General features: G+C 45.1%; 2 protein-coding genes across 3 annotated transcripts; one reads left to right on the plus strand and one right to left on the minus strand.

Moving 5' to 3' along the window:
* Window positions 1–398,838: 398,838 nt before the first annotated feature.
* On the minus strand, window positions 398,839–970,618 carry DUS2 (dihydrouridine synthase 2). 2 transcript variants are annotated; one of them, XM_085639553.1, is made up of 16 exons: window positions 970,157–970,618; window positions 931,394–931,529; window positions 852,861–852,906; window positions 829,962–830,053; window positions 802,878–802,921; window positions 800,442–800,502; window positions 712,800–712,847; window positions 629,352–629,417; window positions 609,625–609,695; window positions 582,354–582,440; window positions 512,093–512,261; window positions 491,196–491,317; window positions 440,641–440,784; window positions 435,685–435,772; window positions 405,288–405,361; window positions 398,839–399,439 (listed from the first exon to the last, which is right to left on the minus strand). In XM_085639553.1, coding segments are annotated over exons 1-16 (1,497 nt in total). In that variant the 5' UTR covers window positions 970,159–970,618; the 3' UTR covers window positions 398,839–399,192. The 2 variants fall into 2 exon arrangements, with proteins under 2 accessions (XP_085495679.1, XP_085495680.1); XM_085639554.1 differs by having other exon boundaries at window positions 970,058–970,194.
* Window positions 970,619–970,724: 106 nt separating this feature from the next.
* On the plus strand, window positions 970,725–973,064 carry DDX28 (DEAD-box helicase 28). Its single transcript, XM_085639552.1, has one exon. The coding sequence runs from the start codon at window positions 970,725–970,727 to the stop codon at window positions 972,621–972,623; it is 1,899 nt and encodes a 632-aa protein (XP_085495678.1). The 3' UTR covers window positions 972,624–973,064.
* Window positions 973,065–1,153,433: the final 180,369 nt, after the last annotated feature.

The raw sequence follows: 1,153,433 nt of genomic DNA on the forward strand, positions 1-1,153,433 counted from the left end.
TATTTTCTCTAAAACTACAACAGTTCAAGGGGGGGGGGGTTCAAGGGACAGATTTTAAAGACCACTACGAATTACGTCCCCTAACAAACGTACTACATACCAAGAAATTCTAGGGTCTAGTCACATATCTATAGTATACATGAAACGATCATACTCCTTAATTAAGGATGCGTCAGTAAACCACAATGGGAATGGAAAAAGTGCTTATGGGGTCACCTAAGGGCAGATCCCTTTAAGGACGTAATCCCTCACTCACCAAAAGGTGACATGCTTCATCATAGGGACTCTCCTACCAAAGGAAACACCTAGTTCCTTTGAGGGCTACAACTCTCTCACTGTGAGAGAGGAGCTCAGGGATGTTTTAATTGAGTGTATGGGTATTATAAAAACCCCTATAATGAGTCAAACGTGTGAGTGAGAAAAAGCAGCGCAAAGGAAAAATCTACCAAGTGTGAGGAAGTGAATAAATGTTAAAACTGGCTATTAGGCTATAGAGGTCAGTTTAATCAGGATATGCCTAATGTCAGGATTAAAAGAGCAATGTACACACGGTATGGATTTAAACCGTTGTGGTGTGTTGACGAATGGTCGACATGTTTCAGCCGTATTGATCATTGATTAGATCGGGCTTTCATCAGGACCTAAACATATGCTGCTGCTGTGAAAAACTAATACAGTGTAAAAGGATATCCACAAAAACCAAGCTCTGGTGTTCCAGTGGAAAAGTTTCATCAAACCTAAGGGATGACAAAGAAGAGGGGGGAGAAACATAATAAACATCAGTCAAGTCTGAGTGTCCAAAAATGTATGAAATGACTAAGAGACATTGGACCTGCTAAGGTCAAACCCATAAGTAGCAAAGAAACTCTTACCCGCGACAAGCTGGGTGTGAGACCTCACCTATTACTTGGCAACCGCTCAGGAAGGGAGCACCGCTCTATAATAGACAGAAGAAGAGCGAACTAAGTTAAGAGTCCATAGGTGTGGCCACTATTAGATTGCAAGGATCCTTGTGTGAACAAGGACATCTGCAAATAAACGAACACCATCTGGAGATCAACAAGGACAGGGACCCATTAGAAATAACTGGAGAGTTCATGGCTCTGGTAACTATTGTCAAATACTCAATTAAAATGCAAACGGCTGTGGAGCCACAAATGACATCGCCTCTCTCAATGATTGAACAGGGGAAAAGTATAAATAAGGAAGAATTTAACCCCAGCAAGGAGAAAGGAGAAGCCGTGTGTCAGTTTGCAAAACCTCGTGTTACGAGGTACACACCAAATCAAAAGCAAAAATCTCAGCTGAAAATATCCGTGTGGCAGACGGGGCAAAGAGAAGAAACCAGACAAGAACGGTGGCTATGGAAGACCATATTTATTTTCACCTTTTTCCTATTTTGCCCTTCCCTTTCACTGATTAAATGTCATGGTATGATCTGAATACGGTTTGCATATTTCTAAAACACTTTACATCTCTTGGAAAATGTATTGACACTATTGGACATGTCATTTTTCACTATACACTTATGTTGTTTGGTGTTCTATGGTTTGATATCACCAACACTACATCCTTGAAGAAGCCCCAGGCTTGCAAACCATAAGGGGGCAAAACACGTGTTGGCTGTACCTCACAAAAGATTATTTTCCATCTCTTCCTCTGTGATTCTGATATACTAAGGTTCACTTTTCACATGTTTGATTTTGGTAAATAAATACTAGATGTACATACAACAAGGATTTTTCCGATTAATTATAAATACATCCACTTCTCCTGGTACATCTTCTCAAGAATACCAACACCACTTGCCGCAGATGCAGGATGAAGGATGCAGGCTTCCACTGCTTGGTCTGGTCCTGTCATAAGGTGTTGGCCTTTAGGGAGGAAGTAACTTCCCACCTTGAGAAAGCCACAGGTCGCTCGAACCTTTTGGGTCTCAAGAGTCTCCTACTGGGGTAGTTCCCAAATCCCACAAAGAGTAAAATGGGAAATCAATTCATTGACTTAGCACACATACTGGCGGAGAGAAGTATTGCCACTAATTGGAAGTCCCCAAACAGTCCCTATACGCAACAATGGATAGGGCTCATAAAATACTGGGCTGAAATTGAGTTAGAGTCACTTCGCAAGGATAACTGCAAAGCACTAGGAAACACACAAATACGCCCACAGATGGGAATATTATCTGATATCTTTCCAGGATCATAGAGTAGTTGACACAGTTGCTGACGCCTCCCTAGTCTCTGTGTAATAACGCAGAACCGTACTCGAGAGAGGTCTTACTGGACCCAGGCTCATTACGTCTCCCCCTGTATTTCAAACCCGGCTCCCTTGTCTGGATATACACTGTATAATGGGGCGCGTTAGCATGTTTCCCTTGTTGGAGAATGCCACTATCACTTAATTTGGTGGTGCCCCCACCCTGTTACCCCGCAAACCCCCATTACCACCAGCGGTGAATTGTTTATGTAACTTCATATGCTTCCACACCAGACCCTTCCCTGCCAGTCTCACAAACGTAATGCTGGAACCAAAGGCTATATGCTCTGTTTTTTATGTTGTTAATTGCATATGCTATGGTTTAAAAAACAATATATATATATCTTTTTTTTTTTAAAACAGAGGGCGAGGGATGTTTGTTTTAACTAATGGTGGCGCTGCCCCCCAGTCCGCTGTCAAGAACCCAACTACGGTTGTCTTAATGCATGTGGGAATGGTGTTGGATACCCTGCGCTCCAAGTGCCCAGTTTGCCATTGTTTCCTGTACAGATGTCCATTTACTATAGGCGGTATCAGACAGAGATAACAGCACAAAAAGCCACAATGCACTGAAGAAGAAAACTCCCAGCAGGTCAGTGAAATAAAAAAAAAAATGGGAGGGCGCGGAGGTGGGTTATTTTGTAAGTGTAAAAAGTGCTGCCCAATCTACTGTGCCATCGTTAAATTGTGGTCTGTCTGTCTGTCAAATCTGTGTAACTCGCCAAAACTTCGATGAACATTTGTGAATCGCCCCTCCCCCCCCCCCAAGATGTGCTACAACATTCTGGGTACTTCTCACAACTTCAGCTACTTCTGAAAGGAGTGAGAACACCCTGCGTCTCTGTGCCCTTAAAACAACTTACATGTTCTCATTAAAGGGCTGAGGTGGTAAAATTCACACTAACCAACCCCCTCTGGCTCTGCTACTTTTGGAACTTAATAACATAATGCCTCGAGGACAGTGGCAGGTTTACAGGAGAGAGATTCTCAAGGCTGTCGCAAATGAATTCCCTCTCGAATTTTCTTGGCACAGAATGAGTTTATGCAAAGAACCGTGCATCAGTAAAGGACTCTATTCAGCATAGCTGCCACGCGTTTGTGTGTCACGTTTTCATCTTTTTTAAATTGTACATGTGTGACATTTCAATGTCTTTCGTGTGACGTTTTGAGTGACACTTTATTGAGAGTCCCACACACCAGTTATGACAATTTAATAAGGTTAATTTGAGAACAGCTGTGGGAATCTCGAGGTGCTATGTAGCTTGGGCACAGTAAGCAGGCCCGGTCAGCACTCGTCTTTCTCTTGGGACCCAATGTGCATACAATCCGAGTGTTGTAGGGTTTCTTGGCCTTCCAAAGTGTTGTTTGTATCTTTAAGGACTGAGACACAGTCACACTTCTATTTCCATTGCTGCTTATTTGACATGAAACAAAGTATAAATGCAACACCCGTCCCCAAACTAAGTGCAAAAATCCTGTTTCTCCAAGCAAGGCTCACATTGCTACTAGAAAACCAGTTTCTTTAACAGAAAACACACACAAAAAACTCGAGTTTCCCAAGTTCTATGCGAGTAGCTCACCCACTCCCGGTTTTCACTTTGCAGTGCATATACATTTAAAAAAATCACGACTACAAGTCCCAGAATGCAAAGCAACAGCCTGGCTGGATGTGACACTCCTATGTGAACCTGGGAAATTTGAGAGCTCATCATGCTCAGTACATCACTACAGACATACTACACCTCTTCAAATAAAGGGTTGCCATATTAATGTTTGCCTGGAGGGCACTACTTTCAAAGCCCTGTGCTTTCCAACCACCAAGTATTGTTTTCAGATACCTAGGTCCACTTGATTGAAGGGAAATCTTCAATCATAATAGATTGCCGGAGAAAGCACGGCTAAATGAAATGAAAGCCCAGACTGGAAAACTGGAATGCCCTGGTCAATTCAGATTGTAGAAAGGGCACTGCTGGCCTTGGTGGGCGACATATCATGCTGAGTGCACGGCTTCTTTTTTCAACAAATAATATAACAAAACTATACCCAACACATATTTATACTCAACACAAACTATTCGGTTTAAAGAGCCAGACCTGCGAGATTGGTTGATCGCTGTATGCCCTGCTCTTGCCAGCTGTGTTTGTCTTTCTTGTACAGGACAAGTACTGAAGCTAAAACTGAAAATGAGGCTGAAGTCTGAATGAGCTCAGCTGGAGAATGTGGCCTCAGAGGGATCTTCAACATCAAGAAACTAGAATTGTTTGACATTTTTAAAATAATAAAATGCTTACATTTGCATTTAGGTCATTTCCATCAGATGCTGGCCTTCTCTGTCACTGGGTAGGGGTTGCTCATTCCTAGCTCTGCTGTTTGTTCTGATCTGGGCTGGTCTTACTTTGCAGGGATAGGCCTCACTGTTGGTCCCACAACTTGGCTCTCTGAGGGAGTATCACGCTGCTTTCGCAGCCACTTGATCGGAATAAAAACAAAGTGTGGCAAAGGGATTGGCTTAATCCACAGCAACCTCTCTCCTCTTCTCAATTCTGGGTATTCTGACTGCCTCTGGGTCCCCGGCACTGGGAGCCCTGAATGACAGATCGCACTGTCTGTAATTCTGATGCTGACTGCTTCAGGATTCTCTGCTCGAGGCATAAGCGAGTAAAGCGTGACATTACATTTCAATACTGCAATGCGGGCGGGAAAACTCACTGAAATGAGTTAGATTAACCTGTGTTGCGTGGCATTTGGCAGGGCTGGATTCAGGTACTTTTTTTTTGTACGCATCTAAGGAAATGTAGTTGTGCAAAAATACATCATTGGTGGGCATAAATTCTGAGATCCTGATTACCCAAATTACGATCCGTTGACAATGGCGCCCGAAACTTAGTACCACGGGCAATCACTAGTACAATGATTTGTCCACAGTACTAACATGATTAGGGCTGGGCAAGAGGATGTGAGTGGCCATACAAAATGCAGTGAATTCTCATGAATTTGTATAATTGTGAGTTAGCATAGACAAGTGTTTTTCTACCCTGACGACACACGTAAAACAGTAGCATAGCCAGTGTGTCGTGGGGCCCTGTGCAAGGATGGAAATGCGCCCCCTGGCTGCTGTTTAAACGATAAAATACAGCAATAATCAGGATTCAGTGGTTCTCTCAGCCTCTGGGCCCTGGTGCCACTCCACCTGCGGCACCAACAGAAGCTATGCCCCTGATGTAAAACTACTCTTGCAAAAGGCAGAAATTGTTTTGGAGAAACAAAGAGGGAAGCTAACTCCCATAATTTATGGGGGTGCAGACCAAGGAGTTTCTCCAGAGGAAACCATTATTTTCCTCTGGAGAAAAAAGTAAAAACATAGTGAAAGCCTAAAAATATTGGACATTTACTTTACAGGCATAATTTGGATGGGCAAAGTGGACATGCGTGGAATTCTATGTTTTCCATAGATTTCCATCCGCCATCCTTGTTAGTTTTGTGAAGATCCAAAAGGTCAGAAATCTATGCAAACTGGAGGTGTACATTATGAAGCATGAGTTACAAACATTTAGCTAATCAAACCCAAAATGATTAATTCCGAACTTTACTTTTTAGGTCTTGCCTACGTACAACGTCAGCTGTCTGATAAAAGCTCATTTTGTCACACACTACAAAATCCCCAACACACTTATTATACTAATACATACAAAAAGGGGGCTTTTGGACAGTTCTTTTCAGCCATTGGGTTTTGTCGGTCATCCATTGCACAATAATTACATTTTCCTTAATGAGGAGACCCCCACATTCTGCTGGTGATCTTATTTCCACTTTATGCCATGCCCCCTGCTCACAGTGTTCTGGTACGTCCATGCCTATACCCATCCAGATCCCATTTTTTCATTTACTTTTTCCCCTATTTGTTGGTCCAACAACTGTTGCGTACTATCAGCTTACCTGCTTAACCTGGTTGTGCTCCTACATACTTTTTTTCCTTTTTGTTTTGTGTCATAACGTGCATGCATCGTGGCACAAGAAGACCCATGTGCATACATAGCAGCCGTCCTCCCCATCCCAAGATGGCCACTGCGTGTGAACATGCATACGTATGCGCATGTGTACATCATGATGTGACATGCTGGTGACAATTTTGTTTTTTTACTGCTTCAACATGATGGACGGCATTTCAGAAGGGCGCTAATGGAAACAAGAATTGGCAAAGGAAATAGGTCAGCACTGGCCTTCTGAAGGTGAGGCTATTGGTTTTACCAAAGCTTGCTCATCATTCTGATGACCTCATATAAACAAATTGTGTTCACTTTAGATCCTCTGATTTTTATCAGTGCATCGCTGAACCCAATGCTCACTTTGGGCCAGAGCGTGAAGTTATGGCTTTTGATAATTTGAATGAATAACAATTGTCACAGTCTCAGACTATTCCTGGAGTGTCTGATGCTTAGATCTTGGGATGATGGCCTTTCCACCGTGAAGGGGACCAAAAAAGATGCCTGGTCTTCATTTTACTGTTCAGCATCTTTAGCAAACCACCTTGTCCAAATCTTCCTGATGTAGGGCAGGGTTCAGTGTAAAGAATGGCTTCCTCCATGTTGCAGACAATGGTATGTCTTGCTCTACTGGTAAAACTGGATCCCAACCTGGTTTTGGTGTGACTGAGAGGAACTGATGTTTGACTGATAAAGGCAGAAAGCTCTAGGCTGGGTTTTATTTTGAAATATTTACTAAGATGACCACAATTTCTCTTTAGACAGTTTGTGTTTTGATGCAAAAATATAAATGTAAATATTGGAAGAAAGTCGTATCTGAGATAATATGTTGGGCCACAGTTCAATCTCTGCAGACCTATCAATCAATCAATCAATCAGAACATTTGTAAAGCGCATCACTCCCCCGTGAGGGTCTCAAGGCGCTGGGGGTGGGATGGGGGAGGGGTGCTGCTACTGCTCGAATAGCCAGGTCTTGAGTAGCCTCCTGAAGGTTAGTAGGTCCTGGGTCTGCTGTAGGGGTATGGGGAGGGTGTTCCAGGTTCTGGCGGCGAGGTGGTCGCTCTTCGGATGCGGGGGACGGTGGTGAGGGCGAGGTCGGTGGAGCGGAGCTGGCGGTTTGGGGTGTAGAAGGTGAGTCGTCTGTTGAGGTATGCCGGTCCGGTGTTGTGGAGTGCCTTGCGTGTGTGGGTGAGGAGCTTGAAGGTGATCCTCTTGTTGACGGGAAGCCAGTGCAGGTCTCTCAGGTGGCGTGTGATGTGGCTGTGGCGAGGGATGTCGAGGACCTAGCGCTGCCTTGGTTACTTACTCCTGCAGCTGGACTGCTTGGGATGCTGACGGGCATTGAAGGCCGCTACCAGTCCTCAGCCACTTTAAGGATGATTATAAACCGACTCGTACATACCTGTTCACGCTGGTTATTTTTAATCAACTCACAAAAGCAGGCTGATTTTCTGGGCAGTACGCTATCCATGTTCTAGAGCTGCGGTGCATGGGTTTTAGGGGCTTGATGTGCTATTCCGAATCGCAAATTAGAAATTTACAATTTGCACAACAGGTTTGTGCTTGGGAATGCAATTTTCAGCGCGACCTATGTACTAATGGCTCACATCGTAAAATATATATTCACAGGGCATCTCAAAATGTCCTGCTTAATGAATATTAATTAGGCAGGTTATAATATGCGTTCCCCCCTTTGATTGGCTGCAAATGTCGAGCTGGAAGCTTGCAAGGGTCTGCTGACCTCCATTCCTGCATTTTTATTTCCAAACAGGAAACTTTTTTTTAAAGCAGCTCTTTTCCAGCTGCTTTGAAAAATTATGTTTCCCATTTGGGAACATTTTTGGGGCAGCCAGCACTTTTCCTAAAGGGTAATCTGTCCAATACACACAATCACAAGAACATAAGTATAGGAGCAACATTTGAGCATCTGAATAAAGTCCATCTGTGGGTGGAGAAAGGGGTTTCAAGGAGGTTGTCAGCGGTGGGAGTGTTCTTAATACGTCTTCCAATGTTATGGAATGACAAATCTAACCTGTGACTGAAGGAAAGAAGGGTGCAAACCAGTGGGTTGTGTGGCACGAATCATACTGTTCCGTCCAACATGAGCATGTCCATGGTACAACCTAGCAAGATTGGGGAACAGAACCTTTGGGGCCACAACTCCTCTAGGCTCTCCCGGCACACATCATTGGGGTCCCTTTTACTGTTTGGCCTGATCCGGGCACACTTTTCATTGTCAGATGCATGCTCCAGTACCAGAGAGAAGTCCATAAGCGTAAGTTCAGGAAATTCATCAGTTTGCATAGCAGTTTCATGATTGGGAGACAGTGCAGATTTCTTGGCGATTTCATCGCCAAATGCATTGCCTCGGGCACTTCGGAGAGGACTGGTGACCAGCACACCTCAGAGTAGGAATTTTACATGGTAACATAATGGCATCCAACAGTTTCTTTTATATATAACCCATTCTTTATGGGTGATCCTGCAGAAGTAAGTAAACTTAGTTTCAACCAGAGTAGCCAAAACATGTGGCCACTCCAAACGCCTACTTGTAGACAGTGGATACAGTAACAACTTTCTGGAAAGCCAAATGCAAGCCTGTGTAAGAGCAACACGCTCAGCTACCTGAGCAGAGCAGACCTGGGGCATGTTTTTCTTTCGGTCGCTTCATACAATGAACCTACAACGTAGCCAGCAAGAAGTTTCCAACATGATGTCTAAGGCTGGATGCAGGCACATAATAGACAAGCTCACAATTGGATACAGGAGCATCAGGCAAATCAATTTTAGGGTTTGTCAAATGTTTGGTAACACACAAGCAATCATTAGGCTTTCCCGCCTGTACAGTGAGATTAGATTAGCAGGTTTCAGTGCTGGGCCACATACTAATGTGCTGTGAGAGGCAGAGTAAAGGAATCTCATATTGGTACAACAGTGCAGAATATAAATGTTGAGTTTTTATTGAGAGAAGTAAGGCAGTCATGGAATGGAGAACGCAACCATCACAGTGGAACCTAGAACATTGTTTTTGGAAGCTTCAACGAGAAGGGCAGCCCCATCGAGAGAGCACTAGCAAAGCGGGGGAGTGGCAGGCATGGGATCAATAAAAGGAGAGTCATATGCAGTGGATTTCTTTTGATCATAATGGTCTTGCACCAATCTTGCAAGAGTACAACCCTTTCATTCATGACACTACAGAGTAAGAAGTTTGGAATAATGGTACCCAGTGCAGGGGCAAGCTACTGCTTGCTTTCTTTGCACAGATGCTTGATCTGCCACATCAGTCCACTGTAAGGTCTCCAGGGTACTTTTCTTTTTTTTTTATTAATAATGTTATTGATAATGTAACAGTTTTCACTTGTACGTTCACTGCAATATACATTCTTTTACATATTTGGAATTTAGATTTACTATGTACAATAATACAGGCAGACATTACAATTCGGTGGCTCGTCTCTTCGACATCTCTAGTTCCACTGTCAGGAAGATGCACAGTTCCCCCTGGTAAGCATTCCAGGAGCACCATTTTTTGTCCCATTTTTTGGGGCACCTCTAGATTTGTAGACCTCCTTTTCGGCTACCATGTATCTGTCCATTTCCACCATCCACCCTATAAGTAAGGGCCAGTCCGCAGCCCCCCATTTCATGGCAATGGCTCATTTAACCAACGTGTACCCCAGGGTAGTGAACTGCTGTTCAGTGTCTGTGAGGTCGGTGGCCTCCCAGATATTCAGAATCCCCAATAAAGGTGTCAAAGTGAGTTGCTTCCCCAGCGCATCTTGTATCTTGGTCGTAGCCCTGTCCCATATTTGACGAATCAAGGGGCAATCCCATATGATGTGATATAATGTGGCTATTTGGTTACAGCCGCGCAGGCAAAGTGCATCTTTTCTTGTCCCTATCTTACAGGGTACGTTTCTTAATGCAATCCTGCAGAGACTTTTCCAGAGTTACAAATCCACAAATCCATTGTCTACAAAAGATTGACATTTGCAAGAAAAGGCGTGTTTCAGAGACAGCAATTGTGCCTGGTGACTTACAGTTGTTGAGACAAAAATATCAAGCACAGGGTAAGAAAAAAATGTAATTTTTCTCTCAAAGCCTTATGCCCTTTCCTAGTCAATTCGGTCAGCAGTTGTGGTGGAAGCAAGGAACGAATCTGTAACATACTGTACACGGGTAGACCCTTTGGGAAAGACTAGGGGGTTGACATCCTTCTTGAGAGCTTGGAAAATAGATGGAAGGTGACTGTAGAATCCTGGAGGAGTCTGCGCTGTGTTACCTAGAATCTGCTGAATAGGAACATGAAGAGATTGATTCTCTTTGTGATGGGAATAGAGAAGGAAGCAGAACATAAGTCGACCACTGAGAACGATTTTTCACCGGTGGGTATACATGATAGAATGGTACCAGGATTGGGCACCATGGGAAAGCTCGGAATTACAACTTTGTTAAACGCTCTCAGATCCTGTATGAAGTGATGACAATTTTTCGAACTCCATTGCTTTATCACAAGAATCGGGGTATTGCAAACACTTACAGTGGGCTCGACAGCTCCTTGTTTAATTAATGCTGTGATGACAGGTAGAATTCTGACTTTGGCGTCAGAATGTAGAGGATACTGTGGGATGCAAGATAGTTTCTCTTAGGATTAAGCTTGATTTTAACAGGGTCAGCAGAGATGAAAGACCAACATCATTTGCATGTTCAGGCCATAAATAAGAAGGCCCTTTTTTAACAATTCATTTGACATGTTGATGTCACCCATTTTTGATTGCTCATTCCAAACCTCAGGTTCTTATAGAACAGCCAATATTTCATTTTCGTTAACTCTGGGCACATTGAGGCACACTCCCTCACTTCTGCAATACACTATCTATCCAATTCAATTTGCTTAACAGGTCTCTAGCCAGAAGGTTTGTGGGTGAAGTTGGACAACATAAAAAGGCATGTTGGTCAGTATTAGGTCCTCAAGTAATGGAAACAGTATCAGTAATGTGATGGAAATGTTAGTATTGGAAACCTCAACTCTATCAATGGACAAGTCAAAGAGAGACACAGAAAGGAATTTAGAGGTTTTCAAAGCTGATCGCTGCCACCGGTATCAATAAGATACAAGGTGAGTTACAGTTAATCACATATTTCACATACAGGCCATTTTGAGTAGAGGAATCAGAGTATTCATGGGGTACATGGCACCTCTCGGCTATCCTAGTAGTTCGGCTATTTGGACTGTGTTATTTGGGTGAATTTGGGAACCTCAGGCTGAGCTGAAACTTTGGCAATGAGATTCGGGCAGTTACATTTCCAGTGTAAAATTGACCACAATTAAAATATGATCCTTCCGCAGGGGCTGCATCACCCTTCACTTACTTTGTCCCTGTTCCCTTTGCCCTCCCTCATAAATGACATAATCCCTCATTCTGTTAGTCGCAATCCTTTCTCTTCCTTTGAAAGCTGTTCGGGTCTGGACACTTGCCCGTAATCCGGTCTATATCTTCTGCTGTCTGATGTGAATATATGTCGTTACTACGCATTCCGTTGCAACGCATGCCTTTACCACGCATGCGTTACAACGGAATGTTTTTTATACGCATTTCCTTCACCTCGATTATTCCTTTACCACACTTTTTTTGGGGGGGGGGGGGGAGGCCCTTCCAAGCCCCCTTTTTTCTTTTTTTGCCTTTTTCTCACGTCTTCGCCGACACTAAAAAAAGGACTTAATCGGATGAGGAAGAAGACGGTCCGTGAAGACGTTGCTTGCGTGGTAAAGACGGTCGTGGAAGCAATACGCGTTGTAAAGACGTTTACGAGGTAAGTGTACCGTTGTAAACGTAATGCGTAGAAAAGCCTTCGTGGTAAAGGCTGTTTCCCGTCTGATGTATGTGTGACTGCTTCTGGATGCCACGATGTCACCACACACTGGAATATGTGCTAGACAACTGCCCTTGAGAAGCTGCCACATTGTAAGGAGGAAAAAGCGAAAGGAGAAAAAACCTCCTTGCTGGACAAAGACTTCAAAGGGTTGAAGTAAGCCTGGAATCCGGAATCCGATAGTGGAATTCTTGAGGAGAGAGGAATCAGGATCAGCAAGTGGAGGAAGTGTGGAAACAAGCAAAGGTACGCAGCTTCATTGTAACTCACCCTCCAACCAGACTGAAGCCTTTATGTAGCAAAAGAACAGAAAAAGGCAATTACATTAAACACCACATGACAGGAAACACGAAGGATTAGAAAAAACAGAAATAATCAAGGAAGAAACAGCGATGATGGAAAAGGAAAATAATCAGGAACGTAAACCTTAACCTGACTGGCTGTGGAGCAGCTTTAAAAGGCAGCTGCAAACACTCAGACAAGTAATTGCCATTTTGGAGCTGGAGGAATAAGGAGCAGCAGATAGGAACCCAAGAGCATGAGGGAAGTCACTCCCAGGTGAGTGAAACTCACATCCCCCAGCTACAGGCTTCATGCAGCGTTCCCTGAGACCCAGGAACTGCAGAACCACAGAAGGCACTGTGGTTCTCGGATGGCCTAGCAGTCGAGATGCTGGGGTTACATTAGCATCTTGAAACAAAATCATCAGTACAGACACCAATTTAGATTTGCTCGACACTTCTCTTGTAGTGCCACATGATTGGCGAGAGTGACCGATTCCACAAAACCTGTCATTTGTCCTCCAATAAAGATAGTATGCAATTGCTCTTGGACTTTCGTCAAAAATCCCTGCACAACATCAGCACCTAAAACTTTGTGAACTCATTTACAGATTGGACAATTCTGGAGTACTTTTCAAACACTTCCTTTAGTCTGCTTAAGGAATCTGCAGTGGATTCCTCTTTGTTCTGTTGACAATTTGAAATCTTCATCCAATCAGTCTTAACAGAACACACTTCCATAGTAGATCCCAACAACAACCCATCCATCTTCAGCAGCAACCAAAGCAACATCATCAGCAGGTGCATGCCATGCCCCATTACCTTTCTCCATCAGTGTCTCTCACACCTCAGTCAGCACTCTAACCTCAACAACTGATTCACATTTACCCAATTGGGTTTATAAAATTTAAACTGAGTCTGAGAATCCTCATAAAATCTCAAATGGTTCTCACAAATGTTTCTTGATATTGACCAAATCTGTAGGTGACCAAGGGACGTGGATGGTCATTCTCCCCCTGGGACAGGGTATTCTTAAAAGGGAAAGGGCTTCTGTAGATTCCCTTTTGGGTTCATCCTCATTAGTGTCACTAGAAGAGGATTTGTCTGGTGTCTCACAGACATTCAGTACCAATCTCCTAGCTTGTCGACTCGCAATACTTCTGAGACTATACCAGGTAATAGTTGGACTGCGAGCTCAGTCAATTCAGAGTGTAGTAGAGAGTGATTATGCACATGGTGTGTGGGATTGTACAGTCAGCTTTTCATCATGTGCGCTGCATACTGCCCCCTCGTAATTCATCACCAGTTGCGCGGCCATTTGTTGGTCTCACTGTGTCCGTTTGTGCATTATCTCTCAGTATTGTTAGTACCAGCCGAAACTGCCCCATTTCCCAGCACCCCAGCTGGAGCTCCCTAGCATTACCTGCTGGCATGGGGAAACTTAAAACATCCTGTATATACTCTTTCTCGATTCGGTTCAGACATCTCAGGAGTGATTTGGGGAATTAAGTAAAGGACAGATGGAGTAGTAGGTGCACAAGGCCTAATCCTGTACCACAAGTGGCCAATTTGGTTTTTGAGCTTTTTGTGGGCCGCTTGAACACATTCATTTGCGACTCATGCTTTCTCTTATGTGCTTTCTCCTACAAATTCAGGAAAGCCAGCCATTATTTGTCATCTATCTTGTTTCCAGAATCTTTCAATTTTCTCTTTAAGTTGGTTAAGCATTCTGACTCAGAAGTACCCTACTGAAGAAAGGACTTATTTCCATCTTTGTTAGTCAGACAGTCCCATCCACTGTTTAAAAAACCTGCACGTGCTTTTTAAGTGCTAGTTGCACATAGCATGGGTGGAAGATTCTTTTGCCAGGGGCTCTTGGGCTCTTGGGCTTTTGATTTACTAGCATCTTTTACACACTCACTCATAGAAATACATATTGGGGTTTGCCTGCCTTATGCTGCAGTTCTACCCATGGAGGGAAGTAAGGTAGAGAGAAAGAAGAGAAAGTATGGGTCTATTTAACTGTTCTTATGGAAGCAGCAAGGGAAATATCTTCCACTCGTACTCACTAACCCCCTTGCTTTTGGATAATTTCCAGTTGCAGCCGTGAAGCTCGTAGAAAGTCTGGAGTGGCTGGATCAGCAAAAGTCACACACGCCATTCATCGTGATAGGATCTGTGCTACGATTCTGAAACTTCTGCCTAGCTTCCCCTTTTGTGCAATACTTCTACAGCAGACACATTCTGTACTGTGGAAATGATTTTCACTCTCCTAAGTTCCCGAAACTCATCCCAGACCTACCTACCCACTCAAGCTAGAATCATCGACTCCAACATAGACAGCACTTCACAGTTTATGAGTGTCTTTCAAGCAACTCAGGTTAGTGTGGTCGAAAATGTAACCACACTAACACTGTCTTACCTGATTGGTGGGCCATGTGCTGGCTTGTGCTCCACCCCAGTTCCCTGGAGCAATTTGTTGCTTACCTTTGGCACCTGGATTCGTTGTCTTACCTGATTGTTGGATCAAGTGCTTAGCCCTGTTCCCCTGTTCCTCTAAAGAAAACACTCACTAAGCTTTATCACCAGGGTGGTCATGTGGAGTCCAGTCCAGCTCTCTCCCCACCTCAGGCTAGTGTTAGCAGATACTAATTGAGGCCCGAGATTGTTGGAAATAAGGCAAAAATACTCAGATGTCTACTGAAGTCTGTGTATGTCTATTCAGCAGACAAGCAAAAGCTAAAACATGTCCCCTCAATAGCAGTGGGCATCTAAAACTAACCCCACCCTGATATGAATGACTTTAAGGGTTTTCTTCATATATTGCTTCAACAGTACATGTGACCGAAACCAAAACTCACGTTAACTGGGGCACAGCTTTTTCTTGAGAAGAGTGCATAAAGACCTTAAAACAATATAAGAAATGCAAAACTCCAGACGCCGAGCTAGTCATTTGTAAGTCCTTGCTTAGTAGTGCCAACCATGAGAAAGAAGCTCAATACATAAGAAGTAAAAGAACAAAACCAGCTATGTATAACATGGGCATAAAGCGAAAAGAAATATGGCAGCAAAAGAATCAACATGGCATCAGTTTTACAGTGATTTCAAAGCAATGTTTGGGCAATTCTTTAACAGCTTGTGACTGCAATAGCAGTCGCAACCATTGATACATTCCACTCCAAATTGCAAGTAGGAAGAGGACACATCTTCCAAGCCCCCTCAAATTTGCTATTCCTAATGGATTGAAGGAGTCCTTTTACAACTCAGAAATAATTTTTCAGTTAGTAAATGGGATTTTATACATTTTGAAAAGGTGTTTGTCAGTCGCAAACCACATGTTTTTTTGGAATAACAGACTTTGCGACTGCAAAACTCCTTTGTACATGAAACCCTAAATCAGGGGTCTCCAACCTTCTCTGAAGTGAGAGCCCTTTTCAGTAGTAAGATCTACTTCTGATCTGTGAAAACCATTATGAGCTATTGAAGGCTAAACAACTTGTGCATTGTTACCTGGCACCCCTACACCCAGCTTCATTAACTCTCAGCCTAATGTCCATAGAGCCTGCTAATCTGGTTTAAATAAAATACTTTGACTAGAGGCGCTATGACAGGGTTGCCATGTGTGTCAGTGAACGTGCGGTCTTTGGGGATGTATGAACATGTGTGTGTATGAATGGAATATATTTGTATGAGTGACTGAGAGCCTGTGTCATATGTACTTGCAGCACAGGACATACCTTTCGCTATGTGGTGCACTGGTACATGTATAACGCAAACATACAATCATTTTTTTAAATGAGAGAAATTTAAAGTGCAGGAAAATGTTCTGCAAAAATGTTCATAATATGGAACATTTTTCTGTACTTTAAATTTCTCTCATTTAAAATAAATGGCTATATTTTTCAATCATACTTGTGGCACAGTGTCTACTGGTCACTGGGAGCAAGAGGCCTGCTGTTTGTAAATGTGACACTTTGAAATGGGAGAAAATTCAAATGAAGGGTTAACTTCATCAAGGCAAATTTTAATAGCATTCAGAAGCATCATTTTGTTCACACACTGAAATACTGAATTGTCAAGGACTTCTTTAACAGTTAAATTCCTCAGTGCTTCAGTTGTTCCCCTCCGTGCCCCAACCCCAGTCTGGGTAATAAATCTGACTGACACTATTCTCTATCAGGCCCTACTATCTGCAGCCTGATGATAATAATGTAAAAACATAGCCTTCCCTTAACATAACGAAGGCACCCCCCACCTGGTCGCCCCACCCGGATCCCACAAACTTAGACCACACCAATATTCCGTTATGGCAGAATTGAGGCCGCAGTTTATTAGGCAGTTTTAAACTTACAAGCGATCCTTCCACATGCATTACTTCAATTTATTTGGAAGCCTGTGACCACTGTACCATAGCCAGAAGCACTGTGCCCTACATTCAGTGCCGGCCATTCTTTCCTTCCACTGTGGGCGATCGTCTGCTTTCAGCCCCAACCGGGTGACCTTTCACTTCCGGTGCAACCACACGTTTCATTCCGGGTAAGCCTCTGCTTCCAACCCGACCAGGTGACCTTTCGCTTCCGGTGCAACCACACCTTTCATTCCCGGTAAGCATCTGTTTCCAACCCAACCGGGTGACCTTACACTTCCGGTGTCATCACACCTACCAACTTCTTCCAGACTACAGGCTCTGCCCTTGACTATTTTCTTCCGGTTCAATCCCCAAGGCCATTGCGGTAGCCTGCCAGTACCCCCTGGGTCCTGACTGTCATCTGTTTGTGGCCTGTTCCCCTTCGGCAAATGCTATGTTTACGTAGGATCGCTTTGTAAGTACCGCCACGCCTTTCTGGGGGCTTTCGCTGCCAGGAAGGCCCCCCCTGCCATAGCTGCGCCTCAATTCTTCTAATACACCAACAACACTTTGTATTAAATATTGCCCATATTTTCCGTAGAAGATTTGGCATGAGTTTGTTTATGGTTGTATCTGACAACCGTATACGTCCCCCCCCTTGGGATGGAGCCCCTGCGAGGGACCTGCTAGGAATAATCTAAAAGTATCCCAGTTTGTGTCATACATGCCCCCGGCCAAGTTAGGAGGTATTTCTTTATAAGGAGAAAAAAATTGCCCCTACCTATAGTTGGGAAGTTTTTTTCTACTGAAGTCCATGATTACAACATTAGCATTTGTAGACCGGGTGCAGCACGTTTGAATCAGTAAAGCAGCCCCTTATCGCCGCCAGCACTGTCTGCAGCCCTTGAAAAGGTAACCGTGTTGGATCACCCACACTGCACTGCACTCTGTGAAGTAGAACACAAACACAGCAATGGTGAACAATAATATCTTAGTAATGACTTTAATATACTGCTTAAGCATTACATTTTCCATATTTATTTATTTATTTTTTGCACCGATGTCCACACCAAGTTCCCCCCTGAACTTGTGGCATCCAATATTTGTGGGTGAGTATGTATCCTAGTGATCGACACCTGCGTGTTATAGATGTAGCCAGCCAGGAGCCTAACTGGGCAATAAGGGCTGTCCCCCTCTCTGCTATATACAGTGATACAGGGTCACCTGCTAATTTGATATGTTTTATATGGCTTAACTGATAAGTCTATGTTGTGCGGTCTGAATGAGCTATTCTTAACAAAAGGGGTTGCATTTTTGTGACCTTTGGCTGTTGGTACCCGCTCAATAACCGGCAAGGACAATTTTTGGTTTTAACTCACCTGGGGCCCATCCTGGAGAACAAATTATTTGATTTTGGTATTGTACCATTGAGCCTTACCTTACATACTACTGCTGTCAGATCCTTTGAGAAGCAGAACCTATATTTTCTTGCAACCCTGGCCCGCACCACAAAGTGTTTGCCCCGCACCACCAACTCCTTAAAATCGTCTGTTGAAATTGCAACTTTAGCTGTAATGTTCGCAAAATTCTGTACACAACGCCAGTACCGCTGACTTGTTCCAACCACGACATCCTTCTCTGCCATGCCCTTTTACTGTGCTCCTAATTCCTCAATGCCTTACCCCGCTTTTGAACAATACCCTTTGTTGCCACCTGACTAGACTCTTTCCGGCTCATAATCTATAATGTAAAGCACTTATTAATATGTAACTTCGAATCCATATGACCACATGGCTTTGCAGGAGCTGCGGTCTTTGGCTATCCTCTAAAACTTGTGCCTTCCTACCAGCTATGTCCTCCTTAGAGCGACCCCATGCCTCTTCCTCTATGCTTCCTAGGTTTGTTTTACTGTCTTTGGAAATTATATATATATATATATAAATTCACTGAAAAAACCATAGTTTTCAGGGGCGTTATAGTTAGCTGTACTTTTCACTCGTACAAACCATTGAAATTCCCCCGTTATAGTTAGTTCAGTTAACTATAACTCGCGCGCCCGCAATGCACTGCTGATGACGTCACATATTACATCACTCATGACATGGTCAGTGACATCACTCATGACATCACTGATGACATCTCAAATGACATCACTGATGACATCATCCAGTGAATGTGTGTTTTTCTGAAAATTACATATGTTTTATATATGTATATCTCAAGGTCGATGGAAGAATAAATGGGTATATAAGTGTCTAAATGGATGATTTGTTTTTGAAAAATTGATTGTATAACTGATTGATTAAGTGTATCTTAGTGAATACATGGCTTAGTGAGTAATGTTTAAATATGTACATATCTGTATCAGTCTCTCACTTTGTATATAAGTGGCTGCATGGGTTGGTGAGTAGCTACATGAGTGTCTATATAGGTTATTAGTTGGTTTTTTGAGTATCAGTATGAGTGTCTGAGTGTCTTTATGGTTCGGTGGGGGGTATTACGTAGTGCATAGGTGCATGAATGAGTGACTCACTGTTTGTATGTGTTGAAGACAGCATGTGTGCAGGACTGTATGGGTGGATGAGTGTGTGCATGGGTGTGTTAGTGAGTGAATGACTGTCTCAATAGTGTCTTTATGAGTAACTACATATGTTTTAAACTAGTATATGTGACTATTGGTGTATATACGTGAGTATATGTGAGTGATTGAAAGAGTTCCTGTATGAATAAGTATGTGTTTCTATAAGTGATTGTTTAAAAGATTAAGTATGTGTAAGTTTCTGTAGAAGTAAGTCTGGTGGTGTGTGTATAACTGTATATGCAAGTAAATGGATATTTGATTCTTTATTAGCATGAGTGACTATGTGTGTGAATAACTCTATGGATGAGTGGCGTTATGTAACAGGATGTATAGGTGTATGAGTACATATGATGAGTGAGTACATGTATGAGTGACTGTATAGGACTGTTGGTGAATGAGTGGATGTGTATGTGGATCTTAGAATTACTGAATAGGTTGTTGTAACTGGTATTGGTATGTCCATTGTTTTGAAAATTTTAGTTTCTATTTTTGAATGTGTGTATCAAAGGTTATATTAGGTAGGGGGAGAGGAGGTCTGCCACTCTATCACAAGGATGATGTCATCAGTGATGTCATCAGTGATGTCATTTGAGATGTCATCAGTGATGTCATGAGTGATGTCACTGACCACGTCATGAGTGATGTAATATGTGACGTCATCAGCAGTGCATTGCGGGCGCGCGAGTTATAGTTAGCTGAACTAACTATAACGGGGGAATTTCAATGGTTTTGTACGAGTGAAAAGTACAGCTAACTATAACGCCCCTGAAACCTATGGTTTTTTCAGTGAATTTCTAAGGTTTTTTAAATGCTAATTCCTAACTATAACGTGCCTGAAACCTATGGTTTTTTCAGTGAATTTCAAAGGTTTTTTAAATGCTAATTTCTAACTATGCCTACAGAGATAGGACATGTGAAGAAAGAAGAAAAAACGCACAGAAAGAAAAAGACATGCAGAAAGAAGCAACAAAAGTCCTCAAAGACGAAGAAAAGTGCAGGAAGAAGGATAACATGCAGAAAGAACAAACAGAAGAGCAGAAAGAAGCCTTGTTGCAAAATCATCCAGTACCCTCAACTTTTTCAGACGGATACTGGTGGTAACTGAGTCTGACTAACCAGTCCTAGAGCCAGTGCTATGTTAAAAGACACTCAAAATACAGTGAAAACACCTACATACACTAGGGAACACTATGCGTTGGTGTCCCCCTGTGATTAGCATGACCTCCTCTGTAAGCCCCTAGTATATAATAGGGCAGGGGATTAAAACTACCCCTTAAAACGCGCCACAGGGCGTGTTTGCACACGTCACCTCAGGCCCCATCCCCTCTCTTCCCCACTGTGTAAACACGCCCTGTGGCCGTTTTAAGTTGGGAGATTAGGCCCCCTTGAATCCTGAGGGTCCCAAGGGTCCAACTAGACCACTAGGTACCTCGAGTAAGCGCCACAGAGCTGCGTTGCAGTGAGATGTAAAAAGGGGCACGGCCTCGACCACCTCTCTGCAACGCAGCGCAGTGGCGCTTACTGGAAGCACCGGGTGGGCTAGTTGGCCCCCAGTGTCCCTCAGGATAGAAGGGGAATTATTTCCCCAACTTAAAACGCGCCACAGGGCGTTTTTGCACTCGTTAACTCAGGCCCCGTCCCCTCCCTTCACCACTGTGTAAACACGCCCTGTGGCAGTTTTTAGTTGGAAGATCAAGTCCCCTTGAATCCTGAGAGTCCCTAGGGGGAAAATAGCCCACCAGGTACGTCCAGTAAGCGCCATTGCAGAGAGGTGTAAAAAGGGGCACGGCCTGCACCACCTCTCTGCAACGCAGAGCAGTGGCGCTTACTGGAAGCACCTGGTGGGCTAGTTGGCACCCAGGGTCCCTCAGGATTGAAAGGGAATTATTTCCCCAACTTAAAACACGCCACAGGGCGTGTTTGCACACGTCACCTCAGGCCCCGTCCCCTCCCTTCACCACTGTGTAAACGCGCCCTGTGGCCATTCTAAGTTGAGAGATTAAGCCCCTTGAATCCTAAGGGTCCCTAGGGTCAAACTAGCCCACTAGGTACCTCCAGTAAGCGCCACAGAGCTGTGTTGCATAGAGGTGTAAAAAGGGGCGTGGCCTCAGAACACCTATCTGCAACACAGCTCCCTGGCGCATACTGGAGATACCTATTGGGCTAGTTGGCCCTCAGGGACCCTCAGTATTGAAGGGGAATTAATTCCCCAACTTACAACTGGCCAGGGGGCGCGTTTGCAGAGTGCTGCAAGGAGGGGGCATGGCCTCAGGCGCGATGCCGGTCTTTTATTTATTTTATTTTTTTAAGAAGGAGGGCTGTGTGGCCCCCCTTCTTTTTCAAATTTATTGGCCCTGGGGACCCCATCCCCCAGGGCCTGCACCCTAATTGTTCTTGTTGAAAAAAATTAATTTGTCCCTCCAAAGGCCTTAATTGGCTCGGGGACCCCAACCCCCGGGTAATGGCCTTTTTTTAAAAAAATTCTTTAGGAGGGGGGCTGCGTTGCCCCCCTCCTCAGGCCACTAATGGCCCCGGGACCCCATTCCCCGGGGCCGGCCTTTGTTTTTTATTATTATTTTTTTTAATATATTTATAGAAACACCTAGTACATGCTGGACAAACCGTATGTACCTATCACCATGACGATTTGCGTGATATTCATTAAAAGGCGACTATGCATACAATGAATCCACGTCGAATGTATTTACACCGCTAGTGAAGCTCTGACGTGTCTGATGCCCTACCGTGCCTAATCCCGGCGCCCCCGCCGGTAGGTACTCTCCAAGTAGACACCCTTGTCGTTTATTTATACAAACATGGGTAGCTATTGAAGGGCACATTTAATACACACGCACACCAAGCCATTCAAAGGGGCTTCAACAAAAATTCGACCAAACTATGCAAGAAACCCCCCTCACGGTTAATAAAACACACATCCACTGCCGGATGTGTAATACTTTTTATTTTACTCTCTGGAAAGGAGACGAACCTCACTTGAGAGTCACAGAGTGCTCCTGGCTGAGCCCAATGCTGTGTTACACCCACCAGTGCCCGCCGAGTGCCACACACCTCTGTGTTGTATTCCACCAGCTAGTGCGTATGCAATGACACTCTCTAGCCCATGTGCACTGTAACACCACCCCGTGAATTTGTCATGCCACACTTGCCTTCGCATGGGCTATATTGCCCCATCTAACGTGCCTTCCTCGATGCCTATGTTATAACGCACAGCGCTATGCCATACATATTGCAATCTGGGATCCATATCTTTGTCACAGTGCATATGCAACGTTACACTCCCCAGCACATATTTTATATTATAACTTTAGAGACTAGTTAGGTTACACAACGCTGCCCTGTGCATATTACACTCCAAGGCGCATATCGCATAGCACGCGCAAGTACCTGTGCTATCTCGCGCTCTCCAATGAATCTGTCATTGCGCACAATGTATTGCATATTATATTTCACGCCCCAGTTCATCTTATATCACACTTTTTGGTGCATAGTTTATACCATATACTGTATTTAGTTTTCATTTTCAATCGTGCTCTCAGGACTATGTTCTATATAACACTGCGTCCACCTACCCTTTTCACGGGCATTATATTTTGCGATGGGGGTGGAGGGTCAGGGGGTGTTTCTGCCAAGTGAGCCCGGAGTCACAGTCACAAACGTCCTATTCTTCCTGAATAAAAGTGAGATTATGCTGCATACTTGTTCATATTTTAAGTAGTTCGCACAGACACACATTTTAAAAACAATAACGTTCCTAATACCCACCTTCTCTGAACAGTTAGCTTGCTGCCCCATCCACCTCCTACCTATCCTCTGGTGTCTGAATCCATGGACTAGCCTCCTCCCTCCTGCCATGCATGGTCTGATGTGCTGCCACTGCCCTCCATTTAGCATGATGTACCAGTCCACTCCTCCTGCCCTCCATTGCCCAATTCTATGGCCCATCATTGGCCTCCTGCTTAGCCTCTGTGCATAGCTTGCTGCCCCTATTCTCTTTCCCCCTGCCCTCCGATGTCTTTGTGCATGCCCCTGCTCCATCCTTTTTGCCCACCATGTTCCATGGACCTGCCACTCCTATCTACTCTGAGTGTTCTGTTGAGCTGCCACTCCCCTCACACCTGCCTAGCATTGTCAGATGACTGTAACCTGTCCCTGCCACCTCCACCCTGCCTGTCCACATGCCATGCCCCTATCCCCTTCCTCCTGTCCTCCATGGTCCATTTTACTGTTTGTGCTGCAACTGCTCCTCCTGCCTGCCCTGCGCGGTCTGTTGTGAGGCCTCTTCCCCTGAACTCTCTTGTCTGTGCCCAGGTCCTGACCCTCCCTTCTATCCTCCATGGTCCTTTGTGCATACCCCTGCACCCTCCTTCTTGCCCATCATAGCCATTGTGCTGCCACTAACCCTCCTGCTTGCCATGCATGGTCTTCTGTGCTGCCATGGCCCCTCCCACCTTCCCTGTGTGGTCAGCTAGCTTCCCCTGACCCCCTCCCACCTTCCCTCCATGGTCTGTGTGTATGCCATCATAGTCTCACTGTTGCTCTCCATGGTGTGTCTTGTTTCTAGTACCCATCCTGCCTGACCTCCATGGTCATCTTGCTGCCCCTGCCCGCTTGCCCCCAGCCCTCTGTTTCCATGTGCAGACCCCTATTCCCTCCCTCCTGGCTTGTTTGTTCCATTGTAATGCCCCTGATCCGTCCCTCCTGCCCTTTATGGTCTGTTATGCTGCAGCTTTCTCTCCTGTCTGTCCATTATGGTCAGTTAGCTACCATTGCCTCTTTCCCCTCTGTTCTCTGTTGTCCATGTGCATGGTCCTGTCCCCACCCTATTGCTTTCTATGGATTGTTGTGCTGCACTCCCATCCCGCATGCCCTGTGTGGTGTATTGTGCTGCTGCAAACCCTGATGCCTACACTGTAGGGTCAGTTTGGTACACCTCTCCATGTCCTCCTGTCCTCTGTTATCCGAGTCCATGTCCCTACCCCAATTCCTCCTGCCTACCAGAGGGAGATTTTGAAAAAAAACTGGGGTATTGATTTTCCCCTTTGAGTTACATTGAAAAAGAGGAGATTGTAGACAGGAGACAGATCAAATAATGCCCATTTGAGCTTAAAAACATTGGACGTTTCCTGGCTGAAACGGGTCTGTTGGCATGTATGGTTGTACTACCACTGCCTCTTCCTTCTGCCCACAATGGTCTATTATATTGCCACAGCCTCTCTTGCCAGTCCTGTATTGTTGGTTTGTTGCCCCTGCCCCCCTTTCCACTGCCCTCCATAGTCTGTTGTGCTGCCACTGCCCTTCCTGTCTGCCCAGTGTGGTCAAATTGTTGCCTCTGCACTCTCCTACCTGCCTTCAATTTTCAGAGTCCGTGCCCCTGGCCTCTGTCTCTCAACATTATCCCAATATACAACTAGATTGCTAACATTCTATATTTATTACAAAAGTGTGGAACGCCTGACGTCATCTTTATGTAATCGAAACTGTAATACCTAGAGCATTTCCTTTAGAAATTACATATATGAGAGGGTCTTATTTGCATCAAAATTATGATTAGTGCTCTAAAAAACTAAAATGAGGACATATTTTCTGAGTTTTCAAATAGCGACAAAGAACTTTTAAATTATTTGTAATCTTTATGTTTTTTTATCCAGTTGACCACTTGATTAAATGTTGCACCTAGGGGAGAGGATGTGGTGTTACTTTCAGAGCTGCAGACTTGGCAACTGGGGAACCAGGTTGGAGTTTCTGCCTCAGCTCAACATTCTGTGATTCTGGTCAAATCACTTAATCTCCCCATGTCTACAACCAAAATGAATTTGATCTTGTGTGATGTAACCAATGCTCATGTAAAGCACTCCAATACCTGACAAGTCTGCACTATATAAAACTGCAAATACACAAAAAAATAAGTGTTTTTCACACTTCTGTCATTAAGCTACATGTGGGCTACATCTGGGTGATATTTGTGCTGCATTTGGGCTCTTTTGACTCTGGTGGCCATCTTGGGAGATTTATTTGTGATGAAGTTTCCTAATGTCCTCATTTACTGCAGTCTCCTCAGTAGTAAATGCTTTCAGTTTTTTACTTTGATTCCAACAAGAAGGTATTCAGATATGTCACACATTTGCCATAAATTCTGAATGTTAGCACTCTAGTTGCTCATTAGATCACTGTAGTAAAGCTACTGCTCACCACGGACGTCTGCTGCTGGTATTAAAAGTGCATGTTTCAGTCTGCATATCAGAATTTTTTAATGAACTAGAAGAGGATTTGAGAAGTCACTCAAAATGTGCCCTAATTTTTCTTTCTTCAGCACTAATCATAATTTCTATGGCAAAATGAACCCCCTCATTGTGCTCCTTTTTAAATTAAATGTTTTAAGTGTTACCAGTTTATTCCAATCAAGATGGCTTCTGGTGTGCCATACTTTTGTCATAAGTAAGACAGTAAGCGCTCTAGTTGTTCTTAAGAACAATCTGGGACATTCTGTTATTGGGTTATACTTGGGCTACATCTGAGTGATATTTGGGCTACATTTGGGCTCGTTTGTCTCTGGTGGCCATGTTGGGAGATTTATTTGTTATGAAGTTTCCTAATTTCCTCATTTACTGCAGTCTCCTCACTAGGAAATACTTTCAGTTTTTTACTTTGATTCCATCAAGAAGGCATTCAGATGTGTCACACATTTGCCATAAATTCTGAATGTTAGCACTCTAGTTGCTCATTAGATCACCGTAGTAAAGCTACTGCTCACCAGGGAAGTCTGCTGCTGGTATTCAAAGTGCATGTTTCAGTCTGCATGTCAGAATTTGTTTATGAAATAGAAGAGGATTTGAGAATACAAAATGTGCCCTAATTTTTCTTTCTGCAGCACTAATCATAATTTCTATGGCAAAATGAACCCCCTCATTTTGTTCCTTTGTAAATAAAATGTTTTAAGTGTTACCACTTTATTCCAATCAAGATGGCTTCAGGTGTGCCATACTTTTGTCATAAGTAAGACTGTTAGCGCTCTAGTTGTTCGTTAGAACACTCTGGGACATTCTGTCATTGGGCTATACTTGGGCTACATCTGGGTGATATTTGTGCTACATTTGGGCTCTGGTCTCTGGGGCCATTTTGGGAGACTTATTTGTTATGAAGTTTCCTAATTTCCTCATTTACTACAGTCTCCTCAGTAAGAAATACTTTCAGTTTTTTACTTTGATTCCATCAAGAAGGCATTCAGATGTGTCACACATTTGCCATAAATTCAGAATGTTAGCACTCTAGTTGCTTATTAGATTACTGTAGTAAAGCTACTGCTCACCAGGGAAGTCTGCTGCTGGTATTGAAAGTGCATGTTTCAGTCTGCATGTCAGAATTTTATAATGAAATAGAAGAGGATTTGAGAAGTCACTCAAAATGTGCCCTAATTTTACTTTCTGCAGCACTAATCATACTTTCTATGGCAAAATGAACCCCCTCATTTTGTTCTTTTTTAACTTAAATGTTTTAAGAGTTACCACTTTATTCCAATCGAGATGGCTTCAGGTGTGCAATACGTTTGTCATAAGTAGGACTGTTAGCGCTCTAGTTGTTCTTTAGAACACTCTGGGAAGCTGCAGTAGAACACAAATGAACCAACTGACAGTCTATGCCCTTGTTGGATGTACATGTTTTACTGAGAATGTCAGACTCCATTCTCACATGACTGAGAAAGATAATGTGAATTTACAGAAAATATGCTCTCAGTTTAGCTTATAGATCACCTTCCAAAGCCCTGTGGGAAAAGCATGAGAAAATAGTTTTCTCTCAAACATGATTCATGATATCACAGCAGAAGGCTTTTTCACATGGTAAAATCATCTTAGAACACACCACAATTCCTAAAATGAGTATGGTACCATCAACAAATGATTTATAATATAACTAAAGTCTTAAAACCTTCTATTAACTGCAATGCTTTTTAATGAGGTGCTATCATGTATATTGGTCCCAAGATGGCTGCCAACACTTCTTGGATGAAGTACTGACAGCCAATCAGATCTCACGATGGGATGTGTGGTTAGGCTCCGCCCAGATATATCTATCTTTTTAACTCTAATTTTCTCAGGAAATACTGAACGGATTTACACCATTTAAGCAAAAGGCACGAGTCTGAACTGAGGACTACCTCTTTGCTAAATTTGGTGTAATTCTGTTCAGCAGTTCGGGCTGTAGCCGCGTCAACAGGTCCTACTGGAAAATGCATGGGGAAAACGTGTTTTGGGACCTCCCTTTTTTCTCGGCCCCCGATGGACGAATCATTGTGAAATTTTGCGAAGATACGTCAATCGGCGCCAACGTTATTCCAAATAGAATGTTGCGGATTTCCTATGGAAAATAGGTCCTAACTATAACTACCTACTGGCGATTGCCAGTAGGAGATATATATATATATATATATATATATGTATATATATATATATATATATATATATATATATATATATATATATATATATATATATATATATATATATATATATATTTGGAACAGAGTCTCCTTCAGCTCTGCTGCATGCACTTAAATCCTTCAGCTCTGCTGCATGCACTTAAATTGCTCTCAGTACCAATTGATCCCTGTTCCCTTTGTTCACGCTTTTTATTTATTTATTAATACTTTCTTGACATGTGAACAGTGAAGAATCTCTGGAGACAAACTCCTTCTGTTTAACGCTTACTTGGCTATGGTGTTTGCCCTCTTTTATACCAACCTTGTTAACCCGACGCCCATCCCTCCATATGCACTGCCTGTATGTGAAACCGCTTTTGTTGCTATATGTCTTTCTTTTGCATATTTATTTATGCTCTCTCTTGAATCGCAGTTAGCCTTAAACTTTGACGTTGTACAGGCAAACCCGACCAGACGTCTTACGTTGGCACCTTAAATTTGGGAAGCACAAGTATTTAATCCATAACATTGACCTTTGCTGTTGCTTATATTTCTATTTTTTTTTTATTATTATTATTTTTTTTGCTCCTAAATATTTCCCCAAAAGCTCACTCCAACCACCTCCCCTCCCTCCACCTGCAGTGTGCCCTCACTGTGCGTTTGCATCTGGTGAGGTGAACTGGTGCTAGAAGGGCACGTATGCCTTTGCAAATCAGCCAGTGGACCCCCATGCACCGGAAAGAAGGGGGCCCCATGGCAAAACGCGGTATACTGATGGCACCTCGCCCTTAACCAACTGCAGCGAGCTACTAAGTGATGTCCAAAGGAATAAACAATAAGACCTTGTGACTGTGGTGTTTTTATGAGTGGTAGGTCCCTACATACACTTATTAATAATCCACCTTCTTAGGACGAGCGCCTATATGCCACCAAAGACTCACTCCAACTCCCTCCAACTGCGGTGTGCCTTTACTGCACGTTCGCATCGGTTACAGTGAACTGACGCTAGAACTGCATCTATGCCCGCGAATTGGCCAGTGTATCCCCCAAGTTCTGGAAAAGGGCACTATACTAGTAGCACCTCACAGTGAACAATCTGACAGTCTGTGAATGACCCGATAGTGGCAAAATAAATCCCACGTAATATTCCGAAAGAAAGCATTGGTTTTGTATGCACCTGGATATCAAGTTATTCACCCAAAATCACAGGATGTCAAGCGAAGTCTGAGACTGGAAACCATGTTTCCCTGTTCCCAAAGTCGGCCGCCCTGATGGTTACACCACTCCCTGTCTCTTAACCTACCATCTCACGACCTAGGAGAGACAGCAAGAGACACTGTGGTGGGGCAGGAGGCTGGCAGAGCACTCTCCAGCCCTGATGCACTCCACCCCATTTGCCACAACCCTTGTGCGCGTCTTTTATCTCACCTCCAACACTAGCATTACTACCCTCGTTTATAGTATACTTTTGTGTATACTGTTCCTGTGTTCGTGCTTACCCCACATACTATACTTACTCTATTTGTAACTCGGTAACTGTTTCTATGCCAATGATGTGTATAGATTCCCACCCCTCCACATGACCCGTCCGGCACTGGTGTATGCCGCAGAGGTCCATACGCTTGCTACGGTACCCCCCAGCACTGTGTTGGTGGTGTTCCCTATACTCTGAAGCCTGACGCCCATCCTGTTTTCCAAAGTTATGTTTTGCTCCAGTCCCCAGACCCCTTATGCTTGTTCCTGCTTTGTTTGCCCAGTCCGTGACCTCTGCCACTACTGACACCCCTTTTGCTCAGTTTACACAGCTCCTTCTCCATCAGAATGGACTGCTTCCTTGCTTATAATCTAAAATAGAAACAACATGTTAGCCTTGTTATTTGCACCACCTGCACCCAGACATTGCCGCACCAGCTCTTGTGAACCGTACATGCAGACTACCGTTGTTGTCCACCTTGTGGCACCCAGATAGTGTTGTTCCCCAGCCGTATCTATCGTTGGTAGTATGACTCCCACTGAAATATATCTCTCCTTCCCTCTGTTACTCCGAAGGCCATGTGGGCAGTGCTTCTTTGTAAGTTATCGCTCAAAACGCTTTATCCTCCTTCCTGACTGTTATTAAATCACACATCTCCCCTTAACCCCCCTCCCCGACCCATCCAGCATTGGTGGATGTGCGCTGGGGAAGGGGGAGGAAGGCGTTAGGAGCTCACTATTCTCCCAACCCCCTCCACCCCAAACCCCCGGCGATGAGCCTTGCACTTCCTCCCTGAGGCCAGAGGGGCCAGAATGGACCTCCTCCCTTTCCAAGGACACAGTCCTACTGTAGTCCATGAACTGGGACTTGGCGCAGGACCCTTGGACTGTAACTATGTATGCGGCTGTGCTGGCATCCCCTAATACTGCACCCTTTGTTTGTGCCCTTGGGGCAACACTGCTGTGTGATGTAAACAAAGATGTCTCAAACACATTGGAGCTTTCCTTTACTTCAGGTAGGTTTATTGAAGAGGAACAGATGAAGCGTACACCACTCCAGCTGACTGAACACCAACTGTCTAGCTTAGAACACCGCTTGCCACCCGCACGTAATTAGAACCCCACAGATGTTCTACATAAAGAACACCAGCAAAGCATAGAGAAAAGACTAGAACATGTGATAACTATTTACAACACATCTTCTTCCCTAAACATTGAACAATTAAACCACCCTACAGATGTTACACATACAAAAAGCATGAGCATAAATAATAAATCAAATACATTAACATAAATAATCATTCAGATAGACAGGAGGTCTGCGGGACCTAACATCTGCAGATGGTTGAGAATCATGACTATGAGAAACCCCCACCTGTGAATTATCAGCCATGGTAGCATCTCCACCACCCTTCTCCCTACAATGAATTACCTCTGAAGAAACCGAAGACTCAGAAGTAGCCAACAAGTACCCACTACTGGGTATACCATGTTCCACCAACTTACTAGAGCCACTAGATGATGTTGACCTACAATAAAGTGCTACCCTGCGAAGATTCCACTTTTCACCATTATCCAATACAACATAATGTGGAAAAACTTCCTTGACAACATATGGCCCTCTAAATTTTGTAAGGCCCCTTATTACTCTCCCAGGTTTCACCTTAACCAAATCACCAACAGAGATTGTTTTAGAGATACACCCCTTCAACTCAGAAACCGTGCCTTCAACAATATAATTTTTGATCCAAGAGGGAGTAAGCTTAGTACCTGGACGTCTTCCACGCATGAGCTCAAATGGAGATTTGCCATCCTCCTTATGAACCGTGGTTCGATAAGCCCACACCATATCTTTAACCATTTCATCAGCAAAACCACCTGAGGCACACGCCATTTGAATAATCCCTTTCACAACTCTGTTAGCTCTCTCACACACACCATTAGCCTGTGGATTATAGAGCGAAGTACGATGATGAGTCACTCCACACCCAGACAGAAATACCCGCATTTTCTGCGAGGTAAGCTGAGTTCCATTATCCGTGATCAACACTGAAGGATAACCTTCATTAAGAAATATATTCTTAAGAAATTGTATAGTACAGTCCGTGGTAATATCCTTAACAAATTCCACAGCAAGCCATTTGGAATACACATCAACAATAACTATGGCAAAGCGTTGAGTGCACGGTAATTCATCCATAGGACCAATAAAATCCAAACATACACTATGCCATGGTAAATCCGGCGTGGTGATGTGGCTCCCTGAACTGGAGCCAACTCTGAGTCTCTTTTCACAATCCCTACAAGCTGAACAATTTTCTACACAAGACGCTACCTGCGCATCCATGCCTGGCCACCAAAAATCTGCCTTTAGTCTACGCTGTGTAAGTGTTTGCCCTAGATGGCCTTCATGAGCCAATAATAACAGCTTGCATCTTAAACTGAAAGGTGGAATATACTTGTCCCCTCTCATTAAAATACTGTCGCCACAAGTCGACAATTCATCCAATACTTTGAGAAATGGCCGTACAGAAGGCTGAACACAATTTTCTCTTCTGGATCCTAATTTTACTAACTCCATCACTTTGACGAGAACTACATCATTTCTCATTGCTGTAAGCCATTCATCTTTAGTAAAACTACCCCCACTCAACGTTACTACATCATGAATGACAGCTACATCCCCATCCACATGCACATCAGAAAACTCATTCTCCGAGCCCTCTACTTTGACAGGGAGCCTTGAAAGGCAATCAGCTTGTATGTTACGCCAACCTTGAATATATACAATGTCATACTGATACTCTTGTAATTTTGAGGCCAGCCTTGCCAATCTTGGTGAACCCTTCCCGGCACCTCCCGGTGACAAAATTTTTACTAAGGGTTTGTGGTCAGTTTTGAGCTGAAATTTTGTACCCCACAAATATGTTCTAAAGTACTGTACTCCCCAAGCAGCAGCTAACGCCTCCTTCTCAATTACTGAGTAATTCAGTTCAGAAGCAGACAACGTACGTGACGCAAAAGCAATGGTTTTCTCCCCTTCATGACATTTCTGTAACAAAACTGCCCCTAAGCCTGTAGCACTGGCATCCACCATCAATATAGACATGCGCTTGATATCAAAGGGAGTTAACACCCTGGCCTCACACAATTCCTTTTTTATCATATCAAAACACTCTTGGTGCTCAACATTCCAATAAAATTTTACTCCTTTTTTTAACAAGGACCTCAACACCAACGTCTTGTCCGAGAAATTCTTCACAAATCTAGCATAAAATTCAATAAGTCCCATGAATGACCTAAGTTGATCTTTTTCAGTGGGAGGTGGAGCTAGATTAATGGCTTCTAAAAGGTTCCTCTTTGGTTTAACACCTTGAGGTGAAATCTCGTAGCCCAAATACTCTATGTGTTGAACCAAGAAACAACATTTCTCTTTGCGTAACGTCAAACCAGCATCATCTATTCTTTGTAATACATTTCTGAGCACTGAATTATGTTCTGAAACAGTGTCCCCAAACACCAATATATCGTCTTGAAAAAACACTGCTTTCTTTATGCCAGTAAAAATCTCTGTGACTAACCGTTGAAATACACTGGCAGCTGAAATTAACCCAAACGGAAGTCTGGTGAACTGAAATGTGCCCTCAGTGGTTATAAACGCAGTTAATTCTTTAGATTCATCATGAAGTCTAATCTGATGATAAGCGCTCTTCAAATCTAGTTTTGTGAAGAACTTTGCCCCTTGTAGAGTAGACACTAACTCCCCTATATTAGGAAGAGGAAACGTGTCTGCTACCACATGCTTATTTAATGACCTTAAGTCCACACAGAACCTAATTTTGCCGTCCGCCTTCTGCGTGATAACCACCGGAGACACCCATGCAGATGCCTCCACCGGTTCAATGACACCCCCTTGCAACATTTCTTCAATTACTTTTCTAACTTCGTCTTTGACTGATATCGGTACTCTTCTTGCTTTATGCTGTACTGGAATTGTGCCCTTCTTAATCACAATCTTGTGAACATACCCCTTTAGTTCGCCCAACTGCTCTCTAAAAACGTTCTTCGCACCATCAAGTATGTCACTAACAGTGTTATCATCTATAACCATTACCTGGTTGGGTGCTCTTGGATTCACTATGATGTGCAGATCATATTGATGAATCCATCCAAGAATTGGTGGACCATCCACAGCAACATATACTTTTCCTTTGATAGACCTGTTCTCAAAATGTATGTCAGCATCAAAATACCCCAACAAGTCTATTCTCTCACCCTGGTAGCCCGTTGGAGAAATATCACTTTCCTTCAATTTCGTTTCACCCCACTTGTCTCTGAATATATCCTGGGGAATAATTGTGTGTCTCGAACCAGTGTCGACCATCAAGATTACTGGGCACCCATTAACTGTAAATTCAGCTTTAGGTCTTCTTTCCCTCTTCTCATTGTCAATACTACTAACATCATCACTCACACTCAAAATCTTATCTTTCTCACGTCTTATTTCAATAGATTTATCCTCAATGACAGCTACATTAACGCTGCCTTTACTTCTGCACATCCTAGAGAAATGACCCAATCTTCCACACTTGAGGCATTCCTTATTATTCGCAAAACAGAATTTTGCTTCTGAGCTGTGACTCATACTACCACATCTTGAGCAACATCTACTATTGGAATATCTCACTAAACTATTCTTTTTTAAAGGATTTTTCCCTTTAAACCTGACTACCCCAATAGCCTCTTCACTTTCTAACTCACACTCACTCTTAAGTTTTTCTGACACCACCGAGACCTGCTGTGAACTATATTTATCTAGTTCCTTCATACATTTCTCCGACTCTTCCACAACTTTCGCCAAATCAATAGCTAATTTCAAGGACGGATTCTTGGCCGCCCACAACCTCTCCTGAATTTTCCTATTGTTGCACTGTACTATGAGCTGATCACGTATCAACTCATCACTCATTGCCCCAAAATTACATTTCACAGAGAGTTCTCTGAGTCGTGCTACAAAGTCATCAATAGATTCCTCTGTACGTTGTTTGTGAGTGTAGAACTTGTATCTGTTCATAACAAGGTTTTCTTCCTTGCCAAACCTCACTTCTAGTCTGGTTATCGCCTCTTTATATTCATTTGGAATGGGTTGTCCACTTGCTTGTAAAGCTTGAGGAAGATATTGAAATTCACGTTGGCCCTCTTTTCCTAAGGCACTTAATAGTAAAGCCTTTTTCCGCTTTGCAGAAAACTCTTGTCCATCTAGGGCATCTAGGTAGTTGTCAAACATGCGTATCCAGTCTTCCCAAGAAATTGACGGAGTGCCTGGTTCACTGAGGAATTGAGGAGGTAGTGTGACGGTGACCTGTTGATTAGACTGTTGCGCCATGGTTTACCTAACTCACTGGAGCAAGATAAATTCCCTCTGAACCTTAAAAATAAAAAAAAATAAGTAAATAAATAGTAGAACTCCTTTTCCAATGAAACTGTTCAAAGACCAGATTATCCTTCTTTTTTTTTTTTAATTCACTGCTACTTGTTATTCTATTCACCAAAGAAGCGTGCGAAAACTACTCCATAGGCATTAATTCGTAAATGCCGTCTTTGCAGACTAGTCTCGTTGAATTTCGCTTCACTTTCGTTTCCCAATCCAAAATGGCGCTTTCTGGCGTGTGACGTCACGCCGTCACGGCTGCGCAGAACGTTGATGTGCGAGCATACAGGGACCGACGTTGAGTCAGGATTGTTGCTTAGCAACGCGCGATCTCACCGCGCGCTGAGGAGCGAGCGCACTGCTGCCTAGCAACTCCTTCGCCGAAAAATGCCGATAAACTCGGTTAACTCACTGTTCGCTGCCCCGAGTCCATTTAAGCTGCGCCAGTCCTTACGCCGTTTCCGGGATTAGAGACCTTGTGAAGTCGTCATTGGTGTCTCCGCACCGCGTGAATTCTTGTGGAGGGTGTCGCTTAAGGGATCTGTTCGGTAGGAAGCTCTCGTCCAGTCAGCTACGATCGTCGCCAAAATGATGTAAACAAAGATGTCTCAAACACATTGGAGCTTTCCTTTACTTCAGGTAGGTTTATTGAAGAGGAACAGATGAAGCGTACACCACTCCAGCTGACTGAACACCAACTGTCTAGCTTAGAACACCGCTTGCCACCCGCACGTAATTAGAACCCCACAGATGTTCTACATAAAGAACACCAGCAAAGCATAGAGAAAAGACTAGAACATGTGATAACTATTTACAACACTGTGCCACCGCACTGTAGCTTAATACCTCTGTTAATATACCGTGCTGTAAGAGGGAGTCTGCATATGAATTATGACTTCCCCCATTCCTGCATGGCTGCCTTATTGCTTGAACTACATGCATTAACGCTATTATAGCCTTATTAGCTCCACCCATAGGAAAATATATTGGTCCTGTTGAACATCTCCCTTCCTTTGGTTTGCTTTTGCTGTTTTTTGTACACTGTACATTTCAGGTGTAGCGGCAATATATATATATTTTTTCCTAGCATCATACATTGTTACCCGTGAACGTTATTTGATTGCCCTAGCCAGTGAGCAATATTATCTCCCCGTGCCTTTATCCCCTTATCCCTTTACATTTCACCTGTAGTTGTGTGACTTGTGTTCCCACTAGCTTTCGGCAGCTTGCGCCTCTTTAGTCTCCCCATGCACCCAAATGTGCTGCATTATACCGTATAATTTGCCGGGTTTTTTTGACGCATAATTTAGCCCAAGCCATAGTTGCTGCTTATTTATCCTATGCAACTAGTAACCACTGACAACGCCAATAGACCCGACTTATTGTCAGTATGCTGCTACTTCTTGTATCATATATCTGGATGCAATGACAGAAACCGCAAAATACAAGTGGGGCAGCACACAATGCTAAGTACTGATTTTTGTGCACGTAATTTAAACCACGCCCTTTATTATATTAGCCATTCAGCTGGCATTATCGTTTCAATCCAGTTTTCGCAGCTGTATTGTCCCTCACATTTTAGGAAATGAAGTCGTTATATGGGGCTGTTAGGGCAGGACTTTGGAATGTGGTATTGCAAGTTGGTGGTGGTCTTGTCTTTGTAAAGGCAGGAGAGCTTATAAACTCCCATGGAAAGAGGAGAGACACAAAGACAGACAGGCTGTGAGGAAGGGAGGAGGCAGCCTGTGAGGGAGGGCGCCATTTGCAAGGAACAGAAGGCATGTGTGTGTGACCACCCGCTGCCACCTGTATGCACATGCCACCGCCTTTGTGTGCCCACGAGCGCGCTACCCAGTGTCTCCCCCATATTGCCGACTGGTGCCTCTACGCCCTTGTGAGTATATTGCTCCTGCCATTGTAAGAAATGGCGCCAATCCCTGCTTTCTGGAAAACAATGTATCAGACTTTATCTGTGCTGATTAATTCTTTACATGTACTAAGCAATTGGTTTCTCTCCAACAGAACCACTTGTAGTTGTTTATTGTTAATACCCAGGTTCTGAGGGACACTGGTTTACCCATTGACTTTAAGCTGTCCTCCAAATGGCCACCATCACGCTCTATTGTGAATAATTATAACTGACAATGTTCAACTCTGAAAATGTGAGACTGTGACAAACATTACAAAAGGTCAGTGAACAGTGGTCTTCGGAGTGTGCCGGTGACCCCGCCCTCAACGGCAGCTTGCTAGGCGCTATCTCACGCCATATCTCCCCACATATTTCTGGAATCTTCCATCTCAAACGTTTTCAACTTCCTCGTCTTTACTGTCTTTCACGCTGTCCTTCTGCCGCATTTCACCCTTCACCCCCTCTCAAACACCATCGTAACCTCCTTCAGCGCTGTGCATCCCTTCACACACTCGCATATAGCGGACCATCGCTGCATGCTCTCTTCAGAGAGGCCAGGGCTTGATGGGCGTGTCTCCTAGACTCTTATGACCTGCAGCCCAACACCTGTAGTGCCTTAAGCCATTGCTCCAGAGCGCCCGCTCGTGGCCCCTTAGACACCCACCGGCGGCACTCACAGAGGCCATCATTTCACAGCGACCCCTGTACCGGGCGATGCGCTGGATGAAACCAATACAGACACACAACATCCGGAGAAAGAGCCACTTTGAGTTACTGCAGGCACTGCCGCTTCCTGGAGGGTTTTACACTGTGGATAGTGTGTCTGACCGTCCACAGAGAGCCGTTCAAAGGCAGTGCTTAATGGCTGCTGGGTCTGAGACCTGGCAGGACCCGCCCCACCTAAAGCCCTGCTATTGAGGCAGAGTAACGCGGCTCTAAGGAGGGAGAGACAGGAAGAAGGGTGAAGGAAGGGGGCTACTGCTCTACCTGCCCCTTCCTCCTCGCAGCGCTATATAAATCAGGCAAGCGCTGTGCAAAGGGGGGGCACGTTTGTAGCACCTCCACTCTTCCCAGATAGCCACCCACCAGTGTGCCGAGCCCAGAAAACAATCACCCTCCCCAAATGGCGTCCAAATCGATGCCACGCTTCCTCCCCGCAGCTGCGCATATCTGACCCGCATCGACAACGCCACCCCGAAGCTCACGGGTCGTAGCATGTGTGTGGCCTGAACCCCGCAAACCTTCCAATGCCTCTGAAGGACACTTGAATCCCCGCTGTTTTATCTCCGGTATTTGTGGGCACCTGCATTGGGTTCATAACGTCAACCCTACCAAACGTTAAAGCAACCCGATCGTGCTCACCCCCAACCTAGCCATCGTTACTGTGCCTCCTCCGATCACCTGGTGCCCACCGAAGCTCTGCGTGGCAAGGACACAACCCCTCACGTATAGTGCCACTCCCGCTTGTGATAAGCACCGCAAGCCTTGCCCTCCACCACCGACAATGCCAGAGGTGTCCGAATGACCAAAGGATGTTTGAGAGGGCACAAACCCCAGCATCCTATATCCTGACTCCTGATCCTCCCCCGACTAAAATATGCGCAATGCGGCCCTTCCAGCGCACCCCCCTCGCGCAACTTCTACCCCTCCCCTGGCCACGGCTATTGTTTAAGGCCCTAAACCCTGCGTTCCTTGAACACCATTATTATGACACCCATAAACAAATACACATATCCTGATACGTTTTTAGCTATTAATTAAAGAACGCGCTCTTCCCCACAGAGACGTCCTGTCACCCCGTCCGCGCCCCAGAGCCCCGGCATGTCACCAACTTGCACTTCCTCCAACCACCATTGTGCCAGACCCAGAACCAACACTTAAGGGGCGTCATTCATGCCTGCCCCCCATCGTTCTGTGTAGCCTGAGGCACTCTGAGCCCTCCATCACACTTCATTCTCTGTCCTCCAGCACATTACTCCACCCCTGCTGGCATATGAACTTCCAGCAGGGCATTACAGTCCTTCATGCGCGCTGCTGCGAGGCCCGCAAGGTGGTACCTGGGCTAAGCCTCGGATGCAGCCACACCCTACCGCCCAGCGTTGTTGTTGTTCACTTTTTTGCAGAATGCTGCGGTTCGGGTCATTTTGAACCTGCCCAGGGGTTGTCCCACCTCTGAAGGTAAGAAATCCTTGCACTGGCTTCCGGTCCAACAGAGGATCGAGTTTAAGGCTCTCTGTTTGGTTCACCGGGCCCGTTTTGGGGGTGGCGCTAATGATGGAAGTGATAGATTTAGACCCTATTTCCCGCCTCGCGCTTTGCGGTCTGCTAACCTAGGCTTTATCTGTACTTCCAGATTTAAATTTGCGAGATGGGGTGGTCGCTCTTTTGGCACGTGTGCAGCAAGACTATGGAATCACCTGCCTGTGGAAATGCGATTGCAACCCAGTTATGCCCTTTTCAGAAAAATGTTGAAACATCGCCTATTTCAGGTTCAGTAATAATCCCGTTCTCCTGCCAACCATACACACCACAGCGCCAAGACACCTTCGGTATTCGAGCGCTCTACAAGCTTCTTTTATACTTATACTTATACTTTTCGCCCAACTGTCCCGGACCCCGCCAACCTTCCTGTGCTGTCGATTTGCCTCCTGGCCTTACAGGACTGCATCATCCTTCCAGTGTGTCTTTAATACCACCCGCCCCCGAGGGCCCTCTGCATATCCCGAAGGTGGCCATCCGAGCCACAAGCACCTGAGTAACTACCTGCCGGCTGCCCTCAGCACTCCCCAGCATTGCTCCCTGTATAGCGCCTCTTCATCCCTCCCCAGACAGCGCTTCACCCCAGTCACCCGGGGCCAAATTACTTCACTCCCCGGCCATTGGTGTAGCGCCCACCAGTGCCTGGCACTGCAAACCCACACACTCCTCCACTTCCAGAGCTGGCAGGAATGCTGAGGGATTCCTCGGAAGCCCACCCCGCCCCCTTCAACCTGAGGCCGAAGAGAAATGAGGATAGCGGGAGGGGAGAAACCCAGATGTAATTGGACTCCAGGTGCACAGCAGACTAAGGCTGCCGAAAACGAAGCTGTATGCCAGCCTCCAGGAGGCATGATGTGCAGAAGCACCAGTGGCCACTGTGTGCCCCTGACTCGACATCCGCTATACCTTTGCAGCCAAAGAGGTGGACACGTCTTTTGACGGCATCTGAGGCTCTTGTAGCAGCGCTGCTCCACTGCCCTACCCCCTCACGCGCGCTTCCACATTCCCCTAAGCAGCCGCTATTGTTTAAAGCCATAAACCCTGCGTTTACCTAGAACCCTTCCCTTGGCTGACTAAGCAATAAACAGGCATTTCCGTTTAGTGGGTTGCTTGTGGAACCTTGAAGATCCACTGCGAAATGATGAATTACTAGAGGAATCAATAATTCCAGTCCTAATTTTTTGGGGCAATTTCTGATTCCTCCCTGGGGATTCAGCTACATATCTTTAGCATCAGAAATCTCCAGCTGAAAGTAATACGATCAGCCGCTTTCCTGTGGATCTCATAACTCATACGAGTCTGTAAATCCTGTTACCTGCCCCACGAAATTAAGAAGGCGCTCTTAAAGTTGGCCAATGTGAGGGGAGTAGACAACACATGCATCTCTGCTCTCAATACACTCTCATTTGAGTAGATCGCTCCCACTTAGTCAATCTAGCTAGCACACTTAACTTGTGATTTTCTTGTCAAATATCAAAATAATATAAAGTTTGGGATACATTTTTATTACGCTGTAGTAATTGGAGTAATTTTGGTAATTCTGCATTACTCTTGTGATGCAAAATTACTGAAATTATGCAATTACCCCTGCTGGAGTAATTTGGGGCAAAAATTCTACTGCAGGAGAGCAGGCTCAACAAATTAGAAACCAGGATCGGCTGCTGCTGTTTGTGTCGTGTTGCATTTAGCACTATTGTCATAAAATGCCTTCTCTGGTCCATTTTGGAAACAAGGGTGCATTTTGTGCTAAGAAAAAGTGCTAGATGCTGGATTACGCCTCTCGCATTTTTTACAATTAATTAAGTGTAATTTAGTGGTAATTACGCACCATTACGCTTTTGGCATTTACGTGAGTTACGCCCACCCCAAAATATTATCTCTTTCAATTACTTTTGACCTGTTAGCAATTATAGAGTTTCCAATTCAGACAGAAAGGTAAGTATCATAGATTAACAAATTATGTCTACAGTTTGTATCTTCGAGACTCCTGAACAACTGAGATTTTCTTTATTTTATTTATGTTTCTATTGCTTAAATATTAGTGAAAAATATTTTGATGTTTTTGTGTAATCAAAGTACATACAAATTATTTACCTGGACTATCAATACATGCAACACACTTGACACGTCACTACTTGTCAACGTGTGCAATTTGTGAATAATCTATGCTCCAGACAAAGATGATTTTTTTTTTAAATGGAAGGTTAGTTTTTTCTTTTACAATATCCATTTGGAACTGATTTAAAGTGCTTAATGTAGTCATACACAATAAAAATGACCTAGTGAAATAATATGATAGTGTCCTGTGTATCACCCTACGCAGAAACATCTGCTTGCTCAATTTACAACTGAATATTCTAACCGCATCTGCTTGTGCCAACCACATCTGCATGCTCCAGGTTTTTCTGGCCACAGTGTTATTTCAACCTGAATATTTCTAATGAGTGCCTTAATCTACCTACTAGCATTAGTATTGCAGAAGGAACATTGAGTACTTCACTTGATTAGTGTATTGAACGTTAACGTTTATTTTCATATACAAAAGTGGTTAATTGTTTGATTGTAAAAGTGTGGGGGGGGGGGTGGAGATGCATTGCCTGTCTGAGATAGTTTATTCTACAGAAATCTAGTTTTTCCGTTTTCAATGGGCAAGGTTGCTACACAACTGCTTGTGATGACAGCACAAGCGGAACGAACTAAACTAAACAGGAATGACAACCTGGTTGTGGTGAGCACTGTTCCTAGTGAACCATAGGTTCTAAATTGTTATATTCATATTTGAAATACCTTTCATCAATATATTGACATAAAAAACAAATAATAACTGATTCGTTTATGTGTATATTCTTTTCAAAAATAACTCAATTGAATGATTATTTTACATCGTAACAATAAGCATATGTTATACAAACAATACAATTTTTTTATGTAAACAGAAATTTTCAAGAGAATCAATACACAGTCCTTTTGGAAAATATATGCATATCTTCGCACTGGTGTCACATTCTTGTGGTTCAGCCCTATGCATTTCGGGACTCTGTGGTCCCTTCCTCAGGGGCATGTCCAGAAACAAACAAATGTGTACAATTAAATCTATTAACATATTACTTGGAGGAAACTCACTTCCCAACAATATATATGGTGACTGTGATGCAGTAATATGGACAATTGTGAACCCAGATATAAAAACAAGCTAAAAAACGAAGACTGATGAGAAAGGTGATGAGTTGAAAAGTCCCAAAGAAATAGAGCCCTGATGTGATGGATTGACCGTGTGGTCCCTGTGTGTTCATTTGTGCAGACAAATGAAGAAAGACGAGCAACCTGTGTGAGAAGTGGTATATGAAAAGATATGGCGTTTTGTTCCCATAGCAAGAAAGCCGATACGTGGAAAGGCTCACCTTAAACTGATCGAAAGATTGCACAAACAAATGCCACAAAAAATGATGGTAACCAAATGCGGATATGGTAGACTCTAAAACAAGGTAAAAAAGAATAACATGAAGTGGATGGTGTAGAATACGAAAGCATTGTGAATACTGAAATTTAGTATGCTCACCAAATCACTGTGCTTCAAAGGAACCGACCATAATGTTCCTTCTAGTACTCCTAAAAACAGTACGACATAGTGAATGCTGTGCGAATTTAAACAGAAAAATAAGAACAGAGAAATAAAAGAAAAACAGGAAGGTAGTGTGAGCTAGCCCTCACCTAATATTTGGACAGCTGTCTGCAATATGTTAAACCGGGTCAAGATACTGCAAGATTCTGTCAACAGAAGTAATGCTTGTTATAAAATAGAAGTAGAGTGCGGTGAAAGATAAATAGAACGAACAAGCAGTAAATAATCTTACCATGGTACTACGCGAACGATGCTGTAACCAACGTGTGTTCAGAGCCGAGTAAGACGCCGATAGAATTGAGTGTAGCTGTCCATTGGCAGGAGGTAAAGCACACTATCTCCCAGTTACGATGCCAGGTTATTGAGGTAGTTAAACTTATGGAAGGCGTTGATAACCGTAAAAAATTGCTACAACGGGAAGTATTTTGGATAAACTTCTTTGACACCTTATCTCCGAAAGGATTAAATGACAGGGTGGATTTGAGCTGTTTTATATAGAATTGTTTCACTCAAAATCATTGATATGACGTGATTATGATAAGGTATTCAATGTCATACACATGTATATGGGTTTAGATATTTAGCAAGCTCTCAAGGGTAATTCTTTTTCTTGGGTTTTTCTTATCTTGCCATCTATTTGACACTTCATATTGGGACATGATGACCACACACGCTTTTGCTCTTTCGCATTATTCTTGTTTTGTTTCGGTATCTTTTCGTTTTCACATCGTTTTTACATTTATTGCACATTCCAGATCTGAGTTTTAGAAATCATTCTCAAACCGCATTCCCAGTGCAGTCTGTTTTCCCTGTTTACTGATAGTACTTCATTTACGGGCTCGCTATTGACGTCGTTTGGTCGACTGAATCTCTCAGTCCTCTTTCTACTACTACTATCACGTCGCGTACACACAATTTTATCGGCGTCTTACTCAGCTCTGAATACACAATGGTTACAGCATCGTTCGCGTAGTACCATGGTAAGATTATTTCCTGCTTGTTCGTTCTATTTATCTTTCACCGCACTCTACTTCTATTTTACTAACACACATTACTTCTGTTGACAGACTCTTGCAGTCTGTTGACCCGGTTTAACATATTGTGGACAGCTGTCCAAATATTAGGTGAGTGCTAGCGCACACTACCTTCCTATTTATCTTTTATTTCTCCGTTCCTATTTTTCTGTTTAAATTTGCACAGCATTCACTATGTCGTACTGTTTTTAGGAGTACTAGAAGGAATATTATGGTTGGTTCCTTTGAATCACACTGTACAGTGATTTGGTGAGCATACTACATTTCACTATTCACAATGCTTTCGTATTCTACAGCATCCACTTCATGTTATTCTTTTTTACCTTGTTTTAGAGTCTACCATATTTTTTACCATCATTTTTTGTGGCATTTTTTGTGTGCAATCTTTCGATCAGTTTAAGGTGAGCCTTTCCACGTATCGGCTTTCTTGCTATAGGAACACAACGCCATATATTTTCATATACCACTTCTCACACAGGTTGCTCGTCTTTCTTCATTTGTCAGCACATACGAACACATAGGGGCCACACGGTCAATCCATCACATCAGGGCTCTATTTCTTTGGGACTTTTCAACTCATCACCTTTCTCATCAGTCTTGCTTTTTTAGCATGTTTTTATATCTGGGTTCACAATTGTCCATAATACTGCATCACAGTCACCATATATATTGTTGGGAAGTGAGATTCCTCCATGTAATATGTAAATAGATTTCATTGTACATATGTGTTTGTTTCTAGACATGCCCCTGAGGAAGGGACCACAGAGTCCTGAAATACATAGGGCTTAACCACAAGAATGTGACACCAGTGCGAAGATACGCATATATTTTCCAAAAGGACTGTATATTGATTCTCTTGAAAATTTCTGTTTTCCATAAAAAAATGGTATTGTTTGTATAACATATGCTTATTGTTACGATGTAAAATAATCATTCAATTGAGTTCTTCTTTTTGAAAAAAATATACACATAAACAAATCAGTTATTTGTTTATTATGTCATTATATTGATGAAAGGTATTTCAAATATGAATATAACAATTTAGAACCTATGGTTCACTAGGAACAGTGCTCACCACAACCAGGTTGTCATTGCTGTTTAGTTTAATTGTTTGATTGAGCATATTTAAATCCGTATACCTTGACACAGATACACAAATACACAGAACATCACTTAGCCATACACCATGAACACCGTGGCAACTGCGGTATGGTAATATCCCTCCTGGTATTACTGACACTAAGCATATGGACTTACAATGGTAATACTGTTAATATCATACAGGTTCCCTCTGGAATGGGGAGTAACATGTGGGAAACTGTCCTACTACACTCATTTTTTATGTGATATTCACGATTATGGGCCTACTTGTGTAGACACATCCTACCAGATTTGACTTGGTGAATTTGTTCTGGGTATTACCTGCAGTAATTTTGCATGCAGAAGTACCACATGGCTAGTAATAGCGATTTGGTCCAAAACTCCTGTTTCCAACCAAATCACTAGGAAAAGCCATTTCGTACTGATTGCCTTAGTGCATAGGTCTTCAAACAGTTTTTATTGAAAGAAAATAGAGTGTCAGTGAGCCGCTCTGTAATGGACCATCAGTTGTGTGAGTGTGTGTGTGTGTGGTGGCGAGTGGGGATGAGAGCTCCCAATAATTCTCAAAGTCTCTCCCCTCTTTCTGATAAAGGATCACATTGTCGATAGTTTTCACACGTTATGAAGTCTAAACTGCCACTGGCATGTAGGCAATCATGCATTTTATTGTATTTTTAAACGTTTTTTTAAAGGGATAACTGGACATAGCTCCAAAGGTGAAAGTGCTAAACATGTCCACGACTGCCAATTCGATAAAATAACTATAGGAAAATATGTTTTTCTTTCTGTGGGACCCTGATTATTTTTGTTACACGAAAGGCAGGGCAGCATTAAAAGAGTTTGAAGACTATTGCCTTAGTGTGTCCTATAACACTTTTTCCTCTAGAAGTGCATCTAGATTTACCATGTAGGTCAGTTAAGTTATGGATCAGTGTAATGATGTCAACATGATACTAAAAAGCGTAGCCAAGTCATACAGCGATTGTGGCTTGAAATATGGTTGCAGAACTTGGAGACACTTTCAATTTACCTCAGAGCTCGTGGCTGCAACAAAAAAAGCTATAATAAGCTCACTGTGCTATTTCTTCCATGCCCATAAGGGACATTCAATATTTATTATGGTTACTGCACTGCACCACTACAGTTGATACTTAAAGCCTGATTTAGAGTTCACCAGACTGGTTACTCCATCACAAATGTGACAGATATCTCATCCTCCTTATTACAAGTGCAGGATATCCTATGACACTTGTAATAAGGTGGACAAGACATCCATCACATTAGTGATGGAATACCCATCCACCGAACTCTAAACCAGGACTTTAGTACTGATGACTCTGAAACTGATCTCTTCCAAGGACTTGCTAGATTTTGCACATGGCTGTAACCAGTAGCGGTCCGTGTAGGGAGTTCCGTGGGGCGGTGAGGCGGGGCGGGGGAGGGGCAGGGTGGGGAAATGTAAACACCGGAATATGGATGAACGGAGGTAAGTACACATTTAAATAATTAAAACGAATTTCGTTGCGCAAGCTGCATCGCATTTTGTGATGCAGCGCGCACAAAGGAATTCATTTTATTTATTTAAATGTGTACTTACCTCCTTTCATCCATATTCCGGTGTTTACATTTCCCCACCCTGCCCCTCCCCCGCCCCGCCTCCCACCCCACGGAACTCCCGCCACGGACCGCTACTGGCTGTAACCCTTTCCATACTGAGAGCTACTTCTGATCATTGAACACCATCCTCAGCTTCTACCCAACTCAGGGATTTTGTAAGCGCACACAAAATACTACCACTGAAATACCCCAGTGAGAAGCAGATTTAAAGTCACAAAAGCTATAGCATAAAAGGTTTCCTATGGAGTACCCAAGGATCAGTTTTGCCTCATTGTTCTTAAGAGAGAAAAGCAAAGAGAAAACAGAGATGGAGAAGAGAGAAAGAGACAAAGGAAGAGACAAAGAGACAAAGGAAGAAAAAGAGGAAGAAGGAGAGGAAAGGAGAAAAAACTGAGAAAGTGAAGGGAGAGGAGAAGAAATTAGAAAAAGAAGGAAGCATAACAAATCTGAGAAAGAAGTAGAATAATAGGAATGAGAAAATGAAACAGAAAAAAAAGAAACAGAAAAAGGAGAAAGAAAAATAGAAAAATAGAAAGGAGAAAGAAAAATAGAAGGAGAAAGAAAAATAGGAAGGAGACAAAAGATGAAGAGAACAAACAAACAGTTAAAGGAATGAGAGACAAGGAAGAAAGAAAAATTAAAATGGTTCAGTAAGACAAAAAGGAAAACGAAAGCAAAAGAAAAAATGGGAAAGAGAGGAAAAGATAGAAAAAGAATGGAACAAGGGAAGAGGAAAGACAGAGGGAATGAAAAAATATAACAAAGAAACGTAAGAGGGTAGAAAAAATAGGGAAGAAGAAGAAAAATACAGAAACATAGATAAAGAAGGCAAGACTGAAAGAAATAGGAAGTAGGAAAGTAGAGAAAGAAACAGAAAATAAGCAGAGAAAGAAAGAGATATGAAATAGAGCAAGATAGGGGAGAGAGAAAAAATGGAGTAGAAAGGAAAGACAAAGGAGAGACAAGGGGAGGAAAATGAGAGAAGTATGGGAAGAAATGAGAAAACAGCAAGAGAGAAAGGAAGAAAACAGTAAAAGAAGAAAGGAAAAGAAGCAGAAAGAATGTGAGAAAGAAATCTAGAAAGAAGACGAAGGAAGAATTAGATAATGAACGAGAAAGAAGGAGGAGACAACATGGTGAGGAAAATATATCAAGAACGAAGGGAATAAAACAAAAAGAAAGACAGAAGAGGAGAGAAACAAAAGAGATTGAAAGAAACAAGTAAAGAAAGAAAGAAAAAGATTTTTCAGAAGAGGGTTGCCTGAATCGTCCTGCCCTCTCAACTGCCAAGGCTTCACAGAAATTGGTGCGTTTTTTTCGAGCGCGGCAGGGAATAAAAAAATGCAAGCTACTCAAAAACAGCCTGCAAGTTACTGGTAGCTCATGATCGACCCGTTGGAGACACTTGCCTTAGTTGCTATCTTCTGAAAAAACCTTTTTTCAAATGAGTCCAGATTTTTCTACTGCGTAGTTGCTTTCAACTCTATAAGAGATCTAGCAGACACCTTTCTTTTGAGAACTATGGGAAATAAAATTGTAATAGATTGTGTGGTCCACTGATTTCACTGTAGTCAAAATTAGTTTTCCTTCCTTAGAGATTTTCTTAAACTTCTCCACTAATGATGTCAAGCTGGGTGACTTTCAGAAGATAACCTCGTCCCTTGCCCATACCTTTGTGGCGTGGAACATCTGCTCTTCCTAAGTCCTCTTGAGACTCCCTTGTATCGGTGAGCGACTAAAATGTACACTTGTGCAAACTCCCACTTGGCTCCTTGGACCCTATTCACAAAGGTAAATTTGGTCACAAACATATGTTTATGACCACATTTACCTTTCTCATGCCTACCAGGAATTTGCAAACGATTCCTTATAGGCGTAAGCCCATTTATTTGCCATGAGATCTCCACCTCAGGTGCTGAGTTTTCTGTGACCATGGATCCCACTAGGGTGGTTAGTATTGCAAGTTTGTCAGCATTCACAAACTCCTCTCCTTTCCACCTTGGAAACGGTTGGATTTTCCATGCCAGCCTAAGGCTGGCATAAATTCTTTTTTAGGGTAGAAGGGGAAGTGGATCACTCTCAAGCTTGGTGGAGTGGGGGAGGGGCAAGGTGTATCGTAAGGGGTTTCTCTACAGTGAAATATTTTCCACAAAGAGAAAGTAGGAACACATAAGTGTGCTTTTGCACAGGGGTTACTATTCTCACAGTGCAGAGTTCTTAGTGGTGGAGAACTCTGCACAGTAGGTATAGGATCCAGTTAGGAATGTCACATGATCTTCCCAGGAGTATGCATGGAGACCTTTCCTTGAGTATATATTGGATTTTTGAGAATTTCGGAAAATTGCTAATTTACACCGCCACGTAGGTGCAAATCTACAAGTGCAGATGTCCGACTTTCTTTAGTGGATTGGCCCATTGTTTCTTAAATCGGATAGCATTGTGCTCTTAAGTTTATTACTCTGTGGTCTGCTGCCATTAAGGACAATCCAAATATGAGCCACAGATTTTTCTGCGGAAGCCCCGATGTCCTAATTTTCACAGATTTTGAAAATTGCCTGAAAATTTTCTATCTGAATCTGAATTTACAGGCAGAGAGAAAGTGTGTAGAAACATAAAAAATAAAAAAAAGGACGAATGACTGGTGACGGCAATAACAGCAATCAATATAGGCTAGCATCTCTGCAGGTGCTGACTAAGGTAGACATTGATAAAAACACCAGGATAGCTGAGTTCCAAGCTGGGCTGAACGAACTGTGGATACCTGCATAGTAAGAATTTGCAGAGAAGTCACCCAGCTCAAGCTATTAGCGAATGATTAACTCCTATCTCATGTAAACGAATGCAGCAAGCACTTGTGAGCTGTTAGTTGTATAAACATGGAAGATGAAAGCTGAGGAAAGCTGCGGAGAGTGTGCAAATACAGTGGGATCAAGACACTGCTAAGAAATGTGTCTGGCACAGAGACCTGTGTGGGAGGCGCACCTTGTCATCAGACCTCAGACATTGCAGCTCAAGAGAGAGATGTGTGCAAATGGGGTAGAGAAGCTACATATTTTAATTATCGTATGTTCTAAATAGTATCCAATGTTTAAAATAAATTTAGTGACTGCAGTTTAATGTACCTTTTTCAAAGATTTTGCGTTGTGTGAGAAAGATACTTTTCATTTTTTACCATTGTTGATGGATTTTTTAACCTTTTTTTTGTCTCAGAAAATTGAAAAACTTTCAATAGAGTTTCCCATTCTTCTTCCAAGATTTGGATTACTGTTACCTATTGCCAGCACTCCTGTTGTGAAGTATTGCACCGGATTTCCCGTGCTATAAGCTATACATTTTCTGCTTCTGCGCCCACCTTCCCAGTTCTTCCCTTCCATCCTCATCTTTTGTGCCCAAGCCTGATGAAGCATTTTATCTCCTTACTTCATGGGCGTGTCAACACTTTCTGCTGCTGGTGCATTCTCTCGGTTGGCCACCTACCTTACTCAATAATTGTTACCTAAACGTTTATATCTGCTTATGCTTTGATTTCCCGAAACTCTATATCGCTAATCGGTTTGGCCTTGTCGCGTCTGCAACTTTCTGTAAACAGATCAAATACATTGGATTTTAAGTTACAGACACGAATTTCTGAAACTACTGGTTAACGAGCCAAAGGGCTTATTACCCAGGGCGTTTTTCTGCTGTAGCACTCATTTAAGTTCTCTTATATGTCTTTATGAATATTGACCTCAAAACATACAAAATTGCAATATTCATATAGCATTAGTACAAATAGGAAATTCATTGCTTTCTTTGTACTTTTGCTAACAGGGAGCTTGGTGTTTCAGAGATAATGCACAAAGGCATGTAAGAGAACTTCTGTAGCACTCCTTCCCACACTCATGAATGCTTTTAAGAATAAGCCACAGTCTTGAGAGATTTTCTAAAGAACAACACATCGGATTTGACGCGGGTATCATGTAAGAGTTCCATCGTTTGGTGGTGACAACAAAGACAGCAGTGCCATCATGTTACCTTTCTTGAGCTGGTCATATGAAGAAAAGCTAGGCTGGTAGAATGCAAGGCCCTGCCTGCACTAGTTAAAATTTGAAGGTACAAAATCTGAATAGTTTAAGTACCGCTTCTGCCTCTTCAAGCAGAGGCAGCAGAGTGATTATTGCGACAAATGTTCAGATTCATAGCAGCATTCTCTCCCACTCAGCTGTTCCCTCCAACAGCTTGTGATTCACACCCTTGGATCCAGGCTGATCTCCCACAGTGCCAGACTGCATGAAGCATGTCACATTTTGTATTCCCTTGAAAACATGCAAAATGACATTTCTCTACTAAAGGTGTCTCCAGAATACAATAATGTATATTACAAAATTTCAACAGAGTATCAGAGGTGGTACTAGTGTGTCGAAATTAAATAACGAGGGCAAATCCTGGCCTGCGCAGCGTCAACTTGGTCTGGCAAACAGAGGAAAACCAAGAGGAAGGCTAGGCGAGCATTCTGTTAAAGGAATTGTCTCACATTGTGTGTGGGCACTTGTTCAACAAAGTGCAGTGATGAAAGCTTGTCACCTGCAATATACCTGACCCTTGCAGCTGAGAGAGTGTACCCGCGCAGTATGAGTTCACCTTAAGAGAACTCAAAGTGATCGATTCACAAAGGCGTTGATCAGCACTGGAAGTAGCACTACAGTTGCACTCTTTTATAATACTTTTATACTAGTCCCTACTAGTAAAAGTGAAAAGAAGTTGACCCAGTCCTTTCCATTGGTACTAATTGTGAATGGATGCTCCCATTTCACAATTGTAATCGGGGCCTGCATACGTAAGACTTTGTGGGACTATGCAGCATGTTTCTTCATGCAAGGATAGTCTTATATTTTTGTCAAAATTATAACACTACTTGGAAATATATTTATATATATTTTTTTGCAAAATGTGTGTTAAATGATATACGCATTCTACTGGTGCCACCCTCCAGGAGTACGCCATAACTGCTCAACATCACTATGAACATCAAGGTCTTAGGACTCGGAGGGGCTACTTGTCAATTCACTGAGCTTGCAGCAGTACATGGTTCCTGTGTTATCCTGTCATAAAAAGCATCAGCATTACCAATCAGTCTGGCTATAATGTGCTGCACGCTCACAAGCATACCACTAACCGTGCATTCTCATGGGCAGAGTCTTTTACCTATGGTATACTGGGATTAGGAGCTAAAACCAAGAGAGAGCATCTGCCTGTCCTGGTGCAATGGAACATGGGCAAATCCAGGGGAGGCTCCTCTGTTTGAGCAAAGGAGCGTCGCCCCGCCAGCTGCGAGCGCAGCAAGTACGCACGAATAAGTAAAATGGCATGACAATGCCATTTTACTTAAATGCCGCAGTGCAAGGGCAGGGGGCAGGGCTGAATCCTGAAACTGCAGGATTACAGCTGCCCATGCAGTGCGCATGTCGGGTTGGCTGGCTCTGTTGATACAGTAAGCCCAACATGCACACTTTAAACCCAGAAATCCCCTGCCTGTGAAACAGCCAGGGGGTTGCTGGCCTAGGTCCCCAGCCTCAAAATGAGCATTGGGTTAGCCTGCTCCCACCAATCCAAGAGCTGCTCTCAGCATTAGAGCAGCTCCAGGATTGGTTGTATTGGTGTTAACTGTGCAGGAAGTAAGTCCTTTCCTTTCCTGCTCGTGGACGTTGATTGGGGAGAGAGATGTGCACCCGGGGGAGCAGTATATGGTGAGTTTGGCACCGTACTGCCTCACCATTTTTTTTATAGTAGTAGCCGCCACTGGGCAAACCAAGAGTGCACAAGAAGGGGAATGAAGCATGTGAGAGGGCATGTTCCGCTGAAGAAAACAATTACTAGAGCAAGGGACAGCATGTGCGTTGGGCGCTAAACACATTTTCTTAAACAAGAATTGTTTAGTCACTGTTACCTGTGGAGGAAATTGAAATTTGATTTGAGAGAAACATGTTAAGGTAAATTAAGTAATAGACGTAGTGGCTTCCTTTAGCACAATTTGAAGGTGACAGAGAAGATATATAGTTATGCCAAGCAATACTGGGCTGCCAACAACAAGGCATAGGAAGCACTGATCTCTCTCTCTGGGTACCGTGTCCCAATTGCCCCCAAATGTTTGATAAATACTATGCAAGACGGACTCCCTTATGTGTCTTGATGGTACCCTCCTCCCGCACTAGTGATGATAATTTAAACTGGTAGATACTGTCTGAGTTGACAGACCGGTGGTGATGGGAACCCAAGATGCTGCCCAGGGAACTGATATGGCTCTGAGGAGTGTGAACGGTCAGACTGTGACACTGAAGAGACACCTGGGTGTGCAGATGAGGCAGCAAGCCATGACTGTTCACCTGAGCTTGGGGGACATCTGTTGGAAGGGCTGCCATACCAGACCTCACAGGAATGGATCACCGGACACAGACGCCAGGCAGCAGGCAAGGAGAACGCTTGCAGCCCATCAGCACCTACTGCTGGCTGCAGTGAGTGATTATCCAGGCCACACCAGGAAAGTGAGGGACTACTATGGAGAGGTAATCCCACAAAATAGTGAGCAAAAATATTGTGAGTTACAAATATCATGTCAAAAACATTGTGATTTCAAGGTCTTGGGACAGAACATAGGAGGTAAGAATGTTGGGCTTTTTAGGTATTTAATATATTTTTTAAATACAGTTGTGTATAATATTGTTTTTAAATATAGTTGCATAAAGTATCGTTTTTTAATTACTTTAATGAATTATACTTATTTTAGTATATGTTATTAGTATTGTAATAATAGTTAGGTGTGACATGTTATGGTATATTTTGTACATTTTTATTCGAGATGTATTTTTGTCTTAATTCAATTAGGAATTGTTATTTTAATTATGTGTTGATTTTTAATCATTTGTAAATAAGTTGATCAATGTATTAATTTAGTCAACTGTGTTGATTATTTTTAAATATATTGACTGTATTAATTTGAATTGTTTTGCTTAATTTTTAATGTAATAATTATTTATTATTTTTTATATGATATGTTTTTAATTAATTTTAAATGTTTATCGTTCCTATTTCAGGGTGGTAGGGTGGAAAGCGTTTTAACTGAAAAGATTTATACATTTTTTGAGAATGTTTATTTTCTCTCATAAATGGGATACCATAGGCATCTACACCCTGCGAGACCTGATGGAGGGCACAACACTCAAAACATATCATACTTTACACAGTGAATACGACTTACATCACAGTCAGTTTTCTGATATCTACAATTATGCCACGCCCTCACACCACACACTGTGAGGCTAGAAGACCTTCCATATTACAACCCTTTGGAGGCCAAACTTCTCCTGGGGGCTTTAGGAGACCATAAGATATCGCAAGCCTGCTGTTCCTTGATAAATCATATGCCAGATACCTTTGCAGCGTTACGGGCTGCCTGAGAATGAGACATAGGCGCCCTTGATGACGATGACTGGGTGAAGGCTAGGGTGCCATCGAAACACTGGGCTATAGCTACATGACTTCGCCTCCTTAATTTTAAAATATTTAATCAGAACCTACTTCATGAGGCACAGATTCAGAAAGATTGGGGTTGTTGACTCCTCCTTTTGCTTGCAATGCAGGAAACAAGAGGGAGACTTCCTACACACCACATGGGGATGCATAAAGCTACGTGCATACAAGGAGCGGGTCCTCTCCTGCCAGGACCACATACTGGGACAACCCATACCATGCGACTCCAAACTGATCCTTCTCCACTTCACCACTGATCGTGACATGGATTGTTACAATTTAACACTACTCTGGCTGTGCTTTACTGTAGCACAATGGGATATCACAAGGCGATAGGAAGCGGAAGCTCCACCGTCGCTTTCGGAGTGGAAGAGAGGACTAGGCGGGTGCATGGTTAGAGAATAGCCAGGTTATGAGGCTAGAGGATGCCCCCAGAAGTATATGAAAATATGGGGAACATGAGCAGACTGTGGAGAAATCACCATTACGAAGAGAAGCTCCCACACCACGAACATAGACAGTGCAATTCAAACATACATGGTTTCGGGGCTACAACACAAGACTGAAACACAACTTTATATTCAACGCCTGCGGGAGGGTTTTGGGTGAAGGGAGTGGCTGGGGGGATGGGAAACATAGCGCCTCTGTTGCACTGTTGTTATGCTGTTAAAACTACTTCTAAAACAAATAAAATGTCTTCTAAGATACATTTATTTTATTTGTAATATATTATGAATATGTTTATTATTTGAATATCTTTTTTGGTCTATATTTAAATGGAGTTAATGAAAAAAATAGGAGGGGTAATAGTAAATCTGACCCTTCCAAGTCCATCACTTTCCACACTGTTGCTAAGATTAGAGTGGGAATAGTAAATCTTAACCCTCCAAAGTCACAAGACTTTCTATACTATTGCTAAAACTGGAGTGGGAATATTCAGGGCCTTATTACAAGTTTGGCGGTCCTACAGCGGACGGTGCAACGCTCCATCTGCTGTAGGACTGCCAAACCCTTGCTGCACCCGCCCACCAGATTAGGAGTTCATTACCCATCTGGTGGGTGTTTTTGAGGAGATCTGACAGTGGCAGTGTATAAGGCTCATTGAAGAGCCTGGCATGCAGACCGCTGCTTTTAGAGCGCCGACTCCATTTTTCTGCAAGGTGTGGCATATATGCCACACTGTGCAGAAAGGGGGTGCAAACCCCCACCGCATGCACCCCCAGGCCCAAACCCGAAATGAAGCCCTGTTAGGGCCCTGTGTGGTGCCATTGCGCCACACTTTTCATGGTGGGTTCACTGCCATAAAAAGGGCAGTGAAATGGCAACTTGGAATATGCTCTGCGGTGCCGACTGCGGCACCGCCAGCATATTCCTGCCAGTGAAAGACCACAAGCCCAACGGGATCCTTGATCCCAGCGGTGCCGGAGGTCTCATGGTGGTCCGTCCGCCACAGTTGTAATACTAAAATTCTAAATTTCACATTTGTAAAGCGCAAACTTATCACCCCTAAGGGTATCCAGACACTGGGGGGGCCTCAGGGAAATTAAGTAAGCTTTGGCACAGAGTCATATGATGCTGAGGTGATGCTGAGCTATCGCCGGTGCCGGGGGTCGTACTGCGAGCCCCGCACTCTGGAGTCAGATGCTCTGCCCGCTGCGCCACACCTCTCCCACAAGGATTCGCAGTGTGTCAGTCGTCTGACCGCCACTCGTAATCAGGCCCTAAATCTGCTCTTTCCAAGTACAAGACTTTCCCTACTTTTGCTTATGTTTGAGTGCGAATAATAAGTGTAATCACTCTAGAGACCAACACTGTCCCTGCTGTTGCTAAGACTGGAGTGGGACTAGTAAATCTGACCCCTCCGAAGTGCAACACTTTCCCTAGTGTAGCTCTGATGGTGCTGGGAACAGTAAATCTGACCCCTTCAAAGTCAAACAATTTGGCTACTGTTGCTTGGGAATAGAAATTATGATCCCCTGCTATTCCCTATTATTGCTAAGTTTATCTTTTTCTTCTTTTATTTCATACATATATATATTTCTTTTTTTAATTGTCTTAAATAATGTCTATTTTATATTTTAATTACTTGGGTTGATTCTTTATTATTTTATTTAGTATGTAATTTGGTTTATGTTTTTGTAATCTTTATTGATTGCTATTATTATTAATAATAATTGCAATGTAATTTATTTTTGTTAATTGTTTAAATTGTGTTTTACATTTTATAAAGTTATTTTTTGTTTTTATTGTTGGTTTATATTAACTTTATAAAATATATAGATTTTTTAATTGTAATATTATTCTAAACTTTAATATCTAAACTAAATTAAATAATATGCTACATATGGTAAAATCGATAGACTTAGCTGTTTTTGACCATATTCTGTCCACAATACTTTTGCCTTGATATTTTTGTAGTTTACATACACAGAATTAAATGACGATACTTTGGTTTGCGATATTTTTCCCATTATATTTCTGTATTGTGACATTATTTTCTTGATGTATGTCATACAAGCCTGATAAGGAACCACTTGTGGTGATTAAACATTAGTCTGCATAAGGGGAGCAGACCAGGCCCCAACTTGCAGGTAATTTGGGCCCTAAAGTGAGGCAAGGGCTACGAAGGCATCTTAAGCGGCTTGCACTGTGGGCTAACATCCGGGGATGAGAAATACGACTGCTAGTGTTCAATCACCATACGTTATTGCCATGCCCCCCACCTGCCTGTATCACATTACACACTGTACGTCTGCCACACAGGAGGCACAAGGATGAGTGCTACTAGCTGCTGATGACTGGGCTCAGTTACTTGCCTAACTGTATATACATTTTGGGACACGTTTCTCCAGAGGAGCGCACCTCACGCCGACCTAGGGATAGACATTGACATAGGCAAAGATCCCCTCATATGTGTTGTTGGATCTCAACTGAAACCTCCTGGGAAAAGTCATGGGGTCCACAGTGATGCCAGAATAACATCAACAAGTGTTGATGGTGAAACCTAAAATGGGCAAACACAGCATACAGCTAAGCGACATCCATGCATGATGTTGGTGGGCTGGTGATGAGGGAGACGTCATTAAAGTTGCAGGCGCTAAAGGAGATGAGAAGTGCAACTGAAAGAAAATAGATTTTGCTGCAATTGATGTGGGCCACTGAAGAGCTGATCATAAAAAACTGTCTTTTAAAGTCACTGAAAATAAATCTAAACTAGCAGTAATTAGGCCCTCTGTGATGAACTTGCAAACATAGGTGAAAGATCTTAAACATACAGTGTATACCCACCAACTAAGAACTGGTGATGCAGAAGACTGCTCAAGGAATAACACAATAAATTTGGTTGGACTGCTCAAAAAACACAAAGGGCCAATGCTCTGAATTTTCCTGAAGGAATGGTAGATAACCAAAATTTACGACGGGAACCTGCCCAGGTTCTTCATGGTGGAATGTGTCTACAGAGTACCATCATGACGTCTGCACATGAAGCCTCTCCTAGACCAGTGATCTCACGGTTGCTGAATTTTAGTGACTATAACTGATTTATATATTTGGCCTGTCGGTCACTGGATAGTTAATGGGAATAAAGTACACATCTTCCCAGATTACACTGCAGTGGTACGGGTTCATAGGATCTACTTCATAGAGGAAAAAATAAATGAGACAATAAGATTTCAGTTACTCTCTGATGTTTCTAGCAAAACTCACAGTGGTGAAAGATCACTTCTTTACAAACCCGTATGACACCTAGCATGGATAGAGGACAATGTAATCCCAGATGAAGGCCAAAGAACGGGAAACACATAAATGAGAGGAGCATAGCGAAATAGATAGAAAATTTGATTCCAGCCAAATAAAGGGACCAACTGGTGGGCAAAGTAGCGGGCTTCAGGGAGTTCCAAGCGACACCATCCGACAGTGAGCTTGAGACCCCTGGGAACAGCGAGATGTCAGACCCTGACAATGTAAATGTAGCCATACATCTGGGTCCCAAGGTCACACTTGAGCTCGCATAAATTAATGTGCACAAGCAGGCAGAGCCTCCGCATAGACAAGGCATTGAAGTAAGGTTGACGGGGTGAGGTTGGGAAGAACAAAATTGACTGAGGCGGATAATGTTGCATACACATAAACACAATGCATCAATAAATTAGCAAAAGACAAAGGATCAAAATGCATGAGTTTATAGTTGATCTTTAGGTTGACTGTTGCAATGGCGTGGGGGTAATGTTTACCTCAATTGCCACAAACACCCTATAAAACCTTACAGACCAAATAGACCAAAAAATATAACACTCAAACTCTCCATGGAGAAGCCCTGTCCTGACAAATGCTGCGCCATTGAGACCAATCAAAGCCCAAATGTATCAGTACCTTACCTGGAATGTGAGATGGTTAGGAACACAAGCCAAAAGGCTCAGGGTACACTTGGACTTGAAGTGAATAAGGATCTGCTTTATCAGTTGGCAAGAATCTCATCTCACAATGACAGAAATTGTCAAACTTCAGCGAAAATGCCACCCCCAACTCATTGTCACCAATATTCAGGGCATTCCAGAGGTACTTTAATTTGGATATCACCATATGGGCCCTTATACAGATAGACTCATTATTGGATTCCATATCAAGTCTTATCTATGCACCGTTGAAGGTTGCCCCCCCTTTTTAGGTCTTGCATGCGCTGCTCTGGCGAGACATTTAGTAAGCGGCTTTTCGCAGTGCTACCAAAGCGGCCACCAGCTTGCGGTCACGAGCACAGGCGTGCGCGCCATGCTCCGCCTCTCCATTAACTGCTGTGCGCACATCCCTCGCGTGCTTTAGCGCGTCACCGCGATGACTTTTTAAAACTTTTAGCGCACACGCATGTTTTCTGTAGCTATGCAAACTTGGCTGGTATTGAACATATTTCTGACCAACACCCACAAAAACAGTTGCCTCCAAAGGCCATCGCGTTGTTTCCTTTAATTTAAAGTCTTCGGTGTCATTAGCAGAAAAACCGCAGTGGACGCAGCAACGAATATACCCCCAACTTCCCTCAACCGGAATAGAAAACACTCTCCCCCTACATCTCAGGTCGCATATCCAATAAACAACAAAAGCTCATTGAAGCAGCCATAGCACTCGTAGTATTACAAACGCGCCGACATTACCGCTCAGCCATGAAGCGCTCTGAGGCGACGTGGTTAGCATTATTTGAAGGTTTCCTCGCTCCCTTTTCTTGCTCTCCTTTTTTTTACTTCTTCCCAACTTTCATTTCTCTCTCATTAGCTCTATCTCTATGTGTATCCTCTCTCTCGATTTCTCTTGCTCTCCCTCTAGCTCTCTCTCAGCTTCTTCATCTTTCTCTGGCTACCTGTCAATCTATCTTTCTCTCACTCTGACGCTCAATCTACCTCTCTCAACTAATCTTTCTCTTTATGCTTTGCACTCACATATTATTTCTGTCACACACTCTACATTTCCACCACTCACACTCACTTGTATTTCAGTTTCAACACACAAGCATCATGAACTTCACCTTTCTTTCACTATACTGCTCCCACTGCTTAACGTCTCCCTTTGTCTTTCTTTCATTTTCTCTTCATGCTTCATTCTTTCTCTTTATGTTCTTTTCCTCCCTCTTTGTGATCTCTACGTGCTCTCTTTCTGCCCCTTTTATTATTCTCTTACATATTTGTCCATATTTCTTCTCTTCCACTTTTCACTGTTTAAGCTTCTCAGTTTGTATTTCTCCCCTTCAGAGATATTTAGATTTTGTTTTAAATACTACTACATTGAATTTCAATAGGACAAAGAGGAATGAATCCTAGCAGAGAGGTGCACTTGGAGCAAGCAAAGAACCATTTTTTTGTCTTTATGCACATCAAAAGAAAACCTGTAATTTTAATTGTCACAAAGAAATGGCACTATGGGTTTTGATTTGACAGTCCTGACACTCAAGCGCACTCCTATGTAGGCGGATATGCACATGTGATCAGACAAAATGCTGTTACTCAAATTTATGACAAAGCCAAAGGGTGATGTGCGCAGACCCACTGCTCATTACTGTATGGTGTGGTCGGCAGAATCACAATGTGAATAACATCGGAAAACACCACAGAATGAAGAGGGCTGAACTCTATATATCTATATATATGTTTTAATTTCTAATTTAGGATTATTTGATAACAGGAACATGGAGAGATAGCTAATGCAAAAGGTGTCTCCTGGAAGCCAGAACTAAAAACACAGGGAACCTCAGTTAATTATAATAAATTAAACAAGCATTGCCATAGCCAATAGGTCTAGCTTTTGGGACCTTATAAGTGTTTAGCCATGCAACAGTTGATGTTGTTGCACCAAGGATATTGTGATGCATAACTAAATACTTATAAGGTCCCAAAAGCGAGACCTATTGGCTATACCAATGCTTTTTTCCTTTCTGTCCTGATAAAAAACCACATATAAGGTCATAAATCACCTCAACTATAAGTCAGAATGAAACGTCGACCTACTCTTGCAAGCCTGGACTGAATATTCAGATCCTTATGGAGGGTGTGCATTGATTTATCGGCCACCTATCTCTAGCATGGACACATCTTGAATATTAGAAAGTACTCTCAAACAGGCTTATCACAGTGGCCTGTGAATGCTACTGTGTCTATTTTTTGGGGGGTTTTATTGTTATTTATTATTCCTTCCTCTTACATGTCACTTTACACATGATCACCTCTATGAGTACTTTTTTCTTCCACTATATGGAGCAACTCTGAGAACATTCAATAACCGTATGCATTTTTGATTGATAAAATATAAATTGAATTTATTTAGCAAATTGTATTTGTTGTTGATCTATTTTCTCTCTCTTACAATGATCAATTTGTGTTATTTAAGATAAGTGAATTAATATTGTATTTTCCTTTTGCTTCTGCCATTATGACCATTTTGTTATGTATCGAACTGTACCCAGGTCCTTTGGCCATTTGGGTTACCCCATTAGTTTGTAATGACATGAGTCTCTGAAGCTAGAAGAGATAAAAGCTGCAATAGATCACACAGCCAAGGTAAAATCGCCACTGTCTGATGGACTGCCTTCAGAAATTAAAGTATGCATAACACCACATTGGCTCTCAAACTCTTAGCTAGGTATAAACAGGAGTACAATACTAGGACTTTCCCTTCCATCATCAGAGTTGCCATTATTGTGGAACTACTGATATGTTGGACATCCAGTTATAGAGGCCACTGATCCAGCTGAACACTGTTAATCCTTCTAATCAGGGACCTGATAGAGCCGGACCAGTGAGGGTTACTAACTGGCCTAAACACAAGAATGTGAGGTGACTGTTCCATGTCATGATTCAAGAAGAGGATGCCATCCCAACCTGCGGTCGCTTCACTTGGTATCAAAAAGCGTTTCATACACTCCTCTGGCCCTACTTATTTGGGGTTTTAAGAAAAATGGGATTCAGAAGTAATATCACCATATAGTTCAGTCTCCTATACAACAATCTGAAGGCTAGAGTAAGCACAGGCTGCATTGTTTCTGAACAGTGACCTATACTTAGTGGGACTTGACGTGGTGGTCCAATCCCTGCTGTTGTTTGTTACTGTAGTGGAGCCTTTTGCAAGTAAATTACACACACAGGGACTCAAATGGGGAATTAGACATTTGCGGGGGACACAGATTGTCTTGTAGGCAGGTGAGGCCCTCTTATATATTGACTAGATTCCAACAGGTACCCTTCCCAATGTCGTGAAAGTGTTATCGGACTTTAGGGAAATATCTGGTCTCAGGATGAACTGGGATAAATGGTGTCTATATCCACTGAGATCTTTAGAGGGCACAGACATACATGAGGCTGCCAGATACACCTCTTGGATGGGAAATAGAAACATTTAGGGTTCCAGGTGTACAAAATTACCACGATGATAGTAGACTTCAGGAGGGAAACCTTGAGAAGACTAACTGTGGTGCAGATTACCGTTATCCTCAATGAGAAAGGCTGCTATTGTCAAAATGACCATCCTCCATTGATTACCGTACTACTTTGTTGCCTCACCAATCATAATATAAAGGAAAATATTTAGAAATCTGGACGCCCAGGCCTCATATAGGCCAACACAAGAAACAACTGCCCTTAACTAAGCTGGGGAGACCCTTAGAAGAGGGTGGGTTAAGTGCCACTAATTATCAAGCATATTACCTAGCAGCACAGCTGCAATGGGGCTCTAAATGGATTAGAGAGATGCAGGGCCCAGCTTGTCCTGAGATCAGCACAAGTATGGGTGACATGAGTATAAAGCACCTAGGTGACCACACACCTACCCACCTGCCACAGCGCCTGGATACCCTCTCAGGTGATTACTGGACTATATAAATCAACATACCATAACATAACATATAAGTGGGATGATCCTAGGTGACATGACAGTTTGGTACCATATCAAGAACATGGAAAGCACAAACATGATGTCACAAGATTGTATTTCACCCTAGCACTGACATTCCATGTGGACCTACCCGTAAAAACGACTAAATAAGACACACTATTAGGCACGGCCCATTTGGAAAAAGAATGAACCTAAGCTCTCGAACACACCAAAAATCTCAAAATAGAGTGCTGGCAATATATCCTGGGTTTTCTGACATTTGCTCCAGATTTTGAACAGATAATGCTGTTTTCATTCCCAACGTTTGGGCCAACATTCAGCCATACGGGAGGGATGTTCTTAAGTATGTCAGGGAATTCTAGGGCAAAAGTTCAGAACTTATTCCTAAATTGTGCTAATTGGTCTTGAAGCACAGACTGAAACAGAGGAAGCAGACATGTCAATTTGCTGATCTAGCTTTGGTAATAGCCAAAGGGATCATTGCAATGAAGTGGAAATCCAAAAAGGCACCTGCAGTGGAAGCTCAGATCTCAGGATGATTCCCTATAAACAATACCTAAGTTTTAGCTGCATCAGCCTCAAAAGGTTATTGGATATTAAATATGAGACTGAAGCAAGACATTTCTGAAGTTTAATCAGAAAGTCAGAGTTAATACCACTTTGTTGGATCAGGAATCGAATTTCAACAGTGTAGTTAAAAACGTAACTGCCAAAAAACGAATCAAAGCAACTAAAGGGGTTACATAAATGTTAAAGAACTCCATAAAGTGCACAATAATTCTTAGCAGATCAATAAAAAGACAATCTATTTCAGTTCACACACAAAAAAAACTAAACATAAAATTACAAATGTACACAATGAAAAGGAGACCTCTGTAGCATCACCTGAACTAGAGATCAGTGTCATAAGTATTTTAGTGTTACACAGTGTATAGCCCCTCTCTATGATGTTCATTAAGGAGTTCACAAAGGGAAGTTATTCCTATTGTATTTGTCAGAAAATTGTCAATATAAAAGCCTTCGCTCGGCCGCGTTCTCCACGAGATGTTGGATTGTTGGTAGCCATTTGCGCTGTCTCGCGACAATTCGCGCCCGCAGTACCGTCATTCGTCGCGCGATCATGTCTTTCTTCTCGCGATCATGCACCGCGAGACAAGTGAAAACAAGATGGCCGTGCCCGTGAGCAACCGCATGGGTAAGTTGGCGAGCCGCGACCACGCAGAAAATACCGCGAACGGGCGGGAAAAAAACTTCTGCATCTTCGCGATATTTCCGCGTGTTTGTGGAGATTCTTAACATTTTCGCGATAATTTGCGAAAGTGAATTTCGCAAATTCCGCCCACCCCTAGTTTTATATAGCACTGGCCAGACCCGGAGGTATCGGAGCGCTTTACAACATTTATAGTGAAGAAAATCGAGCACATAGTATGGCAGTCGCACACACAGTAAAACATTAGTAAACAATGAGTGGCGAAGAGTCCAGTTAAACATTCGGGAGTGTACGGTTGAGGTAGAGGTCTTTGAGCTGACTCTTGAATTTTAGGAAGGGGGGGATGGTCCTGATATGGACCGGAATCTAGTTCCAGATTTTGGGAGCGTTTCCAGAGAAGGAGCGTGATAGTGTTTTTTGCTTGCGAGTTTTCGGGGGAATGAGAAGTAGAGTGTTAGTACTCCTGAGGGTTCTTGTCTGGCCAGCCTTAATGAGTTTGGCGGCCAGGTAGGCAGGTTTCCCAGTGTGCAGAGCTTTGTGTGTGAGACAGGCAGTTCTGAAGTTGGCAGGCATTTCGATAGGGAGCCATTTTAGCTCTCTGAGAGCAGGGGAGATGTGTTCATATTTCTTTACTCCAGTGACCATCCTGGCTGTTGCATTAAGAGTTGATCTGAGGGGAGCAAGATGGGCTCTTGCAGTGCCTGTGAGGGATGCGTTTCCGTAGTCCAACCTGGACAACACCAGGGATTGAGTTGCCTGTTTGTGGTCATTGGGAGGGATGAAGGGTTTTATTTGGTAGAGACGTTTTAGGTTGAGGAAGGCGCTCTTTGCAGTGTTCTTGATATGTTTGTTCATGTCTAAGTTGGGATGCAGAGTGATTCCCAGTGATTTAACTGAGTCAGCTAGGGTGAGCTGGCAGTTGAGAGCGTCAATAGATTCAAGCCATTCTGTGATTTGGGGAGTCTGTTCTTAATTAGATATGAGAAGGATTTCTGTCTTATCTTTGATGAGTTTCAGGTGGTTGAGGGATAGCCAGCGTTGAACTTCTTTTAGGGTGTTGTTTAGTCTCTGAATATCACCGATGGAGGAAGTTTCTAGATAGATCTGGGTATCATCCACATAGAGGTGGAAGGGAATATTGGCTTTCTTGAGTATGTTGGTGAAAGGCTCCATGTAAATGCTGAATAGTTATAGGGAGAGTACAGATTCAGTAAATTACCTTCCTAGTTCATTTGTCAAAGGCTTTGCAATTTAAAGCCTGACTCGCAGGGTACTGAGGCCGAGCAGTCCAAGACAGATTCAGGGGGTTGTTGTGGGCTCGAAACTCGGACTGAGTCACACACAAAAATAAACAAAATAAATCAGTGTCCAGCGTGTTTCTTTAAAAACGAAATGTACACAGAACTAAATACTAAACACAAAATTATAAATATTTATTATATTTCAAGTGTAACTGCAAATTGAAACCCCTCAGAATTTCAGGGGGCAATACACAACTCCCCCCCCACCCCCCTCCCCCTCAGGGTGCAACCAACCCATTATATCTGGTCTGTTCCCATTAGCTCTGTGGTACCCGGTGACAATTTGCACGTTAGCAGCTGTGATCCTAAAAATCACTAGAGCCCATATATGGGATTATTGCAGTACAGGGGTTTTCACTATCAACAAGGTTAGGGCTGCAGCCTTTGCCAAGCCAAGTAAAAATTAGTAGTCTAGTGCCTTTGTCACCACATTTAAAAATCAATAAGCATATTTAGTTTAACATGAGGGTAAATATGACCATGTGGTTTCTTCCTATAAAGACCTATCACACTTTTTAGGCAGACCCCAAGTATGCATTGATATTAACATTGTCAACCTTAAAGAATGGGCTTTCTGTCTGTTAAGCGGCGACTGAGGGACTTGGGCCTAAAGTACTCTACGCTCTTCCCGGCCAAGTTACGTGTTGAATCAGCAGAACGGACCTATTTTTTTGATCGGCCCGAGGCGGCTGGGGACTGGCTGGACACTTTGCAACGTCGCCGTAATAATGAGGAGCGGACCGCGGACGAGGGTAGCGGACCGGAAGGACTACTGTGAGCGCTCAAGTGCTGATTCCTGGACGGGATCGTGTTCACCTCAGACTTTGGTTTGATGTTATTGTATTGTATTGTGTTCTCTTTCCTTCATAAACTTGGGGGCTGCGGGGTAACTGGTGCGACTCTTCCTCCTAAGGGGGTTTTTCTTTTCGTAGAGTAGGTTTGATGTTGGGGCGACATGCACACTGCAAGTTGGGGGGGCTGATTGGTCTTGTGCAGGGGTGCAGGGTGGGGGGGGGTGTGTGACGGGAGTTGGGTGGGTGGGGGTAGAGTTGCGGGATGGGGGTTGTTTCAGTTTAATACAAGGCAATTGGTTTTCTGTTTCGTGTTCTCGCTGTAGATGGGGAAATCTTTGCATCGGGGATGGGGGGTAGGGGATTACGTGTGTTGACGTGGAACGTCAACGGATAAGGGGATCGATTGAAGCGGGGGGTGGTGCTGCAGTACTTGAAGCGTCTTTCGCCCGATGTAGTGTTACTGCAGGAAACGCATTTAATAGGACAGTCCTGCCAAGCCATGAATAGGAGGGGCTACCATTTGGTCGCTCACTCTGGTTTCACTTCTGGCTCTAGGGGAGTGGGGATTCTGGTTAGAGCTTCTCTCCCACTAGAAGTTGATGACGTCATACACGATGTAAGGGGATGCTATGTTGCGTTGGTGGGCCGATGGGAGGGGAAGGTCTTGTTGCTGGTCTCTGTCTATGTCCCCCCTGGGCTGCAAACTACCACCTTTGCCGATTTGGGGCGGTTGTTACTCGGACTCCCGGAGGGCCTGCTGCTTGTGGGTGGAGATTTCAATTCTGTGGTTTCGGGGAGAGAGGATCGGTATCCACCCAGGGACCTCGCCGGGGCGCATTCTTGGTTGGGTGGCTTTCTCAGCACTATGGGGCTTATGGACTGTTGGAGGTTGCTGCACCCGGGGCTAACCCAATATACGTTTCACTCTGGTGCCCACGGTTCTTTATCTAGACTGGATTATGTGCTGATGCCGGCTGCCCAAGCTCAGATGATTAGGGAAGTTACACACCTTGCCCGAGGCATTTCAGATCACTCCCCACTGTTCCTACACCTGGAGGTTGCCTTGGGGGCGGCGGGGAGGGTGGCGCCGATTAACCCCTGGTATTTGCGAAACCCCAAAAGTCGTGCTCTCCTGGTTAAGTCACTGGACCATTATTTTACAGAAAATCAGGGGTCGGTCACTTCGGCTGTAACCTTATGGGAAGCCTTCAAGACGGTCATACGTGGGCAGGCCCTCTCTTTGATTTCTTTAGCCAAGAAACGTAAAAATGAGGAGGTGGTGCGCCTTGAGTCTGACATAGCTGAGTTGGAGGATGATCTGGGACGGGGTGTCACGCGTGACAAGCTCCATGCCCTCCGCCTTAAACAGTCAGACTATAGGGCGCTGGTTACTGATGCTGCTAAACACATGAGCTGCGAACAACAGGGACGCCTGTATGATGTTGGCGACAAGGCCGGAAAGTTGATTGCGTGGCTGGACAGAAGGGAGAGTGCTAACCGAGTGGTTCCAGTGATTGTGCGTGCCGATGGTGTGAGTGTGACGGAACCTGCGGAGATTTGTGAATTGTTTTGCGGAGCACCTTCGTGGGGTGTACTCTCGGGTCTCTGATAGACCTGAAGAGGACTCTCACCTACTGCTGAGAGATATCGCGTTGCCGTGTCTCTCTGACGAGGTTAGGGGTTTGATGGATGCCGCATTGACAAGTGATGAGATAGCTTTGGCGATTCGCTCTGTTCGCTCCGGTAAGGCTCTTGGTCCCAATGGCCTTCCGATCGAACTTTATAAGCTTCGGCCTGATAAGTTGGCGCCGTATCTCCGGGAGATGTTTATTGCGCCCCGTGATGTCGGCTCCCTTTCCCGTGACCAAGGCCTTGCCACTATTGTGGTGATTCATAAAGAGGGAAAGCCACGCGATCGCTGTGCGTCATATAGACCTATATCGCTTCTGAATGTTGAACCAAAGGTACTCGCCAAGGTGTTGGCTAACCGCCTGATTAAAGTTATCGGAGTCCTGGTTCACCCGGATCAGTCTGGTTTCATTCCACATCGTAACACCAATCTGAACTTGCGGCGCCTCCACGGAGTTTTAGCGAGAGTGGATTCTTTACAGGAGCCTACCATTTTGGCATCTTTGGACGCCACAATGGCGTTTGACACGCTGGAATGGTCTTATCTTTGGGTGGCACTGGCTAAGTTTGGTTTCGGGCCTGGATTCATCGGATGGGTGAAGTTGCTATATGAGGATCCGCTGGCGCAGGTGGTGGTGAACGGTAGAGTGTCTCACTCCTTTGTGCTTGGTAGAGGCACACGACAGGGCTGCCCCCTGTCCCCACTTCTTTTTGCTCTCGCGTTGGAACCCCTTGCAGCATGGTTGCGGTGGGAGCCCTCTTTGAGAGGTATTCAATGGACACCGACCTTTGAGGATCGCGTGTCACTCTATGCAGACGACATTCTGCTCTATCTTACATCCCCGCGGAGGTCCTTGATTGTATTGTTTGATGTGTTAAACTCCTTCGGTCGCAATTCTGGGCTCATTATTAACTGGTTGAAATCCTGCGTTTACGTGCTTGTCGGCGATCCCCCTCTTCTCCCCCGCGGGTGTCCAATCCCGATATCGCATTCCGGATTCAAATATTTGGGCGTCTATATGTCATTGAACCCCGCGGTTCGTTATGCTCGGAATCTATTGCCCCCGCTCCAACGGCTGAAGGCCGATGTTGCTCGCTGGCGGAAGCTTCCGCTTTCGCCGCTTGGCCGGGCGGCCTTATTCAAGATGATGTCTCTTCCGGCTTTCTTGTATGCCTTACAGAATACGTTAGATGTGGTGCCTGCGCGGTATTTTAGTGAGGTAGAGAGTCTACAGAGACAGCTGATCTGGGGTGGAAGATCGTGGATTGCTCTCGCTAAATTGACCCTCCCGTGGTATGACGGGGCATAGCTCTCCCAGACATCCGGAGGTACTACTGGGTGTCCCAGCTGGTGGCGGTGAATCATGGGACGTACGGCCCGGCTGTGAATCCTGCCTACGAGATGGATAAACTACTGTTGCCGGGCGGAGATTACAATAGAGCGCTTTATTCCGCGTCTGGCGGTGTCAAGTTGACGGGTCCCACGAACTCAACGGTACGTGCCTGGCACTGTGCCACTGCCGCTACTGGCTGAAAGGGCCGTCTGTCTTGCGCGACTCCACTATATGCTTCGGACAGGCTGGGTGGCCTGTGGAGGACGAAAGGTTTTGAGAAATGGGATATGATTGGTATTTCTCGGGTGAGTGATCTTTGGGCGAGGGGTGCTTTAAAGAAGTTTGAAGAGCTTAAGGTGGAGTACAAGCTGCATGACAGGGAATTCTTTCGTTATGCGCAGATTCATCATGCATTGCGCTCGGCTTTCCCGACTCCGGGGGCTATCCCTGAATCCTCTCCGTTAGAGGACCGCATACTCGATGGTTATTTCCCTGATAGTACCATGTCCCTGATTTATAAAAAACTGATTAACACTCGTGCGGACCTCCTCACGCATCTGAGAGAGGTCTGGATCGCCGATGGTCTGGAACTAGATGACGAGGATTGGACCGCCGCTATAGCTTCACCGAGGGAGGTGGCCATACCGGCTCGCCTTCGATTTGTACAGTTGAAGATACTACACAGGGTCTATGTTACTGGCCCTCGATTGCTCCATATGGGGTATTCCGTTGATGGTTTGTGGTCTTCTCGGTACTTTTCTTCACATTCTCTGGGAGTGCCCGATGGTGGCACGTTTCTGGGCCGCGGTGAATGCAGTAATGGAAGAGGTGACGGGGTGGCGTTGTATCCCGAGGCTCGGCGATGTGTGTTGAATGTATGGGAGCCGACTGATTGCAGGGTGGAGCATGAGCGCTGGGTTACTCTGGGCAACATGATTGCCAAGAGGGACATTGCACAGTTGTGGAGCTCCCATAGGCCACCCACGGTGTCGAAATGGAAGGAAAATATGGACTGGTGTATGTTCAGAGAGAAGACGGTGTATGTGGCTAGAGGCAAACCTAAGGCATGGAGCAGGATGTGGGGCCCGTGGAACTCCTATCGCGGGGACAATTGTGCCCCCCCCTTGGAGGTCACTTTAGACATACCATTGTCCCCCTAGCTGTGATGTTCCCGGTTCTTACTGCACTATACGAATGGTAGTTGGCCTTCTTCCTGCCCACCCCCCCCCCGATTTCCTCGACATGAGTTGGGGTATAGTAAATTGCGTCACTGTTACTGTCCCCCGCCTGCGAGGGCACATGCCTGCGATAGCGGAATCTTTGCCTTGTTTTTGTTTTGTTTTGTTTATTTTGTTTTATCACACAGAAAACGAAACCTTCTTGTTGATCTGATGGGTATTGGGGAAGTTCGTACCCTGTTCCTGTATGACCCGCCCATGTCTTCATTAATGAACTTGATATGTAATTTGTGTCATTGGTAATCTTTTTTACACTAGCGGCTGGCCCCTGTGGTTGTAGGCCCATGTTTGTACATATTTCTTGTGTTAAATAAAGGTTTAAAAAAAAAAACAAAAAAACATTGTCAACCTTTTAGTACGTCAGGCATTTAATGTGGCAAGACCTAAAAGTGGAGTCAAGCTATCCTGGCTGATGACGGCTGATAGCCAGAAACCGGTCCTAGGATGCTTGATTCCGGTCCAGGGAAGACATGGCTTGGCAGTTCGGGCTGGACTGTTCCCATGAGGCACAGGGTCAAGACTGATTTGCATATGGCCATGTCTAAACTGGGGTGGCGTAGTGGGCAAAAGAACGATGGATTTAACCCAGATCTCTTGACTGGGGGAGAATGTCTGCATTGTCAGCATTCCGTCCATCATTTGTTTGTTGTAACGCTTTTCGCCCTAAGTGGGATGGGTATTCCCAGACGTGGGACCCGTGCTCACTACGCCACTGGAGTCAAGCTATCCTGGCTGATGACGGCTGATAGCCAGAAACCGGTCCTAGGATGCTTGATTCCGGTCCAGGGAAGACATGGCTTGGCAGTTCGGGCTGGACTGTTCCCATGAGGCACAGGGTCAAGACTGATTTGCATATGGCCATGTCTAAACTGGGGTGGCGTAGTGGGCAAAAGAACGATGGATTTAACCCAGATCTCTTGACTGGGGGAGAATGTCTGCATTGTCAGCATTCCGTCCATCATTTGTTTGTTGTAACGCTTTTCGCCCTAAGTGGGATGGGTATTCCCAGACGTGGGACCCGTGCTCACTACGCCACTGGAGTCAAGCTATCCTGGCTGATGACGGCTGATAGCCAGAAACCGGTCCTAGGATGCTTGATTCCGGTCCAGGGAAGACATGGCTTGGCAGTTCGGGCTGGACTGTTCCCATGAGGCACAGGGTCAAGACTGATTTGCATATGGCCATGTCTAAACTGGGGTGGCGTAGTGGGCAAAAGAACGATGGATTTAACCCAGATCTCTTGACTGGGGGAGAATGTCTGCATTGTCAGCATTCCGTCCATCATTTGTTTGTTGTAACGCTTTTCGCCCTAAGTGGGATGGGTATTCCCAGACGTGGGACCCGTGCTCACTACGCCACTGGAGTCAAGCTATCCTGGCTGATGACGGCTGATAGCCAGAAACCGGTCCTAGGATGCTTGATTCCGGTCCAGGGAAGACATGGCTTGGCAGTTCGGGCTGGACTGTTCCCATGAGGCACAGGGTCAAGACTGATTTGCATATGGCCATGTCTAAACTGGGGTGGCGTAGTGGGCAAAAGAACGATGGATTTAACCCAGATCTCTTGACTGGGGGAGAATGTCTGCATTGTCAGCATTCCGTCCATCATTTGTTTGTTGTAACGCTTTTCGCCCTAAGTGGGATGGGTATTCCCAGACGTGGGACCCGTGCTCACTACGCCACTGGAGTCAAGCTATCCTGGCTGATGACGGCTGATAGCCAGAAACCGGTCCTAGGATGCTTGATTCCGGTCCAGGGAAGACATGGCTTGGCAGTTCGGGCTGGACTGTTCCCATGAGGCACAGGGTCAAGACTGATTTGCATATGGCCATGTCTAAACTGGGGTGGCGTAGTGGGCAAAAGAACGATGGATTTAACCCAGATCTCTTGACTGGGGGAGAATGTCTGCATTGTCAGCATTCCGTCCATCATTTGTTTGTTGTAACGCTTTTCGCCCTAAGTGGGATGGGTATTCCCAGACGTGGGACCCGTGCTCACTACGCCACTGGAGTCAAGCTATCCTGGCTGATGACGGCTGATAGCCAGAAACCGGTCCTAGGATGCTTGATTCCGGTCCAGGGAAGACATGGCTTGGCAGTTCGGGCTGGACTGTTCCCATGAGGCACAGGGTCAAGACTGATTTGCATATGGCCATGTCTAAACTGGGGTGGCGTAGTGGGCAAAAGAACGATGGATTTAACCCAGATCTCTTGACTGGGGGAGAATGTCTGCATTGTCAGCATTCCGTCCATCATTTGTTTGTTGTAACGCTTTTCGCCCTAAGTGGGATGGGTATTCCCAGACGTGGGACCCGTGCTCACTACGCCACTGGAGTCAAGCTATCCTGGCTGATGACGGCTGATAGCCAGAAACCGGTCCTAGGATGCTTGATTCCGGTCCAGGGAAGACATGGCTTGGCAGTTCGGGCTGGACTGTTCCCATGAGGCACAGGGTCAAGACTGATTTGCATATGGCCATGTCTAAACTGGGGTGGCGTAGTGGGCAAAAGAACGATGGATTTAACCCAGATCTCTTGACTGGGGGAGAATGTCTGCATTGTCAGCATTCCGTCCATCATTTGTTTGTTGTAACGCTTTTCGCCCTAAGTGGGATGGGTATTCCCAGACGTGGGACCCGTGCTCACTACGCCACTGGAGTCAAGCTATCCTGGCTGATGACGGCTGATAGCCAGAAACCGGTCCTAGGATGCTTGATTCCGGTCCAGGGAAGACATGGCTTGGCAGTTCGGGCTGGACTGTTCCCATGAGGCACAGGGTCAAGACTGATTTGCATATGGCCATGTCTAAACTGGGGTGGCGTAGTGGGCAAAAGAACGATGGATTTAACCCAGATCTCTTGACTGGGGGAGAATGTCTGCATTGTCAGCATTCCGTCCATCATTTGTTTGTTGTAACGCTTTTCGCCCTAAGTGGGATGGGTATTCCCAGACGTGGGACCCGTGCTCACTACGCCACTGGAGTCAAGCTATCCTGGCTGATGACGGCTGATAGCCAGAAACCGGTCCTAGGATGCTTGATTCCGGTCCAGGGAAGACATGGCTTGGCAGTTCGGGCTGGACTGTTCCCATGAGGCACAGGGTCAAGACTGATTTGCATATGGCCATGTCTAAACTGGGGTGGCGTAGTGGGCAAAAGAACGATGGATTTAACCCAGATCTCTTGACTGGGGGAGAATGTCTGCATTGTCAGCATTCCGTCCATCATTTGTTTGTTGTAACGCTTTTCGCCCTAAGTGGGATGGGTATTCCCAGACGTGGGACCCGTGCTCACTACGCCACTGGAGTCAAGCTATCCTGGCTGATGACGGCTGATAGCCAGAAACCGGTCCTAGGATGCTTGATTCCGGTCCAGGGAAGACATGGCTTGGCAGTTCGGGCTGGACTGTTCCCATGAGGCACAGGGTCAAGACTGATTTGCATATGGCCATGTCTAAACTGGGGTGGCGTAGTGGGCAAAAGAACGATGGATTTAACCCAGATCTCTTGACTGGGGGAGAATGTCTGCATTGTCAGCATTCCGTCCATCATTTGTTTGTTGTAACGCTTTTCGCCCTAAGTGGGATGGGTATTCCCAGACGTGGGACCCGTGCTCACTACGCCACTGGAGTCAAGCTATCCTGGCTGATGACGGCTGATAGCCAGAAACCGGTCCTAGGATGCTTGATTCCGGTCCAGGGAAGACATGGCTTGGCAGTTCGGGCTGGACTGTTCCCATGAGGCACAGGGTCAAGACTGATTTGCATATGGCCATGTCTAAACTGGGGTGGCGTAGTGGGCAAAAGAACGATGGATTTAACCCAGATCTCTTGACTGGGGGAGAATGTCTGCATTGTCAGCATTCCGTCCATCATTTGTTTGTTGTAACGCTTTTCGCCCTAAGTGGGATGGGTATTCCCAGACGTGGGACCCGTGCTCACTACGCCACTGGAGTCAAGCTATCCTGGCTGATGACGGCTGATAGCCAGAAACCGGTCCTAGGATGCTTGATTCCGGTCCAGGGAAGACATGGCTTGGCAGTTCGGGCTGGACTGTTCCCATGAGGCACAGGGTCAAGACTGATTTGCATATGGCCATGTCTAAACTGGGGTGGCGTAGTGGGCAAAAGAACGATGGATTTAACCCAGATCTCTTGACTGGGGGAGAATGTCTGCATTGTCAGCATTCCGTCCATCATTTGTTTGTTGTAAGACCTAAAAGGAGACCTCTGTACTAAACTCTTCCTATTGCTTTTGTCACAAAGATGACAATGAAAAACCCATTTCTATTGTTTTTGTTAAACAGTTGAAAATGTGCATCCTCTTGCTTTGGTGTTTGTCTTGGCGGTCACAATTTAAAATGCCTTTGTGGCGAATTTGACAGAGAATTTCTTGCTATTGCATCTGTCAGAGAGTTCAGAATTTAAGACCCCTTCCTCTTGTGGTTGTCAGAGTGTTCACAATGTAAAGCTCCTGAGTATGGTGTTTGGCAAGGAGATCACAATGTTCCCTTTCCTATTGTGTTTGTCAGAGTTCAGAATGTGAAAACCCTTCCTACTGTATTAATCAAGAGGTTATGCCATGCAAAGACCCTCCTACTCTATTTGACCTGGGTCAGCGTTAATAAAATCCCTATTAGTTATGAGTAATAAAACTACTTTTTAGGTGAAAGAAATATTTTTCAATCAAAAGCTTGTAGAGAAGAAGATCACCATGTGGGTAGAGCCACTGCCCCTCTGTTGATACTTCTTGTTACTGCTCTTTTTTGGGTGATCCAGGTGCTGTAAAACAGGTGTAAAGCCAATGGAATTCGAAAAAGCGCAGGCTTTGTCTGAGTGGGCAACCAGAAACCCTTGCCTACTATGGTAATCTGTGGTTATTCATATTATAAAAATACATGTATACAATATTCAATATTGTGTAACAACAATCCACCCATATAGGCCTATTTGCTTTAACATTTAGTTTTTACAATAAATAATTCAGGCCTTGTCATAACTTTACATAGCAAACAGATCAAGCCTATGGCATCTGAAAAAACTTTTTCCAAAGTACCAATCAAGCCTACAGCCTTGATCATTGGCTTGTCACCACAACTATTTCTGGCCTACCATAATAGTCTTAATCTGTGCAATACAGGTACTCTTTTTGAGCACAAGTACACAAACGCTGCACAATCAAATTATTTACTCAAGGTAATTAATGTGTGGGTGGAGTCAAAGCTCCCCTCTCAGTAGTGCTTCCTAAAACTCTTTATTTGTTTTTAACATACGTTACGGCGACAACTAGGCTGGCACGCCAGACCTAAACATTGCCTAATTGTAGTTGAGTCATAGAGGTCCTGGTGAAGAGACCTGACAAACCTGAAGTTGTTTCGATAGAATGCAGCTTGTTAGGGTAAGAGCTGGCTGCTAATTACTTTGTGAACCAGGGGTGCACTGCTTCTCAAACAGCCATTCATACAGGCCCGCCCCTTCTTCGGCTAAAAATTAAAATGTGCAATTAGTACTTTTGTGGGTATTCATCTTTGCAGTGCATTTGCCTTTTTGTGCAACTCTATTTGGCACTACTTCAAGATATACTCCTGCTAGTCCAAATATGTAATTAAATGCCCACAAAGACAAACTGCTTCCATGCCTTGCCCTTTAATTTTGTCTATACAATGGCTTTTGGGACTTTAACTACAGTGTTGAAAATGGAGCTTCAACCAACTTGCGCCCATGGGCACGGTACAAACCTCACAGAGTTCTGTGTTATTGGTGTCTGCACACCAGTGCAATGACCCTGGCATACTTTGCCCCTGTGGGTGAGTGCTTGACATCATCAGCTGCCTCTTTCTGCCATGCGGTACTAGCTTTATATTTCTTAGGTTTAACAGTCATCAATCACTGAAATAAGCAGCTTTTAAGAAATAACTGGAAAACAGAGGTAAGACAAGGCAAGACTGCTTATCAATTGGCAGTTATTTTAGTACAGTCTGTTGTTGGAAAAACACCACCAAGGGAAAGGAAGGCACTGCAATCCACCCAGACGAGTGTTTACAGTCTCCATTAGAGATGTATGCCCATGGGTGCATCTGCCCAGCTCCTGAGCAGAGAATCTCCATCTGCCTCAGCTGTTGGCACAGACGTAGATGGCGAGGAATGCAGCACGTGGCTGCTGTAGCTTCCATGGTTTAAATCCAAGATTCACTACTAATTGTAGCAACTGACAGCAATGACAAACTAGAGCGCACTCTCTCATCAGTAGACTGTCCATTCACTGGTGCCGATATCCAGGAGGAGTCGGGACCATAAAACCCAATTGATACGTGTGTTTGAGAACAGGAGCCTCACCCCATGCCCTCAGACCCTTTGGTTACGTGACTTGTCATGTGCCTGAGTTGGGCCCCTTAAGAATTAGTGCCATTTTTACATGCACACTGTCCTTTCCTAAAGTTGCTTTCTCTTTGCCACATTAACTTTTGGCACACATTTGCATTTGTGACTCCTAGACTAACTAGTTTCTTGGCAACACTGGCCTTGCTGACATGGAATACTTCATGATCACGCTGCCTTGACATTAGACATTTATAGAGGAACAAGCGGTCCCTTCCAACAGGATACTTTACAGAAATACACATAGAAGTAAATTCATTTCTACGGCAATGGAAATCAAATGAAGTAATAAAAGGAGTTAATAAACGTAAAAATACAAACAGAAACATAACGTGTGGAAAATTAAATGGGACAACAAACAGTTATATTAACAAAACTCAGACAATTACAAAGTGCCTACACAAATAATAATTATTGTCACATCTATTTTAAGATACCAATTCTATCCTTATTAAAATGAAAAATAATTGCAATAGTCATGGTACATCATGGTGATTACGTTTCGATCCCTCTTTAAAATATGGGGATCATCATCAGGACTTAATTGTATATGTCTGAGAAAAGAAATGCCTGTGGAGGAGAATAGTTCTAAATAGAATGAGTCCTGGTTACAGAAAAGTGAAACGACGGTGGGTGGGCAGGCACGTTGGTGGAGATTGCTGTAGATACAGCTTCTGGTTGAGATGGCTGCAGGGAATCACTAATCCAGCGAATGGGGTCAATCAATCAAAGGTGAATGATGAAGTGGGCTGTGGGCGTGAATGGATCAAGGCCCTGAGGGTTCCAGTGCGGAAAGCCAAGCACAACGAAACTGATGAACCAAGTGCACGGGGCAGCGGTGTACAATCCTCGTCTACACTGTCACAAAGTCATTAAGCAGTGGCAGCAATGTGCGGCTCCCTGCTGCAACGCGTCTTGCAACGGACAGTGAATGGGGTTCAAATACTGTGAACAACTTTAGAAGTATTATATATGCATGCAGCCAGAGGAAGTTAGCAAAAAAGTTCCACACAAAAGCAAATGAACACAGTAATTCGACATGAGAACTTAAAGTGTCCCCTTTTAAGAAATATTAAATACAAGAGATTTCACAAACACAGCGGAAGCGCTGTGCAGGCGAAACCTCAAAATGTATGCTTATTGATAGTTTCTTATGAAACAAGGATCCAGGGACATTTATGATTTCCATGCTTTCAGCATTCCTTGATTAGGGAGAGCAAACAAAAATCATGAAAAAAACTATTTATAGTTATTCGTATATAAGTAGTAACATTATCCAGCATCTCTATCAGTTGGCCACTTTAAGTGCAAGCTATATTTTCGCCTAAACACTCTTTGATGCATGAAATTTGCACAAGCAAGGTAGCGTACCTTCAATGCTAGATGTCTTCAGTTGTACTTTGATTTTAAGCAAATTAGCTTCCAAAGTAAACAAGCATTGGTAAATGCATTAGGTTTTGCCTATGTGTTTATTATTATACTTTTTTTTGAGTTGCCTGCTTTGACCCCAGAAGGACTGATGAGAGCGCGCTGCCTGGGGGTGGTGTGAGGAATTGGGTGTTAAAACTGTAAATAATATGCAGCGTTCAACATAAAGAAAAATGTTTGCAGATGGAAATGAGTAGTTAGGCCACAGGAAAATGATAAGACACATAAGGGTAACACGCTACAGCCAATAGAAATTGAGGAAAGCAAACTGGCAAGCACACAGACCAATAAGAAGTGAAGGCGGACTATAAGTCCCTTTTAAAATATATTAAACACAATAGATTCCACTGTGCAGGCAAAACCTCAAAATAAATAGTAACATGGAAGGAGGAAAAGAATGAAGCTAAAGTGAAAAGAGAGAGGGGCTACAGGAAAATATAGGGGGATTTACGGCACATGATGTGCACCAAAAGAGCACCCACTAATCACTAGGTAGGTGCCCCCATTATGCACCGGTTTAGATTTGACAACATATTTTAGCAAATGATTTAATCAGATGAACAGGGCCGGCTTTAGGGCAGTGCAACAACGACTGACTTTGGTGCAGTGCACTGTTTAAAAATAACTTATGTGTTTAAAAGCATGTGAACTTCCTTGTGTTTTCAGCGTTTTCAGGCAACAATAAAAATGTCAAGATTACTCTGGTAATTAATATTACTGCTGAAGAGAGATTGGAGATTTCTTTAGTGGCAGTTTTGACTCATCATAAAGTGGCACAGAGGGTTAATGTACCTGCTGCAAAGAAAGTGTACCATGCAGACCACAAAACTGAGTATGGGTGAACTGTGAGAAGCGCTTTAAATAAAAATGAAATGATTGTGAGAGAGGGGAGATGGAGAGATGTGAGGCACTATTGGAGAGTGGTAATGAGGGAATTTGAGGAGAAGGGGGTCATGGGGGGAATAAAAAAACTGTCACACTGGGCGCCACCAGAGCCAAAGATAGCCATGCAGATGAGCACATAAGAATGGCAGAAATCGACAGCAATGTGGGAGGGCAGGCCAGATAAACAGACGCGGAGGCTGAATGTACTTTCCAAATGTACATTTTTTTATTATCAGTGATTGGAATATTAGAGGATACGGATGGTGTTTCTCCTTTCTCTTTTCCTTGGTCCCTCTTCGTGGGGCTTGGACGGGGTTCGGATGTTGCTGGACCCGACGCTTCCATCTCGTTGGTGTTACCCCGAAGGCTCATAAAGAGAGGCGAAAAGGAAGCCGTCGATCACTGTTTGACTGTGGGGTGAGAATTATGCACTACCCGTCACCACAACCGGAGTGTTATCGTCTGGACGCTTGGGGGGAGGGGGGAATTTACTCTGTTAGGTTTTCAAACCAAAACAACCCGAGGGGAGAACACAAGCGGGATAAAACATGGATGAGTGCTACTTCTGATTCAGGGAAGAAGTATAGATGGTGCTCTGCGTAAGGAATTGAAACAAAGACGTGTAACAAAGAGGGGTTGTGCCACACACGAGTGTCAGTGTTGGTTGTGACTCTACTATCCCTCTAACCCATACCCGCTGTCTCGACAATCCTCCCACCACCCTCGTACCCTCCCTCACAGCCCCCGGATTTGTGGTCACTAACCGGCTCTGCAGCAACTCTCCTGAGTTGCGGCCGCTTTCCAGCCTCCTCCGGTGGACACCACCCCTCCTCGCTCCATGGCTCGCCCGACTCCTCGTCGTTTTCTCCAACAAGGTCGCTGTCTTCTCTCTTCGGTTTCTCCTCGTTCTGCTTCCTGCTTGTCTCCACTCAGCTGTTGGTCGATGATGCCCCTCCTTCACGCAGACTCCCTTTTATTGGGAGCGAAGAACTGCTTCCTATGTCAACTCCTCCTACTTCCGGTCTCGGTCCCGCTGTAGGGAGACATGACCGGTGGGTGTGTCTAGTCTTCTAGACCCTACCTCCCGGAAACTAAACCTCAGGGACCAGACTCTGAGGGAAGAGGCGTTTCTACAGTGTGGGTCCATGACGGCTGGTAAGAAGGTGGTTCCTGCGCTTACTGTCTCACATCCCCTTTTCCTTGCTGTCTTTCTACTAGGGTCTCGGTCCTGGGGAAACCTAGACAGGTAGTCCACATTCCCTTGTTCTGTTCCCTTTTGGTATTTTGTTTAGAACCGGTATGGTTGCAAAGATAGGAACCATATTAGTACTCTTTTGTTGTTGCCCTTGTTCTGTGCTAACCATTCTAAAGGTGCGTGGTCTGTGTACAAGGTGAATCTCTTCCCTCAAGATAATACCGTAGGGTGTCTATAGCCCACTTAACCGCAAGGGCCTCTTTCTCCACTGCTGCATAATTTCTCTCTCTAGGGAACAGTTTGTGGCTGATGTACAGTATGGGCTTCTCCTCTCCCTGTTAGGTTACCTGTGACAGTACAGCCCCTAGTCCTTGGTCTGAAGCATCGGTCTGAAGGATAAATGGAAGCGAGTAATCAGGACTAACCAAAACAGCATCGGACGTAAGGGATGTCTTTAGGGACTCAAAAGCTTGTATAGTTTCGGGAGAAGGATGTCTTAGTACAGCCTCAGTGTTAACATTTTTCTGGAGTAGGTTTGTAAGGGGGGCTGCTAGTTGTGAAAACCCGGGGATAAAGCAATGGTAATAACCAAGTAAACCTAGAAAGGCTCGAAGGTCTGTCTTTGACTGTGGTAAAGGTATCTGGTAGATGGTAGTAAGTTTGGTACTTTGGGGTCTTCTAACTCCTTGCCCTAACAGGTATCCAAGGTAACGAACTGTCTGGGCCGCCAGGTGGCTTTTAACTGGATTAATTTTGAGACCATGTCGTCCTAAGGCCTGTATCACTTGGGACAGATGTAACAGGTGTTGTTCCCAGGTATCGCTATAGATGATTTTGCGAGTCCTTACTAGCGATTCTCTAAAAATCGCTATTAAGGACTCGCAAACTGCTACAATGACACATCTGCCCCATGGTTCCCAATCTTCTAGTCTGCGGCAGATGCAGGGCTTAGTGACTTTGCTGAAGTGTGGTCCCTGGCACTTCTTTCTTTTGTCCTCATTCTATATAAGTGTGTTATGTTAGTAATGTTATGTAATGTAGGAGTTATGTGAAGAAAACAGATTTTCCATCCCTCCTCCTACATTATTACAATGTGTTCTCGATCAGAGGCGTGCGATTAAAGATTCACCCTCCACAGCCTTCTTACTGAATATAGACCAAAAGAAGTGTGAAACAGCTGCACCACAGCCCATGAAGGTGTTCCAAAAACACATCAGAAGCGAAAGCATCTCTCACTACCTTGCCATCGGCATGGGAACCAAATGCAGACTGTGGCGAAACGAACGCGTCAGAAACGTCGATTCTGCATAATGCATACTAAGTAATCGACGATTGCATGTTAACATTGTTTATTCAAATTTACACTCAACCTGGAGCAAACAGCAATGGCTATCTTCTCCGAAGTGTTTCAACATTAAAGGCATCCCTATTCTCACTAGATCGTCGGAGACACGGCCTCAGATTATTCAAGTCGCCTAGGATTTTTTTTTAAAATTTACATTTAAAGAGATTCCTATATGTCTATTTGCGTTAAAGTCGGACTTGTTAGCTCACACAACTTTGCTAATTTTATCAGCCTGAGAAGTATAAGAGGCAGAATCGCCTGTTGGGATTAAAGTGGACAGAGATCTCCGCATACCTATCTGACCACCTGGACTGGCTACGATGGTCACTGCTGTGGATTTACCCCACAGAACAGGTGCTTCTGGCTCACAAGTGCAATAGAAGTCGCGCACTGGCTGTGTTTTTGAGCTGGCTGCACTTGTGATGTTTCTGATGGCAGAGCTAGGCACTCGGGAGACTTGGCCCTCAATTGCCCACGCTGTCCACTGTGCGTTCCCGCAGGCAAGCACTGAAAATGTGGGTGTCATCCTGCCGCAGCCTGGGGTACCCCATCCCACCTGGTTTCAATGCATGGCACTCTGAAGAACGTAGAACCGTGTGCATCACTTTAGCTACTGCTCGCAGTAATTGAGTACACACTCATCTACGGCCTAATGTCATTACCTAGCCTCGTGGACGGGTAGGGGGAGCATCCATCAATGTCACTACACTGAGTAATAACAGCAGCACTGGAGTAGGAACAAAGAGGCAAGTAAACAATGCTCATAAATATGCAGGTCTCGTTCTGCTCTAATCCAGCAGTATCGCTGCAATGTTATTTGACCCTCGAAATCCATGCTCCCAACAAAAACACATGGAGGGAGAAACACAAGAGCCCGGAAAGTACCCCAAAAGCCCCCAAAGTACTTTGTTAGGTGCATGGGTGCCCGATTTTGGCAGATCAGAAGCTATTATTTATCGATGGATGAGAAGGCGCTTTCCCCGGGAATATACTTCTTCAGAGTGTGCGCCTTGATGTAACTTTGCCTCGGGAAAAGTTGTGCCTGGCTGTCAATGCTAATTTGGAGAGACACCCAGATGAAGGGGGGGAGAGGAGTTGGAGAAGCAGCAAAGGGCTGTGGCAGCCGCTGCACATGCACGCTGTGCAGTGCCCCTGTGGGTGGTACACGAAAAACAACAAACTGATAAGAGGGTGGAAACAGTACTTCGGCGACAGGAAACTGATAAGAGAAGCACACGAGGAACAGCACAGGAACAAGCTTTGTTAAATGCAGAAAACTATGCTACACCCAAAAGAAATGAAGGATAAGTAAGTGGTAAGCTGAGTAACTAATGAGAAGCAAGGAAAGCAAGGGGGCAGGATGTAAGCCCCTTTTAAGATATAGTTAGTACAATAGATTTCACAAGCACAGTGCAATCTCTGTGCAGGCGAAACCTAAAAAGCAAATGGCAAAAAAGCATATCCGTCTAAACATTTTATCATACAACAACTTCACAGTCACTGGCTCTAATAGGTATCCCTTTTAAGTACCTTGAACTGCTTCAATATGGGTCCTCACATCTGAGAAGATGGCATCCAGATTTACAGCAGAGTCAACGATGGACTGTGATTTTGGTGGCAAGTAATGAGCTGACTCATTTTCGAGGCTGTGCATCAATAACTGAGATTATAGTAATGGCTTCAGGTAAACTTGCCTTGCGCTTCCATTTGAATAGCGATTCTCAGGAATCCATCACCAACTCTCTCCTTCACAAAAAGCCCTCTACTACGGATTCAAGAGAACACAAACGAGTCATCGAGGCTACAGGGAAACATTGTCAGAAAACACTGGTTCTGCTACTTCTTGTGCATCCATGGAGTTTTGTTGCTGCTTTTTCTACCTCAAAGGATTGTCCTTGTTCTACCAGTGGTCATCTGCAAGATGCACTATTGTATTAGAATCTAGTAGGATTTACAAGCTCCCAGAAGTCACGGCAACTGTTTGATTTAAGGATGAAACTCAGCTATAAGGTGACAAATACACCTGCTCGAAACACGTTGTGTTTTTGTAGATTTAATGGAATCTCAGGGGATTACAAAGCCTGGCGTTAACAGCATCAATGACTGCTGGGGTGGTAGATGGTAAAAGGTTACTACACTGATAAAAGATAAATACATTTTGATCATGGTAGGACAATACAGAGAAGAAAAAAAGACAAACTCATTTCATTGCATGAATATTCACATAATAGACAGCCGCGTCTCTAGGAGAAAATGGAGAAGTAATAACAATTCTCGTAAAATATCATTGTAACTCTTTCCCAAGATGTAATGTAGGATTTCAATGTTATTTTAGCACAGGCAACCATTTCTATATCTCAATGAATGTACTTTAAAATGCAGTGCACACATTATTGGTCTCACTACACTTTTTATCAAACCGCCTACATGTACTAAAAGGTCTGACACTGTTTGGGTGGATGACTTGATTGACATAAACTCATTCTGACATACAACATTGAAGGTTGCAGGTACTTCAGTACCAAAAGGGCTGGCAAACAAACAAATTATAACGCTATCCAGGGAGGATACATCAGCTTTCTTAGCAAACTCCACTGGATCAATTTTCTCCCATTTCAGGCAAAGGCTTTTGTATTTTGAAAATAAAAAGCAGTTAAAATTTAGCAAAAGAGGATTATTGATGCTGCAGGCAGTAGAAATTATCTTAAAATCAACAAGAGTAAGCTCTTGCAAAGTGAAAACATAATCTATTATACTTGATGTCTCTCTGATGATGTACATGGGCACGAGAGAGCTAGTGTCAGACACGTATGAATTGCCAGTAGTTAAAGTTTACAATGATCTATGATAAAGCAACTCTTTAGATGTGTCTATGACAGCTAAGTTGATTGGTGGAATTCAATGCCTCATAATGGCAAAAATCTAATTCTGAAGAAGACCTATTGTACAATCTACCCATTTTTGCATAACATCATCAGCCAGGAAGATATTAGAAGCTCTACTGTAAGGGACTAAGTAGTTATCTATGAGAAGACTTTGGTGAGCATTTGAAACAAGACTTCACCGTGCTTATTTGACATGAATCCAAGGACCTGTATGTTGGGAGATGTACACTTTTGGATCATCAAGCCCATAAAACTAAGTGTAAACCAGGTGTCTCCAACTAGACGATTGCGAGCTACCAGTAGCTCATTGACACCTTCAGAGAAGCTCACAGCCTTAAGTTCATTTTTTTTTAAGTACAGGGTCACATTTTTCTTTTAAAGTTGAGGGAAGGCTGTTTTTTTTATTTTACATTATTTTCTTCAGGCTGCAGATAGCAGGGCCTGATAATGAGCTGTGCTGGAGGCAGATTTATGACCCAGGGCACAGAGGTGCAGAAATGAAGCACTGAGGTATTTATCTCTTAAATACATCCTTGTCAACTCAATATTGGACTGTGTGGAAAAAATGACACTTCTGAATACTATTAAATGGTAGAAAATTGAAATGAAAAGTTATCTTAATACCCAAGTTAACTCTTCATTTGAATTTTCTCCCATTTCAAAGTGTCACATTTACAAATAGCAGGCCTTTTGCTCCCAGTAGCCAACAGAAACTACCATATTTGTAATGGAAAAATACAGTCCTCCTTTTTAGATGGGAGAAATTTAAAGTGGAGAAAAATATTTCAATTAACATTGAGTCTTACTGTTTTTTCTCCACTTTCAATTAAGCCACTCACATCTTGATGTTTTATGAAGCATGTTTCTTCACTTTAAATTCCTCCCATTTAAACAAATGGCTGTATTTTACTGTTATAAACATGGCACCTTGTCTAAAGGTCAATGGGAGCAAGATGACTTGCCTTTGTATATGTGACACTTGGAAATGGGATTAAATTTAAATGATGAGTTTTATGGCATCCATATAAACATAAAGTTAGCTCTTCAGTTGAATTTTCGCCCATTTCAGTGTCGTCTTTACACACAGCAGGCATTTTACTCCACGTGGCTTGAAGACATGGTGGCATATTTATAACTGAAAAATACAGCCATTATTTTAAGTGGGAGACATTTCAATTACTCCAATTTAACAAAAATAAGTATATGTTTGTATTATACATGTAATGGGCCCACATATGACGAAAGGTATTCCAGTGCCACAAGTACATACAACATAGGCTCTCAGTCACCCATACATCTGGTTCTATGGACAGTCGTCTTAATGTTAATGGAGCTGGGCGTGAAGGTGTCTCGTAAGAATGCACGAGTTGCTTAGCCCTCAGTGGCTCATGATGATTTCCACCGAACAACAGTAGCTCTCACTACAGAAAAGGTTCAAGGCCCCTGACATAGGCTCCCATACACATTTATCCTATTCATACACACACATGTTCATACATCTCCAATGACCAGACTCTTACTGATGCACATGGCAGTCCTGTCCTAGAGCCTCTAGTCAAAGTATTTTGTTCAAACCAGAGTATCTGGTTCTTTGGACATTAGGCTTAAAGTCGATGGAGCTGGGCATGAGGGTGTCTGGTACTAATGTGTGAGTTGCTTAGCTTACGATAATTTTCACTGATTAGACGTAGCTCTCACTACAGAAAAGGTTGGAGACCCCTGCTTTAAACCATATAGTTTCAACCTCCCCTTCCTCTTAGCTCGCCCTGCAATAGACAGCATAGCCAGAAGCTTAAACGATTCAAGCCTATACAAAAAAAACATGCATGTCACTGTCAAGATTTCTTGTAAAAGTACAGGTTAAATGATTTAATTAAAATAACAGTTTCCATCCTTCAGCTTTGTATGGATCCTAGTCACATACCAAGATATGACATGGAATGATTTCCCTAAAAAATTTGGCAAAATAGATACACCTGCAACTGTATCTAATTTGTTTCTACTATGAAAGTTCATACCACTATCTGTATTTAAATTAGGACAGCTATTGCCTTCATTTAATGGAACAGCCCCATTTTTGCACCTGTCCCTCTCTGCAGGGTCACTTTTCCTTCACCACTCCTGTTTTGCTGAATTTGTTTTGTTGAATTTGTTTCTGTTGGCTTTAGGGCTCTGTGCACTTTACCATTGCTAACAGGTGCTAACGTGCTTGTTCTCTCTCCCCAAAACATGGTGCAAATGGCTTATACCCAACTAGCACATTTAATTTACTTATAAGTCTCCAGTAAATTGTACTACTTGTGTCCAGGGACTGAAAATTGAATGCTACTAGTGAGCCTGCAGCGCTTAACGTGACACCCACTTAAGTAGCCTTTTTAAATATGTCTCAGGCCTGTCATTGCAACCTGTGTGTGTAATTTTAAATTGCCATTTTGACCCGGAAAAAAAACCTTTTGCGAGGCCTAAACCTTTTTTAATTAATATACGTCATCGCAAGGGTAGGCCCTAAACGGCCCATAGAGAAGGGTTCAGTGTATTAAAAAAGTTGTATATGTGCTTTCAACTTCTACGTGTTCTGGTAGTGAAAAACTCTTACATTTGTTTTTCACCACTGCAAGTCCTACCTCTCCCACAAGATAACATTGGGTTACCTTTTGTTGTTGGATTTGTTCAGCATTCCGTCCATCATCTGTCCTTTTTGCTTTTGTCGCCCTAAGTAGGAAGGGTGTACACAGACATGGGTCCCGTGCTTAATGTGCCTCTGAATTCAAGCTAGCCTGGCTGACGAGGGGTTGATACCCTGAAACCAGTTCCAGGATGCTTGTTTCCAGTCCAAACAAGACCTAGCCTGGCAGTTCAGGCTGGGCTGTAGCAATGGGGAGCAGGGTCAAGGCTGATTTGCATATGACTGGGTTCAAACGGGGGTGGCGTGGTGAGCAAATAAAACGGTGGATTAAACGCAGATCTATGACTGGGGTGAATGTTTGATTTGTCTATCATCTGTTATTTTTACTTTCAGAAAGTCAACATTTTCTTGTCCTAACCATTTAGTGCTTGCAGCTTGTATCCTGCGTCACATGGCTAGGTGTAGCTGGCAGTTGGCCTTTTTGTATTCCTCCAAGACAGCATCACAAAAGGGGACTGGGTGTTGGCAGGATGACCTAATGGGACTGGTTGAACTGTCACCTACCACACTTGCACTTCAAAGGGCTGCCTCAGTACTCTCGCAAAGGACTTCACAAAAACCTATTGTTACTCTGGACCCCTCGAAGCCAGCGCAGGGAAGGAAGGAAATCCCAGAACAAGATATCGGGGGAAGTCTAGAAGTTTCTCCCCCTTCAGAGTTGGCACCAGGTATAAATAATGGCCCCTTGACCAACACTTCAGATCACTTCTGGGCCTGTGGAAGACTCGGAAGAAGGACTGCTCTGCTGCCCTGCTGCTGGGAGGACCGCTGCAAAAAGAACTATTGATGGACAGAATGCAGAACAATGTCATTCATTCACCCCAGTACAGGGATCTGGGCCTAAATCCATCGTTTTTTTGCTCACCATGCCATTCCAGTTTGGACCCAGTCATATGCAAATCAGTCTTCACCATGTGCCCAATGGGAACAGTCCAGCCCGAACTGCCAGGCCAGGTCCTCCCTGGACTGGAAACAAGCATCCTAGGACCGGTTTCTGGGTTTCACCCCTCTTCAGCCAGGATAGCTTGATTCCAGTGGCATGGAGAGCACGGGACTCACGTCTGAGCATACCCGTCCCACTCGTGGTGACAAATGCAAAAAGAACTATTGATGAACAGAATGCAGAACAATGTCATACATTCACCCCAGTACAGAGATCTTGGCCTAAATCCATCGGTTTTTGCTCACCATGCCATTCCAGTTTGGACCCAGTCTTATGCAAATCAGTCTTGACCCTGTGCCCAATGGGAACAGTCCAGCCCGAACTGCCAGGCCAGGTCCTCCATGGACTGGAAAAATGCATCCTAGGACCGGTTTCGGGGTTTCACCCCTTTTCAGCCAGGAGAGCTTGATTCCAGTGGCATGGAGAGCACGGGACTCACGTCTGAGCATACCCGTCCCACTCGTGGTGACAAATGCAAAAAGCACTATTGATGGACAGAATGCAGAACAATGTCATACATTCACCCCAGTACAGAGAGCTGGGCCTAAATCAATCGTTTTTTTGCTCACCATGCCATTCCAGTTTGGACCCAGTCATATGCAAATCAGTCTTGACCCTGTGCCCAATGGCAACAGTCCAGCCCGAACTGCCAGGACAGGTCCTCCCTGGACTGGAAACAAGCATCCTAGGACCGGTTTCGGGGTTTCACCCCTCTTCAGCCAGGATATCTTGATTCCAGTGGCATAGAAAGCACGGGTCTCATGTCTGAGCATACCCGTCCCACTCGGGGTGACAAATGCAAAAAGAACCATTGATGGACAGAATGCAGAACAATGTCATACATTCACCCCAGTACAGAGATCTGGGCCTAAATCCATCGTTTTTTTGCTCACCATGCCATTCCAGTTTGGATCCAGCCATATGCAAATTAGTCTTGACCCTGTGCCCAATGGGAACAGTCCAGCCCGAACTGCAAGGCCAGGTCCTCCCTGGACTGGAAACAAGCATCCTAGGACCGGTTTCGGGGTTTCACTCCTCTTCAGCCAGGATAGCTTGATTCCAGTGGCATGGAGAGCACGGGACTCACGTCTGAGCATACCCATACCACTCGGGATGCCAAATGCAAAAAGAACTATTGATGGACAGAATGCAGAACAATGTCATACATTCACCCCAGTACAGAAATCTGGGCCTAAATTCATCATTTTTTTGCTCGCCATTCCAGTTTGGACCCAGTCATATGCAAATCAGTCTTGACCCTGTGCCCAATGGGAACAGTAGAGCCCGAACTGCCAGGCCAGGTCCTCCCTTGACTGGAAACAAGCATCCTAGGATCGGTTTCGGGGTTTCACCCCTCTTCAGCCAGGATAGCTTGATTCTAGTGGCATGGAGAGCACGGGACTCACGTCTGAGCATACCCGTCCCACTCGGGGTGACAAATGCAAAAAGAACTATTGATGGATAGAATGCAGAACAATGTCATACATTCACTCCAGTAGAGAGATCTGGGCCTAAATCCATAATTTTTTTGCTCACCATGCCATTCCAGTTCGGACCCAGTCATATGCAAATCAGTCTTGACCCTGTGCCCAATGGGAACAGTCGAGCCCGAACTGCCAGGCCAGGTCCTCCCTGGACTGGAAACAAGCATTCTAGGACTGGTTTCGGGGTTTCACCCCTCTTCAGCCAGGATAGCTTGATTCCAGTGGCATGGAGAACACGGGACTCACGTCTGAGCATACCCGTCCCACTCGGGGTGACTGAGAAAGGAATCCTGGACAACCCCGTGAACGCATAACAGGGACATAACAGGTTCCACAGGCCTGTTCTGCATCTGCCCAGCTGCCCAGACTCAACTGGCCATGTCTGTGCACTGCTTCTGTCTTCTGCTGGAGTGAGTCCTCATCTCTAAGAGGTGCCATCCAGGTCCCGGACCCTTGGCTAGCATCAGAGTGTACTTCTCCTAGCCCAACTGTGGGTTTCTTCAGAACCGATGCATCGCAATGCAACTCGATACAGCGCAATGCAGGACCTCGCATTGCAGCATCTCAGAGCTCCTGATCAGTGGCATCGTTGGAACCAGCGCAGCAGGACACAAGTCAAAGCAGCATGACACACAACCTCGCATTTCAGCTCAAGTACAACCAGGTACATTGCCCAGGAGGCATAATTCAGTCCTGTACCCGGCACTCACACCATCATGTTTAGGTTGAACTTGTGAGTCTCTATAGATTTGGCATCACCAGATAATCCCATTTGGCTCTTTGCACTTTTTTTAGGTTACTTTTACTTAAGACTTTGAAATTCCATATCTCCAGAGTGGAATTGTGTTGTTGTGGTATCATTTTAATTATCATAATGTACTCTAGTTTTCTAAATCGGTGTGGGATTTTCCTTGTGTTGTGTTTTCACTTTGACTGAGAGCTGCATAAATACTTTACACATTGCCTCTAGATTAAGTCTGACAGCTTTTGTGCCAAGCTACCGGATGGATAAGCACAGGTTAAGTTAGTGACTATTTGTGGCTCACCCTGATGAAAAACGTGGTTGTTGCTTGAGTAGGGTTTCAGCTCCCTCAACCAGTAACTCAATTTCCCATACATACCCACCTATACTTTGCATAGACTTTACTTGAAGTGCCCCTTGCTGGTATAAGGAACAGGAGTTTATAGGTCAGATATTGCCTGCAGCGCGATAAGCAACACCTTACATGTAGAGAGGTGGTGAGGGAATGCAGGAGCCCAAGAAAAGTCTGATTTCAGAGTAAATGAGGCAGACAAGACAACACATTCCTTAAGCCTTATTCAAGAAAAACTAGTTAAAAAACATGAGTGCTCAAGATGGAAAAATATTTGTGTAGCTCTATTTTAGATCATCCCTCAGGCAGGAGCCATCCAAATAGATGGAGTCTTAGTATTGTACACCCTATGTATAATAAACGAGCTGTTGATGATTCTGCAGATTGACATGTTGTTACCCTGTTGAATGCAGGAGGTATGCTACACTTATACTGTCATTTCTCGGAGTTTGGATCAAAAACGTGAAGACACTTCCACCAAACCAAACAGCATTTAAATCTCTAAATCAGCTATGTGTCACAGTTTTAGTTTAAATTGTGTGACAGTAAAACATGGTAATTTAAAGAAGGGCCACCTATTTGGGCCATTCACAGATTTTAGTCGCAATAGTAGAGACTTGTTGTATAATGTTGAAGCTTTGCCAATGGACGGTGGCTTCTTAGATGTGGTGAAGAACCTTGGACACTTGGATTCAAGAGAGAGAGAGCTCAAACAGGTCAACCCACTAGCCCTATTATTTTTTCACTTGTTTGTGGCAGGCAAGGCCAACTGCTCAAGGTAAGCTGTGGTTTCTTGCCCAAATGTAATAATGAAAGTGCACAAACCCTCAATATGCACATTCTGTGTTTATACTCAACACAGAAGGGCTGCTAGCGGCAGTTAGTTGCGTTTGTAGTTTGTGTTGAGAAAAGTTGATGAAAATGCACAAAATGTGATGGGAGGAATGCTTGCAGATAACTTAACCCCCAGGTAATGGCTCTGGGTGGCATTCTAACACATCGATTTTTACACACCGTGCCACGCTATAGAGGCGCCCACCTTAAATCAGTACTATCTCTGCGGTTCATGGGGAAAAAACAATCCAAGCTGAAAGGCCAGCCTCCTTTTAAGGGAACACAAGCAACCCTAGACCAGCTTTTGGATTAGTTAGACCTCATCCTCAGAGGTATAGCCTGGATCCTGTGGCACAGTGAGCAAGAAACTGGACTGGTGGGAAAGCTACTTAGACTAGTGGTTTGGGTTATTTGCAAGCATTTCCCCCATTATCCTTTGTGTGTTTGGTGAGAGAAAATACTGCACCATCAGTTATGGCAAATCTAAGGGAATCATGATGGTAAGAGGCAGCTGAATTACGTAGGCAAGCTGTGGACCAGTCAACTAGAAGTGGTTTAAATCTACGATTATTTGGGAGTGTCTGAGACTAGAAATTGTTCTAAGGAAACAGCTAACAAAAACTGAACTAAACCTTTTAGGGGAGACCCAATTTAGCTAGCTATATGATGGGAGCTCCTTGGCCATAATTGTGAAAGCTTTTGAGTTTGAGGCAGGGCCCCAGGCTCTACACAGAGAAAGAAAATCTGATGATGTCTTTGACTTTGCTATGATAGTGACTAAGGCACAGTAAAACTTCAAACCGCCAAGTGGGGTGTAGGGGAGAAATCTTAAACTCCTACATAATATTTAAAATAACTACAATCTGGAGAAGCTGGTGACACATACACTACATAGAGCTGAAAAGACCGTGGTCACAAGGTTTACTGAGCTTTTGGCTGTTAACAGGCACCGCACTCAAATGAAAAAAATATATGTAGACATATAATAAACTTAAGTCAAGATTTCTGTTACAAAATAGATCAAAGTTTTTTATATCCTATGGTCAGAATGACATTTCTCAGTTTACGAACAAGAGCGGCCCGTGCAGGTAAGAGCGGTGGGGTGGGGGGGGACTCGATAGAAAATGAAAATAAATAACACATTTTCCCTCGTCATCGTCTGTTGAGTCCCCCTCACCCTGCTCCACCGCTTTTACCGGCATGAGCCGCTCCTGTTTACGAACTGGACAAGCGGATCTTTACAGATGCTGTGATATTGTGCAAATTACAGCTGAAGTTTTTCTCAATTGTTCGTGTGAGATTTAAAATAAAAATGTGTATTTTATATTTGTTACTGCACTGCTTAAAATTCTGACTTCTAAACTAAGCTTATCAAACGCTTACTGGTCAAATATATATATAAATAAAAATAATACATATATATATATATATATATATATATATTACCTACTGGCGGTCGCCAGTAGGTAGTTATAGTTAGGACCACGTTTCCATAGGAAAACCTCAACATTCTATTTTGAATAACTTTGGCGCCGGTCGACGAATCCTCGCGAATTTCTCAAAATAGGTGGGGCGCTACGCTCCGCTCCTACCCTGAAAGTCTCGGGGGGATCCGTCAAGCGGGGGCTGAGATAAAAGGGGGGTCCCAAAACGCGTTTTTCCCATGCATTTTTCCATAGGACCTTTAGAACGAGCTACAGCCCGAACGGCTGAACAGAATTACTCAAAATTTGGCAGAGAGGTAGTCCCTAGGTCAAGGAAGTGCCTTTTGTAGGTTTGGTGTAAATCTGTTCAGTAGATTCTGAGAAAATAGCCTTTAAATCAATATATATATCTGAGCCCGCTTACGGTACGCTTACCGTACGCTTACGGTAAGCTTACGGTACGCGTACGGTGGCGTGCGCGAGCGCGATTCTGATTGGCTCTTAGATCTTAGTAAACATTCGAATCGGCCGAAAACAGGAAGCGGCGGCCGCCATTTTCTGTGTTTCACTCTGAAAAAAAAAGAGTGAAAACAAGAAAAGGGGGCAATGAGGAGAGTTACAGACCCCCTTACATTTGTGAGGGGGTCAAAGAAGGACTGTAAAGTACAAAACAAACATTTATTGATTTTTAAAAAAAATCACGGGGTACGCGTACGGTAAGCTTACGGTAAGCGTACGGAAGAAACATGGCGTGCGCGAAGGAGATTCTGATTGGCCCATAGATCTTAGTAAACATTCGAATCGGCCGAAACCAGGAAGCGGCGGCCGCCATTTTGTGTGTTTCACTCAGAAAAAAAACAGAGAAAACAAGGAAAGGGGGCAATGAGGAGAGTTACAGACCCCCTAACATTTGTAAGGGGGTCAAAGAAGGACAGAAAAGTACAAAAAAAACATTTATTGATTTTAAAAAAAATCACGGGGTACGCGTACCGTAAGCTTACGGTAAGCGTACGGTAAAAAAAATAAAAATAAATAAATGAAAAGCAGATTTAAGAGTTTAGAAATTAGGGAGCTCTAAAAAGAGCTGTTGTGTTTATGAAGTCATTTTTTTAGTGGTACCTACAAGTAAGTACCGATGCAGAGTCTAAGGTTCAAGAGGAAGACTCTGTTCCCTTCATCATTGAAGTGCACACCATCTCCTCTATAAATGTCTTGCATGTCATAACGCAAGTTGTTGTGGTAAATGGCACCCATACCATAGTCACGGAGGAAAGCAGAAACAGATTTGTTGACGTGCTTTCTTGCTTTGTCAATCTGCGGACAGAAATGATTGGACCAGTTCCATTTTTGCCTTTGGCATATGTTGGAAAACACAAAGGCAGTTTTAGGGAAAAGTGTAAACAGTTGTGCAAAGGTGTCCTTCATAAGCATTTCCAGACCTACCCCAGTCAAAGTGCCTAGGTCATTGCCACCACAGTGCACTATTATGAGGTCAGGGTGTTGGATTTGAATGAAGGATTTCACCAATGGCATCAATTGGTGCCACTTTAACCCTCTCTGACCAATCCATTTAATGTCTACATTTGGCAAAGCAAGGTCTCTCACCATACCTGTTTTCTCTGCAAACTTTTCACTCCAGAAGACATAGCTGTGCCCTACAATCCACACTGTGAACATCTTCAAAGGAGAACTGGATGCACTCAGGAGGTGTCTTTCAGTAGAATGGCAATATGAAAAGAAAGACAGTTTGGAAATGGAGGCATACATATTTTTTTCAAAACAAAAAGAACTGATTGGCTGTTTCATACCATTCTAGAATAAAAACTAGGCTGTATGTGTAAATTAATAGAAGCATGTTTTGTATTGGTACAAAAAAATGTGTAACCAAAGAACAGTACTATGGATTTGCTGTAAGGTTTGAAAAGTCAAGCACTCTTGCTCTGTGGAATTGAAACATTGTGTGTCGAACTTCTGACCTAACTCTACACAGCAGTGTTCCATGAGCTGTTGCTATGGTAGCAGGCAGAAGTCAAGTTGGGGGAAGGGTACTAGGCAGAAGTCAAGTTGGGGGAAGGGTACTTTTGGAAAAGGGTTGGTTTTCAACCAATAGAAATGTGTGATTACATTTGAAAAAAAGGGGGAAGCACTGAGATTTGAAACTTACATGTATATGTGTGGAAAAATAGAGGGAAAGTTTGCCATTATCTGGTTCTGCTGAGAGGAGAGAGGTGAACACAACAGAGATCCTGGCTCTGATAATCTGCTGTTTGAGTGTCACATTTCTTTCACAACTAACTAATTTTAAAGGTGAGTTTACAGTTTGAGAGGGGATGTATGTGGTAACTTAAGAAATGAATAATAGAAATGGGAATTGTTTTTGTTGTAGTTACACATGGTGGTTTCATAATGTGTCAGTCTGTAAAAGTGATTTACACTTGCCCCGAAAAAAAAAAGAGCAGTAAGTGTGCTTTCAAATTGGCAAAGAAATTTCGTTTTGGGACTAATGTGAAAACATGACTCTGTGTGCATAGAAGAATTATAGGCAGAGATTTATTGCGTCTTGCTCTGGTGATTTCATAGTTGCATTAGATGGAAAGGGGGAGCGAATTTTTGGGGGAAGAAGCAGAGTCTTAGCACACACCCATGTGCTTGCCATGTATAGTCATGCACAGTATTTAGAAGCGAGTGGGGTTTTCAGGTTTAAGTCTGTAATGCAAATACATTCAGCATCACTAAGGCTGGTTGCCCTTGCTGGAGTGTAGGCAGTCACAGAGAATACACATGGTGGTGGTCTGAAAAAACAGCTTGGACATGTGCATTTAAATAAATCAATTCATTCAATTCAATTCAAAAGACCTTTATTCGAATTACTTGAATTCATAAAAGTACAGACATAAAAACAATTCATCATTACAATATACAACACAATATCTCTAAAAATTTTATAAGGAACTAAAACAACAATCTTTCAAGGATTTTCCATCATATTGCGTACACGGATTATTAGTCTTAAAAAGGTGCTAGTACGAAAAATCAGTTCCTCAGAGTCCAGGGAGAGTAACATTTGACAAGACTCCATAAGAGAAAGGGGTTTGTGTTTTCTAAAATAGGGTGTTAAAAACCAGTTAATATATTTTAAGTAAAATTTACAAAAGAATAAAAAGTGCAACTCATTCTGCTTACTGGTGCTATCACAGGGGCACGGGTTACAGTCGGTAATTAAATTGTAACCCAAAGGGAAACCCAGCATGAATTTTATGGAACCGGCCCTTAGTCGAAATAACAGAGACCTCTCCCAACTAGTCATAGGTAAAGTAAGATAAAGTGGGAGAGGTTGCCTGGGCAGGTCATTCTCAATATATCTAATAACCGTAGCTTTCAATGTTTCCCTTTCCAGCCGTTCTGCCTCATAAAGTGCATATAGTGCTTGTCTGACCTCTACCTTGTCTTGACATCCAATACTGGAGGGATCTACAAAGAGATCACCTTTATTCACAGCGCTTAATGATTTTGAAACTCCCGCTAACCATGGGATTAAAAGCCCATGATCACATTTAAGACAGTCTTTGATTATGTCTTGTGTTAGCGAGGCTGCATTATTCCTCCAAATTCTCAACCAGAATAGAACTGGTCTACTTCTAATGAAATCACAAACGTAAGGGAGGTTTAGCTCTTTGTGGCAGATAAATTCAGAGGACGAAATTGGGGCACCCAAAACTTTTCTGCAAAAACGTGTCTCTTCTCGTTGGATGCCGGGATTTTTTGCAGTAGCCCAAACTTCGGCCCCATAGGTGGCAACAGGAACGCACTGTAATTTAAAAATTTTTAAAATAGCACTGGTTGCACCTAATTTCTTAGGGCGTGGGAGACTCAATATTGAGTTAATGGCCTTCGAGAACTTGCTCGTGGCGTGGGCGGAATGCCCACTCCACGAGTTGTTCGCAGCGAAGGCCACCCCTAGATATATAAAAGAATTTACGGAGTCAAGTTTGTCAGACCCGATATGGATAGTGTTAAGTTTCCGTTTACCAGGTCCGCATGACATAACAAAGGATTTTTTAAAGTTCACACGCAGGTCCAAGCCCTCCATATGATGTACAAAATTTTCCACAAGCACACGGAGGGCATTAGGGGTGCGGCCCATAAGGACCGCATCATCTGCGTATAATAGAACTGGCAAGGGGTGCCCCTGGATAGTTGGGACATCTCTGGTTACTAGTTTTAGGGCCTTTGCTATGCCATTAATATAAACGATGAACAACAGGGGTGCTAAGACGCACCCCTGTCTGACCCCCCTGCCAATTTTTATAGCACCAGAGACTTCTCCTCCTGACCCAATCCTAACTTGTGCCCTAAGATCGGTATGGAGATATGCCAGGAAGTGTACTAAGGGCTCGTCCAATCCATAACTGAGAAGCATTGACCACAGTTTAGATCTGTTTACCAGGTCAAATGCGGATGAAAGATCCATGAAAGCGAGATATATAGGAGAGGATCGGGCAACGGTATACTTATCAATTATTAATTTTAAATTCAAGCATTGTTCGACCGTGCCCACCCCACTCCTAAATCCCATCTGACATGGATCCAATAGGTCAGAATCTTCAGCCCACTCTACCACCCTATTGTAAATAACTCGCCCAAGTATTTTTAGAGTATTGTCTAAAAGCGAAATTGGTCGGTAGTTTGCTGGGTCTGACCTATCGCCCTTTTTATAGATTGGAACAATAATACTAAGGGACCATGTCTCAGGGATGGATGCTCGTGTCATACTGTTAAAAACGTTATATAAAATTGGTGCCCATAGGTCTGTGCTGTGTTTTATAAAATCTATCGGTAGGCCGTCTGGGCCAGGGGCCTTATTGCCTAGGCTCTCTCTAATGGCTGTCGTCACCTCAGGGAGATCAAACCGTAAGTCTCCCAACTGTTTCAGATCCAAGGTAATTATTTCTTCAGCGGGAGCAGCATAAATGTTGGAGAAGTGGGCTTCCCAGGTAGGGCCAGTTATATTGCAGCCAATAGGGGATACATTTTTACCCATATCGCGCATTTTCCTAACAGCGGGCCAGAATTGCCCGCTGCTCTTTAAATTGGCGCTATCAACCAGGGCCTCCCACTGTTCCATCAGAAGTGCCGCCTTCCTTTCAGCTATTTTTTGTTTGTAAAATTTCCTAGCTGTTTGTACCTCCGCTGTGTTCCTTGGTTTCGTGGTTAGTGCCCTACGTAATTCCCTATTTGCCATAGAGCAAGCCGAATCGAACCATCTAGGGTCCTTCGTCTCAGGGAGTATAGGGACTAACAAATAATTTTTAATTGCCACGCATAATTTCCCAAAATCGGCGACTATTCTGTGACAATCTTCATCCATTGATAAACAGGAGTTTACCAATGCTAGGTGATCATTCTTCACGTGGTCAAGTAGGGCTTCACAGTCAATTCTCCTCCATTTAAGACGAAGACCGTCACCCGATGGCGTGATATCTCTTGCGCCATTGAATTTAGCGTATATTGGGCTGGGGCCCAAGTACAAGGTGACTGTAAGAGGATTATGATCTCCATATAGGGTCTCTACCACATTTGAGTCAGTAACACAGTCTGTTAAGTGGGGGGATGTGAAAATAAAATCAATCGTTGAATTTGAATCTCTCCCTCTAAACGTGGGGGGGTGGGTCAGTCCTGGGGATTGGCTTGTTTCCATAACATTACTAAGAATGTGGTCATTTAAAATCTTAACAAGCTCAATACCTCTGCGATATGCTAGATCGGAGCAGCTTTTGTCCTCTGCATGGTATTTACTTGAAATTTTTGCATTGAAATCACCCCCAATGAGGATCCCTGACTTCTCGCCTGGGCCTATATTCATATTTGCATCAAGGTGTACCAATAAATTAGAAAGTGCTGCATAATTCCTATTTGGAATTGAATTAAAATCATTATTATAAAAATTGATTAAATAAATCAAGGTCTTTCGTTTATACTCGAGGACCTGGATATTTGGGTTCCCCAATGATAGGTCCTTAAAAGTACCGCCAGCCAATATTCTGATCCCTATAAAGAGTCCTCCCATTGCTCGACCATGGGCGGGCTTAGAGGCGGGTACACTAAAACAGTGATAGCCCTCTAAGTACACATTCCCTGTAGCCCAAGTCTCTTGAAACATAATGACATCTTTGCCATCCAATAGCTGGACCCACTGGGGGTCAGACAGTCTTGATTCGATGCCTGCAACATTCCAGCTAAGGATGGACAGATCATAACCACTTTGCCTGCCTAGGTGTTTAACACTGGTGGTCTGCTTGTAATTAGGTTGTGGCGTTAATGTTACGTCCTCACATACAGCTCGGGATTTGTCAGTAGTAGGCTGTATGGCCATAGGTTGAAATCGGATAGTATTGAAGAATGTAGTTCCAGGCCCCACTAATATCGGAGATACTAATGTAGTGCTGACACTAGGGGCCGGTGGGTCAGAAGGCCTGCTACAGACAATCTCCACCGATGATGTGTTGATCGAACTTCCAAGAGCGTTGGTAACATTATGGGCCGATAAATTATCCAAAACAGCCCGATTATTCAGTGGCCCATCCAATACAACAGCAGTCAAGGTAGGTAACTTAAGAGAGCTGCAGGCACCGCAATCCACAGCCATTGGTTTATCACTAGAAAGTCAATCGACCCCATCCAAGCCATTCAGGCAGTTAAAACGATTAAAATGATTAAAATGGAAGTAGGGCCTGTCTAGCACCTGAAAGTTTGGACGTTGTGCATGATCCCTATACCTATGTCTATGTTCCACCCTCACCCACTCATCTGATGTCGGAGTATGATACATATGGGTTGGGGGGAAGAAGAAGGATACTGGCATGGTCTGGATAGTAGAATCCAATGACCTGTTTATTCCTTTACAAATATGCCGCACAGTGCCCGGATCCTTAAAGCTTGTCAGGATGCAGTCCCCTATTATAGATTTCCTAGTTTTGCCTAGCCAGGAGACCCTTCTTACCATAATAATCTCACTATTAAAATGGAACGGTAGGGGTCGATTCCAATTCAGCCATTTAATGACCTTATGTTTTAGTGATTTGTAATCCTCGTTCTCCCCTGGTCTTAAGCGGGGAGCACCTGCTAAAACCACCGTTAGACTATTAGCCTCTGGTGGCAGGTCTGGTCTCCGTGGACTTGGGGCCGGCCGACCCGGAGATGGTAGGGGAATACCACCAGCTTCTAAGTTGCCGTCAATAATCCCCAGGTGGGAACTTTGAGAGGCAGAGTTCAATGTCTCTCTGGGCCTATTGGGTGTATTACAGCACGGTACATAGTCTGAAACAGCCATTAATGGTTGTAGAGGAGGGGCAGTAGTCACTCTCTGGGGGGAGGCTTTATTGTTACCCCTCGTACCTCCCTTTTTGGTAAGGTTCCCTGCGGGGGGATAGGGTCCCATATTATTTGATTGCTTGCTAACTATGATGTTCAAATTAGTAAAAGCTGTTTCCAATAAGGTGAGCCTGCTCTCTACTTTTATCAGACTATCGCTAATGGGCTGTAAAAGAGAACGCAATAGCGATTCTAAGCTCCCTATAGCTGTAAGAGGGTTAGATGTATCAGCCACTGGGGTGCTTAGAATAGGGGCTCTAGTTAAACTAGAGACCTTTGAAAGAAGAGCAGTGGGAACATTCTCATTATCCCTCCCAGGTTGGGGTACGAGTGTATGTTTTTTACCGAAATCTAGATGCGTCGGTTTAATTTTCCCCCTGCCCCCCGTTGACTTTTTACTCCGTTTACTCGGTGGGGGCTTGTGCAGCTCTACCTCAACTCTTTGTTTAGGCTTGCATTTCTTGGCTGCGTGCGAGGGTGAGATTTGGGTGACCAGATTAACAAAAGTAGGACAAGTCCCAGAAGGGGTTATATCTGGGGGTTTTCCAGGGGCCAGCTCAGGGGAAGTGGGAATGTCCCGCAATAAGAGAGGAAAATCCTCAGGGGTCAGAGATTTTAAGCTCGGTGGGGGCGTATCATCCTCTTGGGTAGTAGGATACGGGATGATCTCTGGCAGGGGCGTATTCTTCAGAGAATCAATGGAGCGCCGCCGCTCAACCCTGCGTTTCTCCAGTGATTTTTCCTTACCCACATCATCTTTAGTAGGTTTAAAGTACTTGTCCAATGTCCCCGCATTACAGCCCCCTTCCCTGGCAGTCGGTTTGCAAATAAATCAAAAAAAGTGGTTTTATAATGTGTCAGTCTGTAAAAGTGATTTCCAATTGTAAAAAGTGATTTTCACTTGGCCCGAAAAAAAAAGAGCAGTAAGTGTGCTTTCAAAATGGCAAAGAAATTTCGTTTTGGGACTAATGTGAAAAAATGACTCTGTGTGCATAGAGGAATTATAGGCAGAGATTTATTGCGTCTTGCTCTGGTGATTTCACAGTTGCACTAGATGGAAAGGGGGAGCGAATTTTTGGGGGAAGAAGCAGAGTCTTAGCACACACCCATGTGCTTGCCATGTATAGTCATGCACAGTATTTAGAAGCGAGTGGGGTTTTCAGGTTTAAGTCTGTAATGCAAATACATTCAGCATCACTAAGGCTGGTTGCCCTTGCTGGAGTGTAGGCAGTCACCGCGAATACACATGGTGGTGGTCTGAAAAAAACAGCTTGGACAAGTGCAATTAAATAAATTAAAAAAAAAGGTTTCATAATGTGTCAGTCTGTAAAAGTGATTTTCACTTGCCCCGAAAAAAAAAGAGCAGTAAGTGTGCTTTAAAAATGGCAAAGAAATTTCGTTTTGGGACTAATGTGAAAACATGACTCTGTGTGCATAGAGGAATTATAGGCAGAGATTTATTGCGTCTTGCTCTGGTGATTTCACAGTTGCATTAGATGGAAAGGGGGAGCGAATTTTTGGGGGAAGAAGCAGAGTCTTAGCACACACTCATGTGCTTGCCATGTATAGTCATGCACAGTATTTAGAAGCGAGTGGGGTTTTCAGGTTTAAGTCTGTAATGCAAATACATTCAGCATCACTAAGGCTGGTTGCCCTTGCTGGAGTGTAGGCAGTCACAGAGAATACACATGGTGGTGGTCTGAAAAAACAGCTTGGACATGTGCATTTAAATAAATCAAAAAAAGTGGTTTCATAATGTGTCAGTCTGTAAAAGTGATTTCCAATTGTAAAAAGTGATTTTCACTTGGCCCGAAAAAAAAAGAGCAGTAAGTGTGCTTTAAAAATGGCAAAGAAATTTCGTTTTGGGACTAATGTGAAAACATGACTCTGTGTGCATAGAGGAATTATAGGCAGAGATTTATTGCGTCTTGCTCTGGTGATTTCACAGTTGCATTAGATGGAAAGGGGGAGTGAATTTTTGGGGGAAGAAGCAGAGTCTTAGCACACACCTATGTGCTTGCCATGTATAGTCATGCACAGTATTTAGAAGCGAGTGGGGTTTTCAGGTTTAAGTCTGTAATGCAAATACATTCAGCATCACTAAGGCTGGTTGCCCTTGCTGGAGTGTAGGCAGTCACAGAGAATACACATGGTGGTGGTCTGAAAAAACAGCTTGGACATGTGCATTTAAATAAATCAAAAAAAGTGGTTTTATAATGTGTCAGTCTGTAAAAGTGATTTCCAATTGTAAAAAGTGATTTTCACTTGGCCCGAAAAAAAAAGAGCAGTAAGTGTGCTTTCAAAATGGCAAAGAAATTTCGTTTTGGGACTAATGTGAAAACATGACTCTGTGTGCATAGAGGAATTATAGGCAGAGATTTATTGCGTCTTGCTCTGGTGATTTCACAGTTGCATTAGATGGAAAGGGGGAGCGAATTTTTGGGGGAAGAAGCAGAGTCTTAGCACACACCCATGTGCTTGCCATGTATAGTCATGCACAGTATTTACAAGCGAGTGGGGTTTTCAGGTTTAAGTCTGTAATGCAAATACATTCAGCATCACTAAGGCTGGTTGCCCTTGCTGGAGTGTAGGCAGTCACCGCGAATACACATGGTGGTGGTCTGAAAAAAACAGGTTGGACAAGTGCAATTAAATAAATTTAAAAAAAAGGTTTCATAATGTGTCAGTCTGTAAAAGTGATTTTCACTTGCCCCGAAAAAAAAAAGAGCAGTAAGTGTGCTTTAAAAATGGCAAAGAAATTTCGTTTTGGGACTAATGTGAAAACATGACTCTGTGTGCATAGAGGAATTATAGGCAGAGATTTATTGCGTCTTGCTCTGGTGATTTCACAGTTGCATTAGATGGAAAGGGGGAGTGAATTTTTGGGGCAAGAAGCAGAGTCTTAGCACACACCCATGTGCTTGCCGTGTATAGTCATGCACAGTATTTAGAAGCGAGTGGGGTTTTCAGGTTTCAGTCTGTAATGCAAATACATTGAGCTTCACTAAGGCTGGTTGCCCTTGCTGGAGTGTAGCACTCTGGACATGGGCTTTTTAAAAAATCTGAAAAGTGGTTTCATAATGTGACAGTTTGTAAAAGAGATTTTCACTTGCCCAAAAAAAAGAGCAGTTTGTGTGCATTCAAATTGGCAAAGAAATTTTGTTTTGTGACTATTGTGAAAAGAAATGTAGTAATATATTTAAATACAATAAAGGATTTTTTTTTAGTTTTTTTCAGGTATTGCTGAAGAACAGTGAACAAAATTTAAGATGCCTACAAAATCTCGAGTTCAAAAAACGCTAAAAAAAAACTATATTTGAAGACAACTGGAGGACCAAAGTTAGTAGAAGATGCTCATGTTGGGAAAAAGAAAAAATCTTCTGGTAAGCAGAAAAAACAATTTCTTAAAAAAATATTCAAAACAAAGAAAAATGTACAAAATGTCTGTCCTGGGAAGAATGTAACAAAACGAAGAGAACAGCAAAAAATTGAGAATTTAGTTAATGCAAATATACCTTCTGCAACTGAAAAGTTTTACATAAACAGAAAAACAGCGTTTAAAGAGATACGTAGAAAAATGTTTCAGAGAAGAGTTATGTCCAATTTGATAAAGGATGTGAAGAAATATAAGCAAAAGGCAAAATATTACAAGAGAAAAAAAGAAATTGAAGCCATTGCAGCAAAAGCATTAGAATTAAAAAGGAAACTATTCATATTAATTTTGAATAGGATGCGTACATTAGATAAAATGGTTAATGTACTGAAATCACAAAGCAAAAGCAAAAGAGTAGTGAACAGAACAAACTTTTGTAAAGTGTTTTTAGGAAAGTGGATGCATAGTTCAAGTAGTGAACCTTTTTTTAATGAAGAGAGCTATTTTCAAAGTAATAGTTTGCTGCATGCAGTTGACACCAGAGGTCGTTCATACGAAGTAAAAAATGGTTGCATAATGGAGAAGGAGATAATGGTTCCAAGAGATGAGGTACAAGTGATGGCAGATGAGGCAATGGGGAGACGTCCTAAAGCCCCAGTGTACACTTGGAATTGTAGTAGTATTTGCACTGTGCGTCAGGAATCTATTGACAGATTTCGAGAGTTTCTAAGAGAATATAGTAAAAAAAGTGTAAAACAGAAGATTAAGGTGCTTCAAAGTCTGGATCCATGCAGAGTGAGAGAGAATACTGGTTTGCAGGGTCATTCTCTGGCTTGTCTATCTAGAAAAGTGTGCAATAGTGTTTTCCATCATTTTAGGATGCTGGCTGTTCATCATACTGAAATGAGAAAGTTTGTGAGACGGTTGTATTTTGTCAAAAGTCCAGCAATAAAGTTAAATGAATTGAATAGGGCTCTGTTCCGAGGAACGGTATCAGATGTAGAGAAGGTTGTTGATGAAATTCAGTTTTGTTACTTTGGTCCTGAACAAAACAGTGCAGAGAAGGACACAGTAAATGAGGAAGAAGTGGAAGAGAATGTAGAACCTTCTGTAAGTAAGACATTTAATGATCACATAACAAAATTTGCAATAGTCTCTAATGAAAGACCAAATGTTACTTGTATTTGTTGCCGCAGAACTCATTATAGAAAACAAACTAGGAATGTTGATCTCTACAGAAAGAGTGAAAATGAAGATAATTATAAGTGGATGGATTTTGCCACATATATATTTCTTGAAAATTGTTTTGAATTGGGTGAAGATCAGCGTATTTGTAAATACTGTTACAACAAGTTAGAGGAAAATAGAATGCCGACCAGAGCTGTACATAATAATTTAGAATTGGATGCTATTCCTGCTGAACTTTCTGAATTAAATACATATGAGTCTATACTCATTCAATGTGTTCATCCGTTCCAGACCATAGTACGTATGGAGCCCAAAACTGGTAAATTACCTCCTTCAGATTTACTGAGAGGTTTAAAAGGTAGAGTGGTGTATTTGCCCTTGGATTTGAAAAAAAATATGGAAACTATTGATGCGGATACTTTGGAAACTGAACCATTAATTATTCTGGTTAATGGTGTACCTACAAAGAATAAGAAGATTTGGCAGGAGCTGGTAGATGTGCGGAAAGTACAAAGAGCAAATTTGTATTTGAAAAAAAATAACAAATGGTATGAATCAATTTATATAGAAGAAGAAGAAGAAGACGAAGATTTTCAAGAAGACACAGAAACACCAACTGGACAAATTGAAAAAGTGGACAAGACAAAGGAAGAAGAAATTTATGAACATTTTAGCATACATCCTCTTCATTCGAAAGAAGTTATGGGAGACAATATTGATCTCTTTCAGATGAAGAAAGCAAAAGGAACTCCCGTGAGTGTATGGGAGGAGAGCTTGGAAGCTCGATGTTTTCCCCAGCTGTTTCCTACGGGAAAAGGAGGACGATACGATGAACGTCCAGAACAGATTCCAGCTTCAGAGTATCGGACTACAAGACTATATGCTGAAGATCCCAGATTTCGACAAAGTATTCCTTATTTGTTCCATCTTTTATTTGAAAGCGACTTGTCTGCACTGTCTTATGCAGTAAATCACATTTTAAAAAGTGGAGTACATTTACAAAATGTGTCTGCTAAGGATTTTATGGAGAAAGTGCAGCACCGAGATGATCATTTGGAAACACAACTGATCAATCTGATGGCTTGTCAGCGTGGGACAAATGAATATTGGTACCGACGCCATGGTGAACTAAAATGCATGTTACGCAATTTAGGAACACCAACATGGTTCCTTACCCTAAGCTGTGCCGAGTACGCTTGGGATGATTTACTGGATTTTCTACGAGAGGCCAATTCAAACATTAAAAACATCGAATACAAGACAGCAGGAGAACTGTGCTCATTGGATCCGGTTAATGTTTGCAGATATTTCAATCATAGATTTGAGGCTATGATGTCCTTCATCTGCAATAAAAAAAATCCACCCCTTGGAGAAGTAGTGGATTTCTTTTGGAGAAAAGAGTACCAGGCAAGAGGTGCTCCTCATATTCATATGCTGTTGTGGATCAAGGATGCCCCAAAGTTTGGAACAGATACTGATGAAGCAGTGTTATCTTACATTGAAGAATATGCAACATGTGGTATACCAAAAAGCACAGAAGAGAACAAGTTAAAGGAGCAAGTTTTACTTTTCCAAAGTCATCGGTGTGGAAAATACTGTCGACGGAAATACAAGAGCAAAGAAAAATACTACACTAAATGTCGATTTGGATTTCCTAGACCTGTTCTTTCAAATGGAAGAGTAAACAGTTTTATGTCAGCTGTGAGACATACTATCACAAGAAAATCACCTAAGAATACCTACAACCTTAAAAGAAAAGAAGAATCAAAAAATATAAATGACTACAACCCAGTCATTTTATCCATGTGGAACGCTAACATGGATATACAGTATGTAGCTGACAATTCCATTGCTGTTGCACGATATGTAACGTCTTACATTACGAAATCAGAAAAAACAGAATTGAAGGAAATGTGGGAAGAGATTTCTCATGAGAAGACTGTTAGTAAGAAGCTGTACAGTTTCAGTTTGAAGATGTTATCGCATCGAGAAATTGGATCCTACGAATGTTCAGATAGGTTATCTTCTGCAAGTCTCTACTCAAAGTCAAGAAGAATAATTTGGGCAAGTTTAGGCCTTGCAGCAATGAGAAATCGGGTACTGAAATCTGTTGGAGAAATTGAATATTTGGCCGAGAATGACCCAGAAAGTACAGATATATTGAAAACAAACATGTTGGACACATATTATCCCAAGAGAAGTCATTATCTGGAGAACATGTGTCTCTATGAAGTGTTGCAGAACTACATTTATTCACGGAAAGCTGCAGAAGACATTAATAATGGAAAATATAAAGTTGTTGGTGAAGAAGGATGTTTGGTGAAGCAAACCAAAGGAAGTTTGATAAATCACCGGAAGCTGAGTTGCGACACTACCGACAAGAAAGAATTTTACTACTTGGCTCTTTTACAGTTGTTTAAACCATGGCGTACAGAGGATGAACTACTGGGAGAATTTCAAAGCTATGAAGATTCTTTTAATGCTTGCAAAGACAGCATACAATGCAGTACATTCTCAACTTATCTGCAAATGTTAAATGAAGAAATTGAACAGGAAACTACAATTGCAGCAGAAATAGCTAGAGACAGTTCTCAGGACAGCCAAAGTTCAGGAACACACAGTCAAGATCCCCTAGGACAACCAATCGTTGAAAATGAAGCATCAATAGCCATGAATGAAGTGGAAACAGCTATGAATCAAGCTCAAGAAGAATTTATAGACTTAGAAAATTTGGAAAGACAACTGAATCAAGAGCAGCAACAAATTTATGAAGAGATCAAAAACAAAATTGATCACGGATTTCTACATGTAAAAAAAGAGTGCTCATGCACATCATTTCATCCAATCAGGATGTATGTAAGCGGACAAGCTGGCACTGGAAAAAGTTTCCTAATTAAAGTCATCAGAAGCTACCTAAAGCAAAAAACGGATTCTACGTTGTCTTGTGTGGTTACTGCTCCAACTGGGTTAGCAGCATATAACATAAAAGGAATCACCTTACATCGTTTGCTAATGTTACCAGTGGAGCATGAGAACAAAATACAATTCAACAAGCTAACTGGAGAAGCATCCTTGGAAGTTTCACGAGTATTGAAGAAGATGCAAGTTCTCATTATTGATGAGGTGAGCATGGTATCAAACTTAATGCTTGCCTTTGTGCATTTAAGAATGCAGCAAATTTTGAAGACAGACTATGACGTGTTATTTGGTGGAAAACACGTCATAGTTTTTGGAGATCTTTTGCAACTTACTCCAGTTAAAGGACAACCAGTGTTTAATACTGTGACACATGAAGACACGAAGAAGTCATTGGGAAGCATCGATAATACAAATATTTGGTCCTTCTTTGAGTACAAGGAACTTACAACTAATATGAGGCAAGCAAACGATGAAGAATATGGAAGTATTCTGAAAGATATCAGGATTGGACTACTCACAGAAGCTGGCAAAAAAGCATTACAGACTCGGCTGCTACATAATTTATTTCCAAAGGAAGAAATAGTTGCAGAGAAGATATACAAGAACATTGCAGAAAACAAAAGTGTCATCTGCTTAATGCCTACTCTACGTGAATGCTCAATATTCAATGAGGAGCTTTTGAAATTGGAAAAGGAAGAGATCAGGAAATTGGAAGCAGTGGACAAAATTGAGGATGGAAGAATTACTGTCACAGTAACAGGCAAACTGAAAAATAAATTGGACTCACTAGAGAAGAACATCTCCAAAACAGCTGGATTAGAAAAAAATCTATATGTTTGCATGAACTGTAGAGTGTTTTTAAGGAGAAATTTGGATGTTGAAAAAGGTTTAGTTAATGGAGCTATGGGAAGAGTTGTGGGTTTTATTAATTATCAGAAAAAAGAAGGAATTGAATGTTTAAAAATAAAATTTGATCAGATAGATGAAGTTAAAGATATTTGTCGTTGTACAGTTCGTTTTATGCTTGTGAAAGACTTATATGTACGTAGGAAGCAGTTTCCGTTTTCTCTAGCATATGCTGTAACTATTCACAAGTCTCAAGGATTGACTGTAGATTGTGCATTTGTGAACATTGGTTCAACTGTGTTCAAAGAAGGTATGGCATATGTTGCTTTGTCACGAGTCAAAACATTATCAGGTTTATTCATGATAGACTTTGAAGAATCAAAAGTTAGTGCTGATACAAATTGTGTAAAGGAGTATAATAGATTAAGAAGAAGCTATGCTCCTCATTTAGGTCAGTATCCTGTGTTGGAGAAACGTGTAGTTTCTCGTAAAAGAAAAATGAGAATATCTGTAGTGAAGATGTAGAGAAGAGGAAAAAAAAGAGGAGTGATGTAATTGCAAGCAAAAAGAAAAAGGAAAATGAAGAACAGGTTGTAGGATGTCATTTTGAAAATAGCTCTGGTGTCAACTGCTACGCAAATGTAGTGCTGAATGTTGCATTTTATCTGGAAAGTTTGCAAGAGCAGATAATAGTAAATCAGGGAAAAAGATTCTGTTCAGAGCTGAGTCTCCTTTTTCAAAAGTTGAGTAAAGATAAAACTCAAATAGAAAGTGCTACTGAAATTAGAAAAGTTTTAGATATATGTTCAGGACGAACACAGTTTTCTCAAAATGAACAGCAAGATGCACATGAATTTTTGATGTATTTTCTTCAGGTAGTGGAAGAAGAAGGAGTTCCCATTGACATTTTTTTTGGTCTCTCTTATAAATGGGAACATAGTTGTGATAATTGTTATAATATATGTGGCTCTATTGTTGATAATGAAAGGTTTATTTATTTGACATTGCCAGAGAGTAAAACAGTCACTTTTGCAAAATTAGTTAAAGATGCTAATCATAGCATGAAATGTGGTGAGTGTAATTCTGACATGTTTTCAACATTAATTTTAAAGGAATACGGACAGTATGTAATTTTAATGATGCAACGATGTAGAGCTGATGGTTCAAAATTGGATACTTTAATAAAGAAGTTTACAGGACAGCAATTATCAATTTCAGGAAAAACTTTTGTAACTGTTGCAATAATTTTCCATGATGGACCTACTGTTACTTCTGGACATTACACAGTTTATCTAAAATGTGAAAAAGGCTGGACACTGTGTAATGATTCCCAATTGATTTTCAAACAACGTTTGCCTTTTGATTTAGCAAATTCCTATCTAATCTTCCTGAAACCTAAATTTTAGAGAGACTTGGCAAGATCTGGACAAAATAATTTTACCATTTTACTGGATTACCATTGCAATTTTGTAAAAAAAAGATTTTTAAAATTATCATTTGGCCTAATGGAAAGATAACCAATTGTAATGTGGACTTTTTTAATTTTTAATGCAATTTTGAAAAACCAATAATTTAGAGATTATCGGTAACTTCTGCACATTTTAAATTTTGGAATGTTATTGGACTGCCATTGGAAATTTTTTCAAAAATGATTTAAAAAATTACTATTTGGCCATGTGGAAAAGTAACCAATTCTATTGTGGACTAAATAAATTATTCAAAAAATTTTCGTGAACCAAAATGTTACAGAGAATCGGTGAGATCTGGACAAATTAAACTTTAGAATTTTATTGGATTTCCGTAGGAAATTTATTCCAAAAAAAAAATTAAAATTACTATTTGGCCTAAAGGAAATGAAATCAGATGTATTTTGGAGTTATTTGAGATATAATATTGTGATTATAGTTCTGAAACAAACATATCAGACGGTATTTTAAAGAAATAAGTATTGGTATTAGATGATATTTTTTTACAATATTATGCATTTCTATAATGTTAAGTTTAATTAAAAAAAGAATCAGGGCTTTTTTAATACAATCTTTGTGATTGGTATTTTTTTTTGCCCGCTGTAAAATGATGAATGCAATTGCTTTCACAATTTATAGTGAAATGCAATATATTCTGAAAACAGCAAAAATAAGGCAAAAAGATTTTTTGGTAAAAAATGTAAATATGTGTACTGTATTATAAAATGTTTAAAAAATATTAATACTTTTTTCTTTTTTTCCAGATAGATATAGAAAATTTTCGAAAACTACAAACATTTTTAAAACTATTTTTAAAAAAAAGAAATGAATAAATATTTTTTCAGTGAGTATGGTAAGTCAATAATAATAATTGTAGTCTCTCAAGGACAATGTAATGTGATAAATGATTTTTAGTGTTTTTTTTTAAAAATAAAAAAAAAGTACGCGCACCGTACGCGTACGGTAAAAAAAAATAAAAAAAAGTTTTTAAAAACATATGTAAAAAAAAGATGAAAGATAAGGTTGGCTCTTAAAAGAACCGTTGTGTTCATGCAGGGACAGAGGAAAGGAAGCATGGGAAAATTATTCAAAGCGACAAATGTGCTGATCTATTTTGTTGTTCACTAGGGAAACACTGGTCTCCCTATGGCAAATTAGATCTTTACAAAATGTGCAATGAATATCAACCTTCCGAAATCGAGGGTTCATTTCCAGAGGGCCAGCAAAAGGAGATTCTCCCCCCACAGATGAAGGGCTCACCTGACCTGCAGAAGAAGGAGTAAGCCCTGCAGGTGATGGTCCAGGCTGAGCTGCTGTGGATGTACTGCCTCGTCTTTCTGAAGAGTTACCTCCAAAAAGATGACCATGTGTCCTTCTGTGTACATCCTGGAGGTGTCTCTTCATGGTGTGATTCCCAAAGGAATACTTCCTGTTAGGATTACCTCTAGAAAGTACACGCTGACACAGCTTGCAAGTAACTAAGGGTGCATTCACCTTTTGCTGGCCTTCTGGAAAAGTAAAATAATCCCAAACATAAGAAGGCTTTTGTTTCCTTGATCTCTGCCTCAAGACAGTGCTGCTAGTGCTAGCCTCACTCTCAGAAGAGCTCTGCTGTTCTGCCATCGTATCCCAAAGACAAACCAGCTCCTTCTCCCAAGGGATCACAAGCAGAAATGAGGGGAATGGGTGTGGTGTAGGAGAGTTCTAGAACTGAAAGTAGTTTCAACCAATCAAAAGTTGTGTTTCAAGATCACATGACCTACCGTACGCTTACGGTACGCTTACGGTACGCTTACGGCAAAAAGTACGCGTGCGCGTAAAAAAGACACGCGCTTGCGCGCATGCGCATAATAGTCACTCCCCGGCACTTCCGCGTAACGTGCGCGTGTGGCGTAAGCGCGCACGCGTCCCACGCGCAGTACGCGCGGCTACGCAAAGTGCGTAACTATACGCAAGCAGCGTAGATAGATTACGGACGTTGCGTAAACCGTACGCTTACCGTGAGCTTACGGTACGCGTACTAAAAAAAAATAAAAAAAATAAAAAAAAGAACTGGAAATAAATTTTACATGTTTATTTTAAAAAATATATTAAAAAAAAATATTTAAGGATTTTAAAAATTAAAGCATAGTCTTTATAAAAGGTAAGAAAATTAAATTAAAAATATGTTTGAAAAAATTGAAGAATAAAAAAAAAATTAGCATTTAAAAAACCTTGCAAATTCACTGAAAAAACCATGGGTTTCACACACGTTATAGTTAGGAATTAGCATTTAAAAAACCTTTGAAATTCAGTGAAAAAACCATAGGTTTCACACACGTTATAGTTAGGAATTAGCATTTAAAAAACCTTAGAAATTCAGTGAAAAAACCATAGGTTTCACACATGTTATAGTTAGGAATTAGCATTTAAAAAACCTTAGAAATTCAGTGAAAAAACCATAGGTTTCACACATGTTATAGTTAGCTGGACATTTTACTCGTAAAAAACCAATGAAATTGCCCCGTTATAGTTAGTTCAGCTAACTATAACTCGCGCGCCCGCAATGCACTGCTGATGACGTCACATATTACATCACTCATGACATGGTCAGTGACATCACTCATGACATCACTGATGACATCTCAAATGACATCACGGATGACATCACTGATGACATCATCCAGTGAATGTGTGTTTTTCTGAAAATTAAATATGTTTTATATATGTATATCTCAAGGTCGATGGAAGAATAAATGGGTATATAAGTGTCTAAATGGATGATTTGTTTTTGAAAAATTGATTGTGTAACTGACTGATTAAGTGTATCATAGTGAATACATGGCTTAGTGAGTAATGTTTAAATATGTAAATATCTGTATCAGTCTCTCACTTTGTGTATAAGTGGCTGCATGGGTTGGTGAGTAGCTACATGGGTGTCTATATAGGTTATTAGTTGTTTTTTTGAGTATCAGTCTGAGTGTCTGCATGGTTCGGTGGGGGGTATTACGTAGTGCATAGGTGCATGAATGAGTGACTCACTGTTTGTATGGGTTGAACACAGCATGTGTGCAGGACTGTATGGGTGGATGAGTGTGTGTATGGGTGTGTTAGTGAGTGAATGACTGTCTCAATATTGTCTTTATGAGTAACTACATATGTTTTAAACTAGTATATGTGACTATTGGTGTATATATGTGAGTATATGTGAGAGTGAGAGATTGAAAGAGTTCCTGTATGAATAAGTATGTGTTTCTATAAGTGATTGTTTATAAGACTAAGTATGTGTAAGTTTCTGTAGAAGTAAGTGTGGTGGTGTGTGTATAACTGTATATGCAAGTAAATGTATGTTTGATTCTTTGTTAGCATGAGTGACTATGTGTGTGAGTAACTCTATGGATGAGTGGCATTGTGTAACAGGATGTATAGGTGTATGAGTACATATGATGAGTGAGTACATGTATGAGTGACTGAATTTGACTGTTGGTGAATGAGTGGATGTGTATGTGGATCTTAGAATTACTGAAAAGGTTGTTTTAACTGGTATTGGTATGTCCATTGTTTTGAACATTGTAGTTTCTATTTTTGAATGTGTGTGTCAAAGGTTATATTAGGGGAAGAGGAGGTCTGCCACTCTATCACAAGGATGATGTCATCAGTGATGTCATCAGTGATGTCATTTGAGATGTCATCAGTGATGTCATGAGTGATGTCACTGACCATGTCATGAGTGATGTAATATGTGACGTCATCAGCAGTGCATTGCGGGCGCGCGAGTTATAGTTAGCTGAACTAACTATAACGGGGCAATTTCATTGGTTTTTTACGAGTAAAATGTCCAGCTAACTATAACATGTGTGAAACCTATGGTTTTTTCACTGAATTTCTAAGGTTTTTTAAATGCTAATTCCTAACTATAACATGTGTGAAACCTATGGTTTTTTCACTGAATTTCTAAGGTTTTTTAAATGCTAATTCCTAACTATAACGTGTGTGAAACCTATGGTTTTTTCACTGAATTTCAAAGGTTTTTTAAATGCTAATTCCTAACTATAACGTGTGTGAAACCCATGGTTTTTTCAGTGAATATATATATATTCAGTGAAAAAAACATAGGTTTCACACATGTTATAGTTAGCTGGACATTTTATTGATAAAAACCAATGAAATTCCCCCGTTATAGTTAGTGCAGGCAACTATAACTCACGCGACCGCAATCCTCTGCTGATGACATATGTGTCTTTATGAAAAAAAAATATTTGTAATATATGTATAGCTAAAATTTAATGGAAGAAGACATGGGCAAATAAGTGTCTAAATACAGTATTAGCATCAGCAGAGGATTGCGGTCGCGTGAGTTATAGTTGCCTGCACTAACTATAACGGGGGAATTTCATTGGTTTTTTATCAGTAAAATGTCCAGCTAACTATAACATGTGTGAAACCTATGGTTTTTTCACTGAATTTGCAAGGTTTTTTAAATGCTAATTCCTAACTATAACGTGTGTGAAACCTATGGTTTTTTCAGTGAATTTGTACGGTTTTTTAAATGCTAAGTTACTTTACGCCATTCGTGGCGTGCGCGCCCACTTAACGCAGTTCGTTCCGTGCGCGCACGGTGCGCTTCGCGCACCGTGCGCGCACATTGAGCACGCGGTGCGCTTCGCGCACCGCGCGCCCACTTTACGCAGTTAGTGCCGTGCACGCACGGTGGGCACGCGGTGCGCTACGCGCACCGCGTGCCCACGTTATGCTGGATGGGCCATGTACGCACGATGCGCTTCGCGCACCGTGCGCACATGGAGGACAGATTATGCGCTTCGTTGTGAAAGGTAAGCTTTTACATTTTGTTTTGAAATTCTTATGCGATGCACAAATGGTGCCCTGCGGGCACCATTTGCACACGGGGTGTGGAGAGTGTGGATAATTTTTTTTTTTTAAAAGATTTTTTACCGTACGCGTATGGTGAGCGTAATCGGCGATTTTTCGAAAAAATTTAAAAATGAATTTTTGGCCTTGGGGGTTCTTTGGGGACACATTCACCAAGGCTAGGTGGTTTGGAGCTGTCTAAACAGTCCCTTTACATGTTTTTGGCCTTTGTTTTTCCTCCTGCTCTCAGAGTGCGAGAGAGAAAATGGCGGCCGCCGCTTCCTGGTTTCGAACGATTCGAATGTTTACTAAGATCTAACAGCCAATCAGAATCGCGCTCGCGCACGTCACCGTACGCGTACGGTAAGCTTACCGTAAGCGCACGGTAAGCGCACCGTAAGCTGGCTCAGATATATATATTGATTTAAATGCTATTTTCTCAGGAACTACTGAACAGATTTACACCAGACCTACAAAAGGCACTTCCTTGACCTGAGGACTACCTCTCTGCCAAATTTCAAGTAACTCTGTTCAGCCGTTCGTGCTGTAGCTGTGTCTAAAGGTCCTATGGAAAAATGCATGGGAAAAACGTGTTTTGGGACCCCCCTTTTTTCTCAGCCCCCGCTTGACGAATCCCCCCGAGACTTTCAGGGTAGGAGCGGAGCGTAGCGCCCCACCTATTTTGAAAATTTCGCAAGGATTCGTCGACCGGCGCCAAAGTTATTCCAAATAGAATGTTGCGGATTTCCTATGGAAACAGGATCCTAACTATAACTATCTACTGGCGACCGCCAGTAGATAATATATATATATATATATATATATATATATATATATATATATATATATATATATATATATCTATATGTATTTTTGATGATTTGCGTTATTTTGTTGTATTTGAAATGTTCTTAAGAGGCAATGCAATACATTTTTAAATGGATTCACGCCATCACTTGTACTATGTCAGGACTTCAGAGGCAGCCTATGTGCACCAACCCAGAGAAATGCTTGCCAGAGGCAGTACTCTGTTGCAGTTCTCAACTTAGGGCCAAGAGCAGGCATAGAACTCTGCAGAAGCTCAGCTGTTGTATTCTGTCTGTGAAGAATCTGTCTCGGAAGTGGGGCGATGCTGTAGAGGAGCGTTTCCCAAACTGTGAGTCGGTCGCAAGTCGATTTTTGGTGAGTCGGGAAAGTCCGAGCCACAAATAAAGAAGCCTTTCCATTTTGTGTTTATCTTGTCAAATTTGCCAGCCATTCAAAGACAGAAATCAAATGACAGGCTATGTCTTCTGACAAATTGCTGCTTATTCTTTTAACATGGGATTGGTGTTCACTTTTCCTTCTGTGATTAAAAAATGAGAGGAGTTTCTAAAGTGAATTATGTGATGATCGTGCTAGAGCACAGGTAAGTGTGATGCCGTTTTTTTGCAACACAACGAAAATGTAAATACCTGCAAATGGGCTGTATGCATCCAGCAGTTAGGAAAAGCAAAAATGAAGCACATTTTTATTTTGTGTAATTCTGAAGTGTGTAGGAAATAGAGATTTTATTACGATCAAAAAAAATCAAGATACTTTACTTGGCGTTGCACAAATGATAAATATTCATAGAAACCTGATTTCCACACGTTATCATTTGTGTGCTACATAGTTTTATCAGTAAAACAGTATATCTGTGCAAAGTTAGTGCTCATTTCAAAGGAAAATGTGGCATCAGTAAATGACAATGCGCTGCATCATGAGGCTTCAGTTACATTGAAAAATCGATCCTTCTCATGTCACTTAAATGTAGGTGGGTTGCAAAAATTTGTTTTTCTAAAAAAAAGTGAGTAGAGGTTCTAAAAAGTCTGGGAACCACTGCTGTAGAGCCATGATCTGTGATTAGCTCATAGATCACTTTCTATATTTTGCACTGGTAAATAAAGATCTTCCAAGAAACACGTTTCTAGAAATACAAACACTGGCTGCACTAACACTAATGACGAACATATGGGACGGCAGGCGAGCCATTTCGTTATATAAGACAGTACTCACAGTGCTTAATTTGAGTGAGTGGGTGCCAGTGGGGGCCACCAGCAATCATTTTTGGGCACCAGCACTTATTTTTCTGCATTAGACGTTTACTGACAGCAACAGAGGGAAAACTCACATAAAGTGGAAAATGGAGAAAGACCGTTGAACCGTCACAAAGGGAGAACGCAGGAACCAGCAAGAGAGAGATAATGAGGCTGGGAGTGTTAGTGGTGCATTAAAGAGGCGTGAGTTGGATTTAAGACTATGCTCCCTTGACATTCGGCGCACCAACATTTAAATGCATCATCTCCTGGCTTTTTGAGCTTTGCTTCGCATTCTTTCACAAATTAAACACTGAGTTCTCACTCACCACTCGAGTAAAAACCCAGCCAGCACTTGGGTGGAATATTTCAGAAAAACAAGAGGTGAACACTTTGGAATATGTTTAAAATGTTTCCATGAACCCCAGACTCAAGTTCCCCCAGTTTAATTATTTACACTAAACCTACCTAATCCTATGACACACATACTGTATGTTTCCACAAGTATACTCGCACTATCCAAAGGGCGGTCGCCCAAAGGTGGATTTTTACCTCATGGTGTGGACCTGCCCAGGGCTGAAGCAGGCAGGGATCGCAATACTGGGGCAGATAACAGACCTGAAATCCCAAATGTCCTTCACATTCTTTCACCACTACTTTAGCCATGCCACCCAACTAACAAGCACACACAATTACTACTTACAAAACAACTCACTACTACCCCTTTTCAAACCCACTCCTATCATTCTATCCCTACCCCAAACTCTACTAAACACACAAGAAATCAAAGGCACAATCCTAACACAACTAATGCACAAGAAAAAACAAATTGTACTAACATGATAACTGCTAGTCAGATTTCGAATTAGCAAGCTACTCACCACTGGAAGCTTTTCAATGCCTTGACAGGCGTTGTATGTGCTACATAAATACATTTGCAATTACATCACTGTATATGTCGTGCGTCGTGACCCACAAGCCTGGTTGCTGGGAATAAAGCTTATATCTAAAAAAAAAACAATTATGTACTGAAATTTGTGGATCTGGTGCTGATCATGTTTAAGAGGCATATGGTGATGTCTTGGAAGTTGCCCGCTGCCAAAGCTGACACTCTTAGGTGCCTGTTTAGAGAGGGTGGCAGGTGCTTGCCAGGATTGATTTGGGATGTATACCTTATAAAACTGAGTGTAAAAAAGGCTAACACCTAATTTTGTAGATCACAAACCCTCCTACTTTAAAACACTATCCCTACAACCAAACATTACCTAATCGCCACCAACCTATCTATCTCACCAACCATTCACCTTAAACCACATAGCCCCCACTAATAATCACCCCGCACTGGTATTAATATTATCTATCACAAAGTAACTGGAGTAAATACATGCAATATTTTTTCCTGAGAGCATATGACTAATTGCAATACTTAACATTTAACCAATGGATTAACCACTAACCTTGGGTTCTGGAATAGTTTGCTACTGGCCGTAAAGAGCTTCAATGCCTTGTCAGGGATAGTAAGCGCTACATAAATACAATTACAATTACAGATACATTTACAATTACAAAAGTAGACGGCAGACCACTGTGAAGATTACACACACACGTTGGAGAGTAATGTCAGTTACTTGCAAACTTTGGGGTTTACAGATAAATGCGGTCAATGGCGACCAACAGTGATGCTCCACTCCCACTCCACTGGCCCACTTAAATCTGTCAAGGAATGCACTGGGATATGAATGAAGGCACAAATGAAGTGAAGTGCACAAATGGTAATGAGTACCCACCACCATCTCAGATGTTTTTAGGCATTCACTTACTCCATATTCATGGCAACTTCATTTCATTATATGCATGTATACGGCTGTGGCAGTTGTGATTTAACCCTTCTTTCTTTCCTATCTTTCTTATGAGTAAAAAGTTTCTACGATGCACCTCCTATAACCACAAATTGATCATCTGGTATTCGACATGAGCATAAGCCTGGCTCCCATTTTATTATGGTTGAAATTTACGGCTACTCCCGAGACGATTTCTTGTGCAAGGTTTTAGAGGACTGCCTTAACCTAAGTAATATGTTAGCTATTCCCTGGCTAGCATTTTTTAAGAACACTCTTTCTTACTAACTAGATTAGGCTATACAATCGACCTTGCACTTTATGCTCTTTTGTAAATTTTATTGCAATATTAGAAAGCTTTTACTTCGCCCCTTTTCTTGTCTAATTGTATAGTATACCATGATGTGTCTTTTATCTATCTTAAATAATTACCAACTGCCCATATGTGTTATTTTATAGTTACTTTTATCAAAAGGGCTTTGCAAGGAAGAAAATCGTTGATTTATATAGATAATCTCAGATATGAGGAAAAATGAAAGGAAAGCTTGATTATATTTATTAGAATAGACAACATGTACAGTAACTGTGGTTAATTTAAATAATTTTAAGTGTTTTTTTAATAACTTTTAAAAGTGGTCTATTTATTACATGAAATGTATTATAACATGTTTTGCGTAAGGATTATGGAATGGTTTTAACCCAAATTATAATCATGTATCTTTTATGAATGTGTCTATAAATTCCAATAAAGATTAACTTGACTTGACTTTAACACTCTTTGAGATCTGGGTTTAAGACATCTTTTCGATGCCCAGGTAGTATTGGACCCCATGTTAAGCAGCTGGAAGAAGCAAAGGTTCTTTGCTGACAGGGAGAAAGCTAGAATAGTAAAGTTCCCATAGAAGGTTTCTGTTCTCCAATATGTGCCAATTTCAACCACCCTAGGTATGGAACCATACTTATCTGGGATAGAGAACCGTGAGCAGAGATTTGACTTTACTCATCTGAGAGTAAGGCCCTCATTTACAATATTTTGGCGTGGGGCAGCATGCAAGCCTTCCTGCTGTGCTGCCATACGTAGAAAGAAAATGGCAGGAATGTGCCATATCTATGAGATACGGCGCATTCCTCTCCTCGGGTGCACAAATGGCTCCCATGCGCCAACGATGGCACCCTTGCACCATGGTGCAGGGGTGTCTGCATTGAAATCAGGGTATTTTTGTGGAGGAAGGGGCACCTTTGCTCACAAAAACAACCCTTAAGCCACCCTGGGTGGGTCATAGGCTTTTGATGCATTCTCAGGTTTAGAGCATTTTGTAAATCTAGAAATGTGTCAAATGCAATGGGTGTTAGTGGGAACACCCACCGTAACGCCTATGGCACGCCTCCCCCACGCAGTAAGGCAACCCAGCGATTTGAGCTGCCTTGCCTAACACCATGAAAAGCCACGCAGGGTGACTTTCCTTGGCCTCGTAGAAATGATTGAGAAGCGTGTGCCACCATAGCGTCATTAAAAGTGACACTCTGGCGGCGCAGGCCTCTTGTAAATGAGGCCCTAACTACGGTTCACTTTTTATTAGCCTTTCCCCAGAGAGGTACTTGGTTTGCCTTACTTCCTTCTTGCCCATGTAATGCAGTTTCCATCCATCTACAAAGCACTTTATGCTTTTTTGCACATTGTATTGCACTTTAAGATCTCTTTTTTTACGCCCTATTTTACGTCACATGAATTTTAACACACATCAAGAAGGGTTGCACTTTTTACAAAGTCTAGATTCTTACACAACAAGTTTCTTGGTCATAAACTTTATTTCTTCTGCCTTAAAACTGAGACGGATATATGCTTTGTAATCATGACTAATAATTGATTTTCGTCTGGTAGTAATGCACATATTTTAATATTTATACTTTTTAATTAATTGGCTAAAAATTGCTTGTCTGTACTGAAGTAATATTTGTTAATTAACCATCTCTTTAATGCACTTAAATGTAATGCTTTTGCCTTATGGTTTCAGAGGGAGGGTTTATTATTAAGCTTCATATTTCTTTCACTTCTAGAGCATGTCTTTGTGTTTTTAAATTGTAACTTTATTTTTGTTGTCATTTTTATAGTAAGTTTCATGTCTTAAGGTTATTGTGCTATGTTTTATCATGTGTTTTATGTCATATTTTGACCAAATAAAAATGTTGTCTACCTGACATGAGGATTGTATCGGATTCTGAAACACCACTGACATATTATTACCTATGCAATGTCCATCTTGCAAACGTTATGGGTGTCATACGGGTGTAAAATTTAATAAAGAGACTCTAAAAAAAGACACTGACGGCGAGCACTTTCTACTTGAGCGTACTTATAATTACGGTGAACTTCAATAATCAGAGTGAATTTGGGAGAACTGGTAATTTCCCAGCAGCCCGCTCGCGCTCCCTGTAATGGAACAGGAAGGTTCCAGAACACCAAGGCTTTTAATTACAATCAGTCGTCGGTAATTATGAACAGCCCTCTTCATTCCTGAAGCAAGCCCGCGTCTATCCCCGGTTTTAACACTCCAAGTAAAATTCTCTCTAAAGAGAAAACATTGTCAGGTTCACACCTCGGTCGTCAGCTGGCACGGACGTTAATTCCGATATCCACCCGTTGCTGCCTCGGCCACCACTTCCAGGGTTTAATTAGGTAAAAAGCTTGGCATATATATGTCTGACAAAGAATTTTTTTTATTTGACGCTGTCAGCCCAGCACCGAATTAGAGATGACACATCCTTCGCCTAAGCAGGAATGTAAGATGGCGGTGGGCAGCTGTTTCGACATTCTTGGCTGGTAATCCTTCCCCTCAACACTTGAGGCACACAAACAGTCACAGTCTACGGCCTGTCTACATTTATGACCATCTGTTCACTCTGACATATGTCCTCTGACAAATCACTCTGACTCAGGCTCTTGGCAATATTGACAGAACCTCATTAAAAAGTATAACTAATTATTAGCTGCGGCTTCCAGCACAGGGGCAGAGCTTCACGGAACTAAGAAAAGGCTTCCCGGCGTGCTTTCGTATTGTCAAGCGTGAAAGGTCATGCTTCTACCCGGCATGCATTGCAATCTGTTTCAAGGTTCTGACATTAGGTTGTAGTAATTGAGGACCTTCCGGAAAGGCTGCACTGATATTAATTCACAAAAAGTAGCCGGGCTGCCGTTAGAATAAGTGCCACTGAGTTTTCCATTGGCGCCAATACCGTGCAGAATTACTATTTATACTTAAAGGTTTCTTGGGCTGTAATTTGGGGGTACACACAAAGCATTGTTCTCTAGTCACTTACATACACAATGTCCTTCAGAGACTGAAGGGGCATATCAGTTATGGTATGTGCAGCTGCCTGTGTCTTCACAAGCTTTACCAGATACTGCACATACTATCTTTGAATATGTTTCGATTTTTCAACATTCTTTACATATTGATCGCATACACACTTAGCTGGGCGCACCCAGCACAAAACTGGACTTTGTGCCTGGTTCCAATACCTTGTGCCTGCATTTGGAACAGCTCACTACTCAAAGGCGGATCTGCTGTTTGGAACTTCTGGTCTACATTCCAAAGCAGATAGTGGAGCTGTTCTCATTTAAAAGGAGGGGCATGGATCCCACTGCAGGCGGGTGCAGGGTGTGACTGCGCCCGCCTAAGAGGGAATGTGTCCGGGTCCCGCTTCCAAGGAGTCCACCCTGGAGTTGCATTGGCTGTACGCCACCTCATATGTGGCGCAGATTCAGTATGCCTACTGACAGCTTCTTTGCCTCTGTGCCCACTTCAGTATAACGGTATGGGCTCAACCCAGGGTAGGACATGAGGAACACCCCTTTTTTAGGACGAGACTGCAAGAGCATGCGCTAGCGCATGTGTCTCGCTTGTTTGGAGCATGTCCGTTGCTTACCATTTATTGGCTTGCATGGCGCTCTTCTTTATTGCCTCGTAATTCATCAAGGTTGGCCTAACACTATTTCTGTTCCTCTTTGTGGAGCAGGGACCAATCACTGATTTATTCAACTTAAGTGCTCGTCCACTGCTCCCGACGTGATTGAGGGAATAATTTGTTCTGTTTACTTTTAGTGCCCTGCAAACAGAAGGTGTGTGACTGACAAAAACGTGTCCAGCGGGACAAACAAAATTGCAAAGATCTATTTTCTATAGTTAAGTTTCTTTTATTTTGCAAAGTCTTCTTTTCACACCTTACACTCATGTTTTCTTTTGTTTTTGCTTGTAGGCACAATTCTCAAAAGATGAAGATTATTTTACTGCAAAGCAACATTGTTTTTTCTTATGTGTAATTTCTGAAATGATGCTTTAACACATGATCATGCAGTACACCCCAATCCGTCCCACCCCAATCCGTCCCACTCCAATCCAGCCCACCCCATCCCACCCCAATTCAACCCACCTCAATCCAATCCATCCCACCTCAATCCAATTCACCTCACCCCCGTCCAATTCACCTCTCCCCAATCCAATCCACCCCGCCTCACCCCACACCAATCCACCCCACTCAATCCAAACCACCCCAGACCAATCCAATCCACCCCATTTCAATCCAAACCACTCACCCCAATTCAATTTGCTCCAATCCACCACATTCATTCGCACCACTCCAATACAAAACAATCTGACCCACTCCAATCCAAAGCAATCTGCCCCACTCCAATAGAAAGCAATCTGCCAGCTCAAATCTGCCCCATTCCAATCCATAACAACCTGCCCCACTCCAACCCAAAACAATCCACCCCACTTCAATCAGCTCCAATCCAAAACAAAGTCCCCTTGAGATTGTTTAGGCACAAACCTACAGCCAAGGGATTGGTTTTACAGAATGGGCCTCATTAGCATCTGCCACCACTTCTGTGGCACAGAAGTGCCATAGGAGCAAAGAATGGGCACAGCCATCCACTACTCCCATGGGCCACCTCTATAAAGGGCCTAGGGGGTGACTTTAGTTTTAATAAAACAGAGATGACCACCCCGTTGCCTTTGGAGATAAAAACCAGACTTTCACCAGGAATTCTTGCCTGTCTATTTCCTCAATCAAACTGCACTGTGGAGGAGGCGCAGTATCTAGGGGAGTTCCCTGTCTTTGTTTATTGTTTGTTTAGCAGTTTTGCTATGTTTGTGATGTGATGTGCAGTGGAGAGGATCTGCTTCCTTCAGTCTTCTTGTGGCCACATCCAGGAAGTAATTTGGTATTTAAGTTATTTAACTGTCAGAAACGAAATAGTAGCATCCCTTTAGAATGATAAATGGAATATAAAGGGTCTAGGGCCTATACAGCTATGGTTTGGGTTAGTATTCCACTTCCATTCCAGGGGCAGCTGTAGCTCTTGTCTACAATGATCGTCTGTTTCGCCTTGCTGGGAGCCAGCTATCTTATTTAAATTTATATCTACGACCTGAAATGTACAGGTTTTTTTCCGTGGGAATAGTTCCAAATGTCATCATCATCTGGTATGTCGGTGAGTTGAGTGTGTGCAGTGCGCATTCATTGCTCAATGTTTCTTTTCTCTCAGGTAAGTCATCGTGGGAAGGATTCAGTTGTGGTTGTATATATATCATGCAGAAAGTTAGCCTCAGGATCTAAAAACCGTGGCTGGGTGAACGTGTTAGATGGCTACAAATCTCATCATTCAGATACTATGCTGGTGGGTGGTGCTTTGCTAATGATTAATTTTACTGAGCCTATGGTCCTCAGATACAGTTCTATGCTCATTTTTAGGTCTCGCTGAGACAGCGCAAGCTGTCTCTTTGAGACATTTTGTAAGTGGGTTTTCAAAAGTGCTACCCACATGATTTGGCAGGCCTAAAGCTTGAGTGCACGATGGCGTGCACGTGCACGGCTGCTGCTCGCACTCCCTCCTCCCTTCTCCCCCTCCCTTTTTGTCAGCTTTAATCAGGCTCCTTTGATGCTGGCATTCCCCCCTCCCTTCTCGCCCAGTGCTTCTTGTCACCTCGGCTTGTTTATGTTTTTGTAGCCTGCAAGGCTAATGGCGGGCGCATGTCTCACCTCTTTAGCAAATGTTCACTCCCACAGCCTTTTGCTTGCAGGAGCGAGCATCTGAGGCAGGGTGGCAGCTGCATTCTTAACATTCCTTACAGTAGGCGCGCATGCACCTCTCGCGGGCTAGCATATGACCCTTTCAGCAGCGCCGCACGCTGCCACTTCAAGTCCCTTCCGATCACAACCCACCCAAGCCGGACTGTAGATGACCGTCACCTCCCTTGTTTAACCATAGCGCTCTGACGCACTGAGAGGCTTGTCATGGAACTACTGATGTTTTTTTTTCATTTCTTTCCGATGTGTTCTTAAGTATAAATCAGACTGCGTTTGTGCTGTAGATTTTCAGATTGCTTCTTGGAAACAAAGTAGACACTATCATAGAGCGACTTTTGGGGGGAACCCACATTACTGTGTAGACTTAAAAACTCCGGAATGATGCGCAGTTAAGAGTTGATAAAAAGACAATCACGTGTTATGATTTTGCGTTACATGATTTTCATTGAAAATACAAAGTAAATGGAAAATATGTACTGTCAGCTTTCTAGCTCGCTGCTTGTCTTTTGTCACCTCGAGAGCTGCGCTGAGTTCAGTTTGATAACATTAGCCCCCTGTAACCCCTGCGGGGATGACCTCAGAACTCCTGACAGGGTCCAGAGCATGGGTGGCCGACTCCATGTACTGTGCAGGGGCCACCCTCAAGTTTCGTTACATCACTAGGTGGGTAATCTGATCACGTGTTTAACATAACCCTGCTACATTTTGAATGCATGAGTGAATCAACTAACGAACACCCACCAAATAAATAAATAGGTTCATGAAAGAATGACACAGGTTAAACGAATCACACAGTGTGCTTCGTGCACCCAGGTCCGGCCTCGGGGCGCTTTGGTGATCATGGTTAGAGCAGCGGAGGGACCGATTTTGAATTTGGGCACATTAGTGAAAGATGCTTTTTCAGGAACCCTTTTGAATGGCGTTAAAGGCCGCTTTTCAGACAAAATTATTCAGTTGGATCGAAGTACACAATTAGAAATTGTTCAACTCTGCCTTGTACAAAGGTTTATTGATGTATTTTTGCGTGCTCTTTCATGTGCACCATGCGCAAAATTAGAAATACAGGAGACATTTTATTTTGTGGCGCAGAGGCACTGTGAACTTACAGCGTCATCAGTGCTGCCGACAAACAACATATTTACAGGTTTTTTATGTCAAACATGTGCTCATAAGCATGTCTCTCTGTCTAATTTTTTGTGTGTGTGTTTATGTATTATTGTCTCTCTTCAAGTGTTTGTTTTCAGGTATCTGTGTTTGACCTCCATAGGTGTGTGTGTGTTCGTGTTTTTGTTTAGGCTGTGATATGCGACTGTAAGTGTGTTTGAGGTCTTGTGTTTATCAACCGATCTCCATACCTAGTCTGTTTCAGTTGTGGTGAGTTGATGTAATTTTGGCTCTCCTGGCACATACTTTACTTAGCCGTGCCGTATAATTCCAGTGGCCCTGGTCTTAGCCTATGTACGTTATTGTGTGAATATGGAAGTATACTTCAATGTGTCTATTGTAGTGTCTATCTGTGTATTCTGGGCAAATCACTTAATCTCCCCTTGCCTACCAAAAATAAATGTGCATGTGTGCAATGTAACTGGTGCGCACGTAAAGCACTCAAATACCTTTGGGTCAGAGTTAGTGCTATATAAAAATGCAAAAAAAAGAGGCAATTTACAAGCACAAAACCATTTTCTCCCAATTTCGAAAGGGTTTTGCAATTGTGAACATACCTATTTGCGCTTCTGAGGTTTCACTTATATATACATGCCAGGATATTTGACAATGAGCTGAACACCCCCCCTCCCCACCTGCCCCCACCGGGAGTACCATGGAAGACTAAAAACAAGTTTTCCCACCATATTAGAAAGGTTACTGGTCTTACTTCTAATATTCGAAAAAATAATACTTTTAATTCCACTTGTTCTCAATAAGCATTGCAAGAATAAGGAAACTAGAAGACATTTTTTAAGTTCATTCTTTTTTTAATAGGGTCGTTCAGTTCTATATAATGTCTTATTGGTTGCATATAAGGTAACAAAAATACTTAACACTTTTTTTATTATAACTTTTCAACATGCTGCACAGTAGCCATGCTGCTTTACGTCATAGCTTAAATACATTGCCAAAGCCAATAGCTCTGGCTAAGCACTTACAAGGTCCCAAAGGCGAGACCTATTGGCTATGCCAATGCTTGTTTCATCTTACTGCTGCTCTGTAAGTTAATTTCAGGGTGAAAAGCCAATCTCTATAGTTGTTGATACAGGTAAGATGGTATGAGTTTATCCAAGGCTGCTCCGCTCATTACGTTTTTTCCAACTTCAGGATTGAAGGTGATGTTTGCCTCTAAAACCTACTTTTTAGGTGCTGCTTAACTTCATCAAATGATTTCCTCAGCTGCTGTGCATTGCGAGAACCCTGGAATATCATGACGCATTGTGAATAGAAGTGTAGGTCGCCCACTGTGCCTGCCCCTTGCAGGATTTTGTCCTTGTCTTTCTAATTAGGGATCTTGGGAATTAGGGGCTGCGAATCAGCTCCGAGGGTGGGAAGGGTGGTTGCGTCATGGCTCTGTCAGCCCATTTGATACATATCTGTACATCATAAACATGTCACAGACACATGAAACACAGTTACAACCATATTGTGAACAAACAGTAACCATTTATTTACACAAACTATATAAATGCATTTCCACAGATCACACCCAGGATGTGTCAGAAACAATTGAGGCTGAAGAAGCTACTGACACACATGTGAGAATGGAGGACAGCACAATAGCAACTCCTGTGCCCCTTAATCCACTTCAACATACCAGGAGAGCAACCATTGCACCACTACCAGACTTTGTGGGTGGTGATGAGGGACAATCCAAAAACAGGGACATAACTACATCTGTGGGCAGAACACACAGACACTATAGAATCCAACCAGCACTAATTCACAATGACAATGTGTCAAACAGTTCTCCTGTGTTTGGTGGCCTCAGGAAAACAATTAGCTCAGTACAGTGCCTGCAAATCAAAAATTAAGAATGTTAATAGGCATCTGTAAAGCATGTCAAGGCCAATGCAGCAATTGCAGAAAGGGCAGGACCGTAAGATTGCTACCATGGAGAAGGAGCAACATCTGCAAAGACACAGACACAGGCAGTATATGGCACGGTTTGATGCCTTCACTAATTCAAATCATTGATTGGCAGTAGCCACAACCACTCTTGCAAGAAGAACTGTCAACATACAAAATGACATGGGGCACTGCTGTCAGGATGTTGCACGTGGGCTAGTACAAGAGACCACAGCCCTTGAAAACACACAGACACACAACCTGTCTGTCCCCAACATTCTGCCGCCACCTGACAGTAAAGGCTGCTCTAGCATCAGTGCCACATCTATGCAAAAAGGATGCTGCACCAGGCGTACACTCTGAAACACTTCTGGATCTGACATTTCCCCTCTGAGAAGGCAACCCACCGCAGAGGCCGGAAAAAGTGAATTCACTGAACACTGAGTCATAAGCCTACTTTGTTTTGTCATTACATACTTTGCTGCTTTGTTGAAACAATGTTACATCTGCAATGGATACAGTTGATTTAGGAGAGATACATTATTATTACAACCCGAATAAAAGGTGATCTTTCAGTCATGCACGAAGCATTACCATCATGTGTGATGTCTATTTCTTAGATGCGTAATCATTCTTACCTCAAAAATAGTTGTAGGTGATCTCTGTGCATCGAGCACGGCCCTCTGCTGCATGTGTCCCATCCTGCTGAAACTGTAGTGGTGGTAGTTCCTCATCTGAGTCAGATTCAGGCTCTGTGCTGATACTGTGCAGACCCTTTCTTATGGCGATGTTTTGTAGAATGACATGGGTGGGAATGATTTGTAACAGGTCTCAGGACTGTAAAGCAGTACTCCACCAGTTTAGTGGGGGCAGCGGACTCTGGACTTCAGAATGCCAAAGGTATGTTTAGTGATTGTGTTGCCTTATGTGCCCTATTGTACTGCCATTCGCTTCTGATTCTTGGAGTCAAGTATGGTGTCAGTATCCAAAGACGCAAGGCATATGCTCTAGCTCCTTTGAGGATGAAAAGGATAAACCATTAGGTCATATCACACAAACAGTTCTTGCCATTGTATGAATTGAGTTTGCAATTCTCTTACCAAGTAAAAAGCCATTGCCAAATTCACCCTGAGACAGTCAGTTATGTAACAATCCACTGTGGTGGAACATAAAGGATTCATGTTTGCTGCCTGGGAATCTGGCTACAAGGTCTCTTATGATGCATGAAACATCCCACACTACCTGTACATTAAGTGAGTGTGAGGTTTTCTCATTTCTGTAGATTAATTCATTTGCTGAATGGGGGACATATGGCAATATGTGTGTCATCGATACAGCCAATTGCATTGGGGAACTGTGCTACCAGTAAAACATTATTTCGGTCTGTTGCAAATATTGGGGGGTATTTGGAAAAGATGTATATTGGTAACCTTAGCTAACCATGATGTCTAGAAACCTGTGAAAGAACCTGGATAATGCACTTCGTGACATTCCTCCTTCCACTGCTTTGACCCCCTGTTAACTGCCAGAAGCTGAAAGGTGTAGAAAACACAATACCTACATGTGGTGGGATTACATTGCTTCTGAGTGTTGGGGTCTGTAGCTGAGGTTGTAACTCTGCAACTAATTCCAGGGTTACCTCACTACCTAGTCTGCCCTTCTCCTATATTTCCTCCTCAGTCTGTTAGAACAGGCTGACCCTCACCCTAAATATCCTCTCCTCTCTCCTCCTCTTTCTCTGCCTACCAGCCAAAATCCTCATCCTCCTTGCCAAGACATACAGAGCTGTAATTCTAAAAAAGCCTGGTGCATTTTTATAGTTTGCACCTTGTTACCAGCTGGTACAGATGGATGGTGATTGCATTTCCTAAATGGCCGTTTTGTGACTATTTGCAATTAGAAAATCCTTTGTACATAGTGTTAGTGAATCACTATTTGGAAATCATTATTTGTGATTTTCTGTTTAGTGATTTACAAAAAGCGATTTTGCACAGACGAAAAAGCCTTTCATACATTCCGAAATGGCATTTTGCATTTCCTAACGGCCTGAAATTCCTAATCGCACTGTTAGGAAATGCAAAATGCTTTCGCACAAAAGGCCCATACTTTACTGACACTAGTTATGATTTGATCGATTTGTTTGTGAATGCTAAGTGAGATGTTTAGTATATAGGTACAACATTTTGACCCAACTATGGCACAAACTCCCCTCTTCGCAGTGAGGACAAAATCCAGGGCTATTCTATTTTGCAATATGAGAGTTCATTAACGAGTCAAGCTGGTGAATAATTAGACTAAATGCAATGGTGGAGGCATTTGCAACTTCTTCTAATATGAAGGCAATTATTCTGTATTCATGGATTGCCTTCCATGTCCGAAACATAGGGAAAAGAATGGAGAAGATACAATTAGTCTCAGAAACAGCCAATTAGAGGGTAACCAAGAATACACTTTCTTGCCACACACGATGTAAGGATCATATTTATCTTCAGAATGGTGTCAGTAGCAGAGTACCCACTAGTGACACATGGGGTTGTGGGCTTCTCCCCACTTGAAATATAGTTTCACACGTACTTTCACCCACATGGACAGCTCTGTTCTGTGTCTTACAAAATCTACTCCCGGTTGAGTAGGCCAGTTGTATGGGTTATGGGGTAATATCTCCCTCCGGAAACTTTGTTACAATAATGACAGTGGGTACATAGGAGAAGGTGGTGAGGTCACTACATTTGATGCAGATGATACTACAATTCAGCACATGTTGCTCCCTACTGATGGGCTCAGAGAATTGGAGAACACATCCTTTTCCATCAATGGGCAAGTCAGTGCAGATACAGTAAGACGAAATGCTCACAGTCTGACAGGATGTTTCAAGAAGTTGCAAAGACGCGTCTCAGTAGATTGAACAGTGCTCCCCATGCAGGTCTCAGGGGACTGTCCCAGTGTGACTAGCTATCTGGATGCTGCCGACCTGGATCAGATACCACACAGAGAACCATATGATTAAACTAAAGAACCACAGAGGGCTCTGGTACCGAGTGACCATTATTATTATCTTGGAAAAATGTGTTAACGATAAGTAGGTGCATTGTTTTACTGCTGCAGCAAAGTAATATTAAAGAGTGACTCTCTTTAGGAACAGGGGTGTCCAGCTGACCTCAGCTGTCTGGTCCCGCTACAGGTTATGGTGAAGAGGCAGGGGTAGCTCCAGCAGGATACACTGATCTGGTGACCAGTACAGGTCTGGAGATGGACACTTGTGGGTAGATTTTTAGTGAGGTGGTTTCATGTTTGCACTGGGTATAATGGGCCCACGTCGGCAATCCACAACACTTCACTGTATTGCTAATGAGAAGCAAGACTTAATATGACCCACTTCAATGGGGCTGTAGAGTTTATTTCCTCTGGTACACTTTGACGAAGACTCTGTCCCAGGGCTGGAGAGAGAGGCAGACTTCAGATGGGTAAACAGGTAAAGTGGCTTGAACATGAGACTGGAAACTGTAGAGACAGCAAATATGTTTTTGTACCACTGCTGAACTGCACTATAATTCAAAGGGTAAGGGGTCAGGATACTTCAGGTGGGCCTCTAAACAGATTTTTGCTATTTTATTCTTAAATGTGCTATTATTGCACTCAGCTTCCATTCCTAATAGGGGATGATAGGCACACTGAAGTGTTGCTTATTCCATAAAGCTTAAGACACACAATTGATGGACGGAATGCAGAACAAATCAAAACATTCACCCCCAGTCAAGAGATATGGGTTAAATCCATCATTCTTTTGCTCACCATGCCACCCCAGTTTAGACCTGGCCATATGCAAATCAGTCTTGACCCTGTGCCTCATGGGAACAGTCCAGCCCGAACTGCCAAGCCAGGTCCTCCCTGGACTGGAAACAAGCATCCCCATATCAACCAGGATAGCTTAAATCCGGTGGCACAGTGAGCCCGGGACCTAGGTCTGGGCATACCCGCTGCACTTAGGGCGAGGAAGCAAAAGACACACAATTGTTCTTTTTCATTTATATAAAGGCACAAGGCTTACTTTAGGGTCATGACTGATTTGAATATGGCTGGATCCAAACTGAATGGTATGGAGAGAAAACAAACAATGGATTTAGGCCCAGATCTCTGTACTGGGGTGAATGTATGACATTGTTTTGCATTCTGTCCATCAATTGTTCTTTTTACATATTCCATAAAGCTTTGCAGAGTTCCTGAACCACTGCTGAATTGAAGTGTGTTCCGCGAACAGAAAGGTGACGTGGAATATCAAATCGTGGATTGAATTGTTGAGAAGGGGCTGAGCCATGGTTATAGCATCTTCTCCTCACATGGATGTGCCACCAGCCACACAGAGAACATACAAAGAAATGCATAATCACACAGGTACACCAGAGTATGAAGAACATTTTAGCATTTGTATGGGCCCACAGGTGATGGATGGGCAGCGGGGTGGACTTGATCCCCTTTCCAATGTTGTGAGAATGGCAGATGACACAAGAGTGGCAATAGTTCTGTGTTAGAAGCAAACGATGCATATCAGTGTGTTTCTGCTGCATGAATCATACCATTCCTTCCAACATGGGCAGCTTCATGATACAACCGTGCAAGGTTGGGAAGCAGAAATATTGAGGTAACCACACGCCTGGAGTTGTTCCTTGACCCTACATGCAGGTCTTTTGTCCAACTTTGCTTTGGTAATATTTTATATAATTGTTTTTACTTCTGAGGCTTTTGAAGAAGAAACAGGAAACAAATCACTCTGCACAACATAGTTTTGCTACTTAAAGTCAAATCAGTTACTTTAGCAGCAGAATCTGCAAGGGCATTTCCCTTAGAAACCTCACCATGAGAAGTTTGGTAGACAGCACATATGAAAATCACATTTTGAGCAGATGAAGCAAGGCACTCAACAATATATTTACATACAGTCAATATGAAATTGGGGTACGGGAAGATGTCAAAAACCCTCTCTGTATCCGGGAAAGACTTTGAGTCTGTGTATATAGTTACAGTCTTTTTCTCAGCAAGAATACCGGCTCTAGTATCACGACGAGAACAGAAACATGGCTAGAAACAGTGGCTGTCAATAACTTGATAATAAGTTCATCTTTTTTATTTATAAGACATGCTTTTATAAAGTAGATTGATATGGGAGCATCTGTAAGGTCATTTCAGGGCTTAGTCACATGTTCATTTACCACAAGACACTCACGGGACTCTCCCTCCTCAGTCCTGAGCATTAGAGATGCAGGTTTAATGTGGGGTAGAGAATCAGAGTGATATGTGCAGCAGACAACAATTGGATTTTGCATAGGGACAATCTGGCAGTGGAAAGGTGTTGGATCTTGATGCTGAAGAGGAATGTAACCTGATGCTATCCCTTTTATCCATAATGTAAGGGATATTTCTTTGAAAATTAGGGGTTCATTGAAAGATCATCTGGAAATGCTTTGCTCAGACAAAGGTATAGAACCTGTAGTGTCATCTCACTGGATATATGTGTTGATCTCAGGCCTGTGAATAAGTACATTTTGGTGGACTGCTTTTCCTTGCCAAGATCGAGGAGATGTTGAACCAACTTGGACATACAAAAGCTCAGCCAGGAATCACGTGATTTGACAGATTCCAAATGCTACTTATGGGGCATTTATATTTCTTCACATGCCATTTCGGATTAGCCTCGGCAGGATCAGTTTTCCAGAAATTGATGTTTAATTTGTTTGGTTCTATGCAGAATGTGTTGGACTATCAGGGCAATATTTAGATATTTTCTGACACTGAGAAAAAACATTAGCAAGTGATTTTTTGAAAATGTTAGATGTGCATGGTGTCATGATAAAAAAAGAAAAGTGCTGGTTTATGGTGAAGGAAATGGAATATTTGAGACATCATATTTCATCTGATAGTATTAAACTTTAGACTGATTGGGTGGAGGCCATTAGAAACAGTCCTACCCTAGTAAACAAAGATCAACTGCAATCTTTTCTAGGTTTACATAGCTATTATTCCAGATGTATTGATAATTTTGCTTTTCAAGCTGAGCCTTTTGAGAAAATTGTTGAAGAATGGTGTTAAATATGTGTGGATAGCTGAAGAAGAATCTGCATTCCAGTTTATGAAATCTTCAATTATTGACACTCCTGCCTTACAAGCTTTTGATGAAAATGGCACTTTAATTGCTACTGTGGATGCCAGTGGGGTGGGGCTGGGGGCAGTTTTAAGTCAAATGGTTGAAGGGAAAGAGAACACCATTGCGTTTGCCCTAAAGAAGTTTGCCTGAATCGGAACGTAAGTATAGTTCTATAGAAAAGGAAGCAATGCCATGGGTATGGGCTACCAATCACTCTGCAACATATTTGTGAGTAAGGGAATTTCCCCTGGTCACTGACCACAAGCCTCTGGTGCATTTATTAACCGAAAGGAGATTTAACAAAGCCAGCTCTAGATTAGTAAGGCTGCTAACCAAAATGTAAGCGTTTCTTTTCATAATAAAACACATTAGTGGTGGTAAAAATTCAAGAAAAAAAGATTTGTCAAGATGCCTTTTAGCTTTATCTTGTAATGAGTGGTGTGTGGATTGCATTGTGGGATTGGTTGATGGAGTGTCCATTTTGCGAGATGCCATTACATTTCAAGGATAGGAGAATTGCTGTAAAAGTGGTGTTTGTCAGTCAATGTTGAGACAATAAATTTCTGGTTGTTGGCCTAGAGAAAACAGTTTGGATAAGGAGGGTGTTTAACTATCCAAGGTGAGGGATGAGCGGTCTATAGAGGGTGAGTTGATTTTAAAGGGGAGTTTATTAATTCCTCCAAAGGTGCTGAGGTCTCATTTGGTTTAATTTGCACATCATGGGCATGTAGGTCACACTGGCATAAAAAAAAAGATTGCATACTTATTATTGGTGGCCAGTCATGGACACTTAAGTGGATGTATTTGTTGCATGTTGTTTGAATTATAAACAGAGAGAAAAAGTCTCTAAGTGGGTGGGATGTAAAGTTTTGAAGGAACTTAACACACATGTTGTGGAATATTTTTAATCCTTATTCTGTAGAGAGGTGATTCCCAAGTTCCTGGTGACTGATAATGGGGTGCATTTAAATCTCATGCAATAAGTGCATTCTAGTCTTCATGTGATATCAAACACTTAATTGTTGCTCTGTATAGCCCACGAGGTAATGGCACGGTGTAAAGGGTGCAATTGGATGTTGAAGGACACCATACAGTTGGAGGAGGCTTCTGGTCATAATGTTATCAGAATACTACTCAATTCACCACTCGTGTAGCCCGTTTTGTTGAGGGGAAGGCATCTTCTAGTGAATTGGCCCCTATTTGGGTTTTGAAGAAAACATAGGTGGATGACAGGAAGCTTGATTTGTGAGAGGTGTACCAGAAGGTGTCTGATGCTAAAGGGTAGTCCAAGCAGAGATATGATGATCTCAAAAGAGTGAAAGAGGTTGAGTTTCAGCTGGAAGCAGTGGTGGAAATCAGGAGACCTCCTGGCACCAAGGAGGGTACCTCCAGGCATTTTCCTAGTAATCAGGTGGTAAAGGTCTCTAAACATGTTGTTTTGGTGGATAATGGAAATGGTGGAACAAGAGATGTGTGGCTAAAATCTGTGGCTGTGAAAGGTATGCATGTGATGATGGTGAGGCATGTGCAGTTCTGTCTGTGTTGAATAGTTGGTGGCTTGAGATCGGTGATTTAGTGTTAGTTCTTCAACTAATGATAGCTCTGATTCTACGGGACAGGGTGATGCCCTGGTGTTGCCAGATGTTGGCTGTACTTTTGCATCAGATTTTTCAGTTGTTGGTTGTTGGACTAACAGATATATTTTTGTCCCTAGGCATTTAAAGGATTACATTTTGCCTTGATGATAGATTTGTGTCTTATTTATTGGACAAATGTTTTAAAGGTGAATGTGTGTTCTGTGTTGGTTTGGCAGTGGGGTAATGTTAACTGGAAGTGTTCTCCTTAACTTGCCTTTCTATTATGGAATGTTTCCAGCGTCTCTTGAGTGGGGTTCCAGATTCCATTCAGTTCCTGGTGGAGCCTGGACATCCGCTGAGGGGATGTTGTGTACTGTTCTTTTCAAAATAACAGGAATAGAACCTTTCTCTTCCTTTCTACAATGTTGCTTTCTATATTGAACACAACAATAGGCAATGGAAGTGAGAAAGAGGGGTGAGACGGACGGAGCTGAGAGAGAGGTAAGAGTGAGAGGGTACAGTTGCAGAGAAGAAAGAAAAAAGAAAAAGACAACATGGGCCGTATTATACATGCTGTGCACTTCCCTTCATTGCGCTGGGCGCACCTTTTAAAAGGTGCGTTCAACAAAATGAAGGAAAATATGCCATATTATGTTGAATGCGCTCCCCCCAGGGCAGCCATGTCAAAAATGGGGTGGCTGCTTTGAAGCCGCTCGGTGTTTTCACAGTGCAGGGGGCAACCTGTCTGCACTTTGAAAGGGGAATAGAGATCCCCTTGCAGGCGGGTGGAGTGAGTGACTGCACCAACCTGCAAGGGAATGTCTTGGGGTCCATAGAACTCCCTATCCCGCACCAGAGGGCTGCCATCAGGGGGTGCACTGATAGTGTGCCACCTAAAAGGTCAAGCACTGCAGGTGATGCACTGTCAGTGCACCACCTTGATGCCTCCTGAGAGCTTCTTTGCCTCTGTGCTCGTGTCTGTAATACGGCACGTGCACAGAGGCTAGGGGATCCCCTCATTTGCATGGGCCACTCCTCTATGCAAATGAGGGAACGCCGTCTGAAGATAGCCCTGGTGCTTTATGTGTGCCAGCGCTATCGGTATTACAGAAGGGGCTGCACAAGCATCTGTGGCCTCTTCTGTAACACCAAAGTGCCCAAGGAGCGCACAAAATAGGTGCAAACACCCTTTGCTTACCGGGTTACTTGTATGACATGGCCCCAAGTGGGGTGATTGGCAAGAGAAAATAAGTGAGATGGAAGCGATACATGGAAAGAGAAAGAGTAAAGAAGAGAATCAAACACAACTAATGTGACACAAAGAGAGAAACAAAGACAATGAGAACGAAAGAGATAGAGTCAAGGTAGAGTGAGGGAGAGAATAAAATGAAGAATAAAGAAGGGAAAATAAGAGACATGAAAAATAAGAAAGCAGCAAAACTGTGAGCACTAGAAAAGTATGACGAGGCAAAGGGAAAAAAAAAAGCCAAAGGAAAAAAACTGATTCAGAAACCTGGCTGTTCAGTTCAAACTGCAGAAGAAAGCAGGGGAGTCACTAACTCCAAAACAAGCGAACTGCATGTGGGGATAGTAAAAAACCAGAAAGTAAGTCACGAGAAGGCAGGTGTGGTGCAGATTGGGGTGTACAAATTCTCCCTACTTCCACGGATAGAGCAATATCACAGATACACGCACATACACTCATCATACGCTTGGGCCCATTTTACTAACATACGCTCAAATACTCTACCATCACTGAACCTGTGGAAAGAAAAACTCCTAAACACCCTGCATCTACACTGAGGTCGATAAGACCTAATTGTGACTGTCCTGAGTCATGATCTAAACAATCTATACAACAATAATCAAAATAGAGTACTCAATAATTGACAAGAAATAACCACCAACACTGTATTTAAAATTATGGTACTTTATCTAAAATTAGTCAAAGAAATTCAATCAGAGTAAATCATTTTTTCTCATAATTACCTATTCTAGCTAAATGTCAGAATGGGTCAGGACAGGTCTCTCAGTAGAAGTCTCCCGAGTCGCCGTCCTCACAGCATAGATCCTCACCAACGCAGGTTTGGGAAGAAGTGGCAAAGTGGCAAAAACCCTCTCTAGGCTAACAATATTTATAATAATTTTAACAAAAGAAAGCAACATAAAATGTTTTAGATATCCGCTGAGCCGCTGAGCAGAGCGAGCAGGAAAGGATGTAGCATCGCTACATTTGGAAAACCTCCGCTCAGAAAAATCACAAAAATAAAAAGACGGAAGACGGAACTAAACTTTCGAATGTATCCCCTCATGTTCATATTTCCTCGGCACCAGCATTATGATCTCAGAGTCCATTCAGTTCATTCATTATGGCTTCTTTGTCCTCCAAGGTTACTCAGATGTACTTGGATGTTCGCCCAGAGCTGCTGTCCTCACGGAAAACTTTCAAACCAGGCGAAGACTGTGATCAGATGACTCTCGACCATGTTCAGCAAGGCCTTCTCATCACAATTCATTAACTCGAACCCAGGCTGCAAACGGCAGCCATTTTACACTAGGCCAAAACGTACCATCTTAATTAAATGAGACAAAAACAACGTTACCACAGCATAGTGATTAAACAGTGTTAACCCCACTAATACCCTTATGTGTATGTAATTATCTAGCCTTTGCAACACAGAAAAGCATTAGTACATGACAATCCAAAAGCGTTTTGTGCTTTAAAATAAACAGCACCCAGCAACATTTATTTAATAAAACATGCACATTATTAATTTGCCACATGAACGCTTCCCACGTATAGTTTTCTCTTGTTAATTCGTGTTGGTTAGTCAGAACATTTACACAAAACAAATAATTAACGTTACAGATTAATATTTTTAATTTTTGACACAAAGACAAACCGGAGCTTAAAAACCCAATAGATTTTCAACAGAAAACTCTGCTCCAGCAATCCCCCCTTTGGTGATTTTATTTTATCACCAAATAAACAACCCAAAAAAAAAAATTAGTAAAATTTAGTCCCATTTTAGGAGAAATTTGGAAATGTCTTTTTCTCCTTACACAACACTACACACCAGACACCCTTTCATCATCCCTCTTTGTCTCCAAGTAAACACTCTCCCTCAATTCTTCTAATTCTATTTCTTGTGGTTCTCTTTTCAACCTTTTATTTCTCTTTTCATTATTTCTTTTGATTAATTTCTTTTTCCCTCCCTTGTTTTTACAACACAAACACACCAATCTTAGTATCAATAAAGCAACAATTATCCAGGTCAAAGGAAACAATATCTTACCTATAATAGTACTACCTATTTTTGCAATAAAACTCTTAACAGCAATTATTTTATTAGCTATTTTGGTCCAAATACTCTCAGCTTCTAGTGGTACTAATTCTTCATGCAGATCAGTAATATTTTTGATATAGACCTTCAGGTCTTTGCTTTCGTCTGGAATGTAAGTGCAACAATGTTGAACTTTCAGAATTCCACAAACTCCACCCTCCTTAGCTAATAGAATATCAAGGGCAAGTCGATTTTGCATTGACATGGCACGTACGGCAATCAATTCCGTATTCACCAAAAGAAACCCTCCAGCGGTATTTGTCGATAAGCGATCCACCACTGTTGACAGTTTCCGAATCCCATGAGCATTTAAAGAAATCCCCACTGCAGGAATTAAAGCTCCAAAAATGTCACCTACTATTTCAGACCAAGTTTCTCTCTTAAAACGCGTTAGTAAATTAATATGTTCTACATCTTCTATTCTATCTATATGAAAGATCTTTGGAAAGACCAGGCCCACATAACACGTGCCATACCAATGGTCAGGCAACTTGTAATAAGCCTTGTTCCCACAAACATAATACACTCCTGGAAAAATTGCATCTTCTCCACCTCTGAAACCCCATCCTGTTGCAATGAAGTATGTATCATGACACGGGGGGCGTGGCCTGCTGAGCAGCGAGATGGCCGCTCTTTGAGTGAGCTCCGCCGGCCGGACTATAATCCTACATTAATCCTGCACATCGAGGTGAGCCCCCGCTGCCAAAACCGGCGACACACGAGCAGGTGGCGGAGGGGCGCCGGAGGAGGCGGCATATTCCCGTCCGCGATCGCCCGGGAGCCGGCGAGATCCGAATAACCTGCGAGCGGCCCCAGCGGAGGAGACTGCCCGAACCCGATTGGGGGTGTGCTGAAACTCGAGCCCGGAGTCGCGGGTGAAGAGGCCTGTGCTACGGCGGAGCAGAATTACTCGGGAGTCTCGGACAGGTGGGCGGAGCTGCTCGCTACAGCCTGCGAGCACGGATCTGGACGGGCGGACCAGGAGCTGACGGTGGGACGGGCCGCGGGAAGCAGGGAGGACCTGTGGCTGCCCGGCGCCGAGCCGTTGCTGACTGATGCGGTGGGCGCCCGATTAACCGCGGACCCGGATGGCGAGGCACGGTGAGGAGTGAAATAAGTGCCTGACGTGCGAGAAGAATTGTGAGGAGTGGATGGCTACCCTGTGACGAGTGCCTGAGAAGCGGATCCCTGGGGAGGTGGCCGCCATTTTGTGGTCGACACCGGGAGCCGTGTGGCGAAGGAGTATTGTGCGGTGAGAGGCGCTGGGAGAAGTCTGGAGCTCTGGTGGAGACGGCGGGTGCCTGCTGGACCCAGGAGCTGCGGGTGGCACTGCCGGAGGATTATAAGGCTGCAGGTTGGTGGATACGGGGGTGCGCGAAGGGTCCCCCCCCCCCCCCCTCGCTGTGCACAATAAGGCGCTCCCCATATGGTCTGGTCGGCCGTGAAGAACTGGCGTACGACATTGAAGGCAAGAGTGAGGTCCGTGAGGTGGCGTCTGACCTCCGAGTTGGGGCCGGCAACCAGGGGTACGGGGCCGGCGCGAGGAGGCCCGCAGTGACACGTCAGCAGCTGTGGAGGCTGAAAACCAGGTGGCGGTGGTCTACGGCGGGACCCCACGGGGGCTTTCCTCGCCATGGGTAAACACGACTCGAAGCAGCCGAAGCTGAATTTTGATAATAAACGATCCACACGACAGGGGGAGTTGGAGCTGGAGTCCCAGGCGGCAGAGGGGCGCGACCTGGCCGCGAGAGATCAGGGCGAAGATCTGCGCACGTTGATGCTCGAGATGCGCTCTAGCCTCCGCAACATCGACACAAAACTGGACGCCCTCACCAGTCAATTGGACTCTGTGAAAACGCAAGTGGCGACACACGAGACGAGGCTGGACACGTTGGAGGCTCGCCAATCGGAGTTCCATGGCTTCCAAGTGGAGACGAAAGACCAGCTCCTCCATATGGATAAACTGCTGGGGATCATCCGTGCTAAGAATGAGGACTTGGAAGCGCGGTCCCGGCGCAACAATGTACGAGTCACGGGGGTGCCGGAGACCACTGCCATAACGAAAATGGAGACCTATATCACCGAACTCCTACGGGAATTATTTGATCCTGATCTCTCTGCGGTCTTTGCGGTGGAAAGAGCACATAGGTCGCTGGGTCCGAAGCCCCCGGTTGGGGCGCCGCCACGGCCTATAATTGCGAGACTCTTGAACTATCAGGACCGCGACCAAATCCTCAGACTTGCAAGGGAAAGAGGCACCATCACGCACAGGGGCAATACAATCGCCTTCTACCCAGACTTTACCCCGGCAGTCCAGGCTGCCCGCCGAGAGTTTCTGCCGGCGAAGCGGCTCCTTCTGCAGGCGCAGATTCCATACTCGCTCCTTTACCCGGCTAAGTTGAAAGTGGCCTATGAGGGGACTGCCCATATCTTCACTGATGCCAAAGAGGCGATGAAATTTGCCAAACATGTGGGTCGTAAGTCTGGGCAGCGATCTAAGAACATGCCGGAGAAACCGGATAGCAGGCTGAGCAACAATGAGTAGCCGAGTGGCCTATCTATCATATCCTAAGGGGACTGGTTGATATTGGATCTAGGCCTCCTGCACAGCGGAGTGGGCGTGCATTTGAGATAACTAGGGCTTAATTGATGCCATCTGTTACCATGTGTAATTTCAATTTATTAGGTTGTTGAGTGGCGGGGATCCCTCGCAGACCTTCTGGCCACCCTGTTCCATACGGGGGAGTAGCCGGCACAGCCACACCCCCTCGGGAATGTTCCCTTGTTCATTTACTGCAGTTTTGGGGATACTATGGGGATGGCTATTCTACGACCCGGTTGGGGGGTTGGAGTGGGTGGGGGGCGGATGGTTGATGTTGTTTTGTTTTGATGTTCACTGCCAGCATTTATAACGCGATATCGCAACGGTGCCCGGTGCGTATGAACTGGTCACTGTCGACGTGTCCTACTGTAATTTACATACTGTATACGAAGCATGCCAAGAGTAGATAAAACTTTGAACTGCCTTACCTGGAATGTTCGAGGGCTCAACGACCACCGGAAGGCTAGGTTGGTACATGCTTATCTGGTGCGCCATGGGGTGGATGTCTGCCTACTGCAGGAAACGCATTTGAACACGGCCCCCGCTCAAAGACTGCACCACACCAGATGGGGACACGTTTATTCCGCTATATACTCCAATTATGCCCGGGGGGTGGCGATATTGATACGTCGTGGGTTGGACTGGCGGGAGGGCTTGGTTCAGTGTGACCCGGAGGGCAGGTATGTTTTGGTTCAGGGCATCGTATGCGGTGTGTCAGTGGTGTTTGTGGCGGTGTATGGGCCGAACGCGGACTCCCCTGGCTTCTACCATAAGCTCTGGGGACAGGTGAAGGCCACTGGTTGTGGTACGATTATATGGGGAGGTGACTTCAATGCCATACTTGATGACAAAATGGACAGAAAGGGAGTGGCTCGCACTTTGAATCCGTTGGCGAGTTCCGTGCTGAGGGAAATATTGACAGACGGGGCGCTAGTTGATGTGTGGAGGGGGAGACATGCGTGCCTGAGGGAGGGTACCTGCATATCGGCCCATGGTGGCGCGTGGTCCCGTCTCGACTTCTGGTTGGTGTCGAGGGATGTTGCACTGTGGACGGCGCAGGTGGAGCATATGCCCCGCTCACTGTCTGACCATGCACCCTGCATGTTGAAATTACTAATCCCGGGCGATCCTTTCCCGGCCTTTTCGTGGCGGCTCCCGCCCCACGCTTTGCTTGATGATGTGTTCAAGGAGGAGATACGGTCTGATATCACTGAATACTTTGAACGAAATACAGGGTCGGTGGCCGAAGAGGCGACTTTGTGGGAGGCATTCAAGGTCGTTATTAGAGGCCAATGTATAGCCCGGCAGGCTGGTGTGCTGAAGGCGATACGAGGCACCCTGGCGACATTAGAGGCCGATATAAAACAACTTGAGCGCACTTTCTTTGAGGGTGGTGGATCGGAGGTGTCAGGGCAGCTGAAGACCAAACTTTTGGAATATGACGAAGAGGCAATGCGGGAGGTAAAATTTTTGGGGAAATATGCGGCGGCTAGGCGCTATGGCGAGGGCGGCCGCCCCGGAAAGGCCTTGGCGAATATGATCCGGTCGCCGCGGACCGCGACATATATACATGAGCTGCGCACGTCGGCTGGCGAGCTCCTCCATGATAAGGGGGACATTGCGGGAGCATTCTCCGAGTTTTACTCCCGCTTATATACAAACACCCAGGATGTGTGTCCGGAGGGGCTTACATCCTTCCTGGACTCCATCGCGTTGGTGTGGTTCAACAACAGACACAGAGAATATATGGACCTCCCAATAGACGCCAGTGACGTGGCACAGGTTATAAAGAGCTTGCCACCTGACAAGGCGCCGGGACCGGACGGCCTGACGACAGCTTTCTACAAGGCGTACGCTGAAGAGTTGTCGCCCCGGTTATTAGCGGTGTATGAGGAGGCCTTAGAAAAGGGGGTGTTGCCTGCTACCATGCGTGAAGCGCTGATCATCACACTGCTGAAGCCGGATAAACCGGCTGACGATCTCAACTCCTACAGGCCCTTGTCTCTAATTAACGTCGACATGAAAATCTTAGCCAAGCTGCTCGCGAACAGGGTGCAGCCACTGCTGCCAATGATCGCACTTCCAGATCAATCCGGTTTTATACCGGGCAGAGCGACCTCCCACAATTTACGAACGGTCTTCGCCGCGCTGCACTACCTGCACCCCGAGGTCAAGGCCGCGGTGGTGTTTTTAGATGCCACCAAGGCCTTTGACACTCTCGAATGGCCCTATTTATTCCGCATTCTGGAGCGGATGGGTTTCAGCGCGCTGCTGCTTCAGAAAATCCGCTTGCTCTACACTCTGCCACGAGCCAGGGTGCGGGTCAATGGACTGGTGTCGGCACCGTTTCTTATCCTGCGCGGTACTAGGCAGGGTTGCCCTCTCTCCCCGCTGCTGTTTGTCATAGCTATGGAGCCGCTGGCAGCCAGGCTTCGACAACATCACACAGCGAGAGGTATAGGCTTTAGTTCTAGAAATCTTCTAATATCACTCTACGCGGACGACGTGACCCTATACCTTATCAACCCTGCGGATAACCTGGATCCCGTCTTACGGGAATTTGTCCGCTTTGAGGGCCTAGCGGGTATATCCATTAATTGGTCTAAATCGGTAATCTTTCCTCTCACGGACGGCACTGCGGAGGTGTCCTCCGAATACCCTCTTCGCTGGGAGGCGGAGGAGGTTAAATATTTGGGGATCTGGATCAGCCGGAACCTTCAGGAACTCTGGAACCTCAATTTTGGCAGGGCAATGATGTGGCTGAGCGAGAAAGTAAAACTATGGGCTTCCCTGCCACTGTCACTAACTGGGCGGATTGCATTGGCAAAAATGGTAGTACTACCAAAATTCCTTTATTTATTTGTTAATGTACCTATTCCGCTTACGGCGCACTTTTTTGCCGCTCTGCGGTCACAGTTGGTGCCACTGGTATGGGCAGGTGGACAGGCCAGAATAGCGTGGGACACACTAGTTCTGCCATTGCGACAGGGAGGCCTGGGTGCCCCGGACATGAAATTGTATGCCCTCTGTGCGCAGGCACAGTTCCTGCACTTCTGGACCCACCCTACCCCCTATCAGCCCCATGTGGCGGTGGAGCGAGATGTGGTGGCGCCCCTCCCGTTGGGTGTAGCGATCTGTGCCAAGGCACGGCGTCCTAAGGCAGATGTAGACACAGCTGGGATGCTGCAATGGGTGTGGGAGGAATTGCGTAAGAAGGCGAAAGTTCCATTGTTGTATGCTCCATCGCTCCCTCTGATGCATAACCCGATGCTGCCCTGTGTCGCTGACGGAATAGCCAGCCACCTAGCTGACAAGATGCACCTTCGCACTTTTGCGGACCTTTTCCCCGATGGCAAGTTTATGCCTGCTCCGGTGCCGGAGGAGGGAGGCGTGGTGCCATTTTCCGAATTATTCCTGTATCACAAACTGCGCGCGGCATGCCGGACGCTCTCTGAAGAGTTCCCGGAAGCGCCACCGGTCTTTAAGGCCTTGGAAGCTGTGGTGGGGTCCCCGTCTCCCCGGAAGTTGATAACTCGTATTTACAGCCAGATGCAAAACAAGGAACTGGCGGAGGTGCCCAAGTCTATGTTGTCTTGGAATGAGGAGCTCCAGCCTGGGCTGACTGAGGAACAGTGGGAGTTTTGCTGTGGGCAGCTCACTGCGCTCTCGCCAAACTACAGGTTGCGTCTCATACATTTTAAATATCTGCACCGTTTCTACAGAACCCCCGTCAGCCTCAAGAGGATGGGGCTGCGTGAGACGGATGACTGCTGGCGTTGTGGGTTTGCCTCGGCCTCCTTTTTGCACGTAGCATGGTCATGCCCGAGGCTGGAGGAATATTGGGCTCGGGTATTTTTATTCATCAACCAGATTGTAGGCCGCCTGGACGACCCCTCCCCCCTGCTAGGACTACTAGGCTATGTCAAAGACACTTCACCACAGCTACGCAAGTTGCATGCACTGCTCCTGCTGTTCGCTAAGAGGCGGGTGGCGATCCATTGGGGTAGGAGAAAGAGACCCACGGTGACGGACTGGCTAGCAGACGTAACGTATGGGCATACGCAGTTGACCACGTTTGGGGAGTTGCTGCCGACTGCGTCGCGACCCCGCGACATCTGGGATCCATTTGTGAGCTGGGCTCGGGAACATCAGGCTGGGGAGGCGGAGGGGGATATGGTATGTGCATGAGCCCGGAGTGGTGGGGGGCGGGAGAGCCACGCGGAAGTCCTGTCCTTTCCAAACGCGATGGCCGAACCTGTTGGGCTGGAGTGTCCTTTGTTTGCCACACATGTTCTTCTCCATGGTTAGTTCACCCTGTGCACCAAGGTAGAGTGTTGCGACCCCTCGAGCTCCTGTATCCAGTTTAACCCCTTCGGTGCTCATGACGGAACGGTTCCGTCATGAGCCACGGTTGAGCTGTGCTCATGACGGAACCGTTCCGTCATGACCACGCCCGCGCAAGATTCCGTCAGCACAGCGGCGGAATCTGCGCAGCATGGAAGGGGTTAAAGGCTTGTAATCCCTATTGCTACGGACATGTTGACTATTGCACGACGTATTTTTTCGTATGGCACCAAGCAACAAATTATTTTGTAACACCATGATGATGCTGAATGGCAGGTTTGTTGGTTGCATTAGAAATGTTGAAAATGCTCAATAAAAAAAAATTAAAAAAAAGTATGTATCATGACACTCACTAGTCCCAACAAAATATGTATCATATTGGGATTTCCTTCTTGTAATGCACAGCTTACCCTTCTGTGGTGCATCTAGAGCTAAAGTTGGGCTAGCCCCGTTTCTCAACTCTTTCCCCATCTCAATGTCCCAAATTGTCTCACCCACTTTATATTTCCCTGCTTTCTCATGCATGCTCAATCTCCTTTCCTCCACCATATTTAGAAAAGCTTTCTCCTCTTCTTTCAGACTGCAAGTTAAATTATTCTTAAAAATAGAATCTAATGTTAATTCTTCTTTTTCAATAAAAATCTCACCAAAAATGTTAGCTACTTTAGCTGGATTCAGCTCTTTGTTCATTGGCAATTGCCCAAAAATACTATCTTTGTTAGACATCTCATAATCTATTTTCCCTAACAAATAAAAAACACTACTTAACACACTACAAGAAATTCCATACGTAGCTGGTAAATGGTGATAAGTAACACCCTCTGAAACGGATGCAGGTAATTGCATACAAACGTAGCAATCCCTAACTTCCATTGTCTTCACATATTCGTATAACAGCTTTGAAAAAACATTACTAGAAAAATCATTAATTGACCTATCTTTATGCACGTAAGTGTTGCTAATTCTGGTTGGAACTACTTTTTGTGAACTCTTCTCTGCATTGGTCACATTCTCAGTATGTATTCCTAAAGTGTCTAATGTACCCCTAAAGGTAACTAATAAAGCTAAAACACCCCATAATAGCATTAATAATCCAGTACAGCAGCAGCACATTTTACACCATCTTCTTAAGAAGGCACATCTACTTTGATTATTCTCTATGTTAGCCATTTTACTACTTTGACCGTGTCTTTTGACTTAGCCTCTACTACTCCACTACTTGAGTTTCTAGAACTCTGGATTACTTCAAACAGCTAATTTTCAGTCTTTCTTCTTTTCACTTTCTCCAAGTGATTTCTTCTATTCACTCAGTTTGGATACTCATCATTCTTCACTTCAACTTCTTCGACATCAAATTGTATTAGATCTCCAACAATATCCTCAGTATCCGACTTTTCATCAATGTCAGTCAAGATTACTTTCAGGATTTCACCTGTATCTTCCTCAACCACTTCTCGTACGGTCTCCTCTGGATTTCCTTGACTTTCTGCCTCTTCACCTTCAGACAGTGCCACATACGTCCATTCCGGCGACCTATACTTCTGGTTAGGTTTTCTTATCCTCTTGATCTCCTCTGCTTCTTTTGACTCTTTTCTCTTTTCACCTCTTGCTGGATTCTGACTCGACACCTCATTCACTTGTTCAGCTTTCGAGGTATTTGCTCTTATCAGTCTATATCTCAGCCTCTTTATTCTGTTGTTAGGCCAAAGATCTCCTCTTATAACCTTTTTCGGTCTTGTTTCTGTATTATTTCTTTCTCCAATCCAAGTTCTCTTTCTCAGAACTCGACCCTCTGATTTTTCATTTTCACTTTCATCCGATTCTGTTTCAAATGCCTCTTGTTCTTCAGCAGTTTTCTTTCGCTCCACAGTCTTTTTCACCACTGTTTGAGACTTCCCTAACTCTTTCCCTCCTCGGGTCTCCGACACGCAATCTTCTTGCTGTCTACTTGTCCCTTCACCTAGGTTATCAAGAATATTCCCTACACCTCCTCGGGGGTCTTCCGCAATCTGTCCCTCTCTATCTTCTTCTGACCCTGCTTCTTCAGGTACAATCTCAAGTGGTTCTTCAATTTCTTCTTCTGATTCAGGAGTAGTCTCTGTGGAATTGCTCTTTTCTCTTCTTTTCCCTTCACTGCTTTTCGGAACTTCAGGCTCTTTTGCAGAATCTGATCTTTGTCCTGAGACTTTCAATGGTTCTCTTGAAGTCTTCTCTGATTCTTTTACTGGTTCTGTCTCTTCATCATCACTGGAATCTGACTCTTCAAAATACTCCTTACCAGTCCCATCTTTTGGGTTTGGAACTCTCAGAGTATGACTTGCATGTACCCAGTTTTTCACACCAGCACACTTCACTGCAGTTGTCGTAGTCAGAATGACTTGTCTCGGCCTTCCCCACCTTGGAACCAAGCAATTTCTTCTTCTGTGCACTTTAATCCTCACCCAGTCCCCTGGACTCAGATCATGAGCTTGCTTCTTCTCAAGTGTGGTAGCTTCTTCTCCAACCTGGTGAAACACAGAATGAACTGCGTCAGCCAGGCCTTTACAGTAATCCAAAATCATGTCATCAGTTATTGTCATCAACTTATTGACAGGCACATATGCATGACGCATTGCACGTCCCATCAAGATTTCATGCGGACTTAAACCAGTAGTTCTATCTGGAGTAGATCTAATAGTCATTAGCACTAGAGGCAAGACATCGGGCCATTTCATTCGGGTGGCTAAACACATCTTACCAATCCTGTTCTTGATCGTGCCATTTATCTGTTCAACAACACCAGAAGCCTCTGGTCTGTATGCACAATGTAGCTTCTGCTGTATGCTTAATGCTTCACAAATCAAACTCATGAGTTCATTATAGAAGTGTCCACCTCTATCAGACTCAATCGTTACTGGAAACCCGTACCTAGGAATCAACTCTCTTAACAGTAACTTTGCAACTGTTATTCCATCATTTCTCCTAGTCGGATAGGCCTCCACCCATCTTGAAAACAAGCAGACTACCACTAGAACATACCTCAGTCTGTTCACTTGGGGCATTTCAATGAAATCAATCTGCATTCTCGTGAAAGGACCACCTTCTCTACCTATTGTTCCCAGACTCACCACTGTCTTTTTCCCAGTGTTAAATTGCTGGCAAATCAAACATCTTTGACAGATGCTCTCTGCAATTGTTCTGAACTTTGCATTGTACCAAGTCTGTTTAAAAGACCTGATCATCGCATCCCTTCCCAAATGTCCCTGGCCATGATACATCCTTGCCATTGTCGACAGTATAGAGTTTGGCATGACTGGTCTGCCATCTCTATAGACCCAAACATGGTCTGTTTCTCTTGGGGCACAACCTGCCTTGATCCAGTCTTTCTTTTCTTCCTTTCCTGCCTCATCCTGCAACTGTTTCACTTCATCCCACGTCTCTAGGACATTAGTAAACATCACAGAACAAAAAGACATTTCACTTTCTCGTTCCCGATTAATCGATTGGTTATTCTTTGCACAATACTGAGCAATGTCATTTGCATATCTATTGCCAACTGTCACAAAATCATCTCCTTGTCCATGAGCAGCACATTTCACAACTGCTAATTCTTTAGGCAACTGTATCGCCTCAAGTAATTTCCCAATCACTTCAGCATTCTTTATTGGAGTCCCACTCGACGTCAAGAAACCTCTCTGTAGCCAAAGTTGGCCAAAATCATGCACAACTCCAAATCCATACTGACTATCAGTTATCACAGTCACTCTCAGATCTTTCCCAATTTCACAAGCTTTTGTCAATGCCACCAATTCAGCAACCTGTGCAGATTTCACTCCTTTCAATGGTGATGCTTCCATAACCTCTGAAACCTTGCACACTGCATATGCTGCATTCAGCACACCCTCATCATTCCTTAGACATGAACCATCCACAAACAGCACATGATCACTCTCAAGCAAGGGAAGATCCCTTATGTCTGGTCTCGGTTTTGTACAGTAATCAAGCACATCCAAACAATTGTGATCATCTTCTGTCTTCACACCCACATTTTCAATATCCGGCAACAATGTCGCTGGATTCACATTCACACATCTCTCAAGAGTCACATTTGATGCTCCCAGAATGACTTTCTCATATTTAGTCAGCCGACTATGCGACATGTACTGGGTTCTGCTTCTTGTCAAAAGAATCGCCACATTATGAGGTACGAATACCCTTACAGGATATCCCATTATGATTCCCTCACTCTGTTCCAGGCTTCTGCATGTTGCAGCCACAGATTTCAGACAACCTGGTAAACCTACAGCTACAGGGTCAAGTGTCGATGAGAAGTACGCAATAGGCCTCCTCAGCTGTCCGTGCTTCTGAATGAACACTGAAAGTGCACATCCATTTCTCTCACTACAGTACAACTCAAACTCCTTTTCATAGTCTGGCATACCCAAAGCAGGGGCTTCACACATTCTGTTTTTCAGCTCCTCAAATGCTGCCATTTGTTCTCCATCTAGTTCCAATGGGTCTGTCATCTCACTTTTTGTCAGCTTAATCAGTGGCTTTGCTATCAGAGAAAAATTAATTATCCACTGACGACAATAACCCACCATACCCAGGAACATCCTCACTTCCCTCTGGGTCTTTGGGGCCTTCATTCCCCTGATGATTTTGATCCTGTCATCAGTCACATTTCTCAGACCTTTTTCAATATTGTGTCCAAGATAATGCACCTCTTTTTTGCAAAATTGCAATTTGGCTGGAGATACCTTTAACCCTCCATCTGCCAGATGATTCAGTAAAGCTATAGTATCTACTTCACAAGCTTCACGTGTCTTTGATGCCACAAGTAGGTCATCAATATACTGCACTAGTACTGAGTTTTCAGGCATAATCAAGCTCTCCAATGATTTTTTCAATAACTGATTGAATATTGAAGGACTCTCTGTATACCCCTGTGGGATACGACACCATGCTAAAATACGCTGGCCAAACCTAAATGCAAAAATCGGCTGGCTGTCATGATGCAATGGAATTGAAAAGAAAGCATGACACAAATCAATCACTGTGTACCACTCAGCATCATGTGGAATCTGATACAAAATCACTGACGGATTTGGTACAATGGGACAACATGCCACCACAATTTGGTTAACTTTTCTCAAATCTTGTACAATCCTGAATTTCCCATTAGGTTTCTTTAGCCCCATTATCGGTGAGTTACACGGACTACTCAGTAGTTCTCTCAGAACTCCCTGCTGAATCATTTTTTCAATTATAGGAGTTATTCCTTCAATTATTTCTGGTGTCATTTTGTACTGAGGAATGTTAGGATAAGTAATTCCCTCTTTCACTGAAATTTTCACAGGATCTACATTATTCATCAATCCCACATCCTCTCCAGTAAAATCCCAAACTGTTCTTTTCACCGTATCTCTCAGCTCTTGAGGCAAATCCTCCGGATTAAACACAGCAAATGCACCAACCATTTCACTCTCTCTATTTCCTAGAGTCATTCGGTACAAAACATCCTCATCTGGTGTCTCAAAAGCTGTTCCATCCGGTGTACATAAAATTGTACAGTTCATTTTACATAACAGATCCCTACCTAACAAGTTCACTGGACTAGTGTCACAGACAATAAATCTGTGCATGTCTGAAAATTTCCCTATTTGTACTCTTACTGGTTCAGTAAGACGTGTCTTGATTTGTGTATTGGCTACACCAACTACTTGGATTGCTTCATCCGAGAGAGGAAGATTTCTAATATCTGTTGACCTGACAGTTGATCTTGTCGCACCTGTGTCTACTAAAAAAGTAACACTTTCTTCATTTATTTTTCCATCTACAAATGGTCCTGCCTGGTCTATTTCTAGAGTTGCACCAAGTATGCACTCTTCCTCCTCTCTTCGGCACCGTCAATAATCCCCTTCAGACTCACTCCCTTCATTCTTTAACAAGTACTGTTGTACCTGGTTAGAACGCCTTGGTTTGTTTACCTGCTCATCATTGTAGAATCCTGAATCCTGATTGTACTTTTGTGACCCTCTATTCTGCGGCAAGGGCGGTTTTGGCTCTTGACTCTGTTGTCTCACAACAGAAGGTTGTTGCTGCTGTCGATTATTCCCTTCGTTCTGCTCCTGTTGATTCAAGGGTTTACCTTCATTATTTGCTAATGGTGGATTGGTACATTCAGATCTCCAATGTCCCAGTTGGCCACAGTTGTGACATGGGAATTTCTTTTTTGCTTCCTCAAGATTCCCCTTTCCTTTCCCTGCATACCTAGGCCTATTCCCTGCATTATTTCCTGCATTATTCGCCTGTTCCACCAACTGTGCTTCTTGTCTTTCCGCAACTTTCACTTGTGCCCACATTGCTTTCTCTTTCAGCTTTCTCTGTTTTGCTTCAATTTCATCACTGAAGTATTTTGCATGTCTCAGAATCTCATCTATTTTCTTACTCTGCCAGTCCACTGTATGCTCACGAATTCTCTCACTAATCTCAGGTCTCAGGCCATATACAAATCTGTATACAAAATGACTCAAATCTTTGTCACCCAGGTGCTCATCTCCACTGAATTGTTTAAAAGCCAGTATCAGCCTCTCGTAAAAAGCATGAACTGATTCTTTTGCTTCCTGTTGTGTTCGATCTATTTTAACCCAGTCTGTCTCTTTTGGAGGTACCTTACTCTTCAGGTATACCATCACCTGTTCATACTTTCTCATTACCTCTGGATCTGGTGCTCCTGTTCTCTGATCTCTTGGATATTCCTCAGTAGGCCAACTCACAACTATTTTACACTCAGTCCACAAGTCTGCTGGAACAATTATATCAAACAGACTATTCAGGTCAATCCACAGCACTTTTGACAATTTCACAAACCTGTCTACCTGCCTATACCACTCAACGGGCTTTTCTCTCAGTCGAGGGAAATCATTCGTAAATGATAAAATATCCTGTCTGGTCCATGGAACATGTACATATCCTCCTCCAGGTATTTCTCTCATAGGATAAGCATCCACTGTTTTCTCTTTTTCTCTCACAGGAAATGCTGAATAAGTTCTATCCCCTGATTCTTCTCTTTTCTTATACCACCTATCCTTCCACTTTTCTACATCACCCCATTTTCGCAATAATGCGACCATTTCTTTAATCTGTCCTGTTCTACCAGTACCATTCAGATTTTCAATGTCTTTATCCGTGAAGTCCATCCTGTAAGACTTCTGCAAAGCTTTCACTTTATCAATGTCAACTCCCTGTTGATTCGCTACTGCTCTTAATCTGTCATGTGTATTTCTTACTCTCCAAGTTATATTTTTGCACATAAACAACAGTTCACCGTCATGATGGTTTTTTAAAATTTCTGTAGGAACTGTCCCTGCAACAAGCTCTTCTAATTCTACACGTAACCTAGCCACATCAATTGCCTGTGAATCTTTATCCCTCTTTTGAAGAACTTTCATCCAATCATTCAAATCTTCAGCTGTAATTTCAGTAGTTTTTCTCACTGGAACCACTTTCTTCTGCGGTTCTAAAATCGGCATCCCTGAACAACTAGCTTCACTAGCATCCAATCTCGAATTAGACTGTACCTCTAATCCCTCACTACATGTGTCATGTCTGGATTGTCTCAGATCACTATTTTCTGTCCTTCTTCCTGAATCTCCTGAGGGACCAGCTAAACTTATTATCTTATTTCCAACATATGGAATCACCAAACCATTTTCACCTGTCCTCTGTTTATCAAAAACAGGCATAACTGGACCAATAGTTACAGGTACAGTAACAGCTTCCAGATTCTTTGTCAGCTCTTTAATTTTTTCAGTCAGCTCTGTTGTAGTTCTGGCTAATTCTCTTGTATTCTCGTCACCACATCGATTCTCTCTCTCCCTGAAAGGATTACCACTTCTTAACTCAGGTGTCACATTTTCTGTCTCAATAATACGCAATGTATCTCTTATCGGAGAAACAACTGGTGTGCTCTCTTCTGGTTCTGATCTATATGGAGGTGGTCTCTTGTAAATCATGTCATTCAAGACCTCATCCTCATATTCATTAACTCCATACCTTCTCACTTCTGCCTCAGGAACCTTTTCTGCTCCCTTCCTTTCTTCTTCAACAGTCCTCATAGGATATAATCCTTCTGACATGCTAGCATCTCGCCATCTTTTCATTCGATCATTATGAGTTTCACGATCATGTCTCCTTCCAAACATGTGTCTGTAATTTCCTCCAGACCTCTGTTTTTCTCGCTCATGTACTTCCTCTTCCCATTCCACTAAAGCCTCAAACTGTGTCGGCCTTGGTCTTGGGTCAAGACATAACATCTTTTCCCGTAAATTTCTCAACACGGCCAGATTAAATGAACCATGCTCTGGAAATGCTAGGACACCATCTTCCTTTGTATACCTAACCCAATTCTCCAACCATATACAGGTATGATACCCATATCTCGCAGCCATGAAGGATGCAGGTGTTTTCGCTGGAGGTAACAATTCACCCTGTCTTGTTTTAACATCTTTATCCTTGTCAAACCAGCGCTTTATTTTTCCAAACAAAGATTTTTTCTTTTTCTCTTCTTGGTAATACATTTTAACGTTTACCAAAACTTTCTAATCCCTTCCGTATTACAACTGCACAATACGATTTTTCAACCAATAACAGCGCGACTCACACTAACGCACCAATCCTGGAGCGCCTACGTCACTAGAACACTTCTTCCAATCCTTGCGCGGCTCACACCAATGCACCAATCCTAGCGCGAGCACTGTTCTGATCCAGTACCCAATCAGAGCGCGGTCTCTATGACGTCAGCAGTCGCTTCTGTCTCCTGTCTCCTGTCTCCTGTCACTCGTCTACCCCTCCTTTACAAAATTTCTCAGTAGACTTCGTGTCAAATTTCTACAAAATGTATTAGTTACAACATATAAACATCTCCATTGTCTGCTTCGCTAACCATAGAATAGTAAAGAAAATTCTATTTCACAAGAATCCCGCTGACACAGTAGCACATCCCTCTACTCTGCCCTTCTAACATGCATTCATTAACTGTTTCCTCTAGGACTTATCCGAAGAGTTTTACAATCAACTAAATGCTCATACATTCACGCACATTCATACAAGAAAATCTAGTACATACACACAGAATCCTTTCCGAGAACAGCGAACAATCTGTCCCGCTACAGAATTATAACACACGTTAACCAAGCAGCTTACCTCTGCCCAGTCCTTCAAACAAGCTCAGAGAATACCTATTACTTCTCCCGCGATAAGCTTTAACCTTTAACGGTGAACCTTACGGATCCCTGGGACTTAAGACCAGAGTTTCACAGATAACCTTCGCTACCATACGCACTCCTTTTATACCAGAAATATATCTCTAATAGTAACATACGACAATGTCACTGATTCCGAACCCAGACAATGTGACGCGCAACTTCAATTGTCACACGTTTTTCCTGCATACATACAGGACCAACAATCCCGTCTTTCCTGAGAGCAGTATATACTTCCCTCTGCCCTACTACGGAACTGCTACTAGCTCCCAAGTCACAGAAGCACTACATATAACTCAACACAACAACTCCAACATATAGTATTAGTACATATACCAACATCAATCAATAATCAATCAATAAGCCAATGTACAAGCAATCTAATCAGATCAAGACAATCATCAATAACCATCAAATTCTGCTACCAGGAAATTGGTGCAGATTGGGGTGTACAAATTCTCCCTACTTCCACGGATAGAGCAATATCACAGATACACGCACATACACTCATCATACGCTTGGGCCCATTTTACTAACATACGCTCAAATACTCTACCATCACTGAACCTGTGGAAAGAAAAACTCCTAAACACCCTGCATCTACACTGAGGTCGATAAGACCTAATTGTGACTGTCCTGAGTCATGATCTAAACAATCTATACAACAATAATCAAAATAGAGTACTCAATAATTGACAAGAAATAACCACCAACACTGTATTTAAAATTATGGTACTTTATCTAAAATTAGTCAAAGAAATTCAATCAGAGTAAATCATTTTTTCTCATAATTACCTATTCTAGCTAAATGTCAGAATGGGTCAGGACAGGTCTCTCAGTAGAAGTCTCCCGAGTCGCCGTCCTCACAGCATAGATCCTCACCAACGCAGGTTTGGGAAGAAGTGGCAAAGTGGCAAAAACCCTCTCTAGGCTAACAATATTTATAATAATTTTAACAAAAGAAAGCAACATAAAATGTTTTAGATATCCGCTGAGCCGCTGAGCAGAGCGAGCAGGAAAGGATGTAGCATCGCTACATTTGGAAAACCTCCGCTCAGAAAAATCACAAAAATAAAAAGACGGAAGACGGAACTAAACTTTCGAATGTATCCCCTCATGTTCATATTTCCTCGGCACCAGCATTATGATCTCAGAGTCCATTCAGTTCATTCATTATGGCTTCTTTGTCCTCCAAGGTTACTCAGATGTACTTGGATGTTCGCCCAGAGCTGCTGTCCTCACGGAAAACTTTCAAACCAGGCGAAGACTGTGATCAGATGACTCTCGACCATGTTCAGCAAGGCCTTCTCATCACAATTCATTAACTCGAACCCAGGCTGCAAACGGCAGCCATTTTACACTAGGCCAAAACGTACCATCTTAATTAAATGAGACAAAAACAACGTTACCACAGCATAGTGATTAAACAGTGTTAACCCCACTAATACCCTTATGTGTATGTAATTATCTAGCCTTTGCAACACAGAAAAGCATTAGTACATGACAATCCAAAAGCGTTTTGTGCTTTAAAATAAACAGCACCCAGCAACATTTATTTAATAAAACATGCACATTATTAATTTGCCACATGAACGCTTCCCACGTATAGTTTTCTCTTGTTAATTCGTGTTGGTTAGTCAGAACATTTACACAAAACAAATAATTAACGTTACAGATTAATATTTTTAATTTTTGACACAAAGACAAACCGGAGCTTAAAAACCCAATAGATTTTCAACAGAAAAATCTGCTCCAGCAGGTGCTCACAGACCCTGGTGCATGAACAAATTATGGGTGGGGCTAAAAAAGTGACCACTGAAAACTGGAAACGTGTGTGTCGCTCAGGGTCCTAGCAAGTACTGTAGAAACCCATTACTAAAACTTATATCTTAGAAGCGAGTTCAGCTCCTATGAGAAAATGTTCATTAATAGTGCACGTTAACAGTATGAAAAGGAATTAGGCACGAGAAACAATGCATCACAGACTGGTGTACTGTTCACCACACAGTCTTGAGAGGAAAAGCATGATCTTGATTGACTAAAAGACTTACTCATTTTAAAGAACAATCATAAAGTTGCAGCTAATGCCATCGCCCATTTTATTTTTGGGGAACAGTTCAACATATCATTAAATAGATACTTACATAAAAGCATAGAAAAACATTGGAAACATAATGCATGATTCTTATACACAATCCACCAAATATGTTTTAAAAAAAACATTTAGTATAATCCATTTTTATGATTTCACATGAAGAGAAACCTTTTAGCCCAAAATCTCCTATAACTGAAAATAATTCCTATACGACCCAGATCTTAATGCGTTTCTTTTTACGACTCCTTAATCCTATTGAGTTTACACTGTCGGTTTTGAAAAGTCGGAATATCATCAGACCTCCACCTTTGTAGTATAAAGGATCTAGCTAATAAGATGACAATGTATAATCGTTTTCTTTGCAACAGGTCAGCTTTTAGATCCAGTGAGTATCGAAAGACTGCTGTCTGACCATCAAACATTTGTTGTATTTTCAATTTATCAGTAGAATACCGATTAATTTCATCCCAAAACTTACTCAACCTTGGGCAGCCCCATATAGTAAGTGTCCAATTCCCCCCTCCTTCCATATTCCAAAGAAAAAAAATTGTCAAAATCTGCAGATATATTTGAAGGAGGAAATCGTGGGTTGTATTTATGAGCCATTTAGTATAATAGTGCATACCTCGCAGAGTGGCCCCTTTCAATACAGAGAAATTAAACTCATTAATTTTGTCCCAAGCTGCCATAGATATCTGGAGACCTTCTTTCAACTGCCATTTTTGGGGGCTTTCCCATGAAGTTTATCCACCCCCTGACTGCACAGGAGCAAAACCCAGTTACTAATTGTCTTGTGGGTTTTAGATTCTATCAGCTTCTCAACAAGTTTCATAGTTGCAATTATGTGTAAGGGATTTAATGCCTGATTTTAATATAGGACCATTGCATCATTTTTTACAGTATCTAATACCCAGCTCTATTTCCTTCCAATTTTTCCAATCCCCCTCCAAAAAGGCCCTAATTTTTCAATATCCGTTGCTGATTCATTTAGACATTGCATTCCTATATATCAAAGGTTCCTCTCCTATGGATATATCTGATAGCAGTGTTACTCCATTAATTATTGGAATCTCATAGTGTCGAAACAGTTGTTGCTTACGTTTGATGTTCCACTGTAGCGTCTTATATCAGATTTTGTTGGGGGGTTTAGTTAAACACATAAAGTCAATATTATCATATTCTAGATAAATTAGATCTAAAAAAAAGTTATCATATCTATTAATATTTATTGACTTAGTTGATCAATATGTGCAAAGTTCGTAAATAACATTCTTTCAAATTAAGGAGGCCTAAACCTCCTTCATTTCCTGGTCTATAAAGTGCATCCAAAGCTAATCTAGGTGATTTATTTGCCCATAAAAAAGTGGAAAACATACCTTGCACTTCTCTAAAAAATGTAATTTGTATTGCATTTGGGATGGCTAAGAATAAAAAACTGCAGAGAGGTCAAATTGACATACCGATCAGTGCAGCCCGACCCAGTATTGAAAGAGGCAAATTATTCCATTTTGAAAAAAACAACCTTTTATCTTATTAATTAAAGGGACATAGTTTAAAACATACAGGACATTTACATTTTTGGAGACGTATATACCAAGGTACCTCTTAGGGCTAGTATTAACCAATGAGCCATGTTCTGTTAATAAACTGTCAGGTGCCGTATCGCAAAGCAGAATCTCCATCTTTCATTTATTTATTTTCTACTCTCCAATCAGCTGGTATTCCTGGAAGATTCTAAATATGTTTTTTTGCACTGCTAAATCAGGTCTAAGAAACAAAGCTATATCTTCAGCATGGAGCTTTACGTTTGTCATTCCTGGAATTGGAGATGTCGAATTACTATTTGATCGAATGGCTATGGCTAGCGGCTCTATAAAAAGAGCGAAAAAGTAGTGGCGACAGAGGACAAACATATCTTGTTCCTCTGTTAAATTTACAAACGCCAATCTTACTAGAATTAATAATAATTAGTGCTAAAGCCCCTTTATAAAACTCAGGTATTCCTGACACGAATCCGCACTGGTCTAAATGTATAACTTACCCCAGGCAGTTATTCATTCTGTTTGCCAGTGATTTAGCTATAATTTTATAATCGGTATTTAAGAGTTTTATAGGCCTGTAAGAATTAACGTCCTCCTTATCTTTTTTTTTTTTTCTTTCAACTAACCTATACTGCCGTACGTATCTTCTTTTAATGTAACATCTGCCAACTATTCTGAATTTGACATAGTCATTTTCCTGGATCAATACGATGTCAGTGGCGTATCCCCTTACCCATTCTTCAATGGCACGAGATTTCATTTTATTATTAAGGCCATTGGCGTTTAAGGAGAGGATACATACCAAATCTTTATATGCCTGTGTGTGAGGAGCTGTCATCAAAAGATATAATAGTTCAAAGTGTAATATGCCTACATTCTAAAGTGCCTACTTCTGCTTACTATACAATACATATATTCATTTAACATACCTAAACTGTTTTAGAGTGCTCGTGCAGACAAAACTGATTAGTGTATGTTCAAAAGAGCAAACCGAAACCTTACTAGTAAAATGACTAAAGGCTGATTTAAACATTTTCTCGTTACATTCCTCAACAATAATCTCTTTACTACAGTACATGACAATTTCTTAAAGTGTCAGTGCAAGTAAAGTGCTTTGTAGAGAGCATATTAACATCACTAATAATGTAACTTTGTACGTTTGAATACAGTACATACCTAGTAATTTCTTGAAGTATCAGTGCAAATAAAGTACCATTTAAGTGCATATTAATATTAATAGCAGCATTACCACGTACATTTAAAAGAAGAAATTATTTTTTAAACTAATTAATGTCTCCTGCACTATGTTGCCTTGCGCATTTACCCAACAAAATTTGCTTGAGTAAACATATCCATGAACTATCTCGTTGTTCTTCCCTGCAGTCACCCTGTGCCACAACCCTTCTCTTCCTGACCTGAAACCCCGATCAACCCCATGCATCCCATAGGAGGATAGCCCACACCTCCTCCTTAACCTCACTCAGCACCCTGGGGTGCCATGCCCTTGCACCCATAATGTACACTCACAATTTCCGAAGGAACACTAGGTCCTCTGGCCCCTGGCCCCCAAGCCCCGGATATAGCCTAATTGAACTTACTTAGAGTAAATTGCCGTTTGATATCTAAGACTGCAATCAATATTCTACATACGGCATATACCCATTTTAAGATAGACCAGACAGTTGCTGTAATAAATAAATACCAGCTTTTATTTGTAAAGCGTGCAGATACCTCATGCAAGGTGTCCCGGCGCTGGTGGCTGGCGGGAAGATTAAGCGAGCTATTGCCCAGAGTCATAGCCTGTAGCAACCCCTGTGCTTTCCCTACATCATCCAATAGATACAATTTGCCATACACAAGGACTTCAAGCTTGGATTGCTGCATGATGGTTGCTTATGCTCCCTTTGCTTTAAAAGAATCAATCAACCGTACAAAATCCCTTCACCTCTTTGCGGCTAGTGCAGTCATAACCGAGAAAATCTTGAATTGTGGGACTTCTTTTGTCTTAAAGCTCTTTTTTTTAATGGCTCTGGTCAATATGTTCTCTCCAACTCGAAATTCAGTGAAGTTAACTAAAATCGTACAGTGGTACTTTGCATTGATTGGGCGTTGAGAAGGTACCCTGTGAGCTCAGGAATGGCTTTTCTCTTTAGGGATTCTACCCAGTCTCGTACAGATTCGAACGTCTATTATAGTTCTCCATAATCTTGAAGTTTAGATTTGAGAGCTTCTTTGTTTTGTTTAATCTGTGTAATTTCTTGTTTAAAGAACCATATATTATCCTCCAAGCTGGAAACCCACTCCTCAGCCTCTGACATCCACTCTGGCAGTTTGACCATTGTTTCCACGATTCTTGCGTGGAGAGACGCAATTTCTTGGGATTACGTTGTACATAACTCCTTTATCTCCAAAATAATGGGCTCAAACTTACTTTTTAGTGTCTGTCCAAGTTCCGGATCCTGTTGAACATCCTGAAGAGATATCTTACCTCCCACTGGCTATAACATACGGGATTCACCCTCTGGAAGTTTAGTCTCTGCATGCAAAGCCTGTTGCTGGACAGAAGATAGAGCTGGCTGTAAAAGTGACAAAATTTGCAGCTGGTTATATGCCCTCATAGCTGCAGAAGCTATCTGCGATTTTGAAAAGACAGGATATTGTTTGCAACACGTCGGGGTCGTAAATGGCTCCACAACAGATGATTTTTTATGTTTATCCAATTTACTATTACTCTCTGCATTGTCAGACCTTTCCAGAGTGGGTTGGACTTCTGAATCTCCTGAGTGTCCACGCTGCTGTCCATCTCCGTCCCCCTTTCACTTTCCATCTGGGTGTCAGGGACCTCTAAGCTTCTAACAACGGTTGCACTTTTAAGTCCATCCTTTGCTGTGCATTCCTCAGTGTACGTATATTAGTAGGCGATCTCTCAAAAGTGCCCTTTTGATGCAGCCTCTGGATGGGGGTGGACTGAGTTGCCAGGACAGAATTAACACTTGGAGGTTTGTGCTTAAATGTGCGCATGCTTTTGCTAGACCTAATAATTGGGTTTTATCTTTTTTTCCATTCTGGCCAACACAAATAGTTCCCCTATTTCTAAAGCAGCCCAGTCAATTAAATGTTAAATGTTATCTCTCCAGCGGCTTGCCACAATCCCCTGCACACCAGAGAGTAGCAAACAAACAGGAGAGTGGGGGCCAGTAGAGGTGGTGAGATCCAACTCAGCACAGCCCCCTCTGTATGCACACTCTCAACTACGTTTCCTGAAGCCCCTGTCTCGCCATCCAGATTCTCTCGCCATGTGGGTTTCCAGAGACACGCGTCCATCTGCCTACTGCCTATCCCAGCCGCTCAAGGCTCAGCTTCTCAGCGAATGCTTCAGCTGCTGCACATGCTGCCACAAAACGCTATGTGTTACTCCGCCTGGAGCAAGAATGGCATCCGACACTCAACGTTCTCGGACACTGCGAGCCTGCAACTTCCGGGGCGTGGCCAGGAGTAAGTGCACTAAAGGCGATGCGTGAGGGAAGCGTCATCCTAACTGAAAGTAGGTTCGCCATCGCCCAGCTTAAATGGATTCTCATGTCTAACCTGACCTTTTCTATCGAAATAGTTGATCTTTTTGGGAAAACATTTCTATCACTGCTTAATTTCCATGATATTCATGGCCTAATTTCATAATGCCCAGGGTATTTATGGCCTAAGGCCATAACTGGCAAGACCTTAACTTCCATGGTATTCATGGCTTGAGATCAGATTAATAACCTGCAAGACCTTAATTTATGTGACCTAGGATCATATCTAGGAAGATCTTACTTTCCGTGGTATTCTTAGCCTAGCATCATAACTGGTAACACCTTAATTTCCACTGTATTCATTGCCTAGGGTCATATTTTTTAGGATCTTGGCTTCATAAACCCTGGCCAATGGGCTCACAGATAAACCCCCATTCTTCTATGTGAAACCCACCAATCCCTACTAGCCATATTTAAAGAAGTTTGTTTTGTGGCTAAAGTTACGTTCCAAGTTATGAATCTGGATGCCAAGATAGTTGTAGTTCTTTTTTTGAGGCCATGAATTCATCAATTAATAAAGTCAGCGAACAGTAGTATATTTTTTACAACCCCTTAAAATAAACATATATATATAAAAATACTTTGATTTATATTGTAGCTAGAGAACAGATTCCGAGCATTTGAAAATAGAAAAATATATAAAATCTAAAAATCAGACCTCAACAACACCGTGCAAGAGCACAAACAGCAGTGGCACTCAAAGTGCAAGGTGACAAAGTGAATACATTAGAATTTAGTACATTGATAATACAGCTGCAAGCAGTGCTTTATTTTTAAAAATATGAGGTGCCATGGCTCTGGCTAGGAGGCCACTGCAGCTTGCACTCCCCATCGCCCCAGTCATCGCTGCCAAAAAACTACTAACCATCTCTCCCGAATGTAAATGCGACAGTACAGATTATTCCAGGTTCCCAAAGCTAAAGGAATGGCTGGGAATGCAGGTCTGAGCAATTTTTTTTATGTACATTGTTTCCTGAACAACTGTTATACTGCTCATCTCTTAATTACATGAGCAGCGCCACCTTGTGGCAGACTGCCCCAAGTGTGGTGTTGACAATAAGGTGCCAGTGCCGAGCACCGGAAATCAATTAAGTGCCGGTGCTCAGCACCAGAAAGCACCGGCTCAAATTAAGCACTGGCTACAAGGAACGACATTGGACCTTACTTACTACACAAAGGATCTCTGAAGACAATTGTAATTGGCACCATGCCATTCTTAAGGTAGCATACCTTGTTCGGTCCAAAATACAATCCCTTTGGGAGCAGGCTTGTGTCATATAGATGGCTTGCCACACTCCCTTAGTAAGAACTAGATTGAGAATCGCTCATTTTGTTCAAGCTTTGCGGTGGTTATTCCGAATGAGAAGCTATTGTGAAAGATGCAAATCGAATTGTTAATAAAGAGCATAATAACTATAGATCAGATGCACAAAGCCATTCACTAAATTACAGGATTTCCAACCCCTAAATGGCTTTATAAATGTATTAAATCCATTTTGTGATTCAGAAAGTGCTTACTGAATGGCAAAGTGGGTTTCGAAAATACATAATCATTTGCAATTAGGAAGGGGCATGTTTAGGACGTCCTAAATTGTGATTTGGAATGCTATGTATCAATGGTTTGCAAAAGCAATTTCGGTCACAAACCATTGATAGTCGGTTGCAAACCATTTTGCTAATGGGAAGGGGTAACCCATTTGCAGTTCCTAGGGGACTCCTTCCCTTTTGCAAATGAAAACAAAAGTGTTTTTTAAAGCACGTTTTGTTTCTAGGATGCAGACCTGTTTCCTTTAAGATAAATGGGCTGCATTTAAAAAAAAAAAAGTTTACTTTATCGAAAGGCAATCACAGACAAAATGGTCTGCTGATCGGCACAGAAAATGATTTACTGTTCGCCAAAGTACTGGTAGCAAAATGGGACCAGAATTTTGGGAGCAGTAAATTAAACCTAATATCTCTCTAACAGTGGCACTAACCACTTTCTCCTATCAGTGATGGGGGAAAAATATCAAAGAGTGTATTACAGATTCCATTCTACAGTAATCACAACACTGTGCACCAGAGGATTGTATGGCCTTGTCCAGTGTTCAATATCATGGCCTTGAGGGATTACAACAAGCCTAAAGCCACCAGAGAGAATACAGTCAAGTGACAAAGAATACATCAACAAATCCCTCTCTTTCTTGAACAGAAATAGACTTTACCCATTGTACTGTATTGGGAGCCATCGAGATCATATTGAGCAGTCCACTCCTATTAGTTCTTTCTATGTAAGGGGACTGCATCCTTTGTAATTGATTCAGCGAACAGTTGGTCAAGGATGTGTTTTCAGACCCATTTCATGATAAGACATAACAAGGGAGAGTTTTCTGCACCCATTCTACTTTTCAGATAACTTATCAGATACTTTCTAGTGTCAGGACACCCTTGCAGGTCATCACATGTTTTTCAATTCCTAAAATAAAAATAGAATACATTATAAAGGATTTGACTATAGGGGATCGACCATACTCTAACCCAATATAAAAGGGGGTATCATGCCGCCTATGGGACAATCTCATGTATCCCCAGTTTGCTGTAAGAGAGAGCACCATCCTTGATGTAGGCGCCCCCACAAGCAATTTTAAAGACTATTCTAAATAGATACTAAAGAGGAAGAATTAAAATTACCCCAGAGTTCTGCACTACACTGAGCTCTTTTGTAGGGGCTTTTCACTGTGTGCCATAATCGCTTCTGAAATCGGTACTACCTCCAAATGACGTCTCAATCCACATGAATCTGACTTTGGCAACCTCTTCACAAGATGCAAAGAATAGCACCCACACTCAGAGACAAATGGCATTGAGGTGAAAATGATGATGGACTGGGATGCAGCCCCGAGTAATTACCAATGGCTGAGAATAATTCAAGCATCCCACCCGTAACTTTTTTGTTTACTTCAGTGCGACACCATAGGAGCTACAGGTATGCCCAGATGATGGTCCTGTGCTCACTTTGCCACTGGACTCAAGCTGCCCCAGACTAAAGAGCCCAAACTCAAAGAGGATGTGCTTGGCAGTTCGGGCTGGACTGTTCCTACTGGAGCAGGATCAAGGCAGATTTGCAAATAGCGGTCTCTAATCTGAGGTGGGATGGTATGCAAAATAACAATGGACTGGGATGCGGCCCGAGTAATTACCAGTGGCTGAAATTAAAGCATTCAAACCACGCTTTTTGTATACTTCAATGCATTTGTATCCGGCAGCTATTTGCATTCCAGGACTTGTATTATGTGCCTAGAAATCCCACCATACAAAGTGATGGATGGAGGAGGAGGAGGTGCCTTTTCCCTGCTGTGAACTTAGCTAGGTGCAACATTTTGAGCTCCATTATTCATCAACATGTGTAAAAGGAAAGCAGCCTATGTCCCCAGTGATGGCTCCCAGATTTAGAAGCACACCACTTCCAAATCCATAGATAACTTCTCATCCTGCGCCATGGAGACCATTGAAAATAACTTTGTAGTCTTTCTTCCACAGACATCCCCACAAACATAGTTGCTACTACCACCAATCCTCTTATAGCACCCCTTTGTAAACTTATTTTCCACAGGCAATTACTGCTTACACAAGACCTCCCTATCTGCGAAGATAAGGAAGTTCACTCTGAAGGTCCTATTCACCCATTACAAAATACAACCTCAATAACAACTGTAATTTATCAAAATCTTCCCTGGATAGTATAACCAATGTATTAACAGCTGTGCTGTGCTCCTATTTTTGTCAAATCACCAGCCTTTTGGCTATTGAGTCCAAGGTAAATGATATAATAAGTAATATTGCGGCTATTAATTCATGGTTGGGTAGTTTGTGTTCATCTGTTCCTGTGAAGACCCCCATTTCCAACTATAAAGTTATTAAACAACGCCAGGCTAAACAAGTACCCTATCTGTCCCAGGCTTGGGTCCTGCCTTCCACCATAGACTCAGGTGCTCCCATTGACTGACTTCCTGCAGTACCCACATTATGACTGTCCCATCCAGCCATAAGCCAGCCTCTATAAGGTCCACCGCACTCTGTCAGGCCACCCATATGCTATTGTTCCCTCAAATGTTCCTCCTGTAAGTAATGGAAATCGCGAATCTTTTGAACAATTTAACAGCAAAAGTGTCCATTGGCTTCATGCGTATGCTGGGTGTTCTCCTCAGTAGATTGGGTGGGCTCCTCTGTCAAGACAGGTGTGGGAGACTGAAATGTTTCCCTGCTTGGACATCTTTTCAGCTTGTAAAATCTATGAGCCCAATAGGCAGCCTTCTCAAGACTGCACCGTTCAGACATTTTGACATCCCTTCTCTGTTACTTGCTATCCTGCCTAGAATCTCATTTAAGCCCCATGTAGCCTCTCAAACTCCTCACAAATATTCTGTACCAATATTTGGTTATCGTACTTAAGTAAGCCATGTCCCCTTGTGGTTTCTCCTGAAGAAACAATAAAAGATTAAGGCCTAAAAATAATATGGTGTTAACGGTGTGAAAACTGATCAATGTGCCGGAGTCTCTATAGAGGCATAGCCATCAATTTTAGTAAAATATTAAATTGTTAGAATGTCTGTGCCCTCTGCATTCATCAATCCTTCATTTCTTCCTTACCATTTGAAGCTCCATCAAAACAATCTTAACCCTGAAATGATGCTAAGGCCTCTTGATGACTCGGCCGGTCTTGCTGTCAAGCTAATTGCAATTTGAAACTGGTCATGCACTAGTGGTGGCTCCTCTGCTAAGGCGGAGGAGCATTGCCCCACTACCTTATAACAGTGAAATAAAGAGAAAATAAAATGATATTAACTCAACTTATAATAATGTTATTTTCTCCTACTTACGCAGTTGCGTGAGGGGGCGGGGCAGGGGAGGAATGGTAGCACCCTCCTAAGTGTACAATGGCTGCTTGGCCGGCCCTCTCAGGCCACCCTCTACAGTCTTGCGCACTTCGCGTGTTCGCATGCCCAGGCTCCTAGTCAGCGTCTGAGCGCCGAAACACGGCGCTCTTGCCAAACACAACGCTACCTTAGCAGGGAGCCTGCATGTGCTTCCTGTTGTTCACGTCAGTGAGGGAGGATTACAGAGGAGAGATGCGGCTAGAAGGTAAGTTTTTAGGTCTCGGGACCATCCGGTCGGCAGACCGGAAGTCCGGAGATTTAATGACTTGGGAGAAGAGGGGCTTGAACCCGCCCCTCTTCTGCCCTGTTCTCCATTGGCTGGCCTCGTAAATGCTGGCCAGCCATTGGAGAAGAGGTCCCGTCACTCCAATCATGCCCCGTCCTTTTCGGATCGGGGGGCGTGTTTTTTGCGAAAAGTCTCAGGGAGGAGACAACAGCAAAACACGCCCCCGAATCCGAAAAGGACCCTGCGTTTCTCCGAGGCATTTTTGCTGTGCCTCGGAGAAAGGCGGCGGTGTTCCTGGCGTCCTCTCCCCCTGCTGTCGGGTCTCCAACCCTTTTTTCTTGCCCTTTTCATTCCCTCGATGCCTCACTCTTCTCGTGGGTTTTCCATCCCGTTAGTCACTCACCCTGCTGTCTCGAGCCTTCTATACCATCAACATCTCACTCTTTTATCCATGCTCCCTTCCAAATCACGGGGCCCGGACTTGGTGCCGCAGCTTGATAACGGCTATCTCCCCTCCGGCCTGAGCTTGTATCCGGGTCCGTCTTCTCTGGCGGATGCCACCTTCCCATCGACACACCGCACATGCTCGCTTATTTCAAATAACCCGTCCTGAATCCGACATGCTGGAGTGAAAGAATCATTCTCACTCTTCGCGGTGAAAAATAGCCTGTTTCGTTCGTTTTCATTTCAGTCAGTAAGGGCGCGAAATTATTATGACTGCAGTCCAGAGCCCGCCTGACCTCCTGTGCTACAGAGGAACTGGGGGGAGGGGTGATAGACTCGGGCCCCTGGCGTCGTCTTTCCAACACTGCCGACGGGGAGGGGGGGGGGGGGGGGGTCCCTGCGCTTAACTCGGCGACACTCACTGCCTGCACCGCGAGGATGCTCAGTTGACATTTAGACTCGAGAGGGGAAGCTGTTTTGTTTTTAATTTACTGGCAAAATATTGTGGTATTCTATATTTTCTTCCACAGGGGTCTAGTTTATTTATGGCATTATTTCAATAGTATTTATTATTTGTACCTGGACTTGTGACATGTATTTTATTTTTTATTGTTCGCTGTTGGATTTTTAGGCATTCTGCTTTTTGCAAGGATGGGTCTTCGTGGGATATTTATATATCGGCCATAATTTGGGTGCAATGAGACCCTGATACCCCTTAGCTCCGGTGCCGCTGTACCTACTGCACTGACGTCTGCAGACCGCGGCTACGTGAAGTCGTGCAGCGCAGAACGCACAAGGTGACCCTCCCGGCACCAGGCTAACTGTGAACTGGAAGTGAAAGCAGAGGTCGGGTCATTATTTTGATGAGGTACAGTATAAACCCAGGGGGCGTGTCCGGGGACAATGCACAGAGGTCAGACCTTCCTGAAAAGACCTGTTACCATGGTAACCGGTCTTGACGCCTCTGGAAGCATCAGAAGGATGGCATTTTTTATTCAATTTCCTAATCTAAAGGTTTGAAGGGATGGAAGGCCTGTGGCAACGATCGCGCCCCCTATGGGGCTCGGTGCCCCCCCTCTAACGGTGCTCATTGAATGGTGTTACAATCGGAGCTTTGGGTCTTAACCCAGGGATGGCCTGTTGGACAGCTCTGTGGGTTAACGCGCTAACTGCATAAAAGTGTGTGCACAAGCTGTGGGTTACAGAGCGCCGATGTTTCGATCAGAGTTTTGGCGCTTAATCCAGTAATTGTTTAAAATGTCTAACTCCGGAGACAGTGTAAGGGTCTGTAATTACTACTATTGTAGGCAGAGCTCTACCTCACAACATCCCTCTCCCTTCCAAATCACGGGGCCCGGACTTGGTGCCGCAGCTTGATAACGGCTATCTCCCCTCCGGCCTGAGCTTGTATCCGGGTCCTTCTTCTCTGGCGGGTGCCACCTTCCCATCGACACACCGCACATGCTCGCTTATTTCAAATAACCCGTCCTGAATCCGACATGCTGGAGTGAAAGAATCATTCTCACTCTTCGCGGTGAAAAATAGCCTGTTTCGTTCGTTTTCATTTCGGTCTGTAAGGGCGCAAAATTATTATGACTGCAGTCCAGAGCCCGCCTGACCTCCTGTGCTACAGAGGAACTGGGGGAGGGGTGATAGACTCGGGCCCCTGGCGTCGTCTTTCCAACACTGCCGACAGGGGGGGGGGGGGGTCCCTGCGCTTAACTCGGCGACACTCACTGCCTGCACCGCGAGGATGCTCAGTTGACATTTAGACTCGAGAGGGGAAGCTGTTTTTTTTTTAATTTACTGGCAAAATATTGTGGTATTCTATATTTTCTTCCACAGGGGTCTAGTTTATTTTTGGCATTATTTCAATAGTATTTATTATTTGTACCTGGACTTGTGACATGTATTTTATTTTTTATTGTTCGCTGTTGGATTTTTAGGCATTCTGCTTTTTGAAAGGATGGGTCTTCGTGGGATATTTATATATCGGCCATCATTTGGGTGCAATGAGACCCTGATACCCCTTAGCTCCGGTGCCGCTGTACCTGCTGCACTGACGTCTGCAGACCGCGGCTACGTGAAGTCGTGCAGCGCAGGACGCACAAGGTGACCCTCCCGGCACCAGGCTAACTGTGAACTGGAAGTGAAAGCAGAGGTCGGGTCATTATTTTAATGAGGTACAGTATAAACCCAGGGGGCGTGTCCGGGGACAATGCACAGAGGTCAGACCTTCCTGAAAAGACCTGTTACCATGGTAACCGGTCTTGACGCCTCTGGAAGCATCAGAAGGATGGCATTTTTTATTCAATTTCCTAATCTAAAGGTTTGAAGGGATGGAAGGCCTGTGGCAACGATCGCGCCCCCTATGGGTCTCGGTGCCCCCCCTCTAACGGTGCTCATTGAATGGTGTTACAATCGGAGCTTTGGGTCTTAACCCAGGGATGGCCTGTTGGACAGCTCTGTGGGTTAACGCGCTAACTGCATAAAAGTGTGTGCACAAGCGGTGGGTTACAGAGCGCAGATGTTTCTATCAGAGTTTTGGCGCTTAATCCACTAATTGTTTAAAATGTCTAACTCCGGAGACGGTGTAAGGGTCTGTAATTACTACTATTGTAGGCAGAGCTCTACCTCACAACATCCCTCTCCCTCACTACATCACTGTTTCACTACCTCACTCTCTCTCACTACATAACTCTCTCTACCTCACTACTCCACTGTATCTCACTATCTCACAACTTTTCTCTCTCAAAACATCACTACCTCACTCTCTAGCTCACAACCTCACAACTTCACTCTCTCTCACTCACTACCTCAATCACTATCTCACTACCTCACTCTTTCTAACTCACTCTCACTCTCTCTTTCACTACCTCTCTCTATCTCACTACATCACAACATCACTCTATGCTTATATATCTACTACGCTCTCCTTTCCGCAACTGAAGCAAACTCCGGCTAGCTGATTTCGATGTTCATTTAGACTGAGTATCGTTTTTTGGGAAATCCTCATTGAGAAAGACGAGTTTCCTTAATATTGTCTGCATACTGGCCGCGTCCTCTGTTGCTCATGCCATGTTTAAAATGACAAGCACCACAGTGTTATTAGACTCTGCTGTGCACAGTGGAAACTGAGCTTTGATTTCTGATCGTTCACAAGCCGGTGATAGTGTGGTTTGGACAGCACACGCCTGAAAAGACTAGTGTGGGCATTACCTTCAGCAAACACAATCTTGTGACACTAGGAGTTTATATACGTCAATTCACAACCATGTGCCATTTCCATATCTGTGCACGCTATAACATTCCAAAAAGTGACCGTGCCCCTTATACCAATAATTTTCCTAGCATTGTTTTATCACGGAAAGTGCATACCACCCGGTGGAAGAAAATCCGAAAGCCCCGGATTGAACACCACAGTTCAAAAGCTCTAGCTTAACATGAACATGTAGGGATTACATCAGGAGTTCAGTGAGGCTCATGTGCGGACCAGCATCAACTGCACTGACTGCAGCCGGTTCAGCTCTCCCCGTTCTGAGTCTGCCTCCCTCCTCCTCTACTCTTACCACTCTTCTCCTTTCTTTCTCTTCCTTCTCTTTTCTCGCACTCCTCTTGCTGTCCCTTTTCCTCCTTTCATTCCCTTTTCTGCCCTCCTCGTTCTTCCATCCTCTAGCCTTTCTCTCACTTGCCGCTCTATCCACTTTTCCTGCTTCCTTTTTCTTCTCTCCCCTTCATTCTGTCTTTTTCCATGTTATGCACTCTCATCCTTACCAGCTTTTCCTTCTCTCTGTCGCCTCTCTCTTGCATTCCTTCCAACCGAGCCATCATGCCACATAACTCCTATCAGCATGATTTCATTCAGCGCCACAGTTCCACGCAACACCATTCCATTCCGCACACTACCATTCTACACTACACAATTCGACAACACACCTCATAATTCAACTCAACAACACATATACACAACACACCACATGCATCCAATCCCCGCCACAGAATACCACATAATCCTATCAAATTCAACAACACACCACGTAGTTAAACTCCACCATACCACTACACAACACAAAATACCATTCCACATAATTCCACTCCATAACACAGAATCCCAGGCAAGGTTTTAAAAACAAAAACATAAACAAAAAAAAGCATTTACAATGGTCTCGGCATTGTTAACCTCTTCAGTGCCCATGACGAGCTGGACTCGTCATGGGCCGCGGTTGCGCTGTGCCCTTGACGAGTCCAGCTCGTCATAAACCCCGCCCGCTAATGCAACGGCCGGCACAGATGGGGGGAAAGGGGCGGGCACTGAAGGGGTTAAAGTTAGAGCTATTGGCATTGCTCATGACATTATTTTTGTTTATGTTTTTAAAACATGTAAAGAAACGGCATTGTTATTTACAATGTCAATAGCTTAATCTGTGTGTGGATGCAAATGCAATAGGTCTCGCATTTGAGAGTGATTAAGCTGTTGACATTGTAAATAACAATGCCGTTTCTTTCAATGTTTTAAAAACAAAAACATAAACAAAAATAATGTCATGAGCAATGCCAATAACTCTAACTTTACCAATGCCGAGACCATTGCATTGTAAATGCTTGTTTATTTTATTTTTTGCTGCCTGCTTCCCCCGCGTCCTACCACCTCCTGCCCCTACCCCTGCCCCCACCCCCCTACCTTCGATCCATTTTGGCCACCGCTGCCATACATGACATACCATGCTATGTAAACAAAATCGCCTCACGTAGAACTGCTTATAAATATGCTTTAGCTATCAAAAGAGATGTTATCCTTGAGCAAGTCTAGTAGGATTTATTAGATACTAGCTCAAAAATGATTCTGGTCGCTTTTGGCAGATCATAAACTCCTGTTTTATAAAGTTCGAGGCTGTAGACTGCAAGAGACAATTGCCTCAGATGACTGGGATCTTAATTTTAGTAACATATTTAGCGTTTATGCTCTACATGAATTAGATCCATTTTTTCAAACCTCCAGCTGAATCATTCTTGTAGCTTATTGTTTTCTATTGATGAAATCAAACTGGTGATCGATAACAGCCCAAATGAAAGGCTCCCAACCAGACCCATATCAACATAATTTTGTCCTCTGGGCCCCTACTGTCACCAGGGCGCTAAAGTCTGCGTGTTAAAATGTTATACATTTTTATTTTTTTACGGAGTTTCATATAGCGCGAACTTGACCCGAATCGGGTATCAGAGCGCTTTACATAGCACCAGTTGCGTTACATGAGGACACATTCATTTTTGTTAGGCAAGGGGAGATTGTGATTTGCCCAGAATCACAGGATGTTCAGCGTCATTGCCGAGACTCGAACCCAGTTCCCCAGATTCGAGGTCGACCGCCCTAGCCGTTAGGCCAACTCCTCTCCCCATCGCCCTACATCTTTCTGGTCTTAATTAAATTATGTACTGGTTTTTAAGAACGGTAACGAGCCATTCTAAATTTTATCTTCCAATTACACTTACCGTGTCAATAGAAAAGATAGATCATAGGGTGATAAATGAAAAGATTTTAGTGTGAGCAGATGGGAAACCCTTTTTTCTGATTTGCAGTATGGTTTCAGGACAGGCCTCGGCACAACTGAACAACGTCTTAATCTTCACCTTGTAATTGAAAAATATGCTTTTATTCATAAGGGGGTCAATGCACTTCGGCTTCATGAATCTCAGCACTACATTTGATGGGGTCAATAGACTGAAATTATGGCCTTTATTAGGGAATAGGGTGCTATGGAAAACATATCCTTAATTTTTTTCAGCACCTCCACCTAGACCTGTCAGCTAGGGTTCGTTTTGGCCCCAATGGCGAGTGCTCAAAATCATTTAAACTGGTCAGAGTTGTTAGAGAAGGTTGTGTCCTCACTCCTATTCTCTTTATGATTCATATTAACAATGTGGACAGAGGTGGCTCCTCGGCTATGGCGGAGAAGCATCGCCCTACTGCTTTCAAGCAGTGCGAGAAAAGGAAACATACCATGATAATAATTTTCAGTTATTATCATGTTATGTTTCCTTGGCAGGCGGGTGGGCGGGGCTGCCCAGCTCGCGGAGCACGGCAGTGGTGGAGTGGTTTGCCCAGTCAAGTGCGCAGTGACTTGTTTTGTCGGCCCTCTCAGGTCGCCCAAACCAGTCATGCGCACTTTCGCCTTCTCCATGTAGGCTGCATTACAGCCGGCAAAGAGAACAAGCCCAGGCTCCCATTACCTGGTTGAGCGTCCAACCAGGACGCTCAAAACCAATCAAAATGCATTGCAGTGTTGTGATTGGTCAGGGGTGCCTGGGTGCCTACCAATCACAATGCTGCATTGCTTCCGGAGAAAAGCAAGAGCGGAGACGCGGGACCCGGTGGGAAAGTAAGTTAATTTTACTTTTAATTATGCGCGACCCCCACGAGTGACCCGTGAGCTGCCTGCCCTGCCACCGGCTAGCCATGCCGCTGAATGTGGAATCTGCTTTGTTAGGTCGGGGGTTGGATATGTCAAGGGTGGGTACCAGGTGTATTTCTGCTCTCTGTGTGCCGCTGATACCATTCTAATGGAGTGTAAAGCAAATGGACTAAAGAAACTCATTACTGGCTTTCTATCGTTCATCGATAGCAGGGATCTGAGTACCAATTTCGTGAAAACCTTCATAATGACCATTGGATCTCACCATGATCAATCCCGATCCTTTGTTGTCAACAGCTACGCTCTCAGCAAAACGTTACCATTTTGTTATTTAGGGGTTGTATTTTAAAACACTGGGAAATGACTGAGCATCTTGACTCTAGGTGGAACCTCTTCACGCAATCTCGAGCCTGTGTGTTCAGATTTGCATCTAAATTGGGGGGATAAATCCCACCTCACACATGATTGCTCTTTATATTAGTAAATAAATTTTATCGAATGCTTCGATTGGGTTTAGCCCATGTCTATTTTCATTTTCGAAAGGCTGGGCTGATGGACAAGATAGGACACCAAGCACTTGTGCTTTACTTTCGGTGCAGACCACTATGCACTATATGTCTTTCTGTACATTTTATCAAACTCCCAGGGTGAGGGTTTTAGCTCCAGTTCTTAAACACCAGTGATTTAATCAATGTAGACCGGCTCTGCTCTTTTTACAGTTATTGATTAATCCATGAACTTGTTCTTGTGTCAGTTTATTTGTAGTATTGCTATACTGATAAGAGACGATTAACAATGTTGTAGTCTGTGCCATATTGTTGATTTTATGTGAATATATGTCTGCACTCTGTATTACATTTTTAACTGCTGTTTTATGTAAGATCCTTTTATCGAATAAAAGCTACTGATTAATTCAATAAATTCTTTTAATTGGGTCTGGTGGGCGAAGAGGGAGAGAGAGAGAACGAGGGAGGGGGGGGGGCTGACCCCCCTTCTGAATTCGTGCTATATATACAACTGTTACTGAAACTCGCTCTGCAAACAGAAGGATGTGCCAAAAATAGCAAACCACTGGCTATCAGCACCTGCGCCTGCATAGTCAAAAATATTTGAGGCCGCGCTGTAAAACGCCAGCCTTTGTGTTTCACCATATCTTCGGAGTGGCAAGCAGTTTTTTTAGGCCCCACGTGGTGTGGGGTTAGCAGTTTAGAAGCTGTTGGTGTCTGATTTTAAGGGATGACCTTTAAAGCGGCGAGATAAACAGCCTGCCCTCCACAGCAGTGTGGGAGTAGGTGCAGATGTGGTCACCGATAAATGCTTTTCTCTAGAAAGGAACACCTTAAAAACGTGCTTCTATTTCCTCCCCAAGAAGGTTAAAAAACACGCGTGTGCAGAGCAGGCGAGCGAGTTTAATCCGAGGAAAGTGACTCTGGTGAATCATCTAGTAGGAAGGGGAGAGCGACAAGACCTTTACACTTACTGCAGCCTGTGCAAGCATGTCTTTATGCATGAAGAATGTCTCAGGTGTGTACCATTCTAAATGATCTAGGGGGATACAGGGTCTTCTGCACCCCCTCAGCCTTCGGTCCACCACTAGGGACCGCCGCGTGAAGCCTTCGGATATCGCGAGGAAGCTAGACTTAGTACTACATCGCAGGGCCGTCTGAACAGCATTATAGGCCCCCCGGGCAAAGCAGTGCACTGGGCCCTGCCTACACAACCATTTACAGGATTAGAAATGTTTAATGGAAAATTAGTGTTAAATTCTGACCTGCATGGGACCCTTATACTCGTGGGGCGCCTGGGCTACTGCCCAGCATGCCCATGCATTAAGACGGCACTGACAAAATGAGTGTCACTTACGCAGGGGCATCGTAGGGATCTTCGGGGCCCCTCACTAGGGTTGTATCATTGCCTTCATGTATATACAGTCAGGACATACGCCCAGCCTGGGCCCTCTTCATGTTCCCACATCACTCCAGTAATGTCCTCCACCATCAAACAGGGCCGCGTTAAGACTGACATTGAACGCTCCTCCGTCCGGTCTCCTCAGCTTGCAACAATCTGTTCTCTGGCTGACAGTGGATCACAAGCTCTGGCTACTTTTAGCCAACTTTAACTTCTCAGCTGAGCTATCAATTTCTAGGGAACAGCCTCATGCTACCTGTCAAAGGTCTCAAACAGAACACTCTGCTCACTTTCAAGAAAAAGAGCATGAATTCAGAGAACTCGAAAGGCATAATATCATTCTGAATTATATGAAAATTTGAGAAAAATTGAGCAATTTGTTCTGGCCCCCTCTCCACCTTACATTTTGTAAGTTATGCGTGTCCTATTGCATTAAGAAGGTGTAACACTCATAGTTACAATTCTTTAAAATTCCGTTGAATTGGTTTTTTTTCCTGTGTGGCGTTATGCATGGTGTGTACGTCATTCACAGGTCAACTCATTGTGGAGATATAAGAAAGGGACAAGTGGAGTTGAGCATGGAATTGCTCGTTGTGCGCCTGGTGGTGATGTTTGCATCATGCTTTGGTAATGCTATAATTACTTTCTGCTAACTTTCCTTACTCTGAATCCTAGTCTTCTTTGCCACATTCCTCACATTATGATTAAGGCTCCCTGTTTTCGGTTTTTACAGGTTTTTACAGATAAATACAGACCGAAAGCATTCATTTTCTTGTCTGTTTTCATTTTAAAATGTGCATAAAAACAGAAATGGGGTTGCTTTTTCAGTAATTCTAAATACTGTCTGCCAAGCCAATAGATGTGTGAATTGATTGATAAGGGGTAAAAAAGAAAGGCATTTTAGTAAAGAGGCTTTAACAGCAGTAGATATGCACAAGGTTGATACTGAAATTTGCATATCTTCATATAACTGCACTGATTTATCTTCTGCGGGTATTCACAGCACTAAAACCTGGCAGACATTAAAGTTTGAGTGCATACTTATTGGTTAAATAAATGTGGAAATATACTAATTTCAGCTTAATTTTTCCACAAAACCCAAAATAAATATGGATAAATACAGACAGAAATGGCAAAAAAACAGAAATACCATAAAACCGGGAGCCCTAATTATGATGTTAATAAAACAGACAACACTTCAAGCTGTTTAAATTTAACTAAAAATTTTAGAATATCCCTCCAAATATAGACTGCACTGCTGGGTGCAATGAAAGAAACTGAGTGCTGTAATGAGAAAGAATAGGGCACAGTGTTATGACGATTATTAATAACTAATTGGATTATTTTCACTTTATTACAGTCCTTCAATCATAAGAACTGACCAAGTGCAGAGTATTCAATCTACAACTCTCGGTTGTCATTCACAGCTCATAATCCCTGTGCGTAAAGTGGTTCCAAAATACTACTTAGGAAAGGGAGTGACTATCTGATAATCACTTACTTCAACTGCTAAAGACGTCTGTCACTTTTATTCATACCTTGAGATCATGAGCCTGTAATTTCATGAAGGACCAGAGAGCTCAATCTGATATCTATAGGGACACAAAAGAACAGAAATAGGCAAACAGTCATTCAACCTGAAGGAGAGACAATGCTTCAAGCATGTCCAAAGATAGGATGTGGGGAGACTCCTCAAGGACTTACTCATACTAAGGGAGATCAGGAACCCAGCCAATAACATACAGGCTATGCTAACTGAGAACAAATCACTTTAAATAGTAACCAAAACACCTGGGAGATAATGGCACAGCATAACAAAAATACATCAAAGAAGAACTGAAAAGCAATCAGTCTTCGACAAGATAATCTTGTGGTGCTCATGACCCAAAGAGAATGACCTGCCATCAAACCTGCCATCATTTGGAACACCAGAAGAAAAGAGAATTTCTCAGACCAAACATATAATCTAGACATTATTATATATGACAGCCTGGTAATCATAGAGAATCTCGGACTCAAGCCGCCCTCACCAAATGCTGTGTGGAAATTAAACTCTCAAGAGAACCTAGGAGGAGATCTCTGTCTTTCTCATAGACAAGTCCAGAGAAGTAGAAATCCCATCAAGCAATCAAAACAAGATTCACCAGAGGAGAGCAAACAACTAACTTGATTAGCAACAAGAAAATTAACACCAACAAACACTCAGCGAATATTCCTGGCAGCAAGCCAAGCAGGAAGCAATATGAAACTGAAACAGTGGCAAAATCAGACTGCAGAAAATCAACACTTTCCACCAGTAGACTGGCTAAAATTAAGGATCATTATTCAGAGGGAACAAGCAGGAAGTCCAGAAGTAATCTAGCCCAAACAACCCAATGCTAGAAGCATAGGGTTACATGTCGACATATTTCTCAAGACAGATAAGCACTGACGACCACGCCTGAATGTGGATCAAAGAGAAATGCTAACATGTACTGCAAAACAACACAGGCATACATGTAAGCAAAAGTTGCAGGTTAAAATGTGCAAGTCCCAGCACACATATCCCATACCTAGATAGAAAATAACTTGGAAGGGTTCAGAGACCATACCACAACAAGGAAATAACTCCACACCAATATTGCCAAATATGACCACAGGCACTTCACAAACCTCTGACTGGTTGTTGTATCTTTCTGTTTCCAGCGCCGGAATACTCTGCTGAGTAGCTGTGCGCTCTATAAGTCCATTCTAACATTAACATTAACAAAGGAAGGTTAGAGAGTTTACCGCCTAAACCGAGGAATAGCAACTATCATTTAGCTACTGACTCCTGTGTAGTTAGGGTTCTGTCAAAAAACAGGAGATATTAATGACCAATAGTTCAGCTGCGGCTCCTCCGCCACAGCAGTGAAAAATTAAAAATACAATGATAATAACTCAGGTTATTATCGTTTGATTTTTCCTCTCTCACTTCCTGCAGCCGAGCAGAGGGCAGATCGGTGCATTCTGACACGACACAGCAACAGGAAGGAGGAGTGATGACACTGCTTCAAGTGAACATGACAGTTTGGCCACCCGTCTAAGGACGGCCAAACCGCCATGCGCACTTCGATCTCTCCACCCGAGCTGTGCTGGACAGCTGGGTGGAGAGCAAGCCCAGGGTCGTAGCCCCTTAGTGAACGCCTAACTAGGGCACTCCCACCAATCATGGTGCTGCTCTCATGCTGGGTAATACCAGCATGAGACCAGCGTCTGGATTGGAGTAAGGGAGCCTGTGGCATGCCGGGAGTTGAGGAGCAGAGGCCAGAAGAGCACCAACGCTGCAGTTGGCAGGTAAGCATTTTCTAAATTCCTTTCTCCGTGCTGCCTCACCACTTTAATGCGCCAGCAGCCGCCATTGCAATAGTTTGTAAATGAAGGCCTTAGCTGAAGACTGAATAGTAAGCTGCTACAATCTTGGCACGGCCCAGCCAAGCTGCCTCAAACCAATCAGGCCCTAAATAACAGAGGAAACAGGCCACAAAAAAGGCAATTCATTCTCAATGCACCAGTCTACTCCATTTTGAAGCAGCTATGCAGTGTTCAGGTCCTATATGCAGCTTGGAGTATGAGAGTTACATGTGCTATTATTTGTGATGTGTGCTCCTTCTTCTCTGACTTGCTGTACTCATGCAAGAAGGTATGTCCACCTTTAGCATTACCACATTCCCAACAGTGCAAACTTGAATATGCTGGGTACTCTAATAAAAGGATACTTTTTTCTAGTGACTTTTTTATTGGCAATGTGACTATTTATTTTACTACAGACTACATAGATTTTTAAAGAGGGGAGTAGTCTTGTCATCGTTATCACCAAGGGAGCCATTTTTGTGCCAACATATTCCTTCATGGTTACAGCAATTTGCTTGCACAGTTCTTGAAGTACTTGTAGAAATAATTGTGCTTTCTTTGTTAACATTTCTGTTGTGCCTGCTATTACCTTAACTCCTTCTAAGAACTAACACGTATAATAACTCCTAAACTCAAATCTAGTTAGCTAATATAGCAATACATGTTTATTATTAGTATAAATAAAAAAATGAGAGATGTTATGTCATTTAACACTTTAACAAGTCACCTAGAGGTGTATGTTCTGATAGTTTCTTGCTAGCTAAACAATCAGTTCATAGACTTTATCTAGCATTGCATCTTCACAAACAATGATGAAAAGAGCTTATCAGTGCAAAGAATACATCATGCTCCTCATGTGCAAAACCCAAAAGACCAAAGAATGACTCCCTTCTCCTATTGCCTCCTCGTCTGATCTTACACAAAACATTGGATGAAGTCAAAGACCTTCATACATTTATTTATGAAGGAAATAGCTGAAACGATTAAATAGATTGTTGACAGGTGGACTGCTATGAAAAGCAGAATTGAAGAAGTAGAACAATGAGTAAGCGACATACAGAATATGACTGTGAAGATAACCAAAATGGAAAACAATATTTAATTACTTAAAAAACACACTGATGATAAGGAAAACAGAAACCGATGGAAAAACCTTAGTTTATCAGTCTGCCTAAAGGCACTGAATTTGATGGCATTCTGGGTTTCCTAAAATAATTCATAACTGGTCTAGTAGGTTGAAATTCCTCACCTGAATGAAACAACTAGAGGGCACATGGTTTATACAAAAAGCTTACATGTGCATTTAAACAGATGAAGCAGTGAGGAAATATCAAGCTATTCTTGAACTGTACAAATCTGGTACGTGTGATTAAAGCAGCATAAGAAAAGAAGGCACTTCAATGGCCAGGTCTCAACATGTTTTTCTTAAGACCTATCAAACACTACTAACATTTTAGAAAATGAATTTTATAATGGCATAAAATCACCTTAATTTAGCCCACAACGTGGTACTAGGCAAGGTCGTCCAATATCTCCTCAAATATGTATTTTATACTTAAAACCTTTTTTTGAGCCAAGTGAGCTAAGATGGTGGGTTCGTTTTAATCGTGCTCTGTGTCCTCCTCTCACTTCCTGACCTAGCTAGCATTCACAATACAACCCCTTGCAAGCCCCGAATCAGGTGTGAGGCCCTGCTTTTTTGTGAGGGGAATTCGATGGAGTGAGAAGAGCTCTCCCAGCACGGGTGGAGGTGGAATGCCAGAGAATGCCACAAGTGGCTCCTGGATCTCAAGGGTCCACAACAACTTACGCTTTAGGTGGACCAAGGGCATAAAGAAAGCAATCCAGTTTCCTCTGCTGATGGCGAAGGTGAGTGAGTGGGGCCCTGGGGGACTGGGGGACTGAGTGGAGCAGCATCAGGCCTTCTAATCCAAGTAGAAAGAGTGTTGAGATGTGGCAAGAGAGGAGAGGAAGCTGGTCCCAAGCTCGAAGTGGGTGATTGTCCAGGGATCCTGCTGTGGGCTAAAGAGGAGTACATTTTGGCAGGCACTCTCTCCTGATGATGAGCAGAGGGACAGGGTCTTAAACCCCCGCTATCCTGTACACCCAGTCCTCAGAGATTACTGGTCTAGGTTGGTAGGGGAGCTCGCATGTAGGACTGAGAGTCTAAGCCCCTGGCACCTCTTTTGCAGAGGAGTGCTGAGCCAGGCCCCTGCCTGCTCGTGCTGCCCATCCGGTCGATGGGGTGGATTAAGTGGGCGGGAGGAGACCATGAGTATGAATGCACCCATTACCTCTCTCAACAGCGAGTACTGCAAAACCACAAACATACCATCCATTTAGTAAAAGCAAAGGATCTCACTTGCAGACCCAAGCCAAAATGGACAGATACACGACCCAGCAGACATGGCCAACAGAAGGGGGTGCTTAGAGGTTGAGCCACCCCCATGCCACACAGAGGCTGTTGACAATGGCACTATCCTACACTAAATTAAAGCATCTCGGGTGGCGGCGGAGATTAAAATAGGACACGTTGGTACAGATGTCTCCCTCCTTTGTCACGCCCTGAGCAACCTGGTGGTCAGAGTATCAGAAACCAAAGGGAGGGTATCAATGCTCAAGGACCAGGTGGTTATCCTTTATATTACTATGACAATGCTTCTAGCAACCACCAAGACCCTGGAGGCCTGGGCGGAAGAGTCTGCTAAAAAGCTGAAGTCCCAAATCTTCGTTTTGTGGGACTTCCAGAGGCAAAGGGGGCAATGCCAATGGAAATATTCTTGTAGGACTGAATTGTATCTTGGTTGCTGAGCGGAGAGCTTTCACCCTAGTTCAGAATAGAAAAAGCACACACGGCACTAAACCCAAACTCCCCACAGAGGTTCCTTTGTGGCCTATGATTGCCCACGTGTTAAATTTTTGTGACAGAGACGCGATCCTGCAGGATGCACGCAAGAAGGGGATATTGCTCTATCTTTCTTTCAGGATTATGATCTTTCCAGACTACACCAGACAGGTGCAGAGGAAATCATTTGAAGCAGTGAAACAAGACTGCGGGAATTGAACCTCAAATACGTGCTGCTCTTCCTTGCAAAACTTAAAGTAATGCATCACTCTAGATCCTACCTCCCTGAAACTCCAGTGGTACGGTGGAGTGGACTGAGGAGAGAGCTGAAACAATATAAACCTCTTCCGTGGGGATCCCGGAGTCGGCACAGAGACTCCTGCACAGAGGGGAGAAATGTACCCTGAAAAAGACAGACTCTCTCACGAGGGACCAAGGGACAGACCACTGTCTCCCCGGATATATCTGGTTCGGATGTGAACATCCCCACAAGGAGCCTGACAGAGAGATGAGGGACCGACTTGTTGAGATGGAGACAGAGTCAGAGCGACCTGGAGAAGGGGATGGGGTGACAAGTTGAGAATGAGGTGGACTTCTCTGGGGCCGGGCGGTCACAACATGGGAGTGGAGATCTGTCTCAGCTCCTGAGGAGGGAGAGAGTCTCAAAGTACTAAAGTGCATTTGTTCCCTTGTCTCAATACCACACTGAGAGGAGGTCTATACCAGAAAGCCCTGTACTGAGTTTATATTAATTAGATGAGGTTCATGTGATGATAAGTGGTTTGCACACATAATATTGATGGGGAGGTTAAGAGTGGGTGACAGACCTTTCTTATGTTGGAGGAGTGGGTAAGTTTAGGCCCACAGACTGGAAAAGTGGGGTAGGGGCGCAGTTGGGGGTTGATTATGTTTTTATAGAGGAAGAGGTACTTGGCATCCACGGACATGCATATACATAAACACAAGGGATGGGGCTGGGCTGGAGTTGAGCCCCCGGGCCCTCCTAGATGGTCATATTATCCTAAGAGCATGGCTGACATGGGGGAGACAATGCTGAAAATCCTCTCATGTAAAGTGATGAGTTTGACCAATAGAGTAAAACGAGGGGTGGTTGCCAAGTAACTCCGTAGACAGGCACAGGACCTGGTGTTGCTGCAAGAGACACATTTATTAGGTTCCCATTGTAGGTGTCCTTAGTGAGGACCTTATGTTTTCCTGGTGCATGCAGGATTTACCAAAGGGTCAAGAGGGGTTGCAATACAGAGGCGAAAGGAACCCCCATTTCAAGTGACCAAGAAATGGGAGGATCCAGCTGGCTCCTTTGTAGGTGTTCAGGTTAACTGGGGCAGACAAACACTGTTGATCCGCAATGTGAACACCCCGAGGTTTTAGCAGCGCATCTTATAGACAGTATGATCTATACAGATTGATTCAGATTCCACAAGACATGTAATAGGAGGGGACTTCAATGATGTCATAGATATTCAGGTATTGCCACATATTGCTTTAACTACAATTTACACATGCCATAGGTCTAATGGCCGTTTGGAGACTAAAACACCCCCGGACGGATAGTACTCATTTTTTTGTGGTGGTCACAAACTGTTCTCCTGCTTGGACTGTGTGTTTGCTATCCCGTGGGAGAGTACAAAACAGGAGGTGGAGTATATTGCCGGGCAGATATCAGGACCCCCCCCCCCCCCCTCAAAATTAGACTGGAGCGGGACCAGGGCGACCCAGACGGCCCAAAAAGGTGGAGAATAAAAGCTTGGAAACTGCATGATAAAGAGGTGGCAGAGGGACTAGAGGTGGCAGAGGGACTGAGGGTGGAATCCGACTTTTTCTTTCTAGAAAAGAAAGATACTGAGGAGTTCCCGGTCATGTTACAGAAAACCTACAAAACTGTCCTTAGAGCCACTACAAAGTTCAGTGGCCCAGGGCAACAGACGAAGGATCAAAATTATGCTAACCATGGTGAAAGACATGAATAAATGAGAGGCCAAATATCTGGCTATGGGCAAGAAGGGAGAACAGGGTATTGTGATGGTCACAAACTTTAATGGGCTGAATAATAAATTGAAAAATCTGATTAATAAAAACTGGTCCCTTCTAAATAAACCAGGAACCACGCCTTTGTGTAAACCCATTTTTTCATACAGAAGGAATAAGACCATACGTAATCATTTAGTCAAAACCTTCAAGGAACCCAAATCTAGTGTGCAAATAGGTGTCCTAGATGGTATGAAACTGAAAGGGAACTTTCCGTGCAGCACTTGCACACACTGTAAAACGATCATAAAAGAATCAAAAGTGGAATTAAATGGTATTTCACACTGGATGAACGACATGGTGAACTGTCGTACTAAAAATGTTATTTATCTGATCATTTGCTCTTGCCAGAGGAGCTATGTAGGGGAAACTAGCAGAGAAATGCGTCTGCGCCTTACAGAACATAGATCAGCACTAAAAAACAATAAGAAAAATGCTCCTCTAGTTGATCACTGGTCAGAGATGAACCATAGGGAAGAAGACCTGAGATGGTTCATCTTAGAAAAAATGAAAGTTTCTTTACGTGGAGGTGACATTGATATGAAAAGAAAACAACGAGAGCAATTCTTCATGTCTAAATTCAAAACCTACCATCAAGACTTAAACAAGAGAGAAGAGTGGGAAAGATTAGTTAGATGAACTTAAAAGAACAGAGAGAGACAAATTAGAGATTTTGGTATCCATTCTTTGAGTATCCTGTGAAGCATAACTCATGGGTACATAAGACCGTGTTACAATTGACCCACTTATATCAACCATGGTTGGTGGTGTGTCCAATTTTATTGGTGCATAGTATAGGGGTGTTTCCCTGATACTAGTGACTCTTGAATGATTTGAGGGTTCTGAATAAGAATCTCAGTTATTTTATTATTTTTTGCAATTATATATTTTTATCCTTACAGACGCGATTATCGTTAACAATGCCATGGTAATTGGGTTATGGTTACAACAATCAATTGTTGTCAACATGGGAATTCATAGCAACTCGTGTGGAATTATACGTCTTGCTGTGTTTCAAAAGGCTACACAATTAGGTGCAATGTCAACCTAATGAATGCGACGATATATGATTAATGAATTAGTATTAATGATGGGTATATCAGATATTTGTCTGGTTCCAGACATTGTCCATGTGACTAAGGTTCAGCGCATTAGAAATTTAGACAGTCTCTAGCGTTCCTACAGTCGTTAGTATTTTGAACTACCAAAATGGCTACTTGGAATGTGGTTACGTAAGTACACACTAGCTTACGTAACGGTTGGAGTATTTATACGCAGGAAATATGGCGACGGAGCCTTATACGCACTGAAGCCCGGCAAATGAGATACCCCACCTTTCACAAGGTAAGGAGCCAACAAACATCGGTAGATTACATTTATAGCAATGGGCACTGGGACTCCTCCGATGTATTGGTAGGGTTTGAAATTTGAGTGTCTGTTCGTATTTATATCTCCGAACTTCGTGGAAGATATATCGGACAAATCCTCTATATACAGTGGGATTTGTGTCCATTGTAATTAAGGGAGTGTTTCCTGTACATGCCGGCACTTTATACTATTAAGAAGGCTACATAATACCCCAATAGGCAAACGTATATGTTTAAATTGAATCTGGTCTCATTTCAACCCGTTTGGATTGATGTATGTCAGTCTCAATAGTAATTCGATGCAGCATTGTTTAGTTTAGTATAATTCATCAAATTGGGCTTCTATTTAAAACCTGGAGCCCCGTTGTTAACCGACAAGTGTAGTAGTTGTTAGAAAGTAGAAAATCATTACCCACATGAAAATTAGGAGTGATTTTAATACTAACCAATGTGCCAAGTTGCGGACATATTGGGGGACCGTTAGTAACTGGGTCCCTTTGAGTAAGATTAATAACCAAAACATGGGTCTTCTAGTTTTAATAAAGATCATGAGCTGTCGATATACATATGCTTACTACTGTGGTCCTTTGATTTGCATTGTAGGAGTAAAACCTCAGAATTAAATTTGAAAATCTGAAATCTCCGATGATTGGACAAAATTGCTGGAGGTCATCCTTTTAATTGAAAAAAAAAGGTGTTCTAAAACGCAAAGGGCGTAAAAAGAAAAGAATAAGAACCATCGTAGCCAACTTTAAGTCTATGGTGAGTCATTGAGAATTAATACTAAGAGTTGTTCAGTAGGAGGGCCTTTCTGTCTTGAGAGTAACTCAATGTAACATATATATCCTTTTTGAACTAACAGGGTCAATAAAGGCAACACCCTTCATTTATGAGAATATTGAATCTAAACAATATCAGAGAGACTCTAGCGTCAGATTACACTTATATCGCGGGTGAGTTTACGAATCTCAATAAGTCATTGGACAATATGTTTTGGTAACCTACCCTCAATTTCTGATTTTTACAATTTGTTATACTAGGACAAAAGAAAGAAACATCTTTTGGCTGTAATAAGTCTTTAAATCCACAAGGAAGGAATGATATAAAAAGAAGGCGTATATACACATACATGTAAGTATTGGCAAGGTTAATAAGCAATACATACAAATAAAAAATAGGATGAACCACTGATTAGGTATCCGGTGCAGTGATTGAATATAATATATAGGAAGCCAGTACTAATATTATTGGCATTGATTGGCCACCGTGCAGACTCTGTAATTCACAACAAAATAATTTAAAAAATAGAGTCGCCCTAAGATTCTATGCGATTGTTATAAAATTGACATTTATTCATCGTAGTATCGTAGAAGTTTATATTTTCACAACTGGCTTCAGTTTATTCGTACCTTACCCAGGGCTCATTTAAGTTAGACCTAGTGGTATGTTTTAATGTGCATACCATTATTCTGTTTTTGGGAGGTTTTAATATAATCCCTCTGTATTTTCTAGTTGTGTTAATTATACTGAACCAAAGAAAGAGAGTTATTTCTTAGCACACGATTTATGCCTAATTATTTGCATTTCTACTTTCCATTTTCCAGATTTTAATCTTTGATATAGTGAGCTGTCCATGTTTTTATGTTGTGGTCCTGAAGAAGGTGTTATTAAATACAGAGTACACCAAAACGCGCCGACAAGAGGACACAGTCAAATTGTTTTTAACATATTATGTTCAAAAGTGATTATTATGTTTTGAATTTGTGAAGATCTATTGAATCAATTTTAATATTCATGTTTTTTATTGTTCAACTGTAAATCTGTTATGTATAAAACTGGAAATGAGGATGTATTATGTTTAATGTCCTTTGAATAAAATAGTGAGAATATAAAATCCTTTTGAGTTAGGCATATTTAATTCAATTCATTTATTACATCTAATTAATTAGTATGTTCAATCATATTCTGTGATGCTTGAATAAGTGATCTTAGTTCTTTGGTGCATAACTATTACTCTTCTTTGGTTCTGTGTATAATCTGTACAACCTGTTTATAGGTGGTGTTTGATTGACACAAAAGGGAAATCTCTATTTTTGCTACAAGAACGGAGACCTACGTTCCCCTAGATGTACTGTGGGAAGAATACAAGGCAACTGCTCATAAGGACGCCATACAACAATATGTAACACAACAGAAAAGATTATACAAGATAGGAGAAAAATCTCAGTGCCTACTGGCCTGGTTGAGCAAGAGACAGGAAGCCGTGAGATGTGTTGGGGAACTCTAACAAGAGGAAGGGCGGACTGTTAATAGCGGTCCACTCTTAGCACAGGAGTTCTCTAGGTACTATCAAGCATTGTATACAGGGAGGCAATAGATTGAGGAAGAGGAAGTGGCTGACTTCCTCAAGAAGTTGGGACTAACAGTCCTGTCAGATGATGATAAGGCGTCCCTGGAGAAGGAGTTGTTGTTGGCAGAGGTGGGCGATGCACTAGGTGGTAGAAAGTCCCTGGGCTGAATGGCGTCCAGCCTGAGTTACATAAACGACTACTCCCAGTTGTTGGTACACCCCTGCTAAATATGTTCAGGGCAGTGGCGGCCCCTCCATTAGATCGGAGAAGCGCAGCCTCCCCACCACCCGAAAAAAACGGTAATATAACGGATTTTAAACCTGTTTTAGTTTTGTTTTATTTTAAGCCCCCTGGACCCGCCCCAGGACTCTGACGAGTCTTGGGGGCGGGTCAGGGGGATGACACTATGGTGCGGGAGTGGTAGCGCACTCCCTTGTCCCTTTTCTGCGCATGAGGGTTTGGCCAACTGTTTTAGGCCAGCCAAACCGTCATGCGCAGTGAAGCTTTCTCCAGCCCCAGCTGCGTTGCTGGGGCTAGAGAAAGCAGGCACAGGCTCCCAGCCTGCCTGGGACCACAAAGTACCAGTGCTCAGGCCAACCCTGACACTGCTTTCCTGCAGCGCCATGATTGGCCGCAGTGCATTCTGGGAGCCTGTGCCCAGAAGAGCGCGAAGCAGCGGACGACAGTGGCGGCGATCGGGTAAGTCATATAAAAAAAAAATTTACTTTGTACCCTGACCCACCCACACACACCTTCCCAGCTCCCTCCTCCGGCCCGCCCACTACTTTGGCAGGGGACGGGCCACTACTCGTTCAGAGGTGCTAATGGGAAGGGGTTCTCCCTCAGGATTTTTGCCATGCCACTATTGTGCTTCCAAAACCGGAAATATTTGCAGTGCGTATAGACCCATTTCCCTCCTCAATGTCGAGGCGAAACTCCTGGCCAAAATGCTAGCGAACAGGTAAGTGGGGGTCATTGCCACATTAATTCATTCAGACCAAACAGGTGTCAAGCCGGCCAGGGCGACCAGGCAAAATTATAGAAGGCGACACAACCGGCTGGCTGCGGTGGGCCCAGCACAGGACCATAAGAAATACTGTTTCTTGATGCTAAAAAGGCATTTGGTTCTATTGATTGGACCTACCTGTGACAGATGTTGGTGGCATTTGGGTTTGGTATGAATTTTTGCAAATGGGAAGAGTTGTTATACACGGGTCCTACGGCGAAAGTCTCTGTCAATGGAAAAGTGAAATTCTCACACTCAGAAAATATTGTGTGGAACATCATTTGACAGTTTTGATTTCCAATCAAGCTCTCATAAAGCTAAATAATTAGGTATTTGGTTTTCCAAGGATATTAAATCCATGCTGAGTATTACTCTATTGGTACTCAAAACTATAATAACATCTCTTACTACTATATGGTCATCTTTATATCTCACATGGAGGGAGAGTTGTTTCCATAAAAATTATGTTATAACCTGCCATGTGGTTCACATTATCTATGTTGCCCTTTATATTACCTTAATATGTTTTTATTACATTGGAAAGCTACTGTCTACCTATCTATGGAATAGAAAACATCACTGCCTGTCATATAAAAAATTTAAAAGGAATTAATCAAAAGCAGGTGCTGGATTGCATGATTCAAAACTATCATTTTTCTTTTTGTATATGAAAAGCTTGTTGTTTATTGAATGATTATAATTAAATCCCCCATCTATGTGGGTTAATATTGAAAAATATTTGTTATATACTTTATTTTGATAGAGGTTACTCTATTGTCAAAAATGGCCAACAATTCAATAACTACCTAAATTAAGATTTCATCTTGATTAATTAAATAACTTCTTTAAACTCTGACCCATGCAAAATGTCTTATCTTTACCGATTTGGCATCTTAACTATATTAAGATACACAAAAAAACACTTTTTTGGTAATGTTGGACGACAACATTATATTTTTTAGTATATTTTTCCTTCTCTGATGGTTACTGCTTAATCTTTCATTAATTGCAATTGTTTTGACATAACAATTGAATTTCATAGTGATTACTTATTAATAATACAGTCTATTCTAGAGATTTTGATTTTGACAATCTATGTTCAAGCCTCAAATTTAGCAATTACAAGAAATATTCATATATAGCAAAAGCTGTAGCATTTTATAGGAACTGGTATAAAATGTACTATATTAAAGGTAATGAAGGAATACACTTTATCCTGTTCTTAACATCATCAATATTATACAATAAAAATCACAACAAATAGTAAATATAAGAGATTTTAAAAAGATATTTAATATCTAGTTTAAACATTTCACCACCTTTTGATGACATGTTTTCAATATTCTGAATGTCTCAACATATATACAAGCAAAATTCATAAATCTGTTAAAATATTCAATCATTCTCGTATTACTACTATGGAGCACAAATAAAACTGCTGATTTACAAGTCCCGATGCGAAATATATTAAAAAGAGGTTGTAAAAAAATAATTGAAATGATTGGACAAATACAAAGCAGATATTGAAATAATTCAATTTTACATAAATAGTAAATCCTTGGTACCAATTTACATGCATCCATCCAGATCTATATTAAAAACATTACTGTTGATATAAACCACAAGTGAATACATTTCCTTTGAATCAAGTTGGCAGTGAATGAAACATTTAAAGCAGAAAGAAAGTTGGAATATAGCTACCCTCAATAAATGTAAAAACATTCCTTTTAATGAAATATTTCGAGTCCTTGTGCAATGACAGCAGATCATTTGTTTAATGCCCATTAATTTAAAAAAAAGCCCAGTGATGTGGACTTTGCTCAAACAACATTAAGTTTCATCACAAATAGTGATGTTGCTAAATATTTTCCCAGGGTTACAATCAACCAACTCACAAATAATTTGAGAGAAAATTTGTTTTTTTAAAGAGCCCTGAGGCCATAAACATAGTTACAAAGATTAATTGAAAAAGGGGCCTATGCAATGTTAATTCTATGTTTCCAACTTGAATTCCAAACTAATGTTTGATTGTTTACTAGAATGGGGAATATTCAATATTGCATGAAAAGCAGAACATTGGACAGTATTCAAACAATGTGAAATTTTTCGGAGGATTAGCCAAGCATCAATTATTTGGAGAAAACAGCAATGGTTTTATTATGGGAAAATGGAGTTTCAAATCCAAAGTTCTCTAATTCTGTATCAAGTAATTAAGCGTGTTTTTGAGAAATCCTGCTGTTCACTTGTTCATGAAATCATACCCCTTAGTAGTTGTAATGTAACCTGTTTTCAATTGGCAGATCCCTAATGCAGGTGCCAAGTCTGATGTATTAAGGCAATAAAGTAGACTGGCCAGGACAAATCTCTGTTCTGGTACTCTGTTTGTATATATTATACTAGAGAAAAATGAGTCCTTGACCACTTGCACTTAATCCCATGAGTTATAGTATACCTGAACTTGAATTGCTTCTAAATGGAAGGCAGAAATGCCCCAAGTTCTCAACTTAAGTCATAGCGGTCCATCAGCTACACCATTAAATGCTGACTTGTAGTAGACGAAACAAACATATACATTTCTTTTGTTAATGCAATAACTGAAAAAGGAGCGTACAGTATAAAATAAGTATCACTCAATTAGGGCACTGGAAAAGTTCCATGTATTACAAAATCCAATAGAGTCAGTTCAATTCAATTCAGTTCTTTGGGAGTCTTGCAATTGTGTTAAAATCCAACTTTATTGATTCTATTTATCAAACAAGAGTCAATCCGCCCAGCCAATTCATTTTGTCCCTTAGGACTTCAACAGGGTTGGACACTCTATGTGTCAATTATCCCAACGTGATACAAGAGGTTCTTCCATATCCAAAGTTTACATAGAAAAAAAGTCCTAAGTCGGGTGGTATAGTATCTCTATTCCATCTGAAATCCCAGCCATAGCATTGCTCACAATATGACCAGAATGTCCGGTGGCAGAAGTTTGAAGCAACAGGAAGCACCACTCATGGCAGCAGGGATGAAAGCCGGGCCTGCGGACAGCAGAGGACCAGAGGAGCTGATATTGTGGCAGGAATGCACCTGGTGGTCGTGGTACGCCGCAAAGGGATGTTGTTGTTTGTTAATATGGATTGCTTTATAAATTACCTTGGTCAGCAAGATAGAAGTCTGTTTGGCAGGGTGAAAAAGATTTTTCAAACTAACCTAGTCTTCAAGGTTCCTCAATACTAGCCTTGCATTCTTTTTTGCTAGTGAATCTAGAAACACAGTCAAATGATATGATCAGAACAGTGTGATCATTGCTCACCCTTTTCAAATAAAGGATTTAATAAGGGTCATTGCCAGAAATCTAGGATGCACCCTAGATTATAACTAAAACTCCCGGTTTTCCGTTTTTATGGATTTTTACAGATAATTACAGACAGAAAACAAAGTGTTTCCTGTCTGTATTTATTTTTAAAAGCGGAAAAATGCAGAAAAGTGTGCTTCTTGTGGGTGACTCTCCATGCTGTTTTTCGTGATTTCTAGGACAATAGCTGAGCAAATAAACAGCATGGGGAGTTAAAAATTGGTTGAGATTTCCCTAAATGCAGGTGTATGGTAACATATTTATATTATAATGCTCATATTTATCTGAAGGTGTAGTGTTTAGCTATATTTGGCTGCTTAATTTGCTAAAACGCGGCAGGTAGGAAAGTATGAGTGCATATTTATCAGTTAAATAAATGTGGAAATATACCATCTTCTGACTCCATATATTCGCGAGACACAAAATAAATATGGATAAATACCAATAAGATGGGCAAAATATAAATATGGATAAATACAGACGGAATAGTTAAAAAAATAAATATCATAAAACCAGGAGCCCTATAACTAGAGCATGGTAGCTCTCTATACCTGGTTGATTTGAATAAACTTCGTAAAATGGAAGATGGAAATTGATACAAAACAATAATTAAGGGCATGTTAGAACTGGGGGTCTCTAGCTGGCTGAGGTAGGTACCTTAGTCCAAATAGGAATAGGGGCCCTTGCTTCTAGTCAGGGAAAGGAGGGACACACTCTTAGGTAATCCCTGCTCACCCTCCGGTAGCTTGGCATGAGCAGCCAGGCTTATCTCCAAGGCATGTGTGAAGTATTTGCAAGCACACTCCCAGTAACACAGTGATACCGACACAAATGGACACCGCACTGATTTATAGAAATAGTGGTATCTTTATCAGAATAAATACGATGAGACCAAACTATAGAAATCCAACATATGCGTATTCGTAATATTTCACTTTGCCGGTTATTAGGCCAACAATCACTTGTAGGTTCTTGTGGTATTAATGAGCAGTTCATGATGACCTAATGCAGTCCTAATGCAATGCTATGCAGGTCATAATGTAGAAATAATGCAGTTCGTAATGCAAGTAATAATGCAGTTCGTAATGCAAGAAATAATGCTTTAAGCCAATCTGCGCGATTAGCGCGGGCACCCCTAGGCCCCAAAAACAGATACAAGGTTTGTAAACTTAAAGGGGCGGCCCCGGTACTGCTGGGCAGGTACGGGCGGCTTGGGGGCTCAGCGCATCTAACGCGAAGCAGCAGGAGAGAGATCGGAGCACTCCTGAACTCCTCCTGCACACCTCCCCATGCCACACACGCTTGCGGCTCCCATCCAAGCCTTACCTGGGGGTGTGCTGCCTCGCTCTCACTCTCCCCACTCATCGGACATCCTGCTGGGCGGTCCCGATGATGTTGCAGCTCCGTTGCTAGGCGACGCTGTAGCCGGAGGGGTTACGGCGCTGCCTTCTCCTCCGTTGACGATCTTGGGCAGATTCCTCTTGGCGAACAACGATCACGATCCCTTTCACCTCACAGCTTCCTTAGCTTCAAGAAATCCTTTAGCCCGTTGCTGCTCGGGCCGGCGGCGGTGATCCTTACTCACAGCCTCAGTTACGATGACAGCTCAGGCCACAAACAGCAATGCAGCAGCGTGGACGATGATTGACGCTGTGGGGGCAATGCGGTCACTGGGCACCTCGCAAACAGCACCACAGACCACACGGCAGTCTCAGGCGTGCAAAAGCTCACACAACAAGCGTCGCAGAGACACGGTTGAAAACTTTGATGTTCATGAGTTTCCACAACAGGGGAACAGCTCTCCTCGGGCCCTTGGAGACAAGTTACTTCAGGACACAGCACACAGCAAAGTCCTTTCAAGCAGGGGGACACAGCACACAGCAAAGTCCCTTATCCTCTCCTTAGTCAAATCAGCAACCTGCAGGCCAGCCCCAGAACACACAGCAAGGACAGTCCTCCTCTTCTGTCTCTTCAGCTGTTCTTCTTTAGCAGAGGTTCCTCTTGATCACGAAGTAGTTTCAATCCTTTTTCAGTCTTGAGTTCAGTCTTGAGTTCAGGGGTTTCAGCTCTCACATTTATACCCCTAAATACCTTTGGAGTATTGGTGTGTAGGGGGCTCTGAGCCCGGTCCAAACCAGTGCTGGGTGTCTTCCTGCCAGTGCACACCTTCTTCCTTTGATAGTGAGGGTCTGGGCCTCAGACACTCCGCAGGAGGTGGAGCCATACTTTTGTGGCAGCACCACTGCCCTCTTCACATCCAGGGGGCTACTCCTCCCACCACTCCAAATGCAGGACAGCCTGTTGCTGTCTCACCTACTCCTCTCCGGTGTCAAGACACGTCCCCAGACCCTGTCACTTCCAAACCCAGACAGTCAATACACAACCAGGCAGAGGCACACAGGATGGTTAGGACAAGAAACCATCCACTTCTAAAAAAGTGTGGTTTCTAAACACACAATTTAAAAATTACCTTCACAAAAAGATGTGTTATTAAATTCTGGGTTCAGGCACACTAAACTCCATCCCTCCATCTTATGCCTATGGGGAGATATGCTGGAAACATGTTACACAGCATTCCCCATTCTGTACTATGGGCAAGATGGTCTTGCAACAGTGAAAAACGAAATTGGCAGTATTTCACTGTCAGGACATGGTACACACATCAGTACATGTCCTACATTTGACATACACTGCACCCTACCCAGGGGGGTACCTGATGTGCATAAAAAGGGAAGGGTAAGGCTTGGCAAGTGGGTGCATTTTTCAGGACAACATGGCAGTTAACAACTACCCGCAGGCACTGCAGTGGCAGGCCTGAGATCTCCTTTTAGGGCTACTTATACCATTTCATTCAAGGCCCTTAATCTCAGTGAGTACAAAGATGTTATAACTCTACACCCAAGTGATCAGTTCTTTGGATAGGAATGATAGTGCAGAAATATTCCAGAAATGATCTGCATTCCCTGTGAGCCTCTTCTGGAAGATCACAAGCCAGATTTAGATAAGGCACAAATTACTAACAGGCTTGTAAATTCCACTTTCCACCATAATATCAGAAGAAATGTTTCCGTTTTTTAAACACCAGGATCCACGTTTACTAAAGGCTTTGCACCATCACACTCATTGGAATTTACTTTTCATTGCAAAAGGTATTTTGCCCCGGAAAGGCGCCTTTTCTCAGCATGAAAGTGATTTGCACTGCTTTGCATGAAAGTACTATAACCATGCTTTTACTTGGGTAGATCAGTGTAAACAGCTGTAGGTTTTAATGCAAAGACTTATTTCCTAAGAAAGCCAGACCTCCTTGAAGCAGGCATTAACAAGAGTAAATGTTTCTCAAAATCAAAAAAATATACCCAATGAGTTGGATCCTTTTAAGGTTTTCTAGCCACAGGAATTTGTACTAGAAGGGTATGCTTCCAGCACAAATTCTATGCTAAGCAACACATCCACACCTCCGCACCATGGTGCCAGGGTGTGCTGGGCAGAGTTTGCGGTGTTCCGCTAAGCGGAACTCTGCGAAGTGACCAAAAAACTCTGCCATGCAACGTGGAGTTCCGAAAGCAGCAGAGTGCATTAGGTTACGCTGATTTTTAGCGTTGGTTGTTTTACCCGTGCTGGAAAATAAGCGCGAACGGCACCATGCACAGCGCATGAGGGTGCTGCTTTATTCAACGCGAATGGAAGGTTTCTCAATGCGAGCAGTAGCGGCCATCCGCGACTGCACACTACTCCACAAGCGGAGCAGATTTTCTCACCCAGGCCTATGCGTCATGCAGGGCAGCCTAATTGGAGCGCCAGCAGAACAGATAACAGCATCAGTAGGGCAGCCTTAGTAGATACGGCTCTATGCAATTTTCCATCTTAGGCAACACAGCACAGCAAATTTGGCTGCTGTCGTCCGTTGCATGAATTATTAGTAACTCTGCCCCTCGAGTATTTTAACTTAATGGAGTGGTGTAAATAAATATCAACGACAACCAATAACTCTGTTTTACCATTTACAGCAGGAACCTTGTATTATATTACTTGTACATATTCACCACCAAATTCCATATCAACAACAATCCAATTGTACCGAAATATAGATTTTCAAACTTTCTTTAGGTGACAATTTCCCAGTAGGGATTTCTGCATGGATAGAAAAATGCAACTATTAGGCAATGTTTTTTGCAAAAATAATATATTAAAGCTTATCACATAGCAAGGGTGGTAGGACGCTGCAAGTGTTGCTCCCATTCCCCTACGTTTCATGAAATCAACCCTAAAATAGCATTGACAGCGCAAGACGGGTCACTCGCATTGAAACTTTTGGCCTTGCCTATTTTTGAGGATCTGGAAGTCCACTAACCGCCTCCTGTCATTTCAGGGGTGTTTATAGATGGTCTTTATGGGAACCCCTCTAAAATACGTCATTCTCCGTTTTTCTTTTTCTCGTGAAACAATTAATGTTCAAGCTCCTGGAGATGCAAAACAAAAGGTCTCCTGTGCCTTTCTCAAAGATGATAAGGGTCCTGTGCTTGTCTTCCGCCAAATGATGGGGACCCACACACTTGGCATACCTTTCAACTGGTGCCCTAAGTAACTTTATACCCCAGGCATTAACAATCTACAACCTATGTTTTACTCTATGCCCCCACAAGCTGATTGGTGAGCTAACCAAATACATTTAGGTGATTCGCTTATATAACTTGAGTCTGGGTGGGCAAAACTGAATGTAATTAAATGTGTTGCAGGTAACCAGGGCTAACTCAAGAATGGCTTAAAGCAGACGGTTCTTTTCCCTCTATTCAAAACATTGTGTGGCCCCAGAGAATAGTTTTCTGGTATTAGAAGCAATTTCTGGGGATTGGATTTATTTCACTCTTCTAGGTACTGATTATTTTGATTTTTCCTGTGCCCATCCAGTAGAAAGCACCGTTTTGGCTCCCGGATTTCATATAGTTCTCTGAGCCTTTGTAAACTTAAAATCAGGGTATTCTACTTGGGGATTCTTTCTGTGCATTGCAAACATGTCACTAACGGAAGCTTTCTTTCTCTAGTTGATAACTGCTGAAGAGATAAGCCCCAGAGTTTGCCCCTTCTGTCAATCATGGAGGTTTGGCCCTGTTTTTGCAAGACCATTATTGCCCTATGGGCTTAGTATGCCTTTTCGTACCTGTGTGACCCTTCAGAGCATCACTTCTGCACCCGTATTTGTCGCATTGCGGATTCCCACTAGAAATTACCCATTCTCTTTACCTCTGACATAGATTGTTTCACTAATGAGTCTTGATGTTCCTCTTTTTTTTTTATCATCTGTTTTTATTAAGTTTTCAAACACAATTACAGAAATTCGGTACACTTACATATGAGTTCCTTTGGTGAAACAGCATTATATGGCGCATATGATAGGGACACGTTTGGGTCGCAACATGGAAACTCCACCCCGTTGTACGGAACCTCTTATAAAGTACAGATCTTAAGCATTGGTATGTACGGCCCATTATTCCCATACATGAGCACGCCAGGATATCCCGTTGAGTCCCTCAGCCGAATCCATATCCACTGTCAAGAAACAATAATGAAACAAACATATAAAACCTCAACCACCTCAAAATTAGACCAGCTCCTTTGTTCATATCACCGCCTCCGCCCCCCGTATATTACCCCTCTCCCTTGGTGGTGTGCAGTGAGTGAGCTACGGCACATAGTCATGTGTTTAGATGAGTATTCACACATCGCCCAATCTAGGTGTAAGTCATGCGCGGAACTCTACGAGGTCACTCCGACGGATCTCCGGTTGCCCGTCTTGGCGTCAACCCCCCCCTTACCTGCTCATCCCTCCCATCTCCCTCCTCGACATGTCTGAGCGCCTGAAGTAGCTCCTCCCACTGCGCGGCTATGGGCATCTTCCTCAAACCTAGTGTCTCCTCCCGTCTGATGGCAGTCCCCTCCGCACCGGCCCATACAGCAAGTGAGTGCCTTCATGCCTGTGGATGAGGCGGATCCTGCGCCTTCCACCTCCTGGTTATGAGGCGCTTTGCGACTGCGAGTCCTAAATCCAGACACCTAGACGTCACCTTAGTTGTCTGCGTCCTGCGAAAGTGATGCAGTAGGTAGACCACCCAGTCAAAAGATATATCCCATCCCGTTATAGTGTGCAAGGAGTCATGAATTGTACGCCAATAGGAGTGTAGTTTACAACAGCCCCACAGCATGTGTATGAGATCAGCCCCCGATGCAGCGCACCTAGGACACCTTGCGTCTGCGTGACGGAAATAGCTGTTAAGAACCGCGGGGGTAAGATATGCCCTATGTATGACGAATAGTTGTATCTGTCGGAGGCGCATATTTCTAGGTATACGCACCGGGCCTTTCAATATACGTTTCCAGTCTTTATCTGTCAGCTGCCTCCCCAGATCCACTTCCCATTTGTGTCTGAGCGGCTCTAGGGTAATCACCGCGTGTGTCCTCAACGACGCTGCAAACCATCGAATCAGACGGCAGCCTCGTCCCATGACATGCAAGTACTGTATAGTAAGGTGCTGGCTGGGCTCCGCGGCCATGTCTCCCCACCTAGCAACCAAAGTCTTGATGTTCCTTTTAGCTGCTTGGTTAGGTTGTTCACTGTTTGGTGCGCAATTTCTTTCCTTACTTTGGCCTCCAAAGATGCCTGCGTGGTTGATGAAGAGGGAAAATTCATGGAAATAGGAAATTGTTTGTGGTTGTCATAGTTTACAGGAGGCCAGCGTCAGGAACAAAAGTAGCCCCACTTGCTCTTTGTGTAGTTCCTTTAATGTTTTCTTATTATTATTCGTGATAAAAAAGCTGTCCTGTGCCAGTGGGAACTGGCTGGCCTCGATGCTCTGCCCAACTATGGTTGCAAATCATGGTCTTATTTAAGGGGTAGAATTGTTCCACACTCTAGTCCCCAGAACTGCTCTTTTTGGGAATGCTTGCTTCTGACAACAATTTAATCTTCATTTCTTTCTCTACCACAGTGGTAATCATTCTGGGAAGTGACGTCAGTTTGTCTAGTATAGGATAACACTGACAGATGTGGCAGCCATCTTTGATTCATGTCGAATAATGAAGACTACATCAGTCAAATTACACAATCTGTATTATAGAGGCCAAAAAACAGGCCAAGGTTTGTAACAACTCTCCCTCCACGTCCAAGTTGTTAGACTGCCAGTGTAACGCCGTAACTGCCACATATCACGAATTACAAAAGGCACCAAGTGACTTTGTGATGTAAGAAAACAAGTTGAATTTAAGTTTTATTTCCATGGGAAGTATCTGCTTCCTGCGGAGCGATATCAATAGTATGTGAAGATCGACTTATTAGAATCATGAGTCTTTAAAGGGGCGCAAGACAGCCTAAACACAAACTCAGACAAGCATTGGTGTGTGTTAATTTTGTGTCGGAGGCTACAAGGGGTGTGATGCCCCTCATGCAGTCCCGTCTTAAATGTGTTTCTTCCGTTGCAAGCGGACCTCAGCATTACGAGGCACAGGTTTAAAAAAAAATTGATTTTGGTAATGGGGCCAGCTGCATGTAACCAAACTCTGTCTTTGCTAGATTCCTTATGACCCTCGATACAGGAGGTTACATTATTTTTTTTAATCTTAGAATTACCTCGACCTCTTGTGACGTATACTTCAGAAATTGTAAAAATGACAATACCTGAATGTATTTTAATGGTCAGTGAGTTCACTGATTAAATCTGAGCAGAGTTTCTCCTGGCCCTGAGCCATGCCTAGCAGATGCTACAACTGAAACACCCTTTGTTAACTTCACTCTCAACACCGCGCCCCATCAGCATGTCTAAACTCAATATCTGTCCCCGCCACTTAATTCGATGCCAAGCTCCTCACCTGAATCTCCCCCAATTCACCAAACTTCACTAGGCTGAAGGAGAAATGAACTGTGATGCTACACTTTGAGGTAAGTCAGTGCCTGGTAGCACAGCCAATCAAAATCAGCAGCTGAAGGATTGAGAGAATCACACTGGTGTCTTAACTCTATATATGTCATGACTGACTCAGACTAACGTCAAGGTCCCTCCCCATACTCCACCTCCAGTTTAGCAAACTTCACTGACAGGTGTGAGAAATGGGTCGCGAGACTGCACTTCAAGGTACACGAATCAGCTGTAGAATGACTGAAAGTGCACTTGTGAGTTACAGTTTCCCCCTTTGGTGACTATTTTCAACGCCAGGATAGCCTCCCAGCTGATTTGTGCGCTATACAAATACACATAACATGGCACAATATTATAGCAGTAATGTTATTATTCTGTTTATTATGAGAAGTATTTGAATAACTTAATTTTTGCTTGAGATTATTGAGTCAATAATTATTTTATTATTTTTCCGTATTTCAAATTTACTGTGCTTTTTTCATTGTTATTTACCGGTTTCCACTTCTTTCTCTAGTCCTTCATATAATTTTATTGCCACTCATAGTACAGAGCACTACTAATTAAGTGTAGTATATTAACAATCACCTGCTTGGAACTACTACTGTAAAGTGGTGGCATCATCTAATGTTCTATGTGAAATTAGTTATGTTATTGTATGTGAGCTTGTTTTTATATTATCCCAATAATAAAAACCTAAGAGAGAAAGGGCTTTGACACCAGCGAGGAACTTGTCCCATTTCTTGAAGCAGCACGTATGACTTTATATTATAATGCATGTACTAAAGGGGAAACATCCATTACAACACATGCCATTACAACCCTCATCCCTCACTGACCAGCACCTTCCCTGAGGTAAGCACCCGGCAGTGTTAGAATAGTAATTTGCGTTGTAATGGAGTATGCGTTTTAATGGCTTGCATTGTAATGGCATGCGTTGTAATGGAAGCTGCGTTGTATTGACCGCGTTGTAAAGGTATGCGATGTAATAGTTTGCATTGTGATGTCATACATTCGTACTAAAGAGTGACCTACTCGTCTTTGATAGCAACTGGAGCCCTGCTTCATTTTAGTTTGGCAGTTTAAGCATGCACCTGGTATATGGATGTCCTTAAGTGGTAGATATCTTTCCTTATACAAAGGAAAAACAAAGATTTCTTGGTGTGAATAAACAAGGACTGCAGAAACACATAAAACAAAGAACAAAAGAAGCTTAGTCGGATGCAGTGCAGCATCCATCTTACAGCGCAGAATCTTCCTCAGGCAAACACAGATATAGCACCCCCTGATATGTGTTGTCACCATGGCAAGAGAGAGATGCTAAGAATATGTTATTTCATTCAAAGAGCTAGTGCAGTTACCGGTTCCCTTGCATGACCTGCCCTCATTACATAATGAATGTGATGGGAATGGAGAACCAAAAACAAGCTTCTGCTTGATATGGTCCATGACAGAGAACTCCAGTCTTCACAGAAATCATGCACACGTCAGGCAGTCCACGAGCTGATCAAGGTTCAGTGACATGCTTATCATTCTCACACCGCTTTACAATGATTTATGGCAGAGGGAGTCGCCTCGCTATGTTGATACATGAATCGTCACCATGAAAATAATTGAGAATACGATATATAAAGATTCGTGAAAATGTCACTAAAGACACTTCTATTTTTCAAAATGCAAAACATGAAAAGCAAAACAAAAACCTCTTAAACAAATCAAATATCCACCACAAAGACGAAATGTAGTTTTATATTAAATTCCATTCACGTGTGTGGCTAGAGGACAGGGTAATATATGGTACTTTCAAGCAGTTTCGCCTTTTTTAACTGGAGGCTGCATTCTGGGACTCGTTCTTGTGTTTTTACCTGATAAGTATGCAATTAAAAATCCCTTCAGTCGGAAGGTATTACATATGAAATGGGGCCTCGTGCAGATATGTAGGTGTGCAGATTAGTGAGTTGTGTACATATGTACGTGCCCCTCCGTGTAATATGTGTCTTAGGGTACATGCACTAAATAGGCAAGTTTAAATAATGCATCTAAGCATAAATTGTTGCATTGGCTATAAAATGCGAAAATCACCCTTTTTGAATTCCTAATCATTAAGCGCACAAGGCTAATCTAGTCCCTATAGCCTTTTTTCTTTTGCTTTCTAATACTTCTAGCCCTGCAAAGGTATTGGGAAAAATACTGTAATTTTCTGGATGTAAAAAACGACATGGAATAACTTCAGGACACTCTGCCATAACGTTGTGACCGCCTGCTTCACACGCACAAGTGCCCTCACCACATACCCAGTGGGTGGCCCCACTGCTCTCGGAGCAGTGTAAAAAGGAAAAATTAATATAACAGAAGTTATTTTATTTTTAGTATCAGCCAGGTTAGGGCGGGACAGGGCTCCCGAAATGTCAGGTAGGAGGAGTGGTTGCTACACTCTAAAGTGTGCATGATGGTTTGGCCGGCCGTCTTGGCCTGGCCAAACAGTCATGCGCACTTTGCATGTTCCCCACCAGGCTGTAATGCACAGCCTGGTGGGGAACATACACAGGCTTCCTGTGCCCATCTGAGTGCTGAACCATGGTGCTCAGACCAATCACTGCATTGCAGCGTTGTGATTGGCATAGGGTAGCCTGTGTGCTTTCTGTTCGCACACAAAAACCAGGTAGAGGACGGAGGAGAGAAGACGTGGGAGAGACGGCATGCTGAGAAAAGTGAATTGTTATTTTTCTTGATTTTTCCCCTCCTACCCTCCTCTCCCGCTCACGACCCCATTCTGTAATGGCCGCCACTGAACACACCCCCATTATACATCACCCTGTGGCCCTTATTTACATCATTCATTGTCCCAATATTGGACAAAGCCACCTGACCCTGAACTGTACATTACCCGGCACTCCCCTGATACATGGCACCCAGTGCTCACCCAAGGTGCATCAAAAAGTGTACCTTTGAGGCAGGGCTGGCTTTAGCAATGGTGGCACCTAGTCCTACAATTTCTTTGGGTGCCGCGCCAATGACCTCCTTCTCCATGGATTCCCTCACTAACACCCTCCAGTAGTGCCCCCTCATCTCCCCGCACTCACATACACTTCATTTGGTTTCAAGCACTGGCGGAAGTTGGTTTTACTAATAAGAATGTATTTCTAACCAAACGAACCCATTTCAGCAACATTAGGAACTGATCTGTGGTAGTTCAGTACGGAGAGAAGCTTCGCCCACTCCTCTGGCCCTTATTTTTCATTGGCTTGTGTGTTTGTCCTTTGTAAATGCTGTCTTTTGATTCATTATGAGGCTTGTTAGTCCCGCCTTAGTGCAGCCATGTCGTCATTTTTATCCTCCCATGGCTACTGGACCCTTTTCTCGCAGCCTGTATTCTGGGTGCCTCCCTCCGCACCACCGTCTGAAGGCCCCGGACCCGTCTCCCTCCCTCCCTGCCCGGTCCTTTGCTGGCTCTTGCTGCGGAACCTTCCGCTGCTGCTGGTAAAGTATGTGGGGCTTGAAGGGGTCACAGTGGGTCGCTGCGCCTGCAAGCGGCACACGTCTATTTCCCGAGCCCGGGTGCTGCTCCATGGGCGAAGGAAGTGTGGGGGGCGCGGGGGATATATCCCCCCCAGATTTTGGAGTGGGGGGGACACAGGGGACAAGGGTTGGGGGGACGAGGGGACAAAGGAATTTCCCCTCTCCCTTCTGTTATCGCAGGGCCATTAGCACGCGAAAGCGCTACCTAATGGCCCTGCACTTGACCGGCCTGGAGTCAGAGGCCACCCGCCCTCTGCCTTTTGTTATGCTGCAGGAAGGCTCAGCCGTTCTGGGTAGGGCAGAGAACGGAGAAAAAATAAACGCTGTCTCTTTTCCTTCATTGCAAGGACCGTGTCCACTACTCCTGATCTGCCTCTGGCGGCTGCCCTCGTCTCTTTATTCCTCCATCTCTTTCTGTCTCGCTCCTGCTTACGTGCTGATTTCAAGAGGCAGCTCTTAAGTTACTCTCTCTTGCCTCTCCTTTTCTTTATGTGTTCCCCTGTGAAATTGATCCAAAAAAGGCTGAACACTTTGGCTGTAAATGTCCTCATTTTCTGACCGTTTTCTATTGAAGAAAAACCTCGGAATGGAGAGAAAAAATAGTTAAATACCTAAATAAAGCAATACAGAGTAGACAGCAGACAGGCCAGACTGTTATTTACACCCACACACATTAGCGCCACTTTACAGAGTTTGCCAGTGAAAGCGCTACTTTCTTTTTATCTTCTTTCTTTGAACAACATTGTTTTCCCAGGGTGGGTAAGTGCGCCATTCCTAAAGGGACTGCAATACCTGGTTGATGGGTAGAGTGGAAACGTTTAATATGATTGTTCTCAACTTTTTAATTATTTTAGCTTATAAAATGAAATGCGGCTCTGTGTTTGGGGATTTGGTCTTTTTTAAACCAAACTGCATACATTTTGAAAGGATATAAGCAATGGACATTGAAAGGGGACCCTTCCTGGTCCTGTAGCCATGTCTTGAACTTTTCAGGCAAAATCACTTACTGATTTCTGAATAATGAGTTTAAAACCGTTAAGGTAACCATGTTTTTTTCTGATTACAGTTTACATGCTTTGCTTATTCTTGCATTCCCTATGAGTGTTTGCTTTTTCCAGGGTGTTATTCATGTTTTTTCAGGCAGCATTTTACTGTTGTCTAGTGCATAATTTGAATTTAGTCGCAGCACAATTGGATTGTGCTGAAGGCAGTGCGAGTTTCTCTCAGTGGGGCAGTATGGTGTTCAATGTGGCAGAGAATGTGGCACTCTGGCCAGAGCTGCTGAATTTGGAACTGTTCAGACCTTCATGACCAGTTCACCATACCACACTCCTGACAGAGCTTATTCCGATGCTACACCTTAGAAGGCCCGATAGACCTTAGAAGCCCAGGTGTCTTGGCACCCGTAGGTGGACCTGTCCACCACAATCCATACTGCAGTTCACTTCCAGTCTTACGGGCAGGCATATGAAGAAGCACATCCTAGATCAACAGTGAATCTGTCACTGAGGTCACAAGACCCTTGAGGCCAGTCCACCTCACCCATTGTTACCTCCATTGGCCTTTTTCCAGCACTAGCAGTGCAACTTGCCAGGGGTTGGCAATGTAGGATTTGCATGCACACCAAACATAGGGGGTGATTATAATGGCAGTGGGACCGCCACGTCACCCCGTTGGTGGTGGTCCCACCGCCATTGGTGACTGCATCACAGCCCGCCATATTACAATGGCGGGTGGTTACCTGGCAGTCGGAAAGACCAACCACCACGCACCCGACGGGCTTCTTGAGCCCGCCGGTGTGGTGGAGGGGCTCGTGGTTCCTACAATGCTGGTGGTGCCTATCATGCACCGCAGCAGGGATTACGATGTCCCTTACCCACCAGCTTATCAATGGTGGTTCACCTGCCATGGAAATGCTGGCGAAAGGGACACTGGGGGCCCGTAGCAGGCCCCTTTACTCCTGGCCCCTCAGACATTTACTTTGCGGCGGATGATGCAGCCAGCAGCACCTGCTCCAATGTAAAAGATAGGCACTGCAAACACCGTAGTGGCAGTCGCATTGTAATGCCTATCGTGGGGCCTCTACCTTGAAGGCCAGCGGTCCCATTCCCCGATTCGATGGCGGTGGTACTGAAGTCCGCCTGCCATCGTAGTCAGCCCCTAAGTTTGCATTTTATGAATATGATTCAGCGGGAAATAAATTGATGTTTGCAATTTAATTGACTTTGGTTGGCCTCTTATCTATGAGATTTCCCTGTTGAATGTGCCTTTACATTATACATTTTCGGTTGTATGAATTGATTGCATACTACACTCTCCTACAGGTATTAATTTGAGTGTCATTAGGAGTGTCTGGGACCAATTGTTTTCTTAGGAATTGTTTTCTTTACTAACCTTTGCAAAGGGCCCTAAACTTCAGAGCAACACAAGTCACATTTCTTTTAGTAATTTGGGATCCGTTTGAGCTACAAAATTGTTTTGGAGGAAATCGTTAGATTATGCAGCAGATTATGTATTATGTGGCAAATATGATACAGCCATAGTTAAGTGTAAAACATTTTTCCACTTAACTTTGCCCCAACATTGTAGTTGATCAATTTGTAAGTTCCCCAAACCCAAAAGTCGAGTTTGGGCACAATTTGCATTTTAAAAGCAGCCCTATAAGACAGGGCTACTTTTAAACTGACCTCAGGCTTCAGCAGTGCACACATGCAAGCGCAGAAAGGGATGCTGGCCTCTAAACTGCCATGCCTTATTATATTCTAGGGACTTAAAAGTAGTTCTAATCCCCCTGCCTTATTATGTACTAGGGCCTTATAGGAGAGGTCATGCCAATCATAGGGGTACCCTAACCCATAGTGCACACTAGTGTATGTAGGTGTTTTCACTGTATTTTTAAGTGCCTCTTTCAGAATAGCACTGGCTGTTTAGGCAGAGGCCAGGGTCAGTCAGTCAGGTACCACCAGTACCATTCAGCAAAAAGTTGGGGAGTGCCCAGGGCGGCTTTGCAACACTAGAGAAACACAAACTCAGAATGTAAAACATAACACCATGGTTGGGGGGTTCTCTTCAATAATCAGAATTGATTTCTATCCTAATGAACCCATTTTCCAACATTAGGATAGGGAAAGACTGGGGAAAAATCATAACGTTCTAATCTATACATTGAAGTTTTTATGCAGCTCTTTGATGACGGTTAATAGCTCAATGTTAGGATTTTAACTTATAAACTTCAAATACCAAAAGAATATCTCAGACAAAAGCAGTAACTCACTGGCCTTTTGAATTAAAACTTTCACTAGACAAGCCTTCGATCTCTCTCAAAAAAAGAACATTAATCACCAAAGTTATCTTCACATTTTTATTGTTGCCTGAAAATTGCTGGAGACCAGGAATGCAGCAGCAGGTACTTTTCAAACCATAATGCACTTGCAAACACGACGCCCCCACCCTAAGTCAGCGGCCTTTGTTTGCTTTGTGCATTAAGATGCAAAATTCATATATATGTTTTTTTAAAACATTTGGTCTCATTACTATATGAATGTAAATAACAATAAAGCATACATGCAAACTGTGACTACATGCCTGCTTTTCTCAATATTTCACTTCAAAAGTATGCAATTGTATTTGTTTAACGGGCGGTGATTTGTATAGCGTCACTGGAAAGTGCACAAGGTTGTCCCTGTCCCCCCCAGAATTTTAGTGTCTCCTACGCCCCTGTGCTGCTCCATTGTTGCCGTCCTCCTAGATTTCCACCCTGGGGACCTTCCGCCGCTGCAGGTAAAGGAAGCGGGCCTTCGAGGGGTCACAGTTAGGCACTGTAAGAGGATGTGGTCCGTCGGCTGCGCTGCCGCCTCTGGTGCAGGAAACCAGGGTTCGAGCCTCGGGGTCGCGTCCACATCCTGTGATTCTGGCCAAATCACTTAATCTCCCCGTGCCTGAATGTGTAATGTAAATTCGGTGCTATGTAAAGCGCTCCAATACCTTCGGGTCGAGTTCACTATATAAATATGCAACGAAAAAACAAACAAAAAAAACATAAAGTGGCAGAAATCTATTTCCCGAGCACGGGATCTGTTTTCGTACCATGCGAAAGCCCCGCATTTTTGTGGCAATAAAAATTTGTAGAACGAGGGAAAAAAAGATTGTTGAAACGGGTTGGTTCCCAGTGTTTGCCAGTATGTGCTGAGAACGCTTCTAAAACTTCATTTATTGTTTCACATAGCGCCATCACATCACTTCAGAGCGCTAAATTAAAGGCTTTAAAAGGTCAACTCACAAACATTTGCAGCCTCCATTATAGCGACTACTGATGATTCGAGCATACAGGTCAAAAAATGTACGTTCTCACTTGAGCGACCCCGGTCCATCAGCAACGCATGTGTCATAGGCAATATACCCAATAATGTTGGCATTTTTTTTATAGATGCTGAGTGGCCCATTGATGCTGGATTGCATTTCTATTTTTTGAGTGGGGCAACAGTGCAGTGAATGTGATGACATTAAATCGTGTGATATTTTGTATGTGGTCAAAAGCCGAATTCGCTTTTGTTCTTCATAGGCGCACAGTGGTGTTTTGCTGGTTTTTGCGGACTCAAGATGGACATCAGGTATGATTTCAGGACGATGCTTTGTGAGCTTGGCAAAGCTGACAGTATTTCAGCCACAGGAGCGAGGGAAAAAGAGCTGCTGTGTACTCATAACACGGTTCGCTTTCTTACGAACGTCTTCATGACTTCTTCGAAAGTTCAGTAAAGGAACAATATGTCCATTATTGGTTTTGGTTTTTTTTAATATCAGAAAGTAACTTAGTCTTTGAGCCTAGTTTCACAAGTTTGCTTTTTTTTCAGTTCCAATGCCCTCCGGAGTGCCCATCACCAGCATTGATGGATTCCCTTATGTCACATGTCCAGTTGAGTGACTGAAAAGAGTCTTGGCTTGTTATGCTCTTGTGGGCTAAAATAGCATAGGTTGTCGTCTCTTGCATCATGGCATTTTCCATGTTCTCACCTGTCCTCCATAGCAAGCGGTTCATCATGCCTAGTGATGCAATCCACAGCCCCAGTGAATGTAGATGAGGAAGATCTATGCCAATGGATCGCGTTTTTGGATTTGTGAACTTCAGCCGTGTTTTTACATGGCATTTTTGGCTCCTACTTGGGTCTCTGGAGAGCAACTCTTTCCTACTGCCCTGCACCTGAAGTGTTTATCAGAGGCAATGCTACACAGAACGGATGGCTGGGTATCAATTGCGCAGAATTGCGACTTATTCTAAATTCAACATTTTAGTAGCTCCAAGGATATGGTAATGGCCACCCACCATATACCAGAAGGTATAGAAATTCTACACTGTTTAATCAAGAAAAAAGAAATATATCCTGAGCATATTTCACAATCAATCAAAGTTCTTAGTAAATCAACAACGAGAAGTCTTCTTAATCTTCTTTTATTTCTTTAAGACTTCTCCAAGAACAGTCCTAGCCGCCAACACGTGTTTCGTCTTTCGTGATGTAAATCACAGACTTCCTCAGGGCTAATATCACACAGTGTTCCAAATTGACCAGCAAAGTTCCAAATAGATAGTAGCTATAGTGAATATATAAAATTTCCAAATTTTAATAGTGGTCCTGTTCCACGAGACACAATATATGGTCTCTCCAGTAATTCTCTATGTAGCAAGAAAAAACCAACAGGTACCCTTGAAAAACAGCGTCGTAAGCAACGAGGTATGAAATTCGGCATCTATCAGAGGCAATAATAATATTTTTATATGTGCTGCGTTCCCATAGCACTGCATTTAAACTTGGATGCTATTCTCCGAAGTTGATATTTGTTTTATCCACCTCTGAAGGATGAAAGGCTGAGGCTAGCCTGTATTTGAACCTTAAATCCCCAATGGATTTCATATCTTTTACATGGCCCCCAAAGGCCATGTTGCCAATTTGTCGAAAATATCACTTCACAAGTAATTGAAGAACAACTCAAAAAATAGTGGGCTGAAGCCTGAAGTCAGTTAATTAGCTGGAAGATTCCCCTAACTATGTAGGCGGTAATTTTGAACTTCAGTTAGTTAATATCACTCTTCATTAATTCATACAGTTGATTTAAATCATATGCATAAGATTATCAGTTTTTCCTCTTTACTTGATGACCCAAATATAATCAGGGTAAGGCCTCTGTTTTCCATCTTAAAATTTCAGAGGTTGCCTTAACCAACCTTTTACCAATATTCTTGTACCACTGGACAGCTTACAAACAGATTTACATCATCTGCATCTTTATTTCAACACTTGGGACACCTACTGACACTCTTGCTCTTGATCTTAGCAAGTCTTACCAGAATCCATACATCCTGTGGAAAGTGAAAGTTTTTTGCTTTTTAGGTCGAGCCTAGGCAGCGAATGCTACCTTTATTTTATGCGCAGTCCGAAAAAGCCATTAACTGGCCGCAGTTACAAGTGATCAAATATTCAGGTACCTTGCAGCAGCCACACTAGCCACGTAGTAGGAACTGGAGCAAGTAACTAAAAAACAAGACCCACATGTTGCCCTAGGTACCTAAAGAGGAGTTTGGAAGTCTGCATGCAGATGGACTTGATGCCACAGAAGGATTTTAATGCCACTAGCACATAATGCGCTCTTTAGTTTGCCGATAGCAGGGGCCATTTAGATCAAGGGACAAATACAAGGATATGTACAAGGGTATTTTTTAGCCCGTTCCAGTGCCTGGGTTTTGACAGTGCAACTGTCAAACAGGCCTACTGCTTACAATACAGAGTTGTTTAGGGCCACTTTCAACCATAGGAATTCTCCAAACAAAATCTTTCAGCCATTGGTTTGAGACTTTTCAGGCTCAATCTAATGGAATATTCATCCGTCACCCACTTCCTGTTTGGATGTATCCTTTCACCTCTATCCAAGTGCTTGCACTGAACTGAATGATGGCGTACCGTAGAACTAGTGCCTATCTGGAGGGGAAGCATTTAAGCCCTTTTCTACAGACCAGTGGCCGGCTGGAGAACGTCATGGGATCCCAGAGGTAAGATTAAACAAGCATTTGTAATGCAATAGGTTTCGCGTTACTGAAAGTTTGCCCTATTGGCACTGCAAACAATAATGCAACGCCAATAGCTCAAACGTTTAGTAATGCGAGACCTATTGCATTGTAAATGCTTGTTCCGGTTAGTTGCTCATTTTGCCTTTGACTCTGTCAAAAACAAGTTACTTACCTGTACACTGTGCTTCTTGAGGATTGATATATTTTATAGATTCACATGCTTGAATCTCCCCTGTCGTCATACTGGGAGCCTTATGGTAACAGTAAAATAGTAGTACTAAAGCTTTCAACTTAATCCCTATTGAAAACCAATAGCATTTACTAACCTATCAACATTGGTTTAAAACATCCAAACTTCAACCAATAAGAGCATAGACCTTAGAGTATCCATCCCCTGCAGGGCCACTATACCTCAGATTTCGAGCACAAGTGTAAATAGAATAACAATAGAGGTATGGAATAGTGACCCTGAAAGGGGCGGAGGGTAGGTCGCATGTAAATCTATGAAACATATCAATACTGGAGAACCACAGTGTACAGGTAAGTAACTTGTTTTTTCTCCAGTAATTATTTTTTATAGATTCACATGCTTGAGTTAGAACAGTAAGCAGTTTCCAAATAGCAATGTTTGTGTGTAAGGTGAACCGTCCCACCATGTGACCCAAAGTTGAAAATAAAAACCAAAAGCAGATACTGAAAGAGCAAAAAAAAAACAACAGGTATATAATGTAGCACTGATTCATTAAAATGAAGGTACCCAAAATGTAACAACAACAACATAGTACAATAAGGAAAGGTGCATACCTAATGCAAACAGTCATCACAGGGCAGCTTGTTCGATTGCTACGTCCGCCTTCTGCCATGCATCCAGGCAGTAATGCTTTGTGAAGATATTGACGTTCGTCCAGTTCGCCGCCCTGCAGATACTGGGTAAAGGCACTCTGGCAAACAGGGCTGAGGATGCTGCCATCTTCTAAGTGGAATGAGCTGTGATTTTCGTAGCAAGTGAATGTCCAGCATTCTCATAGCAGAATATTTTAGCCAAGGAGACCCAGTGAGCAATAGATGCTCGTGTCAAGGCCTGACCCTTCCTGAAGGCAGAGAAGGAGATGAACAACTTAGTAGATTTATGTTAAGTCTTTGTTCTTTGCAAGTAGAATTTCAAACGTTTAATGTCCAGCGCGTGCAGAGCTCTTTCTGCGGTTCACCGACGTACGTTTTTTCTTAGACGAGGAATCTCTGAAGGGAGTGTGAGGTGCAGATGGTGGTGTAGAGCCAACTCTTTGCTGTGATGTAGAGGGACCAGGAAGGTCTTCTTTTAGCCCTCGTTTCCTCAGGCACTTCTCTACCTTGAAATCTAGATTTTTTAGAATCTCTATGGGAATAGGAAAGATCCCCTTCCTTTCTTTTCTTAGAGGAAGTATGAGGCTTCACCTCACCTTCGGAGTCTGAGTCCTTAGCAGCCTTCTTCCTTTGCAGCCAGAGAAGCAGCCTACCCTCACGGTCCTTGAGAATTTTTGTAGAAAAAGTATGGCAGCACTTGCATTCTCTTGGCTTACGTTCGGGATACTGGCAATGAAGACACTCTTGTGTGGATCCTCAGAATAAAGTCTTGATTTTCCACAAGTCATGCAGGGCCTAAACAACCCCTTTTTAGACTCAGACATTTTGTAGAAAGACAGGCAAACATACTTCTGAACTGTACCTCAGATGAAGAGAGGAGGTGAAGAGATGGACTGCAAGCTAGAAGTTCAAAAAGGTAACTGTAGAAACACTGTGACTAAGCAAGCTGAGGGAGACTCCCTAACACACGACGTGGCATAAGAAATCGGAGGTATGGTGGCTCTGCAGGGGATGGATACTCTAAGGTCTGAGCTCTGATTGGCTGAAGTTTGGATGCTTTAAAACAATGTTTATAGGTTACTAAATGCTATTGGTTTTCAATAGGGATTAAGTTTAAAGCTTTAGTACTACTATTTTACTGTCACCGTGGGACTCCCACCATGATACCGGGGACAATTCAAGCATATGAATCTATAAAAGATACAATACTGGAGAACTTCTCTTTGTTTGTTTGTGCTGTCTGTTCTATTTACCCCCGTCTCTGTTTAACCTCTAATTTTTGTATCCTTATTTCTTTCAACTGCCCCTTTTTGCATCTTTTGCTCCTCTTACTGCTCTGTTTTGCATCTTAGCCTCTTTTGTCAGTTTTTGCCCCCTGACTTGCTTTGCCGATCAAGTTTTCCTGCCTTGCTGCTCGTGTTGACCTTTACCACTCTTCCCGCTGGACTTTCCTGCTCTTGCTGAGCCTGTTCACCACCCCGCACTCCTCCCACTCTCCAAGGCTCTACTTAATGGAGGCCGCAGCATGACCACGCACCAGACGAGCACAGCAGTCATGGTACTGGCACACTAAAGGCAAGCCCATCTGTGCCTGTTCGTGCCTGGACCGTACCCAGTGTCAGGATCCATGGTTCAAACTACTGCCGCAGCTACACCGCTGACAAACTCCACATGCTTAACCCTGGATGCTGCCACAAACGCTGCTGCTGAGCTGCAACTCAGTCCACGGTGGACCCCTTTGTCTGCTCACATTTCCACTTCACATGTCTTCACATATCTGGTCCCACTGCTTACACACACACCGCATCCCTCGCCAAGTCAGAACTCAAGACCCACACTCACACAGCACCACACATACAGCCCACACAATACTCGCTTGCATGCATGCGCCTTAAAACACGCTAACTCGGCAAGCAGTCCATCGAGATTTGGGACCTCATCGACTCCAACACACCAGACCTCCTCTTCTTCACCTAAACCTGGCTCAACCCCACACTGGCGCTGCCTTCCCTACTGGATACAAAATCCCGCACCATGACATACCACATGAACCAGGAAGAGGACTCACCATCATCCACAGAGACACCATAAAATTTACCCTGTTACACTGACCCAGAAGCCACTTTTATGGAACACATGTACTTCAAGCTTCAGACAGACAGTAAAATTATTACCAAAGGCACCCTCACCTATCGGCCCCCAGGATCTCACACCCTCTTCACCAACCTCCTCACTGACCTGACCGCACCCCTCGCCATGGGCACCAAAGGCTTAATACTCCTAGGCGATCTCAACTTTCATCTGGATGACCTCAGAGACTTCAACTCCAACTCCATGGACTTACTTGAAAGTGTACAGGACATCTACCTCACCCAGCTTGTGTAAGGCCCTACCCACATCACCAGACACACCCTGGAACTCATATTCTCATCCAGCGACAAGGTTAAAGTCAGCCACACCACTTTACTCACATGGAAGGGCCACTCCATCGGTCACTTCCACATAACAGGGCCACCGACCACCCAAATGGAGTCTAGCCACACCCCATACTGCTGCTGGAAGAAAGTTATATTAATGGAATGGCTCAATACCCTCTAGGTACACGACCCAGACCCCACCATCGACCTCATCAACAACACAAACAACTTCGTCAATTGGATCACCACCTGTGCCAATACCTTGGTGCCCCTGAAAAACACCTAACTCAAAAGATCCAAGAAATAAGCTAGCTGGTACAACGCTGACCTCAGAGAGTCCTAGAGAGTTTGCAAACAACTCAAAAGAAAATGGAGAACTACCTGAGGAACCATCACAAGAAACACCTACAAGGTTGCACCTAGACACTATCACCATCAAGTGAAAGAGCCCAAGAAAAAGACCCTGACCCTGAGAATTGAATCTAGCTCCAACAACTCCAAGGAACCTTTCGCCATCATCAAGGAATTCGCAAACTGAACAGCCGCAACCATCAACAATCACACCTACACAAGAACTCTGTAACAACCTCTCTGACTTCTTCCACAAACAAAATCACCAAGCTCTACAGCAATTTCAAACCCCAGCCACCCTGATTGACCTTTCCAGCCTGCTAACCTCATCAACCAAAGACTACCAAATGACAGCATGGAGCTCTTTATCCATCGAGGACCCTGCAGCAATAATAAAGACAGTCCACTCATGGTCGCCCGCAGACTCTTGCCCCCACCATATCTACAACCTGGGGAGAGCCACGTTCAGTGCTGCACTCACTTCCATCATCAACACCTCCTTCAAGACAGCCACCTTACCAAAAGACTGGAAACACACCAAAGTCACTGCCCTCCTCAAATAATCCTCTGCGCACCCGAAGTACTCAGCATCTACCGACCCATTTCGCTGCTCACCTTCCCAGACAAAATCATTGAGAAAACCATCAACATACAACTCTCTGGCCCCCTAGAATGCCACAAACTCCCGGAGTACTCAAATTAGGATGTCAAAAAAAGCACAGCACCGAAACAGCCCTTATCAATGCCATAGATGACATAAGCACCATCGTTGAGCATGGACAGACTGCTGCCATCAACCTCCTCAACCTCTCTGTTGCTTTTGACACCATCTCCCACCACAAACTCATCACCAGGCTACACACAGCAGGACTACAAGCACTAGCTCTCAAATGGATAGCTTCCTTCCTCTTCAGAAGAACACAACAAGTCAGGCTCACGCAGTTCACATCAAAACCCAAGGACCTCATCTTCGGAGTCCCACAGGGATCATCACTGAGCCCCACACTTTTCTACATATACGTGAGTCCTCTGGCTAACATCATCAGATACCACTGAATCAACATCATCTCCTATGCTGATGACACACAGCTCATTTTTTCCCTCTCGGAGGACACCCTCACCACCAAGACAAACTTTCAACACTGACAAAACTGAAGTGCTGATCTTCGTGAATAAGAGCTCACCTTGGTACTCCACTTGGTGGCCTGCCAAACTCGGATCCACACCCACCCCAACTGACCAGACTAGGAATCTAGGCCTTATCCTGGTCACCAACCTCATCATGAAGTCCCAGGTCAATGCTGTCACCTCTGCATGCTTCCACATCCTCTGCGTGTTATGTTATGACCTTCAGAAGACTCCTCAAGACCTGGCTTTTCGAGCAGTAGCAGCTTCCCCCCCCCCCCCCCCCCCCACCCCCAGCGCCTTGAGACCCTCACAGGTAAGTAGTGCGCTTTACAAATGTCTGATTGATGTAGAATCTTCAAGTGGCTCCCACTGGACACAAGACGTACCATCACGCAGACCCTAATCATAAGCAGATTGGAATATGGCGACACACTCTTCACCGGCATCTAAACCCATCTTCTTCAAGACCTAAAAACATCCAAAATGCCACCGCCAGACTCGTCCTCGACCTCCCATGCCGATGGCACACCACTCCTCAGAGAGCTCCACTGGCTCCTCATCCAAAAGCACTGCCAGCTCAAACTCCTCACACACCCATTCAAGTCACTAAACAAAATGGGAACTGCATACCTCAATCACCGGCTTCACTACCACCAACCCACCACACAACTTTGCTCAGCATCACTCTCACTTGCACACACACTCGCATTCACAGAAGCAGAGTGGTAGGTCAGTCATTCTCCTACCTAGCTGCCAAATCTGGGAATGACCTCCCCCAACACATCATGGCCTCCTCCTCACTTCTCGAATTCTGCAAGATGCTGAAGACCTGGTTTTTCAATTAGTCTTTTTGCGGGACCATCGAGACTGCATGCACTCAGGCCCATGCTCACCACTCACCTACTTTTACCTATTTAGCACCTGGATTCCCTCACGTGTGACAAGATTCGCTCTGCAAATCGACTTTACATTACAAAAGAATCTCTGTTACAGAAGCAGTAAGCCAGCTGAGCTATGCACATAAACTATAGTTCTGTTATCTGTATAGTACATATATTTTATCTGCTGCTTAATGATGAATCAAACCTCCTCTAAACAAAACTTTGATCTCTCTCCAGCAGGAACATTAATCAGGAGAGCGATCTCAAAATTTTATTGTTGACTGAAATCTGCTGGACACACAGTGAACTCTGTAGCAGGTAATGGTAAACACATGTTATTTCAAAACAGAGCGCTTCCCAAGGTCAGTGCCAGGTACGGCTGCACCAGTTGCACCACCCTAAAGCCGGTCCTGCTCTGAAGTGGACCTCAATGTTCTCACCAGTACACATATCTCAGTGCGTGCTCGCTTTCTGTTTGTCACCCTGTGCCTCAAACACCACAGTATCTTACTGCTTGTGCCGGCCCATTTTCCTTTGCCCTACATAGGGACATTATATCGTGCCCCCTCCAGCTAAATGGTATGTATGGCTGTAGCTTTGTGGACTTTGGTGATTGAATATGTAGTGGTCTGTTAGACTTAGTGAAAAAAGCATGCACATTTGTGTTTGTAGGTGTGCACGTTTTGTGCTTGAATCTGTGACTGAATGCTATGTACCTCAGTGTGCATGTACCACAGGCTATGCCTATGTGTTTATAGCCTTATAATAACTTTATTAGAAACCAAGTTCCAAATGGTATAGCTTTATTTTTTATTAAAGCAAACACGTGCTCGCCTGCTGCCATATACCCAACAGACTAAGAAACGGATTTGACCCTTTTTCCTGGTTTGTTAGAGATCAAAATGTGCCATCCAATAGGACACCACAGATACAGTAGAAGTAATTGCAGAACAAACAAGCAAGACACCACAAAGACTAACACCATATGATCTGCCTCGAAGCATCTTTGAGTGTGCTAATTTAAACAAATTAAGACGTCATAGCAAAATTAATAACCTGCTTATTTTTCTGCCAACACAAAGCCATGCCAATACGACCATGCAGCCAGGCCTAAAATACAGAATCTCAAAAGGATTAATACCAGTAAGAGCAAGTCAACTGCAACGCTAATATGCACATTTCATACATTGCTTTTTAAGAATAAAAGTGCAACTTTGAACCCACTATTGATTCATAAAAATCAATGTTAACATCCACTGAATAATCGGACTACTTTTTTCACCAAAGGCTCGATTCAATTCATGATGGAGGGGGAACTCTCCCCGCCAAGGCTATGGTCTTCCTGCCCGATTTTGAATTGGGCAGACACTATTTTGATGATGGCGGAGACTACTCTGTCTCTGCTGTGGTCAAACTTCCCAGACGTCCCCATGGAGTAAGGCAATATGTCCATCCACCTAATTTAGATGGGCAGACATATTGAAGTTTCTCAATGCCCGTAATTGAAAGGAAAAATCTGGCAGTAAGGGGCACTGGAAGGAAACACCCATGAAGGAGAGGCATTATGTGTTTTATTTTTATTTTTTTTGATTTCAAAAGAATTTATTATTTTAAGGGAGTAAAAACAAGCATAGAATACAATCAAGAATGATACAAATGATATCAGCTAAAAGACATTCAACCTGGTAAAATGAAAGTTAAAACTGAAAAACACCTTACAAAGTTCATTTATGTGTTTTATTTTTAACGTAAACATTCAGCTTTAGGATTTTATTTTTTAAATTAAAAAAAAAAATTCAACTTTGCCGTTGGAAGAAATTGGGTTGATGCTTGACTGGGGTGTGAGTCCTGGTCAAGTTGCAGCAACCACCGTCCTTGTCAGGGCAAGGCACAAGCCAACCCTAAATTAACCTGTGATCAACCCTCTGGTAGCTTGGCACAGAGCAGTCAGGCACAACTTAGAGGCAATGTGTAAAGTATTTGTGCAACACTTGAAACAGGAATAAAGTAGAAAAACACACAAAAAAGATCCCACACCCAGCTAGAATAATAGAGCTTTCTTTAATAAATAAAACAAGACCAAAATGACAAAAATCTAAACGATAGGACAAGAGATGCTAAGTTTAAAAGATTTTTGTGTAAATAGCACCAAAAAGCACAAAGCGCCAACTGTGGGTATCTGGATGCGCCGGACTTGAATAAAGTCACAAGTTCAGGCCGGTAGTGATGGAGTGTGTGCTAGCTACAGGTACCAAGTTAGGCCAGTTGAACAAAGTATGTTAAATACTGGTTTGCGGAGTGTTGCGAAGATCCGTGTAGAAGATTTGCCAGTTAAAAGATTTGGCGAGTCTGTGATGCGAGGGCCTGCATCGTCATCAAGGGTTCCGTTGATGGAGCTTGCAATGCGAGGTCTGGCGTCGAGGATGCAGCATGCAGCTGGGACGATTAGTTGGTTCCAAAGAGCTGTGAGGCTGTGATGAGGAGTCCAGCCTTGTCGGCGAGGCTGCTGTTAAATAGGGATGCGAGGACCTGTGCCGAAGATGCGCCATGAGGTCAGGGTGATGCTGCAATTCCGAAAATGCAGGTCTTTGAGACTGGTCCAATCCACGCAGCAGCGGCGATGTGTAGGGTCTGCTTAGGTTTGCACTGAGCAGCAGAGAAGATGTGCCTGTTCCACTGGATCTACAGAGGCTGGAAGAGCCTTAATCCCACTTCCAAGTGTCCAGTACTAGGGTGGCACTACTTGGCAGGGTAGTCTCACAGATGGGAGAGTACAGGTGCAGATGCAAGGTTGTTGGAAGGCTATGTCTCTGAGACCTCACATTAGGAGGACAGCCAACCAGCCCTTGGAGTTACTCTGAGTTTAAGAGATGCAGGTTCAGTCCTTCTCACCCAAGCAAGAGGGCAGCAGGTCAGAACTGCAGGTCAGCAATTCCTTCAGAGCAGCAGTCCAGCAGAGTGGCAGTCCATTTAATGGCACAGCAGTACTTCTTCCTGGCAGAGTATTCACAGGATCAGTACTGTAGTGGTGGTTTGTGAAGTCCAGTATTTATACACAGTTGTACTCGACAGAAGAGGGCCCCTGTATAAACAAAATATAGAGAAGGCAGTACCTTGGGAAACTCAAGTAAAGGAACCAAATTGTCAACTCCACTAAATTAACTGGGTATAACTCCACACATATTATTGGGGATAACTGCACTAACATAATAGAAAAATATATAAATTCAAAAGTCAGACATTAGAAAAGATTCATTAATCCCATTTTCGCATATAATATTCACTTTGTACATTCCTTCAAATATATGCATGCAACAAAGTATTTCATATAAAGAATGTTACCTGTTCTCCCAATTGAAATTCAAAGGGAAATGTAGTTATGACTTTACATATATACAGAATTGTTCTGATAGGATCCCCGTCTTTCCACCCATATAAAAAATTTGCACTCATACTGACATCTGCCATAATTCAGTCAACCACAGCCATACACACCTCAACACATTAAAAACAATACATTATACCGCGCTGACTAAGGAGCCCAATATTTCACTTAGATTATTCTGATTGTAGAAACTATGACCAGGGATACACTAACAATATCATTTCAAATACATTTCTTCTTAGAAACTTTGGCAGTACGAATACATTAAGATATCTTCTATAGTTGTAAACCCTGGTTTCCAATCCAGGTGATGGGTTTGTGCCAATGCACGTTTCCATGATGCCAAAAATGTAAGCCAACTTCTTTATACAGAGTTGTGCTGTTGAAGTGGAAAGAAGCTTGCCTTTGAAGAGCATAAGTGCCCTGCCTTTCTGGCCCTGGTTTCGGACTAATAACAGGGGTTATGCAACCGTTTGTGTGAAGAGAGGACACAGCCTACTCAAGTGTAAGTGGGGCTGGACCCAGCTTCACCCTTCCATCTTGCTGGTAATGACCCATCTAGTCACACCTAAGCTCCCCATTGTGTTTGACTGTCTAGGAGGGATACACAAAGCCTGTTACCCACACCCAGTCATGCGATCAAGAGATAGGCTGGAGGCACCAAATGGCTAAGACAAGAAAATGCTATCTTTCTAAAAGTGCCATTTTCAGAATTGCAGTTTAAAATCCGACTACACAATAAGTTAAGATTTTAAATTGTGATTCAATAGATACCAAACATGAAGGGGTTGCCTCTTCCCATTTGGAAATTATACTTTTAAAATGTAATAAAGTAATTCAAATGCTAACCTAAGGGAGAGGTAGGCCTTGAAGTAGTGAGAAATAAATGTTAATGTTTTTCACTACCAGGACATGTGAAACCTAAAAGTACATGTCCTGCCTCCTAACTATATTGTATCCTGCCCTCTGGGCTGTCCAGGGTCTACTCTAGGGGGGACTTTTTATTTATTAAGAAGGAAGGTTTGGGCCTGGTGAACATTTTATTTTGCTAGGTCGAAACAGCTGTTTAAACTGCACACACAGGCTCTGCAATGGCAGGCCTGAGGCATATTTAAGGGGCTACTTAAGTGGGTGGTGCAATCAGTGCTGTAGCCCACTAGTAGTATTCAACTTACAGGCACTGCGCACAGGTAGAGCCATTTTACTAGGGACTTATAAGTAAATTAAATATGCCAACTGGCCATACGCCAATGCCACCATATTTTAAAGAGAGAGCACACACACTTTAGCACTGGTTTACAGGGGTAAAATGCACAGAGTCCTCCTAAGGTCAATAAAAACGAATTCAGCAAAAAGTGGAGGGCAAAGTCAATAAGTGTGGAGATTACTCTGCAGAAAGGGACAGGTCCAACACGACTCCCTCCAGCCAAAAGCCAGGATAGACTAATCAATACCTTGATGGGCTTCCCTGATTAGGTGATAGAACATGGATGAAGGCCCTGTTATGCAGGAGCATGTGTCCCTTCTATACCTCTCTGAACTCAGTTAGGCCCTTCTGTCTATACTATCCTGATCCAGTGCAGTGACCCATGGGGAACCCTTCTACTTGCCTGTGGACCCCATCTGTGCAGCACATAAACCTAACTTTCTCACGAATGCATCCCAGTAGGTAGGCAGTGTCAGTACCACCATGGCCAACACAGTGATGTGGCCCAGTCCACCACTTGGATCAGACTTCTGTCAACAATCCAAGAAAATGCTGAACATAAGGACAATAACCAACAGAGGCCAATCACAGTTGTTAGTGTCAAGAGCCAGGCCCCAGGCCATCCAGGACATTCTGACCGCTGAAGTTTCTCACGGTGGGGGCGGTAGCCCTGGGTGTTTTGCACCCTACTTCCACACTACCTGCTGACAGTTCAGGGGTAGTATCCTGAGACTGGCCAGCCAGCCCAGGATCTGTACCCTGAGTCTCAACAGGAGACAGTGGTAAGTCCTCCCTCACCCTGTCCATCCAGCTGGGCTCCTGTACCCTCCTCTTGGGAGTGGTACCTCCAGAACACTAAACTGTCAGGGCTACCGCCCCTCCTAGTTCTCTTGAAACCTGGGGGGCAACTCAATCCCCAGAATGCACTCTATGGGCATCTGGGGACTAACTTTGACCCTCCTCTGGGTCATCTCCCTACCCCATTCAAGGGATACCAGGGACATAGGTTAAAAAAACAGTCCTGCCAGTTGGCCTCAGTTACCCTACACACTTGTCCAGTGTACTGTTCTAGGGAAACTAGCCTTTCCACTGTTATGGTCTTGTGAGGCCCTGTGTCCCTCAGAGCAGTGACTAGGGCCCCATTCACTTTCAATGGGTTCAAGTGATAACACAGACCCTCAGGGATCACCAGTTCACCATCTGAGCCTATCTCCTAGCTATGGGAGATCATGGCATAGTCTATGACCTGCCCCTGTGGACTAACTATCCCTAAGGCCACATTGGCCATCCCGTAGAAGTCAAACCAGTGGAAGGTTTCTTAGGACACACAGAGTCCCCCTGTTTGTGTCTTAGCTGAGAACAATCAAAGCAGCGGGTTGGAAATGGGGTGCCCTGGGCCACTGCCCACCAGAACCTCTGCCCTGTTTCTCAGAGGGGGCATGGGAACCCTGTTCTACCTCTTACCATGGAACCTGTCTGTGTCTCCCTTGGCCTCCCCCTCACTGTGCTGGGGGGAACCTGAACCACCCTTCTTGGGGTCACTCCCAAGTACCTTCTTTTGGACCCTGGTGGTGAGCCAGTGGTCTGCCTCCTTTGCAAGCTCCCTGGGACCGGTGGGCATAGTACCAATAAGTGTTGGTGCAGATCTGGAAAACAAAGACTGAACTTGTGCTCCTTTGCAATCAAATTGTACAGCCCTTCATAGTCCTTGACTTCACTGCCCTTCATCCAGCCATCAAGTGGCTTGGAAAAGGAATTCACACAGTCCATTCAGGTCTGATGGGCCCGTTTCTGATTGTACCTAAACGTCTGTCTGTACTTCATAGGGGTCATACCACTCTCCCATACAAGGGCTTCCTTTGTGTGGGGGGGGGGGGGATACCTCATCCAGTATCCCTTCTCTAGGGACTGCAGGGTGTCCCTCGCCTCGCTAGGGCAATGCATCCAAAGACTAGCCCCCCGCAATCCGCCTCAAGGATCTTGTGCATCTGGAAGACAATCTCATAAGCCTCAAACCACTTGCCAATATCATCCTCGGCAACAAAATCAGGCACCAGTAGGAATATGGACCCTCCTATCGCCAGAGGGCAGTTCAGGTATGCTGCTACCATCAATGTTGGATCCTGTAGGATGCCTTGCCTTTAGCTCCAGCTTGCTCATACTTTTTTCATGCTCCATCTATAGCTATTTCTCAGTAAGGCCTCTCAGCCTCAGTGTTCTCCTTTGTCAAGGCGCTCTCAGCCTTCTATGCCTATATGGCCAGTTTCTTCTCCTTTTACATCTTTAATTTGGCCAGCTCTAGCCTGGGCTTCCTTTCTTTCCTCTTGTCCTCTAGCTCTTCTGGGGTCAGGCCCCTTGAAGACACACTGCCACCTGCACAGAGAGCGATTTCCAACCCAGGGGTCAGGTCATCCTCCTCAGCGGAATGTTGCCCATCTGGACTGGTATCCAAGTTTTTATCCACATCATGCTCTCCATCCTGGTGCTGTGTTGTAACTGGCAGCAGATGGGCCTCTGCCCATGCCCTGAAAGCCTTTTGGAGTTCCGCCTTCCTGGTGCTCCTTTTGGAGGGCAACCCCCTCTCAAGGCAAAACTCCTTGAGCTCAGCCACAGTGTAGCTCTCCAGGTTGACAATCTCAAACTCCATCCTAGGTAAAGCCCAGGCACAAACAGTCAGGTGGGGTAGGAATTAATTCAGAAACAGCAAAAAGGCCAATCAGGGAGAATTAAAAAAAACTTGGAAAAGTCTCAAATATGAGATGGTATTGTACACCAAATCACTGTATAGCACTGCACAAACACATGTCCTAATCCTCACTGCTGATCATCAATGTGAGAAATTGGATATTTTATTAACTGGGGTGTGAGCCCGGGTCAAATAGCAACCACTATTCTTGTTGGGTTAAGGCACTAATAAACGCCAAATTAACCTGTGCTCATCTCTATGGTAGCTTGGCACAGAGCAGTAAGATTTAACTTAGAGGCATGTGTAGAGTATTTGTGAAACTATTCAAACAGTAAAACTCCACACCAAAAAGATCCCATAAAATGTTAGGAAACTAGAGTAAACTTTTATACATAAAACAAGACCAAAAAAAACAACAATCTAATGAGGAGAAGCGGAATTATGAATTTTTTAAGAATAAAGTGTAAAATAGCACTTAAAGTGCAAAGCACCAACTACAGCTATCTGGTCGCGCTGGACCGGATCAAAGTCAAAAGTTCAGGCTGACTGCAAAGGAGCGCAGGATGGATACAGTCCCAGAATAGTCCAGCTGATCGCTTACCTTCTCAAGCTTTGTGCCACGAGCCCCGTTCGTGTTGGAGAGGGTCGCTGGAAGCAAGGAGAGTGTTGTGGGTGGTTGTCGGCATGGCGTGAAGAGCAAGCCAGGAGTCAGGTGGGTTGGAGCCTGGCATTGGAGGCTCCCCACGGGCTGCAATGTTGTTTGAGAAGAGATGGGCTGGCGGTCGCTCGTCCTGATTTTTGGTGCGAATGGTCTCAGTGCAAATGGGCCCAAAAACTTGAATTAAGAGCCTACGAGCCACACCAATGGTCCAGGGCCTGAGAGGCACCTCTTGGTGGGGGGGTCCAGGAGCTGGTTGGGGAGCCTTTAACATCCCGAGATTGAGATAAGGAGGTCAGCAGTCAAGCCCTTGGAATCACTCAGGGGTCCAGGTTTCAAGATAAAGTCGCAGGTCCAGTTCTTCTTCCCCAGGTAACAGGGCAGCTGACAGCAGGTCAGCACATCAGGGCAGGAGTTCCTTTAGAGCAGCAGATCAGCAGAGGGGCAGTGCTTGTAGCAGAACAGCAGTTGTGCCTTTGAAGTGAGAAGAAGCTTCTAGAGGCAAGCCTTTAAAGTGCACAGATGCCCTGCCACCCCTGCCCTGACCCCAGACTAACTACTGGTGATATACAGCCCTTTGTGTGAAGACAGGACACAGCCTGTCCAAGTGTAAGTAGGGCTGTGCCCAGCTCCTCCCTCTCATCCTGCCAGTGATGGTCCATCCAGTCACACCTTATGTGGTTCCTAATAATAGATAGGATCTGCGCATTTAGACAATATAAACTAAGGGATTGGTGTCCAGACTGATTCCAGACACCCACAATTGATATGTCAGCCTTTAGACCAGCTAGCTCACAGTGCAACCATAAGCCCCCTAACCTTACCAAGGAGAAAATAGTTTCTGGCAACTATCAAACATGACAACTCTTGATCCTTCAGGGATCGTGGAAACAGTAAAGTAACTTTCGCTCAGTCACTCGTGCTCACTTGGTCTCAGAGAGATACACAGAATAAACGATGGGGACGTTTTCAATAAGCATTTATTGAACCAGCGTCATTCTAGTATAAAACATGTTTGCTGTGACAATCATTAGACAGAAACAGATATTTAAATTACAAGCACCGACAGAGTAAATAAAAGGTAGAATTCTGCCATGCTGCTAACACAGTAAATATGTACAGGCATATCGATACATGGCAGTAATCAAGTGTATTGCTACGATGCAGACCCTATCTAAGTGTACCTAGCATGTATGTGGGCGTAAAGCCAAGAATCCCATCGGAAAGAGCCATCCCCATTAACTAATGGGAGAGAACAAAGGACCCCCTCTTGGTCTCGAGTTGGACACCCCGCAAGGGATGTCAGACTACTGCTTACTTCTAACCTAGCATACTTCCATATGAGTTCATTTGTCCTAACACTCACTGCTAATAACAGTACATATCAAATATGAAAGGACATGGCTGTGTAACAATTTGTAGAATATTGACTTCATCAATTGGTACGGAAATCCCTTATGTAGTGGGGGTCTCAAGCATTGCTAAGTACAGCCCACCATACTGTTACATAGGTACTTCAATTTATCTGTTCAGGTCCCTCAGCCGAATCCACATCTGCTTCCAACAGATAACAATGAACTAAACACGTAAAACCTCAACCACCTCAACTGAGACCAGCTGCGTGCTGGAGCTTCTGCAGGCCGGGACCCCAGTGTCTTGTTTCAGCGTGGAAGCGTCTCCTCTCCGCTATCTATTGTTTGGTACGATTCTTTTATACCATAAGGATAGCTTTGAGGTTCCCTACATGAGCCTATATCAATTCCTGCAATTATGCAAAGTAGTTCTTTCGCCCTAGGATGGAGATGACCATGACTTTTACACAGAGTACGTTCATGCTGTGATGTACATGGGACTTTTCTAAGAATCCTCATGCATAATAAATGAGGCTAGTTTCTAAGAAACCGATCGACATTTATCAAGCACCTCAATGGGTAAAAGGTCAGTGCTAGAACTGTTATGCAGAGCAAGGTAGGACAAATGTAGGTAAAAAGTCGTGTAGCTACCTAGTCCTATATTGGGGTACTTTGGGGCTCATAGCACAAAGCTCCCCATTTTGTGTGGCTGTCTAGATTTGCAATTTAAAATCCAACTTCACCATAGGTTAGGATTTTTAATTGGTCATCACTTCCCACTTGGAAATTACACCTATAAAATATAATAATGCAAATCCAATGTTATCCTACAGGAGAGATAGGCTTTGCAGTAGTGAAAACCGAATGTAAGATATTTTCGCTATCAGGACATGTAAAACCTAAAAGCACATGTCATGCTTTTTAAATACATTGCACCCTGCCCTCTGGTCTGTCCAGTGCCTTCCCTAGGGGTGACTTACATGTATTAAAAAGGAACGTTTGGGCCTGGCTCAGCAATGGCTGGCCAGAGACATTTTTAAGGGGCTACTTAAGTGAGTGGCACAGTTAGTGCTAAACGTCCCCTAGTAGCATTTAATTTACAGACCCTGGGCACATGCAGTGCCACTTTACTAGGACTTATAAGTAAATTAAATATGCCAATTGTGCCTAAGCCAGCGCTACAATGTGTTAAGCAAAGAGCAGAAGGACTTCACCACTGGTTAGCAAAGGTAAAGTGCACAGAGTTAGTGGCGTAACGAAACTTGAGGGGGCCTATCTGCAAAGTGCATGAAGGGGGCCACCTCCGACCACACTCAGGAGCTCTGCTGACAGGGTACTGGGCTGAAGGGGCCCCCTGGAGCCCCGCAACGCGGGGGCTGCGGGGGCCATTGTTACGCCCCTGCACAGAGTCCTAAGGTCAACAAAAACGAATTCAGCAAATGTGGAAGCCAAAATTACCATTTGGGGATGGCCCTGAAGAAAGGGCCAAGTCCAACAAACATCAATTTTTTTTTTTTGAAATCTGTTTTTATTAATTTTCCAAAACATTTACAATAATTCGGCATACTTCCATATGAGTTCATTTGTCCTAACACTCACTGCTAATAACAGTACATATCAAATATGAAAGGACATGGCTGTGTAACAATTTGTAGAATATTGACTTCATCAATTGGTACGGAAATCCCTTATGTAGTGGGGGTCTCAAGCATTGCTAAGTACAGCCCACCATACTGTTACATAGGTACTTCAATTTATCTGTTCAGGTCCCTCAGCCGAATCCACATCTGCTTCCAACAGATAACAATGAACTAAACACGTAAAACCTCAACCACCTCAACTGAGACCAGCTCCCCCATGTGTATTCTTGTGCCCGCTACCCTTCCGTTCCCCTCCTCTCATGTCGGTGTGCAATGACTTAAGTGTTACTCTCGGTCATGTGCCTAGATGCGCGTACTCGCGGCATCCAATCTAGATGTATATCGTGCGCGGAACATAACAAGGTCACTCCGGCGGACCCCCCGTTTCCTGTCCTGAAGATGTCCCCCCGCCAGCCGGCTCTCCCCCCCCGGTCCGTCCCCTCAACATGTCTGAGTGCCCGGAGTAACTCCTCCCACTGCGCCACTATGGGCGTCTTCCTCAACCCTAATGTCTCCTCCCGCCTAATGGCGGTCCCTTCCGCTCCGGCCCACGCGATAAGCGAGTGCCTCCATGCGTGCGGATGAGGTGGGTCTTGTGCCTTCCACCTCCTGGTTAGGAGGCGCTTCGCGACCGCAAGTCCCAAGTCCAGGAACCGAGACGTCACCTTGGTGGTCGGCGTCCTGCGACAGTGATGCAGCAGGTGGACCATCCAGTCAAAAGGTATGTCACGGCTCGTTATAGTGCGCAGGGACTCATTAATCGCATACCAATATGAATGTAATTTGCGACAGCTCCACAGCATGTGTATTATGTCAGCCCCCGGCTCAGCACATCTGGGGCACAGTGCATCAGTGCGGTGGAAGTATCTATTGAGGGCCGCGGGGGTAAGATATGCCCTGTGTATGATGAACAACTGTATCTGTCGGAGACGCATATTTCTGGGTATACGCACCGGGCCTTTCAATATTCGTTCCCATTCTTTATCTGCCAGCTGCCTCCCCAGGTCGAGCTCCCACTTGTGTCTGAGCGGCTCGAGGGTGATCGCCGTGTGTGTCCGCAATGACGCTGCAAACCATCAAATCAGGCGCCGGCCTCTTCCCATGACGTGTAAATATTGTATAGTGAGGTGCTGGCTGGGCTCTGCGGACATGTCTCCCCACTTGGCAATCAGTCCTAACTAATGAATGATACGTTAAGAATTGCACCGGCGGTAATCCCCCATCCTCAACCAGCGATTCATATGGGAGGAGCACTCCATCTCGATACAGGTCCCCCAGAGTCTGAATATCTGCCTCCCGCCAACGCACAAGCGCAAGGGAGGTGAGCGATCTTGTTCCCCTAGGGGAGCCCTCCAACGGTAATGCCGGCGCATATGGGACCACATGTCTGGTAAGGAATAGGCTCCTGCAGAAGCATCAGTATGCCACAGCAAGAAGGAGCGGAGTTGGCATCACAGTCCTAGAGGCTGGGTGGAAAAGCACTAGTAACTGCTCAAGAGAGCGCGGCGGCAATACGGACGCAGTGTCCTCCCGACCCTTGTCCGCCAACCAGCTGGCTACCCACTGCAGTTGGGCCGCTAAGCAATAATGCTCAAAACAGGGTACAGCCAGGCCTCCTTGGTCCGTAGGGAGATAGAGTTTTTGTAGCGACATCCTGTGCCGACTGTTCCCCCAGATGAAGTCCCGACAGTTTAGCAAAAACGGCTGCTGGGACATATACGGGTAAATTAGCAAAATAGTATAGCAACCGCGGGAGGATCACCATTTTGGACAGCTCCACTCTACCTGTGACCGTTAGCGACAATGCGTTCCAGAAGTGTACCTGGGACTTAATGGCCGTAAAGGCCCTACCCAAATTGAAAACCAGGAGGTCCGCCGGTTGACGATAGATCCGGAGCCCCAAATACCGGAAGGCGTCTCCCCTCCACTGTACTCTAGTGCCATTCAAGGTGTATCCGGGGTCCTGCCGCCCGTCAGCGAACGCATAGAGGCAAGATTTACTGGCATTCACCCGAAGTCCCGAAAGGGCAGCAAAGTCGCGCAAATGTGGGCTAACTGAGGGGGGATATCGTCTATATCTCTCACGTACACCAGCAGGTCGTCAGCATAAAGCGACACCTGATGGACTGCGTCTCCCAATGGTATGCCAGCCCCCATCCTCTCCCGTATAGTCGCCGCCAGGGGCTCCATCGCCAAGGCGAACAGGAGCGGCAATAGCGGGCATCCCTGCCAAGTACCCCTACAGATTGGTATGGCGTCAGAGATGTACGGACCCAACCGCACCGTAGGGTCCTTATATAGAAGGCCCACCATGTGCAGGAAGCCCAAGCCGAGGTCATAGCGCAACAGCAGCACCAAGAGGTATCGCCACTCCAGGCAATCAAATGCCTTTTCCAGGTCCAATATTAGACAGCCTGCCCTGGGCCACTCCCGTGTGCTGTCGGTCGCCACCCTATAAAACCTCCTTAGGTTCAAGGACATGCTGCATTTCGGCACAAAACCATTCTGGTCCGTGTGAACCAGGTGCGAGACCACCGGCGCCAGTGGCTCCGCCAGCACCTTAGCCAGGACCTTACAGTCGACGTTAAGAAGCGCCAATGGGCGATAGGACCCCAGGTCCGTGGGGTCCCGGTCCGGTTTGGGGAGGGACACCAGATAAGCCTCGCGCATCGAAGGAGGCAGCTCGCCCGTCTCGACCGCCGCCGCATACATTTTGTAGAGGTGCGGCACCAGGTGCTCCCGGAAGGCCTTATAGAACTCCGTGGGCAGACCGTCCGGACCCGGGGTCTTCCCGGATGCCATGGAAGATATACAACAAACAAATGATGGACGGAATGCTGACAATGCAGACATTCTCCCCCAGTCAAGAGATCTGGGTTAAATCCATCGTTCTTTTGCCCACTACGCCCCCCCAGTTCAGACATGGCCATATGCAAATCAGTCTTGACCCTGTGCCTCATGGGAACAGTCCAGCCCGAACTGCCAAGCCATGTCTTCCCTGGACCGGAATCAAGTATCCTAGGACCGGTTTCTGGCTATCAGCCGTCATCAGCCAGGATAGCTTGACTCCAGTGGCGTAGTGAGCACGGGTCCCACGTCTGGGAATACCCATCCCACTTAGGGCGAAAAGCGTTACAACAAACAAATGATGGACGGAATGCTGACAATGCAGACATTCTCCCCCAGTCAAGAGATCTGGGTTAAATCCATCGTTCTTTTGCCCACTACGCCCCCCCAGTTCAGACATGGCCATATGCAAATCAGTCTTGACCCTGTGCCTCATGGGAACAGTCCAGCCCGAACTGCCAAGCCATGTCTTCCCTGGACCGGAATCAAGTATCCTAGGACCGGTTTCTGGCTATCAGCCGTCATCAGCCAGGATAGCTTGACTCCAGTGGCGTAGTGAGCACGGGTCCCACGTCTGGGAATACCCATCCCACTTAGGGCGAAAAGCGTTACAACAAACAAATGATGGACGGAATGCTGACAATGCAGACATTCTCCCCCAGTCAAGAGATCTGGGTTAAATCCATCGTTCTTTTGCCCACTACGCCCCCCCAGTTCAGACATGGCCATATGCAAATCAGTCTTGACCCTGTGCCTCATGGGAACAGTCCAGCCCGAACTGCCAAGCCATGTCTTCCCTGGACCGGAATCAAGTATCCTAGGACCGGTTTCTGGCTATCAGCCGTCATCAGCCAGGATAGCTTGACTCCAGTGGCGTAGTGAGCACGGGTCCCACGTCTGGGAATACCCATCCCACTTAGGGCGAAAAGCGTTACAACAAACAAATGATGGACGGAATGCTGACAATGCAGACATTCTCCCCCAGTCAAGAGATCTGGGTTAAATCCATCGTTCTTTTGCCCACTACGCCCCCCCAGTTCAGACATGGCCATATGCAAATCAGTCTTGACCCTGTGCCTCATGGGAACAGTCCAGCCCGAACTGCCAAGCCATGTCTTCCCTGGACCGGAATCAAGTATCCTAGGACCGGTTTCTGGCTATCAGCCGTCATCAGCCAGGATAGCTTGACTCCAGTGGCGTAGTGAGCACGGGTCCCACGTCTGGGAATACCCATCCCACTTAGGGCGAAAAGCGTTACAACAAACAAATGATGGACGGAATGCTGACAATGCAGACATTCTCCCCCAGTCAAGAGATCTGGGTTAAATCCATCGTTCTTTTGCCCACTACGCCCCCCCAGTTCAGACATGGCCATATGCAAATCAGTCTTGACCCTGTGCCTCATGGGAACAGTCCAGCCCGAACTGCCAAGCCATGTCTTCCCTGGACCGGAATCAAGTATCCTAGGACCGGTTTCTGGCTATCAGCCGTCATCAGCCAGGATAGCTTGACTCCAGTGGCGTAGTGAGCACGGGTCCCACGTCTGGGAATACCCATCCCACTTAGGGCGAAAAGCGTTACAACAAACAAATGATGGACGGAATGCTGACAATGCAGACATTCTCCCCCAGTCAAGAGATCTGGGTTAAATCCATCGTTCTTTTGCCCACTACGCCCCCCCAGTTCAGACATGGCCATATGCAAATCAGTCTTGACCCTGTGCCTCATGGGAACAGTCCAGCCCGAACTGCCAAGCCATGTCTTCCCTGGACCGGAATCAAGTATCCTAGGACCGGTTTCTGGCTATCAGCCGTCATCAGCCAGGATAGCTTGACTCCAGTGGCGTAGTGAGCACGGGTCCCACGTCTGGGAATACCCATCCCACTTAGGGCGAAAAGCGTTACAAAAAAAAGATATAGCGTCTCCTATCTCCTCCAGTGTGAGGGGGCAGTTAAGGGTTTCTTGGTGCTCATCGGTAACCATTGGCAGATGTGCTTGTCCGAGAAACCGCTCTAGGTCGTCCCCCGACTGTGTATAGTGATCTACCATAACCCTGTGAATCTCCCTTTGAGTACACACAAGGTCTCCCTCTGGTGTGCGCACCACCGCAATCGGGGCACGGGTGGCCTCTTGTTTCAAAAGCCAGGCGAGCAGCCGTCCTTCTCTGTCCGCCGAGGCATGCGTGCGAGCCGTATGCGCCGCATAGTTCAGGCACCTCAAGCGTTCCAGGAGTGTGGCGTGATTCAGTTGGATGTCTGCTAGTGATAGAGATCAGGGTGTGTACAATATTCCCACTACCACGGATAAAGTAATCTCACAGTTACACGCACATGCATACATCATACGCTAGGGCCCATTTCACTAACATACGCTCAAATACTCTACCAGCAATAAACCTGTGGAAAGAAAACACTCCTAAACACCCTGCATCTATACCGAGGTCGATAAGACCTGGTTTTTGTGACTGTCCCTAAGCATAACCTATACAATATATACAACAATAATCAATAACGCAAACCCAATAATTGACAAGAAAGAATATCCAACACCATGTTTAAAATTATATTGCTTTATCTAAATTAGTCAAAGGAAATCAATCAGAGTAAATCATTTCTCATAGTTACCTATTCTAGCTAAATGTCAGAACGGGTCAGGACAAGTCTCTCGGTAAATGTCTCTCAAGACGAAGTCCCTTCAGCATCAATCCTCAGCAACGCAGATTCGGTACGCGGCAAAGGCAAAATGGCAAGTGGCAAAGACCCTCTCTAGGCTAACATCTTATAGTTTCTAAACAATAGAAAGATACATTTGGAACATAGAAAAAACTATAATGTCCGCCGGACTTGCTGAGCAGAGCGAGAAGGAAAGGATGTAACATCGCTACATTTGAGAATCTCCGCTCAGGAAAAGTACACATAATGAAAACTACGGAACAGGAACCAAGAAAATAAAACATGTATCACATTAATCCTGCTTCTCCTCGGCTATCGAGCCACAGTTCAGAGCTTCTCTCTAAGGCTCCTTTGTTTCCCAAGGCTGCCAAGGACACCTTCATTTCACTTGGAGACTTCCCAAAAACTGCTGCTGTCCTCATGGAAAGTTTTTCAAGCAAGGACCATGGTCAGTTAACTTCAGGACCATTTCCAGCAGGGGTCTCCCTCGTCACAGTTTTCATATTTAAATCACAGCCAGGCTCACAATTCGGCCATCTTTTCTTAGGCCAACATAGGCCTCAATAGACCATCTTAATTAAAAGAGACAAAACAACGTTACCACAGCATAGTGATTAAACAGTGTTAACCCCACTAATACCCTTATGTGTATGGATTTATCTAGCACTTGCAACATAGAAAAGCATTAATTCGGAAAGCATTTTGTGCTCAAAAATAAACAGCACATAGCAACGTTTAAACATGAAAACATGCACGTTATTTTTTAAAAACAGCACATTTATGCACACTCACGTGTAACTCTCTCTTGTTAGGACAAACGGATTGATTAATATAAACGCACTTGCACAAGACAAATAATTAATTATTAATTATTAATAAATTAATACAACGAATAGACATGCCAGAGCTTCAAAAGCCCCAGAATTTTCAAACTGAAAACTCTGCTCCAGCAATCCCCCCTTTGGTGATTTTATCACCAAATAAACCCCCCAAAAAAAATTAGTGAAAATTTAGTCCCATTTTAGGAGAAATCGGAAATGTCTTTTCCCCTTTACACAACATTAGACACCAGTCACTCTTTCATCATCCCTTTTTGTCTCTAAGTAAACACTCTCCCTCAATTCTTCTAGTTCAATTTCTTGAGGTTCTCTTTTCAACTTCTTGTTTTTCTTTTCTTTATTCAATTTCTTTCTCCCTCCCCTGTTTTTACAACACACACACACCAATCTTATTATTAATAAAGCAGCAATTATACAAGACAAGGGAAACAATATTCTACCTATAATAGTACTACCTATTTTTGCAATAAAATCCTTAACAGCTATCATTTTATTAGCTATTTTAGTCCATAAACTCTCAGCTTCAAGTGGTACTAATTCTTCATGCAAATCAGTAATATTTTTGATATAGACCTTCAGGTCTTTGCTTTCATCTGGAATGTAAGTGCAACAATGTTGAACTTTCAGCATTCCACAGACTCCACCCTCCTTGGCCAATAGAATATCAAGGGCAAGTCGATTTTGCATAGACATGGCACGTACGGCACTTAATTCCGTATTCACCAAAAGAAACCCTCCAGCGGTATTTGTCGATAAGCGATCAACCACTGTGGACAGTTTCCGAATTCCATAAGCATTCAAAGAAATTCCCACTGCTGGAATCAAAACCCCAAAAATATCACCCACTATTTCAGACCAAGTTTCTCTCTTAAAACGCATTAGTAAGTTAATATGTTCTACATCTGTTATTTTATCTATATGGAAAATCTTTGGAAAAACTAGGCCCACATAACATGTGCCATACCAATGGTCAGGCAACTTGTAATAAGCCTTATTCCCACAAACATAATATACTCCTGGAAAAATTGTATCTTCTCCACCTCTAAAACCCCAACCTGTTGCAATGAAGTATGTATCATGGCACTCACTAGTCCCGACAAAATATGTATCATATTGGGATTTCCTTCTTGTAATACAAAGTTTACCCTTCTGTGGTGCATCTAGAGCTAAAGTTGGACTAGCCCCATTCTTCAACTCTTTTCCCATCTCAATGTCCCAAATTGTCTCACTCACTTTATATTTTCCTGCTTTCTCATGTTCAATCTCCTTTCTTCTACCATATCCAGGAAAGCTTTCTCCTCTCCTTTCAAACTGCAAGTTAAATTATTCTTAAAAATGTAATCTAATGTTAATCCTTTTTCTTCAATAAAAATCTCACCAAAAGTGTTAGCTTCTTTAGCTGGATTCAGCTCTTTGTTCATTGGCAAGTGCCCAAAAATACTATCTCTGTTAGACATCTTATAATCTACTTTCCCTAACAAATAAAAAACACTACTTAAAATACTACAAGAAATACCATATGTAGCTGGTAAATGATGATAAGTAACACCCTCTGAAACGGATGCAGGTAATTGCATACAGACGTAGCAATCCCTTACTTCCATTGTTTTCACATATTCATATAACAGTTTCGAAAAAACATTACTAGAAAAGTTATTAATTGACCTATCTTTGTGTATGTAAGTATTACTAATTCTAATTGGAACTACTTCTTGTGAATTCTTTTCTACATTTGTCACATTCTCTGTATGCATCTCAAACTCTACTTTAAAAGTAACTAATAAAACTAAAACACCCCATAGAAGCATTAATAATCCAGTACAGCAGCAGCACATCCTACACCACCTCTTAAGAAAGGCACATCTATTTCTATTATCCTCTATGTTAGCCATTATAGTTTAGCCTCTATTACTCCACTACTGTTTGAACTTCTTCAATTCTTCAGCAATTCTTCAGCTTTCAGTTTATCCAAATGCTCTCTTCGTTCACTTAATCCAAGTGAATCCTTCCTTTATTCAGTTTGGATACTTGTCATTCTTCACTTCAATTTCTTCAACATCAAATTGTATTAGATCTCCGACATCAAAATCCTCAGTACTCGACTCTTCTCCAATGTCAGTCAAGAGTACTTTCAGAATTTCACCAGTATCTTCCTCAACCACTTCTCTCAAAATCTCTTCCGGATTATCTCGAGTCACTGCTTCTTCTTTTCCTCCTTCAGACAGTGCCACATAAGACCATTCCGGTGATCTGTACTTTTGGTTGGGTCTTCTTACTCTTTTTATTTCTACTGGTTCGTTTGACTCCTTTGATTCTTCTCCTTCAGCTTTTGAACTTTGACTCGAAACTTCATTCACTTGTTCAGCTTTCGATGTATTTGCTCTTATTATTTTGTATCTCAGCCTCTTAACTCTGTTGTTAGGCCAACGATCTCCTCTTAACACCTTTTTCGGCTTTATTTCTTTATTACTTCTTTCTCCAATCCAAGTTCTCTTTCTCAGAACTCGACTCTCTGTTTGTTCATCCTCATCATCTGTTTCAAGTGCCTCTTGTTTCCGCTTTCCAGCAGCTCTCTTCTTTTCCACAGATTTTTTCACCACTGTTTGAGACTTCCCTACTCCTGTCCCTCCGCGGGTCTCCGACACGCAATCTTCTTGCTGTCTACTTGTCCCTTCACCTAGCTCATCAAGAATGTTCCCTACACCTCCTCGGGGGTCTTCCGCAATCTGTCCCTCTCTATCGTCTTCTGACCCTACTTCTTCAAGTATAATCTCAAGTGGTTCTTCAGTCTCCTCCTCTTCTGATTCAGGAGTAGTCTCTGTGTGATTTTTCTTTTCTTTTCTTTTTCCTTCACTGCTGTTTGAAACTTCAGGCTCTCTTACAGAATTTGATCTCTTTTCTGATACTCGCAGTGGTTCATTCGAAGCTCTTCCCACTTCTTTCCCCACTGATTCTGTATCTTCATCATCGCTGGAATCTGACTCTTCAAAATACTCTTTACCAGTCCCTTCTTTTGGGTTTGGAAATCTCAGAGTATGACTTGCATGTACCCAGTGCTTCACTCCAGCACACTTTACTGCAGTCGTCGTAGTCAGAATAACTTGTCTCGGTCTTCCCCACCTTGGAATCAAGCAATTTCTTCTTCTGTGAACTTTTATCCTCACCCAGTCTCCTGGACTCAGATCATGGGCTTGCTTCTTCTCAAGTGTGGTAGCTTCTTCTCCAACCTGGTGAAACACAGAATGAACTGCGTCAGCCAGGCCTTTACAGTAATCCAAAATCATGTCATCAGTTATTGTCACCAATTTATTGACAGGCACGAATGCATGGCGCATTGCACGTCCCATGATTATCTCGTGCGGACTCAAACCAGTAGTTCTATCTGGAGTAGATCTCATAGTCATCAGAACTAGAGGTAAAACATCTGGCCATTTCATGCCAGTGGCTAAGCACATTTTTCCAATTCTATTCTTGATTGTGCCATTAATCTGCTCAACCACACCAGAAGCCTCTGGTCTGTATGCACAATGTAGCTTCTGCTGTATTTTCAATGCTTCACAAATCAAAGCCATGAGCTCATTTTGAAAATGTCCACCTCTATCAGACTCAACTGTTACTGGAAACCCGTACCTAGGAATCAACTCCCTTAACAGTAACTTTGCCACTGTTAATCCATCATTTCTTCTAGTCGGGTAAGCTTCCACCCACCTTGAAAACAAACAGACTACCACTAGAACATACCTCAGTCTGTTTACTTGGGGCATCTCAATGAAATCAATCTGCATTCTTGTAAAAGGACCTCCTTCTCTGCCTATTGTCCCCAGACTCACCACTGTCTTTTTCCCAGTATTAAATTGCTGACAAACCAAACACCTCTGACAGATGCTTTCTGCAATTGTCCTGAACTTTGCATTGTACCAGGTTTGCTTGAATGACCTAACCATCGCGTCCCTCCCCAAATGTCCCTGGCCATGATACATCCTTGCCATTGACGACAAGATGGAGTTGGGCATCACTGGTCTGCCATCTCTGTAGACCCAAACATGGTCTGTTTCTCTTGGAGCACATCCTGCCTTAATCCAATCTTTTTTCTCTTCCTCTCCTGCCTCATCCTGCAACTGTTTCACTTCATCCCAGGTCTCTAAGACATTAGTAAACATCACAGAGAGTAAAGACATTTCCCCTTCTCTGTCCCTGTTGATGGACTGATTTGTTTTGGCACAATATTGCGCAACATCGTTGGCATAACGGTTTCCGACCGTTATAAAATCCTCCCCTAGTCCATGGGCAGCACATTTTACAACTGCTAACTCTTTAGGCAGCTGTATCGCCTCAAGCAATTTACCAATCATTTCAGCATTCTTTATCGGAGTTCCACTCGATGTCAAGAAACCTCTTTGTAGCCAAAGTTGGCCAAAATCATGCACCACTCCAAATCCATACTGACTATCAGTCAATACAGTCGTCCTCAAATCTTTCCCAATTTCGCAAGCTTTTGTCAATGCTATCAATTCAGCAACTTGCGCAGATTTCACTCCTTTCAATGGTGATGCTTCCATGACCTCTGAAACTTTGCATACCGCATATGCTGCACATAGCACACCATCATCATTTCTCAGGCATGATCCATCCACAAACAACACATGATCACTCTCATTCAAGGGTAGATCCCTTATGTCTGGTCTTGGTTTTGTACAGTACTCAAGCACATCCAAACAATCATGATCATCTTCCATCTTCACACCCATATTTTCAATATCTGGTAAAAGCGTCGCTGGATTCACATTTACACATCTCTCAAGAGTCACATTTGATGCTCCCAGAATCACTTTTTCATATTTAGTCAATCGACTATGTGACATGTACTGAGTTCTGCTTCTTGTCAAAAGAATTGCCACATTGTGAGGTACGAATACCCTTACAGGATATCCCATTATGATTCCCTCACTCTGTTCCAGACTCCTGCATGTTGCAGCCACAGATTTCAGACAACCTGGTAAACCCACAGCTACAGGGTCAAGTGTCGATGAGAAGTACGCAATAGGCCTTCTCAGTAATCCATGTTTCTGAATTAACACTGAAAGTGCACATCCATTTCTTTCACTGCAGTACAGCTCAAATTCTTTTTCGTAGTCAGGCATACCCAAAGCTGGAGCCTCACACATTTTATTTTTGAGCTCTTCAAATGCTGCCATTTGTTCTGCATCTAGATCCTATGGATCCGTCATTTCACTTTTTGTCAGCTTAATCAGTGGCTTTGCTATCAAGGAAAAATTAATTATCCACTGACGACAATAACCCACCATACCCAGGAACATTCTCACTTCTCTCTGGGTTTTTGGAGCTTTCATTTCTCTGATTATTCTGATCCTGTCAGTAGTCACTTTTCTCAGACCCTTTTCAATATTGTGTCCAAGATAATGCACCTCTTTCTTGCAAAACTGTAATTTGGCTGGAGATACTTTTAACCCTCCATCTGCCAGATGATTCAGTAAAGCTATGGTATCTACTTCACAAGCTTCTCGTGTCTTTGATGCCACCAATAGGTCATCAATGTACTGCACTAGTACTGAACTCTCGGGCATGATCAAACTTTCCAACGATTTCTTCAATAACTGATTGAATATCGAAGGACTCTCCGTATACCCCTGTGGGATTCGACACCATGCTAAGATACGCTGGCCAAACCTAAATGCAAAAATCGGCTGGCTATCATGATGCAATGGAATTGAAAAGAACGCATGACACAAATCAATCACTGTATACCACTCAGCATCATGTGGAATTTGATACAGAATCACTGATGGATTTGGCACAATAGGACAACATGCCACCACAATTTGATTAACTTTTCTCAAATCCTGTACGATCCTAAATTTCCCATTGGGCTTTTTTAGTCCCATTATCGGTGAATTACACGGACTACTCAGTAGTTCTCTCAGGACTCCTTGCTGAATCATTTTCTCAATTATAGGAGTTATCCCTTCAATTATTTCTGGTGTCATTTTGTATTGAGGAATGTTAGGATATGTAATTCCCTCTTTTACTGCAATTTTCACTGGATCTACATTATTCATCAATCCCACATCCTCTCCAGTAAAATCCCAAACTGTCCTTTTCACTGTGTCTCTCAGCTCTTGAGGCAAATCCTCCGGATTAAACACAGCAAATGCACCAATTAACTCACTTTCTCTATTCTCTAGAGTCACTCGGTACAGAACATCTTCATCTGGTGTCTCAAAGGCTATTCCATCCGGTGTACAAAAAATTGTGCAGTTCATCTTGCACAACAAGTCCCTACCCAACAGGTTCACTGGACTCGTGTCACAGACAATGAATCATTGCATGTCTGAAAATTTCCCTATCTGTACTCTTACAGGTTCAGTAAGACGTGTTTTGATTTGTGTATTGGCTACACCAACTACTTGGATTGCTTCATCCGAGAGAGGAAGATTTCTAACATCTGTTGACCTGACAGTTGATCTTGTTGCACCTGTGTCTACCAAAAAAGTAACACTCTCCTCATTTATTTTCCCATCCACAAATGGTCCTGCCTGGTCTATTTCTAGAGTTGCACCAAGTATGCACTCTTCTTCCTCTCCTCGGCACCGTCAATAATCACCCTCAGACTCACTCCCTTCACTCTTTAACAAGTACTGCTGTACTTTGTTAGAACGTCTTGGTTTGTTTACCTGCTCATCATTGTAGAATCCTGAATCCTGATTATACTTTTGTAACCCTCTATTCTGCGGCAAGGGCGGTTTTGGCTCTTGACTCTGCTGTCTCACAACTTTCTGTTGTTGCTGCTGTTGATTATTTCCTTCGTTCTGCACCTGTTGATTTAAAGTTTTGTTTTCATTACTCACTAATGGTGGATTAGGACACTCCGATCTCCAATGCCCCAATTGGCCACAGTTGTGACAAGGGAACTTTTTCTTCGCTTCCTCAAGACTTCCTTTTCCTTTCCCTGCAAATCTAGGTCTATTCCCTGCATTATTTCCTGGATTATTTGCTTGTTCCACTAACTGTGCTTCCTGTCTCTCCGCAACTTTCACTTGTGCCCACATTGCTTTCTCTTTCAGCTTTCTTTGTTTTGCTTCAATTTCATCACTGAAGTATTTTGCATGTCTCAGGATCTCATCTACTTTCTTACTCTGCCAATCCACTGTGTGCTCACGAATTCTCTCACCAATTTCAGGTCTAAGGCCATATACAAATCTGTATACAAAATGACTCAAATCTTTGTCACCCAGGTGTTCATCTCCACTGAATTGTTTAAATGCCAGTATCAGCCTCTCGTAAAAAGCATGAACTGATTCCTTCGCTTCCTGTTGTGTTCGATCTATCTTTACCCAGTCTGTCTCTTTTGCAGGTACTTTACTCTTCAGGTATACCATCACCTGATCATACTTCCTCATTACCTCTGGATCTGGTGCCCCTGTTCTTGGGTCTCTTGGATATTCCTCAGTAGGCCAACTCACAACTATTTTACACTCAGTCCACAAGTCTGCTGGAACAATTATATCAAACAAACTATTCAGGTCAACCCACAGCACTTTTGACAATTTCACAAACCTATCTACCTGCCTATACCACTCGACGGGCTTTTCTCTCAATCGAGGGAAATCATTCGTAAATGATAAAATATCCTGTCTGGTCCATGGAACATGTACATATCCTCCTCCAGGTATTTCTCTCATAGGATAATTATCCACTGGTTTCTCCTTTTCTCTCACTGGAAATGCTGAATAAGTTGTTCTATCTTCAGCCTCATCTCTTTTCTTATACCACCTATCCTTCCACTTTTCTACATCACCCCATCTTCGCAATAATGCTACCATTTCCTTAATCTGTCCTGTTCTACCAGTAGCATTCAAATTTTCAATATCCTTCTCTGTAAAATCCATCCTGTAAGTTCTTTGTAAAGCTTTCACTTTATCAATGTCAACTCCCTGTTCATTTGCTATTGCTCTTAGCCTGTCATGTGTATTTCTTGCTCTCCAGGTAACACTTTTGCACATAAACATTAGTTCACCATCATGATGACTCTTCAGAATCTCTGTTGGAACTGTTCCTGTAACAAGCTCTTCTAGTTCTACACGTAACTTAGCTACATCAATTACTTGTGAATCTTTATCCTTTTTCTGTAGAACCTTCATCCAATCATTCAAATCATCAACTGTTATTTCAGCAGTTTTTCTCACTGGAACCACTCTCTTTTGCGGTTCTAAAATTGGCATCCCTGAACAACTAGCTTCACTAGCATCCAATATTTCACTACATGTGTCATGTCTTGATTGTCTCAGGTCTCTTCTTTCTGCTCTTTTGCCTGAATCTCCTGAAGGACCAACTGAATTTGTCAGATTATTCCCAACATATGGAATCACCAGTCCATTCTCACCTGTCCTCTGTTTGTCAAACACAGGCATAACTGGACCTATTGTTACAGGCACTGTAACAGCTTCTAGATTCTTCGTTAACTCCCTAATCTTCTCTGTCAACTCTGTTGTAGTTCTGGCTAATTGTCTGGCATTCTCATCAAGGTAATGATCACTCCTTACCTCAGGTGTCTCATTTTCCGTCTCACTAACACAAACTGTATCTCTTATCGGAGAAACAACTGGTGTACTTTTGTCCAGTTCTGGTCTATATGGAGGTGGTCTCTTGTAAATCATGTCATTCAAGACCTCATCCTCATACTCATTAACTCCATATTTTCTTATTTCTGACTCAGGAACCCTTTCTGCTCCTCCTTCAACTGTTCTCATCGGATATAATCCCTCTGACATACTAACATCTCGCCACCTTTTCATTCGATCATGATGAGTCTCACGATCATGTCTCCTCCCAAACATATACCTATAATACCCTCCAGATCTTTGTTTTTCTCTCTCATGTACTTCTTCTTCCCATTCCACTAAAGCCTCGAACTGTGTAGGTCTCGGTTTCGGGTCAAGACATAACATCTTTTCCCGTAAATTTCTCAACACGGCCAGATTAAATGAACCATGTTCTGGAAATGCTAGAATACCATCTTCTTTAGTATACCTAACCCAATTCTCCAACCATATACAGGTATGAAACCCATGTCTTGCAGCCATGAAGGATGCAGGTGTTTTCGGTGGAGGTAACAACTCACCCTCTCTTGTCTTAACATTTTTATCCTTGCTAAACCACTTTTTAATTTTACCAAAAAATGTCTCCTTCTTTTTCTCTTCTTGGTAATACATTTTAGCGTTTACAAAGAACTCTCTCTACTCTTTCCCGTATTATTTTCAACCAATTGCAACGCGACTCACACTAACGCACCAATCCTGGAACGTCTACGTCACTAAATAGCCCTTCCAATCCTTGCGCGGCTCACACTAACGCACCAATCCTAGCGCGAGCACTATTCTGATCTACCATCCAATCAGAGCGCGGTCTTTCTGACGTCAACAGTCGCTGCAGTTTGTCTCCTGTCTTCTGTCACTCGTCTACCCCTCCTTTACAAAATCTTTTCAGTAGACTTCGTGTCAAAATTTCTACAAAATCTATTAGTTACAACATAAAAACATCTCCATTGTCCGCTTCGCTAACCACAGAATAGTAAAAGAGAGTCTATTTCATAAGAAACCTTTCATTGACACAGTAGCACTTCTACTACTCTGCCCTACTAACATACATTCATTAACTGTTTCCTCTAGGACTTGTCCAAAGAGTCTTACAATCAACTAAATGTACAAACATTCACGCACATTCATACAAAGGAAATATAATACATACACACAGAATCCTGCTTCCCGAGAACAGACAATCTGCTCCACTACAGAATTATAACATACATTAACTAAGCAAGCTTTCTTTGCCCAGTTCTTCAAATAAGCTCAGAGAATACCTATTACTCCTCCCGCGATAAGCTTTAACGGAAATCCTTACGGATCCCTGGGACTTAAGACCAAAGTTTCACAGATAACCTTCACTATCATACACACTCCTTATATACCAGAAATATCTAATAGTAACATACGACGATGTCACTAATTCCGAACCCAGACAATGTGACGCGCAACTTCAATTGTCACACGTTATTCCCCAATTCCGTCTTTCCCGAGAGCAGCATATACTTCCCTCTGCCCTACTACGGAACTGCTACAGCTTCCAAGTTCCAGAAGCACTACATATAACTCAACATTACAACTCCAACATATAGTATTAGTACATATACCAACATGAACCAATAATCAATAATCAATAAAGGAAAAATTAATTATCCACGGACGACAATAACCCACCATACCCAGGAACATTCTCACTTCTCTCTGGGTTTTTGGAGCTTTCATTTCTCTGATTATTCTGATCCTGTCAGTAGTCACTTTTCTCAGACCCTTTTCAATATTGTGTCCAAGATAATGCACCTCTTTCTTGCAAAACTGTAATTTGGCTGGAGATACTTTTAACCATCCTCTGCTACCAGGAAATTGATAGAGATCAGGGTGTGTACAATATTCCCACTACCACGGATAAAGTAATCTCACAGTTACACGCACATGCATACATCATACGCTAGGGCCCATTTCACTAACATACGCTCAAATACTCTACCAGCAATAAACCTGTGGAAAGAAAACACTCCTAAACACCCTGCATCTATACCGAGGTCGATAAGACCTGGTTTTTGTGACTGTCCCTAAGCATAACCTATACAATATATACAACAATAATCAATAACGCAAACCCAATAATTGACAAGAAAGAATATCCAACACCATGTTTAAAATTATATTGCTTTATCTAAATTAGTCAAAGGAAATCAATCAGAGTAAATCATTTCTCATAGTTACCTATTCTAGCTAAATGTCAGAACGGGTCAGGACAAGTCTCTCGGTAAATGTCTCTCAAGACGAAGTCCCTTCAGCATCAATCCTCAGCAACGCAGATTCGGTACGCGGCAAAGGCAAAATGGCAAGTGGCAAAGACCCTCTCTAGGCTAACATCTTATAGTTTCTAAACAATAGAAAGATACATTTGGAACATAGAAAAAACTATAATGTCCGCCGGACTTGCTGAGCAGAGCGAGAAGGAAAGGATGTAACATCGCTACATTTGAGAATCTCCGCTCAGGAAAAGTACACATAATGAAAACTACGGAACAGGAACCAAGAAAATAAAACATGTATCACATTAATCCTGCTTCTCCTCGGCTATCGAGCCACAGTTCAGAGCTTCTCTCTAAGGCTCCTTTGTTTCCCAAGGCTGCCAAGGACACCTTCATTTCACTTGGAGACTTCCCAAAAACTGCTGCTGTCCTCATGGAAAGTTTTTCAAGCAAGGACCATGGTCAGTTAACTTCAGGACCATTTCCAGCAGGGGTCTCCCTCGTCACAGTTTTCATATTTAAATCACAGCCAGGCTCACAATTCGGCCATCTTTTCTTAGGCCAACATAGGCCTCAATAGACCATCTTAATTAAAAGAGACAAAACAACGTTACCACAGCATAGTGATTAAACAGTGTTAACCCCACTAATACCCTTATGTGTATGGATTTATCTAGCACTTGCAACATAGAAAAGCATTAATTCGGAAAGCATTTTGTGCTCAAAAATAAACAGCACATAGCAACGCTTAAACATGAAAACATGCACGTTATTTTTTAAAAACAGCACATTTATGCACACTCACGTGTAACTCTCTCTTGTTAGGACAAACGGATTGATTAATATAAACGCACTTTAACAAGACAAATAATTAATTATTAATTATTAATAAATTAATACAACGAATAGACATGCCAGAGCTTCAAAAGCCCCAGAATTTTCAAACTGAAAACTCTGCTCCAGCACTAGTTGGTGTGCGTGTCTACCGCTGCTCTCCCCTTCCCGTTCGTACCGCAGCAGCTGGGACTCAATGCGGGCGAGCGACCGCGCTAGTTGTCTTCGCATGTTCCACGTGGCTCCCAAGCAGTGACCTCGGAGTGCTACTTTAAGCGCGTCCCACTCCACCCTCGCATCGCTCGCCGTGCCCTCGTTGAGCTCGAAATAGGAAAGGAGAGCGTTCTCCACTGAGAGGCGGAATTCCGGATCCTCCAGCGTGGTAGGTTGGAGCCGCCAAATGGGTATAGGAGGACGATCCGCATCCCAGCTAAGCTGGAGCCACAGGGGATTGTGATCGGAGTGCGTTCGCCCCAAGTATTCTGCTTTCACCACCAGCGGCAGCAGCGCCGGAGACCCCACAATCCTGTCCAGATGCACGTGTAGGTCATGCGTCTTGGAGTAATACGAATAAATGTGGTTTATGGGGTATAGGGTCCGCCAGATATCAAGTACCCCCCACTGTGAAAGCCATTCAGTCAGCGCACGCGCCGCAGAGGCAGCCGATGTCGCGCGAAGTGGAGGGAAGGACCTGTCTAGATGCATGTCAAGTCCAGAGTTAAAGTCTCCGCCTATCAGCCAGGGGAGCCCGGTGTAAGGGGTCAGTGCCAGAGATATTTGTGTGAGGAAGGACATTTGGTCGACGTTCGGAGCATAGATCAAGGCCAGCAGTATGGGTTGGCCATTAAGTGTGCCCCGCACAAGAGTGTACCTACCTGCAGGGTCCACAGACACATCTATACTGACAAACGGGACTCCCGCCCTGACCCACACGAGAGTGCCCCTGGCGTGTGCCGAAAACACTGTGCCATACACCTGCCCCCTCCAGCGCCTGCGCAGCTTCTCTAATTCTGGCTGAGTCATGTGTGTCTCCTGTAGTAGAGCGATTCCAACTGAGTGTCGCTGGAGGTAAGCGAAGATGGAGTATCTCCGCGTGGGGGTATGCATGCCCCGTATGTTCCACGTGAGGATGCTAACGCGTGTCATGGCTAAACTGTATAGGCATTAGGGGGCTCAGGAACGGGACATGTGTCAGCCAGCTTGCGCTGTGGTAAACTAAGGGAGCTTTGGTCTGAGGTAACAATGACAACATAATAACAATAAAAACTTAACGGCTGGGGCGAACCTCATAAGTGTGTCCGTCCAAACTTACGCTTTCTTGCGTGTGTGAAAACTAGGTCAGGGTGTGACCTGGGGGAGTTTGCGTGTAGATGACAGCTCGCTATCGCTATCCCCGTGTGCCCCATGAACGTGGTGCGCCGCTAGTAAGTGTCGCCAGCCTGGGCTAATGCAGCTAGTGAGGCACAGGCAAAGAACACGGGAACTGAACCCATCAACCACTCCCCTATGAGGGGTCACGACATGGGACAGGCAGTGGTAAACTCAACAGCTCCCTCACCCAGTTCGGCAGATCTGCCTGGTCAGTCTCATCGCCCATTCTCCCTCTCCTCCCCGCCGGCTACATCAACAAACTGTGGAATACTTGCACGAACGATACATCTTAGATCGCCTCTCAGTCCAGGATATCGTCTGCAGTTTGTGGGGTGACCACTGGCCCACATAAATCTTCAGATCGTGTTGTCGACGGCAACGTTGATCTGCTCACCACCACCTCGGGTCACTCATCAGTGTCAAGTGGGTCCGCCTGACTTGGGCTTGCAAGTGTCGTGATCGCATGTAATACATTTTGGCGTTCCAGTCTCATTTTCTCCGGCGTTGGGGCTGCTGTCCATGTCGGCGTCTCGCGCATTGGCCTGCGCCGCTTTCATCGCCCATCCCTCTTGTTTGGCCGGGCTCCATCCCCCGGGTCGGCCGGTCTCGGACCCGTTCACAGCCCAGACTCTTCCAGCCAGTTCCAGACCTCTGCTGGGGAGTCAAAGTAGCGGGCTTTACCTTTCTCCACCACTCGCAGCCTGGCAGGGAACAACAAAGAGTACGGCAATGCCAGCTCCCGGAGCTGGCGTTTCAATGCCATGTAGTTATTTCTGCGGCGTTGCACCAGTGTAGTGTAGTCCGGGAATAACATAACTTGGCTGCCGCCCACTGAGAGACCATTCATATTACGGACTTCTCTGAGTATCACGTCTCTGTCCCTATAATTTAGGAGTTTAAACAGGAATGGGTGCGGTCGGGCTCCTGGCTGCGGCCTTTGGGCGGGCACACGGTGGGCTCTTTCCACCGCGAATTGGGCCGACAGCTTTCCTGGCAGCATTAATGTGCGAAGCCATGTCTCCACGTATTGTTCCGGGTCTCGCCCCTCCTCTCCCTCCGGCAGGCCTACAGCGTAAATATTGTTGCGACGGGAGCGCCCCTCTGCATCCTCCGCCCTGTCTTCTAAAGCGTGGATGCGATCCAACATGTCTTGTAGGGCAGCGGCATGACTGCGGGTGACCGGTTGCAGCTCCTTGAGCGTCTGGCCCTGGGTGGCGACCGTGTCCGCCAACTTGCGGTGGTCCACATGAAGGAGCGTGAAATCTGAGTTAACTTTATCAATGCGATTCTCCAGGGACGTCTTGGTCTGCTCTAGGGTTTTTTCCACTGCGGCAAGCACAGAGTCCATCTTTGCCGCGAGCGTCGCAGACGACGGCCCTTCCTCCATCTCCTCTCGCTGGCGTGTGCGGTCGGAAGCAGGCGCCTGCAGCGGGCCCTGCTGCAGCTTGGCTCGCATGCGGCCCATCACCAGCTGTTGTGCCGTGGGCATCTGCCGCCAGCTCCCAGCGGACCCGGCGCACCCGTGGCGTCGTCTCGTCGGCCGCCCTGGAGAAGTAGCAGTTGGCCGGCAGGCGAGATTTGCCCGGTCAGGGTTGTCCGATAGAGGCTCGCAGGTCCCACCCCGGCGGATCCTCCATACGTACTCAGTTACGGGCAGGTTCCGCCACTGGGGTCCACAACAGTTTCTAGCTACTGGCCCGCACCCACCTGGGTTCTCTGGCACAACCTCTCGGCAGTAGCAAAGCGTGACAGGCGCGGGCACCTCCCCGCTCGAGGACAACGATCCGACTCCCGGTCTCTCGCCCACGGATCGGCACTTGTCTGGCGCCAGATGGGGCAGCACGTCTTATCCTGCCAGAGCGATCGCCCACCCGGGCGGAAGTCAGCGGCGGGATGCAAACTCCTCAGCTGGGGGCAGCAACACACCCCGCGGGCCGATCATCGGGCACAGCCTCGTCCGTCGCAGCCTCGTCCTCCCTCCAGGCAGCAGCCATCTGGCATCTCCCACCGGCTCGGATAATAGCCAAGGCACCTGCAGAGTCGCCAGTCGCGCCCCCCGCCGCGGTCCCACTGCTCACGTTTCCGCAGTGAGCCAGTAGCAGCCTCTACTCAGTGCCTCTCACCGTGTCATTCCACCGATTCCAGGCGCTATGTCAGCAGGCCCACCACCAGTAGCGCCACACCACTCCAAAACCCGTTGTTCTCCCTGCTCAGCGACGCTTCCTCAGTATCCACCAGGCAGCCGGGGCGGACGCTCTTGGGGGTCCTGCTCGTCCTTCTCCCACGTCGGAAGGAGCCGCCCGCGTCCCACCCAGCTACCGCTTCTTTGTAGGTGTCTCGCCGCCCGGCTCCCTCGCTCTTGCTTCTCCTACGTCGTCCTGTGCGGAGCGACCCGAGGGAGCGCGTCGCAAAATGGCCACCACCGTCTGTGTCCCGCTACACCCAACAGACTCTGTGCCCGATCCAGGGTCTCCGGCACCCAGCAACCATTGACTCCACCAGCCGCTCTAGGTCCCGCTGCTCGTCTCCTCCAGCCTCCCCGGTGAGCTATGCTGCCCAGGCGCTCTGTCCATCAGGCCCGCCCTACATGTAACAGTCCTCGGGGGTGCCTGTGATGATGTCTCCTTCGAAAACGGCTCCGAAAACGGCTCCGACCATTCCAAGATGGCCGCCGCCGAAGAGCGACCAGGAAATGAAGGCAGCGCTCTAGCGTCTAACCAGGATGGGGTGAGCAAGCCTGTTAAAAGCGACGGACGTCCAGTGAACGGGGTGGCAGGAGAGTCGGAGGCAGGGAAAGGCGCGGAGGAAGCCGAACAGGATGACCAGGAGAGAACAACCCTCTGGAGAACGGCGGGAGGAGCGGAGGAGGCTGAAGTCGGAGGAGCCGATCCAGGATCCACCGCCGGAAACCCAGCGAGGGAACACAGCTCCAGGAGCACTGCGCCCGGGACCACTCCACTCCCTGACGGGACGGAGGCTTGGTCTCCCAACACCTCGGCCCCGGAGGGTCGGGGCTCGAGGCGAGTACCTATTATCCAGCCGGGGCTTGTTCAGGGGCTGTGGGCTCGTTTTAAGGGACGTCACTGAAGTCACCAATTGTTTTCCCCCACGTTAGGCACATTCACTAGGGACTGGTGACGGTACACTTGCCCTCCCCTTTTTACACTGCTGCAGTCTGGTAGAATTCTAAAACCAGTTTGTTCTGTTTCTTTTCTTTTGGGTCCACGTTCACCTATTCCCCGAACGGAGCCGGGAAACGAGCAAGGGAGACGAGAAGTCGGACCTGGAGGACCCCACACCTGTGTTGTTACCCTTTATTGTGACTTATTGCCAACTTTATTGTACCAAAGAAATAAAAAGAAAAGTGCAACAGTAACCCAGTGACTGCCGGGGAGTGACTTAAGGATAGGAAGAGGGAAGGGGGTAACGAACGGTCAAGGGGAAAAAGACCACAGCGCCCTACGCCATCAGTTCTTCGCGGGGCCCCGGGCGTTACTCCTGGCGCCTCAGCTGCGGTCCGCCCGCCTCCACTGCTCCGTTGCCCGTTGTCCAGCTCCCGTTCCCAGGGGTCCACCTACCAGCAGTATGCCTCATCCAGCACTTGCCCCTGCTGCCTGCCGGTACCAGCTCGGGCGTCCTCGCCCTGCCTCTGTCGCGGTGGGCACCGCCGATCGCCGCAGCTCCGGGTTTCAGCCACGCGGCTTCCCGGCTCTACTGGTGTGCCCGGTGCCCAAGGCCCGGCTTCGTCTTCGCTCCACAGCCCGGCTCCCGAGTCTCACCAGCACCTCCGCTCAGCCGCACCAACACTCCGGTAGCCTTCAGCGCGAAGGCGGCACCTCAGGATCCCCGTGGTTAGGATAAATCGGGGATCTACAGCGGAGCTCTATGGGTTTACGTCCGCCATTGCGGCCAGCTAGCCACGCCCCCCGTCCAACAAACATCCATTGTGAAAGATTTATTAGATAAACAGTATTTTTACAACAAAACTACTGATGGGAGTAATGTATACAATCATAGGGTCACAGTGGAAGCACACACACTGGCATTAATCACATAAATATATGTAAGAGTCCATCTATGTGTCAGTGGCCTTGGCGAGGGGGATGACCAATCAGTATAAGAATGGTGATTCAACAGTCCTTACACTCTTTATGATGGATGAACTGTGAGGTAATATATATTGCCAAGATGGAAGGCTTGCCGACGTTTCGGTCTTGTTAGTCGATAGTGCTTTAGACCATCCGCAGGATAAGGGTCAGAGCACAAAAATGGCTGACTCTTTTTGATCCGAACCTTTGAACTGGAAATTTACTGGGTGTCCTCCTCACAACAGGATAATTGATAAGATTAAATCAATACATCTAAATGCAACAATGCTCCTGGAAACAAACACCCAGTAACCCACATTGCAGTGAAACAGTGACCACCGCGTCACAAAAAGTAGTTAATTCAAAGGGGAAATGTGAATTTCCATGTTAAATTTTTATCTTTGCAGTGGGAAATCTAAAAAGTAATAATAAGATAACAAATTCATATATGTTTTAAATTACAACAAATAAATAACCTGGCAAAAAAAGCTTAGCCTAAAGTGCCTCGGTATTGCTTGACCCAAACGACGCAGTTCAGCAGTCCGGATTTAAAAGGTCAGAGACTTATTTCGATTTTTAACGTTCATTTAACAAAACCTATTTTCAGAGTTCTGTGATTTTACAAACTGTGTTCGTGCAAAGCAGTATGAAACGGAGATGTGTGGGTGAGGCGAAAAACTATAACCACAAAAAATGAAAAGTAAACTGTGTGGGCTGGCGAAAACAAACGACGACCACATACAACAATATAGTGTCATGTCTAAATAAAAGGAGACAAAACATCACGAAAAAGCAAAGGATTTTATAAGCCCACCAAGAAAATGTTGTTATGTACAACATGCCCTGTCACTAGACTTTAGATGTCTTTCCTGCTTTAGATTTCTTTAATGACTCCATGTTTTAATGCTCCGTTCGAGTTCATTTTGTTTAAAAAAAAAAAAAGTCGAAAATCTTAAAACTGTAATAAAATACCACAATACTGAAAATCTGCTGGCTCTTCTCTCGTCAGATTAAAGCAGCGCTAAGGATCCCTATTTGGCTTGAATTTTTAACAAAGCCTCTATTTCAAAAACAATGGTCAAATAGGGTTTTACTATCATTCATACGTATCTTATCGGTTTTACTATTATTCATACGTATCGTATTGTTCCGGGTCTCCCCCTCCTCTCCCTCCGGCAGGCCTACAGCGCGAATATTGTTGCGACGGGAGCGCCCCTCTGCATCCTCCGCCCTGTCTTCTAAAGTGTGGATGCGATCCAACATGTCTTGTAGGGCAGCGGCATGACTGCGGGTGACCGGTTGCAGCTCCTTGAGCGTCTGGCCCTGGGTGGAGACCGTGTCCGCCAACTTGCGGTGGTCCGCATGAAGGAGTGTGAAATCTGAGGTAACTTTATCAATGCGATTCTCCAGTGACGTCTTGGTGTGCTCTAGGGTTGGCCCAATTTTATCCACTGCGGCAAGCACAGAGTCCATCTTTGCCGCGACCGTCGCAGACGACGGCCCTTCCTCCATCTCCTCTCGCTGGCGTGTGCGGTCGGAAGCAGGTGCCTGCAGCGGGCCCTGCTGCAGCTTGGCTCGCATGCGGCCCATCACCAGCTGTTGCGCCGTGGGCATCTGCCGCCAGCTCCCAGCGGACCCGGCGCACCCGCGGCGTTGTCTTGTCGGCCGCCCTGGAGAAGTAGCAGTTGGCCGGCAGGCGAGATTCGCCTGGTCAGGGTTGTCCGATAGAGGCTCGCAGGTCCCACCCCGGCGGATGCTCCACACATACTCAGTTACGGGCAGGTTCCGCCAATGGGGTCCACGACAGTTTCTAGCTACTGGCCCGCACCCACCTGGGTTCTCTGGCACGTCGTCTCGGCAGTAGCAAAGCGCGACAGGCGCGGGCACCTCCCCGCTCGAGGACCACGATCCGACTCCCGGTCTCTCGCCCACGGATCGGCACTTGTCAGTTGCCAGATGGGGCAGCACGCCTTATCCTGCCAGAGCGAACGACCACCCGGGCGGAAGTCAGCGGCGGGACGCAAACTCCTCAGCTGGGGGCAGCAACACACCCCGCGGGGCCGATCATCGGGCACAGCCTCGTCCGTCGCAGCCTCGTCCTCCCTCCAGGCAGCAGCTATCTGGCATCTCCCACCGGCTCGGATAATAGCCAAGGCACCTGCAGAGTCGCCAGTCGCGCCCCCCGCCGCGGTCCCACCGCTCACATTTCCGCAGCGAGCCAGTAGCAGCCTCCACTCAGTGCCTCTCACCGTGTCATTCCACCGATTCCAGGCGCTATGTCAGCAGGCCCACCACCAGTAGCGCCACACCACTGCAAAACCCGTTGTTCTCCCTGCTCAGCGTCGCTTCCTCAGTGTCCACCAGGCAGCCGGGGCGGACGCTCTTGGGGGGTCCTGCTCGTCCTTCTCCCACGTCGGAAGGAGCCGCCCGCGTCCCACCCAGCTACCGCTTCTTCGTAGGTGTCTCGTCGCCCGGCTCCCTCGCTCTTGCTTCTCCTACGTCGTCCTGTGCGGAGCGACCCGAGGGAGCGCGTCGCAAAATGGCCACCACCGTCTGTGTCCCGCTACACCCAACAGACTCTGTGCCCGATCCAGGGTCTCCGGCACCCAGCAACCGTTGACTCCACCAGCCATTCTAGGTCCCGCTGCTCGTCTCCTCCAGCCTCCCCGGTGAGCTATGCTGCCCAGGCCTCCGTCCATCAGGCCTGCCCTACATGAAACAGTCTTCGGGGGCGCCCTACGCCATCAGTTCTTCGCGGGGCCCCGGGCGTTACTCCTGGCGCCTCGGCTGCGGTCCGCCCGCCTCCACTGCTCCGTTGCCCGTTGTCCAGCTCCCGTTCCCAGGGGTCCACCTACCAGCAGTATGCCTCATCCAGCACGTGCCCCTGCTGCCTGCACCAGCTCGGGCGTCCTCGCCCTGCCTCCATCGCGGCGGGCACCGCCGATCGCCGCTGCTCCGGGTTTCAGCCACGCGGCTTCCCGGCTCTACTGGTGTCCCCGGCGCCCAAGGCCCGGCTTCGTCTTCGCTCTGCAGCCCGGATGCCGCACTCTCACAGCTCCCGAGTCTCACCAGCAGCTCCGCTCAGCCGCACCAACACTCCGGTAGCCTTCAGCGCGAAGGCGGCACCTCAGGATCCCCGTGGTCAGGATAAATCAGGGATCTACAGCGGAGCTCTACGGGTTTACATCCGCCATTGCGGCCAGCTAGCCACGCCCCCCCCCGTCCAACAAACATCCATTGTGAAAGTTTTATTAGATAAACAGTATTTTTACAACAAAACTACTGATGGGAGTAATGCAGACAATCACAGGGTCACAGTGGAAGCACACACACTGGCATTAATCACATAAATATATGTAAGAGTCCATCTATGTGTCAGTGGCCTTGGCGAGGGGGATGACCAATCAGTATAAGAATGGTGATTCAACAGTCCTTACACTCTTTATGATGGATGAACTGTGAGGTAATATATATTGCCAAGATGGAAGGTTTGCCGACGTTTCGGTCTTGTTAGTCGATAGTGCTTTAGACCATCCGCAGGATAAGGGTCGGAGCACAAAAATGGCTGACTCTTTTTGATCCGAACCTTTGAACTGGAAATTTACTGGGTGTCCTCCTCACAATAGGATAATTGATAAGATTAAATCAATACATCTAAATGCAACAATACTCCTGGAAACAAACACCCAGTAACCCACATTGCAGTGAAACAGTGACCACCGCGTCACAAAAAGTAGTTAATTCAAAGGGGAAATGTGAATTTCCATGTTAAATTTTTATCTTTGCAGTGGGAAATCTAAAAAGTAATCATAAGATAACAAATTCATATATGTTTTAAATTACAACAAATAAATAACCTGGCAAATAAAGCTTAGCCTAAAGTGCCTCGGTATTGCTTGACCCAAACGACGCAGTTCAGCAGTCCGGATTTAGAAGGTCAGAGACTTATTTCGATTTTTAACGTTCATTTAACAAAACCTATTTTCAGAGTTCTGTGATTTTACAAACTGTGTTCGTGCAAAGCAGTATGAAACGGAGATGTGTGGGTGAGGCGAAAAACTATAACCACAAAAAATGAAAAGTAAACTGTGTGGGCTGGCGAAAACAAACGACGACCACAGTCATGTCTAAATAAAAGGAGACAAAACATCACGAAAAAGCAAAGGATCTTATAAGCCCACCAAGAAAATGTTGTTATGTACAACATGCCCTCTCACTAGACTTTAGATGTCTTTACTGCTTTAGATTTCTTTAATGACTCCATGTTTTAATGCTCCGTTCGAGTTCATTTTGTTTAAAAAAAAAAAGTCGAAAATCTTAAAACTGTAATAAAATACCACAATACTGAAAATCTGCTGGCTCTTCTCTCGTCAGATTAAAGCAGCGCTAAGGATCCCTATTTGGCTTGAATTTTTAACAAAGCCTCTATTTCAAAAACAATGGTCAAATAGGGTTTTACGATCATTCATACTTCGTTTGGAAATCTTGCTTTGCAATGTGCCTAGCTAGCAGCATCGCAAGTTCTTCCATATTTGGGGGTCATTTAAACCCGACTGACGATAAAACTGGTGCAAACGATATTTGAGAACATTTCAGCACTAATAGTAATTCATCTTTCATTTTTATTCATAAAACTTTATTCAAGATTGAAATCAACCGCATAAATAATGAAAGAGAAAAAACATGCTTCAAACCAATCCATTTACAGCAACTAAAAAAAAATCAAAGAATCAGCTCCATAATTTGTAAATCCTTTACAGAATTTATCAACAGAAACAAAAAAAGGATTAGGTACAGGAAACTGAGGAACACATTTGCATTCTTCCCAGTCATAGGATCACACATCGACCTATGAAAATGCACAATGGCCCATATGTACGTGTACGAAATCCCCATTTTGAGATTCCCAAATAGTAAATCAGTAGAAATTACTATTTGGGAATCACCAAACAGAATGTATGTAAACTGCGATTTCCTAATAGCGATGCCTATGGATTCTCATTTGCTATTAGAAAAATTGCAATGTAGGAAAACACGATTTGCTAATAGGAAATCATACAACGCACACATAGGGGCCTTAATCTTACAGTATTACTTAAATGTTGTAATACTGCATTGCTTCAGTGGAAGACGTGGGGCTTACCACTCGCTAAAGGCTTACGGTAACTGGTCAGAACCCATAATTCTATTAGTTATTCCCCATGTCTAATTGAACGTGCCTAAATCAGTGATAATGCTACTCCTCTCGTTTGTGCTATGAGATCACTATCACATTGGGTGTTATACCTAGTTAGGCGCAAACTTCCTGGTCTTACTTTTCAGCTGTTTGTGCATCTCAATTATGCCCCTCTGTCTCTTCCAGACTTCTTAATATGGAATTATATCAGGGTTTGCTCTCAGTACTAGTGCAAGAATGCAATTTCATAAGGTTGCTGCCTTTCTTGAAGCTTCCCGCTAATTTTCCTGATCAGCTGTCTATTTCAGAACCACACCTGCTGGAACATGCTCCTCTTCATTATTGTGTTTATCCCCCTGGTGTGTCAAGTGTCTCCAGTTTCTTGGCCCTCCCTGACCCCTCCGTCCTCTCTTCTAGACTATGCATATTTAAGCATCTGTCCTCATGGTATTCCAGCTGCAAACATTGAAGTGTTTTGTTATCCCTGCAGTGACAACCTGTCATCATCCTTCTGTAAATGTAGATTCTCATTACACAGAAATGAGCAGCTTCCTCTGCACAGCGTAGGCAGCCGCCACCAAGAGAGTGACACGTTTAGTGGGGGGCTGTCCCATGCATAGGTGTTCCTCCCCTTTCTACTGAGAGCCTTGGCTGACAGTTGGGCATTGTAACACATCTAGTGCCTATATGTGTGCTTGAGGCATTCTCTTGGACATGATCGGACCTATGGGACACCTTCTCTATGGAGTGTCCACAGAAACCCCAATGGGGGGGGGGGGGACTCATCACATGCCCACCCTACTTATGAATCAAACTGTCGCCAAACTCTCTTGTGGGAGGGTTTAGCAGTACCTGATAGGGAAATACATTACTTTGGGTAATCCATCTACACCCTGACTTTTTATGAGACATGTATGTAGATTTTACTCAATGGAGTCTGTAATCCCCAGTAATGAAAACAGCATTCAAGGTGAAGACTCATTGGAGGATTATACCGCAGCTTCCCTCTTTGGTTGGTTATAACGGTGCATGGGAACCCCAAAACCCATAGACTCTCAGCACTGCCTTGGAAAACTGAAAATATTTGAGGCTCTCTGGATAAAATAACCCCACACATACTCCTCCAAGGATTAGAAGAACATAGGCATTCAGGGCTGCTATTCGGAAAGAGCCTGATGCATTTTGGGGGCATTTTTTTTAGTTTGCACCCGGTTACCACCTATAATGCAGTGGTAATAGCGCTTCCTAAATGCCCTTTTTGCGACTAGTAGCAATTAGGAAATGCTATGTAAATACGGTTGGGAAATTGCAATTAAGAAATCTCTATTTGGAATTTACCAATATGCTAATCTCAAAATGCAATTTTGACTGGGTAGAAATCGCATTTTGCTCTGCCTCATATGCCTTTGTAAAATAGGAAAGGCAGTTTTGCATTTCTTAATGGCCCGAAATAGAGATTCAGAGAGTTTAGAAATGCAAAATCCTTTCGCACATAAGGGCCAATGTGTTCTAATATTTAGACAGCTCAGCAAACGTTGGTGGTGCCACAGTGATTCCACATAGAGAAAGATGACTAAAACGAAGTTGCATATATTTTGTGAATTAGAGATGAAAACCTCAAAAGATGAGAAGTAAAGAGATTGACCTTACTGGCATAGAGGTTAATAGGTGTGGTTTGTCCTCAAAGATAGTATTTCTACCTCAATTGATATCACAAAGTTTGCCGTTTTAGCTTTCCTTTAAAAATATAATAAAATACACGAGGGTGATAAAAAGCAGACTCCAGATGCAAAGAAGACAGACAGTTTATGCAAAAGCCAATAAATATGCTGTGTTTGTGATGGAGGTGTTACAGATTTTGTGACAAATCCAGTGCAGAAAGGTTATGGGAGAGGCATGTTTTGCAGAAAAGAACCACCACAGTGTACGAGCTAGCACACTTACCCAGCTATGGCCGACTTAGAGCTGATCGAAAATTGGATTTGCCCATGGTTTGCACTAATCCTTAGCATCCGCTTTTACCTATTGTAACTGTGAATGCAAAATCAGAAATAATGGGGACAAGTCAGGAGAAAGTACTGTTTGTACGCGCAGTAGCGTAGCAAGGTTGTCAGAGACCCTAACGCAAGCAAGGAAAATGGGCTGCCAACCCCTGGTTTACTAGAAAAACATAAATAATTGGGGTGCTTAAGGCATCCCCCACAACATTAGGATGCATTCATCCTCTAAATATTTCTCGATAGTTGTATATATCGAAAGACTCCGTAATACTTGGGTTGCTCCAATCTCACTGGACGGGATTTAGATGGCACTTGCTGATCGAACTCTGGGTCGTGTAACCACGTGACTCCTAAGACTATTCCAAATGATGGGGCATCAATGATATTGAATGTAATCATCTTCACACAACCTAATGTAGTTGCCATTTCAAAAGGTTTAGTGGCCTGTGACAAGGGCAAATTAAATTATAGACATACAGAAAACAGGCGCACAACGCCCATTGGGCTGAAAGGGCTTCAGCCCCCCGTCGCGTGTGGCAGCCCGGTCTGAGACAGCTTCCCGGGCACACACACAGCCGCACCCAAGTACTTCATAGGTCTTTAAAAGACCATTTACTTGTTAACGAGGATTTGTTGTTTTTCACCCCTTCTAAGAGCCACTGCAGCTCCACTCTGCCTATTAGCCCCCCCCCCATTCCCCCCCCTCCCCCGAAATTTGGCTCTAGTTGCGCCTCTGACAAAATATAAGCTTAGGACCTCATCTACACATTGTCGGTACGCATGCTCCATCACAATGGCGACAGAGTGTCACTTACAGCATAACCACTAACCTGTTTTGGCCTGAACCCACTGGAACGAATATTAGTCCCCGCTCTCTCTCCGAAGTTAATGAAGAGTAGACTTTAGATATCGCTCACTCATAGGCCACTCTCCTCAGGGAGATAGGGGGGAAGGAGTTTTAGGAGAGACCACACCAGCCTAGATCAGCAAGGAAGCGATAGTCCAAATGAGGCAGTAGTTCGTCTGGATCACCAACTGAAATTAGAGAAGCAAGACCACCTATTAGGACAGGATGCACCCCACAAGACCTATAGCTCTCTGTTCTTTTTAACTAAGTGCATTTTTACATTTGAGCGAGCAAAGATTCACTCACCGTGATTACCTCCAACCATAACCTTGATAAGAAGTATCCGGGAGTTTCAATCACTCCTTCTTGGGTTAGTGACAACAATGTAATTCTCATAGCGCTCCGGCACAAAAAAATAATGTCCACAAGGCGTTGTAGCGCTACTGCACTAAAAAACAATATGCCAAAAGTGATGTCGCGCTCCTGCGCTAATGAAGAATAAGCTCAACGCGTTGTAGTGCTCCTGCTCTAATAAAGAATAAGCCCAAAGCGTTTGTAGCGCTCCTGCGCCACACAAGAATATCCCCAGGGAGGAGACGGGTTCGCGGGCTCTGGAGAATTCCACACATGCCAAAGAATTTACTTCTAGATAAGTTACCGGCAGTGGTTTTCCATCATGGAACAGATGTTGAGGCGATAGGGAAATCCGGAAGCAAGGTCCTGCCAGCAAGGTGGGGAGAGGGCGTGGTCATGAACCAGGAAATGTAAGCCAAGCAATGGCTTACTAGCACAAAGCGTCTTTAAACGTCTCGCAAGGGGAGGTCCACAAATGCAGGTTCCAGTTACTGAACGGAAAAGAAGCCGTTCAGTCAGGAACCTACTCTCATAGAGGTAAGGCGGCCTCTATCCGCTCAAATACTAAATGCACTCTACGCGACATAGCTTATCCCAGGCTACAGCGCAGGACGCTCAGGTTCTGACACAGAGTATCATTACCACCAAAAAAATGGTCTGTACACTGAATATAGATGTGGGTGGACCATAGTTTGGCCACAGCGTAGACTACTCTGTCTCTTCCATGGCCATATTTCTCTAACGGCACGATGGAGTAAGGGCTGTTGGAGAAATGGCTATATGTCCAACCGCCGAATTTAGATGGCTGACAAATAGCAGTTATTTTATTGCCCGTCACCACCAGTTAAACCCTGGCAGTAAGGGGCAGTAAAATACTAAAAATGCCCTCCTCACCATGGGAGATGACTCCCATGGCAAGGAGTTTTTTTTAATTTATTTTCAAAAGGAAAATGCAGCTTCAGGATTTTCTTTTTGAAAGTAAAAAAAATAATTTTGACAGACTGCTTACTCCTGTTGATGGAGCTATGCGTCAAACTTGAATAAGCACTGACAGGAATTGCTGTGACGGTGGTTCCTGCCAATGCTTTAGAAATGACCGCTGGCTCGGTAGTCATTTCTAAATTTGTCTGGCAGGGACTCCATCAAGGCACCGGAGTATATTACTCCATTGACCTGACGGAGTTAGCCCCGTCCTCCCAAAAAATAAATTAGGTGCTTAATTTATTGGGATCACTTCACAGTCATACTGTTTTGGAGTCATGCAGTATTCAAAGTGGCAAAAAAACTAAGTTCAACAGTCTCACAGATTTCTTGCTCCTTCTCTCCTAGGTATCATGGAAGATCGCCTGTTCCTTGTTTTAGCAGATGGTGATAGAAGCTCAAAAGCTGTCCCGTTATGGTGGAGTAAGAGTCTCTTCTCATATCATTTCACACCAGCAAAAGGTCCCACAGTCCCTCAAAAGTATTAATATTGGGAAATGTTCAAGACTACAATGAGAAATAAACAAAATAATAAAAAAAATAGCAAAACATTGGTTTCAGGAGTCTCTTCTTTATCATATGCACCTGAATCCCTTTCAATGTCTGCTGCACTAGTCCTTCAACAGAACGTCCTCTCTCTCAAAACCCAGTTATCTTCACTGCTCACCTTTACCCTTGCTCCACCTCAAATTCTGTTCCCTGAGGACCCATCTGGTAAACCACAATCTGCCATTGAACCATGGTGGACTCTGCGCCTCGCTAGCGTGAGTGGGACTCCACTAGTCCTCCATCCATTCCCCTTCTTATTCCTCTTCTGGTTCAAGTGCTCTCGTATTTTGGCAACCTTGATCCTTCTTCCCAGGTGGCAACACCTCCAGTGCCTTCCTTTCAAAATCTGTACCTGTGGGCTGAGCATTAGTTCAACTTCTTTGTTTACATTGCTGTGCCTTCCCCTTAGATTTTCCTTTCATATTCTCTTCCTAGTATTTCTTCTCTCTCTAACATTCCATGTTCTAATCAGTATTCTCTAACTACAGGTGCCAAAAAGAACCGGGACAAAGAGCTCAAGGTGGACGTACAGCCAGGTATATCCCCTTACCTGACATGTCCCAATATTCATCTCCAGAAGTCAAAGGGCCTCAAGACTACCATCACAGACTATCAATCCGATGTTTTCTTTAAAAACTTTAAAGACTTGATGCATCCTGAGGCTTCAGAATCTAGTACTGCAATTATACGCAATGGCTCATTCCGGTTGCCTAGAACTACAGGCAAGTGGAAATGAGCCTTACAAGGTAAGGGCTTGACAGAAAATCCCAGCTTGGCCTTTGCCTTTTGAACCTGCTCCTTTCACAAGAGGTGTGGACAGGGTCGGATACAGTGTCCACCTTTGCTACAATACGAACAAAAACAAATTGTCGTCTCCTTTCTTTTTTCCCTAGAGGGAGTTATCTTAACGTTATCTATTTGCATATGTTGTTCTATGGAATTAATGTTCTCTGCTCCTTAAGTCATGTTAAGAGACACCCAACTAGTGGATACGTTCTTCTTTCCAATTTTGTTCTTGGTTGTTGATTTATAAAGTAAGAACCTTAAGGGCGTAATCGTGGTCAGTCGATTAGGAACCAGGGCAAGAGCATCTTTTAAATCCTCATGCAAGTTGAGATAAAAAGCTGATATTACAGCCTCATGCTGCCCACCCAGCTTCAGTACAAAGCCTTGAAATGCACTGATATAGGAAACTAATTCCATGTTTCCTTACCTGAAAGTGAGTAACCCTGTGTGGGCAGTCAGCTTTAATGGCATCTTCTAACTAAACTATGTAATCAAAGCATCAAAATTGGAAAGCCATGGACCTTTGCTTAGAAGAAGTGGTGGAGCCAACAACAGGGCACCCTTGCTTGATAGACAAGGATGTAAGCAATCTTTGCTAAATATTATGAAAATTGCTGGGGTCTAGTCAGAAAGTGGCACGCTTAAATTCAGTGAAGGGGATCGCCTGAAAATTTCTCAGGAGCTGCCAATGGCGTAAAAATGGTGGCATCACAAGCACCAGCAGACACCACTCTCATTGACTTGCATTGGGATCACTTCCCCAACCCGTGGGCATAGAACCGGAGTTCCCAGTGGATGGAACACTAGAGGTTAGCTGATTAAAGATGGGTGAGAAAGAAAGCTCTTTCCTGTTGTGCAGTACAAAGATCGGATTGTATCTTATTGATGGCTTGATCTATCAAGTGCAAGTAACTCTCATCAACGTCCATGTTTATGGGTCTGGCAAACTATCACAGGGCCATTAATCAAGATGGCGACAATAGTAGGCACCATCCCTACTCACCTGTCACGGCGCTGTAAGAATGCAAACAACTGAGACAGGATATGGGGGAAATCGGAAGGGCAATGAGAAAAACACAGCTCCGCTTCTCCTTTCGTTGCGATGATCAGCAGATTGGGTTTTGTCACTTTCGCCATCTCACGGATCCATTAACATGAACTCCAACTGACTACAATGCAAAGGACAAAAAGTGACAACACAAGAAGAGATTAATTCACATTCATCACATACAACTCACAGAGACAGTAGCTTACCAATTTCCGAAGTAACAGCAGCAACATGAAATCAACAGGGATGAACAGGACACTCACCCTGCAGCCCAAGAAAACCAAGTGAATTAAGAAAGCTTATAACAGAGTCGCTGGAAGGCAGTGGAGTCTGAAGAGTGCCTAAAAGGGAACCCATACAAGAACTGGAAACCGAAGAAAGAAAATTGGAATGAACCTGGGGACAAACGAGAAGAGTGTTGGATTGGGAGCATGAGTGTGAACTGGAATGGCAACTTAATGTCGATGACAACCAGGACAAGCTGCCAGGCGCCATGTTTCTTTTGTGCAATGCTTTTATGCAGCTTCTGACAAATGTCCGTTCCCAGAAGGGATGCTGTTCTTTCCTACAGGAGCAGCCATGTTTGTTCTATCAGTTTTATGAAACAGTCTCTACCGTCCGGTTTGTTATAGTCATCAGTTCCAATTTCTGGTAACATGTATCTTGCAGCTGGTTTGCTGCTTCTGGTTTATGACATTAAGGTTCTTGCTGGGAGTGTCGTGACTTTCCATTGTAAAAACAGGGCGGTCAGGCTAAAGGCACTTCCAGTGGCCCAGCATATCTCAACATTCATATCTGCTTCACAAACTTCCAAGACAACTCCTCTCATCTGGATTCCAACGTACACAAAACCCACGCATACAGAAAACCAGAACTGGCGGTCTAGCCTTCTACAGATCTAAATCGTGGCACAACCTGCTTCTACACATAAGAGCCTCCTCTTCACATCTTGAATTCCACAAGAACCTGAAGACCTGCTTTTTGATTAGTCCCCCTAGGCCCTCTGTTTAGCTAGGCTTACACCTGCTCAGCACCAGACCTGGGTGACAGTGCACTTTGCAATTCTGCATAAGATAACATAACATTGATAATGTCACAAGCTACAAACCAAAAAAGGCTGGTTGAAGAAAATCTATGAACGAAAGGGGCCAACTCAAAGACCACTTTATGTATATTTGTTACTAGGTCTGTTTGACAGCTGTACTGTCAAAGCCAGTTCAAAAAATTATAAAAAATAATTGGAAAACACCAAAAGAGCCCAGTATATATAATAGTGTCCATTTTAAACCATTTAGACGAAAACAAATTCTAAAGTAGCACAAGTTGCACGTTAACTCAAAATAGGTGCAGTCAATATTTAGAAACTGCATATTTTCATCACCTCTTTGTGAAATCTATGATATTGATTAACCTCACACTTTTTGTATCGTAACTCATTATCATTTATAATAGACCATTCCTTAAATTACATAAGCCTGCCTTATGGGCTTGGGCTACTACTCTAATCAGAATATATTAATCTTCTCAAGTATTAAATATACATTTCCCCCCATAAAAAGTTGTATATCTACATTGAATCGGATGAAGGGTTCTGCATGTTTATATATCCAGAATAACTGTTTTACGAAAAGATTTTAATCATGCGAGGGAATACCTAATTTGTGCAAACTGATTGCATCGTTTTTGCAAAATCATGCACTTCACAAAATAGAGTATTTCAGATGCTGTCACCCTACAAAATAGCAAGGAGTCGAATATACATACTGATAATGTAACTGTTCCCCACTGTACACTTTTAGACTGAGTGAGCCACTGTCCCCCACTGTACACTCTCAGACTGAGTGTGCCACTGTCCCCCACTGTACGCTTTCAGACTGAGTGACCCACTGTCCCCCACTGTACTCTTTCAGTCTGAGTGAGCCACTGTCCCCAACTGTACGCTTTCAGACTGAGTGAGCCACTGTCCCCCACTGTACTCTTTCAGACTGAGTGAGCCACTGTCCCCAACTGTACACTTTCAGACTGAGTGAGCCACTGTCCCCCACTGTACTCTTTCAGACTGAGTGAGCCACTGTCCCCCACTGTATGCTTTCAGACTGAGTGAGCCACTGTCCCCCACTGTACTCTTTCAGTCTGAGTGAGCCACTGTCCCCCACTGTATGCTTTCAGACTGAGTGAGCCACTGTCCCCCACTGTACTCTTTCAGTCTGAGTGAGCCACTGTCCCCAACTGTACGCTTTCAGTCTGAGTGAGCCACTATCCCCCACTGTATGCTTTCAGACTGAGTGAGCCACTGTCCCCCACTGTACGCTTTCAGACTGAGTGAGCCACTATCCCCCACTGTACTCTTTCAGACTGAGTGAGCCACTGTCCCCCACTGTATGCTTTCAGACTGAGTGAGCCACTGTCCCCCACTGTACTCTTTCAGTCTGAGTGAGCCACTGTCCCCAACGGTACGCTTTCAGACTGAGTGAGCCACTGTCCCCCACTGTACTCTTTCAGACTGAGTGAGCCACTGTCCCCCACTGTATGCTTTCAGACTGAGTGAGCCACTGTCCCCCACTGTACTCTTTCAGTCTGAGTGAGCCACTGTCCCCAACTGTACGCTTTCAGACTGAGTGAGCCACTATCCCCCACTGTATACTTTCAGACTGAGTGAGCCACTGTCCCCCACTGTACGCTTTCAGACTGAGTGAACCACTGTCCCCCAGTGTACGCTTTCAGACTGAGTGAGCCACTGTCCCCCACTGTACACTTTCAGACTGAGTGAGCCACTGTCCCCCACTGTATGCTTTCAGACTGAGTGAGCCACTGTCCCCACTGTACTCTTTCAGTCTGAGTGAGCCACTGTCCCCAACTGTACGCTTTCAGACTGATTGAGCCACTGTCCCCCACTGTATGCTTTCAGACTGAGTGAGCCACTGTCCCCCACTGTACGCTTTCAGACTGAGTGAGCCACTGTCCCCCACTGTATGCTTTCAGACTGAGTGAGCCACTGTCCCCCACTGTATGCTTTCAGACTGAGTGAGCCACTGTCCCCAACTGTACACTTTCAGACTGAGTGAGCCACTGTCCCCCACTGTATGTTTTCAGACTGAGTGAGCCACTGTCCCCCACTGTACGCTTTCAGACTGAGTGAGCCACTGTCCCCCACTGTACGCTTTCAGACTGAGTGAGCCACTGTCCACTGTTCCCCACTGCACGCTTTCAGACTGAGTGAGCCACTGTCCCCCACTGTACACTTTCAGACTGAGTGAGCCACTGTCCCCCACTGTATGTTTTCAGACTGAGTGAGCCACTGTCCCCCACTGTACGCTTTCAGACTGAGTGAGCCACTGTCCCCCACTGTATGTTTTCAGACTGAGTGAGCCACTGTCCCCCACTGTACGCTTTCAGACTGAGTGAGCCACTGTCCACTGTTCCCCACTGTACGCTTTCAGACTGAGTGAGCCACTGTCCCCCACTGTATGCTTTCAGACTGAGTGAGCCACTGTCCCCCACTGTATGCTTTCAGACTGAGTGAGCCACTGTCCCCAACTGTACACTTTCAGACTGAGTGAGCCACTGTCCCCCACTGTATGTTTTCAGACTGAGTGAGCCACTGTCCCCCACTGTACGCTTTCAGACTGAGTGAGCCACTGTCCCCCACTGTACACTTTTAGACTGAGTGAGCCACTGTCCACTGTTCCCCACTATACGCTTTCAGACTGAGTGAGCCACTGCCCCCCACTGTACGCTTTCAGACTGAGTGAGCCACTGTCCCCCACTGTGAGCTTTCAGACTCAGTGAGCCACTGTTACCCACTGTGAGCTTTCAGACTGAGTGAGCCACTGTCCCCCACTGTGAGCTTTCAGACTGAGTGAGCCACTGTCCCCCACTGTGAGCTTTTAGCTACTAACATTTGAGAAGAAACCTTGCACCATTCTTCCAGGGAGCCTTCTGCAGAATAATAAGCTGCATGTTTATTTTAACACATTTAAGAAAAGCACATTTCTCTACAAGGCACATTTTAGTATTCATGTAAGGTTTAAAGTCATCTAAAATGTCATAAGTCCTTTAACTATAAGGACAATCTCAACGAGCCCAGACACCAGGAACTGTAATCAAGTAAATAGAACACACTTGAACGCTTCCAGCTACACCATGCACACAACCGTCACTGAAAGGAGGTCGTTCAACTGTAATTGACCTAAATGTACCGCTTCTCTTTGAGAGACCTCCCCGTGACCTTGAGTAGCCTAGCATCAGTATGTCTAGTATTATGACCAAGCAGTGACTCATTCAGAGTCAGTGTCAGACAGACCATTCTACTACACTGGTATTTCCCTGGTAGGCTGCAAGTTAGAAAGCTGGTTTCATAGCAGAATGGCTGCCACGACCTGTCCTGCCCTCGACCCGGGTCCCATTATACTCACAGCTTCCTGAAACGTGGGGCTGGTTTGACCATTTCTGCCTGGGATGATTTTGGTTTCCAGTCTGGCTCTCACCACAGTTGGCCCTAGCACGCAGGATCCATCACCTCCAGCATTTGCCACCATGTAGGCCTTGCTAGCTGCCGCATCATTAACAAATCGTGAGGACTTGCTTTAGATTGGTTGGAAAAATATGGGGCTGCGCTTAGTGCTAACTTTCTGAAGATGCAACGGCATGGTGCCAGCTGTGGGCTCATAGCAGGAGGAAAAACAGATCACACACTGCAGTAATGCTGCTGGCTCTCGGTTGTATAGTGAATGTAGGGGGAGAGAAGAGGTGCCAATGAGTTTGTAGATCAGAAAGATGATGGCTAATTAAATTCTCTATGAAAACTTCAACATTTTCATGATTGTATACATTGATGACATCATCATATTCTCTAACCATGAACAAGATCGCATTAATTATGTACAACTGTCAGGAATGCTTCCATCCGACAACGGAGTATGAAGCACTGGCTTCAGAAACCAATCCACCAGTCTCTCTATATGAACATCTCAAGAAGAAGAGTAGTGCAACTACCTCGAGAAATAAGCCCTGTACAGGAAAACAGGGTCTGGGGTGTGGACACGGAGAGAACAGAACATGGCTGGCTTCTAACGCCTCAGGAAGGCCCCTTGGTACCTGCATGGATAATGGCAGCGAAAGGTAGTGTCAGAGTCTCGGTCCTAACACAAAAAATAGCAAATAAATACTACACCAGGAATGAATCTCAATTTAAGTATAAAGATATGTGAATAGGCAAGAATGAGGACAATGGCAGAACAATGGTCACAGTGCTGATGAGCCATCTTCCATTCACTAAGGGGAGTGTGTAGAACAGACAGTGATTAACAGGGCACCAAAGAAAATACCGAACAAGGAAAGGGACAAAACAACAAAAATGACAGACACAAGCAGGTGACGAACTTAGTGGAAGGCAGGGCCAGCTTTAGGGCAGTGTGACTGGTGCGGCTGCACTGGGCGCTGCATGTGTAGGAGGCGCTGACCTGGGGGGGCGCTGTGTTTAGTAATAACTTATGATTGGAGAGATGAGGGGCACTTTTGCCCGGTGGTAGTGAGAGAATCAGAGGAGGCGCTCATAGAGTGTGGGGATGCCAAAAATGATTGTCGCACCGAGCACCAACAGCTCTACGGCCAGCCCTGGTGGGAGGCATATAACACACAAGAAGTTGCCATGCACTATCTAGCTCATTCGGGTCTCTTCTATAGAACCCTTAACCAAAGTTCTTGCTCTGTGGAGCTTGATCCAGAACTGATTGCCTCTTACCTCCTGCCTGTGTATGAGCCACCATAACCACCATGAACTCCAATCTCGCTCATGGTCTTGAGTATATCTGCAACAATTTAGTTTGTTCTTGCATAGATGTGTCTTCTTTGGCGTTCCCCTTCATGAAATCCTGACCAAGATTAGTTTGACAAAATCTAGGAGAATATCAGTAATATTCTAAAGCTTACAAATGTTCTTTTCAATGTATCACAGTTGAGGATTTAGGCGTCATTATGTCACCCCAAGAGTTTCAAACAGACAGACAAAAAGACAATACAATCTTGGGCTGGACAGTATCTCAACCTGTATGTTATATTCTGTGCTTCCTGGGATTTGTCAATTTGAATTGTTGTTTTATTTCTACTAAATCACTGAAATAAGGAATTCTACTCAAATGATCCATTGAGGCCAATGAAGCCTTTCAGGAGCCAAAGAAATGTTTCACAACAGCAACAATTTTGCATCACTTAGAGTCCCTTGAACTGTAGTTTATAGAAGTGGATGATTTCAATGTTATCATTACAGCTGTCAAGTCACAATGTCATCCTGAAACAGGTCAGTGACATCCAGTGGCCTATTATTCTAGAAAATTAAAATCTCTTGAGATAAATTACTGAATTTCTGCCAAGGAACTTTTAACTATTAAGGCGGCTTTTGAGGGATGGAGACACTACATTTGAGCAGACAAATTTCCACAAGTAGTGTATATGGGTCATTGTAATCTTATATTTGTCAAATCTGGGAAAGCCTTAATGACAAGACAGTTGAGATGGTCATTGATTTTTGAAGAATACGATTTTTTCATTACATTCAGGCATGGACAACAGAATGGGAATACAGATGCATGACTCAAAGGTCAGACCCTCATTCTTCCTCTAATGTAGTAACATTTTAACCCATCATACTAGCTGACAAAATAATAGGTGTGAATGCCAGTGAAGGAAAACTAGACATAATAAATCTAATCAAATGAATGTTCACTCCAGATATAATGAAACAATAGATATTAGGAGACACTCATGAACATTTTAATGATGGACTACTTTTGTACAAGGAAATTGGGTATTTACACACAGTTGAACTATCGCATCAAGTGCTTCATGAATCTCATGGCTCATCGGTTGCTGGTCATTTTGGCAACTACAAGAGTAAATGGAATGATTAAAGTACATTTTCTTTTGGATAATCTAAAAAAGATGTGCTACGATATAGAACCATCTAAGACACGTTTATGGTAAACAAAATGACAAGATGAAACCTATGCGATAGTTAGAACCTCTGTCTATTCCACTGTATCCACAGCATGCAGTATCCATTGATTTTACTGTAGAATTACCATCTGACAATGGATGTTCTATAAACACTGTAGTGGTTGACTCATTCACCAAGATAGGACACAGTAAAGCAGCAGGATCAGAGGTACATCTTTCTTCCCCATATCATCCACAGTCAGACATTCAAGAGGTTTGAGTAAATCAAGATTGAGAGAAGTATTTGTGATGTTTTCTGCAAGAACAATCCTTCTGGGCACATCATCTTTGCTTGGCAGAATTTTGTCATAACAATTCAGTCCATGTATCATTAGGTTTCAGTTCCTTCTGTTGTCATCAAGGTAATCATCCACATTTCCTTTTAAACACCATTATAATTGTAATAGCAATTACTTTTGAGGAAGAGTGGATAAGTGCGATTGCCAACTTCAAGGTGGAAGTAAAACAGTATTACAAAAAGCCAAAGAACTATATTAGTAGTACATTGACAAACATCGACGAAAAGCCCCAGTGTACAGACCATGAGATCCTCAATGGATGTCTACAAAATATCTGCATCGGCACAGAAAAAGGTCATTTAATTTTCTTTTTACTGGGCCATTTTTCATTAGAAAATAATAAATGAAACAACAGTGAAGTTGGCGCTCTCTTCAACAATGAAAATCCATCCAGTATTTCATATGGCTCTTCTAAACATGGTATAGGCCGACACTCGTCTGCTTCAGCCTCCTCCACCCATCTCCATTGGTTCTAAAGAAGAATATGAAATGCTGACCTGTCATCAGGAAGCTATGAAATTTGATCTCCCAGGACTAATGCCCCTTATCAGAGCAATCATGACTTTTGAAGAGCATTAAAAGACTGATCTAAAAGTCGCTTCATTAATGAAAAATATTCCATTATACCATCTTTCTAAGGACTCTAAGCCTAACATTGATGACGAGCCAGATTACAGTAATGTATTCAGTCAATGTCCTAGCAAATCATTTAGGTTTGGCAATATAAATATATTAAGCACTGAAGAAGCAAATCTACAAAACGTGTTTTGGCTGACATATACCAGAACAAAAGAAACTGTATGGATCAAGGATTCTTTGAAGTCAATCTTGATATGATTGGTAAAGGGACATGTGTGGTAATTTGTGGTAAAGATCACACCCCAGCCCCTATCCTGATCCTTAAAATGCTGACCCGCTAGCCCCAAAAACTACTCTGACGCAGTCACCCGTGACATGAACCCTATAACCAGCACCCACCCCCTAACATCTACCCCACCTGCCTCCGGACCAGTCCAACTGCCCCCAGGCCTGAAATCTGCCCCTCTTCTGCCCCCTGCCCTAAAACTCAGCCCCCTAAAGACTACTACGATCCCAGCCCACCTCTCTGAGCCCTAAATCCAACCTCCAACTCCCAACCCCTAAAACCTACCCCCACCTCCCCTAGCCCAACTTACCCAGCCACATCCTGGTCCGTTGTTCCTTCTGCATGACTTCTGGTTCCTCTCCCATCCGCTCGCACAGCTACAATGGCGACTCAAGAGTTGTTCAGCTTGTGGGGAAATGGTATGCATGGTTAAAGCTGCATTGTTGAGGCGGTTTCCCCCTGGAGAGAAAGGTGGGCGAGACGGAGCAGCATCAGAGCCCTGATATCCCTACTGAGGAACTGTGACTCTGCTAATAGCCTATTTTGCAACGGTCCGGTCTTTCAACTCTGGAAAGGCAGCCAAATCAACAGGGCAAAGGGAGTATGTACTAGGACTTACTGATAATATTCAAAGTAAACAGGCAAGAAGGGGCTGGTGGGAGGATTATAATAGTCCTCCAATAGCTGTCAACTGAAAGGTGTACCAACTTCCAACAACCAAAGGACAGAAGTGCTGCATCTATATTTAGTATTTATTTTGTAGTCTAACTGGTAGAGCTTAACTGTATGCAGTGCATACTCATCACAGCTGGTTTAAGATTGCTCTAGCTAGATTTCGGGCCTGTCAATATAGCACCAGAGTAATACTGTTACACCAACTACCTTTAGGGAAAGGACTACACTCTCAGTTGACCCTTGTGGCACCCAGCCTACTGGGAGTTTTTGCAGATCGGTGGAATGTGGTGCTCAGATGAGGCTCATACTCTCCTATCTTAATACCAAATCAGAGATGGTTCAAGCACCTTCACCATCCTTAATGCAAATTTTCGACAGCCTAATTTTGCAGCATCACACCATGCTGATGCTGCCATAAAAAATCTGGTATATGATGTTACTGGGCCTGGTCTTTTCAGGTGCAGTTAAAAAGGCATAAATTACAGAATTATTACAATCAGGATGGGATGCTTGCGACTGCATTGTCTGGTAGCACCGACTACTTTTCGGGACAGGGCTATGTGCTAATGGGGCCCCAGATCTGGATAATATTTTGCGAGGACACAGTAGATATAATAAAGGTATGGTTCGGTGTCAATGACCTACTAGCTTCTGGCTTCATTAAGTTAAGAGCCTTCATGTTTCCAACCAGCTAGTTAAGGGGCAAGCCTTTCCACTGTTTGCACCAATGTGATTGACAGGCCAAAGCCTCTTTTCAATATCACGTTCTCTCCTTTTTCCGTGTGTTCAATTTATGTTTGACTGTGGCTCAGCTTATTTCTAGATCAAAAGGTTTCAACTAATCAATTCAAATTGATCAAATAAATTCATTTCCCCACTTCACCAAAAATTGAATGAGACAGTGTTATCGGGAACTATAAACTAGGCTTCAGGCAGTATTAAACCACTTTTTGAAGTTTGTGGCTCTTTCCACACCCTTTCAAATGTATTCCTGGTTGAGCACATACATGGATATGTTTGAGTGTGATTTTACAATTTCTGGTATAGGGAAGATAAGCTAGCTCAGGTACACACCATGACCTTTTCCCATCACAAATAAGACTATACAGCCGATAGATGCCTTTCCTGTCATTTAGAATCAATATTTTGTTGGTTCAAACTCAGGTAGACTGTCAGAATATCACGCTTGTGTGCTATGTCATGAAAGCGAAAATATATTTTAACCCCTTGAGTGTTGAAGACATTAACTGCATGTCCTTTGCACTACATTTACAATGCATAGGGTGAAGACGTCACATTCTCACACCCAGGGCAGAATATTCTTCTAATGATCAAACCAGGGGGCTGCCTTTACAGGCTCCCTCCTTGGACACCTGGGGAAGAGGTTCCCATACAGCCAAGTGCTTTTTTTTGTGAATGACATTCAGTGTACATAGCATGCTGATGTCATTACAATTGAATACTAAACAATAAGGCAAAACCAAAGGGGATGATGGACAGAGTGTTGAACATTGCAAGCACTCACCCATAGTCAACTGATCTGGGTTTAATCCATCATCATTCGTTAGCTCACTCTGCCACCCCAGTTCAGACATGGCCATATGCAAATCAGTCTGACCCTGTGCCTCATGGGAACAGTCTAGCCCGAACTGCCAAGCCATATCTTCCCGGGCTGGACTGTTCCCATGAGGCACAGGGTCCGACTGATTTGCATATGGCCATGTCTGAACTGCGATCCCGGAGTGAGCTAAAGAATGATGATGGATTAAGCCCAGATCAGTTGACTGGGGATGAGTGTTTGCAATGTTCAACACTCCGTCCTTCATCTCCTTTAGTTTTGCTTTGTTTGCCCTAAGTTGGCAGGGTATGCCCGGACGTGGGTCCCTTGCTCACTTTGCCACTGGATTCAAGATAGCCTGGCTGATGAGGGTTATGAACCCAAAACCGGTCCCAGGATGCTTGTTTCCGGTCCAGGGAAGACATGGCTTGGCAGTTCGGGCTGGACTGTGCCCATGAGGCACAGGGTTTGACTGATTTGCATATGGCCATGTCTGAACTGCGATCCCGGAGTGAGCTAAAGAATGATGATGGATTAAGCCCAGATCAGTTGACTGGGGATGAGTGTTTGCAATGTTCAACACTCCGTCCATCATCTCCTTTGGTTTTGCTTTGTTTGCCCTAAGTTGGCAGGGTATGCCCAGACGTGGGTCCCTTGCTCACTTTGCCACTGGATTCAAGATAGCCTGGCTGATGAGGGTTATGAACCCAAAACCGGTCCCAGGATGCTTGTTTCTGGTCCAGGGAAGACATGGCTTGGCAGTTCGGGCTGGACTGTTCCCATGAGGCACAGGGTCAGACTGATTTGCATATGGCCATGTCTGAACTGCGGTGGCAGAGTGAGCTAAAGAATGATGATGGATTAAAGCCAGATCAGTTGACTGGGGGTGAGTGTTTGCAATGTTCAACACTTCGTCCATCCTCCCCTTTGGTTTTGCTTTGTTTGCCCTAAGTTGGCAGGGTATGCCCAGACGTGGGTCCCTTGCTCACTTTGCCACTGGATTCAAGATAGCCTGGCTGATGAGGGTTATGAACCCAAAACCGGTCCCAGGATGCTTTTTTCTGGTCCAGGGAAGACATGGCTTGGCAGTTCGGGCTGGACTGTTCCAATGAGGCACAGGGTCAGACTGATTTGCATATGGCCATTTCTGAACTGCGGTGGCGGAGTGAGCTAAAGAATGATGATGGATTAAACCCAGATCAGTTGACTGGGGGTGAGTGTTTGCAATGTTCAACACTCCGTCCATCACCCCCTTTGGTTTTGCCTTGTTTGCCCTAAGTTGGCAGGGTATGCCCAGACATGGGTCCCTTGCTAACTTTGCCTCTGGATTCAAGATAGCCTGGCTGATGTGGGTTATGAACCCGAAACCGGTCCCAGGATGCTTGATTCTGGTCCAGGGAAGACATGGCTTGGCAGTTCGGGCTGGACTGTTCCCATGAGGCACAGGGTCAGACTGATTTGCATATGGTCATGTCTGAACTGCAGTGGCGGAGTGAGCTAAAGAATGATGATGGATTAAACCCAGATCAGTTGACTGGGCGTGAGTGTTTGCAATGTTCAACACTCCGTCCATCATCCCCTTTGGTTTTGCCCTACTAAACAATAAGCCAACCCACACACGTAGGATTCCTTCTTTATTGTGAGAAGTGTGGGACCACAGACTGGCAGGACCTTTGCTATTATTTATTGCATTTCTCTATATTTTTGGCTTACAATTATGTCAGTCTACATTAATTGCGTATTAAAAAACACCTTCAAAATACCCAGTCATTTTGATAAATCCAACCTTTGGTGGCGTAAATAGCCCCATCCCGAAATTCAAAATCTTTGGTACATTTAAAAAATTTATGGATTTCCTTCATGCTTATTGTTTATTCATTAGATTTTCCCTTATGATGTAATTAATGGTCAGTACTCAATGAAAATTATTGTAAGTCAAGGTTCAGTTACTGGCTCTGAGTAGCAAATGTTTTTGGGCAACTGACAAAACTGTATATCTCTGCAACTGGAGAAGTCTGATGGGCATAATATATTATTACTTTTATGGACTGTCCTTCAGTACAAAAACTTATAAATGAAATCCTTATCACCTATTTCTCTTTGTTTGCTACTTACTTTCATTATTTTTAATTACAAAAGTTTGGGCTGATTTAGAGTGCAGAAGACGGAAGATACAACATCAGGATGGTGGAGGACATTGCTCTGCAATCTCAATGGCGTCTACCTGCCTAATCTACAAGATTTGTTTACCCACCCATGGAGAACTGTTAACATTGACAGGAGCCACCGTCACATGCTTTCAGCCCTCCTGCCTCTAAATCGGATAGACGTACCGTGAGTTTAGTGGATAGTGTACTCCGTTGCCATTGTAATGGAGTAGTCTCTCTAGCAATTTCTATATCAAACCCTTAGTTTCTTTGGGGAACCCTTGAGTGAGCTAAACAAGTATTCCATTGCAGAATTGTGCATTGTTTTTAGTTTTCAGAAATATAAAGCTTTTTCAGAGTGCACGCTAAAGGTTTACACCTCTTTCCCCTACAAATTAGTAGTAGGAAGGACCACAAAAATAGGAAATCTTGACCACCGTGTAGAAAACTGCAAAAGCTGTGCTAAAAAAAAAGTGCCTTTTTTCCCCACTCAGCCTGTTTCTGAAAGCTGGGTAGAGGGTGAGCTAAGCACAACAAAACATTTGCTAAAGTCAGTTTTAGAAAACAATACATACACTTCCTTGCACAACACTTTCTTCCCATTTTCTGCAAAATAAGCACAAATTTCCCACATTTTTACTATTTTCTCATGCCCCTACTGGGTACATCACAAACTCCGGGTACCTTTACAATACCCAACGGGGGAAGGGGGAAGGATGTAAATTTGGCATCTGGATATCTTTTGTATAGAAAAAAGTTATAAGGGCTTAACCATGAACTGCACTAAGGGGGTTATTATGATGTTAGGTTCCCCTTGACCACCAACCATAGGTCGCATGGGCTAGGGGGCCCTGCTAGGGGCCCCAAAATCACTTTCCGACAGCCTTTTTGTGTCGCAAAGGCTGGCTCGTAAAGGCGGTTGGAAACCGACTTCGTAATCCTGATGGCGGAAACGCCATCCATAGGGGGCAGTTCTGACCGACTAGAATACTCTGCAAGTCAGTCGGGACCAAGTCGGAATGACCAGCCAGTTCACGTTCTGACCACAAACATCGTAATCGGGCGGTCAGACTGTAAACTGACCGAGTTGGTCAGAAGGGCTCTGACGCTGTTGGGAAGATTCCGACATCATAATGAGGCCCTTAATGTCAAATTTGTGCTAAGCACTGGAGATGGGGAATGTGGGTCTGGATGGTGGGAGGCACAGTGGTGGAGAATTTCCCTAAAGGCTTACAGAGTTAAGGTAACCAAGAGCATTGTTTGTGTGAACAAGTAAAGTGAGTGTAAATTTCACCATGTCACAGTGTGAAGGTGAATGAGTAGAATTTCTTCTTAAGGAAGCTGGCAGGTGTTGATCAGTTTGCATGCCCTGCACTACAGATGGGTTGTGTCCGTCTTAGAGTTATTCACAGGAAAACAGAAATAATGATCTGCATGAAATGTGTGCTTCTCAAACAAAAACTTCTTTGTGCTACCATGTCTTCTTTTCAATTTCTTAAAAGGCGTTTGTGGGCCTGAAACGTAAAGGAATGTTGCATGTTAAGCTGTTATGTCTTATGGACCTTAGAAAAAGGAGTTCCGCTAACAACAGAATAATGGTTGTGATTATCAGAAGCTTAGAGTTTACATTCGTCTTTCTTAAGAGGTATGGTTTAGAAACATCCTGGTTTATTATGCCACTGCTTACATCAATTAATTGCCAAAAGAAATTGAATTTGGTAGCTAGGGCTAAGAACTTCTCTGCAGTTATGGTTGGAATTATGTCTGTGTAGCAAGTGGTAAAATCCAAAAGAAAACTTGCTAGTAGAGATTAAGCCTCCAAAAATGGTGACAGATTTCAGATTGCTCACTTGTTTAACTTGCACACATGGCTCTGCAGTTCACCTAAAAAGTTTTTGACTCTCACTCTTTTCACTGCCGCTATCCAATCACTGCTGGTGTATGTCAGCCCTTAGGTGGCAGCTAGAATGCCAGTCATTGAAAGTCTGAGACAGCATGACACTGTGTCACATCAAATGCTTGTTCGATTAGCTTGCACTGTAAATGGTGTTTGCAAGTGTCCTTGTCAAGAATTCCGGTCATGCGAGGGGAGGAAAACGGTAACCAGCGAAAACGGACTACATCTCCCAGGATGCTTAGCGGTTGAAAGGTTATGTAAACAGGAGAGCTGTTACATAACTCAAGGAAAACACGCCCTTATGTAAACAGGAGAGCTGTTACATAACTCAAGGAAAACACGCCCTTATGTAAACAGGAGAGCTGTTACATAACTCAAGGAAAACACGCCCTATAAAGGGAGGAACCGGGAGGTACAACGCTGTCGGATATTGTGTTTACACCGACGTACCTGCTTAGTGAAGAGCAGTGTTCCGGAGTGGTGCTCCAGTAAGGCAAGAACGGAGGTAGGTCGAGTCGTTACTCCCTGGGCCGTGTCACCTGTGAGGGACCCGGAAGCTCTACCGGATAACCATTGAGCTTCGCTTTTTGACTCGGCTGAGTAAAAGCGCAGTGGCGCTTTTGCTGGTTGGAGTCGTAACTCCCAGCCCGACCAGAGATACAGGGACTGCCAGCTGTAACGCACACCAGGAGGTGTTTGCCGCGTTACAGACTCGGAAGTCCACAGGATCGATCGAGCGGCTGCTCTCGGTTCAGTCTTCTTTGCTTGTGATTGGGGTATCGGTGACGCATCACCAGGAGGTGACTCCGCGTCCCGGTGCAGTCTGAGGAAGAGGTTGAGCGGCTGCTCCCTTCAGGTAGAGACCCCGGCTGGGTGTTTCCCTGACTCCTCGATTCTCCCCAACACTCTTCGTGCCCCTCACAGCCTACCGATTGGCATTGTCGGCCATTTCATTTCTGCCCTCTGTTGGCATACGCCGGGATCGGCGTATATGCAGAGGACGGTTAGGACCATCCGTGCTGTGGGCTGGTAACGTACTTAGCCTGGAGGATTCCAGTGACTATAACCTTTGTTTATTCCTTGTATTATTTTTGCCTTCATTAAAATAACTAAACCTTCACAAGTGGTTGCGTTCTCCTTATCGTGTCTGTTAAACGATCCTGAGACGTTCAGGGCGTTACAAAATATCCGACCTTAATAACACTAACTGTCTCCCGGTCGATAACAGACATGGCAACACTTGATGATGTGCTGGCTGCTTTAGCGACCGTGCAAATTGAAGTGGCTGCCTCCAGGCAAGAAACAGCCGATGTAAAAGCCAGACTGGATGCTATCCAATTGGACCCGCTCACGCCCAGCACCTCCCTCACGAACCAGACCCCTGCGGTAGTAGTGGAAATGCCGGTAGCCGTCCCCTTGGCAACACCAGAGAGGTACAGTGGGGATCCTAACACAGTGCAGGTATTCCTCACACAAGTGGCGCTACATTTATCGTGCAAACCAAGTGCGTTCCCCACGAGTCAGGCTCATGTGGCTTTCCTTATATCCTATTTGGCTGGAAACGCGGCACAATGGGCCGTACCTCTGGTGAGCAGGGACGACCCCATCTTATGTGATTGGGGTGCTTTTCGCGAGGAATTCCTGAAGGTCTTCGACAGAAGGGCTGACTCGTACACGGCGGACCGTGAAATGCTTGAGTTGAGACAGGGATCCAACGACCTGGTGCAGTATCTCAACGCGTTCCGAAGGCTGGTTGCGGAAACCAAGTGGCCTGTTGCTAAACAGACGGCGCTCTTCCATCACGGGCTGTGCGATGAGCTCAAGGACGCCGTGGCTCATATTGACCCACAACCCAAGACATGTGAGGGCCTTATCAACCTGGTATTACGGCTGGAACATAGGCTAAGTGAAAGAAAGGGGGATCATGGGAGAAAAGGAAAATCCCTTCCATCCTATGTGACAGTGGGAAGTCCTGAAACTTCCACCGCATCCAAGGGAGAACCCATGGACATCGGCGCAATACGAGCGAGCCTCACAGCCACGGAGAAAGAGTCACGCCGTAAACAAGGATTGTGCCTATATTGTGGCAAAAAAGGCCACTACGTACGTGAATGCCCTGCCAAACCGAAGACGTCACGTTATCGGGCCAACCGGTCGGTAACAGCCATGGTGGACGTACCGGCGGAAAACTAGAGGACTCCCAGACCAAAGAAGGGGCATCTCGGAGTCACTCATCCATCCCTTCACTTTCCAACTCGGTCACTAAGGGACAACGACACCTGTTTCTCACGGTGCACGTGGGAGTGCATGACCAGTGGATACCCGTTGTGGCCATGGTGGATTCAGGGGCCACTGGCATGTTTATGGACCACAACGAGGCATGCAGGCTAGGGCTAGTGCTTCTTCCCAAAGCTGTACCCGAAGACGTCTATGCTGTAGACGGAAGGCGATTGGTGACGGGGCCCATCGGGCAGCACACGGGGGTCCTTCCGATGAGATGTGGGAGGAACCATTTGGAACAAATCGATTTTAACATCATCCGAGCGCCCCAATATGGTGTCATATTGGGATTGCCGTGGCTACAGAAACACAACCCCTCTGTGGATTGGCCAACACATCGCATCGAACTGACGTCACCGTATTGCATCCTGCATTGTGGAATAAGAACGGAATCCCTTGACGCAGATGAGAGCGGGAGTCAGACGGTGGCGACAGCGGCAGAAAAAGATGTGGCTCTCCCCCAGGCTTATCACAGTTTTGAGGATGTATTTGATGAGGTGAAGGCGGAAGTGCTACCACCACATAGACAGTTTGACTGCCAGATCGACCTGGTGCCAGGGGCCAGCGTTCCCAGCGGCAGGCTGTATGCCCTGACGGAGCCTGAAAACGTGCATCTCCGGGAGTACCTGGATAAACTCCTCAAGCTAGGATTCATCCGCCCGTCCAAGTCTCCGGCCGCCTCGCCACTCTTCTTCATCCCGAAGGCTAATGGGGAGCTGAGAGCCTGTGTGGACTTTAGGGCATTGAATGCGATAACCGTAAAGAATCGGTACCCCTTGCCTCTCATCAGTGTACTTCTGGAACAGGTCAAGAAAGCTCGTATCTACACCAAGTTGGATTTGAAAGGGGCATACCATCTGGTGCGCATGAGGGATGGAGATGAGTGGAAGACCGCCTTTAAGACCAGGTTCGGCCTTTTTGAGTACCTTGTCATGCCGTTCGGTCTGTGCAACGCCCCGGCAGCCTTTCAGTACTTTTTGAATGAGGTATTCAGAGAGGAGTTGGATATCTACGTGGTCGTATATATCGACGACATCCTCATCTATTCGTCCAGTGTGGAGGAGCACGTACACCACGTCAAAGCTGTGCTCCAAAAGCTGAGGGAAAACATGCTGTTTTGTAAACTCAGCAAGTGTGACTTCCACGTCACATCCGTGGAATTCCTCGGAGTGATGCTGAGTCCAGAGGGACAGGAGATGGCAGAACGAAAGATCAAGGCGGTGAAAGAATGGCCGGTGCCCCAAAGCGTGAAGGACGTCCAAAGTTTCATTGGCTTCGCCAACTTTTACAGGCGGTTTATAGATGGATTTTCAGGATTGGTGGCCCCAATCACACAGCTACTGAGGAAGTCCAAGGAGTTTGTCTGGTCCCCTGAAGCGAACAAAGCCTTTGAGGCCCTGAAAAGCGCCTTTGGTAAGGCGCCGGTGTTGGCTCACCCCGATCCGGATCTCCCCTACGTGGTGGAAGCGGACGCATCGGATGTGGCGCTGGGGGCTATCTTGTCCCAACGCAACCACGACACAGGGGTGCTTCATCCCGTTGCGTACATGTCCCGCAAACTCAACGACGCCGAACGCAACTACCATATTGCGGAGAAGGAGCTTCTCGCAATCAAGGACGCCTTCACCGAATGGAGGCATTGGTTGATGGGGGCAAGACATGTGGTATCGGTGTACACGGACCATCGGAACCTACAGTTCATGACGGCCACAAGACACCTTTCTCCCAGACAGCTGCGGTGGATGATCTTCTTTGCGGGGTTCAACTTCCGCATCACATATAGGCCGGGGACGGAAAACCGGAAGGCGGACGCCCTGTCCCGTCAATCTGCAGTTAAGGAACCATTGCCTGCGACCGAGCATTCCATCATTTCCCCGAGGATGGTATTGGGGGTTATCCAACCGGATACTTTCCTGAGGGGAATAAAGAGAGGGATCAGGTCATTCGCATGGCGGAGGTGGCTCCTCAGTCACAGAGAATGGCAGCTGAAGGACGGGATACCCCTGAAGGGCAGGTGCCTATTGATACCCACGCCTAGGCTAAGGAAACAAGCATTCATCTGGTGCCATGACTCTCCATGCGCAGGTCATTTGGGCTTTGAAAAAACGGTGGCTAGCATGGGACGGCATTTCTGGTGGCCAACCATGAGAGTGGATGTCAGGAGGTGGGGACAGGAGTGTCCTACGTGTGCTACCATGAAGGCCGACCATGGCCGAACCCAAGGGCTCTTACATCCACTTCCGACCCCGGATAGACCATGGGATAGCATATCACTGGACTTCGTGGTGGGCCTACCGGTAGACCAGGGGATGACGGCAATACTGGTGGTGGTGGATTACTTGACGAAAATGGGGCACTTCATCCCCTGCAAGAGAGTCCCTACGGCCGGGGAATTGGCGCCACTACTCCTAAAGAATGTGGTACGACTGCATGGATTACCTGGGGTGATCGTGTCGGACCGGGGGGTCGCAGTTTACTGCGCAATTCTGGCAGACTTGGTGCACTGCGCTGCATGTTAAGACCGCCCTGTCCACCAGCTACCACCCTCAAACGGACGGCCAAACCGAGCGCCTGAACCAAACGCTCAAACAGTATCTGCGATGTTTTGTGGACCAGGGCAGGGAAGAATGGGTCGACTTGCTATGGGTTGCAGAGATCGCCTATAACAACGCCACTCACAGCTCCACACAGTCATCTCCGTTCTATAGCAACTATGGCCAACATCCCAGGTTCTTGCCATTTCTACATCCGTTCAGAGAGGACAGGATTCCCGCCACAGCGGACAGGGTGGCACACATAAAAGACACGTTGATGCGCTCAAGGGCTGTCCTAATAGAGGCCAAGAGAAGATACAAGGCTGCGGCAGACAGGAAGAGAAGACCCGGGCCACTGTACCGCACTGGAGACTACGTCTGGGTATCCACAAGAAACATGAGGTTTCGAAAGAACAGTGTGTTCCATCCCAAGTACATGGGCCCCTATCGAATTACCAAGTGTATGGGTCCCGTGAACGTGAAGGTGTGCTTGCCCCAGTCATTGCGGATACACCCTGTCTTTCATGTATCATTGCTCAAACCAGCACCCTCCAAGCCGACTGGGACACCTAGGTCGGTATGCGTGGAGTCGGAGGTGGAGTATGAAGTGTCGGGCATACGGGCGTCCAAATGGCGCAGGGGGAAGCTGTGGTACCTGGTTGCGTGGAAAGGCTATTGCCCGGAGGAGCAGTCATGGGAACCGGCTGAAGGGGTTCATGCTCCGCGCTTGGTCTCCTTGTTCCATCGGCGTTTTCCTGCCAGCGCTGGACCCGTGGGGAGCCGCTGAGAGGGAGGATGTACTGTCAAGAATTCCTGTCATGCGAGGGGAGGAAAACGGTAACCAGCGAAAACGGACTACATCTCCCAGGATGCTTAGCGGTTGAAAGGTTATGTAAACAGGAGAGCTGTTACATAACTCAAGGAAAACACGCCCTTATGTAAACAGGAGAGCTGTTACATAACTCAAGGAAAACACGCCCTATAAAGGGAGGAACCGGGAGGTACAACGCTGTCGGATATTGTGTTTACGCCGACGTACCTGCTTAGTGAAGAGCAGTGTTCCGGAGTGGTGCTCCAGTAAGGCAAGAACGGAGGTAGGTCGAGTCGTTACTCCCTGGGCCGTGTCTTGCCCCATCGTCACCTGTGAGGGACCCGGAAGCTCTACCGGATAACCATTGAGCTTCGCTTTTTGACTCGGCTGAGTCAAAGCGCAGTGGCGCTTTTGCTGGTTGGAGTCGTAACTCCCAGCCCGACCAGAGATACAGGGACTGCCAGCTGTAACGCACACCAGGAGGTGTTTGCCGCGTTACAGACTCGGAAGTCCACAGGATCGATCGAGCGGCTGCTCTCGGTTCAGTCTTCTTTGCTTGTGATTGGGGTATCGGTGACGCATCACCAGGAGGTGACTCCGCGTCCCGGTGCAGTCTGAGGAAGAGGTTGAGCGGCTGCTCCCTTCAGGTAGAGACCCCGGCTGGGTGTTTCCCTGACTCCTCGATTCTCCCCAACACTCTTCGTGCCCCTCACAGCCTACCGATTGGCATTGTCGGCCATTTCATTTCTGCCCTCTGTTGGCATACGCCGGGATCGGCGTATATGCAGAGGACGGTTAGGACCATCCGTGCTGTGGGCTGGTAACGTACTTAGCCTGGAGGATTCCAGTGACTATAACCTTTGTTTATTCCTTGTATTATTTTTGCCTTCATTAAAATAACTAAACCTTCACAAGTGGTTGCGTTCTCCTTATCGTGTCTGTTAAACGATCCTGAGACGTTCAGGGCGTTACAGTCCTGCAGGATCTGGATTAGGATTTAGGCAACTTCCATAGTGGGATATTTTAGGATAAAGCAACAGATGATGGTTAGGCTTTCGAATTTCTTGGTTCCACCCAAACATGGACAAGTGCGAAGGTAGGACTAGAATCAAAGGAATAACCAATCAAAGTAAAAGGGAAAGAGTATCTTTTAAAAAAACAATCCAATGTTAAAGGTGCAAACTAGGCTAGAAATAACGTCCCCAAGGAGTATACAGAAGAGATGAGAAACAAATTAGGGACGCAGCACCACTATCTGTTTTATTTGCATTAAAAGACTGTGAAAACCGCAAGACGTTCCTAACCGCTGATAATGACAGAACCTTCAGCACATATGACGCCTACTGCAAATCCTAAGCAGAAGGTGTGGAAGTTGAACATTTTTACGTAAATTTACCTCATAGCAATGTAGAAATGTGCTTTAATGTTAACATAGAAAATGCATATTAAATTAGTGGTTAGAAAAATCTGCTTTTATTTAACGTGCAATAAGTGAAAATGCTGCTTATGTCTGCAGAAAGCTCCCATCTCCATCTATCTTTCACCACTAGGCCCCAGTACTTTCTTGATTCTTTCCTACTCCCTTAAAATAAATCCCTTTTTGTAAATGCTGATTTAACGTTAGAACTTGACATTTTCATGAAATGTACTGTTTGCTGCAACATGTATTTCTTTACTCCTCACACCATATCACTTCATCATATTTTAGATTGTTTCCTCTGCCACATGTTTATAATGAACAAGTATATTAATGAAAGAAAATGCTTGCTGTAAGTTTAAATTCTATGATCTAACCAGGACATGCCAGATATTAATGTTTCATTTCATAGAGCAGTTCATTGTTACACAATGGGACACTGAATAGCTAACAGAGTAGGCTTGCAAAGGTTCTCATGAGGACATTCTTAGAAGTATCTTTTTGTAATACGCTGTAGCCACATTAAAATAACGATGTTGGCATAGACATTTACCTAGGAAATCGAGAAAGAAGACGACAGATCCTTTAGTATTGGTTAGAAATTATTCAACATTCACAGTTTGCAACATGTTTTGTGCTTTCTATATAGTACGTGTTCCCAGATAGAAAGTTAAGGCAGTCTATGCACCCCTTTCATGCCATGTTCCCCTAGCACTTTGTTGTGCTAGCCCGATTTGCCACAAGCTACTGCTAACGGTGATTTTCCTTGTTTTCCTTACCTTTTGTGAGAAGAGTCTTTATCTTAATGATGATCATAGCTTCTGCTGTGATTGATTTCTTTTACCTCTATTAATGGTTTCTACTGCAGCTGTCAGGGAACTTGGCTGAGTTTCCACGACTGCTCTTTATGAGCTCAACCTTTTCATAGATTAGTCTTTTGCTCCACATTTTTGCCTCTTTTCCAAAAGAACTCTTTTATGGGTTCTTGTTAGGATAGGTTAGGCCCTTTGAAATTAGGATAGGGACTAATTCCTTAATGGAACAGGCTGTTATATTGTATGTTTGCTCTAACCAAATGTTCTCAATATTTCTGTAAATGGATTTATTTGACTAATCTGAATAAAAAGCCAAAAATGCAGACCAATCTCTTAAAGTGAAAATACATTTTTAACACTTCACCAAACCTCTCATCATTGACTGAGCATTAAATGCTGTACAACAATGATTATTTTAGAGATGGGTTTGGGTTGTGCTCCATTCTAAAACAGTAGCAATGGTTTATCGATCTGAAAAGGCATAGAAATGGAAGTTCGCTTACTAATATTTAAGTAGAGCTACTTATAAAATGTTTACGAGATTTAGATGCTTGCAAAGGTTTGTACCAAGCTCATTAGAAAAGAGGATGCAACTTTCTAATGACTATCAGTGAGTCTGAAGGAGGCTACTTAAAGAACCCCCTGATTTCAAATTACCTAAATGGGAAAAAAGTCAGTGATAGCAGCTGAACTGAAGCAGGCTTTGTTCCTGGCAAACAAATTATTCCTGTACTAAGAGCCATCTATTTGTGCCCCTGCTGTGTTATCAGTCAATAACATTTCACATCAGTGTGCGACTCCACACACCAACTCATGACAGCCTGCCAAACTCAGTAGAATGAGTTCTTCAATGAAGTTTACTTAAGAAGAAGTATTATGCTGTGTCATTAGACTCAACGTTTGTGTGATGCCACTTCCTGTGACATAATTAGGTTCAGGTGGCATGTGATGTTAGTTTCACTAGTCCTACATTAGGTGAATTGACAACTACGGTGACATAAGGAGGAAACTTTTCATTCCAAGGTCAGCTTCTTCTCCACCTTCCTTTCAAATAAGATATGCTGTAACTCAGCTGATAATTCATATTAGCTTGGCATTAGTATCTCCACTCCTTTGTATTTTAAGATCATTGCATCCCCAGATTTCAAGTTTAATGTACGAGCTATCAATACACATTGGAATATTTTTACATATTTGTCAGTACAAATGACACTTCCGCTCTACTGTGGTTTGTTTTGTGCTGTTACCATATTGATCCACTAGCTTTTCACAATAATGCAAGAATCTCCATACATTTTTCTCATCTCCCTCACCCCCGATCCAGTAGGATTTAAAAAAATCATACTACACAACACATTTATAAACAGAAAACATGAAAGGCTGAAAGTTAACGTTGCACACGAGACATAGTGACACATGAGACCGAGACAAGTGATGTAAGATGCCCCGTAAAAGCGTGCTTTAAAACATGAGATGAAGACAACACATTCATAAGGTAACATGAATACTCATAAAAGAGTTGAGATAATGAATTCTAAATGCATATGTTGCTTATAGACATATTTTGATGAGATTGTGATGCTATGTGAAGTAGAGTAATGATTTTTATGCATTTGCTCGGAATGCAACAGTTAGAAAAGTCAGTGGAAAAATGTCTAGCAAGGAAGTTTAGCCTAGGGATTTTGCAATTAGCGAATATGAAGTTTATGACATGTGAAAACTGATTTTAGTAGAGTTAAAATAAAAAAAACGTTCATTTATACGAATGGTTGTATGACGTTACAATGCATGCTTTTACCCCGCATGCCTTTGCAACACAATTTTTTACCCCGACTTGCTGTCGGGGGTGCGCTGGATGTTGGAATAGCATAATTTACTGTTCCAACTCCAGTCTGTGCAACAGTCGGGAAGGTGTTGGAGTTAAATCCAACACCTTCTACCCCCTACAGCAAGCCATTTTCATTGCAACGGCATGTGGGGTAGATGAATGCAGTGTAACAGTTGTTTCCCTATAAGAATATCGGAAATGTTTGTGGCAGTAGGGTATTTCTAACGTTGGTTATTTTGATGTATTAATGTTGTGTGAAAAATATATATTCTTTCATTTGAAAAAAGTCAGAGCTCATTTAATTTAAACATGCAATGCAAGTAAAGAATTGCATATTTTGTTCTGTACACTTCTACACTTTGACATTCCTCAATGCTTTACAAGCTCCACAGTGAAATATTCATGTAGAAATAGAATTTCAGCTGTAGCTATAAGTTGTAACTTTGTATTTCTTATCTACCAATGTTAGGCCTGTGAGGACTTACACAGTTTTATTTCCATTGACTAGCATGGGAAACCAGTATGATGTTTCAAATCATATTAGGAGACTTAATGTGAACTGGGACATATGATAGTCTTTCGATGTTGGTGTGATGCTATGCCACTGGACTTTGCTAAAGAACTTAAAAAAGAAGAAACCCCAAAGGAGAGGCAACGCCATTGATTTTTGCTTCTCAACGATAGCCAGTCTGATTTTTCCTACTTGGGATCGGATGCCATGCTGATCGATCTATTCTTTTGGACTGTTGTTGATGCTACAATCAGTAGCTAATGGACTGAGACCTTCTTAGCCGAACCATTCCTATTTTTCAAATTCCTATTTTACCATTAAGCTTTAAGTTAATGGACTCACCCTTAATGGACTTTAAATCGGAACCTTTCCCGTTGCCTCCTAGGGCCTGAGCTGTTAGAACTTCGAAACATCCTTCTGCCTTAGGGTAGTAGGACTTTAAATAACCATCCTATAAAGATTTGCCTAACTGCTTGGTGCTTTAATGAAAGGTGTGATTTTCTTGACCGATGTCCTTAAGAAATTGCTCTTTCTGATGGATTTTAATTTCTTAATACAATAACCAAATTAATCTAAATTTGTCTGAGTCTATTATTGAGTCATGTTTATTTTTCTATTTTAACTGTGATTAGTGTTAAATGCGTTGCAGAGAGAATCTGCGAGCCTTATCAGAACATCAGACTTTACTTCTTCTGTTTTGTGTCGCAATTACTGAGCTCTGGGTTTGCATAATTCTCACCAACTTAACTTCTTTAGAGGTTGGGTCTTCCAGTTGCTATTCTTTACTTCTACAGCAGGGTCTAGAGAGTAGTCTATCTAAAATCTGAATTAAAACCTGTAAGTTGGTTGTCAATTATTGGTCCTCACTGCACAGCCAACGTGGAGTTTGGTCACCCTAAATTCCACCCCTTCTATTGGTGGAGAATGATTCATCAGAAGATCACTGCCTCTGTGGTAATGGAAACACGTTAGACTGTCTAATCGTAAAGGGCCTAGTACATTTAGAGGAGTAATGAGAGTAAACTTACACTTGCATTTTATGCACTGCTTCACGCTACAACACCCCCCATTGGTGGTTTTGTATCTGTATATATTTAACTTTCTTGAAAGTTGATAATACAAAACCCACAGGAAACCGAGAGAAGGTGCTGTTGACCTATCTTGGTTTCCTCTTCATTCTCACATGTATTCAAGCTTTTGTTATTTCCTTTTACTGCCACGATTTTCCGCTCATGCTGGAAACTAACTACCAGCAGTGTGGGACTTTGCTAATAGGCTGAAAGACCCCACCAGAAACATGGCCTCCCTGGCTGAGAACACACCTCTGGAAAGAATCCCACTAAGCAAAATGTAACTATTTTCAAGAATTTAGAGTTGCCCAGCACAGTGAAATAAAAGCGAACCTACATATATACATATCACAAACTCGGAAAGTTCAAACATATGGGCAAAATGAACCTAAAGCACTGATCTTGGCCCTCCTTAGCTTGATGGTGCCAGGCCACCGATGTGGCTATTTCCTTCTGTAGTTATGTGCCAGTTAATGGGAAGGGGCCGGATGGCAGCCAGGGACCCAACTTACAAGACACTCTCCTGGTACTCCTACGACCGACTGCATCAAGTCGCCATTGCTTCTTTCTCCATTCGCAGCTCCCTGCTGACCCTTCCAGCCTCCATGCTGCCAAACTCAATTGCATGCACCGGTATGGTGCTTTTAACACTTACTCTCAGACTGCACTCTTAAAAGGAGCTGAGTTATGGGTCTACTTCACTGGACAAGTCCAGACCTAAAGATAAGGGTTGGCCTGGTCTTTAGCCCAGTTGCCTCCCATACCTTAAATGAGCCATGCAGTGTTGTTCATGCTATTTCACAAGATACAAGGAAAGAGTTGGCTCACTAGAAGAAACTTGCCTTTGGAATGCATCTATGCTGGTGACTCATAGCTGTTCAGAGCGAAATATGTTCCTTTATTCTTTGTTTGTGTGAGGATTTTGTCTTTCACTTACTGTGAAAAGTATAGGTCAGACATGACTTGGGCTGACAGAAAGCCACAGCAGCCCTCCCTCCTAAGCTTGGGCTTCTTGGAAGTGCTTTCAGAGGGAGATGCTGTGTCATGCATTTGTCTTGAATGAAAACACATTGCTCATTGTAAGGTGACAGGTTTTATGATGTATGATGTCTTCTAGAGGGCATGAGAATTATTGTGCTATAATTGGAAAATGAGTGTTTGTTTTAATTTATCCGCTAAGACTACCTTGCTGCTCGATTTACACACCTAAAAATACAAATTCAGGACATCAATTGAATCTTTACAGATATAGTTTATGCAGCCAGGTGCAACTTTAACCCCATATTGGCTGGAATCGTTTTTCATATTTCAAAAACTTCCTAGCTGTGATAGACTCCATTACTTTCTCTGAATTCTGTGTCCTAAATACTTATTGGAAATGCCCTCTTCATGAATGCATTATCTTCTTTACTTTTGTTATTTTTACATTTTGGATACAATGACAGACTATTACTACACCCTTAGCTTTCTTTAAATAAAAGGTTCAGATGGTATAGAAATACACAATTTGAAAGTTTCAGTAGAAATAGAAAGAAGCTTTCAAATAAAGTTGCTTTCTCTTGGCAAGTGGAAATGAGAAATTTAAACAGCATTTTGTAATTAATGTAAAGACCTGGTACATTTTGAAAGAAATAAAAGCAAAGTTGTTTCATGGGTTTCATTTTTATTTTAATGTCAGTATGTTTCTAGTTCCACCATAATACCATTGGAAGTATCAGTGATATGGGAACAGGTAAGACATTGGCTGGGGCGGAGCTGTTCCCTTCCCCACTTACATTTCAAAGGGCTGCCACCAGCACACTGAAAAAGACCCCTGACACCAGCCCTATGTCACCCTAGACCACGTAGAGCCTGAAACAGATGTGCAGGTAGACTAGGGATTCCCTTGCTTCAAAGGGAAGTACCAGGTATAAATATTGGACCTCCTGAGCCACTCATCAGGTCACTACTGGACCTGTGGTAGACTCAGAAGAAGGTCTGCTCTGCTGTCTTTCTGCTGAAAGGACTGCCATGCAGCGTGATGAAGGAAGACTGGACTTCTACCCTGAACCCAGAACCACCAGAGAGACTCCAAGGGCTACATAGCTGGCCTCCTGTTTTGAGCTACAGGGACAAAACAAGCTCCAGAGGCCTCCTTGCATCTGCCCAGCTGACCTGCTGCTTGGACCTACAACTGGAACTGCTGGCCTCTGTTGAGTGAGTTCCTGATACCCAAGATGTGTCCCTCAGGCCCTGGACCTTTGGGGTGGCATCAGTTGAGCTCCTATTTGAAGAAAAGGCAAAATCCTGAGGTTTTGGGCTCTTCATGAACGGGCCTGTTCGCACCAAGATCTTGCTGCCCACTAATGGGAAGCTCTGGGGAACTCGACTCTTCATGCTACAGTGACAACCAGCGATCACCAACAACGTGAGATCTGCACTTCATTCTCCAGCATTGACAGCACGCCGTGGTTTCCAAAATAAATCTCCAGCAACTTCCGTCCATGATGCTTGACAGGATGTTTGTGCTGCAGCGATGACCATCCGTGCCGCCTGGCCTGCTCTGCGCGATACAGTGACAAGTATATGCAACATTCTCCCTGCTCCATGAGGCCTCCTCTACCGCAAACAGAACTCTTTGTGCTGGACTTTAGAAGGTAACTTTTTAAGCAGGACTAACCTGATCCCTGTATTCGGCCTGCGCTACATTGCAGTCGGCCTCAACTTGTGACTTTCACCCAGTCTCTCACGACCAGATATCCACAAGTAGCACTATGTGCTGCTTTTAAACCCTATACCTGAAACCTCTAAAAAAGCAGATCTCTGGTTCTACTGATTGGATTTTTGTCATTTGGGCTGTCAATTTATTAAATGTTATTTTTCTAAGTTGGTTTGGTATTTTTCTTGTGTTGTGTTTTCACTTTATCACTGTTTAAGTGCTGCATAAATACTTTACATGTTGCCTCTAAGTTATGCCTGACTGCTTTTGTGCCAAGCTACCAGAGGGCTAAGCACAGGTTAATTTAATTACTTTAATGGTTCACCCTACAACGATTGTTGCTGTTGCTTGATAAGGGCTCACACCCCTCTCAACCAACATCTCTATTTCTCACATCCTGCAAACGAAAAACTACTGCCCGCCCCTCAGTTATGAGTAAATATCATGAATCTCCTTCTTGCCTTATCGAATCAAGCTCTTGAAGAAAGCTATAAATAGGCACACCTAACACTCTCTTGATGGCAATAATATTCTGGATAAAGTGCAATAGGGAGTCTGTCCAGGTCATAATATGGAAACAGCACTGGTTTCTGTGTTCAATGAAACTTCGACTGCTAGTGGCCTTTGTCCTTCTTGATCTCTTAGCGGCATACAAGCCAGTCTCTAATGACCGACTGTTCATTCACCTTTCGGAAGTTGACATTCACAACCCGGCGTTGGCTTGGGTCAAGTCCTAACTTACGAATCAGTCTCAAGCAGTTATATTGTCTCCCTTCCAATCCGGATTTAAATCTTTGAAACAAAATCTCCCATGGGGCTCATCATTTAGTCCTACTTTATTTATTCTTTATGTTCGCCCTCTAGCCAAACCTATTTGATCATCTAGCCTGCAGCCAATGAGCTTTGCAGCCAAACCTAAAGTCTCTTCTCTCTTGATGAGGATTCATCCTCAAACTTAGCATGGAGATTCTGCTCATTCCTTGCCTTAACTCCACCAGCAAATTACCTGTTTAATGTTGGACCTCACATTTAGGTCAAAGCCCCTCTCACAGTCTCCTCAGTACTTAACTAAGTTTTCCTACTCAATCAAGGGCCAGATGTACGACCCTAAATTGCATGTGCAAATGGGTTTGCGACCTGTTTGCGCATGCAACATGTTACAGGGCCATGAACAATTCCTAAATAGCGAGTCGCAATTTATTTGCAACTCGCTAATTAGGAATTGCGAGTCACTATTAGGAATGGGCGTGCCAAGGGCGTCCCTTCCTAATAGCGAGTCTCTACCCTATGTAAGAACATTTTGCGACCGCAATTGCTGTTGCCAAACACTCTCAAATTTCCGCCCTCTTCAAGAGGGTGGTAATGGAGTCGCAAATGGGAAGGGCTCCCCAGGGGACCCCTTCCCCTTTGTGACTGGCTCCAAAAATATTTTTTAAGGGTAGGCAGTGGTCCCGGGGACCGCTACCTGCCCTTAAAAAATGAAACGTAAACGTTTTTTAAAAAAAAAATGCATCCAGTTTTCCTTTAAGGAAAATGGGCTGCATTTTGTCTTTAAAAACCTGCTTTATTGAAAAGCAGTCCCAGACATGGAGGTCTGCTGAGCCCTGCAGGCCACCATCCCTGGGAGGGCCAGCCATTCCCAATGGGGTCGCAAATTGCAAGTGGCTCATTAATATTCATGAGCCTCGCATTTTGCGACCACATTGGGAATTGCTAACAGTGTCTCTGACACTGTTGTACATTTGCTTTTCCGACTCGCAATTTTTCGCAATTTGCGAGTCACAAAAGCGAATAGTCATACATCTGGCCCAAAGAGCTTTCTTTAAACACCCTGGTTAACACGCTTGGTGTCCATGTCTTCTTTTGTTAAGCCTCATGTTAGACCTGGCTTTTACAGCGGGTTTATCCCCAGATTTATTGCTTTGTGGCCTTCTGTTTCTGACCTGTTTTTGTTGGTTTTTATGACTCTGGGCACTTTACCACTGCTGATCAGTGCTAAAGTGCATATGCTCTCCTTGTAAATTGTATGTTAGGATTGGTGTTTCCATAATTGGCTGATCTGATTTACTAGCCTGTCCCTAGTACAGTGCACTGTGTGTGCCCAGGGACTGTAAATCAAATGCTGCTAGTGGGCCTGCAGCACTGATTGTGCCACCCACATAAGCAGCCTGTAAATGTAACTCAGGCCTGCCATAGCAGAGCCTGTGTGCAGTCTAGTACTGCCATGTCGAGTTGGCAAGTGCACACACTTGCCAGTCCCTAAACTTCCCTTTTCTTACATGTTAGTCACCCCTAAGTTAAGCCCAAGGTACCCCTGTGGGCAGGGTGCATTGCATGTGAAAAGTAGAACATGCCCTGATGTGTGTGGCATGTCCTGATAGTGTACTACTGCCAATTTTGTTTTATACTATTGCAAGGCTATCTAGTTTGCTTATAACATCTTCTAAACATAATTACCCCTGGGAACAAGGAGGGAAAATAAAGTTTAGTGTGCCTGAACTCAGAATTTTAAAATTCATCCTTTAGTGAGGGTGATTTTTACATTCTGTTTGAAAATACTGCTTTTAGAAAGTAGATATTTTCGTGCTTAGCCTTCCAGTGTGCCTCTGCTAGGATGTGTATTGACTGTCTGGCTTTGGAGTGACAGGGGCTGGGGATGTGCAGTGGCTCCAGAGAGTATGGATGAGTCTGTGCTAGGCTGAGTAGGCCTGGTCTGCATTTGGAGTGGTGGGAGGAGTAGCACCTGCACCTGAATAGAGCTGTGCCTGCTTTCCACAACAATGTCTCCGCCCCCTGTGGTGTGTTTGGAGCCAGGGCTCACACCGACAATGGAGGTTGATGTGCACTTGCAAAGTGCCCCCAGAACTAGTTTGGACTGGACTCAGAGCCCTGGGCAGGAGAGAACAAAGATATTTACTGTATAAAAAGAGAGACCCAGACCCAAGACTTTTAAATCACTTCTGGGAATCAAGAGGAACCTTTGCCAAGGAGAAGAGTTGGAGAAACTGAGGAGGAATACTGCCCCTGTGCTGTTTGCTGTCTGGGGTTGGCCTACAATGTCTACTTTGTGCAAAGGAAAGTAAAAAGGACTTGGCTGTTTGCTGTGTCCCCTGCTAGAGTAAGATCTCCAAGGGCTTGAAGAAGAGCTTGCCTCCTGTTCTGAAGTCTCAGGGACACAAAGACTTCACCCTCAGCTCCCCTGAACTTCCTTGCTGGGAGTTCTGACCTGCCAAGAGGTGCCTGTAGCTGTTCTTGGCCTCTGGAGGTTGTTCTGGCTGTTGCAAGCTGGAAAAGCAACGCAACAACTAGAAGCGTGACGCATCCACACCTGTTTCCGACACCTCGCCGAAGAAACTGTCACAGAGCCTGCCCGCAGCTCGAGAAATCACTGCACACCGCATCAAGTGCACCGGTCTCCAATGTCCGACACACCACACTGATTCCAACGCAAGTCCTGCTGTGCATCTGCAAGAACCCACGCATTGTCCTGGATCATCGCATCGAGGCACCAGGTCTGTCGCATCATTGGAGGATGCAGTAAGAAACCAACGCATCACCTACCCACGCAGTAAGAAACTGACGCATCACCACCCCTGTGCAGCAGTAAGGAACCGATGCATCACCTCCCCCGGAGCAAGGAACCGGCACATCACCTTCCCTGAGTGTAAGGAACCGACGCATCACCTTCCCTGCGACTCTTTTTGTTTATGTGCGTGACGCACCCAAGGTACTTTGTGTGAAAAGTGTTATATTTTTATTACAGTATTTTTGTCATTTTGGTCTTTTTGGTCTTGTTTGGTTTAGACTATTTATTTTTCCAAACTGGTGTGTTGTTCACTTGTAGTGTTTTCACTGTATTATTGTATATGTTCACAAATGCTTTACACACTGCCTCTGTGATAAGCCTGATTGCTCGTGCCAAGCTACCAAGTGGGTGAGCAGGGGTATTTTACAAGTGTATACTCCTTACCCTGACTAGGAAGAAGGGTCCGTACTTGGACAAAGGTTCCTACCTCTGCCAACTAGAGCCCCCCATTTCTAACACCTCTTATGCATAATTCTTCCCTATGTTGCTCAGGCATCTCGACCTGCTGTGGTCCAGGCCATGATTCTAAGTCACCTGAACACTGTAATACTCATTTTTGACGTACCAAATGTTTCCAGCTTACATAGAACGTGGCTGCTTGACTAGCATTGAATCTTCGTTTAGGTCTCCTGCTACTAAAGCAGTGTATGGTACAAGAAAAAATGGCCCCAGTAGACACAAACCTGGAAATGACATATACACAACAACAACACCTGTTAAATCAATTACAAATGATAAGGTTCATTCTAAACATACTTATTCATATTTGAACATTGGATTCTCATGTTCAAAAACATCACATTGGTTAGATACAATCATAAAGTGGTGCCCCAGAGGAGAGGGAGGCAAAAGTGCCGCAATGTGCAACTGTGAAGGTAAGTGGGAAAGGGAGGGCAGTGAACGATGTATACATCAAAATCGTCAGAAGCCAATCCAGCCTTATCCAAGGCTAACCAATTTACAAAACAATATTAAGGAGGGGACACGGTGAATCTATCTCTATTGTCCAAGAAGATAAACACAAAATAAAGCCGTCGACGTTTCGACCTAGGGATTGTATGTAGGCAAATAGGGTCCTTACAGTAGGGTCTTCATCAGGACCAAGAGTGGGGCACCCTTGGGTCACCGTTGCTGGCGGTGAGAAGATAGATATAGGGGCCCTCAGGCTCCAAAGTCAGAAAGGGACGTAATCGTGGTAACAGATTAATGCAAAGGCATCCTGTGTCTGTGTGATTTCTTATTTGTCAATTTCCAGGGGGTTTGAAAAATCTGATGCTCCTAAACTCTCTTTGATGAACACACGTCCGTTTCACAGCAGTGTAGGCTCCGCACAAATAACTTTGCATACTATTTAAAGACATTCAATCTAGTGGGTCAGGCTACTTGTAAACAAATTCAGGATGTATGTCCCGTCTCGGGTTCTTAACTTTTCTGCTGCCAGACTGCTGATTTTGCCTGACTATGGTCAGAGGTTGCGCCTTTTCTAAGAACTAGCTTTTTATATTTTTTTCTCAAACAATACAGGTATAGTACATAAGTCTTTGTAGTAGTGAGTCAAATACCCTCTCTCTTAGAGAGAGGGTATTTGACTCACTACTACAAAGACTTATGAATGTTTAAGGCCATAGAGGTCCAGTGCCTTGAGTCTATTCCCTCGAGAATATATTTTATCTAAATTGAGCAATACTCTCCAGGACCTGGGATCCTAGGGCCTCAGAACTTTAAATCACAGGTATAGTACATGTAATTGGACAAGATACAGAAGGCGAATACACACATTTCAAATTCATTGCATATAAGTTCCACACTTTTCCTGCTGCCCATTGATGTCTTGCAAGTGGCTGACTGACCCAAATTTACTTATCCCCACACTGTCCGCTGAGGCACAATCACTGCTGCCTTGGACCCTGTATTTTCTAATATTTCCTCATACATGCATGCATATGGTTTTCCATACCCCTATGCCATTCTGCCAGTGTGAGGGGGGCTCCTACTCCTCTATTATCGCACTGTATCACCTTTGGCAACTAGGTATCCAATTCTAACTAGAATCTTATAGTTCCCTATATGCTTTTTTTTTTCCCACGAACTTTGAGTACTGCGGATATCTCAGATACATTCATACAATCAATTATTAATTTTGTTTAAATTTTTTATGACATGATGTTTACATCTGTAATCATTGTATGTCTTTGCCTTATAAGTTACATTACTAATGTTGTACAGTGTGTGCAACCAATATATTGACATGGAAATGATCTATGTATAGGACAATAAACTGTATCATTGTGCTTAGTGTCATAGTTAACAGTACCCCTAACCCCCGTCCCAACAGATACCCACCCCAAAAAATAACCCTTTAACAAAGAAACTGTTGCCGCTACGGTGACATGACACCTCGCCAGGTGTCTTGTATCATGTGGCAGTCTTGTCCGAAATCATGGGGAAGAGAAGGGAGAGAACGGGAAAAGGGAGGAGGAAGCGGAAAGGGGGAGGGGGGAACGGGGGGAACCCCAAGAAAGCTGGTTATCACAACGGTAGTAATCACGTGTCATCATCATGTTCTTTTCTTGTAATCTGAGAGCAATCCGACCCTCCGAGTCTGCCTTAAAAAGTTCTATCAGTTGTGCCTAGTCCAGGGATATTGGATGTTTTCTTAGCCCCATATACTCTTCGCACTGCAGCACCTCCCTCTCCGCTACAGCCCACCAGAGAACTTCTTCCCTCCATTTGTCTTCGCGAGGGGCTGTGCAGGATATCCAGCGCTGTGTAATCAATCTCTTTGCAAGCATTAGGGCTAATCCTGCAAAACCACGTAATAACGTCGCCTTCTTAGGGATCGGGAAAAGGCCCAGGAGACAGGCCTCAATTGTGTCCCAAGGTGTGCGCTCTGTTAGTGACGCTAGACGCTGAGTAACCTCCGACCAAAACCAACCCAGCATTGGACAGGACCATCACATATGAATAAAATCAGCATCCTGAGCCGGACATCTCGGGCATCCGAAAGACGCAGTAGGGTACATCTTCCGTAGTGTTTTCAGGGTAAGATATGCCCTGTGTAATATAAATAGTTGTATCGGTTTTAACCGGCAATTATGGGAAACTCGCCTAGGGTGTTCTAACACTAGGGCCCATTCACTTTCCTCCAAGTCACATACTAATACTGTTTCCCATTTCTGTCTAAGAGGGGTATTTAGATGCTCCCGCAACCCCCAAACCAGGTGTCGGCCATGTCCCATTATGTGAATGGATTTTAATAATTGGAAGGTGGGAGGTTCCCTCTGATCCACAAGCCAATATTTCCAAATAAATTGCGTGATTGCTGCATGTGTATGGAACAAGGTTTCTGGTACAGCATGAGTGCATACAAATTCCTTGTGGGGCATCAGGTTACAATCCAAGAAGAAATCACCGATCGTCTCTATACCCATTTGTGCCCAACCCTTTATCCGAGCCATTGATACCATTTCTCATCTAGTGGGTAAGCCACAGAGTGGGACATTTGGGACATATGGGAAGGGTAGTTTAGCGTACTTATGAGCTTGTTTCCAATAGTGCATTGCTATATGTAGGAGATAAGGAGGATTCCGCATCTTATCAGCTTCTGGACATAACAGTGCCTGTAGAGTTCCACGCTTTAAACGGTCTGGGGTATATACAATTTCAAATAAATTCAGGCCTGCCAGCCAATATGCTAACCCCTGTAGTTGACCGACTATACAGTATGTTTTAAAATCGGATGCCCCCATCCCGCCCACAGCACTAGGAAGCTGTAACTTAGCCAAAGCCAATCTATGTCTACCCAATCCCCAAAGTAAGGAGGATAACAGGGTGTCCAATGTTTTAAAAATCTATGCTGGGAGAAGGATAACAGGGTGTCCAATGTTTTAAAAATCTATGCTGGGAGAATGACCGGAAGGTTCACAAAATGATATCTGGGTAACATTTTGGACACAGCTAAGCGGCCCACCACTGTCAATGGATTCCAGAAGGAAATCTGGGAGCAAAGTGAGTTAATAGTTCTAACCACATTACCATCAATGGTATCTACACTGGTTCTATAGATGTGTATACCCAAGTATTTGAACGTTGTGGGTTCTACTGTAAATTGCATTCGGCCAAATTGTAAATAGGGATTGGTATATGTATTATAGAAAGAATACGCAACTGATTTTGAGGCATTAAGACATAATCCGGACACGTCCCCAAATTGTGAGAACATGGCAGGTATCACGTGTTTGCTTTTGTTCAAGTCTTGAAAATACAACAGCATGTCATCTGCATAGAGCGACACAGAATGAATTGTACCATTTAATAGAATACCGTAGGGGACCATAACCCAACACAAATATTGTGCCAGAGGCTCGAGAGCTAATACAAACAACAAGGGTGACAGGGGGCAGCCTTGGCGTGTTCCACAATAAACAGAATAGTCTTAGCACATGCTGTAGGGTTAGTGTGGAGCAATTTGATCCAGTTGCAGTAGGACGGGGGTAACTCAAATTTGGACAATACGGCCAGCATATAGAGCCAGCTCAAGATATCAAAAGCTTGGCGAATGTATAATGATGAACATGCAGCGAATGGTGCTGTTGCCGAAGCCCCATGTAGTAAAGCATGGAGCCGGTGAATATTTAGTGAGGTGCTGCGTTTGGGAGCTCTCTATATGCTCTTAACTATCTATAATCCCAAAAATTACTATCTTAAGGTCAAGGTCCACCAAGTATCCCACCACCAATGCCAACTCATGCTGGATTTGTTGCCAGTACCTTGTGATTTCTGGTATGTCTTATCATATGTAGCAATGTACCTCATTCATTTGTGCATCATTGACAATTGATGCTCTACCCATCTGCCATACCCTGGTTTGGTGGTAGTACACCCACTGAAGAAACTTAAATTGTACAAGTCTTAGGGGGATGTGATGGCCAGAAAACACAGTGCCATCCTTGCCTCTACCCATTCATCATTCTCAAGCTGCCCTAGATCTCGTTCCCATTTTCTATAAGCTGGAGTAGGCATCTGGTGCATTGAGCAGCAGTGATATATAGGCCCTGGATAAGCTTCTCTTACCCAGCTACTCCAATGATATTTTGACCTCTGGTAGGATAAATTCAGCTAACACCCTTAATTTCTCTTAATAGGGGCCTAAGGCATGGTGGAGGTTTACTAGGAGAACATTAATTTGCTTACTGCTCAAATGTTTTAGTGTGGCTCAAATACCATACATTCCCTAGTGTGGAGATGGCAATGAGATGTCAGGAACAAAAAGACTTCAGGGCAATCACCTGCGAGGGCCAGGATCCCTACCATAATGCGGTCTCATTTGTTAGTATACCCTCCCAGTTTATCTGCTTCAAGGCTGATTTCCAGTATAAAATCGGGGTTCTGTTGATAGGAGGCAGGGAATGGGGAATAGGGGTTCTGTAGGAGGTCTAATTCCAACCTCTCCATGAAGTCCGGGAGGTCGTCAAACAAATGTTGGTAACTGCCAGGACCAGTAATATTGCTGAATGTCCAGAATTCTCAGCTCACCTTAATAAGTGGATTGCATGCATTTTGCAAATGAGACCATTAGAGTACTTGCTTTCAGCCCTTTTGAAATTACTGTATAAGAACCGGAGGGGTTGGAAAATTGTGCTGTGAGTGGGCACAGGTAGTTTTAAATAATGTAGTGTATCAGGGGAAGCAAGGCTATCTTAAACAGTGCCCCCTTCCCATTGTGGAGATGGGCAAAGCTGTCCATCCAGTTAATTCTTGTTTTGTTTGTCGAATGAGTACAGTGATATTCAAATCTCAGACCTCCTCTCATTGTTAACCACCATCATACCCAAGTATCTAAAATGGGCACCTGCAATATTCAAATTGGTGCCCAGTAACTCTGCAGGCTTCCCACCCTGAACTGTCATATAGGTATATGTTTCCCAATTCACCCAGCAGCGAAGCAGGAGGCATCTCCATATACCCTTGACATTTGGGTTCTGTGCGGTATGGTTTTAATGGGTAGTTGAACATAAAGCAGTATATAGTGACACTGTCTTCCACACCCCACCACCAATGGAAGCCCATTGGTTGTGGATCTCTACATATTCACTGTGCCACAGATTCCATAACTAGTGCGAACAAGCATTAGCAAAGTCAATAGGTCTCGCCTATGCAAAATCTATTGGCTTTTTCAATTGTTTTTCAGACATGTTGCAGAGCTGCGGGACCTGCTGTGCAACATGGATTAAAGTGAAGCATTGAGGAAATATGGAGAAAGTAAAATAGAGGAGAGGGAGGGAGCCCCATACGGGGGCAGGGGAAGTGGGAGGGTAAAGAAGAAATAGTACCTGAATCACAGGACTAGCAGCAAATCGGCACTAATTACGTTGAATCAATCTGTGCTTGGTTCATGCTCCAAAGAAAAGAATGGAAGTGATGATTGGCCTTTGCTGGCAGCAAAGAAGAATGACACTGAAGTCTACAGATAGTAAGCAAAGGGTGGGCTTAAAGCCCTTTATTGCAAACAATAGTTTTGCAAGTGAAAGTGCATGCAGCGCATGAGCTGTTGCAGACTAGACCTAAAAAGAGCGGTGAGAGTGGGCACCTCTGATGTATACAGTTGGAACTGTGGTTTCTGGTTGTCAGAGTATGCTCCCGCTACAAGCAGGAACCACCACTCTAGTCAGGGTAAGCTAGACAGAGACTAAAACATAACCTGAGCTCACCCTCTGGTAGCTTGGCACACAGCAGCCAGGTATATCTAAAGAGGCAATCTGTAAATTATTTGTGCAACACACACACAGTAACACAATGAAAGCACCACAGAAATACTCCACTCAAGGTTGGAAAAATAAATATTTTTATGAGTGAACCAAGATAAAAACAAAAAATATCCAAAAAGTAGAACTGGAGTTATGAATTTCTAAAGATGAATTCAAAATATTGTGCTTAGAAGCAAATGGCACTTAGGGGTTACTTGAGGTTGCGCTGGAACACGGTAAATCCAAAGTTTTTGCCGACTGTGATGGAGAGCAGGCTGGCTACATGGCTCACGCAGGTCCCGCTGAAAAAATACCTTGGATGGAGGAAGCGTTGATGTCGAAGACTCAATGTGTTGGTTACGATCCACGCAAGCAATAAAAGCTTTGTTGCTGCACCCCTCTATGATGTAGGCGATGCGTCATCATAGAGCCGCACTGTCCATTGTCATTGAGCCATGCCGTCCGTCAAAGCAATGTTGATCAGCTCCTGCGTCGGAGTCGAAGGGCAATGCGACGGTTCAAATCAACGCAAAGTCGTTACTACGTCAATTTTGATGCTTCTGCACAGCAAAAGCTCATTTTCAAGGGCCCAGGACTGAATTAGCACCCCTTGGCAGGGCAGGACTCACGGATGGCAGAGTCCAGGTGCTGCTGCAGGGTTGAAGGAGGTCTTAGTTGGCCCTGAGACTTCAGAACAGAGGGCAAGCCAGCAATCCCTTGGAGTCACTCTGTGTTCAAGGGAGATGGGTCCAGTCCTTGTCCTCAGCATGGCAGAGATCAGCAGGCAGCAGGACAGCACAGTAAAGCAGAAAAGCAGTTCTTCCAGAGCAGCAGTCAAGCAGAGTGGCAATCCTTGTAGCACAGCAGTCGTTAATCCTGGCAGAATTCTTCACAGGTCCAGTAATTTACTGTCTTTGTAAGGTCAGAGCTCCAGTAATTATACCCAGTTGTGTCTTTGAAGTGAGGGTGACATCGAAGAAGGGGCTTTGAAGTGCACACGGGCCCTTTCTTCCCAGGCGTGGCTCCAGAATATCAGTAGGGAGTAATCAGCCCTTTGTGTGGGAAACAGAACACTGCCTATTCAGGTGTAAGTGTCAGTTCCCCCCTCTCTTCCTGCCCAGGAAGAGCTATCAGAATGCAGATGAGTTCTCTGTCACACCTACCCTTCCTGTGTTAGAGGCTGTCTAGAGGGAATGCTGTCACTCACCCCAGACATGTATTGGGCACAGGCTTCAGAAACACTGAGCAGTAGGAGCAGAGAAATGCCCAATTTCTAAAAGTGACATTTCTAAAATATTAATGTCAAATCCAACTTTACCATTAAAGAGGATTGATCATTTCCATTCCAAATATATGAGGCATGATGTAAACGCTCTTTTTAATCAGGAATTACAGCTTAAAGGGGTATTACGGAATTCCCAATGTTAACCTATGAGAGGAGTAGGCCTCACAGTAGTGGAAAACTAATTTGGATGTGTGTCACTACCAGGACTTGCAAAACTTAATGGTACATGTCCTACCTTTTACTTACACTGCACCCTGCCCTATGGGCTACCTAAGCCTACTTTAGTGGTGACGTGTAATAAAAGGGGACTTTAAGGCTTAACACAGGGTTTTAAATGCCCCAAGACGAAGTGGCAGTATCCTGCATACACAGGCCCAGAAATGGCAGGCCTGAGACAGGTTTGAAAGGCTACTTGTGTGGTTGGCACAATCAGTGCTGCAGACCCGCTAGTAGCATATAATTTATAGGCCCTGGGCACAGGTAGTGCATCAGGAAAATGCGCATGCACTTTAGCATTAGTCATTAGTGGTAAAGTGCTCAGAGTCCTAAAGCCAACAAAAAGGTCAGAAAACGAGGAGGCGGAAGCCAAAACGTTTGGGGTGACCTTCTGTAGAGGGCAGTTTTCCCAAATGTACCATGTGCAGTGGGAAAGGAGAGTGATAATACCCCATTGGCCCCACTTGAGACCAGGGATCAGTCTAAAGTACTGCAACATACCTCCAGAAACACAGATGGAAGTCTCAATCTTTCAGGATCTGATGCACAAAGGGACAGCGGCCTGTGTCAAAGGATTTTTCGAAATACACAGACAGCAACGCTTCCAGGCCATTTAACTCACGTGAGCATGCTGAGGTCGCCTGTAGCCGTCTGAGACGTGTTTAGTGCCTCTGTCCACAATAAAACCATCAGGGTAACTATGGATAAGGGTACGTTTCACTTTACTCACCTCAGTGGCGACAATTCTTGCAAGATGCTTTGCTTCAACACTTCTCAATGACATAAGGCAGTTTAAGGAGCACAGAGTAGGGGGCTTGACTTGTTTTGGGATTACTAAAATTAGGATACCCTGCAGATCCCTGAGGAGCATACTGGCAGCTAGCACCTCTGCAATAGAGTTTGTAGGTATGGATGTAATAGCAAGGAATATTTCTGAAGGAATTCCAATGGCACTCCATTTGTCCAAAGGACCTTATTGGAGGGCCTTCCCATAATGGCCTGGTGAATCTCATCTGCTGTATTTGGGAGGTCAAACTCAGTTTAATCTTTTCCTGACAGCATGCCCATGGCAAAATCTAGTACCAATCGGTGTTGTTTTTCTCTCAGCATGGGGTATCTTTCCTACCGTACATAGCTGTCTAGTACTTCTCAAAAGCGTATGCAATTCCAGTGATATCAGTGATCAATTGTTCTAAATTCCACCCGCTGCAAGGGAACCAATCTTGTTTCTGTCTCCCTCTTGGCATGCCAATAGAGCAGTTTCCTGCTTTAGCTCTCCATTATTAAATTTTGTGTTGAGTGCAGCCAAGCACAATGGGTAGTGTCTAACATCTTTTCCATCAAGGTGGCTTTGAGTGGTTCTAGTTGCCTGAAACTTTTCTGTTTGTGTGTAGCCAGGGGGCATCTCCAACAGTTTGATCTGCTCCTCTAACTCTCCCACCTCACGCACCTTCTTCTATCTTTGCAATGGTAGGACAACATGGAACGCCTTCTCACAACCATTTTAAACCCTTCCCAAAGGGATGCTTGCAAAGTAACCGAACCCTCATAGTTTTTGACGTTTTCCATAATTGCATCTCTGAGTATCCCTGCTCATCCTGCAGTCACCAGGTGTTCAGTCTTTGGGGCCTCTATCTGCTTCTTGGAGACACAACTATATAGGTGAATGGCAAATAGTCTAATTGAGAAGAGATTATGCACCTGAGCAATTGCAGTGGATTCCACCACTGGGCTGAAAATGTAATCGATATGTCAGTAAGAGAGGCATGCGTTTGAGTAACAAGTGAACTATCTGTCTTGTGCCAGTGGCGCCATGTAGCTAGGAGACCCAGACATGCCACCCAACTTCCCAGGGTCAGTGACCTACTCGCTGAGGCTGTGCTCTGGACATCTAATGCAGGGCACATCACCAGATTGAAATCTCCACCCACAATTGTGATTCATGACGTTGTGTTCAGTAGTGTATTAGAAATTAGAAGTGTACTCTTTTGTATACCTAAAGGTAAGTATATGTTTGTAAGTGTCTGTGAATGTTCTTTCACCCACCCTTCCCTAAAACAGAATCGACCCAGTGTGTCCACCTGAGTGCCTGTCAGAGTGAAGGGGAATGTCTAGCGTAGGATAGCGATCCAGGTGAAACCCTGGGCAAAACTCCAACGGAACACCCTCGTTTAGCCATATTTGCTGAGAAAACCACAACTGTTTACCAATAAGTGCGTCTAAGGAGTAGAAGTGCATTGGAGTTATTTTTTGGATGTCACGCATAACTGCTTCCTGCTTTATTTTATTATTAAACTCATTCCCATTCCAGGAGAAAATACCATACTGGCCTGTAGTCATGTTATGGGTGGCGGTTTGTATTGCAAATAAACTAGGAGGGAAAATGTATGGTGCGTCTGGGCCCCCTTAGATCTTGGGTTCAGGTTGCCACTTGATATCATAACATTTCAGGGACAGAGTAGATGACCTCTCGCATATCTCTCCCAGTGCCCCTTGTTTAAGGTAAACATTAGATGCTTGGGGTGTGACTGTCTGGCTTGTAGCACTCTATACCTTTGGGAAAGCAAAGTAAAAATAATAATGAAGGTTCAACTAAATTGCACATTGGCCATTTCCCCAACTACCTTTTCACAATACTTCCTCCCTAGAAGCATCCATCATCCTGCGCCAAACATTTGACACTTTAATGTATTAACCTAACTCTTGGGGAGTGTGTTGTTGGTTATTCATTACTATGCCACCCTCATCATCCAACAAAGTCTTAGGATTAAGCCCCTCATCCACACCGAGAGCAGGTGTGTCAACGGCTTGTGGTACTATTAGCAGGGGGTGTGGTGCAACCCCCCTGAGTTGGCACTATCCCAGTTCAGTGGGATGATGCCTCTGTGCCCTCTCGTTCTCTGATACCGCAGGCAGGATAAAGACTTACAGGTCCTGAAAAGGGTCTTTCAGGCCCTCTGCTCTATGAGTTGTCAAAGGGCTGTGAGATGTCTCAATTTGCACTTCTTGATCAGCAGAGTTGCTTGCATCTCCGCTGTTTCTGTCTCTCGTGGGGCTTCCTTGTGCATTTCTATCTGCTGCAGGGTCTTTTCCGCAGCAGACTTGGATGAATTCCTGTTGCTGTGTCCGTAGTCTGGGTTTGTAGGCTAGCTGGTCGCCGTTGTAGCACTTTTGTCTCCTCAACCCAGTCCCATGGCTCTTCAAGGGTGTAGAAGAAGAAAGACTTAGATCTGAAGTTGAGGCAGAATTTAGTAGGGTACGTTAATTGCATCCCCCTGAGCTTTTGTCTTACTGCAATAAAAGAGCGTTGCCGCAACTGTACCACGTGTATAATTGGGAAACACCATGATTTTATGGTTCAGGTAAATGTCCGTGCCCATCGTCTACGCTGTCCTAAAGAATGCATCCCTGTCATTGTAGTTTAGTAGACATGCAGTTACTGATCATGTAGGTGCCCCAGGATGGGGTTTTGCTGTTAGGGCTTGATGCACCCTTTCCACAACAAACAGTGGTATAGATATCCTGAGAGTATACAGTACTTCAACCACCCTGTGATGAAGTGCTCTACGCATGTCCTTATCCCTCCAGTTCACCCACCATCCTGATATTGTTTCTTCAGAACGTTCCCTCCATGTCCTCAGCTCTCTTCTCTAGGTGCCTAGTTACATTCAGTAACTTAGAAATCATGGCTTGAATTGCATGCACCTGGTCATCCAACCCTGAGATGCAAGTCTCCGCCTCTTTCATTTGTTCCAATGTCTTGTGAAGGTCTTACCACAGCAGGCATACATCTGTTCGAATTTCCTCTATCTTGCCTTCCAAAGAGCGCCTGGTATCACTGAAGGCTTGCAGTATTGCTTCAGATGAGGAGGACAGACTACTGTTGTGTGCAGGTTGAGGCCTATCTGGCACCGCAGCTGCTTTACTCTGGGGCGCCCTGGTATAATGTTCCATCTTTGCCTGTGACCGGTGGCTGTCCTTATCTCCAACAGTGCTCATTGTCTCACAGCAGTTTGTGAATTCATTGAGCGCACTTCAAATTGCCAGCCAGGATATGCAGTTTCTGTCATGGATCCTTTGAAGTGACCAGTCCAGAGGGAGGTGCTCACAGCCTCCGCAGCGGTGTCCCCACGTTAGGGCTTCATAGTACCTTGGGTTGCGCTTCTCTGCAGTTGTTCCCGAAATATCACTCCTCTCCCCATTCATTCTGCCTCAGCAGTTGACGACAAAGTCAGTCTGTTAGATTGGCAGGGGAGAGGGAAGATGGGCTTAGAGACCCCCCACCAGCTGCAATGTTGCACAATAGTGAAGTACCTTTCACCCCTTCTCCCCTTAGGTCCCGAGTTGCATTCACTTTTCACTTTTACTGGGGGGGGGGGGGGGGGGCAGGGATATTGTGCACTTCAGTCTAGGTGGAGGCCTGTTTCTCCCCCAGATTTATAGCTGCATACCATTAATCAATGCTTGCTTGCTGCACGGCCCATGTGGTCAAGGATAATTACCTTATATTCATCTCTTCTCTTCCACAGGTTGTGCTCACAACAAGGCACCTTGCACAGTACACAGGTGGAGAAGAGGTAGCTGATACACTGCTAAGGGTCTGCAGCTACAGTCACAACTTTCAGTCTACTCATGGGGGGGTGAAGGAGGCTGCATGTTGGGGCCTCACCAATCACAGTCGGCTCTTCTTGGTCCAACCTGCATGGTGGTCCATAGAGTTAATTCTCAGCCCCTAATCCGCATCACACTACACTGCCTACTCATTTTGGCAGGATGCAGGAACTCCACAGATGAATATGGATGGTGAGAGTGACGAAGAGACGCTGATTAAGTTGTCACCATCTTGGTTCATTGGCCACGACGCCAAAGGTTGTGCCTTTTCAATTGTGTAGGCCAAACTATGGAATTTCTTTTCCATTGCATCTCAGGGCACAAGCTCAACTTCTTCCCTTCCGGAAAGTATTTAAAACCTGGTTATTTTCCTACAGCTCATTTCTCTTCATCTTTCTGTTGTGATCCATTTTCTCCAGTTCTCAGCACTACGACAACTTTAAGGCAATTTTTGCTCGATAAAACCCACTTAAAGTAAAATGACGTAACATAACTTAGCGTAAATTATCAAACTATCTATTTAATATGTAAGATAGCATTATAAGAGAAGCTAACTTCGAAAGAGCAGCTTTCAGAACTTTACATCTAAAGTCCAAGGCTTTTTGATCTATTTAATGAAAATGATATGTGTTTTACAAATGCGAAAGGAACTGCCAAGGTTGAAGCTCATCATATAGCCTGAATGGAGATCACACCTGCTTCAGGCCATAAAAGAGTGACCCTTAAAGGCTTCTGATAAAGAATCTTGAGGTTTTTAATTCCTCTTCGAGAGGGGAAAAAAAAAAAATTCACACAACCGGTAGTCAGCAGAATGTGAAATTCAGATCTGGAGAGCTTGAGCCAAGTCACATATAAGTGTAGAGCAAAAATGAGGGGAGAATAATATTTTGGCCCTGATGGAAAGAATCCAGTTCTTTAAGGAGAAAACCTAATCCTAAGTGCAAAAAATGTTTGTAACTACAGAGTTCGGCTAGACAAAGAACATAAATACTCCAATCTACGAGTAGAGGTAATGGTCACCAAAGAACACTTTGATGGTCAAGAGTCTTTCTCGAGAGGTTCATAACAAGGCATTAGCTGTGCTAAGGGTAGGCCCCAAGAATGTACAAGTGACCTAATAGCGGAGAGACATTGGGAAAAACTTGCAGGAGCGGATTACCCAACTGTTTCGTTTCTTAAAGTCCCCGCCACCTATGTTGTCCTTACTGCCTTTACTGTTGCCCACTGGACTCAGATTGGAGTCTGTCAAACCAAGTTAAAAGCTGCCCTGGGAAAACTGCCATACCCACTTTGGTTCACATTTATAGGGTTTCAAAGATCTTTCCGAACAACAGGAAGAAAAAGAAGCCAATTATCACCCTAAGATCACTGAGTCACATGTGTGAGTTGTAAACTGAGGCTATTATAGAGAAGGAAAGACCTATGGGGTGTGGCCGGGCACTGCAAGATGGCAGACGTGCCAAGCCCATAGCAAGGGGGCTCACATACGCTGGGATCGTGTAACCTGAGGCACCATCCTTGCCACAGGGAAGTTGGAGCGGCGACTGAAGTCGGGGGCAGTGTCAGAGGGGGCCTGGAGGCTCAGTACAGCACTCCTGTGGCAAGGGAGCAGCCTGTGGGTGTGATCAACCTGAGCTGTGCTGGCCATGATTGCAGTGGGAGGCCTGGCATGGCGGCCCGCTTCCGATCCAGAGACCTGCGGAGCAAGTTCGCAAACAACCGGTACGTTTCCTGTCCCCCCTCTCACAGGGATGAGGTGCAATGCCTGCACTACCTGTGGACAAGGTGATTGGGAGTGGCCTGGCCCACGGGCCGAGATTGGACCTGCAAGAAGAGTGGTGGACGTGGAAGTGGTTGGAGGGCAGCGTTCTCGCTCGCTGGGCCGTTCTTTGTTGCAATGAGCCAGCGGCACATCACTGGGACCAGAGCCTTCACTCTAAGGAACTTTATGGGTGGTAGAGGGAAGGAGCCCCCTCCCTTCAGTAGCATATCGAACACCTCCTCTTCTTTTCCTCCCTCACCCTGCAGGGCAGAACTGAGACACGCTGTAGGGGGGGAGGCGACACTGTGCGATGTACAAGACACTAATCATCTTTGAACTGGGGCCGCACCCCATGGGGCTGGAGAAGGGCATAGTCGAGTAAAATGTGGGCAGCTTGGACTTCCTGTGTCTTGCCCCCCCACCCCTAATAACACACTGGCGGCAACCATTTTGAGGGGAGAACTTCAGGGTGCACCACAACGCTGCTTGTGCCTTCCCAGCACATGTGAAAGCTGTGGACGTTGCTGGGAGATGGCAGGCCTAGACAACTGAGAGCCCACAACCCTGAACTGGTCACCACCACTTTTGCCAAAGCAAGGCGGGACGGAGGCGTTGGGGGGGATATTGGACCCTCCATAGACACCGGAGAGTACAGAAGTGAGTACCCCCCTCTCAGTGCCTTCTGCGAGCACAGGGGCCATGGCAGATGATGGTGAGGGCGCTGTATCCTTGTAGTGAGGTTGGTGGATTGATTGCAGACATTGCTAAGTTAGCACAAACTTGGTTGCCATGCTGCTGCTTTTGCGCACGTTACTACACAACTTTGTTTTCACTAAACTCTGCTTGTGCCTGTTCACATGAGAACCGTCTGCCTTTCGCATTCTTTGCTGTTCTCTGTGGTTTTCGTCTGTACATGATGTGCAAAGTCGAAAAACAATGTCCCTTGTTATTCTGCTCTGGTCAGTCCCCTGCACCTAGACATAACACAAAGCACAGCTGCACTGCTGAAAATCGAGTGCTTTTAATATTGCATGCATGCATGTTAGAGGCACTTGGAGAAAAACCTTTCCAAAGAGAAGGGCTGTGCTTGTCCGGAGATGTAAACCTCTGCATTTAGACATTGAGGTATGGGGTCCCCCTGACAAATCCCAGAGGTCTTCTATTTTTATAATAAACTAGTTCCTAGCACAAGGAGGGTGGCAAGGCACAGTAGGCCGTTTTCCACTAGCTTTATAAAATTATATCCCCGTTCATATTCTATGGAATTGTAACAATGCTCACTATATTGTGTTTATGCATTCTGCTGTTAGTAATAGCATGTGTACTGCATTGTAGAGCACGTTAGTTAAAATAAACATTTTAAACTATAAAGTGTCTCTGATTACTCATGTTGTGGACAAGTATGGTGAGTGAGCGAAAGAGTGTTCTTTCTCCTGCAAGTCCTGAGAGAGTCGGAGTTACATGTTCTGGGTTGTCTAATAATTGGTAGCTTCGCTGTAGTACAGAGAACGAATGAGACACTATAGCTAGTCGGATTGGGATTTTGGGCACTGTGGTGGGTAGTTGGTACACTACTATACACCGAGGTCCTGGTTTCCTGTGCATAGTTCTGTATATGTGCAGAATCCCTGCAACATGGCGCTGCCAACATTTGGTCTGGTTCTTATCTGCGAGATGCTGGAGTAGTGCTTGGGCTTGTCCACAATGCGCTCACTTCTGTTTCCGGAAACCGCTGTGATGGTGTAACCTCCTATGTTGATGTTTTCATAGGTTCTTTCAAGCTTGATATTGTTAAAAGGTTTTTTTCTTAATTCTTAACCCTTTATTGCGCTGCCACGCATTAGGTTGTTAGACCTTTTTTGTCTTCATGGCTGTGGTGAATATTGCAGCGCATAGCTGAGTTGCACTCCACCAACATTTGACCGCATATGAAGTGCCAGACGCGAGTGTCGATCTTATCTTTATGGTGGAAGCTGATCCGGTTCACCACTTTGAGGTGTTTTATTCTTGGGTCACTTTTCCGGCGATGGATGGAATTGATAATTTGTTCCATGTATACACTGCCCTTCCTAATGTTTATCGACCCTATAGAAATCTTGAAGTTCCGCTAATGGCATGGCAACACCAGATTTGGTTTAATGGTGCCCTCCCACACCCAGTGACTCCGATCCGTTTAGGCCCTTAATCTATTGATGGGACCACTTGGCCCGTTTTGGCAGGGTACACCCCACACTCACGTTATCTGACAGTTCAAGTGGCGAAACTCCGCGTGATGCACACTTCTTTGATAAGGGTGCACAGAGCTGTTGTACGATACGTCACACGCAACGTTCAGGTGGGACAACCTGGAATTGCTGCGCTACCAGCTGGACCTGGCAGTGTAAGTATCAGTCCATTATGGTTAATTCAGTAATGGGCAAGCTTCCTTAGAATAAGGATGATTTACCTTATTGGCTTGCTGAGAAATTTGACCAGTTGGAGGCGGTGTTTCCGAATACTACTCTTGTGGAGAAACACAGGATTTTTACTATAAGATTGCATAAAGACTTCGTTTCTGAGTTAACCGATTGTAACAATTGGGGTAAGGTGTTCTTCTCAGCAGTATATGCAAAGTGTTTCAGCACTTCCTCAATGACTGTACTCCCCTCAGTGATTAAGTGTGTTCAAGATGAGCACGGCCCTGAAGCGGCTGTTGAGTTGGGGATGAGGTTAGTGGGAGTGTTCGACGTAGTCGCTGATCTAATTCTTGCGAACGTGAAGGGAGATGCAGTGAACTTTCAAGTTGCTAATGCTTTGGCTCTTGTCCTAGAGAATGAGAAGCCAAGTGAATTCCCAAAAATTATTGCACAGGCTTATAAAACCATTGGCCGCAATAGTTTGGGAGTTAAGCCTTTTGCTAAAATACCACCTCAAACGCAGACACAACAGAAGTCTCAGTCTGATAAAGACGAGCGTCCAATCTTTTCTAAAAAAGAATTGGAAAACTAAAAAACAGGGAAAGCAACTACAGAAACAAGGGTCGCGTGCTGTGTCGCCGATACCCGAGTCTTCTGAGCGCACTCATGATTTGCGCGACCGCGCGAGAATTGTCTCTCCTGACAGGCTTCAGTTTCCTAATCAGCGTTCTCCTCGTTCTTTGCAGGAAACATCAGGCTCACAAGCCAGTGGAGGGGAACGCCAGGATCGCAGCAGAGGTCGAAGTGCACCTCAAGGACGTGAGAAGCCTCGTCAGAATGAAGGACAAGGAAAACAAGACGAATTTTCTCTTCAGCGCCCTCAGTTTCAGAAAAAGAAAGTTGCGGCTTTAACAGCCAGATATGCCACAGACGTTTCTGAGATTCTAACACAGTTAGAGTATCAAGGAGTGATTGAGACATGTGTGTCACCGATGAATAACCCTCTTTTTACCATTAACAAACCCGATGGGTCGTACCATATAGTTTGGATTACCGGCATTTGAACTCTCACTGTCGCACTTTTGCAGCCCAAAATACCCATAGTTCTGCTCTCGTAGACAGTCTTGTTCGTAAAAGATATAAAACGACACTCGACATTTCCAATGGCTTCTTCAGTCACAATCTGTCCCCTGCATGCAGTCAATGGACAGTATTCACAGCAGGCGGAAAACAAAAAAATTCCGCCGATTAGCAATGGGCTACTAAAACACCCCAGGGGTATTCGCCGCCTGTGTTGTCTCTTTGCTAGACAGCATAGACCCAGATGCGTACTCGTACATTGATGATATTCATCTCATGGACAACAAATTATGGCCGCATCTTTGCCGAGTTGATGGCATCATTATTTTGTTTGCAGACTACGGTTACAAATTTAACTTTGCTAAATCACACATCGGAGAGTATACAGTGTTGTTTTTGGGCTAGGAGCTCAATAATGAAGGAAGGGGCTTAGCGCCTCACTTCCTGGAGAAATGCACACGTTTGCGGTCTTCGACAACCCTGAAAAAACTTCAGTCTTTGCTGGGATTTTTGAACTTCGGGTGTTCTTACAAACCCGAATATGCCCAGTGTATCAAGCCGCTTTATGCCTTGATACAACCTACAATTTCAAAAGCCAGTTGGTTACCGGAACATTCTGCTATTTTACTATCTTTACAAGCTGATTTGCTTGAATCAAAATACTTGTTAACACGCGATAACCACACAGACCTGGTGATACGAATCGTGCCAGGCACAGTGGGTTTTACTTACTTAACCTTTAATGAAGGTGACCCTGTACCTATTGCTTTCAAATCACATTGTACACTCCTGCGAGTTGCGTTTTTCCACTGTTGAAAAAGTCTTTACAGCTGTACAGATGGAGATCCTGAAGGAACGCGCACTGGCACAGGGGAAACGCATTTTGGTGGTAACACCATACCCTGCACTTGAGGCAGTGATAAAAAGGCAAGTGTACCAAACTCTAAGGCTTTGCATCCCCGTTACAAATGGCTACTTCTTTGACGTCTCTGGATGTCACGTTTATCTTTGACTCCTTTCTTCAGACTCAGGAGATCTTGCAGTATGAATTTGTTCATCCTTCTCCTCTGCCAATGCGCCCGCTTGAGGAGTACAATTGTATCATTTACACTGATGGTTCGGCGCACCCAGCCACCAGGTCTAAGCATGCTTTTTCGTCAGCCTGCGCTATTGTGGCAGGTACCATGATGAACGGTGAGTTCAAGTTCAGTGTTGTTCATACGCAGGCACTAGGTGACTGTACCGCCCAATTGGCCGAGCTGCGCGCTTTGGTACTTGCTCTCGAGTTTGCTGATCCTAATGTGAGTACTCTCATTGTGAGTGATTCTTATTACTGTGTCCAGTCTTTCAATGACAACTTATTCTTTTGGTCTCAAAATGACTATCGTGATTCCAAAGGCAGCGCAATTAAGCATAAAATGCTTTGAGTTCAAGTGGCAGATCTTAAACAACGTCTACCCCTCACACATGTTATACATACTCTTGGCCACCAGCGTGTGGGAGCGCGCGCTGTCGTTAACAGTTTGGCTGATGAAGCAGCCAAACCAGCAGTAGCCACGTGTTTAGTTGCAGCCGTTACAAGATCCAAGACTAAGATAGATAATGAAATTTTGGCAGCAATTGCTGCTACTGAGAAGGATGGTAGTTACCCGCAAGGGTTCCCTTCAAAGTACTCTTATCATTTAAGTCCCGACAAGGTTCCGTATGTAAGAATTAATGACGGAGATCAGCTGATTCCGAACGCAGACCGCAGACTTTCTTTGAAAACAGCCGCACACGAACGCTTGGCTTCGGCCCATGCTGGCGTGTTTGCGACAGTTTCTATCTTGCAGCAACGTTACTGGTGGCGTGGTTTATATAAACAGACTCATAATTATGTACTGTCTTGTGACATTTGTGAGCAGATTAAACCATCTACGGTTACACATCCACCTCAAACACAGCTATGCATTTCCAATAAGCCCTTTGGCTGTGTATATCTTGATCACTGCGGTCCATTCTTTTCCGATACTGCTTATAAATGCATTTTAGTTGAAGTTGATTCATGCACACGTTTCATTTGGATTTGGCCACAATGCAGTGCTGATGCTCGAAATGTCATCAGGGATTTGCGTGTCTTTTTGGGAATATTTGCCAGTGGCACCTTCCATTCTGACCAAGGTCCAGCGTTTGCTTCTAAGGTATACAAGGATGCGATGAAGTCTTTGGGGGTGCTGGTGCAGTTTTTGTCTCCATACAGGCCTGAGGGCAAATCAATTGTGGAGCGAATGAACCGTGACTTAAAGCAATCCTTGACAGCTAGAGTCTTAGGTACTGGCAGCAACTGGCTGGCCCACTTGTATGGCGTGCAACGTGCACTTAATAATCTCCCTAGGAGATCTCTGGGTGGGCTGATCCATACGAAATGCTCTTCGGCATAAAAATGTTTGTGCTAGACCTTGATGGTCTGGATAAGGCGGCGGCTGCCGCAACCTTTGACGTAGATAATCATTCTACTATGTTACAGGACTTACAAGAGACCCGTGACAGTCTTGCTACTGAACATTTGAACTCTGCCACTAATGCAGCACTGCAGATTCTGGTAGCCGGCTGGCTACCCAAAGTTGGAGATCTGGTCTGAGAGAAGGTGGAGAACAAAAAATAATTTGGCCCCTCTTATCGTGCACCGTTCCAGTGCTTGGCGTGAAGCGTACTCGTACAGTCATTTTACCACCGCTTCATGGTCGCAAAGACAACAGACACATCTCAGTGGACAATGTCAAGCTACAACATCTGGCCGATTCTGAATAGTGTAACACCTGCTGTATCATGTCCAGCAATTTCAAGGACTCCTGTAAATGGCGCATCTGATACTGCGCAAAATGACACTGCCATCGAGATGTACTCTGTTACTAATCACTTGCTAGTCCCGCATGCTTGCCCCTACCACAAAGAAATTCAATATGCTTATCCCACAAGCGGGTCATTGCCTGGTTTGCAAACATCTACACTCAACCAGTCACGTTTTTCTTTTGACTCGACCTCCACCTCGTCATTTGGCCCTACAAAGTTCAGTAGTTTTATCTCCTGGTTTAAACAGGCTTATTTGGTCCCTCCTTGGACATATGACAAGAGACTTGCTCGGAATCAATCCGCTCCTTTTTTTTTGTGGACAAATTTTATTAGTCAAACGTACAATCAGCGGAGCTCTGTACCCCAGAGACATCTGTAGCATCAATGAATCACATCTGGACATTGACCGTTTTTCCATATAATAACAAAAGAAGAATACAGAAGGGTCTTACATATAAAATATGACCCAATTGAACAAACCCCCCCCACCACCCCACACCCCATCGCACCACCAGCCCAACATCAGCAGGTATGGTCCAAACTACAGCTCTACGCTCGCCAATCTACACCATGTCACCAACGCGTGTGTGTTACATGCCGCCCCCAGACAAACGAAGAAAACACCGCAAGCCATACAGATCCTATTCTGGAATGGGTTCTAAATCCAATCCCCTGTAGTCCGCCCAGCGCTTCCAGATTTTATAGTGCTTGCGCGGGCAACCTCGTGCTAGAAAAATGGGGGCTTCCAGGCCCATACAGAAATCCAATCCTGCTTTCCACACTGAAACGGAGGGTGCGAACGTCGCCTTCCAAGCCCTTGCAATGTCACGTTTCGCAATGGTAAAACCCAGGAGCATCAAATGGCGCTTGTAAACATTGCCCCCTATATCATCCATAATGTGCAGGAGTACTAATTTAGAAGATCGAGGGAGATCCCAGCCTAGGACCTCCGAGAGGCACGCCAGCACACCCCGCCAGAACCTAGACATCGCAGTACAATCCCATATGGTATGTAGTAGAGTCCCCTCATCATGCAAGCAGCGAAGGCAATTCGGGGACGCCACCAGACCCGCCCTGTACAGTCTGACCCTAGTAAAGTACACCCTATGCAGGTATTTAAATTGAATGAGACGAAGGCTCACCGCAATGGCCGCTCCACGTGGGGAAGCCAAAGCCTCCACCCAATCCTCCTCCTCAAGCGTGCCCACATCCTCCTCCCATGCCACGCGGAGACACTGTAATGATGGGGAGCAGTGCGTTACCAGAGACTGGTAGATCCTCGATATCTTATGGTCCCGAAGATCCCCCATGAAAATTTTCGCCTCCACCGGACTGAAGACCGCCAATTCCTCCAGACCCACCAAGCTAGGAGCCAGAGCATGCCGGAAATGCAGGTATTTAAAAAATTGTGTACGCGGCATATGAAACTCGTTTTGCAGGTCCTGAAACGACTTCAGGATGGGTCCCCTCATGACATCACCCAATCCGCTCCTTTAACTCACTAACAAGTTATTAAAATTGTTTTGTGTTATGCGCACCACATGAATACACGTGTTAGTTAAGCTTGCTTATGTGTTTACTAACGTGGATAACATGAAGGTAGGACTAAAACCGCTTTAAACTGGAAATCTTTACAGCGCATGCGTCAACTGCATCTACGCAGTATGACCAGCTATCGCTTGGAGGGAAATTCTTGAGCAGAAAGTACTAAAATGGAGTCTTGAAGACTCGCGTGCATGGCATCTGCTTTGTTGAAACGAAAACAAGCTATTTTACTGATGCTAATGCGGGAAAAGTATTAATAAGTAAAGGGGAATAGAGTAGAGATGGGTGGGATACAGTGAAAACATTTTGTTTGTGAAATTAATATTTGTCTTTCTGACTTTATCACTAGTGCACATTTGGGCCTCTTTTGTATAACTGAAGTAAGCTGAGTAAAAGGAAGACTGCGCATGTCCACTGAAAGTTAACCCAGAATGATGACTTGGATGTTGAACGGGAGCCAAGGTCGCAAGAGTTATACCCTGGAAACGGATGGTTCAACGATGTGAACTTACATTCAGACTGTATAAAAAATTTTGAAAATAAAATGTGAATGTGTGTGTGAACTAAAATTATGAATAAAAATTAAGGTGGTGGGTTTGCGATGTAAGCATGGTGTGATGATCTTTCCCCCTTGCCTGACCAATTAGATCTCGTATTTTTACGATACTGAAACTTTAGTGGGTGGAACATGAAGAAAGAAAGTTATAATTAATATAGCTGTAGTTAGTTAGTTAGCAGAGTTCGGGATGCTGTCCGTGTAGCGGGAGATGCTGTTGCTAGGAGAGATGCTGTGAGATGCTGATGAAGAGCCGAACGCAGAACCTTCTATCCTAATTTAATTGGGTTAGATAAGAAGATCGCGGAAGAATCTCGAGGAGGAAGAGAGTGTCAGAGAGGGGTGCGGTGCAACTGTCGGTATTCTAGAGAGGTCAACTATCCTGTCCTGAAACCTGTCCTGAAGTCTTTGTTTCCTGACCTTTCCCGGGGACCCTTACCAGTCCTTTGGCCAGGGGGTTGGTCTTCACACCATTCTTGGTAATTAAAATTTCACGTTATTTGCAGATGTTCTTTTCTCTCTATCCTCTCCTTTCCTTAGACATTGTTCATTGAGTAAGTCCGGGTTATATTTTGGTTGCTGATTTAATTGAATTTTCTCTCCTATGAATGATGGTGATTGAACTGTGTATTTGAGATGGTTTACATGCAATTGAAATTTAGATAAATATTTTAAACCTTCCTGAGTCTGTGATTATTTTACTTTAAGTTAGGGTTATATACATAGTGAGAAGTTGGCCTGGCATATGCTGGTCACTAGTTAAAGTGGCCACCTTCAACTCTTATGGTAGATAGATTTAAGACAACCTTTTAAAGAAAGCTATCCTAGTGGTAGCTGTGGAGAGCAGCCTTCAGGCTAAGTCTCAGAGGAATGTAAAGCAGCTTGTTTCACCTTATAATCTCTTGAATTACCAAATGAAAGGACACCACACAGGTATATATATATAAAATATATATGTATTTATTACTAGACACACTCTACTAATCTCTTTATGAGATTAGAAGTCAGGAACATATGCACCAATCAATGTTTCACAACAAATTAAGCACTTATATGGCTGGGGCCCTAGGGCGTACCAGACCAGATACTAAAAAAGAGGTATAAGAATGTCGACTTGCAAGGGGACAAGGCCTAGGGCCTGTAGAATCGCTGGGGACTCACTAATCCACCCAAGGCAGGTAAGTAAAGGACCCACGGGAGACGCGTGCAGTGTGAGAACACAGCCGCGGGTGCCCTATTGATTTCAATGGAGCAAGTCGCGGTTGGATTTTTAAAGTTTTACGGTACTTCGGGAGAGTCTACAAGCAAGCCACTTACAAGGTAAGTACTTCGAGGGCCAACACACACAGGAGCACCGGAGTGCACAAGTTACCTCACCCAGGGAAGCCGGGTGCATAGGTGTCTTGGTGTCGGGTCGCGGCATCGTTTTCAATGGAAGCCGAAGAAGATTTGCTGCTTGTGAAGACTGGAGAAGTGTCCGGTGGAATCCAAGGCTGGATTCAGAAGAAGGAAGACTTGAAAGCAGAAGGGACAGTGTTCACAGCCACTTGCCAGTGACCCAGGGCCAGGAAGATGGATGCTCACGGTAGTCGGGTGATTTCAGGTGATTCACGGCTGTCGTGACTCTTCAGCCACGAGGTCAAGGAGGCGTCGACGATGACCAAGAGCTGGATTCGGAGTCTCCCACAAAGTCTGCAGCTTACTGAGGTGTTGGCAACCGGATTGGAGCCAACAAGCCTTGCCAACAGCAAGTCTCGTGGAAAATGAAGAAAGTCAGCAGTGCAGACCAGCAAGGTCTGAGGGACTCACCCAGTGAAGGTAAGTCAGGGCAAGCCTGGAGCAACCAGGGGAGCAATTTGGTTTGATGAGAAAGTCTTCAGGGGACCCACAAGCCAACAGGCAAGGGATCGCGAAGACGCCTCATGAGGATTCACTTAACAGGAGCCCGCGGTCACTCGGGACGAGGTGGGCCACTGATCTTCGGTGGAAATCCTGCTGAAGGCTTGGACCACACTTGGTCCAATGCACAAGTTCATAGAACGTCGTGAAGGGATTGCACTCGACAATAGTGCACGTTACCCGGGTATTGCTGTTGATCGTCCCTCGTGGGGTCCACTCGCCTCAGCTTTGCTGGGGACTCACAATGGCCGTTGCAAAGTCAGGAAATCCACTTCCAGGGCTGCAGGGACTTTGGACTCCGGCGGGAGCGGGAAAGTTTGCGACCGTTGATTCAAGTTTTTGGTGCCTGCCAAGCAGGGGAGTCACTCCTTGACTCCAAGGGAGATTCTTCAGTCTTCCAAAGGTAGTGGAATGTCGAAGGTCCAGGATTCTTCTTGTAGAGCATCGTCCAGGGATATCTGATTTGCAATGGCAAGGTTTCCCTATCTTATACTAAAGGAAAGGGAGGGACTAGCTCTATGACCACTCCTCTGGGAGGGTCAGGGGAGTGGGTGGTTACACCCACTTCCCTTTGTCCAGTTTCGTGCCAGAGCAGGGGCAGGTAGCCCCTGAACTGGTTTGAGCAGGCATATGCACAGAGGAGCCTACTGCTCCCCCAGTGCAGGACTTCAAAGCACTCTAGGAGTGCACCCACCCAGCCCCAATACACTAAATCCTGTCTGGAAGGTGGTGACACCTCCCTGTGACAGGATGCCTATTGTTGGGCCTCCTCCACTGCGAGTTTCAGTCCGCAGCAGGAGGGCAGCCCAGTGTCTGTGCTGGTGGCATCCATTTTGTGATGCCAGGGCTCTTTCAGATTTCTACTGTGTTTCCACAGTAGGTACATGTCTTCCCCTCTAGAAGGGTGGGATCATACTCCCACACCAGTTACTGGTGTGGGGGTATGATTCCAAGTTGTTTGACACCAAACACGACATGTTTTGATGCAGTCATTCCAAAGTTAACATTTACCTGTAGGTTATAATGTACTTAAGAGTATATGGTTTAACCGCATCCACAAACAGCCACAGAGAATATACTCTGCCAGCTGCAGAGGGGCCCTGCTCATGCAGAGGCACCCCCTCAACATTGTAAACCAAGCACCCTGCCCTCAGGATTGACAGGGCCTGCCTTAGGGGTGACTGATAGGTTTATATGTGTGTGTAAGGAGAGATATAGGGAACCTATACCTCAGTGAGGAGTGCTAACACTACCTCACCCAGGCTGCAGTAGCAGGCCTGTGGTGTCAGATTTAGTCTGCTTCCCAGGGGTGGCGTAATACATGCTTCAGCCCCTGGTAGGCCTGTGAAGTACCTATGCCCTTGGTACCTAAGGTACCATATATTAGGGGCTCATAAGGTACCACAGTATCCAATCACTAGTGCATCTAATATGCACTCCAAGTTGTTTAGAGAGAACAGAGAGACTGGGGCCCTGATTAGCAGGGACCCAGCCAGACTATAGCCAGAAACCAGTGTTAACATCAGAAAAAAAGTGGGGGCAACATAAGTGCAGATCCTACTCTCCTACATACATTGTCACAATCAACTAGTTCAACTAATGGTCCATCGACCATAGGAAAGAACTACTTGATCAGTGAAAGTGTCAGTTTGAGATGAACAGAGGTACCAAATAACTAATACGGATTATTGTGGAAATTATCGAAAGTTAATATTTAAACTTTGACTCCAGCGGTATACTCAATTGTGTGTTTATGGGCCCAGGTGAGTATATGGTAGCGGAGTATTTGTTGTTGGTACACCGCTGGATCAGTTTTCTGGTAGCAGAGTTATGGTTATTATTGACTAATTTGGTGATAAATATTGATTACTGATTATTGATTTATGTTTAACAAAAGAGTTAGAGAAGGAGTAACAGATTCTCCTAAGCTTGAGTGAAGGGTAAACAGGGGTTTTACTCGCAGTAGAAGAGGAGTAATTCTGAAACTCGAGTAAGTTGAAATCTATCCTTTGTTTAGTAGAACAGATAGAGTAGCGAATGTTTTTATGTTGTTACTAACGGATTTTTATTTTAAGAAAAGTAAAAAGTTTTCGTATTACCTTGTAAAGGGATGGTCAGTTGCTGGAGTTGTGCTGACGTCACAGAGAGCCGCGCTTGGATTGGTTGAAACAGCGGGCGTGAGACAGAAGCAGATTGTAAAGGAGGGGTCAGTAGTAAGGAGTGGATACTGAAGTAGCAGAAAGACCGCGCTGGCATTGGTCAGACCACGAGCGTGAGCCTGAGTCTGATTGGTTGATGGATAGAAGCAGCGCTAGGATTGGTTGAAAAGAATTGGATGTTGAGTCCTGATTTGACTGCGGGTGTGAGTCGTGCTGATATAGGATGTGAAGTAGGTAATAGAGGTAGAATGTATACGGAAGACTCTTTCCTATATCGTCCATCTGAAATGTTCGGAAGACCAAAGAAAATGACATTAATGAAGAAAACTAAAAATGTTTTTAAGAAAGACAAACCTGTGATGACTAGAGAGGGAATTCCTATTCCGCCACCTAAAACGCCTGCTTCATTTATGATGATGAAGAAAGGATATCACACATGTGTATGGTTGGAGAATTGGGTGGAGTATACGAAAGGTGATGGTGTTTTGGCTTTTCCGGATCATGGTACTTTTAATTTGAAGATACTTCAGAATTTGAGATATAGAATGAACATGTTAGAGCCAAATCCTAGAATAACACAGTATGAAGCTTTGGAAGAATGGGAGATTGAGGCAGTTGATCGTGAAAAATTTGGTCAGAGATTTAGAGGATTTTTGCCTAGACATCTGTATGAGTCAAGTAGATATCAAATGAAGCGTTGGAGAAGAGCTGTAGTATCAGAGGGTTTATATCCAGTGTTGATGGCTGAAGAACAGTCGGGAAGCAAGTGTAGAGAGAAAACAAAACATATGAATGTGACAGGATATGGTGCATCAGATGATGAATTACTGGAGGAAATTCTAACTAAAAATCCTTCACCGTACCAAGAAGGACCCAGTAGAGTCACCCCAAGTGCACCAGCAATGAGAACACCCTTTTTTAAAAAAAAATTAATTTATTAAGTTTTAAACTCGTTCAACATGAGACTCACATAACATCATGTCCATATCAACAAAGTTTACTGTTGGTTACATCGGTACGGTACAATCATCAAACCGGCAACATCATGTATACACTACACTCGTGCCTTAACCGGCCGCATACTCTTAGCGGTTACCTCAGAAAAAGTTACCACGCGTCCGATCTCCGTACTCTTGAGCAGGGATCCTGCTACTTCCTTTTCATTTGTACACCTTAGGACCCAGATGTTACGTCTCCTCCACGACTTCATGAGCCTTTCCCTCCACATACGTTTTATACATGGACAAAAATGTTTTGGTTTGTTTCGTGGTGGGAGCAGATCATTGTAAACTTAAGTTTGCGTACTACAATATAACATAGCCCTCAACCATTGTGCAAGTGTGGGAGGAGGCCCTCGCATCCAGCATGTCGCTACACATCGTTTGGCTAACAACAACCCCATATCTATTAATCTCCTTACCCCCTTGGGCATTGCCTTAGAGCATCCCAATAAAGCGAGCGATAGCTCTGGTCGCAACGATAAGTGCGCCACTTGGTTTAGTTCAGCAAAAATCAGTTTCCAGAAATGTGCTATTCCCAGAAAAGTCCAGGCCAGATGCAGAAGGTCAGCATCTTGCGCATTGCAACTGTCACAGGTCGACTCCTCTCGGAGCCCATACCTATGCAGTCGTTCCTGTTGAGGAATTTGAAATGTATTAGTCTATGCCTCCCATTCAAGGATATGCGTTTTGTGCTAAGACAACAGTATGTCCACATATCGTCCGTGATGTCTCTCAGAAGGTCTCGCTGCCAGGCCAGTCGCACCTTAGTGTAGTCACCACGCCTAGTGGCCATTGAGATATGGTAGATCCTGGAGACTATTTTGATAGGGCCCTTAGTAGTAATAAGGTTGGTCGGGGCCTTCTGTTCAGGGGGTTCTGACATGTCCTCACCCAGAAGCTCACTAAGTGCATGGCGGACTCTGTGAAATTGAAACCGCGTAAGTAGTATCAGGCTCTCGTTATCTGTGCCCAAATCCCCCCAGCTTTTTGCCACACCATTTAGGAAAAGGTCTCCTATTGCATGTATCCCAAGTGCACTCATTGCAGTAACGACCCCTTTATTCATACATGGCGTTAACCAACGACACCAGTCGAGTCTAGCAACCGGAGAATATAGGATAACGCCAGTCTGACGCTGTAATAAATAATGCCAAGCATGTACAACCGAGTCGAGGGAGTCCACAATCCTCGTACGCCTATCTGGGGGCTTAAACAGCAAAGCTGGGAGCGGAGTGGGATCCGCCACGACTGACTCTATACGGATATACGGTATGTCAAGTGGCCCATGTACCCAATGGTATGCTTGTGCGCTTTGAGCTGCTCTATAATATAGATCAAAATCAGGGGCACCAAGGCCTCCCATAGAGCACGGAGAGTAAGTATCCACCAACTGACCCGAGCCTGTTTACCAACCCAAGCTAGATGGTTCATCAGAGATTGGAGTCGATGAAAAAAGACCTTAGGCAGTGCCATAGGGATATTTGTGAAAAGGAATAGGAAGCGAGGTAGGATAACCATTTTCATGATAGACACCCTACCCATCAGGGACAGCGGCAACCGTATCCATCTGTCTATATCTTCTTCGAGCTTATTAACTGCCACCCCATAGTTCTCCCGAAACACCACTTCCGAATCTGTGTGCAATTTAATACCCAGATATCTCACCGCGTCTGTGGACCCCTGTAACGGGTATTGTGGCTCAAAAACCATAGTAGCTGGAGTTAGAGGAAATATAATAGACTTGCGCCAGTTGACTCGTAATCCCGACAGGGCTCCAAAATGCACCACCTCTCGTAATATTGGAGGTCGTCTTCTGGTTTGCGGATTTATAACTGCGTGTCATCCGCATAGGTAGAGACTATCAATTTGTATCCCGGAAACCTTATGCCTCTATGGCTGTGGTATTCCCGGAGCGCACATGCCAGGGGTTCAGCCACTAGGGCATAGAGAATAGGGGACAATGGGCAGCCCTGCCTAGTACCTATAGAGATCCGAATAGGGTCAGTAACCAGGTTGCCTATTTTTATGCGGGCTGTGGGAGAGTTATATAACACTCCAAGCAATTGGATAAAGATCGGGCCCAATCTCATCCGAGCGAGGACATGTCGTAGGAAAGGTCATTCGACGGAGTCAAATGCCTTCTCCGTATCTAGAAATACCGCAATTGCGGGGATCTCCGGTCTAGTGTGTAGTAGTGCGGCAAATACCATACGCAGATCACATTTCAGATTCCTGCCCGGCACAAACCCAGCTTGTTCCGGCGCTACCAGGGTAGGCACTAGTGGGACCAGGCGGTTCGCTAATATTTTTGCAAATTTTTTTGTATCCACGTTAAGTAGGGACAATGGCCTATACGATGCACAATCATCCGGGGGCTTCCCCGGCATGAGGATCGCGATTATGATTGCCTCCCTCATGGATGTCGGCATCGTCCCAGTGACGCACATATCCTCAAACAGCATACTCAGGTGCGGCAGTAGTAGTTCTAAGAACGCCTTGTAAGAGGCTACCGTCAGACCATCACTTCCTGGTGCGCTCCCCGCTCTCATACCAGATATCGCAAGCAATAGCTCCTCTCGCTCAATGGGTCGCATTAAACATTCTCGATGAGTATTCATGAGCCAAGGTAGTTTGATATGGGTCAAGTAAACAAGCACTTGCTCGTCTGAGCTTCCCCCTCGGGAGGTATATAATTCTGAGTAGTATTGGCAGAAGCGCTCCGCTACTTCCGAATCTGGAAGCAGTGTGTCGCCGTCCAGCGACATGAACTCCGGGACTACCGGCTGTTCCCTGCGCTGCCTGAGCAGCTGTGCGAGTACCGCCCCAGGGCGCTCCCCTTCTCCATACACTCGGGCAGTGGCATACTTGCCCAAGTGTTTAACCTCCGCGTCCGCCTCTTTATAGAACTCTGCCAAGGTCACCTTTAGCTCCTGCGCAATCGCCTCATCAGGCCCGGCAAGCTGTGCCCTTTCCAGAGAGACTAGTTTCAGCTCTAGGGCCGCTAGGCGTTGACGGATAGACCGGAGGACCCCCGCATGTTTAGACATAGCCATCCCCGTATGTAAACTTTAAACGCTTCCCACACAGTCTGAAAGCTATCTACAGACCCCACATTTTTCTCAAAAAATATGTCAATAGCTGCAGCAATTTCTTCCTTGAACACTGTGTCTAATAGCGAGTATGGGGGACTCTCCAAGTGAAGGGTGATATACGCACTTTTGGTGTGTCTAGTACTAGCAATAATGGGGAGTGATCTGAGTAGGTGCGGGGAATCATTTTACACATGCGAATAGTTGTAATCAATTGCCTGGTCACAAACCAATAATCTTTTCTGGTATGGAGATTATAGTATGCAGAATAGTGAGTGTATCCCCCTTGCGTCGTGTGCCGGTGGCGCCATACATCATACATGTTAAAGCGAACCAGTGTGCTATCCACAGCCTTAGTGGAGGACGATACCCGTCGCTCTGGACCACCAGATCTGTCCAGTGCCAAGTCCCTAATTAAATTGAAATCACCACCCGGAGGAGACGGCTTTCTAGGTGAGGACTTATAGTGTCAGCCAATTTCAGGTAAAAGTCTGGATCATCATAATTTGGTCTGTACACATTGACCAGCAGGAATTCGATCCCCTTTACCCTACATCTCGTGATAACAAATCGGCCGTTCTTGTCTGTCTTTACAGGTTCGAGCTTCAATGCCTTCTTGGGGTTCACCCACGTCAAGACCCCTCTCACGTGTGTAGTGAATCCAGCAGCATGAGCGTTACCCTGTAATCCTCTAAGGCGCAGCATAGTGCTGTCCAGTGGCAAATGTGTCTCCTGTAACATTGCAATGTCAACATCGTGTCGGGTCAAATAACTCAAAACCTTTCGTATTTTCCGATGATCATTCAGGCCTTGCACGTTCCATGTGAGTGCTTTTACAGTGTCAAGACCTGTGTTTCTAAGGGAACTATTCATACTTTCTGTGAGGTAAATTTACAAGTGTCCGCCATTCTTGTGTAGGAGAGTAGGGTCTGCAATCCTATGATCACCCAGATTTTTTGCTTTTGCTTCATTGGTTTACGACTTTCCCTGGCTGTGGGCCTGCCAATCAGACCCACAGCCTAGCTGTTCTCTCTCGAAATTAACACACATGTACATTAGGTGCATCCACTAATTGGAACTGGGCCGCCTTGTCAGTCCCTGTCTCAGCATACCACAGGTATCCAGGGCATCGGTGTACCCAGGGCCTACCAGGGGCTGCAGCATGTATTATGCCACCCCTGGATGGCCGCCCAAATTTGACACAACTGGCTGCACGACAGCTGGGGCAAGGTGGTGTAATCACCCGTTGCTGTAGGTGTAGTATTCCTATACCTAACCCTAAAATGGACACATGGATTCCTATCAGTCACTCCTATGGCAGGCCTTATCAATCCTGAAGGCAGAGTGCTGGGGATCATGTGGGACGGTGCTCTGGCGCGAGCTGAGCCCGTCGACGGCTTGCGGAACCAAGTCCTAAATAGCCGTTCCATGGTGACGCGGGCCAACTACCTTAAAATGCATTATAATCCTTGCGGTTATTTGCTAACTTTGGCCTCGCATCACCTACACATGTCGAGTAAGGTGTCATACGAATTGGAATACGAACCCCTCGCCAATTCTGGCGACGGGGTTAGCATTCCCCCCTTTTAGAGGGGCACGACATGGAAGTAACCTTGAACCCCGGTTAAAGTTGACTCAAGCCTCAGCATCACAAAATGGATGCTGCCACCAGACACAAGTCTGACCTCCTGCTGCTGGGAGACCTTCCAGCGAAGGGAGCTTGGACAAAGGGTTTCCTGTCGAGGGCGGTGTTAGCACCATCCCAGACAGGGTTTGTGTATCCCAGGTAGGCAGGGCTGAAAGGAAGGTGATTGCAAGTGGCACCCCGGTGCTCACTGTGCATAGCCCGGCTCAAACCAGTTTCGGGGGCACACCAGCCCCTGAGCTGGGGCGAAGCCGGACAAAGGATAGGGGTGTAACCACCCCCCTCCTGGTCCCACCCATAGGTAGGACCTAGTCACAGGCCAGCCCCTTTTTCCTAGAATAAAGGTGGGAGCGGGTCCCCTTCCCAAATTGGATAATTCTGAATCTTGAACTACTTTCCACGAAAGGAACTCTTGACTTTTCTGAAGACTCTCCCTTGTGGCTAAGGAGTAGCCACCCTGCACCAGCAGGCACCAACTAAGCGCTTGCGGTTTGCTGTACGTCTCTCCCACGGATCAAGACTGCCCAGCTCGACGAGACCCGGGTTCCCTGCCATCTCTGACCTCTACCTACATCGTCAGCCCAGCTGAGATTCGTAGGTGTGACGAGACCTGCGGGACCGGCCATCTTCAGAACCTGCACGACGCTTATCTAACACGCCCACCGAGGGACCCTCGAGTGAGTGTACTTAGGGTTTGAGAAGCCCTAACCCTGAGCGGCTCCAGCACCGAAGTCCGCCTCCCCAGCATCCACGAGATCTGCGTGGGGGCCCTTCTGCTCCTTGCTATTCACCGCATTGTCCGACCACTCGCCAACCGGCTTGTGGCCCTCTTCACGACGCACCACGATAGTTGTTTTTCATCACTGGTCTGGTTGCTCCAGACTGGCCCTTGCTCCCCTTCAACAGAGGAGTACCTCGGACCCTCCTGGTCCACTCCAGACGCCATCTTGACTCCCCCGCGTGGGTTTGCCACTGCCAAGACCTGCTGCCCCACTCCTGGGCCCAGCATCATCGACAGCAGACACCTTCGTGGGACAGCTCGCCCTCCATCCTGGTCGCCGCCGCGCCTCCTGGTCCGAGGAACAGCCGAGTCCGACGTCATCCACTCACCTGGTCGAGGTGACTTCAGCCGGTACCTCCCTGGCACCCACACGATCGCTGGCTAGCGGTTGAGAACTGAGTCCCCTCTGCTTTCAGGTTTCCTTCAACACCGATCCAGGCTTGGATCTCGCTGAAACATCGACACTGGTCGCCTGCCAGCAACTTCTTCTTTCAGGCCCCCGAGACTACAACGAGGACTCCCGACATCTTGCCGAACCTCACGCAGCCGCAGCCTCTGGGCTAGGTAACTCGAGCATTTCGGTGCTCCATCGCAGGTTCGCTCTACAAGTGTCCAGTTCCTTTTTCGTTTAGTCCCACTGATCGGATCACTCCGGAATCAGTAACTCCAGACTCTAACCACTCGCATTTCACTGTTAGCGTAGATGGTTTCTCGTGCCCTTTGTGTAAATTGTGCAACTGAAGTATTTTCTAAGAGTTTTGTAGTGTGCTTAGCTCCCTGACTCATACAGAGCCAGGGTAGTCTTGTTATAAATAAATATCTTTTATTTTCATAACAACTTGTGTGGTGTCCTTTCACTTGACGTTCAAGGGGTATATGTGATGGTAAACAGCTGGCTTAACACGCCCTCTAGAGTTTAGCCTAAAGACTGCTCATATCCACGCTACTAGGATAGCTGGTCTAAAAGGTTGACTTACAACCAATCATCAATAAGGGTCGTTTGGAATGATATACAGTGATCACTAGAATAGTGAGCACTACATACCAGGCCAACTTCTCACATCTTGCTCCACTGTTGTGTAAATGTACATGCTATTCATGCCAAATTCTAAGTGCACCATTACCGGAACCAAGTAATGTGAGTCTCAATACTGTCCCGCCCCCCAACTGCGCCTGTCCGACAATACCCCTCCCATTTCTCCCCAAAAACCTCCAATAAGAAACTTGAACAGTGTGATACACCTAAGGGCAGATGTTGCGAGCCAGAGCAGTTCATAAGCAGTAGGGGAATCTAGCTCAAAGTCCAGAACGCCGCCTAACTATCTTAGTTCTGCCTCAACTATCACCTCCATTATTAAACATCCTAGACAATGAAGATTCATCATCAGCATTCCACCGGTATACACCAATTAGCCTGTTTAGCATTGGAATCGCTGCCAGGATCCTGGGAGACATAGACATCACCCCCCAACAATGTAATGCCCCGAAGCACCCCCTCCCCAGCCTCCCCCTCATCCCCATTGTAAGGCTGCGTGCCACATTGTGATTTAGCTTACTGGGACCCCAACCGTGCTATAATAGGCCGAGGGGGTGCCCCAGGTGAAGGGCGGGGCCTAGCAATTGGTGTCAAACTGTTACTGTCACACTGGCCCAGCTCCCCACTGCTCCCCGCTATATCCATTCCCGGCCAGGTATGCCAAGGAAAAGACTACAGGATGTGGAAACCTCGCACCAATCAGGATCAGCGTCATAGAAGCAGGCTGACAGCGTTGCCAGAGTCGCGGCCACACCGGACTAAATTAATGAACACCACACATCAGCAAGATCGAGGCCGTTACCATCACACTACTCTCCCCAATGAGAATGGACTTACCAAATTACTCACTGCCAGACTCCGGAGACAATTTCTATAATCCCCCCCGTTCGGTCGGCTGGGTACCGCAGCAATTGTCAGACTCTACTAGAGGTGGGAATGTCTCTCACGCTTTTGTGAGACAAACGTGGAGAGAGCACAGCAGCGTAGGTGCTCAAAACTCCAAGGTCTGTATCTTCGTTTGCCAGTGCGCCAGTTCTATGGGTTATTTCAAGGCAATATGGTCTAGCATCTGGTCTGCGTCACCAGGATCTATGATCCATATCACTGACAAGGGCTTCTGTAGCGTAACCTGATAGCGTGCGCTTGTGGTGTGCCAATCGCGCATCACATGCGACCAGGAATGCGACCATCCCAGTGCCTCCCATCCCCTCCAGCGGGCCACGCACGACCTCCCCGATGCGCCGTCCCAGTCCTCAGGCGTGTAGAAGTAATATGGTGGTCGTGGACCACAGACAGCACAGTCGTCCCGGCAAGCTCCACAGGCACAGCACACAGAGGAGGCGCCAAGTAGTTTCCCCACAGCACCAGTAGCCTCGCACACCACACGGGCTGTGATCACAGCATATAATCTTACCGCCTTGTTTTTACGGGTCTGAGCCAGGGCAAACCTCCAGTTCCTCTTAGGCAATCTCCCGAAGGATCCGTCACAAAGCGTGTGAGTTTCCAGGCCAACTCCAGGGCCCGTAGCCGAGGCACTTATATCGAACAGACTGCTAGCCGAAGTCGGGCAGACCAGCCGTCCGCCATTCCCGATGGGCGCTTCTCCAGTACAGCAGCGAGTGATGAAATATGCGCCTGGAGGTCTTGTCCCCAAACGTCCTCAACAAGGTCGAAAGGCAAGGCTCAAACTGCACGGCATCAGTCTCTCCTAGGGCCAGGGAGGACACAGACACTCAGGCAGTGTTCCGGGCACTCCGACACCAACTGTTATCTGGGTTCTCTCTCCAATCAGGAGCGGCTCAGGTGTCTAAATACGCACAGCTGTCCGAGCGCGAGGAGCACAACCTAGCGCCCCCACCTCTGCGCACTCCAGTCCGGTGCTTTCGTTCCTGCCGAAGGCCGCCACCGCGCACCTCCCACAACTCGCTGCCGCCATGTCGCAGGAGTGTCCGGAGCAGGTCGTCGGTTTGCTGATGTTTTCAGATCTCCGCGCTGCGGTGTTTCCGGAATAATATGTCCGGCAGAACCAGGATAATGATAGGATTATTCAGCAGCTGCCCGGAGCAGAGCACTCAAGCTGCCATCTTGCAGCTCACAAGCTCCGCCCCCCCAGCAATGAGAACACCCTTAATTCCTCAAATCTTATATGATACATCAGTTAATAGGGTGTTTCAAGATAAAGAAAGAGAAGCATTGAATAAAACTAGGGAGGAAGTAATACAGAAAATAAGTCAATTGAATTTAAATACTGAAGCTATGACAGTACCAGCGGCTATAGGTCCTGTTATCCCTTTATATGGTGATAAATTGAATAGCCCAAAACCTCAAGCTGTAACAATTCCTTTGAATAATCCCAGGAAAAAGGTAGTAATATCTGATGATCAGGCTAGTGAGTGCGATTCAGTCACCTTTAATTGAAACTCCGGAAAGAGTCATGCCCAGAAATTCGAAAGAAAGAGGGTCTATGGTACCTGTAGGAACTAGAGGCTCGACAGCGGTCACTCCAGAAGATTTGGAAAGATAGGTACAGGGAATTGAATTAAGAAGCTCAACACCAAAGATCTTAGATATTTACAGATTGAAGGTGGAGTTGGAAGAGATGATAGCTGGAAATGAGGGAATAGAAAGGTTGAACAATAACAATGATGAGGAGTTGTTGTTTATAAGTAGGAGCATAACCAGAAATGCAAAATTGTTTAATTAGAGATTGACAGAGGTTGTGTCAGAGATTGGAGTAGATATAGGAAGATCAAAATTATTACAGAAACTATATCGCGTGGAGTTTACTGATAAAGATTTGGAGAATATGAATGTGTCTGGTAAAAGACTACAGATAAAAGAGTTAATGAACATTTTGCAGAAGTGGGGAGACATAGATAAGTGGAGAACTAGGTGGACGAGAAAGAAGGAGGAAGCACAAGCAAAAGAAGCATCATCTGCCTTCTTACTAAAAGATGCAGAAAAAGCAGAGAGATTGTATCCCATGAGAGAGGTTCCTGGTGGTGGATATGTTCATGTTCCGTGGAGCAGACAGGATATTTTGTCATTTACAAACAATTTCCCTAGGTTAAGAGAGAACCCCGTTGAATGGTACAAACAGGTTGAAAGATTTGTGAAAGTTTCAAAGGTTCTGGATGGTTTGTTTGATATTGTGGTACCTGCTGACTTATGGACAGAGTGTAAGATCACAGTTGATTGGCCAAATGAGGAGTATGCTATAGACTCGAAGACAGGAGTACCCTCGGATGAGGTGATGCAGAGTTTTTTTTATATATAGCGCAAACTTGACCCGAATCCAATCAGGTATCAGAGCGCTTTACATAGCACCAGTTACGTTACATGAGGACACACATTCATTCAGAAATATCACCAAGTAATTACTTTTCTGAAAGGGAAAATTCCTCCAAAAGAAACAGATTGGGTAAAATGAGTCTGTACATGCATATTATGAGCAGTTATTGCAAGTGTTTAAGCAGTATAGTCGTTTTGAGAACATTGGTGATAAGGATATGGGACATTTTGTATATCGGTTTGTTTATGGTCTGAAACCAGAGATTAGTAAGATGATTCAGCAGCACATGTTGTGCTGGCAGAGTAAGACAATCGATGAGATTTTGAAGTATGCCAAATATTGCGGTGCTGACATTGAGGCAAGGCGTAGAAAGCTAAAAGAGAAGATGATGTGGGCACAAGTGAAATTGGCAGAACAGCAGGAAAATAAATTAAATACCCTGACTGATAATCAGGTGAAAGAGCAGAAGCAGAATGATCAAGCAGCGAATGGTGGTAAAGTAAGAGAACAGATGAATAGAGAGGAAGCGAAGAAGAAGTTTCCTTGTCATGCGTGCGGAAAGCTTGGACATTGGAAGAACGAGTGTAAGAATATTCAGAATAATAATGGGCCAAACCAAAATTTAAATCCACAGATGAAGAATGAAGTGATTATGAATCAGCCGCAGCAGGTAGTTTACTCCACAGTATCAGGTGCCACCAGCTCCTATGCCAAACTTTGTGAACACTCAAAAAAACTGTGCGAACGCCGGATTTCACGGAGAAAGTGGTAAGAAAAATTCTGTGGTTACACAATATTTTTTACAGAACGATGATGACATGATGGACTTTGTGCAATGACGGTGCCTGAGGGGGGATGAAGAGAAGCGTGTGCTTGGCGCATCCTTGCGGGTAGATCAGTCAGGTTCATTTATTGATAAGAAAGTGGAAGGTAGTGACATCACTTTTCTATTGGATACTGGTGCTACCCGGTCTACTGAGAGAACAGCAGACATCCCAAACCTACCCCTCTCGGGAGAATCTATCCAAGTTGTAGTAGTGTCGAATCAACAGATTAGAATCTCAATCACGTAAACCGATGGAGGTACATTTTGGAAACTTTAAAGACATGCAGCGGTTTGTAGTTTGCGATTCCAGTCCAGTAAATTTGTTGGTAAGAGATCTATTGTCAAAATGAACTGCCCAATCTACTGTACACCAGATGGTGTTGCTTTCCAAACCCCTGATGAAGATGTTATATACAAAATGATGCTAGCTAAGCAAGGTACTGAAGTAGATGAGATGTTTTCATTGATAACTAAAAGTGAATTGCCAGAAGAGTTGACAGTGAACTCAGAAGTGTGGGATTTTACAGGAAAAGATATTGGGCTGATGTCAAATGTAGATCCAGTGAAAGTGACGGTGAAAGAAGGTGCAGTTTATCCAAACACACGACAGTCCAAAAGGAGTTCAGAAGTGAAAGCAGGAGTTGCTCCAGACATTGACCGAATGATTAAACAAGGCATTTTAAAAAAGATAATGGGTAGTCCTTGTAATATGCCAATAATGGGACTTAACAAGCCTAGTGGAAAATACAGGATAGTACAGGATTTTAAGAAAGATCAACAAAATTGGAGTGCCTTGCTGCCCAGTAGTGCACTTCCAGCATTGATCCTTTATCAGATACCTTGGAATGCAGGCTGGTTTACAGTAATTTATTTATGCCAAGCCTTTTTCTCTATTACTTTACACCCAGACAGCCAATATTTGTTTGCTTATAGGTTCGAAGACCGTGTCTTGCCATGGTGCCGAGTTCCTCAAGGTTAATACAGAGAGTCCCTCAATTTATTATCAAATCCTGAAAAAGTGTCTAGAAACATTGGTCATGCCCAGAAATTCAGTCCTGGTTCAGTACATTGTTGACCTACTAAGTGGCATCAGAATCACGGGAAGATTGTGTCACTAACACAATTGCACTACTGAACCATTTGGCCGAAGGAGGACACAAGGTGTCTCCAGAGAAACTGCAGTTTTGTCAACAAGAAGTTAAATATTTAGGGCACAAAATAGAAAGAGGAGTTAGAAAAGTTACCCTAGAGAGAATAAAGATAATCAAGCAAATGCAACTACCCCAGACACAAAAGGAGATGAGAATGTTTCTTGGAGTAGTTGGGTACTGTAGGCACTGTATAATCGGGTTTTGCCTGCTGGCAAAACCATTGATTCAGTTGACTCAGAAAAGAGCAAAGGATCCGATTGTCTGGAATGATGAGTGCGTGGAAGCGTTTGTGAAATAACAAAATTTTCTGTGTGAGGCCCCTGCCTTAGGCATGCCTGATTATACGAAAGAATTTGCACTGTTCTGTTGTGAGAGAGAAAGTTGTGCACTATCAGTTTTGACTCAAAGACATGGATTGAGCTGACGTCCAGTAGCATATTTCTCTGCTACTCTGGATCCTGTGGCTTCAGCATTACCTGGCTGCTTAAAGGCAGTAGCTGCTACTTGTATGAGTCTGGAACAAAGTGAATCGATTGTGATGGGACATCCAGTCAAAGTTTACGTCCCACATCCAGTTGAGATTCTTTTAACATGTATGAAAGAGTGATTCTGGGAGCGGGAAATGTTACAGTAATAAGATGTACAATAATGAATCCAGCCACATTATTGCCAGACCCATGTTATGAAGAAGTAAAAGATCAAGTGGATCATGATTGTCTGGATGTGACTGAGATGTGTACTAAGCCCCGACCCGATATAAAAGAAACACCCTTGACGGAATCGGATCATGAATTGTTCGTAGATGAATCATGCATGAGAACTGAGGGAGGATGACTTAGTGCATCCTATGCTGTATGTAAAATATCGGGGGTCATTGAAGCATCCTTGTTACCAGGAGTCAAGCCTGCACAAGTAGCCGAATTGGTGGCCTTAACAAAAGCATGCAAAATTGGGAAAAATTGGAGAATAACCATATTTACAGATAGTGAATATGGTTTCGGGGTTGTGCATGATTTTGGCCAGCTCTGGATGCAGAGGAGATTTCTGACTTCTTCAGAGTCTCCTATAAGAAATGGCAAACATGTAAAAGAGTTGTTGGAAGCAATACAATTGCCGAAAGAAATATCAGTGGTCAAGCGTGCTGCTCACCAGTCAGAAAATGACTATATGGCGGCAGGTAACAGATACGCTGACCAAATTGCTCAATATTGTGCATGAAATAACATGGCACTTAACAGAAAAATTGAAACAAATGAAATCAGCTGTCAACTTATGTTTTTCTTATCTCTAGAAACATGGGATGAGGTTAGACAGTTGCAGGATGAAGTTGAGGAAAATGAAAAGGAAATCTGGATAAAGTCAGGTTGTGAAAGAAGGACAGAAGATGATGTATGGGTGTTCACCGATGGCAGACCAGTCATGCCAGACTGCTTACTCTCTCAAATGGCAAGTGTGTATCATGGGGACACCCATGTTGGTAGGGACGCAATGATTAGACTATTCAGACAGAATTGGTACAATCCAAAGTTCAGGGTAGTCGCAGAGAGCCTTTGCCAAAGATGCTTGATCTGTCAATAGTTAAATCCAGGCAGAAAGACAGTGGTCAGTTGGGGAAAAATTAGAAAGGCAGAAGGACCATTCACAAGACTGCAGCTTGACTTCATAGAGTTGTCTCCAAGCAACGGGATGAAGTATGTCCTTGTCATAGTGTGCTTGTTTTCACGATGGGTTGAGGCATACCCCACTAGGAGAAAAGACAGTCTAACAGTTGCTAAATTGCTGTTAAGAGAGTTGATTCCTCGGTTCGGTTTCCCAGTCACTTTGGAATCAGATAGAGGACCTCATTTTAATAATGAAATAATTTGATTAATCTGTGAAGCATTCAATAATGAACAAAAAATGCATTGTGCATACCGCCCAGAGGCTTCTAAATGGCACAATCAAGTCAAGGTTAGGGAAGATGCTTACATCCACATTGCTGAAATGGCCAGATGTATTGCCTCTTGTATTGATGGGACTCCGAAGTATTCCTGACAGAAAAACAGGATTAAGTCCACATGAAATACTCATGGGAAGGGCAATGAGACAAGCATTTATTCCAGGACATAAATTGATGAATATAACTGATGATCTGGTATTAGACTATTGCAAAGGATTGGCTGACCTAGTACGTTCTGTCTCTCACCAGGTTGGATAAGACGCAGTTGCCAGGCAGCCAACACAGACGCATGATTTGAATCCTAGAGACTGGGTGGTAGTGAAGAAACACGCCAGAAAGTCGTGCCTAGCACCGAGGTGGGATAAACCTCATCAAGTCATACTGGTCACTACCACAGAAGTGAAGTGTGCAGGTTTACCCAATTTGATTCATGCCAGTCATACCAAATGAGTTACAGGCCCTACTGAAGAAGAACAGCAACTGATTGAACCAGTTGAAACAGCTGAAGGTTGTTAAGTCGAAGAATCTGGAGTGATAGATTCTGAAGTAATAGATGAGGATCAACTGAGCACAAGTCAGGAGGGATGGATACCAGTGATTGACATACCTGAAGTTTTTATTCAAACAAGAAGAAGAACCAGATTAGAGAGACAGGAAAGTAGTGAGGATCAGATAGGTGTACAAGAACACGCTCAGGTGGAAGTGAATAAAGCTACTCGAAACCCTGAGCAGGACCAGAAAGGGAAAGAAGAATATACTCAGGCAAAGACAAACAGACCTACCCAAAGACCTGAACAGGGACAGACAGGAAAAGAAGAACATGTTCAGGCAGCAGAAGAGCAAATTGCAGTAAGACCTGCACAGGACCAGTTAGGAGAAGAAGAACAAGTTCAGGCAGAAGAAGAAGATCAACTTGAAATAAGACCTGAACAGGATCAGATAGAGGAAGAAGAACAGGTTCAGGTGGACGAAATAACAAATAAAAGACCTGAACAGGAACAGGTAGAGAGTGATTCAGAAGAACAAGAACAGATTGTGCCTAGACATACCGAAAATAAGAGAACTTTAGAAAGAGACGAAGAGGGTGAAAGTGCAGTTCAAGTTAAAAGGGTCAGAAAAGGTGGTAACTGCCCAAGTGAGTTGAAAAGACTGAGATACTATCTGAGAAAAACAAACGAAAGACCCGAGCAGGTGAATGAGGTTACTAGTCAAACTCAGTCTAAACAGTCAAGTCAACTCAGATTACTTTATTCGGATACTTTATAAAGCATACCATAAAAGCACAGATCATAATTTATACAGTTTAAAAATAACAAGGAACAGTTTGTAGCACAATCATATCATAACACAATTGATTTCCGCAATTTAAAAACATTTTTTAAAAAGGCAGTAATAGAGGCAATTATAAATTCACTATCCAAAAATTGTAGTGCCAAATATGCAGGACGGCATTGCCTTAATCTTAGTTTTTTAAGCACTGGTACAATCCATCTTTTCCTAGGGCTAAGATAAAATTTACAGAAGAACAAAATGTGTATAGAGGATTGTGCGGAAAGATCATCGCACGGAAATTTACATAATGTTCTAGAGCAGTCATTCAATTCTTGGAAACTTAAGGACCTAAATATGATATTTAACCTAAATCGAGTTAACAAAAATCCATCGTAGTCACTAGTGACCATTAAAATATATGGCTGCATATGCTCAAAGGCCAGAGTAAGATAATGGGATTGAACTGTTATTTTGTCTATTTCGATCAAGATTCTCTTTTCGCTCAAAACTTTCATACAACCAGACTTTAGGTCCTTTCTAGACACGTTGCGTAAGGTATGGGGATCATTATAATATTCCTGATGGCCTAACTGACCCAAAAATGATTTAACATATTCTAACCATCTCATACTTTTTACTCCATCAAGCCCCATAGCATCTTTTATGGCGATTAAGAGTCGACTCGTCTGTAGTCCAAACCCTATGCCAGAGGACGACGGGCTGGGTCTTAATTACGTCCTCCAGGTAGGGTAAGCCGAGTTCGGCGTGACAGATGAAATTAGATGTGCTGTCTGGTACAGACAAAAGGTATTTAAGAAACATATTTTCCATCGTTTGCAATAGGTTAACATTGGAAAACTCCCAAATTCCTGCCCCATAGGTAGCAATCGCAATGCATTTTGCCTTATATATGTGCAATAATTCCCCCGGAGGGCGTTTTCCTAACTTTCTACTGAAGCTGGCCAATGCCGTCAGTGACTTACTAAACAGGAGCCTTCTAGATTTAACTGCACTAGTCCAACTTCCTGTTTGATCAAATAAAAGCCCTAGGTAAGAGAATGTTTTAGTACATTCTATTGCCTTATTGTTAATATAGATGGTGTTAGTCTTTTTGTATGATCCATTGCCACAATTCATAACAAAAGTTTTTGAGCAATTGATAGTAAGGCCCAATTTGGACATAAAATTAGTAAAATAGGTAACTACCCTTTGAAGGCCGAGTGGCGTGCGTGACATAAGGACCACATCATCTGTGTAAAGGAGCGCGGGGATGGGACGGGTTGTTGCTGATGGTAAATACCTGCACTTCTTTACCAGGGTGGTCTCTAAATTATTTATATACATGGTAAATAAAAAGGGAGCAAGGACACAGCCTTGACTGACACCCTTCCTAACTCTAAAACTTTTTGTACATTCCCCGTCCCGCCTGAAACACGCCGTAGCACCCATATAAAGCTGCCCTAGAAAGGAAATTAAAATAGAGTCTGCCCCCTGCTCCCCTAAAGTTGACCACAGCTTTTCATGAGCGACGCATCAAATGCAGCCGTTAAGTCAACGAAAGTTAAAAACAACCTTTCTCCCTTTGCTTTTATGTATTTTTCCATTAAGATATACAGGTTTAGTCCCTGATCGATAGTCCCTAAGCCCTGACGAAAACCATATTGTAGGTCACTTATAATTCTATGTTCATCCGCCCAAGCCTGCAGTCTCTCTAGAATCACCCGTCCCAAAATCTTCACTGTGGAGTCCAATAATGAGATTGGGCGATAGCAGCCTAGGCTCAACCTATTGCCCTTTTTAAAAATAGGAACAATTATAGAATTGTACCAGGTCATTAAAAGTCCCTCTGAGCAACATGCATTAAAATCCTGCGTTAAAATCGGTCCCCACAGGTCCAGATTAGATTTAAATAGGTCTACCGGAATGCCATCCGGCCCCGGCGCCTTACCGACCACACTTGCATTTATGGCATTATTAACCTCGTTCAGAGTAAAAACCAAAGGTAGCTTTAAAAATGGAGGGGAGAACTCAGGATCAACCCTGTTTACCGGGATCTCATGTTCGTCACTGGTTACATTCTTATACAAGTTAGAATAGTGTGAGATCCACTCCAGTTCTGTTATAGTAATTTCTATACTTGCTTTTTTGCTCTCGACCAGTAAGGGGGCATTTACCGCTTTCCAGAACGCTGTGGGGTCTCGATCGATAGATGCCTCGTGCAAAGCGTTCCATGCTTCCTCTTTCAGAGTTTTTTTCCTAGCATTTAAAACCCTCCTATAGTTCCTTCTGATTTCCCTGATGTAATCCTGATTCCTTACCCCTGTATTTAGAGCGTGTTTAAGTTTAGTGTAAGCTTTTCTGCAATGGGAATCGAACCATCCTTCAATGCGTATATTCTTCTCTCTTGTTATTACGCACAATGAATCTTTAATATGAGCAGCAATATTTAGGAAACTCTTAATGATTTCCTGATCTGAAGACTTCTCATCTAAACAAGAATAAAACATATTTTTGCATTTTGAGACAAAATTTGTAACAAATACCTCTGGGTTCAATTTCTCCCACTTTAGTGCATACCCGTTTTGTCTACTTAATTTGATGTTCTTCATCAACTGATTGGAGTTGCCTTTCATATGGAGAGCTTGTTTTCACACTACAATATCAATGCTTTGCGGATAATGATCACTTAAAACAATGTCATGGGTAATAAATGCTTTAACACGTGTGGAATGCCTATATGTTATCAGTATAAAGTCGATAGTAGAAAAAGTACCTCGTCCGTTAAACGTTGAGAAAAAAGGGACCACCAATGAACATAGATTGTTTGCAAAGCCCATATCGTGTGAAAACATGATCTCATTTAAAAGCTCTCCCAGAGGTGTATGTGGAAAATGAGGCAGATTGGTATCTTTTTCGAGTGTTATTCCACATGCCCCCTTAGCATCCCTTTGGCAAATCGGGGAGTTGACGTCACCGCCCCATATAACAATAGCTTCATTAGTCGAATGAGAAAGTAACTTATTCAACTAGTCAATTAATTTGTGCAGTGTGCCCTCGAGCAAATCGGTTGGAATATTATTATAGAAATTTAATATAACCACTCACAGACCTAAATCAGCTTGTAGAATTATGAGTTGATAGTACCTGTTAGTTACGGTTAGGTCAGCTTTTCTCAGGTTTAAATAGTTAGAGATGTAGGTACATAGCCTCCCCTTTAGCTCTACCGTGGTGGGATCTTATTGCCGGGGTGTGAAACGTTTTAAACCCGTTTATGTGGATTGGTTCCACTGCCCAGGTTTCTTGAAGGCTTATTATCTCAAATTTGCACACAAAGTCCATCTATATATTAATGGGAATCTTACTTTTTAGGCCAGCCACATTCCAAAATAGGAACTGACATTTATCTCGCCTGTCTATAACCCTACTCCTTCCCTGCCCATCCTCCCCCTGCAGGTTGATATGCCCAGTTTGTGGAGGGGAAGATCGAGTTGTCGCGGCCGGAATCTCTGTTGCTATGCCCACACTTGCCTGTAAATATCCCATTGTATATTTTCCTTGTATATCACTTGTTTCAGTATTAAGGACAGTTATTGACATACCCAAAGTGGCTCCATTAGCCATGGTTCTAGATGTTATTACCTGAACGGGCTCCTCTTGTCTCAGTCAGTCAACTGCTTCGAGATTATTAAATGCGTCGAAGCGGTTATATGTTTGAATGTTGAAATGATTGCTAAGAGTTGCCATATGAGGTTCCCAATCTGACCTTGCACGACTACTATGTAGGGGTTGGTAGAAATAGCCTAGTGGAAGTACATTAATACCTTGTACAAGTGTTGTATGGTTTCCTGTTCTGCTCATAATCCGATTTACTAGGCCAGGGGTCCTAAATGTCAAAACTACACAATCCCCTTGGGATGTTTTCCGTCCTCTGCCAACCCATCCTATTCTCCTTGCCATTTTGAATTCATCAAATAGTTCCCCCGCAAGGCCCGTCCTAATGCCAAGCCAATGGAGCGACCTATTTTTTAACGTTTCCAATGATTCTTCTGTCCCACGATCAAATTTAGGAACATTTGCCAATACCACGATGTAGGGCGTGGCAGCTGGGTGTAGATCAAGATATGTCATATGCTGTTCCTTCTTCCTTTCATATAGGGTAGTGGGATTATTACCAATGATAGTGCGTGTGGGTGAGGTGATAACTGGTGGTATAGCTGGCAGAGAAGCCCATGTGTTTACAATGGGGGGCTGAGGCAGTGTGTTGAGTAGGCCAAGTCCTATATCATTAGAGGTGCCTGGGGCAATGGTATTTGTGTTAGGTCTCAATCTATTTGCTTCGTTACCCAATGAACTCGCTTGAATGGAAACACACCCCTGTCCAAGGGACTCAAGTTTATCCAAGCATTTAGTCAGGCTTGCTTCCACCTGGCCAAATCTCGACATCAGGTTACTTATACTATCTCTAAAGTATGTTTCCAGGGCCTCTAGCTTAGCTTTTAACTTACCAACCTCGCTCTGTGTACGCGCATTAGAGCTGAGTAGGGATTTTTCCCAGTTTTCAGGTTTCTGGGGCTTAACTTTTAAGGAGGCCTTTTTACATCATTTAGGTGGGGGTTTACTTGGGTTTGGACATGATATCTCATGGATGGGAGGACACGTATCGGGATTCCTTGGGCGCTTGGTCGGCGGTTGTGTTTCGTGGTCATGTTCGCTATTGTGTTCACAATCAGATATTTGATCAGAGATGTTTACCACACAGCCATTGAAAATCGAATCACTTCCATGGGCATCTGTTGGACCAAAAGAACTAGCGTCCCTAGATACGCCCCCTTCCATGACTGGGTTCAGAGCCTCTTCGACAGTTATAATCTGAAGTTCAATGACCCCCACAGCACCCGTTAAATAATTTAATAGGGACTGGCGAGAATGCTCTCCTGACATAACTGGTATTTTGTTCTGATTGGTCACCAGTTTTCTCTTCCCCACATTCAGTCGAGTAAATGACCAATCAAAACGAAACAAAAATGAAGAAGATTAAACAAGAAATAAATGAATAATTAAATAAATTATATACGCCCTCGGTGTGAGAGTGCTTAGTCCAATGGTTGTAAGGTGATGATCAGTGAATGTACAGTGTCTTGCTTCAAACTTAGTTCCTTCCCTCCTTCCTACTCAGAAAGGAGTGGCACATAATGGCACAAGTTCAACAATATGCTTAGTCAATAACAACTCTGCAGTATAGTTCCAATGTTGACCCAGTACAAGAATATTCTGATAGGACCCTAAGCACAGTACCTTGCATACAGTGGGTGAAAGAGATGTGGCCCAGCCCGGCCTTGGTCGGTCTAGGACGGGCTAAGACGGGCCTATCTTGGCCCGGTCTTCGTCCAGACCGAGCCCAGGCACGCCCTGCGTGTGTCCCGCGTAGCGGGACCGCCGCCGGTGCTTTCAAGCCCCTCCAGGGACCGGTCACAAAGTGCAGAGTGCGTTCAAGGCAAGGCAGGGACTCTGTCGAAAGTGCTCAGTGCAGGTTCCTTGGATTGCGGTCTCCCGCGTAGCGGGACCGCCACTGGAGCTTTCAAGCCCCTCCCAGGGACCGGCCACAAAGTGCAGAGTGCGTTCAGGGCAAGGCAGGGACTCTGTCGAAAGTGCTCAGTGCAGGTTCCTTGGATTGCGGTCTCCCGCGTAGCGGGACCGCCACCGGAGCTTTCAAGCCCCTCCAGGGACCGGCCACAAAGTGCAGAGTGCTTTCAGGGCAAGGCAGGGACTCTCTCGAAAGTGCTCAGTACAGGTTCCTTGGATTGCGGTCTAAACAGTCAACTGTGAGAAAAACACGAAGAAGCCCAAGACTGAGAATTTTGAAAAATAAATACAAGGCTCCTGAGTGGACCTATGTTAGATTAGAAGAGTTCGAGAATTTAGATTTAAGAGAGGAATCAGAAGAAGTATATGCTGTACAGATTGATGAAAGAAAAGTGAGACCACCTTAAAAATAAGAGTGAATTCCCAAGTGAAGAAAGAAAGAGGAGAACATATCTTTTCAGATTAAAATGGCAAGAAATGAAGTCACTGAGCAACCGAAACGAAGTTTAGGATGAAGATGTTGTAGAGCCTGCATATGTAGTATTTTATTAGTGATCTCAGTATGGTTTTTTCTTACAGTAGCAATACCTTTATTAATGATAACAAATAAGAAAAATGATACACTTACTAATGAGAAGACAGCTACAATAAAAGGAGCTAGAGTAGAATTAGAAGGAGCAGATGAGACAGATTTTCATCACACAGTATTAGATAATGACATGTCTTTAAATGTTTTTACAAAATTGTTATTTCAATATGTACATACAATGGTGATTAGTGATTTTTATGTCTGTATGAAATTACCAGTGTCAGAGGTAGTCACATATCACCATTTACCATTAACATATGGTATATCATTTAGTATCCCAACCAGTCTGTTTTATGCAACGGGAAAACTTCAGTATTATTATTCAAATTTAGATGTAGTATTTTCAGAGCTTCCTATTAGAAGCCTATGAATCCAGTACATAGTAGCCAAGATGCACAGTTCATGGGTGAATTTTTCTTAACATCGAAATCAATAGATATAGTTAAGGCACACAAGAATAATTTAACATGTATATTAGTGAAGAAGAGAAAGTGTTTTTGAATTTAGTTGAGAAAAGGAGACAGGATTTCCAAGAGAAAGCTGCTGAACAGAAAACACATGTACCACCATGGGCTGATAAAGAGGGAATTTATGCAACTGGCAAAGCTCGTGCTGAGATGTCCCGGGACTTTGTGAAGAAAGGGAAAACCTGCCTCCATAGATTAAAGACAGATTATAATAACGTATTTATTATTTCCAGTGACTGTGAACATAACTTCCTAATTTTGAGAGGTTGGTGACTAAAAGGGGGAACTGATCCAGTATTTCCTGGAATTTACTACGTGTGTGGGAATAATGCTTATTATAAGTTGCCTGCACGGTGGTATGGAAGCTGTTATTTTGGGATTGTATTTCCGAAAATGTATCATGTATAAAGAATCACTGGAAACAATGAAAACACTAATGGACTAACACAAAGAAAGAGAGCTAGTTTTTCAGAAATAGTAGATGACATATTTGCTGCATTGATACCTTCAGTGGGAGTCATTCTGAATTCACATAGAATTTGTCAATTGTCAACAGTAGTTGATTGTCTCTCGACTGATACTGCTGGGGGTTTCTTGATGATAAATACAGAAATGGTTGCAATTAGGTCTATGGTCTTACAAAATTGACTTGCGCTTGATATTTTGTTAGCAAAAGAAGGCGGAGTCTGTGCAATGCTGAAAGTTCAACATTGTTGCACTTACATTCCTGACAAAAGTAAGGAAATTAGAGGGTATATTAAGAATATTACAAAACTTCATGAAAATTTGAAACCACTGGAGATTGACAGTGTATGGGAAAGACTAACAAAGAATATTTCTTCAATAGGGACTTGATTTTCTGATTTTGGGAAAAGTATTTTAGGTCACATAATTCTACCAGTACTTAGTATAATGATAATAGTTTTAACAATAATGATTTGGTGCAAATGTTGCAGAAATAAAGGAAGAGAAAGAAAATATGAAGTGAAAGAAAAGAAAGAGGGAATACGAGGAGATCCAAATGGAGGAAATGAAAGGGAGGATTTACAAAAAAATTAGAGACTTAGAAGATAAAGAGGAAATTAAGAAAGGAAAAGAGGAAAATGAAAATGAGAAATACTGAAAGTTTGCATTTGGTTAAGGATGGGTAATTTTGTGATGGTTCAAAATGCCATCAGAGAGGGGATTGATGGAGCATGGACTCGTAAAGAAGAGACTTGCCCAGAAATAATCCTGTTGTTTAACTCACTAACATGTTATTAATTACGTTTTGTGAATAACTAATATGCACCACACAAATACGAGGGTTAGTGAAGCTTGCTTATGTGTTTACTAATATGAATAACATGAACGAAGGACTAAAACCGCTTTAAACGGGGAATACTTTACTGTGCATGCGTCAACTACATCTACACAATATGATGAGTTAATGCTTGGAGGGAAATTCTTGCGCATGAGCCGAAGGCACTAAAATTGAGTCTTGAAGATTCACGTGCATGGCACCTGCTTAGCTGAAGCGAAAACAAGCTATTTTACTATTGCTAATGTGGGGAAAGTATTAACCCCTTCTGTGCCACGCCCTTTCCCCCTCCTGTGCTGGGCGTTTTATTAGTGGGTGGGGTTCATGACGAGATAGTCTCGTCATGGGCACAGCGCGACCGTTCTCCATGGCGAGACTATCTCGTCATGGGCACTGAAGAGGTTAATAAGTAAAGGGGAATAGAGTAGAGATGGGTGGTAAACAATGAAATCATTTATTTTTTAAAGTAACATTTGTCTTTCTAACTTTATCACTAGTGTGCATTTGAGCCTCTCATGTATATCTGAAGTAAGCTGAGTCATGTGACGACTGCTCATGTCTACTGAAAGTGAACCCGGAATGATGACTCGGAGTTTGAATAAAAGCCAAGTTCGCTAAATGTACTAGTCTGAGAATGGATGTTGAAAAGTTCAGCGGAGTGGACTTACATGTTAGACTTTTAACAAATGTTGCAAATGAAATGTGAATGCGGGTGGGAAATAAATTATGAATAAAAATTAAGGGGATGGGTTTGTGAACAATGGTTTAACTGAATTAGATGACATGTAAGCATGGTGTGATGATCTCCCCCCCCCCACCCCCTTGCCTGACCAATTAGATTTCGTATCTTTACGATATTGAAACTTTAGTGGGCGGTACATGAAGAACGAAAGGAATAATTGAGATAGCTTTAGTTAGTTAGAGAGCACAAGAGATGAAGATATGCAGAGCTCGGGATGCTGTCTGTGGGAGATGCTGATGCTGGGAGAGATGCTGTGAGATGCTGATGAAGACGCAGAATGCAGAACTTTCTATCCTAATTTAATTGGGTTAGAGAAGAAGATCGCAGAAGAATCTCGAGGAGGAAGAGTGTGTCAGATAGGGGTGCGATGCAACCGCCTGTATTAGAGAGGTCAACTATCCTGTCCTAAATCCTGTCCTGAAGCCTTTATTGCCTGATCTTTCCTGGGGGACCCTTACCAGCCCTTTGGCCATTATAATTTTGCGTTATTTGCAGATGTTCTTTGCTCTCTGTCCTCTCCCTTTCTGAGCATTGATCATTGCATGAGTCCGAAGTAAGAGTTTGATGATTAACTAATTGAATTTTTCTCTCCAAAGAATGATGTGACCGCGCTGTGTATTTGAGATGGTTCACATGAGTTTAAAATTTAGATAAAGATTTAAAATGTTCCCGAGTCTATGGTTATTTACTTTAACTGAAAAAAGAGAGTTTTAATCTTCACCATCAACTAGTTCAACTAATGGTCCATCGACCAGAGGAAAGAAATTTTTGATCAGTGAAAGGTAGGTTAGGAAAAAGATATAACTAATCCTAAAATTGTGGAAAATCATAAACTTTAACTCCAGCGGTTTATTCAATTGTTGTGTGTTTATGGGCCCAGGTGAGTATATGGTAGTGGAGTATCTGCTATTGTTGGTATGCCACTGGATCATACCCGCTCTGCCTCCCATGCCAGTCTGTCTACCTCAATAATGGGGCATCCCTCCCTCAGGTGCTACACATCTGCCCTTCAAAGGAAACTTCACCTTTGAAGCCTGCCTTTTGGGACTAACACCCAAGTGGCTACCTGCAGGAGGGAGGTGACACCTCCCTGGCCTGCAGTCCCTCACTGTTCTCCTTCCTGAGAGTTGTTAGCAGGTCTCTCCAGGAGGGCAGAAAGCAGTCTCGTCGAGCAGGCTCCATGTGTGCCCGGGAAGGCACAGGAGTTTTAAAGGCAACAAAGTGGCATCTTTTGTAAAGTTGCACAATGCAAAATGTTGCATTACTTTAGACTTGAGATACAAGTCGGGCTTAATGCAACAAGCTTTTTGATACCTTGGAATGTCCACTTTGGTTGAACAGTTCAGGAGTTAGCACACCTGAGGATCAGTGAGTAACCCATGAATTGCCAATTGGGTGACCAAGTCTTTCCTCAGTAAAAATGGTTGTTTTGCATGTTTGCCTGTCAGGACATGTAAAGTACATTTCCTGCTTGTGTCATGTGTTTCACCCTGCCTTGAGGGCTTGGTAGGCCTGCCAGAGGAGTGACTTACACACATGCCCACGGACAGTGGTGGCTTTGCCATTGCTTTTAATGGCAATGTCGAGATAATTGGTAGTCCTTGTAATATGCCAATAATGGGACTTAACAAGCCTAGTGGAAAATACAGGATAGTACAGGATTTTAAGAAAGATCAACAAAATTGGAGTGCCTTGTTGCCCAGTAGTGCACTTCCAGCATTGATCCTTTATCAGATACCTTGGAATGCAGGCTGGTTTACAGTAATTGATTTATGCCAAGCCTTTTTCTCTATTCCTTTGCACCCACACAGCCAATATTTGTTCGCTTATAGGTTCGAAGACCGTGTCTTGGCATGGTGCCGAGTTCCTCAAGGTTAATACAGAGAGTCCCTCAATTTATTATCAAATCCTGAAAAAGTGTCTAGAAACATTGGTCATGCCCAGAAATTCAGTCCTGGTTCAGTACATTGTTGACCTACTAAGTGGCATCAGAATCACGGGAAGATTGTGTCACTAACACAATTGCACTACTGAACCATTTGGCCGAAGGAGGACACAAGGTGTCTCCAGAGAAATTGCAGTTTTGTCAACAAGAAGTTAAATATTTAGGGCACAAAATAGAAAGAGGAGTTAGAAAAGTTACCCTAGAGAGAATAAAGATAATCAAGCAAATGCAACTACCTCAGACACAAAAGGAGATGAGAATGTTTCTTGGAGTAGTTGGGTACTGTAGGCACTGTATAATCGGGTTTTGCCTGCTGGCAAAACCATTGATTCAGTTGACTCAGAAAAGAGCAAAGGATCCGATTGTCTGGAATGATGAGTGCGTGGAAGCGTTTGTGAAATAACAAAATTTTCTGTGTGAGGCCCCTGCCTTAGGCATGCCTGATTATACGAAAGAATTTGCACTGTTCTGTTGTGAGAGAGAAAGTTGTGCACTATCAGTTTTGACTCAAAGACATGGATTGAGCTGACGTCCAGTAGCATATTTCTCTGCTATTCTGGATTCTGTGGCTTCAGCATTACCTGGCTGCTTAAAGGCAGTAGCTGCTACTTGTATGAGTCTGGAACAAAGTGAATCGATTGTGATGGGACATCCAGTCAAAGTTTACGTCCCACATCTAGTTGTAACTGCCTGTTTGGTAGTCAAATATAGCAAGGTTATGTGTTTAGAGGAGTTATGACAACTTTTGTGCCCAGTGCTACAGCACCTGCTGCACCATTCAAATCATGACCCTGTGGTCTGCGCTTGTGGTTGCATGTTTAGGAACAAAATATAGCGATATCCGGTGTTTAGTGGGGTGCTTGACACTTTTGGGCCCAGTGCCACTAAACCTGCTGCACAAATGAAATCATGACCCTAGTGCTTGCTAGAAAACTGCACTCAAGCTTCACCCATTTTCAATGCAAAGTTAGCATATGGGGTGTCACATAAAAACATTGGTGCCCATCAACATAGAATCAAATGTACACATAGTCTCTCAAACGCAAAGTTAAAATTACTAAATGGCAGAGTTGGAATAATTGAGCCACTGTTCCATATTTTAATGTGCTTTGCGGGACATCCTGCCAACTTATATACAATGATGACATTACTGATGACATTTCAAATGACATCATTGATGACATCACTGATGAAATACATCATCCAAGTTACTGCAGGGGTTTGCTGCTCATTGGTGGGAAACTCCCACCACAAATGGCCTTTGGCCAGGCCCTGCCGCCAACCTCCGTAGGTGGGAAATGCACCTGCAAGTGGCAACCATCTGACAGCTAGCAACCAACCTATGACCCTTACCCCACATTTCCACCCTTTTTTAGTCCTGCTGGAGTCTCATTGGAGGCAGCGCAAATGAGAACTAGCTTTTTCTTTCTCGTTATCTTTTTTTTCTCAAGTAAACAGCGATGAGTAGAAAAAGGATATTTAAGGCACCAAATTTAGTGTTTAGACACAACAAAGTTCATAACAGGAAAAACAGAATGTGGCTGCCATTTTTCTACACATTTTGAGTATCAGCATTCTTTTAATGTGCCTTATGTTAAACTGAGTATAATATATTTTTTCAAATTGCTAACTGATTTTTGATGTGTTTAATTTTACGCTAGGATCTTCTTTATGAAAGAGCAAGACACCAAAGGTTTAACTGGTTTCTGGGAAGGGTGATCCTGTCCCAATGTATTATAGGGAATACAATGTCCTCTGCCATATGTTAAAAGGATCTTGCAAGTCACCTTGGAGTTTCATGACCTTATAAGGGAACTCGCCATTCAGCCGCATTCCTCTATATGATCATGAAACTCTTGAGAAAGTAACAATATTCTTATAATGTATGACAGGGGATCATTTATACCATATAAAAATAATGTAGGCTGGAATGTAGCTCTAGAGCTAATGTTAGGTTTTGTCCATGTTTCTAAAACTCAGATATACCTTTAGACCCTTTAATGATAATCACCTCATTCCCTTTGGGTTTTTGTTGTTGTAGTAGACACTTCAATCTCTTAAATCACAAATATGCTTGTGGGTGTTTACAGTCATCCCATTCCCTCTCACATTGCTCTAGATTGCATCATTTCTGCCTCCTCACATATTGCGCACCAGACCTCTAATTCTCTCTGTCCTCCAGTTTCCACCAGAGCTCTCCCATTCTCTAATTTCTCAAATCTTTCAATTTTCTTCCTCTTTAATTTGACAGATGTCCTATGTTTCTTCTTCCCGTTATTACACTCCCCAAACTTGTCATGTTCTATTTTTAGTGTTTTTCCATTTTCTCTCCCTTTTGCCCATATGTGCCTTCGTCTCCAGAATTGCCTTTTTCCATTCCCTGCGTCTCTTTAATTGTAGTGTGCATTGTCTTTAATCTGAGGATCTTAAGAAAGCACTCCAAAATAAGGTTAACCGTTCATCTTGTGAAGGGATCTGGTAGTTGGTTGTCACTATTACTAAGTGCACATGACTGAGACAGATGCAGTGCAGACATGGACAGAAGGATTATTGTGAATAAAAATATTTACTAGAAACACACGGATGCATTTATTTTCACTATACACTTGGCTTTACTGTTTTAATGCAAGATAGCACCAAGCTGCAATCAGAGTCCGCCTAGTTGGGCGCCCGAGTCCCAGGAGCACCTGATGTTTCATCTTTCTCAAAGGTGTGCTGTCTTCACAGCAGAGCTATTCACTACTCTGGAAAGTAAACTGACTTCAAGGGGTTGCAGCAAACAGCTTGTTGAGGTGCTAATGGTTCCTTTGTTGTGCGCAAAGGTGTATTTATTTGTCTACAGCTACTCAGTCCTAAGTCCTGCCTTATATTTCATATTAAAGCAGGTGATAGTAACATCCAAGCTGATGGTCTGAGGGAAAGGCTTTGTCTATAGGGTGGTGCAAAAACTGGCTTACATACTTTTGTTCATCGAATGCAGTGTGAAGAATGATTCTTTATGAGTCATGAAATTGATTTGTTTCATGTTGATGTGCATTCATGTTTATACCATGTGCTATTTTCAATGCAGAAAATCTTCATAGACGCCAGTAAAATTGTTAGTTATTTCAAGAGGGCTTTCAGATTATAATAAGGAATTATGATACAAAAAGAGGGCACTACATATTTAAAATAATAGCTATCATATCATATTTCTTGTATGAAGAAAAAGGTTGACGGCTTCTCTGATAATGTGGCTCATAGTGAAGCACTTTTACAATACATAGAAGTGCACCTTGAGGCTCTATAGTGTGGAATCAGGTTTGTCTAGATTGCTCCTGCTCTGATGAGTTGAGTTCCCATGCGCGGGAGACTGCGGGCAGGGAAAAAAAGTATTCCGGGGGTAGGCTATCCTGGACACTGAAATATTGTGACCCTAGGACGGGGTCCCCATGGCGATCACTGGGCACAGATCTGCAGCCTAAGACTGGCACAAACTTGCAGTATCAGTTGGGTACAGGACACAGTATGGATGTTAGTGATTTTGCATTTAACAACAGAAATGCGCAGCATGGCATGCTTATACACTGGCACTTCTTTGCTGTGAAATAAGATCAATGAATAACCAGATTTGTTTCAAATGCAGTGTCAATGGAAGATAAACACAACAAAAGACAGTGATATTAAATTCCCCACATATAATGATTGGGATATTTGTGGTGGGGCAAACGTGAATACACATTTATAATTATTAAGAAGTGGTGCATATCTAAGTATGCACGTAGACATGGATTAGTGAGTAATGATTCAAATCTGGGCATGTAGTGAAGATTTCTAGGTAGTGGTGCAGATCTGACCATATACTAAGAATCAATGATTATATATGCAAACCCAAACAGGCACTGTGGATTACTGAGTCGTGATGGACATCTCAACATGAGCTGATGATTATAGAGAGATGGTGCAAATCCCAATTTGTACTAAGGATTACCAATGGCTGGTGTAACTATGTGTAACTATGAAGAAGCAAATCTGTATGCACAAATTAAAAGCCGACCTATTGGCTAGTCAATAAATTATATTTCCTGTAATTCATGCTTTCTAATTTAGTTAAAAAATATTTAATTATTATTAGCCCTACCTTGCCAGGCATGGGACAAGTGGCTATTACACATTTGGAGCTGGCAGTACCAATGTTCAAAAGTATGATTTTATATAGAACTAAAGCTAAAAGCTTGGCAACCCACAACTCAGAAGCCTGCATAGTCATCTGGAGGTTGCCTCAAGGTCCATCCCTCAGTCTGACCCTCTTCAACATATACATCATCCCTCTGACCTCTGTCCTCCACACAAAAATCAGCATCCTTTTCCACACCAACATCACACAATTCATACGCTCCCTCACAGACATGACCTCCAACACAAGAAACAAGTTCATTACTTGCATGACAAAATCGCTAACTGGATGAAAGCTGACTTTCTCAAATTCAACACCAATAGGACAGAAGTAGCGATCTTCTGCTAAACACCTCATCACTGGTCTCCACCTGTTGACCTGCTGAACTCGGAAACACACACAGCCCTCACACAAGAACCTCGGAATCATCACTGACAGCAAACTAGACATGGCCCCACAAGTCAGCGCCGTCATCCTGCTTGCACACCCTGAACTATGGTCGTATCACCAAGCAACTCACGAGAAGACTATAAAAAACCATCCAGAATGTGGCAGCCAGATTCATCCTCAACCTCCCACATAGAACCCACATAACATCACATTACATTCCAGGGAGCTCCACTGACTCCCAATTCACAAATGTGCACATTTCAAACTCCTCACACACATGTTCAAGGCACTACAAAACTTAGGCTCCACTTACCTGGACAACCACATCTCCTTACAACAAACTACCCAGTCACCGACGCTCTGCAGAACGACTCACACACATTCCATGCAGACACAGAACCACAGCAGTCTCCTACATCACACCTAATGCATTGAATGATCTTCCATTTCACACCAGAGTCTTCTATCTTCTTGAATTCCAAAAGAACCTGAGGACCTGTCTCTACAATTAACATACGTACCCTAGGCTGGTTTCGATGCACATACACCTGGTCAGCACTAGAATTCCATCATGGATGAGATTACATTCTACAAATACGCACAACATTATTTTATATGGCACATAATTATACTCTAGAAAGCAATGCATAAATGTGATTGCATACATAACACAATCTGAAGAAAATGAGGAATATTGGATTTAAATTTCTTTCCCACGCTCGAACAAATTTGATATAGTGGTCAAGTTCAGACCAGAGCCTAGACTTCTGTCACAAAAGGTTGAATTCAGTAATCAAATTATTTCCTCCTGTACTGAAATGTATATGAAACAACAATACATTTATAGTAGTTCATGTAGCTGGTGAAGAGCAGAAGTGCATTTGTAAACTGGTATTTTGCTACTCTGTGGCAGTGCTAAGGATTGAAGAATGTGTGAAAATGAAGCAAAACGTAGTGTGAGATAGTGTTCTTAAACCTTAGGATGGTGGAAAAGTGAGTCAGTGTAATCTGGCCTATGTGGGAGGTGTTTTGGCTTCATGTGTGTATGACAGAGACTTTGCAAAATGTGTCTCAGCACCAGAAAAGCTGTGTATATGCATAGGTAGATATGAAAAGTGTTAGGAAAGATATTGCTGGACATGCATGTGGATAGTAGAAATGTGAGAAAGTCATGTAATTTGCTTTTAAGCACTTACACAACATGTTAAGAAAATTATAAGAAATGACATGTAATTATGCAAAATGTGAATCTGATGTTAGTGCAATATTTTAGCACAAAATAATCCAATGTGTCATTTTTTGACACAAGGACACATTCTGCAGCAAAATTATAGCTCAAAAAGACAATTGGCATGAGCAATACCTGCTCACGTTCTGTTTGTCCGCATTCCTCCTGAGGGTTCGCTGTAAATGTTTCTAGCAAATGCCACATAATTAGGTGAGGTGGCGTAATGGCATCATTTCAGGAATTTCACATTATAAGCGTAACACGAAATTCCCCAAATTAGGTAAACTATGCCCGGGTAATTTAAATTTCTCTCAGGCCTAGTGGACATCTACCCTTTGGATTGGACTCTATCATACAGCTTAAAGAACACTGAATATTGGCATTGGAGGTGCCCAGTTGTGAAAGAAGCTAAAATGGGGGAGGGGCTTGGGAGTCAATCATGCATCAACTATAGTATGTACTCTTGCCTCCACACAGGACCATTAGAAGAGCTACCCATCAGAATGACCATTTTGTAACCAGATACAATATAAACGCTAATGAATCCACTGTGTAATGACAGAGGAGCAATCAATGCATGGTCAGCTATAGTCAGGGCCACTGAAATTATGCAATTGTGTGGCTGCGGCGATATAAACATAATTATGAATATGCAGCATTTGCCACAAAGTCTATCATCTACGGCATAATCTGTAGATTGTAACAAAAAAATTGTTTTTAGGCAAAACCGTTCAAAAGTTTTTAAAAAAGCAGCAACATGTGTTGCCGCGCAATGGAAGGATCTTTGCAAAGGTTAACTAGTCACCTTTCTGTTGTTATTACTATATTTGGGTGGTAAACTGGTACTAATGAGGCACAACCAATGCCCTGACAGTGTTACCAAGTTTAAAAATGAGAAAAGAATCAAGTAATACTATCACGAAATGTGCCATATTTTGCCGCAAAATTTGTATTTTCTTGCAGCATAATTTGCTCAAGCCTGCCTCGTAATTTGGCCTTTCCCTTCTGCATAATTCCATTGGTCCTGATTATAGTATATGCCTGAAGAGATCACCCAGGTAATGCGGGGAGCAACCTATAGAAATGGCCATTACACCGGTATATGCTATGATGCATCACTTGTCTCTCGATTGCTTAATCAGTACACTGCATTTAAACAGCCAACATGAAATGTAAACAACAAAAAAAAAGAAATAGGTGACATAAGTGGGCCTCAGTCACAAAATGTCCAAGAAGACAAAATAAAAATATGATTTGAATAGGTAGTTGAAAGCAAAGCAACGAGTAACATGGAATGAAATGCATGTGCTTTGCTCTTCATAGTACTAAATGAATTGCTTGGAATGCAGAACGCTCTACATTTAAATATGATAGGCCTCCTCTGACTTAACAAATACAACTTTCTGCAAAGTATTGCATTGTCCAAGGGTAAAACAAACATGGTTTAGAAGTCAGTGACTTTACAGAAGGTCACAATCTCAACTTGTTCAAATCCACAAGAGAAATGTAGTAGTCAATGCCTACAATATTGCTATTATGTTTTAAATACAATATTAGTGAAGGAAGTAATACAAGTTTGAAATCTGATTTTGCAGGTAGTGCTTCACATGTGTAGTTCCTTTATTTGGCTAACACAAGAGTGCCTGCGTTAATCTGCACCTGCTGCATGTGTTGTTGCCTTTTTCAACTGATCAGGGGCGTGCATTGCCATTCATGGCTAGGAATACTGTACAACGTGGCCTCTGCATAGCGCTTTTTAGGTCTCACCTGACCCAGCGCATTCGCTGTCTGGCGAGACTTTTAGTGAGAGATCAAAATATGCTACCATGGCCAGCCTAGAGCTACAGTGCATGTGCGCGGGCGCGCACTTAGGAGCAGAGGCACCATATGGCAAACCTCATCATGCTCAAGCGCCCGTGATCACTTTTGCCCGCGATCACTTTCGCGGCGCCCCTTTGATGTTCTCCTTCAAAGAACATCAAACATCAAAGAACATGTTGTTGTGTTAATGCTTTGCTGCGCCCTTTTGACTTACACTGTGCTTTCTCTTTCCACAAACTCGATGTTTGTGTTTGTTTATTTTGATATGCTTTTAGTATTACTGTCACACACACAACCACAACCACACACACAACCACACACACAACCACACAAACTACACACACACAACCACACCCACAACCACACACACAATAACAACCACACACACAACCACACCCAACCACACCCCCACAACCACACACAACCACAACCACACACCCAACCACACACACAACCACACCCACAACCAGACACAAAACCACACACAACCACACCCACATACACACACACACAACCACACACAACCACACACACAACCACAACCATACACACAACCACACACACACACACAACCACACACAACCACACACACAACCACACACACACAACCACACACAACCACACACACGCCCACAACCGCACCCACACACAACCACACACACAACCACACACACAACCACACCCACACAACCACACACACAACCAACCACACATCCACACACACACCCACAACCGCACCCACACACACAACCACAAGCACACACACAAACACACACAACCACACACACACAGCCACCAGACATAAACACACACACAACCACACCCACACAACCACACACAACCACACACACAACCACACCCACAACCACACACAACCACAACCATACACACAACCACACACACACAACCAAAACCCCACACACAACCACACACACAACCACAACCACACACACAACTACCCACAACCACACACCACACACAACCACAACCACACCCAACCACACATCCACACACACACCCACAACCGCACCCACACACAACCACAACCACACACACAACCACACACACCACACACACACAACCACACACACCACACACACACAACCACACACAACCACACACACTATACACACACACAGCCACACACACAACCACACATACAACCACAACCACACAAAACCACACACACAACCACACATCCAAACACACACCCACAACCGCACCCACAACCACACACAACCACACACACACAACCACACACACAACCACAACCACAACCACACAGACAACCACAACCACACACAGCCACACACACAACCACACATCCAAACACACACCCACAACCGCACCTGCACCCACAACCACACCCACAACCACACACACACACACACAACCACACACACAACCACACACAACCAAACATCCAAACACACACCCACAACCGCACCCACACCCACACACACACCACCACACCAAGCATTGGCATAGCCAATAGGTCTCGCCTTTGGGACCTTATAAGTGTTTAGCCACGCAACAGTTGATGTGGTTGCACCAAGGATATTGTGCTGCATAACTAAATACTTAGAAGGTCCCAAAAGTGAGACCTATTAGCTATGCCAATGCTTGTTATTACCTTGTATGTCTGCATCCACTCTGTTTAAGAACAGCCTAAGTGGAGGGGATACTCGCATTGTCTGCGCAGGGCTGTACTCGCCATTCGCTTTGATCGTTTTATTCGGGCCTTCAAGGAGGTGCCAAAGAGCCTTTAAAAGGTTTAAGAATGTGCATACTCACCAAAAAAACAGGAAAATTGCTTCATGTTAGACCATGTAAAACCACATTATAATTTTAACAGCAAGAGAACATGCTCATCATAATTCGGGCCCTACAAAACAGCTGTATAAAAATGAAGAAATGAAATCTTCCCCCTTCCTTAGGCGACAGGTTCAAGAGCAGGGCGTTAGCACTTCCTTCGAGGTAGCCGCCAAAGTGTTAATGTGTGCAGATCGCAGCCTTTGTGCTTGGGCTGATCACAGAGGTGAGCCTCAAGTTAGGAATGAAAGGAAACCTCCCCTCCCCCCAACCACAGGTTGGTTGCAACAGTGAGAACCACTCTTGAAAACATAATGCGGACCCTGAATTTAACAAGGCAACCACGAATGATACTTTTTGCTTGTGACAATTTGGACAATTAATAGGTATTTGACAAAGGCTGATGACATGAAACTGCAATTTGTTAATTTCTTTGCAGTCTACCAATATCAGCACGATTATGCACTAGAAATTCTATTCCAGAGTGACAACACACAAACTAAAGTCACTCGTTTTTGATCAATTGTATCTTTTGTAACATTTGTTAGTAAAGCAAATGAGAGGAAACACTTTGGTGCACTACATGCTGGCAAATAATTCAAGAGTCTAGTTATTCATCCTTCAATGTAAACATGTATTTGTTTGCAACCTGTCCACTATCTCCTGCGCCCTGCAACTTAGGTCTAACTAACGGTAAACAAAGAGACGCGAAAATAAGTCTGGTCCTCTCACAAACATTGCGTTTCAGTTTATATGTAACACAAATATAAAGCAATTATACCCAAATCTTTGCAGTTCTAACCTTCCACGGCTGAAACCTTTGCAGGTTGCACAAACTCGACCTGAAGGCATTGGGGCATGTTACATGCACCAGCTACATTACACAAAGACACATTCATTTACGTAGGGAGAATAATTGACTTGGCCACAATCCGAGAATGTTGAGCGGACGGTGAGAATCGAAACTGGTTCTCCATTTATGAAGTGGACAGCTCTGGCGGTAATGCCACATCCTGCTTCTTTCCTTATATTTAGCATAAATAACTGAGCACCTGAAAATAAAGCATTGAGCCCCTAATGTACATTTCGCCCAAGACAGTGAGAACGGCCCAGGGGATGGAAGATGGGGAGAGGATTGAGAGGGGGGGGGGGGGGGGACAGTAAGAAGAACATAGGGAGAAATGGAGAGTCAGAGAAAAACAGAGATGGGGAGAGAAGCAAGGTGAGTCAGAGATTTGGAGAGAGAATGACGAGCTACAAGTTAGGGTGCCAAATAAAGAGATAGGGATAAACAGGAGAGAGGGAGAGATTCAGAGATAATGAAAGTCAAACAAAACCAGTGCGAGAACTAGACAGGTAGAGAGAAAGTCAGAGATATAGGGGAGACAGGGGAGGACACATGACAGAAGAGAGGCAGATACATTAAAGCTAGTGAGAGACATCAAAAGCTAGAGATACAGGGATAGACAGGGACATAGAAAGAAAGAAACAGAGAAAGACAAGGAGAGAGAGAGAAAAAATAGGGAAAGACAGGCAGATAGGAGACATATAAGAGAGAAAGTCAAGGAGAGACAGATTTAGAATTGGTGATAGAGAAATAAAGACAGATAGAGTCATAAGGAGGGAGAGACAGAAGGAGGGACAAAAACAGTGGGCGAACGACAGAAACAGAGGTGGAAAGACAGGAAGAGGGACGGGAAGAGAGAAAAAGAGAAAGACAGGGAGAGATGTGAAAAAGAAATGGGGAGAGGCATCGGGAGAGACAGTAAAAGACAGGGAAAGAGTAAGACAAGAAGAGGGGTGGGTTGATGAGACATACTAGAAAGACAGGAAGGGAGAAAGGAAGGAAAGACACACTGAAATGAATGCATTTCTAGCTAGAGATATTTGTCTGTCTATAAACCTCTATCCCGCCCTCTGTCGATCCCTCTACCTTTAACATAGCCATCTTTAGCTACATAGATTGGGCATTATTCTATATTTATTTTTCCTTCAATCTGTCCCTAGAAGTACAACTGTGCATCTGTCCATCTATGTATCCCTCTTTCTGTATGTACATCGGTCCATCTGTCTGCCCATCTATCTGATTTACCGAAACTTTATCCACTATGCATCTGGATGCAGTTTCAGAAGTGAGATCCCTGGCCACACAATTGGGAATGGGTGAATTTCAAAAGTGACATAAGAAAGGGGCTGGAAACCTTCCTCAGGCATCAGGTGCACAGATATTAGGAAGGTAGGAACAGCCTTGGAGTACATCTATGCTGAGACATCTGAGTTAGACAAAACCAGCTTACCACAATTGGACCCACCATGCTATGCAGTACAAGCAATGCATCCCGCTATGCATCAATCCAGTACCTGCCATCCCACCCACATGAAGCCATGCACACTCCTGACCATCAAGTTGGGAAGACCTGTCTTTTTACAAAACATAACATGAATTTAGAGTGGACTTTGGGTCATGCACTTGCACATGATTGGACGGCCTTTGTTGTTTATATCAGATGTCCTGATTTAACAGCTTTTCTTCCTGTCCCTGTGTTTGTTCTACCCAGGGGCATTTTGATCTCACGGAAATGTGACTGAATGTGTTGTATCCTTCTGCATATTTGAGGAACTGTTTTTTTAAATTTTAGATTCAACACTCCAAGGGAGTGCATGTATTTCCTTTCTATTTATTTATTTTTTCACAATAGGCCAGCATATGATAAATGTTTCTGGGCTATATAAAAGAACAATGGCCGGGGCAGAGTGCACATTACAATGTTGGTATAATAATGCAGGCACAGCATTTAACGAGGGAACAAGCAAGATACATTTTTATACAAATGAATTAGCTTGTGACAATTGAACAATGAATATGTATCCGACAAATGGCTAACCTATAATTTGAAACTATAAATTAGTAATTTCTTTGCAGTTCAAGAATAAATCCATGAATGTACATTAGAAGTTCAAGTATGGCCAGGCAAAACTAAGGTCATTATTTTAAATGATGTAGTTTTACATTTTTGTGAGTGAAACAAAAAATATAGGCGATTTACCAAATATTTCCTTCTCACTTTGAGAGGGAATACATCAGTGCGCTGTTGGTTGACAATGCTTCAAGACTTGAAGCATCCTTCAATGTAAATGTGTGTTTTTTCTAAAAGGTCTACTGTCCACGAAGATATGAGCAAAAAAGTCTAGTGCCCTGCAGATCGGGGCAAACCCCTGACAAACAATGTGACACAAAAATAAATCTGCTACTCTTCAAAGCGGGCTTGCTATTCGGAGCATTTAATGGCTAAAAGCTCAATTTGAATAAAACCCCAAAATGAAGCAATGAGTATTCAAAACTTTGCAGGTGTAAGGTCCCCAACATTCAATATATTTCAGAGCTGAGGACTTTCAGTTAGAATAAGTCACTGAGCTCCTGAAAATAAGTATCTAAGCCCCAAACATTTGGTATTCGCTCCACTTATGACCCAGAGAAACCCAAAGAGATCTTGAGAGAGAAAAAACATCGATAGAAAAAAACAGGAAGACAGTGAAAGACAAAGAAAATCAGAGAAAAAGGATGGAGTGAGATGGCGTGAGAAGAGAGGCAGAGACCAGGAGCTCTTGGAGAGAAAGGTAGACAAGAATATAAAGACACAGATAGACAGAGAAAGAGGTCGGAAAAGATGAGGGACACGTGAAAAGCGAGCGAAAGGCATCGACCAGCATAGTAAGTCATAGAATGGCATTAAGAGAGTCAGGAAGAGAGAAAAACATGATGGGAGTGGGAAAGACAGGAGAGATAGTAAAAAAAAGAGAAAGTAAGACGGTCAAGAGAGACAGAATTTAAAGACAGTGACATAGAAAAATAGAGAAAGATGGGGACAGGCAGAGAGAAAGAAAGAGAAAAGGACAGATGTATATTAATGTAGATAAAGAGACGTGGAGTAATACAGACGGCAAAAGAGACAGGGAGCAATAACAACATGTAAAGACAAATGGAGAGAAGAAGAGAAAGGGAGAAGAATGAATGAATGAATAAATTATGGGTGAATGCAGGGCCTGGGAATTCTGCTGGCCAACTGAATAGATATGTTTTGATTGCCACTTATTTATTTCGTCCAAGTGTGGGAAGTAGGGGGAAACAAGGTACAGTAACCACAATAACCAGGGCCTACTGGATAGGTGAGAGGAAGGCCTACTGGCCGAAAGGATGCAAATCTGAATCCCTGTAATCTTTATTTCAGAGTGGTTGGGATCCTTACCCACCTTGAGAACTGTCAAGATGAAACAGAGTATTCCCAAATTCTTGAAGTGTGTGAGAATGGCACCAGTCAAAGTGAGAATGGAATCAGTATGTGATCTAACCAAGCTATTGGGATGGGTTTTTATCTTCATAGATTAAGTCTTACCAATTAAGAAGCTAAGCCTGACACAAATCACATAGAGAATCGCACATATTTTAATTTTTAGCACTTCAGAATGGGGAAGACATGCGCAATTTGCCTGCTAGTTTATATTCCGAGGTCAGAATTTTGGAATTGTGTAGTTGTCATGATCCGAGATCGCCGGCGCCAGCGCGAAGGACTACAAGCCCCAGAGGTGCGGCGGCCGCGCGATCACGTCACCTCCCCTCCGCGCATAAAAGCCCACAGCCACCACGGGGGCGTTGCCTATGATTCCCATAATCATTGCAACGGCCTCCAGAGCGACAGCTTCGCGGTTTCCAGCCCGCCAGCATCTGCGGATCGTCGGATCTTCCAGCGGCCCTCGGAGCTTCCTCCATCCGGTGCCAGTGACGTTGCCGAAGCCCGCAACGCTCGGTGAGTATCTCCGTTCACACCGGGGACCTCGCCAACGCCAACAGACCAGTCCCCCGGCTCGCCTGAACCCTCGCAGCCATCCCCTCGTCGGAACCCCGGAGTTCCCCCTCGGCCCACGGATTTCCGGGCATACTTCTCCCCGTCACGGCCCACGGATTTCCGGGCATACTTCTCCCCGTCTCGGCCCACGGATTTCCGGGCACACCTCAAACCCAGCTCCACCCTCGGATTCCCAGGCGAACGACTCTCCAAGTCAGCCCTCGGAGTTCCGGGCGTTTTCGTCCCTCGGAGTGCGCTCCTCTGCTCCCAGGGGATCAGGGAGCATAGAGTGGAAGCGCGGACATCTCCGACGGGATCTCCCGTTCTCTCTCCACTGGTGTTTGGTCGTGTCTCCCCAGACTGTCGGGAGGGACACGAGCGGAACCCGCCAGGCCCACGCTTCGTGAAGGGAGGGAAGAGACCATACCCTGATTGGCGCTCCTCCGCTCACGGAGTTCCGAGCGTTGAAGTGGTAGCGCCACCCCAAAACCTTGGTGAAGACTCGTCGTGGTGATCCACGAAGCCTCCCTGGTCAGCTCATCGACCCTCGGTCTCGGAGAGACAGGAGAGCCAGGTACTAGGGCCTTAACACTCCAAGGGGGTGCTTGGGAGGGGTGCAGGGGTCCTCGCTCCTCTTCTCACCCACTGCTTCTTTCTTCCAGGTCTCCCTCTCTCGGCTGTTCCTATCCCGTTTTCCCTCGCTCACCCGTCTCCCTAGTCCGAGGGTATTTCGCATTCTCCGGGCTGGGGACGGATGGGAGGGGGACCCATACCTAGCATCAGTGCCATCCCGAGGAGAAGATCACGAAAACCACGACAGTAGTAACAGCTGCAAATGACAACACCCTTTAATGTCACAAATTGGGGATGCACAAATACTGTACCAATGTGATAAGAATGAGGATGACCCCTTTAGAGTTTGCAGTTAAACAGAAAAAAGGTGGTGTTTGTGCTGGGTTCTGCATGGATTACACTGTATAGTATATAAAAATATTGTTGGCCTTACTGTGGGTGAAATTGACATATGGTAGCTTGCTGTCAGTCATCTTAAGCACAACACCATCAATCATGCTGTAATGTGCTGTTGCTATGCTATAACTGCTTCAGGCCGGGACACCGGTGTTTATCACAGTGAGAGTCAAACACACTTAGGCTCTCATTAGGAGTTTGGTATTTGCTATTTGGCTGGTAAGCAGAGTTGGGAGCCAGTTTGGGATCACAAGTAATGAGGTATCACCGCTCCATTACAACCAGGCTGCATTTTAAACTGTGGTGAAAGGCGCCAGAACATACACAGAGGGATTCATCCAAGTTAAAAGGCTGGAACTATGCATTCACAATTGGACTCAGTGTGACAATACTGAGTTTTGCGTGTTAGCTTTCATTTCACACTGGGCTGTAGGAAAGCAACTTAGGACCCTATATTTCCCATACCCACTGTATTAGTAATACCAGATGGAGTATTCCCAGCCCATAAATCTAAACCACTTGTCTATTATAATGATCAGTCAGTAAAAAAGCTTTTGTAACTACACAGGCAAACAGAAAGGTTTTGTCTCATAATAGAACTATTCATCAATCTCGAATTTGAGGTATTTATTATAATATTTTCCTTCAGTGAATATATATGCATGTATGTGACAGCTAGAAGGAAATAATGCTTCACTGTTACCATATTTAGTACTATTTTAAAAAGTGTCAAGTTGAAATCAATGCATTGCTTCTATTAGTGCTAAAAAGCTGTAAGCTGCAACAGCATCCCCAGCAAAGAATGCTCAAACCTCTTCCTGTCCGTGCTTAGTGTCAGGCCAGTCAGCCCCACCCCCCAGCACGTGACAGAAACCAACCAGACGGGCTTTCAGCACATTCGTTTCTGGTCAATTAACTGTCCCCTTTGTTATGCATGCGCTTTTACACATCTTTAGCTGCCCATCCCAAAGACCTGACTTGCGGAACTTGTGTGATTCTTTAAGCAAGAATCCAACGTATCCTTCCGGTCTGAACAGCCCAGGGTCAGCAGAAAGGGTTTAGTAGGTAAGATATTTAGTGGCGCATTGTCAGTTTCTTGCAGGTAAACAGAGACTAAGAAATAAATAAGCGCTCATTGAAAGTTTTGGTTTTAAAGCATTCAACATTGCAATAATTATTAGGCATTTGGGTAATTATTAAATGCCTTTAACATTTACTACGTCTTTTTGTACAAGTTAGGCTACCAGGCAAGCAAAGAACTTTACCTTGTGTTTAAAAGGGGACTTTCGAACTATATCTCACTGAAATTGTTTGTGTGTTGGTAGGAAATTGGAATATTGATGAACCACATTTGTTGCGTCTATATTGCGCTCCATTTCAATGAACTATTTAAACACAAACTGCTTGGCTTCCATCTGTTCCTCAAAGTTAGATTAACTAAACACCAATGAAGCCGCATACACCCTATGTTCTGTGTTGCCCAGTGATGTTATAGTAACCTTATACTCTTTTAATCCAGGCCCTTAAATGCTTTACCGTTTGATATGTTGCACTTGCCGTCCATGTTTAATTTGCATGAGTGGAGTGTTTTCCTTTTCTGATTTAAAATAATGAATATATCAAGTATTTCCAATAGGAGAAACTGGCCTGAATTGTTTAGTTAAGCTTTTAAAATATGTAAAAATAAACATTCTTATTATATATAAAGTGTAAATACAATGTCTTAATATGATTTATGTTGATTATAATTTTAAAATTGCAAGACAATGTAAAGTCTATGGACTCCAGCAAAATATATGCGGGGGGGGGGTCTCTTCTGCTTTCCCAACAAATTGACTATGCTGTCTGCAGGGAAATTGGGAATCAGGTTACTAAAGTGTGTTAAGGTGCCTCAGTGTATTTAAGACTGCAATACCAGCTCCTGTCTACAGGGACAGAGCAAGCAAAAAAAATATACATACTTTACGAAACACAGGTCCCCACAAGGCACTTTTTCAAAAAAGTTGTCAAACTTGGCAGAAATGTTTCTAAAGTGATTTTCTATCATTTTGAAGAAATTACCATGTGGGGACTTGAGTTCAAGTCCCCACAGCGTATTATCACAGCCAAGTCCCCACAAGGATAGGAAACAAACAAACAAACAAACAAACAAGCATGCACGCACACACACACACCCCCACCACCAGGTCTAGCCCATGCTCTTCTGAGCTCTTGAGATGATCATGCACCCAACTCACAAACTCTTTCTCTGGCTCCTACTGGCCCACATTTAGGTGACTTCGCTCTGGATCAGGACATAAAATGACTGAGAGAGTTGGGTCTACAACAAGTACAATCGCTTTGTGACTTTTACCAGATTGAAAGTAGATACATAGTAGATACATATGGTCATGTTGCTGGCCCTGTAGGCCAACACAATGTGTGCTTGTGCCTTAGCATGATGCCCTTTCATTAGTTCGGCTGGTTCTCATTCTAAGGGTCTTGAGATGAGCAGTGTTGGCTTCTTAAATATAAATAAACCCTCCAAATGATGTACTGGGTTGAGTTTTACTTTAGAGAGCTACTTTAAGGGTGTTGGTGAGCTACCACTAGCTTGGAAGCTATTTTTTGGAGACCTTTAGTTCCTTCTCCCATGAGAGCTTCCCTTTTACTGATTTCCTCCTTCCAGAGTCCCATGTTTACAGCTTGGATCTTCAAGGGCTAGGATTTCAAAAGTTTGGGTTATCTAGCACAGTAGCCTTAAATGTTCAGAAATCACAAAAAGATTGCATGTTGAAGGGTATTTGACCATCACAGATCCCCCTTTTAAGCTTGCTGTGCCCTGCAAGGTATTCTGCCTAGGGACTGTTCAGGAGGCTAAGTGCTTCAACTCATATTAGATGGCCTCAACATGGGTCTAGCATACTCCACTCTTAGGGTTAAATGGTCAACTACTGTCACTTTTGGACAGTTTAGGTGCTTTTAAAAATCTCTTAAAACGTATGCTCTCAATTTGTTCAAAGGTTTTTTCCTTGGCCAGACCACGCTCCGAGTCTCCTTCCCTGGGCCCCCTCTGCGACCACCTTGCTTTTGTTCTTAAAGCCCATCAGTCGCCCCTTTTAGAAGAGGTTTAACTGAATTTGTGTCTCTTCAACCTAATTTTAAACTGAATTACTACTAAAAAATGCTTGGGAGAAATGGGTTCTTTGCTCTGTGTTGTGCTCTATCTTCAAGTTGTTTCAGACAGAGTGATTCTGAGGTCGGGTCATGATTTTGTTTGTAAAGTTCCTTCTAAACCAAACCTGGAACAATGGACTTCTCTTGCCTTCTTTTGTCTTAACCACGGCTCTTAAACCTCTGAGATTTGTAAGGCAGTGTCCTGGACTGTTATTTCTGCTTTCAAATGTCTTTATAATCTCCAGGTAAGAGGTGGAGAGGTTTTGTATTTTGGCTCTACGATATTGACTTTTGCCTGGGTGATTTAACTTGTGCTACACTTTGTGGACTTGCTATTTTTTAATTCAGTTGTGCTTCATTAAACCTTTACGTGTGTTTGCAATTCTGTGATCTCATGTAGTGTTTCTTGAAGTTTCATTTTATGTCCAGTCACTGGCATTAGCTTAGCATATTCTCACAAATGAATGAAATGGTGCTAGGAAGTAATGGTCTAATTACTTACCCGCAATCTTTAATACTCCTGGAGCCGCCATTTTCATCCAATTCCCAAACTTTCCTTCATTTCCTCAGAGGACTGTCTTGTCTTCCTACTGGACAGTAAAGGTGGCTTGAATACTTCCGAAACTGAGTTTACGGTTCCTCTGGAGGGTAGAAGGGGAATGGATGAATTAAATAAAGTGTTTAATAATGCTGCAAAGTGATTTCTGCTCAGGAAATATAACAACTCACAAAGTGAAGAATAAGACAAGGAAGAGGGCCCAGATGTAATCAAGATTACTTGTAAGGGATTGTGCTAGTATAAGTTCCAATTGTTCAATTGTCTAAGGTGCTGAACGTGACAAGTGACAGATGCGCCCACGCACAGATACACACATGAATGAATGGACAGAATCAAATATTCTTCTGGTCTTATTTGTGCAACATTCTGCAAGAAAGCAGTTTAACAGTTACACTATTTTTTATTGCTTGATTTGGGCCAGTGATAGGTACCATCATTGAATTTTGGGACCAGGGGATTATTTATCATCATTCTTTGATCTGCTGCAAATAAGAGAACCACATAAATGGGAGAAACAAAGAAGAGAAAGATGGGAAAACAGTGACAATGGGGGAAAGTACGGATAAAGAGGAACCTGAAAGCGTGTGATAAGAAACAGAAGTGCAGAATGGTGGAGGAAAGAGGCACACAATAGAATAAAGACTTTGAATCAAAGATGTTTTTAGGCAGTGACCAGCACCACAGACAACCTGGTAGCATTAGCAATGAGAATAAACAAAAATCCACAATAATCAAGTGTTTTATACCTGGGGCTGTATTAAACATTATCATTGTTTGCGCCAGGCACACCTTTCAAAAGTTGCGCCCGGTGCAAACAATGATAATACGCCCCATTATGGTGCATGCGCTGCCTCCGGTGCAGCCGCCACTGCGCGCTGCCCTGGGGGCAGCGCATTCATGTGAAAAAACAGAGCAGCTGCTCAGTGTTTTCACGCTGCTCTGTGTTTTCACATTGCAGGCGGCACCCGCCTGCTCTTTTGCAGGGGAATAGAGATCCCCTTGCATGTGGGTGCAGTCACTAAGTGCACTCGCCTGCAAGGGGGTGTCTGGGGGGTCTATGGGACCCCCTTTACTCCCTGCAGAAGGCTGCTCTCAGGGGGAGCACTGACAGTGCGCCGCCTTTTAAATAGCGCACTGTCAGTGCGCCTCATGAGGGCTTCTTTGAATCTGCGCCGGCGTCTCGCGCAGAGTCAAAGGAATTCTCTCATTTGCATAGGGCACGCTCCTATGCAAATGAGGGAAAACCCTTTAAAGGTAGCGCTGAAGCTTTGAGTGCGCCAGCGCTATTGGTATTATAGAGGGATACGCACGAGCGTCTGCGTCCCCTTCTATAATACCAAAGTACCCCAGTGGCGCGCAAAGCTGGCACAAACGCCCGTTGAGCCCCCAGGGCACCTTCTGTGATACGGCCCGTTTTGTTAATTTTTACAAAAAAACCTTTGACCTCCTAAACAGAAACATTCTTTGAAAAAACTGGCGAGCTGGAACATCCCAGCCAATCTGCCAAGCCCCATACAACTTCTCTACGCTAATACTTGGGCTTAAATGAAAGTTGGAACAAATCAGGCCCTTTCACCTAAACTCCACACTCAGCCTTAAGCAAGGGTGTGTGCTCGCTCTGATGCTACTTCATCTTTTCAACTCTGACCCGGGTATCCAATTGGACACAGCAGGCTCTCATCCGCCTAGTGTCGCTTTTTTAGCCCCTGACATCAATACAATACGCTGGTGATGTGATCCTCTTGAGCTTAACAGGCATTGGACATCAAAAGCTACTTAATATTTTAAACAACTTTCTGCAAAGAAAATCAAATGGCAGTACATTCTGGGAAAACAATCAGTGATATTTGCTAGCAGAATAAATAAGAAATTGAACTGGTTCTTGGGAGACAGGCCTATTAGTAAAAGCAACAAATACTTGGGAGCCTGACTTCACGACTGGGGACGCCACGAGCTACATGTCAGCTCATTAAGACCCAGGATGAATCCCTAACATGTGCCCTTCAAGCCTTGCTATGCAACACTCTAAACCCGCCATTAAGTCTGATGTTAAGAGTGATCAAAGCTGTATTTATGCCCACAATCTGGAATTGAGATATTCCAGGAGGAACAGGGCTCCTTTTTCAACATCAATCAAAGAATGGTGCATTGTTGGTATTTAGCCTCCCACAGACACTACTAAGGTTAGAGGTCAGATCACTGGGGCAACATATTGTGCAAAAAGTTACATTTTGAAATTATGCGTATGCAGTAAGACATGCACAGAACGCAAAACTGAAATCATATATTCGGGTGGAGATCAGAACAGGTTCAGCTACAAAGTCGGATGCATGGTCGTCGTTTGGCTACACAGCCCTTTAAGTCCTTGAACCCTGAATCTATGTGGGAAACAGGTCTCATATGCCCTTTTCAAGAAATTGTCGCGTAAACAAGCATCAAGAATCTCCTTTGCAATGGATAAACAAACACTTAGCAAACGAAGTAATGCTTGGCTCACTGTAGCTTCCAATAAAGCATTTCCGGACATAGACATTTAGAGGTTGTATGACGTTACAACGCATTCCGTTGCAACGCATGCCTTTACCACGCATGCGTTGCAACGCGAACGCCATTACCACGAAAATGCCTTTACCACGCATATCTTTACAACGATTTTCGTTGTAAAATCATGCATGATAATGGCATATTCTTGGTAAAGGTTATCTCCGATCCCAACACAACCCCCTCATCCCTTAAATTATTTTTTTCTTAAACTAAAATCCCCCTTACCTCTCCACGTCCTCTCCTCTCCCAGCTCTTCCGATCTGCGTTGCACATCGTTAAGAGGAAGCGGAAGTGTCTTTCTGTTTCCTCTAACGACGCCTATTGCCTCCACATAGCGACGGAAACAGGTGCATGTTTTTGAGGGGGAGACCCCCCCCCCAAGACCTCTTTTTGAAACACACGCTTTTTTTTTGGGGTGTGGGGGGAGACGCCCCAAGCCCCCTTTTTAATTTTTCCTTTTTCACACATGCCTTTACTACGTATCTCGTAGTAAAGGTATGCGTGGTAAAGGCTATGCGTGGTAACCACGCATGCGTTGTAATGCATGCGTGGTTATGGATGGAAACGGCCGCGTTGTAGTGGCTGTTTCCCACATTTAGAGGAAGCTGATTACAAAACCAGACTTTTGAAACTACGATTTGGCCTGTTTCTTCCTACCTTTTTCGGGAATGGTGGGATCATCCGTCTACTGAAACTGCAGACTTTGCTTACAACAAACATCACTAACTGATCTCCTGTGTTCTTGCCCAGTGCTTCTGGAAGAACACCGACTCGGGCTTTGAAGTGTTTTTAATTATGAGGGCACGTGCCATCAAGCCATAATGTTTTATATGAAGGGGGTTTTCTGCATGTTGTGTCCGAGTTGATCTAATTTAGGAATAACGCAGATAAGGAGCCCCTGCTCCTAACATCTGATCTTTAGGAGCAGTGGTCCCCAACAATGGCTTTCCCCCAGTAATACTATTATCGGTGTGATATGAATGTGTTAAAGCCCTGTCAGTACATTTAATATACAAGGACAGGGAAAAGCTTTTCTATGTAACAATTTGTCGACTCCGGAAGCCAGTGCCGTGCTGGCTGGGTCGAGGATTTGTAATACTCCATTTTGACAACAGGTATTGAATGTAAACACTCATGAAGTCTATCCCTTATTTGGCGAATACCATACCTTAAAATATTTTATTTTGATTATATCTTAATGTATTTCAGCATCAACCTTAGTTGGTTATGCCCAGCAGTGCCCTATTCTCTCATGTTTTGTACAAATCGTTGCTAGTTCATTGATAGCACTTTACATTTGCATTTTGCACAGTGGTCTCAGTACTTGGAGAGTGGACTTTTGACTTGTTTAATCTTAGTATATTTTTTGCCTGTACAAAACTGAACTGGTTTTAATTAACTGAAACAAAATGATAGCTTACTTACTTCCTAGAATAGACAGCCTTGGTATTCAGCAACCCTGGTCTTCTAAAAACATATTGGACCCCTGCAATTATTATTTTACAAATACAGCACTACCTTCACTGTGTTGAGCTATCACAAATTGAACAAGTACTGCCAAAGCTGATAGGTCTGGCATTGGCCGCAGCCTTCCGGCATTTCGTGTTCTGTTTTGAAATGTTTTTTTTTCAAATCTTTATTGTTTGGGTTTGTTGGGCCCTCATCAAAGTAAAAATAATAATTTGCTAAAGGCAAAAAAACGATTTTTGTGGTCTCAAAACCCACACATTACCATAATGCTTCCTGGCACTTAAGGGGACTACTTTGTGTGGGGATGTGTTCTTTGAGAAATGGTGGCATGCCGTAATTCATAGTGAAGCCATTCAATGGCTGAAGTGAGCTAATACATTGCTCCTTAATGCCTGCTGGAGTGGGTGGAAGAAAAACGTGTACGACACCCACCACAGGCTAATGGATGAAGTCTGGCTGAAAGCCCTGCAAGTAACTATGTTATACACATACTTTTATTAAAATCAAAAGGTATTGGCTAACAAATACCTAAAAAAAAAAGTCAGTCAGTCTCTCAGTGGACACAAGCCTCTTTCCTTTAAGAAGGAAAGAAAGAAGGAAAAAAGGAATGAAGGAAAGAAAGAAAGAATGAAAGAAATAATTGAAAGACGGCAAGTGTTGCGTCGCGTCGACCGGAACTGGTGTCCGGTGACCTCTCCTGCCCTCTGCCCTCCTCGGGGTCCTAGTGCCTCATTTCTCAGGACACTACATCTCCCCCCTTTGTCACAAAGGCATTACGACAGTAGCATTCGTTGGTAGTAAAATGGGACAGTCTCTTTTGTAGTCAGTTGCAGGATGTGAACTGTCGACTGATGTGACCCGTGAGATGCTGCCTAGAGCGGCATTTCACATTTCCTCTATTAGTCTCTTCGGTCTCACAATGTCTCTTCTTGGCCTCTCCACCTGTCCTTGGCCCTCCTTTGGCCTTGTTGCTTCTGCGACACCTGCTCCATTGCATTCCTTCGTTGTTGTTATCCCTTCGGTGCCTGTCACGTGTTCTTCCTCTTTTTCTTCTTTCAAGCCTTTGAAGTGTGAGCTGTTCCTTGTTATTCGCCTGCTGTCTTATTCTGCTGTTATCATTGTTCCTTTCACTTGTGTTATCGTCAATGGGTCGTGGGCGAATGCACTGTCCGACTTCCGTTGTTGTCTCTGTCGTACAATGACAGTGTCTCCTTCATGGAGGTGTGATTTGGTGGCATGTCGTCTTCCATCAGCATATTCCTTCATTCTCTTCTTGGCTGCCTCATCTTTTGCTGCCACGCCTTCGTGCCCCGGCGCGGCCGGTCCTTCTATCTGCGGCAGCCTTGTTCTGCTTGTCCTCCCTAGTACTAGCTCCGCCGGGCATTTCCCTGTAGATCCATGAGGCGTGTTTCTGTAATCCCTCAGCATTTGGCATAGTGCTTGTCCTAGGGAAATCTGCGACAGTTTCGCCCTCTGAACTGCCTTCTTGATGTTTCCCATAAATCTTTCGACCATGCCGTTTGCTTGCGGCCATAGTGGTGTTACCTTTCTGTGCTGTATTCCGAGGTAAGCCATGAACCTTCGGAACTCCTCTCCTGAGAACGGAGGGCCATTATCCGTTTTCAACGTCTCCGGGGAGCCCCATGCTGCGAATATGTCGTCCAGAACAGGTAGCGTTGCGGCTGCTGACGTTGAGGAGACTGATCGCACAATCGGGAATCTGGAGTATTCATCTATTATGACCAGTAGGTAAGTTCCCGCGTCTAGAGGTCCAAAGAAATCGGCGGCCATTGTTGTCCATACTGCTCTTGGTAGTTCCGACATTTGCAGTGGTTCTTGTCTTGCAGGCGGACCCGTCGTTTGACAGAGGTGACAGGCCGCTATCGTATCTTCGACTAGACGATCTAACCCCGGGAACCAAACCTTTTCTCTCAGCAGTTTTTTTGTCGCCACAATGCCCCTGTGTGACTCGTGTGCAATGCTGACCACTTGGCGTCGTAGCGAACGTGGAATGACTATCCTGGTGCCCCTCATTACTATTCCGCTGTTTGTCTCCGAGAGTTCCCCACTTATTTTCTGTAGAGCCAGCATCTCCTCCTTTTGTACTCCTCCCTTCCATGTGCAGTTGTTGTTTATATGTCTCCATCTTTGCTGTCTCGTCGTTTCTCGGGCCGCTCGCAGTGTGTCATCTTTTTCCGTTTCTCTCTCTATCTCTGTTAGAGTTACTGGTGCCGGCGTGCTTTGCTTTAGCACGAAGTTTAAGTATTCTTCGGCCATTGAGGCCTTTTTTTCTGCATGTGGCAGCGGATGCCGTGACATGTAGTCGGCTGGATTATGCTCTTTCCCAGGTTTGTGGACAATTTTGAAGTCGTAGTCCATTAGTCTGATACCCCAGCGCTCAATGCGGGGCGGCATCTTTGCTGCTGGGTTGCCGTAAATTGTTACTAGTGCTTGGTGGTCCGTGATGATGGTGAACGGCTTTCCGTACACAAACATGTGGTAATGCTCGCATGCCCATACCACCGCCAAGCTTTCTTTCTCCGGCTGGGAGTACGCCTTCTCAATGTCTGTCAAGCTTTTGCTGGCATATGAGACAATCTTCCTTGGTGACTCCTTTCCCGGCAGGTGTTGTGCTAATATTGCACCTAACCCCACTGGGCTGGCGTCAACCGTCAGCTCGGTGCAGAGCCGAGGGTCGAAGTATGCGAGGTGCTCCGCCGTCATCACAGCCTTCCTGATCTCTTCGAACGACTCATTGCACTCTTGAGACCAGACACATTTCTGGCCCTGTTTTGTTAGCTCTCTCAGCGGCGTGCTCACTGTGGCAAAGTCTTGTATGTATCGGGCACAGTAGCTTGCCAGGCCTAGGAATGACCTTATTTCTGCCACATCTGACGGTGGCTTTGTCTTCTTTAGCGTTTCCACTTTGCTGGGATCAGGCCTCATCCCTTTTTCCGAGAATATGTGTCCGAAGAAAATCAGTTCTGTTCTCCCTAGCTCGCACTTCTCTCCATTTAGTGTTAGTCCAGCCTGCTTTAGATGTTTGCACACTTGCCTTAAGGCGCTGTCATGTTCTCCGTCTGATTTCCCAAACACTAGGATGTCGTCACTGTAATTGAAACTGTTGTGTACTGGTCGTATCACCTGTCTTATTGTCTCCTGAAATATTTCGGCCGCTGACGAGATACCAAAACTGAGCCGTTTGTATCTGAATAGTCCTAGGTGTGTGGAAAATGTTGTTATGTACCTCGACTGTGGGTCCAGCTCTAGTTGGTGATACCCTTTGAATAGATCTAGCTTTGAGAATCGGCACGCCCCTGTCAGCCTGCTGATCATGTCGTTCAGATGAGGTCCTGGATAACGTTCCCTCGATATTGCAGTGTTCGGTAGTCTCATGTCCACACAGATCCTTATTTTGGACGTATTTTTCTTCGGGACTGCCACAATCGGTGATACCCACGGTGTTGGCCCGTCTGCAGGCTCAATTATGTCTTGCTGCAGTAAGTTATTTATTTCTTCCTCCACTTGCGGTTGTAGGTGGATCGGCACTCTCCTGTGATGCTGTGCCACTGGTCTCACCGCTTCATTTATGTGTAGGGTGACCTGTTTGTCTTTTAGCTTCCCCAGTCCCTGCAGTATTTCTTGATATTCTTGCAGTATGTTTTCTTTTTCTGTCATGTGGTACGTCATCGCCAACAGCCCCATGACTTGTGCCGTGACGTTACTCAGCAGGCAGGGCGCTGGGATGTCCCCTTTCAGCACATGTATTTCTTCCTGACGCGTCACGTCCTGATATGTTAGCGTCTCAGTGAACTTGCCCATGTTTTCTACTGGTGTCTTTGATCCCCACGTGAACACATCTACTGTTGATGGCGATAGCGTTGGCCTTGTTCTCATTTTCATGTACTCGGACATGCACATTATGTTGCATGTGGCACCACTGTCTAGCACAAACGTTGTTCTGTGTCGCCCGACGTCGATGTCTACTGTGGCCGTCTTTTTTATTTGCTGTTTCTCCACCAGCTGGATGTGTTCCTGCTGTCTTCCTTCTTTGGGTGTGTCGGACATGAGGTATAGCCGTGCTTCTCTCCCAGCCGTCGTCTGTTCATCCGACTCTTCCGACGAGCCTCTCTCTGCTGTCTCCATATGTCTGGCGTGTCTGGTGCCTGTTGTCCCTTGTCTTGCTGTTCGTCCCCTCTCGTTCCTAAATTGCCTGCTCATGCAGGTGCTTGCGAAGTGATTGTCCCTATTGCATTTTCTGCATTTCTGGCCCATTGCTGGGCAGGTGCCAACGTGTGGGAAGTCAAAGCCGCATCTGTAGCATGGGACCGCTTGTTTCCTGTGATGTTGTTGCTCCCTGTTGTCGTTCTTTTTGAAATGTTCCGTCATCCGATGTGCCATCGCTTCTCCCTTTTCTTTTCCAATTTGTATTTGTTTGGCATGCTGCGTGGCCCGTGCTTCTGTGCGGGCCATCGTCAGTATTTTCTCAAGTGTTGTTGGTTCTTTTAGGATGCGTGCTCTGAACTCTACTGATAAACACCCTACGATGAGGCGCGTTCGTATTGCTTCTTCGTTGTCAAATTTATCAAATTCGCAGTATGTCACCAACTTCCGCAACCTTGTCGCGAAGTCATCCATGCTTTCTTCTGGTTGCTGGCATGCTGTGTGGAACGTGTACCTTTCAAAATCGATGTTGCGTTGGGGGTCGAACTTCTCTGTGAGGCACGCTTTCGCGCCTTTGTAATCCGCCGTCTTTTCACTTGGTAGTGTCATCATTAAGTCTTCTATTTCGTCTCCGGCAAGGTTGACCAGCAGATCTAATTGTTTGCTCTCTGCGACGTCCGTCGCGCGCATGTATCGTTCAAATTGTCGTAGCCATCTCTCCCATCTGATGCCTGCTTGCGGTTCCGACATGTTGAATGGCAGCGGCCTGCGGAACACAGCTTGTGTGCTCCTTGTTTCTTCGTCACCCATATTCTTCCTTTCTTTGTTTTATTTATGTACTTCTTGCCTTCTTTCTCCTTCCTTCTTGTTCCTCTGGTGCTATTTCCTTTCTTTGGCACCTTTTTCTTGTCGTTTTCTCCTTATTTGGACCTTTTTCGTCTATTTTCCTTTTTTGCCTGACTCTAAAATGGCCTCCCGGCCTTCCTGTGCTCCTATTGGCCCAAATTGCCTGACTCCAAGATGGCCGCCGCACTCTCGCGCTATTTCGCGCTGTTCGGGACTTTGCCTGACCTTTTAAAATGGCCGCCGTCTATCTTGGGCGCTGATTGGCTTAATTCGCCTGACTTTAAGATGGCCGCCTCCTCTCGCGAGAGTTCGTTGAAGCTCACGCACGGGAGGGATCTTAATCTTTCCTTCAGTTTCACTATCGCGCTGCTCTTACTTCTGTTAGCAGCGCCGGGGTGGGCTCCCGCAACGATGTTTTCTTCTGCTGGCGCTTCGGACCAGGGTGGGCTCCTGGCTCCGAATTTTGTTCCGCGACCGGGTGGGCTCCGACAGTCGCCGCGACGCGTGGATTTCGATCCCGCCTCGTCGCCAGTTGTCGCGTCGCGTCTCAGCAATCACCACCACGCAGCCAGGTCAGTTTCTATTATTTATTGCATGCATATGTATCTGCAGCCAGCATGCTGCACGTCCTGCCTCGTCCCCCGCTTCCTGTGTATATCCTGCCCCTCACCCCTTGACCGGAACTGGTGTCCGGTGACCTCTCCTGCCCTCTGCCCTCCTCGGGGTCCTAGTGCCTCATTTCTCAGGACACTACAGCAAGCAAGAAAGAAGACAAAAAGGAAAGAAAAGACCAGAATGAAAGAATGCAAGAATGAAAGGAAGAAAGGAAGAAAGAAAGAAAAGAGAGAAAGAAAAAGGTAAAAAGAGGATAACTTAATACAGAACAGTTTCAAATGTACACAATCTGGTGTGCTGTAACATAGCAGCAGTCAGAAAGGCAAAACATTCCAAAAGGAATTTACAACATCATTGGCAGGAAATTGGCTCTGATAAAGATGGAATGTGCTCTGTGTTCACATCAGAAGCCTTCTGCCATCACATCGAGCTAAAAACACACAAAGGCAACACTAAAGTAATTCTAAAATAAAAACAAAAACACTAGCGCTGAAGGGAAGTAGCTTGTGTGTGATGTGCTTCTTGCGATAGCAAAATGCAGTCACTGAAAGCGACGCTAACCAGTGGCTTAAGTAGGCTGACCCACTGTCTCTTGTAATATGCTGTAGTGGGTGGAAGCAAAACGTGATTGACACAACAAGAAACCAATGGATGAAGAGAGGTGGCTAAAGTCCCTATATGTAAATTTGTTTGTTAAAACGTTTTTTTCAGCCACTCGGGCCATAAAAGTGCATAAGAAAATCTTCAAACATTTACACAGAATTTTTCAATAATTACACTCCCATGATTTATGCACAGTTAAAACCGCTGACAGCCACATAACGGGTTCAGATTTATATAAAAAACAGTCCCTAACAAAAAATGACATTACATTTTTCCAATTAGTCCTCCCCTATAATTGCTTTAAAAGCCCTCTCCTGATGTGCCACATAGCGTTTAAAAAACGAGACACCGCAAATACAATTGGAGGACAAATGTCATATTTTAAAACTCTAAAGGCCTCTGCACAATGGACAAACCCTAAGTTTTTACATAATTGGATTATCCAGCATTTACGAGGTAAAACATAAGCAGGGCAAAAGAACAACACATGAATTTCAGATTCAGCCATTGATCTAAAAGTGGGGCACACACTTGAGTTCTCGGGAGCCCATGAGCTAGTGTGCGCTGCCAATGGTAGATTCCCCAATCTAAATTGCAGATACAATTTCCTGGCCATAGGAAGGTAGATTACATCCAGAAAGGGTTCCTTCATATACACCTCTTTTATTTGTAGGAACTCCATTGTCAACCTACCCACTTTAGCACTTTCCTGGAGAGACACCAGGTTGGATTGCCTATAATGTTTTACAAGGTCCGACCTGGATATCACAGTACAGGATAGCTCTGGAGATGACCATAGCTCTGTCCTACCAAGCCTAGTTGAAAGGTTCCTGATGTGGGCCAGCCACGATATTTTACTAGGGTTAAGTCTAGGGAGGAGCTCCTTTAACTCGTCCTTGTAGGAGGACAGCTCGGGAGTTACCCATACCCGGCGTCAAAATGTCAAAGGCCTAAGGGCAATCTCTTCATCAATTGGCCTCATGCCCAGGTCCATACGGAGGGGAACTAATGGGGTGCTGCGTGGAAGGCCTATAAGCGGTCTCATAAATTTCATTTCTAGCTTCACGAGGTCCACAATAGAACTATGCCCCCAAAGCTCCGCCCCATATAATGTAGCCCCTCTTGCTTGGGCCTTAAATATCTCCACCACAGGAGCTGCTGGCTTGAATACAGATGCTCTAAACAGTTTCATGATCCCACCCATTGTCTGGGTGAGCCTGAGCCTTGCTTTGGCCACCTGTGGGCCCCACCCAAATTGCTCAGACAGTGTGATACCCAGATAATCAAATGTCCTCACTTTCTCAAGGAAGGTACCATTAAGAGAAGGGTTTGGGCGCGTGCTCTTTGGGGGGTTGAAGACCATAAAATTGGTCTTAGATAAATTAATCTCCAAACCTCTCATATTGCAAAACTGTGCAACCCCATCCAGGATGCGTTGGATACCTAGAGGTGACTTGGACAATAACAAGGTATCGTCTACGAACATCAACGTGGGTATCTTCCCTGTAGCAAGCTTTGGGGCATCAGTGTCTTTTATGTTGTTTAAAAAAGCAATGAGCCCATTAATATAGAGACAAAATAGTGTGGGGGCTAAAACGCATCCCTGTCTCACTCCCTTTTTGACTGGAAAGCGTGAAGAGAGTTCCCCATATTTTCCATATATGTAAGTATATTATACATATTTTAGTAAAATGCCATACTTAAAAACCGGTTTGCTTGCCTTTCTCAGCAGACATTGGGTAGCACAAAGTAGACACTGAAAAAGTATACTGGATAAAAGTGCCGCAAATGCTTTTCTTTTTTTTTGGGATCTTGTTTTTTTGGGTGACAGAGTCAACAATGAAAATATCAGGTTCCATACTACTGTGGTACTAAAGTAAAACTCCTTCCTCGAGCATGGTAATAATGAACATCAATCAGTATAAATATTTCTTGAAGGATATGACCCCAGAGCCCAAATTAAGTAAAATTTCACTTACCCTGTAAGCATCTGTTCGTGGCATGTAGTGCTTTAGATTCACATGCTCGGCATGCTCCTGCCACCTAGTGTTGAGCTTGGAAGTATAAAACGTGTTTTATTTGAAGAACTCTTTCGAGTCACGAGTTATAGTGACTCCTTCCTTAGCTGCTAATGCGCATCGGCATCATCATCATGGTTAGAGAGGATGGAGATAGAGCATGAGAATGTGTAAAGAAGTCCATACCAAAGAAAATAAAGTTAGAGAGTACAAGCACTGGTAAAGCTCCAGCGAAATCTCTGGGTTTTATCAATTTTCTTTATACACATGTTATTCAGCATGGCTTAAAGTAAAAAAAAAACGTAAAAGGGCTGGGACGAGGTCAACGGTGGCCACGTCATAGCGCTTTAAAAAAAAAAAAAATGAAGCCATGATGTACAACAACTAACGCTGCTGTGCAACAGGTCTTAAAAAAAACATTGACAAAGCCAATAGATTTCGCAATGCTTGTTGATTTTTAAACACAGGGAGAGTAAGTGATTTTCCCGGAATCACAGGATGTTGGGCCAACACACAGACTTGAACTGTGTCTGCCCGCTCCAAAGTCAACAGCTCTGGCCGTAGTGCCACATCCTCTCTGCTGCTCCTCTCTTTAGCACAAAGTTTCGATATTAGGATATTAAGCAGTATTGTGTTGCTGGTGCAAGCTTAAAAGTGCCTGCATGCTTGTATTTAACGACAGAATTCACAAGTATACCAGGACAATGAAAATGTTACAGACTTGAAGAAAAGATGATTTACAAAGCAATACATAAATAAATTGATGTAAACACTAAATACAGAAAACAATACTATTTATAGCATACAAAGCATAGGAGTTTAATTGGACTCAGGGTGTCTTTACAAAAAATAAAACATTTCAGAAATCAAACAGGTTAAAAGTATGGCTTTAGTGTGTATATCAATTAGTCGACAACAGACGGTATTCAAACCCGAAGTTGTGCACCGCTGCAAGCGGGGTTGTGCACTCCGGCAGATGTGTGTGTGAAATTCACACGAGGGATATAGAAAATTGGCCCAGTGCTGATTCGCCATTCCCTGTTTCCCTCACAGGGAAAACTCCATTAGTTCATGTGCTGAGAAAGACACATATCACAGTTCCAAAATTCATATATAGTGTTTTATTTCAAGCTTTTCTTCTTTTCATACACTTGAAAACAATCTTCGTCAATTAGTTTGAAATATATAGCCAAGCCTTCATACACTTGAACACAGTTCTTCATCAAATATTAAGACATATACAGCCAAGCCAACACGTGTTTCGCAAAGGTTTTGCTTCGCCAGGGCTTCAATCAGTGAAAAATGACTCATTCTTCTTAGATCTTCAGATTCCAATGTTCCTTTGTTTCTTTTGTTACCTCAATTAATCTTCTGTAAGTTTCCTCTAATGTCTTTAACCGGCTGTAGCCAATGTCAATAGAGTCACGCAACAGCCAATATATTTCACGCTAATTGAGGTAGAATTTTTTCAAGTGTATGAAAAGAAGAAAAGCTGGAAATAAAAGACTATATATGAATTTCGGAACTGTGATATGTGTCTTTCTCAGCATATGAACTAACGGAAAGATGTGTGTGTTTGTGTGTGAGTAAAGGAGGGAGATCATAGGGAAATTTTTTAAAAAGTCATCTTAAAATCGATATGGTCCATGAATGGATGGCTTTATTCGGGGGCTCCCACATTACGTGCGGGGGCACTGCACAACTGAAGTCATCTGCACAGCTCTTTTTGCCTGGGTCTGCGGCTACAACAGCACATATGTGAACATTTCATGTAAGGACACCAGACATGCACACTTGTAACCAAGCAGCAAAAGGCTCATGGGGAGCTTCAAATCGCAACCACGGACAGCAGGGGGGCGTACTTGATGTCTTTAATTTAAAATAAAGTACCTCCAGAAACATGCAGCCAGTGGAATAGCACTGGCAACCAGAAGCAGTAGTTGGTCCAGGCTCCACAGCATGATGACAGAGGAGAGGAGGCGGCACAGACCAGCAAGGAAAAAAGAATGACATGGGAACAAGACAATAGTAAGTAAAGTGACATAGGAGCCAAGTGGGAACCAGCCAATGATAAATAAAATGGCATAGGAGCCAGCCAATGGTAAAAGAAAAAGTAAGTAGAGGGCGGATTCTAATCCCCTTTTAAGATTGGTTTCTTAATACAAGAGATTTTACAAGCAGAGTGCAAGCGATGTGCAGGCGAAACCTAAAAAAAGACTCCTGTAACAACTGAAGGTGAATGGAGAGGAGGGTGGCGCATTTGAATCTACATCACTATATGCCATGAACAGATGCTTACAAGCTAAGTAACATTTTCCTTTCATGGCATGTGTAGATGTAGATACACATGCCTTGCATACAATGTAAAACAATTCCTTCCTTAAGGCAGTGGCTATCCAGAGGATGTTGCTGAAGATTCTAAAAGTGGATCTAGTACAGCCTGACCCACCTGGGTATGTTGCCGTCCTAGGGCATCCAAACAGGACTGTGGAGAGGGTCTGTCCTTCAGTCACAATCTTCTGCGCCCGCTGTCTGTATTGGTCAGGAAGATCTTGTATAAGCTCTCCCATTTCATCCAATTGGACACAGTCATACCTCACCAACAACCCTACAGAATTGATGATGCAAATTTGTCATGGATTGTGATAACTCTTTTACCTGCCACACCAATCATTTTACTTTCCTTGTTGGGGGCAGGGTACCTCCAGTACTTTGAGTGTAGGCTTGTTTGTGGGTGGCATGCACCAACGAGTGTGGCATGAGCTGGCCTCTAATGTAGGATGGGTCAGAGGGTGAGCGCTTAAATATTTTGTGAACCCTCGAGGTAACACCTGTGGTCTTGACTGGGTCCTTGAATACCTCCTGTGCAGACTTAAGCATTCCCTTAAGCATAGGAAGTCCTCCTCTGGTATGGTTTGTAGGTCCTCCTTGTGAAAAGATGCTGCTACCCTGCGCATACCCTCTTGATATGAGGTGGTATCGCCAAGAGGGGAATGTTTGGCAGGCTACAGGTCAGGGTTGTTGGCACCTGGAGGGACAACCCCCATAATCATCCCAAGGGTCATCCTAGGGAGTCTGGGCATCGGGATCCTCCTGGGAATCTAAGGGTTGAGGGCTTCCCTCCCATAAGATGAATGTGTAGACCCTTAAAGAGAAAAAGATGGAGCCCCTGGGATGGTGGAGAGGGAGGAGGAGGTGGGGGATGTGCAGGCGGTGGAGGTGTTGGTGTTGGAGGAGGTAGAGGTGGAGGAGGAGCAGGAGGAGGAGGAGGTGAAGGAGGGTGAAGAGGAAGAGCAAGTCTTGGGGGCAGTGGACTGGTGGCCCGATCTTGATTTATTTTTAGCTTTGGAGGCAGTGGGGATTCCAATGTCAGTTCAAAAGTGAGCTTCCTATTGCGAGGGAGAGTCTCCTGCACTTGTGGAGGTGGCTTCTCAATGATTTTGCCTGTGTCAGGATGGATAAAAAGTATTCCCTGCTGAGAGTCCAGCTCCTCCTAAAGGCGTTGTAAGATCGGTGCTCCTGGTCTCCAGGAGTCTGCTGTGGACAAGCGACTGGACGGCGAAGTCTGGTTTGGTTTTGAGGTAGTGTTTGCTGTTGACCGTTGTGTCGGCTCAGAGGCATCTTTTGGAACTGTGGGTCGAGCCTTCAGAGGGCACCTAAAGTTCTGTCGTTGCTGAGGCAGGCCGGGTCTTGGGTGGCTGTCTCGTTGCCGCAGTCGGAATCGAAGTCGGCTCTCAAAGCCTTGGATCCGTGCTGGCAATGGTTGGGAGGCAGTGGTGGCCCAGAAGGTCGGATGCATCCCCGATTGTGAGCTCAATGCCCAGCCCCCAAAGAGGCGGTGAGTGCTTTGGTGTATAGTTGTCTTCTGGTGCTAGCCCGTTGTCGGCTGTGGGTCTTGGATCTCGGAGTCCGACGGACACTCAGGTTCTGGGGTAAAGGATGCAGCCTGCCAGATGTTAACCTCGCCTCCCAGTTCCTCTTCTTCAACATGTTCCCCATACATGTCGGGGGTATCATCATTTCGATGTTGCTCCATGGTGCGACAAAGCTATTCGCTGGTCACGACGATACTGAATAGTCTTTTTTTTACTGAAAGGAGAGGCAAGCAGGGCAGAAGGCCTTGTTATGCTCCAGGAACAGGCAGAACTTTCAGACTGCATGCCGATCTGCCAATGAGTACTCTGAATGGCACTTTGGACAGTAACAAAAAAGTGTCTTTTTCATCATGGTTCTAGCATTCTTGAGCATGAAACATGTTGAAAGAGGCCCAAAAGCCGATGAGACAGATTACGCAGATCTGATGGAGGGGCCACAACGGCAAGGAGAAAACACAGGTGCACCGACGGATTGTTCAAAGGCTACTTGGAACGGAGAACTTGAGAGGCCCAAAAAAGACCATCATGAGGCGTTGACTCAGCGTCCCAGCAAAGCATGTCCGGCCCTAACAACAGAAGAAAACAATCTAGCTATGGAGAGGATGCCCATGTGCATTACCAACTAAGGGAGGAGACACTCACTACACCTTGTGACTCGAAAGACTTCTTTGAAGAAAAACAAGTTGTACACGTCCAAGTCCAACATTAGATGGCAGGAGTATGCAGAGGATGTGTATTTACTGCTACACATGCCATAAACTTTGTGTTACATGTGGATGTGAAAGAATATATTTATTATAAACTTAAACAAGCATTTGCAATGCAATAGGTCTCGCAGTTACACAAGTTAAAGCTATTGGCATTGTAAATGACAATGCCAATAGGCATTGTTATTTGCAATGTCAATAGCTCAAACTCGCGTAAATGCGAGACCTAATGCATTGCAAATGCTTGTTTTCTGAGCAGACAAAACCCATCCCCCCTGTGGCCACATTTTAATGGCTGCATCCTGTAGCCTGGGGTTGCTTTGAATATATTTGCTGGGACTGATTTTAGTTTCCTCGCCGGCCCTGCTGCCGAGTTAGCATGGCATGGTGTCTGTAGCGTCCTCAGTTCTTTACCTGACGAGTCACTAGAGAGCCTTGCTGTAGAGGCCGTTTTATATTAATCATAATAGGAGTCAGTTACCACGGCCTCCTGTGCGTTAGATAACAGCACATAGAATTAAAAACATGGATTTGCAATGCAATAGGTCTCACATTTACAGAAGTTTAAGCTATTGGCATTGTAAATGACAATGCTTTTATTTATGTTTTAAAACCCAGAACATAAATAAAAGGAATTGTGATTTACAATGCCAACAGCTCAAAGTCGCCAAATGCGAGACATGTTGCATTGCAAATGCTTGTTTTTGTTAGGCACAGGGTGATTAAGTGATTTGCCCAGAATCACAGGATGTAGAGCAAAGTTGCCGAGACACGAACCCGGTTCCCCAGCTTCGAGGTTAACCGCTCTAGCCGTAAGGCTACATCCTCTCCCCCCAAAAAGCTGCCTACTGTGCTGCCTCGCCTCATTCATGCAGCACAGCAGGATTTAATGAGGTAACTAGGTGTCACTTCACCCCAAGCCAGTATCATTAGCAGCCTACTCCTGGGTCTCATCACATGAGGGAAAGGAAAGAAAATAATTATATATATTTATATATATATTCCATTTTTTTTTTGCCTAGTCCTTCTTAGACCATAATCCGACCCTGGCCCAAAAACTGTTCTATTTCTATGGCTGTGTCCCGGTTTTGCATTCTTTAACTCTAATCACCCTATCTATATAAATTTGACACAATTTGTTTAATGACCTGGCCAATAGGGCAGAGTTCAGAAGATTGCCGAAGAGCAGGGCATACAGGATACCAAGTGGATACCAAATATCACACAACACCGGCAACTCACATGTTGCTGGCAACCCCTCAAGTGACTCGCCCCTCCCGCGCCTGACCAACGAGAGTGCCTCTCGAAGACACACTCCTGACAGGGACAGGGCAGCGGGTGGCTCGCACTGTGCTGCTCTTGTGAAGTGTTCTGTACCAGAGTCCGCGTCTGTCCAGGACAGTCGCCAATGACTGAATACGCCACGCAGCTCTACCGCGAAGAGAGCAGCCATTTCCGGTTCTGCAGCAACAGTCGCGTTGGTTTCAGTTTTTCTTGGGCGATGGGCGTGCCCTCTTTTTTCAGGGCCTGGTCAGTTATTCTAACCAATAGTAGGGTTCCTTGAAACTTCAACCAACAAAGGACCTCCGTAAGACTACACGCTAGCTTGTCACTCCGCCCCAAACCTGCAATTGGTTACCTCACTAAGTTTTTATCTCTTTTGCGTTGCTTAAGCTTGGAAGCAAGGGAGAGGTAATCGGATATTTGAGGTCTTTTGCCCGGGGCGGAAGGTAAGACTCACGTTTGGAATTCAACTATTTTTGACTCCGGAGATTTTGCATGTAATTACCAAAGAGGGATAGAGTGATAAAAGAAGTTGCCCTTAGGTGCTGTTATGGGGAGCGGGGTACTTATTCACGAGATGCAGTCAGCACCCCTACGAACTGCAGTTCCACATTCAGTATTTAAAACAAGATAAACAAGCCCTGCGGAGCGTGGGCGCGAGCGCTTGGGGGCGGGTTAGCGGACCTTTGAAGAACAAGCGCGCACTGAAGTTGACGAGGAGGGAGTGGGAGGGGGGAGTGGGGGCGGGCACATTGGTGCGAGACATCAAAGGGGCCGCGAAAGTGAAAGCAAACGAGTGCTTTCAGGCCTCCAAATGGTGCGCGCGCCCGGACGGCGCACATGCACTGTATTTGGAGGCCTGAAAAGCCACTGTTTGCACTTCCAAAACTCGCTTACTATAAGTCTCGCCAGAGCAGCGCTAAAGCGCTGTCTCAGGCGAGACCTAAAAAAGAATATAGAATTAATTATCTGTCTTTTGTCCATGTTTTTTGGAGGAAATACCTGCAAGGCCATAACTTACAATATCTAGCATTCAACGGACTAATTGAGTGAATATATTAGTGGTTGTCATCCGGGGAGAGTAATTCAGAAATCCCAGGGCAGCAGACCAAATTGTTTTATTCAAAGTGATCTGGGCGCGTTGGCTGATCAGTATTGAATAAGTCTGAAACAAAAGTGATACAGGGAAATTGTTTAAGTCTGTGTAAAACCGTTGTGTTTTTTTCAGTAAAATATAAGTCTTTTTCAAATAAACTATGAAAAACGGTACAAATTAAAATGCACGTTATAGGTATATTTAACGACTTCCTTCATTGCAACACTAACGATTTGTAGATAATCTAAAATCCAATTTCAATCTTTGTTCGAACACTGAAAACAATACTGTACATGATTCTGAACACCAGAGGTCGCTGTTACATTATACATTGATGGACCGGCATTGCGGTAACTCTGAGCACACATGTTTTGCCTGATAGATGGATTATTTTGAAATAATGCACTGTGAATAATAAGCCTGTAAATTTATCCTAAGTCACACAGGTGAAAAGATTCGAAAGCCATGCGCACAGATTCAGCCTTTCATCCTTCCAAGATTAATCTACTGTGCGCAACTGATATAACAAAAAAGCTGTATATAGCGAGGACCAAGCCTGCAGCAGATAAAAGGTCGCTCGTGCCACCAGCTCTGCCTTTAGGCTTTGAATAAACACATTATAATAATGGTGGCGACGGCCCCTGCATTTAGCCCGACTCTCTGTGCAACCCCAGGCAGGCTTCACTAGAGGGGCAGCTCTGTAGGCCTTCTGTCATCTTTTGAGTGCCCACTCCCTCACTAGGCTTGGGGGGTGGGGGAGCATGTCCGGACCCCCGGGAAACCCTGCACTAGAAGGAGCTGGCTGGCTGCTTCAGTGAACGGCTATGCTCATTGCTTTTGTTTCCTGACATCTGAGTAATGTGTTGGCGCCGCTTGTGTGGCCACCTTGTGCTCAGCCATGTCTGTTTGCAGGCTGAAACATGCATTGTTGGCAGTGTGTCTGCAAGAAGAGGGGCGCCAGAAGGACAGGCTCGAGTCATTAGTGAGGTTCTAATCAATTTTCTCGATTGTGCATATTGACACTGTGCCTAGGTGCGCACATGTTTGTATTGTAGGGTAACTGTATTTATATAGTGCTTACTACCGCTTATGAGGCGTTTAAGCACTTTATATTGGGCAGCACGCTGCTCCGGAAATCCAAGTTAGTGGTTAGTCGATCACCTTAAGGGTGAAGGGGCCCACCACACCCCGCATACAACTTTTCCCCAACGTCACGAGTGGCTCTCATGCTGAGCAAAGGTCAACCTGACAGACACTCTTTGTTCAGGTCAAGAAGACGGGCACTACACATCACTAAATGCTGAACTTTGCCGCGCTGATGATGTTACAGCCCAGTAGGCGTGTCCTTTGCAGCCTGGAAAAGATCTCGAAGACTTACCCCTCATGACGAGGGGGAGCGTCACTGATAGTCTCGGCCCTTGGTCCTCCAGTTTTAAGCCCTGAAGTGCACAGGACTGCGTCTCTATCAGTGACACCTCATCACAGAGTGGGGTGGGGTCAGCAAGTCTCACTGACCCCGTCCCACTCTGTGATGAGTGAAGGACTGCCGCCTCCTCTCATTGGCTGACTTTGGAGGTAGCAGTTACAACCCTTCTGGGTTCACCGAGGCCTCCCTCCCTGAAGAACTGCAGCAGGTAAGTTTTGTTTTCTTAATGTTTGTTGTGTCTGCATATATGAATGTATGCGCATATTTGAGTGTGTGCTGTGAATGGGTGTGTGTGCGCGTGTGAATGCACGGGTGTGAGTCTGCATGTGTGTGGCTCGCTTGCCCCTTGTCAGCTTCAATAACCGGCTGTCACTGGGTTAGTCTAGTGTTATTTGCTACTGTTGGTTTTTGGGATTAGCCTTGTGTGCTCAAGTAAACCATTCCATGCATTCACTTCAGTTTGTCTGTGGTAGATTACATTAATAGGAGTAAATTGTTGTCTTTGGGAGTGTGGTAGTGCAGAAGTTTTGTGATGTTACTAGATAAGCTAAAGTAGGTTAGGTGTGGTTAGGTCGCAGGGGGCTCACTTTTAAATAGAAGTTGTGATCTTTGCAAAGAGTTGTGGTCAAATTACTGAATACATTAACAGATATTAAGGTACACATGAAAGTGACTCAGCGAAGGTTGTACCCAAAGGGAAATGGCATGTGATCCAAAGTTAAGCACTCTACAGCCCATAAAAAGTACTGTCACAAGAGGAGCAGATGCGGCATTATTCCAAAATACAAGGCTCCTTCAGCAAAATGTATTTATTGAATGGAAAGTAAGCCTTGTGCCTTTATATAAATGAAAAAAGAACAATTGTGTGTCTTTTGCTTCCTCGCCCTAAGTGCAGCGGGTATGCCCAGACGTAGGTCCCGGGCTCACTGTGCCACTGGATTTAAGCTATCCTGACTGATATGGGGATGCTTGTTTCCGGTCCAGGGAGGACCTGGCTTGGCAGTTCGGGCTGGACTGTTCCCATGAGGCGCAGGGTCAAGACTGATTTGCATGTGGCCAGGCCTAAACTGGGGTGGCATGGTGAGCAAAAGAAAGATGGATTTAACCCAGATCTCTTGACTGGGGGTGAATGTTTTGATTTGTTCTGCATTCCGTCCATCAACTGTGTGTCTTTTATATAAATCAGGCAGCTTCCCTGGCCATTCCACTAGATGGCGACAGACCCTATGTTGCATATTTCTCTGCAGTATATATTTTTTAAACTTAGAGACTGGTGTGCGTAGCATCTGGCAAAAATGAGATGCATCTTAGGGCTTGCATTAATTTTTAGAAATGTATAGCTTTCTGGAATCCATTATTGATTTTACACCCATTTCAACCACTAACTGGAAAGAGGTTGAAAGCACAAAAAATAGGAAAACTAGGCTATGTCCAAGTAACATGTCAAAAGTGTGTCGAAAATTTTGATTTTCGGACAAAAGTTTTCCTGTCCCTGAAAGCTGAGAAGATGGTGATTTTAGCACCACAAACCCTTCATTCATACCATTTGTAGGGAATAAAACAGACGCTTTCTTCTGAAGCACCTTTGTTCCCCCAAAACCTCAAACGTTTTCTGAATTTTGCCTGATTGTTCGGCCCCCTCCAAGGGATTCCGCAAACCCTGGGTACCTCTAGAATTCTCAGCATGTTGGCAGGAAAGGACACAAATTTGGCGTGGATACCTTATGTGGACAAAAAGCTATGGGGGCCTAAGCGCAAACTACCCCAAATAACCAAAAAAGGGCGTGGCAAGGAAGGGGAAAGTCATGGCAGTGAAGAGTTAAAGTATTTGTTTCCAACACACTTCAGAAAGAAAACTATCAAGCCAGCAAATGGGAAGCAGGAAAATGTGGGTTACAAACCACAAAGTCAATGACAAGCAATGGGCAGAATGCATTCCTAGGTCAACTTTCTGAATGTCCCCAAGATGTCTTCAGCAAACCGGACAGCTGCGATGTCTGGTAGGATACGACATAAAAATGAGAGGTGAAACTCAAATTATACAGCTGTGATAAAATTCTAGCCGTCAAGGTTGAAACCGTTACTTCAGCTGCTCTTACAAATTAATTCATCCTTCCATAGATGGTAAGTTACTCTTTTGAGTGGTGCCTGGATAAACAAATCATTAGTCCAGTTTGGATTTTTGGTCGGCATGTAGATTTGCAATTCTTGGTATGATTCAATTTGCAATAACTAGGGTCTGTGTGGTTTTTAAAGTGCAATATTTATGCCTGGCCAGTAGACAGCTTTTAGTTGTCTTGTTGAAGAACTATTGTGGACAATAGCAATAATTACAGTGGGCTTTGGTTCAGTTCACAGCTTACTATTGTGGTTGGCTTTCTTGCCAATCTCATTTGCCTGCTTCTTATTCAACTGCTTTCCTTTCGCTTCTTGTGTTTCTACCTCCCCTGGAGCATAACTTATTTACCATCCTTTTGATTGGATGACTTGTAACCTTTCCCAGCTTTTAGCTGTCTGTTGTCGAAAGATTTATTGTGGGCAATGTGAATACTTACAGTGGGCTTTGGGTCGCTCAACTGCTTACCACTGGTTGACTATCTCATCAATATAATTTGCTTGCTTCTTAGTAGATAGCCTTTATTCCTCTTCTAGTGTTATCCCTCCCCTAGAGCACAGCTTCATTACAAGCCCTTTGATTGGAAGACTTGTAAGCTTCCCATTCCATGGCCGTTGCTGTACATGGCTTTTCCAATGCTTTTCTAATGCGCCAGCCCAGGAAAATCCAATATCGATGATCAGTTATGCTAAAAGTACAGACAACAATCAAAAAACATTTCTATGCTTTCGAGATGGGCCCGCTGTGTGGCACAACTTCACAGCACAACACAAAAGGGGTCTGGAAAGTTTAAAAACATTGTGTTGTATGGTCTCAGTATTGTGATCAAAGTGTAGGCCTCCCTTCTATCTTCAGATCTGTTGGGAGATTAGTTCTTCTACATTTTAACTTTTTTACTCTTATTCACTCTTCTTGTACAGTGAATTGGCACTATTGGCAAACAGTGGCTGCATGTCAGGGGCTTAGCACTTCATTATTTTAGGTGAATTACCAGTTATGTGGGATTCAATCTTGGTTCACAGATAAGAAGTGGTGTTCTAATGTTATAATTTTGTTTCCTATTACTAGGGTAGTTTCTATTTTGTATGTTGAAAACCTGTCGACAGTCATTGTCTGATGCATTGTGCATATCCTCTTGTGACTTGAGAAAGTCAGAATTTTGGATGTTGAGTGTTGAATCTACATGATGCTTAAAAAAATTACAACAGACCATTATTTTCCGCCCAGTAGAGAGAAAACTACACCTCCCTGGATGCCATTGAAGCTTGACAGAGGGGAAGGGGAGAAGGAGGACCCTTGCAGGTTCTATAAAGTGGATTCTTCATTCCCACTGCCGTGATGGACTGTTTCCAATTTTTGCCTGGGAGACAAGACCCTACATCTTCCTGGTTGCACATTAGGCTTGACAGAGGGGAGGAGGACCTCCACCAGTGCAATAAAGTACATTCTTCACACCTGCTATGTCAGACATACCAGGGCTATGCCAGGGTCAAGGCTGGGCTGGGACCCTTCTCTTGGTTCTTCAATCTATGCCCTTCTTTGCCATGGTTCCCCAATACAAAGAATGCTTTATAAGACCTTAAACACTGCCTTGGCTGCCTCTTCTGCAGGTACGAAACGCACTCAGCCAGCTACAATAGTTAACCTTTAACATTGCTGAAGCACGTGATAAACGAGGAAATTGATTTCGTGGAACCGACACTGGGTGCCTCCCATCACGCTTCAAGGGGGTTCGCCACTTCCAATGTTGGAAACACCACAGCCATGGAGAACTCCCTAGCTTTGACAATTAAAGATAATCCATGCAGTCAAACGGAATCCTTAACTGCTCAAGCAGAAGTTTATGTCTCTGATTCAATAGAACTACAAGGCGTATGTCTCCTGCAAAAAAGAAAAAAGGACAATGTGAGTAGCTTTAATGCATGCGATCATCATGCCGCTAGCGTGGCCAATGGAGCTAAACAATTCAAAAGAGCAAAGACATCGACTGTAGTAGACAACTCATTGTTAAACATAGACAGAATGATCAGGGGGCTTTTTGATAATATTTTGTCTAGATTTCCTGTGACTGAAAAGATTGTCACCAATTCAGTACCCCAGGCATCAAACATTTTGCTACAAGAGGCCTTTGATCCATTCATGTATAGGTGAGTTGAATGCCATTCCCTCGCAGCAGGATGTGTTTGATATGCCTGTGATTGCACTACCACTGTTTATCCAGGTATCAACTTGCAATCAAAACAGCACTCTGATGGCTCCACTAGTCTATGTATTCAAGATCTTTATTCGGTTACTTTTCGAACCATTAAATAATACAAAAAATAAAACGCATTAAAATAAGACGTGAGTCATTATATAAACAGGGTGAAACAGATAATAATATTGAATTAGCTCCACTAGCCAATAAGCTGACAAGACTGGGAAGTCGTTGACCATTTTGCACCTTCCTCCTGAGGCCACCCCTTGTGTCATGGTTCTGCCTGATGTAACACCTTTGGAACCCAATAGGAGAAAAACTACAATTAAAAAAAAAACGAGGTAGCTCATTGGGTTGGCTCTCAGACTAGAGGCTGCAAATTTATGATGAAATGAATAAGGTTCGATGATTATCTTCGATTGGGAACAGCACTAAGTTGTTCAGGGCATTGTATTGAGGTAAACTTTAGACAAGCTCCTTTGGCATAGAATTTGATTTCTCATTTGACTTGTATTCGGGTTCTCCTCAGTAGAATTAAAGTGCTACCTCTTGGTTACTTTTATAAGCCTTCAATCTTTACCCATTCTATCATTGCTACACTGACTGCTGTACTGTTTCCGCTTGTGACAAATGTATACCTCTGGATTCACTGGATTGTAATGACTTATTTATGGTAATTCTGACAACATTATCTCAGATGCAAGAGTTGTTGGGCTTAAACTTTTGGAAAGCTTTGTCCAACCAGATATCTTTATTGTTCTTTCCTGGAATGTTTAAGGTCTTCAGTCCACGTACCATAGTACAGGGTCTCCTTTATGAAACCATTTGATTTTGTATTATTTCAAGAAACACGGGCCCTGTCACTTTTTGATTTTGATGGTTTTTCTTCTTATGCCATCCCAGCTATTTCTTCCTCTTCAAATGTTTTGTTTGCTGGAGAATTTAAATTTTTTGCTCGCTATACTCGCTTAATCGTTTCGAATCCGTAGAAAGGTGATACACTGCATTCAGGCATGGCCATCAATGTTATGTAGTCAAATATATATGTATTTACTTTACAGGAGATAAATAATGCTTTTAGCAACAGTCCCAAAAAGAAAACCCAGGTCCAGACAGGATGCCCTTGCACTTCTATAAAAATAATATAGACCTGTGGGCTTCGATTACCACTAATGTTTTAAATAAGGCCACAAACACTCAGTTTCATTTTTCATGGTCTGAAGCGTGCAGAATTCTCATGGATAGATTAGCAAAATGACAACAATATAATTTTTGATATTCAATATGGTTTTAGATCGGGGCTGGGCACTACAGAGCAGTATCTCCTGATGCAACTTTTAATTAATAGGTACACTGTGGTCAATGAAGGAGCTATTCACATGGCTTTCATGGATTTAAGTTCAACCTTTGACCTAGTAAATAGTTCAAAAGCTCTGGTCAATAATACTCTCCAGGGGGTTGAGTGAGCCATGAATGTTTTGAAGGAATTACAGGTAAATCTCTCATTTAATGTCAGGATTAGGATTGGGATTGGGGTGAATGAACTGAGCCTTTCAATTTAACTATAAGAGCCTGCCAGGGCTGTGGCCTGGCCCCGTTTCTTTTCAACTTGTATGTTAATCAACTGGAAGAACCCAGGTATTTCAAGGTGAGTATATGTCACAAGGAGGTTCACACCCAACGCTCACCTTACTTTATGCAGACAACGCTGTGCCAATAGCACGGTCAGCAAATGGTCTGAGCAAATTACTAGGTTCTTTTGTAGCCTTCATGGCCCATATTGACCTTAGTAATAAACCTTCTAAAACCCTTATCGCGGTGATCGACCTTCACACCACCAAATCAAGATCATACAAGATTCTGGACAGGACAATCACCAAAGACAAACTTTTAAGTATCTGAGGGTCCCTTCTGACTGAGCTGGAAAATCGATCTATGTATTATCTATTAGGAGACAACAGTTTACAAAAGGTTTAGGGGTAGTTTTTGGCTTTGCTTTGTTGGGATTTAAACCAATTAATGTCGTGCTTGACATTAATAAAAGCAAATACCTGCCAATTGTTCATCAAGGGACTTAGATCTGAGGATATGTTGATGTTACAACTCTCAAAACGAATACATTAAGCTACTTGGATGTATGCTTTCTTTCCCACTTTGCAGTTCTGTGTACATGTGTCATAGGAACTTGGCTAACACCATCTAGAAGATGTTCTCAAGCTGTACCCCTTACTTCTTTGAATCTTAATCTGATCTAAGCCTAAGAATACAATCAACAGAACGATAATATATGACTATGTCATGAGAAGGACAAATGAAAACTCCTTGGTTTAAAGATATTACAGCAGTGTCTTGAACTCGACAGGTCTGAGTTATTCAACTATTCTTCAATATTAGGTAAGCAGGACACGGGCAAGGCAAAAACTCCATATTTTTTTTATATGCACAGTGCCTTGAAAGCCACTGAGAGATAGCATGCGCTTGTGAAAACTGTACCTACCATAGAGCCTTACCTTAGTCGGGTGTCAAATACCCTGGATAGAGTATTATTGATGCAACAAAGACGTGGTATAGTGCACTTTCTCCTATGTTTTCCGAAAGGTTGGGCTTTGCCCAACCAGCTCCTGCTGTGTAACCATGTTTCTGCTTAATCAACCTTACATTCAATATTGTTTTATATGTTTGTCCCAGATGTTCAGAAGCATGTTTGTAACCACTTAAATCAATGAATATTATAAAATCAGGTTCTGCGTTTGTATATTTACAAATGTTTCAAATTAACTAACTTGCTCTGTGATGGTTAGTTATCGTAATAGTTAAATTACAGAAAGGAATAGCCTGCTAGTTTATTGTTTCTTCTTTACTGCCTCGATTACAATGTTTTTTTCAGAACATGAGATGGTGGTTTATTTGCTTCACTTGTTGGATTGAATTGCAATGTCTTGTCTTAATACTATGACATTTTACTACTTCTATCTATATGGTTTTAACTAACCAAATAAAGACTAATTAATTGATTGACAAGCATAACGGGCTCGGTAATCAATTGTTCTCTGAATGTAATACAACAAACCATGGTGTAGCTCCTCTTGTGTGCTGAGGATCGACTTTCCAACCGACACTCAAGTGGTACCAGAGGATGGCGAGTCGGATGGTTATTTCGAGCCTGCATGCAATGTGACTGGATCCACGGGCAGCAACAACAGCACTCCCAAGGTGCACCCACAGTGCCTTGAATGGATGCACCTTACAATGAGAAAGACCAGGGACTGATTGATTCACACAATGCTGCTAGCGGACTGCAGAACCTAGTCCCGGCGTTAGTGAACACATCCCCAGAGAACACTAGAGGCCCGATTTCTAATTTGGCAGTTGGCCCATCGTCTGCCAGTGCGACTGAGTAAATTATTCTGTCACCCAGGCAGTGGTCCCGATGATCAAAATATGAAATGTCCATCGCATATTTCAAGGACTGACAGGAAGCGCTGTAAAATGGCTCCTAGGAATGTATTGTAACTAAGCCGTACAGCTCCAACAAACATGACGTTATTAGTTTAAAAAAGTGCTTGTCTTGCCGTTGGAGTTTTCTCCCATGGCGGGGGCGGGGGGGGGGGCTTTGAGCACGTTTCAGTGTCACTTACCACCATATATATGTCGGCCCATTTAAATTAGGTGGGCGGACATATAGCCATTCTCCGATGGCCCTTACTCAGTCGGAGGTGTGTATAGGCTGCGGAGATGGAGTAGTCTCCAACATCTATATTTTGAAGGTACGCTGACTAAATAAGGCGGTGGACCTTCAGGTTGGCGAAGAGGGCACTCTGTTGCCATTGCGATGGACTACCCTTTTCGCCAAACAAATAAATCGGGCCCCAAGTGACTTGTCTTGATTTGACCAGCTTGATATGGGAGTCCATGGGGGTGGGCCAAGTTGTGGAGAAAAGTGGTTGAGGAAGGTCACTAGTCAGCCAAAGGAGAGCTCCCTTGAGAAGAGGACACTTTGCTGAGAGGCAAGCTGACAACCATGATGCGGTAACTTACCTCCTTCCTCTATCAGCAAGTGGGAACTTAAGCATTTTAAGGACTGACAGGTGCATTCATATTATGACAAACAGGGATAACTACACCTCAAACACAGGCAAACTTCACTTGGAATCCCGCTTCACCAAACTGCACACAACTATTGTACTGAGGTAGATGTCATGACTGATGTTTGCCAAAGATGCAATGCAAAGGTGGCAAATGTCTTCACAAAAATTGGACATCCCCTGCCACTGAGCAATATAGGACAGCAATCAAAGACTTAGTTCCAACACTCACTGGTAGGGTCAACATTTGCATACCCTAAAGTTGCCATCTTGGTCTGGAGTCACTCCTGCTGGCTAAGAGGTATATAGCTGTGCCTTGAAAACCCCGAAGCTCCCCACAGGTCCGAATATGGAAAAGGGTACTATTGCAATGTCCTGGGACACAGAATACAGCTAGTTATTGAAAAGAAGCATCAGAGAGGTGGTTTACTATTCGCTGTTTGGGACGCAATTCTAACCACTCAGAGAAAAACAATGAAAATCCCCGTTAGATCGGAGGCCAGAAAGATCCAGCCACACTCTTTCAGCACATTGGAGCAGTGAACACTCCAGTTGCCAAGGGATAGTATTTGCTGTGCACAAAGTGGATTGAGCATAGTGGAATACGTGTAGTGCAGCTATGTTAGTGGAGCAGGTAGCTCTTACTCGTCAAGGAGTTGACCATAAATTATTATGCTAAAAAAAACCTGTAGGGGCAGCCCAGGTCCCATAATGGCAGACTATACACCAAATCAAGCAGGTGTATAATCATTGAGCATACTTGCATTATGTGTAAATGATTAGACATGCAACCTTGTTGACCTGGACTGCATTGAATAGTTCAATATTATTGTGTGAAAGGAAGAATTCTCACCTGATAATAATGAGGCACATCAGTAAATATGCATTTGAATATGCTAAATGTTTAAAATTGTTAAAAAAATAAGCTATTTGCACCAATCGCTTAGGCATTAGTGAATAAAGTTTCCAATATTATACTTTTGTGATTATTGAATATCAGGTGTATATGAGTAGATTTGGTGCAAACATTTTTTTGGGGGGGACCAGTGTTTCTGACATTGTTTTTGCCTAAAATGACAACTCTCTTTCATGTGAATCCAGTGGAAAGGTCCCCTGATTCCAGTACAGCTGAAAACTCAATAGACCATGTCTCGGGCACAAATTGGACGCTATCAAACTCACAAGAACCACTTCAACTTCCTTTGTTCCTTTAATCCATCTTCCAAATCCACATCCCAACCATAAAATCTTTCTCGTGGTAAGCAACATGCCACAAAAAGCCACAAGATCACCATTCTAACAAGACCATTCTCTGACGGGAAGGTGGAGCTTGTTACCTTAAATTCTTTGAAAGTTGAACTGTATCTAAAGTGTTCGGAACCCTCAAGAAGTGGTTCCTGAGATTACAATGTAGGTCCAGCAGGGCTGGATCCATGCCAGAAACTCAGAACTTTGTAACACTAGAGAGATCGGGGATATAGTTACCAGCAGTTGCTTCTGTGATATTAGAAACTCAGAATTACCAATCAGGAAGTAAACCAGGTCCCTTTATATTGTTTATATGCACATTTTTCTTATATGGGTATCCTAAACATCTGGTGTTTTGGGTAGAACAGTGGCAGAGGAGAAAGTGGCTCTTTTATATGGGGAATATTGACAAACAGATCCTGAAAAACAGAGATGTGGTTTATCCACAATGCTATGTCATAACTGGGAAAACACAAACTCCATCGTTGGAAACGACTTGAAACTGCACAGTAGATTTTGCAGAGAATAATGCTGCACTCTGAAGCTAAACCTGGGAGATTCAGGAAACAAGGGCCTTTAGATTTGAGGAGACCAGAGAAGAAGTGGCCTCTCAACCATATGGATCCCAGGACAGAAAGAACATGAGGATGTGAGGCGAATCTCAAGTTACATTTCCTTTAAAGAATCAGCATGACGGTGGAATTTTTCAAATGGAAACCTCACACCAAAGGCATGTTTGCATTCCTGTAGGTGCTCATGTGTGAGGCCATTGTGACACTCCTCAACTTAACATTGAGCACCTCTTCTTTATAGACCTGGTCTGCCATCAAGGACAAACAAGACTTTTTCTGACGTGGGTGAAATGTTACACCTTAAAGGAGAAAAAGGCAGAGATCCAATTTGCCAACTCAGCTGAAATTCCTGCATGTCTTGAAGAGGGTTGTTGGCAATAGCCTTGCTTTTGGCGAAGCTCTGCAAATTTGAGATGGACTGTTCCAGAATTGTGCCCTGTCGGTTGCACTTTCTGAACATAGTCCCATCATTCCAGCTACGCTGACTAAAGTAACAGGAACTCCATCCAAAGTCCTTGCAAGATGTGCCTTATCAGATTATGCAGGAAATTTAAATAATGCACAGCAAGTACACATGAAAAATGTATGTCAGCGGTTGCGCACCTTGTTGATCCTTGCTGATGCAGGTTGTTGTGGGTTTTGCTCCACATATTATATCCAATTTAAATGGGTATTTGCTTAGTGCCATATGCCATCATTCCATCTCAGCTATGTTTGCAATCTAGATCAGTTAAGACACCATAAAAAGAAGAAGACGGATCTACCTTGAGCAGCGTAGACTTATGGGAGAGAGTGGAACACTTCAGAACTATGAAGATAGTCAGTGGAGTCAACTCTTATATTTTTCTAAGAAATGTATGCCTTTATTACTTCAAGTATTTGTGAACCCCCTTTATCGCAAATAAAACTACCCTCTACAAAATGCACAGTAGTGCTGCTGTATTCTAATTATTGGCACAAACATCTGATGCAGACAGTGATCACCACCAACATTTCTGGGACCTGAAGTGCTTGATCACTGCGCACTATTGGCTCCCATCTTTGGAACAGTTCCACTTTATTCCCTATAAAAAATAAGTCACCAATAATATGATTTCGGAAACAATGACATACTTCATGGTAATTTTAAACACCAGGATCTGCTTTCCTTTATTCGTGGAGACATGGTAAACGTTTATGCAGCAAGAAATGACTGCCAGGAACTCCTGTTCCTTCCTCGCGAAACCCTGCTGCAAACACAGGCCTGAAAAAACAAAAATGAAATATTTTCTTTGGATATTACTCCATGGACATGTCGGCAAATGCTGCTTTTACTGTGACCATCCGTGAAAAAATGTGTGATTAATGGAGTCATCATGAAAGGCACAGAAGTAAAAGAAGGAAGAGAGGTAAACATTCCTCAAGAGTCTTTTGCTGGTTTAGAAACCACTGGAGTACATCAGAACCCTACACATGCTCTTGGACACGCCTCGTGTTACCGTGGCACATCAGAGAGGTTAGTGTCTGCAGTGTCTAAAGTATTTTGGTTAAAGTTTGTTTTTTTATGAGAGTCTTCAGTAAGCAGTCTGTCTCCATTTTCAATACTGCCAATTTCCTCGTTGTTTCGCTTTCTCTTCTGTATCAGGCAGCTTTCTCCTTCACTCAACTTCCCCTCTGGCAGGCCCAGGGTCCTAAGGCACACAATTGCTGCAGCCTGTTCGGCAAGCTTCTTGGATTTGTCCCTGCAGATATAAATATTTTTTAGATTACGTCACAACCGGAAGTAAATCAAAATAATTCAACACCATAGCTTTCCAAAACTTTAGCTGAAATGTCTGATCCACCATTTCTACATGGCTGAATAAATCTGAATGTAATTTCTTATGAGTTTATGACCCCAAGACAGTTAATTGGTGAATGCGTCCCAATAAACAGTGCTTCAAAGGGAACAGAAGAAGGGGTGCACACGTCTACTATCCAACAGATGCCTATACATAGATTTCTTGTTTCAGAGGCTACCATAAAATGAAGTAAACAAAATGCACGCAACGAAAGCTGTAGGAATGTCCACCTGCCCCAGATTTAGCCCCAGATTATTTTCTGCTTCAGGACCCTTGTGCCTTACCCTCCGCTGAGGACTAAAGAAAGCTGAACAGGCCTCAGCCACTATACGCGTTCTGTAAAAATAAAACACTACCCTTCATCTCTAGTGCAGCCCTTGATAATTGCAGACTGATCTAAAGTGACACTTTGATGTGTGAAATACAAGAGCAGTCATGTAAGGCAGCTTGAGACATACAGGCTACCATAATGTATAGTAACTTGTATAACCAGGAAGTGCTTAAGAAAATATGAGAAATAACATTCACAGAACAGAAGTGTGTCTCTGTGGCACAGAATACCTCACTCTGCCTTAATGTTCTGTCAGAGGTTAAGAGTTGAATGTAACCCTAAAATCATACCCTTATTGAAAGGTTGCAGCAATTAAAGTTATTCTCAGCACATTATAAGTTCTCACTAAAACGAGCACATTTGAAGATGGATTTGAAATATCCCTTTTAGTTTTTAAAATATGTGAGTTTGATTAATCCATAATTTTCACAACCACAAATGAATCATATGGGTGTATGAATACCTTGGTGTAGGAAGGTAGGATGCTTCTGCATGGTTACCCCCACTTTTTGTCTGGTGTGGCTCCGTGTTCTGACTTGTCTGACTGGGATCCTGCTAATCAGGACCCCCTTCTCTGTGCTTCTTCCCTAAATTGGACATGGCAAGTACTTAGGTACCCCCTAGATTGGCTACTGATGTATCCTTGCAAGTCCCTTGTATATGGTACTAAGGTACCCAGGGCATAGGTACACCAGGGGTCTCCCCTGGGATGAAGCACCACTAACGATAGACATGTTACCTTATATCTGAGGTCACTGCGCTTAAAACCTATAAGTCACCCCTAAGGCAGGCCTTACAAATCTGAAGGCAGGGTGCTCGGTTCTAAGTGTGAGGGTGCCCTTGCATGAGCAGGACACCCCTCAACCTTCGGAGTCCATTCTCCCTGGTTGAAAGTGTATCAGCCATTACGATATAACGAGTGGCCGTGCGTCATTTCACGATGTCTATCGCTAAACTGGCTGTAAAGATCTGTTGGCTCCCGCTCTGGCACGAAACTGGACAAATAACATAGGAGTATGCTTCCTCTGTCCAGCTCCTACTCTGGGAGGGACCCCTGAATCGTCCCAACCCTTTTCTTAGGGTACTTAAGGGCTTTCCTGTGGGTGGGTCCCTAGATTCAGATCCGAAACCACTTCAACTTCAACCATCTGGGCACTCTGGACTTCGCTTTGGAAACCGAGACTGCAACTGGGAAGACTCCTGCTGCTCCTGGCCTCATCGTCCTGCCAGTCTTCTGCAACGTCTGTGCCCGTGCTCCATACACGTTCTTCACCAGGCCTGTGCACAACAAAGACACCCGAAGGAATCTCCCTTGGAGTGAAGGAGTCACTCCCCTGCATCTGCAGGCACCGCAACAAAGCAGAACGGTCTGCTGATCCTGGGCTCCCTCGAGGTCTACACAGTCTTCTCACTGAGTTTGAGGCCAGTATCCCTCGTCAGAACCGCTGGAACAGAACCCCTGTGCACCACATTAACTTGCGGTTGCTAAGGCTTGTTGACTGTCCTCCAGAGATCCTCAGGCTCCAAGAAGCTCCAGCCTCACGCATCTCCTACAGCCAAGAACTTTGCCTTCATCGCATCCTCTGCACCGTGGGCCTTTATCATTTGGTGAGCTGCTCGAGGTCCTCTAACGACTTCTGTGCCTTTGGCCCATGGGTCCTCTTGAGGGTTGCCTTTGGCTCCAGTGGGCTACCCGGCTTGCTCAGGGCCTGCTCTGACTTGTCTGTTCGTGGTGAGCCACTTGGACGTTGCTGGTACTGACACTGCACCTTTTTCGACGACTACATTGGTTGCTGTTGCCAAGGCTTGTTGGTGCCCCAGCTGGACACCGACCCCCTGGCTCTCGACATGGGACAGCTCCTGAACAGCTCCTGGTCTTCCACAGCATTGCTTGGTCCGCAAAGCTGCAACTTCAAGGGCACCATCAACTCTACTGCATCTACAAACATCGGTGGGCATTCATCTTCCGTGCTTCCTGGTCACTCCTGAGTGACATAGACTATGTCCCCTCTGCTTGCAGGTACCTCTCATCTTGAATTCACCTTTAGGTTTCACCAGACTACTTTACCCTCTTCACCAGCGGCATCTTTCTTGAAGTCCTCCATTGTGGTCTACGGCGGTTTCCGACATCAATTTGCGCCTATGCACCCGGCTTCCCTGCTGTAGGTATCCTGGTTCCTGGGGTATCCACGGGTGGGGTGACTCTCCAATCTTTCATCTTCCACAGGGTTTCTTCAGGGTCCTCTGGAAATGATCCTTCTACAGAACTGCAACCGCAACTTCCCCATTGACTTGTGTTGATCACACGGTCGTGTTCACGCTCTGCACACAGGTTCCTGGGTACTTACCTTAGGTGGTTCCTTGGGTCCCCAACACTTCTACGTCTTGTGGGTCCAATCTCAACTTAGGTCGTGGTTCGCATTCCACTATTTTAGTATATGGTTTGGTCTCCCCCTGGAGACCACTAGGCATTTGTGCAACTTACTTGTCTACTTCCAAAGTATTTGTGTGTATTGTGGTTATATCTCTGGGTAGAAGATATTGGAATGAGTTAGTGACTGTTTATAATAAATACTTATATTTATAACTACACTGTGTGTTTTTTTTTTTTAATTAACTTATACCATACGATTAAGTACTGGTAAAACAAACTGCTTTACACTCCTTCTGGACTAAGCCTGAAGGCTGCTCTCCACAGCTACCACTTAGAGAGCTTTCTAAGGTCGTCTACGACCACTAAAATCACCATAAGGGTTGTCTGGATTAGTGAAGGGTGCTTCACCTTAATAAGTGTGCACCATATACTAAGCAGCCAGCCTCCCACACTTGGGATGGTGGTTACACTAACTAATTAGCAAAGGCCAAAAATTCTGCTGACAGACAAACCAATTTAATAGTTTTACGGTCTAGCTGGACGAAGGGCAGCCCTATCACTGAACTCTTGAAGGCTGCCTCTTGACAAAATAAGCAATAGGAAATGCCTTTCTTCTTTTGAAAAGCTAATTTAGTGCCTGTGTTGGAATGAAGAGAGGGTCTGGATTGGAAGACAGTTATTTTCCAGAAAGAACACAATCCACACCTTTTCTTTTTTCCAGAATCCCCAGTGAGGATTTACTGGCCTGAAATCAAGAACTCACTTAACTTTGGTTACATGATACTGCATGAAAAGTAAAATGGGAGAGTTCAGTTTCGGAACAGGACTTACCTTAAGTACCCCTGCTTAACCATCTTTCTGGGAGTTCAATGCTCGAAGCGGACAAGCACATAAATATTGATTTACTCCTTAACTGTGGAGGAAACAACTAAGAAGCTGCCTAAAACTTCCACTTGAATCTTTTTGTTGAAAAGGAGCGTTCCAGGGGTATAACTAGTAAACATTACTGACCTGTCATTCATTTACGCACTATTAGGCCTCAGACGACTTCCCTGTTAGGGACTTGTCACCTGAAAGCTAAGCTGGGAAAGGGTCTTTTGTGCAGAGGGTGTGTTTAGATGTTGAATAATCCCAGTGAAATGCAGCTGCTGGAACTCTGAGCAGACTGAAATCAGTTGTTTGAGATAAAATGGCCTGTTAGGGACTGCTGGGTCCTAGTTTGACCTGAATTCTTGAGGCTAGGAATGTTTGGAATTGGAGAAGCCATTGCAACAGAGGGAGACTCCATCCATTGGGAGGAATCCCATGTAACATGTGTGCTGGATGAATAGCAGACTTTGTTCCAAGTGGAGGGATTGCACAAACCTCTTTTCTCCAAAATGGCTGGATCACTAGGAGCCGATCCTAGAGTACCAGCCTTTCTATTGATATCTCCTCCAACAAGGCTTTTATTTTTACTTTTGGACATTTTTGTTCTCGAATTCATCTATTGGTGGCATAATTGTTTAAGGGCTATTTATCCTTCCAAGAACTAATTCGTTTTCTCCATTTACCCATACTGTTTTTCTTAATTTTCTTCAACATTTTTCTTACTTGTTTTTTACTATTAATTTTGATTTCAAACATTTCTATTAAAGACACTCAATACATCCAGAGAAATTACATCTTCGAGTCACTGTACAAAGACAACAAATCAGTGTTAAATATAGTACAAGAAAGGAAACTGCTTCACAAATAACGTGTAAAAACATTTCAAAAACAATCCTTGGGTTCAGATCACAGTGGGTTAAGTTGTTTGCTCAGGCCCGATATGGCCAAAACGAGGCATATTAAAGGACTCATTCTAAGAAACAAAAACATCCAACTCCCCACTAGACATACTAGGTATATAATGGCCAAAATACTACATCCCAAAAATACAGCCATTTCAAAGTATCAGCAGGTTTCAAGCTAACATTTTATGCTAAACCAAAATGAATGTTCTTTCTTAGTTGATATCACATTGGCTGTGGTGTCCTTGTCCCTTGCATTATGGAGCCTTGGGGTAGTCTACTGGAGCAGGATGGGAAAATGCAAGTACCTACCCGCCCACCTTGATAAAAAGCTTAGTGGTAAACAGCAAAGAGGCCTGAAGACCACTGGCTATGAACCCTTTCTAGTTCTCTGCAGATGTTCCCTCTTTAAATGAGTGGTATGGCTAAGGTTAGGATAAAGGTAGATTTTAGTTCTCTGGAAGACCAAATCAGGCCTCTTGGCAAATGCTCTAGATATTACCTTAAATTGTTCTAGGCTACAACCATCACCCGGAGTGACTATATCAAAGTGCTAGGAGTATGAGGGCCCAAAACATATTTCTCTACTACTAGAAAATGGCTTTCCCTTTACATATTGACACAAAATATTGCATACACAACAACGTTTCACAATTGGCATTCTGGACTTGTACATGCAGATTTTAAGCATATTCCCACATGACTTTGCATGGCATCACTTGTACTAGGATTGGAAAAACAACATGACTTGCTGATATTGTCACTCTACTAGACCAAAGCTATTCACACACAGTTCGAGGTGTTGTTTTACTTCACATGTACAGGGTCTGACTGTGCTGCCTCTCTTAACTACTCACTTAATACAACCGCTCCTAATGACTTTCTAGATTTACCCTTGTTTCTCCAAACATAAGAACACAGTTGTCGTGTCTCCATGGTGTGGACCTACTGCTATAAAATGATTAGAGCCCACGGTTAAAACATGCAACTTAAAAACATTTTGCTTTTTTAAACTTTTTGTTGTTGTCTAGCCAAAGCCCTTGTCAGCACTTTGACCAAAGCAATTTGTCAAAGTGTAGTTTATCAGTTCGGTACTTCAATTTTGCTCATACAGATATACAAGTCCATGCATTTTAGCAGAAAAAGAAATTGCTAGCTAGACAGATGTGGTGAGGCGATTATCAGGCAATCCAAACGAGTAACACATGCTCTAGCTTTCGCTGTAGTGAGCACATGCATAGTCGTGCTGTTGTTGCACAGAAAGTCACATACCATATTGTGGATTTGTATTTCTTCTCAGCTACGGTCACTGTTGAATTGAAACATCTAATCTGTGGCCTTTCAACCTAGAAAAAAGACGCTGAGTGTTATTAGCGCACTTTACATGGAACATGAGTAATGACATACAACAAACAAGTTTAACTATGAGCAACAAAACCATGAGGATGCATGGGAATACTATTATTAGAGCTGTTGATATCTATTTCTGATGAGTCTAATGCTTCCTCCCACCCATACAACAGTGTCTGGAGTTTAAAAGAGGTGTGAGCGAGACAAATGACTTTTGAGAACATTTCTGAAAGAGACGGTGCCTTTCAGCGTCCTCACATTTTGGGGCGAGAGTGCCACAGCATGGTAGCTACACCTGGCAAGAGTTTTTCATGGCAAAGCCTACTTTAAATGTTGGTGTCTCATGAAGGTGAGTGTCCCCCCTCCTTTAACCTTGTGATTCTTCAGAAGAAAGTCAAGAGATTGGACAGGTATGGGGGGTTCTTCAGGTGAATGGCTAGGCAGGGCATCCAACATACTTCAAATTTCAGCCCTGCGTGTAAGGGTAACCAATGAAGATCTTTCGGTATGGGTGTTATGTGGTTGAATTTTCCCTTTGATGATACCAGTTTAGCTGTGGAGTGAAGTACTGCTTTTAGTGGTGGAATGGTAGCTTGAGGTGTTCCTGCAAGCATGGTGTTACTTTAGTCAAGTCGAGAGATCACTAGTCCACTATCTGCTGGTTTCAGTTGTTGTTGAGTGAGGTAGTTCTTAAATTTGTGAGGGAGTACCGGAAGTAATTTGCTGATTTTGTTAACACATGAGGAGAGGGATAAGCAGTTCTCTAGAAAGAAGCCTCGCAAATTTAATTCAGGTGACGGGTTTGTAGAGAAACCATTGAACTTCAGTTCAGCCAGTACCAACGGCTCAAATTTGCGATGGTATATTGGAGATACCAGGAGGATTTGGTCTTTTGCAGGTTTTACATCAGCAAATTTTCAGACAAGCATTATTGTATTTTTATGAAACAGGATCATAGTTTTTGGATATGTTCTGCAGATGATGCCTTTATGTACAGTTGCATAAGAAAATCTGACTATTGATCCATCTTTCCTTTTGAATTAACCAGATATAAGCTGATTGGTTCCACAAATAGGTTGAAAAGTATTGGAACACGAAAAAAAAATGTTTGGTGCATCCCATACGATAAAGGATGCTTCAGATATGCTTTACTACTGAATTTTGAGCAGTGATGATGTGAACAAATGTAGCCACCTGATTTAAGCACATTCTGTATTCCAGTCCACTTAGCAGCCTGTTGGGGTTAACTCACCTTGCTACAGTGAGATAGTCCAGTACACAAATGGAGTAACATGTTTATTGATCTAAGGTATAATAGTATCTGATGCCCTGGTACTACACTGGTAAACAACATAGTTTCAACACACTGTACATCATTTTATTTTGTGATGTAGCTATGTGTGCCCTAAGTGGCTTAGGGTATGTCCAGACGTGGGTCCCGTGCTCACTGTGCCACTGGATTTAAGCTAGCCTGGCTGATGAGGGGTGATGCCCCGAAACTCGTCCCAGAATACTTGTTTACGGTCCAGAGAGGACCTGGCTTGGCAGTTCGGGCTGGATGGTTCCCATGAGGAACAGGGTCAAGACTGATTTGCATAAGGCTGGGTCCAAACTGGGGTGGCGTGGAAAGCAAAAGAACGATGGATTAAACCCAGATCTTTGTGACTGGGGGTGAATGTTTGCATTGTTCAACATTCCGTCATCATTTGTTCCTTTTGCTCATGATGGTAAATGGGCAGACTAGGAGGGTTTGGAGGCTGCGTCTGCAGAGGTGGTGGGAGGAGGGGGTGGTGGACTGACCTGACCGCTGGCCACCCGACCCACGGGGCCGGTAGGAACCACGTCCACGCAGTGGCTGGAAAGCTTTTGCTCGGCGGTGGCTGGGCAAGGAAGGGCTTGGCTGTATGCCCTTTCCGTAGCCACAAAAGGAATGAAAGGCGGATTGAGGGTGTCGAGGGGCCTTAGAAAGGCTCAAGGACCTGACTGTAGCCCTGCTCTCCATAAACCGCTACAGTGCCGAATCCACCTTGTCTCCGAAGAGACGGGCGTCATCAAAGAGTATTTTCATGAGTGATGTCGGGACATCCTCAGAAAAGCTAGTAGTCCCCAGCCAGGTGTGGTGTCGTAGGGTCACTGCTGACAAAGCCGCGCTGCCTAGTAAGCCGGTGGTGTCTAGTTCACAGAGAAAGGTGAACTTAGCTGCATCCGTCCCATCGGCAAAAGCCTAGGAGAGCACAGCTTGGGCTTTCTCTCGGACTGTTGGCAGCACCTGCGCAACCGTATTTCACAGAGGGAGGTAGTAGCGTCCCAAAAGGCAAGAAATGTTCATGGACCGCAATGCCAGGCTGGTGGAAGAAAACTTCTTCTTGCCTAAGTTGTCCAGCCTCCTGGATTCCAGATCGGGCGGGGCGCTTGGGAATGCACCAGGATTTACGTGGGTGTCAAGGCCTGGACCACCAAGTTCTCCAGAGTGGGGTATTGGGTGGGGAAGTGTGGGTCCTCTGGAGCCAGGCGGTGGAGTCGGGAAATCGTCCTGTTCACAGGAGCCCCTGTGCTGGACTTGGAGCAAGTCCCAAGCAGGACATTAGTAAGTACCTCATTGAAAGGGAGAAGTGGTTTTGAGGGGGACACTCCTGGCTGAAGCACTTCCATTAAGACATTAGCCTTGCCTGCCCACCCAGGGCAAATTAAGGTCCAGGACCTCACTGCCGTCTGCACCATCATCATCATCTTCATCATCATCATCATCAAATAACTTTATTTCTCTGCGACCTCACGTCTTAGCAAGGATCCTCTAGCCTCAGCGGAGTCATAGTTCTTTGTCTTATAATATTGTGGGATATGCTTAGCCTATTGTTGTCTTACTGTCCTGTTTGAAATGCTGTTGTTCATCATAGGCGCCTCTGCCCGACTGGTAGAACATCATGAGACCTGTATGCCGATACGACGGGTGGGAACGGATGAGCAAGATCCCTGGCCCGGCCCACGTTCTGTGTGCTTTAATGTGATACTTACTGCTTTTGTGTGGCTGTTGATAGTGTTGGCGACCTTCCCCCAAAGGCGTTGACACTGGTTGAATGTGAAGCATGTTCACTTTGTTTTCACGGTTTGGTCGAACGATGTTTGGGCGTTGGACCCAGTATTGGGATATTGTTGAGTCCGTTGTAACTATGCCGCATGGTCTGGGGGTTGGGGGGTGGTTGGGTGTTTGTGGGTGAGTGGGGTTGGTAATCCGGGGGGGTTTCTCATTCCTTTTTGATGATGCCTGCTGTTAATTCTTATAAATTTGTCTCGTGGAACGTTCGAGGGATGGGTTCTATGGCTAAACGATATAGAATAGCTGCGCAATTACATCGCTGTAAGGCACACATAATTTGCTTTCAAGAGACACATTTGATGCCCACTGAGACTACGAAACTACAAAGGAGATGGCGGGGTCAATTTTATGCAACGTCGTATTCGGCCTTTTCTAGAGGGGCTGCCATCTGGATCCAGGCGGGCATCCCCTTCTCCCTTAATGAGAGCAATATAGACGATCAGGGCCGGTTTGTCCTTCTGCTGGGGACGTTGGATGGTAGACAGGTAGTGCTGGGGTCCCTCTATGCACCAAATACGGATCAAGAGGCATTCTTTACACGGGTCTCCCGGGCACTTGCTTGCTGGTCCCATTTTCCGTGGCTTTTGGGTGGTGACTTAAATGTGGTGTTTGACATTAGTCTGGATCGTTCCCATCCCCCTTTATTTAACACTGCAGCGAGGGCGCAGGCCGTGACCATAACACGTTGGGCACAAGGCTGGAATTTATTAGACATCTGGAGGGCGTTGCACGTGAACATGAGGGAATATTCATTTTACTCTTACCCCCATAAACTGCACACACGTCTGGATTACTTTCTTTGCTCCCCAGATTTATCCTCTTCTATCAAACATTGTGAGTATCTGGGCAAGACTATATCTGACCATAATCCCATAGAATTACTGTTGACTTGGGGCCGTTCCCCTGCTTCAATTCCAACGTGGAGAATGCAGCCTGTACAATTGGAAGACCAGGTATATCGGGCCGCACTGACTACAGCTATTGATACATATTTTGTGGAGAATGAGGGTACTGCCTCGTCCAGATTTATTGAGTGGGAGGCCTTCAAAGTAACTGTACGTGGGGTTGCCATGGGGACTTTGGCTGGAACGGAGGGAAACGATTAGGGACATCACTGACCTAGAAGGGGATTTGCAGGCCCTGGAGGTAGCGGCTCGGAGGAGTGTAGACGGCGCAGAGCCACTACAGTCCGCCAGGATTAAGTATGCAGAGTTGCTGGAGCGCTTATGTCTGATAGATTTTAATAGCATCTAATAATTTGGGAACGTGTTTTCGCTCCCATGCCGGAAGCACTGCTGTTGCATCGCAAAGATTATGCCACAATTAATTCCATTAAATCGTTTTATTCAAGGTATTCCAAACTTTTAATTTGCCTTTTCAGTTCGTTTTGTCACATGTAATCCATTTTATGTATAAAAATCTGATGCAGTAGGTATGCCCATCCAGGCCTTTTCGCTAAAGCAGGACATATACATATTTCATCCTCAGTAGTGTATCATTCCCAATGCATTTCGGGCTGCTTCATCGCCCTTCGTCAGGGGTTCACTACAAATATAAACAGAGAATTTAGACAGTATATTTAGAATTTAAAAACATAATGCATTTTAAACTAGTGAATGCTCATTATATATGCATTTTAAATGCCTCGAACGGCGTTCTCCCTCTCATAACAACCAACATCAGACCAAGATGCAATATCAACCAGTCATTCTCAGTCTGATTGTTACTATATTGCTCCGCCCACCCTTACGATGTTTACTATTACGCCCGTCATCTGATGTACTGTGAAACATTAAAAATAAAATGCAGATGTTAAATGAAATTTCGGATGTTAAAATCCATATTCAGAACAAGCATGTAGTCACTTTGTTCGCGTTATGCTTGTAAAATTCAAATCAATACGTCCGTCACGTTGATAATCGCGGGAGCAATTCAAACAAGCTCCCCCTTGATGATCGTAAGGGTGGGCGGAGCAATATAGTAACAATCGGATGTGGGTTTGGAGAACAACGATGGCCTTAATGGTATGGAGCTTGGGTACAACACAGTGGAGGATTATGGGCTCTGTAGTTTCTGATTTTGTTGATGAGAGGGAGGGGTCTGACGAGTTTAAAAAGGGCAACAGGTGAGAGTGAGTTGATAGGCGTTTTTTTGGAAAAGGAGTAATGAGATCAGGAATGGACATGTATCACAGGTACGAGAGTGCTTCCACGAGGTTTGGTTTAATGAGTAGGGGTTAATTTGAACATTGAGGCAAAGGGGTGACATTCCTATATGGTGTATAAACATGGGACTGAGAATGACTGGTTGATATTGCATCCTGGTCTGATGTTGGTTGTTATGAGAGGGAGAACGCCGTTCGAGGCATTTAAAATGCATATATAATGAACATTCACTAGTTTAAAATGCAATTTGTTTTTAAACTCTAAATATACTGTCTAAATTCGCTGTTTATATTTGTAGTGAACCCCTGACGAAGGGCGATGAAGCAGCCCGAAATGCATTGGGAATGATACACTACTGAGGATGAAATATGTATATGTCCTGCTTTAGCGAAAAGGCCTGGATGGGCATACCTACTGCATCAGATTTTTATACATAAAATGGATTACATGTGACAAAACGAACTGAAAAGGCAAATGAAAAGTTTGGAATACCTTGAATAAAACGATTTAATGGAATTAATTGTGGCATAATCTTTGCGATGCAACAGCAGTGCTTCCGGCATGGGAGCGAAAACACGTTCCCAAATTATTAGATGCTATTTTTACCCACGTGGCCGTAGGGCGGACCGCGTTACCAGGATGCACGCACTAAATGAGTATACAGATGAAACATTGACGAACAGGAGTGCACTTCAACTCACTACTTTTGCACTGCGTACACACTCCGAGGCGGATAGAGCGGGTACACTCTTGGCGAGACTAATCCAACTCACGGTGAGTCCTACCCCCATTTTAGCTGCGAATACAATGAATACCGAATTAGTTACATCTCAGAGTGAGATCAATGCTGCGTTTCAGGAGTATTATGCTCGTTTGTATATCGCCCCATGTTTAGATGTCTCGGCTCCCACACTTTCCTTCTTGTCCGAGGTCCAGCTTCCCACAGTTTCTGACTCATTTGCCAAAGACTTGGCTGCTCCGATTACTGCCACGGAGATCCGGGTGGCGATAAAGGTGTTGGCCCGTAACAAGACGCCGGGCTCCGACGGCCTCCCTGTGGAGTTTTATTCCACTTTTGCTGTTAAGTTGGTCCCCAGGTTGTTGCAACTTTATACTACTTCCTTGGAGGACGGGGTCCTGCCCCCTACTACCAGGGAGGCGATAGTCACGTCCTTATTAAAACCGGATAAGGCACCAACTGATCTTCTATCTTATCGGCCGCTTTCTATTCTGAACACAAAATATAAGATACTCAGTAAGGTCTTGGTGTCGTGGCTCCTTCCATTCCTTTCTCGCTTGATCCATACGGACCAATGTGGATTTATACCCCAACGCAGTACTTCTCTGAATATCCGCCGGCTCTATGCCCTAATACATGCAGCGTCCGCCATGTCCCAGCTTGCTGGTTGCTTATATTTAGACGTGCGCCAAACTTTTGATACTTTGAGCTGGCCGTATATGTTAGCTGTGTTGTCTAAATTTGGTCTGCCCCAGTCCTATTGTGCGTGGATTAAATTGTTGTATACTTGTCCAACGGCGCGCGATAGGACCATCTCTCCCTCCTATACAATATCCCGGGTACGCGCCAGGGCTGCCCCTTATCCCCCATGCTTTTTGTACTGGCCCTCGAACCACTTGCGCAGTTTCTGCGTCAGATTATGCTGCCTTACGGCATCCCCTTGCGTGGGGTGATACATTCAGTATCAATTTACGCAGATGACATGCTGTTATATTTTCGAGATTTGGATGCTGATAAACGCATGATAGCTGCTGCCTTTTCTAGATTCGGGGAGATTTCTGGCCTGTGTCTTAACGCCTCTAAATCGGTCGCTTTTGTCTTCTATAATACCTGTGATTCTCCCACTCTACAATTTGGCCTGATGTACTTCCGAGTTGAGCCTGTCACTTTTAAGTATTTGGGGATTAATGTCTATAGAACAAATGCCGATACTATAGATGGTAATGTAGTTCGCACCGTTGGTTCGCTGCGCTCCCAGATTGCCTTTTGGACTTCGTTGCCATTGACAGTGGTGGGCTGCGTAGCTGTGTCAAAAATGGTTATGCTACCCCGCCTCCTTTATTACTTTGTTAACTTGCTGGTGGTCATTTCGGCCTGGATTTTTAAACTTCTTGATACACTATTGTCATCTTTGATATGGGGGACGGGCAGTCACCGGTTGGCACTGTCTAAACTGCAGCTACCTAGTGCAGCGGGGGGCATGGGGGCACTTGATTTTAAAACGTATTGTGTAGTGGGACAGTTACAGTGGATGGCATATTGGTTGGCGTGTAAGAATTAATTTTAAATAGAGTACTCCCTGGAATTTTTGAAATGTGGAATTCTTCAATCACAGCTCTGTCCGGGGGCACAAAACCTGCGTGATCCTCCTTACTTGCTGCACGTTGCATTACATTATTGGCAACAGGTGAAAAGACTGGCTAGGATGCCATTTCCATACGCCCCGAATATCCCCCTTTGTGGACTGCCTACTAGGCGTGGGATACTTTTGATGAATCAAATTCAGGGGTGGACACGAGAGGGTGTACAGACGGTCGGGGATTTATTTTTATAGGGCCAATTGATGCCGCATGCTGAGTTTGCACGTACTTACTCAGTGCCTGAAACCTTGTTTCTCACGCATGCTGCAGTAGTGCGCTTCACTCGCACTTATTGGCATGCAGATCAAACAGAACCCCCAACTTTCCAATTGCTGAAATCGCTACAAATTATGGGTCACGGCCGACACTTGGTGCGCTGGCTCTATCGAGGCTTGAGGGAACATTTACATGCTTCATTATTGCATCTTAGGCAGAAGTGGGACTTGATATTAGGGCGGGAATTAGAAGATGGAGAGTGGGCTCAAATGCTAGAACATCCCCGGCGAGTCTCTCGGAATTGTCGTCTCAAAACGATTCAATTATTTACATTACATAAAGCCTACCTTGCCCCGGCAACAATACGAAAGATGTTTCCTACTGCGTCCTCGGCATGTCCGCGGTGTAAGACGCCGGACGCTGATTTCCTTCATATGATGTGGTATTGTCCGGTGCTGCGGGGATTTTCGTCAGAGGTTGTACGGGAGTTGGCGGTATTAACGGAGCGAACACAATGGGACATGATTGAGGCCTGCCTTCTGGGACTTTTCCCTCTCCCTAAGAAGGCAAAATTGCTGCGCAGATTTTGCGGGTTTGGCTTTGATGTTAGATAATTGCATGATAACGCAGCGCTGGAAGTCCACTCTAGCGCCTCGTGCAGGCACTTGGCGCAAAGAGGTGGGCAGATGGGCGGTTGCTGAGAGGGAGGCTTTGCAGCACGAAGAGTACAGGGGACTGCGGAAGCGGATGATTTCTTTGGACTGGGCACACCTGGTGGAACAATTTAAGGCTGTCGAGGGTGAGGAGCCTGTAGAATCACAGAGTGGTGTGGGTGAAAATGGTACAGTTGTCTGACTGCTAACGATATAATGCCTGTACACGCTCTGCCCGGGCGCCTCCCGTTCCTTTCCCTTATTTCCGGCTCTGCTCCTTTTATTCCCCCCCCTTTTTTCTTCTCTCCCCTTCGGGGGGGCCTCCCCCTTGTTTCCCCTCCCCTCCCCCCCTCCTTGCACACCTTTCCCGGAGGACCTCAGGCCTGATACGCATTGGACGCAGAAACATCAGTGTGGTGTATTGTCTCCGGCGGCGGTTAAGTTACTTGTTTAAGTTTGGATATGGTTTGGGGTGGGATGGTATGGGGTACTGCAACTGATCGCACATATTAAGGTCGATATTCGATTTATGACTATATAGTTTGTACACTCATGATGCAAATATTGTTGTACTTCATGTAGAGTGTCTCCACTCCACGTAGGCTTTGCCTAAGTATGCAGACAAGATTTATGCCGACTTGTTATTTTGAAATGTACGCCAATGCTTATCATCGATTGTGTGCACCTGTATGTTACGTGCAGTACTCAATAAAAATATTTTCAACAAAAAAAAAATCAAATATCTTTATGTCGCCTTACAGTAAAGAGTGCATGAAAGTACAGATAAAATGTCATTACATATGATACAAGGAACCGTGATTTAAAAAAGTGATTATAATACAAAACAGCCAATGCACATTTAAGCTTAAAAATGTCATATTAAGAACTGAAAAATAACAGTCTGCATCTAGTGTCTAATCAAACAATCATTATAAAAATACTATCAGATATGTACTATGAAGCTTTTCGAGATCTTATAGCTGCCAATAAAAATGATGACACAGCTAAACACACAAATGCGGTTTCTAATTAATAAAATGTGGGAAGTGCAAGTGCAGAAGAACGAAGATAAAATTTAGTTAAAAGTGGCACAATAAAATTCTCTCTCTAGTGTGGAAAATGGACAATAAAAGAGAAAATGCTCAGTGGATTGAATTGCCTTACCATTACAAGGTCAAGGAGGTAAATTATTTATAGAAAAAACATTATTCGGGTGGCCCAACATTAACTGAATATAATTTAATCTAAATCTAATCAAGATATGACGATGCTGTATAGTCTCTATAAACACGAGGTAAGAACTATGGTCTAAAGGAATGTGAGGTAGTCTGTCATAGATCCTAACAGATTGTTTGCATCTGTATCTTTCCCATCTTTCTACTACTGCTTTCTTTATAAAAACATATTTTAAACTTGCTTTAGGGAATTTGGCATATGGATGGTGTGTCATATAAGTATGCAAGCCCCAAGTAGGCAAGAGTTTAACGAAAATATGAAAGCCAAGGGATTTTGTGGGCAAGATCTAAGTTCATAATATCTCTTAGGATCTTCTGATTTAAATCAAACAAGCTTCTTTTCCAGACTGAGAGCCATAGAGTAAGAGGGGCCGATTTGATAGCATCAGTGATAAAAGGCAGACTTAGTTCCTTGTGAGCAATAACATTATTCCCTGCTAAAGGGAGTGAGAGCAATCTTTTAACAAATTTGTCCTCTATGATTTGAAGTGCCCTCACCTCCGATATTCCTCATATAGCCGCTCCGTATGTGGCAATTGATACAGTTTTGGCCAGATAGATTTTGGACATTGCCCTTAATGGTTTACATCCTAATTTCTTAGAGAACCTGAAGATGGCAGCAATACTTTGGCCATAAGATTTGATCGCGTCTGCAACATCTCCTTCCAGTTCTGCTTGTCATCAAAAACAACCCCTAAATAATTAAAACAATGAACTTGCTCTATTTTGTCCCCAGGCTAAACTGCTTCTTCTTTGGACTTCCCAATGCCATGATATGGGTTTTTGCTTTATTAACATTTAGGTCCAATTTATTCATAAAAACAGAGTAATGTACAATCAAATTTTGAAGAGCCAGAGGTGTCCTTGCCAACAAAACAGCATCATCTGCATAAAGCAGAATTGGAAGGGGAGGCGTCAGAACATGGGGAGTATCTTTCGCGCTGTTACACAAAGCAGTAGTCAATTAATTAGTATAAAGGGCAAACAGAAATGGTGCCAGGACGCACCCTTGTCTGACACCCCTTTCAATCTTGAAGGAATTAGTGCATTCGCCATGCCTCCCATACCGAACCATGGCGGTAGCGTCCATATATAAACCCCTAATGAACACTAGAATTGCCTCGTTTACTCCCATTTCCTTCAAAATGAGCCAAAGTTTACTATGCACAACACAATCAAAGGCCTTAGAAAGGTCCACAAAGGCCATATATATATAGTGCCCTTTTTTGCCACAGTATACTTTCCTATCATCAAAGACAAATTAAAACACTGGTCAATGGTTCTCCTGCCCTTCCTGAAACCATACAGTACATCCGTGAGGATCTTGTTTTCCTCCGCCCAAGCTTCCAATGTATTTAATAATAGTCTACCCATAAGCTTGGACGTACTGTCAAGTAAAGATATAGGTCGGTAATTAGCAGGGGAGGAGGAATCCCCTTTCTTGAAGATTGGGATGATAACAGATTGTTTCCAGGAGGGCAGGGGATCAGACTGTGTGATTACAGTAAAAACCCCATTTAACAGAGGAGCCCAAAAAGGGGTTATTCGATATGAATATGTCCATAGGGACCCTGTCAGGCCCTGGCGCTTTCATAGATGGCAATTGAGTTAATGCCACTATAATATCTTCAAGCTCAAATGAAAGATAGAATAGCAGCTTTTTAGGTGGACAGCTATCTGGCAAGTTCGAAACGTCCGAAAGTTTAAAGATTTCCTGGAAGTACCTTAACGAGGAGTCTTCGTCAATATGCATGTCCGTAGAGGGACCACCACGATCGTTTAAAAAAGGAGTGTTAATCACCTTCCAAAATGGGTTATTATCGCGAAGTGCAGAAGCTCGTTTTAAATTGTCCCAGGCCTCAGATTTAAGCTGCTTTAACCTAGAAACTCTCGCAGATTTATAAGCATCCCTCAAAGTACAGATAAGACCTCTATCTCTTGGTATAGTTTTATGGGCTAACCGTAGTTTGTTTTAGGCTGTGACACAGGACTTATCAAACCAACAATGCTGTGGGATGGCTCTTACCGACAGTGGGATCGTCAGTTGTAACTTCATATTAATTAAAAGATTACTAAACGCCTCCACTACCTGGGTTTAACCTGCCAAGGGGTCCAAGCAGAGAGTAATAGCCTCTTGATTTGCCAAGAGAAGATCCGCAAAAAACGTAATATCATCGACTCTGTGCCATTTTAGAGCAAAGCCATTTTTACTGGCTAGGATAGGTTCGGGGAGTCTAGTGCCATTACGTGATTTTGGATCACGCCAACATAGGGCACAGGAAAGTATGGCATGATCACTAAGGGCTGTGAATTGTGGCTCTAATTCTATAAAGCGTATTTCAAGGGTGTCTGTGGCAATAATATAGTCGATTGTGGAGGAATACTCTGCTCTATAGAATGTGGGGAACAGATGCCCCGTAATTGAATCTAACTCATTACGGACCTCCAGTTGCCATTTAATCAAGATGTTATTTATGACATCACCCTGTATATCATGATGAAAATGTATAATGGAATCTTCTCTAAAATCCACTATCCCACATGTTTCCTTATTGTTTTTTGGACACGGCTTTAAATTAAAGTCTCCGAGCCAGATGAGTTTTAAAGTGTTAGGATGGGACTCCACTAGATCTTCTAGTAGCTTGTCTAAATGTTTAGGGACCACATCAGGGTTTAGAAAATTATTATTATAATAATTCACCAGCAAAAGATCCCAGGAGTCATAACGTTTAATTACTAAAATATGAAAATAGGGTGATATATTTATAAAATGTAAAATATTGAATACGACCGAATTAGAAATCAGTTTGAGCAAACCACCCCCCCCTATGTCTCCCCCCTGTGGCGGGTATCGCTAATGGTTGGAACGAGCGATATCCATTAATGGAGATTGATTTAGTCTCCCAGGTTTCTTGAACGCAGATAATGTGAAAGTTAGTAATGGTAGAAAGCCATTCTGCGTTTTCTCACTTGCTATTGTAGCCTGCTATATTCCAGGACAGGAGTGTGTAAGATAAGGAGTTTGTATCATAATGAATACCTTGGGGCACTAGGTGAGGTAAAACTGTGGGATCATGGCTCTGACTAAAGTGTGGATCAAGTGCCCCCTGAAGTGACAAACAATCAACATTTACAGCGCCCACATTTTCCCGTTCCTCAGGTGGCATGTGGGATGACTGATTAACAGGTACGAGTCAATCACAGGAATCCAAACCTGATAGGGGGGCAAACCTGTTATAAGAGAGATAATCTGAATGATTTATGTGATTCGACAAAGAGGAATTATCGCGAACAGGGATAACCATCCTGCTAGTAGGGACCGACCCACATTGCAAACTCTGTGGATTGTAGAAAAAATCCAGGGGTACAAAGGAGATTTTAGTAGGCAGCTTGTGAGCCGGCAATGGTTGAAAAAGTAAGTCTCTTACAATAAATGAATTATCAAAATTTAGCACAATAGAGTCACCCTCAAAGGCCTTTGTAGTAGGACCGATCCATGGTGTTCTTCTCACCATTGATAAGTCACTCTGTATTAGGTGTCCCGATCATGTGTGAATAGAGAGCCAATGTCGAGACTTGTCCATTCGTTGTAAAGTAGATTCTCTTTGGGGACACCTGTAATTGTTTCTTTCCAGCCGCACTGCCGCCATTGCCTCATTCTGGGAACACGAGATCCAGGTTCCCTAGCGCCAGGAGGCGCCTTAAAACCCAGCGAGGACTCCCGCAGCACGGTTCGCGTGTGGGCCAAGGGTGGGTCCGTCTGCGCCCATCCGCAGCAGGACAAGGCTTAGCTGGGCTTCCTCTCTTGGCCCTACGGAAGCGGTAAAGAACCGAACAGGATTTTACAGACAACGAAGAGTTGATAACAGGGAGTGACATTCTGGTTTCACGTCCTTTACCTCAGGAGGTGGTGTTTCTCTGCTGGTGTGCGGCGAGGTCCCGACAGTCTGCTACGCTTCACCGCTGATCGGGGCTTGGAGACTACAACTCCCATCAGCCCTAGCGGCGGACCCGGAAGCCGCCGGACCTTCTTTCGCGCCTGGAGGCGCTTAAATCTCACCTGTGCCACCGCACCGCGGGTCCGCGCGCGGGTTGGCGCCGGGAGAAGCCCGGGACAAGGGCGGGACCGTCTGTGGCCGTCCGTGGATGGACGAGGCTGGGCTGGGCCATTCTTCTGTTCAGTGAGTACATCCTGTGAACCCTCGGAGGACTTATTGTATGACATTTGACATTCGTGCTACCTTGCTACCATTTTTGGGAACGTACTTGCTTTGTGAGAAATGTCTGGGATGGGGAAACGTGCCGCGGTCCCTTCAACAGTGTCTGGCACCATGGACCAATTTATTACTCGAGCCGTCTCGGTACTTGAGCATGAAATTGCCATTACCGAAAGACGTCTTTCCATTGACCCCAAGCTTGCCAGACGTTCCTCCCTGGGCCCGCTAGCTCTTGCTAAGTCACCAATCAAACATAGAGACCACACACGGGGGGTTGTTCCTTCCCACACAGAGTTTGAAATATCACGCAATTTGCCATCATCTTCCGGGAGGTTATCACAATCTCCAGATATGACAGACCCGGTTCCAGTAGTGGAACCTGTGGTAACACCCAAGTCTAAAGCCACTCGACCCCAGACCAGGGCAGGGGGCAAACCCTCTAGACCAGCGCATCACAAAAGGAAAAGGGTTGGGGTAATTGATGGCGCCAGGCAGGCGAAAATATCCAAACCAACTAATAACACGTCACCTCTTGACTTTTTCAGTTCTCCAGCCTGCCCAACATTAGTCGATGCAAGTACACCCACTTCCTCCTTGCCTAATGGCAATGACATGATTTCCCAGTTAGAACACACTGTTCGCTCCTTAATTTTACCATTATTAGAAAGGATCATAACAGTTGTAGAAAAAGTTGACAAACTAGAACAAACTATTTTGGACAATTTTTGTTCACTAAAGAATGTCGTTAAGCTAGCTACCAGGGATATTGGCAAAAGTAATTGCCTTCATGGCATAAATTCTATGACCCCCACGCTGCTTTTAACGGACAAACCCCCCCGCCTTTACTGACGCAAGCACAGGCCCAGGTACAGCCTTGCCTTCACAACCTCCAAATACGCGTCAGTCGTTAGGGCGGTAGGGGGTGCCAGATATCCATCAGCCATTTGGGTGGGAGGGATGTACAAGCAAAGCATCTTCGGTTATTAACCCCAAGAAATCTGTGGGCGCGAAAACAGCTAATGAGATAGCCACCCCAGACACTGTGCCTAGAACATCCCCAATACAAATACATCTACCACCTGAATCTCTACCTTATGTTGTGATCTTAACCGGTGTCCCTGAACTCCCCACTGGCAAAACTGAATCCTTTCACCAACTAAAAAATAAAACGAGTCATTGGCTTAATATGTATAGGCCAATCCCTACTCACCTTAATGGGCGGATTCTATTTGTCAGAAGAGTACAATGGGTAGGCCCCCAACCTAAAAACACTCAGGGAGATTGCATCATCGTCAATTTCGAAGACGCACGTCTTCCAAGGTTTATTACGGAATATCCACCACACGGATTCAGAACAGGGATAGAGGCCCATAACTTAAACTTCTTCTACAATACGGGCTTCAATTACTGACAATCCCATTGTATGACAAACGCCTCATCTCCTAAGACGCCGAGGGTCAATGAAAGTATACCCACGGCCGACCATGATGTTGCCTCCCTTGTATTGACAGGACCATTTCTAATCCCTGGGGCTCTTTCGTCACCTAATTCCAGGATGGGCGAGAGGGAAAGCGCACTAGGCCAGATTGCTGCACCCCACATTGCACCATCTAGCACCCAGCAAGGGACTCTTTTGTCTTGGAATTTAGCTGGTATCAAGACCAAATTAGATTCACCGGAATGGGTTAGTTTTGTGAGTAAATATGATGTTTGTCTCCTGCAGGAAACATGGGCCTGCGAGGCTCGGTGCCTGTTGGGATATTTGAATTTTCACGTCCCAGCCACCCAAGGCCCGTTAGGTCGTCCAATGGGTGGACTAATCATTTGGGCTCGCCAGGACATATTCCCGAGCGCCGTTATGATTGACACGGGCTCTCCGGATATTCAATTAGTGAGATTAACCCTTGACCATAGGGGTAGTTTGGATATTTATAATCTATATCTCCGTGGCACGAAAGGGAAAGCGTCAAGGGTGCTGGATACCTTGATTAGCCTTATAGAAACCGAATCGTGCAACAGGGACTTGATTGTTGCTGGTGACTTTAACGTCACATTTGAACCCTTACTAGATCCGGATCTAGAAAGTGGCCTTGATCCCGAAGAGGATAGATTATGGGGCATACCAGCACTCTCACTCTCTCCCATCAAAAGGTGGTCCTCGGTAGCAGTGCAGGTAAACGCACTCTGCCTTGAGAGGGGCCTAAGGGCCTTGAACGGCAGGACCCCAGGGGACAGGTTGGGAGCACCCACCTTTGACAATGGCCGCTCAACAAGCAGGATAGACTATGTGCTTTGTGGTTTGAGCATGTGGCGCCAACCTATTGACATGGTGGTCGAGTCAAGATTAGAGAGCGACCACAACCCCATTTGTGTCTCCCACAGTTGGTGGGGGAACCACCGCTCGATGTGTGAGGAGACACTCATGGCTTCTACTGGATGCGTTCCGTCTAATGACATGCGGAGGTTAAAGTGGCCTCAGGTAATGACCAACGTCACGATCATTGCTAGTATTGACATAGAGCTCTCCGCAACCATTACAAGGTTGGAGGACGCTTTGAAAGACAAAGGAAATAGCGACCAAGCAACTAGAATACATGAATCCTTCTTTGAAGGTTTGCGCTGCTTTTTTCTCAAACCACTAAGAAAGGGCAATAAGCCACCGCGCAAGCAATTGAGGTGGTATGATAATGAATGTAAATGCGCTAGAAGTACTCTTTCACAAGCTCTCTCTAGCGGGAACAAGGCATACACACAACAAGCCAGATCCTCTTATAAGAAGTGCCTAGCCAAAGCAAAGAAAAGATGGGACGAATCTTATTGGCTTGACTTGAAGGAGGCTTGTTATGCCAGGGACACTAGACTGTTCTGGAACGTGATCAAGTGGAACAGAGGTGGCTCCCCCGAAAAACCTTCAAACCACGTGACCCAAGATGACTGGTTGGGGTACTTTAAACCCCAATACGCACGCGACCCCCTCTATAGAAGTTTGGGGTCAACCCCATATGGCTTCTATTCGTCCGGTCCTTTCAGCCCTAAGGACGTTCTAGCTGTTTTGGCTTGTGTAGCCGCCGGGCGGGCACCAGGGCTGGATGGTGTTCCATCTGACCTCTTTCTTAACAATAAGACCCCCTGGAGCAAGTACATCGCTCTCCTGGCCAATGCTGTGGCTGAAGGTGCCCCAGTACCTAAATCGTGGGGGGGCGCCATTATAATTCCCATTTTCAAAAAGGGTGACAAAACCCTCCCAGGAAACTATAGGCCTATTAGCCTAATTGATACAATCCAAAAAGTCATTGGGAGGATGGTATTGAATGAGCTACTGGCCTGGATCGAAGATAATCGGATCCTCTCTAGCCTCCAAGCAGGTTTTCGTAAATTCACCAGCACTGTGGACCAGGTGTTCCGCTTTGAACAACTGCTTTGGAAGACAGTTACGCTAGGCAAAGGCAGTCTCTATGTCACTTTTGTAGATCTAAGAGCTGCCTTTGACCTCGTCCCTCGAGAGCAACTTTGGTGGGTACTTGAAAAACTCGGCCTTCCCTTGGAACTACTGACTTTAATCAGGAGGCTCCACGAACCTAATTTTGCCAAAATACAGTGGGGAGGCCTGGGGGATACAACCCCTGAGTTTCCGGTTGAGCGTGGTGTGCGCCAAGGCTGTGCCATGGCACCCACGTTCTTCTCTTTGTATATTAATGGCGTAGTTGATTATATGATCCAAACCAGCACTGATGCTCCAAAGTTGGCTGGAGTTCCTACCCCAATATTGATGTTTGCCGACGATACCCTTATAGTATCAAAAACTCCGAGTGGCATGCAAAGGGCCTTGAAAGTCTTTGAAGACTTTTGTGACAAATATGGCTTGGAGGTCAACGTGACCAAGACCAAGCTCATGACATTCAACCCGCACCCAAGCTACAGAACAGGTAAACTCACAATGAATGGCCAAGTCCTCGAGGAGGTAAATAACTTTGCCTACTTGGGCATTCACGTGACACACAATAACAAGTGGAATAGACACCTGGAGTTGTCTGCGTTGAAACTCACACAGATCACGGGAACACTGATTAATGAGCACAAAAAATCCCTCACCAAGCCGGTCAAACCCGTGCTCCAGGTATACGAGGCAAAGGCCCTTAGTTCAGTGTTCTACGGGGCAGAGCTCTGGGGTTTCGACGTATTATCATCCCTAACAGTTGTTGAAAACAAATTCTTCCGCTGTATAACAGGCCTCCCACAAAGCACGCCTCTGGTCCCATTGCGCTATGACCTAGGAAGGAAGGCCCTTAAGGACTTGGCCAAACTTCGCCCAGTCTTCTACTGGAGGAGACTGTGGACTACACCGGAGCTTCGGTCATATGCAATGGGAATCATGGATGTAATGCAGGCCGACAAGTTTCACAAGATAGGGTGGCTTAGGAACCTCCGGGAAACTTTGATAGACTTGGGACTGGCAGGCTTATGGAGCGACCCTGCTACTGCTGGTTTTCCCGCCAAGAAGCTTTTGAAAACGCTCTATTGGGAGAGGGTAAATCATAGGGCGTGGAGTGACTCCGTCTCCCCCTCGATGACTAGTCGTTTCTTAGAGGTAAAGGCCACTCCATTCTTTGAACCTTACTGGGATTTGATCACCTCACCTAGAGACAGGAAACTCTATTTTCAACTCAGAGCAGGCTCCCTTCCACTCAGGACCTTAACTAGCGGGTGGTTTGGTATAGGTAAAGGCACTTGTCCTGGCTGTGGTGCCACGAAAGAATCCATTGCTCATTTTCTGTTTGTCTGCCCTGTATACGTGAACCCCAGACGAAAGTGGCTTACTCCTTTGTGCAAATTACTGGGCACAAGGTGTTCTGCTGTTGCCATTAGGATCCTAAGCACAAGCACTTTTCCAGTCCACTCAATCGCCTTAGCTAAATACTTGGGATGGGCATGGTCCTTAAGACGTAATGTTATACGGGGAATAGAGGTGCCACCTTCGTAGGGTCCCATCTTTGGATGTTATACTGTTTAACCATTTATTGATATTTCGCTTCATCTGAAGTCTGCTGATATGTTTAATTCTCTTCTTAAATCTGTTTTTTAGCTATTTATTGTAAGATTTTTTATATTCTTAGTGAATTGGATTTTATAACTTTGTCTTATGCATATGTTTGTGTCTCGTATGAATTACTTTTAATTCGAATAAAGACTATGATGATGATGATGATTCTCTTTGGGCGGCTCTAAGCGCTGGAACATTTACCAGTATTAAGACGTATGGACAAGCTGCAGGCAGGAGATTCAATATTTGATTGCAAGAATCACCCTGTGACTGATTAAATTCTCTCTGCGAGCTTCTGATAGGTGGTCTGGACTCATGAAGAACTGGGCAAGAAGGGCCTGGGGCGTACCATTTAGAGACCTAATCACCTGTGGGATGTCTCTGGCACTTGTTGTAGTTGAACTGACATTAGTTTGAGGCGTTGTAGTACAGGGAGTTATTGCCGCCCCGGTCCCAGACCCGGGTTTGTCCGCAGTTAAACGGCTATCTGCCCGTGAGTGCGGAGGTGGAGCATTAGAAAGAATTTCTGGGTGTTGTAAAACATCGATAACAAAAGCAATTTTTTTATTAGAAACAGAACTGTGATTCATAAGCTCTCGTAATTTCTGTTAGATGAAGTCCAAACGGGACAAAATTAGTTGAAACAAAGGGGATAATAAAGCATAAAGATCCTCTGGGGGCCGAGATAAGATCGGGTTGACGGAGTCCAGATCTAAAGTTGACGGGGGGTTGACTTCCTTGACTTTTTAGTTTTAGGGGGGAGCTGACTCTTTGGATGGGCCTTTTTTCCTCTTTCCATTTGCCGGCGTCTAGAACTGGAGGCTTCGTTATAACAGAGGTAGCAATTGGTATGGGGTTAACCGTAGATTTTTCTGTGGCATTATCTGTTGGAGACAACGGGACCTCTGAAAGCGAGCTACCAGCTTCCGGAAGTTCCGGGCCCACTATTACAGAATTAATATTAGACTCGGGAACAAGAATCACACCATCAGAGCCCTCCAGTGAAGCACAGGCACCAGCCCCCAACGAGAGCCTTCGCTCAGCTATGGCAATCTCCATAGAAATGGCATTAGTAGCTTTAGTTAGAAAGGGGTCCAAGGTGGCTATAGTTACCCCAGGGGTAGCCGTCGCTGTAGGCATCTTTTTCACCATCCCAGAGAAACTTTCAGCTACAACGGCAAACGATGGCCGGATAACAGGCGTTAGATGGGTGGCCCAGCCCGGTCTCAGACAGGCGTGTCCTTGGCCCGGGCTTTGCCTGGACGGATCTGTGCGGATCCCGCACTGCGGGACTCCCTGCGGGCTTTTATGCGCCTCCTGGCACGAGCGGATGACCAGGAGCACCTCATGGCGCTGAACCTGCTGGACGCTGTAGGCTGTGGTAAGCGGGCGGCAGTAAAGACATGAACCCTGCACCATCATTGCAAATGATGTTCCCTCCCCGGTAGCAATGGTAGAAGGAGAAAGCATGCCAGTATCTGGAGAAGTGTCCAAGCCACTGGCGTCACCCAGATGCTCAATACAGTCCTTTTTTTTCTTCGTAGGGCTGGTATCTTCATGGTCCAGCGACCCCCTCCCTTCCTCCCAGAGTTCTAGCCCATAAGAATGCGACTCAGGCTCTGGCCTGGAAGGCATGGCTCCAGTTGGTGCCAGCGTTGGACAATGCCCCTCTGGCTCTGTGTCGGAGTCAGGGATGAGGATAGGGATTTCACCGCTGGTGTTCGCTGCTGGCACAGGGGGCCTTGGGATTGGCGTCAGGGAAGGTCGAGGTGGCATGATCGGCGCGATCGGTTCCATCAGTGGATCCTTGGGACCGGACTGGTGCCGGGCCGGAGCTGCAGGCTTGGATCCAGTAGGGGCCCTTCCTGAACCTGAGTGGCATGAAGGCACACCGTAGGAAACAGGCTGCATGCATGGCCTCATAAAATTCTCTCCGTTGGGTGGGGGTCGCTCCGGCTCCCGGAAAATCGGGGAGGTGCAGAGCCGACCCAGGCGCTGGCTCACCACGGAGCCAGGCCTCAAGTGACGATGCTCCTTCGTCTTGTTGGCCGCAGAATGAGGTGAAGTCGAAGCACACTTCGACTTCTTCTTCTTCTTCTTGTGGGACTTGGACTTACCAGAGTGGCTCGACGACTTGGAGTGGAATGACTATCTCTGGTCTCGCGACTGCTCTCAGAACCTTCCTCTAGACCAGGACGTCGATTGCCGCTGTGTTGCACATCAAGCTACCATAAGCTTGAGGCATTGCTCCCTCAAGGCCTTCGGGTTCATGATGACGCAGTCGGGGCAGGCCTTCAGGTCGTAGTCCTGCACGAGGCATCTGAGTCATACAAGGTGGGGGTCTGTTACCAACATCTGGTGATGACAGGCACTACAGGACTTGAAGCCAGCCTTCCTAGGTAAAATAACTACCACACCAGGAGGTAAAGCTCAAAAAGACTTCAACAAAACATCATAAAAGTGAGTAAAAAATGACTAAGTGGTAGTGGCTGGTTACCACTAGCCAAGCATACTTGAGTAAAAATATGACATTCAGACACACCTACCTGATTACTTAATGCTTTTGTGTTTTAGTTTATTACTTTGCTTATTTTTTCGCATGTCTAGTCCTTATGTCCTCTCATTTGATGTACTGTATGTATTGCTTTATTTGGAAACAACCAATAAAATACTTTGAAATAAAAAAAATTACTAAGTGGTAGCTCTTCATGGATCTGCGCTGGCTGGCGCGGAAGAAAATAAATGACATCAACGCTCCTGGGTGCCACCTATATAGGCACTGTGAATGGCACTTCTGGTGTGGATGACGCCAAGCACAGCCGAACACCACTACCTACCGGCGCGCAGGGGTACTGCTCATAAAAAATGTCCAGGTCCAGTCTGACGCCTGTGGATAATTCTAAGGTAAGGAGTCTGTGGCTAAAAGTCTCTATCAGATAGCTGTATACATCAGTATCATTGGAAAACAGCTGAATTATTATATTAAGAAGCTGTAAAATGACTAAGCAATAAAACAATATGCAAAATGTATGGCAAGGGACAGCTTAAAAGGGTAAAATTAAAGGAATATTGGTCAAAGTAGCTTCCCTGCCTATTGCAGAAACAACATTTGAAAATAATAAGCTATTGAATATATTTCAAATATTGAGCACTAAATAACTGTGGACACTCAAATACGTTGTTTTTCCGGGCAACTAGCATACATTTATATGCCAAGTAAGAACTGTAGCAATTTGCTCGGAAACTGAATGAACCCATTCGGAAATTGATCCATTAACTCAATGTATGAGGTGCTCTCCTACTCCTTTACTTAACAGAACTAAAAATACCTCATTTGGAATTATGTTGACTATTGGATAGGAGGAACCAAACCATTCTATACTGGTTGGGAATGCTTCAGACACCACGGCCAACCCCTCAAGAAGGTCGTGGTGATCCATGGTGGCAAATGCATGCAGAGAAACCCCGCAGTACCAGTACAGTGCCCCTGTTAAATTGAGACTAGTACCCCATTCAAAAGGCCTTGCAGGGCTGCCTTCATGCAATATATTTACTTGGATATTGGATTATAAATTTGGAGGGAGGGGAGGCAAAAAAAGCGGTATGAAAATAAGTTATTACGTGTAACTGTAGTTCTTCAGTATTGGTATCTTTCATAGATTCTCATGCTTGAATCATTTTACCGTCGTCAAGTGGGAGTTCACGGTACCATAATAAAGCAGTATATATCGTTATCATAGTCTATTATGGCAATGAAAAATCACTTTAATAGCCTATGTCCTTTTTAAAAAGGGACCAAACTTCAAACTTTCGCCAATCAGGGGATAGAACCCTGTAGAACACACCAAAGAGAGGCCAAGTCCCTCAGATTTTCAAGCACAAGAGGGAATAAAATAATCCAAAGCTATAAGGGGAGCCTCTCAGGGGAGGAGGGTGAGTTGTTTGTAATTGTAATTGAATTTATTTAGAGCTAACTACCCCTGACGAGGCATTGAAGTGCTTTTTCGGCAAGTAGCACGCTACCTCGGAGCCCAAAAAGGATTAGTGGTGAATTAGTATAGTGAAACATGAAATTAATTTGAGCGGTGGACATTTTAATCTGTTATTTTGATTGAAAAGGACAGTGGAGGGATAGAAGAGAGAAGGGTCTGCATTTTCACAGCGCTTGCTATCCCTGATGAGGTGTTGAAGCGCTTTTCGGTGGGTAGCACCCAACTTCGGGACCCAAACAGGATTCGCGGAGAATTAGTGTAGGGAAATATGAAATTAATTTGAGTGGTGGACATGTTAGTCTGTTATTTGAATTGAAAAAGATAGCGGAGGGATAGAAGAGGTAAGGATTTAGAATTGTTGTTTTTTGGAGCTCATGAAATGAAATAAATACTAGCATTTGTAAAGCGCACAGCTACCTCCGGAGTGGTGTCCTGGCGCTGGGGGCCGTCGGGAAGATTAAGCGAGCTATTGCCCAGAGTCAAATGGTGCTGGGCTAACCTGCCGCCGGGGATCGAACCGTGAACCCCGTGGTCCGGAGTCAGGCATCCTGGCCGCTGCGCCACACCTCTTCCACTCATAGCAGTAGGAGGAGGTTTGGGATGAGTAAAGGGGAGGTGGAGGGGGGAGACTCAGAGGGAAGGGTTTAGAAAGGCTTGTTTGGGAGATCTGAACAGTAAAAGCGGCATGAGATGATGCAAGTAGGGGTAGAGGATGGAAGAGTCTAGAAAGGATTATTTTGGGGATTGTATTAGTAGAATGGGGTTTGGGATGAGTGGAGATAGAGGATATATTGAGAGAGGTATAGGGTGAGAAATAGGTGAGAGTCTAGAAAGGGTTATTTTGGGGATCACAGTAGTAGAATGGGGTTTGGGATAAGTGAGAGAGTGGAGGTAGAGGATATATTGAGAGAGGTATAGGGTGAGAAATAGGGTAGTGCATTGGAAAAAGTAGTAGATTGAGGTTAGAGATGAGTCAGATTGGAGGTAGAGGATATATTGCGAGAGGTATAGGATGAGATATAGGGTAGTGCATTGGAGATGCTGAATTAGAAGCAAAGTAATAATATAAAGATACATACGTCCATGGAAGGTATATATGTATAAGGAAGGTTATATATGTAGATTTAAGTTGTATTTGATAAACTCAGACTTTCACTTGTTGCCGTATTTAAAGATTCTTTTTTTTTTAAATTATTTTTGTTTTGTAATTCCATAGTGAAGCAATTGCAGATAAATAGTTATGATATGATCAAATATGTATTTATTTATGCAGTCACCTATATACTTGTTAAACATAGAATACAACCATAAGTGATTTGTACATTTGTAAAGCAGAACTTACAAATATCTATATATTTAAAACCTATTTATTATATACATTTATACAAAGTAATACACATATGTAGGTACATATCTGTAGTCCAAACAAATGCTTATATACTGAGGGATATGCTGTTTATTTATGTTTGATTACAGTGGTTATGTGGGGAAGAGCCAACTCTTGAGTAGTCTTCAGAAGATAAGGTGGTTATCGTGGATCTTATGTTTGGGGATAAAGAGTTCCATATTGTGGCTGCTTAAACAGAGAAGGATGTGCCACCTATAGTTTTTTTCTTGTATCTTGGGATTTTGAGGAGAGGTGCCAAATTTAGGGCAGAGGTTCCTTTGTTGAATGTATTTGGCGATTTTATTCCTGATGAAGAGCAGACCTGTTCCTTGTATCACTTTGTGGGATATACAAAGCAGCTTGAATGTGGATCTTCTGACAACCGGTAACCAATTTAGGGCTTTCAAGGCAGGGAAGACGTGGGCTTGTGGCTTTATATGTAAGAGTAGCCTGGCAGTGGAGTTCTGAACCATTTGCAGTCGCTGGTTGCGTAATCGAGTTTAGAGAGAACTAGAGAGATACTAGCCTGGACCTTGTGAGGAAATCTCAGGTGGGGGAAGATGCGTCTTAGAGTTTTTACAGTAACGAAACTTGATCTTGCTAGTTTGTCCACCATTGCATTCATTCATAGCTTGGAGTCCATGGTAATTCCGAGGTTTCTTACTTCCTTTCATACTTTAGGCGGTGTTCCCAGGTCATCAGGCCAGGCGGTGAGTGGGTCATCATTTTTCCAATCGCCACACATGAGTATTATCTGTTTTGGAAGCTTTCAATTTGAGATGGTTCCAGGTCATTCACTGATCCACAGGTCTGAGACAACTGAAAATTTGTGAGTGTCCGATTTCTTTGGGTCTTTCCAATTTAAGAAGTATTTGTGTGTCATCTGCATAGTTATAGTATGTGAGGTGAAATTGATTGATCAGTGCTGGTAATGACTTCATGTAGATGTTGAAAAGCATGGATGAGATAATAGAGCCTTGAGGAAACCGTGCTTTTGTGAAGTACGGTTTGGATGAAAAAGGGGGGTATGGATGAAATTAGTTCTGTTATGAAGATAGGATGTGAGCCAGTCGAGAGCAGTCCCCTCTATGCCAGCTTCGTTGAGTCTTTGTATTAGAGTGTCTAGGTCAACCGTGCCAAAAGCAGCTGAGTGGTTCAAGAGAAGTAGTGCAGCAACCCCATTACGGTGAACTGTTTTCTTAAGGTCATCCCAGATGGCAACGAGGGCAGATTCTGTGCCTCTTCCTGGACTGAATCATCTTTGGAACTCTGAAAGTATAGAATTATCTTCAACTAATTGTGACATCTGGGTGAATGATGCTTTTTCTATGAGTTTGCCCAGGAAAGTTCCATTTGAAATAGGACTGTAGTTGTCAGGGTTAAGCGGGTTCAGGTTTGTTTTCTTTAGTAATGGGCGTATGTATGATATTTTAAGATCTTCTGGAAATATTCCAGTAGTTAAGGAATTGTTGAGGATTTCTTCTTACGGGTGTGGCAGCAGAGCATGGGCAACTATGAAAGATAACAATACTGGAGAACTACAGTTACAGGTAAGTAACTTATTATGTTCTCCAGTATTGGATCAGTCATAGATTCACATGCTTGAATCACAATAGCAAGCAGTTACTGTATTGTATACCTTACAGTATTCATACAAAAAGCGGATGGTGGCTAGAAAATATAAACATAACATTCATATGTGATTTAATAAATTATTATATATATCATATATTAAAATTTGCATAAATACATTAGCAAACATATGGAACCAAAAGAGCCTCCCCATATTGAAAAAAGTGGTGTAGTAAACCTTGTCCAACCTTTGCATCATTGCACTGTGGCGATTCCAGGCAACAATGCTGCCTGAATATATGCACACTCTTCCAAGTCGCAGCACAACATTTCCTCCAGAGGCACTCCCGCAAACAAAGTAGTTCAGGTGGAAACTGCCATAGTTGAGTGTGAGTGTGCCCTTGGTTTTGCTGTGAGTGGCTTGCCAGCATTTGAGTGGCAGAACTGGATTGCAGCTTAAATCCATTGAGCAATGATTGCTTTCATGACTGGAGCACCTTTACGAATGTGTCCATATGAGATAAACAGTTGGCCAGTTCTTCTGAGTAGTTTAGTGCGATGTAAATAGAATTTTTTTTTGATATCTTTTGATACCCAGTGTATGAATAGACAGGTCAGCTGGTGATGTTGGACTTGGAAAAAAAAGTCAAAATATTATAGGCTAATTGAGGCGGAAATCTGAAGGAATCTTGAGAATGAATTTTGGACTGGTTCTGAGAGATACCAAATTGCCTGTGAGGTGCAAGAAGGGTTCTTGAATTGAGAAAGCCTGTATCGCCTTTACCCTGCTGGTCGAAGTGAGCACTAAAAACAAAGCAGCCATTCATGTGAGAAATATGAGGTATGGCCTGTATATGGGATGGAATGGACTCTTCATGAGTTGAGATGGAATTATGTTCAGTTGCCAGTCTGGGGGAAGTAGCAGAAATGCTGAACAATCCTTTTATGAACTGCTTCATTATTCTGCTTGAGCACTAACAGAGAGAATGTGATGAACGTCTATATTTTGATATTGCTGCAAGATGTAGCTAAACAGACGCATGCACCAACTGTGACTGAGCTAGCAAGAGGAGATTGGGTAGTCTGCCAGATGTTGCTTGTCGAGGATGTTTGTTTCATTTCTAGCGTGTGCAGTTCCTCAAGGCTAAGAGAGAGAGATATATTAGTGTTGTAGTTAAGGAGATGTGCTCCAATAGGAGCAAGTGCCCTCACACCCAGAAGGGTGTCATATTTCATCATGGCATAGCTCCTCGTCGGATCGGCGCTGCAATGCCCGACGGGCACCCACTAGGGGGCTCTTTGCCGGAGATCTTTCTATAGCCGTATGGTGAAGTGGAGGTTTGTGGGCTCTAATGGTGTGTGTAGAGTGGTTTTGGAGAGTGAGTTAAAATAGGTCTAGTGATGTTCAGTATCAGTTTATTCACTGATTGAGCTCACTAACCTAATTAAAAATATATATGGTGCTGATATAGGATATAATGGTCCTAATGAGCAGGGAAAGTGAGTTGTTCTAAAATAAGGTTAACATGTTTCTCGCCTGCGTATGTCCAGGTGGTTGAAGTGGCTATTCTTCAGGACCTAACATAAGAAACCTACACTACATAATGACTAGATTCAATAATGAAGGAATTACGCCCAAAGGTAACTTAGTAGATGCTATTTCTCACATGTGTGCCCCCACTTGCAGAGAAGAACTTATGAAATTCTTTGGGATGGTTGAATATTACAATATGTTTGTTGAGAACTTTGCTGAACTCAGTGGCAACACGAGGTCTCTTTTGAAGAAAGGCATTGAATTCAAGTGGAAAGATGCATGTGAGAATTAATTTATAGTTCTTAAAGATAAACTTAACCCTGCTCCCAAACTTAAAAGTTTTGACCCGACTAGGACATCTATTATTACAACAGATGCGAGTCCTAAAGGTTTAGGGGCTGTACTTCAACAACAAGGTGAAGGGGGAATGAGAACTATCATGTTAGTTTCTCGGGGTCTCGAGGATGCTGAGTCACATTACTCAGTTATTGAACGAGAGGCCTTAGCAGTGTTTGGTCCATCAAGAAACTCAAAACGTTTCTCTGGGGTACTAAATTTTAGTCAAAACAGAGCATAAGCCTTACTGTGAGATTTTCACCAAAAAAGGTATTGATCTGGTTTCCAGCAGGATAACCAAATGGGTGATTGCACTCCAAGAATATGATTTTGATATAAGGTACATTCCAGGTGTGAAAAATGGCATAGCAGACACGTTGTCGAGATTAGTTGAAAAAGTTGATGAGAGCGTGTCTGACGAAGAGAGTGATATCCATGTGTGTTTAATAGGTGAGGAAATTGTTTTTGAAGATCAGTGGCGTCTGGAGTTATCCTCGGATCAGGTCCTTACTGAAATTCAAACCTTGGTACATAAAGGGTGGTACTCAAAAAAACAAGAGTCTGAGGAGGCTGCTAAGTTTTGGGGTGTGAAGGACGAATTGGGTGTTTCTGAAGGTTTGTTATTTCGTGGGACAAGATTAGTTCCACCTCTTAAACTTTGCAACAAATTGATTGATTGTTCTGGCTCATCTCTCTCATTTGGGGATGTCCAAGACAAAGGAGAGACTTCACTCCTCTTATTGGTGGCCTGGCATGGATTTGCTAGTAGAAAGGATTGTCAGGGATTGTACGGCATGTGCGTTGTGTGAAAAGTCCTGAGCTGTGAGAGTACAACCTATGGTTGTAAGAGAATTACCTAGTGGACCGTGGAACGAGATAGCTTTAGATATCCTTGTTCCTGTTCACTCTTAAGGACAACAAACATTTATCTCGGTACTTGTTGACATGTTTTCAAGATGGCCTGAGGTTCACTTCACAAGTGGGATTGAGACAGCTTAAGTGATAGCATTTTTAGAAAATCTCATGGCTAGAGAAGGTTTCCCTGACTCTATTCTTACGGATAATGAAGTCTAACTGGTTTCACAGGAAATGGAGTCTTTCCTAAAAAAAATTGTGGAATCAAGCACAAAAGATGCTCTCTTTATCATACTGAAACCAATGGTGTGGTTGAAAGAAACCATCTCCTTATCCAAAGGTTGTGGTCTCAACTGGAAAAAGGAAGTTTTAAAAAAAATAGGAGTTTATAGGTTGACTCCTCATAGTACTACAGGGAAGTCTCCTTTAGTTCTCTTCAGAGGCAGATCTCCTAGTACCATTGTAGAACCTTCATGGGTGCGAAATTTTGAGGAGTCTACCTCTGTGTCAACGTCTGAGAATGACGGTTGTGAGTGGTACAAAAGAGAAGTTGAGAAAAGCCTGGCAAGGAAAGCGAATTTTGACTCTAGAAAGGCCATCAATGATACTGTACTTGCGGTTGGTGACTTGGTGGTTATTAAGCAATCTGGATGTAGTACCAAGTTTTCCAAGCCTATGCGTGTGATTAAGGTGTTTAAGAATGCTATAAAGACCCAAGGGTGCCATGGTATCTTGGCCATGCATCCTTTATTGATGGTATCCTAGGAACATGGAATGTTGTATTTCAAATGATTAAGAGTGCGGTTTGATCCACTGGCTGGGACCTGGATGGGTTCTTGCTACATCAGAATAAACTTGAAGTTTTACTGCTAACCTGCTTTGCGGGATCCTTTCTCTCTTGTCAAGGATCCTACAGGGAGCATATTTTGTAAAGACACTTGTTTAGCAGTTGTGGCCAAACTCTTTTTCAGTGAAGTAGCTGTGACCTGCCTTCTATTAACTAAAACAGGGAAGTCATTTTAATTTTTCACTTAATGTAATAAGGAACACTTCTGCTGACAATGTGGCTTTCTTCATGAGGATGATCTTGTATCTCTTTTCCACACTTGCCTTCCTTCTACACCAAATCATGAAGGTGAAAAATAATTTCTAAGTGCCCCTTAAAAAGCTGCTCTCTCATCGGTCCTTTTCCTTGTGTGAACTACCTGCCCTGCGCAGGCTGAGATCAACAAAGAGATGAAAATAATTTCATATCAGATTCTGATCTGACAAGTTAAAGTAAAACAAGATAACTTTTAGAGAGTTCTTGTATTTATAGAAGAGCCATAAGAATGTTATTTAAAGTTTCGCAGACAGGGTACTCCACCTCAAAGTGGCAGATGTCCCGTCTGCCGTATTACATGTGCATAGTAGTCAATAGCACTCGTAACGCAGAAGACAGGACATTTACCACATGTGTAATGGTGTCCTTGTCCAGCAAACTCCAAATAAGGCCATAAGGTTTTTCACTCTCCCAGTAACCAGCACGGCTGTGATGTAATTACAAAGCTCAAGACCTGATGGAAGGTAGCAGAATGAATAGAGTCAGAATGCTGAACTAAAGGTTTAAAATCATGTGTGGAGGAATGAGAAAGACTTACAGTTTCATAGACAGGCTGAGGAAGCTCCTTTTTCCTACACCACTCCAGCAGGTACATCTTTGGTGTCATTTGTGGTATATACTCCAGCCTGCATAAATAAAGCACAAAATGTATGATTAAATAGTGTGGTTTCCAAAAGACATGAGAATCAGCGAGAAACATAAGGAACTGGGCGAGGGAATTTTTGAAGCACACAAAATAAATATAAATCAGGTCGGGTGACGTTCAGGAAAATCTACTGTAAGTCACAATGAGGACCATAAGGAAAATTTATTGCAATTGTTTTGATATATGTGGCTGGAATTTTCTGTGAAACGTCAGTTGAAGTACAGACAGCTGAAGTTGTATGAGCAGACTATTCCAAATGATTGTCTTTTGCCACTGTCTAATGAAGCTTTCCTCAAAAAACCACCCCAGCCTGAATTTGCTGGTATTAAGCAGCCATGTATCTACCTCTTACAATAGATCAATAATAGACAGCAATTTAAAATTGTTTTGGAGCAAACGTCACTCACTTTGTCTAAGAGCCTCACTATTCCCAGTTGCCCATATCTGTCAAATATTATGGTGACATTCACAACTATTTATGATTATGAAACTACGGACGGCAGAAACAGGATTGAACTAAATGTCCGAGCTTAGCAATATATTTTGACAAATGGTGATATCACTAGTCTCAGAATTAAGTCCTTAAATTACTCCCTTGAAGATGTCATGCCCATTTGTACATTTATATTATTTTTTTTGATGCCCATGAAATTTTTCTTTTTTTAAAAAAATTCTTTGGATGCTCATTCGCTTTTACTTCACTGACGCACATATAAACATGGATCTTCACATAAAAGTATGCAATGGTACTAGCAGATCATTCTATCGACTAAATGTCTCCAACAGTGAAATGAGCCACTGGGAGACCAGTGGTGGCTCCTCCGCTAAGGTGGAGGAGCATCACCCCACTGCTTTTAAGCAGTGTCACTAAAGGAAAAATAAAATGATAAGAACTCTGTTATTATCATTTTATTTTTTCATTTTTGCGGAAACTTTGCGGACAGGGCGGGGCTGCTCAGCTGACAGGGGAGGAGTGGTTTGCACTTCCTAAAGTGCGCATGAATGTTTGACTGGCTCTCTGGGGCCGGCCAAACATTCATGCGCACATTGCATGTTCTCCATGCAGGCTGCATTACAGCCTGCATGGGCCAGCCTCCCATTCTCTGGCTGAGCGCTGATCCACAGCGCTCAGACCAATCACAACCCTGCAATGGCTATCAGGAGGTTGGGAGCCGGGTAACCCCCTGCTTCTTACCCTGGAAGTGGGGAAGAAGACCGAGAGGAGGCGACGGCAGGTGGCAGAGGCAGACAGGTAAGTGTGTTTTCTTTCATTCCCTCGCCCCGCCACAGCCTGCCCCCCCACCGCCTTCAAATAGCAGTTGCCACTGACATTTCCTAGCATCCTTCAGCTTTCGCTCCTAACAATAATACTGGTGAGCGCGTCAGCTCCGCGAAAGCCAACACACCGAGGGGTGCTATGACGACTGGGGTGCGCATCTGCTGTGCGAATGCGAACACACAGAGGAGGGTTGTGACAATCATGGGTACCCCATGAATGAGTGTCACAATACAATAACCCAATATAAGACGGAGAGGAAACACTTAGGACAAATAAATGGAATTGGCGATTCATTAAAAACGTGAGTGAAATCGACATCTTTTGTTGTAAAATAGCCTCATGATAATTAGTACGGTTAGCGAAAAAGAGATTAACTTTATTCCTTTTAGGCTCTAAAGACGATATCATGCCAGGTTTAGGTGAGCGTATTCAAACCAAACTTCACAGATACTGGTTTACAATGGTTTATTGATTTAAGCACAGTTGTTAATTTTGGGCTCCATACTAATTACCCCCCTCTTTCCCCGTTCTTTTAGGCAGCAGGTGAGCACTGAAAATCATCCACGATACAGTGGGTATGTAGTAAAATATGTGAAAAAATGTGAGCATTTAAGAAATCTTTAAAGTGCACTGACTCATAAATACACCACTTCTTAAATAAAATTGTCTTTTTGGTTTTGGTGTCCAGATTTTAATGGACATACGCCCTGACGATGGCCTCATTATAAGTGACGTCACGTCCATGTTGAGGTTGAAACGCACCAGCAACATTTAATGCGAAGAGAATGGAGGAGTTTCTTCCCTCTAGAAATTTTTTAAATAAACTCTCTGATAAGAACTAATAAACTTTGGGAATATACATCTTTTAAGGTGGAAACGATTTTGTGAATGCACCTCCCCATCCTCACCTTTGAGACAGCACTAAGTGTCCATGTACTCAAGGAGAATTAAACTGAGATACAATATACTATTTATGCTCACTATCTTGGACACTCCTCCAATATTGGAAACTTATATGGCTTCAAACTTATATGTGTGTCATTGTACATTCTTGATACATTGATGTATATAAGGAGACTAAAACTGTGTTGGTTTTTAGATATGTGCCATTGTCTTAAGTTTGTACAAAAAGCTTGATATGTAATTGCGAGATTTGGGTGTATAGAGTTTAATTCGTTGCCTTTTATTTTGATGTAAAATGAAATTTTTGTGAGTGCTACATCAAATATAATTAATTAAAACTGAAGCTTTGAATAAGATTTATTGGCACACATGATTTGAGTTCATGTTGTGATGAATTGATTAATGTTGTATCTATGGCTAATAGGGGTTAATTTATAACAATTGTATTTTTGGATTCCTCCCCTAAATAAGCCTTATAGAATCAAACCCTGTGACTATTTAGTGAACATAATCAGTGTTAACACACAAAGGTACCTGCCGGCTTAGACACCCGCCCTGGGAGACAACGCTCTCCGCCATGTGTACCTACGGCTAATTCAGCCTCGGACAGAAGTGGTAACACTTTTACCTTAGATTGGTCGCATCGGTGAGGTCTACTGGACACAATCATTCTGGTTCAGTATAGTATACCGAGGCACTTTTGAAATAGTTTTTATCATTTTTTCACACTAGTTGCTGTAGCTGTTCACTAACTGATCCTGATGAAAGCCTGATGGCTGAAACATGTTTATCCTGCATGTGTGGCTGTCTCTAATGGTGGTCTGCTCCATAACCCAGCTTGTTGCTTTTTAATCCTGTCACTAGGTAGCTAAATAAAGTTTGTTGTCAGCTAGCCTTGCAGGCAGTTTTAAACTCACTAACACTTCCATTTGAGCACTGCACATTTTCCATGATTTTTTCCTACACCACGCTCACATAGGGTTTTAGTACAACCCAATTGCCCAAACTAAAAACATCCCTGAGCTCCTCCTTCGTAGAGAGGGGGTCGTAGCCTGCATTAAGTCTAGGTCTTCACACGAAGAGGCACCCCTATGATGAAGCAAGACACCTATGGTGTGTCAGGGGAACCGTCTTGAAAAGGGATGTCCCCTGCATCGTGCTTGGTTTTTAGTCTACTTTCCTCTCAGTCGCCCGTCTCGGACCCGTGGGCTCTTTGTGTGTTAATGTTGATAAGTGGGGAGTGTGCCCACGCAGGTCCTTAAATCTCCTCGAGGCCCTCTTTGTGTGTACAACATAATCAGTGTGCCATCGCCTGTGAGCCTGGAACAGACTCAGAACAGCGGGGCTTGTTTCAGGGGGGTGGCGCAGGGTAGACTAGATCTATTGGTCGCGTACAGCAGACATCATGCCACCTAGTCAGATGATATGTCCATACCTAAACCCTGTTTGTGCTAATACATATCAACTTGCTACTGAGCCCGCGTTTGGCAGCCTCTCCTGGAATCCTGTGCTTGCATTGGGTAGTCTCTTATTCGGGCTTCCATTTCAAATTCTTTAGGGCGTATGCTGATGATTCCCCTCCGCTCAGACACCTCCACCATCGTCTTTCAGCCCTGCCTGCTCTGCACCGACAGATGTTGCTCCCATGCTGCGGTTCAACTCCTGTGGTCAAGTGATTATTAACCTCCCCAGGTTAACTTACTACTACTAATGGCTTAGAGTTATTAGTGACATTTGAGCTTTTATCAGAAAAATCGAAGTCTTTGAACTAACTTATATTAACCTTGAGCTATTTTAAGGACTACAGATATATGGAGGCCCTAGGTCCAGAGATCACACAGGTACTGTGGTGGGTATTAAAGGATGGCTTATCAAGACACATTGCTGTAAAACACATAGGCATAATAACGTTTCCTTGTATTAGGTGGCATTGCAACGATGTCAGAACTGTCCCAAACATCCATTGGCAGGCTGAGGACATCTCTTTTCTGCAACCCCTTTTTGTCCATGCTTCTCTGCTACCTATGTTTAGGCCTGGGCGGAGTTCAGCGTAAGTGACTAAAAACTGTGCCGTGCTACGAGGATTTCTACATGCAGCGTAGTGCGTTAGGTCACGCCGTTTGCGCTGATTTTTAGCGCCGGGTGTTTGTCTCACGCTAAAAAATCAGCGTGGCACCATGCGCAGTCCAAGAGGGCGCTGCTTCTTTCTGCCGCTCGAGTAGATTTTCTACTCGAGCAGCAGATTTCTCAACGCAAACGGATGGCTTCTCAACGCGAGCGGTAGCGACGATTCACGACAGCCTGCGTTGATAAATCTCCCTTGGATGTGGTCTAGCGTTGTTTTTTCCTCGCTCACACTGGCAAGAGAGAAAAAAACTCACTCTGCGTGCTCCTCGGAGAGCAGAAAACTCCACAAACGCCGGGAACGGAGCAGAGTTCACCACCCAGGCCTACCGATGTTGCAGTTCACCAGCAGCACAAACAACTAACAAATGAATTATGCATAAAAAGTGCTAAAATCCAAATACACAAATCTATTTCTCTATTAAATAAAATACAATACTAATCTTAATATTTGATTCAGGTTAAAAAAAAAAAGTAAGTATATCACGGACTGGCACTGCATTTTTGGAGATGTTAGTAAATAAAATTTCACACAATCTTACCGGTCAAATTTGACAGCCATGTGTACAATATCTGGGTCAAGATCCAGGTTTTCATCTTCCTGCTTTTGAGCCGCCAGCGCCTCCTTCCGGGACTGCAGCATTGCGGTCATGTCGTCATAGAAACTTCCCAATTCAAACGCTTCGCTGTTGATGAGAGATCTATTTTGGTTATAACAGTGTACTTAGGGTGACCAGAATTTTAAAACCAAAAACCGGGACATTTCACAAAAATAGAAGGACACAGAAGGACAGCGCTCCTCAGCAGAGAATTACAGAACAGGTACTACACCCTGAAACTTGCATGTTAATTAAATTACTTTCTTGAAACAACTGCTAACTATCCCTGCTTTGTAAAACAGTAGAAAATCAACTCCCGCTGTTTTCAGTCTACCCGCTTTAAAAACCGGAACGTAAGCTAAATTTCCTGAAATCTGCCGGCGACAACTGGTGAAAAACCGAGACCCTCCTGCCAAATCCGGGACGCCTGGTCACCCTGAGTGTACTGTGAAAGGTCACCGCCCAGGAACCGAGCTCCAATTTTCAGTTGTGTGTAACGAAAGCTAAAATGTCAAAGTCTCTTACCAGCAGCTGTGCTTCACCACTGGCATCAGGTGATACCGGCAAAACATGGATAATAAAGGAAACAGCCCCTTCAGTACATTTCAGGGGACAATTATTTCCTTAGTAACGTTCGTGACCCTTTCTGAAACCCTCCACCCCCCGACTGCTCACAGTTTCCAGTGCAAATTTTTCCTTCCCGATTTACATGCATACAGCTACATCATGACGTAATTTCATGGTCCCAAAAGTCCCTGTCTTACACCAAAAACAGGCAATCACAAGCTGTGCTTAATTTGAGCCGGTGGTTGCAGGTGGGGCCCACCGGCACTCATTTTTGAGGACCGACACTTATTTTTCCTCCTCCGATTTCGCCTCCGAGTAAGAGCGAGAAAAACAAAGAGGAAGAGACAGATGGAAAACAATTTAAAAAAAAAAAACATTAAGAAAGCAATGATGAAAAAGAACCTGCAAGGGTGAGTTAAAGAGGCAGGAAGAGTCTGACAGTGGATGAAAGACGCAGTAGGTGGAATCAAGACTACGCAGCCTTGGTATTCAAAACCACAGACTTTCGACAGCGTCCGCTGCGGGCTTTCAGGCCCCTGCACTCATTCTTTTACAAATTAACCCCTGAAACCGAGGCTTTTATACGGCAGGTAATCAATGAAACTAAAAGCGTGTTTAAAATGAAGATGACCAACCTGTCATAACCAACGTGCTTGAGTAAATAAATCAACTTGGGCCGGCTTGGAGGGTCAAATGATAAATGAAACAATTGTGACATCAACGAAGTGTTAAAAATTCACACAGATGACCTAGTTGAAAGTGGGTGCATTTAATATCAACACCACTAGGTGGCAGACTCATACCACAAAAGTAAAACATTTTAATAATAAAACGGTACCAAGGGGTGTGATGTACTCAGCAGGAAGATACTTCCATCAACTAACTATAAATGTAACTTTTATATAACTTTCAGTAGGTAATTAGAAAAAGGCACATTTTAAATATTATTTACTCTGCATGCACAATGAGTGATTTGACCTTCTGTTCAAACTTAATCTCCTATATATCTATAAAAAGCTTCATAGACCTACTCTATTTTTCAGTTCCCTTGTGCAAGTTACCAAACGTTTAGTGGGATTTTGGCGCTAGATGTTTTGACGTTTCCTCCTTTGCACTAGGCACATTTCTGCATTTGTGGTAAGGTGGACATTTTGTGCGCTACATTATACTGACAACATCGTCGCCTCTCACGTTTTATATTTTTAGATCTCACCAAAGACATTAATGCTGTCTCACAGGAGCTTTTACCACATATCAAATGAAAGAGGGAGGGGGCAATTGCACGCCCTGTCAATCAGTTGCTATAAAAAGCACCATTCCCATATTTATCAAACAATATCAATCAAACATTGGCTATTACAACTGCCATTTATTAGGGTGACCAGATTCTCAAAACAAAAAACCGGGATACTTCCTAGACATAGAAGTAGGACTACAGTTTTCATTAACCGTTGACATAAAAGTATGACTATTTGACAGCTGTCATAGACATAGAAAAAGGACTACAATGACAGCCGCCTCCACAGACACAGATGAAGAATTACAGACGACAAATCAGATGTGTGACACAGACAGCAATGGATTTTTAAGCTAACAGCATGTGCATTATAGGATGTTGGGTTTTCGCTTTAACGTGCCCCATGCCAGAAGTTGAGAAGTAGAAGGGGAAGAAGGAAGAGAAAGGGAGACAAAAGGCACCATGATGCGGGAAGGGCTGAGGAGGTAGGCATGTCTGTCTCTGAGATGAGGGGAGGGATGAAGGAAGGCCAGTCTTTTGCCTCAGAGATGAGGACAGGGCTGAGGGAAGGCCTGTGGTCCTCTGAGGTTTGGGATGTGCTGTGACTAAAGGCCTGTCTCTGCCTCTGAGATGAGGGCGGGGGATGGGGTTGGTGGCATTTCTCAGGTACAAGGCTAACTCTAAAATACATGCAGTATTTTACTGGTGATGTCTGCTCTGTGCACGCTGCAGTCGTACATAAGTGACTCTTGTTGAGCAGCTTTAAAAATACCTCAAAGCACTGTGTATGCATCCATTCTTGGCTGTGATAAAACCCATGACATCATAGTGCTCAAAAACATTTCCCGAGTGCATTTTGGGGAGTGCCTTCCTTCAGGGGGCTGATACTGTCCAATTACAAGCCAGCATTTCTGGTCATCTGGTAATGTAATGTAATGTGTTGTACTTGTATAGCGCACTGTTACCCTAGGGTGTCCTGGCGCTGTACTCATACCGCTGTGGAACCCTTCCTGGCTTTTCCCTGTGAAATGTCCACTCCTGGGCACCCCCAAGGTGAAGCCAGGCATCCCAGCGCTGTTGGGGCCGTTGTGGAGATTAAGCAAGCTATTGCCCAGAGTTGCAGAGTGAGACCCATGATTAGAATAGGCACCGAGGCGAGAATTAACAGGTCCGAGGAAATTGAGCCCAAGACCCGCCGAGGCGGGAATTGAACCCTGGTCCTGGGCCAGACCTCTGCATCAGGGTCTGCCGCTCTAACCATTGAGCCACAGATGTAGTAATAATACTACCCGAGCAGCCTTGGAGGCTGCAGTAACTTGACCACATTACCACTCGCACACGACACCCTGCGCTTCCCCCCACACTCCCTTCAACCATTCATGCACCCTGTGCCCTCCCAGTGCTACCAAAAAGGGCAGCGGGCTGTAGTCCCATACAGTGCTCTACAAAGACCAGGTGACATGACAGAAGTACCCAGGCTTTAATTGGGATGAAAAAACAGGGGGGGGGGGGAGAGGGGGTGTCTCTCAAAAGGATGTGGGCAATGTAATTAAGGGCTTGGCTTAAAACACATAAGCTAAAAAATATATGCTTAGCATAGTGTCCCATTTGAAAAATTTGCTTTTTCTGACATTATATTCAGATAAATAATACAACATGTAACATTATACCTTCAACAAGACTATTAGCTTTGTCATTTGTTGTTGGCTGCATAATATAAATAAGCAACAACTTTGGCTTCGCTGTACATAACATTGAAAATGCTTCAGTTCTGGAATGATGACACTGTGAAAGAACTATAACGGGTCTCTTCGAAAGTAGTGAAGGGTGGTATTGCTGCAGTGGTAGGATTTTTTCTCTTCCTGAGGGCAAAAAAGGAGAGCCCAATAGAGACCTGCGCAAAGTAAGCAGAGAAATGTGTGACTGACAGTCTCTCTCCCTCTCCCATCGCAGCGATTTATTCAAGCGATACGGTTGCAGGTAATGTGTTTCAGCCGTGAAACTGGCCTTGTTCACACAACGGGTGCCATTACAACTTCACATTTATATGCCCTGCAACAGTGCACGGGACAAAAAGACATAAAAGAGTAATAGCCGTGTAACTGCCCTTCATATACATGTAAATAAATAACAAACATCATTTGTCATTGTGGCATTAAAGTAAAAATAGAACATTGTGCTAGTGCATATAGAACCAGTCTCTCGCTTGTGAAAAATGCAGAAAATAAGGAGTTCCGGTAAAATACCAAAGACTAGTGTCGGACCCTCATGTTTGAACCCCTACAAAGGCAAAGTAACTGGTTAAAAGCCCACATGCAATGCTACATTTATAAAGGCGGAAAAAAAAAAACTTTTCGAAAAACAGGGCATTGTTTCTTTCAATGGCACTGTAATGGCAGTCCCTAGTAATAGCACATTCTCGTGGCGCTCCGATCCTCTTTAAAAACACTGGCGAAGGGAGGAGAAATGTATTGATTTTATGGAGAGTTTCATCCTGCATTTCGCAAAGTTCGCAGAGTTCATTCCTCATGATGCACTTAAACACCTGACCCTTTCAGTGCTTACAAATTCCTCATTGAGCATCTGTTTCCCCATTATAGTACGTTTTTTAGGTCTCGCCTGATCCAGCGTATGAGCTGGTCTGGCCGAGACATTTTGTATGCGGGTTTTCCAAGTGCTGCCTGTGGCCTAAAGCTTGCGCGCACGTGAGCATGCACGCGCGCAGCTGCCATGTGTCTCGCCGTGCTTGATCGCGTCCGCGATCACTTTAACTACTTCGAATGCAGCGCGCGCACCCCTGCTTTCACTTTTGCCGTTTCCGCGATCACTTTAACTACTTCAAATGCAGCGCGCGCACCCCTGCTTTCACTTTTGCTGTGTCCGCAATCACTAACCAAATGCAGCGCTCACGCCCCTGCTTTCACTTTTGCCGTGTCCGCAATCACTTTAACCAAATGCAGCGCTCGCGCCCCTGCTTTCACTTTTGCCGTCTTTTCAACCCTGCATTCACTTTTGCCGTCTTTATTATTATTTTTTCTTTTAACTACTTCAAATACAAAGCACCTTGATTTTCCTGCACGGCGTTCCATACCGAAGAAATCTCCTGGACGAAGGATGACTCACAGGTTCGCTAGAGCAAATAAACGCCTCTCGTGCTAGCGCGCTGCTCGGTTCAGTGGGAAATTAGATTCAGTCCGCCTCGCAGCTGCGCGCTTCTTCTGTTTACCCTCGCTCCTTCTGTTTACTCTTGCTTCCTAGACTAGCTCTGTTTGTTGGGCATTGCTGTTGCCGGAAGTCCTCCCTGAATCCTGGATGGGTGCTGGAGTACACCCAGAGTTCATGTTTTATTTGGAAGCGTTCCGTCGCAGCTCTTTTGATTGAAGTCTCTGGCTGGGAAGGAGGTTGGCGAGAGGTAAGCGTTTTCATTGACATTTGTGTGAGCTGATGCCCGCGACATTGAAGCACACGCGAACCTCAGGTCTATTTTCACACATTTTCACGCTACGTGCACAAGGCAGGTCGCGCTCCCACCGTGATACAAATCATTCCTTTTCAAACAACTCTCATAGCGACTGAAGAATAACAGCCTGAACGAAGCGCGACCTGCGTCCGCCCCATTAAACCCCGAGCAGATGGAATCGCCGGGCACTCACAGCATTGCGCTGCGTTTGGCTCCCCGGTGATGGCTTGCACCGTGTACAATTATGGCTTATTTTTAGAGCGGGGGCAGAGAAGAGGCGGTAACCCCCAGAGGCGCGTGCATCCCTGTGTGATCGTGGACAAGACTAGAGCGGCGCTCTACACCTCAGTTTCATCTTCGGCCCTAGCCATTGATTTGAACCAGGTCTGAATCTCGCGTGAGTGGCTACCTCGACCTTAGGGTTCAGGGAGCTGGCCAAGTGAACCACTAAAATACCGCTTTATTTGCATGACTTTAAAGGCTCAACAGAAAAAGACTCCTCAGTGCTGAAATATGACTGCCGGTTTGGGGGACTCCTACCCATGGTACACGGACTCGTGGTCCTCTCTGCCATTCTTCACTCTTTCTTTCCTTCTGTTTCTTGCTCTCTATCGCCCACTCTTTTCCAGTTTTCCGATTGTTTCTTTGTGTCTCTCCTTCTACTCTTTGTTTCTGGGTCTTTCCTGCCGCTCCGTGTTTCTGCTCCCCTCGGTACCACTCTGTGTGTGTGTGTGTCCCTCTCTCCACCACACTCGTTCCTCGCACCCCTTATTCCCATCTCTCATCCCCTGGCTTCTCTACTCTACCCTTGCCCCTCTCTTGTCCCATTGTCCCCTCTCCCTTCTCTGAATCCACTTTCCCTCGCTCCCTCCCCCATCTTTCCTATTCTCATCTTTACTCCTAATGTAAATCGATAAAAAGTGCATTATTGATCTAATTTGAGGCTCCTGGTCCCACCGGTTTCTGCTTTTAACACATTTCTCCTTCTTGCCCTGGTGGGTGTACTTTGAGGGGTCAGGGGTCTCGCCCTGCAGACCCACACATGCTAGGAGGGGCATAAGGCGGTCAGTGGGGTGGGGGCATCTGTTGGGAGCTCCTGCCTCCCTCTACTCCAGTCCTGCTGAGGATGGAGACAGTTTCTACCAGACATACCCTCTCATTACTGACATCCTAGTTGTTCGTGTGGACTATTTAAACATTTTGAGAAATCCTATCTCCCGAACTCCAAGGGCTGGCAAACAGTGGCCCACTGTGTGCACCGTACAATCTTAACCATTTACTCCCACGCAGGAGAGGACGTCCTGACAGTAACATGACCACGCTTGTTTTAGTTGGTTCTGCCCCAAGCTTCTATACATATACTGGTCAAGTGCACATCGCCCCTTTGGCAGGCTGCTCCTTGCATGTATATTGCTTCATTAGTCCCAGCCCTTCTATCCCATTCTTTTTCATACTGACTGAAATGGCCTCTCCCTAATAGAAAGCTCCAGAATGTCCAGAGGTCATGCACAGGTTACTGTACCCATGTGTTGTACAAAGTAGGTATATTCCTACAAGTATCTTCCTGTGTTCTGTAAAGAATGTTGTCATCACTTACCAGTAAGTCATTTCTCCTAAACTTACGCGCCAACACCCCAATCATTACTACTAGGATCAACTCCACCTCACTGAGGCAGGACTCTCCAAGAAATGCTGAAAATGAAAGCCCTGCCGCCCCCACCCTCCCCCCCCCCTCCCCTCCCGAACTGGTGAGAGAATTGTTAATGGAAAATATATCAGAAAGCTACATGAAAAGGTACATATAAGGTACAATAATATCAAGAGTTTTATATAGCTCTATATAACGGCCAACTCACGTTTTTCACTATCCTATGTTATATAACTGTTGCCCAATTCATGGTTCTCAATTCACCCACCTCAGATGAATGGAGAAGGGAGTCTGACTTGCCATGATTCGAAACTCATAACCTCAAAAAAGTGCATTTCTTAGAAGCAAGCATGAGCGGGTATTACACAAAAGAAATTAAAATAGTTATAAATTTTTCAACAAATCATTGTGCGAATGCCCGGCAGAATAACACTGCTGCTGGTCCGTTTGCTTCCTGCATATCGTGATTCTTGCCCATCCGATTCCTGCTTGCACTTTATTTTATCTATTTATTTATCAATTATTCCAATGTTGCCCCAGCAGTATCACACTGCTTCCACGGAGGTTGCTTCTATTGCTTTGCACAACACTGTGCATACATTTTCTCTATTTACCCTTCTAAAATGTCCATTCACCATATTGGAATGGTGCACAAAAGTTTCAAAGAATATGTCACAACAACTGCCACTGCATCACGCAGCAGATACACACATATGCACAGAATGTCAACAATTTTGAAATGCTTTTTTATTAATAAATAGCATTGTGGGATGGCCACCCAGGTGTGCGCATACATGATCCTATGTTGTGCCTTACCAGTGCCAATTTGTATTTAATTTATATTCGAATGCCAATACAAACTCGCTCTTGCAAAGCTAACAGCTTTAAAAGGTGAGTACTACAATTGTTGTTTATATTGTGCAACATGCTGCCTCATTCCTTGCTTCTAACAATTTCCAGGCAACAATAAAAATGTCAAGATACCTGTAGTGATTAATGGTCCTCAGGTGTATCATTCCATTTTCTTTAAAGCGATTCCATTAAAATGCTCGAGGGACTATTTTGCCAGTGAAAAGTACACTCTGTCATCACAGGATCATATTAATTTCTTTTTCTTGTATATGCAACCAATAAGAAACCAATCCTTTTTGGGCAAATTGTCTGGCTTTAATGTGCTAAACTGCATTTGTAAATGCCTGTGATTAGATGCATCATTAAATCAATCCTTTTACTCATTCATCCATGCATGTATCATCCATCTTTTCAATCCCCCGCTATCTACCATTTCACTCACACATATATCCATCCATCCATTTACCTTTCACTCATCCATTCACCCTTTCACTCAGCCTTCCATCCATTCACTCATCCACCCATCCAACCTTTCATCCAGCCATCCATCTGTCCTCCCTTTTACTCATTCGTTCAATCTTTCACTCATCCATCCTTACACCCATCCTTTCACTCTCTCATCCATCCATCTATCATTCATTTATCAACCCATTCAACATGTCCATCCATCCAGCCTTTCGCCCATACATCCAGCAACTCTTTCACTCTCATCATCCAACCTTTCATTCATTAATCCATCCAATCAACACCACATAATTCAACACTAAACCACATAATTGAACTCAACACAATTACACTACACGTCACATACATCCATTCCACACCATAGAATTCAACATCATGCCACACAATTCAGAAGATTACAAAAACAAAACAGTTGCCAATGCTGCACAAAGTATCAACACAATACTTCAAATAATGGACTGAACAAAACAGTACCACTGAAAACCACTTTTTCCGTTTGGTTTTAATCAACAATTTTAGAGGATCAGTGCTTCTTTAACTCATTTTTAAGCACGGTTCTATTTACACAGAAAATAGCAAAAAACACTACAATATTAATATATACATTTCCTACATAAATATACACGACACTACTACTGGCATACAAGTGTCACTCATACCATACATTCATACTACTCAATCATACTGTGAGACATTTAAGACAAAAAATCAATGACAGTTTTATGACTTTACAAAGAAAAAGGGGGCCACCGTGAGCTTGTTTACAGCCTAATAATAGTAGTTTGAAAATAATTAGGTTGAAATTTGTGCGGTTAGCCCACAGCGAAGAGGTCTACGCGTTTCGAATCCCTCAAGTTGTGGGGATTCTCATCAGGACCAGATGCTCACTATAAAGAGAATACAGAAAAGCTAAATTAGACCAATGTACCCTTATGCACTAAACTTTCCTCAACGCAAACCTTGTGCCAGTATCTTACCTTGCAGCCAATGCCACCCGGAAGGAGACTAGCGAGTGTGGAGTATAGACCTTTTCAAGAAAGACCTTTAGAAAGACAGAAGAGGGTGGGTTTGAATTAATTAAAATGTCGCATAAAGCGCTGGTGTGTGTAATGGCGATATTAGTCCCAAAATCACGTCTTACTTGTCAGCCTGTCGATGTCGTGTATCTTACTGCTGGCGTGCCATCGGACTGAATGCCGGCAATTGCCAATGATGATTCAAATATCGGAGAAGCTTCAATTGTCGTCTGCAATAGATGAATCAAAAGCAGAGTGTAGTGGTTGCGATATAGTGGCCCACAAAAGCTCGTGAGTGCCTCGTACAATTATTCTCTTACCTTCCGAGGTGGTTCGAAGCAAGTTTTGACAAAGAACCCGTCGTCCGTGTTTGTAACGCCAATGCAGGTATGGTTCACAGTGCAGCCGGAAGGAATCCTCTTTTAAACTTCCTGTCTTTGGTCACAGGAGGAATCTGGGAAATGTAGTTTAGTCGCAGCACAGCTAATTAGAGGAGTGGCGGACTGCTTAATCGAGCAGTAATAAAGCTACGATATGAGGGCTCTGTCTTTGGTCACAGGCGAAGTCAGGGATATGTAGTTTATTCGCAGCAAAGCTAATTCAAGTGGTGGAGGACTGTTTGCTCGAGCGGTGATAAGGCTCATGGGATTTGTAGTTTGCCAATGCGTTGTGTACAGCTTTATTGACAACAACCACTCATCATGCCAAAAAATATACAAGTGCAATGCTGAATGATGCATGAGTGTGATATGGTAAGGCTGAGACGGGAAAATCATGATTGACCTTATTTTGCAGGACAACAGGAAACTGGAGATGTTATCACAGGCGTAGATTTAAAGGTTGAAAATCTCAGACATTTCATTCAATCCTTCAACAGATGTATTGAATTTAATTATCAACATCGCTTCCCTTTTCAACAGTTTGGCATCTAAATCACCTCCTCTGCTATCTGGTGTAACTTTCGAAATTACAGTCCATTTGACATCAGCTTCTACATGGTTGTTAAGACGCCAATGGTTAACCAAAGGAGCGTTTTGTACATTTTTTCGTATTCTTGATTTGTGCTGTTGGATTCTAAACCTTATTTCCTGGTTTGTTTTACCAATATAGAGTTTAGCACATGGGCATAATATCCCATATACTACAAATTTGGTTTTACAATTTGAGAAGGAATCATGTTTCCAATGAATGTTCTGATGGATGAAATGATTACCTTCCAAAGTGGACTCGCAGCACACACATGTGCCACATTTGTGGTGGCCTTGAATCGGAGGAAGATTGAAAAAGCTTCTCAAGTCCGGGACCTTTGTTTTAGGGAGCGCAGCTCTCACGATCTGATTAGCAATGCTTCTGTCTTTTCTAAAGGCAAACAGTGGGGGTTCTTTGAGGGAAGGGTCCAAATTTTTTACAAGGTGCCAGTTTTGGGAGATGATCTTTTTGAGCCAATTAGACGTTGGGGTGAAGGTGGAGACACAGACAATCCTGTCCATTTTCGATTTGTCTCTTCTTTCAAAAAGAACCTCCCGTGGGGTCCACCATGCACGTTTCATAGATCTCTTCAGAAGTTTTTTGGGATATCCTCTTTCTAAGAGGTTAGTTTTTAATTTTTCTGCATGAAAGAAAAATTCATCCTTGAAAGTGCAATTCCTACGGATTCTTAAAAATTGTCCGTAGGGCAAATTGTCCCTCAGGCTGCGTGGGTGATTGCTGGAATAGAGTAGCGCTTTATTTCTGTCGTTTTTTTTCTTATATAATGTAGATACGAGGTGTCCCTCACTTGGGTAGACTTCAACGTCCAAAAACGGTATTTTAACTTTGGAAAAATTCAGGCTGAACTTGATGTCCGGTGTCCTATTGTTCAGCCAATTGACGAAATCTCGCAGTTGGTTTTCCTCTCCAGTCCAAGTTAAAAACACATCGTCGATGTACCTTATCCAATGTCCGATGTAAGTTGAAAATGGGTTGTTATTGTACACAAAATGTTCCTCGTATTTTGACATGTAAAGAATGGCCAGCTCTGGGGCGAAGGGACACCCCATCGCGACTCCTTTAATTTGTAAGAAAAACTCCTCTTTGAAACAGAAATAGTTATTTTTTAACGCAAAAGTAGCTAGCTCAAGGATGAATTGTGTTGGAACCTTTTCGGGCTTAGGTCTGCTGTTTAGAAATGTCTCCAAAACTGCCAGCCCTTCGTCTTGGGGAATTTCTGTATACAACGAAGTAACATCTAGAGTGGCTAGAAGATGTGTGTTTTCTTGAAACTCCATTGTGCTCAATTTGATCAAAAAATCAGTGGTGTCTTTGATAAACGATTTAACCTCTTGCATGAAGGGTTTGAGGAAGAAGTCTACGAATTTTGAGATTGATTCAGTCAGAGACTCACAGCCCGAGACTATAGGACGACCCGGGGGATTGTGTTCATTTTTATGTACTTTAGGGAGTACGTAGAAGATAGGTGTACGAGGGCTTTTGTTTTTAAGAAATTCATATTCTTTCTTGCCTAGAAAACCTTCATCAAACCCTTTCTGGAGAATGTTGAACAGTTTGCCTTGCAATTCAGCCGTTGGATCTTTATTAAGCTTTCTGTAGCAAGTTGCATTGGATAGTTGTCTCATCACTTCTGCCGTGTAACGTTCAGTGGCCCAAATGACAATAGACCCGCCCTTGTCCGCTTGTTTAATTACTATGGATGGGTCATTCCTTAGATCAGTCAAAGCATCTTTTTGAGATTTTGTCATGTTGAATTTTACTGATCTTTTTTTGTGTTTTTCAGCTTCCGTGATGGCAGACAGAACTACCTTTTCAAATAATATAACCTCCTTTGGTGTTTTTGATGTTGGTGGGCAAAAGCAGGATTTTTTCTTTAAGCCTGTCGTCTCTGTGTTCTCCTGTAATGGATTGTCCATGAAGAAGGTAATCAGGCGTATCTTGCGGCAGAATTCGATGAATTCAGCCTTAAGTTTGACAAAGTTGGTTATTGTAGATGGTACGAAAGAAAGGCCCATTTCTAGTACACTACATTCATCAGATGTCAGAATTTTGTCAGAGAGATTAAAGATAGACGTCATCTTTGGTTCTCGTGATTCTTGCCGATCTGTGGTGGTTGGAGTCCTCAGTTTTTGTAATTCTGACGTCTCGTGGACATTTCCCATGGTTGGTTGGAGAATCTGGATCTGCCGCGAGGCTTCCGCTGGCCTCGTCCTAAAAAAGACGGTTGTTGAAAGTTCTGTTGTAAATTTGGTTCAAAATTAACACGTCTACTAGATTCGCCCCTTGTGCTAGGGTTGTCGTTGTCACTGCTCCCTGAAGAAGATGATGTTTCGGAGAAATTGATGAAATTGTACCTAGATCTCCCTTGGTAATCCTGTAGAAATCGTCGTGAGTCAGGTCTTGTGTAAAAATCAATTTGAAGATAAGGATAAATCTTGTCTAGAGAGAAGTTCTTTTTGTCCTTTTCGAATTTGAGTCCCTTTTGATTAATTGAATAGTCCTTAAATTCGAGGATCTCCTTATCGACTTTCTCCAGGAGTTCTTTGGCATCAGTAATCAATTGATTAGTTTTAATTTCGTTCTCAAGCACCACGATTTCTTCCAATTGTTGTTTTGACAGTCTTTGTGCTGTTTCGACGGTAAGGACCATGAGGTCCCTACTACATTTTGTTTCAATTTGACTGAAACCCTTTTTATAAGTTGGATCCTCTGTGAAAATCACCGGGACGTTACGTATTTGGAGGCCACCCGGGATGGTACCTGCCCTCAGATGTTCAATTAGAAAATGACCGTGTAGATCAGTCCGTATTTGCTTCTTTTTTAGTCTAACCAGTCTGTCGGATTCGTTATTGATTTTGGCAGTTGTGCTCAAGGCAGCGGAAGAAAATAGTGGAGGGTCATTCAAAAGCTTCAGTATATGTTCCTCGCTGTATGCGAAAGTGTCGCTACCTGACATAGTATGTCAAAGAAGAATAAAGAAAAAAGTGAAGAAAGGAAAAGATCACCTTAAAATGCAAACCTTAACAATGTGTTTGACCTATGCAAAACACACTACCCGTGACTCATTTGGAAATCTGCAGGCTACTCCTGCTCACTCTTCTAATAGAAAATCAAGTCTAGAAAAAACCTCGCGAGTAAACACCCGCCAGACAACCTTAGGAACAACCTTGGGTTTTGACTTCTAGGGCAGCAAGGCCAAGTCAATATATGATTACAAAAACAAAACAGTTGCCAATGCTGCACAAAGTATCAACACAATACTTCAAATAATGGACTGAACAAAACAGTACCACTGAAAACCACTTTTTCCGTTTGGTTTTAATCAACAATTTTAGAGGATCAGTGCTTCTTTAACTCATTTTTAAGCACGGTTCTATTTACACAGAAAATAGCAAAAAACACTACAATATTAATATATACATTTCCTACATAAATATACACGACACTACTACTGGCATACAAGTGTCACTCATACCATACATTCATACTACTCAATCATACTGTGAGACATTTAAGACAAAAAATCAATGACAGTTTTATGACTTTACAAAGAAAAAGGGGGCCACCGTGAGCTTGTTTACAGCCTAATAATAGTAGTTTGAAAATAATTAGGTTGAAATTTGTGCGGTTAGCCCACAGCGAAGAGGTCTACGCGTTTCGAATCCCTCAAGTTGTGGGGATTCTCATCAGGACCAGATGCTCACTATAAAGAGAATACAGAAAAGCTAAATTAGACCAATGTACCCTTATGCACTAAACTTTCCTCAACGCAAACCTTGTGCCAGTATCTTACCTTGCAGCCAATGCCACCCGGAAGGAGACTAGCGAGTGTGGAGTATAGACCTTTTCAAGAAAGACCTTTAGAAAGACAGAAGAGGGTGGGTTTGAATTAATTAAAATGTCGCATAAAGCGCTGGTGTGTGTAATGGCGATATTAGTCCCAAAATCACGTCTTACTTGTCAGCCTGTCGATGTCGTGTATCTTACTGCTGGCGTGCCATCGGACTGAATGCCGGCAATTGCCAATGATGATTCAAATATCGGAGAAGCTTCAATTGTCGTCTGCAATAGATGAATCAAAAGCAGAGTGTAGTGGTTGCGATATAGTGGCCCACAAAAGCTCGTGAGTGCCTCGTACAATTATTCTCTTACCTTCCGAGGTGGTTCGAAGCAAGTTTTGACAAAGAACCCGTCGTCCGTGTTTGTAACGCCAATGCAGGTATGGTTCACAGTGCAACCGGAAGGAATCCTCTTTTAAACTTCCTGTCTTTGGTCACGGGAGGAATCTGGGAAATGTAGTTTAGTCGCAGCACACATGCTTTTTTATTAATAAATAGCATTGTGGGATGGCCACCCAGGTGTGCGCATACATGATCCTATGTTGTGCCTTACCAGTGCCAATTTGTATTTAATTTATATTCGAATGCCAATACAAACTCGCTCTTGCAAAGCTAACAGCTTTAAAAGGTGAGTACTACAATTGTTGTTTATATTGTGCAACATGCTGCCTCATTCCTTGCTTCTAACAATTTCCAGGCAACAATAAAAATGTCAAGATACCTGTAGTGATTAATGGTCCTCAGGTGTATCATTCCATTTTCTTTAAAGCGATTCCATTAAAATGCTCGAGGGACTATTTTGCCAGTGAAAAGTACACTCTGTCATCACAGGATCATATTAATTTCTTTTTCTTGTATATGCAACCAATAAGAAACCAATCCTTTTTGGGCAAATTGTCTGGCTTTAATGTGCTAAACTGCATTTGTAAATGCCTGTGATTAGATGCATCATTAAATCAATCCTTTTACTCATTCATCCATGCATGTATCATCCATCTTTTCAATCCCCCGCTATCTACCATTTCACTCACACATATATCCATCCATCCATTTACCTTTCACTCATCCATTCACCCTTTCACTCAGCCTTCCATCCATTCACTCATCCACCCATCCAACCTTTCATCCAGCCATCCATCTGTCCTCCCTTTTACTCATTCGTTCAATCTTTCACTCATCCATCCTTACACCCATCCTTTCACTCTCTCATCCATCCATCTATCATTCATTTATCAACCCATTCAACATGTCCATCCATCCAGCCTTTCGCCCATACATCCAGCAACTCTTTCACTCTCATCATCCAACCTTTCATTCATTAATCCATCCAATCAACACCACATAATTCAACACTAAACCACATAATTGAACTCAACACAATTACACTACACGTCACATACATCCATTCCACACCATAGAATTCCACATCATGCCACACAATTCAGAAGGACACCACATAATTGTGTCATCGAGCATAGCCAATAGGTCTCGCCTTTGGGACCTTTTAAGTGTTTAACCATGCAACAGTTGATGTTGTTGCACCAAGGATATTGTGCTGCATAACTAAATACTTATAAGGTCCCAAAAGCGAGACCTATTGGCTATGCCAATGCTTGTTTAAATAGTGTCTCAGTGTTAAAAAAAGTAAGCAGAGAAATGTCCCGTTTTTTTTTTTAGTGCGAGACGCTATTTAAAAACCGGGACATTTCTAGGTTTAACCCGGGTACTGCACAACAACCGGGATATTCCTGTAATATGGAGCAAAGTGTCGAGACACTGGGACACTGCTCCGAAAACCGGGACCATCCGGGGAAAACCGGGACGTCTGGTCACCCTACGTTTATGACGTATGGAGTTTCACTTGCGCTCTGCCGTTTTACATGAGGAAGGACCTCAAGACCTGGCTCTTCGAATAATCCTCCACCCAGTCACCAGCAGCCCCCCTTCTCCAGCGCCTTGAGACCCTTTCGGGTGAGTAGTAGAGCCCTTAACTCATTGACAGGAGCAGCTGTTACACAGCTCCAGACGACAATGACAGCTGAACGGTCCAATGACGCGTGGCCAGACAGAAGAGAACAAACGCCTTAAACATGGACACACACACAGAAAAATACATACACACTCCAACATGCATGTGCCATGGACCAACGCAGAAAACAAGATGAAAAGGACCTTAATCTCTGACAGCATCAAAGCCACAGCACCACACACCAGAGCATCCATGCAGGCTCTCGAAGCTCTTCCTCACAAAATGGTAATACGTGGCCAGCCATTACAGGACTGCTAGAACAAGACAACACAACCGGGCTCCAGGTAGGCAAGCAGATTCACAATATTTGACTTTACAGAAGAAGTAATGCTGGTACTAGTGAACAAATAAAAAACATCTAGCCCTCTACAATAAGTCAACGTGGAGTACCGTAGTAGGTCTTAACAAGATGTAAAGGCATAAGGTCGATGTATGCGTCCCATGTGGAGTATCACGGAGGATAGTCCATGGGGGACGCGTACATCGGGGGAACTCATCCCAGTGACAAGACAGTTAATTTTAGAAGAGCGACCGTGCGCCTATCCATCTTGAAAGCGATGAAGGACTGAAATATTAGAATTTGGAGACTTTGTGATAAAAGATGCAGCACTGATTTATTTCGGATTTGCCTTGATGATGTCTGCTGCCACATCTGCGGCAAAGACGAAACACATGTTAAACATGGCTACTCACAAACATTTTCCAAGGGGGGCCAATAAGTTTGGTCTGTGATGGGACCGGGGGCCGCATTGATGCCAGCGGGGTGCCGGACGAGTGGAGAGAGTTGGCAGTAAGGTGGGTGTAGGGGAAGCAAAGCACGTATTTCTAGTGGCTGAATTTCACAGTGGGAAATCAGAAAACCTGGGATTAATCTCAGCTTCCCCACTATATCAAATTGTGTGATCCTAGGCAATTGTTTAATTCTCTTTTCCTCCTTTTTCTTCATTATCACAAATATGAGGACTAGAGGGAAGAATGCATCAATTACTTACCAGTAATTGCATTACTCTGAGCCCTACTCTCTCGCTTCCATTACTTAATTATTGAGGCATCCCTGCCTCACCAGACACCCATACCACATGACTCCAACGCATGGAGTATATATCGCCCCACCCCCTCCAACCTGCTGTAATACCACATAGACTGAAACCATACCAAAAAGGTTGGCCTGGGCTACCAGGGAGGGAGGGAGGGATGCAAGTAATGGAAGCGAGGGAGTAGGACTCAGAGTAATGCAATTACCAGTAAGTAATTGATGCTTTACCTCATCGTCCCTCCCTCGCATTCCTTCTTTACTTAGTGAGATGTACAAAGCCAAACAGGACAACCAAATCAGGTATTCACAAAAACAGGTTTATTAACCAACACAGACAACAAGGTAGCACCACTATTCAGTAACCATAGTGGTAAGAACCTTGGAACCAAAAACCTCGGCACGGTCAACCTCCTGGCCAATCCTGTAATGAGAGGCAAAGGTCAACGGTGAAACCGAGGTGGCAGCATGGCAAATCTCGGAAATGGACGCCTCCTGGATCGCCGCACAAGACGCCGCCATGGACTGAGTGGAACGACCCTGAACCCCCAAGGGAGAAAGGTGCCCCGACGCTTCGTAAGCAAGTGAAATCAGAGTCCGAACCCAACGACTCAAAGAAGGAGTGGAAGGATGCAAACCCCGATTCACACCCCCAAAATTCACAAAAAGGGAATCAGAAAGACGAAAAGGAACAACCCACTCCAAAGAGATCAGGATAGCCCTCCTGACATCCAACGAGTGCAGACGCACCTCCGATTCCGAGGAAGGGGAATCAAAAAAGGAAGGAAGGATTAATTCCTGATCACGATGGAACTGAGAATCCACCTTAGGATGAAAGGAAAGAACTAGCATCAAAATGATCCTGTCCTCAAAGACCCTACAAAAAGGATGCTTGGAAGACAAAGTACCCAGGTCACTCGGGCAGCGAGCAGAGGAAATAGCCACCGAAAAGAAAGTCTTAAAGAACAAGAGACGCAGGTCCACAGAGACCAGAGGCTCAAAGGGAGGTTACATCCAAGCCTCCAAATCCAGAGACAGATCCTAGGAAGGAAAGTGCTGCCGAGGGGCAGGGAGAACATTATGCTCCCCTTGCAAAGACGCCCAATCGACCCATCAGGATCTGGAAGATTATCTTGAGAGCTCCAGAAAGCCTTAATCGCAGCCCACTGCAGACGAAGGGAGGAAACCTTCAAACCCAAGGCTGCCCCCTCCTGGAGAAACAACATCACCTCAAACAAAGAAGAGGAAGCAGGGTCCAAACCCTTCTCACGACACCACCTACCGAAAGAACGTCAGTGCCTCAGGTAAGATTTGTTGGTACAAGAGCACCTAGCCGCCTGCAGAGTAGAAGTCAAACCAGCCGGAACCCCCTTATGCAGCAGACCTAAGCGTTCAACCTCCAGGCCTCCAAGCGCATCTGGGACAGAACATCCTGCTGCAGCACAGAGAACAACAAAGGGGACGAAGTCAGAGGCAGCAACCATTCCACCTCCGACCGCATCACCACCAAGAGAGGAAACCAAGAGGCACGAGGCCAAGCCGGAGCCACCAGAATCACAGGAGCCCACAAGGAAGGGACCCACAGAAGGAACCTGAGAAGAAGGGGAAAGGGAGGAAAGGCATACAGAAGACAGCGAGGCCAAGGGCAGGAGAGAGCGTCCACCGCCCAGGCCGAACCCTCACAACTGCGGGAGCAAAACCATGGCATTGCCCACAGTGGCAAAGAGGTCCACCACCGGAACACCCAAGCGCACTGTCACAAACAACTCCTGACGGAGGCAGAAATCCACTGAGGATGGGATGGCCCTGCTGAGAGCATCCGCCAGGGAATTGGACATCACCCTGAATATGAATCGCCGATAGCGCCACTAGATGGTATTCCGCCCAATGGAACAACTGCACCACCACCAGAGGCAGAGACGAGGACCTGGTCCCCCCTCTGCCTGTTCACATAAGTCATGGCCGTGACGTTGTCCGACCTGATAAAAACAACCAACCCCGCCAAAACCGGGAAAAAGCCCCCAGAGCCAAACAGACAGTTTCCAACTCCCTCCAATTCGAAGACCTCCTGCTCTACAAAGGGGGCCAGAAGCCCCAGGTCCTATGATCCCCCAACCAGGCCCCCCACCCCGATAGGCTGGCATCCGTGGTGACCACCAAAGGCGACGGAGGAGAGAGAGAGATCCCCGCAGTAGGTCATCCGGAACCAGCCACCAACCCAGATCCTCCCTGATCTGAGGGGATACCGGAATTGGAGAAGAGAGGGGGAGACAATGGGGAGACCAATGCACCAGAATGTGAGACATCTGTGTGTGCAAATGAAACCGGGCCCACGGAACCAGAAACACTGAGGCAGCCAGATCCCCTTGCACCTGGAGCCAACGAGCCGCCACCTGGACCTGGCCGAACAGAAGAGACAGAATGTGAGAGTGGATTTTGGTCACCCGAACCTCAGGCAGAGTAACCACCCCCAAATCTGTATGAAATCGAGCCCCAATAAAGAGACGATCTTGGGAAGGAACAAGGAAGGACTTTCCCACATTGATAAGAAAGCTGTGCTCCCTCAAAACGTCCAGAACCACCCTTGTTTGACTGAGAGACAACTGGAACGAGGGAGCGTGAACCAACCAATCGTCCAAGTAGGGATGGAGAAAATCCCGTGATTGTGAATCAAGGCCACCAACGGAGCCAGAAGCTTGGTGAAGACCTGATGAGCGGATTTCAGCCCGAATGGCAACACTGCAAACTGAATGTGGCAGTCGCCTATCGCAAAACACAGAAACATTTGATGCTCCCGAGCCATGGGAACATGCAGATAAGTGTCTTGCAGATCTATGGAAGTCAGGAAGTCCCGGACCTCCACCAAAGGAATTATGAACTGCAAATTCACCACCTTGAAGTGAACGGTCTGAACCGAACCATTCACCGTCTTGAGGTCCAGAACCGACCGGAAGCCCCCAGACACCTTTTGAACTAGAAACAAACCGGAACAGCAACCCAGTCTCTGCTGCGTCAGGGGGACCAGCACGATTGCCTTCTTCGCCAAAAGATCCTGAATGCCCTCCAGAAGCGCCCTCCTCTTCACCGGAACTCTGAGGATAGGAGCACAGATGGTGCCCCAGCCGGTTGGCAGAGCGACAAAGTCGATAAGATAACCGCTCCTGAAAACGCTCAAAGCCCAGTGATCCTTCACGTCTAGACTCCAAGCTTCCAGAAAATAAAACAGCCTCTCGCCCACAGGCCTCAAAGCTGGCTCGCCACCGTTGTCAGGACTTCCGCTTGAAGGAATCCGACTGACCCTTAGGACCTGGCAGGGAAGACACCTTCCTGGGCTGGAACTCACGCCGACGGTCCGAAAAGGTCCTGAAGGACTGAAGGGAAGAATGGAACGAAGAAGCGGAATGAGGATTCCAGAATCGACGGGAGTGTGAAGACGAAGCCTTTCCCTTGTAAGGCAGAGCATGTTTGCGATCTTTGAAGGCTTTTGTGATCATGCTGTCCAGCTAATCACCAAACAGCATCTTGCCATCAAAGTGAATTTTAAGGAGAGAAGACTTCTCCGAGAAATCCGCTTTCCAGCCCCGCATCCATAGGTTCCTATGAGCCAAAACCAAGGAACCCAAAGCCATGGCAGAAGATTTTAGAACATCCGAAGAGACATCAGCCAACAACTTGGCCTGCTGTTCTATGTGGACAAGTAAGTCAGAGCAGTCCGTCTCCTCCTGAATAGCCGTGGAAAGCTTCTCAAAGTCAGACACCAAGGACTGCTCAGCATAAGCAGAGTATATGCCAGTCCGCAATGTCAAATTACCAGCAGAGAAGGCTTTCTTCAGAGCCCCATCCACTTTCTTATCAGTCGCATCCACAGGGGAACAATCCTCCGGATTGATCGCAGTACGACCAATCAATCAGAGTGGCCAACATGGCATCCACCTTCACAGAGTGAGGAAGAGAGTCCTCACTTTTTTCCAGCGAGTACAGTTTCTGCAAAAAGCACTGTACTGAGGAGCGCTCCTGATCGCGCCATTCCCCAGGAATCAAGTCTTTGATGGGACCATTAAAAGGGCATAGCAAACACAGGGAGCTTAACATATTGAGGAAAGATGTCTTCCGACCCCTCGGGAAAAGAGAAAGGTGAAAATCACAATGGCCGGGTTGCTAGATGAAGCCACACCAATTAGGTCAGTGGCAGGGGGCAGTGACTTGGTATTGACCAACGATACACGATACTTGAGATGGAAAAACGTTTCAAGATCCCAGGCATCGCTGGCAGCGATGAATAATGAGGTGGATAGGGTATTAGAAGTCTGGGGATCTAGTGAGAGAAGCCAAACTCCCCTGACCCAAATTACCGAGATGCACACAGCACTGTTTGAACAATTAAAACTGTTCTTTTGTAAACCTGCTAAGAGTAGTCAGGGTAAGAAGAAGAAAATTGTTGGATGGTTTACTGATAACTGTCGACAGATGCGGAGGAAATTGGGGCTAGCTTTAGGTGAAGGAGACCCAGCAAAAGTAAGGTTGGCACGGGACTCCTATAGAAGAGGAGTTAAAGCAGCAAAACATCTGTGGGACCAGGCAAGATGGATGGAGCTTAAAGAAGCATGCGTGTCACGAAATCCTAAAGTATTTTGGGATACGTTTAAGTGGGATAGGGGGGGGATCCCGGACCCCCCGCAGAACAATGTTGCCCACTATCTATGGGTGGAATATTTTAAACCCCAGTACGCTTCCTTGGAGGATGATCAGACTATGGGTCCTATCGAACTAATTTTTTTCTCTGGTGAGGTGTTCACGTTAGTGGAAGTAGATAGGGCTTTAGATACTATTATCCCTAGCCGTGCCCCCGGAATGGATAATATCCCTGGAGATGTGTTTTTAAATTATAAATCCTCATGGCGCCTGTATATCAGATATTTAGCAAATGCTATTGCCTGTGGGGCTCCAATCCCAGCCTCCTGGAAAGGGGCCGAGATAATACCGGTTTTTAAGAAGGGGGACAAATCCATTGCAGCTAACTATAGACCAATAAGTCTTATAGACTCCATCCAAAAGATCATGGGTAGACTGATTCTACAAAAGCTGCAGTCCTGGATGGATGATGAACAAATCCTTACCCCACTGCAGGCGGGTTTTCATCCCCTTACAAGCACTATCGACCAGGTCTTCCATTTTATTAACATCTATTGGAAGACAGTCGTATTGGGGGAAGGGGCCCTGTACGCGGTATTTGTTGATCTGAAAGCAGCCTTCGATTTGGTGCCACGACGTAGGCTGTGGGGTGTCTTAAGTGAGATGGCGATGTTTGCTGAATTGTTATCTTTGATCGTCCGCTTACATGAGGATAATCATGCGCGGGTCCGGTGGGAGGCCAGGGGTGAGGTCACCGAGTCATTTCCTGTTGACAGGGGAGTGTGCCAGGGTTGCGTGCTTGCGCCTACCCTGTTTTCGCTCTTCGTTAACGGGGTGGCCGATTTCCTCTTGGAAACCCCCACCGACGCCCCTGTGCTGGCGAAAGAACATATACCTATCCTCATGTTCGCGGACGATACTCTGATAATTTCCAAGACCCCCAGTGGCTTGCAAAAAGCCCTTAGTAGGTTTGAGGACTTTTGCACAACTCGGGGCCTTGTAATCAATACAGAAAAGACAAAATTTATGTCATTTAATGAGCACAAATCCTTCCGGGGCAAGGTATACATGAATAATGTACCTCTTGACAAAGTTGACGCCTTCACTTATTTGGGGGTTACGCTACAGTCAGACATGAGTTGGTCTAACCAAATTAATGTAGCTACCCTAAAGCACAAACAACAGGCAGTTAATTTTAAAACCTCTTTCTCCAAACCAATTAGCCCATTGATGGAGATTTATGGTATGAAAGTCCTAAGCTCCACTCTGTATGGAGCAGAGCTTAGGGGGTTTGAGAATTTATCTACCATAACTGCTGCTGAAAATTCATTTTTGCGTAAGGTCACCAGCGTCCCAATAAGTACACCCATGTGTCCATTATTGCTTGACTTGGGAAGGAAAGCAGTAAGGGATTTGGCGAAACTTAACCCTCTTTTATATTGGCGAAGATTGTGGTGCACAGCTGAACTTTCGCATTATGCAAGAGGGATCAAAGATGTAATGGACACAGATTGTTTCCATAGGATTAAATGGCTAGGGGAGATAAGGATGTTGTTGGTGAATCTAGGTCTGAGAGAACTTTGGGATGATCCCCAAAATGCTCCTTTTCCATCAAAGAAGATATTGAAGGAGAAGTACTGGGACATGGTAATGGCGTCAGCACGAGCGAAGGGTGCAGTAAAACATTTGACAGGCCGGTTCCTTGAATTGAAGATAAAGCCTGTATTACAACATTATTGGGACTCTATTGAGAAACCTTTAGACAGGAAGTTATACTTCCAATTGGGGGTTGGTACCCTACCTGTTAGGACATTTACTGGCAATTGGGTTGGGGTTATGATGAAAGCCTGTCCAAAATGCTTAGATAAAGAAGAAACAGTTAGTCACCTGTTGTTCTCCCTGCCCACTGTATAAAAAACCTCGGGCTATGTGGGTTATACCTTTTTGCAAACTTCTAGGCTTCAGAAAGCATGACGAGGCCCTAAGAATCCTTACAACGGACCCATTGCTGCCAACAGCAATTGCAATGGCTAAGTTTTTAGGCTGGGCCTGGTCCATCCGATCCAGGGTGTTGCTCCAGGCTAATTGACTTAAAGGCCCTCAGTTCCAAAGATAGGCTGTATCATAGTATGAACTGCCTGGGATAAATTGAGTATGTATGTATTTTATTTCCAGAATTAATTTACTCGGCAGTATTTCTTGTTTAATCCGTTCTTAAATGTTTTAGATTCAGAATATTTATTATCTTAATATACATGTTGTAACGTATGTGTTTTGCTTTTATGACATATCTGTCGTATAAAGCTATTTTGATTGATTGAAAATCCCAAGTTCTCCCTAATGTGCTGAAGAATTACAGAGATCTGTTCCCTACGAACAAACTTCCCCAAAGATGTAGAAGGCCTGCTAGTCTACGAAGCCAAGGAGTCCTCAGAGGGTGAGCTCACCGTACCCACCGCAGAACGAGAAGCCCTGCATTTAGCCAGAACCCAGACATCCAGAGCACGAGCCACAGCCGCCTCAATCATATCCTGCACCTCAGAGGCCAACAGCAGGGCAGAAGAATCCCCCGGATCCTTGGACCTGCTCCGGAGAGCTGGAATCGGCTCATTATCGTCAGAGGAGGAGGACAGCACATGCTTGCGCTTGGTAGCAGGCTTCCCCACCATAATGACCACAGACAGAAGCACAGCCGAAATCCACCCCTAAATAAGTGCAACCCAGGAGAACCAACCAGAATCAGGCACAAAAACTGGGGGGAAAACGATTCCCAATCAAACATGAGCCAACATAAGGAAAGATTTGTAAAACCAATCAGCAAAGAAAATGACTTAACAGAGAAATTATTTAAAAAACTGCATTTTGAGAGGCCCTTACTGTGCCGAGGAACCCTGCAGTCCCCAACGCCGCTGCTTCACTTTCCTGCCTCTCAACCGGGAAAGCCAGCCCTAGCCACGCAGGGCCAGAGACTCCGTCAGCCGGACCCTGCCCACTCTGACGCCAAGAGCGCACTGTGGCTCCAGGCACGGTGAGGAAAGGCACCACGCTGCCCAGGGCGGCACCGCCAATTCCCGCAGGCATAAAGTCCATCAGACGCAGAAAGAACATTGACAGAACTCCATTTACGAAGTAAAAAGACCGCAGCACTGCAAACGGCCAGCGCGTGGTACACGCGTCTCACAGGTGAGACACAGAAAAAAACAGGAGGGGGCGATATATACACCACGCGTTGGAGTCACGTGGTATGGGTGTCTGGTGTCTCAATAAGTAAGGAAGGGAAGTGAGGGAGGGGCGATGAGGTAATTAATGTTTCTAAATTCATGTTTGAAAACTATCACTTTTAAAATAATACTTCTCAATATAATATAATGTGTGATATAATCTGATGTATTAATCTGAAGAGGTTCTGCATGTTAAACACACTTTTTGAATTTTGGAGAGACTATCATATTTTCACACTTTTACTGCAATATGTCTTTTAAAAAGAAGATGTTCCTAAAGTTCCTAGTTAATTCATTCTTTAACACACACTAAGAATTAAATAGATACTTGACTGATTATTTGTGATCCTTTTTGTTGTTAGTGCTGAGACGAGTAAAGAGCAGACCACAGATGCTGTTGACCAGGGGGCCGCATGTATAGGTCTGGAGGGCGGCATGCGGCATGCGGCCCCCAGGCCGTACTTTGAGTAGCAGAGTGTTAAAATGTACTACGGAACTCAACGTTGACTTATTTTGGAATGCTCAATGTTTTTTGTTTATGACCTGGACCCAATCCAACAGAAGAAGTAATGGCTCTTCTTGGGCACCCACTACGTGATGTTATGTACTGATTGGGACATTTAAGTGTGCGTGCCCTCCTCTCCCAGCCACCTATCTCATGTTTGGATACTACCAAACAAGATGCAACCTCATGTAAAGTTATCCTACTAATCTAGGAAAAAGAGCAGAGCCCTTCCAGAAATACACTTGAGGACATATACAAGCAATGATGTGCATAGGCATAAGCCAGTGGAACTACTAGTGGTTTTATTCACATGGATGAGAATGACAGTGAAAAACTGGTTAGAGATGGGCATTCTCAGTGGCAGACAGAGTAGGATGATGTGGCAGACTGACCCACCAAAAACAAACCTATCAATAAGGCAGGCAGAAGCACGGGTTACAATTAAACATTCTAATCCAAAATGGGTTATGGCTTGAAGTACATGAGGGGAGTAAAAGTGTAACTGCCATAGCTAAGCTAAAACAGCTAAAGCTACTACCATCCCCCCTGCATCGCAGACGCACGACTGCGCAACCTTTAGTGCTTAGGGCCACTTCAAATGGGACTTCCTGACATTTGAGATACACACTGGACAGGGTGGGGAACGACTTGTGAAATAAACCAAAAAAGGAGGGATTCTCAAGCCACAAGACTTAGTGGAGGGTACAGAGTAGACGCAATCTATGGTGTGCCACTGTACTAGTTGTGATGGCATTCTGCTGCATCCAATATTACAACAATGTTTGTGATGCATAACGTAACAGTGATGCCAGAAGGAACTCTAGTGAAATAATATGGACCTACTTACCAACACATCCTCAGTGACATCGGGGACAGGCCAGGCCTAGACAGCTGTTAGTCACAGTCAAGCTTGCAGTTTCACCTGGAACAAGTGCAGCATCCCTAAACACCACATCAGCACTTCCAATTGACACTGATGAGGGTACAAGTAGAGGTAAGAGAGTGCCTTGTGCCCCACTACTAGAGCAAACCTCAAGATTGCGCTTCTTTCGCATGTGCATACTACTGGGATATTTCAGTCCCTAGAATGCAGGGCATATTTTCTGTGTGGACCCTCACTCTGCCATCTAATGCAATGCCTGTATCCATTGGTTAGAGCAGTCCTTTAGTCAGTGCATCTGTCCTTGAACTCATCGTGACTACTATTCAGGCTGCAATGTTTGGGTCTCGTTTGGTAATTATTGTGTTCAGGGTTTGTAAAGTAGCACAGATGCGGTGTATATTCAATGACAGTAGACAGGATTCCCACTACTTGGTTTACTACTGTAAAAGCTCATAGGTGCCCGTGCAGTCTGTCCATTATTTCCTGTCAGCTTCTCATCCCCTGTTAAGATACTACCCTCCTGTGCTTGGAAGCAGTTGCAGTACACTGATGTTGTAGCATCAATGTTGTTGTTATTGAATGATGCTGTTGCATCAATACTAAGTTTAAGCAGTGTTGCCTGATCACTTCATGCCTTTGTTGTCATTTTGCTGGCCCTGGCACGAGTTGCCCATCATTATCGAGTCATCTTTTGGCCAAGAGGCAGACATACAGCATAGTCCTCTTAACCTTGTTTACCTGTCCAAAAGCAGAGCGTTCTGAGAGATGGTGTCCGTTCAGAAGCAGAAAAAAGACAGTTACAAAACCAATCTAGATGAAGAGGAAAAGCATTGAAATTGTAATCCAAACGTATATCCATGGAGAGATGAAGTATGTCTTTTTGAGCCAAAAATAAAATTCACGCAGTTTACTTGGTGGAGGTGGATCTGCTTCTGAAGAATCCGAAGATAAGTCATCAAAGTCGATGAAGCAGCCAGAGACTGTTTGCGCCAAAGTGGGAGACTCGTGAGGCTGTGTAGAACTAGTAAATGACTCTAATGGTAGCACGTTGCGGTAGACACCATCCTTGTCTGTTTGCAGAATTGAAATCTGTGTTTCTGTACATGATAATTGTACAGAGTTTGTTGATGTAACAGGAATACCTCAGTGTTTTCTGTCCCCAGCCGGGGAGGAAAAGCTTCATTGTCAGTCAAAACTTCCAACAGGACCTGCTGTAGGGTAGTGAGAGGAGACAGGTAACTACAGGTAACTGCCCTTTTGGCCTACTGTGTACAACCGGCCACATGATGTGGTTTGATGAGACCAATAGACACAAATCTTTTTTGTTTTTTGTTTGCTGCCAGCAATGGGTGGTAAAAGTACAGTTCTGGTACCTTCAACAGCTAGGACAGGTACAGGGGCTCTGTAGGATGGTCCGAAGTCCTTCTTGCTCTCTATCTGCTCCTGGACTAGATCATAGATCTTTGGAATCCAGCCAGGAGTTGCTGGCGCTTCCTTCACTTCAGCATTGGCGGAATGTTTCTGCTGGACGTTGCAATAAACGTCTCGGAAGTTGTTCAGTTCCTCCAAAACATCCAAACAATCACTGATATTGAAAGGCGTTTCCGCCACCACTGTACAGGGACTGTCTAGGTCTGGAACCCATAGCTTCACCAAAAACAGGACCTCATGGAGAGTCCGAACACCCAGGGATTTTCTAGGCAGATTATTGAGGGCTCTCTGGACTCCATATAGGTGGTGTTCCCAACTGCGACCTGAACTGATACCCCAGCTGTTAAGTGTTCAATGGTTTACTCTCTTGCTCTCCACAATCTCCAAATATATCCTGTAGCCCATGAATCATTGGCCTGATCGATTAGGCAACGTACCTGGACATGTACCTCACTGTATTTTCTACATTCCCTCTCAGGTGGGATAGGGGATGGCGCCATGAAGCATGTCTTGAAGAGGTACCTGCTACCCCTCCAGGAATGGTGTTACAAGCACCTGGAGTATCGAGAATATAGTCTGTGTGAAGTCTGAGAGGTCCATCTAGCAAGTTAAGACAGTTCCAGCAACCTGGTCTTTGCATCCTTGCCAAAACTCAACAGGTATCAAGGATGTTTTGTTTAATGTATGTAGGTTAATATTACACAGTAATTAGCAGGTGAGGTTGGTGAACCCTTTCAGTTTAAAGTAGATGATGGGCAGCCACAGGTGCCTCATTTAGAAATTATAATGACAATTACAGTAATTACGTATTTTTATTTAGTGCTCTATATCAGTTTTTCATTCCTATACAAAGCAAATAATAGATGTTATTATCCAATTCAAATCTACTCAAATGATTTAACTTCAAAGGATGAAAGGCTACGTCAGTCCTGTCAGATTATGCATTTGAGACCTGCAGGACAGACAGAAAGACAGACACACCACCAGGCACTTAACTAACAAAGCGATCTTGCCAGCTTTTCTTGATAGATACACGTGTGCACCCCATGAAAATGTTGGTAAGTGAGAAGCCACAGCGGCATGGATGTCCCATGTGTACATGAGGTGACAGTGAGGGCCAAATGGGGTCTTACTCGCTGTGTGGTGATGCTGTGCTGATGCTTTTAGGGTGTGCGACAGGGGTCATTTCGAGCAGAATGGAATCAGTGATAGTACCTCTAATGACTGAATCTTGGTGATCAGCGCAGTCAGAGGAGTAACAAAGGCCCCTGCAGCCATTCAGCCCCCACCAATCCCTACTGGGGGCCCCTATACAGCTAAAGGCCAATGAATACATTTGAGATATGGGCAACTCTGGGGACCCTCTTCACATTCTGAGGATGTGTGGGGGAGATAATTTTGCATTATGTCACTGAGCGTAGTCACGGTGCAGGGGCGGCTCCTCGTCAGGAGCAGAGGAGCGTCACCCCGCCTGCAGCGAGAGCAACAGGAAAACATAAATAAATAAAATGGCATTGACATGCCATTTTATTTATTTGCGACTGCACCGGCTGGCGGTGCTAAATCCAGCAAATGCAGTATTAAGGCACTGGTCTACAGTGCGGATGACAGATTGGCCGGCCGTCTTCCGATGGCCAGCCCAGCATGAGCTATGTATACGCAGCAATCCAAAGGCTGTGAAACAGCCTGAGGATTGCTGGCACGGAACCCCCGCCTCAAAATGAGCGCTGGGTGAGCCTGCTCCCACCAATCCTGGAGCTGCTTTCACAGCATGAGAGCTGCTCCAGAATTGGTTGGAGATGTGTTCCACAAGCAGGAAGGAAGTCCTTCCTTTTCCTTCCGGCTCATGGAAAGCTAAGAGGAGTGCACCAGCGGTCGTGCACCTGAATTTATGGTGAGTTGCGCGCCATCACGCCCTACCATTTTATATTTGCTGTAGCCGCCACGGTCATGGTGTCTTCCCCCTGGCTTGAACCATGATTTCCCTTCTGTTTTTCTCTTGGGTATACATATAAAGCAGGCTGCATGTGCATGAGGCCTTCTCTTATATTGCGCTGCCGAGCTATCGTCCGCGCATACCTGCCAACTCACACGGTGCCATTGTGTGACACACGATATCGGTTCTCATCACACGATCTCCCAGGGAGGAGCTGATATCACACAGTGGCAGGGAAAACGAGCTGGAAACCACTGTAAATAGTGGATTTCAGCTTGTTTTCCTAGGCTTTGAACTGCCCACGTCCATTAAGGGGTGTGAAAACACTCCAGGACATCGGCACCAGCAAGATCTTTTGGGGGGGGTTGGTAGGAGGGGGCTTGGGGGCGGGGTTCAAAAGGCATGAGGCCCAGCCCCCTTCAAGGCACCGTCCCCTCCTCACACAGTGAAATGGTTTTTCAAGTTGACAGGTTTGGTCCACGGCCTGTTGCTTTGTGGGTTTTAAGAGAGGGGCTGGTTGTTGGTACCAGATCCTGCACTTGTGAGCTGTTTGCAGGAGTGAGCTCAGGCACCTGCCACCCAGAGTGCTAATGGTGACGGTGCAGGTGTCCCCTTTAAGGCAGCATGCACCCACATTTATTTGATCTGTTGCTTTTTTAATGTCTTTGTGTTCATTTTGTTCTTAATACAAGCTAAATATTGAATTATGTTATCGATGTGTGCTGTTAGTTCCTCGTTTTCTTCTTTGGGTGCGTTGATTCAAACATGTTGGTTATCACACAACTTGCTCCATCCTTACTTTTGAAGACTATTGCGCGAGTCAGATTTTCTCTAAAAGTGGGTGTTTTTTGGGCCAAATACAGCGATTTCCATGTCTATGTCCAGCACGGCAACTCCATCCTCATTTACAATTTTTGGAAATGTTGCCTGTACTCGAATAGACTTAAACGTTCATGCAGTGCTGTTTCCTGCTGCAAAGGCGTGCTTCCAGAAGTGAACACAGAAAAAAACTCGATGGTATGCCCCAGAATTTGAAAACATAGCTAGCGGCAACCAAAAGAGGTGCACCTTTCATTACATAAAGGGTTTAAGTGGGTTTGTACTCTACAGTGTGAAACTGCAAATGTTTTATACAGACGAGTTTACTCAGAGCGGTAGATAAGACAGTATTAAATAAAGTTCCTCTGCTTCCATTCAACTCTTTAATTGTCCTCATACGAGACCCCACATTCCCAGACATCACTTTAGGAAACATCGGGATAGGCAGTTCCCCCAGTTCAGAGATCTACAGACCCCTCGGTCCACCATCGACCCACGCACCTTCAGGGCACCCCCTCACAAGGCTCGTCTCCAAGACCCCTGCTGCCCCAAAGTCCGGACTAACCTCATCTTCGTCCCACGATGGCGCCTCTCAGACCTACATGGTGTGCGAGACAAAACCATCCAAGTGCTTCGATGTTCCCTCTTCCAGGCACTACCTCCGAGTGGACACTTCAACTTGTCCTCATCAGCAGCCATCCTTCTTGAACTTTGTTGCTCCAGGATGACCCCACAGTAATATACCAAATCAGAATCAATCAATCAATCAGGGGTTTAGAATCCAGCTTCTCCTCGTTTTGCAGGCCCGTAAATCCCTCCAGTGGGTTTAACAAGTCTTCCAATTGTATGCATGCGGTCATTAGCTTGGAGCTGCCTAAATATCTCTGGTTAAGATTTCATAACAGACCTCTCTGCATTGGGTTCCCCTTCAACCCAGTCTGGCCCTCCCTGTTTTTCTTCCAATCGGACCGAGGATCTAAGCACCTGCTCTCAACCCTAGGGGGGGGGGGCTGTCTCCAGCTCTGTCCTCTGCTGGGATCTTCTAGCCCTCCTGTCCCACGTGGTGCTCATGTCTCAGCATCTCTCACGCGGCTTCGGAGACCCGCACCCCCCAACACTGTCCTCTGCACATGGAGGCCCCCCCCCCCTCCCCCGGCGGCCCGGCCCACCACCTACAGTATATCATTTCGACACCTCAGTCCAGCAATTCCTCAGGTTAAGCTCACAAGTGGTAGAAGTACTGCGTTTATCACAGATAGGTATATATACACACATTGCTCCTCGTAGAATGCTCTGAGGCATTTGATAAAGGTAGCTCTAAGTTTGGGGGGGGGGGGGGTGAATGGCCAAACTGCTGGAATGTCTTTCAGGAATAACTAATACATGACTGAGACATACGTGAGAAATGAGAGCACAGCAAACATTGTATCAGCCAAACTTAAAGCCACATTAAAGACTTTAGTATGTCACTGATGATGTAAAATGGGATTTAGTACGACAATGATCAACTAAAGTAGATAAACAAGTTAAAGCAGTAAGCGAATTAAGGAAACATTGCCTACTACAGGGATCATGATGTTCATCAATATATACTGACTCCGTTAGAGCCCCGATGTGAGATTAGACAATCACTAGTAGAAATACTAAAATATAGATATAGTTTGGAAAGGCTTTCATTTTGCTTGTATATTGATCTATTGATTTTAAAGTATATGCGGGCAAATTTCCTTCAGGTGTATGACCGGCATGAGATGGAGAGTGGGTAAAGTTTGTACCGCCCTACACTATATTTTACTTTAATTGCCGGCCGGGCCCCAGCCGCCACATCATGATGACCTCCCTGATTCCAAATTATCCGATTACCACCCCGCCACCCACTGAAACTCCGATGGTTCTTAGGGGTGGGACAAGCTTACCAGAACAAATCCAGGACTGGATTCAAAAGTGAAACCTACTGAGGAAACTTGTAGGACTGAGGTGACTGCACACATTTTTGATATAGCTCGCACATGCCATGGAACATGCCGCCAGACACTTAACATCTGCACGCCCTTTGTGAGAAGAGGGAAGCGTAATGCAATGGGGGACATTTAAATCCCACCAACCCACATGCTACTCGAATAGAGAGGGCTGGCAATAGAAGCTTAATGGGGAACGACCCAATACTATTTCCTTGGTAATTCCAAAGACCTGGTGTAAAAACCACACACTTGAAGACAAAATTGCCCTGGCAACAATCATTAATGGATATGGGTGAGCAACAGCCAGCAAGAGCAATATGGCCGCATTATGAGGATGCTTACAACTATGCAGGCGAAAGCGGGAGCATTTCTAATCACAATGTCACTGCTGTGCCAATAACGGACACTTTTGTGTGACCATTTTCGAGTCAAATGCTACACATTTGTCTTTTATATTTGTATTCACCCGTTAGCCCTCCACAAGTCGTAACCCATCCACCCTTACCCATCCAACTAAACCACCCAAATGACCCATCCATCCACCCACTTATCCAACCCCATCTATTAATCCATCCGAACCCTTTATCCATCAAACTAGCAAAACCCATCCATCTATTCACCCACCCAGCCATTCAGCCAACCTAACACATCAACCCAACCATTCATCCATCCCCACCCATCCATCCTCTTGCATCGAACAACATATCAAACCAAGACCTTCTGTCCATATTACCATCCGTTTATTCACTCATCTACCCACCCATCTCTCTAGATACAAGCTGTGAGCAAAGGATAAGCCTTTTGCAGGCACAATAGAATTCGGGGAGCCTAATTTATATTCCACCCGATGCCCGATTCTTCCACTACACACTCCCACCCTGCCTCTTAGCTCACAGCTGGGATTATTTTTATCCCGATTCCTGCTTTTATCACTGCTGCGGTCGTATCCTTTTCTTCCTGCTTCTTTCTCCGTTGCCTGCCTTTCTCTCTATTGCACTAGGTCAATCTTTGGAAATAAAAAATAATTCTGGATGCCCAAATATTGAACCCCCGAGTTTACAACATGCATCCACCAGCACAAATTAAGCATGTTTGCCTGAGAAACGACTGACCCTGTCCCGAATCTCACAAGCTTTCAGAGACACCGATCTTTTCAGAAAATGTCCCAGTTTTGAGACAGGCCAGCCCGCCGCTGATATCTGCTTATTCTTAGGCCTTAGTATTACTTCCTTGGACTTTACATCTGCCCCCCCCCCCTCCTCCTCTACTATGTATGGGCCACAATCAGAAATTCCTGAAAAACAGGACCTGGTTTTGATGATTTTGTAACACAAATTTCACTTATCAATTGGGAAAATCGGACTATACCACCTGTGTAACTAGGGACGTGTTTCTGCTTTCAAAGGGAAAGGCAAAGGCTTGAGTAGTGTCCCACCGTCGACAATCGAAGTGATATTACGCTGCCCATTAGCTGCTATATTGATGCAAAAAAAAGAAAAAATGAAAACTTAAAAAATATATATTTGATCTGTTAAATGAGCATCTGTCCTTTCATGGCTAGTGTTCTGCAAACCCTCAAGAAGGTGTGACCCCATGAAGTCCTCCTGCTGACATGCCCCGGACTGGCCCAACATGTCTTTGTGCCCATGACTACAGCTGAAGGCCCCTGTGGAGTATGTAGGGATGACCCGCTCTTTCTATAGGTCACAATGCCACAGGAATTGTCCATTAGCTGATGGATTTAATAGATCTCCAAGGAAGAACCCCATTGCGGCCAACACTTGCCAACACTGCTTTGGCCACCATACATCCTTCTTCGTGGCCAAGGCTGTCACACTCATCCGCAGCGCGACTGTTACGCGCTGTAGAAGTGACACTGATAATCATCCAATGGGGTCTGGCAGCACACACGACCATCTCAAAGTCATATACACGTCATAGGGAGACCTGACAAACTGATCTACTGAAAAACTCTAAAACATAAATAAAATCCTTCATTGTTGAATGTAGACACAAAGATTTGACCAATACATCAAAGTTACTCACACAACACTCTGCAAGAACTCCATTGATGTTAAAGAAAAGGACATGAAGGCCAACATAAATAATAAATAAAACAAAAAGCCTTACACTACTGCCTAGGTGGGCGTAAAGCACTTCTACGTTTTTCTAACTGTAGCGCCTTTAATGTACTTGTTTGCCACACTTCACAACGAGGAACACGGCACTTTACGTGGGGCGATCCCAGCACTTTCCAACATGTAAATGTATGTGTCTTGTAAAGCGCACTGCTGCCCTGAGGCGTCGTGGCGCTGTAGACCGCTGGGGAACCCGTCCTGGCTATCCCTGTGAGATGGTCCCTCCTGGGTATCTCCAAGGTGAAACCAGGCATCCCCGGCGAATGTGGGGGGCCGTTGTGGAGATGAGGCAAGCTAATGCCCAGAGTTGCCGAGTGTGTTCCTGGTTAGAGTAGGTACCGAGGCGAGAATTATCGAGTCCGTTTTGACCCTGGTCCACGACCCTGCCGCGTCGGGAATTGAACCCTGGTCCCTGGCCGATTCTCTGCTTGCGGATCTGCCGCCTCTAACCAGTGAGCCACACCTCTCCACTGCATTCATTTAGTCAGTAGCGGCACTTTACAGACAGAGCTGGCACTTTCATGTAACTACATTGGCTCTTCCCTGCTTGTATAACCTGCAAAATCCCCACTGTCCTGAATGAGTTAATGGTGACTTGCTAACAGCAGCTACAAACGCAGTAACTCACCCAATACACTATGAAGAATAAATCAGACAAATTACCGGCAATTCACAACCAAAACCTGTAACCGCACCAATGGGACAGTGATAGCAGTTCACAAGCACAGCTACATCACATTTAAAGGGACACCGCCTGCTTCACCCCTTCAAGCACTTTCAATGGCATAGTAGCAGCACTTAGCATCTAGAACGGTGCATCACGTTTAAAGGCACAGTGCGCGCTTGACGCTTAGCACACTTTTAACGGGGCACCCCGGGCACGTCTCAACATACCTGCAATGCTTTCCACGGACTGGCAGAAGCACTTTTCTGAAGAATTTGATTACATTTAGTGGGGCAGAGGCAGAGCCAGCAGTCTCAGCAGGCATCAGCCACTGCTGATGGGGCAGTACGAATGATGCCGATCTCTGCGAGTCTGCTGCACATGCGGTGGAATAGTGAAAACACAAACAGATCTAAGAGCATCTTCGAGGACACTTCTCAACAGAATTTTATGGGGCAGTATCAATACATCCAACACTACTCCATAGCATTTCGTGGGACAGCATAGACAGATCCCATAGCATTTCATGGGACAGTACACAAATGTATCCCAGAACATTCCATAGGCACTACAAAGAGAACCTGGAACATTCCATGGGGCAGTACAAACATATCCCTGAGCATTCCACTGGGCAGTAGCACCAACAGACCTAAGAGGATGCCATGAACAGTACAAACAGATCTCTGAGCATTCCATGGGACAGTAGCACCAACAGACCTAAGAGCATTCCACGGGACAGTGCAAACAGATCCCTGAGGATTCCACAGGGCAGTAGCACCAACAGAACTAACACCATTCCATGGGGCAGTAAAAACAGATCCCTGAGCATTCCACGGGGCAGTAGCACCAACAGAACTAAGAGGATGCCATGGGACAGTACAAACAGATCCCTGAGCATTCCACGGGGCAGTTGCACCACCAGACCTAAGAGCATTTCACTGGGCAGTACAAACAGATCCCTGAGCATTCCACTGGGCAGTAGCACTAACAGATCTAAAAGCATTCCATGGGGCAGTACAAACTTATCCCTGAGCATTCCATGGGGGAGTACAAACATATCCCTGAGCATTCCAAGGGGCAGTAGCACTAACAGATCTAAAAGCATTCTATGGGGCAGTACAAACATATCCCTGAGCATTTTATGGGGCAGTACAAACAACTCCCAGAACATTTCTTTGGACAGTACCAACAGATTCCAATGAATTTAATGTGGCAGTACAAACAGATCCAAACAAATTAGAAAGCCTCAAACGTTTCAAGGGAACATATAGGCACACCCAAACAGATCTCAGACAATTTCATAGGACAGAACAGCATTTCTAAAAAGACACACAGCATTCCAATGCGAAGTGCATACACAAATCGGACAGTACATACATAAATCTTTGCAGACCTCGTAACATTTCATAGGTCCTAAAGCATTTCATGGACAGTGGCGACACTTCTGAACAGTACCCCATAGCGCCTAAAAGGAGAGTGCAGCACTTCTCAAGGGACACCAGAGCGTTAAATGAAAAGTACCAGCACTTCTAGCTAGATCACCATAAGGGACAGTGCCAGCCACAAGCAAACCTTCCGCATAATCAGTCCCCCTCCCCACCCCACGCAGAAACATCACTGGGTTAACACACCTACTTACAGAGATCCCTGTAAATGCACATCCCAGGCCCGTAATTCTGAGGGCCCCCACCCTTTTTCCTGACCCGGCTCTGATTGAAGAGAAACAATGTAACTTGTTACTTTGTTTCTCTTCAGTCCTGGGTCAGCGTGGAGAGCTCAGAGCAGGCTGCACACTGCAGCTGCTTCAGAGCAAGAGACATACAGCTCTCTACCGATGAGCTTAGGGGGCCCCCTTCAGATACTTAAGACTGGGAGCACCCCCGCACCGCGGGGGCTGCGGGGTTGTTTGTTACGCCCCTGCCCCACTGATTTTACTAGGCCTGGGCGGCAAATTCCGTTCCGCTCGCGGAATTTGCGGAAGTTGGGTAATTTCGCGTTCCGCGGAGAACGCGAAATTGCCCAAAATTCTGCTTTCCGCGACTTCGCGAAATTTTTTGCTTGTTCGCGTTCTCAAAATGCGTGTTCGCGAGATATTTCTCCCCGAGCACGCAAACAGCGATTGTGGACAGGAAAAAAGCATCGCGAACAAGCAATTCCGCGTGTTCGCGGAATTTCTGCGTGTTCGCGGAGATTTTTTACCGTTTCCCGGAGATTTGCGTAATGCGATTACGCAAATTCCGCCCACCCCTAGATTTTACACCCTGCTGCACTGCCCCGTGGCTGCCACCTTTGTAGTAACTCCTGTTCCAGCACGCGCGGGAGCAGAGCATGGCCTCAACCACGTATTATCAGTGCATTCAGAACTGCGGCAATTATCATACAACCAGCCATTTCCAGAGTTTCCTTGTTTTGAGGATCCTGGCAACAGAGGGCACATTCGTGACTCCAGGAAGCACCTGGCCCTTTACTGATGGGCCGTAAATTGCTTTCCGCCTAGAGGGACCCTTTGGGGCACACCTCCCCTCCCACATCCCCTCTCCTCCGGTTGCAAATGGTGACTTGACTGGTCCACTGAAGTTTGTGGTGACCAAAAGCCAAAGTCTGAATAACAAAAGATGAGAGGGGAAGACTGAGTACCCAAGGGCTGCCATAATGCAATATGAAACATAAGCAGACCGGGTATAATGTGGACACACAGACGTGTGAATATACACCCTTTGACCTTGATTACGTTAGAAAGACTCAGGCCACCCAGACAAATACGAGAAATTTGCATACCTGCAAATCAGTGCTAGAACAAGGTGAAAGTGGGTAAAACGGGCAAAATACGAGCTAAATGGACACCTGTTAATTAGCGTCAGCTCATGGTGAGCAAACTTGTGGGTGCAGAACTGCAACAGATTCCGAAGAGTGCAAACAGCATGTGTGCTATTCGCTCTGCTGATTTGTGTCAGCCTTGGCCAGCCGCAATTCAAGGGAACAAAACCCCTCAATTTGCAGCAGGTTTTTTTTTTTACTTAATGCTCTGAATTCTTTTTGTGATAAAGCATATTATTAGCATTTCAAACCGTATAACAACACACTATATTACCAGATTGTTCAAACAAGAGTTGTACTCGTATGCTATCTTAATCACGTCTAATCGCACACACCCACCTCCTTCAGACCCGTTAACTCATCTATCCTCCACCCATCCCAGCCAAGGAAACTGGCCAATTCTCACAATGATATCTGCCAACCATCCTCCGGGGCTCCTTGCCCCATTGGGGTGTCAATGCTTCGCTATTTCCCATTTGTCTTTTAAGTATCCAAGTCACAAGTAGGTGTACACTATGGCCACCTTCTCAACTATCCATAATTCCCGGCAGTGACGCTCGGGCTCCCAGCAGAAAATGGCCGTCTAGTACTCTTTACATGCGTGGGTGTACTGTGCGCCAAAAAAAGGCCATGATTGGCATTTCCTTACAGCATGCAGATAAGTGCCTTCTGGGGCGCAGCAGCGCTAGCATGCGGCAGATGGAGCATGCAACTCACTGGGTGGATATCAAGGGAGTGTCGCAACTGCAAGTACAGCCTCTTAAAGAGAAACAACTGACTCGCAATATGAGAGACCGCAACATCAACATGCTAACTTCAATCACCAAAAATAGATTACAGCCCCCTTTAATATGACCAACCTTGACGATCTTTCTGATCATTACATTAACACGTTGTCTAACAATCTTGACTTTATTGCTCTGAAACAGCTCAAAAGGATTCCGAGTCAAACTTTCTAAACCATGTTTTAATGGTTCCCTAAATGATGAACGGCGCAATCTTAGACTCTCTGAGAGACTCTGGAGAAATATACCTTCCACCACAAATCTCACTCAACTGAGAAAAGTGAGAAGTGCCTACAACAAACACATCCACTTGGCGAAAACCGACCACTTCAGAACTCAATTAGATGGAGCCAAAAATAGACCCCAAAAACTCTTTGAAATCATTAAGGAACAAGCTAACCAGCCTTCTAACTAAAACTCTACTCCTATATCCCTGCTCCCTAGACGTGATGATTTTACAGCTCACTTCTCTGAAAAAACAAGGAAAATAGAGTTGGAGCTATTACCTGCCACCTTAACTTTGTTACCTAAGAAACCTCCCACAGGATCAGTGGAGCTGGCAGAATCCTCGACAATATACTAACCTTTTGGCTGCTCTCTCAAAAACAATGCCTCTTGAAGCTGTTTTCTCCTACCAGATTGCACCGAGGTCCTTCACAACATGGCATCCCTCAAACCCTCCAACCATTTTGTTGATCCTTTACCCGCCAAGCTCTATAAAGATTTAAACTCAGCCATTCTCCCTCTTTGGTCCCGGATCATTCATGAATCCCTCTTACAGGGAAAAATTCCGGACTACCTAAAAGTTGGGCAAGTTACTCCCATTCCTAAGAAGCCCAATGCGGACCTATTAGATCCAAACAACTTTCGACCTATTACCAGCAGTATGACTAGCTAAATTGCTTGAAAAATGCGTCCATTCGCAGCTCTGCAACCACATTGAGAAATATCAACTCCTTGACCCTCATCAGTCAGGATTCAGATCAGGGCACAGTACTGAAACGGCACTAACGCACATAGTTGATGACGCCGTGAGAGTCCTTGACCAAAATGTCCCTTGTCTCCTGATCCTTCTGGACCTGTCCTCAGCCTTCGATACCATCAAAAATGAAAACCTGATTGATCTTCTTCAACAGAGGATGTGTTTCTCGGGCCCGGTCCTAAATTGGTTTGCCTCCTTCCTGCACAACCGCACGCAAAGGATCAAAGTTAGTCATGCCCTCGCTTCCAGTACCCCTGTCATGATTGGAGTCCCACAAGGTTCTGCGCTCTCGCCCACTCGCTTCAACCTCTTTATGGAACCACTTGCTGTCATCCTGAACCGAGCGAACATTCAATACAGCATGTATGCAGATGACACGCAATTGTATCTGAAGATCTCCTCTCAAGAGGACATAAAATCATTAAATGCTGCACTTGCACAAACCCAGCTATGGTTAGCTCAGAACCATCTCCTACTAAATACACTCAAAACGGAATTTCTTTGGATCGCCCCACCCAATCACTCGACTCCTACCCTTGACTGGATTAAACACCTAACTGCTCTGAACTGCACACCTCATGTTGTAGACTCTGCAAATGTTTAGGTATCACCTTGGATAAACACTTAAACATGCAAGCGCACATCAGTGCTACTACTAGGGGAGCCAATTTCCAACTTAACACACTGAAGAAAATCAAACCTTTCCTCCCCCCCGAAGATCCCAGGCCGGCGGTTCAATCCCTGTTTATCCCTAGATTGGAATATGGGCTGGTGACCCTTGCTGGAATTCCCAAAGCTAGCTTGGCCCCACTCAGAGTTACCCTGAACGCATCGGCTAGACTTGTAATGGGCTCGAGAAAATATGATCACATTTCCACCGACCTTCTGCAACTAAATTGGTCAAGCTAGCTTGCCTGACTCATAAAGCCATACACTACAACACCCCGTACTACCTAGCAAATAAGCTTGAGCTATCAGGCTCCAGCCGGAACCTCAGAAGTACGTCCACCCTTCTCTTGAAACCTCCAATATTCAAAAAGAAAAGATCTTACAACCGTGCTTTCACTGGTCTTGCTCTGAGAATCTGGAACTCCTTGCCATCTGAGATCAGATCCAATCCTTCCACTACTTCCTTTAAAAAACTGGTCAAACGACTACTGCTGAACGAACGTTAACTCCCTCTTCCTGTGATCATGCTCTGGTGTTTGTTAATAACCTAATTCTTGTGGTATTACACTGATGCCTTATTGTATGTTTTTACCCTATTTTGATCTAGTCCTTGATGGCTCCTTAACTGTAATAACTGATGCTCTCGCTCTTGTTTTTGTTTAAATTCCCTGATTCGTATTGTATTTTGTGCATTCTATTTTTATGATTTACTCTGCGTGTTTTAAGGCACCGTTAATACCCTCTACTCTTTAACTTGAATATTTTCCCACATGTTTTTAACTTCACTTACTCTGATTATTTTTTTACCCTTGCAGGCGCCAACTTTGTACATCGCTCTGATACCCCTGTGGGTCTTCTTTGCGCTTCATAAAACTATTCAAATAAACAAACAGTAAAAATGAGCTCTTGTGAAGGGCAAAGACAATCACTAATTGGACGAAGGATTTCATGCAACTATGGGCCCATACATTGTCAAGTGTAGAAATGCATGAGATATGCTTAAGGAACAAGTTACTTTCCTTCAGTAATGCCCTATCTGGTAGAGACTATCTAGTCAAAGATTCCTTACCTTAAAATTACTCTCAGGTGTCAGACTGGATCTGGAAATTTTTCAAGAGCAATACCCCTGTGCGCTGGTAGGTAACGTCGTTTGGCTTCACGTGGCGTCATTGGCTTCATACACGCTGGAAGGATTGTGCTTGGTACCTATATAGGCACCACCCCAGCGCTGACGGCAGCTACTATTCACGACTTTCTATGCCGGAAATGCGAAGCCATGAAGTACAATGACCACTGGTGTGGAATACTAGGGCCCTGACAGGGGAAAGCTCAGTCCCTAGAAATCCATTTGCAGAGCACGGAGGATGGGTGGGTCGGTAAAGAATCTGTGGCTAGATAGAGTCTTTACCAGATAAGGCATTACTGAAGGTAAGTAACTTGTACATCTGATAGAGACTTCTAGCAGCAGATTCCTTACCCTACAATAGATACCCAAGCAATACCTCGCCGGAGGAGGGTCTTCTGACCAATTTCACATGAGGCAATCCTGCAGGAGCGAATGGGCAAAATGCTTAACCCCTACAAACCGGACTGTCCAGGAAATAGTGTTTAGTAAAAGTGTGCAGGGAAGCCCACGTTGCCACCTGGTAGATGTCCAGGACTGGAACTCCATGTGCTAACAGTGGTTGCAGCTGTAGCCCTGGTGGAATGAAAATGCAAAGTCTAAGGAGGTTGCTTCTCAGCGAATGCATAGCAGATTTTGATACAGAGCACGATCCATTGTGAGATGGTCCTCTTCTGAAAAGCCTGTACTTTCTTTTCTTCGACATACCCTATGAAGAGTTGGTCATCCAGATGGAACTCATGTGCGATCAAGGTAGAACGACAACTCTCTTTTTGGGTCCGGTTGGGGAAGTTGCTCCTCTTCCTTGGAGGGATGAGGTGGAGTGTAAAAAGAAGGCAGAGTGATGGATTGGCCTACGTGAAATGGAGTGATCACTTTCGGGAGAAAGGAAGCTCTCATATGAAGTACCAGTTTTTCTGGGTAGATGTGCAGATAAGGAGGCTTGGATGGCGAGGCCTAAAACTCACTGACACGCCGAGCAGATGCTATTGCTACCAGGAAGGCCGTCTTGATGGTAAGGAGCCTGAGAGGACAATTGTGCAGAAGCTCAAAGGGAGCACACATAAGGAAAGTGAGGACATGATTGAGGTCCCACTGGGGCATAATAAAGGGAGAAGGTGGACAAAGATGTAAACCTTTCAGAAACCTATATACAAAAGAGTATTTGAAGAGGGATGGCTGATCAGGCAACAGCAGAACAGCTGAAATAGCAGAGAGATAGCCCTTCAAAGTCCCAGGAGCACCATGCCACAAATTCTGTCAACCCTCATACAATATCATCGCGCGCAACGCATTCCAAGAGGTTTAAGAATTTCTTTGAAGCCGTCATTGTGTAAGAATGATCCAAAAGTCATTGAAAGATGGTATGGCATTTTGAATAAGTGTTCACTTGACCTTATCCTCTTGATAATTGAGGAACTATCCAATATTTTGGAAGAATTGAACAAGGAGATTGGTCAACTCAAACAGGAATTATCTACCAAAATGTCTGCTGAGGAACTCACACAAACATTAGCAGACATCAATGAACAACTTAAAAGACACACACAAGACATTAACGAAAGAAAATTACGTACGTTTCGTAGGGACACCATAGACTACAAATTGGGCGAGGTCTATAACTGGGCTGAAGTCTATGCACGCAGGCGACAAAACAGACCTTTTGGCAAAACCTCTGACACTGACACATCACCAGCTTCCAGTGATTCTGATAACATCAGGAACAGACCGAAACCCAGTAGCCAATCGGAGAAACCTTCGACAGGAACACAATCAGTATCCGAATTACCATCTACGTCTACTTCCTCAACTGCGGTTCCTTTTTTAGGGACAGGCCAGTCAGACAACGCAGACCCAGGAGGGGCAAAAAACGGAAGACCAATTGCACCATCCTTGGACAAGAGAGTCACAAGAAGTCAACGATAACTGAGCATGATAACTTGGTCATCAACATCTCGTCGGTGCCCCTTGATGAGCCACAGATCAAATTGCTCCAAAAAGGATCATCTTTTGTCCCTACCTACTCCTCCAATCGACTGGAAACTGAAGTCAGTTTCTATCGCTTCATGCGTTCCTTAAGGCTCAGACACTTTTTTGACAATGTTTTGACTGATCCTCAACCACAATCTGTCGACACTTTGGGTGGTTTGAAAACCAAAAGCACCTACATGGCACCCGTGAGCCATAAAGTGCTTGATACTTTTGAAACCCTTGTTAAACGTGATCTACTGAGGATATGTAAACCACACAAAACAGTTCACCAGAATTTGACAGTAAAAGATAGAGCACTTCTTCAGAAATTGGCCGACAATCCAGATCTTACTTTTCTTAACGCCGACAAAGGTGGCGCATTAGTCATAATGGACTCCAGTCATTACAGATTCAAACTGGATGAACATGTACAAGACTTTACAACCTATTCTGAACTTGACACGGATCCTACTACTGAATTTCAACTGACTTTACAAGAGATCGTGGATAAAGCAGTCCGTTGTGGCACCATTGGAGAGAAAGAACAAAAATTCTTCACTCAAAATTTTCCCACACGTCCCTCTCTAAGAATGTTGCCCAAAATCCACAAAAGCCTCACTGATCCTCCCATGAGACCGATCGTCACTACCTGTGGCTCAGTACATGAACCTGTTGGCAAATATCTTGATCGACACCTTCAACCCCTAGTACAGAAAATGTCAACTTATGTAAGAGACACTACTCATTTTTTGAACATCATCCAAGAAAGTAACATTAAATGGGACACCAATACTTTTTTCTGTACCATCGATGTAACCTCATTATACACCTCCATCCCACACGATCTAGGCATGGAAGCCATCGAATTTTTTCTGCTACAATCTTCCATTTCTGAAGACCATAAAATATTTTTACTTGAATTACTGCATTTTACACTCTATCACAGTTATTTTTGTTACAACAACAGGTATTACCTTCAATTGAACGGTACATCTATGGGCAATTGTGCAGCTCCCAGCTATGCACAATTGTTCATGCACAAATTCGAGCTTGACCACATTCTCAATAACAGAGTGGAAACCACATTTGTTATTATTCTTACGTTACATTGATGATATTTTTTTAATTTGGAAAGGCTCTGAACAACCACTCAAGACAGCGATTGAGGTTCTCAATGGGATCAATGACCGTTTGAAGTTTACTTACAACATTCACAGCGATACCATCAATTATTTGAATGTACTGTTGTACATCAAGGACGATCGGATTGAGACTACTCTATACAGAAAGAGTACAGACAGGAACAATCTACTACATTTCTCCAGCTTCCATCAGCCCTCTTTGAAGCATCACTTACCATACTCTCAATTCCTGAGAGTCAAAAGAATCATCTCTGAACCTATGCAATTGATACAAGAGAATTTGAGCATGGAAAAACGGTTCATCGATCGAGGATATCCCAAAGAAGCTTTGCTTACTTCTTTGGAAAGGGTTCAATTCAAATCCAGATCACAATTGTTAAAGAACAGTGACATCAAGAAGTCCACGTCACGATCAGTCATAGTTACCAAATTCTCTACTGAGAGTTTTAATATCAAGAAAACCATCTTGAAACATTGGATCGAACCGGATTTCAAGGATATATTTCTGGATAAACCTCTTTTCGCATATGAAAGGAGCAAGAATTTGATGGAACTCTTGCGTTCTCAACCCGCCATTGATTCAACTTCACCCCACAAAGGTACTATACCTTGTCATAACTGTGGGCATTGCAACAGCATCATCAAAGGTAATTCAACCCAACATCCAACACAAGGTTTCAATATCAAGTTGCATGTCACGGCGACATGTGACTCCAAGAATCTTGTATACATGCTTAAATGCCCATGTGGCCTTGTATACATAGGCAAAACTGAGAGAAAAATAAAAGTTCGCTTAACAGAACATAAAAGCAACATCCGCAATAAGAACACTAAGTCAACAGTAGCAACGCACTTTCTTGCTAAGGGCCACAACATCAGCCAATTGAGATTTTTGGTTTGTGAAATGGTACCGATCAAAGAACACAGAGACAATCGCAAATACCTTCTTCAGAGAGAAACTGTATGGATTTACAAAATGAATGCCTTGGCACCACACGAACTCAATGACCGTGTTGAACTCAGTTGCTTCTTGTAACTATTGCTCTGTGCACCCTATCCCTTTGAACTTCCTTCTTACTTTTTTCATCTGATTACCTTTATTCTTATTTATATAATCGCTTACATCATTTCAGCCATTAATGTTCACCTATCTCCATTCATCTTTTTCCTCTCCCCCTTATCATTCATATTTTTATTTTTTTATTTTTTCTTTCAACACGTTGAATTTTATCTAACTTTATTTGGTTTCAACTCAGTCAACTTTTTTCCTTTCATACAACGACTTTCACTTTTCCAACATGGCCGTTTCTTGTGTCTTTTCCCATCTGCATCCTTCTGACATTCCTATCTTTTCTATTTGTCTTATTTGTCACTATTCATTTGTTACTGTATAAATATTACTATCGTTATTTCGTGAATACCATTACAATATGGCCGCCGCATAGACTTTTGATGTAATTCGGCCCTTCTTCACTTTCCACTATCCCGTTTCGGACATTAGAAGGTTTCTCCTTACTTTTCATTAACTGACTCACTCGTTGGAGTAGTACTGCACGATTACACGCTGGTTGTTTTCTGCACGCGTCGAAACTTTGGTCATTTTGATCATTCAAACTAACCAGGTATGTCGCGCCACATCGCACACTATCTAGGTTTATTATAACGCACTGGGGAGTAGCGCGGCTTTTGCCGTAGTGGTGTAAGGTGAGAGTATTCATTTAATTTATATACCTTTGACCTCACCAACACTTTCACCTCGGTCCTTGGGGTACCGTTGGCTTTAATCATGTTACCTCTTGCTCTATCATTTCACAGCAATAATCACTCCACGTTATACCGTCTTTCACCTCGTTATCTTGCTCGCTACTCTCGTTATTTTAGGTTTCTCACCGTTATTTTATCACGTTTGCTTCTAACCTACTAGGCACTAATTTAACTGCTTGTATGATAAAACAGGCCGATACATCTCTCCTTTTTGTGTATTTTTTATAGGACTTCTCCTGATGAAGGGTTGCTTATAACCCGAAATGCATTGAGTACATTGATGAGTCCTTGGTTTGACCACTTTGATAATCCACATATCCCGTGAATAAAACGAGGAATATAACAATGAAGAATTTATTGTCAATTCACTTTTGAGTTGGAACATTGTTCATCCTGCAACTTCGTTGCAATTCGGCTGTGCTTAGGGGGACACTACTCGATACGACTAGTGCATTCTTCAACTTCAGATGTAAACCATCTTGTTGGAGAGATGCCTGGCAGTCAAGATAACTTCACAGACTTCGGGAGGAAGATCAAAAGCTGTCATCTGTTGCCGCTAAAGCTCCATGCAAGAAGGCTAATCATTGACAGGTTTGTGTGAAGAACCTTCCCCTACTGCTGCAGCAGAAGATCCTCCCGAAGGGCCACCCTCAACAGCTTGGGATACCAGACTCGCCATGCCCAGTCTGGAGCCACAAGGACGAGGTAAGACCTAAAAAGACTCTGACAAAACATCAACAAAAGATCAGTCAAAAAGTGACTAAAGGGTAGCTCTTCCCGAATCTGCGCTGACTGGCGTGGAAAGAAAAGAACTGACTTCTGAAGCGGACGATGCCAACAGCTGAATGGCGCCACCTACCACTGTTCAGTGGTACTGCTGACAAAAGATTTTCGGATCCAGTCTAACACCTCAGGTAATTCTAAGGTAAGAAATCTGTGGCTAGAAGTCGTTATCAGATGTATGTGAAATGCCAGAGAGGAGTTTCAGCGATCAGTCTGCCTTACCAACCTATGTGTTTGCCCACTGCCTTCCAACACTCCAGTGGAGTTCTGGTGATCATGGGTGTGAGAAGTTGGCCTGGCATATGCTGGTCACTAGTTATAGTGGCCACCTTGCACCAGTCCAATTCGACTCTTATGGTAGATAGGTTTAAGACAACCTTTTAAAGAAAGCTATCCTAGTGGTAGCTGTGGAGAGCATCCTTCAGGCTAAGTCTCAGAGGAATGTAAAGCAGCTTGTTTTACCTTATAATCTCTTGAATTACCAAATGAAAGGACACCACACAGGTATATATATCAAATATATATGTATTTATTTCTAGACACACTCTACTAATCTCTTTATGAGATTAGAAGTCAGGAACACATTCAAATATCAATGTTTCACAATAAGTTAAGCACAAATATGGCTGGGGCCCTAGGGGCGTACCAGACCATATACTAAAAAAGAGGTTTAGGAAAGTTGACTTGCAAGGGGACAAGGCCTAGGGCCTGTAGAATCGCTGGGGCTTCACTAATCCACCCAAGGCAGGTAAGTAAAAGACCCACGGGAGACGCATGCAGTGTGAGAACACAGCCACGGGTTGCCTATTGATTTCAATGGAGCAAGTTGCGGTTGAATTTTTAAAGTTTTAGGGTACTTCGAGGAAGTCTACAAGCAAGCCACTTACAAGGTAAGTAATTCGAGGGCCAACACACACTAGGGCACCGGAGTGCACGAGTTACCTCACCCAGGGAAGCCGGGTGCATAGGTGTCTTTTGGTGTCGGGTCGCGTCGCTGTTTTCTATGGAAGCCAAAGAGGATTTGCTGCTTGCGAAGACTGGAGAAGTGTCCGGTGGAATCCAAGGCTGGATTCAAGATGAAGATGACCTGAAAGCAGAAGGGACAGTGTTCACATTCACTTGCCAGTGACCACGGGGCCAGGAAGATGGATGCCCACGGATGTCAGGTGATTTCAGGTGATCAAGGGTGTTTTGACTCTTCGCTCACGAGGTCCAGGAGGGGTCGACGATGACCAGCAGCTGGATTCGGAGTGTCCCACGACGTCTGCAGCTGACTGAGGTGTCGGCAACCGGTTTGGCGCCAACAAGCCTTGGCAACAGCAAGTCTCGTGAAAAGTGAATAAAGTCAGCGGTGCAGACCAGCAAGGTCTGAGGGACTCACCCAGCGAGGGTGAGTGAGGGCAGGCCTGGAGCAACCAGGGGAGCCCTTTGGTTCGATAAGAAAGTCTTCAAGGGACCCACAAGCCAACGGGCAAGGGATCACGAAGACGTCTCGTGAGGAAATGCTTTACAGGAGCCCACGGTCACTTGGGATGGGGTAGGCCTCTGATTTTCGGTGAACAACCTGCTGGAGGCTTGGGCCACAAATGTTCCAAGGCACAAGTTCGTAGAACGTCGTAAAGGGGTTGCACTCGACAATAGTGCACGGTTCCCAGGTATTGCTGTTCCTCGTCACTCGTGGGGTCCACTCACTTTCAGAGGTAGTGGAACGTCGAAGGTCCAGGATTCTTCTTCAGAGCGTCGTCCAGGGATATCTAGTTTGCAATGGCAAGGGTTCCCTAGCTTATACTACAAGGAAGGGAGGGAGGGACTAGCTCTATGACCCCACCTATGGGAGGGTCAGGGTAGGGGGTGGTTACACCCACTTCCCTTTGTCCAGTTTCGTGCCAGAGCAGGGACAGGTAGCCCCTGAACCGGTTTGAGCTGGCATATGCAGAGGAGCCTACTGCTCCCCCAGTGCAGGACTTCAAAGCACTCTAGGAGTGCACCCACCCAGCCCCAATACTCTAAATCCTGTCTGGAAGGTGGTGACACCTCCCTGTGACAGGATGCCTATTGTTGGGCCTCCTCCACTGCGAGTTTCAGTCAGCAGCAGGAGGGCAGCCCAGTGTCTGTGCTGGTGGCATCCATTTTGTGATGCCAGGGCTCTTTCAGATTTCTACCGTGTTTCGACAGTGGGTATATGTCATCCCCTCTAGAAGGGTGGGATCATACTCCCACACCAGTTACTGGTGTGGGGGTATGATTCCAAGTTGTTTGGCACCAAACACGACATGTTTTGATGCAGTCATTCCAAAGTTAGCATTTACCGGGAGGTTATAATGCACTTAAGAGTATATGGTTTAACCGCATCCACAAACAGCCACAGGGAATAGACCCTGCCAGCTGCAGAGGGGCCCTGCTCAGGCAGAGGCACCCCCTCACATTGTAAACCAAGCACCCTGCCCTCAGGATTGATAGGGCCTGCCTTAGGGGTGACTGATAGGTTTATATGTGTGTGCAGGGAGAGATATAGTGAACCTATATCTCAGTGAGGAGTGCTAACACTACCTCACCCAGGCTGCAGTAGCAGGCCTTTGGTGTCAGATTTAGTCTGCTTCCCAGGGGTGGCATAATGCATGCTTCAGCCTCTGGTAGGCTTGTGAAGTACCTATGCCATAGGTACCTAAGGTACCATATACTAGGGGCTCATAAGGAACCACAGTATCCAATCACTAGTGCATCTAATATGCACTCCAAGTTGTTTAGAGAGAACAGAGAGGCTGGGGCCCTGATTAGCAGGGACCCAGCCAGACTATAGCCAGAAACCAGTGTTAACATCAGAAAAAAAGTGGGGGCAACATAAGTGCAGCTCCTACTCTCCTACAATGGGCAACATGTGAGGAGTTCGGCCTCTGTATGTTAAGGAGTGTAAGTCGTTGAGTTGCAGTATAAGTAGCTCGAGACAAACTGCTGCATACCTCCTATCACAGAATAGTTAATCATTTAGAGGAACAGATACCCTCAATTTTTGATAAATTTCACCCCACAATTAGATTACGGACCACCATTGAGATCATTCCTAAGTAGGATCAATTTGTAAATGTGTAAATTTAAGGAAGTAAAATCAAAATATGATCACAGGAGGATTTCTTACCAGATTGCGCGTTGAGTCTGGGCTGAATGCAGCTTCTTTCCCTGTGGTGACTCCAGATGCTCTCTTAACATTTGACACAAACAATACTTTGTGTTGGTGTAATGATTTTCATATCTAACAGCCTGGAAAAAAAACACAAAAGAAAACTAAGCAAGTAAAGGCAATTTCATATCCGGATAATAATATGAATTTAATGATAGGAAACAGTAAAAGTAATTGAAAAATCTGCCTGCGAATTATATGGCAGAGATCATGAATTACCAACATCAGAAGCACAATGTGGATAGAGGAGAATGAATGTCAATTGCAGGTGAAGGATGCTAGGCCCAACAAGTCAGTTTCGTTCCATTTCTGCTGCACCACTAATGAACCGATTTGTCTGTATATTCATTCAAAGTAACACTTGAGAGCCAAGGTCCTTATCTCAAGACTTTGAGCCCACTGCAACTGGAGGACAGCTTTGGTCCCTCAGAACTGCAAACCCAGGCTCTTGGGGGCTTTGTATATTACATCAAGATTATGATGGAGACGCACACAGGGAATTTGAAAAATGTGTGTCAAATGTTACAGGCGATCCTCTAACTTTGAAGATCAAGTGATGAAAGTGATGGCTGCTTTGGGACTTTGAATTCTACACCTATCCAGTCACAATTGCACCGAGAGTGATTGTCTTTAATTTGGGAGTGTAAAACAGTGCCACAGACAAAAATAAATTTGCAGATTTCAGGTCATACTCAGAGCTTGGTGTCATACAGAGGGCAGCTTTACCCTGTGGCCTGTCGACTAGGACAGATTAATAGAAAATCCAGTGCGTGGCTAGACAGAAAGGGCGAGGAGTGTAATACGTGCACCTTCTTCACATTATTTAAATGAAGCTGTAAAAACATGGTCAGTTCGCCAGCAGAGGAGAAGACGGTGATCACAACTGCTAACGTCAGACAAATGCGAAAGTCACTATGGGGCATATGCATCAACCAAACTAATACCGATTCCTTAATAGCGAAAAATAAGGAATCGCCATTAAGGAATCGGTAATTGGCATGCATCAACAGATTCGGTGAAATTTAGCGATTCCTTAAAAATCGCTAAATTTACCGATTCCTTAATAGCGGGGCACGCAAACGGCCCCACTAGCAAATAGCGAGTTCGGTAATACCGATTTGGCAAATAGCGAGTTCGGTAATACCGAATTAGCAATTACCGAATCGGTAATAGCGAAATCGCAAATTGCCGCGTCGCTCCGGGAACAGGCTGATGACATCACCAACCAGGAAATACTGCTGCCCCACCCACATAGCCTCGACAGAGGAGCAGACAGGAGCTGGAAAGAAGGACAGGCTGTGCAGAGTGAGGCCACACAGATTCTGCCATTCACAGCACACATCCATCATGTCGCAGGAAGTGCCATCCAGCGCTGAATCTGCACGCAAGCGCAAGAAGAAGTTCTCAGACAGGGAGCTGGAGTACCTCATCGAGGGAGTGTCCAGCAAACACGACCGCCTCTTTGGCAAGCTGTCCCTCAAGGTGCCTGAGACCGAGAAGCGGCGCATCTGGCAGCGCATCCGTGAGAGGGTCAATGCGGTTGGCGTCACTAGCCGCAGCATCGACGACCTTAAAAAAAGGTGGTATGACCTCCGGAAGCGCGCAAAAGAGAGGATTGCTGAGAGGCTCCGGGAGGCAAGAAGGACTGGAGGCGGAACAAGCACTGCACCATCCAACACAGCCCTGGAGGACCTTGTGGAAGGGACGATAGAGCGGGAAGCCGTCGTGGGGGTGATCCAGATGGACACGTCCGGCGCAGCCACAAGTGCCCAAGGTAAGATGCATGCCTGTGCCACACCCAGCATAGCGTAAATCCATACCCATGCCCCCAGCCCAATCTCACTGTGTCTGCAGCTCTGGCACAGACAGTTCCACACATGACACTACTGCATCTTGGGAGTTGTAGTCTAGTCAGCCCAGAGTGCAGGTACAGGCGTAAATCCTCACACAACACATATTTTGTACATGGCTGTAGACTGTTCATTTGTTGGACCACAGAGGGACATTGATGGGTACAACACTATGTAGGTGTAATCATCCCACTAATCATGCACTGTTTCACACACAGATGCATCACCTGGGGACTCTGACGACAGCGACCAGCTGATCATATCTGAGACACCCGTGGAGTCAGACCAGGAGACTGCGCAGGATGCGCACGCACCGCCAACACCTGCCACCCCACCAGCACCACCTCCACCAGCGCCACAATCAACGGCACCAGCACCTGTGCCACAAGCCAAGGCACCTGCGCCACAAGCCAAGGCACCACCACCTGCGCCACAAGCAACGGCACCAGCAAGCCAGCCTGCAGCCAGTACAGCCACAATACCGCAGAGGCACAGGCACCAAGTTGCGCCCTTGCAGGAGATGGCAACCCCCCCCCCGCAATTGGCACCCACGCAGCGCACATCCACACCACCTGCTGCACCACATGGAGGCTCAAGACACGCACGGCGTCACAGGGCCCGTCGCAGTTCCGTCTCCTCAGCTGACCAGGATGTCCCAACAACCTCTGCAATTGAGGAGAGGATGCTGCGCACACAGAACCTGCAGGGAAGACATGTGGCTAGCATCAGCTGCAACATCGTGCGCCTAGCGAGGGAGATGCGCGCCATGACTGCAGCAGTCACCGACATGGGCTCCGCGGTCAGGGACATGGGCACGGCGGTCAGGGACCAGACCACTGCGGTTGCTGATGGCAATGCTCAGCTCAGGGAGGAGGTACGTGAGCTCACCCGTGCCATCAGGGAGGGCCATGAGTCCCAGAGGAGGAGTAACCGGCAGCTAATGTTGCGTTCTGCCGCCGCTACCAAGGCCATACAACGGCACAGCAACTGCACCGCTGTGTTGGCACGCCGCACAGTCTCCCTGCAGGTGGACCTTGGGCACTTCTGCGGTGATGTTGCCAAGTCACTGGGACACATCACCACTGCTGTGGAACAACTTCAGAGCAGCACATGCAGTGCTGCAGCATTGGGAGGGGATGACACCAGTGAGGCTGCCTCCAGTGTCAGCAGCGTGTCACTGGCAGAGGCCAGCACCAGGCGCCGAAGTTCGCGTGCCTCCACGGGGACAGGCCGTGGTGAGGGTTTGGATGCACCTGAGCGGAGGCTTGGTGTACGTGGCAAGCGCCACTAGAAATTTGGACATGCTGCAGGTCCATGGTGGAGCAACCATGGCCATCCAATTATTCTGTTTGCACAGGCCTGACTTTAAGGAACCTTTTATTTACATTTATGCAATCGGAGCATGATTCACAATGCTAGTTCTGTTGCACAATCCTCAGTGCTACTGTGCATTAAACAGTTGCACCCAACACCAACTTGTAATGTCTCATTTTACCCAGGGTCAAAAATGATTTTGCGTTATGTCTGTCCGCCTCCTATGGCCCTCTGCTGTGTTTGGGATGTGTGCCGGTCGTCGTTGGGCGGGTGGTTGGTCAGCCTGGGGGTCGTCATCCCTGTCCACCTCCATGGGTATCCCCCTTCTGGTGGCAATGTTGTGCAGCATTGCACATACAGCAATTATTCGACAGCATGTGTCTGGTTGGTATAGCATTGCGCCGCCAGTCTTGTGGAGGATACGGAAGCGGCTCTTGAGAATCCCAAAAGTCCGCTCTATCACATTCCTCGTGCTGATGTGTGCAGCGTTGTAGCGATGTTCCTGCGGGGTTGCTGGATTTAGGTATGGGGTTAGTATGTATTCCCGCAGGGCGTAAGCACTGTCACCTAGAAGATAGAAGCATAGACTTAGCATTGGTGATGTACATACATGTGTGGTGTTGGTGTGGGGAAGCGTAGTTCTACTTACCTAACAGGAGTCCCTCTCCAAATTCGCCATTGAGTAGTCGCCTGTGCATTCCACTGTTGCGGAAGATGTATGAGTCGTGTGTGCTCCCTGGGAATTGTGCCACTAGGTCCGTTATGATGTTGTTGGCAACGCACACAACCTGCACGTTGATCGAGTGGTATGACTTGCGGTTCCTGAAAAGGTACTCATTTGCTGACGGAGGGCATATGGCGATATGCGTGCAGTCGATGCATCCAATCACATGTGGGAATTGTGCCACCTGGTAGAAAGCCTGTTTGGTGCGGTCCAACTGCTGTGGGGTTGTGGGGAAGCTGATGTGTGTGTGTAGCATTGTCAGCATGGCATCTAGAAATTTTTTGAAGAAGCGTGACAGTGCGCTTTGCGACACACCTCCGGCAACCGCAATTACCCCCTGGAAACTCCCTGAGGCCAGTAGGTGCAGGCTGCATAGGACCTGAACGTGCGCAGGGATTGCATTGGTCCGGTGTGTCTGGTGCTGCAGTAATGGTTCCAGGTCTGCAATCAGGCGCATGATCATAGCGCGATTGAGGCGATATTTCTGGTACACCTCGTCCTCATTCTGGCCGAGCAGGGTTATGCGCAGTCTGAACACTCGCTCCTGGACCCTTCTCCTGCGCTGTCCTGCTGCATTTATCCGCATCCTCCTTGCAAGCACGTAGAGGGCAGCCATTTTGTGGGAGCCAACAGGGTCTCCTGGGCCAAATTTAAGGGTTTAGTGATTGCCTCAATCATTTGCACATGTAGGATTTTTTTTTTTTTTTTTTTTTTTTTTTTGTGACTTTACCTCCAGGTTTTGATTCCCCTTATTTAGCTCTGGCAAAATAGCGATTTTTGGAATTTTCGTTATTAGCGAGTTTTGTTGCATTGGGGTGCGATTCGTTATTTGCTATTGGCAATTTCCGGGAGCTAATAGTGATTTCGGTAATTGCGAATTCGGTATTTTGCGAATCGGTAAATTAGCATTTTGGTTATTAGCGATTCGGTATGTTCGAGGTTATTTATTTAGCGATTCGTTATTTGCTCGGGTTTTGGGTTGATGCATTGGGATTGGGTATTTTTCACACATTACCGGGAGCTATTACCGAATCGGTATTTTACCGACTGGATTTTGGCTTGATGCATAAGGGTGTATGTCAATTACACTGAAGAGCAACCTCATCAGAAACATTTCAATGTATGGATCAGTTCTTAACGAGGATTGTTATGGATGCACATACCATCGCCTGAATCTCGAGGCCAGAGATATAATGTTTGCCTTTAATAATCATCTATCGGCAAAATGGTAAAGCCCCCCCCCCCCACCACCTCCTCCCAACCCCCCACCCAGTCCTCAAATCTGCTCGCATGTTACCTTTGCAGTCTGGGAATACAATGAGAGAAACTACAAGGGCGAGAAGTACCTGCAGTGCTGGTTTGCTGCTTCCCTTTCAGCCTCACCCCATGTTTTCCATTCTATTTTCAAGCTATTTGCCCCTTATGTAGTCGTTTTGCGCCATTATCCATACTACTCCGAGATACCGGGGGCATATTAGTTTCCTAAACTGCTCAGACAGATAGCATAGAAATGGGGACCGGATTTCCCCAAATAGATAATTTCGAATTTCCAGTGTTATTTAAATTTTCCCCATGCCCAAGAGACCCCAAAGTCTATACAGCTACTGTGTTCTAGCCCTAACCCACAGTGCAATGGCGGTCTGCATAGCACATGCATCATCTGTTTGTTCCTATGCAAACGTAGAGTCTCTCTATTTGACATCCTCAACAACACACGGGTGGGAAATCTGGGTATTTCTGTAGTGATGATCCTATCCATGGCTCTAGGAACGCCTGCAAATAACGCTCGCTTACGTTTTGGACAATGTCATAGTAAGTGTAGCAACATGTCCTTTCCCTCACATTCTCACCAGCAAAGCTCTGACGTCTGTGAGGCCTATTCATGCAGTTTAGAAGGGGTGTACTGTGCTACCAATATCAGCCATCTTTTGCCATTACTTCCCTGGCTGTTGCGCTTTTGGATGCGGTATGCACTTTCAGGTGTATCTCGTCCCATTCTTCCCCCAAGAGTGTTCTACCTAATTCCATCTCCCAATCTTTCTGTCCGGGTGATTTCCCCAGGACAGTTGTGTGCATAAGACAGTGGTCTTCAAACTTTTTTATGCTGTGCCACAATTCGTGGACAAAAAAAAAATTGCCTCCAGAATCAAATTATTTTATAAAACTGGCAGCTCTAAAAATAATTAACAATTCAAACATAGCAGGTACGTTCAATATTCCCTTTTAAAAACAAATGCAAACAATATATATCATTGGCAGCCTGATCTTCCTAAAGTGTAAAAGTATCCCCAGTGCGATTCCATATCAGAAGTAGAGGGAGGGGAGGCACTTATAGAATTATTTGGAGACCCCATCCTTTGACAGTACTCCCTTCTAGGATATGCATGGCACAATATACCTGTTACAGAGTGGCTCACCACCAGGGGTGGTTCGTGCATAGGAGCGTATATAAATATATATTTTGTTTTTTTTTCACTCCACTACCCAAGAGATAGCATAAGGCCACAGCACATGGCACTCAACATGCACAGGGGATGGAAGCACAAAGCACGTCCCCTCTCATACTTTCCAATCTCACCTTACTGGGGGGGGGCATGAAGGAGCTCTCTCTCCTGGCGTGACAGCAGCAGTTCGGGCTGTAACTGAACTGCGCATGTCAGATTGGCTGGTGTTTTCACTGTGGCCATCCTGACATGCACAGTTTTGGCTTCTGCTTCAACAGCTGAAAGACCCTGTAGGTCTGCGTTGGAGCTCTGTGATTGCCTGCTCCAGCCAATCCTTACACTACTCCTATGCTGTTTAGCATTGTAGGCAGCAAGAGAGCAGTGCTTGGATTAGCGGAGTGCTTCTATCCGGCAAGCAGAGCAAGGGAGCAGCCGCCACTGCTCACTGCCTGTTTTTCCCCCCCACTAAAAACAAACACCGTTTTCAGCACGATGCTCCTCTTGGCCAGTATCTGACGTCCCCCCACCCTACTCTACCCCCGGGCTCAATTCAGGCCCACCTTCAAGGGGCCCTGGCCTGTAGTCTGAAGAGTTCTGGCATAAGAAGCCTGTTTATATATACATCTAGAAAGAGTCGACTGTCTTCCTCTTTCGTAAATATACATTTCTCAAATTGTGTCAAGGAGCAACTAGCACGTGGCTTGTTGTAGCTATGTAGTACAACAAATCTCCACTGAGATCATTTTAGTAGGAAAAAACGTTATTCCTAGAGACCCCTCACCCACCAGGGTTGGCCCTTGGTGGCATTCTTCATCATTGGGGTTCATCCCAATCCTCCACGGATTGAGGCGTGCTACGACAAAACGGTTACGCTGGAGCACTTATAGATGGAGTCTATGATAAAGACAGTGTAGGTGAAGGGGAGTGGAAATTAAGTGCTAGTAGGTTAAAAATACCTGACTAGTAGGACTATTGTTTTATTCCCGCCTCTAGCCGGTAAGGTTACAAACAGGGGTTGTGACTGAAGGAGTGGGCTGTAATGAGTTCGTTCTCATCAGAAATGATAGGTCAACATGTTTTGAGCCGTTCCCCTAATGGCTCTTCCTCAGGACCTATAGGAAACTAATCCCATTGGTACCACTCCTCAGAATCCTTTAATATGGACACAATGGATAGCATGCCATACCCCTATTATACATATAGTAACTTTTTTGTCATTCTGTATATATGTGACACTGTACTAGTGCGTCATGGTATTGCCAGGGAGGAGGGGCCTGTAGTCAAACCTTTGTCGAGGCCGTCCTCGGCGTTCTTGCCTAAATCGATTCCCTGGAGAGTTCTGGCATAAGAAGCCTGTTTACATATACAGCTAGAAAGAGCTATCTGTCTTCCTCTTTCGTAAATATCCATTTTACAAACTGTGTAAAGGAGCGACTAGCATGCGGCTTGATGTAGGTACCCATTTCCTAATTTTAAAACCTTGTCCTAGAATGCAAGAGTTGCACTCCTTATCAGGAAGGAGGAAAGTCCCCATGCTCTGAGCTTTTTTTGGCTGGTCTTGGCTCTTTCCATGTGCGTGTGTCTGAGATTATCTGGTCCATGAAGCCTTTCATACACTGCCACCCTTCCACTCTAACATGAATCGCATTTGGGATCCCTGGTAGAGTTTTACTACATCTGAAAGACCCAGTCCTCCTTTCTCTTAATAGTGCTGTGTGGTGCACCTGGTCAATTTAGGCCTCCTCCTAGCCCAGATAAAAGTTCTCCAATGGCCCCTGTATTTTTTGAGTGTTTTGGTACTTGCGAGAGGAGCGTTTCAAAATGGAATTAGATCTTAAGTATAATTGTGGAATGTCTGCCCAGCCAGGAAGGTCCACCACCCCAAGTGCTCTGTCTACGTATCATCCTGAATCATCATCATTAGCAGTTTGGTGCAGCTGCAGTCTACTATTTACTCCAAGGTGGATGCGAGGCAGTTAATGTTAACTATGATCCTGTGGGACAGATATATTCAGGATTAGGGAATTCTGTAGGCTGATGTGAAATTCCAAGATAGCGCTGAAACTTTCTAAACACAGCCAGAATGGAGCGGAGCAGACAAAATCGAATTGGAATTGTAAGACTAGGATTTAAACTCTGTACATGAATAATGGGTGGGTCCCTCTGATCACCCCCCATCCTGACTTGCAGAATGTCCCTCTACTTTCATATCCTCTCCACCACTGATTCCATGTGCAACACAAATAGCAGAGGAGAGAAGTGACAACCTTGCTTTGTGCCTCTTTGAAGAGTCAGCAGTGTTGACAATTCCTCATCGGTCCATAAAAAATTCAAAGTTGTTTTTTTTACCCGCTAAAAACCCAATTTTGGGACTTAGGCCGAACACTGAAGACCTTGAGTGTTTCACAGTAGAACGTTATTCTCGATTATTGTGGGATCAGCTATTATGTGCAGGGGTCTTTTAGTATTATCCTGGCAATTCCTCCTTGGTGTAAACCTAGACTGATATGGGTCAATCAGCCTAGGCATAAGTAGTACTAACGTATCAGTCAGGATGCCCCGGTCAACAGCTTCAACTAGGCTTGTAGGATGCACACATGGAGCGATCGTTGAACAGCTTGGATATAATAAGGTTATGATGGAATCATTAATTGAGTTATCTTGGGAGCCAGATTCGGTGAAGGATTTAAAAAGGCAAGGCTGAGGCAATATATCTTGTAAAAAAAAGCACTACATATATCTGTCTGAGCCCAGAGATTATTCAGCTTATTCATGCTGGAAATCATTTCTTCATGTTTAATAGGCAACTCCAAGGCGGCTGCTTGCGAGTCTGAGAGCTTTTGCACTTTTATGTTTGCCAAATAAGCATGAACCTTCTCCGGGGATCTCAATTCAATTTTGCACAGGCTATCACAGTAGTCCCTAAATGCTTCTACTACCCCACAGTCGTCCCTAATTACAGGCCCAGTTTGGTGCTTGATTTTTGCGACTCTTTTCTTCGACCTCAATTTGCATGCAAGCCATTTATCAGGTTTGCTCCCCCACTGCAATATCATTGTCTAGTGTGGTGCAAATCATAGTCTGCCGGGGCATGGCTTGCCACAGAGCGTGATGGCCGCTTGAACAAGCGGCTCCGCCGATCCAGCCCGATTACCCCCTATAAATCCGTTTACACATCCGTAATCGGGGCGAGATGGAGGTCCACATGACTCGCTGTCCGCCCGGGTGCCGAAGAGACCCCGGAACACCGGATCAATCCTGAGCTGGAGGCAGGGCAGTGAGGGGTCTACAGACAAGCGGCATCCCCGGGCTCGAGTGACGGAGCCAGAGTGCACCGTGACGGCCAAGGCGTGCGAAGCTGGCATCTAGCCCCGCCCGGGGGTGTGCTTCGAGGACGGATGCCAGGGTCACCACCAGCTGGAGCAGCAGGGGAACCAAGACTGAAACAAGATCAGATTCACACAAGTAGACATTGTCGGTAGATGAAGGAATCATTTATTAATCATCCATCCACCCGTTACATGGAGCGTCCAGCCATACAGCCGTCCGGATCATTAACTGACTTTCCCCAAACCTTGCAGCAGCGGTGCTCCATACTAGAGCTCCAATGACATTCTAATATACACAGCTAATCTCATGGCACGCTGGTCGCGAGAGAGGCCACCAGCGCGTGAGATAGTCCGACCATTACAACACCTTCCCCCTTAAAGGAAAACACAAGAAAACTCATTGAAAGCAAATACAAGGTTTTACAAATAACAAGGTAATACACATACTATAGTAAAGATGAACACAATTAATATCTGATGTAATCCTCAAACCTTTTCGGAGCGTTTATAACGCAGCCCCTTGAAGAATTCGTGCTCCCTTTAGCATTCACAGATAAAGAGGAAGAGCCAGACGCTAACTGGCTGCTACTCGCCACCTGAGAAGACTGAACCATATTGTAGGGACCGGCAGAACCTCCAGGAACCAACCAGTGATCCCAATCGAGGTCATCCTCACAATTCCTTTGTCTCCCTTGTAATATCCTAACTTGATCAGGCAAAACTTTAACAAGTTGTCTTTTGTTCCACCAACCCCTGTTTTGAACAAAAGCAGCTCCTCTGTTAACTTTGAATACCTGTTCTGGGAACGAGAACTTTGACTCCCCTTTTTTAACCATGGTAGGTTTTTTAATCAGGACCCAATCCCCAACCATCACGTCCTCACCATTCAAACGGCATTTCCTGTCAAAACTCTCTTTCATAAGTAACTGCTTGGCATGTACTCTCTGACAAATGTCCTCGAAATTGATTCTAGAGTTGGTCGACCTATCCCTTAACCAAGTTGGACACAACGGTGTTTTGGCCTCCCTACCCCTCAACAATGTAAAAGGTGATATTCCAGTTGTGCAGTGAGGCGATGTATTATAACTCCAAACCTTTTCAATCATGAATTCCCTAACATCCAATCCTGAAGCTAGAGCGGTTTGGATACCTTCTTTCACTACCTTATTACCTCGTTCAACTAACCCGTTTGAAGTGGGAGAATATAGGGCCACTTTAAGGTGTTTTATGTCTAGCTCGTTAAGAAATGTACACATTCTATCAGAAACAGAAAAAGTGTGTGCCGTTATCAGTTACGATAGTCTTAGGAGAACCTTCTAACGAAAATATTTTCTTTAAAAATGAAATTGTGGAATTTGTATCAGGGGACCTAACAAAACAGTGATACATCCATTTCGAAAAATAATCAACTGCTAGTATAACATACTTCTTTTCATGGTCTAAAATAGAATAAGGGCCAGAAAAATCCAATCCTATTTTCTCCCATGGGCCTTTCGGAAACTCTGTAGGATGCAAAGGTGTTTTAAGTGCCCGCCAATGCTTGTCTGATAGGAGACATTCTGGGCAATTATCAATGACGCTCTTGACCTGTGAATCCAAAGAAGGCCACCAATAGTGAAGCTTAATTTTCATTATAGTCTTGGTGGACCCTAGATGTCCAATGTGTGCCTTGTTGATGATTAAAGGCCGTACCCCTGCCGGTGGAACAAACTTATCCCCCCGACGAACAATACCATTCTCCACCGACAATTCGTCCGAAACTTGAGCGAAAACACGCAAATCACCATTCAGACACCTAGATTCAGGCCAAACCTGTGTTGAGTACTCTAACACCTTTTTCAAAATACCATCAATTTTTTCACATTCTTAAAAGCAGCTTCCAAATCCTCAGACCATACAATATTCTGACCTTTTCTAAGTAACACCCTCAGAGGTTCCACGGCTTGAGCGTAACACGGCACAAATTTCGCATAATATTCCGCTAAGCCGAGGAAGGAGCGTAAGGTGTCTTTATCCTTAGGTGCTTTAGCATCTTCGATAGCTCTTATCACAGAATATTTAGGCTTAATCCCTTGACTAGAGACATTATGACCTAGGTACTCCAGCTCTTGTACTGCAAATTTACATTTGTCAGGTCTCACAGTCATTTCCTTAGATTTTAAGATTGTTAGAACTCGTTTGAGTATCTCATTGTGTTCCTCAAATGACTCAGTGAAAATAAGGATATCATCCAAATACGCTTGGACCCCCTTAACATCATGAAACAGCGTATCCATCAATTTTTGGAACACACTACCGGCTGACGCCAACCCAAACGGAAGCCGGAGGAACTTGTACGCTCCAAAAGGGGTGACAAATGTAGTCAACTCCTGAGACTCTTTGGAAAGGGACACTTGGTGATATGCTGATCGCAGATCAATTAAGGAGAACCACTTAGCCCCCCCTATATTTGCCAGCAGATCATGGATTCTTGGCAGTGGGTGGCAATCCACCAAAATATTTTTATTTAGAGACCGCAAGTCCGCGCAAAGTCTGACCTCGCCAGACTTTTTCCGCGCGACTACGATGGGAGCCACCCACTGTGACGAATCTGTGGTTTCAATAATGCCTTGCTCGCTTAAATTTTTTTAAGTAAGCTTGAGCTCTTCCCTTACACTCATAGGGATTGAACGTACCTTATGCGAAACAGGCTGTGCGTCCGGAACTAATTTGATACGGTGTTCCACACCTTTAACTTTACCTACTTTGTCACTAAACACAGATTTAAATTCAGCAATTATTTCATCAACCATCTTCACATTGGTAATAGAATCAGCATAATCAACATTGCAAATAGGTAGATCCCCCACTTTTATCGGATTCCCATCCCCTGGGACTAAATATAGACCCATACGTGTTAAGTCCTTCCAACCAATAATGTTTTTCCCTTTTTCAGCGACGTAAATTTTTGTTGAAGTCTCTCTACCAAGACATTGTACAACCCCAAGAAAATATCCAATCATATTAATGTCTTTCTCGCCAAAGGCTTTTGGGTATACATCTGAATGCAGTAATTGTTTATCCTTCCACAAATCGTAGAATGTGGAATCCCGGAGAATAGTAATCGGCAAGCTGGAATCTGCCATGACCTGTAGACTGATGTTGTCAACGATTGCTTGACACAGAGGGCCTTTTATAGATATAGCATCCCCTTCACAGTCTAAAGTGACAACAATATTATTTAAGGAGTCAGAGCAAAATTCCACCTCCGTCTCAATGTATCGGACGTTGACTGCCTTCCTAGCATTTCTGCATACCCCCTGAAAATGACAGATTTTCTTACAAATAACACAGCGTTTGTTTAAGGCTGGACAACCAGGGTGATTCCCAATATGATTCTTTGAGCCACATCTGTAGCAGAACAGAGGTTGTTTATTTTGAGGGAACCTGGATGGCCTACTCTTAACGTTTATCGCTGCCAGAGAGTTCTCGTGGTCGTTGTCGATTGAAGTCACAGAATTGACTGTGGATTTATCCTCTTGCATGACTTTCCTTGAGATTGTAGAGCGTTCGATACTCAACGCTAAGTCAATCACCTCAGACAAAGGCGGGTTTTTGCAGCTTAGGATCCTCTGCCTGATTTTCTTGGATGCACAGTTAAATACAAACTGGTCTCTAATATAATTATCCGTAAGTGGACCGAATCCGCACATAGTCGCCAGTACTCTAAGAGCCGAAATATATTCTTCCACTTTCTCATCTTCTTTTTGCTTTCTTTTGTAGAAGTTGTAGCGCTCCAGCATGATGTTAGGTTCATCTGAAAATTGCTTTTTAAGACGAGCAACGGCTTCCATGTACACATTCCATTGGCTGTCACCAGACTGGGAAGCTGGAGGAGGGATTGGAACCACACTGTCAAAAATTCTCTGTGCAGCTTGCCCCAGACAACCAAATAATAAAGCGAACTTGCGGGCTGCTGAATAGCCTACAGCGTCTATTGCCACTAAATGGTTCTCGAACAGTCTGAACCATTCGTTCCAGATGATAGGTGGGCTGCCCGGTTTGCTCAGGAAGGGAGGAGGCTGAGTGATGGGGTTAATATTAGAGGCCATAGCTAATCAATTGATCCAAGAAGATTGCTGACTGTAATCCCTGTAGTAAAAAATCTTGCTTAAATATGCAAATGCGATTAATCAATAATGGCAGGTGATCAAAAGCGTGCGCGTCGCTGAAACTGTGTCTGGACGCGCTTTAATTTCACTTAAATATATCGTGAATGTATTCACTTGCAACTGTAACCTTAATCAATCTAAAACTAGATCAAATGACCTGCTACACGCTAAAAAGCAGATGACATTTCACATTTAAATAAATGAAAATGACGTGCGTATCGTCATGACCAATAGCTGACAACACGCGTATGAAATTGACCAAGACGTGCGTGTCGTCGATGAAGCAGATGACATTTCACATTTAAATAAATGAAGAGGACGTGCGTATCGTCGTGACCAATAGCTGACAACACGCGTATGAAATTGACCAAGACGTGCGTGTCATCGATTAATGTGGTTTGTGCATGTGCGAGAAATTGACGAGCATCGTTGGCAAATATACGGAGTTAAATCCAAAGTGAGGCTCACATGCAGTATAGTCAATTGTGTTACTTGTACGCGAGCCCAATCCAAGATTGCGTCGCGTACAGTAACGTGATGAGGTTCGCAGTGACACGCTTTGGCTCCGATGAAAGATTACCGCAGGCAAATGTGAAATACGCGCTGGCTACCACAGGCGAATCCGGACGCTCCGATGACAAACAGGCACATGTACCTTAAAGGAAAGGACCTACTTGCAGGTAAACTTCGTTCAGTTCGAATCTCTGCTTTTACGCGGTCCACAAAGTTGTTGCGAGGTGTGTGAGCATGGGCATACGGGTGGATGATTCCCCAGTCGTCGCCAGATGAAACAGGATCAGATTCACACAAGTAGACGTTGTCGGTAGATGAAGGAATCGTTTATTAATCATCCATCCACCCGTTACACGGAGCGTCCAGCCATACAGCCGTCCGGATCATTAACTGACTTTCCCCGAACCCTGCAGCAGCGGTGCTCCATACTAGAGCTCCAATGACATTCTAATATACACAGCTAATCTCATGGCAGAAACAGTATCACGCGCTGGTCGCGAGAGAGGCCACCAGCGCGTGAGATAGTCCGACCATTACAAAGACGCTGAGGCAATAGGCGATGCGGCCGAAAACGAAGTGAAGGGAAGCGAGCACTGAAATAAGCCCAGTGCCCTGGGAGAATCAAGGCGGCAGGGAAGGAGGGCAGACCCATAATAATTTAGGCAACGCCAGGTCGTGTGTGGCGGTGAGTGAGCGGCGGCCAAAGCAACCATGAGTGTGTGAGACACAACAGACGCGCAACGGCGAGTGCGACATAACGCTAAACAGGGAGGGACGGCCCCAGCACGGCCATTTTGGTGAGGCCTAATTTACTAAACGCAGGCCGGATAATCGATCTGGGAGACTGTTGAGCCCTTGATGACACAAGACCCAGAATCAAACCTATAGAGACAGCAGCCAGAGACCACAAGGGGGACCTGCGCACTTGTGGAAGAGACGGCACGTGGAAGAGGCCGCAGGCAGCGTGGCACATATAATAACTGCTGGTCCTGCGGTTGCCCCCACTGAGAGGTGTCCGCGCACACGGTCTGTGACTGTCAGAAGAGGTCTGTCCCTCTGCCCGGTACGGTGGTCTCACGTGCAAACGACACTGCAACCATGACAGGGGGCAGAGGTTCACATGCCCCCAATAGACAAAACTGGATAAATACGAAGATCCCAGAGACCAGATGGCCAACTCAGAGGGGGCTGACGCCTCTGGGACGAAACGATGACCTCCCAAGCGGTAAACCTGGAACCTACATTGCAACAGGTCATGACTGCAATACAGGGGATCAAAGCAGACCTTGCAGGGAATATTGACGCAGTAACTACGGACGTGTCCCTGCGCAGAGCAGACCTCCGCAACATAAGGGAAAGAGTAACCGAAGTAGAGGGAACAACAGCGGAGTTGGTGGTGGGCACAAAGACTCTGCAGAAACAAGTCCAAGAACGCAGAGGACGAGGGATTTAGAGGCCAAGTTGAAAGATCAGGAGTGGCGCTCCTGCCATAACAATATCCATATAATAGGGGTGCCGTAGAGGGCTGAGGGACGGGCAGTAGACCTGTTTGTCGATGACCTTATAACTAACTATCAAAATTATTTTCGGTGGAGCGAGCCCACAGGATACCAGGAGTACGGCTGAGGCCGAGAGCCCCGCCGCAACCTATAACTGCGAGACTATTCACCTACCGAGACAGGGACGCGATACTTCAGGCGGCCAGGAGCGCCCCACCGCTGAAATATGATAATGCCCTCATTACCTTCTATCCAGACTTTACACAGAAAGTGCAGCAGGGAAGACAAACTTTTCTGGAAATCAAAAGAACCTCAGTATGCAGGACATTAAGTACTCTATGCTTTTCCCGGCAACTATTAGAGTGATGGCAGAGGGCAAGGTATGGCGATTTGAAACTCCAAATGAAGCCCAAGATTGGTTAGACGGCTGGAGGACAATTACGAAGTCACAGCACCGACAGCAGAATACACCGGGAGAGGAAGTAGTGGATCCGACGGTGGGCCAAGATCAGGTCGATGAGCGAGGAAAGGAGACAGTTCTGTTGATATTGGAGTACTGACCCAGTGAGAGACTCCAGGGGTTTGGGACATATAGGGCCACGTTTGGTTTGAACTGGCTTGACGCAAGAGAAGTGCGATAACATGTTGGCTCGTCGGACGACGACCCTGTATACAGATAAGAACTATGCTTCTATATACGGCCAGCTGTGATGTAATATTGTTGCATCTGCCTAGACATAAAATGTTATAGTACCTAAGACACGCATACTGGTAGGGGGTTGGGAGGGCACCGGCGGACTCTCCGGCGTTGAACCGACCTCAGTTGGGATTGTTCATATGGGGCAACATGCACTCTGCAAGTTGGGGGGGGGGGGGGGAGTGGTTTTTAACCCACAGTGCAGGGCGGCAGAGAGGGGGGAGGTTATTTACAGTGTTTGCAATGTTGGAGTGGCCACAACGGATATGGCACAGTTTTAAAGTTTTAGAAGTTGATAACCTGGCTGGGCGTGGGAAGACGACAAAGCATACCAGCAGGAAATAAGGGGCAAGATATACTCCTCACACTCATATTGTATCTAGGATACTGGGATACAGCCCCAGTGATCAATTATATACTCATGTCGGACATGGGCACGAATGAGCGCTGGCAGCCCCCGGGGAAGCCCCCGGGGCAGGGTCAAGGCTACGGATCCTGACCTGGAATGTCAAAGGGCTGGGACACCAGATCAAACGTCCAGTAGTGCTACAATACCTCCGCAGTCAGAATCCGGACATAGTCCTAATCCAAGAATCCCATCTCAAAGGCACAACCTGCAAGGCACTTGATAGGTTTGGATACAAGCTGGCAGCCCATGCAGGCTTCACCACGGGGTCGAGAGGGGTTGGGATCTTGCTCCGGACGACTCTACCCTTTACTCCCGGGAGAATATGGCATGACCCTGGGCAGATATGTGGCTGTCACAGGGAAATGGGAGGGCAAAGGGCTTAATCTCTGCTCGGTCTATGTACCACCAAGGCTGCACTCCGACACGTTGAGGGAGTGGGGGCCCTGTTACTAGCCTTACCGGATGGAACCCTAATAATGGGAGGGGACATGAACGCAACAATGGATCTAGGGTTGGACAGGATATCGGCGATGGGCTGGGAAAAGGGACAGAATCCTCTAACAGATTTTGTGGGTGCGATGGGGTTAGTAGACTTATGGAGAATAAACAATCTAGATGACAGACAATACACGTTTCACTCTGCCCCACGGGGGGGGGGGGGGTACTCACCCTTAGACTATCTGATGACGCAAGCAGTGCACGCATATTGGTCTATCAGGACAGTACATAGGGCAAGGGGAATTTCCAATCATTTGCCTGTAGAAACCCAATTGAAAGGAATGACAAGAAATTATACCATGCCCCCCAGAATGGACCCTTGGCCCTTTAAGGATAAGCAGATTAGACACGAAATAGAAGAGCAGACGGAACAATACTTCAGAGATAATGTAGGAACAGTGGACTCATCATGCACACTGTGGGAGGTCTACAAGGCGGTGATGAGAGGGTACGTGCAGGGCCTTGTGGGAGGGAGAAAGAAGGAGCAACATATCCAGCAGGACACATTAGAAAGGGAGATCCTACAGTTCGAAGGGAAGGCCATGGGATGTAGTGAGACAGCAGCAGACAGCAGCGCAGGTTAGGCAGCAGATTCGACTCAAGCAAAAAGAGCTTTAAGACATAGTAATTGAAACTGAATTGAAATAGAAATTGTGATTAAATTTATAAAGCGCAGCATATACCCGAAGGCGTCTTGGCGGCTAGTAGTTAGTAGAAGAGGCAGTAGAAGAGGCAGCCAAGAAGCATGCCAGAGCGACCGAAAGGTGACTATACGAGGTGGGGGACAAGGCCAACAAGTTGTTAGCTTGGCAAGAAAAGAGTGAAAAAGAGCGAAGCTGGGTGTTAGAGATAAAATCTCCACAACTGGAGACTAAAACGACAGGCGAAGAAATAGCCTCAGCATCCGCGGATCATTACGAGGCCCTGTACAAATCAACATCCACCAGAAAGGGGAAGATTGCGCGGAGCCACTCAGGAACCTCCTAATACCACAACTCTCAGACAACGACAGGGAAGAGTTGTACAAAGAACTCATGACAGAGGACATAATAGGGGCTATGGGGGACCTGCAATCCGGTAAAGCGGGCGGTCCTAATGTCATAACCATAAAATTCTATAATGGGAGTGGCATCAAAAGTAACCCCGCACATGCTGGCTATGTATAATGAAGCCCTTAGTGGTGGAGAGCTACCTGTAGACAAGAGACAGGCCAATTGTGGTAATACCGAAACAATTTAAGCCACCAGAGGACTGTGGGTCATACCGTCCGATATCTCTGTTTAATGTAGAGGTTAAGCTACTGGCAAAGGTGATGGCAAGCGGGCTTGGGGCGGTCATCTCCTCTGTAATACATGCAGACCAGTCGGGGTTCATGCCCCACAGGAGCACCAGGATTAACCTGCGAAGACTATACGGAGTATGCATGCCACTAGAGCCGACTCAGGTGAAGACGCTGTGCTGCTGTCACTTGATGCATGTATGGCATTTGACAATATAGAATGGCCAATGAACCTGCCCTCTAGTGCTCGATCCTTAGAAATAAAAAATGCATTCAAATACCTAGGTATAATAATATCTAAAGGGAACAACCAATTCTTAGAAGAGAACTTGCTCCCCCCAGCTGGATAGAGTACGCAGGGATATTGTCCACTGGAGGAAGCTCCCATTGTCCCTAATGGGGCGTGCAGCCTTATTCAAAATGATGGAGCTTCCACGATTCTTGTATGTTCTACAGAATACCCAATGAAAAATACCACCTAGTCTCTTTAAACAAATAGATTCCGAACTGAGAGTGCTCTTATGGGATGGAGGTCTGGTCAGAATCGCCCTACACAAGTTGCAGCGCAGTGTCTACAAGGGAGGACTGGCAATTCCTGATATTAAAAAGTACTATTAGGCAGCGCAACTAATAGCCATTAACAAGTGGGTGTTCGTGGGAAGAGAGGAACCTGCTTATAGAATGGATCGACATTACATGGGAGAGGGAGGCTACCTAGCTCTGCTGTATGGGCAACGCGTGAGTGGGGTACAACTCTCACATACTAAGGTGACAATACAAGTCTGGAGTGAAGCTACCACATTCCTGGGATGGAAAGGCAGGTTGACTGAACGAACGCCAATATGGGTCGGAGATCACCTAAGGGAGGTGAGCCAACTAAAAGGATTCCAGCAATGGGAGACCATAGGGATAGAATGCCTGGGAGACATCTGGATAGGGAGTAAATTGATAAGCTTTTAAGTCCTCAAAATAGAGTACCAGATGTCAGATGTCCTACCTTACTTGTAGCTACGACATGTAAGCATGTAGTAGACGGGGAACAAATAGCAGAATATGCTCCACTTGAAGACAGGCTGCTCATGGATCCCATGCTTGAGAAGGCTGTTTCACTGGTATATACAAAGACAATGAACAACTTACCAGACCCCTTGATGGCTCTTAGGGAGGCCTGGATGAGGGACTTAGAGAAGTAGGAAGATGATGACTGGACGGAGGTGATACAGAGTCCAATGGAGGTGGCGATAAGGGCGCGATTCTGGTTGATACAGTTGCGTATACTGCATAGATCATACACCTCCAAGGTGCTACTGCACCGGGTTGGGCACAGTGGTACTGACCAGTGTACACGGGAATGTGGGGAAGCGGTCACCTTCCTTCATATACTATGGTCCTTCCCTAGGGTACAACAGTTTTGGAAGGAAGCCACACATGTTATGTCAGAAATAACTGAGCAAGAAGTTCCATGTGAGGCCAAATGGCATATTCTTTGTGTGACGGGTGAGGTAAAATGGCCAAAATATTCTAAAATATGGCTAAAGACAGCAAGCACAGTTGCTAAATGTAACATAGCAAGGGAGTGGGGGGCGAGCCAACCGCAGAGTGTGATGAAATGGCAGGAAGATCTGGACTGGTGCTGCAATATGGAAAAGGTGGTGTTCCAGGGGAAGGGGTGCCCAAAGAAATGGGACAAAATATGGGGAAGCTGGATACAATACGAAGGACTTTAACTGTTGGCTAGCTAGCTGTGTGCATGAGAAACAGGGGAGACTATGTACTGTACTACACTGAAATGTACTAGACCTTGCCTTGTCATACCGATTTTGCATTGTATGCAAACGGATGTTTAAAAACGAACGTTGTAACAATACATATGTATGGAGAGTACTTGTTGACTGTCATGCTGCTAGGTTTTGTTCATTTAATAAAAAGATTAAAAAATAAAATAAAAGAGCATATTCTGCCATATCCGTATCAAGCAGTTTAACCTGTGCCCTCCATGCCTGTACGCTTGCACCATAGGTTGTTACAGCCCTTTCTTTTGTTTATTGCCTCCAGCTTTTTCTACTGAGTTTCCAGGGCCTCCCTTTTGTCTCGCCTATCTTTATCAACAAATTTTTGAAGTGTGAATGGATATTTTTCAAGACATACATATTTGATGTACTCCTGCATGACTTCCTCCAAGGGCAGAGGCCCCTCCTTTCTGAAGATTGAAGGGTTCCACATGGCAGCTCGAGCCAGCATTACCGATGAGGCATTTGTCGCCTGCCGGAAGGTTTCAATGTCCGCATACTCTTTTATATGATCTTGAGATCCTCCGCTGAAAGAGAGATTAAAAATAAGGTTAATTAATGCACCCCTCCAATCTGAATTTTAGAGGAAGAATGACAAAAATGGATACATGGTCAAAATTTAGAAAAGCAAGAAAATGTTGTAGGTTGGTGCTATAGCTCGGCAGAGCGCAATGCTGCCCAAAAGAAAATGGGAGCTTGGACCCAATTGCCAGGGTATAAATGAAATTGAGTACGTAATCTTGAAATGTAAAAACACTGAATGAAATATATTTAGAAACTCATATTTCCATATGGTAAATATCAAAGGCATGTGTAAAATAACAATTATTTACAAGATGAAAACCTTGCAGCTCCCTCTGCATTGTGTTCCTTTCTTTGGTGAGTATAAGCTCTCCAGGGCCTGACTCAGAGGCATTTCACCATCTGGCTGACCTGACGCCTTCAGAAATACTTCACACCTGCGGTCTATTTCCAAAGACCTTCAACTCGCCCTGCCCTCTTGGAGGCACAGAAGCAGCACATTTCATCAAAGAAACCATCAACGATTCAGTTATCAAACTGGACAACTATAAGGAAGGTTGAGAGTGGATTGCACAACAGAAACAAAGGTAATGATTGAGAGGATAAGTAAGATTGGTGGGTGTAGGAGTGCACGTAGAATTAAGTGAATTTAGAAACATCAGTAATTCTGAGATTTTAGACATCAATGTCGTTAAACAGGACAAACCATCAAAAGACAGCAATTAATAATTTTACTAACCATTTCATGTAATTGATGTAATACCATTCCGACCCTCTGCAGTACTATTCATCACATAGAATAGCCTGCAGGAGGTGATTGCGCAATACAGACTTATACAATCCTGAAACAACCCAAGAAGAACCCCTACCCAGAAAGCCCACCTCGTCAACTAGATCACAGGTGGATGGCAACCAAAATAAATGTCTTAGTAGCCAAATCTTGTAATTATGCCTCCATTAAATATTCAAAAGATTCAGACCCAAGGGAATCAAGCATTTGCAAAGCCAACAGGTCTGGCGCTGAAGGCCAGCCTTTTGGAAATTCTGGTTTGTTTTGTCCTGGTTTTCACAAAACTTTATTGTTCAGGAAGCTTCCAAGCCTTGTCAATCTAAAAAAAAAAAAAACCATAATGGCTAAAGGCAAAAATGTTGTTGGGGATCTCAAAAAAAGCACACGTTACCATAGTATTCCTTGGCACTTAAGGGAACTACTTTGCATGTGAATGTGCTACTTGTTAAAGGGCAGCATGCCGTAACTCGTACTAAAGTCACCCAAAGCCTAAAGTGGGTAGACGCATTGCCCCTTACCGCATGCTGCTGTGGGTGGAAGAAAAATGTGAATAACAGGACAACAGAATAATGGATGAAGCCTGGATGAAATCCTCTATAAGTAACTTCGTTATACACATACTTTTAGTACATTCAAGAGGTCTTAGCTAACACAGATTTATAAAAATCAATCAGCATTGGCTGCTAGCCTCTTGCCTTTGAGAAAAAGGCATGAAAGAAACAAAGCCAACAAAAAGGAAAGAAGCAAAGACAGAAATAAAAAAGAAAGGAAAGACAAAGAAGAATGCAAGAAAGAAGGAAGTGAGGCAAGAAGAAGGGAAGAAAGTAGGCAACAAAGAAAAAAGGCAAGAAGGAAAGAAAGAAAGACAAGACCAAAAGGCAAGAAAGAAACAAAGTAAGAATGAAGGAAAGAAACAGGGAAGGAAAAAGAAGGGAAAAGAAGGAAGGAAGCAAGAAAGAAAGCAAAGCAAGAAAGAAAAGGAAGGAAGGAAAGTAGGCAAGGAAGATAAAATAAGGAAAGCAGGAAAGAAAGAAGTAATAAAGAAAGAGGGAAAGAAAGAGCACAAAAAAAGAAGGCAAGAAAGGATAAAATAAGGAAAAAATATGACAGGATAGGAAGAAAGAAGCTAAGGTTGCATTACAGATCGGATTAGTTTACTAGAAATAAACCCACTGAGCTAGCACAGCAGTACACAAAGGTATCAATGATTCCACTGTAATGAGCTGTCTACTTGGCTCATTAATGTACACATAATTTCCGTTTGCTTACCGGTTTCAAAAGTATCCATGATTAAATTCTAAATATTCTGTTACCGCTGCATGAAAAGAACTGTAATTCCATGTTCAGATACTGAAGCACCTGCAAGGTTCTTTTATTCCCCCAAAGGGTCAAAGTATAAAATATTGCATACTAAAACCCAACTTACACCCCATCTGTGTTTAAATACAAAAGTTACAACTGTGCTACAAACCAAAAGATAAAGCCCTGCTTTCTTCCATAGCAAAGTTGATTAAAGAACAATTGGTGAAACCGAGTCCATGATAAACGTGTTCTGCAAAATTGCCCGATTATGAAATCACATCCTATAATATTGAAGTATTATATTTGAAACAACAAATATAATTATACTTCATTGCCTGCATAGTAAAAAGTGGATAACTTAATACAGAACAGTTTCAAATGGACACAGTCTAGCATGGTGTGAAACCGCAGCTGTCAGTTAAACAAAGGCTACTCCAAAAGGAATTTACAACAGAATTGGCATCAGGCTCTAAACATAAAGCCAACGCTAAAGTAATTATAAAGTTAAAGCAAGAACACTTGTACTGCAGGGAACTACATTGTGTGAAGATGTGCTATTTTTGAAAGAGCAAAGTGCAGTCACTCAAAGTGAAGTTAACTTGGCTTGTTTAGGCTGACCCATTTTTCCATGCTGTAAGCTGTCATGGGTGGGAGAAAAATGTGAATGACACAACAACAGACCAATAAATGAGGAAAGCTGGCTGAAATACCAGTTGGTTATACATATTATTTTAGCAAAACCAAAAGGTGTTGACTTGCACCAGACCTAAAGCACTCATTATTATAGTTTGAACTAAAGAAAGCCCCGCTTAGTCTACCAACAGAGGATTCCACTGTAGACAGGCCACCATGAGGTTCACTGAAAGCTCTGATGGTAATCCAATGTGCCTATTCCCAGACAAGACTGCTCCAGGAGGAAATAAAAACCCAGAACAGGATTATAATGTAAAAGATGAACAGGCCCTGCACTGTCGCTCGGTCTAGAAGTACACCCATTCATAAGACTGATGAGTGTCACATTTGATAATCTGAGAGGTGCTGATGTTATCATACCATTCATTTATAACAGCCACATTTTATGTCTATAATCTTCTAATTGTAATGGACATCAGTTCATTATACACTAGTATTCATCATAAGGATGGCATTAATGCAATTCGCCATTTCTTGGATCAAAGAAGCATTCATATGTATGAACATAATAAGATGTTGACCAAGATGGTGGAAATTTGTTTAACTCGTAACTACTTCCTTTTTAATAAGGAGGTTTACCAACAACTACGCGGAGTAGCAATGGGGGCATGCTTCTCTCCCAGCTACGCGTGTTTGCACGTGGGCTGGTGGGAGGAGCATGTCCTCAAAAGCACCCATAAAGTTAGATTTGATCAGCATGTTCTCCAGTGGTGGAGGTTCATTGATGATGTTTGTTTAATCTGGAAAGGTTCACCTGAGTCAGCTATTGGTTTTATTAATGATTTGAATGACAATGCCTTGAATTTGAAATTTACTTCTGATATCAGTAATGAAAAAGTACAATTCCTGGATGTAGAAATATATATAAAAGAGAATAAAATACATACCAGGCTACATAGGAAACCCACGGCAGGAAATTCTGTATTACATGCTAGCAGCTCACATCCCCAACACCTGATACGAAGTATCCCCTTTGGTGAATTTTTGAGAATAAAACGCATTTGTAGCCATAAGGGGGATCTTGAAAAGTGTCAGCAAGAGGCTTTCAATAGATTTTTACAAAGAGGATATAAGAATATAGATTTGGTCAAAGCGAGAGACAAGGCTAATAGTGTTGATGTTCCCTGTGAGACAGGGGAGGAGTCTGAAATCGCGTCAATTGTCCAGGTTAAAGATGTCACGAAGGTAACAGCTATTGAATCTATAGATAATATCAGATTGATTACTAATTTTTGCAGACAGGAGAGAAAGATTCGTAAGATTCTTTATAAAAATTGGCCAATTGTTCGGTCTGACATAACAATGTCACAAATCTTACCAAAACTTCCCAGTCTAACTTTCAGAAGAGCTCCATCTATGAGAGATGCATTAGTCAGAAATAGTCCTGAAGTGACAATCTCTAATACCTGGCTTACTTTGAGATCAGGATTTTTTAAATGGAGTTCATGTCGTGCTTGCAAGTTTGGCAGAAATACTACTGAATATTTAACTGCATTTGGTAGTGAACCTATTAAAATACAAGGACATTATACTTGCAGAACAGATCATGCCGTTTACGTTCTAGAGTGCACCTGTCATTTATTGTATGTAGGTAGCACAAAATTGCAAGTTTTTAATAGGATTCTACAACACCTTAGAGCTGTGGTAAATTCAGATTCTAATTATCCTGTGGCACGACATTTTAAACTTGTTCATAACAACAATCTTGAGGATCTCAAATATTTTGTTATCAGTGCAGTGCCCAAGAATATTCGAGGTGGCAATAGAGAAAAAAGACTGAGACAAATTGAAACGGAATTTATTTTGCTACTCGACACTAAAATGCCTAACGGTCTTAATAACAGCGATGATTTGCACAATTTTCTTTAATAAATAACTGGCTTTTAACATTACTCAATATGCTATCTTGGATCCCAGATTTACTATCTATGGTTTTTATCTACTTTTTTATGACTAAAGTTTTCTGGAAGTTTTAGATTTTTTAGAAAAAACTTTTTAAGATTTTTTTAGATCTCTTAAGTGGTGATAGTAGCTTTTGGCCAGTTTAAAAGCCTGGGGAATCTTGTCCAGTTTTTATTTTCTATATATTATAGTTTTTTGAAAAATAATGCATTCTGTCTTGACCGATAGCTATTGATATAAAAATATATTAAAAGAATTTTTGTATATCTTCTTAAATACCCACATTAGTTTATGTTTTGTTTTAGGAAGTAGAAAAGATTTACACCCCCGATTTTATTGGATTTTTTGGATGATTTCCTTAAATAGTTGTCAGTTTTATTCAATCCTGACCGGCTATTTGGTTTCGGGGTTCTTTATAACTCAAAACTAACTCCAATTAGTTTAAGACATTGTGTCTGTGATGAGTAAATGATCACTAGCTTCCATACATATGTAAATTTATTTTTCCTTTTTATTTTTCCTTTTTTTGCCAATAGAAACATCTGGGTATTAATACTGAAGAGTGGGACGTGACAACTTAACGTGATGATACTAACTGAAAGATTTAAGATAAGGAAACTACATGAGGGACGTCGATTATCTGCTGCTATTTTTGAATGTTTGATTGTTTACATTCGATTGACTGAAATTTTATGATTATGCACTTTAGCACTAGATCACTTTTTTGCACTATTTTTGCACACAATGATTTACCATGCATACGGAATCTGATACATATATTTTTTGTGTTTTAGGCCAGTGATTGTGGTTACTTATTTGGCGGAAATTTATTTCCAATAGAGATTCTTCACCAAGAAGTGTGTAAATAACCTTGGCTCTAATGCTTCAAAAAGAATTTGTATAGGCTGGTTACATAATATGGGAGGTACCATCAAAACCAGTTTTACAACTTAATTCTCTAATTCCTATGATTGGGCAATGGTAATCATGTGCTTTTTTTAAATTTATTATTTAAGTGCACTGATAGGTCCAGCGCGTCATGTGAACAAGACTGCCTGTGTGCAGTCGAAACGCGTCATGCTGGGCACTTGCTCGTATTGATTTTGCATTTTGCACTTGCATTTGCACTTTTTTTGAATCTGCTAAAAAATGAAATAAAAATGAAGAATTAACTATCCATGCGGTGGTCTGTACCTGTTTGGTGTAATCAAGACGTCGATTACTTCAGGATGGTGGTGTGCATATATATATATATATATATATATATATATATATATATATATATATATATATTCACTTAAAAAACCATAGGTTTCACACATGTTATAGTTAGCTGGACATTTCACTCGTAAAAAACCAATGAAATTCCCGCATTATAGTTACTGCAGGCAACTATAACTCACGCGACCGCAATCCTCTGCTGATGACGTCAGATATTACATCACTGTATTTAGACACTTATTTACCCATGTCTTCTTCCATTAATCTTTAGCTATACATATATTACAAATATTTATTTTTCAGAAAGACACATATGTCATCAGTGATGTAATATCGGACGTCATCAGCAGAGGATTGCGGTCGCGTGAGTTATAGTTGCCTGCAGTAACTATAACGGGGGAATTTCATTGGTTTTTTACGAGTGAAATGTCCAGCTAACTATAACATGTGTGAAACCTATGGTTTTTTAAGTGAATTTGCAAGGTTTTTTAAATGCTAATTCGTAACTATAACGTGTGTGAAACCTATGGTTTTTTCAATGAATTTGTACGGTTTTTAAATGCTAAGTTATGTTTTTATTATTTTTTTTTTTCAGGTTTTTCTCTGTGCGCACCTCGCGATTTAAAAAAAAATAATAGTTTTTTTCTCCCTTGGGGGTCCTTCTGTGACCCCCTGACCAAGGCTAGGGGGTCAGGAACTGTCCACTCTGCCCCCTTTTCACGTTCTCCACCTTTGTTTTTCACCCCCTCAGACTGCGAGAGACAAAATGGCGGCCGACACTTCCTGGTTTCGACCGATTCGAATGTTTACCGACATCTAACAACCAATCAGAATTGCGCTCGCGCACGGCAGGGTGCGCGCACAGTGCGCGCGTATAGATATTGATATGCTTTTAAATGCTATTTTCTCAGGAAATACTGAACAGATTTACACCAGACCTGCAAAAGGCACTTCCTTGACCTTATGGCTGCGACTAAAGGTCCTGTGGAAAAATGCATGGGGAAAACGCGTTTTGGGACCCCCCCCTTTTTCTCGGCCCCTGCTTGACTCATCACCCCGAGACTTTCAGGGTAGGATCTGAACGGAGCGCCCCATTAGTTTTGAAAATTTCGCGAGGATTCGTCAACCGGCGCCAAAGTTATTCAAAATAGAATTTTGAGATTTCCTATGGAAACTAGGTTGTAACTATAACTATCTACTGGCGACCGCCAGTAGATAATATATATATATATATACATGTTGTTTCTCATACAAATGAACAAGTTACTTTCATCTGGTAATGCCTTATCTGGTAGAGACTCTACCTAGCCGCAGATTTTTTACCTTAGAGTTCTCCCCAGACGTCAGACCGTATCGGAAATATTTTTTGTGACCAATACCCATGTGTGCTGGTAGGTGGCGTCATTCGGCTCCACATGGCACTGTCATTGTCTGCGACAGAAATGAGGTTTGCGGTGCCAATACAGGCGCCACCGAGGTGCGCTGGCGTCAGTCAAATTCAAATCAGGTGTTTGTTAAGCGCGACTACTCACCCGTAACGGTCTCAAGGCGCTCGGGGGTATGTGGGAGGTTCGCAGGTTCCAGTCCATCAAGGAGGGGGGTCTGTCGAAGAGCAGGTTTTGAGGTTCCTTGCGAAGATGGGGAGCGATGTTATCTGTCTGAGGTGGAGCAGAAGGTCGTTCTGTGGAAATATGGATTTTTATGGTCAGTTATGTCCCCTATCTTGGACCCCAACGGTTTCATGTATAAATCATAAGTACATGTATGTTCCCTCCAGTTCCAGTTATGAAGACGCAAACACATGTGTGTCCACTGTCAACATGTCCTCTTTCAGATCCGCCATGTATGGGTTGGATATTCCATTCCTAAGTATGAAAGGCCACCGGCTTTATATGGTTCATTTATGCCATTTTACAGTCCAGGCGAGTAGGCCCTGATTCTGCCATCAAGCCTTTTTTGCCTTCTGCCTCTGAAAGCTCCAGTCTGAGCTCGCATCTGTACCCATGAACTTTGTCCTACTCCCTGCGCGGCTAACGGTGCCTGACTCGATTTGTCTGCTTGCCAAAAACTGTATTTCACCTTCAAGATTATCTGCTCCGCTCCGCTCCTCATCCAATGCATTCCTGTCTAGTAGTTTAAGTAAACATTCTTTCAGCTACCGAGCAAAAAGGCCCGGCTTCTCTGTCTTTATGCAAGTAATTCATAGCCCTGTTACTATGGAAGATTTCTGCCCTCGCATCTAGTGTAGACACTTAGACGCTTGTACACGCACTAACAGTCAGTATAGTCAGTATAGAATAAGATTCTATCCTAAGAGACCTTTCTTTTTGGATAACACAGTTCTTTAAACATAGGATATTAGATATGATTTGGGATTAGGTTGACATAACCCCAGACTTCTGTCTCCACATATAGAGCTAAATGTCAAGTCCCCTTCACCCCCTAGTTGCACGTCAATCACACGTCATGCTGCTGCGCGCGCATCTATGCCAAGCATTTCTGCTGACATTGCGAAATTCTTCCGTGGAACCACCCATTTATGACATCATATCCAATGACGTTTTTTAAGTTACGCCCAGTTACACCCACTTTAGTTACGCATGTATGTTCTTATCTTTGTTATCAACTGTTACGCCTCCTGCATCTGTTTCACTATAATGCCTATTGTATAAAAATGATTACTTATCAATAAAGTTTGTTCTTCACTTCCTGAACCTTCGTGGTGATGGAATATGGAGTCCTCAATTCGAATTGATTTTGGAATAAAGCCCGTTCCGAACCTCTAATACCACGGATTCTGCCTCTTATTTTACTGAGCTATTATTATAGATATTCCGCATCAAATTAAGTTCCGGTAATTAAATTATTTACCACAGAAATGGCGCCCGAACAGGGACACTTTCTCATCTCACACGCCGGAGGTGCGTTGCAGGCCCGGTCTCCTGTCACAGCTGGACGGACAACAACGCGTACCCACAGGATTTCCTGTATCTCCCTCCTGCCGAGCGGGGGTAACTGAGGCTGCGATCAACACCCAGACGAGGCGGTGAGAAGTGCGAAGTATCCCGACCAGAGCCTAGCTGAGAGAGCAAGATCCGAGGTATACAGAGGCCCACCAGTTCCGAAGTTCCGAAGTATCGAGTCGAGTCCAGTCCGGTCCGAGTCCAGTTCAGCTCAGTTCCGAGGCCTTCCGTTCCGAGCTACCCGGTGAGTACCATTGTCGGGGAGGCGTTCTGACGTGCACATAGGTTGTGCCGGTCAAGACGGGTTTGGGTACACAAATCCGGTCTGCACTGTTTCAGCAGTGTATCTGTACTGTTTAGCAGTATATCAAGTATGTCTAGTATATAATCCAGAATTACCTAGTTAGTGCCGAGTATCATGTTTAGTGACTAGTTCCCTAAATGGCCATCATTGTTGTTCATTAAATGTTAAATGTTAAAATGTTTTAAATACGTTCTCCATATTGTGGTGTGAATGACTGTTCATTATTGTGTTCTGTTGTATTAAACGTGTTCAGAAATAGGTATCAGATCAGATCAGTTCTCAAAATGCCGCTCTTTTCGAAATTAAGACAGATAAAAACGAGAAAAGGGGTACTCGAAGAAGCCGTTCCCATTCCTCCTAGGGACACTCCAGGGTACTTCATGTATCATAAACATGGCCTAGACGCCATATTATTTCTTGATTTATGGGTAGACTACACCAAGGAATTACCAGAGAGTCAGAGGTGGCCCGCAGCTGGGACCTGGGATGCAGATTGCATCGTGAAAGTAGAGGAAGAATTATGGAAAAAGAAAGCTAGACAATCACAGAAAGATGCCATTGAGTTATGGCGTAAAGAATCGTATAGACGTACAGAAAAAGCACGTAGACAAGAAGAGAAGAGTAAGGAGAATTCAAATAAAGTTCGAGAAAATCTATTAATTGAAGAAGGTACTCGAGTAAAATCAGAACAAGTAGACAGACAACGAAATGCCCTTATGAATGGTATGTATCCTCTTCTGGCCGAAGGGTTTCCTAAGGCTACTCCGGAGATACCAAAAGACTTGCCACCCCCATTGTTCCCGATAAAAGTACATCCCAAAGGGCATCCCAGAACCGCAGCAGATGTTTTTCTTTCCTCTTATTTAGACGACGCAGCTCCCGAGTATGCTAATGCTGCGCCACATAGACCGCCCGCCGAGGGGGTTCAACGCCAAGACCCTCCTCCGTCTGTACCACCGCAACAACAAACTCCGACACAAGTTCCGGCAAGCACATCTGCTTCGACATCTGTATCCACACCTATAGTTGCTATATCACGTTCAACGAATCCTTTCACATCCAGCACCCCAGGTGGGGCTACCGGAGGTACATCAAACATTTTTTCCACGCCACCCAGAGTAAATAAACTTTCCTTTCAAGAATTAACACACCAACGTACGCCCAAACTAGTAACTCCCAACACGCTCAAGGAACTTCTAATAGATTGTAGATATGACCCTGTGCCCGGAAAAGGGGACGAAATGATGCTGGCATCATTACGTATTCGACGAGCTGCAATATATTTAGGGAAGTTACCAGGAATGACTACACATTTAGAAAATATATATCACTTTGTCCAGTCAGGGCGAGATTCTGAGAGTATTAACAGAGCCATGGAGTACCAAAAAGTGGAAATACAGGGGGAACTGTTACGTTTCCTCATAAACTGTGTGATCAGAAATCAAGACCAACCAGGGGTAAATCCGGAAGAAATGCAAATTCTTACCACATGGAGTCAGAATATATCAGAGGGGAGACATGATAAACGATCATGTATAGTAGCTATGTGCCGAAAGATCCGCAAAGAAATAGAACGAATACACGAAGAAAGATTAGCAGTAGACGAACCTGAACAAACCGAGGACGAGGGAGAATTAGAACTGCCCACAGGACAGTTAGAAACCATGGCCTATGTAGGTAGAGGAAGATCTTGTAATAACACTAGAGGCTTTACTGATCCGATACGTCCGATACGTCCAGATAATAACAGAAACTTCCAAAACCCAATAATAAATATAAGGTCCCCCGAACATGCGTTCCAAGCTGCTGACAAATTACTCCGAGAACGAAGGGGTTATCATCTACTCGATTCTATGGACGAACAAGAATTAGCTAGATCAGCCGTTCATTGGGTTGACAGTCCCGGAAAATATAGTGATGATACATTAACGCACACGTTTTTGAACCTCGCCCCAGATGAACAGCGTTTAGCTGGTATCTATATGATTCAACAACTCCTTATATTGTATAAAAGCCAACACTCCGATCCTGGTCCCTTACCTGATATATTGACCAAATTACTAACGAACAAATGGAGAGGTTCAGGTACTGAGCTAATTAGAGAAATACTAGAATCCAGAAAGCAGTACATTCTTTTTGTATGTCCCGAACACGTCTCGCTGCCCATAAAAGAAAGAACGACGTATCATATGGATAGACAGAATCCCTTACGCGAAGTGCACCCGATAAAAGGTGAGGACAATCAGTTTAAACGTGTGTTTGTATACACACCCATATCCAAAATAGAACTATTAGAAATGAAGAAAGTGGTACCCAGTCATGACAAAGACCCAGCGGGTTTCCACCGAGAAATTAAAGACATGTTGCTCATGGGAGAATATACCTACCCCGACATTATGACAATATTGAAGGTATTAATGCCTGCGGGCATTTACGAAAAACTCAAGGAAAAGGATTGGGAGGTGGGAGACCAAAAGATAGATTGGACAGCATTAGAAAACGAAGAAAAAGCTCGAGGTCCAGGTGCAGGGCTTGGGGAAAAGACCAAAACACTACCAGGTTTGCTAGTACAGGTACTGCCACGTTTATTAACTACGAAAAAGGAAGACTGGGGTGCAATCTCAGCCTGTAAACAAAAACCAGATGAGGACACTAGTGATTTCTATGCCCGATTCGAAAAATGTTTTGGTATAAACAGTGGAATAAAAGCAAGTAGCGAATCATATCCACATCTGTTTGTGACAAAGTTAGTTGAAAATTCGTTGCCCCAAGTTAAGAATAGAGTATTGAAATTCGAGAGTACCTGGCAAGGTAACACTCCGTCACAAATGTTACAAATGTTACAGTACCATCACAATAGAATTAGAGAGGAACAAGAACATGAACAAAGACGCATGAAAGACACGAAAATGAAAATGCTAGTTTCCCAGACAGTTCCAGCTGACGGTCATAAAAAGGGTATGACACAGTCCAGTGTTGCAACAGGTCCTGTAAAAGGGACATGCAACTATTGTAAACAGCCAGGCCATTAAGTACACGATTGTCCAGTTTTAAAACATAATATCGCCACAGGTAATACAAAAGAAAGACCACGGCCACTTAGACAGGATCAGAACCAACAAGGAGCTCCGCAGCATGCACAGTCCATGCCAGCTCCGCAACAGTCTCTACCAGCTCCACAACAGCAGCCTATTGCTGCCACACAAACAACGACACGACAGATGTACCAGACCGCACAGTATGACTATCCTGATTACCAACGATACTCATGAAACAGCCTAGAGAGGGAAGTTGACTTACCCCTTATCGAGGTCCCTGTAGATCAAGAAGGACCTTATGTACACAGTGAACTATTAGGCCAAGATAGAAAATTTTTACTTGATACAGGGGCAAGCCGAACAACTATAAAACGTAGTGAAGTTCCAGGGGCACCTCTCTCAGGCTCACAGAATATTTCCCTTGGTTTTTCAGGAAAACCTATCATTAACGAAGTATCACAGCCTCTTCCACTTACGATTGGTCCTTTGACACGAACTACAGATTTATTGCTTACTAAATCATGCCCAGAAAACCTGTTAGGCATAAAAACATTGAAAGCTGTAGGAGCTATAATATGTTGTTCTCCGGAAGGAGTAAGATTGTTTTTACGTGATTTCAAAGGACACTATGTGTCCCGAGACATGGATGACCGACTGCAGACTTTACCCACACATTTATGGGCACAAGGCCCTACAGATGTTGGTTGCATGAACATTACACCATATCGAGTCACACTAAAGACAGGAGTGGTGCTACCACGAATGCGACAATACAAGTTACCCCCAGATGCTGTAGTGGCTTTACTGCAAATCATTGACGAGCTCATTGGCCAAGGAGTGGTTGTGGAAACCGACTCCAATGTATGTAATTCCCCGATAATCCCGATTCTTAAACGAACTGATCCAAAAGCCCCGCCAGTATATCGATTGGTTATTGATCTGCGCGAATTAAATAAATGTATTGTACCACAATACCCCGTAGTTCCAGACATTTCTTCATTACTGACAGCCATTGATTCCGAAGCGACATTCTTTACTGTAATTGATCTCAAAAATGCCTTTTTCAGCGTCCCAATAGATCCGGAAAGCCAATACTTGTTCGGATTTAGTTTAAATGGACGAAGCTTTAAATTCACACGCGCACCTCAAGGATTCACAGAAAGCCCCAGCATCTATAGCCAAGCACTGAAACGAGAACTTGACAGTATCCACATGCCAGTCAACACTGCCCTGCTTCAATATGTCGATGATCTGCTGATCACCGCTAGAAGCGAACCTGAATGTGAAAAAGCCTCACTGACGGTTTTACAATTCTTGGCCGAAAAGGGGCACAAGGTGTCCCCTTCTAAACTGCAATTCTGTGTCCAGCGAGTTGTTTACCTTGGTCACTCGCTGTCCAAGGAGGGAAGGCAGCTTACACCAGATCGCATCCAGTTAATTGCTAACATGCTAATACCCAAGACACAAAAGGAGGTGCGGGCTTTTATAGGCCTCACTTCATATTGTAGGCAGTGGATCCCTCAGTATGCATTTCTAGCAAAACCACTCATTCAGTTGACAACACAGGAGGCAGCCACATCGACTGTTCTCCCTTGGACTCAGGAACATACACAAGCTTTTGAAAGCCTAAAGAAAGCTTTATGTCAAGCGCCTGTTTTAGCAACACCATGTTACAATAAACATTTTACACTCTTTGTTACAGAACGCGAAGGTACTGCCTTGTCAGTACTCACACAGGAACAAGCAGGATCACACAAACCGTGTGCTTATTTTTCTAGTACATTAGATCCCGTAGCTCAGGCTCTTCCTGCGTGCCTGAAATCAGTGGCAGCGACAGCTTTAGCAATACGACAAAGCGATGCCATAGTGTTAGGACACCAATTGACAGTACAAGTACCACATGCAGTGGAGGTTCTCTTGAACCGCACACAAACACAACACTTGACTATAGCACGACTCACTGGTTACGAATTAACATTGTTTCAGCCACATATAGAAATCAGACGTTGTAGTACATTGAATCCTGCCACACTGTTACCAGTAAACGGAACAGACCCACTTGCACATGATTGTATTGAAGTTATCACTATCACGACGAAACCCAGACAAGACTTGACAGACGTCCCATTGTCAGACCCAGACCTGACGTTGTATGTAGATGGGTCATGTATGAGAACAAGTACAGGAGAGCTAGTGGCCGCGTATGCAGTCACAACAGACACTGAAGTCATTGAAACAAATCGTATTAATACCTTGTCAGCTCAAGCAGCAGAGCTCATCGCTCTGACACAAGCCTGTATTCAAGCCACAAATAAGAAAGTCAACATATACACTGAGTCACGTTATGCATTCGGAGTTGTACATGACTTCGGCGTGCTGTGGCGAGAGAGAGGTTATTTAACTTCTCACGGTGCCCACATTCAGCACGGACCCCTCATTCATGCCTTATTGGATGCAATACATCTACCTGCTGCAATATCAATTATGAAATGTAAAGCTCATACGAAAGTTACTGATATCATTTCCCAAGGCAATGATCTAGCTGACAGAACAGCTAAACAGACTGCTCAAACTCACACATCTGACATGACAAAGACAATAGTTCCGACACCAACACAGTGCATGATGGTTAAGGATCCCGCTCTTGACGTAATTGACATACAGACACATGCTACACCAGACGAAATAAAGAAATGGACTGAATTAGGAGGGATCCAAACGGATCAAGGATGGATGACGAAGGAAAAATCTGTGTGGTTCCTTCCTGATTCAATGGTCCAAGTTATCATTAATACTGTACATAGTCCAGCGCACCTAGGAGAAAAAGCTATGCTAGACAGCATTCAACACATTTGGTTCAACAAACATTTACGAGAAGCAGCTAAACAAAAAGTTCGTACCTGTATGATCTGTTGTCAGTTTAACCCAGGTAAAGGCATTCCCGTAGAACAAGGTGGATTTCAGCCTCCTGATCACCCTTTTGAAGTCCTCCAGATGGATTATATCCAGATGGAACGATGTCGAGGATTCAAATATGTTCTCGTAGTTGTCTGTGCTCTTTCCCGTTGGACAGAGGCATACCCGGTTTCAGATTACACTGCCCCGACTACTGCCAAACAGTTGGTTCGAGAATTCTTCCCACGGTACGGTTTACCACGTGCTGTCTACTCAGATAACGGCCAGCCGTTCTCATCCGAACTAATGAAACACGTTTCACTTTTGTTAGGCTATCAGTGGAGATTTCACTGTGTCCGACACCCCGAGGCAGCAGGTCTTGTGGAACGACATAATCAAACTCTGAAAATTAGATTGTCCAAAATATGTAGAGAGAAAGGTGTCGACTGGGTAGTAGCCTTACCAGTTGCACTCTTTTACATGAGAATGGTAGCGCACTCTCGAACAGGGCTATCCCCTTATGAGGTGGTCTTTGGTAGACCACCAAATATGTGGGGGACGCCTATACCACGCAAAATAACTGATGTAGACTGTAATATGCTGACAGATTACCTAGCTTCCTTGATGTCAGCACTACAATCTTGTCGTTCACAGGTAGCTGCAGCCTTTCCCGACAACACCGAGGTGAAACCCCATGACGTAATTCCAGGAGACTTGGTGTTAGTGAGGAACTTTGACCGGAAGTCTCAGCTGGATCCTAGGTGGAAATCGCCGCAACTCGTACTGTTAACCACGAGGACAGCCGTGAAGATCGAAGGTCGAAAAGGCTGGATACATTCAAGTCATATCAAGAAATTTCATGGACTACCGTCCGATGTAAACGACACACCTCGCGTGTCTTCACCGATTGACTCAAAGCTTCCTTTGGTTGAACTGAATGACAAGGAACAATATAAACTAAAACTACGGTCCAATAAGTCGGACAATTTGATTGTTTAAGTCCTCTCCAAGGTGAATCGGTTGAATTTGTCTCTGACATGTATCCTCTGGACCGGAATAGAGAAGGAGATAATCAAATCCAGTTGAAAAAACATGCGTACTGTAAATCACTGCGTAGTCATTGTACAGTGACGTTATTAATTCTGTTTTTCTTATGTCTTTTAATAATCGCTGCAAGTATATTGTTGCACATATATTATCCTATTTCTAAACATATTTACAATGTTACTGCTGAACATTCTTTTAGTGAATTTCCCCCGCATGAGTTATCATACAGATTTGCGCTGCGCAATAACACTTTTATTAGTATGTTACATCATTCTCATCAGGCTAGCAATGCTACAAATTGTTGGATATGTGGCCGACTCCCTCCCTATCAGAACTATAAGGGAATTCTGCCTCTCTTTCCATATCCGTTCACACACAATGGCTCCTGTGGAGCATGGTTTAGTTTAATTAATTCCCTAGATTCGAATTCCGCAGTTTATCAAGACAACTGGGTATGGGGAAACCTGAACTTAGTCTTGCTTAAAGTCTGTTACCCTAACAAGGAGGGACTTCCCAAAAGAACAGGAACTGATCTAGAAAATGAAGTATATGGATTAGGTAATTTCACGCTTAATCTCATGATCCTGAATATCGAATCCGAAACTGCACCAATTTTGCCCGCTATGTCAGTATTTCCGGTTAAAGGTGAATTATGTGTAAGAAAGAATGGTTCGATACACATGGGCCACAGTAAATGCACCACTGTAATAGAATTCAGTGATCAAGGCAAGTCTACATTTAGAGCTTCTCGCCATTCCTACTTCGTATGTGGTCAGACTGCATATACACGTTTGCCTCTAGATTGGGATGGTACCTGCTACATCGGATTTCTTTTGCCACCTGTTTTCCTAGCTCCTCCTGATTATCATAGAAATACTCATTTAGTACACAATAGAGAACGGAGAGATCTCCCAATAGTCGATTACACTGAGACAGCATGGGAAAAATACACAGATTTCAATAAAGGTCTCTTTCCCTATATAGGTACAGTTACCAATAGTAAATTGATACGTAGATTAACCAGAACCCTTGAAGCAGTAGTGAACGAAACTATTTCCGCCTTAGGCAATTTAACAGAAGAGCAGTCTGCTATGCGGATTGTTGTGCTTCAAAATCGTCTTGTCCTTGACGTCATCCTGGCCGATAGGGGCGGAGCTTGTAGGGTCATCGGATCAAGCTGTTGCATTTTCATACCAGAAAATTCGCCATCTGTATATAAAGCCATAACTCGCCTTCATAAGATTATAAGCCAGATACACCAGAATCCAGGCACCTGGACTTGGTCCGGTTGGTTTTGGAGTGTATTATCTACCTTTGGATGGAGGGTCCTATCCTTCCTAGGTATTGGCTTTCTCATACTATTCAGTTGCTGCTTATGCCTACAATGTGGACCAGCGATTTGTGGTCTGTGTGCCACATCGTGTATTCCACCACCAAGATTTCATTCATCCCGGAAGAAGAAAGAAGAACAAATGATGCTATATGAACAGATCAACGGATTGATGAAGATTGATATCTGTTAAGGGCAAGTAGGGGACAAGGAGGGAATGTGGAAATATGGATTTTTATGGTCAGTTATGTCCCCTATCTTGGACCCCAACGGTTTCATGTATAAATCATAAGTACATGTATGTTCCCTCCAGTTCCAGTTATGAAGACGCAAACACATGTGTGTCCACTGTCAACATGTCCTCTTTCAGATCCGCCATGTATGGGTTGGATATTCCATTCCTAAGTATGAAAGGCCACCGGCTTTATATGGTTCATTTATGCCATTTTACAGTCCAGGCGAGTAGGCCCTGATTCTGCCATCAAGCCTTTTTTGCCTTCTGCCTCTGAAAGCTCCAGTCTGAGCTCGCATCTGTACCCATGAACTTTGTCCTACTCCCTGCGCGGCTAACGGTGCCTGACTCGATTTGTCTGCTTGCCAAAAACTGTATTTCACCTTCAAGATTATCTGCTCCGCTCCGCTCCTCATCCAATGCATTCCTGTCTAGTAGTTTAAGTAAACATTCTTTCAGCTACCGAGCAAAAAGGCCCGGCTTCTCTGTCTTTATGCAAGTAATTCATAGCCCTGTTACTATGGAAGATTTCTGCCCTCGCATCTAGTGTAGACACTTAGACGCTTGTACACGCACTAACAGTCAGTATAGTCAGTATAGAATAAGATTCTATCCTAAGAGACCTTTCTTTTTGGATAACACAGTTCTTTAAACATAGGATATTAGATATGATTTGGGATTAGGTTGACATAACCCCAGACTTCTGTCTCCACATATAGAGCTAAATGTCAAGTCCCCTTCACCCCCTAGTTGCACGTCAATCACACGTCATGCTGCTGCGCGCGCATCTATGCCAAGCATTTCTGCTGACATTGCGAAATTCTTCCGTGGAACCACCCATTTATGACATCATATCCAATGACGTTTTTTAAGTTACGCCCAGTTACACCCACTTTAGTTACGCATGTATGTTCTTATCTTTGTTATCAACTGTTACGCCTCCTGCATCTGTTTCACTATAATGCCTATTGTATAAAAATGATTACTTATCAATAAAGTTTGTTCTTCACTTCCTGAACCTTCGTGGTGATGGAATATGGAGTCCTCAATTCGAATTGATTTTGGAATAAAGCCCGTTCCGAACCTCTAATACCACGGATTCTGCCTCTTATTTTACTGAGCTATTATTATAGATATTCCGCATCAAATTAAGTTCCGGTAATTAAATTATTTACCACAGTTCCAGGCTCTGGCCGCGCAGGAGAGTTCTCCCGATCTGGTCTTTCTGGTGCAGGGGACCACGGCATAGGAGAGCTGGGCTGATCGTAGGGTCCTTTGGGGTGCGTTCGTCAGCAAACTTTCTCACCTGAAGCGCGGAGCCATGGAGTACATTGACCACTGGAGTGGAAAACTAGAGCCCTGAAAGGGGAAAGCCTTGTCTCTAGAAATCAGTTCGAAGAGTGGGGAGGATGGGTGGGTCGGTAAGGAATCTGCAGCAAGATAGAGGTTCTACCAGATAAAGCGTTTCCGAAGGTCACTAACTTGTTAATCTGATAGAGACTTCTAGCTGCAGATTCCTTACCTTAGAATAGATACCGAAGCAATACTTCCCGGAGGTGGGTCCTGCATGACTGAATGAGTAAAATGCCCATCCCTACGGACCTGACTGTCCAGGCAGTAGTGTTTGGTAAATGTGTGCAAGGAAGCCCAGGACCAGAACTCCGTGTGCTATCCCAGTGGTGGCAGCTTTAGCTCTGGTGGAATGAGCATGTAAAACATCTGAGGGTTGCTTTTTAGCCCATGTGTAGCAGATCTTTATACAGAGCATGATCCATTGGTATATGGTCTGCTTCAGGACTGTCCATCCTTTATTCGCTCCAACATACCCCACGAAGAGTTGGCCGTCCACCTGGAACTCTCGTGTACAATCAAGGTAGAACAACAACACTCTTTTTGGGTCAGGACGGTGAAGTTGCTCCTCTTCCTTAGAAGGATGATGCGGAGTGTAAAAAGTAGGCAGAGTGATAGTTTGGCCTACTTGAAATGGAGTGACCACTTTCGGAAGAAAGGAAGCCCTCGTATGAAGCACCAGTTTGCCTGGGTGGATGTTCAGGTAAGGATGCTTGGATGACAAGGCCTGTAGCGCACTGACCCTATGGCCAGATGTTATGGCCACCAGGAAGGTCATCTTGATGGTAGGGTGCCTGAGAGGACAGTTATGTAAGGGCTCAAACGGAGCGCACTTCAGGAACGTCAGGGCCAGATTAAGGTACCCCTGAGGCATAATGAAGGGAGAAGGAGGAAACATATAATGGAAGCCTTTACAAAACCTATTGCACAATAGGGGATTGGAGAAGGGAAGGTTACTCAGGCAACCATGGAAAAGCAGAAATTTCAGAAAGATATCCCTTAACAGTGCCCATAGCATAGCCCTGCTGACAAGAGAAAGAACAAACAGAAACCTGAAAAAAGGGAGCAGAAAGAGGGTCAACTTGCTTCTTTGCACACCATGCCACAGATTTGCCCCAACGGCAGGCGCACACCGTCTTGTTGGAGGAACGCCTGGCTGCCAAAATAACATTGCAGACTTCGCGCGGAAGTCAAAAGCTATAAACTGTCCCCGTTCAAACTCCCCGAAAGAAGGCAGAGGGTTGACAGGTTCCGGTGGAGAACCCTCCCCTGCTTCTGCAACAAAAGATACTCCTGAAAGGGCAGCCTGATTAGAGGACCAATGGCCATGCTCAACAGTTCAGGAGTCACAAGAATGACTCATCAGTCATTCCCAATCTTCCTGAGAACTATGGACAGGAGTGGTATGGGCAGAAAGGCATACAGAAGGCCTGAGCTCCGCTTGAGACAAAAAGAGTCTCAGAGGGAGAGCTGCCTTGGAAACAACAGCACACAGAACTGCTCACGTGGCAACAGTTCTAACCAAAGTTGTCCCCACTGCTGAAAAAGACCTTACACCACCTGCAGTTGGAGATGTCATTTATGATCTGCGAGGGATCTTTGGCTAAGTTTGTCTGCTCTGGAGTGCAGAGAACCCACCAGATGTTGAACCTTCAGGAAAATGCCCTGCTGTTTCAGTCATGTCCAGAGATGCAAGGCCTCTTGACAAAGGGTCCATGACCCCACACCGCCCTGTTTGTTGCAGTACCAGCAGTGGTATGGTCCGTGAACACCTGAACTAGCCTTTCCTGGATGGAGGGTAGAAAGGCTTGTAATGCCAAACGGATCACTCAAAGCTCCAACAGGATGATGTGGAGTCCAGATTCTGCCACAGACCATAGTTATTTGATCTCCACCTCTCCCAGATGGCCTCCCTATCCCAGGAGTGACACATTTCTCACTACTGTGAGATCTGGTTGGAGAAGGGAGAGGGGTGCCTCTGGATCAATCACTTTTAATTAGCCACCACCGCTGATCTTTCACAGTTCCCTCCGAGATCTGGACCATGTGGGAGAGATTCCCCGGATGCTGCACCCACTTGAAATTCGGGCCCCACTGCAGAGCTGCATGTCTACGAGCATGTGTCACCAGCAGGATGAAGGATGCCATAAGGCCCAGCCCCCTCAGAGTCTGTCTCACCAAATTCAGGGATAGAGGCTGAAACATCTGTAGCATAGCTTCGATATCCTGGACTCGCACTTCAAGAGGATAGGCCTAAAACTGCACCATGTCCAGAACAGCTCTGATGAAAGGGAGCGCCTGAGAGGGAGTCAGGTGTGACTTAGGTACATTATAATGAACTACAGTGAATGCAGGAGGTCTGCCGTAATCTGGAGGTGGGAGACAACAGCCTGGGGCGAGCACGCCTTCAACAGCCAGTCGTCGAGATAGGAGAAGATTGGCACCCCTGATCTCTGCAGATGAGCTGCAACCACCACCACCTTGGTGAACACCTGAGGGGTTCTGGTACAGCCAAAGGGAAGCACAGCTAACTGAAAGTGCTTGTGGCCCACCGTGAACCACAGGTAACGCCTGTGGGCAGGAAGGACGGGAATGTGGAAATATGCGTTCTCCAAGTATAACATTACTATCCAGTCTCCTGGATCCAGAGAAGACAGGACCAGAGCTACAGTGAGCATTTTGAACTTCTTCTTGAGGAAGAAGTTGAGCGAGCACAGGTCTAAGATGGGACGAAGGCCTCTGTCCTTCTTGGGCACAAGAAAGTAGCAGGAATAACAGACAACCAACTTCTTGCATTGGCACTCTCTCTATGGCTCCTTTGGCCAAAAGAGCGGTCACTTCCTGGCAGAGAAGAGATAGGTGGTCCTCAGTCAGCCTATCATAGGTAGGTGGGATGGAGGGAGGGGTGGTCTTGAAAACGGGGGATGGAGTAGCCCCTTTGGACAATCTTCAAAACCCACCTGTTCGTGGTGCAGGTGATGCCGAATCATACCGCTCACTGGGTGTCCATGATGGCAAGCGGGCAACTGCTAGCCACCCGACCCACGGGCCAGTAGGAGTTGCATCTGCGGCTACGCAGAGGCTGGAAAGCTTGCATGCTTCAGTGGTTGGAAGGCTAAGGACGTGGCTGCAAACCCCTTCAGTGGCCACGAAAAAATCGAAAGGCGGATTGGGGGTGACGGGGGGCATTGACAGATCCAAGGACCTGGCTGTAGCCCTGCTGTCCTTAAAGCGCTCCAGCGCCAAATCTGTCTGGTCTCTGAAGAGACGGGAGCCATCAAAGGTCATGTCCATAAGAGAAAATTGGACATTCCCCGAAAAGCCAGTCGTTCTTAACCTGCCATGTTTCAGCAAGTCCACAGTCGACAAAACAGCTCTGCTCAGTGAGTCGGTGGTGTCAAGTCCACAGAGAATTGCAAACTTCGCTGCATCTCTACCATCAGCAATAGCCTGAGAAAGTACAGTCCTGGCCTCTGCTTGGACCTTTGGCAGCACCTGTGCAACCATATCGCACAGGGCAAGGAATTGCAGCCAAAAATGCAAGAGGTATTCACAGACCACGATGCCAGGATGGCAGAACAGAACATCATCTTTCCCAAAGTGTCCAACCTCTTAGAGTCCCTGTCCAGTGGTGTAGATGGGAATGCACCAGGATTCACATGTACCATAGAAAATTGGACCACAAAGCTGGGCGTTGAGTGAGGAAGTTTGGGTCCTCTGGAGTGGGGTGGTGGCGGCAGGCAATCGTCCTAATCACAGGAGCCAGGTCTCAAGAAGGAAGGTATGTGAGGGCTTCGTTGAACGCAAGCAGTAGTTCTGAGGGGACACTCCCGGTTGCAGTATCTCCGTCATGATATTTGTATTGACTGCCATGGAGAGTAGATGAAGATGAAGGATCGCAGACGCCCTCCGCTCCACCACAGCAAAGGACACTCCCTCCTTCATAAACATGGTAGGGAAAGAAAGCATGCCAGCATCTGGAGAAGTTTCCTGGCTTCACCCAGATTCTCACACCACTCCATATTATCTTCATCATAAGGCTTGCATTCCTCAGATTACAGAGACCCCTCCCATTTATCCCCAAGTCCTAGCCCATAAGAAAAGGGATCAGGCCTGGACGAGATGGCCCCAGTTGTCAGAAAAGTCAGAAGACGCCCCTCTGGCTCCATGTCAGAGTCAGAGACAATGATGTGGATATCGCTGTTGCGAGCTTCGGCCTTGGGACCGGCACCGGGGAACGTCGGGATGGTATGACCGGTCTGGATCCATCTGTGGATCCTTGGAGCTTGGCAGACGCCATGGCTGGAGCTGTCGGTGTGAATCCAGCAGGGACCCCTCCCGAACCCACAGGGCCCAAGGGCGCGCTGCTGGGAACTGGCCACCTAAATATATGGTGCATGGCCTCATAAAACTCTCGGAGTTTGGCAAGGGCCACTCCGGCTCCCGGAAACTCTTGGAGGCGTGGAGTCAGCCCAGGAGCTTGCTCAACCTCGGATCGAGGCTTCGAGTGGAGACGCTCCTTGTTTCATTGGCCGATGGATGAGGCGAAGTGGAAGACTGGTTTGATTTCTTGCTCTTCTTCTTTTTGTGTGACTTACCCGAATGGTTCGATGACTTTGAATGTGACTAGAACCTCGGGCTACGTGACTGCTCCCTGGACCTTCCTTTCGACCGGAACCTCGATTGTCGTGTTGTCGCACATCGACCCGCCAGAAGATTGAAGGATCACTACCTCAAGGCCTTCAGGTGTACGGTGCTGCAGTCGGAACACGCCTTCTGGTCATGGCCGCACTCGACGCACCACAGGTAAACATGGTGCAGATATGTCACTGACATCTGTTGGTGACAGGAGCTGCAGGGCTTGAAGCCGGCCTTCTAGAGGACATCCCTGCCACACCAGGAGCTAAGACCACAGAAGACTTTGACAAAACGTTGAAATAGCTTAGTCAAAAAACGACTATTGGGATGCTTTTCCAGGATCTGTGCTGACTAGTGCGGAAAGAAAAGAACTGACGCCAGCACGCCTGGGTGGCACCTATATAGGCACTGCCAATGTCATTTTCGGAGTGGATGACGCCAGTGACGCCACACGGAGCCGAATGATGGCACCTACCAGCACACAGGGGTACTGCCCACAAAAAATCTCCGGAAACAATCTGACGCCTGGGGCTAATTCTACAGTAAGGAATCTCTGCCATGCACCGTTTTGTCATCAATAATTTCATTACACATACTGCAGTGATATTATCAATGATGCAATGATGTAATAGAAGATGTCACGAGTGATGTACTATGTGGGGTTATTAGCATTGAATGGCAAGGGCACGAGTTATAGTTACTCTAGGGAACGAGTTATAGTGACGTGAGATAAATAGAACGGGTGAATTTCAGGGACGCTGTACGTTTAAAATAGCATGCTTTAACTGACATTTTTAACTAACTATAAAGTCATGTTAACCTTAGATTTTTTTAGAGAATTTCTAGTTGGTTTATTTTTAATATAAAGTAATATTATATTACCATACGTAAACCAGCTGTGCGCGTTTGGCCACAGGGCCTGCAAACCCCTCCACAGCCAGCCAACCCACTCTGCGCATGTGGCCTCTTAGCAGCCAACCCATCTCCATGCATTGCCTTCTGCAGCACCAAAAAAGTGTGCCTATTGGCTTTATCAAGGGGTGAGTATTGGAATGTTGATTGCCTGGGGTGTGAACCCTGGTCAAGCAGCAACCACAGTTCTTGTCATGATAAGGCACAAGCAAACTTCAAATTAGCCTGTGTTCAACCCCCTGGTAACATGGCACAGAGCAGTCAGGGTTAACTTAGAGGCAATGTGTAAAGTATTTGTGTAACACTCCAAACAGTAAAAAAGCGAAAACACCACACAAAAAGATCCAACACCAGGTTAGAAAAATGGAGCAAAATATAATAAATACAACAAGAGCAAAACGCCAAAATAATCAGTAGAACCAGTGTTATTATTTTTTAAAGAATAAAGTGTAAATTAGCACCTAAAAGCACATAGCACCCACCAAGGCTATTGGGTCACGCAGTACCAGGTCAAAGGCAAAAGTGCAAGCAGACAACGATGGAGCGCAAGTTGGATACAGTCCCAGATTAGTCACGCTGGTTTTATCTTCTCAAGTTTTGTGCCAAGAGTCTTGTTTGCATTGGAGAGGGCTGTAAGGATTAAGAAAAGCATTGCATGTGGTTGTTGGCATGGCGGGAAGAGCAGGCTGGGCATCGCGACTGGCAGGATGGAGTTCCGCATTGGCAGTTCCCTGCGAGCGGTCAATGCTGCAGTGCGAAGATAAGGGCTGGTGGGGGCTCAGGCAGATTTTAGGTGTGAGTGGCGCAGTCTCGGAATGAACGGGCCAGTTCGTGGTTGTGATGAGCCCAAAAGCTTAATTTAAGTCCTTGAGGGGCACCACTTAGGGATCAGGAACGTGCCGCATCTGGGTCCAGGAGTTGATTGAGGAGCCTTTTATTCCCTAGTTTCAGATCAGGAGGCCAGCAGACTAGACTTGGAGTCACTCTGGGGTCCTGGGTTCAAGGTGAAGTTACAGGTTCAGTTCTTCACAGGCAAGAGGGAAGCAAGTCAGCACAGAAGGACTGCAGTTCCTTAAGAGTAGCAGTCCAGCAGAGTGGCAGTCCCAGCAGCACAACAGCAGTCTTTCTTCTTGGCAGAGTATCCACAGGTCCAGAAGTGTACTGAAGAGTTAGTGTCTGAGGTCTAGTATTTATACACGGTTGTGCCTTTGACGTGGGGAGAAATTTCTAGAGGCATGCCTTTTAAGTGCACAGATGCCCTGCCTTCCAGGCTCTGGCTCCAGACAAACTACAGGAGGTACGCAGCCCTTTGTGTGGAGACAGGACACAACCTATTTACGTGTAAGTGGGGATGGCCCCAGCTCCTTTCTTCCATCATGTCACACCTAAGCTCCCCATTGTGTGTGGCTGCTTAGGAGGAATACACAAAGCCCAACTGTCCGCCATACCCAGTCATATGACCCAGAGACAGGCTGGAGGCACCAAAAGGATAAGGCAAGAAAATGCCAACTTTCTAAAAGTGGCATTTTCAGAATAACATTTTAAAATCTGACTTCACCATAAGTTATGATTTTAAATTGTGATTCCAGAGATGCCACACATGAAGAGATTACCTGTTCCCATTTGGAAATTACATTTATAAAATGTAATAAGGAAATTTCAATGTTATCCTATGGGAAAGGTAGGCCTCACAGTAGCGAAAAATGATTTTAAAGAGTATTTCAATACCAGGACATGTGACACCTAAAAGTTAATGCCCTCCTTTTTAAATACATTGTACCCGGTCCGCTGGGCTGTCCAGGACCTACCCTAGGAGTTACTTCTATGTATCAAAAATGAAGGTTTGAGCTTGGAAAAAGGTTTAATTTGCCAGGTCAAAATGTCAGTTTAGAACTTCACATACACAGGCTGCAATGGCAGGCCTGGTACGTTTAAAGGGTTAAAGTGGGTGGCACAATCAGTGCTGCAGTCCCACTAGTAGCTTTTAATTTGCCGGCCCTGGGCACATGTAGTGCCAGTTTACTAGGGACTACCTGCCAATTGGGAATAAGCCAATGTTATCATGTTTTAGGGAGGGAGCACAAGCTCTTTAGCACTGGTTAGCAGAGGTAAAGAGAGCAGAGTCCTAAGGCCAGCAAAAACAAAGTCAACAAAAACAGAAGGTCTGAAGGCAAAAAGTTAGGGGAATACCACACCAAGGATGCCAGGTCTAACAATAAAGATCACAAAAACTGTTAAATAAAGTTTTATTAAAAAACATGTCTGAAGCGCAAACTAGTCCCGAAGACAGTGGGTATCAGAGCGCTTTACATGAGCACCAGTTTCGTTACAGATGGACACATTCATTTTTGTTAGGCAAAGGGAGATTAAGTGATTTGCCCAGAATCACAGGATGTTGAGCATCGTTGCCGAGACTTGAACCCGGTTCCACAGCTACGAGGTTGTCTGCTCTAGCTGCAAGGCTACGTCCTCTCCCCATACATAGTTTTTATTATTACATGTTGGGGGTGAAAAATGTGAAAGTAAATAATCAGGTTCCTGTTTAAAAAAAGTAAAACAAAATAAAAATGTTTCTGAGACTTTATTTTAATATTTTTCATCACAAGAAATGCAATCTTAAAAACAAAGAGTTTTTTTTTTTATATACATCTTCAAGGCTCATGAACCTCCCTATAAATCACCCCTTTTGAGTCTCGGTGTGGGCTCAACATCCTGTGATTCTGGCCAAATCACTTAATCTCCTCAAGAGATTTCTGAACGGGTTTTGTGTGTACTGGAGAGAAAGGGAGTTTTTGGTGTCCCTGCACATAGTAAGGATGCGCTGTTCATTATACAGATGTAATGCATTGGCAACAGATAATAAGGCAGGACAGGGGCATCAGATCTCTCGGCTCTCCTTGTCACATGACTTTCAGCTGCACACTGTTTATTTATTTACTTTTTTAAATTAAGCCAGCTGCTTTTTCTATACTGGGACGAACAATTTTTCTTTTTATTAAGCGGTATAGGCTTACAAATCTTAAAACGCAAAATGGTATTTATTAAAATCCCGCAGAGACTGGTTAAAGGTGTCACGTGACAGCTAGGCACAGAGATCGACCCCAGAGCATAGACAATATCAGGCTATACACCTGGTACTCCCCCTGTATTCATTAATAAAACCATTTGTTGTGTTGTTTTATACGGGTAAATGTTTTGCCAAGCTTCACTAAGGCCAAAGAGAGCTACATGGCATTTTAAATAGCATTGCCTTTTATTTATGTGTTTTGAAAACGTGCAAGCAGTGGGTAAACACACACTTTGTACTTATAGTAGTTAGTTAGTAGGCAGTAACTGAGCATTTTTTACGGCCATCCTTGCTTCTTGTAAGCAGGGACTATAAGTAAAAAACGTGTTTACGCACCACTTGCATGTTTTCAAAACACATAAATAAAAGGCATTGTCATTTACAATGCAAATAGTTCAAACTCTAGCAAATGTGAGATATACTGCATTGCAAATGCTTGTTTTCCTAGGACTCAGGACTGAGTCCCAAGTCCTAAGATGGGTTCCCAAGTCCAGAGTTGGCTGCCACCACATCCTTGTTGATGTGGTGGCAGCCAATCAGAACTCACCATGAGATCTGTCAGCCCGCGGATCCTCGGCTGCATGATGTATACAACGTTTTTGAGCATTAATTGATCAAAACCTACAGAACGGATTTACAAATCACAAGCACTACAAAAGATTTTTGATAACTTGAGTGGAAAACAACTTTAAAAAAATGTATGTAAGCCTGCCTAAGTCAAAGCTGTCTTAGAACCAGTTCTGCCAGCTAACCCCGCTATAGCTGCAATACCCATTCTTCACTGGGAGAGTTAACAACTCTGGCTGAGAAGTCAATGGCCAGCCTTGAGCTTAGGGAAGGCAGGGCAATGTTAATTGCTGACAACTGGGAGCGGACAAGAACAGTTGGCAGAACCAAGGGCAATAGTAGCACTATGTCTTATGACTTGTAGACAGCAGAGATGACAGACTTCAGTTACAGTGGGTGACAGAACCGATGTAGACCCTGTCAGGTGCAAGGAGAGCTCATCTAAATAAGGGAGTGGCCAAGGGAGCTACCAAAAGGCCTCTTACATAGCAGAAGGGTTCTGAAATATTGAAACAGGGGTTCCTGGGCAATTTACCAGTGAAGCAGACAGGAAAGGAGGTGGGGGAATGCACGAAAATAGTTTGGTGACAGAATTTCGCTAATCGCTGGTTAGTGCGCAGGATAAATCTGGCACCTCAACCACCACCTCCTCAGAAAATTATTGGACCTGGGGAAACTCCACCTGAAGATGGTGGAAGAAGAATCATTCAAGGATTCATTGACTCCTGACTTCTTCCTAGCACCGAGGCACTGGAACTGCTCTCCAAGGGTCGAGTGGTTTTCCTGCTTTGGGGCCAAAAAAGGTGAATAGACTCCTGACTCCAACAAGACCTGTCAGACCACAGAGGACTGGAACCTGCTGGCTGGAGAAAGACTTGGTGTCTGCAGACCTATCCTGAGAAGCAACGAGTTGGAGAACTGACCAGAAAAAAGTCGGGTTTAGACAGTTTTTTCACCTTCAGATGATCGGGCCAAGATGCTGGGGCTAACCAGGAATGTCTCAACCACGTCGTACAATGGAACCAGGTTTGTCCCTTTCATAGCTTTTTGCAGCACTGACAACAAGTTTAGTGGGATCTTGTGGTAAAGGTATCGAAGTTTGTGAAGCCTTGCCTGACTACAGCTTCCAGCTTTGCTCTGCTGGAGCATTCTGACTTCCAAAAGTGTTATTTAGTCCAAAGGTAAAACTTTGTACCGGGGTAAGGTGGCAAATCTATCTGACTGAGGAAGCAACCTTGGAAGCCACGAAATCAAGCTATGCCCGCTCTGAGCTTTTACCACCAAAACCGAAGGCTTCAGTGGAAGATCAACAACAAAGTAGCCAGCTTTGAAGTTTCAAAGCAGGCTACAGCCTTGGATCTTTCGCTGCTAGACGTATTTGACTTCCATTTCAGAGTCAAAGTAGCAAGGTAAAAACGACCCATTTGATGGATTCGACCTCTGCTACTTTGCGGTCAGCCTCAAATTGTGCACAGGTGCTGGTGAACCATGATCTGTTTTCTTTTCAAAGGAGCTTTACTTTTTCTAGGAACCTTTTGCCTTAAAATTTCATATCTGGTTCCCCTTAACTCATTTTAATGATTTTGGTGTCTTTTGCTATATATATATACATTACAAGAAAGCAACAGCGAGCCAGGGCAAAAATCTGGATCACAAATAGTACAATGAGTCAGAAATTTAAATATCCAAGAAACAAGATAGTCAAACAGATGGACTCATCAAAGAACAAAAATATGTACCCAATACAACGTTTTGACTTCCACCTTCCTCAGGCAGTACATGATTGTTTGTTCAATGACTGCTCAGCTTATAGTACTGGATTTTCAAGAAAACCTCACGAGTGAAGATTCCATTTGGAATGTGAAATTAATGTTATCCTGAGATTGCCTTAGATTCACAGTAATCAGGTGGTATCTTTGGTGATGTTTAGTGCATCCGAATGCAATGAATTTAAACGGTACATTCATCAGTTTTGTCTGGAGGCCTGCAGTTCTGTCTTGACATGTTTCGCAAGGAAAATATTCAGACCTGATAGCAAATGATCTGCAAGGTAAAATGATTAGCTACAGGACAGTCAAGTTTTCTGGTTAATTATTGCTGATGTTGGATTCCTGTAGCACGTACGAAAGTCTCTCATTGTTCTGCCACCATATTGAGTTTGTAAAGTGGAAGTTTTGTGAAAATTATTTTTGGCATGCGTTCACAAATCCTAACTAGGGTTTGCGAACAAAAAGAGACACAGCTTCTCCCCACATTACTGAGCCCTAGTCAGAGGTCTCGTTATGTGGACTGTAGACTATGGAAGGAAATACACCAGTCCACAGGTTTTGTAGTCTGAGGTTGCACTGTCAAAGCCCAGAACTGAACACATGCAAAATGGCATTCCGTAGTCCACAGCCTCTGTAGCAGGACTGCAGACAATGAAATACGTAGATCAATGATGGGTTTGAGGCCTTACACTATGGGTGACATTTTAGGCGTGTCAAGTCTGCACCCTCATAAAATAGTCCACAGACAACTAACACATTTAGACACCATTTAAAATGTAAAAACTACACTTTGACTAAATGAAAATGCCCACTTAGGTGTGAAATAACAGAGTCAATTGGGGGTTTGGGGGGGGGGGTATAGGAAGGGTAAACACAGTGGACTCATTTGTTTAGGTCTCGCGAGCCAAAGGCTCGAAGAGACATTTTATATGTGGGAATTTCAAAGTGCTACCCACTGTTTTGGCTGGCCTAAACCTTGAGTGCACGATCACATGCACGTGCACAGCTGCTCCCACTCCCCCCTCCCTTCTCTATATCTTTGGCTCCTTTGAAGCACTTCAAAGGGTCCGCTCCCCCGCGCTCCGCCGGGCTTGTTGACATTGTTGTGCACTCGTGCTTTCACTTGCTCCCTTTCTCCTCCCACCCTGCAAGTCTCTGTCTTGCTGCCCCCGCCCGACACCCCTCCCCACCGTCACCGCTGGTTTAAAAAGTAGGCTCCTTTCAGAGTTTTATTTATTGACATTGTTGTGCTTGTACGTTTGAAACCCAAGTATGGAGTTTCCCCAATCCATCTTGCCAGAACGCATGCCTTCATTTCACCGACCACCTCCCGCCCGTCGCTCTATTTGTTATTCATATGTTCACAGTGTGATTTACGATTTTTTTAATTTACTTGAAATGTTTTGTTTGTGGCGCTCGTGTTTTCAGTAGCTAATAAAAAAAGTTGCTCGCATTTCTTCTTTCATCTCCAACCTACCACTTCTCCGTGTTGCTGCCTTCCGTCACCTCCCTGCTGCTCACTCTCTATTTAGGATTTCTCTTGTATGTTTTGCTCGAGACTCTTCCTATTTGCCCCCACCGTGCACTTCTCTGTATTGCTGCCCCACACCATACCTATAGCTTTGGCTCCTTTGAAGCACTTCAAAGGGTCCGCTCCCCCGCTCCCCCGCCCCCAAGCGCTCGCGCCCACGCTCCGCCGGGCTTGTTGACATTGTTGTGCACTCGTGCTTTCACTTGCTCCCTTTCTCCTCCCACCCTGCAAGTTTCTCTTGTATGTTTTGCTCGAGACTCTTCCCCACCGTCCCTGCTTGTTTAAAGGGTATGCTCATTACAGCGTTTAATTTATTTAAACTGGTTTGATCATTTGTTTGATACCCAAGTATTGTTGTTTGCCAATCCATTGCCAGCAAATCTTTATTTTATCTGCCTTAAGAGATGAGACATAAATCGAGCAGATGTATAATTCAAATATTTGATACCCGTTTTAAAGTATAATTTCATCGTTTGGTTAGCGGCAGCTGTCAGAGAAACAAACTCCACAAATGTTTGACATTTATTTATGCACAACTTAGGTCAAGCACAGGAGATGCAGGGCAGATTCCTCTGCACTGTGTGAAAAGGTGCCTTTTGCATAAACAGGGTGTTGTGATGGCCGCCCTGTTCTCTGGCAGCATCGGGACTCTACTGAGACCCTTCGCAGGGCTGAGCTGAGGACAGGAAGATCTGAGGTAAAAGCAGTGATGGTGCCCTTGCTGGTAATGCACGGCCCAGGTCAGGGGTCAGAGCTTCTCTTACAGCACAAACTGTAGGATACACGCACCTGTGCAAAAGAGGGCTTTAGGGGTATGTGGCTCTCAAGGGGAACAGCTTTGCCAGAATGCACTTATTTGGTCTCACGGTTTTGCTCCTCTGAGAAATATAACCATCAGTTTACCACATCCTCCCTCTCCTCAATACACCCAGTGCTCCTTCGATTACTATATACTTTATTTACTACTCTGAATCCCACGCTGCTTTGCACCTCTGTGACCCCCATCCTTATGTGTAGTCATGCTTTTCATACCTCCCTTGTGGCCCCATGATTCTTTCGCTCACTCTTTCCTTATTTCAGTAGCAACAAGTTGCATTCTATAACTTACAGTTCAGATTTGAACTAAGTATGTACTCCAAAGTCGAAACTTACACAAGAATTGTATAAAAACCAAGACTTACAGAATCTATTGAGCGCCTGGGGTCACTACCAACTCTGATTTGACCCTATCCCTGTATTACTCTGCAACCCCGCCCCCGTTGTATCAGTATCTTCTGTTTGATGCTCCTGCAGCACTTCGCCGATTCCCACAATTCCAGTGCGGACTCATCCATGCTCTGCCCTTTTCACATAAGAATACTGTACCTCTTCTTATCACCTAGTAATCATATATATTCTATTTCAAATATTTTTCACATATGTCAGACCATATTGCTTGGTATAAGCAATTAATGACTACAAGTCACAGCACACATTTGGGTGGCAAAAGATAGGACCGGAAACACTTACTACGGGCTACACAGAGAGATTGAGGCCTAGTTTTTGTTCCTTTCTGCCCTCTGCTCCTCTCGTTTTTGTGCCCTTCTGCCCTCTGTGCCACTCGTTTTTGTGGCTTTCTGCCCTCTGTGCCACTCGTTTTTTTCCCTCTTTTTTTGTGCCTTTCTGTCCTCTGTTCCACTCGTTCTCCCTCTTTTTTTGTTCCTTTCTGCTCCTCTCGTTTTTGTGCCCTTCTGCCCTCTGTTCCACTCTCGTTTTTGTGCCCTTCTGCCCTCTGTTCCACTCGTTTTTTGTGTGCCTTTCTGCCCTCTGCTCCTCTCGTCTTTTGTGCCCTTCTGCCCTCTGTGCCACTCGTTTTTGTGCCTTTCTGCCCTCTGTGCCTCTCGTTTTCCATCTTTTTTTGTTCCTTTCTGCCCTCTGCTCCTCTCGTTTTTGTGCCCGTCTGCCCTCTGTTCCACTCTCGTTTTTGTGCCCTTCTGCCCTCTGTTCCACTCGTTTCCCTCTTTTTTGTTCCTTTCTGCCCTCTGCTCCTCTCGTTTTTGTGCCCTTCTGCCCTCTGTCCCACTCTCGTTTTTGTGCCCTTCTGCCCTCTGTTCCACTCGTTTTTTTGTGCTTTTCTGCCCTCTGCTCTTCTCGTCTTTTGTGCCCTTCTGCCATCTGTGCCACTCGTTTTTGTGCCTTTCTACCCTCTGTGCCTCTCGTTTTCCACTCTTTTTTTGTGCCTTTCTGTCCTCTGTTCCACTCGTTTCCCTCTTTTTTGTGTGCCTTTCTGCCCCTCTCGTTGTTTGTGCCCTCTGTTCTACTCGTTTTTTTGTGCCCTTCTGCCCTCTGTGCCACTCGTTTTTCCTCGTTTTTTGTGCCTTTCTGCCCTCTGTTCCACTCGTTTTCCCTCTTTTTGTGCCTTTCTGTCCTCTGTTACACTCGTTTTCCCTCTTTTTTTTTTCCTTTCTGCCCTCTGCTCCTCTCGTTTTTGTGCCCTTCTGCCCTCTGTTCCACTCGTTTTTGTGCCCTTCTGCCCTCTGTTCCACTCGTTTTTTTGTGCCTTTCTGCCCTCTGCTCCTCTCGTCTTTTGTGCCCTTCTGCGCCACTCTTTTTTGTGCCTTTCTGCCCTCTGTGCCACTCGTTTTCCACTCTTTTTTTGTGCCTTTCTGTCCTCTGTTCCACTCGTTTCCCTCTTTTTTTTTGTGCCTTTCTGCCCTCTGGTCCTCTCGTTGTTTGTGCCCTCTGTTCCACTCGTTTTTTTGTGCCCTTCTGCCCTCTGTGCCACTCGTTTTTCCTCGTTTTTTGTGCCTTTCTGCCCTCTGTTCCTTTCGTTTTTCTGTGCCCTTCTGCGCCACTCGTTTTTTTCCCCTTTTGTGCCCCTTTTGCCCTCTGTCCCACTCGTTTCCCCACCGCTGTGCCCCCTGTGGACCCCTTCCAACACTACATATTCACCAAAGGATTGTGTGTGTGGGGCTCGGTGTGTGTGTGCGTGTGTGTGTGTGTGTGTGTGTGTGTGTATAGATGCAATAGGTCTCGCCTTTGCGAGAGCTAAAGCTATTGGCATTGTAAATGACTATGCCATTTATTTATCTGTTTTCAAAACCAACCCATAAATAAAAAAGTTTGTAATTTACAATACCAATAGCTCCAATTTATGCAAAAGGCGAGACCATTGCAATGTAAATGCTTTTTTTGATAATTCAGTAACTTATCAATGGTTTGCAACACCAACTGGTGTTACAAACCAAGCCATTGATACATCGTGTTTCACAATTGCGAGGGAAGCCCCTTTGATGCCCATTGCTATCTGCAATTCAGAAAGAGTCAGTAAAACCATTTTACAGTCTGGAAATGCTTTAATGAATTGTTGGCACAAACTCTGCGATTCTGAAAAAAATGCAAAATGGCTTTGTACATCAGGCCCTTAGTTCTCTTCGAATGAGACTCTGAAAGACCGTTGAAATAAAGCCTCTCAGAAGTGCCTCTTTGATATCAAGCAGACACCCTTATAATATGTTCTGTCTATGCTAAACCCAGACCACACCCAGAAACTACTGGATTCATCATAACACACCTGGACTGAGGCTCTTCTTTCTAATCTAAAGCGGAGCGCAAATTGAACTCTTATTTAGATTCTGGCATGCAGTACAACATGGATGCAATAGATTGCAAAATCTCATCTTTCACCACAAAAATGGTTTGCATGTGCAGACGTCAGACACGGTCTACTTGAAGACTAGCTTTAGAAAAAAGCTGGTGTGCTGTACCATTCTCTCAGGGCAGCAGGGACATTAATCCACCCTGGGTAATACCTTAGTAGTGGGAATCCAAGCCAGCCTGCTGCTTCTAAAGTGTTAACAGAGGCAGATGCTCCTCTCGCCCACATGAAATTACAAAATGAGTACTCCTGCCAAATTCACAGCACTGTCTCCTTTTTAATTTTTAATAAATGGCAGTAGGTACAGATTGACATTAACAAATATAAATACTGAATGGGCCTAATCTGTTTATTTACATAAACCCGAAATATCACAGGTACAAACCCACCACTCAAAGATTTTCGAGTTAACGACCGATGCACGTGATTGTCAAGAGCACTTATACATCAAGAAGTGCAAAAATGCTCTTAGTCAGAGGAGGAAAGAGAAAGCAGCATTCTGGTACTTTACGTTTCTAGCCTTATTTTACAAATGCCAACACCGAAGAGTCTTTATGTATCAAGGTCCAAAGGTGGTGAAAGCATTGTGCTTTGCCAACCAACAGGGAAAGGACAATCAGAATATCATTGATGCTAGAATGGTAAGCTGCATCTGTCAAAGTGATTGAAGAGCTCTAGCTGAAGAAAAGTAGGGTTTGACCCCCCTTATCATTTGGTTTCTGCACATTTTACACTCAGATTCCATGAGTAGATGGAAAGCTGCAGACAAATTTATCACCACCATCGGGACCGTGCCCAAATAACAGTGACCTGTAATAATGCCTACACATATACGCTATCATATGAATGTTCCAGGGAAGCTAAAAGCAGTAGCGGTTGCTTGGATATATTTAGGACAACCAGGGTATTTGAAACAGATGATGCAACCTGGGTCTGTTAAGATAGCACACCTTTTTTAACCTCACCTTTAAACTACATCAGAAGGTCAAACAGGTCCACCAAGGCCACCTTGACAACTACAATTCCTGGTGGCATCTAAGCTATCTGTGAACCTGGAGACCCTGTGTACAAGTCTAAGCCACAATACAGCGTAGATGGAGTTAAATCAAGAAAGAAAGGCAGATGTAAACAAGCATTTGCAATGCAATAGGTCTCGCATTATAAAAGTGTGAGCAGCTGGCATTGCTAATAATAATGCAACACTAGCTATTGGCTTTGTAAATGATAAATAAATGCCATTATGTGTTTGTTTTATAAAATAGATTAAAAAAGGCATTGTCATGAACAATGCCAATAGCTTAAACGTTTGCAAATGCGAGACCTATTGCATTGCAAATGCTTGTTTAAATATGGCAACAATGCGGTCTCGGACTCAGTATGCATATCAACGAGAGCAGGATTTCCTCTATACTTTTGTGCAGTTATGTGTACGGGAAAATTATATATATATTAGCATTTAAAAAAGGTGCTGGATGGTCTTGAAAACCTTAATATTATTGTATATCTTGGCTGTTTAAAAATGTGATTTTTAAAATCACTGAAAAAAATGCTGTCAACTACTTTTGAATATTTTTTGTCAAATGTCATTGGAAGATGATGCTTGTGAAAAAAAGTTTCCACCATCAAGATTTCCTACAAGATCACAATTTCAAAATTTTGGGAAAAACCTCCATGGAAAATAGGGGTCCCATGAAAGGTGTCGTACCCTAGGTAGGGCTGGAGGTGGGGGTCTGAGGGGGCACTCAGTCAAGGAAAATTGGCCTGAAAGAAAATCTGAATAAACAGGTTCACACGGTACACAACGCTATTTTCATGAAAATCATGATCGCATGGATAATTGCAACTAGGCCAGGCCCCCCTGGCTAAACCCTGTTAAGGCCATGCACAGCATAAAATATAAACATATCAGGTGACCGCAGTACCGGATTTAAATTTTTTTTTTTTAAAAAGACTAGAAACTCACTGAATAAAACACAGTAAACTTAGTTAAGGTTCAGTGAACACAAGCCCAAAAAAAGCCATAAAAAGGTCACAAACGAGGCTTATTACATAACAGTAACATCTGTCCTATGTGAGCGGGTGTGTACGCCAAACTCAGGTAACTTATAGAGAATGCGCAATGTGCCTCGCAAAAAAGTCAGAACAACAGTCAAAACCGAGGCTTATTTCATAATTGTAACATCTGTCCTATGCGAGCACCAAAACCTGGGCTACTTCAGGAATATCCAAAAAACCCTTACAACTTAGCCGACTGCTAAAGGCAGGGCAGGCATATGGAAAACTTCAAAAAGATGCGTGTGAGAGGGAGGAATACTCTCGACTAAATAGAAAAAAACGTCCTAGATACTGCCCGGCGAGAAGAGCATTTCACGCTTGAACTGGGAATGACTTAATTATGCTAGTGCGGGACGTGCTAAACAGTCACTGGGCTAAAATCGCCATGTTATACAGAGCGGCCTCGCTGGGGACAGAAAAGCAAGACATACCTGTGGGCTGCTGGCAAGACCGGTGAACACCTAACACCGTGATCTTGCCTGTTACACGGTTTAAATACCGTGAAAGGACGTGCACGTTCTGCACACTGGGCCGTGACAGCCAGTTATACGACCTAATTCATTTGGGGCCTTTTTCGAGGGAGGGAAAGGAAAGAGATCCCCCTTGATGATAATGACCCATGCCTGTCTGCAAAGTGCAGCGCACATTATAGGGAGATCGAGTGGCTTCCCACAATTAATGTACTAACATGAGAACGCTCGAACCTACACTGCAAAGAAAGGGAAGAAATCCTCTTTGATGATAAAGAGCCATACCTGTCTGCAAAGTGCAGCGCACATTATAGGGAGATCGAGTGGCTTCCCACAATTAATGTACTAACATGAGAACGCTCGAACCTACACTGCAAAGAAAGGGAAGAAATCCTCTTTGATGATAAAGAGCCATACCTGTCTGCAAAGTGCAGCGCACATTATAGGGAGATCAACTGGCTTCCAACAATTAATTTATTAACATGAAAACGCTCGAATATAAAAGGCAATTTTAAACAAACTAATTAGCAATGACAGAGAATTAAACAGAAGAGCACATGGATGCACGTATTGTCGGGTTCTTGCCCAAAAATGAATGCTGTTTTGGGTACATTTGATATTCTATTGTAAATTGGTATCGATGCTCGAGGTATGGCGGCCATACAAAAATAGGCTGTCCATGTCTAAATAAATGGCGCACAGTCTGAGACATTTACATACAATATGGTAATTTTAACCAAAAATTGATTGCGAAGAAAACAAATAAGGGCGAAAACATTTAAAAAATAATATGCACAATAACCCAGGATAGGCCAACGTGGTTATTCATACAGGTAAAGTCAGTTCATAGCAAATGTGGTATTAGGAAGAATATTCTGATAGCCTCTGTCTAATCGTTAAAGGATGCGTGACTCAGGGTTTCATACTGGCATACACTCCCCATGTGTGTGTCTTTCAGAGGGAGAGGATATGATTACACAATGTATTTACGTGAACCCTAATCGTTATTTAAAATGGATAATTGGGTATAAGTTGCATCCATTTCATTCAGACCATCATTGACTACGTTGAATCGGTCCATTCACTTGCATTCGCGAATGTTCAAAATGGAACTTAGGTCGCCACCCCTAGCTCCTAATTTGATTTCCTCAATGACCAACCATTTTATGGATTCAGGATGATGTTCAAAAGTTTAAAAATGTTCTACAAGGGGAGCCCCTGCCGTTCCACACCGTATCCTGCTGCAATGTTGCAGTATACGGGCCTAGACCTTTTGTGTAGTTTGACCTATAAAGATCTTGTCACAAGGACAAAGGATTGCGTAGATCACATTTGGCGTGCTACAGTTGGTGTGTGTTTTAAGGGTGATTGAACAGTTGTTGTGATTGAACTGCTTGGTTTCAGTAGCAAGGCAACAGGCTTTGCAGCTCCCACACTTGTAGTGGCCAACTATCGAAGGTAGTTGCCACAAAGATTGAATGGTGGGTTGCGAAGGTGGTTCCAAGAATGACCTGACCACCTGGTCCTTGATGTTTTTACCCTTTTTAAAGGAGTGCATCGGTGGCTGTGGAAATTGCAGAAATTACCGTTAGCATAAGCTGAAGCCATTTTGTTTGTGGTATCCATTTTCGTTAGCCATGTGTTAGCCATGTGCTTCTTCCGTCTTCACTGTTGCTTGCTGCTTTTCTATTCTGCTTGAGCCATCAACTATAGTTAACTTCTCCAGTACTGAGCCAGAGCACTGTGCATGCTCAGAAAGGCCTGTAGCTGCTAGAATGCACCTGTTTAGAATGTAACTGTCAGGCTATTCCAACTGACACAAGCAGTTCTATCTCCCCTCCCACTTTGTTGACCAAGCGATTTCTGTCTGCCCATGTTAGTCAATAACTATTCCTGTATATGCCTGTACCTCCTCTTTGAGTCTCCATGCTTATTCAGCGGTAAATAGGGTATATAAGACCCTTGGTTTCTGTATTCTATGGAATACCTCCTACAGTGGCCTGAGGGTACTGTATTAACGTAGTCCCACTCATGAGAGATTAATAAAATTGTTATTTGATATTCCATCTTCCGTGCCAATCTCTACTTTGTTGGTTTAAGAACCAGTGGACAGATAAGGGTGAACCCCTGCACCGGTGGGCCCCTAAAAAGGCTAATTTCCACATGGCATGGTCATTTGAAGATCGTCCATTACCAGTGGCCAATGCTTGTTAATGATTTGCCTGATTTCTTTACTTCTTGTGTTAAACGTTGTCACACAGATAAATCAGTCCATACCTTCATTCAAACGTTCTTTTGGTGTCAGGAAAGAGTGGCCAAGGGTGTCATGACTTACTCCTGAAGCAAAGTCAGTTGAGTCTCCCTTAGTCGGTCATAAAATGGAGGCATTGAGGGAGGGGCAGTCTCAAAGGGGAGGGAGTAGCCCCTACGGAATATTTGGAGGACCCACCTATCTGATGTGATGTTCTGCCAGCAGTGGAGGTGATGACTGATCCTGCCACCAACTGGCCGCCCATGATCTAGAAAGGCAAGACTAGGAGGGTTTGGAGGCTGAGGCTGCAGGGGTGGTGGTGGTCTCACCGAACCTCTGGCCACCTGACCTCAGGGGTCAGAATGAGCCGCACTCTTTCGGCCGGTTGCTGATCTTGCCTGGCTTTGTGGCTGGGATATGTCAGGCACGGTTGAAAGCTACTTCTGTAGCCATGAAAGGCAGACTGAAGACATGTGGCCACTGAGAGGCCCAAGGACTTGGCCATCACTTGCGTGTCCTTAAAGCGCTCCAGCGCCATGTCTGCCTTGTCTCCCAAGAGTCGAGCTCCATCAAAGCCCATGTCCATGCGTGAGCCCTGGACATCCCCTGAAAAGCCGGATGTTCTCAACCAGGCGTAGAGTTGAAAAGCCACAGTCAAAGAAATCGCTCTGCCCAGCGAGTGGGTTGTGTCGAGACCACAACGAATGGTGAACTTTGCTGCATCTCTCCTATTGGACGCCACTTTGGAGAGGATGGCCCAAGCCTCCTCCGGGACCAGTGCCAGGACTTGTGCAACTGTTTCCCACAGTGAGTGGCAATAACGGCCCAATAAGCATGTGGTGTTCACCGACCGAAATGTAAAGCTGGCAGAAGAAAACATTTTCTTACCCAAACTGTCCAGCCTCTTGGATTCCCTGTTGGGGGGAGTGGAAGGGAACACTCCCTGGGAGGTAGAGGCTTGCACAACCAAGCTCTCTGGGGTAAGGTCGATAGTGAGAAAGTTTGGGTCGCCTGGAGCAGGGCGGTGGTGGCAGGCAATTGTCCTTTCACAGGAGCCCCTATGCTGGGCTTGGTCAGGTTCCTAGTAGGGCATACGTTAAGGTCTCGTTAAAGGGCAGCAAGAGTTCCGAAGAGGAAACACCTGGCTGCAGCACCTCCGTCAAGATATTAGTCCTAACCTCACAGAAGGGAGCTGAAGGTCTATAATCTCAGCCGCCCTTCACATCACCATAGCATAGGATGCTTCCTCCTCTGTAGCCACGGTAGGGGGAGAAAGCAGGCCAGAATCTGTAGAGGCATCCAGTCCACTGGCCTCACCCAATTCCTCATACCAGTCCATTTTTTTTTAATTGATTTTTATCGTTATGATCATACAGACAGACAAAGACAAGAACATCAATGTATCCGAAGTAAGATGGCACATAAACACTGTCTTCAAAGGAGAGAAGGGAAGGGAAAGACATACATTTCTATGGAAACATTAATGCTATTTATAAAGAAACAGAACAAAAAGGGTGTTTTAATTTCACAAGTCACTAGCAATTTATCTGGGATGCAGACAGCGCAGGTGGACAGCGGTCCATTTCAACCATAATCAGTCCCCACCAAGAGGACCTTTGGTATAATGAAAACTTGATACGTTTAGAACAATTAAGCAAAATAATAAAGAAAAAGCGGGGAAACAAGGAGGGAAAAGAAGGGTGTATCCGTATGGACACTCTAAATAAAGATCGGTGTGAGGGCCTAGAAAGCCAAGGCTGCCTCTATGTGATTGCTACTAAATAGAGGGTTGAGCAGGCTATTCGCACCATGATGAGAGTGATGTCAGTGTAAGTGCCTATTCGGGTCGTTCTGAATGTGAACTTGGCGAGCTCGCAGGAGTTGATCTGTCATGTACATTTGAAAGCAAAGGGGATAGTGGGGAGGAGGCCTTTGTAATGAGCTTAGGTAGTGGCGATATACATGCCAGATGTCCTTGGGTCTTGAGGTAGGGGGTTGGAGTGTAGCATATATCTTAGTCCGCATATCACAGTATTTCATACTGCGAAGCCATACCTCCTTCCTGGGGCATTGTCTAGTGCCCCAGTTTAATGCAATTTCTCTTTTTGCCAACAACAGTGCAATGGCTGTGAATCTTCGGTAGCAGAGCGGGACATCCTCAACTATTCCTAGTAACGCCAGTTTGGGGGAGGGGGCGAGTAGCATAGAAATGATATCAGACAGCACCTGAAATACTGTAACCCAGTATGCAGATATGAGAGGGCATGTCCAAGTCATGTGTGCAAAGTGAGTGCTGGGAAATTGCCATTTGGGACATTGAGGTGACCTGGAGGAATCATATTTGGCCAGCTCTGTCGGTGTGACGTATACTCGGTGAAGGAATTTGAATTGGAGCAGCTTATGTCTATGATTAGGGGATACCCTCTTGATTTGCTCATGGCTGTTTGCCCATTCCTTGTCAGTTAGTGGATGGACCAAATTCTCCTCCCAATGGCGCCGCACCCCTCTGTCCTTTACTTGTTTGAGTGCCATACATGCCTTATATAGTTTGGCGACCAGATGTGAGCAGTCCTGGTCTGTATGTAGGAGTGTGAGAGGGGTAAATTCCTCCGGAGGAAGTGGAAAGGAGGGAACTGGCGAGCGTAGGGCTCTGAGTAATCTGACTGATGCAAATGTGTCCATGTAGGACATATCGGTCCACGCCGCCAGGTCAGCCATGGTTATTGCATGACCTCCAGGGAATAGTGATCCAATGGTGTGTAACTGCAGCTTACTAAGTGTGTGCTGCACTATTTTCTCAGCCATGGAGGGGAGAAAGAGGATTCTGCAATAATGGAAGGTTGGGGGAATACAAAGAGCCTGAGCCTAAGAGCAGGCTAAGTCTACGCCAGGCCCAACAGGTGGTTGATAGAGGCTGTATATCGTTCGGATCTACACGCATGCCTAATGGGGATAATGCCCCCAGGGGGGTAGGGTCCGACAAGTCTCGCTCAGGTTTGGTGTACGGTATGCGGACATCAGGATATAACCAGTGATACGCAAATTGGGCCTGCACAACCAAATAATATAAATGTAGTTCGGACGGCGAAGCCACCCCGCATACCAGTCCATTTCTTGATAAGGCTGTTCTTGTAAAGGGTCCAGCGCCCCCTCCCAACCTTCTTCCTTTCCTAGCCCTTCTGCATAAAGCTGAGGAAACGACCTAGGACCTGTTGGTTTTGTCTGTGCTAGGATCGGCTTTGAAAGGGGTCGATCCGGCTCTGGGTCGTCATGAATCAGAATGGGGCTGGCGCCACTGCGGAGCGGAGTCGGGGACAGGGACAGTCGTAATGGCACGACCGGTGTCGGATCAGATCCATTGCTGGATCCGGGTGGGAGGGGGAGGCGGCTTCAGCACTGGGGCCGGAGCCACCAGCACGGAACCCAACGGAGCCCCCTATGACCCTGTGGGGCCTGAAGGCGCACCAATGGGGTCACGCCAGACAAAAATGAGGCGCATGGCCTCAAAATTCTCATCATTGGGCAGGGGTCACTATGGCTGCCAGAAAATCGGAGTGGTGCAGAGCCGACCCAGGCACAGGTTACGAAGAATGAGTGGTAGAATGCGGAGACTCCTCTGTCACGTCAGCCGATGGAGAGAGAGAAGTTGAAGCATGCTTTGACTTCTTATGCTTTTTGTGTCTCTTATCGGAACGTCCCGATGACTTGGAGTGGGAAGAAGAGGACTTGGAACTCCTGGAGTGGTGCCCTGACCTTCTGCTCGAACAGAACTGCAAACGAGACATACAAAGCGGTGCAACTGCCGGGCCACAAGCAGCTTTAGGGACTGTTCCCTGAAAGACTTCGGAGCCATGGCCCAGCAGTTGGAGCCTGACTTCAAGTAGTGGTCGCGCTGAAGACACCATAGGCAGACAAGATGTGGGTCCGTAACCGACATGGCGCAGTGACAGTCACCGCAGGGCTTGAAGCCAGAAGTCTAGTAGATGTGACGATTAAAACCTATCCCATCAAAAAGGGGTCGATAAAATGTCGAAAACTCCTGTCAAAAAGTGACAGAGGGTAACACTCTTCATGGATCAGCGCTTGACTGTCATGGAACGACAAGAACTAACGTAAGAGCACTGAGGTGATGCCTATATAGGTGATGCGGATTTCACTATGGCGCAGATGACATCACGCAGAGACAACCGATGCCACCTACCAGCGAGCAGGGCTATTGCACTAAGAAAAATCTTCCGGATCCAGTCTGATGCCTGAGAAATTCAAAGGTAAGGAATCTGCGGTTAGAAGTCTCTATCAAACAAAGGCTCTTTATGGCCCAGAATTTCTGTTGTATAGTATTTAATAATCAGCAGATGTGCCGTATTTGCATTGACTCCACAACAGGTTTGCACCCTTTTTGCTACGATGCAAAACTCTGTGATCTACACTGGATCGGGATTTGGTCACATTCTAATTACATCAGAAGAAAAATAGGGAAAAATAAAAGGAATAGCGGCTTCTTAAAAATAAAAGAACGTTCACTTGGAATTAATGATATTGGGGATAGGAGCATGCAGTGATACCCTGGACCACTGTCTGCTGCCACGATTCCCAGAGGGGAGCTATCCAATGGGCTTAGCTTCCCCTTTGCGAATCTGTTTGTACCCCTACAGGGTGTCAATAACTGAACAATCGGTTGCAATTGCAGTCTCAAACCATTGATAAATTGCACTGCCATTCAAAATATGAGGGGCACGCCCCTTTCATGCCCATTCCAATCTGCACTTTGGAATGAGTTGCAAAAGTAATGTTGAGGGTGGGAAATACTTTTCTCAATTGGAATATCATTTCTGTAATTGTGACATAGCATTTTTGGATCATTATGCCTGTGACTTTGCTACTTACAGGCTTTGCGACTGCAAACATATTTTGTACATCCAGACTTAATGAACAGTTAATAATGTCCACGACATCAGTGTCAAAGCACTCAGTGCTAAAAGTCAAGCAATCTCAACTAAGATGTTTAACTTTCCGCAGCATGGCATTTATGCATTTCCCCTAAGGATCCAAGCAGGAGATCCCATAAGTGAATAGGCGAAACGAGTACTGTTGCACCAAGCTCTGTCGCAACCCTTTGGCCATATTAGGAGTTACAGGTTTGTGATCATTTTCACATCCTTGCAGTTTCCTCTGATAAATTCTGGCAGGTCAAACCTGGCGAAATTTACTGGGGTGAAAATACGCAAAATAAAGGCAAAACATGCATAATTCCCTGTTATGCCTCAATCTTCTTATAAAAACTCGGAATAGGAGATATTTACCACATGTGGTAAATATGCCACCCTATTCCGTCAAACTCGTGTTGAGGGTCTCAACAGTACCACCCAGTATTACATCTTTGGAAAACAAATCAAAGATTGAGATGGGGCAGCTGGTGCAGCTAAAAGGCATGTTTACAAAGAATTATCTATTTTTGCCTGCCTGAGAAGCTGCGTCTCATCAGCTCGCTATTGTTCACGATGATTGTCTAGCAATAAACTCAATTTCCTGCTCTACAGATACAAAATAAAACCTCACATTTTTGTCAGGCAGGCAATTAAAATATGCACCTGAGACCACGCATTTGTCATTTGTAGTTATGAAAAACAAGCACTCACCTGATGTTTTTTAGGTTCCTCTTAAGTGGCCACAGTTCGTTCTCGAGTAAAGTCAACACAACGCTCAATCTTACAGAGTTTGGCAAACTGAGTAGGATTAAATGTGTTAGTTTTATATATACAGTGCCAAATGACTTCAAACGAGTATGGAGCGCTATATGAAAACAAGGTAGAAGAAGATGGGGTTGAGAACACGTGCTTTTTTCACCTACTTCTATCAAGGCGAAGAAATGACTAATTAAAGTCTTTTGGATCCGGGACAAATGGCCCAGTTTCGAATTAGTTAGAAAAAGAGTGCCTTTATCCCAAAAGAAATATGAAACTGAGGTCCCAGTCCTTTCTCCTTAGGATGGGGGCTGTGTCCTATTGTTACGGCTTAAATAACAAGCATTGGCATAGCCAATAGGTCTCGCCTTTGGGACCTTATAAGTGTTTAGCCATGCAACAGTTGCATAACTAAATACTTATAAGGTCCCAAAAGCGACACCTATTGGCTATGCAAATCGGCCGCGAAAGTGAAAGTAATGGCGGTAAAGCGCGGCGCACGCGCCCGCGCACATGCACTGTAGCTCTAGGCTGGCCTGGTAGCACTTTTTGGAGCCCTCTCAATAAGTCTCGCTAGACCAGGGCATGCGCTGGGTCAGGCGAGACCTAAAAATGCCTTATCTGTCTTTTGGCCTACCATCGCCCTGGAGTTCTTTGCTTCGATTTACCATTATCGGCACCTAAGGGAGAGAGCACCTCGAAGCACAAGGTGGGGGGGGGGGAAGTGTATTTGGGAGGGAGAAGCCCACGTTGGAGAGAGCTGGAAACACATCTACTCTCTTTTTTATTTTATTTTTGTATTATACATACCCAGATATTTAAATACAATACAATATATTATTAGATTTTTCAAAGTAAACAAGTTACTACATTCAAAGTAACAATTTCCATATATATACGCTCAGCAGTAATATTTGATGTACTTTATACTTTAAAATAATACAGCAAAATCCTAGTTTGATTAAATGAGATACAGTATAGAAGTTAATAAATAAATAAAAAAGAAATCCAGCTGGAGTATAAGATACACCTAGACCTACACTGAAATAATTTATCCACCACAGAATCAAAATATACTAGATTACAAACCTCGGGTGAAGAAGATGCAAAACACAAATATTAACATGCCCCTGCCTCAGTTTACACCCCTGTTCCACTTCTGCTATTATTGTCTTGGCTTCTCAAGCCCTTCCTCCACCTATCTAAGGGTGACCATATCCCCTCCCCTTGCAAGTGTAGAGCGCAATCTCTTGATTGTAGACTCCCATAAGCCGCACTAGCCACAATGAAAAGGTAGGAGGATCCGAGTCTTTCAATCTTGCAGCTTTTATCTAGGTAAAGCACTCAGTGAGAGTAGATGTGTGTGTGTGGAAACACATCTACTGTCACTGAGTGCTTTACCTATATAAACAAAAAAAAGTTATTGTCTAAAAGTGAGAAGTGGAAAGCAACAAGTCAGCCAGTCAAAACGATGGCAAAGAGGATGTGCTTCGTGGGAGGGGGAAACACAAAACGAGGAAGGCAAGCCATCAAATAAGAAGCAAGCAAATGACAGCGACAGTAGGGCCACCAATGGAAAGTAATCAGCAGCCTTTAACTCCACTGTAAGTTCTTGACAGGCCCACATTAGATCCTTTGCAACTAGACAGACTGTACTACATGGAAAACAAGTCCTAAAAATAACTGCAAAAAGAAACGGGCCCCAAGTCATAGTTTTAATATCCAGGTAACAAATACACCTAGGATTCAGTGATGGGTGTTGTGGGTACAGGACACCGAGCAGAGTAAGTCTAGTTAAACCTGCAACGGGACTGCAAGTCGGTGTTTCTAAAGAAGGACCACAGCTACTAAAGAGCAGCCTTTCCCTGGACTCCTGATTACACTCGTCGTGGTGCTGGCAGGTCGCGGTGCAAGCAGCGGCGGCGTAGTTGCTGAAGAGCTGTCGTCGGTTGACGAACTGGAGTCGATGGCGCCAGCGTTGGTAGGCCAAGGCTGCGGTGTGGGATGAGGGCGGTACGTCGAGTAACTTTACTAGCGGTGCTCTTGAACCACGGTGCAAGCAGTGGTGTAGATTTCGGCGTGGAGCGGCGTCATCGGAGATACCTAGGCGTCGTCGTGAAGCGAGGCAGTGTGGTGCCCACAGGTCCCGGTGCGAGCAGCGGCTCAGTGACGACGTTGTTGGTGAGACCAGGGTCGCGGTGCGGCAGTGCCCTCTGCGGTGCCTTCAGGACATGGAGTCAGCAGGGTAGACGGCGTTGGGTTGCTTTTTCTTCTGTTGCAGCACAAAACACACCGTTCCCAGTGCTGGGGGCAGAAGAGCTTGAAGTCTTTGCTATTCCTGAGACCTTTTGAACAGGGGGGCAAGCTCTACCTCAAGCCCTTGGAGAAACTCACAAAAGTAGATTGCAGAAAGTTCTGTCTAGTCCTTTCACTGCCCAAGACAGAAGCAGCCACTGCAGACCAACACAGCAAAGCACACAGCAATGTGGTAGTCCCTCCTCACAGCTTCTCCAGCTCTTCTTCTTGGTCCAAAAGAGTTCTAAAGTTCAGGGGTCTGGGCCCCAATATTTAGATCCTAAAGTCCTTTGATCTTTTAGGCAGTGAGTGTCTGTGCCCAGCCAGAACCAGTTCAGCCTTCTCTGGCGTGGCTTCCTGGCAGGAGGTGGAGAGGGCATTGGCAGAGGCAGACCAGGCCCATTCAGGTGCAAGGAAATCTCCTCCCCCTACTCTAAATGGAGCCCAGGTCTATTCAGCCCTTTCCTGCAGTGGCGTAGCTGGGGGGGGCGGTCCGCCCCAGGCAGCACTATTTTGAGGGCGGCCGCCGCATGGCACTAGCCAGTTGCGGCAGCCTTTATAATTTATTTGGGGACATTCACTGACACTACTGTCAGTCAGTGTACCTAAATAAATTATAAAGGCCGCCGCACCTGGCCAGTGCTGCGCGGGCATCGTTTGAACTGAAGTGCAAGCGCTGCGCACCTGCTTGCCAAAATCGACCCTGCCCCGATGACCCTCGGAGTCTTGTGCGGTGCGCGTCACATTCAACAGCCAAATAAATAAATAACACGTAAGACTTGAAAACACTTTATACTTAAAGAACTTAGAACAATAAGCAAGCTGGTATACTAACATAAATGACCTCACTGCCGTTTATTCATTTGCACTGAACTCGCAGAGAGCGGGTTCAAGCTGTAGAAGAAACCTTGTTTCTACTGTGAAACCGAAGAGGGAGGAAAAGGCTTTACTTTCCGCTGTTCTGAAAACGAAACCGAAACTGAAGCAGGGACGACTTCTTCGGACTGACGCCATAGGGACCTGTCTGTGTCAAGAGACAGGGGAGGAAAGAGGGTGAGAAAAACGCACCAGGAAGGTGGTTGTGTTTACGAGCAGTGGACGAGCAGATACCCTCGGCTGTTGCGCAGTTCTCTTTCGGAGCTGGTTGTGGGCGCCGCGTGGATGCAGGTATTTTTCAGCCTCACATTTCTGAATTAAGTGCACACATGAGCAGGATAGAGGTTTGAGGAAGCTCTGAATGGATATAGTGAGTGTTTTCTATTTCCCCTTTTAAAGCGTGGCAAGGGAAAATGCAAAAATAATCGGGCTATTCTCTTCATGGTATTGTGATCAATGTAAAAGCAAATAATGCTGCCTGCAGCGCAGGCACCACGGTCCGCGACGTACCTCAGCGTATGTGGTGTGTTTGTCAGGCAGTTTTTACTGGGTTATGGCTGTAACTTGAGTAATCGTGGCCAAGTCTCTTGCCTCGTTTCTCTTAGCTGCCAAAAGCGGAATTCCTTTTAAAGCAGTGGGTTATTCAGCACAAAAGGGATTGAGATATAACGCAAATCACCCTGACATGGCACGCACACCCCTCTTCACGTTGAATCCCCTGGGAGCACGTGCATGAATGTTTTTGCCCAAGTTCATTTTCTCTATGGGCACACGTCTTTCCCCTGTGCCGGTAAGCAGCATGCATGGCATGCCACCAGTCTGCATGTTCCGATATGAAGACATCTGCTCTGACGTCAGTGTGTGCCCACCTTGACCTGTGCTCCTTCCTGTCCAGCACACACCGACGCAGGCGCGCACTGACGTGTTCAATCCTCAACATGGAGCTTGATCTGTGTAGGAGCCTGCCAACAGGGTAGGGTGCAAGTCAACAGCACATGAACTTTACCACGGGACTAGTGTACAGACATGTGCCTAGAATCAAAGTATTTGGGGGAAACTATTTACTAAATATCCTCTGTTTCATGCGTGAGAGTCACTTTCAAGCCATTCTGTCCATTTCAGGGGGGATGAACACACAGATGATGAAAAAAAGTATTGAGGTGCGGCGCAGATTTCAGTAGCCAATACCGCATCCTTCTTTGTCCCATGCTATGTCCAGTTGTGCTTCCTCATCCCAAGTGTCTCTCTGGCACAGTTGGGGAACATCAGATCTTGTTATCCTCTCAAACTCTTTTTCAAATAATTATTCTTATGAGGGCGTGTCGGCAAAACAGAACGCCCCCATGAGAAGCTTGACACCCTCTCTGCTCCTCCTCTTACCTACTACCACAGGCCTCACTGCCCCAGAGCAGAAGCCTCCACTGTTCCTCTTTGGGGATGGCTGCCTATGGGGATGGTGAGCAGAGACTAAACAGACAGAACAACAGGGACATAAACAGTGCCACAACAGGTCAGACTGCTTCCAAAGAACTCAGTGCTCTCTCAGTGGAATTTACCTCTTCGGTAAAGCTTGCACAGAGAGTGAGGCAATGATAATATTTACTGGCACTGACTGAATGGTGCCAGAGGCAGGGCCATCCTTCGATGGAAACTCAAAGATTCTACAGATTAAGTTCTTTTTTTGGAAGAACATTTATTGGCATTTCGCTTGACAAGTCCATACAATAAAAGGGACAACAGCTACTCCAGAAACAGCAGAATAAAACCATGTCAGGCTTATATGGCTCCTCCCAACTTAGGACAGACTAACAAAGCAGCTGAGCTGCTATTAGATGGATAGTGAAGACTAAAGTAGACCTGAGTGTACCCACTTTGCTTAGCACTTGTGTTTTAGGAAGGCATCAGTGCTTTAAATGGGCAGGTACAGAGTACCGGAACTTTTTATTTTGAGACGGAGAGTACATGCACTTCTCAAGAGTTACGTAATACATTATACTGGAGAGTACCGGCACTTCTCAAGAGTGACGTAATACGTTTTATTGGAGAGTACCAGCACTTCTCAAGAGTCACGTAGTACGTTTTATTGGAGAGTACCAGCACTTCTCAAGAGTCACGTAGTACGTATAATTACAGAGTACCGGCACTTCTCAGAAACAAGCAGGTACTCTGGTAAAGGGTGCCTACTATTCAATTTTTCCATTTCTAGCTTTGGAAGGCATAGGTAGGTAACATGCCTCAAGCTACTGTACATTTTTCAAGGACGAGCACAGGAAGTGATTTGTTTTTGCTCGTTTCGTCCTAAGTAAGTTCTTTCACACCCAATTCCAGAGCTCAGCTTAGCAGTGGGCTGCCTGTGTAGGAGAAGTTGTAAGCTTCACCTATTAGCGGCGATACTACGTGTCTCTCGGACCTCTTTCAGGTGCTCGCCGTCCTTTTTCCCCAGCACCCCCCTAGGGGGCGGCAATTTGAAGGATAGCCCCGGGCGCCACAAGCTCTAGCTACGCCTCTGCTTTTCTGACCCACCTAGACTATTCAGAGCCACTCCTGCTCCCCAGCCTTCTGTCATCCAAAACCCAGACAGTCAATCCACATTCTTTGAGAGACACACTGGATGACTGAGCAAGAAAATACCTACCTTCTAAAAGTGGTATTTTCAAAAAAAGAATGTAAAAATCACCTTCACTAAAAGATGCATCTTTAAATTCTGAGTTCAGGCATACTAAACTTTATTTTCCTAACTTCCCTGGGCGGTACAAAAGGGGGTGGTGATGGACGGAGCATCAGAACCAATCAAACACTCACACCCAGTCAACAGATCTGGGTTTGATCCATCACCGTTCTTTAGCCCACTCTGCCAATTCCCTGGGCCAGTTATGTTTATAAGATGTTATAAACAAACTCCCCATTCTGTAATATGGGGAACAGGTAGCCTTAAAATAGTGAAAAACTATATTGGCGGTAATTCACTATCAGGACATGCCACACACACCAGGGCTTGTCCTACCTTTCACATACACTGCACCCTGCCCACAGAGGTACCTAGGGTCTACTTTAGGGGTAGCTGACATGTAAGAAAAGGGACGGTTAGGGCCTGGCAAGTGGGTGCACTTGCCAAGTCGACATGGTAGTGCCAGACTGCACACAGGCTCTGCAATAGCAGGCCAGAGTCACATTTACGGGCTGTTTGTGTGGGTGGCACAATCCAGTGCTGCAGCCCACCAACAGTATTTGATGTACAGGCCCTGGCACACGCAGTGCACTTTACTAGGGACTGACACATAAATCAAATAGGCCAATCATGGAAACATCAATCCCTAACACATTTTACCACAGGCGCACTTGCACTTTACCACTGATCAGCAGTGAGAAAAGTGCGCAGAAACACTAAGCCAGCACAAACAGAGTCAAAACTGGGAGGTCAGAAAGCAAACACTCAGGGGAAACACGCCAACAGATGCCAAGTCTAACACATGTCCTCTCCAGCTGAAAGTAGGGAGAACTACCCACCCTCCTGGGAGTTCTCTTCACTAAGGCGGAAGAACCTGGACAGCCCATCTGCATTGGCGTGTTTTGTGCCAGGGCGGTGTTCCACCGTAAAGTCCTTTACCTGTAGGGAGATGGACCACCTCAGCAGTTTTGGATTCTCACCCCTCATTTGCATCAACCATCTCAGGGGGCTGTGGTCTGTCTGAACCCGGAAGTGAGTCCCAAACGGGTAGGGCCTCAGCTTCTTCAGTGTCCAGACCATAGCGAAAACTTCCCTTTCTATGGCACTCCACCTCTGTTCCCTGGGGAGTAGTCTCCTGCTAAGGAGGACCACAGGTTGGTCTAGGCCCTTTTCGTTCAGTTGTGAGAGCACCGCTTCCATACCATGCTCTGAAGCGTCAGTCTGCACAACAAATTCCTTGGAGAAGTCAGGTGCCTTGAGCACGGACGCCATGCACATGGCCGCCTTCAGGGCATCAAAAGCCTTCTGGCAGGACTCAGTCCAGATCACGTTCTTGGGCTGCTTCCTGGAAGTCAGCTCTGTTAAGGGGGCAACATTGGTGCCATACCCCTTAACAAACTTCCTGTAGTACCCGGTGAGACCTAAGAAGGCTCTCACCTATGTCTGGGTCTTGGGGGGCTCCTAAGCCAGAATGGTGTCAATCTTGGGTTGTAGGGCCGCCACCTGGCTGATTCCTACCTGGTGTCCCAAGTACACCACGGAACACTGCCTGATCTAGAACTTACTGGCCTTGATTGTGAGGCCTGCTCTCTGCAGAGCCGTCAACTCTTCACCGAGGTGCTGAAAGTGTTCTTCCCAGCTGGAACTGAACACTGCGATGTCATCCAGGTAGGCGGCACTGATATCCTCCAGCCCAGCTAACACCTGGTTGACCAACCTCTGAAAGGTGGCAGGGGCATTCTTCAACCCAAAGGGCATCACCCGGAACTGGTAATGTCCTTCTGGGTTTGAGAATGCTGACCTCTCCTTGGCCCCATCGCTTAAGGCAATCTGCCAGTACCCAGACATTAAATCAAACGTGCTGAGGAACTTGGCAGCTCCAACCGATCAATGAGCTCATCAGCTCTGGGGATGGGGTGAGCCTCAGTCCTGGTGATGGCGTTGAGCCCACAGTAGTCCACACAAAACCGCAGTTCTGGAGCGGCACCGGGAGCAGCAGCCTTTGGGACCAAGACCACTGGGCTGGGCCAAAGACTGTTGGAGGGCTCTCGATCACCCTTAACGCCAACATCTTAGAGGCCTCCTCCTTGATACTGGCCCTGACCCGGTCAGTCAATCTGTAAATTGTATGCTTCACAGGAGGGCTGTCACCGGTGTCCACGTCATGGGTACACCAGTGAGTAACACCCGGGGTCAGAGAGAACAGTGGGGCAAACAGTCCCAACAACTGGCGACAGTTGCTCTGCTGTTCTGGGGTCAGTGTAGGGGAGAGGATCACACCTTCCACTGACCCATCGTGCTCCTTGGTAGACAGGAGGTCAGGGAGAGGGTCACTCTCCTCTTCCACCCCATCATCTGTCCCAAGAGCATGCTCACTTCGGACCTTTCGAAGTGGGGTATGAGGCAGTTCACGTACAGGACCCTCCAAGGGTTCCTTGGAATCCGCAAGTCCACCAGGAAGGTGACATCACATTTGCACTCCACCACCTCAATTGGCCCAGTCCACTTGTCCTGCAAGGTACAAGGCTCCACTGAGACCATGACCCACACTTTTTGCCCAGATTGAAATTCGACCAGAGTGGCATTCTGGTCATACCACTTCTTAATTTCTTCCAGGCTTGCTTCTAGATTCGCTTGAGCGAGATTCCTGAAATGGGCAAGCTGGTTTCTGAAGGCCAGAATGTAACTAAACACATCCTAGGGAGATTTCCTGGGAGCTGCCTCCCAGCCTTCCTTTACAAAACTCAGTGGTCCTCTCGCAGGGGTGACCATACCGAAGCTCAAAGGGACTGAACCCAAGAGACTTCTGTGGCACCTCCCTGTATGCAAAGAGAAGGCATGGCAAGAGGACGTCCAAGTTACGCCTCATGGGTTCTGTTAGACCCTTAATCATGCTCTTCAAGGTCTGGTTGAATCTCTCCACCAGACCGTTACCTTGTGGGTGGTAAGGTGAGGTGAACTTGTACGTTACACCACACTCCTTCCACAGGGATGTCATATACTTGGATATGAAATTGGTCCCCCTGTAAGAAACCACCTCTCTGGGAAACCCCACGCGGGAAAACATCCCCTTTAACGCCCGGCCCACCAATGGCGCCGTCGTTGTCCTGAGAGGTATTGCCTTCAGGTACCGGGTGGCATGGTCCACCAAGACCAGGATGAACCTGTTGCCCATGGCTGGCTTGGGATCCAGTGGCCCCACAATGACCATCCCTACCCTTTCGAAGGGTGTTTCAAAAACTGGAAAGGAGCTTTGACCTTTCTCCCACTCTTACCACTTGCCTGGCAAGTGTGGCAAGACCAGCAATGTCCATCTGACTGCCTTCGCATTTGGGGCAAGAAAAAGTGGTTGAAAAGCCTGTCAAAGGTCTTGTCCTGCCCCAAATGTCCTGCCATAGGCACGTCATGAGCCAGACCCAGTAGAAAGGTCCTGAAGAGCTTCTCCAGCTCTTCTTCTTGGCAGTCTTCTTGGTCCAAAAGAGTTCTAAAGTTCAGGGGTCTGCGCCCCACTATTTATATCCCAAAATCCTTTGACCTCTTAGTCAGAGAGTATCTGTGCCCAGTCAGAACCAGTTCTTTCTTCTCTGGTGTGGCTTCCTGGCAGGAGGTGGAGATGGTATTGTCAGAGAGGCAGACCAGGCCCATTCAGGTGCAAGGAAATCTTCTCCCCCTACTCTAAATGCAGCCCAGGTCTATTCAGCCCTTTCCTTACCCACCTAGACTATCCAGAGCCACTCCTGCTCCCCAGCCTTCTGTCATCCAAAACACTGACAGTCAATCCACAATCTAGCAGAAGCACACTGGTTGACTGAGCAAGAAAATACCTACTTTCTAAAAGTGGTACTTTCAAACACAGAATGTAAAAATCACCTTCACTAAAAGATGAATCTTTAAATTCTGAGTTCAGGCATACTAAACGTTATTTTCCTAACTAATTCCCCGGGCCAGTTATGTTTATAAGATGTTATAAACAAACTCCCCATTCCGTCCTACGGGGAACAGGTAGCCTTGCAATAGTGAAAAATGAAATTGGCGGTAAATCACTATCAGGACTTACTACACTCACCAGGGGATGTCCTACTTTCACATACACTGCACCCTGCCCACAAGGGTACCTTGGGCCTACCTGAGGGGTGGATGACATTTAAGAAAAGGGAAGGTAGGGCCTGGCAAGTAGGTGCACTTGCCAAGTCGACATGGCAGTACCAGACTGCACACAGGCTCTGCAATGGCAGGCCAGAGTCACATTTACGGGCTGTTTGTGTGGGTGGCACAATCCAGTGCTGCAACCCACCAACAGTATTTGATTTACAGACCCTGGCACACGCAGTGCACTTTACTAGGGACAGACACATAAATCAAATAGGCCAATCATGGAAACACCAAACCATAACACATTTTACCACAGGAGCACTTGCACTTTACCACTGATCAGCAGTGAGAAAAGTGTGCAGAAACACTAAGCCAGCACAAACAGAGTCAAAACCGGAAGGTCAGAAAGCAAAAACTCTGGGGAAACACGCCAACAGATGCCAAGTCTAACAAGACCCATCAGAAATCTATTCACAATAGAGCACTTGAAATTAAAAGGCTGATCTGGCAACCACAAGAATGCGGATATGGCCACCAAATAACCCTTCAATGTGCCCAATGCAGAGCTCTGCTGGGACACTGAGTATAAACAGGAGAGCCTGAGAAAGGGGAGCAGATAGGGGGTCAGCTTGTTTTTCTGCACACTATGCCACAGACTTTCCCCAACAGCAAGCATATACTGTCTTGGTGGAGGGACACCTGGCTGCCAAAATGACATTACAGGCTTCGGGCAGAAGTTCAAAGGCTACCAACTGTAGCTGCTCAATTTCCATGCATGAAGGTGGAGCGTTGACATGTTTGAGTACAGGACCCTCCCCCACTGCTGTGACAGAAGATCCTCCCGAAGAAGCAGCCTGATCCGAGGACTGATGGACATGCACAACATCTTGGGGTAGAAGACTCTCCATGCCCAATCCACAGCCACAAGAATGACTTGAGGCTGCTTGTTCCTAATATTCTTGAGAACTCTTGGTAGGAGTGGTATTGGTGAAAAGGCTTACAGGAGGCCTGAGCTTCACACTAGACAAAAGGTTTTCACAGAGAGAGAGCTGCATTGGGAACTCCAGCATGCAGAACTGCTGCCAATGTATGTTCTCTGCAGTGGCAAACAGGTCTAACCAAGGCTCTCCCCATTCTTGGAAGAAACCTTGCGCCACCTCCAGATGGAGACGCCACTCATGATCTGCTAGGCTGAGTTTGTCCAAGCTGGCGTTCAGAGAGCCCACCTGGTGTTGAGCTATCAGGGAAATGCCCTGACGTTCCAGCCATGTCCAGAGACACAGGGTCTCTTCACAAAGGTATCACGACCCCACCTCGCCCTGTTTGTTGCAGTACCACACCGCTGTGGTGTTGTCCATGAACACATGCTCTAGCCCCCCCTTGATGGAGGGTAGAACGTTTTCAATGTCATTGCTCAAACAGGTTGATGTGGAACCCAAATTCCACCGGAGACCAGAGTCCTCTGATCTCCACCTCTCCCAGATGGCAGCTCCAGCCCAGGAGTAAAGTGTCTGTCACTACAGTACGATCTGGTTGGGGAAGGAAAAGTGGTCAGCTGCTGACCCAACGGCGCTAGTCTGCCACCACTGCAGATCTTTTGCAGTGCCCTCTGAGATATGGACCATGTTGGAGAGATTCCCTTCATGCTGAACCCCAATGGGCATGCGTCACTAGCAGGATGCAGGAGGCCATGAGGCCCAGCAGCTTCAGAGTCAGTCTCCCCGAAATACAGGATAGAGGCTGAAACATATGCATCAAAGCCTGAATATCCTGGACTCCCCACTATGGAAGATGAGCCCGAAACTACACTGTGCCCAGAACTGCCAAGGGGAGCAGGGCAAACAAAGTGTTCATGGTCCACTGTGAACCGCAGGTAACGCCTGTGGGCATGAAAAGCAGGGATGTGGAAATATGTCTCCTGTAAGTCCAACGATATCATCCAGTCTCCCAGATCCAGGGTTGACAGGACTTGAGCAAGTGTGAGGATTCTGAATTTCTCCTTTTTCAGGAAGAAACTGAGGGTGAAGTCTAGGATGGCGTAGGTCTAGGATAGGACGAAGTCCTCCGTCCATTTTGGGCATCACAAAGTTGCGGGAATAACAACCACGCATACTTCTGATGCCGGTACCTTCTCCATGGCTCCATTGGCCCTGAGAGCTCACATTTCCCAGCGGAGTAAGGATATGGGGGTCCTCTGTCATCCTGCCACAAGTAGGTGGCATGGTTGGAGGGGTAGTTACAAAGGGGAGGGAGTAGCCCCTTTGGACAATCCGGAGAACCCAGCGGTTGGATATTATCGATCTCCAGTGGTGCAGGTGATGGTGTATTCTGCCTCCTTCTTGATGCCCATGGTGGTCTGAGGGCAAACTAAAGAGTCTTGGAGGCTGCGGCTGCCAGGGTGGTGGTGACTGGCCTGACCTCTGGCTATCTGGCCCACGAGGTCTGTGTGTACTGCACCCTCAACCATGCAAGGGCTGGGCAGCCTGCGGGCTGTGGTAGCTGGGCAGGTAGAGACGCAGGTGGAAGTCCTTTCAATGGCCATAAAAGAAGCAAAAGGCAGACTGGGTTTGGCGAGGCTCCATGGAAAGGCCCAAGGTTCTGGCTATATTCCTGCTGTCCTTGAAGCAATCTAGCGCTGAGTCCACTTTGTCCCATAAAAAGCCAGTGGTTCTCAACTAGGCAAGGCACCGAAGGCCCACAGATGATGAAATTGTTCTGCCCAACAAGTTAGTGGTGTCCAGCTCACAATGCATGGCAAACTGAGCTAAAGCTCTCCTATCAGTAATGGCTTAAGAGATTTTGGCATCTCTGACACAATAGCTTATAGAAACAATTGATTCTGTTGGAACAAAGACAACGCTGAAAATGCAGTTGATTAGTAACTATATCAGATAGGTATCAATCACTTTACAAAGAAAACGACTAATTTCTCTCAGTATATGCACTGTTTTTGAAGGGAACCCGGATACCAACTGGGCTGTAATGAACATTTGAAAAGAGAGAGGGATGTCCTACAATGAATACAACCATTTTGTCTTGGCATGGATTCTGGGAGATGGAGCATCGGGTCTAAGCTTAAGTTATGGAGTAAGTACGGATGAAGGAAACACAAGATCCATTAAGTCCAACGTTTTGCCAATTGCCTGATTCTGGTCTACTCCCTGAGATAACCAAATGAAAGGCATACAAATGCAATGAAACATTTTCCAATCTTGCTCAAGAGAAGGTAGACCGATTATTTACTTTCTCTAGTTATTAGAATTAATATTATTTATGAAAAAACTAACAATACTGGTAAGCAATATCACCCACATTACTTCTAAATTGTTGCCTTGGCTGGCCACATAAATGCCATAGTGATCTTCTCCGCCTCTTCCACCCCTTTAACTGGATATGTCTCAAGGAACTGGAGGTCAGACTTGATGCTCAGCACTATAAAGCGATGTGGGCGCAGTTCGGACTAGAGAGTAATTAGCAGTTCACATGAGGAAACAACGTCACCGGAAAATGTGGTGTGTGCATTTAGATATTGATGCGAGTGGAATGGTACCTTGACCTTAGCCAGGCGCGCAACACCCATTGGGCTCACCGGGCTTCAGCCCCCCCCGTCGTCTTCTTCAGCCCGGGCTAAGATTACACACGCTGAAATGATGAACGAAGGCTGCGCATCGGATCCTTTCTGAGAGGCCCGGCAGCCTGCCTCTGAACAGCCTCTGAACAGTTTCAGTGAAGCCCCATGCAACCACCTCTTGTTTTCCTTACACTGGCTTCACTGAGGTGAAATCCTTGCCTGAAGGCAGGGATTTCACCTAAGCACTTGATGGGGTGGGAAGATGTGCACAGCAGGGGGAAAGGGATGGCCAGTGCAGGTGACGCTTTTCCTTTGTCAAGGAATTTCTGCTGGCGTCATAGCCCAGGGTGTGCTGTCTGTGCACTTGTATGGATATGTATTCCATACAAGTGCACGGACAGCAAATCCTGGGCTTGACTCCAGCAGGAATTAATTTACAATGGAAAAGCGTCACCTGCACTGGCCATGCCTTTGCCCTTGCTGTCTGTGCACTTGTATGGAATTCACATCCACAGCGCTGCTCACCAGATAAATGGTGAACAGGGCCACGGATCTTTCTCTTTTTGCATCCAAGGTCACCAAGGAAGAAGCAGAGGAGGCCCAGGCAAGGAGAAACCAGGAGACATTTGACCCACATCTACCTACACTAAGACCTTTGGGAGGGGCTGGATGCCAGGGCACAGTGCTGCTGATCAGCCCGACTCCACAGAATAGCATCAGAAGAGCAGGCAGCAGTTTTTTTATGTAAGTTCCAGTGACTTTAATGCATTCTTCAGCACAGCATTACGTACTGCCTGCATAAGTGAATGTTGTTCTTGACTTACATACATGGAAACGTCAAAGAGGACAGTCCCCACCGTATATGAAATGTAGTGTAAGTTTGTAGTGTTCATTTTTTGGAGTGCTAGTGGGTATCTTTAGGGTTCAGGGTGGGTGTGGGTTTTAGGGTGCCAGGGAGTAATTTTATGGTTCAGGGTGGGTTATGGATTGGGGTGCCAGGGGGTAAATTTAGGGTTCTGAGTGGGTAAGGGTTTTGGGGTTCAAGGGGGGTAATTTTAGGGATCAGGGCGGGTATGGGTTTTGGGGTGCCAGTGGTAATTTTAGGGTTCAGGGTGGTAATTGGTTTTGGTGTGCCAGGGGGTCATTTTAGGGTTCAGGACGGGTATGGGTTTTGGGGGGCCAGGGAGGTAATTTAGGGGTTCAGGGTGGGTGTGGGTTTTGGGGTGCCAGGGGTAATTTTAGGGTTCAGGGTGGGTATGGGTTTTGGGGTACCAGGGGTAATTTTAGGGTTCAGGGTGGGTATGGGTTTTGGGGTGCCAGTGGCAATATTAAGGTTCAGCGTGGGTATGGGTTTTGGGGTGCCAGGGGTAATTTTAGGGTTCAGGGTGGGTATGAGTTTTGGGGTGTCAGGGGGATAATTTTAGGGTTCAGGGCAGGTATAGGATTTATGGTGCAAGGGGGAAATTTTTAGGGTTCTGGGTGGGTGTGGGTTTTGGGGTGTCAGGGGGGCAATTTTAGGGTTCAGGGTGGGTATGGGTTTTGGGATGCTTGACCTGAGCATTATCTGATTCTGATTATCTGCCATTTTAGCCCCGCCCCTATTGATTAACATTAGCCACGCCCCTTCATTTGCCATGTTAGCCCCCCCCCGAAATTAAGACCTAGTTGCGCCCCTGACCTTAGCAGGAAATGAGTGAGAAAGGTACTATGCGGAAGCAATGTGCCTAGAAGACAGAATGCTGGAGACACAAACGATGATGCGGAGGGAGTAGAGTTGCAATCCTCCATGGAATATGCTGATTGCCTAGAATTCAAACCAAACTTACAAAAATGATTACATATACAAGTCAGGATAAACCCTCCGTGAGGCGTCGAGTAAACAGGGTGCCCTTAATTCTGACATTTCTGAGGTAGTTACATGGAAAAATGCATTTGTAAACTGAGAAGAATAGGAGATACAGAAATGCCATGTGCCAAAGGACTGTGCTGAAACCGTAACTCATGTGTTCAAGGAGTGGTTCTCCAACACTTCAGATCAAATTTCACTACGAAGGTTTGGTGCTCTCAGAGGCCTGTGGTGTTGTTCTGTATAAACCTAGGAACCTAGTGGGATCCTAAGTGGACTTGGATACAGCTAGCCACTATTTATGGCTAGCAAAGCTCACAGTATTATATAGGCTTCGTGTCTATCCAAACATTGTGGTGCAGTTCAATCGCAAAAGTGCCCAACACTGGAACGTTATACCAAAAAGGTATGCATAAGGGCTGTAGTTGCCTGGCCTTAGGCTGCCATTTTACACGTCAGCTCAGTTCCCTGCACAGTGCTTCATTGAGGCGTGGCTGCAGGTGGGCCCATTGGCACTTATTTTTGGGGACTGGCATTTCTTTTTCCTCATACTTGGAAACAGAGCGAGAAATTGATAAAAAGAGGGAGGAAAGAAGCAAGAAGAGAACGACTGAAAACCATAACAAAGGGTTAATAAAGAGCCTGCAAGAACGAAATAATAGCGCAGGGAGTGTCTGGTGGTGGAAGGACGAAACACCAGGTGGAATCTAGATTACTCAGCCTTGGTTTTCAGCAATAACATTTGTCACAGTCAGCTGCGGGCATCTGAGAAAAATGTGGGCTCCGGCACTTATTATTTTACAAATTAAACATTGTCTCCATATTACAGAGGAGTTCTGAATTTAAGGAGGGTCACGGAGTTTGGAGACCTCTTTATTCCACAAACTATGGCTGGCACACCAGCTCTCGTGCATCTTCCGATAGTGGGAAGGTCTCAGATGACTGCTGCATATTTCCTTCCCTCCTTCACCTCTTAACCAGTCACTGACTACAGGGGTGTACTGCACACCTAGTTGTATTGTGGTAGAGAGTTAGTACATTGTTATTGCCCCTAATGTTTTCCTATACTACTGTAAAATGGAAAAAAACAAAGCATATCCTAAATAAGGCTTTTATATGCATGAATACGAGCATGAAGCCACCTCCACCACCGCTTCACGGTGTGCTTACACCAGCGGGAAGTGGGCAAAGGCTACCTCTTCTGCTAGTACAAGTCCACCTTAGGTCGCGATAAACCTCAGGGAGGCGCGTAGAGTCAACTGTGCAGTGCTGCATTTCCAAAGCCTTTTGAGCCTCTTCCGGATCTGCAAAGATTCGAAGGGCATGATGGAGACACTGGTATGGCAAAGCTACCTTCTGCTCCCTTTGGTACCCCTCCCTGGCATGCGTGGTCCCTTGACAAAAAGACAAGACACTGTAGATGCTGCACTACATCACACTGCCTTATCTGGGTCTGAAGAGGTCCAAGGGGCCGATGACAAATGACACACTCAGCAGCAGTTGAGTCACTCTAACTACACCCACTTCTGCTGACTTACAGAATAGCTTTTGAAACTTCGTCACACCACCAGGATGGGTGCCCCATGTCACACTGCCACATCAGGCCCCGTATTCTATATAGGGCACACTGTCCTTGTTTGCGCCAGGGTGCACCTTTCAAAAGCTGCGCCTGGCACAGACTGGGATAGTGAGCCCTATTATGATGAAATTCGGAGTGGCTGCTTACAAGCCGCTCCATGTGCAGACGCCAAGCTGCCTGCACTTTACAGAGAGATCTAAGATCTCCCTGCAGGCGGATGCACCCTCCTGTGACTGCACCCTCCTGCAGGGGAATATCTGGGTGGTCTTTGGGACCCCTTAACCCCTCGTACAGAGAACTGCCCCCAGGAGTGCACTAACCTTTCCCTTGAAGTAAACAGAAAGCTTTACAATTAGGCAAACACTTAGTTGGAGGTACTGGCTTCCAGGATTGTTCTAACCAAAAGGAGTCTACAACCCCCCTTATTTCTGGGGTCACCTTTCCTTTTGATTAACTCTGTTTTGTCCAGTGGCCTATTCCCTTGATTACAGACTTTCCCCCCTACAGGCCACACTCCTTACCCCATTCCCCAAGCTACAGAAAATGTATGTAAGGCAATGACCTCATAGCCTAGATTAACTATGTCCTATCTACCTCTTGTTTGTGAGTTCATGCTACAGAAGAGTAACTTATATCTACGGTAGTATCATATACACTCTTTCAGGCAACATACAGTCCAATATCAGTTGAGGGTATGTACTTTTAGTTTTTTGTGATTATACCGAAGTTGATTTTGCACATTGCAAGAATGTGAACATTCATAATTTTTTTACATTTCAGGCCCTTGGGATTGTGCTGACGAGGTGTAAAAAGCTTGCACGAGGCAGAAACATAGAGACACTTCCAGGAGACCAATTCACAATAAAAAAAAAGATTAAATAACCAAGATCAGTACCTATGGTGTTTCTATACATTCTGTAAAACAATCTTTTTTCTTTGTTTAAAATAACCAATTGACCGACTCGTTAAACTAGGCTCAGATGTGGAGAGGCTATAATGAGTAAGATGCCCAATGACTTCTTTTTCTTTAATGGAATGTGTTGTATCTATGTAGTGACGCGATTGATGCACTGCCTGTTTTGATATAATACCTACCCAATCATGAATACATATCGGCTACAATGCAATATGTCTATGTGTTACAGAATTTGTGTTTATACTTATATGTATGGTGAGATGACTAATTCATGTCATAATCAGAAGACTGCCCTTAGAAATAGGAATTAACAGGCAACTAATTCAGTCACCCCTGGAGGGTTGCATGTATGCCTCGGAAAGAACATTTTTTAGGTTTGCAGGGGTACCCTACGCATGTCGGAGTTGCACTTACAAAGCAGGAGCAGCCAGCCTTCCGTGAGACTGGGGGATGAAAAGCAGAAAAAGAGGTGCGTAAATACAACAGGTTAAAGGTATCTTTTTTGTGCTGGAGCGAGAGACCTAGAACAAAGTGGTGCTAAGATACCAGCTAGAACACAGTGGTACACATAACCAGCTTAGAGATGCTGCAAATCCCATTTTATTATGTTTCATTTTATTGGGGATATTTATAAAACACATCTACTCTCACAGACAGCTGTGCACAGTTCATAAAACCAGCGCGCATGTGGACAAAGAGTGCAGCGATAGGTTTGTAATGAGAACAAAGTACAGTAAGTGCAAACACAGAAAAAACGCAGCAACTCGGCAGGTGAGGGTGAGCAGAGAAGGACGGGGTCTTGGACGGCAGGAAGCTTGCCAAGAGGTCTATTTAGATCCTCTGTAACTAGGGCCACTGAAGGAACAAGGCTGAAGTGCAAAAGGGGGTGGTTCTAGAGGGTTAGTCCATATGCTGGGATAACTTGTTGCCGTTAATCGTGCGTCTTTTGGATTTCCAGCCCTGCCAGGGATGTGCTTTTATGTTTATACCACGATTTTGCTGTGTTTAGAGACAGGATAGTCAGGTTAACTCAAGTAAAGTACATCATGGATCACACAACATACTTTGTTATTTGGCATTAAGTAGAAAATGACATTCCCGGGAAGAAGGTATCTAGCTTCTTGTATGAGGGGCTCTCTGCTTCCTCCATTTGTCAGGGCAATCTCGGTCTTTATTGTGTGGTCTTCCAGATCCACTGCAGACAGCAGGTGTGAACGTTTGCTCCCAGATAAGTATGAAGTGAGTCAATTTACAACAGTGTCGGCGAGTCTATGTGTGAATGGAGAGTGTCAAGTAAGATACCAAAGGCCACTGACAGTCAAGTAGCACCAAAACATACTGATCGCCATCCTCAGTGACTGACAGAATGGCATCTATGCTTGCATGATGGTAGTCTGTGGACTACAGCAGGGTCTCTTCACTGGCTGGGAGTGTTGGGGGAGCTTGAGAAGATCAATCTGCTTATTTTTTAAACAACAAATGTTATTGATTCTCGTTTTGACATTACATTTTGGCCAGCATGGCCCAGGCAAACTTGCAGTGCAGTAAGTACCCGCCGCCCACCCCTGATGACACAGTTGGGGATTACATAAAACTATTCCACCACCGCCCCCCCCCCCCCCCCCACGAGCAGCATGGTAAATGTTCCTTTATGTAGGTAGGAGTCCATTGTAGGAAGCAAAGAGCCTCACAATCCACCGCCATATTGTCGTATTTCAGTGTCAATGAGGGAGTCCACCGTGGGGACCGGGACCAAGACTAAGCCTCTGTGGTTAGCCCACCACTGCCATATTTTTGCATGTTTCTGCGGACAACACCAAGCTCAATAAACGCTATTTCCATACGCATACAGTGATCCATTCCTTGCATTCTGGTACCCACTGTGGGCAGCAACGCATCTTTCCACTGCCTTGCAGTATCATGTTTATCAATCTGCCTTTTAAGCAACTAGCTTTAGTTTCTTTCACAAGTTTTCCATAGGAAATGGGGGCATAGGATGGGCTACTGTAGCAGAGCTCATGTTTTGAGCAGCGGGTGATTTTCATCTGCCTTTAACGATGATTGGAAGATACCCGAGATAAGGAAGGTGAGGGTGATGCCCAAAGTGGGTGTGTGGGCCTCCGGTGATAGGGATAAAATGAATAATAAATCTAATTAGGTCACCTTCATAAAGACTGATTTTAGAGAGTGTAGGATGTTAGTCAAGATTTTGTGAAGAAGGGTTAGAATGAATGACAAGGAAACTTACTTTGAGGGAGCTTAGGAGGTTTTATGTACATCATGGGTGGATCATTGGCCTTTGCGGACTTAAGAGCATGGCAACGTTTTTAATAAAATATACTTTAATGCCAATTCATTACTATCTGGAATGAAGAATAGTGGTGGTAGGTTTTGACCAGTTTGAATAATGCCTCACTTTCGTTTTTTGCCTTGAGGGTTGTTGCTAAATAGTAAATAGACTTGGACAATCTACTAGGAAATACTTTAATTATTGTGCCTTTATTTTAGACAGTTTTGATTGTCGAGCTTGGAAGGCTGAAGGTATTAACATAAAGAGAAATTACAATACGGTTGAACCAGTGTAGAGAAAGTGGGTCTTGGCAGGTTTTGCAAAGCAGAGACAGCCAAGGACAAGAGGGATGTGATGGAAAGGTTATCATAAATTTTAGTTTTACTGAGGCATTGACGTTGAGAAAGGTCTCCCATGACCTTAGTGGTATGGTCCTTGTGAAGTTAAAATCGTAAAGGAAAGTGAAGATAAAAGGAGAGAGTGCGACGAACAAGAGACTTGCCTTTTCTAACCCTCTTTCTGGTGGATACTCTATCCAACCGCAGATTCATATCCTGCAGAAGATTTCCAAGGCGCCAGACTGGATTCGCATGTTTTCACAGCAGTGCTTCTGACTACCATTGGGTAACACTGTGTGGCTCCATGTTGGTCTTGTTCCGTCCCGGAAGTGAAGGAATGGAGCTGAATATATTAGCACCATCCCTGTGCTCAGATGTCAGTTTCTTGCTTGAGTTTTAACAGGTACTGGGATGTGGAGCACACATTCTAATTTGGGACCTTTTCAGATAGAAACAGAGGCCATTCCACAGAACGGGAAGGTGGGAAGGTGGTGAGGAATCTGCAGTTAGATAGAGTACCCACCAGAATGAGCATTACTGAAGATTAGTAACTTGGTCTTCTGGTGAATAGTTCTTACTACAGATTTCTCAGCTGTAGAATAGATACCAAAGAAGTACCTCCCCAAGGTGGAGGGTCTGTGGAGTGGATTAAAATCGAAAACTCAAAAGGACTGAATGGGCGAAATACCATTCCTGTCAGACCTGGCTTTCAAGGCACTATTGCTTCAAGAACGAGTACACTGATGCCGACACTGCGGCATGGCTGATATCAGGAGGATAACTCCACGTGCCAACACAGTGGAAGAAGCATGCGCCCTGGTGGAATGAGACCTCAGACCTTTTGGAGGCTGCTTCTTGGCCAATGCAAGCAGAAAACAATACACCCTCAGAAAGTTATTGTGGCAGAGAACACCACAAGAATCTGTTCGGCCACCAATGGCCTTTATTGCGCTTGATGTAAAAGCTTAAGGCTCTTTTGGGTCCAGTCGATGGAATCTATCTTCCTCTTTCGAGCAGTGGGGTAGAACATGGGATATTGGGAGGGTAATGGATTGCCCAACGTGAGATGGAGTCACAACTTTTGACAAAAAGGCTGCCCTAGGTCCTCAACATAGTTTGTCTGGGAAAAAGGTAGAGTATGGTGGCTGCACTGAAAGAGCTAACTCACATGAGGAGCTGAAGTGATTGCAGTCAAGAAGACAGCTTTGAGAGTCCGAAGGTGCAACAAGCATATGTCTATTGGATTGAAGGGAGTTCCCATTAGGAACATCAGAACCAAATTAAGAACCCACTGAAGCATCACTAACGGTTTTGGGGTGGGATGGGGGCTTTAACATGTGTACCAAACCTTTAACAAACTGTACCACAGTAAGTGACTTAAACAAGTATGGTTGGTCAGACCGACACAAAAAGGTAGAAAGGGCTGATAAATAACCCAATGCAAGGCCCTTCTGGGCCAAAGACCAAACAAACAATAAAACATCCAACAGTTTGGCTTTCAAAGGGTCTGTTTTGTGAATTTCACATTAGGCCAAAAATTTGTCCCAGTGTCCTGCATAAATGGACCTCGTAGACAGGAGTCTAGCAGCAAGGTTGACATCCACGACCTCTGGTGGCAGACTAAATGCATGCACCTGCTGCCCCTCAAACGCCACACATGCATGAAAGTGTGGTGTTCAGAGCAGAACCCTGCCCTGCTGCAACAGAAGATCCTCCCAAAGTGATAGCCTGATTGGAGGACAGATGGTCATGCCTAGAAGTTCTGGGCACTACACTCTCCTGTCCCAATCCACAGCCACTAGGATGACTTGGGCCCGGTTGTTTCTTATGCGTCGCCAAGTGAGAGCATTTTTGGGAACAGAAAGTTTGACATTGCATATTTTCGATGGTGGCGAAATAATCCAGCCACGGTTCTTTCCACTGTTGGAAGATGCCCTGTGCCACCACAGGCTGCAACCACCACTTGAGATCTCCCCAGGCTTCACCAGATGAGCCCATATGCTTTGGCGCTTAAGGATTCCACCATGTTGTTCACGATCAGGGAGATGCTGTGACGCTCCAGCCAACTCCAGAAGCGGAGCTTCTCTTGTCACAAGACCCAGAGCCCCACTATGCCTAGCTTATTGTAGTACCAAATTGCAATGGTGTCTGCTAGAACCAGCACCTCCCTTCCCTTGATGGAGAGTAGGAAGACATCTTAAGCACCAGGCGCATGCTCCATTGCGCCAACAAATTATGAAGACAGGTTTCCACCGGAGATCAGAGCCCTCTGATCTTCACCTCTCCCAGAGTGCCTCCTCAACCCAGCAGTGACACATCCACCACCACTGTCAGCTCCGTGTGGGAAGGGAGAGGAGTGTGTCACAGGTCAGGGCTTGTGCAGCCTCCTTTGAAACTTGGATGATGTCCGCCAGTTTTCTTGGGGCGTGGGCCCATTTACACTTCAAATTCCAATGCAGAGCTCGCATTTGCCACCTGGCAAAGTGGACAAGCAAGATGCACAAGGCCAACAAATCTCAGAGCTGCTCTCACTAAGATCCAGGAGCTAGGCTGAAACTTCTGGATCATAGTCAAAATGGCCTGGGCTCGTTTAGGTTTTTGAAGGTCCTGAACTGTACTGTGTTCTAGGCAGCTCTACAAAAGGAAGTCTGTGTACAGGAGTCTGGTATGACTTAGGCTTCTTGATCATGAAGGCGGTCTACGACTGACTGTGGAGAGTCCACCTTCAAAAGCCAGTCACTGAGGTAGAAAATAACTAGTACTGCTAACCTCCGAAGATGTGCAGCGACCACTGCCAACACTTTTGTGAACACTGAGGGCCACTGGTAAGGCCAAATGGGAAAATGGGAGCACGGCAAATTTAAAAAATGCTGCTGGCTAACCTTGAATGGCAGAGTCTCGGCACATGACGACGGGCACTTGAAAGCTCAACTCCTGCAGGTTCAAGGCAAACATCCAGTTGACCGGATCATGGCCAGACAGAACTTGGGCCAGAGTGCGCAATTTGAATTAACCCTTCCACAACAAGGCATTCAGAGGGCGAACATCAACAATAAGAAGGGTACTGACTTTTTGTAGCACAAGTAAATAGTGGGAGTACCAACCTGTTCCTAATTCTGATGTCGGCACCCTCTCGATGGCCCCTTAGGATAGTACGGCTCGCACCTCATGCAGCAATATGGGGATAAACCTTGAAAACGGGAATATGTCTGAACCCTTGACATAGAGCAGCAGTGGAACGTCTGTGGCATCTTTCCGTATTTGCAGACGTACAGCCTCGCTTCACTGACCAGGATCGCCTTCTGATGCATGAGGGCACATTCCTCATACGACTGAGTCGTGCCCAGCCCAAGCACCAGAGGCACACCTTGTGTGGGTCTGTCTCTGACATCTGTTCAAAACAGTAGCAGCATGGTTTGAGATCTGTAGTCTTGGGTTTGAGATCTGTAGTCTTGGGTGGGGACACTGTTCCCTTGCACATTGGAGTAGCTGGAAAAACTTGTAACACCAATGAAAAAAGGAAAATGAGATTCGGATCTGTGTTTGAAACCATAGAAAGAAAGGAACTGACATTGGTGTGCAGGGATGGCACTTATATGTGGCTCCGCCCTGTTACTTTTGGGGTATAAAGAGACCCATGCCCCCAGGTGGTGATGGATCCAGTCTGGAACCTGAGAGATATTCTACAGGTGAAGAGGCTGCAGTTAGAAGTATTCATCGGAAAGATGAAATCACATTGGAGAAATCAGCAATGATAGGTTATAGAATCTGGAAGGGTTACATATGAGATTCACAATGGCGTCCAAGGTTGGCACGAGCGTAGATCTGACAGAAAGGCATTGAAAAAAAAAGTAGGATGCAGATACTCCAAAGGTGGTTGGAGTGGATGATAAGGCCACCCTTGGATGGTGTATTACAAATTTCTAAGATCATCATTCACCTTAATGGAGCTCCCTCTAGTTCCTAGGATAAACTTACTTCGCTATGACTGGAATGGAGACGGCTTCAGAGATGGCTTTGATGGTATCACAGTGAACAGGATGTTGTGGTCTCTCCTCCTTCTTCCTTTGCAATAAAAGTAGAGTCAATATCATACACAAAATGACTTGTATTACACTTTATATTTCATACGATAATTACAGTGCTGTGTAATTCAAATTAATTTACTTGCATTAATAGACACTGCAGGGACACAATGCTGTGGCCTTGCCTCTTTCTTCCTTTGCATTACAAGTAGAGACAATCCCATACGGAAAAATACATATTTTAGCCTTTACATTTGTGTTGTGCAATTAAAATTCAAGTACTCGCATCAACAAAAAGGCTATCAGGTCCTTTCCTGTTTTTTCTCATTCTCAGATTTAATTTGATTTCCCCCCTAAAGACAGACACTAACTCTTGCTATAACACATAATGTTCTACCATGTTACTTTATAGCATGTCAGGCTGAAGTGATTTACATAATGCCTAAAACACAGAATGGCCATTATTAGGATTGCTGGGATTTGTGAGACAATGGAGTGCAGATAATAATGTGATACAACAGATTATCATTCTAACAACATCATTATATATGGCATGCATTATCTATCCGAAAGGGCTAAGGTCTTTCAGTGGCAGATGCCCACGCTCTTTGACTTTTATTAGAGAAGTCTTCCTTTTAAATATTTGCAATAAATCTTTGCTAAAACCTTGCTTTGATTTCTCCCTTATTGGAAATGTAGATTAACATCTAATTCTTTCGATATTATCTTTTTGGATGATTAAAAAACAATGTAGGTGAAATGCAAAACACCAAGATTTATTTTTTAGGGTTATGTAAATAAATAGCTACTTACTTTCTGTAAAGATATTTCTGCTGGATACGTATTCTTACTGCAGATTCCTCACCTTATGAGATATACTTCCAGTCATCTAACTGTTCAAGAAAAACTCCCAGCAGTATCTTTCTCATGCCCCAGGTGGTGCTATGCAACTTCAGCTGCAACTCTGAATTAACACATGATTACATTAGAGTATATTAGGTACCAACCTGTGTTATGAGTCCCAGACACTTGCTCTGCACCCCATTGAGGAGTGCAGTGAGGAACTGAGAGAGCTACAATACTGTTGGGACGAAAAAATCCACTGTATGGTAATGGATATGTACCCCTGTTCGGAGTGCCCAAATGTACTGCTGTCTGGCTCCCGTATGCTGATTTTTGATGTCATAGGTAAACACGGATCATGCGTGTGCACCATGACATAGACTTGTCTCATGGATTGCAGTCTTGTTGGACAGGGATGGGTGCCCAAAGGGCTACCCTCATAGTGGTAGAAGATGTGTGAAGACGGCTCCTGCACCAATCGGGTTTGCTGCCCGTGTGCAGGACTTAGCAGGTGACCCCCCCCCCACCCCACCCCATATGCCAAGAGAGGGCTGCTGTGAAGATAGCCATGTAAAAATATTTCAGTGTGGTATTGTTGGAAGCCTGTGCGGCACAGCTGCGGCACCCCTGAGAGTCAGGAGGGGCTGCTGTGGAAAAGACTGCGTTGGGTGAAAGGCCGAAGCCTGTGCAACACCGTAGCGGCGACCCTGTATGCCAAGAGGGCAGTTGTGGTATGAACTGCCATGCGGTAAGGGCGAATGCCTTGGCTGGCAGTGGTGTGGCAACCCTGTATGCCAGGAGGGGCTGCTGGGAATAATTGTGCTGTGTGGATCAGGCAGGTGCTCATCAATTATGAGCAGCGTTGACCCGTAGGTCACCAGGAGCAATGAGAACAGTAACTGACCCAACCCAGTGAACCGAGCAAGGACACTGTGAAAGTATCCCCACCTCAGCGGGATTGAGATCAGGAGCATCAGAATCTGTCGCCCCCCCCCCCCCCCCCTCACCCCCTGCCCAATTATCCCCTCCTGAGAGCGTGAAAGTGTATCTCACACGAGGAGCACAGAAACCCCTCTGGTCGCTGCCAGAGCATGACTGCAGAGGCTAAGGAGAGAGCATGAGCTTGAGCAGTGCTGCCATAAAGTCTGCATGCAGCCGACTCACCTGAGCAGGATTGGAGCTGTTGAGAGCCCACAGATGGGCAACCCTCCAAGACGCTACATGTTTCCTCCATGCTGGAGCAGTTACGACTTGTTACAGGCCTACCAGGTCTTTGGGGACTCACTGCTGAAAACGCTGCAGCGTCAAGATACTTTTGACTGCGTTCGAAGAGTCAGAGTGAACTCTAGATATAAAGCCTACGTGTCAGCATTCCCTGGAAGCAGCCACAAGTGAATGGGAAATAACCCTGATCACATTGCAAGGAACGGATGGGACAGGGACCTGTCAATGAAACACTAGAACCCCAACCTCAAAGGGGAAATGTGTTGTTGTCTGTGAATGTTGTAACCTTCCTCTGAATGAATAGAGCTAGAAAGAAAATACTTATTTTGGTAAGAAAAGCAGTATTTGGCTGCACAATGATTTATAGCTGCTGCTGCACGCTTTTGAGTTATGAGCCCTGGTCACTAAATTTGTATCCACACCTTCCCTTCAAGGGAGCCTTAGATTGCTCGTTCATGTCTACCACTGAGTCTCAAGTGCAAAAAGGGTACTTGGCTCAATTGCTGTAGACACAACAAACCCTAACTCCACAGCCTCCTCAACAACCTCAGAAACTTCAGACTCGCCCAGCACGTCCAAGGACCAACCCACACAGCCATACCCTTCGACTTGATTTTCTCCTCCAACAACAGGATCCCAACCACCCACATGATGCCACTCACATGGTCTGACCACTACATCATACATTTCAAGATACCCAACCACCAAGCCACCCCACCAGAAAAACACAAAGCACCATCAAGACACTGGGGCAAAATATCCAGAGAAAACTGGACCAAGACCCTACAGGAATTCCCACCCAACCACACAAGGAACCTCGATGTCGATGCCAAGCTCTTCAATAAATAGCTCACTGACTGCACAAACTGCACTGCTCCCAACAGAAACAAGACCTACGAAAACAACAAACAACCTCAGGGTGTCTAAGCGATACTGCAAACAACTTGAGTGAAAATGGAGAGAGACTATAAAAACACCATCGCAAGATCCACAAACAAAGCCACCCTCAAGCTCTACCACCAGCAACAAAGAGAGCCCCCAAAAAAGCCCTAACTCTCACACTTGAAGCCAGCTCCCACAACAGCAAAGTACTCTTCCCCATCATTAAGGAGTTCTTCAATCCCACAGCTGCCTGCACATCATCCCATCCCAAGAAATTTGCAACGACCTCTCGAACGTCTTTGAATAGAGGATTGACTAGATCTACAACACATTTGAACCACACCATACTGATACAAACTCCCCTAACCAGCCAGACACCTAATTCCTCACCATATAGAAGATAAGCAACCGGAAGCACCCCTTGGACGAAGAAACCACCACCCTGATGAATACCATTCACTCAGGAGCGCCCTCAGACACATGACCCCACTTCATATATAACCCTGGAAGAACCATCATCTACTCCACGCTCAACTCTATCATCAACACTTCCCTAACCACTGCCACCTTCCTGTCTTGCTGGAAAAATGCAGAAGTCAATACCCTACTGAAGGAACCCACAGCAGATGCCAGCACCCTCAGCAGCTACAGACCCAGCTTGCTCCTGCCTTTTCTAGCTAAAGTCATTGATAAAGCCATCAATACCCAACTTGTAGACCACCTAGAACTCCCTCAACTCCTAGACCACTTTCAATCAGGCTTTTTCACAAACTGCAGCACAGCAACAGCCCTCTTTCAAGCCACATATGACATCAGAAGCATTCTCAACTGAGAAACAGCAACACTCATCCTCCTTGACCTTTCTGCAGCATTCAATATGGCCTAAAACAAGTCACACATCAGAAAGCTTAAGCACTTGGGTATCTATGGACCGGCCCTCAAGTCGATATCCTCCTTCCTCATGGACAGAACTCAACCAGTTAGACTTCCCCCATACACCTCAGAATCCAAGAAATTCTTCTGTGGAGATCCTCAAGGATCCCTCAGCTCAACACCCTGCAACATCTACATGATGCCCCTTGCGGACATAGTCAGAACCCATGGCATCAACATAGTATCCTACGCCAATGACACACAGCTCATCCTCTCCCTTACCGACTCAACCAGCACCGTCAAAGCAAGTTCGCCTACTGCATGAGCAACGTAGCTGCTTGGATGAAAACAATTGTCTGCAGCTCAACACAGACAAAACCGAAGTCCTAATCTTCTGCAACAACCACTACCCCTGGGATGCCTCTTGATGGACCTCTGAACTTGGCACCCAACCCACCCCTGCAGATAGTGCCAAGAACCTTGGGATCATCCTGGACACAAACCTCTCCATGATCATTCAAATCAATGCCGTCTCCTCATCATGCTTCAATATTCTGTGAATGCAACACAAGATTTTGAAATGTGGATCCCACTGAAAACAAGACAAATGGTCACCCAGGCTTCTATTAGAAGTAGACTTAATTACAGAAACGCCCTCTACATCGGAATCCCAGCCATGTCCTATTCTGACTCGAAACAACCCAGAACACTACCACCAGACTCATCCTGAACATTCAGCAAAATAACCACATCCCTCCACAACTCAACCTTCTCCACTGGCTCCCAGTCCAGGAAAGATGCACGTTCAAGCCAATCACCCACACCTTCAAAGCTCTCCACAGCTTGGTCCAGACTACCTGACCCACTGCCTCAACAACTACCAACCCACAAGATATCTTCAACCTGCGTCCCAGGCAAACACAGATCTCCCTCGTATCAAGATGACCAGACATGGAGAACGCTCCTTCTCATACTTTGCAGCCAAGACCAAGAACAACGTTTCTGAAACACCTCAGAACCCCCCCCCTCTCCCTTATGGACTTTCGAAGGAACCTCAAGACATTGCTTTTCCGAGAAGGAAAGATTTCCTCCACCCTCACACCTGCCCTACTCAGAAGCTGGATACCTTCAAGTTGATTAGACGCACTCTACAAAGTCACATACTATTATTGTGAGAGAGACGAGGACTTGACCATGACTCCATCATGGCCGATGTATTAGGCCCCGCCCAGGAGACTAGCAATGCTCCAGTGTTGCCTGAAAAGGAGGCAGGGTAGTGGTCACGCTGCTAAGGAAGCATAAAGGAGGACAGAGAGAACGTTGCAACGTCGTGGGAATCCCATGGAGGATGGGATGTCTTGAGACCCAGCGCAATCGAGAAGTCAGAACAAGGAGAAGCAGATGATCGAGTCGGAGGAAGCATAGCGATGTGGGATGGCAGAGAAACAGGTGGTTTCCCCAGATGTCACGTTGTAACATCAGACTGGAGGAGGGAAATAGGCTGCATCATGAGGATAGCGAAAAGGGAAGAACTGGACGAGTCCAGGCTTCTATACACAGCCACCACGCCTGGCAGCCAGAAGAGTGATATGGGTGGCCAGGAAAGTCATACGGATGGCCCGAGTCCCGACGCCACAGCCCAGGATATGGGTTGTGGCCAGAGACAAGTACCAACTAAGCAATCCTTTTGGTGGGGTGCCACAAGGATCTAAGGACTCTGATGGGAAGGAAAGCATGTGGTAGCATCACAGCAAGTCGTTCCTTCACTTTCCCTACTCACATACACATCCTGAATGGTCAAGGCGGCACTGTGGTCAGGTGACTGGTTTTATGTACATCCTTCTAAAAGCCTATTTTTGGTCTGGTTTTCCTCATTCATGCCCGAGTGATGTGACGCCTCCGGGACACCTGGAAAGTGGGCCCAACACCAACTACAGAAGTTCCCCAGACAAGACTCTGTGCCTTCAGCTGGACTGGGACAAGAACAAAAACAGACTGTTCCAGACTGCATCTCGTTATTACCATAAAGCTTCCCTGTGTCTCACTTCCTTACACTACTACAATACCATAATAGTTTCATAGCATCCATAGTAGGTCTATGGTAGGTCGGGCACCTGCACATCAGGAGTAAAAGGCCTCAACCCCCAGGGTTTGGCCCAGTAGCTTCTGCAAGCCCCATGGCCCTTTGAAAGGGGTTCTGACAGACACTTACAAATACAGTACATAATATCTTAGTGTGAGAAGTTGGCCTGGTATATGCTGTTCACTAGTTAAAGTGGACACCTTGCACCAGTACAATTCGACTCTTATGGTAAATAGGTTTAAGACAACCTTTTAAAGAAAGCTATCCTAGTAGTATCTGTGGAGAGCAGCCTCCAGGCTAAGTCTTTAGAGGAATGTAAAGCAGCTTGTTTTACCTTATAATCTCTTGAATTACTAAATGAAAGGACACCACACAGGTATATATATCAAATATATATGTATTTATTTCTAGACACACTCTACTAATCTCTTTATAGATTAAAAGTCAGGAACATATGCACAAATCAACATTTCACAATAAGTTAAGCACAAATATGGCTGGGGCCCTAGGGGCGTACCAGACCATATCCTAAAAAAGAGACTTAGAGATAACGACTTGCGAGGAGACAAGGCCTAGGGCCTTCAGAAACGCTGGGGCCTCACTAATCCACCCAAGGCAGGTAAGTAAAGGACCCAAGGGAGCCGCATGCAGTGTGAGAACAGAGCCGCGGATCCCAATTGACTTCAATGGAGCAAGTTGCGGTTGGAAATTTAAAGTTTAAGGATACTTTGGGAGAGTCTACAAGCAAGTCACTTACAGGGTAAGTAGTTCTAGAGCCAACACCCACAGCAGCACCGTAGTGCTGGAGTTACCTCACCCAGGGAAGCCGGGTGCATAGGTGTCTTTTGGTGTGGGGTCGCGGCATCGTTTTCAATGGGAGCCAAAGAAGACTTGCTGCTTGTGAAGACAGGAGAAGTGTCCGGTGGAATCCAAGGCTGGATTCAGAAGAAGGAAGACCTGAAAGCAGAGGGGACAGTGTTCAAAGTCACTTGGCAGTGACCCGGGGCAGGGAAGATGGATGCCCACAGTCGTCGGGTGATTTCAGGTGATCACGGGTGTCTTGACTCTTCAGCCACGAGGTCCAGGAGGCGTCGACGACGACCAGGAGCTGGATTCGGCGTGTCCCACGAGTCTGCAGCTTACTGCGGTGTCGGTGACCAGATTTGAGCCAACAAGCCTTGGTAACAGCAACTCGTGGAAAGGACAAAAGTCAGCGGTGCAGACCAGCAAGGTCTGAGGCACTCAACCAGCGAGGGTAAGTCATGGCAGGCCTGGAGCAACCAGGGGAGACCTTTGGAACTGTAGAAAAGTTTTCTGGGGACCCACAAGCCAACCGGCAAGGGATCGCGAAGACGCCTCGGGAGGATTCACTCAACAGGGGCCCACAGTCACTCGGGAGGAGGTAGGCCTCTGCTCTTCGGTGGAAATCCTGCTGGAGGCTTGGACCACACGTGGTCCAATGCACAAGTTCGTAGAACGTCGTGAAGGGGTTGCACTCAAAAATAGTGCACGGTACCCAGGGATTGCGGTTCCTCGTCACTTGTGGGGTCCACTTGCCTCAGCATCGCTGGGGACTCACGATGGCCTTAGAGAAGTCAGGAAATCCTCTTCCTGGGCTGCAGGAACTTCGGACTCCGGCGGGAGCTGGAAAGTTTGCGACCGTTGATGCAAAGTTTTGGTGCCTGCCAAGCAGGGGAGTCACTCCTTGACTCCAAGGGAGATTCTTCCGTCTTCCAGAGGTAGTGGAACGTCGAAGGTCCAGGATTCTTCTTCAGAGCGTCGTCCAGGGATATCTAGTTTGCAATGGCAAGGGTTCCCTAACTTATACTAGAAGGAAGGGAGGGACTAGCTCTATGACCCCACATATGGGAGGGTCAGGGGGAGTGGGTGGCTACACCCACTTCCCTTTGTCCAGTTTCGCGCCAGAGCAGGGGCAGGTAGCCCCTGAGCTGGTTTGAACTGGTGTATGCACAGAGGAGCCTACTGCTCCCCCAGTGCACGACTTCAAAGCACTCTAGGAGTGCACCCACCCAGCCCCAATACACTAAACCCTGTCTGAGAGGTGGTCACACCTCCCTGTGACGCGATGCCTATTGTTGGGCCTCCTCCACTGCGAGTTTCAGTCATCAGCAGGAGGGCAGCCCAGTGTCTGTGACTGGTGGCATCCATTTTGTGATGCCAGGGCTCTTCAGGATTCTACCGTGTTTCCACAGTAGGTACATGTCTATCCCTCTAGAAGGGTGGGATCATACTCCCACACCAGTTACTGGGGTATGATTCCAAAGCATTTGACACCAAACACGAAATGTTTTGATGCAGCCATTCTAAAGTTAGCATTAACCGAGAGGTTATAATGCACTTAAGAGTATATGGTTTGACCGCATTCACAAATAGCCCCAGAGAATAGACTCTGAGAGCTGCAGAGAGGCCCTGCTCAGGCAGAGGCACCCCTCACATGGAAACCAAGCACCCTGCCCTCAGGATTGATAGGGCCTTCCTTAGGGGTGACTCATAGGTTTATATGTGCGTGTATGGTGAGATATAGGGAACCTATACCTTAGTGAGGAGAGCTATCACTACCTCACCCAGGCTGCAGTAGCAGGCCTGTGGTGTCAGATTTAGTCTGCTTCCCAGGGGTGGCATAATACATGCTTCAGCCCTGGTAGGCCTGTGAAGTACCTATGCCCTTGGTACCCAAGGTACCATATACTAGGGGCTCATAAGGTACCACAGTATCCAATCACTAGTGCACCTAATATGCACTCTAAGTTGTTTAGAGAGAACAGAGAGGCTGGGGCCTTGATTAGCAGGGTCCCAGCCAGACTATAGCCAGAAACCAGTGTAAACATCAGAAAAAAACGTGGGGGCAACATAAGAGGCAGATCCTACTCTCCTACACTTAGCATTTGCTGGGAACGTATTATACATGGCACTTGTTCACTGGGAAAGCTAAGTAACATTTTCTTCTGATGATACATCTTCCTTGAGATTATTCACCTTACGAATGAGTACCAAAGTAATATTTTGCCTGGGAGGTGGGACTGGGTAGTGCTAGTTAACTATGGAAGTTGTGTAGCACAGTTCGGGCACAGTACCTGTGTCATTGCGCATTAAAAGCATGAGGGAGCAGTGCATGGCAAAAGTATGCAGGATAACCATGTAGCTGCCCACCAAATGTCAACCCCAGAAACGCTTGTGGTGAGAGCCGTTGTGGCAGCAATGGCCCTAGTGGAATGGACACAAAGGCCCTCCAGGGGAGGGTTACTCTAGCTAATGGAGTAAGAGAACTTCATACTAAAGATCACCCAGTGAGACATGGTGCACTTGGTCATCACTTTCCCTTCTTAGCTACAGCAAAGCTGACAAAAACCTGATCGTCCAATGTCTCCTGACAAGTGCAATACATGTAGTAAGATACAACACGTCTAGGTCTCAGTGTATGTAGGCACTCCTACTCCTTGGCTGGATATGGAGGAAGGAAGAAAGATGGAAATATGACTGAGCCAAATAAAATGCAGAAACACCTTTTCTGAGAAGGGTTTTCAGGTCCAGAGGACCAACTTTTTCAGGTAAAAAAATACAGTGAAAGGTGGACCAACTTTGAGACCCTGAATTCTCCAATCCTATGCCATGAAGTTACTGCCACCAAAAAAATGCTGTTTTCGGTGCAATTGGAAAACTGTGTACTGGCTCAAACGGGGATGCCATCAAGAAAGATAAAACAAGATTCAAATCCCACTGAGCAACAATAAATGGAGAGGGAAGTAACAAGTAAACCAAACCTTTCAGACAATGTGCTACTAGTGGTGATTTAAACAGGGACGGAAGGCACCTGAAGGCAGACAGGGCCGCCAGACAGCTGTTACTTGTAGCCACTGCATGGCCTTGCTATGCAAGGAAAAAAACAAACCGCAAGATGCCTGAAAAGTGAGATTTAAAGGGATTGAGTCCTTTCGACTTGCACCTCTGAACTTGTGCAAGCACCACATGTCGATGGATTGAATAGCAATCGTCTTGGCCAGCAAAATGAAGTCTGCAACATAATCAAAAGACACAGGCACTTTAGCTGCCACTGCTCAAACCCTATGCATGTAGATGATTTGTTTGGTGTGGAGGACTTCACTTTTCTGCTGCAAGAGTAAATCTTTTCCTTGCAGAAGATGAAGAGGCAGCTAAGTGCTGGATGCCAATAGACTGGTGTACCATATCCTCTGTGTCCAGCCGTGGTGATCAGAATAAGCTGTGATTCATCCTTCTGCACCTTCCGCAGTACTTCTGAGTGAAGCAGAATTGGCAGAGATATATACAGTAGGCCCGGAGACCAACTGAACCTGAAGGCTTCACTTAGGGAAATATTCAGAGGGAAGTCTACGGAACAAACTGAAGTCACTTCCTGTTTTGGGCCATGGCAAAGAGATCTACAAATAAAAAATCCCAATCTGGGGACAATCATTTCCTTCTCTTTGGGATGTGGTTCCCACTCATGGTCCTCCAATGAGAGACAACTGAGAGCACCCGCCCTTACAGTGATGGAGATTGTGAGATGAGCCACTATTGGGACATTTCCCCATTGCTGTGCCCACTATCAAAGGGGAATCGATTGCCAACAAAGGGTCCAGTAGCCCACATCGGCCGATCTGTTAATTGTGGTGGTGGTGTTATCTGACAGATTCTTAATGCTGATTCATGAGATGGAAAGGAGAAATACTTCAATGGCAAGATAGACCACAAGCAGCTCAAGTATATTTACGTTCAGGTATTGCTCGGACATGGACAAAAGACCCGCACCATCTTCTCATCAAGATAAGCCCTCCAGAACGGAGGCATCCGTGACTTTGGTAGCCTGAGTCTGCGAAGGGTGGTACGGATAACTAACCAAAAGGTTGGATACGTTCATCCACCAGTGTAGATCTGTTTGAAAAGAGTGGGTAAACTGGACCTCTAATGCAGGAGTGACCTCAGGCACCACTAAATGACCATTATCTGCAATCTGGCATGTGCCACCAGCAGGATGCACAAAGTCATGACTCCAAACAGATACAAGACCTGAACAAGTGGGATTCAAGACTGAGTCAGAAACCCTGAAATCATCTCCCAAATATTCATGATACTCTGAGAAGGAAAAAAAGGCCTACATGCCCTTTGTGTCCAGTACCACTCTTATGAATATTAGTCTCTGTATTTGACAGATGTGACACTTTTGGGTGTTGATGGTAAAACCCAATTTGTGGAGGTGAATCATCATCTGCTGCATGTGCTCCTGGACCAGCACTGGTGGCTCTCCTTTCACTAGAGTCATCCAAGTATGAAAACACAAGGACTACTGACTGTCACAGTGAAGCGCCACAATCGCCCACACTTTTATAAAGATGCATGGTGAGTCTTCAGTCTAAACTATAGAACTGTGTGCTGGTGTCTCATCTGGAAACAGGTAATGTCTGAGGGCAGGAAGCAGTGGAAGATGCAAATAGGCGTCTTGGAGATTCAGGGACACCAACCAATAGCCTCTATTCAGGGCCGGTAAGCTTTAATTTACGGACAGCATCTTAACTTCTCCTGCCAAATAAACAAGCTGAATAAAGGGAGTAGAACACTCTGACACACTCTCTCAGAGGCACCATCTCTGCAGCCAATTTCTTCAGCAAGGCAAGAATGTCTGCACCCAAAACCTCAGCATGTGCTGAACAGCTTGTCATGGTGGAAAACCTCCAAAGGAATAAGAAAGCAGACCCATGGGACACCAGATGGAGTTACCGCCCTACTGAAAATGCTATACATAACATTCAGAAAACTTGACGGGTCAGACCCTGGACCTGGAAACGCTAGATACTCCTGCTCCTGTTTAGGAGGCATAGGCTGTGGAGGTGCTAGAACTGGATCTGGTACTGGCTCCCATTCAGGGGGTCTATGAGGAGTCAAGGGCCTTGGACTTAATGGCAATGCCGGGGCGACCTCTAGAGATGGAGTCAGAGACACTTCACCTCGACGTTCATGAGTCTTTGGACCCGGAGACACCGGCCTCGGTGAATCTTCCCTCGAAGAACGGCGTCGGGAACCATGACGCCACTTCTTCTTATGCTTTCTCTGAGATGACTTTGAAGAGTGGGGAGACAGCGACTTCGACCAAAGAATAGACCATTGACTTCCTCCCTTCTCCTTTCTCACCTTGGCCATAAAAAGCTTCACCTCCTGCTCCTTCAACACCTTGGGGTTCATCTTCTGGCAAGAAGAACAGGCATTGACTTTGTGGTCCTAACTTAAACACCAAAGACTGTCGTCGTGAGGGTCTGTGATCAATATTTGACCCTCACATTCCCTGCAAGGCTTAAAGCCAGACTAACTTGGAGGCAACATTCTTCCCCTGCAACAACGTTGCTATTCCCGGATTTTTTTTTAGCAATACTTCCTACTACTATCGAGAGCCTAGAAAAAACCATTATGTGTCGAAGGCACAGAAAAAAGGGAACTGACATCAGCACGCCGAAGTGGGCTTCTTATGGTTTCGATGACGTCACGTGGAGTTGTGGCGTTGTGACGTCCTGGTCTACATGGGAGAGCTGTAAAGAAGTTTCTGTGGAATGCTGGTGCATTGGGATATTCGAAAGGTGAAGAATCCAGAGGTAGATGCAGTCATTAGAACAGCCCGTCATAAGGGAACAATGTAGAGACTCCGAAAGGTCGCATTAGGAGGATCGCTTGCTCAAGGAAGAAGAGGACTTTTCCAATTGATTGCACTTTTAGTGCTTCTTTTGGAGAATAAGAGCTATCAGGAGGTGCGTGAAAAGACATGAGCTTAGTGCCATCAGGTAGGGTACTATGAGTATAAATGAATTAAGGGTGTATGGACGTCTGTACATTTCCCAGCTGCCCATCACATGATATGGCCCATTATTAGATATGAAAATATCTGCAGCAATATTGTACTCACCTGGGTAATATTGATGGTGACTATGAACAGAGAGAAAAGTCTAGCGGTCGAGGATGTCTCAAGAACCATCGTAATTGTCTTGTGAAGTTTACCCTCTGGATACACTCTTCTACCAAGGCAGTCAGTGACCAAGCACCATCAACATGCTCACTCAGTAAAAGCAAGTAATGGTAATGGAAATATAATTAAATATATTTCAGCCAAAGTAGGCTTTTGTCCCCCGGGGTCTGATGTCCAGGCCTGTTGCCCCAAAGACCCGCTAGTTACCCCCGTGCCTTTTTGACCTTCACCTCTAGCAAAAGCAATTACGAACACTGAATGCAAAGATGTCCAGTTTATCCAACCCCAGAGGACCACCACCTAAGGATGGTTTTACTTGCTGCCTCAGTTAGGACAGAATGTATTCACCAGTGACAATAGATGTGTACTGATAAGTCAGCAGTGACTCATTTGGTCATCATCCCATAGGTGTTCTTGTTGGGACTCTACTCATCCAAGGCGAAGATGTGCTGCTACTTGCATAATTGGTGGCAGATTTTTTCTTTCGGTCCCTCTCCTGATCCCCTTGGTGGGTGGTGCAATTCAGGCAGAAATCCACTCACACCAGACAGGGGACGGGGCAGAATGTCTGGCTCCAAGATGGCCACACTCCAGAGAGGCTCCTTGTGCTGGGTGCACCATCCGTAGTAATCTGCCCACTATCAAAGCCTCTAAACCCCATTTTTACATGATAGATTACGGTACAGTCATTAGGGGAAGTGCCAATCCACCAAAGTCCTGATGTGAAGCTGACCGGTGAGGGTTATCGGAGCTGGCCTGGACAAGATGGAGCACGTGAGGCAGTGCAGTGGAGCAGTCCCCGGTCACTGGTGCCTGGAACAGGAACTCCATAATTGTGGAGGGCTGAGAAATGAGTAGTGAGCTCTCTGCCTGGAAGGTGCGTGGTGTCTAGAGGCGGAGAGCAGAGACTTGCTAGGGCGGCCGTCAGTTGGGACAGCACAGAGACAGGGAACTGAATGAGGTGGTGCAGAGTACGTGCCTCCCCTAGACCCTCTCTGGTGGAGGGTGCCGGTGGAGCCACCGGAGGCCTGCAGTGGCTGGCCCTAGGCATGTGAGCAGGGCACGGCAGTAGATTTTGGTGGCAGACTGGGCTGCGCGCCGTACCCACCCAATCCTCTAACAGAAACAGGCAGTCCCCAGGATGAAAGAACGCATGGATTCCGCAATGTCCATTTGATCCGGATGGCATGGGGCCGCAGTGCTCTGATAGAGCTTTCTGCCACCAATGAGGTAGGGACTGGCGTGCAGTGACACATATGAAAGTACTTGGCTTGAAAGATCACTTTTGTGTCCTTGAGATGGTGCTACTGTTGGGGGAGGTTGACACTGAGCGTTTCCACGCCCCACTGTCTCCTAGAGCCACTCTTGGAATCTGTTGTGGACCAAGGGTCTGAGTACGGGCCCTTCCCTTGGGGAGGTGAAATGCATCTGGAAGTGGCTGTGTAACACAGGGACCCTATGCTTTTAACAAGATGGTGAAGGGAAACCACAAGCAAACAAAGCTGGCGTTTGGCACAAAGCTCTTCAAAAGGGACCCCACCGCAGACAAAATGGCCATGCTACCGACAGCACAGATGACCCAGATGTGAAAACACTGCTGATCCACATACAGCTCAGGCTCACTACTATTACAGCAAGCTGGATACCCTAAATCAAGAGTGGACAAAATGACAACCATACTTGACAGGTATGAAAAGCGCCTACATGCTTCGGAGTCCCTCATCTCCACCCTAGATGATGATATGGCGTCATATCATCATACATGAGACCGCTGGATCCGCATACGGGACCCTTGGGCCAAAGAACACTTAACACCATAGACCACTACATGGTGGTCCAATGGACAGTTTCATAATTGCCATTGGGCGATAAACAATTTCTTTTCAACAACACTCGGTGGGCGCTAGTCCCCTCGGTGGTGGGGTTGTATGGTCGGCACTCTGTGCTACCCTCTGATTAATCTACATGCTGATACTACTCTGTTTGAGCTGGTTACGAGAACCTGTTGGAGCTTGCATGTGGGTGGAAAGGGAGAGTTTCACTGGTGGGTTGGGAATTGCCAGTGGAGGTTATGCTGAGGTCTATGTCTACTGTCAAGAGGGAGACAAGGCTGACAGATATACAGTTAGCCCATTGGCATATTGCACAACTCCCTCTCTACACTTGGACTCATTACACTCACACAGGCCAGAAGACCACACAAACAATTGCTATGACACAGACTAACGAACAGAGAAGGCCTAGCGGTGGATCAGCGCTTACACTAGTAACGTGGAATGTGCGGGGTCTCAACAACCCCCGCAAGACCCAGCAAATCTTAGCTTACCCTGAGCGACACAAAGTCAATATAGCACTACTGCAGGAGATTCACTTGGGCGCCAGGGTGGGTCCCCCTATCATTACCAAATGGTGCAGCTATAGGGCTCTAGCCTCCTGGTCCTCTTATGTAAGAGGAGTAGAGCTATTAGTTAAGCGCGGGAAACCCTTTCGACTTCTACAAGAGGCCACTGAAGCCTAGTTACACTATATCATCTTCCAGGCTCTGATACATCATAAACATTTCACTATTATAAACGCCTATGGACTCGAAACTGATGAGACTTAATTTCTAACACAGGTTCGGGTTATATCCTCGATCTTGTCCAATCAAAGCATCCTACTCGGAGGAATTGAAATTTAGAACTCAATTATCCCGACTGCTCAAACGCCAGCAGTCGCTCACATGACGCTGATGCTGCCACCCTATTAGACATAATGCAGATTGAGGGATAAATTGACTTACGGAGCCTGCGGCACCACAGCCTTGAAGAAGGAACACGTGTCCTCCGCCCACGGTTCCTGGGCGACATTAGATGATTGGCTCGGGTCAAGTGACATATGAACTTGGGCGAAAACAGCAGGCTACCTTCCCTGCACATTTTCCGATAATGGCCTTGTCAAATTAGAGCTTGGGGTACCCCACACTGTGCGTTTACATGGAAACTGAACCCCGCTGCTTTACTAGATACTGTATTCTGTGACGAACTCAGACAGGAGATCACAGATGATTTCAGCATAAATGATAATTCAGTTGACCCGGTTGACACTGTCTGGAGCACTTTAAGGCCTACTTCTGTGGTGTATGCATCTCTAAAAAGTATGGCGTTCGGAGAGCGCTGAGAGTGTCTGGTTAGAATGAAGGGAGAGAGTAAACTCAAAGTCCAAAGGACAGGCGAGAAGTATGCCCAGATGATGGCTGGCATCCATGTCAAACTGGGTGATTTCATGGAGACAGCTGGCCAAGAAATTATGCATCTCCACAAATTTGCAACCATCAGGTGGCCGGGCGGAAGGTCAGAGCAGGAAAATGCCCAGGCTGCCGCCCCAAGATCATACACCCCGACAAATATTCCAAATTGAAAGAGATGGGCGAGCCAGTAAATGATGCGAAGGATACACTGGAGGAGTTTGTACAGTACCATACAGCCCTGTATACATCCAGCACAACTTGAAATCTGGCTGATTATCTAGCATATTTTGATTGTATTGCGCCGAGATGGCTTGAGGGGCCCCAGCACCAATTCCTTGTGGAACCCCTCACTCTAGGCGAGATCATAGAAGTCATCTCAAGTCTGTCTACTTGTAAGGCACCGGGAGAGGATGGGCTCCCACAGAACTTTACAAAACGTACTCATCCTAATTGGCTCCCAGACTACTCTAGATATACTATGAGGCAGTCAGGAAGGCCTCCCACCCCCTTCAAGGAGGCCATGATTATTACCCTATTTAAGCCGAGTAAGCCTTCAATGCGTAGTGACTCGTACCGCCCACTATCACTCCTCAATGTAAATGTAAAAATACTTGGAAAAGTGCGGAGTAATAAAATTTTATTGCTGCTTCTGAACCTGTTCTTACCAGAACGGGTGGGTTTCACCCCTGGGAGATCTACATCCCACAACCTTCGAACCCTTTTTGCTGTTCTACACCAGCTCAAGCTCAACTCAGACGCAATTGTGGTCTTCCTCTTCGCAACCAAGGCGTTTGACTCCTTGAAAGGGCATTCCTCCTTGCTGTCCTGTCGAGAATGGGATTTCCCCTGGGGTTCATGAGTTGAATTAAGCTCCTATACTAGGAGGCTACCACCAGGGTTAGATTAAGTGGTCTCTTGTCATACCTCTGCAGGATGGGAGGGGCACGCTTCAGGTTTGCCCGTTCTTCCCTATTCTGTACACACTAGCATCGGAGCCGCTGGCAACCGCGATTAGATGTTACACATGGTCAGGGACCTGAACTTCTTGTCACGGAATCTAATCATCTCCCTTTATGCAGATGACATCATACTATACCATTGGTCCCCATGGTTATGAAGTTTATCCCATTTTGGGAGGCTCTCATGTATCTCAATTAACTGGAATAAGTCCACAGTGTTTCCTCTTACTCCGGCACCCCGATATGTGCCCTGGACTTTGCACAATGTTGTTTAAGTATCTTGGAGCCTGGATTAGTGGGGGCAAAACTACTATCGCTGCAGAGAATTATGGTCTAGTGATTTCCAAACTTGTGGATAATGTCGCCAGATTGGGGGGGTTGCCCCCGTCACTGACTGGCAGGCTTACCATAATGAAAATGGTGGTACTACCCAAATTACTTTACCTATTCTACATTGTCCCCATAATAATGACACAAGCATTATTTAAGACACTTCGATCCCTGATGATATACCTGCCATGGGCCAGGAAGCAGGTCAGAATTCGCTGGGGGGTGCTCACCCTAACACGTGAACAGGGCGGGCTGGGTGCCCCTGGTTTTATACTATAAGCACAAGTTACTACTTGTGTAACGATATATATGTAAGAGACATTAGTTAGTGATAGATTCCTTACCTTAGAATAATCCCCAGGCGTCAGACTGGATCCGGAAAGTTTTGATAGCAGTACCCCGCGCATCAGTAGGTGGCGTCATGCGGATCCACGTCCTTCGCTGGCGTCGTAAGCGCCGAGATGACGTCACGGAGACTACTTAGGCACCACCCATGCGCGCTGACGTAGGTTCTGTACACTACTTTCTGTGCCAGGAACGCAGAGCCATGCAAGAAACTGACCACTGGTGCCAAGAAACTAGGGACCTGAAAGGGATTACCTTAACCCTAGAAATCAGGTCGCAGAACGTAGAGGATGGGTGGGGCGGTAAGGAATCTATCACTAACTAATCTCTCTTTACACAAGTAGTAACTTGTTCATCTGAAAGAGACACATTAGTGATAGATTCCTTACCTTAGAATAGATACCCCAGCAATACCAACACGGGTGGTGGGTCTGCGAACAAGATCACACCAGAAAGTCACGGAGAACAGAACGGCCAAAGAAGCCGTCTTTCCGGACTTGATTGTCAAGGCAGTAATGCTTGGTAAACGTGTGCAGCGAGGCCCATGTAGCTGCCTGACAAATGTCCTGCAAGGGAACACCGCGTCCCAAGGCAGTAGTGGCTGCCGTTGCCCTGGTAGAATGGGCATTCAGGCCCACAGGAGGCTCCTTCTTAGCCAGCGAATAACAGGCCTTGATGCACAGAACGACCCACCGAGAGATGGTCAGCTTGTGCACAACCCGACCTCTTTTGGCACCCACGTAGCCAACAAAGCGCTGGTCATCCAACCGGAACTGTCGTGTGCACTGCAGGTAGAACGACAGTGCACGTTTTGGGTCCAGACAGTGGAGCCTCTCTTCCTCTTTCGAAGGATGCGGAGGCAGAAAGAAGGTGGGCAAAGTGATAGTCTGCCCGATGTTAAAGGGCGTGACAACCTTTGGCAGGAAAGAAGGACGGGTCCTTAAAACCACCTTGTCCGGATGAACAGAAAGGAAAGGAGGTTTGAAAGAAAGAGCCTGGAGCTCACACACTCTTCTGGCAGAGGTGATAGCTACCAGGAAGGCTGTCTTGAGAGTGAGAAGACGCAAAGGACAGGTATGAAGGGGCTCGAAGGGAGCGCACATCAGATATGTCAAGACAAGGTTTAAGTCCCATTCAGGCATTATGAACGGCACGGGAGGAAACATGTGCGTAATGCCTTTGAGGAAACGGCTAACAACCGGGGACTTAAAAAGAGAAGGCTGATCTGGAAGCCGTAAAAAGGCAGAGATGGCCGAAAGATAACCTTTGACAGTGCCCAGAGAAAGAAGGAACAGAAGGACCTCAGAAAGAGGGGCAGAAAGGGGATCCACAGCCTTAGCTGCGCACTATGCCACAAACTTGTTCCACCTGCAGGTGTATACCGTCTTAGTGGAGGGACGCCTGGCTGCCAGAATGACATCACAGACTTCAGGAGGAAGAGCGAAAGCTGTCAACTGTCGCCGCTCAATCTCCACACATGGAGGTGGAGGCTGGACAGGTTCGGGCGGAGGACCGTCACCCTGCTGCTGCGACAGAAGATCCTCCCGAAGCGGCAGTCGGATCGGGGGGGTCGATCGCCATGCTGAGTAGCTCGGGATGCCAGTATCTTTGTGCCCAATCCGGAGCCACAAGGATGACTTGGGCCCGGTCGCGCCGAATCTTCTTCAACACTCTGGACAGAAGTGGTATAGGCGGAAAGGCGTACAACAGACTGCAACTCCACTCGCAACGAAAAGCATCACAGAGCGAGTGCCGCCTTGGAAATTCCAACATGCAGAACTGATGACATTGCGTGTTCTCTTCGGTGGCAAATAGATCTAACCAAGGCTCTCCTCACTGCTGAAAGGACGGGGATGTGAAAATATGCGTCCTGCAAATCCAACGCCAGTCTCCAGGGTCGAGGGCAGCCAGGACCTGAGCCAGAGTCAGCATTTTGAACTTCTCCCTCCGGAGAAAGCGATTGACGTTCCGGAGGACCAAGATGGGGCGCAGGCCCCCTTTGTCCTTCTTGGGGACCAGAAAGTAGTGGGAAAATAAACCACTCCCTACTTCCGGCCCAGGAACGCACTCAATGGCCCCCTTGGCCAAGAGGGCCGTGACTTCCTGCTGGAGAAGTACCAAGTGATCCACCCACATGGGGTGGCACCAAGGTGGCATGGCTGGAGGGAAGGACTGAAAAGGAAGGGAGTAACCCCTGCGGATGATCTGCAACACCCACTTGTCCGATGTGATATCGCGCCGGGGGGAAGGGGGTGGGGGGGGGGTTAATCCTGCCCCCCACCGGTGTGGGGTGCTCCACAAAGCTCGGATTAGGAAGGTTTGGAGGCAGAAGCAGCAGGGGCGGGGGAGGACTGACCCACACGCTGATTCCCAGACCCGCCCCTGCAGACGCCGCGTCCGCGCTGAAGCTGGTTCTGCACAGGCTTGCTGAAGGACAGTGCCTGGGTGCCCCTGCCGTGGCCACGAAAGGAACGAAAACCAGGAGTGGCCGGGCTCTTTGCAGAAAGACCCAAGGACTTGGCCGTGGCTCGAGAGTCCTTAAAACGCTCCAGTGCACTGTCGGCCTTATCGCCAAACAGGCGAGTGCCATCAAAGGGGATTGTCCATGAGCGAGCTCTGGACATCGGGCGAGAACCCGGTAGATCGCAACCAGGCGTGGCAACGCAGTGCCACAGTCACAGAATCGCCCTACCCAGTGAGTCCGCGGTGTCCAAACCACACCGAATGGCGAACTTAGACACATCGTTACCCTCAGCAACAGCTTGGGACAGCACAGCGTGGATCTCCTCAGGACACTTAGGCAATACCTGCGCAACTGTATCCCACACCGCGTGGGAATAGCGGCCTAATAAGCAAGCGGTGTTCACTGACCGCAGCCCCAAGCTGGCCGAAGAGAACAACCTCTTACCGAACTGCTCCAGGTTCTTAGAGTCCTTATCTGGCGGGGCCGTAGGAAAAGCACTCTGACGTCGAGGCCTGGGTGATCAGGCTCTCAGGCGTAGGATGAGTGGTCAGAAAAGCGGGGTCACAAGGCGCCGGGCGGTGACGCCTGGCGACATTCTTATCCACAGGGGCCCCTGTGGCTGGCCGCGACCAAGTGCCCAACAAGACGTCAGTGAGGGCATCGTTGAAGGGGAGCAGGGGCTCCGACGAAGTGGACACCGTCTGGAGCACCTCAGTGAGGAGATTAGTTTTGAGGACAACCATAGGAAGATCGAGGTTGAGGACCTCTGCTGCCCGACGGAGCACCATCATGTAGGCGGCGCCCTCCTCCATGATAGGCGGGGGAGAGGCAAACCCCGGGTCAGAAGAGACGTCGAGGTCGCCGGCATCCTCCAAGTCATCCACCCAGTCCTGCTTGGAGTCACACTGACGGGCAAGAGGGTCCTCGGACCCCTCCCAGTCATCCTCCAGCTCTGTTGCATGGGGAACAGACCTTGGCGGCAGTGCAGGAGCCGGAGAAGGGACATACGGCGTCGGAAACGGCGCCGAGCCAGCGCCGTGTCCCAATGCGGATCCCAGGTAGGAACAAAATGGTCCTGGAAACGGGGCAAGGGCGGGACAAACAGCACCCACTGCGGTGCTGGAGGTGGAGCCAAGGTTGGCGCTGGGCCCGAAGCCGGCAGCGCTGGACCTGGTGGCGACGGGACCGGAGCCAACGGCGTAGGATCCTGTGGCACCGAATCTGGATCTGCCGGTGGCCCAACAGGATCCGGACATGGGACCGCGGGGCCCGAAGGCGCACCGGCGGGAGCCCGAGGCCTAAAAAGGCGGTCCAAGGGAGCAAGAAATTCTTGTACCTGTTCGGGAGTTGCCAACGGACCCGGGTAAGGCGGGTAGGCCGTGGGACTCCCAGGCTCCAAAGGAGCCGCAGGGGCAGAACCCCTGTCCCCCTCGTCCGCATCCGAGGACCGACAGGGGGACGTCAGAGAGCGAACTCGCTTCTTCGACTTCTTTTTATGTCGTCGCTTACCCGAATCCAAGGGCGAAGACTTGGAGCCAGAGGAGCGATGACTGCGGCCCCGTGAGCGTTCTCTGGAACGGTCCCGGGACCTGGAACGGCGCTGGGACGAGTGCCGGACCTCCAGCAGCTTCCGGCGCGATGGCCCGACAGTCCCGGCAGTACCGGGAGTCGTGGTCGGTCTCCAGGCAGTAGAGGCAAACATCATGGGGGTCCGCCACCGACATATTGCGACGGCAGGCCCACAAGACTTAAATCCAGGCATCCCTAGGTGCACCAAGGAGAAAAGGAGACATAAAGTCTCAAAAAAGGGTAGTCAAAAAATGACAAAGGTACGTGCTCTAACCGGATCTGCGCTTGCTGGCGCGGAAAAAGAAAGAACTGACGTCAGTGCGCATGGGTGGCGCCTAAGTAGTCTCCGTGACATCATCTCGGCGCTTACGACGCCAGCGACGGACACGGAGCCGCACGACGCCACCTACTGATGCACAGGGGTACTGCTAGCAAAACTTTCCGGATCCAGTCTGACGCCTGGGGATTATTCTAAGGTAAGGAATCTATCACTAACGTGTCTTTTTCAGATTACAATAGCAAGCAGGTGCAATCCGCCCACTTCTGGCTGCATCCTTGGAGGTATATGATGCATGTGATGGAGGAACGAGACACAGCACATCAGTGCTTAATTTGTGCCAGTGCTTTCCAGTGCTTAGCACCAGCACCTATTTCCCAGGGCCGGGTCTATAGACTTTTTCTCACCTCGGCAGTGGGCCCAGTAATTATTGCTTACCTGTGGTGCACGTTCCCTGTTCTACTCTAAGTCATGTGTGACAAGGCTGTTGCTGCTGTGGATTAAACTGCGCAGCAGCGCAAGACGGGTTGACCTTTTCTCTAGCTCGTTCATCCAGTTATGCAGACTTTGAAGTATCGCAGCTGCACTGTCTGAGAGCCAGAGGAAAGAGAGAAAGCAGCTCCCTGTTTTTAGATGGAGTGCTTGAATTACGTGTCCCAGGTGGCCACAACTCTTTTCATTTCGTTTTGTATGTCTATGCCGTCTGGTTGCATCTCAACTCTTTCACCTCTCGTTATTTACCCACTAAGCCAGTGAGGCAGGCAACCATGTGTGCAGAAAGAAAAAGTACTACTTTGGTCACTGTACAAATATGACAAATTATTTACTTATGTGCATGAGATAATTTTCACCAATGGAAAAAATGTAAAGAAACACTCAACCTTAAGAAGTACAATCGGAAATGCTTTTAGAACATATATTTCCAACCTATTGTTTTCTCAAAATATTCTGTAAAAATCTTAATTCTGCTCTTCTGCTCTATTCTCGGATATTTACCTTGCTGTGCACTCTCAACTTGGGAACATTATGTAACACTACGCTGAAATACATTGTGTTTTTATGGCCTGTATTCTATTTCTCACATCCCACTATATTGCTGGGCCACTATCTTGGCTTCTGTAATGTGTGAGTGCGGAGTGCTTTTGATATGGTCACATTTTCTTCTTTCCTCTGATTGTGGAGGCAGAGGCTGCACTTTGACAGTCAGTGTGCTGTAGGTCCGACCCGAGGGAAGCTGAAAAGCGTCACTCTCCAATCTCACTAGGCGTTTTCCCCACCTGGGACCAAATACCGATCAAAACATTAAAACACAATGGACTTGTACATTTCAGATTTATATTCCACCCACATGCATGTCTGTGGGGTATTTATCTAGCGCTAAGTGAGCTAGAAATTAACAAGGCGCTGTATAGGGACCCATGACAGACAGGGAGTACATCACACAGGACCAAACGAACAGTACAGAAGAAAGGGTACAGAAACGAAGAGGGGGTGGGCAGTGGCATAGCAAGGCTCCCATGGGCCCTAATGCTAGCAAAGAAAATAGGGCCTAAACATTCCTGTTGGGCAGTAAAAACAGCAATAATTGGAGTTCAGAGGGGCCCTCACAGCCACTGCATTTGCTGCACAATTCAAAGCCCACACCCCTGGGGTCCCAAAAGAGTATCTCTCAAAAGATGACCAAGCCTTAAAACAACAGAGTGCTGAAAGTTACCGGTGAAGAAGGCATGCTGCTCTATTGATATAAAAGGTTTAGGTCCAAGAGTTTTAGATCACAACAAAGCTGAAAGATTCCATCAAATGTTACCACCATGAAAATTTCTACCAATTGTTACCATGAACCAGGGGCGTTGCTTTGTCAGTAAGATTAGCGGGGTGAGCTTCAGGTTTCCCAACAATCACACTGGCATATAATTTTAAACACAATATAACGAAAGCAGGGTGCATGAGAGGGTTTAAGGGGCAGTGGAGAAGGAAAGGAATGCAGACTGGTAGGGGTACTAAGTGAGATAAATTACAATAATTTGTAAAATACTCAATATTTTTGAAGAGTTTCAAAACAGGGAGAGGGTGAGTGTGCATTTTTGTCTGGGTGCATGAAACAATTCTTGGTGAAATGTTTGATCTCAGGGTCATAAATTTAAATCTTGGTGTGGCCACTCAGCCTTTCATCTTTCTGAGGTGGATAAAATTAGTGCCTTTGAGTTGGATAAAGAGCATTTTGAATTTGGTTGAAAGGCCTCCTCTGACAAAAATGTTAAATTACAAACACACATGGTATTTTAATCTTTATTTTCTTTCAATTGATTTGCAATATTACTCGGTCATTATTTACTCTGTCCCTCCTTGACCCAGTAACTTTCATGATTGTATCCATTCCCAAGACCTCCTTTCTTTCCTTCTTCTCATCTTTTTCTCTTCCTCTACACCTCCACCCATGCCTCCTTTCCGCTGTCCATTTTTGCTTCCTTACATCCTCATTCATTACCCAGCCTTCCTCCTTTGGTGCATATGTTCTTTTTTCCTCCATTTGTTCCTTACTTTCTTTTTTCTTGATCCTTCCTTCATCCCTTCTTTAATTTCTTCCTCTCTTATTCTCAACACTTCCTTCTGCTTGTCTTCCTCCAAACCTTTCTTCTTTCCATTCTTTCATCACATATATTTCACCTCCTTTCTTCTTCTATCCCTTAATTTCTTCCTTTCATATTATTTTCTTATTTCCTCTTTCATCCATTACTTTTTTATTTCCTCACTCTTTTACTCCCCTGCGGCCTGCATTTGTTGCTGCCTTCTTTAATGCATTCCTTCCTCCATCTTTTCCCTTCTTTTAAAAAGCCCTGTATGAGCACATTCTCTTCAGTTTGCCAAGTTGCCTGAAGTCCTCAAATGACTTTTCCTAAAGCTGCATTTTGAGATGTACACGCATTCTCTTAATTTGAGTTCACTTTAGAGTTGTTTTCATATGCTTTGCATAGGTTATGTTATGTTATATTGATTTGCATAGTGCACTAATCACCTGCAAGGGTATTCAGGCGCTTCGGTAGATGTGTAGGTGTGGGGTCCCCGTGGTGCACATATGAAGAGCCAAGTATTCAGCATCTTGCGAAACTCAAGAAGTGAGGAGGAGGCTCTGATATGTTGTGGCTTGTGGATGTGGGTGGAGCCAATAAAGGAAGTGGGTGGAGTCAGCAGAGGAAGTGGGCGGAGCCGGGGGAACTGGGGATGGCCTCCTAAAAATAAATCTGAGCACCTGCACTTAATATTTGACAAATTAAGCACTGCAACACATCCACATTAGCCACACTTAATGGTAGGTCACGCCCCCAAAGCAAGCCATACAGAAATAAACACAGTGAACTTCACGGTGAGGGCCTGGGATAGAATCCGACAACACCTGAAGCATCTGACACTGTACTCCCCAGTTAACTACCCACTACCCATTTGTACAACTCAATGAAGAGGGCACTGCGTAGACTCCAAGAGTGGAGGGTACACAAGACGGGCGACATTTTCTAAAACAGTGAATTCCTTGACCGACTGGGTGGGGAGGGTGGGGGCCTGTTCAGTGCTGGATACATTTGCGTACCTGAAGTTCTGTGCTCTGTGTAGAACTAATTAACGTAGGGAGTACACAAAGCAGGTGATATTTTTCAAAACAGTGGATTCCTTGACCGCCTGGCGAGGGGACCCGTTCAGTGCTGAATATATTTGTGTACCTGAGTCTCCGAGCTCTGTCTAGAACTAAATACCCTTCCTTTCCACAGGAGACCCAGGCTGGCAAGGCACCTGGACTACTAATCGCCAATTTATCTACAAGACACTTGGTCACAACACTCTACTTTACAATACAAAGAGAGGCCCCGGTTGCCCAGCCGTAGTCCAGGATGCAATGGGAGGCTGACCTAGGGGCGCTGCTCATTAATAAAGATGGACTTATATTAGTGAGCAACCAGGAGGGCTGCTCCCTAATGGTAGGCTGTGCATTATCCACTTTAAATATTTGCATTAACTAGAATACACCACCCTGAGCGTCACCAGGTGTGAAGGAGAATTGGGCTCCTCCTGTCGTGCATGCAGAGCTCCAGCTGTGAACCTCATGCACCTGAGTCTGTACTGTGCACGTGTTATGGTGTACTGGGATTAAGTGTTTAGATGGATTTCGTATATGATTGGCGAGCCTTACAATCATCCCCAAAATAGCCTTATTGGGATGCGCCATGGAATTAAGGAAGGACTTGTGGTGCTTTGTCTCTCTTGCTTTACTTTTGGCAAAGCATTAAGTAACCTACATCTGGGGCAGGGAAAACAGTTCCTACAGCAAAAAAATGGCTCAAAGATATGGTGTACTGCAATGCCCAATTGGAATGTTATTATCCCTATGTGCTAGTGGCCAGCAAGCCCAGAGATATTTTGGGCCTACAGGACTTACAAGAGGCCTGTGTCTTTTTACAATGTTCATTGATGTACAGCTCCACTTCACAGTCCTGAATCACCTTCAGGTGCAAAAGAGCACATTCCTCACACAACCTGCAGTCGTGTACTGAGATCAGCCAGCAACATCTGCTTCTGACAGTCATAGTATGGTTAGAACCCTGCAGTCTTTGGTGGGGACATCATTCCCTTGCACATTTGAATAGTTTTGAAAGAAAACATTAAAACCGCTGTAAGTGAGCAGAGCTCCGGATCTGACACCAGTACACAGGGGTCACGCTTATATGCGGCTCTATTCTGTCACTCCTGGAGTGGAACAAAGCTTAGCGGCATGCAGGGGCACTGATAAGAATATCTGCAGATCCATTCAAGCACCTGGGGATATTCTAAAGGTAAGGAATCTGGGTTTAGAAGTATCCATCAGAATTTAGTTTTACTCTGCATTGATTATACATGTGAATAGACACGGCACCATTCTGTTGAAATGATGTACTAACTCAAAATCTAGCACCAGGCCTTACCTCTGGAAAACAACAGTATCTTTTCTCAAGGTTTTTACAGCTATTTTATCCACAGTCATATAAAAGCAAAGTAGAGACTAAGCTAAGACATGAGCCATTCCAAATCACTGTTCCCCATTCTTATTTTAAACACCAGACCATGACGTCCAAAACATGTAACAAAAAACATACTTTCTATTTTTTTTTCTTCCGTTGAACAAATTTACCTTCCGTGGACTGCGATGGCAGCTACTCCTGTCCTCTCTATTCGTCTAACAAGGGCAAGAGTTTCATCAACCTGGAAGAAAAAGAGTTCTGGTGATGTGCCGTGGATAACAGAATGAGGCCGGGCTTCCTCAAACTGCAATGAGCAAGACCTGCTAGTATAGCAGAAGACAGCATGGGGTGGTCGGAGAAAGTTCAGGGATAAAGAAAAGGCACATTCTTGAAACTGCCTTGAAGGGTAAGTGACTGTACATAAAGAGTATACAAAGCGGAAAGGGTTAGGAAAGGTAGTGTAGAAGTAGCAATGGGAAGGACAACACCATGAGGCCAACTGTGCAGTAGATTTTCAAGTTATGCAATGTAATGGTCTTAGTGGTCTTTACCCATCTTCTCATTCTATCTTTATACAATGTTATGACTTCTCAAAAAGGACTTACCTGTAGGTCAAATAATAGGAAGGAATAGTAGTTCTCTGAATGGCATTTTAAAGGATTTAGTTGTGCTAAAGGAAATTATGCTCTATCTCTGGTTTTGTACAATACATACCTTGCAAATCGAATTATGCTATGGACTTTGATGCAAAGAAATGTCCTCCCAACACTACTAACCATGATGTATGTGCTTGGTGTGTAGTCGTTTTTGCAAGAAATACCAGGAAAGACTAATATTTAGCTCTGCTTTGTTTCATGTTGCTCTAGGCATCCATACTATTACACTCTGAAATGAAATAACGTGCCAGATGTACAAAGCTATTTTGAGGTCACAAACGTTCAGATTCACAGAAACGGGCCATTTGAGACAGCAAAAAAGCATTTTTAATTTACAAAGCCCTATTTGTGATTCGTAAACCAATTAACGAATCGCAAATTGGTATTGTGATTAGGTATTAGGAAGATGTATGTTGAGGGCGTCCCTTCCTAATATCGAATCGCAGTGGTATGTGTGAATGTTTTGCGACCGAAAAGCAGTTGAAAAACATTCACATTTTACCACTTACTTCAAGTAGCTGGTAACCCATGCGCAAATTGGAAGGGGTCCCTAAGAGACCCTTCCCCTTTCACAATGCATGTAAAAACATACTTAAGAGCAGGCAGTGGTCCCACGAACCACTACCTACTCTTAAAAAATGTAAAGAAAACTTTTCATTTTTCTTTTTGAAACGCATCCCATTTTCCTTTAAGGAAAACGGGCTGCATTGCTTTGCTTTGCATTCCTTTATTGAAAAGCAATCACAGACATGGTAGTCTGCAGGCCACCATCCCTGTGGTTTTTGCGATTCCCAATGGGTCACAAATCGAGACCTACCTCATGAACATTAATGAGGTAGGTCTATTTGTGACCCCACTGGGAATTGTAAAACGTGTTAAACACACATTTGTACATTGCTGTTTGCAATTAGCAAATTGCAAAACTTCACTATTTGGTAATCGCAAACATTTACCTACGTACATCTGGTCCTAAATGTTTACTTACCTTTAGGAGTTGTTTTGCACTTTGAAGCATTTTCTAAATTCACATGCTTTGCATTTATCTGCCATCTAGTGGTTGCGTCTGGAATTGTCTCCTGTAGTCTCACTTGCCTCTCTCTCTCTCTTTTGTTGCATAGGCGTCGTCAACCATTTGGGGTTATGCTTCTCCTTGTGTGATGTCAGTGGTGGGCCTCGGAAGTCCTTCGACGTAGGTACCATCTTCACATCCTTTTTTCTTCTTTTCTTTTTTGTAACTTGAGATGTTAGTTTCCTTTATCCCTGGTTATTTCTTTCTCTGTATCTTCTTTGCAAATACACCTCTACTGATGGATGAGGGTGGGTCGCATGTGAATCCAGAAACGTCTTCAAGCTGCAAAACTACTCCTACAGATAAGTAACCTTTTCGTTTAGCAATGTGAATCTCTTCTGGATTCACATGCTGTGGATTGATTGACTTTTTATGTAGAGAAGGAACTAGAAAAATGTCATTTAAACCCCATGTGAATGTTGAGAGTATATATTTAGATTCATCATTTATAACTCACTGACATCAACAAGTTCTGGGTCTTCATTTTTGTGTTGTTTGATTTAGGTCTTGCAACTTGTATATACTGATTTATGTATTTGTGTTGTTTGTATTAGAAAAGATAACATTGCCAATAACTGAAAAACATAACTGCGACAAAATGTTTTGAAATAAGAGCGAGATAAAATACTCGAACACACTAGATTAATGTGTATGTTCTTTTCTTTTAAAATGATTTTAAATTAATGGCCATGCGGGGTTCTGTGTAGATTTTGCACTGTGATCTTGATCCCTCCCCATCTGGTATGCTTTATTGAATCATACCCTGTAAAGTTGTATGTGCATTGATTATATAGCAGAATTTTGTCCTGTGGCTTGGCTGGGTCCTTTGGAATGTGTTTACAAATAAATGTTTTAGCATTCTTTGTCCCACGTCTGCCACTTTGTTGACTTGGATGGCCACATAATAATGCTTTGGGAAAGTGTCTATTGATGACCATGTGGCTGCTGCACATACATATATACCACCCAGTGCCACGCTTACCAGGTAGGCAAGTGTTGCGCCCTCCTTCCTTGATCAATGTGCCTGTGGTCTTTCTTAGAGTGTTGCTCCTGTTGTCTTGTGACAGTACTGTATTGTCTGTACCATCGATCTTGCGAAAGTTCCTTTGGTGATGGGAAAGCCTTTCCTTTGGTGTGCAGGACTTCTCCTTTCCTGATGGGTTTTGTCCTTTCCAGATAGTATATTATTGCTCTTCGTAAATCCAGCGTGTGAAGGGTCTTCTCTGCCTGTGTCTTGGGATGCTGGAAAAATGCCAGTAAGTGGATGGCCTGATTAACATGGAATTTAGTTACCACATTTGGTATGAACCTTGGGTTGTTCTCATCACCACTGCGTCCTTATGTTTACATAGATACGGTTCTTGTGTGGTGAGCCCTTGGATGTAGCTAACCCTTCTTAGTGAAGTGATAGCAATTAAAAAAAGCTGTGTTTAGAGATAGGTCCTTGAGTTATGCATTTTGCAATGGTTCAAAAGGTGCTGTGATTAGTGGAGCAAGCATCACATTCAGGTTTCAGGGTGGCAGGGGCATGCTTCTTGGGGGGACATATTTTTTTCGCTCCCTCTAGAAATCGCTTTATCATTAGTGTGGTGAAGAGATTTCTCCCTAGTACCCCTCTTGTGTATGCTACAATGGCTGCTAGGTGGCCCTTCAGTGACGTGTAGGAGAGGAGCTTATCCAGCAAGTGGGTCAGGTATCCGATCACAGTGGAATTGTGTGTCCAATCCCTGTGGTCTCCTTACTCGTTGCACCAGTGTAAAAATCTCTTCCACTTTTTGCTGTAACATCTTCTTGTTGTCCGTCGCCTTGCTTCTTTCAAACTTTTCACTACTCTCTTCGGTAGGTTAAGGTGATCAAACTCTACGTCCTCAGGTGCCACACTGTCAAATTAAGGGTATCTGGTTTGGGTGCCAAACTTCACCTTCCTGTATTGTCAACAGATTCGGATGCGTTGGGAGTCATATGAATTGTCCATGAGATATCTCTCTTAGATTTAGGAACATGTTCGTCAAGCCCATTGTGGGGCTATCAGGATTAAGGTGAAGTGTTCTTGTCTGCACTTGTGCATTACCTACAGCATCATTTGGATTGAGGGACAGAAAAGCATAGGCAAAGCTCCATGACCATTTTATCAACAGGGAATTCCTAAGCCCTTTCGGATAGTAACACCTAGATGTGAAGCTTTGCATTTCGCATTCTTGTGAGTTGCAGAGAGGTCTACCTGTGGTATTCCCCACCTCTGGAAGATTGTCACCAGTATGTTTTGCTTTAGTTCCCCTCATGTGTGGTGTTTGCTTGTCTGATACGCCTATCTGCTTAAGTTTTTAGTTCTCCAGGTAGGAGTATCGCTGTCCAACGATATCCTGTGTTCTACAGACCATCTCCATATCTCTTAGGCTAGTTTTTATAGTGGGAGTGACTTTGTTACCCCCGCTTGTCCAAGTAGAACATTGTTGGTGTATTGGCCATTTGAATTAGTACTGTCCTTCCTTCCCATTAGATGTTTCTGGAAAACTTTCAGAACAAGAAAGATAGAAAGACAGTCTTCAGCTACAACACATTAATGTATTGTATGGCTTCTTTGGGATCCCATCGACCCCTGATATTGAGTTTGTACATGTGAGCTCCCCTGTGTGCGATATGTCCATTGTGATGGTCACTGAGAGAGTTGTTGACTTGAAAGATTTTCCCACCGTGATGTTCTGTACGTTCCACTATTGCTTTACCTTCTGAACTTGTCTTTAATAGCCACTAGATTGTCTCAATTCCCTTCTGTCTGTGACCGCTGTTGTTGTAGACATTCTTGTATTGGTCTCATGTGTAACCTTGCGTCTGGTACTAGTGGAATGCAGGAAGCCATCATGCCACCTCTTGCTCACTGGTAAGGCTCTTGTGATATATGAATTTAAGACTGCTACTAGATAGGTCTTCTTCCTATCTAGTTTTGGCAATGATTTTTTGTAGTTGATGGAGAATCCTTGTTTTGAATTGTCCTTATAACCTTGTTGATGTTGTCCTTGCATTGGTTGAATGTACCTGCTTTTATAAGGCCAGTCCTCCGGGCATGGGTAGACGTGCATTCCCATTCATCTGAGGTACTTTCCCAGCATTGCTAGGTATCTTGTAAATAGCCATGGTGCCGATTTTATCACAAATTGGTAGTGTTTTTGTCCACTAAGAACCGTAGGAATTTTTGGTGTGGCTTATTTATTGCTATGTGGAGGTAAGAGTCCCTGAGGTCTATGGTGCCATTTAGTTCCCTTTCCCTATAAGGGGAATGCCTTCTTGAAGGGATGTCATCTTGAATATTGACTGGCTCAGTGTTCTTAGAGCAAATATTGGACTTAGTGTCTTGTCTGGTTTTCGTACTAGGAAATAATTTGAGTAAACTCTTTTCAGTCTACTCCTTGGTGATAGTAGTTCTATAACTTGTTTGCTTAACAGGTCTTCTACTTCATGTCATAGGTGATGTTGTTCCTTTCTTTTGATTATCTTCTTTTTCTGTGGTATTGTGGGATGTGGGTTTGTTAACTCTATGTAATAACCATGTCACATAATACTTAGTACCCATTTGTCAGAGGTGATCTTTATCCATTCGTCTAGAATCCTCTTATTTTTCCCCCTACTGGCGACTTGTGTAAGAGGGTACTCTGTGCACAGTCACTTGTTTGCTTGGGTTCTCCCTGGGAGGTCCCTCATCTTCCACTTCTACGCCTGCAAAAGGGCTGTCTTGTACTTGCACTCTATTGCCATTAAGGTGTTGTTGCTGCATTGTTGGAGGAAGGCGGTATGTGTGCATGGCTCCTCTTGTGGAAGCTCTTTTTCTTTAGCCATACCTCCTCTGAATGGTCTCTTGTAGTGTATGGCTTCCATGGCCTTGGCAGCTTTGTTATCTTTATTCATATACTGCAGAGCTTCGTCAACTGTCTCTCCAAAAAGCTGTCCTCCGTGAGTAGCATGTTTATTATTGCTGACTGGACCGCTTGCTTAAACCCGGAGATCCTTAGCCAAGTGTGTCTGCTCAGGGTGGTAGTAAAGCATAGCTGCCTACTGGCTGCATTTGCTGCATTCAATGCCTATTGGAGGCTTGTTTTCGAAATTAACTTTTCTTTCTGCAGCACATTATTCGCCCTTTGTTGAACTCTTCTGGTGAGTGTTGCATGAGTTCTTCGATCTCATCCCATTGTTGGTGGGTATACCTTTTAAGCAGGGTTCAAATTGGCTTTATGCTACAAAGTTGATGCAGGCATCTCCATCTTTCTTCCTACCATGTCTACCCTGTTGCTTTCCAGGAGGAGGGTCTGTCAAAGTTGCAATATTAGCTCTCTTACGTGCTGTATTCACAATGAGGCAGTCAGCAGGCATGTTTTCTCTAATGTAGGGTGAATCCTTTGTGACGAAATGTGGTACTTCTTTCCCACCCTTGGGGTTGTAGCCTTCATTGCAGCAGGCTCCTTGAAAGGCTATCTGCCCTGGTAGAGAACACTGAGTAACATTGGGAGAAATTGGTTCCTCTTCTTATCCGGCAGCAGTGCCTCTAGAAGGAAGCACGCTTCTATCTGTTCATCTTCTAGTTCCACCCCATATGTAGGTGCAACTCTCAATACCTGCATTGTATGCAGTGATTTCTTCTGGTGGTGAAAGTCCAGATGGGTAAGAATCTACCCCTTCATCTGGAGAGTCAGCGTAGATGTACTGCCATTCATCTTTATATTATCACATCTGTGAGCACTCCTGCTCTTGTGGCTGTGGTTCTTCTTCAAATTCGAAGATGCCATCTGCCATCTCCTTCTGTGGCTCAGGGGAGTTTCAAGTTCCTCTGATTCTCCTATCTTTTTGGCTGTGGTTCTTGGACCCGTGTTGCTCTTTCAGCCTGATCTTGCCCTCTGGCATCGAGGTTTTTGAAGTTGCTGCCGTTTTTGGTGTTTAGAGTTCAAAACCTCTGGTTTGATCATCAATCAACCCTGAGGATTTACGTTCTGTTTGATATCATCTCTCAGCATCTTTTTGTGCCCTTTTCCCGATGGTATCTGGACTAGGTTTTCGAGCCCCTGTTCCTCTCCTTGGGCCTTCTCTATGTCCTCAAGTGTACATTCCTCATTGCTCGGCAATCCTAGGTCTTTTAAAGACTCCTATTTTCCTTGTGGTGAAGCCGTGGGGTAGTGTGCCCACCTCTGATTTTGTTTTGCTCGGATGGTCTTTGGCAAGAGCTTTGAGCAAACCGCACAGCCCTCTGAGCTGTGGTCCTTAGGGAGGTGGAGGTTGCACACACCTGATGGCACTTTGATTAAAACCTCCAGGGGGCATGCTCCATGTCACTTTTTCATTCTCTGACCACGTGTTTTCATTGTGAGTGTGTCGTCCCACCTCCGGCTGTTTTCTGTGATTTTTCGGGCTCTCTCAACAGTCGCAATCCCTCTTTCCTCAATGGTAACTTTCGATGAAAAATCAACTTCCTCAATGCAGTTTCTTCTTCCTCCAGTTTCTAAAGCGCATGTCTAACATCACACAAAAAAGGGCAAAAGCCCAAATGGTCAATGACGCACAAGCAATAAATAAATAAATAAAAAGAGAGAAGAGATATAACAAGGAGACAATTTTGGACCCAACCACTAAATGGCGGAATAATGGCTGTCATTTGAGTCCAGAAATGTCCATGCTACAAAAACATACACTTCTCCACCACTGTCACTCTCTTCTCCTTCTCGTCCTATGTACACAGCTCTTACTGCTGAGACACTACAGGGTAGGGTTGCTACATAAAAACCCCAAAACAAGCATACACTAGAGGGACAGACAGGCATCACAGATGTAAGAGAGTAGGTCAGTGCCAAGCTGGCTACTGAGGTCTTAAATGCCTAACATACGTTTAAAAAAAGAAGATCCTTCAACTATTGACCTATGAATGTCAATGCACCAAGTGACTTCCCAATTTCATCACAGCTGGGATCTTAGCAGTTGACAGGGCATGGGGTGGTGCGGGGTGCAAACAGCATGATGTTAGTCGCCAGTGGATGGAGTAAAGATAGTCTTAAGAATCCTCTGCCTTTCTGACTCATCAAACATTGCATCTTTGGGTCCCACTTCCTAGACAAGGGATTGTTTAAGTAGATCCGTTCTCAGGAGTGTTCTTAAGAGTAGGTCGTTTTCATGTGTTCTCCGAGATGTCCCAAGAGTATTTCAGAGTTTAGAACCCTGTACTCCCAAGGACCAGCTCCAATAATGCGGCCATTTGAACTTGCAGTTGGCTCAGGAGTTAGCTCAGCAGAGGTCCTTGGGTAGTATTTGGTAATGTGCCAGGTTCTACAGTTATTATGTACCATTACTCTAAAATGCCTTGCGCATACTAAAGAGGATATTGAATAGGACAACGGATTCCCCCTGGAGCGAAGGAAGTGCTTAGAAGTAAAGTTTCATAGGGTCATGTTTTTTCAATTTGGCTACTATTTTGGCCCCCTGATTGGTAAGTATTGCAGACTGCGAATATGCTTTCTGATACTGTAGTCCAAATTTGCATTGGCAGGGATATGATCAACTGATTTCAGTAGTTCGTTTACAGGAATGGGAGGGCCTTGTTTGCCACTTATAGCTGGATATTAGGTCCTTTGTAAACTGCACCTTTATGGAGGAGTAGTAGTTTAAATTCAAAGCTATGATTATACTTCTCTTCCCAATTTCCACATTGGACATGGGGATTAGAATGCCAGGGACACAGGTGCCCCCACAAGAGAAAAGTGCCACCATAACTATATCAAAAACTTCACCCTCCCTGGGACTTTGCAAATTGCTCATGGGAGAAAAATCTAAGCATGATTGATCAGCCCATTTAACGAGGCGAATTATTAGAGGTAATCTAGATTAACAACTAAAATCATCAGCACCCCTGGAGCATTCAAGATTAAAGTTACTTATCAGACTTGCTGACTCTCTCACCACTGGATGGCCTATTATTTGGATGCTCCAGGGAATGTAGCAGAACGTAAGAGCTTAGTTCATGTGAAGTTGGCTGCACAATGATGAACCTGGAGGCAAATAATGTAATGTTTCCTAGAATTATTCTTGCACACAGAAAAGCGTTTCAGGTAACCACAGTTGTTTCTGCCTACTAAAAAGGCATAGGCAGGAATTAAAGATAGTTTTCTTTTCCCTGAGAATCCTTTACTAGGACCACTGAAACCCCAGGTACTCTTCATGGGCTCTGATGCAGTGATTGCAGGACTACAGTTAAACACTGACCTTATCAATGATAGAGGCACAATCATGAATATAAAATTACTGTTGATGAGGATCTGCAGATTTAACACTCTTCCATTGATCTATTAACTACTTCAGCTTTAATCCATCAGTATCAGTCAAATAGTCCACCAGAGTCTCCAAGATAGTCGCTTGCCATTCTAATTTAGTTGGCTGGCAATACAGGGTATCGACAGCTGCAAACGGCATACATAACACAAACAGAATAGGATTGGGTAAGCAGAGGGAATGTGTCTACTGCAGAATGCAGTATGCTGCAGACTGGACCCGAAGAGCCAAAGACAGACTCTTTAATGGATTTAATCAGATGAGAGAAGCTAGCCTATTTTACTGTGAGAGTCCGAGCTGATAAAGTCTTTCTGTTGGTTTGCATATTATGATATAAGTATTATTGTGGGCCATAACTGTTATATATGCAAGCACATAACAATAGAATGGTACGGTGAACCATAGGGTAGCCTTCTAAACTTCCGTGCATATTGAAAGCAGTTTGCCGGTTGAGTTATTTCAAATTTGTGGGTTGTAAAATGAGGCTTGCGCTTGAAGGTGCAACTGTTTTCTTGACCTTGCTGCAGGCGTGTGGGTGGTGCAGTTATCTAGGAAATAGCCATGTCAACATTCTTCACAAGTGTTCGTACTTCTGGGTGCTTCTAATGTTGGCAGGTAGTGTGTTCCAGAGCTTGGCGCTTGTACAGAGAAAGCAGTGCCTCTTACTGATGATCAGTGGTGCAAGCCTGAAGTGCAATGTTCTGTTTGGTTTGTATTGCTTAAATTTAACTTGTAGGTTGTAGTGGTGCGTTTCCTTTGGAAGCTCTGTGGACAATGCAGAGCGCGTTAAACATTCCCCTTCAAGCTATAGGTAGCCATTGGAGCAAATTCAGGTCTTGAGTCATGTGTTCTCTTGGGTGAAGGAGGAGAAGAAGCCATGCAGCATCATTTTGGATGAGTTGCATTTTGGGTACAATGAATGTGGGTTATAGGAAAGTGCCCTTTTCAACATGGTCACCCCCATCTTTTTTGCCTGGTATTTGATGTGATTTGGACTGGAAGTGTACTGGGTTCCTGCTAACCAGGTCCCCAATGCCAGATCACTTTCCCAAAAACTTTGCAATTGTACCCGGATCAGCAATACCTTTTAGCACTCTTTAAGTCCCTACTAAGGGGGTACCCCTGGTACCTACGGCAAGGAGGTTAAAAAGGGACCTTAAGGGCTGTAGCACAAATTGTGCCACCCTAAGGGACCCCTAATCAAACACATACAGACTGCCACTGCAGGCTGCATGTCTTGGTGTTGGCAAAAGTGAAAACACGACATGGCACACATCCCTGGGTGCCATGCCCACAAGCACTGCATGCAGTATAGGTAAGTCGCCCCTACAGCAGGCCTTTCAGCCCTAAGGCAGGGTGCAAAATAATACATGTGAGGAAATATCTGCATGAGCAGTTATGCCCCTGCGCTGATCAGCTCTATTACTGCCAGCAAAGGTGAACAGGGAAGCCATTTTAAATACATGTGTTGGACACTGGTGAAAAAAAGTTCCCCAGTTACAGGATGGCCTCACTGGAAATAGGGAGGTTTGGTACCAAACATCTCATATTAATAAACCCACACTGATGCCAGTGTTGGATTTGTTAATACATGCATACAGAGGGCACCTTAGAGGTGCCCCCTGAAAACCTATCAGCTACTGGTGTGCTGACTGACTGACTGGTTTTCGCCAACCTGACACCAGAGACAAGTTTGTCACCCTCAAGGTTGAGGGCCTTTGCTCCCAGTTGGTCAGAAATCCAGCCTGCTTGGGCAAAGGGTGTCCCCACCCTCTCTTACAGGATGACCTGCAGATTAGCATTTCAAGGTAGGGGAGCTTCAAAGAGACCACCGCCTTTGGTATGCAAATCTGGCTTCTCTCACAGGAGAAGAAGCCGACCCCTTTTGTCCAGGTGCCAAAAGGACAGGCAGGAAAATTTGCTAGCCAGATAGACGTGCCCACCCTCAGGTCAGTACCATCCCTAAGGTGGGCAACCTGAAGTGGAGGCGACTTTTCCGAATTAGACATCTTGGTGATGGCAAATGTAAGATCTCTGGGACAGGGTTATGCCCACTTTCCTCAGGAAGTGGTCATATAGACTCAAGAACTCCCATGGAGTAGCGGAGCTGCTCCCCTGCATCCTGCAGGCACCCCCAAGAAGGACCAGGAGGACTCCGGAACCGCCAAAACCTGCCACCGCCGAGCACCACTGCACCCAAGCCTCTCAGCCCCCGTGTTGAAGTAGATCAACGGTGTCAGCGTGGTCCCCAAGCCCTCAAGAGACCAAGACTCAAGTCCACTTTGGGTACACCGTTCATGAACTCCCCAATGTCGCCTGAAGCCTCTGTTTGCAGGCCCCTCAAACGCGAGTGCTCCTGGATGAAGAAACCCGACATCCCAAAGACCTTCTTTACCCAGCTGCTCCGGCCCTAGGAGATAAAGACCACCAGTGTCCTCACGTCCCCTAGCATCGCAAGACTGGAACCCTCCTGTCGGTTCAACCCTACTGGCCTTCCAGTAAAAACCTGCAGCCTCTTTTCACAAAGGCTGATCCTCATTGACTAACACTGGGCAACCGATGCTTTATTGTACCACTGCACCCGGCCGCCCTAGTGGTGCTGGAAGCGAGCTGCTGGTGCTGCCTTGGACTTTGCCTGATACTCCCCTTAAGTCCCAGAGATTGGTCTTGTAAGTCACTGTACTGTACCTGAATGCTGTATTTGTTTTTCCTCCTATAGGATAAAATTGCAGCTTCTGAAAAATGCAGTCAACTTTTTCTAATCCAAAGCATTTCTCTTGCAAAACGTACTTACCTGATCATATTGATTCCGGTGCCTACACCTATATAAAGGTACGTGTTATTTTTTATAAATTGGTGTGGATCTCCTAATTACGTTGTGTGCATCATTTATTGACTATTATGTGTATTTGCAGATGTCTAGCACTACTTTCTGATAAGCCTAAGGCTGCTCGACCACACTACTCCCTAGAAGAGCACCTTGGGATTGCTAGAGCATGCCCCTGACCACTCATAAGTGAACCCTTGGACTCTTTGCCCGATATACCTCATCTTGGTATAGCATATTAAGAGCCTGCTTTCTACATTGGTAGTGCAGCGGTGGGATGCAAGACTTGACATCTGCTGTACCACTTAGTTAATAAGTGATTCCACGAAGGAACCCAAAATTGTCATTAGTTAAAAACATTTTTTGTCAGATTTCTATTTTTTTCCTAACTTGTTATAAACCTAGTGGTTAGGGCCTTGTGTTAAGTCCCATGGTGAAACTGTTTAGAATTTAAAAAGTATACTAGTAGCTAGGCCCAAAAGATTATTTTACAATTTGTTGTCGCCTTCTAAAAAAAAAAAGTCCCAGCTTTAGTAAAAATGTCTTCTACAGGGGATCTGGTTCAGGAGCTCGACCTGACCCCTTATCTGCGGGATTTAATGCAGCAGCTAATGACCTGCTTTAAAACTTGTAAAACCAAAACAGGCTCAACTCCTGCAAAGGTACAGGAGCTCTTGGCAGAGTATGAGAAAGACCATCCAGAGGAGAGCACTGTTCACCCCGAGGGTCAGGATGGAGACAGTGGGCAGGAGGAGGGCTTAGAGCTTGTCCTCCAAGAAAGATAAGACCTCCCAGAGGAGGATCTTGCTCTCGAGAGACTAGCCAATAGGGCTGCTTTAGAAGCCACAAACCTGGCTATAGAGAAAGAAAGCTCTGGTGGCAGCAAAATCATAAATAGGAAAAAAGAAGAAGCTTTTGACCCCAAGATCCCCAAAGGGATTTCCCCCAAATATACAGAGGGTGATGACATCACCAAATGGGTTACAGCCTTCGAGAGGGCTTGTAAATTGAGGCAACTCATCCAAAAGTATTGGGGCTCTCTTCTCTGGGAGGTGTTCACAGGAAAGTTAGGGATAGGCTCCTGACACTGAGGAATACAGGATCAGGTTCAGGGAGACTCGAAAAACTCAGAGTCAGACCTAGGTAGATTTTGTAGACTTTTCAGTCAAAATACTCGGTGGCTGCTTAAAAGGTAACAATGTGCACAACTACTATGGGCTTTATAATCTTATTATGAGATAGCATCTGTTGAGTAATTGTGTTCCAGAGAAATTACATCAGTACCTGGTAGACCTAGATCCACTTTCTCCTCAAGAGTTGGGGGAAAAGGCAGACTACTGGATCAGGACAAGGGTAACCAAGACAGTGGTAGTGGATCATGCCACCAGATACCCTGAATATTTCAAGGAACAAGGGAAACCCAATGGTACTAAGGAACCAATGTTATAAGTATTTCCAAAGGAACAAAAGGTCCCTTACGTGCAGAATACCAAAGAACAGTGAAACATTATGTGCAGAATACCAAAGAACAGTGAAATATAGAAATGCAATGAAGTCTATGCCTGATATCTAAATGAAAAAACTCATTAGCATTTATTAAATCAAAGTAAAAGCCATTATAGTGAGAGAACAAACAAAAGAGAAGTTATAGAAACTTCAAAGCACAGGCATTTTTCATGTGACAACAAATAAAAACAATGGTCAGGTCACAAGTTCTAAATACCTATGCTCACATGTACAAATAAACAGTTACAGCAGTTTGAGTCAAGGTACTGTAGTCGACAAAGTTTTGATCCCTTAACTAGATGTAGAGATCATCATCAGGACATACAGAGTTATGCCTGAAACACAATGCCTGCTAGGGAGGGAGCGAAAAATACAAGGAAGATAGGGAGGAAAAAAACCGAAAAGAAGGACAATAAAGGGAAAGAGAGAAGACAAAACTGCTTTAGATACCATGATTATTAATAGAGGCGGATGATCATCCGTCCAACCAAGAAGACCATGCACTTTGTGTCATGGTACAGCCATGCTTGTAGCCAGATTCTCTAGACCTTGACATTGTGAGACTAATGGAGACATGTGCAAATGTGCAGGAGACGTAACATCATACTAGTGAGTGTATGAATTAGTGAACGAGTAGAATAGGTAAAACAACAAGGTATGGCAACCAATTGTCAACTGACCGCAACAGCAGCACTGTGTGGCCTAGTATTGGTAAGTATCAGCCAGGGCCTCCTTATAGAGGAAATATTGCAAGCCAAGAAGGGCTGGTAGAACATCACTGAAACCAGCCTAAGGAATATGAGCTGGGGGTGAGGAGAAGCAATACCAAACTAGTAGGGAATAATACTCTATGTCGATATTTAACAAATGTTGCCACATATGCTCTACATATATATTTTAAGTATCATTCTACAAATTCTAATGACTTGCATGCATATTATGTATTTATATTGCCTTCCACAATCCCTTACATATCCTGTCACTTTTATCACTTGTGTAAAATATATCTAAATATCTGTCACCCACTGGGTTGTGTAAACGTTACAAAAAAATAAAAAATAAATAAAAAATAAATAAAATCCAGTACACATTATACAAGCATTTCAATTAAGAATAATTTATCCCAAACAATCTATTAAGTGAGGAATACTCAAATTGGTGACTAAAAAGTCAGGAAGTATGTTCTCACTTAAATAGTGCTCAATTGGCTGAACCTCTCCCAGCAATAAAATGGAGACACAAACAATACTGGAAATTAACAAGGGCCTGCACAAGCACAAAAGGGATTCTTTACAGGGAAAATAATTAGGGCAACCTATCATAATAAGCAATTCTGGAGAGAAATGGTGAGAAACTCTGCCTTTGTTATGAATGTTTAGGCCAATACACAATGTTTGTGAAACTTTTATACTATACACTTATAACATGTGAAAAGCATACAATCTATCACAACACTATTAATGCAAATGATGGCAGTTATGTAAAATATGGGGCTCATAGGAGCTGGGGAACGGAACCGTTCAAATCAGTGGTTTGCACTGGTTCGCCACTAAACTAACTGCACATAACCCAGAATGACCAAGGGAGAAGACACAAACAAAGACAAAGAAAGATCAATTACACCTCCTATCATGGAACATAGCGGGGACTAAACAATTGCTAGAGGACTGCATACCGCCACAAGATTGGGAAGAATACAATATAATAGTGCTTCAAGAGACTTAGGCCTTGGATAATCTGCCGTTGGAAGGCTATACTCATTATTTCATAGAAGCAAAAAAACCAACAAAAAAACCAGAGCGCTATGGCCACCCTATAGGAGGAATGGCAGTCTATATGTCTACATCACTCAACATTAAATCTGAACAGCTCATATCTCCAGACCCTGGCCTGCAATTAATCAAACTCTCGCAAAGGAGGAACCCGGGATTCAAAACAGTGCTATTGATCAATACATACATGCACCCAAACTCAAACAAACAAAAAAAGCATTACATTTGTTACTAAGAACAATGGTGACAGAGGTAAGAAACCCGCAACCTCTCTGGGATAGAATTCTAACAGGCGAACTCAATGTCAATCTGATTCACACACCGGATGAAGACGACAAACTAACATCACATAAAACATACTGGGAAGTGCTATCGCAAATCCAGTTGCTGCCATACCGTCAAGATCACACAGGTCGGAAACTTGTGACAATGCTATAGTACCTAGAAATGCGAGTCCTTAACGGGAAAACGACGGAGGACCCCCCAAATTCACATTCCACGGAGCAAGTGCACTATCAAAACTAGACTGCACAATCATCTCTCTACCGCTGATGCCATACCTAGTTTAGTTCTTAATTAACTTCTCGATGCAGTGATCACAGCCAACAACATATACATTTCGGTGTACATGCTGGATGGCATTCAAACAATCCAGCACTGGATGGTACAACAAACACAACAAACTTAAAAAGCCTGAGGTGGACAAATGCATCTCTGCAAGTGTCGAATCACACTATAATGAACCAAGTAACGACCAGTTGTACAAACATCAATCTCATAAGTTCCTGTACGAACTTTACATCCAATCTGACATCATTAATGGAAGACATTCAAAAACAGGGAAGGAAAAAGATGTCCCTTCACACAAACTGAAAACATAAAAACGAGAACTTTGGAAAGCGGCCAAGAAAAACAAAGCAACAGAAACAGACCAACAAGAATGTCAAAAAGTACGTCAGCTGAGAAAGGAGTTAAAAAACTACTATGGGAAGAAAAAAGGACTATGTGTAAGGCAAACTAGACCAAACTAGTATTTAACACAAAGCAAACTAACACAAGTACTTTTTGTGCCCAAGTAAACAACCTGAGTAGGCCAATCAAAATTCTGGACAACTCAAACGAACAAGAGGAGGACTGGGCAGACTTACTGGCTAAAAATGAAAGCTTACACAGTCAATGGAACAACAACTTAATAATACAAACAACATAGGAACAACGAAAATTGCAACAGCAGGCCCACCCAAAGAAAAAGACCCAGATCAAACATTCTCAATTGATGACACCATAGATACACTAAAGAGAGGAAAGAGCAACGGGGCACCGGGACCGAACGGCATCCTCCAAGCAACTTTCAAAGGAGAAACGAAATTCTGGGGGACATATCTCTCAAAGCTATTTAAAGGAGTAGAACTTCTAGGCAGCATCCCACCTGGCTGGCAAGGTTCCATAATAAACACAATTTACAAGGGGGACCGAACAAATCCAGCAAACTACAACTACTCGATGTTGAAGCAAAATATTTTGCATTGATGATTCTGGCAGACTTGAGTGAGTGGTCGGAGAAGCACAACTTGATCCCACCCAACCAAACCGGATTCAAGAAAGGAACAGGATCCACGATGAACATATTAGCAGTATCACTGATCTCCGACAGATGTAAAAGTGAAAGGAACAGATAACACGTCTGCTTTAAAGATCCTAAGGCAGCCTTTGACTGCGAGGACCGACATGGGTTGTGGAGTGCTGGCTTCCCACCTATTCAATCTGTTCACGAGTTACTTAACACAAAGGTTGGATCGGACCAACACTCACCCTCCCTGTCTAGGGTCTTTATCTCTGTCGTACCTCTCAAATGCTGATGATGTGATAATAATGAGCCTAACACAGGTCGACATTCAGATGGAGCTAAAAGAAACGCAGGACTTTGTAACAATTAATAAACTGGAAATCAATTTAAGCAAGTCAAAATCCATGCTGATCCAAAACAGATCGAGCTGTAACCTTAAGATCTGGTTGAATGGAAAGATGCTGGGGGACGTTTCAAGCTACACATACCTAGGAGTCTACCTAGATAACAGATTGAACCAACAAGCTCAGAGGAATTACATGGAAAAAGGGCTGGTGCGTTAACATTCGCCTTCAGCATTGTAGCAAAAAAATTGGAATGCCCATCTCGACTAGCAGTGATGGCAGCAAGGCTCTTGCCAACACTATCCTGTGGAAATGTGTAATATTTGACGTTAGCATAAGCCACAGCCATTTCAGCTGTGGTGTCCATTTCGTTTCCTTCGTAATTCTGCCGTCCCCTGCTGCTCGTCTTTTTTCCTGCCTGTGCTATTTTAGTTGACTTCCTGACTCAGCTAAAAGCAATGTGCATGCTGAGAGTTTGTAGCAACTAGTACATCTGTTGACTGTCAATCATTTGTTGCTGCCATAAGCATTTCTGCTCCCCCTCCCACTTTGCTGACCATGTAGTTTTTATCTGCCCTTGTTTGTTGATAACTATTCCTAAAACTGTTCTTCCTATTTCTGTTCACGTGCTTACACTGCAGAAAAACTGTATAAAAGCCCTGTGTTCTGTGACTTCAGTGTACTACCTCCTCCACCACTTGAGAGTGCTGTGTGGACGTGGTCCCACTTATGAGTGATTAATAAACTTGTTGTTTATTCCTACTTCAGTGCTGATCTCTACTTCGTTGTTTTTTGAACCCGTGGACAAAAGGGTGACCCTGCACCAGTGTACCCCTAAAAAGGTATATTTCCACAATCCTACGGTAGTATCACTCAACATGGGAAAGACTTCACACTTTTAACCAAATTGCTAGTTACCATCTATAAATGAACATTCAAGTTGCCAAAAAGAGCATCACCAGCACAAGTGCGGCTGGAATTTGGATTAATCAACGAATCATTATGAAGGAAAAACTCAACCATAAAAAGCTGGTACAAAATAAAACTTAATCAAGAACACTCACAAATCAGTGAAGCACTTTAGAAAGAAGTTAAAAAAGATAAAAAATACTCATTCAACAAAAATATATACACAAAGCCCTCCAACCTACCAAGACAGCAGACTTGTGGAACAAAAACCTGTCTTTCTCAGCATTCAGAACAATTACCAAAAAAATGGTACGACTTCAATCGCTGGTAGAAGACAAAAATACATTCAGCAGGTGAACACATGCAGGGATGGTAATCAATAACCATGACTCGTTAAAACAAGCACCTTACCTAAGCCTCACATTCTCTGCTTTTTTAAAGAAACAACTAATGACACTTCGGTTTGGTGAGCTACAGACATTAGCAGATCTACCTAGTAGGAAATACAATGGTCCGACAACATGTAGATTTTGTGCACAAACAAAAGAGGACTTTATTCAACTGATTTGCAACTGTGCATATTTTTATACAGCACGAGCCACCTTATTGCGGCCGGACTTCAAAAAGAGAAATATCAGGACATGCAGGACCAACATCACCCAGTCACAACTAGCCTTAAAAAATACTCCTATAGAATCGACATTATAAACTAAACTTTTGCACAGTACTGAATAGTATTTTGAAACTTTTATAATTGCATAATAAGTATATTGTGGAGGTTATATGTACCTATGGTTTTATTTTGTAAACTTGAATGTTTACATGTAACATTGTTACGGTTTTAATTTACCAAACAAAGTTTTCTATTCTATTCAGTGGTTGGTAATCTTTTAACTTCTAAGGACCTCCACTTAATCATTACTGGAATCCGGGGAACCCCACTGAATCATTATTTGAATCCAGTGACCCGCAGTGAGTCACTATTGGAACCTGGGGACCCCGGCATATGCAATTTTGATGATTTGAACTGCTAAACAAAACACAAAAGTATGAAAAATACGCCTATGCTGAAATATTTTATTTGATTCACAAACATTTATAACATACAAAATGTTAATTTTAATGGGAAGATTGGAGCTTTTCCACATTCAATTGTCCATACTATATTCTGTTTGATGCACTTGCACAGCCCCCTGCATAATTTTTAGTTCCCAATATACAATTCCTTCACATTTACAAAACGTTTTAACATTTTTAATATTGCTTCTTTATTTCGATACGCTTTATTACTATGTTAATATTATTTATTTTATAATCAGTCCGTGGACCCCCTGTGTAGGCTGGTTAAGAACCACTGGTCTAAATTAGTTACTTTGTCACAGGGGTGTTCTCTTTATCAGAAATGGCAAGCACTAGGTTCTGGAGAAGTAGGGCCTCTGAAGTTGTTTTTGTATAGCTTCAGTAATGGGGATAGTAGCTGGAAATTTTGCTGGAACAAACCAAGGGTACCTGAATTACACTGTGCCAAAGCCAGGCAGGATTCCAGCCTGTACAGTACATCTTACAAATCTTCTCAGCCCAGACAACTAGTCCACTTTGGTTAAAGAAGAATCCCAAAGTGCCCGCACCGTATGAAACAATATTCTATTTACGAAGGGTAAATTGGAAAGCATACCACAAAACAACACTAAGAAACACATTTGCTTAAGTTAATAAAAGAACAGCATTGAGGGATTTTACCGGTGTAAGAATTATGCTACGCTCTAGTTCAGACTTTTCATGTATTCTTACAAAAGAACTTGTTTACAATGAAAGCTGAGTATTTCATATTTAGTACACTATACATTATAAATCAGTAAGAACTTTAAATGGAATGAATGAGAGGAAAGACCACAACCTTAATAAAGAAAAAGTTAAAGAAAAAGTTAAACAAATATGTTCTTACTGTGGGCAAAATCCGGATTTTGCATGTCACTGGCTTAGAAATTCCTTTGACGAGTGTGCTTAGAATCTAGAGTTAGAAAAAGAGAACACACATTACTTTTTTTTAAAATCCTTGCTAGAAGAGCCATGCAGCAGTTGTCATAGCTTATAAGGAATCTTAAACAGTAATCAGCGCACTATTTTCCACTATGTAAGCATCTTCCTCCTATTCATGCTCCTTGCCTTTTCCCTCTTTCTTTACCATTTAACTCTTTTTATTGATCGCTTTGCAAGTCTGCGAAAACAGGACAAATGAAAAGATGAGCAAACCCAGCTACCATTTTATATACAGAATTCACCTATAAATTGCCACAGATTTACTATTCCTAAACGTTTACAGTCTAATTTCAATTTAAACAAAATATGCCTGCAAGAATCAATAAGAAAACTTATCAGTAGACTGTTCCACTCCGGACGGATTTAGATCTCGGCGGACAGGTAATGCGGTCACAACGGCATCGGATGCTCCGTCCCCAGAAATATGAATCCCATAAGATAAAATGGGATTTATATTTCGGTGGACAGGATATCAGTCACCGCTGTGACCGAGTTACCTGTCTGCTGTGATCTAAATCAGGTCTTTTGTTCTCATCAGACTTGTTTTCCACCTTTTAAGATTAAGGCTGACATTTATTCTGTACAGAAGGCGCCACAGGAGCATGTTAGCTTAGATCCTTTTTTTGACCAAGCACTACCTCGAACAATGGCCTAAAATTATTTAAAATGAACATGTCAATATAAAACCCCGAAACTTTTATGAAATGTCATTCCCTTAGCATAACAACAGGGGAACATAAAACAAATTTAATTTTCCATCCAGAGGACATCAATGCACTATGGTAAGAGGGGTGTAAAGTTAAGGAGACAACAACGTGCTGGATCTGACACCATCCGCCTCCTTGAGAATAGTACAGTCATGATGACTGCTTGTGATCTCGGCCTAAGCATTTTTGATGATTTGAAATGCAAAACAATACAGAAACAAGCATTCATCAAACAAATAGATAAATGATAAAATATTTTCTTTAATTCACAAACAAATTTTATTTTAAATCAAAATTAAAATTTTAATGAGAAGATTGGAGCTTTTCTAAATTCAGTTGAAGCCACTCAACATCCGTACTATATTTGATGTACTTACAGTACTCCCACGAATCAATTTGAGGATACTAACTTATTGTTTAGCATCCAATTTCAAATTCCTTCACATTTACAGAACGTTTTAAAAATGTACATTACTTCTTTATATGTATACACTTTATTGATCGGTTAATATGATGTAATTTTTTTAAGCAGTCCCTGACCCCTTAAGTAGGCTTTTCAGACCTCAGGGGTCCCCGGACCACAGGTTAAGATTCACTGCTCTAACTCGTATGCATAGCCATTAATTCATCCAAAAAGGGTCCGCCACCCATGGTCCACTTAGTCTCCCCAGACCATCAGCAACAAACTGATCTACATAACCTCCCCACTCTCAAGAGAACTGGAATAAAGGATCACATTGAAGCAAGTTAACAACTACCCTTGAATAGACACAGTTGCCATGGAATCAGTGGTAGCCCCACATCATTGGGAACTTACCCTTGACATACTGAGTCAGCTGTGTTCTTAGATTCCATACCTTGCATTTGCACAACACTGACACAGACTCCTGCCTATGAGCACCAAGCAGCCATTTCCTCACTGGCTCAGTCACTAAAGACTCATCACATCAAAATCAGGATAATTAATATACTGAGTGGACTCGGTGCAGAACCAGGCTAGGCTAGCACATGTACGATGCCAGATACTGCTCATCAAATAGATCTGGTTCACCACCAGCTCTCTCACTTGCTTTGATGAGATATACTGCTTACTTAGACTCAATATATTTCCCACCAAACTGTGCACAAAGGAAGAATATCAAGATCAGGAGGGAGACTGGTGATAGCCTGTGTAAACAATATCCACTGTTTAGTAATCTGCACTGTATCATATAGACCTTTGAATTCATAATCATGCATTTCTCCAGCTCCCCAAATATCTCCTTCACCAGAGCCTTGATACATAGGAACTCAAAATACCAAAGAGGGGTTGTGGAAGAAATCAAGGAACTGGCACTGTACAACAAATATCCTCCAGATAGGTGCATCAGTTTGGATGACAGTTTGTACAATAAATAAGCCTCTGAAATGAATAAAAACCTGAAGTGATGGGCTTCTCCCAAAATGTCAAAAGCCCCAAACACAAGGTGGACAACACAGTGGATGATGCCCTCTCTGCTAGCCTAAATATATCCACGATAACATTTATTGACCCAGTAATGGAGGCACACACACTCCCAAATGAAGATGCATGTGTCATCAAAATCACACACCCACAGCCTAGTCCCCTACTCCATTCAAGCTACATAATCAAATGTGATCTAAAGCAACCATAGGACAGCCTGTATGCCAACCATATACCCTTAAGACCAGAGAATGTTCTCAAAAACTGGCAACAATATGACCAATCTGCATCCAGCATCATTTAAGAGTACATGGAGTAATGTGGAAAGCCACTGCAAGATGTCAAACAATCTATTTTATTCTCTTCAAAATCTACATGAGGAGATACCACAAAATGATAATGCCAGTCCCAACAAAGCTCACCATGCAGCTCCAGCAATCCAAGAATAAAATCAAACATTTCCCAGGAAATCTCAGACCCAAAAGATTCCAGAAAATACTCCTATATTATACTTAATACTATGAAATCTGATCAAAGTACAATATCCCATTTCAGATCTATCATTTCAGCCATGCTAAAAGCCACCTTCTCAACCTTCAAATCAATAATTCCTACTGCAATTCATCTAGGTCACAAGGAATCCAAGGCTTCTCCACTTGCCTCTTAACCCATGTCTTCCTTTCGCAAAAGCAATCTCAACACCTTTCAACTGTAATTCTGAAAGCACTGAATACTTCCCTCACACAGGACTGAATCCTAGAGGACTTAAAACAAGACAATATCTTTCTTGTAGAAGAAATCCATTTGGGACACCAATGACCTTGCCAACTCCAGCTCCATATCCAACCTAACCCTCTTAATCAAAATCATGGACACAAGGGTCTTAGTTTGACCAAGGTCTTCTGTGGAATTAAACCCACTTGTACACAGCTATCAATCAGGTTTGATGCTCTTTCAGGAGAAATAAAACCTGATTGGAAAATGCCACTGAAGAGCGTCTTACAATCGTGGACTGGAACAACATTTAAGTACTAAACCTGCTAGAACTATATATGAAACAATGAAACACAACCAAATGGAGATTGTGACTGGGAGCTGGCCTCAAGAACTGGGAAGGGTCCGTGACACTTTAGGAAAGTCCTGTTCCTTGGGTAAAGTTTGATGCTGACCAGTCATTCTTTCAGAAGATTTCTGCAGCTTTAAAATGCATAAAGGTACAACGAACAGTCTTAAAGACGGATCTACCACTTCTGCAGTTTGAGTCTAAGGTATGTTGCAAAATGGGATCCGCCCAATTTAATATGCCAAATTATCACCCAGTTTTAGACTTTTTACTGTGGGTGACTCTCACTACATGTGTCTCACCTACAGTAATCACTCGGTAAACAGACTGCAAGTTTTTACCGCCAGTGTCTGCCTTTCAACATAAAGCTGCTGCATCGCAGCTAAGGTAAGGGGCATTTGGCTGGTTACATGTGTACACATGTGCATATGTATGTGTGCTGCATGTGCGAGACTACTTTTGTGCGCAGCCTGGTACCTGTCCACAGGTAGCATGGCATAGAGGGTACTCTGTAGTGCTAGATATTGACCTTGGGTAGGCCTTTTAATATTAGTGGGCACTCGCATGGAAAGTCAGTATGATATATGGTTTTGTCTGTAGTGACGCTTTATTATACACATAGGGGAGTTCTGCCATAGTGTGCCCTTATGCTTCCCTTAGGACTATAAAGTCCCGTAAGGTAACTCGGTGGAAAGTGTGCACCCAGTTCATATTTGCAAGACCATACATGTACATTTTATGGGCTGTGCAGAATCATCATATTTATAGCTCAGCTCAAGATCAGAGTCCAGAGCTTTTGCCACCCTGCTGGGCCAAGTTAATTACATTTCTCACCAGCAGAGGGAACAAGGGCAGCCCCACACAAAAGTAGTACTTAATAGAGCTTCTCTCTGCTCCTGAGGAAAAAAGTGAATAAACCCCATGTTCAGGCTCCCGTCTTTGTGCTCCCCAGACAAGAGGAGGAGTGGCCCGGGATCTCATTTCCGGGCCCAAAGGATCCAGGGGAGGAGCACCCCTTCGCTCTCCTGGTTATGATTGGCACCCTCTGTGTCTGGGGTGAGCAGGAGGCTACCAAAGAAAGCATACCCTGATAGCAGGAATGGGTAGGGCAGAAGAGCTTCTGGCTTCCGTGGCAGCTAGGAGGATGCTACTCCAGTGGGGAGCTGGCCAGGCAGCTGGTGTTGGGCTCCCAGCTGCCCCCAACAAATGGAAGCATTTGGGGTGCCTGGGTAGGACAGGGAACCCCAAAAAATAAAAAAATGTGGAAAAAGGGAAGCTGTGTGTCGTTAGGCAGTTTGAATGCAAAAGTCCGGAGTGCTAATTCAATATCTACTGCTTCTCCAGCAGGAGCGCCTCATAATACCTTGTGGGGCTAATTTGCATATGTTTACCTCCCAGGAAGACAGGGGCACCACCAAAAAACTTTGTTGTGGGGGCTGTAAAATTTACAGCAGATGCAGCCCCCCCCCCCCCCCCCCCCCAAGACATATGAAACTGACTCTACATTAACAGGGTACAGGAAATAATGAAAACATAGGATTTTCATCATTATTTAAGCAATCCTAAGGCTGGAGCTTTTGCTCTACAGGTGGCAGTGCAGCACCCTCACGAGGCTGGTTCTATGGCTGCTTTTACATATTTATTTAATGTCAATGCTTTCGTAATTATTTGGGTTGACAAATATTCTTGACTAATTTTTTAATACTTTATTAACAGAGACTATTTCCTTTACACATGGTTATTATTGATTACTTGCAATGATAATGGGCTTAACAAGTGGATTACTTGTCTTTTAATGTGATTACCCCTTGATAAAGTCAATAGGCCTTTTTTATTTTAAGTGATACCCCCTAATAGTGTGATGTCTATCTGGTATAAGTAGGGGGTACTGTGATTTTGGATGCCTTGACCCTTATGGGGTCAAATGGGATTTCTGAATCCAAGGTATTTCAATCTGCCTTATCTATATATTTGTAAATTAATGTGCAGTATTTAGAAGGGTGTGGGTAATAGATGTGGTTTTACTTTTCTAAAGAAAAGGCACTGATTAGACAATCAGTGTTGAGTGTCATTGCTTGCCAGCAGATGGTGATTACTAGCCCACACCACCTCCCCTGAGTAGGCTTTGGACTGCTCTGCTTCGCTGCCCTGAGAGAGTCAAGTGCTAAAATAAGGGTGCTTGGTTCCCATTAGGGTAAATTGTGGACCTATTGTGCAGTCTTCACCTACTGCACAACTAATAACCCACTTCCCTACAAGGTTTAACTAAAAACGCCATTAGTTATAACAAAATTCAAATATTAAGAGAGAGTGACTACTGGAGCATCAAAAAAAAACAAAGCTACACATACCACAAAGGGTCCAAAATCTGTCTATATTTCAACATGAAAGGTAAGAAAAACATTATATCAAAGCAATTTCTGAACTGATGGACAAGCTGTGAAAAAAAAGTTGGCCAGGTATGAGAGAGGTACGGTAAAGCACCCATGCTTTTAGTGGAAGGGGACAAGCATGGCAAACCGGAAACCCATCTTCTTAAAGGGACAGAGATAATACATTTCACAAAGACCACAACATATTTGAGGGAGCAGCATTAGAATGTCTCAAGATAATTGCCTCATTCTTACTGGCCCATTACTGGTACATTTATACGGAGATGCAATACCTATAACTAACATATTCCTATGCCAAATAGTGCCTTTGGACATTGCCTAAAATAACACTATGTTAATTCTATAGTTCTATATCGACCGATTTTCAAAATGCAATGTACAACAGGTGTCACTACTAAACAACTCAAAGGTAATTTAGCATTGACTAACAGCTGATAAGTTAAAGGTGAGACTCAAATTTCTGCTGCTCAAATTGTACACTGAAGGTTGGAGCAATCACAATGGTTTGCTGATCTGTCCTCTTCTTTGCACATCAGAGGAGAGAAAAGCTAGGTAGGGAGGCTCATCTACACAAAGCTTTTAAATATCTGTGAAGCAATGATGAGAAAAGGACGCAAGGGTAGCAGTGGGAACATCAATAGCACATTACAGTGAAACAAAACATCATTATCCGGGAGATATGGAACCATGCATTTCACCACTTAAGGAGTGCTCATTTCCAACACAGTTAACACTAATTGCAACACATCAATTATTATCACTCTTTCAACTGAATATCCCAGGAAATTATATTTTTAGAATCCTATCTTTTTGTTATCTGGGTTCTCTGAATCATATCTACAAAACAGCCTTTTGAATGAAACACAACACTGAATTCAGTGGAATCTGCTTTTAGCTTACAGCTACATATCTTTGTTCATAACACTTTTCGCATGTGAGATATATATTACATGGTAGGGCTTCACAGTTCTCAAAGCAGAACTACACCACGTAGCTTTACACTTAATACGACTGGCTTCTATTCATTTAAAAAAAAAAAAAAAAATACAGAATGGACTATGATTATGGCATAGCTAAAACAATGGAATTTTAAGTAAAATGTGATTGATTCTCGGAAAATAAATGTACCCCATTAATAAACAATGACAGTGAAGACATATAAACCGATATTTTTCAAGTTAACAAGAGGGTTCCTTAGTTAACAAGTTTCTTTCACCCTAAAGTCTATGGTTTGAACTATACTCCTCAATTAAACAAAAAAGCAATATAATTACTCATGTCCAGGCCTGAGCCAGACTTGCAACATTCAGATACGGTTTCTCATATATTGTATACCACTGTTTCATGAAGTGAAATGTACACTTATGATGCATTATGTCTTTTGCAGCATTTATACCATGGTTGTATAGTAGTGAGAGCATATAAAACAGTCTCAAATACCTAAAAGTCTTGGATGGATAGTTAAAAAAAAATCCCTGGGGGATCCTGCACCTCCTGTCTCACAGCAGTACACTACAGCGATCAGACCAGCCATATTCTGTTTTTGAAAATTCTACTCTTTTATGAATATGCCCAAATCACTACTGAAGTCACTGCTATTCATATGGTTATCTAGTGAATTAGGAAGAGTTCTAAGACCTTCCAAAGGGAGAAGAAGATACCCAAGCTTTTCGCAGGCTGCTTGCTCGGCCATCTCTAACCATAGTAGCTACAACTCCTGCTGTTTAGAGCTCGGTTAGAGGCACGGTCAGCGGCATACCGGAGTTCTGTTTCCCCACTGGGTACGCCAGTGCAAGCGGGATCCGGAGTGATTAGCCACTTGATCTGAACTCAGGAGCCGGGAGTTGGGTTTCGGCAAGCATTGTTAACTGCGACACAGAGCATTATTATGCAAGAATTTGAGAAATTAATTTCCCTCCGGATATATTTACCACCAGCAGGCAGTGTGGGCGCTGGCTGGCCTGCCTTTTACATGAGCTGATGCCATTTGATACCAGACTTATATTTTGATTTTACTTCCAAAATTAGCTGGACTGCATGATGTATCAAGTGTTGACACTAAGCTGGTTAATCCAAGCCACCACTTTCCCTAGATGGGCTGCTCTAAGGGTTGCCAAGTAATGCATGTGCAGGTCTTTGTGAAACTTCACACTCTCTGAAGTTTTGGTCTTTGTTTGGGCTCTTGCAAAGCGCTTCGGTAGCTTCAGAGCACTAAAATAAATTAGCCATTTTAGTGCTAGAGGTAGTCTTATGGTTTGACACCGCGTGATGACCTTTGACTACCATCATTTTAATTGTCTTTTGATGTTTTAATTTACCCTAGCATGAATGTACGTCCTGCCTATGCCTTGTTTCTCTTGAAGGTTTCTTTCTTGTAATCTTGCAGTCTTACAATGAGAAGTATTATGAAGTTCTTACTATTGGCTTTGACATGGCCTCATGTCATCCTGAATCCTGACTGTGTCTTGCTAGAGCTTTCTGCGCGCACAGGCCTACAGAGCATTACAAGTTGTTTGGGTTAATCCCGTTCAAGGTTATATTGTTTTGAAGAGATTGTTGAATGTACCCTGGAAGGCTTTCGTAAGCTTCGGTAAGATGAAGGCTGGAACATGTGAGAATGCAGAGGGAACGTGGGAACTCCTTTTGCCCTGGAATGCTTGCATGAAACGTGGCCAATTCCAGTAAGTTTCCTTGGCGCGGAAGGAAAGACTCTCAAACCTACTAGTGTGTTTTGAGACTATAAAGCTGAGGGTTGTTGACTTAGAAACTGAAATTAAGGCATCCAAATGGGGACTGACGCGTCTACTTCGGTACAGCGGAACCCTGGTTGCTGGGGCTCTTAACCCCGGCTGTAAATCCCCCAGTCTGGAGCGGGCTAAGAAGTAGTGTTTGCACCAGGTGAAGTGTTTGAGTTTTGATTATTGCCATTGTGATGTGTGGCCAGTGACTATGATCATTTGAGATGTTTTCTGTGTGATGTGTGAGTCAGTCACATCCAAAGTAATCATTTGATGTATTTAGTGTATATATCGTTCTGATTTCTTGCAGGACGTCCTTTATTATTTGCTGCTTGTTTATTCATTACTATTATTCGGGCATCTAACAGTTACATTTGCCAAGTGTGTTTTTATTGCTTGCATTTAAATATATATATATATATATATATACACACTTTCGAATATTTTTCATTTGACAACTGGGAAAGCATTTCTGTTAGACAGCATTGCATAAATAAAACCCCTATATTTATTCTAAAGAGAGAGTCTTTGCATTTTGTAAAGTCAAACACCTTTCTAGATGTTGTTGTGTTATATGTCTCCTGCTTCGTGTTTGGGTCATTGTGTCGGAGTGGTATTTTTGAGGGCGAAGCAAGACATTTTGGCGTCACTCTGCAGGATTCTGCCTTCCTTTTCAAAACATGGAGTTGAGACAGCCATAAGAAGCAGACGCATGCACCCCACCATGCCTCATCTCCATTTCTTAAAAGCTGCAGTTTCAGACTCTCCTCCCACTACCGCTTTCTCTCTCCTGCGCCCCTGTGGTTGCCTGCTCTGTACCTCTCCCACCATCACGGGGTGTTCTTTGATAATTTTGATAATGCACCTCTTCCCTGTTGTCTCATTTTTGCTACAGCCTGTAGGTGAAGGTACCAACTAAAGTAAGTCATAATTGTTGTCCAGCATTCCCTGTAAAGCCAAGCTCATAATCGCAACACCGGCCATGAGGGTTCTACGGCAGCAAGTGGCACTCTGTCCCCTCGACCAGAAAGAAACCCCCTCGCCTTTCACAACAAAGTGTTATATCAGTCTTCACCTGTACAGCTCAGCATTCTCCCCTCTTTACAGAGCAGTGTCACAAAAGATTAAAGATGGCCAGCGCCGTCCTTGTGCAGCACACCATTCTACAACTGGTTCGCTATTCTGCAAAATGGTATGACAGCGTGCATTGGAATTGAAGAAAAAAAAATCTCGTTTATAAAAATAAAAAAAACTGCGACAGCAAGGAATTCCAGTAACAAGCATACAAGATTTAGACACTGATGAACAAGTTACTTACCTTTGGTAACAATATATCTGTAAGAGATATAGATTACTTATGGATTCCACACCTTAGAATTACCCGCAGGCGTCAGACTGGATCCGCAAAATATTTCTTCAGCAGTACCCCTGTGTGTTGGTAGGCGGCATCGGTCGACTCCACATTGGTCGTTGGGGTCGTGGACGCCGGATTGACGTCACGGTATCTACTTAGACGGCGTCCCTACACGCTGATGTTAGTTCTTTACACGACATCCCACACCAGAAGCGCAGAGTCATGCAAGACACTGACTTCTGGTGCACAAATCTAGGGCCCCGAAAGGGAGTCCCTTACCCTAGAAGTTAGTTTGCAGACCTGGGAGGATGGGTGGGGTGGTGAGGAATCCATAACTAATCTATGTCTCTTACAGATATATAGTTACCGAAGGTAAGTAACTCGTTCATCTGAAAAAGACAATTAGTTATGGATTCCTCACCTTAGAATAGCTACCCCAGCAATACCAACCCCGGAGGTGGGTCTGCGAACTAAGTTCACACCAGAAAGTCCTGGAGAACTGAACGGCCAAAGAAGCCGTCTCTCCGGACTCGGCTGTCCAGGTTTGGTAAACGTGTGCAATGAAGCCCATGTAGCTGCCTGGCAGATGTCATGAAGGGGGACTCCACTTCCCAAAGCAGTACTGGCTGCCGCTGCCCTGGTGGAATGGGCACGCAACCCCACTGGAGGTTTCTTTTTCGGTAAGGAATAGCAGATTTTGATGCAAAGAACAACCCATCGAGAGATGGTTTGTTTTTGCACAGCCCGAACTTTCTTGGCGCCCAGATAGCCAACAAATAGCTGGTCATCCACCCGGAATTTTTTTGTGCGATCCAGATAGAATGAAAGCGCACGTTTTGGATCCAGACAGTGGAGCCTCTCCTCCTCTTTAGAAGGATGCGGGGTGGGAAGAAGGTGGGCAAAGTGATGGCCTGTCCTATGTGAAAGGAGGTAACCACTTTGGGAAGGAAAGAATGCCTAGCGCGAAGGACAACTTTGTCCAGATGAACAGCCAGAAAAGGAGGTTTTGAAGAAAGATCCTGAAGCTTAGTCACCCTGCGAGCAGAGGTGATGGCAACCAGACAGGCAGTTTTAAGTGTCAGAAGTCTGAGAGGACATTTATGTAGCAGGTCGAAAGGAGAACAAATAAGATATGTCAGAACCAGGATCAAATCCCACTGAGGCATCACAAAGGAAATTGGAGGATACAAATGATTAATGCCCTTAAGGAAGCGATTTACAATAGGGGATTTGAAGAGAGAAGGCTGGTCAGGAAGCCGAAGAAAGGCCAAAATGGGCGAAAGATAGCCTTTTAGAGTGCCCAGAGCAGAGCCCTGCTGGGCCAAAGAAAGAATGAAGTGGAGAACCTCTGAAAGGGGAGCAGAAAGGGGATCCACTGCCTTTGCTGCACACCATGCCGCAAACTTGTTCCTTCTACAGGAGTATACCCTTTTGGTGGGACGCCTGGCTGCTAAGATAATGTTACAGACTTCGGGAGGAAGGTCAAAAGCTGCCAACTGTCAACACTCAATCCCTATGAAAGGGGGTGGAGGCTGGACAGGTTGGGGTGGAGGACCGTCCCCTGCTGCTGCGACAGAAGCACCGCCCGAAGGGGCAGGCTGATCGGAGGATCGATGGCCATGAGCAAGAGCTCGGGATACCAGACTCTTCGTGCCCACTCCGGGCCACAAGAATGACTTGGGCCTGTTCGCGCTTGATCTTCTTCAGCACTCTGGGTAGAAGTGGTATAGGCGGAAAGGCGTATAGCAGACCGCAACTCCACTCACGACTAAAAGCTTTGCCGAGCGAGTGCCGCCTTAGAAATTCCAATGTGCAGAACTGCTGACATTGCGCGTTCTCTTCTGTGGCGAATAGATCTAACCAAGGCTCTCCCCACTGCTGAAAGAGACCTTGCACCACTACTGTGTGAAGACGCCATTTGTGATGCATCATGCACTGGGGGCTGAGTTTGTCCGCCCTGGCGCTCCGAGAACCTGCCAGGTGTTGAACCACCAGGGACATGCCCTGATGTTCCAGCCACTTTCAGAGATGAAGTGCCTCCTGACATAGGGTCCACGACCCCACCCTGCCCTGTTTGTTGCAGTACCACATGGCGGTGGTGTTGCTTGTAGGAGAGTAGGATCTGCTTCTTATGGTTACCGCCACTTTTTGCTGATGTATCACTGTTTTCGATTTAGACTGACTGGGATACTGCTATCTAGGACCCCAGTCAAGCTGCTTTCTCCTCTAAATTGATTGCATGTACTTTAGGTACACTCCAGATTGGATACTAGGGTACCCTTATAAGCCCCTAGTATATGGTATGCTATGTATCCAGGGCATAGGTACCCCATAGGCATCCCAAGGGCTGCAGCATGTATTGTAAAACCCCTGAGAGACCATTCAAAATGACACCACAGGTCTGCTACTGCAGCCTGTGTAAGGTGGTGCATGCACCCCTTACTTAGATATAGGTTCACTATATCTATTCTAAATCACTGCCAATATAAACCTATCAGTCACCTGTATGGCAGGCCTTATCAATACTGAAGGCAGGGTGCTGGGTTTTATGTGAGAGGGTGCACCTGCATGAGCAGAGCCCCTCTGCAGCCTTCGGAACCTATTTTCCGGGGTTGTTTGTGATGCAGCCAACCATATATATTTAAGTGCATTATAACCTCGCGGTAAATGCTAACTTTAAAACCGCTCCTTGGAAACATGTTGTGTTTGGTGTCAAACACCTTGGAATCATACCTCCACACCAGTAACTGGTGTGAGAGGTATGATTCCTCCCTTGTAGTTCCACTACTGTGGGTCACCGGGCTACCCGGTACCAGCTTTCTCGACCGGGGCATCACAAAAGGGATGCTGCCAGCCATAGACACGAGTCTGCTCTCCTGCTGCTGAGCCAAGCTCGAGCAAGGGAAGGCTTGACAATAGGTTTCCTGTCAAAGGGAGGTGTGACCACCTCCCAGACAGGATTTAGTGTATTGGGGCTGGGTGGGTGCACTCAGAGTGTTTGAAGTCTTCACTGGGGGCACATTTGGTGTCCCTGTGCATAGTCCAGTTCAAACCAGTTGCAGGAGCTATTGGCTCCTGCTCTGGCGCGAAACTGGACAAAGGACATGGGTGTAGCCACCCCTCTGTCCTGACCCTCCCATATGTGGGTCCCCAAAGTTTGTCTCACCCCTTCCTTGGGTATAAAGTAGGAACCCTGACTACAGGACTTTAGATTTTACCTGGACTAAACTCTGCTACAAAAACCAAGTACTTTGACGATCTGCATGATGCTGGATGACTGAAGAATGTCCCTTGGAGTAAAGGAGTTACTCTCCTGCAGCAGCAGGCACCTAAACGCATCTAACCTGTTTGCATTTCCCGAGTTCCTGAGGACTCCGAAGATTTCTGCAACACAGGAGGTGGGTTCCCGAGGTCTCTGAGGTCGATCTGCTCAATCAGCAATTCTGAGACCAGTAGACCGTGCAACCCGAACCCCTTTGCACCGTGTACTTTTGCAGCAGCATATGCTTTTCGGCGATCCCTGAGGCTGTGCTTTGGGCTACTTGTAGTCCTGACCACGAGCAGTATTTCCACCAAAGATTCCCGGTCAACACTCCACGAGTGTTCCATGGGCTGGTATTTCGTGATTCAGCTCGAGGTCACTTCGCGATCCGTGGTCTGTTGGCCTGTGGTGCCCTGTGAAGGTAACTTTGACTTTCCGTGGGCTTTCTTGGTTGCTCCAGACGCGCCCTGACTCTCCATAGCTTGGAGAGTCCCCAGGACCTTGCTGGTCCTCACCGAAGCTTATTTCCTCTGCCCGCGTGGGTTGCAGTTGCCAAGGCTTGTTGGTGACCCCCCAGCACTCAACAGCCTTCGTGGGACAGCTCAACTCCAGACTTTGGTCGTCGTCGATGTCTCCTGGTCCCCGTGGCTGCAGAGTAAAGCATCGCATCTTCTCACCTGAAGCACCCAACACCGGTTGGCATTCGTCTATCGAGCCCCTGGTCACTCTGAAGTGACCCAGACTCTGTCCCCTCTGCTTTCATGTTCTTCTCATCTTGCATCCAGGCTTGGATCCCACTGGACACTTTTCATCTTCCCTGCAGCAGCACTTTTTCGCATCACACCATTTAAAGCGACAAAGGTTTCCGACATCACTTGACCCCTATGCACCCGGCTCCTCTGGGATAGGTAACACGGGTATCTTGGTACTGTCAAGGGTGCTGGCCTTAGAACCTTCTATGTTTGAAAGGGTTTGCTTAAACTCCTCTCCGAAGTGTCCATAAACTCTAAAATTCCAACCGTGACTTTCCCATAGAGTTGTACAGAGTTTGCGCCTGTGTTCACACACTGCACCCGTCCTCCGTGGGTCCCCTGTGTCACTACTTTGAGTGGTTCCTTGGGGTCCCAGCGATTCTACGTGCTCTAGGCACTGTTCTAGTTAAGTCATGGTTGTTATACCACTTTCTTAGTATATGGTTTGCTCTCCCCCTGGAGCCCACTGTGTATTGTGCTATTTACTGTTGTTTTAGTGATTTAATATTGTGTGCTTTGTGCTCTAATCTCATAAAGAGGTTAGTAGAGAGTGTTTAGTAATAAATACATATATTTTATATATCTCTTGTGTGGTTCTCCTTTCATTTGGTTATTCAGGAGGTTCTGATCTGGTAAAGCAAGCTGCTTTACATTCCTTCAAGACTTAGCCTGAAGGCTGCTCTCCATAGCTACCACTAGGATAGCTTTCAATAAAGGTTATCTTTAACCTAATCATCAATAAGGGTTGTTTGGACTGGTGCAAGGTGCCCACTATAATTAGTGGACAACATATACCAGGCCAACTTCTCACATTGTCCATGAACACCTGCACTACTCTCCCTTTGACAGAAGGAAGGCATGCCTTCAGTGCAAGACGGATCGCCTGAAGCTCCGCCAGAGACCAGGAGCCTCTGATCTCCGCCTCTCCCATTTGGCCGCCCCACCCAAGAAGTGATGCATCTGTCACCACTGTGAACTCTGGTTGGGGAAGCAAGAGGGATCTGCCGTTGACCAATCAACTGCAATAAGTGTGCAGTGTCCTACGAGATCTAGACGCAATCAGAAAGATTCCCCTGATGCTGTGTCCACTGGAACTTCAGGTCCCACTGCAGAGCCCGCATATGCCACCTGGCATAGTCCACCACCAGGATGCAAGAGGCCATGAGGCCCAGTAGCCTCAGGGCCATTCTGACTGAAACCTGGGATAGAGGCTGAAAAATGGGAAAAATAACCCAAATAGCCCGGACTCACTGTTCGGGAGGATAAGCCCAAAACCGTGCTGTGTCCTGAACCACTCCGATGAAAAAGAGCTTCTGACAGCGTCAGGTGTGACCTCGGCACGATGATGGTGATCCCCCAGCAAATGCAGGAGGTCGGACGTAGTCTGGAGGTGGGAGATGACAGCCTGGGGCCAGCCCGCCTTCAACAGCCAGTCGAGATAGGGGAAGACTGGAACCCCTGATCTGCACAGGTGAGCTGCGACCACCGCCATCACTTTCGTGAACACTGGAGGGGCACTGGTAAGGCCAAATGGGAGCACGGTAAACTGAAATTTCTTGTAGCCTACCGTGAACCGCAAGTAACGCCGATAGGCCGGCAAAACGGGGATGTGAAACTAAGCATCCTGCAAGTCCAACGCTACCATCCAGTCTCCAGGATCGAGAGCAGATAGGACCTGAGCCAGTGTCAACATTTTGAACTTCTCCTTCCGGAGGAAGAGGTTGACACTCCTGAGATCCAAGATAGGACGCAGGTCCTTGTCCTTCTTGGGCACCAGAAAGTAGTGGGAATAACAATCACGACCTACTTCTGGGTAGGAACTCGCTCTATGGATACCTTGGCTAAGAGGGCCGTAACTTCCTGTTGGAGAAGGTCCAAGTAATCCTCCGACATGCAATGGAATTGAGGTGGCATGGATGGAGGGGCAGTCTTGAAAGGGAGGGAGAAGCCCCTTCGGACTATCTGCAAAACCCTCCTATCCGACGTGTTGTTGAGCCAGTGGGGGAGGTGATGGCGAATCCTGCCGTCCACAGGTAAAAGGTGGCCCTGAAGAACAAGTTACTTACCTTCGGTAACGATATATATATAAGAAACATTAATAGTGATAGATTCCTTACCTTAGAATTACCCCCAGGCATCAGACTGGATCCGGAAAGTTTTCATCAGCAGTACCCCTGTGCGTCGGAAGGTGGCGTCGTACAGCTCCGCTTCTGTCGTTGTCGTCGTTGTTGCCGTTGCAGCTACTTAGGCGCCGCCCTCGCGCACTGACGTCAGTTCTGTACACAACTTTCCGCGCCAGAAAACGCAGAGCCATGCAAGATACTGAGCACTGGTGCCTTGAAACTAGGGCCAGAAAGGGATGACCTTAACCCTAGAAATCAGTTCGCTGCTGGGCCTGTGGCTCTGAAGAGAACATGCTGGGGTGCCCTTTCCGTTGCCACGAAAGGAGCGAAAAGCAGAAGGCGGAGGAGGGAGAGTGGTCCACAGGCCCAAGGACTTTGCCGTAGCCCGTGAGTCCTTAAAACGCTCCAACGCGCTATCTGCCTTATTGTCTAAAAGGCGAATGCCATCAAAGGGCATGTCCATCAGGGTGTTCTGGACATCCCCCGAGAAGCCAGTAGTCCTCAGCCAGGAGTGGTGGCGCAGTGCCACCGTCGTGGAAATCGCTCTGCCCAGCGAGTCGGGGGTGACAAGGCCACAACAGATCATGAACTTGGCTGCATCTCTCTCCTCAGCAACAGCTTTCGAGAGCACTGTCCGCGGCTCCTCCGGACACTGAGGCAGCACTTGCGCCACCGTATCCCACACAGAGTGGGAGTAACAGCCCAAGAGGCATGCGGTGTTCGCAGACTGCAGCCCTGAACTGGCGGAAGAAAAAAATCTTCTTCCCAAATTGTTCCAGTCTCTTGGATTCCCTATCCAGGGGTGCGGTAGGGAATGTGCTCTGGGACGTCGAGGCTTGGACAAGCAAGCTCTCAGGGGTGGGGTGTTGGGAGAGGAAAAGGGGGTCGCCCGGGCCGGGCAATGGCGTCTGGCCACGTTCCTGTCCACAGGAGCCCCTGTGTTGGGCCTGGACCAGGTGCCCAAAAGAATGTCAGAAAGTGCCTCATTGAAAGGCAGCAGTGGCTCCGCAGAGGTAGCCGCCGGCTGAAGCCCTTCTGTCAGGAGGTTAGTCCTGATGGCGTCGGTAGGGAGCTGGAGGTTAAGGGCCTCCACCTTACACAACACCACTGCATAACTTGCACCCTCCTCCGTAGCCACAGTAGGAGAAGTGAGCATGCCAAGGTCAGGAGAGGTGTCAAGACCGCTGGCATCCCACAGATCCTCAAAGCAGTCCAGGTCATACTCACACTGAGCTGTGAGAGGCTCCTCAGACCCCTTCCAGTCCTCCCCTTCCTCCTCATGCTGAGGTACAGGTCGAAAATAAGGAGGCTGGACATAGGGTTAGAAAGGCCCCATCGGCGTCGAAATTGGCGTTGAGCGACGCCGTTCTGGCTCCGTGTCCATGTCGGGGCTGAAACTGGGGGCGGCGGCGTCGTCCGGTGACACAGGCAACGTCAGTAGTGGTGCCGGTGGGGTCCAGGTCTGGATCCTTGGGGGCCCTGCGGTGCCGGGCCGAAGCCGACAGCGATGCCGGAGCTGCCGACAGTGAAGGGAGATGACCCCCGTTGGTCCTCGGGCCCGATGGCGCGCTGGCGGGGCCTGACGGCCCAAAGAGGCAGGCCATGGCTGCCAGAAATTCCTGGAGCTGGGCCGGAGTCGCCAACAGACCCGTGAAGGGCGGGTCAGCCGACGGCAACACCGTAGGCTCTGCGGGAGAGGCACCACCCGCACCCTCAGCTGCGTCACGTGACGGGCGAGAGGAAGTTGTCGAGCGATGACACTTCTTCGACTTCTTGTGCTTTGTCTTACCTGACCCAGAGTGCGAAGACTTCAATCCAGAAGAACGATGGTTATGGCTCCGCGATCGGTCCCTCGACCTCCCACAGGACCAGGACATTGAGCAGCGCGGAGCCGAATGCCGGACTTCAAGCAACTTTTGGGACCACTCCCGCAAAGTCTTCGACGCCATGGCCCGGCAGTCGGGGCACAACTTGGATTCGTGGTCGCGCCCCAGGCAGTAGAGACAGACGCGGTGCGAGTCCGTCACCAACATCATCTGATGACACTCCCTTCACGACTTAAAACCGGGCATCCCTACAACACCAGGAGTCGATCGACTCGAAAAAAAGGGAGACAAAAAGACTCAAAAACACAGTCAAAAAATAACTAGGGGTACTACTCTCTCCGGACCTGTGCTTGCTGGCGCGGAAAAAGAAAGAACTGACGTCAGCGCGCGAGGTCGGAATCTAAGTAGCTGCCACGATGTCATCTCGGCGACCACGACGCCAACGACGGACGCGGAGCCACACAACGCCACCTTCCGACGCACAGGGGTACTGCTGACTTTCAGGATCCAGTCTGACGCCTGGGGGTAATTCTAAGGTAAGGAATCTATCACTATGTGTTTCTTTCAGATCCGTCAGACTAGAAGGGCTTGGAAGAGGGGGCGCTGGTGGACTGGCCCACCCGCTGGCCCCCAGACCCACGACGGTGGGTCCCACGTCCCCAACCGCACAGAGGCTGGACAGCTTGAGCAGGCCTGTGGCTCTGGACGGAACATGGCAGGGCACCCCTTCCATAGCCACGAAAGGGGCGAAAAGCAGACTGCACGGGAGAGGTGGAAGCGAGGCCCAAGGAGCTGGTCTTAGCCTTGGAGTCCTTAAAGAGCTTGAGTGCGTTGTCCGCTTTGTCGCCAAACAAGCGACAGCCATCAAAGGAAATGTCCAAAAGTGTAGCTTGGACATCAACCAAAAAGCCAGTGGACCCCAGCCAGGCTTAGCGTCGTAGGACTACTGACGTGGAAATCGTCCTGCCTAGCGAGTCGGCGGTGTCCAACCCACATCGTATGGCGAACTTCTCTGCATCTCTTCCTTCGGCCATTGCATCGGCGAGCACGGCCTGGGCCTCCTCTGGGCACTGTGGCACCACCTGCGCAACCGTGTCCCACACAGAATGGGAGTAACAGCCCATGAGACATGCGGTGTTCACCGACCGCAGTCCTAAGCTGGAAGAAGAAAACATTTTCTTCTCAAGGTGGTAAAGTTTCTTGGATTCCCTATCAGGTGGTGTAGTAGGGAATGCGCCCTTGGAAGTCGAGGCTTGGACCACCAAGCTCTCAGGGGTGGGGTGTTGGGAGAGGAAAATGGGGTCGCCCGGGGCCGGGCGGTGACGTCAGGCAATTATCCTATACAAAGGAGCCCCTGTGTTGGGCTTGGACCAAGTGCCCAAAAGGATGTCTGTGAGGGCCTCATTGAACGGCAGCAGAGGCTCCAAAGAGGCTGCTGCCAGTTGAAGCACCTCGGTCAAGAGGTTAGCCCTAACTGCCACAGTAGGAAGCTCAAGGTTTAGGGCATCTGCCACCCTAAGCAACCCCACTGTGTATGATGCACCCTCCTCCGTAGCCACGGTAGGGGGAGAAAGCATGCCAAGGTCTCGAGAGGTGTCCACACCACTGGCCTAACCAAATTCCTCTCTCCAGTCCGCTTCTTCCAACTGGTCTGCCAGACAGTCCACAGACCCCTCCCGGTCCTCCTCACCCTCCTCTGGTAGCCACTCAGGGTGATAGGGAACACCAGGGGAAAACAGGGATACAAATGTACAGGGGGGTACAAAAGTACAGGTCGGCATCGTTCCCCACGTCGGTCTGGCTCCGTGTGCACATTGAGGGGGAGTCCGGGGTCGACGTCGGTTGGGGACACAACCGGCATTGGAGGGGGCAGAGGTGTCTCCAACGGATTTGGCTCCGGAGGTGCCACGAGGTCGACCGGCGCCGATCCGGATCCAGGTCTGCATCCCTGGGGGCCCTGCGGTGCCGGAGCCAAAGCCGCCGGCATCGAAGGCCTAGAGCCCCCAGCAGAGTCCGCAGGGCCCGAAGGTGCACCGGCGGAGTCGGGCTGCGTAAAAACTACGAAGTTGGGCAGGGGTCGCTCCGGCTCCTGGAAAAGGAGGGAGGCTTGTAGTCGACCCAACAGGCTCCGCGGGCGGAGCCGGATGACAACCATCCGCATCCTGCATAGGCCGACGGATGAGGAGAACGCGAAGAGCGACGATGCTTCTTCGCCTTTTTTTTGTGCTTCGACTTACCCGAAGACGAAAACTTTGATGCGGAATGGTGGTGATGACTCTGCGACCGGTCCCGGGTCCTCCCTCTGGACTGTGACCTCGAGCGGCGTGGAGCTGACTGCCAGGCCCAATATTTGGAAAAGAACCGGGGCCCATGTGTACAGGATAACTGTGCCCTGACAGGGAATAAACAATAAATGGTTAAGAGAACACCTAGGCAAGGTGGATTATAGCTAATGCGGGCATGACAATTTCAAGTAACTCAAGAAACAATCATAGCAGATCAAACATGTATTCAAAAAGAGATATTTATTAAATAAGATCATAAAAAATATTTTTCTCTTTTTCTTGATTCATGTATGTGTATCAAATATCAAGTGGATCAATTGATATTAAAATCAATATTACAATCATTCAGTATTCTCTTTGCATAAATTAATATTGTACAAGTTAATATACAAAGGTCAAAAGACCTAGAGATATACAACAAATAATTCAATTATCGAATCCTTGGTCGCAATCCAACAATGTGGCGATGAATAAACACTGTATGTAGAAACTGGTGGTATGTTGTTATTCTATGCACGTTTCGGCAATGCCTTCATCAGGGTTCCATCTCAGAATATACTGTATATAGCTGGTCTGGATGATGTCTAGGGGGTTCATACATGTGGAGGAAATAGGATCGCGGAGCACCAATTGTAAAGTGCATAGTGGCAGGAAGGAGCACTTACTCCTGTTCTGAGGTTCGAATTAGATGTGTACTATTCCTGATATCCACGTATAAAGGAAAAGAGTGGAAGGGAGATGGTGTTGGTCCGTATCTCTTAACCGATATCCTGAAGGATGCGGTATCCTTATCAATGAGACGATGAAACTTCGTTATCGTTAATTCTGTAGGAGAAGCAGACGCTCATGGCGCTTATATATAGGATATGTAAATGCCCATAGTTGCTTTAAATGGAATCGATATCTCTATGTCGCATGATCTGGTTCCCTCTAAAAACATTCACGGTTGCTTAAGAATAGACGTGGGATGTCTCTAGCGCCAGATTTCTCATTGTCTCCATGCAGTAGTGATAAACGCACCTGGGTGTTCGCAGCGATATGTATTCGCTGTAAACACCCAGGTGCATTTATCCCTACTGCATTGATTAACAATATTAATTTATGCAAAGAGAATATTGAATGATTGTAATATTGATTTTAATATCAATTGATCCACTTGATACACATACATAAATCAAGAAAAAAGAGAAAATATTTTTTTATGATCTTATTTAATAAATATCCATTTTTGAATATATGTTTGATCTATTATGATTGTTTCTTGAGTTACTTGAAATTGTAATGCCCGCATTATCTATAATTCACCTTGCCCAGGTGTTCTCTTAACCATTTATTGCTGACTGCCAGGCCTCCAGAAGCTTTCGGGACCGCTCCCGCAAATACTTCAGGCCATGGCCCTGCAGTCAGAGCACGACTTCGGGTCGTGGTCTTCCTCCAGCCACAAGGCTTGAAGCCTGTCCGCCGAGATGACATCCCTGTGCACCAGAAGTCGTAACGACTCAAAAAGACATCGACAAAAAGTCGCAAAAATAGAGTCAAAAAGTGACTTGAGGTACCGCTCTCTCCAGATCTGCACTGGCTGTCGCTGAAAATGAAAGAACTGACTTCAGCGCCCAGGTGGCATCTAAGTAGATACAGCGACGTCATTTTGGTGACCACAAATTAAACGACGAACGCGGAGTTGACCAACACCACCTACCGACGCACAGGGGTACTGCTGAAGAAAAATTCTCCGGATCCAGTCTGACGCCTGGGGGCAATTCTAAGGGGAGGAATCCATAACTAATTGTCTCTTTCAGATGCTCTATTTTATGGAATTTATAGCCTCCATAGAATTACACTCAACTCAATACCACATAAATACACCCCCACATAAATCCACTCTCAGCCACATAGCAACAATCCACACAAAAAAACTACAGACCATGCCATATAATTCCCCTCAACATAATTTCACTCAGCGTGACAGTTCCACACTACACAATTCAACTCCATGCATTTCCATTCCACACTACATAATTCCACAACAAGCCACTTAATTCCACTCCACATAGCACTTCCACTACACGCCACATACATCCAATACACACAACAGAATTCCACATGATGCCCAAAGTTCAACACCATACCACATAATTCCACTCCACTACATACCATTCTACACACACAGTACCATTCCACATAATAATTACACTTCATGGAACATACCAATCCACATAATTCCAATACACTCAATACCACATAATTACTATCCACAATTTCTTCTGCACACCATGCCCCATAATTCCACTACACAAATCCACTCAACACCACATAATTCAACAACAAATAATTGCAATCCAACACACATAATTACACTCCAAACCACATACATTCACTCCATAACACATGGCTAAAAGGCATTGTCATTGACAATGCCAATAGCTCTTGGATTGCCAAGACCTACTGGCTTTGCCAATGCTTGTTCTCTTTTCAGGTCATTGTAGGTTCTTTCCCCAGAGATCATGACCTAGCCTGTTTTCCCCCGGGCTTAGGTCTAGATTGCTGATTCAGGTGATAATCAGGGTTGAGGACACAGTTGATTGGGAACGGGATTCTCACTACCTTGTACAAGGCGTTGAGACTGAAAGTAAGTTTTCCGTTTTTCCAGCTGCAAGGTGTCCAGCCTTGACCAATGCGGTCACATATTTCTCCAAAAATTAGCACCTTGATACTAACCAAGAAAGGTTTTGTGAAAAGGTTTGCTCCTCGAATGGGGACCACTTTTTGGGGGTTACCCCGGGCTGATTTGGTCTGAATGCAACCCTATCGGGCATGAAAACCAGATCTTCCAATGCACTGACGCCGAGGTCCTGTGGTGGATGGGCGGCCTGGGCAAAAGTTTCCGAAAGCAGAGGCTCCGCCGTCAGAAACCCAGCTGCCGGCCCTCCTCTAAATTAGACTGGAAAAACGCAGGTCAGTGTCAGCTAAACTATTTTGGCCCCAGGAAAACATTTTGGAGAGCCCTGTTCAGAACAAATTTGAGTCGGCATGATGCCAAACAATACTGTATATAAGTTAACATTTTCGAAAAAGGATCACAGAAAATGCAGTTGAAATCTGTCTCGTCCAGTACCCCACAAATTCTTAAGCAAAAGATGACGAGAGAGAGCAAGCCATCGATCCGAGGTAAAGGCAGGCAGCGAGAGGGAGAGAGAATGTGATAAGAGAAATAGAAGAGGCCAAGCCTAAATAAAAAGTTCAATTTACCAGGGGGACTTTTAGAAGGTGGGGGCCCTGGCCTATTGTCCATGCTTTCAAATATCTGTGGGTGCAATCGCCCGCGCTGCCAAATCCTAAATTAATGCCAAAGTAACTTTTCCAATCTTAGAAATGTTTCTTGTTTTATTTACACGAACCTGCATTTTTTTTCTTTCTGGTTGAGTTGTATTTGTGTACGGTGCTGAAATGCCACCTGGCCGTGGTTTGCGCTGAAAAAAACTCAACATAAATAAATAACATCTTCTGTGCAACAATCACAGAATGGATGATGACTTTGAAAGAAAGAGTTGTTTCTCTAGTTAAAACATTATTAAAGGCAGAATACAACTTGAACTTCATATTTCGAAAGCTGATTAGCTCACAGCCGGTAGACGGCACGGTAACCATGGAACGAAGGTGTCCAACTGGGTTCGTGGAAGCGAGCGCGCGTGCGCCTCCACGTTACTTGTTGTTCTGGGAGCGCGAGGAGTGGCAGCTGGCCTTTTATCGCGGAGCAGAGCACTAGGCTGTCATTACCGATAATAGCTGCTGATTGAAACCCCAGCGGAACAGAGCTCCCAACGCTCTCAATCCAAAGTCGACAATTACGCGAGACCTGGGCGAGCTTCTCGAGCAGAGCTCTCGGCTCCAGCTGACTGGCGGGGGCGCCCCACAGAGGAGTCCCGCCTCAGTAAAGTGCTCTCCGGTGCGTGCACAGGTCACCAAGGCGCATGATGCTTCCCTGCGTGTCAGTCGCCTCACCTTTCCAGGGTTCTTCGGTGGCTCATGGCGCATGGTCTTGGTTTAACACAAGCGAAGGAACAGGACATTCTGTTTGGATGTTAAAAAAACAAAAATCACATCACGACAGGGATATAATCAGTTGTCCGGGCTGTCTCATAGCCTAAGTACATGAAATCTAGATATATGTAACTGGATCACTTGAAACAAGGCTTCGGGTGTGGGAAATATAAAAATGTTGCTGCAAGTTTATTCGACACAGGTTTTAGGTTAATTTTCAAGTGCTCCAGCAGTCGGCGATGAGATGTCCAGAAGCAAAACATGGAAAGATTTTAGCATAGATGGGATGCTCAAAGTCCCACCTCGAAATCAGAGCTTCTTGTTCGTTCACTGCATGGGGACGTGCACATATACCCCAATATTCAGACCAGGATGCAGACAGCAAAATGCTGTACACGCCAGCGGGCCATAGGATTCACTGGCGACGCCCTGATCCCCATGCAAGGGGATACCGCTGGCTCAGTGACGGGGAATCCAACCAACAGCACATCACCATCCTTCTTCCATGTGAGGCTGTTGGGACAGAGAAGTCCCCTTCATTGTGACAAACGTATACCCCTGCCCTGAGTGTCCCGGCTGCAGTTATATCTGGATCTTGGTACTTATTTTTAGTCCTTGGCAAACACGGATCATTTGTGTCACCATGACCAGGGCTTGTCTCATCGATTGAGATCGTGTATACCGGGAGGGATGCATGAAGCACTATCCTCGAAGATGTGAAGGGCTACTGCCCTTACCAAGAGTTAAGTAACACGAGCGCGATGGTGGCAGCAAAGCGTGGTTTTGTAATAATGAGCAGTAGAGTGAAGAGGCCTTTTTACTGGTACTGCAAGTGAGGCTTACGGCCCACTCATGTCAAGCTCCATTGTTTAGTGCTTAACTCACCCTTGGCCTACATTATGATAGTATCTGTTTGTACGTGCTGTGATGGATGTGTGCTCTAGTGTACCATACATGGAGGCATGTGGGTTCCATATTGGAAACCCAGGGCTTGGAAAGGCATGTGGAGGTTGAAGAGCCATCCCAGACAGATTTATGGATCGCCACATTCTTGAGATTTGGGTGTGACACACACTGGAGGAAGCAAGAGTCACATGCTCTTCAAAAGGGTTCTTTAATTCCGAATAAGTCACTGGTTAGTGAGGCCTAGGCCAGAGGCGCAACTAGAGCCAAACTGGGGGGGGAGTTGGTAATTCTTCCAGCAATAGGCAGAGTGGAGATGCAGGGGCTCTAAGAACGGGTGAAAACACAACAAAGCCTCGTTAGCAAGTAAATGGTATTTAAAGACCAGTGAAGTACTCGGGTGCGGCTGCAATAAGATGGTCGCCAACCCAGGAAGCTTTCTCAGCCCGGGCTGACACACACAACGGGGCCCAATTGGCGTAGCGCGCCTGTCCTAGCCACATCATCAGGAAGAAAATTGGGCTGATAAGGAAAGCACTGCTGGGACATGAAATTATTAAGAACAGATTTGGGTCAGTGGGGGCATTTGTAACATTTAAATCAGTGAGGCTGAAATTCAGGTGTGATCTTCGAGTCACCCCATGGCCTGTGTTCAGGGTATAAAGGTTGAAGTCGCTCCTGCTGTGACAGACAACTTCCTGGGCGAAGGACATCACAGAGGAGTGGGCACTTCGAATACAGCAAATTCCCACCAACCCAAAATTCAAAGACTGAGACACTAAATCACATCTGTGTCTGGAGACAGATTAAAAAACAGAGGAGCTAAAATAACCTAAATTGTCAAACATCAGCCAGTCAACGGTGTCTGTGCCTCCGAGTGGGGAAACTCAGCACAACTGCTGCCTGTTGTGACCAGAACAGCGAACCAAGGTCTGCTGTTGTCCCAGCTGGGTCAGAGGACATTACCCAAAGAATCAAGACCACTTGCCCTGGAGCACAAGCACCTGCCTGCCTACCGCCGAAACCACAGAAGGAGGAAGAGAGAGCCTGGAGGGAGTTAGAACCAATAGAATGGATCCAGGAAGCAAAGTAGGAGATTCAGTCTTGTCGGGAGCACCACACAGATCGGGCCGTCTTCTCTTATGCTGCTGCTCGTGAACCGCATATGCCATGTGGGAGCGGTGGTGAAGATACTGCCCCGCGCACCTTTTTATTTGCCATTGGGATAGTTCACGCTTAGGCCTCCATAACTTTCTTCCCACAAAAGATATCCATGCAAAACTTCTGTCCTTTTTTCCCAACATCCTGAGAATTCTAAAGGTTCTCAGGGTATGGGAATTTTCCTAGAGGGACCGAGAAAATAGGCAAAATATTGCAACATTTTAGATTTTCTGAGAAAAATAGAAAAAAAGTGCTATGGATAATAGTGTTGTTTTTTCCCCCTACATATGACCTCAACAAATGGTTTACTGTACTAAAGTCACCATTGTCCAAGCTTTCAGGAACATACAGAGAGGAATCAAAAAAACATTTTTTTTAATTACAGGTGATCCAGGAAAGCTATATATTTCTGAAAAGTAGACAAAACTCTGAATTCAGTAATGGGCCATGTCTGTACAATCCTCAAGGATGTCCCAAGAAAACTAATGCTGAAATATAACATTTTCATCTGTAACTTTTTGTCACAGTGGATGATTAAAAAAAAATAGTACACTATTACGCCCGTAATACCCTTGTGGTTGCCGGCATATATAGGGTTTGTAGGTTCTCCAAGAACCCGAGATACCCAGAGCCAATAACTGAGCTGCACCAAACAAAAGCTTTTTTATTGTGTACCGAGTATAGACCAATTCATGTGGAGAAATATGCAGAGTGAAAAATGAGTATCAAGGTAACCTATGTATTTCTGAAATGGGCAAGATATGGAGTCTACAAGCAGTGGTAATTTGTACATCTCCAAATTTGTGGGCACCCACACCAGCATGTAATTGAGAAGGCATTTTTCAAAATGCCCTCTTTCTAACACACTGGCTTATACATGGAAGGCAAGAAATGCAGCAAAATCCAATTAGCAATAACAAATGTTCTATTATTGTAGGTTCCCACATGTCTTCTGATAAAAATGGTACAGCACATGTGTGGGTAGGCCTAGTGCCCGTGACAGGAAATAGGCCAAAATGCAACATGGACGCATTACATTTTTCCAAAGAAAACTGACCCTTTTTCCCAATGTGGGGTAGTTGTTCATTTTGAGTCCTAGCTCAGGCAACACCTAGAGAAAGCTGGCAAACCTGTACATTTTTTAAAATAAGATACCTAGGGTGATTTAGGGTGAGGTGACTTGCATGGCTCGCATCAGATTTTTTTAACCTAATTTCCCATGCATACCTCAAACTTTGACTAAAAAACCCAAATGTTCTCACATTTCTGTGATGGAAAGTTCTGGAATTCGCGGGGAGCCACAAACTTCCTTCCACCTAGCATTCTCTGAAGTTTCCCTCTAAAAATGATTCTTCACTTTTGTGGGTAGGCCTAGTGCCTGTGAGAGGAAACGGGCCAAAGTGCAACACTGACACACATTTTTTGACTGAAAAAAATAGCAGTTTTTTTGCAATGTCTGAAGCTGTGGATTTTGGGCCCTAACTCATTTTGGAATCTACAGGGAGCCTCAAATTTCTTACCACCCTGAGTTCCTACACATTTCCCAATAAGAACGGTACCTCACTTGTGTGGATGGGCCATGAGACCATGACTAAAAAGGCTGTATTGACCTCGGTTTGATCCATTCCTGTCGCGGGCACTAGGCACAGCCAGACAAGTGGCACAGCATTTTTATCGGCACAAGAGGGGTAACACTGAGTGGAAGGAATTCTGTGGATTCCTAGATATTCCCTACATTTCTATCACAGAAATGTAAGGAAAATGCATGGTTTCAGGCAAAGTCTGAGGGTTGCAGGGTACTGTTGGTAAGAAAAGCTCATGGGATCCACACAAGGCACACCACCCTGGAATACCTAGGGTGTCTAGTTTTAAAAAATGTCTCTGTCTGGTAGGTTTCCATGGGTGGCGGCCAAAGACAGCCCCAAAAAGACTGGTTTGTCCTTTCTGGTGTTGGGGTGTGGCCAATGCCAGGGTGCAACACCCGCACCAATGTCTTTTGCCCCAAAGGCAAAATCCCTGCTGTTAGCAGGTGGACTTTCTACCCCTTCGGGGGCAAGTTTGGGACAAATCTCCTATCTGGCCCCAGGAGGCAGAAAGACACTACTGGTCCTTCTAGGGCACAGGTATAGCTTGATGCTAGGGAGTCTGCATCCTCCTTTTTTTCTTTTGCCGTCATTTTGAATTCCCTGGTGCAGTCTGCTTTCTAGCCACCCTCAGGAGCAAATTAAAGGCAAACCCATTGTCTTCCCCTTGGGGGTGCAGAAAAATATGTTTGTCCAATTTGGAGTGGGGGTGTGGCCAATGCCAGAGTGCAACACCTGTACCACTTGTTTTTACCCCACAGGCAAAATCCCTGGTTTCAGTTGGACTTTCTACCCTCCCCTGCAGAGAGTTGGGGCAATGTCTACCCATGGGGCGAGAAAGACACTAGTTAGGCTGCACCATTCTTTTGTTTGCTTTCGCAACATTTTGAATTCTCTGGTGTGTAGAGGGCTTTCCTGCCCCCCCAGGGGCAAACTGAAGGCAAATTCCCTGTCTGCAGCCCGTGGTGGGAGGGCAGACAGTTTTGTCCGACTTGGGATTGGGTGTGGCCAAAACTAGACTGCAACACTACACCACTTTCTTTTGCCTCAAAGGCAAAATCCCTAGTATGAGGTGAACTTTCTACACCCGCAGGGCGGATTTGGAGCAACCCTCCAACTTGGACAAGTCTCCTATCTGTCCCAGGAAGGCAGAAAGACACTATTGCCCCTTCTGGGGCGGGGGTATGGCCCGATGCCAGGGCCGGACGCAAATTCCTTTTTTGTTTTGATGCCATTTTACATTCACCGGTGTCTAGCGGGCTTTCTGCCACTTGGGGAAAAGCAGATTGGAGCAAACCTGTAATCTGCCCCCCCCCCCGGGTGGAGGAGAAATACTGTTTGCCCCTTTTGGGTTGGGGGCATGGCCATGCCATGGTGGATAGCCTCCCCCTCCTTTTTCTATGTACTATTTTTTATCACTGGTGTCTAGTGGACCTCCTGTCCTGAAAGAGGGGGGATACATTGGGGGTAGGGCCCCATTTCCCCCCCCCCCCCCCCGGGTGTGAGGGAAGGCAGAACAACAGTTTAACCCTTTTTAGGGTGTGGGCATGGCCATGCCAATGGTGAGTAACCACCACCACTATATTCTTTTTTCATATATTTTTCCCTGGTGTCTAGTGGCCTTTCTGGTAGGGGCCGGTTGGGGCTCTCATCACCCCTTCAGCCCCTAAGGGGGACAGAAAGACTATTGATCCCTTTTTGCCATTCCCATGTGGTGGGCAGCACTCACTCCTGTTCAATTTTAATAACTATTCCCTGGTGTCTACTGAACTTTCTGCCACCCCACCCCCTGGGATGGCTTCCATCCACCCTCCCGAGGGGCAGAAAGTCTGTTTGCAACGCTATTGCTCTGTGGGCAGTCCCCCACCACTATTATTCCTTTTATTATTCTTTTCCCTGGTGTATAGTGAGCTTTCTGACCCTTCCCCCCAGGGAGGACATAAAGAGTTACAATCTTTTTTGGGGGGAGTGGCACAAGCCCTTGCCTAAGAGGTCGCTCTCCTCAATTCCCTGGTGTCTAGTGGGTAGATCCCTGCTTGGAGGATTCCTCCTTTTAAATGATACCTATCCCAAGTCAATCAGTGCTCTGGGGGCTGAGATATGCCCCTGAGCAATGATGCAGTGGAAGTGAAACATGCTCTTCAGCTTGTTTTACTTTCACTTTAGAATGTAATGACGTCAGTGCCCCCTGCGCGCTGATAGTCATTGCAAATGATTAAACATTTTTTTTTTAAACTTCCAGAGCAGCGCGAGCAAAAATTCGAAAAACGAAATACTCTGGTGCAGAGCTTTAGAGCCTTCCCCGGTGTTGGCCAATGGCCAGCAGATTAACTGGGGAGGAGGTGCGGGTGATGTCGGCTGTCACACGTATCAAGGGGTCAAGGACAGTCCCCCTGGTGCATTGCTGTGACTGAAGAGAGCTGTTGCCCTGTGTACTGCTGTGACCCGGAGCGGCAGTCACCCTGTGTACCACTGTTCGCGACTCCCGTAGGCCAGCTGGAGACCGTGGTGTCGCCCTGCTGCATTGTTGGTTCCAAAGAAGGCAGCCACCCATTGTAGCAATGTTTCCTCTAATTATTTTTCTCCTCAGGCAACAATAGAACGTTTACGAGGACCCTTTTCCATCAGTGTACGGAAGCGAAATACCGGCGACTGATAAAGTCACTGGTTCAGATGTGGTGAAAGGGAGAGTGAGCAAAAAATGAGGAGCTATGCAGATTTTTGCAAAACTTTCAGCTGCAACATAATGTATTTCCTATGTTTGCCCTAGCAGTTTGTACCCTGGTTGAAATCTGGGATATGGTAGGCCACTTCATACAAAATTAGCTTACGGTTCATTCTTACCATCAGTCAAAGAAATTTTTATTTAGACCGTAAGTCCTTAAACACATAACATATATATAGTATAACAGCTTTTCATGCATTAAATCCCCAAAAATAGCCTACATAATTTAACAAATTAAAAAAATACACTCAGTAAAATCCCAGATTAAAACTAAGGCACAGTTAAAACACACTCATTTGTACAGCCATACCGTGATATACAATATCCAATCTGCCATCATAAATCACCTAAACATTTGTCGACCTATGTAGACCTTAAAACCGTTTTGACTGCCATCATAAACCTCCCAATGGCGATTGTTATATCCAGGGAGTACATTTCAGTTAACATTTCCATAGCTTTTACCCGATTTCTAATATATTCAAGTGTCAAACATTTTAAACAATTCAACAGCGACCCCTGTGCCCCCCACAGACGGACGCTCCCCTCCACCGCTCTGCTGACCTACCTGCCTCCGCTGCCTGACGCCTGATTGCCGCATCCTTCACTTACCTGCCTCCGCTGCCTGACGCCTGACTGCCGCCGCCGCATTTTTAATTATTTATTTTTTTCTCCTCACTTACCTGACGCCGCTGCCTGCCTCCTGCTCCCAGGTAACGCCTGCTGCCTCCTGGCCGCTCCCCACGCCGCTGCCTGTACTCCTCTCGCTAGCTGACCCCCGCTGCTCACCTGGTCACTCCTGGTGTCCGCCGCTTCCCGCCGGTTTCCCGCCGCCGCTGCCCCAGGCGCACCCTCCCAGTCCCGCCTCCACCCACAGTCCCGCCCCCCCCTCCCTCCCCATTGGCCACCTCGCTCCCGCCTCCCGCTGACCCTCCCTCCCGGCTCCTTATTTAAGGGGACCCTGCGGGCTGGTCAGTGCGACCCCTGTTCCCCCCACAGACGGACGCTCCCCTCCACCGCTCTGCTGACCTACCTGCCTCCGCTGCCTGACGCCTGATTGCCGCATCCTTCACTTACCTGCCTCCGCTGCCTGACGCCTGACTGCCGCCGCCGCATTTTTAATTATTTATTTTTTTCTCCTCACTTACCTGACGCCGCTGCCTGCCTCCTGCTCCCAGGTAACGCCTGCTGCCTCCTGGCCGCTCCCCACGCCGCTGCCTGTACTCCTCTCGCTAGCTGACCCCCGCTGCTCACCTGGTCACTCCTGGTGTCCGCCGCTTCCCGCCGGTTTCCCGCCGCCGCTGCCCCAGGCGCACCCTCCCAGTCCCGCCTCCACCCACAGTCCCGCCCCCCCTCCCTGCCCATTGGCCACCCCGCTCCCGCTGACCATCCCTCCCGGCTCCTTATTTATGACGCCCCTTCAGCGACCGCGCAGCGGCCGCGCCTTATGTGCGCCGAAGGTGCGCCAAAGGTAAGCCCGTCTGCGCCCGTCCGTGCCTGGACCGCGCCCAGCGCCAGACCCCCTGGCCCCCGCGCTCAGCGCCAGAACCCCCGCAGGACCTACGACTTCGCCACGCTCATCGCACTCAACACCGCCCGAACGCCCGGATGCTACCAAGCAACCCCACGACGCACCCATGGACCCTTCGTCTGCCGATCCTGCAACTTCTCCTGCCTCCGATCCTGCACCGCACCCGCCAGAACTGGAAGCAGTAACCACCTGAAGTGCATCCTGCTCAACACCCGCTCCGTCCACAGACACGCCGTCGAGCTCTGGAACCTCCTCGACACCGCATCCCCAGACGTCGCCTTCCTCACGGAAACCTGGATGAACGCCTCCTCAGCCCCCGTCATCGCCATAGCCATCCCGGACGGCTACAAGATCATCAGGAAGGACCGCGTCAACCAGACCGGAGGAGGCATCGCCATCGTACGCAAGAGCACCATTCGCATCTCGGCTGACTCCATCGACGCATTCGGCGCTGCCGAATACCTCCACTTCCAGGTCCGCACCGACCCCAAGACGACCCTCAGAGGCACCCTCATCTACAGACCCCCGGGACCGCGGGCACAGTTCTGCGATGACATCACGGACTTCATCAGCCCACACGCCCTCCACTCCACCGACTACATCCTCCTCGGGGACCTCAACTACCACCTGGAGAACAACAACGACCACAACTCCACCACCCTGCTGGACAACCTTGCCAACCTCAGACTCAAACAACTGGTCAACACCCCCACGCACCACGCCGGCCACACGCTCGATCCAATCTTCTCCTCCAGCAAGCACGTCTCCTTCAGTCACTCCACCGGGCTCCACTGGACCGATCACAGCTGCGTCCATTTCAGCTTCACAAAGAACACGACCCACCACCACCCGAAGCAGGCCCCACACCGAAACTGGAGCAAGATCTCCGCCGACCAGCTCACCATCTCCCTCAGCCAGAACCCCCCCGGCAGGACAACGGACCCTAACACTGCAGCCTGCAACTTCACACAGTGGCTGTCCGCAAGCGCCGACAACCTCGCCCCACTGAAGGACCCACTTACCAGGCCCAGGAGCAAGAAGGCCCCCTGGTTCACCGACGAACTCAAGGACTCCAAGAAGGCCTGCCGCACCCTGGAGAAGGCCTGGCTCCTCAACAAGACCGCCGACAACATGACCGCCCTCAAGCTCGCCACCCGCAGACATCACCAGCTCATCCGCACCACCAAGAAGAAATCACTAAAGGAACGATTGGACAGGAACGCCCATGACAGCAAGGAGCTCTTCAACATCGTCAAGGAATTCTCCAACCCCAGCACTGGCAACAACGACACCGCACCCTCACAGGAGCTCTGCGACTCCCTCGCCTCGTACTTCCACCGCAAGATCGCCGACATCCACAACAGCTTCGGCGCACACCCCCCGCGCCTATCGGTCGAACCCACGCACCCAGCCGCCACCCTCCAGACATGGACCGAGGTGACCCCTGAAGATACTACTCGCATCATGAACACCATCCACTTCGGATCCCCGACCGACCCATACCCTCACCACGTCTTCAACAAAGCGGCCCCCACCATCGCACCCCACCTCCGAGACATCATCAACGCCTCCTTCGACACAGCAACCTTCCCGGAGAGCTGGAAGCACGCCGAACTCAGCGCCCTGCTGAAGAAACCAACAGCGGACCCGACCGACCTCAAGAACTTCCGCCCCATCTCGCTCCTTCCCTTCCCGGCCAAAGTCATCGAAAAGGTCGTCAACAAGCAACTGGCCGACTTCCTCGAGATGAACGGATCCCTCGATCCATCACAGTCCGGATTCAGAACCAACCACAGCACCGAGACCGCCCTCATCGCAGCCACGGACGACATCCGAACCCTGCTCGACAACGGTGAAACAGCAGCACTCATCCTCCTAGACCTCTCCGCAGCATTCGATACGGTCTGTCACCGCACCCTAGTACAACGCCTCCACGACACCGGCATCCAAGGGAAGGCCCTGGACTGGGTCACCTCATACCTCTCCGGAAGAACACAGAGGGTACGCCTGCCTCCGTACCGCTCGGAGGCCACCACAGTCATCTGCGGCGTCCCGCAAGGATCATCACTCAGCCCTACGCTCTTCAACATCTACATGAAACCTCTAGCGGCCATCGCTCGCCAACACAACCTGAACATAATCTCCTATGCCGACGACACCCAGCTGATCCTCTCCCTCACCAAAGACCCCGACACCGCCAAAGCAAACCTCCACGAAGGGATGAGAGATGTCGCCGAATGGATGAAAGACAGCCGCCTAAAGCTGAACACGGACAAGACAGAAGTCCTGATCCTGGGATCATCACCCTCCGCGTGGGACGACTCCTGGTGGCCCCCGGCCCTAGGCACCGCACCCAAACCAACAGACCACGCACGCAACCTGGGCTTCATCCTGGACTCCACCCTTTCAATGACCAGACAAGTCAACGCCGTCTCCTCATCCTGCTTCCTCACACTCCGCATGCTCCGCAAGATCTTCCAATGGATTCCGACCGAGACGAGGAAAACGGTCACCCAGGCCCTCGTCACCAGCAGGCTGGACTATGGAAACGCCCTCTACGCCGGAACAACAGCCAAACTTCAGAAGAGACTCCAGCGCATCCAGAACGCCTCCGCCCGACTCATCCTGTACATCCCTAGACGCAGCCACATCTCGAGCCACCTCAGAGACCTGCACTGGCTCCCGGTCAACAAAAGGATCACGTTCAGAATCCTCACCCACGCGCACAAATCCCTCCACGACCTGGGCCCAAGGTACCTCAACAACCGCCTGACCTTCTACACACCCACCCGCCAGCTACAATCCGCGAACCTGGCCCTCGCCGTGGTCCCCCGCTTCCAGAGAGTCACCGCCGGAGGAAGATCGTTCTCCTATCAGGCTGCGAAGACATGGAACTCCCTGCCGGTCCACCTGCGGCTGACCTGGGACCACCTCGCCTTCAGGAAACAGCTCAAGACCTGGCTGTTCGAGCAGTAGCAGACCCCACTCCCCAAGCGCCTTGAGACCCGTCCGGGTGAGTAGTGCGCGATATAAATGCCATGATTGATTGATTGATTGAACAAAATTTGCTAAATAATGCATTTAGTGCTGAGGTCACATGTACAACTTCCTTCAGAATTGATCATTTCCATTTTTATCTTATCATTTATATAGCAGGGGTTAATTCCGACCCTTATTCTCAACAGTTGACTTCTGAGCCAGCAATTGGGTAATAAATCCACTTATGGAAAAATTGCTCCATTCTGCCACGAGTTAAGCATAAAATAAACAGATTTTTTTCTGCTTAAGATACTGCAGATCATAATCTCTGGACAGTTCTCTACCAAATTCTCATAGCTGGCTCTTTGTGACCTCAATTTGAAAATACTGTAGGCACAGTTTAACCCTCATAATCTTACAAACTTTTTCCAATATTTTTCTGGTTCCAATAGCCCACTTCAATTCGCTTAGCTGAATTTCATTTTTTACACCACAGGGAGACCTTCTGTTCCTCTCCCACACTGAAACATTGCCAAAATCTTATTAATGCGGCCTAAGCGAATATGTTCTATTATACCATGCCAGTCTCTTTTCTTATGACTTGGATCATAGAGGACCTGGGTAGGTACAATAAACGTTTTAGGCAATCCCCTCCTCAACGTCCCACCCACTTATACATAGCGATTCCGCACCATATTGGAACTGTGGGGGTATTATGGCCACATAGGCTTTCAAGATGGGCCTGCCTGATGTGCCACTCGTAGTCCTTATTACATGTTTTAAAGACACTAACTCTGAAGCAAGAGCCCTTTTACCCTCAATGATTCTAAGTGGACATTCCAATTTGTATTCCTTCACTTCCAGCTTAGTATAACCCAAGAACCAATTAAACTTTGTTCTTTTTTCCAAAGCGCAGTATCTTTGTTTTCTTCATGTTTACTACTAGCTTTTTGTAACTAAAGTATTCCCTAAATGCATCCAATTTCCTTTACAGACCAACCTCCGTTTGATCTAAAATTCTAAGATTTTTTGCATACAAAAGGCATGCAATATGTTTACCATCTATTTTGGGACTGACGCCCGAACCACCTCCAGCGCCTATGGTAAATCAGCTATAAATAAGGAGAAGAGTAATGGCGCCAGGACGCATCCCAGTCTCAACCCATTTTTTATTTGATATTTTCTGCGCCAGGGTCTTTTCAGTGTCCAGAATAACCTGAGCCGAGTTGTGACTATGCATCTCCTGAATTAAAAGCAAAAGGCCATTCGGTATATCACGTTTTGACAATGCTTCCCATAGGCGATTCCAATCTACCAAATTAAAAGCCGCCCAGAAGTCAACGAAGTACAAATGCAAACTGCCTCTATGTTCTACCAGTTTCTGAGCCATGGACCAGAGGGAAAATCAATGACAATTATAGTAGAGCGACCTTCCTTGAAACCCCCCTGTTTGGGGGGCACAATATGGTTTACTCCAGTCCATTCCTTTAACCTCCCCCGGATGATATTTGCAAAAACTTTTTCTCCTACATCCAACAGGTTGATTAGGCTATAGTTCTTTGGGGCTCTTTTATCTCCCTTTTTAGGTCGAGCTTGGGCAGCGAATGCGCTGCTCTGCGAGGCATGCTGTATTGAGGTATGGACTTGAAGCTCCGCTCACTGTACGCCCATATTTTTGATAGGCTTGTGTCATTGTCTTCTGTAAATGCTGGCTTCTGATTTAATACGCTTTTAATTCCCTCCTCAATGCCTCCCTGTCTTCTGTTGTTACCTCCCATGAGGACTGCCCCTCTAACATGTGTCCTTACTCGGGAGCTTACATTAGCAGATCCAAGAACTACTTATATAACATACATAGCACTCAGGGGACGCCAGCTTCAGTAATGGCGGCCGCTTCCTAATAGACTTTGAATTTAAAGACTTTGCATTCTTTTGGGGTTGTCACAAGTATTCTCGCGCTGCACTGCATCTGCCTGCCTTCCCCTTTGAAATTGTACAAAGGCAACAATAAATCGCAGGCTGTTGCCACTGTTTTACTGAATCTTTAATACTCGACATGTGTGTGCATTTTGTTTCTAGAAGGCACAGAGATCTCACCCTGGGACTCAAACCACAATCCCCAGTTCCAAAGTCCCCAGCTTAGCATGTTATGCCACATAGTCTCTCCAAATGAATCAGGGTTTTTTACAGGGATTTATCTCAGTTTCCCTCAGTCACCATCCCACCATTCACCCACTTTCAACCCCTTCCTCGCTTTTGTTTCCCTGAGCACCAAACTCGCAGAGCCTCACTGTTAGACTTGGGGGTCTCTAGTTGGCACAGGTATGCACTTGTGACAAATAGGGACCCTCGCCTCTAGTCAGGGTAAGGGGGTACACTCCTAAAATAACGCCTGCTCACCCCCTTGGTAGCTTGACACGAGCACTCCGAGGCAGTGTGTAAAGCATTTGTGAACACATACAGTAATCAAGTGACAACACTACAGATGGACACCACACAGGTTTTATATCAAAAATAAGTATTCTTTATATAGATTTACCACAAGACCATTAAACGACAAAAATACACAATACTGTTACTTAGATGGTAGAATTTTGCTTAGTTCTCTTTAGTTCTTAAATGCGACACTTTAAGTCAATGTACCTTTTAGATGCGACACGCAGGGCAACGAAAGTGTTGCAACGATGTTGATGCGTTGAAGATTTTGGTGCAAAGAAATAAAGACTTGAAGATCTCCCACATGCGGCACGATGTTGCGAGAAGACTCGAGTCGATGCTTCAGCTGCAGCGGCGACACACTTTACGCGATGCGACGACAGCGGCCTTGGCAGCGGCACTCTTGTCCGACGTTGCGAGACGCTTCCACTCGATGCGATGCTGCAGCAGTGACAGCCCTTTACGCGATGCGACGACAACAGTTCCGACGGCAGCACGCTTCTCTGTGGATGCGAGGTGCTCTCCTTGATGCGGTGCAATGCGTCAGCTACAGCGGCGTCATCCCAGATGCGGCGGCTGCGACGGCGACACGCTTCTTCCTCAATGCGAGACTCTTCTCTTGATGTGGTGCAATGCGTCAGCTACGATGGCGACACGCTTCTTCAACGTTGCGAGACAATTCTTCGAAGTTGCGAGACGCTTCCGCTCGATGCGACAACTGCAGCAGCGACACCCTTTACGCGATGCGACAACAGCTCCAACAGCGGCACGCTTCTCCTTCTTGAGTTGCGCTTCCAGCTCCTTGCGACACGCAGTTCCTCAGAAGGCCCCAAAACAGCAGCAGGCACTTCCAAAGAACTCTGGAGAGCTGGTGGTTGAAGTATGTTGTTCCTGAGACTTCAGCAGGAGGCAAGCTCTTTTCCAAGCCCTTGCAGATCCTTCACAAGTTGAGCAAAAGTACACACACAGTTCCTTTCTCCTCAGTTTCTTCTTAGTTCCTCTACTCAGCAGAGGTTTCTTCTTGTTTTCCCAAAGTGATCTAAAGTTCTTGGGTTGGGGTCCCAATATTTATACCCAGTTTCTCTTTGTTCTCTGAAGGCAGAGAGGTCTTTGCCTAGTCCAAACCAGTTCTGGACAGTCCTGGAGCACTTTGTTTACATGACTCCTTCTTTCCTTTCAGGGTGCAGGGCAGAGACATCAGACGCACCACAGGAGGTGGAGCCAGCATTGTAGAGGGAAAGCACAGCCCTATTCAGGTCCCAGGTGCAACTCCTCCCAACCATCTACATGGAGATCTCTCTATTCAGCCCTGTGCTGACTCACCCTGTCTCCGGGAATTCCCCAGCCCCCTGGAATTCCCCAGCCCCTGTCACTCAAACTCCAGACAAGGAATACACAGCCTAGCAGAGGCAGGTTTGAATGGTTAGACAAGAAAATACCTACTTTCTAAAAGTGGTATTTTCAAACACAGAATGTTAAAACCAACTTCACTAAAAGATGTATTTTATCATTCTGAGTTCAGGCATACTAAATTCGAATTTCTACCATGTTCCCTGAGTCAGTTAGGATTATAAGCTGTAATAATCAAACTGCGCCTTGCAATAGTGAAAAATGAAAATGGCTGTAATTCACTATTAGAAAGAATTCAAAGAAAGGGGCACTCCTCTCGTGGTCCACACTGACGCACTGCTGAAAGTGGGAACTACTCGCTTCAATTATATTCTTTTCATCCAAGTACTCCACAGTAAACCAATATGACAAATATGTATTCCGATCCCTTGTTGCTCCAATATACTTTTTTTCTTTCATCACACCGGAGACAGTCTGATTGAATCTGCGTCTTTATTTGAACACTTCTAATACCAGCTGCATGTCACTCTAGACTTTTTACAACAATACTTGCAGATTAATCGCTATATGAAGTAGACACATCGTTTAGGTACCCAATGCATTTCGAGCTTCCTTAAGCTCTTCGTCAGGGGTTTCTACAACAAATAAAATAAACAGCTTAGCTGACCCAGTCATTGTGAAAAGTGCCTAAAATCATAAACTATGAATTAGCCGTAACCCACAATCCCATTACATACCATACCCCTCCCCTCACCCAATAAAATTCCTGTGCAGCTGACAAATTAAACCACCCTACTCCAACCCTTGCCCACTCAAAACATGTTCCCAATACCTTGATTCGTAATGCCACCCATTTCACCAAAAACTTATATCTCTAATCATAATCCTCCCTTGTTTCCTCTTCCCCCAAATGCACCCTCTCCCTCACTGTTACTTCCTAAACCATATCCCTCGCTGTTAGTTCCTAAACAGACCACCACTTCCAAACTAACCTCCAGCGTGTATATGGAGAGCAGCACGAGGAGGTTAGTTTGGAAGTGGTGGTCTGTTTAAGAACTAACAGCGAGGGATATGGTTTAGGAAGTAACAGTGAGGGAGAGGGTGCATGTGGGGGAAGAGGGAACAAGGGAGGATTATGATTAGAGATATAAGTTTTTGGTGAAATGGGTGGCATTACGAATCAAGGTATTGGGAACATGTTTTGAGTGGACAAGGGTTGGAGTAGGGTGGTTTAATTTATCAGCTGCACAGGAATTTTATTGGGTGAGGGGAGGGGTATGGTATGTAATGGGATTGTGGGTTACGGCTAATTCATAGTTTATGATTTTAGGCACTTTTCACAATGACTGGGTCAGCTAAGCTGTTTATTTTATTTTTTGTAGAAACCCCTGACGAAGAGCTTAAGGAAGCTCGAAATGCATTGGGTACCTAAACGATGTGTCTACTTCATATAGCGATTAATCTGCACGTATCATTGTAAAAAGTCTGGAGTGACATACAGCTGGTATTAGAAGTGTTCAAATAAAGACGCAGATTCAATCAGACTGTCTCCGGTGTGATGAAAGAAAAAAAGTATATTGGAGCAACAAGGGATCGGAATACATATTTGTCATATTGGTTTACTGTGGAGTACTTGGATGAAAAGGATATAACTGAAAAGAGTAGTTCCCACTTTCTGCAGTGCGTCAGTGTGGAGCACGAGAGGAGTGCCCCTTTGTTTGAATTCTTTCGAATTAATTGTGGCTTGAGGTGATCCACTGACACTGACTGCACGCACTCATTAATGAGTCTTTCATGTATGTGTCTTATTAAGGGGAGGAGTGCATTCTCATTCATAACTGTTCTGTAATTCACTATTAGAACATGCCACACACACCAGGGCATGTCCTACCTTATCCTTACAATGCACCTTGCCCTTGGGCCTACCATTGGCGTGTCTGATATGAAGAAAAGGGAAGGTTTAGGGACTGGAAAGTGGGTGCACTTGCCCAGTCAGCATGACAGTACCAGACTGCACGCAGGCTCTGCAATGGAAGACCTTAGACACACTTTTACAGGCTGCTTCTGTGGGTGGCACAACCAGTGCTGCAAACCCACCAGCAGCATTTGGATTTACAAGCCCTGGGCACTCCTGGTGCACTGTACTAGGGCCTGACAGGTAAACCAAATCAGCCAATCATGGAATCACTAATCCATACATTAATTTACAATAGGGAGAGCATATGCACTTTCGCACTGATCAGCAGTGATAAAGTGCCCAGAGTCATAAAACAGCCAACACCAGGTCAGAAAAAATATAGGAGGAAGGGAAAAAGTTCAGGGATGACCCTGCCAAAAGAGCCAAGTCCAACACTCACATCTGGAGTCTCTCTTCTGGGACCCCTTCCTGCCAGCCCTCACATCCACATGCTGCGCATAGCTTATCTCACTCATCGGGCCATAAATCTTCTCAGGCTGCTCATTTGTTTGCTCTGACGTCCTCTCTCCCATTGTCCGTGTGTTACAAATGCTTCTCTTTCTTGTTTCCAACAGCTATATTTCAGGTCTGCCAAAAAAGCAGAGTGTAAAAGGTCAGTTTAAGAGTTAGTTGAATTTAGTTATGCACCCAGGGACAAAGAATTCTTCTCAAGGTATTTTCCATATGATTTACAAAAAAATAAAGCGATCTGTTTGTTTCTGTCAACTTCATCTCATTAGCAGTAACTCATGTGTTTGTTAACTCCAACTTCTTTTCTTTTCCTGGTTTGATTAGTTGGAATGTTTCAAACCACATCCACCATGAGTCGGTGTACTGAAGTGCAGTCATTATAAACTATCGCTCTGGTAATCACATTGAATAATTTAGTTAAAGTTATAGAGTGCTGTTGAAGACCTCTTCCATGATTAGACGAACCGAGAGAGGTGAAAGGAAGTGATTGTCTTTGACCATTCATGAAATTCTACACAGGAAGCTTCTGTGAGTTTTCACATTTTGCCATCAGTTTTTAGGTCGGGCCTAGAGCTAGCGCGCATGCACTGCTCTGTGAGACTTGTAGTGGAGTAGGGGATAGAAGCCCCGCCCACTCTCCGCCCATATTTGCCATTGGCTTGGGTCATTGTCCGTCCTAAATGCTGGCTTCGGATTCGTAAATAGGCTCGTTAGTCCCTCCTTAGTACGGCCTCCTCTTCATTTGTCACCTCCCATGGTGACTGGCCCTTTTACTTGGGCTGTTACATTGTACCTGTTATTTAGTCTTTAAGCACTATTATCTTTATCCAGTTTCTCTTACTGCTGGCACAATGTGCTTTGGTGCCTTCTTTACAACCACGCCCTCCCTCCCGTTGTCCGTGCCTTCTTTACCCCCCCGCCCTCCCTCCTGTTGTCCGTGCTTTCTCCACCCCCCGGCCGACCACCCTCCCTCCCTCCCTCCCTCCTGTTGTCCGTGATGTCTACCATTTGCAATGCAATAGGTCTAGCATTTACGCGAGTTTGAGCTATTGGGATTGTAAAGGACAATGCGTTATATTTATGTTTTGGTTTTTAAAGTTTTGATTCTCAGAATCTACCCCTTTGCGACCGGTATTGAATATGCTACTTACCAGTATGCATCTGTTCTTGGCATGTAGGGCTGCTGACATTCATATCTGTGCATAGATCGCCGCCTAGTGTTGGGTCCGGATGTTTGCACGTTGTTGTCCTGGAAGAGTCTTCGAAGTATCCTGGGATAGGTGACTCCTCCCCTGGACTACAGTGTGCATGGGCATCCTCTCCATCCTCAGATTGTTTTTCGCCATTGTGGCAGTGATGGAGTAGATACAGAAAGTGATGACCATGCTTTACAGTAATTGTGAGAGCTGCAGCTGCTACAGGCGCCGGGGAGGAGGGAGGGCGATATGAATGTCAGCAGCCCTACATGCCAAGAACAGATGCATACTGGTAAGTAGCATATTCAGTTCGAGGCATGTGGGCTGCTGAATTCATATCTGTGCATAGAATATATAGCAGTGCCCTCTTATTAGCGGCGGCTACCAGTGCCAGCTGCAGCGGTCTGAAAAAGAGTTTTGAGAACAGCCTGTCCTACAGCTGCCTGCTGTTTTGATTGCACATCTACACAATAGTGTTTGGTAAATGTATGTGTAGTGGACCAGGTGGCTGCTTTACATATGTCATGCAAAGGAATGTTTCCTAGGAAAGCCATGGAGGCCCCTAACTTACGTGTTGAGTGGGCTCGTGGGGGAATCGTTAAAGTGCGTTTACCCTTTTGATAGCAAATTTGAATACATTTAACGATCCATCTGGCTATACCTGCTTTGGAGATAGCGTTACCTTTGTGGTGTGGGGCAAAGGCAACGAAAAGTTGATTTGTTTTCCTAAAGGGTTTGGTCCTGTCGATATAATACATGAGGGCCCTTTTTACATCTAGTGTATGGAGTGCCCTTTCTGCGACAGTTTGTGGGTTTTGAAAGAAAACAGGCAGTTCAATAGTTTGATTCATGTGGAACTGCGATACCACCTTGGGCATGAATTTGGGGTTGGTACGTAGTACGACCCTGTTGGCGTGAACCTGTATAAATGGCTCTTGGACGGTTAGTGCCTGGAGTTCACTAACTCTTCGTAAAGAAGTTATCGCTACTAGGAAAGCTACTTTCCAGGTAAGGAATTGAATCTCACATGAGTGTAGAGGTTCAAAGGGTGGACCCATCAGGCGTGTGAGGACCAAGTTGAGGTTCCACATTGGGGCTGGTGGGTGGCTAGGTGGAATGACTCGTTTGAGTCCTTCCAAGAATGCTTTGATGGCAGGCACTCTGAATAGAGAGAGGTGCTGCCTGGTTTGTAGATAGGCTGATATTGCGGTCAAATGGACACGTATAGAGGTGTACGCCAGATTGCATCTGTATAGGTGTAATAGGTAACAAATAATGTTTTGGATGGATGCGTCTAGCGGGTTAATGTCGTTATTATTGCAATAAATGACGAACCTCTTCCATTTGGCTGCATAGCAAGCTCTGGTAGTGGGTCTCCTGGCCTCCTTAATGATGTCCATACAGTCAGGTGGCAGGTTTAGGTAGCCAAACTCTAGGACTTCTGGAGCCAGATTGCCAGGTTCAGCTGTTGCGGATCTGGGTGCTGAATCTCTCCATGGTTCTGCGTCAAATGCTCGGGTTTGACCCGCAGCCTTTGATGCGGCACCACGGAAAGTTCGAGAAAGGTGGTGTACCACGGCTGGCGTGCCCACGTTGGAGCAACCAGGACGAGTGTCAGTGAGTGTTGTCTGAGTTTGCGTGCCACCAGCGGTATCAGTGGTGCTGGGGGAAAAGCGTACGCAAATCTGCCGGACCAGTTCATCCATATCGCATTGCCCTGCGACTGCGGATGTGGGAACCTGGCGGCAAAGCTTTGGCATTTTGCGTTTTCGCATGTCGCGAATAGGTCTATCTCTGGATGACCCCACTGCTGGAAGTACGGTTGGAGTACTGATGGATGTAACTCCCACTCGTGCATCTGGTGGCTGTGTCTGCTGAGCAGATCCGCCATCTGGTTGTCCTTGCCGGGGAGGTGTTCTGCCATGAGGAACATGTTCCTCTGAATGGCCCACTTCCACATGCTCTGAGCCAGATGAGACAACTGTGGAGAGTGTGTTCCTCCCTGCTTCTGTATGTAGTACATGGCAGTCATGTTGTCCGTCCGGATCAACACGACTTTGTTGCACAAGTGTACTTTGAATGCTTTCATAGCGAGGAAGATTGCCATCAGCTCTAGAAGGTTGATGTGCATCTTCTTTTGTTGTTGTGTCCATAGTCCCTGCACTGTGTAATGGAGTACATGAGCTCCCCATCCCTGGAGAGACGCGTCCGCCGTCAGTATTATCTGTGGGACAGGCTCTTGGAACGGTCGGCCCTTGCAAAGGTTTTGTGGATTCCACCAATGCAGAGAGTTGTATGCCCGACCGCTCACCAACACTAGGTCTTTCAACTGTCCTTGAGCCTGATTCCACTGACGTGCTAAGCACTCCTGAAGCGGGCGCATATGTAGTCTCGCGTGTGGGACTATGAAGATGCAGGAGGCCATCATGCCTATCAACTGCATGAACACTCGCGCGGGAAGGGAGTGTTGTGGTTTGAACTTGGCAATCAGCATTTGCATTCTGTTGATTCTCACTAAATTTGGCTGAGCTGTGGCCGCCAGAGTGTCTATAGTCGCACCTAGGTACTGTTGTACGTGTGCGGGCTGGAGATGGGATTTTGGGTAATTTAGTGAGAACCCCAGACTGTGAAGGAGGTGGATGGTGCGGGACATGTGGCTGGCACATTGCTGGGCTGACTTCGCTTGAACGAGCCAGTCGTCCAGGTAAGGGTAGACGTGTATGTGCTGCCTCCGTAGATGTGCCGCCACAGTAGCTAGGCACTTCGTGAACACCCTGGGTGCTGTCGTCACGCCGAAGGGAAGGACTTTGAATTGGTAGTGCTGCCCTTGAACAGTGAACCTGAGGTATTTCTTGTGTGAGGGGTGAATGGGTATGTGGAAATACGCATCCTTGAGGTCCAGTGTGGCCAGAAAGTCTCCCTGCTTGAGCAGCGGGAGGACTTGCTGTAGAGTGAGAATGTGAAAATGCTCGGAAAGAATGTATTGGTTCAGGGGTCTCAGGTCTAATATAGGTCTGAGTGACCCGTCCTTTTTCGGTATTAAAAAGTACAGGGAGTACACCCCCGTACCTTGCTCGTGGACGGGTACGACCTATATTGCGCCTTTTAGAAGCATACTTTGCACCTCCTGCTGTAAGAGCGTTAAGTGCTCTGAGGACATAGGACGGTTTTTGGGAGGTATTGTGGGTGGAGTGGAGGTTAGTTCTAGACAGTAACCATATTTGACAATATCTTTGACCCACCTGTCCGTGGTGATGGAGTTCCACGTGGACAGGAACCTTTGTAGCCTTCCCCCGACAGGTGTTATGTGGTCGGGAGGAAGGGAGAGGGCGTCACTGCTTGTTCTTGGGAGAGGACCTGGTGTTGCCGTAGCCGCGTCCTCTGCCCTTTGTGCTGGAGCCACGATATCCACCCCGGGTGTTTTTATCGTAGGTGTTTTGTGTGTTGCCCTTGTTGTATGTTTGCTGTGACCCCTGTCCTCTACCTGCTCCTCTATTTCCGGGGCGACGAAAGGAGCCGCTCCGAAAGGACTGCGTCTGTAGGGCCCCCATGGACTTTGCAGTGTCCGTGTCCTTTTTTATTTTCTCTAGGGTGGTGTCAACCTCCGGCCCGAATAAGTAGTCGGGGTTGACAGGTTGGTTGAGGATGTTATTTTGTACCTCCGGTTTGAATCCGGAGATTCGCAACCAGGCGTGTCGTCGCAACATGACGCTAGTGTTTATGGCTCTGGCAGCTGTATCCGCGGCATCCAGTGCACACTTAATGGATGCATTTGTGAGCAGTTGTCCCTCCCTGATGAGGATCTCTGCACCTTCTTTGTATTGGTCAGGGAGATGTTGGAGTAGTTGCTCTAATGTGTCGTAGTGCGCTCGATCGTAGCGAGCGAGGAGCGCTTGAGTATTGGCAATGCGCCATATGTTAGCTGCCTGGGCGGCAACCCGTTTGCCAGAGGTCTCTAGCACCTTGGACTCTTTGTCCGGGGGAGGAGCATCACCTGTTGTTTGCGAGTGTGCCCTCTTGCAAGCATTCGCAACTACAATGGAATCCAGAGGTAATTGGCCTCTAATGTAAGTAGGGTCCCCAGGCGCTGATCTGTATTTCTTGTCGATCCTGGGGTTTATCACTCTTGCCCTGGTGGGTTCCTTGAAGATGTCCTTTGCTGGTTTGAGGACCCCCTTTAACATGGGCAGAGTCTTTATATTCCTTTCTGAGGATGCGAAAGTATCCATGAGAAAGTCGTCCTCGATGGTGTCAGAGTGAAGTTGCACCCCATGATTGGCCGCAGCACGTTCAATTAGAGCGTTGAACACGGCAGTGTCCTCTGTGGGAGATGTTTTTGCTCCATAGAGTTGCGGGTCCTGTGCATCCATAGGTGCACCTGGGTCTACAGGGTCATCCCAAGCTTGATCAGGGTCTTGTTGGCTATCAGGGTCCATCCCTCCGGGGTAGGGGACTTGGTCACCCATGTAGTCCTCCAACGCATCCGTGTCAGAGTGTGTGGGAGAGAAGGATTGTGGATCCTGGTAGGGTGAGTGGAAAGGTTCGTAAAGAACTGGTTCCGAAGCCACTGGCAGCTTTCTCTTAAGTGGGATCCGGAAGGAGTCCAAAGCTGGCTCAGAAGTTATTCTCCTTTTGTGGATAATCATCCTGCCGGTGTCGGCGTCGATGAGATGCGATGGAGACGTCTCCGCAGAGCGTTCGGCAGGCGCGATCGTGGTGTGGGTGACCCGTGTCCTGATTTGGAACAGTTTCGGGGCCGTGGATGGTGGCAGGCCAAAAGTAATGTTGGCTGGTGCCGAAGAGGCTGTTGGAGCTTTTATTGGCTCGGAGCCCGACGTGTCCTGGAGGACAGTTTTGTTTTTGGTGCGTTGCACAGCAACGGGTGGCAACTGGAGCGCCCTTGATTCCTTTGCGCCGACCAGTTCTGTGGAGGCGGGCGTGGACTTTTTCGGCGCCGGTGAGTCATCGAGTCGAGGGGCGGGAATGGCCGTCGACGTCTTCGATGAGTGTCGCTTTGGTGGTGCCGTCGAAGCGGTGTGAGACGCTGCAGGCAGTTTGACCTTTGGGGTCGGAGCCGATTGCGTCGGTGCCGGGAGCCGAGTAGGTTTGGTGGCACCGAAGGTCTTTTTCCGTATGTCGACTCCGACGTCGGCCGCTTCAAGCTCGGCACCGAAGTCTCGTTTGTTGCGCTCGGTGCCGACGGGTTTTGCTGGCGTCGAAGGTGTGGAGGGCCTCGATCCGACCTGCGCCACTTTCGGTTTCGGTTTCAGTTGAACCAATACAGCTTTTGGTTTCGGTTTCGAAGAAGGGAAACCAGCCGGTTTGGGCATTAATGGCTGCCGCTGAATGTCCGAGGCTGGGCCCGAGGGCGGGGCCGAAGAACTGCGGGATAGGTCTTGGGTAAGGCCCGAAGGCGATCCCTCGACCGGAGCCATAGACTGTTGCACTGTGTAACGTCCTGGCTTTCTCGGGGTTGGGACAAACAGACAACGGACCAGAGAAAGGGAGGTTAAGGAGGATTTAATAAACAGATAAACAACTACAGACAACAAAGAATACCGGTACTGGAATCACCAGTTAAAGTACGATACCCATTCACAGCTCTTCTAACCGTCCTCCGCATGCACACCGGTCCCGGTATGCTCCAACGGAGGGCACAGTGCTAAGCAGTGGCCGACAATGCCACTCGACCGCTGTGAAGGGTAGTTCCAAGGTTGTGGAATATACGGGGGGCACGTGGGAGTCACCCGGCCGGGCTCTCTACCACCTGGGAACAGCCGCTCTACCAGTTTCCCCCAGAGTACTGCCACAACACAAAGACGCTGAGAACACCTCCTAGTGTGCGTCTCTTGTATCCGGGTTTAAGTGATGATACCCAAGGTGGTGCAGAGAATGGATGGGAGCAGCCGCTCTACCTATCCCAGTTCTCCTACGAGTGTCGATGGCTAAGACGCAGAAACACCTCCTGGATAGCGTCTTAGCTCTAAGCGTGTGTTCACCCAAGTAACGAGGGTTGGGAGCTTCGGCTCGCACCAACCTCGATTTCTCCAAATTGTCAGGCCGTTGGGAGCTTCGGCTCTACCAACGGTACTTGTGCCCAATGACGTTGAATACGGCTCTCAGAACGGGACAGGACACGGGCAGGAAGCACACGCCAGCACCTCTCCTCCGCTCCTTAGAATGTTCCTTCCGCCGCTCCACTCTCCAACGGGTCCGTGTACCTCAACCAGGTACTCCGGCAAAGATCAGAATATCCGACGCCAAGTCCCAGTGATCTTCTCCTTAAGTAGTACTCTCGGCGTTGTATAACATGAAAACTAGGCGTTACCCTTGGTGTTATGTAACCAGAACTCTTGAGTTGCATAACATGCAAACTAGGCGTTACCCTTGGTGTTATGCAACCAGAACTCTTGAGTTCCATGAGGCAATTGTTGCCGGAGGGCATTCTGGGAGTTGTAGTCCGCTCTCCTCCAAGCGCACCAGGTTCACGGAAGTGGCATCGTGGGAGGGAATCCATGTGCGGGAGGGGATTCCTGACAATACATCCCCTTCCCATCAGCGCCCCCCCATCAGGACCGGCACAGGAAGGATATCGACGATGGAACGACGATACCAGACGAGGAGCGTGAACCCCCGCCGCAGGTTCCCATGACTGCTCCTCGGGTCCGTACCCCTTCCATGCCACCAGATACCATAGTTTGCCCCTGCGCCACTTGGAATCCAAGATACCAGCCACCTCGTACTCCACCTCCGAATCCACAGTCACCGACACCGGCATACGAGGCCTCACCGCGTTCGCGGGTTTCAAGAGGGAAACGTGGAACACGGGATGGATCCGCAGGGACTGGGGCAGGCACACTTTCACGTTCACCGGGCTGATGCATCGAAGGATCCTATATGGGCCCATGAAGCGGGGATGGAACACGCTACTTTTCTTGAATCTCATGTGCCGTGTAGAGACCCAGACGTAATCTCCAGGTTTGTAGACCGGTCCAGGCCTTCTCCTCCTATCAGAAAAGGCTTTATACGTGGCTTTAGCCCCCTCCAGGGCAACTCGAGAACTCATCAAGGCCTCCTTGATGCGGGCCACCCTCTTGGCTGTTGTCGGCAATCTGTCTTCCCTGACCGGGTGCAGAAACGGCAAGAACCGGGGATGATGGCCGTAGTTACTATAAAAAGGGGAGGCCTTGGTGGAACAATGTGTGGCGTTGTTGTACGCGATTTCCGCGATCCAAAGTAGGTCCACCCACTCATCCTTCCCTTGCTCTACAAAACAACGTAGATATTGTTTGAGCGACTGGTTCAGGCGCTCCGTCTGGCCGTCCGTCTGCGGGTGATAACTCGTGGACATGGCAGACTTGACGTGTAACGCCGAACACCAAGTTTTCCAGAAGTGCGACGTGAACTGAGACCCCCTGTCCGACACGATCACGTTGGGTAGGCCATGTAGTCTCACTACATTCTTCAATAACAACGACGCCAGCTCTCCTGCCGAAGGTACCTGTTTGCAAGCGAGGAAGTGCCCCATCTTCGTGAGATAGTCCACCACCACCAGTATGGCCGTCTTTCCTTGATCCTTTGGTAGCCCGACAATGAAGTCCAAGGATATGTTTTCCCAGGGTTTGGTCGGTGTAGGAAGGGGTTGGAGGAGTCCTTGCGCTCTTCTGTGGTCCGATTTCATGGATGCGCAAACGGTACATGATGAACACCAATTCCGGACGTCTGTTCTCATGGCAGGCCACCAGAACTGCCGTCCTAGGCTCGCTACTGTCTTTTCGACACCCAGATGGCCGGCACAGGGACACACGTGGCACCAGGTGAAGGCCTGTTTTCGAAGCCTAGGCGTGGGTAACAACATACATCGTCCTTTCACCGGAATCCCGTCCTTCATCTGCCACTCCTTGTGACTGTGAAGCCACCTCCGCCACATGAAGGTATGGGTCCCCTTCTGGACCCCCCTGAGGAACGTCTGTGGTTGAATCACCCCTATCACAACTCCTGGAGGGATGATGGAATGTTCGGCAACCGGCTGCGGATCCCTGGCATTCGATTGCCTCGAAAGCGCGTCCGCTTTCCTGTTCTCCGTACCGGGTCGGTATGTGATGTGGAAATTGAAACCGGAGAAAAAGATCATCCACCTCATTTGACGGGGAGATAAATGCCGCGCCGCCGTCAGAAACTGGAGGTTTCTGTGGTCCGTATACACTGTAACCACGTGTCTGGCCCCCATTAACAAATGCCTCCACTCAGCAAATGCGTCCTTTATTGCGAGTAGTTCCTTCTCCGCAATATGGTAATTGCGTTCCGCGTCGTTCAGTTTACGAGACATGTACGCCACAGGATGGAGCAAACCCGACACCTCATTCCTCTGAGATAGAATGGCACCCAGCGCCACATCAGAGGCGTCCGCTTCTACCACATAGGGTAATTCCGGATTAGAGTGAGCTAGCACCGGGGTGGTGCTGAAGGCCTTCTTGAGGGCCACAAATGCTTTTTGTGCTTCCGGTCCCCACACGAACTCCTGAGACTTCCTTAGTAGTTGCGTGATCGGGGCAACCAAGCCAGAAAACCCCTCAATAAAACGCCTATAAAAGTTGGCGAAGCCTATGAAGCTCTGGACTTCCTTTACTCCTCGGGGCACCGGCCACTCCTCCACCGCTCTGATCTTGCGTTCCGCCATCTCCTGTCCGTTGGGGCTCAGCATCACCCCAAGGAATTCCACTGATGTGACGTGGAAGTCACATTTGCTGAGTTTGCAGTATAGCATGTTTTCCCTCAGTTTTTTGAGAACCGCGGATACGTGCTGTACGTGTTCTTCCTCTGAGTTGGAGTAGATGAGTATGTCGTCTATATAAACGACCACGTAGATATCCAATACCTCCCGGAACACCTCATTGAGGAAGTATTGGAAGGCGGAAGGGGCGTTGCATAGTCCGAACGGCATGACGAGGTACTCAAAGAGCCCGAACCTGGTCTTAAAGGCGGTTTTCCATTCGTCGCCGTCCCTCATGCGCACTAGATGGTATGCCCCCTTGAGATCAAGCTTTGTGTATATTTGGGCCTTTTTTACCTGTTCCAGGAGAACGCTTATGAGAGGCAAGGGGTACCGGTTTTTTATGGTTATCGCGTTCAAGGCCCTAAAGTCCAAGCAGGCCCTCAATTCGCCATTTGCTTTCGGGATGAAAAAGAGAGGCGATGCGGCAGGGGATTTCGACGGCCTGATGAACCCCAGCCCTAGTAACTTATCCAAATATCCCCGTAGATGTACATTTTCGGGTTCTGTGAGCGCATACAGTCTGCCGCTTGGAACGCTAGCCCCTGGAACCAGGTCGATTTGGCAGTCGAACGGTCTATGTGGAGGGAGCACCTCCGCTCGGATTTCATCGAAGACGTCCCCGAAACTGTGATACACTCTGGGCAGCTTTACGGCCTTTTCTGCTGCCGTGGCGACCGTGTGCCCTTCGCCTACCTCACCTACGTGGGGGTCCTGCCGCATGCCGCACCATTGTTCACAAAACGGGGAAGTCATCTCAATGTGATGCGTAGGCCAATCCACCGTTGGGTTATGTTTTTGGAGCCAGGGTAGACCCAATATGACCCCGTACTGCGGGGCTCTGATTATGCTAAAATCGATACGTTTGTTATGCAGTTTTCCGAACCTCACCGGTACTTCTCCTGTGTGCTGTCCGATAGGTCCGGTCACCAGACTTCTCCCATCCACTGCATACACCTCCTCTGGTATCTGTTTGGGAAGGAGAGTGAGACCCAGTCTCCGTGCATCATTGTAGTCCATGAACATGCCCGTGGCTCCTGAATCAACCATGGCTACCACAGGTATCCACTGGTCCTGCACTCCTACGTGTAAGGTAATAAACAAATGTCTTCGCCCTTTTTGATTCGGGCTCAACATGGAAGGGATGTGGGTGTGACTCCAAGATGCCCCTTCCCTAGACCCGGAGTCCCTCAGTTTTCCGCCGGTGCGTCCACCACTGCTGTCACCGTTTTGTTCGCTCGGTATCGTGAGGTCTTTGGCTTGGCTGGACACTCGCGTACATAGTGCCCCTTTTTTCCGCAGTAAAGGCAAAGGCCTTGCTTGCGGCGTGATTCTTTTTCAGTGGCTGTAAGGCTCGCCCTTATAGCTCCTATGTCCATGGGTTCTGTCCTGGTGGAGGAGTTGGTCTCAGGGCCACCCATCGAAACATACGATGGCAGCGCTTTCCCTTTCCTCTTGTGATCGCCCTTTCTTTCGTTCAATCTATGGTCCAGCCGTAGCACCAGGTTGATCAAGCCCTCACATGTCTTGGGTTGGGGGTCGATTTGTGCTACCACATCTTTGAGCTCTTCGCTCAAGCCCTGGTGAAACAGCGCGGTTTGTTTGGCTATGGGCCACTTGGTTTCGGCCACTAACCGTCGAAAAGCATTAAGGTACTGCACCAGATCATTGTTGCCTTGCCTCAGCTCCAACATCTCTCGATCGGCAGTATACGAGTCCGCCCTTCGATCAAACACCTTCAAGAATTCCTCGCGGAAGGCTCCCCAATCACATAGGATAGGGTCGTCCCTGCTCACCAGTGGGACTGCCCATTGCGCCGCGTTCCCAGCAAGATACGAGATCAGAAAGGCCACTCTGGCTTGGCTGGTCGGAAAGGCCTTTGGTTTGCAGGACAGATGCAGTGCTACTTGAGTGAGGAATACCTGCACTGTGTTGGGGTCTCCGCTGTACCTCTCTGGTGTCGCCAAAGGAATGGCTACGGGCATCTCTACCACAACCGCAGGAGCCGTGGCCGTGTGAGAGGCACCCGCCTGTAGCGGATCGTTCTGCAGAGCGTCCAGTCTAGCCTTAACGTCTGCTGTTTCCTTTCTGGAAGCGGTGAGCTCGATTTGCATCGCGGCTAAGACGGCCAACACATCCTCAATCGTGGCCATGTCGTTTGCCCAACCAGGAGATAGTTATGGAAGAGGTCGGATATTATGTAACGTCCTGGCTTTCTCGGGGTTGGGACAAACAGACAACGGACCAGAGAAAGGGAGGTTAAGGAGGATTTAATAAACAGATAAACAACTACAGACAACAAAGAATACCGGTACTGGAATCACCAGTTAAAGTACGATACCCATTCACAGCTCTTCTAACCGTCCTCCGCATGCACACCGGTCCCGGTATGCTCCAACGGAGGGCACAGTGCTAAGCAGTGGCCGACAATGCCACTCGACCGCTGTGAAGGGTAGTTCCAAGGTTGTGGAATATACGGGGGGCACGTGGGAGTCACCCGGCCGGGCTCTCTACCACCTGGGAACAGCCGCTCTACCAGTTTCCCCCAGAGTACTGCCACAACACAAAGACGCTGGGAACACCTCCTAGTGTGCGTCTCTTGTATCCGGGTTTAAGTGATGATACCCAAGGTGGTGCAGAGAATGGATGGGAGCAGCCGCTCTACCTATCCCAGTTCTCCTACGAGTGTCGATGGCTAAGACGCAGAAACACCTCCTGGATAGCGTCTTAGCTCTAAGCGTGTGTTCACCCAAGTAACGAGGGTTGGGAGCTTCGGCTCGCACCAACCTCGATTTCTCCAAATTGTCAGGCCGTTGGGAGCTTCGGCTCTACCAACGGTACTTGTGCCCAATGACGTTGAATACGGCTCTCAGAACGGGACAGGACACGGGCAGGAAGCACACGCCAGCACCTCTCCTCCGCTCCTTAGAATGTTCCTTCCGCCGCTCCACTCTCCAACGGGTCCGTGTACCTTAACCAGGTACTCCGGCAAAGATCAGAATATCCGACGCCGAGTCCCAGTGATCTTCTCCTTAAGTAGTACTCTCGGCGTTGTATAACATGAAAACTAGGCGTTACCCTTGGTGTTATGTAACCAGAACTCTTGAGTTGCATAACATGCAAACTAGGCGTTACCCTTGGTGTTATGCAACCAGAACTCTTGAGTTGCATAACATGAAAACTAGGCGTTACCCTTGGTGTTATGTAACCAGAACTCTTGAGTTCCATGAGGCAATTGTTGCCGGAGGGCATTCTGGGAGTTGTAGTCCGCTCTCCTCCAAGCGCACCAGGTTCACGGAAGTGGCATCGTGGGAGGGAATCCATGTGCGGGAGGGGATTCCTGACACACTGGGATTTCCTCAGTCTGAACGGGTAGGCCTTGCTCGTCATCGGAGCTACTCTCTTCGGCCCCTAAGGCCTCATTGTAGTCTCCTACCTCGGTGTCGTCTTCATCTCTGCGAAAGAGTGTTTCGTCGACGTCTTCCGATCCGGAGTCATGTTCGGAAGCGGGACTGGAGGGCAGGTTCTCCACTTCTTCGACATCTTCGGTCTCGGCGCTGAAGATGTCGGCCGGGGCCGGTGCCGCTTGCTGCGCCTCGAGTCTCGCCGCTCGTCGATTCCGGAGAGTCTTCTTGGATCGAAATCGGGCACAGGCCATACATGTAGATTCGTCGTGATCCGGTGAAAGGCATTTGTTGCACACCGGATGGACGTCGATGTGTGGATATTTCGCATTGCATACAGGGCACCGCTTGAATGGTGTCCTCGATTCCATCGTCGATGTCGGGTCGATGGTCGGGTAAGATGCGAAAAAGTTGGTTCTGGAAGCTAGTAAACTAACAAAAATACTATCAATACCGATCGGGAACAGTACCGACGCGAACTAGAGGCCTTTAGGCCTGGAAAAAGTTTTTCCTAACTTGAGTCAAGATAAGCACATCCGAACCCAATGGCGGAAAAAAACAATCTGAGGATGGAGAGGATGCCCATGCGCACTGTAGTCCAGGGGAGGAGTCACCTATCCCAGGATACTTCGAAGACTCTTCCAGGACAACAACGTGCAAACATCCGGACCCAACACTAGGCGGCGATCTATGCACAGATATGAATTCAGGAGCCCCATGCCTCGAACTTTTGCATTTGGGATGCATCATCCCAAATGCAAAAATCGCAATTTAAGGAATCTCTAAATTGCGATTACTTAAATTGCGATTGCATTTAAGGAATCCCAAATTGAGATTCCTTAAATGCAATGCATTAAAGTAAAAAAAATTGCGATTTCGCTAATAGGGGGAGCAAATTACCATGAAGTTGAACTTCATGGTAATTTGCAAAAACTTTGAAAAATGCACTTTTGTGCATTTTTTAAAGTTTCATGTTGTGCACACACATGCCCTTAGGGCATGTGTGTGTGAAACATATGTGCACAGATCAATTTCAAGGGTGCAATAGGGTGTCATTTTGATACCCTTGCACCCTTGTAATTGCATGAGTAATTTGTGAGTACCTACTGGTACTCGCAAATTGCTCATGCAATCTCCAGTTCATTCCTATGGGCCTGGAGGCCCATAGGAATGAATGGGACGGCATTCCTTAATTGCGACCCGTAATTTGCGAGTCGCAATTAAGGAATATGTAGGAATCGCTATTTTTATAGCAATTCCTACATGCATAGGCTTTTGCAATTTCTTAATTGTGATTCCTTAATAATCGCAATTAAGGAATCGCAAAAGCCTATGTTGATGCATGTGCCAGTTAGTTATTAATCGTTTGAATGGAGCGCCAGTTTGTAAGCAATGTTAAAGCTGCAGTGTTTCCCACTACTCAATAGCCTGTAGGCAATTGTTTTCCAGTCCTATCAAGTTACACGCCCAGTTAATTGAGCATTCATTCTAATGTGAAGATAGTCCTACGTTAACTAAGACTCAAGAAGCAGTTGGCATGTCTGCTGCATATTACCACCCCAGCAGTGGCGTAACTAAACTTGAAGGGGCCCCCCTGCAAAGCACAATGAGGCCCCCCCCAAAGCGCCCGGCCCACCACCTACCACTTTGCCCCACCGACAAAAATAAGCAGTCACCTAAAGCCGTATTTTCAGCACTTATCTGTGCATACTTCGAACAGCAAATATAAATCGAATGCGCTTTATTTGTGTTCTAGGGCTGCCTGAATGATCCATGACTGACAATTAAAGGCAACAAAGACAGAAAAGTCACATTACAAATGAATAATTAAATTTTTATTTATAACCCTATTTAGTGTCAAGACGAGGTCTTTCAGGGTCTTTAAACAACACATGGCTGGCATTTTTCTTTTGGCAACCCTACTTTATATTCCTTTTCATGAAATGCATTCTCACACTACAGCAGTAAATGTAAATTTCAAATGTAAGAAATATGCAGAGTGGGGGCCCTCTTTTTTTGGCCACAGCATGCATAGGTTTTCGGGTGTCAACCTGCCTCAGGCCCATGGTTTGTGCTGCTTGCGTTCTCTAGTCATGCCTTACAGGCCTATGCTCTCCTATGCCCACCTACCTGCACTCTTTGGGGCTACCCTGGTTGTACAAATACTGTATCTTTCATGTTCGTCCACTGCATTACCCTGCATATGTCCCAGAAATCAACATGTCTATCTCTCTTTATCTCTCTCCCCCCTCTCTCTCAGTCTCTTCCCGCCCTCTCTCTCCCTCTCTCTCTCTCTCTCCTCCTCCTATCATGGTATCACCTTGCCTGTGTTACCCCATCTTACTCAGGATTGCTCACAGGCCTGAATGTCTGCATGTAGAGCCCCCCCGTTCTCACCACATTAAATGCCGTCCTTACCAATGGATTGCGGAGTCTTACAGTCTCCCAAAGCGACTTCCTGTACTTTACTGCCTACGGTTATGAAGGTACATATTGTATCAGCGACTCCTGTTGTCATCCAGCGTGCCCTTAAGTGTTCATAGATTGGCGACTCACTGAGACAGAAAGTAAGCCTGGCACCAAAATAAAAGTGGCCCTCATTAACAAATCAGACAGCTAAAAGAGTGGCCCATTTGCAAATAGGGGTAATTTTTTATCTTATCAAGACATGCTATATATGTGATTTCAAGGTATGGTAGAGTGCATGAATTTATGCTTGCTGCAGTGCAAAGTTTGTGGTAATCCAATGGGTATCAACAGTAAAACCCATCATACCAGATTCAACAGGCCGACAAACAGCCTACAAATCAGCCCACTCTCTGAGGTGTCACATCTACTCTTTTGGGGACAGTTCTAGCAGTGGAAGAGGCAAGGAAAAAGAAAGCTCTTAGCCGAAGGCTGCCACTTCACATGCTGTAGGTGTTTAGCAAGGAATGTGCGACTGTGTTTATTTAAGGATCCTTCAGGCAAGGTTTGTTGTATTATCCAAAAATCACCAGTAAAACCCAGAGCACCAGACCATACAGGCTGAAATAAGTCACTTGAAACACTGACCTGCAACGCTACCCACATGACTGTACTGCACAGGTGGCAGGCAGGCAATGAAAAAGGAAGCGGCCACCCATATGCTCTATATATGTTTTATAACTTAGGTATGAGAGATGTTGACACTGCATTTAAGCTTGCTCCGGCAAGGTTCATATAGCAGAGAAATAAGCAAGAAAACACAATGCATAAGACCCTACATGTCCACAGACAGCCAAAACAAATCATCCCACACTGTGACCTGTCACACATAGCCTTTGGGGACTGACATTATCGGCAGTGGACGAGTCAAGAAAATAAGATAGCTGCCTTCTGCCACTTCATACACGTTATATGTGTTTTCACTTTTCAGTAATCACACCATGCATTTGAGCTTGCTTCATGGTTTGCTGTAAAATAGGGGAAATCATCATTAAAACTCAGAACAAAAGACCCATTCGGCCTATATACTGCCAAAATGAACCAGCCCACACACTGACCTCCACAGCTACCCTTCAGGACTATAATGCACGGGCGGTGAGTGCGGCAATGAAAAGGGAAGCTGATGTCCACTGGCTCAATATAAGGGGCCAATCAACACACTTCATAGCTTCAGCTACGTTTTTCACCACACAAGGCGCTGATAGGCCAGGTGGTATGCTTGAGGGAGAAGCCAGACACAGCTTGTTTAAATCCAAGGTTCAGGGTCAGCGATCTCCGACAGTAACTATAAAGTCAGTGCATTGGCTGGTCAGATGTAAGTAAAGGCCAAAGTATCTTTCAGACAGCAGACTGGCAGACCAGACAGAGTGAACTCATTAGCACCATCACGCCCCTGCCGCCTCGGAAGCAGAGGGCTATAAGTCATCAAGAGAAGATGGGAAAGGAGAAGGAATAATGAAAACAATTGTCTGTTCAAGTCTGGAGATCTTTTTAAATTATGTGGTGTTGTCTGTTGAAGAGCTGCACAATTTAAATGCCTGTTTAATCTGTTTCTCCATCAGACTCACTCACCTGAGAGGCCTGGCATGCAGCTTCAGAGGCAGGCCCGAGCGGGCACAGTAAAAAGACAGAGCAAGGCTAGTCAGGCAGGGGCTAGTATTAGTAGTAATAATAATTAAATTATGTCCGGGCCACGCTGGCCGCACGGTGATCGGATCGTCCACTCCTTCTCAGGAGTACAGTAGTGGTTATATGGCTGCTGCTGGGTCCTCCTCTTGGGATGCCTCGCTCACTTCACAACTCATGCCACTTCCGAGTCCAGCACTTTTAATTGAGCTACGGCTGCGCAATGCACACGACAATGGCATTGTGCCCCACCCTGAAGACCACGACCACGCACTCGCACAGACGCGGACTCGAGGAGACAACTGAGCGCCGCCGAGCACCATATAATTATGAAGAGAGGCCCAGTCGGGGCCCAGGTGTGCACATGCGCACCACCATTACTAACCAATTAGAGGCCGCAGTGCCAAAACGGTACCATTTAAATAATGAAGAGTCCGGGGCGTGCGCGGCGCCGTGTGCACCATTTAAATTAATTAAATGGTGCGCGTGCAGACTTGAGGTTTGCTTGATGGCTCCGCTGAGACTGAGTGAGGGAGTCCCTGGAGCGCGGGGGCCTCCCGCACCGCGGGGGCTGCGTGGGCCTGTGTTACGCCCCTGCACCCCAGATTCCATCACTCGAATTCTGGAAAGGTATGCTTACCACTAGGGACCTTGCAAAGAGCAGCCTGATGTTTTTGCTGATGTTAATCGTACCTGATAAAACCAATCTATTTCTGCAAGCTCGGAATGTACAGGAATAACTCAGTAGTTTAACATGTTTATGCTTTACAGCAAATCCGCTTGCCAAGGTAATTATTGGCTGTTTGCTGAAATTATCGCATGGAAACTAATGTGTGCGCCACAAAACTCCATGCATTACATACACCCAGCAAAACAAATTATGTTGGATTAGCACTCAGCCACGGTTACTTTAATATTCCTGCCTTCCTCTAGAACACTGCATTGTTGATGCGGCTTCCAGACTTGCAGGTACTTTCTATGCCATGTTTAGTAGGTGGTTTGGTATACTTGCATATATTCATTTACCAAATTCAGCCAGTCACATTGGGTACTTCCCACTGTGGTGATTGTAATGGCAGAACATCAGTGCTATTGCTATGCATGCTAGTCTATCTATAGGGCTTGGATGCTGATGGATCCTGGACTAGCATTCTTAATGTCAACAAGAAGTCCTGCTTGAAGAAATTTTTAAGGTGGGAGTGAAAATGGCCTATTTCTAAGTAATTCAGTATGTCTTAAAACTATTCAAATAAAAAGCAAAAGCTCTAAACTCAAACTCAGATGTTGAACTGCAGGTGTTAAATATGCATCAGAATAAAATCTATTTTTAATCTGATTTTTTGATTTGGGTAATCAAACTAGTTCAAGTGTAATGTTGTTTAAAGAATCCAGAGCCACTGTTTGTGTTCAGTGCACAAATAGGCAATCATTACTGGTGGTGTGATCAAGACGCTGGCTGATTATCCTGTCCAGCCTCTTTACCAAGTTCATAAATGTGTGCTGCTCATTTGGCCGCATACATGGTTATTTATAGTGTTCCTAGATATGATTGCAAATTTATATGATAGGGATATGTCCACAACTAAACAATTATGTAGACTCGGGGTCTCGCAGCCAATCAAGGGTCTTGATTACCCACATACTTTTTGATAGAATCCCAAGGACACAGATCTGAAGGTTAGCTCCTATTTAGGTTTTTTAATCACCAAAAAGGAAAAGTTATCCACACAGTTCCACACCACACAATTCTACTCCACACATTTCCAATCCACACCACATCATTTGAAACCAAACCACATAATTCAACTCAACACCACAACTACACCACATACATCCAATCCACACGACAAATGTCCACATCATGCCACAAAACTCAACAGCATACCACATAAACTCCACTACATACCACTCCACAAAATACTATTCCACATATTTCACTCCATTACACAGAATCCCACTCAACATAATTACAGTACACTCAATCCCACATAATTCCACTACACACCATACAACATACTTTCCTTACACAAATCGACTCCACACAACGGAATTCCATGCCACTCACTTCCACAGAGAACAATTCCAATCCAAACTAAATTATTCCACCACACACCACATAGATACACTCCATTACGAATGGGAAAAATACATTGTCATTGGCAATGCCAATAGCTCTAACTCAAACAAACGCAAGACATTGCATTTCCAATGCTTGTTATGAATGTGTCTAATAATAGCCCCTCTCCAATTCTCTGGGATCTGGCCCGTATCTAAAATGCCACAAAACATCTGAGAGAACAATTCTGCCCACCAGTCCGACCTGGTCTTTATTATGACTGCTGGGAGAGTACTCTTTTCCCATATATTTGTCCCATGTACTCTTCCCAGGCATCTTGTTCTACCACACAATTCATTGTGCCTTGTGTCTTACCAGACCCTGCCTGCAGTTTTTGTTTCTATTGCTACCAGCAGTTCTTCCCAGCATTTCTCTTTGAAGGTTCATTTTTGGTTCCTAATAAGCATTTTATACATCTTCCTTACCTTCTGAGGGCTATTATAATTCTCGATGTCATGCTCAAAGGCTTCATTCCCCTTTACTTATCTGCGCCTTTAATTTCCTACATTCCTGACAGAACGAATCTTTTCCTTTGGGCTGGTTTCTCTGATTCTTGTTATTACAAATGTTTTCCCCTTAAAGTTCTATCATTAGGCAGGAGACTACGTGACTGATTATATTTTCATACCACCCTAAATTATTATGAGGGGCACAACTTAATTTTTGTTTCTGTTGGAATTGTGTTAATTTTTCCATATACTCCTCACTCATTCGTGTCTTCAGAGTAGCTGTTGTCTGGGGAGCGAAGCTAATATATAAAGTATGTTTTGATCACCACAAAAATATGCATGAGAGCTTTTGAGGCTGCAGTCTATCAAAAATATGTTAGAAGATTGTATGTTGTTTTCAGTGGCGGCCAGCATGGATAGGTGGTGGAGAGGCAGCAATTCAGCGTTGTGTTTGGTCGGGGACAGGGAGCCTGGACATGTTCTCCACCCAGGCTGTAATGCAGCCTGGGTGGAGAACATGTTAAGTGTGCATGAATGTTTGGCCAGCCCGAGATGGCGCACTTAGGGTGTGAAAACTACTCCTCTCCTGCTCTGTCAGCAGAGCAGCCCCGTCTGGCAAAACTGCCACCCCTACAACAGGAAAAAATAAAATGATAATAACTTTGAGTTATTATCATTTTATTTTTCCTTCCACTGCTGAAAAGCAGTGGGGTGATGCCCCTCCGCCTTAGAGGAGAAGCCGCCACTAGTTGTTTCAACTAAGTTGAAATAAATGGTAGACCCTGTGAACAGACATTGTTGCTGCATTAGTGATCTATTACTAGATTTAACTTTCACTCAGCATTAGCAAGAAACACTTTTACTAATGGAGAACAATATTCCCTGTTAGGGCTGCATCATTCGTCCAATAGCAGGAGAACAGGAGAAAAGAAACATGCTGAATTTTCCTCATCGAACAGAAGAAGTGTGAAGTACAAAGAGGGTGCATTATTCCCTAAAGATAAGAACAAGGAGGAATAGAAAGCAGCTGCACTAATCCTATTAACAGTATTCGGATCTGTAATGTAGCCTTAGCGTATACCTACCTGAAATGCAGGAAACAAACGCTGCATGCAGCACAAATCCAGACAGTGCTGACACAAGCACACAGTCATTGCATACATCTACAAATACCTTATTCTCTTTTGCTATTTTAAACCATATTGACAGAAAGCTAAAATATAGTTAGTGTAAGAGGGCTATACTCTGGGCACAGTAATAGCAGGAAAATAGGTGCCTTTAGAAGGAGATTGTATACCTAGAACTCAACATTTTCAGTTGGCTAAACTCCAGATCACCAATTATTCTGCAGCTTTGCTTATTTGTAGAACACCATAGAGTGACCAGGCTTCCTTATCACTCATGATGCAGATTCACTCATTTCAAATTGCAAAGTGATACAATTTAAAGATTTATATAAAGTTGGGCCACATTCTTTCTCAAACCAAAACAGCATTGTCTCAATCCATTCAGTTCATTTTGTGCTGCCTACCTAGATGAGATTCAACGCCCCTTTTCAGAAAAGCACATTAGAGGACTTGCCTTCTTTCTTGTGTTCTACACTGCACCCAGACACACACAATGTGATGGTAGGATTGCTTGCAAATAGTATGCAGCCCTGGCAAATAACTCTGTGTAGCATTCAGACCCACCGTTATTCACCCACTGCGCTACTCTTGACTCATGGGGACAGTTCATCCTGAACAGCCCGGCAATGTCCCCTCCAGAAGGGAATAGAAGCAACCCCATACCAGTTTTGGTATTGTTAGGCCTCATCATTGAGGGACTGCTTGGATCCTGGGGCACAAGGAGAAAGGGACCACGTCTGACCATACCTTTGGACCCTTAGTGTGTTACTTCAAACACACAAAATGTGATGGGAGGAATGCTTGTAAAGAGTCTAAACCACTAGTAATTTCTCTGGATACCATTCAAACCCATTGCTTTTCGCTCACTGTGCCATTCTAGATAGAGGCATGACTTAGCCAAAATCAGTACTCGCATTGCTTCTCACAGGAACAGTGCATCCCGAAACAGCCAGGAGAGGCCTCCTCCAGAAGGGAACACCAACAACCACAGACTGCTTTTGGCCTGGTTAGTAAAGTATGTCTTTGATCCTGTAGCACAGAGAGCAAGGGTACACATCTGGGCATACTTTTTCCCACTTAAGGCATAGGTTGCCAGGTTAACTTTAGTTTTCTTCTTTCTTTCCCGCTTCGAGAAACAAAAAACCTTAACACTTTGCACTTCCACATATAAAGCAGAACTTCTCTTATCACAGCTCACTTTGCACATTGCTATTTATTTTCATTATCACTTTGGAAGGTTTGGTTCTGGCTGAAGAAGGCCATGGAAGAAACCGAGAAAAAGAAATGTAGTGTTTTATTCATACTACACTTTTGTGTATTTCAAGAATCTTTTATTCTGTTTCAGAAGCCATGTGGTATATTCTTGTAACACACACAACACCACAATCCACATTCAACATTCAACATTGAAAAGTACAGATTTCAAAATGATCTGGACATAGCAATACATTTTCTTCTTCGTTATAGCGCAAATGTTTTCAGTCGCAAGATAAACATCACTATCAGAAGCAGCCAGAAAAACATAATTATAAAGCCAAGCATAAAACCTTTTGTTCCGCACACCTTTCCAAACAGGTAGTTAGGTTTTTAATCCCTGGCTTTGTTCAGCATTTGTAACACTGTATTTAAGAGAAGGGAAGGCTGCCTGTTTGGAAACCCTTTTCTGTCTTAAACAGACAAAAGAGGAATAATGACAATAAACTGGTCATAATTAATATTCAGACATTCAGACTGTGTGCGACTGCTCTAAATGTCTCTGTTCCCGGCATTAGGAATGAAGCTGCGTGGCCACGCATTCTAGCAGGGCACCTAGTTGTGCAGTGCTGTAAACCAGAAGGGCCCCAGTGCCACTGTTTGCAGCCCCTGTATGCCAGGTGGGGCTTGTGGTGATGAGGAAGGGCTGTCGCCCCTAAGCAGTGTGCCAAAGTGAAGCATCACATGTTGCAACTGGTGTAAGCAGAGCACCGACTCAACCTTCTGCACCCAGAAGCCACTTGAGAGAGGCAGCTGGAAACAGGTGGACTTAACACATGACCAGAAGAATGCCCAGGAGGCCTGCCACTGCCCCAGTAGCATCCAGACTACTGCTCATCCTCAGGCCATTGACATGCGCCAGTGCCCTTCGTATCGCTACAGCAGCGAGAGAGGGTAAGACGCATCACAGGGCCTTAGAGCCTCTGAGGGAACTTGCTTTGACTGCAGCGCGGAGAAACTATGATTTTTAAAAAAGCCAGTGTGTAATTTTTAGGTCTCGCCTGGCGAAAGTAGCGCATGCGCTGCTCCGCCACCTTTGGAATCAATTCTGCGAGGGCTCTCATGCACGCGTTTGCAATGGACAAAGATGGCTGCTCTCGCCATTTGTCCATTGCAAACAGCATGCGCGTATCCGTGGGACTGTGGACCCGTCCCACACCATTTTGTTGCCATAACAACAAAATGCCGCTTCACGTGTTTTTTGTTTTTAATGTCAGTCCCCCAGGGGCACAAGCAGGCATCCACTTCTGTCTTTTTGCTGAGATCAGCTGTCCTCACAGAAGTGGATGCCTGCTTGTGCCCCGGGGGAACTGCAGGACAGCGTTAGCATTTGCAATGCAACAGGTCTCGCATTTATGCGAGTTTGAGCTATTGACATTGCAAATGACAATGCCTTTCAAAAACGAAAACAAGAATAAAAGGCATTGCCATTTGCAATGTCAATAGATCAAACTCGCGTAAATGCGTGACCTAATGCATTGCAAATGCTTGTTGATACTTGTACTCGCTAGCAGGGCCTAACCTCCATGTTGCTCAAGTAAATGGGGAACATCCACAATCCACAGACAAAGAAGTGGGACTAGGTGTCTTACCCGGAGAACAGTAGAGTGCCAGCCTTTTGGAGACTTGGAGACTGTGTGTATTATTTGTTGTGTGCTGTATTTCACTTTGTGTTCGTATATAACTACTGCTTTTTTCATGAAAGCAAGTATCTGTTTGGTCATTCATTTACTGAGGTTACTGAGTGTATTTAGAGTCTTGTGGCTGTATAACCATTGCACCCACCTCCCCCTGAGAAGCGCTGGACTGGTCGACCAGTGTTACCAGTGAGAGTCAAGTGCTGAAGGGGTACTCCTTGGCCCAGTTACTCAGAGCCCATAACAAACCGGGCCAAGGAACATCAGGTGTAAAAGGAGTCAACCCCCAAGAATAGAATATTAACATCTAGTGTCTATATTGTAATAGGAGTATTTCACTACTGGTTTTCCTGCACTAGTGTCTGTGCCACGGAAAGAACACAAGCTACAATAACCTGTAGTACGACAAAAAGGAAATGAGCACATAGACACCTCTATCAGCAAGGTGCCTAAGAAACAAGGGGGAAAAAGTCTCACATACCACTGTGAAACTGCTATGCCTATTTTTGCAAAAAGAAAGGCTGCACATTACAAAAACAAAATATGCAGACTGCCTCTACACTGCCGTAGACTCTAGACAGTCACACAATGATGACACGTCTTTCAGGACTATCTCCCCCTATGTTTCTATATCAAGGGAGAGCAGACGGAGCAATCAGAAATGTTTGGTTAGTTATAGCCTGCACCTTCATGTGGACAGTTCATTAAACTTGAGATGGGTGTCCCTCACAAAGGCAGAAAGATTAAAGACTTGAGTGTTTTCCTGAAGAGAAGATCCTTGCTGGATTTTTACAGGGAAAGAGGTACAAACATTTGATGGATACCATGAGAAGGCCTGGTATCAGGTCTTCCCTTTCTTCCATTTGCTGATCTTGATTCATGTGATACAGGTGCTGATGCTATATATCTTTAGTAGACCCCTGGAGTTCTTAATCTTGGATGCGGATAGGGAGGATTACCACGGTGCACCGTTTAGAAGGTTATGCAGCAGATGTTAACAGGGTACAAACTGGAAGAGGAGCGTATGGCAGTCTCTGAGTTAGGGAGTAATCCTGTCATATTTACAAAGGTTTTTGAAGAGAAGTGCTGCTGCATGGATACGAGTGTGGATCATGGATTCTGGCAAGCAGAGTGTTGCCTCTGTCGAGGTAAAACACAAGTGCCTTGGCTGATTTTACCGGGCAGAGCATTGTAGGTTGATGTCAGACAGTTCTGGTCCTGTGAGAAATGTGCAATTTGAAGTTGAGGTTACTGTTGGCAGGGAAGTCCACTGAATTGGTGCTGTGGAAGAGTTGTGGTGTGAAAACTTGGAGGTACATCTAATGTAACCATTTCTGCAGCTGGGGTGGCTTGATGGTGTTGGCAATGAGAATAACCTTCATTTTGGTGTGGCTCATTGTTGGCTTCGCTTTGCATGTATGCAGGAGATTGTTCCATGAGCTGAGCCATGATTGGCAAAGAACAGATTCTTAAGTAACTCTTCCTGAAATGAGAGAAAATGATGGTGTGTCTGGGGTGGTGCAACTGAAGGCTAATTTCAATATATACAGTATAGTCTTTCCGTGAGTCAATATGGCATTTTTTGTTAAAGGTTTTTGTGCGAGGTATCTAATGCAGTTTACTTAGTATGAGTATGTGGTGCGCACATTAATTCACAAGCAAACACAATAAGATGGTGGACCTGGTGCTGAAACTTCTCACCCCCAGTCACATATCTGGGTTTAATCCACAGTTCTTTTGCTCACCATGCCGCCACAGTTTGGACCCAGCCATATGCATACGCTTTCCCTTTTCAACAATTTCCAAAGTTGGGTCACAGCCTTTCAGCATTTTCCTTCCGGTTCCCTCTGATTTGGACCCAGAAGGATAGGATTTTTTTAAACCCTTCTAAACTAACCTGTGTTACGATGGGAAGTAGGATGGGAATTAGTGTTGATCTTTGTGTGGCAGGTTATGTATCATCGACTGTATCAATATCAATCATTTATTAGTTATCTTGGATGCCGTTTGCTTGGCTCCTAACGCATCTTTCATTGAGACTTAGTCTTTGTCTTGGATTGGAGTATTTCACTACGGACATATTCTTGTGGCTCAAAATGATATGAGTCTATGTTCTTGAGCTCAGAATTTGATCGAGGTTCCACCTGAGCCTTCTGTATAGCCTCTATATGCCGCTCTACTGAGAACCCTATTTCTTGCAGAGTGGGTTCATTAAATTTTGCTTAGAGAAATTGAATTCTCTCAACTTCACCAACTCAGTCCAGTGCACCAATGTAATCCAATGTCGATGTATCAGAATTTTAGGCTTGAAAAGTGAACAGTGATTGTAGGCCCAGTGATTTAATCAACGTACTGCAATGGCAATATGGTAATGGCTCTGTGGCTGATTAGTTCATTTTCATTCCAACATAGATGTGTATGGTTGCAAACCAGCTACGAAGTGCATGAAATAAATATTTCTCCCAAATATGGTTGCTATATTGCTGAATCGTTATTTCCCCGGTGGAAGAGACTGACTTACTTATATACTGACCAGTACATTGCTAAATGTCACATTTAGCAATATCCTAGCTGAATTCTGCATGTCACCAACTTTGCTATACTTTAAGAGAATGTTATAAAGTCAATAATTATTCAAAAAGAAAAAAATGCATGACAGTCATGCGACTTATGGGTTTTAGGAACGCCTTCTGCATTTTCATTCTCCAGCCTTCGCAGAGGCTATAATGAAAACCTGTTTATCTTGCCTTTGTGCTGGTCCCAGTGCTCAATTTACTTTGACCCTATCTTTCTACATTTAAACAAAACACATCGTGACATAGGTCACTGTTGACACTATGGTTCAGGCCTAGGCTTTTTCAAAACATTGTAATGCATTCTGGGAGCTGCAGTCCTTGGTGACATTGACTGGACTAACGTACCATATTACAATGGCTTGCAAATAGAACAAACATTTGCAATGCAATAGGTCTTGCATTTGCGTGGTTTAAGCTATTGGCATTGTAAATGACAATAGCTATTATTTTTGTTTTTTAAAACATAATTAAAAGGCATTGTCATTTACAATGCCAATAGCTTAAACTCACGTAAATGCGAGACCTAATGCATTGCAAATGCTCGTTTAAGTTTAAAATTGAGCTTGGCGCCGCGCTCAGTTTTAAAGTAAAAGAACAAAACAAAAACAAACAGAGCGCGGAGACCCTGAAGCGGGCACCGCACTCATTATGAGTTAAAAAATAAATAAATAAACAGAGTGCGGTGTCCCAGAAGTGGAGGTCGCACTCAACATAAAAGTTAAATATAAATAAATAAACTGAGAGCGGTGTCCCTAAAGCAGGCGCAAGCTCAGGATACAAATACAAAAAAATAGCATCTGCCATTGTCCCCATAAGTGCCCATAAACAAAATAGTGCTGACCCCTAAATAAAGCTGACCGTGTAACGAGCCAAGTAAAAGGTCCAGTCGTTATGGGCGGTAACAAATGGAGACAAGGCGGTAACAAGGAGGGACTAACAAGCCTTATAATGAATCGGAAGCCAGCATTTACCAAGGACAATGACACCAGACAATAAAAAGTATGGGCAGAGAGTGAGCGAGGCTTACACAGCATACTCTACTACTGCATGCCTCGCAGAGCGAGCAATGCATGCGCGCTGCTCGCTAGGCTCAACCTAAAAAGAAAAGGCTACCTCAGTGTGCAAAAAGCATTAGGGGACCAGCTAAGGACAAAGAAGACCCATAAATAGACGGAATGATTTTCCCCCCGACATGCCCAACTGTGGGAAGAGGAACCCACCCTGATCTGGTGGGAATCCACGCATTTGTCAGCTCCTGCCCAGGGAGCAATGTTTGAACAGTGTCCTTCTTGTTTCAACCGCTAACACAGCCAAATAGCTGAATCATCTTTTACCTGCCTCATCCTTCTACAGTCAATACGTTTGTGTAGGTGGATGAAAAGTGGGCAGCTGATAACTCTCACATCCTTGGGATATCATCAAAAGGCTCTCACAAGACTGAACCTCAGTGGGATTGTGTGAGGCAGTATGACAATGGCCCAACCTTCTAGGAGGCTTCTGGCTTCACAATCAGAAAGGTCACCCTGACACTTGTAGAACAGGAAAGTTGGCAGCTGCAACCTCCATGTATTTGTTGACAGTATAAATACAGCCTTGTCTCTATGTGCATTTGTTACAGGGACATCGACCCGTGGCAAGAGGGACTGCAGCCTTACAATTACAGTTAATTGCTATGAGTAGATGTGCTGCTAGTTGAAGGAATTACAGGGATCTTCATTTGTATGTCGGATAACATTGCTGCAGACTTTTCAAACTGCATTAAAATATGATTCATAGACATCACTGAGCTTACAGATTGTCAGTAAACCATTCCGGTAAAGACCAATCTAAAAGGAGGTCATTTTCACACTCTGCTCACAGAGACCACGGGGCACATCCCAAAGCCATGCATGGCATGACTGGTACTCTGATATCCAAGCCTTCAGGGCACTACTGAAGCAAAGACTAGTGCTTTTTGAAGGTGGTTGACTAGAAGAAGGGCTTGTCCAAAGACTGAACCCAGGTACCCAGGACCTGCTGGGTAGAGCAGTAGTACATGCGTAATGCACTTTATGTTGAAGGGCTCATGTGTAAGGCGTGCCTAAAGAACATGCTTAGCGCTCAAAGCCCACTGTGCCAAAATGCCCTGATTGGAAGGGATACAGACAAACTACTAGAAGGAGCAGTTCATTACACATCTGCAACTATGCACCAGAAAGCACTTTAAGAGAAATTGTGGTTGAGGACAAAGATGGTTACTAATCGATATAAATAAAATGACTTCTGCAAAGCTCAGTCAAAAAAGTTATTGGTTACAATACTAAAAACAAAAGCTATTATTTTTGCCATAGTAGGATAAGCAAGCAAACCCGCCACCCTTGATGGTGCTTTATGGTCCTAGGCATTAGATGTAAGAGTAATGCTGCAAAACCAAGTTCAAATAGCAGAAGGTACTGCAATTATACTCCAAGAAACAAGCCCACTGTGAGCAAACATGGGAAAAGGATCAATCATTTCTGGCTCATTCATGTCTTTCCTGATGTGATATCACCAGTGATGCCTGTGACACTGATAGGTCATCTGTTACATTGTGATTAGTGCGAGGGGGGGCATATGTTTGCATACCCTGAAATAACTGACACATTTTGGATGCTTTTATGTTTTGGATCGTAAAGACATCATTCCTTCAATTCAAGTTTAACTAACACCCAGAAAACATTGTTGACAAATAAATGGCGGTTCAGCGCAACTTAAAAAGTGGTTTAATTATGGGTTAGTTTGCAAGAGTGCTGTTTGACCCAGGTGCTTTTCTTTGACTTATGACTGACGTCTGGTCACATACGTTTTAATCTCTTGAAAGTGGGCTGATGCAGAGGTGTTTTCTGAAATGTTTATCAAGTACAGTGCAAGTGATATATGCTCGCATGCAATTCACATGAGTTGATTATTTTCACAAACGTTGGTGCAGGATGCTAAAAAGTTAATTGTATTATAAATGGACCATAAAGGATCGACTATAAAATGTGGGCTAACTGGGTGAAATGCATAAAATACAAACCGAAATCACACTTACTCTAGTGTATAAAACTTTATCAACACTTTACTAAGCCTTTCTCAGATACAGTTTGCAAAGTAATGTTGTTCTATTTGAACTCAACATAAAATGAACACGTTGTGAACCGAATGCACACGGCCTATATTTAGCCACCTTGACTATAATCCCTTAAAGACCTGGTCTCTTTAAAAATAGCTCCCAGCAGGTCCCTAAACAGAACTTATTTATTTCCCAATTTATATTCATTCTTAGCATGTCTGTGTTAACAGGAATTACTTAACGTGTTCTGCAGAGGGATACTCTGCCATCACAACGTCCATCTCTAATGAACAGGTTCTGAATGTTTAATTGAGTGAATGCTTTTTAAGTCACTGCAAGTCGTAAATATTTGAGCACACAAATATAGCCATGAAAAATAATTGTACTGATAGCAAAGAGAGTCAGATGCTTCAAACTTATACTTTATAAACGTAAATTTGAAATTATGAAGGCATTTTAAAGAAGTTTTAGGTAAGTAATGTCATGTGCGCATGTTTCTTTCATCACCAACTACTTAAGTGGATTTGTCCACTACGTAGATTTTAAAGGATATTATGAAAACAGTATACAAATGAAGAGATAGTGCTTGGCGATATATAGATAATTGTTTGATTTAAAGTGCTATGAAGCGTGGTTACAAGACTGTAGACTACTTTTAGACGGTCATAATTTCTATTTAATTTGAGATCTTCAGGAAAGCTCGAAAGGCTTATATTCAAATAATTTATATTCATGAAATGCCAGAAGCACATTCTTCGAGTTTGTGGTGGCCTTTGGAGAAAAACACCTATAGTTCTGAAATACTTTATTTTGGTTGTTCAGCAAGCAGGGGGCCAAGCTTAGGATGTAACTCGGAATAAGTACAGCCTTATTGAATTAAATAACATTTATTTTACTAATGCGTGACTTATACGAGAAAACACTGAAAAAGGTATATAGGTGGAGAGAAATAGAAAAGAGCATACTTAAGATTGAAAATACTTGAAGAAACCTATAATTCGTTATATATACATGCACTTTGGGCTAAGTGGAAATAACAGTTACTCGTAAGGTGGTGAGACAACACGAAACATGTCGGACCGAGTAACAGCTCTGAAAAGGCATCGGCTTAATATCACAAGCTCCATGACAAGCTGCTCAGCGTCCAGCATAAACTCTCTCAGGCTGCAAGCGTTCCCACAAATTCCCTGGAAAGACGAGGACGCGCATACAACCTTCATATTAAAAAGAGAGGTGGGCAGGAGGGGGTAGCTAAGCTTCAGTGGATACACCTGCCGTCTCAGCCAAGCAGGCTGCACACAGACCTGCAGGCAGTGACCACCATGAGAAGACAGTCCTTGGCGAGGCACCCTTCCCACTCCGGGGACGGGACTAGTTGGAGAATGGCAGACAGGTCGGCGTCTGCGACAGGCAGAACTGAAGCAGAGCCCGCAACATGCCAAGCAGGGGTGGACGCTTCCCCAGCCCTGCGTGTCTTTTAGAGGCGCATGGTCGTCTATGCAGAGCCCTGTGGCCCAGCCGGCCCCTGCTCCGAACCCTATAGAGGACACGCATGGAGAGCGACACCACCAGAGGAGAGAGCGGCACCACCAGAGGAGAGACCAGCACCTACCTTCCATCATGATGGCAGAATCGCATTCCTCAGTATCCGCGAAATCTTAAAAACCAGTGCAAAATCACGGCTTACACGGTCTCGTTGCCGGTGGAGGAAGCCGCTCGTGCTAAGGCGGAGGAGAGGCCATGGTCGGATGCCAGGCCATGGTCGGATGCCGCTGCTCCGCCGCTCGCATCACCTCCAGGAGCAGGCGGAAGGATGCTGAGATGAGGCGGGGGAGAGGGAGAGGGCAGCCCTCGTCTAGCTCAAACGCCCGAAGCTGCCGGCGCGCACAGCCGGCATAGATACGTAGGAAGGACTTGCCCCCACTAGAGCAGCAGGTGCACGGCGATGTTGTCTAGTATTTGTAGAAATTACTGTCCACAGTCTCTGTAAATACGGCAAAACATAACTTTAAAAATATTTTTAGTCGACTCTCCCAGAATCTAGTATGTTTAGTTTTGCTACTCAACATGATTTTTGTTTTGCCACAATAACTCAAAACAAGCGCGGTTCCAAAAGTAAAAGAGGACCGTGCTGCAGCCGGAGCATGGGGATCTCTTGTCTTTATGGGGCCATGTGTTTCTAATTAGAAACACATGGCCCCATAAAGATAAGAAAGTGCCTTGCGACAGCAGCAAAGCAGGCGACGAGTTCGGATCGGAGGCGAAAGGACGTGAACCAAAAACCCTAATTTCCAATGGCAGGCCACCATTTAGCATAAACGGTGACGCCAGCCAATGGAAATGAGGGGCGGGGCTTCAAGCCCTCTTCTGAAAGTCCTCGTTAACAATAAATCTCGCGCTGCAACGCCACGCGAGACCTAAAAAGGAGAACGAATATGCTACTTACCAGTATGCATCTGTTCTTGGCATGTAGGGCTGCTGACATTCATATCTGTGCATAGATCGCCGCCTAGTGTTGGGTCCGGATGATTGCACATTGTTGTCCTGGAAGAGTCTTCGAAGTATCACGAGATAGGTGGCTCCTCCCCTGGACTACAGTGCGCATGGGCATCCTCTCCATCCTCAGATTGTTTTTCGCCATTGTGGCAGTGATGGAGTAGATACAGTAAGTGATGACCATGCTATACAGTAATTCTGAGTGCTGCAGCCGCTACAGGCGCCGGGGAGGAGGGTGGGCGATATACTGGTAAGTAGCATATTCGGTTCGAGGCATGTGGGCTGCTGAATTCATATCTGTGCATAGATTATATAGCAGTCCCTCCATTAGCGGCGGCTGCCCGTGTCAGCTGCAGCAGTCTGAAAAAGGGTCTTGAGAACAGCCTGTCCTACAGCTGCCTGCTGTTTTGAATGTACATCTACACAGTAGTGTTTAGTAAATGTATGTATAGTGGACCATGTGGCTGCTCTACATATTTCCTCTAAAGGAATGTTTCCTAGGAAAGCCATGGACGCCCCTAACTTTCGTGTTGAGTGGGCTCTTGGAGGAATCGTTAATGTGCGTTTAGCTTTTTCATAGCAAATTTGAATACATTTAACGATCCATCTGGCTATCCCTGCTTTGGAAATGGCGTTCCCCTTGTGTTGTGGAGAAAAGGCAACAAACAGTTGTTTGGTTTTCCTAAAATCCTTTGTTCTGTCTATATAGTACATGAGGGCCCTCTTTACATCTAGTGTATGGAGCATTCTCTCTGCGACATTTTCGGGATTTGGAAAGAAAACAGGCAGTTCAATAGTCTGATTCATGTGGAACTGCGATATCACCTTAGGTATGAATGTGGGGTTGGTACGTAGTACAACTTTGTTTGCGTGAACCTGTATGAATGGCTCTTGAATGGTTAGTGCCTGGAGTTCACTAACTCTTCTCAACGAAGTTATTGCCACTAAGAAAGCTACTTTCCAGGTGAGGAATTGAATCTCACATGAATGTAGAGGTTCAAAAGGTGGACCCATCAATCTGGTGAGGACCACATTTAGGTTCCACACCGGTGCCGGTGGGTGTGTTGGAGGAATCACTCTTTTGAGTCCCTCTAAGAAGGCTTTGATGGCAGGCACTCTGAATAAAGAGAGGTGCTGCCTGTTCTGAAGATAGGCTGCTATGGCGGTTAGATGTATACGGATGGAGCTGTATGCCAGACTGCATCGGTATAAGTGTAACAGGTAACAGATGATGTTCTGAATGGATGCATCCAGCGGATTAATGTCATTGTTTTTACAGTAAATGACAAATCTTTTCCATTTAGCCGCATAGCAAGCTCTGGTCGTGGGTCTCCTGGCCTCCTTGATGATATTCATACATTCTGGAGGCAGGTTCAGGTAGCCAAACTCTAAGACTTCAGGAGCCAGATCGCTAGGTTCAGCTGTTGCGGATCTGGGTGCTGAATTTCGCCATGGTTCTGTGTTAAAAGTTTGGGTGTTAGCCGCAGTCTTTGAGGCGGCACCACAGAAAGTTCTAGTAACGTGGTGTACCATGGCTGGCGTGCCCACATTGGAGCAACCAGGATGAGTGTCATTGAGTGTTGCCTTAGTTTGCGTGCCACTAGCGGTATTAATGGCGCTGGGGGAAAAACGTACGCAAATCTGCCTGACCAGTTCATCCATATCGCATTGCCCTGCGACTGTGGATGCGGGAACCTGGCGGCAAAGCTTTGGCATTTTGCGTTTTCCCTTGTGGCGAATAGGTCTATCTCTGGATGACCCCACTGCTGGAAGTACGGTTGGAGCACTGATGGATGTAGCTCCCACTCGTGCATTTGGTGGCTGTGTCTGCTGAGCAGATCCGCTATTTGGTTGTCCTTGCCCGGGAGGTGTTCTGCCATGAGGAACATGTTCCTCTGAATGGCCCACCACCACATGCTCTGAGCCAGATGAGACAACTGTGGAGAGTGTGTTCCTCCCTGCTTCTGTATGTAGTACATGGCAGTCATGTTGTCCGTCTGGATCAACACGACTTTGTTGCACAAATGTACTTTGAATGCCTTCATTGCCAGGAAGACTGCCATCAGTTCCAGAAGGTTGATGTGCAGCTTCTGTTGCTGTATCGTCCATAGTCCCTGCACTGTGTAATTGAGTACATGAGCTCCCCATCCGTGGAGAGACGCGTCCGCAGTCAGTATTATTTGTGGAACAGGCTCTTGGAACGGTCGGCCCTTGCAAAGGTTTTGTGGATTCCACCAATGCAGAGAGTTGTTTGCCCGACCGCTCACCAACACTAGGTCTTTTAACCGTCCTTGAGTCTGATTCCATTGACGTGCCAGGCACTCCTGAAGCGGGCGCATATGTAGTCTCGCGTGCGGGACTATGAAGATGCAGGAGGCCATCATGCCTATCAACTGCATGAACACTCGCGCTGGAAGGGAGTGTTGAGGTCTAAACTTTTTTATCAGCAGTTGCATGCTGTTGATCCTCGCTAAATTTGGCTGAGCTGTGGCTGCCAGAGTGTCTATGGTCGCGCCCAGGTACTGCCGTACGTGGGCGGGTTGAAGATGTGACTTTGGATAATTCAGTGAGAATCCCAGACTGTGAAGAAGGTGAATGGTGTGGGATATGTGGCTGGCACACTGCTGGGCTGACTTTGCCTGAACAAGCCAGCCGTCCAGGTAAGGGCATGGCCCGATTCCATCTCTTCGACGCTCTCGACTTCTTCATCCTCGGTGCTGAATATGTTAACCGGGTTAGGCGCCGATTGTTTGGCCTCCAATCTAGCCGCTCGTCTATTCCGAAGGGTCTTCTTCGACCGGAACCGGACGCAGGCCATACACCTGGACTCATCATGATCCGGTGATAAACATTTGTTACACACCGGATGGACATCAAAGTGTGGATATTTTGCGTGACATAGAGGACATCTCTTGAAGGGAGTCCTCGATTCCATCTTCGAACGTTGAGCGATGTTCGGACCTAAACTCGGTCTGAGAAGGGTGAATAGGTCCGAGAACAAATATAATAATTTATCGATACCGAACGCAAACAATACCGACGATATCTAAAGGCTTTTGGCCTTAAATAAAGTTTTCCTAACTTGAGCTAAGATAAGCACATCCGAACCCAATGGCGGAAAAAAACAATCTGAGGATGGAGAGGATGCCCATGCGCACTGTAGTCCAGGGGAGGAGCCACCTATCTCGTGATACTTCGAAGACTCTTCCAGGACAACAATGTGCAATCATCCGGACCCAACACTAGGCGGCGATCTATGCACAGATATGAATTCAGCAGCCCACATGCCTCGAACCAGTATGTCTCAGTGGTGTAGGTAACACAAACTAAACATGTACACCACACCAAACAGAAAATTGCAAAGTTAAAGAAAATGTAGCTCCTTGCATAACAGTAAACTTTTCAAGACAGGTGATCAACTACCTCTCCATAAGGTTATTCCCTCAAAAGACTCTTTCTTGGTTTATGTGATAACTCTGCTCTTAGAAAAACGACTTTCAAGCTCCAAACTAGTGCACAAGTGATCTCTGATAGGCATACACTGTCTGTGCTAAAATTGAGGGAAGGCCCTGCTGCTTATCATTTCATATTGCCAGAGACATAAGCACTTTACCAATAACTTTTCTATGGTGGTTACTAAACCAAAAGAGATTTTAGTCATAAAGCAGCTTAGCAGCAAACTGTTCCACTGTGGCTCCTCAGCTGTAATTTTCTCACCATTGGCAAGGGCAAATAAGTGCTTAATCTTTACATGAATAACACCTGCATGGGGCCAAAGTTTTACTTAGGAGCCCACCGCCAGTGCTACCGAATGCTGGGATTTCCAAATACCAAGGCTGCCTGCTCTGGATTACACCTCATGCCTCCTACGTCCACTACCCTAACGTTGGTGTTTCGTTATCATACACGTGGTTTATTATCATCTCTGCTGTCTCAGTTTGTCACTGTTGCATATCGTTCCCTTCTTTCTGTCTTCCTATTCTGCCTTCCCTTTCTTGTTCGTTTCATATTCAATGATGAAAAAACAGTAGCGGTGCGGGGGACCAGAGTCAACAGACAGTACACATGTTCCAGGCAGGTCGCTCCCCACGCCGCACAGCACCACCTGTGTGTCTGTGTCCCAGAGCCCGCAGCTGCCACTTCTGCTGGAAGTTCGAGGCCCTCCTCCACCCGCAGGCTACCACCTGCGCCTCATCCCTGGTGGCCAGTGGTAGGCCGTAGGTTCTGTACGCTCGCTCTGCCCTTTTTGTCCCCGTCAGCCTTGCTGTGATTGTGCTTTCTGCTCTTGTATTGTATTTGGTTTTATTCCTCCTTATTCCTTTTGCGGTCTCGCGCCTAGTGATGCAGTGCGTAGCACTGCTCGCGCCGTGAGAGACCTCTTGTACGGGGTTCCGAAATCGAGCCAGGAATCGCACACGCTTGTGCGTGTGCTTTTCCTCTTGACTTACGCTATTGGGCTTTGCGAGCGTGTTTTTTACAAACAGAGCACGCAATAGGTCAAAGGCGGGCGCATTGCTCCGCCCATGGCCTATTGGTATCTGTTACGCGCACCGCAGGGCATGTGGTTTCAATTATCGTGTCCAGACGCGGGCGCGATAATTAAAAGCACATGTTTCGCTGTGGCGCACCCCACTCGCGGGCTTCTTCGTTTTTGGATCCATTTCACATGGAAGCAACTAAATGAAAGAAGGAAAGAGAGGTGGGCTGCTCGCGCGCACCACTCGTTTCCTTCGGCTGTTGCTAGATTTTTTTTTGTTATATCAGAAGCTACCTCCCTCAAAGAGCAACCCCGGATTCCCTTCCTGGCACCCGATGGCACCCCCAGGGGACCCCGGCAGCTACTTCGGATTTTCTCTGGCCATGCACCGGCAGTTGAAGCCGCAGGACCGACAAATGTAAGTCTGCCGGTGTGGTTTATGCTGCTAAGTTACTTGCGTTTTTTGCCAAGTGTTTTGAAAGAGGGCTGTTGCTGAATTTTCTTTTCCAGAGGCGCTGTGTGTGCCAACATGGGGCGAACCTTTCTGATAGTTGGTGCTACTTTGCAAAAGTCCCCTGCCCCGTTGCCTCCCTTGCAGGGCTCCCCCAGCGGGGAGAATGAGAGAAGATGTTGGTGATGCCGGTGCACAGGTTGTAAAAGAAGTGGACGCTGATTTGAGTTTTGTATTCCTTCTTTTCGAGCGGGTTGAGTGAGGGTAGCGAGAAGTCAGCTTTCTGGTTCCTAAGTGCATTCCGATTAATACTTGGGTTGCGGACGGTGCATCTGCACCCCACATAGTTGTAAGCGCTAAATAAATGTTACCGTAGGTAAGCGCTATATAAATGTTACAGTGCGCAGGAATGCCAGCTAGTGTATATGGCACGGGTCCTTGATGTACAGGTTGTTGAGGAGGAGGGGGGCGGGGCCTCGGACTGAGGTATGCGAAACCCTGCACAAGGTGGAGGCAGCGCAATGGCAGCCAACAGACTCCCACCGGGCGAGATATGCATGACAACAAAAGGCCGAGGGCTCCCTTCATTCCCGGGCAAGGCTGCATTGTCTTCTGTCCAGGAAAGGCCCAGCCTTTCCACAACCAAGCTCCAAGCAAGGCCTTTCCACAGGGATTTCTTTATGAGCTAGAGAAGCGTCTGAGAGGCTCCGAGCATGTGCTTCCATCCCCACCGGTGAGCTCTGCTCACAGTGCGTTAAAGCATCCACGGATTAAAGTGTCTCTTCCGTGTGAGGACAGGGTTTCTAGCACACCAAACCTCCAATCTTGTGCAGGCTGTAGTAAAAATTTCCTAACTGAAGGATGCATGCATAACCCCAACCAGTGAAAAGCAAAGTGATGTTGAGTCGGTTCAGAAATTCATGTCACCAACTTCATTACAACTCAACCTTAAGAGTGCCAAAACCTCCTCTCAAACTGAGTGTGTAGTTGTTGTCTGTCTAGTTCTGTAGCGTGAGAGGCCCATCACCTGACAGAATCGTCAGGCCATTCATTAGCTGGAGACAGTCTGCAGCCTTTGGGTATTAGAATGTAGTTATTGGTGAGCTCGCGCGCATGCCTTGGTGACAGGAACCCACTCTGTGAAGTAACACTGACTTTAGAAGGGTGAAGGCCGCATCTTGTTGGCTATCTGGAAGGTGAGGTTAGTACAAAGAGGGCGGGGCTTTTTTATCTGACAGGCCAGTATTTTTAGCCTAGTACTACACCGGGTACTTGTGGTGGGAAGTGGCTTGCAATATGGGGAACCCACATCTCAACTGACAGCAACATGCTACAAAACTTTGTTCTTACACTTCTGATCAGCATGCGTAGGCCGACCAGACGGCATTTGTCACAGGACACCCCACTTCCATCCTGGGCTTTTCTACTACTAATCAAAATCATGTTTATCAAAACAATTATTTTAATTGAAATTAGCCAAGACTACAACTTCCAGAGAGCTCTGTATTATTAAATCAAAGTCCAGGGTTGGTGAAGTCCCGATGGAATAGTCTTTTGGTCAGTTCATGTCTTGACGAATTCTTGGGTACATGTTTAAGCGCTTTTTAATTGTCACAAGCAGGCATACGTACTTTAGTCGTCAACACGGGGTGGCCACCCTTTTAGCACTGGGGCGTGCCAGACACCCCTCGTCTAACGCCCGTGCTAAAGGTTGACAGTTTGTAAAAGCCTTTATAGTTGTAGAGTTAGGTGTGCTCTGGACTTTGGACCCACGGGAGGGAGGGCGCGCGCGCACACACTCACTCACCTGTCTGGGTAAATGATTAAACTCGGGAGTAACCTCCTGCGTAAACAAACCGTCCCAATGACCAGCACGAGTGTTCATCACCGTGTGGCTCCAGACGATGACCAATTTACAGGGAACACGCCTCGCTGTTTACAGTGCAATTTCACACCCTGGAGGGCACTTGTGAAAGTTTACTTCACACCAACAGAACTCCGGAGCGCGCAGCTGTGCCTACGGTGTGCCGGAGGGCGTCCACAGAGGTATGGCGGCTGAACACGCAGTCGTGGTGCGCACATTCACTGTGTGTGCCCACCGGTTGATATCAGTGACGGTGCCCGCGTTCAAAGGCCATGCAGGCAGCTGCCCCATCAGCGGCAGCTTCGCTCCCTGTGTTCTCTTCAGCTGAGGGCGTTAGGTTTCTTGTGAATCTGCGTGCCTGTCCGTGTTGTGACTTGAAAGTGAGATGGGGCATTTTGCTACATGTGCCAGCTGCGCATAGCTGTGCCACGCAGGCCCTCAGGGCGCCTTTTAACTGGCAAAGCCTTCTAACCTCCGTCAGCCACAAAAGAACAAGTCTTAAACGGTATTCCACCCATTGAATAAGCGCTGGAAGGCAACTTTATATTGGCATATAGCGCTCTACACAACTAAAGCTTAACCAGCACTGACTTAGTCATAAGTTGTGGCTTTTTTTGCTGTCCTGTAAATATACAGACACACAAGGGCACAGCCTCAAACTTTCAAGCATCCACGGACACAGACCAACAGTCACACTTTGTGTGCAGATGTACCAGCTTCAGCAACCAGGCCCCCCCGACCCACCGCCCCCCAGCCACATCTACCCTCTGCTCTCCTGGACCCACGTCAACGACGAAGACACAATCAAAATCATGAACACCATCCACTCCGGCTCACCATCTGACCCCAGCCCGCACCACATCTTCAAGAAAGCAAGCTCCACCATCGCACCCCATCTCCGCAAGATCATCAACAGCTCCTTCGAGACCGACACCTTCCCGGAGAGCTGGAAGCATGCCCAGATCAACGCCCTACTCAAGAAACCCAAAGCAGACCGAAAACGTCCTCAAGAACTTCCGGCCCATTTCCCACCTCCCGTTCCCGGCGAAAGTTATTGAGAAGAATGTCAACAGACAACTGACCTCCTTCCTCGAAAAGAACAACATCCGGGACCCATCCCAATCTGGATTCCGCAGCAACCACAGCACCGAAACAGCCCTCATCGCCGCCACTGACGACATCAGGGCCATGATGGACAACGGAGAAACCGCGGCCCTCATCTCCTGGACCTTTCGGCCGCCTTCGACACCGTCTGTCATCACACCCTCCGCACACGCCTCCATAACGCAGGGATCCGCGACAAAGCCCTGGACTGGACCTCCTCCTTCTTCACCGGCAGAACCCAGAGTGTCCGCTTCCCCCCATTCCGCTCCAAAGACACCAAGATCATATGTGGTGTACCCCAAGGATCATCCCTCAGCCCGACACTCTTCAACGTCTACATGGCACCGCTCGCCAACATCGCCCAATCGCACAACCTCAACATCATCTCATAGACCGACGACACGCAGTTGATCCTCTCCCTCACCAAGGCCCCCAACACCGCCAAGCCCAACCTCCACGAAGGGATGAAGGCCATCACCGAATGGATGATGAACAGCCGCCTGAAACTGAACTCGGACAAGACGGAGATCCTCATCATCAGATCCACCCCCTCCGCTTAGGACGACTCGTGGTGGCCGGCCACACTGGGAGCTGCACCGACACCCACTGACCACGCACGCAACCTGGGAGTCATCCTGGACTCCGCACTGTCTATGACCCAGCAAGTAAATGCCGTCTCCTCCTCCTGTTTCAACACCCTCCGCATGATCCGCAAGATCTACAGATGGCTCCCCACCGGAACCAGAAGGACGGTCACCCAGGCCCTCGTCAGCAGCAGACTGGACTATGGCAACACTCTCTACGCAGGAACCTCAGCCAAACTCCAGAAACGACTACAACGCATACAGAACGCCTCTGCACGCCTCATCCTCAACATCCCCCCCCACAGCCACCTCACAGCCCACCTGAAAGACCTGCACTGGCTCCCCGTCAACAAGAGGATCACCTTCAAGTTCCTCACCCACACTCACAAAGCACTTCACAACACCGGACCAGCGTACCTCAACGAACAACTTACCTTCTACACTCCGAACCGCCAGCTCTGCTCCGCTGACCTCGCCCTTGCCATCGTCCCCGCATCCGTCGAGCGACTGCCGGCAGCAGATCGTTCTCCTACCTCACCGCAAAAACCTGGAACACCCTCCCCATCCACCTACGACAGACCCAGGACCTGCTGGCCTTCAGGAGACTCCTCAAGACCTGGCTGTTCGAGCAGTAGCAGCACCCCCACTCCCCCCCCAGCGCCTTGAGACCCTCACGGGTATGTAGTGCGCTCTACAAATATATTGATTGATTGATGAAGCAGTTTTATTTGGCCCTGTGCCATGAACCACTCATAAAATAGTTAGCACTTGCCCCGGCAAGCCTCAAACCTTACATGCAAAGACAGGGCTCAGTAGTATGGGCCTCATTACGATGACGGTCGGGCATCGCTGCGGGCAGGAACCATACGACAATGAGTTGGTTGTCCCACCGGCCCTATTAGGATATGACCGCCGCGCAGGCGGTCGTAAAATGCTGTTTTCTAGTGCGGCTTGTGCTGTGGCTAAGGAAAAGGGCTGCAGCACAAGCCACACTAGAGAACAACATTTTTTGTACATCCATGCACCAGGCACTGCCATGCAGTTCATGGATGTGTGGGGGGCATTACATGTTCCTCCCAGGCCACTAAGCTGTGTCTCAAAAGGGCACAGCGGCCCTGCCTGGGGCCCTCAAAGTCCCTTTCCTCCTGCCTATTCATGGCGGTGGGACCGCCATGAACAGACAGTCGGAATGGACATTCTAATTCCTACAGCAGTGCCTGTGCAGGTATCCTCCATTGTAGGGAATAGTGTCCGACCGCCGCCTTGACGGGCTCCCGCCGCCTTGACGGGCTCCCTGAACCTATCAGAGGTGGTAGTCTTTCCCAGAGACATCATCACTCTGACCGCCAGTATTATAATACGGCAGTCAGACCGATGGTCTGAATGTCGGGTTGGGCGCCACTGACAGACTGTCGGTAGCGGTCCGCCTGGCATTAAAATGAGGGCCTAAGTGTGCTAAATAATGCTGCCAGGAGGGAATCCGAGTAAATAAAATATTACATGCAGGGAAACACTGCAACCAGATGTCTTTGGTCTTCTGCATACATTAACTTATCAACTCAATCCTTGATCTGTAGACTGACCCCCAACACTTACCTGCTCGATTCTGTCAGGATCAGACAGCAGTGCAGCTCCCATACCGCCCTGCGGAAACAAAGAAAGCAAAATTGGCAAGTACATCACCATAACTTAACCTTTCCAAAGAGTCTTCCCCTAAACAAGAGCTTAAGAGATTAATATTGTTGAATACATGTTCATGCGTGCCACACTATTGTACGAGACCACGAATAAATGCTGCTTTCCATCAGTTGTCTGCGAAGAATCCTCCAGAATTATTAGAGCTTATAAATTCTAGGAAGAGAGAATATACTAAGCCACCTCAAACGTAGCTGCCTGAACATAAGGATAAAGCGAGTGAGGAGAGCAATGATTCGAATATCAGGGGCGAACCATGTTTTTTATGCCACTTGGAGGACTGGTTATGAGACAGATCCTTGGTATTGCCTTCTGCTTCATGGAGTTAAGGGTATGTACCCCAGACCAGGGCTAGACTGAATTGTGTCTTATTTTGCCAGAAATTTGTGCATTTGTTTTAAATTTGTAGAACGTGAGCCTGCAGAAAAAGCCCCTTTAGATGAAAACATTACTTTGTCAAACAAGCATTGGTATAGCCTGCAGAAAAAGCCCCTTTAGATGAAAACATTACTTTGTCAAACAAGCATTGGTATAGTCAATTGGTCTCACCTTTTAGACCTTATAAAAGAGAGAGAGTGTGTGTGTGTGTGTGTGTATGTCTGTCTGTTTCTCCTATGCCTGACTACACTACGAACACCCTATGAATAATGCATTGTTTACAGTCTGTGTCTGGCTGCACTGAACATAACACATGTATAGAAAGAATAGCACAAAGGCTAGCACTGTCACAGTTCTTCAAAATTGTGACAGCTTTATTATAACTAACGACACTGTTCATTAAAGTCCCTCTAACAAGATACATTTTTTGTGAAGTGTATCTCAACGGAGAAACCTGCTCTGATCCTCTCCCTGCCCCAGTAAGTTCCCAATTACAGATTCAAATCATAGCGAGGTAAGGCGTTGGGTAAGTGGCAGAAAAGACTGACACTGCAACTGCAGATAGCTAAGGACATGCCTCAGCAGAAGCACAAAGAGCTTAAATACCATCAGCAGAACCAGTCAAAGGGATGAAATGAGGTACCCTTCCATACTGAGAAAGCGAGGCGCCACTTTAGGTAGAAGAGCTCGTGGTAACAAAACAGCTGCAGCGAAACAACACAGGGCTTGGGAAAACAAAATAGTAGAACACTAGTGAAAACAGAACGAATGAACATCTCACAGAAATAAAGAACACACACAATAAACCATAGAGCATGGTGAATAAACGCAGGCAGGAGAAAAGGCACCACAGAGGGGAAAATAGAGACAACATTAAGCATGCTGCTGATAGAAATGTGATCAGAGAATAGACAAACTATACAAAGCATCACAACGAAAGAAGGGGTTAAAAAAAGAGCAAGGGAATGAAACAATCTATTTAAAAATGTATTAAAACAGAAAAACTTTTTGAACACTTCCATCATCCAGGCAATCCTAATATCCACAATTTAATAAATATTCATCACATATTCAGTACTTGTAATATTCGCTTTTAAAGCCGTGTGTATGAGAACTCTCTGCCCTATTCATGTCCCCCATAATTATTTCTTGCCGAGATCCAATTTTTCACACCAGTTGAAGTTTTTGAAAACCACTTATGTTCCGTAGAAAGGACAACCCTGCTATCATTGGGACTCAAGTGTTTAAGCCATCGCATCGCTTCTAAAATGATACGTTGAATACACTTTTTTAATGCTACAAAGTGCGCACATGTTGTCACACGCATCACCTAAACAATCAGCCACCTTGTCATGATGATATTTCCATTACATTAAGGCATCCAATCACTGCAAACACTGTCTATCCGCAGCACCGCATTTACAATTGCCACAAAAAAATGTGCAATACCAGATTTAGCAAGACTTGTGCACTGATGGTGTCAGTCAGCTGCTCTGCTCGCGCTATAAAAGGCATTTAACCCAACTCAGTGCATTACCTTATGGTGCAAAGGTGACTCAGCAGTGCTTTGCATGAAATGAGTTCTCTAGGTAAACCCTCCAGTACGAATTAAAACGTGAGCAATTACACACCTTATACATAGGAATATCACACAACATTCTGCTTGCCACTTGTTTGCACCCAGTTTCCTTTCATGTAGGGATTCCACACAAAGCCAGAGCAGACATCTTTGGTAAATAAGGCTTTGAGTGACAGGCTGTGGGTATCTGCACTGGTTCCTGTTCTGCTCTTCTTACATGAATTGGCATTGCCATTTGTACCACCAAGAGTCCTTATTCTTAGTCTCATTGCCAGTGAAAACACGTAGTAAATCTGGGCCTCGTGACTGGTGTAGTAACAAAACAAGGGGCAAATTGGTATTCGTGGGCAGCTGGGTAATGAACAATGGTTCCCTTGGATATAAATTAAGAAAGCCACTATAACTGATGGCGGCAAGAGGGTGGGGAGGAGTATTTTTCACATTACACTCCTGGGTACACATTAATTATGATGTTGTATAATAAAGTAATGTGTTTTATCTTCTTCAAATATACAATACTGGAAAATGCAGGTGATCTGTATGGCGGTGGAGTGATGACATACGCAAGTTAGTGAGATAACCGGAGACTGATGGTTGAAAATACAGTTCACAATCCTGTATAGTACATTAAATGGCCCATCAACATGTTCATAAGTAGGTCGACATTTCAACCCTAGTTAAAGGCAGGGTCTTCATCAGGACAGGCAAAATGGTAGCTTCCTTGTAGAAGGTAATCATGAGGTCACAGAGAGTGTTAAGTACATATCCCTACGTCTGCAGATGAAATGCAGTAGCGTTTACTCCAATATCAGGTAGGATTGACTTGCACCACAGGCAGGAATTAGAGGAGAAGGAACCAGATGGGAGTAGATGCTTAAAGGTACAATTTACAAAGTGTAACACTGTTGGGCTTCATTCCACATTGGAACAATAGTTTCGCTGGGCTATCATTTTAAAAGCTGGTGTTCATCTTTTTCCTTTATATGCAAGAAATGTTATGTTTTTGTTATTTTCTTCTATTAATGTTCAAAGAGCAAAACCTACTTTAAACACAAAACGTGTAGCAAGTTAAAGTTTGGGAAAATGTGCTGAAAAACGTGCTGCTTATTATCAAATGTGTTGTTTTTTTAAGCACCGTTCCATGTCCCGCTCGCAGGCAAGTTAGAGACAGCAAATGGGAATGTGAAATTCTTGTCTTGGTTTGAAGATCTTATATAAATTACAGCCTTTCTCCTAGATTGCCTGCGGTTTTACATCTGCCCTCTTCCAGTCTACAAGTGCATGTATAAAGAGAGAAAAAAATCCTATACGAAGTGCAGTAGAAAACGGTGAATCTCAAAAATGAGTTTCCCACTTACAATACTGGTCAGTTAGCATTAGCAACACCTCTGCTCCCCAGAGCATCCCTTCCTTATAAGACTCACCCCATCTTGGGCCTGACAAAACATACTCCTTCTTTGATCTTGAATATAGCTTCTGGCGTTTGGCGGTCTCCAACGACACGCTCAAATGTTCAAGGCTAAAACAGCAGCAGGTTATGGCTTGATAAAATTCCTAAGAATACTTGGGACTAACAAACAGATTCTTCTTGGTGAACCCTGCCTGCTATCGAATGTATCTTTCTTCTGCACATGCTTAGAACACGAAACACTGCCGGCCACACGATGCTTGCGAGAGCACACTGAGCATGCACATAGGTCAGAGTTAAAGTCGCCCAAAGGGGTGACATATTCTACACAATTCTAAATAATTAGATGGTCTGAGAAAAAAAAGCTATTGTCTTACACCATGAATGGTTTACAAAGCAGTTCCTTGCCAATAAAGACGTCACAGCCGGTATGAGGCGCTAGGCATGTTTGCCATCTATTTGGCTTTGCTTTTCTATGGGGCTACTGGAACAAGAAGGGTCATGTGTACTTGATGTCACTAACCACAACACAACAAACTGGGGATTTGTATTTTCCACATGAGCGTGGCATACAATATGCTTCTTTGAGCATTTGCCAATGAGTATTGACTCAAGTTCAAAGCATGAGTATTAAAACAAATTTGCTAATTTACAGCACTAGAAGGACGCCGATTGACATGCCCTTGTACTTGGTCACTGCTCTTGGGGAGGGATAAATACTAAAGGAGGCATGACAAATGCATGCCATAAACAAATAGGAAGAAAGAATAACAGAGTAACAAGGGATACAGCAAATAGCAAGCCTATGGGCAGGCTGTAAGCGCACAGAGTGAATACAGCATGTCTCACAATGACAGCGCATGCACTGCCTAGGCTCGACCTAAAAACCACGCAGCCAACTCGATATCAAATTTCAGAACTGGTATAAAAATATTATTATTAGAAAATAAACGATCTCCTATATAGAATCTGTTTAGAAAAAAAGAACGGCTTAAAAAAGTCTTTCAATTCCTAAAACATTGTACACTGTTAAACTAACACAAAAGGTTACTGGGGTTTGGCAGCAAGTATACAAAAAACTTGATTGCAGTACTTTACTCTATATTTCTATGTATAAAAACTCAAAGAAGCTTCAGCAGCCAGACGAGGCAGAAAAATCAAAGAAAGTTAAAGCAAAATGGGGACCAAAAGGTAGGGGTTAAGAGAATATTGTGAGAGGAAGGCAGAGAAGTAAGAAAAAAGATGATGAGAGGGTTGTAGGAAAATAGTGGGTGGAAGAAGGGATGCATAAATAATGGCAGAGAAAGGGGGAGAGGGAAAGTTATAATTATCACAACGGGCCCATACTCACAAGGAAATAGAAGAAGATGGAGGAGTTGAAGGTCAAGAGAAGATTTTTGCCCAAATAGGCAAAAACAGAAACTTAGAAGACAGATCTGGTTGGGGAAGAACAAATAAAAAAACAGAAAGGTAGGAAAGTGAGAGGGCAACCTCAAGCCACCTAAAATCTGCAGAGAACATAGGTTAGCTCAGGAGTAAAAATCCAATAAAAACAAATTTGCACTATAAAGTGCATTCATCATACATTCATTCGTCCCACCCTGATGAGAAATATGAGGGAACCAGTCTGAAAGAACGGGATCAACACAACGAATTTCACTATGTTTGACACCTGTTTCGCATTTTGCCCCACTGAAGACCTGTATCATATAATACCATGTAAAAGTACACCAAAACAATTCAAATTACTGCATAACCCATGCATAGTCATCTTACAGTAGTTATATTTTTTGCTTAAACTACTGGGCTCTTGGCTCCTGCTTGTTGGAGCCCATTTGAATATCAAGAAGCCTCCAATATGATGATACTAAAAATCAATCACCATTCTTGACACATGCAGGGCATACCATGGCCAACAGATAATCTTAGTAAGACTCTGCACATACTCCGCTATACTATGGCCACCATCATTATTTGGGGAACTTGGTCAGGAGGAATTTCATTCGCTATGTGTGTCTCATAACACTGAAAGTGAAAATCAAGATCCAGAAAACATTATGTATCAGTTTACTTGATGCAACCCAAAATTAAAGCTACTTTCAGTCTCGACCTTTATTGTCCGATTTTTAATAATCTTGTTAGCTGCCTCATTTAAGGCTAAGCTACTCTTTTAATCATGCACAGTGTGTTCTGTTTTAGTTTCAAATGGCATCCTTGCCGCCAAATTATTTAAATATACTGAGATGCTATTTTCTCCTTTATTCCATAGACCTTACATTTATTGGTATACGTATACGTACTGTGAGGCCTACCAGTGCATTTGATCTATGGGTTATGGATTTCATGGCAGTGGCTCAAGGTTTAGCTTGTGAAGTTAACCATTATACCCCATTTCAAGGTTTTTAGGTTTTGTTTTGTGCCAAAACAACTTTAAATGTGTTTTAAAAGTGGATTTCTAAGCTTTTGAAACATCTGTTAATGTGAAATTAGCAACAACAAAAAAATTATACCCTTAGAGTTTGTTCAGTGCGTTTTTTATGATCATATACACAGCTATCTTCAATTAACAGCCTTGCACAGTAGGGACTGCATTTGACCAGGTAGTGTGGACTGAAGACTGACCAGGTAGTGTGGACTGAAGACTGACAAGCTGTGTGTCTTAGATCAACCACTTGAGTAGGGAGTCGTGTCCTGGGGAGGTTCTTTTTAAGTCTCGCCTGAGACAGCGCTGCCACTTATGAGATATTTTACTCACTTACAGGGAGCTTAGAGCCCCTCCCATTACTTACCACTAGTTAGGCTACATCATTACCCTTGTTTTAAGGCTTCTCTTTTGTGAGCGTGTGCCAGCTTCACTTCCTGTTTGTGCATTTGTTCCACCTCTGGAGCATGGCTCAGGTACTGCATGCTTGCCCAGTGTGTGTCCTTCTGCTGCTTGCGCTTTTGGGCCGGGACTATATCATTTATTTAGCTGGAGAACTCCATAGGAGTATATGTGCTTGCAGGCTTGCATTCTTTCCCTCCCCCTCCTTTTCCATGTTGTTGCTTGCCCCTCCCACCCTACCGTTCCTATCTGTGTCATTGCTTACCACTTTCGACTCCTCCGTGTTGTTGCTTGCCCTCTCTCACCCTCCCTCAATTATGCTGTCCTCCTTTCACCTTTCCTGTTGTTGCTTACCTCCTCCTACCTTCCCCATTGTTGCTTGCTCCCTTCCAACCTCCTGTGTTGTTGCTTTCCTCCTCCTACGACCCAGAACAAAAAAAACAAGCATTGACAAAGCCAACAAGTCTCGCCAACACAAAAGCTATTGGTTTTATCAGAGTTGTGTACAGCCATGTTGTACAGCAGTGCACCTGCAGTGCAGCCTGGCTGTAAGTAAAGAAAAAAAAGTGCTATGACACAGCCTGCGCTGATCTCGTCACAGCACTTTTTTCTTTACTTTCAGCCATGCTACATTGCAGCAGCGATGCTGCACAAAATGGCTAAAAAAACATTGACAAAGCCAATAGCTCTTGCATCGCAAGACCTTTTGGCTTTGTCAATGTTTGTTAACTTTTGTGGCAAGCACAAAGTGAGAAGCTTACAAGAAGATTCTTATCCCTTTCACCATTCAGAAACAGGCCACCTCATGAAGTCCTCAAGACGAAAAAAGGCAGGCAAGCTAAAAGTCGACAACCCTATTCGGCAGAGATAAGCAGGCAGTTGTATCAACCAACGTGGTTTAGAGTGGGTTAGTGGGGCTAGCTGTTTTTTTAGGGTACTTGACTCTTGTGGGAATTGAACCTGAGGTAGTCTTTTCAACCGTTTAAATTGGAGCACTGAGAGACTGTCATTACTTTTAAAGATACCCCGTTACCTCCAGAGCACAAAAAGACTTCAGGAGTGGAATGTTTTCAATATCCCACCACACCATCGTTATGGACCGCATTCGGCAGGTCCAGCCACAATTGTGGATTCAAACAGTGGAACATAAAAGATATTCATTAATGGAGAAAAAAAATTATGGAAAATAGAGACATACAAAATATGATGTATTCTTCAGAAGACTAATAAATGTTCTTTTCGTTATTTTTCTTTCCAGCAGTCCATCGCTTGCAGAACACAAATGTTCCTAATCTAATGATGCCAGATTACAGAAAATGAGCAATTTAGTAACCTTGAATGCCAGAATTTGCACTGGCCACTAATGCAGAAAATCTGAATTTCTGGTTACAGAAATGTGCACTGAGTAACGAAACTTGAAGAACAATGTCACAGTGTGAGGTGAGGGCGGGGCCTTGAAGGGGTCAGGGCCTCATGCCAAGAAGTACCTAGGAGCCATTTTTGAACCCCGCCCCCAAGCCCCCTCCTTCTCCCCTAACCCCCAAAAAAGCTTGCTGAGGCTGATGTCCTGGGATGTTTTCACACCCCTCAATAGGCGTCAGCAGTTGAAAGCCTCTCGAAAACGAGCTGAAAAATAGCTAGTTTTCCCTGCCACAGTGTCATATCTGCTCCACACCAGGAGACCGAGTGATGGAAGCCATTATCGTTTGTCACACTGTGGCACCGTGTGAGTTGGCAGGTATGGTAACGCTCAATTCTATTTTTGCAACTGTTGCAGTGAGCACCAGGGGCGCAAGCAGACCCGAACTTCGGGGGCGTGTGGGGGGGGGGGGGGTAAGACTCCCAGCCAGCGCTGGCCGCAACACTGCTCGCGTACGATGCAACTGTCTTTTTGGGCGCTCAGACCCCCTGGTCCTCCTTCTCCATGAATTCCCTCACTACTCGCCAACAATGAACTTCATCTCTAACCCCTTTCTGACAAACGTTGCATTTTTTTATTGGGTTACCTATAGTTTACTCACACTCAGTTCTGTGATCTTCATAATACACGTTCTGTGTAGCAGGCACATTAGCCCTCTGCGCTGGGTTCGCATTTGAGTGCACGTGAGAGGAGTGACTGCATAGTGAGTAAGGTGAAATATGAATTTGGGTGCGGATGTAAGTGCAGAGTGGGACGAATGAATGTATGATTAGCGATGGGCTTGTTTGAGTGAGTTTGCAGAGTGAGCAGTGAGGGGGACAGGTGAGTGAAGTGTCACATGAGTGCAGGGTGGGTATAGTGCTCGTGTGACTGCAGGGTGAGGTACAGAGTGAACAGCGCAAGTGCATTGTGAGTGTAGAGTGATCAATGAGACTGAGTTCATGGCGAGTGGCATAAGTGCAGTGTGGTCACTGTGAGCGCAGGGTGAGTGTGAAAGTGAAGGGCGAGAATGAGGAGTGAGTTGTCTGAATGCAGGGTGCATTCCCAGACATTTGAAGTAACAACATGTTTTTGAGGGCCGGCATAGGGTTTCTGATAGAAGTTAAACTATTGCTATTATGGCATTATTCAGGGTCCAGGTATTGAGGGTGGAGGAAATAAATATTGTGCTCATCCTGCAACAAACTTCCAGCCTTGTGATTAGGGTTGCCAACTCATTATATTGATGTCCCAAGCGGTACAAAAATAAGCAGTCACCTAAAGCCCATTTTTCAGCACTTATCTGTGCATACTTGAAACAGCAAATATGAATAGAAACCATTTTTAATTGTATTCTAGGACTGCCTAAATGATCCATGACTGAGAATTAAAGAGATCAAAGGCAGAAAAGTCACATTACAAATGAATTCATGATATTTTATTTATAAATCACATTTAGTGTCAGGACCAGGCCTTTGCAGGCTCTTTAAACAACAAATGGCTGGAATTGTTCTTTTGGTAACCTTAATTTACATTCCTTTTCATCAAATGCATTCTCACACTACGGCAGTGAAAGTAAAATACATATGTAAGGAATAGGCAGAGTGGGGGCTCAGGGGGTACGGCAACCAGAAAAAAAAAACTAAGCCTAGTTAACTAGTTTACAAAGGGATGTAAATATGCAAATAGTCTTTCAAAGACCTGTGATAAAACTCAGGCGTGTCGCAGATAAGACTCCAGACACTGCCCAGCTGAGCCCACAGTAGCTCGAGCTGCACACATGACGGAAGTTGGGGGGGGGGGGGGGGCTGAAGCCCTTTCAGCACAATGGACGTTGCGCGTCTGGTGAGCACCTATTCATAATGTAACTTTCAGGTGACGTTTAAAATTGTACTGGTAATAGTAAAGTTTATTACACACAAGGATTTAGGTGGGCTGAAAAAAGTGGTGGGGTACCTAAAAAGGGCGTGGCCTGAATAATAAAGGGAGCAGTCTAAACATGTAGACTGAAATTACCATAGAGTGTCACCCTAACCACACATTTGTGGAGAATCACAAGTGGAACTGGCATAAGTGATCACTGCTCTGTGCGCTCTACAAAGATTGGATGTCGATGTGTTCTCACTGTCAGGCATTGAGAGAAATTTGCACTGCCTTATGCGCAACTTAGTCATGGCCCTGTAATCACCTGCATACGACTCCATTCAAAGCATGCAGTATCCAAGAGCAATCTGCTGCCTCTGGCTTGACAGTGCAGAGTAAGCCGCACAAGCCGAACAGATTTCCTGACTCCAACGTCCTCAGCGCCACAGTGCAGCAGGTCCGCATTGCGTGGCAAACTCCGCAGACCCCTGTGAGCTGCGCACAGCCGTGCAAGTCGCCGTCTCCATTGCTGTAAGCCCCATAGCTCCACAGCACAGTGGATCCGCTGGGGCCCTATGAGGCCCTGCGAGCCCAACAGCCATCAATTCTGCGGCAACCCCCTGTTAAAATTTTCCAACGTCCTCAAATTCGGCTGCCGTCTGTTCATCTAGCTATTTTGCGTCCACAGCCGGCACGAGCACAAGGGAGCAATATAAGAGCAACGTGGGAGTCAGCAGACAAGATGTGGCAAAGCGATCCAGACCTGGAGCAGCCCATGTGGTCTCAGACCCAGAGCGGTGAGCAGTGTACAGGCTGGGGGCAGAGCAACAGCCGCAGAGTTCCCTGGGCAGCAGTGCAGGGCTCGTGGTGCTTAGCCTGGCACTTGTTGGTGGGGGCAATTAGTGGGCCACAGCATAGTGTGGCCCACTAGGATATTGGGCGTGGCACTGCATCAGCAGCCGCTATCAAGGGTTGAGCCGGGATTAGGCACAGAAGCGGCTCAGCTAGGTCCGGGTGCAGCTTGCATCTTACAGGGACGCTCCACCAACCCCTTTCTCCCCACCATCAGCCTTTTAACCTCATTTTTCAACCTTGTCTTCCACCTTCATATCATCTCTACAGCCCACTATGAGATCAGGAAAAAGCTGTATGGAAACAAAGCCAACTAAAAAACAAGGGGGCATAAGGAAGACAAAGCCCATGGGCAACCTAGAGGCTAACTAAATTCCTACATTTTGCTTTAGTAGTGCATAATTCCCCCTCTTCTGCTAATGGATCTCACAGATCAAACCAACAGGAATCTTCAAAATGATACTGCAGGGACTGGGGCAGGAACATGAGCAGATGCACCAAGTCCCGAGTAGTTCCCAAACTCCACCGAAAACATTGATCGAAGCCCATAGTCACACCTCCAAGGTAAATGCCATCAATACTTCTTTCTCAGCAAGCTTTATCACCCAAAATAGGGTGCTACAAGTGATATGAACAAAACCATGCGCAGCAACTCTTGAGCCCTTCCAATCAGGCAACACCCTCAGTCAAACAGTGGCATACATTCCTAGACTCAGCTCATGGTACAGGCCCAGGTATATGCCACGAAGCTGCTATCAAACCATCAAAGTTTACCAGGAGGAAGCTGAAGCACCCCACAAATGGGGACTCCATCCGACCCTTCGGGCTGTCTCTGCCAACAGGATGGGTCTCAGCGTCAGTCTCAGACGAGTCCCACATGGCAGTCTCACAACAGACTAAACCAACTTTTGCTGGAAGAGGCTGCCGAAGATTCCGCAGTGTGGGGGAGATGCTTTTAAGATGTCCAAAGACCATTCCGTCAGTCCCCAAACTGTACCATGCTCCAGAACCTTTGACAAATTCACCCCTCGGAGGTACTCAAGAGAACAGCTTTGCGCAATTAACTAGCAAGTAGGAACGTTTAATGCAATACTTTTGATTTTAATAATGTCACTGAGTGTTTTCATTGTTAAAAACTGCATGTTTCATTTAAAGTAAATCCCTCTGCCCTATCGGGTGTTTCTAACCAAACTCCTATAGCTCTCCCTTGTTCCAGAACTGAGGACTATTTAGTAAAACTTTGTTGTGTTCTGCTTAGTATTTGCTCTCAAGTTAAACATAAATACCAATTCACTGAATTTATGGACAATCATTCCTGAGAGATAGCTTTTGCACTGCTGGCTGCTCCGCTAAGGCAGAGGAGCGTCGCCCCACTGCCAGGAAGCAGCAATAGAGAGAGGAAAAAATAAAATGATAATAACTTATTGTTATTTTCATTTTATGTTTTCCTCCTGCTGAGGTAGCGTGTGTGAGGGACCGGGGTGGGGCTGCAGAGCAGTGGAGGAGTGGTAGAACACTTCTGTGCGCAGTTACTGTTGGTCGGCCCTCTCAGGCTGCACAAAACAGTCATGCACACTTCCCTGTTATCCATGCAGGCTGCATTACAGCCTGCATGGAGAACATGCCCACCCCTCCAGCCCCTGGCTGAGTACCGTGTCACAGCGCTTAGACCAATCACACTGCTGCATTGCAGCGTTGTGATTGGCTGCAGGAAGAGTGGGAGCCCCGGTGCTTCCTGCTTCCTCACAAGAAGCCGGGAGTGGGACACAGGAGAGGCGGGCGGCCAGGAGGTAAGTGACTTTTTTCTTTCTGATTTCCCCCCGCCCCACTGCTGCTTCTAGGCAGCAGCCGCGACTGAGATTTTGTCATCGAAACGTGGGCCAATAAGAGCTTCGGCCCTGACCTAGCAGTCGCTACTCCATCTGACTACACTATTTTTAGGCTGGATCGTACTTCTAAATGTGCTGCGGGATAAGCCGCAATTTACTGTGACCATTTGGAAATTCTGTTTGAGTCTTTTACTCAAATAGATTGTGAGGCTCTCATGTTTAAATGCAAGCTTCACAATACCTACGTGTTTAATGGTCTGCTAATTTATCAGCCTCCTGGTCAGAGAGCAGATCTCTTATATTCATTGAATGAATTAAATGAATCATGTATGCAGCTCCCTAACTTTACAATTATAGGTGATTTGAACTTTCATTCAGAGGATACAACTAATAAGAATACATGACAATTTACTGATACCATGCTCTGCTTTGATCTTAAACAATCAGCACGTTATACCCTTGAAGACTTTATTTCTAGCAACCCAGTTTGAATCTGTTGTCCCGTTGACCTGGTCCAATCAAAAATCGGTCACCTTTACCTTACAAATCCTTGTGAAAAGTACACTAGCTAATAAGACCCCACAGATTATCGAAATCTGTCCAGGCAATCAAATCAATGAAACAAAACTTCCTGTAATACTATCAGACTCACAACTTATTGTTGGAAATGACCTAAATGTAGACACAACTAATTACACAGAATGGATTGTTTCAGCAGTCACTCAGCTAGCTCTCCTAAAGGTCTTTAAAAATCACAGAAATAAACCTCCCGCACCCTGATTCCCCGCTAAATTAAGACTAACAAAAAAGAAGTGCAGAAGACATGAACAAAAATGTAGAGGATATTATAGCCTTGAAGAAATAAACAAATATAAAAAATACATTTAAGAATATAAGAGCATGATTTTAACTGAAAAAGTAAATTACTTTACTGAGAAAATTATTCGGCAAAGAATTTAGCTAAAGAATTATTTAAAATGGTAAAAATTCTTTCCAGTCTCAACTCCTTAAATACCATGACACCTAATCAGTCTCTTTAGGACAAATTAGCTATTTTTTTCAATCCAAGGTAAAGAAAGTCAACTGTGAGTTTGATGCAAGCCGAAATACAAATCCTATGTCGCTAGGAGAGAATACTTAAGTAATATAAGCGATGCCTTTCAGGGATTCCCCCTCCTCAATATAGAGAGGGGAACCAAATGAATCAAGTCCACCAAGTCAGGTGCCCCCTCTGACCCATGACCCCCAAAAAGCTTCACGCCATACCTGGAATATTGTCAGCTCACCTTTCTGATCTCCTGAATGGAATAATTCTGGCCGGATATTTTCCCAATTGGAAAAATGCCTCTATCCTTCCTTTGATTAAAATAATAATCCCTCCCTTAACCCTAAGGAGGTAAAACGTTATTGACCCATTTCCGGTCTCCCTATGCCAGTTAAAAAAGTTAGACAACCATTGGCATAGCCAATAGGTCTCGCCTTTGGGACCTTATAAGTGTTTAGCCATGCAACAGTTGCATAACTAAATACTTATAAGGTCCCAAAAGCGAGACCTATTGGCTATGCCAAGCGGCTGTGCGGCCGCGAAAGTGATCGCGATCACGATCACGATCAAACATCAAAGCGGCCGTGAAAGTAATAGCGGTAAAAGCGGCGCGCGCGCCCGTGCACATGCACTGTAGCTCTAGGCTGGCCTGGTAGCACTTTTTGGAGCCCTTTCAATAAGTCTCGCCAGACCAGCGCATGCGCTGGGTCAGGCGAGACCTAAAAACACCTAAATACTGAACTCTCATCATTTATGGTGAAGAATGACGTTTTGCATAGTGCTCAATACTGTTTTAGGAAAAACCACAGTACCGAATCTGCTCTGACTGCTGTAACAGAGGAAATCAGAATGATCGTGGATAAAGATAGAAAGGCGGCACTGATCCTTTTGGATCTATCCGAAGCTTTCAACACTGTGAGCAATTCAGTGCTCATTGAATGGCTGAAGAATATAGGAATAGGAGGATCGGCTGTAGATCTGTTAAGCTCCTGCCTTACTAACAAAGAGCAGATGGTCTCTCTAGGAGGGGCCTTCCTTACTAACAAAGAGCAGATGGTCTCTCTAGGAGGGGCCCGCACAGCCCCGGAGACCGCCACCTACCCGGGTCATTATTTAAATAAGGGCGGGGGCTTCGCGGGCTCCCCCCAAGCCCCAGGAACCACCACCTCCCTGGGGCTTTATTAAGAGTGGGTGGGGGGGCCATGCGGGCTCCCCCAAGCCCCGGGGACACCCACCTCCTTGGGGCTATTTACATGTTGGAGGGGGACCGCACAGCCAACCTCAAAGCCCTTTATGGCCCTGGTAACCGCCACCCCAACAGGGCCGGCTCCTGCAATGTCCCGGGGTGCCCACCCCCGGGACATTGGTGTTTGCTATGGCAGAGCGGGAACATGGCTCCCGCCCTGTCATAGCAAACTCTGCTTTGCTTCATTGACGCGAGAGTAGGGAACCTGCTCTCGCTTCAATGAAGCAATGCAGATTGCTTTTGGACAAGGGGAGCTGCATGTCAGCAGCTCCCCTTGTCCAAAAGCAATGTTGGCTCCCGCAGGAGGCGGGAAGCCGGCTGGGACCGTGGGGGCATTGGGGCTCCCCCCACGGTCCCAAACGCTGAGGGCCGGCTCCGGGGGATGGGGTCCTCGGGGCCATAAGTGGCCCGGGGACTGGCCCCCCTTCTCTTTAATTTTTCTTTTAAAAAAAAGGTCATACCCCATGGGATGGGGTCCCCGGGGCCAATAGTGGCCTGGGAGGGGGGCCACTCAGCCCCCCTCCGCTATAAATATTTTTTTTAAAAAGGGGCCAAGCCCCGGGGGATGGGGTGCCCGGGGCCAAACATGGCTGAGGGAAGGGGGGCCACGCAGCCCCATCCCTATTGATATATATATATTTAAAAAAAGGAGGTCATGCCCTGGGGCATGGGGTCCGTGGGGCCGAAATCGGCCTCGGGAGGGGGGCCGCGCAGCCCCCTTCCCGTTTAAATGGTTTTTTTTTTTTAAAAGGGTCAAACCCTGGGGTATGGGGTCCCCAAAAATACTAAAAGAAGGGTGGCCACACAGCCCACCCCCTTCTTAAAATGTATATTAAAAAAAAAGCCGGCATCTCACCGGAGCGGAGGCCCCGCCCCATCCCTGAACAACTCTGCAAACGCGCCCCCTGGCACGTTCTAAGTTGGGGAATTAAGTCCCCTTGAATACTGAGGGCCCCTGGGGGCCAACTAGCACACCAGGTACTTCCAGTAAGCGCCACAAAGCTGGATTGCAGAGAGGTGGTCCGAGGCCACGCCGCTTTTTACACCACTCTGCAAACACGCCTCTTGGCGCACTGCTGGTGGGGTGATGAGGTCCTCTTGTGTCCTGAAGACCTCAAGACACAATTGGACTTCATACCCCGAGGGGTGGGCAAAGGGAGCATGGCCTGTTATAAGAACCTAGCAGTCCTGCTGTGTGGTACTTACTGGAGGTAATAGGAGGGGTAGTTGGCCCCCAAGGATGTCCTTGGGGGCCAAGTACCCCTCTTGTTACCTCCAGTAAGTCCCACACAGTCGGATTGCTAAGACGTCTGCGGAGGCCATGCCCCCTTTCTCCACCACTCTGCAAACGCGCCTCCTGTCGGACTATGGGATGGGGGATGAAATCCACTTTACTCCTGAGGGACTTTGGGGGCCAAGAAGCCCTCCTAGTACCCCCTGTAAGTCCTATGCAGCGGAATTTCTGAGCACTGGTCTGTGGCCGAGCACCCTTTCCCTACCACTCTGCAAACGCGACTACTAGTTAAAGAAGCATGTTTCTGCACCTCTGACTTAGAGGTAGTTTTAATCCCCCTGCCCTATTATGTACTAGGGACTTACAGGGGAGGTCATGCCAATCACAGGGGCACGCCAACCCATTGTGTACCCTAGTGCATGTAGGTGTTTTCACTGTATTTTAAATGTCTTTTAACATAGCACTGGCTCTAGGCCTCGTTAGGCAGTCAGTTACCACCAGTACCCGTCAGCAAAAGGTTGGGAGCACAGGATGACTTTGGATCAAGGCCTCTTTCTGCACCTCTGTTGGATCTTTATACATTTCTCTTGCTTCTGTCTGCGTATTTCTTCCTCTTTCTGCACATGTCCTACCTCTGTAGGCTTAGTTAGAAATTTGCATTTAAAAAATCTTTGAAATTCACCGAAAAACCATAGGTTTCAGGGACGTTATAGTTAGAAATTAGCATTAAAAAAACCTTAGAAATTCACTGAAAAATCACAGGTTTCAGGGAAGTTATAGTTAGTTGGACATTTCACTCGTAGAAAACCAGAGAAATTCGGCAGCTATAATTAGTTGAGCTAACTATAACTTGCGCCCACGCAATGCACTGCTGATGACATCACGTATTACATCATTCATGACATGGTCAGTGACATCACTGATGACATCACTACTGACATCGGTCCAAGCACGGAGATACCCTGATGGGATGATTCGGGCGCTCTATAAGTAACGAAAATAAATAAATAAAATAAATAGTACCATGTTTCAATAGGAAAAGTGTTTTTTTGACTTGCCTAGATATTTAGGCGCCCTTTGATGAATCTTCATGTGCTCCAGAGAATCTTGTTGTGCATGGAAAGGTTTGGGGGGATATGGCAAGAAGGGGCTGAGAAAAGGCGGGGTTAGGGGTAAAAAAAGAAATAGTGTTTTTACCATGCTAATTCCCATAGGGATTTTGAACATGAATACAGCCAGAACTGCTGGATGAAATTACACCAAATTTGGCAGCAATCTCGCTCTTGGTCCAGAGAGAGCGATTTTTGTTACTTGGTGTAAATCCGTTCAGAGGTTTTTAATATATATATATTTTTTAAATTATATATAGGGACGCGGATTCTTTGAGGATCCGACAGTCTAAGTGTTGAAATCTGATTGGCTGCCAACACTTCAACTAGGAAGTGTTGGCAGCCATCATGGGACTCTGCTACAGCCAAGTCCCACAAAAAACGTAAAAAAAAAAAAAAGAAATGGGGGCAGGGTTGGGATACAGTCTTGGGGTCCGCCTGTGACGCTGTTTCTTTTCCTTTTTTGCTGTGGAAACGTGATGGAGCTACAAATCTCTGGCAAAAAAAAAAAAAACAAGCATGGGCTCTGACGCTTTTTTTTTCTTTTTCATAAATAGGAGGGATGCTCACCGTGCCCCCCTTCTAAGTTCATTGAGCCCCGGGGACCACCACCTCCCTGGGGCATTGTTGCTAAAAAAGAAAAAAAGGATTGAGGCTCACGGGGCCCTCATCCACGGACTCTAGAAGCCCCAGGGACCACCACCTCCCGGGGCAAAAAGGAACATTGAAGTGTGGCCGCATGGACCCCCCCCCCCCCATTGAACCCCAGGTACCACCACCTCCCCAGGGCTAAATAACACAATGTTGGGGCCCCGCAGACCCTTTAGGGTCCCGGGTGAGCACAAACTCCCCTGGACCTAACATTCTTTTTCAAAAATGGGAGAGGGCGCATGCGGCCCCCCCTCCTGGGCCACATAGGGCCCCGGGGAACACCTCCTACCCGGGGCTGACCCTGAGAACTAAAGGAGGGTTGCTGCACGACCACCGTACTAAAACCATACATGGCCCTGGGGACCGCCACCCCCAGGGCTGGTCCTGCTATGTCCTGGGGTGCCCACCCCCGGGACATAGCTGTTTGTTTTTGCTTGGTAGGAGCTGACGGCTCTCGCAAACCTAAAGCAAACACTTCAGTTCCAGAGGGCGGGAGCGATCAAAGTGCTCCCGCCCACTGGAAGCCAGGATTGAAAAAGAAGTAAGTATTGGTCTTGCATGCAGGGAGCCTCATTTTAGGCAACTCTCTGCGTGCAGCAGCAAGGCCGGCTCTCATAGGAGGTGGGGAGCCGGCTGGGACCGCGGGGGCCTTGAGGTTTCCCCTGCGGTCCCAGGGAAGGTCAGACAGAGGCAGAAATAAAGTCAGAAACGAGAAGACAGAGGCGGAAAAAAGGTCAGAAACGAGCAGAAATAGGCAAAAAAAGAGTTCCGAAACCTGCAGGAAGAGGCAAGATAAAGGTGAGAAATGAGCAGAAAGAGGCAAAATAAAGACCAGAAATAAGCAGAAAGAGGAAAAGAATAAAGGTTAGCAACGAGCAACAAGAGGCAAAATAGAGATCAGAAACTAGCACAAAGAGGCAAAATAAAGGTTAGAAACAGGCAGAATAAGGGTTAGCAACAAGCAGAAAGAGGCAAAATAAAGGTGAGAAACTACCAGCAAGAACTGAGCAGAAAGAGGCAGAATAAAGGTCAGCAATGAGCAAAAAGAGGCAGAATACAGGTCAGCAACGAGCAGAAAGAGGCAAGATAAAGGTCAGAGACGAGCATTAAGAGGCAAAAAAGAGATTAGAAATGAGCAGGAAAAGGCAGAATAAAGGTCAGAGACGAGCATTAAGAGGCAAAAAAGAGATTAGAAACGAGCAGGAAAAGGCAGACTAAAGGTCAGAAACGAGCAAAAAAAAGCAGAGTAAAGGTGAAAAACAAGCAGCAAGATGCAGAATAAAGGTCAGAAACTAGCAGAAAAAGGCAAAATAGAGATCAGAAACGAGCACAAAGAGGCAGAATAAAGATGAGAAACAAGCAGAAAGAGGCAGAACAATGATCAGAAACGAGCACAAAGAGTCAAAATTGAGATCAGAAAACAGCAGAAAGAGGCAAAATAAAGATCAGCCACGAGCAGAGAGAGGCAAAATAAAGGTCAGCAGCGAGCAGAAAGAGGCAAAATGATAGGCAGTAAGATGCAAAATAATAAGCAGAAAGGCAAAATAATAGGCATGAAGACAAAATAGAAGTGTGAAAAAAATAGCTAGAGGTAAAATAAAGGTGAGAAACGAGTAGAAAGAGGCAGAATAAAGGTCATGTGAAAGCAGAAAGCGGCAAAGTAACGAGCAGAAAGAAGCTACAGAGGGCAGGGGAGAGAAGAAGCAGAAAAACGAGGATGAAATGAGCAGACGAGGCACAAAAATGTAGGAGCAGAGAGTAACGTACTGCAGGCAAGCTAGACAGGAAGACCGTCTCGGAGGGCTCTGGTACGAGGACCTGCTCCAGTGTTCCACCCTACTTTTTTTTTTTACTGTGCATCCATTGATAGGCCCACTCATGCACCCACTCACAGACCCACTCAGACTCAAGCACCCACTCACAGATCCATTCGAGCCCTCATTCACCCACTCAGATCCACTGAAAGACACACACAATCACAGATCCACTCAGAAAATCACTCACCCACTCACACACTATCTGACACTCACGCACCCACTCAGAGACTCACACAGACCCACTCAGACACTCATCCACCCACTCACAGACCCACTCACACACCCACTCAGACTCAAGCACCCACTCACAGATCCATTCAAGCCCTCATTCACCCACTCAGATCCACTGAAAGACACACACACACTCACAGATCCACTCAGGGACTCACTCACCCAATCACACACTATCTGGCACTCACACAGACCCACTCAGACACTCAGCTACCCACTCACAGACCCACTCAGACAATATTATTCCCATTCACAGGCCCACTCAGAGACTCACGCACCTACTCCCAGACCCACTCAGACAATTACGGACCAACTTACAGATCCACTCTGATAATCACACAACCGCTCACAGACCCACTCAGGAACCCACTCACTCACTGAACCACTCAGAGAGAGACACACCCACACACCTACCTATACAGCCACTCACACACCCACTCTCAAAGGTTACAGGAGATAGGAAATAAAATGTTTTAAAAAAATTCAAAATTCACTGAAAAAAAAAGTTACAGGCAGGTTATAGTTAGACTCAGATTTCACTCATACAAAACCATTGAAATTCAGCTATTACAGTTGCCTGGCTAACTATAACTTACACACCCGCAATGCACTGCTTATGACCTCAAATATTACATTACTCATTACACGGTCCGTGACATCACTGGCTTATTAGAAGGCAGTAAATAAGCGTGACAATGAAGCCAGTTCCTTGTTGAATACAAGATCTTTCGCAAGGGAGAGCGCCAGTCCCTTGTTGTTTACAATATCTCTCGTAAGGGAGAGAACGTGAAGATCATGTGTGGTCGAACACTAAACACAGGTAATAATATTGCAATGGAATGTCAAAAATAACTGTTACATGTTTCAATTCTGACACACTATCAATGTCGTTCAAGGCCTAGATTCCAGGTCTGTGAGATGCACAGCCTAAGTCGTGTGGGGCTTAAAAAATGCTACAAATTGCGTCGAAAATCAAAGAGGTTTGAGAGACAAACATTTAACACCAGTGAATGCTTTTCAAAAAAGAATAATATATTGTGTTCCTTAACTACAATACATATGATACAACCTGCGGATATCTAACTATGATTCTCATAGTAAGGTCAATCCGTCATCAAATAAGATAATCAAGCACAACATATAAAACATGACATTTAATTAATGACATTGATATCATATTTGACTTAAAGATTTAGATAATACAAAATCCCAATGCATTTCGGATTTAGAACCCTTATTCAGGAGAATATTCAAATCGTTGAGTTGAGTAAATAATCTTCTTCCGTGTGGAACTACAATAAAGGATAACAAGCAAACAAATGCATATGTTGTTACGCAAAGGATGTGAAGACTATACAATGAATGAGCTATTGATAGGATTTGCACATGTCACGGATTTAAAGAAAATGAATGTGGGAGAAGGAGCCTTTACGAAGAAGTGAATTACCCATAGAGTAAAGGTAAAAACCGTGTGGCTGGGAGTGAAAAAGAACACTGCGCTCAAGTGCAATAGAAACATGCTATTGTGAGACTAACGAGCGATTTAGGTGCATAAGATGTACGCCCTGAGAGTCAATCAGTGTGGTCAAGACGGTAAAAAATAAATGAACATGTGGAGGGTACTATGAAACTTAAACTGACAGAGTTAGCGAGTAAAAGCTCACCTGTCTAGGTCATGGTGAAATAAAGTCATGAATAACAGGAGGTCCCAACCAGTATAGCCACACTCCACAAGACCACGCACGGTAAACAGGGTCACAAGAGGTAGAGCCAGCACTAGACGTGCACTCCTGCCACAAAGGTATACGAACAGAACACGAGGACGCCGCCAAAAAACCGTAACGTATTACCCAGCAGTGCCCCTCATGAATGTTCTTTCCTATTATTTCAAGAGCGGAGACAGACTCCCTAACACCCGATGTAGCCCGAATCCTGGGATACAAGGTTCAATTTGAACGAAGACAGGTGGAATAATTATCCCACCTACTCACTGGAGACCCTACTAAGATAAGGGCCCCCTTCACTTTGCTAGGTCCTGAAGAAAGTCCACTTGACCCTTAGGGGCAATATAAAGGGCTGAAACATGTCGACCTTTTTTAAGGACACTCCACAGTGCATCAGACCATAATTAGTATTTTTTGTGCACGACAAGACCTTTTAACTTTCTCGAACCCAGTCTAATTAAAAGTGCGCACTGGCTTTACGAGATTTTTAGAATATATCACTTCACGTCACTTCACCATACACAATCACCAATTTTTAAGATCACTACTGAAATAACCAGTGGGATAACCTCCGGGTGGAGGAAGCATATGATTAACCCAATGATGATGCTGTCACGTTGATAACAACAGAGCGGAGAATCAAGATATACCGCTTTATTCCACCTGTTAAACGTGAATGAGAGTTTTCTATCAGTACACGGTACTGACACTGTTAACCCTGGTTTTTTCAGGACTAGTGATCCACTCTCCACCTGATATTTTGCTGTAATAAAGTATACAGCATGCAAAATGTACATACCCGCAACTGACCTCGTGTTAGGGGGCCAGTCCCTGCATTTTTGTATTAGTATTTTTGTTTTTGTCAGGAGTACTTTGGATTCAGAGTCATGCATCTTTGTTTTATAAGTGGAGGCACATAAGTCCCCCTATAAGTTAGAAAAACTAAGTAAGCCTACCCTCTCCTTTTCTTTCAATGGGGACATTGATATATCTATATACAGGACTGGGAACATTCTCATTCAAGCAACTGACCTTCACCTCAACATTTTTGGAAGCCATTTCAGTACTATGGCCAATTTGCCCTTTGAACTAGGACAAAAACCCCTATCACCCAAATTGCCTTTCTCCTCCGTGACTCAACTCACTCTCCCGATCAGTCTCACCTTCCCCCTCCTATTTTGCCATCCTCATTAGAGCCCCACCGGAATTGTTCCTGCAACCCAATCACCCATTCCGATTCTCACTGCTGTGCCTTGCCCTCCTTACCGAAGTCTCTGCCCTCTCAAATGGGCATCCTCTCTAACACTATCCTTGATAATTCTCATGCCCAGCATAGATGCTTGGGACCATCCCCTAGCCCCGCCTCAGCGAATCCTAGAGTTGATTCCTCCCCTCCTAGCTGTACTCCTTCTTCACCCTTGTCATCCTCAGAACCTCAGACTTGGTCTCACCTCACAGGGTAGGAACCCCAGCCCCCATCCCAAGAATGACCGCTCTCTCACCTACTCTCACCAACGATCGATCTCCTCCTGTCCCAACCATCTTCCCAGTTTCACCTTCAAACACGCACCCTATACAATTGCCTTCTTTTTGGTCTCCTACTGCTCTCTCCTCTGTTTAGTGACACGACTACTAACGAAATCCATTCCAAGCGATACAATGAGGTTTATTCCCAGAGTACACCCTCTTACTATCACTCTTCCAACTCCTCCCCGCATCTTACGGCTGACTCTGAGCATATCACTTAGAGCTTATTAAATCCTAGTCCGAATGTAACCGACCACCTGCCTAACATGATGGTTCCCTCCCCGTTACTGATCACCCTCCCTTCGTGGGATCTCCCTCCCCAGTCAACACTGACCCAACTTCCTCTCCCGCCACCTTCAATGAGGGAATCCCCCCAAATTCTATTGCACAGATTCTGAACAGAATTGAACTTAAACTCAATTCTCTGGCTACAGAATTAACTCATCTTAGAGGGGATCTCTTTAAACTTAACTCCCGGGCACGCCTCTACACTTATGATACTTCTCCCACTAGTTCTCCCAACTTCCCTCAAAGCGCCCTGTGGCCGACCATCCCCCTTTGCAGACGGGCTCACAGGCCTTACCGCGCTGTTTGCTCTCTCTCTACTGTTGACCCTAATGACCTTAGCAAATCCTATCCCCCCCTAAGTCCCAGGCGACCGATCATCTCCCCTACTCCAACATCCCAGTAATAGTGGGCGTAAACCAAGTCCCTACAACTCTCAACTCGCCCAGACCTTCTGCGCAACTCACCACCATCCACACCTTCAAATAAGCGAAGGTTAATCCTAACCCTCTTTCTTGCATACTCGTCAACTGCAGATCGGCAGCACTACATGCTATGGAGATTTCTGAAACCATTCTCAGCAAGGCTATTGACATTGCTTTCCTCACACAAACTCAATCATTAGACAGGACAGACCTGACAGAACGGGTGGTGGCCTAGCCATAATCCACAAAACCGAGTTTCAACTCTCCCATCTGAAGAAAGCTGTATACTTGATCTTTGAATACCTCGGCGTAGAACTCAATGTCAAAGGCTCACCTCCTCTCAGACTGCATAATATCTACCACCCTCCTGGTGAGCTCCTACCCTTTGCCGATGAGCTACCCGACCTTCTTACTAATTTCTCCCTTTCTGCCTCAAAGAATTTGGTTTTAGGAGATTAGAACATTCATTGGAATAATGCTGATGATCCCACTGTCAGGCGCCTCGTTAACCTTCTTGAGATGAATGAACTAAAGCAACTCTGCAACAAACCTACCCATATCAAAGGTGCCACACTTGACGCCATCATCAATAGCACTGATCTGGTCTCCCTTACTGACATCGTCCCGATTGACTGGTCCGACCACCATCTCATTTTGTTCAACATCTTGACCAGCATCTTTCCTCCCCCAGTATTTAATAACAAACCCAAGACGTGGACCAGAAACTTCAAACAGGTCCCTCCTATTGAACTCGAGTCAAAAATTCAAGCTCCACTGCAACTTCTCCCGCACTCCTAAAACACAAACAAGCTTACTGAACATTTCAACAAGGCAATTTCTGATGTCCTTGACCAAGTCGCACTGCTTAAACTAATACAACGAATCCAATCTAAATGTTGGTTCAATCCTGAACTCAATAATGAAAGAAGACAACTTAGACTAGCAGAAAGAACTTGGAGACAACACCCCTCGCCTTCTCATTTAGCAAATTTTCATGGAAATAGCATCTTTCCTTCATTCCCAACATGATCGTGCTAAAAATAGACCCAGAGAACTCTTCAACATTGTCAGAAGACAAACCTCACCTGACCCTCCTGAACCGAAGGCCTTTAACGAAAGATGTGAGGAAACTGCAAACTTCTTCACAGACAAAATTGCAAAAATTAATCAATCCTTCCCGTAAATCTTGGCCTTCCCAATCCCCAAATATCTCTTAACATCCCCCCTTTCTCCACATCTACCCTGCCCTCCTGACCCTTTCCTTCAGCAACCTGCTCCAATTTGTTCTGGAGATTTCCTTTCCAACACACAATTGAAAAATGACGCCACCTGGACTAATTTCGAACTCATGACTGAGCTCAAAGTCTTCAATATCATTGCGAAATTAAAGCCGACCTCTCATACCAAAGATCCTCTCCCGGCAAAGCTAGTACATAACCTTAACCACATCATTTCCCAATGTTGGACAAAAATTGTTAACACCTCCTTTGCCTCTGGGTGCATTCCTGACTCCCTTCAACTTGGGCAAATCACTCCCCTTCTTAAAAACCATAAGGCAGACCCTAATGATCCCAACAACCTCCCTCCCATCTCTAACCTCCCACTCATAGCCAAAACCATGGAGAAATGTGTCTTACTACAACTCGACAGCCACATAGGCAAATACAACTTACTTGACTCCTTTCAATCTGGTTTCAGGAAAGGCTGTAGTACCGAAACTGCCATGCTGAACATTGCCAACGATATTCATCGTTCTCTAGAGAATAGAGAGGCTTGCCTTCTTATCCTCCTGGATCTTTAAGCTGCTTTCGATACAGTCAATCATTCTTCTTTACTGGAATCTCTCAAGTCTCACTCTGGCCTCAATGGCACTGTCCTGATTCACTTCCTACCTCCAACACCGAACACAACAAATTAAAATCAACTCCTGCCTCTCCAATCCTACACCTGTTTTTCTAGGTGTCCCCAAGGGCTCAATTTGCTCCCCCGCTCTCTTCAACCTCTTCATGGAACCCCTTACTATCATTTTGAAACAAGCCAGGATCAATTATCACCTTTACACTGATGACACGCAACTCTACTACAAAATCAAATCACACAGCGATGTCCTTCATCTAAACAACGTTTTTACTCCAACCATCTAAAATTGAACCCCAATAAAATGTAAATCCTTCTATTCTCCCCCGAAAGTAACCACCTCCCTATCCAAGGCTGGATCTCCGACCTCAACGCCCTTAACTGTCCGCTCACTCTATCCAACTCTGCAAAATCCCTAGGTTTCATCCTGGACACAAATTTGGCATTGATGGATCATATCAATAACGCAGCCAAAGGAGCACTTTTCACTCTTAAACACCTCAAAAAACTCAAACCCTTCATCCCTCAAGACAACTTTAAATGGGTTGTTCAATCGCTAGTCCTCTCTAAACTTGATTACGGCAACGCAATTCTCACTGGAGCCCCTAAAGCTCCCTGGCCCACCTCAGAGCCGTGCTCAACATGGCTGCCAGGCTTATTACTGACTGCAAATGCTCTGATCAATTCACGCATGCCTCAAATCCCTTAAATGGCTCCCCATGGAAGGAAGATGCATCTACAAGACTGCCTGCATCACTCACAAAGCTCTTCACTCTCAATCTCTGGTTTACTTAACAAATAAACTCACAAGAGCGGGAAGCGCCAGACCAATGAGAAGCTCTAATGCTCATCTCCGCGTTCCCCCGTTACTAAAAAAGAAATCCACCCAGACTCACACCTTCTCAGGAAATGCGCCTAGCATCTGGACTGCCCTTCCGAGGGACCTTAGCTGCAACCCCTCCTACCCAGCTTCAAAAGAGAGCTAAAACGCCACAGGGATGTGAAATTCCTATAGCCCGACACCCAGGACATATTGTTTGGGGTCAAGGGCAACAAGTTTTCATGTGTATTTTGTCCTTGGGACAAGTAGGCCAACCACCTGCAGCACAAACCCTTTGGCTGTCAGTTTGCAGTACAACATTATGGATCATGGAAGGGTACTGTCAGCAGTTAAGGTAATATTTTTGCCCACATGTTATTGCTGTTCAAACTTGTAATTATGGTTAATTAATTAAAAGCCTTTATTATTAGGGTGAGCGGTCGAAGTAAAAGTTGTACGCTCTGACTGTACTACTGACAGTGGTTCCAGTATAATAATGTGTACACGTTTTCAAAGTTTAGCAATATGAGGCTATGTATAATGCTTCCAGAGCGCTCTCTGATTTGATGCAAATATTTGCAGAAGCTTGAAAGCAAAATTGATGATTCTTTGCTTTTAAAAGAAAATGTTCATTAAAAAATGAAAGCAGGATAAAAACATTTTGCTAAACTACTGTAAAATGTCAGGTACCATTTATTTGCAACATCATTTAGTAACTTGTGATGATGCATGCTTGTATTTCCCCAAAATATTAATAATGGAAAGTCAGTGTAACGAGTTTCAATAAGATTATGAGAAACAAAAATAAACAAGCATTGGCAAACCCAATAGGACTGAAATTGGTGGTCAGCTTCTTAGTTTTGTCAATGTGTGACTTGTTTTGGTATGGTTTTTGTAAAACGTTATTAGTGTGGGAGCTGCTGGGCGCTCACCATTACAACAAAAATTGGCAAAAGTTGAAATTGTTTTTTGGTCTCAAAAAGCACACACTGCCACAGTAGTTACTGGCACAGAACAACACTACTTTGTGTGTCGATATGCTCCTTGTGAAAGAGCAGAATGCTGTCACTCACAGTGAAGCCAGCCAGTACAGAGAGAGAGTTTGAGACAGAATTGTAATATACACAAAAGGTCACGGTCAACGCCAGACCAAATCAGGTGCCCAAGTATTAAAGAAAGTCTCAAAAGTGCACCCATGGTATATGTCCATGCATTAAGTGCAGCTATACGCCAGGACGACTAACAGCGAACTGCAATCTCCGAATCATCCATTTCAAATATTTGCACCAACTCTATTACACCCCGCTTCAGCTAAAACGTTTTGGGCTCAGAGACAGTGCACGATGTGTGCGTTGTGGGCATGATGATGCAGATTTTCTACACTTAGCCTGGCAATGCGCTGGAATCACTGAATTTTGGGCAGGGGTCATGCATGTGCTTACGGAGATTGTGTTGGAACATGTGGCATGTTCACCTGCTGTGGGTCTGTTTGGTGGGTACGTAAGCTTAAACCATGTAACAGGAGACTGGTTGCCATCTCCACATTATTTGCGAAACGAGCGGTTGTGCAGAAGTGAGGGGCTAGGGCTGTTCCCACAGTGAAACAATGGATACGTGACTTGTTGTACTGTAGGGACCAGCTGGACACCTATGCGGAGGAGCTGCCGGAGGCATCTCGCCCCAAAGATTTCGGGGCTCCCCTAAAGGAATATTTACTAGGAAGGCCAGACCTATGTTAAGTTACTATACACAATGCTAGGATGCATATGGAGAGTGCACGGCCTGTTAGAAGCTATGATATCTGTTCAGTTGTAAAGCTCCTCAGGAATTCTTGAAGTGCCGTGGGGGGGAGGAGGGGTGTTGGGAGGGGGGTTGCTTTGTGTTTGATAACAGGAAAACGGCTTGTGTTGGTATCCTTGAAGGGTGAAATGATACTGTACTGCTACACCTCATGTCGGGGTGCCCTATATTGTACTTTTTACAAGCTGAGCAATAAAGAAAATTTAAAAAAACAAAAAAGTACAGCTATACGCTACCATGAATTCCCAAGAATGTACAGAAGTAGGACACGAAATAATACTCCTAGAAAATATCTGTGATCTGCATTTTAGCATGAGCAAATATGCATGTGTAGATCTGCTCATGCGAAAATCTGAGTGTTTGCAAATTCTCTTTCACTCCACCCACTTTTTTTCCAAACTCTGGAAGAAGGTTTAGGTCTGCCATTGTCAGGAGTAGATTTCCAAAATTTCTCAGTATGGGAGAAGATTAGAGAAGAGTTATTGAAACCCCTAAAACATGCAAGTTAATAGGTTTGCACAGACACAAAAGGATATTCTGACCCTGGAACTATTGCTTACCACTACCTACAGCCCCAGTATGTAGATCTGCGGAAAAGTGGCAACAGAGGGGATTGCAAGTAGTCAAACACTTCTATGGTATGATCCCTGGCATAATCAGAGAGGCTATATCAAGGCTCTTATAGAATGAGATTGCTGCCATAATTTGTCACTGCACTACATGGCACCAAAGCGGCAAGTGGATTTTGTTACAGGACAAGTAGATTTATGAAGCAACCTGCCCCATGGACAAGTAGACAGTTTATTAAATTCCACACCCCTGCGCTATCTCCTCAATAAATACTGGAGTCCATGATTCTTTCAGATCCTGATATCCTTTGATCACCTGTACAGGTCATCTCTCTGCTAACCTGCTGGCCTTTCGTTTTCCCTGTGTTCTCCTTATTGTTTACACCTGCCTTTGCTCTCCTTGGTTTTTTGTCAGTTCTAACTACATTTCTGTACGTTTTTACGTTCTCCCCTGAATTGTTAATTTGTCTTGACCTCTCTTCAGTTACCCCGTCCCTCTTACCCCTACGAATGTTTCTTTGTTACATTTTATTCTGTGTTCCTCGGTCATACCTCCCTTATTTTATTAACTGTATATAACCTTTAAATCCTAAGGTTTTTGCCTTTCTCCTGATTCGATGTTGAGATTCTCATGTTCTTGATTGTATTTTGCATGGAACTATTGTTCCATTGATATTTGCCTTGCTCTTGCTTCTGTAAAGCGCTCTGATACCTCTGGGTCTAGCCAGCGCTATACAAAACCTTTAAATAAATAAATGAATAAGTGACATACCAACACATGATCAGTTTGAAAGTATGGGTTTATCACCTTAATTTCACATATCCCTGACTAAGTTAAGTCATGTAACGACTTAGTTCTCATAAACGGCATATGCAAAATCATGCAGGGAAGTTAACAGTTAATGAAAATTTTTATGCAACCTGAGCAAAGGTCAAAATAGGTCTGTGAACCAAATGTACAGGTTGGTTCAGCTGATGGAAATAAAAAACAATTACCAAGAAAAAACAAGCATCAAGCCCAAAAAAAGTTCTTTTTTTCTGAGAGACAAAAGATTTGCTATGACAACCGCTGCTTCAGCTGTCCATTTACTGCACACAGGACCGACACGAAAAGGAAGCTTAATGGCCTTCTAAGAGCTCTATTTCTGCAGGCACTTCAGTTGCTTAGTAATTTCAGTACACAGAGTGGACACGCTACACAATGACGAATTTAATGTACGCATCAGCGAGATATGAAGGCTTTTAAGTTGTCCTTTTTTAGCTCCACCGCAGCTTTTATTTAGGTACCGACAGTCCTCACCCAAGCTAATGAGTCCTTCTAACACAGACAAGGGTTGACTAATGTAATGAACACTCTATCAACCCAGAGAGGAGGGAAGAGAAAGGATATATTCGGTGTCAACACAGGAACAAGTTACAAAATGTCCTGTTTTTGAGTGCTGACACACCATAAATCTATAGCATGTTAGCAGAACTTGAAGCTAAAACACTTTCAAAACCTTTTGAGAGTGGGAGAGGAAAGTCAAGTTGAGCTGTCAAGCAGTGCTGCAAAGAAGAGATGGAAAATAGTTGGATTACAACTTAACGTTTGCGAAGACACAGGTTATTCTGACATAACCTATTCTGAAGTAGGCTATTTTGTGATAGGCTGTACGGACTTAGGCTTGGGACACTGGCATAGCTACTAATGTTTTAGATTGCTATGTGTGACATTTTCATAATTTCAGTGTAATTATTATGAGTGACATTTCAACGACTATGAGTGACACTTTCTTGTGAGCAAAAATAAAGCAATGAAGAGGGAAACATATAAATATCAGAAATGACACCCATTTGAGCAGGAAGAAACTCTAAGATCTTAAAACTGCTGCAAAGCACCAGAAATGGAAGAGCACCAACATAGGGCCTTTGCAACCTGATCGTACTGTTAAATGAATGTGTAACTATGATATTAAACATTAAACAAATCTTTCAGAGGCAGTACTTTATTAAAGTTCTGTGCACATATGTAGACAAATGCGCTGTTAAATACAAAAGATAATGCTTACTGGATGCCACAGATTGTCATCTGCATTATAAAATAAACAATATACTTTTAAAGACCATATGTACATAACGTCTAGACCAAGTCACCTGCCCAACTTGACAAAACAGCAAATAAGAAAACACACTAAGACCAGCGCTAACGCCTACTAATATGATTGTCATGTGACTCCTACACCTTGTAGTCCTTTGTCTTATGTAACATTTCCCATACAGCGATTTACACACGTAAAATTGATTGTCTCTGTGTATATTGCTGACAACAGAAAATCCATGGCTCGGAAACAAATGGCTTGTGCTTCCACTTTTAAGCATATTTGAAACATTCTGTGATTAGAAACATATCCCACTTTGTGAATTTATTTTAATGTCAATAACTCATATTAATCGTTAAATAATCATGTGTATCCATTGGTTGAATTACATAACATAATAAGCTATAACTGGTCAGTGAAATGCCAAACAAATACTAAAGATTGGGATGTTTTGCAATCCTGGTCACTCCTCTAACTCCGCCCACTGATCCAATCCTCAGGTTATTCCCGCCTTCTGATTCTCCGCCCACAGTTCCCCTACTTTTTTTTCCCCACTTCGACCACTGCCGAGAACTGCCGGCAGCCTTGTGACAGCCAGGGCAGAACTTCAGTAACACAGACCTAGGCAGACAGCTGATGATGGTGCGCTGCTGCTAAGAAGCATATTAGATTTAGATTAACAAACACTCTGCTGTCTGCACGTACCTGCAAGGTGAGCAACACTGCAAGGTGAGCAACACGACACAGCAATTCGTTACTGTGAGGCGGCCCGCGCAGGGGGCCCCATAGGAGGGCGGCCACCTTAGTGCCACATGATGGCACAAACACAACAGGGATAATGTTTGGACTTCCCGGATGTCCAAGCACTAAGCTGTCATTTCCGTCGCGCCAGTGGGTGGGGGGGATGTCCATGGACAACCACTCCCGTGTTTGCTTTAACGGTAATGAAGCTTTACTTTAATATTTATCCACATTATTCCTAAAATCTGAGAATGTATAACATAGTTGTATTATAATCGGAGAGCCTGAGGCCATTCTGCAAATACAAGTTGTGTGCCCACGGTGTAATTGGCTCATTATGCATTTCTTGGTGGTAAGAATGGTGGCAAAGGAATTTGAGATCAGACCTGAACTAGTATCTCCAAACGTTACAGAAATACACGAAGTGATCTAACCCACAAACAAGCTGGAATATCCCTTCAATGATAGAAAAGACGATCCAAGACCTACGTCCGAAGGGTTCAGTAATCTTTACACACTTCAGTTCCCATCCGTGGTCTTATTATTATAACAATGGCGTTCATCACTGTGTTTACGTATCAGCTCGGACACATTTCTTGAAAAAAGTCTTGTTACAATGTAATATGGTGTATTATGTTTCTCTCAAACATGCTATTGGGCCACATTTATTTTCACTGTAGTAGCACAAATGCTATTAGGAACAATACAAATAACCAGAAATATAAATCATGCTGTCCCTACATAACACCAGCTTAAAATGCACTATTGAGCGGACAACAATAAAGAATTCTTTAAAATGTTTACACCAAAAAGGTCTATTGTGACAAGATTGTTGCTCAATTTAAGCGGTTGTCAAAACTCTAGAGCTTCTCATTCACGTGGATGTCCGTACAAATGTGTTTAGTGAATAAAAACACCAATGAAAGATTCAAAAATTATCATGAATGTAAAGGTATAAAATACAACCTCGGTCGCCTGTCCCTTAAATGGATTAACATTGTCATGTACAATGATGACTATTACATTCATCATCTACAGATTGTTATATTTTATATACAATTGGAAATTGAATACTGCAGAGGGAGGGACACAAACATATTTCACCCCTGCCACAAAAGTCACAGTGACACACACTTTACATATTTGAACCAGGCATTACATTTACAGCCTTTTTTGTTTAAATCCACAATGTGAGAAAGTCACCCCTGGTCTTTCAAAAAGTGCTGCAATGGCCTACTAATGCTAAACTACAGCATCAAGTTTACGCTAAATTTGACTGGGTGGTTTCTGGTGCTCGGCACTATCACTTAATTGTCAACACCGGCGCTTGTGACAGGCTGCCACAAGTTTGGCGCTGTCTGTCTATTTTAGAGATGACCAAAACAGGCAATTATTAATTCAATATACATTAAAAACTACTATTGCCTGCTGCCCAAGCCATTCATATAACTTTGGGAGCCTGGAATAGTCTGAATTGTCACACTTACACAAGTGTCAGGGTTAGTAGTTGTGATGTTACTATGATCGGCAGCACGGCAGGAGCAATGTGTGGTGCAAACTGAAGTGGCCGCCTGACGTGAGTCCTGGCATATAGTTTTCTACCAATTAAGCACTTAATGTTTGAAATCTGTGAGGTCTTTGGGCACAGCTGGGTCGCTGTTACGTCAACGATATTTGGGAGTGTCGCATGTGCTTTCCTGCTCGGGTCTCAAAATAGGTGGGAAGTTACATGAGCAGAGCTCCTTGCTATAATCAGCGAGTGAATCTAATATGTGTTTAATGAAGGCACGGCATAGCACAAGACCTGCAAAATTACATACATCCTCCAGTACCTTCAATATACCTGCACACCCATTTCTCACACTTCCACCACCTCCCATAGGTGCTGCACCACAAGGTGAGTGCTACCCTTCCTTACGGGTGGTTGGTCCTCTTTGTAAGATGGGGCAGGATTTGGTGCGGGCTATAGGGGGAGAACTGTTTTTTCATGAAGCAAACAATTAAGCTGGCATGTGAGCTCGTTCTTTATGGCAATTGGAGAGTGCACTGATCATCTGTGTCTTTATTTACCTTGCATGGTATTTAGGTCTGCGATAACTGGGAGTTCAACCATGCTATGATGGAGGCATCTTGGTCGCAGGAAGATGGACCAGACAATCCAGATGGAGTATGGGTGGCAGAGGCGCCAAGTATAGGGAGAGTGCTAGGAGGAAGACTGAGGTGCCAGCATATATGGGTGAATGGCTACCGGGTCACACATTCTTTCGGTTGGTATTGGTAAGGTAACCGGAGTTTGCATGTTAGCAGGAAGGTATTTAGCAAGCTTCGCACTCAAGGATACATTTCTCGCACACATGACCCAAAAGCATGGGGGCCGCACACAGCTACGGCTTCTGGTGGCTTTTTAAACTGTTGGTTGTTTTGCAGCTGTATTTGGCATCCTTAGCACACGCAGTTGCCGTCGCAGGGAAGCTGAACGGACATGGGGTTGCTCTGGGGAATGGGTTCTCCCGTGGTCAGGATTCAGAAGCAAGCGGGGAGACACAGCTCATAGGTCGACACAGAACCTACCATTGATAAACTTGGCTAGCCTCCCCACCCCCTCCAAATAGCGGAGGGGCGCACAGTTCCCCATTTGTTGGCCATGCTATGTAAGATCTTATGGGGCACCCTTTCTAGGCTCCCGATCTGTAATTTTCCATGATTGGCTGTCAACTATGTTATGTCACCAAAATCTATTAGTTTGGTGCAGCTACATTGGCACCGAGAGTTCTGTCCGGCGCAAATTGACTATCAACCGAAGCCATTTAATGACACCTATGAAGTCTGTAGATCTCCTGCGTATTCACCCCAAGGCTATATGAAGGGATTGTACTGTTGGTACGGGATTCCCATACAGTAGCTGGCCACCAGCCGTGCTCCGGCAAACACTTGCAGCATGCTAGTAAACAGTAATTGATATTGGTACCATTAACAAGTTCCAGGAACAGCATTTTACAGGATTACCATCTGACTTGGAAAGTGATCTGGATGCTGTGTGAGAAAATATCGCCCCTTCAGGGGTATGCTTCTACTACTAATTGCTTTATGCATGGTGCAGGTCAGGAGGTATGTCAGAAGCATTTGATAGATCTTCGGTAGAGCGTGGTATGTGTCAAGCAATATTTGTTACGAACCAGTAAAAGGAAAGACCACAGGGGGTTCCAAAGTATTCTGCAAATTCAGACGGCAGCAAATTTATTGACCTTGTCATGTAAGCAGTCCCCTATTAACTTCCAGTAAGTAAATGTCTTATCAAGGGAACGGCTCAGTAGGGGCAATACGGCACTCACCTCAACACCAGCTAGGTACGTTTTCAAATGCGATATTAGCCCCACTCCTCTAACGTCATTTCACCCAGCCCCGTATAATGTAATAAAACAGTTCTTTCATCAGGCCTGAGCAAATCATTGTAATGCTTTTAGTCGCAGCTTTAGCCGGCGGGTCTCATTGTGATGTCGGGGGTTGCTACCTCCACCACCTACCCTTCCAGCCCCCTGAGGTCCATAAGGACTAACATTAAGTCAAGTATCAACAGACATCCGTTATTCAGAGCCGAAATACCTTTCAGGTTGACGGCGCGCTCAAATATGCATTATGTTTGGCACATACGTACAGGTTTCTAAGGCAAAAGCCACAGGTTCATGGTTCAATGAGATAGTCAGAGATCTGAAAGGCCAGTTTCAGCAGCATGGGTACCATAAATTAGTCAAAACAATAACTCTGGTACTCCAAAGGCAGATAGGAGTCCCCCCACCCACCTCAAGTTCACCCAGACTCCAAATGAAAGGAGTACAATTCACTTTCAACAGGCCTGAGCAAAAAAAAAAAAACACATTGAGTTGCAGCTTCAGCCAGCTGACATCATAGAGAGTTTCAGGGGTGGAGCGGTTGTACCTCCAGGCAACAGGCCCCACCTTCAGGAGCAGAGAGAAGCAGATTCTGGGGCAGATTAACAAACCTCAAAGGTGTATCTGCGGGTTTAATGCATGTGTATCTCGGGGCGTATGGCTGGGAAGAGCCACTATCACTTAGAGGAATGTCCATGTTAAAAATGTTATGCTTATGACGGTTCTCGTGACCAATGCAGTTTTTGTATCTTTCCTAGGTGAAGAGACATAAATTAGGTACTTCATCGCTTACAATGTTGCTTATTAAGGTGGCGGTGTATAAGTTCAAGTGGCAACTGGGAGATTTCCATCATTAGCGCCAGCAGCTGCTCACAGGGTTAGCAGTAAGCAGCCTGGGAAGCCCAGGGCGGGGAAGGATGGGGGGGGGGTGAAGACCACAGATAAATGGAACAGGTTCATCTCCTGTAAGAAAGGAGGGTTTCACTGCAGGTACTGTGGTGGGCTGCAGCTGCCCACCTCCAAAGAGTCCTATCCACTGCAACAACTCACTCTCCTCGGCTAACACAGCGGCAGGGTCATGATTGTGATTACATTAACCGTGTGGTGGTAAGAGCAGCAATGCCTCATCTGCTGCACCTAGTCTGTCTCCGACAAAATCTGCAGCAGGAAGTGACGTCTCGCAGCGGTGCCCAAGTCTGCTCACTGTCTCACTCAACCTAACTAGCCAGCTAATGTCTCGGTAGTAGCCATTGGGCACTGCCTTGACCCAAGTGACGTCAGTGAGAAACATGTAATTCCGTGCCGGGAATTGCATTCCAGTGAATCAATGATACATTGTAGAAGCTACTAGCTCAGCCAGCCGAGTCCCCAAGCCTGTCGGGAGCAGCGTGCACACCAAAGTGCGCTGCCACCCACTACTCCAGCTTAATTATAGCACTATGAGCATCAGGCAGCGCTAATGGCTTGACAGCAGAGGCGCTATGCCAATTATGTGTGACAATGCATTTCAGTGCAGTGAAGCGGACCACCACACTGAAATGTGTTAGTCTAACGCCTGAAGTGCGGTACTTGGCAGGACTGAACTGGCACTGTGCTTGACGTGGTAGAATCCTAGTGGGCTACTGACAACAAGGTAGGTCAACTGGTCGTCAAGAAACACTCGATCTTCTGCCGCAGGGGTAGAAAATTGCCTATTATGCAAAACATAGCCCACCAAACCCAACTGTGAAGACACTAAGTGACCAGTCTAATACAGCTACAAACAAATACTGTAACAATATTCCAGAACCCTATATCTTTTTAGCTACTCAGGAAAAAAACAGATTGAAATTGATACAAAGATTATAACAGAACTCCTTTATCTTAACTATAGCTAAAAACTTCAGATTATGCTCTTACCCGTTATCCAACCCCCAAAAAATAAAATTAATAATAAACACGAATAACATATATTCCCCTAGCGCCCATAAAAGAAATATATGTTAGGCAAACATAAAACTATGAGTTTCTGTTTTTTATCTTTGAGGCCAGCATCAATATTCACATCTTATATTCAGCAAAGTCACAGAGATGCTATGAGACATCTGCATTGACGAGATCAATATCTCACTCAGTAGCTTCATCTTGGTCTCGAAGAATTACAAAGGTGTGGATAAGTGTAGCCCAAATTTAGGGGAACAGCAGACCTTCTTTCGCTCGCTTACATATTTGCTTTACTTACGGAAGACAGTGGAAGGGTGGTTGACATGCTTGAAGTGTGCACAGAAGTACCTTAATTTCACGTTATTATGTTTTGGCATTGAGAGGTATTTATTGTGAGTGGCCACAGGAATGCAAAGTAACTCAAACAGCTCCACTTAGCTGTCATGACATCCTACATACTTTCTAAGTTGGATTACTGAAATAGCTTTTTAATTTAGGACTGCCCGGCCTCCTACTTCTTAAGCTGCAACATACTGAGAATTAATCACTCAGAGCATTTTACTTGCAGTCCTGGTGAGTTATAACATGTTTCGACTGCCCGCCAACAGCTCCACCTGCTTACGTTCTAACAAGGAATACAGTTAAACTCTAGTTGATTGTTTCACCAGGCCTTGTATGGGCAAGAAAGGTCAGAACATAAGTCTATTATGCACAAATACATGTTAGCCGGATCCTTTGATCTAAGCATCAATTCCAACTATGCGTGCCCTAAGTAAAGCGGGCCCGTTGGGGAGGCTCCTTGCTTGGACACCTGTCACCAAATCTCTAGAACAAACTCTCTGTTGAGGTTAAATAAGTGACTAACCACTTGGCATTTAGGCATGCTTTGAAATAATTTTTATTCTGCTCACTCACTTCTTTTTGCCATTCTCCTTTTGGTCTTATTAGTTTTAGCTCCAAAACATCATTATTAACGATTGTGCGGGTCACAAATAAAAATAAATTAAAATATATAAATACAAAAATTCTGCAGTAGGTGTTTGATAACTTTCTTAAAAATATACACAAATAAGCAAACATTGTCTAGGCTTATAGACCTGCAGATGCATATTAAAGGGTAAACTATTTGGCTTTGCGAATGTTTGTGGGGAGGCAAGTACTTAGAGATGTTTAACACAATCAAACGTTTTTGAATTGCAGGAAAAAAATAGCAGTCAATTGTTTTGAGTATGCCACACTTTCCCCAAACCTGAGCCACACCTGTGTCAACAAATACAAGACTGGGTAGGCAAAGGCCTAAACTGCTGCAAAGGTAATTGTGAGGTGGGCAAGAATAAAATGAGCCTTTGTAAGAAATTGGGTATTATTTGAAGGAGGTAAGTCTTCACCTTTGTAATAATCACAGCCCTTCTCAGGGTTGTTAGACCTGTCAGCCTTGGGGTGATCTTACCCCAAACGTTTTTCCTTCGTCCACCAATTTTTCTAAACTCGATTTTGCTGGCCTTAGGGGTCTGTGCACTTTACAATGGCTAACTAGTGCTAGAGTGTGTGTGCTCACTCCTTAAAACACGATAACATTGGCTTGTACCCAACTGGCATATTAAATTTACTTATAAATCCCTAGTCCAGTGGTAGTACATGTACCCAGGGCCTGTAAATGAAATGCTACCTGCAGCACTGATTGTGCCACCCACTTAGGTAGCCCTTTCAAACTTGACTTAGGTCTGCCATTGCAGCCTGTGTGCGCAGTTTTAGACTGCCATGTCAACCTTGCAAAATAAACCTCTTGCCAGGCCCAAAGCCTTTCTTTTTCAACAAATCTGTTTTATTGATTTTCAGATTACCAGATTATAGAACAAAAGAAAAAAGCAAACGACAAATCAAAAAGCAACAGTGCTGCAATAAACTCAATCTCGCTATGCTCAGCTGGCAGCTGTACAAAGACCTATCGTAAAGGAACAAAGTCCCAGGAGACAGAGAATCTGAGTATGTTAGCCATCCCCCATATTCTGTGGTGTTTGTCCAAACGTCCCGTGTTCAGATGGCTATGGAATTCCAAGCTTAAAAGCCCTCCAAAGTGGCCGTTTGGGAAAGCCGGAACCCAGTCCAAGGCAGCGTGCCATGTCACCCGATTCATCTCAGCGATGGGTGCCAGGCGAGCAGCATCGAGCGGATAGTCAGAGGCAGATCAGTGGGGACAGTGCGTCTGTACAGAAGATTGAGCGTCTCATTATTTTCCAGTTTGACGATTTCCGTCACAATGAATGGGACGTTGCAGTCTGCAAAAAACACAGTGCGTGATGGGGAGGAGGTGGCTGGTCCAGTAATATAAATGGAGGTCGGAGAACCCCGATCTGCCATCATGTGGGTGCAGCACACATTTGCGGAAGGAGGCTCGTGACTGGCTCCCTGCCCAAATAAAGCGTACCAAACTCCAGTGTACAGAAAAAGTTGGGAGCGATAGGGTATGGGTAGTTTTGTAAGGTATAAAGAAATCCTGGCAGTGAGACCATCTTAAATAACGCGCCTCTGTCCACCACATTGAGCAGAAGCGGGGACCAGTGGCCCATAACCCTCTTGGTCCCGGTAACAAGCGGTGTGATATTGAAATCCCACACCTGCTGTTGAGAGAAGGCGATCTCTATCCCCAAGTATCGGAAATGGCCAGTAGACCATTGGAATGGTATTGTGGATGTCATCATGTGAGCCCTGAAGGGGACTGTAAGTGAACTTCGACTACTTCACTGTGAGGTCAAAGGCATCAGCGTACACCTGCAGCGTATGCAGGAGGCTGGGACCAAGGTATTGGTGTCACACATAAAGACAAGCAAGTCATCAGCATAGAGCGAAACTCTATCCTATCGTCCGTCAAACCAACGGAAGTCACAAAGCTGCACATTGCAGCGGATCCATTCTGCCAGAGGTTCAATGGCAAGCGCAAATGAGAGGGGCAAAAGGGGGCAGCGCTGCCTCATACCTTACACAACAGGGATAGACTGGGAAGTCATCCCATTTACACTGACCTTTGCCCAAGGTCCAGAGTAGAGTGTACAGACTCAGTGGCAAAACTAGGGTGCCAAAGTTCAGCCGTTCCAGCAAGCAGAACAATAACTGCCAGCGAACCGAATTGAAAGCCTTCTCGCAGTCTATCCCGATAAGGACTCGAAGGTCTACACTGTTCTCAGATATCGCAAACGAGTTGTGTACCCGAAAGGCAGTGTCGTGTGCCACACCCCGGCATGAACGCATTTTGGTCCGGGTGGATGAGCGAGGTGATGACTTTCCCCAATCAGTTTGCCAACACTTTGGCAAGAATCTTGGATTCCATATTCAGGATGGAGATTGTCCTATCTGACCTACAGTCCTCCAGGGGTTTCCGCGGTTTGAGGATAACAGAGATAATGGCCTCTCTGAGATCATGGGGGATTTTGCCCATCCTCAGCGAGTCCTCGTACATTGTGAGCAAGGGAGTCAGAAGGGGAGCATATTTCTTATATATTTCCAAAGGGAGATCGTTAGGTCCCGTTGATTTCCGGTGGGGAGTGCTGTAATGGCTGCCATTATTTCGGCTGCTGTGAAGAGTTCTTCCAGTTCCCGTCTGTCGGCGTCAGCCAGACGAGGGAGGAGTAATTCCTCAACGATAGGGTTAAGGCAGTGGTTCCCAAACTTTTTTGACCTGTGGCTCCCAGTTGGCCGTGGCTCCCCATCATGACACTTTTTCTTTACCAGTGGGGGGGGATGTATGCTTGACCTCGGGAGTTCTTCCAGTTTTCTGCTTGAAGGGCAGCAGTAGCCAGAGGTGCTGGGGCACTAGAGGGGTGATAGATATTGAGAACTCAGGATACTGCCAAGCTAGAGAGGTGCCACCGTTGATGCTGGCCATGGCTGCTGCAATACTAGAGAAGAGATTCTGCTGTGCTGGATTAGGTGGAACCTCAGAGTGCTGAGGCTGTGTAGAGCAGTGCAGGCTTAGGTGAGGGTTTTGGGTGCTGCAGTGCCTGAGAAGTGCTGACCTGGGTGAGGGTTTGGGGTTCTGCAGTGCTAAAGAGGACCCGGATAAGATGATGATTAGGGTTGCTAAAGTGAGGTGCTGGCTTGGGTGAAAGTTTAGGGTGCTTCAGTGCCAGGGAGGTGCTGCACAAGATGATTTTTAGGGGACTTTAGCGCTAGAGAAGTGCTGGCCCGGTTGACAGTTCAGGTGAGGATGTAGCAGTGCGAGAGGTGCCAGCCTGGGTGGGTGTTTATCAAGGGTGCTGCAGCGCTAGAGATGTTGAGGGTCCGGTTTTAGGTCTGGTTAGGTTGCTCCAGTCGTAGAGAGACAACGGCTGGGGTGAGAGCTAGGGGTGCCATAGCGGCAGTCAGACCAGTGCCGCCCCGGGTCGAGGGCTAGGAGTGCTGCAGCACCAGAGGCCCAGACAGAACCTGGGCGGGTGAGGGCATGAAGGGCTGCAACGCCAGAGAGGTGCTGGGTGGGTGAGGGCTCAGAGTGCTACAGAGCTGGGGCTGCCGTGCCTGTCTTCATGTCAGTGCATGGAGGGGTAAAAGACGCTCCTGTTTTTCTCTGCTGTGGTAATCAGGATTCGGCCATCACAAGTTACCGGCTGAATGGGGATTACAATTTACACAGAATGATCTCCTGTTGGAGTTTACCCATCTCCCAGCATTTTTACGCGCTAAAAATGGTGAAGTCTCTGGGTGAGAAATCAGATGGAAATGGAGAATTGCCACACAAATGTGTGCGCCGCGATATTAGCAATTCCTGAAGTAAATCCCCATTTTTCAAGGTCAATGTCAAAATAACAGTATTTCTGAAAATTACACATAATTATTTACACAACAATTATAATTTTATTTGCGAGCGGAAATACCAAATCAGCATCCTTGCCCTCCTCGTTTTATATATCATTTGTATGTTAAACATTCAAACAAAATAGGCTTATGTCACCTTTGAGCTCAGCTTTAAGCAGAATTTAACATACCAGGACCTGGTAAGACTGGTCGTGTTATGTTTACTTTTACCAGGTGAACGAGACAAAACTCTGCGCTGCCTTTTTTCACCAATAACAAGTACATCTTAACAACAAATGTAGAGAAATATAAGCGTCTTATAATATGCTCAACATTTTGGATATTTTTGTAGTTGAACCTATTTACCCCGTCACATTTTAATTTTTAATTTTTCTCCCTTGGAAAGCAGTAAATATGATTGCCTCTTTAAAAACACACAGGCTTGGTGATCACGAGTTTGTCTTTGCAGTTATTCAATCAAGTAACTTGTGAAGAGGATCCCCAGAGGAGCGTCAAAACACAGGCAGCAATAACGCCTAACAGTCATCCTGTGTATGCGGAGGCTATGTGAACACGTACGTGCAGAAGGGGGCCGTTCACTCTTGGGCCAAAACAGGACTCTGGATTTTACAGGTGGCGCTTGTAACTCCCCAGTATGTTGTGCTGCAGCTGGGTGTATTTAAATATGCAGCTGGGTGTATTTAAATAAGGCTCACTTGCTGGAAGGCTGATGACAAAGCCCGGGCTGCTGGTTTAATCTTCGATTCATTGCGAGCTTAGCAGAAACTGAGAAAAAGGGGAGACCTATGCATGAGACTGATAATAATAGAACACTGGGCCATATCACGATTCCTGACGCCAGCTGACAGATAGGGCGTCAAAAGATGCATCATTTTTAAATTGCACACAACATGATTTGCACATTCCAAAGACGTTCACGGCGCCCCTGGCTGCTATTAACGGCGCACCAGGGAGCCGCGGCGCACAGTTTGGGAACCACGGGGTTAAGGCTTTCAGCCTCTAGTATCCCGCGGTTAGTGTAAAGGTGGGTGAGGTATAGGCAGGGCTTTAAGGGGCACCCCCAGTTTTTTTGGGGGGACCTCGAAAGGGGTCTCTAGGGGTCTCTATTTTCGGGCCTCAACGGTCAAAGGTAGGGTGACCAGACGTACTGGTTTTTGTTGGTGTTTCCGCTGAGCATGAGCGCGCACTGCTTAAGGCGTGAAGTCATTGTAGCAGGAAGGGAAATCCTTTGAAGAGAGACACTTTCGCTCGGGATTTCCTTTCTCTTTGAACACGCAGCGCCACCTACGTCATCATGCCAGCCATCGGCAGAACAACAGCTGGTAAGAACCGGCACAACCCTGCTTTTACGGCCTGCAGCAAGATTTCTCCAGCAGCCAGTGTGACCCTGCTCTGCCTTAAAGCAAGCGAGGGTCGAGGGTCTACAACAGAATCCAGCAGCAGTGAAAAGGAAACTTACCTTCGTGACGCCTCCCCAGCCCTACCAGCACCGTCGGGACCCTGCCTCCGTATCAGAGCTGCCTCAGCCAGGATCTTTCTGAAGCCACACAACACTTGCCCTCCCAGCCTGCAAGCCCGCAACGTGAGTATTTTAATGGCCGTTTTTTTATTTCCTTCCCCGCAGCTTTCTCATTCTGCCGCAAAGCGCCATTCATCTTTTTCAAAACACTCTCACTGCCAATGCTGACTTGTTCTGTTTATTGATTTGTATATGCGGTGGTAAAGCACCCTCAAAGAAAGCACTGCGTATGCATAGAAAAGATTGAACAGCCCTCCGAAGGGAAATCAAGGCAAATATTGAGCGCCACTGGTTCCCCAGAATTCAAAAATATTGTTGCAATTGAGAATTTTAGTTTTGCTTGTGGCTGCATTGAAAATGTTCAGGCACAATTCAGAAGTAAGTAGATATCTCAAGTCAATAGTAAAGCCGACCCAGATGGACCCCTCTGAGTTTCATTTTCATCTACTTTCACATTCCTATGTTTACCAACACTGATGTAATTAAGTCCTGTGTGACACTCTACACAGATGGGGAATATACAATCACACTGACTGGTACCAGGTATAAGGCTGATGTGCAACTTCGCTTCGACTCGTGATTTGACAAATCCATTACACTTGGGTTTCTCAGTGAGGGAAAAGTGATGGGTGGAATGCTTGAATTATACCATATTTTATGTTTTTGAAAAATGACATCAAACATCTTAAAGGAAACCATTAGTCAGCATCAAGTGCCTTTGTTAACTATGCAGTCTCAGCGAAATTGCTTAGTTACTTCTGGGATACCAAATAACACTTACTTGAAATTAGCCAGTTTCCCTTAAGTGTTTAATAAGAGAATAATTAAAGAAAAATGGGAAGGAATGGACCGCAAGTGCTCACTTAAAGCCAGCTCAACAAACTTTGGGCAAATTTGCACCGATTACTGTGGAATTTCTCTCTGGTGATGGTTAAGTTTGCTCCAGTCTTGAATTGGCATTTTCTCCAAACAACTGTTGGGAAATATCCTCTCCTAAGTACACTGTTATTTTTTTTTTCTAACGGAGTTTTATATAGAGCGAACTTGACCCGAATCGGGTATCAGAGCGCTTTACATAATAGCACCATTTGCGTTACATGAGGATTCAATCATTTTTTTGTAGTTGGTACTTAATAAATATACCTTTTTGCATATTTTATTATCTTTTGCTGGATACGACTTCATGATTTTCTTAAGCACACAATGCTAGTTATCTTGATTTAGACCACGTCCCTACTCGGATAGGCCACACCCCTTTAAGAAATTTGTCATGCCCCTTTTAGAGCACCCCCAGTTTTTTTTCCCACTGGGTATAGGGCAAATTCTTGCGTGATCGAGTGTGGATCCGACACCTCTTGGCCCGTCTCCATCACCAAGGAGAGAACCAGATGGAGGGCCAAGTCCCTGCTCGTCAGCCAATGGAGGAGTTTTAGAGCCTTATCCCCCATTTCACAGAACCGGCTTTGTGAGGCATGGTGCTCAAAAGAAGCAGTGCCTAGTTGTTTCTGATGGAGCAAAAGCCTCCTGAGATCCGCAGCACGTTTCAGCCGGGCGTTAGTATTGGCATCATAGGTCTCCTCTGCCAAGCGTAGGTCCTGTTCTATGGACAAGACCTCCCTGAGTCAACGGGATCGGGCAGCTGTCTGGTAGGATATTATCAGGCTGTGAAGGGATGGGGGCATGGCTAGCTGCCTAAGATGGCGGTCGGGTCTTGGGAGAGCTCTGGGGGGGGACTTACTACTACTTCACCGCCTTCTGCGATCTGCTGGCGGCCACGGACGCTGGTGCCTGTGTGCTGTGGTCTCTGGTGCGAACTGGTGCCTTGGTGGACTCCCGGAGCTGTGTCCCTGCTGCGTACTGGAGAGGGGCCTGCCTGCCGCTGGGTCGGGCAGAGGCCGGGGACTTGCGTGGGACGTCGGCGGCCGGGCTTACCGCGAGTCTGCCTCCTTAGCGGGCTGAGTGCCGCCTGGCGGGACCCGCCTCCGGAGTGCCTACCTGGCTGGATCGGTGGCACTGAGTGCTGCAGGCGGCGACGGCTGCGTGAGAACCTGAGGTGTGGTCGACTGGCTGGCGGGCCGAGTGGCGGTACCGGGGAGCTGCCTGCCGCGGTCCGTGTGCTGCTGGACCCGCTCCTGGTGAGGCTCCGATGCAGGCTGGATCTGGTGTGGTGAGCTGCTCCCCTGGATGACTCCGCCCGACGTCCTGGTGCTGATCATACCCCCGCCACCCCCCCTCACGTTCTGGGGCCCGGGGAGGCGCTGGAGCTCTGGAGCGGGAGCTTCTACAGCCGGGGTGGGACTGGATCTTTGGCCTCGTTTGTCCCCTGGCTGCCTCGGACCCTCCTCCTCACGACGGGATCCACCTCACTACACCAGGGCCGGAGCTGTGCACGGCTGTCCCCCTCTTCCCCGAAGCGCCTCGTGGTGGACCTGGCGCCTCTGGAGTGCCTGGAGTGGCGTGACTGCACTGCCCTAGGAGCCACCGGTCTCTGCGCCTGCATAAAGGGAAGTGGCCGATTGAGGTCGACCAGCTTAATATTTCTGCTCTCTCCCCCTTGGCTGGAATACATTGTGTATGATTAGCACAGCACACCCCCTACAGATGGCACTGGCCTACCCTGAATTTTTTAGCACGGTGTAATCCCCTGCGTGTCACCCCTGGAGGGGCGGACCTGACGGGGCGGTGCGGGCACGTCCCTTGAGGTGACACCTGCATGGGCTCCCAGGGGCTGTTACTGCTGCGAGGGTCTTCACCACATACAGACATTTAACTCTTGAGGTCCTGCGGCGGGACTGGGGCGCTGCGGAGTGTGGTGGGCCCTCCTCTCCCATCTATTGTCCTGTAGGCCTGCCCGGGGTGACCTGGGCCTGCTACGCCGCATTGGGATCGACGTACAGAATGGGCAGAGTTAGAGCAAAAACGATAATTGGTCACCAGAGGCCAGGCGCCCAGTCTTCTGTTCCGGGATTCTCCGGCCGGCCCCCATCGCCGGGGGCTGCGCCTCTGGAGGCTAGCAGGGATGCACCCGATAAGTTGGATTTAATCCTGAAAGAAATCCGTGATACTAGGGCGGCACTCGAATTGCAGATCGGCTCCCTTACCTCAGGCCTTACTCTACTCAAGGCGGACCATTGAAAATTGGCGGAATCCGTTGGGGAACATGGCCGCGCTCTCTTAGACATGGAGCCGCGCGTCACTGCACATACCTCAGCTCTACACCGGCTACAGCAGCAGGTGACTGGCCTTCAGGATCGGGTGGAGGATGCGGAAAGCAGGAATAGACGCAATAACATCCGCGTAATAGGCCTGCCGGAGCGCAGTGAGGGGGCCAAGGCTGCGGAATTCATGGAGGTCTGGTTTAGGTACCGTGTTGCCCCAGAAGGGCTCTCCTCTTACTTCTGTGTTGAGCGTGCCCACAGAATACCAACCGGGGCACCTAAACCCGGAGCACCACCTCGTCCCTTAATAGTTAAAATCCTGAACTATAGGGACCGTGACGTTCTGCTCCAAAAGGCAAGGGAGAAGGCGCTGATTCAATACGAGAACCATCACATATCGCTGTACCCCGATTATACCGTCATGGTCCAAAGGCAAATATCGTCATATCAGGCGGTGAAAAAGACTCCAGAAAGCACAACTCAAATACGCCCTGCTATATCCAGCGAGACTGAAAGTCATATATGACAGGAAAACCCATTTCTTTGAGAGCCCAGCGGACGCCGAGGAATGGTTTGAGGTCTTGGGCCCCGGCTCGAGCCTGAGTGGGCGTTCGGAGGGATCTTCGCTGGGCTCTGGCGGTCTGCAGGGATTGGATTGACAGCGGCTCCAGAGGGCCACTCAGACTCAAGGTGGTGCAGGGCCATCACGCGAACAACAGCGACTCGACCAGGAAGAGGCTCTGGCCGTGGCTGAGACGTTCCGAGAGGACCCCACCGGGAGCCACACGGACTCTGAAGATAGCACCGTACACTCGGATTCAGAACATAGCATTACTTTGTTCCCTACTATCACACCTCGAGCAGCAGACGACATACTGGAAGAATGACTCTCAGAAGGAAAATACAATGTCTTTCGCAATCGTAAACGAGCCGTGGTGTCTTGACCTCTTGCACCTTAGGGTCTTATAACCTGCTAACGTGGAATGTACGGGGATGGGGGCGATTCAGAAGAGACACCGTATACACGCCTGCCTCCTCAGGCGCAATGCCCACATAGTCTTCTTACAGGAATCCCATCTAACCGAGACAGAAACACTAAAAACACGCAGAAAATGGCGGGGACAGATATACTCTACTAATTATTCGGCATTTGCTAGGGGTGCAACCATTTGGTTGCGCCATGGGGTTCCATTCATCGAATTGGAGCGCTGAGTCGACAACCAGGGACGCTTTATCCTACTGAAGGGCACACTAGATGACTCATTGATGATTCTGGGTAGTATATACGCCCCTAATTTTGAACGGGACCACTTCCTCCGCCGCTTAAGCACGGCACTGGCCGACTGGGACCGTCTCCCATGGGTGTTGGGTGGTGATTGGAACGCCGTCCTCGACACCAACATCGATAGATCTCACCCTCCCCTTCACAGTACAAATGTCCGTAAGCTCACTGAAATATTCAACGCCTGGGCAGATGGATGGGCACTTTCCGATGCATGGCGACACCTACACCCTACACACAAGGAGTACTCCTTCTATTCCCCCGTGCATTCACTACACACCAGGATTGATAGATTCTTCTGCTCCTCCTCCATTGTTACACAGGATTGCCAGGCTACTTATCTGGCTAAAACCTTTTCGGACCACAATCCCCTAGAGCTCACACTAACATGGGGCAAGGTGCCAACCCCACTACCCACCTGGACTCTACACCCGCAATTACTAGAGGATGCCCCGTTTAAGACGTCACTCTCTACTACCATAACGAATTACTTGGCAGAAAATTGGAAAACAGCCTCTTCTAATTTAATAGAGTGGGATGTGTTAAAGGTAGTAGTAAGGGGGGCATTAATAGGGCGGATAGTAGGGGCCCGGCAGGAGACGCATCAACGCTTGCTCAGAGTGGAACAACAAATGACCACACTAGAACAGGAGGCAGTGACGGACCCAAATAAAAAGGAATCACTGCAGACTACTCGTATTGACCACGCAGAGATATTAGAATCCCTACGGGTTATTGATTACAGAGCATACATGCAACGAAAACACTCAGAAGCGGATAGAACCGGCACGTTACTAGCCCGCCTAGTGCGTGACAGGCCAGACACACCGTCGATAACCCACATTCGTAAACCGGATGGCAGTATGGCCCACACACAGCAGGAGATTAACCTAGCCTTTTACACTCATCTTAGTACCCTTTATGCGGCTCCCGCAATAGTGGAGAGCGCCTCTATCACATAATCTTTACAGGATCTTACCTTCCCTACACTCCCAGATACGATACAAAAAGATATAAACGGCCCCATTACACAACAAGAAATCAGAACCGCAATTAAAGAACTGCATCACAATAAAGCGCCCGGCATGGATGGTCTGCCTATCGAATTCTATCAAGCGTATTCAGACACACTGGTACCCATATTGGAGACAGTATATAGGTCCGCCCTCGAAGCCGTCCATCTACCCGAATCCACCATGCAAGCTTTGGTTACATCGCTACCCAAGCCGGGACGGGACTGCCTTGATATGTCTAACTATAGACCCCTCTCCCTGCTGTCGACAGAATATAAAATTCTGAGCAAGGCTCTGGCTAATCGCATTCAACCTTACCTTAATACCCTCATACATAGGGATCAATGTGGGTTCCTGCCAAACCGGAGTACATCCCTCAATACAAGATGGCTGCACTATGTTATGAGCGCTACCCCCCTCGTGTACCAGTCTGCAGGATGCCTGGCTCTGGACCTCCATCAGGCTTTTGACTCACTCTCCTGGGATTTTATGTTCGCGACTCTCCAACGATTTGGGTTCCCAGACACTTACCTCAAATGGGTGCGCCTATTATACACTTCCCCCACCGCACAGGCCCGTACAGGCAGACATATCTCGAGACAGTATGAAATATATAGGGGCACCAGACAAGGGTGCCCGTTGTCTCCCCTACTATTCGTACTTGTATTAGAACCTCTGGTGATGGCGCTCCGGCGGTCAGCAGACCGGATCGGGATTCCCATTGATGGCGTGACTCACCTCGTCTCAATTTATGCGGACGACATCCTTATATATTTACGCGATCTGACGGCCGACAATTCCCCCCTCCCAGCTATATTTGTCCAGTTTGAACAGGTCTCGGGCCTGGCTATAAATCCCTGCAAATCTTTGGCCTACTTCTTCCAGGGACCACCTTACCCTGATGTTATACGGTTTGGTGCATATGACTTGCCTGTAGCTCCTACTACCTTTAAATATTTAGGCATTCAGGTCTATCGTACACAGAGTGACCAACTCGATGGCAACCTAGTGAAGGCCATAGCAGCCCTCCGAAACAGTGTGGCCTTTTGGACATCGCTGCCCCTATCGGTCATGGAGCGTATCGCCATCTCAAAGATGGTAATGCTCCCGCGCCTACTGTATTATTTTGTGAATCTTCCCATGGTGGTCCTGCAGTCGATTTTTAACACTCTGAACACCTTATTAGTGGAGCTCATTTGGGGGACTGGCCGTAGGAGAATGAGTCTACAGAAACTACAGCTAGAACCTCGATGTGGATGTCTAGGGGTCCCTGATTTCAGAGCCTATTATTACGCCAGCCAGCTCCAATGGCTGTCTTATTGGACTGCCAGTAGGAATCTACAGGAAATTGGCTACTTTCCTAAGGACCTGGACCGGGGTGCACTACACTCCCTGCTCCTGCCCAGGGCTAAGATCCCTGTGGATAGCCCGCCCCTCCTGCGGATAGCGAGCGCTGAGTTGCTGGAAGAAGGCATTGTCCTATACTGCTACAGCGGCTCCATACTCGCCGAACATCCCGTTGTTGGGTATCCCTATACCACTGGGCAGACTCACGAGGACCAGGATCCGTGATTGGGTGGAGAATGGTGTGGAGGACGTGGGTGCTTTTTTCAGTGAAGGAGCTCTGCTTGATCATGACTCTTTTATACAGTCTACAGGAGCACCCACACATTTATACCTCTTACATGCCACGGTCTCTCATTACATCAGGGACACAAGGGCCCCGCAGCGTGTTGAACCCTTACAACATACCCTGGTCCACCTCCTCTATTACATGGGGAATGGGGGACACCTAGTCAGATGGTTATATACGGGTATACGGACACATGCGGCAATCACACTCACATCCCTTAGAACGAAATGGTCCGAGGACTCTGCTACTGAACTCTCGGATAAAGCTTGGAAATGCATGCTTGAACACCCTAAAACAGTGTCTCGTAACGCCAAACTGAAATTCATACAAACAATGATTCTTCATAGGTCATACCTAACCCCTAAAAGGATACACCGTATATTTCCTGAAGCACACCATAGCTTCCCTCGATGTGGGGGAGACGAGGCAGACTTCCTTCACATGTTGTGGTCATGCCCCCGTCTCCAGGATTATTGGAATGGCGTACGCGGATCCCTGAGTGAGGTCACACACATTCCTGTCTCTGATAATGTTCTGGACTGCCTCATGGGCCTCCGTAAACGCACGAGCACACAGAAGGTGTAGCTGAGATTTGTGGACTTGGCCCTCATCCTGGCGGCTAGGGCCCTTACAATGAGATGGAAATCTCCTAGATGTCCAACGCTATTCAGCTGGCACGATGATATGATACAGTGGGGGAAAGCGGAGAGCGTAGCCCTTCGGAGGGAAGAACAGAACGGGCTACGGAAACAACCCATTTCAATGGATTGGGATATCATGTTACATAATTTCGAACTTCTTGACCTCCTGCCACCATTGGGTGCCCCAACACCATAGCCGGTTACACTGCTTAATGGCCACCTGCCTAGAGGCTCCTGGACCCCAATTCCCCCTCCCTTCCCTCCCCCCCCCTCTCTGACATTTCAGGAACATATAGACCCCTAGGATACACCCGGCTAGACTCCCCTTATAAGGTATCTATGGTAAAACCATAAACAGACCAGGAGCTCGGGGTGGGAGGGTTAGGGAGGGGGGGATAGTTGCTGGGGTTGTTTATTTTAATCAAATTGGACACTTACGTTTTGCGATTTGGATGTTATGATATCACAGATGTCTCACTTATGAATATGTTGTATTTCTCCGAAAGTACTTGCAGTATTCTTTCAATGCCTTATGTGTACCTCTGTAGTACGAACTCATATACTGTATCCTTTACGGCTGCCTTAAAGAGGTGGACAAAAAAAAAAATTTAAAAAAATAAATGACCTTTCTGTGCTAATTCTTTACAATGTTATGATGTCATGGTCCTCAATAAAGTTTGTTAAAAAAAAAAATCAGGCTGTGAAGGGATGCTTTTAGGGCCTCCCATAAGGTGGGAAGGAGGGACTCAACTGAGTGTGTTAGTGACTAGCCAGTCAGAGATTAGCATCCGAGGAAGTCTTCAATTTGGAGTCTGTTCGCCACAAGGCGCTGAGGAGCCAGTGCCTTATTTGCTGGTGCCTAGAGGACCGGACGACCAGGGTGACTGGAGCGTGATCAGTTATTGTGCAGGGGAGGATGCAAGCATCAATCGGTCTTGTTGCATCCAAGGAGAGTCTGAACAGGTAATCATGCCGGGTTAAGAATTTATGAGGATGTGAGTAAAACAGGTATTCCTTAGTCTGATGGGGGAGCAAGTGCCACGTGTCCGGGTCAGGGATGAGGCCCAGGCTGCACAACATGCAGAGGGATTACTGGAATCCAGCTGGGGGTCCATCACAGAGTTAAGGTCGCCCCCCCAGGAGAGTGGGGCCAGGAAGGGATTGAAGGAGTAGGGGTGCAAGTGCCTCCACGTCACCCTCTACCAGTACAAAGCGACCAAGGGCATCACAGTGGGATCACATGACAATCAAGGGGAGACACTTGTATGAGATGATGGCAGTGCCCCGGGAGCTGGCCGTATAGCTGGCATGGCAAACTTGAGTGTAACCCCCTCGCTGCAGGACAGTGCAGTGGCTACAGAGCAAATATGTTTCCTGCAGGAGATCCACCATGGGGAGTGGCATTTAAGGTATTGAAACACAGCCCTGCATTTGATTTTATGATTGAGGCAGTTGACAATCCATGAGAGGGCGGTAAGTAATGTAGGGAATCTGTCATAGGGGATGAGATCTGAAGGGGTAGGCGAGGAAGACTGGGCAATGAGTGCAGTAAATAACAGAAATAAGAAAGAGTAAAAAGTAAAACCAATAAAGCCTTAAAACACCCCAACGGAACCCCACTCCACCCCACACTTCCTCCCCAGAAGAATCTGTCGCCCCAACACACAACTTAGAACAAGGAGGAGAACAAATCCATCCAGAACAAGTCAGAGCTGAACAAAGGATATAACGGTGCTGGTGGTACTTACAAGAAAAGTGGACAGGCACAGTCTGCAGGGCAGGCATCAGATGGAAGGCAACGGGCATTCATGGAAACAGTGGCAGAGGAGGGCGATACAGCTTGAAGGGAGCGGGCATCCCCACACTGGTCCCTCCCCTCACACCCCAGGACCCTGAGAAATGTGTCTCTGGGGGTTACAGCAGTTGTGCCGCGATCATCTCCTGTGTGTTTAAAGGGGAGTCCAGGCCTCCTTCCCTTCATACCTGTTGAGCCCCATGGGGATGGAATGTTACATTTCAAAGGAAGTAATTCTGTAGCCCAGGTGAGGGCCTCCTCGGGCGTCTCAAAGAACCAAGGTTTAGAGTCGTGGAGCACCTTGAGTCACGCAGGGATAAGTAGCATTTAGCAGATTCCCCTGGCAGAATCTAGCAGATGTTGCTTGACTCCGTCACAGGTCTTACATTGTCGTTGCACCGCATGGGTGTAGTCCGGGAAAATCATCATGCGACAGCATTGATATCGGAGATTGTTCAGCATCCATGCCTCTCGCAGGATGGTGTCCCAATCCTGGTAGTTTAAATCTTGGTTATCATGGGACACGGTGATGCCCCTGGTGGGGCTGCTGTGCAAGGAAGCGGTGTGCCCCCTTCACCACAAAGCAGATCAATAAGAAGGAGGTAGGCAGCCAGGAGATCAGCCAGGTTTTCTGGAATTGCTCAGGAGATTGACTCTCCGCTCATGGAGAATCCCACTAAACAGGAGTTGCAGAAGCGAGATCGACCCTCAGTGTCCCCGGCTCTGTCTTCCAGCACCGCAGAGCTTGTGTGATGCGATGGACCATCCGCAACCCGGCCCTGTTTTGTCTGCAACTCTGTCTATCACTCCCCTGAGGTCCTGGCGAAGAAAGGAGACCTCAACCCCAGCCGTGCCAATCTTAGTTTTCAAAGCAGATTCGGAGGCGCGGATGGCTTCAAGGAAGGAGTCGGTGTTGTCTGTGGTGGGAGGCAGGGGACAACCTTCCGGTGGAACCGAGGACCCCCTGTAAGGCCATGGTGCGGGCAGTGTAGCGATCAATTTTAGCCTGCGAATGGGAGGTGACTGACTTGGCGATTCAGGTGGAAGCCCACCTAGAGAAAGGGGTCTCCTCTGTTTGCGCCCCATCCAATGGCCAAGCGCTAAGTCAAGGTTAAGGAGTAGCAGGCCCCTGCTACGTGCGTGGCCATGAAGATCTTATTTTCCCCGATCGGCCCGCTCTCACCCCCCTCGAGAAAACAAGTGGGGGAGGGACAGCACAAGCAGCCAGGCAAACAACTGGGGATGAAGAGTCATGTGGGTCCTAAAGAATCACGTTGTCACCAGCCTGACCACCGGGGCCACCGGTGTTATGGCTACAGTAGAGTCCCATCCGACGATAAAGGCCCCCAGTCATCCCGCAAGCAGTGGTGGGTCACCAAGTTTGTGGGGAGCCCCCAGCATGATAGAAAGACCCCCAAGAGGCCCTGGCCCCCTCCCATCCTCAATCCTCAGGAGCCCGCGTTCCCCAGCGAAGTCGGTCACCCCTGTGCGCGTACCTGAGCCCCTGGGGGTGCAAAATGACATTACCAAAGTCAGTACAAGGAGAAAGAAAGAAAAAAAAATCACAAGGCTGCGAATCGTTGTGTGATGCTGTTCCAAATAGGACAGTAGTGGCGTAGAGGCTGGGCTGCCTTCAGACCCTGCAGGCCATGATTGTCATAGAACATTCCCCCAGGCCCCAGCGCGACTGATCCCAGAGTCTGCCTCAGGTCGAAAGGGAGGTGCCACCTCTACTGCGCGGCCTCGCCATGATTCCCCCAGGTCCTACCGCAGTAGCATCTCTTTGTGGGCCGCAGAATTGCTGGCACTGCTGTAGTTGGTATTTCCCAGGGTCCGGTGTAGCCGGTCGTGTTTGCTGCCCCATTCAGAAAAGGGAGGTTACGGGGTACCCCTAGCATCAGAGTCACAGCTCTGCCTCACCTGGAGTCCTTGGGGCAGCCAGAATGTGGCGTTCGGGTGCGGAGGAACCCAGGGCCCGCCCTCGGCATAGTTTCCACAGTCTCTGTACCTGGCCCAGCAGAGTCTGTCATCACCGGTGCCTCTGCCGGCAAAGGAACATCCAAAGTCAGGGGTAAGTCCTCTATCCAGTATGAGGGGATGTGTAGAAGGGTGTATGCAGCTCCAGGACCCCGCCAGTACAGAGGATTACAACTGATCCGTGAAGATGGTCGGGGAACTCAGCAGGGATCACCCACTATCTTGGTCTGGTTGGCCACATCCCCAAAACTTCCTTTTTAATACACATAAGTCACCCCTCTAGGGTAAGCCCTGGGCAGCCTAGAGGGCAGGGTGCAGTGTACTTAAAAGGTAGGACATATTCTTTCAAGCTTGATACGTCCTGGTAGTGAAAAAATCTTAAATTAGTTTTTCACTTCTGCAAGGCCTACCTCTCCCATAGGATAACATTAGAGCTACCTTATTACATTTAATAAGGCAAATGGGAACAAGTAACCAGTTAAAGTCTGATTTTTTTATTACAATTTTGAAAATCTGGTGCCTGCAGCCTGTCTCTGAGTCACATGACTGGGTGTAGCTGACAGTTGAGCTTTGTGTATTCCTCCTAGAAAGCCACACACAATAGAGAGATTAAGTGTACATGGATGGGCTGCCCTTATTTTGCTAGACCTCAGCGCAGCCTTCGATACTGTGAACCACCAACTCATGATCCAAAGACTCAGGGAGGAGGAAGAAACCGGAATAGCACTGAAATGGCTACAGTCCTTCCTGGAAAATCGAGTCTTCACTGTCAAGGAATTCACCTCGAAGCAAATGCCCATGACATGCGGAGTCCCCCAGGGATCTTCCCTAAGTCCCACCATGTTTAATATCTATATAAGTTCTCTGGCAGGAACTGTATGCTCAACTGGGATACAGATGGTCACGTATGCCGATGACACCCAGCTAGTTGTCTCCCTTAATCAGCAGGACAATTCTGGTTCTGGCCTGGCCTCATGTCTTGAGAAGGTATACAGATGGATGGACAACTCATTCTTAAGACTCAATTGAGCAAAGACTGAGCTTATGCTCCTGGGTCACTCTGTCCCCTCAAATATAGACTCCCTTTGGCCCAATTGTCTGCGCTTACCCCCGCTCCAAAAAAACAGATCAAGAGCCTGGGTGTCTGGCTCGACTGTAACCTTAATTTTAAGGAACAAGCTCGGAAAGTCGCAGCTAGCTGCTATGGCCTTCTAAGAATTATTAGAAGAATTCTTCCCCTACTTCCTTTTGCTGCTAGACTTCTACTAGTTCAGGTTTTAATTCTATCACGACTGGACTATGCCAATGCCGTCTATCTAGGAACCCCTCAGGTCTCAACTAAAAGATTGCAAACCATACAGAATTGTGCAGCCCGCCTTCTACTGAACATTCCTAGATGTCTTTCAGTGAAATCTGCTCTTGCCACTTTGCACTGGCTACCAATCCAAGAAAGAAAACAATTTAAGGTGTTGTGCATCGCACATAAAGCTCTCACCAGGAAGGGCTCGCCTATGATTTGTTCTATGATTCAGCCCTACCGACCTAGTAGGGGCACTGAGATTTGACAAAAAAGGCCTAATCGGAGTTCCGAGGATCAGGTGATCACGAACTGGAAGTCGTTTGTTTTCATATAACACAGCTAAGCTCTGGAACCACCTTCCCTACTACATACGGCTTGAACCTAATTATCTGAATTTCAGAAAACAACTGAAAACTTTTCTCTTCCCTTGATCTGCTCAATGCTCAAGTGGCGCCACAGGCAGCCTTGGGATGCCCACAGGTAACCATGCGCTTTACAAATGTTTTTTTATTCATTCATGGGCTATCAATGGCAGGATGAGAGGGAGGAGCCGGGCACAACCAGTAACCCAATTTCTTACACGGGTGAAACACTAAAGTCACCTAATGAACCTGAGCTTAACCCCCAGGTTGTTATGGCACAGAGCAGACAGGCATAGCTTAGAGGCAATGTTTAACGTATTTAAGCAGCATCAAAACAGTAATGCAAAATAATAAAATTCCCAAAATAAGTTAGGAAAATAGAGTTAACAAAATGACACCAAAATGACAAAAATCTAATTAGAGGAACCAGAAAGATGAATTTTTAAACTTTCCGGTAGAAATAACACACACAAACACAAAGTGCCAACGACAGTCAAAAGTTGCAGCAGGACAGCACTGAGGGCTAATTTGACACTGGTCGCAATGGAGCGCACGTCAGAAACACTAACCAGGTCTGTCCTGGTCAAAGATTTTACCTTCGAACTCTAGTACTTTGGGTCCCAATCCATCACAGGCGTATACTTCTAAAGCCCTCCCCGCCCTCAGGGCTGGCACTTAGAGACTCACAAGATAGAAAACGAAGGTCAATAGAAGGGTCCAGTTCAGGTCCAGTTGCTACTGGTCAGATGGGCAGTTGCATAAAAAACCTTCTTATGAATGAAAGGAGACTTGTAAACGCGCAACTTAGCCCGAAGGCATCAAGGCGCCTAACCAAAGACAATACAAAAAGTAGGGCAGATCATGTCTAAGCTTAGGCCTTGGCGAAAAGCCATGTCTTAAGAGCCTTCCTAAAAGCAAGCGCCGAGGGAAGAGATTTTATCTCCAAGGGCAGGGTGTTCCAGAGCCTTGGAGCAAGAGTTGAAAAGGCTCTACCTCCCCAATTAGCCTTACGTATCCTGGGAACTTGGAGCAAAAACTTGTTGGACGACCGGAGAGTTCTAGAGGGTGTATAGGGGACCAACAGGTCCCTCACACCTCCGGACCGATTAGTGGCCAGGGCTCTATAAATCAAGGTCAGGGACTTGAAGGATATCCTGGCCTCCATTGGGAGCCAGTGTAGAGTCCTTCTTGCCGAGTGAGCTGAGGCCCGTTTGGGCAGGTCCAAAACCAGTCTAGCGGCGGCATTCTGCACCATTTGGAGACGGGTTACCAGACCCTTGTTAATGCCTAAATAAAGAGCATTACAGTAATCGAGTCTGGAACCTATCAATGCCAGGACTATGTGTTTCCTGGCCTGGAAGGACAAATAGTGCCTGATCCTCCGTAAGATGTTTATAAGGCCCCAGCAGGTTGAGATGGTCCTCTTTACCTGTTGATCCATCCTCAAGAGGGGATCGATCAGGACACCTAAGTTTTTAGCCAGAGTAGTCGGTGAAGGGCACACCCCCATAGTGGAAGGCCACCAATCAGCCGACCAAAAATCCTCCTTTCCCCCGAACACCAGAATCTCTGTCTTTTCTCCATTGAGCTTCAATGAATTACAGACCATCCATTGAGCGACAGCCTTCATACAGTTTTTAAATTTAGAGGCGGCCAAGATAGCAGGTTGGGTAAAAGACAGCAGAATCTGTGTATCGTCGGCATAAGAGATTACCTCCATCCCAAAAGATCTAATAAGCCTGGCAAGTGGGGTAACATAGATGTTGAAAAGGGTCGGACTTAATGCCGACCCCTGAGGGACCCCACAGTGCACAGGGAGGGATGGAGATAAAAACTCCCCCAGCTTTACTCTCTGTTCCCTCTGGTTCAGGAAGGATGCCAGCAAACTAAGAGCCGTTCCTTCCACCCCTATCTCTCTCAGCCTTGATGTTAGAACTGAGGGAGACAGGGTATCGAACGCAGCCGAAAGATCCAAAAGGATGAGGAGAGTGGTCAGTCCCTTGTCAACCCTGGTGCGGATGGTGTCAAGCACGATGGTAAGGGCAGATTCGGTGCTGTGTTCTCTCCTAAATCCGTGCTGCGAATGGTCTAACCTGTCATGGGTTTCCAGAAAGTCGACAAGATGCTTATTTAGACGAATTTCCAGCATCTTGGCGGGAGCTGGGAGCAACGAAATAGGGCGAAAGTTTTTAAGCACACCCGGGTCAAGTGTGGATTTTTTTAAAAGAGGTTTGACCACCGCTTTCTTCCACTGTGGGGGAAAGGACCCTTCCTTCATTGCCCCGTTCATCACACCCAATAGGGGTGGGAGAAGACAGTCCTTGCACTGTTTAAGGAGTTTAAGAGGGCAGGGGTCTAAGGGGGACCCTGACCTAACCTTGGCCAGGAGAGCTTCCAGTTCCAGTAGGGAAAGGGAAGGAAAACTGGACAGACTTCCATGGGACACCTCCGCGGAAAGAGGCAACAGGGTAATGGGAGAAACTGTGGATGTAGATAGAGCCGCCTTTTGTAGCTCCAGTGCTGAATGAATATCTACAATCTTGGTGTTAAAGAATTGTGCAATATCATTACATAGCTGTTGAGAGCTAACCACAGGATCTGGCATCTTTAATGAGATGAGCGTGTCCACGATTTTGAAGAGGTCTTTGGGTGAGGAAAGGGAGGCGGTAAGAGAGGTGAAATATTCCTGTTTGGTTTTGATTACCTCCTTCTTGTAAGTCTTCAAAAGAATTTTATGTTTGTCCCTCTCGCACAAGGCTCCACTAGACCGCCAACGACGTTCCTGTCTCCGTAATCCCTGCCTAAGCAGTCTAAGTGATTCAGAGAACCATGGGGCCGAGGGGGTTCTTCTGGCAGAATAACACAGGGTGGCCGGTGCAAGTTCATCCAGGGCTGTTGTAACACCCTTCTCCAACCTCTCCACTGCCGAAGTAACATCCTCCCCAGGAGTGATCAAAAGCCCTGTAAGTTTAGGAGCGAGTAGGTTATTAGTCAGAATCTTTAAATTACGTCTCCGTTCAAATTTACTAGGCTTATTACCCCTATTGCTTGACAAGGAGGTCGTTAAGACCAGGGGAATCGCATAATGGTCTGACCATGAGAGGGGCAAAGGTGATTCAACGACCAACCGAGTGTCGTTGGAAAATACCCCGTCGAGCGTATGGCCCGCCATGTGGGTGGGTCCTCTGACTAACTGTATCAGTTTGTTGTGTCATGTAGCTTTAACAGGAGGCCAGTCTTATAACCACTGGAGTCCACTTCTTTGTCCTGGGTACAAGAGGGACAGCAAGTCAATCTTTCTAGGTTCTTCTCAGGTCTCAGACAGCAGGTTCAGTCCTCCTCTGATTTTCTACAGGCACAGTGGTGCCCTGAAGTGGATGCCTGAAGATGCCACATTTATGCCTGGCACAAGCTAGTGGGTGGGAATGATCCACGTGGACACCTTAACCAAGGGGGATAAAAGTTCCCAAGGCTAACTCTACATACTTTGGGCATTTTCAAGATGGTTGAAGTCTTCAGCCACACTAAATTTGGGTTCCAAAGGCTGGGGTTGTATGTGTGGAATGTATTATAGTAAACCTAGAGCCCATCCACATCTAACACCAAAATTCAGTTTGTAGCAGCCCCTATAGCCGCAACAACCTCAGAGACAGAAGCTTGGTAGAACAAAGCTGAGTTGTCAGGAACCAGACATAGGATACACAAAAATATTTTGGCATCTTGCCTTCACCCTTTGAAGTGCATTCCAATTTTTATATGTAAACCCAGATACCTGTTAAACAGGCTGTGATACTGTAATGTCAAAAAGAGTCTGACTGTGATAGGGGGCTGATTTGCAGGAGAAGGGGCCTGCCCAAGTGTCAGCTAACGTGTGCCTGTGACAGGGGAGTCCTCTTTGAAATACGTCCCAAGTGTCATATGAAATAACCCAGCATATCTATCAAGCAGAATTCAACAAGCAGGACCTAACACTTTAATATTATAATGGATACTCCCAGCCGCGCCAATATATTCTGTTATGTTCAGATGGGTCATCTCTGTCCATTCAGTTCAGCCTATTTGCTCCTGGGGGTACGTTCACACCTCTTAATATGCTAATTACTGTCTGGCCACAGACAGAGAGTAAAATGCAGATTTAGTTTCCAGGGTCTTCAGTCAGGGTAAAGTAACCTCCTAAAAGTTACCCTTTCATAATATTTAGAAACAAATCCGACGTCACCATTGAACTGGATTTTTAATAACTATTAAAAATAGTTGTGTCATTATTTTTCTAGCTCAATAGTTGTGTCATTATTTTTCTAGCTCGTCCCATTCCTGAGATACAGTATTAGTATTTAATATTGCACCACTTTGCTTTCCTATGGAACAGCCAACCCTGCTACATTAAAAAATGCGCTTAGGGGCTAGTCACTGTAAGGACAAGTTTAACATTAAATTTTACATGGCCTACTTTTAAATACCATGCAACCGTTCTTATGAACAATAAGAACCAAAAAAGAGGGCACACTTCAAATACAAAGGGAACTGGGTTCAAACACCTAATAACAAGAAAATGTTCCCTATGTTGTTATATTTCAATTTACTGCCTTTTACATACACATGCCCATACTTGGCGCAACATAAGCAGTTTTATTTAATAGAGCTTATTTAACAATTTATTTAATCAAATATATAATATTCCAGATTGTCGAATACATAGGAGGAAAACCCCCGACCACATATGGAATGAATTGTATTGATGAGAAGAACCATATATGACTTATATAATTTACAAAATTAGACTAAATTCCTATAAAGTAAGTAACTGCCAAGCATGATAACGTGTGTACAAGAATGCTTGTTTCGTAATTTTAAGTGGCCCAGAGTAGTATAATGTTTGGTATTTTGGGAAAACAGCTTAAGGGTTTGCTTAATATCTTTTTCTGTACCCTTGGTCCCTAGCGATATGAATGGGCTGTATAGCAATACATTTTGAGCCCGTTTTTAATGATGGTAGAATTCCTCCTTCATTGAATACTTATACATGTATTGTTTTGATCTGTTTTTTTTATCTGTAGAGTCAACAATACTGTTTTTAATCTATGAGTCCGTCCTGAAGAAGGTGGTGTCAACCAATCTCATTCCACCGAAACGCCACGTCGACAACCGTTTTTCTTAGAGTATTGTTTTTAATAAATTTGTTTACTGTGGATGAATGTTAATATATGAGATTTACAAATATAAGCTTTATCTGTACATGATTGGTATTTGAAATGTAAGGAAGAGGAAATAACATACTGTGTGATTTGTATTATAAAGAAATGTGTTTCACTTAAAACTGTTATACGGATAAAAGATTAGGATACACAGAAGAGGGAGCTAGTAAGAACAGAAATGTGTTCTCTCCTAATTACATTTTATGTATCGATTTGTGTTTTCAATGGCATGCATATAATCTTTTTTCAATAAAGGAGGAGATTTTTTTTACTAAAACAAGGCCTTTAGTCTGTATGTAGTGAATGTATGTATGGGCATGTGTATGTAAAATAGAACAATATAAGGAACATTTTCTTGTTATTATTAGCAATAAGGCCTACTTAGGAGTAACGTTAAATACTTAAAAGTAAGGTTAGGCATACAAAAAGGGATTATTTTGCCAAGTTAAATTTACAGTTAAAACCTGCCCAGCCAGCCTACTGGTGGCAGGCGTTCAGTCATATTTACATTGCTACTGTAGTCCACTCGTGACAATTAACTTATAGGCCTTGTGTACACAATGGTACCATATACTAGGAACGTATAGGCAGGTTAAATATGCCAATCAGGTGTATATCAATTTTTGAAAGAGGGCGCAAAAACACCTTAACAATGGCTAGAAGGGGTTGAGTGCACAGAGTTCTATAGTCAGCGAAAATAGATTTCAGCAGAATCTGGAGTGACCCTCTGGAAAGGGCAACATTTCCAAAAACCTTAAAGACTGATTTTGCTTCCAGATACTTTCTTGGAGAATCCTTTATAAAAGAGGAGCAGCCTCACAGAAAAGGCATGTCACAAATGTATTTGCATGATGTTCCTGGGTTCTATGTTTACTGGGGTCCTATTAATTCTGCCTGCATTATCGTTATTTACTTGTCTTCAGCCTTTACTCTTTCTTTCCAGACTGTGAGCATTCATTTTTAGGTCTCACCTTCAGACCATGGCAAGAGCATTTGTTTACAATTCATATCATACATATACTTTGTTGGTTTTGGGTCAGCCACTTGCTAATGATTGAATAACTCTGTGATCTGTCGTACTCCCCTGATTCGATGACATTCCTCGCTATTCTTGTGTTTGTCCTGCCTATGAGCATTTCCATCTTACACTGTTTTGATTGGATGATGTAACCTTCCATTGCGGAGTTCAAACCTTGCTTGCTTGCAGTCCACGGGAGGAGTAGCTCCTCTCCCTTTCTCTCACCTGCTTCCAATCTTCCTCCTCTTTCTGACACCTGCCCAACCAGCATCTTCAACACTATATGAAGGTGACCACCATAAAATGGTTACCAGACCTCTTCAAGATGGCCACTTGCACATTCACATGCTTTTATTTAACAAGCCTGCTCAAAGATGACCACCATGGATGCAAACAAATCCATGATGGCTATCTTTGAACGTCAATTCAAATGAAAAAAATAACAACCCAAAAGGTATTCAGAGCTGGCTATTGCAGATACACACTACTCCACAGGGCCATCTTAGAGCGGCATTTGTTAAAAACGACCAAAATACACTCAAAGATGGAAGCCATGGAAGCGGGTGAATCTGAGGCAGCCATCTTGTAATGTATTTTGTTAGGTTTTACAAACCTTTACAAAGATGGCTGCTAAGACAAGAAAAATTGTTGACAAAGCCAATAGGTTTCTTTGCTGAGACCTACTGGCGTCAATATTTAGTTTTCAGTCTAGTCTACCCGATTTCTGGTTCTTTCTTCATCCTGGTATATTCTCTCTGTTTGCCACTTGATTTAAGTAGTAAACAAAAAATTTAATCATATGCTTTATGTGGGATCACTTATTCTATCATATATCAATTTATTTGCACTTTCATATAAAGTTTACTCAAATCGGGTGTCAGAGCTCTAAAATATTGGTAGGAATGTTACAACAATATATGTACAAAAAACGTTTTGGACAGCTGGCACGCCATAAATCTAAAACAACTAGAGTGTAACAAACCAAATTCTATTTACAGAGCAACAATAAAATGAGAGAAGTTAATTTAGTAGGCATTCCTGCTTCAGTAAGCATTTCTTGAAACCGCTCGGCGAGGGATTTGAGCTTATCCTTAGAGGGGATGAGTTCTATATTACGGGGACACTTTCACAGAAGCATGGTTCTTTGTTTCTTGAAGCTGGGTGGGTCTAGAAGTAAGAATTCTGTACTACGAAAAGAACATCTACCACTAGATAGGGTGAGGTTTTGAGGCTGGTATTTTGGGGTGTCACAATACTGAGTCATGTCATGCAGGCTATTTTGAATATGCTTCAATCAAGCGCCCATTGAGAGTGATGAGCACTGACGTAATGTGGTCAAATTGTCTCACGCTCGAGAGCAATCCCTCTATAGTAATGAGCGTTGTCTTCACAAGAGTTAGGTGCGTTTGGGAATTCTTGTGAATAGCAAATTACCATAATCCAGTCTAGCACGGTCTAGAGATTGCGCTCAATTTCAGAAATATGATTCTGAAGTGAAATATGTTATATTTCTAAGAAGTGTGAGTTGGTGCTGTACTTGAAGGTTGAGATTCTTGTTGAGGGTGATTCAGTGAGATTTGGAACAGTCAATGATTCTGGCTTTTCAGATTAGACTATTTAGTGTGTCCAGCCTTTCTTGGACAGGGCCAAACTGTGTTGGGATGGGTGTGGGGGGAATTGGGGAAATAAGGAGGAATTCCTTCTTAAGTGGGTTTATCTTTAGGTGGGTGAATGACTGCTAAGCATGACCTAGAATAAGATGAGATGGGACAATAGAGATCCTGGAGGTAGTGCGCTTGACTCGTATCATTGAGAAGATTGCTTTCAATAATTGCCCTGAGCTCGCTCCAGATTGCATTTTTCTTTGGGGTTGAAAAGAGGGTTGGACAATCTACTGAATTTGGAAGTGATAGTTTTTTTGTGATCTTTTTATTCTTCGATACAAGGAATTCCGAAAGTTCCTTGCACCTTTCTTTTTAGATGGTGATAATTTATTTTTTAGGACCAGTTTGTTGCTTGATGGTGTAAAATAGTTTTCTGAAATGGTTTTTCTCTTGGTCTAATTAAGAGCGAAAGAATGAGGCGTTTGCCTCATAGACACTTCTGTTATACCTTCTCCTTTCGTACAAAGATTAGTGAGAATCAGGGTTAAGGGAGCTTGTTTCCACTTTCATTTATATAATCAAAGATGTTTAGTCCCTTTGTTTATGTCCTTATGGTATCAGTGTGAGGATATTTAGCCACAGTTGTAGGGACTGCCATGTATGATCTTTAAGGGAAGCTCATTGGTGTTGATTTTTCACCAGCTTCTGATCCCCAGTTTTTGCATCTAGTTAAAGATATCACGGAGGTGAGGGAGAAAAGAATGGTGTACTGGTCAGATCAGTCAACTGGTGTAGTCAATTGTAAAGACCCCTTATTTTGCAATTGAAAGGTCGAGAGTTGATCGTTTCATATGGGTTGGGCCAGTGGCATAACATCAAATGATGCACCCACACTGCAGAATACGCTGAGGGACCCCCTCAGTCTCCCATACCTCACACGTATTCATAGGCCCTAGGCTGACAGGGACACCCAGCTGTGTGAGAACTCCCCTGTATCACAGGGGCCTGCATTACAAAGCTGGGTAAGGCTTATATGGTTGTTTCAGAACAGTGCTGCTTTGAAAGGAGCTCTATTGCGCTACCTGAGAGCCCAACATGTGGTTCCCAGGGGAGGTTGAAATCCCCTACAAATATGTTATTGGTGAACGAGGAAGACTGTTTAGTGGTGTCATCCATTAGCTGTTCAACAAAAACTTGGTTGTCTCCTGGTGGGTTGTAGATAGTGAGTGCTTTGGGTGGACTGCAGGGATGAGGCTCGTTCTCTGGTTGTGCCTTCCCACAGCCAAGGTTAGCTGTCTCTCAGCTAGGTGGAGTAGAGCCAGCATTGTTGCTTGATGCTGGGAAGTCAGACACCTTTTGTTTTTTTACTGGATGCAGCTGAAAGGAGGTCTATCGCCTGCTGTTGAATTTCTGATGCCTAGCCTGGGATTGGGTTCGTACTGAGACTGCAGTTTGTTTCTGGCTGTTTCCTTCCAGCCGCTTCCACCATCTTCCACTAGCCTCTCCTGCCTCTTCAGCTTGGCTCCTTCTGATCCCTGCACTCATGGTACGTCTGCTTCCCTTTTTGTGCTGCCGGTTCACATTTGTACCGTTTGCCGGCTTGTAGCTCTGTGTGGTGGTTTTGAGGAGACCTACAGCTGTCCCTCATTTGCTCTTACCGTTCATCCTGCTTGAGTTTGGCCCCCTGCTCAAAGCTCGTCCTTACACCCTCCCCATGCTGCACAACCTCATACCACCCTGTCGCAGGGTTGATGCGGTTACCTTCTCTTCACTGGTAGGCCATAGGCTGCAGGCTATGCTGTGTCTTGGGCATTGCGTTTGGATTTTTGGGCAGCTGAACGGAAGCTGAATTGCACTCTGCCGAACCAAGCTACAAGGACATAGTTCTTTGCTTCTGTTACCTTATTACACTGGCAGTGGGTAGAGGAAGCGAAAAGTTGGATTGCTTCTTCTTTGCTAATCCATCAACTACACAGGGCATAGGGAGCAGAGCGGTGGCAAAGCTAAGTCAAGCCAGGTGCTAGGTATGGTGCAGGCAGCTAGGCAGACAATCCTGCTTGCACCACTGGCTCACTTTGTACTCACTGTGTACTTTCCTTGCACCTATTTTGTACCCCAATATTTAGTCCTACCAATTCCACACATTTCTTCTGCCACAGATAACATCTGGTTTGATGGTTTGCTTTCCTTGTTACCATGGGTAAGTGTGAGGAGGTGGGGCCGGGGCCACGATGTCCAACCCCTGTCTCACCTGGTATACGGGGAATACGAACGCCAGAGGGACAGCGTAGGTCTCGAAACATAGTGCCGAATCGTCCGTCTACCACACCCCCCTTTCCTCTCTTCCTGCAGGCGGACCTGACGCGGCACGAGGGAGGAGCTGACCCCGGAAGCAGACCGGCTCCACCACTCAAAGGAGACCTGACCCAGGACGTAGGCTCTCGAGGCGGAGCAGGAGAAAGAGGAAGGACGACGCAAGCGGAGCAGGGAGAAGAAGAGACGAACAACCGCGAACCGGACCAGGACGAGACCGAGACGGAGGAGCCGGAGGAGTTCTGGAGTGAGGACTGGTGGTGTCCCCCGGAGGAGGCTGTGGAGCGGCCGCAGCTCAGGAGAGTTGCGGCGGGGCCGGGTGAGTAACGACACTCCAGGGGAAAGGCTGGTAGGGTAGAGGGCGGAGGGAGGACATTGAGGGTGGGTAAGGCGGAACCGGCACAGACGGGATCCCGGGGCACTGGAAGCTTACTCCCCTGCACAGGTTTTGTTGTCCTGCGTATTCCTTCGCACCTTTCCCTGAACACCGAGCGGGTCTGGCGGGTCTTGTATATCAAGCAACCGGACACGATACCTCCTCACCAGACGTACCACTCCCCGCACGACCCTTTGGTCCATTTTCTTCTTTCTTTTTTTTTTTTTTTTTTAGCGTGAGTCGAATTACCCGAGTCTAGGGTGACAAAGAGGATATACAATCCCCTTACTATTGGTCTTTTCATCTTATTTCACAAAGTGGAGGCACGGTGTTCCCAGTAATAGGACCAACCCACACAGAACCACGGGTGAGGTGACGGTTAAAGTATCCCTTACACTAAGTGAATCTGACACTGACGGCCCCCCTGTTTTCTTCTTTTCATGAGCCTTCGGGAGGAACCAACCACGGCCGAAGAAGCGAAGCAGATACACTTGAGGTCCAACATTGAGGAAGAAGACGACGACCAGCGTGGCCCCAGTACTTCTTCAGGAACAAGAACCGATATCTTTCCAACCCCCACAGCAAAGAGTGGCCTGTATGACAATAAACCATTCTCACTTGGAAAATATATTCAGCCTCCGCGTCTGTATATCCGACCCGCCCTCCCACAAGTGGTGTCAGAAGTGGGATCCATAGGAGACATGGAGGCGGCTTTGGCAAAAATGGCCGAGAATCAGGAACATCTCGGGAAAGTCATGGAAAGGTTCCTTACTGTGGTGGAGGAAGATCGAGGGAAGATTCAACAGGCACTTACCGGACAAAGCCAGTCCCATGGAGCCGCTATGGACAAACTCACCGAAGTGTTGGGACATCAGCGAGGACCTACTACTCTTCCGTCTATGGTTCTCCAGCGCTATGTGCCAGGCGAAGACCCTGATTTCTTTTTCAACAATTTCGAGCGCCTGGCCACGGCAGCGGCCTGGCCGGCGGACAAGTGGGGTCAGTATCTGGGTCCTCTCCTTTCCGGAGATCTCCAGGCGGCATATCAAGCTGCCACCGTCCAAGGAACCGTGTCTTATGCAGATATCAAACAATGTATCATGGAGCGTTTGGGAATAGATGACGAGTCATATCGCATCAAATTGCGACATATCAAAGAAGGCCCTCAGGAAACGCCAAGGGCACTGTATTTTCGGGTGAAGGACATGGCCGATCGCTGGATAAAACCCGCCACCACCGACAAAGACGGGATTATGGCAAAGATCTATTTGGAACAGTACCTATCCTCTCTACATCCACCCATCCAAAAGTGGGTACGACAGCAGGCCCATCTCACCTTAGAGACTGCCGTGGAAATAGCCAGTGCCTACAGCCGGGCCCAAGAAGTGCAAAAGGGGAGGGAAGACCAACCGTGGAGACCGGGAGGACACACCACCCATAGACCCCCTCGACCTCCTGTAAAAAAACCCGAGCATATTACCCTTGTACCCGGTACCCCAATCCTACGACCTTCCCCCCCTGGACCCCAGTGTTTCCACTGTGGTGGAATGGGACACATTGCGAGGTTCTGCCCCCAAAAGGAAGAGCCGATGGAAATTGGAGTGGCACGTAATTATTACTGTACGTATACCACCAAAGAAGAGCCGCCCTATCACTGCCCGGTGAAAGTAAATGGACAAGCCGCGATGGCCTTGGCGGATACGGGCTGTCGCCAGAGTGTGGTTAGACCCCAGGATTGGGAACCCAACATACAACCCAGTGGGGACATCGTGGCTATTCGCTGTGTACATGGAGATACGAAACAGTATCCCACTGCTCACGTTCAGATACAACACCAAAACGACGTAGGGACTTCCCTGAAGGTGGGTCTCATTCCCACTTTGCCGGAACGAATTATTCTGGGAAGTGATTATCCGAAACCTACCCCAAATGTTGCATAACTCCACGAAGTCGGAAAAGGATTGGTGGAGCACTGCCCCGTTCTCAATGGAGGAGGAACCGGAGTGGCCACCCTCAAAGCCAAGAAAAACCAAGAAACAGAAGAGAGCGGAAAAAAAGAAGCCCGTTATGGCTTTACCCACTGTCCCGGTAGAAAACCCGTGGGAAGCAGACCGGAACTTCCATGCAGCACAAAGGGAAGACCCAGCACTGCAAGAGGCCTGGAATTCCGCTATAGACAGCGAGGAACCCCAACGAGTAGGTCCCTACTTTTTCGTCAAAAAGGGACTACTGTATAGAAAAGGAACACCTACCCAACAACCACAGTTGTTAATCCCAGGACCCTTCCGAGAGAAAGTACTGTTCCTGGCACACAGCCATTTGTTGGGCGGACACTTTGGGGCCGATAAAACAGAAAAACAGATCATGGAACGCTTCTATTGGCCTGGCGTTTACCAACAAATTAGAAAATACTGTAAGGAATGCCCGATATGCCAAAAAACTAGTAGATACAGGCCCCCCCCTGTTCCCCTTCGTCCTTTGCCCATCATAGACGAACCATTCCATAGAGTAGGGATGGATATCATTGGTCCCTTATTGCCCTCCAAGAGCGGGTGTCGATACGTGCTGGTCATTGTCGACTATGCCACCCGTTTCCCGGAAGCAATTGCCCTACGCCGCCCTAACGCTACCAATATCGCTAGTGCCATGATTAAGGTGTTCTCCCAAGTAGGGTTCCCGAAAGAGATCCTTACGGATCAAGGGACTCCTTTTGTGTCTAAAGTCCTGAAACAAGTATGTGTCCAACTAGGTATTAGCCAAATCCGGACCGCAGCCTATCACCCGCAAACAGATGGGTTGGTGGAGCGGTACAATGCCACCCTCATGTCCACCCTAAAGAAACTATTCGATTTGGAGTCACGAAAATGGGAGGAGATGCTGCCCCTGGCCTTGTTCGCCATTCGATGTAAAGTGCAGAAAAGCACAGGTTATTCCCCGTTTGAGCTGCTTTATGGACGACAGCCAAGAACCTTGCTGGAGATGGCCCAAGAAAAATGGGAGAACGAAGCAGATAATAGCAGGCCATTAGTGGACTATGTGTCCGCTCTGAAAACCCGCCTGGGCCAAATCCGAACTATAGTCCACCATAATTTAGAGATGTCTCAGGTGAATCAAAAGAAACAGTATGATAAAAAGACAAAAGAAAGATCCTTTAAAGTGGGAGATTCAGTCCTGCTCTTAATGCCTTCCTCAGATCACAAACTGCTAGGCCAATGGCAAGGCCCGTACACGGTGATTTCACAAGTAACCCCAGTAACCTATCGGATAGACCTCGATCCCACTAGGGGCGTGTCCCAAATCTTCCACATTAATGTACTGAAGAAATGGGAAGGCCCGGTACCGGTAGACATAGCCCAAGTAGAAGACCCGTCCCCGTTATTCGTCCAGTGCATAGAAGCCACCTTAAACCCAGAATTGAGAGACGAATTGATCTCCACCCTCACTCCTCTTCATCATCATAACTTCTCCACCTCCCCCGGAAGAACGACCCTCGTAGAACATACTATTAAGACTGCTCCGGGGAAAAGGGTACGACTCCGACCATATCGGATACCCGAGGCCAGACGGCAGACGATTAAGGAGGAAATTCATAAAATGATACAGATGGACATAATTGAACCATCCACAAGTGAATGGAATTCCCCAATCGTCTTAGTGCCGAAACCCGATGGTTCGGTGAGATTTTGTATTGACTTCAGAGAAGTAAACAAAATATCTGAATTCGACACGTATCCACTTCCCCGCGTGGACGAGATGATAGAAAGGATCGGTCGCGCTCAGTATATCAGCACCCTTGATCTCTGCAAAGGGTACTGGCAAATACCCCTGCGTACCCAAGACAGGGAGAAGACCGCCTTTTCCACACCTGATGGCCTGTTCCAATTTAAAGTGTTACCCTTTGGGTTACATGGCGCTCCGGCTACTTTCCAAAGAGCCATGGACGTAATCCTACGGCCCCATGAGAAGTATGCCGGAGCATACATCGATGATATAGTCATCTACAGTGATTCCTGGATCCAACACATGTCTCACCTACAAAGAGTGATACAAGCGTTGGAAACATATGGCCTTAAAATAAATCCTGCGAAAAGTCATTTGGCAGCTCAGACGGTGAAATATCTGGGGTATCTATTGGGGGAGGGCGTCATCAGGCCCCAGGGTGCCAAATTGGCGGCCATCTCACAAATACCGTTGCCCCAAAACAAAAGGGCCCTCCGGGCATTTCTAGGGTTACTCGGTTATTATCGCCGCTTTATCCCCAACTTTTCCCACATAGCGGCCCCCCTTACTGATCTGCTGCAAAAAGACCGAAACACAGAAAACATCCTGAAAAACCCCGACCCTGACATCATACACGCATTCGAAACATTAAAAACCTCCCTTACTTCTGACACAGTCCTAGTCAGTCCGGATTATTCTCTACCATTTGTCCTACAAACTGATGCGTCAGACCAGGGTTTAGGAGCTGTGTTATCCCAGGTCACAAAAGAGGGAGAGGAAAGACCCATAACCTACATTAGCCGAAAACTATTCCCACGAGAGAGCAGATACGCCGTGATAGAAAAAGAAGCACTGGCGATTAAATGGGCAATCGAGACTTTACGGTATTATCTCGAAGGGAGAGACTTCACCCTCTATACAGATCACGCCCCCTTAGAGTGGTTATCCCGAAATAAAGGCAACAACGAAAGGGTCATGAGATGGTTCCTTGCCTTACAGCCCTATAGGTTCCAAACGAAACATCGTAAGGGAACGGAACAAGGGAACGCGGACTTTTTGTCACGATATCCCCAAGACTCAGGACCTAGTAGTAAGACAGCAAGGGAAAGGGGATGTGAGGAGGTGGGGCCGGGGCCACGATGTCCAACCCCTGTCTCACCTGGTATACGGGGAATACGAACGCCAGAGGGACAGCGTAGGTCTCGAAACATAGTGCCGAATCGTCCGTCTACCACACCCCCCTTTCCTCTCTTCCTGCAGGCGGACCTGACGCGGCACGAGGGAGGAGCTGACCCCGGAAGCAGACCGGCTCCACCACTCAAAGGAGACCTGACCCAGGACGTAGGCTCTCGAGGCGGAGCAGGAGAAAGAGGAAGGACGACGCAAGCGGAGCAGGGAGAAGAAGAGACGAACAACCGCGAACCGGACCAGGACGAGACCGAGACGGAGGAGCCGGAGGAGTTCTGGAGTGAGGACTGGTGGTGTCCCCCGGAGGAGGCTGTGGAGCGGCCGCAGCTCAGGAGAGTTGCGGCGGGGCCGGGTGAGTAACGACACTCCAGGGGAAAGGCTGGTAGGGTAGAGGGCGGAGGGAGGACATTGAGGGTGGGTAAGGCGGAACCGGCACAGACGGGATCCCGGGGCACTGGAAGCTTACTCCCCTGCACAGGTTTTGTTGTCCTGCGTATTCCTTCGTACCTTTCCCTGAACACCGAGCGGGTCTGGCGGGTCTTGTATATCAAGCAACCGGACACGATACCTCCTCACCAGACGTACCACTCCCCGCACGACCCTTTGATCCATTTTCTTCTTTCTTTTTTTTTTTTTTTTAGCGTGAGTCGAATTACCCGAGTCTAGGGTGACAAAGAGGATATACAATCCCCTTACTATTGGTCTTTTCATCTTATTTCACAAAGTGGAGGCACGGTGTTCCCAGTAATAGGACCAACCCACACAGAACCACGGGTGAGGTGACGGTTAAAGTATCCCTTACACTAAGTGAATCTGACACTGACGGCCCCCCTGTTTTCTTCTTTTCATGAGCCTTCGGGAGGAACCAACCACGGCCGAAGAAGCGAAGCAGATACACTTGAGGTCCAACATTGAGGAAGAAGACGACGACCAGCGTGGCCCCAGTACTTCTTCAGGAACAAGAACCGATATCTTTCCAACCCCCACAGCAAAGAGTGGCCTGTATGACAATAAACCATTCTCACTTGGAAAATATATTCAGCCTCCGCGTCTGTATATCCGACCCGCCCTCCCACAGTAAGGCTGGTGAAGGCTGCTCCTCCTACCCCTAAACTATCTTTAAACACCTCTTTGTATGGTTTCATCAAACGTGTAGTAGGTGTTATAAACGAGGAAATAGAGCTGGTCGAGCACCATTTGTTCATCACTTCTGCGTCTGAAGTTGAACTGCAAAACCAAGTGGAGGACCACCTGGCAGCAGGTTCGCCTCTGCCTAATGTGACTGTTTTAACCTCTACAGACCAACCTGGAACTCATCCTCAGGGGGAAGGTCATTTATCTCCTACACAGAATGGACCCTACTCTGAGGTGTTATCAGGGACTAGGGCTGAAGCGTTATTGAGCCACTGACCGGTCCCATTTCCACTATTTCAAAGTTGGAGCCTAGCACCATGCTTCCAGTAAATCGCAAGATGCGTACCCCAATTTCTTCTGCCATGTCTAATGACAATTCTACTGCTTCTCCTTCTGGCCTTGGTTCCGGCTTTGCCTTTGTCCGGCTGCCGCCTGCTGGTACTAATCTTAGCAGTACTCATCATGCAGGCACTCAATTTCCAGAAGGAGCTAATATCCTCGCTGCTGCCTTTTTAGATAACCATACAGCTAGATTTGTCGACGCCTTGACGTTTGTTGTCACCAATCCATGATCGTTTAGGGACTATCGAAAAGGGACTGTCAACTAACGAGGTAAATGCCCACCCTCCTAATCAGACACTCTTTGAAGGACATCTAACTATGATAAAATGACCCAACAAGAAATCGTAGGCAGAGAGGGTTGATGCAAGGGCTCTTGTGGTTACGGCAGGGGCTATACTAACCTTGGGGGAGTTGGTCGGTCCAGGCTCTGTTGCCCATTAGCGTGATGATGCTCACTTGCCAGGGGCAGATGACAATGACAAGGCCATTAAGGGATAAAATGGTACTTCTCCTCCCTGTGATGTTTTTGGTTCCCGTAGTGTCTGCCAGACAAAATGTGTGTGTGTGTGGGGGGGAGGTGGAGTGGGGGGGGGGGGACACGTGAGCACACAGGTTGTATCCAGGCATATGACCCCTACCAGCAAGTCCATATACTGTATTGATGGGGAGTGTTCCTCCCCTTTCCCCTGACACAACAAGAGTCATTCGTCCAGTTAAACAATACGGCATTACATTGGCTTCACTCCAAAATTAACTTTTCTCTCTCAGAGGCCCATAATAAATTGATGGTCAGCAGCGTTAATTGGGTCGATGCCTCTATTAAGAATGCAGAGGGTGACTGTGTGATAATTTTAGATACGAAAGCCTGACACAAGATCTTTTAGCCAAACACAATCTGATGTATGCCTCATAGGGCAAAATCAAGTTACTACTCTTAACGTTTTTCTATAGGGACATACAGAATACTCACACTTCAGCCCGTCAATTTCCAAGCACTTTTCATCCCCATGCCCCTCTTCCCACTAAGAAGAGGGTTGATGTTCTCACTAGTCTTTCTGATGTTGACTGACAACCCATCATCACATGTCCCACATTTGCTCATGGCCTATGTCTACAGTCCAAGATTAATTATTCCATATCAATAGAACGGTAGATGATTAAATGAATATCTCTAGCATTGCAAATAGCAGTTTCCGAATTAGCAAGGTAAATCTGGGCACTGAATCCACTGTACCAACTGGCCCCAATTCCATGACTTTAAATGGCAGTCCCCTTTTCGGTGAGGTAAACTTGCCTATTGATACCATTATCCCAACTGGTTCTAATTCCCAGTTTTCACTTGCAGAATCATATCATCACTTCACAGTCCCTGCTGTAACTTCCAAAAGTGCAGATGATGTCGTGGGCCCCTTTAGTTCTCTGACATCCCTCTTTTAGATACTAATAACCTGGATAATAAATACACTATTTTTCCCTCATGAGTCCATCCTAATATTACTGGTTTTCTTTTGCTCCCTCTCCCACCTTCCCCCTCCGGCCTCATCCATGTTGTTTCACAAAATGTGGCCGGTCTTGGAAAAAAGTTATTATCCCCTGACTGGAGCTACAATAGCCCAAATAATTTGCTTATAATAAACCCGGGCCCTGAATGATATTAACATTGAAAGATTTTACTCAGTAATTCCTGCAGCTACACCATTCACTTCCGGTAGAGCAAAAGGAGGACTAGTTTTACTACTGTCAACTTTGCTCCTAGGAGACATTATTAAGACCTTTACTGGCTCTCCTCTTTAGCAACTTATACTGATATTGCATAGGAAGGCAAGTATCTGTTAATTACTAATTTTTACAACAACATTTTCGATTCCATGGAGTTGTCCAACTTGGAAGACCTGTCCAAATTTGTACCCACAGCAGTCCACGTTAGGAAACTCATTATCGCTATGTGACTACATTTTGTTTTGTGGGTTACCTATGGACTCTCATAGCCTTACTGTTCACTTTTGGCTACTGTAAACACGTTAATCACCATGTCTCCAATCATCTTAGCGGACTCTAGCTAGAGGTTTTTGTTGTGAGAATTTGGAGGTTTTCCTGCCGCTATTCAGGAAAGCTATTTAGCATATCATCTGGCACACTGTTTTTTAAGCTCTTTATGTTTATTGGTGGCCCCATTGGACACAGCCGGAACACAATCAGCTGTGTTTTGCACCTGTGAGCTGACCCACTGCACGTTTCATCCTGCACCTTCATCATTTTATATACTATTTTTAAGTATTAGGCATATAATTTTATTATAACTCTTAAGGTAAGCAACCTTTAGTCAACATAGCTAGCCGTAGTGCCTATATTATAGTTCTTAGTTATTTTACGTCTATTAGGGGCTACCATTGCAGATAATGACACATTGGCTTGTATGGTTATTATGGAAATTCCTTTGTTTGATTATTTGCTGATTATTACTGTTGTACTTTATGGCGCTTTAATCTGTTTAATATATTATTTTTCTAATTTCTTGTGTTTTGATGACTTTGTTATACACATTTGAATAGTACTTTTTCATATGCACATGCTTTTATGGATTCTTGGCTGAATAAAGTTATTTTGAATTGAATACCTTGGAGGGATTTTTTTCATGGCCCAAAATGTTACGGTCAGTCATTTGAATGTGGAGTAGTTCTCTCCTCTTAAACTTCTGAGTGGGATCGAGTTTCTCTGTATCACTGCAACACCCACAAACTGGGAGGGGGGAGAACAGTATGTCAACCAACGGCGCGGAGGAGTCATTTAGCCAGCTTTCTGTGAGGAACAGGATATGATGTCAATATTTTAGGTTTGGATACACTTGGCAATCTCTTTGCAGTGTTTTGCAGAAGATCTGCAGTTAAGTAATCTGCACTTGAGGTTGGTTTTTACATATTTTGTGGTTTAAATATTCAAAGTAGAAATAAGACAGTTGGGAATTGGACTTTACACAGACTGGTGACACATTTGCTTCCTATTACCTTCTATGAACTAGATGGTGCACATGTTTGGGAAGGGTGAGTCGAGCTGGTTAAGCTTTAAACTTGTAATAGACAATCAATGTCCTCCTCGGAGAGTGATACTTGCGAGCTCTATTTGGACAGTACTCTTTGTTATTTTTGGTGACAGATTGCCATAGGCACTTGGGTACTCTTTCCTTCGGAAGAAGAGACATGAGAGAAGTAAGGAGCTTTGTGATCTTTAAGTTGTAAAGTTTGACGATTTCATGAGGCACTTCGTTCTTCTGGGGCTGTGAGGGTGTTTTTGGCAGGGTATTTTCCCTGTGTCACAGCCATGCAATCGTATTCGTAATTAGTTAGATCTTTGACAAAGTTACTGAACAACGTACGATTAAGTGCATGACTGGAAGAGATGAACATTCCCATTTTTATTTTTAGTGCTCTGAGCAGTGAGAGAGCGATCAGCCTATGTAGGCGTACATATGTCTGAGAACGAATCAATACCATAAGTTTGTGAATTAGGGACGAGGATATTCCTTTTAATATTAGGAGGAAAAGTTAAGACCTTGGAGGAAGGAATCTTTGGATGGAGCGGAGGATCACTCTCATCATCATCATCATCATGGTTGATAGAACAGGTATGGTGTGTGAAGACCAACTTCAAAGGCAAAGGTGGATCCGGTCAAACACATAGGTTAGTGGGCTAGGGGGAGGATGCTAGTTGGAGAATTGATGGGAGGAATTAAGGCAGTAGAGAGAGAATCCGTAATAGAGATTGGGTCTGGCAATACATTTCAAAACTAGGACTATGGGGTTGCCTGGAGTTCTTGAGGTTCATTACATTAGACAATTGGAGATGGAAGATTTTCAGCTTGGTGTGAGCGGCTTGGATAAAAATATTGTTATTATTATAAGTGGAGAGCAACTCTTCTGCTTTGAGGATGGTAGGACAGAGATACAAAAAGTTTGAGACCTTACAGGATTTTGATAGAGAATGTCACACACTACTCGAGCTAATTTGGGATTTTCGAAGATTGATTCCATTAGCGTCCACACTGTTGGGCTCTTGTGGCATCCAAGTATCTGTAGCCTATTTTTAGTGCCATTTTCTTCACTACTACAGCCAACATGCCTTCTCCATTGGTCATATAGTATCAAAATCAAACTTAAGAAGAAGGGTCAAAGCTATTCTTTCCCTGGGGCCCAAAAACCCTACCTTCATACTAGTAGAAGAGTGTGCTAAGAGTCTGTACTATGGAAGCACAGGAAAAACAATCTATTTCTGCCATTGTGGCCAGGTTTTTTTCATAGAATGGAACCCGATTTCATTGACAAAGGACCTTCATACAGAGGACAAGGCAGAGAGTATGTTTTAATAACAAAAGAAAATATAATGAAAACAAAAGATAATTCTTTGGTAACGCCATAGATCCCCTTTCTATCTGTACTTATGTCTCTTTGGACCTGGCATGGACAGGCAAGGGAGCATGACGTTTAGGAACAACTAGATACTTTTAGTTAAAACTATTGGTATCTAAAAGTAATTGTTTTACTCTGGGCTAGTATGATGCTCTTGTTGCCATAACAACTGAGTGCACTTCATCACTTGAGTACTTTTCGGATCCCTTTTTTTAATTTGATGGTACTGAAATATAATGTTCATAATGGAAAAAGCCCAGCATGCTTTGTTATTTCCTTCCATCTTTAACATTTTTATGAGGAGGCTTGTCGGCTGTTAGCATCCTTTTCAGATTCAAGCACATGCAGGAAACATCTTATGAATCCACTTCACCAAACCAGACAAAATGGCTATTGCCAGGTCAAGATTCATTCCACACATACGCCAACCACACTCCACAAAAGTGGGCAACATTCCAGACTAATCACAGAATAACAAGCAAAGAGCATACGTAACATGCATTACCAATGTACAACAATGCAACAAATATTTGGGGGGCTGAACTAAGAACACTTTCAGAATTGAAACTAAAATCCACCAAGGTCACGTACTCAACACATTCACACGTCAAGTCTAAAGCTTCGGGAGTGGGGCTACTGACTTAGGAGATATGGTTACAGGGCTGTGCTAGGGGACCCATGCAGTCCTGGAAAATGTTGTCACACCAGCCCCATATTGCACCATGTAACTGCAGTAAGCGAGTTAAGCACTGTAAGCGGTATGGGAGGATTTGAGAGTGTTCACACCAAAGGACTTGTAGGAAAATTAGAGAAAAATGAAGATTTTCCTAACCCATTTTCTCAAATATGCTCACATGAAGTCAGAGATTGTAGAGCAGCGTACAAGGCCATAGCATGCAATGATCTGTAGTAGGAGAAAAGCAAGAGGTACACTAACATTCTTAAGAGAGTATGAAAAATGCGATGCAGAAAACAACTGTTTAAACACAGGAAGTGTTTATTATTACATAATAGAAAAACAATAACTGGGTCTAACAACATGCTGTTGAGTGAGGGGGAATCAACATTTAAAGAAGTACTATTGCAGCTGTTAAACTTTGATGTTACAGAACTGAACAGGGCCAGAGTTAAAATACCTGGTGCCTTGAAGATAGTCATCTACTAAAATGATCCAGCAAGGCTGTCTAACACCCCCAGTGTGTGTCCATAGGCACGTTGCTGCCCACTGTGTGCTTTTGCCATTTCAGACTAGAGACCGAGGTCACGCCTCCCATAAGACCAGACATCAGGCACAGGTGGCCTCGGCACGGGGTGTACTTATGTTTCATAACCTACAATTAAACACCAGTTATCCAACTTCCTACCATCCTCACCATACTTGAAGCCACCAGAATCGTAGCTCTGGTATCCAGAGAGAAATTACATTGACTTTCCAAGTCTCCAGGAGGAAAAATGGAAATGTTGTTACCTTTAGTTTCCCTGAAATTCACAGTACGCAATTTCCCTTTATTTGTGCATCCCTGGGCAAGGATTAAAAGCAAGACAAGAGCGAGAAAGACATATACTCGCAGTTAGAGTCAAAATATGGTCAAGACACTAACTGCGGGTATATGTGCTTCTCGCTAGTGCCCTGTTTTTAATCCTGGCCCAGGAACGCAGAAATTGAATATGCTACTTACCAGTATGCATCTGTTCTTGGCATGTAGGGCTGCTGACATTCATATCTGTGCATAGATCGCCGCCTAGTGTTGGGTCCGGATGTTTGCACGTTGTTGTCCTGGAAGAGTCTTCGAAGTATCCTTGGATAGGTGACTCCTCCCATGGACTACAGTGCGCATGGGCATCCTCTCCATCCTCAGATTGTTTTTCGCCATTGTGGCAGTGATGGAGTAGATACAGAAAGTGATGACCATGCTTGCAATAATTCTGAGAGCTGCAGCTGCGACAGGCGCCGGGGAGGAGGGAGGGCGATATGAATGTCAGCAGCCCTACATGCCAAGAACAGATGCATACTGGTAAGTAGCATATTCAGTTCGAGGCATGTGGGCTGCTGAATTCATATCTGTGCATAGAATACATAGCAGTGCCCTCTATTGGCGGCGGCTACCCGTGCCAGCTGCAGCGGTCTGAAAAAGTGTTTTGAGAACAGCCTGTCCTACAGCTGCCTGCTGTTTTGACTGCACATCTACGCAATAGTGTTTTGTAAATGTGTGTGTAGTGGACCATGTGGCTGCTCTGCATATATCATGCAGGGGAATATTTCCTAGGAAGGCCATGGAAGCCCCCAACTTGCGTGTTGAGTGGGCTCGTGGTGGAATAGTTAATGTGCGTTTTGCCTTTTGATAACAGATTTGAATACACTTAACTATCCATCTGGCTATCCCTGCTTTGGAGATGGCGTTACCTTTGTGGTGTGGGGCAAAGGCAACGAATAGTTGTTTTGTCTTCCTGAAGGGTTTAGTCCTGTCGATGTAGTACATGAGGGCCCTCCGTACATCTAGTGTATGTAATGCCCGCTCTGCAACAGTTTGTGGGTTTTGGAAGAAAACGGGCAGTTCAATAGTCTGGTTCATGTGGAACTGCGATATTACTTTGGGCATGAATTTGGGGTTGGTACGTAGTACGACCCTGTTGGCGTGAACCTGAATAAATGGCTCTTGAACGGTTAGTGCCTGGAGTTCACTAACTCTTCTTAGGGAAGTGATCGCTACCAGGAAGGCTACTTTCCAGGTAAGGAATTGAATCTCGCATGAGTGTAGAGGTTCAAAGGGTGGACCCATCAGGCGTGTGAGGACCAAGTTGAGGTTCCACATTGGAGCCGGTGGGTGACTAGGTGGAATGACTCGTTTGAGTCCTTCCAAGAATGCTTTGATGGCAGGCACTCTGAATAGAGAGAGGTGCTGCCTGGTTTGCAGATAGGCTGATATTGCGGTCAAATGGACACGTATAGAGGTGTACGCCAGATTGCATCGGTATAGGTGTAAGAGGTAACATATGATGTCGTGGATGGATGCGTCCAGCGGGTTAATGTCATTATTACCGCAATAAATGACGAACCTTTTCCATTTGGCTGCATAGCAAGCTCTTGTAGTGGGTCTCCTGGCCTCCTTGATGATGTCCATGCAGTCAGGTGGCAGATTGAGATAGCCAAACTCTAGGACTTCAGGAGCCAGATCGCCAGGTTCAGCTGTTGCGGATCTGGGTGCTGAACCTCTCCATGGTTCTGCGTCAAATGCGCGGGTTTGATCCGCAGCCTTTGATGCGGTACCACGGAAAGTTCGAGGAAGGTGGTGTACCACGGCTGGCGTGCCCACGTGGGAGCAACTAGGACGAGTGTCAGGGAGTGTTGTCGGAGTTTGCGAGCCACCAGCGGTATCAACGGTGCTGGGGGAAAAGCGTACGCAAATCTGCCGGACCAGTTCATCCATATCGCATTGCCCTGCGACTGCGGATGTGGGAATCTGGCGGCGAAGCTTTGGCATTTTGCGTTTTCGCTTGTCGCGAATAGGTCTATCTCTGGGTGACCCCACTGCTGGAAGTACGGTTGGAGTACTGATGGGTGTAACTCCCACTCGTGCATCTGGTGGCTGTGTCTGCTGAGCAGATCCGCCATCTGGTTGTCCTTGCCGGGGAGGTGTTCCGCCATGAGGAACATGTTCCTCTGAATGGCCCACTTCCACATGCTCTGAGCCAGATGAGACAACTGTGGAGAGTGTGTCCCTCCCTGTTTCTGTATGTAGTACATTGCGGTCATGTTGTCCGTCCGGATCAACACGACCTTGTTGCACAGATGTACTTTGAAAGCCTTCATGGCCAGGAAGATTGCCATCAGTTCCAGAAGGTTGATGTGCATCTTCTTCTGTTGTGTCGTCCATAGTCCCTGCACTGTGTAGTGTAGTACATGAGCTCCCCATCCCTGGAGAGACGCGTCCGCTGTCAGTACTATTTGTGGAACAGGCTCTTGGAACGGTCGCCCCTTGCAAAGGTTTTGTGGATTCCACCAATGCAGAGAGTTGTATGCCCGACCGCTCACCAACACTAGGTCTTTCAACTGTCCTTGAGCCTGATTCCACTGACGTGCTAGGCACTCCTGAAGTGGGCGCATATGTAATCTCGCGTGCGGGACTATGAAGATGCAGGAGGCCATCATGCCTATCAACTGCATAAACACTCGCGCTGGAAGCGAGTGATTGGGTTTGAACTTGGAGATCAGCAGTTGTATGCTGTTGATCCTCACTAAACTTGGCTGAGCTGAGGCCGCCAGAGTGTCTATAGTCGCGCCCAGGTACTGTTGTACGTGTGCGGGCTGGAGATGGGACTTTGGGTAATTTAGTGAGAATCCCAGACTGTGAAGAAGGTGAATGGTGCGGGACATATGGCTTGCACATTGCTGGGCCGACTTCGCTTGAACGAGCCAGTCGTCTAGGTAGGGGTAGACGTGTATATGCTGCCTCCGTAAGTGTGCTGCCACCGTAGCTAGGCACTTTGTGAAAACCCTGGGCGCTGTTGTCACGCCGAAGGGAAGGACTTTGAACTGATAGTGCTGCCCCTGAACAGTAAACCTGAGGTATTTTTTGTGTGAGGGGTGGATGGGTATGTGGAAGTACGCATCCTTGAGGTCCAGTGATGCTAGGAAGTCTCCCTGCTTGAGAAGCGGAAGGACTTGCTGTAGAGTGAGCATGTGAAAGTGCTCTGAAAGAATGTACTGGTTCAGGGGTCTCAGGTCTAATATAGGCCTGAGCGACCCGTCCTTTTTTGGAATTAAGAAGTAGAGGGAGTAAACCCCCGTGCCCTGCTCGTGGATGGGTACGAGCTCGATAGCGCCTTTTAGAAGCATACTTTCTACCTCTTGCTGTAAGAGCGTTAAGTGCTCTGAGGACATAGGACGGTTTCTTGGTGGTATTGTGGGTGGAGTGGAAGTTAACTCCAGACAGTAACCGTGTTTTATAATATCTTTGACCCACCTGTCCGTGGTGATGGAGTTCCACGTGGACAGGAACCGTTGTAGCCTTCCCCCGACAGGTGTTATGTGGTCGGGAGGAAGGGAGAGGGCGTCACTGCTTGTTCTTGGGGGAGGACCTGGTGTTGCCGTAGCCACGTCCTCTGCCCTTGGTACTGGAGCCACGATAGCCACCTCGGGTGTTCTTATCGTAGGTGGTCTGCGTATTACCCTTGTTATATGTTTGTTGTGACCCCTGTCCTCTACCTGCCCCCTTGTTTCCGGGGCGACGAAAGGAGCCGCTCCGAAAGGACTGAGTTTGTAGGGCGCCCATGGACTTTGCAGTGTCCGTGTCCTTTTTTATCTTCTCGAGGGTGGTGTCAACCTCAGGTCCGAACAAAAAGTCGGGGTTGACGGGCTGATTAAGTATATTGTTTTGTACCTCAGGCTTGAATCCTGAGATACGTAGCCAGGCGTGACGTCGTAGGATGACGCTAGTGTTGATGGCCCTGGCAGCCGTGTCTGCAGCGTCTAGTGCACATTTAATGGCAGCATTTGTGAGTAGCTGTCCCTCTCTGATAAGGATTTCTGCACCTTCTTTGTAGGGGTCAGGGAGGTGCTGAAGAAGTTGCTCCAGTGTGTCATAGTGCGCTCTATCGTAGCGAGCGAGGAGCGCTTGAGTGTTAGCTATGCGCCATATGTTTGCAGCTTGTGCGGCAACTCGCTTGCCGGAGGTCTCTAGCACCTTGGACTCTTTGTCCGGGGGAGGAGCGTCACCCGTTGTCTGCGAGTGTGCCCTCTTGCGGGCATTCGCCACAACGATGGAGTTGAGTGGTAATTGGCCTCTGATGTAAGTAGGATCCCCAGGTGCTGATCTGTATTTTTTATCGATCCTGGGGTTTATCACTCGTGCCCTGGTGGGTTCCTTGAAAATGTCAGTGGCTGGCTTGAGGACCCCCTTCAACATTGGCAGAGTCTTTACATGTCTTTCTGAGGATGCAAAGGTGTCCATTAGAAAGTCATCTTCGATGATATCAGAGTGAAGCTGTACATCATGGTTGTTTGCCGCACGTTCAATCAGAGCGTTGAACGCCGCAGTATCCTCTGTGGGTGATGTTTTTGGCCCATATAGTTGTGTGTCCTGTGCATCAAGAGGTGCACTGGGGTCTGCAGGGTCGCCCCAAGTTTGGTCAGGGTCCTGCTGGTCATCAGGGTCCGTGTCCACATGGTAGGGGACTTGTTCATCCAAGTAGTCCCCCAATGCATCCGTGTCGGAGCGTGTGGGGGAGGCCCGGTGTGGATCCTGGTAGGGTGAATAGAAGGGTTCATACAGGAGAGGTTCTGAGTCCACAGGCAGCTTCCTCTTTAGCGGGATCCTGAAAGGTTCCAATGGCGGTTCCGAAGTTATCCTTCGGCCGTGGAGAATCATCCTGCCAGTGTCGGCGTCGATGACGTGTGACGGAGACGGCTCGACAGGTGTAACCGCAGTTTTGGTGACCTGTGTCCTGAGTTGAAACGCCTTCGGGATTGTGGGTGGAGGCAAGCCGAAGGTAATGCTGGTCGGCACCGACGAAACCGCCGGAGCCGAACCGGAACCCGACGGGTCCTGGAGGGCGTCCTTGGATCTGCAGCCTGGCATCGCGCCAGGCCGTACTCGGGGCGCCTTAGAGGTCGTGGCCCCCGCCAGGGTCGTCGAGGCGGCTGCAGATATCTTCTGCGCCCGTGGCGCATCGAGTCGAGGTGCGGAGATCACCGTCGACGTTTTCGACACGTGAGGTTTTGGTGTCGTCGAGGGAGTGCTGCGAGGCGTAGCAGGCGGGACGGCCCTCGGTGTCGGTGGCGTCGACGCCGGTAACCGGGCAGGTTTGTCGGCGCCGATGACCTTCTTCCGTTTGTCGACTCCCATGTCGCCCGTCTCGAGTTCGGCACCGAAGTCTCTCTTGGTGCGGTCGGTGCCGACCCGGTGCGCTGGCGTCGAAGGTGTTGAAGGCCTCGATCCGACTAGCGCCACTTTCAGTTTCGGTTTCGTAGGAACCTGAGCAGCTTTCGGTTTCGGTTTCGTGGAAGGGAAACCAGCTGGCTTAAGCGGTAATGGCTGCCGCTGAACGTCCGAGGCCGGGCCCGAGGGCGGGGCCGAAGGACTGCGTGATAGGTCTCGGGTAAGGCCCGAAGGCGATCCCTCGACCGGAGCCATAGTCTGTGGCGCTGGTGAAATTTCGGTCTGAACAGGGAGGCCTTGTTCATCATCGGAGCTACTCTCTTCGGCTCCTAAGGCCTCCTCGTCGTCTCCTACCTCGGTGTCGTCTTCACCTCTGTGGAAGAGTGACTCGTCGGCCTCGTCCGATCCGGGTTCGTGTTCGTGTTCGGAAACGGGACTGGAGGGTAAGACTTCTACTTCTTCGACGTCGTCAGCCTCGTCGAAGATGTCAGCTGGGGCCGGTGCCGCGTGCTGCGCTTCGAGCCTCGCCGCTCGACGATTCCGCAGAGTCTTCTTTGAACGGAACCGGGCACAGGCCATACATGTCGATTCGTCGTGGTCCGGCGAAAGGCATTTGTTGCACACCGGATGGACGTCGATGTGTGGGTACTTCGCATTGCATACCGGACACCTTTTGAATGGCGTCCTGGATTCCATCGTCGAAGTAGAGTCGATGGACAGGCAAATGCGAACAAAGTCGGTGCTGAAAGTTAGTAAACTAACAAAAAGTATCGAAACCCGATCGATAAACAGTACCGACGCGAACTAAAGGCCTTGTGGCCTCGACAAAAGTTTTTCCTAACTTGAGCTAAGATAGCACATCCGAACCCAATGGCGGAAAAAAACAATCTGAGGATGGAGAGGATGCCCATGCGCACTGTAGTCCATGGGAGGAGTCACCTATCCAAGGATACTTCGAAGACTCTTCCAGGACAACAACGTGCAAACATCCGGACCCAACACTAGGCGGCGATCTATGCACAGATATGAATTCAGCAGCCCACATGCCTCGAACAAAGGGATATTGTCTAAAGTGGAGCTTATTTTATTTTCACTCTTTTCATTTGCACTGCTACCTTTACTACCTTAAGCTCATCACTGTGGTATTAAGTATACCTCATTGAGATCAGGTACATAGACTTCCCACAGCTGCATGCCTATCTCTACGGCGCGCCTATACCGCTCACACTCCCCCCGATCACTAGATCAGTCTTGGTAGCTTGGCGCTCCGCCCTCCGGCACACCCGCTGGGATAGGAAACTTACTCAACACACACCCCTATGGCAGGGCACATGGCTCCGAGAGACGTCCTCCCTCATGGGCTTCCGGTCCTGGGACCACATTGGGATCTCTCTCCTCGGGGATATTTGGGTGGGTGACCACATTCGGACCTTTACTGAGCTACAAAAGCGCCACTCCCTCCACACCTCCCAATTCTATCGATACCTCCAACTTCGCCATGCACTCACGGCTCATATCTCCACCGGTACATCGATACCCGAATTCAGCCCACTAGAAGCGCAGGTACTGATGGAAAACCTGGGGCGGAGAGGGGTCTCAAGGATATATCGATCTCTAGTTAACAACACCCCTACCAACCTGGACACACTCCAAGCCCGCTGGGAGGGATGGTTGGGCCCCCTGGATGAGGCGGACTGGCGTGACGCCCTTATGGCTCCCAAAACCCTTACGACCTCCTCCTAGCTTCGCCTCATCCAACTTTATTATCTCCACACAGCCTACCTCACCCCGGTGCATCTACACAGGGCGCGATTGTGCCCCTCCCCTGACTGTACCCGCTGTGGTCAGGCCCCTGCTGATTTCTTCCATATGGTGTGGACCTGCCCGGCCCTCGCCTCGTTTTGGTCCAGTATAGAGTCCGAGCTAACACAGACCCTAGGCTGGCAGGTCCTCCACGACCCCATGCGCCTGCTCCTTGCTATCTTTGACGGCTTGGACGGCTCTAGAGTCGACAAGCTGTTTTTGGGCACAGCCCTCGCAGTTGCCAAACGTGTCATAGCGGGGGCATGGGCAAGCACCAGGTCCCCTACCCTGCGGAAATGGCGTCGAGGGGTGGATTGGTGTGCCACCCAAGAAGAACCCCTATTCAAGGCCCGGGGATGTCCGAGGAAGTTCCAGAAGATATGGGGCAAGTGGTTGAATTTGCTGCCTGCTTAACGTTCATGTTGCCCTCCAAATGTAAAAGTACATGTTACCCTGTGTATGGCCATAAGGAGCTATCCTATCATTCCCTAGATCCGGATTACACTGTTTGTTGGACATGGCTATTGTATATTCATGCTGATATATGCTGGTTTTTGTTCTGTTTCTCATATAAAATACTAATAAAATTTGATTATCAAAAAAAAAAAAGTATACTTTCCTCCATACAAAAAAACATCCCTGAACTCCTTCCTCTTTGAGAGGGGGTTGTAGCTCGTGCTGTGACTTTGCATCACAGAACGAGGAGAAGCCAAACGATGAAGCATGCAAGGGTGAGGGCTTTCGACCTTTTAAAGGGATACCCCTCCGTGGCTAGGTCTCTACCTTCACAGCTTTTGTCTTTTAAACCCAAGGGTTTCTTGATTGTGATATATCCTGATGTGGCTAGGTCTCTACCTTGACAGCTTTTGTCTTTTAAACCCAAGGGTTACTTGATTGTGATATCTCCTGATGTGACTAGGTCTCTACCTTGACAGCTTTTGTCTTTTAAACCCAAGGGTTTCTTGATTGTGATATATCCTGAACTGTGTTGCCCGACCACAACACTGCGACCAGTGAATGAAGCACTTGAAAGAAGGTGAAGATGCAGCCTAAAAGCTTTCCATCCACTGCTGTAGCCAAGGATTTGAGTCTTCAGTTAACAAGGGAGAAAATCAGAAACAGTGTAGGCTACTATGCAGTTATCACAGAAATCATCTTAAATGGACCATCAGATGGACAAGGCCTGGAAGGAATCTATCCGAATATATTTGCTGGCAAAAGGCAGGGGAATGCTGACACATTAGAGCAAAAAGCTTGCCATTGCTTAAAGTCTAAAGCGTTTGTTGCTCTACAGCAAAATACTCTCCAGTATCATTTACTCAATAACCTGTGACACATTATGAGCATCTCTGTTTTGGCTAAATGTAGCTATTCTAGGTGCTACAAGTGACATCAAATTCAAGGCATTAGCACAATGTGTGTGTGTGCCTGTAGAAACTATCCTGAGCATGACAACAGATTTCAATCTTTCTCCTACCTTGGTAGAATACTCCTTGGGACAGCCCATGTTAATGTCAATTCCAGCCACATCATCTTCTCTGTGCGAGGAAGACAAAACAGAAAAGAGAGATAAAATCTGTGTAATGGATTCATGACTTCATGCTATTTCAAAATTCAAAAAGGCAGTAGAGGGAATGAAAGACCGTCCAAAATAATTTGGCAGTTGTCCAACAGAGAGGACCTCGTGATCAAGCCAATTAAGGTTCCGATTCCGATCCTGGAAAAACCGGGTACGAACCGTCGGTCGGAGCGTTTTCTCCGTCCGACTCGTACCCGGGAAAAAAACCCTACAAACTTGCAAGTACGATTCGTACGGAAACACAACTTCCGTACGAGTCGGACAAAACACCGACCGACAGTAAAATACATACGAATGTGATCCGGGACACCGCGGACGTGACGTCCGGACGGAGTTAGGCATGTTTTTACGTACCAGCAAGTACGATTCGTACCGACAGCGGTCCAGACGACAATATTTTTACGGCACCCAAAAAGTGCCGGAAAAGGTAAGTACGCCGCGATGCGAGCGGTGTAGGGGGCCCGGTACACGCCGCCCCCCCCCAGTCCCCGTATGTACGATATGTACCCCCACCCGTGTATGTACACCCGTGTATGTACACCCGTGTATGTACGAGACGTACCCCCACCCGTGTATGTACACCCGTGTATGTACACCCGTGTATGTACGAGACGTACCCCCACCCGTGAATGTACACCCGTGTATGTACGAGACGTACCCCCACCAGTGAATGTACACCCGTGTATGTACACCCGTGTATGTACACCCGTGTATGTACGAGACGTACCCCCACCCGTGAATGTACACCCGTGAATGTACACCCATGTATGTACGAGACGTACCTCCACCCGTGAATGTACACCCGTGAATGTACACCCGTGTATGTACGAGACGTACCCCCACCCGTGAATGTACACCTGTGTATGTACACCCGTGTATGTACGAGACGTACCCCCCCACCCGTGAATGTACACCCGTGAATGTACACCCGTGTATGTACGAGACGTACCCTCACCCGTGAATGTACACCCGTGTATGTACACCCGTGTATGTACACCCGTGTATGTGCGAGACGTACCCCCACCCGTGTATGTACACCCATGTATGTACGAGACGTACCCCCACCCGTGAATGTACACCCGTGTATGTACGAGACGTACCCCTACCCGTGTATGTACGGGTGGGGGTACGTCTCGTACATACACGGTTGTACATACACGGGTGTACATTCATGGGTGGGGGTACGTCTCGTACATACACGGGTGTACATTCACGGGTGTACATTCACGGGTGGGGGGGTACGTCTCGTACATACACGGGTGTACATTCACGGGTGGGGGTACGTCTCGTACATACACGGGTGTACATACACGGGTGTACATTCACGGGTGGGGGTACGTCTCGTACATACACGGGTGTACATACACGGGTGTACATACATGGGTGGGGGTACGTCTCGTACATACACGGGTGTACATACACGGGTGTACATACACGGGTGGTGGGACGGCGCGTACATACGGGGGCTGCGGGGGGGGACGGCGTGTATGCGGGCACATGTCTCCATGGTTGCTATAGAAGTTCGCTCCGTACGGTGTTTTTTCCATACGGTTGTACAATCGGACGCACGGGACGGATCGTACTTGCGCGCTCGGACTTCAGTTTTACGATTTGTACGGAAAATCGAACGGGGACGTGTCGGACACTTTTCCCGACCCGAGGACGTGTCGGGGAATTTTCCCAATGCGATTCGTATGTATTTTTTCCCATACGAATCGTACTTGCCAGTTTGTACGGTACTTGTACGATTCGTACGGAAAAAAATCCGGGTACGATTCGTACGGGGAAAATTTCTCCAGGATCAGAATCGGCACCTAACTGTAGGTTTGCACTTTCTGAAATAGGCATTTAGAAATGCAGCGGTCCAGGGGGGCCCTAACTATTAATCCTTTCAAGCCCACCTGACACAGTTTATTAATGCTAAAATCTCAAAACAGGTTACAGAACAGATTTACAACAAACCACGGAAAGGCACTTGATTAAAGTTTTAGCCAGGTTTGGTGTAATTCTGTGGCGCAGAGCAAGCATTACTATGGGAGCTGAAACTGAAATGCCTTTTTTTTTTACCCCGCCCTTTATTCCCTGGGGATGATATATATAACAGGTAACTTATTAATATGGACCTATATTATCACTGCAGCGTTATGGTGATATCATAAACCACGAGCCAAATGCTTAGCCATGTTTAAAAAAAAATGCCATTAGCATCAGAATGATTCTCCTGTCGTTATTTTAGTGAAGCATCAAATACAAGAAGGCAACATGGTAACAGGTCATGAAAAGAAATGCTCCTAGAATGATGATCAACAAACAAGTTCAAACATATACACTTACATCAGCTTAGCAGCTGCGAGAGCTCTTCCTGGATCTGCAGAACCCTGCAACCAATAAAAACACAGCAGATTAGCAACCAAGGAAGATCTTACTTCTCAGGACTCCTTTGATTTCATACTTGTGGAATTCATCAACCACTTTTCGACAAGACCAGAGAATGATCATAGCAGTTTAAAGTGGCAATGCCACTGACATGTGGCACAATATTTGGGCCCAACTACAGAATATGATGAGGGGTCCCCAGTCTCTCACATATCACAGATCTTCATTGGCCTTGGGCTGACTGGGGGCCCCCTGAAGGGTTGGGGGGTCACCTTGCACCGCAGGGGCGTGCCTTACGCTCCTGCCCGTACTGCAGATGCCATCTGAAGCGCCTCGGGAATACATGTTGGCTCGGATGACTATGCAACCCCTACACAGAGCTGCTTGGGGATTTCTGACAGGGCCCCGCCATCTGCACCCACCTGCACACAGAGCACCTCTGCTTGACCTTCAGGTGTCATCGGCTGACATTCGCAGACACTGAAACCTGCACTGCCAGACACTGACGTAAACATGATTTCGCCGTAAGGAAGGTTAATGTTATTCTGCAGCTCAGTCCATCATGTCGGGACCTCACGTCCAAGCATGCTTGGCTGCTTTCCCCACTCTCACTCCCTGCTCCTTCGAGGTTACTCTAGATTTCTTTCAATGGCACTCTGGCTCAAACCTGCAAAGAATTGCTAAAAATAGTTAATCCGGACAGCCGCTGTTAAGCCAGACCTAAGAAGGGAACTTTACCGTACACAGATAGGTCATTGTTATGAAAAATTGAGAACAGTAATTGACTAATATTTGCTGTATTGTGTACTGCATTAGGGGTAATTTAGAGAAGGAGGGAAGCTGTAAAACATCTGGTGAAATGTGTGGAAAATGGTTTTCAGTGCATTTGATGCACTTTTTGCCTTCTGATGAAAATGGTACACTGTACGTGCCAAAAACTGGTGCTCTTTTTACAATAGTTGTAGAACAACAGACAGAAAAATACTTGCCCATTTCTCTCTACATTTTTAGGTCTCGCCTGGCGTAGACTGCGCAGACATGCGCAGTCTCGCTGGCGAGATTTAATTAGTTAGGGTAGATTTCTCTAGTGGGCTTTAAGCCCCGCCCCTCTTTCCAACTGGCTGGCGTCACCGTTTATGCTAAACGGTGGCCAGGCATTGGAAAAGAGCGTCTAGTGACGTACACTTTTCTCTTTTAGAGCCGTCCCGGTTGGACTGGCTCGGTTCCTTTACATTTGTGGTAAAAGCTTTTCTTATCTTTATGGGGCCATGTGTTTCAAACATATGGCACCATAAAGACAAGAAAGGTTTCGTAAAGGACGAAAGTGAAAGTGGACTGGGGAGCAGTGGGGGATCTGCAGGCGCCTGTGCGGGAGGGAGGGCGGGTCATCGGAGGGACAGATCACTTGTTCTGTTTTCTGCAGAGCATGAAATAAGAAGAAAGGCATATAAGGTAAGGCTTCTGAGCCCAAGATGCATGGCCGTTCGTTAAGACCCCATGCTTCAGTGTTTCTGCCATCTGAAGTGGACATTTTATTGACCCGAACTTATTTACTCTTAACACTGGTGCTTGCACCAGAATCGGGATTACAAGTGGTGCGCAAAAAACACAATGGAGGTGGATTTAAAGTGTGTGTTGGAAGCAATTCTAAATCACCGCGTTACCGCGAGTCCTGTACAGAGGGGGAGGGGTGGAGAGGTAGGATGAGAGGAGGTTTCCCAGGTATTTAAACACACGCTTCCCTCGACAACGACGCGTGACAAACGAGCGGAGAGCAGCACGGGGTTCCCAGCACTCCATGACCGGCCCTCTTAGGTTTCATTACCCAGATGCCCTGGGCTCGGTTCAGTAGCACCAGCTGCCAAAGTCCGCCGGGCGCTTTTAATTACCCCTCGGAGCTATTTTTTATGAATCCCTGCCGCCATTTGCCTCCTTACTGCTCTGATTAATAGGAGCTGACGGAGAGCCTAATGGGGCGAAGGGCAAGGCAGCAAAGAGGGCTGGCCAGGCCACAGACCAAACAGACTGGGGCGTGGCTAACAAAATTGCAGTAGCCGCAGTAGCACCGTAGCCCAGACTCGTGCGGTTTCGTTTGTCCATTCCCTGCATGTGCTTCACATAGCAGACTTTGGCTCTTTTAATTGGTCGCTGTGAATAAAGTATGCCAAAAAACATAACCCTCTCCATCAATGGACATATTAAAAAGCCTGCTGATAACACCGTTACAAAAATCAAGGTTTGCGAATTAAACCTCTTTCAACAAAGCAAAAATGAAAATAGTTAAGGTCGGCCAAAAGTATAATCCACACAAATCAAAAACCACCAAGAACAGCCAGCATCTTACCAAAAAAATCAGTGCAACCCATCCAACAATGAAAAGAAGCAGTACTGTAATTTTTTGTGTGTGCAGTTTTATATAGCGCGAACTCGACCCGAAGGTATTTGAGCGCTTTACATACCAGTTACGTGCACAAAGACATTCATTTCTAGGCAGGGGGAGATAAAGTGATTTGCCCAGAATCACAGGATGTTGAGCTGGTGCCAGACCCGACCCTGGTTCCACAGCTCCATTGTCTGTAGCTCTGGCCGTTACGCCACATCCCCTTGTTTTGCCGTTGTTTTCAAGTTTTCTCCCTGGCACCCTGTGATTTCGGCTCCTCAACGGGTGACCATGTGAATAAAGCTGAAATTGTATGACCCACGATGCCACCCTGTGAGTTGGCAGATGTGCCATACCCCAATGCGCGCCTGCGTGCGTTCGTCAGTTGATCTAGGTTTTACAGATGTTATGAGCTGAGCACAGAGTAGTGATGTGTATGCGGACAGTAGAGTCATGCACTAAGTTATTAGTTTCCTTAGGTGGCTCCCACACCATGGGTTGGTCTGTGAGCGCATGTGTGGGCGGGAGGGAACAGCGTCATCAGTATGCACATGTGATGACACACCGTTCTGCAACTGTTGCACAACAGAGCAGGCCCTTGCCAGGAGGTGCCCCACGCCCTCTGTAAACAGAGGACTAGCCAAAGGTATACACAAGGCCTTTTCAAAGCTGCTGCCTGTGCCTGTGCAATAGGCCTCGCCTTTTATTAGGTTAAAGCCATTTGCTTTGCTATATAATACCATTAGCAAAGCAAATGGCTTTAACTTAATAAAATGCGAGGCCTATTGCATTTTTAATGCTTGTTGGTAATGTCACGATGACCGGGTGTGGTAACGTTATTACCAAATCGTGGTAGAAAATCCGAAAATTCACCATTCTGTAATGAATCCCTTGGTGGTGCAGTTCTTATTTCTCCCAAATGTCAAATCAGCAGAGCGCTCCACATAAACAGTAAAATGTATTCCATTGGGGTCCTGAAAATGCTTCTACTGATGCTCTAAAATCGTTCTTCTAACTCACAAACATACTCACAGGGGCCAAAAGGTTTGCCATGTAGTATTACTGAGTGCTATACAGAAGCCAACAGGGTGAGGTTGGGGGTGGTGGGGCTTCAGGAGGGCTCAGGAGCTGCGAAGCATGTACATGGTATGAACTGAGAGTCGTCAAGTTATTTTGAGAGTTTCATTCCATACTGCCCTCTAAATTAAACTCCTATTCCCTAGAGGAGATAAAGAGTTGACAATACACTGTGCTATTCTGTATATGACTTGCTATTCATGTACCACACCGTGGAGTAAGCCTTCTTTGCTTGCAGTTGCTATCTTTAACGAGCTAAGTGTTCAAAAGAAGTAACTTGATTATTGAATTGGAATAAAATAAAATCTTGGGCCTCACAATCTCCTTATGCTTTTAGTCTGTTGTCTGTACACACTACTAGTGCTTAGAAACAGGCTTGGTTAAGACAGCAAGTGCTATAAATCGTCCTTGAGAAAGAGCCCCCCCCCACACACCCCAACAAGGTGTCCAATTTACTGTGGTGGGCAGACACAAACACCCTACATGGATCAATTGAAGCCAGAACTATGGTGAAGTTTTAGCCATGGCACTCAGAGACGGTACGTTCAAACCTCGCTTCATCACTTTGCCAAACTATGCTGGCTGTGAACTCTACATTAAAAATCAAGGCAGGTCCCACAACATAGTGACACTTCTTTGGTGAGTAGTCCCCGAGTCTCAACATCAGAACACTCACTCCCCAGTTGTTGAGTAATGAGCAAGGTGCAAACTAAGGAACCAAAAACATGTGTTTTATGAATCCCTGCCTTCCGTTGTGACAAATTTTATTCTCTTGGGAATCACTTTTTGAACACATTTCCCTACTTCTTTTTAGGTCTCGCGAGCCAAAGGCTCGAAGAGACATTTTATATGTGGGATTTTCAAAGTGCTACCCACAGTCTTTTGGCTGGCCTAAACCTTGAGTGCACGATCACATGCACGTGCACAGCTGCTCCTCTGCTCATTGCATTCCCCCCACCCTTCTCACCCAGCCCTTTGATGCTGTGCTCAATTACTTTCACTTTCGCCGCTTTGACCCTTGCATTCCCCCCTCCCTTCTCACCCAGCCCTTTGATGCTCTGCTCGCATCTCCCTCCTCCCTGGGCTTGAAGGGAGACAGAGCCATCCTGCTTGATTAATGGCTTTGCATTCCCATGTGTTCCCGTAGTAAACATGTTAAATTTTGATTTCCCTCTACCGTGACTCAGGGTTCTTTGGGCTCAAACGTCAGCATTTCTAGAATGTAAACCTCTTGTTGGCTGCGCTCTGGCAGCTCGGACTCTCGCACCTTTAAATTACATTTTGCCAGCGTAGCCCATGTGGAATCAGATTACGAAAGCGAGACTTGGCGCTGCCTGATGTCTGTGTAAATAGAAAAAAGAGATGCGTTTCTGTCCATTGATCATTTGCACGGAAATTAAAATACCCGTTTCTGCCGAATAGTTCAGTGTCTGCCTTGACACACCAGCTCTTCCGTCTTTAAATGTTTCCTTTCCGCCACTGCCGCCGCTCATCAGTGCTATTTTTTTAAACTCATTTAGTTTTATTTTATTATTTACATGGGGCACATCTGTGCCTGAGTGTGTGGCCAAGAGCTATTTATGAGCACGGTGCCCGTTTCACGGCCCATGCTTCATGAAGCTCAGCGGGAGCCGTAGTGATATAAGAAGACACAGACTTTTTAATTAGGCACCAGTACCGGAGTATTAAGGAAGCACCTCATGCGGTAAGCCATTTCTCCCACGTGTGAGCACCGAGCAGGCACATTTTGCAGCGTCACACACCGGATTCAGCAATGGTGGTTGCTTCTTGTTTTAGTGAGGAAAGAGATCGGACCGAAACACAGGACAGTGACTTGCTATTCATGGCAGGATTTGTTTACACATGGGAATTGTGAACTTGCCTCATCTTTCACTTTGAAACACTCTGCTGCCAACCGCACCTGGAAAAATGTTTAGAAACATTCTAACTGCATGGCGAAAAGTTCTTGCTATGAGCCAGCCAAACCCCTGCAGCTCAATTCCTAAATTGTGGCAAAACTATAAAGAAACGAGGAATTAACTCTACAGGCAGCGTCTCCAAACCGCGCCTGCCGTTTAAGGAAATGAGGCAGGGGTTCCGCTTCATGAAACCTTTTGTAAGCCACATTTTTAAGCCTAAAAGACCGTCAACGTGCTCAATAAAACAACAAAACTTAAAAACAATTGCATTTTGCTTTTTAATTACAGCTTAGATGATCACTCCCATTGTTTTGATAAGTAAATGGTGCCAAGATGGCCATGAGGTTTGCATTGTGTGCAGGGCGTTCCACAGATCATTGTCTTTCAAGTTTTCCCAATCAATTGCGTAGAACCACGAGCCTCGCCATCGCTAGTTTTTTGGTGCATGTACAGTCCTGGGACCTCATAATCTTACTGCACTGTATGACTGAGCAGCATACATTATTAATGTAAATAAACAGGGCTCTTGGTAAAACAATACGCTTGCATTTAGCAAGAGCTGTGCAGACAAAATAAACACAGGCAGTTGCATCTAAAAATGATCGATTTTCTTAAGATGGAGCCGACACAATGCCTCAATTCGTCCACAAGAAAAGTTTCACAAAGACTGGCAGCAACAGGGAATTACACAAAATGAGTACATAAATTTGTGGTTTTTTTGTAACGCGGAACTGCCTCTTACAAAAAGTAACATCTCACTTTGTTCATTCCAAATTAATACAGCACCACCCTGTACCCCTTTCAGAAAAGGGTAGCGTTTCTGGTGTGAGGCATTTCTATGCATTCAGGCGGAAGTTCTTTTTTCCAGTTAATGCTTCTGAACAAAGGAAAGACATACATGTCTTCCATCCTGTGCCTCTTAGAATACAGTATGGACTGGGTGCACAATTCCTTTTTTGGCCTCTTTGCTACATGTGGTATTGAAATTCAATGACTGCGACTCTCAGGAACTAACATAGGTTTTATTTAGGATTAACAGATTGCTCCTGTAGAACAAACATTATGCATCTGGTACTGAGATTTCCTTTTACCAATCATGGTAGGTGTTTTAGTCCACCTGGGCTAATAAAATAAAGATTACAACTCCCCGAGCGCACTGTTAAAAACATAAAAGCTCAGGCCTAGAAAAAAATCCAAAATGTCTTTGGTAAAGATATGCCTTGTTTTACCATTGCCACCAATTAACAAATCATGTGCCAGGTCAACATGGTGCAATACCTAGAACCCAGACATGTGTGACCTGTGCTCTGCCAGTCACAGAGCCGGCAGTGCCGCTTAGCCCACTCAAGTCATTTCTTCTTACATCTTTGAAATATCTGGCATAAAGTCGGAGAGAAACATACAGCCAAACCTAAAACGTGAAACAAGTAAAATCATTCTTTCAACCTTCCCTTAGTCTAGGCTTACAAACAAGGACAGAATCCAGTCCAGTACCAATTTAAGAACTGTAGTCATCCATTCTCCTTAAGACAGGGTTGAGATCCAGAATTGACAACTTCAGCACACATCAAACAAGCATTTGCAATGCAATACGTCTCGCATTACTGAAAGTTTGAGCTATTGGCATCGCATTATTATTTGCAACGCCAATAGCTTCAACTTTCAGTAATGCGAGACCTATTGCATTGCAAATGCTTGTTTTATATTTTACAGAGACACGAAGAATTTAAATCAAACTAAACACCAGTGGTAAGGATGTAATTAGTAAACAGAATTGTAACGCAACAATCATTTAGTATCGATCATTTAGACTAGTATCATAGTCCACTCCCTAAAATGTGGTGTAGTAAGAAAGTCTTGGACATTCAAACAATGAGTCATGCACTGTGTTTTGATACTCCTGCTTCACCAAAATGTTTCATCATGGTCAAATATGTCCTTCCTATGCCTTTGTGCCCTTAAGTGCCACAATGTGAAAGAAGTGGATGAGCCACTTAAAGATCAAGCCAAGCTTTAACGAAATGCCTGGCTCAACCTCAACTCGAAGTCCTCATGGATTCTCGAGCCCAAAAACAATCCAAGTGTCATGTGGCATCTGTCTGACACCTAAGTTGTAATCTCATGCACCAAGAATTAAAGACGAAGCATTAATTTTTGTTGTAAAACAAGAGAGAGAAATATACCTATCTAGTGGCTGAGTTCCACAATGAGAAACCAGAAAACCTAGATCAATCCCGGGTTCTCACCTGACCAAAGTGTGTGTGATCCTAGGCAATTCTTTTATTTCATGTTGCCTCCTTTTTCTTCATTATGACATAAGAGATCACCTATACATAAGATCAGGATGTGCGCTTTAAAAAAACTTCTCATGCGTTTGATCTAACAGACTATAAAACTGTTCCATGACAATAAAACCCTTAGCTACACAGATGGTGCACATGACCTCTGACTTGACACTTGGTTCACTAATGCCATTGTTGTCAAAGATGGGAGGAGGGCATGAATGTTTTTAAGTTTCTTATGTTTGATAACTATCACTTTTAATAAATGTCACTCAATACAGTGCTATAGTCAAATGTACTAAGGTGAAAGACTTCCACATGTTAGAAAACGACACTTTTTTTAATTTTGAAGAGAATTTATCATATTTTCACATGTTCGTTGCATGAGGTCTTTAAACATGATGGTGTTCCTAAGGAGATGTTTTGCAGGACACCTTTTGTGGTTCTTTTAGTTTACTTCAGTTAACATGTAAATACATGCTTGCATGTCTGTCTGACATCTTTGTGAATGTTAGTGCTCAGACAATTAATCAGTAGCCCAGTGCTACTGTGAGGCCAAATGTAATGAGCCAGGCAGGTCGCAAGTGGCCCTAGGTCGTACAAGGAGCATCCCGGCTAAACTCAAACAGGTCAGGTTTTTTTGTAATTATCCAAATCACTAAGGATCTTATGATGATGTCTCTGATATCACCTGGCAACGCTTCCAGGATGCAGGAAAGAGTACTGTTAAGGGGTAGTAAGTTTATTTATTTTTTTATCAATCAGGGCGTAGCATTAAATGGTAGAAAGCATATTTTAAGGTTCAAGCTAAGGGTATCATTAAGGGAGAAAACAGGTTTTTATGGTTCCGTGATGGGTAGTGTTAAGGGACAGTAAGGGCTTTTTAGTGTTCAAGGAAAGTTAGCGTTAAGGGGTAGAACAGGTTTTTTAGGGTTCAGGAACAGGTAAATTCAAGGTATACTATTAGTTTTTAGGACTCAGGAAAGAGTAGCTTTAAGGGGTAGAAAGAGGTTTTTTGGGTACAGGAGAGGGTGGTGTTAAAGAGTAGTAAGAGGTTTTAAGGGTTCAGGGATAGGCAGCATTAATGAGTAGTAATGTTTGCAGGTTCCAGGAAGGGCAGCGTTAAGAGGCAGTAAGGAGTTTCAGGGTCCAGCAAAATATAGCATTAAGTGGTAATAAGGGTTTTTTAGGGTGCAGAGAAGGGTATTGTTAAGTGGTACAAAAATAGTTTTTAGGGTTCGGGAAAAGGCAACATTAAGGGGTGGTAAGGAGTTTGTAAGGTCCAGGGATAGGTAGCACTAGGGATAGTAAGGACTTTGCAGGATTCAGGGAAGCGTTGCATTAGGAGTAGTGAAGTTTTTTTTAAGGGTGCAGAGAAGGGTAACGTTAAGAGGTAGAAGGAAGTTGTTAGGATTCAGGAAGGGTAGCCTTAAGGGGTAAACAATTTTTAGGGCTCAGGGAAGAGTAGCATTAAGGGTTGGTAAGGGGGTTTTCAAGGTAGGATTAAGGGGCACTAAGGGGTTTTAAGGTTCAGAGAAGTTTGCGTCAAGTGGCAATAGGGAATTTTTAAGGTTAAAAGAAGGATAGCATTGCGGGGTAGCAAAGAGTCATTCGGGTTCAGGAAAATCTGTCATTAAGTGGTAGCAATTGGTTTTTAGGGTGCAGAAAACGGTAGGGCTAAGGGGTAGAAAGGAGTCTTTAGGACTCAGGGAAGGATAGCATTAATGGACAGTAAGGAACTTTTATTGTTCAGGGAATGCTAACATCAAGCGGTAGTTAGGGGGTTTTAGGGTGCACGAAAGGGTAGCATTAAGGAGTAAAAAGGACATTTTAAGGGTCAGGGACATATAGCGCAGAGGGGAAGAAAGGAGTTGGTTGGGTTTAGGGATGGGCAGCTTTATGAGGCAGCAAGGGGGTTTTAGGGTTCAGGAATGGGTAGCTCTAAGATATAGTAAGGGTTTTTTATGATTTACGGATAGGCAGCGTTATGAGTAGTACAGGATTTTTAGGGTTCAAGGAAGGGTAATGTTAAAAGGTAGTAAGGGTTTTTTACGGCTCATGGAGGGGTAGTATTAACAAGTAGTAATACATTTTTAGGGTTCAGGGAAAGCTAGCATTAATCTGTATTAAGTGGGTTTTAGAGTGCAGAGAAGGGTAGTGTGAACAGTTAGAAAGGAGTTCTTCGGGATCAGGGAATAGTAGTGCTATGGGCATAAAAAGAAGTTTTAGGGTTTAAGGATGGACAGTTAGTATTAGGGTTCAGGGAAGGGTAGTGTTAAATGGAAGGGGTTCTAGGGTTCAGGGAAGGCTAGTGTTAAGGGATGGATAGTAAGGAGCTTGTAGGATTCAGGTACACTTATCATTATGGGGTAGAAGAGGGTTTTCAGGGTTCAAGGATAAATATATAAAATCTGAGATTTAACTATTTCAACTTCTTAAAATCCCTGCTTCAAGCAGACTCACTGTGGCAGTTGCACTGTCTGAGTGCTTGGACCAAGGTTTTAGAACGGTCTTCTATCATAGATAAGTTTTAAAGAAGACCAGCTGAAACTTTGAAAGCCTCTCAAAGTATAGCTTTTTTGTGAATTATTCTCTGTACACAAGGCGTGGTAATTATGTTATACTATAAAGTCTTTCTAGTTGGGCGTGTCTCTTTGTTATTGTGTAGGGCCTCTGTCAATACTACATTGTCTAAAGATGCCTATGGGTGATAGTGCGCATTAGAAATAAATAGAACATGTTCAGGGATGGGTAGCAGCAGTGAATAGTAAGGGAGTTTTTAGGGTCCAGCGAACCCTACATAAATAAATTACTTCTTTAAAACAAAATTAAAAACAGCAATATGCACAGAAACACAGCAAAATATGGGATGTATGGGACTACATAATGGATTATTCAGGAACAGGATACCTTCATTATATAGAACTTGACTAATTCATTCATAACAAACATGCAGCCTCACAAATGTGTGCTAAAACAAATGTTAACATAAATAATCACAATTAGTGGTTCATCTTTTTGGAGCCCTAATGGCCAATGGTATTGGGCCCCAAGGGTGTACATGGGTGGAGGCCACTCGCAGTCCATCGTTTGAGAAAGGAACGGCCTCGTAATCACCTACTTAGCACTACTATGTCCCCCGCATCTTGGTGAGGTTCAATATAAGCTAGGGATCCTGGTCTTGAACAATGCACAGACCCATCTGGGCCTACTGGCAGAAACATGTTGACCCGTATGAGGCAGGAGTTATTGTTCTCCTGCGCATCAACCCCTGTATTTTTAACCCTCCCCTAAGTACCCACTAGAGTAGAGAGTACTTGAGACACCTGGGTGATTTTATTTTCACTGCTCCTGATCCCCCTTTCTCCCTAATACGCACATTAAATGCTCCCTACCCACCTAGGAAGTCCATTTGCCACTATAATATTTTCTGGCAAGTGAGGAGACCAAAGGATGAAGCATGACACCTAGGCAGGTGTGGGAGGGCTCTCCTACAATATTTTGTATTGTCTGTCAGACGACTTATCTGGACATTATTGGTGAACCCTGAGTGGGATAATGTCCTAGGTGTTCTCATTCATTGCTTTCTGTATTTTGCAGGAATGCCAGTGTGCCGATCTTAGGAATGAGTGTAGTCTATTTTACTAAACTATTGAGGGCTGTCCATAGGGCCTGCCAGAAGGTGCCTTTTCAGTGGCAAATGTATACCTGTCAACCTCTTGACTTGGAATTGCGAGTCATGTGAAGCATTTATGAGTGTTATCCCCATCAAGATGAACAGAAAATTGTACACAGCTGTAGCATGTTGAACTACTTCAAGTCCACAAACCGTATATGAGGGTGTCACAATGATTGTATGATGTCAGTCCAGTACAACAAAACTACTAAAAAGCGAACACTAAAAGTAGGGCATATGGCTTTGATTTTAATGCCCACCTCAAAGCACAAATTGTTAAGCCAGTGGCAAGGTCCATTTAAAGTCCTCGAGAGAGTGACCCCTGTCACATATAAACTAGAGATGGATCCGATTAGGAACCACACCCAAATTTACCACATCAACCTCCTAAAGAAATGGGAGGGACCTGTCCCTGTTTTATTAGGAACACAACCTATGTCACTAGGAGAACAGAGCATTGATGATGAATTATCAGAGATCCAAAAAAACGAACTAAGGGACGCCTTACATCCGGGTCAAGATGTGTTCTCCTTGGTACTAGGTAGAACCTCAATCATTGAACATGAAATACATACACTCTAAGGAAAGAAAGTTAGATTACGCCCCTACTGCATTCCTGAAGCCAGACGGGAAGCGATAGACAAAGAAGTCCGTCAGATGATGGAACTGGGAGTCATAGAATCCTCTAAAAGTGAGTGGAGCTTCCCGATAGTGATAGTTCCCAAACCAGACGGGTCCATACGCTTTTGCATCGATTTTAGGGAGGTAAATAAAATATCCAGGTTTGATGCTTACCCCCTCCCAAGGGTCGACGAGATGAGAAAAAAACTTGGGAAGGGCCGATATATCAGTACATTAGATCTTTGTAAGGGATACTGGCAGGTACCTTTGAAGGAACAAGATAGAGAAAAAACAGCTTTCTGTACACTTAGGGGCCTGTTTCACTTCAAAGCGTTACCCTTTGGATTGCATGGGGCCCCTGCAGCCTTTCAGAGACTAATGAACATCATGCAACAACCTCATAAGGATTTTTAAGCCGCATACATAGGTGACAATCATCTATAGCTCAACATGGAAAGAACACTTGGAACACCTAACCCAAGTCATCCAAACCTTAGGCAAAAGCGAGCTAACAATTAATCCAGTCAAAAGTCACCTGGCTGCAAAATCGGTGAAATACTTAGGGTACCTTTTGGGGGAGGGAGGTATAAAACCCCAGGAAGAGAAAGTGGAAGCGATAGCCCGAGTACCTTTTCCCAAAACTCGGAAAGACCTTAGGGCCTTCCTAGGACTACTGGGATAATACAGGAGATTTATCCCACACTTTTCACAGGTAGCCGCTTCCCTAACAGATCTACTTAAAAAGAATGTGCAAACAGGAAAACGTCTTAGAGTTCCTGCTCCCTCAGAAGTACATGCTTTTCAACACCTAAAACAGCTTATTACATCTGAACCATTTCTACTGAGCCCTAACTATGAGAAACACTTCCTACTACAAACTGATGCCTCACAGAGCGGCCTTGGGGCCGTGTTGTCTCAGACAGACGGCAATAATCAGGAAAGGCCATTCTCTACATCAACCGCAAGCTGTTCCCAAGAGAAACCAGATACGCGGTTATAGAAAAGGAAGCCATCAAATGGGCCATTGAGGCCCTTCGGTACTATTTAGATGGAAGGAAATTCCTTCTGTATACTGATCACGCTCCCCTTGAGTGGTTGTCTAGAAATAAAAGACAAAACCAAAGAATCCTGAGGTGGTTGTTAACCCTACAACCCTTCCGTTTCACTATCCCCCATAGAAAAGGGAAAGAACAGGCTAACGTAGATTACCTTTCAAGTTACCATGTAGGCCCTTTTCTTGTAGACAAGAAAGTTAGGGAAGGGGGATGTGAGGAAGTGCCCCAGACTCCTACTTGCGGTATCGATTCGACCCCAATATCTCTGCCTTGGGTTCCTTCCTTCTGGGTTCCGGATGACGACAGCCTACGCAGGTCAGGAGCACAGAAAGTAAAAACAGACTATTGTTCCTTCGTACAGGACGGAACGACAACCAAAGAACCAATCGATGCAGGGAAAGGCGGGGATACAACTAACGGCCCAATTAGCGCCAGAGAAAGAAAGCAAGGAGGGGGAGATAAGGACGGAAAAGACGACGTTTGAGGTCAAGGAAAGTGGGAGAAGAGTTACGGAGGAGACGGGAAGGCGTTCCATCTCTAGAGAAGGGCTCGTGTCAACAAGCACAGGTGAAAACTACGTCAGAGACAGGGAAGACCCCGAGCTGTGGAGTGAAGACTGGTGGACTCCTGAGGACTCACAAGAGCCGCCGCAACTCTGGAGAGTTGCGGCAGGAAGTGGTACGTGACTCGGGAGAGGGAAAGGTTGGGCAAAGTGGGTGGAGGGTAGTTACTGTCTTCCCTGAGATCAGGGGTTTGGGAAAACCCAACGCACAGAACCTTATTTAGATTTTGTTATTTTCAAATTTACACCTTTCCATCATGGTTCATTTAATAATCCTTCACCGTGGAGTGGCGGAAGTGAATTGTACTGGGCTGAGAGCATATATTTACCGCTCCCTTTTGGACCCTTCTGTTCCCTTGTTGGTGAGGAAATCCTTGGGACTTACACCAGAGCTCTTTAATCCCCAGAGGACAATAGGACCAAAGAAAAAGTGAAGAAAATTTCTCCACAATTCCCCTACGGCCTGAAGGAAAGAGACATCAGCTACCACAGTTTTGAGGAAGCTTGCAAAAACCTGTGGCTATTTGTTTTTACCACCTAGTCTCAAACTACTACTACAATAAAACCTTAAATATTATCCCTATACGGCCTCCTCGCTTCTGTTTCCGCCCATCCCTCCGACATTCATATAAATGGGGCATTGACAGTACACTCTGATCTGTAAGTGGTGTAGGAGAGTAGGGTCTGCTTTCTATGTTCACCCCCACTTTTTGCTTTTGCTTTACTGGTTTTCGACTTAGATGTGGCTGTGGGCCTGCTAATCAGACCCACAGCCCTGCTGTTCTCTCTCTAAATTAATACTATGTACTTTAGGTGCATAACCCATTTGGATAGGATCACCTTATTGGCCCCTGTACAGTGTACCCTAGGTACCCAGGGCATAGGGGTACCCTAGGCCTACCAGGGGCTGCAGCATGTATTATGCCACCCCTGGCCTGGCCTTCCATTCTGACACAACTGGCTGATCACTCAGCTGGGGCAAGGTCGTGTAATCACCCCTTGCTTAGGTGTAGTATTCCTATACCTAACTTACATATAGACACATGTGTACCTATCAGTCACTCCTATGGCAGGCCTTAACAATCCTGGAGGCAGAGTGCTTGGTAACATGTGAGATGGTGCTCTAGCATGAGCTGAGCCTGTCTGCAGCTTTCGGAACCAAGTCCTTATAGCTGTTCTATGATATAGCCTACCATATACTCTTAAAGTGCCTTATAATCTTAGACGGTTATGGTAACTATGGTTTGGCTTTATCGAAACATGTCGTGTAAGGTGTCTAACACTGTGGAATAATACCCCCATGCCATTTCTGGACATGAGGATATTATTCCCCCCTTCTAGAGGGAAAGACATGTTAAAATCATACTTCACTGTTAGCCTCTGACCAAAGCCTCAGCATCACAAAATGGATGCTGCTGCCACGACACAAGTCTGACCTCCTGCAGCTGGGAGTGATCCCAGCCAGGGAGGCCTGGACAATAGGTTTCCTGCTTGGGGAGGTGCTAGCACCTCCCCAGACAGCCTTTAGTGTATTGGGGCAGGGTGGGCTGAAAGGAATGAGACATGCCTGGGGCACACAAGGTGTTCCTTGCATAGTCCAGTTCAAACCGGCGCTGGGGCACTCCAGCCCCAGCTCTGGCGCGAAACTGGACAAAGGGAAGTGGGTGTAACCACCCCCTCCCAGGTCCCACCCATAAGGCGTGACCTAGCAGGTATCCCAGCCCCCCAGATTAGTATAAGAGTGGGAGTTGGGCCTCAAGACTTTAGATTATCCTGAACCTGCAACTTGAACAGAAACTCTGGACCTTCGACATTCGACGAAAGAAGAAGACTGAAGAATCTCCCTTGTGGCCAAGGAGTGGCTACCCTGTGCAAACAGGCACCATCAAGAGACTACCCTTTGCTTTGCCCACGTTCTACGAGGAACCGACTGCAGAGCCCGACCAGAGCCTTGACTTCCAGACTTCTCCGACCCTGATCCACATCCACAGCAAAGCTGAGATCCGTGGAGGCGACGAGCGACGTGGGACCGGCTACCTGGGAAAAGTGGCTAGTAACTTAAAGCGCAGCTTCTGAGGCACCCTCGAAGTTGTGCACCGGGGATTGAGAAGCTCCAACCCCAAGCACCATCTGCACCGAAGATCAGCCCCCCACACTCCACGAGTCCTGCTTGGGGCCCTTCTGCATTTTCCTGCTTGCCGCGGCTGTCCGGTTGCTCGCCCGCTGGCTAGTGGCCTTTGTGACGGCGCACCCTGAAATCTTCTGCGCTGGTTTGGCTCCTCTAGACTGGCTCCCGCTTCTCTGCAAAGAAGAAGCACCCCAGACCTTCCTGGTCTGCACCAGAAGCAAGTCCTCCGTTCTTCGTGGGTTCCGCTTGCCAAGGCTTGGTGAGTCCTAGTCCAACTTCGACGCCGCCGACAGCAAGAGCCTTCGTGGGACAGCTCGCCTCCTGGTCCTGGTCGTCCTCGACGCTTCCTGGTCCTCCTGGCTGCAGCGACAAGCTTCACCTTCACCTGCAATCTTCACGACATCGCCTGGTTCCTTCCTGGTTCCACGTGGTCACTGGCTAGTGACCTTGACTCTGTCCCTTCTGCTTGCAGGTCTCCTCTCTTCTTGATCCCAGCCTTGGGATCCACCGGACACTCTTCACTGACTGCCTGTCAGCATCTTTCTTCAGGCATCCATAGGAGTCGACGACGAAAACCGACGCATCTTCACCCCTATGCACCCACAGCCTGTGGGCTAGGTAACTTGGGTACTCCGGTGCTCATCAGGATAGTGACTATCCTAGTGTCTAGTTTTCCCGTCTCAACTTCCTAGCTACTCCGGAAGTGTCCTAAATCTATCGTTTTCTAAACTGTACTATTGCTAGTGACTTTTACGCATTACGCGTAAGTGTTTCCACTCTGCACACGAATCCCGTGGGCCTCCCACTTCCTAACTAACGCTAGTGTAGTGTAGCCCCAGCGATCCCCTAGGCCTATTCTATTTCCGTGACAGTGGTCCTTATACCACTTACTTAGTATATGGTTTGCGTGGCCCCTAGGGCCTAACTGTATTACTTACCTGTGTGACTTAATGTATGCTTAAATAAGACTGTGTTGTACTTACCTCTAATCTCATAAAGAGTGCTGAGGGTTTGACTAGAATAAATACACTTTATTTTATATATATATCTGTTGTGGTGTCCTTTCATTTGGTATTCAAGGGATTATATATGGTATCACAGCTGGCTTCACATGCCATTCAGAGTTTAGCCTAAGACTGCTCTTGTCCATGCTACCACTAGGATAGCTGGTCTATAAGGTTGACTTTACAACCAATCACCATAAGGGTATTTGGACTGATATAAGGTGTACACTAGAACTAGTGACATCATACATCAGGCCAACTTCTCACAAGTGGGAGGACCCCCAGAAGGTCACACCCATACGTAAGAAAAAAACTGACTGTGTTGCAGGGTTCAAGAACCCTGTGAAGGGACTGCGGAACCTGACAGGAGGGACACTCTTTCCTCCCATAAAAAAAGAGTCAGAAGTCTGAGGTCTCAGCACTAAGCCCACAAACTAAGGAAGAGGACTCAACACAGGTCCAGGAGATTCATAATCCAGGGCCCTGACACCAACACCACAAACTATGAGTGCCATTTTGAATGTACTGAGCCCGCTGCCTGAATAAGAAGAGGGCAGAATATAAGAGCAAATGTTGAGTTACCATCAGCAGTCTGTGGTCTCAGGACCTAGACCGTTGACTTGGTGGTGGAGGGGGTGGAGGCGGGAGGGTGTTTCTGTTGTGGTCCACCAAGTATTTGCCAAGGTCATGGAATGCAAGTGTCATTTTGGGTGTGCACAGTCTATGGCCTCGAAAAATAGTCTACATTTGACTGAAATATTTAGGTGCTGCATACAATTTAAAAAAAGAAGAAAAGCACAAGCTACTTACCTTCAGTAACTATATATCTGTAAGAAACATTAGTTAGTTATAGATTCCTTACCTTAGAATAACCCACAGGCGTCAGACTGGATCCGGAATGTTTTTTCGTCAGCAGTACCTCTGCACGTCAGAAGGTGGCATTGGTCGGCTCCGCGTCCGTCGTCGTGGTCACCGGGATGACGTCGCAGCAGCTACTTAGACGTCACCCTCGCGCGCCGATGTTAGTTTTGTACACGACTTTTCGCGACAGAAACACAGAGCCATGCAAGACACTGACCATTGGTGCACAAAACTAGTGCCCTGAAAGGATGTCCCTAACCCTAGAAATCAGTTTGCAAAACAGGTAGGATGGGTGGGGCGGTAAGGAATCTATCACTAACTAATGTTTCTTACAGATATATCGTTACCGAAGGTAAGTAGCTTGTGCTTCTGAAAGAAACACGTTAGTTATAGATTTCTTACCTTAGAATAGATACCCCAGCAATACCAACCCCGAGGTGGGTCTGCGAACCAAGATCACACCAGAAAGTCCTGGAGAACAGAACGGCCAAAGAAGCTGTCTCTGCCGACTTGGCTATCCAGACAGTAGTGTTTCGTAAACGTGTGCAGTGATACTCATGTGGCTGCCTGACAGATGTCATTTAGAGGGACTCCCCTTCCTAAGGCAGTGGTGGCTGCCGTCGCCCTGGTGGAATGGGCGCGTAGCCCGACCGGAGGCTCCTTTTTAGCCAGAGAGTAACATACCTTAATACACAGCATGACTCATCGAGAAATGGTGCGTTTGTGTACGGCCCGACGCTTCTTTGCACCTACGTAGCCAAGAAAAAGTTGATTATCCACCTGGAACTGCTTTGTGCGATCCAGATAGAAGGAGAGCGCACGTTTTGGGTCCAGACGGTGGAGCCTCTCCTCATCTTTTGAATGATGCGGAGGTGGAAAGAAGGTGAGCAAAGTAATAGTCCGCCCGATGTGGAAGGAAGTGACCACCTTAGGAAGAAAAGACGGACGGGCCGGAGAACCACCTTGCCCAGATGAACAGACAAGAAAGTGGGTTTTGAGGAAAGAGCCTGGAACTCACTCACCCTTCTAGCATAAGTGATGGCTACCAGGAAAGCAGTCTTAAAGGTTAAGAGACGTAAAGGACAGTTATGAAGCGGCTCAAAGGGAGCGCACATTAAGTAAGTCAGTACAAGATTCAAGTCCCACTGAGTCATAACGAACGGAATTGGAGGAAAGAGATGCGTTAAGCCTTTCAAGAAATGGTTAACTGCCGGGGACTTGAAAAGAGAAGGCTGATCTGGCAGCCTAAGGAAGGCAGAGATGGCTGAAAGGTAGCCCTTGGTAGTGCCCAGAGTAGAGCCCTGCTGGGCTAAAGAGAGAAGGAACAAGAGTACTTCAGAGAGAGGGATGCCTGGCTGCCAAGATTACATCACAGACTTTGGGAGGCAGGTCGAAAGACGTCAACTGTCGCCGCTAAATCTCCACGCAAGAAGGTGGAGACTGGACAGGTTCGGGTGGAGGACCGTCCCCTGCTGCTGCGACAGAAGATCCTCCTGAAGAGGCAGTCTGATCGGAGAATCGATGCCCATGTTGAGCAGCTAGGGATACCAGACTCTTCGTGCCCAATCCGGAGCCACAAGAATGACTTGGGCCCAGTCGCGCCTGATCTTCTTCAGCACTCTGGGCAGAAGTAGTATAGGCGGAAAGGCGTACAACAGACCGCAACTCCACTCGCGACGAAAAGCGGCACCGACCGAGTGCCGCCTTGGAAATTCCAACGCCCAAAATTGATGACATTCCGCGTTAGCTTCGGTGGCGAATAGATCTAACCAAGGCTCTCCCCACTGTTGAAAGAGACCTTGCACCACCACCAAGTGAAGACGGCATTCGTGATTCATTATGCACCGGTGGCTGAGTTCATCCGTCCTAGCGTTCAGAGAACCTGCCAGGTGTTGAACCGCCAAGGAAATGCCCTGATGTTCCAGCCATGTCCAGAGGCGGAGGGCCTCCTGTCCACGACCCCACCCTGCCCTGTTTGTTGCAGTACCACATGGTGGTGATGTTGTCCATGAACACCTGCACTACTCTTCCCCAGACAGAGGGAAGGAATGCCTTCAGTGCAAGACGAATCGCCCGGAGCTCCAGAAGGTTGATGTGAAGCTCGGACTCCGCCGGAGACCAGAGGCCTCTGATCTCCGCCTCTCCCATGTGGCCGCCCCATCCCAGAAGGGAGGCATCCGTCACCACTGTGTGTTCTGGTTGGGGAAGGGAGAGGGACCTGCCACGGACCCAATCCTGGTTCGTGAGCCACCACTGCAGTTGTTGAGCAGTGCCCTCCGAGATCTGGACGTAATTGGACAGATTCCCCTGATGCTGCGCCCACTGGAACTTTAGGTCCCACTGCAGAGCCTGCATATGCCACCTGGCATGATTGATCAGCAGAATGCAGGAAGCCATGAGGCCCAGCAACCTCAGGGTCATTCTGACCGGAACCCGGGACAAGGGCTGAAAGATCGGAATCATAGCTCGAATGTCCCCTACTCGCTGTTCGGGAGGATAGACCCGAAACTGCGTAGTGTACAGAACTCCGATGAAGAGGAGCTTCTGAGAGGGAATCAAGTGCAACTTCGGCACATTGATGGAGAACCCCAGCTGATGCAGGAGGTCGGCCGTAGTCTGGACGTGGGAAACGACTGCCTGGGGCGAGCACGCCTTCAACAGCCAGTGGTCGAGATAGGGGGAAGACTGAAACCCCTGATTTGCGCAGATGAGTTGCGACCACCGCAATCACTTTCGTGAACACCCGAGGGGCGGGGTAAGGCCAAAGGGGAGGACAGTAAACTAAAAGTGCTTGTGGCCTACCGTGAACTGCAGACACCGGTGGGCCGGCAGGACGGGGATGTGAAAATAAGCGTCCTGCAAGTCCAACGCCACCATCGAGTCTTGCGGGTCGAGGGCGGACAAGACCTGAGCAAGTGTCAACATCTTGAACTTCTCCTTCTGGAGGAAGCGATTGACGTCCCTGAGGTCCAAGATAGGACGCGGGCCCTTGTCCTTCTTGGGAACCAGAAAGTAGTGGGAGTAACAACCACAACCTACTTCTGGGACAGGAACGCGCTCGATGGCCCCCCTTCGCCAAGAGAGCCATAACTTCCTGCTGGAGAAGGGCCAGATGATCCTCCGACATGCGGTGGTAACGAAGTGGCATGGCTGGAGGGGTAGTCTCGAAGGGGAGGGAGTAGCCCCTTCAGACTATCTGCAAAACCCAACTGTCCAAAATGATGGTGCACCAGTGGGGGAGGTGATGGCGAATCCTGCCGCCCACTGCCGTTTGATGGGCCTGAAAGGTGGGACTAGGAGGGTATGGAGGCTGCTGCAGAGGGGGGGGGGTTGGTGGACTGGCCTGCCCGCTGACCCCCTGAACCACAACGCTGGTTCCCACGTCCCCGGCCACACAAAGGTTGGGTACCTTGCTGCGGCCTGTGGCTCTGGGTGGGACGTAGGGTAGCCACGAAAGGGGCAAAAAGCAGACTGTGCCAGACGGGAGGAGAGGCCCAAGGACTTGGCCGTAGTCCGTAAGTCCTTGAAGCGCTCTAGGGCGTTGTCTGATTTGTTGCCAAAAAGGCAACGGCCATCAAAGGGCATATCCATCAAGGTGTTCTGGACAACACCCGAAAAGCCAGTAGACCTCATCCATGCATAGTGACGGAGCGCTACCGGTGTTGAATGGTCCTGCCCAGAGAGTGAGCGGTATTCAGCCCACAACGGATAGTAAACTTTGCTGCATCTCTCCTGGCGGCAACAGCCTGGGAGAGTACTGGCCGGGCCTCCTCCGGACACTGAGGCAGCACTTGTGCCACCGTATCCCACACGGAGTGCGAATAACGGGCCAAGAGACATGCAGTGTTTACAGACTGCAGTCCTAAACTGGCGGAAGAGAAAATGTTCTTCCCAAGATGGTCCAGCTTCTTGGATTCCCTTTCAGGTGGAGTGGTAGGGAAGTGGAGACTTGGACCACCAAGCCCTCCGGGGTGGGATGTTGGGAGAGGAAAGTGGGGTCGCCCGGAGCTTGCCGCCGGTTGAAGCACCTCGGTCAGGAGATTAGTCCTGACCACCACCGTAGGAAGCTCGAGGTTGAGAGCCTCAGCCACCCTACTCAACACCACAACGTATGACGCTCCCTCCGTAGCCACGGTAGGAGGAGACAACATGCCAAGGTCAGGTGAAGTGTCAAGACCACTGGCATCCCCCAGTTCCTCTCTCCAGTCCTGTTCAGATGCTAGCTGGTCAGTTAAAGGGTCACCTGACCCCTCCCAGTCCTCCTCATGATCATCCTCTGTGTGCCACTGTTGTTGGAAGGGGACCCCGGGAGTGAACAGGGGCATGAAAACCCCACCCGGCACCGGATCCGGCGTCCGTCGTCGCCGCGTCCACATCGAGAAGGAGGCTGGGGTTGATGCCGGCCAGGAGGACGACCGGCGTCAGGCACGGTAGTGGTGCCGTTGGAAGCGGCGCCAGTGGATGTGTAATAAGGTCAACCGGCGCCGATCCGGATCCAGGCCTGGATCCAAGGGGGGCCTGCGGAGCGGGGGCTGGAGCTGCCAGCCGCGAAGACCCAGGCCCCCCAACCGAGTCCGCAGGGCCAGAAGGCGCGCCGGTCCCCCCAAAGATGGCATGCATTGCCTTGTAGAACATATGAAGCTGGGCAGGGGTCGCTCCGGGTCCCAGAAAGGGAGGAAAGCTCAGAGTCGACCCTTCAGGCTCACCACCCGTGCGCCTCGTCGAGTCGGCCGACCGAAGAGGAGAAGGCGAAGAGCGACGATACTTCTTCGACTTCTTCTTATGCTTCAACTTACCTGATCCCAAGTGCAAAGACTTTGATGACTTCAAGCCGGTCTGATGGTGGCTTAGCAACGTTTACTCTATTGCGCAACATGAATAGCAGATTTTAAAGAGCATTTGATATATTTTTGTGAGCCCTTGCATGATCACATCAAAATGTTTTGTGTTTATATAACATCGGTATAGCAATGTTTTTTTCGTTCCTATTGTTGAATTGTGGGAGTTGTAGTGCCAAGGTCAGGAGGGTGGGGCGTTGTGAAGAGAGAAATCTGCTGCAGGTGGTATCATTCAATTTGCGTTGAATATGGGAGGGATTACAACATCACAGCCAGTTTAAATACGAAGGGTGAACAACAACGTTAACAATTCCTTTTGAAAAGAAAGATGAAGAGGGTTGATTTACGGCAGGTACGTGTTGCAGAGTTGTTTAAATGTGGCAGGCTTTTTAAACATTGAGTTCACGGATTGCATTTGGTGTTTTGAAATTTGGCTATCCGTCATGTTTAGAACAAAGTGGGAGGTTAAAGGTGCGCACCATAGGGTGAACTTTAAATGTTTACAGATATTTATGTGCAAGGAGTGCGAGTGAGTAGAAAGAGAGAGAACATTAGAGCAGTACTAGTTGTAAATTTAAAAAAACTGGGGAGGTAATAAGTACGAAAGAATCAGGCAGAGGGTTGTGTGTTTAACAAAGAAGTTTTCCAAGTGTAGCCAATGGTAGAATAATGTGGCGGTCTTTAAATTTAGAACTGAAAGGATTAGTCTGAATGTTGCCAGAGGCTTAGCAATATAAGTCGGGGAACGCAAGTTTCAGTGTATGGACAGAGTTAGCACAGTAAGCAGGGAGTGATCAGCTTGGGTTAAGTTATTCGTATTTAGTTTAATTAATATAAGTAGAACTTTGTGTGTCAGAAAATGATTGTGCAATTAATATGTGTGTTTATTATTACTTGTAGTGACCCCTGACGAAGGGCCCCAGTAGCCCGAAATGCATTGGGTATTTTAATAAAAGCTGCCTTTGGATGAATAAAATGCGTCAGTACGTGTTATTGCAAAGAGGCCAGGATGGGCACATCAATGGCATTAGAAATCTGGAAAATTGGCATGATACTGCGCCTGTGGATTAAACGGGAGTTAAGAGAAAAAATTGTGCAAGCAAGTGATTACATGTAATAGAATATGATTAATTGGTTTCAACATTAACTGAGGATTCGAGGACCAGAGTGCTGTGCCTTTGGATTGGGGCGTATGTCGCCCCAAATTGTTATTCAAGGCTTAGCGGTCCCACGACCACCCTCTCGACCGGGACCTTGAACGGTGCGGAGCCGTCTGCCGTCAATCAAGCAGCTTTCGGGACTACTCCCGCAAAGCCTTTGGCGTCAACAACTGACAGTCCTGGGGTCGTGGTCGCGCTCCAGGCAAAAAGGGGCACATGCGGTGCAGATCCGTCACCGACAATCGGGTACAGGAACCGCAGGCCTTAAAACCAGGCATCCCTTGTGCACCTGTTCGGAGTCGGAGACTCGAAACAAGACGTCGACATAAGTCGAGAAAAACGTAGTCAAAAAATTACTGAGGTACCACTCTTCCCGGATCTGCACTGGCTGGCGCGATAAAAGAAATAACTGACATCAGCACGCGAGGGCGGCGTCTACATAGATGTCGCGACATCATCCCTGCGACCACGACACCGACTACGGACATGGAGCCGACCAACGCCACCTTCCGACATACAGAGGTACTGCTGACGAAAAAACTTTCTGCATCCAGTCTGACGCCTGGGGGTAATTCTAAGGTAAGGAATCAATAACTAACGTGTTTCTTTCAGATACTCTTTTTCCTTAGATAACATGTCTCACTTGCATGTGAGCGGGCACCACATTCACTTTTTGGGGTTCGTTGATACTGAACTCAGCTGTTTTTTATTGTTTCGACTCCGAAGCCTATATTGCAATTCAGCAGACCCAGCAACAAGGGCAGGTCTTCCTTTATAGTCTGTAAATGGCCTGTCTAATCTGAGACCTGTTCACATTTGAAAATGGAATTCTGAGCTTTTCATATGTTGTAAGAACAGGTACCCTTCCTTCATGTAAAAAAACTGCCTATCCCTTGGCAAAAGGAGAAACATATCCACCACATGATCAGGTAATGCTGCTATTCATTGAATATTTGACTCAACCATGGCAAAATCTGGACAAGGAGAGCTTCCTTGACTATCCACTGGTACTCCACAGGAGGAAACAGATGAAATCCAGCAGCTAGGAGTATGTGGAGAGAAGGAGAAGCATGTAAATGGGTGAGAGTTCTTTACCCAACCTGTCGGCAAGAAAAAGCGATATTCACACCTGTCACCTCCAAGCTAAGTGACCAAAAACTGAGCAGAAAGACAAGAGGAAACTACTCTTTTGAAAACTAAAACCCTGTCAAGTGTTGCCGGAGAGGTTCTAAACAGGGAAAAACAGGAAAACAAAAAATCACACCACAAAGTTTTCATGCACTACTCTATAGAGTGCAAAGTCCACATATGTGGTGGTGAACGGAACAAAAGAATTAGTGAGAGAAAATGAGAGAACATTTGAGGAAGTTCCATAAGTAAACAATTGCCCATAATACATTAAAAGAACATGCCCCAGCTCTCAAAAAAGTTCTTTTGAGACCCACCAACAAAAATCAATTAAAGAACTTGTCTCTATTAACTTAGGCCCGCACGTTTGCTCAGGGCCGGTTGGGCACAGGGCATGATCAAAAGCGAAGCTCTGTGGCTATGCACAGCCAAAGGCGTAGTGAAGCAGGGGCTGGCCGCCCATCTTGTTGGGTGCAGGGCCTGGTGGCAGGCAAGTACCTGTATCCAACACCCACTGCGCACAGCCTTCGAAAGCACACAGCAGGGGGTGGCCGCCAGTAAAGGGCTGGGCATAGAACCTGGCCACAGCCCAAGCTGTGCGGCCATGGTCCTGCGTCGCAAGGCCTTCGGCCATACGCAGTGGAGGGATGCTACCAAATGCACTGCTTATGACCTCACACTATTTAAATCAATAAATAGCTACACATTGTTGAAGTAATAAATAACATTACATTCATAGTCGTCTCATTCCTAGTGTTAATGGTAATGTGATATGTTATCGCATCTGTAAGTTTATTATATTTGTAAATGCATCTCTTACATCAAGGGTGAGGTAATGACCATTGCATTTGGGGTGCGAATAACAGATTTTATGGCTGTTGTCCGAGTTATGGAATGCGGTCCTGAATGTAACTTGAGAATTTAAGTGGCGTATCAATTTTAATTCTTAATCAGAATTGCAATATAACTGTGCTTTTTAGTTATGTTTAGTAATGCTGAGGTAGGTTGGGAAGATAATACTAGTGCTTGGATTTGTTGCCCTGTGAGGGTGAGGACTATGCGTTGTTGCTTTACGTGGGTGCAGATTAGGTGTTTTTAGAGTGTGTGCATTGGAAGTAGGAGTGTGTTGTTGCAGTTCGTATAGAAGAAGGAAATTTGTGCCACGTGTGCGGAAGGTATGTTATAAAATCTATTGTGTTGATGCGGTGTATAGCTTTATGGTGTGTGGTTCTTTAGCGTTTATCTGAGATCAACATTCACTTTGTACTGTGTTTTGTGAACTTTTTGTCTATGTCCGTGGTGGTTATTGTAGTTTTATATTTCTGGTGTGCTTGCTAATTTTTGCACGGGAGGTATATGTTTAAGAGCCCCATCTCTGTGCCCTGAAAATATGACGTGGCCCCAGTGATGGAAGAGAATGGGAGCAATTGGTTGTCCAGCTCACACTTTTCCTCATTTTTTTGGATTATGCACCGTCCCTTCTGGCACTCTGGATGACTTCCCAGCCTTCGCAGGGGCAAAGTTGGGCAAGCCAATTCAGAAACTTAATTATTATGGGGAGAAAGGAGATTAGAAAGTAAGGAGGGCATTTTGGCACCAGTGTGAATTATGAAGTGGAGTGGGTGTCGGTGTTGAGTATGACAGAAAGCAAAACCAACGCTGCCAGTTGGGAAGAAAAATAAAATAAAAAGGGTTTCCAAGATAAACTGAAATAGGAAAAACAGGTTCTAGACAGTAGAGGGTACATTGACTATATTTCTGGCATGGTCAAAATGCCTCCAGGTAGTTTGTTTTTTTCGGTCTGCCAAAGCTGGAGAGCTAGGTACTTTGTGTAGATGGGTAGTAAATGTAACAAATCACACTATCTTGCTAAGTGAGACCGAGAGCCTACGCTACAGTGCAAGCACTTATCTTTCATTGGGACAACAATTGATGAGTGGTAAGTACTGTGAAGGTCCTGGATGGAAAGTATTAGGAGAACCTGGAGAGATCGTGTGTGAAGGGACGGGTTAGCTGACAGTGCCTTAAGCTGGACAAGGATCCTTTGAGAAGACTAGAGTGCAGGCCTTCAAATGTGGCAAACTGAGTGGACAGTGGCAGAAGGTAAGAAAAGGAGCGAGTACTGAGGTTCATAAGAATTAAATTACAAGCACTTTTTTTCAGAGGAGGATAAAATCAGCAGATGCGTTCTCATTCACAACAATGCTAGCGAATGGGAGAATCTGATAAGTAAAACCAGTTTGAGCTTTGCATGGACCTCTGATAACACGGATTACAGTATTTCAGGGACACAACTCTTAATATCAACAGCTTTCGTACCACAAAATGTCTTTGAAGGATCCACTGCTTACCATTTGAAAGACGACATGTTTCTTTTCTTTCTCACACGTCCTAAAGATAACTCTATCATCGGGAGCAATGAAGTCAACTGTTTCAAGCGCCTCTGTTTGGAGGAAAGAAGTAGAGATAAAGAGAATGTAAACTGCACTTTCAGAGTACCGCCACACCTTTCTTTGCACCAACAAAGCATTTGAAGTAAAGAGCACGGTCACCCATACAATTCCTCTCTAGGTAGCATTTAACATATCAGTTAAATTCGCCTGTAGAACAAGGAGGAAAGAGAGACTGTCCATAATGTCCAGCTTGGACTTCCTTCGGCAGTAGATGTGGTCGATTCATGCACAAATGTAATATTTCTTTTTTTAACCAAAGTCTTGTTTAATAAGTAATGTCAAATATATGACTTTCTTGTAGGATGTAAAGATTTCTTTCATGAGAATTATGTATTCATACTGCTGTCTTACAGATGTATGATTCTAAAAATACCTGTAAAAGGGAATTGAGGGGATGAGAAGTTTGTGTCATAGTACACCCCTTTTTAGGTCTCGTCTGGCGTTAGCAGCGCACATGCGCTGCGCTCGCCATGACGAGGGCCGTTTGGAATCGATACGGATTCCAAAGAGCGTACGTGGGGAGACAGAGGAGACAGAAGATGTGCACGCAGGGATTGAATGCTCTACTGGCAGCGTAATACTCCAGGGACTTTTTTTTGCGCCGCCAGTAAAGGCAGTCCCCGCGTGCACATCTTCTTGTCATCTTCTTTCTTGTCCCCTCTTTCTTTCTCTCAACTTCTCTTCCTCGCAACTTCTCTTGCTTAAACCCTTTTCACCCCTTTTCTTCTTTCTCCCTTCTCTCATCTTTGGCCGTAAATGTAATAATAACCCAGTTAGATTGACCCAGTCTTTCGTCTTTGCCTGCCTTTTGGCATTTGTACTGTTAGGCAATAATCAATTTTCTTATAAGCGGCCTTTTTTCGCTTTGCAACTTGTCACGGTGGTACGTCACCAACATGGGTACCGCCTACATGGCTGTGAAAGAATTTATGAGAAATGACTGCCCAAAATCCCAAGGGTTGGCCGTTCGAAGCACAAGCTATTTTTGGAAACGTAAAATGCGTTCCATTCAATGCTGAAATGCAAAAATCAGTGCGCGCCACAGATAGCCTGTTTTCTGTTCCCAAAAAGCGTTGGTGGGGGTGGGATTTCCATAAGCGCATTCACCCACCATTGACTTAAAAGTTCACGATGGTGGTGTTAAAATCAGGAGACAAATGATAAAATCAGATTTTAAGACAATGTGCCGTTTCTCTGGGAGCTGTACGACACGGGAAGGGAGTGGAGCGGTGTGCCTGGAAGGGGCGGGGTGTCTCAGCCCGTGGTGTGCGTTTGTGTGCCTGCCGTGATTTTTAGGTGGGTGGTGTATGTCATGGTGGTGTCTTCTCTCCTTCAATGATTTCACTGCATTGTTTGTTTGCAGAATTGTGTGTCGCAACTTCGCAAGGTCTGGTTTGTGTGGTTCCCCTTTTTGGCTTGGATTATATTTCTCACCAGAGGCACTTTTTTTGTAAAAGACGTCTTTTCAGGGAAATCTGCCCCCGTATTATCTGAAGCACTCAGTGTGTCTACTCGAAACTGGTTACCCCTTGCACAGCGGATGCACAGTGCTGCCTGGGGTCTGTGTCATGGAGGCTGGGAGGGTTGATTAGAGTCAGTCGCACACTTTGAAGTTTCTTTCACAACGTGTCCTTCTTAGCGCCCAGGGTTGCCAACGAGATATAATTCCCTCACTCTGTGTACTCACGATCACATGTTCATGCGTCCATGTTAATAAACTGTTTTGCTCGCGACTGGCACTAATCGACGTGACGGGTCATAGGGCGATCACGCGGGGGGGAGGTGGCAGCTGTCTCCACCCTCAGCCCGCGTGTTGCATGTTCGTAACTGCACCAGCTGAATTCTGAGACACCCGAGAAATGGGTGTGCACATCTGAGGCCCGCTACTTAGCGTGGCCTTCAGTGGCATGAGTGAATCTGCTTTCTGGGGTCGACATACGTCAGCTTCCTGGCTCTCCAGTGCGCCGTGGGAATTGTAGTGCACCGTGTGCTCCTGGACAAATACCTTTGTTTCCGTTCGCCTAGTGTTCTTAACAGCATAAGGTTGGGATAACTAGGAAAGCGCACAAACCTAGTATTGAGAGCTACATGTAGCAAGCACTGACAAATCCAATGGGTCTCACTTTTTGGTTTGTTGTTGCTTTTGCTGATGCTGTTTGTTGCCTGATGTGAGCCGTGGAAGTATATAGGCCATGCATTAAAAAAGGATGGTAAAATGTTCTTGCTATAAAGAGGGAATACGAACCAAGCAAATGAGTGTCAAGCAAGCCGACGAATGATAAACAATGGGCGGATCCATAGCCCACTCCAAGTATATTGTTTCGTAGACAATTGGCCTTCTACAGCAGACAGCCATTGTGTACTCTGACCCATTTCTTCCCTGTACATATATTTTTTAATCACCTTGTACATATGTTAACCTCTATCCCTGAGCACTAAATGTCACTTATTCACTCATCACCTTGAACTTTGCCACTTTTGCTGACAGCCTTTATATTGATGTATGGGTATATATAAATGACGCAATTTATATAAAAGTCATGCAAATACCCAAAACTTTACTTATTTATTTGTCATGTTTATGTGTCCTGTGTATGTTCCTTGTGTCATTTGGCGACATACAAGATTGCTTAAAACCACTAAGGAAATCGCTTTGTTTAAACTTAAGAAATACTTGTACTTACCCGACAGAACCATTACCTGTTTTTAAGCTATGCCCTTAATGACATTGGCCACGCCCCTTTGAGATACTCCCCAGTTTTTTCATCCCACTTAAAGCCCTGACCATAGAACACCCTTACAGAGCCACTCGCCTTCTCCCACGTGCAGCTGCACATATATATGTACCACGCACTAGCAGGGGCGTAGCTTCCATTGCTGCAGCATGTGGAAGCGTTTCACCTTGGTGCATCCCATAATATCAATGTATTGAGTGGTATTTAAAGCAATAGTTTTAAAACTTGATCTTAGAAACATTTATGCGTTTCTCCACCCACACGAGGATGCCATTAGTGAACTAAGAGACAAGTCAGTTGTCATGTGCACCCTGCATAGCCTAGATTCTTATTGCGTGTGGAGAAACATTGATAATCTATTAAATCATGCACGCAAGAGGTATTTGTACAGAGCACATTCTGGACTCATGTATTTCTCCTATACAATAATAAAGAACAAGCATTGAAAATGCAATAGGTCTCGCCTTTGATTAAGTTAAAGCCACTTGCTTTGCTAATGGTATTCTATAGCAAAGCAATTGCCTTTAACTTAATGAAAGGCGAGACCTATTGCATTCTTAATGTTTGTTGTTATAGCATTCCTTTGTTCAGTAGCTCTATTCTATGAGAAACGAAGAACCACAGTTCTGCTCTGTTAATGCGGGAATATCCCATTAAGACAGGAATGCTCCCTACAATATACAAGTCATGTTTCGCTACTCTAAATGCCTAAATGCATGTATTTGAACTTTTTTTCCCCTTAACTTTTCAGTCACTTTCATTACTGGACTGTTTTTTAATGAAAACATAGCAAAAGATTAATTATTGGCATCAATTTAGCAAAACGTTCTTTGAATACGAGTCGTGTGCGGAAAATTTGCAAAGGAAATAGTGGCTATATGGTCCACAACGCTCCAACCTCCCCAAACCAAAGACTCCATCTATCTACATCAACATATGAAAATTGAAGACACTCGCACCATAGAAGGGGATGTTTGGCGCAAACAGGGGAGGGGGGAGCGTGAGAAGCAATAAGTCAGAAACCAAACAGAAATAAAATAAAAGCTAAGTGAAGGGTTAGGATTTTAAAATACTCGGATGGTTTCCCAAGCAAACCGCAGCAAGTGGACCCATGTCTCACATAACACAGTAATATCGGTCGAGGGTTTGTTTTGCCTCTATATGGTAACCGTGGAGCACTTGTAAAAACATAGCTTTTTCTCTTAATTAACATTTCAATAACTTTAGCTGTTTTTTGTTTGTGACCTCTACGTTTAAGACACATTAACATACGAATTGAGTTAATAAAACTGACACTTTCAGTTATTGTTGTTAACTGAAAGTGTTTTCCTTAGGTGTTCTGGAAATATAACGCCAAGCTTGATATGTGCAGTGCTTAATATTTCCATTCTGCTGGGCTAACTGGCGTATTTATGAGCTATGTTTACATTTCGTTGCAGGGACCGGATTCTTTAGCAAGAAATCCTGCAATTACACATGAGCAAAAAACGGTATTGTCCAGCTGTGAGCATAGGGAGACTAAGAAACACGACTGTCACAGCAAACGAAAACAACACATTATTATGGTGCAGAGTTATCCTAGAAAAAGCAATGTTCCCTCAGAATAGATTTTGAGTCAGTAGTTTGCTAAGTAGAATAGATTTGTGAGTAAGCATGAAATCAGTAAGGCAAAAAACAATGGTCCTAATTAATGGAAAAAATGGCAAAAGGGGGTGGGGATTTTCTATTTTCCTTTATTTAAAACAGAAACAATGGCATAACATTGCAAAAGAAATTGGAGTAACACAAAAAAACAGTGAAAGGTTGAAATCCATTTTAAATTAATGAGCTACATAATTACAATAATGATCCTGTTGTGTGTTTCTTACATGGCCCATTGTCGTTTTCCCTATGTTAGCCTAATCATGCCCGTTGTAGGCTGCTTTGGTTTCGCACACATTATTAAATAATCACGCTTGACTTTGTGCCACACTGTATTTTCACACAGAACCCGCACATGTTTTTGTATTTTATTATTTTCCAAGGATTTAGTCTGGACAGCCTAGGCAAGGTCAAACATCATACCCCTTGTTTTTCTCTCTGGTCAGGCACTAGCACTAAGGCATATCAAAGTAATGCAGCTGCCATTCTTGAATACACATATCGCGTCATGCAACGGACGACAGAAATTCTGGAAAAATATACACAGAGCGACGGTCTTCAGACCAGAGTGCCACGCCAGCAGAGCTGTAGAATATCCACCTGTGTATGCTAAGGTACGGGGTCCTATACACGGGATACAACTGATATCCTACACATAATAGGGGAATTGAGGAACACAGATGATATAAACTTACTGGTAACACTAGATGTGGAAATGCTGTACACTAACATTCACCAAAGTGAGACACTTACAGTCATTGAAACATCCCTAAATGAGGTCGAGTGGACATCACCCACACCTGTCACATTTATAATGCAGTGTGCTACACTAGCTTTAACAGAAAATTTCTTTGAGTATAAGAAGCAACTCTTCCACCGGTCTCAGGGTACTTCCATGGGGAGTAGATTTGCCCCAAGTGTGGCAGCATTTGAAGAGGAGGTGATTCTACATCCCAACAACCCCTTAAAGGATAACCTGAGATTGTGGAAGAGGTTCATTGATGACATCCTCATCTTCTGGAGTGGTGATTAATCCATGTGCAATAACTTTTGCCGGTGGATTAATACAAAGAACGAATATCTGAAATTCACCCATACCATTTCATCCACAAACATACCGTTTTTGGACCTTACCATCAGACTCGACAATGGTCAGTTGAGTACGCCCATATACAAGAAACCAACTGACAGGAATAGCTTACTACTATATAGTAGCCACCACCCACGAGCCCTTAGAGACAATCTACCTTTTGGGCAATGTTTGCACATTAGGTGAAATTGCAGCTCTATTAATGACTACAAAAAGGAGGCCGAGTCCGTATCCAAGAATCTGTTGTAAAGGCAGTACCCACCTAAACAAGTAGCACTAGCCAGGAATAATCACTGGGAGACTTTGCTAGAGGTCAAACCAAAAGAATCCTCAGATACATTAACATGTGTCTCGTCTTTCACAGAGAATCTAACAAAATAAAGAGGGTTATTAACAAACATTAGAGGATTCTAAACACAGGATCCCTAGAGATCCCCAGATCCCGTTTTGCATTTAAACGCACCAGAAATATTAAAGATATGCTCATTCACACCAGACCGAAACCAGCAAGTATCAATGAACAGAGATCACTATGGGACCTCTCCCCGGTCCAGGGCCATTACCCCTGTGGCTCATGTGCGGTGTGCCCTCAAACAAGACCCATAGAGGAGTTAACGCGGACTCCTTCACCTGGAAGATCACCAAACATACTAATTGTAACACAACTTGATGTGTGTATTTGATAATGTGCCCTTGCAATAAAAAATACATTGGCATGACTATGAGGACAATAAAGACAAGAATAACAGAACATAAGAGCAACATTCGTTGCCAAAAAACCACCACAAAATTGTATACACACTTCAAAGATTGTAAACATCCTCCAGAAAGCTTACGCGGGTGGTCCTAGAAAGTCACCCACAGATCACACACTCCGCCCTCTCTAGAATGGAACAAAGATGGGTGCGTCGTTTGGGCTCAGACCACCAGGGACTGAATGATGAAATCCCTTGGGGTTCACTTGTCAATAACTGAGAATAAGCCAAAACCTTACACAGTGTTCCCTAGCGGGGTTGATCACAATGACAGATATCTGTATACTGAGGGAAGTAGGTGATTTCTGCCCTCTTTCACCGCGATTGAAAAAACTGTTCCATACTATTGTGTAACTACCTCCAGACCACCCTGTCGTGGATGAGGTAACATCTATTCCAACAAATGACAGCCTCATCCTTGAACACACGTCAACGCGCTATTTTCAAACCGATGGGCTGAGATAAATCGAGTTGGCTTAAATCGAGATATATACATGCACCTTATGCCATAAGACCTAATTATTGAAAGATTATAATAACAGAGTATCATTACAAACCCAGTCATTTGTCATAGCATTCATAAATCTGGGACGTTTTTGCCCCATTCTTGACCATGGCATACGTCACGCCAGATCGATTTAATGCTCTAATATCTCTATAATAAGCATCCCAGACACTCCAAGATGGCCGACATCATTCATTAGCTTTTCGGCCGTTCTGACAAGAACGTCACATGACACACTCCTCCACAGCTGAAACCAACTGGCTTCCCGCCCCGGCCCAGCCTGCAGCTGCGGCAGGTAAAAGAGCGAGCCCACACCGAAGGACATTACCCGGTTGCAGCGGTGCGGGGTAGGTCTACCACTGGGCTTCTATTTGGAGCAGGTGAGTATTGAAGACGCTTTGACAATCTCCCCCAGTCTTCAGCAAACGGTCGAGGTAAGCGGTTGTGGAATCAAGTGCTGTTCAGGTTGAGTTAAGAACTACTCAGTTCCTACTGCGATTGAGTTAAACCATTTGCTTACTCCACTGGGTTCTGGGGGATTCTCGTCTGTTCTGCAGCTCTGGTATATGACCATGCTGGGTCCCCCTGTAGTACTATACGATCTCCTCCCATAACTCCAGGCTTAGAGAAGCAGGGGTCTTTTAATAATACGAGGAGGACGGACTTCTATCTTACGTACCGCCTTGCCCTACCCAGCGCCACTGTTTTATCATTGACTGACTGGGTTTCGAGATTCTTCGACAAGCAGTTTTCAAAGATACCAGGTAATCACTGCCCTTCCTTATCTTTATTCATTTTTAGACGCAATACTACCTGTGTCTAGTATCCCGCTGTAACTGATGAGGCGTGTTCTTACAAACATTAGGTGAGGTTTAGATAACTCTGATCACCATCGTTGTCACAGCCTAATCATCACTGTTGTTTTTATTGAGGGTCACGGGTGTGCTAAAATTACCCCCTCAATAGCACTACATACCTATAATTTTCATGAGTGATAACTACAGGTATCACTACGTATTGTTTGGGTCACTTTTGATCAGCATATAGGTTTTGAGTCATGGAGTGAACTTATGTGTGATCACAAATGCCTAACTAATGTATTATGTTTTCAAATATATTTGTCTCTTTCACAGGTTGGCCTCTAAACCTGCGGGTACAGTCCCCGTAGAACCACTGAGTGGTAGGTAGTTTTTCACCTCACCATTAGGTGTAGATAGTTTTCTTTCCATTTGGTCCTGAGGAACCGCCACAGATCATTCTTGACTACTAGGCGAGAAACTTGTCGACCATCTAGGAGTAGAGCACTTTTTTGACACATTATAGCCAGATAGTTGCCTCTACTAATCCTTATTTTAACCAGGCTGGGATCCTTCCTGAATAAAGTTTATTTAGAGGATTCCCTCCCCTGCTTTATCTTGCACATCCACCATTACATCTACACGTACTAGGCCCCTCACACCCATGGCACCTACACGGCAAGGAACAAAAGATCTCCGGTAAAGAGCCCCTTTATGGATGCCCGTCGGGTATTGCAGCGCCGACCCGACGAGGAGCAGGCCCATATGATGAAGCATGACACCTAGCTTGCTGGGTGTGTGAGGGCCCTAGTTCCGAAAGGAAGAATTCCCTCCTCCTTGGAGGACAACCTATCAACGTAATATCACATAAACTCTCTTACTGTGTTCTGTGACCCACTGAGGAACTTCGTACTCATTTCTTGTAGTATATCAGGGCACGTACGTTGGACCTTTCCAAAAGCCCACTGTCCCTCACCGTTGATTGATTGCAAGCACGGGCACTCCCATGGGACAATTATAAAAGCATACCAGGGACGCCAATTGCCTCTACTGGCCCAACCCTCGTGAACTTCCTTCTACATAGCTATCTTCCGGAGCTCGCCATTAATACAGGGGAAACCCAGGGACTTAGCTTCAGTGATGACATAGCTTCAGAAATCCTGAGAACTACCCCTTCTATCCTAGGCGCAGAAAGTAGCTCAGCCTCAGGTACCCAGTCAGAGGACTGGACATCCTTAATGACGATGAAAAGAGAATGGCTTAAGATAGCATTACATGAGGCGATGACAGAATATTTGCGGGCAAATATTGCCCCGAATGGCCTCATCGTCAATAAATTTCCCAGACTCTTCCTAGAGGATGCGGTGTTCAAAAAAGAGTGGTCCCTAGTGGCTTGGAAGTGCACTAGGGACTGGCTTGTCCTGATCATAAATACTGCCAAGAGGATAGCTGACGCCCTCCTGATAAGGATTCAAGTTACAGAGGGTGCGCTTAAAACTACCATTCAGGGGACCCTATTTAAATCAAGATTAGCAGAACTGAACAATGAGATTGCAGAACACAAGGACTATCTGATGAAACAGAAAGTCAACAAATTACAAAAAGATAGCCATAAAGTCGAGAAGGAAAAGGTGTACCCCTATCTGAAGGCTGACTACACAGCAGCTAAGAACAGCTATTCCTCAGATGAAAGTAATGATGCCAACAGGAGGGGCTCCTCGAGTAGTGACTCCAGCACTGGGAGTTGGGGTGGTACTAACTTGAGAAAGGCTAATCGCCCTCAGCTCCCCAACTACCACATACCTAACTACCATGGTCCACCACAGCCCTTTTGGCCTTTTCCAATGTATCCACAAGGCAAACCGCAATTCTTTCCTACTGGTAACCCTCCATTTTTAGGCAGAGGTTGGGGCAGAGGAGGAGTGGGCAAAAGAGGCGGGCAGAAACAAGTGCAGTGGCAAGATCAGCCACCGAAAACAGTGGAGACGAGGAACAAAACTCAGGGCAGGAGACTTTAGTGGTGAATCTATCTCACAGACCTCTGACCGATATTGAAATTACTGTACTGGAAAAAGGACTGGGATATGTCCCCACTCCAAAGACTGATAGATACCGAGAACAATGTGAAATCCAAAATTTCTTCAGAAAAATCCGCTTAAAATCCTTCGTTCAGGACAAACCAGAACCTATCCAGCAAGATTCGGGACTGAGGAATCCCTCTACATTTACTCCAAATAGTAATATCTTCCCTGTGGAAGTGCTCACTTTTGAGCAAGCGGTTCTGAAGGACCTGAGACAGGAGACGAGACAGGTCCCCTTTCACAACCTTTCCAGAAATGAACTACAAGCTATTAAGTCCCTAGCAGAGGACAGTAGCATTAATATCAAACAGGCAGATAAAGGCGGTACAACAGTCATACAGTCAACTACAGATTATGACCTTGAATGCCAATGCCAACTCAATAACAGAAAATTCTATACATCGATTGCTGTCAACCCCACTACTAGATTGGCAATAGAAATTTCCAGTGCAGTGTTTGAGGCAGAAGCAAATGTCTGGATAAGCAAAAAAGAGGCTGATTTTCTCACAACCAAGGACCCCAGAACACCTTATTTCTATACCTTGCCCAAAATTCATAAAGGCACTAAACCAGTTCCAGGTAGACAAATAGTGTCGGGCATAGGCTCCATTTTGGAGCCACTCTCGAAATTTTGTGATCATTTCCTCCAGCCGCTGGAAAAATTGACTCCCTCCTATATACGGGATACAACTGACATCCTACGCATAATAGGGGAATTGAGGAACAAAGATGATATAAACCTACTGGTGACACTAGATGTGGAACAGATGTACACTATCATTCCCCAATGTGAGACAATTACAGTCTTTGAAACATCACTGAATGTGGTCGAGTGGACATCACCCACACCTGTTACATCTATTAGAGAAGCAGGGGTCTATTAATAATACGAGGAGGACGGACGTTCTATCTTACGTACCGCCTTGCCCTACCCAGCACCACTGTTTTGTCATTGACGGACTGGGTTTCGAGATTCTTCGACAAGCAGTTTTCAAACATACCAGCTAATCACTGCCCTTCCTTTACCTTTATTCATTTTTTGACACAATACTACGTGTGTCTAGTATCCCGCTGTAACTGATGAGGCGCGTTCTTACAAACATTAGGTGACGTTTAGATAACTCTGATCACCTTCGTTGTCACAGCCTAATCATCACTATAATTTCTATTGAGAGTCACGGGTGTGCTAAAATTACCCCGTTAATAGCACTACACACCTATAATTTTTATGAGTGATAACTACAGGTATCACTACGTATTGTTTGGGTCACTTTTGATCAGCAAATATGTCTAGAGTCATGGAGTGAACTTATGTGTGATCACAAATGCCTAACTAATGTATTATGTTTTCAAATATATTTGTCTCTTTCACAGGTTGGCCTCTAAACCTGCGGGTACAGTCCCCGTAGGACCACTGAGTGGTAGGGAGTTTTTCACCTCACCATTAGGTGTAGATAGTTTTCTTTCCATTTGGTCCTGAGGAATCGCCAGAGATAATCTTGACTACTGGGCGAGAAACATGTTGACCATCTAGGAGTAGAGCGCTTTTTTGACACATTATAGCCAGACAGTCGCCTCTCCTAATCCGTATTTTAACCAGGCTATGATCCTTCCAGAATAAAGTTTATTTAGAGGATTCCCTCCCCTGTTTTATCTTGCACATCCACCATTACATCTACACGTACTAGGCCCCTCACACCCACGGCACCTAAACGTCAAGGAACAAAAGATCTCCGGTAAAGAGTCCCTTTATGGGTGCCCGTCGGGTATTGCAGCGCCGACCCAATGAGGAGCAGGCCCATATGATGAATCATGACATCTAGCTTGCTGGGTGTGTGAGGGCCCTAGTTCCGTAAGGAGGAATTCCCTCCTCCTTGGAGGACAACCTATCAACGTGATATCACATAAACTCTCTTATTGTGTTCTGTGACTCACTGAGGAACTTCGTACTCATTTCTTGAAGGTACGAGGTCCGCCACTAAACCCTGAGATCAATACTATATAACCAATTCGCTTCAGTAGTACGGCAGAGGTTAGGCAGATCTGTCAGATAACATGACAGGGCTTTTCATGGTATAAGGTTTATTAACCATGCTAATGATATTATTGATATGTATTTTCTTTTATTGTGGCACAATTATTGCATCTAAGTGCACAATAGTTTAAATAAACATTGTAAACTTCCCTTGTGTCTCTTTTCTCTTACCGTGGACAAGTACGAGTGAGAGAGTGAAAGGGTGTGTCCTGTTACTGCGATCCCTGAGAGGGTCGAGTGTGTTATGTTCTGGGGTACCAAATCACTTGTCTCTCTGGAACGGTTAGGACAACAAGTGAGGCACTATAGCTAGTTGGATTCGGACTCATAGTTACTGATTTGTTATTGAGACTCAGTCCCCAACATATTGATGTTCTATGGTCCAAAGCATAGCTCTGTTCCAGAGCAGAATCCCTGCAACAATCCAATGTTTCTAAAAATATTTATCTAAAGTACGCATTGACTTTTAAACCCCATAAGCAAAATCAGCACATTCTTCATCAGGATAGCAAAATCTCGACCGTATATTAAACAACAAATCTGAGTATGCAAACAGCCCTAGAGATCATCTGCCAAAAAACTGTCAATTATTCAGAAGACAATGAAGTCCAAAGACAGAACAGAGGTAGAGGAAGAGAAAGGAAAGACAGGGAGGAGGGAAGAAGAGTAAAAAGGCATGACAGAATGGATAATAAGAACGAAAAAGAAGAAGAGAGGCTGAATAAGGAAGTGAATGAAGTCGAAAAAGAAGAGAAGATGGAAGTAAAAATTGAAACTGAATGTGTACAGGGCAGGGCTCCCAGCACGATGCATGGAAACGCGAGGGGCTTCTCTACAGAACTTTCTTCGAGCAGTTCAGATTTCCATTCAGCCTCTCTTGGTCTCTTCCTCCCCACCTGCTTGTTCTCTCTCTACCCTTCCCTAGTCTTTTATCCATATCCTTCTGTTTCCATCTCTCGACATCTTTATCTCTTTTCTTCAATCTTCAAGCTCCTTCATTGCCTTCTCTTCAGACAGCCCTCCTCGTCAACCAACTCTCTCCTTCCTTCCCTCCCATCAGCCCTTTCACAATGCCTCCAGAGCATGAACCTCCCAAAACCCCTCCCTCATCGCCCCATTTCTCCGATTCCCTCTCTCCATGTAGTATGCTCTCCTCTTTTATCCCTTTCTTCTGCTTTGCCTTTTTCCCTTTCCCTCACCCACACCTTTCCCTCTGCTTGTCTCTTTCCCCAATCCTCTCATCACTGTCCCCTCTTCCTCTCTACCACACTCACCGTCCTCCCTCTCCCCAACTCCCAGCTGACTACTCTAACACAGTCGAATTATAACACAACAAGCCTCAACTCCTTTTACAGAGCCCCTCCAAGAAAACAAAGGATATCATTTTTTGAAGAATAAGGATCGGAAGGCAGCAACATGTACAACACAACTAAACTGAATACCCTCTTTACACACTCGTAAGCGTTACTGAAAATCTCAAACTCTGGTTTTCCTTCGACAGCCCACCAAAGGTAAAACTTAAAACATGAAGATAACCGTGTGCGTCCGAAAGACTGCAGGCAATGATATAGTTAGTGAAATACTAGCCTTCTACCACTGGAAACCCCAAAGGAAAGAACTTGAACACTAGGTCAAGGTACACAAAGCAACCAAATCCTAGAAAGGGAGGGCTCTTAACTTTAAATGATACATTTTGGTGGTGGTTCTGTATAATGATTAACACTCTCTAGTATTCACTCTTTTAAATTTAACTCGAACAATGGTTTATTCAGTTAAGCTCGAGCAAAATGTTTACAGATTTTCTCACCCAAAAAGGAAGTTTTAAGATCATTCATTTTTCATTACTGCAGGCTTGAGAATTAGGACAGCCATTTCTCTAGAAAGAACTACTAGCTCTTTATTTGCATTTTCAGATTCTGCAAAGGTTGGTGCCAGAAAATGTGTACAAATTATCTTGTAAATACATTTAACTTTGACGCGCTGTGCTATTTTTGTTTGTGGAGGGACACCCGTCAAGAATGTCCATTCTATCCGATTCTCTTAGCACTGGCAGTGGAACCACTTGCTTGTGTGGCCAGAGAGGAATTAGCGGGTAGAGGAGTCCCCCTAGAAGATGCTGAACATATCATTTTACTATAGGGGGAAGATATGCTCCTGCATCTTAGGGATGCAAAGCCAGGGAACCCCAGGAGCGTTGAGAACCTGAGAGAACTGGGGAGGGTGCCCGGTCTATGCACCAAATGGAATAAAACTTGTGCCTTCCTGGTGACCCCAGACATGTAGGAACCTTCGAGAGCAGTGGTGCAGGTTGGCGTTAGGTGGTAACCCAGGGAACTTTGTTTCTTGGGGCTGAAAATATACCACTCTGACACTGACATTCGATAGGGAAATTTGGGAGGTGTGCTGGGAGCTCTGAAGGGTAACATACATTTTTGGTGCTCCCTGAAAATGGCCAAAAATTGCTAGGATCGGACTATGAAAAATGGTCATCCTACCAAGGGTTCTATAAAACTTCACAAACCTGCCGGTTTGGATACCTCAGATTTGGTTCAGGGAATGGAATACTTTACTGCGGTACCCTATTTGGGGCTGAGCTCGGCACGGATGTTATAAAATGCCCAAAGATTATGGGGGGGCTTGAGAGTCCTGAACTTTGACTTACACTTGTCAGCCTAGCTCCAATGGCTGACCCGATGGCTATGGGCCTTAACATGAAGGAACTGGGGCAAATAGGTGCTCCACAACAAAAGGGGGAGTAGACTGCACTGCTGCTGGGGGTACAGCTGCCACTGCAGCGGCGGTGTGTCCTGCTTACCATTGCACTGCGTAATTTGAGGGTAGCTGTTACAAAGACCCAGTGGCATAAGCTGTTTGTGCCCAGACTCCGTTTAGTGCGACTGCTCACCTCTAGAGGGGGTACTTCATGGAGAGGAGCCTGACAGAATGGAGCTGAATAGGTACGGAGTCCGTATGTGACTTCTATGAGGAGGGAACACTTCGCAATATGGACACCCTGGTGGATGAGGAAGGTTTACACCTCCAAAAACAATTTCTGATCTATAGAGTGCTAAATTGCTTGTTATTTCAACTGTCGGGGCGGAATCCCATCGACATGCATACACATGACCTTCTACAGACCATGCACACCTATGGAAGTGTCTGTAGGGTAGTTTTGTGGATTTATAAAACTATTCTTGCTAATGACGCTCACTGATCTCACGTCTTTACGCACCAGATGGGACGGGGCAGAGGCACACAATTTAGAATGAAGGCGTAGGAATAGACCTTGGAGCATGTCCACAGGGTATCCAGAAATAAAGGATGCCGTAAGGGACGGATAGCAGAGGGAATATCACAAAAACATAGCTGAGTTATGCCTGGAAGTTAATAAAGGCCTTTCTAGGGGAGGAAGACGGTGTAGGGCCATAAGTCCCTTAGTCACAACAAACAAATATTCAGGAAGTGCGCCTGAGCTCAAGTGTTACTTAAACTCTGAAAAGCATTGTATATCATTAATCCAGTCGTTACAGGAAGATGGGTGCATCGAGGGGGTGGGCAACAGAGTGTGTAAGTAGCTCCTGACGACTGGAATGAAGTGGGCTCATGTACTAATTGATAATGTTGTTCCTAAGGTAAATTAGTAGGTGCACTTTGATTGTGTACGATATGAAATCATAAGCTTGACTAGTATTTACTTGTATACCATACTAGCAGCAAATGACAATATTGACACCATGTAACCGATTGGAAAATGTTAATAGAAAGAGTTAAAAAAAAAAAAAAAAAGCGGATAGATCATTTGCCACTGGCAAAGAATCCCCATGTTTACAGCTACAGAAATAGCTGGAGATCATGTTTTTATCAATATTTGGAATTTGCAAGGTATAATGGATAAAGAAGGATGAGCAATGCACACTATCACAGTTACGTAGATTCTTTAAATATCTAGTTTTCAAACATAAGTGGAATTGGTAAGTTTTCCTGGGTGCCAGGCAAACCCAGGACCAAAAACTTAAGACATTCAAACTTGTCAAAATTCAATGCCACACATTGGTACAAATTGCCATACACATGAGCAATGGCCCATGACCTGATCCCCAGGGGAGGTCGATGAAGGTTTTGCCAGGATCCTCAGCTCCCCACTCAATTTCCAACAAGCAAAGGCCCTTTGCATTTCAGCCCCCAGGTCACAACTGCGAACTGCTGTTCTCAAGAAATCTAAATTGCTAGTGGTAAATAAAGGACCAAATGAGTACCTCGTTGGTAACAACCTGTACCAGTGGATCCCGAACATAGCATTGAAATACTGAATGAATGCTCTAGATGCTTAACACTTAGTTTAAATTTCAGTTCAGCTGTCATTACATTTCTGGATGAAAAGGTAGTAACGAAAGACAGGCATTCGTAGTAAAGGAATTAAAAAATTCACTATTAGGAACAGTCTTCTAAAATAAAGGAATACTAACCTATCCTCTCCACAGTGTATACCTTTTCACAGCTACTATGAGCTAAACGAATTGCACTGAAAAAGGAGTATCAAGAAAGTTTTAGTGTTTGGATCTACTGATCGGCTGTAGAAAGAGGAGATCTTGTAGCAACCAGCAGAATAAGTGATATCCAAGCGCAGTAAAATTCACTAAGGCTGAAAGGTAGCGAGTCTACTGAGACTAAATGAATCCTATTTATTTCGACATATTCGAAGTCTTAAATTGCATAGATAAGTCTTAAATCGTGTAGACAATGAAAATAAATCCATTGATTGATTTAGATTGGCAAATATTACACGATAAATCATTGTGTTACCAATTCAAAGAAAAAATATGATTTGTACAACAATGGGGGAGGGAGGGCTTGAGAAATCTAGTCATGTAAAAAAAACCTTAACATAAGGGATGTAGCAGATATCCCCATATTGGCAAAACTATGAAATACCGACATATTCTACCCATGCATGTTTATGTGCGTTGGTAAAAGTTTCTCCTGGTGGACAGATAATAATACTCAGATTCGAATGGTGGTTATGCATTTCATGGAACACCACAATCTGAATTAAATGAGGTTTCAGATTCTACAAGCAGTGGTACCGAGAGGAAATTAACATTGAGCGTCAGGGAGGAGCCAAGATGGCGACCGGGACGGCAGCGTAGGCTCCCGGCTCCGTGAACCTCCGCATCCCGCACAGATATCCTGTATGAGATCCTTCGCCTGCGCTATATGCCCGTGTTGGTGAATGAGAGCGGTAACCGATCGTGTGACTCTGAAGTTTCTGGCGGCGGTATCGCCGGAGAAATGTCCGTTTGAAGATTGCGGCCTGTGCAACCCTGGAACCGGGACCTCGAGTGGATAACATGGCCGGGCGGCAGTTAAACAACAGCGGCCTTTGGTGACTGGGTGGAGTCGGACTAACCGAAGCGGTGCGAATATCGGCCTACATTTCGCCGTGACCGTTCCTACCACTAAGCGTAGCGGAACGAGTGCAGGCCCGAGGTGGCTAATCCAAGATTCCCCGGTGATTGCCTCAGCCTTCGCCGGTGAGCTGCCCGGCCGCCGCCCGTAACTCGCCTTGATTCTTGCGGCCTGCTCCCGGATTTTCGCGGGCGCAGGTCCGTGGTGGGGATGACTGTTGCCTGTGACCACATACCGGATATATTTTTTGCCTGCCCCCGAAACCCTGATTCCAATGACATGGAACCTGCGGCGCTTGTCCCTGAGTCCTGGTCCCAATCTGGGTTGGACTTACCCGGCGGCCATCTTGACAGGACGAAGTCTACCATCCTGTACACTGGGTCGCAGCACGATTGGAAGTGTGCGACTATGAGGAGCGTAGCGGAGCGAGCGCCGAGAGCTGTGCTGGGGTATGGTGATCTTCTCGAGGCTCTCGGTGCCCTTCATTCCGCCTTGGTTCACGGCGCCTGGGTATTGGGGAGTAAGCTTGATGGGGTGGCATCAGCATCGGAACAGTTGCTGCCTGCCTGTCCCCAGGTACACCGGGACTTCCTACACTGCACACAGGAGGACAGTGTCGTGGCCGGCCCTGTGGATAGTGACCAGCTGGAAACTCCGGACAGTATATTAACGTGTGATCGGCAGGCTGTGGGTCTGGTCTGTTCCGGAGGTCTTGGACCTGAGTGGGGGGTGGTGGCCTTGTCCCGTGCGCGGCCTCCGGCGACCCAGGCAATATTCAAGCAACGGTCGCCTGTTCTGGCTGATCTCGCCTTCTTGGACCTTGTGTGCAGTGCAGATCCTGGGGCAGCACTGGGAAAGACGACTCTCCATACTGCTGACTGTGTTGGTATTCAGAGACTTCCACCCTGCCTGTGTGTGTCGCTTCCTGCTCTTTTTTGGACGCTCCTCTTCTTTGTAACATTGGACATGGTACTGGGTCGATGGGTATGCATGGGTAGATTCGCAAAGAGTGGCCAAGGATAAGGTTGATCCTTCAGAGGTGGTCATCTAATAGGCGGGCGGGCTCAGGGGTTGCGTGCTCTCACGGCATAACTGGTAGTGTAATAGGCGCATAATGCTCCCCATTCTTCTTTGACATGGTCGATTCTGTGTTGCTTATTGTTTGTTTTGGGGGAAAACATACTGTGCGGGAGGGAGAAGCCGGGGGCATGTTTTGAAGGCCCTCCTCCAGTTTATTAATATTCTCTCTACCCCCCCCGTCTGGTGGGGTTTCTTTTCTTACTCCTCTTTCTCTGTTTCTTCTATATTTCGGGTCTGGTTCCGGGGCGACAGGCACACTGCTGGGGGGGGGGGGGCCGTACTCATCTGCAGAGGTGCAGGGTGGGGGGTTGGGGGAGGGGATCCTTTAGTCTTTAACCCTTTTTTTCCATGGCCTCCTTTTTCTTCTCTTATTCTTCTTTGTCCTTCTTTTCTGGGATCAGCATGGTAAAACTCCTTCGTTGTTAATCGCTGCGTTTTCATGTGTGCCACAATTTCCGTGGTGTTTTCTGGGTTTTAGGGCAGGGGACTGCAGGCGCAAATGGCCGTGATATTCCTCCACATCCTGACTTTCCTGTTTCAGCGCCATTGACTAGATAAATTGCTTTATTGTTGACGTTTATTATTCTGCCTGCCATTTCTTGCTGCTGGGAAACTGTTTGGCACCTGATCCTTCCATCCTCCCTTATTATAAAATGAAAACCTTTTGTATCCTGGTCACCTACTTGGGCTGTTCAGTGGCCGACAGTTTAATAGCATGGAGATTCCGCTCCCCGAGGTGCTGCCTGTGATAAATATTGATTTCTGTTACTCTGACTGCTTAGCGGCCGGCCCCGGGGGTTGTAGGCCCATACTTGTTATTGGTTGAAATGTCAATAAAGGTTTTAAAAAAAAAAAAAAAACATTGAGCGTCGAGGCATGGTGGTTTGATAAAGTCATCACCGAGGGTCTGACTGAAGAAACAGTACAGGAGTTCTGTCTTGGTAATGGTTGTATTTGGGATGGCGCGCTATTCCGAGACTATGACAGACACGGGAAGAGACCCTGAAGGGATGAGAGGGAAGTCTCAGACCGGATGAGTGCGGAGTGGAGACTGGATTAAGGGAAGAGGAAATGTTGTCGAGCCGAATGTCTGTTTGACACCCTGGGAGGCTAGCCTGCTGTTCTCTCGACTTCTTTGAGATAGTACGTGAAGTAAAACAGGTATTTTGGATAAATGATGTTGGTTATAAACTGAATTTACTATTACACGGTTGTATTAGAATTAGAATTATATTAGATGTATTTTATTCTTAGACAATTTGAGCGTGCTTCTGAAAATGAGACGCCTGTCTTGAAATGCACTGGGATTCATTAACGTGTCTGAAAATAAATTTGTCAGACAGAAAATCACTTTGGATTAAAATACGATTGGCTGGATTCTAAGTAAATGTGGTGATTTATTCATGCTATAGAAAAAAAGTGTGTTATAGTTCAGTGACGGGCAGTTGTTAATGAGGTACAACGACTGAGACACCTAGCAAGCACTGTCACATACGGACACCTAATAAAGCTGATAATCACCAAAACATTTTTAGGTCTCGGCTGTCGAAAGCAACGCATGCGCTGTGCTCGGAATTCGAGAGCTTTTTGGAATCAATTCAGATTCCGAAGCTCTCGGAGGCGGAGTTGCAGCACCGGCCATTTTTCTAATTGGTTCTCTTCATGTTGCATGCAAAACGTAGGCTTCTCATTGTAAAGGAGGCTTCTTAATCCCTCCTTGTTGCCGCCTTGTCTCCTTTTGGCCACACCCACCGGGATTTAATCTTTTATCTTCGGAAAGCAAAAAGAAGTACTTGTCTGTATTTTCATTAGTTCTTGACGGTAGCATATTTTTCCAGTTATGTGTGGCTGCTCTAAGCTTTAAGTAATGGCTCAGTGTTTTGTTCGTTGTTAACTTCAGGGTAAGCTTTGACCATGATAAGGGGCTCTTGCAAACCACATCTGCTTTACCAGCATTGCACAAACGCAAGGGTGCTTATGGCTAAATACATCTTACTTCCTCCTTGGTCTTTTTTCTAATGTATGTTGTGTCTTATGTTTGTATAACTCCCCACCTGTCACATTTGTAACGAGAAGCATCTTTGTATGAAAATGTTAAACCTCAATTTTCCATCTTGGAACCTGATTTAAATATATTTTTTTTTAGAAATTAACACCAGGAAAGTGTTTTTTTATTTTATTTATTTAGAGAGTTTTTAGAGAGTTTTATATAGCGCTAGCTAGACCCGGAGGTATCAGAGCGCTTTCAATAAGGAAACAGCGTGTTACCAGTTACAGAAAAATTCACATTAATTACAGAAAAATTACAAATTAAATACAGGAGTTATTGGCAGGACGAGTATCAGGATTCAAAACAGAACAGGGGGAGCTGGCAGTCCATTGGAAGGAGACAGTGGCGGAGAGAAAGGCGAGACATATGTCCGAAGTCCGGCTGGGTAGGTGACGGCCAAAGCGGTGTGCCAGGGCCAATCTCCCCTATAGCTGTCGGTGCAGCTCCACCGGGAATCGGCCATGCGGTTCGGGCTCTGCCGGATCAGTTTCAAGATTCAAAAAGAACAGGGGGAGAAGGGATAATGTCATGCCCATGACAACTGGTATAAATATAAAATTGAGGGTGGTGACTTGCAGCAGGCAGCAGTCCTGATCTGGGTTAGTATGCACTTCCACATATCTAGAAGGAGACGCAGTACAGGGTGACTGTTCTTCTTGGATCTGCTTTTGGAACTTGAAGTTAAACTCCCACATTGGTTCTTGCCGAATCCCAATAGTCTTTCTGCACCAGAAAAGTAAACATTTAGAATAAGCTAAATTGATAGGAGTCGATTCCGGGATTGTAGGACTTTTTGCCAGTCGAGAAGTAAATGGCTCATACATATGATCCGCTTGAACTATAAAAAAAAAGTTAAACTGAAGATTATGCAGCAGATAAAAAATAATGTGGCAAATCCATAATTATTCGGAAAATTCTGCAGAACCATATAATTCTAGTGGCCCTGCCCACAGGTAATCAGGGAGGAAATGCTCCAGTCTTGGGCTTTCATTGTACAGATCGTTCTTTTCAGATAGGTTCAGTTAATCAACTGAGTTGAACTAGGACTACAACTCCCACAAACCGCATTCGGTTGTTACCGCTCAGTATTGGAGCCCTGCACCCATGGTGACCCGGAGTTACCCTGTGTCCCTGTTCTAGCATCAGTGGCAAGTTGTGCGTTCACGTAGCACCAATGTACAAAACTTCTCTTGTGTGCTATTTTGTTGTGGGCTATTCTCGGTCGTGTGTGGGAATGGATGAAAAAGTTTCCCGGCTCGTCTGTGATTGGGAACCAGCGCCCAGAACGTGAAACGTAAAAATGCAATAGGTCTTGCCTTTTATTATGTAAAAGCCATTTGCTTTGCTATACAATACCATTAGCAAAGCAAATGGGTTTAACAATCAAAGGCGAGACCTATTGCATTTTCAATGCTTGTTAGAGTGAGTAATTGGTTTAATATAAACCTACTAGAGGAAAGAGAGGCGCACCTTGTGCAAGCATGCCCTGTTGCCGGAACCTTTTCTATTTTTTCGTGTGGCAATAATTATCCCTAGTGCTCAGGGGCATTTCGACAGTGGAGAAAATACTTTAATTACCTCCCCCATGACAACTGAAACAAAGACAAGTGGATGAGAACAGAGCGAGTCAAACCCTGCTTGTGCCAGGAGGCATGGCTCCCCACTCTATTTTCGTTTTTTGCGTCAGAAATGTTTTATTATATTGTCTATTGGGGCATATTAGGTCCCTAGAAAGAGGCAGATCGGGTTAACGCATTCTATCACTCTCCCAACAGATAGGCTACCCGACACGAAACCATCAAGTACGCAAGGGTGCCGGGCTCCCATCTTCATTGTTTAAAAAGAACCAACAAAAAAAAAAAACACAATTTTTATTGATTTTCAGAAATCTACAGGAGCATAAATAATTATTTCTGACAATATGTGTGTGTGTGTGTAAATTTGCAAAAACTGAAGGAACAGAAAACAAACAAGCCAGCGTCGTGTACCTTTTCATCAGTGTTGTTACTATTCATCTGTCACTTTATTTCCTATTTTTGGTTTCTCAAACAATGAAACGTGGTGTCCAGTGGGCAGCCCAGGTCCCCTAAGGCGGCAAATGGAGGGGGCACATCTGATCTGCTCCCCATCTCAAATGATGCTCCTCACCAATGGATTCCTACCCTGGCATTGCAACAGAACTGCAATCTCTGACCAGAAAGTCTTTCAGAAGGACACTGGTGTCCCTTCAGGAAAAATATCTGGTCGGGGGATCCCCCGAGTAGACACCCTTTAAGTTTGAGCACGGCTGGAAAGGGGAGATTTTTCCCTTTCAACGCTACCTCTCCCATAATTATTGCTGCCTCGTGTGCGCCTATCTCCAGTAATTTCTTTAACAAGAATGGCAAAATACCCATGGCACACAGTCATTCCTCCTTCCCACTAAGGAAGGAGGCGGGATGGTGCCTTAAAAAGCGAAACACAAGCCTGCGATAAAGCTATGTTATTGATCATTTCCCCTCATGTAATATTTAGCATAATTTATTAACATCAAGACACACAGTTTCAGGCTGTTGTATTTAATTCCACTCAGGGGCGAACCACTTAACAATATCTAGCAGAACTGAAGAAAACAATACTTGCCATTTACAATTCTCCTGCACTGGAGCACCTTTATGTCAATGAGTTCCTAGAAACAAACAAAATACAACACTAAAATTAATGACAATAATAATAATAATAATTACCCAACATAACAAACTGAATTGCCTCTCAGTATTAAAGGGGGCTAGTTTCTCTGAACCTGTGAAACCCCCTCCCTTTGTCCAGTTGGTTCACTTTATGACATGATTGCTCTGCTGTGCCTTTTCCCTTTGCCTGGTTCCATGTGGACCAGCATCTGTATGGCGCCCACCATATATTGAGTGTTTAGGCAGTCAGTGTCCCTGACAGCAAATGATGTATGGCAAATGAGGGTACATGTGATTAAAAGGGAGCTTCACATATTACAAATATATTTATAATAGTGAATCAGCTCGAGATGCTTGCGCTCGTTTGCTTAAGAAGGAAACAAACACACTCAACCAACTGTTAATAACAGACAGTTTATATGACAACAGCTTGCTCTCATCAGCAATCATTAGATGCACCAATGAAACATATGATATTTGCATTATAGTACACGTTTAAAAATAGAGGCCTGCAAAGAATTCAACATCAAATACAATAGGCCCTAATTAACTTCGTTCAGTTCAAATGTTCAAACATACAACTGTTTCCTAAAAAGGAAAAGTTCTTGGCCAATTTCCTCCGACGACAATGCCACACGAAATGAATATATTACATTACAACAGAAAAGTTTCTAAGCAGATACTTAAGAGGTGTGAAGGTGAATATCACGCGGTTGCGTCTTTTATATAGCGTGAACTCGACCCGAAGGTATTGGAGCGCTGTACATGAGCACCGTATTTACATTACATATTCAGGCACGGGGAGATTAAGTGATTTGCCCAGAATCACAGAATGTGGACGCGACCTCGAGGCTCGAACCCCGGTTTCCTGCACCAAAGTCGGCAGCGCAGCCGACGGACCACATCCTGTTCCTTCAAAGGAGGTTCAACAAGAATCCAGGTTTGGTCTTCCATTTTCAGATTTCTGCTCATTATTGTACATGAGGACGATGCAGGAAAATCATATTCATTTATTCATGTATTCTCAGCGGCAGTGCTGTCCAAAGGTCAGCATATATTGGCCGGAACTGCTTAAAATATTGCCAACTGACCATATGTTTTTAGTCTTTGTATGTAATTCTGGATTTCTTTCCGGCCACTTTGTATAGTAATTGAAACAATCTTCAAAAATCAACATATTTCTACTCATCACATGCCTTCATTCTCACAGGCATCTACCCGGGCACTCATGCATGTTAACAGGATTACAATATAAAGTTGACCAAAAAGTCAGTAGCTAGAACATATAAAATTATAGACGGATAACGGCGAATCACGTCAATATTTCTGACTAAAATCAAATAGATGACGATAGCTGATGATGCCTCTCAGAAAAATCAACTAGTTACTTACCTACGGTAAGACTCTTTCTGAGGGATTCTCTATCCAACCCGGAGATTCCACACCTTAAGACTATCCCCACATTCTCAGCAATGTTCCTGTGCTGACAGAAGGCGCCATGTGGCTGTGTAGAGACTCAATTTCACCCAGGAAGTGAGGGAGCCACACAAGCTATATCCGAGGAAACGGACTACAATTTCTTAATCTTTTCCCTTCCACATCCCGATGCAAAACACTACAAAAACAAGCATGGGTAAAGCCAATAAATCTAGGGGATTTATGGGGTATGTCAATATAACTGTCTTTTAGCCATGTGATATAGAGTAGAGCGGATGTATGTGGTGTGGAGTTGAAATATGTGTATTGTAAATATGTGGCGTGGAGTGGATTTATGTGGAGTGTAATTATGTTGCATGGTGTGAGGTGGATTTATTTGGATAGTAATTATGTTGTATTGACAGTGGTAAAATTACGTGGAATGAGATTGTGTGTCATTGAGCGTGGCATGTGTTGGAATGGGATTATGTTGCATGGTGTTAAATTATGTGGCATGATGTGGTGTGTAATGGAATTATGTGGCTTGGTGTGGAACTACGTGGTGAGGAATGGAATTGAGCGGAGTTGAATTCTGTGGTGTGGAATTGTGTGGTGCTGAGTGAAATTCTGTAAAGTGGAATTATATGGCATGGTGGAGAGTGTATATTTGGAGTGTTGCTATGCGGCATGGATTTATGTGGAATGTCATTATGTGGTATCTAATGGAGTTGAATTATGTGGAGTTGAATGGCATGTGGAGTTGAATTATGTTGCATGGTGTGGAATTGTGTACCGCTGAATTGTGTGGTGTGGAATTGTGTGTCATGGTGTGGAGTGAAATTATGTGAAGTGTAATGATGTAGCATGGTGCAAAGTGGATCTATGTGGTGTGTAATTATGTTGTATTGATTTACGTGGAGTGGCATTGTGTGGTGCAAAGTGGCATGTAGTGGAGGTGAACTATGTGGCATGATGTGGAATTATTTATTGTGTGGATTGAAATTATGAGGTGTGCAAATTATGTGGGTTGTAGTTAAATTGTGTGGCATTCTGTGCAATGAAATTATATGGTATGGTGTGCAGTGGAATTATGTGGATAGTAATTATGTGGTATGGAGAGTAGAGGAATTATCTGGAGTGGGATTGTTTGTCATGAGTCTAATTATGTGGAGTGGTATTTTAAATTCGAGGAACTATTTAGTCTGAAATCATCTATGTGGTTGTGACTTTTGTTTGAGAATAGATTCAATCGAATTAATGTTTTTACGATGATTTTTTAAGATGTCACTTGTTATTGTCTCTTTCTGATTTCTTTATTATATGTATGTTTCATGATTTTGTGTTTTTTGAAAAATGTGCATCTTTCGCAAATGTTTATATCAATTTGTAATAAATTTGGGAAATATTTTTATACTAGGTAGTGTATTGTTTGTTTATAACTTATGCTGGGTTCCCCTTTGTTAACACACTATTACGATTATGATACGTACGTTGGATGAATGATGGTATCCTTGTTGTGAGATTATGCCAAGGGAAAAATAGTTTCACTTCATGAGTGGTATTGTGTGCCATGAAGTGAGATGCAGTGGAGTTGAATTATGTGGCATGGTGTTATGTTTGCTGCATTTGAAAGGATATAGCTCAAAACAAATCATCCTGGTAGGATTCTCGGCGCTAGGCTAAATACAGACAGCAACAAAAACTGAGCTACCCCAATCGACTAGAATAGCCATTTTCTTAAAAGCTTTTTGAACTTTCCAAATTCCAAGCATAATCAGATATACAAAGATAGTTTTCTCAAGTGGAAGGGAGTGAGATAGGAAAACGGTCTCCCGCCATATCTGGCAGTGTGAATTAGTAGAATTGACAAAAAAGCTTTGTCTTTAGATGTTAGCTGTCTAGTCAGTTTATGCTGTCTCTGAGCTTGTTTTACAGGCAAGATGGCACATTCCCATTTAATGACTTAATGTGCAAGACAATATAACTTAAAGATGAGCATTTTCCTGATAAGTGACCAGTGCAAGGAGTTCAGATTGGAGTAGAAGAGGATCTGGAAGGAAGATTGCAAACCAGTTTGGCTGTCGTGTTCTGTACCACATGCCGTTTGGACAGCAAAGTCACATTTGCAGCCACCAATAAGGAACAGTCATAGTTCAAACGACTTGTGATTAAGGCTTGCACAAGAGTTTTTCTGGAAGCTGGAGGGAGCCAAGGAAAAACGTATTTTAATAATAGCATGTTGGCAAAGCAGATTCTACGAATAGTAGATACATGCTCTTTCATAGAGAGTGCGGGATCTAACTTTACACCCAGGACTTTTGCTACTTGCTGCTTTGGAAACGAGGTTGACCCCAATTCAGAAGGCCACCAATCTGGCTTCCACAGGCCCTGAGCTTTGTCAAATAGAAGTATCTCTGTTTTTCTCCATTCAATTGAAGACAGTTACTAGACATCCAGGAAGCTATCTTCCTCATATAGTCAGAGAAGCAATATTTAACCACTTATAGTTCCTGACCAAAAGAGATGACCAGTTGTCTATCATCAGCATATGAAATTGCTTCAGAACCAATTGCCTTGAAAATCTGTGTGAGAGGGGAACCTAGACATTAAATAACGTAGGGAAAAGTGTGGATCCCTGTGGTACCCCTTGGTCAACAGGCATGGTGCAAGATTTAAAGGGGTTCAAAGAAATGCTTTGGGTACAATCTTTTAGAACCGGGGTCTCCACCCTTTTCTGGAGTGAGAGCTACTTCTTATCAGTGAAAATCATTGTAACCTACTGAAGGCCAAGCATCTTCCGTAATGTTATCAGACACCCCCACGCCTAGTTTAATTGATTAAGCCTAATGTCCAAAGACTATGGTTTGAACAAAATACTTTTGACTTAAGCACTCTGACAGGGCTGCCATGTTTGTCAGTGACAGCGTGGTCTTTGGGGATGTATGAACATATGTGCGTATGAATGGGATATATGTGTATGGGTAAATGAGTCTGTCATATGTACTTGTGGCAAAGGACATAACATTAGCCAAATGTGGTACGGTTACATATATAACACAAACATATAGACATTTTTAATGGGAGAATATAAAGTGCAGAAAAAAGTTTCTGTAAAAAATGTTCAGAATAAGAAACTTTTTTATGTCCTTTAAATTTCTCCCACATCGAAACATGACTATATCAGTTATGAATATGACACTGTGTCTACCAGCCACTATGAGCAAGATGGCTGCTGTGCGTAAATGCCCTGTAGACATGGTGCTGTATTTAGAACAGAAAAATACAGCCATTTGTTTAAATAGGAGGAATTTATAGTGAAAAACACATGCCTCATAAAATATAATGATTAAGGCCCCCAGTTTTCCGTTTAAACAGATTTTTACATATAAATACAGACGGAAACCTTTTTGATTTTTGTTTGTATTTTTATATAGAAACGGGAAAATACTTACAAAACAAATGCTCCTGCCGTCTCTGTGCTCCTCTATAAAATCCGAGACAGAGGTGCACAGTGGCTGCCAAAAGAAATCGGAAACTGCTGAACAAGTGCAGCTGAGAGCACCGTGTCTGCAGAGAGCCTCCAGCACCCCTCACAGCGGTTGTCAGGCAAGGTATAAATTGTTCGAGCAGTGCAAGCAGCCTATGTCCATTAAGAGGTGTGAAAACACCCCAGGACATCGGCTGCAGGCCCAGCAACATTTTGTTTTTGTATTTTTGTATGGGAGGGGGAAGGCTGTTGATGTGGCAGGGCAGGGGGCCAGACATGCCTCCAACAACTATTAACTGGCCCTGACCGGATCAAAAAGGAGCACATTAAGGACACCATTTTAAAATATAGTGGCTTGTTAAAGGTGGAGCGATGGTCCCATTACCTATTTTACAGTCCCTTATAAACCCAACAGCCGAATTGAGAACATGTTGTCCCTAGTGACAGGGAGTAAGTAATGTGATCTTCCTACCGTAGTAGGGTGGAGAGACACACTTGGATTGCAGTGTTGAGAACAGAGGCCCAACTTTGTGTGCTAAGAGCTAGGCCCACATGGGTGAGAAATATATTTAAAATTAACAGTACTCCTGTTTTTTTTTAAACGTAGTTGGGATGGAGTTTTCAGGTGGAGGCACAGGAGTATGGAGAGATTGGTGCTTTTGTCGTGGGGTAATGGGGGTGGTGGTGGTGTGTGAGCGGCGTGGTTGCGGCTCGGAGACGTGCACACAGCCCTGACTGACTTGCACTCTGACTGTGTGCTGATATTACCCCACCGAGGACCGGAGCAGTGCCCTGGCCTCCACGTCACGAAGCCCTCTCTCACAGAGTGCAACTGTGCAAGAAGACACTGCGGCTGGAGAAGAGATAGTGGCATTAACGTCTCCATTCGTGGACCTTACATAACGTTTAAGACAAAAACGATGGCAACAGAGTTCAGGAAAATAACTCCTAAAATGACATATCCTATACAGGCTTCCTAAAACCAATGAGTTCTGTAACACATCCTAAATTACCCGGAACCATGTTCCTTACTTGTAATACACAGCAGGGAAAATGTTTTGCGTGCTTCTTTGTGGTAATAGTAGGTTGTTGCATATGATCGCCGGATCTTGTTCGGCCTTATACTACAGGTTGTTCTAGTCTCTATAGGCCCTAGGTGCTAGAGAGGTTTCACTTCTCTGGGTATTGATGGGGAGGACCTCCCCTCACCGATCAGCCACCAGGCAGGAGAAGGAGTAGTTTATTTTCTGTAACTCCAGTTCTGTAGTAGGGGTATCTCTGTTATAGTCATAATCTAGTGAATAGTCCCGCCCATGTGCGCGGACCCCGGAGCAATAAAAATAATCTCGTAAATTGTCAAGCCATGCAGAGCTGCAGCTACACTTAAGAGAGAATTCAAAGACAGATAATGCAGCCTATATCCACAGGCTACACTGTCCAGTACTTCAACTACAAAATTCCACCAACATCCACAAACAGCACTGCCTGCCCAGCTTTTTCCACAGAGAAAAACCTGCCTCCACCAGCAAAAGCCTCTGGAATGATAGAGAGGAAGAAATGGACAGACAAGCCCCATAGGCTGCCATTATGTGGCTCAGAACAGGATACTGTGCCTTTAAGAAAACTTTCCAGAACGTTTCCAGTATCCCAGAATGCACAGCAGGTCCCTTCTACTTTCAGTTCTTTTTGAAGGCGTAACACGCCAGACCTGTAGCATTCCTTACAATTATATATATCTCTCCACCGGGGAGGAGGGCGGGCGCTTATGACTATAACAGAGATACCCCTACTACAGAACTGGAGTTACAGAAAAGAAACTACTCCTTCTGTAGTAGGGGATCTCTGTGTATAGTCATAATCTAGTGAATAGAATGGCAAGCCCATCCCCACACCAAAACGGCGGTGGAGAATACTACAAAATAATACCACTACTGTGCGAACAAATTTCGCAGCGAAGCCTGCCCAACCTGAGCATCTGCCCTGGCATCCAAGTACAGACAGTAATGCGCAGCAAAGGTATGGACCGGCCTCCAAGTGGCCGCCTTGCAGATCTCTGCAATCGGAACATTACGCAGCAAAGCAGTCGTGGCAGCTTTGCCCCAGGTGGAATGAGCCTTAGGGTTACCCCCTAAGGTCTTATTAACCTTTTGGTAACACAACTGTATACAGGACACAATCCACCGAGAGATGGACTGTTTGGAGGTAGCAAGACCGGTCCTGACTGATCCATAATTGATAAACAATTGGTCTGACCTACGAATATCTTTGGTCTTATCGAGATAAAACTTCAACACCCTCCTCACGTCCAGGGAATGTAGAAACCTTTCCGCTGGAGAAGAAGGATTCTGAAAAAACGTAGGTAAAGTTATGGTCTGGTTGACATGAAAATCAGATATAACCTTAGGAAGAAATTTTAGGGTGAGTACGCATAACAACCTTAGCACCATGAAATACAGTATAAGGTTCTCGGCAACACAACGCCAGTAGTTCACTCACCCTGCGGGCCGATGTAATGGCCACTAGGAACGCCGCCTTCCAGGACAGGTGCTGCAACGAAGCCTTGTGAATAGGTTCAAAAGGCTCCTTCATCAATCTGGACAGCACCACATTCAATGCCCAGGAAGGCGAGGGAAGTCTGACCGGAGGGAACACCTTATTCAAGCCTTCCAAAAAATCCTTGACCACAGGGATCTGAAAGAAGGAAGTCTGTGAAGGGCATTTCCTGTAAGCAGTCAAAGCAGCGAGATGAACCTTAATGGAGTGGAAATTAAGGCCAGACTGTGCCAAATGTAAAAGATATGGAAGGATGACATCTTCCTTACAAGTTGTTGGGTCAAAGTTCTTGGATTTGCACCAGATGCAGAATCTCTTCCACCTGTAAGCATAGGAAGTCCTAGTGGAAGGACGTTTAGCCTCCTTCAGTATGCCCATACAATCTTCTGGTAGATGCAAATAGCCATATTGCACTATCTCAGGAGCCATGCCGCCAAACTCAAAGACGAGAGGTTGAGATGCACCATCCGCCCCCCGAACTTCGTGAGAAGGTCCGGCCTGCACGGCAGCCGCATGTGAGGAAGGAGAGACCGGTGAAGCAGATCCGTGAACCACCACTGCCTGGGCCATTCCGGAGCAATCAGGATCATCCGCGCCCTGGACTTGGACAGTTTGATGAGCACTGCCGGAATCAGGGGAATGGGTGGAAAAGCGTACAGAAAGCTGTTCGACCAGTCGATCCACAGCGCATTCCCCAGCGTCCCCTTCTGGTAGTACCTGGATGCGAAGTCTCGGCATTTGCTGTTTTCGGCGGTGGCGAACAGATCTACGTCTGGAGTCCCCCACCTTGCGAAGACTTCTCCTAGTACCATGTCGTTTATCACCCATACGTGGTTCTCCTGAAGCAGCCTGCTCAGCGCGTCCGCCTGAACATTTTGCACCCCCGGCAGATGCCTGGCCGTGATCATCAATCCGCGGGCCAGAAGCCAGCGCCAGATCGCCTGCGCCTCCTGCGACAGAGTGCGCAATCGCGACCCCCCTTGCTTGTTGAGGTAATACATCGTGGTTGTATTGTCCGTCTGGACTAGCAGCGAGTTGGTCTGGAAGGACGGATGGAAGGCCTTCAATGCCAGGTAAACGGCTCTGAGTTCCAGGAAATTCATGTGGTAAGCCGACTCCCAACGGGGACCACTCTCCGGAATGAGCTCCCCAGCCGTGGAGCGACACATCCGTCACGATACTCTGCGTGGGAATGTTCTTGTGGAAGGAAACCCCCCTGAGGAGATTTTCCGCCGAACACCACCACTTCAGCGACTGAAGAGCATGCAGAGACAGCTGTATCTCGTCGTCCCAAGAACCTGTCCTCTGATCCCACTGATCCTCCAAGCCCTCCAGCAGTGGCCTCATGTGCAGCTGTGTGTGAGGAAGATACATGATGCCATCGGTCCCAGCAGCGAAGACACCTTCCTCACTGTTGTCGATGGAGCGGTCAGAAGGGCCTGAGTCTTTCGAAGGAGTGACAATCGTCCCTCCTCCGAAGGAGACACGCTTACTGCCAGCGTAGAGATGGAGGCCCCCACGTACTGTATGCACTGGACCGGCGTCGGGACAGACTTGGACATGTTGACGTGCAACCCCAGCTTGTTCAAGAGAACGCACGTCTTCTGGAAGTGCGCTTGTGCTTCCGAGAAGGAGTTTGCCTTGATCAACCAATCGTCAGAGACGAGACCGGCCCCACCGTTGGGGAGGGCATGATTATGAGAACTCGAGCATTCCGAAGGATCGAAGAGTGTCTCCCCTCCGAAGGACACACAATCGTTGAGCCAAGACAGACCTCGTGAGGTTGGTGCGGAGGCCCAAACGAAGTAAGAGAGAAAGTCCGAGTGAAATGCAGGTGCGCTACCTGAAAGTAGCTGCCTTGATCAACCAGTCGTCCAGAAACGGATAGATAAAGACACTGTTACTCTCATATGCGCAGCCACTACGTCCTTGCGTATGGAACATTCCGAGGTGTTGGCTTCAGGCCGAAAGGAGGCACAAAGCAATGATAATGGTCGTTGCCCACTGTGAAAAGCAGGAACTCGCGATATTTTCCCCGCCAGGGGTACGTGAGAATCTGTGGCCTTCAGATCTAATGCGCATAGTCAGTCTCCCTGATAAAGTTGAGGGGAAATCTAATGCAGGGACCTCCACCGGAATTTATTACTCTTTGACCCCACGAGTCGGCTTGTCGCACGCCGAACACGGGTCCAATACTCGGTCATGTCTCCCTTGTACACTAGAAGGAACAGTGAGTACCATCCCATTCCATTCCGTCCCAGAGGAGCAGATTGTATCTTCCTTTACTGGAAGAGGGTGGTGGCCTCCTTCTACAACTCGCACATGTAGCGCGATTAAGTTGGAGGGAGCGCTGGAGGAGAACTGGAAGAGTCGCACGACATTCAGCCCCTGAATGATTCAATGGCGGCCCGAGACCGCAGAAACAAAATCTGGGCGGCATAACGCCGCTGGAGAGGGCGGACGGCCTTAAGCCGTTCTCCATGTCCCTCCCAACCTACAGCCTTCAAAGCCTCTGCCTCGGCCTTCATGCGGGCCACCTTGCTATCCGCATGGGAGCACAAGAGTTGCGGCAGAGAACGAGAGATTAGAAACACACTGCTGTGCCGCAGGCTTCAGAGATGTCAGACGAAGACAAGTATGTCGGCGTAGAACAAAACCATGGCAATGCCCGGGTTTCGCCTGAAGCGAAATATCTGCTGCAGAGCCAAAGAATATATCCGCAACCATCATGCCCTATAGACTATCCCTGTCTCTGGGCAGGAGATCAACACTTTGGTGAAGGAACTCACACAGGGATTTATCACAACGGCCCAGCAAGAGGTTTCATCTGTAGAGTCTTACACATCACTGATGTCAACTATACAGGAAGCTCCGAAGCCAGAATCTACTGGCCGGTGACAGTGTACGAAAGTCAAGTACCACACACCAGTGAACAACCCGCTAAGGGGGAAATTCGTAAGAGCAGGAGAGCACCTCTCCCTACTCACGTAAGATGCATCCCTGGCATGCCTGACCCGAGACCTTCCATAACGGTGACGACGGGACCTTATGGAAGACAGCGGAGTCCATGGGACCGACGCCCCCACACGAGACCTCGTTCTAGGGACATCAAGATTCCACGGGGGGGATCGCCGTCTGAGGAGCCACAGGCCCCTCGGTGAGTGGGAGATGAGCCGGAGAGAATTCTGCGGCATCCCCGTGGTATCACCAGTGGGGGCGGAGCAGGAGGCGACCTAGATGGTGAGCCGGTACGCCGACACTCCCAACTAAGCGAAGGGACCAAAGTCCCTCGCTTCTGAGCGGACCACGTGTAAGTAGCCCCAGACTCCGAAGGGTTCCTCGGCGTCCACCCCCAGCTCAGCGTCGAGAGTCGACGTTGCCGGGAAAACGAAGTCCCCGCCTATGATGATAGGCTCACTACGGAGCGAGGTCCAGAACGGGACCTAGACCTCGAGCACCAGTAATGACCCCTCGACGTCACCCATGACATCACCATCACTGCGACGTCACCATCACTGCGACTTTACCACCACCGCGGTGTAAAACCTCACTTCACTGCACCTCGACGTCGAGCATCACTGCGCCTCGACGTCGAGCATCACTGCGCCTAGACGCCGAGCATCACTGCGCCTAGACGCCGAGCATCACTGCGCCTCGACGTCCAGCATCACTGCGCCTCGACATCAAGCATCGCCTCGACGTCAAGCATCGCCTCGACGTCAAGCCTCACTGCGTCCCGACGCCAAGCATCGACGTCGACGTCAAGCATCGCATCGACGTCAAGCATCACATCGACGTCAAGCATCGCATCGACGTCAAGCATCGCATCGACGTCAAGCATCGCATCGACGTCAAGCATCGCATCGACGTCGACGTCAAGCATCGCATCGACGTCGACGTCAAGCATCGCATCGACGTCGACGTCAAGCATCGCGTCGACGTCAAGCATCGACGGCAAGCATCGACGTCAAGCATCGCCTGGACGTCAAGCATCGCCTCGACGTCAAGCATCGCCTCGACGTCAAGCATCGCCTCGACGTCAAGCATCGCCTCGACGTCAAGCATCGCCTGGACGTCAAGCATCGCCTGGACGTCAAGCATCGCCTGGACGTCAAGCATCGCCTGGACGTCAAGCATCGCCTCGACGTCAAGCATCGCCTCGACGTCAAGCCCTCGACGTCAAGCCTTCGACGTCAAGCATCACCTCGACGTTACGTCGAGGTCTACTCCTTGACGTGGGCTTTTTCTTGGGTCTATGGAGAGCATTTGGTGTCATACCTGCTCTCGACGTCACCGTCCTTGATGCTGACCGGAATCGCGTCGTTTTACAGTCGCGTTCCTACTGGGAAAAGCCCCCGAGGCCACAGCATGGGACGTGGTAGAGGACCTACCCTCTCCTTACCCAGAGGCTGAAGAAGATGCCTAGACAGGTGTCAAAGACATAAGACACAGGCAAGCACAGAAGACAAACTCTGTGAGCTTCAGCTTTGGCCTTTATTTCCTACCGCAGTCAAAGCACTTGTCAGATTGTATAGAGACAAGAAAACTGCAGAAATTCTGCCAAAAAACCACAGCAGAATGTAGATAAAGGCCAAAGACGTCGAGTGAAACTTCAAAATCCAGAAAAAAAAATCACTAAAAATGAATAAAAGCTCAAAAAATGAAGAGCTAATGCTCCAGGGTCCTGCTAGCAGGAGCCGGAAAAAAGAACTGAAAGTAGAAGGGACCTACTGTGCTTTCTGGGATACTGGAAAAGTTCTGGAAAGTTTTCTTAAAGGCACAGTATCCTGTTCTGAGCCACATAATGGCAGCCTATGGGGCTTGTCTGTCCATTCCTTCCTCTCTATCATTCCAGAGGCTTTTGCTGGTGGAGGCAGGTTTTTCTCTGTGGAAAAAGCTGGGCAGGCAGTGCTGTTTGTGGATGTTGGTGGAATTTTCTAGCTGAAGTACTGGACAGTGTAGCCTGTGGATATAGGCTGCATTATCTGTCTTTGAATTCTCTCTTAAGTGTAGCTGCAGGTCTGCATGGCTTGACAACTTAAGAGATTATTTTTATTGCTCCGGGGTCCGCGCACATGGGCGGGACTATTCACTAGGTTATGACTATACACAGAGATCCCCTCCTACAGAACATGCTTTCCTCAGTAGAGGCATAGAGGTGGAACGATCTACATGCCCCCTCAGGGTAGGACGAAACTGGCCTGCCGGGTCACTCCCAATATGTAAAGTGCACTTAGCATAGGCTCCAATTTAAAAAAACAGCTAAATAACCTAGTGCACGTGTACATGTCAATTTAAATGAATGTGGTAAAATACTAGCTTTAAGGTCTTTTTTTTTTCTTGCTATAAAAATAAATGTGGATAAATACAGATAAAGTGACCAAAGAAGAAATATGGATAAATACAGACGGAAATGTTGAAAAAATAAATACCATAAAACCGGGAGCCCTAATTATGATGTAATTGGCTTAATTGAAACCGGAGAAAAACATTGACTCAGTGCTTCATGGAAATATTTTTATCCACTTTAAATTTATCCCATTTGAAAACAATAACAGTGTTTTTCAGTTATAAATATGGGGTGTCCACTGGCCACTGGGACCAAGAGACCTGCTGTTTGTAGTTAAACACTTTGATATGGGATAACAAAATGAAGAGTTAATCATTAAGTTAACTCTTCATTTCGATTTTCTCCCATTTAAAAGCATTCAGAAACATTATTTTGCTCTGACGAATGCCCCTTTCATAGTTCATTTTTTATCCTTCTCATTCACCCAGCGAATAAAGGGATACCTTGGGAATGGATGAGGAATTTTTATGCACACGTTACGTCCCCAATACACTAATATACAAAGAGCTCCCTGGAACATGGTCAAGCCCACCCTGACTTTTAGGGGTCGGGGTGAACCTGATGATGAAGCATGCCACTATTAGAGTGGGTTACTTATAAAAAATGATTATTTTTCCGTTCTCCTGCCTCCTATTGAGGTGGTGTATATGCGTGCCATGTATAAACAACCCTCCTTTAGTCAGTCTCTTCAAGCAGAGGGATACCTTTATGTTTATTGTGTAATATAGAAATGCCACATTAAGTAGAGCCTTTGTAGGAGAGCAAAGTACAAAAAGTCTTAAATAGTTTGTGGAGTGTGAAATGTTATTAGTTACTGTATATGCACAAAGACAAACCGCTATTTTATATAGTGATTTGGAGGAATACTTCAGATTATCAATATCGTCTCTTCAGACTCTGGCGTGCAGGTCTTCAATGGGATAAAAGAGTAGCACTTAATTTCACAATTATGTACATTCGATTTCTTGCTTAAGTATTTCTCTTCACTGCAAGAGACCGCTTAATTTTCAGTAATCAATTCTGCATCTCTCTAATGTGCTTGTAAGAGTTTTCAATCGCACAGTCATCACAAATTTAGTCATTTTATTTTGAACTTCCCAGGAAATATGGAAGGTGACAACTGGAAATTAGGTGTGGCTCACTTAGGTTACCTGTTTATTTAATTTGTATTCCAAAATACGAAATTGCTCAAGTTTTAAAGTAGATTTAGTCTCATAAAATAGCTACATAAAACATATAAATAATGGATATTGTGGTTAACGAGCTCGCTATTTAGAAACATCTCCTGATCAGTTATTAATATTACTACTTCATAAAATACCGATGTACAAAAACAAAGAATATTGCTCCCACTTTTCATCACTCAATATGACAAGAATGAAATAAGCATTGCCAAAACCAATAGGTCTCAATTTTCATAAACATTCAATGGCAAAACTAATAGGTCAGGCTTTTTGTTATGCAAGGTTTTTGGTAATAGCTGCCGACTATGTGTGTTGTCCCCAACTGTTCAAAAAAGAAAATACCATACTGTAGAAAACTCGTGGGTTACAACAATATTCGGGAAGGACACTGCTGAGTTGATGATGCGATTCGAGAGACTAATAGAATTGTGTAGGGGATATATACACAATGATCAAAGAAGATTAAAACAATGAAGAAAAAGATTGGATTCCCCCGTGGGACAATCCACAGTTACTAGCAGTCCTTACGTGTCCATTATGAAAGGTGCAAAAAAAAAAAGGAATATGAATATGAAACGTAGATCATATACTAGATGGAAATGGTGTAATTCGTTTTTAGGAATTAGAACAAAGGCATGAAGTAGAATTTCGGGGTAGGGTTTTCAAAAACATAAAGATAAGTAGTTATTTTTCAACTTCAAAAAGAAGAAAACAGCATTGTTTGATGCTATAATTCGATGGCCCACTGGCAGGGATTAGACTGTGAAAATGTACAGAAAATTGCTAGAAAACTGCAGAATCCTGCTCATACCACAACCCACTCCAAGTGGGAAGAGTAGTCAGAAATCTAAATTTCGGCCTAAGAATGGCCAGATATAAAAGTCACCACACAAATTCTCCTGCTTAGCATTAAGCTATGGCAAATGAAATAACTTTTTTTATTGACATATAGACTGTACAATACGCTTGAGCAATTACATAAAATGACAACCGAAATAACGAATCTCTGTATAAGATGTCTAACGCTCATGGGACATGGACCTTCCTCAGGTCATATGCAGCAAGGTACGTAATAGCTCAAAAGTGGAGGTTTAAAGATCCACCAACCAGGCATGAGTAGATAATTAAAATAAAGAAAGTAATGCACTTGGAGGCATTGTACTTCCTTCGAATTGGCTAGCTTACAAGAGGTATATCTACATAGGCCTAGGTCTCTGAAGGTATAATTACCCTGAACTGTGGTTCAAACCCTATCACTTTAGGTATTTTATACTCCCCATATTTCTAGATTTGAGGTAGTCACCAACAGCTAACCACCTTCAATTTTTAATTAATAAGCGTTTTACTTCCGGCAATCCCCCTAATGAACCTCACAGTGTAAGAACTCATGTAAAATACACCGGGTATTTTTTCAATCCTAGAGACCTAGGCCTGTGTAGATAAATATTGATTGAGAGGAGGGCGACCTGGGTCTTTTTCCCTTTATAGCTCCTTATTGTGTGCATGTTGAGAACGGCGGATCAGCCGTGAGAGCTTTTTTAGAAATTATTGTGACTTCTTTGTCCTTTAGAGACACACACACTCCACTTTTCCCATTTTTTGTAATTTTTCCCTTTAGAGTCCCCCTTTATACTGTGGTAAATAAAATTCCTTTACCGGGACTGAATTTGATACAGAAACATTATAAAATAGCTCAGTAAAATGAGAGGCAGAATCCGTGATATTAGAGTTTCGGAATGGGCTTTATTCCAGTGATCGATTATAATCGGTTGCTCCAAGTTCCATCACCACGGGGGTTCAGGAAGTGAAGTACATACTTTATTGACAAGAAGTAACTTTTATAGTACATACATTACAATGAAGCGAATGCAGTAGGCGTAACAATTGATAAGGAAAATGACGATTTGTTCTGCGTAACCAGAAATGGGTGTAATAAAGAGTAAAAAGGAACATAATTGGTTATGATGTCATACATAGGTGGATCTATAAGATAATACTTGGCCTAGATGCGCGCGCAGCAGTATGACGTGTGATTGACGTGCAACTAGGGGGTGAAGGGGACTTGACATTTAGCTCTACATGTGGAGACAAAAAGTCTGGGGGGTCAAGTCAACCTAATCCCAAATCATATCTAACATCCTATGTTTAAAGAACTATGTTATCCAAGAAAGAAGGACTCTCGGACAGAATCTATTCTATACTGACTGTGCGTGCATGTACAAGCGTCTAAGTGTCTACACTGAATACGAGGGGGTAGGAATATTCCATGGTAACAGGGCTATGAATTACTTGCATAAGGGCAGAGAAGCCGGGCCTTTTTCTCGGTAACTGGAAGAATGTTTACTTAAACTACTAGGCAGGAATGCATCGGCTGAGGGGGAAGCAGATAATTCGAAGGTGAAATACAGTTCTTGGCAGAGAATAGGCTGATGTCAGGCTTCGTGAGCCGCGCAGAGAATGAGACAAAGTTCATGGTCACAGATGCAGGCTCAGACTGGAGCTTTCAGAGGCAGAAAGCAAGAAGAGTTTTGATGACAGAATCAGGGCCTACTTGCCTGGACTGTAAAATGGCATAAGTGAACCATATAAAGCCGGTGGCCTTTCATACTTAGGAATGGAATATCCGGCCTGTTCATGGCGGATCTGACAGAGGACATGTTCACGATGGACGCACATGTATTTGCGTCTTCATAACTGGAACTGGAGGGAACATACATGTACTTGTGATATGCACATAGAACCGTTGGGGTCCAAGATAGGGGACATAACTGACCAGAAAAATCCATATTTCCACATTCCCTCCTTGTCCCCTACTTGCCCTTCAAGAGATATCAATCTTCATTAATCCATTGATCTGTTCATATAGCATCATTTGTTCTTCTTTCTTCTTCCGTGACGAATGAAATCTTGGTGGTGGAATACACGATGTGGCACACAGACCACAGATCGCTGGTCCGCATTGTAGACATAGACAGCAACTGAATAGTAGGAGAAGGCCAATACCTAGGAAGGATAAAACTCTCCATCCCCAGGCTGATATCACATTCCAAAACCAACTGGACCAAGTCCAAGTGCCTGGGTTCTGGTGTATCTGGCTTACAATCTTATGAAGGCGAGTGATGGCTTTATATACAGATGGCGAATTTTCTGGTATGAATACGCAGCAGCTTGATCCGATGACCCTACAAGCTCCGCCCCTATCAGCCAGGATGACGTCAAGGACAAGACGATTTTGAAGCACAACAATCCGCATAGCAGACTGCTCTTCTGTTAAATTGCCTAAGGCGGAAATAGTCTCATTCACTACTGCTTCAAGGGTTCTAGTTAATCTACGTATCAGCTTACTATTAGTAACGGTACCTATGTAGGGAAAGATGCCTTTATTAAAATCTACATACTTGTCCCATGCCGTCTCAGTGTAATCGACAATGGGGAGATCTCTCCGCTCTCTGTTGTGTACTAAATGAATATTTCTGTAATAATCAGGAGGAGCTAGGAAAACAGGTGGCAAAAGGAATGCAATGTAGCAGGTACCATCCCAATCTAGAGGTAAACGCATATATGCAGTCTGACCACATACAAAGTAGGAATGGCGAGAAGCTTTAAATAAAGATTTGCCTTGATCACTGAATTCTACTGTAGTGGTGCATTTACTATGGCCCATATGTATGGAACCAACCTTTCTTACACACAATTCACCCTTCGCTGGGAATACTGACATGGTGGGTAAGACTAGTTCAATTTCGGATACGACATTTAGAATCATGAGATTAGGTGTAAAATTACCTAATCCATATACTTCATTTTCTAGATCAGTTCCTGTTCTTTTGGGGCGACCCTCCTTGTCGCGGTAACAGACCTTGAGTAAAACTAGGTTCAGGTTTCCCCATACCCAATGATCTTGGTAAACTGCTGTGTCTGAGTCTATGGAATTGATTAAACTAAACCATGCTCCACAGGAGCCATTGTGTGTAAATGGGTGTGGAAAGAATGGCAGGACTCCTTCATAATTCTGATAGGGAGGGAGCCGGCCACACACCCAACAATTAGTAGCATTACTAGTCTGATGGGAATGATGTAACATACTAATGAAAGTGTTATTGCGCAGCGCAAGTCTATAAGACAATTCATGTGGAGGTAAGTCACTAAAAGAATGTTCAGCAGCAACATTATAAACATGTCTAGAAATAGGGTAATATATGTGCAACAACATACTTGTAATAATTATTAAAAGACTTAATAAAAACAGAATTAATAATGTCACTATGCAGTGGCTACGCAGTGATTTACAATACGCCTGTCGTTTCAACATTTTCCGGGTATTTTCTCTACTCAGGTCCAAGGGATACATGTCAGAGACAATTCAACCGCTTCACCTTGGAGAGGACTTAAACAATCAAATTGCTCGACTTGTTGGGCCTAAGCTTTAGTTTGTAAAGTTCGGTTTCAGTCTTTTCAACCAAAGGAAGTTTTGAATCAGTCTGTGAGGGAGTGCAGGGCACAATGTCTATATCCGAGGATAGTCCATGAAATTTCTTGATATGACTTGAATGAATCCAGCCCTTGCGGCCCTCGATCTTCACGGCTGTCCTTGTGGTCAGTAGGACCAACTTGGGTGCTTTCCACCTGGGCTCCAGCTGAGTCTTTCGGTCGAAATTCCTCACAAAGACCAGGTCCCCCGGAACCACGTCATGGGGTTTCACCTCGGTGTTGTCGGGAAAGGCTGCAGCTACCTGTGAACGACAAGATTGTAGTGCAGACATCAAGGAAGCCAAGTAGTCTGTCAGCATATTACAGTCAATATCAGTTATTTTGCGTGGTACGGGCGTCCCCCACATATTTGGTGGTCTACCGAAGATCACCTCATACGGGGATAGCCCTGTTCGAGAGTGTGCTACCATTCTCATGTAAAAGAGTGCAACTGGTAACGCTACTATCCAGTCGACACCTTTCTCTCTGCATATTTTGGACAATCTGATTTTCAGTATCTGGTTATGTCTTTCTACGAGACCTGCTGCCTCGGGGTGTCGGACACAGTGGAATTTCCACTGATAACCTAACAGGAGTGAAACGTGTTTCATTAATTCGGATGAGAACGGCTGGCCGTTATCTGAGTGAACAACACGTGGTAAACCGTATCGTGGGAAGAATTCTCGAACCAACTGTTTGGCAGTAGTCGGGGCAGTGTAATCTGAAACCGGGTACGCCTCTGTCCAACGGGACAGAGCGCAGACAACTACGAGAACATATTTGAATCCTCGACATCGTTCCATCTGGATATAGTCCATCTGGAGTACTTCAAAAGGATTATTGGGAGGATGAAATCCACCCTGTTCTACGGGAACGCTTTTTCCTGGGTTAAACTGGCAACAGATCATACAGGTACGGACCTTTTGTTTGGCTGCTGCTCGTAAATGTTTATTGAACCAAATGTGTTGAATGCTGTCTAGCATAGCTTTTTCTCCTAGATGTGCTGGACTATGTATAGTGTTAATTATAACTTGGACCATTGAATCAGGAAGGAACCATACAGACTTTTCCTTCATCATCCATCCTTGGTCCGTTTGGATCCCTCCTAATTCAGTCCATTTCTTTATTTCGTCTGGTGTAGCATGTGTCTGTATGTCAATTACGTCAAGGGTAGGATCTTTAACTGTCATACAATGTGTCGGTATCGGGACTATTGTCTTTGTCATGTCGGGGGTTTGAGTTTGAGCCGTCTGTTTAGCTGTTCTGTCGGCTAGATCATTGCCTTGGGAAATGATATCAGTAACCTTTGTATGAGCCTTACATTTCATAATAGATATTGCAGTGGGTAGATGTATTGCATCTAATAAGGCATGAATGAGGGGTCCGTTCTGAATGTGGGCACCGTGGGAAGTTAAATAACCTCTTTCTCGCCACAGCACGCCGAAGTCATGTACAACTCCGAATGCATAACGTGAATCAGTGTATATGTTGACTTTTTTATTCGTGGCTTGAATACAGGCTTGTGTCAGAGCGATGAGCTCTGCGGCTTGAGCTGACAAAGTATTTATACGATTAGTTTCAATGACTTCAGTATCTGTTGTGACTGCGTAAGCGGCCACTAATTCTCCTGCACTTGTTCTCATACATGAACCATCTACATACAACGTCAGGTCTGGATCGGACAATGGAACATCTGTCAGGTCTTGTCTGGGTTTTGTCGTTATAGTAATAACTTCAATACAGTCATGAGCTAGTGGGTCTGTTCCGGTTACTGGCAAAAGTGTGGCAGGATTCAATGTGTTACAGCGTCTGATTTCTATATGTGGCTGAAACAATGTAAGTTCGTACCCTGTAAGTCGCGCTATAGTCAAGTGTTGTGTTTGTGTTCTATTTACAAGAACCTCTACTGCGTGTGGTACTTGAACTGTCAATGGATGTCCTAACACTATGGCATCGCTTTGTCTGATTGCTAAAGCTGTCGCTGCCACTGATTTCAGGCATGCAGGCAAAGCCTGAGCTACGGGATCTAATGTACTAGAAAAATAAGCACATGGTTTGTGTGCTCCTGCTTGATCCTGTGTGAGTACTGATAAGGCAGTACCTTCGCGTTCTGTAACAAAGAGTGTAAACTGTTTTCTGTAACATGGTGTTGCTAAAACAGGTGCTTGGCATAAAGCTTTCTTTAGGCTTTCAAAAGCTTGTGTATGTTCTTGAGTCCAAGGGAGAACAGTCGATGTGGCTGCCTCCTGTGTGGTTAACTGAATGAGTGGTTTTGCTAGAAATGCATACTGAGGGATCCACTGCCTACAATATGAAGTGAGGCCTATGAAAGCTCGTACCTCCTTTTGTGTCTTGGGTATTGGCATGTTAGCTATTAACTGAATGCGGTCCGGTGTAAGCTGCCTTCCCTCCTTGGACAGCGAGTGTCCAAGATAAACAACTCGCTGGACACAGAATTGCAGCTTAGAAGGGGACACCTTGTGCCCCTTTTCGGCCAGAAATTGTAAAACTGTCAGTGATGCTTTCTCACATTCAGGTTCGCTTCTCGCGGTGATCAGCAGATCATCGACGTATTGAAGCAGTGCAGTGTTAACTGGCATGTGGATACTGTCAAGTTCTCGTTTCAGTGCTTGGCTATAGATGCTGGGGCTTTCTGTAAATCCTTGAGGTGCGCGTGAGAATTTAAAGCTACGTCCATTTAAACTAAATCCGAACAAATATTGGCTTTCCGGATCTATTGGGACGCTGAAAAAGGCATTCTTGAGATCAATTACAGTAAAGAATGTTGCTTCGGAATCAATGGCTGTCAGTAATGACGAGATATCTGGGACCACAGGAAATTGTGGCACAATGCACTTGTTTAATTCGCGCAGATCAATAACCAATCGATATACTGGCGGGGCCTTTGGATCCGTTCGTTTAAGAATCGGAATTATCGGTGAATTACATACATTGGAGTCTGTTTCCACAACTACTCCTTGGGCAATGAGCTCGTCAATGATTTGTAGTAAAGCCACTACAGCATCTGGTGGTAACTTGTATTGTCGCATTCGTGGTAGCACCACTCCTGCCTTTAATGTGACTCGATATGGTGTAATATTCATGCAACCAACATCAGTAGGGCCTTGTGCCCATAGATGTGTAGGTAAAATCTGCAGTCGGGGATCCATGTCTCTAGACACATAGTGACCTTTAAAATCACGTAAAAACAACCTTACACCTTCCGGAGAACAACATATTATGGCTCCTAGAGCTTTCAGGGTTTTAATTCCTAACAGATTTTCTGGACATGATTTAGTAAGCAATAAATCTGTAGTTCGGGTCAGAGGTCCTATCGTAAGTGGCAGTGGTTGTGACACTTCATTAACAATAGGTTTTCCTGAAAAACCAAGGGAAATATTCTGAGAGCCTGAGAGGGGTGCCCCTGGAACTTCACTACGTTTTATAGTTGTTCGACTTGCCCCTGTATCGAGTAAAAACTTCCTATCTTGGCCTAATAATTCACTATGTACATAAGGTCCTTCTTGATCTACAGGAATCTCGATAAGGGGTAAATCAACTTCCCTCTCTAGGCTTGTTCATGCGTAACGCTGATACTCAGGATATTCATACTGTGCGGTCTGATACATTTGTCGTGTTGTTGTCTGTGTGGCAGTAACAGGCAACGGTGGTGCAGCTGGCACAAACTGTATTGGCTGTTGTGCGGCTGGCATGGCCTGGGCATGTTGCATAGCTCCTTGTTCATTCTGATCTTGTCTGAGTGGCCGTGATCTTTCTTGTGTTTTACCTATGGCGATATTATGTTTTAAAACTGGACAATCGTGTACGTAATGACCTGGCTTTTTACAATAATTGCATGTCCCTTTTACAGGTCCTGCTGAATCGGAATGTGTCATACCCTTTTTATGTCCTTCCGCTGGAACTGTCTGGGAAACTAGCATTTTCATTTTCGTGTCTTTCATGCGTCTGTGTTCATGTTCTTGTTCCTCTCTAATTCTATTGTGATGGTACTGTAGCATTTGTAACATTTGTGATGGAGTGTTACCTTGCCAGGTACTCTCGAATTTTAATACTCTATTCTTTACTGGGGGCAGGGCATTTTCTACTAATTTTGTTACAAACAGATGCGGGTATGATTCGCTACTGGCTTTTATGCCACTATTTATACCAAAACATTTTTCAAATCGGGCATAGTAATCACTAGTGTCTTCATCTTGCTTCTGCTTACAGGCTGAAATCGTTCCCCAATCTTCCTTTTTCGTAGTTAATAAACGTGGCAGTACCTGTACTAGTAAACCTGGTAATGCTTTAGTTTTATCCCCAAGTCCTGCTCCTGCAGTTCGGGCCTTTTCTTCCGCTTCTAACACTGACCATTCTATCTTTTGGTCACCTACCTCCCACTCTTTTTCCTTGAGTTTTTCATAAATGCCAGCAGGCATCAATACCTTTAATATTGTCATAATGTCGGGATAGGTATACTCTCCCATGAGTAACATGTCTTTAATTTCTCGGTGAAAACCCGCTGGATCTTTGTCATGACTGGGTACCACTTTCTTCATTTGTAACAATTCTATTTTTGATATGGGCGTATATACAAATACGCGCTTAAACTCGTTGTCCTCGCCTTTTATTGGGTGCACTTCTCGTAACGGATTCTGTCTATCCACGTGATACGTGGTTCTTTCCTTGACGGGCACTGAGACCTGCTCTGAGCATACAAAAAGAATATACTGCTTTCTTGATTCTAGAATTTCTTTAATTAATTTAGTACCTGGACCTCTCCATTTATTCATAAGCAATTCAGTCAGTATGTCAGGTAAGGGACCAGGGTCCGAATGCTGACTCCGATATAGTATAATGAGTTGTTGAATCATATAAATCCCAGCTAACCTCTGTTCATCTGGGGTGAGATTCAAAAATGTGCGTACTACTGTATCATCACTATATTTTCCGGGACTGTCCACCCAATGGACAGCTGCCCTGGCTAAATCTTGTTCATCCATGGAGTCGAGAAAATGATAACCCCTTCGTTCTCGGAGTAGTTTGTCGGCGGTTTGGAACGAATGCTCGTTAGACCTTATATTAATTATAGGTATTTGAAAATTCCTGTTATTATCTGGACATATCGGACGTATCGAGTCAGTATGACATCTAGTCTGATTCCTATTACAAGATCTTCCTCTACCTACATAGGCTATGGTGTCCGACTGTCCTGCGGGCAGTCCTGACCCTTCTTCCTCGCTTTGTTCGAACTCGTCTGCCTCTAATCTCTCTTTGTGTAGGCGTTCTATTTCTTTACGGATCTTTCGGCACATGGCTATTATACAATTTTGCTTGTCATGTCTCCCTTCTGATATATTCTGACTCCATCTGGTAAGAATTTGCATTGCTTCCGGGTCTACCCCCGGTCGGTCTACATTTCTGATCACACAGTTTATGAGGAAACGTAACAGTTCCCCCTGTATCTCTACTTTCTGGTATTCCATAGCTCTGTTAATACATTCTGGATCTCGCCCTGTTTGGACAAAATGATATATTTCGTCTAGATGCGCAGTCATTCCTGGTAACTTCGCTAAATACACTGCGGCTCGTCTGATACGCAATGATGCCAGGATCATTTCGTCCTCTATACCGGGCACCGGGTCATATCTACAATCTACGAGAAGTTCTTTAAGTGCACGGGCACTTACGAATTTGGGTGTACGTGAATGCGCTGACTCTTGAAAAGTAAGTTTATTTATTCTAGGTGGCGTAGAAAAGATATTGGTAGCACCTCCCGTGGCCCCATCTGGGGCGTCGGGTGTGAAAGGATTCGTTGAACGTGACACAGCAACTATAGGTGTGGACACAGCTATAGAAGTAGCTGTAGGAACAGATACAGAAACAGATGTGCTTGCCGGAACTTGTGACTCGATTTGTTGCTGTAGAGATACGGGTGCTGGATCTTGGCGTAGGACCTCCCTGATATGCGGTCTATGTGGGGCGGAATTAGCATACTCGGGAGCTGCGTCATCTAAATATGAGGAAAGAAAAACATCTTCTGCGGTTCTAGGATGCCCCTTAGGATGTACCTTGATTGGGAATAATGGGGGTGGCAAGTCTTTCGGTATCTCTGGAGTAGCCTTAGGTAATCCTTCGGCCAGAAGGGGATACATACCATTCATAAGGGCATTTCTTTGTCTGTCTACTTGTTCTGATTTCACTCGGATACCTTCCTCAATTAATAGATTTCCTTGAACTTTATTTGAACTTTCTTTATTCCTTTCTTCCTGTCTACGTGCTTTTTCTGTACGTCTATGAGATTCTTTACGCCATAACTCAACGGCGTCTTTTTGTGACTGTCTGACTTTCCTTTTCCATAACTCTTCCTCGACTTTCATGATGCACTCTGCATCCCAGGTCCCCGCTGCGGGCCACCTCTGACTTTCTGGTAATCCCTTGGTATAGTCTACCCATAAATCAAGAAATAATATAGCGTCTAAGCCATGTTTGTGATACATGAAGTGCCCTGGAGTGTCCCTAGGAGGAATAGGGACGGCTTCTTCGAGAACCCCTTTTCTAGTCGTGATCTGTTTTAATTTCGAAAAGAGCGGCATATTGACAACTGATCCGATACTTAATCTTGAACACACTTAATACAAAGGCACAATAATGAACAACCATTCATACCACAATATGCAGGACGTTTAACACATTAAACATTAAACATTAAACATTTTTAACCTTTAAAATAAACAACAATGATGATCGTCTGCATAACTAATCACCAAGCATAACTCTTGACACTAACTAGATACTTCGGAATACTTGATATACTGCTAAACAGTACAGATACACTGCTAAAACAGTGCAGACCGGATTTGTGTACCCAAACCCGTCTTGACCGGCACAACCTATGTGCACGTCAGAAATGCCTCCCCAGTAATGGTACTCACCGGGTAGCTTCGGAAACGGAAGGCCTCGGTAACTTGAACTTGAACCGGACTGGACTCGACTTGACTCGTCGGACACTGGGCTTGACTTCGAACTGGTGGGTCTCTGTATACCTCGGATCTTGCTCTCTCAGCTAGGCTCTGGTCGGGATACTTCGCACCTCTCACCGCCTCGTCTGGGTGTTGATCGCAGTCTCAGTCGCCCCCGCTTGACCGGAGGGAGATACAGGAAATCCTGCTGGTACGCGTTATTGTCCGTCCAGCTGTGGCAGGAGACCGGGCCTGCAACTCACCGCCGGCGCGTGAGATGAGAAAGTGTCCCTGTTCGGGCGCCATCATGTGGTAAATAAAATTCCTTTACCGGGACTGAATTTGATACAGAAACATTATAAAATAGCTCAGTAAAATGAGAGGCAGAATCCGTGATATTAGAGTTTCGGAATGGGCTTTATTCCAGTGATCGATTATAATCGGTTGCTCCAAGTTCCATCACCACGGGGGTTCAGGAAGTGAAGTACATACTTTATTGACAAGAAGTAACTTTTATAGTACATACATTACAATGAAGCGAATGCAGTAGGCGTAACAATTGATAAGGAAAATGACGATTTGTTCTGCGTAACCAGAAATGGGTGTAATAAAGAGTAAAAAGGAACATAATTGGTTATGATGTCATACATAGGTGGATCTATAAGATAATACTTGGCCTAGATGCGCGCGCAGCAGTATGACGTGTGATTGACGTGCAACTAGGGGGTGAAGGGGACTTGACATTTAGCTCTACATGTGGAGACAAAAAGTCTGGGGGGTCAAGTCAACCTAATCCCAAATCATATCTAACATCCTATGTTTAAAGAACTATGTTATCCAAGAAAGAAGGACTCTCGGACAGAATCTATTCTATACTGACTGTGCGTGCATGTACAAGCGTCTAAGTGTCTACACTGAATGCGAGGGGGTAGGAATATTCCATGGTAACAGGGCTATGAATTACTTGCATAAGGGCAGAGAAGCCGGGCCTTTTTCTCGGTAACTGGAAGAATGTTTACTTAAACTACTAGGCAGGAATGCATCGGCTGAGGGGGAAGCAGATAATTCGAAGGTGAAATACAGTTCTTGGCAGAGAATAGGCTGATGTCAGGCTTCGTGAGCCGCGCAGAGAATGAGACAAAGTTCATGGTCACAGATGCAGGCTCAGACTGGAGCTTTCAGAGGCAGAAAGCAAGAAGAGTTTTGATGACAGAATCAGGGCCTACTTGCCTGGACTGTAAAATGGCATAAGTGAACCATATAAAGCCGGTGGCCTTTCATACTTAGGAATGGAATATCCGGCCTGTTCATGGCGGATCTGACAGAGGACATGTTCACGATGGACGCACATGTATTTGCGTCTTCATAACTGGAACTGGAGGGAACATACATGTACTTGTGATATGCACATAGAACCGTTGGGGTCCAAGATAGGGGACATAACTGACCAGAAAAATCCATATTTCCACATTATGATTGAGAGGAGGGCGACCTGGGTCTTTTTCCCTTTATAGCTCCTTATTGTGTGCATGTTGAGAACGGCGGATCAGCCGTGAGAGCTTTTTTAGAAATTATTGTGACTTCTTTGTCCTTTAGAGACACACACACTCCACTTTTCCCATTTTTTGTAATTTTTCCCTTTAGAGTCCCCCTTTATACACTCCTTGGGGCTCTCTTCTCTTTCTCCAAATGGACAGGAATTGTCTAGCTTTTTCAGATGAACAGATAGCAGCGATTCTATCGGGCCCTTCGCTTTTTCCTGATGCCCCCCTATTGAATGTAACATCAGCAAGGGAAGAGTGGGAGAGACTTAGCACAACCAAGAAGAAACAAGTAAGGATAGCTCTCCATGGGGCGTTAATGACCGAATATTTGAGAGCAGGGGCAGCCCCAGCGAGTCTTCTGGTGAGGATTGAACCCAAAATCTTCCTAGAAGACAAAACATTTAGATTGGATTGGAGCTACATAGCCAATAAATGTACACGGGACTGGCTAATCCTTATAATTAACACTGCTAAGAGATTAAGCGAGGAATTACTCAAAGAAATTGTGGACCTAGAAGAGAGCATTAGGCGAGACACCACTCTTGTTGACACCAAAGAGCAGCTCTTGAGGATCCAGGAAGATTTGAGTGATTATAAAAATTATATGATCAACCAGAAAATCAAAGGGTTGAAAAGGAACCTTGCCGCTTCTCCCACGAATGGGCATTCCCTTATGTGGAAGATAAATATTATGATCCTTTAGTAGAACAACCATTCAAAGGAGGTAGAGGTGGGAGACAACAGAACAAACGCACACCTAACAACTGGACTTTTGACAACACCTCCAGTGAAGAGGAAGAGCTAGGCCCACAGTCCAACCCCGCCAGAGTGAGATTTAACGAACAGGAGAAGAACAACGAAGATCTGGGTGCTCTCCTTCGCTCTTTTTTAGGACAGAGCCACAGGGGCAACAGAGGGGGAGGTCTACGGGGCAGAGGTCGTGGGAGGGGCACTCAAAGCCAACAATGGCAAACCCACTCCCCGATAACACGGAGTCGCGGACAGAACCAGTTATTATTGAAAATAACATTGTGGTGAACTTATCAGACCATGTACTCACCATCAATGAAGAAAGGGTTTTAAACAAAGGGCTAGGGTTTGTTCCCACTGCCACACATGACCCCTTTAAATGTAGGATTGAGCTCCATGAAACTTTGCGGAGAGTAAAATTGAAAAAAACTCTTCGCTAATAAACCACAAGACCCAGCACTTTTGTTTAACACCACACTGAGAAAACCTTCCAACTTTTGTCCATCTAATGCAATGGTAGGCCCTGAACTCATGGTATTTGAAAACAAAGTACTGCAAGATATCTCCAGTCTTGAACAGCAAGGTACAGCCCCCAAATTTAACAACATGAGCCGGGATGATTGGGAAGCAGTTAAAGGCCTACAGAATAATCAGCTATTGACGATTAAAAACGCAGATAAGGGTGGAGCAGTGGTCGTTATGAACACCATCGACTATGACACTGAAGTGATGAGATTGTTAGGTGTCCGCAACAACTACCGCCCATTAACACAGGACCCCCTTGATGAACTTTTAGAAATCATCAAGAAGATGGTAGGCGTTGCGAAAGAAAAAAAGTAGATTACGACCAAGGAGGCGGAGTTCTTGGTTAACGATAAGCCAAGGACTCCAGCCTTCTATATCCTACCCAAAATCCATAAGCCACAACGCCCCCCGCCTGGCCGACCCATTGTTTCAGGGATCCAGTCGGTGTTGGAGCCCCTTTCACAGTTCGCCGACTTTTTTCTGAGGAAGTCTGTTGTTAACCAGCAATCTTTTGTCAAAGATACAACTGAAATCCTGAACATCTTGGAGGATTTCCATTTTGACTCAGCCAACGAACTTATGGTGACTATTGATATAGAGTCACTCTATACCTGTATACCACAAGATGCTGCGTTGGTGGCAGCAGCGCATGCTCTCAAGGGACAAGAGTGGTTCTATGATGCTCCACAATCCTTTGTGTTACAGTGCATAGAACTCACCTTAACTCGGAATTATTTCTGTTACAAAGATAACATGTACCTTCAAATCACAGGTACCTCAATGGGCGCGACAATGGCGCCTAGTCTGGCCTGTATCTATGTCGGCCAGTTTGAGGAACACGTCATATACCATCAGTCTAACCCCTTCCAGAGCAACATCCGTCTCTGGAAGAGGTATATAGATGACGTATTCTGCATCTGGGCTGGACAAGAAGATGGGTTACTGGAGTTTCTTAATTGGCTTAACCATCAGGACCCCAGTCTTAGGTTCACATGGAATTACAGTAGCCAGACAGCAATATATCTTGATCTGGATATCTATGTAGAAAGGGACACATTATGTTCCAAAGTACATCAAAAACCCACGGATAAGAATTCACTCCTGTCGTATAATTCATATCACCCCAGAGCGCTCAGGGACAATTTACCTGTGGGACAGTTCCTTCGGTACCGTAGGAACTGTTCATCCACCACTACATTCTTGGATCAATCAGAAGGCCTCTGTGCCAAACTTGAGATGAGACAGTACCACCGCAAAATCATTAGACAAGCTAAAAAAGAGCAATGAATACCCCCCGGAGTGTACTGCTTCAGAAAAATGAAAAAACAAGAGACGATTGCCTACCTGTGGTTATGACGTTTGACCCCTTAGCCACACAGATTCGCCAGTCCTTACGAAAACATTGGGCATTATTGTCCACTAAGGACTTCATCATGCCTCCCCCTAGGTTTGCCTTTAAAAGATCTAGCAACCTAGGTGACAAACTTGTACACACACGTGTTAAAATGGCACAGAGGCCGACAGAGTCAACTATTCCCCCAGGGCATTATCCATGTGGATTATGCTCTGTATGTGGATTGACAAAGAAAACTCAGTGTGTCACTCTAAATTCAGGAAAGATCTGGTACTTGAAGTGTTTCAGCAACTGTAACACCGCGAATGTGGTCTACAGACTGACCTGCCAATGTAACCTTCAATATATAGGGCTTACAACGAGGAAGGTTAAGGTCAGAATGCAGGAACATCTCAGTACAATCAGAGCAGGCAAGCTTACGACCAAATTGGTACAACATTGTCATGATACCAAACACACGTTCACGTGGGTGGTCCTCGAGAGAATAACGGGCACACCCCAAAATATCGAGGACATACTGGCCTCTAAAGAAGCCAGATGGATTTTCCAGGAGAGGTCCGACCAATTTGGGTTAAACGACCAAATTGAGTGGGGTAGGGCAAAATACTGAATGGTTAAATACAGAACCAGATTCACGACTGGACGATTTTCTCTCCACTCTGTCCTAATTTTTTCAATTTTTTCAATCTGTCCCCCTTTTTTCTGTTTTTTCTGTTCTGATCAGGTCTGTGGGGGCGTAATTAAGAGACAGCATTAATTACCTTTGACCATAATATTACAGCCTCTACATGATAAGAATAGTAGTTTAGAAGACGAACAGAGCATCTACCCTTTAATTATGGGGTTCATTTATATCTGAGCCACATGTCGAGGGCATCTACCCTTTAATTATGGGGTTCATTTAGATCAGAGCCACATGCCGAGAGATATATACAAAACATAAAGGATAAGAGCAGATGATATAAGAAACTATTCGGAATTACATACAATATCGAGTGATTGGTATGTGAACATATCACCATTAGATAGGATCCCCTTGAGAACGTCTAAGGCGACATAACAGGGACCCGTAACTGGTAACCTTATTGGTCTGTAGAAAGTTATGTTACTCACTTTCCCAGTCAAAGATGGCGCCCACAGTGGTAAAAGACTGGGATGGATACCTGAAGGGAGGCGGACACGTAGCAGTCCACTAAGAATCACTAACGAGTCCGTCCTTGAGGAATACCAGGGGGTGAATCTGAATTCTTATTCTGTTGCTTTGTATATAACTATATATATAAAAACTGAATAGAGACTGTCACGAGGAGCAGTAAAACCTGGATCCCTCCTGTTTAACCTCCCCAATCCAAGATGGCGCGCATTAGTTTGACGCGGGTATGTGGGCGTTCCCCCGCATAGGAATATAAACGGATGTGGGAACAGAACTCTTCTGACCGGCGGAGATAAGGAGCTCCGTGAGGCTTTGGGTGGTAAGGAGGCGTGATTGAGAAGGAGGGGGCTGTGCGTTATGCTGACTATTCCGGTTGCGAACGCTCACTATTATATGTGTGAATAGTCTCCCCTGTGCAAACACCTGCAACCAACCTCTTAAATTCTGGCAGAATTACCACCCCATCGATAATGTTAGATATACGGGATATGGGTAGACTCCCCTGTCTTTGGTGCTTCGTTTATACATCGGAGTCTTGAGATATTGACAAACTGGCCAAGGGATGTGAAAAGAAGAGATTCTATTTTCCCAGTTATGGGGGACGTGAATTGCGAGTGATAATACAGTGATGTGTATGAATGCATACCGGGTCCTTTAAACTCCGGTATTGATGAGGATAGAAAAACATCCACAAAAGGGGAGGGCTCTATAGAAGTAAGGGGCTCGATGTAGCCCAGCGAGACCGTATGTTGCTGATAAGATAACGTAGAGAATGCGGACTATTGAGAAATTTTACTATCTCGATATTACATTACCGTTCGATTCGCATCACAGCTGAATGCGGAACCAGTACGAGGACTCACATATGGAGCCCGTGTGTGACCTGTAAAATCGAGCTGGTACGCGAGGCCATGGCTCAATAAGGGTAATTAATGAATTTAAATGAGAGATATATATCCATCTATGTATAATGGGATGTAGTTGAGTGTTGTGTGTTTTTTACTTTTGGCAGTCCCCGAATGAAATTTTAAGAAGTGTCCCCTACTTGTGCCAAGCGACTGTAGTTGCCCTGACGAAATCGCTACAAACACATTTGGCGATGAAACATGTTGGCACAGCACAATGGTATGCATATTAAGCAACCTTTTCAAGTTTTGAACTGGGTGCACATCTAAGGAGGAATAAAGTTTTGACCTATAGAAGGTGCATCTTTTTCATTTTTTATCTTCACTATTCAGTCGCACTTTGGTATGTGATTGTCTCACCACTTACCTCCACATTTTTTGGGTTTATCTTTGTGGACACTCTGTTTATTTTTCTTTGGAGCATGATGACAACCGATGATGATAAGAATGGGCAGAGCTGATGAGTACCAATCAGTAAGCTCAATTGGGGTTGCGCACGTGAGGTGTCATCTCGCTCCTCTCACATTTTTTTCACAATTTTTTTCATAGGATTGAAAAAATACCCGGTGTATTTTACATGAGTTCTTACACTGTGAGGTTCATTAGGGGGATTGCCGGAAGTAAAACTCTTATTAATTAAAAATTGAAGGTGGTTAGCTGTTGGTGACTACCTCAAATCTAGAAATACGGGGAGTATAAAATACCTAAAGTGATAGGGTTTGAACCACAGTTCAGGGTAATTATACCTTCAGAGACCTAGGCCTGTGTAGATAAATATTGATTGAGAGGAGGGCGACCTGGGTCTTTTTCCCTCTATAGCTCCTTATTGTGTGCATAGCTTACAAGAGGGCCTGGGGAACATACAAGGTTTGCATCCGAACTTTGTGAAAAAGAAAAGGAAAACTAAGCTGATATGAAAAACTAAACAACACATTACAGGCAGATCTATATGCATCGACTTATTATCAATGTATGAATATTCTGTTTAATATTTTTTCTTTTTCTGGGTATTAAAATGAAAGTCTCTCTATACCCATACACTTAAAAAAATGGATATGAAATATAGGCGACAGTAATGGGATTTCTATGGTTGACATTCGTTTGCTGTGTCAAAATCTAGCAGTACAAGCATACCACAAATAATTTTTATATGATGGTAAACGGATAAAAGCCCATGCGTGTATTTCTTAGAGAGAATATATTTCAGGAAAGAAATATGCTGGATGTTTTCTGTGCCAACAACCAGAATGGATGTTTAAATAACAAGGACAACCCTGTCTGCCCACGTGGACCAGGTTAGGTATGTATCAATATAACAACTGTCCCATGGGACTCATTCAAAAGTGGTACCTTCTTATGTGTCTTAGGAGGACCCAGAGATCCTCAGGCATATTAATCGGACCAAAATTAATTACAAAGAAGAGAAAACACAGGACTGACATAGTTTACATCTTGTAAAGTTTTGACTCAAACCAAGTGTAACACTCAACAAAATAAGGGATCACAGTGCAGGCTATGATTATATTTACAAAGAAGATCGATAAAAGACACAGTACAATTTCCAACGGTTGTTTACATTGATTGATAACATTCCCAACAGGGTTTGCATATGTCAGTGTGGAATTCCTTGAAATTAAATTACATGCAACAACCCAGAGGGAGTGTTTGACGATGTTTCGACCCCGTGTGACTGTTAGGGTCTATTCAGGAGGTAGTCATCTGACTACCAGGCCTATCCTAGTCAGATGTTTCAGTGCCAGGGTGCATTCTTTTAGAACCAGTGCCAATCTTCTTCATACCAAACGTGGCGAAGTTGCCAGCTCGAACCAGTACCAATATCGAGGCAAAACAGCTCAAATTGTCATTTCAATTTAAGATGGATCGCATAGCATGCCTTCTCTCGCTATGAGAATAGCTGTTTAGCTTTTCTTTTTCACAGCCCTAGCACCCGGAATGATAAGAAGTGCCTGGCTGAAAGTCATCTCTCTGCGAAGCTCCCAGATCATCCCCAGACTGAGGCTGGTTGTCACTGCAACCCGGCGTGACCTCTGGCTTAATAGTTCTTTTGTAAAGTTCCTCACAACTATGGTCAGATACCTGGGTTTTTCTGGAATCTGATGCCGATGTTATTGCATGTTTAATGAATTGGAAATGAGACAAAACAAGTATTGCGACAAATGCATCATCTCGATTTCCATAAAGATAATTTCCCCTTATAACTAAAACAATCGAAACATGGCATCCTTCAATGTAAGCGTCCATATTGTTATGGAGCGACATAATGAAATACAATAATGTCTACAACTTCACACTTTGTAATAGAAAGAGGTAAAAGTAATCTGCAAGAAAGCACATGATAAAAACAGAAAATATCTCAAAGGGACTTATCACAGTGTTCACAAGACTTCGAGGTAGGATAATTTACTACTAATGCAGAAAACTTTATACAGCACATATTTGAGACTCTAGTGTTAAATAATGATGCAGTGAAGTCCCAAATAGGCTTATTAAGAAGCTATAGAGCTAAAATAGAAAACAAATTGTTTGCCCTCTATGGTAAAAGGCGTAGTAGAAAACTCCCAGGAGGGTGATTTAAAGGAAACTCAAAGAAATCCAGTTTATGTTTCGTATAGGCCAATACTGGTTGAAAATGGGGAGCTTGTAATTTTTATAAGAGAGGGCTCACTCATACCGATGGCAATTTCGATGGATAATGGATGGAAAGAAAAGAAAATCTGTCACTGATTCAAAGAGGATGAAAGGGAAAATGAGAGAGGTAACTAACTTGAGAACAACCATCAGTAGTAAGGATTAAAGTTTTAGAACAAGTAGAACACCAATCAAATAAAAATAGGTCATCAACAACAAACTGTGTGAAAGCACTAGGGGAAGAAAGGGAACAGTAGAAGTGGAGGAGGAAAGAGGAAGAGTTAGTCATAAGAGTGAAATGAAAAAAAAAGGATTTAGTAAGTCAGTTAAGGGACGAAAAACAGAACAAGGGTTGAAAAAAATCATCCCCTTCGAATAAAGGAAAAGATGAACATTTTGTGATAAGATCTCAGAACTAATTAGAAAGGGAAAAGAATTTGTGGATGCATGTTGATATGTTCACTGAGGGTAAAAAGAGCAAACAATTGAGACTATCAAAAGGGGAAGCCTTATGCAGGTCTTTTATCAATGGGCCTCTCTAAAATCAGTTTAAATCAGAGGATGTGAAACAGGTGGTTTATGTAATGAACATAGATGATAGGGAAATAACCAAGATTCTCTTCTGCTCTCAGGTAGTAAGGGAATTTATGTATAATGCATTGTTAATTAAATGCATGGGGGGGGACCTGTGATAGAGTCTTACCATAAAGCCTTTTTTCCTGAGACACGCCACACTTTATATCTGAAATTTTTACAGGGGGTCTTCCCTACTAGAATATATATATGTCTACATTTTAATCAAATACACTTGTTAGCAATCTTTGTGACTTCAGGTTTGGGGTGTGTGAAACTCTGCCTCATTTATTATTACATTTTACTAAAATATATGCCTGCGCAGTAAGTGGCTGTTGCCCCTTTTTACACCAGTCTCGATTTTGACTTTGAATAATATCCTCACACTTTCTTTTAGAACAGAGTTTCCACTCATTTATGAGACGGTAGCCCACAATTTTTGGGCTGCCTGGATTCTGACAGGAAGGCTAAAATCGATCTGGAGCTGCGATTATCCATGTTACACCAGGCACCTGTTAATAGACTTTGTTTTGCATTTTGCTGCTATGAACCATGATGTATGTAATTGCAATACATTTTCATAGGCTTTCCTCCGCAGTAAGCCCTTTTTAGGTCTCGCCTGAGACAGCGCTTTAGCGCTGCTCTGGCGAGACTTATAGTAAGCACTTTTGGAAGTGCAAACGAGTGCTTTCAGGCCGCCAACTACTGTGCATGTGTGCCGGGCGCGCGCACCATTTGGCAGCCTGAAAGTACTCGTCTTTCACTTTCGCCTGTCACACAGTGTGATCGCGATTGCGATCACTTACATTTCGAGGGCGCTTTGATGTTTTCAGTGAGCCGCGCGGCCACTGAGGACATCAAAGCGCCCGTGAACACCATTTGCCACCCCCACCTCTTCAGCCAACTTACTCACCATGTCTGCTCTGGATTCTTGTGCCTCTTTTTGTAACCCAGGAGCAGTAACATTGTCGTGGTGTCACTAGGGCTTCAAGTGGATGCTTTTTCAATATTATATACAAGCCACAGTTACTGCTAATTTATCTTATGCAACTAACAACGATTGACAAAGCCAATAGTCCTAACTTGTTGTAGGTATCGTGTTACTTGTTGTGTGTAGCTGTAAACACGTAGCTACAGCCGCCCACCTAGTGCTTAATTTGTAACAAATAAGTGCTGGTGTTTTAATGAGGCAGAAGCTTTACACTTTATACTTTTTTTTTATTTTGCGTAACACAGAGGACATCAACTGAAATTTAATAGTGGTTTGGCTACAGCCACTTTCCCAGTGCTTAATTTGTAACAGAAGAGGTGCCGGGGCTCTGATTAGGTGGAAACTTTACACAGCATGTTGTTTTGTTTAGCCTGCCTAACACAGAGCACACAAACCGGAAAAATGGGGAGGGGATGTTCTTTAAAGGCCACTACTGCTAACTTACGAGTTTTGAAACCAGGTTTTAATGTCTGAATATGCTTAATAGCCTGTGATTGTGGACAAATTAGTTGATATTTCTATAGACACAAACATAAATATGACCTAAAGTGGAGCTACGTTATTATTTTATTTGTGTGTAGCTGCAAACACGTAGCTACAGCCACCCTCCTAGTGCTTAATTTGTAACAAAGGAAGTGCCGGTGTTTTGAATAGGCAGCAGCTTTACACTGTATATGTCTTTATTTAGTTTGCGTAACACAGAGCATATAAACTAAAATTCAATAGTGTCTTGGCTACAGCCACTTTCCTAGTGCTTAATTTGTAACCAAAGAGGTGCCGGGGCTTTTATCATGTTGAAGCTTTACAGAGCATGTTTGAATGGTTAGCCTGCCTAACACAGAGCACAGAAACCCTACAAATGGGGAGGGCATGTTGTTTAAAGGCCAAAACTGCTACACGCCACACACTGCTGCACGCCACACACTGTTGCATGCCGCTGCACACCACACACTGCTGCACGCCACACACTGCTGCACGCGTAACACTGCTGCACGCCACACACTGCTACACGCCACACACTGCTGCACGCCACACACTACTGCACGCCACACACTGCTGCACGCCACACACTGCTGCACGCCACACACTGCTGCACGCCACACACTGCTGCACGCCACACACTGCTGCACGCCACACACTGCTGCACGCCGCCACACACTGCTGCACACCGCACACTGCTGCAACCGTGCTACATGCCACACACTGCTGCACGCCACACACTGCTGCACGCCACACACTGCTGCACGCCACACACTGCTGCACGCCACACACTGCTGCACGCCACACACTGCTGCACGCCACACACTGCTGCACGCCACACACTGCTGCACGCCACACACTGCTGCACGCCACACACTGCTGCACGCCGCCACACACTGCTGCACGCCACACACTGCTGCACACCGCACACTGCTGCAACCGTGACACTGCTACATGCCACACACTGATGCACGCCACACACTGCTGCACGCCATACTTTTTTTTTATTGTGCGTAACACAGAGGACATAAACTGTAATTTAATAGTGGCTTGGCTACAGCCACTTTCCCAGTGCTTAATTTGTAACAGAGGAGGTGCCGGGGCTCTGATTAGGTGGCAACTTTACACAGCATGTTGTTTTGTTTAGCCTGCCTTACACAGAGCACACAAACCGGAAAAATGGGGAGGGGATGTTCTTTAAAGTCCACTACTGCTAACCTACGAGTTTTGAAACCAGGTTTTAATGTCTGAATATGCTTAATAGCCTGTGATTGTGGACAAATTAGTTGATATTTCTATAGACACAAACATAAATATGACCTAAAGTGGAGCTACGTTATTATTTTATTTGTGTGTAGCTGCAAACACGTAGCTACAGCCACCCTCCTAGTGCTTAATTTGTAACAAAGGAAGTGCCGGTGTTTTGAATAGGCAGCAGCTTTACACTGTATATGTCTTTATTTAGTTTGCGTAACACAGAGCATATAAACTAAAATTCAATAGTGTCTTGGCTACAGCCACTTTCCTAGTGCTTAATTTGTAACCAAAGAGGTGCCGGGGCTTTTATCATGTTGAAGCTTTACAGAGCATGTTTGAATGGTTAGCCTGCCTAACACAGAGCACAGAAACCCTACAAATGGGGAGGGCATGTTGTTTAAAGGCCAAAACTGCTACACGCCACACACTGCTGCACGCCACACACTGTTGCATGCCGCTGCACACCACACACTGCTGCACGCCACACACTGCTGCACGCGTAACACTGCTGCACGCCACACACTGCTACACGCCACACACTGCTGCACGCCACACACTACTGCACGCCACACACTGCTGCACGCCACACACTGCTGCACGCCACACACTGCTGCACGCCACACACTGCTGCACGCCACACACTGCTGCACGCCACACACTGCTGCACGCCACACACTGCTGCACGCCGCCACACACTGCTGCACACCGCACACTGCTGCAACCGTGCTACATGCCACACACTGCTGCACGCCACACACTGCTGCACGCCACACACTGCTGCACGCCACACACTGCTGCACGCCACACACTGCTGCACGCCACACACTGCTGCACGCCACACACTGCTGCACGCCACACACTGCTGCACGCCACACACTGCTGCACGCCACACACTGCTGCACGCCACACACTGCTGCACGCCGCCACACACTGCTGCACGCCACACACTGCTGCACACCGCACACTGCTGCAACCGTGACACTGCTACATGCCACACACTGATGCACGCCACACACTGCTGCACGCCATACTTTTTTTTTATTGTGCGTAACACAGAGGACATAAACTGTAATTTAATAGTGGCTTGGCTACAGCCACTTTCCCAGTGCTTAATTTGTAACAGAGGAGGTGCCGGGGCTCTGATTAGGTGGCAACTTTACACAGCATGTTGTTTTGTTTAGCCTGCCTTACACAGAGCACACAAACCGGAAAAATGGGGAGGGGATGTTCTTTAAAGTCCACTACTGCTAACCTACGAGTTTTGAAACCAGGTTTTAATGTCTGAATATGCTTAATAGCCTGTGATTGTGGACAAATTAGTTGATATTTCTATAGACACAAACATAAATATGACCTAAAGTGGAGCTACGTTATTATTTTTATTTGTGTGTAGCTGCAAACACGTAGCTACAGCCACCCTCCTAGTGCTTAATTTGTAACAAAGGAAGTGCCGATGTTTTGATGAGGCAGCAGCTTTACACTGTATATGTCTTTATTTAGTTTGCGTAACACAGAGCATATAAACTAAAATTCAATAGTGTCTTGGCTACAGCCACTTTCCTAGTGCTTAATTTGTAACCAAAGAGGTGCCGGGGCTTTTATCATGTTGAAGCTTTACAGAGCAGGTTTGAATGGTTAGCCTGCCTAACACAGAGCACAGAAACCCTACAAATGGGGAGGACATGTTGTTTAAAGGCCAAAACTGCTACATGCCACACACTGATGCACGCCACACACTGCTGCATGCCGCTGCACACCACACACTGCTGCACGCCACTCACTGCTGCACGCCACACACTGCTGCACGCCACACACTGCTGCACGCCACACACTGCTGCACGCCACACACTGCTGCACGCCACACACTGCTGCACGCCACACACTGCTGCACGCCACACACTGCTGCACGCCACACACTGCTGCACGCCACACACTGCTGCACGCCACACACTGCTGCACGCCACACACTGCTGCATGCCGCCACACACTGCTGCATGCCGCCACACACTGCTGCATGCCGCCACACACTGCTGCATGCCGCCACACACTGCTGCATGCCGCCACACACTGCTGCATGCCGCCACACACTGCTGCATGCCGCCACACACTGCTGCATGCCGCCACACACTGCTGCATGCCGCCACACACTGCTGCATGCCGCCACACACTGCTGCATGCCGCCACACACTGCTGCATGCCGCCACACACTGCTGCATGCCGCCACACACTGCTGCATGCCGCCACACACTGCTGCATGCCGCCACACACTGCTGCATGCCGCCACACACTGCTGCACGCCGCACACTGCTGCAACCGTGACACTGCTACATGCCACACACTGATGCACGCCACACACTGCTGCACGCCACACACTGCTGCACGCCACACACTGCTGCACGCCACACACTGCTGCACGCCACACACTGCTGCACGCCACACACTGCTGCACGCCACACACTGCTGCACGCCACACACTGCTGCATGCCGCTGCACGCCACACACTGCTGCACGCCACACACTGCTGCACGCCGCACAATGCTGCACACCGCACACTGCTACACGAAACACTGCTGCACGCCGCACACTGCTGCACGCCGCACACTGCAGCATGACGCTGCACGCCACACACTGCTGCACGCCGCACACTGCTGCACGCCGCACACTGCCCACATCTGCTGCACGCCGCACAATGCTGCACGCCGCACACTGCTGCACTCCCCACACTGCTTTTATGCGAGTTTATGCTACTGACATTGTAAATGACCATGCCTTTTGTTTGTTTTAAGACCAAAACATAAATAAAAGGAATTGTAATTTTACAATGCCAATAGCTCAAACTCTTATAATTGCGAGACCTATTGCATTGCAAATGCTTGTTTAACTTTGTATTTCTTATCCAATTTTTCAATGGATTTTTATTGTTTTAATTATTCTGTCTTATTGTTGGAAAGCATTTGTTATGGCTGTTGCTGAAAACAAAGTGATTGACTAATTGAATGATTGATATCAATGGAATACAAATAATTCCCAATACTGAAATGAACAAAAAACAAATAAAACCTTTTTTTTAAAGCACTGTGCTGCTTTAACATCAAATCAAATTAATGGACAACTTAAATGACCTTATGGACTCTTTTTAAAAAAGTCTCATTGTGTTAATGAGGGACTATAGCTCCTTAATGCATCCACAAACTGAATATCAAATGGAAAATTATTTCTTATCAGCTTATCATATCCACTCTGCTTTCTTTCCAGATTGCACAACATCAAAGTCTAAACGAAATATGGCAACAACCATGAGAATTCGTGGGGGCTGGTATGCTTGAATGGCCCATATTCAACCGACTTGTCAGTTTCTCGAACATTCACCTTTGGAATAAAACAATGTCCAATTGATTATGTATTTTTTTTAAAGGTCTATTTATTGTTATTTTTAGAGCGAGAAACTGTCATCTAAAAAAGGCATTCTGGTGCTAAACTACACATAGACCCACCCAGACATGTAAGAACTTTAGAGGTAATAGAGTCAGGTCTTCTAGCCTTTCCTAAAGGAATAGAGATTGCTAATAGAACAAAGACAGTCCGGCATACTGTTCTATATGCAAGCCACCTGTACAAAAAATGATACACCACCAAGACAAGCATTCTAAAATTTAGGAACTTTGAGCAAATTGCCATTCACAGAGCGTTATGATCTAGTTGGAAGATAGAATTCCAACGTATGTAAAAGTGGAAGGGAAGCAGAGTGATGAAAAACTCTATGCGGTTTAAACTTTATATGCTTGGCCCAGGGGAGCCAGTAAAGAGAATCTAGAGCTGGTCACACAGAGGAAAATTGTGGCCAGGATAGAGCTAGTTTTACAGCCACTGCTTGTATGCAATGGAGACGTGCAAAATATCTAGGTCCACCTAAAAATAAGACATTGTCATAGTCCAGTCTGCTTAAGATAATACTTTGCACCACAAGCGGGCAGAGATGCATTGGCAGCAGAGGTAGAATTTTACTGAGTACCCTCATTAGCCCAAAACAAGCAGAAGATAGTTTATTAACATGAGTGGACAGAGATAGATCATCATCCATACAAAACTCCCAGATTTCGAACATCCGACACTGTAATCAGATCTGAGCTATCCTCCAGTGGCCAATATTTTGCTGCCAACGGTTTCAAAAGTGATCCTGAAAGACAAATCATTACCTCAGTCATGTCTCCTTTAAACATAAGGGAGTTAGCTCTAAGCAACTGCGGGACATCTTGTATCCATTCATGAAAAGCTGCCACTGGAGAATGTGAGGTAGAATCCAAAGTGAGGATTAGCTGAGTGTTGCCAGCATAGTTCACAAATTTTAGGCCATAAGATCTAATAAGCCTACCCAGTGACCTTAAATATACATCTTTGCTGACTCTCTCTGCGTAACCTTAGGAAACTAGGCACCATTCCCCTGTACGGCAGAGGAAAGGTGTGCGCGCCCGCCGCGCCCACATTGGGCTGGGGGTGTGTATATGATGGGGTTTACGTGCAGTACCTCAGTGTGCCCTGTAAACAGGTACATCACACACACTGGCTAGTAGTGGGACATAGCACCGAGTGTGACACCCAACGGATTGCCCTCAACCCTATATCGGGTCAGCCATGACAGGTCTGTGAGGTGACATTGCGCCCCTGCCTAGGCTGGCGTTTCTTATGCTTCAGCCAACCCTGAGTGGGTTGTCCCCTACCATGAGGGCACACCCTGAGAAGAAGTCCTGACAGGACCCAGGAAGTGGGAGGTGGAAGGCCTGGTGGGCACATATGGACAGGTACTGAGGAACCCCCCAAAAGGGGCTTCCCCTGCTTTAGAGTTCAGCTCTACCAATGGATGAGAAACAACCTTTACAACGCGATCATTACACCGCGATACCTTTACACCGCGGCCGTTACAACTACCGCGTTGTTAGTACACGATGTAATGACATCGCAAGTCTTTACAACTAATTCCACTAGGGGACCCTGAGGTATCGGAAATAAATTTCCAACACCTTCTCTACTGTTGCGCAAACTGGAGTAGGAATAGTAAATAATACTATTCCTAAGTCCAGCGTGCCCTCTAGTGGAAGTCGTTGAAAACACTTGCGATGTAATACATCGCGTACTAACAACGTGGTCATTGTAACGACCGTGTTGTAATGGCACGCAATGTATTGCATCGCGTTGTAATGTGTAATATTCCCAATGGATACTTCTTGGGTGTTGCAGATTCTCTGGAGTGGCCTCTGGGTCCTGCACACATCATCACTGTCAAGGCCTTGTGGAAGTGCATGTGCCTTCTTACACAGATTAGGAAGAGGCGCTGACACTCTGTTCTGGAACATGGGCTGGTCTGCCAATGCAGACCGAGGTGTGCACACTGGCCCTGATGCTGTTTCAGATATGTGTTCCCCCTGTAGTGGCAGGTTGAAGGATGCGCATGGCAACTATGGCATTCTGGATAGGAGTCTGGCCTGCCCTAGCAGGCTAATGAACTTATACCTGTATCCCTGGTGTTCTAGCCTCCAGGTCAGGCCTGCCGGTTCAGGCCTGTCTCTTGCATCCATGGTACTGGCGGACAGGTATCCGGTCTGCCATTGCTGGCCAGGAGTGTGTAATTGCACCCGTAAGGCGGTCCAACCATGTCCAGCTAGTCCGAGCAGGTTGGAATGTCCACACTTGCAGCGAAGGTGCTAGGGCCTGGTTAAGCCATGTGGCCATCTTGTCCTTGCAAAACTTGCATGCCCTTCCTATCCATGTTAGGAAGTGGCGCTGATTCCATGTTATGATTCAACGGGCCGATCTGTTATTGCAGACCAGTGAGTGTCCACTGGTATCTATTGTGAGTAAACCCCATGGGCAGCGTGCCTGTGTAGGCCTCTGTGAGTGCGCACCCGCACCTACGGTGCCTGTGATTGTAAGTGTCGCAAGCCAACAAAGACTTATGCATGTGCACAGACACATGTATTAGTTAAACCGGTGTTCAGTCTGCTATGCAGACTCGGGTGGGTGCACTTGCAACACTGGTGCTGGGAATTGTGTCCCTCCTGCCATCGCAGGCCGGTGAGCACAATAGCATACGTGCGCCCAGGCAGTGAGGAATAACTATGTGTGTTTTCATTACTTATGAGGACTGCTCTTCCCATAGGTTAGCATGGGGAAGGGGTTGACATTACTTCAGACTGCAATAGTGGATTGCAGTCTAATGAAGTTTCATTTCAATGGCCTCGTAGTGCCAAACCCTTTCGATTAGTAAAGGAGGTTTTGGCATGACTCGCTTAGAAATGCAACTTATAGAATACAGACATTTCTATGCTCCAAGAGTCTCTGGGACCATGGTGTCTGACTCCAGTGGACACCAGGGGTTGGGGAGCACATCTGTGCATTTTCCAATCGACAGCCATAAACTATGGGCATCCCACAGGAACGTCAGACCTCTGTCATTTGAGAGCCTAATGGAATAGATTGAAGATAGAGGTTGTGACACTTAGCCTCTAAGGGCTGGATCATGGCACCACTAAAGATTAAGACCTGCATTCCACGGGCCCATGGCAGGCGGGGCTAGGATTTAGGGGAGACTTCTGTGGTTCAAAGGAAAAACCTCTAAACGACCCTAAACTTCAAAGACACATGACAGTTTAACTACGGGTGCCATCCTTCAGCAGAGGATGCGCTACACTTTGTGGACTCGTGGAACTGGAGAACCCAGACTGTGTGGTGCAGATTGTCAGAGGACTCTGTTAAACACAGAGGATAACTGTCCTAATAAAGGCTCGCCTTAGCCAAGGACCTGCTGAAGTGTGGCGCCCTTAAGTGTGCTCTACTAGGGCCTGAACGTGCACCTCCTGTTCTTTCGGACATCTCAGGGACATCAAATATCTTCCGCAAAAGACCTACACCATCTACTTGTGACATGTGGAGAGCGGTGCCCTTTCAAGTGGCCACCTCGGCTACGGAATCTCAGCTGGTAGCATAGTGCAAGTGTGGAACTAATACTTGTGTACGGACACCAGACTGTCTAGAGCCCCACAAATCATGCCCTCATCAATGACGGGTGGTTCCTGTACTGCAGGGACCCCGACACTCATAAGCGTCTAGTGAAAAAGAAACAAGGGATCCAGGAATCCTGAGCCTAGACATGAATCCCTAATACGTCTCGGAGGGTATTTGCTGAAGGCTCTGGACCTCCCCAGCCTCTAGAGAAACGAATAAGAAGAAAGTTGTGAGCATGTATTCCTCCTTAACATATATTTGAGTTCACCCCCATCAATGGGTATGTTATGCTTTATTGTTTTCTTGAAGATAACACAGTACAAGTTAGCTTGAGTGAACGTAGTTCTTTTTATTGATGTTTTTTTCTCACTTGGTTTCATCCATTTTCACTCTTTTATCATTTATTCATTGTAGAAATTTGTTTAAGAAAAATAGAACGGAACAGAACAGCCGACACGTGTTTTGCCCTATGTGGCGAGTAAGGCCAGGACATTCTCAAGGCTGTTGATTAAAAATTAAAAGGGAAAGAAGTATTAATGTTGGAACAGGTGACTTCAGAAAAAAAAAGAAAGAAGAAAAGAAGAGGAAAGAAGCACCAGCCGAGTATTAAGAGTGAGGAATATTATTAAGACGCTAATTTTTGATGAGCCTTAATCCAAATAATACAAGAAGTGGTATATACAATTCAAAAAACCAATGTTGTAGACAAAAGATGGAAGTGCCAGAGAAAGGAAATATATTGACTCCAATATCGTGACTATCAGATCAAAAGAGAAGTTTATACATTCCAAAAAGAAGAAGGTGCTGGCAAATTACTTTTTGCTAGTTATTATTATGCGTGAAGTGAGACATGTTGCTAGCATGCATTATTTTAGAGTGTCAAGCAGAATCAAATCATGTGGCATGCCAAAACATAACAGTTGCCAAGTATAATACCTATTTTTGTTTTTCCAAGGCAGCAATATATCATGGTCAATTTAATTCATTTTCACATAATGTGGCAAACATCGTCAAAGGGCAATCAAATCTATAATTATAAACGCACTGTATGAGCCAGTTTCAATATTCATGCAGATTCACAATTGTACAGTATTTAGACAGTTTTATATGTAAAGGCATTCCACAGAGAGCAGTGAATAAAGTTCATTTTTTGAAAGTACATACGCAATCATTTCGCCGATTTAAAAAAAACATTGATGTATTTATATTCGTGATGTGCTGCCTTATTCCTGATCATTTTTTAATTCAAATATACAGCGTGAGGTAGCAATAGCGTTTTTTTACTAAAGGCATCCTCAAGGCAAAGAAACAAGTCTAGAATTAAACACAGGTTTTGTACAAAGACCAAGCGCCAAGGTATTTACGCATTACCATTTCAAAGTACTCAGGCAGAATGATGTTTATTACAATATACTACCCGAGATGGGGATTTACAGAATGGCATATTTATAGCCCAATTTACAAAGACGAAGTTAAAGTCAAAGATCAAAGAGCAGGGAGAAAGGCGGTTACTTTGCTACCGCATTTATTTAGCGGAAAGTGTTTTGGGAAAAAGTTCTTACGATGTCGTCAAACAAAATGTGGAACCTGAAATCAGAAGTATTAAAAGGAGCCACTTACTTGGGAGGCGGTCGCCATAGGATATCTTGTCACCGGATAAAGCCGCTACATTTAGCGTCTCTGTCCGTATGGCCTTTTTAAATGCCCTGCTTGATCTCATTGACCCGGAAGTAGAACTCCCACGTGATCGGGATGTGTTTACTAAACGTCGTAAGAGAATTAAAAGTACATATGTGTTTTGTTAATTATAAAGTATCCTCATGATAGGAACCAACGTATCCTAATTTTATCGATAAAAAGGCCTCATGGTCAGAGCCCCTCGTTCCTTAAGCGAAGATTATGCAGAAAAACGGCCGCCATATTAGAATTGGCAAAGAATACTAGAATCATATCGGTTCGAGTCTCTGCTTGAATTTTTTTTATATAGCAAAGTATTTTATTGCGGCGCATAGGAACATTTTGTAAAAGACTAATTTTAAGAAAAATATTAAAGAAAAGTATTTGAGGAAAAAGTAAGTCTCGGAGTTATTTGCAGTAAGATTACTCCGTTTACGATAGTATAAATGCCGCCATATCAGGGTTGACAGAGAATGCTAGAATTATGTCGGTTCGGGTCCCCGCCAGGAATAATTTCATATAGCCAAGTATTTTGTGAAAACTAATTTTAGGAGAAATGTTTAGGAAAAGAATATTTAAGAAAAATAGATCTCTGAGTTGTTTGCAGTGAAATTATTCTGTATACGATAGTGTAGGTGCAATGGCAAGACAGAGTGATAACAATACGGAAAGCCAAATGATTTTGAGAGGCCGAGGATACACTAACAGTTTTATACTGTCAGGGGATATTTTATATAAAGGCAACACTAGCTCTCGTAGTGTGTGTCCAATTCATCCTTCATTGGACAATAAAGGTTGCTGTTACTAGAAAGAGTCGGCGAAGTGTCATAGTGTGATTATCTTTTAGATGTACAGATGTCATTTCATCAAGATAAGGTAAATACGCAATATGACAAATGGGCAATCCACAGTGGTGTGCCATATTAACAGCATAATTGCAAGACATCATGGTACAATAATACATAGGTTTTCTAAACTTTTTACAAGTAACTCAAACCATTTCAGTTGGAATTCATCAAGCCAAAATTATTACAATCTCAGTATACAGAGAAAAAAGTTCTCGACAACCATTGGTGGAACATTTTTAAGACACCATGAGCATCAACGGAATTTCACCTTTGTAGGCCTAAAAAAACTGAAGCAACTCAAACGAGGTGGAAACTTGGAACTGCGCCTTCGTAAGAAAGAGAGCACACTTATTATAGGCTTTGGGACAGTGGAAAAGGGCCTTAATATCGAACATGAATGGCACCATTGGCTCTAAAGAAATCAGGATGAACTTTTTTCTCTGTATACTGAGATTGTAATAATTTTGGCTTGATGAATTGCAACTGAAATGGTTTGAGTTACTTGTAAAAAGTTAAGAAAACGTATGTATTATTGTACCATGATGTCTTGCCAAATTATGCTGTTAATATGGCACACTACTGTGGATTGCCCATTTGTCATATTGCGTATTTACATTATCTTGATGAAATGAAATCTGTACATCTAAAAGATAATCACACTTCGCTGACTCTTTCTTGTAACAGAAACCTTTATTGTCCAATGAAGGATGAATTGGACACACACTATGAGAGCTAGTGTTGCCTTTATATGAAATATCCCCTGACAGTATAAAACTGTTTGTGTATCCTCTGCCTCTCAAAATCATTTGGCTTCCCGTACTGTTATCACTCTGTCTTGCCATTGCACCTACACTATCGTATACGGAGTAATTTCACTGCACACAACTCCGAGATCTATTTTTTTTTAAATATTCTCTTCCTAAACATTTCTCCTAAAATTAGTTTTCACAAAATGTTTCTATGCGTTGCATAAAAATATTTGGCTATATGAAATTATTCCAGGCGGGGACCCGAACCGACATAATTCTAGCATTCTCAGCCAACCCTAATATGGCGGCACTTATACTATCGTAAACGGAGTAATCTTACTGCAAATAACTCCGAGACTTACTTTTTACTCAAATACCTTTCTTTAATATTTTTCTTAAAATTAGTCTTTTACAAAATGTTCCTATGCGCCACAATAAAATATTTTGCTATATAAAAAAATTTCAAGCATTGACTCGAACCAAAAAGATTCTAGTATTCTCTGCCAATTCTAATATGGCGGCCGTTTTTCTGCATAATCTTCGCTTAAGGAACGAGGGGCTCTGACCGTGGGGCCTTTTTATCGATAAAATTAGGATACGTTGGTTCCTATCATGAGGATACTTTATAATTTACAAAACACATATGTACTTTTAATTCTCTTACGACGTTTAGTAAACACATCCCGATCACGTGGGAGTTCTACTTCCGGGTCAATGAGATCAAGCAGGGCATATAAAATGGCCATACGGACAGAGACGCTAAATGTAGCGGCTTTATCCGGTGACAAGATATTCTATGGCGACCGCTTCCCAAGTAAGTGGCTCCTTTTAATACTTCTGATTTCGGGTTCCACATGTCGCTTCACGACATCGTAAGAACTTTTCCCCAAAACACTTTCCGGTAAATAAATGCGGTAGCAAAGTAACCGCCTTTCTCCCTGCTCTTTGATCTTTGACTTTAACTTCATCTTTGTAAATTGGGCTATAAATATGCCATTCTGTAAATCCCCATCTCGGGGTAGTATATTGTAATACACATCATTCTGCCTGAGTACTTTGAAATGGTAATGCGTAAATACCTTGGCGCTTGGCCTTTGTACAAAACCTGTGTTTAATTCTAGACTTGTTTCTTTGCCTTGAGGTTGCTTTTAGTAAAAAAACGCTATTGCTGCCTCACGCTGTATATTTGAATGAAAAAATTATCAGAAATAAGGCAACACATCACGAATATAAATACATAAATGTTTTTTTAAATCAGCGAAATGATTGCGTATGTACTTTCAAAAAATGAACTTTATTCACTGCTCTCTGTGGAATGCCTTTACATATAAAACTGTCTAAATACTGTACAATTGTGAATCTGCATGAATATTGAAACTGGCTCATACAGTGCGTTTATACTTATAGATTTGATTGCCCTTTGACGATGTTTGCCATATTATGTGAAAATGAATGAAATTGACCGTGATATATTGCTGCCTTGGAAAAACAAAAATAGGTATTATACCTGGCAACTGTTATGCTTTGGCATGCCACATGATTTGATTCTGCTTGACACCCTAAAATAATGCATGCTAGCAACATGTCTCACTTCACGCATAATAATAACTAGCAATACGTCATTTGCCAGCACCTTCTTCTTTTTGGAATGTATAAACTTCTCTTTTGATCTAAAAGTCACGATATTGGAATCAATATATTTCCTTTCTCTGGCACTTCCATCTTTTCTCTACAACATCGTTTTTTTGAATTGTATATACCACTTCTTGTATTATTTGGATTAAAGCACATCAAAAATTAGCATCTTAATAATATTCCTCACTCTTAATACTCGGCTGGTGCTTCTTTCCTCTTCTTTTCTTCTTTCTTTTTTTTCTGAAGTCACCTGTTCCAACATTCATACTTCTTTCCCTTTTTATTTTTAATCAACAGCCTTGAGAAAGCCCTGGCCTTACTTGCCACATAGGGCGAAACACATGTCGGCTGTTCTGTTCTATTTTTCTTAAACAAATTTCTACAATGAATAAATGATAAAAGAGTGAAAATGGATGAAACCAAGTGAGAAAAAATCATCAATAAAAAGAACTACGTTCACTCGAGCTAACTTGCACTGTGTTATCTTCAAGAAAACAAAGCATAACATACCCATTGATGGGGGTGAACTCAAATATTTGGAACGGAGGAATACCTGCTCACAACTCGTAAGCGCCTAGTTGGTGATGCGAGTATTCATCGGTTGCTGGACACTCATAGTCCGTTTCGATGATCGTGCTGCATCTCTCTCGTGCGACACGGCTACTGCATGCTCATTGCGTGTGATGTCCGGAGTAGAGCCTCATTGTACCTCATTTGGCTCTGATGAACTTGTATGGTGTGTGACCGGACTGGTCTGGTGCCTCCTATCCAGGGAGTAATGGAATTGCCTCTCTTTGCTGTGTGCAAAATGGCCTGGTGCAATCCAACTCAACATACACTGTTCATTGTGCCTCCTTTCCAGGGTGGCGCAAAATATGCAACTCACTGTGTTTGAAATCTGAAGTGAGTGGTGTGACTCATCCCAACGCGCACTAAGTGCTGTGCCCGGATCACCTGGGCATGAGCTGGATCATCATGTACCGATCAGGGCACTCATCCTATTGGGAGGCTCCCCTGTGTTACTCCCCATTCATCTGTTGACCCTTATTGCGGCAGACCAACTGCCCTCTCCACACCTGGCACCTCGAGAAGATGTCTAGGCACCAGGTAGTAGTGTGAGGGACTGACTGGGTTGAAGAAACTCTTCTGAGACAGTTCTGAAGCGGGTCAAGAGACTGAGTGACTCCTTTGTGTTTTGAGACCTGTGGGTTAATTTCCAGAGTGGCTGCTTACCTCTCCCTAGTTTACATCTACCGCCTACTTAAAACGGTTACATATTCTCACCTGCTTCCAGAGGACCCAGACAATGTGACTTCGGCCGCATGCGGCCCAGTGTCCGGGAGGTGAGGTTGGTTATCTTCCATCCAGGAGTATAGGACAATCGGTGTGAACTAGAGGGTGGAGAGAGGCTTTGGCCACTGAGTCTGCAGAGGGTAAACCACTGATCTGCTGGGTACCAATGGTACCGCATTAGGGCGGTGAGTACGTTTGTGCTTGTAAGAGCATGCTGTACGGACTGGCTGATATCTGTTTGTAGTGCTAGAGGCACTCTTGCAGTCTGAAACCCTGTGATGACCTTGGACTACCATTATATGAATTGACTTTGGTGTGTTATTTTATCCTAGACTGAATGCAAGACGTCCTGCATATGCCTTGCTTCTCTTAAAGATTTCTTTCTTGTAATCTTGCAGTCTTTCAGTGGGAGCTGTCACGGAGTAGGACAGCCTTGCCCAGAGCAGAACATGTGCATTTGAAAGTGAAAGAAAGAGAGAAAGAGAGAAAGAAAGAGAGAAAGAAAGAAAGAACGAGAGAGAGAGAGAGAGAGAGAGAGAGAGCGAAAGAGAGAGAGATAGAGAGATGTGTGGAATGTACCTTTTGGTCTCGAAGTGCAGTGTTACGAGCAGTGGTGCACAAATGTGCACTGTGTTGTACATTGAAAGATGAAGTATGTGATGTTATGAGCAGTGGTGCACAAATGTGCACTTTGTTGTACACTGAGAGATGAAGTAAGTGATGCTATAAGCAGTGCTGCACAAATGTGCACTGTGTTGTACCCTGAGAGGAATTATTAATTTCTTGCTATTTGCTTTGACATGGCCTCATGTCATCCTGAATTCGGACTCTGCCTGGCTTGAGCTTTTTCTGCATGCATAGACACGCTTGCAAGTTGTTTGAGTTAATCACGTTCAAGGATTGTTTTGTAAGAGATTGTTTAATGTATCCTGGAAGACTTTCTTGAGCTTCGTTAAGATAAAGGCTGGAACATGCGAGAATGTAGAGGGGACGTGGGAACTCCTTTTCTGCCATGGAATGCTTGCTTGGAAGCTGGCCAGTTCAAGTAAGTTTTCTTTTGCGGGGACGAAGACTCTCAAATCTTCTAGTGTGTGTTTTGAGACTATAAGGCTGAGGTTTGTTGACAGCTTAGTTGGGAGCTCACTTACAGAGTAGACATACTGCTGTAAGACAAACGGAACCTGAGTCCCGGTCGAGAATACAAGCCAGCTGTGAACGGCCCCCCCCGCGTGAATTGGCAAGGATGTCGAGTGAACGATCAGGTGAGGTAACTTGTTTCTGACTAGTGCCACTGTGATGTGTGGCCAGTGGCTTTGATCATTTGAGGTGTTTTCTTTGTGATTTAATGTATTTATCTTTCTGATCTCTTGCAAGACGTCCAGTATATTCACTTGAGTCTTATTACATGTTATTTGCAGCTTGTTTATTCATTAGTATTATACATGCATTTAACTGTTGCATCTATCAAGTGTGTTATTATTGCATGCATATAAATATAAATATATATCTCTATATTGAATGTTGTTCTTTTGGCATATGGGAAAGCCTTTCTGTTAGAGAGCATTGCATAAATAAACCCCAAAGAGAGTCTTTGCATTTTGTAAAATAAAACCCGTTTTCTAGGTGTTGTTGTGCTTTATATCTCTGGCTTCGCCATGTTTGAGCCAACGTGTGGGAGATTCTGTATTATCTGAAAGGCGAAGCAAGACACTGTTGCACCACAAAGTGATGCGGAGTGAGTGTGGGTGATTGGGAGTGATCGGGTGTGGACCGCCTGTGATTCACAACACTGGCAAGCGGTGCCATATACAATGATTGGCGCCAAAAGCACAATACCTTCTGACATTGGGTTTTCCCATGTGGCTCCGGCTCGCGGGGTTGCTAAAAAGTTTTCCATTTTCCTGTATGTGTATAATGTTTATATTGTGCACTGCATAAGGGTGCTCTCTCTCAATTAGGGGGACGGGGGGCTAGTTCAGAATTGTCCACAGTGTGCATAGTAGTGATATCATAACAATACGAGTGGCCCTAGTACTGCTAGAAATATTTCCAAATGTGTTTCATGCCCAAAAGTATAGGAGACGCTCAGTGTATTTATTGCGAGTGGCTCCTGTGCCTTTGATTTACACATTGCCTTTGTAGTGAGCTTGACTGCTCAGAGCCAAACTAGCAAAAGGCTGAGCACAAGTTATACAACGTGTGTAATCACCTGCCTTCAACGGGAGTGAGAGTTCTGCATGGCTGGGGGCATCCCTTCAGCCAACCAGACACTGCTGGTTTCAACGTAACACATCATGATTGACAGTGCCAAACTCAGCAGATAGATTGGGCAGTGCCAAAACTTCCTGATGACCCTTGTCGTCCTGCCATACATAGATCATATAATGCAGTAAACAAGGATCCTTCCATTCCACAGAAAGGGCAAAACCCGAACTGAGCTCCATCTATTAAGTTATGTTCTTCCAAGAAACTAGCCAGTGTATTGCTTTGTTTTAAAAAAAAAATGTATCAAGATAATCAACATAAAGACAATACAACCAACAAACTAGTGCACTGCAGTCATCAACATTTTCAGGTAGTCGCAATACATTAGTACAATAAAGACAAATCATAGCACAGTGTCTACAGTGCCATCACATGATTCATAGTTCCCACTGTGTTCAGAATATTAAATGTCCTCATTATCAAACACCGAGGAGGGGGATTACTGAAAGGGGTACACAGCAAACTCCCTACTCTCATTCCATGGGCCCCAGATTCTTGTCCATTTATGTGGGCATCCCCTGCTCTCATAGATGACCCTCTCTGCTTGCAGACACCAATCCATATCTGACTCCCAGTCAGTGTGTCTTAGTTGAACCCCTCCCTTCCATGTTCTGGCTATATTACGCTTCGCCACCTCGCAGCCCAGAGAGACCAAGAGCTTCTCATATCGTGACAAGTCCGTGGCTTCCCAGATATTTAAAAGTCAAAGCCGGGGGGAGACGTCTATAGGAGCTTTACATATCCGGGACATGGCAGAGATCGCCTTTTCCCAGTACTTCTGAAGGATCGGGCATTCCCACCATTGGTGTACGTAGGTACCAGTGTGGCCGCAACCTCTGGGACAGGCCGGGGAATCTAGTACCCCCATTTTTACAAGTACTGAACTAGTATAGTAGGCACGGTGAAGTAGTTTAAGTTGGATAAGTCTGAAACGGGAACGGATCGCCACCTCGCGAGGAGAGACCAGAGCTTCCCACCAGTCGTCGTCGTCGTCTAGGTCACCTACGTGGTCCACCCATTTTGCCCCAGTTTTCTCCTGGGTATCTGGTGTGTTATTTAGGATTGTACGGTAGGTCAATGAAATGGCTTTTTCCTGGAGGCAATCGTCCAATAGCCTATCTTCTGTGGCGAGGAGACCGGCAAGTCCATCCCTTTAGGGATCGTTCTATGTAAAGAGTTACGGGCCTGAAGGTAGTGAAAGGTCTCTCCCCCCCCCCCCCCCCCGCAGCTGGTAGTCGCTCTGTAGGTCGCAGAACGGAATCAACCCCCCCCCGAATTCCACATATCCCCGACCTTCGAGAGGCTGATCAGGTCCCATTTATCGAACCCTGGTTGCTTGGACAGCATACCCAATCTAAAAGAGTCTAGCAACAGAGTGATTGCGTAATTCTATCTTTCCATCCCAGAGCAGCTGTCGCTTTATGCCATAGGGTGACCGTGGTGGAAGTTGGGGTGAGTCTGGGCGTGTGCTTCGCGCCACCATAGAGTGCCCTTAAGTAATTACTCGGAAGCATGTTATGCCTGTCCATACTATAGGCGGGATCTGCAATGGGTTGATGCCCCCACTGGTTCAGGACCACTAATTGTGAGGCCCAATAGTAGGATATAATGTCAGGCAGGGCAATGCCTCAGTCGATGGACTGAAAGTAATTAGATGGAACCAAATGTGGCGTGTTCTGTAGGGCATATAGAAAATGTGGAAGCGCCATCATCTTGTAGAGGGCAGCTTTGCCTAACAGCGTGAGGGGTAGCGTTTTTCAGTGGTGCACATCCACTCGAAGGCAGCGCAGGAGGGGCAGTAGATTTCAATCATAGAAAACTGAGGAGTCGCGCGTGATATAAATTCCTAGCTACTGAAAGCCATCTGTGACTATTTTGGCTTCGCATCCTGCGGGTAGTATCGGGCAATCTCCGCTCAAAACGTAAATCAGTGATTTATCCCAATTAACATCCTGCGGGTAGTATCGGGCAATCTCCGCTCAAAACGTAAATCAGTGATTTATCCCAATTAATAGTGTAACTGGAGTATTTTTGGAAGAGAGTGAAAATATGTATCACCCTATGGATAGAGAAATGGGGTTTGGCTAAATAGAGCAAGATATCGTCGGCGTAGAGAGAGATTTTATCCATCCAATTCACTGACCAATTGAGACCCCTGATGAGGTGGTTCCCCCTGTTTCAGATAGCCAGCAGTTCAAGGGCCAAAGCAAAGAGCAGGAGCGAAAGAGGGCAGCCCTGTCTCGTACCCTTCCCCAACGTAAAGGTTGCCGACCGACCTCCATTCACTGCAATCCGAGCTAGAGGCTTAGAATAAAGAAGACGCACTCAGGACAAAAACCGACCTCCGAACCCATATCTTTCAAGTGAAGCAAACAAGAAGCGCCATTCAATCATATCAAACGCCATTTTGGCATCAAGAGACATAATTACAGAGTCCTCCTGTATAGGGGAGGCCCGCCCCAGAGCCCCGTAGAGGCGACAGAGATTTAGCGCGGTGTTTCCAGCAGGCATAAAACCGGACTGGTCCAGATGTACTAACTTGTGAAGATAAGGCAAGAGGCACAGAGCCAGGATTTTAGCTAGAATTGTGACCTCTGGGTCTAAGAGGGAAATAGGTCTGTACAAGCTACATTGCTCAGGGGGTTTACCCTTTTTATGAAGAACTACAATAGTCGCAAGTCGCTGCGTCTCAGGCAAGACACCCCTAGTCACGCTCTCTTCATACATCCGCACGAGGAATGGGGCAATCATAGAGGCATTGGATTTGTAAAGTTCAATTGGAAGGCCACTGGGGCCCATGGCTTTACCGGACTGCAAAGCGCCAATCGCCTTAGACACCTCTTCGGTAGCTAGCAGTTCCGCTGCCTCCACCTGGGTGGATGACTGCGTAGTGGTATAAACACGTTCGAAGTGGTCGGCAAATGCCCTCGCAATCCCAGCTCTATCGTGTAGTGTCGCGCCTCCTTGGTCTTTGATCTGAGTCACCCACCTACTGGCCATCTCCCTCTTGTCGAGCCACGCTAGCAATTTACTGGCCTTGTCGCCTATATCGTAAACACGATGTTGAGTCGCCCGATAATGGCCCTATGCCACGTCCTATGCAATGTCCCTATACTCCTTTTGTTTTATAGCTAATAGCGAGTGTATTGTTGGCATACTTTTTCAGAACTTTACTGGGAAAGAGCAGAAGAGAAATAGACCTAAAATTACTGAGTGCTGCAGGATCGGCCAGCGGCATTTTTAATAAAGGAAGCACTAATGCCTTTTTCCACTCTAAAGGCACAGTGGCTGTCTGCAGGGACTGATTACAGATGGCTGCTAACGGTCATTCCACATAGGTGGATAACATCTTACAGAGTCTAGGGGGTCGAGGATCCAACGGAGGTGCAGATGAAACAGAGTTAGCAATGTTATGGAATTCACTTTCTGATAGAAGATCTAGGTCATCTAGTATACTGATACAGTGTCTGCCTTAGAAGAGAATAGTTTCATTTCCATTGTCAATACTGAGGTAGATTAGGGGTTTGAGTGGGAATAGAAAGCTGTCAAAATGTCTTTGATCATATTCTCGTAATAGCTTGCTAGTTTACGCATATTGATTGAAAGGGAGTAGCTTGATGTTGAAGACTGAGAGGGTTAGAAAGATTTAGCGCGATAGAGAAAATGGTTCGGACAGGATTTTGGTATTGTTTAGTATTTCAGATTAATTTTAGAAATCAAAGTCTGTCAAATGGATGGTAGTGACCACCATCCATTACGAATGCAGCTACAACTTGAGATAAATAGGTTGAAGCAGAAGGTATTTTTAGCACAGGATGAATGCCCTAGACGGACAAGTTAGTTACCTTCGGTAACGCCTTATCTGGTACAGAGATGATCTATTACTTACATTTGAATTTCCCAGGCGTCAGACTGGATCCAGAAGATTTTCCTTCAAATAATACCCCTGCGCACCCGTAGGTGGTGTCGGTTGGCTCTCCGTGACGTCGTCAGCGCCGTAGTGATGTCCGCATCATCTATATCGGCACTCCAGCGGCACGCTGACATCAGTTTTTTTCCACGACGTTCCACGGCAGAAGCATGGAGCCATGAGGTGCACTAAAAATGGTGTGTTTTAACAACTAGGGCCCTGACCTTAGAAACCTATCCGCAGTGCGAGGAGGGTGAGTGGATCAGTAAAGAATCTACGGCTAGATCATGTCTCCATGAGATAAGGTGTTACCGAAGCCGCAGATTCTTTACCTTTGAATAGATACCCAAGCAATACCATCCCGGGAGGAGGGACTGCTGACAAATTTAGACCAGAAAGCCCTGCATAGCAGAACAGCCAAAGAGGCCTTCCCCGCGGACTTGACTGTCGAGGCAGTAATGCTTGGTAAACGTGTGGAGGGATGTCCACATTGCTTCCTGACAAATGTTGACGACTGGAACTTCATGTTGCAACGCTGTGGTAGCAGCCTTAGCTCTGGTGGAATGAGCTCTTAAGACTTCTGGAAGCTGTTTCTTTCAAAGAGCGAAGGAAATCTTGATGCAGAGGATGACCCATCGTGAGATAGTCCTCTTCTGCACCGCACAGCCTTTCTTTGCTACAACGTAACCCACAAAGAGTTGGTAGTCCAACCGGAATTCTTCAGTGTGGTCAAGGTAGAAGAACAATGCTCTTTTTCAGTCCAGGTAGTGGAGTCGCTCCTCTTCATTAGAGGGATGCGGCAGAGCATAGAAAGTGGGCAAAGTGACAGACTGCCCCACGTGAAATGGCGTTATAACTTTCAGAAGGAAAGAGGCCCTAGTGCGAAGCCTCAACTTGTCAGGGATTATTGCCAGGTAAGGAGGCTTGGATGATAAAGCCTGCAATTCGCTCACCCTCCTGGCGGATGTGATTGCCATTAAAAAGACTGTTTTGATGGTAAGCAGTCGGGAGTGGCAGCTGTACAGAGGTTCAAATAAAGCTCACATTAGGAAGGTGAGAACCAAACTAAGGTCCCACTTAGGCATAATGAAATGGGAAGGTGGGAACATATCTACAAGTCCCTTGAGGAACTATTAACAATGGAAGATTGAAATAATGAGGGTTGGTCTGGCAGCTGCAAAAAGGCAGACCCGGCATAAAGGTACCCTTTCAGAGTGCCCAGAGCAGAGCTCTGCTGGGCTAGGGTTAAAATAAAAAGCAAAACATCCGAAAGGGAAGCATAAAGTGGGTCAATAGACTTTCCTGTACAATATATTACAAATTTGTTCCATCTGCAGGCGTAGACCATCTTGGTGAAGGAATGCCAGGCTGCCAAAATAGCATTACAGACTTTGGGAGGATGGTTGAAAGCTATTAACTGACGCTGCTCAATCTCCACGCAAGAAAGCATATAGTTGAAAGGTTTGGGTGGAGAACCCACCCCTGCTGCTGTGACAGAAGAACCTCACGAAGAGGCAGCCTGATCGGAAAATCGATGCTCAGTTGGGACAGCTCGGGAAACAAGACTCTCCGTGCCCAGTCCGGAGCCACAAAAATGAATTGGGCCTGGTCGTTCCTGATCTTCTTGCGAAGTGGTATGGGCGGAAAGGCATACAGTAGGCCTGAGCTCCCAAGATGAAAAGCGTCTCCAAGTGAGAAACACATTGGAAACTCTAGAGTGCGAAACTGGTGACATTGAACATTCTCAGCAGAGGCAAACTGATCTAACTAAGGCTCGCCCCATTGCTGAAAGAGACCTTGCGCCACCTCCGGATGGTGACGCCATTCGTGATCTGCTAGGCATCGATGGCTGAGTTAGTCCGCCCTGGCGTGAACCACCAGGCATATACCCTGCTGTTACAGCCAAGTCCAGAGCCTCTTGACAAAGGGTCCACGACCCCACCCCGCCCAGTTTGTTGCAGTACCACATGGCACTTGCACTAGTTTCGCCATGATGGCAGGAAGGAAGGTTTCCAATGGCAAGCAAATCGCTCAGAGCTACATTTTGTTGATGTGGAGTCCGGATTCCACTAGAGACCAGAATCCTCTGATCTCCACTTCTCCCAGATGGCTGCCCCATACCAGAAGTGATGTATCTGTCACCACTGTGAGATCTGGTTGGGGAAGGGAAGGGAGAGAGATCTGCCAGTGATCCAATCGTGGTTTGCCAGCCGCCACTGCAATTCCTCTGATGTTCTGGACCATGTCGGAGAGATTACCCTCATGCTCCGCCCACTGGAATGTCTGGTCCCACTGCAGAGCCTGCATATGCTATCTAGCATGAGTCACTAACACGATGCAGGAAGCCATGATGCCCAGCAGCCTCAGAGTTATTATCACCGAAATTCAGGATAGAGACTAAAACATCAGTAGCATAACCTGAATATCCTGGACTTGCCACTTGGGAGGATAAGCTCGAAACTGCACTGTGTCCAGAACAGCTCCGATGAAAGGGAGCATCTGAAAGGGAGTCAAGTATGACTTTGGAATATTGATAGTGAGCACCAGCGAATGCATTAGGTCTACCGAAGTCTGGAGGAGGGAGACGATGGCCTGGGGTGAGCCTTCCTTCAACAACCAGCTGTCGAGCTAGGAGAAGATAGATGCCCCTAATCTGGCAGATGAGCTGCAACCACTGCCATCACCTTGGTGAACACCCGAGTGTCACTAGTAAGGCCGAAGGGGAGTACTGTGAACTGAAAATGCTCGTGGTCTACTGTAAACTGCAGGTAGAGCCGATGAGCAGGCAGGACAGAAGTGTGAAAATAGGGTTCCTGCAAGTCCAACGCTACCATTCAAAGTCTCCCGAGTCCAGGGCCGACAAGACCTGAGCTAAAGTGAGCATCTTGAGCTTTGCTTTTTTGAGAAAGTAGTTGATGGCTTGTAGATCTAGAGTAGGATGAAGGCCCTTGTCCTTTTTCGGGACCAGAAAGTAGCGGGAATAACAACCATACAATACTTCAGGCACCAAAACCCTCTATGGCTCCCTTGGCCTAGAGAGCCATAACTGCCTCCTGAACCAAAATAAGATGATCCTCCGTCAGCCGGTAGTAAGATGGAGGCATGGAGGTTGGTGGGGCGCGGGGGTAGATTCGAAGGAGCGGGAGTAGCTCTTTCGGACTATATGAAGGACCCACCTGTCTGATGTGATGGTCAGCCAGTGGTGGAGGGGATGGCTGATCCTGCCACCAACTGGCTGCCTATGATCGAGAATGGCAAGATTAGGAGTGCTTGTAGGCTGAGGCTGCAGGGTGGTGGTGGATTGACCCGACCTCTGGCCGCCTGACCCACAGGGTCAGAACGAGCCGCACCCTCAGCCGCACAAAGGTTGTGGCACTTTAGGCTCTTGTGGCTGGGAGAGGGCTGGTGTGGCTGAAAGCTCCTTCCATAGCCACAAATGAGGCGAAAGGCAGACTGTGGACGTGTCGCCACTGAGAGGCCAAAGGATTTGGCCTTAGCCCACGAGTACGTAAAGCACTCCAGCGCCATGTCTGCCTTGTCTCTTAACTGACTGGTGCCATCAAAGGGCATGTCCATGAGAGAGGCTTGGACATCGCCCAAAAAGCCAGAAGTTCTCAACCAGGCCTGGTCTCGAACAGCAACTGTCGATGAAATCACTCTGCCCAGTGAGACGGTCATGTCGAGACTACAATGGATGGCGAACTTTGCTGCATCTTCCCCGTCTGACACTGCTTGGGAAAGTATGGCACGGGCCTCTTTCCGACTTGTGGCAGCACTTGAGCAACCATATCCCACAGGGAGGGGGAGTAACGGCCCAATAAGCATGCAGTGTTCCCCAACCGCAATGCAAAGCTTGTGGAAGAAAAAAATGGTCTTACCCCAACCATCCAGCCTCTTGGATTCCCTGCCTGGGGAGCAGAAGTGAACGCACCATGGGAGGTAGAGGCTTGAACCACCAAGTTCTATGGGCTAGGGTGGGTCGTGTGGAAACTTGGGTCACCCAGAGCAGGGTGGTGGTGGCAGGCAACTGTCCTATTCATATGAGCCCCTGTGCTGGATTTGGACCAAGTTCCCAGTAGTACATTTGTAAGGGCCTCATTAAAAGTCAGCAAGGGTTCCAAAGAAGTGACAGCGGGACCTCCATCAAGATATTAGCCACGGAAAGGAGCTGAAGGTCCAGGGCCTCAGCCGCCCTTCATACCACAGTAACAAATGATGCTCCCTCCTCCGTAGCCAAGGTAGGAGGAGAAAGCATGCCAGAATCTGGAGAGGTGTCCAGTCCACTGGTATCACCTAATTTCTCATACCAGTCCATTTCCTGATAAGGTTGGTATTCTAAAGGGTCCAGCAACCCCCTCCCAATCTTCTCCCACTCCTAGCCCTTCAGAAAAGGGCCCAGGGAATGACCTTGGACCTGGAGTTTCAATCGGCACCAGGATCAGCGCCGGTCAACGCAGTACCGACCTGTCCTGAATCAGAATGGGACTGCAGCCACCAGGGAGCACCAGTGGCGCCCGCAGCAATGGTGTCGAGCCCGGCGCTGGGGAAGGTCGCGAAGCCATGATCGTATCCATTCCCAGATACATAGGGTGCATCGAGCCGGAGCCGCCAGAATGGAATCCAATGGTGCCCCTCCGACCCCACAGGGAAATCTCGGAGCGCCTCATAGTGCACTCAGAGTTGGGCGGGGGTCGATCTGGCTCCCTGAAAATCGGGGAGGTGCGGAGCCAACCCAGGCGCAGGTTCTTAAGAACGAGGCCAAGACTCCTCTGTCAGGTTGGCTGACGGATGGGGAGAAGTCAAAGCATGCTTCAATTTCTTGTGCTTCTTGCACCTCTTACCTGAGTGTCCTAATGATTTGGAGTGGGATGAAGGGAACTTGGGAATCTTGGAATGGCGCCCGGGCATTCCTCTCAACCAGGACCATAAATGAGATCTCCCAAGAGTTATGTCACATGGGTCCAACTGGTGGGCCACTAGTAGCTTTAAGAACTGCTCCCTCAAAGTCTTCAGAGCGATTACCCAACAGTCAGAGCACAACTTCAAGTCGTGGTCATGCTCCAGGCACCACAGGCAAACCAGGAGCGGGTCCGACATGGTGCGTTGACAGGCGCGGCACTGTTTCAACCAAGAAGTCTTCCTAGGCATTATGGAAAAAAAGATACACCTCAAAAAGGTGTCGACAAAAGTCTATTAAAGCCTGTCAAAAAGTGACAAAGTAGCTCTCTTCACGGATGTGCCTATATATAGGTGACGCGGACGTCACTACGAGACAGACGAAGCCGAAGACGTCACCCGGAGCCGAGTGATGCCACCTACCGGTATGCAGGTTTTTTTCTAAGAAAAATCTTCCAGATCCAGTCGGATGCCTGGGAAATTCAAAGGTAAGGAATCTGCAGCTAGATGTCACTATCAGATGATAAACAAAAAAAAAACTCGCAAAGCTACAAGTGAATGTGAAGGTTGGCAAGTCTGAATCGAAGTATAGCAGTATAAATAATTGGTACACGGAAGTGGTCATTGAAGCGGCAAATTGCTTGACGATAAAATGTAAGAAGGCTGAAAGATGCAAATGATTTATAATAGCAGATTGTACTCTTCAACACCACACTCAATATCTGTGCCTAATCCGCTCTTCAAACCCACTGAAAGGCTTAACTTAGAGGCAATATTTAAAGCATTTATGCAGCACACAGACCGTAATAAAGTGAAAACCCAACACAAAATAATCCCACACCAATTTAGAAGAATAGAGAAATAAATAATAAATAAAATGACGTCAAAAAGAATGAAACCCAATCACTAGAACTGGAGTTATGCATTTCAAATGTTTTTTGTGATTATCTAGCGGCCACAAGATCAAAGAGCCAATCACGTGTATCCATGTGTATCTGGTTGTGTAAGATTGGGAAATGTCAAAAATTGAAGCTGACCATGATGGAGTGCACGTCGGATACACATGGTGGTAGAGTTCAGCGGAGCAAGGAGTTGTCCGAGGAGTTGTTGTCGCTGATTAGGACTGGACGAGGTCTCAGTGAAGCAGATGACAATGGCGTTAAAACGCTCCGAACAGGAGTAGCTGGATTTTCAAGCCCAGGAGCCTGGCGCCATCGATGGGGAGCCTGCCGCCATCGAGTCCAGCTAAGATATTACCTTCTGACTTCGACAACTTCTTTAAAGTTAAAACCTCCAGTGGGATGAAGCTAAAAGCTGTAGCCAAAGATTGCTCAACGAGGCCGGATACCGTTTATTGGGAGCTACAGCAAAGTCAGGCCAACCGGTGATGCACCTTGGGTAGATTGGCAGGCAGGGAAGTCCTGGTCTTCTGTTGGTTCTTCAGGCACTTTTTGGTGAAATCTTTTCTAAGGCCCAACTTTTAAGTTTGAGCAGCAGCAGCTCCTTTAAAACCACTTTCAAGGCTCCATGCCAGGAGGCACCACTTGGGGGAGGTTAGGACTAACTACAGCAGAGGTCAGGTACAGGGTTTTAATGTCTCTGCAACTTGTTATGTCTCTGTGGCTCACACAGGAGGCCAGTCAACTAGGCCTTGAGTCACTTGGGTAGTCCTGGGTTCAAACACCAAGGTCGGCCTCAAGTAGCAGGGCAGTCCTCTGGGGGTCCAAACTGTCCTTCTGGAGTTTTCCACAGGTCCAGGAGTGCACTGAAGAGTTGTTGAGAGTTCAGTGTGTATACCTGGTGCATGTCTCAGTAGTGGGGGAAGCTTCTAGGCTACCTTCACATCTGGTTCTGGAAAGTTCTTCCTTCCACTGCCAAGGCTCCAATATTTCTGCTGTGACAAACTACTAGTGTCAGGTTCCTTTATGCATGTGCTGGAGGGACCCCAGTGAAGTGTAAATGGGGCAGAGAAAGCTCTGTCCCCCAGCCATCCTGGCAGGAAGGCCCATCCTGCAACACCTAGTCCCCTTTAGCACATTGTCTGGGAGGGATACACAAACCCAAAAAGCAGAGCAATTCACAGTCATGTGACCCAGAACTCTAGCATTAGGCACCAAAGGGTTGGGACAAAACATTTGGGGGAAGACCCACCAAGGATGTCAGGTGTAACACCCGCACTCGATATGCTTGCCCAGAGTTGCACTTCAACCTCGCACTCAATATCCGTGCCTAATGAAAGATCCACTGTTGGGAAATTAAACATTAAGGGAACAACGAAGGGATGGTTTGATCAACCAATCTCTGAAGAGTCAGGTGAGACACCCACAAAGGAGGAAAAAGAGAAGCAGAGGATGTATATGTTGGAGAAAACAGGTGGTAAGGTTAAGATCAGTAGAAAAAGAGGAGGTACTCTAGCGTGACGGTTCGACTGGCAGGTCAGGATACCTCCATTGTCAATATCTATGCCCCTAATGTAGACCAATCCAAAAAGAACAATTGATGTACAGAATGCAGAACAATGTCCTACTTTCAACCAGGTACAGACATCTGAGCCTAAATCCATTGTTTTTTTGCTCCCCATGCAATTCCAGTTTGAACCCAGCCATAAGCAGGGTCAAGACTGGTTTGCTTACGGCTGGGTCTGAACTGGAATGGCATGGGGCAAACAAAACGATGGATTTAGGCCCAGGTGTCTGTACTGGGGTGAATGTTTGACATTGTACAGCATTCAGTCCATCAGTTGTTCTTTTTGCATTTCCTAAAGTGGACCAGACTGCATTCTTTGATGCTTTGTCCCGTACACTAGCTCCTCTAATGACTCAGACCCTAGTCATCAGAGGCGACTTTCATTGTGCAGCTGATGTAGACTGAGATAGATCACATCCCCCTCTCTGAAATGTTTCAACTGGCAACACCACTAGAGGCTGATAGATGGGTGGCACCATCACCATCCACATGAGCGAGAATACTCCTAACACTCTGCAGTACACACGCTGCACGTTCGCATGGATACTTTCTTGTGCTTGCTCGAAGTACTAGGTGCAATATCAGGCGTGGAGTACCTGTTTAGAACCATTTCCATTTATAACTCCCTTCTTCTATCCCTGCAATGGAGTGGTACACGTACTTGTATCCCAAGCTGAAGCCTCAAGGCTGCCTGTTTGGAAGACCCGGTGTAAAGGGAAACCATTCGGGAGGTGATCCAACATTATTTATGTACAAAATAAAGGCTTGGCGTCATCGGTGATCGAGGAATGGGAGGCCTTCAAGGTCATTATCCGGGGTCAGTGTACACCGAAATTTGATGGAGTCTGCCGGCCCCTGCTGTCGGAGATTACTACACATGAGCTATCACTCTGAGAGTTGGAGCGACTACAGCCTGAGCACCCGGACCTCCAGCAGGCCTTCTGATAGGCCAAGGAAAAGGAGGTGGAACACATTGGCGGTAACATGGGAGGAGCCACAAGTTCTCCATTGGGCAAATCTTACCCACCAAAAACGTAAAACTCACTTACCGCTTACAATGCATGAATGTTCTCTACAGGAGAGAGCGATCTACTCTACATGCTATGGAGCTGTGTTCACCAGACCTCTTATTGGTCCGAGGTACTATGCTTACTCAATCAGATAGTTGGTCTACTCAGGCCCCATAACCGGGCTCAGAGCATGGAACAGAGTGGGAGGGGGTGGGTACTGCACAGTTCAGGGAGGGAAAGGGAGAGGGTTCTGAGTATTCTTCATGGCCAAGAGCCTTCCACCAATTGCAAAGACCTGGCTAGCAAAGAGTATGCAACTAGTGCAGAGAAATGTTGGTCTTATTCGGGAACTGTACTGTACTCCTGGTGATGTAATGAAGAGTGGAGAAGCCCCCCCCCTGAAGTACGATACGATGTACCCCCTGTTTGTATACTGAATGTGGATTGCCAATGTTTCAATAAAATCTGTTTGCAAAAAAATACAAATTGAGAACAAATGACATCTGCAATATCCCTTGGAGATCTAATCAAATTCTGGAAACTAGTTCAATTCAGTATGGGTAGGAAGGAAAACAAAGTAAATTGTATAGTCTCCGAAAAGGCATATGAAAATTACTGAGAAAAACGGACCATAAAGGTTATAATGGGCCTGTTCCAGTAGGATGGGACTATGATGGAAAAAGTTGATGACATTAACAGGGATGGTTCCGGACAGCTAGAAATAAAGCCAATATGTAAGAAGAATAACTCCTCTGACCCGAAGAATTGTAGACTACGAAGCCCTATGGATGTAGGAGCGAAGGTGTAGGCTAATTTTATACTCCATAGGTTAAAGCAGGGTTCTCCAAAGTCGACCCTGGAGGGCCGTATCCAATCCAGATTTTTAAGATAACTAAATGTATCTAAATGGGATATGCTAAAAATCTGGCATCGATCCGGCCCTCCAGGACCGACTTTGGAGAACTCTAGGTTAAAGAAATGGGTTGATTAAAAGGATTTAATTTTAATCGAACAAGGTGGTTTTAAGGAAGGTCACTTAACAGTTGACTACTGTTTTAGTTTATTGTCAATAGCTTAGTAGTTGACCAAGATCAAGGGCAACTTGTTTTTTCATTTTCCAAGAGGGATTTGACCTGGTTAATCAGGAGATGCTCTGGGATGATTTAAAAGAGCTGGAAATTTGGGATATTGAAAGAAATCCCAAGGGAGAACTAGGCAAGAGTAGAATTGAACCATAAACGTGCTTTAATAGATAATATTCCAATTAGAAACGGGTAATGACAGGGATATTTGTTGGCACTTTATTTAATGGACTTGCCATCAGTCTTGTTGAGTACAGCTTCTTTTTCTCTAAAGATGAGAGGCTGTGATGTGTTGTCTACTTTACGATAATAATTTGGTGAATATGGACAATGTGCAAATAGGACTGCAAAGGAAATTGGAAGCTTTACCTACATACAGCGAATCAAAAAGTCTAATTATAAATATAGATCAAATTAAAATTATGGTATTTGAGCCCAGGAAGAAATACTTTTAGTGGTATGTAGGTAAAATAATGGTTTTTATAAATATTTAGCCATGAAGTTTTAAGTAACTTTAAGTTGGAAAACGCATTTGGATATTTTGAAATCCCATGCATTATCTACTATTGGTGGGCTATGTAAATTCAGGAAAGATTCTGATGGTCTTGATTTAGTCCTAGTACTGACAGCATTTAAAGCAATAGTACAAACCAAATTGCTGTACAAAACAAGTTTCATATATGAGCAATACACGGGATTGGGATGGAATTGAGGGTCAATATCTGAAATCTGTGTTGGGTTTGCCTAAATCATCAATGGTACAGGCAGCAAGTATAAGACAAGTCTAACATCTTGGCATTTACTATCCATGAGACAAACCCAACGGTTTTGCAAGAGACAGCGGTTAGCCCCAGCGGTTTCTGGCTGGCTGAGCCACATCAACGCCAGGCAGAATCCACTGTCGTAGATAGGATGGGTATGTTACACTTTCAATAACCTGTGCTCACCATTAGGTAGCTTAGCACAGAGTAGTCAGGCTGACCTTCAGGGTCAAGGTGTGAAGAATTGGCACAACCCCCGCCCTTGCAACACACCGTGTATGCCTCAAAAAGACTCTACAACGTATGTATAAAACATTGGTGTTTAGATTACACACACTTAAAATCAAAACAACATACACACTGGATATTTACATGACAGTTATATGCAACTGTTGAACTCTTCCATTAGCAGCAGAATGGCATGAATATATATATACACTAGTCATAGATATTCACTTACCCAGTTATACCCTCAGCCTCATAAGCAAAACTATGTGCGTACTTCCCTGAGGGGCTCACGATCCAAGCAATCAATCCCATATCAAAAGCGACAAACATATATGCAGGCTGTTCACAGGTATTCCACTTTTCCGCTAACACATTAGCATAAAACGCAACATTTCCAATATGGCAAACACGTACAGTTGTAATGGTCAAGTAATCATAGGTTTTGACTGAGCCTCATGACCAAGCTCCATAGCCACTCAAACTACACCAGGTAACGATACACGTTGCATCCGGTGGTGACACTTTGATTAGATTGCGGAAGGAAACAGTTACATGTTCTCCATCTAGATTAGATCTTCCAGCACTCAGCAACACCTTCACAAGTGCGGGATCACTATCCCACCCACCCCCATAGACAACAGATCATGATACAGGACATGGCAAACTCCCCCCCCCCCCCATCCCCAACACCCCTTGGACATAACGCGTTGTAAGTTCTGGTCCCTCTGACTCAGCAAACTTCTCCACCACTGTGGAGCAGATTAATCTATAACCTGCTGGTGCAGGGCTCACCACTTCGCCACAGGTTATTTATCAAATAAGGAGGAATCAACAGTGGAGCGAAGTACAAACCATAGGTAATTTATTAAGAATTCAGAATGGGTCTCCATCCAACGAACACCATGGAGTTACTCAAGGAAAGGAGCACACTTGAACAATGGCTACATGGGTTTTTATAGGGAATATCACAAACAAGGAACGCCCAGAGGTAAATAGAACTTTGGAAAGAACACACAAATGAGCTAAGGAAAGAATCTGACAGCTTCGGCGTCTTGTGCAATTTCTACGTTTTAAGGCTGAACAACAAAATGTGCTATTCTGAGTAGATTTTACTTAAGGATTAACTATTGCCTGAAAACCTTCGCGCAAGCTGACTCTGCATGTTTACGCGCCTACAATGTCGCAACTTTAGCTTTGTGACCTAATGTTTATGCAGGTGGTGTCAGGGACAGAGTCAGGCTGAAAACAGATCAAAGGGGAGTATGGATGAGGCATAGCTGAATCAGAAAACGAGCGATTAAGATTTTAAGGTTTGACAGTCTTTCCTTTTCAGCTGTGCTGAATCCATAAGGAAGGTACATGTATTAACTTGTATATCAATTTTCATTATTTCATCAATTTCAAGTTGTACCATCATTTCTCTACTTACTTCATGAACATTAATTGGGGAAGGCTTGATACTGTTACAGGTAGCTATATAAGCTGTACATGTCACAGGGGCATGCTGAATGCAGCAACAGCAAGTGAGAAAGATGGCTCCTATAATCACTATTGCCTTTAATTATGTCCAGCCCCAAGCAGAAACAATACCTCAAAACCATTCTGACCAAATCCATGTTCCTTTTTCCTGGTGTAATTCTGCAGTTATTTGATGAACCTTTTGTGTGGCTCAATTAACATTAAGGGTGTTCTATGTATTTGACAGTGTGAAGTGATAATGTTCAGATGAGGTAGAAGTAGGGGGCACTAGGCTATGCACAGGGTAATATGTTTTAAGCCTCAAAAATAGACACCCCAAAAAATCCCAATACTAACAATAGAAAACATGCAAATATCCCTATTTTTCTCTTTCTAATCCAAAACTGTCAGCTTTTAGCGGGGGCAAGTACTTCTATTCCTCCTAATAGGTCAAAAACACCTTCCCAAAGGGCCTTAATGGCAGATCGACAACTCTACCTATTCCAACCTAATCTATATACAAAATACCTATTTCAGAAGAACACCTATCACTATTCCCTATACTGATCTTTTTTATCCGACCTCTATGTTTCTTAACCTTCCTTCCTCTTACTGTAGAGTTTGTTGTTTGATTGCCAAGGTAACAAAACGTAGCGTAACGATCAGCCAGAAACATAGCAATGTTTTCTCAGTTCTCCCAAAATTTCCTCACTACACTATCAGAGAGCATTAAGTCCCAAGTGTCTTTTGCTTCAAAGCCTCACTGGCAAGCTCATTTACTGGTCCGGACGTTGGCGGTCTTGACCACCGGCATGGGTTGCTACCTCTCCAGAGATAGTTTCTTCAAAGTCTATAGTTCTTTTGGCCCTTGGCCACACTTATTATCAAGGCTGAACAATGTCAGGATGCTCAAACAGAATCTGTTCATCTTGGTCAGGCATGATGGCAGCAAGTTATTATTCCAATGACACCACTTCACCATGTTTTAAAAAGTCACCATCTCCAAAAGGCACTTGCTGAGAGATCTGATCCTATTTAAAAATCAGATATTCCTCTTGTTATCCACTGATCATATGGCATGGATCCAGTGTCTGTGCCCTGTGCACTTAACAGCAGTCTGGGTGGTGAAGAGAACATGCACTGGCCTCTGAAACTGTTAGGTAAAGACACCGTCTCTAGGCCTCAGCTTGTGACCTAGACCTTTAAGACTGGGAGAAAGACTGGCCTTCACCTGTGAATGGATCAAATGCAGATCTTTAGTCAACACAGTAATCAACAAGAATGGTAAATTCAATGTCAGATTGTCCTTGATCTTGGTACACCCTATACATTTTCTGGCCTCCCCATAACCACCTCAACTGGTTGCAAGATCCTTCAAATGGCAGATCTGGGGGTGCAAAATATCCTGTTGAAACGGGGTACCTTTTCCTGTGCTGTAAGTATGGCACTCCATGCACTTCTTGACATAGAACTCTGCCACCCTGGGAATCAGATTATTGAACCATACATGATCTGATGTGGCCACTATTCCTTGAGCACTGATATAGGCTGAACTGTGGCCCATGGTAACAATAACATTCACATAATAATTTGGAAGCATTCATCTTTGCTTTCCTGACATATCTATCCAACATCCTGTTGCATCTTGGCACCCATATTTTTTACACTGTTCCTTCTGTTCCTCCGTAGATTCTTCCTGTACTTCCCTAATGAAATCTAGAGTTTGATTAAACAGTCACTTCTGGTGTCCATCTAACTGTCCCTACAATATACATTAAACTAGACTCTAAAATAGGCTGATCGTTTAGCTGTTTCATTGGCAAAAGTATTTCCCTGTATTACCTCATCTATAATTTTCTTGTGGACAAAATATTTAACAATAGCAACTCTTTTTGGCAACATCAAGGTATCCAGTATCTTTACTATTCATTCCCCATACTGTATCTTATCACCATGCAAAATAAAATAAAACCTCTTTTTTTTTCTTTTCTTTTCAAAGTCATCCGAATGATGGGGCAACTCCAAAGGTATATATATATATATTGATATTTACAGTCAAATCTTTACTTAATTCACAAGCTGTCAGCTTCACAGATTGCTCTGACATTTGTTGTATTTTACATAACTCAACAACAGATTTCAAGGGAGTAACTATATAGGCCGCTGTACTAGAGCCATCAGGTAGTTTGTAACATGCACTATCCACGGACAGTTCCCCTGGTGGATCAGATATAGGGGTATCTGTCAGGTCTACCCGTCCCTTAGTCTCCTTCACAGTAATAAAATATGCAATCATGCTTCTCATCTTGTTGGGACTCCAAGAGGGGTAGTACAGTGGGTGGATTCAAAATGTTACAGCATTTCAGAGTCATGTTTTGGAGCAAAAAGTATCAACTCACACCCTGTTAATATCGCACTTGTCAGGTGCTGGGTCTGAATTATTTTTTTTTAGATATCCACTAAATGTGGTACCATAACTGTCTAATTGTGACCTTAAATATACATTTTAGATTGCTTTTTCGCAGTGGGGTCCAATGTGGAGGAGAAATATGCACATGACCTATTCCTTCTTACATGGGACCGTGCCAAGTTGCAACCATATTTTACATGCAAAAATTTGTAATAATCAAGTTTTACCTAAAGCAGGAGCATTACATAAAGCATTTCTAAATTGCAAAAAGACAGCTTCACACTGATTAGTCCCAAGAAAACGGCATGCATACGTGCTTTAATGTTAAGGCAAGCAGGGGGTTTGCAATTTATGAAAAAATTGGTAATAAACGCATAGATATTAGATGGAGTCAGTGGTTTCTGCAAGTTCTGTACCAATTATATCCTATGTTGGTGTATTGTCTCACCCCCCCCCCCTTTTGACAAGAGGAGACCTAAATAGGTAATCTTCTGTTGACAATACTGTTATTGAAAAAGAGATACTTTATGTCCTAAGGATACTAAGTGATGCAATAATTTCACTGTAACTTGTTTCAAACCTTCTGCTGTATTGCTGTGTCTCCAACGAGTAGCTTACCAGTGTACGGTCCAACCTGTATTTTAAAAAATAAAACTCAGGCATTCACAACTACATCTCTTTTGTATTTTCACAACTCAAACTGATGACTACAGAGAAAATAGGTAACATTTTGAAAATGTGTTTAAAGCTATCATTTCAGTTGGAGATATTTATTACTTATTTTTATACTTTGGTGCAAGGGGTATTGTCGATATGGTTTGCATGTACTACACATGTAGTTCTTCAGTTTAAATTGTCAAAGCCTTGCTTTTTTTTATTACTGCTGAAAACCCTGCCTAATGCACCAATGTGATCACTGTGGATACTCATGGATGGGGTGCTCATTTTATATTACTAGTAACTTTTGTCACAGAAAATATTGGAAAACCTTGTACTAACATTCAGTTGTTGTGAAATAGGGCTTTGAACTGGGATGCCAGAAAATCCCACAGGTGTATTATTTTACCTGAGAAACAACAAGATATTGAGGGACTACTATTTTGTTACTTTCCTCTCAAATAAATCCCAAATTGATAAACTTTTATCCTGTATTTCATCCCCTCTTTTAAGGACAGGAAGAATAGGGCTATTACATACATCAGAGGAAACTTCCTCAGAGCGAGTAAAAATCAGGGACGGCCTCTCCCCGTTTTTGTTTACAAGCAGTAAGGAGTGTCCAATCTATTTTCTTAGCTGGAACCATCGTTTAAGTACGTATGTTACAATGGCAGATCCAGAATGAGCTGACTAGGTTTCTGACCAAGTTTTCTATCTCTATCAGCTGTTATTATGGCAGCCCAATCTCCTCCCAAATCAACAGCATGATCCTGCTTTCGGGTAAGTCGCCACATATCTGGTGGCAGGATCATACCAAAAAATGTATATATCTCAATATCTGCAAAGGACATGATACAAGAATCAATGGCTGCCTGTAGTTCATCATAAAATCCCCTAGGATTTTTCCTTATGTCTGGTAAGGAGGTTTTTAAAGTAAGTACATCCATCCTATTCCAGGACGTATATAACCAATTGTATAAAAAATGGGCTCTAGCATTAGGACTATTTGGGTCATCATTATCCTCATTCCCTCTTCCAGGAATGAACTGTGGCGCAGCCTCCCTCATAGATCTTTATTCAAGGAGAGGAAGAGAGTTCATTAAATTATCCAATTATCATTGTAATACCATTATTAATTATATCTACAGGGAAGGCCCCTATCTGACACTGTCTATTAATTGCTCTAACATCATCTGGGCCATTTCGCCCTGTAGTCATCTCCCATTGAACCATAAGTTGATGAGAGAGCTTATTTATAAGACAAAGAAGCTCGCCTTCAGAAAAATTCTGAATCTGGTTTATCATGTCTTCTACTTCTATTTCTAAATCACTTAACCAATTTAATACCATCAATCTTATCGCATCCTGACAAAACTGAGGTATAGTAGAGCGAAGAACTCGAGGGGTTAGAACAGATGCAGAAAGTACAGAATCATTAGACATTTGAAGTGCAGTGGTCTGAGGTGGAGGCGCAGAGGCTTGGGGTGGGGGTGCAGTGGCTTGGGTTGGGGGTGCAGTGGCCTGAGTTGGAGAGGGTAAAGAGTGTACCGGTACTGGTTGAAAAATAAGGGGCTGAACAACCGCAGGCAAAGGAGGTGGAACCGGGGGTACAAGGGGAACAACATTCAATGGTGCAGGGGGAAGAGGTGTTAAAGGTACATATGGGGGTGGGGGTCGTTCTATCAACAACCCATCAATATCTGAATCCACATCTTCTTGGTGGACCTGAACTGCTACAGTTGGTCTAACTATATATTCCTTAGATATTAATAATCTATGCTCCCTATCTAAACATTACTTTTTCTCCTGAACTTCCTTATCATTTAATTCCTTATTCTTCTGATACTCTGTTTTCCTTTCCGGTTTCCTTTGTACCTTCTCTGCCTTGAGCTGCCGCTCCTTCACTTCTTTCCTCCACATACGCAAACTGTCAAACATAGCTGGCCTAAATTTCTTTAAAAACAATCGTTTCTCTAAATACTCGAGTTTGTGAGGGTCCATGGTTCCCTCTAATGGCCATTCTAACTGGGGATTCCCTTTTGTATATTTGTTCCACAATGCATTATATATGATGGAACAAATACCATATTTGATGTACATCTTAAAATTTGGCATACCTTGTGGTGGCGCCGGCTAACTTGCTTCCAAAATGCTCTGCTTATCGCAGCAGCAACAACAATACTTCCAAAGAGTGCTAATCACAGGCATGTTATATAAGATTTTTTTTAAACGTATAAACGGAGAGAAATAAAACATATTCTCACATTACCTGTAAGAAAAAATGTTAGCAAAAACAAATAGCAAGTTCCAAAACAGAGTCTAAGTTTCAAAATTCCAAACAGATTCCGAACGGACTACCAATTCCGAATGGATTACCAAACAAATACCAAGTCAAGACGAATATCAAGTCAAGCAAATACCAAACAAATCCTAACCAAATGAACAAATGAACCGGTTCAATACAGATTTACCTCATGCGCAGTCTTCGACTCCCACCTGTCGATCCTCCCTGATCCAAAAATGACCATCCGAAGGCCCCAGTCAAGGCTAGCAGCCACTGGGAAAATCAGAGTTGGAGAGCTGAAAAATCACTTTGGACCACGAGCAACACTAATCTCATCAGGTGGGGCGCTTCCTCAGCAAAGTTCGTCTTAACGACCTGATCTCCTACCCCGGTCCGACTGCAAGCGCTTGATGGGGCCCCACGTTTGGGCGTCAATTTGTGGAGCAGATTAATCTATAACCTGCTGGTGCAGGGATCCCCACTTCGCCACGGGTTCTTTATCAAATAAGGAGGAATCAACAGTGGAGCGAAGTACAAACCATAGGTAATTTATTAAGCATTCAGAATGAGTCCCCATCCAACGAGCACCATGGAGTTACTCAAGGAAAGGAGCACACTTGAACAATGGCTACATGGGTTTTCATAGGGAAGTCGGAGAGAGGCCACACAGGTTTGCGGTATGAGCTCTGTCAGCTACAAATGGTAGCTGTGACAGAATACCCCTACTCCTGACTCGTGGAGCCTGTCCCTTTAATCTTTGTTGATTGGAAATAAGAGGAATACCCCCTCTGCCAGTTAAGGCACCTTGCGTGCGCCGCACATAGACAGCTATACACATTCTGTTAGACCTGTTCTTTCACCTTCCACTTTCTTGGTCCTGATGAAAGCCAGTCCCAGTTTCCAGGCACTGGCTGAAACATGTTGACCCCACTGGATGGTGGCGGCCATTGATACCTCCTTAGCCATTCCCTGCCTCCTTTTAATGCTGCCCATGGCCCATTATTAAATAATTCTAATTGGTTTTTGGGACCAGAGGGACAGCTTTTAAATATACACGCACTACACCATCACTGCACACTCACCTTAACAATAAACCAGCTCCGCTGCAATTGCAGGCATCGCAGCACACTTGGGGTACATTCGGTACCCCTAGTGGGGGCCGATGATGAAGCATGCCACCAACTAGGTTGGTGGGTGAGGCCTTTCTTAAAAACCTAAATGGTTTCCCTTGACTAAAGAGACTATTATGTTTCTTCATATCTACATACACATATCCCCATACACCGTGGGGCTAGTTCCTTTTGATTTTCTACATTTTTATAGGGAAGATCACAAGCAAGGAACGCCCAGAGGTAAATAGAACTTTGGAAAGAACACACAAATGAGCTAAGGCAAGAATCTGACAGCCTCGGTGTCTTGTGCAATTTCTACGTTTTAAGGCTGAACAACAAAATGTGCTATTCTGAGTTGACTTTACTTAAGGATTAACTATTGCCTGAAAACCTTCGAGCAAGCTGACTCTGCATGTTTACGCAGCCTACAATGTCTCAACTTTAGCTTTGTGACCTAATGTTTATGCAGGTGGTGTCAGGGACAGAGTCAGGCTGAAAACAGGTCAAAGGTGAGTATGGATGAGGCATAGCTGAATCAGAAAACGAGAGATTCAGATTTTAAGGTTTCACACCACTCTGCAAACTCTTCACGGTAAGGCTACCCCAGGTGAGCCGCTGATCATTACGAGCACACTACCTGGCACAGTGTGATTACTGCACACATCGGCACGATCCTTGTCCCAACCATCGATCGTTTCCATCCGTTTCTGCTGTATCATGTGTTGGCAATTAGCTGCATGCCAGCAATATCTGGTCAAAATCCACCAAGTGGTATTCCACTTCCTGGAGCACTACAAGCCACAATCCACCACAAGCCTGCAGATAATCTAGTTGCAGTCCTTCCTGCCCCAATAGTTCCTCTTGTTGATGTCCCAGCGTTGAACAAGAGTAGTATGGTTCCAATCACACAAGTGCCTCTGACTACCGAGGGCAGAGCCCTAATAGTTATACCCACAATGGCCTTTGAAGATATCAGTTCAAAAGGCCACCTTTAAAAAGCATGGGCACTCTCTAAAATGTGTCCTGTCTGCCATCCTACAGCGGGAGGCTTGATCAATATTTTTAGTGGGGCCAAGACCCTGCCCCTTGGAATGAAGGTGCTAATTCCACCCCCTCTTATCTGTGCCCCTCAAAGTCAACAGTCTGTTGTTTTCCTTGAGCCCCAAGTTCATGGACGTCTTATCAGGAATGCACAGATGTAGCTGTCCCCCCCAGCAACCAGGTGTTGATTGGAGAGCGTCTGACAGGCATACAGAGCCACGAGCACAGATGCCCACATTCCCAAAGTGGTATGTCCACCTCATTAATGCCGAATCCACTCGCTCCACCAGAGAGAATTTGCCATTACTAACTCATCAATATCAAACACTATACTGCCACTCTTCTGCTTGTAGCAAATACAGCTCAGTAACCTTTCACAGATCCGTCATGTCAATCCAATGCGAGAAGCAGGTCCAGCTGTCCCGAACACACCATCCGGTGCCATTCACTATCTGTGCATGTAGCGTACCCGCGCACATCCGCTACCTCTTTCCAACACTGCCCCCTATCCCCAGGGAGTACTCCGATGTAGCAGGAGACATGCAGAAACTTGGCAAGTAGCTTTTTAAATGCCAAGGAGTAACTGTAAACAACACACAGGCCCTGCCATAGCATACCTATGGCACGTTTGAAGAGCTACCTCCATGGGTGGCACAACCAGTGCAGCATGCGAATGTAGGAGCAATTGAGTTACATGCCCTAGGTACATGTCTTGCCCCTAGGCAAGGGACTTACAGCTAACTCAAATCAGCCAATTATGTACACACTAATCATCAGTACGTATATGACAAGCACAGCGTTTTAGCACTGAATGACCGTGCCAAAAGCACTCAAAGTCCTAAAGCTAGCACATAGATCAACAGAAAACTGTGATGGACAAAAGCAAAAAAAGTCAAGGGGAAGCTCCCCAGAAAGGGACATTTCCAACAAGTGCTAATTTTGAGGAAAGATAAAATTGCCTCTTACTGTAAAACGGAACAATCGGTTAGCGATTTAAAATGGGTTGCGAGTTTGAGAGAGCCATTGGAAAAGATTAGACACCAACTCTCTCTCAACTCTCCCATTTCAAAATTGCCAATAAGGTTATCTAAATCAGAAATAAGATTAAGGACAGAGATGGCTTAAAATGAACATGGTTTTAATGAGTTATCATTGAAGTCTACAATATCCCTGTGGGATTCACAGTGTAGTGGTGGGTTTTCCATTATATCTCTCCCTTACCAATCCCGAAATGAGACATGTTATTTTAAAATGTTGAATTGGTATCAATCCTTTTTATGCTCGACCTGGGATAGCTAAGCATTTTAATCAAATAGGGGAGGGTTTTAAATGTGGAATAATCATGAAATGTTTTAATATTTTATTAGATTGTTTGTTTCTACTAGAGGAAAAGAGTAGGTAACTACTAGATTTGAGACAAGGATTTTTTTTATTTGCAATGTAGTCCTTAGATGTAACTTGTGCTGTGTGATGGTTTTTATCAGCTGTGAAATTGAATATATGTTTTAGGGTGATGGGCTGTATTAGAATATGTTGATTATTGCTTGAATTATGTTTAATGATCAATGGTGTTAATAAACTTCCATTTGACTTTGTTATTCTTCGTAGGATTAAAATGAAACGTTCTTGTGTTCTAGATGTACTTTCTTCTCCTACTGCTTTCCCTCATTCAACACACACATATATCAGCCTTTGAAAATAGTTCAGTATGCAACAGAGGTAGAGGTCTACCTTTCAGGCTCAAACCTTTAGTTTAAAGACAACCAGAAAGGTGTGAATAGGTCTCCAATACAATCAGTTCAGTTTAAACAGTTTATTTGGGGGCAAAAACAATGAACAATTACAGAACAGGGAAAATATTCACAATACATATTTACAGTAAACATGACAAATTTTCGTTTTAGAATTTCTGACACCTAATGCCCAAGTTAGCCACAACTTAATGGGAGACTTCAAAAGATTTCCCACACCACATCATGTAAAGTGCGTTAACATCAGCTACAAAAAGGTAGGTCTGTATTGACAAAAATACAAAACAATATAGCTTTATCACAAATACATATTTTGATCCTAGCACCTGATGAGGAGCAGTTTCAACATACCTCGCAGTAAACTATATCGGCTCCATAATCCAATGCCAAAATACGCATGGGTAGCATTCCAACACGGACCATCGGGGCAAGAATGTTCTTACTTCGGTAACAAAGTGATGTGCTGTTCATAATCATCACGTTTTTCCTGTAATCAGAAAGACAACAAGGTCAAAAAATACAAAATTTTACATGGAACATTAGATCGTTTACTGCGTTACATCAATAACTTCCTGTAAACTTAACATCAGCGAAAGAAAGAACTCTCATTCAATACTGTGAGCAGCTAATTTAGTGAGTTATTGTACCTACTGAAGCGATGACTGCATAACCTACAGGTCAAAGGCTGAAACCCATTTGGATAAAATAAGAATGGTATCCTTTCAAACCAAATGCAATGAGTCTGGTCACAGTACTGAATCAGCCCTTCTGTGTGTTACTGAACACCTGCGCTGTCAGCTAGATAAAGGTGGTGAGGCGGCACTGATCCTTTTAATCTTAGTGTCGCATTCCACTCTGCTGTCCAGACTAGAAGAAATGGGTGTGTGAGGCTCAGCCCTGGTGTGGCGGAGCTCTTTTTTATATGGCCAAATCTTTCAGGTACATTCACATAAAAGAACTTGAAAAATCCACTCACCCACCCACTGTGGCGAGCCAGATTTAATCAGGACAGGTTATTTTTTAGAGCCTACTCACCTGTTCTAAAGAGCAGATAACAGGTGTTCTGCTTGCTCACAAAGAGTAAATTGAGCAATAAAGATGCCTTTAAATCTTATTATCTTGTCACATTCTCTTGGCTGTCAGAGACAGAGGTCGAAAGTCAATTTGTCTTCCTACATTAACTTTTCTTTCTGTGACTAACTTTTGAAGATTTTGTAAAGTAAATTGTGGGGCAAGCACATTGTGCAAAGCATGTGAAATGAAAGGCTATAAGATTTCAGGCTTTTTTTCCTAACAACACTGAAATAGCTAACAAGGGAACTGTACTAACATTTCAAATATATTTCACTAGTTATGAAGACCCATTTTTGCAATTCTGTGGTGAACACAAATATTCTTATAGGATCAAAACAAATCAGAACACTTTCCTTGGTGAAAATTTGAAATATATCTGCCGAAACCAGATTTCCAAACATTATTTATGCGCTATATAGTTATATCAGTAAAACTACATGTTTGTGGGAAAGTTTTGTGGCCATTTCAATACAAAATGTGCTACCTGTAAATAACAGTGCACTACCACATCATGCTTTAGTAATATATTTATGAAAAGTGAGTTTTTATACATGAACTGAGAACTACTCCTGCTCCTGTCTAGATGACAATGCTATTAGTGAACTAACAGGCAAGCTAGGGATCACGTGTACCCTATATGTGGGCTTGATTCTTATTATACGTGGAGCAAACATTGGTAAATAAAGAGTTTTTGTTTGTTTATACAGCATAAATAGTGAACTTGCATATTTGAAGGTGTTCTCATATGTGATAATGAAGAAAAAGGTGGCTCCATAAGACAAAGAATTACCACACAATCTGAGACCAGTTCATGGGTGAAGTACATTATAGTTAGGTCGAGTAGGTAATTGGAGTTACTAGACCTGCAGGTCTAGTAAACATTTTATGATTTTTCGAGCCCAGCACCATCTTAGGTCCAAACCACACCACCTAGTTTCCGGGGTGCCGCAGGGCTCGACCCTGAGCCCTCTTCTTTTCAACGTGCGACCATTAGCCAAGACTGTACAATCTCTTGGGCTTATATTGTTCTTGTGCGCAGATGATACCCAAATTGTGGTATCCTTATCATCTCAGGATAACGACAAAGTAGAACCTCCTAACAGCTGTCTTGCCCAAGTTTCATCTTGGATGAATGGGAACTCACTAAAATTGAATGGGGACAAGAGGTAGGTTCTGCTGGTGGGTACCCAACCCAACCTTTGGGGTCCTAATCTGTGGCCATCTGCTATGCTTATCATTCCCTCATCAGTTCATATGGAAATAAAATTGGGGATATGGCGCGATGACAAGTTGTCTATGAGCCATTAGATCAACAAAGTAGCAGCCACCTGTTTTGGCATTCTTAAGTGGTTAGGGAAAATCTTGATGTGTCTTCCGGCTCCTGCTCAATGAACGGTGGTCCAGGTCCTGGTAATGTCCATACTGGACTACGGCAATGTTCTAAACTTAGGTGCTACTACATCTCTGTTTAAACCCGTTCAGACAGTACAGAATGCAGCTGCACGGCTCCTTCACTCACCCAGATTCACCTGATCAGCCAATATGTTACACACACTTCACTGGTTCCCAACTGAACGTCGGGTTCAATTTAAAGCCTTATGCTATATGCATAAATGTCTTTACAACACAGGGCCTATATACCGGAGACCTTTTGTTGTCATGGTACACATCTAAACGCTTGCTCTGCTCTAGCCATCTGAAGCTGGCGGTAGTTTCCAGAATTAAGAGAACCAGTCAAGGTGGTTGGGCATTTGCATATCTAGGACCAAAGCTGTGGAATACCTTGCCACAATCATTGAGAACCTGCAAATCACTTATAGATTTCCGCAAGCTGCTCAAAACATGGTTGCTTCCACCTGTTCATTAATAGTCACCCTAGGTTTATGGAAATTCTGGTGGGTTCAGTGAGGATGCTAGTGCTGGGAAACCTTTTTTAGGTAGCCATGCGCTCTACAAATCACATAAATAAACAAATAGAATCAGGCTCAGTTGACTTAAATAAGCTATCAAATTGGTGCCATGCTGCTGTCCTAGAACATAAAAAAGAAGCAGGGCGCATCTCCTTTAACCACATCGAATATATTTTACACTGAAATGTCATTCACTACTAATATTGAAAGTGGAAGTCATTCAGTGAGGAAATCCCAGAACGTCAAGAAGATGCCGCCTTAAGTAAACTAAGAAGAAAAAGGGTCTTTTAGACCTAATGAAAGTAATGCGCTCAACTAGACGGGTGAGGGTAATACGAGCCAGGCTGATTCACTGTTGTGCTGCCAGGGCAGCAACCTAGCAACTGTTTCTTTTCTCACCCTCACATGTACAGAGTGCCGGTATTCATGCATGAACCATGGCCGGGCTTGGGCTTGGCAGCCTGTGCCAGTCTTCGGGAGCTGGAAAGAGGCTATGGCCATGAACCCTTGCTCCAAATGTTTAGCTTCCTTTGTCACAGAGGAAATAGGTGGAATCTGGGCCTTTTACAGTTTGTAGTTGCTACTCAGGTTCCTTTCTCATTCATAGGGTGTATTTATCAGAAGTACCCTTAACCCTTGCCTCTAAAGAAATACATTTGGGTCTCTTGCTCACTTTTCCACTGGATTCAAGCTAGCCTGGCTGCTGAAGGGTGTTACCCCAAAACCGGTCCCAGGATGCTTGTTTCCGGTTCAGGGAAGACCTGGCTTGGCAATTCGGGCTGGGCTGTTCCCATGAGGCACAGGGTCAAGACTGATTTGCATATAGCTGGGTCTGAACTGAGGTGGCAAAGTGAGCTAAAGAACAATGATGGTTTCAACACAGATCTTTCTGTGACTGGGGGTGAGTGACTAAAAGGTTTCAGCACTCCGTCCATAATCTCCTTGCGTTTGCAGGCCCTGGAACACAGTTCACTGTACTAGGGACTTACCAGTAAATCAAATATGCCAATCATGGAATCACCAATCCATAAACACAATTTACAGGGAGAGCATATGCACTTTAGCACTGAATAGCAGTGGTAAAGTGCCCAGAGTCCTAAAACCAACAAAAACAGGGTCAAAAACAGGAGGCCAAAAAGCAAGCGGTCTGGGGGTATACCTGCTGAAAAGGCCAAGTCTAACACATACCTAAAACTGATCTACTTACTCTAATGCAGTTTACAAGTAGACAACATAACCTCAAGGGCTGGAACAGCAAACGGGTGGCGATTCAGGGATTGCCCTTGCAGCTAATGGGCTACAAGAAGAGAAACTTTACGCCTTTAAAGTAATAGGAATAATTGTACTTCAATATAGTTTGGCAGTCAGATTCCAGATTTTGGGTGCCTGGACTGCAAAATATCACGTTTCGTTGTCTGGCTTGGTGAACCAAGACGGTCTTCACACTGAAGTAAAAGTAATAAGGCATTCCTATAAAAGAAAGGGTAAGTCTACCAAAGAGGGTGCTGATGAGGTAGGGGAGTGATTAGTGATGAAATATCTAAGTGGTTGCGTAGAACTTTGCATGAATTGAAAGAACTGCATTAATGGCAGAGATCTTGGGTGGTTAATGGAGGTCCTGCAGTAAGGAAGCGAAAACGTGTGTGGGGGGGTTGTCAACAGAGGTTTTGTGAGTCAAGCAGAGCATCTTGTGGTCACCCCTATCACTAGGAGTCAGAGAGGAATTTCCAAGATGGGATGAACGGCAATAAGGTGTCATTCAACTACTACATTGTATGAATGCAATGGAGTATCCTGAATTCCGAGTGTGATGAAGTCTTTTCTGGGATTGTATAAGGACTTTTATATGTGAAGAGAACGGCTTGAGAGTAGAGCAGTGATGCTAAAACCTGGTGTTTCTGTGTTAATATACTAATAGATAATTCCGTTTGGAATGCATGTCACGGAAATACGTTTCTACCAGCGATTGGGTGCAACCAACGGGGCTTGAACCTTAAACATAAAGTCTGCTCTTATTACATTGTTGTCACTTTCGAAGCTTATCCAGAGTATTAATAGTGCAGATAGGCTTCAATCTCATTTCCAATTACTACTAACCCCCTCCTACTTGAGAAACTAAATATTTGACCTAATTGGATCTGACCACGTCTGATCAAGAAAATAAGATAACTTAAAAGGACATTTGATTGAATTCAGTTAAGAGGAAATGGAAATTAAATGAGAAATTCAATGGTATGCTATGTTTCAAACACCAAATGACCTACTTGTAAAACTGATTCATCCAAATGGATGTTCAGACAGTACAAAACTATTTTTGAATGTAGCATTCATAAATTACATTTTCTAACTCTTTTGAAATTTGCAATATACAGTGTTTACCTATTGTCGGAGAGATGGCCAAGATGCCTTTAACATCAAGGCTCTCTCAAATGGAAAATAAATCAATAATCACACAAGCAAATGCAGTTAATGGCAATTTCTATTCCGAGCTACAATCAAAAGACGACCTGCAGTCCGCTTGAAGAACTAGTACTAGCATCCACAAAGGTGAGCATTTGCAAAAAAAAATCGAAATCGGGTAATGTAAAGCTTGTGTAGAAACATGAATTTAGTGACCTTCCAGCACAGACATCTGGGAGCATATCAAATAGTGAGGTGTGTGCTGCCCTTCAAGTCGCAATGTTGCGTTCCCCACTCAACACGTGTGTTGGTGATGTAATCATTGGTGACATTCGGATGACAACAGTTAACCCAGGAGTGCCAAGGCAGAGAAATATTCACCCGAAGTGCAATCTGAAGGAATGATGGCACATGCCTCCATGTGCATCTCTGGCAAAAGATTTTAGGGATCTTTCGCATGTCATGTTCCATCTTCCTCAATGAGGGGGCAAAGGAAAGGGAGGGAGTAGCAGTTTGACTTGCTTAATCAGAAAGAGTAGGTCAGAAAGATAGTGGTTCACAGAAGCTGCTTTCATGTTGTTGCGATTTTGTATTTCTTTTGTCTTCCTTTCGGAAACATTCAAATAGGGCAAATCCTTATTTTAAGCTACTCTTTCTACTTAATGCTTGTCCCCGCTGTCTGATAAAGTTCCTTAACATCGAATTCTACACCTACACAACTCATTAAAAAAAAAAAAAACATTGAAGTGAGTTTTTCAAATTGCAGGATCACCATCCAGTGTCATACATAAATTACATGCATGTTGCTCAATCAACTGTAATACGGAGATGGTAGCAAGGTTACAGATTAGCAAGTATGTATGCTGTAAGTAATATAGGATTTGAGGGGTGCTGCATTGTGTTTTGTTGCACCTCGGAAGGGGTTCTCCTTCCTGTAATATGTCCGGTGTGTGGCACTACCAGTGTGGTCTACTATCTACGAACTGGGGATCGAACAGGGGATAGGTTGTTAGGGACGAGGATGTGTGTGGTCAGGCATGTGCTTAATGTTGGGGGCTATGCTGTGGGCCTTACGAGACTGGGCATGTTGTGAGGTGCATCTGACCTTGTGGGGGTTGATGGGGGCTCGCTTGCATGCGTAGTGTGCAGATGGTTACGTGGCATCGAAGATTCTCTGGGGATCTTGTGGGTGGGTCTCGACCAGCTCTTCCGCAGGGCCTGGTAGTTTCGAGGGCAGCTGGGCATCTGCTGTGTGTTGTTGGAAGTTATGCATAAGTGTGACCCACCTCTTCGTGTCTGATCGTGTCCACCTCTGCTGCGCCCTGTTTACTGACTGCTCCTGGCCAGGCCGCCAGCGGGGCCCTGCCGGAACCCGCCACTGCAAAGTGATCCCTCGCTTTGCTAGCAGGATAGCCAGTGAGGCAAATCGCGTTTGGACCGTGTAGTGTTTCCGGCATCAGAACACGCACAGTGCACAGGCCTCCCATGTGTCACTGTCAGTTAGCCCGGTTGTCTCCCATAGCACTTCGTGTACTGAACTCCAGTAGGATTGTATACTTGGGCAGTTCCAGAACATGTTGCATTAGGGGTCTGACATCGTGGACAAAGAACTGTGTTCCAGGGTACAAACGCTGGAGTCTGGCAGGTGTGAGGTATGCGCGGTGTAGGATGGAGAATTGTATGTTTTTGAACTGCAAGTTTTGGGAAACTTTCTTTGGGTATTCTAAGGCGTATTCCCATTCTTTGTAGTGCAACGGTCGCTCAAGTTCCTCTTCCCACCTGCGCCGTAGTGGAGTAAGTGACGTGGCTGTAAGTTCACTTATGGCTTTATAGAGCCAGGTTATTAAGTGACACTCTGTGCCAATGTGGAGTATTGTGTGAAGTACAGGGTGTGTTGCTGGTTCCCCCTTGGACATGTCCCAGAGTTGGCGACAGCTTGAGATGATTTGTCTGTGGAGGAGGAATTGCCCACGTGGGAGGCCGCTTTCCTCCGCTATTTTGTCAAATGGGAGAAGCTGGCCGTCTGCAAACAGGGACTCCATCTCAAGGAGCGAGTGGTCTTTACCGGCCTGCATAACTTGAACTGTATAATATCCTCTGTCTCTGGGTAGGCCGACTAAAAGTAATAGGGGTGTAGAATGGGGTTCCGTGATACATGAGATGAGGTTGTAGCATACAGGTATGAGCCACGGCTACTTGTAGTGGGTATGTCGGCTTGGGTGGGGCTCCTGGCAAAAGTAAACAGCAGAGTCCCATTATTGGTAGGGGTCCAGTCTCCGAAATGATCTCCTCCATATGGCGCCCGCTGTCCAGCAGGACAACCACTGGAGCTGTGCTGCCAAGAAATACGCCTCAAAGGAGGGAGCCCCCAGTCCTCCACGGTCAGTCGGCAGTTGCATCTAAGGAGTCTAGTTCCCGTAAAAAGGAACGGGGAGGAATGACCGGTATGCTGGCAAAGTGGCATAGGAGCGGGGGCACTATGATCATATTCACCAGGGCTATTCTACCAATTGGGGGCAATGATAGGATCTTCCAGAAACCCAACATTGACCCTTATGCCTGCCAGCGCTTTACAGTGGTTGCCTTATTATAGGTCTATTGGGGAGTGGTAGAGTTTGACTCCTAGTTAGCGAGGGGCCTGGGCGCTCCAGGTGAGTCTAGAGTTTCCTACGGGTATCATGCAAGGGGGTCTCGACTCAATGGATAAATAGTAGAATTCCCCCAATTAACTTTCAACCCTGCTGCAGCCGCTAAGTCTGAGTGTGGAACAGATAGGGTTGAGGTCCATCGTGATGTACCCTACATAAAGCAGCAGGTCATCTGGGTACAGGGACACACTGTAAGTGGTGCCTGCTAGTGGGATACCCCAGGTTTCCCCCTCCAGGTGTAGGCAGACCACCAGGCACTCCATTGTCAAGGCAAATAGCAGGGAGGGAGAGAGGGCATCCCCATCGAGTGACACGCTCCAACCAGAAGGGGTCGAGATACAGCGGTCCAGATATACTCGGGATGCGAGCTTTGTATACAGTAGTCTTGTGGATGCCAGCAGGTAGGGCCTATCCCCACCCGCCAGAGAACCGCAAAAAGGTACAGCCAAATCAGGGCATCAAATGCTTTCTCCAGGAGCAGGCAAGCGGCCTAAGGGTAGCGGTCCTGTACCTGATCCTGGACATAGAACAGTTGACAGATGTTTTGAGAGGTGTTTCTGCCCAGGACAAACTGCAATGGCCCGGGTGTATCAACGTAGGGAGGACCTGGGCGTATCGATTCGCCAATAACTTTCCAAGGATCTTACAGTCCGCTGACAACAGTGTTATCGGCCTATAAGAAGTCAGTAGCGTCGGGTCTTATTCGGGTTTTAGGAATGATACCAATAGGGATTCATGCAGCAAGCCCAGGAGTTCTCCCCCCTTCAGTGCTGCCCTTTACATTTCTTCTAATCGAGACACCAGTAGTGCAGAAAAAGTACTATAATATTCTAATGGCAGGCCATCCAAGCCGGGGGCCTTGTTACGCGCCAGGGCTTAGATTGCTCGTTTCACATCCGTGGAAGTGATCGCTGAGTCGAGGGGGATCCGTCTGCTGCTGAGATTCGGAGTATGGCTAACGGAGCAAGGAATCGGTGTACAAGCTCCTGACAAGCCTGCCCCGGGCTTCCATATATCCTAGCATAATAGTCATAGAAGAGCGGCGGGATGTCCGCTTGTGAGTGAGCCATGACACCTGCGGGCCAACTATTTCCATGATTGGTCGCGCGTCCATGTTTTGGCCAACCAATCAGGCCAAAAATGTGCTTCGGACCGGTCCCCTCCCTGTGTGTCCTAGCCGCATATGCTTTAAAGTTGTATCTTCGTAGATCTACTAATGCTTCTGCGTTTGCCGTCTTGGCCTCTGCAACCTGAGCCGGGGACACCTCTTCTGTGTCCGCAGCCTTGGTTCTGGCTGCCAGTTTATTCTTCATTTTCAATAGGTTACGATCTAGTGTACTGCGGACTCCTGCTGGCTGATACCAGCCCTCCTGATGATCACCTTAAAAGCATCCCATTCTAGGATCCTGCAGGACGCAGTATGGGTGTTAGCCCCGTATACTGTTTTCTTGGTCTTGGCGAAACACTAGGTCTTCTAGGCAATCCTGTGGTAATTTCCAGTGGGGGGGGGGTCGAAATGAAGGGTTAGAAGAGGTGCGTCATGGTCGGATAGGACCCGGCCCAGGTAATCTACATGCTGGGTCATAGGAATTATTGTCGGTGAGCACAGACAATGGTCACGGCGCACCCGCAGATTGTGAGAGATTGAGTGGAAGGAGTCAACTTTGGTCGCTGGGTGTCGGCTTCTCCAAGCGTCTATGAGTGACCAGTGGTTTGCCCCGGTACGGAAGCACTCCGTTTGCGTGTCAGCCGGAGAGTGAGGAGCGGGAGGGGGATCTGTCCGAAGAGAGGTCCAGCACACAACTGTAGTCTCCCCCTAGGATCCAAGGTGATTTCGTAAACTGGGCTAGGACTTCTGACAGGGAGTCCATCTAGCAGCGCATACCTCCCTTCTGTGTCCACCACCCTACGAGTTTCCTGGAATGGGACCCCTGGCCTGAACCAGACGATCACCCTGCGTGCGTAAGCGGAGTATGTGGTAACGCATAGGGTGCCTCGCAATCGTCTGCGCAGGTGTTCTAGTTCACCTTTTGTGAGGTGCGTTTCCTGCAGACTATCTGTGCTTGTTGGAGCTTGATATAGGAATAGAAGGTGTAAATTTTACGCGCTGTGTCATTCCCTTGACGAATATAGGCCTTTTTTTCTTATGCGTTTACAACGCATGCCATAACAACACAGTCGTTACAACAATGGTGATGTTATTTCGCATACCGTTACAGCGCAAGTCGAAACCACGACTTGCTTTCAGGGAGCGCTGGAGTTGGAATAGTATAATTTACTATTCCAACTCCAGTCTGTGCGGACACTAGGGAAGGTGTTGGATTTTAAATCCAACACCTTCTCCCCCTAATGCAAGTCGTGGTTTCGACTTGCATTGTGATGGTATGCAACTAACAACGCAGTCGTTGTAACAACCGCATTGTTATGGCATGCGTTGTAAGCGCATGCAAATTAAACGCTATTTACCTCCCTTGACATTTAGTGTGAGGAGACTAGTATCTGTAACAGAGGCCTTGATGGGGTATTGATGGTGGCCAGAGAGTAGTACTCTGAGGACCCTCATGCAAACATTGCCACGGACTTGGGCATAGCCGGTAATGAATAGTTATGGCACCCGCCCGTTGTGGGGGTCTGGTTGGGGTTTTGAAGAGAAACTGGGGGAAGGACAGGAACTGTGTAGGGAACTGGTCCCCCCCTCTGTGGACCTACCACAACTAGTGGTAAGTCCAAACTAAACATGGTGCTAGTGCAATAGTGTACTGTGGGTGGTGTGCATGTGCATACCAGAGGCTTGTATTGTGTGTGGCCCATAAAAAGACTGAACGCCCGGTGGGGCCTATAGCTCCTAGAAGCCATGTTGCTGGGTGTCTGAGTGTGGTGAGGGTCTGGCATAATCGTTCAGAGGTGAGACGGGGAGAGCTGCAAAGTGTTGGGGAGAGAGAGAATGCTTAAGTGACTGCAGGTGTCCTTCAGAGAAGTATGTCCACTATTTGGGTGGGGGGGTGGGGTCACTAGTGGCCGAGTCACCGAATCAGCACTAGAGATACTGGTGTCGCTAGAGTTCTCTTTTGACGTGAAGATGAGCGGGCCTTTCTCGATGTCTGAGCTCACTGCAACCAGACTCAGATCTGCAGCCGCCGGAAGGGCCCTCTTGCGCTCCGCAATAATTTGTTCTAGGTTGGGGTGTGCAGTGGTGGAGCCTCGAGGTTGCGATCACTGTTGGGTTTTCTTCCCGCATCGACGCCTGTTCTGGGGTTCTCATGTATTTAGTGTGGCCTTTTGTCCTGTATGTGTAGTTCCATCCAGTCATATGCTTCCTTCGGATCTGTGAAGAACGTGGTAATACCTTCATGCAGAATCTTGAGTTGCACCAGGAAGAGCAAGGAGTATTGGATCCCTCTTTTAGCTGAGTAGGCGTTTCATCTAATGGAAGGATGCTCGTTGGCGTTGCACCGCCCGGAAGTAATCTGTGAAGAGCACCACGTGTTTGTCCTCCACACAGATGGGCCCATTCTGTCTGGCAGCTCACAGCACTGCGTATCTGTCTCGGAAGTGGAGGAGCTTTAGTAGCAGTGGTCGGGAGGAGATCCCGGAGGTGACCGTCACGACGGGTCCCGATGTGCTCTCTCCACTGAGAAGAAGGTGGTTAGTTTGGAGGCCGGGGTGAATGATTTGAGCCATTCCTCTACATATCCCACGGGGTCGGGCCCCTCTGCCCCCTTCGGTAGGTTCAGTACCCGGATATTGCTTCTCAGGAGCGTCCTTCCAAATCGTTCACTCTACCCTTCAGGAATGAGACCCGGGACTGAAGTTCTCTTAAGGCTTCCTGCTGCGCCTTGGCTAGGGGCTGGAGAGTTGAGATGGCTTTCTCCCAGTCTGCAACCTTGTTGGGCAGCTTGCGGTGGTCATTCCTTAAAAGATTGAGGTCGGTGGCTAGGCCCCCAAATCTGTCCTCCATGGTGACTCTAGAGTGTTCAATTGTGGCCACCACCTTATCCAGATTGTCTGACATTGAGTGCAGGGTCAAGACTGATTTGCATATGGCTGGGTCCAAACTGGAACGGCATGGTGAGCTAAAAAACTACGGATTTAGGCACAGATCTCTGTACTGGGGTGAATGTATGACATTGTTCTGCATTCTGTCCATCAATTGTTCTTTTTGCATTTGTCACCCCGAGTGGGACGGGTATGCCCAGACTTCGGTCCCGTGCTCTCCATGCCACTGGAGTGAAGCTATCCTGGCTGAGGAGGGCTGAAAGCCCGAAACCGGTCCTAGGATGCTTGTTTCCAGTCCAGGGAGGACCTGGCCTGGCAGTTCGGGCTGGACTGTTCCCATTGGGCGCAGGGTCAAGACTAATTTGCATATGGCTGGGTCCAAACTGGAATGGAATAGTGAGCAAAAAACGATGGATTTAGGCCAAGATCTCTGTACTGGGGTGAATGTATGACGTTGTTCTGAATTCTGTCCATCAATTGTTCTTTTTGCATTTGTCTGACATTGACAACGCGGACATTGTTCCCTCACCATTGTGTTGTTCGTGAAAGAATGCCGCGTTGAAGCCGGTGTCTGTGGCCCCACGTTGGAGCACAGTCGTCCCATGATTTGCCTGGGGGGGTTGGGGAACCATCCAGCCAGGCTCTACCCCAATTGGTTGGCGTGTGCCGAAGTAGGTGATGCCCAATCTGACTACTTCTTTTGGACCCCCGGGGTGGCCTTAGGTGTCTTGGCTACTGCTTATGGAGCATACAAATCCGCTGCTTGTGCGTGGTCTTTCTGGGGTCTGGTTCTGAAGAGGGGTCTCAATTAGGCGTGCGTTCTTCTCTGCGTCTCTGCACCAGCTATGAATGGGCCGATGTCTTGTGGTTTTATCCGTTGGGTGACTGTCTCTTCTCGGGTCGCTTCGCCCGGTCAGTGTGGGTGTTCACTGTGTATTGCCATGGGTTGGGGGAGAGCCCCTGCAAATTGTGATTTTTTTTTTTTCGTTTTTCCTTTCTGTTTTTTTTTACCCCCCCTGTCTCTTTGCAGGGGGGGGGGGGGTGCTTCTTTGTGTTGTGATTTCCCCGGCCTGTCATGCACCTTGGTTGCCGCCCCAACCTCAGGGTATGGTAGTTCTAATGTGCGCAGTCCAAGACACTATTACTGACGACTGCAGGCCCCCAAGGTGAGGCGAACGGATGAGTCCTAGGTTGTGGCTCTTATCGCTCATGTGGTCCCACACCCCGTGGCTGTCCTCTGGGATCTTGATCCATCCCCTGCACCTTGCAGCCAGGTGCTGAGCTGCAGGGTAAGGTAAGGGGGTGAATTAGCTCACCTCAGATCTCCTACGGCCTCCACGTGGTACAGGGCTCAAGTCCAGTCTCCCTCTAGCGCTGCTTTCAGCCTTTTAGCTGTGGGCCGTGTCCCTGTTGTGGTGGCGTCTTCTCTGGGTCTAGATCCGGTCCGGACTCGCTAGGGGCTCGACGGCGGCTGGTGAAACAAGCGGCGCCCTCGGAGTCCTACAGCGCGTCGCTCTTCCCCCTGGCGGGTATAAACTTGTACCCGATCTCAGCCACTGGGCCATGGGTCCCTGTTCCCTCAGACGTGCGGTATTCGCGCTCCGCCGACTGTGCCCCTCGCGTACAACAAGTTTGTCCACCGAGGCTGGCACTGGCGGCATTGTGCTCCTGATGCAGTCCATTGTTTCCGGTGTCATTTCAGGTCGGCTGCAGTACCTCGGCTTGCCATCCTTCTTCTGAGGCTGTCAACAGTTACTGGGTGCCGTCATGTTGGATGCGGCCGCGGTCCTGGTGGATGTCATTCTGCCTCACGGCACCCCTCCTGCTCACTAGTGCTGACCGTTTTGATGTCTACCAGTGAGTTGCTGATGGGTCTTCACTACCCAGTTCTTCTTCGGGGCCCCAAAGATTAGGATGGATGATGGTGGTAGTCTGGCCGCTGCATCTTGCCTGGCATGGCCATGCCCACTACACAACTCATTCCACATTCATATCTGGATTGTTTCTTATATCTAAATCAGGGAGGCTCTTTTCGGGTCATGCTATTTTATGGAGATTTAACACTTTTAGATAGATCTCCATGGGGTGGAGATTTCAGTTCTTCCTCTTGGTGGATAAAACAGCGACCAAAAGTGAAATCAGAATATCTGGCAAGCATTACTCTCTAATCCTCATTTCCTCTCAGGTAAAAAATAATGTATTATAATTTGCCTTCCGGTCTCATCTTGCACCACGCCACAGTTCGGTACAACAGTACTTTGGATGCTTCCAACTCCACACTCAGGAGAACATTGATACTTTTTACCTGTGCGTTGGCTCCGACGTTCTTGGATGCTCATCAGGAGCTTAGCTGTCGTCTGTTTGGCAGGGTGCTATGCTATGGAGGTCAAAGGAGATTGCTGTATGGTCAGATAGGCTCACTTAAAAAGAGAGGATTATATGCAAGTTTAATCATGTTGGCAGAGGTGAAGTGAAGGGTGTTTTCTTTAATGCGTGTCAGGACTGTACCATGTTGAGTGGTGTCAGAGCGCTGTTGCAATAAGTGTAACCTTTGCTTGCTTTCTATAGCTTGATCTGAGCAACAGGGAAATTCTCAGTGAAGTGCATGGGGCACTTTACGCAATAAAAACACAACTATGATAATCCAAAAAATTAAGACCCTAAGTTCCAGAACACGTTTAGTACAAAGAAACCATTTAAGAAAGAAAAATCAACTGAAAACTACCTTAGAAGATCAAAGGTAATGATGGAATACAAATTTAACTTGCAAAAGATGAGAGGGTATAAAAAATTGTGTCACACTATTACACATTCAAAAGAAGAGTACTGGATTGTAAATGCACAGTGGAGATTAGTAGCATACTATGAATATTCTTCAAACTAAGAACCTCAGGTCAAGGGTGTTTGTAAAGGTCAGATGAAATGCAATAAACCAGCATATCAAAAACTAAAATCCAGTTTGAGATGGGCACTGTACACACAACAAACCCAGAGTCATATGTATGATAGGGCAAAAGTAGGGCCTTTCACTAACTAGACATGGGATACACAAGAATGTTCTGGCATCCTGTTCCAAGGGTTACATGTGGCTCAACAGATCTGTCAAGCAGGATCTGACACTTTAGTGTCAAAATGATTGCCGACGGCCCCAGCCTGTATATTCAATGGACTTCAGAGGATTCATTGATACCCATTCTGGTAAGTATACTGTTTGCTCCTGGAGGCATTCCAAACCCTTTTCACATCTATTCAAGGCTGAGCAAGGGTTGACAGCTGGCAGAAGCTTATGTTAATTAACCTTCTGATAGTTTAGGCAGATAAAGGGTAACTTTCTAATAGTCATAGCACTTTCTAAAAATTATTTTTAGATTTGTGCTCACCATCCCTTCTTGCCTACACACATTCTTCTATATCGATGTTGCCTCATCCCTTAACCCACTCCACCATTTGTATTTCCAACATACAAGTGAGTGGGCTGGAAGATGAGGCAACATGGAGGGAGGGAGGGCAGGAGAGAAGGATGTGGGTGTGGGGAGAGAAAAGGTGAGGGAGGATGGTGGAACACATGGAAAACAGAGGGTGGGATGGAAGGCCTGGGCGAAGCACATGGACAAATGAGGGTAGGCGGGAGAGGCTGGGGCAGACAAAGGGACATCGGAGGCTGGGCAGGAGTGGCTGATGGAAGTATATCAACAACGGAGGGTGCGTGGATGAGGCCAGGACAGCACACGGACAACTGAGGAAAAATGAATGGAGTGGAACACGTGGGGCGGAGAAGTACACGAGGGAGGCAGCTGAAATACAAACACACTCCTACACAGTACTAAAACATAAAGAAAAAAGTAGTGCCTGAAAAAACGTTTATTAGAAGGACACAGTAATGTTTAATAGCTTGGCCTTTTCCTTCAGATTCCTCTTCCATTGTTCTTTCCACTCAGGAGTTATGCTCTCCATGTTTTGAGTGTAATCATGATAAGACTGTAAAGCGCCTTCAATACTAATTTAAGGATCTTCTCTCTTCAAACTTGGAAATTGCTTAATTTTTGGCTCCTTCTTGGTGCTCAACTTAGTTGGTGTTTACATCTGTTAACCTATAAAAGTTTACAGACAAGCTTACTTCCATCACCTCGGGTAAGTTTTGAATCAAGGTATGCCAGATAGCTTACGGGTACTATGCAACTGTGAAAAACTCAGCTGGGGGCAATTGCTTTACGTGTTCACACAAAGGATAGGAATGCTCCTCCCCCAAGTTTAAGAGCAAAAACGGTGCACGAGTAAGAAAATGGTAAAAGATTACATAATCAACATTTTTTTGTAATGACTCTGCCTCGATTTCCCCCATCTTTCAAACCAACACCAGGACACCCTTTTTCTGGGGTCATCGCACAGTCTATAAAACTCAAATACTCATCATGAATGCGTAGTGGTGACTCACGAGAGGTTCACATCATGTAATTTTGTACACTGCATCGGAGTAGGTCGCATGCAATCAACTAATAATCTGTAGAGCAAATATACACGGGAACGCTTAAAGTCCCCAGCTTGCAAACAACCATAAACGTCACACAAATTATTAAATTGACTCAAAGAACAGTGTAAATTATATGGGGTAAAAACAAAAGACACCCATTGCCCTGGCATACCCAATGTGGATATTTGTGCTGTTGCATTGCCCTTAGTGGTTTGACTGGAAATACAGGGGTGGATAGCCACCCACTACCCAATTTATATGAAATGGCTGGACTTTAGAAACGGCACCATGTTCGCAACACTTCTCCTGACAAGACTATTATCAAATGGCAAGTCAAAAACTGTGTTTATTGCATCAGCAGATGGATATCAATTTACACACAACGATTGGGATTGTCAAGGTATCAGCAGTCTTCCAAGAGGTAAAGTTGACCTTGTTCAAGAATCACAATATCAATAATAACGCAGACCAAACTTAAGGGTGAATCAGTGCCCATTCGCTAAATTAACTGTGGAATATTTAGGTTACATAATATCAAAAGAGGAATTAACACACAACACAAATGTAGGTAAGGCCACTAAGGAAAGACTGTGTCCAAAAACATGGAAAAAATAGAATCCTCCATGGGAGCTGCTAGGTTCTGTTCTAAATTTGTTAAGAAAAAACTAGTGAGATAATTCATAGATATCAGAAAATTGCTTAAACTAGTGTTAAGTGCAACATTGGATGGCAGGTGTCGGAAAACAATCATTCACTTAAAATAAAAATGAATGCACCGTTCATGCCTGTATTTGTTTGAGACGGCAAAAGTATGCATTGTGAGTGGATGTGCCAGTGGGTTAGGGTGATGTTGGCTCAAAGGTTTGGTGGGAAAGCCCATTTGATAACCTTTGCACTGCATAAGCTGAAGCCAGGAGAAAGGTATTACTTAATAGATCAACATTAAGTTTTAGAATGTGCTTGACATATGGGACATTTTTGTTAACCTTTTAGGAGTATAACATATAAAATGGTCTTAAAAGCAACTATAAATTGTTTAAACCATTTGAGAACATGTTGCCCGCCAATAGGGGTGAATCTAGCAGTCGGGCTGCAATGAAGCAGCACAATCCAGTAGTGCTGGAACAATTTCCAGAGTGGGGGTGCTGCCATTAATTTTCCATCACTTAAGTCAGTCAAATCACTTGATTCCTATATGATAAGATCATAAAAATACAAATATACAAATATTCAAAAATGGAAAAGACATCCATCATAGTGCAAAATGGTGAAAAAAAATGTTAAAAACATTCATCATTGTGCAAAGTATTAAAGGGACAAGTAAAAGCATCAATTTAAAACTACGTAGAACATATAATTCATAGATGATTATTGTGTAATCGCCTGGTCTTCCAGGAAAGGAGTACAAAAAGACCCCACGGAATAGCTTACTAAGTGATCAGGCAGTGATTGTAAAAAATACATTCCTGGGTGGCATTGTGTGAAATTATATTTACGCATAAGTGGAATAATAAATCTCTTACGGTGTTCCACATAAATTTTGCAAAAAAAGAAAATGTGTAAGTTTGATTGTGTGAGAATGCCATCACATGGACAGGGAGGAAGATCGTGTATGGAATAGATTCCCGATGGATGGGCCAACATGCAGGGTATAAAGTTCAGACGGAACCTTAATAAGATCAATCTATGGTGTGGGTTTGTCACAGTAAGTAAATATGGGGCTATGCCTTCCTGGTCAATCAGACCCTCTAGATAAGATTTTACAGAAATTTGACAGTTGGTTTTAATCCTCTAAATTGCCCTTTGTTTAAAGAATCGGGTCTTTATCTCCTTTTTTGAGATGGTAGAGCAATTTGATGGTTAAGTGAATAAGTGCTCTAGACCAAGGGAAGAGAGGCTATTTTTAATGTATGCAATCCATGGGATCTTAAGACCATATTCAAGAGAGAGACAGTCTTCTATTGGCTACTGCGTGAGGTTAACAGAGTCTCTTTTCCAAATAGAATGCCATAGTATAATTGGAGCCAGGCTAACTGTGTCATTAATATATGGAACATCCAATTCTGCGTGACAAAGGAAGATAGAGGAACTTGCGTGGAGGCCAACTAGTTTTTTCCAGAAAATCTCCTCAATGGTCTTCGAGAGCTGAGAAATTAGAAAATCCCCAGATGCCTGCCCCATAGGTTGCTACTGAGACAGATTTTGCAGTATAAACTTTGTTAGCCATTTCAAGGGGTTTCGATCCCAGTTTTTTTGTAAAAGATTTCAGGTCAACAATACTTTTTTCCATCGACAATCCCCTTGTGGCAATCATGTTGGAACAATTTAGTTGACTACGAATGTTACCCCAAGATAAGAAAAGGTATCAATCTGAGCTATTTTCTGGCCGCTATATAAAAATTTGGAACCTTCCTATCTTTACGGCCAGTGATTAGAATAAAGGACTTCGCCTCATTAATTTTTCATCACTCAAGTCATAGGAATTGCGAACAAGCATTTGTAAAAAGTCGTCAATTATTTTTCTAGGCCATTTTGTATAGCAGTACGAATGCTGTACAGCATGGCTGAAAAGAAAATTTTTAAAAGTGGTATAACATGGTCAACGCTGGCTGTGCCCTATGACTTTTTTGTATTTTACTTTGAACCACACTGCACAGCAGCCGCGCTGCTGTACAACTTGGGTGAAAAAACAATAAAAAAGCTAAATAGCCAAGGAATTCGGCTTTGTCAAATTGTTTTTCCATGTTGTGTAGCAGCGTGGATGCTGTGCAACATAGTTGAAAGTCAAATAAATAACACTATGACATTCAAATACATAACCGTATGTGCAAGTTTTTTAACATTAAAATCGATCACACTACCTGGCATTTGTCACAGAGAAATGGTTGACGCAACCAAAGCAGGAGTGGGGCAAGCAACAAAGGGCAATCAATAAACAGTATGAGGGACAGGGGAAAAAAGCAACAAGTATAACAGAGGAAGAAGAAAAAAAAAAGTACCTAAATCTCAGCACAAGCATCGGAAGGACACTAATCAAAAAGGAATCAGTACTTGTTCCATGCTCAACGGAAGGGAGAAAAAACATGAAGAGAAAGTGAAACCTGCACATACTGATCAATCAGGAGCCAGAAAATAATGGAACCAACGAATTGTATGCAATTGGTTTGCTCAAAGCACACTTTCAGGTAACAAAATGTCTTGCAAGCTACAACACATGTGCTGTCTCAGGCGAGACCTAAAAATCCAGGTGTCATACACTGAACTAAGTGTACCAAATAAGTCACAACCATTCAGCAGGAGAATGGTAAGGGTGTTGTGTGCAGCTGGTGGTGCTTTTTAAAGCACACTGTAGCAAATATATTACTAAACCATAACATGGAAGAGCACTGTCATTTAAAGACAGCATATTTTCAATAGAAACCGCCACTAAATTTGCACAAATATACAGTTTCAATGTTATCTAGGGCATCTGCTGGCTTTGCAACTTCCTTATCAGGCCTCTTCTTCGGCTGCCCTCCCCAACTTCACTGGCTACTTACAGCATAAAGAGTGCTATTTAAATTGCTTTAAATTAACTTTTACGCCTTTAATGCCACAAGTCCCAGGTATCTTCAGAACAAGTTCTCTCACTATGCCCCCTCTCCTGCTGTTTTAGGTCATGCCAACCCACGCCTACTCATGGTACCTAGCTTCAGATGCTCTAGTCTCTGGACGGCACGCTTTCTCCATCTTAGCAGCTAAAATCTGGAAATCTCTTCACACTAAATGTCATTGCATCATTCTGTAGTTTTGAAGGGAAATCTGCCTGTATTCAATATTTGTGGCATTTATACAGCACAGTGCTGTACAATGGCAAAGGTAAAGACAAAGTCAACATTTGATTGGAGAAGTAGCCAGTTTCTAGAAGTGTGTACCGTTACAACATCATGATGTAGCTTGCAGTGCTTAATTTGAGCTGGTGGTTGCTGGTGGGGGGCACTTATTTTTGGGGACCAACACTTATTTCGCCATATCAGACATTTCCCGAGGCCAACAGAGGGAAAAACAAACAAAGGAAAGGAAACACAGAAAATCCGTAACCAAGGGAGAAAGCAGACACCTTTAAGAGTGAGATAACTTGGCAGGAAGTGACTGGCAGTGAATATTAAAGAGGCCTGAGATGGATTCGGGGCTGTTCACCCTTCCTATTCACGCTCTGACATTTTATAGCATCACCCGCGGGTGTCTGAGCAAAGCTTTGAACACCAGCACCTATTGTGTTACAAATAAAGCACTGATGTAGTGTTCTTTTAGAGAGGTGTGTCTTATGTGCTTACCGAAATTGATGCAGGATTGGGGATGGCCTGATAGCTACAGAAATGTTGCTCAAGATCCGGGAGAATAGATGGACAAGGCTTACCCACAGTTTTATTGCACCTCTTTGTCGCATGTGTGAAGACAGCTACTAGAGGTGGTGACCTTTTCAGCAAGATAGGCAGAGGTGTTCTTTTCAGCACCTCCTGAAGATCGTACTGGAATGATTTTAATTCTCCCATAGGAGCTGGAGGTAGGGGGGCAGAGAGGTGGAGTAGCACCCGCAAAAGTAACAATGCTGGAGTTCAGAAGGTGAGTGAGCAATAAATATGTCTTTACATTTTGTTTCTATCTTTTCACACTTTCTGTGGGGTCAAATGACGTGCTATGTTTTCTGACAAATAGCAATTTGTTCTTTTAACACGGAGATTGGTGTTTACTTTTCTTTCTTTCCAAAGTGAGAGTATTTTGCAAAGTGAACAATGGGACACTATTGTTGGGGTATAGATGATTGAAATGGAAGGATGCAGGATGTCAAGGTTTGTCTAACACAAAAAAACATAAATACCTGTAAATAAATTATACCAACATTTAAAAATATATCAGCAGTTAGGAAAGCACAAACCAAGACACTTTACTCGGCATTCCGCATACGATAAACATTCACTGAAACTAGTTCTCCAAACATTAAACGTTTGTGCGCAACATGATTTGTATATCTATTTACCATGTATGAAGCACAACAGTTACCAAGTGGTGTCCTGGCGCTGCGAGTCAGTAGATGTATACAGAGACCCAAGCAGAAAACAGAATCAAGCTTTTTTTTTAATTTTGTTTATTAATTTTCACAGAAAATATACAAAAAGGGCACACAACAAAGCATCACAGTGGTGAGAAACAACCATACAAATATCTGAAATGCGAAACACAAGCATCTTGTCAAATCAATTTCAACATGATGCACCAGCTACCCAATGTTGGCAGGCAGTCCACAACCAATTTGTTCCGCTTTTTATGCCAGCGTAGCTGATCCCAACTAGCCTTCCGAGAGGGTAACTCCCCCCCACACTTTAATTGTCTAAAACAAAAAACATCGAAGGGGCCCAGAGCTATACACCTCAGTCTTGAGGGTCCCCATGTATCGGGACTACGTCGACTCCCACGGCCGGAGCAGAATCAGTAGATTGCGCCCGGGCCCAGTCTAGAAACGGCTCCCAAATATCCCTGGGCCTAGATGTTGGCGGCATAAGTTCCCAAAACAACGCCAACTGGGATTGGCCATATGTGACTTCTCTCAGCCATTCTTTGACAGTTGGTTTCCTACGCTTCCCCCAACCAATAGCAATTTGTCTCTTTGCAAATAACAAAAGTAGCGCATGTAGCCTATGCTTTTTAACGTGGGTGCATTTGACAAATCCCAACAGGCCTAGTAGCAGAGAAGGGGGCACCTGGACGTCAAGGATCTGGTTTATGGTGTCAAAGACTTTCGTCCAGTACCCAGCAACGTCCGTGCATGTCCAAGCCATGTGTAGGAACGAGGCAGCAGGCGCTCCGCAGCGCCAGCAGCAGTCGTAGTCCCTTAATCCCATCCTCTGTAAGCCGATAGGTGTCCTATATTAGCGATGCAAAAATTTTAAATGAATTAGTCGGAGCTTATAGTTGGGCGAGAGCTCAGTCATTTGGGCACAGCAGTAGGCCCATTCAGCGTCAGTCAAAGGTGTGGGTAATTCGGCGTCCCATTTGGGACGGGCTCCGGAGGTCGCCGCGGGGGCGTCCGTCTGCATACGCGTGTACAAGCGGGTGATCAATTTACGTGGTGGCGGTGTGACCAGCAGGTTCTCCAGAGCATTCAACATTGGCGGCTGGGATGGGAAGCTAACGTGCAAGTCACGGCAAGCCGCTCGGAGCTGGTGGTGCAAAAATATTTCGCCGAAAGGTACCCTTTCACCTTCCACGGCTTTTGGGTAGTCTCTGAACCCCCCCTCCTGGGTATAGGTCTGCAAAGGTATGGAGTGTCATTGCCTGTGCAATTTTATCATTTATCTCATCTCGAATGTTGGGCAGGAGTGGATTTTGCACAATTGGGATCGAGGGAGCGTATAGCACCGGAATATTTGCCCTTCTGCGCAGGCCCTCCCATGCCCATCTGAGCGTTTCGGCCGTATCCAACCCATCTAGGGGGCGTCTGTATTTTTGATATACTGCTAAATGCAGCGGCACCGGGGCGACCACATCCTCTTCTACTGCTACCTTCAGCTGAAAAGGTGTTTGATGGACCCAATATTGTAAGAATTGCGCCTGCGCAGACATAGCATATAGTTTCATGTCTGGGGCACCCAGCCCGCCCTGCCTGGTCGGTAGTGTTAGAAGGTCCCACGATACCCTAGCCTGCCCTCCTGCCCATACCAACGAAAGTAGCAACGCCCTCAGCGTATAAAAAAAATAACTGAGTTAGTATGAGTGGCAGGTTTACAAAGAGATATAGGAATTTAGGCAAGATAACCATTTTGGTCAGTGCGATTCTACCCGCCAGTGACAGTGGGAGCCCCCTCCACAATGCTACTTTGTCTTCCAGCCAACTCACTGCCCTACCAAAGTTAAGGTTCCAAAGCTCCTGCACATCTCTACTAATCCCCGATACCCAGGTATTTTACCGAATCACTCTCCCATTGGAGCGGAGATTCCGAGGTAACCACCCTGGTGTTGTCTGTAAGGGAGAACAGCACCGACTTTTTCCAATTAATAGATATACCGGACAGGCCCCCAAATTTGATAAATTCCCTCAGTACTACATCCAAGTTACGCTCTGGTTCCGCAATGTAGAGTGTGACATTGTCTGCGTAAAGAGAGATTAGCAGACTGCGAGCGCTAAAGCCGATCTCCTTGTCCGTGTGGTGTTGCCTAATCCGTGCAGCTAGAGGCTCCATCGCTATTGCGAATAATAGCGGGGATAGCGGGCACCCCTGACGCGTGCCACGCGTGATTGGGAGAGGATCTGAGATAAGATTGTTTACACGCACCCGGGCTGACGGTCTAGTGTATAACAGCTTTATCCACCTGAGAAACAGCAGGCCAAACCCCATCCTCTCCAGAAATCTAAAGAGGTAAGGCCATTCTAGCGTGTCGAACGCCTTAGTGGCGTCTAAAAAAGCCATCGCTGCCTGCACATCTGGATGGAGGTAGTGCATCACTGAAAATACCGTACGCAGGTTGTGGGAGGTGGATCTGCCGGGAATTTAGCCCGACTGATCCGGCAGGGCGATCATAGGGAGCATGGGCTGTAGCCTATTGGCTATCAGTTTAGCCAATATTTTAACATCTACATTTATAAGTGATAATGGCCTGTAGGAGTCCAGTTCATTATCTGGTTTGCCAGGCTTCAGTAAAGTGATTGTGATAGCTTCACGCATAGTTGGAGGCAGAATCCCCGTTTCGTGTGCTTCCTCAAAGACTGCCAGGAGTCTGGGAGCAAGTTCCTCCACGTATGTCTTGTAGAATGCCACAGTTAGTCCGTCCGAGCCCGGTGCCTTATCCAAGGGCAGGCTCGTGATAACCTTTTTGACGTCTTCTAATGTAAATGGCAGGTGCATGTATTCCCGGTGTCGGTCGTTAAACCACGCCAAGGCTATTGAGTCGAGAAATTCCTGCATGCCCTCCGGGCATTCCACGAGTCTAGCTTTATATAACTGAGTATAGAACGAGGAGAATGCCTCCAAAATGGCAGGGGAGCCTCTTACCTTGGTACCAACTGCACTAGACAGCTCGGGGATAAAGGCCGCGGCCCGTCTGGATCGAAGCAAGCCCGCGAGGGTGCGGCCCGGTCTTTTCCCCTCACCATATCTGCGTGCTTCCGCGTATTTCCCTAAAATTTTTACTTCTCTATGACCTTCTTCCTCATATTCTAACCGCTTGCCTTTCAAATCAGCAAGTAAGGCCGCTCCCTCACCACTATGTATGCGGGCTTCCAACTCTTTTATTTTAGATTCAATATTACCCAGGGTGCTTCTTATTGCCTTCAAGACTCCTGCCTGCCTGGATATACATTTCCCCCTAATAACCACCTTAAAGGCCTCCCAGAGGACCGCCTCCGTATCCACCGACCCAGGGTTCAGCACGAAGTACTCAGATATATCTGTACGTATTTCTTCCTTGAATGCCTCGTCAAGGAGCGCCTTAGGGGGTAGCCTTCAGGTTAATTCCCCACGGTAAGTATTGGGAAGGGAAAACTTCAAAAGACAAGGGGAGCGGTCTGAGTGTATTCTCGCCAAGTGCCCAACCTTGACCACCCAGCCAGTCATATCTTTGGACATTAACCAATAGTCTAGTCGAGACCAAGCCCGACGATGCTCCGAGAAGCACGTACCCTCCCTAAGCAAAGAATTACGCAAATGCCAAATGTCCACTGTTAGAGTCGGGGATCTCTGGTTGCCGCAAGGTTGCCCTTGTGTCAAGCAGGAACCCTCTCCTCCACGTCAAGGCGCAGGATAACCCCTCGCGAATGACCCTTGCTCACCCTCTAGGTGCGTGGCGTGAGCAGCCAAGGCGATTCCTCAGGCGTTGTTGGTTAAGCACTTACAATCATACACACAGTAAATACATCAATCCCCCCAGAAACGGACACCAGACTTGGATATATATAAAAATACGCTTCTTTATGTAAAAATAGGTATATATATCTCAGCAGACTTATCACAAGACCAATAACGTTTTCGCTAGGCCACCAGGTTGTAAAGCAGGCAAATGTTCTTTGTTCGTAGCTTCAAATGGAGACCTTGTAGTCTCTTGCAAGTGTTACTTGTGGTTCCAGTACTCACAGCGATCGGCTCCTGCGAACGGGGAAATAAGGCGTTGCGGGCCCCGAGCCCGATACTGGAACTTCTTTCGTGAGGTGGAGAGTCGGCACAGGTCGGTGCGACTCTCAGCTTGGGAAGTGTTCTTGGGTCCTCAATCAGCAGGTGTGGGCACGTAGGCAGGCGCGGCCAGCGACCCTTTAGCACGGCGGTGCAGGAGGGTCTCCACAGCGGGGCCGGCGCGGCCTGAGATGTCCGGGGATAGCGAAGCGGGGTCGCAGGGCACAGTCAGTGCAGCTGGATGACCCGGTGTAGATCACAGTCATCGGACGGCTTCCGGCGGGAGGGGTGATAGCGCGGTCAGCGCGCTCCAGTAGCAGGCGGTGACAGGGATGCAGGCGGCCTGGCCCGGGGACAGAGAGCGGCTCTGGACGGAGCGGGGCTCTCACGGGTTTGAGGCAGGCAAGCTTCTGAGTGTCACGGCCCTAGGAGGGGCGATGAGGGGCGCAGTCTCTTTCCAGCGGGATGCACACACGGCTCGAATTGGAGGACGAGCAAAAGCACAGAGAACCCACTGGTCCTGGGGTTCAGTTCAGGGGGCAAGCTCAGATCAAGCCCTTGGAGAATGTTCAAGCACAAAGTAGCAAAGTCTTTTCAGTAAGTCTCTTCCTCTCCTTTCTCAGCAAGGCAAGCAGCAGGCCAGCTCCTCCAGCGTCTTCTTCTCCTTCTAGTCGGGCAGAGGTTCTTTGTGGTAAACAGGATTCTGATTTCTTAGGAGCCAGGCTCCTACTTTTATACCATGATTCTTTTGTTCTTCAGCGCCAGGGGGCCTGGGCCTGGCTCAGTCCAGTTCTGGAGCACTTTGTTATGGTGACTCTGCTCTTTCCTTTCAGCAGCAGGGCAGAGACATCAGCCGCTCCACAGGGGGCGGCGCCGGCTTTGTGGTGGCAGAGCACAGGTCTATTCAGGAGTCAAGGTGTACTCCTCCCACCCATCCAGGTGTCACCTCTCTACCCACCACCTGGCAGCCAACCTGTCTCTGGGGATTCCCCCACCCTGCTCCTTACTGTTGCCAGGCAGAACACACACACACAGCAGAGGCGGACTGAGATGGTCAGGTCAGTAAATACTAACTTTCTAAAAGTAGTATTTACAAACCCAGGATATTAAAATAAACTTGACTACAAGAAGTATTTTATTATTCTGAGTTCAGGCATACTAAACTTGACACTCTACCATGCTCTCTGAGTCCACTGGGGTCACAGCGTTGGCGTGATCCCAGCAGCCCATTCTGGCCTATGGAGAGCAGGTAGCCTTCAATAGTGAAAAACGACAAGGGCTGTAATTCACTACTAAGACATGCCACACACATCAGGGCATGTCCTACCTTATGCCTACAATGCACCCTGCCCTTGGGCCTACCAGAGGGGTGGCTAATATGTAGGTAAGGGAAGGTTTAGGGACTGGCAAGTGGGGGCACTTGCGCAGTCAGCGCGACGGTCCCGGACCGCGCACAGGGTCTGCGGTGGCAGACCCTAGACACATTTTACACGGCCGCTTTCTGTGGGTGGCGCAACCAGCGCTGCAAGCCCACCAGCAGCATTGGCGTTCACAAGCCCTGGCACCCCTGGTGCACTTTACTGGGGACTGACAGTGAATCCAATAAACCAATCATGAACATCAATTACAGGTACACTTTACCTAGGGAGCACTTGCACTGCGGCACGGATTAGCCGTGGCGCAGTGCCCTGAGCGGACAACACCAGCAAAACAATCGAGGCACACCATCAAAAAGTGGAAGGGAAACTCACGCCAAGGTGCCAGGTCTAACATCCACCATTTCGCCATCCTCAATCAATGCATTCAGGACCTTACTGGCCGCGGTGTGGTGCGTCCTAGCCGCGCCCTGTCTGTCTAGCTCGTCATGAAGTATAGCATTAAAGTCACCACCCCATAGAATCGTAGCACAGCCTGTGGCCCTGACTCTTGCCCAAATTTCCCGGAAGAACTCCGGCGAGTCAACGTTTGGTCCATAAAGTGCCACCAGAGCAAGCAGCGTGCCTCCCAAATATCCCACAAATATGATGCAACGACCTTCAGTATCTGTGTGAATCTCACGCTCCCTCCAGTCCAACCCACGCTTTATAAGAACTGCCACCCCTCTAGCATAATTTGAGTATACCGAGGAGTACGAAGACCCCCATCTGTTGTGCCTGAGCCTTGCAGATGTAGATGTACTGAGGTGAGTCTCCTGTAGTAGACATATGTCGATTTTGTGTCTCGTTAGATAGGCATGGACCATGCGGGACTTCCTACCATCATTAAGGCCGTGTATGTTCCAGGATAGACAATGTATGATAGTTTCGTGCAGTGTATGTCCGTGAAATATGTTGCATCAGAACTTCCCTCTGAAAACTGTTGTGTTTCGTAATAGTTTATATCATACCCACCGTGACGATGCCATACATCCCCAAACCAAACAAACTTGACCCCCACTCCCACCCATCCACCCACATCAACCCCCCAACTCGGTTGAAGCATACCCCCCCTTCAAAACACATACAATAGAAAATACCTGGGATATTTCCCATGGGGATGAGAGAATGCCAGACGGCAACCCCCACCTGCGCAGGGTGGCCAAGAAACTGCAATGGAAGGACTTGCACTTTGACAGAACATGAACAACTCCGTGGCTTAAACATAATGATAACTTTCATCTTCACTTGCGGTTACAATCAATTTAACTTCCCCTTCCTCCGCCCACCGCGTGAACAGAGCCCGCGCGCGATGCTATAGTGACATACTGACTAGCAAAAATCAAGTACTGTTCCTATAATGAGGTCCAGCCAGACTATAGAGAGTCAGAGTGAAAAGAACCTCAATGTTAAAAGCACACCATTAACGACACATCACTCCCACTTTAACAGATTATCAATAATGCCCTCCCCAACATGGACAGTGTTCTTACAACAGAGCAAAATAAGCAAGTTACATCACAGAATTCAGTCATTGTCACTTAGCTGGTTTTCGGTAGCACCGCTAGGTCGAGGGCTAGATTTTTCCGGCTTCCTTCCCACATGTTTGGCAAATTTCAGGGCAGATTTGGAATCGGTGAAAAAGTGCGCGGTGCCATCATGTGATACTATCAGTTTGGCAGGATAGAGCAAGGAGTACGGGATCTGTGATTGCATGAGAATCCGTTTCGCCGGTAGAAACTCCCTTCTGGCCGCCTGGACCGCCGGTATGAAATCCGGATAGAAGGCAACTTGATTCCCTTGATATTGTATTGACCCCATCGTGCGAGCCTGGCGTAGTATAGCGTCCCGATCTTGATAGTTTAACAACCGCACCAATATGGGACGCGGCGGTGCTCCCACCGGTGGCCGAGGCCCGAGAGTGCGGTGCGCCCTTTCCACAGCAAACTGCGGTGACAGGTATGTCGCAAATAGATCCCTCAAAAGGTCAGAGATGTATACCTCCATTTTCGTGATGGTTGTGGTCTCTGGAACACCTGTGATGCGCACGTTATTGCGACGTGACCTGGCCTCCAAATCCTCGTTCTTTGCCCTGATCACACCTAGGAGTCTGTCCATTTGCGAAAGTTGATCTTTCGTCTCTACCTGAAAATCGTGAAAGTCTGACTGTTTATTCTCGAGGGCATCTATACAGTGTTCATGTACTCCCACCTGAGACGTTACCATTTCCATCTGGGTTGTGAGGTTATCCAGTTTTGCGTCTATGGTACGCAGGCTTGAGCGCATTTCTAGCATGAGGGATCGCATGTCTTCACCCTGCTCTTCGTGCCGGCTCTCCGTTGCTCCTCCGGAGGCCGTGTCTGCATCCTGATCCAGTTGTCTAGACGACTTCCACTGCTCAAAAGTGAGTCTGGGCTGCTTCGCGTCCTGTTTGCCCATGTCGCAAATTTGTTCAGGTGTCCCAGACCGCAGCGGGCCTCGGCTCCCCCTCCTGCACCACCGCACCCTCAACACCACCCGTCGAGAGGCCCGCTACAATGAAGGGTCAGAGTATCTCAGTGGGCCCGTGGAACCCCGTTTACACTCCAGTAAAATCCGGCAGTGGGGACCACTCAAGGAGGAACCAGGTAACTTTAATTCCCACCAGATGTATGCAGATTATGGCCTGGGGCTGGAAGGGCTACAAACCTCCCCACGAGTTTCAACAGAGGCCCTCTATGCCACCCCTGATGGGGAAACACTCACTCTGTCCCACCGGTCCTTCATGCGATACCGGAACTTCTCCACCCGCAGTGCCTGGTGAGTAGCCGTGTCACGGCAGCAGTCTCACGCTCCAGGAGCGCTGTCCGGTAGCTCACCTCATATCGGTGAATCGCCGCCAATTCGCCCCAGGCAGTCCGCCCCGGAGCTGCTAGCAAGATGTAGGCCTCAACGGTGCATCCGTCCACAGCACCGCGCCCCCGCCGCTCATATCGCCATCAGCGCCTGGAAGGAATCCGGCGCGACTCGAGGTTTGATATTCAGGCCTCCGACTCGCACCCGGTCCCAGAGCAACGCCCCCTCCGAGCTTCCGCAACAACGCAGCTCACAGGCCCGAGCCGCGACCCCGGCCGCACACGCCGGCCGCCTCTGGGATCCACGACGTGCTGCGAGCGAGTCGCTCCTCCCACCGCAGGTCGGTAGTGTTCGTTCCGCCGCAGCAGTTCGACCAAAGACGTCACCGCTACACGCCACCGGTGTTCCGACGTAAGGGAATTGGAGCTGGTGCAAGTTCAAGTCCACATTCGTCCGGATTTATGAGCGGATTATGTCTCGGCCGGCGGAGGTCTCTCAGGGAGCAGCCATTCCGCAGCCCGGCAAGCCACGCCCCGAAAACAGAATCAAGCTTGACAAGAAAAGAGACAAGCTTTTAAATTGTTGGAAAAAAGCAATCAGGTGAGCTGTTGAGTGAGAAGAATCCCTTCTTGAAACCGGTTTGGTAAAGCTGATCCTCAACATTTGCTATCAGCTTCATGGTTTCCACTGAGGTCCTCCTAGAATAATGTACGTTTTTGCAAATTAGTTTTCAGGGTGGAGTTACTCTAGTTGGTGGTTTCCCTCTTGCTCACTGAGTCATAGATTTTTCTATGATAAAACATGTTCACTTTTAGATCCTAACGTGCTGTAATCGTTGACTATGGCAGATACCCACCTCTGAGGACACACAGTTTATACTCATATTCTGAAGCATGTGCTTCCAGACTCCCTGCTCCCCCTTGACGGTCGGTCCGAGTTATACCTTGCACTGCTGTTAGGCCTCAATACATTTCTGGCACACTTCCGGTTTGCAACTATCGCCACTGGGAAGAAGCAGTGTACCAGTACATTGATTAATTGGCCAGCTGATGGAGACACTCCTGTGAAATCTAAAGTATTTAATTACGTTATGTACGGCACACTGCACATTACGAAAGGTTCTGTAATTTGCTTTGCGTGTCATCCCGTATCAGCTCAGTCGATAAAACGGCAGACATCAAAGGCCGGTGTTGGAGGCCCTGGGTGTACCTCACCACTTGTGCCCCGCTCGGGTCACGCGGCAGAGCCCTGGCACCAATGTTTCTCTGTGCTGTGCCTGCGGCTAAAAGCGGGCCAATGACGGGCCACATTCAAAATGTAGAATGACTCAAGTCGAGACGTCAGTTTTCATGGCGACCGCCGCCAAAGGCCTCTCGTGTTGCACTGGCCGCAACTCAATCCTTTATCATGCTTGTTTTTTAGGTCTCGCTGAGCCAGCGCATGCGCTGCTCTGCGAGAAATTTAGTGTGTGGGTTTTTCAAAGTGCTGCCACAGGCTTTTGGTGGCCTAGCGCTTACGTTCACGTGAGCGTGCACGCTCGCAGCCGCCATCTGTCTTTGATCGCGATCACTTTCATGCGGCAGTGTCACTTCCACGGCCGCGTAGCCAATACTTGTTGGGAAATGTCCCGGTTTTTGGTTTTAAAATTCTGGTCACCCTACGAAAAGTAGCACTTACTTCTAAAGCTTCATATGGCACCAAGTGGGGTAATTTCTGATCTATATATTTACAGGGATTTTTTTCATGCTTTTAATCGCAATTCAGTTTCACACACGAGGCATTAAATATCACACATAAACAATGGTAATGTCAAATATTAGTGATCTGAAATTTGGCAGCTACGTGTAGTATAGTTACTAATGTAGTCAGAACAAGTTTACAGAGAATTCAGCTTTTCTGACAATTACATTTAACCATGCTGTACGAATTTGTCATTACTCTGTTCTAAAAAAAAACGCTTGCAAATATGGCGACCCGGCACACTAGGTAAAAATTCCTGTCTTCAAAAAGAAAAGAACGTTTGTTTTTTTCCAAAATAGAATTACTGCAACGGCATTGCGAAATGAATTGCCAAAGTAAAACATGAAATCATGTTTACTCACTATTTTGTTAAATACACACAACACATCCTTTTAATATCAGTAAATGTTTCACGACAAACTAAAGCAAGCATCACCCTTCCAAGATGTTTGTCGCAATTGCGCTTATATCTCTAGTTAAAAGGGAACATTACTACTGGTGTAAACTAAACACGGAAGTCTCAAACTGAGAGAACATTTTAAAGTGGTGTTATTCATATTTACAAATGGTACTTGTACTCACAAAAGTCCAATAATAAATAATTTAATTTATAGTTTGAAAAACGTTTTTAAAACGTGGATAATTTGTACAAGAGTAGTACATTCCAGTTTTCATTATATGGTAATACGTTTCAAACCATGCTTAAATATTTAAAATGGGATACAAGTGCTATGAGAAGTTGTACAAAACAAGTCGTATTTTGTGAATCTCTTCTTCTCAGCAACAGAAATTACACATCTCCAAGATGGACGCCTTGCTATAGTTTCTCGGGCGGATCCGATGAAACGCCTGCTTCCTGAAACCTCTACTACGAGTGCAGTTTCTAGTTGCTAACTTACGGCGCTCTGTTAAACTTGAAAAGATGGAAGTCAATGGTACTTATGAACCTGGCTTCGTGGGCATCCGCTTCTGTCAGGAGTGGTGAGTGTTACTGGTGTGCTCAGGCCCTCCGATTTTACATCTGAATCACAGTTTTAATATTGGTGGGTTTCTACATCAGTACTCACAAATTGTTTTATTTCAGGCGTGAAAACCTATCCTTCGTTCGATTCTTGTACCTGCAGTTCGCTGCTTACGCATTTTAAAAGCTGACTGCAAATCTGTTCTGGCAGACTTGGTGGATAATAGACATGCTGCATTTATAATATGTTTGGGGCTTAGGGCATCTGCTGCGGAGATCTTTGAGTACGCAGCAATTTCCAGAGTATGATAACCCCAAAAATAGCCCTGGTGGAGACTGCATTTGAATGAGAGCTCTGCAAGCTTTCTTTCTAATGACCGGTGTGACTCAAAAAATAGCATAGAGGTGATAACATAACGTGTAACCTGCAAATCACTGATGTATATTCTATATTCGGAGGTTAGTGGATTACTTACTGCTTTTGTCATAGAGACACCATGCTACCTGCAGCTCATACATTTTAACCCTTGTTATATAACACAGCGTGTTATATACCGCTATCTAAGAACTGCCTGCAAATTTTTACTACAATACTTTTCATTTATTTAACCATAACGTCTGCCTTAGACGTTCAGCAGCCCAAAACAACGTCTCTGTATTTGAACAGTTAAACATTGCGTGTTTCAAGCATTAACCAACCCCTGTACCTCATATGGTTTTTCAAGACCAATAAAAAATATGTAAACTTGAAAATATGAGTCTTTTGTTTGGTTTTAGTATAGACCTATTTAGTAGCATCCAACAACAAGCAATGGCTTAGCCAATGGTTCTCGCCTTTGGGACCTTCTAAGTGTTTAGCCAGAGCAGCATGTTTAAAAGTTATAATAAGAAAGTGTTATAAGTATTTTATTTAATATATATATATATATATATATCCATATATATCCAAGTTAAGTGCGCTCTCAGGCAAGAAAACAGCACGACCAGCAAGTAGAGGTGACCAGGTTTAATTCATGACGCGTTTCGACTGCGTCCGCAGCCTTGCTCACATGAAGATCGTGCAACGTGGGATACCATTGCGACTAAGTACAATGGGCAGTAACAATAGAAACAGGACTGAACTAAGCAGCCATATTTGCATAGGTCACAGAAAGTAAATATTATATATACATAATATAACAAAATCAAATGATGAGCGTGACCTGTGGAACAAAATATACTAACTTACAACGACAGGGTTCGTTAGTATTGTGCGTACAGAAAAATAACAACGTTATTGGGCTACATGAATGAGATATCTCACGAGTGCTGGATCGACATATATTTGAGCACTCGTGAGATATCTCATTCATGTAGCCCAATAACGTTGTTATTTTTCTGTACGCACAATACTAACGAACCCTGTCGTTGTAAGTTAGTATATTTTGTTCCACAGGTCACGCTCATCATTTGATTTTGTTATATTATGTATATATAATATTTACTTTCTGTGACCTATGCAAATATGGCTGCTTAGTTCAGTCCTGTTTCTATTGTTACTGCCCATTGTACTTAGTCGCAATGGTATCCCACGTTGCACGATCTTCATGTGAGCAAGGCTGCGGACGCAGTCGAAACGCGTCATGAATTAAACCTGGTCACCTCTACTTGCTGGTCGTGCTGTTTTCTTGCCTGAGAGCGCACTTAACTTGGATATATTTGGATAATATTTGCCGGTTGCTTCGCTGGTGTGTACGCCACTTTCCACGGGGCTAGCTGTCCAGAAGAAGCAGATGTAATTTGGATATATATATATATAAATAAAAATCTATAAAAGCAAAGAAGACTTTATGGACAACTGAAAGACCCTATTAAACAAGCATTGGCATAGTCAATAGCTCTCGCCTTTGGGACCTTATAAGTATTTAGTTATGCAGCACAATATCCTTACTGCAACAACATTAACTGTTGCATGGCTAAACACTTATAAGGTCCCAAAGGAGAGACCTATTGGCTATGCCAATGATTGTTTTACACCCACCCACATAAGGCGCTTGCACACCTTGGTAGGGACTATGGGGCCTCCGTGCTGCTAGCAGCCCGTCGTGCCCCCAGCAGACCCAGAGGCCGCCTCCTTCCCCTGTCGGTGCACAGACCCAGCGGGCCTCTGCGGCAAGGCACGAGAAGGCCTGACCCTAAATGCGCATAACATGGACATGTTCATTAAAGAACGTGGCGGAATGAAAGCAGGTGCTCAAACCCTTCCAATTCCATCTGTTCCGGTCCAAGTATCGTTTCGAAATACGGTGCATACTTTCAGCTGCATCTACCAAAACAAGCGAGCGCGCGCATCGCGCTGGCAGCAGGGGGAGGGGAGAGAGGAGGGGGCCAGTGCCTGATTCCCTTGAGCACACAAAGCGTTTCCCTTGCGAGAGCGAGCCACGGGCACCATGTGTTTGCAAGTTAATTACAAACATATGGTGTCAAGCTCGCTCCCGCAAGGGAATCGCCAAACGTGCACGTGTTGCCATTGAAGGCAATGCAACGCGTTCACGTTTTTGGGACAAAAAACGAAGCAATTGCTACAGGTCTTTTTCCTATGCAGCGCATGCGCACTGCGTAGGTGAGACCTAAAAACAGGACTGGCTGAGCTATATTCACATATGGAATTTACTAATCTCTTCTATGAAAGAAGCAACATCCAGTTTTGTTGTCAGGAGTTATACCACCAATCATTTGGAGGTAACAAAGTTGAAAATGCTATTCTATTTCAATGCTAATTTCTTGATTAATAATAACGTTTTTAATACAGAACACATCCACTTCTAAAAACTATGAATATTCTATTACCCAACATAATAGTACTTATTCTATTGAAAAAGAAAAGACTGAGATTTGGAAATGTGTCTCCCAAAGAGTAGAAATCTCAACAGTGAGTGCTCAACCCACTGGGCTGTTTTGCCAGTACTTAATATATTTCCACATATCAAGATGGGGCCTAGGGGCACAGAGCTTGGCTAACACTATCCAAGATGGAACGTTTAGAGCTATGAACTTCGCATGCATGATGCCATAAGCAAAGCCTGTCTTTTTAGTAACAAACCCTATGCAGTCTTGTTCACTTTAACAATAATAAATATGGGCACCAAAGTCTGAGTGCTGTGATTTGGAAAGCTAGTGTTAAAGGATACGTGGTGGAATGGTTGTAAGGTTTTGAAAGGGGGCAGTTACCTGTCGGAATTATGTTTAAGAAATTGGAAATGTATCATTAACTTGTTTTTAGGTTGAGCCTGAGCCAGCGCGCAAGTGCTGCTCTGGCGATCTGTTGTAGGTAAAGTACGGAGGAGAAGCCCGGTCCATATTTTTCATTGGCTTGAGTCTTTGTCATTCATAAATGCTGGTGTTTGATTCCTTAATAGGCTTGTTAGTCCCTCCTTAGTACGGCCATGTTGTCATTTGTATTCTCCCATGGCTACTGGCCCCTTTACTTGGTGGTTACACGGTATGCATACTTTTTCTTTATTGAGCCAGGACAATGGCGGTCGCTTGTTTGCAATGCCATAGGTCTTGCATTTAAATGCGAGACCTATTGCATTGCAAATACTTTTTGGGGGGGGGAGACATAGCTCTAATATTTAGAGCTATGTCACTATTTTTGTCCCTGGGGTGAAAAATAGTGACGTGAGGAGGCTCCCTTGAAAAGAGTGAAACTTGATAGGGTCTCCGGCGAGCAGACAGCAGCAATGCTCTGAGCGTCCATGGAGGGGAGACAGACCGGTCTAGCGGCTTCCCCCTGTGTGCTGCTGCTGGAGCCTGTGTAAAAGGATATATATATTTTCCTTGACTCGCCTGCCTTCCACAGCTGGTGTTCCCCTTTGTGCCCAGGCAGCAGACGCTGAACAGGTGGTGGCTGGAGAAGACCGGGCAGTAGCATCATCGGAGCAGGAGCATGGCAGAGGGCTGGCCTCGCCGATCTTTCCCAGGTGTGGAGCCAGGGCTGTAGCCTCTGGAGGCCGGCAGGAGTCGCGGCTGCACACGGGTGGGATCTGGCCGCGCTGCTACAACACTTTGCCCGGATCTCTCTTGTTTTCCTTCCCTGGCTCCGGCTTCAGGGTGCCTGGGGTGCATGCCCTGGTAAGCCGCTACTGGAGGCGGCGCTATGCTGGCCCTGCTCTGCTCCAGGGAGCGGCGCCGGCCAGCAACAGCATGAAAGTGACCGTGACAGTGTTCTTCAGGAGGACCCAGGTGGTGGTGCCCTGCGGGGACGGCAACCTACAGGTCTCCAGCCTCATCCAGCAGGCGGTGACCCGCTACAGGAAGGCCATCGCCGAGGTGAGTCTGGGAGAGTTGGGAGGACCACAACATGGCGGTGCCCGAGGAGCGTGTCCGGGAGCGGGCGGCAGATAGCTTCGGGAAGGGCAGCGGAGCCACGGGACACACACTCTCTGCTGCTGTCCTGGGGTAAGCGAGGAGAGGCAGAGGCACCTGGAAGCCCCCACGGTGTGTGAACCTGAGGCACAACTTCGGGCTGAGTTGGCAGCAGGATGGGAAAGTTTAGTAGTCTGGACGGCCTAGCAGTTTTCCAGAGGGAGCCCCTGGAAACAATTTTTAAGCTGTTCCACCCTTTCCTAGTGCACGCAGTGTTTTCAGAGTATCGGCCAGTGCACCACACTGCCAGTTAAAAGGTGATGAGAGTGGCACTGTTGTGCATCATGGGGAGGGCGATTGATAGACCCCTGTAAAATCAACGAGGTTAGGTGAGAGACTGCAAAGTTCACATTGTAGCATACATTATATCTGCTCATTTTGTGAGAAGAAACGAAGGATCAGAATTTCCGATTGAGTCTAAAGCATAAGTTAGTTGCTGTGATCCCATAAAACGTCAGTGGAAAGTAAGTTTGACATGCACCGTGTAACGTGAGGTCGGCCAATCGCCTCACTCAGCTCTCAAAAATTGGGGTCGTGCCAGTGCATAGTTGGGGAGCGAGCCACCATGCCAGAGCGCTGCACATTCTTTTAACGTGTTCGTCCCCTGAGATATTTGTTGCTGGTCCCTGGTTTGTGCAGCACAGTCTTGGAGTCACCTTCAGTGTGTTTGTGTGTGTTTAGTTCACAACCAATACCAATACCACCACCACCTCAGCGCCTCTCACTCACTAGTAATAGCAGGGGCACTGTACGAGGCCAGAGCTGCAGCCAAGACCACCCCTCCCTTCATGCGTGCCATAAAGCATAGCCCACCCTGCACCAAGAGGTGAAGGCAGGGCTCTACTAAAGCTGGAGTGTTTTTTATTAGGCCAAAGATAGCAATGACATTACGCAATGCCACACTGCACTCAAATCACAGAGAGGGCAGGAAACAGCCCCCGTGCTCTTCCTCCTGAGCTGCAATAGTGTAATCACAGAGCGAAAGGTGTTGGAGGGCTTTGTAAGTGTTTATAGCTCGAGTCATATGTAACTCTCACTTCACACTTTGTATCTGTGTAATTTACAACACTTGCACATCTTCTTCACTGCACTATTTATCACAATTGTGAAAACGTCGCAGGCCGGTATCTCTTTCTGATATTTACAATCTTATAAGCGGTCGAGAATGCCCTTTATTGCAATGCAATAGGGTTCGCATTTGCGAGAATTTAAGCTATTAGTATTCTAAATAACAATGCCTTTTATTTAGGTTTTAAAACCCAAAACATAAAAGGCATTGTCATTTACAACGCCAATAGCTCAAACTCGTGTGGATGCGAGACCCATTGCATTGCAATGTTTCTTATTTAGTGCTTTATACTCAAGCCTGCCAACGTTATGTATAGTAAATAATGTGTTACTATTACAACATTTATGGTATCAAGTTTCTGGCCGCATAAAAACGGAAGCTTCAGTCGGCTTGCTTGCAATCTAGCTTGTGAAATAAATATCAAAGATACTTCAGCAGCAGGCATGCAACTCACTATGCCCTCCTACTCACTGGGCAACGTGGATATTAGAGAGCTCTTTGTTAAAGCCTCTGAAGTTCGGATGTTAGGGTAGTGAGGGCTATACACTTAAGGCTCTGTGGACGTCTTGGAACGTACACCTATTGAAGACTCACTTCTCGGCAGTATGTGCTGTGCCTGTGACATACATTATGCCCCCCAAATTAACCAAATAATTACACCAGCTGAAGTCTGTATCAACGTAACCCAGAGAGTCAAATTTAAGACATGACAATGTTACACATAAGGTGATACAAAACTTGTCAATCCTGTTCAGAGTCCCTAAAAGAAATACAGTCAGCTTTTTTGTTAAAAAAAAAGTAAATAAAACACGGGCAGGGAAAATATTGTTTGTGGCAGTGTTTAGGTTGGAAACATTGCAAAAGGGGACCTTACTCCCAAATGGAGGTAGTATACATATGTAGATCAAGCAAGTTAAAAAAGAGAGTCTCGTCCAGCCCTTCTCACCCGCCTCGCTGTGCTTCTGATCTCGTCTCTTGCCGAAAGAGCCAAATACTGCAAAGGACTAGTGAAACTCCACGACAAGTAAGTCCCACCAGTACTTACATGTGGGTACAGAGACGACAGTGCTGTCAACCCAGTGCGAGGATTTGTGACCTCATCATTGCTCGCCATAAAGCCGGTATTTCAGAACAGGTCTTCCAGTGCCTGAGCGAAATCCGCCATCTTGCAACAGTGCCGTTCATATTACTTTGAGGATTTCATTCCAAGAGTAACACTTATATCCTTCAGTTGGGAATTCTAAAACGGGTTATCGTAATTCTGCTCCTCAAAATGTTAAAAGTTTAAAGTACTGTAACATGACCAGTCTTTTAAACATTTATGTTCTTTCGAGCTTCATATATAAATATTCGGTGATTATGTTTATTTCAAATATGTAAAAATAAACTTATTTTACTTTGTGCCCTCTATGACGAGGGAAACCATGACCTACTATCGACAATTATTTGTTTTCGGCATACTTCTATTTTGTACTCCATAGCGAGCTAGTCCGTCTTCTATTTCAAATTTCCCCACGTCTAGAACACTATTTCACTTTCTTTACTTGCCCACATGGTGACAGCCATCTGTTCGCACTCGTCTGTACACCGTCAATGCATGTTACTGTCATTTTATGGCGGCCGTGTTGCTACTATTACGAGAGCGCCTCCCGGTGCTCTTAAATTCCTTGCTGTGGGCTGGCGCAACACCATGCAGTCGGCAATGCAGTTCAGCCGGGCCGGCAGTAATCCGGATTCCTCGTCGTATGCAGCTCCGCAGAGAGCGGGCTTTGGGCTCTGGCTCCAAAAAGCGGCACTCTGTGCGCCCTGTTCTGTCCTCCCTTCCCGGTCGCCTCCTCATCAGTAGCCGACGGCCAGAGCTGAACCAGCACACCGGGCACACCTTCAGTCGCCTGGGCCCCCCTCCACACCTGGTGTCTAAAGGCTGGAAGCACCGTCTCTCTTATGGGGATTACTTCACAGTCAACAACACCACAGAGGACGTACCCAGTTTGCCACAGTCCGAAGAGAGTAGAGCGCCGGTTGTCGGCTTCGAGGAGCTGGGGGTCAGCCCGGCACTAATACAGCTCCTCAACGACCAAGGCTTCCAGCATCCCACCGGGGTCCAGCGCCAGACCATCCCCAGACTCCTGGGAGGCAACAACGTACTCTGCGCTGCAGAGACTGGCAGCGGCAAGACCCTCTGCTACTTGTTGCCGATTCTGCTCAGGCTGCTTAGTGACGATACCTCGGGAACCTCAGGACAAGAGGGTCTGAGCATACCCACCCGAAGAACCGAGGCTGTAAGGGCTAAGGGCTCTCTCGGGCACGAGAAAGAAGGAGGTCCTGATGCATGGCCAACAGACGAACAAAAGGAGGTTCAAGGACTTCAGCACTGTTTAGAGCGGACCGAGAACCACGAGAGGACTTGGGACTCGCGACTCTTGGGTACACTACGAGCAAACGTTTTGCATAGCACCAATACACCCTTAATGCGCCGACTACGGATGGACGATGGCCCACGGTCGCTGGTGGTGGTCCCCTCCAGAGAGCTTGCAGACCAAGTGTACAGTGTAGCCACTTCCCTTTCCCGACCCTTTCGGTTTAAAGTTAAATCGGTTGGTGGAGGCAGGGGCATGGGCAGGGTGAAGAAGACCTTATCAGGCCCCGCTGATATACTAGTGGCCACCCCAGGTGCACTATGCAAAGCTCTCCGGAAGGATTTAATTACCCTACGTGGCCTGAGATTCTTGGTCCTTGATGAGGCTGACACACTGTGTGATGAGAGCTTCAAAGACTTGGTTGAAGAGATCCTGCTTCAGGTGAACATATCCACAGTGCAGACTGATACTACTGGCCTGGAGGGTAAAGCCCAGCTGGTGGTCATTGGAGCAACTTTCCCCAAAGGAGTGGGTGAACTGCTAGGACAGTTCACTGATCTTGGCACCATTACCACCATCAAAAGTAAAAGATTGCACTTTCTCATGCCCCACGTTAAACAGAAGTTTTTAAAAGTGAAAGGTGCAGATAAATTGACAGAACTCCTGGAAATTTTAAAGAAACAAGAGCCTGGAGCAGGTGTGCTGGTCTTCTGTAATAACTCCAAAACGGTCAACTGGCTGGGGTACGTACTTGATGACCACCGCGTCAAACATTTAAGGCTACAAGGGCAAATGCCTGCTGAAAGGCGAACTGGCATTTTCAACTCTTTCCAGAAAGGATTGACTGATGTGTTGGTCTGCACTGATATAGCTTCTAGAGGGCTGGACAGTACGCGGGTTGAGCTTGTGATAAATTACGATTTCCCACCAACACTGCATGATTATATTCACCGCACAGGAAGGGTTGGCCGTGTGGGAAGTAAACACCTTGGGATGGTAGTTAGCTTTGTGACGCATAAGTGGGATGTTGAACTTGTACAGAAAATAGAAACAGCTGCTAGGAGACGAACCATTCTGCCTGGGATGGAATCTTCCATAAAAGCACCTATTCCAAAAACCGATCTGATCCAGTTTGATTCAGAAGAAGATTAATTAATTTCTTATTCCTTGATCTTGTGTGCCTTAGCAGGTTCAGCTGTGAATTGATGGTCTGATATTTTCTGATGCGTGCATGATTCTAATGTTACACAACAGAGAAATACTGTTCCAGGGATTCAGACTATTTGCATGATTACTGTTGGAAACTAGCCTGCCCTTTTATTTAACCGGGTAAACCACAAGAGGAAGCTGTCTGACTGACATTTGCATTGTTCGAGGTCACATGTTTATTAGATTTGTTATGTCTCTTTTAGATTCTGTTATAGAATGATACTTTCAGGGTATGACAGTATTACAACACCTGTCACAAAACTTCTCCTTTCAGCATATGTACCCACTCCCTATTTGTCCAGAATAGCCCTGTGGTGAAAGTGGTGACCTCAACACCTTATTTAATGTGGTGTAAAAAAAAAATTCAACAGCAATCAATTAGTAGTTTTCTTCTTTTTTTGCTGCCTAAATGATATATAATGAATGCAACATAAATTATTGGGTTATCATTATTAACTCTTAAAGAAAAAACAAATTACCAGTTGTTCTGTCTTCTGGCGTAAAGTACCATCTGCTGTATTTGGAGTTTGACGTCATGGTTAATGAACATCCACATTCCATCTGTCACCTACCACCACCTCTGGCAACTCTTATAAAATCAAAAACTGATAGCCATTTCATTGAAAAAATACTATTCTGCCATATTTAGAGCCCTTTGTCCACTGGCAGACCCATGCAAGAAATACACCACACCTGTTATGGATAAAAAAAAAAACATAGCCACATCCTGCACTCATCTGCTACAAAATTAACCAAGGCAAGAAGCCCATGCTGTTAACAGCGTGGAAATGATATAGTAGAGATCGTATGCCTAATGGGTGCTGTAGTACATAATCTAAGGTAAGTCCAAAACAAAAATAGCACTGAAACATACAGGTTTTTTTGTTTTGTTTTTTAAAATTGAAATGTTGAAATATTTTAACTTAGTTTGTCTGCACCCAAATCCTATATATGGTATAAGGCATACCGTACATCACATGTGAACATAACCAATTGCAACCACATTGGAAATCAAGGTATGGAAATATATATTTTTTAAAAACAATATTTTTTCTAAAGTTTTAAATGAAAAGTCTTTCATCAAATCTAAAAAATTGAAAGGCATACAGAATACAATGCATGGAATTTAGCAGAAGCATGCCCAATAGGGCTGCCAAACCTCCAGAGATGCCCAAATCACTTGATATGCTGGACGCTGGTGAGGACTGCCAAGCTGAGATTATAGCAATCAGCAAGGTGGATGCTATTTCCAATGGGGGCCCTGGAGCTGGGTCCTCGGGGTTGGTGTTGATCCCTGCAATAAAGGCACTTCATGTAGGCACCCAACTAGATTTCCTGGCTGCTACATTCCATAATGACTCTTTATAGACTTCCGTGCAGAAAACAATGGTGGACTTTTTCGACCTTAAGAGCTCGAGCTTGCATGTACTTATTACCTTCTCGCTTAGTCATTCAGTGCCTTCATTAAGAGCTAGTGATGGGGTTAATTTTAAGGCAACTAACACTGGTCGGTTGCCTACCTATGACTGTTGTAGAGGAGAATCCCATAAGGAAGGATGTATCCCAGATTGCTACCCGAGTTGAGGGCATGACACGCCCGGGCCCTATGCTATCAGAGAAAATACGTTTCATGAGAATCAAGAAGCCTTAGAAGCTTTTTTTTCACAGTCAGACTTACTGGAGACTGGTAGTCTAGCTATGTTCTGCTCAGACTTCGAGTGTGACCCAGGGGAGGGAGAGGAAGCACTTGGAGCTCAGGCAGTTGGAAAGAGTAAAGGACTAGTTTCTGGGTGTTCTATAAAACCAACAGGCAACTTTTAAAGCTGCTATGATAATACTGTTGCTACTGGTGAGGCCAGCAGAGATCATTTATTCTATCCAGAGGGAGTTGAATTAACTCCTACCATCGAAACTCTGCTAGAGACCGGATCAGTGGTATCTCAGATATGGGTGGTGAAAAATGAGAATCACCCTCATGAGGGATGGTCGTTAGATTCCACCCGATGGCTAAGCCTGGGCAGTCTGTTGCCACAGATTCTCCCTCTCTTTCTTCAGTCTATAACTTGCTTCCATCAAATACACAAGGGTTCAGCACTATATAATGTACATTTGTTTGTCAAAGTTCAAGATTCACACAAAAAAATGAATTATCCCAAGTCTTCATTTCTTGAAAAAAATTATTTTCTTCTTTATTTTCTTTAAAATGTTTTCTTTATTTTCAAGAGGTCAAGAGATCATAGCCAACGCGTTTCGTCTCGCATCGAGACTTCTTCAGGGCTATTCAAAATACAATACAAAAAATATATTCCAAAACCAAATTTTAACATCCTTCATATACAAAAACAAATACAACACATTTAAGATCACAAATAATACGTGTTTCTAGTGCGAGGGTCATAATTTGATAGTTACACTTTGAATCCTAAGTTATCTTAAGCATCATCTAATGTGTCACCAGAAAAAGATAAAAAATATATGGTTAATGGCATACCTTGACAGTAAAATATTGCGTGATCTCATCAAATCTTAAGTGCTTCAAGTTTTCTAGATTTCTCCAATATTCCAGAACCTCTATGTGGTACACAGTGTCTAAAATGATCAATATATACAGTAGGATAAGACTCTTATCTAATATTTATGTACATATTAGAGACACAAGCAACCATCAACCATTTCTAGTATCTATTTAAATATATTGTCATGTCAATAAAACGTTATATATTATCTTGATTTCAAAGGACATTAATCTAGGAGAGCCTATAACAGAATAATAGTCAAGAAGGAAATTGATATTCATTCGTTGTCTCTGTAGGAAAAAGCAGAAAACCCAAGAGACCTTAATCAAAGAAAGCTTCTTTAAAATGTTTTTGTAATGAGAATATTATCCCATGATGAAATTATTTACCCACTCAGTATATTAGTGCTGTACAAGTGCAAGAGATTTTCAAGAGTAATAAAAAATGCTCATTTCATAAGGAGCATAGCCATATATTAAAAAAACAATATAAAATATGCACTGAACGCTGATTAAATGCTTGCAAGAATATCTCTATGCATCCGTTAATCTTATTGTATGCAAATATTCACCTTCATATTTATGTTTAGGAACATCACTAAGTGCCATGAACCAAACATAATTTTTTTAAAAAGGAATCACATTTCAGTCAAGAGCGGTTATATGTATAGATGACCATAATCAATGCCTTACAAATTAGCGCATTAACTATATATAAAGGTGAATCAAAGAGGCGCAGATGTGCAATTTGATCGTAGTTACAATGTGAGTAAATAATCTTATGGACAGGCAATGTTGAGTCCATAGTGCAAGTGTGCAAAACAAGCCATGTTTTTTTATATTAAAAAAAAGAGTGGTACCTACACACCGTGTCAACCATCTTTGACACATCGCATATTAACATCCGTATTAAACGAAGTTATGTCCATTGCACACTTGCACTATGGACTCAACATTGCCTGTCCATAAGATTATTTACTCACATTGTAACTACGATCAAATTGCACATCTGCGCCTCTTTGATTCACCTTTATATATAGTTAATGCGCTAATTTGTAAGGCATTGATTATGGTCATCTATACATATAACCGCTCTTGACTGAAATGTGATTCCTTTTAAAAAAAATAATGTTTGGTTCATGGCACTTAGTGATGTTCCTAAACATAAATATGAAGGTGAATATTTGCATACAATAAGATTAACGGATGCATAGAGATATTCTTGCAAGCATTTAATCAGCGTTCAGTGCATATTTTATATTGTTTTTTTAATATAGGGCTATGCTCCTTATGAAATGAGCATTTTTTATTACTCTTGAAAATCTCTTGCACTTGTACAGCACTAATATACTGAGTGGGTAAATAATTTCATCATGGGATAATATTCTCATTACAAAAACATTTTAAAGAACCTTTCTTTGATTAAGGTCTCTTGGGTTTTCTGCTTTTTCCTACAGAGACAACGAATGAATATCAATTTCCTTCTTGACTATTATTCTGTTATAAGCTCTCCTAGATTAATGTCCTTTGAAATCAAGATAATATATAACGTTTTATTGACATGACAATATATTTAAATAGATACTAGAAATGGTTGCTTGTGTCTCTAATATGTACATAAATATTAGATAAGAGTCTTTTATCCTACTGTATATATTGATCATTTTAGACACTGTGTACCACATAGAGGTTCTGGAATATTGGAGAAATCTAGAAAACTTGAAGCACTTAAGATTTGATGAGATCACGCAATATTTTACTGTCAAGGTATGCCATTAACCATATATATTTTTTATCTTTTTCTGTTTCTGGTGACACATTAGATGATGCTTAAGATAACTTATGATTCAAAGTGTAACTATCAAATTATGACCCTCGCACTAGAAACATGTATTATTTGTGATCTTAAATGTGTTGTATTTGTTTTTGTATGTGAAGGATGTTAAAATTTGGTTTTGGAATATATTTTTTGTATTGTATTTTGAATAGCCCTGAAGAAGTCTCGATGTGAGACGAAACGCGTTGGCTATGATCTCTTGACCTCTTGAAAATAAAGAAAACATTTTAAAGAAAAATAAAGAAGAAAATAATTTTTTTCAAGAAATGAAGACTTGGAATAATTCATTTTTTTGTGTGAATCTTGAACTTTGACAAACAAATGTACATTATATAGTGCTGAACCCTTGTGAATTTGATGTAAAGTAGGACTTGTTCCTAAATAAGGAGTATAGAGGGGAGTACTCCTTGGTTCTTTGCGCTATCGTGTGGACCTAAAGACACTCGTCATCTGTTGGGTGCGGATTCTTATAGCCTCTACCCTCTTTCTTTGTGTTGTCTTATAACTTGCTTCCACTTCACAGGGAGTATTATAAAAAATGAACCCTCTAGCTCTAATGACGTCCCATCTTAAAACATAGGTGATATTGTGAAAAATGTCTAAAAATATGGTTATACTTTATGGCAGCCTGAATGACATTGAGTCTAAAACACCATTCTTGTTAAGTCAACACAAGATATCAAAAGCCAAATGAGTCAACATGAACTTAGATTGCAGGGCATGTCCTTAAAAATGGAAGACATTGAAAATCGAATGTGGCAAACTAATCTTTGCATGCTGTGGATTCCGGAAGATAATGAGGGGGATGGTGGCTCCGCACACGGTTGATGGTCCTGTAGTACTGGTGGTCATCTTTGTTTTTGTACTTCTATACGGTGGAGACGCGGACGGGCCACGGTCTAGTATTAGTTCTGAGCACCATGTGATCCAGTGGGGCAGTTTCATTTTCCCTACTGCAGTGCTAGACGGGGCCCTTTTATTGGATCATCGACCGCTGGCACCATAACTAAGGGCTGAGGCTCTTTATTCTTTGGCGTGCCTCTCGCGACATGATTGTGTGGGGATGTTACAGCCCCTGGGGAGAATTTGGCTCTTGATGATTAGTATGTGTAAACACTTCTTCAAAGAGTAATGCATGTTTATTGGCACAAGTCTGTGCAGCCAGGATTCGACCTAGGTCGGGATGGTGTGTTTTTGGGGCTTACAGATGGGAGGATGGGTTTCCCTTTGAGACATTCTAAGGAAATTCGTATTACTTGATCGCATTTATGATGTTGTTTTGGTTTCAGTGGGTTATGGTTCTTATCAACTCTTGCAACTAGTTCCGTTGTACACTGATAAGCTCTCACCTGGTGGCTATGTGGTAAATGGGCATTATTACTGACAGGACGGTTTTAGTTCTTGTGTGTACAGTACCATTTGGATTTCTCACAATCTCATTTTTCTTTCCCACCCCCCTTATCTTCCTGTTTTGATTGTAGATAGGGTGCACAGTTGGGTGGTGCAAGTTTCCCCATGCCCTGATGAATTTACCTGTAAGTTAATTATGGCAATGAAACCTGTTGGCCGTTCCTTACACCTTAGCCAAAACATGTTAGTATGTTTTTAGTCATAATAATGTGCATACACATTAAAGAATTTGAGGTCTGCCACATCAACTCATTTTTATGCATTTTTGCTTTCTTGAGCAATGAACCAACTTTGAGGACCTTTACACAGTTGGGTGCAGGAGATTGATCTAGTAGTTGGGATTTAGATTAGTCTATCACACGCACCCAGTATAGATAGAGACATACATACTATATGAGGTCTTCCTGCCTTAATAGAAAAGTCGCCAAAATCTGAGGGAGGTACCCTAATACTTAAAAAAGAGACGGGTATGTGAAACACAAAGTAAAAAGTTCCCTTTTCAAATTGTCTAAAAAACAAACAAACCTAGTCTGAGAAAGTAATAATTCCAACAAACTAGATATGAAAATTGTGATATAAGTGACCTATCCCAAGTAGACTCAATCATAAGGAAAAAGGAAGGAAAATAAAAGGGTTAACGTACAGGTTACTGTTTATGATCCAATAACAATCAATACACAATCAAATAAAAATATATATTCAAATATATCATGATTTTATGAAAAACGTATATAATTTTTGTGGGACAAAATACAGACGCATATATCAATAGAATCGTATCCACATGATTCCATCATTACAAGATTTTTTACATATAATTAAAAACAAAATACTTGCAAATTGATTAAAAAGATTATATTCAAAGAACAACTGTCGACGCGGCGTTTTGGTGAAAATCAGATATTTCATCACTTCAGGACAAAAATTGCATGTATATTTAATCAACAATATAAGAAAAATGCTTAAAGTGTATTGAAACAAAAACGTTTTTTTTGCATTGCACAGCACAATCATATTACAGCAACCTGATATACCCTTGCAGTCACGCCCCAAAATGGACTTTTACAATCACTAAAATTGCATCACATATTCCATACCAGTCTGGAAAAGGTCAATTCCAGGATTCAAATAACTAATGGTTAAAAAACAAAATGGGAGCAATTATTTTCCCTTAATAAATTTGTTATAAATGCATAAGAACCTACCTAAAAAGTGTATGTAGGCTCTGCAAAGTGTAGTCTCACAATTACAATAATGTGGAACTCAAGTGAAATAAGTTTTGTTCTGTTCTTCATAACTAAGTGGACATAAGGCAAGATTCTACAAAGAAAGTATTTGACCAATTATCCCCAATCTGCTAAAGCCCATCATTTAGGAAAAAAGGGCCTATGTTGGTAAAGACCCACTTACCTCTAGAGTCTAATGTTTTACATCAGAAGACTCATTGATATTCAAAAGCGTTTGCTGATGTCCAAAGGATCATAGCAAATGTAGGTCTATGGGTGAGAAAGTGAGAGCGTAAGGAAATGTCTCTTATTTTATACCATATCTCCTATATAATATTAAAATGAGTAAAAAGATCTCTCCATTGATAAAGAACTAAATTGCCTACATAGAGATCGTAGCGCTCATTGAAGTAGTTGATGATTTCTCCGATTATAACAATACCTATGGGAGATGAAAATACTATAAGTATTGAATATAAAATGTCTAACGAAATAATATATTTCAGGCAAGTATTCATCTCACCTAACAATCCATTCGGTATTGTCATATTAATCTGTTGCTTTGGTGTATTAAATTGCCTCTGTTAGAGTTTAGACGACATGGGTTTGTTGATAAACTTTAATGGAAAAATAGAATATAAGGGACAAGATATAATGCCGGAAACAGCAGTATTCTCAATAACTGTGTTCCTCTAGCTAAAAGCGAAAAATATTTATATTCATTTATATAAACTATTATGGGGTGCCTAAATGTGCACCTCGGTATTATTAAACGATAAAATAAAATTACGAAGACTGGAGTCTCACCTGACACCTAAGTCAAGTATTCATCTAAAATTACGAGACTTCCACAGCCGAGCACAAAAACACTCACCGTTCCAAACCGGAGCCACCGTCAATCTTGCTAGTCGTCATCAAAGTGTAGAAAGAGTTCTTGGTACTTACTGTTGTCCTTGTATACGGAAATACGTCATGAAGCCTGCCGTGTGAAGAATGCACTGCAGTACGACATGGAGCATAGAGCAAGAAAACTACGACGGGCATATTGGAAGTATGTTGTACTTACAACTTATGGCGGCCATTTTAAAATATAAACGTAATTAAAGAATAACTCTACCGTATGCCGGATTTGCGTGAATAATATTCCTACAGACAATAGAGAGTACATTTGTATTCATTGTTTGTGGCATAATACACTTGTCAAAATAGATCGAGTCACAGAATAAAGACTGTCTACATTAACATGACTAAGATTTACGTCATGGATTAAGTACAAATGTTGTCAATTTGCCAGTCTTAGAAATAATGTCAATAGATGGACTCAAGGAAAAGAAAAAAACAAAATGAACGATTCACAGAAATGGGGTGATCTAGAGAAAGTGTGAAAGGAAACTGCCAAAAAACACTAGGATGGTTACATAATCCCATTATATTTCACTTGTGATAACCAAAGACTGGCCTTGATTTACCTATAAGTCTGGCCAGGTGTACCAGATATTTTATAGTAAATATGCATGAAACCTTGTATCATATTGCAAAGATAATAGGCTATTAGCAACCCATATAATCCTCTCCCATTGTTCCTTACTATTCAGCCCATTTTTGTGAGTATTAAACTTAGACATGAAGAATTGTTCTCTTCTTTTCCTTTTTGTCACTATATTATCACCTCTTTTATTTATTTGTATTGCCTCAACAATACAACATTTGAGATCATCTGTGGTATGTCTCTTCTCTGTCCCGTGATCTACGAGGAGAGCATTTTTACTTTTAGTACGGATAGCTGTTTTATGCTCGTTGAGTCTTATTCATATTTCTCTTGAAGTTTCTCCTACATATCCCATATTACAGGGACACACAATTAAATGACATTCTTTGTTCGGCAGTTAACCAAATTCCTCATATAATGTGTGATGTCGTTATGTGTCACAGTAGAGCCATTAACTATATTCGCACAGCAGTTACAGGAGCTACAGGGCAAATAACCTTTGAGACATGAGCCATCAATTATGCTAAGTTGTTTACTTTCAGGATTTGTCCTATAAGTATGTACCAGACAATTTCTTAGGTTTCTATTTCTTCTATATGAGAAAATAGGCTTCTGCAATGTGGCAGTATTTTTGCCATTAAGGAGATGCCAATTCCTGTTGATAAGGTTTTTGATTTTATTACTAATGTTGCTATAGTTGGTGACACATGCAATCTGTTGTTTATTATCTCCGTTTTTAATTGGGTTCAAAGAAACAATCCCTGTTGTAGTATTTGGCTCTTTTGTAGGCTCCTCTCTTCACTAACTTTTTAGGGTAACCTCTTGTGAATTTTTTTAATCAACTTTTTTGCGTGGTATGCAAAAGCTCTCAGATTTATACAGTTACGGGGTACCCTGAGGAATAGACTGAACGGGATGTTATCGTTCTTGCTCAACGGATGATTGCTCTCGTAATGTAACATCGAATTCTGATCGGTCGGTTTGGTATAAAACTCAACTTTCAGAGTGCCATTATTATTCTTTATTTTAATATCTAAAAATTCACAGCTGTTCTTATTGATTGATGAGGTGAATTTCAAAATGACATCACCCAAATTTAACCATTGAATAAACTCCTCAAGGGAGTCTTTAGACCCCTGTCAAATAAAAAAGACATCATCGGTATATCGAGACCAATGACTCACGTTTTCATAATAAGGGGCTGTTTCATAAAAAATATGCTTGTCTTCAAAGGAAGAAGCAAAGAGATATTCTAAGCTGGGAGCACACGTGGCTCCCATGCTGGTCCCTTTGATTTGTAGAAAATACTCTCCGTTAAACAGAAAAATATTGTTCTTATGGATAATCTCAACACACTCCACAATGAACGTTGAGTGTGGAGATAAGTCACTATCTTCGTTTAAAAACATGCCCTTTACCATCTGAATCGTATCATCCTGTGGTATATTTACTTAAAGGGCCTCAATGTCTAGCGTAACTAACCACTGTTTATTGACATCAAACTGGACATGTTTCACTTTGTAAATCATATCCGTAGTGTGTTTAATGTAAGCTTGTTGTCTTGTTACTAAAGGTTGCAAACATTTATCAACATACTTAAGGGTTCTGTCAGGGAGTCTATACTCGAAACTATCGGCCGCATAGGCGGGTCATGGATATTCTTGTGAACCTTGGGCAGTCCATACATTGCCGGTATGGTAGGATTATCATTGAGAAGAAAGTCATACTCTTCTTGACAGATAATATTATCTTCTTTGGCTAACCTCAATAAGTTGCCAATTTCTCTACTTAAAGTTTTCAATTCTTCTCAATTGGACTTTTTGCAATAGGATTTATTATTTAAAAGAACACCCATTCTTCTATCATAGTCTATAGTATCAAGAACTATGACGCTCCCTCCTTATCACCAGGTTTAATGGTGATATCCTTGCAGTGTTCCAAATCGTGCAATGTGCTCCGCTGTTGTTGAGTGACATTGTTATTAACCCAAAGTTTTTATCCAAGATATCCTCAATCCCTTTCTCTATTACTTTTTCAAAGATCTCGATTTCCTTGTTGACCATCTGACTAGACGAAGTCCAAGTGGATTTGGGTTTTAGTCTGGACTTATTTTCCGTGGGCATTTTTTCTTTGCCCTCAAAAAATCTATGAGTCTAATTTTCCCCAAAAACTCTTCAAATCTCTTTCTAAGTTAAATTGATCAATAGGAGAGGATATTGCAAAGCCTAATTCTTTTTCTTAAACCATTATTTCCTCATTTGTTAAAACTAGTGGATAAGTTTATAATTGGTGCTTTATTCTCTAATACCGGTTTTTCTGACTTCTCGTTTTCATGTATGTCCGTTTTTGTGCCGGATTCTGGGGATAACACCCCCCTCTCTCCCTGCCTCTGTTGTTTTGGCCATAGTTGATCTGGTGCTGTTCTAAAAAAGTAAAGTTATCTCTACTTGATCCAGGTCTGGTTCTCTTTCTTTTCCTAACAGAGTGTCTTGAATTGCGTCATTCTCTGAGTCTGAACTAGTATAAGATGCATCAGAGAAGGCCACCCTTTTTTTGGGAAATTTCTCTTGTTAGATTGCCAATTATTTCTATTGAAGTATTCCTCTTTTGGTTTGTCATAATAATCTTTTTGGAGATACGGATATACAGATTCAATATTGTAGTTACTGACATCCTTTCTGAATGTATTAGTTTTTTTATTCAGAAGATATTATTTGTACCCATTTAAAACTCCTTGTATTTCCTCCAATTTTCTTTGTGCTCCCTCTAGAGAAGTACTTTCTTTTAGTTTTATTTCCATACCATCTATTTCTCTCTTCTCTATTACTAGAATTTCATAAGCTGTTTCTATTATTAGCAGCATCCAGTTGGGGCTGCATCTGTTTGCTATGAAGGTCCAATTCTCTATAAATTTGTCATTCTTAATAAATAAACCTCTAATTTTTAACTTGTAAGCCTTTCGGAATTATACCTTTTTTACAATACTCTATTAGTAGTTCTGTCCTAATTATCTTTTTCATATTCCATAGGTTTCTCCACTGTTCTTCATCACTATTACTCATTGTGATGATATTAATATTCTTAGAGGTACCATTAATTATTTTATTGAACTGGTCCTCTGAGAAAACAAAGGTTTTTAAAGTGTCCATATTTAATTAGAACACGCTTAATAGATTCAGAGATAAATCACTTCTTGAAGCAACAAGCTCCCCAGCTAACAAGCTGTACTAGCAAACTGCCAAAATCTGGGAGGTACCCTAATACTAAGAAAAGGGATGTGTATTTGTAACACAAAGTCAAAAGTTCCCTTTTCAAATTGTCTAAAAAACGAACAAACGTCTGAGAAAACATTAATGCCAACAAACTATTATTATTATTATACTCATTTTTTGGGCGCGGCGACTCATCCCCACGGGGATCTCTCGGCGCCAGAGAAGAGAATACCAATGAGCAGAATAAACCTAAAACAGGCAGGTCTTGAGCATTTTCATAAATCGAGATAGATCGGTACAGGCCCGGATCTCCTCAGGAAGGCTGTTCCAGTGGCTGGGGGCTAGATGAGAAAAAGCTCGACCACCCATTTTAACCTTGTTTATTCTCTGTGTGCAGAGCAGATTGCAATTACTGTATCTTAACTGATGCACAAGTCGATACAGGGCCAGTTTCTTTTTAAAATAGGCTTGGCCATTCCCCTGCAGAGACTTGAAGACCATACATAGCATCTTGAAAATGGCTCGTTTCCGAATAGGAAGCCAATGTAGTTGGCGTAGGAGAGGTAAAGAAGGGGTTTGTTGAGGGCGAGGTGGGCTAATGTGTTTTGCACCACCTGTAATTTTGATAATAAGTCTTCTCTTATTCCAACCAGCAGAGAGTTGCCATAATCCAGTCGACTGACCAAGAGCGACTGAATGAGGGTCTTTCTTACCGAAAGTGGAATCCAAGGGAAGATTTTTCTAAGCATCCGCATGGTTCCGAAACAGGTGCCTGACAACGTCTTCACCTGTTCCTCCATTGATAGTTTATAATCGATCCTGATGCCTAGATTCTTGGCCCAGCTTTTTGGGGAAGGTGCTTCTCCTAGCTCTAAAGGCCACCAGTCAGGGGTCCATAATTCCTCAGCCTTGCCAAACAGCAGTATTTCTGTTTTAGTGGAATTAAGCTGTAGGAAGTTCTTCCTCATCCAAATCGCAATATTTGACATGCAGTTTTTAAACTTTAATTTAGTTGCTGCAACGTCCTCCTCTATGGGGGCAATCACCTGTGTGTCGTTCGCATATGATATGGTCTCAAACCCACAGCCTCTGATGATTTCGGCCAAGGGGGCCACATATACTTTAAACAAGGTGGGGCTAAGAATGGATCCCTGTGGGACTCCTCTATCCATCAGTGTAGTCTGTGACACAAAGGAATCCAGCTAAACGCATTGTGATCTGTCGGATAGATAGCTTTGTATCCATTTGAAGGCCATGCCACTGACACCGATCCCTCACAGCCTATCCAACAGGATTTTATGAGAGATGGTGTCAAAGGCTGCCGACAAATCAAGGAAGACTAGCATCACTGGGGTCCTCCTGTCCAGTGACAGCCTTATGGTATCGATGACCTCCAGCAGTGCATGCTCTGTGCTATAAGAGGCACGAAAGCCGGACTGGGATGAGTCCAATAAATTGTTTAGTTCCAGATAACCGGAAATATGCAGATTTATTAGTGTTTCCATTATCTTTGAGCAGCATGGGAGGAGAGATATTAGCCTATAGTTTTGTAAATCGGTAGGATCAGCTAGCGCCTTCTTGAGTAGTGGTTTAATGCGTTCGCCTTTCCACTTACGCGGAAACGTAGCAGTGTCTAACGAGATATTACAAACTTCAGCAAGCACATCAGCTAAGACCGGGCTGAGTTCTGACATAACGGCAGGCGGTATGGGGTCTAGTGTCTTAGTAAGGAGCCCACTTGTTCACCCGTAATATCGGGGAAAGATTCTAGACTAAAAGGGTATTGATTCAGAGGCGGGGCTGCCGGAGGGTCTGGCTTATCTAGCCCAAAGGAGTGATAGATTATGTCGATCTTGTGAGTAAAATGAGTGGCTAGCTCCTCACATAACTCCTGGGTGGAAGGTGGCAGCGGGTTATTGGCCTTCGGGTTAGTAAATTCCTTAAGAATCTTGAAAAGCTCACTCGAGGAGTTTTTCACTTCCATAATGCGGGAGCCTAGATGTGCTCTTCTGGCTACATTACAGCTATTAAGATATGCTCTATGAGCCCTTTGATAGAGTGATTCATCTAGCTCAGATTTAGATTTCCTCCATTTCCTTTCCTTAACCTTGAATATGGCTTTCTCCCTCTTCAGAGTGTCAGAATACCATGGGGCTAGGGCTGCCCTAACCTGAATTTTTACCCTCTTGATTCGAGCTATGGCGTCGAGGGCCTCTGATATTGAGACCTCGAGCCTCCCTAAAGCTGCATCACATTCTTCACCCTTTGTAAATGTAGGGGCGATGTAAACTCGACTAAAGGCAGAAGAAGTCACCTTTTTCCAGGATCTGCGGAAGTCTTTGTGGGCTTGCGCACAGGCGACCGGCTTGATAAGCGTCCAGGAAAAGCTTAGCGCCGTATGGTCAGTCCAGCCTAAAGTTTGAGGGGGTTCTACTGCTAATTCCGGAATGTTAGAAAAGATGGTGTCCAGCATATGGCCAGCGACATGTGTGGGACTAGTCACTCTTGAAGATAGGTCAAGTGACACCATAGCTGCCACTAGGCTAGCAGACTCTACGTTGGAGAGGGTTTCCAAGTGATGGTTAAAGTCCCTGACCAGTAGGAATTTGTCTGTGTGCAGTGTATACTGGGCCAACTTTTCTAATAACATTGTGCAAAACTCCTTGTTGCCTCCAGGTGGATGATATACTAGATCTCCTGCCCACTCAATAGTTTGGGCTCGCTCTACTCTGAATATCAGCAGCTCTAAATTTGGGGAGGAAACAGTGTCCAAGGTCTTAATATGATAGAGGGGACGAGTAGCGATAGCTAAGCCTCCGCCCCTCTTTCTTGGTCTGTCCAGATGGACAACCGAGTATTCTGCCGGAAAAGCCATTGCCAATACCGGTGTGGAGTCATTGTTCAACCAGGTCTCGGTGAAGAGACATATGTCTGCTTTAGTATCATCTAACAAGTCCCAGATTTCTGCCACATGTTTTGAGATGGATCTAGCATTGAGATATAGCCCTTGGAAGAGAGCTTTCTGCCCTTCCCTGGTCTGCTTCTCCGTTTTAACATACTGCTTCCCACATAGTTGATTGTGGTTGGAAAGAGAATGTATGCAGCCGGAAACTTGCTGCTGTTTAGCCAAAGACCAACCACAACAAGGGTGTTCCCCTAAAAAGATGGCGTTATCTACTTGTGGGTTATCATTACCCCCCCATACATGGGGACAGGTATCCAAGCCTCAGTAACACTTCTCTAGGGTAACTTATCCTAGGAGGAGGGTATACCTGCCCAGGAACGGGCGGCATGTCCTGGCAGCGGATGGGCGCAGACGGGCTTGCCTAAGGTGTGCCCGCTAGCGCGTTCGTTTTATGCCCTAGGAGGGCCAGCCAGTAGAGCGCTAACCAGTGCACCTACCGCCCAGTATGCCAGAAAAAACTGAGTAGGCAGCCTCTCTCCACTCAATCAATCGCCGAACACCATTGCGGTGGACCAGAGAGTAACTGAAGGCTAAGTGGAAGAATAAGGTAGCTTTCCAACCCCTTTCCGCCTCCCAAACAAAATACAATTGCCCACAGTTATAAAACCAGAATTAAAAGTGCACGATATTTAAAAACAGAGGTTGGGGATTACTGCAGCTTGAGTACCTGCTTCTCATTTGCGTGACCTCTAGCGCTTTCGTTTTATGCCCCAGGAGGGCCAGTCACTAGAGCGCTAACCGCTGCACATGGCGCCCAGTATGCCAGAAAAAACTGAGTAGGTAGCCTCTCTCCACTCAATCAATCGGCGAACGCGATTGCGGTGGACCAGAGAGTTACCGAAGGCTAAGTGGCAGAATCAGGTAGGATTCCAACCCCTTTCCGCCTCCCAAACAAAATACAATTGCCCACAGTTATAAAACCAGAATTAAAAGTGCACAATATTTAAAAACAGAGGTTAGGGATTACTGCAGCTTGAGTTCCTGCTTCTACTAGATATGCAAATTATAATAGGAAAGTGCCAATGATGATTGAACAAGCTAGGTGGTCAGCACTAGCCAACATGCTCTTGGTGGTTACTTATGTGAGGCTCTTCCTATATTTTTGTGCGAACAATCCCTTATTGTGAGGCGTTGTGTCTTTTGTTACCAAAACTTCTTTCTGTTTTTTTTATATTCACCCTTGCAGGTGTCTGACCCTGATTTGGACCAGAGCAGGTGGGCTCCCAAGAACTGGTTACTTCACAGGAGCTTTACGATACGTAATTAACAGAATTTTATTTGTGTGGGTATGCGAAATAGGGCTTTGTTTTTATGTATGGGAAGGAGATCCTATAAGACAAATCGTTGATTTATTTCAGTATTCAATCCCTCAACTCAGTGACTGGGTTATTGATTGCTAGCTACAGCGGGCACACAGATTTCCCTTCCACAAGGCAAACAAGGGTTGGGCAGCTCAGTACCCTCGTGTCATCCTGATTTTCTTTGGAAATTGTATTTGTTGGCAAAATATATTTCAGCTGCTTCATCCACGTAAACTAGTTAAAGCCTGTGGTGTGGAGTTTTTCGTCAGGTTTGACTTTTGTTATGAGACAGGAGAATGTAAATGGTGCCCACTGGAAGGCAATTTAATCATTTCAGAAACTTGGAGCAACTGTCTTCCTGTAAGAGCCAGCTAATCTGAAGATGTGTGTCAATGGCTAAACTATCTACTGTCAGGACCCAGGGAAACCACAGGACCTGCTAAAACAATGAGATGGGGGGCCTAATGCTGAGTTGTCGGTCTCTTTGTTTTCTTTGTTCCCTATGTCTAGCCCATTATGGGGTGAGCCAGGGGAAATAGGGGTTTTTTCTTCGAACTTATGCCTGGCTTCTTCAGTTGCGATAGGCTAAACACTGTGTAGGTTAAGGGCATATTTTTGGCTTATGTGGGTTCCTTACAAATTTTGTTTGTCGCTCTTACTTTCCTATTTGTATTTGCCTTCATGTTTCTCTTTAATTGAACTTTGGAGTACATCCTGGGCATTTTTCTGCTTTTTAAAATACTCTTGGAAGGGGTGGGATTGTTGTCAGTCGCATTGCAATTCAACACAATCCGGTGGGGGGGGGGGGGGAAATTGGTGTGGGCTCACACCGAAGTCTTGAAGGTCCAGCTTGGGAGAGTAAGAGAGAAACGGGTGTTGGTGGGTGGAAGAGAGATGGCATGAGCATTTCAGGGGGTGGGTTGGAGTGGGACATGAAGAGCTATATGAGATGTTGGGTCAAAATGGAACAATTCTTGGGAGGCAGCAGGGGTATTGTGATTTAAAAGGAAAAGAAGCATTAACTGAGTTAAATAATGATGCCATGCATAGGAAAAGTTCCTGCCGCATTTGCATAATGCGTCTAAAAATCATAACCAGGATGTTCATTTACTTAACTACAAAGATAAATGGTATGCGCTCCCCTGCAAAGATTAGATATATTAGGCAGGAACTGAGCACTTTGAACCCCCATCATCTTTGTGTTCAAAAGACTCTTCTTACCACCAGCAAACTTCATAAATTGAGTAATCTAGTGTAGTGATGACTCTTCACGACAGATGTAATGAGGAAATAGATTTAATGAAGTACAGGTGCTGCGCAGCAGTCCGCTCCGTCAGCTCTCCACGCACCGTTACAACAACCATTTCAAATCCCAACATTCCGACAAGAACCTTGTGGCCAGAACATCATGGCCCAAAAGTTCCATGATAACACTACATTATCCTTTTCCTTTAAAAATAAAAACAAAAAGAACAAACATAAAAGTAGAAACTGAAGTAAAGAAAGAAAGAAAACAAAAGAAATGGAAACCAATCTAGGAAAGGAAGAAATATCATACTAAACAAGATAGACCCATCAACGGTACTTAGCAGGAACAAAACGTTGACGAGAACTCCTACGCAAACCTTGTGTAACTGTGGAAATATGGATTTTTCTGGTCAGTTATGTCCCCTATCTTGGACCCCAACGGTTCTATGTGCATGTTACAAGTACATGTATGTTCCCTCCAGTTCCAGTTATGAAGACGCAAATACATGTGCGTCCACCGTTAACATGTCCTCTGTTGATCCGCCATGAATGGGCCGGATATTCCATTCCTAAGTACGAAAGGCCACCGCCTTTATATGGTTCACTTATGCCATTTTACAGTCCAGGCAAGTAGGCCCTGATTCTGTCATCAAGCTTTTCTTGCTTTCTGTCTCTGAAGCTCCAGTCCGAGCCTGCATCTGTGACCATGAACTTTGTCTCATCCTCTGCGCGGCTCACGATGCCTGACATCAGCTTGCTGCCTGCCAAGAACTGTATTTCACCTTCGAAAATTATCTGCTCCGCTCCCTGCCCAATGCATTCCTGTCTAGTAGCTTAAGTAAACATTCTGCCAGCTACCGAGCAAAGGCCCGGCTTCTCTGTCTTTATGCAAGTAATTCATAGCCCTGTTACTATGGAAGATTCCTGCCCTCGCATCTAGTGTAGACACTTAGACGCTTGTACACGCACTAACAGTCAGTATAGTCAGTATAGAATAAGATTCTACTCCAAGAAGGCCTCTCTTTTGGATAACATAGTTCTTTAAACATAGGATGTTAGATATGATTTGGGATTAGGTTGACTTGACCCTCCAGACATTTGTCGCCACATGTAGAGCTAAATGTCAAGTCCCCTTCACCCCCTAGCTGCACGTCAATCACACGTCATGCTGCTGCGCGCGCATCTCTGCAAAGTATTTCTGCTGACATTGCGAAATTATTTCATAGGTCCACCCATATGTAACATCACAACCAATGACGTTTCCTTGTTACTCCCAATTACGCCTCCTTCAGCTACGCACGTGAAATGTTATCTTTGTTATCAATTGTTACGCCTCTTGCATTTGCTTCGCTGTAATGCCTATTGTATAAAAGTTATTAATTATCAATAATGTATGTACTTCACTTCCTGAGCCTCCGTGGTGATGGAACCTGGAGTCCACGATTTCGAAATCGTTTATTGGAATAAAGCCCGTTCCTAACCTCTAATACCACGGATTCTGCCTCTTATTTATTGAGCTATTCTTATTATGTTCTGTATCAAATTAAGTCCCGGTAATTGAATTATTTACCACATAAATGGCGCCCGAACAGGGACACTTTCTCATCTCACGCGCCGGCGGTGCGTTGCAGGCCCGGTCTCCTGCCACAGCTGGACGGACAACAACGCGTACCAGCAGGATTTCCTGTATCTCCCTCCGGTCAAGCGGGGGCGACTGAGGCTGCGATCAACACCCAGACGAGGCGGTGAGAAGTGCGAAGTATCCCGACCAGAGCCTAGCTGAGAGAGCAAGATCCGAGGTATACAGAGGCCCACCAGGTTTCCGATGTCCTGAAGTGTCCGAAGTTGTCGAGTCGAGTCCAGTCCGGTCCAGTTCAGTTCAGTTCCGTTCCGAGGCCTTCCGTTCCGAGCTACCCGGTGAGTACCATTACTGGGGAGGCGTTCTGGCGTGCACATAAATTGTGCCGGTCCAGACGGGTTTGGGTACACAAATCCGGTCCGCACTGTTTTAGCAGTGTATCTGTACTGTTTAGCAGTATATCTAGTATATCAAGTATATAAATTCAGAATAATTCAGTTAAATGCCGAGTATTATGTTTAGTGATTAAGTTTTCTTAGATCATCGTCATCATCATCGTTGCTCATGTAAATGTTAAATGTTAAATGTATTGATATGTCCTGCATGTGGTATGAATGACTGTTCATTATTGTGTTTTATTGTATTAAGTTTGTTCAAAACCAAGTATCAGATCAGTTTTCAATATGCCGCTCTTTTCAAAACTAAGACAGATCACAACTAGAAAAGGGGTACTCGAAGAAGCTGTTCCTATTCCTCCTAGGGACACTCCAGGGTACTTCATGTATCATAAACACGGCCTAGACGCTATATTATTTCTTGATCTATGGGTAGACTACACTAAGGAATTACCAGAAAGTCAGAGGTGGCCCGCAGCTGGGACCTGGGATGCAGAGTGCATCGTGAAAGTAGAGGAAGAATTATGGAAAAAGAAAGCTAGACAATAACAGAAAGACGCCATTGAATTATGGCGTAAAGAATCGTATAGACGAACAGAAAAAGCACGTAGACAGGAAGAGAAGAGTAAAGAGAATTCAAATAAAGTTCAAGAAAATCTATTAATTGAAGAAGGTACACGAGTAAAATCAGAACAAGTAGACAGACAAAGACATGCCCTTATGAAGGGTATGTATCCCCTTCTGGCCGAGGGATTACCTAAGGCTACTGCGGGGATACCAAAAGACTTGCCACCCCCATTATTTCCAATAAAGGTACATCCTAAGGGGCATCCTAGAACCGCAGAAGATGTTTTTCTTTCCTCATATTTAGATGACGCAGCTCCCGAGTATGCTAATCCCGCCCCACATAGACCGCCGGCCGGGGAGGTTCAACGCCAAGATCCTGTACCTGTATCCTTACAGCATCAAATCCTGACACAAGTTCCGGCAAGCACGTCCGTTTCCACATCTGTTCCTACAGCTACTTCTATAGCTGTGTCGTCCACACCTATAGTTGCTGTATCGCGTTCTACGAATCCTTTCACGCCCGATACTCCAGACGGGGCTGCTGGAGGTGCTACCAATATTTTTTCTACGCCACCCAGAGTAAATAAACTTACCTTTCAAGAGTCAGCACATCCACGTACCCCCAAACTCATAAATGCCCGCACGCTTAAGGAACTTCTTATAGATTGTAGATATGACCCTGTGCCCGGCAAAGAGGACGAAATGATCATGGCATCATTACGTATCAGACGAGCCGCGGTGTATTTAGGGAAGTTACCAGGAATGACGATGCATCTAGATAATATATATCATTTTGTCCAGACAGGGCGAGATTCTGAATGTATTAACAGAGCTATGGAATACCAGAAAGTGGAGATACAAGGGGAACTGTTACGTTTCCTCATAAATTGCGTAATCAGAAATCAAGACCGACCGGGGGTAGACCCGGAAACAATGGAAACTCTTACCAGATGGAGCCAGAATATATCAGAAGGGAAACATGACAGGCAAAAATGTATAACAGCCATGTGCAGAAAGATCCGTAAAGAAATAGAACGCCTACACGAAGAGAGATTAGCGGTAGACCAGTTTGAACAAAACGAGGAGGAGGAAGGATCAGGACTGCCCACAGGACAGTCAGACACCATAGCCTATGTAGGTAGAGGAAGATCTTGTAATAGTACCAGATGTTTTACTGATCCGATACGTCCGATATGTCCAGATAATAACAGGAATTTCCAAACACCTATAATAAATATAAGGTCCCCCGAGCATTCGTTCCAAGCCGCTGACAAATTACTGCGAGAACGAAGGGGTTATCATTTACTCGATTCTATGGATGAACAAGAATTAGCCAGGTCAGCCGTTCACTGGGTTGACAGTCCCGGAAAATATGGTGATGATACAATAGCACACACATTTTCGAACCTCACCCCAGATGAACAGCGTTTAGCTGGGATTTATATGATTCAACAACTTCTTATACTATATAAAAGCCAACATTCAGATCCTGGTCCCTTACCTGATATATTGACTGAATTACTCACGAATAGATGGAAAGGTTCAGGTACTGAGTTAATTAAGGAAATACTAGAATCCAGAAGGCAGTACATTCTTTTTGTATGTCCAGAACATGTTTCATTGCCCATCAAGGAAAGACCGATGTATTACATGGACAGACAGAATCCCTTACGAGAAGTACACCCAATAAAGGGCGAGGACAATCAGTTTAAACGTGTATATGTATATACGCCCATATCGAAAATAGAATTGTTAGAAATGAAGAAAGTGGTACCCAGTCATGACAAAGACCCAGCGGGTTTCCACCGAGAAATTAAAGACATGTTACTCATGGGAGAGTATACCTATCCCGACATTATGACAATATTAAAGGTATTAATGCCTGCTGGCAGTTATGAAAAACTCAAGGAAAAAGAGTGGGAGGTAGGAGACCAAAAGATAGATTGGACAGCATTAGAAAATGAAGAAAAGGCCCGAGGTCCAGGTTCGGGGCTTGGGGACAAAACTAAAGCACTGCCAGGTTTACTAGTACAGGTACTGCCACGTTTATTAACTACGAAAAAGGAAGACTGGGGTGCAATTTCAGCCTGTAAACAAAAGCAAGATGAAGACACTAGTGATTTCTATGCCCGATTCGAAAAATGTTTTGGTATAAATAGTGGTATAAAAGCAAGTAGCGAGTCATACCCACATCTGTTTGTGACAAAATTAGTTGAAAATTCTTTGCCCCAAGTGAAGAATAGAGTATTAAAATTCGAGAGTACATGGCAAGGTAATACCCCATCACAAATGTTACAAATGTTACAGTACCATTACAATAGAATTAGAGAGGAACAAGAACATGAACAAAGACGCATGAAAGACACGAAAATGAAAATGCTAGTCTCTCAGACAGTTCCAGCTGAAGGACATAAAAAGGGTACGACACATTCCGGTGATTCAGCAGGACCTATAAAAGGGACATGCAACTATTGTAAACAGCCAGGACATTACATACACGATTGCCCAGTCCTGAAGCGTAATATCGCCACAGGTATTACAAAAGAAAGACCACGGCCACTTAGACAGGATCAGAATGAACAAGGAGCACCGCAGCATGCACAGGCCATGCCAGCTCCACAACAGTCTATACAGTTTGTGCCAGCCGCACCAGCGCTGCCGGCTGCTGCCACACAAACCACGACACGACAGCTGTACCAGACCGCACAGTATGACTATCCTGATTATCAACGATATGCATGAACCAGCCTAGAGAGGGAAGTTGACTTACCCCTTATCGAGGTCCCTGTAGACCAAGAAGGACCTTATGTACATAGTGAATTATTAGGCCAAGATAGAAAATTTTTACTTGATACAGGGGCAAGTCGAACAACTATAAAACGTAGTGAAGTTCCAGGGGCACCCCTCTCAGGCTCACAGAATATTTCCCTTGGTTTTTCAGGAAAACCTATTGTTAATGAAGTATCACAGCCTCTTCCACTTACGATAGGACCCTTGACCAGAACTACAGATTTATTGCTTACTAAATCATGTCCAGAAAACTTGTTAGGTATAAAAACACTGAAAGCTCTAGGAGCTATAATATGTTGTTCTCCGGAAGGAGTAAGATTGTTTTTACGTGATTTCAAAGGTCATTATGTGTCTCGAGACATGGATTCCCGACTGCAGACTTTACCCACACGTTTATGGGCACAAGGCCCTACAGATGTTGGTTGCATGAACATTACACCATATCGAGTCACACTAAAGGCAGGAGTGGTACTACCACGAATGCGACAATACAAGTTACCCCCAGATGCTGTAATGGCTTTACTGCAAATCATTGACGAGCTTATTGGCCAAGGAGTGGTTGTGGAGACCGACTCCAATGTATGTAATTCACCGATAATTCCGATTCTTAAACGAACTGATCCAAAAGCTCCCCCAGTATATCGATTGGTTATTGATCTGCGCGAATTAAATAAATGTATTGTACCACAATACCCCGTAGTTCCAGACATCTCTTCATTACTGACAGCTATTGATTCCGAAGCAACATTCTTTACTGTAATTGATCTCAAGAATGCCTTTTTCAGCGTCCCAATAGATCCGGAAAGCCAATATTTGTTCGGATTTAGTTTAAATGGACGTAGCTTTAAATTCACACGCGCACCTCAAGGATTTACAGAAAGCCCCAGCATCTATAGCCAAGCACTGAAACGAGAACTTGACAGTATCCACATGCCAGTCAACACTGCTCTGCTTCAATATGTCGATGATCTGCTGATCACCGCCCGAAGCGAACCTGAATGTGAAAAAGCATCACTGACGGTTTTACAATTTCTAGCCGAAAAGGGGCACAAGGTGTCCCCTTCTAAGCTGCAATTCTGTGTCCAGCGAGTTATTTACCTTGGTCACTCGCTGTCCAAGGAGGGAAGGCAGCTTACACCAGATCGTATCCAGCTAATTGCAAATATGCCAATACCCAAGACACAAAAGGAGGTGCGGGCTTTCATAGGCCTCACTTCATATTGTAGGCAGTGGATCCCTCAGTATGCGTTTCTAGCAAAACCACTCATTCAATTAACAACACAGGAGGCAGCCACATCGACTGTCCTCCCTTGGACTCAGGAACACACACTAGCTTTTGAAAGCTTAAAGAAAGCTCTATGCCAAGCACCTGTTTTAGCAACACCATGTTACAGAAAACATTTTACACTCTTTGTTACAGAACGAGAAGGTACTGCCTTGTCAGTACTCACACAGGAACAAGCAGGATCACACAAACCGTGTGCTTATTTTTCTAGTACATTAGATCCCGTAGCTCAGGCTCTGCCTGCGTGCCTGAAATCAGTGGCAGCGACAGCTTTAGCAATCAGACAAAGCGATGCCATAGTGTTAGGACATCCATTGACAGTACAAGTACCACACGCAGTAGAGGTTCTTGTGAATCGAACGCAAACACAACACTTGACTATAGCACGACTTACAGGGTATGAACTAACATTGTTTCAGCCACATATAGAAATCAGACGTTGTAACACATTGAATCCTGCCACACTTTTACCTGTAATCGGAACAGACCCACTAGCCCATGACTGTATTGATGTTATTACAATCACGACGAAACCCAGACAAGACTTGACAGATGTTCCATTGTCAGATCCAGACCTGACGTTGTATGTAGATGGTTCATGTATGAGAACAGGTACAGGAGAGTTAGTGGCCGCTTACGCAGTCACAACAGACACTGAAATTATTGAAACCAAGTGTATAAATACCTTGTCCGCTCAAGCAGCAGAGCTCGTCGCTCTGACACAAGCCTGTATTCAAGCCACAAATAAAAAAGTCAACATATACACTGATTCACGTTATGCATTCGGAGTTGTACATGACTTCGGCGTGCTGTGGCGAGAGAGAGGTTATTTAACTTCTCACGGTGCCCACATTCAGCACGGACCCCTCATTCATGCCTTATTAGATGCAATACATTTACCCGTTGCAATATCGATTATGAAATGTAAAGCTCATACGAAAATTACTGATATCATTTCTCAAGGCAATGATCTAGCTGACAGAACAGCTAAACAGACTGCTCAAACTCAAACATCCGACATGACAAAGACAATAGTCCAGACACCAACACATTGCATGATGGTTAAGGATCCCACTCTTGATGTAATTGACATACAGACACATGCTACTCCAGACGAAATAAGGAAATGGACTGAGTTAGGAGGGATCCAAACAGATCAAGGATGGATGACGAAAGAAAAATCTGTGTGGTTCCTTCCTGATTCAATGGTCCAAGTCATTATTAACACTGTCCATAGTCCAGCGCATCTAGGAGAGAAAGCTATGCTAGACAGCATTCAACATATTTGGTTCAACAAACATTTACGAGCAGCAGCGAAACAAAAAGTTCGTACCTGTATGATCTGTTGTCAGTTCAACCCAGGAAAAAGCATTCCCGTAGAGCAGGGTGGATTTCAGCCTCCTGATCACCCTTTTGAAATCCTCCAGATGGATTATATCCAGATGGAACGATGTCGAGGATTCAAATATGTTCTCGTAGTTGTCTGTGCTCTTTCCCGTTGGACCGAAGCGTACCCGGTTTCAGATTACACTGCTCCGACTACTGCCAATCAGTTAGTTCGAGAATTCTTCCCACGATACGGTTTACCACGTGCTGTCTACTCAGATAACGGCCAGCCGTTCTCATCCGAACTAATGAAACACGTTTCACTTTTGTTAGGATATCAGTGGAAGTTTCATTGTGTCCGACACCCCGAGGCAGCAGGTCTCGTGGAACGACATAATCAAACTTTAAAAATCAGACTGTCCAAAATATGCAGGGAGAAAGGTGTCGACTGGGTAGTAGCATTACCAGTTGCACTCTTTTACATGAGAATGGTAGCACACTCTCGAACAGGGCTATCCCCGTATGAGGTGATCTTTGGCAGACCACCAAATATGTGGGGGACGCCTATACCACGTAAAATAACTGATATTGACTGTAATATGCTGACAGATTATTTGGCTTCCTTGATGTCTGCACTACAATCTTGTCGTTCACAGGTAGCTGCAGCTTTTCCTGACAACACTGAAGTGAAACCCCATGACGTAATTCCGGGGGATCTCGTTTTAGTGAGGAACTTTGATCGAAAGACTCAGCTGGATCCTAGGTGGAGGTCGCCTCAACTGGTCTTACTCACCACAAGGACAGCCGTGAAGATCGAAGGCAGAAAAGGCTGGGTACATTCAAGTCATATCAAGAAATTTTATGGACTACCATCAGATATAAAAACCACACCTCGTGTGTCTTCACCCATTGACTCAAAACTTCCTTTGGTTGACTCAGGTAGTCACGAACATTATAAACTAAAACTCCGATCTAATCAGTCAGAAAATTTGATTGTTTAAGTCCTCTCCAAGGTGAAGCGGTTGAATTTGTCTCTGACATGTATCCCTTAGATCTGAATAGAGAAAGAACCCGAAAAATGTTGAAACGATATACATACTGTAAATCACTGCGTAGTCATTGCACAGTGACGTTATTGATTTTGTTTTTCCTAAGTCTTTTAATAATTACTGCAAGTATATTGTTGCACATATGTTATCCTATTTCTAGACATGTTTATAATATTACTGCTGAACATTCTTTTAGCGAATTACCTCCGCATGAATTGTCATACAGATTTGCGCTGCGCAATAACACTTTTATTAGTATGTTACATCATTCCCATCAGGTTAGCAATGCTACAAATTGTTGGATATGTGGCCGACTCCCTCCCTATCAGAACTATAAAGGAATTCTACCTCTTTTTCCATACCCGTTCACACACAACGGCTCCTGTGGAGCATGGTTTAGTTTAATTAATGCCTTAGATTCAAATTCTGCAGTTTATCAAGACAACTGGGTATGGGGAAATCTGAACTTAGCTTTACTTAAAGTCTGCCACCCCAACAAGGAGGGACTTCCCAAAAGAACAGGAACTGATCTAGAAAATGAAGTATATGGATTAGGTAATTTTACGCTTAATCTCCTGATCTTGAATGTCGAATCCGAAGCTAATCCAAGTTTGCCCGCCATGTCAGTATTTCCAGTAAAAGGTGAATTATGTGTGAGAAAGAATGGTTCCATACATATGGGCCATAGTAGATGCACCACTGTAATAGAATTCAGTGATCAAGGCAAGTCGACATTTAGAGCTTCCCGCCATTCCTATTTTATATGTGGTCAGACGGCATATGTACGTTTGCCTCTAGATTGGGATGGTACCTGCTACATTGGATTCCTTTTGCCACCTGTTTTTCTAGCTCCTCCTGATTATCACAGAAATACTCATTTAGTACACAATAGAGAAAGGAGAGATCTCCCAATAGTCGACTACACTGAAACAGCATGGGAAAAATACACAGATTTCAATAAAGGTCTCTTTCCCTATATAGGTACAGTTACTAATAGTAAGCTGATACGTAGATTGACTAGAACCCTTGAAGCAGTAGTGAACGAAACAATTTCCGCCTTAGGCAATTTAACAGAAGAGCAGTCTGCTATGCGGATTGTTGTGCTTCAAAATCGTCTTGTCCTTGACGTCATCCTGGCCGATAGGGGCGGAGCTTGTAGGGTCATCGGATCAAGCTGTTGCATTTTCATACCAGAAAATTCGCCATCTGTATATAAAGCTATAACGCGCCTTCATAAGATTGTAAGCCAGATACACCAGAATCCAGGCACCTGGACTTGGTCCGGTTGGTTTTGGAGCGTGTTATCAGCCTGGGGATGGAGAGTTCTATCCTTCCTAGGTATTGGCCTTCTCATACTATTCAGTTGCTGCTTATGCCTGCAATGTGGACCAGCGATTTGTGGTCTGTGTGCCACATCGTGCATTCCACATCAAGATTTTCATTCAAGATCCCGGAAGAAGAAAGAAGAACAAATGATGCTATATGAACAGATCAATGGATTAATGAAGATTGATATCTCTTGACGGGCAAGTAGGGGACAAGGAGGGAATGTGGAAATATGGATTTTTCTGGTCAGTTATGTCCCCTATCTTGGACCCCAACGGTTCTATGTGCATGTTACAAGTACATGTATGTTCCCTCCAGTTCCAGTTATGAAGACGCAAATACATGTGCGTCCACCGTTAACATGTCCTCTGTTGATCCGCCATGAATGGGCCGGATATTCCATTCCTAAGTACGAAAGGCCACCGCCTTTATATGGTTCACTTATGCCATTTTACAGTCCAGGCAAGTAGGCCCTGATTCTGTCATCAAGCTTTTCTTGCTTTCTGTCTCTGAAGCTCCAGTCCGAGCCTGCATCTGTGACCATGAACTTTGTCTCATCCTCTGCGCGGCTCACGATGCCTGACATCAGCTTGCTGCCTGCCAAGAACTGTATTTCACCTTCGAAAATTATCTGCTCCGCTCCCTGCCCAATGCATTCCTGTCTAGTAGCTTAAGTAAACATTCTGCCAGCTACCGAGCAAAGGCCCGGCTTCTCTGTCTTTATGCAAGTAATTCATAGCCCTGTTACTATGGAAGATTCCTGCCCTCGCATCTAGTGTAGACACTTAGACGCTTGTACACGCACTAACAGTCAGTATAGTCAGTATAGAATAAGATTCTACTCCAAGAAGGCCTCTCTTTTGGATAACATAGTTCTTTAAACATAGGATGTTAGATATGATTTGGGATTAGGTTGACTTGACCCTCCAGACATTTGTCGCCACATGTAGAGCTAAATGTCAAGTCCCCTTCACCCCCTAGCTGCACGTCAATCACACGTCATGCTGCTGCGCGCGCATCTCTGCAAAGTATTTCTGCTGACATTGCGAAATTATTTCATAGGTCCACCCATATGTAACATCACAACCAATGACGTTTCCTTGTTACTCCCAATTACGCCTCCTTCAGCTACGCACGTGAAATGTTATCTTTGTTATCAATTGTTACGCCTCTTGCATTTGCTTCGCTGTAATGCCTATTGTATAAAAGTTATTAATTATCAATAATGTATGTACTTCACTTCCTGAGCCTCCGTGGTGATGGAACCTGGAGTCCACGATTTCGAAATCGTTTATTGGAATAAAGCCCGTTCCTAACCTCTAATACCACGGATTCTGCCTCTTATTTATTGAGCTATTCTTATTATGTTCTGTATCAAATTAAGTCCCGGTAATTAAATTATTTACCACATAACAGGAGATGCAGAAGGAACAACCTTTTGTTCACCCAAGGAATTCTGGTCAACACCATTGTTGATTTTAACCACCCTCGAAACATTCCACCAGTTTTTAGAATTTACCCTCACAGCATTCTTGTACACCTTGTCAACCGTGAAAGGTTCAGAGAATTTTGAACACCCTTTCTTAATGTAAACAGGAACCTTTATACGTACGATATCACCAACAGCAATGGGATGAGATAAAGATCTTTTTCTTGAATCAAAATATGATTTCTGACGAAACTGAGCTTGGATTATATTGTTTCTCACTACTTCATCCACATTTTTCAAAGAATCCATTTTAACCCACTTTGACATCCACCCTGGACAAACCTTTGAACAAGACTTTCCTCCTCTTAGAAGTTCATAAGGAGAAACTCCAGTAGAGGAATGTGGAGTCGTGCGATAAAACCATAACATGGATCTCACAGCATTTTGAACATTACGACTCCCTGCCAAAGCCCATTGGATACAATTATTGAGCACTCTATTCATCCGCTCCACCAAACCATTGGTTTGTGGATGATAAAGTGCGCTCCTGGCATGTCTAATACCTCCTTGATGTAAAAATACCTCAAACTCATGACTGGTGAATTGTACTCCATTATCGCTAACAATAATGGAAGGAAAACCTTCACGCAGAAAAATATCTTTTAAAAAATCAATGACATTTTCCGAATTAGGTTCATTAATGAAACGAATTTCCGACCACTTAGAATAGTAATCAATTGCAACAACAGCAAACCTGGAATTAGCCGGAAGCATATTGAACAGACCAACTAGATCATTGCCAATTTTTTCCCAAGGCCTATTGGGCAACTCAATCGGTTGAAGAGGAGGAGTACGAACTTTAAGACTTTTATCTGAATTTGAACAAATGACACAATTTCCCACAAACAAATCAACATCTTTGTCCATCTGTGGCCACCAAAAATGTTCACGAATCCTTCTTTTTGTGAGCGTCTTTCCCAAATAACCTTCATGAGCCCCTAACAATAACCTTGCTCTCAATATGTCAGGAGGAACCAACCTGTCACCACGTACAAGCAAACCATCTTCAACAGAGAGTTCCGGGGAAACTTTGACAAATGTCTGGAGAGAGAAATCCACATTCTTCTCCCTAGGCCAACCTTCCGTTATGTATTTTATGACATTTCTTAATAAGACATCCTTTGAGAGAGAAACTCTCCACTCATCTTCACTTATTGCACACATGTCATCTAACCCCAGGGAAGCCACAAAACACTCTTCATCATCATCCACAATTTCATGTTCAGATTCCACAGGGTGCCTCGAAAAATAGTCTGCTCTTATATTCTTGTACACAGGGATATGACTAACTTCAAAATCATACTGTAACAATTTAGTTGACAACCATGCAATTCTGGGAGTATGTTCTTTGATTTTGTCCCCAGACAGAATAGATACAAGTGGACTATGATCAGTCCTTAGTTTGAAATGTCTACCCCAAATATATGGGCTGAATTTCCTTATGGCCCACCAGCATGCTAGTAACTCTCTCTCAATGACCGAAAAATTTAATTCTGACCCACGCAACACTCTTGAAGCATAACCAATGGTATGCTCATTTCCTTTTACATTCTGTGTAAGTACAGCTCCTAAGCCCAAACCGCTCGCATCCACTGTAATTATACAACCAACATTGGGGTCAAAAGGTTTGAGTATCTTGGAACTAATCAACTCACCTTTGATCCATTCAAAAATTTGATCACACTGTTTATCCCACTCAAAAGGAACACTTCTCTTGAGCATATTGGACAAAGGTTGAAGTTTAGTGGCATACCCCGGCACAAATCGCGAGTAAAACTCACACAGACCAATGAATGACTTAAGCCCCACTTTATCTTTCGGAGGAGGAGACTCAACTATCGCTTTCACAAGTCCTGGTCTGGGTTCCACCCCGTGTTCAGAAAGAACATGACCCAAATACTCAATTTTCTCCACCCTGAAAACACATTTCTCTTTTTTTAATACAAAACCACCATCACGCAATGCCTCCAAAACGCAAAACATAGTTTCATCATGCGATTCACATGTTTCACCGTGAACTAAAACGTCATCTTGAAAGACAACAACACCTTTAATGTCCTTCAGTAGATTTGACATAATCCTCTGAAAGACTGCCGCTTCAGAAGCCAGACCGAAAGGCATCCTGCAGTATTGGACACTGTCAATAGGAGAAACAAAAGCGGTTAAATGCCTGGAAGAAGGATCAAGAACAACTTGGTGATAAGCTGATGCTAAATCTAGCTTACTGAACCATTTTTTTTTATTTTTTATTTTTATTCCTCATATACCGTAGAGAAAAGGGCATTCCTGATGGGAGGCCATAACCTCTCCCCAACGGTCGTCCTATCCCGGCCCTGGTGTTGTAAGACCGATGTAGAAAGAGAAAGGCTCAAACCCTCAAGCAATCACTGCTGCCACTGTCCACTTCTTTTTACGCTGCTAGGTGACCCAGCGTCATTTTGAAGGGACCAGACAGACAGTGCCCAGGTGAAATCATAGGAATATTCTCTATCTGTTCCGCCATGCGACCAAGGGTGCCCAGACTTTTCCGTAACTATTACTGTCACATGCCATATCTGATTCACTGGTATAAATTATATATTTCAGACACTCCATAAAAGTTGGGGCATTTATATTCTTCCAGGCCCTACATATCTCTCGTCTTGCAAGGATGATCACATAGAATACAAGTTTAGATACCGGTTCATTAAGATGATAATCTGTATGTAGTCCAAACATGATCAATCTTGGCGTAATTTCAATCTGTTTATCTAATACCTCAGATAAAAAAGCTTGCACCTTTACCCAATAGCCTGCTATTTCGGGACAATCTATAAACATGTGGAAGTCATCTGCCGCAGGTAATTTACATCTTGGGCATTGATGATATAGGCCTGTAATCTTTGTTAACTTTTTTGGGGACATATATACTCTATATGTAGTGTATAAATGATTTCTCTTAAGAGGAGTTGATTTGACCACAGCATGTAGCATGGTATAGGAGTCTCCCCATACTTTCATAAGGTTGTTTAGATCCGTATTATTAACATTGCCCCAAAGTGTATGAAGTTCGGATTCTGTTATACCTTCCGTCTCTAGAATAGCTGTGTACCAGAAGGAAACCTCCTGCTTCCACCTGCCCTTTCTGCCCTTTCTTAATACATAGTCAAACTTAGGGTTCAGTGAGTCAAAATCCCACAGTTTGGTAGCCCACCATCCTGCCAGCTGATAGTATTTATACCTGGATAGGGTTCCACCTGTCAGGTTGGATAACCACTCCCAATTCAACAACTGCGAGTCTTTCTGCAGATCCTGCCAATAGGACAGACCAGCCATTTTAAGAGGGCGAGATAGATGGTCATTGAGGCATTCTGGTGTGCCTGGAGAATCTCAAATCGGGGCTTGAGGTGCATAATATGGGATATTTAAGCTTTTTCTGACATACACCCAATTCTTAAGAGCGGTTTCCAGTACCTTTAGTCTCACCCTCTTGAAAAACCTTGGGTCACCATACTTGAATAGGAAATATTCTTGCCCTTTAGGTATATCATATAATAAGGCTTGAAACAGAAGGCCTAGAGAGGAGGCATCTGTCTTTCCAGCTAGCAATCTAAAATGTTTAAAGTGAAATGAGTGACAGTAGACGGATATATCCGGCAGGGTTAATCCTCCCGTCTTAAGGCTTCTTCTTAATTTTTTCCAGGAGATCCTTGATATCTTAGCATTCCAGATAAAGGAACCAATTTTCCCCTGTATTTTGGCGATGTCAAATGCTGGAAACGTCAATGGAATGGAATTAAACAGAAATGTGATCTTCGGCAGAATAATCATCTTGACTAGGTTTACTCTGCCAAAAATACTCAGAGAGAGGCCAGACCATCTTTGTAGTAAACCACAGATATCCTTATGGATTCTCATCAGATTTACTTTGGCTATTTCCAAAATATTTTGGGACAAGATTATACCCAGATACCTCATACGTGTCTTAGTTTCACCTGATTCCATTGCATAATCTCTGTTTTTTCTTTGTTTACCTTATATCCCGAGACTTCTCCAAACCGTTCTGCTTGTTCAAGCAGTCTCGGGATAGCCTCAGCTGGATTAGAGGAAAACATGAGGAGATCGTCAGCATACAGAGCAAATTTTAATTCAAGATCTGCAATTCTAAATGGATAGATCACCGGATCAGCCCTAAGCAGACAGACAAAGGGTTCGATATAGAGATTAAACAGCAGGGATGATAGATGACACCCCTGCCTCGTTCCACGTGAGATTGTAAACCAATCTGAAAGTACGCCATTCTCTAAAACTTTGGCCCGAGGACTCTCATATAGGGACCGAATAGCTGAAACAAAGTTAAGGGGAAAACCAAATCTAACCAGAGCCGACCACAAATACGGCCAGTATACTTAGCGGCATCAATAGCCGTGAGGGTCAGCGGAAGCTTTTTAGCTACTGCTACATCTATTGCCGCTATGGCTTTAAAAGTTAACTCATTTAACTGTCTATCTGGAATAAAACCCTTTTGATCATGATGAACAATCGTCTTAATTACTTTAGCCAACCTTGCTGCCATGACCCCTGCAAAGATTTTATAGTCGGAATTCAACAGTGAAATGGGTCTATACGACTCAATTATTAAGGGGTCTTTATTGGGCTTCAGGATCAAGGCTACAGTAGCTTCAGACCAAGAAACAGGGATGGTGTCACCCTGTAGGTATATTCTGTTAAATAAAGCCGTCAAGGCAGAAACAGCTTCCCCTGATTCTATCTGATATATTTCAATTGGGGGCCCGTCCGGACCGGCTGCTTTACCTCTAGGCATTTTTTTTATCTGGACAAGGACTTCTTCTTCCCTGATGGGGGAGGCCAAAGCAATACTATCGGTTTCCAATAACTGTGGAATCTCTATCTTGTTTAGCCAATGTTCTATATTTCGAGTCGGAGGAGATATATCTTCTTTATATAACTTTTGCATATATAGTCTAGCTTCCTCTCGAATAAGGGTATCATCATGTGTAATCAAGCCTGTATTTTGAAGGCAAATACATTTGATCTGGTTATGGACTCTGTCCGTTCTGGTCTTCCAAGCAAGAAGTCGACCACATTTTTCTCCATAAGAAAAATTCTGAAGCTTGCTTGAGTCCCACCTATCTTTTAAAATTTTATCAAGGCTTGCTTGGTATTCTGCACGTAAAACGTCTAATTCCCTTTGGATGCTAGGTATATTATTTTTAAAGTTTACAGAGGCCTGTTGCAGTTGCTCTTCTTTTTGCTTAATCTTAACAAGACTCTCCTTTTCGGTCTGTCTCCTGATCTTATTTCTCCTGATCATCCATGTGCTTAAAGTCCCTCGAATATAGGCCTTAAATGCCTCCCTTGTGGTCTGAACGTTTGCTGTCCCAGAATTGAACTTGACATATTCCTCTATATCTGATTTTAGATTACTCATGACCTCATCCTGTACTAATATAGACCTATCTAATGTCCACCTCCTCTGCTGGTTTTCTGTCTTTAAATTTATCGTCAATTCGACCATGGAGTGGTCAGAAAGTATTGCTGGAATATATGCTATAGAGTCTACTTTAGAGTAGAGGGCTTGGTCCAGCAGGAAGTAATCGATCCTCGAGTGATGTCTATACTTATGACTATAGAAGGAAAAATCCCTCCAGTTGCCGTTTTTTACTCTCCAGACATCTATGAGATTGAAGTCTTTAGTGATGTTTTTCAGCTCTGCTTACGACTTCTGGGGGGGAATATATTTAGCCCTTGAAGTACGATCTAGTTTTTCATTTAGGACCAGATTAAAATCCCCTCCCAATACAACTGGTGTTGTCAAAACTGAGAGACTAGTTTTTAGACATAATAGTGCTCCAGGCATGTCCTGATTGGGCCCACAGTATTCTGCGCATGTTAGTGGAGAGCTTTCGACTAGAAGAGATGCAACAAGCCATCTCCCAGAACAATCAGTCTCAAAATTGTTTACTCGGATTCCCTTATTGGATCGGATTATAATTGCCACTCCCCTTGTACTTCCTATCTGTTTGGAACAGCAAATCTCTTGTATCCAACTACCTTTACCGAAAGCTGCCTCACATTCATGTGCCTCCAAATGAGTCTCTTCTAGTAAACAAATATGGGCCTCTGATTTATTTAGGAATTCACAGACTCTAGCCAATTTCTTGCAATTTCTCAGACCATTGACGCTCCAGCTAATGATTTTTATTTTATTGAGGATATTATTCATCAGGTGGTTTTCCTACCTTTTCTGTATTTCTCATAGGATGAGCGGTTCTCTCTTCCAACTCTAAGCCTACACAAATGTCAGCCCCTTTTCTCAGTTTTAAAATAATATGAGGAACAAATTTTTCTTTTTTACCCCTCTTGCTCCCTCTCCCCTCAACATCCCCCCCTCCCCCCTTGAGAAACCCCCCCCTTGTGAACTTTGGCGATCTTATCGCCTGTTGGGAGTCGAAAGACCCAACACTGGATAGAAAGAAAACCCATGGAGCATATAGTCATAAGATCGTAGTAAAATAACATAGAATAGCATACCACTTTCCCTTTTTATCTGTATCATTTTCCCCTGTGTGTTTTTATTTTTTCCTTTCTCTATCATTATTCTCCATCTACCACATCTACTACATCTCACTCTCTCCTTCGTTTTTTTTCCTTTTTAAATTATGTGGTTTTTTTTAATCCCTTCAACCCTCTTTTTTTTTTTCGAGAGAGAGACATTATAAAAGAAACTCAAGAAACTCAACTACACCTGACTAAAAAAAAAGAGAGAGTGTAGAGAGGAAAGCAGAAACCTCATCTATTTCCAATTAGTGTGGGGTTTTCCTAATGTCTGACAGTAGAGTATCCACTTCCTGTGGAGATGTAAAATTATATGTTCTATTGCACCAGATGACCCGTAGAGCTGCTGGAAACTTCATTTGCACCTGCACCCCTAAACTTCTTAGTTCTGGCATTCTAGATCCAAGCTCCCACTGCCTCTGTACTGTAGCCCGGCCCACATCTGAGCGAATTAGCTATTTTACAGTATCTATCTGTAGGGATTTATCAATTAACGCACGGCCCAAAATCAGCTCCTTAACTGCAAATGTTTGAAAATTAACCAGGATCTTCCTTGGGGCTTTCTTGTTAGGGTGCTGCCTAAAGGGATCCCTGTGCGCTCTCTGGATTTTCTTTTCAAGATCAATCTCAGGCTTATCTTTTAATATCCCCTCTCTAAGGAGCTTGCATATCAGAGTCTTAACATCACCATTTTCAACCCCTTCAGGTACATTCAGAAATGTAAGGTTGTTTCTTCTGGCGTGAAGCTCTAACCGCTCAATATCCATTTGAAGTAGTCTATTCTGAGCCCTTAAATCCACTAAATCTTCAGTATGTTTATGGGTAACTTCGGTTAATGTAACCACCTCAGACTCCAGCGCCTTAGTTCGGTTACTAATATCGTCCATCTTCTGCTCCAGTCTTATACATTTCTTATTTATCTCCTTTTGATTGAATTCCGAGATTTCAAATTTAGAGAATATATCCCCACGAAGAGAGTGGAAAAGTTGCACTAACTGACTGCTTCCGCCATCAGCACCTCCTACTACTTCTGCTACAACTATCTCATTAATTTCATCAGGAAGAGTTGATGGAATCGCGCTGACAGATTTTCGGAGGGTCTGAGGCTTAGAGACGATTTCAGAAGAGTCGTTAGAAGGAGTTGCCAGGATCACTCCATCGGGTTCAGGCATCAGCGGAGAAAATCTATTCTCTGTCTGTATTTGAGGATGCACTAAATCCACATTATCGGCCTCTTTAGAGCCTATATTACTATTGTTAAAAGTGCTAGGGGTGCAGGATACATTTAATGTACCCGAAGTGTCTGAAGATGCGAGAGAGGGAGTTACTTTAGTTTTTGAGATAGCTACTTGCTCCATTATATTGAAGAAAGATTTTAAGGAGGGTGCCGATTTAAATAAGGGAGCACGACCTTCAGGAGCTTGACGTCTTTTTTTTTCTCCTGTCTTGCTACCCTTCTCCTTTTTTTTCTCTGACGTGGTGTAGTCGAAATTACTGTGCCAACCTCACCAGGAAAAATAGGTTGCAGCTCACTTTCTATCTGTGAGCGGAGTTGGTACCTATTTCTTTGGGATAGTGAGTTAGATTTACTGGAATTAGCAGGCAGCTTAATATAAGATAGCCCAGTCCGATTCTCTAATGTATCTAGTATATCTTTTTTAGCTCCGCCTTGCTCCCCCACAGTACCCTCTAATCCAGGTTGCCCCTCCCTAAGCTCTTGGTCTCTCTCATCTCCAAACAATCCTGCTTTTAGCCCTCCTTTTGATACAGCGTCCATCCCTGTATAAGTCCCTGTATGAGTCAGCAGACTAAACTCAGTATGTTTTACAGGGAGCTTAACAACAGAGCTACGATAACTTTCCGGGCTGTTGCATAACATGGGACCCTGTAAACACAGGGTATCCGGGGGGCCACAAGTCAGACAACCCCCGTAGGTCTCCCCCGTCACTGACCGTATCGCTCTTCTGCTCCGAAGTGGCCAGAATTCAGTCCTGGCAACTCCGATTCTGGATCGCCGCCACAGACCTGCCCTGCATCCGCCGCCTCCTTCACTCGCACAACGCCGCTCGGTGCACCGTTCATCGAGCACTTCCACCCCCATCCACAGCCAGGATTCTCCGGGGTCCTAACGCCTGCCGTCTGCCGTATTACCGCTCTGGGCACTCCAGATCTCGACAGGAAAATAAATTATGAAGGTATGTTAAGTGCGAGTAATGTATACAAAAATCATTATATTCTTCCGCACCTTAAAATTGTAGTTCCATGGGCTCTTCCTCCGTATTGGTCCGGAGCTCCCGCGACCCGCGTCAGCCGGCCGCCATGGTTCTCCCAAATGCCGACATCTTACTTTGTGTTAGAAAAACCCTTACTGAACCATTTTGACCCATTGATGAGAGATAACATCTCAGGGATTTTCGGGAGAGGATGAGGATCTATCCAAATGTTTTTATTAAGACTGCGCAAGTCAATACAGACGCGAATCTCACCATTCCTTTTCTTTGCCACAACCAGAGGAGAAAGCCAAAGAGATGATTCAATCGGTTCGATAATCCCTTTCTTGCAAAGATCCATAAGCTCGTGTTCTAATTGACTTCTTACACTAAACGGTACATTTCTGAGACGATGCTTAACAGGTATAGCATTGTCTTTCACCTTTATAGTGTGAGTAAACCCCTCAACTTGACCAAGCCCATCACCAAAAACACTTGGAAACCGCTCAGTTAACAAATCAGTGAAATCGTCAGAGCGAAGAATAGAAACTTGGTCCTTAGTGCCGGGTCATATCACCATTTTAAACAACCCCTGATGAAACCAACCAAGAATGTTTAATCCTTTAATGGCCACATACACTTTTTTTTTTTTTTTTGACATGTTTTTTTAGGGTTTTGCATATATTACATCATAAGAAACATTCACAGTTATGAACCTGAATCACTGTACTGTAACATCCTGGGCCATTGAGAAAGTTATAGTGTGTGGAACTGTAGTCCATTAGCCGTTGGGCCTTCCGTGATGGCCCGAGAGACCTGTCTTCCCCTATGCCGGTTCCATCTGGCCACCCTGTCTAACGCCCTGGTCGTGTCTATATCTTCCGTCTCGATCAGGGGTAACTTTATCTTCCCATCTCTGTCTATGCAGCGTCCCTTCTTGTCTCGAATTCCCTATCATGTCGTGTAACTAGAACAACGGTATGTAAACCGCCAACTGGGACTATCTACGCCTGTGAGGCGGCTTGGAAAGGGCCCTGGGGTAGGGGGGGGCCCCGAAACTGGGTATGGTATGGGAGGAAGGGAGGAAGTGAGTGAAGTATGGAAAGGGGGGAGGGGGACGCGAGGCCGGCGGACGAGGTGCTCCTACGACAGAGTATGTACGGGTTGGTGGTAGGTGTATGTGGTGTGCTTTAAGGCTCCCCAGGGGGAGGGAGGGGGGAGGGGGTGGGTGGTCGGGTTGCCACTTGACGCCCGGCCGGGGACTGGGCTCGCACTCGCCTTCGCCTCTGGGTATGTTGTCTTTCCTATGGGTTGTTTGTGTCCTCCGCCGATCCGGGGCGGTCGGGGGGGGGTCGCCGGGGCGCGGGGGGTGGGTTGTGTCGTGTCTGGGGCGTCCCCCGTTATGTCTGCTTGCTTAAACAGGATGAGGAGCTGTGCCCACTCCATGGATATCGGGCGTTTGCGGGCGCCCTTCGCCTCCTCTTCTCGCAGCAGTTCCTCCTCCGCTGCTCATGGCCACATACACTTTACCAAAAATCTTTCTACCTCTGAAAACTAAAAAGTCTTCAAAATATCCCGCTAATTCAATAGTTCTCCCTTCGTAAGAAACAGGAGATCTGTCTGGTGGTAGTAGAGAACGGGAACCCCAAACCTCCTTAAACTTTTCTTGAGTTAACATTGTTATCCTTGCACCTGAATCAACTAACAAACAAACTCTCTTTTCACCGATTTCTATATCCACATACGGATCCACACATTCAGATAGTAAGTTGGCATCATTACACACATCTCCCACCACAACCACCATGTCTCTCAAATCATCTTGTATTTTCTTTAAATCCTCAGATTTACATTCAGACAAGGTGACATTCGCAACTGAAGAAGTAGAAGGAGAAGAAAAACCACTGGTCAATTTATCATCTTGAAAAGAAGATAAACCCCTCTTTACATTTTGGCACACTTTTGCAAAATGACCCATTCTACCACACGCTCTGCACATAACATTTCTTGCCGGACAAATTCGCCCTGATTTAAAATGAGGAAAGTTTCAGCATTTAAAACAAATGTTAGTTTGCTTAAAAAACTTATTGTCATTTCTGGTACTATTCTTAGTGTCCCTTGATCTCACTACATTGATGGACTCTTCTTCTTTGGTGTTTGAATGTGCAGATTTTTCTTCAAGTTCTTTTGACAGAAACTTTTGGAAGTTCAATACTTTTCGCAATACGAATGGTTTCTTCCAACGTAGGGTTCACCAAAGATAGTAATTTTTGTTGAATGCTTTTGTCGGTACACTTACAAATATATTGATCTCTTATCAATTGATCATGAAAACCCTCAAACTGACACTCTGCGCTAAGAACTCGCACAGCAGAAATGAAATCTTCCACTTTTTCACCAAACCTTTGCTCTCTTTTAAAAAACGTATGTCTCTCCACGACAAGACTGAATTGCACACTAAAACGTAGTTCTAATTTTTTCACACATTCTTGGAACTCGTCTATGTCTTCTTCATTGTCAGATCTAACTAAGGGAGGAAGTTGTTTAAAGATGTCTCTCCCCTCAAACCCTAAAACATTTAAAAGAAGACATTTCTTCCTTTCAGCTCTGTAACGCGAACCACCTATAGCACCAATGTACGTTATGAATGCATCATACCATTTTTTCCAAGAAATAGGTGGATCCCCTGGTGTTTCTAGAAAAGGTGGTGGGGGAGAAACAGACTGCATCCTAAACTATACTTTCTAAAAAAAAAAACACAAATGTCTACAGAAATACCTTAAAACATTAACATGCGTGTATTCCGTGACCTTAAAATGAGATTTAAAAAAAACATAAATGTTAAATATTGACCTCCAAGTACTTTCCCCACAAATTACCGATGCTAGAACATGTAATTGCTTGTAATTGAATTCCACTTGAAATCAAACGAAACATACACAAAAAAACCCCCTTTTTTTTTTTTTTTTTACATTTCAGCTTTCGTATGTCTATGTATCTTAAACATGTTGGTGCACAAAATACCTAGAACGATAATGTGTGTGTTTGTCAATACTAAGATTGACATATACAACTTACTATCCTTTTCTGTAGAAGATTTTCCCGCGAACTCAAAAGGTGTGCGTATCACCGTTCCATGACACACAAATGAAACTCTGCAACTCTTGAAGACGTGACCGCAGTTCACAAGTGTACGTGTCACCGTTTTCCGTCACACTTCTAAATGCGATGAAGATTTAACACGATCTATTTCTGTTTGCTCATCCGTACTTTCCCCCGGATTTATATTTTGAAACGCCAATTTTTCCACATGCAACCACAAGATGGCGCCGACGTACTACGTCACGCACCCTCAAAACAAATCGTGCCTTGCGTTGTGGTTACGAAAGAAAACAATGGCGAGAGTGTTGACCTTCACCAATGTCGTGAGGAGACCGTGCTTCGTCGCTTAATCATTTAACGGTGAGTGCTTTTCAGCTGACCCTCATTCTTTTTCCCGCTGCCGCCGTTATTCTTTTCTTGATACAAAAAAAACACAGTACCTTTATGGATACGAAGACACCACTTCTCCGCTTCTTTAAATTTTCCTTTTTTCTCCGTTTGCTCTAACATACACCGATGCTCGAATTTCGCCAAGGCTCTCGCCGCACGGGTTCTGCAGCACCTGTGCCCAATCAAATCATTAAATTGTGTGCATTTGTATTTTTTAGTTTGTGTTCATTTCACTTACATTTTGCCTGCTTTTAAGTTCGGGAGCTGACTTGCATCATAGTCGCTTCATTACTCCGCTCCAGCGCAACAGACTACGTGCTGACGCTGGGAGTAGAGGTGAGCAGCCGCCATATTGGGGGAACAAAGGGTGGCGCGCCAGTAGCTGGCGGATTCCCGCCCTTTCAGGCTATATTTACTGCCTTGTAGTGCGAATGCGCTGACTCTGAAACTAGTCTCACCCCTGAGGCGGAAGCCGGGGGCTCAGCAACGTTTTAAATTGTGTGCATTTGTATTTTTTAGTTTGTGTTCATTTCACTTACATTTTGCCTGCTTTTAAGTTCGGGAGCTGACTTGCATCATAGTCGCTTCATTACGCCGCTCCAGCGCAGCAGACTACGTGCTGACGCTGGGAGTAGAGGTGAGCAGCCGCCATATTGGGGGAACAAAGGGTGGCACGGCAGTAGCTGGCTGATTCCCGCCCTTTCAGGCTAGACAGATCGTGCTCTTGAGGCGGAAGCCGAGAGCGTTTTTAATGTGTTTTCAGATACTTGCTTTTTAAATATATTGTATTATTGTTCTGTGTGTACTCACTTCTCTGGTACCTCGCTGATCCTGCGCAGATGTGCTAGCGCTGCCGCAGCCCTCCTCAGCCTTAAACTTTTCCCGCCGCCATCTCGGCGAGGACGGAGGCCACGCCCCCTTTGTGAGGCCACGCCCCCCAACGTCACCTTTAAAGCGCGGATTTTCAGCCCCACCAGCCCTAGACAGATCGTGGTCTTGAGGCGGAAGCCGAGAGCGTTTTTAATGTGTTTTCAGATACTTGCTTTTTAAATATATTGTATTATTGTTCTGTGTGTACTCAATTCTCTGGTACCTCGCTGATCCTGCGCAGATGTGCTAGCGCTGCCGCAGCCCTCCTCAGCCTTAAACTTTTCCCGCCGCCATCTCGGCGAGGACGGAGGCCACGCCCCCTTTGTGAGGCCACGCCCCCCGACATCACTCTCTTACGCACTATAAATAATGTGCACATCTCGGCCGCGCCGCCAGCGCGCCGAAGGTGCGCTAAAGGCAAGCCCGTCTGCGCCCGTCCGCGCCAGATCGGGCCAAGGGGCACGTCACGCTGCCATCACCTCTCGTACTCCTCTCAATCTCTTAAAAACCTGCAACATCTTGCGTCCTCTCCATCCCCAACGGCTATTCGCCGTATATGCACTGCTGGCCTCTTGCACCCCGAGCAATACCACCTAAGAAGTAACACACCATCAGCTACGCCGACCAGGAATGTCACGACCATCAGGGTGTTATATTTAAACACTCGCTCCTTGGTTAAGCACTCTGTGGATATCTTTATCTTGTTAACTAACACCAATCCAGACATGCTCCTGCTCACGGAAACCTGGCTAACATCTGAGTCCCTCCCAGATATCTTGGTTGCCCTCCCCCCGATTATTACATCCTTCATGCCGACCGTCATGGTGATCGACCCGGGGGTGGGGTGGCAGCCATCATATCCAAGCGCCTTAACTCCGTTTCTTCTTATTCCCTCCCTCTCCCTAAAGTGGATAACCTACTTATCAGTGTGCAGACTGATACCGGCACTTTCACCCTTCTGCTTCTATACCGGCCTCCCCATCCCATGCCATCCTTTCCCACCATCCTGGGTGAACAGTTGTCTAACCGTCTAACACTGCACTCTAGTTTCGCCCTTCTTGGCGATTTAAACTACTGGTTCAACGACACCAACGCTGGTCCCCATGCCACTGAGCTTTTCGAGACTCTTAATAGTCTGAACCTCACGCAACAGATCACTTATCCTACCCATAATAAGGGTCATATCTTGGACCAGATTTGGACTTGTAATCTGGTATCATCTCCACCTGACGTCTCCCCCTGTGTCTGGTCTGATCACTATCTAGTCGACACTACTATTACTATCACCGGTCAGATTCCTCCTCCTCTGATGGCTGGCGGTTTCTCACGGAAATGGAGTACTTATGACTCTCAGGGCTTCCTTACGGCCCTTGCCGATACCCGTCCAGCCTTCCTCCCCTCAAATGATATAGACAGCATCGAACATGATCTTGGCTCTTGGCTAGAATCGGCCAGCAACCTCTTCGCTCCCCTGGTCAAATTTCCTAGCACTAGGCACCGCAGCTCCCATCGATGGTTCTCTGGTGATCTCAAGCTCCTGAAATTAAAAACACGTCAATCAGAACGCACCTGGAGACGCGACTATTCCGACTCAGCTCGACAGTCCTATCTAGCTGCGCGTAAAGAATACAAAACCGCCATCAGCCTAGCCAAAATGGAACACTTTTCCCACAGGATCTCGTCGGCAGCTGATAAATCTAAGGAGGTGTTCAGAGTTATGGATGAACTCACCACCGATGACAGAACCCTCCCAGCCCAGACCCCTACTCAAGAGGCCTGTGACACCCTCAATTCTTTTTTTCTAGATAAAATCTCGAAAATCAAAAAATCTATCCCTTCTTCTCCCCAGTCCCCTCCACTGGTTCCCTGCACTAACTATTCCTCGACTTTCTCTTTCTTCCCAGCCCTAGATTCCACTTCATTAGCGGAACTGGCAATTCGGGTAAAATCTGGTTCCCCGAATGATTGCTGCCCGCCATCTGTCCTACGGAGCATATGCCTGAACCTGCCTGACTGCATCCTACCTTTACTTAACGGAGCACTTAACAGCGGCATCGTTCCGACCTCTTTCAAGGAGGCCATTCTAGTGCCTCTTCTTAAAAAACCCGTCGCCGATCCCGCGGAGCCCTCGAATTACCGCCCCATCTCCCTCCTTCCGTACCTCTCAAAATTGAAGGAGGCCCACGTCACCCGGTGTTTATCAAACTTTATTGAATCATCCAACCGCCTCGAGCCCAACCAAGCCGGTTTCAGACCTGCCCATTCTACTGAGCATGTCATCCTGGCAGTCCTGGACACGCTCAGGAACAACGCAGACGCCGGGCTCCCCCAAGCCCTTGTCCTCCTGGATCTATCAGCCGCGTTCGACACGGTGGACCATAACATCCTTCTCCACCGCGTCGGGCAGGCAGGCATCCAGGGTACCGCTCTCAGTTGGGTTAAGTCCTTCCTGACTGGAAGAACACAGACGGTCCGCTTGGGGCCCTTTACTGCTACCAAAACCCCCACGTCCTGTGGAGTCCCTCAGGGCTCCTCTTTATCGCCGCTATTATTTAACCTATACCTCCGGCCCCTGATTCAATCTCTTCAAAAATGGGACATCGTCATCTATAACTATGCTGACGACTTACAGATCATTCTTCCGCTTAATTCACCTCATGCCATCAAAACCTTTCATGCAGTCATGATTCACATTCAAGGTTGGATGAACCAGAATCAATTGAAACTTAACCCCGGGAAAACTGAGCTCCTCCTCCCGGGACTCAGCCACGCTCACTGGGGCCCGCAGTTTTGGCCTCCGGAGCTAGGCTCCCCCCCAATCCCGGTGAAAGCTGTAAAGAGTCTGGGAGTGATTATTGACTCTGAACTTTCTCTCAGAGCACAGGTGGGCTCGGTAATATCTTCCTGCATGTACCAACTGCAGAAGATCCGTAAAGTCCGCCACCTTCTTCCCTCTCTTGCACTCACCCAAGTTGTCATCTCACTTGTGCTCTCCCGTTTGGACTTCTCTAACTCCATCTATCATGGCCTTCCTTCATCTCTGACACATCGTCTTCAAGTTGTCCAGAACCAAGCGGCCCGTTTAATTTCTAACACCCCTAGATGGCAGTCAGCCAAACCTCTACTCCACAGTCTTCACTGGCTCCCGATCGACCAAAGGGCAGCTTTCAAGGTGGCTTGCCTCACATTCAAAACCCTTTATTGCCCTGGTCCCGCATTTGTAAAATCTCTTATTTGTCCCTACCATCCTCAGCGTGATCTCCGTTCTGCCCACAGCCATCTGCTAGCCACCCCCAAAATCAGAACCAAGAAATTCGGTGGTCGCCGGTTTTCCCATCTCGCCCCTGGACTTTGGAATCCCCTCCCACTCCCCATTAAATCCTCCTCTTCTCTCATGAACTTCAGGAAACTTCTTAAGACTCATCTTTTCCCTCTTCTCAGTTAGAATCCCGTTTTCTCTTGTCTCCCCCTCATTCACTCTGTCTGTCAGCGCCAGGAAGCCTCGGCGATAGTGCGCTTTACAAATCTCACCTAAGATAAGATATATTTACTGCCTTGTAGTGCGAATGCGCTGACTCTAAAACTAGTCTCGCCCCTGAGGTGGAAGCCGGGGGCTCAGCAACGTTTTAAATTGTGTGCATTTGTATTTTTTAAGTTTGTGTTAATTTTACTTACATTTTGCCTGCTTTTAAGTTCGGGAGCTGACTTGCATCATAGTCGCTTCAGTACGCCGCTCCAGCGCAGCAGACTACGCGCTGACGCTGGGAGTAGAGGTGAGCAGCCGCCATATTGGGGGAACAAAGGGTGGCGCGCCAGTAGCTGGCTGATTCCCGCCTTCTTCCACACTGGATAAAATGGTGAAGTCATCCCGTCCGCGCAGCGGGCAGGCGCAGCGGGCGCGCCGAAGGCACGCCAAAGGCGTGCCCGTCTGCGCCCGTCCGCGCCGGACCAGCGCCTAGCGCCATAACCCCTGGTCTAGCAATACAAGAATGGATTAGATATTCATCGGCGGACCTATTACAGCTGAGACCCTCTAGCGGGATTGTGTGCTCACAGTATGATCCTGGCGCTACTGCCAGAACAATCAGCACCTGCTGCCTTAGATGTAAGTCTTTTATACCATGTGTTAACTCCAAAGCCTTTTTATCACAAGCCCACAACTCCAAGACTAAGAACATCACTTTCTCACTTATTAATGCGCGCTCATTAGGCAGGCATAGGCAGGAGATTGCCGACCTTATTCAGGACAAAAAAATAGACCTACTCTTTGTCACAGAGACATAGATGGACGAGGTCTCCGACCCTGATCTAGTGGTGGCAGTGCCGCAGGGCTTTACTGTATATCGCCAAGACAGACAAGGGAAAAAAGGTGGGGGCTTGGCAATTATTATCCAGAATATTTTCCCGGTTAGAATCTCTCCCATTCTCTCCAAAACATGCGAAGCTCTATATTTTACAATTAAATTCACCCCCTCATATAATCTCAAAGGAGTGCTTATCTACAGACCACCGGGTCTTTGCTCCGAATTTTTGGCTACCTTTATGTCACTTATGGAACCCCTTGCTATTGATGATACCTTTATGGTTCTGGGGGACTTAAATTTCCACCTGGAAAAAACCGAAGATACTGAAACCCAATTTCTTATGGCTAATTTTAATACTTGAGGACTAACCCAGCTGATAACTGTACCGACACACGAGGCGGGTCATACATTAGACGGTATCTTTTCTAACACTAAAGAGATAACAGTAAGTGATATATTGCCTCTTACTTGGTCCGATCATTTCGCCATCTTGAGTAACATTTCGATCACCCTGACCCATACACCAACACAGCCTCCTTTAACCCAAGAATCCTTTAGAGTCTGGAAGGATGTTGATGATGTGACCCTAAGGGCATCCTTAATCAATTCCCGTCCGACTATCTCTGCAGATGCTAATATAGCTGTGCAACAATACTCAGACTGGCTAAGTAATGCTGTGGAGACACTGGTTCCTCTTAAATCGATTTCTAGAAACAGGAAAACGCCGTCCGCACCCTGGTTTTCGGAATCGCTAAGAAAGCAAAAACAAATTTGTAGGAACCACGAAAGAATTTGGCGAAGGTCTTATGACAGCGAAAGTAAAACTCTATACAAAGACACATTGCTCATTTATAAAAGAATGATCAATGAAGCCAAAAAAAAATTCTATGGGGAACAAATTGAATATGCCAAAAATTCAAGCAGGCAATTGTATGAGGTGGTGAAATCCTTGGCTGGGAAATTACCCGACTTGGTTCCCCTGCCTTCTCAAGAGCTTTGTGACGCATTGGCAAATTTCTTTTTCTCCAAAGTAAACTATTTTTATTCCGAGTTTTCAGTGATTGATCAACCTATGACCCCGGTTCTCAGTTCTCGAAGTAAACACCTTGAATGCTCACTAGCCCAATTTAAAGAGATAAATGAAGACCAAATAGTTGACACTATTAAATCTATCAAAACAGGCTCGGCCATTGACCCCTGTCCCCCAAAGTTTCTTTATCCAATAATTTGATTAGCGAAACCATCATGCAAATATGTAATGCAATGTTTAATTCCGGGATTTTTCCAGACAGGCTAAAGAACACGCTACTAAAACCACTTCTCAAGAAGCCCGGTCTAGACAAAGATCTGTTGAAAAACTATAGGCCTATCGCTAGTCTGCCGTTTCTAGCCAAGGTAGCTGAGAAAGTAATGAATGATCAACTCTCGGAATACATTGAACAAAACGTATTGCTGGATGACTCTCAGTTCGGTTTCCGGAAAATGCATAGCACCGACACCGCGTTAATCAAATCTGCGGATGACATTAGAACCATTAGAGACCAGGGGGGCACGGCGGTACTGGTTCTGCTGGATCTGTCTGCGGCCTTCGACACGGTCAATCATTCCATCTTGATTGGCCGTGTCGGAGAGCTGGGCATCCATACTAAGGCTGGAGCATTGCTTGCCTCCTTTTTGTCTGGTAGAACCCAGGTCGTAACACTAGGACCTTTTAAATCGGCTGATCTGGCTCTACCCTGTGGAGTTCCTCAGGGCTCATCCCTAAGTCCGACACTTTTTAACATCTATGTGTCGGACTTAGCCAGGGTCATTAAGACCCACCGGATGAGCCTTACTACATACGCCGATGATACCCAGCTGGTGTTTTCCATCAATAATGATGGAGAAAGGGTAGCGGCCCAGTTTCAGGAAGGTATGCTAGCAATAAAGGAGTGGATGGCCCGTAATTGCTTAAGGCTGAACTCCGAGAAGACTGAGGTGATCATCTTTGGTAAACTATCTCCCATGTGGTCATCTATTTGGTGGCCTCCATTACTCGGAGCTATACCAACTCCAGTCCAGAAGGCTAGGAATTTAGGTGTCATCTTTGATGATAAACTACATTTTGTCAATCACGCCAACCAAACAGCTTCCTCAGCATTTTATAAACTCAAACTTCTAAAAAAAATAATTCCATTTCTTCCAGAAAGTGCTAGGAAAACTGTAGTGAGCTCACTGATATTATCATCTCTTGATTACTGTAACGGTTTATTTGCAAATGCTCAATGTCGGGTGGTTGCCAAGTTACAACTGGTCCAGAATGCGGCAGCAAGACTACTATCTGGGACCCCCAAATTCAAACCGATTACGCAAGTAATAAGAAATTATCATTGGTTGACGGTAAAAAATCGGATTAGATTTAAAACATTGTGTCACACGTTCAAAGCCCTCCATCAGCTAGGGCCAGAGTTTCTTAAACAGAATCTCTCTTTCCATTGTCCCACTCGTCAACTAAGATCTAAAAACTTATACCAACTAGTGGTGCCACGGACCAAGACTGTCACCTGGGGAGAAAGACGTTTCGTCAACACCGCAGCTAGACTGTGGAATACTCTTCCATTGGTGATTAGATCCACACCTACATTGTTCCAATTTAGGAAATTGCTGAAGACCTGGCTCTTTGATCAGTAGTGTTTTCTCTGAACCTCATTAGTTTTATTTTGTTTCCTTATTAAGGAGACTTTAGCTGAGTCATAGCGCCAAGACGCCCACGGGCATACGCTGCGCTTTACAAATTTCAAAATAAATAAAAATAAATAAATAAATCATCGCCAACTATTTTGTAGTGATGACTCTTCACGACAGATGTAATGAGGAAATAGATTTAATGAAGTACAGGTGCTGCGCAGCAGTCCGCTCCGTCAGCTCTCCACACACCGTTACAACAACCATTTCAAATCCCAACATTCCGACAAGAACCTTGTGGCCAGAACATCATGGCCCAAAAGTTCCATGATAACACTACATCTAGGTTATCATAAATTTGCTGCAACAGGGATTGATGTTCCAAAGAGGGGCCAGCATTACTCTCCAGGGGGAAGGAATGGGTTGCTCATGGGTTTAGGCTGAATAGGTTGGGGAGATAGCTGATCACTCCTATACGGAATGTAGTTTACAACTAACTGTAGGTGTGATATATGGCACAAACACGGGTGATCCAACAATGTTTAATGTCCTTGGCGAGCTCAGTATGTGGCAGGACCCAATTCCCATGTGCGGGGATTTTAACATGACTATCCACCCAAGGGTGGACTTAACATTTTGGGAATCAAGTCAGTGGCACACGAGAAAGTCCAGGGCGGCAGTGAAACAAATTCTTAATACACATGCTCTTTGTGATGTCTGGATCTTGCTGGGGGAAAGAACCCGGTTTTGCTTTTCATTCTATTCCACATGGTACATCCTCTCTCATGTTTGTGACGGCATTCTACCATCCATGTCTGTTAAACTAGATGCTAGGATTGTATTGGATCACAATCTATTGTCATCATTTGTCAAGTCCAGTAAATTGGTCAGTTTATATCCCAATGCCAATGGACCCTTAATCGTAAGATATTGCTGGACCCTCCATATATTTGCTTCAAGTGTCTTTGCTTAAAGTGAATTTATTAGTATTAACAAAGATTTTGCAAACCCAATACTGGTTTGGGATGCCTTAAAAGCTAATGTCCATGGCCAGACTTTAAGCTATACAATCCAGAAGTGTAAGCAAGAACAGGCTGTTGAGGTACAGCTACTGGAGAAACTTTTTAAACTGGAAATGTAGTACTCGCTTCGACATAGATGCCAAGATTGTCTGGATAGTTCTTCTAACATATTTGGACAACTGAACGTGTTGCAGATGCAATTGAAGATTTTTTTTTAGGACAGGGCTTGTCAAAAGTATCAGTCAAAATGCTTGTTGTGCTTTGAGAATAGCTAAGAGTTGGGTCGTCTACTGACTTTCCAAATAAAAGACAAGAATAATAAAAATTTGGTATCGGGTATAAGAGACACAAAAGGAAAAATTGTAACGGGCTGCTCTGATATTTTAACAGTTTTTCATCAATTCTATTTCAACAATTATAATGATGATTGCAGGGCATGGTCGACAGTTATCTTCAAGCAGAAAATCATAATCATCTCACAGCTGAGCAGAGGGTAGAGCTGTATACTTTAATTACTAGGGATGAGAATGCAATGGCTATTGCACAATCCACAACGTGCAGAGCTACAGGTCCTGATTCCATCACGACGGAATTTCCTAAGCAGTTTCAAAATATAATTACCCCTCTTTTGCTAGAACTTGTTAATTCCTATGCTTTTTTTAAAGTCATCACCATTCTCTGGGAGGGGAGGGGTAAACATTTATAGATGTATTTGCAAAGAATAACAAAGATCCATTTAATTTCGGTTCATATTGACATGTACCATTTAAAAATGTAGTCTAAAAAATGTATACGTGCATACGGTCTAACCAACAAGCTGCGGAAATTATTTTATTAATGGAGCAAATGCAGAATGGATTTATTCCTTCACAGGATACTAATTTCCATAAATTCAGCCATATCAGCACTTGATCCTGCATGTGAGCTGAAAAGGCCTGCAGGGATGATCCTGTGTGATGCTGAAAAAGCATTTGACAGGGTCTCCTGGTGGTACCTATGGGCGGCTATAGTTTTGGTCCAGGTTTTATAACCCAGAGTAAGACTCTTTATTTCTCCTTAACTGCTATGATAATATCTATGGGAACATTTTCCGAAGGTATTCAAATCAGTCATGGCACTAGGCATGGATGTCACGGGGAACAACCTTTACAACGCAACTTTTACAACGCACTACACTTACAACGCATTTTTTACAACGCACAATCCATTACAACGCATGACATTACAACGCATGACACTACAACGCATTTTTAAAAACTACCTTTACAACACATTCCATTACAACGCATACTACCATTACAACGCATACCATTACAACGCATAGTATTAAACTACACTATCCAACACTTTCCCTACTGTTGCACCCCCTGGAGTTAGAATAGTAATTTTTACCCCTATACTATCCAACACTTACCCTACTGTTGCACCCCCTGGAGTTAGAATAGTAATTTTTACCCCTATACTATCCAACACTTACCCTACTGTTGCACCCCCTGGAGTTAGAATAGTAATTTTTACCCCTTTACTATCCAACACTTACCCTACTGTTGCACCCCCTGGAGTTAGAATAGTATTTTTTACCCCTATACTATCCAACACTTACCCTACTGTTGCACCCCCTGGAGTTAGAATAGTAATTTTTACCCCTATAGTATCCAACACTTACCCTACTGTTGCACCCCCTGGAGTTAGAATAGTAATTTTTACCCCTATACTATCCAACACTTACCCTACTGTTGCACCCCCTGGAGTTAGAATAGTAATTTTTACCCCTATACTATCCAACACTTACCCTACTGTTGCACCCCCTGGAGTTAGAATAGTAATTTTTACCCCTATACTATCCAACACTTACCCTACTGTTGCACCCCCTGGAGTTAGAATAGTAATTTTAACCCCTATACTATCCAACACTTACCCTACTGTTGCACCCCCTGGAGTTAGAATAGTAATTTTAACCCCTATACTATCCAACACTTTCCCTACTGTTGCACCCCCTGGAGTTAGAATAGTAATTTTTACCCCTATACTATCCAACACTTACCCTACTGTTGCACCCCCTGGAGTTAGAAAAGTAATTTTTACCCCTATACTATCTAATACTTACCTTAAATGCAATTTAATATTATGCGTTTTAATGGTATGCGTTGTAATGGTAGTATGCGTTGTAATGGAATGCGTTGTAAAGGTAGTTTTTAAAAATGCGTTGTAGTGTCATGCGTTGTAATGTCATGCGTTGTAATGGATTGTGCGTTGTAAAAAATGCGTTGTAAGTGCATGCGTTGTAAAAGTGTGCGTTGTAACGACATACATCCGGATGTCACCAGTCCCTGATTTTATTTGCCCTCTATTTAGATCCTTATATTCCGGTACTCAAATCATATACTTTAATTCCATCTTAAGGTTGCATAAGTAAGCATCATCATCATAAAATCTTTATTCGATTGTTACATCATGAAAGATACACTATATCAGAGATAAAAAGGATTTTAAAAAGTTCAAATATTAATACAGCTGTTAAAATATGATTAAATCAACATAGCAATCTTTTTCATGCTTCATAAAACAGATGAGAGGAAACAAAATAAAGGCTTAATTAAAAAAAACTAGGTATCTAAAATAGGGAATACTGAAGTAACAGCCCGCTTCACAGTAGATCTACGTATAGCCCATGACCAGCTCAAAAATTTAGCCATCGCAATGGCTATGCCCTCTCGGTATTAGTTCTAAGAATACGCAGTGCTGTCTGATGAGATCCAGTTCCTAGATTTGAACAGATAGGCTTAAGCCATTTATACCTGGGGTAGGCAAAAGCAGGGCACGCAAACAGAACATGTGCTATTGACTCATCCTGTGTTAAGCATGTAGGGCAAAACCTATCATGTCCAACCTTCCATTTGCTTGTAAAGGAATTAAGAGGTAAAGACCCCACTCTAAATTGATGATATAACTTGCAATCATCAGGTCTGGAAATAAAATTCCAGTATGGTTCAAAGCTGCATATACTTATGATCCATAAAGAGACCAGACAGGGAGCTACTGTTTACCCCTAACCTTATTTTCCTAAACCTGGATTCCCAGTATAGGGCTTTGAAGTCCATTTTATTAGGGAATTGGTTACTCCTCGGATCAGACCAAAGGTGGTCCAGACCCATATCATGCAAACCACTTTTAACATATTGGAGCCAGGCTATACTCCTAAGCTTGTCTAGATCTTTGATATACCAGATTGCATTAGCATATGTAAGTAGTTCGGGAGTTGACCACAATCTTCTCCAATAGGAGAGGGGTCTAAACCCAGCATCTTCATCCAACGCCCTACAGCCCAGATCTAACAGTAGGGGGTGGATAGGTGTTGACTGAGGAAGACTAGTCAATGAGCGCAGAAACTTATTTTGGGCTTTGACTAGATGGGAAAGATTGTCATAGCCCCATATCTCAGCCCCATAGATAACTGACACTCTTATTTTCCCTTTATACAGGGCAACAGCAGGCCCCACCGGTTTAGTGTGTGAGGCTTTATGTTCTTTTAGTAGGGCACCAGCTAGTTGGTTGTGTTTAAGAACATGTAGATCTATTTGGGGCTTCCAAGTCAGCCTACGGCTCATGGTGATCCCCAGGTAAGTAAACATGTCTGTTTGTTCCAAGGGAATATTATTCATTGACAGATTGCAATAATATTTTTACTTTTGTGCATCACCATATATTTAGTCTTGTCAACATTGATGGCCAGATCATGGTCGTTACAAAAGACCAGAAATCTGTCTAGGGCCCTCTGCAGACCAGATTGTGTTTTGGACAGAATAAGCGTGTCGTCTGCAAACATAAGTAGTGGGACCTTAGAGCCATCCAGTGAGGGAGCGTCGGTTGGATGGTTTGCAAAATAAGAGATAACCCTGTTAATAAACAGAGAAAACAGGGTCGGTGCTAGGACACACCCTTGCCTAACACCCCTATTGACGGGAAATTTATCAGTAAGCTCACACTGTTGTCCCCATCTGACCTGTGCAAAGTTTGAAGTGTGAAGTCTAACAATGAACGACAAAAGTGCCAGAGGCATACCAGCCTCCTTAAGAGAGTCCCATAGCTTTCTACGGGGGACTAAATCAAAAGCCGATTTCAAATCAACAAAAGCTGCAAACAAGGTGCCCCCCCGTCAAAATGACCGTTTTTCCAATAAATCATTGAAAATCTAAAAACCTGGTCAATTGTACTAACATGGGCCCGAAACCCAGCTTGGTATATAGATAAGGCCTGAGACTCATCAATCCATTCATTGATCCTAAGTAAAATAATCCGAGCCACGATTTTTTGAAGAGAATCGATTAAGCTGATGGGTCTATAGTTGGAGGGGTTAGAACGGTCTCCCTTTTTAAAAATAGGTATAATTTCTGCACCGAGACAGGCAGGGGAGCACCCCTGGCCAGGGCGTTTAACAAGAAAAGAATATAAGTGGCCCAGTTTTTTTAATCAAATTTAAAAAGGTCCGTGGGGATACAGTCCGGGCCGGGCGCCTGGCCTGCCGGTGCTGCTTCAATGACTGTCTCAATCTCCACCAGACGAAAGGTTAATACCTCCGTGGTATCGATGTCATAAAAATCACTCACAGAGGATAAGGGGCAAGTGAACTGGGCTTGAAAGTGGGAAACCCATTTGTCTGGAGGGACATTGTTATGGGGAATAGGTGTTGCGATTACTCGACGAGGGCCTAGGAACTAGAACACTCGGGGGCAAGGAGGAGGAATCCGCGTTCTACCAGGAAGTAGAAAAGGCCGCCTCCCCCACTAGGAGGCGCTTGACAATCTTTTCCTTGTTGTGCAGAGCCTCGACCAAGAAGATCGTTTCCCGGACGCCGCAGTATTCCCGTGCATAATTACCAGGAGCACTCTTCAGGAAGACGTCCTTCCTCCTGGATTCTTCCCCCACGACAAGAAGCAGGCGGAGGCAACGGACCAGTCGTCGGACTTCTCCCTCCCCCTGACTCCAAGTTTCACCCAGCGCAGAGGCGCATACCTTCGGAGCAGAGCCTTGCTCCTTTCACCGCTCCCGTTGTGAGGAAACAGCGGGCGAACGATACGCATCAGTCGAGATGCGGAACGCGCCTCCCGTGTGAGGCGTGATGCTACCTTTTGATTTACCGAAATTCACCCTTTTGCAACCACGTTTAAGCTGTGACGGAAACAGCTTGCTTAACAGTGGTTCATTCCGCTCCTCTGGGCACACTTATTTTACTCCTCAGAGGTGCGAGACAAGACGCTGGATTGTAGGGGGTTAAAGAGCCCTTCCCTTGTTCTCGCTCCTCGTCTACACCGCAGAGCCATACCCAATCAAAGGGTACAGGAGCAGCGCAACTTCCTCGCCCTTGAGAACCCGAATTTGGCAGAAGCGGAAGTCGCTCAATCTTAGCGGAATCACAGTAAGTCCCTGGGCAGAGGGTTGGGGCTTGAGGAGGTTAGGCTGAGACTCTCCCCCCTTAACACCTGTCCCTTTCTCCTCCCTAGGGCTCCTCCTGGGACACCCGTGTAGGACGTGTTGAGTGCCCCCCTGTCAATCCTCCCTCTGTCTCAACTTCCTTTTCCCCCTGTTTTCCCCCGTTGGTTCCCGTGTACTGCGTGGGCCTACGCGTCGCAGTGGGCGGGAGCTGAAGAGGGAAGGAAGGGATCAGCAATGATATATCCTCGTTCCTGCTGGCTGGCTCAGGTTAGTGGGTTGTGTACATACCCCCTCCGACACTCGGACCTGCCGTGACAATAGGCTCTGACACCCCACTTCCCCATTTAATTAAATACCAAAATCTCTGCCAGTTCTTCTCTTCTGAAACTTTAGTTAGATCCTCCCATCTTTCCTTATCAAAGCTCTCTTTAGCCTTCAGAAGCACCCTTTTATATGATGCGCTGGCTGCTTTAATAGCCTGAGTATCATTAGTTTTAATTGCGGAGGAAAGCAACTTAAAAGCTGCAGAGCAATCTTTGTCATACCATTTAGCTGATTTGGGTCGGATAGATTTTTTTTCTTTCCCTTTAATGGTGAGCAAAGATTTCAGACTATCAAAGAGAGCCTCGTGCTCTCCTTTTAAACATAGAGGAGGATCTTCTAAATGATTAAAAACTGAAAGTGTCAGGAGAGTGTCCTCTAAAGATTTTCGGAGCAGATTTTGAGTACTTAGATTGTCAGATACGTTGTCCCACTTCAATCGTCGGAGGTCATTTGATACCTTGATGTCACCCCCCATCATTGCCCTAGGGGGGCCAGTACACACTGGAAGCTTAGTTATTAGTTGCACGGATAGGGGATCGTGATCACTTTCTGGTCTATGGGTCACTGCCATGTCCAGCACGATGGGCCATAAGTCCAAGCTGACAAAGATATCATCAATCCTGCTGCCACTCTTCCCATTGGAAAAAGTATTACTACCGTTGGTGTCTGATGGTGTTCTCCCATTTGCGGCTCTCAAGCCCCACCCCAAGGAAAAACTTTTTAATTGAAGGGCCGCCTCAGTCCACTTTATAATAGTAGCAAGGGACAGCGATGGAACACCCCAATTACTGTCCTCGTCAAGGCTAAGTTTGCCATCTTCGGTCCCTAATGGCTCGAAGGTGCAATTAAAATCACCTGCGATTACCAGCGATTTGGGGCTTTCAAACCCATCAATGAGGGTGTCCAAAGACTCAATAGTTGAAGAAGATCTCCCCCCGCAAGACCTCTTGAATAGATATTAATTAAGGTGAATGCTAGTTCACCGTCCCACTTAACTTTTAGAGCCAGAATGTTATTGTTATCCAAAGATATTTCCTTAATGTAACACGAAGAATGTTGCCTGACCCAAATTAGAAGTCCGCCACTGGGTCGGCCTTTCCCTTTAGTGGTAGCCACTTTCCCATACGCCAGGTAACCCGGTCGATGGATAATAGATAATGACCAGGTCTCCTGAAACACAATGAAGTCGTGACTGTCTACCAAATTCGACCATTCTATCGAAGGAAGTTTGGAGGAGAGACCAGACATCATGGAGAGACTCCCACTGACAATAATCCCAGTGGGGGCCTGAGGTGCCTCTACAGAAGGAGAAAAAAGAGCTCTTACTAATGGGGGGCCATGTTCGAATAAAGGGGCATCAGAGAGGACACGCTGTAGCCTAGGGCCTGTATCAAGGTCCTCAGAGGGATCCAAAGCGGCCATTGTGCGTGGTGATGGTCAGTCGCAGGCGTCTAAGTCCGATAGAGGAGCAAACATATTGCGTACTGGGACCTCTGTTGATCTAGTAACAAGTCTCAGACTTCCTCTCAATGGGGCATATCCCGGTGGGAGATTCTCAGTATAGAGGGTTGGGGGGACTTGTCTATAAAAGAACCCTAGCGGCAACACCACGATGGAGTTATCCTTTGACATTCTGAATCCACCCAAAAACTCCAGTATCACTCTGGGAGACTGTGTGTTGTCAAAATTGACTATCACACAGTCACCCTTCATTTCCTTCTTAAGGGGTCCCACCCACCCAGTGCATCGAGCCATGATCATGTGGTCAAGAATATTTTCATCCCAAAATCCTGCTCCCTTTAGATTTGTGTTAAGCCAGTGTCTGGTTTTACAAAGTAGTTGCCCAGTGGCTTCAGGGTTTCTACACTGACTCTGAGGGACGTTGCTCAGAATGACAACCAAAGGTGCTGCAGCTGGTAAAAGATGAAGGGATCCACTGTTCGACCATGGTTTAAGCAAGCCCCTGTCGCCGGCCGTATAGGCTTGTGGAGGGGCTCCTACCTTTGTTTGGCAGGATCTAATTGGGTCGGTACTGTGTGAATAGGAGTGACCATTGCAAATGTTAACAGCGGTCAATTTAGGCTCCTTGTGGGAATGCAAAGAGGTTTGGGCAAATTCGCCTGGTGTGTCAGCCAGGGTATCTAAGTGCCAGATGGTCAAAGATGGCCTGATGTTAGGAATTGATGATCTCACAATATCCTCCCCCCTAGAGCCTGAGTCCTTTGTAGGCGATGTTAAAGTGTCTGTTATAATATATAAGTAAGCTATCACATCAGCTAGGCTTCTGGGTGTTCACATTTCTTTTAATATGGAAATCATTATTCCCCTTAATTACGAAGCATAATACACGAAATCCATCTCCATGTTTAGAAAATGGGGTAGACTACATCTAGGCCAATTAGGTAAATGCAATGTTATTAAAATTGGTATCCTACCACTGTATCTTTAGCTTTTTAGGTCTATTCTCTTAAATAGCTGCAGGAGTTTCTTCAAGAAAGTAGCAAGCAGCTTCCAGAAATTCACATGACAACTCAAAAATCGCCAGTGTGTCATGATAGTTACAGCTTCCCCACAGTGAGGGTTGGTTCGTACTTCCATCACATTGGAACTCATATCGCTGTATTGATTTTTAGATTATCAACAGTGATTAGGTCAGCTAAGTGGGACCCGGCTGGCCCATTCTCAGAGTATCAGGTCTTTCTCCAAATGATCCTATCTATTTAAGGTTTGATACACACAGCCTATTTTAAACTTGCAGTTTAAGACTCTTCTGGTATATCACAATGTTCGGTAGGCTGTCCGGTTTATTTGTGACATGCTGCTGTTTCATCACGTCACTCTTAAATTCAATCCCAGCCTTACGCTATTTTTTCAGGACAGCTATTTAAGCGAATACAAGAGTCTCAACTTCTGACCTTGAGCCAGCTTTACAGGAATGGATTTTTTTTTTGTAATTTCAGAAGATAAGTCATGAATCTGGAATCCCCAAAATCAGATTTTTTCTGTATTTACAACTAAGAGAATTTCTATCACATCTTTCATCCAATTCAATTAGCTTGGCTAGCAATGTGCTTCTACAGAGCTTGGTTAAAGTATTGCAACACAGTTATATAGAGGAATGCAGCTGGTTACGTAATCTGCACTCTATTGCCCCTGTCCCTGAAATAATGCATATCAATCTGCTTGCTCAGAGTACTTTAAGTGTTTCCCGGCTTAAGACCCACTCTTTTTCTAAATTATACACCTTATAGATTGATTAAATGGGGTCTAAGGGAAACACCAAATTGCGTTTGTTGTAGCAAGCCTGGTGCAGACACCGTACATATTTTTGCGCAATGTGATACTATTGTTCCCTACTGGTATGAAGCTTTCAAATTAATTAACCAATTCCTGAAGACATATGCCCAACCTGACTACTGTTTTTTTTTGTTCATGCGTCTAATATTTGATCTGATGTCGTGGGAGGTCTTCTTTGCACAATTTCTCGAGCATGGCTTCAGAAGGAGGCCCCTGATCCTATATCCTAGTGGCAGAAGTTTGTATTCCTTTGTGGGCTTGAACTGGTGTTCATAGAAAATGAACGCGGCAGGTTGAGGCTGGGCCCTGTGTCTTGATCCTGGTCTCCCGGGGTCCCAGGACCTTCTGTTCACCCGGCCCCTCACCCATCAGCATCGGGGGTCTGGGCACTGTAGGCCTGTGAAGTTCAGGCAAGTCTCAACTTTCATTATTTTACCCTTTGTGCGTTTGCATTTAGTTATAGGGAAAAAAGACCTCTTCAACTAGGAAACCCCCCTGAGTCAAAGGGACTGTTCACACCGCCCCTATTACAACGTATTTATCTTCTGCGATGGGTGCCATTTCCTCTGAACTGGAATTTGTTGAAAGTCATATTGAAGCCATACAAAAGTAAATTTTCCTAAAAGACCTGCTTCTTTCACCAGCTGCAAAAGAAAGCACCCCCTGTGGGCAAAGTGGTTGTTTCACTTATCCCAGATTTACCATTGGAACCTGCCATCGTCATCAAAAATCTATACATTTCCCCAGATTCCCCTCTTGAAAATAAGCCTCCAAATGAAGTTATTTCCCAGACCATTAAAGCCTCCCCAAGTTAAAAGGAAAAGGCTTAATGACACTACATCTATCACTACCGGGACCAAAAAACCTTGCACAAAACCCTTCATCCCTAAAGCTGCCCCGGACCTCAATAATCTTTTGGACATCAAGGCTGCCCTTTTGATGGTGTGCACACCCCTCTTGTTAGACCTTGATTCCCTTTTGCTTGACATTCAAAATGCCACCTCAAATCAGTTGAACCTCTTGACGCAATGCGCAGTTTAATCTTTGGCTCCGATCATTAATACTTCATTACAACCACCAGCTTCAGACAATATTACCCTTGTAAATCTGGTTGAGTCTCACCAACATTGTTACCCCAGTCTCACAACACGAGGGCTCAGTCATTTTTAGGTCTCGCCTGAGACAGCGCTTTAGCGCTGCTCTGGCGAGACTTATAGTAAGCGCGTTTTGGAAGTGCAAACGAGTGCTTTCAGGCCTCCAACTACAGTGCATGTGCCCCGGGCGCGCGCACCATTTGGCAGCCTGAAAGCACTCGTTTTCTTTCACTTTCGGGGCCCCTTTGATGTCCCGCACCACTGTGCCCGCCCCCACTCCCCCTCCCACTCCCTCCTCGTCAACTTCAGTGCGCGCTTGTCTTTCCGCCCCCACTCCCCCTCCCACTCCCTCCTCGTCAACTTCAGTGCGCGCTTGTCTTTTCTTTTCGCCGACTCTGGGAGGGACAATTTACTGGCTTCTGCGAATTCCAAGTGCGTTCATATTTCGACGCGCTCTGTATTTTTCACATCGATATTTATCCGCTGCTGCCTTTCTCTTTGCTTGCGAGATAAAGCACTACCCTGATTGGACACCTCTCAGCAGGCGTTTTCTTCACAATGTTCGTAATAATAAAAAGCCTCGCTGCGCATTTATTCTTGGTCCGTGGTCATGCAGCTGCTTTAGCTTGTGAAATAAAAGCACAGAAGGCAGCACGAATTCGTGCGTTTTATTTAGAACTAAACCTCAATCCCTTTCTCAGAGACGCCACGGGCGATGGCGACCCTGCCACACATTGCCTGTTTCTCTGGTTCCTACGCCCGCCTCACAGTACCTAGACCAGAGTGAGGTGGGCGAGGAAACAAATTAACAGGCAGATTGAAGCTAGCCGAAGTTTTAATTTGTATCTGTACAATATTTAGGTGAAGTGTGCTGTGTTAAATCGACAAGACTCCGGTTACCCAGCATGCTAATGTATCTTAAAATGCACACTGGGAAATATGTTCGAGATCTTTTCTAATAATAATCATCCCTTTGCTTTTGACAAGGCGCTGATTTCATGTCTATCGGGACAATATTTCCTAGAGGGATCTTGCGTCCAGTTTCTAGGTCTCTCATCTCCAAGTGGGTTAATGTACAGTGTTGTTAAGGTGATAGAGATTTCCAGAAAGAAAGGGACGGGCGAGGGACACATGTTGTGGGGAGACAAACACAGAGGTGTGAAACTTCTGATGTTTGTACTGAGACGCACACAGCTGTGTGAAGTGCAGTCTAGGCCTTTGAAGGAGCATTGCAGCGCAGCGTGCAACCCAAAGCACACAGACAAGGAGGAGCCTGCTACATGGGGGCAAACATTTGTCACTAACGACACTACTCAAGTAGCAGTCAACAACTCGCCTCGCAACTTTCAGCCAAAAGTTCCAAGCATGCCAACTCTTACTTTTTTTTTATTTAACCAGCACGGCACGCCTGAGCACTAATAATGGTGGCCGCGCTTTTCTTTTATTCCTTGCGATTGCTGAACTCGGTCGCGTGCCTTTTTTCCTATCTATTAACTTTTTTTTACATTGGCGGCACCAGCGCTTTACGCGTAAACATCGTAAGCTAAAGCGGGTGCTTTACAAACCAGTTTTCATTAAAAAAAAACGTTTTTGCACTTAGGTTTCAATTTAGTTAGAACTCGGATCAGTAATTACATAGAAAAACATTATTTGCGGCTCCCGCGCTTTACCTTTAAACATGTTAAGGCAGTTAAGCTAAAACGTAGTGTGATTGCTTCAAAAGTAAACAAATATAATTTTTTTTGTCTATTTCTTTACGTTTGCAGCAATCGCAGGACCAGCGCATTAGCTTTTAACATGTTTAAAGGGGCTTTTACAAAAGTAAACACATAGGAAAACAAGCATTTGCAATGCAATAGGTCTCGCAGTTATACGAGTTTGAGCTATTGGCATTGTAAATGACAGTGCCTTTTATTTATGTTTTAAAAAAAACAAACTTAAATAAAAAGCATTGTCATTTACAATGCCAATAGCTCAAACTCGTATAAATGCGAGACCTATTGCATTGCAAATGCTTGTTACCTATTCCCATCCACCCTTCAACTGTCCTAAATATCGGTGATCCTAAGGGCGACCCCTCGGCAAAACAAGCTGGGGGTAACTCGGGCCGTGAGGAGGCATAAGTACTGCTTGCAACTTCCACCCGATTGCACTCCCTATGTCATTATACTTGCGGGAGTCCCCCTCAGCAAACAAGTGGTCAAGAAAATTGGGGTAGCTTCAAGAATTAGGTCATCAATTGGTGCAATGGAAACCTGTATTGGCAAACGAGTTTTGCAAATGACATCACTGTCAGAAGAGAAAGATGGGTTGGGGCCTCTAAAAAGACTATTAAGGGGGTCTGTGTTCTTGTAAATTTTCGAAACCCCAACCTCGTCAGGCACCTTTTACATAAGCCTAATAATCCTTTAAAAGGTTTTGAGTGTACAAATTCTAGTTCAACCCCAAGTTCTATTGTGCTGTACCAATAGGCTTCTTTTATCAGCCCCCAACATCGTTCCCCTCTCTCTTAAGAAGGCCCGTGAGATATGGCAGTCCACCATCTGCTCCATCCTTTCTTCATCCCAATCGCTTTGATGTCTTAAATGGCCTGTCAGAAGTAGATTGACTTCATAAGAAGCCTACCCTTCAATCACCACCATTGCTGATGATCCCTCTTGTTCTGTACTCTCTTCACAGGCCAAAACCTGCTCAATTCCACTCCACTTTATTTCATGGAACATCTCAGGTATAAAAATAAACTGTGTAATCCAGATTGGTTAGATACTATTAAGGATATCAATGTGGTTTGTTGTCGGAATAAACTAAGAAACTTGGTCCCAGGAGGACTTTTATTATCAATGGGTTTCAATCCTTTTGCTCACCGGCCGTACTATCTACTTCAGGCCAAGCCAAGGGGGGCCTGGGAATTTTGGTTTCCTTAAAAAATGGGCTCTTGAAAGCCGAGAAGCTATGGGGTTCATCATGCTGCCAAATACTGCACCTCGAAATTACTGGCCACTTGGACATACTTTCGATTAATTTTATTTTGTTAATCACCCCATCAACCTAATTAAGGAATTAGACATATTTGTCTCTGAGTACCTATTGAATCACCCTGATAGGGAGGCAGCTCTATTGGTAGGTGATTTAATTCCACAATTTGTCCAATAGGAGACAAACGGGTGTGTGTTGTTTCGGATGGCAGTAATAAGAACCTAACCCACTTTTTGCAGACCCTCTACGGGGATACCTTGAATATATATATTAGGAAATTTAACCTTCACTGCAGTTCTGATTTTTCAAAGGACAAGGGACCTCTCTGCCACACTTTTACGGGCAAAGGAAAAGGTTCTATTATTGATTTTATGTTCTTTTCCTCGCACTTAATACCATATGTTCTAGACACTACAAAAAGCCATCAGTTTTGAGTGATTACAATCCCATTTATTTGGTACTCTCAGGCCCAACCCGTAAACAATTGGGGTTAAATTGTCCCACTGGATTACATTTTTCAGCCAGTAAGTACGTCCATCTAAAATGGGACAAACTCGAACAGAAGAAATTTTGGGACAACGTCATTTTCCCAGAGTTACCAAGATATCATGGTCTGCTTGGCAGAGACTGCTAAACCTGCTGATGTGATCCAAAGTTTTGAGATTATCTGCAACCAAGCCGCAAACCAATTTTTAATCCAGATTACACCTAAAGAGAGTCGTACTTTTAAATAGTTTTCCCCCAAGTGTGCAGCAGCTCTAAAATCACTTAAGGAGGCACTTAAGGGATCCCCACGCAATGTTGCCCACATTAAATCTCTTAGGAATGCATATAAAACAATCGTTGTGGCCAGGAAACAGGAAGTGAGGGACCAGACATGGGACGATTTTCTTAGGGCAAGCACGTTTCTCTGTTCTTGAGCTTTCCTAGGGGTTGACAATACATCTTATTTTAGCGATTCCAACTCCTATGATTGAATGTCATATTCCAGCCGCAAATTGGTTGCACCACTTCTCAGAAATCTTTGGTAATTCTAGATTATACAAAGCCAAACGAACGGTCTGCCCTCCCATTGACAAAGTCTTTGCTTTGAGGAACGACATAACTGTCGATATGAAAACTTTAGCCATCTCCAGGTCGTCCTCAGGTAAAGCACCAGGGCCAGATGTGGGTACCTATTGATGTTTTTAAACAAAACCCTGCGTTCTGGGCACCTCTTTTAAGAAATGTTTTTTGTTCCATAATATTAAGTCAGATCCCATCTTACTGGAAGGATTCTATAATTGTTCCAAAGGCAATAGAAATTTACCCATCTGTTATAGGCCCATATCGCTCCTGGACTCCTAAGCTAAAATCAAAGGGGAGGGTACTCCCCCACCTTCTTGAGGACTGGGCTAGCGACATAAAACTTTTGTCAGAGAGTTAATTTGGCTTCTGTCCTGTGGTCGGTACCATCAAACAATCTTTGAACCTCCTCATGATCTCTAGTCCAGGCCAGGGAGGGGGGCAATCCATATGGCATTTATGGACTTGTCCAGCGCTTTCGACCTGGTTGACAGGGAGAAGCTCTGGACAATGATGGATAAAGCCAGAGTAAACCCAGCTGTAATTGATCTTTTGGGCAGATTACATGAGGGAACAAAAACACTGGTCAGTTTTGACACCAACGGTGATTGTACCTCCTTCTTTACTTCCAATAAAGGCACCAGACAGGGCTGTATCCCGGCTCCTTTTATTTTTCTCTTTTTTATCAATGCCCTATAGAAAACATTGATTTTAAAAGGTAAAGATCTTCCACAGGTCGGGGACCGTGTTGTCCCAGTGCCTCTTTATGCCGATAACGTGGTTCTCTTAGCCCGTTCCGCGAAGGGGCTTCAGCTTTTATTGGATATTTTTAATGATTTTATGAAGGACTTACATTTGAAAATCAATCATATCAAATCTTACACCATGATTTTTCAGCCCAAAACAACCCCTTCTGGGACCCCCATCACCAGAGAGCAAAATTTCACTTATCTTGGTATCTTGTTTTCCTCTGATTTGAAATGGGAGAAATTACTGACAGTGAGACTAGGTCAAATGAATGGGACATTTGAGCGTCTATTCTGTTTTTTTCAAAGAAATTAGGTTATAAACTGATCCAGGAGCTGATTGCCTTGTTCAAATGCATTCCTCCTAGAACCTATGGGGCAGAAGCGACCAGCAGTAGGCGGGTGCGGCTTGCACCCCTTGAGGTGACCCTGCCCTCTATCGTGCCTAGGCAGCTATTTACCCCACAGGGTCTGAGCCTGTTCAGTTCTGATTCCAGCTCTTACTCCAGCAAGCTGCAATCCGGCATACCAGCATTCTAAAACCCACGGTTGTCTCCTCCAGCCACCCCACTTCTACTTCCCCATCACCTTCTAAAGAGGGTAAGTGGGGGACGCCACCCTCAGGCGGAGACCGGTTCCAGAAGTGCTAGAAGTGCTGAAGAGCCTTGTTAGCCCTTTGGTAACCTTTGAATCAGCCCCAAGGTGTTGGGAAAAAGGAGCCTCAATAACAACACTAACTCTAATCCAGGCTACAGGGCAGCTAAGGAAGCACAAGGCCAAGCCATGGGCAGCCAAGACATGAGGCAAGTGAGGACAAGGGGGTTGCACCCCTCATACATCCTGGAGGGGTGAAAGGCAAGAAGGCGGCACTGAAAAATACAGCCAAGGGGGCACAGTCTCTAACACCACTAATCCTATTCGACCCAGCCACACATGATCTGTCATTAAGGAGCCACGTGAACCAAGAGCGCAGACGGCAAACTCTCTCGCAACCCAAAATTTACTCCAAATTCTTCTTCCTAAAGGACGCAGCTTCCTCCATATTTTCTTCCAGCAGCGGGATAAATGGACTTCAGGAACCTATTAGCCCATCTTCTATAACACCTCAAATCAGGCAAATGGCACCTGAGGTGTACCCATTACAAACTACTACAGCAGAGCCAGCAGAGGTGGAGGAGCTGGCCAACGCGATGGATCGGGAATCCATGACTCACACCACAGGGGAGAGCTCAGCAGATCCGAGGGGCGGACGGGCCTGCCACAGTCCAAAAATACAGCAGCCAATCAAGAGATGAGCCAGTCGTTCGAATCTCTCAAATTACCAAAGCTTCTTCCCCACAACCTAGAATCCCTTTGTGCGGCATCAGTGAATGATAGCAACACGGAGTTAGAGGTGGTGATTCACAGCACAAGATAGGGCCACAAATACACCGGCCCCCGGTCCATCACAGGCACCTCTTCACTCACCACACTGCCGGTTGTAAACATCACTTCCAGAAGTCGACTCCATGCACAGGGGTAGGTCCAAAAGAGAAACAAGAGGACAAGCAGAAAGTCCTCTCCTACCTCTGCACCCAGGAATGGGCTGATATGGTGGCTTCATATTCGCTGGATTCTCCAAATAGGCCCTTGCCCAGATCATCCCCAACAAGCTCTGACAGAGACGGTAAAGGCGAATTGGAAAGTGACAGCAGAGCCCATCCGAACAATCCATCCCTGTCGCAAAGGGACGGCGTGTACGCCTCCCTGTTAAGCACTATGCAACGATCAGTAGAAGAACTTCAGTACCAATCTGAGAAGATGGACAGACAACTGACACTATTAAATACCTTAGCTCTATACGTTGGAAGCATTAGAGAGATACTAGGCAATCTTAACTCATTAATAACACAATCCCAACGGGATGCAAGTCTAATCTGTGGCTGTGGCCCAATTGTCGAGAAGCGATCGTCCCTTCCAGTGATGCTGACTGACCTCGTTGGAAATCTGAAAAAAGAAACCAAATTTCGAAACAACCCACCGAACAGTGAACCTGAAGCCCTTAAAACACAAAGCCCTGCAAGAGCAGATGTCTCATATTTAAACACAAAAGACACAAGAAGCCTATCTGATAAGGTCTCCATCACGGGATAAATACCATCTCAAGCCGGAGACATAACTGCCCTAAACGTCAAATAAAGGAGACCACTCAGGAGGAAGGGTCGCAGCAAAAGATCAGAGTCAATACAATCAACCATATACCCCCTTTTTGACCCCCGGAAAAGACATATGCCTGGAAAGCATTCAAACTCAACTCCTTAAACACCGAGCAGTCGAACAAGCCCGAGTCAGCGGGCCACATGCACAAACAGAGACCCAATGGAGGTCACCACACAAAGTGAAGCAAAGACTGAAGCAAACATCCCAATCACAGATGTTCAACAAGAAGACCCAAATCCCTTGATCAGAGCGCAAGCCACACCACCCAGAATTTTACACACCTTTTCCAGCAGTCTATTAAAGGCTCAAGCTTGTATTACTCGTGGGGACCATACAAGAGGTTTAGAAGAACGGAAAGCAACTGCAAAAAATGAAAACAGGGGCAGCACGGTCACAACAATAGCATAGGTAATTCACAAGAATGGGGCTATAGGGCTTACGGACAACTATGTGTCAACCCCTGATGCCTTAGTCCGGCAACCTGTCACAAGGAAGATAACTCCAAGAACGGAAGAAACAGGAACATCTTTATGTCACCGGCCAGCGGATGCTGGGCCCTATCGCAGCAATTCTCACCTGGATCTGACGGTCCAAACCAACTTCGTCGATGGGGAAAGAACCTGTCACCCCGCAGGAGGGCCATCATGGGGCCAAGACTGCTTAGGGGCAAATTCCACCAGCTCTCATGTTGACAAATGCATCTTGCTCCTGAATTCAAGTCTATGGGGTCTTATGACACCTTGAACAGAAGTAACATTCTTCAGTTAATATCAACTAACCCAACATTAAGGGATATAAGAACAGCTGACCTGCTCTCAATAGAATTCATCAAGGCAGATCAGCATTCTTAGAAGGAGATCTCCAAGGCCACGTGGGGTTCATCGGCACTGGCCAATAAAGTCCTCAGCGAACAAAATACCTTCAAGGCATGGGGCATAACGTTATCAGGCTATCAGAGCACAGGATATCCCTTTCCACTACTCACTAACAGAGGGAACAAAAGTGGGGGTAAAAAGAAAACAACCTCAGTACTCAAGGGAGCCCGGGACCAATCTCCAATGACGGATACTGCAAAAGAAGATCGTGACAGTCAAGCCCTGTGTCCATTCACTGGTCTGGGGGTCCCCAATGACAAATCATGCAAGATCCAGGGCCTCCGAAGAAGGGTAACTCAACCATTCATCTCTGCCCATGAAATGTGAACAGCCTAAAAAGCAAAATAGCAGACCCAGATTTTAATCAGTATATCAGAAAATATGATATAATTTTGCTGCAGGAAACATGGACGATCGAGCCACTTCAAATGCAGGGCTATACCTGTTTCCACACACCAGCAACTAGGAATTCACAATATGGCCACCTATCGGGCGAGCTAACAACATATTTATCAATAGCAAGCATAACCGCCATGAAAGAAATACCATCTCCTGCGACAAATGTCAATGTGACCAAGATCAGTCTTAACTTCAAGGGGAAATGGAAAGATGTGCTAATTTTTAAAACCTATATTAACCCAAAAAAGAAATCCAAAGAAGCAAAACTCCTGGTGGACGGCCTATTGACACACATAAAAAAGCACAGCACCCCCAACTTGGTGCTCTGAGGGGACTTTAACCTTCATCTTCTAGGTTCCTCAGAGGATGAAGAAACACAAGCTCAGTCAGCGGCCTGGAGCATCCCGGACCAAAATTCCAAACCCCTATGCAGAGTAAGCACAGTACCCAGACTTCTGCTGGAAGATCCGGAGCACATCAACCTCAGGGCACTCAATGGCAGATTATTTTATGACTCTTCACCCGCACCTTCTTGTAACTCCAAAAAGGCATCCTCAACTCTGGAATATACTCTGATCTCCCTCTCATTCTTCCATAGTGTGGTCGCTTACCAGCTCGGCGACAAGGCGGACCTCGACCACCAACCACAGGAAATGTCCCTCCTGGCAACATTACCAACACTTGATCCCTTATCTGGGGGCCACCTTTCTAACCATACAATTAACCTTAAAAGAATTAAATCCTCCCTAGTAAACACAGGGGAGGTGCTTCAGGTCGCAAAAAACCCTACTACAAGAACCAAAAAGACGATACAGCCAGCACCATAAGCAAATGGGAAAAATTCACCTCAAGTTTATCAAGCACTGTTTCAACAGTAGCCAAATACAGGCCACCAAATGATCCAATGGAAACAGGCTGGCTCTCTAGAGCCGGATGAAAGCAACTAAAGGATAAAAAAGGAATAAATAAAACGCTGAGACTTTTGAGGCTCAAACTAAAAGATCCTTATCTCAAATCATTTCTACAACATCCGAGGAAAACTCTCAAGAGGCTGAAATGGGAACACAAAAGATCCAGGGAAGAGGAGCTCTGGGCAAAACTTCTATATGACTTAAAATCGCAAAATAGCGCTTGCTTCTGGGCCACGGTGAATAAAATAATGCACCCATTACAAGTAGATGTAACTTCATACATCAGTGAAGAGACATGGTCGGAGTTCTTGACAACCTACTTTAACCACCAGAGTGAAAGCAGGCTGAGTAACGTAATACATGTCCCCAATAATAAATAAGACTCCCAGACAAACAACATCTTCAAAACTGACACCAATGACATTGAATGAAAAGTGCCACCTGACATCGCAACAATTAAACAGCAGATTGCCAAAGGCAGGAGAGAAGGAGCTCCAGGGTCAAACGAGATTCCTCATGCCCTCCTTAAGCAGGAATCTGATTATAGGGCAGAGACTTTGGACCCACTATTCTGGGAAGCCAGTCATCTGGGTCAACCACCGGCCTCTTGGAAAGGCTCCATCATTGTGTCCATTCACAAAAGCGGTAAGAAATCCGCTAGAAAAAATGATCGCTTAGTTGCTCTGCTAGACAAAGAAGCCAAATATTTTGCAGGCACCCTTCTAGAAGAACTCTAGTCATGGGCTGCTGAGTAGGAATTAGTACTGTCAAATCAAACTGGGTTCTCTAAAAGCACAGGGACTTTAACCAACATCTTAACACTGTGACTACTCATGGACAAGGCAAAGTAATCAAAACAGTCGCTTCACCTCTGCTTTAGAGACTTTAAGGCTGCCTTTGACAACATAGAGCGAGTCAGTCTCTGGAATAAATTGGCGTTCTCGAAAGTCCCGCAAACTTTGCTGGGTGTGCTAATAGCCCGACATACAGACAGCTGGGTGCAGGTTAAACTGGGCTACAGTACACATCTGTCAAGGCATATCCCTACTACCAAGGGGTTCAAACAGTGCTGTGTGCTCACCCCAACCCTATTTAATCTTTACATGGCTGACCTTGATCCAGCGAAAAACGTTACAACAAACAAATGATGGACGGAATGCTGACAATCCAGACATTCTCCCCCAGTCAAGAGATCTGGGTTAAATCCATCGTTCTTTTGCCCACTACGCCACCCCAGTTCAGACATGGCCATATGCAAATCAGTCTTGACCCTGTGCCTCATGGGAACAGTCCAGCCCGAACTGCCAAGCCATGTCTTCCCTGGACCGGAATCAAGCATCCTAGGACCGGTTTCTGGCTATCAGCCGTCATCAGCCAGGATAGCTTGACTCCAGTGGCGTAGTGAGCACGGGACCCACGTCTGGGCATACCCATCCCACTTAGGGCGAAAAGCGTTACAACAAACAAATGATGGACGGAATGCTGACAATGCAGACATTCTCCCCCAGTCAAGAGATCTGGGTTAAATCCATCGTTCTTTTGCCCACTACGCCACCCCAGTTCAGACATGGCCATATGCAAATCAGTCTTGACCCTGTGCCTCATGGGAACAGTCCAGCCTGAACTGCCAAGCCATGTCTTCCCTGGACCGGAATCAAGCATCCTAGGACCGGTTTCTGGCTATCAGCCGTCATCAGCCAGGATAGCTTGACTCCAGTGGCATAGTGAGCACGGGACCCACGTCTGGGCATACCCATCCCACTTAGGGCGAAAAGCGTTACAACAAACAAATGATGGACGGAATGCTGACAATGCAGACATTCTCCCCCAGTCAAGAGATCTGGGTTAAATCCATCGTTCTTTTGCCCACTACGCCACCCCAGTTCAGACATGGCCATATGCAAATCAGTCTTGACCCTGTGCCTCATGGGAACAGTCCAGCCCGAACTGCCAAGCCATGTCTTCCCTGGACCGGAATCAAGCATCCTAGGACCGGTTTCTGGCTATCAGCCGTCATCAGCCAGGATAGCTTGACTCCAGTGGCGTAGTGAGCACGGGACCCACGTCTGGGCATACCCATCCCACTTAGGGCGAAAAGCGTTACAACAAACAAATGATGGACGGAATGCTGACAATGCAGACATTCTCCCCCAGTCAAGAGATCTGGGTTAAATCCATCGTTCTTTTGCCCACTACGCCACCCCAGTTCAGACATGTTCATATGCAAATCAGTCTTGACCCTGTGCCTCATGGGAACAGTCCAGCCCGAACTGCCAAGCCATGTCTTCCCTGGACCGGAATCAAGCATCCTAGGACCGGTTTCTGGCTATCAGCCGTCATCAGCCAGGATAGCTTGACTCCAGTGGCGTAGTGAGCACGGGACCCACGTCTGGGCATACCCATCCCACTTAGGGCGAAAAGCGTTACAACAAACAAATGATGGACGGAATGCTGACAATGCAGACATTCTCCCCCAGTCAAGAGATCTGGGTTAAATCCATCGTTCTTTTGCCCACTACGCCACCCCAGTTCAGACATGGCCATATGCAAATCAGTCTTGACCCTGTGCCTCATGGGAACAGTCCAGCCCGAACTGCCAAGCCATGTCTTCCCTGGACCGGAATCAAGCATCCTAGGACCGGTTTCTGGCTATCAGCCGTCATCAGCCAGGATAGCTTGACTCCAGTGGCGTAGTGAGCACGGGACCCACGTCTGGGCATACCCATCCCACTTAGGGCGAAAAGCGTTACAACAAACAAATGATGGACGGAATGCTGACAATGCAGACATTCTCCCCCAGTCAAGAGATCTGGGTTAAATCCATCGTTCTTTTGCCCACTACGCCACCCCAGTTCAGACATGGCCATATGCAAATCAGTCTTGACCCTGTGCCTCATAGGAACAGTCCAGCCCGAACTGCCAAGCCATGTCTTCCCTGGACCGGAATCAAGCATCCTAGGACCGGTTTCTGGCTATCAGCCGTCATCAGCCAGGATAGCTTGACTCCAGTGGCGTAGTGAGCACGGGACCCACGTCTGGGCATACCCATCCCACTTAGGGTGAAAAGCGTTACAACAAACAAATGATGGACGGAATGCTGACAATGATCCAGCGAAAGGCCAGTGTTGGACTTGGCCCTTTTCCCTGAATTTTTTCGCTTTTATGGGAAACAACCTGTTATGTGAAATGCTGTGCAATGGTGCACGCACCCGTATCTCCCCCATGGTAGAGAAAGGTATAGGCCATGTGTGGTGTGAGATGCCATAAGACATGCTGTGCAATGGTGTGCGCTGACTGACTTTCACAATTCACTTTTAAAATGGATGCCATGGCTGTGTGGTTGTGCCACCTGACTGAACTGGGTTACCAGTCTAGTTGTTTTTTCCCAGCAACCCCAGCTTTTGGAGGGAAGCCTGGCACCCAGGGTGCTGGACACCTCCCCCTGTGCCAGTTAGAACCAGTTTCCCCAGACACTTCTAGAAGCTTCTGGCACTGTCTGGTAGGCGGAACTGGGCTGCCATGTGCTCATTCATAGCGTGGACCTGAGAGAGAGGGGACCTGCTGCCAGGGGGTACCGCCACATGGGCCTGTGTGCTGGGCCCTGAGCTTATCTGCACCCCTCTGCTGTCCACAGGGCCAGGGAGAGCCATAGCAAGGGCACCACTTGACCAGGGGAACCTCTATTGGAGTATAGGCTATTGGAGCCAGGAGGAGACTACACTACTGTGGCTGACTGAGCTGAGGCTCTGCTGTCCCCAAGCTAGCTGAGTAATCCTGCCTGCCTGTCTGACCTTGCCCATGGGAGGGGAACCAGGGAGACCAACTCCCGAGTGCCTGCTGCTCTGCTAACTAGCGCCTGAGGAAGACGAGCGCTACACTGGACTGTATCCCTGCCTGCACCCTAGCGCCTCATGGGACCCTGACCGCATGCCCTGCGCAAGGTAAGCGCTATATTCAGTGGGCGCTAAGCTGGAGTGACTGTGTCCTGCCTGCTATCTAGTGCTTGGTGTGGGTGGCGCTATGTGCTGAGTGCCCAGGAGAAAGGAAGCACCGTCTTATGCCCCTGGAGTTGATGGGGCTGCCTAGCGCCTGTGAAGCGCTATACTTAATGACCCAGTAGCGCTGTGTGGAGGGAAGAACTGGTCCATTTGAAAGTGCCGCGTGAGTGCCACTCCTGGTGCCACTCCTGAATGTTTAAAAGCCAGCGGGAGCCCACCTTGTGGTTCTGGCACCTTTGAAACTATTTAAAACGACGCGGGAACCCACCCCGCATTATTGCGGCCCTTTTGCTGAATTGGAGCAGCGGGAGCCTACCCCGTGTTTCTGCCGCCTGGGTACTGTATCCTTACAGCGGGTGCCCATCCCGCATGATGGCGGCGCTCCACTGACTGTCGTGGGTGCCCACCCCGCCTTGGTGATCTTTAGGAAGGCGGGTGCCCACCCCGCGGTTTTGGTGCCGCTTCATATTTACAGCAGCGGGAGCCCACTCCTCATATTGCCGCCAAGAGTGGTGGTAACCGCCGCGGCCCGAGTACAGGGTCGCCGCATCAGCGTTGTTTGGACTGGCGGGGTGCCTGCCCCGCACTTCGCGGAGTTTAGCGGGTGCCCACCCCGCGCTGTGCACCCTTATCGCGGGAGCCTACCCTGCATGTGAGCTGCCCAGGAGAGCGGTGTATTTGTGCTGGAGGCAGGAGCCTACCCCGCACCTGAAGTCGAGCAAGATCACCGCCGCAGCCGGGAGCCGCTGGGAGTCCTGTCCGGCCTCCCCGGTGACGACAGGAGAACGTCATCAGGGGCGGGGCCGGAACCAGGAAACCAGCTGAGGAGAAGACGTCCGGAGCCACGCGGGCTCCGCGCCATAGTCCCGGGTCCCAGAAAGGGGCCCGGGTGAAGCCGAAGGAGGTGCTGTCATCAGCAGGGCTCCCTGTGAGCGGAGGGGAACCCTGCACGTGAGGAGACGTCCGGAGCCTGCCCTGGACTGCCGGTAAGTGGGGCTGAGTTATGGGACCGTCAGGGCACATTGTCGGTGCCTAAGCCCCAGAGGCTCAGGGAGGGCCGCCCACGAGGCTGCCCTCACAGCGGCAACGGCTGGGGGCATTGTGGACTTTGGAGTCCTGGAAAGGGCTACAACGAGTGCTGTGCTTCCTGGCCTGATTTGCTGAACACAGCTGCCACGCTGGACAGTGGGCAGCTGCAACAAAGGGCATCCCTGACTTCTGAGCCCCAGGAGAAGGGCCTGATATATTTTGGCTTACCTACTGTTGCGCCTGATGATGTCACCGTGACGCTTATGGGGAAACTCCACGTCAGGATGCGAGCCTAACGCTAAGCAGGATGGGGTCTATGTTAGGATTCTGCCCCATGCTCATAGTTTGATGCCTAATGTATTGTTCGTGTTTCAGATCCGCGGTGACAGTATGTATAAGGTGTTGAATCATGCTTTTATGCGGATGCTCCCCTAATGCTCACGTTGCGGATCTTAGGTCTCAGGGACTTCTGCTGTTGGGGTTCGGCCTCATGATTTACGCCTGACCACTGTTTGTCTATGCCTAATGCAGGGTAGGCTGTTTACGCCCTAATGTGACACATAAAGTGTTGTTTAGCTGCCCCATACTCACGCATTTATGCCCCCGAGGTTTGTACCTAATCATGCCTCCATGCCCAGGTGTATTTACGTGAAGTGTACTGCTAATGTTGTTTATGCCCGCTGTTAATGCTGATTATGCTAAGTGCATGGCCTCGCCAGCGACTGCTGGCGGTTACACATTTACTGTTGGTGCCCTGCCTACTCTGATTTCTGCCTCAGGCTCATGGCACGAAACCTTCATTCTCACATGGTACTATATACTGTGATGCCGTGATGTTTTTATCGCAGGTTGGAGGCTAATGCGCTTTATGCCCACAGAGTTTACCTAAGGTTATGAAGTTTATGCCTACAGTTACGTCCTGGCCTAATGTCTAATGTCATACCCTGATGTTTTTATTCCAGGTTAATGCTTATGGACTTTACCTTTATTCCTCACACGTACATTTACCCTAACTGTATGTCGCAATGGTTCTGGCAGGGGCCCGATTGGCCCTGCCATGTATATAATTTCCCCCCTGTCAATATTGCCTTTGCGCCTGTTGGCGCAGTATAGAGATTACTGAAAATACCTTGTATTTCTACAATACAAAAGTTATTCTTTAACAAACTTGTGTAGCGTCTCTTTTTGGAGTGTGCCTTGTGTGTCGCCTGTGTGTACTGCGTGGATGCTTTGCACATTTCCTCCGGAGTTTGGCCCACCCGCTCTGCACCACGCTATCCATGTCTAACAACCAGGATAAACTTTTCACACATCAAAATATCACTTACAATGGGCCCATATACGCATTTGGATTTCCTGACTGTTTCGCTGGGGGTCAAGTTTTATTTCCTTCGATCTGAATTTAGTCTATGTCTAACTAATCTTCACAGATCAATACTCTTCCTTTGGTCAATGGACCATTTGTTGAGTAGTTGATGGTGATATTAACAAAATTCATTAAAACTTTCTTATAAATTTGCAGTAAAATAATCACAGACTCCAGGTAAGATTCAATAATTTTTTATTAGGTATCGCCTACGCAGCGCGCATGCGCTACATAGGAAAAAGACCTTTTGTGATTGGCACAGCTTTGCGGGCAAAAACGTGCATGAGTTGCATTGCTTTCAATGGCAGCGCGTGCACGTTTGGCGATTCCCTTGCGGGAGCGAGCAGCGGCGCCATATTTTGCAATTATCGTGCTCGCTCCCGCAAGGGAATCGCACTCCCCCCACCCCTCCCACTTGTTAACCTGGAGTACTGTTTCACTTTCGCAGCCCTGGGCCATGCTTGTTTTTATTGACCATTAGAAATGTCCATTATTCACTTAAACTGCACATTTCGCACAATTTTGTTTTACGTGAATTACTTGAAATTAAAAATGCGCAATCACGTTATTTAGCAAGCTTTTTGCGAAACCTTGCATAATTTAGCAAAAATAAAAGACATAATCTGGCACTCATCTCGTTTTTCAGCCTACTGGACTAAGCATCTTGTGTTTTTTTGCCCCATACATATAGATTGCAAGATTCGGCTGTTTGCTGAATAACTAGGACTGGCTGAAAAAACCCTTTATGGTGCGCGGACTGTTGACAGCAATGCTATGCAGGCCCGGATATAGGCTGTTAGTGCCTTGGACTAGAGGTAAGAGGGCAGGTTGCAAGCACTACAACCGTTAATCCTCCCCTCGCTTTAACCCGATCAGAAGTGTTTCTTTTCCATGTAATGGGACCTCCGATTACCATTCGTGAGCCAAGTATAAAGCGCATCTGTCAAGTGACATTAACTACAGATTCGAAGGAGCCTGACCTTGGGGCTGATTTAACAACCACAGAAGTCTGCACCCAATCACAAAATGGAGGCGTTTGCCAACGTCGGTCCTCTTGGACAGCCCGTGGAGGCTGCTTCTTAAAGGAGCGGCCGTGAAGCCAGCTTTCTTTTATTTAAAAGAAAGCACAAAATGCAACTGGAAATGATCTATGGCCTGAGGGCTTGAAAGCGCCGAGACAAAATTTGAAGCTTTTATTTAAAAATAAAAAAAAGAACAGACGAAGAGCTTTGAAAGCTGCTTTTTTAAGGCTCACGGGGATGAGGGAGGGAACACCTGGGCCCTGTTCATTTGCACTGACACCAGCACAGGAATTCACAGAAAAGCAACAGGAAGTGCCTGCTGGGACATAAAGCGCTCTCCATTCACCTGAGTGAAACAGACGCATCGCTGGCTTAATGAACAAGCATTGACATAGATAATAGGTCTCGCCTTTGGGACCTAATAAGTGTTTAGTTATCCCCCACAATACCCTATTTGCAATAACATTAACTGTTGCATGGCTAAGCACTTATAAGGTCCCAAAGGCGAGACCTATTGGCTATGCCAATGCTTGTCTAATAATTCAATCAAAATGAACGCTCATTTGTACAGATTCACAGTGCAAACTCCATCAACTTTCATGGGAGAGAAAAATTTATTTATCAAATTTCATTCAAAATACAGACTCTTTCAACAACCTCAAACGCATTAAGAGTGATAGATGAAGAGACAAAAGACACAATAATTTGTACGTAGCAACAAATATTCAAAATTTAGGGAAGAGGGATAGTTACCAAAATGGAACAGGAAATACAACCCCTGGCCAAAAGGATTGATGGCAGTCTCCTGATTAAGAGTCAGGAGACAAAGGCTTTAGGACAGGTGCAGGATAGGATTATACTTACTATACCTTTCTAGAAACCCGACGCACCAGCGCGCATCCCTCTCTTACACACTTTCCCTCCTCGATATTCTTCCGCAAATCTTCAATCCAATTCGGCTGTCTCTCAGTATTGAATCTTCCAAGTCTGTTCTTCTCAGTAACATCAACGACTCTCCTCAGCAGCAACAGTTCCCACCCTCAAAGGTTGCAGATGTCTGTGAATTCGGAACTATGATTGGGCCAGGGCAGGGGAGTTGTCTTCACCTCATGTGGCCATCCTAAAATCTTTAACTAATTCTTTGTTTAGTAAACCCTTCCCACTTAATTTATTTACTTCTCATGACTCTTCCTGTTCCCATACATCTTACACAATAGATAGATACAAATTTTATATAACTTCTTCAGTTGAGGTCCTTTTCTCGGGCTGTCGTCCTTGAGTTTTGGCAGGCGACCAATGTCCTGGTCAGCGGGTCACTCCGGGTTTTCAATGTGCAGACTCAACTTTCATTACATTTCACCCGCCATCTTTCTTTCGGCTTAGCATATTAGGCCCAAAACGCTCACTATTAAGGAAAGAATCATTAACAGATGTTAATTTCTCAAATATGTTATTATCACTGTTTACCTCCCCCTTCTACTCTATCACGTGTTATTTCTTCTTTGTTAAGCAAAGCATAAGCAGCAAAAAACCCTTTTTTTTACGATTCGGGCAAGCATATACCAGACATGCGGTACTTTGAGACCTGCAGTTAGCAACTCTTTGCGCATGTGTGAGAGTTTTCCCCTCACATGGTTAATCACGTGGTTATTTGCACAGGACAGGTTTGCGCATGCACAAATCAATTTTCAGAGATTTACGTAGCGAATTATTCTTGTTATTTAAGCAAGCAAAAAGCCTTTTTTCCTTGTGTATGAATGTTGTATGTATGTTAATTTTCATTTATCTATGATTTCTACTTGTTAGTGTCTGTTAACGGCACCCCACACACCTACCTGCTTCCTGCTGACGAGAGGCAATTACCTCGAAACACGTGTCCAGGGATGGCATTATAGTGACATACTCGTGGCATAGGCGTACTCACCGTTGCTACTACATTATCCAGAGTTCTATGGGGCTATTTGCTGGTATGACGAGCAGTGTGCGACCTACTTTGTTTATGTATTTAAGCTCTCTTGAGCGATTTGGGCTGACGACCCTTGGTTCCGCACCTGCGTGCCGTAAGAGGTATTTTACCTTTAATATTTTGGCAGTCTACTTGGCACCCCACACACCTACCTGCTCCCTGCTGACGAGAGGCAATTACCTCGAAACACGTGTCCAGGGATGGCATTATAGTGACATACTCGTGGCATAGGCGTACTCACCGTTGCTACTACATTATCCAGAGTTCTATGGGGCTATTTGCTGGTATGACGAGCAGTGTGCGACCTACTTTGTTTATGTATTTAAGCTCCCTCGAGCGATTTGGGCTGACGAGCCTTGGTTCCGCACCTGCGCGCCGTAAGAGGTATTTTACCTTTAATATTTTGGCAGTTTACTTGGCACCCCACACACCTACCTGCTCCCTGCTGACGAGAGGCAATTACCTCGAAACACGTGTCCAGGGATGGCATTATAGTGACATACTCGTGGCATAGGCGTACTCACCGTTGCTACTACATTATCCAGAGTTCTATGGGGCTATTTGCTGGTATGACGAGCAGTGTGCGACCTACTTTGTTTATGTATTTAAGCTCCCTCGAGCGATTTGGGCTGACGAGCCTTGGTTCCGCACCTGCGCGCCGTAAGAGGTATTTTACCTTTAATATTTTGGCAGTCTACTTGGCACCCCACACACCTACCTGCTCCCTGCTGACGAGAGGCAATTACCTCGAAACACGTGTCCAGGGATGGCATTATAGTGACATACTCGTGGCATAGGCGTACTCACCGTTGCTACTACATTATCCAGAGTTCTATGGGGCTATTTGCTGGTATGACGAGCAGTGTGCGACCTACTTTGTTTATGTATTTAAGCTCCCTCGAGCGATTTGGGCTGACGAGCCTTGGTTCCGCACCTGCGCGCCGTAAGAGGTATTTTACCTTTAATATTTTGGCAGTCTACTCGGCACCCCACACACCTACCTGCTCCCTGCTGACGAGAGGAAATTACCTCGAAACACGTGTCCAGGGATGGCATTATAGTCACATACTCGTGGCATAGGCGTACTCACCGTTGCTACTACATTATCCAGAGTTCTATGGGGCTATTTGCTGGTATGACGAGCAGTGTGCGACCTACTTTGTTTATGTATTTAAGCTGCCTCGAGCGATTTGGGCTGACGAGCCTTGGTTCCGCACCTGCGCGCCGTAAGAGGTATTTTACCTTTAATATTTTGGCAGTCTACTTGGCACCCCACACACCTACCTGCTCCCTGCTGACGAGAGACAATTACCTCGAAACACGTGTCCTGGGATGGCATTATAGTGACATACTCGTGGCATAGGCGTACTCACCGTTGCTACTACATTATCCAGAGTTCTATGGGGCTATTTGCTGGTATGAAGAGCAGTGTGCGACCTAATTTGTTTATGTATTTAAGCTCCCTCGAGCGATTTGGGCTGACGAGCCTTGGTTCCGCACCTGCGCGCCGTAAGAGGTATTTTAACTTTAATATTTTTGCAGTCTACTTGGCACCCCACACACCTACCTGCTCCCTGCTGACGAGAGGCAATTACCTCGAAACACGTGTCCAGGGATGTCATTATAGTGACATACTCGTGGCATAGGCGTACTCACCGTTGCTACTACATTATCCAGAGTTCTATGGGGCTATTTGCTGGTATGACGAGCAGTGTGCGACCTACTTTGTTTATGTATTTAAGCTCCCTCGAGCGATTTGGGCTGACGAGCCTTGGTTCCGCACCTGCGCGCCGTAAGAGGTATTTTACCTTTAATATTTTGGCAGTCTACTTGGCACCCCACACACCTACCTGCTCCCTGCTGACGAGAGGCAATTACCTCGAAACACGTGTCCAGGGATGGCATTATAGTGACATACTCGTGGCATAGGCGTACTCACCGTTGCTACTACATTATCCAGAGTTCTATGGGGCTATTTGCTGGTATGACGAGCAGTGTGCGACCTACTTTGTTTATGTATTTAAGCTCCTTCGAGCGATTTGGGCTGACGAGCCTTGGTTCCGCACCTGCGTGCCGTAAGAGGTATTTTACCTTTAATATTTTGGCAGTCTACTTGGCACCCCACACACCTACCTGCTCCCTGCTGACGAGAGGCAATTACCTCGAACCACGTGTCCAGGGATGGCATTATAGTGACATACTCGTGGCATAGGCGTACTCACCGTTGCTACTACATTATCCAGAGTTCTATGGGGCTATTTGCTGGTATGACGAGCAGTGTGCGACCTACTTTGTTTATGTATTTAAGCTCCCTCGAGCAATTTGGGCTGACGAGCCTTGGTTCCCCACCTGCGCGCCGTAAGAGGTATTTTACCTTTAATATTTTGGCAGTCTACTTGGCACCCCACACACCTACCTGCTCCCTGCTGACGAGAGGCAATTACCTCAAAACACGTGTCCAGGGATGGCATTATAGTGACATACTCGTGGCATAGGCGTACTCACCGTTGCTACTACATTATCCAGAGTTCTATGGGGCTATTTGCTGGTATGACGAGCAGTGTGCGACCTACTTTGTTTATGTATTTAAGCTCCCTCGAGCGATTTGGGCTGACGAGCCTTGGTTCCGCACCTGCGCGCCGTAAGAGGTATTTTACCTTTAATATTTTGGCAGTCTACTTGGCACCCCACACACCTACCTGCTCCCTGCTGACGAGAGGCAATTACCTCGAAACACGTGTCCAGGGATGGCATTATAGTGACATACTCGTGGCATAGGCATACTCACCGTTGCTACTACATTATCCAGAGTTCTATGGGGCTATTTGCTGGTATGGCGGTCAGTGTGCGTCCTACTTTATGTATTTAAGCTTCCTCGAGCGATTTGGGCTGACTAGCCTTGGTTCCGCACCTGCGCGCCGTAAGAGGTATTTTACCTTTAATATTTTGGCAGTCTACTTGGCACCCCACACACCTACCTGCTCCCTGCTGACGAGAGGCAATTACCTCGAAACACGTGTCCAGGGATGGCATTATAGTGACATACTCGTGGCATAGGCGTACTCACCGTTGCTACTACATTATCCAGAGTTCTATGGGGCTATTTGCTGGTATGACGAGCAGTGTGCGACCTACTTTGTTTATGTATTTAAGCTCCCTCGAGCGATTTGGGCTGACGAGCCTTGGTTCCGCACCTGCGCACAGTAAGAGGTATTTTACCTTTAATATTTTGGCAGTCTACTTGGCACCCCACACACCTACCTGCTCCCTGCTGACGAGAGGCAATTACCTCGAAACACGTGTCCAGGGATGTCATTATAGTGACATACTCGTGGCATAGGCGTACTCACCGTTGCTACTACATTATCCAGAGTTCTATGGGGCTATTTGCTGGTATGACGAGCAGTGTGCGACCTACTTTGTTTATGTATTTAAGCTCCCTCGAGCGATTTGGGCTGACGAGCCTTGGTTCCGCACCTGCGCGCCGTAAGAGGTATTTTACCTTTAATATTTTGGCAGTCTACTTGGCACCCCACACACCTACCTGCTCCCTGCTGACGAGAGGCAATTACCTCGAAACACGTGTCCAGGGATGGCATTATAGTGACATACTCGTGGCATAGGCGTACTCACCGTTGCTACTACATTATCCAGAATTCTATGGGGCTATTTGCTGGTATGACGAGCAGTGTGCGACCTACTTTGTTTAACTGTTAACGAGAGGTTGATCCGAGCAAGTTTCTTTTTCTCGAATCCTTGCTCCATCAATCCCCCCCTCTGATGGCATTTTAGAGCCATCATAAAATGCCCATCATTACCAATTGCCAAGATTAACATTAAATCTTTGTATCTGCATTTGATTTGATATTTTCTTTAGTTCTTTCCTTTATATTCATCCCTTTCATTCTACCATATAAATTGTCTTTCATTTCTTTCAGTTTGATTTCCTCCCATTTTCTCTTTCTTCCCATTTTTTTGTTCTTCATTACAATCATTGACTTTGTTTTCAATTTTCCCTTACAACATTTATAGGTCATTACTATTATTAATATCACTAATGCTATTGAAATCATAGGGATTACCATTTCCCCTAATAAACTATTTCCACAAGTGAAAAACCAGCTACTTAATTTTGACAGACCTTAACTAAATCTTTCCCAATGGACGTCACCCTCCAGTTGGGTCAAATCATTATGAATCTTCAAAATATTCTTGATATATCCCTCAATACCTTTACTTTTATCCGGGATATATGTATAGCAGTGTTGAACTTTCAACATGCCACAGACTCCACCTTCTTTTGCCAAAAGAATATCAAGGGCAAGTGTATTTTGCAAAACCATAGATCTGATCGCCATCATTTCAGTATTAATCATTAGGAATCCTCCAGCAGTATCGGTTGACAAACGGTCAACTATAGTGAACAATAGACGTATCTTATGAGAATTTAATGTGACTCCAACTGATGGCATTAATGCACCAAATATATCATCTACTATTTCAGAAAAACTTGCGCTTCTATTTCTTGATAGTCCTTTGCTGATGTCACTCATTTCATTGTTCTTAGTAATGTGATACACCTTTGGGAATACAATGTCAATATAACAACTGCCATACCATCTTGCAGGTAACCTGTAATAGGCATGTTTCCCGCATACATAATAAATTCCTGGAAACACTGGATCCGTTCCTCCTTTTAGTCCCCATCCCCCCATTTTTAGGAAGGTATGTTCACATTCGCTAGTACCAATGAATATACTGTTATATTCAGTTTTTAATCTATGAAGACAGGATTTCCCAATTTTTGCCAAGTCCAGGGACATTGAATGTTGAGCCTCGCCTTTCTTATATTCCCCTTCTAGAGCAACCCATGGAGGTATATGGGACTTTTGCTCAAACACCTATTTTTTTAAATACTGCCTTCTAACTTCCACTAAATTCAAAAAATCTTTCTCTTCATCTCGCAGAAGGCACGTTAAATTATTTCTATGCACATATGTTATGTCTAGGGGGGTTCGTGGTTAGAAAAAATTCCTCCATAAACTCTGCATTTCCAGCACTAAGTACTGGATTCATATTTCTTCTAATGGGAACTTTAGAAAAGACCAAATCCTTATTACTATAAAAATATTGTAATTTACCAGTAACATAGAACAAACTAGTTACAGCACTACAAGACACACCATAAGTTAATGGATGGTGATGATAGTTCACACCCTCCGAGACAGACGTAGATAGTTTCATGCTAAACATAACAACCACTCACATCCATTGTTTCCACATAGTGGTAGAGAAGTTTAGTAAATACATTTAATGACGAATCACTATTTGATTTATCATGATAATAAATGCTTTTATTCACTTGGGCTAATTCTGTAATAGTAGTCTTCTTATTAATCACATTCACTTTCTAACTTATATTTGTGTTATTCTTGTTATTAGTTATAATTAGAACAGGTATTACAAGTGTTAATAACAACCACATCAATGTTAATATTGTAATACTACATAGACAACATTTAACACATCGTTGTTTTAGGTTATATTTTGGATGTTCAGTCACTTTTACTTCTGGCATTTTAAATTTCTAAAGTTAATCCTAAATTTATATTCTTTCTAATAAGCACGTAAATCCTTCGTGTGATCCCACACTTCTTTTTCTTCTTGTAATGAACCTGATCTAAGTCCTCTGCAATGTGTTCTTCTTCTATTTCTGACTGGGTTGAATCTGGGATTTCTGCAATGGATTCTTCTGGATTTTTCTCCTTTTGTTCTGGTCTTTCAAGTTCAAGCTTTTCTCTGGTCTCTACAGCAGTCTCTTCAGTCCCAGTAACTGGTGCCCACTCTATTTGACTCGTACTTGGTTGCTTATCATTAATGCGTTCTTCAGAGTCTGATTCTCTGATCTCTTCGACTTCGCAACTCTCAGCTTCTGGTTCTTTTCTTTGTTCTACCAGTTGCTGCTTTGGTTGACTGGATGGATTTGGGACTCTTTGAATATGACTTGCGTGGATCCAATTTGGAATTCCAGCACACTTTACTGCTGTTGTCGTGACCAATATGACTTGATGAGGTCCTTTCCACCTGGGTTCAAAGCACGATTTCCTCATATGCTTCTTTATCACGACCCAGTCTCCAGGACACAAATCATGAGCTTGATTTGGCTGTGCGGCGTTCGGATCTTCTCCAACCTGGTGAGACACAGAACGTACAAGATCAGCCAGCCTTTAGCAATAGTCCAATATTAAGTCATCAGTCATATTCATCAATTTGTTTCCAGGTATAAATGCTTGTCACATTGCTCTTCCCATGAGGTTCTCATGAGGACTCAATCCTGTTCTTCGATCAGGAATACTTCTAAGGCTCATCAGTACAATGGGCAAAGCATCAGGCCACTTCAGTGAAGTGGATGCACACGCTTTTCCTAACTGGAATTTTATTGTGCCATTGAGCTGTTCGACCACTCGAGAGGCTTCTGGTTGGTAGGCACAATGTAACTCTTGCTCAATTTTGAAAGCTTCGCAAATTAGTTTAATTATCTCATTATTAAAATGAGGTCCTCTGTCTGATTCTAAAGTGACTGGAAATGCGAACCTCGAGATAAGCTCTCTTAACAGCAGTTTAGCAACTGTTAAGCTGTCATTTCTTCTCATTGGATAGGCTTCCACCCATAAAGAAAACAGACAAACAACGACAAGGACATACTTCAACCCGTTGCAAGGTAGCAACTCGATGAAATCTAATTGCAATCTTGTGAATGGTCCTTCTGCTGTCCCAATTTTTCCCCAACTAACCACAGTTTTCTTCCTGGGTTTTGCAATTGGCAAGTTAAACACCTTTGGCAGAGGATTTCTGCAACTATCCTGAACTTGGGATTAAACCACATTTGTCTGAACTGTCTGATCATGGCATCCCTCCCGAAGTGTGCAGCCCCATGATACACCCTAGCCATTTGTGACAACAACCTGTCTGGCATTATTGGTCTACCATCTGGACACACTCATACTTAATCATCAGCCCTTCTTGGGCAACCTGTTTTGATACATCGTTCCTTCTCTTTTATGTCTGCTTCATACTGTAATTGGCTAACTTTATCCCATGTTTCAAAAGCAGAGAAAAACATTTGTTGGCAATTCGTAACATCTTTTTCCATCCCTCTGTTCAATGACATTGTATTCCTTGCACAACATTGTGCTACTTGGTCTGCATACCGATTACCCAGCATCACATAGTCATTTCCTGACTTATGTGCGGCACATTTGACCACTGCAATTTTTTGGGGCAATTGGAATGCTTCCAATAGTTCTGAAGAAGTCAGAAATCCCCTTTGTAGCCACAATTGGCCAAAATCATGTACTACCCCGAAACCATTTTGACTGTCTGTAAATATGGTTACTTTCAATTTCTTCCCAATTTTGCATGCCCTCACCAATGCAAACAACTCAGCAATCGGGGCAGACTTAACTCCTTTTAGACAGGAAGCTTCTATAATTCCTGACACAGTGCACATAGCATAGGCAGACACCAGTTCTCTATTCTCTCTCCTCAGACATGACCCATCAACAAACAGCACAAAATCAGATTCTTCTAAAGGAATGTCAAGGAGTTCAAGCCTGGGCTTAGTACACATTTCTGTCACATCCAGACAATCATGATCCACTTCTTCCTTCACCTCTTCACAATACAAATCAGACAACAAGGTTGCTGGATTCACCATGGTACATATTATTACACTCACATTCTCAGCACCCAAAATTACTCTTTCATACTTGGTCAGCCGGCTTGGGGTCAAATGTTGAGTTTGAGTCCTTGTTAAAAGGATCTCAACTGAATGTAGCCGTAATGGAGCAGAAAGGACCGCGCTGGAGGAAAACACGGACTGGTGGACATACGTGCCCTTCTCACCCCCTCTTGTCCCCTTACCACAGGAAGACTGGGTGCCGTCCACGGAAACCTCGACTCGGGATCAAATCGACAGAGCGGAGCCCTTTAACTGGGCTGACTACACAACCCGAGAGACACCCCCTGGTGACGTCACGACGCAGGGAGCATCAAAGGCACGCGAGACCAGGAAGTGGGCGGACGGCGATTCCCGGAGGAGCGGAGCAGGAGAGTGGAGCGTACGTGAAGAGCCGAGCAGCGGACTGGAAGGAAGACCCTGGATGACTGACGAGGAGGAACGAGGACGAAGCGGAGAGAAGGAGACCGGACGGCAAGAAGGCCCGGGATCCCACGAAGCGCCCCGCCATGTTCCCAGGGGAGGAGCGTGGCTAGGACAGGTACGGTACCGCGTAGTGGGCTGGATGGGGAGACGGGAGCAGTCGCCTCCTTAATTGTATTGTGCCCGATGTCGTGCCTATCCCACCTGTTTTGTTTTGGGTTTTCTCCCTACCCTCATTGGTTTCACCCCCACACGTAATAGGCTTAGCCTAGAATTCACTGTTCACACGTCGAGAGGGAGGGGGGTCACTACTGCACAGTTAGGGGTCTCCTCACTCCCGGTCCCCGGGTCAGGTAGCATTGGGCTTGAAGCATCCCACTGACCATATACTTTGTCTTTCCTATACTTTTGGGGCCATCCACTTCCCTGGGGAGACCAGAACGCCTGAATACTCGTGGTTCCCGGCCCTCCGAAGCAGAGGACCCTCAAGGCGAAGACGCTCCTCAATCCATCAACACGGATAAGGCCGCATTTGCCCGTGAAAGACTAACTAGCAGACAAAAGAAACGCTATACCTCAATAAAACCACGTTTACAAAGAACCAGTTTTCAGTCTGTCCCTGCGCCGCCATTACAGTAGCACATACACCTTGACGGGATGTCCCATCACAATCGATTCACTTTGCTCCAAGCTCACACAAGTAGAAGCTACTGCTTTTAAACGGCCAGGTAATGCTGCAGCCACTGGGTCAAGGGTAGCAGAAATACATGCTACAGGACATCAAACACGGAGAGTGCACACCCTTCTCTTTCACAGCAAAATAGTGCACATTATTTTGTGTAATCTGGCATTCCTAAGGCTGGGGCCTGACACAAACAACTTTTCAGTTTTATGAATGCCTCTTCACTTTCATCATCCCACTCAACCGGATCTGTCATCTCTTTTCGTGTTAACCTTATTAAAGGTTTGGCCAGCAATGAAAATCCTCTTATCCATTGGTGACAATATCCAACCACTCCCAAAAACATTTGTACTTCTATCTTAGTTTTAGGCACACTCATTTGTCGAATCACTTTTATTCTTCCTGGTATCCCTTTCCTTCTCTATCTTATGTCCAAGATATTGAACTTCTTGTTTGCAGAATTGTAATTTATCTGGGGATACTTTGTGTCCTCCTTCTGCCAGATGGTTCAGTAAAGCTATTGTGTCAGTGACACAAGCGTCCCTTGTCTTTGATGCCACCAATAGGTTATCAATGTACTGAACCAAAACTGAATTTCCTGGCATCACCACTGTCTCTAACCACTTTTTCAAAATGTAATTGAATATCGATGGACTTTCTGTGTACCCTTGAGGAACTCGGCACCTTCCAAAACACGATCCTCAAACCGGAAAGCAAAAAGATACTGGCTATCCGGGTGCGATGGAATTGAAAAGAATGAGGGGCACAAATCAATCACAGTATACCAATGAACATCCCATGGTATCTGATAAAGAATCACTGCTGGGTTTGGTACTACGGGACAACAAGGTATCACTATTTTATTAATTTTCCTCAAATCTTGTACTATTCTACATTTTCCACTAGGCTTCTTAAGTCAGATGATTGGTGAATTACAAGGGCTGCCTAATATTTCTTTTAATATTCCTTGTTTAAACATCTGATCAATTACTTGGGCTACTCCTGCCTTCAATTCAGGGGTCATTCTGTATTGTGGGGTGTTTGGACATACTGCACCTTCCTTTACCATAACTTTTACAGGGTCTAATTCAGCCATTAGACCAATTTCTTTTTTCTGTAAAATCCCATACATCTGATCTGACTGTATCTCTTAGCTCATCAGGCAAGTCTCTTTCAGTAAGAAGGGAAAACATCTCATCCACTTCTGTTCCTTGCTTAGTTAGCATCATTTTGAATGCTATGTCCTCATCCGGTGTTTGAAAAGCTGCAACATTGGGTGTACAGAAGATGGTGCAATTCATTGTGCACAATAAGTCCCTACCTAATAGGTTTACCGGACTTGAATCACATACCACAATTCGATGCATGTCTCTGAAATTTCCAATATTCACTTCTATTGGTGTCGTGATCGCGGTCCTAATCTGCGTATTTGATACTCCTACAATTTGGATAGTTTCTCCCGAGAGGGGCAGGTTTGGAATTTCTGCTGTTCTCAAAGTAGAACAGGTAGCACCAGTGTCCACTAAGAAAGTAATATCATTGCCTTGAACCTTCCCATCAATAAATGGACCTGACTGATCTACCGCCAAGGATGCGCCATGCACGCATTCCTCCTCCCCCCTCAGGCACCGTCATTGCACAATTTCCAATTCATCAGCATCACTCTGCATCCAAAATTGTTGAACAGTCTGTGTATTCTTACCACTTTCTCCGCGGAATCCGGTGTTCTCACTGTATTTCTGCACCTGAGCATTCAGATTGTTGGGCAAAGGGGCTTGAGGCACCAGTTACTGACGAGTAACTATCTGCTGCTGCTGCTGTTGCTGTTGGTTCACAACCACCCCATTCTGCATCTGTGGATTTAAAATTTGATTTACCCCATTATTCTGTTGAATGTTTCTACACTCATTCTTCCAATATCCAAGCTTTCCACACCCATGACAAGGATATCTATCTCGCTTCCTCTCTACTCATTCTTCCTTTTCCTTTGTTCTCATTCAAAACTTGACCACTCTGATTCTGTCCATTCATCTGATTGTCAATCTGGGAATTTGAATTTGTTTCTTGACGTTCTGCCCTTTTCACTTGAGCCCAGATCATTTTCTCTTTTAACTTTTTATGCTTTGCATCAATTTCATCACTGCAGTATTTGGCATACTTTAGAATGTCATCGATCGGCTTGCTTTGCCAACAAAGCATATGCTGCTGATTCATCTGACTTATTTCTGATCTTAATCCATAGACAAATCTATACACAAAATGTCCCATATCTTTATCACCAATATTCTCAAATCCACTATACTGTTTAAACACCTGCAGTAACCTTTCATAATAGGCATGCACTGACTCTTTAGGTTCTTGCGTTGGTCAATCTATTTTAAACCAATCTGTTTCTGTTGGACTTGGCCCTTTTTGCAGGGTCATTCCTAAACTTTGTGCCTCTACTGTATTTTTTCGGACCTGTTGTTGGCTATTTTATGACTCTGGGCACTTTACCACTGCTAATCAGTGCTAAAGTGCATATGCTCTCCCTATTGTAAATTGATATATGGATTAGTGATTCCATGATTGGCTGGTTTGGTTTATTTGTCAGACCCTAGTACAGTGCACCAGGGGTGCCCAGGGCTTGTAAACCAGATGCTGCTGGTGGGCTTGCAGCACTGGTTGTGCCACCCACAGAAGCAGCCTGTAAAAGTGTGTCTCAGGTCTGCCATTGCAGAGCCTGTGTGCAGTCTGATACTGCCATGCTGAATGGGCATGTGCACCCACTTGCCAGTCCCTAAACCTTCCCTTTTCTGCATATTAGTCACCCCTATTGTAGGCCCAAGGGCAGGGCGCATTGTAAGTATAAGGTAGGACATGCCCTGGTGTGTGTGGCATGTCCTAATAGTGAATTACAGCCATTTTCGTTTTTCACTATTGCAAGGCTACCTGTTCCCCATAGGCCAGAATGGGAAGTTTGATTATTACATCTTATAATCCTAACTGACTCAGGGAACTAGGTAGAAATTTGAGTTTAGTATGCCTGAACTCAGAATGATAAAATGCATCTTTTAGTGAAGTTGGTTTTAACATTCTGTTTGAAAATACCGTTTTTAGAAAGTAGGTATTTTCTTGTCTAACCATCCAAGCCTGCCTCTGCTAGGTTGTGTATTCCTTGTCTGGAGTTTGAGTGACAGGGGCCGGGGGATTCCAGGAGACAGGGTGCGTCAGCACAGGACTGAATAGAGAGATCTGCATGTAGATGGGTGGGAGGAGTTGCACCTGGGACCTGAATAGGGCTGTGCCTTCCCTCCACAATGCTGGCTCCATCTCCTGTGGTGCATCTGATGTCCCTGGCCTGCACTGTGAAAGGAAAGAAGGAGTCATGTAAACAGAGTGCTCCAGGACTGACCAGAACTGGTTTGGACTAGGCAAAGGCCTCTCTGCCTTCAGACAACAAAGAGAAACTGTGTATAAAAAGGGGGACCCAGACCCCAGAACTTTAGATCACTTTGGGAAACGAGAAGAAACCTTTGCTGAGGAGCGGAACCAGAGAGACTGAGGAGAGACTATCCCTAAGCTTGAGGGGTTGGCCTGCAGTGGTTGCCTGACTGCCAAAGAGAGGAGAAAGGAACTCTGTGTACTTTATTCAACTTGTGAAGGGTCTCCAAGGGCTTGAGAAAAGAGCTTGCCTCCTGCTGAAGTCTCATGGACAACAGACTTCACCCACCAGCTCCCCAAGAGTTCTTTGGAAGTGCATGCTGTTTTGCAAGGCGTTCTGAGGGACTGCGTATCGCAAGGAGCTGGAAGCGTGACTCATGAGCAAGAAGCGTGTTGCCGCACTGCCGCAGTCGCTTCACAATGAGAAAGTGCCTCGCATCGCCGGAGAAAAGGATCGACGTCGCATCAGACGCCGCTGCATCACCGGGAAGCGTGTCGCAGGGCCTGTCGCGGCTCGCATAGTTGCCGAAGCCCCTCGCATCGCCGGAGAGAAGGATCGAGGGCACATCAGACGCCACCGCATCACCGGGAAGTGTGTCACAGGGCCTTTCTTGGCTCGCATCGTTGCCGAAGCGTCTCACCTCGCCGGAGAAGAGGATTGACGTTGCAGCAGATGCTGCCGCATCACCGAGAAGCGTGTCGCAGGGTCTGTCGCGGTCCGCATCATGTCGCATCAAGAAGAAGACACCATCTTTGTTTCATTGCACTGGAACTTCATCGCATCACGGCGTTGCGTGCCGCATCGCCAAGGAAGCGCAGTAAGAAATCGACGCATCACCTCCCCTCGCAGAGAAGTACGGACGCATCCCCTACGCAGCAGTAGGGACCCGATGCATCACCGTTCTTGCGTGTAAGGAACCGATGCATTACCTTCCCTGCAACACTTTCGTTGTATAGCGTTATGCATCTTAAGGTACATTGAACTCAAAGTTTCGCAATTTAACTTCTAAAGAGAACAAAGCTAATTCTGCCATTTTAAGTACAGTATTGTGGATTTTTGTCGTTTATGGTCTTGTGTTAAATCTATATTAAGAATACTTATTTTTTTATATACAACTTGTGTGGTGTCCATCTGTAGTGTTGTCACAAGGTTACTGTATGTGTTCACAAATGCTTTACACACTGCCTCTGAGATAAGTCTGTCCGCTCGTGCCAAGCTACCAAGGGGGTGAGCAGGGGTTATTTTGGTAGTGTACCCCCTTACCCTGACTAGACGCAAGGGCCCCTACTTGGACAAAGGAACCTACCTCTGCCAACTAGAGACCCCCAAATCTAACAGTTTCCTTAGGGGGAATTTTCCCTTTCAGAAAAGTAATCACCTGATTGTACTTTTTCATTACTTCCTCTGAAGGTGCTCCTGTTCTCGCATCTCTAGGATATTCTTCAGTGGGCCAATCAACTGTAATCTTACACTCCGTCCATAAATCTGTGGGTACCACTATATCAAACAAACCATCCAAATCTTTTAACAAAACCTTTGATGCTTTGAATAATCTCTCCACCTGTTTATACCATTCAACAGGTTTCTCTCATTAACCTTGGGAAGTCATTTGTAAAAGACAAAATATCCTGTCTGCTCCATGGAACATGAACTTATCCACCACCTGGAACTTCTCTCATCGGACACATCTTTTCAACTTGTTCTACTTCTCTCATCGGAAATGCAGATAACTCTTTAGCAATCGCCTTCCCTCTTTTCTTAGTCCATCTGCTTCTCCATCGATCTACATCTCCCCATTTCTTTAAAAGGTGTATCAATTCCTTTATTTGCAATCTCCTTCCTAACACATTCAAACTTTCTAAGTCCTTTTCAGTAAACTCTGCTTTATAGTGCTTCTGCAGTACTTTTGAATTTTCTATATCTATCCCACATTCTAAGGCTACTTCCGCTATTTTTTCATGCAAATTCTTTGCCCTCCAGATTATACTCTTACATAGAAATAACAACTCTTCATCTTCATATCAACCCAATCTATCAAGACCTATTGTACCAATGATCATTTCTTCCAAATCCACCCTTAATTTACTTACATCTATATTTTTTGGTTTCTTCTTTTCTAATCCTTTTGCCCATTCCTCTAGATCTTCAGGAGAAAATCCAGTGGAACTCCCTGCCAATGGAGTTACAGTTGGTACTTTTCTGTTCACAATTGTGGGCGAATTTCTTTTTGGGGTTTCTGTCAATATTTGGTAGATCCATTAATAAAACATTTGACTAATATTCACTAATTTGATCATCTATCATAACTATCTCCTTTCTGGCCCTATTCTGCGAGGATGCTACAGTTTGGGATTTTGATGTACCTCGTTTGTCTCTATACAATGGAATCACAGGACCAACTGTTATGGGTATTGTCAGAGCTTCTGCATTTAAGCCTAACTGATTTATCTTCTGAATTATCTCTTCTTTGGTTTTATTTAATGGCTCTCTTTCTTTTTCCTGTGATGCTCGAATTACTGTTGGATCATATAGGACTTGTGGGACCAATGGAGTTCCCATCATTGGGGCACTTAGAGTGGTATCTCTAGCAGTTTCCTAATAAGGCGGAGGTCTCTTTATCAAAATGTCCTCTAATAACTCATCATCAGATTCATTGCACCCTATCCCTGTCGTACCCATATGCTTCGTTTTCTTCTTACATTTATTCCTTTCTTGATCATCAGCCACTAATACTGAATATAAACCCTCGGTTACAACAGCCCTTCTCAGTCTTTTCATCTGATCTCCTTGAGTGTCAAATGGGTATCTGGGTAAAAATCCTCTATTGTTTTTCATACCTCCTCTATATTTCTCGCGTTCAAATACCTCAACTTCCTATTCTTCCAAAGCCTCATACTGTGTTAACTTAGGATTTGGTTCCAAGGAGTTCATCCTGTTTCTCAAATTCTGAAGAACTCTTACATTAAAAGTACCATGTTCTGGAAAAGCCAAAACACCGTCATCCTTCGTATACTCTACCCAATTTTCCAACCATACACACGTATGATATCCGCTTTCCATCATCAGATATGAAGCCGGTGTAGTAGGAGGTGGCATAAGAATTCCCTCCCTAGTTATTACGCGCTTTTCCTCCTTAAAGAAATTCTTGATCTTGTTAATCAACGTCATTTTTCTTTGTTCTCTTATTTAACTCACTCGACAATTTAAAACTCTTTCGTATTTTTACTAAACTTTTTATTCAGCTCTCGTCCAATGCCAGCGCAACTCACACCAACAAACCAGTCAGAGTTTGCTACGTATTTTCGTCCTCACCCAATACCAGCTCACTACCGTTCTATTGACCAATCAGACATTCTAAACACACCCTCTTGTCTGATGAATGCCAGCACGGCTTTTGTGACGTCAGTATTACTCTCTCTACTGACCCTCCCTTTACAATCTGCAGTGTCCTCACGCCCGCTGCTTCGACCAATACCAGCGCACCTTTCTGTGACATCAGTACAGCTCCTGCTACTGACCCTCCCTATACAAATTAATACAACAATGTCTGTTTTCGTTATAAAAATTATTGTGAGTAACAACGTAAAAACAGCGCTACTCTGTCTGCTCCACTAAACCAAAGATAGTTTCTTCAGGCGCCACAAAAGAAAAATTCCTTCATGTCACTGTGAGTAAAAACCCCTGTTTACTCTTCACTCAAGCTCGGAGAGGACATGTTACTCCTCTAGGGATACTCATCCTTCGGGTAAGGCCAAGATTTCACAGGCGGAACCTCTGCTTTCAATAACACTCTACTTTTATGCGATGTAGTCCCTACTGTAATACTGCCAGCCCTCCGTAGCTTCTCAGTATTACGACAACAGACTAGTAACCTTCTGCAGTGTGACTTCCATTTATCACACTCTTCCGAATTCCATTCCCGGGATTCCCAGGTATCTCTGTACCTGTGCTTCCAGACAACATAAAAGGCGACACTAACTCTTTATGTTAAAACATATAGTCAGATTGTCATAACAATAGTCAATAGTCAATGATCAATAATCACCAAACTAATCGATAATAACCATCATTCTGCTACCAGAAAAACTGATCCAGCGAAAGGCCAGGATAAACTTTTCACAAATCAAAAAATCAGTTACAATGGGCCCATATACGCATTTGAATTTCCTGACTGTTTCGCTGGGGGTCAAGTTTTATTTCCTTCGATCTGAATTTAGTCTATGTCTTATTAATCTTCACAGATCAATACTCTTCCTTTGGTCAATGGACTATTAGTCGAGTAGTTGATGGTGATATTAACAAAATTCATTAAAACTTTCTTATTATTTTGAAGTAAAATAATCACAGACTCCAGGTATGATTAATTTTTTATCTAGTAATTCAATCAAAATGAACGCTCATTTGTACAGATTCACAGTGCAACTTTCATGGGAGAGAAAAATTAATGTATCAAATTTCATTCAAAATACAGACTCTTTCAACAACCTCAAATGCATTAAGAGTGATAGATGAAGAGACAAAAGACACAATATAATCATCCTTAAATCTTTAACTAATTTTTTGTTTAGTAAACCCTTCCCACTTAATTTATTCACTTCTCATGACTCTTCCTGTTCCCATACATCTCACGCAATAGATAGATACAAATGTTATATAATTTCTTCAGTTGAGGTTCTTTTTTCAAGCTCTCGTCCATGGGTTTTGGCAGGCGACTAATGTCCTGGTCAGCGGGTCACCCCGGGTCTTCAATGCGCAGATTCAACTTTCATTACATTTCACCCTCCATCTTTCTTTCGGTTTAGCATATCAGGCCCAAAACGCTCACTATTAACGAAAGAATCATAAACAGATGTTAATTTCTCAAATATGTTACTACCACTGTTTACCTCCCCCTTCTACTATATCACGTGTTATTTCTTCTTTGTTAAGAAAGCATATGCAGCAAGAAAAACTTCTTTTAAGATTTGGGCAAGCATATGCCAGACATGCGGTACTTTGAGACCTGCAGTTAGCAACTCTTTGCACATGTGTGAGAGTTTCCCCCTCAAATGGTTAATCACGTGATTACTTGCACAGGACAGGTTTGCGCATGCGCAAAGCGATTTTCAGTTTCAAGCGGGATTTTAATTATGTAGCGAATTATTCTTTGTTATGTAAGCAAGCAAAAAGCCTTTTTCCCCGTGTATGAATGTTGTATGTATGTTAATTTTCATTTATCTATGATTTCTACTTGTTAGTGTCTGTTAACAAGAGGTTGATCCGAGCAAGTTTCTTTTTCTCGAATCCTTGTTCCATTAACCTAACGCAGACCCTTGACTTATGCAATGTATATGCCCCAAGGATTGACGATAAGACTCTACCTAGCATTCTTTACGCCAACGATGTAGTGCTAATCAGCCACATGCATGTGAGAATGCAACGCCTCTTAAATACTCTCCATAAATACTCAAAAGATACATTCTTGGAAGTAAACCTGGAAAAAAACCAAGACAATGTTCATAAAAAGCCCAGATCTTGCCTACGATTATGATCCAGCGCGAACCCAATATCTGGGCAGGGATTAATACTTACAATATCTCAAAAATGACCCATACACATTCACCCATATCCCTGATGCGCTGTGGTCAATTTGTTTTCAATAATTTCAGTTTTCAATGTTGTTTATTGTTTCATAGTCAACATCTCATATATACATATATATATATATATATATATATATATATATATATATATATATATATATATATATATATATATATATATATATATATATATATATATAAAATCCTTGAGGTTGCCCTACATGAAGAAGCCACTGCTGAGAGTTAGGTGCCTTTATTTGAAGTTTTACAGCACGGTAAGTTAGAAAAATCCATCTGCAATAGTCAAAAGCCCAACGCGTTTCAAACAACTGAGTGTCCTTGATCACGGGCAAAGAACAGGAAATGGCAGGCACTGATGAGAAACACCTTGATAAGTACATTCAAGACCCGCTTATATGGGCGTATGCCGCATGGCCTTCTGGTGCTTGTAGTTTCTCACCTTTAGCCCCAGTGGGTGCCGCCACAGCCTGCTTTTTAATCCTTAATATTTCCACAGTGGGTGAGACTGGAGTTTAAAACTTCTGCAGAGCTGTTATTCATTAGTCTTCAAAAGCGGCCTCTCTGCTCCTGTGCGCTCGGTGATCCCTGATGCAGGATCTGCAAAGTATGCAGCGGGCATCTTCGCGGCCGAGCAAAGCCGCTAAACACAAAATCCTTGAGGTTGCCCTACATGAAGAAGCCACTGCTGAGAGTTAGGTGCCTTTATTTGAAGTTTTACAGCACGGCAAGTTAGAAAAATCCATCTGCAATAGTCAAAAGCCCAACGCATTTCAAACAACTGAGTGTCCTTGATCACGGGCAAAGAACAGGAAATGGCAGGCACTGATGAGAAACACCTTGATAAGTACATTCAAGACCCTCCTATATGGGCGTATGCCGCATGGCCTTCTGGTGCTTGTAGTTTCTCACCTTTAGCCCCAGTGGGTGCCGCCACAGCCTGCTTTTTAATCCTTAATATTTCCACAGTGGGTGAGACTGGAGTTTAAAACTTCTGCAGAGCTGTTATTCATTAGTCTTCAAAAGTGGCCTCTCTGCTCCTGTGCGCTCGGTGATCCCTGACGCAGGATCTGCAAAGTATGCAGCGGGCATCTTCGCGGCCGAGCAAAGCCGCTAAACACAAAATCCTTGAGGTTGCCCTACATGAAGAAGCCACTGCTGAGAGTTAGGTGCCTTTATTTGAAGTTTTACAGCACGGCAAGTTAGAAAAATCCATCTGCAATAGTCAAAAGCCCAACGCATTTCAAACAACTGAGTGTCCTTGATCACGGGCAAAGAACAGGAAATGGCAGGCACTGATGAGAAACACCTTGATAAGTACATTCAAGACCCGCCTATATGGGCGTATGTCGCATGGCCTTCTGGTGCTTGTAGTTTCTCACCTTTAGCCCCAGTGGGTGCCGCCACAGCCTGCTTTTTAATCCTTAATATTTCCACAGTGGGTGAGACTGGAGTTTAAAACTTCTGCAGAGCTGTTATTCATTAGTCTTCAAAAGCGGCCTCTCTGCTCCTGTGCGCTCGGTGATCCCTGACGCAGGATCTGCAAAGTATGCAGCGGGCATCTTCGCGGCCGAGCAAAGCCGCTAAACACAAAATCCTTGAGGTTGCCCTACATGAAGAAGCCACTGCTGAGAGTTAGGTGCCTTTATTTGAAGTTTTACAGCACGTGGCACCCAATTTTGGGATGATTGTTGTTAGACTACCAGTCCCAGAATTCCGTGAATGATAATCAAAAAGTAATAACATAACATAGATGATGGGAATTGCTGGTGGTCGTTTGCCATTTCAATTTCAACACAGCTGCCTAAGGAAGGGCTCATGGCTTGAAACGCGTATCAGCAACAGATTGTAGAGGCTGTCATTTGGGACCTGTGCTATCCTGGGTGTGCCTCCACCTTGCGGGGTAACGTTTCAAAACATATATATATATATATATATATATATATATATATATATATATATATTCACAGAAAAAACCATAGGTTTCAGGCACGTTATAGTTAGGAATTAGCATTTAAAAAACCTCAGAAATTCACTGAAAAAACCATAGGTTTCAGGGGTGTTATAGTTAGCTGGACTTTTCACTTGTACAAAACCATTGAAATTCCCCCGTTATAGTTAGTTCAGCTAACTATAACTCGCGCGCCCGCAATGCACTGCTGATGACGTCACATATTACATCACTCATGACATGGTCAGTGACATCACTCATGACATCACTGATGACATCTCAAATGACATCACTGATGACATCACTGATGACATCATCCAGTGAATGTGTGTTTTTCTGAAAATTAAATATGTTTTATATATGTATATCTCAAGGTCGATGGAAGAATAAATGGGTATATAAGTGTCTAAATGGATGATTTGTTTTTGAAAAATTGATTGTGTAACTGACTGATTAAGTGTATCATAGTGAATACATGGCTTAGTGAGTAATGTTTAAATATGTAAATATCTGTATCAGTCTCTCACTTTGTGTATAAGTGGCTGCATGGGTTGGTGAGTAGCTACATGGGTGTCTATATAGGTTATTAGTTGGTTTTTTGAGTATCAGTCTGAGTGTCTGCATGGTTCGGTGGGGGGTATTACGTAGTGCATAGGTGCATGAATGAGTGACTCACTGTTTGTATGTGTTGAACACAGCATGTGTGCAGGACTGTATGGGTGGATGAGTGTGTGTATGGGTGTGTTAGTGAGTGAATGACTGTCTCAATAGTGTCTTTATGAGTAACTACATATGTTTTAAACTAGTATATGTGACTATTGGTGTATATATGTGAGTATATGTGAGAGTGAGAGATTGAAAGAGTTCCTGTATGAATAAGTATGTGTTTCTATAAGTGATTGTTTAAAAGACTAAGTATGTGTAAGTTTCCGTAGAAGTAAGTATGGTGGTGTGTGTATAACTGTATATGCAAGTAAATGTATGTTTGATTCTTTATTAGCATGAGTGACTATGTGTGTGAGTAACTCTATGGATGAGTGGCATTGTGTAACAGGATGTATAGGTGTATGAGTACATATGAAGAGTGAGTACATGTATGAGTGACTGTATAGGACTGTTGGTGAATGAGTGGATGTGTATGTGGATCTTAGAATTACTGAAGAGGTTGTTGTAACTGGTATTGGTATGTCCATTGTTTTGAAAATTTTAGTCTCTATTTTTGAATGTGTGTATCAAAGGTTATATTAGGGTGAGAGGAGGTCTGCCACTCTATCACAAGGATGATGTCATCAGTGATGTCATCAGTGATGTCATTTGAGATGTCATCAGTGATGTCATGAGTGATGTCACTGACCATGTCATGAGTGATGTAATATGTGACGTCATCAGCAGTGCATTGCGGGCGCGCGAGTTATAGTTAGCTGAACTAACTATAACGGGGGAATTTCAATGGTTTTGTACAAGTGAAAAGTCCAGCTAACTATAACACCCCTGAAACCTATGGTTTTTTCAGTGAATTTCTGAGGTTTTTTAAATGCTAATTCCTAACTATAACGTGCCTGAAACCTATGGTTTTTTCTGTGAATTTCAAAGGTTTTTTAAATGCTAATTTCTAACTATGCCTACAGAGATAGGACATGTGAAGAAAGAAGAAAAAATGCACAGAAAGAAACAAAAGAAGTGCAGAAAGAAGCAACAGAAGTCCTCAAATACGAAGATAAGTGCAGGAAGAAGGATAACGTGCAGAAAGAACAAAAAGAAGAGCAGAAAGAAGCCTTGTTGCAAAATCATCCTGTACCCTCAACTTTTTCAGACGGATACTGGTGGTAACTGAGTCTGACTAACCAGTCCTAGAGCCAGTGCTATGTTAAAAGACACTTAGAATACAGTGAAAACACCTACATACACTAGGGAACATTATGCGTTGGGGTCCCCCTGTGATTAGCATGACCTCCTCTGTAAGCCCCTAGTGTATAATAGGGCATGGGGATTAAAACTACCTCTTAAAACAGGCCACAGGGCGTTTTTGCACACGTTAACTCAGGCCCCGTCCCCTCCCTTCACCACTGTGTGAACACGCCCTGTGTCCATTTTTAGTTGGGAGATTAAGTTCATTTGAATCCTGAGGGTCCCTAGGGTCCAACTAGCCCACTAGGTACCTCCAGTAAGTGCCACAGAGCTGCGTTGCAGAGAGGTGTAAAAAATGGCACGGCCTGGACCACCTCTCTGCAATGCAGCTCAGTGGCGCTTACTGGAAGCACTTGGTGGGCTAGTTAGCCCCCAGGGGCCCTCAGTATTGAAGGGAAATTATATCCCCAATTTAAAACGTGCCATAGTGCGTGTTTGCACACGTCACCTCAGGCCCCGTCCCCTCCCTTCACCACTGTTCTAAGTTGAGAGATTAAGTCCCCCTGAATCCTAAGGGTCCCTAGGGTCAAACTAGACCACTAGGTACCTCCAGTAAGCGCCACAGAGCTGCGTTGCAGAGAGGTGTAAAAAGGGGCTTGGCCTCAGAACACCTGGCTGCAGCGCAGCTCCCTGGCGCATACTGGAGATGCCTGTTGGGGGCGCGTTTGCAGAGTGCTGCACGGAGGGGGCATGGCCTCTGGCACGATGCCAGTCTTTTATTTATTTTAGTTTTTTAAGAAGGGGGGCTGTTTGGTTCCCCTTCTTATTCTAATTTATTGGCCCTGATGACCCCATCCCCCAAGGCCAGTCTCCTAATTATATTTTTTTGACCCCAATCCCCAGGGCCGACCACTGTTTTTTATTATTTTTAAAAAATATATATTTATAGACACACCTAGGACATGCTGGACAAACCGTACGTACCTATCACCATGACGATTTGCGTGATATTCATTAAAAGGCGACTATGCATGCAATGAATCCACGTGGAATGTATTTACACCACTAGTGAAGCCTTGACATGTCTGATGCCCTACCGTGCCTAATCCTGGTAGACACCCTTGTCGTTTATTTATACAAACATGGGTAGCTATTGACGGGCACATTTAATACACATGCACACCAAGCCATTCAAAGGGGATTCGACAAAAATTCGACCAAAACTATGCAAGAAACCCCCCTCACGGTTAATAAAACACACATCCACTGCCGGATGTGTAATACTTTTTATTTTACTCTCTGGAAAGGGGACGAACATCACTTGAGAGTCACAGCGTGCTCCTGACAGAGCCCAATGCTGTGTTACACCCACCATTGCCTGCCGAGTGCCACACACCTCTGTGTTGTATTCCACTAGCTAGTGCATATGCTATGACACTCTCTAGCCCATGTGCACTGTAACACCACCCCGTGAATATGTCATGCCACACTTGTCTTCTCACGGGTTATATTGCCCCATCTAACGTGCCTTTCTCGATGCCTATGTTATAACGCACAGTGCTATGCCATACATATTACAATCTGGGATCCATATCTTTGTCACAGTGCATATGCAACGTTACACTCCCCAGCACATATTTTATATTACAACTTTAGAGACTAGTTAGGTTACACAACACTGCCCTGTGCATATTACACTCCAAGGCGCATATCGCATAGCACGCGCTAGTGCCTGTGCTATCTCGCGCTCTCCAATGAATCTGTCATTGCGCACAATGTTTTGCATATTATATTTCACGCCCGGTTCATCTTATATCACACTTTTTGGTGCATAGTTTATACCATACACTATATCTAGTTTTCATTTTCAATCGTGCTCTCAGGACTATGTTCTATATAACACTGTGTTCACCTACCCTTTTCACGGGCATTACATTTTGCGATAGGGGGTGGAGGGTCAGGGGGTGTTTCTGCCAAGTGAGCCCGGAGTCACAGTCACAAACGTCCTCTTCTTCCTGAATAAAAGTGAGATTATGCTGCATACTTGTTCATATTTTAAGTAGTTCGCACAGACACAATGTTTTAAAAACAATAAAGTTCCTAATACCCGCCTTCTCTGAACAGTTAGCTTGCTGCCCCATCCCCTTCCTCCCTATCCTCTGTTGTGTGAATCCATGGACTAGCCTCCTCCCTCCTGCCATGCATGGTCTGATGTGCTGCCACTGCCCTCAATTTAGTATGATGTACCAGTCCACTCCTCCTGCCCTCCATTGCCCAATTCTATGCCCCATCATTGACCTCCTGCTTAAACTCTGTGCTTAGCTTGCTGCCCCTATTCTCCTTCCCCCTGCCCTCCGATGTCTTTGTGCATGCCCCTGCTCCATCCTTTTTGCCCACCATGTCCCATGGACCTGCCACTCCTATCTACTCTGAGTGTTCTGTTGAGCTGCCACTCCCCTCCCACCTGCCTAGCATTGCCAGATGACTGTAACCTGTCCCTGCCACCTCCACCCTGCCTGTCCACATGCCATGCCCCTATCCTCTTCCTCCTGTCCTACATGGTCCATTGTACTGCCACACCCTTCTGCCCTCCCTGGTCTGTTGTGCTGCAACTGCTCCTCCTGCCTGCCCTGTGTGGTCTGTTGTGAGGTCCCTTCCCCTGAACTTTCTTGTCTGTGCACAGGTCCTGACCCTCCCTTCTATCCTCCATCGTCCTTTGTGCATGCCCCTCCACCCTCCTTCTTGCCCATCATAGCCATTGTGCTGCCACTAACCCTCCCACTTGCCATGCATGGTCTTCTGTGCTGCCATGGCCCCTCCCACCTTCCCTGTGTGGTCAGTTAGCTGCCCCTGACCCCCTCCCACCTTCCCTCCATGGTCTGTGTGTATGCCATCACAGTCTCACTGTTGCTCTTCATGGTGTGTCTTGCTTCTAGTGCCCATCCTGCCTGACCTCCATGGCTATCTTGCTGCTCCTGCCCTGCCCCCTTTCCCCCAGCCCTACTCCCTCCCTCCTGGCTTGTCTGTTCCATTGTAATGCCCCTGATCCGTCCCTCCTGCCCTTTATGGTCTGTTATGCTGCAGCTTTCTCTCCTGTCTGTCCATTATGGTCAGCTAGCTACCATTGCCTCTTGCCCCTCTGTTCTCTGTTGTCCATGTGCATGGTCCTGTCCCCTCCCTCTTGCTTTCTATGGATTGTTGTGCTGCACTCCCGTCCTGCATGCCCTGTGTGGTGTATTGTGCTGCTGCAAACCCTGATGCCTGCCCTGCAGGGTCAGTTTGGTGCACCTCTCCATGTCCCTCCTGTCCTCTGTTATCCAAGTCCATGTCCCTATCCCATTTCCTTCCATGATCCAATGTACCATACTTGCGAACATTTTGAACTTGTTAAGAGGGAGATTTTGAAAAAAAACTGGGGTATTGATTTTCCCCTTTGAGTTACATTGAAAAAGAGGATATTGTAGACAGGAGACAGATCAAATAAAGCCCATTTGAGCTTAAAAACATTGGACGTTTCCTGGCTGAATCGGGTCTGTTGGCATGTATGGTTGTACTACCATTGCCTCTTCCTTCTGCCCACAATGGTCTATTACATTGCCACAGCCTTGAAGGAGGGTAGATTTTGTATCACAGGGGGCCCCTGGCCCGTTCTGTCCACACCTGAAGTATGATACCCTTGTCCTTGCCCTGCCAGCTGCATTTGTAGGCCGTATTAAATTGACCAGCGGGTCCTGTGTTGCTATATAATTATCCTGAGACATCCTTACCACTCAGCCAGCATAAAACCCCTGTGTAGGCCCTTCTGTTCAATATGTAGGCCTTTTTGTTAAATTGACCATAGCTCTGCAATTTTAGTGTATAGCAGTCTGAAGGCAGGTCTGCGAGGCCTTCTGATCCAAACTAGTAGCCCCCACCCTACCCGAGTGCTCCGTGCTCGGTATCAAAGTTCAACATACCCCTGAAGCTGTCGACATACAGTAGGCTGCATCCTGGACTGGTACTTGCTTCCTGGGCAGGTTTCCCGTTTTTAAGGAAGTGGCAACCGCAGAGCGTCAAGTTAGGAGAACTGAGGAGGTTTTATACATGAATATATTGAATTCCCGTACAATACCCATTATTTTCTGCTTGCTCTATGGAACTTACGATAAGCGTTTGGCCTGAGAGACTGACCTTTTCACCCAGTCCATTGTCAGCATTAAGTGGGTAAATGACGAAATGTCTGGTAAAATCTGCAGACGAAGCTTTTGGGTAGCATACGTAGGTAGATGTAGCGTGCAAAGGAGCCCACAAAATGATATAAAAAGGGAGCACCCACAGATATCGACGGACTACCTCGCCGTCTGTATGTAGGTTAACAGGCAGTGCAGGTTTTCCCCAAGAGCTGGGAGCTCTTGTCTTCCTTTGCTTAAAATGTCTTGCTCTGCTTTGCTTGAAGTATCTTTTTCTATTTTACCTATATGAAATGTCATGTTATGTTTAACCATTGTTCTCTTTACTTTTGCATTTAAAAGATTTTGTATTGTAATTGCAGGAATGCTTGATCTAAGAGTAAACGTGAGTGTTCCTAGGTAACATTTTCCTTGGTGTAACTTGTTTCTCATGATGCATTTATAGATGTGTTTTCTCTCTCTCTCTGTCAGTACATTAATTGAGATACAGAGAATATTATGACAGCTGTATGATTATCTGGATTCTGTATTTTGTACTTTATGTCTCTATTCTGCGGTTTCTTTGAAGTTGCATCTTCTCATTAAACTGCCATTGTATTCTGCCTCCAATTCCATGTCTCATATGTCTGTTTTCTTCATTTTTGGAGCAAGCGTTCCTAGGCACCCCGGCTCAAATTAAGGTGCCCCTTTTGTCCCTGACTTACTCTCCTGCTCAGTTCTGTGGTGGCTCCCGGGGATCTGGGGACCGCCCCTAGCTTCCTTGACCCGTGATAGATCTTCCCTCCAACAGCCTCTCTTGCAAGTCCTGTATTGTTGGTTTGTTGCCCCTGCCCCCCTTTCCACTGCCCTCCATAGTCTGTTGTGCTTCCACGGCCCTTCCTGCCTGCTCAGTGTGTTTAAATTGTTGCCTTTGCACCCTCCTATCTGCCTTCAATTTTCAGAGTCCGTGCCCCTGGCCTCTGCCTCTCAACAGTATCCTAATGAACAACTAGATTGCTAACATTCTATATTTATTACAAAAGTGTGGAACGCCTGACATCATCTTGATGTAATCAAAACTGTAATACCTAGAGCATTTCCTTTAGAAATTACATATATGAGAGGGTCTTATTGGCATCAAAATTATGGTTAGTGCTCTAAAAGACTAAAATAAGGACATATTTTCTGAGTTTTCAAATAGCGACAAAGCACTTTTAAATTATTTGTTATCTTTATGTTTTTTTATCCAGTTGACCACTTGATTAAATGTTGCACTTAGGGGAGAGGATGTGGTGTTACTTCCAGAACTGCAGACTTTGCAACTGGGGAACCAGGTTGAAGTTTCTGCTTCAGCTCGACATTCTGTGATTCTGGTCAAATCACTTAGTCTCCCCATGTCTACAACCAAAATGAATTTGTTCTTGTGTGATGTAAGCAATGCTCATGTAAAGCACTCCAATACCTGACAAGTCTGCACTATATAACACTGCAAAAACACAAAATAATAAGTGTTTTGCACACTTCTGTCATTGGGCTATATTTGGGCTACATCTGGGTGATTTTGGGCTACATTTGGGCTATTTTGTCTCCGGTGGCCATCTTGGGAGATTTATTTGTTATGAAGTTTCCTAATTTTCTCATGTACTGCAGTCTCCTCAGTAGGAAATGCTTTCAGTTTTTTACTTTGATTCCATCATGAAGGTATTCAGATATGTCACACATTTGCCATAAATTCTGAATGTTAGCACTCTAGTTGCTCATTAGATCACTGTAGTAAAACTACTGCACCATGGAAGTCTGCTCCTGGTATTAAAAGTGCATGTTTCAGTCTGCATGTCAGAATTTTTTAATGAAATAGAAGAGGATTTGAGAAGTCACTCAAAATGTGCCCTCATTTTCTTTCTTCAGCATTAATCATAATTTCTATGGCAAAATGAACCTCCTCATTGTGTTCCTTTTTAAATTAAATGTTTTAAGTTTTACCAGTTTATTCCAATCAAGATGGCTTCAGGTGTGCCATACCTTTGTCATAATGAAGACAGTAAGCGCTCTAGTTGTTTTTAAGAACATTCTGGGACATTCTGTCATTGGGCTATACTTGGGCTACATCTGGGTGATATTTGGGCTACATTTGGGCTCTTTTGTCTCTGGTGGCCATCTTGGGAGACTTATTTGTTATGAAGTTTCCTAATTTCCTCATTTACTGCAGTCTCCTCAGTAGGAAATACTTTCAGTTTTTTACTTTGATTCCATCAAGAAGGCATTCAGATGTGTCACACATTTGCCATAAATTCAGAATGTTAGCACTCTTTTTGCTCATTAGATCACTGTAGTAAAGCTACTGCTCACCAGGGAAAACTGCTGCTGGTATTGAAAGTGCATGTTTCAGTCTGCATGTCAGAATTTTTTAATGAAATAGAAGAGGACTTGAGAAGTCACTCAAAATGTGCCCTAATTTTTCTTTCTGCAGCAATAATCATACTTTTTATGGAAAAATGAACCCCCTCATTTTGTTCATTCTTAAATTAAATGTTTTAAGAGTTACCACTTTAATCCAAGCAAGATGGCTTCAGGTGTGCCATACGTTTATCATAAGTAGGACTGTTAGCGCTCTAGTAGTTCTTTGGAACACTCTGGGAAGCTGCAGTAGAACACAAAGGAATCAACTGACAGTCTCTGCCCTTGTTGGATGTACATGTTTTACTGAGAATGTCAGACTTCATTCTCACATGACTGAGAAAGATAATGTGAATTTACAGAAAATAAGCTCTCAGTTTAGCCTATAGATCACCTTCCAAACCTCTGTGGTAAAAGCATGAGAAAATATTTTTCTCTCAATCATGATATCCCAGCAGAAGGCTTTTTCACATGGTGAAATCACCTTAGAACATACCACAATTCCTAAAATGAGTATGGTACCATCAACAAATGATTTATAATGTAACTAAAGTCTTAAAACCTTCTATTAACTGCAATGCTTTTTAATGAGGTGCTATCATGTATATTGGCCCCAAGATGGCTGCCAACACTTCTTGGATGAAGTGCTGACAGCCAATCAGATCTCAGGATGAGATGTGTGGTTAGGCTCCGCCCACATATATATATGCTTTTAAATGCTATTTTCTCAGGAAATACAGAACAGATTTACACCAGACCTGCAAAAGGCACTTCCTTGACCTTATGGCTACCTCTCTGCCAAATTTCAAGTAATTCTGTTCAGCCGTTCGGGCTGTAGCTGTGTCTAAAGGTCCTATGGAAAAATGCATGGGGAAAACGCGTTTTGGGACCCCCCTTTTTTCTCGGACCCTGCTTGACGAATCCCCCCGAGACTTTCAGGGTAGGAGCGGAGCGTAGCGCCCCACCTATTTTGAAAATTTCGCGAGGATTCGTCGACCGGCGCCAAAGTTATTCCAAATAGAATGTTGCGGATTTCCTATGGAAACAGGGTCCTAACTATAACTACCTACTGGCGACCGCCAGTAGGTAATATATATATATATATATATATATCCAACTGCAATCTCCGGCCTTGAGCCCCTGACCTCAACAGGGCGGTCTCGGCATGCGGGGGACCGGAGCACCTCGCTAACATCCACAAAAACCTCCCTTGTAGAGACAAAAGAAGAGCGCCGAAACCAGACTTCTGCAAACATGTGCTTTTATTCTCAAAACTTCATCACGGCAGCATGGAAATCCTTACGCGTTTCAACTCATGTCGAGTCTTGATCACAGGTGAGCCATCTGGATAATTAAGGGCGTGACCTTCCTCGTGCCCCCTTTAAACAGAGACTGCAACGTCACTTTGCAGTCCTAGTCTACTATAATGTCCATGATGCACTGGGAAATTCATTTCATGTCTTGGATCCAGTCAAACAATTCGTTTTCACAAGTATTATTTATTTCAGTGAAATTGCAGGCTGGACGAACTTTATCCTTTTCATTATTCTCCATGTGCACCAAAACGGCTCAATATTGTCATGTTGCCCTGATAATTGCATTAACCCAGCGTTTGTATTTGAAGTCCATCACAAACTGACCTGTGTCAGTTCATTTTCCCTTGCTCTGCTGCACCCTTTCGTTGGTTGAGCATTTCGTACCTTTTGCATTGGTGCAGAACTGCAGGCGGGTCGGGCTCATTGAAAATAACAATCCAACTGCAATCTCCGACCTTGAGCCCCTGACCTCAACAGGGCGGTCTCGGCATGCGGGGACCGGAGCACCTCGCTAACATCCACAAAAACCTCCCTTGTAGAGACAAAAGAAGAGCGCCGAAACCAGACTTCTGCAAACATGTGCTTTTATTCTCAAAACTTCATCACGGCAGCATGGAAATCCTTACGCGTTTCAACTCATGTCGATTATATATAATCTACTGGCGGTCGCCAGTTTATAGTTAGGACCGTGTTTCCATAGGAAATCTCAAAATTCTATTTTGAATAACTTTGGCGCCGGTTGACGAATCCTCGCGAAATTTTCAAAACTAATGGGGCGCTCCGCTCAGCTCCTACCCTGAAAGTCTCGGGGTGATTCATCAAGCGGGGGCCGAGAAAAAAGGGGGGGCCCAAAACGTGTTTTCCCAATGCATTTTTCCATAGGACCTTTAGTCGCAGCTACAGCCCGAACGGCTGAACAGAATTACTTGAAATTTGGCAGAGAGGTAGCCATAAGGTCAAGGAAGTGCCTTTCGCAGGTCTGGTGTAAATCTGTTCAGTATTTCCTGAGAAAATAGCATTTAAAAGCATATCAATATCTATACGCGCGCAGCGTGCGCGCACTGTGCAAGCCCTGTGCGCGCACCCTGCCGTGCGCGAGCGTAATTCTGATTGGTGGTTACATGTCAGTAAATATTCGAATCGGTCAAAATCAGGAAGTGTCGGCCGCCATTTTGTCTGTCGCACTGAAAAGGAAAGGTGGAGAACGTGAATAGGGGGCAGAGTAGGGAGTTCTGGACCCCCTAGCCATTGTCAGGGGGTCACAGTAGGACCACGAAGGGCCAAAAAAAAGATTTTTTTTTTTTTTAAAAACATCGCGGGGTGCGCGCACTCTGCGCGCACCCGAAAAAAAACATTAAAAAAATAGAAATAAAAAACAAGTTTAAGTGTTTAGATATTAGGTGGCTCTAAAAAGAGCCCTTGTGTTTATTGAGTGTTTTTCGGTACCTACAAGTAAGTACCGATGCAGAGTCTAAAGTTCAAGAGGAAGACTCTGTTGCCTTCATCATTGAAATGTACACCGTCTCCTCTATAAATGTCTTGCATGTTTTAACGCAAGTTGTTGTGGTATATAGAACCCATACCATAGTCTCTGAGGAAAGCAGAAACAGACTTATTGACGTGCTTTCTTGCTTTGTCAATCTGTGGACAATGTTGGTTGAACCAGTTCCACTTTTGCCTTTGGCATATATTAGAATATACAAAGGCAGTTTGTGGAAAAAGTGACATCAATTGCACAAAGGTGTCCTTAATAAGCATTTCCAGACCTACCCCAGTTAAAGTGCCTAGGTAATTTCCACCACAGTGCACAATAATAAGGTTAGGCTGTGGGAGATGTAGAAAGGTTTTCACCAAAGGCATTAATTGGTGCCACTTTAACCCTCTCTGACCAATCCATTTAATATCTACATTTGGCAAAGCAAGGTCTTTCACAATACCTCTTTTTTCTGCAAACTTTTCACTCCAGAAGACATAGCTGTGACCTACAATCCACACTGTGAACATCTTTCAAGGAGAACTGGATGCACTCAGGAGGTGTCTTTCAGTAGAATGGCAATATGAAAAGAAAGACAGTTGAAAAATGGAGGCATACATACTTTTTTTTTATAAAAAGAACTGATTGGCTGATTCAAACCATTTTACAGTTAAAACTAGGCTGTATGTTTACATTTTTAAAAGCATGTTTTGGATTGGTACAGACAAATGTGTTCCCACTGAACATTACTTTGGATTTGCTGTTAGGTTTGAAAAGTCAAGCACTCTTGCTCTTTGGATTTGAAACATTGTGTGCTGAACTTTTGGCCTCTCTGCTCACACCAGTGATCAATGACCTGTCGCTATGGTAGCAGGCAGAAGTCATGTTGGGGGAAGGGGTGATTTGGAAAGGGGTTGAAAGTTGCAACCAATAGAAATGTGTGATTCCATTTGAAAAAATGTGGGAAGGACTGTGATTTTACATTAACATGTATATGTGTGAAAAAAGAGAGGGAAACATTGCCATTTACTGGTTGTGGTGAGAGGAGAGAGGTGTACAGCTCTGAGATTTTGGCTCTGATAATCTGCTGTTTGAGTGCCACATTTCTTTCTCAACTAACTAATTTTAAAGGTGAGTTATGAGTTTGAGAGATGTATGTGGTGATTTTTGATATAAATATTAGAATTGTCATTCTTCTTTTAAAGTTGTGTTTTACATTTTGTGTTTTAGGAGATATTTAACTGTCTTGAACTTGTAAGATATTATGGAGTATGTCTTCACTGTAAGTTAAGGTGTACTGGTATCACTGAGGAATACTGTTTTGTGCCTAGAATCACATCATGAGTCTGTCTGCACACAGGATTTGTTGTCAGAGATTTAATTTGTGTTGCTCTTGTTCTGTTAGCCTTGCACTCGCAGAAAAGGGGCAGTTTGTTTTCTTAAAGTGTGATGGTTAGCATTCAGCAGAAATCAGTTACTCACAAATGAGAGGCAAATGCAAACACATTTGAAAATAGCATGGTACATTTTCCTACCACTTTAAAAGTTGTGTTGCTCTTGCTCTATTACCCTTGCACTCGCAGGAAAGGGGCAGCTTGTTTTTTGTAACACATGGTCATGGTCATGGTCTCAAGGAGCTGTTAGGACATGTGCTCTTTTCTGCTTGTCTAAAATATAAGAAAAATGTGTCAGGCTGTCACAGTAATTATCACTTGCTCCACCACAGTACTAAATGTGCTTTCAAATTGCAGAAGAAAATATCGCTTTGTGCCTAGCATCACACCATGAGTCTGTGTGCACACAGGAATTGTTGTCAGAGATTTAATTTGTGTTGCTGTTGTTTTGTAAAACTTGCACTTTCAAGAAAGGGCCAGCTTCTTTTCTTCAACTGTGTTGGTTAGCACTCAGCAGAAATCACTATCTCAAAAATGAGAGGCAAATGCAAACACATTTGAAAATAGCATGGTACATTTTCCTACCACTTTAAAAGTTGTGTTTTACATTTTATGTTAAGGAAGATATTTAAGTGCCTTGAACATGTTAGATATTATGGAGTATGTCTTCATTATAAGTTAAGGTGTACTGGTATCACCCAGGAATACTGTTTTCTGCCTAGAATCACACCATGAGACAGTGTGCACACAGGAATTGTTATCAGATATTTAATTCGTGTTGCTCTTACTCTATTACCCTTGCACTCGCAGGAAAGGGGCAGCTTGTTTTCTTAAAGTGTGATGGCTAGCACTCAGCAGAAATCACTATCTCACAAATGAGAGGCAAATGCTAACACATTTGAAATCAACAGGGTAGATTTTCCTTCCAATCTTGTAATGGGTAAGGTAGTTCCTACATGTACAAAACTCCAATTAACCCTTACCAAACATGTACTCTTACACACATATCTGCAGTCTTCATGCAGTTGTGCAAGTCTCCATGCAGATGTCTCTTGCAACTGACAATACACAGTCTCCAGAAACACACTCTTTGCACACATGCAGCAGCTTCTCCTACACTCCCATGCGTAATACTCAGCTCTGTGTTGTGTTTCAGATAGCAGTGTGTAACGCAAACACATTCAACGTCACCAAGGCTCATTTCCTTTGCTCTAGTCTAATCACTCACCCTGTAACACATGGTCATGGTCTCAAGTAGCTGTAAGGACATGTGCTCTTTTCTGCTTCTCTAAAATATAAGAAAAATGTGTCAGGCTGTCACAGTAATTATCACTTGCTCCTCCACAGTAGTAAATGTGCTTTGAAATTGCAAATCAAATATCGTTTTCTGCCTAGAATCACACCATGAGTCTGTGTGCACACAGGAATTGTTGTCAGATATTTAATTCATGTTTCTCTTGTTTTGTAAGACTTGGACTCGTAGGAAAGGGTCAGCTCATGTGATAGGATTTGAAAAGCTCAAAAAAATTGTAATGAATTAAAATTACATAAAGGTTTTTTTTTTAGTTTCTTGCAGGTATTGCTGAGCAACAGTGAAAAAATTTAAAGATGCCTATAAAGTCAAGAAAGAAAAAAGAAAAGCAACAACAACTATATTTGAAGACAACTGGTAAAAAAAATAGGAGGAGAAGCTCGTGTTGGAAAACAGAAAAAGTCTTCTGGTAAGCAGACTAAAGAATTTTTAAAAAATATCTTCAAAAAAAAAATGATAGAAAGATAAATTCAAACAGTGTTTCAAGTACAAAACAACAACAGAGTCGACAGCAAAAACAAAATGCTAATGTAGACTCAGAAGTAAGAAAGAGTGACTTAACACGAAAAATAGATTTTAAAAACATTCGTCGAAAAATGTTTCAGAGAAGAGTGATGTTAAATTTGCTAAAGGATGTGAAAAAATATATGAAGAAAACCAAATTTTATAAGAAAAATAAATTTATTGAAAGTATTGTTACGAAGGCTTTAGAAATAAAAAAAAAACTATTCATATTAATTTTGAACAGGATGCGTAGATTAGATAAATTAGTCAATGCAATGAAGTCACAAAGCAAAAGGAAAAGAGAAGTGAAAAAAAATAACTTTTGTAAAGTGTTCTTAGGAGAATGGAAGCATAGTTCAAGTACTGAACCATTTTTTAATGAAGAGAGTTATCTTCAAAGTAATAGTTTGTTGCATGCAGTTGACACCAATGGTAGAGCATATGAAGTTAAAGATGGTTGTGTAATGGAAAAGGAGAAAATGGTTCCAAGAAATGAGGAAGAAGTGATGGCTGATGAGGTTATGGGGAGACGTCCTAAAGCCCCAGTGTACACTTGGAATTGTAGTAGTATTTGTACTGTGCGTCAGGAATCTATTGATAAATTACGTGACTTTCTAAGAGAATATAGTAAAAAGAGTGTTAAACAGAAGATTAAGGTGCTTCAAAGACTAGATCCATGCAGAGTGAAAGAGAATACTGGTTTGCAAGGACATTCTCTGGCTTGTCAATCTAGGAAAGTGTGTCAAAGTGTTTTTCACCATTTTAGGATGCTGGCAGTACATCATACTGAAATGAGAAAGTTTGTGAGAACATTGTATTTTGCTAAAAGTCCAGCACTAAAGTTAAATGAGTTGAATAATGCTCTGTTCCGTGGATCTGTATCAGATGTAGTGAAGGTTACTGATGAGATTCAGTTTTGTTACTTTGGTCCAGAACAAGAAAGTGCAGAAAATGACACAGTTATTGATGAAAATGTGGAAGAGAATGTAGAACTTACTGTTAGTAAAAATTTTGAAGCTGAAATGACAAAATTTACTATCATCTCTAATGAAAGACCAAATATTACTTGTATTTGTTGCCGAGAAGCCATTATAAAATTCAAACAAGGAATGTTGATCTGTATAAAAAAAGTGAAAATGAAGATAATTATAAGTGGAAAGATTTTGCAACATATATATTTCTGGAAAAAAGTTTTGATTTGGGTGAAGATCAGCGTATTTGTAAATACTGTTATAACAAGTTAGAAGAAAATAGAATGCCAGCTAGAGCTGTACATAATAAATTAGAATTGGTTGATATTCCTCCAGAACTTTCTGATTTAAATACGTATTAGTCTATACTTATTCAATGTGTCCATCCGTTTCAGACCATAGTGCGTATGGAGCCAAAAACAGGTAAATTACCTCCTTCGGATTTACAAAGAGGTTTAAAAGGAAGAGTTGTCTATTTGCCATTGAATTTGAAAAAAATATGGAAACAATTGATGCAGATACTTTGGAAACTGAACCATTAGTTATTCTGGTTAATGGTGTACCTACAAAGAATAAGAAAATTTGGCAGGAGCTGGTGGATGTACGAAAAGTACAAAGAGCAAATTTGTATTTGAAAAAAAATAATAAATGGTATGAAGCAATTTATATGGATGAAGATGAAGAAGTTTTACTAGAAAACACAGGAATACCAACTGGGCAAATTGAAAAAGTGGATAAGTCAAAAGAAGAAGAAATTTATGAACATTTCAGCATACATCCTCTTCATTCTAAAGAAGTTATGGGAAACGCTATTGATCTGTTTCAGATGAAGAAAGCAAAAGGAACTCCTGTGAGTGTATGGGAGGAGAGCTTGGAAGCTCGTTGTTTTCCCCAACTGTTTCCTACAGGAGAAGGTGGACGATATGATGAACGTCCAGTACAGATTCCTGCTTCAGAGTATCGGACTACAAGATTATATGCAGAAGATCCCAGATTTCGTCAAAGTATTCCTTATTTGTTCCATCTTTTATTTGAAAGTGACTTGTCTGCACTATCTTATGCAGTAAATCACATTTTGAAAACTGGAGTTCATCTACATAATGTGTCAGCAAAGGACTTTATCAACAAAGTGCAACAGCGAGATGATCATTTGGAATCTCAATTGATCAATTTGATGGCTTGTCAGCGTGGGACTAATGAATATTGGTACCGACGCCATGGAGAATTGAAGTGTATGTTACGGAATTTAGGAATTCCTACATGGTTCCTTACCCTAAGCTGTGCTGAGTACGCTTGGGATGATCTTCTAGATTTTCTTCGAGAGGCAAATTCAAACATTAAAAACATACAATACAAGACAGCAGGAGAATTGTGCTCATTGGATCCGGTTAATGTTTGCAGATATTTTAATCATAGATTTGAGGCTATGATGTCCTTCATCTGCAATAAAAAAAATCCACCTCTTGGAGAAGTTGTGGATTTCTTTTGGAGAAAAGAGTACCAAGCAAGAGGTGCTCCTCATATTCATATGCTGTTGTGGATCAAGGATGCCCCAAAATTTGGAACAGATGCTGATGAAGCAGTTTTATCTTTCATTGAAGGATATACAACATGTGCTATACCTAAAAGCACAGAAGAGAAAAACTTAAAAGAGAAAGTTTTACGTTTCCAAAGTCATCGGTGTGGAAAATACTGTCGACGAAAGTACAAGAGTAAAGATAAATTCTACACAAAGGTGCCGATCACGATCCGGTAAAAAATTCCCCCGTGCGACTCGTATCGGGTCTTTTTACCGTACGAATCGTACAAGTGCCGTACGAACTGGCAATCACGATTCGCATGGTAAAAAGTCCATACGAACCGCACCGGGAATCATTCCCCACACGTCCTCGGGTCGGAAAATGTGTCCGACACGTCCTCGGACGATTTACCTTACAAACGTAAAAATCCAAGTCCGACCGAGGAATCACGATCCATCCCGTGCGTCCGAGCCTACAACCGTATGGAAAAAACACCGTCCGCACCGAACACCAATAGCAACCATGGAGACATGTGGCCGCATACGCGCCCAACACTCCCCCCAGCCCCCGTACGTCCGACACGTACCCCCCGTATATGTATACCCCCACCCGTCTATGTACACCCCAGTACGTTCCAGTCGTACCCCCACCCCAGTACGTGTCGTACCACCGTCAATGTACACCCCCCCACCCCTGTACGTGTCGTACCACCGTCTATGTACACCCCAGTACGTTCCAGTCGCACCCCCACCCCAGTACGTGTCGTACCCCCCGTGTACCTACACCCCAGTACGTTCGAGCCACACCCCCACCCCAGTACGTGTCACAGCCCCGTCTACCTACACCCCAGTACGTTCCAGTCGTACCCCCACCCCAGTACGTGTCGTACCCCCCGTGTACCTACACCCCAGTACGTTCGAGCCACACCCCCACCCCAGTACGTGTCATAGCCCCGTCTACCTACACCCCAGTACGTTCCAGTCGTACCCCCACCCCAGTACGTGTCGTACCCCCCGTGTACCTACACCCCAGTACGTTCGAGCCACACCCCCACCCCAGTACGTGTCATGGCCCCGTCTACCTACACCCCAGTACGTTCCAGTCGTACCCCCACCCCAGTACGTGTCGTACCACCGTCAATGTACACCCCCCCACCCCTGTACGTGTCGTACCACCGTCAATGTACACCCCCCCACCCCTGTACGTGTCGTACCACCGTCAATGTACACCCCCCCACCCCTGTACGTGTCGTACCACCGTCTATGTACACCCCCCCACCCCTGTACGTGTCGTACCACCGTCAATGTACACCCCCCCACCCCTGTACGTGTCGTACCACCGTCAATGTACACCCCCCCACCCCTGTACGTGTCGTACCACCGTCAATGTACACCCCCCCACCCCTGTACGTGTCGTACCACCGTCTATGTACACCCCAGTACGTTCCAGTCGTACCCCCACCCCAGTACGTGTCGTACCACCGTCAATGTACACCCCCCCACCCCTGTACGTGTCGTACCACCGTCAATGTACACCCCCCCACCCCTGTACGTGTCGTACCACCGTCAATGTACACCCCCCCACCCCTGTACGTGTCGTACCACCGTCAATGTACACCCCCCCACCCCTGTACGTGTCGTACCACCGTCAATGTACACCCCCCCACCCCTGTACGTGTCGTACCACCGTCAATGTACACCCCCCCACCCCTGTACGTGTCGTACCACCGTCTATGTACCCCCCAGTACGTTCCAGTCGTACCCCCACCCCAGTACGTGTCGTACCACCGTCAATGTACACCCCCCCACCCCTGTACGTGTCGTACCACCGTCAATGTACACCCCCCCACCCCTGTACGTGTCGTACCACCGTCAATGTACACCCCCCCACCCCTGTACGTGTCGTACCACCGTCAATGTACACCCCCCCACCCCTGTACGTGTCGTACCACCGTCAATGTACACCCCCCCACCCCTGTACGTGTCGTACCACCGTCTATGTACACCCCCCCACCCCTGTACGTGTCGTACCACCGTCAATGTACACCCCCCCACCCCTGTACGTGTCGTACCACCGTCAATGTACACCCCCCCACCCCTGTACGTGTCGTACCACCGTCAATGTACACCCCCCCACCCCTGTACGTGTCGTACCACTGTCTATGTACACCCCAGTACGTTCCAGTCGTACCCCCACCCCAGTACGTGTCGTACCACCGTCAATGTACACCCCCCCACCCCTGTACGTGTCGTACCACCGTCAATGTACACCCCCCCACCCCTGTACGTGTCGTACCACCGTCAATGTACACCCCCCCACCCCTGTACGTGTCGTACCACCGTCAATGTACACCCCCCCACCCCTGTACGTGTCGTACCACCGTCAATGTACACCCCCCCACCCCTGTACGTGTCGTACCACCGTCTATGTACACCCCAGTACGTTCCAGTCGTACCCCCACCCCAGTACGTGTCGTACCACCGTCAATGTACACCCCCCCACCCCTGTACGTGTCGTACCACCGTCAATGTACACCCCCCCACCCCTGTACGTGTCGTACCACCGTCTATGTACACCCCAGTACGTTCCAGTCGTACCCCCACCCCAGTACGTGTCGTACCACCGTCAATGTACACCCCCCCACCCCTGTACGTGTCGTACCACCGTCAATGTACACCCCCCCACCCCTGTACGTGTCGTACCACCGTCAATGTACACCCCCCCACCCCTGTACGTGTCGTACCACCGTCAATGTACACCCCCCCACCCCTGTACGTGTCGTACCACCGTCTATGTACACCCCAGTACGTTCCAGTCGTACCCCCACCCCAGTAAGTGTCGTACCACCGTCAATGTACACCCCCCCACACCTGTACGTGTCGTACCACCGTCAATGTACACCCCCCCACCCCTGTACGTGTCGTACCACCGTCAATGTACACCCCCCCACCCCTGTACGTGTCGTACCACCGTCTATGTACACCCCAGTACGTTCCAGTCGTACCCCCACCCCAGTACGTGTCGTACCACCGTCAATGTACACCCCCCCACCCCTGTACGTGTCGTACCACCGTCAATGTACACCCCCCCACCCCTGTACGTGTCGTACCACCGTCAATGTACACCCCCCCACCCCTGTACGTGTCGTACCACCGTCTATGTACACCCCAGTACGTTCCAGTCGTACCCCCACCCCAGTACGTTCCTGGCGCACCCCCAACACAACCTCCTAAGTACGGAGCGCACCCCATGCCCCAACATCACAACCGCATGTACGAGTCGTACAAAGCCACACACAAGGACCAAATCGTACAACCAAATGGCCCATGTACACACCGTACACACGCTCAAAACGCACGTACACAACAAGGACAAAACAAAACAACTCAACAATACACCATTCGAAAGGCACACAGCCACTAAACATGGCCAACAACCACTAAAATAACACAATCACTGACCTGCAACTGTCAAAAACAAACAGAGGCCCAATACACCACCACTCCTTATAACACACCCACCCAAAATTCAAACACTGCCACACCCACCCATGGACCAATAAAAAGGGCCCACACACACAAACCATGAGCCTTTGCAACAGACCCACTGCTGCCAGACACCACAGAACCAGACTACAAGCGACACCACATCTTACACTTGCACACCTTCACACGACCACCCTCACAAACACCCTCTCATCACATTCACACACACACACAACCATCCACACCCCCCCCCAACATCCACACACCCCCCACACCCACACCATCCCCACCCACACCCCTCACCATGCCCACTACCAAGAATCCAAAGTTCAGTCACCGAGAGTTGGAGGTCCTTGTTGATCAAATCCTCAGAGTCGAGCCACAGATCTTTGGAACATTGGTCAGAAGCACCAGCCAGGCAGCCAAAACAGCCATGTGGCAGACCATCGTCGATGCTGTGAATGCTGTTGCGGACACCAGGAGGACCAAGCAGGATTGCCAGAACAGGTGGTACGATCTGCGGAGGAGGGTCAGAGCCAAGAGACAGGAGGAACACGACCAGGCCAACGCCACCGGAGGAGGGCCCTCCCGCAGACCCGTACAGTACCATCCCTGGGAGGAGAGGGTGATGGCCATACTGCCGGTGGAGGCAGTTGAAGGAGTAGAAGGACTCCGAGACCCGGGTGAGTACACAAACAACGCACCTCACATGGGGGGAACTGCAACCACAACCAAAATTAATAACAGGCACGCAACCACCACAAGCCATCGCATTACTCAACCACACTCCATGAGCAGGCACATGCCACTGCTGCCACCATGCCCCATGCACCCAGCTGGACAATGTCAAGTCACAGGCCACAGAAGACAACAACACATGACACGGTAACCCGGATGGCGGGAGGCTGGGCACCAAGAATCACATAGTGCGACTCCAAAGCAGACAACAATGCCCTCTGCCCATATGGCCTAGGTCACAGCCAGACAAACACTGTGTCCCAACACAGGAATGACTTGCCAGCAAATGGCGGATGCCTTGCATCAACACATGGGGGTGAAGGCACTGTTTTGCACATGCCAGCAGCTAATGAACAGCCAACAGTGTGAAAGAGTGGCAGCACACACCACCACAGCAGCAGCGCACAGACACACAGCAGACAAAATGGGTGCCTGGAGATCAGAAACAAACTCACATCAACAGGCCAAGGGCCACTCAAAGATCTGCTAACAGTGTGTGCCCAGGAAGCTGGGCCAAGGTGACAGAGGGTGACACACGGAGGGAGGGAGAGGGGGACACAGAGGGAGGGAGAGGGGGACTGAGAGGGAGGGAGACGGACAGAGGGAGGAGGCTGACACACAGAGGGAGGGAGAGGGGGACAGAGAGGGAGGGAGAGGGGGACAGAGAGGGAGGGAGACACAGGAAGATGGACAGAGGGAGGAGGCTGACACACAGAGGGAGGGAGAGGGGGACACAGAGGGAGGGAGACACAGGAAGATGGACAGAGGGAGGAGGCTGACACACAGAGGGAGGGAGAGGGGGACACAGAGGGAGGGAGACACAGGAAGATGGACAGAGGGAGGAGGCTGACACACAGAGGGAGGGAGAGGGGGACACAGAGGGAGGGAGAGGGGGACACAGAGGGAGGGAGAGGGGGACAGAGAGGGAGGGAGAGGGGGACAGAGAAGGAGGGAGACACAGGGAGAGCAAATCAGTCCTGTGGTGTGTGGGAATGTCTGCTCGTCAGCAGGTGGACTGCGTGCATGTAGACAAGGGTGGCCAGTGCCAGAACCCCCCCTCTTCATCATGGCAAAACGCAGGGCCATGTCACAACCTGTACACGAGCACAAGGACAGCCACCTGCATCATATGAGTGTGTGGATCCACTCCATGTGCACATGTACAGTGCTACAAGGAAGGCGCAAATGTATAGCTCGGCACACATGCACACTCCACTGCTGACTGCAGTCACACTTGACGCAGCAAGTAAGACTGTGCCACACATAGTTAAAGGGGCCAAATTGGTGCCCAAGGGACACACACATGCACAAGTGCACTGTGAGTGGAATGCAAGACAGATCCTAATTCCAAGAGGAAATGTGCCAACTTTGTAACGGATGAAACATGGATGTTGCATGGATCAAAATTAACATTTTCTCTCTCACACACAGGTCAACGTCATGCTGCACCCCCCAACACTGGGGGGGAACACTCACAGGACCCGGATCTGCAGGAGACCGATCCCACCGGCAGCGACCACTCTCACCACTCTGCGGACGACCCCGACCGACCTGGCCCCTCTGGTGTCCAACCACCTGCAGCACCTGCGTCAGGTACAACCGTGCCAACCACCACCCCCACTCCTGCCACATCCCAGGAGACACCCAGGATCCCTGCCCCAACACCACAATGCAGCCAGGCTCGCCAGGAGGGACACGGTGTCCCGGGCACCCAGGAGGAGGCAGGCGACAACGCCAATGCCACCCCTCAGGGGTCCCGGAGACCCGATGTGCCCACAAGTGCAGGCCAGACGCAAGTGGGCAGGGGTGGTGGGAGTGGAGGACGGCGGAGGCGCGAGCCTGACCAGTTGGCTGGGGATCCGGTATTTTCACATGTCCGTAACATCCTGGACTCATACCGGCAGGACACCACGGGCATGGCCCATGTTGTGTCCGTCCTCGAGGGGATCAAGGTCCAGCAGGCCCAGCAACATGCGGAGCTAATAGCCTGTCTACAGCTACACCAACGGAGGATGGAGGACAGACAGGCTGAGCAAGTGACGGCGTCCCAGGGGATTCACGCTGAACTCCGTCGGATGGCCGACACCATGGCCGACCCTCCCTGTGCCAGAAGGCGGAGAACATCACCACCCACAGGGAGGGATCATGAGGAGGAGGAGGAAACATCCGACGGAGCATCCCAGACGTCGTCACGGCCTGCTGCTGAGGTTCCCCGCAGGAAGCCGGGTCGTCCACGGAAAGGACCGTGAGGGTGGCTGCAACATCACCATCTCCCAGGACACCTGGCCTGGCACCTGGCCCACTGGAGCAACAGCATCACAGCATCAAGAGACATTCTCTGCCACATGGCCCTGCTGGTCACTGGCTGACCAATGTTGACAAAGACTGTGGCATGGACTCTGAGGATTTCCAATGGCAAGGACACCAACTCCCCTACTGAACTTTGGATTCCCTAATCCCGGAAAGCCCCCCACTTTGTCCCCCCCCCCCCCTAATAAATCACACTATTAAGAGTAGATGCCTGCTGGTAGCATTATTACCTAACATGTGTCTTGTACAGTCTAAACATGCCTGAGTCATCTGTTCACTTCAACCATCCACACCCTGGGGCCTGAGTCTGGCACAGGACACATGGGTCACAGTTTATTAGGCAAGACAGACATGGAGCACCATACACACCCGTGATGTGCAGAACCAGCTGAGGGGGTGGCCGAACAACCGTGCTGACAGACACATTGAGTACAGCAACAGTCATGCGCAGAGGTCAGGGAACCTGGCCCGTGTCCTGGGGGGCACCCAGGTACGTGTAGACAGGTGGCAGAACCATGTCCTGCAAGCTTGAGTCCGGTGGATGCAGAGAATGGGGGCCTGGACAACGTTGGATGCATGGGGATGGCACATGTCACACTACCCACACAGTCATGGACATCATGCCCAATACACAGTCTCAGCACACACACACAGCTTGCATCTTGCCACTCGACACATTGACACATAGCCACAATCTGGGAATACCATGCCAGACATGCAGGATGCACCGTGCCAACACACCAGCATTGACTGAGCAGAGGCACCTTGGAGGCATAGGGACACCTTTAATAGTCATGTTTTTGGGATTGCAGAGGCAACTTTAAGTACACATGAACACATCATGTGGAGTAACATGTGGCTCAAACACTGGCACCCCCCTTCTGCAGCACAAATGCGTGATAGCCATGGTACTGGCACACAAGCGTCGGCTAACAGCTAAATACCCACAGCTGCACACGGAGAGCCTGCCATACACCATAGATCCGCTGATGTGGAAGTCCCACGCCATGTCAAGCCAATGTCAACCGTATGTGTCCGAGGGCAGTGTCACACACATTGATGCCATCATCACAATCCACCATCCCATCACTGATGACTGACAACCAGGCAGCCCATCTATTCTGGTGTACCCAGCTGCATGTCGTGTCCCATGGGGATGCCACATGACTGCAGAGGAACCAAACCCCGACCTGGGCAGTGTGCACACATCGTGAACAACTGCCACACCCAATACACCCCAGATGCATCCCTTACCCCATGGAGACTTCCAAACGTGTCCGTGCCTGTAACGCTGAGTCAGCCCACGATGCCATGTCCATGAGGAATAGCAGTGCCACAACAATGCAACCAGCAGATGGCATGCGCAGGTACCTGGGGAAGATAGACACACAAGAAGTCAGCCACAAAAAGCACAGCCACTTGCATGTGCATTGACTCGACACATGTATGGATGACAACATGCTAGGTCAAAATTATGACTGGGGAAATACTACCATCACTGCCACCATCACTCCAGTGACACACCCACACACACCTCTGACTCACGTGCCATACATGCAGGTGGACACACACATCACAACACATGCCACACGGGGACCAAGGCGTGCACACTCAGACACTGGTACTCACCACTAAGCAAAGAAGTCGCGCATGAGCCGAGTCCGGATGTCCTCTTGCGGCTCCACATCCTCCACATCACTAGCCCCATTGCCAAGCCCTTCGTCCTCCACGGGTGGATGGTCCTCGTCATGTTGATTCAGGATGAGTGGCACAGCTCTTTCAACTGCCATGTTGTGCAGCATGCAGCAGACCATGAAGATCTTGCAAACCTTTGCCGGGGCATATGGGAGTGCGCCGCCGGTCTTGTGGAGGCACCGGAATCGGCTCTTCAGCATGCCAAACGTCCTCTCTATCACTCGCCTTGTCCGGCCATGGGCGGTGTTGTAGCGGAGCTGGGCCGGCGTGATGGGGTTGCGGAGAGGTGTCAGCAGCCAAGGCATGTTGGGATAGCCAGCGTCCCCTAAATGGAAAGCACATGGATATCGTTAGAACTGGCGAAGCGGTAGTGCTGCTCGGCCAAACAGAATACAGGACAGACAGACTGTACCCACCAACAACACATGCTCGTTCGTTGCGCAGCTGCATCATCATATCAGGCATCCCGCTACGCCTCATGATGTAGGCATCGTGTGCTGATCCTGGGAAACGAGCACAGACATGTGAAATCACCATGTTGGACAGACACACCACAAGGGCATTGATGGAGTGGTAGTGCTTCCGATTGCGGTACGCCACCTCCCGTGCGTGTGGTGGTACCAAACCTACATGTGTCCCATCTATGGACCCAATGACATGGGGCATCCCTCCCAGGGCATAGAAACCACGCTAGACCTCAGTCATCTGTTCAGGGGTTGGGAACTTGATGAAGTCATCCAGGTGAATCAACATGGCCTCCAAGAAATCATGCAGCACACCGCTGAACATGCTCTGGGACATGCCACCAACATGAGCTATGGTATTTTGGAAGGTACCCGTGGCAAGGAAATGTAGGGCAGCCATTACCTTCAGCTGGGGTGTCAGTGCCGTAGGATACCTGTGCTGCGGTTGCAGGTGTGGTGCCAGTCTCGCCGTCAGCTCCAGAATCAACGGTTGGGTGAAGCGGTAGAGCCGGATCCTGTCATTCTCCTGCATGGTGGCCAAGTCTGGAATTCTTCGGGCAACAGGAGGCGCTCTGCAGTAATTTGGAAGTGACAAGGAAGAGTGAGTGCACTACGAGAACAACTCATGTCTACTGAGCACATGTAAATCTGGCAATACACACATGCCACATAGGGAGTCAGGCATGTGCTACATGCCCAGGACACGTATGGATGCAAGGTGACACTCCTTCCAAGACCCAGCTACACACGGTGATTGAGAACCTCCCCATGCCACGCCATGGAAATAGCTGTGTCCCAGTGCAAGTGCACTGCCCGACGCAAGACAGGAGTGACATACACCCACACATCAGCAGAAGTGTGATGCCGATTGCAGAGACTGGCAGCGGAACACTTGAGCCACAGGTCACATGACATTACACTAGTCCAGCCCACACACCTTGCCATGAAGGTGCACATGTCATGACTCACCACACATTCCTTATGAGTTTGCTGACATGGCCTTGTCACGCTACTCCGTGTCCCTTGCATACATGTGCACCTCACATCCGAGAACACATGTGGCATGGTGTTGGGAACAGTGTGCAATGACAATCTACACACAGCCACATGTTGGTTGCTGCAACGGCTGCAGCTTTTGAGGGTGCTACAACATCAACCTGCTGTAAATCCCGGACACATATATGGCATAGTCACATTGTGCACTGTGGGTAGTGATAAGTCATGTGTCATGACCCCTGTACCTGGCATCATGGGACACTTCCGTGTGTTGGTGTCGGTGCCATGCCAGTGACGCTCACCCCAAGTGCGCAGTCCCACATGCACACATGTCAAAGGAGTCAAGGGCATGCCTGGCACACATTGCACCCTCACACAGTACACATGTACACATCTCATCATACATCTGATGCCTTCTCCACTCAGGAGGCATGTTCCACATCACAGCCTGTGACACCTGTGCCCCACACATGTGGTAATGCACAGACGATGCCTTGATGTCCATTCCTGGACAAGTATGTCCATCCATGGACAAGTATGTCCGCCCTATTCCTACATGTATGTCGCCTATCACCACAGTGATGTGTAAAATCCGCCGTACTGCTGCTGAGAGGGCCTGTGCATGTTCCCAAATCACTGTGGGAGTGCTGCCGTATGTGTACCCATCGTGATGGCGAGCGTAGATGCGAGTGTACGGTCCGTGTCACTACGGGTACGCATACGCGTGCAGACCCATAGTGATGGAGAGCGTAAATGTGAGTGTACGGTCCGTACCACTACGAGTACGCATACGCGTGAAGACCCATAGTGATAGAGAGCGTAGATGCGAGTGTACGGCCCTATCACTATGGGTCTGCACGCGTATGCGCACCCGTAGTGGTACGGACCGTACACTCGCATCTACGCTCACTATCACTATGGGTCTGCACGCGTATGCGTACCCATAGTGGTACGGACCGTACACTCGCATCTACGCTCACTATCACTATGGGTCTGCACGCGTATGCGTACCCGTAGTGGTACGGACCGTACACTCGCATCTACGCTCACTATCACTATGGGTCTGCACGCGTATGCGTACCCGTAGTGGTACGGACCGTACACTCGCATCTACGCTCTCCATCACTATGGGTCTGCACGCGTATGCGTACTCGTAGTGATAGTGAGCGTAGATGCGAGTGTACGGTCCGTACCACTACGGGTACGCATACGCGTGCAGACCCATAGTGATGGAGAGCGTAGATGCGAGTGTACGGTCCGTACCACTACGGGTACGCATACGCGTGCAGACCCATAGTGATAGTGAGCGTAGATGCGAGTGTACGGTCCGTACCACTACGGGTACGCATACGCGTGCAGACCCATAGTGATGGAGAGGGTAGGCATGCATGTACGGGCCGTTGCCATGCATTTGGGGTGCCCTAGGGCCCCCACACGCACCGTACCTGTGTGTGATGCTCCAAATTACATAGGGGACAAGTATTAAGGCCTACATGCATGCTGGTTGTCATGGAGACCAAGTTCAAAATTCGAAATTGTTCTGGAAGGTGCACAGCAGAAGTCAGTTGGAATTTGTCTACTTTGTTGCAATGTGTTTGTGGGGCTGACATCATGCAGGAGAATGAAACCGATAGAGAACACACAGACTTCTAGGTTTGTAGGGATTGGTGGAAACATAGGATGCAAATGTGAGTGACCAATCTCTCTGTACTCCTGTGCATGAGACTGGGCAGAAGGGCACATATAAGGCAGCCAGGTCCCATGAGGGAGCACTTGCCTGCACATCTTTGCATTCGTCGACCCAGCTGCTGCTACTGATTCCCTGGAACCATGTCAAGGGCTGTGGAGAGGACACAGCCATTCACCCTGGAGGAGAACATGGCTCTGCTGGATGTGATCCTCCCACAGTACCCCATGCTGTATGGGCGACCAGGGTATCAGGTGAGTGCATAGGCCACTGCCACAGACTGTCCCTATGTTGTGACTGTGACTTCTGCCATTGCGTCCAGGTGTAACACACATGCCATGTACTGTCGGGGGGGTCCCAGGGGGGGGGTGCCTGATGTCTCCCAGCAGTGCCCTGAGACAGGAGGGGTGGGTACAGAGTGCTCCCAGCAGTGCCCTGAGACAGGAGGGGTGGGTACAGTGTGCTCCCAGCAGTGCCCTGAGACAGGAGGGGTGTGTGCCTATCACTAACAGCAGTGCCCTGAGACAGGAGGGGTGGGTACAGAGTGCTCCCAGCAGTGCCCTGAGACAGGAGGGGTGGGTACAGTGTGCTCCCAGCAGTGCCCTGAGACAGGAGGGGTGTGTGCCTATCACTAACAGCAGTGCCCTGAGACAGGAGGGGTGGGTACAGAGTGCTCCCAGCAGTGCCCTGAGACAGGAGGGGTGGGTACAGTGTGCTCCCAGCAGTGCCCTGAGACAGGAGGGGTGTGTGCCTATCACTAACAGCAGTGCCCTGAGACAGGAGGGGTGGGTACAGAGTGCTCCCAGCAGTGCCCTGAGACAGGAGGGGTGGGTACAGTGTGCTCCCAGCAGTGCCCTGAGACAGGAGGGGTGTGTGCCTATCACTAACAGCAGTGCCCTGAGACAGGAGGGGTGGGTACAGAGTGCTCCCAGCAGTGCCCTGAGACAGGAGGGGTGGGTACAGTGTGCTCCCAGCAGTGCCCTGAGACAGGAGGGGTGTGTGCCTATCACTAACAGCAGTGCCCTGAGACAGGAGGGGTGGGTACAGAGTGCTCCCAGCAGTGCCCTGAGACAGGAGGGGTGGGTACAGTGTGCTCCCAGCAGTGCCCTGAGACAGGAGGGGTGTGTGCCTATGACTAACAGCAGTGCCCTGAGACAGGAGGGGTGGGTACAGAGTGCTCCCAGCAGTGCCCTGAGACAGGAGGGGTGGGTACAGTGTGCTCCCAGCAGTGCCCTGAGACAGGAGGGGTGTGTGCCTATCACTAACAGCAGTGCCCTGAGACAGGAGGGGTGGGTGTGATGCACAGTGTGAGCCTTGATCATTGATTGTGACATTGCCATCATTCCACCTGTGTACCCACTGTGGCACGTAGTGCTTTTTCCCCTCACCAGGGGATGATGTCCCTATGACAAAGGTGCAATGCGTTGGCTGCATGACATGCCTTGTTGTAACCAGCTAATTTGTACCCATATGTCTCTCTGTGACATGTGGCTGGTGTATTGATGTGGTGTCACTTGTTCTACCTCACAGGTAGGCGCCACTGCCAAGGAGCAGATCTGGCTGACCGCCGTCAGTGCCGTGAGGCGTGTGGATGGTCGGAGGCGGAGCCTGCCCCAGGTGAGGAAACGCTGGCAGGATATCCGGTGCTGGACGCGGAGGATTGCACGGCTCCTGCTGGGAGGACTCTGCACCCACCCCTCCTGTCTCAGGGCACTGCTGGGAGGACTCCACACCCACCCCTCCTGTCTCTGGGCACTGCTGGGAGGACTCTGCACACACCCCTCCTGGGTCTGGACACTGCTGGGGGGACTCTGCACACACCCCTCCTGGGTCTGGACACTGCTGGGAGGACTCTGCACCCACCCCTCCTGTCTCAGGGCACTGCTGGGAGGACTCTGCACCCACCCCTCCTGTCTCAGGGCACTGCTGGGAGGACTCCACACCCACCCCTCCTGTCTCTGGGCACTGCTGGGAGGACTCTGCACACACCCCTCCTGGGTCTGGACACTGCTGGGGGGACTCTGCACACACCCCTCCTGGGTCTGGACACTGCTGGGAGGACTCTGCACCCACCCCTCCTGTCTCAGGGCACTGCTGGGAGGACTCTGCACACACCCCTCCTGGGTCTGGACACTGCTGGGAGGACTCCACACCCACCCCTCCTGTCTCAGGGCACTGCTGGGAGGACTCTGCACCCACCCCTCCTGTCTCAGGGCACTGCTGGGAGGACTCCACACCCACCCCTCCTGTCTCTGGGCACTGCTGGGAGGACTCTGCACACACCCCTCCTGGGTCTGGACACTGCTGGGGGGACTCTGCACACACCCCTCCTGGGTCTGGACACTGCTGGGAGGACTCTGCACCCACCCCTCCTGTCTCAGGGCACTGCTGGGAGGACTCTGCACACACCCTCCTGTCTCTGGGCACTGCTGGGAGGACTCTGCACACACACCTCCAATTTCTGGATATGTACGCTTGGATATGTACGCTCGCTCCATGCATTCGAGGTGAGGGTACGGGTCGTACTTACACTGTTGGCATGGGGGGTACGCTCCATGCATACGTGGGTGGGGGTACGGGTCGTACTTACACTGGTGGGGGTGGGGGTACGGTCCGTACGTCCGCGGGTGAGGGTTCGAGTCGTACTTACACTGATGGGGTGGGGGGCACGCTCCATGCATACGCGGGTGGGGGTACGGGTCGTACTTACACTGTTGGCATGGGGGTTACGCTCCATGCATACGCGGGTGAGGGTACGGGTCGTACTTACACTGTTGGCATGGGGGGTACGCTCCATGCATACGCGGGTGGGGGTACGGGTCGTACTTACACTGGTGGGGGTGGGGGTACGGTCCGTACGTCCGCGGGTGAGGGTTCGAGTCGTACTTACACTGTTGGGGTGGGGGGTACGCTCCTTGCATACGCGGGTGGGGGAACGGGTCGTACTTACACTGGTGGGGGTGGGGGTATGGTCCGTACGTCCGCGGGTGAGGGTTCGAGTCGTACTTACACTGATGGGGTGGGGGGCACGCTCCATGCATACGCGGGTGGGGGTACGGGTCGTACTTACACTGTTGGCATGGGGGTTACGCTCCATGCATACGCGGGTGAGGGTACGGGTCGTACTTACACTGTTGGCATGGGGGGTACGCTCCATGCATACGCGGGTGAGGGTACGGGTCGTACTTACACTGTTGGCATGGGGGGTACGCTCCATGCATACGCGGGTGGGGGTACGGGTCGTACTTACACTGGTGGGGGTGGGGGTACGGTCCGTACGTCCGCGGGTGAGGGTTCGAGTCGTACTTACACTGTTGGGGTGGGGGTACGCTCCATGCATACGCGGGTGGGGGTAGGGTCCGTACATATCCGTCCCCACGCTATGTGATGCTTGTGCGGGCCGTACCCAGGCCTTTGCCACGTGGGTACGATCCGTCCCGCCATTGTTGGGGTGACGTGTGTGTGGGCGTGGTACGACTCGTACCCACGCTCTTGAGGCGTGGGTACGGGACGTACCTGTCTGGTTGTGTTGCCGGTTCGCGTGGTGACGGACTTCCGTTGTGGCGGTCGCTGGGTTATCAGGACACACCCCCACCCCCTCGTGGTGGCCAGGGCATGGGAGTCAGGTATGTCCAGGCCATGTGTGACTTATGTGGTTGTTTTGTGGTCTGCCCTGGGCGTGCCACCCCCACCCCACCCCACTTTCCCCCCTCCCTTAGTTATCCTGACCTTCTGCGGCATCTGCGTCGGTGCCTGTAGAGCAGGTGGACTGCTATGAGGGCAGGGATGACTCGTAGGTTCGGGTCCATGTCTGTCCGTCGCGTACTGGTACTCCAATCGCGTCGTCCTGTCGCGTACGGGTCCTCCTTGGTGGCGTCGTCCTGTGTGTCCGTCACGTACTGGTCCTCCTTGTTCGCGTCGTCGTCTGTCCGTCGCGTACTGGTGGTCCTTGTTCGCGTCGTCCTGATTTCCCGGCAGTTTTTGGCTGCCGCAAAATATTCACCGTGCGGGGTGACGTCGGTGCGAATCGTGATTCCTGGGTCGTGAATGGCTGGCTGCGAGCGTCCCAACGTCAGGTCGGCACTTTCCCGGATCGCATTGGTAGGTGTTTTTTTGTTCGGTCGGACTTTTTTACGAATCGTACGGTCATGGTGTACCCGTGCGATTCGTAATTCCTTGTTTGTAGAAATTGACGTCCGGGTACGCGTCGGACGGAGAATATGCTCCGTCTGACGGTTCGTACCCGGTTTTTACCGGATCGTGATCGGCACCCAAATGTCGATTTGGATTTCCAGGACCTGTTCTTTCAAAAGGAAGAGTAAACAGTTTTATGTCAGCTGTGCGACATACTATTACAAGAAAATCGCCTAAGAAAACCTACAACCTAAGAAGAAAAGAAGAGTCAAAATATATAAATGACTACAACCCAGTCATTTTATCCATGTGGAATGCTAACATGGATATACAGTATGTGGCTGACAATTCTATTGCTGTTGCTCGGTATGTCACATCTTACATCACTAAATCAGAGAAAACGGAATTGAAGGAAATGTGGGAAGAGATTTCTCACGAGAAGACTGTCAGTAAGAAGCTATACAGTTTCAGTTTAAAGATGTTATCGCATCGAGAAATTGGATCCTACGAATGCTCAGATAGGTTATCATCGCCAAGTCTGTACTCGAAATCAAGAAGAATAATTTGGGTAAGTTTAGGCCTTGCAGGAATGCGAAATCGGGTACGGAAATCTATTCGAGAAATTGAATATTTTGCAGAGTTCGAACCAGAAAGTACAGACATTTTAAGAACAAACATGTTGGACACATATTACCCACAAAGAAGTCATCACCTTGAGAACATGTGTCTCTATGAAGTGCTGCAGAACTTCATTTTTAAACGGAATGCCACAGAAGATATCAACAATGGAAAATATAAAGTCAGTGGTGAGGAAGGATGTTTGGTGAAGCAAACAAAAGGAAGTTTGATAAATCACCGGAAGCTGAGTTGCGACACTCCTGACAAAAAGGAATTTTACTACTTGGCACTTTTGCAGCTGTTTAAACCATGGCGTTCAGAGGACGAACTACTTGGAGAATTCCAGAGTTATGAAGATTCCTTCAATGCTAGCAAAGACAGCATAGAATGCAGTACTTTTACAACTTATGTTCAAATGTTAAATGAAGAAATTGAACAAGAAGCAACAATTGCAGCTGAAGTAGCTAGAGACAGTTCTCAAGACAGTCAAAGTTCTGGGACATTCAGTCAAGATCCTCTAGGACAACCAATCGTAGAAAATGAAGCCGCAATAGCCATGACTGAAGTCGAAACAGCTATGAATCAAGCTCAGGATGATTTAATAAACTTACCGAATTTGGAAGAACAACTGAATGATGAACAACAACAAATTTATGAAGAAGTCAGGAAAAAAATGTATCACGGATTACTACATGAAAATAAAGAGTGCTCATGCACATCTTTTGAACCAATGAGAATGTATGTAAGTGGACAAGCAGGAACTGGAAAAAGTTTCTTAATTAATGTAATTAGAAGCTACCTACAGAAGAAAACGGATTCCATTTTGTCTTGTGTTGTTACTGCTCCAACTGGGTTAGCAGCGTATAACATAAAAGGAGTTACCTTACATCGTTTGCTAATGTTACCAGTAGAGCATGAGAACAAAATACAATACCACAAACTAGCAGGAGAAGCATGCTTGGAAGTTTCAAGAGTATTGAAGAAAATGAAAGTACTCATTATTGATGAGGTAAGCATGGTATCAAACTTAATGCTTGCCTTTGTGCATTTAAGAATGCAGCAAATACTAAAGACAGACTATGACGTGTTATTTGGAGGAAAACACGTCATAGTTTTTGGGGATCTTTTGCAACTTACTCCAGTTAAAGGACAACCGGTATTCCATACACTTACACACGAAGACAAGAAAAAGTCGTTAGGAAGTATAGGCAATGTAAATATTTGGACATATTTTGAGTATAAGGAACTCATTACCAATATGAGGCAAGCCAATGATGAGGATTATGCAAGTATTCTGAAAGATATAAGAATTGGACTACTCCCAGAACATGACAGAAAAGCATTACAGAGTCGATTGCTGAGTAATTTGTTTACAACAGAAGAAATAGTTCCAGAGAAAATATACAAGAAAATTGCTGAAAAAAATACTGTAATCTGCTTAATGCCAACACTACATGAATACTCTGTATTCAATCAAGAACTTTTGAAATTGGAAAATGAAGAGATCATAAAACTGGAAGCTGTGGATAAAATTTAACATGAACGAATAACTATTATATTGACAGGAAAATTGGCTACTAAATTGGATTCTCTGGAGAAAAACATTTCAAAAACAGCTGGTTTGGAAAATAATCTTTATGTGTGTATGAACTGTAGAGTAATTTTAAGACGTAATTTGGATGTAGAAAAAGGTTTAGTGAATGGAGCTATGGGTAAAGTTGTGGGTTTTGTAAAGTACCAGAAAAAAGATGGAATTGAATTCTTAAAAATAAAATTTGATCATATTGAAGAGGTTAAAGTCATTAGTCGTTGTTCAGTTCGTTTTTTGCTAGTGAAAGACTTATATGTACGTAGGAAGCAGTTTCCGATTTCTCTAGCATATGCTGTAACTATTCACAAGTCTCAAGGATTAACTGTTGATAGTGCTTTTGTAAACATTGGATCTACTGTGTTTAAAGAAGGTATAGCATATGTTGCTTTGTCACGCGTGAAAAAATTATCTGGTTTATTCATGATAGACTTTGATGACTCAAAAGTAAGTGCTGATGCAAACTGTGTAAAGGAGTATAATAGATTAAGAAGAAGCTATGCTCCTCATTTAGGTCAGTATCCTGTGTTTGAAAAGCGTGTTGTTTGTCGGAAAAGGAGATTTGAGAATATCTGTAATGAGGATGTACAGAAGAGAAAACAAAAAGACAGTGATGTGACTGCAACCAAAAAGAAAAAGGACAGTGTGGAAGAGGTTGTTGGTTGTCATTTTGAAAATAGCTCTGGTGTCAACTGCTACGCAAATGTAGTGCTGAATGTTGTATTTTATCTTGAATTGTTGCAAGAGCAGATAATAGTAAATCAGGGAAAAAGATTCTGTTCTTTGCTGAGTCTCCTTTATGAGAAGCTGAGTAATGATAAAAATAAAATAGAAAGTGCTTCTGATGTTAGAAATCTTTTCGATGTATGTTCTGGATGTACACAATTTACACAAAATGTCCAGCAAGATGCACAGGAATTCTAAATGTATATGCTGATGGTACTGGAAGATGAAGGGGTAGAAGTAGAACATTTATTTGGTGTCTCTTATAAATGGGAACATTGTTGTGAAAACTGTATGAACATATGCAGTAGTAATGTTGATTCTGAAAGGTTCATATATTTACCATTACCAGAAAGTAAAACAGTGACTTTTAGTAAATTAGTTAAAGATGCTAATCACAACATGGAATGTTCTGAATGTAAATCTGAAATGTTGTCAACGTTATTTTTAAAGAAATATGGACAGTATGTAATTTTAATGGTACAACGTTGTAGAGCTGATGGAACAAAATTGGAAACTTTACTAAAGAAGTTTGTTGGTAATCAATTATCTATATCTGGAAAAACTTTTGTAGCAGTTGCAATAATTTTTCATGATGGTCCTTACATAACTTCTGGTCATTACACAGTTTATCTTAAATGTGAAAAAGGATGGACACTGTGTTATGATTCTCAATTGATTTTCAAGCAACGTTTGCCTTATGATTTACCCAATTGTTACTTAATTTTTCTGAAACCCGAATTTTAAATACTAAATTCAGCATCTGAAGAAAGCATTATTTAAATTTTAAAGGATTAAAATTGAATATTTCACTCAAAAAGGATTTTAAACTTACCATTTGGCCTCAAGGAAAGGTAAAACAAACAATTGTGGACTTCTTTGACAGATATTATTTTGGCATATGTTCTTTTGCAACAAGGTTTACGACATTATTTCTTGAAAATTGTTATTGTACTTAAAAGGTATTTTTAATACATATGTGAGATTTCTATTAAGGTATGTTTTAGTGAGGATACATTTGGGGCTTTTTTAAACAATCTTTCAGATTTTTTTTTTTTGCCCGCTGTTAAATGATGAATACAATTAATTTCACTATTTTCAGTGAAAATCAAAACATTCTGAAAACAGCAAAAAAAGGGCAAAAAATTGCTTTGCTAAATATGAAAAAACATGTACTGTTTAATAAAATGTATTGTTGAATAATAATACTTTTTTTCTTTTTTTCAGAACTAGAAAGAAAATTTAGAAAATGTAATTCAGTTTCCTTGCAATTAAATAAAAACATTTATTTCTAAATAAGTTACTTTGATGGTCAGGTAAGTATCTGTATGTCTCACTCCTTTCGTTTCATGCTTCCTTTTCTTCACCTCTCCTTACTCTGCTTTTCTCATTTCTCTTCTCACTCTCTCTTCCTGCTTTACTACTCTTTTGTAACTCCCTCACTCCTTCTCTACTACTCCTCTACCTTTACTACCTCCATCACTAATTTTTCATCCATGTTTCTTTCTCTGTATCCATATGTCTTAGTCTTTTTAACTGCCTTACTCCTTCTCAGTTGTTTGCTTTCTGTCTCTGTCACTCTCTGTTTGTCTGTTTTACCCTTAATTTCCTTAACATCTCTGGGGCAGATTTACAAGCCACTTGCGCCACCACTACGTCACTTTTCTTGACGTACTAGTGGCGCAGGGTGCTCCTCCATATTTACAAGGAGAGGATAAGCCACTCTGTGTGTCTTTTCCTCTCCTTACAGCCAATTCAAACGCAGCACTAAAATGAGCTATTATCTTTTTTGATAGGTTTAGGGTACCTATACGTAAGTACTGATGCAGAGTTTAAAGTTTAATAGGAAGACTCTCTTCCCTTCATCTGTGAAATGTACACCATCTCTTTTTTAATTACTTTGCCACTCCCCTCTCTTTGTCAGGGAGTCCCTGAAGGTTTACTAAAGTTGAAAAAAATGATTATTTTTTTTAAAAAACATCATTGGGTGCGCGCACCCCAAAAAAAAAATTGACAAATAGATTCAAAAAACAAGTTTTTGTGTTTAGATTTTAGGTGGCTCTAAAAAGAGCCCTTGAGTTAATGTAGGGACAGAGGAAGAGAAAAACGAAAAAAAAAATAACAAAACTATGGCCCAGTGCAAGAGTGCTCCTCAAATTTTCTCTGAATGAGATCAACACTGCTCTCAACCATAGTAATAAGAGTACCACAATCCATGCACAGTGTAGACATCCTCTCAAAACAAGGACGAATATCCAGAGGTGTGTAAGAAGGTGAAGGCACCATCGCAGAAGAAGTGCTCGGCTGAGCTGCCAAAGATGTGCTCGGCTGAGCTGCTGCAGATGTCGTCGGCTGAGCAGGTGGAGGGTTTGCTCCAGAAGCTTGACGAAAAGTCACAGGATGCATTTTCTCAACGTGCCTCAACATTGTGTGAATACTAAAAGAGTACTTCTTATTAGCATTCCCACGTGGTAAGGTCCGCTGACAAAGTATGCAGGTCACTTTTGGTGCATTCACCTTCTTTTGTCCCTCAGGAAAAGTGAAAAACTGCCATATAAAGGAGTCTTTCTGCTTCCTCTGCCTCTGTCTCTGTCTCTCAAGAGTGTCCTGTTCACTCTCAGAAGGTGGCTGGTGCTCTGCCATTGTCTCACAAAAACAGAGTAGCTCCTTCTCCAAGGGAATCAGAACTAACAATGAGGGGAGTGGGTGTGGTTTTGGAAGAATCTGGAACTGAAAGTACTTTGAACCAATGAAAAGTGATGTTTCTTGATCACATGACTTGCCATGAGGGGATTGGGTGTGGTGTTGAAACAATCTGAAACTGAAAGTAATGAAAACCAATTAAAAGTGTTGTTTTATTAATCACATAACTCGAGGTGCGCGCACGGAGCAAGCTCCGAGCGCGCACGGTGCAATTACGCATGCGCGAACGTGTACGCGCGCATGCGCATAAGTTTTATGCGCGTACGTAACGCGCATACGTAGCACGCGCGCATGCGCGAACATCAGCGTGCGTACTCCGCGCGTATGCGCGAGTGTAGCGCGCGGAGCACGTACGACGCACGCATGCGTACGTACGCATGCGTACTGGGTGCGCGCTGCGAGCGCGTACTAAAACGTACGTATGCGTACGTATATAACGTACGCATGCGTACACAAAAAACGTACGCATGCGTACTAGGTGCGCGCTCAGTGCGCGCACCCTAAAAATTTATAGAAAAAAAAAAATTTAAAGTGTACATAAGTTAATAGAACATATTAACTATGCTGTTCAACTTTATCCAAATTCAAAGTAAAAAAAAAATGAGCCACACCAAATTAAAGGATACAGATAATCTATAAATGTATACATAGGGAAATTTTTGTAAAAGAAATATATAAAAAATATATTAAAAAATACTAAAATTAGCATTTAAAAAACCTTTAAAATTCACTGAAAAAACCATAGGTTTCACACACATAATAGTTACGAATTAGCATTTAAAAAACCTTGCAAATTCACTGAAAAAAACATAGGTTTCACACATGTTATAGTTAGCTGGACATTTTACTCGTAAAAAACCAATGAAATTCCCCCGTTATAGTTAGTTCAGCTAACTATAACTCGCGCGCCCGCAGTCCACTGCTGATGACGTCACATATTACATCACTCATGACATGGTCAGTGACATCACTCATGACATCACTGATGACATCTCAAATGACATCACTGATGACATCACTGATGACGTCATCCATGTGATAAATTACCACATCTTCTCACACCCTAATATAACCTTTGATACACCGACTCAAAATTTAAGAGTTCCATTCTCAAAACCATACATACTGCAATACCAATAACTACATACCCACTTATTAACTCTTAGGTCTACATACACCTCCACTCATTCACCTGTACAGTCACTCATACTTACAGTCACTCCATACAAAACTATCATATGCATTTATACACCTATATAGACACTCACACACTACCAATCATCCATAGAGGTACTCTCACACCTACTCGGTCATGGAAATAATCACACTCCCATTTACTCACCTATGCGGTTATACACACTCAAGTTCACTTACTCATAAAAATAGTATCACATTCTTACGCTCTTATAGAATCATTGATACAAGCACACACTCATCCATACAGTCACTCTCACAATCACACACTCTAACATCTACCCACTTATATACTCTTACACGCATATATACTGCCTTTCACATATGTAGTTAGTCACAAATGTACCACTGAGATATACATTCAATCCCTAACACACCCATACATACACTCACTCAACCATACAGTCCATCACAGATGCACTCTTAAAACCATGCACCCATAGAATCACCCACTCACACATTTATGCATAGAGTCACACACACCCTACCCACACAAACACTCAGGAACCCATACAGATACTGAGACAAGAAATCAATAACTTATATAGACACTCATATAGCTATTCACAAAACCATGCAGCCACTTATACACCAACATACAGAAACATACAGACATTTACACAGTTTAGTCACTAGTCTGCAGTAAGATACATTTAATGACTCACTTATAGAGTTAGTTACGCACCACAGAAAATCATCCATTTACACACTTGTACACCCACTCATTCTTCAACAGGCCTTTCCCTATATATATTAAACATATTAAAATTGTTAAGAAACACACACTCAATGGATGACGTCATCAGTGATGTCATCGGTGATGTCATTTGAGATGTCATCAGTGATGTCATGAGTGATGTCACTGACCATGTCATGAGTGATGTAATATGTGACGTCATCAGCAGTGGATTGCGGGCGCGCGAGTTATAGTTAGCTGAACTAACTATAACGGGGGAATTTCATTGGTTTTTTACGAGTAAAATGTCCAGCTAACTATAACATGTGTGAAACCTATGGTTTTTTCAGTGAATTTGCAAGGTTTTTTAAATGCTAATTCCTAACTATAACGTCTGTGAAACCTATGGTTTTTTCAGTGAATATATATATTGATATATATTCACTTAAAAAACCATAGGTTTCACACATGTTATAGTTAGGTAGATATTTCACTCGTAAAAAACCAATGAAATTCCCCCGTTATAGTTAGTTCAGATAACTATAACTCGCGCACCCGCAATCCTGCTCATGACGTCACATATTACATCACTCATGACAAGGTCAGTGGCATCACTCATGACATCACTGATGACATCATCCTTGTGATAGAGTGGCGGTCGCGCGAGTTATAGTTATCTGAACTAACTATAACGGGGGAATTTCATTGGTTTTTTACGAGTGAAATATCCACCTAACTATAACATGTGTGAAACCTATGGTTTTTTAAGTGAATTTGCAAGGCTTTTTGCATGCTAATTCCTAACTATAACGTGCGTGAAACCTATGGTTTTTTCAGTGAATTTGTACGGTTTTTTAAATGCTAAGTTATGTTTGTATTATTATTTTTTTATATATTTATTTAACAATAAACTACCTATTACATTATTATTTTTTTTTATTATTGTTTTTCACCGTGCGCACACCCCCGCCATTTAAAAAAATAAAAAAATTAAAATGTGGTTTTTCTGCCTTCAGGGTCCCCCTAGCCTTTGTCAGGGTGTCCCTAACTCTCTACCCTGCCCCCTTTTCACATTCGCCACCTTCCTTTTTCACTCTCGCACTGAAAACAAACAAAATGGCGGCCGACACTTCCTGATTTTGACCGATTCAAACGTTGACTGACATGTAACCACCAATCAGAATTACGCTCGCGCACGTTAGGGCGCGCGCACGGTGCGCGCACGGTGGGCGGCTATAGATATGTATGTGCTTTTAAATGCTATTTTCTCAGGAACTACTGATCAGATTGACTCCATATATGCAAAAGGCACATCCCTGACCTGAGGACTACCTCTCTGCCAAATTTCAAGTAATTCTGTTCAGCCGTTCGGGCTGTACCTTCGACTAAAGGTCCTATGGGAAAATGCATGGGGAAAACGCGTTTTGGGACCCCCCTTTTTTCTCGGCCCCCGCTTGACGAATCCCCCCGAGACTTTTAGGGTAGGAGCTGAGCGGAGCGCCTCATTAGTTTTGAAAATTTCGCGAGGATTCGTCAACCGGCGCCAAAGTTATTCAAAATAGAATTTTGAGATTTCCTATGGAAACACGGTCCTAACTATAACTATCTACTGGCGACCGCCAGTAGATAATATATATATATATATATATATATATATATATATATATATATATATATATATATATATATATATATATATATATATATATATATATATATATATGTATATATACTTTCCTTCCACTTGGTCGATGGACCAATTAGTTGAAGAGTTGATGGTAATGATATGACATGTCTAACTTATTTAATCAGTTGTTTGAATAAATCACAGACTCTTGGTTTTGATGAATAAAGTTTATCAATATTATTTTCTTACACTGACACTTTGTCTTGTTGTAATGGCAGAGGTGCCAGACAATGGAAACCTGAGCAACGAGCGACATGGGGGACAAAAATGTTAGGATTTTAAGCTGGAACGTAAACGGCCTGGGGGATAAAATCAAACGCAGTGTAGTTTTGCAATACATCAAACGACAGGCCCCAGATGTCGTGCTCCTACAAGAGACGCCTCTAGTGGGTACCCTCTGTAAGGCTATGCATAGGGGAGGATATAAAATGGTAGAGCACGCAGGTTTTACGACTGGCTCCAGGGGTGTTGGTATTATGATCAATCACTCCCTCCCGCTTGAGGTGGGCTCTGTCTGGGTAGACGATAGAGGCAGATACACAGGGATTACGGGCACATGGGAGGGCAGGACGATCACGCTCTTATCAGTATATGTGCCCCCGGGCCTGCAGAGTTCCACCTTCACTGACCTGGGTTCCCTTCTTCTCACTGTCCCTAATGGCCTCCTAATCCTGGGTGGTGATTTTAACGCAGTGGTCTCCGGCGACCTGGACCGCTATCCTCCGAGGGGATTGGTACATCCGCCAGCTGGCTACCTGAATTCCTTGACACTATGGGGTTGGTGGACGCTTGGCGGGTCTACCACCCTGACCAGATACAGCACACCTTTCACTCTGGCGCTCACAACAGTTTATCCCGCCTTGATTATTGTCTGGTCCCGGCTGCCCAAATTGCTAACATACACGAAATCAGACACTTAGCCAGAGGCATATCAGATCACTCTCCGGTATGGACGCACATAGTACTCGGTCAAGTCCCTGTGGGTAGGTTGGCCCCTATCAATCCCTGGTATCTCAAAATCCTGAAACTTCGTTCAACCCTTGTCAAAGCCATAGACCATTACTTTACTGAAAATGTAGGGTCGGTATCCTCGTCCCAGTCTCTGTGGGAGGCTTTCAAGACCGTGATCCGAGGTTAGGCTCTGTCCTTGATCTGTGGGGCAAAAAGAGAAAAACGAAAAGAAATCCTGGACATGGAGGCCGACGTCTCTCGACTTGAGGGCGACCTTGAGGCCGTTGTGACACCGGAGAAATTACACCTTTTGAGCCTGGAACAACACGACTATAGATCCCTGGTCACAGACAGAGCCAAATTCCTGAGTAGAGATCATCAGGGTAGGTTATATGATCTGGGCGACAAAGCAGGGAAAATTACTAGCCTGGTTAGACAAAAAAGAATGGGCAATCAGACTAGTCACCGAGTGAAAGGACGAGGAGGACCCTTCTCTGAGTGAACGCCAAGACATCGTTGATAGATTTGCCACCCATTTCCAACGGGTATATTCGACTGTGACTCCTCACACTGAGGACGACTCGCAAGACCTCTTACGTGACATCAGGCTCCCTCACCTCCCCACGGCTGACTGTGATTTTATGGACAGTGATCTGACCACAGATGAGATTGCATAAGCAATACGTGCACTAAAGGCGGGCAAAGCTCTTGGACCAAATGGTATTCCCATTGAGCTATATAAATTGCAGCCTGATAAACTCGCTCCCCATTTGAAGTCGATGTTTGAGGAGTCACTAGACCGCGGGGCCTTACCGAGAGATCAGCGGATTGCCACTATAGTTACTATACACAAAGAGGGGAAAACACGTTCTGACTGTGCCTCATACAGGCCGATCTCCCTCCTCAATGCCGAACCCAAAATCCTGGCCAAGTTCCTGGCTTCCCGCCTGCTGAAGGTGATAGGCACCCTGGCCCACCCGGACCAATCTGGCTTTATGCCACACAGGAACACAGCCCTTAACTTACGCAGGATTCACAGCATAATAATAATACTGATATTTGTAGAGCGCGAACAGCTACCTCACAAGGAGGTGTCCCGGCGCTATAGACCGCTGGGGAACCCGTCCTGGCTATCCCTGTGAGATGGTCCCTTTCTGGGTATCTCCAAGGTGAAACCAGGCATCTCCAGCGTCTGTGGGGGGCCGTTGTAGAGATGAGGCAAGCTTAATGCCCAGAGTTGCCGAGTGTGTTCCTGGTTAGAGTAGGTACCGAGGCGAGAATTATTGAGTCCGTTTTGACCCTGGTCCACAACCCTGCCGCGTCGGGAATTGAACCCTGGTCCCTGGCCAATTCTCTGCTTACGGGTCTGCCGCCTCTAACCAGTGAGCCACACCTCTCCACAGTGAGCCACACCTCTCCACTGCTGGGCAGAGCTCCTACCTTACAGGAGTTGGCTGTGATTGTGTCACTTGATGCGACTATGGCATTCAACATGGTGGAATGGTCATATCTCTGGGCTGTACTGGCGAAACTGGGATTCGGGCCAAAATACATTAAATGGGTACGTCTTCTATATCGGGAACCCCTGGTGCAGGTGGTGGTTAACAACCAAAAGTCAGCCGCATTCCCACTTAGCCGTGGAACACGCCAGGGCTGCCCACTTTCTCCCCTTTTATTCGCCCTCGCACTGGAGCCCCTGGCGGCCTGGATCTGACAGGATCAGATGATACGAGGGCTGAGATGGTCCCCCGGATGGGAAGACCGTATTTCGCTCTATGCGGATGTCCTCCCCGTCAAAATCCCTGATAGTGGTATCCTGGCGGTATTTGGTAGATTCTCCGGATTTGCGTTTAATTGGGGTAAATCTTTGGTCTTCGCTCTATGGGGGGACCCCCCTACTCCCCCTAGAAATTGTCCTATCCAGGTCAACACAATGGGGTTTACGTACCTTGGTATCTTTATCTCTCATGATTCGTCGGTCAGATATACCCAAAATCTCCTCCCGCCTCTATGCAGACTTAAAAAAGACATTAGAAGCTGGAAAGCACTTCCCCTCTCCTTATTGGGTAGGGTGGCATTGTTTAACCCTTTTGATGCGCATGACGGAGCGGTTCCATCATGCGCATCGGTCGCGCTGTGCGTATGACGGAACCGCTCCGTCATGGCCCCGCCCGCGCAACGAACCTTCAGCACGGCGCGGTAATCTGCGCCGCGCTGAAGGGGTTAAAATGATGTCTCTACCCAGTTTTCTTTATGTCCTACAAAACGCTCTGGACCCGGTACTCGCGCAATACTTTATGTTTAAAACTTTTTATTAAGACAAAACAAACCATGGGGGAGGGGGATAGGAGGCAGGATACATGGAATACAGTCAAAGAAGAGGGGGTGCATCTCCAGAGGGTTGGCAATAGGTGGCGCGGTGGTTCAGAGGGAAGAACACAGTAACTGAACGCTAGAATTGCAAGCTGTGAAATCCCACGCGCGTATCCGAGACCCCAAAGCTGAGCAAGAGCATCCCCCCCATCAACACCTCAACAGAACACAATCCCCCCCCCTCCCATCCCCCATCCTCCCAGTAACAAAACAACAACCCTCCCCCCTCCCCCCCGTCCTATGGTCCCGCATCAAAGCAGCCCTAGCCAGGAAGCCCCGCACCCCCCCCCCTCCCCGGGGGTCCCCATCTCACATGTAAGCTAGTCCGCCGGGGTCACCGGCGGCCTCAGCCTGAGAAGCCTAAGGTACCTCGGGCAGGTGAGCTCCCGGAATTCAGTGGACAGCAGCGCTAGAAAGGGTTGCCATAGCTCTTCAAATTGGTCTATCTCCCCCGCTACCGTAAGCGACAGCTTCTCCATCCCCAGCACGTGCCAGAGCCTATGCAACCAACCGGTGATGGAGGGGACGGTGGATGTGCGCCAGTGGATCAGAATGTTCTGAACCGCAGACCCCAGCGCTATTGCAATCTGCCTACCCCTGCGGGACTTCAGTGGATACATTAGGGCATTGGGGAGGCCCAGCAGGACATACGCCGGGAGACGCGGCAGCTCTATCCCAAAGTGCTCATCCACCTCGTCCAAGACTTCTTTCCAGTAGGCGGTCAGCACTGGGCAATCCCATAGAATGTGTGTAAGGGTACCTTCCTGCCCGCAGCTCCGCCAGCACCCCTTGTCAGTGTGTTTATGCATTTCATACAGTCTCTCCGGGGTGTAGTACCAGTATGTGGACACCTTAGTGAATGTTTCCGTAAGGCCCGTGTGATATGCAGAGTGCCGAGCCCGATACGCAATTTGGTCCCATTCCTTGTGGCTGAGTGTCCTACCCAATTCCCTGTGCCAGCGCTCCCTCCCCGGGTTGTAGTAGTGAAACGGCGGGGGTTGTAGGTGTTTATACAGATCAGTGATCAGTTTAGCGTCGGAGGTCCGAGTAGCCAGCCACCGCTCGTACGGTGTAATTGGACGGGCAGCGGTGGCACGCACCTGAGGCTGGAGGGCCCAATGCCGAACTTGCATGTAGCGCAATCTGTCCAGCTCCGTCAGGCCGAACTCCTGGCGGAGTTGCTGAAAAGGAACCACGCCTTCCGGACCATAGATCTGGAAGAGTGCCCTGCAGCCCGCCCGTACCCAGTGGGAGAAAACCCCCGGCTCCATCCCTGGGGAGAAGTCCGGGTTGCCCGCAATGGGCGAGAGCGGCGAGGGGAAGGTGGTGAGGCCCCGGGTTTCGCAGACCGCGTCCCACACACGCAGGGGGACCCGCGTAACAAAGGAGGCGTAAAGATTAGGGGGGCGGTGCGTGCGGCGCAAGAATGGGACCTCTTGTAAGGTGCGGCCCGCCACTGCCTGGTCTTGAAAAAGCCAATGTTTGTCGGACTCCCACCTGCTCCACTCCACCAGATAGCGAAGCTGTGCCGCCTGAAAGTACTTACGGAGGTCCGGAATGCCGAGACCCCCCGCTTCCGGAGCGAGCGTGGAGAGGACTCTCTTCATGCGTGGCCTGCGGCCCTGCCAGACAAAGCGGGAGATGTCAGCCTGCATTTGTCGGATCCAGCCCACCGGGGGCTGGAGCGGAAGGGCTCGGAAAAGATATAGTATCTGGGGCAGCACCGTCATTTTGACCGCCGCGATTCGCCCCAGCCAGGACAGCAGGCCTTTATTCCATCGGCCAAGCTCGTCCTTGATCTTCCTGCTGAGGGAGGCATAATTGGCCGTAACCATCTCCGATAATGTAGGCGCCAGCAAAATCCCCAGATACGGCACCGTGGACGAGGACCACTGCATGGGGAAGAGCCGTTGAAGATCCCTCCTGGTGTCCGCAGCCAGGGACACGTCTAATGCCATCGACTTGCTCATATTCATTTTGAAGCCGGCCACCCCCGCAAAGGCGTCCAACTCTCGGAGGCAAGCAGGTAGCGACCTCCTAGGGTCATCCAGAGTCAGCAGGACATCATCCGCGTAGAGACTGACGGTGTGGACGTACCGGCCCATCCGGACCCCGACAGCATCCGGATTATCACGGATCCTCTGAGCAAACGGCTCCATGTAGAGGGCAAACAGGAGCGGCGAGAGAGGGCAGCCCTGCCGCGTGCCGCGCTCGATGGCGAAGCCACCAGAGCTACACCCGTTTACCCGCACCGACGCTGAAGGATGCTTATAGCAATTAAATACCATGGTGCGGAACTTATCGCCGATTCCCAGTTTTGTGAGGACCCGCTCAAGATATGGCCAGTGAACTCTGTCGAAGGCCTTCTCCGCATCAACGGACAACAACATCCGCTCCCCCGAGATCCTTGAGGCCTTCTCCAGAACATGCGCCACTCTCTTGGTGTTGTCAACCGTCTGTCTACCGGGCACAAAACCAGCCTGGTCCGCCTCCACCAAGTCGGGGAGGTGTGGACCCAGCCTGGATGCGAGAATCCCCGTGTACAACTTGAGGTCGACATTTAGGAGCGAGATGGGCCGGTACGAGCCGCAGAGGGCCCGGTCCTTCCCAGGCTTCGGGATTACCGCGACCGTCGCCCTCAGGAGATCCGGAGGGATGGCTCCCGATTCGGAGAAGGAGTTAAACAGCCGCGTAAGGACAGGGGCCACGGTCGTGCAAAAAGTCTTGTAGAATAGCGACGTGTACCCGTCCGGGCCCGGGGCCTTGCCATGTTTCAGCCGCGCGATAGCCGAAATCACCTCCTCCACATGGATGTCCCGCTCCAGGTGGTCAGCCTGAGCCGGGTCCAGTACCGGGAGGGTCACCGACTCCAAATAGCCATCGGCATCCCGTGGCGAGGAGGGCTCCTCAGCATACAGCGCCTCGTAGAAGCCGCGGAAAGTCTCCGCTACCTCCGCGTCCCCGGAGACAACCCCCCCGTCCGCACCCACCAGTTCCCTCACCACGCTGCGCTGTTGCGCGACCCGGAGCCGGTGTGCTAGGAGCTTGCCACATCTGTCCCCCCCAGTGTAGTAGGCATGTTTCAAGCGTAAGGCGGCGTACTCCGCCCTATCAAGATCCAGAGCCGAGAGGAGCTTCCTCGCTGCCTGCAACTGCCTCCATACCCTCGGCGCTCCCGTACGGCGGTGGACCTGCTCAAGCTCCCGGACTTGGGCTGTCAACTCATCCCTCTTCAGTTGCCGCTCTTTATTCTCGGCTGCAGAGATAGAGATGAATTCCCCCCGTAAGACGGCCTTCAGTGCCGCCCACTGTGTCGCCTGCGAAGTGTCAGTGTTGCTGTTGTGAGTGAGATAGTCCCGTATGACCTCCCCGACGCGTTGTACCACCGATTTTTTGTGTAGAAGTGTGTCCCGGAGGCGCCACGCCCCCCGAGAGGGGGAGGCCACCGGCCACCGGAAAACGCCGGTGACTGGAGAGTGGTCAGACAGGGACAGGACCCCGATATCCGCCGCCGTGGCAGCGGCACGCATCGGTCCACTCACCAGGAGGTAGTCCAGCCGTGAGTAGGTGCGGTGTGCGTGCGAGAAGAAAGAGTAGTCCCTATCCGTGGGGTGCAGGGAGCGCCAGAGATCATGCAAGTCCATTTCCGCAATCCGGGCCTTCCCATCCTGGGACAGCTCCCCCGTCTGCGGAAAGCGCTGGGCCGATCTGTCCATCCCAGAGTCAAAGACAATGTTGAGGTCTCCGCCCAAGATAATGTGTCGGTCTGGGGAAGCAGTGACATCCACCAGCGCGGAATCTAGGAAGCGCTCTTGATGCTCGTTTGGGCTATAAACGGAGCCAACTGTAAATGCTGTGCCTCCCAGGCGCATGCGATACGCAAGGAGCCTCCCCTTCTGTTCAGCACACTTATGCAACACCTCCCCCCGAAAGGAGCTCGCTAGGAGAATGGCCACCCCCGCTGTCTTGTTCGCTGCCGAGGAAAAGAACTGGGTGGGGAACTTAGCTGAGCGCATCCTATGGCAATCTCGGGGCAATAAGTGTGTCTCCTGCAAAAGGCAAATGTCCGCCTGCGTCCCCTCCAGCAACGACAGGATCGCTCTGCGCTTCACCGGGTTATTCAGACCCTGAACATTAAGGGTCACTACCTTTAGGCCCGGCATTCCTCACAGGGATCGGGAGCGCCATGCAATGGGTAGGGAATCAGCGGGCGGGACGCGCGGGGCCGCAGCGCGGGACAAGCCAAAACAAAGCGGGCATAGACAACATCGGACGGGACCTTCCCAACCCCAAAACAACCCCCTCCCCCACCCAAAACCCAACCTCGGCAACTAGCCATCCCCAAACTCAAACACCCCATAGTCTCAGCCAAGCCCCGAAGGGCAAGTCCGTAGAAAAGAGCAAAGTGGACGTCCAGCCACTCACCTCCCCCCGCTCCCCCCAACCCCCCCGCCCCGTGCCAAGCATGTTAAGAAGCTAAAGACATCTCCCCCCGGAGTGCGTGTTAGGCCGTCAAGGCCACGCTAGAGGAGCCGGTTGAGTCCCCGGCCGCCGCCCTCAGGGCGTCAGCCCTGTCCGCCCTAATGGTAGGGGAGTCCGGGCGCCCTGCGCTGGTCGCTGAACGCCGCCTCGTTGACCTCCGCCGATTCCGTCCCTCCGAGGACCTCCACGACGGCGTAGCTCCCTCCTCCTCCGCTGCCGTGAGCCCCAGGACACCACAAATGTCTTGCAAGGAGCGTAGCTGGTGTAATACTCCGTTCCACCGAAAAATCAGGCGGAAGGGGTGACCCCAAGAGTACGGCGTCTCATGCTCGCGCAAAAAGTCAGTGGCAATCCTAAAGGACCTGCGTTTCTGCAGAGTGATGGCGGAGAGGTCCTGGTAAAGCGCCACTGGCCGATCCCGAAAGGTCAGGGGCTGTTTCCTGCGGGCTTCAGCCATGATACGCTCCTTTAGTGGAAAGTCGGGCAGGAAGGCCAGAATGTCCGGCGGGGGTGCTGATGGCTGGCGCTGACGGCCAACCCTATGCGCCCTGTCGATGCTGATGGGAAAGTCCGTGGCCTCCCCCAGAATCTCTCGGAACAGGGCCCGCAGGTAGCCCCCCAGATCGGACCCCTCATCCGCAGTCGGCACGCCCCGCACTCGGATGTTGTTCCTCCGAGATCTGTTCTCAAGGTCCTCAGAGTGGGCCTGGAGCTCCACACACTGTTCCCGGAGGCGAAGAACGTCCTGCTGGAGATGGACTATCTCCTCCGCTCGCTGTTGGCCCTCCGTCTCCGCCGCTTCCACACGCTCACCTAGGCCCTCCACCTCTCTGCGCACTTCTCGAACCTCGCTGGCCACCTCCCGCTTCAGTGTCTGGAAGTCCTCCCTGAGGGAGCTAAACAGTTCCTCCATAAAGGCCCTCGTGACGGGTGGCTCCCCTCCAGTCACATCTGCCGGAGCCCGGGAGGGCCCCGGTGAGGGCTGTGCCCTGTCCCGCAAGTGCTGGGCCCTGCCAAGCATGTCCGGCAGAGTACGGTCCCCTTTCTTCGGGCCTCCTTTTCCAGACATCGCCAGCTCCACAGTCGGGCACTGGTCCAGGTGCCCCAGGGAAGCTCAGCCGCCGGCTAGCACTCGGCCCGGGTATCCCCCACAAGTGAGGTCGCTGCGTCACAGGTGACAAAATGGCGGCCCAGTCCGATCACCGGCAGCCGCAAGAGCTAGCGTGAGACAACCAAGGGGGCCGCAGCGGAGGGGTCCCAACAGCTCATCCCTCCGGTAGTCAGTCCAGCAATAGCGGGAGGTCGCCCGCCGCCAGCAGCCAGGACTTCAGCGGAAACCGCCACCACTGCTCCTTCGGGGACAAAATGGCGGCCGGTCGGAGCCAGCCAAAACGACTAGGCCCGGCGACACCTCCGGGGCCTCCGGGGCACCCCGCCGTAAAATAAGTTCCACCCCCGGCCCCTGATTGTCACGCACAGGGGGCCAGATGGTCCGACCCCATCAGAGAGTCCGCCGTGCCTCGGCTAGGGGTCAGGGCTTCCGCAATGCAAGGTGTCGCCGTCACCAGCCCGAGTGCCAGGGCACCCGTCCTAAGCCGTCCACACCGTCGGGCCCCTTCCTGCCAGGCTCCTTCAATCACCGTCAAGCGGCGGGCCAGATCCCCTCCAAACCGCAACTTTCAGCACCAGGCCCAACCGAGGCGCCCGGACAGCTCTTCAATACGCTCCGCCCCTCGGGCTCGCCGCCGTCGTCCCTTGATCTCGGGCGAACTTTTGGGGGGGTTCCCCCGGGGCGATCCGGACAAAAACAGCACCGGTGTATGCCCCTGATGTTCCGCCACGCTCCTCTCCCGCGCTGAGCCTCAGCGGGGGGAGAGAAGCATAAGAAAAGGGCTTTAGCTTGGCCGGGCCGGAGGAGCTACGGGAGGAAGCGTCCGCTCACCCCGCCATCTTGGCCACGCCCCCTCGCGCAATACTTTAAAGAACTGGAGGGCCTACAGAGGGATTTACTCTGGGATGGTAAACCACGTATCGCCTTTAATAAGTTGACCCTGAATTGGTATGATGGGGTCATTAGTCTTCCGGATATTAAAAAATATTAATGGGCTGGCCATCTGGTCGCCATAAACCACGGTACGTATGGACGGGGCGACGACCCAGGATTCGCCATGGACAAATGGTTGCTTCCCGCTGGAAACTACAGCAGGGCACTCTATTCGCGGCCCAACAGATATACACTGAGGGGCCCCACCAGACACTCGGTTCGGGTTTGGCACGACGCAAACACTTCTCTTTGATGGGGGCGTAATTTAACGTTGGCGACCCCCCTCTTGGTCTCTGAATCACTTGGCAGCCTCTGGAAAACAAAAGGCTTTGACAGATTGGACCTCATTGGTATTACGCAAATCAAAGACCTCTGGGGGTAGGGGGGAGTTTAAATCCTTTAACGCATTACAGGTTGAATATGAACTAGCAGCTACGGAATATTTCTGCTATGCCCAAATCCTGCACGCACTCCGGAGGCTCTTACCGGCGGGCTCCACCCTGCCTGAGGCCTCACCCTTAGAGGACAGGATCCTTGACGGCCACGTCCCCGAAAAGACGATTTCCCTAATATACAGAAAATTAATAAACAATATGACCGACCCCCTTCAGGTACTGCGGGAGAAGTGGGTGAGTGATGGGATTGAGATCGATGATGAAGACTGGCAGGAGGTGGTATCATCTCCCAGAGTAGTCGCTATACCGGCGCGCCTTCGTCTGGTGCAGCTAAAAATCCTTCACCGCGTGTACATCACCTGGCCGCGACTGGTCCACATGGGTGTCACTGACAGAGGGGATTGTAGGAGAGGGTGCGGTCACCTGGGAACCTTTTTGCACATCATTTTGGACTGCAAGTTTGTCAGCCTTTTTTGGCGCAGGGTACACAAGGTAATATTCACAGTGCTATATGTCCGTCTTTCACCGGAGGCGAGGCGCTGCCTCCTTAACATTTGGGAACCCACAGACCTCAATACGCATCAGAAACAATGGACTACCCTAGGATTTATGATTGCAAAAAGAAATATAGCTCAATTGTGGGGAGCGGCAAAACCACCTACACTAGAGGCATGGGAGAGAGATCTCGATTGGTGTATGTTTCGGGAGAAGACGGTATATGTCGCTAGGGGTTGCCCCAAAAAGTGGATACGTATCTGGAGCCCTTGGAATAGTTTTCGGGGTGACATCTATACGCCGTCTGAATGCCCTGAATCATATGTCCCCTCCACCCCGTGAAGTTCCTTCCTTATGCTGTAATGTAATCTTTGTCACCCCCAAATCGTCATTGTATAATTCATTTTGGTGTCCTCTGTATTGTTTATATGAACCGATGCTTGTTTTCAATAAAAAGAATTATAAAAAAAAATATTATTTTCTTAATTTTATAATGCTCATATGTGTAATGGTACAAATACAAACGATGAATTCATCAAAGGAGAGAAGTTGTAGTTAAATGCAACTGTCACACATTCTTTTCTCACATCAATAAGTATGATAACCAATTAACGGAGGGGATAGATTAAGACACAGAAGTTTCAGCAAATATTATGCAAGAAACAATATTGTGACGGAGTGGATAGGTGAAGAGACAAAAGTTTCAGAATAATACATTTGCATATACGATGATACCAACCTAGTAGGTCTGTAGGAAAACCACCTCCCTGGCCTAGGGAATGGTGAGGGTCCCCCGAGATAGGATCAAGGGACAAAGGAAACAAGACCCGAGACAGGTTAAGGACAGGAACAGCTAGGCCTCTCTGCCAACCGACGATCAGCGACGCATCCACCCTTCTTCTCTTCCTCCCTGCAAGTCTAAACCACAACCCTAAAGGCACCCCAATTATACCCAACAATCTGCATATCCATCCCACCTAAATTGCAACAACTCACATTTTCTAACAGCTGATTGGCTATCCCATTAGGTGGTTCTATCACCCTATGGTGACCTCATCCCAAACATTAGACATTTCTTTCTCAAAATTTCTGTTCCCACAGGTTTTCAAAGTCTCTATTCATAATACATTCAAATGTTACAATTTGATAAAGTTAATTCAACATTTGAGTATCTTCTGAGGAAGAGACATCTGATCCCACATTCAACCATGTTCATTGGCAAACTGGCAAATGTTCCGGGACGAATGTCCTTCAACTTGGCACACTTGCTGCTGAGCACAGCACATCTGCTCGCTTCTGACAGCTCTGTTGCACTCCTCCTTTCTTCCCCCTCCCAATCGGGAAGATTCTAGACAAGATAGTGTTTGAGTCCAGCATACTACAGTAAGATGCAAATGAAAATTTATTAATTTTATGACAATGTAGTTTTTACTGTGTACCCCCTCCCGTATTCTATTCCCAGTTAATATTACCTAGCATAAGCTTTAAACGGGAAAGCGGCATGCAAACTACGATTTGCGCATGCGGCCTAAACATGTATTTTCTTTTATCTTTCAAGCTCACTGGATAACAGGTTTTATATTTTTTCACATTAGTGCAAGTTTACGGAAAGCTTTTTCCCGTGTGTGTGTGTGTGAAATGCATGTTAATTTCTATTTCTACTTACTGTTAGTACGTATTACGGGGTGTTGCTCCGACCAAGTTTCGCTTTGTGAAATCCTGCTCCATCAATTACATACGGCAGCAAAACCTTAAGAGGTAGAGACTCACAAACCCTGGACAGCACCCTAATCAGGGCTTACAGAATTACGTTCTACATCCCAACATATGCATCCTCAGCTCAGATCCGGCTGGAATTTGGCCTCATAAAACAACAGCTAGCAAGACAGGGAGCCAACATAACCTGCTGGCATAAAATCAGGACCCTCCCCCCCCTTAAACAGCCTAAGCCATCTACTCTGGCATGAGCTTCAGCAAAGAATAGGTGCACTGGCAAGAAAACATCTATATTACTGTCTAACAAATACCAGTCTCATCCAGGCTTGGAAGGTTCCGACCACACACTCTGGCTTTAAGAAAATAGTATGGAAGAAAGTAAGGAGCATGTCACTAGTACAAACTAGTCACTTTTGCAATGAGAAAACATGTCTGGATGACAATTAATGGCTATACATCTATTAGCCCAGAGCCTTACATCAGTGCAGTATACTCCAGGACCATCATGGAGAATTTTTTTAATCATCAACTAGGGAAATTGCCAGCCATTCAGCATCTACCACCATGGCTTAGGGGCCAAACGCTCCCACACTGCCTGTGCAACAATGAAGTTGAGGACAAGGCACACCTAATATGCACTTGCTCCAGCCTGACGGGAAACATCCTGTTTGCTCAAACATCAATTCAACCAGTGTGGGATCCGAACTTGGAGACAAACCAGAGGACCCACAGATGAATTGTAGGTTAGTAAAATTCCTAGCTCTGATAGATGTGAAACTGTAAAACGCAGGAAAATTTACAGAAAAGCTCTTGGATTGCCCTGTTTAACGGGGGAAGCATACACGCACACTTGAATCCTCTCGCACTTCTGCTCATGCATGATGATAAAATATCAGCAAACACTTTTCAGAGTGAACAGCCAAATGACTTGAATAGCCCTGGTAATTAGTGGAACAGCTTCTTATCACCAAACGCTTTTTTATCTGTTTTAATAATTTTGTTTTAGCTATTCACGAGAATTGTGCACTTTTTTACCTCTATTTTGTATTGGTTTTAATGAACGTTATACAACAAAGATGACCTTACCATACCTGGAATCTGGCCTTTCCTTTCTTGAATATGCAGTCCTAGCTGCCTCTTTGCTCTTGTAGATTAAAGTTTGGACTTTCCCGCTTTGTTCCTTCACCAAAGAGATTTTGAAGGACTACCTAAAATTATAACAAGCTAAAGCCATTCCTTGGTTGTCATATGTAAGGGAAAACCTATTTTGAACTAGATCTTCCCCATTTCTTTCTCTCTCCAAATGAACTTCCTGGAAGCGCAAAGGTTGATATGAAAACAGTTCTATTTCAGCATAGATCCCAGTCTAGATTTTGCATTCAACATTCTTCAGCTTCCCTTTCGCACAATTTAGGTTTCAAACAGGAGGTGTGGACGCTATCTCCTTTGGGTCACTAACATAGAACATAGGTTTTACCTTACCCATTTCAGATTAGTCACGGTCCACTTTTTGGTAGCCTACCCATAACAGGGTGCATGGTTTCATAGCATACCACTTTGTCCCTGTGATGGAATTGCAAAACAATCTTTTGTACATTTTATGTTTTTCTGCAGGTTTTATTCCAAACCTAGAAGGTCTTTTCTACGACCTATCCTACAGTCATTCGGGTCAGAAGTCATAATGCGAGTTTATGTCGTCTTTTAGGACTAGAATCAAAATGTTGTTGCTTTGCCTTTACCAGCTTTATCCGTGGGGCTTTGAAAATTAGAAACTCTCAGAAACAAAATAAGCTCAATACAACTGCTCCTTTCTTAACATTAGGTATCCTTGCTCTGCTTTTTAAATATTGACCCTTTGCAATTTCATTGTGTATTTTTATAACTGATTCAATTTACCAGTTTTTGTTTGTGCCGCCTAATATATGATATGTTTTGCTCAAATGGCATGCTTTTCGCCATTTTGCTTTTACGTACCCCAAGTAAAACCGATTGATAACTTTGTCTGACATTTTTTTGGACTGACAGACATCCCGTGTAACTTGGCGGACCCTTTATGTGACCTTTTATGGACTATTTAGAGGTCTTAGTTTTCTCAGATTTGTCTTAATCAAATGGTGATTTATTGCAATGAAATGCTGTAAAACGTATTTAAATTTGTCTAATGCCTTTGCACAGTGACCTGTATTTTATTGTGTTTTTATTATTTATCTTGCTCACTTTTACGGTTCCTTTGAACCGAATAAAGATGTTCAACTGAGTGACCGACCGCAGGGGTAGTAAATCCATAAAAAAAAAAAACAGAGGATCCGGTTGGGAAGGGACTTTCGGATCTTACATCTGGTTACTTGCTAAATGAAGGAATATGGTCAAGTGTTGATTCTCTTAATTTTTATGATTAATGAATTTCGCTTGAAGATTTCACCTATGCATGTTTGATGGAGCAATAGTGGTGATTTATATGTTAAGACGTTTTTTTAGATATTTATAATGCGGCAGTGTATTTGCTTCATTGAAATGGCTTATATCTTTCAATAAAAAAAAAATAAAGGCACACAAAACATGCACTCATGAAAGTTAGCCTATTAGTTACAACAACGTCATTACTGGTAAAACAATGACACATGCCACATTAATCTTCAAGAGTTGGCCTTCAATTTTTAAACGTGACATCAAAATCAGATGTACTTCGTGAATCTTTTTTTGGTAGGTTTGGATAGTATTCTAGAAGTACCACAATGAAATACCTAAAGGTATTGCCTTTGGAACCATTAGCTGTGGCCAATGGCATTTGAGAATATTGTGCAGCATGGCCAGAAGAAAGCAAGATGATGCAACTGCTGCTGGTAGACGCATAATTTTGTTGTTGCAGGTATGATGTATGCATGTGTCACCACACATGACAACAAATTGATGCAGGCCATTTTCTATTTTTATTTTTTATTTTATACAAGTCAATTCGAGATGGAATAGCAAAGGAAAAACAATGAAACTGAAGTAGTGCAAAAGCCTTTTTTTTGGTTCTTTTTTTAAGGTGGTGAGCCTGACAGCAATTTGCTGCCGGGCTTTCCTTAAAAATATAAAATAAATAAAATAAAAATAAGGACCGTAGGTGTGTGAGGGGGGAATACATCTGAAATAAAGCTGGGTTGGGTGTGGACATTTAAAGTAGCATATGAGGATGAGAAGCACACAAGGAGAAAGGGCAACATGGGGTGAGGGGAGAAGCACATGAAGGAGAGAGCATGGTGGAGTGTTGGGCTTAGGAGAGAATCACACGAAAGAGAGCAACAGTGAGTCTGGGGAAGGGGAAAAGCACACAAGGGAGAATGCTGGAAAACACATGCACTCTCATGGAATGCTTACTTAAAAGAAACTAAGTAGTTTCTTGAAAGTGTGCAGTGAAAGAATACAATTCAGCCGATCAAAAGGATTCCAAAGAAGCTGTGCTCATGGGATGGGACAAACACAAAAAGAGCAAGGCAAGCCTTTGAATAACAAGCACGCAAATGAGAGTGACAATAAAGTCACTCAATGGTAAATATTATGTGGGCTCTAAGACTACTGGAAGTTCATAATAGATTTTTCACAATCAAACAGCTTATGCTGGCTGGTAAGTGATACCTGCAAACCTCTCTTTGATTTACCTTACAACCAAATATACATAATATAAAGCACATTACTCAAAAAATAAAAGATACGTTTTTAAAAAGTAAGTTAAAAAATGTTTGTTTTACAAATATATTTAAACATAAATACATCCCAGACTTCCAGGTGTGTGAGGTGGTAAGGTGAAGCCAATAAAAGGAGGAACATGTAAGTTCTTTCCAGAAGTAGTGTCTTGCCTTGCAATTTTTATTGATTTTCCTCCTCCTCCTCATTTTGGGAATTCTCAAGCAATGTATCTAGAGACCCAGACCACCTCTGGTTGAGGAGGTGCAGGTGAGTCGTGGGCAGATGAGCTTGGTGATATAAACGTTTGTTGCATAGGAGTTTGAATAAGCAATTCAGGGCTCTGGAAGCAGTGCGGAATGGACATTGGAGTTTTCGAGGAGGCAGTCCCTTCCCAAGATGCCATCTGGGCAACCTTTGCTGAAGAAATGTTCTCCATGACGTGGACCATTCATGGAGGACACCCAACAGTGCAGTCTGCCCTGCATGATGGTCTGTCATGACCTTTAGTGCCTCTTCAGAAACAAAGAGTGGTGAGACAGGAGCATGAGTAGAGGTGACTGGGGCAAAGGAGACCCAGCCTGATCTCTCCTGACTGGCTGTTGGCTCTTTAACTGGGTTGCTGGCGCAATCAGGTTTAGTATGGTACTGGCAGCTCCTGAAGAAGATGGCATAGTCTTGGCTGTCACCACAAGGATTTGGCCAAGACAATGAAAGTCATAATCTCACTCAATGCTGGATTTTAACACTAGCTGTCTTCCACAATAGACCCCTCATCTCCTGTGCCACTGGCACCTCTCTCTGACTTCAGTGGCAGCTCCAAAACGTCTTCCAGATGATGAATTTCCTTCACCCTCTAATTGTGTGGACGATTCTACATTAACTTTACAAATAAAGGAAGACTGTAAATTACACAAAATAAAAATTGACTGGTATATTTTATCCAAATGTCCTTTTAGCAGTCATCTGACAGACATGCATAACACAACATCCGTTCTAGAGACTATATCCTATTTCTTTCTCTTTCAAAGTCAAAAGTCAAAAGAACTTTATTCGATTCACAGAATCATCAAAGCATAATTAAAAATACTATAAAACATTGCTAAAAACACATACAGTACATTAATCCTCTTATTATTTACAGTTAGCACCAGCATAATTTTGTGACGGTACCCTATATTTACACATTTGGGAATCTTCAATTAATTTTGTCACAGAGGCTTTGTTCCCTATTTACAATTTTTTTTAGTGATATGTATCATAAAGTGCCAAGTGCAAATATATATGGGCTTCATTAAAAATACACTAATTTTTTTAAAAAAATGCTTTGATGATATCTAAGAATACATTCTAATAAAAACTCAATACGCTTTACCTTCAAGAATTCATAATTTGTGGTACATGTCCTGGTACCTGGACACTAATGCAAGGATCAATCCCTGTCAAAGTAGTATATATTAAGAATCTGCTAACGCCAAACACAATGAGTTTAGAGGAATCAGTTTTTAGTATACTCAACATATCAGTGTTTTCTAACATTTCTGCCCAAAGGTTTTATCCATTTTTTTCTGGCTTTTACATATGCAGGGCAGAAGGATAGGACATGTGCGATATCCTCCCTAGCTCCTAAATGGCATAGCATGCACTTGCAATCTTTGTCCCCATCCTGTTGCTGTCCCCATTTTGATGTAAAAGCCTTTATCTGGAGCGTACCATATCTGAATTTCAGATATATTACTTTTGCAAGTTGGGGTTCAATTTCATCCAAAACCGACTCGAAATAAGGAGTCGTTTTGAACATCAGAAAGTGGGATGTAAGAGTTCCTGGTGTACTATTTAAAGTGACTCTGTGCCACATAAAATTCCAGTAAATGGTTTTAATTTCCCACTTTGAGTCAGGCAACAGGAGACTCGGATTTTCTCAGAATCTGCTCAGACCTAAGTCAAGAAGCCACTTATGGATGTGAGCCAACCAGGGAAAAGTAATATAAATGTCAAGTGTCAGTAATTCGCTCAATGTTTGTCTATATGTTTCTAATTATTCGGTGGTCTAGGTTCTAACCCAGTATAACAGGTTCATCCAGATCGCCTTATGTTCGAGTCGTTTTATGCCCAGGTGATACATTAAATGGATCACAGGAGTGTTTTGGGGAAGGGCCACAAATCTTCTTAAAACCTTGTTTTCTCCCACAATTAAAGGGGAGAGGTTCCCCCCCCCCCACCCCACAGCTCCGAACCATACAGAGCAGCAGTTTTGCGCTCTGAACTTATAAACTTTCAAGTCTGGCGTAACTGCCTTTGTCATAGTCGCATATTGTTTTTTTATGACTGGAGCTGAATTTTGCAGTAAGATAGATTTTGATTTCTTTATCTGTGGGTTCCATGAAAGTTTTGAATCAATGGTTACCCCCAGATAAACAAAATTAGAGACACGCTCCATTCAGCACTATATTATTTTTGAAGCATTTATGGGGTCTTATAGACATGTATTTTGTTTTAACAGGGTTTATTTCCAAACCTTTTAGCTTGCAGTACTCATTAAGCGTGTTTAAAAGATTTTGCAAACCCCTTGGGGTTTGGGACAGCAAAATTGTATCTTCTGCGAATGTTAGCACGCAAATGTGAGTCCCTTTAAGTTTTGGGGAATCATGTTGGTATTTTTGAAGAAACTGGACCATATCATTATCATATAGAAGGAACAAGGTTGGCACCAGGACGCAGCCCTGACGCACACCTCTCTTGACCAGTATTTCATCCGTGAGTTCTCCCCCTTTACCCCAACGGACTTTTGCAAAATTGCCCTCATGAAGCCTTATCAGTTGGGCTAGAATCTCCTTAGGTACCCCCTGCTGCAGCAAGTTTATCCATAATATATCAATAGGAATTGAATCAAATGCAGCCTTTAAATCGATAAAGGCGACATATAAATGGCCAGGTCTCAACTTTGTATATTTCCAGGCTATCGTTACGAGTCTAAGCACTTGGTCTACCGTTCTAGTTTTCCCTCTGAAACCCGCCTGGCATGGTGAGAGTACATCCTTTTCGTTCATCCACTTATTTAACTTATCTAAGATTTGCTTGGCATAAACTTTTTGCATTTTATCTATCAGACTTATGGGTCTGTAATTAGTGGGATCGTCTCTGCTGCCCTTCTTCTGAATCTCCGCACCCTTCCAGGATTCTGGAATGGGTTGTCCGCTGGTAATTGCATTGCATAAGAGATGTATGTATGGCGCCCACACTTCAGGTGCATGTTTAAAAAGGTCCCCCGGTATCCTATCGGGACCTGGAGCTTTAGATGACTTAATGGCCGCTATAGCAAGTGTGGTGTCTTCCATGCTAAAGTGTAACGGCGCGATCGCATTTAAGGTCAACAGCCCCTCGATACTACCTGAGGGATCTCTGTCCAGCATATTTGGGGGGCATATAGGTTAGCAAAATATCTTTGCCATGTGCAAGGGTCTAAGTTGTAGTCTTGGACTGGATTGCTTATTTTACTACCATGGGCTATAATCCACCAAAACATAAACTGGTCACCAGCCTTTGATGTTAGTATTAAATCCTCCCAGCTAGCATCTTCCCAACTTCTTCAGGCTACTTTCAGGGTTTTATTATAAGCCTTTATTTCATGTCTGATCGTAACTATCTCTTTGGATTGTATGGCCCTGATGAGACGTTGTTTGGCCACTACACATTCATTGTTAAACCAAGGACTGGATAGCCTCATTTTACCTCTACGATTAGTTTTTCCTGACTGAGATTTAGTTAGATAAGGTTTTATATTTTCTACCAACTTCTGGTGAATCTGAGTTATGGGGACTTTTTCAGGGCATGACTCTAAAAAGGAAGTTAAGAGTACACTAAAGATATATATTTTAGTGAGGGAAGGGTTTCAACTTGATCCAATATAGATGGCCATTTTACTGCCCTCCTGTTATTACTTACTAAGGGCTGTGTAATCTCTACACTCAATTCAGATTGTATAGATGGATGTGTCAGAAACCATTTTCCTGCCAGATCTAGACACAGTGGGAAATGGTCGCTTTCTCTTCTATCATCAACCTTAAAGTCCTGTACATTGGGCCAGTAGGCTGCACTTATCATGATATAATCTATTCGGGATGAGAAATAACCTCTTGAGAAAGTATTTGAGCATTCAAGGTCTGAGGGGAATCTACCATTAGAAGACCGTAGGTCTTTCTCTATGGTGCAGTGAAATAGTTGCATTGCTAAAACAGAACACCCCACCGTATTTTCTGTCCTGAGAAGTGGGATCCCCATTGCTAAATCTTCTTCCTCAAAAATGGTATCTAATCCCGACAAGGGTTCGTAGCAGCAATTAAAGTCACCCGACTATAATGGGCCCATTTGATTTGATAAAATCAAGGACTTCTACTAACTGCTGTATTATCGGCGACTCTTTCAAACGCTCCCTTGGTCTTATATGTATATTAAAACTGTACATCCGGGACCTGTTTGGGAACTTACATTTTAAACCCAGGATATCATTTGAATAGTGGGTAAAGTTTCCAAAGTTGCATTTATATAATTTTTTACCCAGATTGGAAGACCCCCTGATGGTCTTCCTCTGTTTGATTGATGAGCCTCTATACTGAATGTTCTGTAGCCTACTTTATATAATGACTCCCTCGCCCAAGTCTCCTGAAAAAGACAGAGATCGAAGTTGTCAATATAATCCTGCCAATCAGGTTCATAAAGTTTTTTCGGGAACCCCGCTATGTTCCAAGAGACCATCTTCACATATTCTGATGTTGAATATATTGGCGTATTGGAGGAGCAATCAGGAATAATAATGCGATCAAACCCTTCTGACTCAGAGATATTAATTACCTTACTTCCATCAAGGTCTTTTCTTTCACGATATGCATCCAGGATGAGTTGATCATCCAATTCTATTGAACATTGGTTCCTAACTATTGGGCTCGGTATACCCCCCACTATAGGGTTCAATCTTGCTTGCTGGTTCAGTCAATCTACAGCTTCCAGATTATTTGACCCCCCCCTTGCTTGTGGGACAGTATTGCAGGTTGTGTTCTGCCTGAAGCTAATTTTAGAATTGGAAAAGGAATGTGTTCATAGGTTTATGGCTATTCAGTTTTCGGCGATAGTTTTTGAGTGCAACGTTAATTTTATATCGTCCATGTCCCCCTCTTCTTGCTGGATCCTTTCCACATTATTTATATCAGATCTTATTACAGAAAGGCACTGCCGATTGGTTCTAATCCAATGTGTTACTTTGTTTATAAGAGAGTCCTTATCTTCTCTGACACCCTGCTTTAATCTTGGAACATTAGTTAAAAAGACATTATAAGCGTTCGACTTCACCCGGTTCACATGATAAGTTTCTGAATAAGGTTCCTGTTTCCGTTGGGGATCCCCATACTTCCACCCAAATCTTGGGTTCAACCCGGATGTTCCTTGGGTGACTTGTGCCAGCCTATTTGTGGATTGAGCTTCTAGGTAAATATTTTTATGTCGCACATGTTGATGCAAAAGGGGGATCCAGGTTGATTATGAATGTTAGTCACATGGTGCCTTTGCCTAGTTGAAGGGTAAGGTGTAGGAGTCTTATGTTTGCTCTGGTTTATTACTTGGTTTGAAGGGTGTTTTGGTGCTGCTCTAGGTGGCATTCTAGCTAGGGTATTTTCTATCTGGGTATTATGAGGTTTTCTCTTTGTATGTTCTTTCTCCTCCGGTGCACTGATCTCAACTACTGGGTTTGTGTGTAATTGTGTTGTTAAGACCTCAATCATCCTTTTAAGTACCAAGACCTCTTCTTGAACTGCGTTTAGTTTTGCACAAAGATCCAGCACAAGTGTATGAGTATCTAGTGGTTGCGTTTGAGTCTCTGCTACTCTCCCATTAGCTGTGGACTGACTATTACCCTCTATTTATTTTGATTGCTCTTCCTGTATTTCCTCCAGATTGTCTGCAAAGGGTAAATATCTATTAGAGCACTTTATTTTGGGATCTCCCTGTGTATGGGGTTTCCTGTGTCCTATCTGTGTTATCTATTCTGGGGGAGGGTAACTTAGAATGACTGGGCGTTGTCTTTAATGAGGGTGTCGTTAGTGGTTGTGAAGATGTCATGTTATGCACTTTATGGACAATAATAGTTGGACTGATTGGTCTTACAATAGTCGCTTTGTCCTTTTTTACTGCAGTAGGATGAGACTTTACTTTACCCTTAGTACTAAGCACCTTACCATTGCCCAACATAGTTTCCACTTCTTCTATTAAATCATCGATAGCTGCTAGGGTACAGTTTTCAGCAAAAATTGAATAAAAGCTTAAATAAACAAGATAGTGAACCTATATTCAACTCGTAGACAACTTTTGACAAATACTATAACTACCATATGCATCAACGACCGAGACTCTTATGATCAGAAGTTATTCCAAGGTGCAATTAGTATGTCGGACACAGGATTAGCAGTTCAGTCTTTTCGTGAGCATTGGCCTTTAACATTGAAGCCTGGGTTAATCCTTTGTCCCAATTGACAAGGCTTATGGAATGGGTCCAGGAACCTTGGTAAATAATTTCCAGCAACAACTCGCCACAGTGAATGATTAATAATATACATAGGGTCAAGGGTCAATTACCAATTAGTTAGTGTTCATGAAAACCCATGGCGAGTCACTAAAAGCAAGTAGAAGGTCTTAACGTTGCAGCCCACTCCTGGCAAGAATCAAGAGGGGAGGCCCAGCCCAGCCTCTTCCGGGCGCTGACAGGCAAGGACGGACCCTCCCTTGGCCCGGGCTTTGCCCGCGCGCGTCCCGCACTGCGGGAGCCCCTGGGAGATTAAATATGCGCCTCCTGGTCGCGGTGGTGTTGTTGGCGGCTGGACTGGCTGCACTGGGTGCCGCAGGCGATGCTGGGGAGTGTAGTTCGCGGTAAAAAAGACAATGGTTCAGGTGTGGCCAAAAGGTCCAATAATAAAGTGATCCTAAGGAGAGCACTTATGGTTAGAGAGTTGAAGATGAATTATTTTAAAGGAGCAAAAAAATGTCTAATGTACGTAGGGACATAAGTCAGTTCATGTGAAACATTTATTTCCACAACAATAGAATTCAGGTGCTCACACAATAAGTGAAAGAGGCGTGACGTGCAGAGTGATGGTGAATTTTAAAATAACGGCATCGCATTGACAACAATAGTGGAAAACTCCTCATGCAACTTAATAGGATAGGAAGAGTTTTGTTGTAAAGGGTCAACGGCGTTTCGATCTCAACTGTTCGAGATCATCATCAGGACATATAACGGGTGAGCAAGCTGAATCTAAAATGAGGGAAAACGGGCAAATAAATAAGTTATAGTTTGATCCCTACATGTAGTATAATTAATAAAATCAGAGGCTCCTTTTTATAAAAAGCATAATGACATATATAAATATATATTAATCCTGAATTATTCTGTATATCATGTAACTAGCCATGCCTAGGGGGTCAAGGTAGGTGTGGAAATACATGAATTAAGGCAATTACAGAGGCGAAAGACATGATTTAAAGGCAATTCGGAAGCGAAAGGCAACGATGTAAATTACAAGTGGTGGAAGTATTTAAACGGTGGAAAAGAGAAGTTAAATAGCGATTCAGAAGCAAAAGACCAGTTATGGTGAAAATGCTGCACGTGAATACGCAAGCATAGGTGGGAGTACAAGGAATAATTCGCGCTAGTAGGAAGGTAGACTTGAGAGCGCAGATGAAGCTGGGTAGCAACCCGCTAAAAGAGGGAAGCGGGGAGAGGGAGAACACTCAGAGTAGACTTACTGATGCAATTATTCGTAGCGCAAGGAAGAGCAATTGAGGGCTTCAGAAAACACCTGAGGGTAGACGAGTTCACCCAGATTAATTCTCTGAAGGTACGAGCGTGAGAATATCACGTGCTGTAAAGGAGTTAGAGCAGTAATTAGAAACTGGTGTGCGTCTGTGAAGGGCGCTTGCAAGGAAGTTGGTGAAAGAAAACACTTCCTGTGTAAACTTGTAAGGCAGGGTGTTCTGCTCGATTTTCCTGGCCTTCTTGTGTTAACAAGTGATTGAATGTGACTTCAGTCTCTTACCATTCAAGCCTAAGGGTTAGAGTAGTGAATGGAGCCTATTTACTAGGCACTTTGACATGATTCTGTGCTCTTCCCCATAGATCAGGGCTTGCACACATAGCCTAGGGGATAGATTCGTTAGTATTAGGGATAACCTGTCCTGTAGTGAGGGTATTTCATGGAGCTGTGCTGAATTCAGGCCTGGTAGGCCTCAAACGGGAGAGACTCCATCTTTCTTTCTGCTTCGGCAGCTTGGGATGCTTCTAGGCCAAGAGTTATGTTTTAGTTATGAGGTGTTATTCGCTTGGAGAGAACCGGTTCAGGCCGGCCCTTATCGAAGGATTGTATTTTTCTTCATGCCGAAGACACTACATCAGGCCGGCCGGCTGGGAACGTGTCCTTGGTACGGGGAGGTACAAGAATTTGGTGGGCGGCAGGTTACGGGCCGGAATTTTCCATGAGGAAATGCACCTCTATATTAGTGAAAGTCTGAGGCAGTTACATGTTCAGTCCGTAGGCGGCATCTGGCCGTTAGCAGTAAAGCTACTACTTATTCCAGGGAAGACAGACGCCATCTTGAAGGCGGAGAAGAACCGAGAGACAGATGCTTTCCTAGCAGAATAGCCAGAGAGGAGAGAGTAGCCGATAAGGAAGAGGTCCCAGTGACTCGAAGAAGGGTGATTCCAGGCGAGCCGAGATACAGACGAGAAGGGAACCTAGATGACCACTGAGTGCAGGCTACATACTACTAAGGTGATGTCGACCCTTTCTTATTAGAGTGTACAACTTAATCTTTCACTTTTCTTTGCAGGTTATGTGTTATATCCTAATGTTATGTGATTATGTATGTAATGAGTAATAAAGTATCCAGTTTGTAGTGAACCAACATGTGCTGCGTGTTCTTGTATAAGAGGGTAGCCTATTCTTCTAGTCAGCTGCGGCTACATGAACAGATGTTAACCCTGATCAGGTAAGTGGTAACTGAATAAGGGAAAGAGGAGCCCCTCGAACCTGAGAACAGGCTATACTCAAACTGGCAATCCTTGTGTGATCTGATGAATAGTGAGCCCTTTTTGTATGTTATGGTGACCATAGGATGAACTGTCGTATGAGACTGCCATCTGGGTAGAGAGGTCTGGGTTCGTATGGGACCGCGAGGCCGCCACTTGTGATACTGTCGTATGGGCAGAGAGGTCTGGGTTCGTATGGGACCGCGAGGCCGCCACTTGTGATACTGTCGTATGGGCAGAGAGGTCTGGATTCGTAGGGGATCGCGAGGCCGCCGATTGTGCTGATACTGTCGTCTGGGCAGAGAGGTCTGGGTTCGTATGGGACCGCGAGGCCGCCACTTGTGATGCTGTCGTATGGGCAGAGAGGTCTGGATTCGTAGGGGATCGCGAGGCCGCCGATTGTGCTGATACTGTCGTCTGGGCAGAGAGGTCTGGGTTCGTATGGGACCGCGAGGCCGCCGATTTTGCTGATACTGTCGTCTGGGCAGAGAGGTCTGGGTTCGTATGGGACCGCGAGGCCGCCACTTGTGATACTGTCGTATGGGCAGAGAGGTCTGGGTTCGTATGGGACCGCGAGGCCGCCACTTGTGATACTGTCGTATGGGCAGAGAGGTCTGGATTCGTAGGGGATTGCGAGGCCGCCGATTGTGCTGATACTGTCGTCTGGGCAGAGAGGTCTGGGTTCGTATGGGACCGCGAGGCCGCCACTTGTGATACTGTCGTATGGGCAGAGAGGTCTGGATTCGTAGGGGATCGCGAGGCCGCCGATTGTGCTGATACTGTCGTCTGGGCAGAGAGGTCTGGGTTCGTATGGGACCGCGAGGCCGCCGATTTTGCTGATACTGTCGTCTGGGCAGAGAGGTCTGGGTTCGTATGGGACCGCGAGGCCGCCACTTGTGATACTGTCGTATGGGCAGAGAGGTCTGGGTTCGTATGGGACCGCGAGGCCGCCACTTGTGATACTGTCGTATGGGCAGAGAGGTCTGGATTCGTAGGGGATCGCGAGGCCGCCGATTGTGCTGATACTGTCGTCTGGGCAGAGAGGTCTGGGTTCGTATGGGACCGCGAGGCCGCCACTTGTGATACTGTCGTATGGGCAGAGAGGTCTGGATTCGTAGGGGATCGCGAGGCCGCCGATTGCGCTGATACTGTCGTCTGGGCAGAGAGGTCTGGGTTCGTATGGGACCGCAAGGCCGCCGATTGTGAGATCTTGGTATACATAGTAGGAATCCCCTGTCCTTAGGTGATAGATATATGTGGTTGTAGGATTGTAAATAGGTTCTAGGGAGGGGGGGGTAACGTTCTGGCTGGGTTAGTGAGGCCCTGATGAGTGGGTTCTATCTGATCCGAAAACCCAAGCAGAACATTTGGCGTCACGAACCGTTTACGAAACCTGTGTGCGTTGTGGTTGTATCGTGTTTGCTTCTGGTGCGTGCGTGGTTTCGTTTGTATATTATTTTTACATAACTGTGAGTGTAGTTTTCTTTTCTCTTTCTTCTTTTTCTTTTTCTCTTTTTCTTTATTTTCAAACATGTTTTCTAGAAAGTCGAAATCTACTTTTAAGTTACCCGTTGATATTCCCGGCTGGGATTCGACGCCTTATGAAGCCTTAGCCCGTGAGTGGGCTGAGTCTACTGGTTTGAGTGAGAATTGGAATTCTTTTTTGGAGCTGGCGGAGCCGGCTGATGTGATTACTTGTTTACAGAAGGCGCCGGTATCTAAGGGTGATGAACTTCCCGTTTTGGGGCGCAGAGGTTGGATTGTTCTGTCTGCGTACAGGATCCTGCATGAGAGGTTGTTGAAGTTACAGAATGTGCATAAGGATGTGGAAGCGAATTTTGTTGAGATTCAGAATGCTCATACTTTGTTGCGGTGTCAAAATAAGTTGCTTGCTGACAAACTTGAGACGTACCAAACTATTGCCGAGAGGGCGGCTGTGCGAATTGCTCGTTATAAATACAAAAATCGGCGTGGTCGGGTTTCGAAGCGAAAGGTGCGTCTGGTTGTGGCGAAAGCCGGTCTGGATTGGAATCCTGATGAATGGGATGGTAATATCTGGAACTCGAGTGATTCTCCTTCCTCGGGTGAGGAGTCTGCCAAGCGCGAGTCCTCTCGCTCCGGCCGTGCTTGTAAGTCTGCTTCTTGCGCCTCTGATGGTGCACTCCATGATTGCGGTCGTCCTTCGAGTGGGGTCGATGCTTCTTACACTGATTGTTCCTCTACGTGTACTGGTCGAGCTCCTTGTGCTGCTCGTCCCGCGGTCTCGGTGCATCCGGTTTTTCGGCGGAAATTGCAGCAGGCTCCCGGTGCTCCGAATGGTATTGCTTTAGACTCTTTGGAGGATTTTACTCAACAAGAAATTAGTGATATTTTACAAAGATTTCGGCAGCGAGCTGGTGAGTCCTTACTCACATGGATGGTGCGCCTTTATGAACTGGGCGCTGCTGGCATTATGTTGGATGCTGGCGATTGTTTGAAGTTTTGTTCCTTGAGTTCGGATTCTACTGTACAGGATCATTTTCGTAACTTTAATGTTGGTGGTCAAATTTCTTTGCTTCAATTGCCGACTGAGGGTTGTAATCAAAAATATCTTACTGAATCTGATTGGCCTGTGAATGACAAACCGTGGTATACTTTGCGCGATGCTACGCAACGTCTCAAAGAGGAGGTGATGAAAACGGCAATTTTTCTGAATACTGCTGACAGGTTGCTTGATGGTTTCTTGACATCTTCTGTGCGGAATCGTATTATTCGTTCTTCTCCTGTTGCTTATAAGCAGGTTATAATGACTTTATTGATTAATCAGACTGGTAAGATGTTATCTATGGTGCTGGAATCGGTACGCCAACTCGGTGAGTTGGGTGAGTGGTTTAAACCTGAACGGCAATCCCGGCCTGACACTCGTACTCCTGGTGACAATAAACTTACTAGACGTGATATGTTTTTTGGTCTTATGGCTGATGGTGTGCGGAAGGAGGACATTGATGGTGAGACCACTTCTCGTTTGTGGGAAATGTTTCGCAAACGTGGCTTGGATCGAAAGGAGGGTGCCCGGCGTGTTCAGACAACTGAGTGTGATCGTGGTTTTTCTGACGGTAGCGGTGATGACGACCGCCGTGGGCGCTCTGATCGTCGTGATGATCGACGTTATGTACGTGATTTGTCCCCCCGTAATGAGAGAGACAGGGAGAGAGAGGGGGAAAGAGAGAGGGGGAGAGATGATTATGTTAACAGCAGACGTAGAGATGATAGGGATCAATCCCCTGAGTTGAGAAGGAGAGAGGATCGACACATATTGGCCGATCGAAACCCGCAGTACAATGCAGGGAACAGTAATCCATTTCGTAATGGAGATGGATATGAACAGGAGGTATCGATACCTAGGAAACGTGAGAGTCTTTATCCTGATTTATCCTGGTACACAGAACGCAGTAAAGATGACTAGGAAATAGGTCAAGCTCCAGTACACAGATGGGCTCACAGAGATAATAGACCCTATGTAGATATTGATATTTATTGGAGACATCGTAATGTCCAAAGGTCCCGAGCATTGGTAGATACAGGAGCGGAGGCCACTCTTATTCATGGAAAATCGAAGAAGTTTAAAGGTCAGCCTTTTACAATTACCGGATTAGGCGGAAAGGAAACTCCCGCAGTTCAAACCTTACTTGAAATGAGAATAGGTAGAATTCCTAGAAAATAATACTCTGTATTAGTGGTGCCACTCTTAGAATTCATAATTGGAATTGATATTTTGAAAGGAATGACTTTGCACTTAGATGATGGATGTTACCAATTTGGAACTAAACATTATATATCGTCCAGGCCTGTACGGGTTGGTCGTTTAAGAATGCCCCCCATAAAAGTTCCCCAGGCGACAAAAGTGGTTCGTCAGAAGCAGTATCGTATTCCGGGTGGTCATGAAGAGATTAGTACCACTATTCAGGAGTTGGTGGATGCAGGTGTTATCACCCCAGTTACTTCTGCTTGGAATAATCCTGTTTGGCCTGTACGTAAGAGTGATAATTCTTGGCGCATGACTGTTGATTATCGAGAATTGAATAGATACACACCCTCTTTGACTGTTGCAGTACCGGATGTTATTACCCTAATTGAAAGAATCCAAAAACATCCAGGTACATGGTATGCGTCCATTGATATTGCTAATGCTTTCTTTTCGATTCCGATTGCCCCTGAGTGTCAGGAACAATTCAATTTTACGTGGAACGGGCGTCAGATGACGTTTAGAAGTCTTCCTCAGGGCTATGTGCATAGTCCTACGATATGTCACCGGCTGGTGGCAGAGCATCTGGCTGAGGTACCGGTTCATCCACAAATTCAGATATGTCACTATATTGATGATATTTTGATCCAAGGCGAATCACGAGAGGAAGTTCAGACCCAATTGGATAGAGTCATTGAGTGCCTGCGTGAGAAAGGTTGGGAAATCAACCCGGATAAATTACAAGGTCCGTCCCAAGCTGTAAAATTTTTGGGTATTAATTGGCATGAAGGGCACCGGGAAGTGATCCCTCAGGTTAAACAGAAAATTCTTGATTTCGCAGTTCCGAGAAATAGGAAAGAAGCCCAAAGCTTCATTGGTTTGTTTGGATTTTGGCGCCAGCATATTCCTCATTTGAGTCAAATATTGGCCCCTTTGTACCGTGTCACTCGTAAAAAGAATGCATTTGAATGGGATAAACCACAGCAAGATGCGTTCAGTCTGGCAAAAGAAGCAATTCAGCATGCTCTGGATTTATGGCCTGTATGTGATGGTGATGTGGATTTGAATGTGTCTGTACAAGGCATTTATGCGAATTGGAGTTTGTGGCAGAAACAAGGCAAGAGTAGAGTACCGTTAGGTTTCTGGACCAAAAAGTTACCTGATGCTGGTGAGCGTTATACACCTTTTGAGAAACAGCTACTTGCATGTTATTGGACTCTGGTGGATACCGAGCAGTTGACTTTGGGACATGATATAGTTTTGCGACCTGAAATTCCTATCATGCAGTGGGTTATGAGTTCGCCGAAAACTCACCGAATTGGACACGCTCAAGAGGCGAGTGTGATTAAATGGAAATGGTATATACAAGATAGGGCACGTGTGGGACAAAAAGGAGTTGCATCTTTGCATGAGCAGGTGGCACGGGCGCCATCAACTGAAACTGAGAGTGAATGTTTCGTACCTTTAGTACAGGAATCTCCTGTTAAGTGGGGTAAACCTTTTGATGATTTGTCCGCAGAGGACAGAAACCATGTCTGGTTTACGGATGGTTCAGCAAGGTTCATAGGGACGAAACGGCATTGGAAGGCAGTGTCCTATAATCCGATCACACAAAAATTGCTGAGTACAACTGGTGAGGGTAAGAGCAGTCAATTTGCTGAACTCTATGCTGTTTATCAAGTCCTGAAACAAGAGTTACCTGGCATATGTCATATTTTTACCGATTCTTGGTCTACTGCCAATGGACTGGCAGTTTGGTTACCGACTTGGCATTCCCATAGTTGGAAAATCCATTCCAAGGAATTGTGGGGAAAAGAATTATGGCAGGAGATTTGGGAAATGCTCCCACAGAGTACTGTTACAATCTTCCATGTGGATGCTCATACCCCGATAGACTCTCTTGACAAATTCTTTCATAATATTGCAGATGAGAAATCTAAAATTGCTGAGGCAGTGGTGGACACGCAAGATTCTGATATTGCGGGATTGGCGAAATGGGCACACCAGAAAGCAGGACACTTTGGAGAGAAAGCCACTAGCAGGTGGGCTGCTGATCGAGGAATTTATATTCCCCTAGATTTAATTAAAAATGTTATTCTACATTGTCCCATTTGTCAGCATATCAGGCAGCGCAAAGTGCCCCAAATTGTTAAAGGTCATTTACATCGCGGGAAAGTGCCCGCTCAAATTTGGCAGATTGATTACATTGGTCCACTCCCTATGAGTAGGAATTGTCAATATGTTTGCACCATTGTTGATACATACAGTGGCCTGTTGGTGGCCCTTCCCTGTAAGCAAGCTACCCAACTGAATACTAGTAAAACATTGGAATTGATTATGATGTATTATGGTGTGCCATTCCAAATTCAATCTGACAATGCATCCCATTTTCGTGGAAGATTGGTACAGGAATTCTGTGTGGAAAACAATATTGAATGGGTGCTTCATATACCCTATTATCCACAGGCCTCGGGTCTTGTGGAGAGGTTGAATGGCCTGCTAAAAGACCAACTGCGCAAATTAACAGATGACAAGTATAAGAATTGGCGAGATTTTTTTGCCTCAAGCGCTATTGATTTTGAATAACCGTCCTTTTCTAAATGCTGAATCCCCACTTATGCGTCTGTTTCCTCCGAATGTTGTTGCTAAACCCAATGAGATCAGAGAGACTGTGATGTACTGGGAGATTACTCCCGGAGCTTTGGCTCCATGCAGAGCGACCCCAGGGTCGGCGGGTTTAGACTTGCATGCCATGGATGACACCGTTATAAAAAGTAAAGATCGAGTCATCATTGAGACAGGTGTTGGTGTTCAGATACCACCTGGAAATTTCGGATTAATTGCCCCTAGATCGGGGCTGGCTGTAAAAGGCATTCAGGTGCTTGGAGGAATCATTGATAGTGATTATCAGGGAGAGATTAAGGTGCTCCTGCTGAATGGCAGTGAGGTTGACTTACTAATACATAAAACTGACCGAGTGGCTCAATTGCTAATAATGCCTGTCTTCAGTGGTGAGATGGTAAAAGGCACTGCCCCAACGTTGCTAACTGTACGAGGTCAGAAAGGTTTTGGCTCTACAGACAATCCTGGGGCCAGAGTTTGGGTGCAGTCGCCTAAGAATCCCCCTGAACAAGCAGAGGTCATTGCAACCGGTCAAGATAATACCATTTTAGTTATGAGACCAGGGAAAGATAGCTGGGAAGCAGTCCCGGCTGACAAATGTTACTTACGAGAATGAATAATGCCTGTAATTGATTCTCTTTCAGATCATTCTTTGGACTGTTGCTGCGGGATGTGTCGGCATCGGACTGTTTTTGGGCTGGTGCGACGAGAGAGGAGGGATCCCATCAACCCGGGATGAGTTGAGAACCCGAGTGTCGCGTTCCTTCGCTGCGTGGGATTCGTCATCGAACTTTTGGATTTCACTAGCGAAACGGGTGACTAGCGCCCCTCATTTCTGCCTGACACCGATGAGATCAGTGAATGACATTTTGTCAACTTGTTTGGTTGCTGTTCCTGCCTCGTTGGAAACTTTGACTCATATTTTCAATATATCAACCGCTCGCCCCAATGTTCTTGTGGGCGATTTCGCTACCCATCAGTATTGCCCCTTGTGTACTGAACTGTCAGACCCGATACCCCCCATCCAGTCCCAAATAGTTACCTATAATATCACACAAGGTGATTTGTGTTTTTTCCTTACGTGTAATCCTAGTGCAATTTCGGAATGTATGCGTTTAAAATTGAAAGGGGCCACCTCATTCACCGCTCATGAACGAACTTTGTGCCTTCAAAGGACGCCGAAAATATGTACTTCTGTTCAGAATAACATGACTTGCAAGAGTATGGTAGTTGCCCCCAGTCATTATCGCACGATGTTACTACCTGCCGGATGGCTTTTCTCATGTGGTAATACTTCCTGGCCATATGTCCCCGCAAATATTTCTGGAGGCCCTTGTGCCATTACTAGATTGAGTTTGTTAATGTTTTCCTAACATCCGAATGCCAACTCTCGTGTGATTCGAGATACAGTGAGATTACAGGAGGATTGTGACTCATCTTTGCATTTATATTCTAAGTCCGAATATCTTAGCCTGGCTATTTCAATTATTGGTGTTCCTGCTTTGGCAGTTTATAATGCCAAATCTATTGAGAAAATGGCCTGCTGGATGGTGAAATCCATTAATAATACTTCCACAGTCCTGTCGGACATGCTATTAGACGCCCAGGGTGAACGAAGGGCTATCTTGCAAAATCGAGCGGCCATTGATTATCTTTTGCTTAAACATGGACACGATTGTTCTGATTTTGAGGGTCTTTGTTGTTTTAACTTGTCTGATCATACACAATCCATTCGAGCTCACATTAACAAGCTACATGACTTGACAGAAGAAGTTAGAAAACACATTGATCAGGGCTGGTTTGACTGGCTCTTTAATTGGTTACCTGATTTGCATTTGTTACGTCAAATATTAGGAGGTATTCTGATTACTATCGCCATTTTGATTTCCATCTGTTGCTTTATTCAGTGTATTCCTTCACTACTTCAATTCTGCACACCTGGTACTAGACATAGATCAGTTAGTTTTGTTTCATATTATTCTTCCACAGATGTTAGTTCCATTTAATGAATGTATAATAGACTGAAGTCAAGGGTGAAATGTTCTGCTCGATTTTCCTGGCCTTCTTGTGTTAACAAGTGATTGAATGTGACTTCAGTCTCTTACCATTCAAGCCTAAGGGTTAGAGTAGTGAATGGAGCCTATTTACTAGGCACTTTGACATGATTCTGTGCTCTTCCCCATAGATCAGGGCTTGCACACATAGCCTAGGGGATAGATTCGTTAGTATTAGGGATAACCTGTCCTGTAGTGAGGGTATTTCATGGAGCTGTGCTGAATTCAGGCCTGGTAGGCCTCAAACGGGAGAGACTCCATCTTTCTTTCTGCTTCGGCAGCTTGGGATGCTTCTAGGCCAAGAGTTATGTTTTAGTTATGAGGTGTTATTCGCTTGGAGAGAACCGGTTCAGGCCGGCCCTTATCGAAGGATTGTATTTTTCTTCATGCCGAAGACACTACATCAGGCCGGCCGGCTGGGAACGTGTCCTTGGTACGGGGAGGTACAAGAATTTGGTGGGCGGCAGGTTACGGGCCGGAATTTTCCATGAGGAAATGCACCTCTATATTAGTGAAAGTCTGAGGCAGTTACATGTTCAGTCCGTAGGCGGCATCTGGCCGTTAGCAGTAAAGCTACTACTTATTCCAGGGAAGACAGACGCCATCTTGAAGGCGGAGAAGAACCGAGAGACAGATGCTTTCCTAGCAGAATAGCCAGAGAGGAGAGAGTAGCCGATAAGGAAGAGGTCCCAGTGACTCGAAGAAGGGTGATTCCAGGCGAGCCGAGATACAGACGAGAAGGGAACCTAGATGACCACTGAGTGCAGGCTACATACTACTAAGGTGATGTCGACCCTTTCTTATTAGAGTGTACAACTTAATCTTTCACTTTTCTTTGCAGGTTATGTGTTATATCGTAATGTTATGTGATTATGTATGTAATGAGTAATAAAGTATCCAGTTTGTAGTGAACCAACATGTGCTGCGTGTTCTTGTATAAGAGGGTAGCCTATTCTTCTAGTCAGCTGCGGCTACATGAACAGATGTTAACCCTGATCAGGTAAGTGGTAACTGAATAAGGGAAAGAGGAGCCCCTCGAACCTGAAAACAGGCTATACTCAAACTGGCAATCCTTGTGTGATCTGATGAATAGTGAGCCCTTTTTGTATGTTATGCTGACCATAGGATGAACTGTCGTATGAGACTGCCATCTGGGTAGAGAGGTCTGGGTTCGTATGGGACCGCGAGGCCGCCACTTGTGATACTGTCGTGTGGGCAGAGAGGTCTGGGTTCGTATGGGACCGCGAGGCCGCCACTTGTGATACTGTCGTATGGGCAGAGAGGTCTGGATTCGTAGGGGATCGCGAGGCCGCCGATTGTGCTGATACTGTCGTCTGGGCAGAGAGGTCTGGGTTCGTATGGGACCGCGAGGCCGCCACTTGTGATGCTGTCGTATGGGCAGAGAGGTCTGGATTCGTAGGGGATCGCGAGGCCGCCGATTGTGCTGATATTGTCGTCTGGGCAGAGAGGTCTGGGTTCGTATGGGACCGCGAGGCCGCCGATTTTGCTGATACTGTCGTCTGGGCAGAGAGGTCTGGGTTCGTATGGGACCGCGAGGCCGCCACTTGTGATACTGTCGTATGGGCAGAGAGGTCTGGGTTCGTATGGGACCGTGAGGCCGCCACTTGTGATACTGTCGTATGGGCAGAGAGGTCTGGATTCGTAGGGGATCGCGAGGCCGCCGATTGTGCTGATACTGTCGTCTGGGCAGAGAGGTCTGGGTTCGTATGGGACCGCGAGGCTGCCACTTGTGATACTGTCGTATGGGCAGAGAGGTCTGGATTCGTAGGGGATCGCGAGGCCGCCGATTGTGCTGATACTGTCGTCTGGGCAGAGAGGTCTGGGTTCGTATGGGACCGCGAGGCCGCCACTTGTGATACTGTCGTCTGGGCAGAGAGGTCTGGGTTCGTATGGGACCGCGAGGCCGCCACTTGTGATACTGTCGTATGGGCAGAGAGGTCTGGGTTCATATGGGACCGCGAGGCCGCCACTTGTGATACTGTCGTATGGGCAGAGAGGTCTGGATTCGTAGGGGATCGCGAGGCCGCCGATTGTGCTGATACTGTCGTCTGGGCAGAGAGGTCTGGGTTCGTATGGGACCGCGAGGCCGCCACTTGTGATACTGTCGTCTGGGCAGAGAGGTCTGGGTTCGTATGGGACCGCGAGGCCGCCGATTGTGAGATCTTGGTATACATAGTAGGAATCCCCTGTCCTTAGGTGATAGATATATGTGGTTGTAGGATTGTAAATAGGTTCTAGGGAGGGGGGGGTAACGTTCTGGCTGGGTTAGTGAGGCCCTGATGAGTGGGTTCTATCTGATCCGAAAACCCAAGCAGAACATTGGGTCAGCTGTATAAGATGCGCTTAACAATTTTCTGCCAATATGTTTCGGTTAAGGGCAAAAGGAGGGTGGGGGGGTCAGGAACTCCAAGGTAAAGATTAAATGATGGTAATGGTGTATGCGCAGTCATAGTACTTACAGTTGAAATCACTTCCAGTTTATATTTGGAAAGTCTTGGGAGAGGACCTCAGCGCGTCATGCTGCTTGGGCTGTCCGCATTTAGTGCGAGAGGGAGACAGAGTGAGCCAGGAAGTAATTAAGGGCTGTGTCAGCTGTGAAACCAGCAGCAGGCAGGAGCTAATTAGCATGCACCTGTGAGCGGTTGTGTGCAAGGGAGCATGCTGAAGGGAAATGGCTGTCAGTAGGAATCAAGTAAGGGAACGAGGGAAAAGTACTAACTCAGCAGAGTAAGAAAAGAGAAGAAAGAGTCATAAGAAAAAATAAATCAATTTGTGTGCAACAACTGTTTCAGGCACATGATAGCAGAATTAATTCTGAAGCAACCTAATGTGTTGTACCTACTGAGGTAGTTGCTATATGAATTAAAAACCAAACACAAAATCATTTAAGGCATATAGTCTAGCAATGTACTCCCTGATATTCAAATACTGTGGCAACATATAAACAAGACATGAACCAATGGGTAGCACATGAACCAATGGGTAGCAAGAGGTTCAAACATAAGGAAGTGTGTATACATCTGTTAGGAAAACACTAAGCAAGAAGTACATAGGTGGATGAGGTCAAAATTTGCAGATATGAATAGTCAAATGTTTATAGTATGGCATTCCATTCATCAATAGAGTTGAGACCATGTTCAAAAGTGCGGCAATTAAAAATCCATTTGCATTCCAATCGGTTGAGGATCTGTTGTTGGTTTCTTCCCCTAACGTTGGAGTGAAGGGTTTCAATGACCTGCCAAGTGAAGTCTGTTTCAGAGTGTCCTTTTGATATAAAGTGTTCCACGAGGGGCGCCGTCGTGATCTTACCTCGGATTCTGCTCCTGTGTTGGGCGATTCTTACCTTGATCTTCTGTGTGGTTTGGCCGATGTACCTCAGTTTGCATGGACACTCAATACAGTAGATTACATTTTGTGAATTGCAATTTGAAAAAGACTGTAAAGTATACTTAGAGTTCTCAAATTCAAATACTTTGGTGTTAGTAGTGGAGTCGCATGCCATGCAGTTGTTACATTTGTAGTGCCCTTGCAGTGGAGGAAGATTGAGGTAGGAGTGTATAGTCTGATCTCTTTTTGTAGGTTTGTAGGCCCTAACCAAATGGTCCTTTATGTTGCAACCTCTTTTAAATGAAAAAAGTGGGGTTCCTGTTGCGAGATTTAGTGGCGCTAGGACTGTCCAATGTTTTTTGATCATTTTCGTCAGTTTGTTACTCACAGGACAAAATGTGGTCACACATGTAATTCTGGATAAGGGTGTTTTGACTTTGGGCTGAAGCAGGTGTTCACGGTGTGAGTACCAGGCCCGTTTAATGGAACGTTTTACTAGGCATTTGGGATAGCCTCTGTCAGTGAGCTTCTTGCATAGTGTGTTGGCTTCTAAGAAGAAATCTTTGAATTTACAGTTTCTTCTGATTCTGAGGAACTGGCCATACAGTAGTCCATCTCTCAGTGCCCTGGGATGTGCACTACTGTATTGGAGGAGGATATTCCTTTCAGTAGGCTTTCTGAACAAGGTGGTATAAAGTTCGCCATTGTGATTTTTGATGGTGACATCCAAGTAGTCAATCTTGGTATTGTCATAGCTGTAGGTGAATTTAAGGTCAGGTTGTGCATTGTTGAGCCAGGAGCAGAAGGCTTCAAGTTCAGAGTTAGTGCCACCCCAGATCATGAACACATAGTCTATGTATCTGCGCCATACACAAATGTTTTGAAGGAATGGGTTCATCATACTGAGGATGATATTAGTCTCAATGTCGTCTACAAACAGAATGGCAAAATTGGGGGCGAAAACTGCCCCCATAGATGTACCTTTGCATTGTCTGTAGTATTTCTCTTGGAAAAGGAAGTCGTTTTTAGTCAATGCTATTTCCAGGAGTGATGTGATGAAGTCTGTAGGTACCTGATGTGTGGAGGGACGGAGGTTGAGATGCTTTTTGATGACTTCTATGCCTCTATCTTGAGGGATGTTCGTATATAACGATTCAATGTCAAGAGTAACCAAGAGTTCTGATTGAGGATTAAAGGGTTGTGATTCTATCAAATTGATGAAGTGAGTGGTCAATGTATCTACCAAGGGGCTCTAGAACTGAGCTGCAGATGGATCGAATAGGCTTATATATACTATCCCGTATAGTCTTAAACTTGACTTTTTAAAAATAATTTGGGTCATTAATTCTAAACAAACACATATTACTATCCTCCCTTACCATGAATTGATGAAAATAAATCGTATGAGTAGGGTTTAGGAGACTACAAAAACGACCGGCAAAGACAGACCAAAAAATGCATTTTAAAATCGGGAAAATCCAGCCCTCCCTGCTTATATGGAAGCTTTAACAAATCCATTGCTCGCCTAGCTTTTCTATAGCCCCAAATGAAGCTGCTTAGAACACCCTCTAATCTCTTTAAAAAAGATTTGGGAACCCGCAAAGGAATAGATCGGAATAGATACAAGAATTTGGGTAATATCTTCATTTTAATAATATTGGAGCTTCCAATAATACTGATAGGCAGTTTATGCCAATTCTTTAAAGATCTCGCTGTATCTTTCAGTAAAGATTCATAATTCAAAGAAAGTATTTAATTTATCTGAGCCGAGAGCTTAACCCCTAAATAGGTAGCTACAGAGCAAACCCCATAGATTGATTCTCCTGGCTTAAAATTATGAAGAATTTGTGGGTTTTTTAAGTTTGATTTATAACCTGAGATAGAGCCAAACTTGACTGCTTCATCCTCAATTACCATTATTGCTCTAGCTGGTTCCGTTGAGGAAACCGCTATATCGTCTGCATAGGCGATAACTTTAAGTGGAGTTACACCTGCCACTAATGGCGTGGTTTAAAAATTAAACTGCAAAGCATAAATAAATGGTTCAATGTATAAAGCAAATAACAAAGGTGAATGAGGACAGCCCTGTCTAGCACCGCAGAGGATTGAAAAAGTTAATGACTGTAAACCTGAGTATACTAGTTTAGCTTGAGGTTTATTATATAAAGGTTGGAGCCATTGTTTATATTGTCCCTTAACACCAAACATTATGAGTATGGCCCACTGAAAGTCCCAACCCACCCTATCAAAAGCCTTTTCGGCATCTAAAAGTCCCATACCAAGTGGGGGTTGACATCTTCCCTGCCATATCGAAAGCACCGACCGCCATGTTAACGTGGGCTGTAGTATACCTACCTTGAGTAAAACCGTGTTGATGAGGAGATACTAGCCCCGGCATTACAGGGGCAAGGCGATTCGCGATCATTTTTGCAAAAATGTTGTCGTCAGCATTGATAAGTGAGATTGGCCGGTATGAGCCGCACTCATCTGGGGGTTTATCTTTTTTCAGAAAAAAGACTATCTGGGTCATGTTCCAAGACTCTGATATCTTACCACTCATGCCAATACACTCTATGACCAGTCTAAACGGCAGAGTCAGAAGATCTTTTAAAAGTTTATAGAATTCGATGGGTATAGAGTTTTCCCCAGCTGCCATACCTGATGGTAGGGAGGATATTGCCAAGTCTATCTCTTCCTTTGATATATCCTTTTCCAATAAAGTTGATGCTTCTTCATTCAAAGTTGATAAGTATCTACCCCGGAGATACCGTTGTATGTCTTCCTCTTTCGGTGCAATAGATGGGTATATAGCTCTTGATAATAGGTGGAAAATTGGTCTAAAATCTCCTGAGGTTGTGAGTAAGAAAAGCCATTTGCCCCCCTTACAGCTCTAATATAAGTTTTAGCCCGATCCTCTGCGACCTTTTGGGCCTGAATCCTGCCTATTTGCTCGCCATATTTGTACTGCGTATTTATTAAATCTTGCTGCGATTCCCTCCCTAAATGTCTTCTTTGTAGCTAGTCTAAGATCTATTAAAGAGAGAATCAGTTGTTCTTAATTGTTAGTACCCGACAGGATTGCCTCTGCATGTTGTTCTTCCACTCTATGCATGGCTTGAATAGCATCCTAACTTGCAATTTTACGTGTTTTATTCTGTTGCCATACATATTATTCGGTTTTGTCTCTGGTGACTGCTTTCCAAGTATCCCAAACCATAAACGGAGAGGTTGACCCAATATTTTCTTTAAAGAATAAATCAAGCTATTTCCTGATATTAGCTAAGTACTCACTATCTGAAAGTAGATATCTAGGAAAAGAAAAAGGTCTAAGTGTCTTACATCCCGCTATGGTCCTGAATGATAATAATATAGGATTATGATCAGACGTGACGCGTGAACATACTTCCAGATCTGATGTCAGCATTATTTGATCTGACACCCATGCCATATCAATTCTAGAATAGAGTCGGTGTGGGACAGAATAATACGTATATCCCGGAATGGTTGGATACAAATATCTCCATACATCCCTAATGAATAGAGGCGCCCCAATTCTACAATTGCTGCCCAAGCATTCCGCA

The sequence above is a fragment of the Triturus cristatus genome, chromosome 12 (genome assembly GCF_964204655.1).
Source record: "Triturus cristatus chromosome 12, aTriCri1.1, whole genome shotgun sequence".
Lineage (NCBI taxonomy): Eukaryota > Metazoa > Chordata > Amphibia > Caudata > Salamandridae > Triturus > Triturus cristatus.

Bases quoted from the DNA above. Each gene is read 5' to 3' on its own strand.
- DDX28 (XM_085639552.1), top strand. From the start codon at position 970,725: ATGGCGGCCGTGTTGCTACTATTACGAGAGCGCCTCCCGGTGCTCTTA.
- DUS2 (XM_085639553.1), bottom strand. The intron at 609,696-629,351 runs GTAAGAACATAT...TTTTTCTTCCAG, and splicing joins AAATCCGGATTTTGCCCACA to GTTGATGAAACTCTTGCCCT. The intron at 399,440-405,287 runs GTATGTGACTTT...TTATATCTGCAG, and splicing joins AAATACAAATCCACAATATG to GGACAAATCCAAGAAGCTTG.